At 33.9% G+C, this 1,038,564-nt stretch overlaps 103 protein-coding genes, 2 long non-coding RNA genes, 1 other non-coding gene and 1 pseudogene across 182 annotated transcripts; 51 read left to right on the forward strand and 56 right to left on the reverse strand.

Annotated features, from left to right (window-relative positions):
• Positions 1-297: 297 nt before the first annotated feature.
• On the forward strand, positions 298-43,551 carry sty (sprouty signaling antagonist). Its single transcript, XM_081982681.1, is given in 6 exon segments — positions 298-683; positions 11,671-11,709; positions 20,787-20,856; positions 39,911-40,114; positions 40,117-40,175; positions 40,178-43,551. Coding segments are annotated over 3 exon segments (747 nt in total). The 5' UTR covers positions 298-683; positions 11,671-11,709; positions 20,787-20,856; positions 39,911-39,993; the 3' UTR covers positions 40,745-43,551.
• A 16,102-nt stretch (positions 43,552-59,653) lies between these two features.
• Nna1 (Nna1 carboxypeptidase) lies at positions 59,654-69,568 on the reverse strand. The gene is given in 19 exon segments (XM_081981539.1): positions 59,654-59,876; positions 59,879-60,012; positions 60,150-60,251; positions 60,316-60,462; positions 60,522-60,664; positions 60,715-60,858; positions 61,462-61,666; positions 62,138-62,229; positions 62,280-62,507; positions 62,557-62,716; positions 62,768-63,048; positions 63,105-63,239; positions 63,292-63,412; positions 64,774-64,920; positions 64,972-65,201; positions 65,252-65,404; positions 65,460-65,692; positions 67,626-67,923; positions 69,388-69,568. Coding segments are annotated over 18 exon segments (2,802 nt in total). The 5' UTR covers positions 67,675-67,923; positions 69,388-69,568; the 3' UTR covers positions 59,654-59,778.
• Positions 69,569-70,901: 1,333 nt separating this feature from the next.
• Positions 70,902-73,918, forward strand: LOC145730166 (nose resistant to fluoxetine protein 6-like). Its single transcript, XM_081981223.1, has 13 exons — positions 70,902-71,279; positions 71,351-71,514; positions 71,567-71,706; positions 71,757-71,833; positions 71,884-72,086; positions 72,139-72,314; positions 72,366-72,546; positions 72,598-72,785; positions 72,844-72,952; positions 73,010-73,190; positions 73,243-73,385; positions 73,436-73,544; positions 73,598-73,918. Exons 1-13 carry the CDS (start codon positions 71,075-71,077, stop codon positions 73,660-73,662), a joined length of 1,941 nt encoding a protein of 646 aa, XP_081837349.1. The 5' UTR covers positions 70,902-71,074; the 3' UTR covers positions 73,663-73,918.
• Positions 73,919-75,883: 1,965 nt separating this feature from the next.
• On the forward strand, positions 75,884-78,970 carry LOC145730165 (nose resistant to fluoxetine protein 6-like). The gene is made up of 13 exons (XM_081981222.1): positions 75,884-76,158; positions 76,211-76,374; positions 76,430-76,602; positions 76,668-76,744; positions 76,803-77,005; positions 77,060-77,235; positions 77,451-77,631; positions 77,682-77,869; positions 77,919-78,027; positions 78,083-78,263; positions 78,313-78,455; positions 78,510-78,618; positions 78,669-78,970. Exons 1-13 carry the CDS (start codon positions 75,957-75,959, stop codon positions 78,710-78,712), a joined length of 1,950 nt encoding a protein of 649 aa, XP_081837348.1. The 5' UTR covers positions 75,884-75,956; the 3' UTR covers positions 78,713-78,970.
• Positions 78,971-80,489: 1,519 nt separating this feature from the next.
• LOC145730164 (protein kinase C-binding protein NELL1-like) lies at positions 80,490-114,831 on the reverse strand. Of its 4 annotated transcripts, none has more exons than XM_081981219.1 (15): positions 114,577-114,831; positions 93,102-93,254; positions 91,636-91,799; positions 91,317-91,583; positions 90,335-90,490; positions 90,003-90,131; positions 89,800-89,893; positions 89,556-89,744; positions 89,106-89,225; positions 87,976-88,236; positions 87,679-87,915; positions 87,290-87,623; positions 86,269-86,521; positions 85,093-85,113; positions 80,490-82,777 (listed from the first exon to the last, which is right to left on the reverse strand). In XM_081981219.1, the coding sequence occupies exons 1-15, from the start codon at positions 114,644-114,646 to the stop codon at positions 82,427-82,429; spliced, it is 2,799 nt and encodes a 932-aa protein (XP_081837345.1). In that variant the 5' UTR covers positions 114,647-114,831; the 3' UTR covers positions 80,490-82,426. The 4 variants fall into 4 exon arrangements, with proteins under 4 accessions (XP_081837345.1, XP_081837344.1, XP_081837347.1 ...); XM_081981218.1 differs by having other exon boundaries at positions 85,064-85,113; XM_081981221.1 differs by lacking the exon at positions 89,106-89,225 and having other exon boundaries at positions 85,064-85,113; positions 114,577-114,830.
• Positions 114,832-118,129: 3,298 nt separating this feature from the next.
• Positions 118,130-130,569, reverse strand: mesh (sushi domain containing 2 mesh). Of its 3 annotated transcripts, XM_081983062.1 has the most exons (18): positions 130,257-130,566; positions 129,567-129,722; positions 128,406-128,593; positions 128,157-128,352; positions 127,869-128,098; positions 127,653-127,806; positions 127,446-127,598; positions 127,131-127,391; positions 126,889-127,074; positions 126,622-126,832; positions 125,377-125,643; positions 124,802-125,326; positions 123,578-123,756; positions 123,316-123,525; positions 123,002-123,264; positions 122,763-122,946; positions 118,734-118,905; positions 118,130-118,672 (listed from the first exon to the last, which is right to left on the reverse strand). In XM_081983062.1, exons 1-18 carry the CDS (start codon positions 130,492-130,494, stop codon positions 118,468-118,470), a joined length of 3,978 nt encoding a protein of 1,325 aa, XP_081839188.1. In that variant the 5' UTR covers positions 130,495-130,566; the 3' UTR covers positions 118,130-118,467. The 3 variants fall into 3 exon arrangements, with proteins under 3 accessions (XP_081839188.1, XP_081839185.1, XP_081839187.1); XM_081983059.1 differs by lacking the exons at positions 118,130-118,672; positions 118,734-118,905 and adding an exon at positions 119,859-120,854 and having other exon boundaries at positions 130,257-130,568; XM_081983061.1 differs by lacking the exons at positions 118,130-118,672; positions 118,734-118,905; positions 129,567-129,722 and adding an exon at positions 119,859-120,854 and having other exon boundaries at positions 130,257-130,569.
• A 568-nt stretch (positions 130,570-131,137) lies between these two features.
• LOC145731334 (pyridoxine/pyridoxamine 5'-phosphate oxidase-like) lies at positions 131,138-133,394 on the reverse strand. Its single transcript, XM_081983064.1, has 6 exons — positions 133,241-133,394; positions 133,047-133,184; positions 131,791-131,890; positions 131,651-131,725; positions 131,392-131,597; positions 131,138-131,340 (listed from the first exon to the last, which is right to left on the reverse strand). Exons 2-6 carry the CDS (start codon positions 133,112-133,114, stop codon positions 131,208-131,210), a joined length of 582 nt encoding a protein of 193 aa, XP_081839190.1. The 5' UTR covers positions 133,115-133,184; positions 133,241-133,394; the 3' UTR covers positions 131,138-131,207.
• A 126-nt stretch (positions 133,395-133,520) lies between these two features.
• Positions 133,521-135,750, reverse strand: LOC145731333 (cystathionine beta-synthase-like). Its single transcript, XM_081983063.1, is given in 12 exon segments — positions 133,521-133,692; positions 133,750-133,937; positions 133,992-134,126; positions 134,185-134,362; positions 134,416-134,653; positions 134,655-134,702; positions 134,760-134,846; positions 134,904-135,085; positions 135,139-135,244; positions 135,246-135,307; positions 135,362-135,474; positions 135,527-135,750. Coding segments are annotated over 12 exon segments (1,560 nt in total). The 5' UTR covers positions 135,667-135,750; the 3' UTR covers positions 133,521-133,609.
• A 2,661-nt stretch (positions 135,751-138,411) lies between these two features.
• Positions 138,412-155,133, reverse strand: ovo (transcriptional regulator ovo). The gene is given in 19 exon segments (XM_081982675.1): positions 138,412-138,770; positions 138,773-138,839; positions 138,902-139,026; positions 139,081-139,225; positions 139,337-139,501; positions 141,025-141,102; positions 141,104-141,222; positions 141,322-141,340; positions 141,342-141,508; positions 141,511-141,532; positions 141,660-141,780; positions 141,782-141,846; positions 141,901-142,106; positions 142,687-142,758; positions 142,761-142,877; positions 142,880-143,560; positions 154,486-154,597; positions 154,600-154,634; positions 154,637-155,133. Coding segments are annotated over 19 exon segments (2,502 nt in total). The 5' UTR covers positions 154,680-155,133; the 3' UTR covers positions 138,412-138,627.
• Positions 155,134-187,026: 31,893 nt separating this feature from the next.
• Positions 187,027-187,098, forward strand: TRNAD-GUC (transfer RNA aspartic acid (anticodon GUC)). Its single transcript has one exon. It is a non-coding gene; the product is annotated as a tRNA-Asp (tRNA).
• A 5,693-nt stretch (positions 187,099-192,791) lies between these two features.
• Positions 192,792-195,537, forward strand: LOC145731092 (uncharacterized). The gene is made up of 4 exons (XM_081982685.1): positions 192,792-193,071; positions 193,120-193,230; positions 193,287-193,409; positions 193,468-195,537. Exons 1-4 carry the CDS (start codon positions 192,939-192,941, stop codon positions 193,800-193,802), a joined length of 702 nt encoding a protein of 233 aa, XP_081838811.1. The 5' UTR covers positions 192,792-192,938; the 3' UTR covers positions 193,803-195,537.
• Positions 195,428-196,740, reverse strand: LOC145731091 (uncharacterized). Of its 2 annotated transcripts, none has more exons than XM_081982683.1 (5): positions 196,459-196,740; positions 196,193-196,356; positions 195,870-196,142; positions 195,701-195,817; positions 195,428-195,623 (listed from the first exon to the last, which is right to left on the reverse strand). In XM_081982683.1, the coding sequence occupies exons 2-5, from the start codon at positions 196,304-196,306 to the stop codon at positions 195,549-195,551; spliced, it is 579 nt and encodes a 192-aa protein (XP_081838809.1). In that variant the 5' UTR covers positions 196,307-196,356; positions 196,459-196,740; the 3' UTR covers positions 195,428-195,548. The 2 variants fall into 2 exon arrangements, with proteins under 2 accessions (XP_081838809.1, XP_081838808.1); XM_081982682.1 differs by having other exon boundaries at positions 196,193-196,378.
• A 5,427-nt stretch (positions 196,741-202,167) lies between these two features.
• Positions 202,168-218,101, reverse strand: LOC145731088 (phosphoserine aminotransferase-like). Of its 3 annotated transcripts, none has more exons than XM_081982680.1 (7): positions 218,024-218,101; positions 204,022-204,100; positions 203,839-203,969; positions 203,509-203,786; positions 203,364-203,458; positions 203,141-203,310; positions 202,168-202,707 (listed from the first exon to the last, which is right to left on the reverse strand). In XM_081982680.1, exons 2-7 carry the CDS (start codon positions 204,076-204,078, stop codon positions 202,347-202,349), a joined length of 1,092 nt encoding a protein of 363 aa, XP_081838806.1. In that variant the 5' UTR covers positions 204,079-204,100; positions 218,024-218,101; the 3' UTR covers positions 202,168-202,346. The 3 variants fall into 3 exon arrangements, with proteins under 3 accessions (XP_081838806.1, XP_081838804.1, XP_081838805.1); XM_081982678.1 differs by lacking the exon at positions 218,024-218,101 and adding an exon at positions 217,825-217,951; XM_081982679.1 differs by lacking the exon at positions 218,024-218,101 and adding an exon at positions 205,684-205,796.
• Positions 218,102-218,113: 12 nt separating this feature from the next.
• On the forward strand, positions 218,114-221,057 carry LOC145731086 (beta-glucuronidase-like). Its single transcript, XM_081982676.1, has 13 exons — positions 218,114-218,253; positions 218,312-218,488; positions 218,543-218,728; positions 218,782-218,948; positions 219,000-219,133; positions 219,186-219,376; positions 219,425-219,545; positions 219,602-219,800; positions 220,072-220,215; positions 220,274-220,358; positions 220,409-220,585; positions 220,636-220,774; positions 220,832-221,057. The coding sequence occupies exons 2-13, from the start codon at positions 218,327-218,329 to the stop codon at positions 221,026-221,028; spliced, it is 1,902 nt and encodes a 633-aa protein (XP_081838802.1). The 5' UTR covers positions 218,114-218,253; positions 218,312-218,326; the 3' UTR covers positions 221,029-221,057.
• Positions 221,058-237,458: 16,401 nt separating this feature from the next.
• On the forward strand, positions 237,459-297,881 carry LOC145731087 (uncharacterized). The gene is made up of 5 exons (XM_081982677.1): positions 237,459-237,856; positions 276,115-276,171; positions 291,321-291,395; positions 293,520-294,492; positions 296,901-297,881. The coding sequence occupies exons 1-5, from the start codon at positions 237,731-237,733 to the stop codon at positions 297,014-297,016; spliced, it is 1,347 nt and encodes a 448-aa protein (XP_081838803.1). The 5' UTR covers positions 237,459-237,730; the 3' UTR covers positions 297,017-297,881.
• A 54,073-nt stretch (positions 297,882-351,954) lies between these two features.
• LOC145730611 (TLC domain-containing protein 5-like) lies at positions 351,955-352,945 on the forward strand. The gene is made up of 3 exons (XM_081981910.1): positions 351,955-352,136; positions 352,187-352,407; positions 352,466-352,945. Exons 1-3 carry the CDS (start codon positions 352,003-352,005, stop codon positions 352,852-352,854), a joined length of 744 nt encoding a protein of 247 aa, XP_081838036.1. The 5' UTR covers positions 351,955-352,002; the 3' UTR covers positions 352,855-352,945.
• A 1,958-nt stretch (positions 352,946-354,903) lies between these two features.
• Positions 354,904-358,056, reverse strand: AANATL7 (Arylalkylamine N-acetyltransferase-like 7). Of its 3 annotated transcripts, none has more exons than XM_081981912.1 (5): positions 357,946-358,056; positions 357,618-357,752; positions 356,413-356,665; positions 355,773-356,042; positions 354,904-355,720 (listed from the first exon to the last, which is right to left on the reverse strand). In XM_081981912.1, exons 3-5 carry the CDS (start codon positions 356,611-356,613, stop codon positions 355,547-355,549), a joined length of 645 nt encoding a protein of 214 aa, XP_081838038.1. In that variant the 5' UTR covers positions 356,614-356,665; positions 357,618-357,752; positions 357,946-358,056; the 3' UTR covers positions 354,904-355,546. The 3 variants fall into 3 exon arrangements, with proteins under 3 accessions (XP_081838038.1, XP_081838039.1, XP_081838037.1); XM_081981913.1 differs by having other exon boundaries at positions 358,026-358,044; XM_081981911.1 differs by lacking the exon at positions 357,946-358,056 and having other exon boundaries at positions 357,618-357,902.
• A 661-nt stretch (positions 358,057-358,717) lies between these two features.
• On the forward strand, positions 358,718-368,452 carry LOC145730599 (uncharacterized). 5 transcript variants are annotated; one of them, XM_081981890.1, is made up of 17 exons: positions 358,720-360,155; positions 360,793-360,945; positions 361,012-361,513; positions 361,566-361,811; positions 362,254-362,371; positions 362,422-362,735; positions 362,794-363,076; positions 363,130-363,366; positions 363,434-363,715; positions 363,769-364,014; positions 365,787-365,985; positions 366,033-366,161; positions 366,219-366,426; positions 366,480-366,789; positions 366,906-367,119; positions 367,193-367,396; positions 367,934-368,452. In XM_081981890.1, exons 1-17 carry the CDS (start codon positions 359,264-359,266, stop codon positions 368,050-368,052), a joined length of 4,656 nt encoding a protein of 1,551 aa, XP_081838016.1. In that variant the 5' UTR covers positions 358,720-359,263; the 3' UTR covers positions 368,053-368,452. The 5 variants fall into 5 exon arrangements, with proteins under 5 accessions (XP_081838015.1, XP_081838016.1, XP_081838017.1 ...); XM_081981891.1 differs by having other exon boundaries at positions 358,720-359,214; positions 359,272-360,155; positions 360,793-361,513; XM_081981889.1 differs by having other exon boundaries at positions 358,718-360,155; positions 360,793-361,513; positions 363,434-363,676.
• Positions 368,453-368,561: 109 nt separating this feature from the next.
• Positions 368,562-373,089, reverse strand: LOC145730603 (uncharacterized). The gene is made up of 9 exons (XM_081981896.1): positions 372,658-373,089; positions 371,327-371,537; positions 371,140-371,270; positions 370,669-370,894; positions 370,426-370,611; positions 370,229-370,372; positions 369,958-370,145; positions 369,742-369,903; positions 368,562-369,686 (listed from the first exon to the last, which is right to left on the reverse strand). Exons 1-9 carry the CDS (start codon positions 372,868-372,870, stop codon positions 369,402-369,404), a joined length of 1,746 nt encoding a protein of 581 aa, XP_081838022.1. The 5' UTR covers positions 372,871-373,089; the 3' UTR covers positions 368,562-369,401.
• Positions 373,090-373,988: 899 nt separating this feature from the next.
• Positions 373,989-377,452, forward strand: senju (UDP-galactose transporter senju). Its single transcript, XM_081981905.1, has 4 exons — positions 373,989-374,361; positions 375,550-375,667; positions 375,723-375,909; positions 375,961-377,452. The coding sequence occupies exons 1-4, from the start codon at positions 374,274-374,276 to the stop codon at positions 376,624-376,626; spliced, it is 1,059 nt and encodes a 352-aa protein (XP_081838031.1). The 5' UTR covers positions 373,989-374,273; the 3' UTR covers positions 376,627-377,452.
• LOC145730601 (ATP-binding cassette subfamily G member 4-like) lies at positions 377,446-386,686 on the reverse strand. Its single transcript, XM_081981893.1, has 11 exons — positions 386,545-386,686; positions 382,684-382,801; positions 380,599-380,788; positions 380,397-380,542; positions 380,214-380,337; positions 379,959-380,073; positions 379,484-379,897; positions 379,323-379,423; positions 378,419-378,574; positions 377,966-378,178; positions 377,446-377,911 (listed from the first exon to the last, which is right to left on the reverse strand). The coding sequence occupies exons 1-11, from the start codon at positions 386,672-386,674 to the stop codon at positions 377,732-377,734; spliced, it is 1,887 nt and encodes a 628-aa protein (XP_081838019.1). The 5' UTR covers positions 386,675-386,686; the 3' UTR covers positions 377,446-377,731.
• Positions 386,687-386,824: 138 nt separating this feature from the next.
• On the reverse strand, positions 386,825-398,208 carry LOC145730610 (uroporphyrinogen-III synthase-like). Of its 2 annotated transcripts, none has more exons than XM_081981909.1 (3): positions 397,714-398,208; positions 397,381-397,649; positions 386,825-386,962 (listed from the first exon to the last, which is right to left on the reverse strand). In XM_081981909.1, exons 1-3 carry the CDS (start codon positions 398,093-398,095, stop codon positions 386,942-386,944), a joined length of 672 nt encoding a protein of 223 aa, XP_081838035.1. In that variant the 5' UTR covers positions 398,096-398,208; the 3' UTR covers positions 386,825-386,941. The 2 variants fall into 2 exon arrangements, with proteins under 2 accessions (XP_081838035.1, XP_081838034.1); XM_081981908.1 differs by lacking the exon at positions 386,825-386,962 and adding an exon at positions 397,179-397,327 and having other exon boundaries at positions 397,714-398,204.
• On the forward strand, positions 390,804-395,900 carry Capa (cardio acceleratory peptide capability). Of its 2 annotated transcripts, XM_081981906.1 has the most exons (7): positions 390,804-390,971; positions 393,489-393,581; positions 393,897-394,025; positions 394,731-394,808; positions 394,873-395,016; positions 395,085-395,276; positions 395,637-395,900. In XM_081981906.1, exons 1-7 carry the CDS (start codon positions 390,887-390,889, stop codon positions 395,705-395,707), a joined length of 792 nt encoding a protein of 263 aa, XP_081838032.1. In that variant the 5' UTR covers positions 390,804-390,886; the 3' UTR covers positions 395,708-395,900. The 2 variants fall into 2 exon arrangements, with proteins under 2 accessions (XP_081838032.1, XP_081838033.1); XM_081981907.1 differs by lacking the exon at positions 393,897-394,025 and having other exon boundaries at positions 390,814-390,971.
• On the forward strand, positions 395,980-399,533 carry LOC145730602 (KIF-binding protein-like). The gene is made up of 7 exons (XM_081981894.1): positions 395,980-396,215; positions 396,267-396,567; positions 396,909-397,166; positions 398,330-398,535; positions 398,586-398,826; positions 398,886-399,094; positions 399,145-399,533. The coding sequence occupies exons 1-7, from the start codon at positions 396,038-396,040 to the stop codon at positions 399,432-399,434; spliced, it is 1,683 nt and encodes a 560-aa protein (XP_081838020.1). The 5' UTR covers positions 395,980-396,037; the 3' UTR covers positions 399,435-399,533.
• Positions 399,534-399,794: 261 nt separating this feature from the next.
• Positions 399,795-407,656, reverse strand: LOC145730615 (cyclin-dependent kinases regulatory subunit-like). 5 transcript variants are annotated; one of them, XM_081981921.1, is made up of 4 exons: positions 407,344-407,656; positions 407,070-407,283; positions 406,872-407,011; positions 399,795-400,052 (listed from the first exon to the last, which is right to left on the reverse strand). In XM_081981921.1, the coding sequence occupies exons 2-3, from the start codon at positions 407,206-407,208 to the stop codon at positions 406,902-406,904; spliced, it is 249 nt and encodes an 82-aa protein (XP_081838047.1). In that variant the 5' UTR covers positions 407,209-407,283; positions 407,344-407,656; the 3' UTR covers positions 399,795-400,052; positions 406,872-406,901. The 5 variants fall into 5 exon arrangements, with proteins under 5 accessions (XP_081838047.1, XP_081838045.1, XP_081838046.1 ...); XM_081981919.1 differs by lacking the exon at positions 399,795-400,052 and adding an exon at positions 402,374-402,543 and having other exon boundaries at positions 407,344-407,655; XM_081981920.1 differs by lacking the exon at positions 399,795-400,052 and adding an exon at positions 405,415-405,752 and having other exon boundaries at positions 407,344-407,655.
• On the forward strand, positions 399,866-400,716 carry Taf12 (TATA-box binding protein associated factor 12). Of its 2 annotated transcripts, none has more exons than XM_081981914.1 (3): positions 399,866-400,013; positions 400,069-400,367; positions 400,421-400,716. In XM_081981914.1, exons 1-3 carry the CDS (start codon positions 399,866-399,868, stop codon positions 400,571-400,573), a joined length of 600 nt encoding a protein of 199 aa, XP_081838040.1. In that variant the 3' UTR covers positions 400,574-400,716. The 2 variants fall into 2 exon arrangements, with proteins under 2 accessions (XP_081838040.1, XP_081838041.1); XM_081981915.1 differs by having other exon boundaries at positions 400,075-400,367.
• Positions 402,798-406,793, forward strand: LOC145730600 (ATP-binding cassette sub-family B member 10, mitochondrial). Its single transcript, XM_081981892.1, has 9 exons — positions 402,798-403,053; positions 403,821-404,027; positions 404,085-404,287; positions 404,341-404,475; positions 404,523-404,669; positions 404,734-404,965; positions 405,562-405,717; positions 405,922-406,312; positions 406,364-406,793. Exons 1-9 carry the CDS (start codon positions 402,798-402,800, stop codon positions 406,590-406,592), a joined length of 1,956 nt encoding a protein of 651 aa, XP_081838018.1. The 3' UTR covers positions 406,593-406,793.
• Positions 407,657-407,778: 122 nt separating the features above from the next.
• On the forward strand, positions 407,779-422,190 carry Synd (protein kinase C and casein kinase substrate in neurons protein Synd). 4 transcript variants are annotated; one of them, XM_081981899.1, is made up of 10 exons: positions 407,779-408,031; positions 415,144-415,341; positions 415,685-415,865; positions 417,894-418,082; positions 418,358-418,584; positions 418,638-418,758; positions 418,894-418,998; positions 419,109-419,266; positions 421,224-421,378; positions 421,436-422,190. In XM_081981899.1, exons 2-10 carry the CDS (start codon positions 415,160-415,162, stop codon positions 421,546-421,548), a joined length of 1,431 nt encoding a protein of 476 aa, XP_081838025.1. In that variant the 5' UTR covers positions 407,779-408,031; positions 415,144-415,159; the 3' UTR covers positions 421,549-422,190. The 4 variants fall into 4 exon arrangements, with proteins under 4 accessions (XP_081838025.1, XP_081838024.1, XP_081838026.1 ...); XM_081981898.1 differs by lacking the exon at positions 407,779-408,031 and adding an exon at positions 409,599-409,793; XM_081981897.1 differs by lacking the exon at positions 407,779-408,031 and adding an exon at positions 413,608-413,771.
• Positions 422,191-422,749: 559 nt separating this feature from the next.
• Positions 422,750-424,383, reverse strand: LOC145730606 (uncharacterized). The gene is made up of 6 exons (XM_081981902.1): positions 424,226-424,383; positions 423,940-424,161; positions 423,612-423,823; positions 423,439-423,562; positions 423,165-423,386; positions 422,750-423,111 (listed from the first exon to the last, which is right to left on the reverse strand). The coding sequence occupies exons 1-6, from the start codon at positions 424,377-424,379 to the stop codon at positions 422,864-422,866; spliced, it is 1,182 nt and encodes a 393-aa protein (XP_081838028.1). The 5' UTR covers positions 424,380-424,383; the 3' UTR covers positions 422,750-422,863.
• A 799-nt stretch (positions 424,384-425,182) lies between these two features.
• Positions 425,183-426,630, reverse strand: LOC145730607 (polygalacturonase-like). The gene is made up of 5 exons (XM_081981904.1): positions 426,475-426,630; positions 425,978-426,411; positions 425,804-425,927; positions 425,528-425,749; positions 425,183-425,474 (listed from the first exon to the last, which is right to left on the reverse strand). Exons 1-5 carry the CDS (start codon positions 426,536-426,538, stop codon positions 425,206-425,208), a joined length of 1,113 nt encoding a protein of 370 aa, XP_081838030.1. The 5' UTR covers positions 426,539-426,630; the 3' UTR covers positions 425,183-425,205.
• Positions 426,631-426,839: 209 nt separating this feature from the next.
• Positions 426,840-429,933, forward strand: LOC145730470 (uncharacterized). Its single transcript, XM_081981687.1, has 9 exons — positions 426,840-427,001; positions 427,051-427,481; positions 427,541-427,664; positions 427,728-427,949; positions 428,002-428,268; positions 428,704-429,134; positions 429,185-429,308; positions 429,356-429,577; positions 429,632-429,933. The coding sequence occupies exons 1-9, from the start codon at positions 426,932-426,934 to the stop codon at positions 429,892-429,894; spliced, it is 2,154 nt and encodes a 717-aa protein (XP_081837813.1). The 5' UTR covers positions 426,840-426,931; the 3' UTR covers positions 429,895-429,933.
• A 419-nt stretch (positions 429,934-430,352) lies between these two features.
• On the reverse strand, positions 430,353-440,921 carry Traf-like (TNF-receptor-associated factor-like). The gene is made up of 11 exons (XM_081981901.1): positions 440,773-440,921; positions 433,962-434,184; positions 433,760-433,911; positions 432,652-433,220; positions 432,423-432,597; positions 432,101-432,366; positions 431,223-431,556; positions 431,040-431,174; positions 430,846-430,991; positions 430,639-430,791; positions 430,353-430,589 (listed from the first exon to the last, which is right to left on the reverse strand). The coding sequence occupies exons 4-11, from the start codon at positions 432,718-432,720 to the stop codon at positions 430,395-430,397; spliced, it is 1,473 nt and encodes a 490-aa protein (XP_081838027.1). The 5' UTR covers positions 432,721-433,220; positions 433,760-433,911; positions 433,962-434,184; positions 440,773-440,921; the 3' UTR covers positions 430,353-430,394.
• Positions 440,922-444,367: 3,446 nt separating this feature from the next.
• On the forward strand, positions 444,368-454,355 carry LOC145731231 (muscle LIM protein 1-like). 5 transcript variants are annotated; one of them, XM_081982902.1, is made up of 10 exons: positions 444,368-444,526; positions 447,277-447,413; positions 447,689-447,845; positions 449,155-449,281; positions 451,103-451,199; positions 451,818-451,914; positions 452,027-452,323; positions 452,377-452,509; positions 453,148-453,455; positions 453,515-454,355. In XM_081982902.1, exons 2-10 carry the CDS (start codon positions 447,299-447,301, stop codon positions 453,669-453,671), a joined length of 1,488 nt encoding a protein of 495 aa, XP_081839028.1. In that variant the 5' UTR covers positions 444,368-444,526; positions 447,277-447,298; the 3' UTR covers positions 453,672-454,355. The 5 variants fall into 5 exon arrangements, 4 of the variants coding, with proteins under 4 accessions (XP_081839028.1, XP_081839029.1, XP_081839030.1 ...); XM_081982903.1 differs by lacking the exons at positions 451,103-451,199; positions 451,818-451,914 and adding exons at positions 451,436-451,532; positions 451,621-451,705; XR_014178770.1 differs by lacking the exons at positions 451,818-451,914; positions 452,377-452,509; positions 453,148-453,455; positions 453,515-454,355 and adding exons at positions 451,436-451,532; positions 451,621-451,705 and having other exon boundaries at positions 452,027-452,083.
• Positions 454,346-455,965, reverse strand: LOC145731233 (pectinesterase-like). The gene is made up of 5 exons (XM_081982906.1): positions 455,693-455,965; positions 455,381-455,639; positions 455,170-455,324; positions 454,833-455,109; positions 454,346-454,589 (listed from the first exon to the last, which is right to left on the reverse strand). The coding sequence occupies exons 1-5, from the start codon at positions 455,927-455,929 to the stop codon at positions 454,408-454,410; spliced, it is 1,110 nt and encodes a 369-aa protein (XP_081839032.1). The 5' UTR covers positions 455,930-455,965; the 3' UTR covers positions 454,346-454,407.
• A 592-nt stretch (positions 455,966-456,557) lies between these two features.
• Positions 456,558-457,807, forward strand: LOC145731234 (trypsin-7-like). Its single transcript, XM_081982908.1, has 5 exons — positions 456,558-456,718; positions 456,777-456,942; positions 456,999-457,224; positions 457,299-457,434; positions 457,487-457,807. Exons 1-5 carry the CDS (start codon positions 456,649-456,651, stop codon positions 457,693-457,695), a joined length of 807 nt encoding a protein of 268 aa, XP_081839034.1. The 5' UTR covers positions 456,558-456,648; the 3' UTR covers positions 457,696-457,807.
• Positions 457,808-458,460: 653 nt separating this feature from the next.
• Positions 458,461-459,700, reverse strand: Mp20 (muscle-specific protein 20 transgelin). Its single transcript, XM_081982909.1, has 3 exons — positions 459,539-459,700; positions 459,204-459,415; positions 458,461-458,915 (listed from the first exon to the last, which is right to left on the reverse strand). The coding sequence occupies exons 1-3, from the start codon at positions 459,566-459,568 to the stop codon at positions 458,603-458,605; spliced, it is 555 nt and encodes a 184-aa protein (XP_081839035.1). The 5' UTR covers positions 459,569-459,700; the 3' UTR covers positions 458,461-458,602.
• A 1,339-nt stretch (positions 459,701-461,039) lies between these two features.
• On the reverse strand, positions 461,040-484,656 carry PHDP (Putative homeodomain protein). The gene is made up of 4 exons (XM_081981702.1): positions 484,152-484,656; positions 479,835-480,031; positions 464,536-464,818; positions 461,040-461,622 (listed from the first exon to the last, which is right to left on the reverse strand). Exons 1-4 carry the CDS (start codon positions 484,465-484,467, stop codon positions 461,375-461,377), a joined length of 1,044 nt encoding a protein of 347 aa, XP_081837828.1. The 5' UTR covers positions 484,468-484,656; the 3' UTR covers positions 461,040-461,374.
• On the forward strand, positions 467,629-471,077 carry LOC145730486 (coiled-coil domain-containing protein 63-like). Its single transcript, XM_081981701.1, has 8 exons — positions 467,629-467,911; positions 467,963-468,178; positions 468,228-468,484; positions 468,535-468,781; positions 468,832-469,020; positions 469,080-469,227; positions 470,605-470,761; positions 470,823-471,077. Exons 1-8 carry the CDS (start codon positions 467,696-467,698, stop codon positions 471,061-471,063), a joined length of 1,671 nt encoding a protein of 556 aa, XP_081837827.1. The 5' UTR covers positions 467,629-467,695; the 3' UTR covers positions 471,064-471,077.
• Positions 484,657-487,770: 3,114 nt separating the features above from the next.
• Positions 487,771-489,560, reverse strand: LOC145730973 (uncharacterized). 2 transcript variants are annotated; one of them, XM_081982513.1, is made up of 5 exons: positions 489,367-489,558; positions 488,664-488,824; positions 488,351-488,608; positions 488,113-488,298; positions 487,771-488,051 (listed from the first exon to the last, which is right to left on the reverse strand). In XM_081982513.1, the coding sequence occupies exons 1-5, from the start codon at positions 489,448-489,450 to the stop codon at positions 487,820-487,822; spliced, it is 921 nt and encodes a 306-aa protein (XP_081838639.1). In that variant the 5' UTR covers positions 489,451-489,558; the 3' UTR covers positions 487,771-487,819. The 2 variants fall into 2 exon arrangements, with proteins under 2 accessions (XP_081838639.1, XP_081838640.1); XM_081982514.1 differs by having other exon boundaries at positions 487,823-488,067; positions 489,367-489,560.
• Positions 489,561-489,685: 125 nt separating this feature from the next.
• LOC145730972 (retinol dehydrogenase 13-like) lies at positions 489,686-491,066 on the forward strand. Its single transcript, XM_081982512.1, has 6 exons — positions 489,686-489,856; positions 489,909-490,034; positions 490,085-490,285; positions 490,346-490,546; positions 490,604-490,731; positions 490,787-491,066. Exons 1-6 carry the CDS (start codon positions 489,727-489,729, stop codon positions 490,976-490,978), a joined length of 978 nt encoding a protein of 325 aa, XP_081838638.1. The 5' UTR covers positions 489,686-489,726; the 3' UTR covers positions 490,979-491,066.
• A 1,429-nt stretch (positions 491,067-492,495) lies between these two features.
• Positions 492,496-496,292, forward strand: Alg7 (Alg7 dolichyl-phosphate N-acetylglucosaminephosphotransferase). The gene is made up of 5 exons (XM_081982519.1): positions 492,496-492,701; positions 492,761-492,875; positions 492,929-493,208; positions 493,258-493,423; positions 495,566-496,292. Exons 1-5 carry the CDS (start codon positions 492,511-492,513, stop codon positions 496,062-496,064), a joined length of 1,251 nt encoding a protein of 416 aa, XP_081838645.1. The 5' UTR covers positions 492,496-492,510; the 3' UTR covers positions 496,065-496,292.
• Positions 493,456-495,212, reverse strand: Mgat3 (beta-1,4-mannosyl-glycoprotein 4-beta-N-acetylglucosaminyltransferase). The gene is made up of 2 exons (XM_081982520.1): positions 494,644-495,212; positions 493,456-494,589 (listed from the first exon to the last, which is right to left on the reverse strand). Exons 1-2 carry the CDS (start codon positions 494,969-494,971, stop codon positions 493,670-493,672), a joined length of 1,248 nt encoding a protein of 415 aa, XP_081838646.1. The 5' UTR covers positions 494,972-495,212; the 3' UTR covers positions 493,456-493,669.
• A 33-nt stretch (positions 496,293-496,325) lies between the features above and the next one.
• On the reverse strand, positions 496,326-497,096 carry ATPsynG (ATP synthase, subunit G). The gene is made up of 3 exons (XM_081982522.1): positions 496,936-497,096; positions 496,540-496,733; positions 496,326-496,481 (listed from the first exon to the last, which is right to left on the reverse strand). Exons 1-3 carry the CDS (start codon positions 496,973-496,975, stop codon positions 496,416-496,418), a joined length of 300 nt encoding a protein of 99 aa, XP_081838648.1. The 5' UTR covers positions 496,976-497,096; the 3' UTR covers positions 496,326-496,415.
• Positions 497,097-497,345: 249 nt separating this feature from the next.
• Positions 497,346-498,163, forward strand: ND-MLRQ (NADH dehydrogenase (ubiquinone) MLRQ subunit). Its single transcript, XM_081982523.1, has 3 exons — positions 497,346-497,508; positions 497,705-497,848; positions 498,028-498,163. The coding sequence occupies exons 1-3, from the start codon at positions 497,455-497,457 to the stop codon at positions 498,082-498,084; spliced, it is 255 nt and encodes an 84-aa protein (XP_081838649.1). The 5' UTR covers positions 497,346-497,454; the 3' UTR covers positions 498,085-498,163.
• Positions 498,164-498,385: 222 nt separating this feature from the next.
• Ppcs (phosphopantothenoylcysteine synthetase) lies at positions 498,386-502,276 on the forward strand. Its single transcript, XM_081982521.1, has 5 exons — positions 498,386-498,642; positions 499,853-500,081; positions 500,195-500,409; positions 500,461-500,646; positions 500,710-502,276. Exons 1-5 carry the CDS (start codon positions 498,514-498,516, stop codon positions 500,887-500,889), a joined length of 939 nt encoding a protein of 312 aa, XP_081838647.1. The 5' UTR covers positions 498,386-498,513; the 3' UTR covers positions 500,890-502,276.
• Positions 502,269-505,138, reverse strand: LOC145730975 (uncharacterized). The gene is made up of 7 exons (XM_081982518.1): positions 504,615-505,138; positions 504,008-504,555; positions 503,477-503,571; positions 503,231-503,426; positions 502,985-503,125; positions 502,609-502,781; positions 502,269-502,554 (listed from the first exon to the last, which is right to left on the reverse strand). The coding sequence occupies exons 1-7, from the start codon at positions 505,048-505,050 to the stop codon at positions 502,416-502,418; spliced, it is 1,728 nt and encodes a 575-aa protein (XP_081838644.1). The 5' UTR covers positions 505,051-505,138; the 3' UTR covers positions 502,269-502,415.
• Positions 505,139-506,255: 1,117 nt separating this feature from the next.
• On the forward strand, positions 506,256-526,291 carry FER (tyrosine-protein kinase Fer). Of its 2 annotated transcripts, XM_081982515.1 has the most exons (15): positions 506,256-507,117; positions 511,073-511,263; positions 519,134-519,230; positions 520,241-520,436; positions 522,064-522,201; positions 522,255-522,500; positions 522,553-522,739; positions 523,503-523,676; positions 524,320-524,517; positions 524,573-524,749; positions 524,810-525,023; positions 525,078-525,230; positions 525,287-525,409; positions 525,471-525,593; positions 525,652-526,291. In XM_081982515.1, exons 1-15 carry the CDS (start codon positions 506,922-506,924, stop codon positions 525,804-525,806), a joined length of 2,568 nt encoding a protein of 855 aa, XP_081838641.1. In that variant the 5' UTR covers positions 506,256-506,921; the 3' UTR covers positions 525,807-526,291. The 2 variants fall into 2 exon arrangements, with proteins under 2 accessions (XP_081838641.1, XP_081838643.1); XM_081982517.1 differs by lacking the exon at positions 523,503-523,676 and having other exon boundaries at positions 506,258-507,117.
• A 349-nt stretch (positions 526,292-526,640) lies between these two features.
• Positions 526,641-528,640, reverse strand: eIF2Balpha (eukaryotic translation initiation factor 2B subunit alpha). The gene is made up of 8 exons (XM_081982529.1): positions 528,402-528,640; positions 528,247-528,348; positions 527,643-527,782; positions 527,452-527,574; positions 527,285-527,397; positions 527,085-527,229; positions 526,902-527,027; positions 526,641-526,847 (listed from the first exon to the last, which is right to left on the reverse strand). Exons 1-8 carry the CDS (start codon positions 528,412-528,414, stop codon positions 526,695-526,697), a joined length of 915 nt encoding a protein of 304 aa, XP_081838655.1. The 5' UTR covers positions 528,415-528,640; the 3' UTR covers positions 526,641-526,694.
• Positions 528,641-528,809: 169 nt separating this feature from the next.
• On the forward strand, positions 528,810-529,467 carry LOC145730986 (transmembrane protein 42). Its single transcript, XM_081982530.1, has 3 exons — positions 528,810-529,023; positions 529,120-529,266; positions 529,324-529,467. The coding sequence occupies exons 1-3, from the start codon at positions 528,937-528,939 to the stop codon at positions 529,462-529,464; spliced, it is 375 nt and encodes a 124-aa protein (XP_081838656.1). The 5' UTR covers positions 528,810-528,936; the 3' UTR covers positions 529,465-529,467.
• Positions 529,468-529,662: 195 nt separating this feature from the next.
• Positions 529,663-533,604, forward strand: Elp4 (Elongator complex protein 4). Its single transcript, XM_081982527.1, has 7 exons — positions 529,663-529,881; positions 529,980-530,015; positions 530,073-530,188; positions 530,996-531,233; positions 532,736-532,870; positions 532,959-533,110; positions 533,167-533,604. Exons 1-7 carry the CDS (start codon positions 529,779-529,781, stop codon positions 533,479-533,481), a joined length of 1,095 nt encoding a protein of 364 aa, XP_081838653.1. The 5' UTR covers positions 529,663-529,778; the 3' UTR covers positions 533,482-533,604.
• A 247-nt stretch (positions 533,605-533,851) lies between these two features.
• On the reverse strand, positions 533,852-536,247 carry LOC145730982 (trypsin-1-like). The gene is made up of 7 exons (XM_081982526.1): positions 535,439-536,247; positions 535,183-535,382; positions 534,907-535,069; positions 534,504-534,739; positions 534,269-534,444; positions 534,158-534,212; positions 533,852-534,103 (listed from the first exon to the last, which is right to left on the reverse strand). The coding sequence occupies exons 1-7, from the start codon at positions 535,705-535,707 to the stop codon at positions 533,988-533,990; spliced, it is 1,215 nt and encodes a 404-aa protein (XP_081838652.1). The 5' UTR covers positions 535,708-536,247; the 3' UTR covers positions 533,852-533,987.
• A 551-nt stretch (positions 536,248-536,798) lies between these two features.
• Pdhb (Pyruvate dehydrogenase E1 beta subunit) lies at positions 536,799-540,703 on the reverse strand. The gene is made up of 9 exons (XM_081982528.1): positions 540,512-540,703; positions 540,325-540,450; positions 540,049-540,221; positions 538,897-539,050; positions 538,748-538,832; positions 538,049-538,229; positions 537,888-537,993; positions 537,656-537,828; positions 536,799-537,416 (listed from the first exon to the last, which is right to left on the reverse strand). The coding sequence occupies exons 2-9, from the start codon at positions 540,435-540,437 to the stop codon at positions 537,313-537,315; spliced, it is 1,089 nt and encodes a 362-aa protein (XP_081838654.1). The 5' UTR covers positions 540,438-540,450; positions 540,512-540,703; the 3' UTR covers positions 536,799-537,312.
• A 291-nt stretch (positions 540,704-540,994) lies between these two features.
• On the forward strand, positions 540,995-548,039 carry LOC145730981 (uncharacterized). The gene is made up of 10 exons (XM_081982525.1): positions 540,995-541,254; positions 541,611-541,743; positions 541,799-542,008; positions 542,075-542,228; positions 543,236-543,299; positions 543,351-543,526; positions 543,578-543,781; positions 544,412-544,885; positions 546,379-546,546; positions 546,606-548,039. The coding sequence occupies exons 1-10, from the start codon at positions 541,141-541,143 to the stop codon at positions 546,661-546,663; spliced, it is 1,755 nt and encodes a 584-aa protein (XP_081838651.1). The 5' UTR covers positions 540,995-541,140; the 3' UTR covers positions 546,664-548,039.
• A 302-nt stretch (positions 548,040-548,341) lies between these two features.
• LOC145731262 (unconventional myosin-IXb-like) lies at positions 548,342-569,440 on the reverse strand. Of its 8 annotated transcripts, none has more exons than XM_081982952.1 (24): positions 568,804-569,440; positions 565,248-565,408; positions 564,948-565,085; positions 564,492-564,694; positions 563,967-564,440; positions 563,635-563,898; positions 563,305-563,571; positions 561,380-561,496; positions 561,060-561,329; positions 560,866-561,001; positions 560,540-560,808; positions 558,541-558,780; positions 557,995-558,279; positions 557,462-557,640; positions 557,271-557,410; positions 556,937-557,217; positions 556,739-556,879; positions 556,274-556,678; positions 556,024-556,219; positions 555,290-555,509; positions 554,563-555,238; positions 550,882-551,727; positions 550,384-550,706; positions 548,342-549,469 (listed from the first exon to the last, which is right to left on the reverse strand). In XM_081982952.1, exons 2-24 carry the CDS (start codon positions 565,272-565,274, stop codon positions 549,321-549,323), a joined length of 6,246 nt encoding a protein of 2,081 aa, XP_081839078.1. In that variant the 5' UTR covers positions 565,275-565,408; positions 568,804-569,440; the 3' UTR covers positions 548,342-549,320. The 8 variants fall into 8 exon arrangements, with proteins under 8 accessions (XP_081839078.1, XP_081839077.1, XP_081839075.1 ...); XM_081982951.1 differs by having other exon boundaries at positions 554,563-555,244; XM_081982949.1 differs by having other exon boundaries at positions 554,563-555,509; positions 569,124-569,440.
• A 364-nt stretch (positions 569,441-569,804) lies between these two features.
• LOC145731268 (putative sodium-coupled neutral amino acid transporter 10) lies at positions 569,805-572,654 on the forward strand. Its single transcript, XM_081982970.1, has one exon. It carries the CDS (start codon positions 569,957-569,959, stop codon positions 572,186-572,188), a length of 2,232 nt encoding a protein of 743 aa, XP_081839096.1. The 5' UTR covers positions 569,805-569,956; the 3' UTR covers positions 572,189-572,654.
• A 473-nt stretch (positions 572,655-573,127) lies between these two features.
• On the reverse strand, positions 573,128-584,937 carry gro (TLE family member transcriptional corepressor groucho). Of its 6 annotated transcripts, none has more exons than XM_081982965.1 (16): positions 584,409-584,937; positions 580,815-580,912; positions 580,692-580,755; positions 578,642-578,686; positions 578,093-578,230; positions 577,642-577,674; positions 577,222-577,482; positions 576,966-577,073; positions 576,781-576,846; positions 576,510-576,680; positions 576,167-576,456; positions 575,858-576,107; positions 575,377-575,634; positions 573,716-573,922; positions 573,440-573,598; positions 573,128-573,383 (listed from the first exon to the last, which is right to left on the reverse strand). In XM_081982965.1, the coding sequence occupies exons 1-16, from the start codon at positions 584,418-584,420 to the stop codon at positions 573,276-573,278; spliced, it is 2,268 nt and encodes a 755-aa protein (XP_081839091.1). In that variant the 5' UTR covers positions 584,421-584,937; the 3' UTR covers positions 573,128-573,275. The 6 variants fall into 6 exon arrangements, with proteins under 6 accessions (XP_081839091.1, XP_081839090.1, XP_081839089.1 ...); XM_081982964.1 differs by having other exon boundaries at positions 577,222-577,485; XM_081982963.1 differs by having other exon boundaries at positions 577,222-577,533.
• Positions 584,938-587,063: 2,126 nt separating this feature from the next.
• Zw10 (Zeste-white 10 kinetochore protein) lies at positions 587,064-590,708 on the reverse strand. The gene is made up of 6 exons (XM_081982973.1): positions 590,460-590,708; positions 589,626-589,799; positions 589,067-589,411; positions 588,482-589,008; positions 588,233-588,409; positions 587,064-588,150 (listed from the first exon to the last, which is right to left on the reverse strand). Exons 2-6 carry the CDS (start codon positions 589,775-589,777, stop codon positions 587,243-587,245), a joined length of 2,109 nt encoding a protein of 702 aa, XP_081839099.1. The 5' UTR covers positions 589,778-589,799; positions 590,460-590,708; the 3' UTR covers positions 587,064-587,242.
• A 264-nt stretch (positions 590,709-590,972) lies between these two features.
• rump (heterogeneous nuclear ribonucleoprotein rumpelstiltskin) lies at positions 590,973-595,648 on the forward strand. Of its 2 annotated transcripts, none has more exons than XM_081982979.1 (8): positions 590,973-591,120; positions 591,227-591,812; positions 593,849-594,019; positions 594,074-594,286; positions 594,381-594,588; positions 594,858-595,035; positions 595,112-595,229; positions 595,288-595,648. In XM_081982979.1, the coding sequence occupies exons 2-8, from the start codon at positions 591,231-591,233 to the stop codon at positions 595,480-595,482; spliced, it is 1,665 nt and encodes a 554-aa protein (XP_081839105.1). In that variant the 5' UTR covers positions 590,973-591,120; positions 591,227-591,230; the 3' UTR covers positions 595,483-595,648. The 2 variants fall into 2 exon arrangements, with proteins under 2 accessions (XP_081839105.1, XP_081839106.1); XM_081982980.1 differs by having other exon boundaries at positions 595,133-595,229.
• Positions 595,646-605,989, reverse strand: LOC145731274 (protein fem-1 homolog CG6966). Its single transcript, XM_081982977.1, has 8 exons — positions 605,622-605,989; positions 601,169-601,331; positions 600,059-600,267; positions 599,795-600,005; positions 599,311-599,737; positions 598,032-598,308; positions 597,777-597,964; positions 595,646-597,514 (listed from the first exon to the last, which is right to left on the reverse strand). Exons 1-8 carry the CDS (start codon positions 605,679-605,681, stop codon positions 597,157-597,159), a joined length of 1,893 nt encoding a protein of 630 aa, XP_081839103.1. The 5' UTR covers positions 605,682-605,989; the 3' UTR covers positions 595,646-597,156.
• Positions 605,990-606,163: 174 nt separating this feature from the next.
• Positions 606,164-607,562, reverse strand: Yod1 (Yod1 deubiquitinase). The gene is made up of 3 exons (XM_081982996.1): positions 607,191-607,562; positions 606,568-607,136; positions 606,164-606,512 (listed from the first exon to the last, which is right to left on the reverse strand). The coding sequence occupies exons 1-3, from the start codon at positions 607,381-607,383 to the stop codon at positions 606,300-606,302; spliced, it is 975 nt and encodes a 324-aa protein (XP_081839122.1). The 5' UTR covers positions 607,384-607,562; the 3' UTR covers positions 606,164-606,299.
• Positions 607,563-607,678: 116 nt separating this feature from the next.
• lili (LMBR1-like protein lilipod) lies at positions 607,679-613,266 on the forward strand. Its single transcript, XM_081982981.1, has 11 exons — positions 607,679-607,810; positions 607,874-608,073; positions 610,020-610,089; positions 610,149-610,343; positions 610,403-610,636; positions 610,726-610,791; positions 610,848-611,000; positions 611,059-611,220; positions 611,278-611,432; positions 612,514-612,745; positions 612,800-613,266. The coding sequence occupies exons 2-11, from the start codon at positions 607,981-607,983 to the stop codon at positions 613,006-613,008; spliced, it is 1,569 nt and encodes a 522-aa protein (XP_081839107.1). The 5' UTR covers positions 607,679-607,810; positions 607,874-607,980; the 3' UTR covers positions 613,009-613,266.
• On the reverse strand, positions 613,253-614,484 carry LOC145731292 (uncharacterized). Its single transcript, XM_081983006.1, has 3 exons — positions 614,324-614,484; positions 613,483-613,690; positions 613,253-613,429 (listed from the first exon to the last, which is right to left on the reverse strand). The coding sequence occupies exons 1-2, from the start codon at positions 614,371-614,373 to the stop codon at positions 613,591-613,593; spliced, it is 150 nt and encodes a 49-aa protein (XP_081839132.1). The 5' UTR covers positions 614,374-614,484; the 3' UTR covers positions 613,253-613,429; positions 613,483-613,590.
• A 119-nt stretch (positions 614,485-614,603) lies between these two features.
• PolQ (DNA polymerase theta) lies at positions 614,604-621,574 on the forward strand. 4 transcript variants are annotated; one of them, XM_081982957.1, is made up of 8 exons: positions 614,958-616,946; positions 617,659-619,474; positions 619,526-619,572; positions 619,744-619,948; positions 620,016-620,204; positions 620,258-620,715; positions 620,909-621,173; positions 621,227-621,574. In XM_081982957.1, the coding sequence occupies exons 1-8, from the start codon at positions 615,165-615,167 to the stop codon at positions 621,538-621,540; spliced, it is 5,076 nt and encodes a 1,691-aa protein (XP_081839083.1). In that variant the 5' UTR covers positions 614,958-615,164; the 3' UTR covers positions 621,541-621,574. The 4 variants fall into 4 exon arrangements, with proteins under 4 accessions (XP_081839085.1, XP_081839084.1, XP_081839083.1 ...); XM_081982958.1 differs by having other exon boundaries at positions 614,950-616,946; positions 617,659-619,572; positions 621,232-621,371; XM_081982956.1 differs by having other exon boundaries at positions 614,959-616,946; positions 617,659-619,572.
• A 1,315-nt stretch (positions 621,575-622,889) lies between these two features.
• LOC145731271 (ATP-binding cassette sub-family G member 4-like) lies at positions 622,890-637,248 on the reverse strand. Its single transcript, XM_081982972.1, has 13 exons — positions 636,962-637,248; positions 630,320-630,512; positions 629,314-629,474; positions 629,100-629,253; positions 628,828-629,042; positions 628,606-628,754; positions 628,030-628,240; positions 625,593-625,820; positions 625,427-625,526; positions 624,952-625,127; positions 624,797-624,897; positions 624,587-624,742; positions 622,890-624,027 (listed from the first exon to the last, which is right to left on the reverse strand). The coding sequence occupies exons 2-13, from the start codon at positions 630,469-630,471 to the stop codon at positions 623,677-623,679; spliced, it is 2,154 nt and encodes a 717-aa protein (XP_081839098.1). The 5' UTR covers positions 630,472-630,512; positions 636,962-637,248; the 3' UTR covers positions 622,890-623,676.
• A 2,327-nt stretch (positions 637,249-639,575) lies between these two features.
• On the forward strand, positions 639,576-640,768 carry Rpn12 (regulatory particle non-ATPase 12). Its single transcript, XM_081982999.1, has 5 exons — positions 639,576-639,785; positions 639,847-639,983; positions 640,039-640,270; positions 640,320-640,505; positions 640,559-640,768. The coding sequence occupies exons 1-5, from the start codon at positions 639,678-639,680 to the stop codon at positions 640,691-640,693; spliced, it is 798 nt and encodes a 265-aa protein (XP_081839125.1). The 5' UTR covers positions 639,576-639,677; the 3' UTR covers positions 640,694-640,768.
• Positions 640,769-641,227: 459 nt separating this feature from the next.
• LOC145731291 (uncharacterized) lies at positions 641,228-646,145 on the forward strand. Of its 2 annotated transcripts, XR_014178779.1 has the most exons (4): positions 641,228-641,385; positions 641,442-641,698; positions 645,244-645,551; positions 645,603-646,145. XR_014178779.1 is itself a non-coding variant. In XM_081983005.1 (3 exons), the coding sequence occupies exons 2-3, from the start codon at positions 641,496-641,498 to the stop codon at positions 645,431-645,433; spliced, it is 393 nt and encodes a 130-aa protein (XP_081839131.1). In that variant the 5' UTR covers positions 641,228-641,385; positions 641,442-641,495; the 3' UTR covers positions 645,434-646,145. The 2 variants fall into 2 exon arrangements, 1 of the variants encoding a protein (XP_081839131.1); XM_081983005.1 differs by having other exon boundaries at positions 645,244-646,145.
• Positions 642,281-644,794, forward strand: LOC145731267 (protein Son-like). The gene has a single exon (XM_081982969.1). The coding sequence runs from the start codon at positions 642,448-642,450 to the stop codon at positions 644,683-644,685; it is 2,238 nt and encodes a 745-aa protein (XP_081839095.1). The 5' UTR covers positions 642,281-642,447; the 3' UTR covers positions 644,686-644,794.
• A 178-nt stretch (positions 646,146-646,323) lies between the features above and the next one.
• On the reverse strand, positions 646,324-647,311 carry LOC145731290 (small ribosomal subunit protein uS11A). Of its 2 annotated transcripts, none has more exons than XM_081983003.1 (3): positions 647,193-647,311; positions 646,637-646,880; positions 646,324-646,581 (listed from the first exon to the last, which is right to left on the reverse strand). In XM_081983003.1, the coding sequence occupies exons 2-3, from the start codon at positions 646,871-646,873 to the stop codon at positions 646,363-646,365; spliced, it is 456 nt and encodes a 151-aa protein (XP_081839129.1). In that variant the 5' UTR covers positions 646,874-646,880; positions 647,193-647,311; the 3' UTR covers positions 646,324-646,362. The 2 variants fall into 2 exon arrangements, with proteins under 2 accessions (XP_081839129.1, XP_081839128.1); XM_081983002.1 differs by having other exon boundaries at positions 647,095-647,244.
• A 537-nt stretch (positions 647,312-647,848) lies between these two features.
• LOC145731282 (uncharacterized) lies at positions 647,849-650,746 on the forward strand. Of its 2 annotated transcripts, XM_081982988.1 has the most exons (7): positions 647,849-648,065; positions 648,119-648,390; positions 648,442-648,731; positions 650,081-650,180; positions 650,230-650,316; positions 650,370-650,525; positions 650,577-650,746. In XM_081982988.1, the coding sequence occupies exons 1-7, from the start codon at positions 647,882-647,884 to the stop codon at positions 650,625-650,627; spliced, it is 1,140 nt and encodes a 379-aa protein (XP_081839114.1). In that variant the 5' UTR covers positions 647,849-647,881; the 3' UTR covers positions 650,628-650,746. The 2 variants fall into 2 exon arrangements, with proteins under 2 accessions (XP_081839114.1, XP_081839115.1); XM_081982989.1 differs by lacking the exon at positions 650,230-650,316.
• A 118-nt stretch (positions 650,747-650,864) lies between these two features.
• On the forward strand, positions 650,865-653,773 carry LOC145731278 (putative cytochrome P450 6a13). The gene is made up of 7 exons (XM_081982982.1): positions 650,865-651,896; positions 651,945-652,137; positions 652,192-652,319; positions 652,376-652,744; positions 653,001-653,093; positions 653,146-653,304; positions 653,359-653,773. Exons 1-7 carry the CDS (start codon positions 651,473-651,475, stop codon positions 653,520-653,522), a joined length of 1,530 nt encoding a protein of 509 aa, XP_081839108.1. The 5' UTR covers positions 650,865-651,472; the 3' UTR covers positions 653,523-653,773.
• Positions 653,774-655,042: 1,269 nt separating this feature from the next.
• On the forward strand, positions 655,043-668,970 carry LOC145731281 (uncharacterized). Its single transcript, XM_081982987.1, has 3 exons — positions 655,043-655,243; positions 656,482-656,549; positions 667,716-668,970. Exons 1-3 carry the CDS (start codon positions 655,198-655,200, stop codon positions 668,934-668,936), a joined length of 1,335 nt encoding a protein of 444 aa, XP_081839113.1. The 5' UTR covers positions 655,043-655,197; the 3' UTR covers positions 668,937-668,970.
• On the reverse strand, positions 655,712-664,938 carry LOC145731283 (corticotropin-releasing factor-binding protein). Of its 4 annotated transcripts, none has more exons than XM_081982993.1 (9): positions 664,768-664,938; positions 662,061-662,446; positions 659,046-659,139; positions 658,802-658,965; positions 657,928-658,138; positions 657,635-657,810; positions 657,031-657,139; positions 656,503-656,671; positions 655,712-656,035 (listed from the first exon to the last, which is right to left on the reverse strand). In XM_081982993.1, exons 2-8 carry the CDS (start codon positions 662,187-662,189, stop codon positions 656,505-656,507), a joined length of 1,050 nt encoding a protein of 349 aa, XP_081839119.1. In that variant the 5' UTR covers positions 662,190-662,446; positions 664,768-664,938; the 3' UTR covers positions 655,712-656,035; positions 656,503-656,504. The 4 variants fall into 4 exon arrangements, with proteins under 4 accessions (XP_081839119.1, XP_081839117.1, XP_081839116.1 ...); XM_081982991.1 differs by having other exon boundaries at positions 657,623-657,810; positions 662,061-662,409; positions 664,768-664,936; XM_081982990.1 differs by having other exon boundaries at positions 657,623-657,810; positions 664,768-664,936.
• On the reverse strand, positions 665,005-670,254 carry Osi23 (DUF1676 domain-containing protein Osi23). Its single transcript, XM_081982998.1, has 5 exons — positions 669,272-670,254; positions 669,037-669,209; positions 666,527-666,666; positions 666,247-666,474; positions 665,005-665,537 (listed from the first exon to the last, which is right to left on the reverse strand). Exons 1-5 carry the CDS (start codon positions 669,461-669,463, stop codon positions 665,371-665,373), a joined length of 900 nt encoding a protein of 299 aa, XP_081839124.1. The 5' UTR covers positions 669,464-670,254; the 3' UTR covers positions 665,005-665,370.
• A 405-nt stretch (positions 670,255-670,659) lies between these two features.
• Positions 670,660-672,873, forward strand: LOC145731284 (endonuclease G, mitochondrial-like). The gene is made up of 5 exons (XM_081982994.1): positions 670,660-670,869; positions 671,643-672,038; positions 672,090-672,326; positions 672,382-672,562; positions 672,620-672,873. Exons 1-5 carry the CDS (start codon positions 670,769-670,771, stop codon positions 672,713-672,715), a joined length of 1,011 nt encoding a protein of 336 aa, XP_081839120.1. The 5' UTR covers positions 670,660-670,768; the 3' UTR covers positions 672,716-672,873.
• Positions 672,861-678,716, reverse strand: Raf (serine/threonine kinase raf oncogene). Its single transcript, XM_081982971.1, has 4 exons — positions 677,754-678,716; positions 677,425-677,608; positions 677,144-677,267; positions 672,861-675,346 (listed from the first exon to the last, which is right to left on the reverse strand). The coding sequence occupies exons 1-4, from the start codon at positions 678,627-678,629 to the stop codon at positions 674,335-674,337; spliced, it is 2,196 nt and encodes a 731-aa protein (XP_081839097.1). The 5' UTR covers positions 678,630-678,716; the 3' UTR covers positions 672,861-674,334.
• A 387-nt stretch (positions 678,717-679,103) lies between these two features.
• Kyat (Kynurenine aminotransferase) lies at positions 679,104-681,671 on the forward strand. Of its 3 annotated transcripts, none has more exons than XM_081982984.1 (10): positions 679,104-679,256; positions 679,368-679,494; positions 679,545-679,689; positions 680,200-680,326; positions 680,380-680,489; positions 680,543-680,789; positions 680,847-681,013; positions 681,071-681,257; positions 681,313-681,476; positions 681,538-681,671. In XM_081982984.1, the coding sequence occupies exons 2-10, from the start codon at positions 679,430-679,432 to the stop codon at positions 681,598-681,600; spliced, it is 1,275 nt and encodes a 424-aa protein (XP_081839110.1). In that variant the 5' UTR covers positions 679,104-679,256; positions 679,368-679,429; the 3' UTR covers positions 681,601-681,671. The 3 variants fall into 3 exon arrangements, with proteins under 3 accessions (XP_081839110.1, XP_081839111.1, XP_081839109.1); XM_081982985.1 differs by having other exon boundaries at positions 679,419-679,494; XM_081982983.1 differs by having other exon boundaries at positions 679,104-679,494.
• A 1-nt stretch (position 681,672) lies between these two features.
• LOC145731286 (CIMIP2 protein CG18335-like) lies at positions 681,673-684,052 on the reverse strand. The gene is made up of 7 exons (XM_081982997.1): positions 683,552-684,052; positions 683,363-683,501; positions 683,214-683,304; positions 682,874-683,049; positions 682,659-682,821; positions 681,851-682,088; positions 681,673-681,795 (listed from the first exon to the last, which is right to left on the reverse strand). Exons 1-7 carry the CDS (start codon positions 683,590-683,592, stop codon positions 681,726-681,728), a joined length of 918 nt encoding a protein of 305 aa, XP_081839123.1. The 5' UTR covers positions 683,593-684,052; the 3' UTR covers positions 681,673-681,725.
• A 299-nt stretch (positions 684,053-684,351) lies between these two features.
• On the reverse strand, positions 684,352-692,193 carry LOC145731273 (ATP-binding cassette sub-family G member 1-like). Of its 2 annotated transcripts, none has more exons than XM_081982975.1 (11): positions 691,681-692,193; positions 690,813-690,930; positions 688,755-688,941; positions 688,448-688,593; positions 688,128-688,366; positions 687,953-688,066; positions 687,714-687,902; positions 687,276-687,392; positions 687,119-687,219; positions 685,130-685,285; positions 684,352-685,071 (listed from the first exon to the last, which is right to left on the reverse strand). In XM_081982975.1, exons 1-11 carry the CDS (start codon positions 691,889-691,891, stop codon positions 684,715-684,717), a joined length of 1,935 nt encoding a protein of 644 aa, XP_081839101.1. In that variant the 5' UTR covers positions 691,892-692,193; the 3' UTR covers positions 684,352-684,714. The 2 variants fall into 2 exon arrangements, with proteins under 2 accessions (XP_081839101.1, XP_081839102.1); XM_081982976.1 differs by having other exon boundaries at positions 690,813-690,947; positions 691,681-691,818.
• A 656-nt stretch (positions 692,194-692,849) lies between these two features.
• On the forward strand, positions 692,850-703,709 carry LOC145731265 (uncharacterized). 3 transcript variants are annotated; one of them, XM_081982961.1, is made up of 10 exons: positions 693,910-694,203; positions 694,329-694,514; positions 694,649-694,908; positions 695,560-697,309; positions 699,176-699,909; positions 700,114-700,395; positions 700,449-700,676; positions 701,106-701,157; positions 703,039-703,154; positions 703,229-703,709. In XM_081982961.1, the coding sequence occupies exons 3-10, from the start codon at positions 694,651-694,653 to the stop codon at positions 703,382-703,384; spliced, it is 3,576 nt and encodes a 1,191-aa protein (XP_081839087.1). In that variant the 5' UTR covers positions 693,910-694,203; positions 694,329-694,514; positions 694,649-694,650; the 3' UTR covers positions 703,385-703,709. The 3 variants fall into 3 exon arrangements, with proteins under 3 accessions (XP_081839088.1, XP_081839087.1, XP_081839086.1); XM_081982960.1 differs by lacking the exon at positions 694,329-694,514; XM_081982962.1 differs by lacking the exons at positions 694,329-694,514; positions 701,106-701,157 and having other exon boundaries at positions 692,850-694,203.
• A 1,085-nt stretch (positions 703,710-704,794) lies between these two features.
• Positions 704,795-708,061, reverse strand: LOC145731289 (calcineurin subunit B type 2). The gene is made up of 5 exons (XM_081983001.1): positions 707,901-708,061; positions 706,253-706,292; positions 705,919-706,095; positions 705,740-705,861; positions 704,795-705,684 (listed from the first exon to the last, which is right to left on the reverse strand). The coding sequence occupies exons 1-5, from the start codon at positions 707,901-707,903 to the stop codon at positions 705,514-705,516; spliced, it is 513 nt and encodes a 170-aa protein (XP_081839127.1). The 5' UTR covers positions 707,904-708,061; the 3' UTR covers positions 704,795-705,513.
• A 603-nt stretch (positions 708,062-708,664) lies between these two features.
• On the reverse strand, positions 708,665-721,564 carry LOC145731261 (uncharacterized). Its single transcript, XM_081982947.1, has 7 exons — positions 721,429-721,564; positions 711,506-719,458; positions 711,308-711,451; positions 709,688-709,808; positions 709,421-709,630; positions 709,001-709,363; positions 708,665-708,948 (listed from the first exon to the last, which is right to left on the reverse strand). The coding sequence occupies exons 2-7, from the start codon at positions 719,446-719,448 to the stop codon at positions 708,832-708,834; spliced, it is 8,898 nt and encodes a 2,965-aa protein (XP_081839073.1). The 5' UTR covers positions 719,449-719,458; positions 721,429-721,564; the 3' UTR covers positions 708,665-708,831.
• On the forward strand, positions 720,809-721,747 carry LOC145731293 (uncharacterized). Its single transcript, XR_014178780.1, has 2 exons — positions 720,809-720,944; positions 721,539-721,747. It is a non-coding gene; the product is annotated as an uncharacterized LOC145731293 (long non-coding RNA).
• Positions 721,748-721,976: 229 nt separating this feature from the next.
• Positions 721,977-723,920, reverse strand: pasha (microprocessor complex subunit partner of drosha). The gene is made up of 2 exons (XM_081982978.1): positions 722,587-723,920; positions 721,977-722,533 (listed from the first exon to the last, which is right to left on the reverse strand). The coding sequence occupies exons 1-2, from the start codon at positions 723,767-723,769 to the stop codon at positions 721,983-721,985; spliced, it is 1,734 nt and encodes a 577-aa protein (XP_081839104.1). The 5' UTR covers positions 723,770-723,920; the 3' UTR covers positions 721,977-721,982.
• A 275-nt stretch (positions 723,921-724,195) lies between these two features.
• Positions 724,196-727,221, reverse strand: LOC145731323 (uncharacterized). 2 transcript variants are annotated; one of them, XM_081983045.1, is made up of 4 exons: positions 727,065-727,221; positions 726,748-726,926; positions 725,922-726,171; positions 724,196-725,871 (listed from the first exon to the last, which is right to left on the reverse strand). In XM_081983045.1, exons 2-4 carry the CDS (start codon positions 726,905-726,907, stop codon positions 724,236-724,238), a joined length of 2,046 nt encoding a protein of 681 aa, XP_081839171.1. In that variant the 5' UTR covers positions 726,908-726,926; positions 727,065-727,221; the 3' UTR covers positions 724,196-724,235. The 2 variants fall into 2 exon arrangements, with proteins under 2 accessions (XP_081839171.1, XP_081839172.1); XM_081983046.1 differs by having other exon boundaries at positions 726,748-726,920; positions 727,065-727,218.
• Positions 727,222-727,359: 138 nt separating this feature from the next.
• On the forward strand, positions 727,360-733,268 carry LOC145731322 (uncharacterized). The gene is made up of 15 exons (XM_081983044.1): positions 727,360-727,494; positions 728,212-728,290; positions 728,498-728,569; positions 728,629-728,758; positions 729,443-729,624; positions 729,825-730,042; positions 730,414-730,631; positions 730,986-731,104; positions 731,240-731,575; positions 731,636-731,823; positions 731,876-732,070; positions 732,230-732,367; positions 732,419-732,637; positions 732,691-732,946; positions 732,998-733,268. Exons 2-15 carry the CDS (start codon positions 728,279-728,281, stop codon positions 733,172-733,174), a joined length of 2,460 nt encoding a protein of 819 aa, XP_081839170.1. The 5' UTR covers positions 727,360-727,494; positions 728,212-728,278; the 3' UTR covers positions 733,175-733,268.
• A 1,253-nt stretch (positions 733,269-734,521) lies between these two features.
• Positions 734,522-737,731, forward strand: LOC145731321 (coiled-coil domain-containing protein 40-like). Its single transcript, XM_081983043.1, has 10 exons — positions 734,522-734,772; positions 734,825-735,014; positions 735,065-735,257; positions 735,316-735,470; positions 735,524-735,737; positions 735,797-735,957; positions 736,010-736,248; positions 736,305-736,744; positions 736,797-737,034; positions 737,090-737,731. The coding sequence occupies exons 1-10, from the start codon at positions 734,555-734,557 to the stop codon at positions 737,700-737,702; spliced, it is 2,661 nt and encodes an 886-aa protein (XP_081839169.1). The 5' UTR covers positions 734,522-734,554; the 3' UTR covers positions 737,703-737,731.
• A 136-nt stretch (positions 737,732-737,867) lies between these two features.
• On the reverse strand, positions 737,868-740,481 carry LOC145731324 (N(4)-(Beta-N-acetylglucosaminyl)-L-asparaginase). Of its 3 annotated transcripts, XM_081983047.1 has the most exons (8): positions 740,310-740,481; positions 740,200-740,223; positions 739,396-739,460; positions 739,191-739,344; positions 738,903-739,128; positions 738,616-738,845; positions 738,238-738,345; positions 737,868-738,180 (listed from the first exon to the last, which is right to left on the reverse strand). In XM_081983047.1, the coding sequence occupies exons 1-8, from the start codon at positions 740,381-740,383 to the stop codon at positions 737,958-737,960; spliced, it is 1,104 nt and encodes a 367-aa protein (XP_081839173.1). In that variant the 5' UTR covers positions 740,384-740,481; the 3' UTR covers positions 737,868-737,957. The 3 variants fall into 3 exon arrangements, with proteins under 3 accessions (XP_081839173.1, XP_081839176.1, XP_081839175.1); XM_081983050.1 differs by lacking the exon at positions 740,200-740,223 and having other exon boundaries at positions 740,310-740,480; XM_081983049.1 differs by lacking the exons at positions 740,200-740,223; positions 740,310-740,481 and adding an exon at positions 739,725-739,982.
• A 95-nt stretch (positions 740,482-740,576) lies between these two features.
• On the forward strand, positions 740,577-741,837 carry CCDC53 (Coiled-coil domain containing 53). Its single transcript, XM_081983051.1, has 5 exons — positions 740,577-740,740; positions 740,797-740,961; positions 741,022-741,166; positions 741,221-741,380; positions 741,530-741,837. The coding sequence occupies exons 1-5, from the start codon at positions 740,690-740,692 to the stop codon at positions 741,570-741,572; spliced, it is 564 nt and encodes a 187-aa protein (XP_081839177.1). The 5' UTR covers positions 740,577-740,689; the 3' UTR covers positions 741,573-741,837.
• Positions 741,776-742,640, reverse strand: RpL36A (ribosomal protein L36A). Its single transcript, XM_081983052.1, has 3 exons — positions 742,501-742,640; positions 742,065-742,238; positions 741,776-741,964 (listed from the first exon to the last, which is right to left on the reverse strand). The coding sequence occupies exons 1-3, from the start codon at positions 742,501-742,503 to the stop codon at positions 741,827-741,829; spliced, it is 315 nt and encodes a 104-aa protein (XP_081839178.1). The 5' UTR covers positions 742,504-742,640; the 3' UTR covers positions 741,776-741,826.
• A 1,295-nt stretch (positions 742,641-743,935) lies between these two features.
• On the forward strand, positions 743,936-747,410 carry Bacc (nuclear regulator Bacchus). Its single transcript, XM_081982729.1, has 3 exons — positions 743,936-744,132; positions 745,706-745,847; positions 745,925-747,410. Exons 1-3 carry the CDS (start codon positions 744,031-744,033, stop codon positions 745,987-745,989), a joined length of 309 nt encoding a protein of 102 aa, XP_081838855.1. The 5' UTR covers positions 743,936-744,030; the 3' UTR covers positions 745,990-747,410.
• Positions 747,411-748,689: 1,279 nt separating this feature from the next.
• LOC145731113 (serine/threonine-protein kinase 33-like) lies at positions 748,690-750,377 on the reverse strand. Of its 3 annotated transcripts, XM_081982727.1 has the most exons (8): positions 750,258-750,377; positions 750,009-750,202; positions 749,714-749,954; positions 749,466-749,651; positions 749,211-749,416; positions 748,976-749,158; positions 748,855-748,913; positions 748,690-748,803 (listed from the first exon to the last, which is right to left on the reverse strand). In XM_081982727.1, exons 2-7 carry the CDS (start codon positions 750,189-750,191, stop codon positions 748,857-748,859), a joined length of 1,056 nt encoding a protein of 351 aa, XP_081838853.1. In that variant the 5' UTR covers positions 750,192-750,202; positions 750,258-750,377; the 3' UTR covers positions 748,690-748,803; positions 748,855-748,856. The 3 variants fall into 3 exon arrangements, with proteins under 3 accessions (XP_081838853.1, XP_081838854.1, XP_081838852.1); XM_081982728.1 differs by having other exon boundaries at positions 748,690-748,798; positions 750,009-750,342; XM_081982726.1 differs by having other exon boundaries at positions 750,009-750,341.
• A 431-nt stretch (positions 750,378-750,808) lies between these two features.
• LOC145731111 (embryonic polarity protein dorsal-like) lies at positions 750,809-766,917 on the reverse strand. Of its 5 annotated transcripts, none has more exons than XM_081982721.1 (12): positions 766,533-766,916; positions 766,348-766,466; positions 760,409-760,468; positions 758,142-758,308; positions 757,898-758,082; positions 756,622-756,797; positions 756,340-756,572; positions 755,884-756,127; positions 754,407-754,499; positions 751,816-751,878; positions 751,564-751,758; positions 750,809-751,502 (listed from the first exon to the last, which is right to left on the reverse strand). In XM_081982721.1, the coding sequence occupies exons 2-12, from the start codon at positions 766,361-766,363 to the stop codon at positions 751,195-751,197; spliced, it is 1,740 nt and encodes a 579-aa protein (XP_081838847.1). In that variant the 5' UTR covers positions 766,364-766,466; positions 766,533-766,916; the 3' UTR covers positions 750,809-751,194. The 5 variants fall into 5 exon arrangements, with proteins under 5 accessions (XP_081838847.1, XP_081838846.1, XP_081838849.1 ...); XM_081982720.1 differs by having other exon boundaries at positions 766,348-766,484; XM_081982723.1 differs by lacking the exon at positions 766,348-766,466.
• Positions 754,496-755,878, reverse strand: LOC145730437 (embryonic polarity protein dorsal-like; the record flags this gene model as incomplete). Its single annotated transcript, XM_081981650.1, has 1 exon — positions 754,496-755,878. A coding segment is annotated over one exon (1,335 nt), but the record flags the coding sequence as incomplete, so codon positions are not given.
• Positions 766,918-769,355: 2,438 nt separating the features above from the next.
• Positions 769,356-776,138, forward strand: LOC145731112 (uncharacterized). Its single transcript, XM_081982725.1, has 6 exons — positions 769,356-769,703; positions 771,578-771,776; positions 772,106-772,249; positions 772,301-772,450; positions 774,688-774,830; positions 775,690-776,138. The coding sequence occupies exons 1-6, from the start codon at positions 769,420-769,422 to the stop codon at positions 776,009-776,011; spliced, it is 1,242 nt and encodes a 413-aa protein (XP_081838851.1). The 5' UTR covers positions 769,356-769,419; the 3' UTR covers positions 776,012-776,138.
• On the reverse strand, positions 775,911-787,486 carry LOC145731109 (apoptosis-resistant E3 ubiquitin protein ligase 1). 3 transcript variants are annotated; one of them, XM_081982719.1, is made up of 18 exons: positions 785,277-785,495; positions 783,970-784,142; positions 782,029-782,243; positions 781,835-781,973; positions 781,643-781,782; positions 781,449-781,589; positions 781,301-781,395; positions 781,037-781,247; positions 780,772-780,985; positions 780,512-780,723; positions 780,270-780,437; positions 780,036-780,213; positions 778,508-778,684; positions 778,335-778,450; positions 778,151-778,285; positions 777,909-778,095; positions 777,465-777,735; positions 775,911-777,414 (listed from the first exon to the last, which is right to left on the reverse strand). In XM_081982719.1, exons 2-18 carry the CDS (start codon positions 784,052-784,054, stop codon positions 777,312-777,314), a joined length of 2,787 nt encoding a protein of 928 aa, XP_081838845.1. In that variant the 5' UTR covers positions 784,055-784,142; positions 785,277-785,495; the 3' UTR covers positions 775,911-777,311. The 3 variants fall into 3 exon arrangements, with proteins under 3 accessions (XP_081838845.1, XP_081838843.1, XP_081838844.1); XM_081982717.1 differs by lacking the exons at positions 783,970-784,142; positions 785,277-785,495 and adding an exon at positions 787,215-787,486; XM_081982718.1 differs by lacking the exons at positions 783,970-784,142; positions 785,277-785,495 and adding an exon at positions 787,215-787,485 and having other exon boundaries at positions 777,465-777,727; positions 777,910-778,095.
• A 153-nt stretch (positions 787,487-787,639) lies between these two features.
• Positions 787,640-790,228, forward strand: IFT57 (intraflagellar transport 57). The gene is made up of 8 exons (XM_081981393.1): positions 787,640-787,859; positions 787,913-788,075; positions 788,139-788,257; positions 789,044-789,194; positions 789,375-789,499; positions 789,558-789,728; positions 789,792-789,946; positions 789,998-790,228. Exons 1-8 carry the CDS (start codon positions 787,645-787,647, stop codon positions 790,156-790,158), a joined length of 1,260 nt encoding a protein of 419 aa, XP_081837519.1. The 5' UTR covers positions 787,640-787,644; the 3' UTR covers positions 790,159-790,228.
• LOC145730276 (uncharacterized) lies at positions 788,243-790,387 on the reverse strand. Its single transcript, XM_081981400.1, has 3 exons — positions 790,248-790,387; positions 788,709-788,961; positions 788,243-788,653 (listed from the first exon to the last, which is right to left on the reverse strand). Exons 2-3 carry the CDS (start codon positions 788,956-788,958, stop codon positions 788,265-788,267), a joined length of 639 nt encoding a protein of 212 aa, XP_081837526.1. The 5' UTR covers positions 788,959-788,961; positions 790,248-790,387; the 3' UTR covers positions 788,243-788,264.
• Positions 790,388-790,499: 112 nt separating this feature from the next.
• Positions 790,500-793,488, forward strand: Clc (clathrin light chain). Of its 4 annotated transcripts, XM_081981396.1 has the most exons (7): positions 790,503-790,737; positions 790,958-791,077; positions 791,246-791,281; positions 792,267-792,371; positions 792,599-792,710; positions 792,809-792,820; positions 793,047-793,488. In XM_081981396.1, exons 1-7 carry the CDS (start codon positions 790,593-790,595, stop codon positions 793,228-793,230), a joined length of 714 nt encoding a protein of 237 aa, XP_081837522.1. In that variant the 5' UTR covers positions 790,503-790,592; the 3' UTR covers positions 793,231-793,488. The 4 variants fall into 4 exon arrangements, with proteins under 4 accessions (XP_081837525.1, XP_081837524.1, XP_081837522.1 ...); XM_081981399.1 differs by lacking the exon at positions 790,958-791,077 and having other exon boundaries at positions 790,500-790,737; XM_081981398.1 differs by lacking the exon at positions 791,246-791,281 and having other exon boundaries at positions 790,502-790,737.
• On the reverse strand, positions 793,410-794,883 carry LOC145730273 (uncharacterized). Of its 3 annotated transcripts, none has more exons than XR_014178581.1 (6): positions 794,724-794,883; positions 794,303-794,664; positions 794,018-794,232; positions 793,808-793,961; positions 793,620-793,729; positions 793,410-793,556 (listed from the first exon to the last, which is right to left on the reverse strand). XR_014178581.1 is itself a non-coding variant. In XM_081981395.1 (6 exons), exons 1-5 carry the CDS (start codon positions 794,795-794,797, stop codon positions 793,641-793,643), a joined length of 837 nt encoding a protein of 278 aa, XP_081837521.1. In that variant the 5' UTR covers positions 794,798-794,883; the 3' UTR covers positions 793,410-793,556; positions 793,620-793,640. The 3 variants fall into 3 exon arrangements, 2 of the variants coding, with proteins under 2 accessions (XP_081837521.1, XP_081837520.1); XM_081981395.1 differs by having other exon boundaries at positions 793,620-793,708; positions 794,018-794,196; XM_081981394.1 differs by having other exon boundaries at positions 793,620-793,708.
• A 3,292-nt stretch (positions 794,884-798,175) lies between these two features.
• CARPA (Carbonic anhydrase-related protein A) lies at positions 798,176-890,770 on the reverse strand. 2 transcript variants are annotated; one of them, XM_081981952.1, is made up of 10 exons: positions 890,459-890,770; positions 866,398-866,445; positions 844,650-844,786; positions 839,599-839,790; positions 831,829-831,924; positions 821,460-821,526; positions 807,923-808,077; positions 805,751-805,882; positions 800,216-800,258; positions 798,176-799,894 (listed from the first exon to the last, which is right to left on the reverse strand). In XM_081981952.1, the coding sequence occupies exons 1-10, from the start codon at positions 890,505-890,507 to the stop codon at positions 799,833-799,835; spliced, it is 981 nt and encodes a 326-aa protein (XP_081838078.1). In that variant the 5' UTR covers positions 890,508-890,770; the 3' UTR covers positions 798,176-799,832. The 2 variants fall into 2 exon arrangements, with proteins under 2 accessions (XP_081838078.1, XP_081838079.1); XM_081981953.1 differs by lacking the exons at positions 866,398-866,445; positions 890,459-890,770 and adding an exon at positions 857,281-857,374.
• Positions 854,469-854,999, reverse strand: LOC145730404 (uncharacterized). Its single transcript, XM_081981599.1, has one exon. It carries the CDS (start codon positions 854,931-854,933, stop codon positions 854,523-854,525), a length of 411 nt encoding a protein of 136 aa, XP_081837725.1. The 5' UTR covers positions 854,934-854,999; the 3' UTR covers positions 854,469-854,522.
• Positions 890,771-915,112: 24,342 nt separating the features above from the next.
• On the forward strand, positions 915,113-916,486 carry LOC145730472 (uncharacterized; annotated as a pseudogene). Its single transcript, XR_014178626.1, has 6 exons — positions 915,113-915,130; positions 915,182-915,223; positions 915,275-915,346; positions 915,400-915,514; positions 915,663-915,955; positions 916,010-916,486. The product of XR_014178626.1 is annotated as an uncharacterized LOC145730472 (transcript).
• A 1,357-nt stretch (positions 916,487-917,843) lies between these two features.
• On the reverse strand, positions 917,844-923,900 carry Usp12-46 (Ubiquitin-specific protease 12/46). The gene is given in 13 exon segments (XM_081981311.1): positions 917,844-920,097; positions 920,154-920,185; positions 920,188-920,296; positions 920,354-920,500; positions 922,554-922,742; positions 922,797-922,933; positions 922,988-923,009; positions 923,011-923,069; positions 923,133-923,183; positions 923,186-923,236; positions 923,239-923,347; positions 923,403-923,486; positions 923,663-923,900. Coding segments are annotated over 13 exon segments (1,125 nt in total). The 5' UTR covers positions 923,690-923,900; the 3' UTR covers positions 917,844-919,989.
• Positions 923,901-924,389: 489 nt separating this feature from the next.
• On the reverse strand, positions 924,390-928,940 carry LOC145730237 (uncharacterized). 2 transcript variants are annotated; one of them, XR_014178570.1, is made up of 5 exons: positions 928,659-928,940; positions 928,288-928,576; positions 927,844-928,234; positions 926,962-927,304; positions 924,390-924,991 (listed from the first exon to the last, which is right to left on the reverse strand). It is a non-coding gene; the product is annotated as an uncharacterized LOC145730237 (long non-coding RNA). The 2 variants fall into 2 exon arrangements; XR_014178569.1 differs by having other exon boundaries at positions 924,390-927,304.
• A 148-nt stretch (positions 928,941-929,088) lies between these two features.
• Positions 929,089-936,541, forward strand: LOC145730473 (uncharacterized). The gene is given in 18 exon segments (XM_081981688.1): positions 929,089-929,242; positions 929,292-929,388; positions 929,812-929,856; positions 930,267-930,307; positions 930,363-930,440; positions 930,494-930,614; positions 930,617-930,702; positions 931,223-931,307; positions 931,368-931,469; positions 931,523-931,665; positions 931,729-931,860; positions 931,912-932,082; positions 932,180-932,425; positions 932,531-932,659; positions 932,661-932,703; positions 935,376-935,578; positions 935,755-935,895; positions 936,315-936,541. Coding segments are annotated over 17 exon segments (1,899 nt in total). The 5' UTR covers positions 929,089-929,242; positions 929,292-929,324; the 3' UTR covers positions 936,384-936,541.
• A 278-nt stretch (positions 936,542-936,819) lies between these two features.
• Positions 936,820-938,336, forward strand: LOC145730230 (cathepsin O-like). The gene is made up of 4 exons (XM_081981327.1): positions 936,820-937,082; positions 937,310-937,618; positions 937,669-937,901; positions 937,958-938,336. The coding sequence occupies exons 1-4, from the start codon at positions 936,879-936,881 to the stop codon at positions 938,256-938,258; spliced, it is 1,047 nt and encodes a 348-aa protein (XP_081837453.1). The 5' UTR covers positions 936,820-936,878; the 3' UTR covers positions 938,259-938,336.
• A 14,328-nt stretch (positions 938,337-952,664) lies between these two features.
• On the reverse strand, positions 952,665-1,035,661 carry LOC145730222 (protein brain tumor-like). Its single transcript, XM_081981319.1, is given in 3 exon segments — positions 952,665-957,335; positions 957,338-957,480; positions 1,035,643-1,035,661. Coding segments are annotated over 2 exon segments (2,454 nt in total). The 5' UTR covers positions 957,462-957,480; positions 1,035,643-1,035,661; the 3' UTR covers positions 952,665-955,005.
• Positions 1,035,662-1,038,564: the final 2,903 nt, after the last annotated feature.

Consider the following 1,038,564-nt stretch of genomic DNA (forward strand, 5'->3'; position numbering starts at 1 on the left):
AATTTGAATTGAATTTTCAAAAATTCTATGTTGATATTGATTTTTTAAGCATGTCACAATGGTTGGTAAGAAAACCTGACAAAATGAGAGAGTTAACTGTAAATCACTAAAAATTTGTTACTGGTTTCTAGCTTGAGTGTTCATCATTCACACTCATTGTATTCTAAATTTTGTAAAATCAAAGTTTTTGTTTTATTTTTTTTACATTGTTCTAATTGATAGATATAAAAAGTGACTTTGTCTACTGAATGGTAATATTGTGGACCACTGGTAGCGATCGTATTCACGTGGCAACGCCGACATCCGGCAACGCTGCTTCGCCAGAAGCCAGAAGGCCATCGAAATCGTTGGTAAAAGGCAGCTTGCAAAGGCGAAAATAATGTTTTTAGTGCGCGATATCAAAGTTTGAAGCGTCCTCTGAGTCCCAAATAGGATTTCGCCCAAAATCCGTGTCGAAATATCGTTTCGAACGCGTCCGAAACGGTGACGAAACGTCGGGATTCGTGTAGGATGAATTAAACATGGCCGCCATGTGCGCGTTCGAAGAGAAGCAACAGTTGAACAATTGAATTTCCGCCCACCGCGGCCGATTTCGGGCAGATTTAGCCACCCTCGGGGTGGTGTACTGTGAGAACGGGTACCCGGTGCTAATTGCACCTTTTGCCTTTGAACATTACAGAAAGGTAAGTAAAGTTCAGTTGCCGCATCGACAGAAAACCAAAACTTGGCAAGAGATTCGTAAACAAAATTAAGTGCGGACGAGAAGAGAGCGCGACGACGTTTTCGTGCATTGTTGCTCGACATTCGCGGTTTATTTTTTATTATTATTATTAAACTGTCTCTGAATCTTGCAGGTCGCAGGTAATTCAATAGTTACGCGAACATCAGACCTTTAGGGTTTGTTTACCCCATGGTTGTTTACCTCTCTTTTCATTCATAATCATCAGGTTGAACATACCCATCCTTACTTAACGATCGGTATTTAAATAGGTTAACAACCAAGCTAGATAAACGAACCCTTATTGGCTTGTCTTGTGGATGATAGAAGAAAGTGAAGAAAGATCACCCATGAATTTAATTCAATCGGTTAATTTTGAGCGATCCCCAAACCAACGTACATCCTGCACGTAAGCTGTTTCCTTCCAAAAATTGTATAGGTACTTCTACCTAAAGAAATATATACCCTGAAACCCCATTACATTGCATTTTTCTTATTTTAATTCCCAAATAAAATAAATTGTAATACAATAAAGTCAATCACTTGTTTACCAGTTTACCGCGCGTTTTTATTTAATCCTGTTATTTTTGTTTAATATAAATGTAGTATGCTATTAAAGGTGATTATTTACTTTTCACTTATAAACTGAAGAGCTTGAGTCTATAAGGGAATAAGACACAATTCTGAAATACAGTATCATTTTACTATAAAAGAACGAAAGTATGGTATGTACCAATGATGTAAAGTTGTATTTGTATAAACTTCATTACGATATTATTTTTGCATTTGAAAATGTTAAAAACGCTATTTTCTCATTTAACAGTGTTTGTGGCATATGCCTTTCTTGCCTCAAGGTTTTCCATTAACCCAAAGTACTTGTTGCTTAAGTCACCACTATAATGATGAGAATGCAAAGTGAATCATTATTTTTAATAGTGTCTACCCCCAGAGACAATCCTATACTGGGTGTTGCGTTATCGGGCCGGTATAGAATTATTGAGTTTGATAATTATTATTATAGAAAAAAAATAGATTCTTTATGTTTCACTTATACGTTATACATAATACCTTGGAAACGGTGTAGGTTATAGTGTTCATATTTATAACCACCTGAGGGCATTATAAGCGGGCGTTATGATAACCTTTTATAATATTAGCAATAGTTTTTTTATTCTTTCATGCCATAAAAACTACGTATTCCCTACCTTAGGATGCTCTTAACTGTTGAGGTAATAAACTTTCGTTAGCTTTTGCTGCATTTTTTTCACAATCAAACTATCAAAATCACATCATTCAGGTAATATAAACACTAAACAACATACCGGTAAAGTTATACCTTACTTTTCAATGCCAGAAACATTAAATAATTGCTGAATTAGGTGAAACATAAAACATTGTATACACCACAGGCCTTAGGGAGTCCATCAGGCCAAAACCTGTCCCTCATGCCATAGGCCATCGGGTTGTTTCTTCAGGACATTATGTTCCCTCTAACGCCCTTGGTACATAAATAGCTATTAAAGAACATTAAAAAAGGTTGGTTTATTATCGTCTCCTTACTTTAGAACAACGGCTTGGGTAGTCGTGGGATGAGGAGGGTAACAGAAAGACCGCTGGGATACCTACAACAGGTGAGTGCTTGAAAAAGTGACAATTAGATCACGAAACGTCGCAACACAGTTAATTGGGTGTTTATGTTACCCTCCTCATCCCACGACTACCCAAGCCGTTATTAAAAAAGGTATCGATATGTTTGCTGCTATGCTTGCTTGTACTTCAATTGAAAAATGTAAGTAATGCAATTACTTTCAAGTATCAGCTACTATCAATTAATTATTTATTTAACAAAAAATAATAATTGTAATTGATTTTTCAATTCTAAACCAAAGTAATTGCAATTGGTAATTGATGTTACAGTTTTTTCAGTAGTTGAACTAACCTTCTGTATTGCCCGAATTACCCTTGCCAGATTTCGGCAGTCTAAAAGAAAAGCTAGTTTAATTCTCTACCCAAACTTTAAAGAGACATTTTGTCCTTAATGCCCTCAGAAGGGAGATATTTGCTTAGGAATGTTTAGTGACCGCAAGATGTCTGAATATCTATACTTACAGAACTTCATTCCCCCATAACTCGGCCACATAGCAAAATTCAGGAAAATGTTAAGAGCCAAAAATTGTAGGAATTTTAATTGTCTACAAAAACCTAGGAGGAACATAAGACAAGATCTGTGAGTTTTTGAAAAACTGGTTCAATCTTCCGTATTTTTTTTATCGTATTTCAGCAAAAGTCTAAAGAGAAAAATGTAGGTAGTTCTATCCTCTACAAAAACTTTAGAGATACATTTTGTCCTTCAGAGCTTCAGAAGGGAGATATTTGCCAACTAATTGGTAATTTAACTACTATTTAAAATTATTTGCAACTGATAATTGAATTACGTTCATAAATTTTAGAGTAGTTGGTAAATTTCAATATCAATAGTTCAATACCTGAAACTATCAAAAGGATTATCAACAAATTCACTAATAAACATGAAGCAAATCTTCAGCATTCTTAATCTGAATTGCTTCTTAGACTTTAATTAAAAAATTACTAAAAATGTACGAATATAGACTTCCAGAAGTGTAACATAATTATAGGAAGGTTTCATCTTACATATGTAAATGTGAAAAATCTAGATACTGCATGAACAAAAAAGTTAGTTTTTTTTTAATATCCACCTGAAATGTAAACTTTCTAACAAATTTTATAAGTTCTTCAGTCTTGTGGAAATTTATCCTCCAAGCTTTTGAAAATTGTTTGCTTCAGGGCTACAATGTAGAAACAAAAAACAATTATAGCTATATTTAGGCAAATTACTACAACACTACAAATAGTTGTAAACTGTGTAAAATAACATTTATTGAAAGATCTAAGATCGAACACGTCTTCAATGATTTTCATAATTTTTGATGATAAATGGACGACGCCCCTGGACGCGGACGCCTAAAAATAACGACGCAATACGCGACCGGATGTTATGGCAACGTCAGCGCCGGCGGAACCGATTGGTAAACACGTGAATATTATTAAGTTCCATTTTAAACAATTATCATGTTTTCACCTGTATTACTCCATGCACCAAATAGCGCAAATTATCATTCTTAAAGTACAATGTTAAATGTTCTTTAAGTAAAAAGTAACTAGTCCGCAATAAATGTACATAATTTGATAAAATTTCCGCACCACTCGTTTAAGTTCCAACCACGACTGAATGTTTCTGTTTGAAAAAAAGCTACTTTTTAACATTAAAGGAAAACGAAAAAGTCTTCAACACTTAATGATGTTCGTAGCTCGGTACATGAGAACCCTTAGAAGAAAAACGTGCACCGATTCGCATGTATGCGAACCCATTGAAGAAAAAAAAGTGAAGAGTTAATTTCCTGCGGTGGAACAAATCATTCATTCGAGTGTTTATTCATCGCAGGAAATCCTCCGCTTAATTAAAGGACTATTTGTGTCCTTATCAATGTGATCTCGAGTTTTTACATATTTGTGTAAAATACATTTCGTATGAGTGCTTTGGTTACCGGGTTCAATTGCGTACATTTCTCGATATGATGTAATTCTGTGACAGCACAAGCGATAAAATACAGTGACGGAATATTTCTAAATTAACTTAAGAGAGTGTTTTTGCAGTGCAATCGCGGAATTCTATGTGCTCAATTTGATTAATTGTGAACTTGAAAAAATGAAAGACAATATAATAACCAACGATCTTCTTGAACTTTTTTTGCTAATACTGCAATGAAATACTAATTACTATTATCAGTAGCAGAGGATCAATGAACTTATCTCAAAACAATCTGGTCTGACGATATTATATACAACATACCTTAAAATCTTAAAAATACTGCGTTTTCAGTGATTGATAAAGGATATCAAGATGTACTCTCTTAGAGAATTATAAGTTTGGAGCTTATTTCAACAGTTTTCAAGAAAGTTCCAGTCCATTCCAAGAGTATTTAGTTAATGAAGAACATTTTCAGCTGTGACTGTCACGCTTCTGTTTCGACACTGAATTGTCTGAAATCTATAAGATTAACGTTTTTCTACTAAATATCTCAATTTATAACTTTATTCATTATTGTCAAGTTTCATATCACCTCTGTTATACTTAAAATAACTAAGTTAACTAAAAATATGTTTCTGCACCTCAAAATTAACAATCAGATCAAGATACGTTATATTTATTTATCTTTTTGTCCTCAAAGAAAGTTGACCTGTCTAATCTTATTTTCCTATTCTTCCCTCTTTGAGGCATAATTCAAATGATTTTGCAGTACATGAAAAGCAATTCTATTCTTTACTTCCCTTCTCAAAGTTATGATAGTTGTGACAGATCTTCGCATTTCTATATCGTTTGATCCATTTTCAATCCAAGGAATGTTTTATCTGATGATCTTTTTTGAAGATGTTGAAATGGTCAGGGTTATGTGTAAATTGACTATGTCTGTAGTCAAATACCTGGTTTTACAAACGATCTTGCGTTTAGCAAAGATTGCAGTGTCTTTCTTCAAAAATTGCAATATTCTAGGAATTACTCCCAATCCTCAAAGGGACCCATAATTCAGTCGTGTTCCAATAAAGAAGATCCATTCCTAAACTTTGTGGCTGTTGGTGACCATCAATCATTTTCAACCTTATTTGAGGCCAGTTGTAGTAGTAGTCTAACAATCTGGAGAACTTGGAGAAGTCTCTACAGCTATTTCCTAATCTTACTTCAATTTTTTTGATTATCTTGTCTTGGAACATCAATCTATTTTTGCTCCATCCTGCTCATTCCATTTAGAATGTGGATGATAAATCTACTGGCCCGGAGCACAAGCTGTTCATTGAAGTCTCATTCTTAAATAATACGTAGAGATGCGTCGCTGTTACAATGTCTTCTTGAAACGTAAAGTCGCATGGAGTAAACGAAATGATGTTCCAGTTTATTTGCGGGATCCTCGACTACATATCGGCCTGTTCCGTATTTAATTCTGCCATCGAAGCCGGGGTTCGTTCAACTTTCGACGAGATAGCAGCAGCAGCAGCATCACCAGCACCAGTAGCACGGCAAAAACTCAATAGTAAATGGATTGCTTCCGTTCTTCGGCGCGGGAGGCATCGCATCGCTAATTTCAGTCGTGTCCTTATTATTGTTATTATCTAGATTATCGATACAGGGTGTCCGGAAAATACGCTCGTCACGCTCGATGACGGCCCTCGTGATCACAAAATTAATTTTGCTGACCGTGTTTTTTTTTAAAGGTGGTTTTATTGGAATTGATTTAATTGGCCACGAATGGTTTTTTTTGGTAAATTGTTTCAAATTACTCTCCCAAACTTTTGTATTTCTAAAGATCTCATTTCGTGATCGAATTAGGCGAGAAATAGGGTCAAAGACACAGTCACTCACTCTTACTGGATTTGAGGAAAATTAGAGAGAGATATGTCTTAAGAAGACTTATAAAATTAGTATTAACATTAATTCATCCTAATGATGAAGAGAGAGAAGAAATAAAGTTTATATTCAACTACACTATACATTTTACAAGTAATAAAATACTCTTAGAGATCTCTAAAGAGAGATTAACCTACCTAACAACACCAAATTGGCATCAGCTCGTATTATCTTCCACAAGGTTTTTAATTGTAATATAACATCAAACACAAGAAAATATAGCCGAAGGCTAAACGTTCATAGAACGGCGTCTTTTAAGAACCTTGAAGTACCAAAAGTACCTATAAAACCCATAAGACGAGCCGAAAGTGTTATGCAAGTGCTTTACAAAGGCAATATTCGGAGATGAGTTTTGTAATTGGAATGTCAAGTGAATAAAAACCATCCAAATGCCAACTTTGGCAGTAATGTCACATGAAGTAATGAAACATATTTAAGTAACTGTACGATTTTAAATTTGATGATAACGAAATGAAGTGCATAGTGTTGAGATGATTGCTATTGTTTACTTTTAAAGAGGTGGTGGTAGAATACCATTTTCTTTTAATTGTATCAGAGTTTAGTGTCCTAAGTGATGTAAAATCAGCTTAAGGTTATTGGAATTTTATTCCTGATGACTCTTCTCTTTTGTTCTTTGAAGAGGACTAGATAAAACGAAAAAATGCATTGGAGTGCAAACATAAACGTCAGAAACTAATCAATTCAACTATAAATATTATCTTACCAAACAATTTCAAATATCTCGATATATTTAGTAACAATTGACATTTTTAGCTTGTAATTGACATAGTAACAGACGAAATTAATATCTAATTTACATATTTATTGAATTTCAACAGTTTTGAAGATTAAGGTACTTTTGGAAACTCAAGAATCTGAAATTTGATCGGATAACTTAGAAACAGTTGTTAAGGAATTCGTAAAAGTATGCTTTGAGACTCCAGGGGCTTCAATGGGTTCTCGTGTTACTCTGTTTGAAGATAGCCAACGGAAAAGTTTCAATTTTGACATTGTTTACTGCTTTTTATTTACCCACCTTTTTTCTCTGGTAACATTATGGTTTGAAATCTTAATAATTTGGCTACAAATCATAACATAGAGGAATAGTACATTTTACTGTCTAATGAGTTGCATGCAACTTAATCAAAAGCTTTCTAACAAATCTAATCGTAAATGTACGAAATCTGCATTGCAACTTATTTACGTTTCAGTCTTTTACCATTCATTCTGATTATCATATGAAACAAGCTGATACTGCTTGAATAATGTATAGTTTGTAATCTTTTTACGTGGTCCGTAATAGTTTGATATAATTTCTAAATTGATTGACACTGATTTGTGCTTATGTAATAAATAATTCGACTTGAAAAACAAGCGATGTGATGCGGTTTTTAAGTACGCGATTGAGACAGCAAAGGAATATATAAAACTACTGTAGCAATAGTAGACACACCTTGTTTAGTGTTTAAAAACAAAAAACGCCCGTTAGTCGATTGTGATTGATTTCCATTACAATCTAGCATCATATTTAAGTTTTCTGAGTTGTTGTTCCCAAATAAGTACTCGAGTATTAGAAATTCTGGCATAATAGTGCATTAATTCTTCCCTTAGTTTCCTCGATAATAAAAACTGAACCAATAGCTGAAGTGACCAATTTCAAATTAAAATCCACCATGTTTTGCAATAAATTCTTCATTTCTTAATAATAATTACCACATTATCTTTACTTTTGAATGACTAACCTGGAAGAACATTTGTATATGTTTTATGTTATGTAATTCTGAGTATCCGGTGTAAAGCTGATAAAGCTGATTTATTCCAGTGTGTTCAGATAAAATTGAATCTCCAGGACAGGACGAATATCTTATTGTGGTTTTTCAAATAGAGGATTTCGATAATTAATCCATAGTTAGATGATTCGTTTTTCAGGAAGTCGGTTCTCAAAAGAAACCACAATTTTGCCATATTTGTTATCTTAACCGAGGTCATATCCTGAGCCTATGGGCTGGTGGTGATATTTATAGACATCCTTTAAAATGTGAAAAACATACGGCGATCTACTCGGGCGGTTTCCGGTTGAGGCCGACCGACATCGGCACGTTCAGTCGCACTTCCGGCGAAAAAAAGGAAACGCAATATCCGATTTGACTTACAATTACGTTGATATCAGAGCCTCAACACTGTGCGGTTTTCTCGAAAAGGAATTGAACGTCCTCTGTCTGATGATTTCATTAGCCATCTTCCTTCCAAGTTGGACGGGTTTTTTTCCTTAATGGAAAATGCGACAATAAAAAATTACCTACGACACTGACTACATACAAGTCCAGAAAAAAATGTGTTTAAACCGCTTTGTGTTGAATGAATTCAAGTCATTAATATAATTAAAATGTGTAGTAGTAATTTCAATTCCCTGTAAAACCAATTAATTATATATTTCCATTACGGTTGATTGGTTTTTGTAAGCGTAATCGAATTACCATTTAGACTGATATAGTACTGGAAGTTACATTTTAGTTGTTCCGGGAAATGTAGGTGTCACATAAGTGTGTACGTGGGTAAGTGCGAGTACTATTTTAGTGGGAAAAACAGCAGGTTTTACTCAAAACTCCCGGATTTAAGTAAATCGAATATAAGAGAGTTTTGACCGGATCGAAAGGCCGGCGACGAGGCGGGTACGACCGTAAAAATACCGATCAACATCTGGTTTCGCCGGAAACGCGACTTGATTTGTGTTTTTAAACGAGACCCAGTAATAACTTTTTCTTTTGATTTCGTCGAACCGTGCAACAGGACCCCTTTGCCTTTCAGAACTATGCTAATGAAGTTCAGCTTCGAGATCAACTTCCTTCTAGTCCATCCTCAGCTTGGTTAGAATCAGATTTTTTTTCAGATTCCTTTTGCTCTTAAGATTTTCCAGCATTCATTCTTAACGAAGAAGTCATGTTCAATTTTGTTGTTGTTTTGTTCACCAAAGATATGACTAATCTACTGTAGACTATAGATTAAAGATTGATTTAGGAAAGCTTTACTTACTTTTAAAAAACATCAAGTTCATTTTTCTGTCCAATATGTATCAATACATATTTGACATTATTGACATAAGACACTTACCTACATGACTTCATTTTGTGAAGCATTGCAGTGTAGTCTGCATAAATAACTTCAAGCTTTTCAGGTAAATTAAAGAGCAAGGGAGTAGGGTTTAACAGTAAAACGGTTTACCAAAATCATATCTCAAGAAAAAATACTTTAAACTGGCATTTATTTGGTTTTTGTACAGGTGGAGGGCTAACTAAAATTGGAAAAAAGGGATGATTATGGGTGAGGGCAGCATTGATGAAGCAATTTTCTAGCACCTCCACAATTTCTGTAAACTACTCATCTTCAGCCATTTCATTCAAATTTATAATTTTTCCAAGAGGAAAAAAGACAAGATTCAACAGCACAGTTTTCATGTTAGAATATTTAGATTCTCATCGCTATGATCGATAATGAAAGTTTATAAAATGCTAGTTTAAATTAGTCTTTTAAACCAGGTTTGCACAAAAAACTTAGCGAGGCGTTATCAACTGTGAATAAATCTTTATAAAAAGTCCAACTATGAATTAAATTTACTAAATATGGAAAAAGTTAAGGTAAAATGAGATGACACATTGATTTGCCTTTCTTACATTGTTACGTCAGCCCATTTTACTTTAGCTTTTGCCATGTACTTAGTACTACCAGATATAGACAATTATTTGACTGAAAATATGCATTACTTCAATATTTTCAAATATTTAGCTGATATTTGGTGCAAAAGATAAATTTTGAAAGTAACACACTATTCTCATATTTTAAAATATTTATCTGATATTCGGTTCGAAAAATAAAAAACTTGAGAGTTTGATGAGAAGCTTAGCTTAGTAGCTCTAAATATTTTTATTTTAATTTCCTCTTGTTAAATAAACTTCACACACATTTTTTTACTACAAACCAGCTCTTTTGTAGTAAAAAAAGCTTTTTCTTGACTGCAAATAAGCAGAATGTCTTCTTCTTCTTCTGAAAATACACTCTGTCTATTTGAAACTTTGAAATGATTATGAATCTTCACGTCTTCAACTAAGATGAATGAAGCAACTGTAGACAGTTTTTTAATTTAACTTTTGAAATATTTTTATTTCTTCATGATTTTTAGTCGAATAATCTCTGTGGTTTTGATATTTGCAAAGTTGCATTGTAATTTAATTTCTTTATTTTATTGACAGACTGACAATACGAAGCAATAGTCCAGTAAACTTAAGTTATTCTTTTTTAGTATAAAATGAACAATAGTTTTTTTCCTAACCAGTGAAGAGTTTCCAATGTTTGAAATAGCTAATCACCTTACTAACACATCAATTCATCTGATAGTTTATTATTTTTCATGTAATTTTACAGATTGAAATACCAAGACACTTTGGTAAAATGGAAATGCTGGTTAGATGGTACAGCATCTGATCAATCCACTATGATGTATTCTCATTAAATTTGAGTTTATGTCCTTTATAACGTTCCTGGTTGATAATAGTTTTTAACATTTTTTTTTTCAATAATTGGTAATTATTAAGAGATTGTTTACCTATTTAATACCATGTGTTCATGTTCATGAATACAAAATATTCATTCATCATCACATATTTATTCCCCTAGGGAATCATAATCATTATAAACTAATTTGCCCATATACTACTTATTCAAAGAGTCAAAGGCGAGAAGGTCAGCACTGTCAGCTGCATAAAGTAAATTGCTGTTCTAGTACTACTCGTTTTTAATATGATTGCTTTAATAATACTAGTTTTGCATTAGGTTGCAAATTTTCAAGAAGCAGTTGTTCATATCAGCAGTCTTTGTTCTATATCAGAAAAAGTCTTACCCACAACTGATGATGATTCAGAATTGATTGAATGATCTAGAAGCTTTAATATGTTTGGTTAGTGTAGGAAAAACTTTGATATAAAGACCTGTTCCTGTTTCCTATTTTTTTTTAATATGCTTCTCTTGGTTTGTTTCAATGGCCAATTTAGTGTTGACAAAATCATTTAGATGCTCCTAACCATTTGTTTGATTGTCCATACTGTTTTGGTTTAAATACCAAAAACATATGGACACACTTTGGCGAATTCTTTCTGGTTTTAGAGGTTGAGAAGTGTTCCTTACTGGCGACGCTTTAAGGCCTATAACATCGTGGGCGTCTTGACGTCATATTAATTTTCTTGACATCAAAATCGACAAAATTTGTATTCCTTCTTTGTCGGTTGTTCAACGTACATTGCCATTAATTCTCGGGAAACGGTCTATTACGAATAAGCAGGATGTCCGCTGGCGGGGGACAGGGGGGACGATCGAAACTCAAAGTTACAACAGTGGCGTTCTCTATAATTTTTCACCTAATTTATTTGTAATTTTTTGTGTATAACTAAATAAAATTAACAATATTTTTCTATTACAGGATAGCAGGGATCACAACACTCGAGTTTGAGGAAACAAAGTAAGTAATGTTTACTCACAGTTTTTTTATTGGTGTTGACTATAAGTGCGTATTAAGTATAAGTGTCATTCATTAAGAAACAGTACTCATACTAATAGAGGGTAATTTTTAAAACGTCCAATAAATTAATCAGCAATAATTATTGTGTTGTCTTGTAGGCTGGATAACTGGAGTGTAAATATAGATTTTTACATTTACTTTCGAATAATATAATATTGTTCATTTAAGGGTCAACCACATAAATAGATATGCCACGATAAGAGCGAGAACAACATTCTGAATTATGGTTCATTCGATGGGGAGTTTCATAACAGAAGGGAATCTGTACAAATTGCCTATCGTGGACCTTGTGCTAAATAAATATTACGAAGATGCTTAGGCCGGAAATTTATTGTGCGTGAATATTTTACACCAAACATCTGATTTGTATCAACGAGTAAATAACGATAGTTTGCTTGACCTAGTGTGTTTAAAGGATTTCCGGTACCTAATTCAAAATTTAATTTATTAATTTGCTTTAAATCTACAAGGAATGTAAAATAAGCCAGAAGGAAATCGTTTTAATGTAATCTCCAGAAACCAATATATCATGGGAACCGTTGAGAAAAAAATAATCCGTATTTAGCTTATAAAACCCCTCCTAAGCTACATAAAATTTAATCCTATTAAAGTTTGGTGAAAAGAACCAGAAGCCGTCAAACACGTTTTTAAACCATTCTTAGGATTACATACAGGATTTTTTTGTAGAGAAATAATAGTTTTTTATTTAAGCATTTGTAAATTTTATATTTTCTAAAATAAAACGTTTTTAAACCCATTAGGGAAGCAATCAGTGCCTTGGACTAAATTTAATGTGATAATACTGATGGCTTCCTGTGAACATATACTTACATAATTTATTATTTATTTATACGCATCTAATAAAATGCCCCGTTTATAGTAACGTTTATACTTTAGCAAATTTTATAGCCTCAATAAACGTTCAGTCGATAATAGCTTAATGACCATCAATTATGCAAAAGCGAAATCAATTATTATTATTGTTATTATTGAAAATCAAAATAATCCGTAGGCAGCAAAATACGGTTTTTAATCGGGGGGGGACGTTCGATTTTGGTAAATTTTCAATTTACCCGAACCCCTCTATCATCTCGTAAACGCTGATAAAAATTGTCAGTATCAGCACTTATATAACTCTCGATTTCCAGTTTTAATTGCTATATTTGGCAATAATCCGCAATATGCTATATTTTATCGGGTTTTGGTCAGTGGTTGGACCGATAAAATTACTACATGCCGAGAAGTAGGAGCAATTTAACGATGTAAAAATATGTTTATTATTAAAACTATCCAAGATAACAATATGTTTGGGTTCGCTTCTTCAAGATTATTAATTGACTACGTGGTATCCATTGAATTATCCACTGGAGGACCATTACCCTAATTTGTTTGACTTTAAACAAATATGCAGTTTTTTGAGTTTCATGTATTCTGTCCCATCATTACCTCTTTGAGAAAGTCTTGAAATACACTATCGTTTATCTTACATGTTTTATTGGTCTTAAAAAGCTTTTTAAATGTAGTTTTATAGAGAGTCTAATCTTGATTGTTTAGAAAACCTTTACTAAAAAGCATTTATAAAATAAAAGTTTGGAACAAATATATTTCAAATTCAGGCAATGATATTTGGAAAAAAATGCTCAGTTAGGTGATTCTAAATTTTCAATTGTTCTTTTTTTCTCAAGAAATGAAGTATACAGAGTGTCACAGAAAAATCGATCAATTGGAAAGGCATAATTATTGCTAATTTATTTTAAGAATCTACATAAAATTGTGACCATATAATTATTTACAACACTTACCTTACATTGGTCAAATATTCATTGAAAATGGATCAATTTTTCCCTATTTGACCTATTTTATACACCTAATTCTCGATGTAAGGGAATTTTTGTCATTTAAAAATGTCTTACGTAAACCAGAAATCGTAGGTTTAAATAAAAAAAATATATTTCACAAATATCTTGATTTGATTTACTTAATAGTTATTAACACGAACGCGCATTCGATATTTTTTTGCCAAATTTTAATGCCTGAATTTGAAATAAATCTGTTTCACATTTTTGTTGCCACTGTATAATCTGGACAATTAAATGCACGAAAATGTTTCGAATTACTGAATGTAAAGTATACAACTTGTTTTATTTCTGTATATGGACTGATTTTTAAACGTTTTTCCTGTATTTCAGACTTCAATGTTTGACATTTTTTTTGGTAAAAATTTAAAGTAGTGTAGTAGTAATAAGTTGTTTTCAACATATTTTAGTAAGTTTGCTACTTCTACTAACACTTTTTGACATTTGAATCATTTAAACTTTAAACTAGTGACTTTCAACAAGTTGACCCATGCAGTCGATTGTCCTACAATACTATACTGTATGTTCTCGAAAATCAGTACCACTTTTGACACTTTTTAGGTCCTTCACTTTTAAAAAACCATTTCCTTTGCAAATTTTTGACTTGGATAGTTACAGGCAAATGTCATTAATCCAATCAGTGATTAGTTTTTAGATATTGTTAAGGTGTACACTCAATTCGTTATTAGTTTTTCATGAAAAGAGTCAAAAATAGCTCAAAAGTCATTAAATTAGTTAAATAGTCTTCATATGTAAAATGTATACTAAAATGTTTGTATAACAATGTAAGTAAATTTTTACTTTTATGATATGATTGATTGAATTTTGGGGTTGTGACATTTCCGCCCCTGACATGTCAAATTCAGCATTTTTTCTCTCTCTCTAAAAAAAAACGTGCACAATAAAGTCTTACAGGTTAGGTAAGGTTAAGTTAAAACTACGCTTTTATCAATTTTACTGATTGTGTTATTGGACTCTTATTTTGCATAATATTTTTAATATTCGTCAACTAAAAGTAAGTAGAGTGTGTTTTTGTGACTATTATGTGACGTTTGCCTGATAACATTTGTTTTTATTTTGTTTCTCTTCAAAATTATATCCATTTCTGCTAACTGAACATGTCTTTAATTGAAAAAAGTGATAATTTTGTCATGTGATGATTGGTTTGTGGTTGAATTTTTGCCTCCCTGAGTATCCTCAATTCAGACCATTTCCAAGGTGTGGGATTTGTCATGTCACCTGAGGTATGTCTCCGGTCAAATTTTTACAATGGAAACCAAGAGTGGAAGCATACAGAAACAGCCCGATGGAGTGACGACTTGGGGAAACTCGCTGGAAACTGGATGCTGATGGCACAGGACTAGAGGGAATGGCAAAGTATGATAGAGGTTTTTATCCATCAGTGGACATTATACACTTATGATGATGATAGGTTTAAAACGCCAAATTCATTCTAATTCTTCTGTATAGCAATTGATACCATTTTTCTAAACTGATTCCCTGCTTGATCGCCTCTGCTTAGGATGGTGCATCAATAAATTCAAATCTGTCCCCCGTAAGGTCATCCCCAGCACCAACAAAATGGATTTTAATTAAAACTTAGTTTAATTTAGTGCTTTAGGTTTTTTAGTATGTAGTGTCAATGTTTTTTCTCCATAATGAGCTTTATTATCTCCTTTATGGGCTACTTGTTAAATTCACGTAATCTATAATAACTTGGGTCTCACTGTCTCTCTGCTCTGAGCACTGATTCAAGCTCCTGAAGATGGACATTTATATGTCCGAAACTAGTTGGGCAGGCCTTATTCCTTAAAAACTGAAATTACTTCTAAGTTTCATATTCTTTAGGCTCTGCTTATGTTAAAACTATTTTCAACTATATGAATCACAATCATTTAGATATTTTTTCCTTAAAGATTGCTAGTTTATTCTGAGAAACAGGCTTGTGTACAACAGTGAAAATTTGTACATTAATGTAATATGCATGTTTTGAGCCAATGTTAGACACTTTCCTACTTTAATAAACGAGGCATTTTGCTCTCTTCTAGTCTAGATTTGCATATGGTTTCTGTAAGATTTATAACTGAAACTACTGGTTAAATACCATTTAGAGACGTCCTTTCAATCCAAAACCGTCGAAAAAAAACAACCAAACAAGGTTCTGTATCTGTAGTGCCTCTCATGGCGAACATAACATATTATTACATACCATTTCTTACAAGGCTCAACCTACGCCACAACACGAGCACAGGTATAAAATCCCTGCATATGAATCTTATATGAATCAAATAAAATATAAAACACCTGGGCCTAATATGACGGGCTACAGGCCGGCATTCCTGAAAACCGTGTGGGCGGAAATGCATTTAGTGTCCCGGTAATCAGCGGGACGTTGTCGGGTTCATCGTTGTTTGGTTTAGGTTTGTTGTACGAGGGACCCGTTTCGCTGCCAATGCTGGATGATGTAAGGATAGCGACAATGTTTATCCGACCCAGAATGACAGTTACACAAACGACAATCGTTGCGTCACATCGATTGAATTGAATGGACCTGTCCAATGCCGGATTCCGGTCTATTAAGAACGATATTAGGTCAGAGTCGCAGGCAAGGGGCAAAGGGATCGGTACAGAACAAGGATGGAAATAATGGTACCTATTGGCGAGACAAAGAGGATTCGAAACTGGTCGCACGACCCGCGCCTACCGGTCGTGCTACCGCGCTACGCGTTCAGCCCCAGGCTACGAAGATGGTGCCCGGGTGTCCCCCGGCTCCCCTCGCCACCTTCAGGTGGTACCGTCCGGTGTCGGTGTTGGATGAGATGGAGCGTACCTGATTTGGTTATTTTTTTCTGCTCTCTCTCGAGATGGTTTCGGATTATTATTAATTATTATTCTTCGGGTTTTCGCTATCTCTCGTTACGTATTTGGCAGTGCGTGCAGTGCGATTTTTTTGCTCGGATGAGAATGAGATTAGTGTGGGTCTGCCATGGAGAGGCTGATGGTTGTATCGTGGGGCTTTGCTTAAGTTTTGGGAAGGTCAACCAAGTAAGTCTGACGCGCTGTTGAAAAACATGGTACTTCATTAGAGTTCTGGAGTTCGTAGTATTCTAAAAACCTGTTTGCAATATACGCCAATTAGTTTGTTGCATTATTATTTTCTTCTTACAAAACATAAAGCAGAATTACACAGTTAAGCCTTTGATTATTATATTTTCCTTATCATGGTCAAGTGTACTAAAAATCACCCAAGTACTATATTGAACGTTAATATTTAGTGGATGTTTTGGTTGCTTTTTGTACAATTATTAGCTGTTAAGTCTCCCTAGCAGCAATTTTAACGTTTTAAAACACTCTACAATAATGCTAAAATATTAAAGCAGAGATGCTCTAAAAATACCCTGTCCCATGTAAAAATACCCTCAAACATTTGAATAGTTTTATCTGTAGTTGTTTGAAATGCAACAAAACATGAGAATAATCTTCTCGTTTACTTTTTTTAACCAATTAGCAAGCTGGAATGGCTTTATTATAGCTAACACAGAAAAAAAGCTAAATTTGCCAAAAAAATAAAATTTGCTCACATTAAAATTATGAAGGAATTTAATAGGGAATTTATTTTTTTAATATCAGTTTTTATCGTATTTGGTCGTGAAAAAGAGATATCAGCCAAAAACCCCACCAAAGCACCAAAGTCTTGAAGTGTAACTGCACCAACAGCGTCATCATCATCAACATCCGTCAATATCCCTTTTATTTCTGGAGATAAAATATTTCTAAAAAAAAAAACCAGTTTTAATGCGGTTTAAAAAAGCTTATTTGAATTTTTGTTGTATTTCGTGGGATAAAGGGATATCAGCTAAAAACATTAAAATATTTAACCAATATACATACAATATTACACCAATAGCTTTAACTGTTCATATCTCCTTTACTTGTGGAGCTAAGATTTAAAAAAAAAGAATATAAATGCTTCTTTTTCGAGATACAGGGTGTCAAAGTTCTCTAGAAAATATCTCTTGAATCATTTGTTTTAATGAAGAGAACTTTTGCAGAAATAGACTCCTAGGAAACGCTGTTCTTGTAGTGTAACTTAACTCATTTTTACAATATTTTTTTTGCCCTTAATTTCTATTCTACTGGAAAAATGGGTACTTTAAAACCGTTTTCTAAAATTATTGAGTGTTCTACGTCAATATTTGGTAATTTTTCGAAAAAATAGATTGGCATTTTTCAAACATTTTTTTTAAAAGCTTAAAACCATGTTGAAATGTTTGAAATTGTTAATTATTTACTGAGAATACTTAGTTAATTGTTCAATTTAATTTTGTCAGAAAATATTATAATCTAACTTTTCTTATGGTGTAAACGTTTCCAATTCATTTAATTCTTTTCCTTCCAGTGTTTATGTCATAAAATGCCATTTTTCTAAATGAAATTACCAAAAGGTAACTCCAAGGCTTTAAAAACTGTGTTTTCTAGGAGACTATTCCTGTAAAATTTGCTTTGAGTGAGACTAATAGTTTCCGAGATATTTACAAAAAACTATATTACATATTTTTTTCAACTTTGATACCCTATATCTCGAAGAAGAGACATTTAATTGTGTTTATTCAAATTTTTTAATGTTTAATTTCTCATTACAGTTTGTGACACCAATTCAGGGACATCCTGTATAACAAAGCTACATATCTTTGTGAAATCTACTTGCAAGATTATAATACCACTTCGTTAAACTAGCTAAACGGTCTTTTATTTGTGTATGTGATTGTGCACTTCATATTATGTACTGAGAGTGTGTAGGGATGGTAGTAAAACGAATATTTTGTATACAGAGTGTCTGGGAAGTTGCTGAACTGGGAATCAATGCTTGGAAGGAGAAGGTATAGCAAAAATAATGTGAATGAAACTTTTTTTTGATTTGATTTGAAATGGTGGTCAGACTTTGTTTTGAAAGAAAGGCAGAAAATGCATTTTTTTTACTTAAGTCAGTAGAGAACATATTTCCTAAATTTCTCTTGTTGAACAAATGTTGAACAATCCTATAACAAAGTTGTTAAAAACTTAATGAATCTCTCTCAATGACAAGTTCTACAGGGTGTTCCAAAATTCTTGATCAAAAATGATGCAGTATTCAGAAGTTTATATTTTCCATCTCATATGCCAACGTCTATTACATTTTCGTGGTATTTTCTCGACTCCCACTTCAGTAACCAACGTAAAATTTTACCGGAATTTTATGGAGGAAATTACTTGTTTTTTGTATGAATAAATTCTAAAAGTTGCTTAACATGACCGGTCTCGCCCGTCCAAATAAACGACATAATTCATCCGTTTTAAATCGACATTTTATTTCGGACGAGAGGAAATCGTTAAGCGTTTCACCTCGCGCTACACCTACTCTGAATCAGTCCCGAACAGCTGTCTCGGGAACCCACGGATTTTCGGAATTTTAAATTTACATAGAAATTTCAGTCCGCTATCGAGCGAGAGAGACCGTTCGAAAACGCCTTCGAATTAAATATTTCTGGCCCACTTTTGTCTATTTTTAGTGACCATTGCACTTTAAATGGCACAGGTAGACAGCATATTTAATACATCCAAAGAAACTGAAAAATTGTCTACCCTTTTCGAATAATGAGACTCAAGTCCTTTTACTAAGTCTTTTCATATTTTTTTCATAATCATTATTTCAGAAAAGCTCTTTTTGTTGGAACCCTTTTCACATTATTTCAAAATATCAATGAATGTTGTAGTTTTGAGATATATTTTATTTTTTCTCTTAAGACTATATCCTTCAGCAATCAATTAGAAAATTCTGCAAATGTTCTTCAATAAAAACCGGTTAACAGCGTCTTTTGTAAAGTAAGTAAATCTTGCAAAACTACAACATAAAGTGCTAATAAACACAGCTGGATTTAGTTTTTTTTCTGGTTTGTCTTCATCGTACCTATGTTGGGCCATGTTACTGACTACTGAATCCACGTGAAACCTCCAAGACAAATCAGAATCATTATAACCATCTAGAAACTTCCTAATTTTTGACAGATTGAGACTATTCAGAAAAACTACTTGATATTTGATCCTCTTGGAAGGTTGGAAATTTTTGCCTACCATCAGAATAGACGTGTCGTCCGCAAATGGACATACTTGTACGGAACGTGCAGGCAAGTTTAAAGTGGTTAAAGAATCTTTAAAAGATCAAAAGCGATTGAACATACTATTGGAACACAATGAAAAAGTATTTGTTAGAAAAACTAGGCAAAGCTACACTTTTAATGCTATTGAAATTTGTACGGCTCAAAGTGATTTTTTTAGTAAAATTGTGTAACGAGAACAGAAAAGAAAAAGTACGTCCAGAACAAAACAACAAAAATAAAAAAAGATACAAGACAGGAAAAAAGGGAAACTTGAAAAAACCTAAATGGCAAGAGATAGCAAATGAGAACAAGATTTAAAAAAAGTAACTTTGTAATGTAAGTGTTTAAAACCAAATAAAACGAAAATTATAAAGAAGCAAAAGGAGGAAACACCTGATAAACTAATAGCAATGAGAAAAACGACAACGACAAAGAGAGATGACTAAAATACTAAAAATAAGAACGAAAAATACCAAATAAATGAACAGAACATGAGAAAAGAGATATGGAGAAATATATATTTCTAGATATGTACTGTAATGCAATTTTTAAGTCTTTTTTACTTTCATTTTCACCACTCAAGGTATTTTCTGATCTACTATTATTGCTACTCCTTGATTATTGTTTTTAATTTTATAAACAGAAACATTAACTTTATGATGTCATTTACCTGTTTAGGGTTTTAAATTAATCATTTTAATTTTAGAGTTGTTTCCGTTGTCTAATTTACTTAAGTATAAGTATACAATGCATATTAAGCCTGTTGTAAATAATTTATGGTGTGTTTGACTTACACTTATATTTTATTAGTCTGGTTTTCAAGGTACTATTGTAGCAGTCTCGCATTTATAATTTTCACTTTGCAAAAATTACATTAGTGATACGTGCAACTATGCATAGTATGTTGTTTTATGTAAATGGTACAAATGGTTAGTGTTTGCCTCATTGGGAACTATTAAAATCAGTTCGTCTTTTCAATTTTGTTAGTGTTATGCAAAGTTACTCTAACTGTTTTTTTTTTCAGGAATTACAAAACTCGACAAAAATCCGACTGGTTCATCCTATCGATTTGCACGGGAATGTGAAACAAACAGGTGAGACCAGTAAAAATTTTCAGTTTCCTACTTAATGAAAAGCACATTAGTCAACTTAGAAATCGTTAGCAACGACCGGGCTCGTCTATTACAAAACGTATGCATTTCTATTACGTGATATTTGTTGAGCTCGTAGGCATTTATCCACGCAGCGTAAATAACACATTACGTTCCTGAAATCGTTTCCTGTCACACTTAACCTCATATTAATAAAGCCAATGTCCTACACGATCTACATTTTATTGTTGTAACTATTTCCGCTGATATCGTCAATATTAACGTCGATACACTCTCTGCTCGCCTAGTCATCTTTCTTTAGCTTTCCCATGACAACGGCTTAGTCGAGGAAATATCCGATTTCCATTGTTTATGCAACTAGTAAAAGAGCACATTTTGTCGCGTATATTACGAGAAAAAAAACTACCAAGTGCTGTTCTTTATCTGGTTTGTTTCCAACTAATCGACCGACCGGGAGACATGTTGCAAACGCATATGTTTAATGTTTAATGGATGTAATGTGTGCTGGTTACAAGGCGGATCGATTTACACATGGTGATTTCGTCATTTCTGCAACGAATTGTAATCTGCACGCTACTGATGACGACCTCCAGAAGGTCTTCCTCGGAAACGCCAAAGAGTCACTGACCACCTGATGAATAACGTGGGCCTAAGAGTTTTGCACCTTTATTATCGCGTTGGATCAATCATCGAGAAAAACCTCCTAATTTATATCGTAACCGGAATTCGTGCGATTTCCGCCATAAATCAATTTATCCATCATGATCCTTTATAGATTTGAACCCACCTTATCAATTCCAAACGATAATTATTTCCTGTCTCGATATCGGCAGGAAACTTTCGCTTTATATTCATAAGGATTAGCTTCGATCAATTAATGGAAGAACAAATAACAGATTAGATAAGAGCGCTTTGTTTTTCCTTCACTATTTCGGTCACAAATTATGAATGAAACAATATGGGGTTTTTTCTATGTCGCGATAAGCGCGATTGCCATTCAAGATACTTCGTTTCTGTTTAATTAAAACGTCAGTGACGTGTGTTATTTTTGGCTCGTGTTTTTTCAGCTATTTCAATTAAAAATTAGGTATGCGAACAGCAGCCAGCCTGAAAGTAAACTCTTGTCATTCTTTCGTATTAAAGTTGCTAGAAACTCAATTCAGTGTTTATTCAATCTTTAGTCCGGCTAGCTTTTTTTGAGTAGTCTAACCAATTGTACAGTTTAACTCAGTTAACTGTCTGACATTTTAAATTTAGAGTTGTTGTAATCTTAATTTTTTGTTAATAACTGCTTATTTTATGATTGTGTTATGTAAATTACACCCATAATACTTAATGAGGTAATTTTTATTTATTTAGGTATTATCGTCGTTATGATTTTTTTTGAGCTAAACTTCAGGACAATCGTATAGAAATTTGAAAATTATACTTAAAAGTCTCGTGACAATAAGACAGAACGATTGCAAATCAATGCTTTAAACAAAGATAAAAAACTTTTAACAGTTGGTAACGAGATTTTAATAAGACTTCTGATAAAGTTGTTACGTTACCAATTTTTGAATGACGTTTGAAAAATTACATTTTTACAATTTGAACTGTCATAGCCTGTAATGAGATGGAGATAGAGCAAAACGGTTTGCATGTTAAACTTTGCAGTATGACCCTGGCATACCTAGATCAGGAAAAGTTAAGATAAGAACATATACGGAAATTTATACAAAAATAGAATGACGCAACAATGCAATAGACAGGTACTTCGGTTTGAATGTGACAAACAAAGAAATAAACGTCACATTCAAAACCGTGTACCTGTCTGTTGCGTCATCTTATTTTTGTATAAAAATTTCCTTATACAAGCCATTTGAATTTTCCAATATGAAAATGTAATTTTTCCAACGTTCAATACTACGAAGTTACAGAAACATATTTAAAATCGTTAGGAGAACCTAAAAATAATAATATACTGGGTGTTCCAGTGTAGTTCAAAAATAAGAATATTTTAGATGTGGAGGCTCCAACGCAATTACTGCACTCTGAAAGTTTCAAAAAGCTATTTTTTGCAGTTTTAGAGAAGATATACTATACAGGGTGTCCCAAAATGCTAAGACGTAACTTTAACCTTGTATTTTACATCAAAAACATAATTCTAGGTTGCTTAAAGAAATACTGGGTGGTTTAGTTTTTTTGCCTAAATTGTAAACTTTAACTGACATCAAAACAGCGCGTCTTGAAATAAATAAAGGTATTTTTTATATGTCAGTGACATCCATTGGTACAACTAGGTAACTGGATATTTTACGACTACACGAGCAGTGAGTTACTCAATATTTTTTTTTAATTTCTTCTATTTCAGTACAAATTATAGTTAAAAAAGCACATTGTTGACTGTTTATTATTTCCTTTTGATTTCGCAATGTTTGTTGAATTTGTGTTTTTCTCAAAACCCGGTCGTTTTGCGGAATAATCACATTTTTCATCTGAATTGAATGCAGAATCCAAAACTGGCTCCTATGTTTTGTAAAGCAGGGGTGTACAGTCACTGGTAAATTTAAAAATGCATTTTTTAACGCAAAACATGCATTCCTAATTACAGTATAAAAACTTTTTTTAATAGAAGTCACTCCTGGTGCTACCTTACCTTTAGTTACACATAACAAACATTTTAAAATAAATATTTTGGTATTTAATTTAATTATTTATGATATAGTATTTTAACACTTCAGCAGATTGCAGTTTGCGAAATCATTTTTAGATAAACAATATTATACTCATCTTCTATTCATACAGACATATTTGCAAAATACAAACTTTCCATTTTTAATGTATTTTCAGTCTTAATTGGTAAGGTTCAAGCAGTTTGAAAGTACTACTCCAAATCACTAATCTCGTTAACCCATATTAATTGAATTGATAGATTTGTTAAGTTTGAATTAATCATTGATTATCACAATCCACTCCAATTGGTTTCAGTTGTATTGGTCGGATTAATGCGATTACTATTACCGGAAACCATTTCACATTCACTACAAATTTTAATCTAGACTACATTCAATGTTATTCATTATTAGATGATAGTTTTTGCAAACATTCCCTGGAACTATATTATATTTATGACTGACCAACTACAGCCAACGTAAATATTATTAAAAACATTAATTAAGTAAACCAATAGACATAATGGAGTATAGTAGCTTATTTACTCTCGAATTGGAATTTCCAGTCGTAATTCACGGTTTCTCGCTGTTTCATTAATAATTTTTATTACTAGTCGTTCCAACAATTTGCATTGTTCATATAATAATAAAACGTGCGTACTCGCGACATTGGCAACCTTGCAAATTAACATGGTAACGTTTTGAGTTCGATTATTTGTTTTATGTTAACTTTTAATTTGTTTTTAAAATGTGAGTTTTTTTGGTACAGTGATTCTGCTATGTCTATTAACAGCCAAATTTTTTAACTTTTAATCCGGATAACTTGTTACAAGAACGTTGAGTCATGTTAACACTACAATAGTCACACTTTGACGTCATTTGATTGCAAACAATTTTTAATTCAGAAATTTTTGCAAAAAAATAAATTAAAATCCAGCTTTTCCCAGACCTACGCCACTGGCTTCCTTGAATGCACGCCGCCCGCGCGCCCCCGCTCCCGTTCGCCCCCCGTCCCCCCGCACCGCTTCTATTCATTCATGATGGCGGCCCCATTCATAAAAACCGCCTCGGCTAGTCGGTCGAGTGCGCTGTTGCCGGATTTCCACTTCCGTTTGTCAGGGAGGTTCGTGTTGCGCTATTGATTTTTGCCGCCTCGTTCGGGCGATGAATGAAACATGGCTGATTTATTGGTTTTAATTGGGTCGGGAGATGAGTGAATGGTCTAAAAATTGACTCGTATTTATTTATGAGGATGCCGGGTTGGTCGATGATTTGATGGGAGAACGGTGAGGCCAGTGCCGAATTATTCATTGAGGTTTTTTTGCCCTCATTTATTTTTTGAGTTGCTACAATTCACTTTCCTCCAACAAAGATAAGGTTTCAATGACGTCAAAAGTTTTATTGACACGACTTACTTATGCAACCACACATACAAAACTGGATTGACATGTGCATGTTTTTTTATTTACCGTAATTTAATAAAATGAAATACAGCAACAAAATGTACATTACAAAACATTCTTTCATTAATAGTTAGGTTAGCCACAGTTAAATTTGACAATTGTCACGTGACACTCCATTGTGTATGATTAGGGCAGTGACGTGACAATTGGTAAAAAGTGGAATAACCGAACTTAATTAAGATATTCTAACAAAATGTCTAAAACAGCTGATTTTTTTTTTGATACCCAATAATTGTTGCTTGTTTGCTTATTTTCAAAGCGTTTTGGTTAAAAAAATAATTACTACGTGTAATTGAAGCGAAATCTTCAAAAATTTTCTATTGTGTCATAGGCCGCATTCGTTTTCAAGCTCTATGGAGCGAGCAGAGCGTTTTTGACGTCACGATTACGTAATTTGGCAAACCCATAATTTGACCAACTGTCAAATTACGTCATGCTGACGTCAAAAACGCTCTGCGCGCTCCATGAAGCGTAGAAACGAATGTGGTTATTGTAGAATGTTTTAGTCGAAAATTCCAGAATAATAAAGAGTTGTCTTACGTAAACTTCAAGTAATTTTGTTGTTTTGCCCTACCATAAACACGTTTAACCTAAAAAAAGCTAATTTACGACATTGTTCAATTAATAACTAAGTTTGGTTATTCCTTCCATAATCTGAATGCAATAATGCAATCTTATACTTGACAGACTTAAAAATTATTGTTCACTTTTAAATATTTAAAAGTTTCAAACTTTCGGATTGACAGCTTTTTACGATTGAATTTTCTGTAAGTGGAGTATGATGAGAATCAAACTTTCGTTAGAATTGGAAATAAATTTCTTGTAAGGCAGGAAGGCATGTAAATATTAAAGTTAAGGAATTTTGAGAAAAATCGTTTTACTGTGTACAAACTGTAACAAAATAAGAAAAACATACTTAATGAAAATAAAAAAAACATTTGGTTGAAAAAAGTCTTGTTTTTGTGTTTCTATACAACAATAAATCGTTGTTAATACAACAATCTACTTTTTTCTTTTTTCTGCCCAAGTTGGCTTTTATAACTTCCGATGACTGTTGAATTTGTACATCCTGTAATCATCTCATCATTCGAAGATTTCCAATAAAATTTCACTGACGCACTTTCTGAAATTTTTCTTTACGTAAACCGTTCCTTTTGTGTATGTTCTCATCCCGGTTCTGTGAACCAACGAATACTTAGAACAGTCACTGGTATTTCTAGACATTAATCAGTCATTCACCACAAACTGTATCATTAAATTACACTCCCTTATTTGCTTCCTTTTGATTTTAATTGATGGGATTTAAGTTCCCGGAAGTGGTTTAATATTTCATGCCTGAATTTACGTGAACAGTTAAGTTGAATATTAGTTTTGATTTATGAATCAAAGGACACCCATTTTGGTCATCGTTTGTATGTAAATCCGTTTTTTTGGTTCACTTCTTAAGTGATTTTTAATTTATTGGTTTTTGGTTTTGTGTCCTGGTTACCAGATGACTTGTTAGTGATTCAGGTTTTAAATCTAAAATACTAATTAAGATTTATTACTTGTTGTTTTGTTGTTATAACGTTTGGTATTAGTAGGTTTTTCTTGGTTGTTTCTGTGACCAAGGAAGAACTTTATATTATCTTTTGGTATGTAAGCATGCCTAACTCGAAATAACGCAGTTTTGAGAAATTTTCCCAACAATATACCCAACTAAATCTGGTAGTTGGAATAGACCATTCCACCACACGTTTGATTCATCTTATTTGCTGAGTGAAAATGGTCTTATTCACACTTTTCTCCATCATTCAACTCTTTTTTGTTAATTGTGTCTACTAGCACATCTTGTCATTATTAATGTTATAACTACACTAGAGCTATCAAAAGTAAACACACCCCAGATTTCTGTAAAAGTTGAGGCTTCTTCTGGAATAGACTTTGTAATTTGGGTGCTCTTTTTCAGATAGATTAATTGCTTGTTGAAATTCGCAGCCCATCTACCAACAATGGAGAAGCACATGTGTGGCATTCAAGCAATTTTTTGATTTCTTCTTTTTCTAGTTCCTACCCATTACCCAATATTGGCAATTATTCTAGCAATGATAATTTTATTTCCTGCTGCTCTGAACAGTCCTGAGATGTTTTTCAAATCGGGTTCTTAAGTTCTTTAGCCAGGATATTCGTCTTCTTCCAATTCTTCCTTTGCCCTGCACTTTTACCTGTAAAATGCATGTTAGTAGTATTTAGTTTCGTTTCTTATGGTGTGTCCCAGATATTCCAATTTACTCGTTTTACTATGTATATTATTTATTTTTCTTTATATAATTTTGCCCACCCATGATATTTTGAGCATTCTTATACGTAGCATCGGAGCAGTCTGAGTATTAGTTTTAAATTTAAATTATGTCCTGAATAATTTGAACATTTGATTGAAAGCTGTTCTCGCTTTTTATTTATTGGGAATGGTCTTATTGCTCATTTAGTACTGGGCCAAGATATGTGTATGTTGACACTCGTTCTAGCACTTTCCCCTTGATGGTAAACTGTACTTCTTCAATTCTTTCCTTACTAATTACCATGACTTTTAGTGGTGTTGACTTTTAGTCCATATTTCTTACATACTTTAACTACCCTGTCCAATAAAAGCTGCAGTCCCTGTGCAGTGTCTACAAATATGACGGTGTCATCGGCATATCTAAAATTGTTTATTCATTCGTCATTTAATAGTACTCCTCTAAAATTGTTTATTCATTCGTCATTTAATAGTACTCCTACTTCCATGTATTCTAGGGTTTCTTGGAAAATTGCCTATGAGTACATGTTAAATATGAGTGGTGCTTATGGAACATGTTGATACATCTCTATCTTAAGATTTGCACTTCCTCTGTTTTGGCATGATTAATTCTCGGAACCATTTTAAGATAATTCTTTGGTGCTTACTTTCCAGTCCACAGATGCTAATGCCTTTATTCTTTGAAGAAAGACTTCTTTTTTCCAAAGTCCTTTTATTGAACATGCTTGATGTGTCTTAGTTTAATGCTCTAAATGTCTATTATCCTCTCTTTTTCTCTGCAAGCCTTGGATTTCTATTATCATATTACTACTAAAGAAAAACTACTTACTACTATTTATAGAGAAGATCTCAAGTGGTATTTCCCCAGGCAGCTAAAATGTTTGCTTTGCCAGCAAGATCAACCGACTTTAGTCCAATTGATTTTCTGCAATCAATGCTGGAAATGTTGAGGAAAACGAGTTTGGAAATTGATGATTTTCTTATTAGTGCTTAAAGTCATATAGATGGTAAAAATAATTGACGTAATACGCCTATTCACAGCGGTGCTCCTCAAACGGTTTCCAGCTGTTGGCTTTCATTAGTTGGTTGCTCACGTGACTATGACATTTTAAGAATTCTGACCATACATATTGTTACAAACAGACCTTATCGAGTTTCTAAATCTACTGGTACCCTCCCAAATTTCGTGGAAATCCAACAATCCTATAAGGTTTGAATCAAAATGGTTAGTTGGCGTGTGTTACACCATTCCGTACGTCATTTCCTGAAACCCACACGAAAACCGTGGTTCCCGGACGTTTCACAAATGTGGCAACGTTGCGCGGCACGTTGCCCTCGCTATGGAACCGATTCTGCCCGAACATTCCACAGTCGGTACCGAAACGTCGTGCGGGAAATACGAGTCTCTCGAGTCAAAGTTTTTTCCTGATTTTTCGCAGCTGTTCGAAGAGTCGCGCGTTGAATTTTCGAAATTTTTTGGAAATTTCTGCCATCCTAGAAAATTGCGCGAACGAGTCCTTTTTAGTGTTTTTGGTCTCCCTCATTGATCTGGATTGGATTACCCCTTGAATCCAGTGTAAAGTGCAAAGTGTACACGAAAATTTACAGTGTAGTGCTCGTTTTTTTTTTTGGTCACTAAATGAGCTAAAAAAAGGATTATTTTGGATTTTGGTTACATTATCGAAAGCCTGTGGAAAGTCATTCTTTATACAGAGCGAGCGAGGAAATAGGCGTCGCATGAATGCTAGAAGAGCAAGGAGTCAACAGATTGCGAATGACATTGAGGTGCGTGTGGGTGTGTTTTCCCATTCACATTTATTTTCAGATGACGTATTATAGTAGCGGACCGGAGACGCGCCCAGTGGCGCGCGTGCTTTCATTCATTCACGAATTGCTGAATCGGTTTGGGGGCTTTTACTAATTTTAGTACAACCTAAAAAAGGTTATTTTACCGCATCTATCTATAATAATCACCCGGGCAATTAAACTTGGATATTGGTGAGGGAATTTACTATTTGATTACTCGTAATTGAATTTAGTGCTTGACCGGTAAGGTAGACGCAATTTTTAATAACGACAGTCCAACGAACCGGGTATCCGTCAAGATCTTTGAAAATAAGGTTGTTGAAGATCATTTTTATTAAGTATTCATTCATTCGTTGTATGTGGGTACCGGATACAGCATCCTGTTTGCCGACAGTAATATTTAAAGCGGTCGATGTGAACGCGGCCTTTGGTACCGCCGGGGACGGCCTAGTAAATGTTTGGTTAGGATTTACTGTTATTTTAATGATTTTCTTCGAACGGCAGATTTTTGGCATACCTTCTGTGAGTCGAAATTATTTTTTGCAATTCAATTCTCTCCACTGTTTGACTAGGACCGAATAAAAAAATTTATATTTCTAGTGTAGGCAAATATTTGATAATTGCTGTGCGTGGCGTAAATATTAGGGTAGATAACGTACTGCCAAACACTACGTGTGTACTTACTTGAACGTTTCGTATAGAGAAGTTACTGAATCTTTTATCTGTTCACTATGTAAAGCCTTTAAATGTATAAGTTTGTATTTGGAACATCCACATGGTGTTTGAGACCTTGAGTAGGTTCGATTTTGATTGCAATTTGAGTTTAAATTTGTCGTATAAAATTACTAAACTTAACCTACTAGTAAACAGTCTAATTTATACCTTATTTGGGGTCTCTAGAAACTATTCAACTAAATTCCTACTTTGAAGTCATGAATAGTTTGACAAAATCATTGAAATTTATTTAATTTTTCAGTCAGGTTTTCAAACCAATTTTTTACGAAAACAAAAAATTACTGCATTTTACATATTATTTTCTAGCCACACTAAAAGATTACATAGAAATTAGATAATCCTTGATAGGGGAAAACTTGTTTTTAACAAGTTTAACATGTTCTTCCTTCAAATCATTAAAGAAGAGTAAATAAATCTCCAAGCATAAACCAGTAAGAATTAGCTTGCTGGTTAGCTCTTCTGTGTCTTACTGAGAATTTAATTATGGCTTAACATCCATATTACCTGTTTAAGTTTTTGTTTTTTAAAATAGAGGATTCAAATTACATGCGATTTTTGCACGTATTTGTAAATTACTGAACAGGATTTGCATTTATTAAGGTGAACATTTATTTAGTGATTCTCACACTTTCTATCTTATTGCAACTTTTTCTGTTTTTCTCATAGTAATGGTTCATTAAATTATCCAAACTTTTGAAAAATCGATTTTAAGGTTAGTCAAAGATAGGCATATTTGTAATGTTGCTACAGTGCAATTATGCAAATTATAGATGTATTTTTGAACGGTTTTAGTTTTGAATCATACTGTGTTTTTAGTAATTTTTGGTCCTTAAAAATCACTCTCACCTATATCACTACCAAAATAAAAAACAATTTTTTGATTTTAAATTTGCTACTTCACTCTAAAAGTAGAATATTAAATAAAGATAGTAAAGTGTGGGAAATAAAAGTATGATTTAACTTTGACTACTACTAATAGCAAAAAAAACAAAAGTTAAGAAATTTGTAAAGGAAGAATTATATTAGGAAACATCCTGTTTTGACACCTTGTGTTACCACCAGTTGTAATTGAGTAGTATGAGAAAAATCAAAATAAAATGAGCCAGACATAACAAAAAGACAAAATAAATAGGTTATATTACCTTTCTATTCCATTGTTACATCTATTTTATGTACTTTAAAATATGATCAATTTTAATCAATCAAAACAAAACCTTAAAACTCTATGGAAGTCGTTCTTGTTACGTTTGTAGTTTAGCTCACATCCTTTGGAACCCATAAATAAGCAGAAAGCGATGATTATTAATGGCTTAAAATTTATCCCTTGGCTTAAAATGTCTAATACAATAGCTAAATAAAGCCCTAAAGGATCTTCTTCCCGCTACTGGAATAAATAAACTGTCAGCCTGGTTTATATTTTGACATTGAATAATAGGGTTTAAGACTGGTTATTTCTTACAAATCTGTCTGTGCTTAAAGATTTGTACAAAATTTAGCATTTTTTGTTCTTTCCAAAAACACTACAAATGTAAAAGATCATGTTGTTTTTAAAAGATATAGTTCGTACGTTGTTTGCATTATTTACATCATTTGAAAGTTGATCACTTAAAAAACAAACTTAACAAATTATTCTTCTTGTGGCCTTTGCTTTTCTATATGATTATTTTAATGTACAAGGGTGGTTTTTACTAATTATCGACATATTTTTAAACTATCAGGAATTCAATGTTTCTTTCATTTTGTTTTATCAAAACACACACACCTTTCAATCACTGTTTGATTTTAAGCAAACAAATTGATGCACTGTCAAAATATTTGTATGACTCAACCAAAAATTTGCTTTTATAATATTTTTAACTCCAAAATTTGGTTGATTTGTTTTTTTTAACTAAAATTGCTTGAACTTGACATACCAGATAGCTCAACAGCTTTTATCACCCACTTCCGGTATACTAAGAACCACTCAACTAAAACCACCCATATCAAAACTGTGATATGCTCTGTAATTGGACAAAACCATTGTAAGCGCTCTAACAGCACTTCCTTTATGAGTCCGTCAATTGTTCAACGTTCAACAATGAGATAATTGTTATTTCACGATATAAGCTACTGATTTTACATTAAAATATGCCGGCTAGTTAGCATTGGACGGTTATATATCGACCACAGAAGGTTTCACTTGAAAAAAAAATGACCAAGAATTAACGAGCAGATGTTGCCCGGTGTTTGTTATCGTAATGAAATTGTTATTCTACGCATCACTCAGGCGCCAAGAGGATGAAACAAAATTTCGGTTATTTTTTCGGTGGATCGAGAAAGGCGCTTCAATCATCATCATCATCATCGTCATCGGAATACGAACGTTCGTCCGGCCTTGAGACCCGACTTCGTAATGTAATGTTTACTTACATAACGGGTTTTTTCGTTCTTTGTGATCTCGCTGATCCCAATCTCCACGTTTTGTCAACATTATCGCATTCCTTCCACGTCCATCACCGTATAAATAGATCAATTTAAAATGTTGCAGGAAAATGTGTCGGAACGACCGTTTTGCTACAATTTACCTTTGAAGATATCTGGGAATTTTATCTGAGAACATACATAATCCTTCGACTTACACGTTATAGTAATCATCCTTCTTATCGCGTGCGTTGATTTCAATGGATCTCTTTAATAGAGAAAATGTGTGTCAGATACAGTTTAAGTCACTTCACAATCATTTAATTTTTAACCAAATTCTATTCTGGAACCATTCATTACAATAAACTTCAGAAAAAGAATTAATTATTAATGGCACGCGAAAGAAAGTGGTTATGATAGGTCAGGTTAGTAATAGAGATTAGCTGGAATCAGTTTGACACGTAAGAGTTACAGTAGAAAATTGAAAATTGCTTTTTTAAGTGTCTGCTATTAGGAAGTCACAGATCAAAGTTGTCCTCCAACTGTAATTAATTAAAGAAACCAAGTAATATTACTAAATGCCTTCACTTCAGAGTTTGAGAAGAATGTTTTACTATTCTGTAATCTATATTTTTAATAACATTAAATCCCGGTGAATGCCTAGGAATTTAAGGAGAAAAAAACAATCAAATACTTTGCATTCGACAACAATACTGTAACATGAATAAATGAATGTTATGACTGTTCATAGAAAATATCGTGTTTTTTTGACAAATTTTTGTCTAAAGGTTTTTTAGTATAATGATGATAATGATTCTTGAATGTAAGATGCTCAGTTTTTCCTTCCTTACTTATCTTAAATTTCTTGAAAAATTCTGACTTCCTATTAATATTAAATAAGGAAACGCCATTCAGTAAATCCAAATATCTAGTAAAGCAGACTTTTTCGAAAAACAAACTGCATTACGTTAGTAACTTTCAAAAACGACCTTAAGTAACAACAAATAGTCCTTCGATCCTGTTAAATAAAAAAACCTTTATATCTGGAACTCAAGAGAAAATTGATCATTTACATTTGAGTGAAAATATCAGCCTGTTACATTTCTTGATTGTAGAGACCTGAAATCATTTTCTTCCGCAGTAGTATTTGGGGTTAGTTTGAAGATACTTACTTGGTTTCAATCTAACTCATGGCTTCCAGAAAGTACCACAATTCTCCTTTTTATTTTAATTTAATCAAAATTAGTATTGGTGAATCAGCTTTTTCTGTACTTTAAACCATAAAATGTTTTTAATTTATCAATTCTCTACAACAAAGACAGTTGAGAACAGTATTTTCATGAAAAGTAGAGATGTTAAGATTGGCCATTAAGCCCGTATAATTTTCCTTATTGTTGAACCAAGTTTTTGAGAAGGTTTACTAGGTCAATCCTTTTAAATTTTTTCACTTTGTCCGAACTATACGGTATATTTTGCTACTAAGCAAATTAAGAGCACACTCATTTTAAGCATGATAATGAACAAAACGTGCAAAAAACTGATTTTTTTTAATTCCTTTTACAAGCCTAACTTTATAAAAATACAAGCCTTTTTTCAAAGCACTCAAATTCGAAAACCAACATAAAAATCATATTCACCTTAAAATAATTTTTCAAGGTAACTAACACTCAAAGGTGTGACGTAACTTCCTGTGTATTATCGTGTATTCAATCCGAATTCCTGAAATTGTTTAATTTTTTAAATAAGCAGTTTTATTTAGTATTGTTTTGTCCTTAAGTGAATTACTGCTGGGTTATAAAATGCAGTCGCATATAGTTGCACAAAGATTCCAGCGAAACAAAGGAAAACAATCGTCCTAAGGAATTAGCATTCATCAGTAAAGATCGTTAAAAAAATATAAATATGTATAAATTATTTAGTCGGATGTGCACCGCCAAATAAGTAGAAAGGAAACGGACCATTAACAATGCCGTATTTAACTCGACTTTAATAAACAACAGGATGTGCGTGTGTAGAAAGATAAAATTGCCCGTTTCCATAAAAACAAACACACATCCTCGTAAATCTAGAGTAAGCAGTGAGGTGTAAATCGAGGTGTAAACATCGTCTTGGGTTGCTGATAACATCGCTGAAAATCATTTCCTTCTATCATGTTTATTGCTACGCCTTTTTTCGCACTTTGTAATCACCGTTTGTGCGGCCGTTTTATGTTCAAGTCCAAGGAAATCAGTTGCACAAATTTATTAAAGTAATTAACAGTAATATGAGAAGCCTGTAAAATGTCTTATGCTGCTTTTTGCATTACTGGTAAAATATAGTAAGATGAGACGAGTTTTACAATTTTTACAGACAGAAATTTCGCATTTTTAAACTGCAATAATAATACAAATTGAAAGTATTGCAAGACAGTAAGATTTCATTTAGTCTATGCATTAAGCTTGAATTTTGGTTTAATCTTAAAATGTACTTATTTCTATACAATTTTCAGTATAATTTGGATTAAAATGATGTTCACAAGGTGGCTAAGTCTAAATACTTTGCTATTTAAGACTCTTTCGTATCAGTATTGCAATGATATGAGGCCAAGAATCATTTTCATTGACAGTTTCCAGGTCAGGAATATGGTTTCAATTGAATTCCTTTCCAATGCTACTGCTGATGTTTTAAAAGCACATTTCACTTTAAAAAAGGGTGAATTTAAAGTTAATAATTATAAAGAAATATTAAAATGCAACAGGACTTGCCTACCAGGTCTTTTACACAGTCAACATAGGCATTTCTAATCTCATTTAGTTGTATCAGAAGAGCCACACCATCAGTAAAGCAATGTGTTTGATAGGATCAATGTTACAAGTCTATTAACTCTGTATGTTCATGGTTTAAAAACCCAAAAATAATTATACAAACTGCAAAGTAACTTTTCTTCTGAGTTGTGGTCTGTCTAGAATAGAGGATTTACTGAATTAAACTTTTCCTAGAAACTATTACTCATTATCATAACTGTTAAAATCTACATTTTTTCATATTTTTATTATTAATAAACATCTTCTAGATATTTCTGAGATATGCATTCCAAATGTGCATTCTCCAGATTGGACAGTTCGTTTATGCGGTGCCAGAAATAATTAAAACCGCCAACAAGACGATTGAAAATAACACATTTCGTTTATTTTTAACTTTCAGTCTTCGTAAAAATAAGTTAACCTCCGGTTAACCTCAATTCTAGATGGTTATTAGTTTTGAAGTAAATGTAAATTTGTTTATGGTTTCAGTATTATTTTCTTTGCTTATATGAACTACTGATTGTTTGAAGATGTGTCTTTATGTTATTTTTTCTACAGATTGGTCCAAATGTAGGAGACTTAAAGAGTAGGAAGTACATAAAAAAGAAACTCCAGTGTCACATAAATTATGGTTGAAAAGTGCCTTTTTGGAACAAGGAGGCCCTAAGTAAGTGCCCCAAGAATTTTTTTTTTTTAATTAATAAACTAAAATAAAATTCATATAAAATTTGGCATGCTTGAAGTAATCATTTGGCGTTTTTTTCAATTTTTTAAAATAATCTGGACAGGTACTAATTTTTTTCATTATGGATTAGCGAATAAAAATGACGGTATCTGAAAAACTATGCAAAATGAAAAGAAAATGTTCAGACAAATTTAAAGCTGTCAAACTTTTTGAAGGGCCATGGTATTTGTCAAACTTTTTGAAGGGCCATGGTATGTTTAAAAATTTAAAAACAAATCTAAATGACCACTTCAAAATGGTGAACATGCATGTCTAATTTCAGTTGAATAACTTTTCGTTTAGAAATAAAAAATAAAAAAAGGTTTTAGTCATCTAGGGGGCACTTTGCAACTACAGTTTATATGACACTTTAGAGTTTATTTTTTATGTACTTTCCACTCTTGAATTATTCTACAATATTGGACGTTTTGGTGGCGTGTCTCTTTGAACTAGAAAGCAATAGGCGTCCGAGTGGCTATTAAAATTCAAATTTTTGTAAATCAGCCTTGCTGTATGCATTGATGGTAAACTAGGTAAAGGCAACCTTGGAATGCGCATTATATACGATTATTGTTGCATCAAAATGGTTGAAAAAAGGTGTCAGAGTGTAGTGATCGTAGTAAAAACAACCTTCTGTTAACTTCAATTGCAAACGCGTCCGCTCAGGGTCGAAATCAGTACCACTTGTTTTGCTTAGATTGCGTTTTTCACCGTTTTATGTATTTAGCTCCGTGCTACTGGACGTGACCGTTCAAATTAAGTACTATTGCTTCAGGTGCAGGTATTATTCGAGTCGTTGCATAAGACCAATTTTGTATCCTTATCGGTCACCGACCCGAATATACTTTCCAAATAGAAACAGATTGGTACCACTATGTTGATAAACATTTAAAAAGCTTGGAAAGTTGTGTGTTTAATGTGGTGAGGGTTTGATTTTATGTAGATTATTGAATTCACTAATACTGACTGTGAAGAATTTCCTATGTGATAAAGACCTCTTCGTTGATGGTTTTCTCTTGTTGTAATTTTCAGACGAGTCGATGATTAATGGAATTTCTATCTGGTTTGTTCCTATGTGGTGCCATTTAAGCCTAGATGTTGAAAGCACTTATAAAAAAATCGGTAAGGCAACAATCCGAGAATCGAGACGGGAAGTGAAACGTGACCGAATCTCGAGGATTGGTCATGACAGGCATCTTGCCGCCTTCGGGCAGTTGCAGCTATATTTACGAAATTCTTTGAATTCTTCAACTTGTGGCCTGCACCACTAGAAATATGACACCATAATAGGGCAATTTTCCAACATCCAAAAGGAAAGAATTCAGTTTTCGACCACTTTCAATTATTATGCGGTTACGTGGGCTAAAAACATAAAAGTTGTTGTAAAATGGGCTATACGGGCGTGTCTTTTCTAAAGGCCTGTCACACCTACACGATGTTTGCGTGGGTCGCATTTCGACCTAGTCGGATCGCCGTATTTACAGTTACTGAGGGCGGCCAATTACGTTTAAGTTGGTATCCATGCGGCACTTTTAATCAAATGATTGTCGCAAACGTCCCACTGCATGAACTTTACATCCCTCTTTACACCTCTATCGGAAAAGAGAAAATAACCAAAGAGAGGACCTGCTGTTACGTGTTAAATGCCATTTGGTTACACCCTAGCTACGCCAACGAAGAGAAATCGACAAGTTTTTAACATATCTACTGGAACGAAGTGTAAAGTTGTGGTAGTGTAATCCGCAAATAACCAAAATAAACTTGAAGGTAGTCTTAAAATAAGCTTAATCAAACTGGATAACCTACTTGACCTAAGGATAACCTAATGCCCTCGCGGATTACATATGTGCATACCTCTGTCTTGATTTAGGTAATACGAAAAAGACAACAAAAGAATGAGTTTACACATTTTTCAGTTAGTTTTTGCTAAAATACCTATATGAATGTCATTCAGAGTTTTACCACATATTTGTTTTAGACTAAGAAACTTTTCTGACATAATTTACCTGGATGCAACATCAATGGAGCTGCTCCTAGAAATGGGTTTGTACTTTCAAGTCATAGAATTAGTTGCAAGTGTCAATTTAGATATTGCATAATTCTGACATTATGTTCCTAGTGCACCACGGTTCTAAAGATGGTAAATCGTTGATTAAAGTCAATCAATAAATTTTCTGCAAGGATATCCACATAGAGGTAGAAGGGATCAATTACTTTTTCATTTTGGCAGATAGAAATAAATGATAATACAAGTTCTTTAGTATTTTCTAACTGTTTCTAGATCTCCATAATGGCCCTTCTTATTCTGGACACACTAAGTATTCATAGAAAATATTATTGGACATTACAGAAATTTTAACTAAACTAAAGGACATTTGTAAAGATTTAATAAGTTTTCAGGTCTTTTACAGAGATGTGTTTGGGGACTGATTACTAGTGATTACTGTGAATATGGATTCTGTTGCAAATGCAACAATCCATATTCACAGAAGCAGAAACTTGATCTTTTAACAAAAAACAGCAAGGAGATTCCTCAATATTCTTTGTATGTTGTTTTCATACTTTACTTTAAAGTTGCTTGCAGTGTTGTCTGGTAACATTTGCAATCAATTTAAGAGCCTATAAGAGTGTCATCAAAACAATAATGGAAAGGTTCCGGTTTGAAAAGTGTCATATCTGTTAGGTAAACCTTTTATCTTATCTTTTAATCCTCTCAAAGTTCCCGAGAAGACACAATAATAGTAATCACATGTTGACACATTTATCTACCCATTTCCGGGCATGAGGCAGCCTTGATTGCTTGATGGATTGAACTTGTAGGATTAGTGTCCTTTTTTAATTAGACACTGATGGATTTATATTCCATCCTGCAGGTTTAAAAAACACTTAGTTTGGTTGGTTTTTCTTCATTTGAATTTTCAACAGCTGATGTGTCATTTCTAATTTGTTCACTTGGTGTGCATCTAGAATATTAGGCCATGTGTTATCGGACACTCAACTTGTACGCTAGTTTATTTTTATCCAATAGTTTGTTGTTAGGTTAAGGGTATCAGTTGCTTTTTTATGTCCTTTGCTATCACTTTGACCTGATCTGATCCTGAATTTAATAAGTTAGGAATCCGCGTTGATCAAAGAGAGCCGACGTGATGACGGCATTGTAACACAGTTTTATACTTTTGTTAGTCTGGTAAAACTATTTCTTAAATCGTAATTTTATTAGTCGGTTTTGCTTTGAACTAAATAGATACAGCTCTAGAGAGGTCATTTTAGATTAGCCAGCAGTTTTATAGTAATTCAATCCGGAAGAACAACTCATGTTTAAGTAACTCCCTATTAAAATGTCCTAATAGTAAGCCAGATTGATTATGATTTTTAGACCTCCTACTAACAGTGGTAATTTCTTTGTCTTTTCTACACTACAAAGTTGCATTGCTGGCAAATTCGTACCTTTTCTGGGGAATCATTCTTAAATGGAAGAGACTTTACATTAAAAAGGCGTGGATTTCTCCTTGTACATCGACAACATTGAACGCAACCTGCAAGAACTTAAATACGGTGATTTTGCAGACTATAACTGAGTGCACGGGATCGACTTCCGGAATGTAATTTGAGCAAAAAGTTGCTTTACTTTTACTTCAGATCATTAATTGTTTTTGCGTGATAGAGTGTATAATTAATAATTATATGAACCGGGAACTTTGTTTTGTAATGTATACGGCAAGTTTATGAAGGGGGAAAGGAATAAGAAAGGTTCATTGAGAAAGTATCTGATGATGATACTTGTTGGTATACATGTGACTTCCAATATAGACTTTGATAGTCTTTATCTAGAATATTTTTAATTTAGATAGGTAATAGAGTAGGAAATGTTGTACTACTGCTAGCATTCGCCTGTGGTTGTTTCTGATTATCAACAAAATGCAAATGTTGCATTGTTAAAATATCCAGTTTACAATTTTGACTCTTCGCTTTGCTCTTCACTATGTGTCAGCCAATTTAATACTGTATGTTTGTTTTCTACGCTTTGCTTGTCGCTTCATTATGTTCGTATTCTAAGAAGTTCCTCCCAAGGCAACATTTTTTAGACATGATGTAGCCTAGCATATTGTTCAGCTTCTTATTCATCCAATAGTATCAAAATATTTGATTTTCTTATGATGTATGTATGTTAACGATGTGTTTTTTGTTTGCAGAATTGAAGAGGAGCGATGACGGCCACGCACGGCATCGGCCGGACCGCCGCCCTAACTAGCCGCTAAGCGCCCCAGGGCCGGGGATGGATGGGAATGGCCTCCCGTCAGCCCCCCTGCGCGGCCCCGGCGGGTCTGTGTCGCTGAGAGGCATTCCGCTGACCGCGGTGCATACGACGCCCGCGCCCCCTGTGTCTTTGACGGCGCCCGACCAGAAAGCGACCGTCGTGACAATGAGTACGTCGAGACGCCCTCAGGACCACCCTCAGGCCGCCATCGTCTCCGCCGCCCGCGCATCGACCGCCCGCGCCGGCGCCGCCCACGCAACTACCCATCAGCAAGCAACCGGTGTCGTTTAGCAAAACGACGACGTCGACGTCTGCTTGCGAAGCGATGAGACGTTCTATTGTTTGCGCCACTTGCGGCAAGTGCAAGTGCGATACTTGTAGAGGACCGAAACCGTTGCCGGAGCGTTGGTTGTGCAACAAAAATTGTTTGTTGTCCGCGGACACAGTTGTCGATTATACGTCGTGCATATGCTGCGTGAAAGGACTGTACTATCATTGTTCGGAAGCGGACGATGACGATAGCAGCTGCGCGGACGATCCGTGCAGTTGCGGTCCGAATCGTCGAATCGCGCGCTGGAGCTGTTTGGCCACTTTGGTCTGCGCACTGCCTTGTTTGGTCTTTTATTGGCCTCTGCGCGGTGGCAAACGGGTGGTCGAGATGTGCTACCAGCGGCACTCGCGCAGAGGCTGTCGATGTCGGCCGCCCAAACAGCCGCCCAGGCCGCCCGCCAAACGACTGCTGGCAAATGATTCGTTGCAAGACTTTTAATTTATTAATACGTATATTAGTGTATATAGAACTGCCGCCGCAACTATTGCGGTCTCCAGTATTCTAGTCTAGTCCAGCGCCGAGCAGTGGCGCCCGGGTGTCTCTCGAGTGTGCCTGAAGTAACTCTTGTGTACATCTTTTCCATTCGGTTTTACATTTTTTTCACAATTTTATTTATTTATTATTAATTTAAATTATTTATCGATGGAGGACGTTATTGCATTATCCACGCGTGTAGTTTAGTCAAGGCCGCATTCACAGGCCAAATTCCCAATAAAAGCAAAAAAAGGTAACAATCACACAAAACGCTCTTCACAGAAACGATACCCACATTTTGCGCCCCCTTTTTCGACTGAATGGCCGTCTTTCAAGCAGTTACCAGAAAATGACTTTGAAAGAAAAAGAAATAATAAAAGGCAATATCTAACCATACGGGGGCCTCCATTGGCGTACCAATTCTTTTCTCAAACTACCGAATCAGACTCAGTAGTATGGCAGGGGAATAAACCAAATAATAATATTTTACACACTGGATTTTGCAATAATCTCCGATATATTTTTGTTATTGTACTGATACGGTGTGATCCGTCATGCGGGTTCAACCGATAAACCGGCTTTTTTTAATGTTTAAAACGGATAAAGAGAGGTGTATTATTTTGTTCTCCACTTTTTTTTAGGTAGGTTACGTTTTGTATATCTGAATCTTGTATTCATCGTCAAGGCAGTTTTGTTAAAAATATTAAACTATACTACATTCTGTGTCTCTTGGTGTGTTTAACTCTTAAGGTAAAATGCAATTACTTTCGCTTTCGGCTTTGATTTATTTCTCTTAATTTTTTATTGTTTTTTACTTAAATGTCAAGGATAAGTGTGTCTGTTGTGAGAACACCGAATCACCATGAAACCGAAATTCAATCTTTATCTAGACCATGAACATCGTTTTAGGCTGAAAGCCCAATTTTTTTGGAAGAAAGCTTAGAATGATGATGGTTTATCTCTTACTCACAATGTAGTGATTTTTCTAGTAATCACATTTTAATTGACTAAGAGGTAAAACGGAACCCTTTTGTTATGTTATGTTCACAATTTTCCTATCTGAAAGATATGCAAGCAAATTAAAGATTTAGTACTCTGTATTCAAAAAAGGTAGTTTTGTTTATCTTTCTTCTAGCCACTAGAACACGACTTATATCTGGACAGGTGTGACAAAAATTAAGTCTTACTAAAGCTAAACTTTCTCAAAAAGCAGTTTTTAATCAATTTTTAAATGCATACAAAAGCTTTCTTAGAAGTTTGATAAAAGTGTGGAGGACATTGCATGGTTATATTAATCATGACATACACTTTCATGCCAGAGTCTAGTGTGTTAGTAAAGGATCAAATAACACTCTTCAATACAACAAAATAACTTAAGAAATAGTCACCACAGACACACTTAACCAAAACATGGTGAATGTTCACAAATCAATTATACGCACTCATTATAATCTCGTGAATCAGTGAAAATGAGTTACATTCCTTATAAACCAAAGAAAATGCGAAATTTGTATCTAAATTTCCGTTTTTTTCGAAATGTAATAATATTATCGTGCTACTCGCCGCTAGATGTTTGAGACGCTTTTTATATTAAAAGAAATGGTATATTTTTGTATAATACGGAGTTAAGAACGGAACTATTCAGGGTTGTCTCGGTTAAGTATTTTCTTTTATTTTGTAACGTGAAAACGAGTATTAGTCTCAAGCATGTTTATTGTACTAGAGTGTCCTAAAATTACGCAAGTTGTTGTGAGACACTCTGTGTACAAGTGTCGCAAAGGGTGTGCTTCCAATTATATAGTAAAATAGTGTCCCTAATCGCAAGCAGAACGTAACGACTGAATAATTACAAAAAAAGCCAAATTTTAAATGTTGTTTAGTAAATGTTTTACACCTAATTGCATACAATCATATCATAAATCACCAGAGTAACATGTTAGTCAAGAGTATTAGTTGAACAGTTAAACGTTGGTCTTAGTAATGTATGTGACGTTGTAATTACAGTTTAATACCTATATAAAAGTGTATACACCTCTTTTGCAAAATTGTATAGTGTTGTCGCTACGTTTGCCGTCAATTTTCTCTGTATTGTCCATGCATACAAGTACATAATAAATTAATAATAAGAAACAATACCCAGGGAAGATGGAAAGCATTTTTTTAATCGAAAACTGTAAATTTCTGGTGTTTCGATTTAAATTTTTGCTAACTTAACACAGAAAAAGCTTAATATATTTTTAAAGTCCCAGACGACAAATCGGAACAGCAGGAATACCAAAAATGTTGGAATAGGTACACAAAGGTCTGTAATGATGGAGTTTTGTTCTGACCGACTGGTTTGGTTCCGAAGGGTTTTCACACGTGTTTGCATCAAATGCCGATTTGAAGACCCGAATCACACTAGCGTCATTTCCAATATATATTTTAATTGTAAAATATGCAGTCGACAGGACGCTGGTGTTTAGTTATTAACTGTTTAGTGTTCCAATCTACGCAGATGGTAATGCTCTCTCTTTCTGTCGCAATATCTCCATGTAAAGTCAGTGCAATCTTCTAAGACTGAAGAAAATTGTCCTGACTTTTCTACTGATAACGTACACAATTCCTCGAAATCGGTTGGTCATAACCAAGGCTCGGTAAATTTTTGTAAAACGGAGGGTAGTACTCTCACGACGAGTGCCAGGTAATGGCATTGTATAGCTATTGTACATTGTACAAATTAAAATTGTAATTTATTCTATGTTAAATAATAACGACGATCAACAACTTAACGCAGGAAGTTTTTATTTAACCCCTCTAATTAACTAATTTCAGAGCAATAGGCAACGCACGCAACTGGGCTGGTAGAAAGTTTCAAACTCATTTCAAATGCAGATGATAGGCTCAAACTGACAACCTATCATTAGGTTTGGGCAGTGTACGGTCGTGGACAGTGTGTAATTTTCTCTTCAGTATACGTAATATGTATATCAGGATGGGTCTGATTATACTTCTCCAAACTAACTTTAAAATTGTGGGATACAAACTTTTATATCGAATTTTGAAAGAAAATTGAAATAACTACAACAAGTTATTTAAAAACCTTCAAATTAACTCTACTTGCCTAAAATCCATGCAATAGGCAGGTGGGCTCAAGAATGTCTAAAATGTTTCAGGGTAAACAGGTTTATATTTCCTCGGAGGGTCAGGCTGCACTAAGGGCTTTAGAACCATTTTAACTATTATGAGACACTAAAAAATCTCTAAAAATCTTTAAAAAAAACGGCTGAGAACAAGTCTCTATTCTGCTATTGGAGACTGTGAGCATATTGTGCACTTTAACTTAAAAGTGACTTTATCTCCCAGAGATCACTATAACTCCAAAAAATCCTGGAGTTGATAGTCTGGGACTCCTGGAAGGCAAAAGATTTAAAGTTGACAACAAAAAAACGTTTTTACTGGTCCAAGTTGAAAAAGACCTAATAAACTACCACTGTAAGTTTCTAACAAACAAGAACTGATACTTTTTTTTATTTTTCAAGTAGTGAGGTGATTTTCATGGTTTCGTTTTAAACAGTTTGCGTTTGGTCAATTTTATATGCTGTTAAACCGAATAATAAGGGAGAGGAAAACCCAAGATGAAGCTGAATTATACTGTTATGCAATAGCAATTTGGCTTCCAATTACAATAATTACAAATGATTTTCTACTCTCTGCCCTAATCTAATCCTGCTCATCCGAAGTATATTGGAAAATAATTCAATGGAAATTCCCTACAATTTTGTTTGTAGTGCAGCAGAAACAAAAGACTAAAATATGGTTTGAGACTTCTGGTGTATCTTGTTATAACTCATAATGTGAAAGATTTTTAGGACAAGAAAATGAAATTTTAGCTTGTTATCATCTTGTTTTCATTTTCAAGCTTTATTTCAGAAATTATACTCAGAAAATGCAACTGACCTTTTTGTGACAAATTTGTTGCCCTATCTTAATGAGAGATAAGCAAATCGTATTTCTACCGCTATTTTTATATTATTAACTACTTTAATTGATAACATATGTTGGGTAAGTATAGTTTTGGAATTTTTAAACTAGTTCGGAAACGCTTTATTTAAAAAACACCATATTGACGTTCCAGTGAAACACAAAGCTCGTGTTTATTTTTTTTATAGAATCTGAAACAAATGTGTCCATCTGGCATGGATGATTGAGTTTACGTCATATTAAGATTGCCTGCATGAGTTGAAAACTAGTTTCACAAAATATAAGGTGTAATCTGAACCGACTCACTAATTTGTTTTACCAAGTATGATGTAAACCTAACCTGAAATATTAGGTAAGTAATTTTGAAATCCCTACTAGTGATCTTCTAAGAAGTGACTATAGGAGCATTGTCTTGTTTACACCTTTGAGAATACTTTCACAGTGAATAGTGTAAACTGAACTTTGTTACGACAAAAGCTAGGCAACTTGAATGTATTAAAGCTTTTACACTGTACACTGGATTAAGTTGCGCAAATTGCAATAAAACAATTTCGTAGGTGCAATTCAAAAATACGACACACGTTCTCTATAAATAAAGCAAATTTGGCGTCACCTTAATAAACAAAATTTGACGTCATAGTTGTGATTCACTCGTCTCATTCAGACCTGGTTATTATCAACTTTTCGGACGTTAAATTACTGCTTTTACCTGGCATAATTAATTAAGCTCGCCGAAATGGGGGAGTGGAGAGCAAAGCATTTTGCTAAAAGCCCCATACCCAACAAACCAAAAATAATTAATCTTTCCGAACCTACAATAACATTTAGTTTGGCTCGATTTACAAACCGTATAATTTGTTTGGGAATGGCACCAGGTATAATATAATTAATTTTTGGAAAAAAAAACAACGTGGGTTTGTTGTTTTAACGTATGTCCGGATATGAAATGTAAATTTTCTTAGTTTATTTTACAGTGTAGAACAATTTCAAGTATGGAAAAACAAATGGAATGTACTCAGTTTTGTATTCTTCACCAGATCAAACCAAAATTAAAAAAGTGACGTTAGTGTTTGTATCCATTTGATGGTTACATTGTTGATATGTGAATTTTAGTTATCTATCTGCTATTTATTTGAGAAAACTGATGAATTGCAGAAGTGTAATCTGTTACACTTTCATCACATTTTAATTGTGTAGTATTCTACACAGATAGGTTAACACTTAGGTTATTTTTTTTCTTTGGTATTAGTGAGATTTACAGTGGTTTTCATGCAAAGCTATATTATTCTGTATTTATCTTTTCATCAACACTTGTGATAAACTGGTCACGATATTCCATATTGTAAAAAAGCTTATGATCAACTTCTGGTTTTCCAATTTGGTCAGATGTTCTGATATATTTGTGTAAAGTAAGGTATTCACTGCATCTTTTGTGGAATTATAAAGCATTGCTTTGTCATTTTTAACCATTTTCTGCACAATTTTGCAGTACTCTCTCGTTTTACTGTAGACAGTACATTTTACGTGTTGAGATTGATAAAACGACGGAATCCCAATGAAAATTGTATTGTAATTACTGATTTAGGTAATAAATGTGGTTTTCCTTCATATTAGAAATACGTTCTGTACAATATTGTTGACGTTTTCTTTTACTTTGCGAAATATATGGTATAAGGTTTCTTGAGTTAGTAACCACTCATGAAACAGTATTTAGTCTCTATTTTATAGTAATTTGGTGTGGTGATAAAGGTTGTTCACAAATTTTAAGAAACTGTGAATCAATTTTTTTTTGTCCACAATATGACGCTTTAAAACTTTTCTGATTTACTCTTTTAATGATTATGGTAAACGAACGATATTCTGTAGAAAAATGACTAAGAAACAGTCAAAGATGTTTTATTTAAGTCGTAGCAATGTCACAGAGAGGACGTATTGTTAGCTTTACGTAAAGCAAAGTAATCGTAAACAAGCTGAAAGGGCCCATTGAAAAGATGAGCTCGTACATTAAAATGTTGACATTCCGAGCAATTCTCTCGAGATATTGTGTACACATAACAAAATTGATTAATAGGGGTCCCGATAACCTTTCGCTCCAAATTTTTACATTTAGACAAATTAAACTTATCGTGAAATATATTATTACTAGATAAAATACATTTACGCCCGAAATTATGTATTAGAAATTCAGGAAAATGGTGACTGACTGGGGATGTGGAAACGGAAAAGATGAAGAAAAAGGAAGCTACGCCAATGTGGTCCACGTATGTTGTACAAACCTCTTTCGACAGAGGCATTTATTCCTACAAAAACTATCGTGGGCTTACGGCCATTTCCGTTCTCCGTCTCTGTTCAGCTCGGCTTGGTCTCTGTCGCGTTTCTCGTTTTTTAGTTCCACGTTTTCAGATGCCAGCCTTATGTGGGCTGAAGAACATAAATTTCAGTATTTAGAATAAGCATAAATATTAGCTCGGTGTAATCTTTATCGAGGCATCCACGGGATGTTGCTTTAATGACGGCAAAACTGCGCTCGATTTTCGTTTATGCCTCGTCGTAAACGTCGCAATCAAATCAACAGACGGATTAGATGGGATATCTGATTAACGAAGTGATAGGGCAAAGCTGGAGATTGAAGGCGATGATGTGGCTCAGACACATATACAGACCACCAATTTAAAACTGCAAAAGTTAAAAAATCGATTACACTTGGAACTCATTCAGTATTTACTACTAAATGACGTCAAAAGCTTTCAATCAATGTAGATTTTGTAGCATTATGGTACAATCATAAAGGTACTAATTTAATTATTAATAATATGCATTTATGAAATTGAGGACCTGCTTTTGCCTAATCTATAGTCTTCCCTTACAGTGTTATGCTGATGATACCTGTTTTCTCTAACCACGAAAAAATGTTCTTTTAAGGGACTCTGCAGACTTAATAGACGTCACAAAAAATAGTTTCTGAAAAGCGACCTGATAATTAATAACAAATAAGTGCCATATTGTTTTAAAGCAGCAAGTTGAAAATGCATTACATGACGATACAACATTAGATATTAAAAATACACATAACTTTTTTTTTTGGTTTTACATCTTTATGGAGAAGATTTTGACGGTTGTCATATTTAAAAATAGGCACTAAAATTATGTCAGAAACACACAAACAAATGTTATAAATGCCATCAATGCTCTGGTTAAGGAATAAAATGCATTCAACCAAAGTCAAACTGATTTTGTTACTTTTCATGACGAGTTTCGTTACACACTGGCTGCATTCATAAGAACACATCGATTAGCAATCGCTTGACAACTTTCTTCTGAATGCACCGAAATAAATCGATTACTAATCAAAAAACCATTACTTAAACGTCAGTTTGTCCATCAAATTTTAAATCTGATTTTTCGATTGCTAATCGATTTGTTCTTATGAATAGCAGAAGACCACTGACTTTGGTTTTTTCCAAGTACAGTTTTGTACAAGTTTACAGTACAAGTTTGTTTTGTTGTTTTGTACCTCTATGTGATTGAAGTTGACAGAGCTGTAATTGATAGCCAAATCTCATAACTGTCAAAATATGACGTAATAATGTAGTAAAAAGGAAAATCAAGGTTCAGGAATGACTTCTACGTCGCCACAGGAAGGTAAGTATTTTAAATTTGACAAATAAAGAATCAAACGTTCACAAATGTTACACTCGATGTTACATTTAAAACATGTTTTTGTTTCTGTGAGGAATAAATCATTTCTCACAAGTGGGTAATGTGTATGGTGTTATTATCTATTCAAAACTAGTGAGTCAAAAGCATATTATTAAACCGTCATAAAATAGAAGATTTTTTATTATCATTATTAGTATTATATCAAAAAGATGTGAAGATCAGGTTATACCGTAGTGGCGTAACTTTTAAACTTGGTTTAAGTCAGAAAAGTTTCTTTGACAGCAACGCATATGAAAAAGTTCAACAATCCTTCATATTTTAATATTTGACCTGTTGACACAATTTACATTTTCTCTTTTCAGAGTTCTGTTAAACCGTCATATTAATCTAGTTTATTTTTTTTAAACAAACGTTTCAATCCATTTAGTTGTAAATTATCATTCGATCGATTAAACTTATTTAATCCGTTCGAGATAAACGTAGTGACTGACGTCATTCTCGAATAGTCTAAACTGTATTGCTTAACTTCTAACTTAATCGAAGTTAGGTCAGTTAGATATATTACAAGACCCAATAAGAAAACGTGTTTTAAAATGAATTTGACAGAAGTATTTTTAACAAAAATTTGCTATTAATAATTTAGTTCCTAAACCCCTTTTCTTATACTTTTCTAGGATTTTCATAAGAACACTTCTAGACTTTACTCATATAATAAAGCAAAAAAGGTTTTTCGTTTTATGATGCCTGAATAAATGATTGAATTTGTTCAATTAGAACCGCCACTGCTGCAAAGGGCCTACGTGTAAAACAGAATTTCTTCGGTGACATAGAAGGTGAACTCTACACTTCACTCAGTCAAAAGGTTGAAGAAAGCAGGCTCTTCCCGCCTATACATATGTAAGAATATATCTCGTGGGTTTATTCGAATCGCAAAGACAGGCGGTTGTTAAAAGTGAAGAACAAATATTGACTCAGACACCCGTAACGATAAGAACACTTTTGCGTTTTTGCATTTAATCCTGCAAACAGACAACAACACGGCCGATTGTTAGCCGGGAAACCCTGTTAGCTTAAACTTGCCGAGACCATTCAAAACGATATCCGATTAAATACCCTGGGAAGGTCAGGACGATTCTCGTCTCAAGTCTTAAATATTTGACTGCGGACTCCACTTCAACAAAATTACGTTTTAGCACAAATCAAATATTTTTTCTAAAGAAAATATACTCAAAACCTTCCACGTGTACTCTTTAGAATGTGTTGTGAAATCAACAAAACGGATTTCGTCTTTTCCATATTTACTTACATTCATCCGTATTACAGTTCCTTTCCTTTAACTTACAAAATATTTGTATAGGTCTCATACATTTTCTGTTTTTTCATATGTTTTCAGTGATATTACTTAGTTGGAGCTGTTTTTTTTATTACCTGAACTGTGTGTGGTTATTCAATCACTTTCTAATAACTCAGTTACTATTTACATAAAGGGGTACTAACTTGATTGTTAGATATTGCAGTTTAAGAGTCTTGTGTTTTCATCAATAATTAGCCAGGAGTTGTTGGGATGCTGAAGAGCAGCTTTCATACCATCTTATAGGTGATGGTCCAGGAGGTTGAGATGTATTTGGTTTTATCTCTTTCACAATTTTTGCCAGAGGATCATCTGGCATTCTGTCCACGTGGTCTCTCCATTCTTCGGTTTCTTGCCCATCTGACATCTTGGATCTCACATATTTCCCTTATATTGATATTTAATTTACTTAAATCTCGTAATTTTTTTAGAGCAGGTTATTGAGCAAAAATCTGTCTGATTTTCAAATTAACTCCAGTTTAAATGTCGATGCACCGAGAACCAATAAAACGATAGATAATTTTCCTGACTACTCAAATATTCATTCAGAACAAATGCCCTAATAATAGTTTGACAGCTCTCTAATGAACGGTTTGCATCATAATGGCCAAATAAGCAATCATCAATTTTCAGTTTTTTTTTTATATATCTGGAAAACAATCAAAATCAGCTTATTTTTCAAAATTGATTTGGATTAGCCATATAGTTTTTTAAAACTTTTCTAATTTAAACATTTTTGTAACTTCGATAACAACTGATCCCAGTGATGAGCATTTAGGTTACACTGTATACCCCACATTATTGGATAGAAATTTGAATTTATACTTAAGTTCTAACGTCCCCAATGTAGGTTAACGATAATCCAAGTTTCCTAAACGATTCAGTTATTGACCAAATCTGCATTTTGTGGCAGTCAATCGAAAGTATGGAAATTGTCGAGTAGGAAGTACACCGATGTCGTTGATGGGTTCCTCGTCCACGCCGACGAGTGACATTTGCATACCATTTACCCACGACCACGTGGTGCTAAAACACTCTTCGAAGCCGAGGGCACGGGAAAGTGCAATGGGTACGGCTACTCTAATTATCAACTTTTACACCTAAACGCATATTGTAATATCGGCAGACTGCAATTTTCAAGCTCGCCCGGTTAGTTTGGTACTTACAACCTACTCGAAACGTTCTAGGTACGTAATAGAGTAGGCAGATAGTAGGTAGTTGGTTTGACGTACGCCTCTGGTTAGTAAAGCCCGGTTCAATTATCGGAAAAAAATCGAACGTGGCCAGCCGGCCGACCGTATGTAGGCCCTTCTGAGGGGCTCGGGCATCTTTATGGGCAGCATCCGGTCCGCGACAGGTAACTTGAACAGGTATAATGGCAGCATATGGCCCAAACAAGGTGACTCCTGGTGATCAGTCCATGAATGGATGAGGGTTTTATTCACCGACCGTTCGTTGCGGCTTCAATCGAATTTTCTACCATGAATTGTCATTCACACAGGCTAAGACAATGAAAAAGTGGTTGTAACAGAATGGTTAATTAAGTTTGGAACGCATTTTTGATTTAGTTTGTTTTATTTCAGAAAATGTCGGTGCGTTCTTTTTAAAAAAGGTCTAGACGAATTCCACACAGTAATTTATTAACCTGATTTTCATTCGACTTAAAAAAGCATAACCAAAACGTTTGTTGGACGACTTTTACAAATTTGAACCAATATTTGAATTCTTGTACAGTGTGTCTCACGATAGGCTTGTTGTTTAGTTACACTTACGAGATATCGAAAAAAGTTAACTCTATATAACTGGCAGATGAATTAAATAATACAATTTCTTCACCACTGACACCGACACCCTGTATATCTTCCGCGTGCCCGGCTTATCGGGACACACGGTACATGGTGTTAAATAATAATTAGAATGTTTATGCTTAATCATCCAAAATACTGCAATTTTTAAGACTTGCCCAAAAGCTCTCAAAATTGCCACAAAATTGCAGTTCACAAGGTATTTTGATGATTTTATCCAAAAATTGTACTTTTCTATAAAATAGGAATGTAAATACATCATCTTGTAGACATTACTTTTAGAGATAGTTTGCATCTTTCTGTTAATCTGTGTTTATGTTATTATTAAAGCTATTCATTTAAACATTACAAACTATGTCACAGTTTTGTCAGTTTTCTAGCACCCTGTATAGTATTTACGTTTCATACTAGCCCATTCATTCTACCCAAGTGTGCCAGTCAATTAAAAAATAAAATTTGTACAGATGTGGGATTGCAAAAATGCGCGTAGGCATAACAGTGGTGTTGCATTGGGTTATGGTTTACTTAATAAGACCCTGCAACTTAATTTTTTTATTTTTATCCGGTTTTAGCATCGTACTTTTTGAAAAGTTTTGGATTGAATTTTGCTTGCAGTTTTAATACATTTTTTGAAGCTGTTAGTGTAATACATCCTCCGACAATGGCTACGAGAAAAGTAATTTGGAGTACTACGCGCAACTCTTACTCACATTCTTAAAATAAATTGGTAGTCCCGTGACCGTAATCTCGTCAATTGTCTCCTACAACACACTTAAAAATAATAAAAAATACATAAAAAGCGTAAAAATAGCCGTTTCCTTGTCACGTTGTCGACACAAGATAAACATGTTTGCTGAAGTCTATAATAATCTACAAACAGGATGCGTAGGAACTATTTCCGAACTTGCTCGTTTAACCCTGTTACACAGTGGACCAAAATCTGGTACTCTTTAACTGTTCCAGTAAAATTTTTGAATGGATTTTTCATTTATTGGTGTATTTTTCACCCTTTGGAAAGAGTCTAGACTTTTCACATATTCCTGCTTGATTACAGTCTCTTCTATTTTTAGTTTATTAAGATTAACAGTGTGTCTCAAAAATGGTCTGCATCCTCTTCACCAAACATTCCAAAGGCGTACGTAGTTGTGATTCATATTAAATATGCAATTGTAGTACTACTATCAAACGAGTCCAAGTCTGGCGAGAGCGGGGGTTGTCGCATCCAAAAGGAAACATATTTTTCTTTGGTAGATAACCCGTCCGACTATGTTTCGTGTTCTGTTCGTACATCGACACTTGCAACATCAAGTAGGAACGAAAATAAAATTTTGTCAATGAATAGAGCGATTGTGAAAGTCGGGTCACGAAAATAGGATGTCGGACAGATAACCCAGTTACGTTAGATGTGAGTCGATATCGATTCAATTGTGACGTATCGATTAATTAATTTAAGTCTAATTGAGAAGTAAACATATGTCTGTTAAACAAATAGTTTAATTCATAATTTATTAAAGTAGTATGTAAATTATTATCAGACTACGTAATATGTTTTGTAGTAGTTTTCTTTTATGTTATCACTTCAGGAGTTAGTGACTACGGAAGTTATGTTTGTTCAATGGCTTCTTCTTTTTCTTTTTATTTCATTTTTAATCTGAGTTGTACAGTTGTGTATTTATTGCTTCTCATTATGTCATGGTCTTCCTTTCAATTATTTCTGGTTCCTTGCAGCTCCCAATCAATCAATCATCTCTACTTTTCTATGCTTCATTATTGTTAGTCTCTTGAAAGTGGTTCTGCTGCTACAAAGATCCCTTTTGTTAACAACTAAAATCTGCTTTGTCCAGTAATAATTGGTAATTATTTTATACGTCTTTACGAGTTTAACTAGATTCTTCGAATACTCTCTAAAAAAATCTCACTTGTTCAAGTTCGAACACCAAACTGGGTTCACTTTAATTGACAATTAATTAAAAAAGTCATTAATTAATTAATTTTGATTTCATAATTTTGAGGCGCACCATCAAACAAAAAATATAGGAATTTTGCCTGTTTAATCTAGGGGGAGACGTAATTGGCTCAATTAAATATCTCCCAATTATATCGAAGGTAGTTACTTATTTTATAAGTTCTGTGAATCTGATTTATTATACAGGGTGTATCACGACAAAAGACGTCGACGATAGGTAAGTTTTGAAATTTTCTCAACCTAGTAAAGTCAGCATGCCCACCAATCCAACACTACACCGGTATGTACAGGGTGTCCGGATTTAGTGTGTTTTGACAGGAACCCTATTTCCCGGCTAAATAGGAAAAAATTAGTATACATGTCTAGAGCTCGATTTTTGAAAAAAGGTTATTGGCAAAAACCGTATTTCGATATCTTGTCAGTTTGCGGCGCTAGAGGGCGTTTTTCAAGTTTTGCCCTTTCGAAAACTCTTATATTACATAGGGAAATTGTTGCAAAAGTTTACATTAATAACTTGTTCAGATATCTTAAATTCTTATAACGTCAGAACTACCATTATCAGCATTTTTCATTTATCATAATTTACTAGATGACGGCAATTGGCACTTACCTAGTTGTACCAATCAAAACAATATCAAAGTCAATTTCTTATATGGCCTAGCATAGAGCGTTAGGTCAAGTCCGTGATTTGCAACACTAATTTTTCCAGTTTACGGTTTGTCAAAGTTAATAACGCGGTTGATTATCAATATCGGGAGCGCATTCTCGCCTCGATGGTCGATTAATCTAAAGTTTAAAAATCGCCGGAAATGGTTATTTAATGGCAGGTAGTGCCATTCATCTTCGGAGCGGTGCCCCGAGCCGTTTTAGTTTTTAAATCAGGATCAGTGGCAGCAGTGATACAAGATTTATTTTTCCTTTCGTATCTCATTTCCTTTTCGTCGATGATTTACAAAATGCTTAGGTTGGCTCTTTTCGTTTTAATGGCATATTGGCGAATAAATGAATATCAATTCGCTTATTGTAGATTCAGCGTTTAGTAACTGCAACCTTTGATTATATTGCAAACGGGCTTTCTTTTTGCTTATTATGTTAATAATACTGATGCTGACTATGTAATTGCTATTAATACGGTATTAACGCGTTGACTCTTCTTGACATACGATAATAACTTGGAAAATTGTAAAAGCTTGTCTGGTTTTTGGTGAGATACTACTTTTTAGGTAAACTGTTTGCTGCTGATATTCAGAGCAAATACCCTAAAAAGCATGGCAGATTATCATGACGAGATAAGTATATTTTGGCCACCAAAATTGGGTTGGTATTTAGTTTTGTTGACACATTGTCTGAAATACGCAACCCAAAATTGCGTATATGTAATAAGTGGTATTTATTTTTAACTTCACAAATAATAAATATGCATAACCAATAAACCTTTTATTTAGATTATAACTTTGTTGACAGTACATTTGCCAACAAAATTTGCGGCAAATTAAGAGCTTATTGTTATACATTGCTTTAGATTTAATGTTTCATATACCCGATAGTTTGTAAGCACAGCATAAGTGCAGAAAGGATATTCCAAATAATGAAAGTCTGATCAGGTGACCCCCTAAACCAATTAAATTGGAAACTGTCATAGTTCCAATATCAACAAGATAAAAAAAAGTTAAAAATATTAGTCAAAACAGTTACATGACCCTAACAAATACAGTTTTGAACTTGAAAATGTTGCAAAACTGTCAAAATTCAAATCTTAACAAGATAAAACAATTGATGTTAAAAAATAGTTAAATTGGTAGTCACTGACCAGCTGATGACAAATGATTTTTAAAATCCCCTCATTTGACCACTGTAATATGAATGCACCCGGTGCAAAAAAATATGCGCCCACCATGGTGCAATAATATCCATATCCAGGTGTTTGCACGACTCTATTCCTACTCAAATTTCAAAAGAAGACTAGCTGATAAAAGAAAAGTGGGAAAATGTGTTGAAATGATTGAGCTTGCTGATAATTCAGAAATTTTAATAGAAAACCAAGTAATAAAAGAAGAACGAAAGACTATGATTGAGAATTGCAAAAGAAGACTAACTGACAGGACCGTATTTACGCACAGGCTGCAGGACATTCTGTGTAATATTTTTGTAGTTGCTCACAAAATGATGCTTATTTGAAAAATTTCTAAATTTGTTCTGTAAATAAATGTCAATATCTCAAATAATTCAGAAATATGTTTGGTGGATTCATTTGACTGCAAGACTTTTTTTCAAATTTTGGGTAAAAACTAAATAAAGTATAAAATGTTTCAAAAAAAAAATATTTTTTTTTGTGTTGTAGCTGTTGATCTATAACCACCATAAGGTACCGAATAACACAACATCGTTTCCGGTAGAGGGGCCAATCCGTGGGAACCACACGCACAATGGCCGAGTTGTCACTGTAAAAACTCCTCAAGAAAACTATTAAGAGACCCCATAAACAGTTTTAACCCTAATAAAAAAAAACGACATCACCTGCATGAGATTACCTGTTTTATTTTCCTCTCATATGGAGCTCGGATTCTTGGCGTTAATTATAACATGATTTATTTATTTATGATGAAACACCTCATCGAGTTTGTCAGGACGATAATGTTTTGTATGTTATTATCGGTTAGTTATTAATTAATTAATTGCAATCAATTATTGATCTTTAATGTAAACCACAAAGGGAGCGACAAAAAGCAATTCAGAATGATAATATGTATCTTCAATGGTTTGATATTAAAAAAAATCAGTGGTCAATAATAAGTGGATTTATTTGAAATTCAAAGAAAATCTCAGCTTATATAACATCCGTCTTTAGCTTAACGTCCAATTAATAAAGGCTTTTTCTCACGGTACACCGGATTACCGAGTAGTTAAGACTTCAAATTTGTATATAATTAGACTTTTGTCAATAAGAACTACAAGGGATACATGACATTAACTATCGATTGATTACATATCTGATTTCCGTTTGTCATTTATTTAACCGTATCTTAATTAGGTTTTTGACTTTTATAACTGAGGCTTCAGTGCCGTATCTACTACATGCATTATCGTTTATCTCTGACCGATTTCGATCCACTTATTCAATCGGATAAACTAATAGTAGTCAATCCTGAAAATGAACAGGATTGAAACACTGGATGGGATTGAAGATTGCATGAGTTGGGCGATATAAACGATTTGAACAAAAACCAGTTCGGTTACATTAGGATTTAAATATGTTTTCGATTTTCAGTCATGTTTCACGAGATAAACGTAGTCATGGTCTTTGTCTGGCTTTTCAAGCAACTTTTTTACATAACAATAGTTAACCCAAATAGGCAAAGAACAAGGGTCCCTACATCTGGGTCCTTCTAATCCCTTAAGCAAATGCGGAGGGACACGTTCGTGTAGCCATGAAGAAAGGCGTATCAAACAAAGTGCGGGCGAATGTCTTAATCCCATCTGTGCACTTCCTGTCGGGCCACTTCCGGCCCATTCACGGTGCATCCTCTATACAGGGTCGCCGCATCCGTTGGCCCGCTCCTCGTTCATTCCGCCGGCATCGTTGGGATCCTTGTTTCGATGAATTCGATTCAGGTCCGTAATGTGATTTTATGATCGACGTTCGAAGCATATTAAGTAGATTTCAAAATTTCTAGCAAAAATTCCTGTTCCAATGATAGTATTTGTAGCACTTTCATTATAAAGTATGACAATGAAATGCGAAATAAGTCTTGATTTACAGGCAAAACACAAATAGTTTCAGTACAAAATGTTACAGAAAGATTATGTGAAATCGAAACAACTTAATAATTAATATTTAGTAAAATACATAACAGAACAAAAATATTATGAGAATCATAAAAAGGTGCTACCAAATTGGTCTCCTACATCACCCAACTTGAGTGCATCATTTTATTATTTACAATACATAAAAATTATATCAAATTCCAAAATCGTTTGGGATATTGTTAAAATGCTATTGGTAAAGATGCAGATGTGGATAATTTTAAGATTATTACAATATCACCAAAGAATGAAGAAAAACGATTTCCAGTTTTTTGCTACTGACGAAGATGAGCAAAACTTCTCCTTGAGTGTCTTCTTGGTCAGCCTGGAGCGACTAAGATTAGTAGATTTTTGATCAAAAATATAACAACAATTTTTCTTTGTTTCATTTGTGGTAAATGTTTTAAAATACTGTAGAATTTCACAAGATAACAAGTAATATTTTCTTGCGTGACCAATTTTAGCTTTGTCTGTTTCTTATTTACTCTTAGAAAGCTTCTTGCATTGCCAGATAGTTTCTAGCAATGCTATAACAAAGTCAGTTTTTCACTAAGTCTATCTGAATTTATCATATTTAGACACATAACCATCTCGATTCTCAACTAGTTCCTAAAATGTGATAGACTACTTCCTTTCAATAATTCCTAAAAGTTTTGTAGGTACTAAACCCTAGTAATTGATTGAATGATTTCTAAATATTGTCGTTTTCGAGATATTGACGATCGAAATATAGAAATTTTCATTATTTGGAAGTACTCAACGGAAGTACCTATAATAGCATGCGAATGGTTAAAGATAAAGTATTTTTGTTTTTTTTATAAATTTTTTTGTTTTACACTTGGTTAGTAATGTCAGAAAATCTGGAATTACCATAAACTGTCTGACAATTGCCAGAAACCCTTAAAAAATAGATGTTCCTTCAAAGCCACCGTATCCAGTAATAATTGACTTGAAATGAGATTATTAGATTTAGACTCATTTTTGAGTCACAAGATATATTTTAAACTAAAAACGCAAATAACTCCTACATTAAAATGGCATCGAAGTAAAAGAGTCGGTGAGTGCAATTTTGCAGGTGAGAAACGACAAACTTAAAAATAACGATGATGTCTCGACCCACATTCGAAGTAATGTAAAGTTAGCTTGATTTCAAGTGCTAAAACAGCAATCGCACGGTATATAGGTACATACGGACTTTTTTCAATTTGCTGTGTACGTTTAATTTATCCATATTAGACCGCATTTAGCATCCGGTATTCAATAGCCTCGACGCGCTCGATTCTCAATGAAAGCAAAACGGAAATGGGAGGTCCATGGGCGTCCGCTCGAGGGGGGCCAACCGTTTCGTTCTGTTATTTCAACTCCAAGCACAGTTACGGCATTAATAATTATGGTTCTCCCACTGGTTTTGTTCAGTAGCGGCACTAAAACTCTTTTTTGAATAGGTAAATAAAGCTATAACTTACAGGCCCTATAAAACTGAAGAATGCAGCTAATTAAGAATAGAATAGAACGGATGAATGTTTGATAAACGAACACTTAAAAAGCTTTATTTTTATTGGATTGTTTTTTAATGGTTCTTTTAATTAAAAATGCTTAAAATTAATGTTAATTCCTTTTAAATTCTTAAACACGTAAAAGTTACCTTAAAGTGTGTTTAACTATTTATAACTTAATGCTTCTTTTACTACTGGTGTTCGTCAATTTTTGCTACCATTATATGTATTTCATGATAATAAGCATTTTTTTGATTCTCCCATTGTTGTAGACCAAAAGGATAGGTCTTAAAAAGGACGAGGGCTTTATAATAGAGAAGAAAGGCAGAAGATTATGGTTTTGATAATATAGATACATGCTTTATAAATTATTTTGATTAAGAACTAATTAAATTTTTAGTCACATGAGATGGATTGTGCAAAACGTATTTCTTTTCATCATATGCCATTTCTGCGGTCAAATAAGTGTATATGTTCAGATTTAAGATCCAAAAATAATCCTGTTAAATCTTTATCATAAAACAGAATGTGTATTTTTGGTGAAAAGTTCTTTTACATTCCATTTAATCCGATGATGATGAACAAAGTCAAAGCAGAAATTTCCAACTTAGAATTTGGTTAACATTAAGCGAACTAACATTAACACTTGGCGCTATCTTGATCACTGTAGCAACATTTTCTATTTTTAACAACATTAGTTTTACAAAATTATTTGTAATTACTATCACAACTTGTATGTTCTTAAAAACCTTTAACCACCAGACAAAAATAGTCCACCAACTCGTCCAGACTTAACTTTCGGTATTAAGGGGCAACCTAATCAATAAATACCACACTAACCCAGTTTTTATTGCAAAATGACTATAAACAATTACAAAACACGACAAACAAGTTACCTTAATTTCACCTTGTCAGAACCTAATTACATTTATCGATCTTTATTACAGTCAGTCTCACTGCGGTGTAACAAAAATCTTAGCGTTGCTAACGGCTTTGGCCTTCTTGGAAAACGTCCCCTTTTTTTTCTTCTTTTTCTTGTCGGCCCTCAGGGTTGATCCGTATTAAAGTTAATGTCTTTCATTCTTTCGCATAAATAGGCGGTGGTGTCCGGTAGACTTCTGGATTTCCTTAAGGCTAGGGACTTTCCTGTCGCTGCAGACCAAGATATCGCTTGTTGCCGCTTTATTCTACAATTTTTTTATTGTTAGTACTGTTGTTTGGAATGCTTACAATAGTAGGTGATTGATGTGTTGAAAATATGATAAAATAGAACAAAAACTAACTTTGTGTCATGTGGGGTAGTGTGAGTGTTATGATATTATACCCATTTTTCAGTTTGGTTCCAGTCTTTTCGGTGGTCACTTTTGACACCTTTACAGTCTTTTCCGTTAGTTTTGTAGTCTTTTTCTGGTTTTTCTTGGAGGTTCTAAAAATGTAAAAACTGTTAATTACCACAATATCTTAATTACTTTATCAAATCTCAGACAAACTTTTGAGTGGATGTATGATTGCAACCCCAAGAAATAGGTGAATCTCCTTGACCAACCCCAAACCACAGACGATTTTTAAGGGCGTAAAGCTTCGCTTGTACTTCCGAAAGTTTTGTGGTTATATCACTCTTTTTCTCCACTGTAGGTCTGCAAATGATACCCTCATTAGACTGTTTTGCTTATAATTTACGTTATTGGCATAAAACCTGGATTGAGGTGTTTTTGATCTTTGAGTTGGTGCCTGACAAGGAATTTTTTCACTGGCAATCAAGTCAAACACCGAAACACTGGTTTGGGTTATGGATCTTTTGTACGTCACTACTTCGCTGTCTGAATGTTCTTGCATATGCTAAAATTTGTACCTTTAAATTATGTCGTATACTATTAAAAGTGTCCAACCCTGTTTTTCTTCCTTCCAGTTTTCCTTTTCTTTTTCTTCTTCTTGAACACCTTGGTTTTTATCACTTTTTCTTCTATCTCGCTTTCGGAGCTGCTATAGAAGTCTTTGTCCGATAAAGACAGCTTCAGAGTAGCTTTACAGATCTAGGAATAAATTGTTTAATCTAGCTTGAGTTTAAATAGGTTAGGTGTACTGGAATTCTAAGTGCAAGGGGTAAATAAAATTGAAGAATTTAGTGAAAAAGCTGGTGTTTATTGGTTTAAATAAGCACTCTAAAAAAATGATTTTAAAACATAATTAAAAGTTTTGAACCTAAGTAAGGGTTAGCAGCATTTTATTCTTTATTTTAGACTAAATTTTAAACAAATTAAGAGCAATTAAAACACGTATAAGAACTCTAGACTATCATTGATGAAAATAATTCTGATGACTTGGTGGATGTATATTTTTCATAATGAAATCAACCTCTATACAAAACAAAATTAACCAGCATGCATTTAAATAGTGGTGCTGATATAACATACTAGTGCAAAAAACTAATTACTAGTGCAAGTTAACTCGTGTCCCTGTTGTAACTGTGCAGCGACAGGTGACTCTTTTAAGACCTCAACTATCGAAATGCTCTGTGCTTTTTGAGGTTTACTCCAAACTACTCTCTGCTCGACTACAGGCTCACTATCACACTCGGGGTGATCAATTTCGTATTGCGTGTATTCTCTATTCTCTAAGTCATATGTTCTATTCACCGGCAATGGTTTTCTGAGGGTTCCAGGGCTGCGGGTAACCAACAGCTTTTGTTTTCTTGGCGGTGACGATTTAGATGGTCTGGCCGCCCTTTTGTGGTTGCTTGATATTGGTGAAGGAGGTGGAGGTTGAGGAATTGCCACGTAGTCCTCCTCTTTATCTTCCCTACCCATTTCGTCACTACTACTAGAGGTGTCACCATCATCACTACATTAAAAACAATCAGTGTATTAAAATAACCAAATTAATTGATTTAAATCTGGTTAAAGTAGCTAACATATATCAAAAAATGTGCAGGTGCCTGTGGGCAAAAAGTTGGAGTTGCATGACGCAACTAAAACTTTTTGCTCTGTTATGTAGTGGTGGTGAATTGGTGCGTTTACGCGGACAGGACAAAAGCAAAACTACTTTTGAGGTAACGAATACCTGAACCTACTCAAAAGTGATACCATCTACCTCATGGAATAGCCACGAAGACAAAAAACAACATATAAATGGGCGTGATAGGGCGAAGATCAAAAAACCACCCAAAAACCTCAAACTAAGAACGTACGTTTACCAGCGCACTCTTGGTACCAAAAGTTGTTTTACTCGAATTAGGGTAGTGGGATAGTTGTGTGTGTCTAAAGTGCTGAAGGTGGGTGTCTCGGCTTTTTGCCTTTCGACTTTTTCTTGTACCTCGAATAGTCACTCAAAGGAATGTTGGTCGGCTCGTCAGCGTTTGACCCCTCTTTGGTCAAGCGCTCTACAATTTTCATTCTCAACTTCTCCTACAATTTTATCACTTAAATCAAACATAACAAAAAATGCAAGCAAATACTTTTTTAGGATCATCATCGTAGAAGTCCAATAAAGTTTGGCAGAAAGACTTCCCCATTTGCTCGTAGTCCATGGTGCTAAAATGTGTGTCTGATCGGCCACCAAGTGAAGATCCCGCAAAAGACGCTTCCAAAGTGTAGCTATTGGCAATACCCATCATCCACATTACAATCCTTCCAGTTCCTTCTTTGGCCTTTTGAATTCTAAATTTACAGCTCTCAAACGAGAACTTTATCAAAGTTTTCAAAGCTTTTCTTGAATTTTTTAACGCTTATTACCTTATCTGCTGTGTTTTTATGAAGCATCAAAGGAAACACTTGTTCTTGCAGTCTTCTGTCCCCTCCTCTTCGGTTTTCACAGCCGTATATAAAAATGTTGTGCTTTCTAGAATGGGCGTGCAAATCACAATATAGAGCCACTCCACACTCTTCCAGGAGTCTACAAAACGTCATTATTAAAGTATTTTAAAACAAATTGTCAATAACATACCTTCTGACCATAAGCTTGGTGTACCAAATTGATGGGTAAGCGTCCCGCATTACTGTTCGGTACTGCCTGTTTAAGTCTTTAGCAGACAAAGAGCATCTGTTATTGCCGACAATAACGCCGTCTGGGTTTAGCATTGGAACTATTTTAAAAATGAACTTATCCCGCAAATCTTTGGCTGGTGTAGAGTCTCCAGTAAGAAAATCCAAGATTCCTTTCATGATCCATGACGATGGAGTTTCTCCAGGGTGGACACGAGCTGTTAAAACTACAGCTCTTTTTTTCTAAAACAAATGTTTGTTTATTTAGGCTGTGACTAAACAAACTATACCTATATTACTTTTGGTTCTCCTGGAACTTGAGGTGAAGTAATTGTAACAAAGTAAACATCATTTCCAGCCAAAGTCCTGCAAAGTAACCGTACAGTGCTGTAAGTCTGTTTTACTGGGTGAGCACGAATTTCAGCCAAATGTTCCTAGAAAGAAACTAGTGAGTTATTAGGAAGTGGCTGATTTAGTGTGAATCACCTGGAGGTCAGAGTAAGTGTACGGATAGCAATTGGCCAAGTAGACTTCGTCGTCATCGTGAGGAAAAGTCAAGGTAAAGGTTAACGTGTAAGTTTGAGGTTGGTCTGGGTCATCAGAGTTTCTGAAAAATCCCTTTATGTTTTATATGGCAATCACTCCAATTTAGCACCAAGAAATGTATACACCAGCATTCAAACAGAGGTTAATGGCTTTACCGAACAACAACAATTTAGTGACCTTTATCGAAGGCCACCTTCCAAATTTCGTGCGTCACCTCCACATCAAAAATAAACCTCTCTGGTGCCAACAATGCGTCCAACAGGTAGCCAATCAATTCTGTCACCTGGGTCATTTGTCAAATTCCCAGTGTCACATCATCACCTCATCCGACATTCCGCCATAACTTTTCGATGCCTATATCCAAATCGATCAATGATCTCGATTGCGTCGATGCTAAAAACGGAGACATGGAAACGGACGGAATCGTCAGCTTGGAAAAATCCAAAACCTTTCCGGAAATCAAGGAAAACAGAATCGGATACTACGTCACCAAACCGGAGGAACAGTTGGTTAGCGCGAAAGACAACAATGCACCAGGTTCAGAAGTGGCCAAAACATCGGACGTAAAGGTGCTGTATTTGTACAAAGAAAAAAGCATAGGAACGGAATCGGAATCTTTTGTGGGAGGAGGTTCAGTCGCTTTACAAACTGGTGAAAGAGAAACGTCTACGAGTTTAGGTAGTTTTGTTAGAACTTTGATGTGTTGCTTCAGAGCTCATCCACAACGAGACTGAGTTAAATGCAGTAGAATGAAACTAAGCACAAAATGATATTTAGAAAGTTGAAACTTTTCATTAAAACATTAAGTCACATTAGTACAGTTATTTTTGAACCCTCATTTTTCTTTCACTACTATTCCTTTTAAATATTGACTCATCATTGAATAGAACCTTACTGTTAACTACCTGTTCAGACTACTAAAATTACTAAGTTACATTAAGGTAACCGAATATTAGGATCATTAACCCTCAGCAGTGGCGTGTTAACATTTCCAACTAAAAGCATTACAAAGCAGTATTCTTTTCTCAACTTCCCTAAACTGCTGCCTTTTACGCAGAAAAATTCCGCAGTCAAAGCATTATAACTTAAATTGAGTTTGTTAACTTTCAGTCTTCTTCAAGGCAAATTTTGCAAAGTTTCTAGACTGAGGCGTTAATTTCAAACTTGCTAGCACGTAACTAGACTAAATCACGCTATTCCAAGTTGTAGCAACTGACAAAAAGGCTGTAAATGTTAGTAGAGGGTTACATCTCAAAAAAACGTTTTTTTCAGGAGAACAGACTAAAATTAGTTTTGTTACTTAGTGTTTGCTATTCTAATTAAACGTCAAATATTTGAACATAAAAACAAACATTTTTGATTATGCAAGATTAATGGTTGGAACTCTCTTCTTCCAAATAAAAACGAAACGTGAGTACTTACAAATTATCGTTGCAAAAATAAGTAATATTCTGTCCGCATCTTTTCCATCCTACTGAATGCATTTGGGCGTCCTTGGTAGAATACATCAAAGGACGCATACCTTCATTGTAAAGACTGCCTTCTTTTGAGCAATTTGTGATGGAAAATCTTAAAAAAAAACGTTTAGCCATTAAAAACTTTTTAAAGAAGTAATCGTACCTGTATAAAAAGTTCTTCTTAGTATTGCTGATCCTAAAGTAAAACCATTGCATGTGTCGATTGGTGTAAAGATCAGAACGTAGGTGAAGCTCGTAGTAGTTTGGTGTAATTCGGATTGCTCTTGCTAGATTACCTGATTCAAATCTTGACTCAAACTGAAGACTGTCTTCTTCAGGGCATATATTTGAGGATAGGAGGTAGGGACTACCTCCAATACTAGATCTACTAAACTAAAAAATACATTATTTCTGTTCAACTCAACTAAGCTCTATGATGTTACATAATTGACTGCACTTATTGGCGTATACTGGTAAACAACAACACCAAATTCGTCTCCCGAGGGTTTAGGTTGACACTCATTTCCTGTAACAGGGTAATACGGTTCTGGCGAGGAAGGAACATAACTAATATGTTTAATTTTTTCTTCCAACACCTGAAAACATTAATACTTGGTTGATTGTTTAGTGGATGTGGTAAAAATCAGCAACCTGACATTCAGTCGGCCACCTGGGGGGTTGAAAAACAAAAGCAGTGTCTCTAGCAGCAGGAAATATTTCCTTAAGCGAGTATGATTCTTTGATTTTGATCTTCAACTCGTCATCGTTTTCGTCGATTTCAGTCTGACAGGTTTTCACAAAGAAATTGGAAAAATAGCTACCTGCCGTGGTGAGTTGTGGTGGAAATAAGCATGCTTGAAGCGCTCTTACGTTCACTTCAATATCTACAATTTTAGCAATGCAAAAAAAATACATTATAGTGTCATAATTTTTGGCAAACCTTGGGGATGCGAAATGCATTTCGTAAAATACGACTATAAAGGCCATAAATTCATTTAACGATGATGTAGACTTGGCATGATTCCGCGGAAATTTCTTACAATACCTTAGCTTGCATTGCTGACCGTGAGCTGAACAATAGCTCGTTAGCTATTTTTAGCCATTCGTTATTTTTAGCATCGTCTTTAATGTTCGTTTAAAGCCCCTCTGTGTTTTATATCAACACGAAACGTTTACTACTTGGAAAAACAACAAGAATTTGACTTCGGCCATTGTCAAACCTAAACTGAAATGCAATTTTCGGTTTGAGCACGCTCGCTTGCCAAAAACTCGTTCCACTCGTGCGGAATTTGAGAGCAACCGGTTTGTTTAAGTAATTAATAGTAAACTTAATAACAATTAGGCTAAGAGCTTGTTCAATCGACCGTGCTTATTTTTAAAAGGCTTCAGAGGAAACGCGAAATGTTCTATATTTAACAATCCTCTTATAATTAGAGTGATTTCAAAATAGACATGGTTGCTGTGGAGTTTTTACATAGTACAATTAATAATTAGTTAATAACAATGATTTTTGATGGAAAGCTCAGATCCAGTAATTTTTTTTTAAATTTTAGGCTGTAAAAATTAACCGAAACAATGATTTGAAATTCAATGCTGACATTTGGTAAAGGGAAGAAATTTAATAACAAAATCTTTAACAAAAGTCTTTTTGAAGTTTTAAAAATAAAGTTTTTTAAAAAAGCTTGTTTTCTTTAGCCATTGCAATAGAAAACCACATAAAGTATCTTTATAATGACTTTTTTGCCTTTCTCTCTGCCTGTTTTTACGAAAATAGTCGATTTGACAAAATTGCAATAATTTTGTACTAATTGAGAAGAATTGTCAGTTTGACAATATTGTAGAAACGAGATTATGGTCAGGATCATAAAGTTCACAGCAAAAACCAAAACAAATCTTTAAACTTTGAGTGTTCTTCTTCTTAACCCCAATCGTTACAAAACACTTAGTATAAAACATTTTTAGAAAAATTTTCGAGTGTCTCTTTGAAAATTCGACCAGATCTTCGAGAATACGAAAACAATTACAGTTATTGTTTTCGTAATCATATAGGGTATTTTAAAGCATTTTAACACAACATAACACAACACATATCTTTTGTCCAAACTAAACAAAATGGTTATTTTTGTTGGGACAGTGACATTTTGATTGGTTAGACACAAGAGAAGAATTTTGTCGATAGTGTCCATTAGAGGGTCCTTTAACACTTTAACCAGCATACGTCTAAGGCTTGTGTTGTGTTAATCTATAAGTCCCGCTTTATGGCTACGCTTACGATTTACGTTCTGCTAAGTCCACATGTGCAGCGTTTACATATATTGCAGCAGTGTTCCTAGGTTATCATTTGTTAAAAAAAAAAGATGCCTTTGCTTGACCAACCACAAACTAGGAACAGTAACGTGATTAATAAAATATGTTGCCCATGTAGACTTACTATTATAATCTTTCTGTTACTATCAGAATGGTTTTCATTACAACAGTGATTTGTTGTTGTTCGTTTAAGTACTAAATACAGATAAGTATTAGATTAACAAAATTAAAGTAGTCACTAAAAATTGGGACAAAATTTGAATTTTAAAATTGTGAATAGTTTAACATTTTTGTCAATTTGGCAACTCCAGACCACAAATAACGTCAAAATTTAGGTTAATAGTATTTGTTGACAAAAATTGACTTTTGGGTGTAAAAGTTTTGCTAATAAGTTAGAAACTATAATAGTATTGATATAGCAATGTGGAATGGTTTCCAAGAAAGTAAAGTTCAATTAAAACTCTTAAAAGGAATAACTGAAAAATTTAATACAAAAAATAGTACACTAACCTGTGCTTCCGTTACTTTCACTTTCACCATTCATGACTAATCCCTCCATTGCATTCTTTCTCTACTTTGCGTTATCAGCTCTTCATTGTTCTACGTTGTGCCACGCGGTTCTAAATACCAAAAAAGGGAGAGTGGCCCAGCAGGGACTAAATTTCTAGCACCACTGACAGCGGGTTTTTCGGTTGTTTAACAGCCGGTGGGCCAACTTTCCACCATTTCCATGGTAATTGATGATGGATCAATAATCTACATGGGACAGACGGAACGTGCCGCCACTTTTTCCTGACAATAAGCCGGCCTGCAATAAAGACTACCATCTTTAATTTATGGTGTTAGCTGGGACAATGGATAGGAAATAAATCATGGGCGGAGAAATTGTTCTTTTCCATATTTCAGTCAAATATGCTTTAACTAGAACTGGGAAGTCAAACCAAATTAGATTTCCAAGGAGCGTTGTGCAAATGGGGTTACGATGATAGTTTTAGTCTAATGTGCCAGACCACACCCATGGAAGTCGTAATAAAGAGTTTAATGGTCTCTGGGAATAGTTTCGTGTTAGTTACCGATAAATATTGCAGCTTGTCTTCGCTGTTTTGTAACGTTTCGCTTTAAAAACGTATTTAGGTCATACTAATCTTTCTTGTTATCGATATTTGATACTTAGGTCTAACCAAAGAAACTAGACATACGAAGGCCTTTGAATCTATTGATTGGTAATGTTAATGTGGTTTTTTTTCTGTACTACTCATTAATCACCCTGATTACCTATTAAAATGCTTGTTAAGTTTTAATGCTGATTTACAATGAAAACTTGGGAAAGTATTATGGTAACCACATGTACAGCATTTGCGTAAATTAATTTTATGTTAATTGTCTGATTTTGCATTTATACAGGATTTAATTAAAACTAAATACTTGCCTCTTACTGGTAATGGCAAAATGTCTATAAAATATTTTGAAAGCTGATAATGTGAACACTTAGTTTGCCTTATTCTAAAGTGTGATAATTACGTTTTCTGGAAAGTTGAAATTCAATGAATCAAGTAATATTTATAATGTACCTAATGTTTAAATGCAAACCTTCGAGGGTGAATAATTCAAAGATCAAAAATACTATACTCAATAACTTATTGCAAAACTTTCATATGTTTAATATTAAATAGTAAAACATACACAAACAGTTAATTTTAAATATCAAAACCAGAAGATTTATTTCTAAGGAAACTATTAGAGTGTCTAATAAATCTAAATCTGACCTCGTCTGTGTTTTTTCCTGCTGTTTTTCTTGACAAAAATCCAATTTTTTTTCGGATTACATTAGAAAGGTCAGCAATATAAATATTTGAATTCAAGATCCGATACAAGATTTACGCTAAAGTTTCAGTTTAATACTTTGATATAAGTTTCTAGTGTGACTGACACTAACAGTGGTTAAATTAATTTACAAGGGAGTATTTTTTGAAAATTTTGAAAGTTTGTGATGAGCCAAGCAATTACCTACAATTTCCACATTTCATCTGTCTGCCATGTCACGTCGTTAAAAAGTTAAAAATGATATAGCAAGGTGTAAGGTTTCTTTATTATAATTAGATGGAATGTTTGGGTTTATGATTTGGCAACTTGAAATTGAGTTGACTCACACGCGATTTGTATGGATTACTCATAACAGAAAACATTAATTTGAAAAAATTACTTTTGATGTGTTTTTTCAAATGGTATTGTCACATTTATTAGCAAAAGAAAACAACTTTCTTACACTTACCTAATTAATCACAAATTTTGGGCGGCACAAACTAAGAACCAATTGGTAGGTACTAACTAATATGTAAACAATGTTCAGTACACGTCTGAAAACATAATGGCAGGAAAGCAGGAGGAAAAAACATAAATTTGAGTGTCCAACCGTTTGGCAAGCATTTTCGAGCCAGTTTTTGGCAGCCGACCAGTCACCTGGCTATACTGTGTATTAAAGACAAATTTCGTGGCAGGATTTTAGTCCGGTAATGGGGGAAAACCACATTTTCCATTGTTTTTCACTTATTTATATGCATTTTCCAAACTAGACCAGTTAAGCTCGTTTTATCTGTTCTAGACAGTTTATTGTAACATATCAAATCTAGACTGGCGTTAATTTATGTTTGGTTTATGCCAGATATTATCCAGACTATTTCCTGTGTCATTTTCATTGAGAGTGGTTATTTGTACGAGATCAAATAAATTACTGTTATTGCTAGTAATTAAAATTTTCCAAACGTACTTTAAGTCGTTAATCAACGATTTGAAAGTTTATTTGGCTTTACGGTCGATTTACGACCGAATTCTTGAATTGCGTGCAAAATGTTTAAAATAACATTAATAATTGCGTTCTGAGTTGACGTTTTAAATTAAAGTAAATATAAAAGAGGAAACTTAATAAAATTAATTTTACAAACATATGCTTAGTGGCAAAGACGTACATTATACATTTTTTTAAATACAATTGAAATTAGTATCAAAAACGTTCTTTACCCATTTAGAAGGTAACAAGATGCGTCGTACAATGGGTCAAAACCTAGCTTACTCAGGTATAGAAAATACATAGATTCTAATAGTTCTATAATAGCAAAATTCAGTAATCATAGAATAAGATATTAAAAAGATTAAACTCAGAGTTAAAATAACTATTTTTAAAATAAAAAATTAGCAGTGATAAATTAAAAATACTTGGAAAACAAAAAAAAAGTTCTAAAAATTGGATGAAGTTGATGGATTTGTTGAAGATGATTTTAAACGACTTAACACTTCATATAAGGAATGAATTATTACTGAATTAGGTGTAATTAGTAAAAAGAAAACATATTAAAAAAATTGTAAAAAAATTAGGTTGTATAAGTCTCTAACACCACTAAAAACCTGCCAAAAATTGCTAGAGGCCTTTAAATATCAATAACAATTTTCCAAAAATTTCCAGAGGCCTCTCAAGTGTGCTTAACCTTCCGACATCTTTTTGAAAATTGGCAGAGGCTTCTAAAAACTTCCAAAACTTTACTTTTCCAGTTAAAACAATATTCTGGTTTCTATCATATTGTTCAATCTTGTTTTGAAATTTTTGAAACAAGCTTTTCATCTTCTCTACTTATGTTTCCTCCAAATTCTTGTATCTGAACCAAATTATAAGTTGAGTTATGTTTGAAATAGAAAATGAAGACACCATGGCACAATTTTTTCAAGATTGTTTACGTTTTTTTCTTTCGTGAAAAGATAGCATCAAAGTCCTGCCGCTCCCTAATAAACATTTAATCACATATCTTCAAAGCACAAACCATCTTTTATCTTCACATTTCAATAGCAAGATACTGTTTCAAGTAGATAATTACCGCTTCTTGAGTGTGTGCGTATAATTTTTATGATAACAAACGCTTCAGAAAAAAAAATTTACCAATAATTAGTCGCCCAAACTAGACGGTGTCATGATGTCATTAGTAATTTGTATTCTTCTATTCCTGAATCATTTTGTAAACTCTGAAAATAGCATTCCTGCTTCCACAGAGACTGTTGTTAGTGGTATCGACTTTGTTGAAGTTGCTCAACGACTTAGTGATAGCAATTCTTCAGTGAAGTGTGCTGAACAAGTTTCTTATTTACTAAATTATGAACAAAATGCTATTTTCCGAAGTAAGTATTTGTAGATCGTCTACTTGAATTTATTAAGGAATTCTGAACAGTCTAACTGGTGTTCAATATAGTGGCAGATGCCTGGAGTAAGTTTCCATATCCTGGAGCCTACTACTATGCTTCTAAAACGGATTGGGGCAATTACGACGAATGTGTTGAAGTTAGTGCCAAGAATGACACCATCCTAGGAAAGTTCTGTCCGTGGGGTTATGTTTTGCCTTCAGGTAACAGTACGGTAAGTTGGTTGTTAAATCTAGAATATTCTATTAGATCCAGAGCAATTTAAGGGTTATTTACTGGCTTATTGCGTCCCTCATCAGTGCTCTGCACAGGACTTGAGTACAGTTACAGGACTTCGGTTCAACGAAATTTATTGCTCAACTAAAAATACTGATCGAGAAATTGATAAAGAAGCTATTATAACCATGTAAGTTACTTGTAGCTGAGTTATTTATTGTAGTAAATTGTTATTTGCAGAATAATCTTTGGATTAATGTTTATATGTCTGTTGTGGTCCACCAGTTACGATGTGTATCTACACTATTCAGGAAAAAGTAAGGTGCTTTTTAATTAACATGAAATATCTAATTTGGGTTTTTTTTAGAGCCTTTATCACTTTACTTTCTGACTTTCTCCGTTTATACAAATGGTAAGAAACTGTTTCAATCCACCAGTATTTCACATGCTGGTGATCAAATTCTTTCTTTCCATGGAATGAAATTCATTAGTATGTGGTGGATTATTTCCAGTCATGGAGCCATTTCATTTTTGTTGGCTCCTATGATGAACGAGGAAAAACGTGCTAAAGTGAGATAAGTGGAGATATTTGCTTAGCGTTTTCTTAAGAAAATAGTTTTAGTGGCAACAACAGCAGTACACTGAGTATATTACATCAGCTCAAGTTTGTTTTGACACTTTCTTCTACATATCCGGTTTCCTGTTGGCTTATACATATTTTCGGCAGGAGTTAAGTAAACAATCAATCAATCAGCAATTTAGAAAATTCCCTAAACTTGTGCTTCATCGATATTTAAGGTAACCTGTCACTGAAAAACATACATTTTACTATTATGTTAGTTTGTGTAGGCTGACAGCACCCAATGTAATGTGCTTCCTAGGGTCAGTGTTCCTATTCAAATATTTCCAAAACGGACCTTTCTTCTCTTACGGTGTTCGTAATAATATTATTAAACCCTGCAAGCAAAACTGGTGGACTTACTTTCTATACATCCAAAACTACTACAATGTCCAGCATGACCAATATTTGGTAAGACTTTCAAAACTATTTTTGTTGAAACTTATGTTGAGGTTATTTTAGTGCATACCTCCGATGTGGTATTTGAGTGCCGATTTCCAGTTGTTTATCTTTGCTTCTCTAGCCCTTATACCACTTTCACAACTGTACAGGAAGTCCTTTACGAAAACGATTGTAACCTTAACACTGGTTAATATGGTATTTTTCTGTTTTCCTATTTTTATTAGGTTTCATTGGAGGAACTATGAGCCGTATGTATTTCCACTTAATTCATATTAAATTATCTTGTTTGTTGATTAAAACTTTTAGACATTTTCTAAACTACGATACTGATTCAAATTTGATTAGTTACTTCATTGGTGTGATGGCAGGAGTGTATATGAGGCACGAAAAGAACAAAAAGACGAATATTAGCAAGGTAGGTTGCATGGGGCAAGTTAGGGACAAAATTCATAAAGTTTCATTATTATTACAGATTACAAATTTTAGCTTGTGGATCTTATCTTTGGCTACCATGTTTGCCGTTGTTTACTACAGACAAAAAACTCGAATTGACGGTGATTTTGTTGGAAAAACTTTGTGTTACAGTTTCACAAAACCTATTTGGTGTTTTGCACTGGTTTGGATTACTTACGCTTGTGCTAAAGGATATGGAGGTGATATCCAAACTTTCTGCGTTAATTTTGTATAGAAATTTTTGTGCTTTAGGAGTGGTAAACTGGTTGTTGTCTTCTAAGTTCATGCAATTTGGAGGCAAATTATTCGTCTCTTTGTATATTGTGCACGGGATGGTAATTGACCATTCTTCCTTAGGTTTGAGGAATCAACTGTATTTCTCGGACTGGCACATTGTAAGCACCAAACTATGTAAATTAACCCAATTTGTAACAAAATATTTCAGTTTTACCAAAATTGCGGTCATTTTATCGTGTCAATGTTGGTAGCCAGTTTTTGGGCGTTGTCGTATGAAATGCCTATGATGACTTTGCTAAAGTTATTTTTCGGTCATGGTAAGTCATAAACTGTAAGAGAAAACTCTACGGGACTGACTTTAAAATTTTAGGACATTTCAATAAGATTTTGATACCACGAGCAAAAGTGAGGAGAATTAGTTTGAAGTCTTCTTAAGTCGTGCAAATCAAGAAAACGGAGCAAAAGTTTTAAACCCAAAACAGCTGGAAAAAGCTTAATACAATTTTGAAATTCAAATATTGTTAGGAAGCTTGTACCACAACGTACTAAAAACGTTTTTGAGTAACTCTTCCTGATTTTACCAAAAAAATGTTTATTATACCGCGTCTCTTAAAATGAAGAAAAACCTTACATCATCAAAATAGTCCTCTGTGTACGTTAATCAGAAATAAAATACTTATATTTTTGATAACTAATTTGTTTACTTTTAGCTATCATTGCTTAATTTCTATCACAAAAGCTCTTCAAATTTTAGTTGAATGTAAATGAAAATGAAAAATGTAAGTCAAAACAATAATGTTTGTTATTAACGGAATTTCATACTAATAATAATTTGAATCTAATCTAGAATCGAACAACAATTATTAAGTAATTACGATTATTCTAAATAGAGATTAATATGAAAAAAATGTGTTCAAGGACTCACGCATGTTTTGAAACTTACTAGAATACTAATGAGGTAAAGATCTGTTTCAAGCAAACACTCAAAACATTTATTGTATAAATAAAATAAAAATTTCTGGAGAAGTTTAATTATTTTACAACTAATAATTTTGTTCGCTTGATTGCATGGTATACTCTGTTTGCTTTGTACTTGTTGTTTGTTTGCTAACTTACTTACAATTTTTGTTTCACTTGTCATCATCTTTATTATTTTTTTTGTCGTGTAATTGACCTGATTCCATATTCAGAATGATACAAAGAAGTCACCAGTTATAAAATTGGTTTTATTTTAAAAAAGTTGTAATAAAGTGTTTTGTCATATTTCTATAGCAAAAATATAAAATATTTGTTATTTTTTTACAAAAACACCATTATTGTCTGTGGTGCTTGTATTTTCAGGTTAGGAACATTTTGGTAGTAATTTTTGGTATCAACTTTTTAAACTACATCAAATGGCTATTTAATAATTTTTTTAGTTACATACAGAGAAGGGTTGGTCAGTAAATGACCCTGTACAATAATATACAGGGTGTCTTATTTAAAATATCAAACTTGATACTACTCTTTGGTATAATTTTTGAAAACATTTTAGATCAGGAGTCAAAACATTGATTAAACCAATTTTTAGAAATAGAGAAGATACCATCGACCATCAATCACTCTATATAATGTAATGAGTGTCTTATCGGGAATTAGTTTTAAGTTATTTTTAGCTGTTAGTGCATGTATTACTGTTTTTACCTTTGTTTAACTACCTCTGATTTTTTCTAAACGTACCTAATAATATTAGGGTTGTTAGAGTGGAATTGTTAATCACAGCAACGAAATAAAAAAAGGTTTTGGTACCTGATTTTTGTATGAAAAACACTTAGAAACTTGTTTCATCAAAACATCAACTTTACTTTAAAACAAGTTTTAAGCAAGTTTTAATAAAATCGATTGAAATGTTTGGCAGAAAAACGATTTTTCATGATATCTGGCAAACATCAACCCAATGGTTACAATATTTACAAATTGTTTTAAAAGAAGTAGTAAATTTACCACCAAATAGACCAATCTACATTGTTTTAATGTATAGTGATTTCGTATTTTCTTCGTTGCGTCATTCTTGGAAAGTAGGTACATAGAACCCAACATTTTTTTATAAAACAATTTGAATGTAACCAGTTGAAAATAACGTTCTTAATTCCACTTGCAAATTAATGTGCTATTAAGTAAGTACAGCAATTTGGCCGAGAACAGATTTAAAAAAAGAAATTGAGCTTAGTCATTGCGGAGGCAGCCAAAATTTCATTAAAACCGCGAAAAATGCGTATCGTGGGCGTTCCTGTATGTTTTTCCTCCGCTTACTGAAATTACCGGCTTTCTTAAAGTTTGCGTAATGAGGTCATTTTGATTGGGAAATGTTTTAAATAAATTATCAATGCACTGTAATTTTAGTATTTTCCTTCCAGTTTTCTTATTTCCAACAACAGCTAACTTGAATATTGCCGATCATTTCACTATGTTTGCGGATGACACCATCATTCTGGCAAAAATTTTTTAAAACTTAAACACATCAATCTAAAAAATTTCTTTTTTTTTAAAGATGATGAGCGTTGTGATGAAACTCCGAAATAAAAGTAGAAAAATTCGTTATTTTATCAAGCTGAGTGGCTAGATAAACTTCGATTGTACGATATTTTAAGTGGATGAGAATAATTCTTTTTCCGATAACGGACACCTGCTAAGTTGCTCGCAATATTGTGGCATCGTGACTTAATTAGTCGTTAATACTAGAAGCAAGCATGCAGTCATTGACAATTTGGTCATGTTTGCTCCTCGCCCAATCCGTCAGTACCTACACTAATGAAATTCTTCAAAGAGGTGTAAACTTTACGGAAGTTGCACATCGAATCAATGCAGGGATCGTCAGAGATGTTTCAAACGACTGTTATCAACAGATCAGCTACTTGATTAGCAACAATAATGGAAAAGACCTACTTAAGAGTGAGTATGATCCAGATGAAGAGTTTTGGAACAGTATCATGTGTATTTATAGTGGCTGATGCCTGGAGCAAGTTTCCTTACTCAGGGGCATATTTTGAAGCATCCAAATCAGATTGGGGAAACTACGATGAATGCATTCAAACTAGTGCAAACAACGATCAAATAGTTGGAAAGTTCTGTGCTTGGGGTCTTTACCTCCCTAAACTTGACTTATCCGTAAGTGTCCACCAGATATGCTGAATTCTTTAAATAACCGATGAATTAATTCCAGAGTGTATGGTTATTGGCTTACTGTGTTCCTGATAGCTGCACGGGAGAAGACTTGAATAGTGCCATATCAGATTTACTGGTCTCACCCTCACTGAACCTCTCTTTGTTTAACGATGAGTACTGTTCTACTAAAAAAACTGACCGGAAAATTGATACTGGTGCTATTGTTGCTCTGTAAGTTGTTTGTAGAATCTTTCACAAAAATTTATATTTAGAGTGAAAGAGTGAGTGTCTTTTAGAGTGATTTTTGGAGTTCTCTTCGTTTGCACTTTATTATCAACGGCTTACGACGTGTTTCTCTACTACTCTGAAAAAAGTAAGTGCATCTCAAGAATACTCTTTAAAAAAGTATAGTTGGTAGCTGAACGTTTCAGAATCTCCACATCCAATATTGGTGGCTTTCTCTATATATTCGAATGGCAAAAAACTACTGCAATCTACCAAATCTTCCCGAGCAGGTGACCAAATTCTCTGTTTTCACGGTATGAAATTCATCAGTATGTGGTGGATTATTTCTGGTCATGGTGCTATATCCTGGTTTTTGGCTCCCGTGATGGACACGGAGTATCGTGCAAATGTAAGTCACTGTTATCTGACCCAATTTTAGCTACAAATTTAAACAATATTCTAGTGGCAAACACAACAATACGCTCAGTATATAGCGTCAGCTCACATTTCAGTGGACACGTTTTTCTATATTTCTGGCTTTCTGATGGCTTATTTGTATTTCAAGCAAGAACTTAGTAAACAATCAATTGGACAGCAAGCTAAAGCTGTCCCAATGATGATTGTTCATCGATACTTAAGGTAAGTTTAGCAGAAGAATTATTTCGCATAGGTTAGTGTCAATAAAACTGTTCAATGATATTACTTTTGTGATGAAAGAGCTCAATTGTGACCTGTTATTAAAACAGAATATTTCTTTGTAAGTCAAAGAAAAGGGATAACTTTCCCCTAGTATTGTAAAACTAGACAGACAATAAAATGACTTCAACATCTTAAGTCAGGTTTCTTCTTATTAGGTTGACTCCACCAAATGCAATGTGCTTTCTGGGTGCTGTGTACCTATTCAAATACCTACAAAACGGTCCCTTTTTTTCCTACGGTATCCACACTGGTTTGATCGAACCGTGTCAAAAGTACTGGTGGACCTTCTTCCTGTATATTCAAAACTACTACAACTTCCAATACGATGAGTCTTTAGTAAGTTGTTTTCAATTTACGGTTTTTTTTTGGTAATAAGACAATTTTAGTGTATACCAACCACGTGGTATTTGAGCGCAGATTTCCAGCTGTTTCTCGTCACACCTTTGATTCTCATACCACTTTCGAAGCTTTACAGACGATCGTTTGGATCAACCATGGCGGCTTTGACGGTTCTCAATTTGGTGTTTTTGTGTCTCCCGATTTTCGTCAGGCTGCAATGGAGGGATTACGACCCGTAAGTACCTCAATCATAGTCAGTGCTATTAAATCAGCGACAATTTTAGTACTTTTCAAGAGTACGACTTCCATTCAAAACTAATCAGCTACTTTATCGGTATTATGGCTGGTTTGTACATGAGGCATGAAAAAGGCAAAACAATCCGCATTAGCAGGGTAAAATTTGGCAGTTAAAATATTGTTTTACCAAATAACTCAAACCACATTTTAGGTTCAAAACTTGTTTTTGTGGTTCCTAGCTTTGGGTATAATGTTAGCTGTCCTTTTCTACAGACAAAAAATACAAATTGATGACGAATATGTGTCCAGGAGTTTGTGTTACAGCTTCACCAGACCTATGTGGTGTATTTCACTAGTTTGGATAACCTATGCTTGTGTTAAAGGATACGGAGGTATTTGCTGAAACAATTTAAAGCTAATTTGTAAAGTAATTTGTATTAGGTGTGGTAAACTGGTTCCTATCTTCAAGTTTCATGCAGTTAGGAGGAAAACTAACCTACTGCTTGTATATCGTGCATGGAATGGTTATTGCACACTTTGCATTGGGAGTTAGAAATCGTTTATATTTTTCGGATTGGCATATAGTAATATTCTTATTTTTCTATTTTATTAACCATAGTAAAAATTATTAATTTCAGTTTTATCAAAATTGCGGTTACTTTATTGTCTCTATGCTGGTGGCTACATTTTGGTCGTTATCCTATGAATCTCCCATGTTAATTATAGAAAAGATTATTTTTGGACAAAGTGAGTAAGTAGCTTGAAATTGACTTGCGGTACTAAATTGTGAGTTTTAGGTAAACCTAAACCTGTGGTTTTACCACCATCTATGCAACCATGATCTCCAGGAAGTGAAGCAAAAAATCAATGAAACTGTGTAGATGTGACTAGTGTTTTTCAAAAAGCACTGTGTAAATTATTATTTTTACTGCATATTAGGTCTTGTATCACAAAACACGAGAAAGGGAAAACCAACGTTCATACATTATTTTTGACTAAAGTTGTTCTTAAAAGAAGAAAATTAGACCCTAAAACTGTGTTATCTGGCGCTCTTTTGTCATTTTATAGTTTAATATATTTCAAATAATTTTTATATTAATTTTCTCTGTTATTTCCAGCTGTTTTTCTGTTTGTGTGATCTTGAAATAAGCCATATTTTTTCGCCTTTCATCTATTTTCTTATTCTCTCTATCTTACAGTTTTAACAATACACAATCTGTTTTGTTTATATTATTGTTATGTTTTACTGCTCAATATTAGTCTGAAAGTTAATAAATCATATTTGATTTTATCATAACTTAAACTAAACCATACAAATCCAGGATTATTTAGCATAGAATTGAACAGTAAATAGGTAGCTAATCTAAATCCTCATTCTTTATCTAAAGTAATCTAAAATCAGGATTTGAAAGTTTTAATTTTATGATTGAAAATAGTCACGCTACCTTATTTGCACCTTAAAAAAGTTACGTGACTTTAAAAATATCAGTCTAAACGTAAAAACTGTGACGTGACGTTATGGATGACATTTTAAACTTAAAAATCAGTTTAAAACTAAAAAAGATTATCTAGATTCTGTTATGACGATAAAAACGTGTCACGTGACCTTTAAAAATAAATTTGTAGATTAAAAATAATCTCGTGACCATTTTCATTGTAAAAATAGTCACGTGACTGTAAAAATGTCAGTTTGAACTTAATAAGATCCACGTGACTTTAAAAAATATCAGTTTAAATTTAAAAACGATCACGTGACCTTTCAAATACGATTTAACCATTTAAAATCGTCACGTGATATTTAGAATTCCGTTTTGACGTTAAAAACGAGTCACTAGACATTTAAAAATAAATTTCATGATTGAAAATCGTCTCGTGATCATTTTCTCTGTAAAAGAGTCACGTGACTTTAAAAATGTCAGTTTAAACTAAAAAATGGTCACGTGACCCTTCAAATAATAATTTTGACATTTGAAACGATCACACTTTTTTAAACTAACTTTATTTTGATTGAGCGTAGCTCCGTTAGTTAAGGAGCTACAAAAAAGTGTAAATAAGGAAAGTTGTAGGAAACTTCATCTTTTACAAGATTTAATTAAGGTATTTTTGTCATTAACTGCTTCCCTAAGGAGTTACAAAGCAAACCGTGACAGGGTGTACTAAACGGCTTTTTAACTAACTAATTGCATTTTCGTATGTCTGTTCCCTGATAATTTAGAGTATTTTGAGTATTTTCAGTTTCAGAAGTACCAGAACTTCTCTAAATCTGGCACTAAAACACTTTTTAATAGTCATCTACTACAGAGTGGGCAAAGTAATAGATCCTCCTGACGTCATCCTAACATAACCCTGTATATTTTCGAAAAATTGTGTAATTGATTTTTTTGTAAATTGAATTAAAATAAAAAAAGCTCTTCTAATCTTGTTTAAATACTTGTTTCATGACTTGCATAAAGCTATTAAGCAATTAATTTAAGCTAAATACGTATTTAGGATTATACAACTTTAATCTAGCGCATTTTTCACTTAATGCAAGTGTTTTTTGCTCACTATTGTGCGGATAAATCCACTTGATTCTCTTGATGAATTCAAAGGTTATTCTGTAAATAACCAAACAGACATTTTAAGTATAAATTACTTTTATTAACACGATCGTTTATTACAATAAAACTATGTTTAGAGGAATTACATTAAAAACAAAAACAATTATAAAGCTTAACTAATCAACTATATGTACCGAAATATTATTAAAAATAAATTTTCTAAAAACTAAAAAATTAGCTAATATAATTACAAATTTATTGCATCTAATAGTTTAGATAAGTCAAAGCCACGGCACCACGGACACACAAATAACCTTTACACTGAAAATTTACTCATTAAAACTCCATCTAAACTGTTACAGCTGTCAAAATGTTTTTGTATGTCCGTTTAGAAAAGTTATAATACACCTATAAACAGAAATTAGAGGCTGCACATCCACAGCACAGGAACTAACGTATAAGAATATGGAAATCCTAATTTAATAAACATTTAATGATACGTATCACAAATTTTATATTGCAATATTGGTATGCCTATAAAAAGCCCATTTACGTCAAAATTTTCAAGCTAACAATGCAGATTTTTTTTTTTTAATTTCAATTTGTAAAACCGCCCAGAAAGCTAGAAAGTTACATATCAGCTACGTTTAAACATGAAGCTACCTTGTGATAAAAAAATCTTACAAAGGTATCAGTGTAAAACTTTGCAGCCTCCAATGTATTACCTAATTTAATCTATTCATATTAGTTATTATATAAAAACATGAACCCTAACATATGAATTTGCCAGGTTTCTTTGATAATAATAATCCTATAAAATCCTGTTTGCAAACGCCTTGCCTTTACCCAAAAAAACATCAGGAACCGTGTCACTATATGTAGATTAAACCCGGCAAAGTGTATAATAATATAATAATTATTATTATCAACAGTGTAAGCCATAACAGACTAAAAGGCGGTACCTACATTTATTTACAACAAGCCTAAAGTAAAGTTTTAAAATACAGGATGGTTCACTAAAACTGAACCGCATAAATAGGCCACGTATTTCTGCACAAAATTTAATTATTTTATATTTACTTTATTTATTGTCTTTTAAAGTTTAATAATTGTATACTTTAGGCGTAGTATTTGTTTATGGGGAAAAAGTTTAGTCCAAATACACAGACAGACAGTTGTCTGGGATGATGTTTTAAACTTCTATTAAGTGTGTATAAATAAGCAAATCATGCTTTAGTTTAGAAGCTCCAATGATGAGTTTTTAGATTGATTTGCAGTAGTTATTCTCTGGACTGAACTTCAACCTTTTAATTGTATAATGATTGCGCTATTAATAATGCTATAAACTAACTATTAATTGGTAATATTAATATATACAGAGCGTTTCAAAAAGGGTGCTGTGACTATTAATTTTATGAGGAAGGGAGGATTCAGTAATTAAGTCGACACTCTGCATAGACAATAATTTTGAAATGCATGACTTAAAGATATTGAATTGGATAGTGGGTATTTTGAAAAAAGTTCGGAATTGACTAATGTGTGTGTCCATTAAAGTGACTTAATCATAGCTTACTAGTTATCAACATTGAACAAGGATTCCCTTTATAAAAACGTCTCCTAGAGAACTTTTAAGAATTGCCTAAATTGATTAATCAGCTAATTTTTTTAAAAAACCACCTAAAAGTTGATATTGTTGCTTAAAAATGTCATAGTTAACAGGAACTAAGGTCATCTCCACTAAACCAGCTACTTTAAACACTAACTAATCGAGTAGAAAAGAATCGTTGTATTTAGCAATTACTAAGCTAAGACATAGAGCAAACCCTCCCAAACCTGATACACCTGAAGGTATAAAACAGACCTCTGAAATGCAAGAAACCTCCAACACGTTTGGCGTTACTCCTAAAGTTATAATACTCGTTTCAGCCTTTTTTGCTTAACAATCGTAACAGTCGCAAGAACCCTGCTACAAAACCGCTAGTAGCGTTTTCCCCTTGGAGCGTCCATTACACAGTTCAGCCCCCCGGGGGCGGCACTTGGTTAAACTGGCGGCGTTTTTCGTCACTAAACTTTTCGGTCCCGACACTGTTCTTACGACGAAAACTGTATTTGGCGGCACTATTAGAGACAACGCGGCCGTAAACTTTGGTCGCAGGTACGATTTGATGTGCTGCAGAAACGACATAATCAGGAAGACTTCGGGGGCGGCGAGGGTGGCGAGTGCCGCCACCGACAGCAGAACCGATCGGTACCATTGAATTGCCGAACGACTCAGTAGTGCCCATATTTGTGGCAGCCACTCCATCGAAGCCCATCGGGGTAAAGTTGCTGCAATGGTAATTAACATTGCAGCATAGGTGGCCGTCCTGCGAAATCACAAAAATATTATGTCAGTAAAATAAATTTGTAGTTGAACGATTTAGTTGTGCGTGATTTTCATTGCAAATTAAAACGAGGTTTTTACAGTATGAAACCTGGTGCCAGGGTGCAGGTTCCATGCTGGAAAAACCCAAGTCTAAGGGGGAAAATAGTGGCAAAGTGCTCAATGATGGTGCACCAATAATATTCAAACATTACCAATAAAAAAAATTAGTAGAAATCGTAAATAGGAAATAAATAAACAACCTTCCATGTATGAAAATCTACTTTTAAAACTATTGAGACTTATTATATAATAAAAAATCGGTTTGGTAAATTGTGATTGTTAGTTATAGGCATTTGAAATAATCCCAAACTAGACAGGGAAACGGTTATAGAATATAAATTGCTTTTTTCTAATTATGGCATATAAAGTGACACTTTTCAAAACTGATTAGAGTGACAAAACGTTTTACTTTATGTAACTAGTTACATAAAGTGATCACTTTATGTAACTGGTTAAGAAAAGTTCATTTCATCACTCCCTGTTTTTATGCATTTCCGTAGAAACATATGGGCGACATCCATCATAACATGTCGTTGTCACTGTTTATACAAGGTGCTATGAAAGTGAATATTTGTGTTAAATCACTTTAAAAGATGGTTTTTACCGCTTTTTGGTCAAAATTAGAAAAAATTATGTATGCAACACGTTTCGAAAATGTCTTATTGTGTAACTCATTCAAATTGTAGGACCTCGCTGCGCTCGCCCTACAAACATTCATTCGTTACACAAAATCGAACTTTTCTTAACTGGTTACATAAATAGCTATTTTATCTTACTTTTTGACGTCTTTCTGAGATTTGTGACAGTTATTTTGACAATAATTGTCAATTACAAATTATTAATATCATCTTCAGATTTGCGTCATCTTTCTTATAATTTAAACGTGAGATAATAAAGAAAATTGACAAAAAAGTGAAAATGCAATGAAATTTAAAAAATTTGAAATTCAAAAATTTATTTTAAAAATGTAAGTTAAGATTGTCACTCATTTGGTACAAAAATTCCTTTGTCAAAAAAGTTTCACTTCATTTATTTTATTATTGATAAACCAAAATCTCTAAAACAATAAATAACAAATCAAAACAGCCTTTATTTTTCAGGATTTTATTTTCACAATATTGAACTTTTAAGCAAATTTCGATAAGTAAACCCGTAAATTTACTAGTCAAATTAGAATTTACTGCTACATTTATTGTTACATTTTTCTGTCACGCTAAATTTTACTTTTATATTTTTACTTTACTTTACACGTAAATTTACGGCCATCACTAGGATTTTCAAACGTTGTACAGGATGACCAAATAAGAGTGGTTTGCGGTTTTCGCTGTCTGTTCTAGCATTTATCTTAATTTTGAGATTAATCGGTACTATGGGTTGCATTTGATTTTTTTGAGTGATTTTTGTTTGAATACTGAAAAATAGTTCGTTTTTATGTTAAATAATGCGCTTATTACGTGTAAACGAATAGGAAAAATGAAAAAACCCATAATGGCCTGAAATGTTAGTACTTTTGTGTGCAATAAGCAATGCAGTTCAAACAGTTAGGTACCACTTTCTTAAAACACTTTTTCTTTCTTTCTTAAAAGATTTTTAAATTTCTGTTTTGTTTTAAAATTGTACGTTATTATCAAGATGATGATTATGTACAACAACAACAACAGTCACACATACAATATGTAACTTCCCACTTCCAACTGCTACTAAAAAAAATAAAGAAAATACCAGCAAAAAGGCACCTAAACTACGATTTACTGCAAGCTAGGGAGGGTCTAGAAAGCATGCTAATTATTAAGAGTAGCAGTACACATCTATAGGAGTGCTGTCAATTCATTCAACGTGTAAATAGGTTTGGTGTTTAAAGGTAGTCCTTAGTCAAAGGACCATTGTAAACCTAAACGGTCTTAGTTTATTGCAATTAAAGCCCGTTTAGATTTAGCATAAGTATACAGTTAGTGTTGCGTGTGGAATTTAGTAGCAAATAAACAGTATTCGGTCCAAGTATTAAACCGATACTGTTTTTGATCCTCAACATAAACAAAATACGACTAAACCAGGCAGTAATCAAGAAAACGGTCACCAATTTTGTGTGAATTTGATTAAGTGATATTTCGACGGTAGTCATCATCGTTGGCGGTCGACGTCGTCAAAGAACAAAATTTCAGAATTAGATCAGGCACTACTAGAGGTGTGTAATGTCTTAGTGTGTATTAGAGAGTGATGTGATTACCGATGCACACAACACGCGGAATTGCTCACCAGTTCTGCGCAGAACGGCACCTGCAAGGGAACTGAGTGTTAATTGTTAGTTTGCTAGCCTAGCGATTAGTAGCAGGCCCATGGGAATTTATCGCCGCTAGCTTATGATGGTACTTTTCAAGATATGAGGCTGAATAATTTTTTTTAAGTCAACTGAAGAATTGAAAATTTCACATCCTTCATCAACCTATTACTTAATGTCTTTTACAAATTGTTTCCAAATTTGTGTGTTCTGGTCTATTCAGGCGAATTTCCTTGAACAAACTTTTTGGAGTGGTTAAGTTTAAGTAGTGATGATGCACATTCATAGTAGTTAGCTTTTATGACGTCGTAAATTACCTTGTCATCTGTTAACGTCAATGGAAAATTGTTTGAAATTTATTTTCTTTACTGTTTACCAACAGCTGCTAACAGAAGGAATCTTGTATTTTGTAGCATGTCCCAAAATAATAAAAAAAACTCTAGTCTGGGGTACTTCTTGGAGATTTAACTGAAGTAACCCCAAGAAGTAGTCTGACGGATTCAAAATTCAATACTCAGAATTATTCCTGTTCTAGTAGTAGTATTAATTTTGTTCTGGCCACCTCTTTGAAGATGACAGGGTTCCATGAAGACACATATTTAGAAACAGACTTCTGCAGTCATTTTTCGAATTATGCGAGTTAGAATCAAAACAAACAACTCAACAATCATCTGTTGACACGAATTTAACTTAACAAAACCATTCAAGTGGTCGAGAAAATGTGCCTACGTTAATTTATCAAAAGTGTTGTAGGAACAGTTTAAAAGTACCAAATGTATACCTTGAAAAGTACCAAACGCGATTATGTTAATGACATAAATTGATGTTATTATATGAGAATGGAAATGAAATTAAACATAGTCAATGAGCAACATCAAGGCATTCTATAAATCTCGCCTATAAAAGTATGTTATTATGCAACCAAGCAAAAATTTCTTAATTTTATTAAAGTCTCCTTTAAATCATAATAATTTAAGTGGATAAGCTGCAAGACTTTAACAAAACTATTTACATATCCTTTAAGCGTTGTTTCAAAGGATATTTGTATAGCTTATACATCCTAAAACTAACCGCGGCGGTTTCTCTTAAAAGAAATACACACCGATAAGCAGTCCTGGATATAATCCGGGTAATAAACCAAAACGAGCACTTACCTGGCATTTACAGGTCACGCATGGATCTTGGGGATCGACAAATTCCATGCCAGACGCGTACAATCGATTGTGTAGGGTACAGTTGTTTCCTAAAGTGGTGGGACTGCCACCAAAAGAGCAAAAGTCTCTGCAATGGGGGCAACAGTCTCCGGGGGAATGAATGGGGTTGTGACAGACCAAGGGGGGACATTTCAGTTCCCAACAGTCCACTTCACCGTGAAGACATTCGCAAGTTTGGCATTGGTAAGACCATCTAAAATAAGGTAAATTTCAGCCAATCTAATTTAAGTAACTTGCTCTTTCAGTTAAAACTTGTGGTTCTAGAAACTTATGAGTATCTACTACAAAAATAGTTTTAAATTTAAATTTAGTTCCTAGAGGTTATTCTGCCATTTCCAAACTCGTATTTCGCATTTTAGTCACTTGGATAGCTATCTTCAGGTTATTGAAGACGTTATTTTCAGAAAATTGTATCATCAACATAACATAAACATCTTTAGCAAAAAGTGTAGATTCTCCAGACTAAGAAAGGTTTTTAAAAGTTAAAGCATTTTGAGTTTATCCAAACTTAGGTAGTGCAGTTCCCAACAACTTTACGATTTCTTATCATTAAGTGCCTTTCAGTATTAGCAGAACTTTTAGATAGTTAGGAACCTTATTTTTAGACATTTTTGCGTTTTCTTGAAACTATGTATCTCTAATATTCTAGTCAATTAGAGCTAATTCTAACGTTGTCAAAAAACATAACAAATGAGTATAAGCACACAATAAAATCCAATGCATGCACCATCGTGTCATCAAAAACCGTCTTTAAGGAGCTAAACTTTTGACTATATACAAGTCATCCTGTACAGTAATTGTCTTATTCTATTGCATCAATCTTACAGTACATAATAAATTAAATCAGTGAGTGGAAAAACAGCATAACTCCAAAATCATACAACTGTAGCAAAATCGGATAAACATTATTTTAAAGTTATGCAATTTTCCACCCACTGATTCAATTTTAGTGGTTACTAACCGTTCGCCATGCATAAACTTCACGGTACTCAACTCCTGGTGGGTACAAGATTTGTTCGGATCACATTGAGGGCAGCAAGGATCGTTCACCGTTTTGGAACAATCACACTTGGGTTCCTCACAGCTCACCACGCCTTTATGGCAGGTGCAGCTTTCGCAGTGATTCTTCTTGGAACGTACTGAATTACCATGGGCTAGGTCTTTTCCTTCGAATATACATCCATACTGACAGTCCACAGACTCTCTGGAGCATTCGCATTGGAAGCCACCATCAACGTTGACACATTCGGCAGTTGGATGACAGGTGTGGGTTTTGTCCCTACACTCGTCTATATCTGTGAAATTTTCTTTGGTTTAGTGTTGTTATAGGAGGAGGTTAATCATACGTACCAACACAAGATGTACCAAGATTGGTATCGAATATTGGGCCATGATATCCAGGCTTACACTGACAGTAGTACCAACCCACTTCATTGACGCATATTGATGAATTGGTGCAACGATGAGCGTTGGTGGCACATTCGTCCAGATCTTTTTCACAGGATACTCCAGTGTATCCACCTGGACATGAACACTGTCCAGGCTTAGTGCAGATTCCTCCGTTTAGACAATCAGGATCGCAGATTGCTAAAAACCAGCATTTATTAATAAATAACTCTCTTTTTTTCAAGAAAAGAAAGGACATACGACTGCACTGGTAACCATTTCCTTTATAACCTTCTCTGCACTGGCACTTGTAACTGCCTTCAGTGTTGACGCATTCAGCGTTCACATCACAATCATGCGTACCAGTTGAGCACTCATCCAGTTCGGCGCAGTTGAATCTGTCCACTCGGACATAACCGTCCAGACAATGGCACTCGTACGATCCGGGGGTGTTTACGCAACGAGTATTCGAGTGACAGTGATGACCTTCGCGCCCTCCTTCTTGAAGACACTCGTCAATATCTAATTAAATGTTTGAATGTTACAAAACTTGGTCCATATAAATAATCCTACTTTTCATCAAGATGATTAAGTGGAAGAAAAACTAATCTAGACCTAAAATACCATAAAATGTCTGTTACTTTAAAATTTATACTTGTCTCCGTTACATCTTACCTATAGATTATAGAGGACTTTTATAAACATTTGTATTTAATTTGCTCCTTTGATCAGTTAACTTGCTACAGTACAAACTAGATCAATTAGAAAAAACCCAGAATAGAGCAGTGAGAATAATTCTAAAAAGAATTCGTTTGTATTTATGCTGAAACCCAACTTGTTGGCTGAGTATATCTGTGACAGATTGAAGGTTTTTAATACTAAAAATTGCGAAAAGGGGAGTTGAATAAACTACCCCGATACAAGAAAGAAGAATTGTAATAACCTAAACAAATTTAAGAGCCTTTTGAGATTATTTGTTTGTGATGAATGAAATGTGATGTTGATGTGTGATGTCCTTTTGCTTATTTACATGTAACACATTGCTGCTAAATTTTGTTGGAATTACACTAAATTTTAATATTACTTCTCCAGTATCATCAATTGTTGTTTAATTTAATGGCTTCCAATAGTTGCATCAAACTAGAATTTAAAGCTAAATAGATCATGGAACCAAAGAATGTGGTAAGTGCTAGTCTTCTGTGACGTTTTTAAAAACTTTGATAAATCGTTCTATAGTTGGGATATTTAAAGAATAATAGTGTAACAACAATTTAGTGATGATACAAAACAAATTTTTGTTAATCTGGGACATGCTATACCACCTTAATTCTAATTAGTAATAGTACAAGAGACATTAAAAGCAAACAAAACACACAGATGAATATTATTACCAGTACAAACACGTCCATCGCCTCTAAAGCCCTGATCACATTGACAGATATACCTAGTTTGTAAGTTGCGGCAGGTGGCGTTAGCGTGGCAACTATGGCCATTGGCACAATGGTCGACACCTGTTAATTGGGTTAGTGAAAAGAGACAGAATAATGTTAGTAAAGCATATTACGATTGGTTAACTGACAATTTGGTTTAAGTTCGTTTACTTGTTTGTTACGAAAACTTCCTGAAAAAGTAAACGAACTCAAACGGAATTGAAACAATGATTGATGGCAGCTGAAAGAAAATTAGAACACAAAGCTTGACCGTGTGATTTAGAGCGAGGTAAACTGAGAATGAAGATTAATGGAGTGTAGGAGGTAAGCATTATGTAACGTCGTTACAGTTTAACAGAAATTCTGGTAAGCGAGATTTCCATTAGCAGTTTATTATAGGTATTATCTAACCTTTACAAATGGGACAGCAGTCCCCAGAAACCAAGATTTGCTGGTCGATAGGACAGTTGAGCACTGGACAGTCTTTGGGGTCATAGACTTTGCAATCCATGGATCCGTCCAAGCAGGTGCAGTCTTTACACTTTTCGACAGTGACCACTTCGTCATGGTCGTACATTACCCCGTTAAAATAGCATTGTTCTGCAGAAATGCTACCATGTACTTTTCGAGTTTAAATTACAAAATTGACACTTACTTAAACAGGTCATACAGCACTGTCCTTCCAACAGGACCGGATGTTTGCAGTCTATCGGGGCGCATTCGATCGGTTTACAGGAAATATTGCCACTCTGCAATGTACAAACAAAGTTAGTAGTTTCAAATTAAAACACAGTGCTTTGAACTTTTGCCCTTTCAATGTTAATGGAGACTGAAGTTTTGTAATTAAACAATATTTACCTTGCAAGAGCATACGTCGCAACCAGTCTGCCACGTTGAACCGTCTGCATGGATTGTGTCGTTTGACTTACAAGATTTTTGGCAATCACAATCTTCGACCCTGTTTAATCTCAATTCGGCGTGTGCTAGCTAGAAAATACAATTGTAAAAATTACCATTCAACAGTTGTCACTCTCACGAAAATTACAGGGAATATTCTAGGACATATTTAAAAAGTTAACCGAAACTAACAGGAAATGATATGAAAAAATCAGCATTTTTAAATTTAATAAAACAAAAAATATGAAACTTTCTGTTGTATCTGATAAAAAAGAAAAAAGAAACCTACCTACCCTTAGCGAAAGCTCCGACAGTTTGCGCTCCAAATCCTGTACAGTACTCTGAAAAATGAGGAATTGTCCGCAGGTCGGACAAGTCACGTCCAGTTGTGGACACACAGCCAAGACTCCATGGGAGCCTTCTATTAATCTCACGTCTTGTAAAAAACCCTGCAAACACATTAAAATGTATCTAAATAATAATATACACCATTTCCTGGTTTATGACACGCCAACGAGACAGTTAATGATACGTATACACCACAATTTTGTGGAAATAATTGGAGAAATTGTCTGGAAAACACAATAGGGCAGTAAAAACAGCATAAAATATTAATCGCTGTGCTTACATAATATCCATTTTTCCTACGAATATCAACGTTGTTATGGATATGACTTTTACACACCCTCATTACTGTTGCAACCTTCAATAAGTCATTAAGAAACAATTTCTGTATAATAACTGTTAAGTGCAATCGGAGAGTCAAGTAATGTTCTTGTTTGTTTAACTATTAGAATGACAATAAAAACAAAGTGGGTGTCATACTTGTCTAAATTGTGAAATTCTAAATTTCCAAATTTAAACCTGAGTTAAAAACAGGTGATTAAAATATTCTGTTATAATAGTTCTAAAATAACCGTTTAGGTGAATAAACAGGGAAAGTTCGTGACAGATTTGGTTTCGTGACTACATGCACCTGTACAATTTTTGGTTTGGGCCGGCATGTGATCGTTTCCGATCCAGACGAGTTTTTACGTTAAAGTATGCATGGTATTTCGTAGATAAAAGATTCTAAACGCTGTCTGCTATAAAATGTTGCTATTTTATTGGAAAAAACTAGGTATCGTGTTTTGAATACTGGGATTAAACTGGTAGGGTTTAATTTATGTTTATAGGGCGAAAGTCTAAAAATAGTAACTTAACACTAGTTAAGTATAAGTGAAAAAGATGGTCATCATATACCAAGGACATACAAAACAAAAATATGTTAATTACCTTAAAGAAATAATTCTTATACCTCTGACCAACCCAAATCTGGTGATGGTCAGTGAGGTTTCTATCAGGTTGACCGGGCCTAAGCACGGTTTTGTAAAGGGGATGGCAGTCTACCAAGACCTCCACCTGCGAACCGCTGACCGTGACTGCCAGGTGGTGCCACGTGTTGTCCGCTAACCGATAATGGAAGGTCTCCGTGTATACCCTTTTGTCTTGTAACGACTTGTAATGTAGTCGGATTTCGTTTTTACGACCGCTTGATTGCACCTGAAACAAACATTGAATAATTTGGGTTAAAGGTTTTAAGAAGGTACGTTACCTCTAAAAATCTGGAAGGTCCATCTGATACGCTGAAGATGGAACCCGCATTTTCCGTTTCCTGTCTCAACCAGGCTCCTATTGTGAATTCGGAACCGCTTCTCAATAATGCGGCTGCTTGCCGAGATGCATGTGGGGGTAGAAGAAGATCGTGTCTTACATTGCCTAAAATTCAAAATATTTGAATACTAAAAAATACAAAGTTTTGTTTTTGATTCTATTCTATTGAGTGAACCAAAGTACCGAACATTAAGAAGAATTATATTAACATTACTGTAATCCTAAAGATATTATCGGAATCCAAATAATCGCAAATTGAAAGACGTAATATATCTTTTCAGTTACGACCAGTTTTACGATCCATTTTCACTTTAACGATCAAAACAACATTTTATCCATTACATTTATTAGATCTATATCACTCTTCTCTGTTCAGTCGCAAAAAAATTTAATAACATGTTAAATTTGCAATACTTATAGACAAAAATGAAGCTCAACTAATCAGGTAAATTTAACTTCAGTCATTGCTTAATTCTTTTAATTCATGAAATTATGTTATGCCACTGTACAAACTGGCATAAAGCTTAAAAAACGGATTATGCGTAATTTCGCCGTAAAATGTTCAAATTAATAAGCGATAAGAAATGCGGTAAATTGCAAAATTACCCCGAAACGCAAATAAAATAAACTTGAAGATTTATGCGTAATTAGAAAATTTATGAGTTCAAATATCTGAAAACCTTGAATTAATGGGGTCGTGAATCTCCAGCTTCGTATTAGATTTAGTAAATAATATTACAACGTAAATTTGAAGCATAAATAAATTTTTATGTATAAAACTCTATAGGTAAACACAATTCATGTTTTACTTTGAACCGACTAAAAGCATTTTCTACTAAAAATTAATGGTTAAAGTTTCTTGCTCTTTACATACTTGTGGAAGTTTTGGATTATACTTTTAGGCAAAACTTCTGTTCCGGACCTACTCTACTCTTTTCAAAATGTATTGGTTTGGCTTCCCTTCAGTGTCGTAGAAAGGGGACTCTCACATAAATTTCGAAGGGAGATTTGTACATACATTATTCATGACGATAAGAAATGCAGCAGCAGAGTGCCGCAAAATTGCTTTGGTGATAAATGAGTTTCAATTGTCACCGTTGAAATTGTGTTAAACTATTTGCTTTGAAATTAATTTTGCATCTCCCAACCCCCTCAGAGAAACTTTACTCTCTAAACAGTATTTCCAAGGCTGGGATGCAATCCGCATTAAGCCCACTCCTTTAACGTAAAAAACGCATTATAACCCCACGTTTTACGGTTCGATGTCCATGACTTTTTCCATTTTAATGGAAACTAGACAGGGTATCGGTTAGCACGATTCTAATTGAGGCGTCTGTGTCTCGCGTTATTTAAACGAACATTTGATAAGGTTTATGACCGGTATTTAATAGGGTTTTTGCACTCTACCTTGTAACAAATAGGCCGGTTTTCCTTTGAGGTAGCCAGGAACCAGGGAGATTCCCGGCCATGATTCGTTCGACGACAGTCCCATTGCAGCCAACAGATCCATTGATTGATTTGGCGGTCCTGGTGATCCCGGAATAGATCCCAGGCCGTTAACTGCAAATAAATATAATTTTAGTACAAAAAGTTCTCTTAAATGTATAAGCAAATAGACAAACATAATGTAACATTCAGTGCTCCTGTTTCTTCCTCCACATATTTAAAATAACATTTTTAAACCACTTATTATCGTATGAGTAAAGGCGTTGAAGTGTAAATTTCCCATTAGTGATAGATTCATTATGGTCTATGAATAGGATCAAAATAGCTTTTATTTTTAGTGGTGAAAAGAAAACGCCCTGTTTTATTAAAACGAATTTTTTGGGTAATGACAACTATAGATATCCCCTAAATTTACTGTGAAGTTTAAGTTACAAAAAAGCTCCCAAAGCAGTCCATTTAAAAAATGTTTTATTGAGTTTCAGATAGTTTTTGAAACAAAAATCACGTTTCTGAAGTAGAGACGACTACTAGAAGAACTACAATCAGTACATTTTTATTTTACCAAACAATAATTGTGAAAGTTTAAGCTGAACCAAATTGCATTTGGAAACCATAGATTCTAGTAATCATATAGAAAATTTACCAAGCTATTGAAAAGTTAAGGTGTTAAGGATTTCATGAAAAAACATCGACATATCACTGATAATCTAAGCTACTAGCCCATATTAGTGAAGTGGTAAGAAAATCTTCGATAACTGATCTAATAACAGAATACTTCAAAAAGGATCTCCATATGTAAAACGATACAATACAAGCTACAAAAATGCAGGAAGCAAATCTACACTCATTTTTTTTTTGGTTTTGATGAAGATTCTAAAAAGGAAGACAAAGATGAAAATTTTAATGGACACAAAAATGATGATTGGTATTAAATAACAATAAAGATACTGCAAAAAATACTTTCCAAATAACGCTAAATTGACTTGAGTGAGATTGAAAATTTGTACCTTACAATCTATTAAATCGGGCATTAACGGGAATTTGATATTTTATAGAATTTGTGGTAAGTTTGGTTACATGCAATTATAAAATGCACAGTCATATTCAAACCTCAACTTAGCCCAATTGTTAGAACATAGAAGAAACTCTCTTCTAGATAGTAACAGTAGAGAGAGTTTCCAAAAACAAATTCAACTTATTTGTCGTACAAGACTTAAAATTATCGTATTTGAATCTTTTTTTAAAGAATAATTCCTGGAAACTGATTTCGATTTAGATAATCCGACATGTTCTGGCAATCTCAAAAGATAATCTCGGTAATCGCATACATAAAAATTCATTTTATTAAAGCAGTGGTACTTGTCGCAACGTTAGTGTAATAAAATTGAGACAGCACTTGATGCAAACTGGTTTATTAACAACCAATCTGATATGTTTATGTTTTGAATTGGCCCAGTGCCAAATCGATGTCGAGACCAGACCGGCTCTCAGGTGAAATGGAAAAATCGTTATCCCAACCGAAACTAGAAAATGGAAACTACTCCAGTTTGGTTATCTGGACCACATGATGGTATATCAATTTTATATCACAGTATGCAGTTTGGTTGGTTCCCATCAAAATAGTTTCCCGGAAGTTTTCGACACAAAAGGGTGCATTAAATGACTTGCTACCCGACCGCCTTTAAGATTGGGGAAATCAATATCGACTCAAAGCTCTAAAGCCCCGGCTTTACATCTGTATGTTCGATGGCCTACTTGTTTCCCAGTAACGCCTCTAATACTATATTTTCGAAATTCCTTTAAGAAAGAGCAAAACTCACTGAATTTTCAGTCTCAAAACATGGCTACATTTCACTGAAAGAGTATTTCGCAACAAAATAACCGGTTCCGCCTCTGTGGGCCCTTTAAATTGTTTAGGCGTTACTGGGGTGGAAACTCTGGAGGGAGATCCGCTTTTAAGACGAGACGTTTAAACTACGAAAATTTAATAAGGGGATAAATTCTGAATGGATTTGCTTTAATTGTGTTTAAAGTATAGGAAGATTAATTAGGTAATTTCTCGTTTAATGTATCCGGAAAGTGTCTAAAGCCCGCAAGCTGCAAATTGCTTCTGTTATTTCCCTGTAATGGCTTAAATTCAATTTAGATCCTAGAGATTGTTTTTGTTTTTAAAAGTTTGCTGGTAAATCTTGTTAGGTCAAAAAGGTTTACTTAACTTTAGCCATCATATCACAGTGTGAATTTGACAGTTTCCATTTTTACAGTCTGTAACTCGGTTTTTTGACAATTTGACAAACCTGTAACCCTTGCAGTTCTCTTTTGTCCACCTTTAGTGTCTATGGTGATGCTATCAAATTACTTAATGTTAAAGAATGACTTCACTGAATTTGACAGTTTCCAACATAGCTAACTCGATTAAACTGTTCTAGTACTACTTAGTTACTAGTAGTGCATACACAACATGTTAACTGATTTTGTAGATGATGGTCGATACTCATAGAAGTTAATATTAATTACGTACACGACAAGTTATCAATTAAGTACAAGAATATTGAATTTGAAAACACTTTTGTAGAATTAGCAGATAATTAATCAATTTTGGGACACAATGTATACTTCGTATTAACAAAATTGCTTGTTTTTGTTATCGCTTCTATAAATGTAACTCTAATTAAAATTTCCGCTCTAAATTAAACGAAACAGAAGCCAAATAAGTTGTAAAGGCTTTTATTAAAAGCTTATTTTGCCCCACTGATCATATTCTTAATCATCCTGAAAATCGTAAAAGCTCCACAATGCTTCAGCATGCAAAACATTTATTCCGACACGCCAGTCTAAATTTAATCAGTTTTGAGACGGTTTCGCGGCGAATTAAGCGACAGATCAAAGCGATGAATCGCATAAATCTCCCTCAGGATTAAGCGAAAAAGCGACGAAAACCACTTCATCGTGAGTGTCGTTTATAATAATATTAAAAGCTGGCGAATTTAGATCTGATTTAAAAATAGAGTTATCAAAATAAAGTCGTGATTATTACGGGACCGACTCCACATGGTCTGATCGAACTTTCGAAAAATGCATCGTTGCCAATTGAATTTATGCACTGGACGTTTCCTGTATTGCAGTTATTGAAATTGATTTAGGTGTCTTTAAATGGAATGTGGCCAGAAAGTTACTAAAAATTGAAGTTGAATTTTTTTTTTGTTTTATAGGGTGATCAAGAAAGTATTGATTGAGATCCACGTGGCAACAAGGGAGAGCCAATTGAGTCATGATTAATTAGAGTTTTGGCAACATTTTATTTCAGTGTTTACAATATAACTGATTTATTTCCCCTGTATGTTTATACAAGTATAAATCTGTAATCTGTGGAATAACACTAAAAAACATATTTTTAATGGTTTATTTGATTAATTGTTTACACGGATATTGGCCTAAAATATAACAGGTTACTTAGTGGATCTTACACAGTTACCTACTTTAAAAATAACAGTTGACTTACTTAAAGCTGGATATCTGATAGTACAACATTCAATTTGATTGGATACCTGATAAGTACACACAAGTGTATAAATCAATAGAGGGAATGAGTGACCCCATACTGTCTGGACAAGAGTATATTATGTGATGAACGACTTTGCTGCTATGCCGAATTTCGGCCGCCAAGCTGTCTAAACTTTCCGAAGGCTATTTATAACGTCAATCGATGAAAAGTTTATTTTCTTAAAACGTGCTAAACGGAACCATATTTTTTCAACTTAAAAATTATTACCCATTTATTAAACAGTAGTTACTACACTGCTGCGCTTCAACACCTTGGAAATTGTTTACTTAATCCAGTTATTACCGCACAGATTGACCTTTTCATGTACATTTTCCAATTTGCCGCCATTAAATCATCATCAGCATAATACCACCGAAGGGACCCTTTCAGATAAGACTCCTAATCAATTTTTTTTACTAAATAATTGACCGAGCTCCCCTTTGCAGCGTTGCCAGAGGGATGCGCAATTACAAGGGAACACACTCAAGGTTGCCAGTAATTTTCCCTTTTATGTGAAATATTTTCCCGCCGAGGAAAATTGGAGAAAATTGAAGGGGTGCACAATAACGTCAAGATTGGATTGGTCAAGAAATTTGCGTAGCCTTGAGCATATCATCGTTTCTCTAGGTAAACATTATTAACCTTTCCACAAGGGTTTCTTAATGAGCTCCCGTGGGGATGATTTTGATGCTGGTTTTGTTTATCTCTACTCTGCGTTTCTGTCTTTTTTTACAATTTGCCAATGGCGTTGTAGGTAGGATTTTTTTGTTTATTAGTATGGCAACGACGTAAATGTTATTATACGCTGAAGATGCTTTTGAATTTGCCAGAATAGAACCCATACAAGTTCATTTAGCGACAATCTGAAAATGTTCTAAACTTTATAAAATAATAATTGTAAAAACATTGTTAAAGTCATGCTTAGGATTACTTTTGAAATGGATTCAGACAATTCTGATATTTTCTGACAATGTCAGATCGTTCCTAGGAATTGTCAGCGTTGCCAAAAACTATCTGACAATTGTCAGAAACTTTCTGGCAATGTCAGAAGGTCTTAAAAGAACTTAAAAGGAAACGTCAAGAAAATTCTTTTCAGAAACTAGAATTCTAGTTTTTCTCAGTTTAGAAAATTTAACTCAGTTAGGTCTCTTGGTAGTTGCAGAATAGTCTCAAACAGGGTTGGGGAAAATGTAATTTTAATTAAATAAATCAAAAATCACTGACTTTTTTAAATAACTTTTTTGATTTTAATTAAAACCCTCAATTATTTTAAGAAATGTACAATCATTTCAATATTGGACTAAAATACCTAAAGTACCTAATGCATTTTATTCCGGTTTTGTTTTTAAAGAATATTTGTTATAGTTTATTTTGTGAATCTAATTAAAAAATTAGAATTTTTGATTTAAAACATGATAAAATCAAGATTTAAATCAGTTCAACGCTAGTCTCAAATTCCGTGAACGCATTTTTTGGAGAAAAATTAAGAAAGTTGGGTTAGGTTAGGACCTGTTTTCCACACCTGGATAACTTATATCATCAATAGTAATATACTCTCAGGACAGTATAAATTTTATATTGAAACTCACTGACTGACTAGAATTGTTACCTATCAAAGTACTTTTCTGCTATTCAAACATTCCTTGTTCCATAACAAAACCATTCTGTTACTGATGTATTAAAACCGTTTAAAAAAACATTCTTCTATTCTAATTGAATAATGTGTAGCAAAACCATAAATACACCTAAAGTTAGCATACTCTACAAATAGGCGCTTTGCGTGTCTGGTTATTCATTTCGGGTAAATGCCTTAAATAAGTAAAGTTTCACTTGAAAAAAACTAGGTTAAGTATGTGAGAAAGTTCCTAGGTATAATAAAGTTATTTTAGGCCTCCGCCCCCCTTTAGTTCGATCAAACCGTGATGCCATTATTCCTTTCCCAATTATACTGTTGAAGTAGCAAATTAGAGGTCTTATTGAAAAGTTGAAATGCCAGCACAAAAATGGGCATATTATGAAAATTGCCATTCTTGAATTAATTCAAATCACGCCGTGAAATTCCGCAAAAGTTTATCTGGACTGGAATAATTTAATTAAAATGGTCCTCGCTCAGTTTCAGCACTGCAACGGAAAGCTTTATTAATTTTCATGACTTAATTTCCAGGCTCGGTTTCAGTGGCGTGCTTTTTTACGACCCTTTCGTATATTGGAAGTTAAACTTTCAGTCTGTGACAATAAGCGCAAATAGAACTGCAAACATTAGTATGGTTTCCAGTTCTACTCCAGCTTTGGATTATTTAAAGTTACATGAATATTGATTTTATTCAATCTTGACCTACAACACAGTTTTACGTAATTTTAGCACCTTGGGAATGAAATTCAAGTGATAAAATCATTGATTAATTCAGCATTACGTAATCCACCACTTGAAATTCCAAGGATATTTTGGTTCTATTTCCCTCTACATTGATTAGCCGACCCCATGCAAGAAAATAGTGATTCAAGTTTCACCAAAGTCACGACACGGACAGTTCCGACAAAAAGCCCTTTTACCATATTAATGGATGTATATGCAAAATGGCTATTTTCGCGGTAGGGCAAGTCTGCCGTCTAGATCTAAAAACACTAATTTAGCCTGGAAAAACGTGCACGCAAACCATAACGTCATTCAAAAACTAACACCGTAAAAAAAGTAATTATTAACGATTGAAGAAAACTCAATCAAGAATCCAGATCAGCTGATCTGGAGCAATCGATGACGCAACGCGTAACTGTGACAATGTCCGATCGGCGTCGTCGGCGTCTCCGAAATTACGAGCGTCGGCAGCCCGAATGCCAGCCAGGACGGCGTCTTTTCCACCCACCGCCCCTTTTTCCATGTTTCCAATTTTTTGCTTTTTATTCGTGCTTATCCCGAATAGTTCTAGTACAGTTATCAGATCGTAAATGATGTTTTCATATTTGTCTTTCAAACTACGTGCAAACGCAGAAAATTGGTGATTAATCAAGTAGCATTCAGAGGGTTTAAGGAAAAGAGCTTGGCCCCAATTTGATGCACACGATGTATCTTTCTCTACGACTATCAAATAATATATGCATTCCAGATGGTTTTTATTCTGCACCTCAGTGAACTCCAAATTGGAAATTACTGCTGTTCAAATCGTTCTTATTTTATTATTTACTAGTATACTACCAGCAATCAGATGAGACGGTCTGATAAGGTAGATTTTACTTGACAAGTGTCATGTAAGATTTAATGTAGTTTTCAGCCAGATTTCTTCATAAAATAAGTTATTTTAGTCTGCTGTAGAGGAAGTATAGTCTTCTTCTCGTCAGTTCTCTCAGATTATTCCAAAACTACTCATCTTAGAATTTTCATCTTCACGAATAAATAACCAAAAATAACCAAGTTATTATCTTCTGAAGTAAAATCTTGAAATTCGGACAACATTGTTATCAACTTAAAAATTACCATAAACATGAAAATAGAAATAGCATTTTTGTCTATTAAGAATTAGAAAAATCGAAAACTGACAACATAATAGTATGTCAAGTGTTTTTAATTAAATTGTATGATATTCCAGATTTTAATATAAAGTCATGTGATTTTGCAGTTTTATTAGAACATGATTGAAATTCTGTAAACATTTTGTTGTTACTATTTTTATTATTCAAGTTGTTTTAACTAGTAAATCGTGACAAGTCACAGTCATCTTTATCAACACTACAAAAAGTTGCAATCTATTTGTATTTTTACTACAGTTTTACCGTTTACCGGTTTTCTTTTCCTCCCGATCTCCTCCCATCAATCAAGAGGAAAAATGGAGATTGACCACAGTTTTCACTATTGTTCCTGAATTTTTTTCTTGTTTTACATACAGACGTATATTACTATCACGTATGTGCTATCATATAATCCTGTTAATTGTGCTTGATGGTTAACCTTTAGTTCCCAGCAAATATGACATAGCACACATATTTATTTGTAAGTGTTGACGTAAATTACACTCTTTACTTAAAATGTTTCATAAAGTTATTAGTTATGCAAGCAATGCTATTTGCTCTCTGAAGCATAATAGCACTTAATAAATCTAGACAAGCAATTTTAAGGTTGTTTGAGGGTCATAAGGACCGTTTCGGGGTGATAATGGTCGGATAGAATATCACGATGCTGGTCGTCGGATGGAGAAACATTCCAGAAACGTAATGAGAAGCGTGCCGACTGAATAATGAAGCAGAAAAGCCGAAATCCAATTAGCCTGGCTGGCTATTGGGTGCAACCGTCCGCGAAATGGCTTGGACACGGGCCATTTGCACTGCAGCTGTACCGAGATGTCGACACTATGAGAATTCTGCATTTTTAGGCTCAATCTCTACTAATTGAACGTTTATTAGTTATAAAATGTTCAACTCAAAAATATAAATTGTTTGTTTGTTGTAGGTTTCAATTTTCCTTCCTTTTTAAACATTGTTTTTGATCTTTTGACCAAAACATCTAAATTTTATTAAGATTTACTGGAAACGTTTCTGTTTATACTAAAAAAACTCACACCTTTCAACAAGAAAATCAGTATGTTGCATAACAATACTCTGAAGAGTGATGACAAATTTTCAAATTAAAGCAAACACACTCAGGAAGTAAACTCTATTTTGGAATAAATTCCAGCAGAAAAATGCAGGCATGAAAGTCAAATTGCTTCCGTTCCATTAGAATTTCAATGATCATACATAAAACATGATTATAGAAATTCCTTGCAACTTAAGATGGATTTGTTACACGAACTGACTGTGCAGTTTAAAAAAAATCAGAATTTTGCTAGTACAATCAAACATCTTGAAAGTAAATCGTTCGAAATCGTATTACATTTAGCTGGCAGTCAATTTGCAATGGATCGCGTACCGTGTAGCCAGGTGTGGGGTCCAGCCTGCATCTTAATTTTGGAGGAGGGACAGCTGCGGTGCCAGACGATTTACGATTTCAGTAAGTTTACACTTCGTTTGCCAAAATATCGACGATTGAGCACTCAAGGATACTATTATTATATTCGATACGATTACTTCTTTTCACCTTCGTAATACTAACGTGAAAACAGTTTTAAGTTCAATGCTGATGCTCCGTTTTTGTCACTTTACAAGAGTTCCACTCGAGATAACAAAACCCGGACAGTATTTTAACACTTTGGACGAAAACGGTGCAATTTCCACTCCCTCCTGATATTAGCTTTAGTCACGTTTTCGTTCAAAAAGGGGAGGACGGAAAAGAACAGCCCCTTGCACCCAGTGCTCTTTATCTAGATGATGGCTTTTAATGAATTGATTTTTATGGGGAGCGGAAAGGCAAGGAGTAAATAAAGTTTCCATTACTAGCAAGATATAAAGACTGGTATTATTTGAGGGTCACGAGGGATTTCTTAGGGGAAATTTCGATTTGTTAATACCCTGCTATGAATAAGTTATCTTAAACACACACTTCCTGATTAGTTGGTGACGGTTCAGTACCTTGTAAGGGTACCATTGCAGAAAAATCAATTATTTTAGGGTTGTTATGGACTTGAAGCTAGACGGATTATAGTTTCTAAAAAAGTTTTAGTCGATCATTACTCCTGGGCTTCAACTTGACGTTTCGTGGCTTCCTAATGGAAGCCGATCACGAGAATTTGGAAATCCGTGTGGGTAATGAATTCGTTGGAGTTTCGTAGCGATGAACTACTGATATACACCAATTTCGAAGAATTTACTGTACTTTAACACAATTCAATTACTACACAGACACGCTTCAATGTCGCCTCCAGGAGAAATACACAACTTTTCCTTGGGTAATTAGAGATGTTTTCCACAGTCAAGTAGTAAGTGCTATCTGATTGTTATTCTGCAGACTAAAGTGGCGTAAAGGAAACAACACTTTTTGCTGTCATTTCGTCTAGTATTGATTTAAAATTCAATGCCTAGAGCAACGACCACGGATATTGTAAACATTTTTAGTTTAATACAAATATTAACTGTACTCTTCAAAAGATTCAGCTTTCTTGAGGTATCTTCAGTTACTTTCTTTTTTGACACTGTAACCCAGAGAAGTTTTAAATGATAATTAAAATAATTTACATTGTGTTAGTGATTATATTTCATGCAATATATTATAAATTGAATGTTCATAAGGTGACACTTAAAAGTCTTATGTTGTCCAGTTTAAAACATTTTCTTAAAACACAATATCATTTCACATGCAATCGCTCTAACGTTTGACCAAATACGTGTAGAGCTTTTATAGTTCACAGATTATGTTATAAAGTTAAAATTGACATTATTATGTTCCTTCCTCTATAAAGAAACGTAGTGTAATAATAACACGTTTGCTCATACCAATCAGACATCTCTCTGTTGTAAAATTGTAGTCCTGAAGAGTGTTGCAATACAATCGAAACATCGGCAATTTTACGAGTTTCACTAATATTGTTCTAATTCTGCGAAATTTACACTAGAAGTCTATTATTATCAAAATTTAATCAAATTACACAAAATGTTCGGTTTAAAATATTAAAACCCTTGAATAGGTATTTTGATTTATAATGAAATTTTTTACTGTTAGTTTGAATGTAACAGTAGGTGTAAGTATAATTTATTTATTAAGTCATTTCTAGTCTTTGAATAACTAACAAAATCTTAACGTCAACTCCATCTTAAGAAATTATCTAAATCTGGCAATTATCAGATTCTAGACATTGGAAATGCTAAATAGATCTTGACAATGTCAGTTAGTTTCTGGTAATTGTCATAGTTTTTAACAATGCTATATAGTTTCAGCAATCCCAGATTGATTTTGGCAATGCCAGTTAGTTTCTGACACTAGTCAGATAGTTTTCGACAATGCTAGATAGTTTCTAACGATGCCAGATAGTTCCTGACAATTGTCAGATCGTTTCTTGCAATGCCAGTTAGTTTCTGACAATTGTCAGATAGTTCCTGGCAATGCAAGTTAGTTTCTAGCATTGCGAGATAGTTTCTAACAATGCCATATAGATTCTGGCAATTGTCAAATAGTTTCTGACAATGCCAGTTAGTTTCTGGCAATACAAGATAATTTTTAACTATGTCAGATAGTTTATATCAATCACAGATCGTGTCTGAGAGTTAGTTAGTTGCTGACTATTGTCAGATAATTCCTGGTAATGCCATTTAGTGTCTGATTTTAAGTATGTGATAAGCGCTATGTTACTTTTTTTTTAATAAATAGTGAAAAATAAATTAGGCTTTTTGTAGATGAATCAAGTGTAGTTTTTATATGAGATTGGGACACTGAACAATTTTGCGACAAAATTAGTATGTTATAAGCTATAGGACAGATAATCCATTTGGTTGACGTATGACGTATACGTAAGACATAATGTAACGTAAAAACCTAGTCAAAAACTAACATTGTTGATATTATTTGGTATTGCCAGAAGTCCCAAACTATCTGACAATTGCCAGAAACTAGAAACTATCTGGCAACGCCACCGTACCAAGATAATAGTAAACGTAATGAAAATTAATAATTTATTTATTCACGATTCGTGACAAGAATATAGTGAATTGTTCAGATTAAATGTGTATGAGTTGCGTGTGAGTGTGTATTGAACGAATTTTTTATTAAACCGAATCAATAATCAATATATTACTAACAATTAGTAATTTGAAAACAGTAAACTTACTATTACACCTCCATGTAAAACGATAATCGCTCTTAAACGATTTCAGTGAAAAGGTATTGTTAGCAGCAAATTATTTATCTGTTTATAGGGGCAAAGTAATGAAACGGCCAATTCTATACAAACCTAATATGATCAGTATATTTAGCTAAGCCGCTAACGCCCAGTAACGCAATGATTTATAGATACGTAATTAGTACTTAATAAAGCTGTTATAAAGCTTCGCCGGCATGACGCGAAAACAAACACCGTCAAAAGTGTTTATTAGTTCAATCTGTTCTTGGACGTGGCCCTGGGAGGTCTAGTTCAAGTAGCCTGCTAAATTTGCATGCAATTTTGCAAACACGTCTGCAAATAAGCTAATTAGGCTAAAAACTCCTTTCTGGAACATTCCACCGGGTGTTTTCCGATGTTTAATCGATTACCCACCTCGGTTACCCGCACCCAGCCAATGAAGTTAAATCGAACGGAAAAAATCGTATCGACGAGAGACAAGAGTGTCAAAAGCCGGAGCAAATATTAATTTGCCGGAGACCTCGAGCCAAGTGATTTATTAGGTCTGCTCGTTTGACTTATTAAAAATTCCTTTAAAATAATCGCCGGATTGGTTGAGGTTTAACCGGCGGCATCTCAGTGTCATTTATCATATTTTCGCATAACAAAACGACCGTGATTGAAAAAAGGGGGACTCCGCACTTGTAATGGCGTAAAAGTTGTCAAATCACAAATAGCTTTGGAGAAGTTTGATTCGAGAAACTTTGATGCAAAGTGCAATTTGTTGATATCCAGTAGATTATTTATGTCTTGCTAACTTGTAAGAAGCTTTAGTAAGTTAGAAATCTTAAATATGGATTGAATAGTCTTAAATCGTCTAAATTTAGTTCGTTTAAGTTATCTCGACCAAACTTTACATGTCTAAACTTCTATATGAATCTAGCTGATTTGGCAGCAGAGTCAAAAGTGAAATGTCTACAGGCCATTTGAACACTTAGGTTAATAACTTAGTTATCGTTTATTCGATTAGTTGCCAGTAATTAAAATACTATTGGCAATACTGTTTTTAGATTATTAAGTTTAGAATCATTTTGTTTTACTAGAAAAGTTAGTCCAAAGGACTATTGAGGTTTTGTAGGAAGTATTTATTTCATGCGGTGCCTGTCGTTTACTTCTCATTATGTCGAAGAGTATAAAGTTACTAAAGTTTGTTTCTGTACACTAAATTACTAAAATTTGTTGGGTTTGAGACATTAGCCCTTTCCAATATACAAGGAAATTATTGTAATTATAATCATTTGATACTGCTTTATAAACAGTTTCGTTTTTTGCTCATTAGCTAAATAAAGATCCATAACCTTTACACTGTTGACTAAAAATGGGATTTAATGTCCCATCAAATAGATATAACATTAATTGCCCCTCCGTTAAAACTGCAACCTCGTAAACTCCACCTTAATACACGAACAACGGCTTAAATGAATTATGGGTTAATTCTAAAGGTTAAAAGGGGTGCAAAAGTAATTTCCTGAGACCACCTACAGCACATTTCAGCACAAGCTTGAAAGCAGTTTCTTTGGCATTTCAGACAATTTTCCAGCCACCGCGCTGAAAATAGAGCCATCAGGCTTGATTGATCAGAAACGCCATAAAATTAGCTTGGAGAGTTGTTTAAGTACCGGCAAAGTTTTTCAATTAAGTACTGATGGAACTACCAGGAAAAAAATAGAGCGTTGAAAGTGATATTTTGATTTGGTGACCCCCGAGTGGCTGAAAATAGTACTCGCCCGAGATCGAGACGAAGTCTAGACGGCTGTTTGATATTTTTTATGTAACTATTAAGAGCGACCGAGCGGAATTAGAAATGCGAGTGAGCTATTTTTATAAATCAACATAGCGCCAGGAAAACTTTTCGGAAAGTCGTCTTTATGCGAAATTATTCGCTCCTGCTGCCACACATTTATACTCCAACATCATTACAATGAAGAAAATTGCGAACGTAGGTCAGTGTTGAATTGGATCTGGTTCAATTAATTGAACAGAAAATTTAACGTATTCAAGGGCTTCAATTCCACCTGAATTGGGGGACAAGACTGACGACCATAATCAATACATACACACATACAAGGGTCGATGAAAAAGGGCTTCTTGAAAGTACGCCTCAATACGCATTGTGTTGTTTGAACCGTCAAGGGTGACTGCTCCCTTATTATAATCACCGCCCTTAAATTTCAGCCCTGTGTTTAATACTCTGTAACATATTGTCACGGAAAATTTGGGGTTTCTGGCACACTATCAAGTCATCATATTTTAAATTTATGGTCACTAACTGAAGTTTTAGTTAAGTGTTTAGTCACACTTTATAGTAGTAAGTAGGAAAACATTTCTTTTAAGTGGACTTTTTAAAATTAAACTCTAATAGTTATAAATGCTAGTTATTTTTGTTACAAGCCTATATTAGTTAATAATAATTAAAATACTTTAGGTTGGAATTTATTCACTTTTAAGAAATTATAATTGAAAAATTGTGTTGTTTTTTTAATGGGAGTTAGATGTAGGTTTAGTAGAAGACCTGTACTGAACTTACCAACGTTTCGTCAGTTTTATTTAGGCTTCCTCAGGGCAAATTTAATTAGACTTTTTTATCATTGTGCTTGCTTAACAAATATATTCTTCAACACAGGACTAGTGTCTTATGTGAATAATACAAATATCCCTTAAAACTTATATGAGATGATCTTAATGTCTGACTTAATTTTAATTTTGAAGTGTTAACGTAATAAACATAAAAATGTTGTGGTAAGATTTCTTGTTTTAAGGATAAAAAAAAACTGGTACAAGTCAGCTGGTTTGAAAAAAGAATAAAAATTACACAAAATACCAGCTACTTTTCTTCAAAACTTTTTTATCATTATTGTAAAAAAATGTCTTTTTAAGCAGAAAAGGTTTCAATGATTGTAAAAATAGTCAAAATTTATGATGATATTACAAATATGTAAAACCCAACCCACTTTATCATGAAAATTTTATGTTATTTGTTATGCACATAATGTAGTCTAAAACAAAACTGTTTTGCTCTGCTAAAAGTTTCAGTATATTTTTATGTTTTTTGTATTAGTTTCGTTTTCTGTCGTCCATTTCGCAAGAAGTGCAGAAGTGTGATATGTAACATTTGGCACTTTTACAGAAGAAGAAAAAAACTGAATACTTTGCAAAAGTTTAATGCATTGAAACATTTCAGTTGGTAGGACATAAGCTAGTTTCATCACAGTTCTTTTTAGACTCAAAGTTAAATATAGAGTTACGATATTTCTGCAGTAGATTTCATAGCATTTGCACTGGACATTGACGTAAAAACCTCATTTTCGCTAAAAATTGGCATAGCATACTTCTGCATTAACCCAACGATTTTATGGCAATAAACTTTGGTTTTAAGAATGTTTCTAAGTTCTTCCTTTCCCCAAATTCTGATGTAGTGCATAGTTAGTTGTCCTGCTGAAAGTGTTTTTTACACAAATTATTCATATGCCGACCTTTATGAAGGAACTTATACGTCCTATCAGCAGTAGGCGTCCTTCTAGCAGGATTTTGCTTCTAGAAAATTTCAAAATCATTTCTATTCATCATTTGTCACCATTTTGTTTGCGGCGTTATGAGTCAAAATGTCGCCAATAAATAATATGACCAGAGTTGCTTTTATTCCCATTAAACATGATATTGCTTACCATATTTGAAAGACAAAAAATAATAGTACAAGTACTAATAACAGTAATATCCAGTGAATAAAAACAGTGCAAACATAGCAGGAAGGAGCAAACAAAACCAAAATAGGGGACAAAAGTAGTTGTTGCATATGGCGGCCGTAAATGTGTTTGAGAGGTCAAAATTATAAAGTTTGTTTGTACTTTCATAAAAAGTTTGTTTTTAAAGATATTTGTTTGAATTTGACAAAGGTTATCCAGTTCTGTTGGTGAGTTGGCCCTTCTATTATAATATTAATATTTTCCTCAAATTACAATAACAATGGTGAAGAGTTTAAAGCAGGAACGGTTCCTATAGTGTTGAAGAGTACTTCGAAATAGAAACAAATTTAGATTTAGCCAGCCATTACAAGCTAACTATTTTTTTAATAAAGAATTATTGATTTTTATTGAGACAGCTATAATTTACAACCACTCTAAGAAAAAAAAATTGTTTCCAGCACTTGTGGAAAGCATCTTTTCCACACTCGACTGCTTGGTCAACTGCAATAGCGGGCGGAAAAGTATTTCTTTCCGCAATTGTTAGGAAAATAACTATTTACAAAACCAAGATTTTTTCAAACTATTTACCAATTTGCTGAAGTTCTCTTCAGCTTTGAGCTACATGAAGAAAAGGTCCTAGATGATTGGTTTTTCCTTTTGTTTTTAATGCAACGTTTCTTAATTTTTTAATATCAAATAATTGGAGCTCTGACAAACAAACCTAATAATCCATAAAAAAACTCGTGTATTGGAAATACATAAAATAGTGTATAAGAATCACTACATATTATCAGGTCAGCTGTTATAAAGAGATCAAATTATAAGGTGGATAACCGCATCGGAAGGAAATCATACAAAGATGATGAAATTTGGATGTGATTTAACTCAGGACGCGTGTATGTGTATAGATAAACTCTCTGGCAGCGGTTGCAATTCAATTTTCGAGCACTTTATGTGCTCCTTGCATACTGAAAATGCATATACGCAATCCCCAACAACACTTAACAATCAGACAATAGTTAAAAGTGATTTCGTCACTGGATGTGTAAAAATAACCGTGATCTATTAGTCGATATGATTTCTAGGTAGTTAAATTGATCTCAAACTGACTGCTTAACAGTCAATAATAGGTTTTTAAGTCTTAATTGATCTAATAAAATGATGATTTGTTGCTATTGGCCGACGGCCAAACATGTCTCGAATTATTTTATTATTTCTCTTCGATCGCCGCCAGGAATTTCGTTTGAGTGGTGTAACTTCTGCACATTCGAATTGAGGCGATCACACCACTTCATTACCTAATAATTCGTTCGAAAACATTGTGTGCGGTTTTCCTGCATCAGCAGGACAATTTCGATGGACGTTCACACCGAAATTGTCGATACACTCAGTTTTTTTCCTAAACAAAAGCGGCACAAATAACTTTTTCATTAACGTCATAAGTGTGTCGAATGTTTTTGATACTGGGCTTTTTTTTGCAAACGACAATTTGTCTACGAATTGTGCCAATCATCAGCAGGAATTTGACGCCATATGACGTCATTCATATTATATTTAAAAATATAGTTTTTGGGCTCTGTGTGTTTAGATTAGTTCATGTCAATTTCTGAAAGCTTCTCTGACCACCTTTTATGCTAAAACTATGCTAAAGTAACAAGTAAAAAGTTTTCAACCCAATATTTAAGTGATGATTGTGTGATCTAGAAGAAGACCACAAAATGAAAATCAAGTGATTAAAACAACCATTTCTGATAATTGATTTTTGGCAACATTCTGTATCAAAATATTGCCTCCTAGTTTATCCAACATCGGACGACTCTTTTGAAGTTGGTCCAGCTACAACACCTATAAAGAAAAAATTTAATCGAGAATGGCATCCGCCAAAGCAAACAACAAAACACGGATCGATTCGTTGACCGCGGTACCAAAGATCTAGACATCTAAAGCGGGGTCCAAAAAACTCCCGCAAATTGTTATCGAATGTAACGATCGGAATTTTTCGGCACAACAATGGCCCCGGGTCAATTCAAGCTCATTGATGATGATCGATCGGCAAATTAACCGAATTCCTCAGCAGATCGGCTGACGAAATTTCCTGACTCCGAATTAATCATTCCTGCAGACTTATTTCAGACGGTTCGGCCCACTTCCAAAACGCACGCTGCGTGTCTCCACGCCACGTTGCCAAAATTCTGGCTTTCCAAACTATTTTCTAAGCATTCCAGAATGTTCCGGAGATTAAACTTGTCACAAAAACCCGATCATTCCTTGACCTAGAGCGTACCATCTAAAATGATTAATGGTTTTCATTAAACCAATTTCGCGATCAAAGTAAAACAATTCTGAACAATCAATTATTGATAAAAGCGGTTGGGACTGGATAGTTTCACAATGAGAAGATGCGACAATGATATTGACCAAACACCGGCCAAGGATAAGTGGCAACATTGAATGGTACCGCCAGTACCACGTGCTCTTCGCGATCCAACATCCATAGGAGCGATTTCGCGCTTGTTTCTAGGGGCTTGACTGGCGCCAATTTTTTATAGCTCTTTGATTCGGTTCATATTATGGGAAATAGTATGATAATTACGGCTAAGCCACTTTTTGTTCCCACAAAATATTCCGATCTAGGAATGTTGATTTGGGTTTTCAGACAAGGATTTTTTACCTACAGTATTCTGCGGAACTTTTGTATGTTGATTTCGATCTCTGTAATAAAATTAGCACATTTTTTTTGTACTTCATCTTCTAGGAAGCACAATGCTGATTTTGATTGATAGTAAAACGTGGGAAAACTTAAGAAAAATAAGCTAATAACTACAATTTGAACCATTTTAAAAAAGTTGCTGCATGTTTCCTAATTTACAAATTTTTATTACAACTGTGAAGTGATTGTGCTATTTTGTTACGATTTTGTACCATTATCTCTTCATAATAATAAGTTTTGTTATTGTGTTATAATTTAAATTAATTAATATTGAAAAGTTGGTGATCACAAAAAAAACTTTTATAGGTGGTTGTAGTGGGTTTTTCGTTTAAACTGTTTGTCTTACGCCTTAGAAAAACAAGAAAAACAAGTCATTTTTCATTAATACCTTAGATCGAAAACCCCACTACAACCACCTATACAAGTCAATATTAATTACTATTTGGTTGCTTTTTACCTACCTACTTGAAATATGAACAAATCAAAATTTCTATCAAAAAACTCATAAAAAAGCAGATAGTATATCAGTAATACTGGTAATATTTCTAATGCTTTTGGAGACCAAAGCAAACAATTTTTATTTTATTTTTACTGGAAATGTCAATTTGTGTCTCTAGAATCCAATTTTTGAGATATCACACCAATCCCATACTTTTCTTATATTCGAAAAGTTATATTTTCACCAGCTTGTAACGGGTTATGAAATACCACTGAAAAAAACCTGCATTTGACTTGACTGTACTTTACTTCGAATTGTTTAAACCTTTTCTAGTTTTGCGAATTATATAAAAAATGTGCAAATAGCTGTATGACAAAAAAATACGAAAGAATATCTAAACTAAACAGACAGTTAAGAATACTTTGTGTAGCTCCATGTGGTTCAGAGGTTTCAAAGAGAACATAAACAAAAATCCAACAAAAAATGTCACCTTGCAGATTATCAGATATCTGTTTTAGGTCAAAATTGTTTCAAATTCATACTATGTTCCAAAATTGAACTAAAACCAGCAACTCCTGATGAATTACAAATAAAATGTTTTAAACAAATATTCAAAGTCTATAGAAACAGGTATGAATATAAGAGTATTTTTTCAATAGCTATTAAAAATACAGTCGTAAAATAGTAAAAAATGTTAACTTGAAAAATGTTAATATCTCTACTAAAAATAGCAATACTGTTATGGTGGTTTCAAGTTTAATGGGTAATTTTATTGTTCAAAAAAATGGATTTGAAGATCAATTTGAACAGTTAGGCAGAAATAATATATTTTTTTAAAGTAGAACTAATCAATGTTTTAGTTATTCCAAGTTAAAGCAACCACTTTACCAAAACACATTCCATAAACCTTATCACATTGAATGTAAAGAAACTTTCAATACATGTCAAAGATATCCAGTTTATTGGTTAATAAAAAAACAATTTGAACAATAAAAATCGATATGGTGATAGAAGTTTTACTGTTTTGCGTCATTGGTTTCACTTTTCACAGACATTTTTCAGGTCTTTCTTAATTCTGACGACAATTATGCAATCGTTAGTACGTCATTCTGGTATTAATAACAATTAAACGATCGCATAAACAATGGGCATTTACGTAAATAATCGATTACATAACGTAAAACTTGAAGTATTTGATAGTATTTTTGTACCACACGTGCAATATTTTTATTACCTTAAACTTATCATGCAAACCAAAAGAAAAATATAAGTTTTCTTTCTACTTGTTTTGTTGACTAACAGAATTCTGCTAAATAGACATGTTTTAGGTTGTCTGACCCAAACTCAGAAATGCACTAAAAGCAGTCTATTTGTTTAATGTTATGATTTTAGTGCACTCAATGCTTACACCTATGCTTATAGTAAGTAATTATGTTGAATAAGACTAGGACAAGTTTTGCTCATGATTTGAGAAGAATGAGTTGTATCATCTGCATATTAACACGTAAGTAGGAGGAAATAAGTGAAGAATTATTATTTTTCACAGGTTTTGTGATTCTCAAGTTACGCAGTCTAGAATGGTCGTAGGGATAGAAAACTGAATCAAATTGAACAGTTTTTGTGACGAGTGCTAGTCCTGCCAGTAAATTTTTGTTACCCAGTATATTTCAGTTAATTTTCAAAATTCCAACCGACAGAAATAGAAAAATATGCAATCTGAAAATTGTTCTTCATTAAGGAAAGTGGTTTTGAAATTTAGTGTTGGTCATTTTTACCCTATTTGACATAATTGAGATAAATTTAATAAATAAATGAATGGGTTGGATATCATTTGAGATATGAATTTAGGCCCATTTAATCAATTTCAATGTACTTACTGGTGGAAAGTGCAGAAGGAAGACTAGCAGGCCATAATGGAAAAATATGCAGTTTTTAAGTGCTTTTCCATATTTAGTTCACTTTTTCACCTTCTTGCTTAATTTAATTTAACTTTGATAACATATAATTGTTTGATTTAGATTAGTATAATGAATATGAGATCACACTTAAAATATCCTTCATGTATTGTGCTATATGTTAATTTCTCTCTATACTAACTATACTACCAAAACCTCACACGATCAGTATAATTGAGTGAAATGCAAAACTGATCGTGTGAAGGCTGCTTTTATTTCTAAAACGTATTTTCTAATGTAATTAAATTCTTGATATGCAACAGGTAAGCAATTTGCCCTTTTTCTGAATTTTTTATACTTTAACAGTATTAATCAAAAAACACATTACTGTAATTTTACCAATTGTTAACCTGCAAAAGTAAATACTTTCAACTACTATATCATTACCTCAGTTACCTATAATATGAATAGTAGTTCTTGAAGCATTTACATACTTAAAATTTTGCAAGTATAAGCAAATGATATACGAATTATAGTCACCAGTTATTCCAGAATTTTTTAAATTAACATTTAAAAAATATGTTTTTGTAAAATAAAAAAACTTTAAAACATGTTAAAGAAAAGCTTTGTTAAAACGTTTCAAAAGTGCTTGCTATTGCTGCTATTTTAGCAGAATTCTGCTTGAGTACGTCATTGACTTTTTAGAATTCAAAATAATATATCATATTATACAGGGACGTGAAAAACACTTGAAAACCCTTAAAATCAGAAAAAGAAACGAAATAGTCTCTACCAAGTGACTAATTGTGTAGAAGTTCACAGTTTCAATAGAAAAAATAGTAGTTGTGCTAATATCGTCTAAAGCAATATACATTTTCATTAATAAATTATTAAATTAATATTTCACAAATAAAAGATCCACGTTCTCTATTTCATTTGTTTTACCTATTGGTGATTGATGAATTTAGTTAAATTTTAAATCTCATATATTTTCTAACAACCTATTTTTTAATTAAAAATTAAAATTATGAAAAATTTAAAGAACAATATTTCCCCGGCGAAAAAAGAGGGCAAAAACCTCGTGGGTCGCATAGATTAGCGCAAACTAGGGCAAAGAGTCGCGTCCGTCGGTTTCGGGGGGGAAAACCGTCATCGACGTCCGGAAAGCAATCAAAAAAGGGTTGATTGCAACGAACAACCATTTTACACAAGAATAGACATAGTATCTTGTAAGTGGTAGAGTTATAATTTAGTTTTTAGAGTAACCAAATTAACCAGCAAACTAGAGCTCTAGAAAGTCATTAATTGGAATTGTGCGTTATTAGATTTGACGTATTTTTTTGCTTTTTTTTCGACGTTTGTCAAATTGCAATAATATTTTTAGCAAATATTTGTTTTTAAAACATTTTAGTACAAAAGGACTTACCTCGGTTCAGCTGCCGGTGGCTGCTGCACAGCAGGATCACCGCGATGAGCGTCCAGGTGAGCAGGGCCATGCTGGGGCGGTCTAGCCGAGAAGGGCGGCGGGCGGCCGAAGGCCCATGGCAGGGCGGCGGCGGCTAAACGGGCGGCAAATGGGCGGCTACAGCACGACCGATACGCGTTTCGGAACGCGCACGAAACACACGTTGCCTGATGATGGTAGAACAATGACAACGACGGTCGGAACGACACTGACTGAACCACCGGCAGCCGGCGCGTTTCCGACGCACCTTCGTCGGGGCGCTCTGACGACGACGCAGGACTGCTGCCGCGCCACTCGGGGGCGGTTCCGGCTCCTGCTCACCCCCAAAATCGCCGACGTCTAGTCCGGTACGGTCCTGCTCCTTTACTTATTACTTCTTCAGTCCAATTCGTTACGTGCATCTTTGCATGCATAAAAGCTTTCTGCATTTTTAGTCCAACCTTGACCAATTTAACAATTTTTAAAATCAATTTCTGTTCTTTGAAATCTATTTTCAAATATCAAAATTAAAATGAGCATTACATCACATCACCTAAAATAGTGTGCAATGTCCATAGACTGTTACAAATTTCAAGCACTTCTTCATGTATTAGCTCATCATGTTTACGTCTTTAATTCACTTCAATTACTATTATTACAGTATTTATAGAAATCAAACTTAAAATAACATAAAAATTATATGCAAAATCTCTTCTGAATGGTAAGTCAGCAAATGAGGAAATCCCAGAAATCACAGTTGTTGATCACTATAGTTAGTGGTAATTGGTCAGAAAACAGCGACTTTACATTTGCTGCTTTTTCTTAACCACTCACAAAAGTACGAACAGCGCAGTGATGTCCGCAAATACTGTTTGTCGATTTACCATCATAGTAAGGAATGGATTAGATTGATGGTAAGTGTGCAGTATTTGAAGCATTTTACATGTGCAGCTTTTGTTTTAGAGGCATGAATTTCCATATTTTAAGCCAAAACACCCGGTGATTTTCAGTTTTTAGAACTTTTTGGTAAAACCACCGTTAAATGAACATCCTTATCCTTGATCTGCTGGACTTATTCCTGTACCGAATAAAGCACAAGGCAAATAAATAAACGTCTGACCATTTAAAACTGGTAGGAAACTAGCTGAACATGTTGGTTGGTAAACTTAGGATAAAACCAAAATTCCTAGTGATAGTTAACCCAAACCAACGCTGGAAAAGAAGAATAGTGAAAGGACTCGTATTATAATAATCTTCATACGCAGTTCTATTGTCCAATAAAGATCTTATGTCTCCTCGAGGAATATCATAAATTGACAGATCAAATCATGTATACAAGTGGGTATACCCTCAAAATTTACTAATATTCATAGTAACATAACACTAAGTGCTTAGAAGCTAAAAAATAATCATTATTTTGTACCGAAGTGATAAGCTGAGATTTTAGTGTTTAATATTAGGGTGTTAATATTTTTTGAGCTTTTATTGTCAAATAATCTAGATTCGTAGAAAAAAGTAAAAAGCAAGCCAAAAAATCTAAAAATCAAAATAGTCCAGAGACGACAGAATGGCTATTTTTTTATTTCGAATTGTCGATAGAAGTTAGAAAATGATGCTGATTGAACATTTTTGTGGTTACTATACAGAGCTAAGCCAAATAATAAAAAAATAGTAAACAAATTGCCAAATTACCAGTTGAAATGGGTTTTTATTCAAAAAACTTCAAAACAACTTCAACTTACTTAGTTTAGTTTTGCCTTTCAACCACAATTTATATTCACTTTTTAATGCCACATAAAAATAATGTATGTTTTCTTGTAGTTCAATGATATCAATTTTCTGCGATTACATGACATTTTAAAAATCAGTCAGTTATTGTCTTCTTCAGTTAGCTAATGCCAGAGCTAATGGAAGTGATTAAGTACTGTACTTTTTAACTGAATTAAGAAAGCTTCTAAATGTGTGTACTCTTATTGTATGAAAATGAAGAATCTTATTATTAACCCAGAGTTTGTAAGAACTCTTGTAAAATTAAATTTTATAATTGACACATCTTTTTGTATATCTAGTTTACTCACTACCAAAAATTAGAATAAAAATTATTTATTCCAACAGGTGCAGTGCCTTTCATTATTGTTTGTCAGTTATTGTAAATCTTTTATCACAATCATCATCATACAATAGTAACTTTACAAAACAGTTATTCTTCAAGTAAACCGTCTTTGAAGATGCTTATGTCTTATAGATATTTGCTGAACGTATTTTCTAAGCACTAAGCGAAGGACACACACAATAATCAATCAACCTAATTTAGTTAGAACAAGCTTAATAAATGTCACTACATTTTTTACACATTATTTAAAAAATGCCTTAAAATCTACTTAGAGACTACAGTTTACTGCATAACGAAAAGCTGCACCCTGACATATATTTCATCCCTCGAATAACCAAGGTGAGTAATGGCAAAACTATGTATGCAAATAGTGCATTCATTACGTTCCAGACCGTTCCATTTATCAATGCAGCATACTATTCCTGGCGGTTTACTATTGTTGCTTTGCTACCTGGGTAATTAATATCTTGGCAAATAAACGGGGATTAATAGTTTAGATCGTGTGGTTGTCTGCATCGCGCATAATTATTAATCTGCAATTAAATTAGGGCCGGTGGTGATGCTATAATAAGATGTCTTCAGGATACAATACCCTTGAATAGACACCGTGAATCATATTGTACCATTAAACTGAAAACATTGAAACTATAAATTAACTTGCTGCTGGGAACTGTTCCCCTGATTCAACACCTGTTCAGTGCAAACCAATTCGTTCGTTCTGTTTTTACCCCCTTTTCCGGTCTTTCAACCCTTGATACACACTAACACAATTATTATTAGAAAGTTCTATAATGTTGTTAATTAACAAATTTTGGTATCCAAGTGAAAGCGATAGTTTTGTTATAATATGATATTTCAGTCCAGGGATAGATTTAGCTCTCAACACGTCCAGTCGGATGTTTTGCATAAACAAACTTAATCCTCAAAGGTGTTAGGGTAACTTTAGAGCGACGACAACTGGCACACGTGCCAGTTGGGCACGTGGTCGAGCCCAGTATCACATGTTAAGAGATCCGTTATCAATTAGCCGTGTTAGCTTCAAAGGGGACCGTCTTGGACCCCCCTCTTCAGACAGGTGGTGCAAAATTCTTATTACGTCAGATGGTCAAGCCCCGACGACGGTGTGCGTCTCGGTGGTTGATCCCGGTGGTTTGTGCCATATTGCACTTCCTTCTGGGTATCACCTACAGTAGCGTAACCAATTTTGCTTACACACAGTTTTGAATTTTAAGTAGTTTTAACAGGTCCGATTTTTTAATTATAAAGCAAAATAAGTTTTTCAAATGCTATTACTTGCGTAAATGAGACGGTGTACTTTTCCCCTATTCTCTATTTGAACATGTGAGACTTACAGACCACCATTCCAGTGATATTTGTCTCTTCATTCAGGTGGATCTATAAATATTACTGGAAATAAAACGCTTATTCTATTAACGAAATGGAATTAGCCTTTATTCTATATTTTAATTAGCACTTAGTAGGTACAAATACGAAATTTTTCAAATATTAAAATTAGGGGCTTAACCTCCGGATTTATATTGTACTATACGTTTGTTCTTTCAAATTTAAAACTTATAAGTACTGTTATAAAACTACAGACTACACAACATGAAATAGGTATACTTATCCTAACTTAGTCATAAAAATTGTCTTAGAGCAGACTTATTCTAAATGAGCTTTCTGAAATTTAAAGCTGTTTTAGCCTGTATATTTTGTTGAACTGAAAAATGTACATTGACTTAATACGTAAAAACACATTATCAGTAAATCGTTGATTCTCGCGTAGTAGGCGACTCGGGGGTACCATTTGTGGTTGCAGTACCATTATTAGTCTGCACGTTATTTGTCTGTGGCACAGGGGAAGCAGTGGTTACGTTACTAGTTGTAACGTCACTCGTAACATCGTCGTCATCGTCAAAATCATTGGCTTCAGTCAGTTTTTGAGTGGCGGCCTCTTCAGCTTTTCTGCATTTACAAATTTCCTGTTTAAGAAAAAACACAACCTTTTGCAAATAATAGCACTTACTTGTGTTGAGCCAGGTACAAATTATTTTGTGCTTCTTCTTCTGCTTGCTCCTTTTGCTTCTTCTTCAGGAATAAGAAAGCCAGGTAGAGGAATAGTAGAATTAAAGGTATCATCACCATGAATATAATTCCGGATGCGATTGCTAGTTGTCTTTGTGAATACTCTTGTTGGCCTATAGAAATAAATAGTATGACAGTTAGTGTCACTTTTCTTCATTTCTCACTTTTCAACCAAATAAAATAGCTATTTATGTAACCAGTTACGAAAAGATCGATTTTGTGTAACGAATGAATGTTTGTAGGGCGAGCGCAGCGAGGTCCTACAATTTGAATGAGTTACACAATAAGACATTTTCGAAACGTGTTGCATACATAATTTTTTCTAATTTTGACCAAAAAGCGGTAAAAACCATCTTTTAAAGTGATTTAACACAAATATTCACTTTCATAGCACCTTGTATAAACAGTGGCAACGACATGTTATGATGGATGTCGCCCATATGTTTCTACGGAAATGTAACTAGTTACATAAAGTAAAACGTTTTGTCACTCTAATCAGTTTTGAAAAGTGTCACTTTATATGCCAAAATTAGAAAAAATAACTTACATTTTATATACAGGGTGTTTCCTAATACTGATACCTGAGCCTAGAGAGTTATGTTGTAAATTATCTAGATCAGAAAGGAATTCACTGAATGTATGAACTTTTTCTTAATGAATGTATTGTTAATTAAACTTAAAGGAGAGAAAGTAAATAAGTTTCTCATAATTACTTTGTCCTTAGGAATAAGCTGCATTTACATTAGGTGGCAAAGTGGTTAAGAACTTATTCAAGGAAACACAGACGATAAAGTTTAAATTCTACTTAGACAGGGTAGATCCAAAACATTGTAATCACCGATAAAAATCCGTCTTACTTACCTGTTTACTTCCTCAGTTTGAAGGTAGAAAAATACCTTTTTTAATACTGATAAATTTTCCTGCATTCATTTTAAATTAATTCTTTTTTAGGAAGCCTACGAAAATAAAACCATTTAGGTACTATTCCGCAAACTAGGAATATACCTTCTAGTACTCATACCATTGAAACCCACCTAAAATATATTCCTAGCATGTGGAAGTTCCCTTCGACGTTTAAAACTTTATTTTACTCTTCTTAGCTTAGGATTAGATACATTATAAAAATATACTTAGTACTGGTAACTAAAACCACCTCAAAAACGGCTTAAAACAGAAAATATTTTTTGTTGTTGGTTCTTAAGTCTACGGTGTCATTGCAAAATATCACGTATCAATTCTTGATAATTAATGTGTGTTTTTGGTGTATGTGTTAATAGTTATTAATAAAAATAACAATACAAAAAATGGTAGGTTCCACATGCTAGGACCCTAAATACTTAACTAGTTAACTCCACGGTCACTGTGATATAAATTTTGTAACTTAAAGCAAGTTTGAAAATGACAGTGTTCTGAGGCTTTGATTTGTACACTTTATTCAATTCTGTCTAAACATCAGTAATCATACTACTCTGACTGCTCATCCTAGCCCTGTCAGCGGCCGATAATTTACTAATTGGAGGATTCTGGGCTGGTATAACATTGGCTTTTGCTATGGATTTCTTCATAGGAACAGAATAATCATCGGATCCGTAGCTCAGTTTTGGTTTCGCAGTATCTCCAGTCAGTAAATCAGGCTGACTGCGATACGGCTGACTATAAATAATCGAACTAGTCGGACTAGTGGCGCTGGTCGGACTTTTCGGTTCGAAATCTGGCTCATTAGGATCAACAGCTTTTGATTCAAACTCGGTTTCTGGTAAACCGGCCAACGGTTCGTGAGTGCGATAGCTTTTGTCGTAGCTGCGTTTTCTCTTAATCAAACTACTGTCTGTACTAGAACGGTCGCTGAGAGGGCTACTGACTGTTTCAGAAGTGGCCGTGGGGCTAAAGCTACGTAACAGAGAAGCTGGTTTTTGGTATTCCCAGCTTCCCTCGTTGCTGTCTACATATTTTAAGTACACCCGCCAGGCGAGATAGGCGATTAGTATGAGTAACGGTATGAGTACTAGGAAGACTATTCCAGAGGCTATAGCTAGTTGACGCTGAGAGTATTCCTGCTGACCTATATGAGCAAAAAAATCATTTGAAATTGTATTGAAAAGGGAATAAAAATAAAATGAAGGTGAGATGGAATGATGAGATGGATGAAGGAGTGATTTACAGTGAGTTATTGTTTGTTATTTAAAATTGTAGTAATATTTTTGATCTGCATTCTTATCATGGAAAAATCGTAGAGCAGATTTTTGAAAATGTGGAGAGAGTATTTTAACTAAATAATTTTCAAGATGGTCATACTTCCAGTTATAACCGGACTTGCTTGTTTTACATGGAACACTCAGTATTTTGTTTTGTTTTTGAACTCTACTACGTCGAATACTAGACTTTTTCGGGCAAATTCTCAAAAATTTTGATGAAGAAGAGGCTAATAAATACGTCAAAAGCAACAATTGCAGTGGAAGTTGGAAATTTAAAATGCCAAGTAGATGTGTTTCTTGGAGGAACCACACTGTAAGCAGTTTACAGCTCTATGGAGCCAAACTTGTCAGTTCTGACGTTAAGGAACATTTTGATACTTACGCCACTTAACGTCACAACTGTCACCGTAGAAATATAAATAAAAGGTGCAATGTGATTTATTCAATCGGTAGAAGTATTTTAAATTGGTTATTGTGTGTAACAGCTGCGTAATTTTTGACAGCTGTCAGGTGCCGACGAGGTAAAAAACATATCAGTCTGTTAATGTCATAACTGTTAAATTTAATTTTATGGAGCTATAAATACAACTTGCAAAGTGATTTATCACACAAATACAACTAATCTGCATATTCCAATTGCATGTTAGTGTGCTGAATAAGTTTTGACAGTTGACAGCTGTTAGGTGACGTAAAAAACATATTAAAGTGTCACTGAATTTGAGGATCTATTAAGGTGTAAATCAACCAGGTAGAAAAACAAAAAAGTAGTAAAACAAGGTACAACGTTTCATGTCACTTCTGAATGAGTTTAAACATTTACAACAAGTGTCACCTGACTATAATCCACGCTGTGAAGTGTCATAACTGTCAAATTGAACGTCTTAAACTGTCAGTTAACGTCACAATTGCCAAATTTAACTTCATATAGTTTCAAATAACAATTTGCGGCGTAATTCGTCAAAGAGACTTGACTATTTGACATTTTACAGTTTCCCAGCTGTATTTAATGAGTTTTAACTTTCGACAGCTGCCATTGAATGTCAAATAGCTAGTTCACTTCGTCAAAGTGGTCTACATTTTTCCAACCACATAAATTAAAAGGTTCTTGAACCTTTCGACGTTGTCAAAATGACTGAATCAATGGTTTTGGCTTTGGCAACGTTGATTTAAGACAATTTTCAAGTTTTTTCACGTAGAAAAAGTGTTTTAGAATGTGAAAACTGACCAAAATAAACCTAAGAAAATATTCTCGGTAAATTACTGAGAATTTAACAACGAAGAAATACTTACAAATCTGAGAACATTTGTAAAAAAAAATTCTCGATAATTTAGAGTTTTCCGTAAAATCTTTACGGAGAAAATTACTTTAGGGCAGCTCTATCCACGTATAATATCATACAGGGTAGCCCAACAATAAGAGCGCACTAATGAGCCCTCTCCTGACCTATTAAAAGGAGAACTCTCGGTTTTGATTTTATTTGCGTTGATCGTCATAAAATTTAACGAAAAAATAGTGAAAAATGATTGTCGAACTACTATATCCATGCAAGATCATCAAATTTTTTATTTGATATACGTGGTTATAACGATTTAACTGTGGCAGTAGTGATTCACAAGCAGTCTGAAAACGCGAGCACATTAAATTACTTTAGAACTGTTAATAGTTTAAAATTCAAATTTTGAATTCATCAAGTTCTTGTGATAAATTAGAATAAATACTTCGTTGCAAATGTCAAACCTAAACCCTGAAAAAACTTAATAAACCTCAAACTTACGTAAACAATGAGTGTAGCCATATTCTGGAATGTCCCACTGTCCATTTATACCGCAAGTCCTTCTCGGATCTCCAATCAAAACAAAGTCCTGCTCACACTCAAACGTCACTCTTGTACCAGGTACAAACAAGAAAGTGCTCTTTCGTCCAAATCGAGGAGTTGGCAATACTCCGCAAGAAATCACCTTAATCCCAAAATTTTCAGTGACTCCACACAAATGACAGGAAGGAAACACTCACCTTAGTTCTAGAAGTTCGTTTATAATTGTAGATTGTAGCTTTGTAGTTTTGGGTATAATGGGCCAGATGCTGATCCAGTGTCATAGCATAATCGTAATAGCATTCGTACATCCCTGTTGAACAAATTTGACGAGTCCGATCAATTTGAGTGGATCGATTCGCAGGTATGATTTCTTCTGGTGTCATCGCGAACACCGGAACGAATGATATGTTGTTGAAGTCAGACGAAGTCCGACCATTCTCTCTTAAGAACAGGGCTCGACCTAAACATTTTCTCAAATAAGTTTTTCCTTAAGAAGTTTTTGTTATGTTACCTTTGTTGGCATCCAACACATCGTCCACCATCCAGTGCGTTCCAAAATCTCGGTAAACCCTTTCCATGTCATTGATGTTGGTCACAACGCTCACTTTAGTGCCGTCCGGTAGGGTAAAGTCGTCTTCTTTGTTAAAACTCCAATTACCCAACAAACCAGCCGTTTTATTAATAAATGTCCATGGCAAGTATACTCTGGCAGTCATGTATCCTTTTAAAATCACAAATGATTGATTTTCAAACCAAGTAGTTAATCAGCTTACCTTGATTATCCATAACTTCAACTCCGACTCCATTGTCAAACATCATAATGACTTCAGACTGATTGAGGATGTAAGTGGGTGTGTAGACAGTGACACCAGGAAAATGTTGGAATTTTAGAGAAGGTCTGTCAAAGTAGATACGTTTTCCGTCAGCAATTACATCAAGACGATATCTCCACCTGGAAATATTGAACACTGCATAAGTGACTAAGAAGGGCGTGATTCGACTTTAAAGGTAAAATCATTTAAACTAAATAAAATTCTTATATATGGAAAAACTCTGCAATATCTCCACACAACAAACTGAAGTTACTAAACTCCTTCATCTTTCCTATTGCCACATAGGCTTCAGAGACCCGGACTTTGAAAAAATGGTCAATCAAAGGGCAATAGATCCTTTTGAAATGTGGGAAGATACTAAAAATTATCACAAGGTTATTAACCTAAGGTATTTTGGACACATTTCAAGAAGAACGAATGGGCTGGAAAAAATTATTGTGGAGGAAAAAATCAATGGTAAACGACCAAGAGGAATGTCTCCGACGCGCTGGATGAATCAAACATATCAAAAATTAAAAATATCATTGGTCACAATTTGCAAGAAGTTTATCTTGCGGCTCAAGACAGAGAGTGATGGAGAAATACGATCCGAGCAATTGAGACATGATGTCACCATACTTTCCCTAAAGTAAAAGAACAAGAGAAGAACAAAATACTGTTATGAAAAGTTCTTATTCACACAATCACAATAACACTCTAAGAGCGGAACTCAGAGATCATCGCAAATTTACACTTATCTCACTCTAAGTATTTCCTTAAAGTTCACTTAAGTTAGAGTTCCTTTAAATCTAGCCCACTTTTTGTATTCATTACGTGAGTAAATACAATAAAGTTAAGTATACCATGAACAATTTCAAGTTTGTCAGAAAGAGCAGTAACAATTGTTTCAACCTAACCAAAGATAGTTTGCTTACAAAACTAAATATTAATTTTATGATAAATAGTATATCAAAAATTCTAAATTCTTCAGTAGAAGCGACAGATGAATAAGATCATTTGACTGGTGAAGAAAAACAGTTTTAAAAGAGAGCTGGTGAAAAATTGCAACTAATAGAAACTAAAAATACGTAGGCACATTTAATAAAATTTTTGAATTTTGCCATAAATAACGATTAATATTAATAGTGTAGAATTTTAAAACACAAAGTGACAAAAAACAGTTACCTGGCATATTCTGGTCGTCTTCTAACCTCCACAACAGTAGAAGTATTACCCGTGGCAACTACCGAAGTCAGCTGAGTAGCCCTAACTTCACCATAGGCATTAGGATCCATTTGTTCAAACCTCCCCTGAACCTCAATATTGTTCAACTTATCACTGGATTTCACCAAAACAAATTCTCCTTTTCCATTGAAGGTGTACTCCAAATCATCAAAAGTGACCATGTGAGGGTCGCCGTACACTCCGGCAATTCCAGGTGCTTGGTAGGCGACACAATCCTGACTTGGACGCCTTTCAAACCTAACAGTTTCGCAACCCACAGCCTGCTCTTCTTGCCATAAACAGCACAAATACTTGGGTACCATATCGTTAAACCATTGAGATAACGTAGGGACTTTAGTAGCTTCCTGGTAGGGCATTAGACCCAGATTGTGGCAACGTTTGGGACTTGATCCCCACTGCTGATCGTAGGACAACATCAAGTAGTTGTTTTTATCGTAGCAGCACTGTTGTTCTGAACCCTCCAACCTGTATTATAACACTTTAATGAAGGAAAAGTAAAGTAGGTAAAAACATACGTTGGTGATCCCGTTCTGACACAATGAACTGCCTGGTTGTTGTAGTAGCATGTGGGATTTGAGTCTTTGTCGCAATCAAAGTCGGGCATGTATTTACCCTTGTCTATTAGGGCTTGTTCTAAGGTGCATGGACATTGGGGTAGTTCATGGGCAAAGTTTTTCAAGTATCTGTCAGTTCTGAGCCATTCATCACAAAGTATTCGTGGCCAGTTACTTCCGTACATACTTTCCCATTGATAATTGTAGTACCAACCAAGAGGGATTGGACTGAAAGTAAATTAAACTTATACATTCCTAATCGTACTAAAAAGAGAAAAGATTTGTAACATCTAAGAATATTTGAAGTTTACTTTGTAGGTGCATAACAATAAACATATAGTAAAGTTTAGGTAGAAAAAATAGGAAATCCAAAACATTTAAATTAAATGAAAAGACTACTTAGAAAAGATGAAAATGTATTCCTGATGATTTTAGGTTTTTCTTTGACTTATTAACCAAACTTGAGTAAAATTACATAAATAAGTTCAGATATTCTAAATAAAAATAAAAATAACATTCCAGAGATTTTAACATTGGAATTTATTAAGTCATTGTTGAGTCATAGTTTAAGTTTAATTTTTTTTTAAGGTAAAGGTGTATATTATTATATTTTTAAATTTTACGACCAACTCTAGACATATTTCATGCTTAACGTCATATATCTGTATCCATTTTCTGGGATATTTTCTTGGATTTTGTGTGTTGTCGTGTCAAACAGCTCCTAAAAGTAGGTGCAGAAAAAACGTCAAACATAATGATACGGGGTAGTAGAAGAAGTGACAAAAGTCACGCAAAATTGTGTGCAAAATAGATTCTTGGCACACGCGAGTAGAAAAAAAACTTTACTAATAAAAGCAGGCCCAAAAAGAATCTTAATAATGCAGTTCTGTCTTTCTATTCCATAAACATCTGCTTTAAAGTTGTTTATTTTTATTGACGGATTGTTTGTTGTTGGCGATTTTTACAAAATATTTTAGCGCTTAACTAAGAAACAAATGCAACCCTTAGCACTTATTAAGGTCAAAAAGAGGAGCACCAAATATTACAACAGCTAGTGAAAACCACAAAGTTTCTAACTTCCCTTCTTTTCAAATTATTGATTGTTTGATTAATGTCCGTTTCTCCTAACTTCACTTAGGAAACAGATAATTAAATGACTGAGTGTTAAAATTAAGTCACTGATATCAAAATTAGAAAAAAACTTACCGACTCCATACGACTGGAGTAATAGTCACTGTAGTAGTAGATGTTGATGTTGAACTAGTACCACTAAAATCACTCTGAACCGGAATTGATTCAGTCAAATTGATCTGGATAAATCCAAACTTCAAATCGGTCAAAAACGTATTTTCCCTGTTTCTGTACTGTGAAGGTACTATCGTGTACTCTCCAGTGTTTTGTACGTTGTCAGCAATATCTATAATAAGAAACTTTCTCAATACGATTCATTATTAACCTGAAATATTCACAAACCCGTAATGTAGAGAAGTTGGGGTCGAATGGTCGTTTCACGGTAACCCCACAGAGAAATTCTTATGTTGGCGTTTTCGTTGGTGGTCAAATTGTATTTCTCCCAAGTGATTCGAATCTCGCTGGGAGCCTTGTCGTGTACTTTCATGTCTTTGAAGTAGATTTTCTGGGCGGCACTAGCCGGGGTTTCTGCAATATATTTAAGTTAACTACAATTTGGGAAAGTTAAATTAAGAAGTACTGACCAACATAGTATCGTCCTTTCCACTTGTACAGTCCCGGACCGATGGCAATTTCAAATCGGACATAACCCTCCACCATAAGTGGTGGTTGGATGCAAATAGCTCTGTTTCTGCTCACAACAGTACCGTAGACAATATCAGCCACGTCAAATTTACAAATGATTTGATCGGTGGGTTCGAAGCATGGTCCAGTGATGTTAACAATGGTACCTCCCAACATGTTGCCAGATTCAGGTGCAAACATTAAAGGCAAGTTAGCTCCATCTGTAACCCCGGATATTAACGACTTCCTCTAGTTTTACGCACAACTTTACGAACCTATATCTTTATTACAAGTCCCTACTAAGATATTTTCGTCAATTCTGAACAAATGCCTTCCAGGGAATCCATTGGCGTAGCCTCTACCCGTGAGATCACGAATTACCGAAGCCTGACTGTATGGACTGTATTCCCAGGATCTGGTTCCATTACCTAATTTAAATTGGTTAAAATGCCAAAAATATTTCTAATATAAGTTTGACCTACCAGCGTTAAATCCGACGTAAGCGGGGACACCACCTTCACCTTTTCTAGTATCACCACCAGCTTCAGTATGACTAGTCCAGGCTAAGTTGAGGTAGTTAAACATGGCGTACGTGTAAACTTCGTCAGTGGCCAAAACCATTTGGAAGGTGTTAGTCTTAAAGAAATTAATTTGAGATTAATAAAGCGTCTCTGCATTTAACTAGACTGGTTCCTTACTTGGTATACTGCATTGGCAAATCCACCGTTAAAAGAAACATTCTTCCATGTAACAATAATAGCGTGTTTCGGTTGGAAAGCTTCAGACCCAATGACTCCCTCTCTAATGTCCCACTTCAGACGCTCCCTGATTTCCACCCCCATTTGATCTGTTCTAGTTAGCAAATCTCTTTCCATTCTAAAGTACACTCCAGGCAGACGTCTGTCTTCATCTTCGTCATTCAGGTTTCCTAAAGTTACGAATACAGTAGTAGTAAATTGATATTACTAAGTTCTCATTCTACGCACCAATACGACATTTACTGAAGAATATTCCAATAAAAGAGGGATCGTTGACTTTAGGCCAGTTTCTGACGGGGAACGTCAGAGGGTAGTTGTAGTTTGGTGGAGGGTCACTAAATTCCAGATAACCGTTAATAGAAACTCTGGTGTAGTTAAATCTGAACCCAAAAAAGGGCAGTTGGAAGTTCAAATTTTTGTGCACCTAAAAAACCACCCTTAATTAATTGGCTAAACTTTCTCGCCTTAACAATTTACTTGAGGAGTTGAAGTCTGGATTTCTCTTTGGTAGTCACCGATATTTTCGGAATTTCCACCCTGATCGTAGTAGGGGTACATGAAAATGTTTCGAATCGTTTGCAAACGGGATTCGGTTAGAGTGTAGGGAGTGCCCGAGCCTCCTCTTTGATCGGTGTCCGGTGGAGCAACATATGATGTCATAGGATCTGCAAAAATTAATGTTTGTTTTGATGGTAAAAATAATAAATGCATTCAATCCACAGTACTAATGCTGTTGTGTCTTTAAGTTATTCAGAAACAAAGCCAAAAAATACTGACTAAAATGTGTTAGTGATGTTTGTCAAGGGTGCATTAAAACCTTTGTAGAAAAAAGTTCTAATATATACTAAAATCTCGTATTATTTTTCGGTTCTTTGAAGTTTCCGCTCTTAAAACTGAACTCCCCTGTTAACCCCCAGGACAGATAGCAAGAAATTCAGGTGATCCCAATTTCATTATTCTAAATGATGATTTCAAGATACTAAAGTAGAAAATGTTAAACTAAATCATCAAAAGTGCAATCAAACCTTTAAAGAAAATAGTCATCTGTATTAAAAAGGGTAGAACCATGTTCCCAAAAAAAATATTTACTATCTGACATATCTGAAAAAAAAATTATTTCAATGAATGAATGATAGCCAATGTATCTTTAGCTCTAACGTAAAACATGACCCAACGTTTAATACCACTTTTATCCTTAAATGAGTTTCTATTTACTCCTTATCTGGCCTAAATTACAATATTAAACCCACATGATAAAATTTGGTTAACTATAATTTAAAAGACCCATAAGCGTACACGTTTATAACAAACATACCAAACTATTATTTCGCTTCCTTTATAGACTAAGTTTAAATTGGAAAAATTATTATTAGTCAACGTTTCAGTTCCGACAAAAACGCCATACGGAGTTTATTTATCTAATAGTGATTCAACTATATCTATAAATTACAATAATCCCTTTTCAACCTGACTCAACCAAGTTTCCTCAACTCAGCCAGTAGTAAATAACACCGTTGTTATCTCAACTAGCAAACATCTTGATAAAAAGATTAGCACATTTTAGATTAACTCCAATTAATGGCCGATAGATATAATGAAATATGAAGAAATAATGAACCATAAAGTACTAAGACTAACCATAATCACTATCGTAATATGTGACGTATCTTCCCATGCTTTGCCCAGGTTGTGATTCTTCTACGGGATTTTCATTATTTGGTGGTTCACCAACTGCCTCTTCCTCGTTAGTAGCGGGATTGGGTTCTGGAGGGGATTCTACTACGGGTTCACCTTCTACAACAAACAGAAGCGTATTGTGGGATCGTGTAGTTAAACCAAGTTCTAAAAGACTTGTTTTGGGATGTGTTGAGTAATTTTGTGAATGATTACATTAGCCCGAACCATACGACACCTAAATATACTAGGAAACAAACCCAAAAAGCCCATATAGAAAGAAGAAAGTAGATAGAATGTTAATGAATGTGTACAAAATGTGATTTGTGGTGTTTGGTTGCATCAGGCATGAGGTTCATTATTACAAGTGCTTTAAAGCATAAGGTAAATACGATATAAACTTGATAACAGCAGAACTGATTCATAACCAAATTAAAAGTGATAAGGTTCAAACTGGGAAACAAAGAAACATGTAATTTTTAAGTAATTTCAGTGAAATTTCAACTAAAAGAATGTTCAACTTTCTCTTCGAATTCACCTTCACTAACTCAGAGTTAATCAGAGAGAAAGAATAAAACACACACCACTCAACGTGCCACACCCTTTAGTATATAGAAATGTTTTCTAACAACCAAATAAACCATCTAGTCTTACCTGTATCGTTTGTTTGGGGAACAACCGAACCATCTTCATTACCAGGTTCATCCTCCGCAGGAATTGGGTCACCTGCCAAATCATTCTGGTCATAACTCACCCCAGGTACGGGTTCCACGTCATCATCTGAATCCGTATTTGGGACTGCAGGTGCCTCTTCTGGATCTGCATCCTGTGATACCGTAACAGTGGCACATAACACTAAAAACACTAAACCTAAAAGAAACTTTAGTTCCATTTTGGAACTGCTCGACAATGGTGTTAGACAGAAAGTAACATAAGTTGTGCGGAATATAAGATGGCTGGAAATGATCCACTTGTTGCTCGATAATTGCTTATCACCTGAGATAAGGCTAATTATGTTATCTAGGTAGATCCAAGGTGTGACACACATTTTCGGGACATATTTGTTATTGCGTCGAAAATGAAAGTGAATACTTTATTAAGCCGGATGTAATTAATGTTATATTCCATAAAATTTCAACAAAAAAATTGATTTTATGTATTTAGAGGTTAGTTCCATCAGTGATAAATAGTAAAAACTTGATTATAGGAACCATTTATATTTTGTCTTTGTTAGTTACTGGATAGTCGAAAGTGTAGTATTACACTCTTTATAAAAAAAACATCTTTAATCAATAATAAGTACAAATTTACGACAAATACGCCTGAATAAATACCCTTTTTAGATAAAGGTGTTATGTGGTGATATCATGCTATTAATACATTGAACTTTAGTGAAACGTTTAATTTCAAGGAAAACTATACTATACAATGCATATTGTTTGATAAAATTTCAATCATCAATTTAAAGCAAAAAATACACTTGGGTAAAAAGGGCTCACTGAATCATTATTAGTTATCAAAGAAAATTCGTTACATAACAATAATCATTTATTCAACTGTCTATTATACTATAATATACATCCCTATAATTTGGTAGACCAATACTTAGGGGGTTAAATGACAATAAGTCCAAATACCAGTTGAACTAAGTTTAAAAAGAATTCTATCCGCTATTTCGTTGTTAGACTCACAAGCGTGATAAAACTCAAACGACTTTGGTATGATCTTGTACTCAATCCTAGAATATTTGTATTAAGTGTTGTAAGTACCGTTTTATACAGTTACTAACAGGTTCTCAGGCGGTTTTAATACGACTTCATTTTTCTGGACCTTGTCCAGGAGTTCGTCATGATGTTTCTTCAGTTCGTCCCAGTCAGCCTCTTTACTTTGTTCGGAAGAAAGTGCGCTCCGCAATTTTACATGCAACGGAAAAGCGTTAAACTTTTCCTGAGTTATTTTTTGCGCACATGTGTTTACAGTTCCTTCAATTCGAACCTGAATAACCCACAAAATTGTCCAGGTTTCATAAAAATTGTTTTACTGAATACCTGTCTTGATATAAACTCAGAGTTGTCTTTGTGGTAGGAGAACAGGAAACAGGCAGCCACTTTTGGGTTTTCTTCCTATCCGAAATATTGTACATTAAAAAAACATAGGTGTGAATGCTTTAGTGGAAGTATAATATTACGATTTGTCGAGCTTTAGGTCCGCATTTGTTGGTGTTGAATATCAATCCATCTTCTTCTAGACGACGTAACGCAACAAAACGATTGGTTACATCACCCTTACTAGATTAATAAAATCTAACTTTATTTACATTGTTTTGACTTTACATGTGGGTAATACATTGACTCAGCAGAGATAATACCAAAAAAAACATTATTTTTAATTGCAGTGCTGTTAAATTTCATTTAGTTTCAGAGATTTTGCATAAACCATATTACTAATATTAAGCAGAACACCATATTATAGAAAATTTAAAAATATAGCACTCAAAATCAAACGGTTTTAACCTTTACAGAAGAGACTGTTTGTTATTTTCAATTTGGTATTCATACACCTGCACTGTGAGACAATAGACTTTTACTTTACAGATACAGGATTACTTTACATTTTCTATCTATGTATCAGTATCAAATATAATTTAAAATACTTAAAAACCTTTTGATGTTTCCTTTTCTGTTAAATTGAAGCTGAAGACTGACCAATTATTAAATGACATGTCACCTATAAAATGTTATTCAATTTTTGTTAAGAGCATTGATTAGTATTTCTATTTGTTATGGAATTCCTATAGATATTTAGAAAGTTTACCTTTAAGTCACCAAAAAATCTAAAATGTCCATATTTACTATACACATTAGGTATTTCTAGAAATTTTGAAAACATTACATTGTCCGAAAAAGTCCAAATCTAAAATGTAAAGAAGGATTTCTATATTTTTTGTTTATATTGTTTACCATTCTTATCTCCTGAATAAATTTTGTATATGTTCTTGTATAATCATCAAAATTTGTTCTTGTTGGACAAATTGTTCAATTATCAATACTATTCAATACAGGGTTTGGATTAAAAACTAGTCTATCCATTATTAACATTTGGGTTACTTAATTATGTAAATACTTACTGATTAAAGTTTCAATTAAAAATTCAACTAGCAATATTAATAATTAGAATATAAAATTAATGTAGAATGTCAGATAATAAATCTACCAGTAGATCAGAAAAAGCAATGTTACTTCACATGTTCAATTAGTACTTGATTTGATGGTCAAAGACACTGATTAGAAGTTTGATAATACAAAGATTTAATCTTTTGTTCAACTTAACTTCACAAAAAACCCATAATTTAAGACCTCTTTGAATACTACTTTAGAACTGCTATTTTCGTCAGAAACAGATAACAAAGTTGCTGGATAAACAAATATTTACACTTAAACTTACCATGAAGAGGTTGCTAACAAAATGCCAGTGGCATAGACTTGGCAAACTTTTTGTACTCGTCCAACCATTCTTTCAGTAAATTGAAAGGTTTTTGATTGGGAAGAATTTCGATTTTGGCTAATTTTGAAGCCATAGCCTCTAAAATTGTATTTAACACTGTAATTTAAACAAATTGAATGTTTTAAAGAAATTACCTGACTGATAGATTTAGGAATAATTACGGCACACTCACTTATTGAAGACAGTGAGGGCATTAATAAAAACTTCGAGATAAACTACGTAAAAGCCACATTTTTACACAAATTAATTTTTTAAATTTAGTAAACAAAACCACTAACCTCAAAAAATATTTATGTCAAAACAAACTTTACTGTTAACAGACAACTCTCCTTACAGTAAAGTGTAACACCAGTTGCATAAGCTACGACACTCAGGCAAAGAAACTAAGCACGAATTCAAAAAAAAAGGCAACACAAGAAGAAAAACGACTTTATTAATTAAAAAATACTAATTGTTAACATTAATATAAAATTCTAATGTAGAACGATTTAAATTTAATAGCATTACTGTCCCTTTAAAATAAATTCATAAATATCTTCACCATACAGCACTCCTAAAGGTTTTTCAATTTTACTAGAACCAGCCCCTGAAAACGTTATTATTAATTTAACATTGATTCAATTAAACTTTTTAAAGTACATACCGGTTGTCTCGACAATCACGGCAAACTTGTCGCCTTCAATAATACGAAACGCTCTTCCTAATATGGAATCGTTATCCAATTTTGGTAAAATTCTTGTGGCGCAACGTTCTACCAAATCAGTCGGTTGTAATTGCCCTGAAAGGATCTTGTTTCTTGCTATGTCGGTTGTGATTGTTCCCAACATGCTTCTGTTAAATATAAGATTAAAATAATGATTCAAAGTATAGAAAAGAGTGACAAACCCTGAAGGTAGCATTACTATAGCTTCTAGTTGGCTTTTAGATTGCAAACGTTCGAGAACTGATTGGAGGGTGTCTTTACTGTTAACTAGTTCAGGTTTCCTGTAGGGAATACTGGACACTGGTTTGTTCCACCACCTTAAAACATTATACAACTTTCAATAAAATTAATTACCAATGAGGTAAATTTAAGTACCATAAGTGGTTTTTGTTATCACAGCTTTGGTAGCCTTTAGCTTCCATCCAGCGATCGGAAACAAACTTAGTCATGTAGTTCCTGATACTGTCAGGAAGGAAAACCACCACGTTTTGACCGGCCGTAAGGTTTTTGGCAGCCTTTAAAGCTGCAGCAACAGCAGCTCCCGAACTCATCCCTATTATTTTATGTTTATCTTAAATTAATTTTGTTTTCCTGGGTAATACTTGCCTACAAGAAGTCCTTCTTCCTGCATTAACCTCCTGCCCATTGGTAAAGCCTCAAGATCGTTGGTTTTCACCCAGTAGTCGCAGACCTGCTGATCCAGAGCACCAGGTACAAATTCGTATCCAATACCTTCAATTTCCCAAAAAGTAACGTCACTTTTGTTGAGGGTGTCTGGATAGGCAAAATGTGAACCTTCTGGGTCAAATCCAACAATGGTGGTTTGTGGGGATACCTCTCGGAAATTTTCTGCCTATTCCAGTGACAGTACCTCCGGTACCACCACCAAAAACCTAATATTATTACAGATGACTTGAAGTAACAATATTGTAACATATTATAAAACTTACGATCATATCCACCTTATTATCCAGTTGCTGCAATATTTCATTTGCGGTGGTGTCGTAGTGCGTTAAAGGGTTTCCAGGATGGTTAAACTTTATAAAAACAAATAACTCCCCTTTTCAATTTTTTTTTGTAATTATAGCACTTACTTGGTCAAAAATAAATGAGTTAGGTGTGGCCTTATGAATACGATTGGCCGTTCCAAATAAACCATTTTGATCAAACGATCCCTCGGTAACTGGAACTCTGACCACTTTAGCCCCCAAAGCAGTAATAACAGCTTCTTTCTCTTCCGAAATTTTTTCCGACATAACAATGATGCAGTTGTATCCTGATTAATTATTTAAAGTTAAAAATCAGCTTTAATTATAAAAAAGCATTAACCTTTGAGGGACGAAATCATAGCAACAGCAATGCCCGTGTTCCCTGAAGAAGGTTCAATAATAGTCATTCCAGGCTTGATAAGTCCTTGGTGCTCCGCATCCCTCAAACATTCTCTTGACCATTCGGTCTTTAATGGAGCCTCCCGGGTTTAGAAATTCACATTTTGCGTCTGCAATTTGCATTTGACACTTTATACAGCTAATATAACTAAGTTAATACGCACAAATGTTGCACTTTAAACCAGCTTTCTTGGGTATGCTATTCAGCTTGACCAACGGGGTATTTCCAATCATAGACAACACATCTGGGTACACTCCATTAGTGTATTGTGGTTTCCTGTTGTGTAAGTTTAAATTGCTGTTTATAGTAGAAGGGAAAAACTTCTTACCAGTCTTGCTTGGAGTGTGGGGAAGGAATGTTTTTTCCTAAACATTCCCTCCAAGGGCACTTTTTCTCCACACCTGGTTTCGTAAACTCGGAATTTAAAGGCGACACCCAGACTAGTTCTTCACTTTTAGTTGGTGGCATTTTCCTCCAAGTGTAAGTTACAAAATAATAAAGCCGGGCAAGCTGAACACGAATGTCGTATCAAGCTTTACTCTTTTATATTTATATCGAATTATAAATAAGCTGTCTGACCTTTGATAACCAGTGTCGGTACAAGAAGGCCCTGTAATAATAGTGCATTTTAACTTTTGTATATTATTTTTAGGTTTTTAAATGTTTAATTACTGACCTGAGACTACTGCTTGCACAAACAATCAAGAATACCTAAACACAGGTTTGCAATGTGTATTTATAGGAAAATTATATTTCACTTATTTCATTTAACCTTAAAACAGGTCGGAAAATAGAAGGTTTCAAATAAACTTAATTAAAATAAATTTTTAATGGTCCACCACTGGTCAATTCTCTACAAACGAATTACCCATATATTTAACAATGAAATAGTTTAATAATAATTCCATTAATGACTTTTTTATCTCAATACATTAAAATCAATAATAATCAAAGATTGAACTTTAACGTTTATAAGCTGTTCTTCAACCATTTATGTCAATATAAATAAGAACTGTTGCGAAGTACTGTGCGCAAAGTTATGTAAGGAATGTAGATAAATATATAATATTTTCACTGCACGTGTTATTTTACTAAGATTATCATGGAGCTGTAAAGTGATATTTTAATGCGATATGATTAGCTAATTTGAATAGTCTCTTAATCGTGCAGAAAGTGTTTGTCCTGCATTTTACTCAACGTCATAGAAAAAACAATAAATTGTTATTTGTCAACGAAGAAAAACCGTCATTTTCGATTTTTTTTTTTAATAAGAACATTGTCCATTATTAAACCGCTAGGTTGTTCCAAAATTAGAAATAATTTAACAGCTTATATTCTTAGTTGAAAAAAGTTTGTGCTGTGTTTTAACATTATTAAAGTAAGTGCTCAATTTTGCTCTACGTAGGTTATAGAGCTATGCAGCTTCTACATAGTTAATATTGGGTTTGTTTACCAAGCAATACTATTCTATGAAATCGTACTATAGAAAACACAAACTCTATCATAGTTTTAGTGGTACTAGCAAGAAACTAAAAGGAAGTTAAAATATTTTGACGTTTCTAGCCAACCCCAAGTTAGATCAAAGTCTACAAAGTGTAGGTTAACTTCTTTCTTGTTTTAGTAAAATTTGTAAACCAATTCCAGGTACTTGGGATGTTACTTATAAAGGTCAGGAAATTGCAAGATTTCTTAGAAATACACGGACTTTACATGTAAATGCGAAAGCCTCTTTTCATTAAGAAATTCACCAAGACAGCAAAATCTGTGGGCATCTACTATGTATAAAGTATAATATTATATCTATAAATATATAATATATATGTATAATATTATATCTATACTATATGGGCATTTATTATAGAAGTTCTTAGATCACCGGCTAATTTTCAGTAAAAGTTAGTTTTTTTTGGACATACACTGTAAGAAAAATTGCATTCCAATTTCCTTGCATTTCAAAATTTTCAAAAAAGAGCAATAGAGTTTTTAGAACACAGGTACAATTGTGCAATGCAATTTCATAAATAAGGACTCATTTTATTAAATCTCAAACCCTAATTATAGAGTTAAGTTCCTTTCAAAGTCTTTTTTGTTCATCAAATTCGGTTAAGGCGTTTTGAAGATGTAAATGTTTGATAAAAAATGCTTAGAAATATATAAAATTTATTGTATAACAACATTAGGAAAATACAATACGTCTTGCTTAATTTAAGTACACAAAATGTCTTTAAAATGAGTTACATAAATACAGAATTCATAAATTATTAAACTAACAAAAAGTAAGCTTGTTTAAAAAAATAATAAATATCAGGTCAGTCGGATGGACTGATGATTTGATTCACGCGATGAGCATCCAGATGTGTTATGATAAAACTATTAAACATAAGTAAGAACGAAATTGTCAAATAAATACTGCGTTAACAGCGTTAAAATCTTTCATAGAAATAATAGACACTCACTGGCTAATGCTCGTCAAATTAAACATTTCACAAAAAACCACAACGGGCTAAGAACAAATAAAACTATTAACAACTAATGAAGGTAGAAAAGGTACTTAAACAGATAACAGCTAAACGGTAGTATTTACAAAACATTCAAAAGGAAAATTGTCACAACATTCGAAAAATCACAAACATGCCTTATATTATAACTATTAAGATTTTAGTAGTATTGTTTAGGTGATAGCACCATAGTTTTCCTCGTTTGTGTAGTGGAAAACTAGTTTGTAGCACCAGAAATAGTTTTATGAGAATATCGGTGAGTATTTGAGAATTTACATTTAGATGAGAAATTGTTATAATTATATTATCAAAAATAAAAAAAAAAACTCAGTGCTGATGATGAATCTTTGTATGGGCTAAACTCGTGCTAGATATTCCCATAAAACCCACTAGTGCAAAATGAGAGTTTAGTGACTTAATTAAAATAAAATCTAACTTTATTACCCAGTTCCATTCACCATGATTGCACGAATAACCCGATTTTATTATTGAGTTTGGCTTTTCTGTAAGACGCATTAAAACTATAATGCGATTGTCTAGCTAGCCAAAAGTTACAATTATACTACAAGCAAAAATGGATTTAACATTCTATTTACTAAACCTTATAAATAGTTCGTTGAAAGTGCTTTATTATTAAATACCAAGTTCGCTTGTATCTTCCGGCTTTTAGAAAATTTATAAGTAAAAGTCCTAATTGCAAACTTTTAGTCGTAAATTTTCGTAGACGGAAGAACTTTGTACGCAGAGAGAAAATAACTTACAAAGTGCTCGCTAGATAATATAACTATTACACGTTTGAAACGATTAAATTTAATAAAAATTATCACAGAAGAGATTTAAACAGATTTATTGACCCTCCAAGTAAAAGAAAATAAGTATCTAATACGCTAGCATTTAGTGTACTTTCTTCTATTGGACGGATACTAAATTATTATTTCCCTTGTTCGATGGGCGACAAGTTTGTCCAAATAATATTAAGTTCGTACTTGCAAAGCATGTTAGCAAAATTCGAGTTGGTAAACTTGAAATGCCTTTTGTCGTAAAATTTTAGCAACGCAGGGCTGTAAGGGTGTTCTCTTTCAAATGGAGGTAGTGCACTTCTGGTTCTGAAGTGGTGTGACCGCACTCTTCGCATACATAAACCTATATTGGGTACAATTATTTTTTTATTACTATATTCAAGTTTAAAGTTACTATTACATTACCTTTGTCCTTCGCTCTTTATAAGCGTACTGGTGCTGGACTCCGTGAACCTTCAAACAATGCGACTCCAAGGAACATCTTTGTGTAAATGATTTTTCACACAATCCACATTTGTAGGGTCGTACACCTGAATAATTATCAATTTAGTTCAACAAGTAAACATTGTATAAAAACAAACTACCTGTATGCGTCCTAGTGTGCCTTTTTAGGTCAAAGGTGTCATTAAATCCCTTCCCGCAGAAAGTGCAAAGGTACCTTTTAATATCTGAATGACACTTCATGTGTCGGTTAAGTAACCTTTGAAGGGCGAAAGTTTTATTGCACACCTGTAAATGTAAAACACACCTTTTATAATAAACCATCAAAACAGTAAAATTTAGTAAAACAGCTCTTGGAGCTTAAAATAGAAAATTATTTCTTACTTTGCATGTGCGTACCTTACAACAAAAAGTTGTTTGGCCGTCTTCCGTCGTGACCGAAGCTACTTTGGCCTTGTCTTCAGTCCTGGGGCCTTGTCGAGCTGTTTCTTGGTTAGCCAGGGGGTTTTTGATGCCATGACCACCATTTACGAATTCCAGTTGGACCTCGTTGGGCAGACCGAGCTGTAAGAGAAACTGGAATAAAAACACAGGCCATCATAGGAACAGTTTTTACTTAACAATATTTAAGTTAATTGATTTAAAGTAAAAATATAGACATGAAATTATTTATACTACGACCAGACGGCTTATAAGTGAATAAAGGACTGTCAGAGTAAAAATACAAAGTGGTGTAAGGCAAGGATGTGTACTATGGCCACTATTATTCATTGGGGAGGAAACAATGGGAATAAAAATTACTAGAATACCCATTATCAATATCCGGTATGCAGATGACACCATACTTATCACCGATGCAATAGCAAATTTACAGAGCTTCCTTTATCAAGTAGTGACGAGCAGCAAAAAAGCGGACTTATTTTAGATATCAAAAAGGCCAAATTTTACAAAATCAGTTCAGCAAACAGGAAACCTTTGGATCAACGAAGAACGAGTAGGAAAAGTCAGTAAGCATATTCAAATACTTATTACGTCAATGAAGATAATGAATACACTGAAGAAATTAAATGAACAATTGGATAAGCCATAACCATATTTAACAGAATGGGAAATGTGATAAGATCTTAAATTACAACTTAGGATCAGAATATTGAGATGCTACGTTTTCTCGATATGCTATAATATGAGATGAAGTCCTGGACGTTATACGTTATGGATTTACTGATGGAAGCATTTGAGATAGACATGGTAACAAATAAGAAGGTTCTAAGAAGATGACAAAGAAGAAGCTAAAATATCTGGGCCACATGATGGAGGGAGAGGAAATATTCCGAAACTACCTTTAATGGCCTACTGGAGTATTTACCAGGAGAAGACCCACTCACGTTGAAGTTAAGATAAAGATAATGTATATGGGTGTTCAGAAATTCAGATGCCAAATACATTGTTGGCAGATACTTTTAGTTTTTTTAGCTTTAACAGTTTTAAATCCTTATTAATTGTTTTCTTAGCTAAAAATAGGTCTAAAAGTAAGCTTGAATCATGCAAAACATTTACAAGTTTTACTCACTGTTCCTCTCGTCCGTGTTAACATTTTTACAAATTTTTTGATATTTAAATGGTAAACCAATGAATTTTTGAACACCGTATTTCAATAAAGCTTTATGTACAGTGACATCATACAAATAATAATGTCCACCACCTCAACAAGAAAACTTCAAGTAACTTTTCTGTTCATTATCTTATTCAGAAGATTATAATTACACAAATTCGTCATTATATGATAAATATCCCCAAAAAATAAAATAAAAATATTATCTACAGTTTACTAATCTGAAAGGGTTTCTGAAAAATCTTGCACGACATCTGTGAACCTCACCGACCCTACTTAGCCTAACAAGAACATGCTGGAGAAAATAAGCAACAGTTTGACTAGGGCAGTTCTATTCTGTACAAAAGCAACGACTTTATACCAACTTTTCTTTGAAATTCAATAATCAAAATTTTAGTAAACGCCCGTTTGGATATAGAGTCGTTGCCAGATCCCTCAACACCACACGCCTATCTGCCTGCATCAAATTGCTTACCCTCTGTTGCAAGACATTTACCCTGCCCTGTAGGGACGGGGCCACTTCTCCAGAGGAAGCACTTTCCCTTCTACCCCCCACCACTCACACTGCTAGCTGGAGGACTCAAAGCTCCACCATCACCATCTAAGGAACAGGAAGTCGCTCCTGGGCTTGGTAGTGACATCGTTGTAGGTGAGTCCAACTCGAGTCCACTACCTAGAAATATATTTCATTTAGTAACCAAGTAGTAGTACAAAAATTTATATAGAAGTTGAACTTGAAGAAACACTTTGTTGTTTTTGATAAAATATTTACCGTTAAAACTGAGAGCGGGATGAGAGCATCTGTTGTTGCTGCATTTGCACTTGCATGGAGTCCGTTGAGGAGTTCAACGATGAGGAGTAAGCAGGTAAAGAGTCTTGATACATTTTGGAAAACTGCGAGTGGTTGTACCCCGACCTTCCTGGTTCATACTGATTTCTTGAGGTTAGCATCTGCTCGTGAATGGTTCGATGTTTTGATCGACCTGAATTCAAACATGATTGTCATGTCTATTGTCTTTCATTGTACATCATGTTCTTGTACTGCTATTTTGTCAATTATGCAAAAATACCAGACAATAGACATGACAAAACATCTTTCTCGAAACTTACCTGAAGCTGTGAGGATTCAGTACTAGGACTGTGAATGTTGTTGCTGACCTCGTCGTTGTCAGTTTGTTCTTCATTGGGCAGTCTTTGTAGGAAGGAAGACAAGTCAGTGGCGTCCGATAACTTTTAGTAACGCGTGTTCTGCACTACTTGAAAACGTTAAAGTCGCAGTAAACTGCAACGGATCGACCTGGAACAACCCAACCATTAGACTTGCTAATTGCAGAAATATACACAAACTCACCACAGCTCCAGTCACCATGTCCACCATCATACTCTCGTCATATCCCGCATAACTGTTAGGCAGTAGTTGGTTCATTGGATCCATTTTGTTTTCGTACAGATCCAGATCAGTCTCATCTTTCATTATTATTCCGTAGGAGGCGTTTTGCAGGGTTGAGTACTGTTTGGGTGATGCCTGTCCACTGTTTATGGACAGGTGGCCAGTTCCTGCATGGAGAAAAGCTGTTCCGTAATTTGAGAATATGGTCTTGAGTATAAGACGATGTTTACACTAAATGTTGCGATGCCTTGCAAAGAGTACAATTTTTCTGTTATAAAATCAAAATTTTTTCAAGTGTTTGCTTTACTAAGTTTTCAGCCGTACAGAACTATTTTTACGTTTAACTGAGCTAGGGAATTAGAGATAAAAGCAACTTACTAAATATTACTTTTTGAGATCACCTTCGTCCTGAAGCAACTGCTAAAATAGTCCAAGTAGTTGATATTAAATATTAATCTCTTTACTAAAAATATGCTATATTGAGTTCTGATTAAGATATAAGTAAGTTCTGTATAAAACAGTGATGGTTTTGTAATTTTTTAGCATCGAAATCTTGGTAAAAATGTTCCTTTTTGACATGGAAAAATCAAATAATTTTAGTCTTTACAAGTCACACAACTTTGCATCAATTTTAAATCCACTGTACGAATTGGTTTAAAGTTGTAAAACACCGTTAAACTCAAGTTACACGATTTTTAAAAATGGATTTGAAACCTTTGCATTTTTAAATCAAAATAATTAGTTTACCCTGTCCAGTATCGCAATCCATATTTTGTTGTCCAGACACCATGTATGATGAGGAAAATGTGCTGTTTGCATGTAACCATTCCCATTGTTACCTCCTTTTAGTGACTCGTAAAAAGGTGGTAAAGACCCCGTAGGAGGACTGCTAGGTCCATAATTCTGCCGTCCGTCTCTCCCAGGGTTCATTCCACCGCACCGGTGCCACTTCCTAAACCACCTCCGCCTCCGCCACCCCCCGAACCGCCACTAAAGTTAATAGAACCACCACTTCCCGAACCGTTAGAACCACCTCCAGAGTTAGAGCCTCCGGTTCCGGAGGTGGTCCGACCGTGTCCAGCTGCGGCTGACGTTACCATAGGAAGTTTTCCAACTATTGCTCTAACATTGATAAAGGGTTTGTTCACTTTAGAGCAATGTGAGCGTCGTTGTTCCCGAATTCGCCTTTCCTCTTCTTCATCCTCAACCTCGCCCTTTCTTTTCGGTATGTGGTAATCAATAGGTTGGTCTTGTTCGGGTTCCTGATGCACTTGAGTGGTACTGGGCAACCGCACGTCAGTGTCTTCTTCCCGTTTTGATGCTGTTTTGGGAGTTCTTTGTATCACTGAAAAATGTCTAATTGGGGCGAGGTTCTGAGGTTTTGGGACGTCTTCTTTTGGCTTAGGGGTGGAAGGTAAGGATACCTTGTTGGGGGAGACTACCGGAGGATATTCCTTTCGTTCCGCCCTGGTGAGGACGTGGCCTCTATGGCTTCCATAAGGAATTTCTCCACCCAATATTGATGATATAAATCGTCTAGGAGGGACTGTTTCTGTGGGTGATTTGGCGTCTTCAGTAGGGGAAGGAGCTTTTGACTTGGATTTTTCATCCTGCTTTTTGTCTGTAACAAAAATATATTTTTTATTTGCAAATTCAGCAATGTAAATAAAGTGGTATTTAAGCTCTAATAAACTGGAGAAAATCTCAGGTCAATTTTGGAGATTCAAAATTTTAAATGTATTTAAATATAAGCGGTTCGTCGTCCGATTGGCAGCCTTGAAAAAGTAAGTAGGCACTTAATTTAGTAAGCATTTACACTAGGGAACTCCGTTTGTATAACAACAAAAATACGAGTATCGTATATTTACGCTAAGGTCGATAGCCATCCTTGAATAAGTAAGGATAAAAGCAAATTTTGAATAATGTCGTTATGTTTTATTTACACTTTAAAATTTCATTTTCTACTTTTTGGTAAAGGTAACGTGACTGTGGGTTAATCAGTATTTTCAGAATTTTCAAATACAGAGTGGGCCAACCATAGAGTGAAGTAAATTTTATCATATCCTTTGAGAGCTTCATGTAAAAAATAAAATTGAATTTTAAAAGTGTATTAAAAAACAGGGTATTATTTGTCAAAAACGAAAGTTTGTTAAATTTGAATCACCCTGTACACACGTTAATAATTTTAAAGAACACATTCGCCAACATTCTTGTATTTAACGTTTTTGTGTAACACTCATTGTAGATTGATGGAGATTGATTAAGGGTTTTATTTGACTTAAATGGACATTATAGTAATTTTGTTCTATAATATAAAATAATAATTATGTGTAACAGCAAGCATTGTTAATTTGAATTAAGAGTGTTGAAATAATTACAAATTATATAAAATTTACTAATTTAAAGTTTAATTGATATTAATAGTAGAACAAATTAGTCTAAACGTCCAACTAGTAATTTATAAGAAGACACTCTGTATATTGTGTAATTTGTTATAAAAATTACTTATTGAATATAAGCATAGTAGGAAAATGCCCTATTACAATGCTAAAGTTTTTACCTCTGTTAGTATCATCATCAAGAACACACTATACTGAGTTATTATTGGAGAATTTGATGAGCCGTTAAGCAAGCAACCTTTTAGTTACAAGTTTCCTAAAGTACTATTATTCTTCTTTTGTTTGTTTCCAAGTCTAGGTTAACTAAATAGTTGAAATAATAACATACAGACGACATTTTTGCCATCACCTACATACATTTAGCATTGAAAACCAAACCAGTTCTAGCGATGACCAGAAAGAGCATTGTGTAACTAGACCCCCACGTAACATACGATATCTGTGTACTTAAAGCTCGTTTTTTTTTTTGTGTAACATTGAAAATGACCTTAGGAAATGTCGAAATCTCGTTTATCGTCGCAATTATATCTCGTCCCGATTCCATTTTCGTGACAGATATGGAAAACGGAATGAGCGACAAATTCTTGGTTGCTCAACGATCAGTTTTTTTTCTCTCGCTGAGACTACGCAACTCGATGGTCGAAACCAAAAGCAGTCGGGGAGATTTTCACTTCTTTAGCTGTTAATGAATATCAATAAAGGTCCAGGTCTCACAGACAGGTACCGTTTTTATCGAAACCGAATCGAATTAATTCATTTTGGTCGGTCAAGTATTGTTTTTTTTTCCAAACCGAAGCTCTGACGTAACCCAACCGTAAAAAAGCAGGCAGTTGTATGCCCACGGAATATTATACATTCACGACAGCAGGGCATTGAACATAACGTTCCTGCGTAGTTAGTTTCAAGGTTAAGTGAAGAAGACTAATTGCGGCGTTGCCTGTTCTCATCATCAAAGCTTTGAGCTTTAAACACCAAACAAGCTAGTCTGGCTTACAATTACACATCCTACTAACTCTTAACTAACCTAACGTTGCTAATTAGAAGAACAGTAGTATTTTCCCATTACTGGTTTACTATTGTAACTTTTGGTGACTTGGCAACACTGGGACACCTGCGTACAAACCGGTACCCTTGCGTTTTTAGCAAGGATGTTAAAAAGGCTTCAGAACAAAAGGAGGAATTTGGACCTTGTAAACTATATCGATCCACGACAAAACAAAAAGAATAAGAACTTTGTATGTATAGGGCGATTTGCACAAAAGGTATTCGACGAATAAGTCCAAGACGACCTGTTTATACCATTCTTTATGTATATGGATGGTGCACGCTTAACTTTTTTTCAGCTGGAATGACCACATGTATCAAATTCTTACAGAGGATTAATTATACTTTTGTAGCAAGTTAATTATGCATTTTGTTACTGGACGCTTTTATTCAAGATAATAGCAATAAGCTTGTCTACAAACCAAAGACAAGTACTCGTTTTATTTCTCTTTAACAAGTAAATAACTGTTTTAAGTCAAAAACCCAGGTAAAACAGAGTAGCAGTTAATTATGAGATACTTATGAGTAATTATTAGTTTAATTACTAAAAGACTGAAAGCTCTATTGCTCAATTTTAAATATTCTTTTGTTACATTCTAGTTCAAAATATTTACAACTTGCGAATTTTTGCAAACTTCTTTCCTGAATCCCCTATCTAACTAGGGGACTATGGGCTTCTGCTCCTTTTATGGGACAATTTGCCAACTTTAATAGTGGTAAGAAGCCTGTCATTGGAATCTTAGCTTATTTCGAGATATTGCAAATCGTAATATACTATTTTTTTTCCTTATTTATTTTAAAATTTAGAATTATTACCGTAGTTACCTAATCAATTTAATTCTAAATAAAAAATAATGATGTTTTGACACTTGGTTTAAAAAACAAACTTGAGCAAATCATTAATAGCAATCAACTGTTTCCTCTAATTTACTTTTTTCTACTTCTCATTGTTTGAAATTGTCGTTTTTTTTATAATCAACCAACCCAAAAAAAACATATCTTAGCGATCGGTATGAGCAATTTCCCATCGATCTGTTAAATCACTTTGTTTGACTAGCATCGAAAAAAGAGCGGAATTACATTGTTCGGATAAGTAACGACAGTTGTTAACCATAAAAAAATTAACAAAAACACGCCGAATATCCTTCATGGTGGTTGTTGACCCACGATGAAAAAAATGCTGGTTTAATTCGAACGGTGGAGACCTTGACTGCGAAAATAGTTTTGAATGACGATTTAACGGCTATGCTGGGTTCCAATTAAAAAAATCATTATTACCTGACGTTAGAAGCCGTTAGAATGCCAAAGTTTTAATTTTATCGGCCCATTGAATGTTGATTTTTCGTCCGGCGAACATGGATTGACTGAGTTATTCACTATTAAAATTCTAGGAGCACTATGAAGCAATGAATACGGTGCCAGGTTATGTGTCTACAACTATGATATTAAACAATAGGAAGTGTTTAGTCACGCGGGTAGCATCATTACATACATTTTTAAATTGATTTTTTTTAAAAGATCTTTGTAGTTATAGATACTGCAAATTTTTTTATTACAGGTAGATTTATATTCCTGATTTACAAAGTGAAGAGAGAAATCGCCTGGAACTCAACAGAAGAGTCTAATAGAAGTTCCAAGCAAAGCATCAACCTCTCTTGACTTTCTGTAGACGCTGAGCAGAAGCGAGGTTCTCCATTCCACCGTAGAACTGTTGCCAGGTCCTTTTTTGTCATTTTTTCAGTTCTTAATTGAAGTCCCTAAGAGCATTTATAAGTTGATTTCCCAATGATTTGGCATCATTGGAGGTTTGCTCTACAAACTTCTTTTTATAATGGAGCTGTTTACCCTATACATATCTTGCTGTTGTAGGGAGTGAGTAACCGAAGATTAAAACAAGATTGGCTTTATTTATGAGAGGTTGAGAAAACCTGACAATCTAGCGTTTCAGACACTTTGGCCCCTATACCACTGTAAATTTAAGAATTGTCCGTAAAAATGCTTTAAAGAATGGAAGTCTGGCGACTCTGTATTAGGGCAGGTAGTTGAACATGTTTAAAGGGCTTAAAAAAATCCTTTCAGGTCTCCTTTTTAAGGTAAAACGTGATGTTGGATGATTTACAGTAAATAACTTTGTCTGACTGTCTCAAACGTTATGAAATATCACTAAACCTCAAGAGCAGAAATACTGATGATTAGAGTTGGGCAAACGTGGGAAAAAGCTTTTATCCAAAGGTTAAAGAGCACCCACTTCTACTTAAATTTATTTTTGTCTGATTTCGCTATCACATTTCGTTTTCGAGAAAACTGGACTTAACGAATCCAATTTTTGGAATTAAACATGTCTTGTAAAACAAAATATCGATAATTATACCAGAAACTGGATTTACTTTATAACTGATATATTTTGTAGATACTGGATACAAATACACTAGAATGCCAGTGGAAAACGCGATTCTTTACTGAACTGACAGGCAAAGTGACAATTGGCACTTGATAATGATGGAAAATAGAAACATCCATACAGTGTGTAATAATGGCTAATGAAATGGGCTTTTATGTGAAGAACAGTGTTATGTGTGATTCATTCTCTAAATTAACTCCAATATAGACATTTCTGTTGTATTTCCAAATAATGGTTAAGTTAAGTTAAGATTTTTAGAAATATATGATTAATAAATGTTCTAGACTTTTTAATCTAAAAATATGCTTTTTTTTTCTGGTTAGGTTGTCAAGAATAGTCTTAGTGATAATATAGTTGAATAACTTAGCTTAATGTGTAACGAGATCTATTGCATATTATGTGGTTGTTTCAAAAAAATACAATAACTTACTTAAGCAACGCTTGTTTTTATAAAAGATTCTGAAATATCGAAATAAAAAAAATCCTATATGAACACAATAGCCAAGCCTACAAAAGGATATTAAAAACAAATAAATACTAAAAATGCATTCAAAATGTAAATGTCCATCGATTATTTGGTTGCAGTTACCACATGCAACAATTGAAACATCAATAACAATGCAAACAAAAGACTTCGGAACTGATCACCGGATTTTGGTTCGCACAGGCCTAGTTTCGGAGAGAAAGCGACTCGTTACCGATCTACTGATAATGACCCACAAACTGGATGAGATAAGCCTCATTATATCACAACTGGAGAAAGTTTTTAAAACGATTGCATCGATTGTTAGGTAACGAAATTCCACCGATTGCGTTTTTAGCCGTGCACTTGCGCTAGATGTGCTTAGAAGCCTTGAACTTAACATTGGACCGCGATTTCTCTGTTCGCACGACCTTTCATCCGCCCGTAATAAACGTGTTTTGTAATTTTTTTAACAATTTACTGGTGTATTTGTAATAAAACAACCGCGAGCAACGCTGACCGGCCTTTAAAACTGGCGATAAAAATGAGCCGGAACAACGCCCAGGGTGAACTTGTTGGTATACATGGGTATGTAAAGCGTGGTACCAAACAATGGGACCTTAGTCGACCGTACATTAAAACAACGACTTGAGGGTGTTTTCTTACAAGTACCAGGTACTCGGAATTACATTGTTCAAGTGATAACAAAAGGCGTAAACTGGCGCCCTAAAAAAATCCAATGTTACAACTGAACAGTCTCAATAAATAAAACACTAATAAACATCCAAATATTCAGAAACGGGTCTCTACCCGGCAGGTACTAACAGAAGTTGCCTGGTCAGTTTACACCGCATTAAGTTTTCCAAGGGTACCATCAAACCGTCAAAGGTCCTCTCGGTCTTGTAATTGAGTGTTAACGGGATTTTGAGTTGCGTTTAGTCAGAACAAAACGCACAAAGTAAACAAAGCCATAGACCATTCTAAGAAACTAGCATGTTTTTGTAATTTTAGGATAAATAGAGTTTTTATGATCTTTTTGACATCACTACCATATTAAGTGCTCGTTTCTCGTGCTCGTCAGTTTACTGATTGAGTTTTAATACCAAAAATTGGTATATTTTATCATTTTGTTTATAAACATTTTTGTATGTTTTTTATTACAATATAGTAGAACTCCTCTTTACCCAGTGATTAGGTTTACCCTCCCTGAAAATGTAACTCTCATCTTTTTGTTTTTTGAACACCCTGTTTGTTCAATTTTAGTCGCTGAAGCCTCAAGAATAGCTGGGATACAAATTTTTCATGCATTTTCCAAAAAGAAAGTAAAGTTACGGATATTTTCCGACCATCTATGTTAGAAGATTTAAAGAAACTATCTAAATTTTGTAGTCAGGAGACCCAACTGTATTACTGCAGCCTACCACATAAGTTATGCAGTATTTCAAACTTTATAAACAAAAACATTTGAAACTTAGTGTAACTCCTAATTATTACAGGACAAAAGTGGAAAGAAAGATGAAAGTCACACTGGACATTCATCATTCTTTCACAATGAATTTAGAGGCTATGTTGATTACTACTCCTTGATATAATAATACTTATCATTTTTAATTTAAGGTTTTACAATTTAAATTCGGTTTTTGTTTGGTAAGCAGTTTTTTGGGCAATATCTTCATATGATATTTTTTGAGACGTAGGTTTCATCTAATTTGTGATGTGTTTCATTAAGTTTTAATTTCAGTTCTGCTACACAAATCTAGACACTTTACTATCAAACTTTGTCTATTTGTAGCTGAGCTAGTTATTCTATTGTTCATTTACAATTCGTAATTATTAATGTCAAACATAAAAATTCAGTCTGAACCATACAAAGCAAAATTTTTAGACAATCAAAAATTCAACGTTTCATCAAATAGGTGACCCACTTTAATACAATTACCCCATTTGAATAAATAAATTTTAAAATTATACTTGGCATACAGAGATTTTAGGACAAACTGTATGTTATTTCACTAAACTATTAAATTGAGAAACTGCTATCCAACTATAAATTTCGTATGCAAATACAAATTTGATATATATTATAGATTACCTGGAGATATATCTTTAGAAACAGTTTAACTACTACATATTTATTCATATCTTGGTTGGGAGATCATTAACAACTATTAAAACGGCAATAAAAATACTTTGCTAATATTATTTAGTAATAATGTCAATCCCGCAGCATTTTGCTGATATAAAACAGGTTCTCACCACTATATTATAACAGCTTGTATAATCAAATCCGTGCCGCCAATGGCTGTCTAAGGCGACCAAGTTATAACGGTAAACTTTAAAAATATACATTAAATCAACTGGTTATAAGGTATTTCAGGAATTTATTACGTTCTGAAATTGCAATATTACTTAAGGAAAGTAAATGTCAATTCAATAAATTGAATATTAACTTCAGATAATTTTTTTTTGTAAAGTTTCTGGTTTTATCTCGATTTACAAAGTGAGTCCAGTTAGCGGGTTTTGCCACCAAGTGAGAAAAAGTCAAAGGCCTTAACAGGAAAGGGATTGTTTCAATTTTCTGGTCTAGGTGACCGGCATGCCAAATGGAAATAAGGTCGAAAAAGTGAAACCAAGCCGAGATTGCGCCCGATACGTACATTAAACCCAATTGTATTAATTTGAATTTATTAAATATTTTTGTGTGATTAAACGAAATTTTGCTATTGATACACGAGTATTGACATGTAAGCAGGTCGAATGGACTAAATTGGGCAAGTAACAGCGTAATCCCGAGATGTTAAATCATAACAAATCCTTCAAGCTATATCAAAGTGCTTTTACAACTAGGTGACTACAACAAAACTAGTACTTTGACCCATTTATTAACAATCTCCCATAAAAGCTTGTAACTATAGAAACAAAGTTGATTGGTATTCAATGGAAGACAATTACTGCGTGTCGCAAGAAAAAAATTGATTCCTCATTGGCCAAAGTGGCGTTTCACGGCCGCTATGTTCTCCCCTAAAGGGGCTTACACACACTTGCGTTTTTCGTCAGGTGTTGCGGCACATAGCTAACAGTCATTGAAAGGTTATTCAGCCGTAAATGGAGCCCTTTATAAGCGGATCCTTTCAAATACAACTCTTTAGAAACAGCGAACAAACAACTAATACCAACAGAGGTAGCTTAGATAGCAATTTTCGACCGTAAGAAAAATTTATACAGGAACCGGCGCCGGATTTCAACAAAAGTCCGAAGATTCGAACAGTCGATTAAGCAAGCAACCTCCGCGTCGAAGGTTTGTCTTTGGCAATTTCGTCAAGGCGAATTATACCAGGAGAAATGAAAAAGTTATCGAAGCGAGTTATTAGCCGATGATTACTTGCGTATTTTGCTGTTACTGGCCTTGTGATGAAATTTGAGGAGAATTGGTGATTTTATGCTGAGGACTTCCAACTTTTCACCTCTTACATTCAATGTCGATTTCTTAAAAATGAAAATGATTTAACTGTAATTATTGAGTAAGACTGATTCAGTTACCGTTGTTTTAGTTACGTATTTTATGCACCAGTGTTAAGTTTCTGGCGACAAACTTCGTAAAGTTTCAATGCTGTGTCTATACGGTATTAAATAAAAAGACACTTAAAGGGTATTAAATTCTCTTCTTGGCATTATTTGAGCTACTTTTTGGTAAACATAATCTAATAAAAAAATAATAAATGCTATTAAAAATATAGTGGTTTTTTTTGGTGAGCTTTGTTTGCAGTTTTTAAGCAGCATCACTTGGCAATTTTGTGTCTGGGGTCTTTGTATTCAACTTGTTACGATTATGATTTTAATAGTTGAGGCTAAAAAATTAAGTTACCACAGTTGAAAACTGTCATTTTCTCACTCCAAGTGGGTTTTATAAGCGATTTTGTCCCTGACTGTCCTTTCAAACTGTATTTCTGGCAGTTCAAATTTTGACACCGGCTTTCTCTCCAACTGTACCAAGTTTTGTAGTATTTTTTCAGGTCATTAGATAGGAAATTCAATGAGGATTCGAAAAATGTGCTTAAAACTATCATTTTTTCACTCCAAGTGGGTTTTATAAGCGATTTTGTCCCTCACTATGTTATTGGATAGGAAATTTAATAAAGACTTTAAAAATGTACTTGTACCTGACTGTCAAACTGTGCTCAAAGTTGGAAAAGTCAGGGTTTAGAAAAGTCTTCTTGTAGTATTCGATACAAACGTATTTTTAAGATTTATGACAGGTTATTTTTGACTGTGGTCACGTGACTTGCCTAGCTAAATTATCCTCAAAAATCGAAAGCCATATCTGTGAAATGTGTCAAAACTGCTCAAAATTTGCAAGAATTCTAGTTTAACATAGTTTTCTTACAGTTTTCGAAACAAGACGTGTTTTGATATTTATGACAGTTGACAATTGTCATGCTGGTAATGTAATTTACAATTTGTAAATTGTTTAAGTAATACTATCTTTAGTTTTGCGTCAATTTCTCATCTCAAAAACAATATTATTTGTCATAATTTAAACATGAGATTATAAAGAAAAGTGACAAAAAGGTGAAAATGCTATTTTTTTAGAAAAGGCTACTTTTTCATAAAAACGTTTATTACTCATTGAGTACAAGAATTACTTGTCAGAAAAGTTTTATTTTCATTTATTTTTATTATGATAAAGCAAAATCTGATTAAATAAAGGTACTTTAGGTACTTACCTCACTAAAATAAACTAGAACTGTTTTCGGCTAATTGCAACATTTCAAACAAAGTATTAGAATATTGTAGTATTATTAATAACAGCAAACTAACTTTCAAATTTATTAGTTTGTTTATATTTGCTTTAAAGTGTTTGAAACATTAGAAATAATTTATTTTTTGTACTCATCTACAAGATTTGTGTAATTAAATAATTGACAAAAACTTCGTCTGCAGATTTTCTTCTTAAATGACATATTTTCTTTTAGAGTGGTTCGATTATCGGTGCATAATTTTGGGCCCCTGGTTTACGGCATAAAATATAGAAAAATGTTCATATGAACATAGGTCTGCAAACGTTTCGTTTTTGAAATACAAGGTGTTGCATTAAAATAATGTAAGCAAAGTGTAGTTTTTTGGGAAAATTTACTATTTTAAAGGAAATAAGAAAATGCGTTTAAACACGTGACTTTTCTTTAACAGCTTAAAATCTTAAATAAACAAACGTACAACCGGAAAGAAATCTTCTTTATCTGCAGTTAATTATGACAGGAATTGAGATATTGTGGGTTTTTATAATGATCTTCTGTATATACCTAACCTAACCAAGTTCATAAATATACTTTGATTTTTTTTTAAACCAATATTTAAATAATACATTGTTTAAATACTGAAATAGGCAAACAAGCTCTGAAAATAATAATATTGTAATTAAGATAATAGTAAAATCTATTATTCTCTATTTAAAGTTGTTAATTATTAATAATTCAATGTAGCAGTAATTATTGTGCTACTTTTTAAGTGTTTATACGAATCGATTAACAGGTAAAATAAACAATAATTAAGGAAAATAACACAAACGTTTCAAAACGTAGATACTCATACTTTCAGAGAACGTTTACAAAAAAAATGATGAAAGTTGTTAACAAAACCACTGAAATGTATTTCGTTTATTTTCAAATTCTAATCTTAATCATGTAAGAAACAACCAATTGAGAGATATTTAAGGAGTTTGGCAATCTCTTAATTATTTAAATATATCTTGTAAGGCAAAATCGGTAAAAGTATTTTTGTGTAAAAATATTCTTCTCCTTTAATGTCTGACTTTTAATTTAATTGATTGATTAAAAGTGATTTAACTGAGTAGATTAGTTAACTGTGTTGCAACGATAAAAATGTAAAGGCTTAATTAGACAAGGCAAAAAAATTGACGCGAGTTGCAATCACGCTTTGCAGTTCAACAGTAACTTTGTCAATTCTCCACAGTACAATTACCCTTGAAGATGACAATAAGAAATCGATTAATTGACTATAACCATTGAGCCGTAGCTAACCACACTAAAAATCAATGTAATAGTGGTAGTACGGCAAAACAACAAAAATGGGAAAAAACTTCCTTGGAGATACTGATCGGTAATTAAGCGGCCAACCTTTGCGGTTTCGTTATTATTTTCGTTTTTAAAAAATACCACGAAGGTCAACCGTGCAATTTACCGGTAATGATAGAATTTCAATTTTTGGGGGAAAATTCTTACCGTCCTTCTTTGGTACGATGAGGGAGAGAGGCTTTGGAGAAGGTGGCGACGCCACATCGTTGCTCTTCTCAATCCCCAAATCGTTTTTTCCTTGCACCGCATTTTTGGTGCTACCAACAATCGCAACTGCTGCTGATGCAGTCGGTTTTAATCAGGAAAATCTTCGGCATATTGCAGCTAAACACCGTAAACATCCAAAAAGTCACACACAAATTCACATAGTATCCAAAGACACAAAGAGTTAAAGAAAACTAAAGCGGAGCACACCGAAGCTCGCAATAACAACAATCCGATTTGTTGTGGTGCGACCGCCGGGTCCGCGCCGCAGATACCGTTCACTAAGAAAACCTTGACAGAGAGTGGGTACCGCCTCTGCGATTGTCCTTTACCAGGATAACGTGAGCTTTGTTCGATTAACGTTACGGTAAAGAGTGAACACCACGTCTTGCTGATCACGGGACCTTGCTAAGACTAAGTTGATGACCGGTACCTGGTCGGAACCGTTGCGCGCTCTCCCCCTACTCCACTTCGTCTCCCGCACATGGTGGTACTTTGGAGGTTAGATATCCTAGCCCGCTTTTGAGTGGGGGTAGTTGCTCAATTCAGTGTTGTCAAGTTTCTTTTTATCAGTCAGTTCAATGAGCATGGAAGAACCCTAAGTTTATGTTTATAAGTTTGTGAGAACCCGAGAGGCATCCCTTAATTTGTCAATGTTTCAATAACCCTCATTTCTTCATTTTACAGTTAAAGTATCTCCTTAAGTCCGTAAAGTATTGAAGATTTTTAATCAACTTATTGAGAAGTGAATCAACAGAAACTTTCGATATTGAAGCGCTAATTAAGAATAAATATAATTATTAAAACATTTAACAAAAGTTGAAAAGATTAAGGAAAGCTGCGAGAATAAAAAAAAAATACTATAAAATAGCATTCAACTTGTATGTACAAAACAATGAAGAGTAGGAAAAATTAACATAGAGCAGTAGGTAAGTAATGATTAATGATTTGTTCCAGTAAGTATATTTGTGGTTTCAATAAAGTCCCTACGAAACAATATATGTTTCTAATTTTGACATATAAAATAAAACTTTTCTAAACTGATTACAGACATGAAACGTTCTACATTTTGTGACTATTTGCGTAAAGTAAAACTTTATACAACTAGTAAGGAAAAGTTCATTTAGTCTCCCCTTGTTTCAAGGAATATTTTTAGAAACATAGACAGGTATTTGGTTAGGGCATTTTTTTATCACCTTTATATAAGGTGGTTTAAAAGTAATTTTGTTTTGAATAGATAAACAAGTGTGGTCAGAGTTATTAAGAGTTTTAAATGCAATTCAAGAATGCCATTTTGAATATGTTGAATGTAATTTTAATCTATTCTCACATTATTTCACTTAATTATTTTAAACAATCTTTTTCTGATTTTAATTTACAAAAAGCATTATCATGGAATTTTTGAGTAATTTACACTCAACGTAATAATTAGTGGCTGGTTCCTAATTCATAAGTCACTAACCTCAATAAACTTTATATGGTATAATGAGCACACCTGTAAAAGAGAGGTGCTAATATAGGTAATTTTGAATGAAAAGATGTTTAGAAGTGCGTACTTGTCACAGCATATAGCTAACGTAACATACGAATTTTTTTTATTAAGAACTATGTAATTAAATATTTTTAGCAGTTAATTTACGGATGCTTACCAGCTGCAGGACAATTTAATTAAGTCATTAATTAATCTTGTCGTCGTTTTATTACTGAATGCACTAAATATAGAATTTACGACTTTTTTTTAAATGCAAATTTAAATTTTACTTGTTTGGATTTTTTCATATTTGGCTTTTTACATTGCAATTCTGTCAACAACATTATTCATCAACGATTTGAGTTATTCTTTGAATATATCATTTTTGTTGCATATTCAGTGTTTTTAGTTCAAAATGGTAGTTTCTTGTATCTAGTTTGGAAGTGTACCTTACAAAGTTTTAAATGGTTATTTGAACAATAAGCCCTGTTAACCAGGAAGGTAAAATTTGATAGTAATAAAAGTAATATTAAGCTTATATAATTGAACCTGGAAGTATCTCCTGTTCTATGTTCAGAAATGACATAAGAGGACAGTACTGTGTCAACAAAGCTTTGGTATTACAACTAGTTCCATAAAACAACTTACAAGAAAAGAGTCTAAAATTCCGCAATTTTTTAGCCTTTTTTTTATTTATGGTCTTCTTATTACAAAAGGAATATGTATTTACAAGGTTTCACATTTGTACACAGATAAGTTTTAAATTTTAAATATATTACAAGTAATGTCAATCCAATTAAATAACAATCTATAAAAGTCTCCTTCCTACCAAATGGTTCTTGCTGAATTTCTACTAACAGCAAATTTTCCTGCAATTTAACCGATTCGATACTGCCAGTTTTTAAGATCTCTATAAAAATAAAACTCTAAGAATTTTAAAACTTACACACTGTAGTCAATTTTCAAATCTACAGAATATTATAGCAAATTCAAAATTTAATTGTGAGCTTTTAATTCTACTTTCAATTTCAATTGCCGTTCACAAAATTGCGTTTTTTTACACAAAACTGCAATTGCTACATCATTTTCAGTTAATACATTTACAGATCAAGTTTTCAGATTGATTAATAAAGATAATGCATAAAACTGTAATTTTTCATATTATGATTTCTATGAGCTTTTGAACTAATTCTGTTAGTTATTCCATTCATTTGAACAGACTTTTTTACATTCCTCATGCGACTTCAACTCGTTTTGTAGTATAAATGCCACTTTTCTAAGGATTTCCAAACAAATCTGGAGGAGCTCGGTATCCACTCAATTGAACCTTGTCTAGCAGGTATAGTAAACTCTTTGTAATTTATGTTTAGATTGTATCTTATGAAGTTTTTCAACTATAGTTTGTATTGGTCTAAGTTGAATCATTTGAGAAGATATTTATAGTTTTCTTGTACTGTCCTAGACATAGGACAGAACGTGCGTCCATAATGACAATTACGGTATTTATATTGCTCAGACACAGTTGTCATCATAATATTTATGGGTAAAACTATTTTAGTTTGTCACTGTCATAAAAGAAATACTGACCCAATTAAGTTTAACTCAATATTATTAAATTATAATTTTCACGGTAACGACCACTTTGCGGTCGTATCCTTTATCAAACACTTTTGATTACAGGAAATCGTTAATAATCTGTTAAAATGGTAGCAGCAAAAAACCGTAACCCAACCGGGGTCTTGTAAAAATGTCTAATTCGAGCAAGGTTTTAGATGGTCACAGTTGCGTCAACTATTTGCATTTCTGGTTCTAGTTCCAGTCCGCACTGACCAAACTATGCAGGAAAGTAAACATGCACTTGTTGGACTAGAGAGGAACGGTTATGCGGGTATTTGCTAACCATTAGCTCTGTCGTAACAGGCCACCAAATACAATGTTGCCGGCGTTAGCTCATCTATTAATAATTATTGATAATTTTCATCCTCTGAAATTGAGAAAAATTTTAGCCGATATAATGTCAAGGACTGGTCTTTAGCAAACTGGTTAGGAGGAAGAAAAATGCGTTCCCGGTTGCACCCATATAACCAGAAAAAAACTAGCGTCATTGAATTATAATGTCTGCTTATCTATTCCATTAATAGGTAAATTATTCTCGGTTTATGTAACAAACAAGGTACAGCGAACATTTGTAGTACAGTTAGGTGTGTTTCTTTTGTCGATCAATTATCGAGACCCAATAATAATCTAATAAGCATACTGGTGTGAATATGACGTAATTTGTTTTATACATTAGAACAGTTATTGTCGTTTAAATATTACTGAAAAGAAAACTACTACAAACTTATTGAATTCATCATTCAAAAGCGTTTGCGGTTTACTCGCACGTTGATCTCTCTTCGAATTCGACGGTTGCTTAGTTGCGCAACTTTACACAAAAACAAATTGATGTTGTCATAAGCCCTAAAAAAGTGACATGTAATTTCTTTCCCTTTGTGTCTGAGTTTAAACATCTGCAAGTGCAAAAATTTAATTTGGTATGCATAACATCTGCCCCCGAAAATGATTTTGCATAATAAGTGGCACTGCAGGCCCAGCCTTCTGTTACCTATCATATCTGCAAAAGTCTTCCAGCATTTTTACATCGAGAGCCTTTCAACGTTAATGCTAAACAACTGTCGATAATTGAGGGAGGCAATTATACCAGTACGTCATCTTTAACTGATTTTTAAATGCATTTCTAGAGGTGTTAATGACACTTTGTAGTCGTCTAAGCTGCTAAAAACTTCATGCATAAATTCTAATCGGACAACCAAGCGACTGTGAACCAAGTTTACCATCTTCTCTTCAGTCTCGCTTGAAGAAGAATGCCAAGATCACGGCAACGAATTAATGGCCACGGCGTTGCCACATCTCCCATAGATTTTAATTACACTTAAACCCCTCATCTTAAAATCCCATTTAAATCATATAAATACAATTTTCCTCTTAGAAAAACCTTCAAACTAGATAATAAAGGATTAGGAAAATACGACTTGACCTTACTGTTACTTAGCTAGACACAAACGTAAATCATGCATTGTTGTGCAATTAACAAAAGGTTTAAAGCGAGTTATGTAACGTTTTTATAAGTTCAAGTCCAATTAACAGGAAATTACTGAAAAATGTTGGTTTAATGCGAAAAACTGCTGTTGTACCGTAATCCAAGGTTTTTTTTTACGAATCCTGATAAGGCTGAAATTTAAATTTAGTATTAGATTCCATGGATACCGAGTGTTATTTAATCTAGTTGTAATGTATGCAAAATCGTGATTAACAATCTCTTATATGATAATTAATGTAGGGTATGAGCATGTCGCTTTGTTGAAAGCCAAACAAGTGTTTTAATTATTATTAGGTCATGACGTGAAGGAATTTTTATTTGTGAAAAAATACCTGCTTACCTACACCCAGCATTAAAAATTGTAGTTTAATTTGAGAATTATTATTGTTCTACAATGAATTAATTGCAATTAAATGTAATAATTGTCGGAAAATTGAAAATTATATTACAATTACTGAATAGAGAGTATTTTATTATACAAAGTGTGTAATGTACCATGGTGTCTCTATGCATGATTCGACAAAAATGTTTAAACTAGTTTTTCTTATAATCTGTTAGGATTTCAATGAATTGAACGTTTTACATTATGATGACTGTGTTAAATGAGATTTTTTATACACTGTTGTGATGAGAATGCTAAATTGGGGAAGTTAAAAAATTATTCAATTTTACTCTCAGATATTTATTCTGTTCATGAAGAAATAGGAATTTTTACGTAAATTTGTCAACAATACTCATTTTCAAAACATATTTACAACTTTTACTTAATATTTCTTTTGATTAACTTTAAAGCTTATCGTTACGGTTTAGGGCCACCCTAAAAATCGAAAGTACACTTTCTCTTTCAGAACAGTTACTCCTTCAAATGCCCTTTCGCTTTCACAACTGCAAAGTAGCATAATTAATAACTGGCTTTTGAGCCTCTTTATATGATAGAAATATACAACAAAATACAAAGATAATTTGTATGTCACTCCTGGAGCTATGAAATTAAATTCATTTAAATTTCACTCAATTTCGATCGTAAAAAAAATGGATTATAATACATGCAATTTGTCTATAAATTTTTAAATAACTTTTGTTGAATTCAAAAAAACCTGGAAATGTTGAACTCTGAAAGTTTAAGATTTTTCCACTTTGTTTTACAGAGTGAATCTTTGAATTCATTCTAGTTAAGTTTCAGAAAACATAGGAAATTTCAAGATGGTGGTACTCTTGGAACAGTAAAACATAGAACTTTCTGTAAATCTTGAAACTGTCATATATGTTCTTCAACCTGTATAATGCAGGTTACATTTTTGAAAAAAACCCTAGTTGAATTCAGGATCTTTACAATCTTTTTAGTGTATTTGTAGTTTTATGAGATAGAACTGTTTGACAATTGCCAGTTTATGACAGATTAATCATCAACTTTTGAACAAACATCATAAAGCTCAAAATGATTCTCTCATGAAGCTACAAAATGGAATTAATTGATTTGTTTCAATCAATTACAGTTTTGTAGTTTTGTAGCTTTATGGAACCAATTATCACATTTGATCCGTTAATGACACACCAAACTCCTTTTCAAACAAACCGTCAAACGTCATAATTGTCAAATTTTTCTCATTAAGCTCTAAAAAGTAATTTTTCTAATTTTGGCATATAAAGTGACACTTTTCAAAACTGATTAGAGTGACAAAACGTTTTACAGCAAAATCTTATAATTTTAAACTGTTTTGCGATTTACCATGGCCCTTAGTAAGTGACTGCCTCAAATCGTTTTATGCCGATGACATATACTTCTAAACTGTCTATACTTTTAGTAGTAAAGACTAGACAGGTCTAAAGAATGAGAGCTTTGGTATTTACCATTTTTACCTTCCATCGCTCTAGATCAAAAGGATGTTTTGTGTGAGGGTCGTCTCGGCATTTTTGGTTCCAGAAAGTTTTTAAACCAGATCAATGGTTCGGAGTAATAGTTCTAATGTATAATGTAAACAAAACGTTGCCTGTATTCGATTTTAGAGATTCGCTAATTACTAGTTGCACTACTTCTCCACAAAACAATAATAAAACTAGTTTTAAATAATAACTTGCAATGCAAAAAATAGCAGACAACAAAGCTAAAGAAGATATTATAAGCATTTATTTTAAAATCGTATCATGACAGGCATAGTTTGGAATTAAAATAATAAAAACTTACACAAGCACGTTCTAGACAAAACAGAATGATCGCAATAAACATTTTCAGTTGATATTAATAACAAAATCAAGAATTTAACTTCTATGGCACACAATTATTAAGCAAATTGAATTTAATTATTACAGAACCGTGAAAGAAAAATTTGATAACTTTTTTATTCTAGTTTTGCAGCTGTATTTAAGTTTGAATGCTTGCTATTCGTTTACTCCTATAATAATAATAAATAGTGCATAATTACCATTGTTATTCACTATTTCCGTGCAGTGCGTTATATAATAATTGAAATATTTATTAGCAAGTCCGTTAGCTTGACCTTTTTAGATGCCACGGTTACGGTTGCAATGCAGAACAGATATTTTTTCAAATTAATAAAAATCATTATTGCAAATCGTGATTTTGATATTATGTTCAGATCGTAAATTCACAATTATTCACTGAGTAGTTATAGGTGTGTTTTTGAAAATTATAGGAAATTAAAGCTAAAAACACAGGTACATAATTTTGTTCCAAATAACAGTGAAAAAGTTGAGAATTAGCCTGAATTTAGGCGGCAACCATTAATTTTATTACAAGCAAAATGTTTTTAAAGGTGATCATAAAGTATTGTTAGGGTATATTGTAGACGGAAATTTGAACCGTTATATTTTTATTGCCTTTCAAAAAAAAAAGATGCCCGACTAAAATATGGAACCCATTCAAGAACTGACCGATAATAATCAATGCATTCCTTGTAGTACAACCCAGATTTGGTTCGTAACTCGGAAGAATTGCAGTCGGCTAATTTTTCGCTTAACCTCGTCTTCCAGTCTATCTAAAGCCTATAATTTTCTCGTTGTAGTATATCTGAGGAAAAATAGCTAGGCAATATACTATAATGCGAAAGAATCGCAGATCGAAGGCATATACGTGATAGCACGTAGCCCACAGCTGTCTCACAATGCGCGGACACAGTTAGTTCTAATTCCTATAATTCAATTCCAGATAATAATAAAGTATTTATTAAATGCACGGTCTACGGCTGAAACTTATGTAATTTATAATGCATTTTATTTAAAATTTTACACACATGAGCGGTGATGAGAACATGCTGCAGGAGGTCTTTGATCCTTCATGCCAAGTTCAATGCGAGTTGTTGCCATTGGTAGATGAATGGTTATTGCGAATTTTTAATGACGAGGCCAATTAGATACAGTTTTTCTTGCCGTTGAAACACAAAGTTTCTTTATAGTCTCAGTCGGTTAAATTGAAATGTCCAGTTACAAGTGTTTTGGAAGTGTCTTGGTTACATGACGTCTAGTAATTGGTCTACTGTATAATTTGTAACTGTTTATTAGTATTATGAAATAATATTATTGAAATTACTTCAATTTACATTTTAATACAAAAAGTTGCGAAAAAGAATAAATTCAAACTCGTTAACCTTGCTAGTATTGACATTATGATGATTACAGTATAATTTAATTTAACAGGAAATACTGTCTAGTTAACCTAATTAGAAAACAAATTATTATTAAGCTTTTATTTAATTAAATTACTCTTCTGGAGTCGTAACGTTTACATAATCATAATGAAATCAATCACAATCTAAAAAGTCATGAGTCTAAGAATATTTTGAACTTAAATACAACCGGAGTAAAATAAAATGCAAAAACGTATATAAAAGAAATAAATTAGAATTTTTTCAGAATATTAACTTATTTCTAGATAAATAATACTCACAAAACCAGGTTGAATTGGAATAACGTTTGCAAGTACAGTCAAATTACCAAAATGACTTTTTCTGATGTGTGAAAATGAATGTGAAGAATTAACCTTTCAATTTCAAACAGATTTTTTGCTTGTATGTTTAAATGAAATTGAGTGAACTGTCTTTTAGTCTGTTATGGATTTTTGTACGTACGATAGAGATTTATACGTAGATAATTGTTTTACATTACGGTATACCTACTGATAGATTATGAGCAGACAAATCATTTATAGCTAATTGAATCAATGTAGATTTTGTAAATTTGAGGTTATATTGGTGATGGTAGTTAAGCACTTAAAAATATATGAAACTTGATGCACCAGATGATATCAGTAAAAAAAAACAAAAACTTATCCTTGCAGAGCCTCCCAAAAAAATAAATGCCTACTTTACCTGCATGCTGTTTGCACCATCCTTTATGAGAGTTTTGTCATTTTTGAGCACAGTTTGATAGTCAGGGACAAAATTGCTTGCCAAACCCACTTGGAGAGGGAAAATTACAGTTTTAAGCACATTTTTGGAATCCTCATTAAATTTCCTAACAAACAACCTAAAAAAAACCCTATAAATAATCTTAATACTAAATATCTTAATGTTAATTTTAATATGTACTATAGATATGTGCGTACGTCCATTTCCAAGGTACATTTTTATTGATTGAATTTATACCACCCCATTACAAGCCTTAGTTTTAGTTTAAAAGCAAATTATACCAAAAGTGGCAAATTATTACTAAATTTTTAGAAAAATTCTAGTTATACAGAATCAACACTTCTTGTATGTATCTGTTTAAGTAATTATTTACGTGTAGATAATAGAGTAACTTCATTATCTAGATTACGCGTTTATCAGTGGTTTCAATGACGAGTTTTGGCAAATCTGGTCATCATCAGAACTCAGACAAATTTAGCCACTAAAGTGCTATCTAAATTAGAGCTTAAAAGTAATTCCAAGTATTCCAAATAAAAAAGTGAAAAACTTACCAAAAATTTTTTTTGTAAACGCAGCAATAATACGGACACGTGTGAGGGCTGTCATCACGCGAATTTAAAAAAGTAAAGTATAAATTGATAAATTGACAAAATTATGTATATGTCGTGTTTACAGTTTCATGTTTCAAACAGAAAAGGGAGACAAACCTATAAAAGTATGTTAAGAATTTGCTTGGTATAGTTGGGTATGTATGGTTTAGACTGAGGGTCAGTTTTTTATAACGTGACAGTAGTCTAACAAAAGTTTTAAATTTCTGTATAGTAAAGATTGCATATATTGAATCAAGATTTATTTTACAAAATATATAATATTTTTACTGACATATAGAGAGAAGGTGAGAAAGACGCATTTCGGTAGCTAGACTGACAACTGGATCATTTCTTTCAATGAAACGATCTAGGCAGTATCGATTTAAGGTTTATGAGCAAGTTTTTTAAATAATCTTTATTATTGCTGTTTTTAAGCAGGATTTAAGTATTATATCTGCTGTGCCCAATGGGTCAGTTAAATCAAATGATTGAATGATTGAATTTCATATTGATTAATATGATGAAATAAAGTCCTTCTAAAAATGGATCACACTAACAAAATACTTAAAAATTAGATAACAATCTAAAGAAAACTCCACGAAATCCAGATTAACAAATAAAAGAGATGGATGCACTTGATCGGCTTTAAGGTATTTACCCAACTTTCAAACACACATTGCATGCAACAATGTGCCGAAAATATTACCTGACAACCAAATATGTAAAAGTCACCTGAAACTAAAAATGAAAAACTTGTATACGAGTACATATTTCTGGAGACAAGGTCCATAAATAAGAATGTAAAGCAATGTGTTACGACCAGCACAATTACCGCAGTCATTTTCAGGAAAGATTATCTCAAAAGATTCGTTATAAAGGTCGTTGCCACTCGATTCTTCTACCTTGAATTAAATAAAGCACCGTAATTTTGCATTTAATTGCCGCGAAAAAAAAAACGACAACTCGTCCACAAGCTGTCGTGCCTTGAACGAAGCCGTTCAGGTCCATAATGGCCGCAAACAGAGGTAAACTATGGAGAATTAATTACTTATACGTTCGGAATCTTTTATTATTCTATAATTTTCCCACCGGTTCCAATAATAAACGCCACAAAAACATTATCTCGTTGCCTTTACGGATTTTATCCTTAATTGAATTGAATTGGTAGACATACTCCAGTCAATTCTATCGGAAGAATGGCTGCGCAATACAATGACGATCAAACAAAATGTAAATTATATAAGACGTTAATAACTACATAAATTGCACGCAATCGTCGATTTTTCTAACAACAATGTCAGGGCCAAACGCGACCTCAGGCAATCACGAGAGATGGTTCTGGTACTGCTATTTGCCGGTCGTAAATGTCAGACAACAGCGAAAACATCCTGCAGTGGGCGTGGCGGTACTGCCGCTTTTCATCTACGTTACGTGTATATGTATAAACACTTTTGACCACTTTTATTTCATTAACGTGTACGGTAATTATCGCATGCAACTCGATACCATTATGTCCCCAGGATACAGATCTTGTCGGACCGGAGGCCGAATCAACCATAGAACAAAAGCATAGCGGACAGGCGCGCTTCGAGTAATTATGTCATTCCTCTATGACTGTACGTATTCTAAAACAATTGCCGTGAAAAAGCATGATGGCGGAGCCGGGCTTAGAATAACTTGCACACCATCGGCGTATAACGAAGAAAGAAGTCTAACGGTACTTGGTAGACCGGAAGTTCATCGTCAATGCCTACTAGATGAAGGACTTTAACCTCAAGTTCTGCCAGTGTGCCATTCTATTACGCCGTGATGGTTGAGCCGACAAAATGGCGGACACCGGCAACCTGCAGGAATTTTAGTTGTGTCACGCTTTTCGAACTTTCCTATTCACTTTTTTTAGTGTCATTTATCTTGGATAGTGTGCTAGAAAAGCTTTTATGATAGCTAGAATTTGTCTCTTATTATTACTAAATGCAATAATATTTTTTAACAAAAACCTACTTTTAAATGCAAAGCCTACAAGGCTATTTTTTTGCTATCTTGAAGGATGGTACACTGTGGTAATGACCCGTGACCTACATGGACTACAATGTCTCGATTATAGTTCCTTTGGTAAACACCATTGTGCGAAACTTTCTTCGTTTGTTTACTATTACTACGTTTATTTCAAAGACAAAAATTATTTATGCTTATTTTATTGTCAAAAAAATTTATTTAAGAACCATGACAATGTAAATAATAGTATATTACTTAATTAGTGCTGTAAGAAGCATTTTACGCACGATATGGAAAAAGTTAGGCACGAAGCCGCGTAGCGGCGAATGAGTAATTCCATGAGTGCGTAAAATGCCTTAGAGCACTATACTATACTTTACCTACGACCAAATGGAAAGTCCTGTTTTCGCAATTCATATAATTCAGAGTAACTTTTTTATAATTCATATAATTCAGAGTAACTGAATCAAGGCTAGCAGCTGAGTCGGTCAAACAAGTTGGTCCTTATGTTTGAGACATCATAACATTCACAAAGCTCCTCATCCCCACAGAATCTGCAGTCTCTGTGTTTTCCTAGGCTCCTCCGCATGCCATAAGAAAAAATCTGTGAGTGAGCGTAGGTTTCTTATACTAAATTTTACAAATTTTTTATTTAATTCGCGGTTGTAACCTCCAAAAAGTTTCTTAGGGTACGCCAATCTAGTAAGTTGCTTCCAGAGCTTGGCTCTTTCGTGTTCCTCCCCTAATTTTGTGCGATCTGCCAAGCCACAGAAGGATTCTGGTCCTGTAAAAGAAATCCCGGCCTCTTTCTTACCAGAATGTTGGCTTTTTTATTTCCCTTAATGTTTCTGCGTCCTGGAACCCAGAGCAAGGTGACTTTAGTATTTTTGCCTAGTTTATTGAGTTTCCTAGACATTTCCATACCATTTTAAAGCTAACTATGGTCAGCTTGACTATCGGTCAGAATTGATCTTTTTATTGTATGAATTTCCGCCTGAAAAATACTGGGGTATTTTCTCATTGGCCTCACTGACTGGAGTATTTGGTTCTTGGCCCAAACACTCCTTCTCCCTTTCCCTGGTGTATTTTGGACCTATCAGCCCACCACTTAATGGTGTGTTCGGCAAGACGGTAAGTAACAGATTCATTAGTCCACTCTCTCTTGTTGCTTAACTTAGTGAGAAAGGAACTTCCAAAGTTATATTTTCTCTTAGTTTCTTCTTTGGGATACGTCAGTCAAGCTCTCCTACTTACCAGCATTCCCTCTCCAACTCTGCTGTACAAAAGCAATGTAGGAATTTATTTACATCCTGACCTAATTTGTATTATTGCTTAAAAAAATATTTGGGTATATTAAGTACTTTGCTTGCTTCATTATATCACAAAATGTCTTTTGTTTAGAGTATTATTACAGTTTAGAAGAACAAAAGTCAAAGCAAATCAGAGTTGCTGTATTCTGCTAGTTATTCCAAAAACAAAAGTTTTTAAAAATGTTACAGGTAAACATGATTAATTAAGATTTTATTAACACGAATGGTCTTGGCTTATATTTGAGACACGAAAAGAGGCCAAAGACGTGAGTGGGTGGACCTTGGCCCTCAGCCATAACCATGGGAATGGGGGATTCCACATGCGAATCTCGTTCGCAAATTGCCGATACCTGCAACAACCGACGAATACAAATTGATTTGTTTTAGCACAAAAATCGCGTTAGTAGTATCACCATCCTGGCTAAATCACATCTTCGACAGTTCATTCAACTTCCTTTTCTTCAATGGTGTTCCTTTAGCGGACAATTTTTTCGAGACCAATTGCTCCGCTATTACCATGTTAATTTACCAATTGTTTGTCTCCTTCTTGAGAGAATTCCTTCGTTATAAGTTATGTAACACATGGCAACCTGCGCGGCTTTTAATTCGCCAGATGACGTTGTTCAGGTATGTTCAAACGATGGTTTAATGTATGCAAACAGTCGACTGAAAGGCTAGGTATAATGTTATGTCAAAGTAAATGGCACATATCTGTTCCGAGTTTACATTATGTATATGCGGAAATTGCCTCGGCGATCCTGTAAATGTCTTAGTTAACTGAATTAGATTGGCTCTGAAAAATATTACTGCTATGCTAACTCACACGCAACTTAGAAGTAATGTAACGGAAATTTTTTTCGGTTTTACTGATCATCAGTTATATTTGTTTTGCGAACAGTTTAAGAGGAAAAGTAAAATTGAGAAGGATTTTGCGTTAGTCACGCCTTGAGAATAATTGAAATTCAAACAGTTTACAGTTTCTGAAGAAAATACAGAAACCACTTAATGAGCAAATTAATTTATATTTTTATTGCTTTATTTCACAAACTTGTGAAATGTGACATTGAAAGCGCTAAACTCGGAAACTGTAAATGTTATAAAATAATTGAAATTTATAGTTGTTATTATATCCGATAACAATAATAAAATTCCAGAACGCGAACAGACTTGATGATTCAAATTTTATGCATTTCCATGTGGGTGCAGTCCATGCCTTGTTTGTGACTCCAAAGCGAATTGGGTTAATGCATACGAAATTGTTGTTTTGTTCAAATCATGCTTGTTCATTTATCAACGTAATTTTTTAACCTTGTTGCTCGTTTTCAACTAATTTCGGATACTCCTAACATTTCCACTAAATGACAATTATTATAAAACAACTGGTCCTTTATTGGGTATTTTAATGAGAAATGACTGTACAGTGGCATATGTGTGATAAGCAACCCGAATCCCGTTACACAATACATTAAATCACGTGATTAATGGCCGCTTCACAACTATAATAAAACGATGTGAACATGGCTCGTTAACTGCACAGGTGCGAATTTTTTCCGCGCAAAAATCTGGCCTTATTATTTTATTGTCTTGCAAAGCCGTCCGATGACTGATGGATAATGAGCTTTAAGTACGTCTCGAATGCTTACGTGTTATGGCAATGGGTGTTAAAATTATATGTTTTTTTCATATTGACAGAGAATGATTGTGAGGCTGAATTATTGCTGTGTCACGTGCAAATTTACAAAATGTTGTTGGTATGTTTTTTATTATACCGGAAATGTTGGCAGTTGATATAACACCTTCAAAAATATTTCAGTTTTAAGTGATATTAATTTTTGCAGGTAAACTATTTAAATTATATGGTTTTGTCTATATGTATATATCACTAAAGTAGCAATAATATGAGAAAAGTCAGTAAATTGAAGACGTCTACGGTATCTTAAATATAATAACCTACCTTTAACACTTTACTGTACAAACTGTTGAAGAAGCTGACGAAAAACATTAAAACCATAAACATAAATTATTATTTACAAAAGTATTAAAGTATTAAAACGGTCTATTGCAAAATATACAATATAATTTTGACTTTAACTTAAATATTCCTCCATTAATTTTTTGGTCTTTTTTCTCAGTCTATAGTATAGAATGAATTACAAGTATTCATCCTGTCTTTTCATTACATAAGAAATTTAAAACCTCTTGCTTGTTGTAAGTGACTAAAAGCATAGGATTCAGCATTGATTTTATTACTCGTTATTAATTCAATAGTTTTATTTTACTCAAAACCTAATAATATTAACAATGCTCACTTTATGTCAATCACGTGAACAAAATCTGGGTTAGAGTGAGAATAAATGTTAAAAAAAATACACTTATTGACACAAATCCTAATAAAATATTGACACACAACGGAAATTTTCATCACCTTGCTTAAAAATAAAAAAAACGAAAATGTTATTTTTACTTTTCGCCCGGTTTGTTTACTCCGTCCAAACCTACATACTGCGGTATAATTGGTTTTTTCGCACACCGATGACAAATGATCATGACTTAACCGTTAAATTGGTCATCTAATGAATTTTTCAAGCAAAAGTCGTAAATTGAGCGGTGACCCACATTTGGACAACACGCAACATCATAAAATTAAATGCTGTTTAATATTATGTATGTATTGTGTAGATTAATTTCAATTTCATTTTGGTTTTATTTCAGTTTTATTCGACGCCACCTGTTTACTAACTGTGTTTAATGAGTTAGGTTCTATTAACAATTTTAGTATTTTCCTACATTCCTAAATTTTCTTTATTATTAGTAACAGTCGGAAAAGATAAATGCCCTAATTTTGTAATGGAGGTAAACCTGTTTACATTGCATTAATACTAGTATTAAGTTCTTAAATGAGTTATTGCATAATGGAGTTCCTGTCTTACAGAAGAATTGGTGTCTCTTATGAATATAGCTGTGGATAGTAACTAAAAAGTATCAATATGGTATTTTTTTATTATTCACTTTCCTCTGTTTTACAGTGACTTGAACGACTCTAAAGTATTGTTTTGTACAGTTTACACTGCGGTGTTTAAATTTTTAAAAGGCAATTGTAACACGTGATGTGTTATCACTAACGTAACATTAAGCAACAAAATGAAACTATAAATCAGGCTGACTTATACTAAATACCTTGCTGGTTTTTTAAAACTCTAAAGAACAAATGGGTGATATGGTCATGTTTCTTATGATTAGTCGTAATAATTCTTTAATTTTTCAGCGAAAAGATCAGTTTAAGTACAGTGATTGTTCACATTTGAGATGAACAGAATAAGTAGAAGATTTAGGAAAACTTAATGATAAGATTGATGAAACAGAAATAATTAGGATGGAATATACAGGACATACAAATTGGAAACCATTTTTTGACAGAACACTGTTCTCCTGAGTATTCTCCTGAGTTGTCTGTTTTATTTGCTTCCTTTCTCTTATAATAAATCATTTTCAATTATTGCAGTTAGTTCAGCAATTGTCTTTTAAACTTCTGATTGTTTCTGGTTTATTCATCAATCATTTTTTTCTTCCTTAATGTAAACATTTTTTTTATTCTTTAATCAATTATTATACATTATCAATATTTTTTATACAGCGGGATTTCGTACTCAATAAATGTCTTGAAAAAGCAAAATAAGCTAGGACAGACCTATTTTCTGCCACTTGATAAGAAATATACTATTTTGAGTGACACTGAGGTCATACTAAGCATAACATTGCACTAGTAAAATTACGTCATAACCACAAAGGTGAAACAAATATGAATATGATTGTCAGGGTTAAGATCATAACTTAAATCAACCCACAACTGAACGATTTATATCGCTCATGCAAATCCGGTGATTTCACCGTCATTAAAATGACTTCTCCGAAGTTGATTATTCACAATTTTGATGAAGATTGTTAGTTATTAGCATTGATTTTACGGTCGCGTGACTTAGGGGCTTAATCATTCAGAGTTGCACCTCTATATTTGCACATTTATCTAGAATATTTCAAGTTTTTACAACAATGTACGTATCTTATCAGGGTAAGTACTACCAGCATGCGTTAGCACGCGTGCTTTTTTGATAAGCTGCGTGTTACCAACAGAACGAACTGAGCAGGTGGAAATTGCAATTTTTGGATTCATAAAAGGATTTGAAAGGAAGGGCATCATTCTAAGTTACTACCGCTGAAAGTGCTATACTTCTAATGACCGCCGGATGTTAGTAGCGTATAAATTACATGGATATGCTCTTCACAAACACGCAAAACCCCATTATAAACCGCTAATTGCTTCTTTTCGCGTATACTCAACAGAAAATGGATTACATCCTAGTGCCCTAAGCATTACATTCACTCGAAGTTTCATTTAACCTAAATGCAGCCAGGTTACTGCTTTCAGCTTTTGTTACTAATCCTGATTAGGATCGACCTGCTGCAGGGTTGCCACGCCTTCAAATTACTCTTTTTTTTGTGAAAATTATTTAGCCGATGCTACGTTGCAGAATACGATGTGATCAAGCGTTACGAAGGCATCTCCTAATGGAAAAAGTAATAAAGCAATTTATATTACATCATGGCGTGATACGGCGCGAATGATGGTAAAAAAGTGTATGTAGTTTATGTTCGTTACGCAGTCTGACTGTAGACTTTGTTGTTAGCGAACAAGAGTACAGTTAGACGTTCGTTGTTTGTATTGTCCCAGCATTGTTAAATAATGGCACAGCGATAACACGTGAATGAATTTGTAAATTGGCAGCATTCTGCTTATTGTAATTATGACCCATTTTTCTGTCGTTGTAATTTCAATCAGTCACATTTACATAATACGTTCCAAAGGTAATCAATGTGGTTTTTAAACAAGGATGGATAAAAACCAAAAAGGTGACACATGAAAATAAAAGTTTTTTTCCTAAAAATAAATTAACATATCACAATCGATTAAACTTCAATTGAAACCCAGTCAGTAAAAAATCTTATATAAGGAAAATTTCTGTTTTTCTCCGTACAGCGATATATAACCAGTTCTTGAAGGGGAATTATAGTTAGCAGGAGAATAGAAATTATTCATGAAAAAGCAATAAAACATTTAACCAATTTATGTTCAAAGTATTAAAAATAATGTACCCTTGAGTTGTGGTTGCGCAAGTGAGTAAAACACCACTTGTTGATTAGTTTTTACAAGAAAAAATTCAAAAAGGAATTATCAAGATTTATGATTGACAATGTATTGCCGCATTATTATTTGTATTCAGCTTGCCCGTTATCCATTTTAGAACCTAAAAAATATGCAACATTTTATTAAAAAGTGTATGTATATGATTTTGTAATCGATATTGCTGATTCTGAAATTACGCTTCTAAAATTTTCCACATTTTTATGTTTTATACTGTGTTTTAAAACGAAACCTAAAAAAAGTTTAGCTAAAAGTAGCAATTAAAAACCAATGACCAATAAACAAGATAATCATCATTAAAAAGTCCACGTTTCGACATCATCAAGGGAGTGAACATAGTAAACATAACAGGTGTTAAAATGTTGTAAAAGTTTAATAATCATTTACAACCATACATTTCACTTAATTTTGTGTTCTAAAAAAGCGACCCTTATTATTTAAGAAGTAATACTTTGGACAGTACTTTTCCTTGTCCCATATGGTTTCAATTCTTTGGTTTGATGATGCTTAGTAATCTAAAAGTTTTAATTAACCATGACAAGAAATACATAAAATTCTTGAAGGAATAAAGAATGCAACATTAAATCCTGCTTAGTTGTATTAGTGCTTGCAGAAGCTTTTAAAGACTTTTTACAACCACGCAATTCCTGTTATCAGGATTAAGCTTGTGTAAGAAGATTTAAAGATTTAGGTCAATACAGAGAATAGATACAATGATTCATGGCATAATGTAGGTCATTTGTGAAATTTACGTATTGGTGAATTACACGTATTCTACAAATTTTGTTGTTTGTTTATTCCTGGTAGTGGTTGCAAGCCCAATTTTCGAATGTAAATGGAAAAAAAATTATTTTTGACCTGACCTTTTACTACTGCTTCTGTTTAATGTAGGTACCTACCTCTGCAATACCAATTTGTTTTTTAAAATGGAAATTTTAAGAAAGATAATATTAATGCTGGTAACATGAATATAAAAAAATGAAGAAACTGAAATCAAGTTATTTTGGCTTCTCTTTCCGTTTACAAACGTTACATGCAAACAAATATGAACTAGTTTCTGATGACTTCGTCACAGAAAAAAAAGTTGATTATCGTCTAATTTCCGGAAAGCAATTTGCACCTAAACCGAAGCGACAACACAAAAATTGAGGTCAAGTCGATTTTTCAACTTGCCAAATTACCTTCCTGGAGCCGTACCAAATAAACGTAATCAGCTATTAATAAGCTAACCTACTTAAAACGTAAAAATTCCCTGCCGCCACGTAATCCCGACGGCGTCAGGTGTGTGACAGTGACCAAGAACTCCAAAAGGCCCCCTTCCCCGGGGCCAGTGGTCCCCCCCGGGGGGGTCAACGTACCGCCGGACCGTCGAGTGGTACCGTTAGATCGCCGCCAATGGTTTGCGAATGCGGGTTCCTCGGCGAATATTCTTCCATGTCGTTGTTTATAATGGTCATCGTGGTACCTATTAGACTACTACTAGGATACTTAAATCGTTTACAATACGTAAGGTTTTAGTACAGAAAATTGAAAATACATTAGCTAAATAGGTCGTGACGTATTTGAAGTCAGCTCCAATTGGCACTTTTATTATGTCATTTAAATAATAGTAAACTCAGTTTTAATGTATAATTATGCTACCACTTTGCACCAATTTAAAAACCGACTGAATATGTCCCAAGTTGAGACAGCAGTTTCGTCCAAAGGAGGACCAAACATCACTCTAAAACCAGAGTTTAGGCATTTCAATAAATTACTCTTATCAATTTGTATGATTATATGCAGAAACTTAAATGTGGTATATTTGTCTGAAGTATCTACGTCTTCTTCTTCTTGTTCTGGTTCTGGTGGGGTATTAGCACAATCTCCCAGACTACACTTAGGTTGAGCACAATAGTCAACGTGTAACTCTTCTTCTTCTTCCTCAGGCTGGTCAATACTACAATACTTCACTTCAGCAGTCGACGTTGTGACGTTAGTTTTAGCAAAGTTTTCATCACAACAAGTGCCTTGACTCCTACCAATTAGTGTAGAAATAGATTTATTTGCTACAGGATGACTAGAGTGTTTGTTTCTTGATCCTGCATACAGCTTGAATGTACTTCTGAAATCTTCTGGAATGTTTTGGAAGAAGTCTTTGTAGGACTTGCGCCTAGTGCAGCTGGTGTTGTAACAATCTTCTCGGTAGCACCGAGGCATTTATTTTTTTGTGTTTTCCATGTGATGATTAATGATAACTGACGGCAGGTGTTCTGACACTGTCATCTAAATCATTCCAAGTTTCTAAAATAAAACTTCAAAATTATTAGTGATTCTCCTCAAAATCATAATGACTTCAAAAGATTTCCGCAAAACGGTCCAAACTGTAAGTTCAAATTTTCAAAAATATACTGACGCTATGGATGCTGACGTCCAGCTTCTAATCACTTCCATGCTAGAGGTCATAGAAAGTAAAATAATATCCTTGAGGAAGCTTCTAAAGTTAAAGCTTTGCATCAAAAAAGTGAAGAGTGTAGCCGGTTTAGAGGAAATAGTTAAACTGGACGAGTGTAGCGCGACTGTAGAGGACAAGAAACCTTGCGACTCTCTAGAAGATCTATCCTCAATGATCTATGAAGTTGACAAGGACTCACTGCCTCGAGAGTCGGTTGCTGAGGATAAAACTCAAACTAGACTAATGTGTTTGGAGGAACTAGTGCGTGTTGAAAGTTTAGGTTCAGCTTTGAGTGAACGAACTAGCAAGAAAACCATTAACAACCAAAAAAAAGCCACAGAAACTAAAAAAAATCGTAAGGAATCTCTAGAAAAGTACATTTTCATGCTCATGGATGCAGAACGTGAAAAAAACAAATCGAAAAACGAAAATAACGAACAAAAGTCTGAGCACATTGGAGACTTTGCTTCCAATCAACCAGTAGAAGAAACTAAATGCAAATCACAGGAGAGTTTGGTATGTCTAGGAAAAACAGAGTACCATAGCATTCTGGATATTCTCAATATGGTGCTGAGGTCATATAAGCTGCAGGAAGAAATTGCGGAAAAGAGGAAATTGATAGAGAAAACCAGGACTGAACCTTTCATATGCAATCCTGTTAATCAGGTTGATGAGAGAAAAATTGCTTCGGATAGTGTATGCCAGCATAAGGATTGTAAAACGCCCAAAAATAGGAAAAACTGTTGTGTTTAGCCTAAAAAGTTTGTAATTAATAAAAAGAGTATTAAAAGAGATTGTTAACAAATTGTATTTTTTTTAAACTAGTGGCTTAATAATTGTAAGTAAATAAAATATACACCTTGTTTGTAACACAACTGTATTTTTTTAGAACATTTTACAAGTTTGTCAAGTCTATATCTACTGACACAAAATGGTAATAATGCAAAAAGTGCGTGTCTAAAATATGATTTCCCGCATTCCTACTATGAACAAAATGTAATTCTCTACTAAATATCTCAACAACATCATACAAAACATCCTACCAGGCTCAAAAGGTGAAAATTAGAACTCAATATTCGTAATAGTAAATCATCAGTTCAAAGTGTCTAAAAGTACGAATCTTTTATGACCTTTTACGTCCTCGAGTATAGGGAATCAATTTTTTTTACAAAATATACGATACCTACAAAATTGTCTCTCATGAAAGCAAAAGAAGAAGAAAAGGAAGATGTATGTATTGCAATTTTTAGAAAATGCAGTTTACTGTAGAATTACATCAAACTCGTCTTTCAAGTTTTCACGTTCTTGAGATATTGCAAATCAAGAACTTCTTGAAAAACCATGTTTAGAATCAGAATGTTCAACATTATATTACACATATTCACTACCTCGAAGACTTTGAGTGAAGACTTTGAAGGTTTTAAAACTCAGAAGAAGTTTTAACACAAAAATTCAGGGTTTGGTTGATAAACCAACGTTCTTAATTTATCCATAATCTTTATGTTTTACTCAATTGTAATGGTGGTGATGGTTCAGTGGTTAAAACAGAATATTTTATCATTACAAGTTCTTTTCAACATTGGATTCCAATGTTTACAAAAGAAGAATTAGAATTAATTGGTATTGTATGTATTCCAACTGTATTCACAATTTTACTACTTTTTTTACTTACTGTATTCCAAATTTAAATATTTCTGCTGCAAATCTAGGTACACTAATTTTCCAATATCCATATCTTGGAAGTTTTGCTAATTCTGTCACAGTTATTAGTTCCAGCTGACTAAAATTTAACCGTTTGAGGTGATGTACTATTTTGACTGATATGGTATCTCTTTAAGCTTCTCACTACAAACATCACCACTCCTGTAAAACTAGTTGAAACCTTAAAAGAACATCATCAATAACTAAAATCATCATTTCGTTTTATGTGAATTTCTTTGAAACAATGCAATTAAACAAAAACATTCTTTGACCGAAAACAGCAAAACGAATAGGGCCGCAAAAAAGCGAAAAAATGTGGTACCTAGTCTTCAGTGGTAAAGTATGTGGTGTAGTAGAACCACGCCGAAGAAATGCGCAGAAGGAGACGGGCATGTTTGGTTCACTAGGCAACCAGAGGTCGTTGATTCCACGGCCATGGCCGCGGTACCTCCCTGCAATGCGGTTGCGCAACTCGGGTACCTCTGGTTCTTATATTTGCGACTTTGTCTGTATCTTCCATGGTCGAAGGCGAGGCCTAAACCTTATAAACAACCTAATCCAACCGAAAATACATGCATCAACATAGAAATGTTACGAAAATATTTTGTTCCCACTGCCGTAATGTTCCCAGTCAGCTTAGTGGTTTATGCCGCAAGGTACATGGTGCTGTACCATAACTAGTTTTACTGGTACCTACATGTTTGCTTGTATAAATTAATATGACAAAATTATTATTATTTAAGTGTTTGAGGTGTAAGGTGAAGGACCGGAACCAAATGATGGGAATTCTGCTTGTTTCTGGCGATAATTAATTTAACTTTTATTTCGTATTTATGTTAATTTACCCAATCTAACAATCATAATATATGGATATTACATATAAACAACAGTTAATAAACCTTTTGAGATTTTGAATATTACATCATTCTGGGTTTATTAACAGGTTCCTGTAGACCACAAACGAATAACACGTTACTTCCAGTTGCAGGACTGCTGAACGACCTACAATAAAAAAATCTACTTCCGCAGGAAATTAATATTTGGATTCGATCGACATGAATGGAATATCGATTGTTTGGTTCAATATTTGGAGTCCTCACATTCATAACTATTTCAATCACGACTTCATTGATAAAAAAAAATTAAGTTCCCAACGCGAAATTTTTGATCATTTCTTCTGGGACGACGCTGAATATCAATATTTCTTTTCTAAAAGCACACTCAAATTATAAGCTTAAAATCTGTTCTTCAGAGGTATGTTGTGGACAAACAAGCCGCAGAACCACCAGCATATGCTTGAAGAGCTATAAAGACACACATTGCGGAATCAGAGGTAGCATTTGCCATCTGGCGTACTCGTAAAGTTAAATCGGTTCGCTGAGGTGCCTTTTGAATTAGTATAAACATTTTTTTTTACCTTTCGAATCTTAATAAATGTCCCTGAACCTTTCGTAAACTTAGAGAGCAAACAGGTTAATTCTATCACCCACAAAACCAACAAAGCCAGATGCAGAAATAATGCATGTTTTATGCACCCTGCTTCCTTCTAGGAGATGAATAGGGAGATAATAGGTAAGGAAATAAATTAAACAAGTCCCCTTAAAGGTGTATGAATATACTAAAGGTGGTATTATAAATTTATACACTGCCCAACAACATTTCTAAAATAGATGGGACAAAAATTTAGAATGATAATAGTTTTCAGTATTTTTCGCTGATAATTACCTCATTAAACAATTCCAACAAGAATAATTATTGCTAGAATAATTAAATATTTCATTGCAACAATGATATTTTTTTAGATAAATTAAACTGGGTTATCTAATACTAATGCTAATTGCAACTGAAATAATTTGATACTATAATAGCTTTGTTTACTGGATTGCAACATTACTCAAGTTTAGACTAGAAAACTAGCTAGGAAAAACACTAAATGTGCGAAAAAATGCTACCACAAATTTTTGAAGTTCAACCTTACCTTCCTTACCTTAGTCCAAAAATTTGTGATGTCGTGGATATCGAGTCCCAAAAATACAATTTAGTTTTTCGTAAATAAATTTTATAATAATTAGCGCATTTGGTAAGGTGGTTTGTTAGTTTATTACATTGATGGTAATAAATTTTTTTTAAATAAAATAGAGACTGATTAAAAAAAAAATTGATACCTTTCTTTGCAAAAGAGTAACAAGCAAACAGGAGATATTTTATTATGGTAAGACACTACAATATACATTACATTACTGTCTCAAGAAATGATATTTAATGAATTGCAGTCATTAAAAAAAATTGTCTACTCACACTAGTTCAAGACCTTTTGGAATCCTTCTCTTCATCCATAGATAGAATTATTTTAAACTGCCAAAGGCCCCTAGGACCGTTTAGAATGTGCCAAACCCTCTAAATTTTCAAAAAGAAAGAACCTTCTAAAAAGTGCCAGAGCCCTGTACAAGTGTCTTGAACCTTCCCATAACTGTTTCAATTTGTCTGTGTCAGAGACCTCTAAATGCTACTAAGAATGTTTTGAAAAATGCCAGAGGGTTCTACGTGTTTTAATTCTTCATAGATTTGTTTTAAATTGCCAGAAACCTCTAGGATTGTTTTGAATGTGCCAGAAATCTCTAAATGGTACTGAGAACCTACTAAAAAGTGCCAAAATCCTTTACAAATTTTTATACAGGGTAGTTACACTACGAAGGAAGAACAGTGTGGCTCAGAACACCCATTAATATTATTTATAAAAATTGAAGTACAAAAAATCTGAAAGAACGAGTTTTGTTCACAATTATCACAATAAAATAGATTTTTTGGTTTTGCGTAGTATCCAAAGTATCATAAGTGACTAAAGTAAAAATAAAGTTTACTACTATTATGATGGTACAATGGTTAGGTTAGGTTCGAATTTGGCAAACCCCAGGTCTGAAATCAAAAATTTCCCATTATCTCGCTTCAGCAATCGATGGTACGCTGGTCGAATCAACTGGTTATGTGAAAGGAATGAGAATGACTTACTCCAAGTTCAACGACCATGGCAAACATTGGCGGTCACTCGGTTTTCTTGCAGTACCAACGAGTACTTGCGAGGAGTTTTTATTTCTGAAAAATAAACCAAGAACCACGTAGGCCATCCCGAAATAACTCATAATCCGCCAACAATAAATGTCGTAAAAGCGAAAATCTAACATTAAAGCCTTCGGCCGATCCCCTGACCCAAAAAAGCTGAACAAGACGGTTTTGTTTTCATCCGAGCACAGTTACGTATGCGAGCTCATATCGCAAATCGTCGATTACCATTTCGGGAAACGGTAACTTTACATGTTATTGTGTACAATTAAGCCAACCTACGACCTAACGGGTTCCTGGTTCTTCGGACAGCCTTGTGACGCAACTCGGGGATATGCAGAATGAAACTAAAATTTAAATAAAAGTAACTCGCGAGTAACTGTACTTTATTCGGACTTGCCAACTTACTTACTTTCTGATTACCGCTACTCGGTTCGGTCTTCTTTTGCCTGTTGTTACTGATAATTATGATGATGATGGCGATGGTAATTATCGAGAGTCGTATGCAAAACTAATCCTGATGATCCAAAAAGTGGACGGAATTGTCAACTTCCATTTCCTGCTTTTGATTGACTGGATTAATAATTAAATTTTCTCTTTCAGATTAACTTTATTTCATGTAACTTCTTAAAGTAATTTGCTCAAGTCTATATTAGTTACAAGCATACAAATTATAGTGGATGATTTGTGTGTAAAATGTTTATAGTATCCAACGTCACTAAAACATAGAGGTTTTTATTTTTAACTGGTTTGTCTTGTGTGATGTGATAGTCTCATTAATAATTTCGAGTAGAGAAGTTTGCAATCTCAAACCCGAATTAGAAATTTTCAATCTTCAGTTATGCTTGAATATGAGTCCTAGAATGTGATATCAAATTCTGAGCTAGCAGCCCTTATGCTATTTTACTGCAGAACAGTGCTGCCAACCTTTAAATGATAAATTTCCCCAAAAGGGTTTTGACAAATTTCCCAAATTTTTTAGGGTTTTTGAATTTTTGCTTTAATTCTACCTTCTTATAATTTTCAAATCTGTTAAGTGTGTACTTAAAATGCTACTACTACGCCTACTCAACATGGATTTGCTAATCTCTAAAGGAACAGATTTTTTTAAGTACTTACTAGGTAAAAGAGTAATACAATAGATGTAAGAACTTAATCAAGTAATTTTAATAAATAATTCTCGATCAATTTGGTAATAAGTATTTAGGTATAATGGTGTATCTGATTAACCAACACTCAATTAAAAAAAGGAAGAAAGGAGACTGAGAAAAAGTAATAATACACATGATTCCTACAATTTATTTTTTGAACAAAATGAACCTTTAAAAGTACTCTTTTATGCAAGAACCATATGTTGAGCATTGTATAAAATTTAAATTCAAAACAAGTGAATTCTCTACCTGCGCGTACCTTTATTACTACTAGAAACGCCGGTGGTGCATACACCCCCGATTTGATGGGTTGGAAAGGTGGTACTGGTCGTGGGAATACCACATCTATTTTAGGTTATATGGGAACCTGAATTGTGTACCAATCACTTATTTTTACGGATCGACGTTTTGGTTATTTAGTGTCGATTTACAGGATGTCCTGTATTTTTTGTTTGCTTTTTGCACGTTAAAAATCCTAAGAGGTCGTTATTTATACGCAGTATCTAAGTAAAACCAATTAATTTACTATAAATTCAAGAATCTAGATTTACATAGTTATTTACATGTTTTAGAATTATGACGCAATAAACGTCGATATTTAAATTCCTTTTAGTCGGTGTAACGGGATTTCTGCATTTTCTTATTAAAAGACTTAATATGCCATTATTTTATCATTAGTTGAAAGTTTTACTACATCAATGTATAACTCATGCTGATTATATCATTATTCATTACATCCTGAAAACCCATTAAATACGAGCTCTGAATACTGGAACTAAAAATCAATTTTTGCAGACAACAGGCAGACAGAACGACCAGTTAAAAACAATGGTTTTCAGCAAGGCAATATCTCCCGCAAATTCAGCATAAAAGATCTTCTGTTTCATTGTTCGTGGCACATAATGGTAGTCATTCTTCTTTCAAGGATGACATCATAGGTGTTAAAGTACACAACCTAAATAACGAGTGTGGTACCTGGCGTACCGTGTTAAGGTCAATGAGATGAAAATGGTACCATATAAACGTTTTGTATGAATTTTAGGTGGTTTTTAATGGAAATTTTACCACATTCTTGAATAAGGGGTTTTCTGGTAGGTGTGTTTTTTATGATTTTATACATAATTGAAAGTTAGGACATAGGCAAGATTACAACATACGCAGTAGATTATGATCAATAATTGTTTTACTAGAAATATAGTTTTTGTATGGTGGTACTTATAAAATATTTAAAAAAAATCTTCTCATTCAATATAATTGAACTACTTTATACAATCGTAACAAATATTTTCGGACCGAACACCCTGAAAAAATATTTCAAACTAAATTAGCCTAATTATTATAAAACAACCTAAGCCAATCATTAAATATCAAATGGTTATAACCCCTTTAGAATTTTTGAATTAATTTATCGTTCTAATTAGGTCCGATTCTGGCACCTGCAAATTTACAATCTGGCGGCAACCATTTTAATTAACCATTAGCCAAAAAGAAATTTGCCAACAATTTTTTGATTAGCAGTTTTTTTGGAACCCAAACTTTAGAGGCCTCAAGTCTAGTCTTAATTCGATTAGTCCGGCAGCTGGTTCTAAAGCAGGTGAACCATCAGATTTTTTTATCCTTTGATATCATTACCCAAAAAAGCAGGGTGGGTAAAGTTGAATCTTAAGTAAATTTCCCAGGATGCTTTAAAGCGTTCACCATCAAAATGCAATTTGGCAAATCAAACCGCTCTAAATGGCTGTAAAGTTCCACGGTTCTTGGCAAAGAAATTTTGTTGGTCATGGTCACCGCGAAGATTAGTTCGTTGACACTGGTTGTATTACTAGAACCACCAAATTTGGTATGCCTTTTTCTATGCTGCATGGAAGTTCTAGTTTAAATTGACTTCCTGGAAGCAAAACAGCGTTTACCAGTAATAACTACTTCAGTGAAAATGGTTGTATTGATGTGCAAAAAACCGGAAAGAACCCTAGTCAAAAAATGGCTAGTACCTGATGGGTTATGGGAACTTCTTCAATAATCCCATCCCCGTGAATAATAAAAACTCTTGGGAGATCAGAATCATTTAATTACCGGTTAGCTTGCGGTTCTCGACCATGAAACAGACCTCCCACCAAATGTACTGAGTTATCAAAACTGTTGTTATAGCTCAATAATAATACCAAAGGAATGAGACATTTCACTTAAAGCTCCTCGAGTATCGAAGAAGAGTTCTTAAAACAACATAAAGTTAATAAAAAAGTGGTTTTTATATCCGACCACTTCAAGTTCCCAGGTCCGAATTAGGCCATTGTTAAGCAACTCGTTTGCGTCACTCTTCTGAGGTGACTTTCAGTCATTGACCTTCGATGGAAAGGGGCTCGCACCGGCCATCATTGTTATTTATTTATTTATTTAATCGATATTTTTAGAAAGACCGCTTTTTGCCTTGATAGAATTTAATTAATTCAGCTTTAGCGTCTTTGAATTTCCAAGGAACTATACACAATGCTGCAACGACAAGGACTCATTACAAAATTTGATGAAAACCTTGAACCTCGAGCAATTTTTTCCTTCGCTGGAATGAAAAAAAAGGTAAATTAGATTACCTTTAGTAAGCCGCTTATAAGGAAATAATTTCATTTTTACGGCCTTGTAAACTGATTGTCAGATACAAGTGCAACGATTATTTACGCCACGAATATGACTCTGTACCGGCTTGATGTTCCTAAATTTGGTCGTTTGTTTTGATTCACAAAAACTGTAAAAAAACTAATTGCCCTGCAAAATGAAGAATTTCATGACTTGTGATTTTTCCATCATCAGTTAGGAAAAGTTTGATTGTTTGAAGTAACAGTCAGTTACATGACCACTCATCAGAATGTCTGATTGATATCCTGTGAACAATACACGAACACATGACACTAAGAAAGTTATTTTCCATCTTTGTCAAATGTATTGCGTTTTCTGTAGATAATTTTGATTCTCCAGTCATACTTTCTTTCCAAACCATTACCTATATCTTGTTTCCAATAATGCAATGGCAACAATACGCAAAATGCAAAACGCCTTGTTGTGCAACATCTGGTGACATCTGTACTCATCTCCATGAGTTAGAAAGTACAAATGGCGTTCTCAAATCCAGGAACAGCCCCATTAATGCCGCATCATTCGGTTAACACCGATCTGATTGGTTAAAAATGGTAAAGTTTTGTTTTTTGTTTTTCAATCCCAATCCTCTGACTCTCAATCCCAATTACGACTCATCAGTCATCAGCAAAACCTTCATTCCAGTAGAGTCAACTGGCTTCCAGAAATGATAGTTGTTGTGCAACATCTGGTGACATCTGTACTCAACTTTATGAGTTAGTACTTTCTTTTTTCGTATCATTTGTACTTTCTAACTCATAGAGTCTGTCGAATGAACAATGCTTTACACACCTTTAAAGTAAATGGGTAATAGTTAGGCACAGAATGGTCAATGTGACATAACTCTCTAGATTACTCTGTTGGTTAAATTCATTAATTTGTGGTTAACTGGTAGTACAACAGCATGCCGTCAAGCTTTCAAAAACTCCATTTTTAAATGTGAATTTACGTGTAAAACATTCTATTTTTAAACTAAACTTTGTCAATGCAACTTTCTTCTTAGAACTCTATTTCTTTAAATACATTCCTGATTTTTTTAAGTAGTTCAAGAAGATTATGTGATATTTTTTCAGTTTTAGACCGATTTTTGCTACTAAAAGTATTAAAAATAATTACATAAATGTATACATATAATTAAGGTTGGTAAGACTGGTATTTCAACTTGCAGACCAATGGTACTTAAAGGTAACCCTCATATCTAATGTCGACGTTTTGACCTATGTATATGTATGATGTCACCTTCAGGACTGTAATTATGGGATTAACTTCTATGTAATACATTCTAAATAATTTTCCACTTATATATTATATTTTTTTTATATTATTACAATGGATTACTAGATTGGCGAACGAAAAACGATCACTTTTTGTGCTTTCCTTTAAATTTTAGGGTAACATATAGACAGATGTCAAATAAATTTAAAACCCTTTCACGACTTTGCACAAACACCCTTTGATTTGCATCGAATTCCATTAACCCAACCAGGGATGTTTTCTTTAAAAATTCCTAAAACCCAGATTCGCCAAGTCATCGAATATCGCACGACTTCCTGGGGATTTCGCGCCACATATTTGTTGCTCCAGTTGTTAGATGCGTGTATTCTTCGAAAGGGCCTCATCGGGGGCGGAAGGGTTCAATAGGGCGCGTCAGCTGCCCTGAAAAAGGGGTGTGGGAAAATCTTACAGGTGGCGATCGAACTATTCGACGCCGCTGTGGGAACCGATCAACCGGAAGATCGGGTTGAAAGAAGAAATAAGAAAAAAGGTCTTCGCTATTCAAATCGTGTGATTGTGCAGGTATGGATTTAATTATCGTGATTAAAATTTGAAGAAAGTCAGTTACAACCCATAGTGGTTATTACCTGCTTAGCAGTAAAGTAATTTACAAAACTTACTGAACGAAACTAAGCGGCATTTTTTACAGCATTGTAATAAATTTTTAAAATAACTTTTAACAGGGTTGTAAATTTGGCTACCATAAAAACTAAAAAGGCCGTTGTGCAACGTTAAGCAAAGATATACCAAAAACCGTAAAATTTTACAAAAGTGAAGAAAGTGCTTGTAAATCCCACTGTCAACCGTAATTTGGTTCCGGGAAGGAATAGGTTTTATGGGTTCTGTTAAACCCCCCAAATATCCAACAGTTAAGAGGCAATCGGTCACGTAACCCTGGTGACCCCGTGATATATTGAACAACGTTACAGGTGGCACCAAACGAAATCACTTTCGTCACTTACGGTACCACCGCAGTACCACGGCGGCGTTTCGAGATCGAAACCGAATCTTCTGCCTTCAGCGAAAATAACTGAACCCTATGAACCGTTTTCTTAAGGCAGGTCATCGTGCATACACTAAATTCATTACTCGAAAAGGGAAATTTTATGTGATGGCATTGTAATGTTATTTGCAGGTAGTTGAGTTGGCTGTAATTGGTTCAAATATTGATTGGAACGTCACTTTTACTTAAATGTTACATGATATCATAAAGGAGTTTTTGTATTCCAAAGTAAAAATAAAAATCCATATTACTTATTTTACCCTCAAAAAAAGAAAATTTATAACCCCACTCTAAGTCTACATGTTGGTGGCTTGTGATTGGTCAGAAAAAGCAGCAAGCTGAAAGACCAATCACAAACTACCCGCTCTGCTGGGATTTTCGCAAATGTGGCACATGTGGACTTAGCATAACATCAAAAGTGCTGATAATTCATTTTCATATTATTAAATCTGTCGAATCTCAATTTAAACTCATAGATTAATCGTATACAGGTGTGGTAAAACTAAAACTCGCCATAGAAAAACCGTGTAACTGACAGAGAAACATTGATAATTGCATGCGCAAGACAAAGACAGAAAACCTAAAAAATGTCCAAGTAGGCGGAAATTTTGCTGCGATGTTGTCAAACATTTTTCTGAATTCGTCGATTAGATTACCTGCAAAGTTAATTTTGTGACCAGAACATTCCTACTCTTTTCCACTTATTTTGATAATCTATTTGCTATAAGTATCTTCTGTGTAATTCGGTTTCCGTGTACATTTGTTAAAAAAAGTAACAAAATAGTGCCAATATGCCAATAACAACAAAATTATGGAACTAATCCAGTGGATGAATTTAAATAAGCATCTGGCAACATTGCCCCAAAGTTTTCGCCCACTAGATCTTCTTCTATGGCCAGTTTTAGTTTTGGCTGCATTTGTTTTCAGGCTCCATGGAGCGAGCAGAGCTTTTTTGACGTCACAATGACGTAATTTGACAACTGGTCAAATTATGGTGTTGGCGGGTAAACAGCGGGTATTCATCTATTAAGCGCGGGTTAATAAGCTTTAAGATGACATTGATATCAAGTCTTCGGTAGTATAGTGCTTTATTTTGCAAAGAATAATAGTATAGTAGCGCTTAAGAGTTATTGGCGGGTAAACAGCGGGTATTTGTCTTTCAAGCGTGGGTTAAGAAGCTTTAAGATGCCATCATTTTCAAGTCTTCGGTAGTATAGTGGTAAGTATCCCCGCCTGTCACGCGGGAGACCCGGGTTCGATTCCCGGCCGGAGAGAACTTTTTTATTTTTTTCCTCTAGTTTAAAATTTTTTCTTATACCCGCACTTAACAGAAACAGCAGAATTAATAACGCTTTGCAATTTGTTGCACAAAAAGGCATTTTTAACTATACCACTGAGCTAAAAACTAAAAGTTAAGTTTTCGAAGGGAAAAATGGCGGAAAGGAAACATCAAAAGTAAATTGTTAATAAAGCGTATGATTAAAGATAATAAAGATTACAGGTTAAATTGATAAAAAAATCAATACTAACATACAAAAAAATATTAGATAACTTTAACTACCTGATGCTTATGATTATGTTGATTTACGTCATTTAGGTTTTCTTTATCACAACCTGTAATTTTTACTTTTTGTATCTTGTAAACCGCATAAAAGAAGAAAAAACTTAAATACAAAAGTCTTCAGTACCTACTTATGACTTTAAAATTTTTAAATTTTCAAAGTTTTACAAAAAAACGTTAAGTTAAAAGAGTGTACTGACTGTATATTATTGCATTTCTGGATAGTTTTAATAAATGTATAAGAGTTTTGTTATTGAGTGAGAACAAAAACTTGTTTCTACTTTAAAAATTCATAAAATCCAAAATATTTTCTCTAAATTTTAGAATTTTTAAAAGGTTTACCATTAAATATTGAAATTTTCAATATTTTTTAAAGGTTGTAGCAGGGAAACGGGTGATGTTAGGACAAAACGGTTTGCAGATGTTACTATCTTACTTTTCTGAGATCTATACACTGAACGAATTTTCAAAATTTTTAAAAATCTTAAAAAATTTTAAAGTTTTGAATTTGATTTGTATCGCCAATTTTAATTTTACGCAAATACTACAGATTTGGATTGTGTTCATCAGTTTTCGAAAATGCCTTATTTTCTCTGTATCTAAAATCAATCAAAATCAACTTCATTTCTTTCTTTAGATCTTTATGAAAATCAGTATCAGTCAGTAGTGATCTTACCTGGTGATATTAGATATCTCTTGGTCCATTTTGTTAAAAATTTACCTTCAGACTAATTTTTCTACCTGAATATTCCACATTAGGCTTTATTCTTTTAGGATTAAACGAACAGACAAAGCCCGACCATTGTGATTACTGAAAACCACTAAAAAGAACTAAACTCGATATTGGCAGTTTTAAATTACTTCCTTTATTCGTTCGTTTGCTTTTAAACAGCCGGCAATTATTGGGTTTCCTATTTTTTCCGGCCAGTTTGAACCTATTTAACTAAATAATAGCATTAGCATTAAATAGATCCTGGTCGATTTACGGGTCTCGCAATATCTTCGCTCGAAGCATCCTGCTATGTGTTTCTTTATTCTGCGTGTACCGTCGGCGTTGAGCCGTGGAAGCCTTCGCCGTGGCTTATTTCGGCCACTGCAGGTTGTTGGCCTCGACGATGGCTCTCGACTTCCCGGTCTTTCACGGCCAAGTCGTACTTTTCGAAGTACCTGGTGAATGCCACGACGATGCTCGGTCTCGCGAAATGGGTCGTCTTGTTTGGTTTGGCCAAATAGTAGCCGTATAGTTGTTTCCACTTCCACAAAGGTAGAGAGAAACGCTCTTTTGGTGTTGATGACTTTTTACTTTGGTCGTCAAGGTTTTTCAAATGTTATAGAGCCGACAACTTGTAATTACCTTCTTAAGGAACATCATGTTTTTCTGCTGGAATAACATATTGGTTTGTACTGTTTTAAAGATGATTATGATAGCTTCTTAGAGAAAGGATGGTTTCTTCAGACATTTGAATACATTAAAGATTACTTTTATCAATTTTGCAATATGGTCAATAATAGTAAAACCATATGGAATGTTTTATTATAAGAATTGTATATGTACTCTCCGTTTTCACAGAAAGATTAGCATCTCCAAAAAAGTTTTTTTTCAAGCTTTTTAAGAATACCAGAAAAGACATACTTGTTTTTTAAAATGTCGGAATTATCCTTTTTTTTTATTTATGCATTTTTAATATCGGCCATTTTGCTTATAACTTTACAGCGCAACGCCTGCTATTTTGCGTCATTTGACATTTTATTTCATGAATTATTTAGTTTATAGAAATGCCTATTTATTTTGCACTTCAGGTCTAGCATTCTACCATATCCCACCTCCAAACGGGAAAAAATCATTTTAAACAACTTGTACACATCCAATAAATTATCTATTTTATATTCGAGGAGAATAAGAAAACTAGAATTTATAGATTCAGCGTTTTCAAAAAATTTCAAATGGCAAGTTTAATGCAAAACATTATTAAATTAAATAATAGGAACTGTCAGTGTTAGGCGATTGTATTCTGTCTATCCACCTAAAGACCTTTTTAGAAACTTTCCATTAAAAAAGTTGCTGTCATATGTCGAAAATGACAAGCGATAGAAAAAATTTGAATAGCTTATCTTGTTCATCATATATATCTACAACTTTTATCTGAACATCATTCTAGCATTATTCATTCATTCTAACCCTTCACTAAACATCGAAAAAAACTCACCCTGTATATCTTCTGATGCATGGTAATTGTGGAAATTTGTATAATTTTTTGTCAAACTAAAGGGAATCATTGTTAAGAGAATTTCGATCAGTTTTTATTTTTGGTAGTTTGAAGTTTGAACTGAAGTAGCACTTCTAGATGCCTTTGAGTTTGAGTAACTAAAACTAACAAATTATTTAGTTTTTCATAATCAATCCAATCATCAGTTTTTCGATGCACCAACTTGTACCAACAATTTTTTTGGTTGATGAAAAAAATCTTTGAAATGTTTTTCTATAATAATAAATTAAAGACCCAAGTAGAAGTAGAAATCTCTGAAAAAATATAATGAAATTAATGTAAAATTTGATCAAATTTATTCGCCATATTGTTTAAAGTCCCAAATTATGAAATAGATACTGAAAAATTACAAATTTTGCATTGATTTTGTGGGAGCCTATGAAATGTCTATGGTCATACTGCTATTTTGAAAACACATTTCACAATGGTAAAATTATGAAAAACACTGACATCTCTGAACAGTGTTTGCTAAATCGAAATTGCTTTGAGGCATTAGAAAAACATGGAAAAGTGTGCAGTAGTCCATCCACCAACATGTATTGAACCATCCTGTAAGCTGCACGTATCATACATTTCATATACCTGTCATCTTGTATGTAGTTCACATGCCTGATGGTCTTTGTCTGAAAATGTCATGTGTTAATCTCTTAGAACGTATTAAAAAATGGGATCACTTTAAAAGAACCTTGTTGCGGTTGATAATACCACTTTAACAAAATTTTCAAAAAAACAGCCTTAATCTCGTTGAACTGTGTCGCTGGAATAGTCAACGGCAACCAAGCATATAATAGATCGTGCTTTGAGGCGAACTATAGGGCAAACCGTAGAAAAATCGCTTCATACAATAATGGTACCTATAGAAGGGATCTCTGATGCGTATCATATATTTCATTCGATAACTATAGTTCTTCGGTTGGCAACGTTGCACGATTCCAGTGCCGGCGGTCCGCTTTTCTTTTGCGGAACCAAGAAATTCCGAAGAATTTGCGTGATCGCACTGTCGCTTTACGACGCTCCACCTAACGGGATTTCGTATTAATGTCGACCCGCGATGATGATGATGATGATGTGAATTTTCCACATGTCGGTGGAATAATTTGTTATGTAAATAATGTAATAAGGTTCGCAAGTTTTCGCTCTTCATATTTTGCTTCCTCTGACGTGACCTAGTGCTGGCCTAAATGCTTTAAGGCTTACGTATCTTTTATGCTCGTCATCATAGACCATCTGCGGCATTATTTAAAAAAGGTAAAACAGGAAAATTATCAGAAACCCAAACTAAGACTGTTGCAATTAAATCTATATTAGTTCTCTAGGTATTATAACGATAAACCTTGGATCATCCATCACGTTGTAATGACGTTCGCTGAAAGTCTTCAATTTAGACTTTAAGGCAATAAGATAATGCAGATTTGTTATTTTTAATTGAAAGAGCAACGAGCAAAGTCATTAATTCGTCAACCAAACCGAAAACGAACGCACGAGCTATATCTTCCTTGAAGAATCATGTTACGCAACGTTGACGTAATTTACGTGTATTAAAGTGATGTGCAGTGCTTGCTCGCACGAGCGAATCAAACTAGATAACTTTAGGAATCTTTGACTTTTTGGTGTAACGCAAATAGGTGGTAATAAATAGTGCATTTTAATAAAATGTCAGAAAGCATCACAGCTAAATATTTCAATCTTAGTGGTACTTATAGAAGATATCATCATCAATTGCCAAGCACTCGTTTTGATATGTAAGTTGATGGCTCTATACGTTGATGGTTTCCAAAGGTTATTCACAGTATAGCACATATTTTTGCTTTGCTAGTTCATTAATAATTAACAGAGCCACACTCTGAAATAGGTTTCATATTTTCATTTATTTTTGTTTGCGTCGTTATAAAATTTCGCATTTCAATGAGTTAAGGCAGAATGGAAAATTTTAGTACAATAATTTCAGAACAAGGATGATCTACACAAAAATTTATTTTTGTCACTAAATTACTAAGTGTAAACAACTCTTCTATTGTATTTTACATTCTCTGTTTGTATTACCTAAGTCTATGGTTGAATAGTAGGCATAGTTGTTTTGGTAGGAATTTATAATAAAAGCATATAATCCAACATATAATTTTCTCTTACAATTGAAAACACATTTGCAGTTGTAATAAAAGTTTTGTAAAAAATATATTAAAGTGATCTCTGGCTTTATATTGAATGACATGATTTCTCTGCTAGTATAACTGACTCACCCTGTAGATAATGCAAAACTTATGAAAACTTACTGTGACTTCTAAACAGTAATAATCAACAAAACAACTCTAGAGACTCGATTTAACTTTAATTTGTTGAACTTTCTGTTTTTACTTTATTTGTCCGTTTCCTTGGCTAAGTTGAGTTTAAGGACAGCAAGCTTAGTTTAGACTGTGTTATTTTGCATCTGATCTGTCACATTCAAACCTCAACTTTATGAAAGGGTCAGCAGGTATGAAAGATTATTACACCGTCATACTTAAGACAAACTTAACTTCAGCGTAGTTCAGATTGTAATTTTTTCAACTTGTTCTGTCACATTCAAAACCAAACTCAATTTAAACTTGGTTTAAAGTACGTCAGTACAGACGAATATAAGTTACCGCCATATTTGGACTTTAATCATGAGTTTAAGTGAAGTGTAGTTCAGACAGTGATTTTTTCCGAACTGCATTGTCACAGTCTGAACCACACTTAAACTTGGTTTAAAGTATGATCGTGTAATACACCTTAAAGAAATTATTCATTATTGCCATTTCTAAACCAAACTTTTTTATCACTATTTTAACTCTTACAAAAGTAATAATACCGCAAAAATGTAGGTTTGAGGCATTTAATAATATTATATTTGAAAATTTAAAATATGCCGCTTATTTTCAGAACATTAAGCGCCATCTGTTCAGAAAACTGTTGCTTTACATTTTGCCTGAAACCTTAGTAAAGGAAACGATATCGACCATTACTACTACTTCACAAATATCTTTTAGATGGCGCTGCAAAAATCTTTGATTTTTTGTTGGTTTTGTTTTTACTGTTGCTATCCTTGTTTGCCCTGCTACTTTAAACAAGGACAAAGAGACGCAAATTTGACAATTATCAGTTGTTTACTAGTTAACTGTCATTCCGGCTGTCAAGTTTTTATAAAATAAACAAGGGGTGAAAGTTTAAACAATAATGAAAGTTTCTAAACAGAGACAATGATTTAAGCATATTTCATGCCGATTATGTAGTTGTAGTGTAATTGTGTAGTAAAATTGTGTCATATATGACTGGTGCCAACGTTCTTTATAGTCATCCTCCACCCCCTTTGTATAATATTCATGGGGGCACCCCGATCACGAGCATCCCCGAGGAAGCGGAGGCGCCTCCTTCGTACGAGGAGGCAATCAACCCTAATGGTACGTTTGTTTGTCCAGCCTGTAACTAGGATTTACATCTTATTTTAGCTCCTCCACCTTCATATGATTCACTGTTTGGAAGAGTGCGAGAAGCCCAAAAGTCTAGTACAGGACTTATTGACTTTTTGAGAAATGTTGTAATTATAATCTTAGGGACATGTAAGTAGTTGGACTCACTTTCCCAGAAGTTCAACTCATAGAGTTTTTATTTACAGTGGGATGTTCTATAATATTAGGAATAACTATAGTAATCCCTATTTGTATGATTGTTATGGGTTCTATATACTTGCATGAATGTCCCCAAGGAGAGTATATTCCAGTTTATTTACTAGTAGGAGGTAAGGAAATAAACCACTTTTATAGCTACTGTACCTACTCAAGTATTTGTTTTTAAAGGAATTTTTGGCATTCTAAAGCAGCTACTCCACCTCTCATCTAGAGTCAGACAAACAGAGGAGGAAAGACAGGATGAGAGTGTCAAACAATCTCCCACCCAACACCTACTAAACTGTTTCATGGCTGGGTGGTTTATTATAGGGTCAGTGTGGGTTTACAAAGAGTATGAACCCAATTATGATCCAATTGTAGGGAAATACTGCAACAAAAATTTGTACCTGTTTGCTTTCTGGTTGATCACTGCGGTTTATGCTATTTTGGGGCTAGTAGCTTTTTTCTTGATTTCAGTTAGTATAGCTACATTTTTGTTTCATCCTGACCAGGAAGTTTGGTAGTCTCAACTTGTACAAGGTAGGCTGATTAAGTCTTTTCTACTTAACAGTTTTGAATTTATTTTTATGACTAGTAATTGAATCTTAAAGGTGGACAAGTTTTTATTGGTAACCAAGTTTTCTTTGTTGGATTTTATTCCTAGCAATTATAGGAATAAAAAATGATGAGTAAGAACACTCAGCCTTCTCCACAAAAAATGTATTTAAAGAAGCTTCACTTTTTAATTAAGCTTCTGTAGATGATATATAATAAAAAATAAGTTTTTTGTGGAGAAAGCTGAGTGTTCTTACCTGTCATTTTTACACATACACCTCCACTTAACCACAGAAAATGGGCTACTACTTTACCTTGAATTATAGGAATGTTATTACTGACAAGGCATTCTAGTTAAGATGCCACTAAAAAAGGACATAATGTCCACCTTTATTAATTAGAAGAAAATTGGTATTGTTAACAATTTCTTACTTTAACCATCTGTGATATCAAATATTAAATTTTCGAATATATCTTGTTGTGAAATTAGACTGAAAATTACGTTCTGATTTTTTTTTACAGTGAATTAAATGAGTTTTGATAGCATTTGCACTACTTAGTATAATTTTTTATGTTTGTTTATTACTGGTTGATGGTTTGCAAGTTTACAGTATGATGGTCAACTAATTTATTGTTTAATATTAACATAATAACAGTTTAATTAGCTTTAATTTTATAAAGAAAACATGGTAAAAGTGATTCAAAAAGATGAGCAAACGGAGCAAATTTGGACTAAGGTAAGTTGCTTTAAATCGGCTTATTTTTATGTTAGGAATATGTCATAGGATTTTTTACAGACCTTTCAGAGACACCCTGTATTAAGACTGACCACTCAATTATAAAAAAATTACAAAAAAAGTAAATGCTTATGAAAACATTTAAAAGCAAGTTTGTTAAATTTCTTTAGTTTCTCGTATATCTCTTTATTTGAGCTTTTTAAAACGGCATATTGCTCTCCACAAATGCGCAACGTTTTGTCAATGTTTTTAGTCGAATTGTTGGTTTGTGTAGGCTCTAAACTTGCAAACCTTTCCCGAATATATTGCTTTAGTAGATCTTTTGTACCTTATTTCTTGAAATTATTGAATTATTCTTAGAAATTAAAGTTTGTAAATTAATTAGTAAACACCATTGTGCGTGGATGAGACTTGAAGCGACGAATAGTAATAATCTAACTGACCAAAGTATACTAGTTAGAGCTGTTCCATACAAATAGGGAATAATATGTAATTATTGAAGAAATATTGGTCATAGACTGCATAGGCTGTGAAAGCACACTTTAAAAATTTTGTGAAATTGTTGTAAAATTATGAAATTATTGCATTTACCGCATTCCTTATAAGCTTGTTAAAGTTAAAGAAGTCTTATTATTTTATTCTATTGCTTTGAGTGATATACGCAATATTTAATGTTATTCTAACGTTGTAACTATACTATTAACATTTAAAATTTGTCAAGTACCTATGATAGAACTACTACTATTACTACAGTCAGGCTTCAATTAAATTCGGCTGGTTGTTGTAACACTGAATTTGGTAAAAAATCCAGAAAATGTTACTCTAAAACGCCAAGCCTAGTAGTAAAATAACCACCACTAATAAAAACTCATATATTGTATAACCGTATTAACAAAGTACAATACAGTTTTGAACACTAATTTCTTCCCTTGTCTTCAGCTGTATTTACATTAAACCAGTTTTGTTATCTGCTTTGTTTCATTCTATTTCTTTTGAACGCCTTCCGTAGTGGTCGGATACGTAAACGGTTATCACCATTGCTATGTTGAAAAACTGAAAATATTTTATTTTTAAGCTACTGGTGATACAACCCTGTATTTGCATAATAAAACAAAAAATTGCATACTTACATACATCAGAATAAACAATTCAATGACTGATACCATTACGTTGTTTTGCCATGCTACATTTCCTTGGATTGTCGACCGGCAGCCTCTAACATAGTATCCGTTAGTGTCACAGTCCTCCTGTAAGATTTAGTTTTACAAACTTCTTCACCATTATTATTAAAACTATTACGTTATTACAACAAGACGTGGGGATTTCTATAAAATCTCTAGTTCCTTCAGATCCGCAACAACTAAGCGTCTGTTGCAGTCTATCCAAGGCTGTAGTATTTTCAGGAGATTCTTCGTAGCTTGCTATAATACTGTATAGGGTGTAATTTAATGGTTGAGTAGGTATAGTGTGGGATAAATGCGTGGTTTCATTGGTATAGTGCAGTTTGTATTGCGTTCCCAGAAAGTAACTGGTAAATAGCATGGTAATTGCGGTAGTATTGATGACGAAAATCTGTTAATTTAACACTTTGATTTGTTGTATTAAATATTTAAATATTTTACCATTATCAAGTGCTTGAGCTGGTTGTGTTTCAGTAGCATTGTCAGGAAGAAACAAGGAATAATGAGCAGTCCACTTGGAAGAGTTAGGAAGGTTGTGTCCATTTTTAAATCCATAAAGTTTCTGTAAACTACTAGTTTCCATATGAACGACCATATTGTCAAGCCTAGAAGGGTCAAACCTACAAACTTTTCAAACCGATAGAATTGATATTATAGGCAACAAATTTAACATTTTTAACTGTAGTAACCATACAGCAAAATCTTACCAAAATAACAGCTGCTGACATAAACAACATTACTTCCGATATTGTGTACCGTACAGCGTATTTGTTCGGTCTGATTAGCTTGTCGGATTCCATGTATCCCTGTATCTGATTTCAGTCAGTGTCTCCCAATTAATTAGGTTTACTTAAACCTCCCCATTGGCTAGTTAATTCCAAAGTTTATGGTTACACTAAATTCACCCTTGGTTTACATAGACTTCACGTAAAATTTCTCGAAATCCGAGACGCACGCATAATAATTACTCTGAAAACTATATAAGCTGATCAACAGGATCCACACCAGTATTTAGCGTTATCAGTTGCTTATCGATAAAAATCCGTCATCAGTAATAAAAAGGGGTCATATTCGCTTAATTACCATTGATTGGACAGTATAACTCGTTTTGATAAAATCAACGTAAATTAGTTTGTTTCTGATATAAATTGTGTTTGTTCTGCAACCACTTTTCACAATTTGTTAATGTTTGTAGTTAGTATTGATTATTATTCTAACCGAATTATCTTGGACAGTCTTGGAGCGGTCTCAATTAAGGAGAGAGTTGTCAAATTCAGACAGAGATTTTTGTTACATGTAACTTTCTAGCATGAAAAATTATTATCATAAAGTGAACTGTGAGTTTATCTTTTTGATTAATTTCCACGTTCTGATAAGACTAAACTCTTTACCGTCCTCTGCACCGAATGTTTAGGTTAAATGTTACTTTGACTGTGACAGTTCGTGTAGGAAATGCCACAGTCAAAATATCAATGGCACCCGCTGATAAAGATTCTTCTTTTCATTCTTCTAGCATTTTCATTGAAAAATCGCTTTTGGTCCAGCTTACGGAATTTTAAAACATTATTCTTCTTAATTCACTCGATTAAATTAACAAATTATCTCCTGAAAGATATTGTAACATTTCCAGTTTTTTGAACTGGATCAACATAATATTATGTTCGCAGAACATCTTATTTGACGTGCACATATTATTTGTGAAGGTAAAGTTTATGTTAGCGGTTATTTATAGAGAGAAAAATGGAGTTTGTTGGTGAATTATTTACACTATCGTCATTACTTGTATTTGAGAGTAAGTACACATCAATTACCCAACTAATAATTTGCAGAAAATTCCAATATCAATATTATTGGATCTATTTACTCGATTAGTAAATGTTTCATATACATTACCAACAGTTTTAATAAATCACTTTCTTAGATCGTTAGCTGATGTTTTAATTTTATCTTCTGCTGCGTAAAATGTTTAGAACATTCTTATTTACTTCATTCTGCATTCTTATTTAAAACTTAAACAAAAAAATTATTACAAATTAAAACTTTCTAATATAAATCGGAATGTGAAACAAACTGTATTAATCCAGGTTGATGAACATAAATGTGCGTTTTTAGTAAATTGTTTCAGTTCGTGGATCTATTCAAAATAAGTTCTAAAATAGATAATCCATGTAAGTAGATTTATCAGAACTTTTCTATTGGCTTATTGTACAAGTCAAATTTCAAAATTTGTAAATATGGAATACTATTAGAGCTCAGATTTTTAGCCTGATGTTTTCTTGTTTGCCTTGTCGTACTTTTTTCGTTATAGAAATTAGATTTTACAAAATCACGAGTTTTTATTATGATGACTTCAGGATAAGCTAGCTCGTCCAAAAATATGAAAAAAAGTTTCTATTAACTTACTGTTACTTTTTGCACTAAAAATCATTTAAAAAAGTGTACTTTTTTCCACGATTTTATAAAAACCAAGTTTTTTTGTCAATTTTAACACCCTGTATATCAAAAATTACCTCAACATCTTTGATATTATATTTTAAAAAGTCAGAGTTGCATGTTCTTTATCAGATTGATCAGCAACTGAAATGACACTAATAAACGAATTATTTAGGCCCAGTTTTACAAACACAAAGACCAGTTCAGTTGAACTGCATCTGGTAGTTAAACTTTGCCATTTGAAATACATTGCTGTCAAAGTGAAATTTCTGACTTGGACTTAAAGCTAAACCACTATTGTACAACTGAGCCTTATAGGTAAAAATAGATAATTTGCATTCCATTTGTATATGTGTTTAACAAGAATAAAGGCGTTTTTCCTATATTAACGACTTATAGTTGTAGTCAAATTACTAAACACTTGTCATTGACTAATCTCGGTTTAGTTACATTTTACAGATTTTACATTGGCGCAACCAAGTAGTTTTTAATCGTGGTTTATTATTTAATCTTAAATTAGTAAATCCTTGGTTAAAGTATTAAGGAAGTAAGTCCATATGGTGCAGTATTTGAAGAGTCTCTAAAGACGGTAATAAATTTTTCACCGAAATGTAGAGAAGGTAAAATGGATTTTCCACCAAAAATTAATTTTGATGGTCCTTTCCACTTATAATTTCAACTTAGTTGAAATTAGAAGTGGAAATCATTTTGCCAACATACCATTTTGGTGCGGAGAGATAAAAACCCCAATAAACGTAAATAAATTAATGGATACAAAGTATTTAAAGTCAATTTGTTCACTTTATGCTTTCTATTTCAGAATTGAAACTCTGAATTGCTGTTAATAAAAATTTGAATATCATTCTTTATTCCTGTTGCGGATTGTAGAAATTGAATAGTAAAACCGATTAAAAAAAGCGTATGTAAATTTGTCAGAACCCATCGATGACGACGTCGACGACAGATCCGAACATTTTTGTCCTGGGGGACAATAAAATGTCGCCTTTGGGAAAACTAGGTTCGCGGATCGACTGCGAGATTAATGGCCGTGGAAATGGAAATTTCAACAGCCAGGACGCGATATAACAGTGAATTAATCTCGACGCTTTGGATCCGCAATCAACAGAACGGAATTATCTCCACGGCACTGGGTTATTTCAATTTCGGACCGGACAAAGCCCGTCATCGGTTCGTTTATTGTTGTTTTTAATTAATCGTTTATTATTTAAAATTGACTAGCGTCCAAAATGTCGAAAAGATACTATGAAACTCTCTAATCTTGCAGATTTTCTCTATAGTGTGGTGTTCTACTATCTATCCATAAAAATTTCAATTTTCTCTCGTACCCCGACCGCCTCCGTATTTCCTTATCTTGAAAAACGCGCTTTTGCTTTCTCTGGCTGTTCTGGTGCCGCTTTTAGCCCGAGAGCCGTAATTCTTACTTTGCCTGAGAACTCGAATATAATACTTCCCAGTTTAGGAAAATTTTATGGTTATTACGCGGGGAGATATGTCTGCGAAAAAGCCGAATTAGACGCCCTTAATAAAAGGGGCGTACAAGTATTTTTATACTTGAACAAAATTTACCGGTCTCCAAGGTATTTTTATCATTTTCAGAATGGTCCAAACTTGTGTAAAAGTTCTTATTGCTACAAAATTTATTACAGTTAATTTACTTATTATGGTAATATAAATTATGCAGTTCCAAAAATTATGTAATTTTTTTATTTATTTATTTTATTTATTATTGGCGGTATATATATAACGTTTTTAACAGTGCTTAAATTTTACATTTTTTCAGAACGATATTTTATGTTTTAATTGGTCTTTCTTTTATAAGATTTTTTTTTCTTTTTATATAAGGTAATTAAAAGATAAAGTGTTTTACTGAGAAAGATAAAGTATTTATTGGAAAATAAAATAATTTGTAAGAAATATGTATGAATAAGAAAACAAACCAATAAAGCGAAATTAAACATTTATTAATAAGGGACTAATTCAAATAATTAAACTTACCCTAAGCTAAATAATAATAACATCGCTGATAATTTTGGAGAAAGTTTATAATGCTGTTTCGACTTTTGCTGGGTAAGCTGATGGAATTAGTAATAAAGTAATACTTTACGCACTTCATAGATAAGAAACTAACGCTTCATAGATAACTAACTATTGTGGCATAGATTGTGTTGTAAACTGTGTTTTACCTAAAAATATGCATGAAAACCTTCCTTGGGAATCATTTACGAAGTTAATCCCGTTTAGGGTGGCTAAGCTTCGCTTGAGGGACCGAATAAAGGCTAATCTACTTAAAAGTCGGCCTCCCGCGCCGGAGCTTTACCCTTTTACGTAACTTCGATAAAAACTTAATTGTTACTTTAATCCACAGAGGCCTGGATTCGTCACGTTCAGCCAACAGACCAAAATCCGCCAGTGGAAGAATTAAGGTTTTCCACCGAATTAATTCGCGCTTTTTAGTGGCCAACCAGCTTAAATCCGGTTTCATTTCCCCATCTAGTTAGCCATCTGAATAATTATATAACTTCACATAAACCAACTCTTCTTCAAAAGGTGGAAGTTTCATTCAAACCAACTCGAATTACTCGTATAGTCTAGTATACTAAAATGTAAAAAAGTGGATAGTAAAATACGATAGACTATTCCCAAATAAGAATCACACCTAGATAGAGTCATATAGTCCGCTCAGATACAAAATGGGACTGGTTTCCCTATTCGAGACGTCTCTTGGAACAATGTTGTTTCCCCTGGTAATCAAGTAATACGAGCCACTAAATTTACATTGAATGAGCCCTATTTTTGCGCTTTTATGGAAGAGGTGTCTCCCGTGAAGATATCTTTGTGCAAATGTTTTGTTTTTTAACATAAAACTTGTGGCGATTTGTTACAAGAATCGTTCTCATCTCTATAACGTTTGAATAAAATGTAAGCTATAGCTTTGTAGGTAGGGCGATTTGAATGAAACCCAATAAAAATTAGAGAATTGTGTTTGATACAATTTTCTTTGTGAGTTGCACTACAAATCACCTCAAATTATGAAAAAATGTAGCAGTAATACGTTACAACAAAATGAGTTTTCAAAGTGTCACTACGTCAAGAGTTTATAGTAGTTTAGCGTTTTCAATAAAAGGATAACCTACATTTGGATACACGTACAGTAAATAAATAGTAGTGCAGCTAATTGGGATGATTGTAAAGACATTTCCGGTATTTCTACGATACTGACTTAACCTAACCATATATCCAATCAACCATCATCAATGTAAAATGTATGACAAAACGTGATAATAGTTCATTTGGCGTGATTTCGATAATTGCACACAGGAAGAAAGAGGCGGTAATCCAAAGGAGTTCTCGTTAAGTTTCCTCCACTGTCACGTGACTTCCCAACTATCTTCAGACTGCAATTTCAAAATTCTGGAGTTTCCCGGTCATATCATTAATTTAAACTTGAAATCGATTATGTACGAACAATGCAACTACGATAAAAGGAAATATCAGCATCATTGCAGGAAACAGTGATTTAGACTTTCAGTAATGTTCCTTAGCACTCCTCCGCTCTCCGAACGAGGAGACAATCAAGAAAACAGCGAGATAAGCTAACGATGTAAATTAAGGGCGCAGTGACTGATGGTCATTTCGAAGAGATTAATTAATTAATCATTCCAGGGAACGATTCCAGTAATGAAAAGTGTTCCAGAGGCGTACCAGCTTTTTTAAAATTTAAAAACTCCAAAATCAAATTCTTGCATGAAATATTAAGCTGCAATGTATCACTTTAGGTGGCTTGATCTAATCACGTAATATGTGAGTGTCTCTTGTTAGATTTAATGATCCGCCACTGGACGAAGATATAGGTAGGTACCCCAGAAGATAAGCCAATGGCAGAACCCAACAACATGTTCATTTCGCTGTTCCGACTCGAGAAATATTAATTGTTCAATACTGAAAACATGAAACGTCGTTGGTGCTAATAAATCGCTGCTTTAATGTGGTATAATGTAATTGGATATAAGGGGTAACAAGAAAGAATTACCTTAATTTTTAGTCGCGGTGAGCTTTAATGGAAGAATTCAATTTGTTCGGTGCCTTTTTAATGGACAGACATCGCAAAGCCCGCAATGGCTTTGTTAAAAATGTGCACCACTTAATTGAGCAATTGGAACTCTTTCATGAAATCGGTCAGTCGAACCACATCTTCGTAGGTAATAGCATTGTAAAGGGACACTCTAATACCACCCACTAATTTGTGGCCCTTTAGCTGAAACATCTTCCTTTCTTCAGCTTGTTTAAGAAACTTTTCTTCAAGGGTTTCATCCCCGTTTTTAATACGAAAGGGTATGTTGGTTTTACTGCGGTTTTCGTTAGGAATGTTGTTCTGGAAGAAACCATTGGATTTTGCGATAGTTTTGTACAGGAGATTGCTTTTTCTTTTGGATTCTTCTTCCATGGCCTCGACTCCACCCTGTTTCTTAATCCATTTGAGAACTTTACCGAAAAGGTAAACTCTGGAAGAAATGTTTGTTTTAACAATACTAAGTTACTGATGTGTATGTTATACGTTCTAATTAACAGTAATGATATACAACGTTCTCTCTAAACAAACTGTGTTTTTGTAATTTTGTGGAAACTTATCAACTTTCAATATAACCCGGTTAGATTCTGTATGGTCTATTTTGTAAAAACAGGTTTGTGTTTGCCAAATCTTGGTAAAGTCTAAAAATGTTGTTGCTTTTTGCAAGATAGCATATATTTTACTAATAATATTAGGATTTCTTACACACACTCTCGAGTGTAAAAATCTGCAGATAACTACCTAATTGGTGTTTTCAATGGAACAAGAGCACCACTACCAGTTTTTTTCAGTCTAAACAATGACTTATGAGTTTTGTTAAATCCACAGGATAATAGTACAACAATTGCGTAAAGCATAGTACTTACGGAAAAATTGGAGGAGTATTTAAAATTGAGTTGTAATCCGAGTTCAGCTTGAAATTTAGGATCGAAGGACAAATATCTAGTTGCTTCCCTAGTAAATCTTCTCTGATTATCACAATTCCTAGACCTGCAGTCCCTAGATTCTTTTGGACGGCTGCTATTATTACTCCAAACTGCAAAATTATTATCAAAACATCAGTCATCAAAGGGGATTGATTTGCCTGACCTTGGACACGTCAAATTTTCTTGTCATAAGATTGGAAGACATATCAGCCACTATAGGTATTCCTTTAGTATCCGGTATAAAAGGATACTCAATGCCTAAAAACAATTTGATGTATTGTTCTATTAAAATAAACCAATTTGACAACCTTGAATAGTTTCATTATCGCAGTAGTAAACGTAGGAGGCATTTGGGGACAGTTTCCAACTTTTCTCTTCGGGGATAACCCCGGCTGGATTGGGTTCTGGAAACACTAAATTCACTTGACCGTATTTTTTAGCTTCATTTGCTGCAATTTTAGACCAAATTCCTGCAACAGCATAGTCTGCCACTCCATTAGTACTCATTAAGTTTAAAGGCACTGCCGCAAATAAACCTTGGCCTCCACCATGTAACAGTAGAATTTTGTAGTTTTCTGGTACGCTTCTACGAAAAGACTGGTTTAAATTTGGTTGTTAAATATTAGAACGTGACTTACAGCAGTTCTTTAAGATCATTCTGAGCTTCCTGGTTTATTCTGGCATAAGCCTCAGAACGATGACTTAGCTCTGTTACGCTAAACTCTAGATCTTGATAGGAAAGAAATTCTTCTTTGGCTTCTCTCAGTACCTGGAGATTACCTTTTATTTACTAAAAGTGGTGCAAGTGGATTATTTGTTACCTCTTCAGGGATTTTTCCAGGACCAGCTCCAAAATTGATCGGTTTTATTGCAGACATTTTCACTACACTCTTCTGACGGCTGTAAGATTGGTAATAGAAAAATATGAATTAGAAGGCGACAACCACTGCCGGGAGTTAAAACGAAGTAATTTCGTTATTATTAAATTTAGAAGAGCGACAAAATTAATTTCAGCCGCAGGGTATCTAACGTTATTTCTGGATTGGGAAATGCGGTTTTGAGGGGCTTATATCTAATCTTCAGCAGCCTAAATAGTACATAACGCAGTCTTCCCTGATTAAATCCGGCGTGGGAAATTGTCGGGTGCTCGAGGTAAGCAAACCCTAGCAATGCGAGTGATTTAAATAATAAATCTGGCTTTAATAGTTTTATCAACTGTTTTGAATATTTTAAGTTTAAATAGTGAAGTAGTAGTTCATGTTCTTACAGTGGAGGTGTATTCAAATTAATGAAAAGGAAAACTATAAAAAAAAGGAAAAAATAGATTGTAATTCTTTTAGCTCCTTATGATGGGTGTCTATACACTCAAAACATGTCGAACGCCCCTCTTTAATTACAGATTGAATAAACTTGTTGTGGAGAAGGCTTTGTGTTTTCTTTTTCATTAATTTTAAATTTAGTTATCAGTAAAGCAGTACCACAAAACTAATATTAAATACATATTGTGTGACCAGACCTTAATGAAAAACAAAATACAAGAGACTTTTCTTTGAATATCAAGATTTGTCATTAACTATGTTAATCAGCCAACCAAACAAATTGCTTTCGATTTGACCATATTAGAAAGACAAGATATTTTGCATTTTGGCATTTGCATGTATTAAAATTAAGGAAGATTACATCGGACATTGGTTATGTTGGTATTAATCATGAAAATCCCCCAACATTACATTGGGATCCTATTGAAATTAATTACAGGCAATCCTTTCACAACAGCATCGGATACCTGAAATTATGCAAAGTCTACCAGGCAACATTATTTCGATAAAATACGAAACAAGTTAACGTGTTGCTCAAACAAAGTTAGGGGGCCTGTTAATTTATTATGGATGTAACCGAAATTTGATTGAGCAACTAAATGGCTGGGCGGAGGAGTTTTTTTTAATAACCCAATTATTTTTTTCTGCCTCATGCTAATAAAACTGTTCTAAACAACGCTATAATTCATTATTTATTACCTATAATTTTCCTTTGGATCATGATAATACCAGGTGATTTTGCTATTGGGAAATATTAAAAATACATCAAGGAATATTGCCTATTTTCACCACATTATCCTGGAAGTACGTTTTATATACAAATTGTCTGAAAATCAATGTTTTACCATACGGAGATTTTCCCAGATCTCCTTAGTATTTTTTAACTAATTTACATGTATTTACAAATTTACTTTAGTTACTTTCATCTTGTTGTGTTCTTTTTTGTGTGTTCTTTCATTAATTTGAGGTTAATAATCAATTTTAATAAATAAAACACACTTGACAACGTTGCAATCGTGCGATGTATTATTGGAGCACGCTTTGTTATCTACATACCAAAACTATAATACAGCTACTATATTAATTATTGTTAAAGTCTGCATTAGGATTTAAATGAACACATCTTAAACTAATATTAATTTAAATTCAATGTTTAGCACTTACTTTAATGATTTATTCGAAACGACACTTAATAGTACTTTCTCCAATCAACGTACAATGACTCGGTACCGGAATTAATCAGTTTTATCGTTGATTTAATATGTCTTAGGTTAGGCAATGTTGCCAAATTACCGCAATGTTTTTCCTGCTTTTATTAACTTGTTATAACTTGGTAAAGTCGAAAGAATCTTAGTCACTACAGGTAAGTAAACCAGGTGAAAGGACTCAACATGGCTTTTCTTTGCTCTTGGACGTTCTTAGCTTACAAATTGGAATTGTAAGAATTTTGATTATTTCAGTTTAATGAAAAACTCCATTTTTTGAAGAATTTTTCAGTCCGGTCCTAAAAAAAATTATTCAATTCACAGCCAGAGCTGTCAGAATGACAGTTGAACTTCCATTTGGCGCCATTTTTACCAGGAATAAGTTTAACCGTACGGCCGCTAGAAGGCGTTGAATATTACCGTTATTTTGAAAGTTGAGTGGGTTTTCTTCCATTTACAGTTTAATGAAGACCACCTTGATCCATCCATCCTGGTCTTCATTAAACTGGGGTCAAACCATGGGTTTGATTGAATTCTGGGCCCTACTTCTTGAAAGCAGGAAACGGATTCTTCAAGTCAAGTGTTTATAGATTGTGACAGGAGTAGTTGATAATAACAGCTTTCTGTCACATTCTACAGACTTTTCTCTTGATATATCTTTTCACAAGTTTTAAGAATACGCTCCTTGAGTACAACAAACCCTTGAAACGAGGATAGGAAATTATCAAGATAAAAGTCTGCAGAATGTGACAGAAACAGGCCATTGTCAGCTGCTTCTGTCACATTCTATCAACACTTCTCTTGAGAACGCCATTTCCTGGTTTTAAGAATTAGGACCCTGCAATGGATGGATGGATTCTCTGTAGAAGAATAGAAAGGAAATTTCTTTCCTTGTCTCCCTTTAACTTACTTTTCTTTTTGTAAGTCTGTCTTGTTTAAATCTCTATTTCTATCTCTATCAAGTTACATACACATATACATCTACTGGTGTCTTTGAAATCAACTAATAAGTCAAAAATAAATTTATTTTATTAACAGATTTTTTCACGTCGAGTTATCAAAATGAAATACGTTTATCCTCTCTGTGGTTTATCCCATCAGACAAAGTCATTTCGAAAATAAATTCCCGACATCCTGGACAACTTATTGCGGGCCAAAAACCTCCGAAAAACAAACCCACACCTATCCGAAAAAACAGAACCACAACTGTTCTCAAGAAGATTTCTTAATTTATGGCCCTTACGGGGTCCATAATCCCCTAGTGCGATGCCGTTCATATATACGGGACAGCAAAAAAAGTATATTTATGGGGCGATAACGCGTAAGATACGGCAATCGGTTCGGTTTTAGACGACGGCCAGATTGATGTGTTTAACAATTTTTATTGGGGTAAACCATGAAAAAGATTTTATAACTAACAGAAAAGAGAGGATGGTTTGCCAGTTAATAGGCGTATCGGTAATATAAAAATAAAACGTTGTAGACTCTTTTTATTTATACGGTTGTTGGTTTAGAATTTATTACATGACCGCGTCTACGAGAATATCGCGCTTATTTATGTCCGCACTGTATGTAACTACCCGAGAACACGCTAATTAAATTGTTAATAGTGTAGGATGATCCCGGTGATTCTTATGAGACTAATCGACTGATTTAGTGCTAATCGTAAATCATCTCCTCGGATGGCCGTAGTAACTATTTTGTTAAAGATTTTCTTTCCCAGTAAGTCGTCATTAGGCAACAGTCATCAACGACAGGTTCACATAAAGTGTCTAAATTGTATTCAGTTTTATTTTTAGATTTATGACTTATGATGGTAATAAATCGGCAAGTTTAACATCCAAATGATAATTAGTATTACATTTCTGGAGTCGACAATGTGGTCAATGACCAAAATTATTAAAAAGCAACCATAAAAGAAATATTTATGTCAGTTGAAGGTTCAGTTCAGTTAAAGACTAGTTTATAAAACAAAATTTAATTTTAGTAATAGTATTAATATTAGTACTAATAGATTCAATGCTTGTGGCCGAAGGAGTTTTACTTAATTTTAGTCTTCTTCTTCTTATTCATATTTAAGATCGCGCGATCTGTTAGTTTTGCTCTGGTGTTCCTCTGGATCAGTTCCTGGGAGGTGGATTGCCAGCTGTCCTTCCATCTCTTAGTTGGTCTTCCGGGTGCTCTTTTCCCTGTTGGTTTCCCTTCAAGTGCGATGCGTGGCAGTCTTCCCTCTTCCATTCTTCGCACGTGAGCTTAACAATATCTTTTTCTTTGTCTCCCCCATATTACGATGTCTTGCACCCCACATTGTTCCCTAAGTTATGGAAAATCGACAAAGTAGTTTTGAATTGCTTTTTGTCTTGGCCCTGGTCTTCCAAACAAAGCAGTCTGCTCAAACTATTCAGAAGTTTCCATTTTTTATTGGAAACTAATACATTTTCTTTTGCTTCAGATTTGCAATAGCAGTTTTTCTATATGAAGGTTAACTTGGAATAGTTACTCCACTTTGCAAAGAGGGCGATTTGAGAGTTACAGAGTTATTATGGGAGTGTCTCACTATTTTTAAGCTTTTAGAAAAAAAAAAAAACAGTCAGTCCAATTAAATTGTGGTAATGGAGTGTTTCCTGATCTTACTAGGGCATTTGACTATATGTAAATAAAACATTTATTTGGAAAAAAGGTTAACAGGTGAATACAGTCCTTCTTTGAGGATAATTTGGAATAGAGTAACTGAAAATACATGACACTTCAATATTGAAACTTTCCCTTCTTTACAAAGTCAAAATATCCTATTTGAATTCAACGTTTCTGTTTCTGGTTACCATCATCAACTTTCATTTAATGGATTTTTACATTTTCGAATAGAAGTTTTTTCTAATTACTGTAATAACAAAAATTATATTTTTCTCGTTGATGAGATATTTTTTTGAGATTTTCTTGTTTAAAGTAATCTACGTTTCTGTTTTTGAAAACCTTCATCAACTTAATTTTTTACTACAACCCTATATTTTACCAGATTCTGAATGTACTATTTGTTTTTATTTAAATGATATCAACTTTCACTAGTTTGTTTGAATTTTAGGTTAGAATTAAAAATAAAAACTTTACTTACACATGAATTTGTGGTACCCTATATTTTAAAATTTAATTTTGCTTTGCTAAATAAAAATGCTATTTTGAGTAGGGCATTTTCTCAGATCAAAGACAATGTGACATTCCTTGTTTCCCTTCACTTTTCCCGTAATTTCTAAATTTAAATTTTGACTAAAATTCGTTGATTTTCTTTGTTAATCCTAGTATTAGTTGCAACTTAAGCGATGCTTTTACCCCATCTGGCTTTCCATGTTAAACGTCTAATAATGAAGCACGTAAGTTTCTGACATTTTATTCATCCTATACTAAGCTTCGGTTAAGCGTTAGGAAGTGCAAAGTTTCTAACGTCATATCGTTATAATCTACTAAACTTTAATAATTATGAGATTATTCTAAGTTAGGAAATTTTAAGTCATCAATAAAGTGTTATTTATCCATCTCTGTTTGATTACTTTGGCTTGCTTTTTTGATGTAAATTTTTATATTTTTAAGAACTACACTTTCTTTAAATAGCTCTGAATAAAATTAAACTCGTCTTTTTTGGAATGTTCTAAACGATTTAAGACAGTTTGAAAATAAACCCTGCTTAAATGCTTGTATATAATTTAAATTGGATTTCTCGCTCGCCGTTTGAAAGTAAAAGTTTCTCAACTTTTTATAGGCTTTTAAACAGGTTTTAGATTAAAGACAAATTTCCAAAAGCGGCAACAGAATTTAAACTCTGATAAGTCGTTTAAGGGATTTTAGGGCGGTAGAAAAACGTTATTTCATCACTGTGTCAGCTTAAACGCGAAGTCGGGGAAAGCTTTTGTGACATGCTCGAGAGAATCTTCAGAAAGCGATTAGACGGGTTATTCTTGCCGGTTCCAATTTCACGTCGCATTGCACATTCGCTTTGTGGCCCCTTTTAATACGTCCCTTAAAAGGACCCCCGAGCAGCCCGGATTATCTTTTCGAATATTGGATATGAATTTCGGGCTCGGTCATGGGTGAAACAGCACTTCCTGGCCAAGAACGCGGTAATGCAAAAATGCTACTTGTTGCACGGATCTAACAATAGGCACTTTCTCATCTCGGTATCTTCTCAAAACTGAGATGGCCCATCATAGGATAAGTATAAAGTGTCCCGCTGAAAACCAGATTAAAGGGCCAAAGCCCAATTTCCATCATCTATCAGAGTTAGCCAGGTCGCCCGTCTCCCACGGGAACACTGAGACGGATAAACGGGAAAAGCTGGCCAGAATTTATTGCCCGGAGAAATCTTGGCAATTAAATCAGTAAATATCCTTTTCCGAGTGCCTGGATTTAGTCAGGTCGGACTGAAAGTTGCAGGAAATGATCTGCCGCTCTACTTCCTGCTTGGAACTTCTAAATCGCTTCCTTTGAGATTCGCTATTACTGTATCTCCTCTATTTTCGGTTGATCTTTACGAAAAAGTCATAACTAAGTAATCATTTTAGTGAATCAAGTTTAATTTTTGCTGCTACTAATAGTTGAGCGAAGTAAGTTATCATATTTATAGCTTCTAAGTTTTAATATTACTACTTTCGTTTGTAAATATTATTTTTAATTAGTAATCATGTGGAATAGCTTGCATAAGTAAAGGTTAACAATATGAAATTGAAAATAAATGTTTTTCTCTATTTTTCATTAACTAACGCACTTGGCAAATAGTAAGAAGCTCTTGGAGCTGTCACAGAGGAAGCTAATTCGGAAAATTACTATCTTGAAGAAGACCATATAGCCATGCCCAGAGGCACTATGTCAAAAATTTCATAGGAATATTCGTTTTATTTAAGATGCAATAAAATGAGTAGGTATAAACTAATTGTTTTTTATAACTCTCGAGTTTAGAGAAGTTTCTAAAACTGGCTACACCAGTAATCTGCGTAAATCTTTACTAAAGAAAAAGTTGTTAATAAAATGTCAATAATCACTAGCATTACAGGATTGTTTCAATTGTTATCAGTACCCTGTATTTCCTTAATGACGCAATGTTTGAAACTAGTTTATGTAGCAAAGTAGACTTTGATTATTAAAATAAAACAGACTTGGTTTTTTGATCATCCTGTAAATGTTACGTCGCTAGGATGAGTTGAAAGAGCAGTTCAAGAATTCAAGACGAACATTTTAAGCTTTTTACAGTCGCTATAATTTTCAAATAAGAAGTAATAACAGTCTTCAACATCTCGGAAATGGTTAGAATTATGGACATTCTGCACAGTGACCAAAAATTTTGAATATGACTTTTTGTACCCAGTGGACTAGGCATACACTTACTTAGAACCGAGTAAACGCGGTCACAACTGGCAGAAAGTTACTTTCAAATTAAACAGTTTTCAATTATCACAAAGTGAAAGAGCAGTTCAAAACAAACATTTTGAGCATTTTACAGTCGCTGAAGCCCCTAAAATACAAAATTGGCAAAATTTTCTTGCATTTTCCAAAAAAAGAAGAAAAAACGAGTCGAATATCTCAGAAACGCTTAAGAATTACGAAAATTTCGCAAGACACCATAAATGTTTAAAATGCAGCTGCTAAATTCGAGAATTTACCGTCATTTCAGACTGTGACTTTTTTCAACTGTATTCTATACAGTCTGAACCACACTTAACTTAAGCTTGGCTTAAAGTACGACGGTGCAAATGGGTGTTAAAGAAACTGTCTAACCGTCGTATGTACCGAACGTATTTAAGCAGTTTTAGGTTAATTGTTTGATAAATAAATTAATTAATGAATTTATTTGGAGGCTATGGTGCTTATCAACTCTTTATTAATAGGATAATAATACTCTTCTAATTTACAGAAAAAAAACATATTTTATTGTTCAAAAATGTTCAATTATAAAATTTTAATTTTCTCGATGCTCAGCTTTTAAGACACTCTGTATTATGAATGTGAAATAAATATCTTAAAAACTGGAAAAATCATAAAAATAAAATATATTTAGTCACGTGACTGTTACAATTGATTTGGTACTGCCATGTAACTATAATATACCATAATATTGTATCCGATTATTTAATTAAAAGTTGTGTTTACAACTTCATGGAATCAAATTGGACAGATGTGTCATTAGATGTTAGTTTAAGACGTTGGTTATATTACGTCACAGTTGTGAGAACTGTCAATATTAGCTTAAAAGTGCCACGAAGCCATAACTTATCATAATAGTGTATAATTTTGATGTAACACTTTAAGTGATATTTACAACTCCCTAGATCTAAGTTTCACGGATGCAACCTTTGGGCACAACATACCACATTGTTTTTAGTCACGTGACAGCTGTCACAACTCTCGAAATTGACTTGGTCCTGCCATAAAACAATAAAATACCAAAATAGCGTATACAAGTTGTATTTACAGCTCCATGGATCTATGTTTGACAGTTGCAACATTTGGTGACAGTCTAGGACATTGTCTTTAGTCACCAGAGAGCTGCCACCTTTGGTTACAGTATACGACATTGTTTTTAGTCACTTGGCAGCTGTCACAACTGTCAAAATGACTTGGCATTGCCATGAAACTATAAAGTACCAAAGTAGTATGTTTGTTTAGTAAATTGTATTTAGAGTTCTATGGAGGCAAATTTGATAGATTTAATGACACTATTTTCCAGTTTGACCAGTTTAGGACGTTGGTTGTGTCACATCACAGTTCTCAGAACTGTCAAAATTAACCTAGTAGTTCTATAAAGCTATAAATTATCATAAATGTGTGTCATTTTGAGAATTTCTGCAATTTTCGACTAATCGTCCGGACGGAAATGACGGAATGACATTTTTTATTGGTACATTTGCAACAAAGGATTTATTTTAAACTTCAAGTAATAAGTTAAACGATATTTAAATTTTAATGAACAATGGACATTATTGAGATTTTGCATATTTTTCCTGACCGTTCCGCTAAAAAGTTGGGATACATATAACCTTTCATAGAAAAGTAACGTATTCGGACCAATCCTAAAATAAAATACCAAAATAGCTTATACAAGTTGTATTTACAGTTCCATGGATCTAAGTTTGACAACAAGTAAATACGCTATACAATTTTTCTGACTTTCTCTTTGTGGGTACATTTTTGCTCCACCCATAATTGTCATTGAAAGCCCCGTTCTAAACCATAAACTTGTTTCCTCAAACCATTTCCTTTGTGATAGGAAAAATTAAGAGTCTAAATAGAGTTAGGTTAGGTTAGGTATGTGGCAGCCAATTTAAATTTTGTTTTTAAACTGTGGTATTTGATGGTAGTTATTTTATTTTTAACATCTAAATTTACTAAAGTTTAAGTGTCGTTTGACTAACTTTCCCATCCAACTAAATGAGAAAGTGAATTAAACAACAATACAGAGAATGTATAAAAAATAACTTAACGCGTCAAATGACATTCTATCTCGTTGTTAAATAATAGTTTAGGAGGTCGTAAATCGAGAAAACGCCGGGTCGTAAACGACTAAACTAAACTCTCGACTACAGTTCGGACTTTAATAACAATTTTATTAGAGAAAGAAAACGCATTTAGTCACGACCGCATATTTTCCTACGGTTCAAGTAGACGTTCGACGTACCATCCACCTACTACAATATATATTAAGCCCCGGCACTTGACACTTTATTGTTGTTCTTGATCTTCAAGCTGTCATCTTCAAACTGCTATAAAAACAACTAAATTACGTTTCACTTCTCTTCAAACGCAATTAGAAACACCGTTAAGCCTCGTTAAGTCGCCATGGTAACGGGTTTTGCTCTTCCAAGTTTCGCACCTCGGGGAAATCGTATAGTTTTCCCTAGAAAAATCATTGCCACGAAAATAATCAAAACAATAAGACCGTTTTAGGAAACAGTGTTATTTCGGTCGTGTTCAAGTTCCGCAGCCTTAATTAATTGTTTACAACCCTTCAAGGAAGAAGGATGGCCCCATAAAACTGGCGCGCTTTTAATGTTACCCTATAAATAAGCCCCCGAAACAACTGTCAAACGGAATAAACGACCCCCGAGCTCGAATTTCGGCTATTCCAGTTGATTTCCACGGAATGATCCGGCTGCCCCTTCACTCCCTTTGCGAGATCCGTGAGTGGCATAGTTTGAATTGCAAACATGCATTATATATGTAAACTGTAATTCGTCCCCCCTAATGTCATCGGGGAGTATGTCCCATTGTTTGCCTTCATTCGGAAAGGAAAACACGTCCTAGGATTGTTAATCAATGTATTATGATGGTCGGAATCTCCCCCACTATGTGCAATTTCACGTTGAGTGTGTTCAAAACATACTAAACGTAATTACCCTTCAATATCATAATTACCAGTACAAATTAGGGGGGATATAAGAGTGTCCTTAATTCCATTAATTTTGTTTTGTTTTGACTGGCGAATTTTGCACCTAAACTGTCATATTCAAATTCCAATCTTAGTTGGCTTTACATATAGTGTTTTTCATGTGTCGATATTAAGATTTTCTTTGATATTTTGCCGGCTTGGGCGTTTTTTCCAGTGATTTAAAAAGCTTTGTCTTTGTTGAACCAGACATCCAACGAGGTGCGTTTCTGGTTAAAATGTCAGACCTCTAACTTGAGGCATTCCTGAGATATTAAAGAAAAACAACGAAAAACTAGAGTCAACTTTAACTACTTCTAGCGACCAAAACAGTACAACTTAGCCCTACCCGCTCAACGTCACGTGATAGTCCCATTCATTAGCTTTCTTTTGTCATATGGTGTATACCGAATGTTTCAAATTATGGACAATTTTTTGCGAAATTACACAAAATTTTGACTCAAATTTGGGATTTTTGGGCCTATTATACAGGGTGGTCTAGTTTTTAATGTCTATAATTCAGCATTCGATAGCCCATCAAAAAATAAGTTGACATGCATTACGTCATTTTCCTGAAAAATGCTTTTTAAGGAAAATTCAGTCCTTCATATTTCAGTTTAAAAAATCGGTTTTTTGTCATAACTGTCGGACCGTTGGAGTAATTTTGATCAAATTTGGAACAAAGACTTATGAAATTAATGACTCATTACGTGATGTTAATGACGTTTGTCAAAATTCTCCAGTAGATACAGGAAGATTGTTTTAATTTTTCTCTACGTCACTAGATCATAAAAAAATACAGTTTCTTATAATTTTCTTGTTCAAGTTTAAAAAGAAAATATCTCTTATAAAATTCTGATTTGTTTATGAAATAATTGAGTTATTATGTTCAAAGACTTAAAACCAACCCAACTCAACCTAAAAATTGTCTCGGTAACGTTGAAAATTTACTTAAAAAATGCCTTTGTAGGCAGTTTTAATAGTTTCCAAACAAATTGAATACTTTAGTCTTGAAAATTGACTTGCGAAGCTTAAAAACTGTCTTTGTAGTCAGTCGTCACAGTTTTCATATAAATTAAAAGACTTATTGAAAATTGACTTGTAGACATTAAAAACTCGTTTTTTAAAATTCTGGACTAAAAATTCACATATTTAAACATTGAAAATTGACTTGGACACCAAAAAAAGATACTCTGAACCAATGAAAAGTGACATTAGAAGCTTAAAATTTGCATTTGAAGTAAGTTTTCGTAATATGAAACCAAATTTCAAAATTTTAGTCTTGAAAATACATTTCTTTCTTCTTTTCATTTTCTTAAAACTCTTGGTTATTTTTAGTGCTTTAAAAATGCTTTTAGCTTGGAAAATCGAGTTTCAAGACTATCTTCTCTATCTTCTAGTATACTTTAAAAAACGATTTTCAAATTTTCAATAAAAAAAAAAATTTTGGAACTAAATGTTACGACTTAAAAACTAAATGCTTCGACTTAAAAACTAATTTTATGAAATGAATTAGTCCAAAAAAATAAATTTGGACAGTTTCCAGTGTTTAATTGAATTCTAAACTGGTTTCAGCCTAGAAAATTGAGTTGTATATCAATTAAAGTCCTGAAAAAAAACTTTTGGACTATCTTTAGTCTTACTAAAGTCATTTGTAGCATTAAAAGAATTCTTATTGCTGAAATCCATTTTCAAACACTTGACAATGGATTGCAGTCTGAAAAAACGGATTATAACCTTATTTTTAGTAGTAAATAACAAGTTTTTAGACTATTCAGTACAAATTTCTTGAAACAACAACAAAAGTCTTGAATGATCAGTTTGGCACTACTTATAGTCTAAAAAATTAAACGCTAGTCAAAATTAGTCCAAAAATCCTGTTTTTTTGACTATTTTCAGTGTCAAAAATTAACTTGTAAACCTCCCAGGTGACCAAATTTGAATCCTCTCATTTTTTTTGAGTTTTAAAACGTAATAACCTGATTATCTCGCAAATAGAATTTTGAATCAAAATTTTACAAGAGATACTTCTTCGAAATTTTGACTGTATTTTCTTTAGGAAGCATTTTTCAGGAAAATGATATAATACATGTGCGCTAATTTTTTGATGGGCTATCGAATGGTGTTTTTTTAATATATTTTTTAAATATGTGGTTCAGATGACACATTGTCCAATTACGAACGTGGAGTTTTTTCTGAACATTCACGAATTTAAAAATTCGTTAAAATTTCGATCTCGCTCAGTTCACATGTAATAGAAAAGAAACGACAATTATTACGTCACTGCCACTAGCCCTGGGATGGACTTTAGTGGTCAAGTCAATGAATACAAAAATATAGCAGGAAGGAGCAATAGCAATCAAAGAGGGGGACAAAAATCGTTCAGTATGGCGGCCGAAAACTGTCAGAAAATCAGTGACGATAATCAGTCTGCTGTTGCCCAAAGTTTGCAAAAATTAACCTTTAACGGACCAAATATAAACAAAACTGTTTTACGACTAACTTCGGAAGTTTCATTCAATTGCGCAGAAGGCGAATGTGGGCGACAAAGATGGCGACTTCCGTCTCGGTCGCTTAATGCACAAACGGGGCATAAATATTTGCAACCTCCTGATTCTTTTTGCTCGAAGGGTCAAGTTAATTCATTATATCACACTTTATTCATTTTGAAAATTTAGTTGCAAAAGAGTGCCAAGAAAATGTATGTAGAGATATACAATTTTGTAGTCTTGTCCAAAGTATCTATCTGCAATATGTTAGTGAATCCAAACTATGACCAAATAAACTAAGTTTGATAAAACAAGGAGATCAAGATCGTTATGAATTTAGTAAGAAGAAGAAGTGCTCTACAACTTTTTACTCTGCAAACGAAATTCCTGGATAACTTTCCAGGTACGTGGTCATCTATTACAGAAAAAATCCAGATTCAAAACAATGGCATACCTGTGCAAGTCAAGGCAGGGTTCAATCTTCTAGTTCAAAGCGACCGAAATGAGCTTAAATCCATTTCGGGGGTTTAATTTAATTTAAATATTCTGAGGGGGATTTCCAGACTTAGTCCACAAAGAAAACCGAAACGGTTCAGAAGTTGTTTGGGCGTTTGCATCGAAATCGCCCTTTTTGCCGGTCGAACGGAGTCGGGGAGCGCGGCGAGCTTTTGTTAAGTCGTGTGTTAACTTTGAAAGTTTTAAACTCTCTGTGAGGTGGTTTTAACGGGAAAACCCCTAAAAGGAATTATCATTTAACGTTTATGAATTTTGCAGTTAGTCGTTTAGTAGTTTATACAGTTTTAATTAAGGTGCTTTAAATATGAAACAAAATAGTAACATTTTTTAATATTCCTGTTGTGCTTGACAATTTTAAAATTAGTAGAAATGAATTCAACAAAAACTATATTTTTCTCGGACTAGTTGCGTTTTGTAAAATTGATATTTATATTTAATAATTAATAGAATTAAAAAAAATCAGTTATCAGTGCTTGACCCAGCACAACAAACAAAATTTTTTAACGTACTTACTGATAAATTAGCAAACAAACCACTTGACAACTTGAGTGGAACATACAGGGTGAACTCCATAAGAAATTGCCTTCATCGCTGTTTAAATTAATGACATTTCAAAACACAACAGATAAGTTAACTTTAGCAAACCTTTTACCAATGATTGAGGCTATTAATGAGTTACTTTACTTACAGCATGCATACTTTACAGGCCAATATTTGTCCACAAGTAATGAAGTCATGTTCAAAAGCTCTAATGTAGTTGTTTTATGATCAAAGTAAAAATTAAGAAATACTGAATTTATTCAAAAGTTGTTACTTTAGATTGTCCCAATCAACAAAACTAATCAATTATCCTTGCAAAATCAAAAAAAAACACCTTTAACACTCACTCAAGTTTAGCTCAATCATCTGTTCACCATAACAAAATCAATAAGGATTAGGCCAATTTCGTAACACCTGACTGATTTTTTGCTTTTTGTCACATTATTTGCCCTGATAACAGAATCGAGTATTTATCTCAACAGCCACTGATATGTACTTAGTTTGTATAAAAGCGGTGCATTGGGCTCATAATATTTAACTAGTAATTATTGTGAAAGTACATGGATACACATTAAAAGTAAGTGTTTGAAATTTGATTAATTCATTAATGACTTTACTAATAAAACACACAATAGATTAATCTAACAGGCATGAAATTAGCAACAATCTCGTTGCTAACCATTCTCTTTGTTTGTACTAAAGTCCATGGAGGGGTTTTACAAGCCAAACCTTCCGAAGCTAGAGATGTGATTAGTTTGGATGGTTTGTGGTATTTTACCACAAATGCCAGTCGTGTGGCTACCATTGATGAGGTTGGTATACCACATAGCATTTATACTTTAAAAGTTTGAAATTTATTTTTTAAGGCTAGTGGATATGAAGAATTGAATTTAATGCCAGTACCATCAAGTTACAATGACATATCCACTAAATTGACTGTCAGAGAACATGCAGGGGCTGTATGGTATCAGAGGAGTTTCTACGTTCCGCAAGCATGGAGAGACAAGAAAATTTGGATACGGTTTGGTTCAGTTTGCTATAATGCCAGTGTGGTAATTACTGAACAATTTTAAGTTAACTTGGTTGGTTAACAGTTATTCCACAGACAATCAACGGACAAAAAGCTTTAACTCATGAAATTGGCCATTTACCTTTTGCTGGGGAGATTTCCGACTACGTCAAGGTTGGAGAGGAAAACGTCATTTTGGTGGAAGTTAATAATATATTAACTGATTATACTATTCCTCAAGGTTACTTAAGAACTCTTTTAAGGTAAGTTTTGTATGAAATTTTACAGATTACTCTTCATAAAATAAATTACAGTGGAAGAAAACACATTAGCTACTCTTTCGACTTTTTCAACTACGCAGGAATTGACAGACCTGTTTTACTCTACACAACTAACGAAGCCTACATTGATGACATTGATATTCGTACTCAACTAAATGGATCGGCTGGTGAGTTAACCACAATTATTCTATGACACAACTAGAAGCAAGGAATATTTAGCGTTGGTTACATACGACGTAACTATCGAGGGGCCTGTGGAAAACCTTATCCATGAAGTAAATATTCTCGATAAGAAAGGCAACTTAGTGGTGTCCAAAAATGCTATTGCTGGCACTGTATCAGTGGAAAACCCTCAACTTTGGTGGCCTTACTTAATGGACCCTAATCCTGGATATCTTTACACTTTAGAGGTTTGAGGATTTGAATCACATTGCAGGCAAATGAGTGACTTATTTTAGATAATAATAAAAAACAGTGAAAATGTTTTGGTAGACCACTACAAGCAACCTTTTGGTATTAGAGAATTAGCTTACGACAACACCTCATTCACAATTAATGGCAAAAGTATCTACATTAGAGGTGAGGAATTTTATGCTCAACTAGTTAACAAGTTTAATGTTTTTTGGTAACAAAAGGTTTTGGAAGACACGAGGATTCAGATATAAGAGGCAAAGGTCTTGACTTGCCTTTAATAGTTCGTGACTACAATTTGATTAAATGGATTGGAGCAAACTGTTACAGAACCTCACATTACCCTTACGCTGACGAAATTATGGATCTGGCAGATCAACAGGGAATTATGATTATTGATGAAGTTCCTGCAGTAGACACAGCGTAGGTAAAGGCGCCGCCACTGTCGCCATCTTTAAAATGATATGACCGGATTCAAGTTTGACAAATAACTCCATTTAAACTTCGTTATCAACCCTAACCACCTCTCTAAAATATTCGAATTCATTAAAATGAGGTCACGTCCCGAAGGAATATTGATCTAAGACTTTCCTGGGGGAATGCATCTTAAGAGACTTTAGACTACTTTAGAGTTTCAATAAGTTTTTTACTATTTATTGGCAAGTTTAGAAGTCAGAGACGTACGTTTTTTTAGGAATTATTATGATGGATTATTGGAGAACCACAAAAAATCACTTACCGAGTTATACAAAAGAGACAAGAACCGACCTTCGGTTGTTATGTGGTCCGTTGCTAATGAACCTGTTACTACCCAATATGAGTCTGAAGAATATTACAAGTTTGCATGTTAACTTTGTATTTTGTTTACAGACTGATAAATGCTTATACATTTACAGGCAAATAAGGGCTCATATTAAAAGTCTTGACACTTCTAGGCCAATCACCATTGCCAATGCTTACTCATACGATGTAGAATACTCTGTAAGTTCCTTTAGTGATTTTATAATTTGTGGTTGACTGTACAAATTTAGGGTCAATTTCTGGATATATTGGGAGTAAACCGTTACGAGGGTTGGTACAGTAACGTAGGTGAATTAGATGGAATTTATCCAAGAATTTTGGAATATGTCAGAGGATGGAATAAAATGCACAACAAACCTGTGCTTATTACTGAGTACGGTGCGGATTCTGAGGAAGGTCTCAGTTTGGTAAGTGATCATTAATATTTCAACTTAAAGTTAAATTATACAATTTAAAGCTTCCTTCGTACGTATGGTCGGAAGAATACCAAACCGACGTGATGGAGGAATATTTTCGAGCATTTGACGAATTAAGAGACGAAGGTTGGTTTATTGGGGAAATGATTTGGAATTTTGCTGACTTTAAAACTGATCAAGGTTAGTCTACCTGATTATCTATTTCATTAAAATGATAATCTATGAGGATTATTTTAGATATAAGAAGAGTAGGTGGTAACAAAAAAGGGTTGTTTACTCGGAATCGGCAACCGAAACAAGCAGCTTTTACTATGAGGAAAAGGTACTGGGAATTGGCGTATAAACTGGACAATGCAACAGTACCAGACGATTTGGATCCTTATATTGTCAATTTTCCTCAATCTACCACAGAAAAAGTTAAAGACGAGCTGTAGGCAGTTGAATAAATAATTATTGCAAAGAATGTTTTTCATTTTAAAGTTGTACTGGTGTAAATCTAGTTATGATTTAGTTTAGTATTGTTTTAAATTTAGTAGTAACAAAATCTTTATGTTACTAGAATTTACCGAAAAAACAAGAATTCATTACATTTATGATTGTGTGACTAAAACTGACCTTTGCAAGATATCGTAAGCAAGTTGATGGCGGGTACAAAGTGGTCCATTTGAAAACGTACTTCAACAAATTACAGAGTGGAACAGGATTTTTTGGCAAATTCCAAAAACACTTCAAGTTTGTTAGTCAGGTGACACATTTTTACGGAAAAAGCATCCTTGTGACATCCTATATATGAAAATTTCTATGGTTACCTTATTTTAGAGAAAAAAGGAACCATACTACATACTAAACTAAATAAGAGCCTCAAGAAAATCATGCCTTAAAAACTGTGATTAAACTACTTGCACGAGAAAAGCGAAATTTGTGAATATAGTTTATAATTATAGATTGTACAACTTCTAGCTTCTGACAATGGGTACTTATTTAATACAGGCTTCCTTATTTAAATAGAGGTGTAATACAATTTTGTGAAGAAGACTGTATGTTATTCACCTTCACCTACACTTTATAATTTTTTTTTTAACTTTAATAAATATACTTGATTTGGTGCAGGCAATCTAAAGACATAAACGTTCACATCTTTAGCTGGCCCGTCGTAAAGTGCTAATAGTCCCAAGCTCCCGGAGCGCTACCTGCCCGGATTACCCAAAGAAATATTGTTTCATTTCGTTTTATATTGCTTCGGGAATCAGGATTGTTTTGTTTTTCTAAGGAGAAAGTAGCGTATCAAGGGCGCCCAAGAGAATTCGCACCAACGCCTTTTGATTGGTGGCACCCGATAAACGTTTACGTTAAATCGGCTCTATCTCTCTTAGAAACGGGTTTCCTTTTTTTGGTTTATTCCATTTCCGAATGGCCGTAAAACATTTTTATGGGGCTACTGATTCAACTATACGACCCGGACGCCCGTAAAACTACAACGTATAGTACGCGACTTACCGTTTTTTTTCCGGTTGGTAAGTCGGCTTTTGCTCCGGGCGCTGAAAACTCGGGTTATTCCAGTAAACAAGCCGGATTTTAATTTGCAAAACTGGCGGCAAACTCAAGCATATTCGTCGTAAAATATAAATGAACTTGAACCGGAGCTGTGCGGCCCCATATTATGTATGTAGATATTTTCAAAACGGTCCCGAAAGCCTTTTGTTTATCCCCGATGGTTCGAGGCAATTTTCCAATTTGCATAAATAAACATATACATGCCGGCGGCTGTCTAAATTTTCCTTAAATATTATGATAATTTTAATAGTTTCCAAGTTACAGATGCTTAGAGTGGGTTTGGCAGGAAACTTTTGAAATTTTCTCAGTTGAGAGCCTGATTTCGGGAATATATTAGTTTGCGTCATTTAAATAAAATTGCTCTTAAATAGAACGCAGATTTGAGGAAAGTTTGGGGTAAACATTCAACAACTGCTGGTCTCACAGGAAAAATTTTGCGATATTACGTTTACTAAGCCTTTAGTAGAACTCACTCAACCTAAAATTAGGTGATGGAGCACTTGAAAGATAGACGTTGCAACATTGCCCAGCACTTAATTGAGCATAATTTCAGAACAGTGGAGGCTTTATGCAAAACAGAGGTAATAATATTCATCACATGCCGTTGCAATTAGGCTAAAACATTTAATATACCCATAATTATCGAGGGGCGAAATCGAACCCAGCTAACAGTAACATTTAAAATTTAAATGCGTTATTACGGATTCTGTATAGAGATTTTTTTTACAAATTGCCTAAAATTACCGTCATAACTAGAGCTGCTCCAGCCAGTTTAGCATACCAAAACAGCTGAAAAATACCGTCGATTTTTTGTTACTAAACGTATGTCAAAAGTTCACACGGAAATTTACATCTGGATACCGGCAACAAACGCATAAAACATTTAAATTATCCATATTCCCAAAAGCTTTCCAACATCCCTCAACACCGGAAGCGAGTTCGGATATAGATGCAAAACGCGTAATTACCGGTCTCCCTCCTCTCCTGATGCCAGAACTCTTTACATAATTAACGCTCTCCAGCTTACCATTTTTCTCCCTTAACTATGATGTAGGTCGTCTTTTAAGGCGAGACAGTCTCCCTAGACGATGTCATTTTTTTCCACTTTGTTTACGCAAATTTTACGGGCCTACGGAGCGCCATCTACATGCAAATAATACTGGGTCTAGGCTTCTCGTCCTGGATCATCCAATATTAATGAAGGGATTGGATAGGAGCGGGTCGACTTCTAAAGCCTGGCCGCATCTCTTTGCGCTCAATTTTCGTTTTTCGGAAGTAAAAAGTAGGAAGGAAGAACAGAGACGGAGAGGAGGTTTTACTATGCATGAAGAAAAAAAATTTGGTTAAATAGGTAAGCTAGTACATCTGTTTGTTTCAAGAGGTGTACTAATTTTGAAATTATCTACAACAAATTAGCGAAAAGAATAGAAAAATATAATTCCAAAAATCTGACAAAAATTAGAGATTATGTCACAAAAGGACCGAGAATTGCTAACTATGTACAATCAAAAAAAGGAAAACTGCATACTTTGGGCATTCGGAACGAAAAATACAGTTGGTTCTGGAGGGTAAAATAGAGGAAAAACGTGGTAACATGTGGTCGCCATATCCAGTGCATGGATAGTGCAAGAAGATGACTGCAAATGTTGTCCATTCGTTTTGCTAAGTAAAATGCATGATTTGACAATATTAAAAATTATTGAGTTCAGTGGCAGGTCTTTAACTATTTTACCAAATAATTTCTATCGCACAATTTCTAATGGCAATGTAGCATTTTCCAAAGTTGGACATAGTTAAAACTATTATTGTTAAAGTCATACAATTCATTATAATACGTATTCAACACACTGCATAATAATAACTATATTTGAAAAATGCTTTATACAGCAAACTAGATTTACTTTCGGACATACGAGTTGGAGAGGTTGTTGAATTCAGGAATTCCTGTTATCCTCACATACAAATATTGAAAAAGTTTGTGAAGGTTTTGACACTTTCTTTGAAAACGGACATTGGTAGATTAATTGAATGACTTTAATGACATTATCTAAGTTTTTCGTCAAAAATTTCAACAACATGACACACATAACACAAAAACAATACTAGAGATATAATGACAGGAATTATATCTATCAACTTCTTTTTCTACAACTGTATAATAATATGCGTATTATTTACTTGTTTTGAATAGATAATCACACCCATTACTTAGCCATGAATAATGAGGCATTACTACATGTTACATTATCTCAATTTACTTTAATTTTTGCAATAGCTGTCAAATTGTCTGGTACCAAACAACGGCTATTGTCACGTTAACTCGCCTGAGGCACATGTTGCGTTCATCTTCGTGAGTAATAACTATCATTACATGCTCGTTGAATAATATACTAATCCGCATCGCCCATTTCAGATTAAATAAGTACAGTACAAACCTCTTTACTATTTCAACAATATAACCCCAAAAGGATACTTTTTATACTCTGATAAATCATATGCATAAAGCAAAACCAAGTAGATACATCTCAAAACAATGGCGATTTAAATCGATACGTCCAGTCGTAGTGCAAGAACATAAACACAAATGTTTTGGGATTAAATTTAACAATGCCGGTTGGGGCAGATCCTCTTTGTCCAGTTTCGTTTACATTGGAGACACGACCTTAATCGGCGAAAATAATTTCCTTTCCAAACAAACCGAGCCATATTTCAGTCCTTCGTTAGTAGGGTCCGGCTAATTATTCGGCGTTTACTGTCCCTTTCTTGTTATTATAATTATTGTGACTGCCATTTTGAGCCGGGACAAAAACGTGAATTTTCCTCTTTGCTACAAAAAGCATCGTTTAGCACCGGAACGTTTATGAAGAACTTATCTGTTCGACCTTAAAGCATTGGACCACAATAATAGGACGGGCTCAGACACAAACAGAACCTCATACCTGTTTATAAAGTTTTACAACCATTAAATCTTAAAGACATATTTGTTTAGTAAAGTTTACCGAACCGAAAATTATTTGCTTTTTTATTCTTCCGACATTTCGAAAGGATATGCTACGGCAGATGTGAAAGGGAATGGTTCGGTACTAAACTGAAACTCAAACAATGCACTCGTACCTTTTATAGCGTTTAAGTAGTAGCGAGTCAAATATTTGTGGACCGTACTCACTTCTTAACGGTTTAAGAAAATGTTTAGCAATTATGACAAGAAGAGGGGCTAAAACGCTATAAACTCGTCGACAAAGTCACCCTCAGGACCACGAGGGTAAATTGGCCGCGTTTCACCGAAACATCCCCCAATAAAAGTGCTTTAGACTTTGCGAGGTACGTGACCTCACAATGCCTTGGAGTAGGACGATCTGGATTCCTTAAAGGGTCTTTGTGTAGTTTTCTCCACTACCGCCTGTCTCTAATAACGTTTTTCTTTTCCTAAACGTGACACTGAAAACGAATCGCGCCAATAGTGACAATGAGCTTGGGAAATATTTTTTTCAAAAAAACGCAGTCGGTTCTTTTGTCCCAGGCTCTAAGATGGGCTTCAACTATAATTAAAATACTAAGTTGGCAACGTCAGGTCGTCTTGCTCTGGTACTACCCACTTTTTGCGTGAAACTCACTGTCGTCTCATTTACAGCCACCCACAGAGAAAATGGTTCTTTGTCTTTTGATCGTTCTCCTGATACGATTTTGCTTTTTGTCCGGCCCGACAAACGAACTGATTTAAGCATTTATATGTTAACGTTTAAATGCTGTTTCTGCTACCGATTACCCTTCACGTTCCAATACCCATCACACCAATCGATCAAAAAATTAATACGTCAATGATCGAAACTGCTAAGTTGTACTCCACAAAGTTTACTAAATATGAAGCGTTTAAAGACAATCCCAGACATTTGACACATAAGTAGTTTTGAGTAAAACGCAAAAAACCTACCAAAAAGTTACACCAATAAACCACTAAACTTTTGTGTGCTTTTCACAAGTTTGGTTTTCCAACTGAAACCTGTAAATGTCTGGTTTTGCTTGCAATTTACAAAATTGTTAACACTGGCTGTATAGCAAGTGTTTAAAACAATCAAACATTTCAAAATAAAATAACTTGGATACATTAATCATTGTCTTCATAATCAGTTAAAATGATTACATTTTCTTCTTCAACATTGTGAGGATTACATTTCACTGTCTCCATTGAATTACTTTTTGTCATTTTAAAAGCATGACAAAAGCAGCAAGTTCCAACTTGTTGTATCTCACCTTTGCAATCAAAAAGTGAGTATACTTTTCTCATTTTTAGTACTGTCAAATAACTCTTAATAATATTAATGTATGTTTCTGGATCTGTTTCTGGACAATTACAGTAGGTCACTTTTTAACTTCTCGGTCTATTCGGTCGGGGAGGACTGTCTAAGAATGTATTAAGGTATTAGATCAAATGTCTACTTTTGCATCTAAAAGTAGTTTTAATATGCTTTGAAGTGCTTTGAATATCTGTTTATGTATTTGAGATATGTAAAATCATATTTCTAACAACTTTTAGGTATAGAATTGATATCTCATTATCATCTTCAAATGTCAGTTTACGTACGTAAGGATGGTTTATTGTTAAAAACTAAATAAATCTATTGTGGAGAAGACTGTTGTGTTGTGTATTCTCGTTGGAAAATTGTCACTCCTTCGTATTTTATTTACTCCTCGTATTATTTACATCAAACAATTTTTTTTCTAGTAATTTATTTTTCTTGTGACGCTACTGAAGGTGTAAATCCTAAGACTTGTCACCAGACAATATCCAGTCGGGAAAACCGCGAATGCAATTTCGTGTGATTTCACCTGAGAAGTGGGATCGCTCGTCTTTCAGCCACGGCATAATGAATCGTCGTGGAAATCCTGGAGCAGCTGCAGCTGCAACTGCCTGTCTCTCGCGCGCACCTATTTATTATTAAATTTGCAATTTTTACAAAATTTAATAGAAACTAGAGCGGGAGAAATTTATTTCCCGGCTCGAAACTGTCTCGCCTTCCACGGCCTGACAAAGACGGATTACGACGGGATTTGCCTTCGGATTCTCCAGAAATAACAATATATTAGTGCCTGAACGTTTCTTTGACGAAAATACTTTAGATCCGTCATTCTTTTTCTTCTAGTTTGGAAAGCTTACCGTTCGAAACTATCCAAATAAGAAAAGGTATTGTCACAGATGGAAGCTTAGTTAGTCAGTTACGGTCAACTATCTGTAGTTTTGTAAATATCCCTTTGATGTAAGTCAATATTTACAGTCTAGTGTTGTTTTAATTTTAATTGAATATAGGAAATACTCCGCATAGAAATATTACTTTAATTTATCAAGATATGATCCAAGCCAAGATATTTCAGTGCCAAAAGAGATTATCATTGCGATTCACCAGAAATGCTAGGGATTACAGACTTTATTTAAATGTGTAGCAGCAAAGTGTGTCAACTATTATTTTATTTAGAGATGTTGAAATTTCATTGAAGTTTTCTGGAAGCAAACCTGCACAAGTTGTATACATTATACTAGTCATACGTACTGTAATCCGTTTAAAATTACTATTAATTAATTATAATTAACCATTATTCACACAAACCTGCAATACTCTCTGCTACTCGTTTTATTTTCTAGGGAACCTAACAACGACAGAATTAATCATTTAGAGTCCACATAGTTGATTTAAAAATTTAAAATTCAATTTATTCTAGTGATGGTTGCGACTGGAAACAAAACACGATTGTTGATCAGAGAAACTGTTTCAAGTTTATAAAAGCGCCAAAAAAAATTTTTGTTGATTTAACAATAGAGGTTGAGGTTGATTGAGCACCGTCGCATTTCCATAACTTAATTAAATATAGCCGATCTCGGTATGTGGTCCAGTCAAAAACTAACAGGAATCGCGGGCAAAAAACTAATTATTCACAATAAGCCGTGTCAGCACCAACAATACACACCAAATTAAATTTCCAGCGCGGCATATAAGCGCGTTGTTTCAAGCCGATCGAAAAAGTCGGTTTAATTAAATTTGACTCGGCAATATTCGTAAGCGATGCGCCTTTTTCGGGTTCGAAAATTAATCGACAATAATTTTTGTAATTATTTTTATCGGGACGATTTTTCGGAGGTGGTTCTTTATCATCCCAGCGACACGCCATACGTATACCATTAAATAAGAAAAATGGTATGCAATTTAAAAAAACAAATAAAAGTTACAAAAACAAATGAATTACAGGAACAAATCTGGAATTAAAAAAAGGAATACAATTCAACAGATACATTATTTCTAAAAAGGTGAAAGTAATACCAATTGGTGTATTTTGAGAACTACATAAAACTAAATCAAATACATTAAGTAGCAGCTTTTGTACACCATTCACTGTTGCAAATCATTTTAAATAATTGTTACTATACTTGAGTTAAGATAAAAAAATTTTTAACTAACAGTAAAAAACTAAACGCAACCACAACACAAAACAGTGAATTCCAGCTTGAAATTTTAATTTTTCTTAAAACTAACACGTTTACATAAATATGACAATCTGAAAGTAGGAAGACTCAAATTTACAAAAAATGAACATTTTGAAAACACTAATTTCCGGTTCATCAATGTTTTTACCTTGAACTAATTTAAAAATGCTTACAACATTAAGTAAAGTCATAATTACGAGTCTTACGTCCGGGATATCAACAGTCAATTAGACCACAAACCTTTATTTTACTTACTGTTTGAGTGTTGTGCATTTTACTCAAAGATTTTTATTTTAGACAAATTTTAGTAGTTGCTGCTATTTTCAGTGAATTTAACCGCATTAATAGAACTCCAGGATTTTGTTAGCGTACTCTTTAAAAAATGTGCATTATCAGGTTTTCCTTCAGGAGTTAACTGAATTTTTCTTGTCTAGTTCTTATTTGGTGAGCTTATAGTAAAATTACTCTCAAACTAATAATTTTCTGTATTTCATTACGTTTGGATTAAAAAGAAAATAAATTGAGAAAACAACACAACAGTGAATTCCAGCTGGAAATTGTCGTTTTTCTTGAAAGTAACACATTTACATGACAAACTGAAAGTTGAAAAAGTCAAATTTATAAAAACTTACTTTTTTTAGAATACTAAAACACTTTTTAACATTGCTTTTACTTTGAATTAATTAATTAAAAATTACTTATAACACTAAGTAAAGTCATAATTACTTACACCATCGAATTCAATCAACAGTCAATTAGACTAAAAACCTTTATTTTACTTACATGACTGTTTGAATGTTGTGCATTTTACTCAAGATAGATGCTTATTTTAGACAATTTTGGAAATTGCTGCAATTTTCAATGAATTTAACCCCCTCTACAAACATTTTTTTTAATGTTTATTATGAGGCTTTTTTTTTATGAGTTTTTTGTCTTTAGTTGTAATTTGGTAAGTTCATGGTGATATTATTTTTGGATTAATAATTTCCTGTATATAATCATATTTCATGTTTAAATTAAAAAACAAATAAATTGAGAAAACTAGTATGGTTAGAGATCAATTAGAGTTTTTAAATATTGACTTAACTAAATTTCATGTTCCTTTAGCATATACCGATGTGTGGGTAACTTGATTTAAATTCCGTGGGTTTTAAAGAATCTTGAAAGATACAATATTGTCGGCAGAAGCAAAAAAGCTTATGCGTTTACAAGTGTTTTGTGTAGGAAGTAGTTGCAAGAATTGTTTAGTCGCAATGCTGTCAACACTTGATTTATACTTGAAACTAATTTAGATTTGTTTATATTTGTATTTTTCCTGTGATAGTTTTCTGTTATTTGAAAATGCAATTAAATACAATTTTGACACGCATTTTCCACACCTGGTTCAATTTTTCGCTTTTGCTTACAAACTTCAATGCATAAATTCAACTGCAACACACATTTAAATGGCAACATTAAAAATTTAGAATTAATTCGGCTTTGTCTGTGCATATACACACATTTTTTTAAATGGTCAACAAAATGCCTCTTTCTCTCTCGGACGCATTTGCATAAATATTAATTCGCAGCGCTCTGGGATGTTATGAATGTTTAAATAAATGATTATCAGAGGCCCCCCCGAACGTCCACGAATTAATGCCAGCCCGACCCGAACCCGTCACAGATATAATGAAAAATGCACTCATCGTGACATCCTGTAATTACCAACATTGCGTGTTCTGAACGAATTGTTTTCTCTTTTTCGACGGTACATTATGCGGTATTTATTTATCGAAAGAGTAATGCACACATTTTTGCGACACTGCCCCGTTTTCCAGCCAAAAAAATCGCGGACAAAGACGAACGAGCCGATAATTGCCATTCGAAACTACAACTACACCATTTCCAAATATGGTCCGGAAGCCCCAAGTGAGATTCTGAAAAATAATTCAGAATAAGGAACTGTGATTTAGAAACCATCAAATGAAATTCAGAACATTCAAAGTCAATTCCATATAATTTATTATCTGTGAATAAAATTACCAAAGATGAAACTCCAAGGCACTTTAATAAATTAATATACTTTATAATACAATGAAGGTTATGAAAAAAATAACACAATTTACGTTAAAAATTAAACTGAATTAGACTTGATATACTTTCTGAATTACACTTGACTCTTTTCGAATTACAGTTAGAAATGGTGTTTAGCTGTAGATTTGCGGAAACTATTTCAACACTTTTTTTGCGCCCCATTAGTATTTTCCCTTCGCGTCGAAAAAGTCCAAAACTCCAAGCCACATAAAACAATCTACGAGTAAATGGAACATTATAGAAGTAAAAAGTTTGACAATGGACATTCCGGGCATCGTTCCCTACCTTAAATGAGGACAAAAACATATAATAACGAAATCTGTCGTTTCTCCGGCCACGATATTCCAGTGGCGTGACAAGAACTGATCGACACTTACATTCCTGATACCTTTTGATCTGGGTTAGCATCAAATCTGAGAGCTTCGAATTCTTTAAGATTGAAGAGATATTTTGTCGATACATTTTGAGTCAAAGTAGTTCGGTTGAATAGTTGTTTTATCCACACATTTCTTTTTTACCATTTTTTCCAATTTTATTGTTTTGTTATGTTTTCCTACTTTTACTTTCTCTGTCTTCAAATATATATTTAGTATTGACTTTTACAGTGTCAGTAAAATTGCATTATCAAAGACGAGTCTCTAACAATTTCAGCTTTTATAACTGTTTAAATTTGATTTAACATTTTTTAAGTTAAAACTGTTTTTTTATGGCCACCTGACTGTTTTTGACATGTGTCAACTAGCCTTTACAGTGTTGCCACCTCCAAATTGAGTAACGTGTTGACTTACTTGAGGTGGCTCTTCTAGTTTTAGCTTTCACAACTGCCTAAATTTAATATATCAAATTTCTCAACGTTTTAAATTATATTTAAAAACATTGAGAAATTTTTTTAAGTAAACTTTCAATTACATATTAAAAGTCACGTGACTGATTTTGACAGGTGTCAACTAGCCTTTAAGTGTTGCAAGGTCAGAATCACAATCACAACGTCACGTGACAAGTATTTTGCAGTTTCAGCTTTTAAAACTGTTTAAATTTGTGGAGGAAGGTGAGGAACACACACAGCCCTCTCCACAATAAATTTTATTATGCAGAATTGATTGTGGAAAAGTCTGTGTGTCTTCCTCACCTTCCTCTATATGTTTGCACCTCCACTTCGAGAATAGAGACTATTTTTTCACGTTGTTTCAATTTGATTTAGCAAGTTTTTACGGTTTAAAGTATTCTTTGTAGTCACGTGACTGTTCAAGTTGTTGACGTGTTCAAGTGGAGAAGGCTGAGTGTTCCTCACCCCCTTTTGTATTCATTTACCTCCACTCTGAGAACATGGACTACTACTACTTCTATTTTATAAGTCACGTGATAGTTTTTGACAGTTTTCAACTGGCTTTATTGCATTATCAAAGTTACGTAACTGTGTCTTACAATTTCAGCTTTTACAACTGCGATTGTTTCTTTTGCCTTATATTTTGATGTGTTGATATGGTTAATGTTTTATTCCGGGCGTCCGGACTGAGCAATAATTAACTTGAAAGCCACTATGAGCAATCCAGAGCGAAAATGTCTAAATTGTTTTCAGAGGACTGTTCTTTACCGATTTTTAAAAACTGCAGGAATTTTTTTTATCTTATTGACTATGTTCGTTACAAAGTTATATTACCGGAAATATAATTTTACATGACTATGATTGGACGGGACATGCACAATTTTTGTAATCAAGATACTTTGTTATAAAGTTATTGGAAATCAAAATAAATTTTTACGATTTGAGTTAAAACGACAAAGGCAGTACGCAACATTTTGCAATTTTTCTGAAAAACACAGTGTTCATTTTAAACTAATTTCCTATGCATAACAGGACAATAAAAAGCATTTTTCTACTCCTACAGGGATATTAGCTAGGGTTATCCGTTCTCTAAACTGTTAAGGAATTAACCAATATCCCTGTAGGAGTAGAAAATACCTATACTATTATCGACACTTGTAAGAAGCACTTCAAAGATCCACATCATTTATTTCCTACTTATAAGTTACACACAGTCACTGCTTACTGTGATTACAAAAAAAACTAACAAACAAATCGATTTGCACATAACTTCTCTTCAGAGATATTGTAAGCAGGATTCACTGAAGGACTTGTCAATGGTGCATTGTTGGTCTTGAAGACATGAAGTCAACATATTACAATGAATAAGTTTCTGAGTTGTTTGTCTAGTAATGCTGTTTTTTCAACAAACAACCTTCTTGAATGTGTTGCAAAATAGTTTTTCCACAAACTATGTACGCTGTTTTCACTACAAAAACTAAATCATGGTTGATTCCATTTTATCCACGCCACTGAATAAATATTTATTTCTTGCGAAATAGTGAAAAACAAACGGCAGCTCGTGATTTATTTCCGATAGAAGTAATTCGTATTTTGCAGCCGATGTAAAAACTACATCGGGTCAAAACGGCCCTATACGTTCGCTGCTGTCACCTTGATAGATTGTTGTTCTTGGGCGATCAACTTGTATTATGTATTTGAGAAAACTCAATTTATTTGATAAAAAGCCCGCGACCGACGGAACAATGGACGGGTTTGGTCTGAACGGCTTTTTGGCGTGACATTTTTAAAACGATAGACATTTTTTGACGGCTCAATTTAAACGAAAAAAGTCTGGTAATAACCCTGTACTGAATTCTTATCTGAGTATATCGTGCACGTGCAGGATATCTTCTTGAGAGCTTTTTTTACCAATCTTAACGGTATAATATCATTTTTATGCACTGTGAAAACAATAGAACAGCCGTTAACACTTTGAATAATTTTAAAGTGAAACCAACCAAATTTTCTTATAAATATTAATAATCTCCTTAATTAACTTTAATGCATTAACAGTGTAACCGTCACACACTCGAACCTTCATCCGTCATCTTGTAACTCAACTATACCGTGTGTCACCAATAAAAACATTTAAAAGAGGATGAATGTCTTCAGCTGTCACATTTCCAACCACTTAAACAATCTTTAAGACGTTTTTTTTTCTGTTATTTTCTTTGCTCAGTAGAAATACAGCTGGATTAAGCCGTTTCGGTTCTGAATCTTGATTAGTAGTTTATGTGCTTTTCCATAGGCCGAGGGATTAATTCTGACTTCGAGTCATGTATTTTAATTAGTAGAACGTTGAAAGTTGTATTATATTTACGACTTGCGTTTTAAAGCTGGGTTTTTACGGGCTGGTAAAAAGGGGCAGTTTCGTTAATGAATGCTCAAGGTACAAAAACCTAGAACTCTTCAAGAGTAAGGCAAAAAAATTAAAAGGCATTTATCTAGCCTCAGCTTAGGGGGCTGAAAGTGTTGAGTTTTATAAATGTGGCAAAAAATTGACAGATTGCTACAAAACAAGATGTTTACTTAACATTTCGGAGATGGCGCTTTACCCTTATAAATTAAAGGGGATGAAATCAAATTACCTTTTTAGAATACATTGCCAAAAAGGGAGAAGTCATACAACAAACATAGTGTGAATAGGCTTTGAATCATTTTTTAAACTACATTTTGAAGGTCACGTGACTATTTTTGACAGTGGTCTTTACTGTGTTTTAAGTTCAAAATGACATAATCAGTCACGTGACGAATCTCTAACCATTTCAGCTTCTACAACTGATTTATTTCAAACTGTTTTTTATCGTCACGTGATTGATTTTGACGTTTCAATCACGTGACGTGGCTCTTACAATTTGAGTTTTTACAAATACCTAAATTGGATTTAATATAATTTTCAACGTTTAAGTTATATTTTAAAAGTCACGTTATAGTTTTTGACAGGTTTTCAACTGGCTTTTACAATGTTGCAAGTTCAAAATTCCTTCTACAACTGTTTCCGTAAACTAAATTTTCAACGTATTTTTGAAATTGTCTAAATTTGGTTTGGTCACGTGCCTGTTTGACAGGTGTCAACTGGCCTTTACAGTGTTGCAAGCTCCAAATAATTGGATCATCAAAGTCACACGTGATGTCTCTTACAATTTTGAAATTGAATTTAATAGTATACCAAATTTTCAACAATTTGACTGCTTAAAAGTCATGTGACTAATTTTGCCAGGTGTCAACTTTGTTACAACTGTCTTAATTTCATTCAGTGTTTGTCAGGAATATAGAAAAAATTTAAAACTCTATATTTTTCAAAAAGTAACCAATATTACTGCAAAAAATACATATATTTGAAATTTTATGAGTTTTAGATTGCAGTTTGAATCCAGCTGTAGGTAAAGATTTAAAGATGTCAATTTTAAGTACAACTTAAGCTAAGTTGAAGTTTGAATGTGACAGATCAAGTGCAAAATAACACAGTCTAAACTAAACTTATCTAAGATGTCCTTAAACTCAACTTAGCAAATGTTGAGTAAACGGACATTATTAACTTAGTTGCTCTACAACAGGAATTTATTGCTGCTGCTGACATGAGAATTGGATGTATTTCAAATGTAAATTACACTTTTACCGTAATTATTTAAACTTAATCAGAAACGAAATCCGAGCTTAGGCTGGTAATTATTCCGACAAAGGTAATTACCAGCCCGCCTTTTTTTTATAAATTACTCCATTTACAAAAGACAAATAAGCCGGAACGGCAGCCGGCATAAAAAGAAGGAAAGTTGCTAGCTCTATTGAATTATTCATTGAACGCTTCAGTTTAAAAGACAATTTAGAAAAAAATCCATTACACCCACCTTTAATAAAAAAATGTTAATCTTGCAGTACTGGCATCGAAATCAAAATCCCGAATCTAGAAGGAGTTTTTATGATTCTTTAATATGCCGTCCCGTTTCTGGCTGGATAAGCCTAATTTACATTTAAAAAGCTAAACACAAAGCCGTCCCTTTAATCTTTCTTCTCGGAAACTTGGCAAATAACTCTGGATACCTGCCTTCCAGTTTTCGAATGGCAAAATAAAAATACCGCGCCGTTTCCATTGTGAATGCAAAACGAAATTAAATTGTTTTCAATTGATTCTTCTGAAGAATTTATTCGCTATGTTTATGTTGAATAACAAGTTCGACGTTAAGGCAACAAAGTAGAAATTGAATAAATTAATTTTACTGGAGGACTGAATCGATGCCAAAGTTAGCTTACTTTATGAAATTGGATTCTTTTCATTCGAGATTAAAAGATGTTTTGAACAGGTTTCAGTTGAGTAATAATGCTGTTTCCCTACTAATTTTGATTTTTAGTCAACATTGCGGTTTATTATTAACTTTTGTAAAAATTCCCAAACTCCCAAAAAATGGCTAGGTTAGGTTAGCTCTTCTAATTTTTGGGTTAGAACTTAGTATAATTCCAGCTTAAAGAACACAAGAAGTCACCAACTAAATGGGTTGTAAAGGAAAATCTTCATCATTATAGATACAACTGCCAAAAAGTTTGAGTGGTCAGTTCATTACATTTTCACAGAATCTGTACTCTACATGTCTGCTTTGGATGGTTTAAGTGTATTTTCAAGTAATAAACTGTATGTAAGTGCCATTAACTTAAGCTAGGTACAAGAAAACTATAATATCTCATACAATTATGTTTTTATGGGAAAAGTATCTATATCGTGCTTTGTTACTTAAGTAGTCTACCAAAATCTATATGTACAAATATTATGTTTGGTCAATTATTTAACACTATGTCCTCTATTCAAAGATATCATAAGCCATCTTCTCCAACCAGTACTAAAAAATATTGTAAAGTTTCTTATGTTTTTCGCGTTTCCAATTAAGTCCTGCTTTTCCCGAAAGGTTAGAATTATTTATAACTTACAAATACCGTTTAAACTGCAACTTTATGTTTACGTGCATTGAAAAAGAGGAAAATATCTCTATCTCTCGTCATACTCTTAATTTCCTTTTATCTTCATATTGCTGTTATGTAACAAATTTTTGTTTTGATCACATTTCCATACTAATGAAAGAGTTATCAGCACGGTAACATCCGTTATATCATTATTCCAGTTTTTGCCTATAATGGAGTTTGATAAAAAATGTATTGTATTTACTCAAGATCCCTTCTACAATTAAAGATGGAGATGATTTTTTGTGGTTGGATGCACTGAATATAGATATTTTTTGTTACAAGTAATATACCTAAATCAGTTAGTGTGGTGCTATTTATGATTCGTTGATAAGAGGGAGCAAGTGAGTAAAACACTGCCAGAAAGAAAGTTGTATTACAAATTGCTGTTTCTACATTAAACATCGTTCACAAGTTCAAACTCTCCTTAGACATTGTTTCATTAGATTCACATTTTTCTGATTTATACAGTTTTTGTTTTGTTGGAAGACTAATACATTGCCTTTCTTTGTATTGTTGGATATAATACTTTCTGTTGATCTGTCTCGTTGCGACTACCGGAAAGAATAAAATTTCAACGACAATCCATGGAATGCAATCCAATCCTCTTTAGTTGTACAAAACCCGACAACATCCACACAACCCTTCCGCCATCTTTCCGACCATTACAAAAAAAACCTGTTCTCTATTATGTAAACCTATATACTAATAGCCGACGTCAAGCCTCTTCCGGTTCGTACCTCCCGATTCTTTTTCGAGAATGCTAATTTTGAAAAGCCACAAAAGAACCACCGCACGGCCTGGAAACACCCCTTAACGTGTCCGATGCACACATATTCTTTAACAACCCCTTCAAAAGGGCATACGGACTGCACCGAGCTACTCCGAGCTGCTCCGACCTGGCCCACGGACGTGGATCAACAAGAGAAATAGTCAGCTAAAACGCGCTTTACACTTCAGTTTCAGTCTGTGCTCGGACGCTGTTTTAGTCGGTTAAGGCTGGTTTACATCGTAAAAAGCCGGGTGAGACTTACGAGATATTTGCTCATCTTGGATCATCAATTTTCTGGGGAAATCCAAACTGTTTTTCAAGTGTCAACTTTGTATTAGTGAGTGTCTCTAGTGACATCATCAAGTGCGTTATGCAATTTCAGTGTGGCTTCATCCCTTAAAAGTGAATTTTTATTTTGACGTTCCGAGGATTCTAAAGACGAAGATGTCTTCTTGGATTTTGTTAGTGCTTTCGACTTTGTATGCTTGCCAGGCTGGTTTGGCGGTCGGCGAGCAGGATATCGCTAGTCCATTGAGAGTCGCTCAGTGTAGAGCCACTTGCTTAGAAAAGGTAACTAATAAATCAAGACTAATGAGAATGTAAATAGTGGATAAAAGTGCCCTTAATCTTCTCTTGATTAGGATGTAACTCTAGTTTTTCAGCAGCTTTTGCTTTCTCCTTACATGGAAACGAGTGATGTTAAATCAGCCAGTCAGACATGTTTGCTGGCAATATCATTGAGTTTATTTATTTTATTGAACTTAATTAAGGACGTCTTTGTAGTTGTATTGGTTAATGACCTTAATCGGCATAGAGTTGTCTTTACCTGCGGAAAATAAAACAAAATATGTTTATAGGAAATGCTGCAGCTCATTAAATTTGTATAAAGATGCCGTTGCAACAGCGAAAAGTTAATTTCACCATGTTTGTTGCATAATGCATACCCTTAAATTTTGTAGTGTACTGTCAGTGTCATCCCCACTACCTAATTTAGTCAAAGAGTCGATATCACTTAACAGGAATATAAGTTGTAGATTTAAAATTCAGATTTGTAGATATCATAAAGTTTAATGCTGATGCGTTTCTTCAAGAAATCAAAGACAGTTTAGTTGATCTGTAACCTGTTTTACTACCCGAAAAAACTATCTATCCTCAAAACACTATTTTGAAACCTTTTGGAAAACATCGTAAACACCCTCACCAATAAATGCCATCCAGTACATTTCCGTCTCACAATTTCAGTCGTTTTATGAGGATTTCACTTCTAAATATACCTAAAGTACCAGCAGGTTAATGTGTGTGAAAAGCAGGATAGAAACAAATTCCAATATTATAATTCAAAAAGTGTGTGTACACACTGTGTAACATAATCATAGACAATAATTAAGAATTTGAATCTGGCATGAAGTAATAAAGGAAAAGAATTAATAAAGTGATTTGTCAAAACTATGATTGATTACTACAAAGTATATAGCGACATAATTTATGATTATTAAACTGCTGCATGTGCCGTGACAAATCTCTTCATTTTAACAGTGATTAAATTGTGCATAGTGTATGGTAAATTCCTCAAATGGGATTTTAATTATTGAACTTCTATTATGTTTTGTGTTTATTATTATTAATGCCTAACCACTGGAACTGAAAAATGTTTAGGATAATCTCCGGTATCCTGTGAATAGTCTGAAAATTTAATAAACCAATTGTGGTGAAATACTGCATTGAATTAATGTACTTTTGGTGCCAAGTGGGTCATGTTTGGAATAATTACTCTGAAAAATGTTATAACACCTCATGTTAAATGAAATGATAATTTTTAGCTAGTTAGCTCAAATTCGGGGATAATTAGCATGTTATTATTTGGCAAGTGAATGTGTGTAATATTATCTAATCCACAATATTAACGAAGAATGACAAGTTGAAATTACTACTACAACATATTACGAATTAAAAATTAATGCTTAAATTCAAGTTAACCAAAACTAATTAAAACCCAAAAATAGTCTCAGTGCCTAACTGTTCCTTACCAGTTTAAAACAAAGTCTGGAATGGACTGGTTAGGGACAGAAATTCTATGATCTAGGAACAGTAAAAACAGCAAATCCCAGGGGAAATTAATAAATAGCTTTTACACTTGTTCTAGTAAACCAAATATCTTCAGAAGTATTCAAAGTGCTAAACTTACTCTACCAGAAGTTTAAGCTGGCAGAAAAACTAAAAAAAATTAAACAAAAAATAATTAAATTAGCATACAGTGGCTAAATTTAACTTTTTTTTGTACAGATTTTAAAGGCAGAATCAAAATCTGTTTTGGAAAATTTAGGTTAGGTTAGGTTAGGTTAGGTTAGGTAAGGGTTGTAACAATTTTCTTAATGCAAAATATATTTCAGTCAAGATACATTGAAACCTTAAATTATTGAAAAAATGGATTCATGCTTTTCCAAAACTACTTACTACTACCCCATGTGGTATTTGACCAAAACTGACTAAGAAAACATGCAAAAACCATATAAGACATGCAATAATAAACATTTTCCACTTTTAATTTTTAAGTAAGGGGAAGCTAAAATGTTTCTCACATATTCTTACAATGCAAATTATACACGGCAATTAAGCCGTATGTATTTATTAAAATGTGATAATTATTGTGGGAAAATGCTGTCATGATATAAAACTTAGTTTAAAAAATTCTTAATTTATTCACGTTTTAAGGTCAGCAGACTAAGGGCTGTTGGTTTGAATACCGATCTATATTTAATCATCAAAGCAGTGTTTGGAACTTAATTATTATTATTGGAAAACTTCCATATTAGTGTGAAATGTTCATCAAAAATGAAGATCAAATGTGATGTATATGTGGGTGTGTATGGGTGTGAGTTTATCAAACGTGTTTCACGTATTTCCTGTATAAATAATGATACAAAGATAATGTTTTCAGCGCCCTTTTATCGTTGGCTCTAAAAGCAATTCCCTGTGGTTTGCTGACATGATTAACTATCATCCTGGACGGAATCCGAAAAGGAACATGAAAAGCAAAATCAATTAACCCCTCTAGAGGAACATGACCGTTCTGGTAACAAGATCACTTCCGTTCATCAAGAACACAGCACCTGATGCTTTCTTTCAACGAAATGATTCAGCAACGACAGTCACGAAGAGGCTTTAAGATCGCATCTCCGGGTTAGAGCAGAAGAGATCAGAGATACGAAACACAGTCACAAAACCGGGTTGATAGCGCTTCGGTGCACGATTCGGCGTTAAATGTTAGGTTAGATTTCAAATAACAATTGGAGTGGTAACGAGAGATATTTCATCGCGAGCACAACGCTCGGTATTAAAGATCCCGTTGTCCCGCCTGTTCGTGGGATTTATTTATTTGGATCTGTTTTTGAGATATTGAACTTTGACCGCACTGCAATACCGTCGATTAAGTTGTTACGATTACCTTCGAGGTATTCAGTCAGGTTCTTTTAAATCATGAACTAAAAAACTTTGGCATTTCATGCAGACCCAGTGATCATCAAATTTCTTATTAGAATTAAAAAAAGTAGGAAGGATTACAGGACAAAAACTTCGCCAATTTTAAATTAATAATTCAACGGTCTGCACGATTTTGATGAGGGTTTTTTTGTACAACTTTTTACCATTCTCTTAAGCAAATTGAAGTTCCCGATTAATCTAATTCTAATTCCTCCCCGCAGGTCTGATCAAATTAAATTTAGAAAAGCTAATTTATTTTTTTTTTGACCGACCCGGTTCATCCATCCGGGTCAACATTAAACGCCGATTCAATTTTTTTTCTGGCAGCTAATACGGTTCCACCTAAATCGCAAATTCGCTCTTGCATCTAACAACCACCGCCAGTTAAGTTGGGTACCTTTCAAGGTACCTCAGGCTATGCCTTCAATTAACTACCAGGTAAAAAAATGGCCCTGTACCTTATTGAATTGCGGTTATAAAGTAGGTTTTTTACGGTTTCTATCAACTCCAAGAGTTATTTAAGAAATTCGTTTTTAAATTTTGGAGCTAAATTGAGGTGTTATACAGGCAGAAACTTATGTAACCGGGTAGAGCTACTTTGTGATGTGCTTTATCCAGCCAGTTTCTTTGAGTTTACACTTTGAACAAAAAATTGCAGGTGTTTTGTTGAAAGTACCTGATGATATTCAATTAAAAAGTGCATTAGGCATGAGTATTAGTTTTTTTGTTCAATTTTTTAAAATAGGTTAACATTTTGTTCTTGGACGTCTTCTGTCACTATATCCGTGGGTAATGTTACTTGTTCTCTTTCGTTTAACTGTACCCGAGACTGTACCATTTTCCATGCATTCAACAAATACATGCTATATCAAAAACCCTGCAAAATCTCTGATGGATTCAAAGTTAGCAAAGTATCAAATTTTGAGGCTCCCATCAGGTTCAAATACTTATGAAATGAAAATTATTGTGATTGACTGTTTTTGGTCATTCTATATGCAATTGGTCAGATAGAATTTTTTGCTCAAGACCACTGGAAAGAGGAGCTCAAGACAGTTAATTTTAGTAGTTCAACCTCCCTGAACTCACAAAAATAACCCAGTTACATGGTGCTTAAATTTCAAACCACAATTTTATTCACTAATCTCTGGAAGTTTTAAGCAAATTTCAATTAGACCCATAAATTTACTGATAAAATTGATAAATTTTCCTGTCACACTTAATTTTACTTTACCTTACCGGTAAATTTACGCCCATCACTATTTCAAACATTTTATTGAACAGTACTAGGTAAACGTCATCTCCATTATTGGAATTTGATATATTGAGTTTTTACTGATTTTAAGATCAACTCGCGGAATATTAGAGTTTGGTTTATATTGTAAAAGATAGAAAAAATTCACAAATTTTTAAATTGTAGAAATTTAGTCAGGAATTCAGTTCAAAAAAATATATTATTTTTTGGTTTTACTTCAGGGTTTTGAAGTATCTCTTGTAGAACCTTACGCCGTTCCTGTATTATATCTGTCCAACACAACCAAAGCTATTTCAAGCTTTAATAACCAAATTAACCGCGGAATGGCATAAATAAACGACGAGTGGGGATAATCGTCCAGCGGAGCGGCTAACACGTTCAAAATGTTTGCATGTCCGCGCGAACTGCTTTTGTAAACTCGGCTTAAAAGCTCGTTAAATAGAAGAGAAGCACAAACACACAAACACAGAGACACAGACGAAAAAAGCAGGGAATATATTATTTTCCTCAGTCGGGAATCTCGTTTCCCACGTCCGAAAAACTGCGGATCCTCCTGAAGCTAAATTAACTTCTTCAATCGGCCGTTTCCGAGTTAACCGTTCCGCTAATGCGGTTTTCGGAGCGCGGCGTATTTTAATTGCTAATCTAGCTTCTTTCGTCGCCAACAAAAGAAAATTGAATAGTACAAAAGCAATAGCTGGGACAGTTATTTCTGGCACGTTTAATCTTACCCGCGAAACGTGGAGCGCCTTTTGTGAGGGGCGGTTGTAATGGCGTCGCGAAAGGGGAAAACGGTTCGGGACGTCCTTAGAAGTGTTTGCGATGTAAAAGATAGGGTGCATGTATATAGTGCAAGAACACCAACTTCACAGGGAACTTTAAAGTTAATTTACATTAAAGCAAGAGAGAACTACTCGGCTACGTGCAAGAACGACTTTTTAGTGTTTCACCGCGGAATCGTCATGTCTTCTAGTTTCATTTGCGGAAGTTCAATTTCCATCTTTTTCTTCCAGAACTGTTACTCATTTACAAAAGGAATTTAAATCTTTAAAAGAGAACTCATGAAAACGAGGTGAAAAGTGTTACTGTAAATGGCCTAAAGTAGTGAATGCGACCAATCTCAACTATACTTTAGCAAAAAATGTTTTAATCATAAACTCGGAAAAGTAAAAAGTTGTTTTCATTGGGTTCATTGGTTACTTTTGTGAAAATCAAAAGAATAGACTATGGAGAAAGAACAGAAATATTCAATAACTAGATTGTCAAATGAGGTAACAAAAATAATAGAGTTTTATTTTTTAGAGTGTTCCTAAAAAAGAAAACTTTGTTAAACAAATGGTTAGAACCGAATTGATAATGATAAACAGGATATGAAGTCGATACAGAATAGAGTTATCAAGACATCTACACTATATGTAAAAAATTTCATAGCAATTTAGTATTTTTCTGCATTTCAATGCTGTATTCAATATCTCGGTAAAATGAAGAGCTAGAGAGGCCAGTTTTGGCGCATTTTGTAGTTTTTTTCTAATGGCGTTTTAGTGGTCTATAAGAGTTTAAATAAAAAAGTTACAATAAATCAAAAATTGAAAAAATGACATTTTTGCAAAAAGTACAATTTTGGCAATTTTTTATTTTGATTCAGGAAGGTTCCAATGCACACCAAAGGGCATATTTATATCAAAGGACCATAAATTAAGTTAGATAAGTACAAAAAAAAAACACTTTAAAATTTATCATTTTTCAAAAAATGTATAGCTATTAGGGGGGGTATAGCTATTAGGGGTCTTTTTTTACTACTTTTTTAAATTCAATATCTCGGTAACATGAAGAGCTAGAGAGGCCAGTTTTGGCTCATTATTTTTTCTGCTTTATTATTTGCTTTTGTTTATACTTCCTCTAACATTGAATGGAATATTTTGAACAAACACTACTCGTTATATAACCTATAATTTATTTCATATTCTTCTGAGTTAAACATTATTTCTCTATTAGCAAAACAGTTTGTTGAGCATAATTTCTGTGAAGAAGTCAGGCAAAGTTTTTGGCAAACATCCAAGTTGGACTTAATACTGGATGGACCAAACAGTGTGATAAACATAGTCTTTTAAGTGTGTTTGTTTCGAAGTTAAAGTTGAAAAGTGGCAAACGTATAAAACATTCGAACTCGTAGAGTAATAAAGAAACTTTTCAACATGTGGAGTCCTAATAAAGTTAGCAACAACAAACAACTACATATGTTTATTCTAAGCTACGGTCGTCTCGGGCATTGTGTTTTCTGTAAGGTCTTTCTAGAATGAATGGCCTATTGTGGTATGCAAAATATAACACATTGTTTCCAGCTGCCCACGTCGCCTCTTTAATATGGCTCGTTCACGTACTTTTTTTCTGTTGATTGAATCCATAACTCCTAGTGTGTGTGTGTGTGGAGCCATTGCAGTGACCCACTGTAATTTTCTAATTAACTTCAACGTACAGACAGATAATAAAACATTCGGTCAGTGACAGGCGGGCGCTAATAAAACCGTAATAACGGCTGATAATAATCAAATAAAATGCAAATAACGAGAAAAAATCATAAAGGCTAACAGGAACATATATCATAAAGAAGAGCCCATTTGGTCTCAGCTATTTGTATGGTCGTGCCTGTGTGCACATTCAACGTGGCATTAATATATTTTATATTATCCCGGCCATAAGAAAATGGTCGGTCGTGTAAACCGTCGCCCTAATGAATTCGCAACCAGCTGTGAGACATTTTTGTGCATCAGACGTCGGGATGGGATACGTAGCCACACATAAATACGGGACCAGAAAGACACAAAGAAATCACGGATCGTAAGTCGTCGGCCCACGCCAGTCCGGACAAATTTGTGTTAATGCAAATTGGTTTTTTCGGCGAGAATCGGGGAAAATGTACAATGGTCGTGTCCGCCATTTGTCACGAGGTTAACATCGAAGTCTAACGAATCGACACGCGATGAAACAGGACACATAATGACCAAACCAGAATATCGGCCAGATGTCACTCAAAAACACGAAAATCTTGTTACCGTCAGTTATTTTCAAAAAATCACTGAAAATTTACTAATAAATGCAAACTAGAGCAAATTTGATAAATGTCCATGTAAATGTGTATTTGACATAGTTAGTATCAACATTTTACTAAAAATTAGACACTAAATTGTGAGAGGCCTGTTATGTTATAATAATATGACAATTTAAAATTCAGAATTTTCCAGAAAGTTACTAGTGTGAACTTCTTATGCCTTTTGGCACTATTGTTGTAAATTTTGAAAAAAATTAGCCGAGAGGGAGTTTTGAGTAACTTTACCACACTAGGGCGCAAATAAAAAATTATATTGAATCAATCTTGTTTCCATTTGTTAGCCACTGGTAAAGTTGATTCTCACTTAATCATTTTTAAGTTTAACCACCACTTTTTCTAGAGCTTCTGTTAATTCAATGTGCCAAAAAGTTGTGTTTTACCAAAAAACGAGAAAATGACAATGTACTAGTATTTATACTCACTTTTATAAGTGAATAAATCCTGTGAGGCGTTTATGAAGTAGCTAAGTAAGTTAAGTTAGTTTCTGACACTAACAAATAGATTCTAACAATGCCAAATAGTTTCTACCATTGCTAAATAAATTCTGGCATTGCAAGAAACATTTCATACATCAATAACATTACTATGTACTACTAGTTGATAAGCCAAGACAGAACGTCGGATTAAAGTAAAAATAATTTCAAAAACAGGTTTGAATCAAAACTGAGTCAAAAAACTGACTTGGTTGATGATGGCAATACCAGAAACCCAGAAACTACCTGGCATTGTCCAAACAAATCTGACAATGGCCAGAAAGTAATTGACATTGTTAGAAACTTTCTCGCAATGCCAGAGAAAAATTTACAGAGTCAATTAGATTCACCGTCAACTTGGTTGAAAGGGGAGCTTTTTTATATAAAAATAATGGGAAAAATGTAATATACAGTGTAGTGATCTAAAAAAATGCCAAAAATAACCAACCCAAGTCTCTAAAAATTAAGAGTTTGAAAAGTGGTACATAACTGGAAGAAAATTGGTTAGGATATGTTCCCAAAACAATAATTTTGTGTAGTTATTCTTCTCCACCTATTATGTAAGTAGAAATATTTCACAGTGTTTTTGAAAGAGCTTTAAAAGTAATTTGCACAAATAAAATTTAATCTTATGACTTGTCTAAACTAAACAGTATTCCGAAAGCTTGCTTTGGAGCTTAATCTTGAAGTGAAACTTAATAAAATACAGCATCAGAACGTCGTGTTGCAAATCGTACTGGCGCCATTAAACTCAACAATTACTTTTAGAGAACCATTTATCTTCTGTTCGGTTTGTGTTTATACCAAGTCGTTCTATAGAGTGGAGTTCTCGGTGGAGTTCCATATCGACATTTTATTTGCCTCAACAGTAAATTAGACACTTCCGCAACGAATTTGCGTATTCAAACAACCGCCGAGCCGCTTCCGACGTTTAGAACGAGCCGACTCCATCAACTTGTATAACGATAATTGGCTGATTTTCATTGGGGGCCAAACTTTTACCAGCCGTCAAATCTTAACTAATTTGGAAAAGAGTTGAGCGAAATGGTGGGCAATCAATCAAAGTCGGAACGTATCTGTTGCTGTGTGTAACAGATACGTTTACGAAACAACGTAATTAACGGAAAAAATTTAATATCTCGACAAAGAAAATGAGAATTACTTGACCAAGAAGATTACTTCATGTTTGCATTTCCCTCTATACGAACTGGTATAAATGTAGCCACATAAACCTTATGAAAAATGTATGTGAGAAACCCAGTTTGGCCGAGACTCGTTAAGTAAATAGAACGTCGGCAAATGTTGATCACTTTATTAACTTGAAAATCCCCACCCGACAAAGACTAATTCGATTAATCAATTCGACGGAGAGATTCTCAGACTCGAGGATAAATACCTTTACGAGTTAACGTATTAGAGAAAATTCCCCGTGTCTTCCTCGTCGGCTCATTAAAAATGTATTACTGCCAGATCGTTTTATACATATAGTAATAAGCCGGTATAAAATTCTCATTAATTTAACATTAGTTTTAGAGCATTAAAATTTAAAATCAATTTGAACAGAACGGCTGCGGCCCGGGAGCATCAATCCGAGGAGGGCAATCATTGGAAACGTTTCTAAAAATGACCGTTTCCGATAGAGGCGTGCCATTAAACTGAATGAACATTATCTCACATCCAAATCTTGACAAAAACATAACTCAATTTTTCAAGAATGCTGCTTCTAAATTCAAAACAAATTGAAATATAAAACGGTTCTCGATCTGGACTCGAGTTTTTTGATGGCCCGCGAGTCGTTTTTTGTTCCGGCAAAGTTTACACTCGATGACTTGCCTAATTCGGTTTTCAAGGTAATTGTTTGTGAGGACCTTTGTGTTATGGCCGCCAGAGGTGACTTGTCAGAATTTGTTAATAAAGCTCGGTTTCATGATGATCTGTCCCCGGGTCGCGGATCGTCATCGGTACGTCCTCCGGGAGGGTCTCCGATCTTCTTTTTCGTGGTTAACCTGAGGCGTCTTTTTGGTTGCGTTCATGTTTTTTTCGGTTTGAAACCAGATATGGGATTAATTGAAAAAGCTTTGCGGCAGATGGGCACCCACTGAAACATTAATGCTAATGACAAAATGATTATTTATTGGCATCAGTGTTTTAAAGACATTAAAACTGAACAGGTTTTACTGTCTGTTAATTTACTATTCAAAATTAACCTCCCAGAGATCTTGTTACATCAACATGTTTTGCTAATGTAGAGGTAGATTTATTAGATGTCCTAATGTTTGATCGAATATTGGATCATCGTTTATGTCAATAAAATTGAGGTATAGCTGGTTTCCCCATCTGACACATCCTTATCATCCAAAGAGACAGAGAGTCTAAAAAAGTGGGTTTATGCTCACCTAAGACCTAATATCAACAAATTTTCTTCTTCGTCAAAATTAATTTTGATCAAAGTAATAGTACCAATCTTATTAGAACCTTATAACTTAAAAAGTCAGAAAAAATCCAGAAAACGGTACACACACACGAAGCATCAAAAACCAAATAACGAGATAGGAGTATAGGTAGGAGAAGTTATAGTTATATCACAAAAAACCGAAAAATATGTCAGTTGTTAACACCATTAAACTCAAAAGTCCTTCGAAAATCATCTGATGATAGAAAATATAATTTCTATTTGGTTAAACTTAGTTATTAGGTAAAAACATAAACGATAACGTCGATAAACGACAAAGAAATTTCCTACTGACCCTAGAAAAGTGTAATTGTTAGCAAGAATTTGTTCAATGGAATGGTTAACCACAAAACAAGTCATATCTAGTAAAAATACATCAACTGTAAGATTCCATTTCTCTAAACATAAGTTATCATCGTCACTGATTTCAATATTGGCAAATGCCATCACTACACCTGGTTGTGGAAGCAGAAGTACTGAAATCTCCAGAAACAAACTACTCCAGGACACCCCAATAAGAGTACAGAAAACTACATAGTCAAATATTGACAGAACTTGAAGTACCAGAAAAACCATTTAGTATCCAGCAGTGTGCATAGGTACAAGTGAAAATTGCTATACAAAAGAAGAAAGGAATAATTTTGTTATAAACCTAATCAGTATGTCAACCGTATTCCAGGCAGAAATAACAGCAATAACAAACCTTGGCCAAAGAAATGATAAGTAAGTCGTATCAAAACAATTAAACCCACAGTGTGTCTGGAGGTATTAAATACACTAAAGTCTGTTGAAAATGTTTCAAAAACCGATCAAGAATTCATAGAGACCCTGGTATTAAACAAAATGGACCTTCTTCGCACAACAAGATACCAAAACAATGAAAGAAAATAAAATTGCAGACTGACTAAGAAAAGAGCAAAAGATATTTTGCACTTTACTGGGAACTGAAGAAGCCGGTAAGCCTAACCACCAACATCAAGTTGGAAGAACTACCAAATCCAGAATCTAGAATGTGCAGTAGAGAATGAAATACTTCAGAGGCTCTTCAGGGAACCAGATATCTCTTTTTTGAGACACTCACGTTGGAACAAATAAGAGATGATATAGCAGGATTGGAATTGTTTGGCAAGTTAGGATTATTATTAAAACTACCAGGAAAGTACAAAGAGTAACTTTTAGTGCCAGTAAAGTGAAGATCTTTGTAGCAAAATTATGTTTGATGTTTTATTGGCTAATATATATTCGATAAGTAAAATTTTGGATAAAATCTTAATTGAAATAAAGTATCCTATTATATTTGTTAATCTGCACATAGTAATTATTATTGTTCTTTTTTTAATATCGCTTTTTTATTTCAGGTAAGACCCAGCATAATTCCTGCTGTTTAGTCAAAAGTTTTAAGGGTGAGTCGTTTTTGTTTCAACATTCATAACCTCCGTACATGAAACATTTATTTTAAATATGTTCTTTAAAGTCTCTACAGAGACAGAACAATCCATCCACTCAACTAATATTTAATTGAATTTAATATTTTATACATTCTTGAAATAACAAGAGACGTTGAAGGTAGAAATGAGCCGCTTTTAAATAAATATTTGCCAGGGCCACGTTTGCCGTGGCTTCGGCTTTAAAAGTTCCCGAGTTTCCGACATTTATTTTTCGACTTTTCGTTCTTTTTTTTTTTCGTTTCAACTCTGCCGCTTTTGTCTTTGCTCGCGAGCGGACCGCCGATTGTTTGAACCAGCTCGAGAACCAGGACAGTTCTATTTGCTTATGTGCATGCGAGCTTTGTGGTAATTGTCCGGTAAAAATGGAAAAAACCTTCTAAGAACTGTTTACAAAAAACGAATAGTGGTTGAGCTTTACTATAAAGCGCCCCAAATTAGGACACGGTTCGTGATATAATTATTCTAATTTATCGAAGAGATAATCAGAGGGCACCACCGAAACCGTCGGTCCCAAAAATCTTCTCTTAGTATTTCCGTCTAATAACTATAATCAGTCGGTGATATGGTCCCGCTTTTATCGGATATCTGGGAGTCTAATAAAGGTAAAAGCACTTGTTACAGTTAAAACGCTATCAAGATCCGAGGAGTTTCAGTTGTAGCCCGAGGCCCCTCATTTCATCGAGGAATGTCTAATTTGGAAGTCGGGCTGCCACATTTTACAATTATCTTTTATTGCCTCCCTGTACGATTCTTCTATAAAGTAACTACTCTTAGCAATAAAACGATATTATTGATTCGGTACCAACTCAACACAAACTGTTTCGAAAGACTAGCGCGCGTGTGGTCCGTCACCGAACGAACCAGCAAGAGCAAAAACGTTTCGGCAATCTATTTTCAGAATGGGTTTCATTCATTTCTTTCCTCAACAATTTTAAAACCTCTAAGATCTTTAATTATCTAAGTAGCGGCCAAAAACAAATAGCGAACCATCTGGCGTGCACAACAAAGCATCGGCTTAATGTTACAGAAAATAACTCCTCAACATTCCTCCGGGGGCTCTTAATGAACGAAGGAATTAGAATTAGCGACTGACTCGCTCCATTTTATTTGATCTTCCTATTGCCTCGGCTACTTTCGGATCGGAGCTTTAAATAATTATTGCGATTCTTGCGGCTGTTCGCTTGATTTGTGCGTATTTTAATGAGAAAACCCTGCAAGATCGTTCTCTTTTGCCACCGGCTGCTTGCTTTAGAAAGATTCCCCTTAGAAGACTTCGTAGGGCCTGTTTAATTGGATTGAATTTCGGTGACGTAATAGTGTAAATGATGGAAGACATTTTAATTAAGCTAATTCGAAAATGTACACTATTTTAGATATTATTAATGTTAATATTCTTAGATTTGTTCGTGTTGCTTTTCAAACTTGAAAGGAAGTTGTATGCAAAGTGACAAAAAAAGTAATATCTTAGAAAAAGACAATTTTTCAAAATAAACATAATAAGCAGTAACAATAAAAACAAATATTGAAGAAAAAATGTGTGTTTTTTATGTTAACTAATTTGGACACTCAATCTATCTGATTTTAGGATTAATAACTCAAACTTAATAACGCTAACTAATTACATCGTTATATTCGTCAATTATTTTAGCTAAGGGTTTCGAAGCTGTGATTAGATTTAATAGGGTTTTCAGTTACGCAACTATAAAAGAATAAAGGTAATCAAATTTCGTTGAATTATTAGTACATGTGCTGTTCCTTAGGGGATTGGATGAATCATATAAATGATTAATACAAATTAGTATTACTTTACTTTGTTTATTACGTTAATCTAGTTTACATTTTGGCTCTTCGAACGGTTCGAATTTACGTTACGTTCTTTCTTATGTAAACGAAAAGTTAAGAAATCACACGTTTGTTGATAGTTCCAATACCATCTTAAGGGAGTCTAGCGTAAAGTTGAATAAACTTAAACTTGGCTTCGGACAGAAGTAAAAACCATGCTGATGCTAGTAAAATGTGACGGAAAACAAACAACCGGATCGAGAACAGAAGTACCTAGTTCGAATTCAATAAATCAGCACTTGACAATATTGCAGGAAATATTGGCATCCGAGCCAAGAAGACGATCCGCTGGCGTCAACTGCACTGCAGAATCCTGCATGCTGTATGTTATGAATTGTCGGAAAAATGCGACACACATTGCACTTGCTGGGCAATTGATAAATTGATTTCGTTTTATTGAAAGCTGTTGTTGTTTATGGCTGGTATTCTAGTTGAATGCAAATGAGCCTAACTTCCTCAACAAGCTGGCTTGAAAAAAATCTCGATTTCAAACATAACAAAGCTTTCAAGGTGTCTGAGTCCTAATTAAGGTACCCGATTCCTGCCTTGTCACTTTTCAATTAGCGGCCCGGCGGCCATCTTTAATTAAAGCTAAACAATCAAAGAATCAAAGCCACTAATGGCCAGCAAATCTGTTTCTAAATTGGGTAGGAGCCTTATTATTTTAAGAAGTAGTATCATACATTTTTATGCCATGCAGCTATAAAAACTAGATTGGTTTGGGATCAGGGCTGAACTGGCCGAAACACCGGAGCATTGTTCGATCTAAAGTGGATTGCTTAATTGACTGTTGATGTTTGGAGCCTGTCCTGTAACGTCAGCATTACGAGGCATTACTTGCGTCTTCTGAACCAGCAAGTCCAGCTCTAATTTGATTACAGAGGTAACAACAATAAACTCTTCCAATTTACGTTTCAAGGGGGCGGTCGGGTGGTCCTTCGAGTTATGATCGCACTTTACCTTCTGACTGATGAATTGATTACCGGACAAGCGGGTTAAAACGAAGAAATACTTAACAAACGAGAACGGAGATCGATAAAACCTTTAAGAAATAAAAACATATTTTTGAATAAGGAATTATTCATTATTTCGTCAAATATGTTGCGAGCATCTAAAGATTTCAGAGACTTAAACTTAAACTTGTGATCCGATCAATTATTATAAAAAAGCCCATTTTGTATGGTTGGAGAGCATAGACCACACATTCAGCAAGTTTTCATCAGAATTCTGGTGATTATCTTCAAAGGCAAGTACCGCCAGGCGTCATCATCAAGCTACCGAAATTTATACAATACCCCAATCCCGATTGAGATTCCCACTTAATTGTTTTACTGGTACTAATTATGCAACTTTTGTCGTTTTTCTCCATTCCCCGTCTACCTGAGACAGATATTCTAGAAAACCATCGTGTTTCTGGTCGTTTTTTGCTCCGGTTACCACTGCCGAGAAGAAGAGAACTGAAAAGGCGGAGAGGATGGTTATTAAAAGAAGCTCTTAAATTGCCCATTGAACATTGTAAGTATCGGAAGAAACAAGGCAAACACATGTTCCCTTTGTGCGAGGAAACTTACGATTCGGGTCTCCGCATAATTCGCATTAAATGTTAATGGCACAATGGGCCGCGGCACACAATTTAATGTAAACATGGCGGCCTCGCGCAATTCCAGCCAAACTTTGCGTGTAAATTCGTCGTCGAATGGTTTACGATGAATCGAGGGCCCAGCTTTAATCTAAATTCCTCTTTTGCTGTTTTAGTTGAACGATCGCTGTTAAAATGTCGCATCGACGATCGTACCCGTCGTAGATCTGTCACGGCCAGATCTTAATTGCTTTCTGTCTAGCGGGACTTGGTTTTGTTGCGTTTAGGCCTCGATTGTACGTTGACATTTTCGACCAATGTTGCTGCTCGATAGTGTTGATGCTCGAGATCACTTCACGATCGCAAAAAATGCCGTTCTTGTTCAGTCGAGGTAAACTCGACGTAATTGCAGTTTGATTCTATGCTAAGGTCTTCTTTGACCTTTCTCACAAGAAGAAGTGAAATTCCGCTTAAAGCTAGTTTTTTAGCTTTCTTAAAAGGGTCATTCTTTATATGTTGTGTGATTAGAAAATATGATTCTAGCATATTTGACAGTTTGGATATGAAAGAGTTAATACGAAAAAACCTTTAGGTTCTTCCTAACTATACAATCCACCATAAATTGCCTTGAAATAAATGGTTGACTTTAACCACTACTCCAAAAAAGCCTTTTTACCTGAAATGTTTCCTGCACCTGAATTCTATTTGTATCAAAAGGAAAGCAAAAGTTTTCATTAGAGTAAAGTAATACTTCCCGACCCTGACTGAGAAAGTCGGTTGAGTTCTTACGCGATTGCAGGAAATCGAGAAAATGGAAGGAGAGGTACGTTTTCCTAATCCTTAATTGGACCATTGGACAACGTTTTAGGATCCTGGAAAAATACTTTCAATTTTCGCTATGTTAGAAAAAGCAAGCTAAAAGTAATTTTTTGGAGAAAATCACTTAATTAGACGAAGAGAAAATTGTGTAAAATTATTTCGTTAATATCGTCAGGGTAATAAAACTTTTATTAACATTTATATTATTACATTAATTTTAGAGATGAAATTTTTTGGCGTATTGCTTTCCTCTAAATCATTTGTTCATCATTAGTTATAAATATCTAACGGTTGCTGTACCTGGCATATTCAAAACATTTACAGAAGCTATTTCATTGTCATGTCATCCTATTTTTGTTTGATTTACCTCGTAAATCTATTTCAACTAACTTTAAAGTTTGATTTAAATCTCACAGCCAAATAAGAATTTTGTAGTTAATAACAAAATTTACACATTGCTATTGCTTAAGTTCTACCTATTTTCAGAATTTTTATAGAAGAAAATAAGCAAATGTTTTCTTCTTTGCTTTCCAAAACTCTGATATTAATTTGCTAAAAGATTTTAAATCTAGTTGTTATCACCCTTACATTTGCAAATCTTACTTCAACCAGATCAATTTCTCAATTCTTCCACAAGTGTCTTTTATTTCTTTTTCCTCCTTTTGTTTCTTTCAACTGTTTTACCAATACTGCTTTATATAGAAGAAGTCTTGAAAACAGTGTTGTCATCAAGTTATGTGAAGTTCCTTTACTCTAAAAACGAACATAATCTTCATTAACGGAATGTTTAATGTCTTGAGATGACACTATACATACGGCGTATTCTAAATATAAATCTGTCATCATCACGTGGCGACAAATGAAAAAAATTTGATTCCGAGCGTCTCATAAGCAGAACTGTAACAGAACACAACTTCGTCTCATTAAGAACCTTATCAAAAAAGTTTTCCAACAAAACGAGCGCAATTAGTCAATGCTACAAGTTATTTTAGTTGAACCACGTTTTCCTCTCGTCTATTTCAATGGTGGTCCTTTCCACCAGATGTCACTTATTAAAAACGTTTCATCAGTTTTTCAGTTACATTTTGCCTCATTAGTCGCGACCAGATCCGCATCTCGGATGCTAAAAACCGGGGTGGTCCCACATCCAGGATCCAGCCGCGACCAAAATAACCGGCTAACTTTAAGGCGGATCGAATGGACCGTTAGATTCGAGCTTGCACTCAATTAAATTAATTTTTTTTCGGTTGGCAACGGGTGTTGGCCGTCCATATTACGAGGTGCAGTGAAAAGATGTTACAATTATAGATCGGTTGGGCGGGGCTTCTCCTCCTGAACCGGCCCATTTGTTCCTAATTTGACGTGATGCATGAGAAGGTGTGGGGAATTTATGTTTGTTGCCGTTGTATTGTTCAAAACAGCGATTTCTCCAAGTCGGAATTCGTGTTACCATTTTTCATATCGCGTGAAATTAATTTGATACTGCTCATGTTTCATGTACCAGTAAAAATTTAAAAAAAAACTTTATGGATTTTCTGACGTTAGCAATGATCTAAATGAGGGTTTGTGAAAAACAAACAGTAAAATCTGATTTTGCAGCTGTAAAAGTGACCATAAAATGGTTTGATGTTTTTCACATAAAGCTTGCAAATCAGACAACAGAAAAGTATTAAATTTCAAAGGTCCATCAATATCTTGCCTAGCGCAAGGACGTAACAAAGTTTAAAAAAAGTCAATTTTATTTCTCGCAGTTTCTTGCATTTTTACTTAATTGCAATCAATATGCACAAACAACGATCCAGATATCTTTCATAAATAAAAATTGTTTTACCATAATGCTGTACAAGCAATGACCACACTGACCACCTGATCTAACACCACTTTACTTATTTCTTTTAGGATATGTATGTTTGTAAAAGTAAACAGTATGTGCTTGTTCGAAAAAATCTAAATTTCTTGTCCTCAAAAATCCAAATTGGTGCAAGTAATCTTATGGAACAAAGTAAAGCTAAATCAAGTGAAGGCAAATAACTGAAGGTCGGAATTTAAAATATAATTCTTAAAGTAAATATTTCATAGATTCTCATTTTGCGATATTACTCAGATATTAAAATAATTGAAATTTTCACTTTAGTTTCATATGCCAGAAGCCGGTGTTACCACTTACGATATAGGAAAACTTTGCGGTTAGGTAAAGCGTGCGGAGTTCGGGAAAACCTATTTCCTGTAAGAGGAAATGAATATTAATGACTCTTTTTCGTTAAAATTTACACCATTACCATAATGACAGGTTATGGAAATACTTTTACTTCTTGAAAACAGACATAATAATAATTAGAGTGTTACTCATGTTGGTTTATCCAGTTTATCTATGTGATGTGTAAGAGAAATGGAATAATATGGTAAAAATAATGCAATTAACACATAAAAATATAAATGAATGTACCTATAAGAAAATTAAAACATTTTGGTACCTGCCAGTAAAAGTTTTTTTAGCTGTTAAGGTTAATACATTTGGATTTTTTTGCCTGTTTAAACGATATTTGTGCGAAATTCAAATGTGACAAATAAACAACAAAATGTCACATTTAAAACATTATCTTTCTACGTTCTGCGTCATTCCATTTTACTTTGCCAAATATAATCAGTTCCGTTACAGACTGAGACAGAAATCCTGAGTGGATAATAGACATTAATGACGAATGTTTCATTTTCCAATTTTGTTGAAAGTTAAAGTTGGAATTCCAATAATAACAAGAAAGCGTGTATAGTCGGATAAATGTAGCGGTTAAAGTGACTAAGGCTTTCGGGACCAGGCAATATATCAATAGCGATCTGACCTCAGGAGGAACACGAGACGACCTCAACCCCGACATCCTTACGAGACACCGTGCGCATTTCCAATTCAAATTGGGAGCAGTGTATGCATGTAGCTTGTTTGTCTAATACCTGGCTGTGTCGGGCCCGGGGGCAAACTTACTGTTTTCCGACGAGATATTTAATATATATGTAAAGCAATTTGGCCCCGAGTGCCTTCCAGGGCCCTCGACCAACCACGGAACGCGTTTATAACATTTTTACCTCGCCTAACGAGTAACGACGCAACGTGGAGGTTGGTGAGGCCGTTTATGCCGCCGACGATGATAATAATAAGAAAACTAGAAAGTCGCAAAGTGATTATTTGAAGAGATTAATTACGCAGCAGGGGCGACACCTGTTGCAGGAACCGTGCGCCAATAAAGCTCGGAAGATCGGCGCGCCCGATAAGGTCCAGCTCGGGTCGGTTTGACGGCCTCCGCCCATTCGAAAATCATTTAAACCAACATCGCTGGACGCGTCATAAATCTAATTAACCCCGGCGAGCCTGAATAACCTGTCAGTCCGGCAACGGCGTGAATAATGCTTTTTATTTCTACTAGAATCATCTGGGAAAAAGGCAAAATTAACTACTTGCACAACCCCTTAATCTCAAGAAGAATGTGTCGACAATAGTTTTCACACTATTCCATCAATGAACCAGTAGGATAATTAACATTTTCAATTACTTCTTCTTCTACTTGTTAGAGATCTAGCTAGATGATATGTCGACTCCGGACATGACTTTGTATTATTTTCTGAGATGTGGACTTCCAGCTGTCTCTCCACATCTCAGGAAATAAAATGAAATTCCATTTTTAATTACAATAAAACTAAATTTGATGGTATCATGAACAAAAAATGAACATATGAGTATTTGACAATATCCCAAGTAATAAGGTTATATAGTGTGGATGTGAGATTTGGTTTATTGGAAATCAATGATCAACGCCTAGAATCATATCTTTGCTTTGTAGAACCGGCATCTATGGGTTAGTTCCTAGATTTGAGAACGTCATTTGTATGTCTTCTACTGTTGAGTACAAATATTACCAGATGTTGCACAACAACTATCTGAAAGAATAAGCTAAGTAGAAAGACTTTAAGTGTTTGATCTCCTTTTTTCGTTTTTAGTTGGGTTTGCTGTCTCACCACACAAAAAAGGTTGGTTGGGAAAATAAAATTTTGCACTATTTTCAACTAAATTGAAAACGACCTAACCTAACCTAACCTAATAAAACATACCAGCAACACCACACCTTGATCTCCTTGTTTTTTACTTTAGAGTCTGTCTTCTGTTGAATAAAATGTATGTTGCTTTGAGGGAGTCACCATTGAATTTCTTACTTTTTCAGAGTTATTTAATTGAAGCTTTTCAATTTTTTTAGATCCAACTCCAGATAATCCAGCTGATGTTGCTCTAGCTTTTTCCACCCTGATCCTGATTTCTTCAAAGGTATCGTTATTTTTGTTGATAACAGTCCCATTATACCTATTTTCTCACACAGACCATGTCCGGTTATGTCAGGAAAGTTTTGTAGGGATTCAGATATCACCATTATTTTTGTTTTGCTGATGTAAAGTGATACTCCGAATTCTGCACTGCATTCTACTATTCTGTAGTATCTGATCATCTTCTGGAGTTTCTGCAATTACAACCGTGTCATCATCATATCTTATGTTGTTTATTGGGATGCCACTCACTTTAATACTTGTATCTTGCTCTGAAAGTGCTTTGTTTATGATGCCTTCTGAGTATAGGTTGTATAAGATTGGTGAGAGTATACATCTCTGTCTTACACCTTTCTCAATCTCGATTTCCTCGGTTGTCTCTAACCATTCTAATTTCCAAAAACCCAATGTCACCAAATTTAGATTGTCCAATAAAACCAAATCTGTCCATTATGAGACAACTGTTGGAGGAGCATTAATAATTAAGCCATTTTCGAGGTTGTAAATCAATTATCCGGATCTGCGTACGTACAAATAACGGTCGGACGATTTGCATGAGCAAATCTTCATAATCCATTATCGTCCCCGGAGTCGGTAAATTAAAAATTCTCCTGCCAATTTTTCAGGGCCGACCTGAGTCCGCCGCTTCTTCAAGATTTATGTATGTCGGATTTTCGCCGCCAACATGTTTTCACAAGATATACGGCATTCAATGTAAAATAGGCAGAAAGAATAATAGTGATTATAAGGCTTTTGCATTATTAACAATGGATTTCGCCTGTCGATTTTTTCCACTTTTGCTTTATGGATTTTACAATGGACGGGAGTTTACTGCAAGAATTCACCTTGTGTCTTTGCCCTTTTTACCTGTCCTGCTTTGTTATTCGACCAGTATGGGCTTGGAGAGAGAAGTGTTTCTACATAAACCAAAACTCATAAAACAGTTACGAAATGGTCCCGAATTGCTTAAAAGATTAAAGTGAGGAAGATACTAAAGTTCTCCAAGAGAGAAAATCATACAGTGACCAATTATTAAATACTAACTTAGGGAAAATCACGTACTCTTGTTACGCATTTCCATTAAAATTTTTATGGAAAGTGTTGTATCAGAAAAAGATGTAAATTCTGTCACGAAGCAAAGTTAAAATCGCCAGTTTTACTTACAAATAGAAGATCAATTATTATTGTTAGCAGTTTCTTTCTCTTTGACTTTACTGCTCCAACTTCATTAAAAGTTTACTCAACTACCGTGATTTAGATCTATTTTAATTTTTGCAGTTTTAGATGTAAAAAAGTTTAATTGGAGCTTTAATTCAAACGTATATCATTTAGATTGTAGAATTAGTGCATTGTCACTCTAAAGCTTAGTGTTTTTCCTTGACAAATTGACAGCCCATTTAACCAAGATTTTTCTTTTGTCTAGATCTCTAAATGACAAAACTATATTATAAACCTAGACTTACTCTAAAAGTCAAACACTAACCAAACTGTATTACTTTCATTTAGCGAGTGGTTTACACTAAGTGGAGTGTCATTAAATTTAACGCCACATCTAATTAAATCAGGATTTTAATCAAATTCAAGCCTGAACAAAACGGTTTAATTTCAAGCTTTAACTAATTTCTGACTTTTATGTGCATGAAGAATTTGCAACTTTTGCAATTTAAACTTTCAGTTGCTTTGAAGATTTTTTATTTACTAGTCTAATAAATTCGATTTTGAATGACATTATGATTCATGAGCATCTGTATTAATGTCTCTAAAAATATTAGTTGGGGCCAATAACAACATAAAGTCTGTTCTTTTGTCAGTTAGCCCTATTTATGAGTGAAAAGACCCTTGCAGGGTGACTAAATTATATTTAACATGGTCAGTTACCCTTGTTCAAGGAATTCCATCGGGATTTCGGCTTTTCGCGGCGGGTGGAAAGGGATGTTTAATAGCAATTTATATTGGGAGTTTTTGCCTGTCGATTTGGTTTTACGGAAGTTGCTTTTTTGCCAACAAAGCAATTTAAATGCGTGACAGGTGGTTATTTTGAAGGTTGTTAACTCAGTAAATAATCTTAGAGCTGCCTGTTCTTAAAAAAAACTAGTTTAGTTTTTAAGGAAATATTACGGATAGCATTTCGAAAACTGAATAACATTAAACAGGGAGCACACACGCATGGGGTGTACGCATTGATAGAATAAATCAGGGGGTGAATATCAATAGTTCATAAATATCTATTTATTTTGAAAACGACAGCATTCGAGAAAAAGTAAATAGGGCGCGGATGTCATTAAAATTTGCGTCATCTGCGTTTATTGATCACGTTTACTGTTTTTTTTGGTGCGTATGTTTTCGATTCGTCCGTATTAAACAACCACCAATTGTCTCATTGAGACTGTTATCAACTGCGATAAATAACCAGCCCAGATGTCCAGTGTGGGCCAGAACAATGTCGATCCGAGTCAAATTTGACTTGAATAGTCACGATTTCAGTGCAGCTTTTAATTAGACAAGTTCCGCTGTATAATCACTATCACGATCATCCACTATACACTGAGAAAACTGCATACATTAATGATATTGTAGCTTTTTATGGTAGTTTTGCCATAAAAATAAATCTTGTTAATAAAAATGTTTAGCAAGTTTGATATAAAGTTTGTTGTAAAAAGTAAATTATGGAAATGTACTAACGATTTGACTATATGTTTTTTTTTTGACACGATTGCTTTTTATTTTAAATTTGTTTGGATAACATAAGGAAAAGTACTAATAATTTGACTGGTGTCAAAGTGCTTAAATAAACAAAGAGTAAACTCGTGACATTGACACTTTCTTGCAGTCGAACCGTGGATGTCTAACAATGTTCACACATAAAACATTGTTGCATATTTATGTAAATTGGTTAGTTACATATCTAGCAAAATCAGTAGTTTTTGTCAGTTGTTATAAGTGTTAGGTCCTTATTTAGGTCTTTCTTCCCTGGAAACTACCTCGGTCGATATTTCGAAAACTGCAAATCATAACTTTTTGAAAATTTTAGTAACCTCTGTAGCCTTACGTAGTAGTAATTGGGGGCTCCACATCATTTCACTTTTGAAGTACAACCATAAGTACCCAAAGTTGTTATTATTTTATGAATATGTACAAGGTTGGTCTGTATAATTAGACAGTTTGGGCCGACTTTACATTTTCACATAGGAGAAAACTGTTAATACAAATGTTATAGGGCTTCTCCTATATCACTAAAAAATCTTCATGAGCAAAATAATAGAGCATGGCAAAGATTTAAAAAAAATACAAAAATGATAAATTTTTCTTGGAACACCCTGTATATTTACCGATGAGTGATAGGGTTTTTCTTCTGACTCCAAAAATATAATAAGTTAACATTTGGTTAAGCCGTTTTCGAATTATTGGCATTTAAAAATTGTGATTTTGATGTTTTTTGAATCAACAGGTTGGTGTAATGAGTAAACTTAAAAAAATGTTTGTAAATTACATTTAAACAGTTGGAAAAGCTAAAATTGTGAAAGCACGTCACGTGACTGTAACAATTTAAATTCGCAGCTGGCAACACTGTACATTTAAATTGACACCTGTCAACAACAGTCATGTGGCATAGAAAATGTCAATGTAAAAAAGTGTTTAAATTGCATTTAAAGTTGGGAAGTCTGACATTGTATAAACACGTCTCGTGTGTTTGTGACAATTTAAATTCGCAGCTGGCAACACTGTAAAGTTAAGCTTAAGCTTGTCAACAACAGTCACGTAACCAGAAATGTCATATTTTTTTCTTGAAAGTCTGTAAATTACATTTATTTAAGTTGGATAAGCTGACATTGTAAAAACACGTTTCAGTTCAGTTTTCAAATTTGTAGCCGACAACATGTAAAGTTAAATTGACAGCTGTCAACAAGAGTCATGTGACCCGAAAAATGTTTTCAACCTTAAAATCATCAAAATCCATAGGGAGTTTCATTAGCAATGTATTAACGTTAATTTTTTTTTCACGTTTAAAAGACTATGTCATATTTTATTCTTTAACGTTTTTTGGTAATTTAGGAGAAGCCCTATAACTTTTGTACTTCCAATTAAGTCGCGACAAGCTGTTTAAATATACGGAACATCCCTGTACATATTGCACGCAGTATACAAGTTGTTTCTGTTAGATCTTGGATTCCACACCGTGCACACTCAACATCACCTAACAAAACATTAAATGGAATAGCCTGTATATTATTATATTTTTAGATTCTCATAATAATTTCAAATATGTTTCATGCATTATTCAACTTCAATGAAATACCCATTTTCTGGAATAATTATCCCATAGTAGACAGATGTAAATGTTGTGATTGCATTAGCTGACTTAACTGACAAACTTTTCTCAGTGTATACCGTCGACCTGGCACATTATCTACAGAGTGGCGTATGTTCATTAAAAGATGGTGTTCGCGAACAAGCTTTCGAGACCCATTAAAGTCGCAATCAACGTCAAACATGATCGTCTATGACGGTCATATCGGATGACACCGTATGTCGTGCCCAAAGAAAAGTTGTGGGAAGCACGAACTATTTAATTGTTCCGTAGGTTTGCTCCATTAAAGTCAAGACCGCACTTGCTGCATCAAGGCGAAGAGATCGTTCTTGCACTTCCTCTTTTCAGCTGTAAACATTTATTTACCTGAATGTTGCGATAACAAACTGAAGTCGTCAGAGTAAACACAATGCGATATTATATCAAGCAATGCGCATTACAGTCTTGAACTCGTATTCCTTTTATGTTCGGAAGGCGCTTTCGAAAACGCTCTCGACCTCCATTTGTACTTTGGTTATATCGAAAACGGAGGTCGTTAAGTTTAACGATACGACGAGACGCGATGAAATAAAGGAGGTGCGAGTGTTATTCGAAAAGGATCAAGTGCTACAAAGCGCAAATTTATATCGCATCGGTGTATTTCAATGCATTTCTTTTTACTCGACGAGTTCAGATCGATTCAGTGGGGGATTATGTTTCATTTCGAGGCAAATGGTTAAAAAGTTCTCTCATCAAGTTGCAAGCAATATGGAATAGTCTTAAAAACCTGAATGTTTCCTTTTGTCATAAAAAGGTCGATAAAAGGCACAATTTATAGCTTTGAACCAGAATCCTTTAACATTATCCCATTTCCAAGTTGGAGCTCCTAATAAGGTAAAAAGAAATATTAGATTGTCTATAAAGTGGGTACTATAAAGTTCACCCACTTTATCAGTATCATCTCCAAAAAAAAAATGAAAACATTATAATTTAATATGGCCGGATCAAAGGTAATTTCCGGCTTTTCAGGCTAAGCAAACTCACATTTTGTACTTAAAGTTTTACGGTTGAAAACTTTTCTTTGAACCTTTTGAAAGGAGTTTCGTCCGAAGCATTTTAAATTAATCATCGGCGTCTTACCTATTTAACTTTACTAAAAGCGAAATCAGCACTGACTAATTTTACTCTTAAGATTTCATAAAAAAATATTTTGGTACAAGAGTAAAAATGAAAAATAATTCAATAGTTTAAATATTAGAAGAGTAATAATAATAATTGAAATGTTGTATAACATTTCTTGTTATATTTTAAATGTAATCTTCATCTTCGTAATTTGGGATGATTTACCTTCTTTGCAGACTACACACACACTTCTGGTAAATCGTGCATAATCTAACCTAACCTAAGTTCTCCCAACCTCTCCTGCTTTAAATTTGTAAACATTTTTTAAGCAACCTTTGAAATGATTGAAACACGTGAGCGTAAACATACATTAGAGATGATCCAATATAATTTTCTCCATGAAGAATTTAAGGAAAATGGTAAATGTTCCTGCGAATTTTGCAATACTTCTCGTTTGTTGTTCGCGTTATAAATTCAACTTTTAACATGATACTGAGCTACTAAAAATAGCGTTTTAAGATACTAGTTTTAAAAGTGATTAACTTTTAACACTTTTAAGAAATTTTTAATGCGTTTTTAGAAGGAAGATTGTAGTATAAATAACGATTATCGATGACTAGCATGGTTTACTTAATGAGGGATTTTACCCCACTAGTGTGGTCACCACTCTAGGTAAAGCACCCTAAAAATACAATAAAACCATTATTATGGCACTTGTACAGTAAAATTCCTCATTATATGTATAACTCCAAGTTAAAGTTAAAGTGACTTATTTTTGTGCTGATCGTAGATAAAATGATTACTCGGGTGGTGTGGCATATTAATGGTGTGCTCACCGTGGTAATATTTTCCACTTTGACTCTAAAAATGCTTATATCACACTGGTAATGTAAATAATTATTACACAGCGAAAACATAAAACTTTTCATACGTTTCTGAACAAATAAAGTCAAAATAGCATATTTGTGAAATAAATTTTGATTAACAAACTATTGAAACGAGAGAATCTTGGCTAACTACTTGAATATCAATACACCTAACTCAACAGCATAGTAATAAAATCAAAGAAATAAAGTATTAAAATTCGCTTGGCATATCAAAACCCATCAACTGGGCTAAGTTTTCAATTTTCCGTAACACGTGCGTGAACTTTTAAAGTGCATTATACAAAATGTAAGCAACTTGTCGTTGAAAATAAACCGATTTACGTCTAACCGTGCAATTTTCTCTTCCACACAGCCACAAACATACAAAGTTGTTAAAACTCGAACCAAACCTGAACCTTACCGGTACAGCAACAATCGACCAGAGGGCATAAAACACTTTCCGCACGCTAAAATACGCGGCGAATCATAAAACACGTAATCGTTTTATAGAGCTTTATTAGTTTACAACGGCCGTAAAAGGAGCAATAGAGGAAAACGCATTGGCGTATCAATCATTTTAATGTCGCCGTTTAAACGCTAAGCACCGTTTATGTTTAGGCATTTTTAGTGAGAGATGGCGTTTGCCTAAGGCTGTTAACACTAGGTCCCCATAAACAAGCGTTTTATCAAATGAATTTATTCTCCTGTTTTTCTACTAAATTGTCGCTCCTTAGTTAAGTCCCGGTAAATTAAACTGAAACGGGACGCCTCTGAAGCTTAACAAGCTCTCAGTTCTGGCTGACGTATTTGGCTTCCTCTAAAGTGATAGTAGTCTATTATAATTAAATACAAAAGTAATAAGAAAGGGTGACTAATTTAGCGATCAATCAATCAAGTTTTCGACTTGGTATGAAGGTCCGACCACTTAAAAGGCATTAACGAAAACTTTGGCACCCTTTTCCCTTAGTCCCGAAACATCGGAAAAGCTCAAACTAAAAGGCACGCACTCGACTGATCAATCATTTTGAGGACACGAGACATAATCTGATATAAAAGCACTACACCGATATTGGACTAAAAGTGTGTTACTTTTTAAGGGCCAACACTCGTTTTGTGCGACAAAAAACCCTCGTGGCGGCAAAATCTGCAATTCATTGCGCGTTGAACACACTCACCGCAAAACGCCAACCCCAGAAAAAGAACGACTTTACGCCACTAACAGGAAACATTTCTAATAATGTCGCAGATAATTTGTTGATTCCCATAAAAGTCCTGGCAAAACATAAATTCATAAACTCTAGCAGGGTGACACGTTTCTGCTTAAAGTAAACTTATATGGGGGTGGTATTGAGTTTACCCTTTTAGGGTCTTTATTGAGGGTTTGCGGTTTGATTTATTATCAGCAGGAATAACGTGGGAATTGTTTGCTTAGAAGGATCGAATTGTTGTCGCTTGTCTTGTCATATCATTTTTCTGGAGACAATGATAGAGATGTAGTGGAACAAGAGACTATAGACCAAAATGTTTGTAAACCGTTTAAACACAACGCTTCTTCCGAAACAAGTGATAAGTTTGGAATAAGGTTTGGTTTCTTAATCTCCCTACAACTTTACTGAAATTAAATTTCTTTTATGTGAATGGTTTTTAGTTATATACGTTAACTCTGAAGGGCCATGTAAATTTTTCTCTGGCATTGGCAGATAATTTCTGGCAATTGTCAAATAATGTATAGCAATGCTACATAGTTTCTGGCAATACTGAATAGTATCAAGAAAGTTTGTTTTGGTCTGAGTTTATACGTTACGTTACGTCGTACGTATACGTCTACGTTAATTAACCACATGGATCTGTCATATAACTAAGAATATATAATTTTGTCACAAAAGATCCATAATTTCTTAATAACTCAATCTTAGTTTCTTTCAAAATATTGTTGTTTTCTAAGTATTGACTAGTAAATATTAGAACTTTCAATATTTGAAAAGCTAATAGTACCTAATAACAGACAAACGGTTAAAGATAAACTCAAAACGGTTTACATGTCCTTATCTTACTTTCTTGAGATTAATGCTAGTATTTTCAAAACTTCTTAAAAAATTATAAAATCTCAGTATTTTTTGTTTTTCTTTTAAGTGATATTCTTGTCTGATACAAGGTTTTTGAAATATTTTTATTTTTATTTGCCAGAAAGGCAAAGATGGAGTTTTAATCCAGTTTACACTTGGGTTCTTTAAACACTTTATGGAAAACATAATGGTTTTGGTCTTGTGGAGTCGAACTTTCTTTAACGGAAGTACCACATTGATCTGGTCAACAGAGCATGCGATACTCCAATGAAAATGCATCTGATTATAACGACTTTTTGTCCTACTCATTGTAGTACCCACAATTTCATTAAACGTTTTTTTTACGATATAAGCACAGGTACTCCCCTTAGCTCTATTTACAACGTATCAGAAATTAACATAGATAAATAATTAAGATTGCGTTTAACGCTGTCGACATTTAGCACTACATTTATTTAATATCCTGCTGGCATACCATTATGGAAGATGGTCGATGATTGCTTTTAAATAGTTAAAGATCTGCCATCTCAAATGCACGAAGAACCTGTCATAATGTCATTAACTCCGCGCATCCAAGATGCATTATCTACCGTTCACCGAACCGTCATAGTACTCTTTCAAGTATTTTGTTGCTTCCTTAAAGATACTTTGTCGTGTATGTTTCAGATAAGAAATGACAGTCGGAAAATAAGTATTGATAATCATAATTAGAGAAAAATACAGACAATGATTTGCAGTTCGAGATCGTTTCTTTAGATGTCCGAAGCAATATAGTCCCTATAATCCAATCATCAGTATTGATATAACTTTTGCTTGAGATGAAAAAAAAATACAATAAGCAGAAAAACCATGCAAACCAAAAGGTCGGCGCAATAAATCTCAGAATCAGTTCAGTTGGTAGCATACCCATTACGTGTTTGAGTATGGGTACCTGCTAGTCGTCCTAAGCTGATGTGTGCATGTTCGTACATACCAGAAGGTATACCTTCCTAATGCGTTTTGTGTGCTCTTGGCTGATAAATTCTCGAACGTAGACACTTTTTACCTGATGGTGATAGACAACTTTTATATTTATAAGTCTGTCTGTTTTTTATCCCTTTAGTAGCATTTTATTGGCAGATAAGTTTAGTTTTGTTGTATCTACATTAGATACGTTCATTGTTGTAATTACGTGCTGCTGCTTGATCTTTGAAATATGGTACAAAATAAGACATGGTTGAGTCTGAGAAACTGATACACGTTAACCAAGCTCATTTACTAGAAATCCTGACATTACTGAGAAGTAAAAAGTGTTTCTCTTTTCTGCTAAACCCAACATAGTGAAATTTCTACCGTTTTTTGTATTAAACAATACGACCTTGCATCCTATGCAGCAGTGAACAATCCTCCAAGATTTTCCAGTCAAGACAGCTGTTACTGTTTTTTGTTTGATTGACTTTAGATACAATTAAATTAAAAAAAAAACAAAGAAAAGCAGTCATTCTCTTGTTCAGTCTAAAAAAAATCATTCAGTTGTTTTATGATGTTCTTTGGAATTTACTTGAGAACGTAGAAGAGAGACTATTCCATAAACGATATACGCCAGACTCATTTCTTTACATCCATTAGTGTATTTTTAGTAATTTAGAAAAGGTCAAAAATATTGATATACGAGTGTTGATGTGATATTCGTCATGACTAATCTAAACTGCACTTTGTTTAATAAAACTTCTCTGACATTGCTTCTAGATTCTATTAGCCACTATATTTTGAGAAGTATGACTTGTTCTTTTAGAACAAATCCGGAACTGCCCAGGAACTTTGTTTCTGCGAAATACTTCAAACTAATGATCTGTTCGTCATCAATTTGCAAACAATATGGTCGTTTTCATTGTCCTAAACCTTCTTAGTAATACCTAGGGACATGTTAAAAGACGTGCTTAGACAATGTAGTTTTTACAGATGCTTGGATATCTGGCATGCAACATGGTTTTACATAAATACTAAAGAAAATTTTCTACTGGCTTCTAACTTCCAGATATATGCCTGTTAATTTTAGAAATAACTCAATCTGTTTTCGTTTTAAAATTGATTGGTTTGCAACGAAAGCTCAACCTTCTAAATTGTTTAAGTAGAAGAATATACACGTTGGCTTTTGTTGTAAGACGTGATGTTTTTAGGTTATCAAGAGCAAAAAAAACTGACTTTTCAGTGTTTGGAAAAAAATTTGTTGACATTAATCAAAGAATGGGGGTGGGCGTATTGTTTTGGGACCTCCCAGAAAACACCGAAAATTTCGAAAATGAAAAGAAACGTCTCATTTCTCAGAAATCAGCTGAAAAGACAAGCTCGGAGATGATCTGGTAAATAAAGCTGATAAATAGGTCTTTGTGGACGGGACAGGAGACCGCTGAGAAGCAATAAATTATTCTTTTCCCTTCTTTTGTCGCGACCAAATCGTATTTTTATAGACGGCAGTCGGTCTATGGTTCCGCTTATCTTTCCGACTAATGAACAGGTCGTGTCAAAAGAAATCGTTCGGGACTACCGGACCATTTATTTACCGGGGGCGCTACTGGCCTGCCCTTTGATTAGACAATTACCTTAGCCGTGTTGTCAAATTAACTCCTTAATGGGCCTTCATTATGTCCCCGAAGATTTCCCACATGCTACTTGATTACCAGGGTAACCGTCTGGAACAGAGACAGAATTAAGACGCATGATTTAAATGGGAGATTCATGCAAATCGCATAATCGAATCGAGCGGAGCCTCAACCACAGTGACAGATCAAGCGGGACGGTAATTAGCCAGAGACGTCGGGGGGAATTTTAAAATATTGAGACAAGATCTTGCATACTTACGAGCTACGCTAATAATATGCCTGCGAAATCGTTGCTTACAAATTACTGCATCACAGCTGGAGAACTATTAAAGATACTATATGCCGATTAAGAGTTACAGCAGCTAGGCCAGCCGCATATTAATATATGCATGTTGATGATTTTTTTTTGTATTACTTGGTTACTTTATTGGTTACCTCTAGGTACGTAAATTTGCATTGCAAACCTTCTAGTTATCAAGGAAAATTTAATGCGTAGCCGTTACTCTTCTCATAACGTTGTTTAAACAAAATTATTGAGTGACGTATGGGGGCCCCAGTGGGGCCCCTATAGAAAACATTTGTTTTCTTTAAAGTTTATTATGAAAGCCTTTGGCACTTTTGAACAGTCGTATAAAATACCTTAATTTGTTACTGTTGGATTATTTAGTGGCTTTAAACACAAGAAAATAGTGAAACAAACTTTGACGAAAAGGACTAAATGTAATTTAATCCTTGAATTAGTCAGTTCTGAGAGGGATGTTATTTTTTATACTAAAAAACTAAAAAAGAAGGGTTATTCACTGTTAAAAAAAGTTGTAAAGAAAGCATCTTTACCAAATATTGACAATGTCATTAATTCAGTTGCTGTTATAGTAAGAGGCTTTAAAAATGTCGAACCAGCTATTTTTCAAATAAAAATACTCTAACAGGGTATCTGCAATAATCATATTAAGAAATAATTAATTAATGAACTGCTCGTAATAATTATCAAGGTTTCGGTGCTATTCGACTGTTGTAATCACTGTGATCTCCATAAGCGCCGGCTTAATTACATGGATATCTTGGGCTATTAGGGTTTGTCGATGTTGAGCTGTATATTAGTTGTAAATACATTATAAAATTGTTATATTTTTTCTGAAATTATGCAGAAAATAATCTGACTTGGTCAGCTATAAACAATTGTTAAGAAACTGTGTTCTGGGACCTGATCTGAGTTACAGGTTCAGTTTTAGTACACCATGTGTTGGACACTGAATAAATGATTTTGCAAATATGCACTATAAAGCGTTTTTAACTCCATTGTATGCACATGTTAACTTCCATAAGAAAGATCACACTTATAATAAGTACTTAAGCATATCGTTCATACGACAGTTAGTATTTTGTGTTTGTATTTAGAGAACCAACCAAACTTCAAATTTCAATGTTCTTAGGACAGCTAGGACATTTGACAGAAATGGAATTTGTCCTAATTTCTTTAAAACAACAACAACTTTTATTAAACACTTACCTACCTAATTTTCTGTTCTGACATTATTCATTTTTGTATCTAAAGTCTTAACATGGTAAGGCTTTATTATATTTTTAATTTTAAAACAAAATTTGTATATTTTCAGTTTTATCATTGAAGTAGCAATTATATTTCTGTTACCAGAAAAAACATAATTATCAAAATCGAACAGCAATGAAAACAGCAAAACGGTCTAAAACATCAAAACTCCCCAAACACGCAACAGACTGGCGTGTGGGACAATCAATGACAAATTTGCTCGCATTTTGCCGTTTGATGTCCGCCAGCTATTTACTGTCCACTCGACTGCCTTATTAAAGCATAACATAAAACGGGGGCCCCCCCGTTCTCTCGAACGGACCGCAGGAAACGCGACAGATGCGTCGCAAATGATCTGCCAAAGCATCCATAATGTATCAGCCGGCGCCCCCAAATTTGCAAATGTGTACCTTTCAGGCCCGTAACTAAAATATGCAAACAAAATGACGATGACGCCTTTGGGACCGTTAACGGCAAAGGGCCCCCGCATTAACATTCTGCACCCCCTTTGATTTTGCCAACATTTGCATCCAACTCGTTCCTCAACCCGTAATTTTGCTATTTTGCACGTAGTGTTAAATATTATGTTGCTTCAATTACTTTCAGGTGTCCAAAGCGTTAAAAATGGCTTGTGATCAACTTAGTCTTGCTAGTTTATACCGTATTATTTGAGAAAGGTAGTAAATTTTCTATGGGGCGATATTGAATGGCGAAAGCCGAAGAAGTCCATCTGGTAGAAATATTACCGAGTCACTAACGTAATGGTTACTTGCAATTGTCAGATAAAGAGTCCGCCATTTCCCGGTTGAATGGATTTGGTCGATTTAGCTGCCAACGCAAATGGCACCGCGATATAAAATACTGCAGCTATTTGACAATAAGTAGTTTATAGAACGATAATACACCCGACATATTTTCTTGGCATACTTTACGTTTGTATAAGGTAGCAGCGAGCGAGAGAAATGCTTTATGTGAGCGGCAAAGTAAGTTAGACATCTCTTACTATTCCGAAAGATTCTTGAAATGGCTATTGGAATTAACTTGTTTTCCATTCTGCGTCGTTTAAACCGAGCCTTAATAAACAATAGGAAAGTCCCATCTTTTGTCTCATATAGTCGCTATTTTAACGAACTGAGCGAGAGGAATTAAGCACTGCACCTTTCCTTCGCTGATTTATACGCCTAAATAACCTCCGAGTCACCATTTTATACGACATACAAGTATAATAATAATGTTCAAATAAACCTAATAATTTTGCACATAATCTTCAGGGAGACGAGGCGCGAGTCTCAGGCTGCCAACGTGCATTTCGCATTGTTGTCAGCTATGCTCAAATCTTGTTTACGTGTGTACTCGGCTTTAACCTGTAATAGACTGCAACGGCGATAGGTAAATAAGGCTTTAAATATCGCAAAGCTGACAGAGAATTATGGGGGTATTGTTTCAGATTAATGTCTGCTCGAAGATCATTTTTTTGCTTTGTTAACAAATTGTCATTTTTGGGCAAACCCCTTTTGTTTTAACTTAAAATTTATAGTATGAAAATGTCAGTATGTCCTTTGTAAATACAAATAAATAAATTATATACTGCGTGTCAAATTTACATCAAGAAAGAAATTGTGAGTAAGCTGTAACATCTTTGCCAAATATGTTTAAATTTTACTGTGACTTAGATTTAGCAACCCAATCACACACTTTGGTATGAATAATTTTTCTCAGCTTGAAAATGGCTAATTATGGAACCATTATACTTTATAAATTATACAGGGTGGTCCAGTTTTAAATGTACCATTCGATAGCCCGAGAGACGTCACTTGTGAAACTACTCAATAAGTGATGTTAATGACGATTGTCAAAATTTGATTTTTTCACCTTATTTTCTGGATTTTTTCAAAATTACAGTTTCTTTTACTTTTCTTGTTCATTTTGAAAAAAAAGGTATCTCTTATAAAATTCTGATTTGAAACTTCGGTTACGAGATAATTCAATTATTACGGTCAAAGACCCAAAATCAACCTAACTTAACTTAAAAATTGTCTTAAAAACGGTGAAAATTAACTGAAGCTTAAAAAACTTCTTTGTAGCCAGTTTTCATATTTTCCCGACAAATTGAAAGACTTTAGTTTTGAAAAGTGACCTAGAAACCAGTAAATTCACTTCGAAACGGTGAAAATTGACTTTAGAGGCTTAAAACCTGTATTTGTAGTCAGTCGTCATAGTTTTCAGATAAGTTGAAAAGCTTTAGTATTAAAAATGAAAACATGGAAAACTAGTTTCTCTGAAATTTTAATACAAATTCACACATTTAAATCTTGAAAATTGACTTGGAAACCACACCAAAAGTGACTCTGAAGTAATATCAGAAGCTTAAAATTTGCATTTGAAGTAAGTTTTCATAATTTGAAAACTCATTTCAATAATTTAGTCTTGAAAATAATCTTAAATACAGGATATTGACATTAGATTCATAAAAATTGATTTGAAGACTAACTTTTCAAGTTTTTTACTTTGCTTTTCATTTTCTTACAACTCTGGACTATTTTTAGGGCTTTAAAACTGCTTTCAGCATGGAAAATTTCGATACTGATTGACAAAACTATACTTACTTTTCTGAAACTATTGTCTGATCGAGATAGCTAGTTTGAATTATAGAACTGACAAAGAGTATTTTTTCCTGCTTTGTTATAAGCCAGACTTGTCCAGTTATCGTCTGAATCTCTTTGAGTTTCAATGGCCTAAATTATTCTGAATTCCCAGTAAGTTCAATTATGTATTTAAACTTGTTTTTGTACACCTATAAATACATTCATGTCTGGTTTACGTGACCGAAATGGTTATTTTGTAAACTCTTAATATTAAACTCGAAACAAATTTGAGTTAAATTTGGAAATCACAAAATATAAACAATAAAATGGCAAATTTGGAAAGACAAAGGTGTTTCTTTCGAAAAAATGTATTTTTATTTAACGAAAAACTGTTTTAATATGGGTTTGGACCATTTGCACGATAATTTGTACATTGTCCTGTAAATCAGTACACAGCAAAAATTTTAATGAAACTAAGGCACACTATATTTAATAATAAAAAAAGTGGTTGTTCCTTTACTTTAGACTTGCTGAAGATGAAATATTGCCTTGAAGGAAGTTATTTGTCTAGAAGTGTAATTGTTGTTTTAAATAGCATTTTTTTTCTTTTTTTGTTTTAGTAAAGGTAAGGTAAGATTTTTTCTGTAACAATTAAATAAATACATTTTGGAAGGAGTTTAAGTATTGCCAGCTAATTGGCAGACAAAAGACAAAAGAGAGAAAAAAAAACGTCGAGTCGTGACATGCAAATAAAAGCGCTTTTCCCCACAAGAGAATAGCCTATAAATATTATGTAAATGAGGGAATAAATTATTCAATTACGCTCAGAATCGACAGATAAATCTTTGCGTTTTCAGATACAGTCCGGCAAAGCAGTGGGGCTGAAATAAAGGGAACCTGGAATTTCCTGTTTCGTTATTAGTGGCATTTAGAGTGAGACAGAAGGGAATAAATCAGCAAAACGAAAATGTGGAAAGTCATTAATTCGGAAAACAAAGCACAGGACGCACATACGCAAAACGCAAAGCCCGCCCTAAACTCGATTTCGAGGTGATAAATTGCCAGTTTTCCTAACTCGACAACCTTAATATCCCATTTTCTACCTTCCTATCTGCTCTGGAACGTTTCCCGTTCCTCTCACTCAATTTGCGCGAAATATCACAGGTGAGGGGACAAAATTAAACTGGAAGTTTTAAAATTCCCGTTGCGTGCGACCTGCCAACCCTAGCTCGAAAAAGATAAATGACTGCGAAGCTACGACCCCGACTCCTGCAATTATTTGAAGCTAAAGTCGTAGTGTGGGTAAGAAAAATTCGATTCCCAGCCCCACCTTTTTGGTAAAGGTTATTTATAAAGTGGACTTAAAGGGAAGACTCAGACTTGGATTATTTACATGACTTGATCGACTCCAGGCTTGATAATAAACCGAGACGAAACACTAAAAATATAAGCTTTAAAGACCCCTTATAATGAATTCTATCCCATTACCATGTTAATCGAAAACAGCACAGAGGGCCTGTCTCTAATTTTTTCTTTTTAAGCTCTCTGTTTTATAAACAAACTAACGCCCCGGGGGCGCAACCAGGGACTGTTTGATTAACATTTTCAATTAGAGGACAGCTTTCCAATTTTTTTTTGTCTACTACACAAAACTACCACGGAATGATTAATGGAAGAGCCTAAAAACGATATCCTCCACACGTACCGATCTTGCATATGGTTTAGCTTTGATCCAAAAGATATATTTACTAATTCGAACCTATATGCAAAATAAATTGTTTGCTTACAACGGTATTAATATTTGCAAATCGCTTCAAAGTTTTCAGTCAACAGAACACGTCCGCTTCATTTTCTCTAATTAGATGAGTGCTCGTTTATCTCGGTTTTATGATCGGCCGCTTTTAATCTGATTGAGAAGTCAATCAGGAAAGCAAACGTAAAAACAATGCTATTTTAAACGCCACAGTACAGTTAGATTCGTGATATCTGCCTGGATGGTTCAGTGAGTTGGGTTTATGGGCGGATGAGATATGAATACGAGAGTTATTAAACTTGAGTAACGTCGAATGAAACATGTTATCAAAGGCTGTAAGACTACCGCATATCACGTTTACATTGTTACTTAATAATCCTAAATTAAGTTTAAGTGAAAACGTCTGTTGCAACTCATAATCTGTGTTCAAAATAACCTTAGTTTGTTGTGTTGTAAACTTCATATAATGTCCTAAAATTTGTATGAATTGTTTTATTTTTTGATTTGTTGATCTTCTTGATAATAATCAGCAAAGAAACAATAAAATAGACTAGCAATTTTTAGAAATAGACAAATGACATTATTCACAATAAACTCAAAATTAAAATTAGAAAATAGGAATCAGGTTAGGATTTCAAAAACCCAAACCATATACGTCATACTAATAGTAGTAACCATTGTCTAGACTTTGACTATTTTTTCTTTATGCACTTCTTGATTTACGTATAATAATTATACTTGCTGCTCTCATTGTAAGAGATGGACAATTTTTTTTACACTTGGTAATACTGGAATGAACTACAAAAAAATATAATTAGGTACAAAACTGAATAGAGATTCACAAACAAATACAAAAAAGCATTCTTTCAAATTTTCGAATTTTGCACAGTTAATTGACAACAAAAATACGCATGTGTCAAATGTCTGAAATGGCTCTCCTTATTGGATGCTTGTATTAAGGTGGCAAAACTTAAGAGTAAAAGTAATAACGTTTCTAAAGTTGCATATAGACAAAAATAGATCCCCAGTACATTAGTTTATAATGTACCTAACCTTTAGCAGTACACATACCTTACCATTGCAAAAACCATAAATTTAAGGTGAATGATGCTTTATTCGTTTACGTATCCATTACAATACGATTTACCTTTATAAAATGGTATTACATTACTATTGTATATGATTTACATACTGAAGCTTTATTAATTACGTTTATAAATTGAATAAGATTCTAACCAAAGTATTTCTTTTGCAGTTCGTAAATGGAGACTTTCGAAAGAATTCCTGCCTTCAAGGAGCCGACTGTTTTATGGTAAGTCGTATTCGTCTTGAAAACTAAAATTCGTCGGCTAGACCAGAAAGATTAAATAAATAAAAGCCGGAGGAAAGTAAATTCGTTTCGTGTACAAGAGAAAAGAAGGAAATTTGCCGTAGTCGTTGAAACAATTTCGGTATCGGTACAACATCAATTTTAAAAACCGATAGGAAATCGGAGGGAAATAATAACCGAGGATAAATAAAAACCTCCGGCAAAGCAAGGAATTTATCAAATATAAAGGGGTTTTCGATATTTCTGTATCTGTCTGGAGGAATAACCGGATTCAATGTTTCGGACAGTAATGATTCCGAAATGGGGGAATCGTCTTTTTCTGTTTCCGTTTTTCATTTCATCGTAAGTCTTGTTTAAACACTTCTAAAGACAGGGACGAACTAAGAACTACTTTGCTAATAATTAAATAATTCCTTCTCACTCATTTTGCCACCAAAAAAGTACAGTTATAAGACTGTAGTAGCATCTTCACAGAAAATCCATAAAAAAACTGATTCAGACCTGATAACAACAATAAAATTAACCGTAAAAACGACACTCTCTCGAAGACAAAACAATAAAGCATGGATTTACGGAATGATCCGCCCCAGCACCTAATTAAGCAGGAGATTTACAGGCATTAAAAATATTTATGGTTCGCCATAAGTCATAATTCCGTGACAGGTTAAACGCATTAAAAACCGCATATATCTCTGTTAGAGAACCAACTGGAGCAATACAAAGTACCGACTTAAAATTGTTTGACATCGTGTTGCAAAACGTAAATTGCTTGTGTTGGCCGTTTACGCGAACTGAGACTTGGTGAGGTCTTTAAATAGCTCACAAAGATGTTTGCAGATGATTTTAATTTGTTTTTTTTTTTGGGGTATGATTCGTAACTCTATAATGTTTCAGGACGGAAGATTTAAGTTGTATGAAAAAAAGTCTGGCTACTGGCTGGCTTGTTGCCCTAAAATTTTGAAAAAGACTAAACGATCTATGTTATAAGCCCACATATTTTAAGGAAGAAGTTCCATGAGGGTGAGAATTGTTTTTTTTTTTTTGAAATTTTGCAAAAGATTGATTGATTTGAAATGATTGAGTTGGCTAACACATATTGGGACATTTTGCGATTTTTTTTTTAACTCTAACCTAACCTATAATTTTTGGGAGAATTTTAAACATTTTTTGGATGCTAACTTAATCCTAAACATCCAATAATATCCATCCAATATAAAAACCAAAATTCTTCCAGGGGATACCTTTAATAATGTTCTAACTAGATATTTAGATATAGAATATACATATTTTTGCTTCTCTCTAGTTAAGTTTGAATGCTGTACCAGAATTCCAGATGTTCCAGCTGACCAGATTTAACATCTGGTGTCCACTATAAAATTTTGGATGTGGTGTTGAAAATGTATCATCCAGATGTTGGAATTATGCCATTGTAGATATTTGGCATAGAAATTGAATACTCAGAAACAGTATTAAGGCATCGGGTCAGACAAAGCCAATTTGTCCCGTCAACATGAATGATCGATGGTCGTGGCCGGTTACAACTTTATCGGGACGCCTGTCCAAGCTTTTCCGTTCCAACTTTCGAAAGTTTGAAGTTGTCGGAACGAACAGCACTCGTTTAGTCGACAAAAATATGTATAAATCATTCCGGAGTTTTGCTTGTGGGATCCTCTTTCCGAAGTTTTCGGTGCCCTCGGGCCGATTTACATTTCTCTCGCTGGTTGTTAATGGTCTTCGGGATAATGTTTATTTACGGACGCTTCCGTCGATATCGTTCGGAATTGTCAAAGTTTCAAAAAATATTGGAACGGAAAGCTTTGTAAACGCATCAAAAAGTCACGTCTGGATGGGCCGTTCGTAAAAATTCCTGGTTTTATGACTTTTTTACGGTCAAAGTGAAAAGTTTGCTTGGTGTAAGCCTGAAAGCACCGGTTCAGGCAAATTACCGGGTATATGAAGGAGTGCATTTTGGAAAATCGTGGGGAATATAAAGTTGGAAGTCGAGATCCTCAGATAAGAAAGTTGTAAAAGCAACTTATTCTCGAACGCGAAGCTTGTTAAATTATAATTCCTTTTGTACTGGCGGCAAAGTTTTCGTTTTATTGCATTTAATATCTTTGCAAAGTTCGCTGAAATTCTCTAGAAATTTCCCAGTTATTCTAGGTTATCTTTGCGACCTGGTTTGGTAACGAAACGACCTTCTTTTACTTGGTTCTCAGCTATTCACAGCACCACTTGTGCTACACAACAACGAGATCTATTAAACCTGCCATTATCATAGAAGAACTTCCAACGTCGATTTTTGCAAAAACGGCTTTTCTATTTTTACGACGCTTTAATCGTATCATAAAAATTCTTTTCATCGCAAAACTTCCTTTAATAAACTGCTTAACCAAATCAACGATGAAACATTAAGAAAAACCCGTTCCGTATGTACGATCCGAAAGTGGCTCTGAGGAAAAATAGCTCGATAAATCAACGGAAAACTCAAGAACTTATATAGTTTTGAAGATTTCCGCGGCATGGTCGTATCGTCTCACTAAAAGCATTTCCGGAACTTCGAATGTCATAAATAATATTTCCAATTCCAATTTCGTTTCCAAGCTGGCATCAGTTCCATCGTCCGGCTTTGATTTTTCTTTTGCTTTGTGTTCCATCTGCTGTTGGAAGGGAATTTGTTACGGCATCGGCGGCAGTTTTATTGGTGTCTTTTATATCACTCTTCCAACTTTTCTCGACTCGACCTAAAAGTTTTCGTTTTAAGTTAACGTGCTAGCCGATGGTGCAAAGGAAACAGCGGCGTCCACTTACTTAACATATGACACAAAATTGTTGTTTGATTCTACTATTCTCGTATGAATTTGAATGTAGCGACGCAAAATGGTTTCTTATAGAAAATTTAACGTAGAACCGAAATATCTAATCCGTTTTTCTCTGGTCTGTACATCGTTTTTGAGAAGTAAACCAAATATACTTTTTTCTAAATGGGACACTATATGAGTTTTGCAGATTTGGAATAAGCAAAAAATTACCTTTTAAAAATATACAGGGTGATTCACAGCCTTATGTAAACAGAACATGTAAAAGACCTCAAAACAAGTTGAGTTGCCACTTCAGGATTTTTTATCAGGGTTGTGGTTAACGAGATACAGGGGGTGTTAAACAATTTTTTTCAAACAAGGGATTTAATCATCATCACCTGTAGCACTCTGGAAAGTACGATTGTTCCAAACCAACAAATTTGAGACCTCCTGACATTTGGACCGTTTGAATTACAAATTTGTTACAGTTTTGTGTTCTACCTACTTGGAATTACTTACTACTTTGGTTTCATTATAACAAAAGTCCCACAATTTCTTTATTAGAACCAGATGTGTCGTTTACAACCCATTGCCAATGTAGATTTATTGAAGATACATTTAAGAAAGTACAGCAATATTGCTTCTAAGCGTTGCTCCAATTGCTGCAAATGGCCATTTACACATGTGCTACAGCATAATTTAGAGCTTCACGGTTGATTTAAAGCACACTGAAAACAAGACACAGCTTTGTCACAGATGTTTGAATTAAGAGTGACTGGTCAAATTATCCGGCAACACAAGTTCTTCTTCTTCAGCCTTCATTTGTCCACTCCTAAGCTTCTAAGTTCGGTACAAATAAAAGCAACATTTGTTGCTATTTAAATTGACTCCTCCACTAAATCAACTAACAAGATATCTAACCAAATACCCACCCACGCGACAGTTTAAGTTATCAAGCAGTAAAGAAAAAGAACTTGAAACTACTTCATCGAGTATAACTTTCGAGTTTAAACGTTCCCAGTGCGAATGCCGAAGTTATGCAAAGGAAACCAGACTGGCCCTCCAGGGCTCGAGAATTAGCGCCAATTAGATAAATGACCGCAGATAGCAAATAAATTCTTTTGTGCACGTTGGGCACTTAGGAAAAGAGCCAACGAGATCGGTATCGACTTCGGTAGCTATAAAATGCACATGCTATATGGGCCATTCTTTTAGAACCTTCCCTATCTGGCGGACACTAGAGAGGCGCAATTCTTACGTAGAATGGTTCTTTGGGATTTTCATGAAAGACGTGTAATTACCACCTACATTTCAGCTCCGAAGTCTTTTTCGCACTTGCCTTATCTAGCGTCGTAAATCTTTACATCAAAATAGAGACATTTAAACTTCCCGTTTCCTTGAAATTTCTTATTAAATTCGAAAGTCGTTCCGGTCTAAAAAGTTGGAACGGGCCGCCTAAAACTCCTAAAAGGCAAATTATAAAAGTTTAGGCTCTATAAAAATCTGGGCCGGAAAACACTTTGTTTGGCAACGTAAAATTTTTGCATAGGAGAAGGTAAGGGAAGATAATACCGCAAATTAAGCGTCCGCCTTTGTGTAAAAGTTTTTTATGATCCCAACTTCTTGAAAAGTAGTCTCAAAAAGAGCGGTTAACTTCCGGAAGCTGCAAGAAAATCGCTTTAATTGACCTTTCGCGTTGCCGAAATTAATTAAAGGGCAAAGTATTACAAAGGAACAGTTACATGAGAAACGAAACGTTGCATGTTTTGAACAGCTGCTGGTTTTCTCGTCGATGTAAAACTCGGAAGTAATTATCGCTATTGTTTTAATTGAAGTTAGTAAAGATCCGGATCAAGTTTTCCCAGTTTTCATGTAGTTGTAGCGCGAGTCATAACATTGCAATTAAAATGTGCTTTATAGCGTGAAATTGTTATAAAAATGATCAACAAAACCGCAACCGACTTTTAACCACTCAGTAATTAAATTTATATAGCTAAACAGCTATGCATTATTCAAAAGTCTATTGCGAGCAAAGCGGCTTAATGATAGCGATTAAGCATATATTTCAATTAACAGCGTTTTGCATTGCAAATAGACAAGACCCTTTATTCCGGTTTTTGCGCCGATATCCCTTGAATTATTTACAGGGGACTTCACCTAAAACTTGGCGGCGGTATGATAAAACATGACTCAAAATTTACCCCTTAAATTTGATACTAGCCTAACAAAAACGGATCCATTTATTTTACACCGCTCCACCCAATTTGCAGTTATACGACGATGTTGCAGATACGGCCTTAATAAACACGCCGGGGACCTGGGGATGGGCCACCCTCTTTTTATTAGCCGCTCGGAAAAAGATATTTGCAGCTATTTATTATATTTATCACGTGCTTTAAGAGACAAGTACAGATAGATGGACTGCGTGCTTGGAGGGGAAAATGGAGATACGTTTACACGCTAGCCTCGAAGGGATGAATTTGATTAGAATGAGGGCGGAGGGTGGAGAAAGTCTTTTGTCGAAAGATCCAACGCCTGATATTCTTCCGGCATTGCCTACTTGAATTTGGCGAAAATTGGAAATCACAATACTATCAACAACAAACAGAATAAATTATCAGAAGATTGATTGAAGTTGAAGAACTGGCTGCACTAAACTACTTTTCCCAAGAACAAGAAGAATGAGAATATCATCAAAAACGCCTGGTTTTTCTTAAAAGCAGAATTAAAAATATGGTGCATCCTGCTAGCAAGTGTTGTGGCAATTATCATAAAAATTGAAATAAATCTGAAACAAGTTCTGTTTATGAAAAATGATGACAAAAATAATAAATTTATAATTCCAATTATTTGTTTAATAACTTTAAAGTGTTTTACTGTACCAATATGACAATATTGAATACACTTGATTTTTAGTTCCAGAAGATCAACGTCCAGATAAAAGAAGAAAAACCTAACAAAACATTTACATATTTAGGATAAAAGAAAGAAAATCCTAAAAGCACTTTAAAGTACATTTGTCAACTCATTTGCCTAATCTTCGTCCAACTACACTAAAACTAAATTACCATTACCGCACAAAACAAAACTAAGGAAAAAGTGTGGCAAGGTTGGCATGTGCCACGTCTCCTGCTGCTGCTGCTACTGTCTTTTCAACAACCAACCCTCGTTTTATTCTGGGTATAAAGCATCCGACTTTATTAGCAGGAGTGACTGGAATTCGACCTCCAGTGGCGCTCCATTAACAACTACTTTTTGTTTTAAGTGCTTTCGGATGGATTTAGCTTTGATCAGTTATGGAAAACAAAAGGTGTGAATTTTTTGTTACGCCACTGGAACCATAACAAATACATCTGCGACATTGTTGGGGGCATTACGATTATTCCGTAAGGAGAATTAAGCTTCGAAAAGTTATATATCCGGCAGCCACCGCGCTAATTAGCTTTGTCATTTCGTTTCGAGTCATCCAAAAGCGAATTATCCACGGACGGTGGTCTGTCTTTTGATGATTTATCCCCGTTATTTATTCGCTCATGCACGTTTCCTGTTAACATGCTTGATTAGAGTTTGAAATTAAAAACTACAACTATACCAACTTAACTAAAAAGCTTTATTTCGTGGCTATCTGGCAGGAATTTCCGCCGCTCCAGGAGATGGCCTACAGAAGCTCCGAAAGTCCTTTTGTCGCGGATTACACAACTTTGCATTTTTCGCTCGCTTTACTTCGCCGATATTATCATAATCCGGACTTTATTGATCCTAAAAACTGCTTTGCCATTGAATACAGCACCTATGGCGAGGGAACAAAAAATTTGTCGCCTCTTAAGCCGACACCCATCGGTCGAAAAGGTTCTCTATTGTCGAAATTCCTTGATTCACGTCTCTTTTGTCAAGCGTTTTTATCCCGTTCTAACACCTGGGCATGCAGTTATCCGACCATGTTTACGATAAATAAGTAGACATTCTTTTGCACTGCGAACAGGAAATTGATCCTATAAGTACTGGGTTACCTTTTTATATACAGGGTGTTTGGCTATATTCAAAGAGATTTTATGTAGACCGGATGTCATTAAAGAGATCACAAGAATTATTAATGAATTAACAGGAACATTTTAGAAATAGTTATAGTAACAGGTGTTGTTAAAGGTGTAAATTAGTTATTTGCTATTAGTGTAGCAGTACTAGCAAATTAACACCTAATCAGTTTACCAAAATGGAATATGCCAATGGAATATTGTTGTTCCATCTGAGGACCAAATAAAATTTCGTAATTTGATTTATATTTTCGTGACCTGGAAAACTCGTAATACTCAGAGGAACATTCCAATTGGCTCAATACCCTTAATAACACCCCCCAGCAATTAAATTGATAAAAATTAATTAGATTTCAATTCTAGGAATTAAAGTATGTATTATAATTTACTGCTTTGCTTTGCCAATGTTTCAAGTAGTTTCCTCTCTGTAGAAGAGTTGAAATTTTTGATTACCTCCTAGATTTTGACAATTTGGATTTTCCGCATGTAAGGAGAAGGAATTGTAAAAGAATTGTGGTAGTTAGTGTCTATACAGCATTCAGTTAAGTACTATATGAAATATTAAATAATTTTTAGTGTATTTTCATCATCTTTACTGTATGATAGAATGTGTAATACATGTGAACTTCAAACAAACATAGGTTGACTCAAACCAATAAGAGATTTGCTTGCTGAAAATCTAAAAAGTTCAAAACTTTGATTGTTTTGTGTGTAGTAGATTGTTTGTAAGTATTTTTAAAATTTACATGTTCCAAATCTTCTTGACGTCCTCCTCGGGTAATTTATTTGTCTTAAAACATAAAATACTCAATCACCATATAATTTCACCCTGTATCTTCTAAAGGTCACTCAGGCATAAAATTTGGCTCACATACCAGGTGTTGTGGGTATTTTAGGACAAATTGAGCCCAAATAAAAGCTTTTGTAACCCCCTGTTTATTGTCCGAGGTGACAAATTCAAAATCTCCCAAAATGCGGTTCAATTCTTCAGAAAATCACGTTTCAAAGTTAAAGGCATTTACCACCCTACTGGACTTTTTTCCATTGCTTTTGTGTCGTAAACCACGCCACTGTATCGTGATTTTTACCCGAGGGGCATCATCAACAGATACATAACCCAGACGAGGAGGAAATCAAAACCAACGAGTTTCAAATTAAAACTCGCACCAATATAACTTGTTCATAGCCAGCAGACCATGTGGGTACGATCATAGGACTAGACAAGCGAAAGTAATTCAATTATTGACGCGGTTGGTTTTACTCCGGCCATTGAAACTGATTGTTTTAATTAGAATACGGCTCTAGTGTCGTTTATCAATCATCATTGATGAATCGGTCCGAGATTTTTCTATTGTCTTTCTACCTGAGTGAATCAAGCCCGAAAGTTTAAATCGGATTTAAATTTGAGACTTACGAATGTGACTTGTAATTGATGTAGTTACGAGTGGAAATTAGGACCGCCCTTAGGATATTGCCCAGCTAGGGCGGGTTTGTAACATCTTGCCAAAAGTGATTTGCATAAGTTTCTTCACAATTTCCGGTCGGACATTTGCTAAATTGCCGGTGAATGTCCTGTTTGATTAATTTGTAAAATTTTGTCTGAATTTCTTAACATTGATTGAATTTTTATGAAATAAATCACTTTAGGAGTCTCTTTTGACTACTAAATGGCAAAGTACAGAATGAACCATTCGAAAAGGGTAGAGACATCATAAACATCTTACTCATTAAGACACTCACAACACACCAGGTTGGTTTTTAAAGTTATAATCACGTTGAATTTATTTTTAACTAACTTACGATGTACAGATTTAAAAAAAATGTTATCCTCATGGGGTTGTGAGATATGTTGATCTTATCAAGTTTGTTTTCACTATCAACTTTTCCAATTTCCTGTAACTTCAGCTAGTAGACATTTGCCAGCCTTTTAAGAGACTGCAGGATTTATGCAGAAAATCATAACTGTGGAAAGCAGATCAAGCTAGGAAATAAATACAATTAGACGACTGCTCATTAAGCTGTAATAAGATTTGATTAGCAGTCTAGATACTCTGAGCAAACTATGACAGTTTCACCTACATGAGCAATTACGTAATGAAATTAACTTTTAAGCCAGATCTCACCGGTAACAACCTTCTGGTTAACTTAAGCCCTCTCGTAGCAATTACTGCTGACAACCCGTAGAATTGATTAGACACCGAAGCTCTGTTAATTAATTTGCGTTATGTATCCTGCTGGTCTTGCGATGACAATCACAATTTGCTTCCGATATTAAGCGCAGTGGCGGAACCGCCACCGTCTTGAAAACTTGCTCGGATAATGGCGTTCCTGCTGGTTTGAAGTATCTGAAGACGGTTCTGCTGGTCGGGTTCGGGCAGCAACAGATGCTCGAACAGCTTCAACGGTAAGCGCACACTTCCTCGACGGACCGAAATAAATTTTTCCATGATAGGGCCATCAATCATTCACACATGAGAGATTAGTAAGTCAAACAAGGAAATTTATATCACGCTGGGCATTGCTAATGGTTTTAGTTACCTACTGTTTTCATGAATATTTTTCTAGGTAATGTGGTTTTCGAGCGAATATTGCCGCGCATAACGTTAGAAATGAGTTATGGACGTGGGATCCTTTGCTAAGAAACAAATTGACGGGATGTTTGATGGTGTTGATGTATTGCTTCGTCTAAACGAGCGGTTTATCTATTTTTGGCTTCTATTTTTCCATTATAGAGCGCATGATAATATTGACTAATATTTTCTATCAGCAGTTACTTTATAACATTTCTGCCAACTATACGTATAAAGGATCACAAATCAATTTCGAAGAACAAAGTCAATAACATTCAAACTTATCAAATAGCAAAATTACAAGAGTGACACAAAAATTCACTCTGAAAATATTTGTGAAAATAGTGAGAATGGGTTTATGGGATGGGAACTCTGGAGTAACATTTGCTTATTTGCATTCATAGACATAATTAACATTTGCATTGCACTTGCAGCAGATTATCCTAATTAATGAAATTGAAATTTAAATGCAAATTTTGGAAATATATTTGTAAGTTTTTTCTGCATCCAATTTCAGCTCTGTCGGACTCAATTCTATGTTAACCAGACTCGACAGCTTTGACAGACTACAAATTTAAAAAAATCACCCTTCAGCACTTATACCAACTAGTATAATGAAATTTCTAAAATTTTGATAGTACCAATGTCTACAAAACACAAAGAGAATTTAAGTGTTTCATTAATGATCCTGTCTTTTATTATATTCAAATCAAAACATTTTTTCTTAGAAGATATCTTTTCAAATATCTCTAATAATCAATCTAGATAATTTGGTTTATGTTTTTTTTCATTGCACTTATTGGAAATACTTATTACTTTATAATACATTTGCAGTAATACAGACAAACATTTTAATGAATACTGGTTTTGCAGATTAAAATAACCAGTTATCAGCAAATGCAACATTTAGGTAATACAACTGATACGATTGAGGTTAATGATTCGTTTTAAGCAAATGTTCTCACGAATACATACATCAATTGCAGCAAATTAAACTGAAATCTCATCATTATTTGCTCATCAGGCAGTCAATATACCTACAGTCATCACTATCTGCATAAATCTTCTTCGGTTTCTCATAAAATGTTGTGAAATGGTGAAAAATCTAGCAGCCAACTGACAAAAATGATGAACTATTTAAGTAGATATTTTGCCGGAATATTAAGGAATCTTAGTGAAACTAACCTACTTAATGTGTTAAGAAAAAGGTTTTATTACTCACATACAGAAAAATGTAATCTGGACATGTTTGCAAAATCTGCTTCAATTTGTTTTGTTCTAACTTCCAAATAAGCATCATAACAAGCTGTTTAAAGGTTTGTCGTTAAATCTAAAGTATAAAACGTTGGATAACTGTAAGGAAGAGAATAAAAAGAAAGAGGAATTAATGAAAATTGGATATTGCAGTAAGTAGATTATCTTTAAGTCCAATTCTCTAAAATGTCTCTACCAAGCTTGGTTGTTCTTACTTTTGAACGATAGATAATGCACAATTTTACCTAATTTTTGATAATTTAACTAAGAAGATAACTTATTATCCTACACTGCAAGCTTTTGCTTAAAGCTATTTTGGTTGCTACCAAACCGAATAAGCACTGGCTGATATAATCAATTGATAAAAATTTGGTTTCATACATCAAGCATTGGCATTGGGTATACTTATCGTGGCCTGGCATTTCCACAATGATTATCGTGGCAATTGCCGTCGAAAAAAATACACAGAGCGAATCCCTGGTTTGACTTATGAACCCGTCAGCTGGCAGCATTGTTCGCGTTGAATTTTTGCACGGGTTCCTCCATATTTCAATGCTGGGCAGGACGGTACTGCCAACCCGTCATTACCGACGTTATAAAATAACTAAACGATGCCGGTCGGTAATAATTTCGCGTGGGCAATTTCGACTTTTATTTAATTTGGATAAACGTCGTCCCTAAATCATTTCGTTGCGTTTTTTAATGGCAGGCTTTTCGCGTACGTACGGTATGATTGCGACCCACGTGGTAACTAAACAAATAGCCCCACTTAAGTCATTATTTTCCCGCGAGTCTTCGCGAAAATCTCTCGCCTCGTTGTTGGTTTTTGCGACCCAAAACTACATTATACACGGGTCATAAATTGAGATGCTACGTTTTAAAACAATAAATTCGCCGAACGGTGGCAGTACAATATCGGATCGGAAGACTCGAAAAGCGCAACGAAACCCGGCAAATACAATAAATAAGGATCAGGCTTTAAGTTTCAGGCTCTTTTGCTAACAAACAAGCGAAAATTTCGTCGCCCACGAACCGGTCGAGAACCGGCTTTATATTTTTCAACACTGATCCATTTGTGTGAGAACCAGCTGGACTTGCTTAGTAATTATAATGTCAAATTTGTTTTCTTTAAGAATTATTAAGTAATAAAAAAGTTTAAATAACAACCTACAAACAATTCTTCCAAACTCTCAAAGAAACGTAATAAAAACTATAGTAACACGGTACCGACAGTAGCATCTGGCTTAAGTAAAGTAAGTAAGTAAGAAAACAATTGAATGTAGAAAATAGATTATGATACATGAAACATACAGGGTGTTCTATTTAAAATAAACAAGTTGGTACCTTTCACGTACACTTCAAGTACTTATAACTTTAATTTTCTAAAAGTAAACCCATCACAATAAAGTAGTAAAAAAAATAAAGATATATAAAACAAAAACATAAACATCGGTTAAAAGACATCGGAAATGGTTTCCATTGAGAAAAGATTGCAACAATTTGGCACTTGTTTAAATTATTTCTACTCAAATTTTTCTATAACGGTTTTATTTTAGTATACGGCCAAAGTACCGCCTAAACATCAATGTCAAGATCAAACAGTCGCAAAAGTTGATAAGAATAACGGTTAGAGATTTTGTTTGTGATGTCAGAAAATAATATAAAAAGTAGTTGAACTAGTATATTATCTAAAGAAGCAAGAGATAAATGAATTGCTGGAAGTTTTACGAATAACAATTATTAAATAAGTCGCGTTAATCATCGCTCGCTATCGATAAGTAAACGAAACGGAGAGACACAATCGCATCAAATACATCTTTGACAGATTATAATGAACGTATTGAAGGATGTACAAAGCGTAATCTGCCCCTATTGTGTATCAAATCTAAGAAGGCATTCTTATTAAATCAGTAAATCATCGGGGGTCCGTCGCCGGTTTGTTTTCGTTTTAAATCATATTTTAAGCAGAGTCCGGTTTTGAATATGCCCCGAAAAATAAACTGACTCGTTAAGTAGAAGGATTTTTCCGGTCGGTCAAAGCTTATTAAAAAAGTTAATCGTCCAGAAACGTTCGAGGATAATTCCGAAACGAGAAAATTTTGCAACATAATTGAGCCGAGTTTCCGAGCACTTTACCAGCAACTTCTCATAATTAGAAAGTTCGGTCCAAGAGATGTGGCCTAAAGCAGACAGTTAGTTAGCCAAACTTCAGACGTATTCTCGCTTTTTACGTCTCCCCTCTGAATTTATGGAGCGCATTCTTCTTCCACTGGGGGCCTCGAAACATATTTCTAGCTTTTAATAAGTTTTACCAGGCTTCGGCAAATACACGGATAGGCGAAATTCAACGGAATTACAACAATGCTAAAAGAAGTTAAGGCTAAGCAAACAAAATGGATGGTAATAATAACTCAGTTGTCAGCCTGCAGGGCCGTTCTTACGATCCCGTTTCGAGAAAGCTGAGCAGATATGAAGGCGATAGAAAATTGCGTGCCGATGCTGTTGACTCAGAAATTAGGGCTCCGAGAACTATAGAATTAATTATTTCGATTGTTGACGTGTCTTCGGGTTGTGCCATTGTTTAGCTTTGTAATTTAAAGGTCAAATCGTCACAGTCATTTGGAATTTTTGCTAATAACACTTCTAGGCACGCAACATAGACAGTACTAGAATAATAATAACTCTTAAGAACAACAAATTTTTCTGTCAGTTTTGCGAAAAGGAAACGCCTAGTTATTCAAGTATTTTGGAAAATGTCTGGAATACAGAGTAATACTCTATTGAAATCTGCAACAACCCACATAGCACACAAAGTATATTCATATTTAAGGTATATGTCTAGCAGGTTCTATAAGGCAAGTGCTGCCCAGCATATACCAGACAAATTATCATTTTGTAGGTTTCGTATATTTCATAGGAAAATGCCGAGGAACTGTGCTCGTTTTGGCTCAAATAAACTATACCACTATAAAATTTAAGGAAAAAAGTGCAGAGCACTTTTTAACCATCAAAAGTGGACTCTGATCTCTTGATTTGTTTACTTGAAAATTTTATAGTGACCTAAATTTTTCCATCCTGTACACCTTTCATTTTAATAACGACAGTATATTTCAGCTTTATTAAAACTATTTTAGAGAATCAAATCAAAAATTCCCGATACAAAACAGAATTACCTTTTTCCTGCGTGCAATTCTGATTTATTACCCTGTCATGACTTGCTTCTAGTCCCAATTGATCAATCTAGGTTAGTTACACCAAGCAAACAATATGAAACCTACAAAGTGTGTAGGTCAACTGTGGTTTGAGCAAATACTATTTATTAGTAACAATATCAGTGGATTGGGGTTTTCACTAATTGCGGCGGGTCCCCGGAAATACATTCCAATTAGTGCCGAAAAGTCTCGCGGTGCTCGACTGAATTGTGGTTGAAAAACCGGGCACAAAACTAGGAATTATTAGTTTTGGGCTATAATTACGCTCTCCGGGTTACGGGTGGATAAAAATATTCCCGTAATTACGTTCGTTATGGGGACGGAAGTCTGGTGAAAAATTGATTCCGTTTTGCGAATGCCCGGCGCCGTTAAGCGAAACAAAATAGTTTGGCTTGCATTCTCGGGTGTGGAAAAAAAGCGGATATTTGTCAAGATAAAATCTTTTTTTTTGGATGACGGGGGTTGCATCGAAGCATTCTCGTAATCTCCCAAATAAATCTGCCCAAATCCTTCAAACCTTTGTTAAGAAATATGACGCAAATCTTCTTAGGCTTGTTAAGGACTTTTAACTAAATCGCTTCTGACAAATGGGTGTTTTGTCTGAAGTTTATTCGCCTTTTTTCCCCAGGTAGATCTAATCGCATCTAAAGATGGTTGCAACCAACCCAATTATAGAACCTTATAACCCAAAATCCTTGATAAATAAAATCGTTTTATTTATCAATTTTATATGAAAAAAGCTGTCCAACTTACACTTTGGTTCGGCATTCGGCAGGGCTTCAAATTTGACTAATAAGAAATTAGCCATATATTTATTTGATCCTAAGTGATTTTAGTCAATTTGAATTTTGGAAATGTGCAATTTCAAAAGTTTTATTTGGTTTTAGTTCTTCATTGTACATGTATTTTTAATTTAATATTATTAGACTTAGCTTCAATATGATTTAACAGTTTGAGAGTTGAATTTAAATTGCTAATAAATCTAAAAATAAAAATAATGTAATTAAGGTGAGTAATGAAGTTTTTCATTTGAAACAAAAAATAATTTAATTGAAGCTAATGCAGACCGAATAATCGCGTTTCTCAATTAATGTTTATACAACTCCTCATAAGATATTTTTCAACCCAATCCCATATTTGTAAACTTTCTAGCTATTTTTTGTTTAAGGTTAATTTTTGTGTTTAGTATGGTATCAAAGTTATAACTATTTTTGACACAGTGATTAGAAGAATTATTCTAATTTACTTATTTTGTTACAGTGTTGGGAAAACTGCGAGTTGCTTCAATCAAACTTCCAAGTATGGGGAGAGATGTGCGAGGAACAAGAAATATGTGTAAGTATATAATTTTGGAGATTCCTTAAGTAGCCGATCAAAGGCAATCCTTTCGGTGCCGCATTCAAAAAAAATCACCAACTTGGCACCAATAGCGTGAACAAAACAATTCCCGCAACCAAGAAATTTACTTTATTTGATTAAACGCCTTAGGATCGGGAGTGTATGGGGGGACTTGGACCAGATGACAAAGAAAAATTCGCGGCTCAACTGTACACGACAATCCTTTTAGCCATTGCCTATATTTGATGGCGGGGTGGTATACAGTTTCATTATTTAGACTCGGGACTTGATTAGTCCTTGTTTCGAAGACTTCCTTCGACGGTTTTGTACAATTTACGTAAAAAGCGCTAACTCTATTTTCTATTTCCTCTACGAAAGGCCATGCCCGAAAACTATTTTTCATTTGGAACTGAAACTAATTCGTCAAGCCGACGACATAGCACATCGGCAGACGTTTCATTAACTGCCTTATCTTTAATGCAGAAACTCAATCTCCGAGGCCCCCGAGAACGATGCCGGAAATAAAATGCAATAGTCTGCAAACCGTGGCTGAGAAAAATATCTGAATAGCAACTAACTTCTCGTTATTATTGTAGCTTAAAGACACTTGGGCTTTCATTAGCAAATTTGCATCCGAGAGGAACGGGCGACGTTCCTCTCGAAATTGGAACGTGGAAGCTCGGTTCCTTCTTTTTTTCTCTAGTGTTCCTATTTATTTGCCGACGAGAAAATTTTCATAATAATGCAAAGGCTATTTTTGGAGTTCACTTTTGTTATGCAGATGATGAGATTTATGAATTTGGCAACTAGTTTTATGCTGATGACTATGATAATCATCTATAATTATTATTCAGACTGCATTTTCCGACAAACAGTAGATTTTCATTAGATTTGAGACAGTCAGTTGTATAAATGTATACAGTCAGTGTCTAAATATGGTAACTAATTTAAAATGCAAACCGTTTTGTTTTATGGAAAATTCTTAGAGTTCTAATAAATAAGTTTACAATAGGAAGTAATGCCTAAATATGAATAGAGCTAAATTTAAAGCACAAATAATATATTTACATAAAACACTTTTTTGATGTTTTATTGAAATATCATTGCAAATCTATTATGACCACTATAATTTCCACTTCAATCTAGAAACTGAATTAATAAAAAGAGTAGTTATTTTATTATTGAAAATAATAAGTCTCTTCCATTGAAGAAAAGTACGAATTTTGAGAAGCACCTTCTGTCAAACGGTGACAAATATTAACCAACGGTTTTCTATCAAATTTCAGCTTCACTTCTTATTAAATTTCACTTCCCATTTAAATACGTCCAATTTGACCCACTCTGTACAACTGTGATTAGGTTAGAATAGGTGGTTAGGTTAATTTGGGTGATTTCCAATATTTACTACTAAATTAGGTTGTCAGTGTGGCAGCACTGTAAAACTGTGTTAAGTTATTCATCAAGATACAGTTTAAAAACTTTGACTTATTGTCGATAACTTTGAAATTAGCTCCTTTAATTAAATTCCCAACTTGATAATTATTGTTCTAAAAAGTGAAGGTAGTAACTTTAGTTTACTTCAAGTAATCAGTGGACCAAATCACTGAGTGGATCACAAAAACAACTTTTTTTTATTTTGAAAGAGTTCTTAATATACGAGATAAACTCAACTATAAAACAGTTCTAAAAGCTGGAGCAGATGTTCGGGCATGGAAAAAACATTAAAAACCCACAAGGCAAAAACGTGATAACCAACTTAAGTACCTACCTAACACTTGACACTTTAGTCGACACACAAAGGGTTTCTTCAAAGCCAGAAAAACTTAAAAGCTAAACAATTAATCATTAGGAAAGGCTAATAAAGTTTACGGTGCAGCCGAGTGACTAAAATGCAAAGTACCCTCATGTTTGTCCCCGCTTATCATGCCGAACATCTCAGCAGCGGGTTTATGCCTTAAAACAAAGAATTATTTTCCCCCTTATACATAAGCTACTTCCACTTTAATATGAATTAATTAACTTACTTGCACGTGTGTCGCGTATTTCACGAAGGCATCGGCCGAGAAATTCTTACCTTTTTTACTGGTTCACAATGTAAAGTGCGTTTTTGTTTTGTTCTAGTTCCCCGGCTGTCGACAGGCCTGCAAATTCCATCAGGAAGCTTTGTACACCACGCAACAGACCCAGCCAGTTATTCACACCAAGGGCGAGGCCGTTATTCAATTGTTCGGTGCCAAGGCTCAATGGCCTAGCAGGCCCATATCGGTGGAACCCAATGTACCTGTTGTCTACGTAGTAATGAGGAAGTCATCCACTGGACCTTGGAGACAAATCATCCAGACTATGGAAGCTTCAACTAGAGTGCCACTTGATCAAGGAAATTCCATGTTGAGGGTGCTGGTCGTTGATCCCCAAGGACTCCTAACCATCTACAGCCCTGATGAAGAGAGTTTGAAAAGAAACAAAAAGAGGAAGAAAACCATAAACACCGAAATTAAAGCTGCTACAACCCCAAGCACTAAAGAAGATAATGCTTTATGGACGTTGAAAGAAGTGTCACTTATCCACCAGAAAGTTTTAGTAATTGGTGAAATAGCTTGGGAACCAAAAACAATAAGAGGAGTGTACCTAGTCACCTGGGAAGTAGACGGAGGAGGTCTGAAAGGCAATCTCTTCACAGACTCTACATGTGTAACACTCTCACTATGGCCAGACACAATCTACCACATCCAAGTGGAGCTGGTATCCAGGATACCAGGAGTTGAAAACATCAAGTCACAAATGATGGACCTGGATACGGCCAGAGCGCAAAAAGTCAGCACAGAAACCGACGCTCAAGTTCTTCCAGAAAGCACCAATCCCGAAGAACTAAAATCCCCTTTGCTCTCTATGTTATTTAGTGCAGTTAAAGGGGAAAAAGTCGATCGGTCTTCAAAACACTACAAAGAAATTGCAGCGACTATTGTAGAATGTTTCGGTATGATAATCGTGCTGATATTTATCGCCGTAGTAGTCAAGAAGTTCCTAAACATGTACGTAAGGAGAAGGACGGGGGATGGCGTTAAACTGGCGGAGGATTGCGACAACTGTCCAGGTGAGTTTTGTTGTTGTTACATATGTGTGTGTGGGTTGTCGGAGATAGTTGAGGTTAAGCGTACATAACGGAATGGAATCCCTTGATAGCCCTTTCGTATATGGACGCCAAGGCGAAGTTGTAGCCGAAACAACGTGCCATTCGCATTCCGGAATGTCTTGCTGCCTAGATATGCGTTTCGCTTTATGTCCGGATTATTTTGTAATATTACAGAGAAACATAATAATGAAATTTCTGGCATAATACACTCTAGTAAATAAACGAGAGATTGTACAATATTCAGTCATCATGCCAAAAAAACGCTCTATTAACATTTTTAGTTGCGCATTTTTTCCAAAGCACAGGATGTGTCATGTAACAGTGGCTAGCTTTAAAACTATTATTAATGAATAATCTTTAGTTTTTTTGCTTGTTCTTTGACCTAATGGAATGGAAGTAGAAAAGTGTTTATAGGACGGCTGCATGCTAATTTAAATTTTTAATAAGTTTGAAAAGTAGTAGTCCATATTCCGATAGTGGAGTGGTCAGTGTATGTGTAAGCAAAAAACACAATCGATCTTCAAACTACGTTTTACTAAGCCATTCTGCTTTAATTTCCAAAATTATTTTCTATAGAAGATATGTCCATTATAACTTCTCCATCTTTAAGGACACTTTAGATTAGCTCAATAAATTTAAGTTACTTAACACTCAATCACTTTTACCATAAAATTAGAGTCTTCACGCTTTCTGCCTTTGCTCTATATTTCAATTTTAAGGGAAAATGACAAAATTAACTTTTCAATACACCATACTTACTAGCTCAGATTTAATAAATTCTGTTTTTTTTTCAAATCACCCTTTTTCCCAAAAGACACCTCTTTTAACTGCTTTTTCCATGGACTATTCAACATACCTTTACTGAAGCGAATTTCAACAAAGAACTTTTCTGGATGAATGGTAATGTGTAAATGAATGTAATGGTGTCTCTGGAAGTCTGGTTAATAAAATTTACTACAACTACTTGAGAAACTTTGTTAATAAAAATCTCACTATGGTATCACCATCTATTTTAAAGCTTTACACTCAGCTACTCGTTTTCTGGTCAACTCCAAAAATCGAATCTTACTCCTCAACAAGTCTGGAGTTTACCAGCTTTCATGTTGCACAGCACAATGCAACTCGAATACATGAACACAAAAAAGGTTTTGAAAAATATATCAGTAACCGTAATTTAGACATAAAGTTATATGATGTCCTTCTTTTCTCGCCATATTCAACTTAATAAACATGATTTTATTGTGGAAAATAGTTTAAAAGCTTTTTATTTCGGAAAAGTGAAAAAGCAAGAAAAGCTTGTTTGCTTAATAACTTAGACACTCTTCTACTTCATTTTTTCAATCCCTCAACTTCTAACATTTTCTTTTCCTTTTCATTCCATATCTCTAAATCCTTCTCAGCTTCTTCTGTGAATAACTTGAAATAGAAGGAAGAGAAGGAAGTTGCGGTTTTTGCTGTCTGGGTGCGTATTCTTGAAACGAGAAAAGGCATGCAGAATGTGACAGAAACTTGCCATTGTCAGCTCTTTCTGTCACATACTTGTTTTTCCGAAGCTCTACGATTAACCATTTCCTCTGTCAATCCCTGACTGGTTTCCAACTCAGTAAATGTCAAGTTTCATTGGTAGAATGCTCACGTGACTATGACATTTTCTGACTTGCGGCAAATGGTTGCATCTTTCTCTGATACAACCATTGGCCACAAGTACTAGTTGGAGATTCTCTCTGCGAAAAAACCTCATGATAATTTATTACATTGCTCGTCTATTACAAATACTGCTATTATTAACATCAGCTTAAAGTTAGGTTAGGTTAATTAGTTATAGTTAATTTGCTCATATGACTTTCAGCATAATGCCCGGGCAATGTAATATTTCCTTTTTTGGCCAGTTTTTCTTGGTTTATCATCACTGTGTCACACTTATTGCTTCACTATTTTGAGATTTTTTCTAAACTAAGCCAAGATTGACAAATTTGCTTCATGCGATTCAGTGATCTTAAACTGAACAGTTTTGGCAAATTATCCAGTTTTCTGCATCATTTCCTTTTCCAGATTCTGGTTCTATGCTGACTCAGTCATAGTAATAAATAATTTTGGCACTTCACGCAAACTTATTTAAACCTAAAAAAGATAATTAATAACGGGTATTTTCCCATCTGACATTAATGGCTACTTAAATTTATGCACCGTATTATGCTTTATGTCTTTCTATTTATGAAATAATAAGTCTTTCAGCTTATAAAAAGTATTTTTATGGCAATTTTGATTCAAAATACATATAGGTATACACTTGCCAAGCTGGTTTTTGAATAATTATAGTAAACAGCACAATTTTTGCTAAAAAAACTAAATTTTGTTTTTTTTTTCAGATTATCCTCCCATAGTGACAGTTCTTTCTCCTGCACTCGCCAGCGAACAATACCGATACTCAAGTCACTCAACGAATAATTTCGAGCAGCCAATGAAAAATGACGTTCAGGTTTGACGTCAATACCAGTGATATTAAACATAATAATTTCTAGTGCGCCAAAAAAAATGAACGCTTTTAAAGTTCCTAAGTTTCAATTTGCATTGCATCAAAACGAGAGTGGTTTCGATTTGGTCCGATTAAAGAGTGTACATATATTCCCCTGCATCCGTCTTTGTCTATTATTGAGTGAGTTAAGACTGCTGCGTTGCCATATACTTTATAAATAATCTATTAAGATAAGGAAGAAAGAGTCCGATTGGCCGATTATGGCTTTGATGCATTTTTTGTTTGTAAAGCCTGCCTAATAATACGTGTAACCTGTTTTGATTTAGATAGAATTTAATAAGCATGGGCTAGTCATTGTTGTTCTAAAGTGCAAAAAACAAATTCGTCTTCCTGTTGAGTAAACGTGTATTTTTCTTCCAAATTGCCGTTCGTTTCGTCAAAATTAAGCTTTTGCCACTCGCTTTAGAGAATAATGTGTACATTTTAAGATTGTAAATAATCTAAAACTTCCTGTTTAATTATTTAGTGCTTCTTGTATATATTTTTTTTTGTACAATACTTAGGTCTACTTCATAATTTGCCTCTGGCATGCACAACTTGTATATACTATATTCTGACTTAACTTTCAACTAGAAATAGCTGTTTATCATACACCTGACTGTGTTATATAGTTTTAAGTTTTATTTATTTCACCTTTTGTTTTTCTGAAGTTGTATAAATTGAATTTAAGTTTAAGTCTTCTGATCTTTGCACTTTTCTTGGAAAAAGTAATCTGAAAAATACTCTTAGTGACCTTGTAAAAATTGACATCTAAGTGTACGTGTAAATAAGATAAAGCAATTAAAAATAAATCAAAAACAATTCTGCCAGTAAACCGTGTCTTATTCAACTCCCATTTAATTGCCACGGTGTGAACATTTGGCCAGGGCCCAAATTGTAAACGCAATCTATCAGGAACAGCTTTAGGCGTTATATGCATGCAGTTAACTGATCCCCTTAGGTTAAGCGGCTAATTACAGGAGGATAGCCCTAAGACCCCTCTGTTTCGGAATTATTGCTGCTTAATCGTCATTCAATTCTACGCTATGTTTGGATGTGTTCGGATGTAATTTGAAACTATTGCCTATGGCATGTGAATTGAACAGATTGAGCTCTAATTCCAGAAAGGATGAAGAGTTATATATAACTTTTAAACTTTTTTTTTTGGTATGTAAATGTACTGTCAAATTAAATTTAACAGAGTTAGCTATTGAGTAAAATATAAACAAACACCCTGTACAAAATCCGGAACTTTACTTAGTTAATTAAAACAGTTCAACATTCTATAATTCAATCTATAATCAATTCAATATCTATTACGTCTCTTGGTTAATATATTACGAAACTTTTCATGTTCTAAAACAATATAATTTCTATAATGATTTTGTCAAATAATTCGATAACAAACAACAAGGAATAATGGTTTCCGTACAAAGTAAATACGAGAAATATCAGTTATACATGAGAATCAATCCCGGAAGTTTCCGATTGCAATCGGAAGTTTAAAATGGAGTGTCTGCGTAGGTTGGTTTACTTTATGGAGTTGGTTAAAGTACACACCGAACTTCTTATTATAGTCTATAGAAGTTGCGATTGCTTTCTCTATTTGTTCTAATGTTTTACTGTTTGAAGTTGCTTTTAGAGACAAGCAGGTGATTGGAAAAATTCAACGAGGAAATTGATTGATCGATCCACGAATCGAAAAAGCTTGGCTTTGTAAAAACTTATCGGGGATTTTGAATAATAAATGCTCGATTCTGAGTGATTTCGAGAGCTTAATAAACAGTACCCATTTTTGGATAAAGTTCTGGAAAGAAGGAGCCAAAAGAAACTGTCGACGACTACAATTTGCATCATTTTAATTAAAAAACGCCGGAGTCTTAAAAGGACCGTCACAGTCATTTACTCTGGGCTTCGGGGCCCCTTTTCCCCCTTTTTTCTTTCCTATCCCGAGAAAATGAGGTCGCGTTTCGAAATAAAATAAAAAAGGACGCCGCGCATACGGCATAGACGCGTTTTTTTCTAGGAGAAGGTACTTGAAGGGTTTACGAGGGTTGCAAGACTTACAACCCACCCTTTCAGTCTACGAGCCCATAGCATAAATCATCCAAAACAAATTCCATCAGCAAACAACCAACACAACAAAGACAATAAACTAAAGTCACGCTATCCTGCGGGACCAACAAAATACGGGTTGATAACACTGACTTACTATTGCCATTGTCCCGGTATTTGGTTTGGGAGCTAAACTTTTTTCTACTATTTTCACGTCTTTTGTGCTCGGGCACGCCGAGTCTGCCTCTTTGAGTGTCCTCGAAATTTTCACAATCTGTGAATTTAGACGTGGACTACTTCTGGAAAGCGTGGATCTGGAGAATTATTACAAAAAGCCTGTTGTTTCGTTCGAGGGTTACGGGGGAGGATAATGCCCCTACAAATAGATGGTTTTTTTCTATTTGGAAAAAAATGGAGGAATTAATGATCGAGATTTTTAATGAAGTGGTTTTACTTGGCCTGGATTTTCAATTGTTCAGATTCGGAGTATGACTAATGATTGGTTTTTAATTTTTGTTTTTCTATTTCAATATTTAGGGGCTTTCATAAAAAACCACCACTTAATAAAGAGCAGAATTGCCAAACAATTTTTTTACATATTATCTAAATAAATCACACAAATAATCTCTTTTCTAACATACTTCCTAAAACCAGTTACATCTTAATTGGCTTTGTTAAATATTACAAAATTTAAATTTTTTTTTGATGATACAAAAAATAATAATTGGCTGGTTGACAGAAAAACAGTACTTACATAAAGTAATGCCCGCATGTGTTGGCTTGAAACGATAAGCCAAATTAGCACATTAATTAAGACAGACTATTTTTTCGATTCTTGTCGGTTATCTGCGGACATCATCATCCGCTTTTTAAGCATATTTAATTACGCTCACGCTCTGATAAATTTGTACAAAAAGATTACTAATCAACTTACAGAATGCAAAATACATTGAGACTAGTTATGGCACGGATCAATCAAGTTTTTCTTATCTAATACTTAATAATTAGTTATACATACACAAAACGCTAACTTGATTGATAAAGTTTTTTGTATGATGTGTGTGTAATTTGTAACTAAAATGTTAAAATGTTTCAATTGCGTTGTAGAAGAATACATATTACAGTTTAATTAGGTTAGTGATCAAAAACTTTGTATTAAGGTGATATAAAACTTACCTTTAGCTGGTATAAGACAGTGAATGAACAATTGAAGACCAATAAAACCAATAAAGAGGTATTAAAAGACCAGTCTAATTATGTCAAGAAATCTCTAAAGAAATATAAACTTTTTTTGGGTCATTTTTAGAATAACGCCATTTCGAAACGAAACAACATATTTTGATGCGGTTTGGACTATCACTGAACTTGATTTATCAGCTTTGGCTGATGGGAAAAACTTTGACTTTATTGCACTATAACTACTATATAGGGTAGCAAAAATGTGCGTACAGTAGTCCGTCTCTTTTGTGTCATGGAGTTGCATTTAAATTATGTAACAGATAATACTAGCTTTACACCCATATGAGAAGTAAAAAGCTGCTGCCTAAACTTAATTTGAGGTTGACTGCAATGTCGCCTTTTCCGGATAAATCAATATTTCCTGGACCGGGACGTTAATTAAGAAACGCTTAAAAACGTCCCGATATATTGACCTAAACAACACTTAATACAAGTAGGAAATTTTGCTTTCCGTTATTCTTTGTTAGCAGTACTACACACAAGTGTAGTTTTAATTTCATCAAGATGCTTTGCTAAACAAAATCAAAAGTCGCTCATAAAGACAATGGTTTTATGTTTCCCATTCCGTTAACTAACGTACCTTATCTAATTACAATAATGTCAAAATGAAGCTGGATATTTGGGCTAATTAAGCTGGATGGCAACAAAGCCGAATTGCGGTTCTTATCGAGCAGGAAACGAGTCGCCCCTGGTGATTATACACCGTGGCCAAGTCAGCGACGGCACTCTTGCATCGACATCGGGATAATCCGTAATGACAGCTAATCAGGACGCAATTTGCAGTTGGGATGCATTAACGGTCCCGACCTGCATACTGGGGCGGTTTTCCTGCTGCATCCCCAACGAGAGCGGGCTGAGGATATGACCGCGGAAACTAACCGACGGTATTGTCAAAATACGTGAGCAATATTATAATTCTGGATCGGGTTTATGTCATATTGAGAAGATGGAAATCAGTAGGTTAGGCAACGATAACTATAGATTCGCTATAAGCTAGAAGGACTAGTTAGTTATTGATTGATGATTTGTTTTGCTGATACATAACTACAGGAGTTAGCCTAGATTCCAAACTGACTCCAAAAGTAAGCCTTATCCTGTTAGTGACCAAACTCCATTGATCTAACGTGATATTTACATCAACCATGTACAAATATGATAGTTGATATTAGATCCAATCTTTTCATAGTTACAATGTACTAGCAATTTGTCTGATTTCTACAGGTTTAAACTAAGACAGTCAAAAACTTCAGCTGAAGAATAAGCTTTCAAAATTTGACAAAGTTATAGTTTTAATTATGATATAAACTGAAGACACATAAAAACATGATTCTACATTGACAGACACTCCACAGTGCCAATGACTGTAGCTGAATTGATCCCAATAGTGATCTTTTTCATTTCTCTACCTCGTGGCTAGTTTACAATGCAGACTACTTTGAAAACTATGATTCTTTCTGCCAAACTTCTTGAAGTTCAGTTTACTCAATAAGTATACCATTATCTGACTAGATCTAGAAAAAAACTCATGTCAAGCTTGAAAGAATAAATATCAATATTGGAGATATGTTCTATATGTTTGTTGAGACGAGTTACTCATTTTTTCTTTGTTTATTGGGTCTTCTGTCTCACACAAAAAAGGTTTGTTGGGAAAATGGAATTTCGCACTATTTTCAACTAAGTTGAAAATAACATTAACCTAGTCGTCTAAAAACGCTGACGTTTCGGTGGAAAATCTACCACCGTCTTCAGAGAATCTAAAAAAGAAAGAACACAACGGCAGAACACAGAAAACAACAACTTAATAAATATTAAACCTGATAATGTTCAATTTGGAACTCTGAGAAGGGTTTTGTCAATAAAAATTGACATAAATTTTGACTTTTGTCATTCTAATAGGAAAGGTTATCTATTGTTGTAGTGAAAGGTGGGTTTTATAATGAAAACAAAATTACAAGAAATTTCAGTTTCGTTTGATATGACCAAGTGTTATCTCCTCCTCTAGAATATAAAAGTCAATCAATTAAACCTTAACACTTTATTGCAAAACAGGACTTAATTTTAAATAACCTTCTAGATGAGTCGTTTTATATAAACGATGTAAGTCCCAATTACTTAACGAAACTTCCATCCCACAAAGATATAACGACAAAAGCAATGGAGAATTGTAATTTTAGTGCTGTACCTAAAGGAATAAAGGCAGAGTTTCCGCAAAGAAATTCAGTTTGAATGAAAGTGCCAATTTGCAAATTTTGCAATCGTCTCTCATGTATCCTTTGACACAGACAGAAAGGCCATTTACAAACAGACTATCTAATAAAAAATCTCACATTGAACAACGCGAATCGTCATGTTCCAGACTAATTAGCTGATTGTTCCAAACAGTCGCCCCTACTGCCAGTCTGGCTCATTAAGAGCTGCCGCCCCCTTTTATGGTTATGGAAGCCTCTTCCCATATCTCGTTTATGGCTTTCCCATATCAAAAGGGGGGCTAATATGGTACGTGTGGCCGAATTAACTCTGCAAATGGAAACTTGCCGTTGACTATTTACGACTTCATAACGTATGTGGATACGATTTTGGTCGCAAAAGGAACGCCAGACAACAATTATCGCCTCAGTGTTAATTTATTTAACACCCCATGAGAGGAATTTTTATCTCAATTTAGTTGATTGATATCACAGTCTTAAGGACTCAGACTGAAAGGGTGATTATAATTAAAAAAAGAACAAGTGAATGTGTTTGCTTAGAATGTGAACGAGCTGCGTTTCGGGGCCTCCCGGACTAAAGGCGGACTTCATAAAAAAAAATTAAAACCGCAATCGCATAATTTTTAATCGCCGTCAAGTATGGATGAGTGGCATTCTTTGTTCTTTGTTACGCACCTGGACAGAACCTGATTAGGAATTAAACGAGCTCGTTTACGGTTTATTATTTCTTTCTCGCGTATCGAGGGGCCACTTTACAACCGGGGCTTTTGTTTATCAGTGATACAAATGGCCCTTTTCGAATTTATTATTTACTTTTATGGACTTTATTTCCTCTGAATTCAGCCCATAAAATCTCCGCTAGCAGGAAGTTTCACGCAGAACGTTTATCTGATTTAAGAATGGTTATTGTTTCTGTAGTCTGTTGTAAAGATGATTATTGCTTATCGTCCCAATAACTCGTACTTATGTACTCACCGTCTTTTTTTGGTTATTAAGTTTGTTATTGCAACCGAGAAAATTCTATGTTTTTGATGATACCCAATAATAACTTTCCCTTTCTTCTTCTAGTAAAAACTTCTTGCCAATTCTCCATAGATTTTCGATAAATAATCAACATTTTCTATTACTTCCAGGGATATCTATTACTGTATAAACTATATCTATTAAACTATTACTAATTAGTAATTACTTGTTGAGGTGAAACTGATCAAAACTTTTCGAGTACCTATTATCGATTCTGTTAGTTACTAACGTTAGTTATTAACGTTTCTGTTAATACAAGTTAAGTTGGAATCGTTAATAAAAAGACCAGTTTCCGATATAAATCCAAACGGATGAAACAACAATAAAATGGTTATTAAATTACATCGTCTGATATGCACTGCATGCATCTTTATAAAATATGCCTTAGGTTCTTTCTAATAAATAAAAGTTATGCTTGGGTTACATAACCAAAAAACAATGTAGTAAAAAAAAACAATAGACATACTTTTGGGAAAACTTATGGCCGTGGTTCGAAATAAAATTAAAAAACATTTTTAAACGCTTTATGCGTTTTACCACACACAGAGGACACCGGATCAGGTTTCAATCGACTATAATACAAGAAACGTGGTGTTTTAAACCTGTTTATTTCAGTGTTATCTAAACAGTTTACCGCAAATGATCTTAGAAACGGCTTTTCTAATCTATAGTGAAGAACGCGCCCGCAAAACTTCGATGACCAAATACAGAAATCTTCTTCGCTGACGAAGAACGGTCGCCTTTTTACCTGAAACTATCAATTTATCGTGTCAGCGGATATCTCTATCACCAATCGATAACATGACCGTCTTCTTCTGGTTTTCGAAGCATAAAACATATTTAATTAATTCGATTTCTCAGTTCGAGACACGCTCCGTATCGGGCGGAACTTTGAGGACGATCTTTCGACCCGAAATCATAAATTCTTCACCAACTTTAGAACTGTCCGTAGATTAGTCGAAAGAAGGATTTAGAGTTTTAAACTTATTGGCGGAAGGTAAATGATGGGATTTGTTTTAGGAACTCGGCTTAGCCTCGATATAAAGAACTGGTTTTAAGCTCACTCTATACTAGCTTCGGAGGCATCCATATTAATAGTTGCTCAGTGATTTAGAGACAGGTTTAGACAATCTGTTGCGTTCAGAACATCGTTATCTGTCTGCCAATGTTCAGTTAAACGTAATTGGCAACACAGAGATATTTATTTTACTTTATCTGGAAGAAAAAACTGAGCTGCCTACAAACAAACGGAATTAAGGGTTGAGGTAATTAACGGCCAGGAAATACACTTTAAATTGAATTTGTTTAATAATTAAACAGATTAATAATGTAACGTTGACAATTATATGTCGTCGTTAACAATGGTGTCGACGTCCACTAATTATTATTCCATGCCTGCAACATGATAATTTAAACAATAATTAGTCTCACGATCCCACTTGATGACAACGTACTAATTAATAATAGATTGCTTTGTTAACCAGGAATAAGAAAATGTTTTTTAACTAAGGAAAGGAATATAATATGCGAATAAAAATAAGGTAAAGATGTACTTGATAATTTTGGTGGCAAATGTACTTACTCTAAACAGTTTAAAATAATCTTAACAAAAACTTAATTATGATTTTTCCTAAAATCAGAAAATTATCTTCTTCATGTAGCTTCTTCATTATCGAAAGTTTGCTAACCTTGAAAGCTTCTGCTCTGAATAGATCTGCAGAAGACATGTTGTACCCTTCTCGCAGATTACGCAGCCAGGATATTCTTCTTCTTCCAATTGATCTTTTGCCGACAATCTTCCCCTGGATTATTAAGTGGAGTAAATCTCATTTTGAACCCCGCATTATGTGACCCAGATAGGTGATCTTTCTTCTTTTCACTTTTCTGAGCATTCTTCTGTAGGTCCATATCTCAAATGTGTTCTGTAGGTCCATATCGTACATTCTGCTAAAGATGCAAGTATTTACGCCATAGTACAGTAACGGGAATACATAGCATCCGTATTCTAAAATCTATGCTCAAATCGTCGCTGCAGAGCATCTTCTTCATTTTGACAAAAGCTTGCTCTATACGGATCTTGATTTCGGAGCAATAATCAGCGGTGCAGGTGATGTTTAGAAAATGATCTAGATATCCTAACTCTAAGAATTTTCCGCTTTGACAGATTGACTAGTTTGAAAAAAAAAAAGTATACCTGTTTGAGATATTCATGTCTTGAGATATTCGCTTCCAAACAATTATCGTAAAACCTCCTAGTCCTGCCTAGGATTTTCTTAACACATGTTTTGAGAAATACTCATAATTTAACATTTTCTATTCACTGTATCATTTTGAACCAACATAAACAGGACATCTTGTATATCCATTTTTGCTAAAAATACAAAGTGCCTAGGACCGTTTATGCAAATGCTTTTGCTGTTTGGAACCAGTTTGTTGTAATTACAGCATTTCAACGAATTTGGTCCTAAAGTTATTAACACATTTCCGAACTCATAAAGAAAAATGCTAATAGCAATGCAGGAAGCAAGAATTTACAATTTTTAGCGTTTTTGTGTAAAAATTGTCTTATTTAATTTGTAAATCTGGCGAATTTCATACAGAATTTGTAATATCATTATTAAGAAATGGTGTTTATGCAAAAAGTTTGAACATGAATAAATGAGTCCATTATTGCCTACAAATGTCTTTTTAACACGTTTTCACTATAATAGATCATTTTCTGGTGTTCGTATGTACTTGAATTGATATTAGTGAAAAGTCTTTTCCTGGGATTAAGTAAATAATCAATTTAGCGTCTTAAACTCTCTAGCATTACATCTATTTTATAGTTGTCTGTTTTAGTGTAACATGTAATTAAATTATTTCAAATATCCGCAATTACCTACCGCAAAACAAAGAAACAATTACAGCCTGCGTGTCATAACATTTTCCTTAATAACCATGAAAAAACTGCCACCAAATGGGATTTTGTTCAAGCTTCTCTTCTTAATCATTAAAGTCATTACCGGTCCCCTGTATGACAAAAATTCAACCGACCAAGAGGTAATAATTATTATTATTATATTGTTATTACTGTTCTGGCCGTGTGTTTTGTTCCAAAGCACAATCACGTTCTAATCTTAAACAATTATTTTCAAATTAGCTTTGAGTTTCTTTGTCGACGAGGACTACCCACTATAAAAGGCCGTTTATTATTTTTTGCCTAGCACAGAGCGGTGAGTAATAAAACATAATGCAAAACCAACCGGTTGCCTATTCATTTTGCAAATTACCGTGAGCAATAACGTTATTGTTGGGATGCGGAAAATATCGAAAAACTGGCGAGCAAAGCAACAAACAAAAAAAAAAGAAAGAAAACACGTAGCATTTCATTAGCTGAAGTGAAAAAACGGCAATAGTAGATGGAAACGGGGCTTGCAAAGGGAAAAACAAGCAGGATGGTGTATGTTCGAACAGCTGACTCCTCCCCTGCACGAAGGGGATGAAACGAGCCAGTTTGCTGCAGGTGTTGTTAGTTGAACATATCTCCGAATTTAGGAGCACTAAAGTGTGTTTCTCGTGCTGGGAATTTCCAAATTTTATTTCCAGACATGGTCTGGATAGTTTCTATATCGTTGTTTCCTGTAGGATGGCAGCCAAACTATAATACGGAATCGCTTAGAAGGAACTTTATATTTGGTCTTTTTATTACAGTTTATCTTTACAAGAAACTGTTTGACTTGGCAGTGTCAAAAGAAGAATGGTATATTATGTGGTATTAACTTACACTAACTTATGAAATGTATTAATCAAACATTGTTTTGCTATACAATATTCATGTGTTACCACTTTTTCCCCTTTTGCTCCCTCCATATTTGACGTACTTCACTTTGGAGTGTGTAGCAGCCATGGCTGCAATTCCACTCGAAACATCTTCAGATTAGTGCGTAAACAATCGTTCTTTTGTCGAAAGAGGACCAACCAGGGGCGTTCATGTTGGACCCATTGTTTTTACGATCCCGGCTAATTAGCCGGAAGTACATGGGCGGAACTTTGAGTCATCCATCCGAATACCCCTTTCGTTAATGCGCTTTGAGACGGCCTTTCAATCTTTACGTGTTTTTTACCCTGTCTTCTTGAGCCTTTAACGTTTCGCCAAAAAGGCCGAGTGTCTCTCTTTCAGCAGTTTGTTTGCTTTTTTACACGACACCGACAAACGACTTAATGATTTCCGTACGATCCGCTGCTTCTGGAGTAAAAAATTCACGTCACAACTTTTCTAAAACTTTCCCGCACGTGAGACCAATGTTTAAAATGTATAGATTTCAACCGGTTTTTTTTCCGGAAATTTGATTCTTTTTTCACGGAAAAGAAACCCCTCAAGTTTTAGGTATTCCCGACCAATCCTGTCGAAGACACTTGATACTAAATGCGTAAAACGCAAACGACGCACTTTTATTGGCGAAATCCCGCTTGATTACTCTTTTTTGTTTTCGACCCCGTGCTCGTTCCCTCATTACAGACTTGTTTGCCATATGGATGATTTCAACAATAGGACTCCGCCATTAAGATTGCTCGAGGATCGATGTACCAACAATGGCCGCAGGGTTTTTAATGTTTTGCTGTCAGAATAGGTAATTACGTTCTTGCTAATAGCTCACTATTGAAAACTGTTAATCACCAGTTGTTCACCTATTTTGTTGAATACAATTATTATGCTTCCACTTAACTGTGTAATTGGTTCAAACTACAGAAAGTGATTTCAGATTATTAATATTTCTTGGCGGTTCTACCTGTCAGCGAGTAGAATGATAAACCGTCAGGCACGCTAAAACGGTTTGTTTAGAGTGTCCAAATTATTTAGAAAAAATGGATTCACGAGATCATGGATTTTTGAATCTTCACGTGGTAGGAATTTCTTTATCTACTGTTTTCATTTCGTTCAACTAAAATGTAACCATTCAAATTGAAGCAACATAATATCCCTTTTCAGTAAATGAAAAATCCATCAGACACTGAAAATGTGGAATACTGCATAGATGCATTTTACAACAGCAATGGAAATGGATCTCTACTGAACATAAAACAGTCCAATAGATAGGAAAAAAGGTTGCACTTTTCTACTTTTGACTAAATCTTCATACATGGACATTTCAGCCATATGGTCCAGAGCACACTGGACATAGGGTTGATTGAAAAATTCATCAATAATTGACAAACTTTTTTAATTAAAGTTGTAGAGCTCTTCTTCGGCTATCAACACGTATTCTGCAAGAATTCTCAATTCTGCAAGTTTGGCCATTTAGACGCAAAGTGACTTTAATTTTATAAATATTTAAATTTTGCCCACTCAGTTGCTACGATAATGACAAATTGATAAACATGTGGAAGTATCATCAACCTGCTAAAATTACAACAATTTTGGTATCGCTTTTAGCTATTTCATTAATAATAATTTTCAAATATTATCTCTTTCAATTAAAGTGTACAATTGTATTGTATTGTATTGTATTGTTGACAATGGTAAGAAAATAGAGCAAAAAGTTTATAAAGATTCTTCTTTATTCGAGACTAATTGGTCCAGAATAATAAATAAAAGTCGTATTTCTGTGCAGGACAGTTTCTCAAGCAAATACTGTTTTTAATACTGGATTGATTCTGATAATAACGACAGAACTCATTCACGGTTCATAGTTTGATATCTGAAAAACTGGGAAAACTTTGAATCAACTTTGCCGCCCCCTAATAGCCAAACGGTGCAACTTAGCCGGGTCTTTTCAACGTCACGTGATAGCTCCATTCATTAGCTTTTTTTTGTCATAAGATGTGTTTATACTGTCTGTTTCGAATAAGCGATTTATAGAGGATTTTTTGGAAAGGTGCAGGAAAATGTAGCTCAAGATAGGGATTTTTGGGCCTGCTATACTAGCCGCGACCATATTGGTTTTTGGTCAATTAAAGAGACTTTTTAACACTAACAAATTATTTGAAATCAAATATAATAATTCTTAAGTCTGAACAAAGGCCAACAGTCTGTATGAGAACCAGAACCTGAAGCTCCTGAGACCGTTAAGTTCGGCAACGTCTGCAATAAATATCAACAAAAATTGTAAGTCGAGTGGCGCACAACAGCAAAGCAGAGGTGAATTTTAAACCAATTTCTGGCGATTATTTTTTTATTTCTTGTGCATACTAATCCGGGCCCCCTTTTTATCGCGATCGCATCTGCCTGTTATCTTGATGAGGGCTGCGCTTAAGCATTCTGAAGAGTGCACGGCCCCACGGTACGACCTTACCTGAAGAATTTATTAAGAATCTGAATTTACTCACTTCAGTACAGTTGTTTTACTTTTACGTAGATGATTACGAATGAGAAATGTTCTTGAACCTCTTTTAAATCTTTGCAAGACTATAAAGGAAACAAAAAGCTACTTACATCGAATAATGACATCATCAACACAAAGGTTAGAAGAATGATAAGTAAAATTAATAAAAGGCCCATTAATCCAAATTACCATATAATCCTTTATACTGATGGTAAAAAATATCTCATAGATAGGTATTGTGTTCCGGCCTACAAATGGCGGTATTAATTCTGTTCTTTAAGTCGGGACACATCTACCTCACTAGTGTCGCATTTGCATAAATAAATATGCATGAAATATTGTTTATTTTTTACTGATACGTTGTCGATTATATTTATGAATTATTTAAAAAAGGTGGTACTAAATATTAATAATAAACTGATGGGCTTGTAATATGTGTAATTTTTAACTCTCCTTTCGCATCCAACCGTTGGGAAACAACCATGAAGACGTCTGGAATATATTATTAATTTGTCAACGTTCGTGTTTTAATATTTATTTCACTGCGTGGTACTGTTATTTAGTACTTAAACTGTCATTTGAATATTGCTTTCTAATTAAATGGCCAGTTTATGAACTGTATTACTTTAGCAAAATATTCAAAACGGTTTCTTCCAATCAACTATGATTCACGTTTTCAATCTTCATTTTTTTTTTGTATAATCTAGCAGTAGCTGGTATAATATGTTGCAACCCTAAAAATTACATTTTATTACACACTTGACTTGAATCAAAATTCAATTAATTATCTTCTCTTAATATCCGCAATAAATATCTTTTTCTATGACTATTTAATAAAAAGCTTATTCTTCACTAGTTTTGAATAGATAATAACACCTATTACTTACCTGTGAGTGATGAGGCATTACTCACAGGTTTAGTTTACCCGCGGGCACCACCCGATATATAGCGAAAATCAAAGTAAAATAGTGCGACGTAACAGTGTAACAAAATGATTTTAATGTAACGTTAATATTTACCTTTCTGTGACATTGTTACGTCATCTCAATTTACTTTGTTTAATGCAAAATGTTTGGTACCAAACCGAACAACAGCAGAATATTGTCCCATTGGTAACAGATGATATTTTAATCTTCGTGCGTAATAAGTATCATTACATGCTCGTTGAATAATATACTATTATCTCACTGTTACTATCCATAATTTCTCTACAGCTACCAAAAGTAATGTACTCATTCCAGGTGGCTATTAGTTTTTCAAGAGTTTACTTGCAGGGAAATTGCATGTTTAACAAGCTAAGCTCAGCTCCATTGCTGAAGCCTTATTTTACAACTAAAATAGGAGTTTTGACCAATTTTTACATTTCTTACACAAAAAGCATGGCCAAAATAACACTATAAAACACAACAAAAATAGTGCAAATTTACTAAAATATCACCATCTGTAACAACTTGATGATTCCAAAACGTCTGACCACCCAAAATACTTGACTATAATACAATTTTCGATTTAAAAATTGATGATAAAATTGAAATGACTTAGCATATTTGGTCAGTTTTCAGTGTTTTGTAAAACATAATTTCCGACGTAAGCAAAACGTATGCTAAACTGTCTTTAGCAAATCCAATTTCCAAGAACTTTTGTCGGCTTCTTTTGACATTAGGTCAGTAGATCGTCTGTAATTTCTAGTTTTTTTTAACTAAATCCATTTAAAACAGCTCGGAATGCGGATTAGGCCCGGTTTTTACCTATTAGGGAGAAAGTGCATGGCAAAATAGCATTAAGGCTTTTTCTCATTTATTTCGTAAAGGACTGCCAGATTTCTCTATTATAGTTCGTGACTTATCGGTTTTTCGTTTCAGTAATCAATAAGGTAAAGTAGGTTTTGTGTATTTTACCATCTTTATTAAACTAGATTGTCTTTTTGCTTTCAGAGTTCTTAAAGAAATTGCTTTATATTTGATTCTAATAAAATATTCATCATGAATCGCTTGCCATAAATAATCTAGAAAAAAGTAATCACCAAGTAATTAAAACAATTCTCAAAAGGACAAGGTATTTAATATCCGTCCGTAAAACGGACATAAAGATGTAAATTGGACCGTAAAAAGTTGAAAAACCCCTTCGAAAACTGGATGAATGCACTTCATCTCGACTTCGTGGAGTCCTAATTAACATTTTAATTATTTATGATAAATAGTTTGTTACAAATTGCCTCCTTTCAATTTCCCCGGTTATGCCATATTTTATGAGCCTTAATTACGTTGAAAACGTTGGATTAGATGACAAGAGGGAAGAACTAGTTTATGTGATTTTAATTTTGACAGTTTTATTCATTTCACTTCCATAATTGCCTTGCTAATGTACTTTCTAAATGGGGAAGTCGTATTTCTTTTACGACTATGTATATCTATATCTTAAGTTAAACTCTTCATTAAGGAAATAATGATCTAATAAGGGATAAAAGTTGTTATTTGTTGCTTTTCAGATTGGTTGATAAAGCACTAAAAAGTGGATTTTATATTTCCTTTTCCTTTTCTTATCTTTTTATATCAGGATTTTGGAACCTGTAAGAGATACGCCAAAAGTTTAATTCGGGGCAAACTTTAATGTATGTAGTATTTATATTTATACGTGCACAGGGTGGTCAAATTTCTGTAAAATTGTTATAGGGTGTTCCTATAGGAGATACAAAAAACTGATACTCTATTCTCGATGTTTTTTGATTTCAAAACAAAATAGTAGTTTTTCTAACAAGTGCGGAAAAGACATTTTGCACCAGAGTTAGGAACAATATTTTTTCTACGAGGAACTTTGGACTTACCATATGTCAAAAGGGTGCCTTATGATGGATAAAGAAATGGCTTTTAACTCCATTTTTCTTTTAAATTTCACTGTTATTGCAAGTATTTCAATTTCGTAATATTTATACATATATCTGACACTCAAATAGTACCACCTTCAATATTCCTGAAATGGATTTCCGTGAAAGCGAAAGAATGCAAATTCGCAATCGTGTTTTATCAGCATTAGTAATATTGTACATCCATTTCGACGGGTCTCCTTCCATTCTCGGCAGAAAGAACTGGGAAACTGTTTAGCGCCGATATATTCAAATGGAGGCATTCAAATGCAAAACAGGACCTTTCGAAAAACGACTTTGGGGACGCCGGGGGCCTCCCTTTTCTTACTCCCCGTACGAAAATACTTCGCGTACCGTTTTGCAGGTTTACGAACATAAGATGTGGCCCTTTTACGTTTCGGTCCCAGTGTGTACGAGTATGTATGGAAATTGATGGTAGTCGACTATTGTGTGTAGCGGGAATCTGGAATTTTTACGAGAAAAGCCCCCAGGCCAAAGGGGTTGCGATGTGTTTAGGCCAAATTGCGATTCCTATGGAAATTCAGTAAGGAGTAACATATTCTTGTTTTGTTTTGTTGGGCTCGACTCGCTCGACTGAGAAAATTCCCTGGAGATGCGTTGTGACAACTTGACTGAACAATCATCCGAAAGAGTAAGCTTCGTCGAGAGAATTAGTGTTGCCACCCGATCATGGTCCGCCTTCAACCTGTTTATTAAACCATTATAAATCCGATGTCTTTGATACTTATCTTCTTCGAACACAACTATTTTAAACCGCACGAATTTTCCCTTTATAAAGTATCAGATTACCTCAGGATTCCCAACATCTCTTTTGAGCTTTAAAGTTTCGGAATAATGTCTCTGCTCGAGCTAATTATATTCAGCCGATATCGGGTTACATTTTACGATACTGCATCACATTGTGTTTTTTTTTTTGAGAAAAATTAACTGTGAAAAGTTTCATCACAAAATCACTTAATATATTGTTCCTGATGGTTACGATCGTATTAATTTACATGTCTTTTAAAAAAATTATTTCTAACTTATTAAGAATCTTTTTGGACTTTCTATAGAAGATTTTAAATAAAAAATTACTTCTGCAAGATTTTGTAAAAGCAAAATTCATTTTAATTTTATGAAGGTAAGCCTATAGTCCACAGATTTTATTGAAGAAAGTCTTTAACCAAATTTTAAGATAACTTTCAGGATTTTACATGAGAATAAAATCAGCATATCGTCGTCTAAAAAAATGTCCAAAAACATGATTTTTAAGCTAAAAAGTTTAAAGATCACCTGTTTTTCACCCTAGAAGCCTCTGGCAATTTAAAACAGTTATGGGAAAGTTTAAGACACTTGTAGAGAGCTCTGGCACTTTTTAGAAGGTTTTAGTAGAATTTAGAAGTCTTTGACACTTTCAAAATGCTTATATTGGGCTCTGGCACATTTTAAAAGGTTTTCAGTAGCAATTAGAGGTCTATGGAACTTTCAAAATGGTCCTAGAGACCTCTGGTAATTTAAAACAGTTATGAGGTTTAAGACATTTTTTGTAAAGTTCTCACTAGCATTCAGATGTATCTAGTATATTGAAAATAGTTCTAGAGGCATCTGGCATTTTAAAACAATTCTAGAAAGGTTTACAACACTTGTAGAGGCTTTTGGCACTCTTTAAAAGGTTTTCAATAGCATTTAGAGGTCTATGGAACCTTCAAAATAGCTCTGGAAGCCTCTGGCAATTTAAAACAGTTATGGGAAGGTTTAAAAGACTTTTTAGAAGGTTTTCAGTAGAATTTAAAAGTCTCTGACATTTTCAAACAAAATGATTAGGGAGCTCTGGCACTTTTTAAAAGGTTTTCAGTAGCAATTAGAGGTATATGGAACTTCAAAGGTTTTAGAGGCCTTTGGCAATTTAAAACAGATATGACAAGGTTTAAGACACTTGTAGAACTCTCTGGCACACACAAGCAGGTTCTCAGTAGCATTTAGAAGTCTCTGATATTTTCAAAATGGCCTAGAAGATTCTGGCAATTTAAATCAAGTTTTTCAGGCTAATTTTTACTTCTGGAAATGAGAAGTCTTGATATAAGGATTTGTGCCTTTTCACTATACCTAAACGGCATTTTGTACACAAAAATGGTCTATAAGATGACTCACGCTGTAATTTTACAAAACTGATATTATTATATACAAGGTGATTCCAAAGTTGGTGCTTTCCTTTCACCTACGAATAGGGCTTCAAAAAATAAGGTTTTTTTTTCTTTGACGCTTTTTCGAAATATGAACAATAATGAAGATACAGGGTGTCAAAGTTTTACTGAAAAAATAAAAATGTACTGATTTTGGCCAAACCACTTGAAGTAATTAAACAAAATTTTGTAATTTTCCAAGAAACAACAATTTTCTTGCGTTTGTTTACCAGTGGCGCGCGTACAATTTTTTTAAAACATTTTTGAAAAAATATTACCCTACTGCTTTTTTTTTAACATAAAATTTATTATTGAATTCGTTGTTCAATTCTAAAAATAAAACCTCTTTTATTATTTTTTGCTACGACGCACCGTTTCCCAGTAAAAAAATAAAAACCGTCTTAATGCGTGCCTAAAATTAAATGCTGTTTTAATTTAAAATGTCAAATTATTAAAACTTAGTTCAAAGGCGGCTGAAATCTTTTGTTTTTGTTTATGTCTGTTGATAAGGAATAACCTGTAGTTAGTTAAAATTAAATTTATGTTGTTTTTTATTTTGTTTTTTTTTTCAGTAAAACTTTTACACCCTGTATCTTCGTTATTGTTCATATTTCGAAAAAGCGTCAAAGAAAAAAAAACTTATTTTTTGAAGCCCTATTCGTAGGTGAAAGGAAAGCCCCAACTTTGGAATCACCCTGTATAATTACGATATTATGATAAATATATTACATAAAAATGACAATAACTGGTACTATTATGTTATAAAACCCATAATTATTCTTATACTAGCTTTGTCTAATCGAAATGAAATAATATATCTGACGGGACAGTCAGAAGTCTCTGAAAAGGGTATATTTATTGACGAAGGTAAACACTATTTAAGGTTACCTGCGTAATAACTGAATAAAGCTGTATCTATGTCTATGGCTGTGTTAAGTGTACTTAATGAGTTCCATACAAAGAATTTTAACAACATTATTTAAGTGACAATATCATCACTATTTCAGATTAACGTTGTCAGTATCATTAATTAACAGTTTTAGACATTCTGCGGGTAGTAATTATTAATAAAGAAATGCTATTAAGTAAGAAGAAGTAAGCTTAATTACTTGATATCAGAAAAGCAGAAGCATGAACAAAAGAAAATGGATTAATAAATGTATATATTCGACTTCATTGAGGATAACTTAAACTCAAAAGTCTAACGCATGATGGTTTTCAAATCTGCTTTAAACCCACATAAACTAAAAGAAATAATCAGCTATTGAATGACAAACATTTAAAATATGTCAACAAAATGGATAAAGCTGAGTGGAAAAAAGGGGAGAAAACCTGATAACCGTATTCCGTGACGAAAAGTTGAATAGCAGAGACACGAATTAAGGAGACAACCGTCAGGATTAGCCGGCAAATATTTATTAAGACCGGGCAAAAATAAACTAAGTGAAAAACGTGAAGTTTCAACGGCCCAGGAGATTTCTATCGAAGATTGAATGCGACACCGGATGATGAGCCTGAGCTGATTAGATACCAAAAGATATCGTAGACTTAAGTCGCCATAAGAACGAAAAAAAAGGCTCAGATTTACTATCCAGCAGCTCAAGGGCTGAGTGACGTGCAAAGAGGGGGGGGTATTAAGTATTAAGAGGGCTTAACTGATCTTAAACAAAAAAAGCACGTTTTTCTTACGTAACTTTTCCAAGTAAATCAACAGTTTGTGTATTATTTATGGAAGTTTTTCGAATAGTCTGATCGGGATGGGTGCCCACCCCCGCTGAGACCGCCCATTGCGGTTGAGCAATCGTTTTCTTTCCGAATTAATGTTTGTAGTTGCGGGACACCAGTAATGAAACATATTTTATATTATCTGGAATATATTTGTGTTGAACCTAAGAGTTGGTATTTAGTGTTGATGTGACTGCAAGAGTGAAAAAACCCAACTGTGGAAGTAGATTGAATGCACCCGGAGTGGTCTTTTTAAGTAGGTAATAATTTAAATCCAAAACGCATTCACAAGAAAAGTAAGAGAAGTATCAGATATCTAATTTAAATAGTTGAAGAGATTTGTTTAAGCCTTTGGCTTATAATAGACCATTGATCTTCCGTATGTTGATGGAAATCTACGTGGTCGTAAGAAGCTTGTCTAATTTATCAACGGGCGGAAAGAATCGCTGTTCCGTCCTAAGCCCTGTCTAATCCTAATAGACTATTATAATTCAAAGTAACTGAGATCAGGTACGTAAAAATATTCTTAGAGTTATATTTTTCTTTAATCACTGCCGTAAGCGTTCAAAGTGCGACAGAGATTACAACAAAGCTGCAGCTCGAAGAGGTGACGACAAGCCTTAACTGCCGTATAAATTGCGGGAAATATTAAGCCTGCTGCCAATAAATATAAACATATCAAGGCGATTATATCCATGTTGAAGCATTTAAACGGCAATCAAAATATTAAATTTCCCGAACGGGCGTCGCGAATGGCAACTCGTCCGAGTCACCTTACACCCATTCAGCGAGGCCCAAAACGGCATAAAAAAAAAGAACGAAATCGGGCCTCAAGACGAAAAGGAAGGCAACACGGATGCTACCAGCCATTAATTTCAAATTCACATTGACATCAGGACCCGGAGATTTTATCGGTTAAACGCGACCCAAAGTTGCGTGTAAATCCTTCTCTTCGTTCTTGTTTTTTTCGTTTTCTCGGGCCTTTCGTTATTCTACAATAAACCGGAACAATGTCGCCGAATTAATGATCCTCTTGCGTATCTTTAAAAGTCCAACCGACTAAACATATATCTGCTTAAACGACACTCGGAGCCTAGGAGAAAAAATGAGATTTTTTTTTCGTTTAGACAGAATAATATTAATTTTAACCGAACAGAAAATTTCAGAGACAATTTCTTAAACTAAAGTTTGAATTTGTTGTTTTGAACTTGATTGTCCTAAATTATTACGTGTTTTTATAATTTGTAGTGGAATATTGTCAAATATCCTAGATGGGGTAAGATCCATCCGGACATAGAGCCGGACATAGAGCCACCAATGTAATTAATGTTTTTAACTAAAACCAGACTGAACTGTAAAATGACTGAAGAAACAATAAACTAAAAGACAGTATCGTTCAGACCAACCGACACTATATCTAAGTGAAACAAAAAAACAACAATAATTACAATAAGTTTTCCCAAGATGTCAGCTGACCTATTATAAATTAGTCGACTTTATGCGCAATGAGCATCTCGATTCTGGCATAAAACCGCGGGGCACGCAGCCACGCCGCAAAACTTTATTATAATTCCTTTTCATAAATAAAAATGTCGCGGGGTCTTGTACAAGAAAAATGCGCCATTTGCATTCAAAAGGAGCTGTTTGTCATTGGTCGGGTACACGACACGTAGACGCGGGATATTTTTGTTTTAAAAACGCTGCAGCTCGCTTTTATTGCCGCCAGACCCAGGACGAATGGATCCCGTACCATGGGGGTGAAACTGTCCCCCACAACCCTCCTCGTCACTTCTCGCTAAAGTAATTTTTGCCCGTTTAAAACACGTAGCGGCGAAACGGAACGCATAAATTTAAGAAAGGTGGTGTAATTTATGGTCTCTCCAAATATGCCCAGAAATAAATTTCTAACATCCCTAATTCACACATACACACATATGCTGAACAGTTTTGCAGACAATTTCAACGAACCATAACTTAGAGCAGGCACTAAGTTTCGACGGAGACGGAGACATAAATCTCTCGTGAAGTGGAAGAATTGTGTGTGTTCTCTTCTGTTAATTCGCATGTGTGCTATGTTTTTTTCATTGTCGTGGGGGATGTTCCTGACGTATAAGGCACTTTCTTTTATTGTGTAAGTTTTGTTTACTTACAACTCAACAAACGTTACATTTTCAGATTTTTCTAGTATCATAAAGTAACATTTTACCATCAAAAATAACTCAATAAAGCATCATCGATTAAACTTAATTACTAGCTCTTTGGTCTCTTCCAAACACATTTACATGGACTTTGGCAAATATTATTGCAAATTCCCGTGTGTTATTTTACATCAATTTGTCATAAAGGCTCGATATGTAAACGGTATTGTTTATCCACAAACATCAAATGGATGGAAACTGTTTTGCTAATAGATTTCTAAAGCCCCTTGGTGAAATTCAGATATTACCTCTTCGTATAATAGAAATTAGTTCGTTATTCTGTGATTACAAATAACGTGAATAGAAGATGTGGTAATAATTGTCAATCAATCAATCTTTTTTTAATTTAGAAGAACCAGAAACGCTTTTCCTCTTTTTCAAGACCTTTTGGATGCTGATCTTCCATTCTTCTGAGTCTTTGCTGCTGCCATTTTTCCAATACTTGACATTGTTATGTAATATCACTTTCAAATGTCCTTTCCTTACAAAGTTACATTAGCTGACTCACTTTTTAGCTGCGTTCCTTATAAAAACGAAGGTGGTAATTTTGGAGCATACCTTCAGTACTGTTCGTCTTTTCCAAATAGTGCCATTCAAAAAATATAAAAGCTCTAACTGAGGGGTTTTACCTTTAGAGATCATAGCTAAGGTTTTTCCTACGAATTTATTAAAATTTTCAAGATCAAAGTGTTCATCATTAAATGAGTGTCTCAAATATTTCACTTTTTCTTTAGGTTACTTTGATATCAATTCAGTTCACTATACAATGTAAGTAGTATCGAACAAAACTGCATTTTCGTGTTTATATCGTTCCTAGATTGATTGAACATTGCAGTTCGTGCGAGGAAAGCCACCCAAACATATTCCGCTTTCCACTCAGCTTCCATTTTGTCGTTGATTTTCCAACAATGTTCCAATTTAACACGTGCGATACCCGGTTTTACACAAACATAAATTTCACTTTATTCCCGCGCATATATATTTTATTTCGGGGATTTGCTTTTTGCCTCTCTACAAATCGCATTCTCACGGAATGATACTTTTCATGGGGGTGGCAAATAATATTTTGCGGAGGGGTGATGGTTTTTTTGAAAAACCGCCCCCGTAATCTCTCACCGGTGCGGAAACTTATTATGTTTTCATGATTGCGTCATTTGGATAACAAAACTGCTCGGGACGTGTTCCGAGTTTAAAGTAATGCCTCCCACATTGTACGTTTTATTATTTATCCAGGAATGAAATATACGTGTGGAATGTTAAAAAACTTATATTTTAGAGAGCCAGAAGAGAAAAAGGTACCAACATTTTCTCTCATGTTTGTCTTTCAATTTAATAACCAAACATTTTACTGATGACAGCTCGTTGGATTTCCACAAAAGGTTCCGGTTCACACAATTACCATTTTAGTAAATTACGGTTGTTCAAATATGATAAACGACCGGAAATATTAACGGCGCCACTGCACAAGATTCCATTTTCATCTTATTGGGCGTTTTATCACTAAATTACCCCCCCAAACAAGCCGCCGTTATTTACGAGCGTGTTTGTTTCATTTTTCAGCGATTTATAGGATTTTAGAAATAGCGAAATTATTTACCCCCAGTCAAAGTTAGAAATACTGCTCGCATTATATTCGGAACGCTCTGCTGCCTGTTTGTCCCCATAATTTATATAAGGTTTTATCTAGACGCTATTTGTTAACATGCGCACGTAGAGGACGACCGTTAAGTAGGTTAAAGAGATAAAAGGGGCGTATCTACAGGGTGGTAAAAGTTATTTATTGTCTGGGAAAATTCGATTTTCAACCTCATTTGTAACTTTGTTCAGGCCCGATGACAATAACATTCTCACACCATCTGAGATATTAAATTTTCAGGTCCTTTAAGTACTTTAATCTTTGATGGTTGTCAGCAGTTCTTTACCTATTACTACTTACCTATTCTCCTTAGTACTTCCTCGTTGGTTATCCTGTCTACCCAGGATATGCGCAGTATACGGTGATACAAGTACATCTCAAAGGCGTCAATGCAGTTCTCCATGTCCAACTCTTGGAGCTAGCAGTGGAAAGATATAACAGCCCAATATACGTATGCGGAGCTGTAGGTTTGGGTGTCTACTAGTGAGGAGGTTCTTCATGGAAATTAATGTCCTTCTGGCCTGTTCTATCCTTGATCTGATTTCCATTTTAGGATCACTGTTCTCGTTGACGAGGGCTTCAATTTATTTAACGGACGGCACATGTTGGTTGTTAATCTGAAGGATCGCCCGTCTTGGTGCCTTGGAGAACACGACCACCTTGGTCTTGGCAACGTTTATGTGTAGATCATACTCTGTTCTATGTTCAACGATGAGGTCCATCATATTCTGGAGATGTGGGAGGCTGTCGGCGACCACGACCGTATCGTCGGCGAATCGTATATTATTAATAAGAGTGCCGTTGATTTTAACTTGTTTTTAGATTTTAACTAGTACTTTAATCATTATTTGTTTTTTTCCATCGAAATTTTATACTTATTTGAAAAAAATAACAGCAGTAACTAACACAGACTCTTCACTTTGACTGATTTGATACGGCTTATATAAAATGTCCTTTAAGGATATGGTCACTAAGACTTATTGCCACATTTTCCAGGGTTCTACTAAAAGCTTTTAGTAATATTTTTGATTTTTATATACTTCTCATAAAACATTTAACGTACCAAGTTAAACTTGGCGATTAACTATTCAGGTCACGTTGATCTAAATCTAGCGACTGCTATGGTTTGGATTAATTTTCAGTAATTTACAGTTTCAGTAACTGTTGTTAATACGTTGACCACAGTAGCTCACTTTTTCCTTAACCGTTTACCAAAACAACGAATTACAGTTCTGAAATTCAATTAACGCGCATTGACAACAAAAGCTGCTCAGAAAAAACGTAAAAAGCGTGCCATCGTCATCAGCAGCGCAATAACAGTATTAAAACTTGCAGAGAATCTCGTCGACTAATTAACCCGATGTCGTAAGTACCGTATTATTAAACAATGTTTCAAACTTGTCACAGATTTAATTAAAATCAGATTGACAACAGCGATAAAATGCCGATCTCTTCATTCCGACGTTGGAGTTTTGTTCGTTTTCTTTTGTTGGGCAGTAAATGACCGATCTAGTGCAAATGTCATGAACACGCTCTCATTAATTCGTCCTGAACAATGTCGTCAAAAAAGGAACGAGGTAGTTCCAAACACCGTTTTCTACCACAGCCCAGGGCTATTTCACTAATTATTCGGCGACAAAGCAGATGAGCATCGCCCGGAGGTTGCAAATAACAATCCTGGATTGATATCAAAGGGATGTTCACTTTTGTTTGATGCGCATATTGGAAAAGAGCTTTTTTCGTTACAAATTGATTAATATGGCGTTTTATCTCATAAATCCTCAAATAGACTGAGAATTTTGTTTTACAGGAAACATCAATATATCCTGAGTATCCTAGTCTAATCTATACTTTGACAAAGTTCCACCAAAAATTAAAACGAATGCGGCCACAGTGTTTGTAATTTACCAGTAATTTACCGGTCAAATTTTCCTGGTAAAGCAAAATATTTACTTTACCGGTAATTTACCCATCACTATTTCAAACAAATTGTATTATCAATTTAACTTTTAAAACCATAATTATGTCTCTTAATTCGTACTGGAATAGAAAAGGGTAGGAAACAAAAAATGCTATTCTACCAAAGGAAGAAAGATTCTTTTCAAGAAGATTTCTTCAGAAACTCAATGCTATTCTTTGTAGATATTGAAAGTCTTGATGGTACAGGAGATTCAAATTTAAACAGTTTTGCAGTTTCTACCTTACTGAAAAAGGATTCTGCCACATATTCTTTAACGACTACTGACATATTCTTCTATGCTTTTTTTAATGCACAAATTATTTTTTGGTTTCCGGTATAGTGAGCAAAAACTCCAACAGGATGGACAGAAGAAATGTTAGTGATTTATGAAAATCAATTTACTTTCGGGAACTTTTAGTACTTTCATGATAGTAGGTTAGGTTAGGTTGTAGTAACAAAATATCCTCTTTTCTTTCATCAAGAATCACTGTGTTAAGCCTTTGTTGAAGAACCTGTCATTTTGAAGGTTATAACTTTCTGTATCATCAAATATTTGCTATTTAAACTTTATCTAAAATTGTATCTAGGAGAAGTCAAAATAATATCTAGTAAAATAAATAAATTTTATTATGCTGCAAACAACTAGAATAACATGAAGTGCAATACATGCTAATACCTTCTTTTTACACTTACGTGTTGACAATTTCCACATCGCATGCAAAGAGATAGTTTTTGCTACTCGTTGCATAAATAACTATTGTGATGTCCTCTGTTCTTGTAACTCAGTCTACACACGTTTTACCAACAAAACAGAAAAATTCAAATATAAATCTAAACTTGAATAGTTTCTGCCAGTAACTAGAACAACCTTCTGAATTACTAATGACTTTCGTAATGATACAAACATATTTTGTATTCAGCGGTGTAAAGGTTAGGACGAGATGACAAGATACAGGTTAATAAACAGGTTGTTAACACGGTGGACAATAATAATACGAGAAGCTACAGAGTCGCATAGAATCCCAGCACGTCGTTATTTTTTTCAATGGATTTTAAGGCGTTACATAACGGGTGCATGGTAATTGGGTCCATTAAATGAGTAAATGTTTTCGTTGGCTTGATTTATCGAACGGCAACCGCAGCCGGAGGACTTAATTCCAATGTCGGATTGCCCGGACGCCAATGATCGATAGTCTTTCGATTTTAATCTACACCCTGTCACATGAATATTTAAAACGCTTATTTGCGAAATGTGACAGCAGTGAATTTTCATTATCCTCTCGTCTGTTTCTCAGTTGCCTACACCATTTTGAACTTGACAATTTGGACGTAGTTGAAAGCAGCCAAATAAAAAAGAATCTTAAGAGGATGAGTTCTGCTTTCCAAGTGGTGATTTCGTTATTGTCCCGGTCGGGAGCGTTCAAAAACCCACCTTTAATTGCCCTCGATGGCATAAAAACCCACGCCTGTTTGCCAACGTCGCGCATTCGACAATTAATTTTTTCTCCAACTTTACATAACTTTAAATACGCACGCAATCCCAATTCGCGATCGGACCGTAAAAACAAAAAAAGCCCCCCATAAAATTAATTCCCGCGAGCCCCAAAGCCGCTCTGCCCCCATAAATCGTAATCAGGCCGCGAGGTCACAACAATCCGAACACTCGGTGTGGGTCGGATTTATGGGCACTTTTCTCTGATGATGGTTACGGGGCCCCCTTTGCCAGAGGCGTTCTTTCCGGTCATCAATCGCCTCTTCTGGAATTAAAACTGATAGCTCTTCATAATAATTTTTGCTCCAGATTGTCTATGATATGTTCAAGATCTTATTTACCGATCTTCAATAATTGTTGTATCACTGTTCTAAATTTCATGAAGTTTTAAAGACACTACTTTTTGATATAATTTTTATTCCATACTATTAGATACGTTACTTTTAGTATTATCTCTTAAGTGATTCCCCAACAAACATGTTTGGCTGTAATGACCCAGCGGAAAGAACAATCTACTTATATTGGTAAAATTATACCTAAATTTGACTACAAAAAAAGTCAAAGCTTAGTAAAAAATACCCAGTGATGAGCGTTTACACGTAGATAATGATTACGGTGCAGAATATGGGTAGAAAAACATGTGTTTGATTTTACTTGTCCCATACTGACTTTTGAGCTTAAATTTTGGGAATTGTTAACAAAAATTTGTTTGCTGGGATCTATATAATTTTAGATATACGAATATTTTTAATAGTATGACGAGATGCACAAACAGCACAATGCACATCAAAGTCAAGATTATTTAAGACTTTCATTTAAGTTCAAAGTTTTGTCACACTGATTTTTTTTCCAAATTTACTTTACCTTACTGATAAATAAACGGTCACGGTAAATTTACCCTCATCATTAGTTTTTCTTCTACTTAATTTTCGCAGTTTACAGAAGTGCAGTTAATGGTGTAACTCTATAAACTAGTATAAACAGTCGAGTCCTAAAACCAAAGCGAAAATAAGAAACTTAACACCTGTAGCGGTTAGTGGAAACAAAACCAGACGCACAAGTGTTATGGAGCGATAATGGCATCGATTTGCAGTCAATTATACAGAGTTTCAATCCAAGTCGGTTAATTGTTGCGGTACGGCCATCGCTGTGTGTAACACGAAACAGACTTGACCACCAGGATAAACTGGTAAATTCGGTTAATGCCATAGATAATGCAATTATCCGAACAAATAAAATAGGTTTTATGGTGTTTGTGCAAGCTATTCAATGTGAGAGTGTTAAACTGTCACAATGAAAAATGGTAAACCATGACGTTCAATAAAATGATAGTGTTCATTGCATTGCAAACTGTCATTCAAACACCAGTTTGACGTAGATACTTACTAAAGGCTTGAACAAATGACAATAGATTGACATTAGTGACAGTGAAAAGTATTTAAATACATTTAAAAGCCTCATCTCTTCATCATTTATGCAGTAACGTGAAATTTGAAGACAAAAGGTAGAAGTTCACTACAGTATTTAATCAACATGAATATCAAACAATAAAGATCATTAAATTTAATTACAGAGACAGAGACAGAGAAAAAATCTTAAATGGATAACCAATGTAAAAGAACATAAAAGAATTGCTCAAGTTTTATTAGAAAAACTGTTGAAGAAACTTCCCAATCTGATTACAATTCCGTCCAGAACTTCCCTCAAATATCAATCATACTCGCAGGCCACGCAACAAATATCGCATCGCGATTTTCCTCACGTCTACCCTTATATCGACTTTCTCCCTCGTATACATCTAATGAAACTAGCTGCACCCCCCTTGACGTGACACAGGGGGTTAATCCCCCGAGATATTCCTTAATCCTGTGGACCGCTTGTGACGTCGCCAGAGTCTACGTTCCCCCAGGGAATCGAAAACTCTGGATTTTCTAAGTTTGGCAGAAAACATTACGGTTTTCTCTTTAGATTGTCGCTAACGCGAGGCCTATAAAATTGTTTTTAGAGTTTGCTTGTTGTGTGTGTATGTTCGGAAAGCTTGTACGTTTCAGGCATCGCACGTAGTTAGATATTTATTAGAGCCTAAGCTAGACTGGAAGGTAACGATATTAGAACCTGGCAAAGTGGTGCTTAGCTATTCTGTTTATGTTCTCCAAAGGCTTCTGCACATATATTACGCCGACATTATTTCACCGTTGCTAGATTTAGTTTCCAGAGTTTACAAAGGGTATTGGGCTTGACGAATAGGTGGTAGAACTAAAACGTCTCTTCTACTTTACGTCTAACCTTTATTTTGAGCTTTTTTAGTTTCCTGTTCGTAGTAAGTGGACTCTTTAATTACATTCTCTAGTCCATCGATGCGAACCGCAAGCACTGCCAGCTAGTCGAGCATAAACTTTGAGATCTAAGGGATTTTGTACTGCACTTCATCCCCGATTTGCTTTATCGGAATAACCCAAAGCATTTCCGAACCAGTTCCTAATCAATCAGACATTTACGCCTTTAGTTACGTCCTGCTAGGACTGATAGGAAACGATATTGGAAAGAGCTAACTTTCTAGGCGGTTTCTGAATGACATAATCTCATAAGTTGTTTCGATAGTAATGTGAAATGGGTGAGTAACTTACGAAATACTATTCGAAGGAAGCAAAATATCTGGAGAATCTGTAGAGTGAAACCTTTCGTTTCAACGGAAACTTACATTATTCAGAAAGGCCTGTTTTAGAAACATAAGTTAACGTATACAGAGTAGACCAGAAAAAGTTTGGCGTCATATAATTTAATTAAAAATAACTCTCTCCTTGTTCTTAACTACTCCTTGGTTATGTCGGAAAGTACCAATTTAACTGTCAAACCAAGTGCTTAAACTGTGTTTGTAATTTTCTATAATTTCTTGCTCTAAGAGCAAAAAAGTCAAGATAGGAGGCTATGTTTTCAAACTTATCGAACTACTCCCTGTAATTTTTTCACGGTCTCACTTCACACTTTCAGGTGTTACCAGGTTATTGCAAATAGTACCAATTTAACAGTCAAACCAAGTGCTTTAACCGGAAAAGTAACTTTCTGTAATATTTTTATAATAAAGAAGAATCCTTTTTTGTTTTTAACAATTTTCAGATGTCATTGAGTTGGTAATTCATGGTCTTCTAATTAAAATCTTCTCCTTCTCACCTTCTTTCTCTTATTTTGTTGTTATTTGTAAGATTGAGAGTATGCTTCGGTCATTTCTATACCGGAATTTGTCTTATGCTAAGGAAATCTATAACATTGACAAGAAGCTATGCTTATGTTGTTCTTGTGTTGTGCTTATGTTGTGTTGTATCGATCTGCAAGCATTAGATGTAGCAGGCGTCACGCAAAATAGTTAAGATGGCTTCAAAAAAATCTACAAGAAGCATTAAATATTATGAGATATTTTTGATAAACACACACAAGTTTACCGTTTTTGTAATTCTAATTGCTCCTAAACTGGAGCTGTCACATATTAATTATACCCCATTTTAGTTAAGTAATGTTCCATGCCTTGACTATATTTTCAAAATTTTCATCAGCTCATAACAACAAAAAACGAAAAAACTCAAAAATGTATTTACAACGTTTTACCACAGAATCTTCGTATGACAACAACTATTTTTTTGGTTAAATAAACTCCTTAAACAAATTTTCACTATTGTTCATAATTTTCCGCTTCTACTGAAACAAACTATGCCTTGCTTTGACAAGCAGAAGATAGAACATTGTGGCTTCTGAAAATTTGGGAACATTTTACTAAGACGCGTACAAGTTCGAAAAGCAAATAATACAGGGCAATTTGCCTAATGTACCTAGCCAAGACTTAATGTTTCTACGTGAAAGCTCTCCAGCTCTATTAGGAAGTTCCCCGATGCAAAGCAGGCCCATTACCCACTTTATTCGGTCTGGCTGCACCCTGATCCATTCCAGAGCAAACGGCGATATCCCAGATGCGAACCCGCTATACATACAGTGCCTAATTTCAATTTCAAGGACCATTTACGGATCTTCTCGCAACATAAAAGACTCCCTAAAAGAATACGTCTTGTTTCGCGCACAATAACGTTCTCCTAGGGAGAACGGGCCATAAAACGGATTATTTTTGATGCCGTTGTTTTTAGGGCCGCCTATAATGAATGCCGTAAAAGCAGTCAGGTGAACCGATATTTCACAAAAATGAAGCACGTTCCCTGCAAAACCAATAAAAACTCCATTCCCTTTGATGGCCCTTCCGGTCAATCTGATTTCTTTATTCTCACCCTAGCAAAAATAAACATTGCTCTCGTCTATGTTTCCCCCGAATAGCGCTTTCCCTTCTCTAAGTCTATTAATTTCGTTCGTCGCATATGGAAAAAACTTTCGGGGGGAAAAGCATTCTTTCTGCAAGGGAAGACACCCTATGAATCAAAAGTTACGGTTCCCCAGGGATCCGTCCCCAACCCCTGTGACGTTACAAACCGACCACCAGAATAAGAAATACTTTAGTTGGTTTAGTTACAAGGGAACACCTCAGGGATGTGTAAACTCCACGCTTTGTATACGGTCTTGTCTTGACCAAACGAAAACTTTTCTTCCCTTTCAGGGCAGTTACGGTCAGTACAAGGGTTAAACTAAAATTTCACTGACATAATGAAAACATAACGTGGGTGACGTGGCGAAACGTAATTCAGCAAGCGCCACTTACAGTCACCCGATGGATTGGGGATTGTGTTCTATGCGTTACTGTTAAAAATCTGATAAGTCTTTATTAGTATGTTCGGACACGCGAAACTCCGCCTTACACGAACAACTCAATTAGTTGACCGAGGGGCGCAATCTAAATTAGATGCTAAACCGCTAATTTTTATTTTCTATAATAAATAAAGCGGCGACAAACTGAACGTGGAGACGTGGTACTTAAGACTGCCGCCTTCGGGATTTATTATTATGAATAATCCTGATTTATTGCCTCCGAACGAATTTAAAATTTGCAATATGAATTATTGAAGGGGAAGTTTAAAATGGTTTCCGGTTCATACAAACCAAACGTTTTATAAACAAATTGTCTATTATCTGAGTTTTAGTTGCATTTTTACTTGAATTAGGTTTCTGGAACCAGTAGAGTTATCGACGTCATTTTTTATGTAAATTTTTCAAAATTTAATGCTGAATAACATCATCATCAGTTTTCATAATTTCCAAGTTGTCTATTGTCTGCGTTTTACTTCAAAACTGGAATTTTTACTTTTGAGATATTTCAGGAACCAGTTGAGTTGTTAAAGACGCCATTTTCGATTTCTGTTCCTGGCAATACCAATTGGTCTTTTTGGATGGACCATAGATTTCCAAAATAGTACTGTTAATTAATTATCACAAAATAATAACAAAACAAGTGTATGTAACAACAAAAAGTTAATGAAAATAAATAAACTGTTCGTTGTAAACAGTGGCAGAAAATATTATTGTTAAAGTTAAAGAAAGGCAGAAGGTAAGACTCACAAGAGAAAAAATGTGACAGCTACAGAAGAAATAGTGTCTATTATCATCACAGGTTATTATTATCGATATGACGTGGCAACTTTTAAATAACAAATATTGAACGATAATTATTGATGTAGTAAAGTTAATAAAGTAGTAAAGTTAGTCAATATTAATATTAACATTTGTATTTTAACTGCTACATCAACACAAGAGCAATTTTTTGGTGCCTGACCTTTGCAAACCCAAGTAAATTTTACTAGTAAAGAATATAAGAATTAAAAAAGGTTAAGAAAATATAAAAATCCATTGAACATACTCGCAGTATGGGTAAATATCAGCTCTTCTACCAACGCATTGAAAAACAATTCGGAATAGATGCTGATGTGTGTGAAGTAAAATGCAACTTAAAATTAAAAATTGGAACACTTCTATTAAAGATAGCTACTGATGAAGGCTCTACAAAGCCAAAACGTCTAAAAAAAGCAACAAAATGGAATAAAGCTACATCAACACAGGAGAAATAATTTTGTACTCAGCACCTGAAAATCGTGAAAATCTCGTTCTAGTAAAATAAGTGAATAAACTTATGGAATGTCAAATATTTCTGTAACAACAATTTGGTAATAGCATTATTGTTGATTGTGTTATAGTACGAACTTTTGACGTCATCCTGTTTTGGTTTGATTTTGTGTATAGATGATATTGATAAAGAGAAAAGTAACAACAAAGAACTTATAGCTACGATTTGCAATATAAACCAACACGTTTGCTATCTAAGTGAAGACAATTTCCGCCATATAATTTCGTGTTTGTTTCTGTAACTTCTTCAGTATTATTGCAAACAAAAAACTAGACTTGCCTAATCGGATCTGCAATTTCGCCTCACTGTGTACGAGATACGTTTTTTCAGCGTCCTCCAAAGAATCGAAATGATCATTTACCGCTGTAACTGCCTTTATTAAGGTCTTAAAAATGGCAGTTTTTGCTGGACACAGTAGAAAGAGCAGGCCTGCCCGTGCAGGAAAGGAATATCGCTCTTGATTCGGTATTTAACCGTCCCGTTTTTACATCTATGATGTCCGCGATGGCGAGAAAAAGCGGACACATTAAATTGCATTATTTATAACTTTCTCTGTCGGGACGAAACGACGCTGTTTCCTGGTCCACCGTTAAACAGATCTCGTTACAAAACACGTCCATAACCGTAGTTCAAGTGGGATTTTCTGCAGGATTTCGTGTTTACACGGTTACGATTTGAATATCGCCACATCATCAGCGTATTCTCATGAATTAATAAGAAGGCGACTCTATAAGAAAAGAAGTCTTATGGGACTATTTCGCAGAGTGTTACATGCGAAAGGAGATTTGATATTCTGGCGATGGTCTAAACGATACGAGGGTTATGTATAGCGGGCGGGAGATATACGAAGAGGCGTGGGTGGAATTCCTATAAACATGATATTAATTTGTGCCCGATGAAGAGTGGAATCTCAAGGGCTGAAATTCACCTGCACTAATCGAACACCGAACTCGAAACAGCAAAAATACCCAGACACAATAAGAATAATATAGCAAAAGGTCCTGCGTAGACAACACCCTCCATTGACAAGTCTTGATGTTATTAGCATACAAAAAAGGCTCCACACCCCGATTCTGGCTCCGTGGGCGGTTCGACCCATGAAATTACTGTTATTATTTTTAATATGACGCGAGATACGTTCTTGTAGACACGAACCGTCCATTTAGACCGCGTTATATGACTGGAAGAATGCACCGGTTTAGCATTGCAGGCTTGCGAGAATGTGTGTAATAATTGACGACAATAAAATCGAGAAAGATCCTCTCTAGCTAAATGTCGTTTTTCTCATTCGGATGAGGTTTAAAACAACACAATAGTCCGACGATTGCACTAAAATACCCAATCATAGCCCTCTGTTCGTTATATTTATTCAAATTGGGTTCACGTATGAACGGCCTGTTGGGCAAACTGACCATTTGGCCGGAACGATTTGGGGACCGGATGCATTGCACTCACTGTATACAAGGCTCATCTATATGAACCGGAGCTTTACATAAACTCTGCGATTGAATCGTCACATCTACAAAATCATGTCACATACATGATCAAGTGGACAAATGTATGCTTCAAACTACAAATACTTCATTAGTTTATTTTAATTATTAGTGATTATAGATAGGTTCTATAAGTTGGTTGAGACGAGTTACTCATTTCATAATTAATGATGTGAATGAACAAAAACCATTCTCAAAATTCTAAATTACACATTATTAGGTTCAATATTTGTAGATCACAGAAAACTCTAACATACAACAACAGTTGTTTAGTTTTTCTAAAAATCTTTTCGACTTTTCTGATAGGTTCTGATTCTGACCCAATTCTGATCGGACCAGCAGACTAAACTTAAAAACCGAGCTTGCAACACCTTTTCTGCTATTACCGTTTGCTCTGTATCCTGTAAAACCAAAAAAAAAGTGACCACCTGTACAATACAATAAAACGGCATATGTATTCTAGTAGGAATATAAAACATTATAGTATTTAAAGCATAAGTTAAAACTCTATTAACTGCAACAACACTCTATTTTTCCCGGAAATACCCAGATACAAGCTACATCTTTTATGGTAGGCAAGAACCAGTTTCGGCTTATTAAAGTTAACGTAATAAGTACGGCAAATATGTACTTAAATTGCCGCAGAGCATAAGAAAGCAATAAGAAGGATTACTTGAATAGCAAAACGTATATTAATGTATGTTTTAAACATGTTTTTTTTCAGAAGTTATTAGTTCCGACACGGGGCAAAAGAAGTCATGACGATAGAGAAGCAGTAATAATAATTTGTCGAGGTTGCTTTAAAAAAACATCCAAAGTATCTGTTTAACTGAAAATCATGGGTGAAATTATACATAGTCTGGGAAGAATATGAACAGAAAACTTTTGACTTAATTTAGATGGTTTTAAATACTAAAATTTCAGTAATTCAGGAACTTTCTTCAGTATTATCTCCGTACTCTTTCTCAAAAGAGTTCAAAAAGTAAAATAATGAAACCACCACTAAAACCATAATTTCTTTGCAAATACTATAGGCATGTCAGCTAAACCTTAATACCTTAATGCTTAAAAAGTAATCTGCCAAGGCAGTAGCAACAAGCAGGACTTTGCATCATCTTTCCTTTGTGAAAGTGTAGATAACATTAGGGTTAGAACATTTGTTCTTGTTATTATTATATCATTTTTTTGTGGTCACGACAAGGAACAAGATGAACATAAGTAAGTTCATCGCAAAAGGAAACATTTCCTCCTTAAGTCAATTATTATAATTGGCTTCTACATTCAGTATTTCAAAAATGCAATTAAACGCGCAGTTTAAAGCGATGATCAGCCTGACTGCCACGATCAGTCTCGCAACAAATGATGCTTTATAGAATGAATGAAAAAAAAAAACGGTCGGCCACCCGTTCTTGTTGACTGGAACCCATTATCCACGTTACTTGCATATTATGCGTAGTTAAAAAAGACAAATTTTTATCACATATCGTTTTGCATATTAAAATGTTGGGAAGTTATTTACATAATGCGGTTTAAGAGCACTTAATAACAACCAAACGAACATTCACTCGACTCTGAAAAATGGCGGGATAATAAATTATACATGCGTTGGAAATAAAAAAATCGGCACTTCCCCTGTACGAGCAAAGAGCTCATTAGCTCGCGTCATTAATTTAATAAAACCAAAATTAATTATTAAACGACGTAGTCGTTAATAGTCGGTAATAAATTACGATGCGTGGCATTCCCGTCTGACACCGCAAAAAAATCTAATAGTCATAGGTCTGGACAGGTGCATTGAGAAATTAGGTTTTCTAACCGCGACCAATCCGGTTTTAATGAATTTGATGAGTTTTTAGGTCGTCCTACGTCTGGCTAAACGTTTCGAGGAGAAGACGGAAAAAGTGAGGAATGGTCAATTTCAAAGCTAGAATGGCCGCCTGCGAGAGCGGCGAATGAGTAATAAAATTGAGGCAAAAACTTTTAGAGCGACATTCCGGGAGCCTCATCAACACCCCACGTAATTTATCTCATAAGACAATCCGCGTGCCTGAGACCAAAAAATTCATAACTTGAAAAGTTTTAACGCACGATGTGTTTCTAATTAGGTGTCGGCCGAGGGAAACTGGAACCGCTTCGGATGATGAGAATTTTTCACACGTCTCCTTGTACAGTGGGACAATTCAGCTCTAGAAATGACAAAATTGATAAGATTAACACGTAACAGGATAAACAGAATACTGACTAATACTTCTGCTAGCATCAAATTCTACAACACATTGTAAAAGAGAGAAGCAAGAGCATCCCAAGGATAACACATTATTACCTTTACTACATTTCTAAATGTTAATGAGAAACCATCAAATGAAATTCAGAACATTCAAAGGCAATTCCATAAAATACATTCAGGGATAAAATTACAAAAGCTGAAACTCCAAGGCACTTTAATAAATTAACTTTATAATAAAATAATTATTATAAAAAAATAACACAATTTAGGTTAAAAATTAAATTTAATTACACTTGATATACTTTCTGATTTGCAATTAACAATAACTGAATTACACTTTACGATTTCTGAATTACTCTTGACGTTTTCTGAATTACAGTTAGAAATGGTGTAGTATTAAATTTTGTGAATTTTTTGTAAAAGCAAGACAGGTTGAAGCATCTTTAAAAGTATGTAGCACAATAATATGAAATTAATAAGAATACATTCGATTTGAATTAAAATAGTTTTCAAAACAAAATCTCTTGAAAAGTGAATCTGATTTTTAATTAAAAAGACTCAAAACAAAGTCTAACCCTAACGATTAAGTTCTTATCGCTCAGCTCATTGTTATATTCTTCCAATAAGTCGACGAAACGTCGAAAAATGGGAAAATCAATTTACATTGTGCCCGACAATAGACCATTGATCCCCATAAACGCGGACCCCTTTTTACCACCGAACCCTTTTTCCCTCAATAATCGTCGCCCTTGTCAATAGGCGTTCTTATTAATCGCATGCCGATGAAAACGAATTCGCGAACTTTTCTTTATTACATTCCATAGCCGAAATTAAAGATGTCTTTCAAAGTCGTTATCGAAGTTCGCGGAGATTAAAGCAACGAGGGTTGGATATGGACGATAAGAGGCGGTTTCGGCTTAATTAAAACGTCAAAAATCAAGGTCTGATAAGGAGGGGTTGGGCTGTTCTAGTTCTAGATGAGACAGGGTCATATTTTCATTGAATTGGAAGTGTGCCTCGGAATTTCCTAATGGGCCGAATGAAGCATAATCAGACCGATCGAACGCGTTCTCCTCGAAAATAGACTTGGAAATGCTTAAAGCAGTCTCGACAAAGTTGGCAATCAATCAGTCGCTTTGGCTTTGGCTTCGCGCCTTGCCGAAACAGATAAGGGAGATATAATGAATTGGGGGGTCGATAAAATAAATGGGGTCCAATCGTAACCATTCAAATGTTTAGTTTCTGCCCTGGATTCAATTTCAAACTTTTCCCTTTCATTTAAACCCCAAAAAAACAGTTGCATAATTCAGTTCGTTAAATTAAGCATACAAAAAAATGTATGAAACTGGCGCTATAATTAATACAATTTCTATAAAAAGAAGTGTGTTAAAAGAAGAATACAGCTGTCAGCTTGTACCTTCATCAATTAATAACCCTTATAAGACTATTTTAAAAAGTTGTTATAAGAACATGTAGCTTAATTGCTAATTAACTTTATTAGTGTATAAAAGTAAAGTTACAATGTATACTATACTTTTTTTATTAGATAATAAAGGTCGTAAATATACTTGAATTTATTTATAGAGGGTGACCATTAAGCACATGCTCAAAAGGGTATTAATATCAAAATACGACGATTTGACACATAATTGTCATAGAAGACATCATTTTTGATTGTAAAAAAGGAGAATAAGTAAAGGCAACAAAGATGAGTACAGGACACTAAATAAAGAAAAAGGGTAGTATCTAGCAGCTCAATGTGAAGAAAAAACTAGAAAAGAAATTTAAAACTTTCACAGGCACAAAAAGAAAATATTTGGATGTAACATGGTCTAAGCAGCTAGTAATATGATTAAGGATACAAATGGGCGTATAATAACTGACGTAGAAGACAGACTTAAAAGGCGGAGAGAGTACCTCTCGGAACTGTTCAGAAATATAAAAGCTGCTGGTCTTAATCAGATACCCATAGAGCTTATCAAACTCTTTGATGACGATGTAATTGATATTCTTCTGGACCGCATTTATGATAAGGGAGAAATTTCCAAACAATGGTTATTATCCATCTACTTTTGTCCTCATTCCCAAGAGAATGCTCAGATTACCGTACCATAGCACTTATAATCCACACCTTGAAGTTGTTCTTATTAGAAGAGAAGTTGCTATTTTTAGATAAACCCTATAAGATGAGTTAGTGGGAATAGTTATAAATGGAGAAGTAATTAATAGTATGAGGTATGCTGATGACACCGTCTTGTTAACGAGCAATTTTGAAGACAACACCTTTTAGGAAGAGAAAATCGTTAAGGTAATGGTAGTTACAAAATTCTTACAAGATCTAAACCATTCAAACCTGACGGTGGCAAACACCATGATCGATAATGTTTCAACGAATAAATCTAGGAACTTGAATAGAACAGTAGGAACAAGAATCGAGATTTTTGGAACTGTCAAAATTTTAGTTACTTTTTAATTATCTGGACTGGACACCCTGTATTATCAGTTTGGTTCTTTGTAAGATTTTGAGTTTTAAAATTGGGTTCCTATAGGCATTTTAAAACTTCACGTTTTCTAGTATAACTGGAACACTTGACTAGTTGAAGAAAATTTCTATAGGCCACTTAGAAATCAACTTACTATGAATAAATCACTAGTGGCACAGATACAAGCACCTCAAGTAATAGGCCTAATTGGACCAAAAACGTTATCAGCGGGACCGAAAAGAGCGGATCAGCTGTTTATTAGAGATATCTAAACCGGGTCTTATTATCCCCCGATTTTAATTTAAACATTGAATTCGAGATGAGCCCGGATAACGGCCATAAATTCCGTAACTGGACGTATGATTCAAAGGCAAGGCCAACTGTAGCGCATAATTCTTGAACGTATCTGACCAATCTTCCGATAAAACGTCACCGGGACAGGTTAAAGTTGGTGAGCGATTTATGGACGCGATTCTTTCGCGCACGGCTATTCCTTAAGTCCTTTTGATTTATCGCGTATGTGGATGCAAATGTGTCTACTAACACCCCTAATTCAAGAGAAAAAAAAGCAAATTACGATACAGAGTGGTCGAAAAAAAAAACGAAATGTAAAGGGTCAAAGGGCCGCGCACCCGGCAAGTAGGCCAACCCCTTTTGAAATCGGCGCTTTGTAGATCTAGTTCCTTTTGTGCCGGTCGGCGAATTTCATAAAAGATTCGCACAATAAGACCCATATTCAATTTATAACCATACACGCGGCCATTCTTTGTGCTTCGCAGGATTGTATTTGAGTTAGTCATGCAAACAGCCATACCGAAAAGGCCTTTCTTGCCTTTATGGAGATTTCTTCATTTTATTACTCCGCTGCAGGAAAAAGCGTATTCATGTCACTCGTATCTGTTCCCTCGATGAATTAATTAGATTGGGATTCATTTCACTCAGCCTGGCCGTTCTGCAGAAATATACATACACGGAATAGCAGAGTATTTGGTTGCATAGAACTGCAATTTTTGTATACGTTATAAGTACGTCTATGTTGTCATACGATTGAGAATAGTGTTTGAACCAGCCATGTTCAAGTAAAATATCAAGGAAAGAACAATTTTGACAGATCACAAAACTGTCAAATGATATCATATTCGTTTCCCTATCTGTCCAACTTCTTCATCATTTCATCTTGGTCTGGTTGTACTGGTTGTCTATTCTTAGCATTGAGTTCGTAGGGAAAATTCCGAATATAACCTCATTAAAAAGCATATTTTTGTGTTTTTGCTTGTTCATTTGAAAAGATAATTAAAAAGTAAAACACACAACTCTTTTTCTCTCTACAAGGTGTTGCCATTGAAATAATAATGCGACAATACGAAAAGACCGTTCTTGAAATGAAACTGATGATGGTGCCCAAAAATCAATATTTTTCTAGAAGAGGACACTTATTAAAAAACCCTGTATCATAATACTGAATTCTTGTATTTAGTTTCAGTACAAATCAATACATTAACAATAAAGTTTTTCGCTTGGATTTCATCCTGAATAAAAATAAACACTCTAAAACTTTTGGGCATTGACTTGTATAAAAACGGGATAAAATTAAATAAGAATTTTACTCTGTTCGGCTAAAAGAAAGTTGTAACATCGTTTCCTGCTGAAATGAAAAAGTTAGCCGCCGGCAGAAGCTAACTAAAAGTCTGGCAAACACGAGGGTCTTGGCTCCGTAATTATTAATTGATTTTTCGAAGAAATTAGAAAACTTTTAAGTTTCTTCTAATTGTGTTTAGTTTTATTTCGCCACTAGACGATTCACTTAGTTTCTTTTCCGTCCGGTTGTCCGAAAAGTTTTTGAGGGGTGTCTACCAAGCATGTACGGTGAACTCATAACTAAAACCCTAAAAAAATCTTTCTTGAATTTTATTCGACCCTACCGCTCCTTTTATAAATTGCGGATCAATTTTTTAGGGAATTTATCTCTCTTTTGTGGACCTGAAGAAAAATGTTCGTTTCTCTTATTAAAGTAATCATAGAGGCCATTTAGTACGATCCATCTCGCTCGAATTTTGGCCATATCAGAGATTTATATTGGAAGTAATTCCATTTTTCATCCCCTTTATTTCCAAGGGCCAAGGTTGGGCTTATCATCGGGAGATTTATTACGAAACGGCCCAGATTAGACTTTTGATACCTCACGCTGTTCCATTATTGTTAAGTAATTGGATATTTAAACTTCCATATTAATATGGCAGATAAAAGGGATGAAAAATTCACATTGCCAATAATCTAAATGAACTCATTTGGTGGATTAATAATCTGTAGTGTGGTGGCTAGGTTAACTGAACATGCAGTGTTTAAGTTTATCAAAATTGCACTTTCCCGAGGGACTCGATGCTCGTTACGCCTTACACGAACGTCCGGTATGTGGCACTCTATCGACAAGGCCATTAACGATAAGAACCTTGTTCCGAGTCCAGATTTACAGCAAAAGGAAAATTTGAGTGGCTTTGAACGCCGAAGCAAATAGCGGGCATTCCAGCCTTCAAAGAAAGGCAACAATGAAAACCCGACGGGATGTAATAAAAATACCCCAACCACCAAAAGGCGCACTATTCTTCGGGAGACAGTTGAGTTGTCTAATGTAATGCCGGTAAAGTTAATCTAAACCTAAAAAGGAGTTACGATGTATTATCCATTAATTTGCTGTTTTTGATGTTTCGCATGTCTTGGAAACTATGACATTCTTTATAGAGTCGAAAATGTTGTTCTTCCTACAGTTATTTAACTCATCTTAATCATTTTTGTTCTTCGATCTCCACCATAGTTATAGTTTGTTTGTAACATTTGTCTAGGCATTTGCAGTTTTTTATAACCATTTCTCAATGATTCGACCTCAGCTCACTTTCAAATGATATTCTTTGTGTTAAGTATACACTGAATAACAATCAAACTGGTCAACTTTTCCTAAAAAGACTGATGAAAATCAGGATTTTTAACTTAATAAGACAGAATCCCCAACATACGTCATAAATATCATAAGAATTGCAGACGATACAGCAATAATTGTTGAAAGTATAGATGTCATTCAAATCCTTTTAGATAGCATTAATAGAAAAAGCCAAAATTTGGACTAAGAATAAGCATAAGTAAAACCAAATACATGGTAATCTCAAAAACTACAATTGTCAACTTACATGGAAGGGGAGCAGTTGGAGAGAGTTGACAAATACAAATACCTGGGTGCAACCATAAATTTCCAATTGGACCAAGATAACGAGATAGGTATAGAAACAGCCCGGAAGAAGAAAAAAAGACAAGCTAAAAAATATTCTTCAATCTACTTACAAGACTTACGTTTTTAAGTTTAATTTGTATAGTTATTATCATGTTATTGTTAGGAGAACTTAACCGTGTATAATGTAATCACCCTCCGGTAGAAACATACCTAAAAACCAACACGTAAAACACAAAATTTGACCAAAAGGTTGAACACAAATCAGATATAATTAATTTAATTTTCTCATATTAAAGTGGCCGATGGCAAAACTTAGTTCGGAAACCGCACCAGCTGGTACATCTGGATGTGATTGGCCTATTAATATCATCAGCGCGGTTTGTTCTCTCTCATTTACGCTCGTCGTGAAAATTGTTTTACTGTTAAAGCCAGAGAAATTCCCTTTTTTGTGTGCGAATCTCGGTTTTCTGTCAGTTAAGTAAACAACAATGTTGCGTGGGGGGGACGGCGTAGAGACAAACAGAGGTCGGGCCTCGGGCAAAATAGACGCAAACATAGAACAAGAAAGCGAACGCCTAGGAATTTGATTAAAGATCCGGCTAATTACATAAAAGTCCCCGAGGTATCTCGGTTCGTTTCGCGTTGGCAAATATTAAGTAATTAGAGCGAACCGCACTTGCTTAAACCAATATTTGTGAGCCGCCTGTTTGCTCAGGATCGCCTAACTCGATTAGTCGTATTTCTTTGATTTTTCCTTTAAAACTCGTTTTGTTGAGACTGGTAATTGCCTTAACGGGTGTTTAGTTTTCACCACTAGACAAATCGACCCGAAATTGTTTACGAAGTTGGAATGCTCAGTCACGTATGGTTAGACAGTTTACCGTTCACTGACAATTCAAAAAAATGTTTCACTGATTGAAAAACTCACCGAATGTTGAAAGCATATAATCAGTACATTAACGAAAATATAAAACAAACAAAAAGTGCTGCAGACGATTTTTCCCCAAATCGTCCACAATGGGCCTATCCCACATATCATAAATTTTTGTTTTAATGACTGGAATCGAAAGAATAGGATCAAAAAACTAATTTTTCATATTCTTGAAGAAAAAATTATGGTCATAAATGTTCCTACATTAGTTTGAATTTGTCCATTAAATTTAAAAGATCTGTTTTGGCGCGCATGTGACGTACGTAATTCTGGGCGATTTTATTGGCTGTTGCACGCCAACTGTTTCACTTCTTGTCGCTGATTGGTTGATAGTGTAGTACGTCACCGGCGGCGGGCGTTTAAAACATGAGATTAATGTAGTTTTTATCATCATTTTTTTTCTATTTAGACTTAATATTTTTGAAAACAAAAAAATACGGGTATAATATTTTCAATCCGTCTTTGTAGTTATGAAATAAAAAAAAATTGTGGGACAGGCCCATTTACGTACCATGTAACCTACAGTCTACAAAAGTAAAACAAAAACCAACTTTCTAATTTTTAGTGTCTATTTTTTATCGTAAATTATTAAACTTTTCAATATTCTTCACTACTCTACATTTTTTTCTTATTTAACAATTAACTTACATTTTGGAAATTTTGGTTCTTAACCAGATTAAAATATACCTACCATCTTAATCACTCACAAAGAAACCGGATATTTGCAGTCAAACAGATGCAGCTAGAAAAGTGAGGTAATTATATGGCAATAATTAACTATTTGGGATGTTGCAGACTTGGGCATTAAAAAACAGCAAAATGTAAAATTTATGTTCTTTTTTTCAATAATATGAATTTGTCTTGATCGACCACCAAACTCACAATCAATAATTAAAAACTTTTTTGTAGTTAAATCGTACTACGTCACTATTTTACTGTGAAACATTTGACAAAAAACAACAAGGTAGGAGTGTGCAGGGATTCTTTTCTCTTTACAAGCACACATCTCTTAGAAAATGTGATTTTCGTGAATATGAAAGAGTTATTAGTAATACAGTATGTACAAGGTGTTCTGGCTTTCTCCTCTTTAATTTTTTTCTGTGTATTGAAGCTATAGCTCTATAGATCCGCCACTGGTCGAGCTTATTTTAGTAGAGTTAAAATTTTTTTCGTGTAAATAAAAAAAGAACTTTTGAACAAAAGAGTGAAGCTTAGCAGAATGAAACGCTACGGCCATAACTCTTATACCGCTGACGTTATCACAGGGTGCAGTTATCCAGGGCAAATTCCTCTCGATTAAAAAGGGGTAAAAAGTCGTCTCGCGGCCACTTGGAAACAATCAGGGCCATGCATCACGTAGGGTTGTACAATATGCCACGGCGATAGTAAATTCCGTGATAGGGCTTCTGGCACGCAACGTCGCACATTCGGATGGTTTACATGATTTGTCAACGTCTTCTTTATTTATCGTTTTTTATTCATTTTCTACCACAATAAAACGGGTTGCGTGTCTGCGATACTAAATTAGGCTAATGTTTTTTAATTAATACATTATATTCACCGAAGTACGAGGATATTTTAATATACACATCAGGAATTCAAACGTTTCTAATTAAATTTCCCCATTTATCACATGGTAATTAATACGTTTCTGCGTTTCCACTAAAGCAAATTAATGTATGAGAAAACGGAACTTCGTGTTGACAGATTAGCAAAAGCATTATAAAGTAAAATGACATTCTAAGTTGCAACAGTTAGTTTCTACTCTATTGCAAAGAGGTATGTAATACTGGACTGTTTAAAAAAAAGTAAGGAATTAACTATCTCGAATTTAATAGTAATTTTCAATTGGTTCAACAGTGATCTAATCCAAGAGAAAAAACAACATCCTTCCGCCGACCAAATCGAAATTAGGTTGAAATTTTTCGACATTATTAGATCTAAAAGAACATCCCGGGCAATAAAGCCAGAGACACTATTATCGGAAAGAACGTACGAGGGAATAAAAAGACTTTAAGGCAACGAGCTTATGATGACAAGCGAGCGTATATACGAGCCCTTAATCTGATTTTATACGGGGACGTAATAAAATGTTTCCACATACGCGTGGAAATACCGAAGTCTGCAAAATTGATATTGACCAAATCGCCTAAACCGATTTCAGTTTGTTGTGTTTTATTTTTATTTGGTTTCTGCAGGTTTCAAGCTACCTTATTCTATATAGAAGCTTAAAATATAAATTTTGCAATGTTGTCTATACAATTTTTTAAGTTTTACTAATCAAAAATTGGTTATCATATTTACCAGAAACACCACCGCTTAAGCCTAAAAGATGCTTGTCAAAAATTTCAAGATATATCCGAAATAGGGGTGACAGTTTGCATTTGTGTTATAGAAATTGAGTTTTTTGAGAATTAGCTACATTATTACGCTTTAAAGTGAAGACTTGAGGTTACTTGCCTAAATTTGCTTTTTTATTTTATTGGGTTATCAGATGCTAGAATTTAGTATGTATTAACTATAATATCTACGTTGTACATTAATATTGTTCTGATGATGTGTGTTTTCTATCCGAAAAATAATGGTTTTGGTAATAAATAAAGTGCATTTACCAGTTTAGCTTCAAGGATTTACAGTTTTTCTTTGATTGAACAGTTTGCTGTTTGTTGTACTTTCCAAGATAAATAATGTTCTAACCAACTTATTTTGTCTGAACTTAATTGTGTATAAAACACTCTGCTCTTATACATATCTGAATCAAGAATGAAACTTCAACTTCCTTTGATTCTTTACTCACAACTTCACAATCAACTACACGAAATAATAAAAAAACATATTTTTTACTGCAACTGCATATCTCTCATTTTCGAGATATTGACTATTAAACATTGGAATTTTCACCCTTTCCAAGGAACGGTTGAAGATAGAGCAAAACGGTTTACATGTTTCTATCTTACTTTTTTTAAGAAAAAAATGAGATAAAGGATGTGACGCAAGAGTCAGAAGTCACAGAAAGTACACTAATTTTACTACAAATAGTATCCTTCTAGTAGCAATTACTGTCTGATAATTAGCAAGCTTTTATAGAAAAAGGGTAACAGTATAATTTCCTATTAAATTAATTCTGTAGCAGAAGGGTTCTAAGTTCATTAGTTTTCTTTGACACTCCATCGAAATGGTGACATAGCACAATTTACTGATGTCCTTTATAGGGTGAATGTGCATCTACGTACACAATATGTCTCCTAATGACATCCTGCTTGGCCAGCCAACCAGTAGTATTTTTATTTATTTGTTATTTGAATTAATTTTACCAAAGTTTCTACGTTAATTTCAAATTCAATTACATAATTGTAAACTGTTTTGCTTTAAACGGTGATCAATGAAATGGATATTGAAAACAGTTTGCAGGCTATCGGTTTAGTTAGCTAAACTGGAACTTTGTTCGTAACGAGAACGATTTCTCAAAGAAATATTCCGTGCACCGTCGTTACTCCGGCCCCGTCCATAACGTCTCAAACTTTTACCTTAAAAACCTCCATTATTTCTGGATTAAACTTAAAGGAGCGCCTGGATTTGAGCTTAATCCAACAATGAGCAATTTCCTAACTTTGATTACTTTCTGAATCGTCCAGGCTGTATTTACTTTGTAGCGTTCGTCTTTTGTTTTAGTTCCAAGACGTGGGGGGGTTGGAAATTAATTAGAAAAGGGTAAAAACCAGGTGCCTGCAGGAAAAGTAGATGCTTCCTTTGCTATTTATGTCGTTGCTGTTGATTTTGGCGTATTCTTTCCAGGTTAATGGTCGTTGGGCGACAATAAAAGCCATTCAACGGTTCGTTGTTTTTTGTCATGAATACGCAGTTTTTGAAAACCCGCTTTTTTTAACCAAATTTTAGAATATTAAACTAAATTTTCGGTCCGCATAATCGCATCCGCCAGCAACAAAATATGCACCGAATAATTTCAAAGGAATTTTAATAGATTGGGTTTATATGTGTGTGTATATACATGGTATATTCTCTGTCCGAGTTTCGACAAACAAAGTTAGCGTTTAATATTAATACGGCCCGATGGATTTTCGCCATTTGTATTTCGAACACTAACGTTAAACAACTCGGCACTATGAATGGGATTCGTTTTGCAATTGCAAATGACGTGTAATGCTCCAAATTGAATTCGATTTTCGATTTGCATTTACGCAACAAACGTTTTTTATTTCTATTGTCTTGTTTTATATGTTTATTAGTTTGTGATGTATATTATTGATTGGCTTTGATTGAAACCGGATTTACAAAACAACATTTTACTTAATTGCATTGAAAATATGGTTCAATAAGTAATTAGCGACTTATTTTAAATGATCTAAATTTGTTACAGCTAATATTAAAGTTGCGACAATAGCACATTAAGCACGTCCCATGAATGCCTCTGTTCATAATGTTAGTCAAGTAAATTCGTTTTTTCAAAGCATTTATAGATAATTATTTATTTCTTGGTGTTTAGGCAGTTTTTTTTTTGTGCGAAATTCCATTTTCCCAACAAACCTTTTTTGTGTGAGATAGAAGACCCAATAAACAAAGAAAAAAATGAGTAACTCGTCTCAACAAACATATAGAACATATCTCCAATAAAAAGTTACCATTACATTATAAAGCGTGTATCATACATTAACAAATTATGTATTCTAAAAATAATACTTTTGAGTTTCTGCAGAAACAGTCACGCAATTTTACCCCACATAACCAAAAGTAAATTTCTAGAGGTTAACTACCCCCACAAATGAATAGAGGTTCCCTAACACGTTCACGACGAAACCAGATCCACTTCCGTTCGCCGCCGACAGAACTGTGTAAGAAAGCGCAAAAATTGCATTAGCAGGAGGCACTGAGTAAATTATTCTTTCAGGAACTATTAAGGCTGACAGATACGTGTGAAGCCAGCTACTGCCGCGATATCACGTCCCGTTTTTCGTTTGCGCGGCAGAAAACTTTTACGTGAGATTTCAAACTTCATTTTCTCTAAACTTTTAGGGATTCTTTCAGTTTTCTTTCCACGCCGCATGTTTACTCCTAGAAAAGTTCAGCCAGGCTAATAATATGGAAGACACGAAAATTGGTGTTTTGCGAACTTAAAATCTGGATGAAAACTGTTTTGGAATAACACCATAACTCCACGCGGTATTACACAAGTTTAATAGGGAATTCCATTATCTGTTTTGTAGTCAAGCAAAGGGATTTAAACTAAATCGGATTTGAAAGTAGATCTGTTTACAGCACATCTCGAAATCTACTCGAATCTTTTGCAGGATTTACTGCTCTCGCTGGATATATCTGTCTTTTTTCTGTTTAGCAGATAACTGAACATTCGAAACTATAGAAAAACTCGTCTGCAGAGTTGCAGTTTTTTACTCGCTTACTTGCTTCAACTTCCATATAGTTAAATCGAGAAAGTTTTACACGTCGTTCACGCTTGTGGTGTATAGAATTCGCCTTTACAAACGTCCATCTTGAAACTTTTGACTCTGTAAATAAATCAATATAAGGCAATTTCTACTCAAACTGTTTTCTGTATAAAAAAGTTAGTTTTGTGCGATGTTTTTTGATATTGATTCGTTTATCTATTAAAGCAAATTGAGGAAATTTGTCTGTTTTATAATAGTAAATTATGTTTGATTTTATGTTATTTATACCGACAATTTTCCCTTTTAATATACCGGTTTTTTTTATTTTTTGACAAGTTGAACTAAATCTCACTAATTTGTGTATTTCATTTAAGACACTCAAGAAGGGAAGTTTTTTTTCATACTTTATAAGTATTCAGTTTTGAGAATAAAGTGTCAACTTAATTGTTGTGTTGTTTAATATAGATAACCAGGAGTTATTTTCTTACTTAATTATTCATAAATACTTACTCTACTGCTTAACTGTAAATTATAAAGATATATTTGAGGGATTATTATTAGATATCATTCTCACACCATCATTAGAGAATTAGAACCAATTTGGAATCACCCAAAATTGTTGTAATCGCAAATTTCTTTAGTTAGAAGTAGAGTTTACACTGGACCATATTGTCAATTGAGCAATTATTTAGGATTTAACTATGAATTAGGACATTTGTCAAGAGAGGAAGAGTTAACTGAACTTGTAGTAGACTAAAAAACGTGATTACACTAAAAATTCTCTTAACTATTACTTACTAAACATATTCCTTTGTTTCTGGCTTTATTGTACAAGTTTTTTTCTTTTTGTGATTGTGCAGGTTAAAGAATGTTAGTAGGTTTACTCTCCTAACTGTAAATCACCTAAAAGTAGGTGGATTTTAAATTTTCTGCAATCTTTAGTGAAAACCTCCAATCTAAAATATCTGAATTAAGCACTGGTCAGGAAATAACTTCTGGCTCAGTATCAGTTGGAACATATCAGAAAAATGTCAATTTCGAGCTTTGGAGAATTTTTTAATAAACTTTTCTACAAGTTTTTTCTCTTTTTGTGATTGTGCAGGTTACAGAACTTTAGTAGGTTTACTCGCCTAACTGTGAATTCCCTAAAAGTAGGTGGTTTTTCAATTCTTTTCAATTTTTAGTCAAAACCAAGCAATCTAAAACACCGGATAAGAAATAACTTGTAGCTCAATGTCAGTTTGAAGATATTAGAAAAATGTCCATTTTGAGCTTTGGGAAACTTTTTGATAAGCTTTTCTGGCAGAATTAGAATATTTCCAACACTGCACGTGATTTACTGCCCCTTAACACAGTTGGAAAATTAACTGCAAGTTAGGTTAGGTTAGACTGTGTAAGATGACCTACAACAGACGGAATACTGATTCCTGCAGTTTCAATAAATATTGTCAATTCGTTTTCTCTCCATTATTTGTTACAACTTGCGTCTTTATTAACATGATTTTTAAGTCATTGTTAATTTTAGAATTTAAATTACCTATTTAAATTGACCCTTAAACAGATATTATATGAAGGGTGCACGGGAAAAACAAGCTAAGTCAAATTTTGAAGTTTTTGAGTACAGCAGTTTTATCTCTAAAATCGTTGTTAACTGGTCGCCTATAGGCATTAGAAACATAAATATTTTTTTATATATAAAGCAGCATGCTTTTTTATTTAATATAATAATTACAAGGTTTTTGTTGAAGAAGATACAAAAATAGGTCTTGACTTAGCCTGTTTTTCACCAGATTTATATTATAAATATTAAATTCATCAAGCTTAAGTAGCAAACAAGGTAATTCATAAATTAAAATGTATGTCAAAAAATAATTAGTTGAAAACTTGTTTGTTTTTTATTGATAAAAAATTATTAAACTAATTAGTTACTAAAAAGATTGTAAGGTAAGTAGGTCATTCCCGTGTACGCCTATCCTAAAATATGTTCTATTAGACGACGTAGCTCGATTTTCTTCTGACTAAGTTTTGACCCTGTATAGCATCGCTATTGTCTATCAGGTGAAGCTGTTTTCTCAATTTGGCCAAAAATTGACTTAGCTTGTTTTTCCCGTGCACCCTTCATATGTATTCCTTCAGTTTTAACAAACAAAATGGATGTCAATAATTTTAATAGTAGTGTATATAAATCTCGTTAGCTTACGGGTTGGTTTCAGGCACATTTAAAACTTACCAACATGATTTTTACATACATTTTAAGACGATTTAACTGAGTTAGGGTCGTTTGTATAGGCTATAGTTAAACTAGGCTAAGTTTAGACTCCAGCTTGAACTGATCCTTGAAATAGTTGTAAGAGTTAACTAGAAGTTTGACTGTGTAAATTGACACTTAGAGGAATGGTTTTGAGTTTTAAATAATTTAAATAGATGTCAATTAAATTCAATTTTCCTGTTTTGCACAAACCTGTTTTAGTTAACTACAAGTTTAACTGAACTGAGAAAAACTGACTTTTAGTACTCTTACACCGGAAATTACATTATAAACCAGTAAAAGGTGACTTGTACAGGTTTCGGATAAACTGAAGTTTTAGAGTTTTTTTTTAAGTTTAAGCAAGACAATTCCACTCATGTACAAAAAATGCCATATATACGTCATCAAAACACGGTTTGCTATCGGCTAATAAGGAAGGAAGAGAGTTTGCTAGCGGATAAAAAAATCGGATAAATTTTGCTGTTGATTTCATCGTTTCCACGGATTTTCACTACACTTCTATTGTTGCAATGTCTCACCTTGGGATTTTTGCTGGCACTGTCAATTTTGATGTTTGTTCGTATTGTTTTGGTTATGGCTCGCTTCGGCTAGAGTTCTACTGCAGAAAATCAAAAGAACCAGAAAAATGTATTTCTGGCAAGGCAGTCGCAGTCTTATTATACTATTGATTATATTCATGGAATTGTCTTATCAAATACCATTCGAGCTCAGATTTTGAACAGGATAATTTTTCCGCTTGTCTTCTCATACTTTCTTTATGGTACAAAACTCGACCTGTTTGGTAAAATCACTCGAGCTGCGCTCTCGTGATTTAGTTACAACAGGTCTCGTGCAGTTACACCAAAAAGAAAGTGTTCTAAGACAAGCACAAAAATTATCCGGCTAAATCTGAGCTCTTGTGGTATTGCCCCCGACAATTCCACTCATGTACAAAAAATGCCATATATACGTCATCAAAACACGGTTTGCTATCGGCTAATAAGGAAGGAAGAGAGTTTGCTAGCGGATAAAAAAATCGGATAAATTTTGTTGTTGATTTCATCGTTTCCACGGATTTTCACTACACTTCTATTGTTGCAATGTCTCACCTTGAGATTTTTGCTGGCACTGTCAATTTTGATGTTTGTTTGTTTTGTTTTGGTTATGGCTCGCTTCGGATAGAGTTCTACTGCAGTAAATCAAAAGAACCAGAAAAATGTATTTCTGCCAGTACAAGGCAGTCGCAGTCTTATTATATTATTGATTATATTCATGGAATTGTCTTATCAAATACCACTCGAGCTCAGATTTTGAACAGGATAATTTTTCCGCTTGTCTTCTTATACTTTCTTTATGGTACAAAACTCGACCAGTTTGGCAAAATCACTCGAGCTGCGCTCTCGTGATTTAGTTACAACAGGTCTCGTGCTGTAACACCAAAAAGAAAGTGTTCTAAGACAAGCACAAAAATTATCCGGCTAAATCTGAGCTCTTGTGGTATTGCCCCCGAATATTCCATCACTGTCATGTCAAATCGGAAATACCGGTAAATACTGAAAACAACAGTATAAGACATTCTTGTCTATTTTGCTACTGAGTGTTCCAGAAAACTCGGTACTTTACAATGAACAAAACACTCAATAATGCTTTTTACAAAATGAACTAAATGGTTGAATAACAAAAGTTTTCATGAATAGTAATTAATATAAGTTGTGCACAACAACACAAATCTATTCTAATTGAGACATAATCGATGTCTATCGGTACGTGTTTTTATTTCGACAGTTGCAATTATCGTTCTCTGTTATTTATGCGTTTGTAGACGCCCAATTAATATTCCGGAAATGACAACGAATAATGATGTGAACGGGTTTCCGAGCCGCAAATTTTCAATATTAACGAGAGAAAAAGCGGTATTAAATTTGTCTTTTCGACGATGCATTTTTAGGGATCGACGACCGATTGCAATTAGCAAATTACAAAGGTTTTGACGATTAATTAATGGTCGACGAATCCGAAATAGCAATTAGCAGTTTGTTCTCAAACCAGCATAGTCAAAGTTTGTTCCAAGACGAAGGAAACAAACCCCATTACATTTGTGAGATGCCGAATTTCTGATTGTTATAAACTAAGGCAAACAACTTTGCTTAACTCTGATTAGCACGACCTTAATTTCTAATTGACTAAATAAACTTGCGAATTGCGCTTTAAGATTTATAACTGGAAGTTGACTGCTGTTAATTTCGGTGTGGGTCGGGAAAGATGGCGGGGAATAATGGATTTTAAGTCTGCCCCGTGAATTTTTCATCTCTTTGTCGTTCGAAAATAGTCAATTTGCAACAGAGACAGGTTATTTTCCGCTGAACGGCTTCGCTTCGATCCCTTTATATTCAATTTTTTATCCCAATAAAATAAGCCTTTTTAAATGCACCTATAAATCAGCTTGATTTGATTCCGGTCAGTTCCGCCTTTTACACCGAAGATTTATTGCCATTTTTATATAGGTTTTACAATAATATATTGACCATGTTTTTCTACCAGTTGGGACCCTCTTTTTTTACGAATAGATGGAGAGAGAATAAATACAGTTTTCTTCAAAAAAATAACTTATTTTTTTGGAAAGAAGTAGTAGTCCATATTCTTTCAGTGGAGTCGCAGGAGTACGAAAGGAAGGAAATGACAAACAGTCTTCTCCACAATACTTTATTATGACCTTAGATGGTAAGGTCTGCTCAACAAGTTTGTCATTTCCTTCCTTTCGTACTTATTTTTTTGGTTTTTATGAAAGAAACTTTATTAGGTAAAGCTCTAAGTTTAGACATTAATTAAAAATTTGTTTCCACATTTAGCTGGATTTGAACCAGCAGCTTCTACATTTTGAAGACAAGTCTACCAAATAAGCTATAAATGCACAGAAAATCACTTTTCACCTGATTTTAACATGTAAGTATATAAAAGTTAATTTAATAAGGTAATAAGGAAAGGGAAAATTATTCACAACCGAGTCCATTAAGTCTCGTATTTAACTAAATTCAGAAAAAAATTAAATTTACTTTAAGTGGACACTTGAATAATTTACAATGTAGAAGAAAGTAGAATTAAAGCAAAACTTCAAAAAACCTAAAAAAATCTGAGGAATCTTTGTGGCAACTTATTTAAAACGCTTTTAGGAATATGATATCATTTAACACTTTGCTTACTTATTCAACAGGACAAGAAGGAAAAAAGCAGCAGAACCGAAGTTATAATAAGAAATGAAACTAAAATGAATGAAATAACACTAAAAGCCAAAAAGCTACAACCTGGCAATCTACACTCTAGAGTCTAGAGTCTTTATTTATAATTAACCCCACTATAAAATAAGGTACTAATGTTTCAACATTTAATCCCTTTTTCGTTCAATCATATTCCTTTTCCTATTGCCTCTACCTCTCTTGACTGCTTTCAAAGCTGTTGATTTTTCTATTTGTGACTTACATATCATCATCATCTGTATCAATTCAAGATCTTTTCATCTTACATATAAATCAAACTTTTAGATCATTTGGAAACTAAAATAAAGATTATGCACACGACAAAAAATGTAGCTTAAATCACCACCATCTGTTTATAAATACTTTAGCAAAGTTTTCCAATTTAATCAGATTGATCCCTGTTCTTCCTTCAGATAACAAAATGGGTACTCGATACATATTCATTTAAATTTGCATAAACTAAATCATTCTTTTCCTTCCAGTTGAAAAGTAAATCTGTTCGGGGGGCGGCCGATTTTATTCATATCACATCGAAACCCAAATTGACTTTCAGGCTAAGCGGACCGAAAAAAAGCTTCGCCAGGGTTATAGCGTTCTTTTTATGTAAGATTTTCCTTTTCGTAAATTTGTTTTGAAAGGATGTATATTCATTTATATGCGCTCCCAGATTTTCATCTTATAACTAGAGTGAAAACTTGACACATTAGAAATGACTGAGTCATTCAAAGTCATAACAAAATTCTGGTGAATTGAAGCCATGCAAAAAAATGGGCCTGTTGCTACAAAAATCAACTATAACATTATTTACGACAATGGGTATATCAACTATGAGAGTCCTGTGACACTATTCATAAGCGCATTGCTTTGGCGTGCTTTCTACATTTTATTAAGGTAAGTTTTTACCTAATAATCTTCAGAAATAAACATCAGGATTTTTGCAGGTTTATTCTTTCAAACCAAAGTCCAGAGTTTTGTGTTAGAGTTGTAACCACTGTTCATGGAGTCGTCACAGCTTTTTTAGGTATTAACCAATGTTTTCTTTTCGATTGGCCGTTTGATCATCCAGAATGGAAGACAAGTTACATGCAGTCGTTTATCATGAACTTCAGTTTTGGGTATTTTGTGCATGATACCTTGTGGATGTTAAAATATGACAGAAAAGGTTAGTGTCACATTAATCTATTAGCGTTTAGGTACAATATAAATGATTATTGTTACAGATAAGACAATGTTCTGTCACCATTGTCTCTGTATCCTAGCTTTAGCTAAAATGATCTTTAAAGGATACTCAGGGGCTCAAGCGACCTGTTCTCTAGGCAGCATGGAAATAACTAATCCTTTTCTGCAAGCCAGATGGTTTCTCAGAACGGCAGGACTACAATGGTCACCCTTATACAAGTCCACTGAAATCACTTTCTTCATGGTTTTCATAACTGTCAGAATAATCATCGGAAGCTACTTCCTTAACATCATCCTCAATCAGCCGAAAAACGATTGGGATTTTATTTTAATATCTCTTGCTATTTACGTAATATCATGGATATTCGTTTGGGGAATGGTGAAATACGTTTTAAAAAAGTACGTAGGGCAAAACGAAAAGGAGGAATAATTATAGCCTGTTACTGTATACTAAATATTAAACGGGAGTTTCCATTTCTTGATAACCACAGAGAGAACAATAATAAAGTTGCTCCAGAGAAGATGAATTATAATTATTCAGAATGCTTTTCCTAATTAAGCTCCAAGCGTTTAGAGAATAATTCGGCCTAACACTGTGTGGCAACTTGGTGTAACTAGATATTTTGTCAAAAGCCATTCGGGCGGTGTATACAGTTTCCTAAGAGAGAACTCCCGCATATTCTCCTTCTGGGTTCTGTTATTTAGATTTGTAATTAAGTTATTACTGGAGAAATTAACTGTCGGCCCGTCAAACTGTATAAGTTTTACGTGCACGAAGAGATCTATCTTGAGGTTTAATTATATTTCCTTTAAGTAATCGAGTTTTGTGAATACATACCAAGATAGGATTATCGTCTATACTCAGAAGATTCTCTGGATTTACGGTTTTAGATTAATTTGAGGAAAGCAGTTTTTGGTATGTCTTAAAAACTACCCAACAACCACTATTTCAGACAATATAGCAACATTTTGAATGCTTGCGGAAAATATGAGCAAGATCTATTTTTAAGAACTAGAAAGTCTTTCATTTTATTAGCAATATTGAGGAACAAATCTCTCTGTAATACCATATAATGCTGTGTGAAGCAGTGTTTCCTTCACCAACGTGTCAATGCCTGAAAGTTCTCTTGATTCCTCTCAAAAAAGATAAACATGGATTGTTAATAAAAATATTTAATATTACAAGGTTTTAGTAGTACTGTTTAGATTTAACGGCATCCGCAATGCTTTGCAGAAAAATCAATTGGTTTTGAGTTATACCTTTTTTCTTTTTAACGTTAATATCTGTGAAAACGCAAAATGAAAGCTTCAGAACCCCATTTACTACTAATTAACAATACAAACGAAATGCATGTAATGTGCAGCAACAGTTTGAAATACATTTTATTAACGATAAACTAATATTAAATTATTGAACCAAAAGAATTCGAACTTCTGTTAGAAATAGATACATACTGAGGGGATTTCCAATGAAACATTGTATACTTCATGCATATTTTGATTTTAACTTAAAACATACATTTTTTCTTTGTAAAAGCCATCGTATTCCTTACTATGTTGTAAGTACTGAAATCATCAATCATTTTGATGAAACTAAATATGATAAATAATTCTTTTTTACAGACTTATTTGTCTTAATAACAAAAAATGTGAATAAATGACTTGGTTGGTTGTTATTTGTTGGTTGGTGTATAGTCAATTTTTTTTCCAAAATTAAGAAAAACTTATTCAAGCATGTTTTCCAAATTTCAATGCCTGCATTTTAAATTAATTTTAGAGATTGAAAAGGTGATCAGTGTTACAAAATTACTCATCATCGTCATTTATAGAAATGGTGATGACATAACAATTTTCCAACTAGTTAAGGTATTTTTAAGTTAGAATTTGAATGTGACAAATCCAAATCCAATCAAATGTCATTAATATTAATAGGTACTAACTATACTGTGTCAAAGCAGCAAGCAAAATACCATCTAGAGATGGCTTACCTGAAGCTAAACAAAGTATAGTTTGAAGAAACTGTTTAAGTAGAATATAGACTAACGTCTGTGGAACATGTAAAACTTCAAGGACTGTGCTGAAGGGTTGCAGTAACTTAAAATTACCAAAATGTATCAAAATTTCTCTTAAAAAAATGTCAAGAAGTAATGGTTTATTGATATTTTCTAATTTAAGTTTTCTCTTTTCTCAAGAATTGTTTTTCACTCTACAAAATGGTACTTCTGTTTTGTTGAAGAATGACTTGTTTTCTCCCAATTTTAGACATCTAACACACACATCTAACACAGTTGATCGCAACCATGTGAAAGTTGTTTTTTAAATCAACCAATATGATAGTCAGGACTTACTTTTTGACATTGAAATTTCCTGCTAGACAGGAAAGATCTTGATTGATTTACTGTGTATTTCTTACTTAAGTTTTGCTATATCTGATCTACTATACCTGTGCACAAAATACTAAAAAGTAATAAACAACAAATTTCCTCAAAAAATATTTATTATATGTCTGTCCATATCAAAAAATGTACACCCTATATGATCGTCATTAAATATATAGCAAAATCTTACATTTAGATTACAGGATAAAACCCCATCGCAAGCAGAAACATTTTACGGTAGGGGAAAAGAATTTTTGCAGCTTTATCACTTACCGTTAGCTGCATTTACATTTAATTCTCTTTTAGTAAGTTTTAAAAGCTTTTACCAGCTACACATATTTTCTGATGCTTTTAAAATACATATACTTCACGCTCAAACTAACAGTTTAATACATCAACCAGTAACTAGTTCGTGTACTAACCTGGCTATAGTCTTTTAAATAAAATTTAAAATAAACTTTCATTGTTTAAGGAGTAAAATCCAACAAATGTGTAATCCTGCATGGCAGTGGCAGCATTAACATTTTATTTAAAACATGTATATCAAAATTTCCTGACAGGTTTAAGTCCTGAAACAATGTAACGATAATAATTGATTTAAACCGGTCATTCAATGACTTATTACAGGTCCCTTTAGTTTGTATTTTTACTGTTTTATTTATTTTAGTAAGAAAACGAAAAAGTTCTGTGTTGAGTTTGGTAATGGTAATGACAAAAGTAAGTAAGGAAGTATATGACTAAGATTTAGTTCAAGAGCTTAGCCATAACTTTGTAATGTAAATGTGGTGGGCGAGTGTCGTAAATTTTACGACCCTGTTCGTCCTTGTAGTCGTGATAGTTGACCGATTTTTCCACCCAAAATCCTTGACTTTCGGCCACTTTTTGTGTGAAAAAACTGGTAGCGTCTGTTTTCATCACCTGTAAATTATCACACTGTAGTGTTTTTTTTTTAAGTAGGCACAAAAATTACCTTAAATCCATTTTTCCTTGCAATAGCTTCACTCTGTGCAAATAACTCCTTGGCAATTCCTTTACCCCGATAAGACGAATCTACCGACAGGATTCGGATTTCAAAGATCTTGTCTACGTTGTATTTTGAAAAAAGATCAAGTTCGTGGTTGACATCGTTGAGCAGTCCAAAAATACGTCGATATTCCAAATTGTCGATGTTCTTTATTTCTTCGATGGCTTTCTCCGTCTCTCCTTTCATCGAGATTCCGTTCAAAGCCACTCCGGCAATCTATTGTACAGATAATTCCATTAGCCTGGCAATTCTTTTACTCGACTAAAATCTACAAAATCCCGTATATCCATTCAAACCAAATTCACGTACGAGAAATCGAAAAGCTGCTAATTTATTCGAATCCAATAATTTGGAAATTCCAAACTGAAGAATGCCTGGAAGGCGTTTAATGAAATTTCTCAGTAATATCGATATTGAATTTCCGGCTGGGAAAGCCGGAGAAAAATATTTCCCATGTTTTCGACGAGGCGCCTTTATTTCTCAGGCCGATGGGAAAATCTGTCCCGGCTTTAATAGGATTAAATTGAAGTTCAGAAATCGAAGGGACTTAAGATATTAAACCAAAACAGGGGAAATCGACACTTACCTTATCGTTTTCTTTATCGATAACCATGAGGGACAGGCCGTCTTCCATTGTTTTTAGATCGTGGTGTTCCAGTAGGGGACAAGGTATTCCGTGTAAGCAAAGACCTACCGAAGCGTTCAGTGGTTCGTCGGGAAAGTTTACACGAAGATGGTCAATAACGGCATCGAAACGGGAAGGTGGAATGATGACGTAGTCCAACATTTTTGGCTTGTTTTTCCGAAAAGAGGATTTTGGGTAGAACAATTTAATAAGCCTGAAAAAGTGATTTATTAACAAAAGTCACAATTAGAAGTTACAGACGCAATTAAAGGAAAATATTTTAATTCAGTAACGTTTGACTTATAATTGATCAGAAAGTTATTCTAATTTTTAGAAATATTGCTTGCATACAAAGTGAAGAGAAGATAACCTTACTGAAAGTGAAACTTTAGATTAGAAAAAAGATCTGTCGTATATTTTGATAATAACTTAGGCCCCTAACAAAAGTTAAACATTTGTGATGCAAATTAGAGCTGTTTTGTGTTTTATAAAATTGTTTCTGTATGCTAATTTGATTTGCATTGATTTCCTCTGATGAATACAGACAATATGTAGTCATGGATCTCAATAAAGGAACTTTATTGCCGCCTTTTTATTGTCAAGAACTTGTTCTTGTAAAATAAAGGGCGTATGCCCAAAACAATTTACCAGTCATTTCAAATATATAAAAGTATGATTGTTTTTTTGTGATTAATTCATGAACTAACTTTATACAGTAGGTTGTTGTTTTTATTTTAATTTAAAAGAACTTAAATTAGATGGTATCTTAATATCCTTCAAAACCACTGTAAAGGCCAATTGCAACCTTTCATGTGCTTTTTCCAAAATGTAAAAATTCTGAATCCAAATGAGCAAATATCCCTCCTTAAACGATTTTTTTAACAAGACACCACTGGTAAGCAGAAGTTATCACTTTTCAGTGAAAAAACTATAAAAACGCAGACTAAAATTGTTAATTGCATGTTGTCTAATATATCATTTTGTATGAGCTAATGTAACAATTAAATAGATTGTGATCTTAATTAATACCGTAAAGCATTTATTTCTAGAAAATTAACACTTTTCTCTTGTGGTTTGTTTGAATTGAATGTTTACATTTACACTAAATTTATAAAGTGGAACTATAATTTGAAAAAAAAAGAGACAAAAAGTGGGAAGACACTTACCCAGCAGCCGGCGAGTGCCAAGTTAACTGGATACGCACTGACACGCTATCTGGACCAGATCTCTAATATCTGGATCACACCGTGTTGCTTCTATAGCAACGGCCCCATCTGCGCTGCGTCGCCGAGAACCGGACTCTATTCCGGAAAATTTCAACGTAATTGAGTCTCGCTCTTTTAATGACTAAACTCAACAACAATTATATGGGCTTTTAATTGAAAGATTATTAAAGCCGCCATGAAATTATTTATTAAAAATTACTTGCTCTAGATCCGTTTATTATGCCATATTACCAGCACTACTCTCTGGATGTAATACAGAAATTCTTACCTTAAATATACTACGCATCATAAATTAAACAGTTGTTATTAATAATTTGCATATTCTGGTAATAACAGTAATGGAATTACCTAAACGTTAGAGGGGTATAATAACCATTTTGTTGTGATGGTCCCGTTGTTGTGGAAACACTTATAATGGAAGCCATTTATTACAGAAGGAATTACCAGCAATAAAACCTAACAGGACTGTTGTGGAAATAATGAGTATAAAAATAGTCATACAGATAAAACGACTAAAGGCTATACATTAGAAATAGGTAGTTCATATTTTAAGTTTATTATAATTGAATACTTCAAGGTAAGTATGATAAGAGTAAGTTTAAACCATCAACAACATAATTCTACTCAACATTTTGTACACTTGGATTCAAACTTAAAAAAAAATAATTTATACATTGATGAATAATTGATATATTAAACTATCTAGAAATCATAAAATTTTTCACATTTTCCCAAATATTGTCATTTAGGCACAAAACATAAAAAAATTCGTTTCCTACTCTGGCATCGCACAATCTATTATTTTTAATTAAAACAACTTTTTGCTGTGCTCCCGTTATTATATAGTTCAGAAGCTCTTCTAACTCAGAAGCAAAACTTGTATAGAAAAAAATTAATGAGCGTTTCAGTGCGTTTGAAAATTAATGGGTATATTTCTGAAACGCCCTATACATAAATATATTTTTTTTTATATTTATATATATTTTTTATTTTCTATTTCTCCTCCTTACACTTGTTGAATATAAGCCAATGTGTTATTGCGATTTGTTACTGAAACTGAACAATGCAAAATACTGAATGTAGTATCTTCGAAAACGCCTTTATTTAAAGGGACTTGCGGTCAACTGCCAAACAAACATCATTCAGATCTGTCATCCGTCAAATCGAACGTCAACAGTCAAGCAAAATGACGCCCGGACTGGAAATGGATATGCGAATGCGTTGTTTTAGCTATTTTTCTCTGCGGCAGCCGCTTGGCATCAGATATTTTCGATGCAGGCGTGACCCCCGTAAATTACTCGAAACTGTATGCGTGCGGGATTCGGGCAAAAGTTCCGTTCTCGATCGATTTACGTGTTGGATAACCGGCATCTCGACCCCTCTATACCCCCTTTACATTGTTTGTAAATAGATGGAATACTGTTCTTTACCAAACCCAAACTCAAATCCTGGTTTCCTAGGGAAAGGAACCTTGGATCACGGCCAGCTTATCACGGGTTTCAGTACAGGATTATTACCGTTTTAAGTAATTGCGCAAGTAGGTCAGAATTATTATTACATTCACTCTGTAGAGTTCCACTAAAAATATGACCAGTTCAGAGTCTGAGGAAAGTGGATCCTCAGATTACTCAACTGATTCTTCAGATGAAGATGGTATGGAAACAGCTTATGCTTGTGGAACAAAGCTGCAATTGCCCCAGGGTTTATGTGAAAGGCAGGACATATTCAATGAATTTTTTACTGTGGATCTGTGGAACTCCTTTTCAGATGAACATAAAGAACACTTGCAAACCTTTTTACCTAATTTTCCTGAAGATGATGATCTGGAAAAAACCAAAACCTTACAAAGACTGTTTGATTTTGATAATTTCTGGTTTTCAAATCCTTTAACCAAGTTCTTTGAAGATCTCAAGTCTGGATATCATAGGCCAGAGATTGCTCGAATGAGGATGCTCATACATAAGAGGGAGAAACAGGAAGCTAAATTAAGACATAAGAAATACAGAAGGCAGCTGAAAGTAGATGTGCTAGAATCTCAAAATAAACTTCTTAGTCAGATGAAAGTTCTTCCACCTGGTCATGAACCTAAACAAACTAAAAGAAAAATTGATGTTGAAGATGAATACATTTATTATAGGACCAAAAGGAGATATTTTCAAATACTGGCTAAAATAAATGGTAATGTGGAAGAGACTGATTTCTCACCTGATGAGAACTACCCAGAGGGACCTTGTCCCAAACTACCCAGGAAACAAAAAAGGCATTTAAACTCAATAAGGAACAGTTTAAATAACAATAAAGGAAAGGTGTTTTGTTCAACTATGTTGCAGAAAGCCAATGGTGTTTCTGTAGATTTAGAACGTTACATCACTAGTCACAATCCATTTTACATAAATGAGGAAAGTTACAAGAATGTGTTGCATCAACACAGAAAAAGAAAACTGGAAAGTTGTGGAGATAGAGAACTAGATGTAGACAGTAAGTTTCTTTTAGTTTTTTTACTAAATATTTTTTGTGTATGTAGAAAACTGGTCAAGTGTTTAAACAATTTTTGAAGAGCCAAATAGAGACTAACAGAAGGTAAGTTTACTTAGTGGCTTTTTTACATTTTGGACCCATTGCAATAGGCTTTATTAATTTATTTTTTCTCTTAATAGGATGAAGAAACATGTTTGAAATACATGAGGTTGTTCAGTTGTTTTATTTTTTAATCTGTTATCCACAGTTTTTATGTGGTTGGTTTATTGACTTCCTCATGCCTGCAAACATTCATCAGTAGATGTACATGAAAAAGAAGAATTTGTTGTGTACTTTTAGCTTATTGGTTTATTGGATTAAATTATTTACTGTGGTCTTGTGTGGTGTAAAGTGTCTGTTTTTATAATCTTCAAAAGTTGAATTACCAGTTTGTTTGTGTCATCTCATTATTTGATTTCTGAAGAGTTTCAAATACCAATCAGTAGTTTGACAAGTTTTTTACAAGTCTCTTGCAGTGCCTCAGGTCTTCAAACTGCATGGGTTTTTTTTTTTTAATTATCTATATGTCATTTCTCCTTTAAGCTTGACCAGTTTTTTAGGTCTCTTGTTGATATTAAGTTATATTGTTTCTCTTTAGATGTATCCATATCAGATATAATACGCCGAACTCAATTGCCTTTTATCAAAAATCTCCAAACCAAATCACCCCATGAAGCCAAGACGGTGTTCAAAAAGCGTATTAAAAAAGAACCGGAACACAGACGATCTTCAGAAACCCCAGTTTCTGTTGGTAAACCGAGTAACTCATATGCGAATCACAGTTCACACTCTGATTCCGATTCTGATTCTATTATAGACGCGGTTACAGTTCCGACAACTTCAACTAGCTGTAACAGCTTTTTGAATGACAATACATTAAGTGCCCTATCAAAACCGCACGGCTCGCCTGTTAAAATCAAAGAGGAAGTCAAAATTGAGCCGATCGATCCGATTGACGAGACTGTGGAAGCAGTTCACCATTTGACGCCTCATCAGAATTTGCTAGAAACTGAAAATTCGATTACGAGTATTGGCGGTTTAATTCCTTCAAGTTATGGGGAAATAACCCCTATTAAAATGGAAGATTTGGAAACAATTGATATAATGAATACACCTATAGAGCTGGACAATTCAGAGATTGACATAATGGAGTTGAGCATTAAACCAGAACTTATGCAAGAAACCCACGCTAATTTCTTTTCACTCATTCGGGACGTAATTTGCTCTACTAATGAGCATAGAATGAACATGTACACTTTGCAGGAGAGACTTAAGGCTTGGCAGGAAAATCCTATCAGTCCGTTAAACGATTGGTATAGGTAAGTGTTTACCTTTGCTTACTAACCACTAGTTATAATTATTGTCTTGCAGTTTTGTGGATAATTGGATCAACATTTTACCATCTGCAATAACATTCTTATGTGGAAATGCGTCCGAACAACCGGACGACTTTGTACCCTATATGGAATATAAACTCAATCTTGACGTTTACCAGTGGATAGGGGCCGGTAGAGATTCGGATCAATTACTTTCGATTATATGCACTTTTTGGTTGCAACATAGAACAGAGAGTAAAATTACTAAACCTGTGGATATTGAACTGGATATTGCTGACAGGTAAGTATTGTTTAAGGGCCATTAAATAGTCTAGTAATGATGTTATATGGTGGCAACATTTTGGTTAACTTTGTTTTTCTTTAGAGAAAGAGGTCAAAAATTGTCACTAAAATCATGAGAAAGAACAACTGATTGTATTGAACTGTGAATTCAAATAACAGATTTTGCAATATGGACGTGTAGCTTTTTACAATGTTATTTTATTTTGAATTGAATTAAAAATACAAATAATGGCTGCACTGTCAGATAAATATGTTTTCAAGAGTCTATTTTTGCAAAGTGTAATTTTAACAATGATTCTTTTGTAATTGTGTGCTAAATTGTAATTTTTAATAAAAACAATAATTTCCCTTGAATACATTTTGCACTGAAGATTGAAATGTTTATAATTTTTGCTTGTAAATATATTTGGATCTCTAATTATGTTGTTTGTAACACTAAGGGATAGCACACCTCCCCCTCCAAGGTGTCCTACTACATGGACAGTTAAAAAGGCCACTCCAGAAGAAATTAAAGACTACAGAGAACAGGAACGGAGACGTTACGACAATCCTCATAAGGTAGTTATAAAAAAAAATCAACATTCACATATATTTAACCCCCATTTTAGGCGTTTACTTTCCGTTGTAACGGTTACGAGTCGGTGGTGGGTCCATTAAAAGGCATTTACTATCCTGCTCCGGCTAATTCCAAAGCCAGAGGTCACACCATGCTTAACGCGGATCGTCCCAATTTTGTGACGATTTTGTCTTTGGTTAGGGACGCCACTGCTCGTTTACCGAACGGTGAAGGGACTCGAGGTGACATTTGTGAGCTTTTAAAGTCTTCCCAGTATATTTCGAGCAACGCTCCTGATAATATATTGCAATCGGTTGTGTCAGGAGCATTAGACCGCATGCACACTCAATGGGATCCATGCGTAAAGTTAGTCTAGTTTTCCCAAGAATTTAAAGTACTGGAAAATTAAAATTATTTTATTCAGATACTGTCAAAAGCGTAAAATTTGGATTTATCTTCATCGACACCGTACTGAAGACGATTTCGAGCGCATACACCAGCATTATCAAGGAGTTCAAAAAATGAAAAAAACTACCAGAAAATCCCCCGCTAAACCCAAAGCTCCTAAAGCTGAGAAGGGTGTTAAAAGTGCCAAGAAGACAGTTACTGCTACCCCTCCAGTTCAAATGGTTTCCCCAGTACCCCCTCCAAAAGAGGCGGAGGAGGTAAAAGAAGAAATCGCGACGGATACAGTGCCTAACGTACAAGTATGGCGCAGCACCATGGTTGCTATGTTCTCTTTGATGTCGGAGGTTTTTAGGAAACTGTCGAAGTTAACGTGGTGGATCCCCCCGCTAGCGCACCTGAGGTGATTGCGGTCACTGTAGCTCCTCCGAAACCGACCCCTACTCGACGGCAAAGTCAATTTCAAGCCAAGGATGAGAAGCTTCTGGTTGTTACTTCAGCCCCTAGTTTAATATCGTCCGCTCATAAGGGTACTAGTTTATTGCTTAGCAATAATCCCCCCAAGTTGCAAACGCAGCACAGTCAACAAGAGGTAAGACACTGGTTATTAAATAAAATCAGGAGGTATTAACCGTGAAAATGTTTTTCACATAATGTAGGAATTGTCCGCGCCCAATTCTACACCTGTCAAGGTCCCCACAAAACGCGAATCCTTGGAAGAAGAAACTTCTGAGCTAATGAAAATCCGTGTATCTAGTCCTTTAGGCCTGCTTAAAGGTTCAAACAAAGGCTCGATGGTGAAAATACTATCGCCTTCACAAGGCAAGTCTGTGATTATCCCCACCTCGAATCCGCAAATACTAAAGCAAATCCAAGAGAGGCCTGCACAGTCAAAGTCTCAGGTAACGCAGCACTTTTTGCAAAATTACACCGCGAAACAGGTAATTTTTTGTTGTTACTTTAGTAACTTTGATATAATTTTGGTTCGTTTTAGAAAGCTACAGTTACAGCCGTGGTTAAAAGTACAACAGTAGACAATCAGTCTGAAGGCGAACCGATTAAATCGGTCGAAAAGAATAAAATTCCGGTTAGCATCCAGCAACAGATTGTGCAGGGGCTGACCGCTCAACAACTCCAGAATATCAAAAATGTGACTTTGTTGCGGGCAAACAGTCCTGCCAACAGCATTCAAACTAGTGGAGAATCTCAGGATGGAGGACAGAAGATTAATCATACTGAGGTAAGTCACTGTGTGGATAAGTTATTCAAGCCTCTAAAACACGTACTTCTTTAAGTTAGTTTGGGTCATAAAAAGGAAAGATATACAGAGTGGTTTTACGATGTTTTATTTTTCAGTTGATTGATTTAGAAAAAATCTGAATATGTATTTAGAACACTCCAAAGTCGTTTATGTGAAGTATTGTCAAAGTGCCAACAATTTTGGTTATACTAGAAATAGGAATCAATTTTTTATTTATTTTCGTCCAAGTGACTATTTGCCACCAAACCTATGATGAAAAATGTTGATTGAATGATTATTAGAAATAGCTTCTCCTATTTTTGGGATGGTGCATACCCTAAACTATTTGGTTTACCTAAATAGCATTATAGAGGCATGTAACAAAAGCTGTCTTTTCAAATAATAATTGAATTTGTAACGTCAAAACTTGCGAGTTGTTTAAATTGCAGAGACTTTAAATTTTTTTAAAACGTTAAGTTTAAATTACACAATATGAATTCTTTTGATAATCATCACTTACTGATTTAAAATAATTTTAAGATTGTCCGGGAGCCTAGTTTGTATGTGAAGCAAAAATAAGTTGTTGCAATCGCTGAATTGCTCATGGATTGGTTTAAAGCGGAAAAGTTTAATATATTTAGTAAAAAAAAAGTTGTTTTTCGGCTACTTCCGAGCAAAAAGCTTAGTGTCTTTATATTTTGGTTAAAGCTTGTGAGAGAAGAAAAAGTAGAACATTTCTACGTTATTAAAACAATAAATATTTGAGGCGAATTGTATGCTCATATTAAAACAAATTTGAATAGTACTTTTGTTAGATTTGTCAAATATAATAATAAACATTATGTAATTAAAAAAATACTATTAAAATAATCTTTTTTATAATAAAATATTTTAAATCTGACAGACGACGAGATTTTTTTTTTCAAACTTGAAACTAACAAAAATGTAATAAGGCCAATATATTTTGTTAGTTATTTCTGCTTGGTAAACGTCTGTAAAATAATTAAATATTGCATTTACACCATTTACACAGGTAGTTTAGAAAATATCACTTGGATTTTAGAAAATATAATTTGCATCTCAGAACTTAAAAATTGTATATCAGTATCGTAAATTTGATTTTAGAAAGCGTGAGTTGGATTTCAGATTAGTCTCTTGTATTTCAGAAAAGGTCTGTTGGATATTAGAATAGTTATTTTAATTTCAGAATTTGTCACGTGTATTTTCAAAAAAGTTATTTCAATTTCAGAACTTTATTATGTTTCTGTGTGTTTATGTCCATTTTTTTAATTTAATATCAGCGAATTGTTCTATATGTAGTAACAATTATGAGTTACAAAACGCTAACAAGAATAACTTTGTCAATGAATACAAAATTTACATCCAAACTGGCATTCCTGGTATATCATTTGCTAAAACTTTTAATAACTTTGTAACAATGACAGCACAATTCCCTTTCACAAATGTTAGTATGAAGATTTCTGATATACAACTTTAATTTTCCAAATTACAAATAACCGTGTCACAAATCTGACTGATCTTTTCTGAAATTCAAGAAACTGTTCTAAAATACAATTTGCAATTTCTAAAATCAAAGTTATTATTCTAATATTGAATGTTTCGTTTCCGAAATACAAGTGATATTTCTAAAATCCATCACATAGTTTCTAAAATTCAACTGATGCTTTCTAAATTACATATGTAAATATGAAAACTTGTGGCCGAGTTTTTTGGTGAGGGGTTTACTTGATAAATCACTGCATTTTTTTCAGACTGTCCAACTGAAAACATCCGCAAGCTTAACGACGGCCCAAACTCAACAAATCCTGCAAACTATCAAACAAAAATATTTGCCCAACGCTAACGTTTTGACTCCTCAGCAGCAGGTTTTGTTGAAACAAAAAGGTTGCGTGGTGCAAATACAAAAAAGTACTGCGGTTGCTAAGAATAGTTCCACAGGTATAGTTGAGGGTCGTTGTGTAGGTGTTGTTAAACCAAAACCATGCCCATATTTTCAGATGGCAATAAAACGATCTCAAACAATCAGGTACCGATGGTGGCTAAAGTTCTTACCAACGCCGCGGGTCAAGTAATTTCAGTAGAAAGTTTGTTGGCTCATCAAAAAGCCCACGGGACTTTACCGCAAGGTTTGTACTTTCCTATCAGAAAGAAAAACTCTTGTAAAACTATATATTACTGGACAGGTACAACCCTCCGGGTTCAAAGTGCTAAATCTGGACAGCAAAACGTTATCCACTTGACCAGTACCACTAAAGCAAACACTATAGCACATTTTGCGGTTGGTTCTCAAAACAATCTGGTGGCTTTGACAACCCAACCGAAACTTGTGGTGGCTTCACAAGCCGCTTCATCAGCAACCACCGTAACTCCTTCTAAAGCTCAAGCCTCCAGGTAAATATATTCTTTAATTTCCAAGGAACAAGAGTAACTGTGACTTTTAATAGGACGATACCCACTGCTAGAACCAGCCAGCAAACTGTAACGAAAGCCGGTCAAAACCTCACACATCAACACTTAGTCAATGCTAAAATAATCACGGCGGATGGCCAGAAGGTGGTGCAGCCCAAGGTGATGGTTGGTACCCAAAAAACGACTACTAAACCTGCTGGACGAGTCGCAACAGCTTCGTTCGGGGCTGGTTTGCGGATGCTCAACACCACTAATCTAAACTTGACAACCCTGGATGGAAAACCAGTGCTGTTGGCTAGCAAGTCGGGGATTCAGAGTTTGCATGGACAAAATGTTATTGTACAAGTAAGTTTTTTTATTATGTTATTATTTTTAAGTGTCATTTTTCCAGATGAAGTTCCAAAAGCTTGTTACTCAATTTGCCAGTAGTTGTAAAATTTTTAAATTTCTATAATAATTAGGCTCATCCTGCTTCAACATCGACCAGTTCGTCGTTGGTTCTACAAGGGACGGTTGCCAAAAAAACCGCCGGTCAGACTCAGCAGAACTCCACTAGCGTGCTAAGTCAGTCCGGAAATATCGTGTTCAGCTCTGCCCTTAAGAATCAGCAAGTGCTCTTTTCCACTACAGGACAAGTCAAAACGGGTTCAGGCACTACAGCAACAACACAAGCTGGTAAGAAAATTTTATGATTTCCGGTTATAATTTAGGGAAGAGTATAAACGTTTTTATTTGTTTTAATCAATAGGGCACATTGTACTGGGTAATCAACCAATTAGACTTCAAGCCAACAATGCGACGGGCGGCCAAAGGGTGGTTTTAGCTAGCCAAGGACAAGGCGGACAAATTCTAGCTCAGCAAATTCTACTTCCGGCCGGATTTCAAGGAACTGCCATCAACATTAAGTCTCTGCAAGGTGTGAAAGTTATTCCTATTGCTCAAAATCAGAAGGGTAAGTTATAATTCCAACTAATAATAATACTGGCATTCCCAAAAACTTGATCATGTGAATTGTTGTCTAATTTGTTCGGTTTGCAATAGTCATGTTGAAGAAAAGGAAGAATTACCGGTGAAAACTGTCAAAATTGTTGTCTTCTCGCGTTAGTACCGTATTTTTGAAAGTTGTCAAATTTGTGGTTTTAGAACGGTTAAGTCCGTAAGTCAGGTAGCTCCAATATGTCATTTTTGAGGCCTGGATTCAACGTTTTTTTGAAGAAATTGTCAGGTTAAGAACTGCTTCAGATTAATAGCAGTATAAAATTCCACGATTTTTTGTTGAAAAAAATATCCTAATCGGATTAACTCAACTTTTCATTCGGAACAGTTTCCACAAAACAGTTAAGTATTAAATCCAATTATTTTTTAATCGCTCAGACGAGCTGCGGTTTGATTCCCTTAAACAAGCTTAATAAATCGCAATGTTTATTTGCCTAATTAGACCACTACAGCCTAAGCTTTAGGAAAATTACCAAAAAACATTTTTTTTAAGGTCAAAGCCGTCAAATAGTGGCAAAAGTTATGAACCCGAGCATGATAAAACAGACGGGCCAGCAATCGTCCGTGCAGCTGCCCGAATCGGTAACTATTCATAGTTCGGAAAGTGAGTAACCAGCCTTTTAGATTGTAAATAGTAATGTAGATGTGCGTTCTTTTTAAGCGATTAGCAAGTATATAATTCAATCGAATCGAAATAGTTGTACAAAAAAAGAAAAAAGCAATTGAAATAAAGTTAATAATTGGTGATTTTTATATTGTGAAATAATTTGGTTTGCGGTGGACAAATAATAAGTTAAACGAAAACTTGTAATTGGAAGTTTTTGATGCTGTAATTATGTTTGTTTTACTGTTGTTTTCTGATTGTACGTAAAAGCATTTTATTGTACAAGGCGTTTATTGTGAGCATTCAACTTTTTACCTATTTTGAAACACGCCTTGTATTCATAGAAGTTGTTTGAATTGGTAACTTTTTATTGTCATTTTACAAGTAATAAAGAGTCTTTAAGTACGATATTTTGATGTTTCATCGATCTTTTCCCCATGAATCACGTTTTTTCTAAACACTGGCTTTTGTTCCATTTCCTTTCCATTATGAAGTCTAAAAGAACTTAAGAACCAAGTTTTTAAAAAAAATGTATTTAATTTCTTCACTCATATTAAAACAGTTTTTCAAATTCAAAAAGGGGATACAACCAGTGATTACCGTGTTTTATATTTTTCGTAAATTACCAGCGTAATTTACCAATTTTTATTACCATTTTTTATTCTCTCGTAATTTATTTCGTTTAGGTAATTTACCACGTTCATAAAAAGTTTTTTTACACTAATTCTTGTTTTTTGGGGAAGAAAGGGCAAGTAATTAATTTTTTTGTTATAAATTATAATGGTGAAGATAACCTAGAAATGTCTTAACTAGTTTCGTGATCATCTTCATATCATCCGAATTCTCATCAGTCTCATTCTCAATATTCCGAATCAGTTGAGTTGTCAATATTTCCGAAGGAAGAAAATGACCTTTCGGTAGCACATTGTAGCCGGACAGTCTAATATTTCTGTAGATATTTTGCTTGACCGGAATGAAAAGCATTTCACAAAAAATCTTTGGAGAAAAATTCCTCTTTTGCTTTTTTTGTTTCGAAGGAAGCACCGAATCGAAGCCGGAATAAATGGTCATAAAAAAATGGTAAATTATCGGTAAAATACGGTAATTAATTTGGTAAATTACGACTAACATCACTGGATATAACGTCACGTTTAACAATATTTTTTTATACTGGTTTATACCAATAAACTAGTTTTGTTTCTGTATAAGTAAAGATTAGAAAAATTACATGTAAAACGTTAAAAATGCATCATTGTTGTATAGCTTATAAATCATAAAATACCTTACTTAGTAGAACAATTAATAATAACATTTTGCATTGTTTTCTTTCATCACTTTAGCGAAATGTGTCAAAAAATCAGGCATGCTCTTTTAAAAATTTGTCTTTCAGTTGCCTCCTCAAAATTTTTCCTGCTGAATTCCTAGGAATTTCTTCCACGAACTCAATACCGCCTTCCAGTCGTTTATATTTCGCCACTTTTTCGGCCACAAATTTGTAGATTTCGTCGGAGTTCACGTTTGCTTTGGTTTTCACATAGGCCCTGGGAATTTCTCCACTGATTTCATCCGGAATTGCTACCACTGCAGCGTCAGCCACTTTGGGATGACTTTTGAGTATTTCTTCTAGCTCGGCAGGCGCGACCTACAAGAATTTTTTTATAAATTAGAGAAAAATATGAATTTTCTTACAAACTCACCTGAAAGCCTCTAACTTTAATAAGTTCTTTTACTCTATCGGCAATAAAAATTAACCCATTATTATCATAGTAAGCCAGATCGCCTGTCCTAAACCATCCGTCCAGGAAACTAGCTTTGGTGGCTTCAGGTTTGTTATGGTACCCCTTCATCACTTGAGGACCCTTTGAAAGGACTTATTATCCCAAATATTCAATATAAATAGATGTAACACTTACTCGAACCAGAATTTCACCGTTTTCGTTTGGACCTAGGGGCGTCCCACTACTATCATCAAGTTTGACTAGTTTTACTTCGGTTTGTGGTACCACTTTACCAATTGACCCTTTGTAGACGTCCTTGTATTGATCTATTACATTTTTGGCTACTAGTGATACAACTGGTGATGTTTCTGTTAAGCCGTAACCTGTTAAAGACTAATGGTAAGTTGTTTGTAGTTTATGACTGGTGATATTTGACTTTGACTGTAAGTAGGGTAATTTATAATACCTTGGAGGATACGAAGATGATCTCCGAATTTTTCAATAAACCTTTCTTCGTCCGATGCTCCTAATGGAGCAGCCCCACTCATAATGTGTTTAACGTGTTTCAAATATTCGATCTTAACATCTGGATGGTGTGTAAGAAATAGAACTAGAAGATTAATAATGTAACTTTTGCATAGAAGACAGTTTTTGTATACCTACTTAAAGGTGGTGCAGCGAAAACTAAACTAAGTGGGTAGTTTTTTATAATGTCTATAAAAGTTTCCGGATGGAACCTGGGTACTGTGAGTATTTTGGCTCCATTAACCATTAATTTCAAAGTGCATATCACAAACCCGTATATGTGAAACATGGGCAGGACTCCAGGGCTAACTTCTTGGAATGTGGCTATAGATTTTTAATTTATGCGACTAATTATTCAATAATGGCAGATGTTGAACTTACCACTAGCGGGTTCAGTAAAATCAATATTGGGATGACCAACTTGCTCTATATTTGCTAAAATATTAGTATGAGTCAACTTTACTCCTTTTGGCAGTCCAGTAGTGCCACTAGAATATGGTAAAATGGCTATGTCATCTGGACTAGGTGGTTCTAAGTCTGGTATATCTAAATTTAGATTGATTACTTGTGAAAAGTCTATTGCACCTTGTGGTAGTAGTTGGTCGGGCTGAAAAAATAGTTAATAAAGTAAAGATAATGTTCTAATTAAGATTCAAAAACTACCAAGTAAACATGAATTGTATTAAGAATGAAAATAAAAGGAGACGATTTATGCGAGTGTAATTTCAATGATCTTTGTGATATTGTTTCCTAAAATTATACCAAACACTCACATACTAATAAGTTTTTTATAGATTTTTACACTTTTTAAATGCACTTAAATCACTTATGGTAGTAAATATGGAAACTTACTGTACTTTTGACACAAACAATAGGTACTTTTCTAGACAGTTGAGCAACGGCTTTGGCAGCATTTTCATACAACTCGCAGGAAGTTATGATAATTTTTGCTGAAGAGTCTTGCAACTGTCTGAAAATTTCCTCTGCAATAATAATTATCCAAATTATTTATTAACTTTCCGGTAAACTCAGTACTTGCCTGAAGTGTACAAAGAATTCACTGTTGATGCGATTACACCAGCTTCTAAACATCCCCAAGCAGCAATAGGGAAATCTGGACCATTCGCCAAGTAGATAAGGGCACAGTCTCCTTTGTTTAGTCCTAATTTTTTTCGGAGGAATTTGCTTAAGTTTTTGCTGTATTTTATTATTTCTCCGTAAGTGTATTTTTTGTGAGTCAATGGACATTCCTAAAAAAGTAACCAGCTTGTGTTTGAATTTGTTTTTTCAATATTTCTTGCTAAATTAGGTTTTAAACGATAAAAATTAAAGTTAATAGCGCAGACAAAACATGCAGGATGTCAGCCAATTATAATCAGGTTATATTAATAACGGTCGATTGAGCGTTATCAATTATGGTAATTATAACACAAATATTATCAAATTATATCAGTTTAAGCTTTTTACCACAAAGAAATAATTTGTATGAAACAATGTTAACAATAATTTAGTTTTTCGATTCAACTATCAATAATTAATATTACATGAAAAACTACGTCTACCTCAGTCTCCTCCAATAATATTTTGATTTAAGTAAAATATTTACACTTATCAATTATTGAACTTTAACACTTGGTTTTAACGTAAAACCTTAAAAAGATAAGGTTTTTACATTCTATACACATATTCCTATGACCTTGGAGGTAATATGTATTGGATGCATGCTATAAGTAATGTATTATTAATGCAACCTGTAATAAAAACTGCTTTAAAAGAAATATCAACTTATAAGAGGTTTTTATACACAGACAGGAACAGTTTCGAATTTCAATTTTCAGTAAGTATAGGTATAATACTTGTGGGGGCATTCATAAAAGTACTCAAATAGAAAAGTTAATTATTTGGGTTATTTTATTCATTATCACATATTATTTGCAGATTGTGCTAAAAGAAAATCTTTGTCATTCACACATGGATCCAAAGTTTAAAACTTATCTTATCATAGAAATTTGGGAATGCTCTAAAAAAACATACTTGAACTTGAAACTGTTTAAAAAAAAACAATAAATAATATGTGTACTGAAAGAATCAAAGGTTATCATGCAGTATTTTTATTTTGATAGTCAAATAAAGCTGTTTTTACTGAGAAAGGTTTGACGTTGGTACTGAATTAAACAAAGAACGCTAAACTGTGTGTGTGTCACTTAAGCCAATAATTTTAAGGTGAACTGGCTGACCATTTTTGTAATTACAAAACACTAATTTGTAATTTTCTTTAAATTAGTTTGGTATAATATGGTAATTAAATTAAATGGTGACTGACTTTTTATTTACACAGTGATGAACATAGTTAGGCTAAATAAGACTTACGAAAGCCACCAAATCTGAATAAGGTTCCGCCTTCTGAAACAAATATTCCGATAAACTTATCCTGGGAATATTCACAGTGTCAGGACAATATAATATGTTATCTCGGACATTCAGCCTGCAGGAACTCGCACTAATACTCCTACTGTGGATCAATTGTTTGTACGGTTTTATTCTCGAACTAAGAAGAAGCCGTTTTAATGCTGAGCGAGACATTTTTAAAAATGTTGGTAAGAAAACGGTGAGCCGTGGTCGTACTGGTTCAGTACTGCCCAAACGAGATTTCACCGCCTAATAAACCGTTTCAGCACTGAATGAATGTTTACGAAACAAACTTGGTGTTTTTATAGATCGGGCGCTTATGGCATGTATAAGTTAAAGTGGTACTGAATAAAAGCTGACTAGATGATGTTGTAGTGTGCCAGTACACACTGCAACTAAATCTTGGACTATGATCTCCGGCTCTCCCACCTAATAAACATGTTATTCTCATATTATAACAGGAGGCGATTATAGGTAATTCAAAACATAATAGCCAGATTTGGAACTTGATTCAAATTCCAGAACCTAAAATAGGTGACGACTGTCGTTGATCATCACATAATGGGAGTTGTGTGCGGATTTTAATAAATCATCACAACGTTTTAGCATTTATTATCTTTGAAATGCATGCTAATTTTACTATATGATTTATGCAGGATGTCAATTTGCATTACTCTACCAAAAATACTTCAAAAACAATATTTTTCTGTTATTGGTGCCTCGACAAAAGCAATAAACCCTGAAATCTAGAAGATTAAAAAATATATACACATTGCAAGAAAAATGTTAAATTAACGGTTTATCTGTGAATGACCGAGCGAATCGCTTGAGACACCCTGTATAAGAGTAAGATATTGCAGTAGTTACATTGTAACTCGATTTTCAGACCTTTGGAATATTTTTTATTTTCTATTTTGCCTTCCCATGATGCGTTATGATTTAACAACAATTTTTGAAATGCTGACAAGAAGTTGAAAAAAATAATTTATTGAAGGATTTGGCCTTTAGCTATATTGGGAAGAGTGGCATGGGCAGCTCCCATTAATGATGATTTTTCATGATTAGTTCCCGTTTTGTTTGCCCCATTTAAAACAAATTTGAATATTACTTATTTTTAATCTTCATCTGTTGATCTGAATCACCAGTTGAGTTTTGATTTATTTTAATCAAAATCAAAACAATCTATGTACATACCTTATCCAGTTCATTTGGGTTCACTTCATTATCATTACGTGGCCTATCCATGTCAATGATGCTGCTCACTTCGTTCACCTCCGGTGAAACGTCATTATTTTAAGGTTATGTATCAATATTTGTTTACATAAATTACATTTTTATTCAGAGATAATAAACTTTCAAATAAACATATACTTTTTTGATTATGTGGCTAATTATGGAGGGGTTGGGCGCTCGCTATTAATTCGCTAATTTTTTATCTATTTCTTTTAACGTTACCATGGAGTATACGCCCAACCTACTATTTCCTATATTAAACCATAGGATTGCCCTAAAATAGTTGGTTTTTAGACTTAAAATTTAAGTTGAGCTCCTGTCCAAAAGAACACGAACTGAACAAAATGACGAGGATTTCTTGGAGAGAATTGTTTCCTTCAAGGCTCAGCCAAATTATTTTTGTAGTGTATATCCTCCTATTTGTTAATCAAGGTAAGTGCTAATCTTTAAATTTGTATTAACTAATCTGCGGATGTAACTTTGCTGATTAGACAATTTTACATTAAGTTAGGTAGGACAAAATGCTTCAATACTGTTATAATTTATGATTTTATTGTGGTTTTCTTAAGACTCTACTGAATACATACTATTTTTTATTTATTATCTATGGTTTTTAGCATAGGCATGTATAGCTTAAGACATTTTTGTCTATTTTCTATTCAAGCAGGAAACCTTTTATTGATGGATACTGCAGGGCTTAAACTCTGTCATGGCAAGCCCACAAATGCACTCTCTGACTAAATCACAGCACTGTTCATAGAAGCTGAAAGCTGCTTTTTCAAATTATTTCTTCAATCAGGAAATCATTCATAAAAGGTTTTCCTGCTTAAAGAATTTTTTTTTTCTGAAAAACCTGCTCTTTGGTTAACATTATGGTGAGTCCACAGGTGTAATATCTGGGTAAATCACAGCACTGCTTGTAGTTTGTGTTTGGTAAAAAAAGGGGCTTTCAGCTTGCTGCTTTTTCTATGAACAGTGTTGCGTTTCAGCCAGATAGTGTGCACATGTGGATTTAGCATGTCAGAGTTTGTTTAAGCCCAGCATTATCAATCATTAAATTAAGGCATTGCTTTAATGTTTTTTTTTTCATTGAATGTTAACACTCTAAATAACCATAACTTTGAATTTTGGATTTTTAAGGTCTGTTGGACATTTAGAGGTTGCAGAATAGTAAATATAAAGTTGCTTCCATGGCTTAATTTTAGATTGAGCTTGGTAATATTTTATATTATATTTTTCCTATCAATTGACAAGAATTGCACACATTTCTTTCACATCCTGTATAGGATAATTCCAAAGCATTAAAGGTCAAGTTCTTGGCTTTTGTTTCAATCAAAACATTAAAAGGAGTTAAAAAATTGTCTATAGGAGTTAGTGTGATAAGCAATGTTAGTTTGTTAATTACAAAATAGAAAAATGTTGGCTACAGGCAGGTAAGTTCCAATTTTCATCCAAAACATTCAAAAATCCTTTCATTCAATGGTTTTGATGACTTTTGTCTGTATTAATAATTGCTTTAATAGCAATAATAATTGTAACCAGAAATTTTAAACAAGCTTCATACAAGACATAACTAATTTTACAACCTAATGAAACCTTTTTTGGTTTTATCAATTTCAGGTATTCTAGTGACTGCCACTCAGCAGTCTGACAACAAATATGACTACAATATTGTTACTGTGGTATTACTAACTGAAGTACTTAAGCTTGTGATTTCTTCAGCACTGTATTGTAAAGAGTAAGTGGTTTTCAGGGTAGTTAGACTTTAAATTTTAATAAAAACTTACTTTCAGGCACAAGCCAACCAAATTGGTGCAAGAGGTGATAGTGCACCGTAAGGTTTTGGTTCTTTACTTTGTTCCTGCATTCTTGTATTGTTTATACAATAATTTAGCTTTTATAAACCTTTCCTCCTTTGATCCAACCACTTACTACTTACTGATGCAGTTGAGGGTGGTAGTGACTGGAGTTTTATTCCAAGTAAGTCTTGTCTCTTTTTAAAGCTCAACTAAACTATACTAATTTTGTTAGGTAATTTTTTCGAAACTTCTAAGTAAAAAACAGTGGATTTCTTTAGTGATACTAACTATTGGATGTATGCTGAAACAAATCCCTATAGGAGATAATCCGGATCAAACTAAAAACAACGAAAACTCCAAGTCGGATTCCTTAGTTTTAGGTATGAGCGCTGTACTGCTATTTGTGCAAATTTTCTGTTCCTGTTTCGCGGGGGTTTACAATGAATACCTTCTAAAAAATCAAGGTAGCGACGTAAACATTTTTGTTCAAAATGTTTTTATGTACTTGGACTCAATTATTTGCAATGTTATTCTTTTGGCAATTAACGGCACTATCGCCACCGCTTTCCTGTACGAAAACTTGGTCAAAGTAATGAACTATAAAGTCATGCTGGTGATGCTAAATAACGCTATAGTAGGTATAGTAACCAGCGTTTTCCTAAAAACTCTTAATTCAATCCTAAAAACTTTTGCCAGTGCCCTGGAACTTGTGTTAACCGCAGTTCTGTCCTGGGTGTTATTTGGAATTCCTATTTATTTAAATACGATGCTCGCTATAGCGATTGTGATGTACGCCATATATTTATACTCACAAAATCCTGTGAGTAATATATCTCAGCAGAAATCAATAAGTAATATAGAAGATGAAGAAGGTTTGTTGCAAATGGAGGAAGTTTAAATGGTTTTTATCAAATATTTCAAATGGTTTTTAAATTTAAATTATAAATTTTCTAGTCAAATTTACTAGTGAAAAGAGCTTAAGCGGACTTAGAGCTTTAATTCAAGTTTACTGTACGTAAATATTAATAATAATTATAGGGTGTTTCACGTTTAATGCGTCACATTTCAAGGCTTGCTGGTACATCCAAAAATAAGTCATGTTTACCAAATGATTCAGCATTTTTTGTTTAATTTTGGAATGTCTCTTCAAAATTCTTGAAAACAGGATCAGGTTTCTCTGCCTAAATTTCTTATGAATTTCTTTAATTGATAAAATTTTATTTATGAACTGGAAATCTTTCTCTGTCCATTACTGATTCAGTAATCCTTAAATATGACGCATAAAACCGTCAAGTAAACCACCCTGTATGCACTTGGATATTGTTAAAATACTGTTCTAATGTTGTTATCAAACTATATTTACGAGAGGTGCTAGTTATGAATATTTTAATGTGATACAAAGGGCTTGAATGATATTTTTTAACCTCAGCAATGGCCTACGGTAAGATTTAAAATGCGATCAATGTTCTTAATATTAATTATTATTATAGTATAGCTTTACTTTTTTTATATCACTTTTACTATGTAATTTGTGTTTCTCAGTTTATTAAACGTTCTTCGAAAACAAAAATGCTTTCCAGAGACAGGAACTAAAGAGAGATATAGCTGAATATTCAGTATAAAATGAAATTTTTCACACTAACACCAGTCTGTGTGTAACAAAAAAATGTTAACTGACATTTAGTTTTACAACCCCATAAAAAATAAACAACATCCATTATTGATATGAAATAATTTTATTAACAAAACAGTTTCCGACTTATTAAAAAGATGAAAGTTAGCAGACAACAATAATATTTATTACTAGAAAACCTAATCACTGGCCGTAAAATATTGCTACGGAGCCTGGCAAGCTAACTAAATGAGACATAATTTGCCCCAATTGCTACAGATCTACAGCTAAAAGTATTACTAAATAACAAAAGCAGAAATTAATAATTAATCTCTTCTATAATACAGTCTATCAACTATATGTACAATTATTAGTTTTTAACTCAGTCAATTTATTCTTTTTGCCGTACAATTTTAGCAGCATAATGAACAATCTTATTGGACAACTCTGAAGTTAATCGGTATTTTAAAGTGCAGTAAGCCAAAATTCTGAACAGCACTAAGTAACCAACAATATACGAAAACTGTATCTTTGGATCCTCCCCAACCATTCCCATATCTTTCAAGAGCAACTGAAAATATATTTTTATTTTTATTTCACAAATTTGAGTGTTGAGTGAACATACCTCAGGATCACGATAATGACAGTAGATTTCATCACAGTTTAGCAACTCACGATTACTGAACAAAGTAGCACTGAAACCGACCACTCCGAATCTTAAGTAACTAAAGCTGATCAGTACTTTCATGACTGGTTCTATGGCCGCTCTGTAACCCATTCCGTAGCAAGCCAATGCTAATAATGGTGCAAGAGCTGAGGAACCAACGACAGAACCATTCTAAAACAATCAAGAAAAATGTCAGTCCCTGCTTTCTTATCGTCAGTTTTTTGCAATAATAAATAAAACCTTTAAATAGTCTAGAAATAGGTGCTACATGATCTAGGACAGCAAATAGACATTAATTAGAACTTTAAGATACTGTATTTGTTTTTGTGTTTTTTTAAATAACTCTTCCCATATTATAATCGCCGTTTTATTTGTATAACGTTTTTTTATTGAAAAAGCTGACATACTTACGGTTATGCTAAATACAGAGCCAATGAGATATCCCAGACCTTGTGACGTCAAACCAACAGCGATTCCCAAAGCGCTGAACCAGATGAACCTCTCCAAATCCATCGGTTGATCCGATAAAACGTAGACAATTGTTATGAACATTGTGCTACATAAAACCTGCAATTTAGTGCAATCAATACTAAATCATCATAAAAAAATCCCATATTTGTTTACAAGTATGAGTACTTTTTTCTTATTTTTACTCTTCTTTATTTTTACACCCCTATACATTTATGTGAACACTAAGGCTTTAATTCTTGAAAGCAGGGAACGAAATTCTCAAGAGAAGTGTTGATAGAGTGTGACAAAAGAGTTGACAATGGCAGGATCTTGTCACATTTTTCATATACTGTTATAAATGACCGTCAAAGGCCATGGAACAAAATCTATTTTTTCAATATCTGAATAATATTTGTCCCGATGTTTGCTTGGTTAATTGCAAAAAAAACCTGTAAAAGTCAACCATAGGAGATGTTTAATAGATTACAGTGTCTATAATAGAATTAATTTTTTTTGCACCCCGAGTAACAAACTTTGTAAATATGTCTGTCTAAAAAAGTATATTGAGTCAAACCAGAAGAAAATGAGTAACAAAATTTGATAAGGATTAAAATCTCAATAATATGAATAACAATACAACACCATCCCCTTCAAGATTTTAAAGAAAATAATTGTGAACTAGTCGAAATTGTCACTTACAACCCATTACTTCTTGTTGTGTTTTTAATAGAATAATTAATTGTAAAGGTAGTTGTCATGGGTTGTTTGGTCGTTAGGTATTAACAGAAACAACTATTTTCTTAGGCCAGTGGTTAATACCTAACGACCAAAATCAACAAAGAATAATTAAAATTTTTGAACTTACCATGAGAGGCAAAGCAGCCAAAGTGAAGCACATATAATACGCCTTCAAACTGTACCATCTATTAAAGTACTCCCGTTCCATCAATTTAACCTCAAGAGGAACTAAAAGTAGAATGCAATCTTCAAATTTCACTACTCTATTTTACCTGAATCAAAACTTACACACTAATACTGGCACCATCACATACGTATACATGAAAAACACATTAACACTGAGGATGTACTTAAAAATAGCCATGGCTTGACTGCCATCACTGCCCAATTTGAAGAAAATACCACCAATAAGAAGGCCAGAAGCAAAGTGATGCAAAAACTGTATGATAATCACGCTGCGATTCCGACTCATTTGCAAAAAAGTCCTGGATAGAAGGATGAACAGTTGGCCCCAAATTGAAACTGGGAAAATTATATTCTCCTCTTGTATTGAGGGACCGTCATTCACGATTTCGCATAAATCCAGTCCAATTGAAGGGAGGACGATGTCTCTTTTTTGAACCATCATGTTGTTTTTACCATTTTGTATTGAAGTGCTCAGAGTGCTGATGGTTTCCGGATTGGACTGTATTATTTCAATTACTAAAAGCATAATAAGCTCGGTGGTTTTAACTCAAACTAAGAAATGGTGTCTGAGACTCACTGTAATCTGCCGGTGTATATGTGGAAGGACAGTGGAAATTAGCTTGGGACATAAATGGAACTAAGTTTGAGGGAGATCCGTTGTAAACGCAGTAACCTTTGGCAAGAACATACACCTAAAAAAATTGTTAATAAAACAATATCCACAATCTAAGTGACTAGCTGAAACTAGCTGTTTAAGTGTGTTATCCTAATTTTTTTAGAAACTTAAATCTGCAAAAGTGTTATTATAGTATTTTATGTATCATCTACGTACTTGATCAAAGTTTTGAAACAACGAAGCTGGAGGCTGATGTATGGTGCATATAACAGTCCGATCCAGCCTGGTAATTTTCTGGAGCAGCTCCATGCATTGCTTAATTGCTACATTATCCAGTCCACTAAAACAGTTTTACAGTGGTAAGTTCACTATGAAAACTGATGTAAAAATTCCACTAACGTTGTAGGTTCATCCAAAAATATCACAGGAGGGTTGTTCACCAGCTCTAAGGCAACGGTCAACCTCTTCCTCTGTCCTCCTGACAAATACTCGCTACGTGTATTGTAACATTTTTCTAGACCTAGAAGTTTAATCACTTCTTGCACCTAAAAGAAGCTTAAATGTAGGTTATCTCAACTGGTATAAAAACTATTCAACTAACCACAGCTTCCCTGTCTGATTGTCCTATTTCCGAGCCAAGCTTTAACCTGGCAGCATATATCATTGCCTCTCTAACAGTAAGCCTTGGTTGTACGATGTCTTCTTGCATAATATATGCGGTCATTTTATGAAAACTTTTTAACATTCTGGGCCTGTCATTGATTTTGATGCTGCCTTTTACGCCCGCGGTCCTGTAAACATTTTGATGTCCTTGTACGTGTGTTTGAGATGAATAATTAAAGAAGATGATGGTGACGAGAAGAAAGTTTGATTGCACATGACACCAAAGCCCGTCGTGTCGGATTGTATAACTGTTCTAGCATTGAACAGACGAAAACTTTCGACTTCTAGAACTTTCTGCAGAAACGAGAACGAGACAATCACACGAATACGTATACTCGCTGTGTTGTGCGTTTCGGCGTTATGTAAGCTGCAATTAGTTTACTATTGGTATGAATGATTGCTATGAGTAGGCACGTATATAATTTTCCAATTTTCGTACTGCAATACGACTGTAAAACAATTTAAAAAGAAAGTTTATGAGATTATATTGCAAGAAAAAATATATTAGCAAAGAGAATCAATTTTGTATGCATACAAAGAGAATCAACACTCACAAATGATAATCAATTTTGTATGCATCGAAACAATATAACGCGTTTATGCAACGTATATTTTCAGCGAGATTAATTTACAAAACCTTGAACCGATGCAAAATCAAAGATGTATGTTTTTAATTAGGTTCTTTGTGCTCAATGCACAACCTCCATTCATTTAAGCTGCTATTGTTATATTAGTATAGATTACGCATTAAATTAATTGTGTACCTGTTTATCGCTGACCTTCCGAAGATCCAATAAGAAAAAAATGCTTTTTACAAGAAATCATGTCATCCATCAAAAACCCCTAAACTTTCACCAAGTAATTTTTAACCCTTATAATTTAATCAAAATTCTATGAAAAGAAAGCTTATTGTCTTTAACATTTAGTTGTCAGAGATGTGTATGTAATAGGCAACAAATGTAAGTATCGTCCTTTTTTGTCAGTGTATAGCTTAATAAGTGCCTTTTTGCTGAGAGAACAATACAGCTCCTTTCTTATTAGTAATCTCAACTAGCCGAGACGCTAAAGCATTAAAATGTTGTCAACTTCATTTCCATATGGATTCTTCTGTCAAGGCTTGAGGAGTTACAGCAAAAGTAAAAGTAAATCAGAGAGTTATTGGAAATTTCACGCTCTATAAGATTGTTTTAAGGCATTTTTGCCTTAACGGGTGGTTTAAGAGAGTTACAGGCTGAAAACTGTCTACAATGCACTCAATAAGTGCTTATAGATATAATAGAGCGTAGCTCCGTTATTTGAGAAGTTACAGCAAAAGTGTAAATTAGAGAACGAAGAAAAGAGAGAAAGAAGTTTATTTACGCTACAAGATTGCTTTAAAGCATTTTGCCCTAAAGGACCGTTTAAGGAAATTACATGCCAAAAACTGTCTGCAATGCACTATAAAGTGCTTCAGTAATTCCAAGTATAGGTCCAATAGAGCGTAGCTCCGTTATTTGAGAAATTACAGCAAAACGTAAATTAGAGAGTTGTACCGATTTTCCGCTCTGCAAGAAGGACCATTTAAGAGAGTTACAAGTCGAAAACTGTCTGCGATGCACTCAATAAGCGCTTCAGTACTTATCTCTTGTGTAGGTTCACAAGCAAAGCTGACAATTAACTGCCAGATATTTTTTAAAAAATTACAAAAAAAATATAATTGCAAAATAATCATCCTAATGATGATTAAAGAAAAAAAAACTAAATTGACGATTTCGTCATTCTGACGGAATTAAATCACGCCAAAGGTGACACAAAATCAAAAAAAATTGGATTGCGTCAAACCTACGTAAAACCTATTGCAGCTTACTCATCGCAGTTTATAAATCAACATCAATAACGTGGTTTTCCACAATGTTTATTAAACTGGTTTTTGTAAATCACCTTTTAAATGTTTCAATTAATCTTGCTCATCATCAGCGTTTACCCTTGTAGTTTTGTTTTTAACTTTCCAATCAAAAATACCAGCCAAAAAATAAAGACTTACACATATCCTGCAAGAATGTTTAGGAGAGTGGATTTGCCAGCTCCAGAAGGGCCCATAATAGCAGTCAATTCTCCAGACCGGAATTTTCCATTCACTGATTTTAATAGTTGCCGCCATCCTGCAATAAAGTTAACATATCCTGAATATATTGCAAAAATCATTCAATTTTAATTTCACTCATTAAAAACGATGATTTCGAGACAGGTTAATAAATAATTGGTCAATAAAAGATAATAAAGAACAAACCAACAGACAATTATAGACAAATTATTGTAGATCGATGTGGAGGCGGTAATAATTAAATAGTAATAAAATTTTATCATTTTCTATTACATGTTCAATATGCAACGCTTTTACAACATCAGAACGTTTACAAGTAAAAAGTGTATTCTTTTACGTGAAAAACTGTTTAACGACCTTGTTGTGCGGTCACTCTGTAAGGGACAGTTGGAAAGCTAAGCGGAAACATTATAATAAATCGAATTTAACACAGTTGCACGTTTAAATTGGACGTTACGATATCCGTCAATAAAACGCTTTCCATAATATTCTATCGTGTAGAAACCTCAACTTTTTGTTTATGAGCGTTTGCTAAATTTCAATTAACCAGTCAGAGGTAAAATGTTTGTTTTTCCACAGTTAAATAATTCAAGACTTGTAGGAAAAATGTACCAAAAACAAGGAAAATACGATAAAGTGTTATATGCTGACAATTGTTTATCTGCTTAAGTTCAGTAGATCATGACCACTGTACCTATAGGTTAAAAATCAAATTGTAAAAAGTAAAAAAACAGTGCAAAGCACCTAAACAAAAATATGCAGTATAATAAACAATGAAATTGTCATGAATTGTCTGGAGTAGTAATATTCATTCCAAACCGATTTGAAGGTAAAATAGTCGTAAAATATATCTGAGGTATTTTTTAAATTACTATAGACTAATTAATTTCATTTTTATCATTTTCTTATTTCAATTATGGACATTCAGCTATTTTATTCACAAGTACCGCGACTAAATGGTGTAAATGCTTACTGGCGTAACTTATTTTAAAATTGTTTATCTCATTAGAGTGAACCAAATCTCAAATGCATTCAGAATGCGTTTACTTTCATGCAAGTGTTAATATTTGCACATTCTGTAAATTCCAAGACGCTTATTAATTTGATACAGCTTATGTTCTGTCTTATATTGTCAATATTACAACAATAAAAATTCGCTTTGTAAATTGAAGATTTTGCAAAAGATGATGACGAGAACTATTCCATTTAAGTTAGAGATCCAAGTTCAGAAGAACAAAGAAGTAGGAAACCACCATTCTGATGCTTAGCTGATACTACCCTGATGTGTAAAATTTGCTTTTCCACACTAGTAAACAATTCTGTTCTTCTAAAAAGCTAATTAGAATGCAACATACTCTCAGACATTAATGCGTTTTGCAATACAAATATGAGTGTACTAGTATAATATTCCTATAAAATAAATCGAGTTACTATATACTATTTCCGACATGGTTCTTATACAAATTTAATCAAATTTATTTAATAAATTCCCAACGCCATTGTTTTCACAGAATATTAAACGTCTTATTGTTTCTTTGTAAAAATAGATCGGACGTGATGTGTTTTTAACGTACAATTTGTTGTTGCTAACACGACAAAACGTATATAGGCATAACAAAACATTCTTGTTGTCAGTTCGTTACACTTTTAATATAATATAAAATACACACATACATACGTTATTAAGAACTATCAAGAGTATTTTTAATTGTTTTATCAGAGTTTTGCTAAAGCTTTTGATTGCAAGGTCTAAGGTGAAATAGAATAATGTTCAACTTTCTTGAATCAGACTAAAAAATGACACGTGTTTTAACATAACAATTTTTAACAGTGACGGCATATGAAACATTGAACGGAAGTTCAAAAAAAAATAAATAAAATTCGTATAGGAAACTTTTCTTATTACCAATCAAAGCAAATAACAAACTAGTGTTAGTTATGCATATGACTAATTACGATAGCATAATTAAAAGTGATTTAATCAAACCACAGAGTAATATTTAATATGTTGGAAATTGATATGAATGACTAACGTAAAATAACCAAAACAGTTAACGTTTTGTTATTTAAAATAGCAAATGAAATTTAGTGTCAGAACTATGGTTACAATCTTAGAATTGTATATCAACAAATAATTTATCTTTTAATAGCCATAATACATAACAGAGATAACATTTTGTGACATCCACGTGTCTATATGCGTGAATAAGTAATGCAAGTAATTTTATAGTGCATAATGTGTAAACCGGTAAAACATTGTTTTATTTTTTAAATATTTTAGTGCGAATTGCAAAAAATCTTGGGCGTTTTATAATAATTGAACAAACGCATTATGTGTTGTTAACCGACACGATAATAAAATACAAATAATAATTATTTTCCAAAGTGCATTTCTGTAAAGTCTAAAGCACTATTTGCAGTGGATAATATAATTAAATTTTAACAAAAATTTGCATAATAGAGTTTGGTTTATCATATGGTGAAGACATTAAAAGATGGGAAACTTAACGCTGCTTGATTATGATTATGATGATTCGAGAAGAAAAATTGGTACAGAAAATGAAAAACACTAATTGGAAAATGTAATTGGTACATTTTATTCCGATTTAGCTCATTGTGAAGCAGTACAGTAATTTGCCAAAATTTGCATAACTTTAAAAATGGTAAAGCAGCAGTCCATCATCTGAGTAAAGATTTTGAGAAGGTTATTTTTTAAACTGGCTCAACCCTTCTCCAAACATGTAAGATATAATATACGAATACAGATTGTTACAGTATTCTGCCATTGTTTAAACCATTTCTGTCACATTCTATTAACACCTCTCTTGGAATTCTCGATTCCTGCTTTCTCTAAATGGTGAAAAAACTACACTTTTGAGGAGACTTTTTTATTATGAATTCTTTAACAAAAGCAACTAGTGTTCCATTGTTGTAGTTTGTTACTACATGTATAAAATAATGTTCACCCATAGTAATTCATGGTCATTTATGCAGACTTCTTAACACACATTCTCTAACCTACTAACAAATTGTGTGTGTGATTTCGAGCTGCATCAGCAAAGTCATTGACCGCATTTTTAAACCTAAATAAGCCACACCGATTGTATACAGTCACACTGTATAGGTGTAGATAAATGAATCATGCAGGAATTATCTCAAAATGTGCAACAAAACAGGAAAACCCAAACCACATAAACAAAGATTACTCAAGACGCATTACTGATGCCTGACTTTACCTGCTTTTTTACATACTTGCTTATTAACAGAAATCTATTTCTTATGTAATTTATACAAGTCTTAAACAAATTAATAAAGGTGAAAGCTGATGTAAGTTGGTCGACTGGGACCACATTGAGCAAAAACAAATCATCATGGTGTATGATGTTCCACTTCTGGTTACCGAATAGAATTTCCAATTTAAAATGAATTTAAGAAACTACCTTCAAATATTAATAAGTTTTCAAAGGGATGACGTTAAAGAGAGAAGGGTCCCATGAAGGGAATGCATAATGTATTAGCGTAGGGAGTATTCAACTAGCCCTAAAAACTATTATAATAACATGTCTAGTTTGGTTACTATAGTTGATAATACCCCTCAAGACATGATATGCTCCTTATTAGACCATGACATTGACCATTGTGATTAATTAATAATTTATTAATGCAACAATATTATGCAATATCCTAATTTAACTATGTTTAGAATGTTGATGATATGCAGAAATATAAAATTGACAACTTTATTGAAAGAATAGGTAACTGCTTAGATTAAATAGGAGAAAAACAAAAATGTCCACTCACCTCCACCAGAATAAGTATCTCTGACTGAATAAGTCAAATCCTGGAACTCAATATCCACAGGAGGCCGTTTGGCAATCCTATTAAGCTGTTGTAGAGGCAGGTCGTACCTCAAAGGTACATGTTCCTCCATGACCTAACTTGTCTGACAGTAGCACTGGCAATAAACTAAGTCCGTGTTTAACCGGCACATATACACGCCAAATCTGATCGACGCTTAATTATTATTGTCTGATACGAAGCGGTACCAAAGTGGTACTTTATGCACCGTTGCCTGTTAGCCGCAGAATTTGAGAGGGATTTTCGCTTAAACTCGACGAAGCCCGGCAGAATTCCAACAAGGGGGACGATGTGGAAAGCAGGAAGCGTTTTGGTGGTACTTTCACTCTGCTTTGTCTGTTCAATCTCGTTTTTGCGGCAGCTGAAAAGAAGCAGAAATTGCTTATTACAAAGTACTAATATTAAAATGACCGCTATAAAGTGTTTCATAATGGAACGCTAAATAGATCCATTCCTGCACATGCACTGTATTTTACTATTGCTTAAGATGTAATAATGTTTCTATTTACTATTTCTTATGCTTGAGGACATTTAGGTCACCTTCTGAATTTATTTGATTACAATAAGGTGTTTACGTTTCTGAGGTATGTTTTTTGTCACAAAAAAACTTGTATTAGAAGACATTTCTTTAAAAACAAGTTTTTTTTAATGTTTTTAAGCTACAGTTGAAAAAATTCTAGTATTTCACGTTAGAGTGTATCGTCAAAAAGCGTGGGACAGCAAAATGTTTACCTAAAATGGGTAAATTGAAGTGTAATATCCCATTTTGCTTTCATAATAATTATAAATTGTAGAATTTAAAATAAGTTTGAAGTTTTGAAATAAATTTTGTAAACGGTCTTTATTAGTCGCCAGCCTCTAGAGGTATAGATTGGATTATTATACAAATAGAGTTCTAAATTACTGAACATTCTAAGATTCACATATGATTGATTTGTTTTTTGGGTCATCCTGTATAATGCAAAGTTTTCACTTAAATTGGGTAGTTATAAGTGTAATCTTCCTTTTCTTCCGCAAACGATCTGATTATAATGTTGGGTTTTAAATAGGAGAGGAAAAATGACCCTTTGTTGAAGAAACTTATACAAGCAATATACTTGGTACACGGTTCTTATTATTTAGCTTATCAGAAATATCTTTTAAACGCCAAATTAAATTATGAAAATCGAGTCAATCAATTCAGCCTCTGAAAAAAGAATACAAATTTTGCTGTTCCATTCTTTTAAACAGTTTAACATGCGAATACTCGACGTTCTTGCACCAGAAATGGAATGTCTAACGATTAGAGAAAATCTGATCCAGAAAAATACTGGAAATTGGAAAACAGGTACTCTTCTGCGTCATACAAACATTTAAATAGATTATTGGCTGATGCATTGAGTTTCTGATGTTTCAGAATTATACCGAAATACAAACTGATGGTACAAAGTACTGATGCAACTTTAGTTTTCATTAGATTGTAGATGTTTTGCTGTTCTTTATTCTACTTGGTCACTATTTTCATAATTTGCATAACTTCATTGATGCTTCCACGCTTATCATAATAGGTTGAGTCTATTTTCTCTTTGCATATTACTCTGTTTGATTAACGAGATGATCGTGATCTGAACTAGTTAGTCAAAGCACTCGAATATTATCAACTGCTGCTATTTTTGGATGCAACAATCGTCCTGACGAAGAAGTTTTAACTTAAATAAAGCGCGTCGCTTTATTTTTGCCCCCAGGGAGGTTAATTTTTGCTACAAGACGACACACGTTTTACATTCGCAATTTCCGAACACGTCCCGCCAGAATTACCAAATCAAACGCGAATTGAACTGTTTATGGCCCGGCGTTGACGTATCCACGTTTAAATTAACATTTCTAAATTTAACAATTTGAACGAGTTTGTATCAATTACATGAAACTTTCAGCCTTCGATTTTTTTCTGCACCATCGTTTATTTGTGTCAAAGGGCTAAGTATACTAAGGGAACGAAAAAAGGTAGTTCTTCGGTTCAAAAAATAAAAAGTAACCAAAAGCATTACAAGGATTATGATAAAGTGACATAAAAGTAACTGAAACAACTTCAACACACACACAACCAACTATAGAGTAACTATGACACATTTTCTAATGTTTTAATCTAGAGCAAGCAGTGTCTCTTGTATTACTGTTTACAAAGCTTTTTCAACTAGAAACTCTTTGGCACTAATCTTCTAAAATCGTTTCAAAAAAAGAACAATCTGACCCATTCTTTAATTAAATTACCGAGAGAGTCGAATGCCTCAATATTGTACTCGAGAGCAAAAGGTATATAAGTGCACTGAAAGTCGGTCGAGCTTTCAGAACACTGGACATTTCTTCCTAAACTTTCTCTTACAGGAAAATTTGTTACACTACCTGATATAAGTGCATTAGGGTGAGAGTTTTCAAATATTTGCGCCCTGATTCATAACCGAGAGGTATAGAGCTTTAAAAGAGCGTTAATTGTTTGGCGGCTTTATGGAAATGGAACGAAACGATAATGCCAACTAATCCGGACCGAAAAAATACCGAGAGGTGTATTTTAAAATCCAAACGTGTTAACCGATGACAAAACAAGGTTCAAGAGACGGAATGTGCGTGCTTCCATGGGAACAATGACATATTAACCATGTTTGCCGTCTGCAAACAGGTGTTTGCCGGTTTTAACTTTTTTTTTGTTGAGCTTCCAATAAATCAGGAAAAACTCCACCAGCGTTTTCTTTTTTTTAACGGTCCAAGCTTTAACAGTTTTTTGTCATATTTTTTTAATAATGCGCAACTCTACTCAACTAGTGATCTGCATAAAACCAGTGTGGCTATACTTGGGAAAAGTCTCGATTTATTTTAGAGAATCCGTCTTCGGACTGGCAAGTACACATCCATCCAGAGGTCCCTATAAGCATATATTGAGCACTCAAAAATGATGCAAAGATCATCCCAGGAATCATCAAAATCTTGAAGATATTTTAAACTTTTATGGTAGCTTGAAACTCTTAAACAAACAACAAATTTATATTTGACCAAATCCAAAATGATACGCTAAAGAAGAGTTGTTGAATGAGAGGGAAAAAGCATTCTACATTTTTATTTTAAGTAAGAATGTTTAAGAAGTACCAACTTGAAAACTTGGTTGGTTATGCTGTGTGCACGGTGAAGAATACTGTTGTTTCTTTGGTGGTGTGCATCGATAATCAACTCAATTTTCACAATTTTTTCCAACTTTAAATCGGCTATTTCGTTTATGCTATGCAAACTGCTCGTGGAATTAATCGACACAAAAAGCAACGACAGCAAAATTGTTGGTAACTTTCAACACCCTGTCTCTATGAAATTCCTTGGGCAAATTTGAGAATTATAAAAGGTTTTGCAAGTCCATTTCTTCTAGAATTCAACCCACTGTGTTATGTAGCTGGAATAATTATTTAAGAACATTCTTTATAATTTTTAAATATTTTTTTCTATAAAAAAAGGGACCTTGTTATTGTTAAATAAATTGCTCTTAAGACATTTTAGATATACAGAGAGTGTTGTAAATCCAATAATTAGGTTTGAACTAATGTTTTAGTGTTTTCAAAGTTTTCAGTATGTTATTTGGTTTTAACAAGTCCATCAGTCTTGTATATGGCAAGTGATGAGTTCCCTGAACCATTAAAAAGTAAAACCAGTAAAATCTAGTTTTTATAATTAACAGATTAATTTGACTCTGGATTTTTAAATAAAAACTCTGTTATGTTGTTTTTTTTTTCTTTAGACTTGAAAAACCTTAAGTAAGTATTACTTCCTACAAAACTCCTACACTACATATTATTGTTAACAAAATAGAGCCACAATAAATCCACGGTAGAGAGCATGTTAGTTTGAAAGCCTTGTCTGTAAATTCACTGAAATAAAAGCTGAAAGCCAATTATTTTGTGTATGAGGGCTTATAGTGACATCCTGGTCAAGAGTATTTTAATTTAATTTTTCAAATAAATCCTGCAAGTACCGAGTGGAGTGAAGTGCTGGAAATGTAAAACTATATGTTCATTTTAGTTGTTTTTCGTATACAAAAATGAGATGAAAAAATTGACATGTTTTTATTAACACAAAAAACCGAGCATAGGACGAACATATCATATTATGGTCACCTGGTATAAAACTCCTACAACGACGCAACACCTCTTTCACATATTATTATTATCCGGCATGTGGCGCCCCGTTCGTTATAAAAGGGGGAAAAACCGCCCCGACAGGGCCAATTGTTGCTGTACGAGTCGCAAGGGCCGAATCAACCGCGAAGATGAAGTTTTCTTGGTTGATATGTGTCCTCCTTCTGGCTGTTTGCATGATTTGTGAAGTGGTAGGAGACTACAGTGAACCCTTAGGTAAGTCAACTTGGTTTTTTAATCGCATTTTTCAAATTTTGGTAATTTATGTTGGATATCTCTTAAACTGCGTGAAATATATTAATCGGGAAAAAGTTACACAATTCCAAAAGAAGTTTTTGAAGATGTTTTACCTGCTGAACTTATATGCTAAATTGTCAGTCTAGATATCTCACGGTTAGTTGTATTGAAATTATTACAAAAATAACATTTTTTATCATCGTCAGTTTAAAGACACTTAGCATCTCAAAATCTGTAGAAATAATGAGTAAGAGAAAAAATAATATTATTAATTTGCCATACAATTCTGGTATCCTTTTCACAAATAGTACCCTAATCTAAATGTAATAACATTTTATTGCGAAATGAAAAACATTTTTTCAAAAATATTGTTGTTTCGTACTTAAAAACTTGGGAATATCATTTTTTTGTTTTAGTTTGTAGTACTTTTCATATACGTGTTAATACATCAGGGTATCCCAATTATATTTAGACGAAAAATTTCTACACCCCTGTACATTATGTAAAATCTCTGCTTAAAAATCTAAAATGAGATGACTTCCAAAATACTTGAGATAATAAAACAAAATTTATTTGAGTCTACTAGAAGCCTCAACAATATTTATTTCCAAACAATTTTTTGAAACTTTATTTGCTGGTGAAAAGATAATCCCAACTTTGATCATAACTCCTTAGAACTTACGCATTGTTGACAAAACAGATGTTACCTTCCAGTACTTGGTTCCGGAGTGGTTTTCCTGTTATCCTCTCTCTCTTTTTACTCATTTGAACTTCATGGTGATGTTATTTCCGAATGTATCGAAAAAACTAGGAGAATTAAAACTTTGGCCCTAAAAACGTACTTTGCTTCCTCAAAAAATTGCCATGTCTTTTTCACATCTGGAAATCCAATTTACCAAACTGAGACACATTTTCATTAGCATCCTTATATCATATACAAGAATATGCAATGCAACATATTAGTCTTCCAAGTAACAGGGCTTTAAGACAACTCTGAAATATTTGACAATTCCCTTAAGAAAATGCGAATAGTTACCGTAATAGCAACACTTGGAAATAAGACTTTGAGACAATTGAACTTCAGATGAATAAGGCATAGTTTTCAGGGTATTTATACTGTTCTTTCGATAAATGTTACCGCAGCAAAAACTCAAATAGAAAACATTTTCTTATTTGAAAATTTAAATAAAAACGCTTCTGTTAGGGTTTGTAATTTCCAGATTTCGCCATCGTAAAAGGGACAAACAAATGTGCATTTTGAACAGGGACCCCTCTCGGTTCAACCACCTTTGTTCTACAGACAAATGTAATAATTCAATCTCATTTTATAACTGTCTCCCATTTTATATTGTCTGGTAAATTTTATTAGCAGGTTTTTAAGAGATTTCAATGTAGAGCTCGAATCAGCTAAGAAAAGGCCACAGGCGTCATCAAACGATGATGTCACGATCTCTGTACGTCTCGCTTTAAATATTGCTGCTCTCGTTACTTTCCAAGTTGTTGCAGCCAGTCAGTGGCGTGCTATTATTTTATCAGTAAAATAAAACATTTTCGTCGTTTTTAATAAAGAAAATAAAAGACAACAAGTTTTTTAAAGGAATGGAAACTCCTTCTGCTTCTTTCTTCATAAATTGTAAGACGTTACTGACGATTTCACGGCCTTGGCTGTATATGATAACACCTTTCTTTCCAACCTTTTTGAAAGACATTTTGACAAAATAACGTTTTTTATTCATAACACTATGTGAACTTCAACTGCGACCATCAACAATACAACCAAAACACCAGACTAAAACGGAACCTAACATAACCCCCTAAGTCTCCCTGTCCGCCACTACATTTTTTTAAACTTGGCAACACCGTTTAGAGTGCCTGCTAGTAAAAGCATATAAAAAGGTCCAAATGTCCCTGGCCGCTGCCGCATCTGTTTTAATTGTGTCCAAGTAAAAACCGTACTACGTTGCCAAGTGGCTTTTTGACCGCTTAACAATATATTTTCGGGAATATTTTAATAGGACGCCTCTGATTATATCTAATGCGACGGCAACTGTAGAAGGAGAAAGAAATAGTTTTAAAAACTGCGTCATTGATGATGCGGTGGCCTTTTCTCATCTGATTCGAGCTCTACAGTTCAAGACCAATTAATGTTTAGCAGCCTTTTTGGGGGTGGCGGAAAAAGTAGATTACTGAGTTCACTTTAAAACTGCCAAATAGCTTTTAATGATTTGCTGCTATGCTCCCCGAAAGTACACGAGCGTGACATTTAGGTAGCAGAAATGCGAAAAAGCCAAAAAAACTTCGGAAAGCTCCTAGCTGCAGGCAAACTAATCAAATTTTTACAATCCCAGAGGGTGATTTACTTTTATCAACATTTACATTTATTTAGTGAAAAAGGTTGTTTTTTTCGGTGTTTGTCAATTATTCGCAAAACGTTATTTAACTTCTATCTCCCTGCTTCCTCTTTTCGTAGTTTTGATGTGTTTTTTTTTTTTTTAGTACCTTCGAAGGAACTTCGCAACCGAGTTCATCGCACAACTAGAATGAATATGAGAATGGGCAAAAGATACGGGGATGAATATGACGATGAAGGTAGGTGTAAATACCGGGACAATTTAGTGGAAAAATAAACTGACCACCTTTTAAAGTCTATGAAAGTTTTGAGGAAAAAGTTTTCGTTTAATGTCCAAGAGAGGGAGCAAAAACCCTCTTTTCAAATAACATCGGTAACTAAACAACTTTCCGATGCTTTATCGCTACGAAAAGTTAATATAACTGAAAATGTTCGTTTTCTGAATACAGTGAAAGAAAGTATGTAACTTTTCCCCTATTTTAATTTAAAAGATTTCCTTACTAACCAAATCGAGTTTTCTGACAAGTTTTTGGAACTGATCAATCAATTTTTAGTTCCAAAAAGGGGTCTCCGGATGCTAATTCGTACCGGAAAACGTTCAGATCCACAACTCTCAGCAAACACTCAACACACACTCGACACTTTTTTGCCGCTTGACACCGTAGATTTTCAAGAACCAAAAGGTACATTAATTTGTTGAAACCTAATAAAGTGGTTCAAAAGTGCTTTAAATATATGATTCAACAAAAACAAAAAGTAGCAAAATCAAAGGGAGGAAGGAAGCATATTTCTAGTAATAGAAACGAAGAGAGTAGTTTTCAAATTCGAATTTAGAAGCTTTAAATAAATGATTTTTTACCATTATATTTAAACAACAAAACTTCATTCAGCCCTTTGAAACTATTGGCTAAATAGTAACACAAATTTTGGTAATAAAAGTTAGTCAAATTAATTAAATCAAAAACGACGAATGTAATAGCGTCAATGGAAAATATTAATTGATGATTGATAACTTGAAAATTTCACTGCTTAGACATAATTAATAAAAAAAAAACTAATCTCATCCATATCAGATCTGACGTTATTTGGTGCTATTACAAAGTGATTACGCGTCAAGAGTTTTGTACATAATTGGGTTTTTAGGAAAGAATACAAGAAACGCCTTACATTTTCTTTTAACTATAGGAGGTCTGATCCTAAACAAGTGACTTTTAGCCACATAATTCTTCGGTTTGTGGTTATACCATAGCATCAATTGAAGCATATTTAAAGTTCTTTTGAACCACTGCAGTTGTAACCGTTTTCCTGTAAATCACAATTTGCAATCCATACTACTAGAATACTAAATGTAAACTAACAGGGGCTATACTAAGTTTTTCGTTCACCAGGTAAACGTAATTACAATAACCTCGAGCAAGTAAGGTTTTATTCGGAGCCTCAGCGAGAGTCAGAAGACATTTTACCAGGTATAAATTTTACCAATTAAACCGTTAGGCTTTTGTTGTTAATTTATTTTTTTATCAATGTTAGATGCAATAGTAGCCCCGAAACGGAAGCTCCGCATGATCATGCGTACGGGAAAACGTAACACACAGCCCACACTAGACACACCTTCAGAACAATTTGACACATATTCTGACGACCAATCGTCAGAAGACTTTTTGCTTAGTCCAGGTACTTAGATTTTTCTTTAGCGTAACAAGTTTTTTCTCTGTAAAAGAATTGAGATTACCCATTTTCAGAATACAAACGATCATCAGCGCATTTCCTACTCAACCCTCGGGTTGGTAAAAACGACAAAACTTGGACCGTTCAAGCTTTAAGCAAGAGAGGAGACCCTAAAGCGGCGGATATGTGGTTTGGCCCTAGAATAGGACGATCATCTATTGATCAACTTGAAGAATTCCCCTGGTCCTACGTAATTTTTAATAATGGTAAGCTCATCTTAGCACACGACGTAATTACTTTTATGTCCCTCTCCCACCTCAAGTTAATGCCTATAAAAACACAGATTAACAACCTTATGTCAACTCATTTGTATCCTAATAACTCATTTACGACCTTTCTAAGTGTTTGCTTAAGTCATTTCTGATGTAACCGAGATGTAGAATTTGTATGGTAATCGATATGAATTTCCCAGGAGGTCAATCAAAAACAATTATAAAAATTAATTCCAATTTTGAGATCACAAGTGCAGATCGTAAATATGTATTTACGACGTTAATAATTGACTGCTTGTTTAACCCATGAGACTTCGTAAAATGATCCTTTAATTAACCCAAATATTTTTATAGGAAATCGACTCTCTTCAGTACTAAAGAGCAATGAAATAGAAGAACAATCAAAAGACAACGGATCAGATTAACAGCATAATTAACACTTCTAGATTAAGTTATTGGTTACAGACACAAGGTGTTAACATTAAAATGTACCTATTCTGATTCCAGATACGTATGAATTGTCAAAATTGGGCTGGAACATAGTTTACTGCGAAAATATCTTAGAAAACTGTGTAATGACAATTTCATATTGTTTTAAATAAAAGATAAACCAATTAATCTTCTGCGTTACTTTAATATGCATGTACCTACCTGTGTCAAACCTCCAGATCAATCAAAAGGTAAATTAAATGTGTCAAAAAATTGCCAGTGACAGACTATCCCCAATATTTGTACTCCTCAAAAAATCATCAGCAATGGCCGAAAGCTTGGAAAGTACATTTGCCGACGAGCTGCAAGTTTACTTCAATGATCTAAAAACACATTCAATGTCCTACAAACTTGGACTGTCTCAGCAAAGCATTGGAGATGAAATGCAGAATCCCCTGCACAAACAATTCAACTTAATTCTGTCTAAAATTGAGGAAGTTCTTGGTAAATTTACCCCTAATCTAAAATCTAAATCTTTAATAATAACAATTTTAGCAAAACACAACAAAGACTCCGAAGAGCACCAGAAAATAATATCAATGAAAGCATCCATAATATATGAAAAAGCTAAAATATTGCTGGCTGAAAACCTCTTGGTAGAAAGCAAGACTTTGCTAGAAGAAGCTTTAGAAATTATAAAAGACTACTCAGAACATCCTAAAGTGGCATTCCTTCATATGCGAATTGTTAATCATTTAACATATGTTTTGTCCAGACTTGGACAGTTACAAGAAGCTAAACAATTTTTGCTGAAAGCTATTGAAGATAATGAAAGATGTCATCCAGAAGTTTTTAGGTACATAGATATACTGCTCGATTTATGATTCAATTTAATACATTGCCAGTTGAAGTATTTATAACATTATTCAAAACTGTTATTTTGACTAACCAAAAATGAGTTTTTCTTGTAACAAATATTTTAAAAATAAAAATAATTGAAGGTTTAATAAGAGTTAGTTCAAATTTTGTAGGTACTACACAAAATTGAAAAGTTCTTTCTATTTCCTAATTATCATTTGGAAAATATGTAACAATTATTAATAATTAACAACAGTAACAGTTGTTATACCTTTCATTCAATACAAAGTAAAATTCTAATCACAAATATAAATAATATATAAATTAATGTTCTTTCAGCACTGATGATTTATTTCTCAATACAAAAAAAGATTCAAAAATCTCCTCAACCAAACTCACACGCCTGATGATAAACAATATGCAGATGCTGGCATGGATTCATGCAAGACTTGGAGACACTACTCTAAACTTAAAAATGCAGCATGATATTCTTCAGAAACAATTAGATACCTCTGATGGAGATGTACTTAGATGGGCTGAATCCTGTTTTAGATTAGGTGGTTTATTTGTTGGACAAGGAGATTGGCCAAATGCAATGTAAGTACAAACTTAAAACTTAACCAGTGTGTTTATTTTATAACTTATAAGGGTTTTAAAACTTTTAAAAGCTCAACAGGATTTGGTTTTTGGGCCACACCAAATACAGGCAAATCACTTTCTACAATGGCCATTTCAGTAACTGGGCCAATAGCAACCAACTAAAATGTGTATTGCAACTTGTTTGTAAATGTAATACTGTAAATTTACTTACCTTTATTTGGTTTAACTTTACTGGAACTTTCTGTAAATATGGCAAAGAACTAGACAATCCTGAAGGGCTAAAGAATACTATATACTCAGGGATAGACTGATACCCATTGGTTACTTCAGACAAGTCAGATTCAATGTTAGGATTTGCTATTGTGTCATACACTTCTATTCCTTCAATCTCTAGTCCTTGTTTTTCCAACTCTAAGTTCAATGTGTCTGATTTTAAATTGCCATGAGGAAACAAGAAAGGTTTACTGTACTGTGATTTATCTATAAAATGACATTTTTAAATTCTAACACAGAAGTTGCTACATAAGATTTAATACCTACTTACTGTCTGAAATCACTTTCGATAAATTTCCAGCGTTTCCAGTTTCTTTACCCAGACAATCTAGTCCCAATTTTGCCACAGCAGCCTTATGTGTGGCCTCTCCAACAACAAAATTACTTTTTGCCTTCCACTCTTTTATACAATCGGAATTTGCAATTGTCATCTGAACAGCTTGAACGCATCTTGGACTAGATAATATTAGACCGCTAAATTCGGTACTTTTTTTCAGTTTAGCCCTTAATTCATCCAGATTCTTGAATTTAAAATCTAATGTTTTGATTTGCTTAACCTCAAAATTTGCTGTTTTCAAAAGCGACTCGTATTTATCCGGTTCATCTTCTGAAAATTGCGATTTTAAGAGGAGGACAGTATTTAAATGAATCATGGCGGTGAATGCAATTAAAATATAAATTAATCATCGATTAACAAATAAACAATAAATAATTAATCAACAAAATTATTATAAAACAAAAATTTTATATTTGACAGTTGACAGTTTAATGCGTCTAAACTACCGTAACAAACGGCGTGTCTACAGTACATTAGAAATATAAATTCACGTACTTGCAAAAAAATTAATTCAACTAATATCGTAGAAACTGTAATAATCCTATTTCAGGTACCACTTATTAGCAGCTGAAAGTCTGTTAAATCCTTTAGAAGTAGTGCTGGTACCAAATCTTCAAGTATACGCAGCACAAGCCGATTTGGCTCGAACTTGGATATACTACGGATTGCAACTTTTCGAAAAAAGTAGAAAATCTTATATTGCTAAAGAACTTGAAAAGCTGGAAATAGATGAAGATTCTAGTAGCACATCACAAGGTACATAAAACTTTACTTCCTGAACATTGAGTTTCATATATTGATTGCAGAAAATGATCATCCCAAGCAGGAAGAACAGCTTTCTGATGGCTCTGTTGTGTATGTTTTCCAAGGATTGACCGTGACTTTAAACGAAAATGTCCCCACATCTGCAATAAAGCACGTGAACGAAGCCAAAAAGTTGTTTGCTTATATGCAAAAATGGATAAAACGCGCAAGGTTGTTTTACACGTTGCGTGACTATCCGCTACAATACGTCAATCTATGTTTAGATTTAAGTGAACTTTATAGGTAACATTAATGTAAATTATTGCATGTAAGTTTATTGCACTTAACAGCGATATTCACAGGTTTTTAGCGCTATACGAAGAAGACGTGGACAATCAATATGCGGTGCAAAAACGAAGATATGACGCATTAGAAACTTTGAGTAATATTTTGAAAGACGTGAGACCAAACTGCTACGTGGCAGTAAATGTGGAGTTAACCAAGGAGTTAATTGAAGTTCAGATGGAATTAATGAATCTCAACTTAAAAAAACTGTATTTACCTCCAAATGGTAAATCAACCCTTTCTTCATTCAATTCAAGTTGTTACTATACTTTATAGAACCGGGGACTGAAGCGAATGAAGACACTTTGAGAAGACAGAAGGGAGCATTTGCTTCGATCCAGTCCAAGCTGGAAAATGTAGCTTTACCGGCAAATACAGCTAATGCTTGTCCAGTCAAAGGACTTGAAACTCTTGAAAGTAATGAAAAACGAATCAATGATTTAGAACAATCATCCAAGGAGCCCTGTAAGGATAATACAGATGATGATCTTGGTGAAGCGTCAACAGAAGGAGAGGAAGAAAAAGAGTCGATATTGCTTTTTGAGGCGCAGGCGTCCAATCAATAATAATCTAATTCCAGCTTAAACACACATAATCGTGATAAATGCTATATTTTACTTGTTTCCAATATAGATAATTTTAATAATAACGATATAATAAATTTTCTTTATTTATTTAAAGAGTGGCGCCATTTAAAGCTCGGCCTAAAAAAAATTATAGCCGCCCTTTGTTATCTACAAGTTCGGAAAAGAAAAAACTCTGAAAGATTCAAATTTTGCAGCTCTATTCGCAGGCCAACAGTCAAATCGCAACACGGCAACACTGCACATGAATTGGCAACACTTTTCTAACCCCCCACTCCCCAACCGCAAGCAATGTCACTGTCAGTACTGTCAAGTCAAATGGTCAGTAGTCAATCAAAAGCCTTTGTTTTTGTTTTGTAAACTTTATTTTAATTTAAAATAACATTAAACTCACATTTTTAAAAGTTTGAACAATGCAAAATAATTTCCAACAGCAAAACTTGATCGTAAATCAAACGGTGGGTCAATTAATGACTCAAAATAACGGTATAGTCACAAATTCCCTACCACATGAGAACCAAGTTGCACATAACAACATAGTGGAGTCCCAACCAATGCAAGGTAATCATCCTGTTCTTTATACTATGCTAGGGGCTTCGCCTAATTAATAAAATAGTTTCAGGTTCAGTTCCAAACATGCAAAATGTACAGAATATACAACAGCCCTCCCTACAATCACACCACACACAAAATTCAGTGTTAATGGGCAAATCTGTACCAAACTCAAATGCTAGTGACGCGGCCCAAGTAATGTCCAAACAAAGGCTGCAAGATTTAGTTAGGGAGATTGATCAAACATTAACTCTTGAAGATGATGTAGAGGAAATCCTGTTGTCTTATGTTGATGAGTTTGTTGATAGGTGTCTGAATGGAGCTGCTCTTATAGCCAAGAATCGGAATTGTAATAGTATAGAGGTTAGTGTTGCTGTTTAATAGTGGTAAGTGAAAACTAATGCAATTTTTACTAGGTGAAAGATGTGCAGCAGTTTCTTAGTCGTAATTATAACATGTGGACTCCTGGTTTTGGCACTGATGAACTTAGACCTTATAAGAGAAGTTTAACAACAGAGGCCCACAAACAGAGAACAGCTCTGATAAGGAAAACTCTTAAGAAATATTAATTATAAATTACAATCTTTTAGGATTTTTAATAATTTAATGTTTTATAGAAGTAGGAAACTGGTTTCACTTTTACAGTTGTAAGATTTAGATTTACCATGTATATTTTATTGAACTAGGTAAATTAAACTATTTTGCTTCTTTACATTGTGGTTATTATTTCAATTGACTTTTGTCATATATGCACTGAGATTCTAAAATTAAGCACTACTGTTCAAACTCCCTTCTTTGCAATCTTGCATTCAGCAGTCTCAGTAATTCCCTGATATGATCTATTATTTGGTGCTTTTTCAGTTTTGTCTGTGAATTCTCTTCTTTAATGCTATAAACCTTCTGCCAACAATTGTGAAGATCATCCTTTAAGGAGGGAAAATAAACAAATAACTCCTCTGGTGACAATTTGTTTACTTTTTCATCCAGCTCTTCTACCTGTGTCTCTAACTGTACCAGATCTTTTGGATATTCGAGATGCGTCAATGTAGATAATCGTTCCTTGTTTGGTTCCATTTCTCTTTTGCTCAATATCACATCATTTGCATTGGTTTCTTGTGGATTCTTAGGCGCAGGAAATTCGCAAAACGTTCCCGCGTCACTGAATTCTAAATCAACAACCTCCGTAAATTCTCCGCAATTTCTCGAGGACGATATCGACCGCAAACGCTTATGTGTGGAAGAATGACTGTGTCCCATTTTTATCTACAACCAATTACACGCAATAGTGGAATTTTAAACAATCTAAGGAATGGGCGTGCACCGTTTGCACAGAGTATTCTTGCCGATCACCGAGGATTCACGCGTGCGGAGACAGATTACTGTTGATCTAGTTGAAAACAGAACGAACAACGTAAATTGGATTTATTTATTGGCTTACATCTGATATGACACGTACAAAGTCACTCCTAATGATAACAGGAACTGATGGTGTAATTAATTAGAAAATGGGCGGTTTGCGCTCGATAGATTAAATTATTGTATCTCTATGACTGTTCAAATATGGGGTTCTTAAAACTATTGTTTGTATTCCGATTATGTGTCTGTATGTATCGCCCTCCTACAACCGTAATTAGACTCGCGGCCAAAATAATTACAATAAATATTAAATAAACAGAGGTTTGTTCATAACAATGTTTAATAGGATTGTTTCTCTATCCTTTACGAATCTTTAGAAAATTTAAATTAATGTATCTTAAACACTATTTGTAACTAATATTTATTAGTGTGATATGCAAATTCATTATTTACGGTTAGTACACTTACAAAAATTCACGTAAAGATAACGTCATGTAGGTTCCAAATAGGGTCGATAAACTTGAGCGCTTGTTTGTTTGATATCGTTAATAAGAGGAGAGGTTTTATTTTAATTAAAATGGATATTATCAGTGAACATTTACTGGTAACGAGAGAATAGTTGCTCAACATCCTATACGTGAATTTAATTCCTGTTCTACTTATAAAATGTATTGGACTAGCGTTTGTGTATCTCTACAAGGACTTTATTGATGATAATTTAAATTTAAAAGAGAGGTGAGTGTTTCTTTTTTATGTAGCATCATATAAGTATTCAAAATTGAAAAAATACGATATTATTATTAGAGATAGGTCAGTGTTAATGAATGAATCATAATTATTCGTCGTACTTAATTATTGCAAATTAGCTAAATTATTTGTTGTGTCATACTAGGTAGGTCCGTCTAGATATTGTACCTATTTTATAGAGGATGAAACGTTTGCTTTTACAGGGGGTAGCATCTGGAAAGTACCTACATGATTATAAACCAGTTTATTGAAATGAGATAAAACTTTGCATTTGGTATTATTTATTAGCATAAAACCAATAAGTATTCTAACAATGAATTTCGTATGTGGCGTAGATTAATTCATTACTCTGACACGAGAGGTCGCATTATCGAGATATTTCAGCTCACATGATCAAAAAAGAAGAAAGTTATAATTGCATAAGAGCAACATAACCCTATAAACAAAGATTTTTTTTAGAATCATTCATAATCATAACACTTAAGTGAAAAAAAAACAACCAGAATCATGAATTCTTGCAAAACTGCTCTGTTAGCACATTTTTAAATTAATTTACTTACATCGACAATGCTGATTTATTGTACACAGTTATCAAAAAATAAAATATCAACAGTAGTAACACTCAGTCAGGTAAAATGGTTTTTTAAAAATACAGGGACAAATAAGTGTATAGTGAGGAATTTGAAAACCATGTCAGAGAAAACGAGTCAAAGCAAAACCTATGTGGCTGTAAACACTAGTCCTGTAGGAGGTACTAGTGGTGGACAGACAAGAGGTAATAGGATATTTCAGTTCTTCCGAAGAAAAGGTGCCAAAGAGGCAGAAAAATCTGGGGAAAAGACAGAGGTAAAGCTTGATGTTAAAGTTGAAAAACCACCACGAATAACCAAATCAGATCTGAGCAGGTTGTTTGATTTGGCAAAACCTGAGAAATGGAGATTAGCAAGTAAGTTCATGTTTTACTTTCATATCAAAATCATTAAGTTGTGTTTTTTGTATAAGATTTTTTACCCTTGTTCCTACCTACTTCTGTGAGAAAGTATAATTAGTAATTTAAGCAGAAACATTGTGTATTATAATTAGTTATTATAGTGAAAGAGTAAAATTGCAGAGTCTGAGCTGAAGTTTCCCTCTTATTGGAGAGGTTACTAATGTACTTTGTCAAAAATTATCTAAAAGTAATTAATTAGGATATCCAGCAAATCAGCTGTTTTATATTATATATCATTTTTGGAAGGGCAAACACAGGAAATGCTATCATTAGTTTCATTTTAGAGATCACTGCTAAATGATGTTTTTCCTTTATTTAGTGGATTGTGAATTTACTTAAAATGAGTGATTACTATTTGAAAATACCTGCCCAAAACCCCAAAGTAATATTAGGCACTCCAATGAAATGTTAAAAACAGCTGATTGAAACTTTTGGAAGGGCAAACAGAGCCATTAAAACACATTTTCTTATGAATACATAGAGTTTTAGCTTAAATTTAGCAACTTTCTAAAGACTTTTAGTTGATATTTCATAAAATGCCTGCCAAATACATAAGAAAGTGTTTTTTTGATGGCCCTGTTTGCCCTCACAAAAGTTTCTGTTCCCTCATTTTTTCTGAAAGTTTCAAAATTTCTAGACCATCATGTTTTTGTTTTAATTATATATAATTTGTTTAAACTAATAGATTAATTATAGCAGTTTACGACCATTTTATATTTCAGGTGCAGTGGGATTTCTAGTAGTATCTAGTTCAGTAACAATGGCTGTTCCTTTTAGTTTAGGCAAAGTTTTGGACATAATCTACACTAGTTCTAGTGATTTAGGTGATGCTAAAACGCGACTAAATAAAGTGTGTGGCATTTTGCTTTGCGTTTTTGTTTTGGGTGGAATTTGTAACTTTGGCAGGGTTTACTGTATGTCTATAGCAGGTAATACAAGTACACACAGTAAACAAGAAGTATTAAATTTTTGAGTATTTTGCTAAGGCTACAGGATGACTCAAAAGTTAAGAAGAAATGTTTTCAATGCCATTGTTAGACAAGAACAAGGCTGGTTTGATAAACGCCCCACTGGGGAACTTATTAACAGATTATCTGCTGACACTCAGGTAGTGGGACAAGCTTTGTCACAAAATATTTCAGATGGGTTACGCTCAACTGTTATGGTTTTGGCAGGTACTAGTATGATGGTACTGCTTATTACAAATCAGTAGTAGCAAAATTTATATTACATCACTTGCAGTTTTATATGTCCACTAAACTGGCTTTGGTGGGTATGGCTATTGTACCTCCAGTAGCAGGTCTTGCCGTGGTTTACGGCCGGTATGTTAGAGGAATTTCTAGAAAATTGCAAGATTCTTTAGCAGAGTCTACAAAGGTTTTATTTAAATATGTGACAGGGGACAAGTTAGTTTGGGGTTTTAGGTTGCAGAAGAACGGATATCTAACATGAGAACTGTAAAGGCGTTTGCGCAAGAACCAAGAGAAATGGAATCATACAAACATTCTATAAAAGACGTGTTGAGTTTAGGTTATTTGGAGGCAAGAGCCAGAGCTATATTTTATGGCATGGTAGGTCCCCCACAACTCTTTTAGGGAAATAATAATAACAGGACCAAACATATGTTATTTATAGACTGGATTCAGTGGACATGTTATAATAATATCAGTCTTATACTATGGAGGAGTCATGGTCACTTCTCATGAAATAACAGTGGGAAATCTGTCTTCATTTCTGTTATATGCCGCCTATATTGGTGTCTCTGTATCAGGATTGTCTAGCTTTTATTCTGAGCTTAATAAATCTATTGGAGCTGCACAAAGAATTTGGGAAATTATGGACAGAGAACCGGCTATACCAGTATCAGGTCTGTTGTTTGTTATATTGTGATTTTGTTGTAATATTGAAGACAAGTTTTAAACAACTTTTTGAAACAATCATAAAGAAGTAAAATTTTAATTCAAGTCTATTTGCCATATTTACAGACAATGAATGAAACAATCAATATTTAAACTGTCTAATTAGTATTGTAACTGTATTTACTATTACGAATTGCTTCTAAGTTATATGACTCTCTAATCTTTAATTATTGGTTAATCTGCAATATTTCAAATTATATTTCTTTTTGTAATGATATGATGCTGACTTGTTGGATTAGTAAATTTGAGTTGTTACATCATGAATAGAAATGGAACAATACACCAAGCACAGATGTGTTTTCTTTTAATCTCTCTAACTTACAATTAAATAGATAAAATAATACTCCTAATATCAATAAAGTTTACTGTTTGGTTTAATCATTCTTGTACTACTTAGTTTTCCTCAAGGTTTTAATTCTTTTATGTGCAGTGGAAAGGATCAAGTTTACAAAGAATTTAAACATGTAGTTTCTGCTATGTCTATATTCTTTACTATATATCGGGTTAACTAGTTTCAAAAATGTTGGTTTTATTTTATTTCCAGGCGGAGTAGTTCCGGTCGCGGCTCCGGAAGGACACATTGAGTACAAAGGAGTTAAATTTAGCTATCCATCACGGCAGGACATTGAAGTTTTGAAAAACTTGGAGTTGAATATCACTCCAGGAAAAATGGTTGCCGTAGTTGGTCCTAGTGGTTCAGGTTAGTTTAGTAAATCATTTCAGCGTACAGAGTGTCTAAAAGAATGGCCAAATTTCTGACAAAACACACCAGTTTGTGATTGGTCAAAAAAAATCAGCTTTCAGCTTGCTGCTTTTTTTACCAATCAAAAACTAGGAACAATGCTGTGTTTTACGCTAGGTCAAGACCGAAAGTCACTCTTATTTATTACAAAAATATTGGCAGGTAAAAGCACACTGGGAGCTTTATTGCTACGTTTATATGATCCTGAAGATGGCGCAGTGTACTTAGATGGTCACAATATTAGGGATCTTGACCCCAGTTGGGTTAGAAAACATATAGGAACAGTCAGTCAAGAACCAGTCTTGTTTTCAAGCTCAATAAAAGATAACATTCTTTACGGAGCTGACGATCCTAGTAAAGTGACTGAAGATGAACTTATCCAAGTAGCTAAGGAAGCCAATGTGTATGAATTTGTTCAGAAACTACCTGACGGGTTTGACACTGTAGTAGGGGAAAGAGGAGTAATGCTTAGTGGTGGTCAGAAACAACGTGTGGCTATCGCCAGAGCTTTGATTAAAAATCCTAGAATACTTTTACTGGATGAAGCAACAAGGTAAACTTTTTACTGACTGGAATAAAACAATTATTTAGGGAGATATTGTAGTGCCTTGGATGCTCAATCTGAAAAACTAGTACAAGAAGCTCTCGAGAGAATAATGAAAGGTAGAACTGTGTTAACCATTGCTCATAGGTTATCAACTATCCAGAATGCTGACACTATTGCTGTACTTAAGGATGGACAAATAGTGGAGCAAGGCAAATACCAAGAATTGTTACAGAAAGAAACTGGAGTGTTTAAGGAACTTATGAAACATCAAACCTTCCAAAGTTAGAGAGTTCTGTAGTAGAATTTGTTTTTGTTAAGGTGTTGGGGAGATTTATGCTGTTGATTGTCTTATTTATCTTTTGACTGACAGTTTGTAATGTACATAAAACCAGACTTTGTTGAGATGCAAAACTATTGCCAATATGTGATCTTTTACATACAATATACACAACTAAAATGTAATTTTATTTGGGTTTAAACGGTTCAACAGTCTTTTATTAGTAGCCTTACTAAAACTAAAGGACAATTCCATGTATTATCTGAATGGTTAACCAAAAATACTTACCACAGAATGAGGTATAATTACTTAACAACTTCACCTAGTATAATCAGGGTCAAGCCCATAAATCGGTCTCCTAAAGAGCAGTACATGTGGTTCTGGATTATGCAACATGTAATGAACCCAATTGGGACTTTGTTGCACCCCTATTAAAGTACCCAAATATACCTGTGATCACCCCTACTAATTAAGTTAAGTACTCACCTAAATTCCTCCACTCAGTCTCTGTCATAAGGTGTGCTCTAGGCACTAGTTTTGCCAATTCTGGAGGTAGGATTACATGGCGATACTCATAATGTTCATCACAGTATTTTTCTGAGTACTGAATATTCTCAGCTGGCATTTTCAAGTTTTTTTTTATAGTTATGCTTTTCCTTTCTAATATGCTAGTAAATAAAGTCGAGAATTCTCTTGTTTGCTGTAAAACATGCAGTTTATGGTAAGGTTTTGGTAGTCTGTTAAAATTTATTATACTTACAACAAAATAAGTGACAAATGTGATTAATTATAAATTAGGTCGTAGCAAAACACGTTATATTGGAATTTAATAAAAGCTGAAGTGAAATCAAGTTATAAACCAAAACATTTTCCAAATTTGAAATGTTTGCAATTTTTTTCGAAAGTATACGGTAAATCTAACCACACTTTTGCTTCTAAACTCGTTTCTTCTTTTCAGTATAGTGGCCGGAAATAAATGGTAATTAATTTAATATACGTTTATCCGTTTATTAACTGTCCGCAAAACTCAATTTATTCAATTTATTGTTTATTGATGAAGAATTTACGAAACAAAAAACACAAAAATCTAAAATAGATCCTCTTCTTTTAAAGTTTTGAATATTTGACATTTGACTTTGACAGTGGCAACTGGCAAGTTGTTTGACGGGAGACGGGAGACGGGCCTTTCAAAAATCCTGAGACAGCTTAGTAGATTCGGCCAGTTTTTGCAGGAATTCCATGAATTTATCGGAATTCGGAGCGTTTTCGAGGTGTACTCCGTGTTATTCTATGCCGAAAATTTTCGAGTTTTGCTTGCGTTTAGCCGTTAAATTTCCTGGTCGAAGCCGAAGCAAATTAACCGTGTTTTAGTGCACCAAAAAACTTCCTGCATAGTTCCTGTGAGGAAGATCATTATTTTCTAGACTTCCACATTAGTACCCAGTCAGGTAAGACCAATGACGTTATTTTATCAACAAAAAAGGCTGCTAAATTAAATAAACTGAGCAAACAACAGGAAAATTAGATAACAAATAGCACTGAACTAGGTACTTTGTTTATAAGCTTTTGGTGTGTGGGGGAACTGTTAACTGTTGGTTGAGAGGCCCTTTAATCCTCAAAAATGTGTTAGTCTTAGTTTTATACTGTCAAGGTCCCTATACAAAAGATGATTAGGCAAATTTATTTTGGTACCTACAATAGGTAATTCTCTTAACAACATAAAATGTTTTGGTATGTTTAAATAACAACCCAAAACAATTTTTTCTACCTCAGTCTAAGCTATTTGTTTAAAAAAACCTCAACTAATTTAATTCCTTTCAACTCCAATACATGTCAGTCTTTTTATCCCAAGGTGTGTTCTAAAGTTTTATTTCAATTTTTGTCACTCTTCCCTGGTGTTCTAAGGTGTGTGATTAGTCCCAGTAAATTTGCAATGTACTAATTCCTTTTTTATCAGTGGATTTGCCAATAAAGTGATATAACTTTTAATGTTACTAAAATAAAAGTATCTTATCACAGTGTCAATTTAGTTAGATAATCTTCCCAATAATCTTTAAAAATAAGTCTGAATTATGGTTATTACCAGGGTTATTAAGACATGTCAGCAGTAAAGCTGTGGTGATTGAATAACCAGCAAATATCTGAATATCCCTTTGATAACCAAAATTGTTGGAAAGTTGAACTTAAAACACTGAGTCAATGGTATTTGATACTTTGATTGATTTCATTGTTAAAATTATCAGTTTTTATTACAGTTCAGAAAGTTATTTTCTAATCAGTTTGAGTGATGTATGGGAATGGGTTAGGCAAGGGTTAATGTTGCAGCTTAACAGTACTAAATTCTAAAAAGCCCTTTAACTGTAGCTGTACCTTTTAGGCTTGCTTGATCAAGTTGTTGTAATTCTAACTAAATGTATTTTAATAAACATTTTTGTTGAAGAATTGTAGTTAGCTTTAATTGAATTCATTTTGCAAATAATTTGGATTTATTTATTAGTATCCAATATCTATAATATGTGTAGAGTTTAGTGTAAATCAAAAAGCTGCTTTTTTGACACTGTGAGTGACAGGTTTATGCAAATGCAGCACATGTAGCTCTAGCTTCAGATAATGTAAATATGTGTTAGAAGAAGATGGATTGATTATCTGTAATCATTCATCTTTTTCTTAATCAATATGACCACTTGTCAGTTTTTTGATTTGGTCATAGGAATGAAACACTCAATAAGTAAGTTACCTTCCTAAATGTAAAAATTTTATTGCAAAATCCATCTGACCCATTTGTTTGTTTACTACACAGCAAAACAACTGTATGTAGTTGCAATTAAGCACCAAATTAAATTCGAGTTTCTATGTAAAATTGATAGAACTAGATATTTTAGACTTTGAATAGTGGTCAGAATTTTTAGCAAGTATTACCTGCGCGGCGTGTGACAAAACGCGGTCAATACAGTACAGAGAGAGGTAAGAGGTCCGCAAAAAGTCAAGTACCAGTTCTATGAAAGCCCAGGCCGGTTCTCAGTCTTCTCGACGCTCGGATTCGTGTTTTACGTGGTACTGACTTATTTTGAACCCACAATACTGTGTCCGGCGATCACCAGTATAATTAACTCTTTTAATCAAGCCTGTGGTACATTTGTTGTTATGTTTATTTAAGAGTGTACAAAACTTGGATAGGATAATGCTGATTTCAAAGGATAATGAAGAAGGGTGAGTGGAATGTTAGAAAACAAAAATTTCACTAGCGTGCTATGACCTGACAGTTATGCTCTAATGCCTCTTTATGCAGATTCTAAAATTCAGGTCGCTTCCCAAATGGGCATTTTCAACTTTTTTTGGAATTCCTGTTATATGTCTTTGTGTTAATAATAACGGAGTCAAGATTGATGTACTGCAGCTTTTTTGCATTTATGCACTTGTTTTCCTTTTTATTACCATTTCCGTGTAATAAACGTCAGAGTGATCTATTAAAGGTAATTTTATAGTGTTTCAGTTAATGAATCCAGTAGCAATACCTAACCAGTTTTTGCAAACAGAGAAAATAGTACTTTTATGGAATTTTTGCTTATTGTTCATCCGTCTAGAGAGAAATGAGCCTTGTGGCAATTTGCGAAAAAGTGCCGTGCATCCGATTTCTAAATAATGCTTAGTCAGGGGTTTGCCTGCAAATTGCACTTTCATCGAGCACTATAGTTAATAGGTAATATTTGTTATTTGATTTGAAATCTGGGTTAAATTTTTAACATACTTATTTAGACTACCTAGACTAGTCATCCGCCTAGCAGTAATAAAAATTGCCAATTGATACATGACAATGCCCCTACAATTTAACTAGCTCAACTAGGACTCCGCTTAATTATTCCGCACTCTATCAATCTTAATAGACTAAAATGTTTCAGGATCTATATTAAGTTAATTACATCTGGTGAGTCTATAACGCGAGAAGTTGGTATCATCGGTCATTGGACTTATCTAATGGATATTTGTGAAGTTAAGCAGGTAGTTTATATTCGGTTTTTATTAAATAAGGAAGACCCGCCAGGCCACATTCCTCGCAGTATAACAGGAATCGGGGCGTGGCCCCACAATCGTCAGACAGGTCGGAAATCAAAAATCACACGCACCTGCAAATTGATGATGGCAGATCTTATGTCGCTATTATTACTTTAAATCGATATAGCTTCTATACGGTATAATAAGCAAATTACGTTACTATAATTTGAAATTTCTAGCTTGGGATATTCTGTCATGCAATTTATTTTATTCTCAGGTCACAAACATGGAGTGGTAAATGGGGTATGATATTTATTTCACTTAATTAAATTTCTATTGGAGAGGTAAGCGGTGAACTCAAATTAGCTTACAATATGTTGCAACCAAGATAAGGTGGTTTATCTCTCCTGTAATTTGTTTGTTACAATCATTGTTTTCTCATTTAAATGCTTTCTAAGGATTATCACTGTCTACTTCACGTTTTTCCTATTACAGCACTTTGTTTTTTGGCACGTTTACAGCATAGTTAAGTCTGACTTTTTCATGTATGTACTCCATTTAAATGTAATAGAACCTTCACTAGTAGCTTTTCTAATTGCTCTTTAATTTTGTAACTAAAATTAAATTTTGTTACTTTGCCTCAAACGTTTGTTCCTACATAATAATGCTTACTTACTATCCAAACTTTAGCTATATTTACAAGTACACTAGTGGGTTGCAACCGGGATAGTCTGGCTGGGTTTTGTTGGAATTTGTAGTGTAGGAAGGACATATTTGAAATATATTTCTCCTGTACTGACAGATTCTCTTATCATCTCTATTAGAATTTAATTTCAATTTATAAAGGCTGTGCACGATATTTTTGAATCTACACTATCCATGAAAGTTTTCTTTTATTATGAAATGACAAGATATTTTTGATTCAATATTAACAGACTTACGTAAACAATAATTGTCATTTGAATACTACATTCTATGATCTTGAATAAACTTTGTGGAGAAGACTGTGTTATTTGCCACTGTATTTATTATCTCCACTGACTCACTTCTTTACTCTATCATTATTTGGTTTATGTATATTAGGTAGCCAAGTATCCTAGTACCCAATAGAAATATTCTCATTGTCTTCGAAGGGAAAATACAACCGAATTACAACGACATGTGGACTCGTGTATGTGAAGACTTTATATGACAGACTAACAAGTTTACAGCCTTGTTTTAAAGGACAGGCTGTAAATTTATGGGAAATTAACCTTTCTAAATCTATCCGTGACATGTAACAATATTCCTGCAAGCATTGCAAAGTTAACTAATTCTGGAGATTTGGCAAAATGGGTGGGAAAAACTACAGGCTTCTACTTTACAGTTTTGTCAAGCTGACAGGCTAAGTAACATTTTTAGGATAAGTTGACAAAGTGGCTATGAAATTGAAAGAAAAATTGTCATATAACCTTATAGAAAAATCATTACCAAAAATTTACAAGGGACAAAGTTCCATGGATAGTGTGAATCCAAAAGCATCGTCAATTACAGAACATTACATAATCAAAACTAGTTATTTAATCCAGTCCAATGTAAATACTGAAACTTTTAACAATGTTATCTATCATAGAAAAAAACACATCACTCTTATTTACTTTACTTTCTTTAAATTTCACAGAGATAAAGAGTGAGAGAATGTCAACCATTGATTTGAATAATTATATAAAGTAAAGGAAATGCTTAAAGATTCGACCTAGTAAAATATCAATATTTATGATAAACATTAATTATGAAAGATTTAGATTTTAAAGTGAATGAAATAGAGGTATTAAAAGTGACGGAAATCAATACTTACTGTGAATGTTATCTAGTAAAATTTGATGATGTTGGTTTATGGTATATTGTTAGCTTTATAGTATTAGCGTTTAAAATGGAAACCTACTTTCAAAAGTTCTTTAGGCACTAACAAAAAAATGAAAAATACTATACCTTGTATTATAAAGAACATTTTTAACAAAATGTTATTATTAAGCGATTGCATAAAAAATTGTCAGGTTTCTGAACTAAATTTTTACACACTTTGTAGTGAAAACAGAAACATCAAATTCTGTAGCAGTAAATATCCGAGTAGGGCCTGAAATTAAAAACTTTTGATGGGCTTTTACATTCGACGTTTATCTCGTGTCACTACATTGTGTTGGGGCTCTTCAATAGGTCGTTTGAACGGGAAATTTCACATGTCAAGCGCCGTTTGTAACGGGAAATGTGACGTGAACTCGAGACCTCTGATATGCCTCGATTTTCGCTGGTTTCCATTTACTAAAATTGCGGCAAAATATAGGACACGTCAGAATCCGTTAGATCTAAATACTCAAACAGTCGAAGTGAAGAGCAGAAATCCGGTTTAGTATGTCAATAAAAAAGTCACTGTTCCAATTTTTTTCATTGTGAGAATCGATTGGACATGTAATATTTACCCTGCGGACAAGGTTTTGCCTTTAAACCAATTACTAGCTACGGTTTTAATATAGAACGGCTTAAGGGTGGCTAGATATCTCCTCACCTTAGTTGGCAACATTTTTTGACCTTAATGATGATTATGGTTAGCAGTCTAATTAGGTGTTACAAACTTTCTTCACGTTTGCTATTAATAAGGCTTATTAGGACAAGCTCCTTAACAGGACGAAAACTGCTTGGTTATAGTGAAATTATAAAGCCAAAAGCCACCCTTAACTCAAGGATTACTTTATTAAACATTTGGCTTCTATAAAGTCAATCGATACCTTCAATTTTCAGTACACTGATGTTGGGTTTGGAGTTCGCATTTGTTTAGTACGTTTTAAACGCGAGGAATGTCTTAAAGTACACATCTTTAAAATGTGCCAACAGGTGTACTAAATACCAAAATTAAATCCACCGACATGATTTAAAGCAGATAGCGGCTATTTACGTCGAAATTAAACAATTCCCTTTTGTTGACATCGTTGATGAAGGTTACCGAATTTAATTTTCTTTCTATGCAAAACTGAAACCGTTTTTAGCAATTACAGTGACAATAGACGACGAACAAATCAGCGGACCCATTCAAAATGTCTTTTTCCTTACCACAAATGTCGTAGTGGTAAATTTGTATCAAAAAGGTGATTTTTCAGTTCAGTGCCACTCTGTCATTATGGTGTTTCTAACATCTTGTCCTTCGTATAACTTTACTTTGTAAGTATAGCCCGACTTATTTTTGGTTGAAACAATAACCTTATTACGCAAATAACCTCGTTTCTCAAATTGCTCATAGTAATAGTTTATTTATTTAAGCTGTAAGCGCAAAACAAGAGGATACACGCACCTGATTGATGCGTGTGGAAGCGCGTGATTTTTAATATGAGTTTTAATTCCCGTCTAAATTGGTATATTTGAGATTGTCGTGTAAATTACAATTGCGAAAAAATACGTCAATTATGCCAATGTTTATTATAGAAATGTTTACAAGTTGAATGTGATACTCTGCTGCAAGTATTTTTATTTTTGGGTGATGACGATTTTTAGTATGATCTAGTGTTTGAAGTGAGATAGAAAAAAATCAGTTAACAATATTTAAAAACTTAAATTTCTTAATTTTTTCTAAATATTTTACAAATCAAATTTAGTAATATAGTGACTCTTCTAGACCTTTTTTTTGCTACTCGATGGTAACAAAATGTTGATATCATGGTCACTTTTGCTTTGCAGAACTAGATTGAATTATATAACCTAACCTAACCTAAACTGTAACTGCAAAATCTTATAGAGGCACAAGAGAAAAACCATTACAAATCACTGGTCTAGACATAACTTTGTATGGGACATGTGTCACATACGTCACAACAACATACAAGATGTCAAATAAGGTAGTTATCATGTGACACTGCCAAAAAAGATGACTGACTATTCTCTCTTCTTACTTATGAAATAGCATAGTTTTAAAATTTCTATACTTGTATAAGCTGTTTTATTGCAAACTTCTCTGATAATGACATATTTTTGGAAGATGCGTTTAACTTTCTTAGCAGTAAACTTTTAAATTTGGTTTATTCCTTCTTTGGGCAAGATGTTTGTAACGGTAAGCAAAACTGTTAAAACAGGTTTGAAAATTTAAGAAAAAATGCTATAGTATCAAGTTGAACACAGTAACTGTTTGAATTTCACTTAATGAACTATATCTGATTTCTTTTTTTATCAAGTCTGGTACTTGCAAATGCTATTGGGGGCTTCTAATGAAGCAAAGCTTCCAGAAGAAGCTTTAAAAGCTCATTGCTATCTTCTTCAAACTGTGTGTGGTGTAAATTTGCAGAGCATGCCCTTCAGAAGAAAGTGTAGTCTGAAATATTAATTGAGACTCATGGCAAATCAATATCTGCTTTATGCTTAGACCACCGCTTGTGCCCCTTATTGATTTCAACCAGCCTATCTTATCAACTAACACTCAATAATACCGAGTGTCTCAAACATGTTTTTACGCCTGGCATGCGCGTTCTTTAACATCCGTGCACGCGTTCATGCCTTTATTATTGCAGTTTTACGACTTGTTCTTAAAAACGTTAAATTCTAGGTGTGGCAGCCTGAAGATGTCGCATCACAGCGACGACAACATGCTGATCGCCACCAGCGACTCTTTCTGGGAGCCTGGGAACTACAAGAAAACTACTAAAAGAATAGAAGACGGCAACAAACTATGCTCGGACTTGATGACTTTGGCCAATGAACGAGCAGAGATTGAAAAGAATTATGCTAAGGCACTAAAGGCTTGGTAAGTCTGGCTGGACAATTTTGGTTTGTCACTTGTGTGATTAACATACAATAAATGTTATTCAATTAGTTGCTAGTGTTGTGGGTTTTTTTATTTTAAAATAATGAATCAGAAGGATGAGCTAAGGCTCGCATATCCTATACGGACAAATAAAATTTGCATTACTAATGGAGGTCGTAAATATTTATATTTCGGTTACAAGGAGGAAATCGCAGTTGGTTAACTTGCTGGGCACTTGTCCCGTTAATTTTATTATTTAATTTACTGCAATTAATAAAATTCTCAATAACTTTCCCTTGTAACCACTTTTATAACGACTTTTACCACAAAGTTTCTATTTTAGGTCGAAAAAATGGAACGACATAATAGAAAAAGGTCCCGAATATGGAACGACCGAAGCAGCTTGGAAAGGTGTTCTGGTGGAGGCTGACAGACGTTGCGACTTGCATTCCAAAGTTAGAGACTGTTTAGTGAATGATGTGATGCAAAAAGTAAAACAGTGGCAAAAAGACACGTACCACAAGGTAAGCCGACTGTAAATCCTTTAAATGTTAAAGGCCACGGTCGATGACGACATATAGTTTTTCCTGCATAGGTGTTGAAATACATTAATGTTGGCACATCCGAAAAATCTACATTATTCTGTAGTGAGTGGCTCCAAGAAACTGAAATTCTTTTCAACAACGCCGTAATTAAATCAAACATTTCCCACTTTCAATTTTGCCAGTCGATGCAATCGTAATAAAAAAATTGCAACGACAAGTTCTTGTTCTGCTACACAAACCATTCTTCGTCCGATTCTCAAGAAATACTTCTGTTAATTGTTATGCATACAATGGTGTCTCAATTCTTCGCATGAAAGTAAAAGTCACTTTGATACCATATTACGTACACTTATGTACTTTTAATGGAATATTGTACTGCCTATGTGATGGCATGCGCCTTCGACATTGTGTATTTACTTTCCCGTCATAATAATACATTCCATAGACGTCCCTACTGTCAGGGTTGAATAATATTGACGTATTGCTTAAACAGATATTTTTGATTTAAAATGAATAAGTTAGATAAGTTTTTGTGTAACTTGTTAACTGGAGTGTACAAAAATTCATGTTAGTTTTATGAATTTGTGACAGTGAAATACTGGTTAGTCCAGTTGTTCACAGTTATTAGGCATTAATCAAGGAAGTGCTGCTTTACCGCTTGTATCGTAATTTTCAGCTTAATTAAACTATGGAATTATGATGTTTAGGCAGTAAAATTAATGGGGTTTTCCTATTATTTCAATCGGCAGCTTTCATTTACCGAATGCAGTAGAAGGTTGACAAAGTATTTTGATTTGCTTTAAAAATGCGATACTAGCACCAATTATTATTAATAGGAATGATCATATCAGTTCAGGTTTGAACAATAATAATTGTTGGGAAATATTCATTAAGCACTTATCGTAAGCTGGAGATTTATTTGTGCTAATCTGTTTTCGAAAGGTCAGTGCAATTCGCAAAAATATTAAACAATGTTAAACGGCCGCAAAGTCGGAAACAACTTAATCAATCAATATAAATAGTTATTATTGCAGAATTTTGGTTAAGTAAAAATGGGCCTCCCAGGTTTTAGAATGAGTAAAAAACCCTAATCATGATTTTGAACTGATTTCAAAAAGTAACGTTATCAATGAAGTTTTTATGTATAAAATTCATTTAACCAGTTACGAAAATTTAATACTGGAATACATTAATGCGAATGAGTTTCACAATAAATATATTATGGTTTTTGTTATTTACCTTTATTGCTATTTTGTGCCTTCAAAAATAAGAAGACCATTGAATTTGTACTTAAATAAGTTACTTTAACCACTATCAATCTTTCAATTTGACAAAATTTAAGAAAGCCTGTAAAGAAATTTGTGGCACTGTTTTCTATGTGAATCTCTACTGATTAACAAGTCCTCATATTTATCCAACAAGCCTTGTATCTCTAAAATTCTCAGGTAATAAATCAAAGTAAAACTTAAAATGATGTGCGGGAAGTCATTTTAAATTACATAAGCGTACAGTAGTTCTTAAATTGTTTCTTCCTGTTGTATTAATTTCTAGATTTTTAATTATTTACCTTACTGACGTAATCTCAGAGCTCTCACTATGCAAAAAATATTACTTCATAGTATTGGAAAGAGTTTGCTGCTTTGAATATTAATAGAATTAATTGAATAGTTATGCGGCAGACAATTGTAATTGATTGCAATGATACTATCACTGCTAGGTACTCTAGAATGTACGGTAATTGTTAGAATACTTAAACGTATTCCTATGAGTAATAATGTATTTTTGAACGCCCACTTGATAAAACAGTGAATACCTATTGATAATGTTAAACGTTACTAAAGTATTTGTAACAAGCTTTTCTGTAAGCTAAAATCCATTAGAAAGTTTTGTTAAGTTCTTATGGCATATTTCATAGAAACTTATTGAAATATCAAATGTTTTTGAGAATATTTTTTAGCAATTTTGCCACATTTTCATACTGTATTATACATTGAGACATATTTTCAGTCAATGATGCAAATCAAAGAAAAGAAAGACATGGACGATGCGTTCAAAAAAGCTCAAAAACCGTGGGCTAAACTTCTCCAAAAAGTGGATAAGGCGAGAACCGACTACCACACGGCTTGCAAAACTGAAAAATCTGCAGCTAACCAAGAAAGAAACGCCGCAGGAGATACCTCATTTTCTGCTGACCAGGTAGGTCTTTCTTGTTAAGTAAGCACGATATTCGGTTAATTACAGTTATCATGTTTGTTGTATATCAACTCCAATGATTTATCAGTTTATTTACTTATTCATTTTTCTGTTGGGTATTTCGTTGCACAAGAAGGGTCAAATGGTGAGTAAAATTTGTGCATTGTGTGATTTTTGACAGTTTTGAATGTGGTAACGCTTGATGTAGTTTCACTAGCCGTGTTTGAGTTGTAACTAATACTTTCAGTTAAACTGTTCTAACTGGACCTCTGTAACAGGTAAAAAAGATGCAAGACCGAGTACAAAAATCCAAGGAGGAAGTTCAAAAATGCAAAGAAAAGTACGAGCTAGCTCTGCAGGAGATCAACCAGTACAACCCCAAATACATGGAAGACATGACCGTGGTTTTCGACAAGTGCCAAGAAATGGAAGCGCAACGATTGCGATTCATCAAAGAATCCTTATTTGACGTTCACAAATATCTAAACATTTCTCAGGACCCAATGTATGTTTTTCATCTGGTTTAAAGTGTTTTATTTCACAGAGTTACTATTTCAGGCTCAATCAAATATACGAGGAACTCTACCACACGATAAATAACGCTGACTTTGAAAAAGACCTGAAATGGTGGTCAAACAATCACGGAGTAAACATGGCCATGAATTGGCCTCAGTTTGATGTAAGTTGCGTTTTTGCTATTCAAACTTCGAAATTAATTTGTTGTAAGTGTAATTAAACCCCGGCATGCAGTGTGTGATTTTGTTTTCTTTTTAAACTTTATTATTTTTTTATTGCGTTTGGCATGCGCATTCAGGATTACACCGAGGAGTTCCGGGACATTCACAAAGGCAGGTCGAAGGATTCCGCCACTACTGGAATCACGCTCATCAATCAGAGACCCGTAGGCGAAGATTTGCATGTATGCTTATTAATTTTTTTTTAAATCATTTTTCAAGCTAGTTTTGATAATAATTGCTAGCGGTAATTACTTAGAGTCGGTGTATTTATGGGTGTGAAATTGTTAAATAGGATTATTCATCGACCACCACAAAATCTTCCAAAACCAAAGCAGCTGCGGCCAGACCTACCAGTGCGACCATTCCGACGCAGGTTACGCAGGTTCAGGAGGCTAAATCACCGTCGAAATCTAACGTAGAAAGTCCTACAAATCGGGATAATACCATAACGTAAGTTTATAGTAGTAATATCCGATATTTTGTGCAGGGTGTCCAAATAAGAGTGTTTTTTTGATCAAACGATTAATCAAAGAGCTTTGGGGGAAAAAGTAATTGCTCCGAAATATGTTTAATTTTGGGGAAATGTCAACAAGAAGACGTACTTACAGTTTTAGCTCTTGAAAATACTTGCAAAAGGAAGCTACATTTACTAGTCACAACTTTTTTTCCATCTTTTGATATAAAGCCAAAAGTTGCTTAAAAAATTGCGACAACTTCGAAACCCTTTGTCATAGAGCCTTGAGTTTGGCACCACTGTAAGCAGCGGTTTTTGTTTTCTATAAGATTAGTTATAAATGATTGTTTAAGTCTGTTGCTTTTGTCGACAGGTGACGCTTTGTAATATAGTAACTCCAAAAAGTCAAAATTCTACATTAGACATCAAAAACCGCAACTTTCTAGCTTTCTTCTATATCAAGTTATTCACAAAAAAAGCTATTTGTAATTATTAACTTTGTCTTTTATGTACAGCCGAGCATAATAGGTCTGTTCGCAGAAAGATTCTCCAATTAGTAATTAAAGATTATTAAGAAATATTAATATCTATTCCCCGCAAGTCAGAAAATGTCAGAGTTTCTGAGTTAGAAACCAGTCAGGGATTTCCTCTGCAAACACACCTAATATGAGTTTCTTATGCGTTTTATATGACTTCTGCATGCCTATTTAACTTTTTAAAAAATGTTTTTCGATTGATTAGGTTAGGTTAGATCCAGACTAAAAAAAATTATAAATTGTCGCATCATATGCTCTTCTCCCGTGGAAGATAAAGATTAATGAATAACTTTTTTGTGAATAACTTGAAATAGAGAAAAAACTAAAAAGTTGCAGTTTTGGTGTCTGATGTAGTATTAAATTTTTCATTTTGAGATTAAACAACGCTATGGGTTGCATTTGATTTTTTGACATAAGCGGTAAAATAGTAGTGCTTTGAATAAGCGCCACCTGACGACCGAAGAAAACATCTTTTAACAATCATTTATGGTGCATCTGATAGAAAAAACCTGCACTTTACAATGGAGTCAAACTCAATGCTCTACGACAAAAGGTTTCAAAGTTATTTGAAAATTTTTTTTTATTAGTAAATGTTGTCAAGGGAAAAATGCTGGAAATAATTTTCAGCTTTCCAAATCCACCGCTAGGGCGCATGTACCACTAAAATGAAAAACGTCTGAAAATTTAAATGGAAAGGTATAGTCAAAGTCTGATAAAAGTAATCCCTATTCTCTACGAAGAATTTTCCTATTTAACTTTCTTTTTTATCTCTTCAAATAAAGTGGTGGGAGTAGTACAAAGTTTACTTTGAAAGAAATAAAATATCTCGTTTTTGCGGCATAAGAGCATTTTCTGTCCTGTAGAGTGTTCCAAGACAATGTTCCATTTAGTTTTCGGTCTTCTCGATAGAGGGCGTTTTTACAGAAATTGCAATTTTATCTTAGATATCTTGAAAAAATCAAATGCAATGGTATAGCTTCTTATTACTTATTCTACAAGCAATCGGATTATCATTTTATTTAATTTATTGTAGCCATACTACGTATAGTTTCTGAGGAACAGCCGCGTGCACGGCTTATTGGGACACCCTGTACATACAGGGTCATGTCCTTGGTATTAATCAGAAATGATGCCAGACAGTTTCGAAATTTGTTGCAGAAAATTTTGAGGTAAAATGTAACTACAAAGCATTAGCAAAAGACTAAACTAAAAAAGGATTGATCAAACTGAAATCCAAAAAAAATTAATTTTAATTTTATCTGTCTAACTAGACAAAACAGGAATACCATCTTTATAGCCAAGCTTAAGTGTGGTTTAGACTGTGACTTGTATTTTGACAGTCTTAAAGTACGGTGGTGCAATCCATTTTGAAATGTCAGTTAAAAACAGCAAAAATTTAGGTTGATTTTCATTTTAGGAATGGATCTGCGTCAAAAGCAAACGAATCAAACCCATTCGAGGAAGAAGACTGGGAAAATGACGCTTTAGTGGACAATGGAGAACCGGGAGTACCCGTCAAAGCTTTGTACGATTATGTGGGTGCCGAAAACGACGAGCTCAGTTTTAAAACCGGTAAGTCACCACTGAAATTAAAAGCACTCTTAACCACTTTACATTCTTCGACTGCAGGTGAGGTGTTTGAGAAATTGGAGGATGAAGATGAACAAGGCTGGTGTAAGGGACGGAAAGACGGGCGAGTGGGGTTGTACCCAGCGAACTACGTTGAACTGGTATCACCTTAAGTGATTAGTTTCACGTGTAAAGGACGTTCTTTCGAGTCGTGAAGTTTCATTTATGACCGGAAGGTCGAGTGTGACGTGGTTGAGTATTAAATAGACCAACTTTATGTAGAAATCATGTTGGAACACTGCAAAAATCAGAAACACACTGTAACGGGTAACAAGAGTATTTTGATTTGTTAGTGCAGGGTTTCTGCAAATTGTTGGTCGTCTCTATTTATTTTTGAAACTTTGGAGTGACTCCAAAACAAATTGTCATTTGTTGTTATTGCATTTTTACTTTTAAATTACGTTAAAAACGTTGTTTTTCTTAACCTGAAACCTAGTTTTGATTCTTTACTACTTGTTTTTTACACTTTGTTGTAAATTGTTTTTATTCTAATTCTTAGACACTGGGATTTATCTCAAAAATTATGTTAACTCTACATTTTCAAAAACCGTGAAAATGCAGAGCTGCAAATTTGAATTCCAATCAGAAAAAAGGTGTTTTTGGTATGAAATACGTATAGGTACGTAGCGTAGCTAAAAAAATGTTATCACTCGTAGAACGTGAAATGTACAAATTGTAAAGAATTATTATTTATAGAAATGATATACTAAAAGTTTACATAAATACATTAAATAAACGTATTTATAGACTAATAATCGAGTTTAATTTATTTTCCATTTATTTAGGTAGATTTCTAAATATGATGAAGAAAAACTTGAAATATGTTAATCAGAACACTCTACTTTCGTTATGTGGTTTCCATTTGATATAAAATGCAAATTAGCCTTTCAGTCATGTTTTTTTTTATCATCATCATCATTAAATAGCCACTGCTGAACGTACACCTCCTGCATGTCCGTCCAAACGGTCCTGTCTTGCGCCACCTGTATCCAGTTCATTACTATTCTCTTGATGTCATAGGTCCATCTTGTTGGAGGCCGTCCTGGCGACTTGTTGAAAATTTGACGCATTTTAAACGTTTTTTTATGTGACATACAGGGTGAACCACAAGATGAACAACAAGGTTCAAAATAATTATTCCATAAGAAAAAAAACCTTAATTCATTGCTATCTTGTGGCTCACCCTGTATATTCCTGATTATCACATGATGGTAAAACGTTTAGAATGGGTCAATTTTTATATAGGAAGTTTTTCCATAAGTTGTATATTTTCTGAAATAATTCAGGGTTGTCGGACTTTTTACACACAGAATACTATCTGCACAATTACTTTATTGTGCATAGTTTTGAGTAAAAACAGAATTAATTAAGCTGCAACTATTTTACAATCTTGTATATTCAATTAATTAATTAGGTCATCTTCTGTTGTTAACACGTTATACCTTCAGGGGCATTTGTACAACTATTTTCCACGTTGCCGTATATGAAGACATTGTCAAACTTCCAGTCAAAACAACCATCTTCCGCGCACAATATATAAATGGGCATCGCATTGGGTCCAACACCTCCCACAATGTTCTCAAAAGTCAGATCTTTAATGGGGATATTGTTTTGTGGAAGGCCACCACTAGAACTGCCGTAATCTTCCTGGATTTTGATACCGTACCTTGTAGAGTCTGCAAAAAAACACGTTCAGATAGTCTCCATGAAATTTAAGTAAATTACGTACTAACAAATTCGACGTTTTGATAGGTAACATTCCGAATAATCCCTTCACCACCATCCACATGAGTTTTGATGTGAATAGCGTTTTGTCCTAAAGTAAGCACTGAATTCCTGATGGTAACATTTTCGACAGTGTTCAGGAGGAAATTGTCTTTGCTGAATCCTACCGAAATACTTAAACCGTAGCTTCCATAGCATACCAAGTCGTCTATGAGTATATTTGCTCCTGTTGGAAGTTTATTATTTCCCAACTATTTGATCTAAATGAAAGTTACAACCTGAGTTAATAGCCACACAATCATCTTGGTTGAAAACCACGCTGTTTCTGATCACTATATTGGTACTGTTACGCACATCAAATCCGTCAGTATTCTTACCCATGGTGGTGTTGGTGGGGTCTGGCTGTGTATGCACATTAGTATAAAAAAATTGTTTAAGGTGTTGGACAAACCTCTTCTCCAGCTGAATTATCAATGAGTACGTTATACAACTCAACGTTAGTAGAGTGCCAAAATTGGACACAATGAACTGGACTATTAACTACTGTAAGATTTCTAACGATAGAATTGTGTAGGGTTAAGGCGAAAAATTGAGGTTTTGCGGTGCCGGATGTTGAACCGTGACCATCCCAGTATAGTTTTCCTTGACCATCCAAAACAGAACCTTAAATGATGATTTTCAGTGAATTTATTTATTCGTTGAAAATTGTTTTGACCAGAAATACATGTTCTTAAATATTGTATAAGAATATCTCCAATTTTTACTCTGTATACTCATACCTTCTTCACCCTCAACCACCACGTCGGTACCATTAATAATAACCAAAAATCCCTTCCGTATGGCATGACCGAAAGTAATATTACCTCGGAAAGTCAGTTTAGCAGAGTTTCGCAGAGGCAAATTCAACGTTTCACCTGCAGGTACGTAGATACTGTCCAGAACTAGATCAAGACAGTTTTCTACGGCTGTTGATACTTGTTCGAAATTGGTCACAATGCATTCTAAAAGTGAGAAATCACATTATGTACCTACCTGAAACCCGGATTTAAATTGGATTTTACCAACCTTCTGGTATGTCACGAATTGAAGACGCCCCAACTAAAACATGAAAAGAGGTTTGCAGAAGAAGAACAACCCCAAAAAGTAAAATATTCATGTTTAGAATATTAAATAACAAATTGTTAAAATCAGTGATTCTGAAAAATGTAGGTACCCGCATATATACTTTAGATTATCTGCAGTATGTATACAGAGTTGTTGAACTTACTGGTGTAGAAATTTTTATTTATGTAAAAACTAATCCTTTATATTTAAATCGTATCCTGATGTGTTAATATCAAGGTTGTTTGCCAGCATGATAATATTGTCTTGTAACCTGCACTAAACATATAGAGTAAGATAAAACTGAAAATTTTGGGACGCCTGTTATACTAACTTTAAATTTATGGAAAGTTTGATACTTATGCAGTTGACAACATAATGATTTTTATCTATGTCAGATAGCAAAAGAGGCTTTTATGGAGATAAAAGTAAACAGTCGAAATTTTAAGAACTTCTTCAAATCATAATCATTTCGTTATTGTTTTACTGATATATTTAAGATTTTTTTTTAATGAAAGAAAATGTTTATGTAATTCAATATCTGATATACAGAGGATAAAAAGAGAAATATTTTTTCATGACTGATTAAATACAAAATAGCCTAAATAGAATCTGTGTATCTTTCTACCTTTGTGTTTTCTTACTTCTCACACCTTTTCTACTGTGTGTCGGTCATCGAGTGGGCTTATTACATCACTAAATGCTTTTTTGACAGTCGAGGACATGAAAGTTTTTCAAATTAAAAGAAAAATACAACTTTAATAATATTGATCCAGGTTTTTTCTAATTCCTTGTCCTGCAGAAGTATCGAAGAAGTTTTACTCAGACACCCTCAAAGAGAATCAGCTTGTTGTTTCAATTCTTAACTCTGGCAGGCAAAACTTATTTAAATTCTAAATCTATTACATTAAAATAACCAAATACGGTAATTAATTGGTTTAATACTAACATTCAAATTCAAAGTTACTGGGTAAGTAGCTGCAATTATTAGCTTTAGTGCCTTGTACAATAACATTGGTAAAATCCCAATCAAAACAACCCTCCTCGGCACACAAAATATAAACTGGCACGGCAGTATTTTCTACTGTTCCTACAATATTGTACAACTTCAAATCCTTGATAGGAATGTTGTTCTTTGGGTTATCAGGAACGCTGGCATTGGGTGGAGTGTTAATGTAGTTTTCCTGGATTTTGATCCCATACTTGACAATATCTAAGTTAACAATTAAAATAGATTTCAAGTCAAAGTATTGAGTTAAAACCAACCTTGAAATTCAATGTTTTTATAGGTGATGTTCTGTACAAGTCCCTCAATGGCATCAACGTGTGTCTTGATATGAATAGCATTGTCACCACCTTTCAAAATAGAGTCTCTGATGGTTACGTTCTGAAGGACATTCTGTGCGTAGGTTTCGTTACTAAATCCCACAGATAAGCTTAGACCGTGACCTCCATAGCAAACAAAATTTTCTACTAATATATTGGCGCCTGGAAATTACTTTTATCTTTTGGTTTACAAAATGCTTACAAATACAAGCATACCACATCGAATAGCCACACAGTCGTCTTGATTGTTAACAATACCATTAGTCAAAACCACATCAGTAGAATTCCATATATCAAAACCGTCAGTGTTGGCGCCTGCTTTGCCAAGACCAGTTACAATCTTTAAAAACTCTAGTTTTTTTTCGCTTTACAATTACGTCATATACTTACTACATTACCACTTTCAGAGTTAATACTCCAACCATCCAGAGTGACATTTGAAGAATCAGCAAGCAAAACACAATGAATAGGGTGGTTCAAAACATGGATATTGGACATCACAGAATTGTGCAGCTGGATGATGAAAAATTTTGGTTTCACGATTGAACTCCATTCTCCTTTTCCATCCCAGTAAAGTTCTCCTTGTCCATCTAGAAGAGAGTCGTCTTCCCCCTGGATGATTACGTCAGTTCCGTTAATTTCCACTAAAGGTCCTTCCCATTCATAGTAACTGAAAGTAGTGGTTCCCCTAAATTTAACCGTAGTACCACTTCTAAGGGTGAGTTTGAGGGTTTCTCCTGCTGGGACTAGGAGATTGTCTAAAACAATTTCATCACAAATCTCCAGAGCTACAGGCACTTGACCAAATTTTGTAACCAAACAACCTACATTCAGTAGAACATACAATAATTAGTACAATAAAAATTTGGCATTCAGCATTCACGTACTGAAGGCTACTTGAGTAAGACAGTGGAAAAATAGAAGGGCTAAAATGTAGTGATAACCAACCATTTTGTTGTTTAAGTCGCTTGTAACTAATGCTAACAAAACATTCGTTTTATTTGATAAAAGTTATCAAATAGCTCGAGTAGCTTTTTGGTATTAAAAATTGATGATTATAATCTATTGTCATCTGTTGTCACCTTTTCCAAAATAATAGATGGAGAATGTAGCAGAATATCAGTTCAAATAATGAGTGAAGTATGAAAACTGCAAGTGTATGACGTATTAATCATTATAAAATTAACAAAAAATGTTTAACTTGAACGATATATTAAAACATAAAAAGCATAAACACTTTAATTTTGCAATCTACTTGGTTTTGATAACGTGTAAGTGTCTATACCATATAACAATCATTGAAAATACAAAATATATAAATCATACAGACAGATCGTACTTAAAATGCAAAGTCTACGCTGCTTAGCACTTTCCTTAGCTGTGATTTGCATCGTCAATTGCAGTGGTGCTTTTGGTAGGTAACTAATTACCACTCAATATTTTTTAAAACTAGTTTTCTGCAGGTTGTCTAGTGACTAGATTCGATCAAGTCCCAGTAGCTTTGGCCATTTGCGATAACATCATTTTAGACAGTCTTCAAGTCCCAGCAGGAGAAACTTTAAAACTACATTTGCAAGATGGTACCTCACTCACATTTAGAGGAACCACCACTTTTGGTTTTCAAGAGTGGTATGGTCCTCTGGTAGAGATTAATGGAACTGATGTAGTAATCCAAGGAGAAGAAGGTTCACTGCTAGACGGTCAAGGACCACTTTATTGGGACAGTTTAGGAATATGGGGTTCGTTGAAACCCAGGTTTTTCACTATTCAGCTTCACAATTCTGTGATGAACCACATTCATATTTTGAACAGTCCTGTGCATTGTGCTATGTTGTATGATTCTACTGATGTTAGACTGGAAGAATGGACTATAGACATCTCTAGTGGAGCTCCAGTAATTTTCCAAAATGATTACTACTACGAAGATAATCCGATTACAAATTTAATTTACAGGAAGTGGCTGAAGTTGGTAAAGCTGGCCACAACACCGACGGTTTTGTCATTTGGAATTCCACCAATATAGTCTTAACTAATGGAGTGATTTACAATCAGGATGATTGCGTTCATATGAGATGTGGTAGGTATTAACAAAATCATCACCATAGTCTCAGTAAGATTTTTTTCTATACAACAAAAATAGGTGCCAACATCTTAGTGGATAACTTCACCTGTTACGGAAGTCACGGTCTAAGTGTCTCCTTAGGATTTAGCAATGACACTTACGAACTGAACGTTCTACAGAATGTAACCTTCAAGAATTCATTTATGAACGGTGGGACTAATGGAATTCATATTAAAACCCACACAGATGGTGGCAATGGTCTTCTACAGAACATCACTTATGAAAACATAGAAATTAACGGTTAGTGGGCTGTAATTTGGAACTGATTTCAAATTTAGGATGCGCATTTCAGGTCCTACAGAATATGGTATAAACATCCAGGAAAACTATGTAAATACTCCTCCAAACGGAACCTTTCCAAGCTTTCCAAGGAATAATATTCCTATAAAAGATCTTAGTTTCAGTAATATTGTCGGTTTAGTTGAGGATAGTGCAGTTCCAATTTATATTCTATGTGCTGAGGATGGTTGTTTTGATTGGAAGTTTACTAATGTTGTTGTAGAAGGTGCTAAACCAAGTAACTGTAGTTTTGTTCCAACAGACTTTGATTACCAATGTTAAAGTTAAAAAAAATAAAAAAAACATTATTAATGTCCGTTTTTATTGTTTCAATACTCCCACAGTTATCAAGGAAAACCTTCTCACAAAACTGTCTGACTGAAGACGAACAAGATATCCAAGGCAATTCCTCAACTTAAATAAAAAATGAGTAAATGCATAAGCAAATACTTATTTTAGCTAAAAAATACTGAGCAGATTGTAGAATTACGTGCAATCACTTCAATCAAGTGTCTTGAGAGTTTTTATCTCATCTACCCCTGATTTATAAATAATATAAAATCGTACGATTCCAATCGACAGTAATTTAATACAAAATGGAGAGCTTTCACTCCTCAGTAGTTTTGATGATTGGTTTTTGCCTTAGCAATATTGTTTTAGGTAAGAAACTTATTACTTGTTATACTCCTTGATGACAATTGAATAATCGATCCAGGTTGTACCGTGACAAATTTTGATGAAGTTCCCACAGCATTAGAAACCTGCAATGATATCATTCTCGACAATCTAGAAGTACCTGCTGGTGAAACTTTAAGACTGCACCTCAGGAGTGGTACCACAGTCACATTTAGAGGAACCACCACTTTTGGTTACAAACAATGGCTCGGTCCCCTAATAGAAATCAACGGAACTGAAGTAGTTTTCAAAGGAGAAGAAGATTCTATTTTGGATGGTCAAGGACCGTTATATTGGGATGGTTTGGGCAATTGGGGAACACCAAAACCAACTTTCTTTCATCTGCAGCTCCACAATTCTGCCATGTATAACATACATGTTTTGAACAACCCAGTACAGTGCACGATGATTTATGATTCAACAGATGTTACATTTGATGGGTGGACTATTGACGCTTCTCTTGGAGCTAAGGTTAGTTTTGAGTTACTAACTTGATACTGCAGTATCAAGTTTTTTTTAAGGATGTTGCTGGCTCTGACAAAGCTGGCCACAACACTGATGGTTTTATTGTCTGGAATTCTAGTAATATTGTTTTAACTAATAGCGTAGTATCCAACCAGGATGATTGTGTCTGTACCAGATGCGGTAAGAGACAACTTAGCAAATTTGTTTATAAAAAAAATGCGTTTTAGGTTCCAACATTCTCATAGATAACTTTATTTGCTTTGGTAGTCATGGACTTAGCATTTCTGTAAGTTGTGGTAACGAAACCTACGAGCAGAATCACATAGAGAATGTTACTGTTAGAAACTCAATTTTGATGGGAAGTGATAATGGTATCCATATAAAAACTCACGTCGATGGTGCTCCAGGTCTTTTACAAAACGTCACCTATGAAAATATCCAGTTTGAAGGTCAGTTTGGTAGCAAATTTAAAAAGCGTTTTAGCAAATTGTCATTCTGTTAAGGTGTTCTCAAATACGGTATCAACATCCAGGAAAACTACAGAAACTTGCCACCCAACAGTACATTTCCTGACGAACCCAGTAATCATATTCCCATTAAAAATTTGACGTTTGACAACATTGTAGGTATAGTGGAAGATGGAGCTGTGCCCATTTACATTCTTTGTGCCGATGAAGGCTGTTTCGACTGGTCGTTTACTAATGTATTAGTCTCAGGTTCTAAGGCTAGTGAATGTAATTATGTTCCTACTGGTTTCGAGTGCTAACCATGAATTTGTTAAAAGTAAATAAAGTGATGCAATTGTTGGGATAAGTTATTTCACATAAAGCTGTCAGAACAGAGAAAAGGGAAACACAAACGCATTTCTTGAAATTAGTTTAAAGGTATTAAGGTGGAGCTTTAAGACACTGCGACAAACAAAAATAGAATGATGTCAATTCTAAAAGCTTGTATCAACTTATATGCATGAAAAGTTTATTTGACAGTTTGTAGTGTTGGTAGCAATGAGAACTGTCAGTATTCACATACTTATCGATGTAGATGAGGAACCCGCAAATGTAGTCAAATGCTAAAAAATATAGAAAGTATATTTGCATCATTAACTGTTACTACCAAACTTATATCAGATACTCTAGTTTGGGGATTAGTATTAATAATTTACTTTAATATTTAAATTGGTTTGGTTATTAAAATTTTAATGAATTAAATTGAATGAAATATGTGTTGAAAGTCTTGCTTGCATTTAATTATTACATGAATTTAAAATTATAAACTGGTTTCGTGTTTGCTTTTATCGTTAATGGAAATATCTAAGAAAATCGTGTCGTCCTGTAGGTACTTCTCCTTAAGCAACACTGAATGTGGAATAAAAATATAGGTTGATGTTGATTCTTGTGGTTCGTCTTCATCCTCGTCACCGCTTGATTTTTTAGTTTTTATGTATTTTGAAAAGTCTTTTTTCTGGGAAAAACCACATTAACTTATAATCATGGCTTTTATAGTAATTTACCTGAGATTTTTCTACGACGTCTCGTAATGTAATATATCCTTCAATAAGGCAGGGCCATTCTAAAAGTGGGTCGTATTCTCCTTTTAGAACGTGAAGACATGCCAATGCATAACGATCTTTCCACTTTTTTAATCCATTAATGTATAGTAAAACCTGTGAATTAATAAAATCAGTCAGTTTATTTTGATGTCTTCTGCAAAACTTTACCCTAATTTTATATCCGTATTCATGTGTGTAGAAAATAGGACTTTTCAAAACAATGTCATTTTCTTTGGCTCTCTTCAATTTAGACTCAACGTCTGTTATTCTCCAAATCAATCTCTGGCACTTTGTATTGTCATCGCTACTAAGATCTGCAATCATTGACATGTAGCAATTGTTTAGATTGTAATTGTGCTTACCTTCTAGAATTTCCATATTGATTTTCAATTGATTAACTTCTTGTCTAACAATGTTAAAATCCCTTTCTAAAATTTCAACTTTTTCAGCAGTCTCAGAAGATATTTGGCTAACCGCCCTGAAATCAAACACTAAACCTAAAAAGACAACAATAGATTATAACAAAATCGCAATTGACACCATACCTGCGTATTTAGCTTTTTGCTCATCAATACTGTTTTTAACACTTTGAATCTCCTTCAAAAGATTTTGGATTACGTCAGTCTGTTCCAACCACATTTTCTCAAACGACTCGTTCTGTCGATTAAATGTGAATCGAATCTCTTCTAAGTTTCTAGCAAAATCAGCTTCAACGTTTTTGGAACGTGAATCGTTTTTGTACAACGTTTCTTTCAGTCGGTTTAAGTCCATTTGCAAATTCTGCAACTGTAGAAGCTTCTCTTGTATTTGAATTTGGTGTTTGGTGGTTTCTTGCTTGATCGTATCCAGGGTTGTGGTAGAGTTGGTTAGGGATGTTAACTGAAAGTTTTTTTAGTATTTAAAAGTTTGTTTTATTCTGGATATGACAACTTTAATGGTTATTCAAGTATAAAGAAAGTTGACAAGAATTATATAAAAAACAAAATTGAGGATTTTAACAAATTGCATAAAACGACGACTCATGGATATTTAGTTGAAAAAAGTGGATATAAAGGGAGCTTGAAAAGAAAATTGTATTTTCAAATATCAACAATAGTAATATGTACCAAATATCTAGTACCTATAGAGAGCTCTTTCTATTGATGGAACAAACAAATGAAATCAGAAACCATCTTATCTATCATCATTAGTGTCTATCATCTACTAAACTAACTCTTGAATATCTATAACTTCTTTGAGTAGATATTGATTTTATTAAACTTTTTTCAGAACAACTGTCTGAATAAGCAGCATCTTGTGATTTACGACCAGTATTTCAAACTTTGTGATTCTTAATGCTTATTAATAGTTCTCCACTATATTTTATCATCTTATCAGTTTTTTTGGGTATTAGTAAATTATTTGTACATAAGTATTAACTAACCTGTAAATCAATTTTTTTCTTCCATTCGAGCAAAAATCCATTAATATAATTCGTTTTCTGGATAGTTTGTGAATGTTGTTTCACTGTATTTTTCAGATCCGTCAGATCTGAGTTGGAAGAATTGGCTGAATCATTTTTGGTAGAATTTTGATTTGCCAGTGCTAAACGTCGTTGAAGTTCCACAATTTGTGTTTGTAGGTTGGCAACTTGGTCTTGTATTTTGAGGCTACCGTTCGGTTTGGTTGTGGATGGTAATGGATTGCGGCCTGTGTTTTCAAACCAAAATTTCAATGCTATTCCTTTATTTTATGTTTATACTTACCAAGGGACGCAAAGTTATTTGTCATGGTCTTGCTGGTCTCCATGTCAAAACTAGCGGATTTCCTCACGTTGTTGGTGCATTCCATTTTGTGTTTGGGCAAACTTGCTCTTGGAACGTACGAACCACATTTGTACGGACATGGTATAAGAACTTTTGAGCATAAAGATGTGTGGCCCTTGAAGCGATTTATCTGTAGTAATTTCTTTTGGAAAAATTACAAAGTACCTACCACCTCAGTTTCGTTTTCAATTAACTGGTTGCAAAAATAGCAGGTGAACGAGCGCCTGTTATTACTCATATCTATTCTAATGCACCTGAACGATGGTTTCAAAATACACTAAGGCTGGATTATTCAACATTGATATCACTTGTACAGTAGATAAGATAATAGAGGAAATTTAAGCTGATAAAAAATCGCGCAGTTACAAGTGAAAGTACTCATTATTTAAATCCAGGAGTGGATGAGGTTAGTTTAAATGAGTAGCAAAAGCACATATTTTTTATTTAAAAGTCACATATTTTTCATAAATAAAAAGTCATAAATAAATCAGGTTCTATAAATAACAGTCTTGGTTTATAATATCAATAAATTAGTCTTGCAGCTGCCTTGATTTTTGAAAGGTCTTCACATTGACACATTGTGTGCTCTTCTACCTTTATAACACTGCATTGGTAGTGAATAGTGGTGATAAGAACTTTCATTGGACGCAAACGTGTACCGTTTCGTGTTGGTATACAGCGCCTTCCATACGCACAGCATCCATTACACCTTTTGACCTCTATGAACTCTTCACGATACTTGAAACATATCAATAGTTTTTCAAATTAAAAGCACATAGAATTGAAACTTAAATAAAAACATAAATAAAAGTAATTTTGTCTTCTAGGGTTGTTCTTTGAATTAAAACTGCTCACAAAAGAATAGTGCAAAATTTTTGGTAATTTTCAACACTTAACTTCGAACTTAGATGCATTGGCCGAATTTAAAAATTTAAAAACTTTCAGTAACAATTTACTTATTCAAGTTTATACAGAGTATAGAATAATTGTCTACAATTTCTTAAATCATATTATGGGCACGAATGGTATATGGGAACATGTGACCTCGAGACAGAATTTTTAGAAATGAACACAAGGTGATAACAGCATTTCAAGAATTTTTAAGCATAAGCATTCATAAGGAGAAAGACCTTAGAACAGTCAAACGGTTCATTACAATTAACGTTGGTTCAGAAAACCTCAAACCACTAAAAAAATTGATTATTACCAGTCGAATTAGTGAAATAATGTAAACATTCTAGTTGATATAAATAGTAGTATAGAGACAGAATACTTACATTAAAAGTTTTGTTTCCAAAATACTGCCTAACTGGAATTAGTGTATTTTGAGGCGAACAACTCATATTACACAACAATGGTTCATTTGAACACTTCTCCCATTTTTTACAATTAACCCGGTCTAACTCGTTTAAAAACAGGAAAATCAACACTAAAATCACTTTGATTAGAAAATGCTAATTGAGACTAGTTAGTATTTACCGAAAATGTTGATGTTGTGAATCCATTTTTTGCAGCTCCTAAACATTGCCATTACTACTGCTTCAAATTGTCCCGACAAGAATATTCAAACAAAGCTACTTTATACAAATTTGTTAGTTACGCACTGTTGGTGAATTGTCTTCAAACTGGACGTTAAATAACAACTAGAGATCCTTGAAAGCCCAGGTTCAGTCATAGTATTTCCCAGAAAAATCATCTTATACTAAAAATTATTAAGTTGCTGTAGTCAAGTCATAAGTGTCGCAAAAATTCTTATACTATACAGGGTGATCCGAATTGATTGTAGGATACTTAAAGGGTACAAAGCACATAAAAAGTAAACGCCAAAGTGCCATATAAATTATGGTTGAAAAGTGCCGCCTTTCGGAGCTAGCGGGCCCTAAGTATGTGCCCCAAGAAAAAAAGTTTTTTATCTTAATTAATAAACTAAATTAAAACTCTAAAATACTCTTAAAAACTACTAAAATAATCTGGGCAGATACTAATTTTTTTTGTATAAGTAATAATGTATTTTCATTATGTATAAGCGTATAAAAATGATGATATATAAAAAACTATGCAAAATGAAAAGAAATGTTCAGACAAACTTTTCTTATGAAAAAGTATGGGCTAGCACATGTGCCCCATCACAACGCTCTAAAATTACAGCTTAAGGAAATTGGTAAAAAAGCTGTCAAACTTTGTTATTTGTCCGGATTATTTTAAAAAATTGAAAAAAATTCTAAATAATCACTTCAAAATGATGAACATTTATTCAAAATTTTATTTGAGTAACTTTTTTTGTATAGGAATTAAAAACAAAAAATGGTTTTAGTAGTTTATTTTTTAGGTACTTTCCACTCTTGAATTATCCTACAATTAATTTGGCCCACCCTGTATTACAGACTTAGATTCGTCGTAAAGAAAACGCTTAAGGTGAGTTCCCATTACCTTGTTTTGCGTCTTGCATCATTAATTTCCTATTAGTTTTCCTAACAGTAAATTTTCAGTTGACAGATCTGGCAGAACTTGTTTTTGCTGTTCACAGTACAGGGTGTCCCATTTTCCCATCTCACTTATTTTTATGTGAAATATGTGAAGTGTTACTTTTTTGTGAAATTCAAAAAAGTTCAGGGGAAAATTGAAAAATGTCACTTTTGAGGTATTTCAGATATCTTTAAACTTTTTGAAGAGCATTTGGTTTATCGTATTATTGAACAGTATTATTTCTATATTACCCTAATGGGTGTAAACGTTGTCAATAAAAATTGAGTTTGTTGTCATAGCAGGTGCCATATTTTTGGAAATTCAAAAAGTGACAGTTTGTGTCATCTACTTTTATTTGTGTCATTTTATTTAAAATTTCAAAAAAAAATTCAAAACTTTTGTGATTTGTTAAACCAACCCAAATACTGTCATTTGACAAATAACAAGCAAAATTTGGTGTCATTTACAAATGTTGAGAAGTTTGGCGACATTCTATGACGTAATAATCGTATATGACGTGAATGCAGTTTTCGTTGGAGTTTCCTATATTAACACATTATCATTTATCGGTTTTTTTATTTTTGTAATGAGTGCTTTTATTAAAGTTTAAAAGGCTAAACATATTGCGTGTAGTGTGAAATACGGTATATGATATGACTCTTTATTTAAATTATTTTATTAAATTTTGCTCTTTTAATAGTTAATTATTCAACGCTTAGCAACGATTTAAACATAATTTTTGTAGATATTGGTTTAATCTAGTTAAAAAAGAGATAAAAAATTAATAAGGAGGTACATAAGTGCTATTATATTTGTCAAGTAGGCTAACTAAATTTTTTTACTATATTTTTACTATTTATTTTTTTACTTATACCAAACCATACTTTTTTGTAATGATCAATAGAAATATGACCTGATAATTTATGGGAAATATATTTGAATGAATGAAAGTTTTAGATTGTTGGTTTTTCCAGAACAGTGCATTGAAAACTATAGACGGTCTACTGCTAGACAAGTCTGCTATTTTTTTAATCTCAATATAACAGTCTTAAGTCAACATAGTTTATAGGTTTCGGACCACGATAACAGATTACAACTGGTATAATTAACAATATTTTTATAATCACAATGTTAGTCGGAAATGTTGCACAACCTGCTAATTAAATGTATGTTTTATCGTATAAGAATTATTACAATTTAACAGTGATTTATTTCATGAATCTTTCTCATGGCGGTTTTCCAGTTTATGATATTGTTTTCATTCATTACTTAGTAATGTGTAGTACCATACATTATCGATTGTCTGAGTCATATGTGTAACCTTCGATCAAGCAAAATAGGTTTTCAGCTAATTTGATTAGATAATGACTAACGGTGTATTAAGTTTATTAAAAGCGTAATTGTACAAAGAATTGGAACACCTCTTAAAATAATAAAAATTCACTCTAATTATATTCAGGTACTATATTATGACAAAAATCTAAAATTTCTGTGGTTTGGTGTCTGCGGTTTAGCAGTACAGTTAGTAAATTAGTTTAAATAGTAGCAAATTTAAATGAATCATTTTGAGGTCTAATTTTTTACAGCGGTGCAGTTTTTGTAAAAACCCATTAGACCGAAAAAATTCGAAACTTGATTAATACAGAGAAATTTACATTAATTTCCAAGAACGTCATCAAACCAAAAATATAACGACGCTCACTAGTTATTTACGTCAAGGGCTGAAAGAAGAAGATTATACGCCCGAGGACAAAGTTTGATTTTATTCGGTCAACGGTCAAGTTCTTCTTTCGGCCTGTGATAGGTACAACGTTTTTCGTCATAGTATGGACTATTTATACTTTACCTGTGCTCGTAAAAAGACGGGCTGTAAAAATGATCGAAATCCTCAGGACGTAAAGTAATTTTTCCGCTATGGAAACAAACAGTACAAATACAAATTTTCAAACTTGATTTACTTTTCTAATTGTTTTTACTATAACTGGGTTGGGATTGGACTGATTGTTTTTTTGAAATAGCTGAAAATACAAGTTTTCTCCATCACACATCTTATATTTTCCTACCAAAGCAAAATAAGACTTTCACACAAGTAGTTGAATGTATATAATATTCTGATGAAGCAATAATTTAAGCAGACAAGATTTTACATAATGGTTTATTTTAAATTTGCCACAGATCCTAGCTTATGATGCTTTATAAAAACTTAATATTATTCTTAAGCATATCACAGGATTAGCAATACAACTAATTTGGTTCAGTAACTTTAACGTGTCTTGTTAGTACAAGAACACTCTGTATGCTCTTCTACACTTATAAATTCGTAAAGGCAACCCACTGACGATATGATACCAACTTTTATAAGTCGGGAAACCCTTCCGTTTTTTTTTGGTTTACAACTCCTATTTCCTGTACAGCACCCATAACATCTTTGAAGAGATATGAACTCGTGAGTAAACTTAAATATAAACTGTGTGTTTAACAAAATATGGAATAACAAAAGTAAATACTTACGGAATAGTTTCTATTGCCAAAGTACTCTCTAACTGGAAATATTTTCATTTGAGGAATCGAACAATTCAAAGAACACAAGCTTGGTGCATTTTCGTCGCACTTTATCCAATTATGTTTGGCACAAATAAACGTGATTATTCCGTTTAAAAATAGTACTGCAGACAGTAAACTTACTTTCATTATAAACTGCTTATATAGACGCTAAAAACCATTTTAGTTAATCCATGCTGAATGGATTATGGTAATCATTTAGGTCGGTTGATTACATTACAGGCAGATAGACAACCGTCAGCGATCGAATTATATGAAATGTAACTGTTAAGCATATACGAAAGGTTAATAATTTCGTTTTATTTTATAACCCAACTAAAATCTTCAGTATCGTGATATTATCATTGTATCCAAATATAGTGCCAAAACCAGTTATAAAACTAGTTTACCCAGATAACTATATTAGGTATACCAGTTATTCAATTTTGGTTTAATTATATTGGTCTTTTTTGGATATTTTTCCACTACCAACTACTGACATCTATAGCCAACTGTTGTAAACATCTGCTTTAACTAGTGTGTTAACAGTTTGGCAAATTTGTCAAAAATAACAACCTGGCTTCCAGATGGCGCTACAGAGTATTTTTGTCGCTCTTTTTAGGAAAAAAGGATAATTTTAATGCGGTTTATAGTTTAAGCTCAAAATGCCCTCCAGCTTATATGATAGAAAGAGAGACAATTTACATTACTAGAAAGTGGTGAATCTTTTTTGCAATTTTGCAAAAAGAGTAGAATAAACTGCATTAAAGTAAGACTCTAATTTTGGACATTCCGCTAAAGGATTTGACATATTTTTGGGTTTTCTAATTGATGCAAAGACATCTTTCCAATTTTCTATGTGCTGTCTTTAACGTTTTGTCCAGTTGAATTAAGGCACGCTATTTCCAAATTGTGGTAAAATTATACACGACAGAAATGATTAATTCATCTAATCTAGAAATTTTTATCAAACTTCTTTCAGTAAGAATTGTCGTCAAGTTAGCAGAAGATTGTACAAGTTCAACCATCTCAGGATACTTGCTATAGCTTTAAGATATTTTTACTCTATTTCTAAGATCATCTTTTCTTCTCTTGCTCATCATCATATTTAATCATCTGCTGAACTCTGTTCTACAGGATTTTTTAAATTTTTTTTATGAGATTGCTACATAATTTTGGTGTTTTCTAGTGGCTGCAAAGGTGCTCTAAGTCTTCTTCAGTGTCCTCAAATTCATCTTAAATTATATTTCACAATTTATCAGTCATTTTCTCTCAGTTTGTACAAATTTCAACTAGCCCAGATTAAGATGTTTAGGGGAAATTTAGAAACATACTTTTTATCGTATTTCTCTCTAGAAAATTTTAAAACATTTTGTAGTTTTCTTTTCTTAGCAACAGTAATCTTCTAAAACATCTTCCAAGGAGCACATAAGTTTTCTTCTAAAAAAACTATTGTTCACAAATTTTCAATAAAACGTACACCTAAATCTTAGAGTACATTTTAAGCTCCACGATTAATTGCGTCATTTATCAATTCACCCTACTTGTGCCAAACGACATTTTCCAAAAATATTTTTAATCTAATGGCTTTGCTCTATTTAAAATTAAGAATGAAATCACTATGTTTACGATAAAATTTTAAAGGATTTCAATGTCAAACTGGTCTATCTCGTTCAGAAACATCTGCACGACTTTTTCTACTAGTTTATTGTTATGTAATAATTGTGTTTTACATATTGTATTTTTCTACTTGCTTATTCCTTGTAAAGTTGTAGTGGTCTCCGGTTTACAAGTCAAATTGGGATGACACAGTAACAGCAATTTAACTTATTTTTGATATTATACGCATAGTTTGGCTATTACGAACTTCTAATGGATTATTAGGCATCGTTTTTTTTTTATAGATCCACACAGTTCGAATATGAATAATATCGAAATTTGGCACAGATGGGGGTCATCAATTTATGCTACCAATTTTGCATAGCAGCTTCAAAAACACAGATTGTTGGATATTATATTACTGTACAAAAACAGATTTCAGTTTAGATTTTAACTTATCTGGCCATCCGAAAATACTATAATCAAAAGTTTCTTGTATTTGCAGAAAGTTGTAAATCATTTCAATGCGCAACTCCTTCTATCCAATGTAACATCATATAAAACTTGTGTTGTTTTAGGTTTGATACCCTGAATTTATGATGAAAGAGCAAAGTTTGGCAACAAAAGTTAATATTGGAGCTTATTTAGCAAGATAATTAAAATTAATGATGTTTAACCTAAATCAACTCAAAACGCGGGTTTAAACAGACGATCTAATTAATAGTTTTAGGATAGATTTCTGCCAACTTAAGAGCTTAAAGTCAATGTTTTTTTTTTTTTTATTTTTTTTCAAATTGTCAATAAGCTTTAAAAATGTTGAAATTTAAGGTGATACAAGAAGGACTGTTTTTTATATTTTTTGTTAACGAATTAATCATCATACCTGCCAAAAATAAGTTAAATAAAAAAAACTCTCAATGTCTGTAGAGACTATAATACAAACCAATTACTGCAAATAATTTCACTGTCGTCATCGAAGCAATTCACTTGCTAAACTTAACAGGACATTGATAAATGAGCCAGTAATATAACTTAAATTTAAAACTGGACAATAGGAATTTTAAAAAACATAATCTGAATAGATGGGGGAGAAGAGATTTTCTTTCAGAATAGAGTTACCAAAAATGGCATTAACGTGAAATAATACAATATCCCAATTTTTTTCTTGCTTTGTTGTTTTTGAAAAACCTTATAGCAATATTAATTGGCAGATAAAAACTTGTGAAACGAAAATTATCTCGTTTCAGAGCTTATTTGAAACCGTACATAATTTTTGTTAAAACTCATTTTGGTACATTAAATATGGCAAAGGCATTTTTGAGATACAAAATCATGAAAATAATCAATATTTTGTGACTATGAAGTCCGTTTCATAGTTTGCATTGCTTCTCTGTGTTTATACTTGCTTTGATTTCCCATCAACATTATTACATTTTCCACACAATAGACACGCACATTTGAAACACTTTGTATAGATTTAAGTAAAGCCTACTAAAAATTAAATCAAATATCTTCGACCAAAAGAGATGTTTGTGAAAACAAAATTTAAAGCTGAAAAACTAAACTTTTAATACTAAATTATCATCTACTTCATTTAAGATCGTTTGCTAATTAGTTGTCTATTTGTCATCTTTGTGTACCTTGGCAATTAAAGTACGAAAAATCTGTATGCCTAATTACTTACTTTCCCAGGTATTTCAAGTACTTTTCTCCTCACATATTCACGTGTTATTTTTAGGCTTAAACTCACTTGAAGTGTTACATTTTTTTTTCTTTGAATTATTTCAGGCTCGTTTCAACTGCATTGTATTTCATACTTTAGATATCTGATATTTAATTTTCCACGGTATGGCAATCATTATTTTAGCTGATTTTAGATTAAAAGTTATTTACGAAGCTTTCGTCGTCAGCTGTTGCCATTTTTCATCCAAGCATTTTTGATGGCACAAAGTCAAAAAAGAAAGTTTATACAACTGCAATCGCTGGTTGCAGTTTCCCAGTAACACTTGCTGAAAGATTTTATAAACAATTTTGAAAAGTAACTAAAAAGTCTGTTAAACTGGCTAATAAAAGCACATAGGAACACCTAATCTCGTTAAAACGTCACCAAAGCATTAATCATCCCAGCTAGACCAAATCGTACGGTTTTGGCTTTTGGAAGAACAGACTTTGCGTTACGGTCTGTCAAATGAAATTTTCAGTGAAAAATTGAGTCGAGGTTGTTTTCGCGCCCACGCAAAAGACCAGTCGTTCTAATTTTGTTCACCAATAGTTTTTCGCTGAATCACATTGAGGCTACGTATCGTTTGGCAACGCCAAAATTATTCATTGCCTAAAATTAACACTCTTGTAAGATCAGCAGCGACTCTTAAGTGTTATTAATTTTGAATTTTCTTAAACTAAGCACCATCAAACAAAACTGTTTCAACTTCATGCAAACTGTTCCTGGATACTCTTAAAATAAACGCAACAGATTTTACCGTCCCGGAAGGTCTATGTGACCTACTTTACTACCTACTCCTGGAACAAAACCTCAAGTTAATACTATTTATTATTTTTAGGTTTAGATTTCGACAAGTAGACACGTCACTGCGAAAAATCTAAATAATCCAGCTGTTTTTCATACAAATTTCACTTTGCCAGATCAAAAGATCTTATTGGCGTGACCATTCCAACTCAAAAATATGAGTGATTCATAATTTGGTAACTTGAAAATAACACAAGTTATTGCTTTAGTTTCGATCAAATATTATTTGCTTTTCCAGTCTAGCCTAAGGCTCAAATATTTACTTGCACGTGCTTTTTTTAGACCGACAACGGGTTTAAGTGACCTTCAATATGGATGTAAAACAGTGGAAATAACCCTTAAATAAACTATTATTAACAATTTAATAAGCATTTGGAAGCATTTCACAGTTCTAACCTATCCAAATGGTTAATGAGCGAAACCTTTTCATTACCTGGACGTTTCAGCTAAACATTTTCATAAATAAAACGCTTGTATGGCAACCTACGCCACCGCTTATACTTATACCTGACAGCTGTATATTCGAAATGTAATTTATAATTGGTTGAAATAATGTGTAGTTCAAATAAAAGGTAACGATTTCAGATATATTTTGTCTATTCTCTAGTATAATAAGATTTTAAAACTACCAAAAAAAGTATTAAATTTGTCACAAATAAAAATTTAAATAACTAAAGATGTTAAATTGTTTTTATGAGCAAAACTTTAGTCGGAATATGCGCAACATAGTTAGTTTTCTAGAATTCTTGAATTTCACAAGTTGTAAAGAAAATCACCAAAAAAGGTTTTGTGTTAAGTTCTTTGGAATGATTCAAAGAGGAAAAGGTTCACATACTACGATTAATTGTATTTTTTGAGGTTCTTTTTGAATGTTAGGGATTGGCATAGCGTATTTGTAAGTGAAAACTGAACATAAACATAAAACATTTTATATTTAAGAATTCTATTTTCAAAGTAACAAAATGAAAAATTAAATTTTAGTGTGTCGATAAGAACAGCTTAAAGTAAAAAAATAGCACGTTGTCGAAAATGATAATGCACTTTTCTAGTTTATTGGAATGTTTGTTCAATTTATCTGTCTTTATTTGTGCAAGAAGGAAATGATTACAAGTAATTGTTATGAAAAATTGGAGGTTACATTGAGAAAAATTAAGGTTGTTTTAAATTTTTTTGAAAATCAGTTTCTATGCAGAAATACTTACCAGCCTGTAAAATAATATAAATTTTGGCAAAAACAGCTTTATAAATAGGAAAACTATTAAATGATAAATACGTCATATCTGTCACTGAGTAAATATATTAATTATCCAACTGAACAAATACAAAATTAATAACAATTTTATATTCGGGCGTAAATGTGTGAATCTTCGAAAAACAATTTGCTTCTAACATTACAAAAGTTTAACGGTAAATTTCAAAGTATTTTTTTAAATTTTAATTATCAAAATCATTATCTAAACACTCTGTATGTTTGTTCGGCATCTAAAAATATTTTTCTAATTTTTTCCTACCTTGAAATTTGTCACATTGCAAAAACGTTTTAAAAACAGTGTTTTAAGAGTATTTTTAAAGTTCTACAGAATTTAGATCTTATAATATCTCAAAAACTGTTGGAGATATTGGACATATTAGAGAAAAGGAAAACTAAATTAGTAACTATTAAATTAGTCAAGAATGTTTGTCAAAACTTTATTTTTTTTAATATCAACAAAAATCCATAAAATCTAAATATCAGTTTCATGTTTTAGATATTATTATTGTTCACTTTAATTTTATATTATTTATTCTCATTTCATTCAAAGTTTTATGTTTTTTTTTTTTATTTTGGTTTTTGTTGATTGCCTCCTTACCACTTTTTTACTGATTAAGTTAGACGATGAAGGAAACTTTATTAAACTGACCTGTTTAAAACGAGTGCGACGTTTTGAGATTTATTATTGTTTCTTCAGGCATTGGTGTGACTAAAGAAGGTTATCCCAGATTTAATTCCATATAACACACATCATTAGGTAACACTAAACCCAAAGCCAGTCTGTAAAAGCTGATTCTATACTAAATTAACCTTAATTTAAAAATAAACTTAGTTTAGTTTAAGGAAATTAAATATTAACAGAGATATTTGCGAAAGTTTTCATATTCTTGTAAAATACTCTTTTTTTTTATTTTAAATCTTTCTAATTCCATGTTTTATGTTTAATTGTTTTTACTTTGTTTGTCTTAAAGTCGCAAATAAACTAATTATGTAAATATAGAAAATGAAAAACTGTCTAGACGTAAGCTGTTATATTGTTGTTTTAGATAAATATAGATACGGCATGTAATAAAATTATATCACACTTTCAACTTTCGCTGCGATCTTGAACCTCCATTTTTCTGAGTTATTTATACGCAACGTAAATTTGTATTTCTGCGCTATCCAGATAAAAATAGATACATAGATACGTCGGGTGAGTATCTGAAGATATTGGGGTGAACGGGGTTCCTTCCGTAAACAAACCGGTCTGGAATACATTGATGCGTTTGAACGTTATTTGGCCGTAATGCAAAATTTTCCATAAAAGCAATTTACTTAGTATCTATAGATAACAGTTTAGGCTTAATTAAATCCGAGAAAACTGGCGTTGTTTTGCAATCTAACGGTCAGGTAAGGTGATACTAAATTCCTGAAAAAGGTGCCGAATTTCACCCAAAATTCCACTAAACCACTCCCGTTTAACAAAAATAGCCTGTCGGTCCTCTTTCGAGACGATTGCAGTGAGTGAGTCGAAAGGCCTCCCTACCTTCCCGATTTGGTTCCGTGTGCAAATCGTACATAGACTAGGCCGAGCAATCCCGTTTCCCTTGCATTCGAATACGGTGGTTGTTTCTAAGAGGATCCCTCCTAGACCACTTAGTTTTACGATCCGACCAGGTACGAATTCAAAATTTTTTTTTTTAATACCTACCATAGTGCTTGATATAGTGAAATAGTGTCGCCCTTTTGCCCTAAGGACTACATATACAGTGCGTTCATTGCAAAACAGTGTTTCGATTTTTCGTTTACGTTTGCGCATCGCTTGTGCTCGAAGCCATATTTGGTCACCTGAAACGGACACTCGCCCATTTCTGGCACCGATCCAGGCAAAGTAGTTATTTTTGGAAATTTTGTGTTTACCTTCGGCCGGTTGGCTACTAGCCAGCTGGCCTACTAAGGAATCGACGCATTCTTTATCAAATGCATCCAAGTTATACAATATTGTGTTTCACTGTTGTTTTTCCAAATTTCTATTTTTATGCATTTTGTCGTGTTTTGACAAAACGTTGGCACTACAAACCCGGAAGGATGAATTAAATGACGTAACTTTGTAAACAAAAGCATTTGATCTTATCTTATCTTAAAAAAAAACTGCTAGATTAGAAATGGGTGTAACATGATCAAATATGGCCTCAAATAAGGTGATAACAAATTCATTGTTTTAAATTTGAACATACAATTATTAAAGTTTACTTTCATGTTGTTTAGTTAGTGTTTGGTGAGTAGCACTTAACACTTTTAAAAAATGCTTCTGTTATATAACTGATATTTCAAATAGCAATAGCAATGTTAGTTATTTCTTAGAATGACGTTTGCATTACTTTCCAACATGACGTAGAATGGAGGTGTGTCCATTATCAAATATCAACAGAAACTTTTAACTGAACCTTAACTGTTTTAATATATGAGCTGGTTTTTAATATGGGCTTCTTCTGATGCACTGAGCACTGATCTGAGCACAGTTGCTATTTCTTTGAGTTTCTTGGCAAAAACACCAAAAGCTAAAGTTTCTAAAGGTCAGATTTGTAATAACTTACATGACTCAGAAGTCGTACAGAATCAAAAATCTTGAACGCATTTTAGACTTTACCAAACTTTATCACTTTAATTAAATACAATCTGCACGGTTTTGCAATGGTCGGTTATTACGAAAGCCCCTCTTAACACTAGAAGCAGATAAAACAGTTATTTTAGGGCAATTTTGTCTGATTCTTGAGTTAGTTGAACAAAACAGTACAAAGTTCTTGCTAGGTTTAAGTCAAATTTACTTTCACTTGAAAATTTAGGCAGTAATTTTACAATAAGTTGATTTTAAGTTAAATATCAACAATTTTACTAACTTAAAAACCGTGAAAATCTGAATAGATGAGCAGAAGTATTGCTTCCTATCATAACTCAAAAAATTGTCTATATCCCATTATTGTGTAGTGTTTTTGGTAAAAATCATGTTAAAACTCTTGTTTTTGTAATACTTAAACCACCATAATACAAAAAACATAGTTATCGCCTAAAATTCAAACTTATCACATTTTGATCCTTTAAGAAACTGCTTATTAGTACTCTTGATAATTGTCTTAATATCAAATTTTGCTATTTCCAACATTAGTTCGCAGTCAGTTTACTCAAAGAAAAGTCTGAAATTAAACCTCCTCTATTATTCAAAATATCATACAATGTGTGAAACTATTTAGAACATGTAGTACCAAAATGTCACCAGGTTTTATCAAATATAAGACTAATTGTGTTAACTTCTCAACTAAAACTCTCAATTTTTGATATGCATTATAATAAATAATGTATAATTATTAGAAACATGTAAAACTTTGCTCAAAATAAGGTGTTTTCTTTTAAGCAAATCTGAAAATATGTAAATTCGACTGAAATTCAAAACCCAAAAAACTGCAAATTTTGAGCAGGTCTGAAAACTCTATAACAGATGCCAAAACAATTTTTTAACATGAAGAATTAGGAATATACGGTTATTAGCTAAATTTTGAACATAAGGATAATCGATGCTTCTCTCATTTTGATATTAAAGTTACCAAACACCCTGTATACATGAAAAACTTAAAATTTAGATTTTAAATTTAAAAAAAGCTGTTGTGAGGGGATTTTGACAGTTTTTTTTTAACTTATTGGACATTCAACATAAAAAAAGTCACAGGATAAGTGTTTTTTTGCTCTACTTGCCGAAATAGAGAATAACCACTGATAATGGTTACTGTTTTGGTAGCAGACTAAAGAAAAACACTGCCCAAAAGTCTAAATTGTAGTTTACTAAGTTTATAAGTTTATATTGTAGATATTTTGAGAAATTTTAATATAAAGCAGATAAGGGCGACTTAGGGGAAGTCTATTTCCACTAAGTTAACTAAAAAATGTGTAAAATGTACTTATTGTTACTAGGTAGGATTGGTGACATTATTAAATCAGAAAATCACAAAAGAAATGATTGCCATCATCATTATTTGTTCTTTATGGAAAAGTGAAGCCACATATTCTAAATCGATACATTATTGTCAAAATATGGCAAAGTAAATGAGAATAACATTAATAACGTAATAGGACGGTAAATGTTCTGAATGTGACTTTTGATTAAGTATTTATATCTATACAAAGCAAATCATCTGCACTGTTTATGTTACATGACAACTTGTAATTTATATCAAGCACTCTACAGGGTGTTTCAGAATGCGTATTACAAACTTGTAGGCCATGTAGGAAATGTAAACTTCATCAGGTTTTCGCGATACATAATTTTTTACAAGTTCTGTAATACGTTATTTTGTAACACCCTGGATATAGTGAGTCAGTAAATAGAGTAAAGTTGTTTATACTGGATTAATGAGCAAAATTATTGGTTTCAGGTCGACGAAAAAACCAGTCAAAATGCCTTTCAAGCCAGTAGAAAACCCAAAATGCCCCAAATGCGGCAAATCCGTATACGCTGCCGAAGAACGTGTGGCCGGAGGATACAAATTCCACAAAACCTGCTTTAAATGCGGTAAGTAGTGAAAATAACTCCTACCATGTTACCGGTCTAATATAGCTCATGGTTACATAACTGTCAGAAACTTTCCGAAAATATAGCGGATTACAAATCGCGTTTAGCAAGAAAACTATAAATAGAGTTACTTAAAATAAACGATTAACGCCCACCCGAGATATTACGTCTTTGTAAGATAACCTTTAACACCAACAAATTTATTACAAATAGATTTTTCGGAAAGTTTACAAATTGATTAGAGATTGATAACAATGTTGTGTGGGTATTTGCAGGGCTTTGCGGAAAAATGTTGGACTCTACCAACGTAACCGAACACGAAGCCGAGCTTTACTGCAAGAACTGCCACGCTCGCAAGTACGGACCTAAAGGTTACGGTTTCGGTGGTGGTGCTGGATGCCTGAGCATGGACACTGGCTCCCATCTCCAAGGGTAAGTTCACTATTAAGAAACTTTGATAATAAAATGTTGAAAAATTGAACGGTCTCTCAAGCTGTAAACAACAAAATAGTATGGTTCAGAGTCTGTGTGTAATGTCAAAGAAGGTTTGGTTATCGGTTCATTCAACATTCGAGCGAATCTCAATTGAGGGCTTCCTTTACTTAGTCCTGTAATTTTCTGCCTCAATACGCAAGCTAACACTTCTGAATGCTTTGTTTATGTGAGTTTATGTCTGTTACTTTGTCTGGGTTCGGATGTGTTAAGCTTGCCCTAAGCCGATGCCAAAAAAATAATGTTTGTTTCCAAAGCATGATTTTTGCTCTTTTTGTCTCTCGCAGTAACTAATTGTTTGGATCAACCGAGGATTCAGGCGACCACCCAAAACAACATCAGAACGTGCGTCGTCAATTTTTTTCCATCTATCCACCGTTGATTAACTCTTTCTTTTTTTTTTGTTTTCACTTTATTTATATAGATTTATTATTTAGAGTAATTTAATATATTTATATTTCGTTTTACATAAGATTCGATTATTATTTTGTAATAATTGGATACAAAAATAAAAATATTAAAATTAGTTGTGCTGGTTGTGTGCTGTTTTAGGCGCAATATCCAGCAAAACATTTTCTATTTCAATTAAGTCAAAATTACATAAAATCATAAGCAAAAAAACCAGCACCGAATAATACATGTTTTGTATATTGTGAATGTTTTGTGGATATTGTCGCCCCAATTTTCCAAACCCCAGATCCATCCATTATACCTATTGTACTGATATCGTCTGGAGAAAATGTGAAAATTGTGGAATTGTGTCGTGTCCAAAACGAAATCCAAACGGTGAGACTTTTTGTGTTTATTATTGGCCTCACGCAATTGCAACACGCTGTATATATTAGTCATCTAACACTGCGTAGCGACATCCTACCCTAACCTTTTACGTGATGGGATAAGGGGGGCGCCCTCAATTTAGATTTTTTTTTTGTTTGTTAATATTTTGCAGTTATTTTTCATCAGACTCGAGACAAGTCAGCCTTCTCTCATTACTACTTTTATTAAATATTATTTGTAATACTTTTTATATGCATTTTCTTTACCTTTTTAGCATCTCTCAACAGGCATTGGCTTAGCGCTAATCTTCTAGTGCTTTGTATTATATTTTTTTTGTCCACACTTTTCTTCTTCTTATAATAATAACTATTTCTTCAAGTGAAGCTTTTACACTAACTCTCTTGAAATAGTTTGCAATGTAACCTTAAAATTACTACTTAAAAAACGTGCTAATTTTTATCACTTTGTTTAGGGATGACGTAGTCGTCAATAGAGCTGTTTTGCTTCCGACAGCCATTGCTAAAGCGCCTGAAGGTGAAGGTTGCCCCAAATGTGGAGGCTACGTTTACGCTGCTGAACAAATGCTTGCTAGGGGACGTGTAAGTATGCTTGCTATTTTACTTGTATATACCCAGTGGTCAAATTACCATTATTATTAATGGAAATTGAACCTATAAGAATTTTAAGTTTAATAAAAGAATGTTCAGTAATCTGAAGAGTGGTAACAAGTCAGAAAAAAAATTAAAATTGATTTTGATCTACGTTACACAAAAAGTAGCAATTAATTACTCTAATTCAATTAATACCCTCTTTTTGCTGCACTGAATTGTGCTAGGATACCGTAGCATCTATTTCCTTGTAGGTAGAATCTTTGAAAGCACAAAAGATCGACTTTTTAAAGTCACATTTTCTGAATTTACTCATCATACACCTGCAAAGTGACCAGTTCATACATTTTCGACCGCTAAGTATATTTTCTAATCCATATAATATCCTGATGCTGTAGTAATGATATTTGGAGATATTGACTTAGTAATGAGACTCGCAACTCAAGTCAAAGTTAGGTGATATTTGCTTCTTTATTTGTCACATTCAAATCATTTACTTATCTATAAAATTCCGTCTTCTTCTTCTTTCAAAACCTTTCGTGGTCCACTCCTGGACAAAGGCCTACCGTCTTCCATGCTTCATTGTTGTGGGCCATCTGATACCAGTCTCAACCAGCCTTCACTCTAATATCATCCATCCCACGTTTCTGCGGTCTACCAACACTTCTTTTAACGTAGACGCAGTTTTCATTGTACCCAGTTCCACATCAACATCATTCGTTCAATTCATTTGCTGGTAAGAGTGACTGTTTCCATCCCGTAAGTCGAAACAGGGAGTAGGTATACAGGAATTAAATACTTTTCAGATTAATTGGGATATTTTTATCTTTTAGTATATGTGACAGTTTTCCTGTAGCTGCCCATTTTTGATAAACTCGTCCATTGATTGCAGCGGTTTGATTTTCTTTACCCAATTTAATAATGTGTCCCAAATAAATATACTCTTAAACATACGACGTGATCTTTTAGACGTATAGCAACATTTTCAATTTTAGTCATAATTTTTGTCTTGCTCAGATTCAGGGTTAATCTTATTTCCTCTGATTTCATTTTGAGATCTTCCATCATGTCTTGCAATTCTCTAACATCCTGACATCTGGGCGTTCTGCCACGTTTCTGGAATGATACTTCGTGTCAGATATTTGTTGAGGAGAATTTTCACAGACTCAATTGTTGCAGTCCCTCCCAGTTTAATCATTACATTACTCTATTTATGGTTGATTTTTCCATAGTGTAACTGCAGTTAAAACCTTAGAATACGATTCTAATGATGAAAATAACAAGATTCATAGATAAACATGGTGTGATGATGCCAATTTCACCTATTTTGAGATTGTATTTCATAAGTTTTACAAAAAAAAAAAATGTATCTAAGGGCAATACAATAATTCAAAGTGATGTTTATACAGACTAATTCGTGACACACGTAAAATGACAACTTCCAACTTCAAAGGTTTTTAATTTATCTGGACACGGCGAGATTTCCAGGCACAAGTTCATTAATAAGGGATGTTTATTTCAGTGCCCTCTATCATTTTTGAAAATTAGGAATAGTTAGTCTTTGAAAAGAAGACATTTTAACCATCACATTTACTCTCAAAATCAACCTTAAGTCAAAATTAGGCATTCCACAAGATTTAAAAACATGGAAGTTATACGGTTCAAACTAAAGCCAATAGAGGATATGTTATCCTCTACGAGGACCAATTGTCTATTCCTAGTAATTTCATTTCATCGAAAAACAGAAAACAGTATTGTCTTGTTTATTTTTTTTTCTCAGAATAAATACATTAGAATTATTCATCTCAACAGGGTTGGCATAAAATTTGTTTCCGATGTGGAAACTGCGACCGCTGGTTGGATTCGACGTCACATTGTGACGGGCCCGACGGTTTTGTCTATTGCAACGGTACGCCACACGATGTTTTTTGCATTTTTTGGCATGATTTTCAGTTTTTTTTTTGTCCCATGCACTTCTTGTGGCGTCGCCTCCTATTCGTATTTCTGTCTTTCCCACCACCCACAGACATTTATGTAAAATCTGATAACGATTCACGTCGTCAGTGCGACTTTATTTTAAATTAATATAAAAATTGTTATACATGGGGCATGACAATGTTTGGTAATTAAACGTTTTGCTTCAAGGCGTTCCACAAATCTTGCTTCAAATGCGGAGATTGCAACAAACGATTAGATTCTGTCAACGTGACCGAGGGTCCTGACAAAGATATTTACTGCAAAGGTATGTTAACATTCAAGTTAGGAATCCATCCGAAAATCGTAAATTTCCTACACGTTTAACACTAACAATGTTTTGTGTTGTCACGCAGTTTGTTACGGAAAGAAGTTTGGACCCAAAGGTTACGGATACGGCCAAGGTGGTGGCACCTTGCAAAGCGACACCTTCTCCATCAGGTAACCGACCGCGATGTCTTAACGCCTTTCTGTTTGTCCCCTAACATTTTTATAGTTTTTCTTAAGCTTATTCAAGCAAATTAATCACGCTAAAAGACAATTTTATATGTAGCTTGCTATGCTCAACGCTTTGGGCCGCGAGGTATTGGCCACGCAGGAGGCTTGTTCCTAGGACTTATGTCCGATGCTTTGGATGCAGATTGGAAGAGGTTAGAAACCCACTTCATCCGTTACTTCTAGTTAGAATGCACGCTTTTTGTACTATGCATGTCCTGACCAAAACATGTTCTTTCAATTTTAATCACTTTGTCGTGTAAACAGTGGTCAAGCTCCCAAGATCACTGTCATCGACACGGCCTGTATCAAGGCTGCTCCAGGTCAAGGTTGCCCTCGTTGTGGAGGCGTGGTGTTCGCCGCCGAAGAAGTTTTGGCTAAAGGTCGTCAATGGCATCGCAAGTGCTTTAAGTGCCACGACTGCACTAAAACTTTGGACTCCATTATTGCTTGCGATGGTCCTGACAGTGATGTTTACTGTAAAACTTGCTACGGCAAAAAATGGGGACCTCACGGTTATGGATTCGCTTGCGGTAGCGGTTTCTTGCAGACCGATGGGTTGAGGTTAGTCTATTTTTATCATTCACTTGATATGAGTCTAATAATTGTGAGTACAGCGAGGAAGAAATCTCAAGGGGACGTCCGTTCTATAACCCGGACACTACTTCCATCAAGGCTGCTCCTGGTCAAGGATGTCCACGTTGCGGTGGTGCGGTCTTTGCTGCTGAACAACAATTGGCTAAGGGAACTGTAAGTCCAAAAGTTTTTTATTTTACGTTTTACCAGTCATATTTTTGTGCTACTGCACACTCATAAACAAAAAAAAAATTAATTAAGTATTTATATTACACTGGAAAGTTTTTACCTAATTTTCAATTTATGTCGGAATGCCAAAAATGATTTCCTACTACTTAATATACAGAGTGTTCTAAACGCGACTGTCATAGCTTGGGAATGTGTTAATGTCTAATAAACATACACCCAAATCGCTGTAGTAACCGAGCTTATTAGAAGAACGATTAGGTTCAGCAGTTTCTTGGCCACCAAGATATCCAGATTTGAAATCCTTTAGATTACTTTTTCTTGGGGAAGACTGGAAAATATTTAAAACAGAGAATAACTAGTAGCTAGAATTATGGATGCCGCAGAAAGTAATCGTGCTAATCCTGAGACTGATTCTAAGAAGAGTATACAGTAACTGAGTGGACTGAACTTAATACCTGCATTAGTGGGCTTATCTACAACTTCAAATAGCCTGGTTACGATAGCGTTTAGGGTGTATGTTTATTTTTGACATGAAATCACTGGGACACTGTACGGGCGATAAACAATTCAATTTTTAATTATGTATGTTATTTTTGTTTCTAAATATTTTACTGTTTCACTAGATGTGGCATAAGAAGTGCTTTAACTGCGCTGAATGTCATCGTCCTCTGGACTCAACTTTGGCGTGTGACGGTCCTGACCGTGAAGTCCATTGTCGTGCGTGCTACGCTAAACTTTTCGGCCCCAAAGGATTCGGTTTTGGACACACCCCCACTTTAATGTGCGCCGATGGAGCGATTGCCCCCGTTGTCCACGATCCCCGCCCCAACAGCGGCCCCAAAGCTGCCCCAGGGCAAGGTTGCAAGAGGTGCGGTTATGCCGTCTTCGCTGCTGAACAAATGGTCAGCAAAAGTGGAATCTTCCACAAGAGGTATGGTTCGAATTTTGGGTTGGTTTTGAGCTGGATTTGCAACTTATGAAAATTTTCAGGTGCTTCAGTTGTTCTGACTGTGGTCGTTCACTTGACTCCACCAACCAGAATGATGCTCCCAATGGTGAAATTTACTGCCGTGGATGCTACGGTCGCAACTTTGGACCTAAAGGCGTCGGTTTCGGCATGGGTGCTGGCACTCTTACCATGGCTTAAAATATATATTAGCGGTTATTTGTTTAAACTTTCTTAATCAACAATTGTAAGAACTTGTTGGAAGATGGGTGAACATCCGAGTGCGCACCACTAGATTGGTTCTAAGCCATAACTGAAGACACAACAGGCCTGGACTTAGCAACATCATGATCGTTTCTATCTTGTCTGACGTTGGTGGCTTGGAACCAATTCCAAGCTGGTTATATACACTTAATTGATTAAGACTGCTGTAAATTTGTTCATTACACTTAACGATTATTATTATAAACAAGGATATCCCTGCTTCTATAACCGAAATATTACTCAACTTGCGCAAATTGATCGATTTTACCCTGTTAGCCTTTAGGTAGATAGTGTAAAGTTTAGCTTCGTTTAAGGCAATATTTTTGAAAGGTATTTTTTAAATTGACGTTTTTATAACATATACAAACAATTCCACAACTTTAACGAGACTCAGAGGGAACATGTAAGACTCAAAGAGCTGGTTTCCGGACGCCAGCCTTCCTTCGAACGACGAACAGGTCGACCTGAGAATTTTTTTTTGTATATATCTACACTGGCCATTTTTATGGTCTATATCGAACGGATGCTTAGCGCTTGGCAAAATGTAACGTTTTCGCTGTATATTATACGAATTTTTCTTTAGTTGTAAATTCTAATTGAAAATAAACTACTTTAAAGTGCTCCGACGAAGTTTTATTTGGACGACCACTCATCGTGTGACTAATGTAAATATTTAAGCACCAGCTCCTGTATTTTTGTATTCCCAGAACCGGTTGTAGTTGCTATCGTCCAGGTCTCGGTTGGTATTTGCGTTTCCAGCATAAGCTCTCCCACCAGCAGCTGTGTCGTAAGGAGCATCTACGTTCAATATGTCTGATATTAAACTTTCTCGAATTACAACTTGACCATTAGCGGCTGAAAGAAAAAAATACATAATTTACATTGATATCTCATATGATTATGTTAGTTGGAAGTTCTCAATATTAACCTTTACCACTTAGATTCAAAAAATTTAATTTAGATTATCAGTTCTGTAATTAAAGTGGCTGTTATTTTTGCACTTGGACTTGTTCACACTTATTACTGGGAAAGATAACGTACGTTTATGTGTACCGTAAAATGAGCTTTAACACAAGTTAACCACCTAAATTTACTTACTTGAGGTGGAGTCCCAAGACCTAGCCAAATGACATCCCTTGCTAGACTCAATTGCTGCTTCAGCCGTTAATATGCTGTTAATCACTAGATAACCATATTTTTGGTTATTATCTGTGTTTGGTGCAAACATAACTGCAGTACTACGAGGCCTATCAGCCCTGGCCGTAATTACAGCATTTTCAAAAACGGCTGTAGCCGGTCCAAATATGAAGTCGACGTCTCCTTTGATGATAGGCTGGTTGAAATAGATTCTTGTACCTGCAGTAAGCAGGGTGTCCTAACAAATGTAAGACTAAAGTTAGAAGGTTTAAGTAGATGGGTTTATAAGGTTTTCAACCTGAAATCCGTAAAAATGTACTTGCTCCCAATGCTGTCTGTCACCGTCTGAACGTACTGCTACAGCCTGAGCATCTTTAGAGGGATTTTCAATTGTCATGTAAGCTACTTGAAGGTCGTCGTTCTTGGCCCAAAATACCGAAGTACAAAAGGTTCCTACAAAAATACTGACTTTATTTGAACTTTGTATTTGCGTGGTTACCGAATCCTACCAATAGTTTCTTTGGAGGCGCACCCATTATACATAGACCAGGCCGGATCACCATCCTGGTAAACTGTACCACCAGGGTTCACTTGGTTGGCATATTCGGTACCAGTCATAGTAGCTGGTTGACTCAGTACAATCCTTACATCCTCAGGATTGCCAACCATACCATACAAAGTTAAAGGAACTGTGGTCTTTGGTATCAGTACCTCCGCTGCATAAGTGCCCGGCTCAATTTTGATATACTTTCTAGCAGTACCTCCATCCTGCATTAAGTAAAATTAACAAAAACTTATCTTACTACAACTTATGGTCGTACAGCAATAGCCGCATTTATAGCTGCTTGGATGGTACTGTAACCACCATTCCCAACTAAATAGTCCACTTGACTGGTTTGTATGGCTTCAGGGGTCCAACCTTGCAAATACTTCTCTTTGGTGTAACTTTCAGCTTCAGAGTCGGATAGTACCGGTCTGCTGGAGGTTCCGGGGTAGGTTTGATGATCGGCCTTAATTGAAAGGAAAAAGGCCAAGAAGAAGAGGATAGTGAGTTGCATGATTACTGCTTGCTGGACACTAACTAGCACGTAATACTTTTCTTATAGAGTATTTTGTTCAGATTTAAGTGTTTTTCTAGATATGAAACGTAAGTATGCTTTTTGGTACTTAAAGTGGAAGTACTTCATGTTTATCTCTATAAATAGCATGTATTTTTGATGGTTGTGTATACTGTAGATTGCTCATAATTACCTAATGTTAGTGTTGAGTTTTATAGAAGGTTTAAAATTTGTAGATGCATTAAAAGTCACTTTTAATAATTTATGACACTGAATACTTCAAACGACTGTAAGAACATAGTTGCTTAATATAGCACAGGCAAAGTTGCATTTACACTAGATTCATTTTTATTTGATAATTTAAAACATTGATGGTACATTAAAAACATGACTTTTGATGTTATAACATCTTAATGAGTAGTTGGTGATATTTTATCCAATTTACCATGAATAAATGATTCAGGAAATGGTATTCTCACCTAAAATAACTGGATTATAAAAAGCTTACAATTATATTGATCAATTATACCTATCAGTATTACGAAATTTACAATACTGTTGTAAGTCAAACTGTTTTAAGTAGTTAATTTTTATTTACAATTTCTTGTAATCCCACAATAAATAATTAATATCAAGGTAGAAATTGTATTACCTACTAGGTTTTTAAAGTTTTTCTTGCTTGTTTTCGTTTTAAATCCCTCGGGGTGGTGCGTGTAACCATGGAATTGAAGGAAACTTTACTATTTTTGTGTTTCCTGGCACTTTCTTGCGAAAGCGTGCCCATTTCTAGTAAGTAACTTAATCCTACATTTAATATTTAAAAATAATAAAATAACGGTAATTAAAGGTTTAAAAGCAAATGAGAACATATGGGACAGAATAGTGGGTGGTGAGGCTACAGATATCACAATCTACCCTTACCAAGTTTCTCTAGAGTACTACCACAGGCATCGATGCGGTGGAGCTATAGTGTCCCCCAGGTGGATTGTGAGTGCCGCCCATTGTACCCAAATGTATACTTTGATTTCCAAATTTGTATGTCCGTTATTCAATTTTGTGTACATTTTAGAGACACCAATGTACCTTCACCTCTTCACGCTTTCGCAATTCGTGTGGGATCATCATTTGTTATGGCCGAAGGCCAATTGGTGCCCATATCTAGGATTGTAGATCATCCTCTTTATGGAAATAGTCCTGCATCTTTGTATGATTATGATATTACTTTAATTCAATTGGCTGTCACTTTAACATATACTGATTCAATTCAGCCTATACCACTACCATCACTCGATCAGGTATTTACTTTCTTTCTAAATTGATTTTTAAATGTTAAGCAAAAGACGAAAGTACTCATTTAAATGCATTTTAGCAAGAAATTCCTGGAGCTCCTTGCGTAATAACTGGCTGGGGAGCTCTTACCCAAGGAGGCTCTAGTCCTTCAAGGCTTCACGTGGTCACCACCCCATGGATAAGTAATGAGAGCTGCAACCAATACTACCAGCCTAGTAAGTCATTGTATTATCAGTTTACAATCACATAGTAACATTGCAACCATAGCAAGTATAACCTACAACATGATGTGCTCGGGGTCACCCTATGGAGGTAGGGATGCTTGCCAAGGGGACTCAGGTGGTCCTCTAGTGGTCGACGGAGTACTTATAGGAATAGTTTCATGGGGCAGAGGATGTGCCCAACTAGGTTTTCCAGGTGTTTACGCTTATGTGGCAGCAGTGAGACCCTGGATTACTGAAGTCACAGGATTGTAACAGGATTTGGTATGGACTTTGCGTTAGTTCATTGAATGTAACATAAAAAAGAGTGGTTTAGCTGTAGTTTTAATGTTATTCTGAACAAAAGTAAATGTCTGTCTGAAGTACACTTGTTGTAGCATTTAATTGCCCTGAAATGAATTGATAAAAAAATCGTAATGTTGTCAAAATAGTTACAGTTGTTCATACTTATTAACGAACTAAATGTGATTTTTTCATAGTTTTCCAGTGTAGCCAGGTCTGGGAAAAGTTCCCCACTTCTGAAGAGTTTGAACCACATTTGGTTATTGGGGAAAATCTTTTAAATTTTTTTGAGACCTGGGTAAATACTAGTACACCGCTCATTTAACTTTAAGATTAATTCATTAAAGCACCAAAAATATTTGGTTATTTAGAGGGATTAGAAAAAGAAATTACACATCGTGACGTTTATCTGTGTATTTTACTTCAATTTGTCATAAACCTGAATAATGTTATGAAAAATAAAGAATATACACTTTTTACCTTTGAGATAAGAATCAAGGAAAAGTCACATTACACTACTTTACCAAAATACCTGAACGATATTTATTGACAGAAGGGTAAATATTAAGACCTATTATAATCTGAGTGACGGATGCAAAACTGTGGAATAATTGACAAATAGAATCATGTCAGTATATTAAACATTGTAATTTAATATACTTTGATTAATTTGTAAAGTCATGGCTGCTTGGTTTAAAAAAAAAGTAGATCATGGTCATGGTAAGTAAAACAGTATCATTTGTTAAGTAAAAATATACTTTTTATTTGTGTAGTAACATTATTAGTAGAATTCAATAGTATAATAAATAAAAAGGTACAAAAGCAAATCTCCACCTTCTTCTCAACCCTTAGAAATTAACCATTTGCTCGTAGCAAATATCTACTTTCCAATGATGATTTTACGTCCGGCACCCATGTTCTGTCCGGCTTGGGTGGCACCTTTGTTTTGTCCAGCTTGAAGACCAATAATGTTTTGTCCAGCTTTCAATTGTTCCTCGCTGAAATCACGTTTGTTTTCATCGGATGGTTTGGGTCCTAGGTACGGTCCAGGCCATTCTGGGTGCTTGTAGGTGGCACGGCCCAAAGCGAACAAACTGTTGGTCACTTGGGCGATGTCTTTCTTTTCCCAAAGATCGACGGTTTGGAACACATCTACATCGGCCACTCCGTATTTCTTGATGGCAGCCTGGAAGCTGTAAAACAAATTTTTGGTTAAACTCAAGTAGAAAATCGTTAAGTAAATCGGATCTAATTTTATGTAATAGTGTCGTAAACAACAGCTTGAAAACGTTTTTCACGAAATCAAGATCTATTTATATGAAGTGACTGTTTTTACGAAATTTTGTGAAACTAAAACTTATGGGATTTGGCAGCCCACTACTAGTTATGTTTATATTAGGTGCGTTGGATGCCAAGAATTTAAAATTAAATTTTTACGAGTTGTTTGGTAAAAAGAGCATTTTTTAACAAAAAAAACTTACTTGTTGATGTTTTCCATGAATTTGAATTGTCCACCTGAGGTGTTGATTTTGGGGACAGATCCAGGAGCCAGTTTGTTGATGAGCTGACAGAGGATGGTACCATCCCTGATTACGTCTTCGTAGGCTTGGCCTGGGGGGAATTTAGCTCCCAAGATGGTTTCAATCCATTCTTGGGCTTCTTGGTCTTGATGCGGGTTACGTTTGGCCGCAATCTTTAAAAATAATTAGCAATAATTTAGATTCCAAACTTTTTTAAAATTAATAAAAAAACTGAAAATTTCTCTTTTTCAGATTATTGAATTATTATTGTTATTATTCCAGAATTGTGTACTCACTTTGGCCTGGACTTGACGTTCAAGAGACATCCTCTCGTTTGGTGAGTTTCGCGTAAAGGTGAACCAACGAACTTTTACACCCAACTAAACTGAGTGCCAAACCGATTTTTAGCTTTTATACGAGGTCGGATTTTCGATCAACCTACAGGTTTTCAACGTAGATGTGGAAAACTCGTCCCCGGTTTAAATTTAGATACGCGATTCAGATATGTGATTTTTAATCCAAATATTCCCGCATTATTTGTAATCACCCTGATGATTAATGAGCTGATGCTTTCTCATTAGTCTATGTTTTAATTTAAATGCTCATCTACATTGTAGCACCGGTTGGTATCATATTTATTGTATATGGATGATGATGAGGCTAATAATAGTAAAAGGTGAAAATTTGAAATGACAACGAAGAAAAATGCATGTTTTCTTCAGCCTCCATCTTTCTAATAAAAGTGTGTTAAATTAATGTTAAATATTTGCAATTTTTGCTAATAATTAGTTGGACATTTAAAAACTTGTATTTTTGAGCATGAAAATGTGTTATTTTATGAAGATTGATGATGATGAGTTTTACGATCACAAGATGGACCAGAAAAGTGTGACATTTAGTTTAATTTCCAATTAAAAAAACACCACATCTTAATTTAATACTTTTAACTTTAACCTTTTTTTTCTCATGAATATGAAATCTGCATGCAAATTTGACATTGATGAACTTCTTTTTGCCATTCCAATTACTTCTAAACTACAGCACATTTTCAGGACCAAGTAAGAGTTCTACGATCTATCAAAATGGAGTCAAAAATACAGGATATCTCATTTAGAAAATATTGAATTACATGACGTACTCTGCATACATAAAAAATTGTTTCTAAAATTGACTTCCTTGTATACCTCCTCTAAAACAAAATGTTTTACTCTACGAGATCTCCAGATAATTTGTTTTGTCAGGTTAAATAATCCACCCGAAATAAGTATTTGAAGAACTATTCAGAAACCCTAATAGATTTACATTACAATACATACTATACATACATATACAATACTACAATTACAATACATACTCGTCTATAGTATTTGCTTTTTTCAAAACCTTCAGTTCTTGGGGTGTGCTCTTTCTTATATGCAAACGTTTCAGTACTTCTTTTCAATCGAAAAATTATCCCAGCTAAACTAATAATTGTGGTGACATAAAAACATAATATTAATAAACAATAAATCCTTTATTAATTCTTAATTTGACTAGATAAAATTTGTTAAAGTACAAATGACGTAACTGTCGGTCAGCAACTAAAACTCAAGAACACAATATATTTAAGCCATTGCATTATATAAGAATCTTAGGATGAAATATGATGTAAAAAATAAAATTAACTGACGGATTTCTTATTCTTAAGTCTATACCTTTCGATACATAAAATTCGGAAATCTACCCTTAAAATATATGCTTAAACAGGAAATGGTCTAGTCTATCGTTGGACGATGTACAAAACAATATACACATACATTACATCATTGTTATATTACAATACAATTTAGATAAATCACAAAATTCTTGTAAAAATTGCTTTTTACTGATAGATGCGTACGAATTACCCCAGTAATGACCATTAACCGGTAAAACCTGTATTTTCTTTTATTACTTTACACATAAAAATTCTTTACTACTACCAAAAAAAAAACATTCATAATACACTTCTTTAATTACTCCTTAATTACAATAAGTACACAAATCTATCCGTATACAAATCGTATAACTAGATAAATTCAGATTCAGAAGACGGATTAAATTGTCCTAAACTTTACAACCAACAATCTTCATCCATTACACCTCAATCTAACCTAAAATAAATGGTTCGCGGTGGGTTTAAGATGGTCGCCCAGCAAATAGGAGGCGGCACCGCTGGTACCCAACAGTGACGTAAACGGTGACGACAAAGCGGCTGCTGCGGCTGCGTGATGACTCTGAAGATGGCTGGGCTGAGATGACAAAACTTTGTTGGCTTGTTGGACTAAAAGGGCGGTGTTGCACGACTGGGGGCTCATTGACCATTTATTGTTATTGGAAAGTGGATCATCAGAGAGTTTACCTACAAAAATAATTTTGAAATTATACCAAATGAATGATCAGAAAAAATTGTTTAGTTAATAATTTTATTAGAAAACAAGTAATTGATTTATCTTTGTTTTACAAAATACATATGAAAGGGTTTACAACTTGATGAACTAGCTACTATCTGGTTACTAAATTTATGACTTTAATAAAAATAAATAGAATGTTTACTGACAAATTAATTTTTTGTTAAGTCTGCTAACGAAATTTCTCTTTCAATATAAACAGAGCTTAACTTTCTTTTTTATAAACATCTGCTTTCACTGTATATTTAAAAAAATCAAACTGGAAAAATACGTTTATACTGTTCAGATTCCATTCATTGAATAAGGTTCACACAGATTGGTCTGAGGTGACTCAAATCTTAAAATAGTATCTCATAATATTTCAAAGTACCAAAATCACGACTTGGACAACAAAGTTATTAAAACCGACTTAAAATAGCTACGTTATTGCCACCATCAGGCAATCTAGAAAAACTCGCAACAAATTGCAATTTTTTGAGGCAAAAGCACCATAGAAACTTTTTAGAAGTTAAAAATCATGAATGTACGGGTTGAAAAAGTGTATATTTACTTTCGGCACTGCGTCATACACTACTAATTAGTACATTTTTACAGGAAAGAAACCATGCTGTTTTAAGAATAACATATTACGCATAGTCTAACGATCCAAAAACATTGGCAGAAAAATTGAGTGTTTTACTAGATTTACACAAATAATGGATGTTAGAACCTTTACAATAAAAAGGAGCTAAGCAAACAAGATTATTGAAATTTTTCTGTTGTAATAATGATAGGGAAATGATAAAAAAATTATGTTCCAATGATTGAAAAAAATGTGCTGTACTTGGGATACATCATTAAAAAGCTTAGATCTTCTGGAAATCAGTTTGTATTCAGAAGAAAGTTGCCCTGAGGATGACTTAAAATAAATTCAGTGAGTTGTGATGCTTCTCCACAGGGAGTCTGTGTGAGGCATCAGTCAGTAAGTTAGGTTATGTTAAGTTGGATTAGGTAAGTTAGGGAGACTGTCTCTAATGGATGACTCTCACTGATTTTCAGTTAGGGACAATAAATACAAATTTGATATTTGCAGAAGGAACCTTGGTTAACCCTGCTCATGTAATGGGCAAACCTGACACACCTTCAAAATCAAAGGCCAAAAAACGCTTTTGCAGAATATTTGTACAATAACAAGAATAAATATCAAATTTGTGGCAACAAGAGTCTTGTATCTTCCAAATCTGAGAATGACGTTGGATCACACGGCCTACAAGTCATACAGACCAATAAACTAAACTCCTTTTATGCTCAAATCGCTGGAGAGGCTAGTAAAGAAGTACAACAATTTATAGAATGATCTAAATACAAACTATTTGTCCATAGACAGGGGCACTAAACATTTCCCAGCTGGAGAAAGCTTTTAACTATGCTTCAACATATTCTATCACAAGAACGCTGAACAGATGAGCTTAACTGGCAATTTAAATTTAAAATAGGAATATAATAACAACTTCTTGGCAAATGGTGTCTCCAAAATTATAATCTGTTGGTTTGATTGGGTTGAAATTAACATTTTAACCTTCAAGAGAACTTTATGCGCTACCTCACAGTTTAATTTTTGCTGCCACAATGGAGAATTTTTTTCCGTTTCAACTTCCAATCGTATGAGTCAATCCTAGTTCCAATATGAAAGACATGCACCCCATTGGTGGCGGCGGCCGTTCTCTCCCTGACGTTTAATCTAGAAAATTGCCCGCCGCCTCTCATTTATTTCCATTAGTGTCAACCGTGCGGATGCCGCCAAGGAAGACCCGGTGCCATGTTGTCATGGAAAAGGATGTTCACTTTATTTGAATTTACTAACTGCACGGGCCACTTTTATTATTTAATGTTCCCGTTTTAATCCGCATTAATCAGTTGTCCTCTGACTGTTTCTTAAATAAAAACCGTAGTCACCCAGAAACAGGAATAATATTTATGTACGCCTACCTAAACTACTCGGTTACTGACAAAATAGCGACAACTAAATCGAGTCTAATAAAACTGCAATATCATCTATCAAAACTTTTCCTTGGTGCACCAAATATATTGAGAAGGAGGACAATATTAGTTGTATATTACCCGGAAAACCTGAGGGACCATCTGGCCGACTTCAAAAAGCGACTGTTGGTCATTTGAGTTTGGTGGACGAGGAAAGTGAAATGCAGGATCGGACCGTAATAAAATTTATTCACATTATTGAGTCATATTAATTAATTCTTAAAACGTGTACAGAATGCGTGGTTCCAAATATAAAGTGCATCCTTCGGGAGTTTAAATATAACTTAAAAATGGGTCAAGAATTGTCATTCCAACCTACATCGAGATGCATTTGTTATTTCTGATATTTGAACCAACATCTTAATCAATGTTTTTAAATAGATGCCATTTATAGGAATTACAACTTTACATTAATGTTGTATTGTATAACATCTTTACTATTAAAAAATCACAAAAATTGCTCGTGTTTTTTGGGATGTTTTGGCAGCATTCACAAAATACAATTTTCATCAATAGGTATTTTTAGAGTTTTTTTAAGCTGTTCAATGTAGTTAAGTTAACCCTAGGTAGTGTTCGTTTCTGAGCTAGAGAAGGTGAAAAATACTAGAATTAGTATTTTCCTCTAAACCTCTGAAATGCTTCATGTGGAAAAGTCTAAATGGTAATTTGTTTGACCACATGAAGTAATTCCAATATCAAGGTAAACTAGAACACCTTCATTCAATTTAGAATCCAATAACTTCAAAGTACTAGGAAGTCATAAAATATTCTTAATATAGGTTACAAAAACTGTCCCTTTCAATATTGGAATTAAGCCAACTTCATTTCACTTTAGCCACACTTACCATTATTAACAGGCTTGATATCAACCCCATTAGACGAATGATGGCTGGACAAACTGCTAGTATTAGAATTAGGGGTGGTGCTGACGCTGGAATGGGGTGAACCTGGTTTTACATCTTTTTGCATGCCCTGACCGTTTTTGGTGGTGGTTCCGGCGCCCTCTGCCTTAATCGAAGGCGGATTTGGACTTTCGGAACCGTTGTTGCTTTGGTTCTGGTTTGACGCTTTTTGCTGTGCCAGTCTTTCTTGTTTCCGGAATTTAGCTCGACGATTCTGGAACCATACCTAAAAAAGATGGAAAGTTGGGTTTCAATTCAAGATCCAATCACTTTGCTGTTTTATAGTGATATTTTAAACTTTGTCACAAAAGTGTAGTGTATTCATTCAACATTATTTGATATTCTTATTTAAGTCGTTGAATATGAAACTCTTCCAGCTGACAGTTAATTTGAAAACTGATCAAGGAACCTGTAGTTGTTTAATTACATTAATTTCAGACACTTAAATACAATATCTTTTATTTATTTTCAATATTGTATTATGCATATCAGCACTATGCTGCTGTAAACATGCTATTTGAAATTTACAACTGTCTGTATGTGTTTAGAATACATGAAACACAAAAGTTAGGTGCATCAATGAACAACGTGTTAAACTGTCTCGGAACAGTAAACATTCTTGAGAACATTTCCATAATTTAACTTGATACTTAAAAATTGGCTCTATTTCAATTTCACGGCCTTTGTCCCACACCTGTAAAACATTAACTATAATATCCAATTATTTTCAAATAAACAAATATATTTGGTACTATCTATAGCACATGACTGAAAAGTGAGTAGTAATTTTCCACGTTATGCGCCAAATAATCGCAAATTTAGTTTAGATACTTAAACTTTGTCTAACGATCAAAATCTGTTTTTGAAGGAAAATTATAAACAAAATATTACTAGTCGTAAAACAGTCGATATAAAACTTAAGTTTGCTGTAAATATTGACTTAACTAATATTAAAACTTACAGTATAAAGGGTCTAAATATTTAAAAGAATAGATACCAATTTTGAAAATCAACCCACAGAAGGCTTTGAAGTAATTTTTGAAAAAAATGTCTTTACACGTTTTAGTTATTACGATCCCTAACAAAACATTCACACAGTAGTTTGACTATTAAAGCTTACCAGCCCTAAAAAGATATTTAAAAATAGAACGAGTTTATCTATTAGTGAACCAATGAGCAGTATGCTTTAAAATATAATTTTTTATATGAGACTAACTGCCTAAAGCAGAACAAGACATAAGCACTTTAAGTTAAGCAGAAAAGATTTATGTTTATACTTGAATTGGTATGTTGCAACTTCTGACTAAACGAAAACATTCACAGTCTCAGACCTCCTATGAAAAATCTACATCACAAATAGTTCAGTCAAAGTCTTTTTTTGAAAAATGTCAAAACGTCTGTATCCAGATAATCCTCAAATAACTTCAACAAACTTCGATCGTATCCTATCCTTATTTGTTCAACTTCTTCATTGTGACTATATTAGTTAAATTAACCAACATAAAACTACAGAATCTTAAACTAACGGATCAAACTGTTTATCAAGTTTTTTTTTTATTCTAACAACATATTCTTTAAATTTACCGATTGGTTTTCCACATGTTAGACAATTTTATTTTAATTTGTAACAACAGAATCCAACAAAATATCCAATCATTCCAGTGCTTAAATCGATTTGTCTTGTTAAAAAATCGACCAAGTTGTCAGTCAATTTAAGTCAATTAATCTTACATGCTTTTATTTTCAACAAAACTGTTTTCGTTTTAGTTTTGATTAGCCGCTATTGTTGTTGGCAATCAGTAATAATTTTTCGCACCTATGGAATGATTCAGCCTTAAATAGACATACGGTTTCGTCTACATTTGAAAAATACGTTTGTGACGTATCAGATTCGTGTATTTTTGGGACATCTGCCAAGCTTACTTAAGTCCTATTTTTAAATCTACATCTTCGTGTGTTACTGCGTTTCGTCCGTAAGATTAATCGCCCGCTTAAAAATATGAAATTCCGAAAACGTTTTCGAAATAAATATACAATTTATACGCTGATATTAGATTTTTGTGAGCAAATTTGTTATGGAAAGTACAACAAACAAAAGATTTGGTGTTGCCAGGATTCGAAAATATTTATGGAAATTCTTTGCATGCCTGATCGTTTAATGCTTGCCAAAGCTTTTCGATAATTACTATTTAACTTTTAGCAGTAATTTACGAATGTATAGTCTCGGTCTACCTGCTACCTGTTTGTCTTTGGCCGTAGGCCCGTTCTCCTTAACGCAGCCAAAACAACTATTTGTTTATTTTCGTATGGCAAGTATCCAAGTTTCCTTTCGTAAATTTAGCATTACCAAAAACGACGCTTTCATAAACATGCCAGATCAGTCGGTTACAGTAAAATCGCACTACACGGTCTGGAAAGCCACTCTAGCAAAAACGCAGCCTATCCTTTTCAATTTAGCCAGAAAACAGCAAAACAGGAAAAAAAGTCGCAACGAGGCCCGTAGGCATATTCTCTGGATATTTGCGCAACATTTTACAATAATTGGACCTCCCCTTGACAGCCGATAAATAAAAGCGGAATTGATTAAGCTGATTGCTGTGCACGTAGGTCCTTTTTCATCCAAAAATGTTGCTGTCTCTGGCAATAGTTCTATCAAACAGCACCCACAAAAAAACTAGTTTGGGCTTAAACTTCGGACGGTTTATAGATTTAATTAACAAAATTTTAATTAAGTACGCTTTCCCCTTAGTAAATTGATTAAAATTTCCTTAGTCCCTGTTTTTCTGTATCATCTCCTTCCAGGGGCCGCCGTTGTTCCGGAACAGGGCTGTAATTTATAACACTTTTCATTCTTTAGATTTGCAACCCTACTTATAAGGATTAAGTAATGAAATGGTTTGATTTAGGAAGGTTCGGTTTTTTTGAAAATGTTTTTGAGTTAAAGAGGGTTGTTCTACTATAAACTTCCACTAAAGTTAGATCAGTTTATTCTTTTCACGTTCCTTTTAAATTGTCGATAAACTTTGGTTACTACTCTACGTCAATTAGCATCTTTCATTGTCATTTTATTTGGTGTACTGCATTTTATTTAAAAGAGGCAAACATGGCTCAACCACCTCCCCCTCTCACCGATGAGGAAAAATATGAACTGGCCTTACAATCGGAACATGAACTGGCCAGATTAATGCGGACCTACACCATCATGGCCCGCAACAGGGAAGAATACATGATTGCTCAAAGTGGAGGAAAACTAGCTAAACACAGCAAAGTGCTGAAAATCTTCAAGAAAGAGCAGACAAACATATTAACAGACTTGGCCGTACATTTTATCCTGATTAGTTAATAGTTTTTTGTAGTTTAATTTTTGTAGGTGGCATCAGCTAAAGCTCGCGTCAAAGAAGACGAAAAACGTTCCAGAAAATTGGGCTACCTTTTGGAGGAGTTTGACGAATTTGATAACCAAATTAAAACCGAACGCAACTACACCAAAGAGATTGAGGGCCAGATCCAGATGATGAAGAAGAAAGCTTTGGAGTTGGCGGCAAAACAAATTTCAGAAGATAAATACCAAGAAAGGATTCTTAAAGTAAGACACTTACCGTTAATGCAACCTGAATGCATCAAATTCAATGTAGGGTGAGCAAACTGTTCAAACCCTGGAGAACAAGTTAGAAGTGCAAATTAAGAAATTCTGCGCTATCGGAGCTGAAAATGTTCAGTTACGGGCTGAAATTCATCATTTGTTAAACGAAAGAATGGAATTTAATAAAACATGGGACAAGCTAATTAATAACCTTTGTATTGGCAAAAAGTTTATGATGGATTTGATTGAACAGGCTACTATAGCCTATGATCAACGAGAAGAATGGGTCTCAAAGCTTGAAATTCTTAAGTAAGTTAATATTGAGCTTCAAGCAAATTCACTATTTGTACTGTTTGTAGAACAAAAGCCCACAATGAACTAGTGGCTAATATACAAGAAATGCGAGAAATGCAGAGAAAGAGAGATAATGAGGTAAAGTTGCAAGAGTTTTTCGCCACTAAAGGTCAAAAGCGATATATGAAAAACCTGGAAGAAGATTATCTGAAAAAACGTCAAAAAAACAAGGAACTGATCCAAGCAAATCTGGAAAAGTATTCGCAAATGCTAACCGCTATAAAAGAATTTACTGAAAGAGACGACATTCCAGTAAGTTAACAAGTTAGTTAGATTTATCGTAACCTCTTCAACAAATACAGAAAATTGCACGAGACTTTCTAAGTCAAGAAGAAGAAAACTTTGCCAAGTTTAAGTACGTAAATGATCTGAACAAACAAATGGAAGATATGAGTGACGAATTAACTATTAGCCACAAGGAAATTGACAAGCAGAAAGTATTGCATGAAGAAAGGGCAGAACAACAGGCAAACGCTTTAAAGGAATTAGAGGTTTGAACTAGTATTTCCCACTTTAATTTGCGTCCAATTAAAAAACTTTAACATAAAAGCTTAAAGTCAATATGAAGACAAAAGCAGCAGATGCCAAAGAAGCGGAACAGCACGCTGTAGAAAAAAAACTGACCACTATTTTAAGTGGAATAGACACTCTGTTCAAGTTGTTTAAATGCCATAATGATCCAATCATTCAAATGTTGGGTATGTTGAATTAATTTTTCATACAGTTTTATGTTTAAGTTAATTTATTAGTTGGTTAATTACTCAAAACTAAAATTTAAATGAAAGCAACAAAGTACTGACTCACTACATAAAGGTAACGTATCACTGTAGAGCGCTCCAATTGGAAGAATCCAGCAGCAGTAAATACAACACTTTGTAATTCAATTTGTTGATGAAAGTCATTTAGTTCAAGACACCTAAAACCACCCAAAAAGCTATATTATTTAATCTACTTACTGCTAGCTATCTAACTAACCAATCAGAATCACGATCATTTCCTTGAAGCAGAAAACAGGAAGCCTGCAAGTTGCTTATTTGTACTGTGATTTCATGAATACACAATAACACAAACAATGGAATAACCTTAAAACTGAAGGTTAAATAAATAATATTTCAGTCATTAGCAAACTCACTACATCGTGCAAATTAATAATAGCAACAAAAGTGGTATGAATTCTGGATCTGGTGTTAAAGTAGCCTTTTCCAAGTCTGTATAGCTGATAATTCAAAGTGGCTACATGAATGATTTTGTATCCAAAATAGAAAAAGGCCATAAAGAAATATCCAGAAAACAGGTCATTAGCAATTCCACTGATTTCTCCCATATTGTGATACAACCTGCGACACTTTCGGATTTTATTCACTTTGGTTTCTTCTAAGTAGTCTCCACTCACAGTTAGAATCAATTCATTTAGTTGCCAGTATTTATAACTAATACTACGTAAAACTTCAGTACAAATTAACATTAGCGTCCAGTTGTTTATATAAGACGTAGCACGATAAAAATAATACAGCCATAGTTGCTTTCCAATTATAAGAGGAAGGCTGAATGTTATTGCCACATAACTCCAACTAATCAAAAGGAGAGACTGGCTTAAAGGTGATTTCCACGCAGCAACTTTACAACAATCTTTGGAATTTAATTTCACTAGAGTGTCCATTAAAATCATCTTTTGGAAGTAATTTTCCCACAGATTGCACTGAAATAGCCAAACATAGCGTCTTTGGAAAGTCAAAATAAAGGAAATAACACCAAATATAGCCTCCATAAGATTAAAGAGGGTTTCATCATATGTCAGTTGAGGTATACCTTTAACGTGCAGAAATAGTGTTAGCACTGTGAAGAAGAAGACAAGAAACCGATGCAAATTTTTGCACGTTATTTCTCCTGTTCGAAAATTTAAGAAAGGTGTCAAACCCAAAATACTTAAATAACTGAAAACTGGTTTAATATAGTTAACGTTACTTCTGGAAAGCCTAAACATTATTAGGACGTTACTCATTTGTGACTAAACGTTCTGTTTAATCAACTCTAATTACTGTAGTAAATAATTTATTAATTCAATTTACATTAAGGTCACAATGAAACAATACATTACTACAATGCAGCCCTTTACATGCAAATACTGGAAAAAAACATTCACGAAGCTTTAGTTACTGTGCATTACAAAGAAGCGAGTGCTGCAAGCTCAAAGAAAAGTAAACCAGACAGTTTTGTTGTACGAAGAGATATGTAAGTTATTTTGACAAACTGAATAACTATTGCTTTAGTGATGTGTGTTTTTTTTATCTAGAGTTCCTGGAGTAATAGAACCAGTGGAAAGAATATGCAGAACTAGTCCCTGTCCATTATGCGTTGAACATGATCTAGTTAGTGATGTGATTGATGATCTACAACGTGCCTATGACAAGAAGGAAATCGAAGATAAGCTAAAAGTTCGATTGAAAACTGAAGGGTCGCAATGCGCCCTACACAACGTGTCCGCGTGCCACCTACCAAAATCGAGACAAATTATCCAGAAGCGTTATCAATAAATGCGTTTACAATTTCCGATCTTTTGTTTGCTGGAGAGGTTGTATGATAGTCGTGTAGTCCCGGAACGTTCCTGTATTATTCAGGACTCGCCATTTAATAACGTCCCCGAGTTTCAGATGTACAATTATGTCGAGTGCATTTTTTATAAGCTACACGGGAAAGCCGAACTTGCTGTTACGGCCTCAGAGAAAAAAATGACAAACAAAAATTTTAATTTTGCTAATGTGACGGGTTTGATGAATTTTTTATTTGTTTGTTTTTGTTATAGCGAAGTTGGTGTTTATGGTGCTAAAAAAACACACTGAGTTGGTTAGTAGATATTATGTTTAGTGATTCAAGTAAGACGATTACCCTAAGTTTCAAAATTCTTCCTTTTTACATATTATTGTTGTTCCTGGAAAATAAATCTAACTGTCTTCCTCAAGAATAGGTTCTGGAAATAGTTTCTGAAAATTCTGAAAATTTCAATCTGTTAGAATGCAAAGAAGAAATGCATCATCTCGTTTTTCAACGTAATCAACCAAGGACTTTCAAAGTATTGCTTTATCAGCATAAGCAATTGCTAATGGTTTGTAATTTTATTCATACTAAATTCAGCATTATTCAGCAGGATTAATCTTCTAATTTTCTATAGATTACTCAGGAGTTTCCATTGGTTTTTTTCTATCTGTTTAATTGATGTACCCCAACTGGTGTAACAAGAAAACAAGTGACAATACAAAATGAAGACAAGGCAACTAAATAGTCAATGTTTAATCAATGTTTACACAAGAGAGAACATGAATGACGGACCTGGGGGACAGCAGGTTCATAAAAACCATACCCAGTAAATCAAATCACACATGTTACTAAACATGACGTGCAGTTTTTTCGAAGGGTGGATTAAATTGTAAGTAGCTTTAATATAGTGCGTAAACTGGTCGACGTTCGACACGGTTAATGAATATTGAATCAACTCCGTGTCAAGGGTGGTTTATTGATTTAAAACCGGCTGATATGTTAGTAGAGTTTAAAACTAATTAATTTCGTTGAAGCTCCTCGAATCTTTTCGAGTTTTGGCTGGCTAAATAGCCGCGGCCAATAAGAAAACCAAACAAAAACGAATGGAAAAGTCCACGATGTTTTCCGCGTATTGACTCAGCAATAAGCATATGAAATAAGAAAACACCGCAGGCCGAGTTCCACCAGCTGCCAGTGTTATTTTATTTGGACAGAGTTATTCCGAAAAGTAGACGTGGAGGGCGTGTTCGAGTGTTTACTTTTCGAATTAGCGCCTCGAAACTCCCCCCACCACTTTCCCCAGGGAAGCCGTGACGTCACAGTCCCCAAAAACTCTCGAAAAAAATTTATGCCGGCACTGCAAAAAAATCAATTTTTTACACCAAGAATCGTCTTGTCTCTTCGGGGGCTTATTAAACCGGAGACGCTGGCAAACATGGAACAGGGGGGAGGTTGGTAGGGGGTGGTTATTGCGGACCTGTTCCTCAAATACAATTCAATTAATGTTTGCCAGACACAGTGAGCGGAACAAGATGAATAGGGGTGTCAAACCACCCCGCTTTATACGCATCACAAAGGGGATAGAGCCGCGTTAAATGCTGTAACATAAGGTGCAGTTTAGTATGAATAGGTGTTTCAAATAGAGATTATATTCGGTGTAATCCTTGTTACGAAACTTAATGTATACGACCATCTAAAGTAAATTAAGACTACGTCACAACCAAAAAATAGCTATTTGTATAACGAGTTACAAAAAGTAGTTCAGACACTTTTGGGCTTGAAAATTGACCAAAATTTGACTGGAAAATCAATTTTCTAGTAATTCAAACTCTTTGGGCTTCAAAATTAACTTTAAACTGCAAAATTTGACCGAAAAGTGAATTTTAAGTTCTTCAGACACTCTTCTCTTCTCTCGGTCTTGAAAATTGACTTCACACTCCAAAATTTGCCTGGAAAGTCAATTGTCAAGTTATTCAGACACTTTTGGTCTTGAAAATTGACTTTAAACTCCAAAATTTGACTTAAAAGTAAATTTTTAAATAATTCAGACCCTTTTGGACTTAAAAATTATCCAAAATTTGTCTGGAAAGTAAATTTTCAAGTAATTGAGACACCTTTGGTCTTGAAAACTGACTTTCAAAAAATTTGACTCAAAAATCAATTTTGAAATAATTCAGACACTTTTTGACTTGAAACTCCAAAATTAGACTCGATAGTCAGTTTTCTAGTGATTCAAACTCTTTTGGGCTCGAAAATTGTTTTGAAACTCGAAAATTTGATTGGAAATTAAATTTTCGAGTAATTCATTCATTTTTGGACTTGAAAATTGACTTGAAAACCCCAAAATTTGACTGGAAAGTTAATTTTCAAGTAATTCAGACACTTTTTTCTTTGAGAATTGACTTGAAACTCCAAAATTTGACTGGTAAGTCAATTTTCAAGTAATTCAGACACTTTTGGGCTTGAAAATTGTCTTGAAACTCCAACATTAGACTGGATAGACAATTCTCTAGTAAATCAGACACTTTTGAACTTTAAAATAGTGTTAAAATTCCAAAATTTATAAAAGAAAAAAGTAAATTTTCAAGTAATTTAGACACACAGTGAATTTGTGTTACAAATGATTTTTTGTATAAGAACCCAATGGTATACAGGTGTGGTAAAACAGAAACCGACCATAGGATAAATCGTGTTTCGAACAAAAAAAACATTGACAAAAGCATGCTCGATACAAAGACAGAAAACAATAAAAAAACTTACAAAATCTAAAAAATTAAACTAAACAGTAAACATACAAACATTAATTGCTCAGCAACCATAATATTGTTAATAATTTTATTAAAATAGTGCTCTAAACTGGACACCTTATTCTTATTATATCATTATTATTCGACCATTGTGTTGGTTGTTAATAAAAGTTATGGGGTTATGGGGTTCAAACTAGTATTTAGGCTTTATTCCTCAATTCCCTTCAAACCTCTAAGAATTCAAATTAAAAAAGATACTAACATACCGTTTGTATGTCGTTTTTGGATTTTGCTTGAATTTGACATAAATTTTATATGTTCTGAAACTGAGCTTGTTTTCAAATAAATCGATCAACAGCATCTTTAAGAATTATCTTGGTTTACTAATATAGCATTATTTTCTGCTTTGTTCTGTTATGGCTCTTCTAAAATAAATTAACTAAACCTGTTAAAATCAAGAAACCCTGGCAGAGGAACACGTTCAATAAAAACGAAATAAAGCAATGCACGTTTTGCCTGCTAAACAAGTCGAGCCTAAACCCAGAACAGTAAAAAAATCCAAATAAATCCTGGCTGGCAATTGCCAAACATTGACGAATTTCAAAACAACTAACGAACTGTTAGCCAGCTTTGGCCGATCCCTTGTAAAAAGCTCGTTAGCCGCCCTTTCGCCCTCCAATCAAAATTGACGGTGCAGCTGAGGGCCGAATACCGATGATTAGGAGGAGTTTTGTACTTTCTATCCCGTTTAGCGTGCACGTTAAACTCTTTGACGTCCCTGTTGCTTGCTAAACATTGTGACTAACTCCTACTAAATCTTTCCTGCGAATTCCGTGGATTAGATCTAAGTAAATTGGAGAAATGGTGACAAACCAGATGGTGAAAGTGATAAAGTTTCCATGTTAAAGTTGCAAAAACTCTTCAACAGTTAATTGCGCTTCGACAAAGAGGCGGTCGGTCTGGATAGCGTGGGTCCCTAGAATATAGCAAGGCGATCCTGGATAAACACCAATCAAGACCGAGACTTATGCTAATACGCTCTTTCTCCGGATAGATCGTGACCGATTTGTTCAATACTTTCGGACCGGAAGCAAATAGTTTGATTTATTGCGGAAGGGGAATTTTTCTTTGATTGTCTTCTGGATAAAGTTTGAACTGACCTTCTTTTTTGTTCCATTGCAGTTTTAAACTTAGCAGGTAAAAAAATTATTCAATTCTTCCTGTTTGTCGAAAGCTTGATTAATGCTTTTAAAAAGTTAGAATAGCACAAAACATAATAAGTATGTACAGGGTGAGTCAACGATAGAATAAAGTTCATTATCTCATTTGTTTCAAGAAATACGAAAGTTTTAGAGAATATTGATAGATGCATAGATGCATGCATACAGGGTAGTTCATAAAGGGGTGGCAGAAAAAATATTAGTTTATTTAAATGGAACCAAGTATTTTCAGATTTCCTATAAAATTTTAAATCTTTTTTACTTGTAACTTGATCTACTGATTTTTAGTGTACATTTGTATTTTTTTTTGTTTTTATGTGATCTGTTTAAAACTTTGTGTTTTACTCAAATATGTTTTGAAATAAATGCCTTTTGACTTAAATTTCAGATTTTCCTCTGGTGGATTATTATGAAAAGGATATTGCTTGTAATGAGTAGGATCAGACAATTAGTCGTCAATACGTAAAGGTTGATTCCGTAAACAAAACCCTTAATCAGCACCTACATTCTCGTTTCGACACGCGTCACCCCCGGGGGCAAACAATGTGGCCAGGGAGGCGTAACTTCACACCCTTCCAGAGCCCCATCTGTCACTGTTTGCCTTTCGGCTTTTCGCTGCTCAAGATTATTCTTTTGCTGTTACGGTTGCTTGTTTGCATCCTTTATTAGCTAAATATTGCCCGAAGCTCTCGTGTTGTTTACCACCCTCGTGTCGAATTTCCACTAGCGACCTGCACGATTTATTAAAGACATAGGGAATGACGTAGTCTTATCTAATACCCATAGAAGCGCAATAGACTTGTACAGTTTATAGCTAGCCCGACTAAGGACCAGCTGCTCGGACACTTACTCTAATCACTTTAGCGACCCTCCAGTTTTCTTTTGTTGTCTCTCCATAATTGTTTTCTGGTGGTCTTCGATGCAATTCTACTGATTAAACCTAATTAACTTAATACGTTTTTGCTTCTGGGGACGATTAACCAAACGCGCGCTAGACGACCAAATCCAAATTAACTTTTCGAGTTCCAACAAAACGAAAGAAAAATTAATCCCGCGCCAACAAAAAATACAAACTAAGCAGGAATATATTCGATTCAGCTGCGGCCTACCAGTCCAGTGAGGGTCCATGAATAATTGCCGGAAAAATGATCAACATGAAATATGTCATTTATGAAATTGTGGCTTAGCTCAATTATTTACTCCATTCGAATTACAAAGCGAAACGTCGACATTGTGAATGTTTTAGGCCGTAATTCGCATTGAACTTAATTTAACGATAATGTAATTTTCCATTTAAAGTTGATGGGTTTGTGACCAGTTTTAACCTAAAGGACCACCTTAGTTTAAAATCCGACTAGTTTTACATTTATTCTAGATACTTAGTATTATACGAAAAAATTACTTTCGTTTAAAAAAAGAAAATCTTGATTTTTGCTGCTACAAGTGATACTTCTTCATAACCTAGAAGAGTATGATACACATTTTGTCTTTAAAAAGTTTTTCTATCTAATTTAATATTTTTTTCACTTTTGTTCACTGTAGCAATTAGTGTGTATTGATTGAATATATTAACCCTACTATTAAGAGTGAGTTACCACAAAACCGTCACAAACAAAATATACTAATTTAAAATCTGCAGTAATTTTAAGCCTGAAACATTAACCGCCGCACATTATAAACACAAACGTACAAATGTGTAAAACTCCGGGCAAATGAAAAGAGATTAAAACAGGGTTTTGCAGGTCATAAAGCGGAAATTCTCGTCACTATTTCTCCCACAAACGGCCTGCGTGGTCGGTTCCCCATATGCGGGACCCCCGTAATTCTGATGAATGTTTTTGATTTTCTTTCTGGCCGCCCTTTATTAATATTTACTCGGGCACTAATTGGGCCAGATATTGCGAGAAATAACGGCCTCGTATGCCGGCCAGGTGCGATTGCATTTTTGACTGCTTTATGGCTCAAGCGTCGATTTTATTACTACATGTTTGCCTCTATGACCTACAAGCTAATCGTTACCTTACAATCTAGTTTTGCTCGTTAATTAAAAAATGAAAAACTTTGGAAAAGTACCAAGTGAAGCCCTTAGCAAAACTCATGAAAAAAGACTTATTTTTAAAAACATGAGCCACTTTGAGTTTTTGAACAATTGCTTCCTACTTTAAAATGCTGGACCAGCTGAAATGGGTACCAACATGTGTGCTTACCAGGAAAAGGCAATCTGGGAAATACACATTAAATTGCCAACTTCGTGTTTCGGTTCTCCTTATTTTTGAAAAAATGGACCACTTTGAGTTTTTCAACAATTCCTTGTGAGGACATACAGGTTGCACATTATTCAACTTTAAAACTTTCAACCAAATTTAAAAAATAGGCGCATTGCGACACAAAAATTAGAATAAAATTTCTTGAATTACACAAATTTAGGCAACATACTAATATTCTAAAGAGATATGTGAATGATTACTGATATTTGATTCTGATCAGGACAAGATCTAAGAAGAATTGTACAAAATACATTGAACTCCTTGTACAGAAGATATTTCTTCCTGAAGATTTCTTAAGTAGAAACAATCCTGGAATGTATACAAAGTAAAGAGATTTTAAAAAATGAAATATTTTCAATCTTTAAAACAAAGTTTATTCCAGGAAAAAAGTTGCAATTCAGTGAACATCAGCCAGCTTCGAAAAAGTTTTGAACCTAATTCTAGAGATCATGTTAAGATAATTGAAAATTTTAAAGCTAAAGACACACATTACCAACCACATTTTGAACACTAAACACTAGCTTGTATTACCTCGTGTATTTTTACGTCTGATAATGGCTGACTCTTAATAAACTTAATAAACTTTTTCCTGTTTTAAACGCTGATACAGACAAATACATTTTAAAGTAAATCTAAAAGTCAATCCAAAGAGATTATAACGATATCTACTACAATTTCCCACGCATCAGTTGATCTCAAGAGACACAAGTAGTAACTCCCTCGTTAAATGATGCATAATGGGTCTCCATTTGGATCGAATCAACCCCCGTCTGGGGGGTGGAGTCCGAATGCGTCCTAGGGGAGACCAGCGCTTTGGTGGACGATGTAATTGCTTAATTGTAAGATCAAAATTCAAACGGAGCGAATGGATTCTTTATGGTTGCTTTGGGAGTTATGATTCGAAAAATGCACGCTGCAAAGCGTGAGAAAGTGTATGAAATTAATCACGTAGATGGAAAAATTGCTAGTTTTCAGAAAAATCAATATTTGAAATTGCAGAACCGACCAGAATACTTCACAGTCTTATCAAGTACAAAACCTTACTCCAGACATTTTCAGGAGTAATGACTTTCGATACAAAACACATCAATAATAGAATAAGTAACAGAACACCGTGAGATTGTGCTGACAAGAATAGAGATGCCCTAACGTGATAGTGGAGCCCTATTGAGCGAATCAAAAAGCAAATTTTACGGTCCGCATCAAAACAAGCCTATCGAATTCCGGCTTAGCTGGCACGTGACCACACTTTAGTGATTGTGTTCTGCCAGCTAAAGTGTCAAGTATTTGCTTGTCGTCAATCAGCCAAACAACCGTAAAATCTATGACAAATAAAGACCCCCACTGACCTGACTGTGAAAATTTGGTAACTTGCTATTAATGGATGATAATCAAGCTTCGTTCCATTCTCATTGAATCCCAAACTAGTTGTTTGTTCTTTTTCAACAAAGTGGAGAAAGAGACGGAATTAACTTGGAGAAGTTCATAAAATATTCACTGCGCCTACTCAGGTGCGCTTATGTTCCACTTACGTCCCGGCTTAAATTTAATTTGCTCACGGTATCAATATCCATAAAAGTTTCCATTTTCCGTCACTTTCTATTTCCAATCCGCAATTATTCATCAGGAGAGAGACGCCTAATGATTGATGGGCCGTCGCTGACAATCACGTTTCTGTCGCCCACTTTACACGTGATGGATATCTCAAATATGGCGTTGCTCTGTGATCGTTTATTTTCCTATTTTGGTGTATACGGTGGAAGGAAGTGCTCTGTTTTTATGTGTAGGTTATAAAACCTGAGAAAATAATGAACTTTGAGGGAGAGTGATAACTATTAACTTGAGCACTCAAGCTAGGGTGGTTTGAAAAATTCATATAACAAAAATTATTGCACAACTTGTAATATTCTGATTACAAAATTTATCCAATTTTGGTTTAGTGGCTAGTTTTCGATTTAAAGTGTGTTTTCTGTTATTTTTCTATCATTATTACAAACATTTTAGACTTTTTCTAAATTATGTTTGAAATTGGCAAGTTTCGAACTGGTCCTAACCATATACAACAAAATAGTAAATGTTGTTATTCAGTAACTTCCCCACTTTTCATGGAAATTTCGATCGGTAATGTATCCAGGAATCACGTTTAAAATTCTTAATAAGTGAATTTATTAAGTAAACATACCTGATGAGTTATTTGTGATTAACTTTGATATCAAACAACACAAAAAAGGATTTATACACTAGGGTTTTTGATAGTAGTAAATTTACTAGTTTTGGCTACTCTTAATAACCTTAATGAAAACGGTCCAAAACAGAATGGTTCCATGAAATGTGGATAAAAAGGTATTTGGTTAATGAGTATCATTGCGTCAGAATAACAATTAGTTATTATATGAAGATCTTTCTTCTTGATAGTGATGATGCAGTTGTGTGGTCATAATACACCTGCTTGAATTATACGAGGTGCTTGCATAAAAAGATCGTTGTAATATAATACTAGTGATTCAAAATCATTGACATGAACAACATCACCTACCTGTACTCTAGCTTCGGTTAAATCAATTTTCATTGCAATTTCTTCTCTCGTGTAAATATCAGGATAATGAGTCTCCTGGAAAGCCCTTTCCAATTCCTTCAACTGTGCCGAAGTGAACGTAGTTCGAATTCGTCTCTGCTTCCGTTTCTCCGTCAAAACCCCTTCATGGCCAGGATAGACTTTGTAGGGAAGTCCACCTGAAATATCATACACACGCTATAACTTTTTCTGCTAAATACATATCAAGTTGTAAAGGTTGAATCCACCTGAGCCCCCGCATAAATATTTTCCTCCCGACCATATTTTCACTGCGAGTTATATACGCGGCGTCTCCCTCTCACTTCTCAACTTGTCTTCAAGTTGTTATTCCTCGAGTGGAAAGGCTTTTTCAAATTCAAATATCTCTCAACAAATTATCAAGCATCAGTCATCGCCGAACACCTCCTTGCTCTAACGTCAGCGAAAATATTTGCACTCGAATATGGAAAGGGGAGTCGACGCGATCGATTTGAAAGTGGTGAAAAATGTTCAGCATTCGTGTGTAGAATGTTTAAAACATGTTGATACAACCGTACGTTTTTAAAGTATACATTGACTTGGAACTTGCATACACTATAAGTAAACGTACATAAATGTGCGTTTCCATTTTCAATCATCCGAGAAAAAGCGGAATTGATGTGCCACGCGAATTTTTATGGTTATTTTACTATCGCAACATGTAGAGAAGGTTTTATGGGCGCCCGCTAGTGGTTTTATGACGGTTTTCTTTATATTTTGCATCCAATATCGGGGCAAATAAATCTTAGCAAAACGGCGAAATACTTTACGCATTATACATAAAAGTTTACGGATCTAAATCAGTTTATAATACAAAATTTAATTGTTATAGTGGCGAAACGTGGGAAACCCAAAACATCCCTAGAAACCGCAATAATCCCTCAGAATTTTAGATTATGCGGTGGTACGTATGATCTGGCTGGTTTGAGTTATAATCTACATTAAGGTGTGTAGAGGTAATTAAAGAAAATTAATTTGAGGTCTCTGTTGAATGATGATAATTAAACGTATCTACAGACAAATATATTAAACGAGATTATTTTTACTAATTAACTTCTTAATTAATTTAGTAATACAAAGTTTAAGTAGTTTACTGAACTTTTTTATTATTTTTAGTTGAATTTTAATTAGGGTTTTCTTTTATGGAAATAAATCTGTATAGTTAATAAACCAGGGTAGGTTAAGCAAAATATACAACTTTATGATAAAGTGTGGATCATACAACCACGAATTATGAATTTTTTATGTTATGTAACAGTTGGTACGTTTTGAAATTTAAACTTTTTTAAATATTTTTCTTTGTTGTTATTTGGGTTTACTGTCTCACCAACACAAAAAAGGTTTGTTGGGAAAATGGAATTTTGCACTATTTTCAACTAAGTTTAAAATAACATTAACCTAGTCGTCCACCACTGACTTAGGCTCGGTCTTGATACCTAAAAACCTGACGTTTCGGTGGAAAATCTACCACCGTCTTCAGAGATTCTAAAAAAAGAACACAACGGCAGAACATAGAAAACAACAACTTAATAAATATGTAACCTAATAATGTTCAATTTGGAACTCGAGAAGTTCTCCGAGGTTTTGTGTCGATAAAAATTGACATAATTTTGACTTTTGTCCGTTTTGGATGTTCTAAATCTCTAGAACATTTATTAGTAAATGTTACAGGATAGCCATCTTTTAGAACATGTTTATTATTGCAAATAATTTTGGCTCTATCAAATAAACTTTTTACAAGGGTATTGTACCATTGGATTTGTAGTTTAAATATCTATTTGTGTGGGTTGGTTTTCTGCATACTTTTGTTTCAAATTTGTTTATGTCTTTTTTAATTAGAATGTCTAAGGAAGTTCGTTACTTTGCTCAGTTTCTGTTGTAAATTTGATTGTGGGTTCTATTGAGTTTATGTGTGTTAGAAATTGATTGAATGGATATATTGAGAAAACATAATCAATATACCTCCACCAAATTGTTGGTTTATAATTATAATTATTTTGTTATAATTAAATGTTCCAATGACAGTGGAAAACCCATTGCCATTCCAGAATTTTGTTGCTAATAATCATCTCCATATTGGAAGTACTAGTACTAGAATGTTGTTTTTACACAAATTGTTATGTTAACTAATATAGTGTTTATGCTTAAGCTTGTACGTTCTTTAAGACTTGAATCATTCTGCAATTTAGATCTTACAATTGAAAGAGTTTTGTCAACTGGGACATTTGTGAATAAACTAAAAAAAAATAATTAAGTACTTTACTTACATATAATTTACAAACTAATTTACCTACTATCTTTTCTCTCTTAATGTACTAGTCGGGCATTTTTCATTGCGTAAGAAAGCAAGAGGGAGCAGGAAGCTGAAACGATCGATATAGGCGTTTCTTTGCCGTTGAAGTCGCAGGAAACGGTTGCCCCAGGTTGAACGACTCCATTTTGGACCTGCACGTAACGAATTAGGCGTTCTCCACCATAGGAATAAATCAAATATGTACCCTTCCCATGCATGCACACACCAACTCAAAACAAGTTACTTGGTGCACTCACATTTTTGTGATTTCACTCCACCTGAACTGGTTTCATAACCAAAAAACTACGTCAATAGTTAAAAAGAACCATGAATAACATTAGCATAAACATTCAAAAGCTTAACAGAGTTGATCGAGCAAAAGACGGCAGCTGACTGAACTCGAAGAAGGCTTTTTCTCTGTTCGGAAGACCATCATAAGGCCATAACTCAGTTTGGCTCGCTAACAAGGTTACACTTATCTCCTCTCTCTCGGAAGCAGGCCGCTCAAATTAAATAATTTAATAGCAGCGAAAGTTATTGTGAATAATCCGGTTAGGCCGCCGATATCGTCGGATCGAGAATAGAGGGAGAAAGCCAAAGGGGTATCCGGCAAGTTGGAGAGAATAGACGACAGCACCAAGCTGAATAAAGATGGAAGGTAGAACTAATGTTTGTTAGTTAAATTTGTTACACTTTTTTTTAGCCCTTGAGAAAAGATGATCTTGATCATGATGAGATGATGATGATGAGAAAAAAAAATATGCGGAAAATCAATGTAATAGACAAATAAATGTTTTCAATTTGATAAGTGAAACACATTCAAAACGTTTACTTGTCTTTTCTATATTATTACGTCATCCTGTTTTTGTTTGATTTTTCGTGTATCTGTATACTTATCATGTATTCATTGCTCAAAACTTTAGAAATTAAAATTAATTTTATTAAATGTCCACTGTCTGATTTATGATACAAGGTTTGTGTTGTATTACGTTGTAAAACTGCAAAATTGTCAAAATCCCGCTTCACGCTCATCATTATAGTGTCACAATGGAAAGCAATAAATAGTTGCTTTTCTTGACAAATAAACTGATTTTTTAAATAAATTTTAATTAAGATATTTTAAAAACAAGAATAATAAATAATTCTAATTTGGGGTAACAATTAGAGTCATTTATCGAGAAGCTGTTCCGATTGGTCAAAACATGTCTTAAGCAAGCGTATACAGGGTGATCTCTGAAATGGTTAAATTTTTAAGACATTTTATTTTCACCGGGAATCTAGAAAAACCTATTTGGATTGTTTTTAACCAAACCCTCCCAAAAAAAAAACAAGATTGAACATTTTTAATTAAACTTATTTTTTTCACTAAAAAAACTTTTTAAAAAATACTGAAAATTTAGAGATATTAGCTTTGTTCGGGTTTTTGTTTCCGAACTGTTTGGGATATGGTTTTCACCATTTGCAATTTGTTTATAGTGCTGCAAATCAGTACATAGCATTGCTGCAGATGTCCCAAATCAATTCTTGAACGGTTCATAAACCCGAATAAAGCTATTTAAGAGTAAATACTACTTAAATGAAATGTGGTTAAGAGTTAAGATATTCCAATAAGACCATCATAGTGCTTATTTTGCATATTTTTTTATTTTAAAATCTTGCATATTTTAGCATAATTCGGATAAAGCATCAGTTAAACCAGTTTTTTTTTAATGTTGCACATCATGACTTGAAAGATGCTTGAAGAATGCTTGATAAAACTACACTTTGAATTATTTAAGTCCGGTACTTTCATTTGGGAAAAAATCATTCTTAAGGTAATTTCTATAAAAATGACAGAATTAGCCACTCTATAGGAATTAACTTATATTTGACAGATATTAGTGCACATAGATATTAACAAAAAGTGTTCCATAATATGCGTTATTTCTTAATTTTTGCCTACATTGACCCATTTTAGAGAGACTTACCTTGCAGATTCATAGATGATGGAAACATTCCGGCGGCCCGATGAACATCTTGCACATGAGGTCGGGTTCCCATTACAGCACACTGGGAACCCGCCGCTGTATGGTGCACTCCCATTGGTGCTCCAGCCGACGGATTATAACTTCTAGCCATTGAGGCTGCAGCCGCCGTATATCTGTAAGCCGCTTGGGACATTTGGCTGCAGGATGTTAAGTCCCCATAGGAGCAGGGCATGTTGGTAAGACCCGTCGGATCCATGCCCGCTCCTTGAAGGCAACTTGAGTCAAACGAAGCTTGATTCAAGTAGGAATAGTCCATTTTGTAAGATTTTTTGAAAATTGCAAAATTGAGGGTTAAGTGGTCCGATCGGGAGCGTCTTAAACGAGTTAAGGGTTTATGATTTACGCAACAAACCTAGTTAGAGCCACTTGTAAACTTGTTACTTCCGACCCGTTGAGGAATAATCGAATAAAGACGCCGGCTATCAAATTATGGCTATTAGGGCTTTCGCGCGCGATTTTTTCAAGATAGCGTACGTATCTAGCGCGTTAGACCTTACTGTCTGCCCGAAATCAAATGATAAGCTTAATTCAATAACCTTCCTCGTATACACCCTTCTATAAAGGGGGATGAAGCGTCGCAGCATCCCTCCGGATGGGCGGAGCCAGTCGCAAAACGGCCGCTCTACGGCCAATGAGGCGCTCTCTACCCCGTCGAACCCCACTGTTATTGGTCGTAACCGGTGACGTCACGGCACGCGATCTAGGGGTTGCACGCACAGTATACTCGGATGCAGGAAGAGGCAAAGGAATATTAAAAGGTGTCTCGCATCGTCAGGGCGAAATTAAATTTGTATTCGCAGGGCTTATCTGTTTTTCTTGGTTTGCATCAACAGTCGGCGTGATTTCGAGACACCTGTTTTGGGGATGTAAATATTTCGAGATACCGTTGACGTGCCTTGGATTTCTTGGGTTTGGGGCCTGGTTACACCCCCTTCTAGTTGTGTTTTTAGGTTTCTCTCGCATTTTACCCTTACGATTTACGAGCAACTCTACTACTAGTTGACAAAAAACAAACGAAAGTTGAGTGCTCCACATTCTACATCTATGCTAATATTCTTCATCAAATTACATCCAAGAGTGGGTTGTTTGATAATTTGTTACAACTGTAAAAGTTAGTTTATCTACTACTTTTTATATTTGAGAGGAGGAAGAAATCAACTTAGTTCTTCTTAAAGTTAAAACTTTTAAATGCGGATTATCACGATTAATTTGCACCTTTCATATAACTGAAAGTACCATAAATGGTACAATAAATTAAACGGTTCAAGTACTGTTTCCTGTGAAAACGATCAATAAAAATCAAACTACACTCAGAAATGCAATGGTGTGTTTAAAACCCGAATGGTTTTGCTATTTAGTCCTTAAAAACTTTCAGAATTCCTTCAGTTTACCAAACTGAATAGTATTCATTAGCGTCTTAATCTCTCAAAACATGTTAGTTTTAGAAGCTGTTTTGTAGTGAAGTAAATGGTTTCTGCAAGATTTTCCTATTTTTTTGTAAATAGTTCTTCTCAGAGACGAACCAATCGAAATCTTTTAGTAACCTATTTGTTTAACTGACCACTAGAACCATATCTGCTATCAAATAGTCGTCTAGTCATATACGTCAGTGAGACTCAAACGATAGAAGCCATACTATTTTTTATATGAAAACACCATTTAGGAAGCTATACTATATTAGTTATTTTTTATATCGTTACGTTGTCAAGGTAAACTGTACGTAATAGCTATTTTCCTAACAAGTGCGGAAAGTGGTACATAAATTGATATCGAAATAAAAGTTTAAATAAAAGTGAATTTAACAATAAAAATTAAGTACAAAAATAAAATTTGATTACAACCTACAAAATTGATTACCATAAATAGGTAACTAATCTATATTCCCAAAGAACAGAGAGGTCAGTTAAGTTATCTGCTATTTAAAAGTTTAACCTAAGAAGTCACTGACAATCTTATAAATTTAAAAAATGTAGAAATTAATACCTATTGCGTAAAATTTACAATCTAAATAAAAGAAATTCTAATGCTAAATAGTGTTGCCAGATAACTTTCGGGTTATGAAATGCATTTAAGTGCCCAGTAATTTTGACATTAGACAAAAAATTATGAACACAGGCACCACAGCCATTAATAGGCAATGAATTCTAGAAAGTAGGTAACCCAAATTTTCAAGTATCAGACAGCACCTACTTAATTTTTTTCAAAAGCAGAAAAGTTTAGGAAAAAATTATAAAAGCAAAATAATAATAATCACCTATGATTTACAAAACAATTTTGAGCGACGAGAGAATAAACTTTTAACACTGCAAAATTTAATTAGGTCTTAAAAGGCAAATTACTCGGCTAATGCGGCTCTTCATTGCCTTTAATCTGATAAGAAGCAATTTGAGACGCTAACTACGTTAATATCCAAAGCCCCATTTCATAAACATTGATTATACGGGTTAATGTCGGCCGCAAGTTACTTTTTTCGTCCCCGATGCGACTTATGGTCTTCCATTATTGTCCGAAGCTTTAAAAAAAAAGTCCAAAAGGAAACAAATTCCTCCAAACAAGAAATAAAAAAAGCTGTAGTTCGGTTAAGGGCGAAAATAAAAAGCGAGATCGGTTGCATACATTCTTGATTCAGGCCAGAAGGTAATATTTTCCCGAAGGAAATAAGAACGGGAGAGTGATTGTCCTCATCGCCTTCAGACAGGAGTCCATCTCGACTTCTGGATTGGCATCAAGGATGTCTGGATGAGAACATTTTGCACCAGAGGATTTCTTGACTTAGTTAAAATAATTATTTAAGAGAGTTTTAAAGTGGGAAGTTTGTAGATATACTAGTTTTAATAATAGCCTGATACATTTTTGCACTAGAGAAGTATGTAACAGTCACAGTAATAGACTAGTTTCAATCTTTTTGAACTACAGATTAAAACTGATCAGACTAAGATGAACTTGAAGGAAAAAACTGACTTTTAGCCAGCTGGTGGAATAAAATTTCATCAACCGATCCTCCGGCGGCAGCAATTTGTCCACGATCTCCTCATTCCCTTTTCTCTCCCTCGGGAATTCCCTCACCCAGCTACCGCCCCTATTTTCTTTAGGGAACCGGTCGACAAACATTTTTTTTGCGCGCCCAGGTAAAACTAAGAGGTATTAACGATAAAACTAGAACTTGATCGGGAAAGATACAGGAAGCACCCACTTGCGAGTGAAATTCGTCTGAAAATGATTGGAGAAAGGAAAACTAACTTAGCTTTATTAAAAGTCGATGGCGTCGTTCCAATTCACCCAGTCGCTTATCATCTGTTTTTCCTCAACCTCCCAATTTTCTCCTCCATTGAGTGTGATTTCGCGAAACGTCGATTTCGGCGTGTAAAGTGGACAATCTAGTTTAATGTTAAAACTTCTGTTACAATTTTTTTTTAAAACTTGCTTTATATTTTTAATATTGTATTCAACACAGTGGGTAGTACCATCACCATAATTTGCTATTTAAATGGCAACATACAAACATTTTACGACACATTAAATATATTTTGATAATATTAACTTTAGTCAAACTAAAACCTTCCCGTTTAATATTTTTAATTACTTTTGAAATTAATTTGTAAACAGCATCACAATCTATAAGCATATATTCGACCACTCCGCGTTTTACGAGTAACCTTTTCTACATGCTTCTTTCTTCCTGGCCTCTTCCTAAGTCGTTTGCGAAATTCGTTTGAAGTATTATCACGAACTGATGAAATCGATACACTAGTTGATGTCTCTTTTGTTTTGGGAATAACATCAATTATACTCAGATCGTTGTCAGAATCTTCACCCATCGAGTCGTCGTCTGATTTTTTTCTTTTTGGACACACGGCTAGGTAAGTTACGGCCAAACTGTTCTTTCTGAAGCAAAACTCACCTTTTACTATCACCGCAACTATCTACATTATCATAGTTTCTCCTGTAATAATTTCTGGTTACTGGTCTGTGTGGTGGATTGATTTGATTAGAGCGATTGCGTTCTGCTGATTCTCTTTTTCTTCTGGTACGAGTGGTGATCATTTGAAGATCATGGGAAGAGACGTCCGAATCAAATGAATCGTTACTAAAAAAAAATAAGAGAACAAACTTCAGCATAAAACACACAACCAACTAACCTGTACAAGTTTTCTAGTAATGGGTCTTCAGGATTGAGCCTCAGACGAAGGTTTTCCTCAACATTTTGGCTATTAAACGATGGCAAACTCATAGTACCGGAAACGGAACTACCTTCAAGGGTTCCACTCTCGGTAACAATCTGCGTTAATGAATCGTTCAAAGTTGCAGACGGTCTGGCTATCTTCAGGACGGCGTTGGCACACCTGCGTCTGCAGGAGTTGATGTTTCGCAGAAACCAGGATGGATTAGCCCTACGTCTTCCATATATTTGGTCAGTTAGATTTCATAAGCAAATAACGAGGACTATCTTACTGTATTGTATGCTTCGATCTTCGAATAATAGCGGATATTCGATTGCCTACACCGACTCGTGTGCCTCGATGCAATTGACGATACAAATATACTAATGCTCCTGATAATAAGGTTACGGCGCAAGCTGTGGGAGTGAGGGTTAATGATGATGATGCTTGAGCCTACAAATTAAAAAAAAAATAACCACCATCAAAAAATGTTAAAACACATGTACAGTAAATGCGATGAGAAGTTAAATGATTCTTTTTGAAAATGAACCTAAAAAGATTCTGTTCCAAATCAGCTAAAGATAGAGACGAAGAAAAAGGAATCACAAATCTTAAGTTTAGATGAACACTAGGAAAAGCAGAATAAGTAGTATGCAAAAAGATGGTGTCATCCGCAATAGTTATCATACACGTGGTGAATGTAAGTGGATATAATAACAAATTCCATTATTTTGAAATTTGCAAAATTAAGCATTCTTAAACGGGACTGAAAAATGAAAATCCATTCTCTTTACATGAACAAAGGTTGACGTTAATGAACTTTTTTTATAGTATTGCAACCGTTTAACCCTGAAATTGTTGCAAGTGCAAGTGTTGTACAACATACATATAATTATGGTATACGTTAATTTTGCAGCACAGAATCGGAGTTAATTAATTTTAATACCAACAAAACAACTTTAAAGGTGTAAAAAAACTGGTAAACGTGTACTTACAAGACGGCCTGTGTGAGAGTCTATGAATCTCCTGATGAGAACCGAACAAAGAGCTAATGGTACATTAGCCGCCACCGGTAGCATGTTCAAATTTGGATCGTTTATTAAATGAATTTTAAATTTTGACTTTTATGTCTCATTTCATGTTATGATAGAGTATGTTGACAGCCAGAGAAGATAATTGACAACATCTGTCCAAAGTGACCTACCAGTAAAAACATGTTCATAAACAATACCGTAGTGCAGTCCAACCCTGATAACAAAAAGGTAATAATGTAAAACATTTAATTACAATTTATTTAAGTCTAGTAATGTTGTTAAGCTTTATTGGACATTGTAATAAGTACTTTCATTTTTACCATGTGTGTCTTGTTGTATGTAATTGCGGTAATGTTAATTTTAAATATTTTAAACAAGGTGGTAGGTTTCTGGTGCCGAAGTAAAGTATCTTTGGTAGGAAAAACTGCTCTGGTTACTGGAGGAGCATCAGGTTTTAAACCTTTTACTCCTACTCTCTCATTTTCTGTATGAACATTTTTCAGGTATTGGTTTTCAAGTGGCTTTGGGTCTAGCCTCCAAAGGATGTCGAGTCATTATAGCAGATATAACCAATCTCACTAAAGCGGTTGAACAATTAAAAGAATTGACAGATAATCCTCTAATTATTGGTAATATTAACCTTACTAGTATAAAGGAATAGTATAATCTTCTTGTTCAGGTATTAAGGTGGATTTGGAATCATTTAAGTCAGTTCGAGAGTTGGCAGCTCAGATAATAGAAACTGAACCCACACTGAACATTTTGGTGTGTAATGCTGGAACCAGCGAGCATTTAAAGAGAAATATCACTTCTGACGGTTTGGAGAGGGTTATGCAAATTAACTACTTTAGCCATTTTCTCTTAACCCATCTTCTGCTAGGTTGGTTTATGTTGCTTATAAAACCGTTTAAATCTAAGTGACTTTTTTATATTTTCTAAGATCTTCTAAAGAAGTCAGCTCCAAGTAAGATAACTTTCACCAGTTCTATATTGGCTTACATCGCACACATAGATGTGGATCATTTAACTCCAGATCAGAAATACTTTAACAGTTTTTTGATCAACCTGAAAAGTGGAACTTACGGAGGATCCAAAGTTTGCATGGCAGCTGCCGCTAAACTGTTTGGTGAAAAGCTCCAAGGTATGCTTCAACAACAACAATTTTAAAACCGAATTTCTTTAACTCTTGTTCTTTAAGGAACTGGAGTGACAGCCAACGCAGATCTTCCTATGTTCGTTAAAACTCCAATTTTTTGGAAGGCTATAAAAACCGATAAAAACTGTTTGGCTGCCATATGCATGGTAACAACGCAAATAATTGGAAAGGTGATTGATGTTACTTAGTTTAAATTTTAAATTTAAACGTTTATTGAATTTGCAGTCAGCTGAAGAAGGCGCTCAAACCATTCTTCAACTAACTCATTCCAAAGAAACTGAAGGCGTAACCGGCAAGACATTTTTAGGAGGAATGATTTGTCCTAAACCCCTGCAATTGACCGAAGAGTTTTGCCAGAAACTTTGGAAGTACTCAATTGAGTATACTAAGCTACAGCCTCACGAAATTAAATGTTAATACCAGTTTCGATTACTAGTATAATATATCCTGTTTTGTTGGTTTCTTTGTCAATGTCGGTAATAAAAACTTGCCAAAACAGACAAAAGCGTCATAAATCAAAGAGGGATTCAAACACCAGCTACAACCAAATAAATGGGATTAGGAGGGAACGAGGGCTGTGTTCCGGCACGTGTCGTACCACTTGAAGTCACGTGACTCCGGATGAGATCATTCCAAACGACCCATTGTCAATCGGAAGCGGTCTATTTGCTCCTCGTAGGGTGTCAAAGTTACAGATTGATTAATTTCCTAATCGAATTATAATATTCCTACACTGGTTGATGGTATCACTTGTCTAGCTAGTTTTTACAAATTTTTTGAAATTCTGTATTACATAACTCGACTAAATAATGCAAAATCACCGTAACATCATTAAAGTTACATTATTGCAGCATTTCCTGAAACAAGTTCATCACCAGCCATCTGTCCCCCTTAAAAGTGGATATCATTACAAAAGGACACCTTTCGCTTGAATGGCAATTACAATAAAATAATTCACGGGCCACGTGGCTTCCGAACTGAGCATTTGGCTGCCAATTTACCCCTCACCCTTATTATTGTTGCTTTTAGTTCATTAACTTCCTATCAGAGCCGGAGAGGTTTTTCACTTGCTCGATCGTTATCGTTTATCGAGGGACAAGTGACTTTTTATTGCCCATTTCGATCCATTATTATTTATTTAGGTATAGTTAAATAGTATCTGAACAAAATGTTCATTTCAGTGTCTGTCCTATAACCTGTCTAATCTCGTATTCCATAGTTTAAGTTTTAACAGTCACAGGCTAGAAATCCTTAGGGATCTACTGGGAACACCGATTGGGAAAGGACAGAAGCATGCGCTCCCATGAACTCTTCAGGGAATTTAAGTTCGAATCTCATATATTTGTCTATTGGAGTGTCCCTAAAATAATTCATAGACGCTCGCTTTCCCAGAGTCTTGTCATTCATATTGTAACAAAAAAATATAAAAACGTTAAAGATTTTTCTTAAAAAAAGTCGTTAGTTGATATACAAGTATTAGAACTAACACTGAATAAGTGTTTGATCCCTTTAACAATTAAAGTTTGTTTCATATACGAATTTCCACGTTCTCTTTTATTCACATGAGCAATGGGTTCCCTGGAGCACGAGCTAACCAAGTGATATGATTTCTTTGTTGTTAATTTGTTTGCTCTTGAATGTTGATGTCAAATAATAAATTTTTAAAACTTTGGAAGAGTGATGTAAAACCTGATTCTGCGTTTCCTGATTCTACAATAGCACATTTTAACGGACAAATTTAATGATTTTACAAGTGTGGTCAGAGTTTTTTTATTTAATCGTCTAGGAATAATTCTATATTCTGGGAAAAATAAGTATAACGAGATTTCTCACACAGAACTCATATGGGAAAGAGTTGGCTTGAAGCCTATAAAGAAATTCCATCTGTCAAAATAATAATCGATACACCACATGTCAAAAACGTCAGTTGTCAGTTTTAAAATTGAGCTATGGCGGTAGACGTGGATGTTGATATGGAAGCGACAAAACCAAAAATAATGTTTTTTCCATTGGTTTTAAACGTTTTTTTCTCCTTTTTGAGTTACCTAGTAACCGTAAGGGCCATTCCACGTCTAAAAGAAAAATTTATTAAAGCCAACTTGTTTGGAATCGACATGAGCAAGACTACAAGTGATAAAATGTGAGGTTATACTATCAATGTTTTGAAGTAGTTTTATCAATATTTAAACAAAATTACAGACCGGAGTCCTTAGGGGTGGTCTCAGGGTTCATATTCTTGGTTACTATGGTGCTGTTTATCCCCGTAGCTTTTGGTAATAACTTACTGGAAAAGGGTACATTTCCCTATGATGAGGCATGTTAAGACAACCAACTCAGGACTAAACTAAATTTTAAATGCCCTTTTAGTATGTAAAGTACATTCTTGCGTTGCTGTCAATATGTTGTATGCTTCTACTGGGCTTTGCTGATGATGTATTAGATGTACCTTGGAGACATAAACTGCTACTACCAACAGTAGCTTCACTGCCTTTGCTAATGGTTTACTATGTTAGTTTTAACACCACCAATATTATTGTACCTAAACCATTAAGGGAGCTGTTAGGTACTAGTGTGGACATTGGAATTATTTACTATATTTATATGGGGATGTTGGCTGTTTTTTGTACGAATGCCATAAATATTTTAGGTGAGTCTGTGTATTTCAAAAGTTTATAAAGTAAACACTGAATTTTTAGCTGGAGTGAATGGACTTGAAGTTGGGCAAAGCGTAGTAATAGCAGTTTCAATCCTTATATTTAATATGGTTGAGTTGTCTGGGCCTTTGTGGAAAGCACATCAGTTTAGTTTATATTTCATGTTGCCATATATTGGAACCTCAGTTGCCTTGCTCAAACATAACTGGTAAGTGTTTTTGTTATGTAATATAAAAACCCTTTTGAAATAATTTTCATTTATTAACTATAATGTACTACATTTGTATGGCTATTTTCTTAAATATCACAGCTTTTGGACAAGGGTTTAATAAAGTTTTAACAATGATTTTGTGCACACAGACACAGTGTATACCATTGACTATTTGAAGTGTAAATATTCACAGTGCTATAAGACTAAAATTACATTAAATTTTGTTTTAATCAGTGAATACAACTACAGATAATAATCATTTTGAGAATAGAAATTTATCAACAAAAAGTCAAACTTAAAATCATTTTCTAACACATAAGGAGGAGCAAAGTCTTTATCAGAATATCTATGGCCTCTCTCAAGCTCAGTCTTACCATCAATATAAACCCCCATTTCAATAAGATTTTCAATGTATTTATGTGTTATTTTATTAGTGCCAATTTTTTCCCAGTTAATTAGATGTCTGGAACTATTGCGACTTAAATACTCTATTATATCTTCTGGTAGGGCACAATATTCACAAAACCACCCACCAGTATGATTTAAGTCACCAAGTACAATGCCTTTTTGAGACAAATTAGTTGCACTAATATTATTATAATTTAGTGCCCTTAAATCACTGTTTAGTGTACTTCTCAGATATGAAATAGTACAAGCCCCCCCAGAAATCACTGTCTTTTTTGGATGTATCCAAAAAAATCCATATACACTCCATTTGAAACGAAAATGAATTGGTTCAGGAACACCCTGATAAAACTTTAAAAAAATTAATGAAGCCCTGTCAGGGATCTCATTAACTAAAGTAGAAATCACATAATCATCATCTCTCAAGTTTTTCATTTTGGGCTCAACCACTTCCCAAATATTACTCACCGTATTATTAGGTATATACAAAATTTTATGATGCCACTGTTTAAACATTTTGTTCTTCAATTGCCCTTCAAAATCATTACTACCATTCTCATAAATTATAAACAAATCAATAATATCACCCAGAGAAGTAATTCTAATATCAACAACAGTTTCACTAGACTTGTCATACTTAAATATGTAAATTAGGCGGCGTTCAAAGGGAGTTGGCCCTTTAAGCTGTAAAGGTTGCTTTTTGGCTAAAAGAGCTCTAAATAGCACTTCTGGATAGCCACAATCTGGTCCATGCCACCCTGAAGTAGGTTATATTGTCAACACAAAATTGTAGCTAAAAATACTAAAATTACCTTCCAAACAGTTGCATTTCCAGTTTACTCCCTTGATTACAATCATAGTTCTTATATCTGTGCCTTCAGTGAAGCACATGCTAGAGTTAAAATCAAGAAAAAAACCTCTGGAAGTAGTTCTATTCAAATTTACATTGTGACCTAGGGTGTGGTAGGTTTGTTCATTAAGTTTTTTCAAAGTGTGCATTTTTGGCAGGAAAGATATTTTATTTAATCTGTTTTTCACTTCAGGCTTGAATAGTAAAAAATACGAAACAATTACCGACAACTGCACTATTATTAAAAGCAACAAAACTATTTTATTACGACTAGGCCGGTAAGTGTACATTTCTTGAGAGAGACCCTTTTTAAAGTTCACTGGGTCTTAAAGTTATTGTTGCTTTGCTGTTATCGACTGGAGCGGTTTAGGTATAAATACGAATAGTGCCATATTCGATGTGTGTATTTATAGTCACCTTGTCGCGGCCAGTTATTTTTAAACCCCTTTTTTTGAGTTCAAATTGATGGGAATTTAAATTTTGCTGATAAGTTTGTTTACATTTTTGGACATTCAGGGTGCGGCACGTGGGGTTTGACGTTTGATATTTGACCGATGACAGTGACACGAGAGAGAAGTCAGTGTTGCCAAGTTTCAGAGTTGTCCTTCGACTTTTTTAGAAATGTTTTTTTTAATATAACACGTTATAACTGAATGTTACATTTCTGTACTGCTGTTGTATATTATTATGTCATCCACTAAAGAATTAAACAACTTTGACAATATGGCCTGCTTAACTTGCTGACCTGCAAATTGGTGGTGATGGTGGTGACAGTTTTGCGAACTATTCTTAACCACATTCACAATTTGTTGCTAAAACTGTTTAGTATCTACCAGATCTACTTAAAAAACAGCTTTAGAAATACATGTAACTTTTTCTTTCAGGTATCCTGCTTCAGTTTTTGTAGGAGACACATTTTGCTATTTTTCTGGGATGACCTTCGCCGTCGTGGGCATTCTAGGACACTTCAGTAAAACCACTTTACTTTTCTTCATTCCCCAAGTTTTCAATTTCCTATATTCAATTCCCCAGCTCTTTAAATTTGTCCCTTGTCCCAGACATCGTCTGCCAAAATTTAATTCCAAATCAGACCGAATGGAATGTAGCACCACCGTTTTCAAATACAAAGACTTGAGTGTTTTAGGAAAGGTGATAATCAACTTGTTTCGCGTATTTAAGTTGATTCATTGGGAAGAAAAGGATGGTGTGGTTGTCACTAATAACTTCACTCTTATTAATTTAGTTCTGCTTTATTTAGGTCCTTTGCATGAAGCTAAATTAACCACAGTGTTGTTAGGAATTCAAGTTCTTTGCACTTTATTAGCTTTTTTGATTCGATATCCATTTGCTTCAGTGTTTTATGATGTGGAAAGTTTCAATTAGAATCAATCAATTCACTTGATATAGACTGAACATACAGCAAAACAGATTTGCATTAGAAGTTGCAAATTTTGCCATTGCTTAAGGTTAAGAGAACTTAGTTATAGCGAATTATGTATAAGTAGTGCCTTCTATATTATTGACATATCAAAAGGTGTGAATGGGAAGGAGACAAGTGAATGTTACCATTGTAAATAGATTGTTTTGTTATAATAAAAATGTTACACTAAAGATGGTTTGAGATTTAATTACAAAAACCCAAACTGACACTTTTTAAATGTGTGTATTTATTTAATTTAAAAGTCTACAATATTACTTATTTTTTACAAAAAAGCATAACCTCCCCAAAGTGATTTAGACATCATAGCCAACAATGTGTCTCTTACCAATGCATTCTCCAACATAAAACCAGCAGTATACCTACAAATTTGATTCACATTAATCCTTTAATTACTTAAATAATTAAAAGAGAACTTACTTCAATTGCTATTAAAGAATTGATAAATCCTTCTCTGACAGTGGTGTTTTTCCAGTTGCCATTTTTGGCCCCACTGATTAGGCGGGCAATTCCAGCCCTGATTTGTGGAATATCAGCTGGTGTGGGTGGTGTAAGTTCAACTTTGGCATATTTCAGGAAGGTCTGCAAGTGAGGCCTTGCTTGGGTTATAAGTTCTGAAAAACATAATTAACTTTGAAGAACCAGTACATTTTAGTTTTAATTAGATCAGTTCAGTATTACTAATAAGTCAGTAGTAGAATTGTGAGACTCCAGCCTACAGGCCTTTACTAAGGAAAATTACATAATCAATATGACTACTACAAAGTATATAAACAATACCAAACTATACCGATTTAAAGGTGTCTTAAAACTTACGTCCAGCTAATTGGGGTACTTTGGACACTAACTGGGCCATTGTTGTATTTAGTTGTTATCGGTTTCCAGTTAAATTTTAAGGAGAAATGCGAGTTCAACTTTTGACGGCCTTTTTTTGTACTACCCTGAAGATACTAAGATAGCAGCCCACAAAACACAAAGGTCAATGTGAAATGTCAAACTCTTCTTTAGTAAAGTGTCTAGCGTTCGCAAATGAAAAATTTTAGAAACAAAATAATAACAAATCCCGATCAAAATGGTTGTAAAGTTGTTCTACTGATTACACACATTTTAAAACAACGCTTAGGATGATTATCATCTTGTTACTTGTTAAACGGTTACTTTTAGGTTGGAAAATTACAAAAGAAGAAACAAATTTGACATTAATGACATTGAGTATTGACGGCAACACTGTGCAGCAGTGCAGTTTTCTAGTCCGGGTCGTCCCAGATTGTTACGAAACAAGTAGCAACTTATTCTACAATTTTTGGCCGAAAAGTGATAATATAAACATCAAAAATGTATCAAAACATGCAAGGTCTCTCCCTTAAGTCCCTCAAAAAGCACAAAGCCGTAAGTACTATATTTTTTTCTGACTGTCGTCTAGAGTGTCACCTCAATTAGACCTATGATGACCTATCTCATCTAACTGATGGAGATTTGACTCTCTCTAAATATGTCAGGTCCCTTTTCTCAACCCCATTAACAGAATAAAACATCAAATTGATATTACTATATAATGAGTTATAATCTGACTTTGTTCAAACAGTTAATTCCACTTTATGTGTGTGTTGGAGCTGGATGTATTGGTGCTGTCCTGTACACACTCAGGTTGGCTGTTCGCAACCCTGATGTTCAATGGAACAGAACTGGAGAAATCTCCAATGAGGAATTCAGGGACAAACAGTACAAGGTATACAAGTTTTTTCTGCATAGCAATGTTGATCCAAAATCCATCCTACTATTTTTAGTAATTTATTGATAGCTCTCTATTTGGCATGGTTTTAGAAGTGCATACACTGCCATATATTTTGGCAGCATATTTATTTTTTTTAATATTGTTCAGTTTTGTTAGTAATTGTTATTTTACAGTTCTATTCCCCCACCATTGACTATTCAAAACTGGAGAATCCTGCACCCAAATACTAAGAGACAGGGAAGTGATACTTGTAATTAGCTGTAATCTGTTAGTACCAATAGAATGGTTAATAAAATTTGTTCTAATGTAGTGTTCTAACAGCTATTCATAGATCCTCCTTGGTGAATATTATTTACTTCCTTAGAAATGACAATCCGGCAACATAGTTTATCCCTTATTGATTGTGATTGCACTCAGTAGATAAAATAGTGATCTATTTTGATATCGGTCACGTTGCTACCGCATATAGGCGACATGTAGGGTCACGTGATTATGGAGCCACTATTCGTTACTGACAAATGACGTACATATTCGGTGTTCTTATGGAATCTAACCTCACATTTTAATTTGATGATTTTCTGTGTTTAAAGTTCTAGGTAAAATCGAATTTTTAGTTTAATTTGCAGTGTCTGCAGTTTAGTCGGTGATTTTCAATTAAAATGTCGTCACACTGGGAGTCTTTCTACGCCACTCATTTACCTCCAACTGATTTTGAGGACAACAGGAAATTACTACAAGAATTTTGTGAGCGACACAATCGAAATAAGGAAAAAATAGTGTTGATCACAGTAAGTTCATGGTTCAGCATCTTGTTTTTCAGCTCAGATCACTACGCTAACAACAAGCAAAGTCTAAAGTATGAGTACACATCAATTTGGTTTCTCTGTGTTAAATACAAAGTTTTTACATAGAAAAGTATCCTTATGAAATGGTCATATTAAGGTTAAGGGTCAAAGGGATATGTTTGGTATTTGTCAGAAGGGTTTACAGTAATAATAATATTGTCCTTAAAAATTTTAGTCAATTTTTTCCAAATTTACCAGAGATTAAAGTAATTTTACCAAATTTGCATCATTCACCTGTTTAAGACCATCTAAATTGACTTTGTGATGCAGATGAGTAGTTGGGAGCTTTCAGATACAATTTTTTTTTAAAAGATAGTATAAGTAGTTAACTTTCTGTATATTTAAACAAATCATTTTTTCAAATAAGCCACTTAAGAACTTTTGTTAAAGGACACTTTTGAATAATGAATCCCCTATTAAATGTACAGTTTTTACCACCACAAACAGGTAAACACCAGTCAATATTGATCAGTATTATTTATTCACAAGGTTTCCCACAAAATATTTAAAAAAATTAACATAACTTTTCTAGTAGAATTTACTTTTGAAAAAGGGACAATATTGTGTATTATGCTTTTTATGACAATGGTCTTATGATATGCAGGTATAGTGTCATGTATCTGTTACATAATTTCAGAAAATGGGAACAATAATAATAATAAAGAGCTTTATTTTAAATTATGTTTTAATACATTATAGATTTTTGATGGCTTTGTAAGTAACATAGCAAGCATAAAAGATGATAAAAAAGTATAATCTCACTTCCTCTTTAAATATACCATCATAAACTCCCAAGTGGCAAATAACATTGGAAAACTGTACTGTTTTTCTGTTTCATTGCCATAGTTTACTGGAATAATAGAAAATTTTATTAAAATAAAGGTAGTTGTAATCATTCATCACCTGGGCAACCTCTCTTTACTTTTCAGGATTTTTTTGTAACCTACCTCCTGTGAAAGCAGTACTTTACATTTTGGTTAAAATACTAGTTTATAAGTGATGAACTGAATTTTGATTTATTGTAAAAACTGTAATAAAATAAATTTGTACTAAAGTGAGTGTAAGTTTCCTGCATACTCAACAATTAAATGATTCATATTATTAATTATAAATGTAATCTAACACGGCTGACCAGATGGCACTTTTCTTCTAGTCAGGAGGCACAACAGTCCCCCTAGAACACAATACTGTGAGATTTGTGGATAATTTCAGTGCAGGTACTAGAGGAGCTGCCAGTGCTGAATACTTTCTAGAACAAGGATATGTCATCATATTTATGCATAGGCTGAAAAGTTTAGAACCTTTTACACGTCATTTTGGTGGTCAAAAATTTATGGATATGCTAGATTTACAAGAAAGAGGACCAAATACCACAATAACTGGTTGGTTTTACTTCTATTGCCTACACACAAATTTGGAGTAAATTTACAAAATTAATTAACCTTGGCTTGACTAATTATAGTCAAATTAATATAATTATTTTGATCTACTTTAGTCAAACCAGACAGTGTTGACGTTCTTGCCCCAATTCTGGCAAGTTATAAAGCTGCCCAAGAAAATGGTAGGATGTTATACGTGAGTTTTACCACTGTATCGGACTATTTCTGGCTGTTAAGAGCGGCTTGCGAGTGTTTATCTCAATTTGGACCAAAAGCTTTGTTGTATTTGGCAGCTGCCGTCTCCGACTTTTACGTTCCAGCAAACCAGATGGTGATAAAAAGTAATACTACTTTTTTGTACCTATTTAAGAGGTTTTTTCAGCCCACTCATAAAATTCAATCAGGAGGAGCTGCACCTAATATACAGCTCCAGTTGGTACCAAAACTGCTAGCACCCTTAGTTAGTTTATGGGTACCTCACGCTTTTGTTGTGTCTTTTAAGTTGGAAACAGATGAAAACATTTTAATAACTAAAGCTCGCGGAGCTTTAAATAAATACAAACATAAGGTTGGTTTCTCGTAATTTGAAATAAGTAGTAGCTTTTTTAAATTCACTGGGTGTGATTTACAGCTGGTTATTGGAAACATCTTACAAACTAGACGGACTAGAGTGGTTTTTGTTACTCCTGAAAACAACTACGAGCTGGTTCTCTCGCGAGAACAGGTTTTAAGTGGGATGGAAATTGAGGAAATTATAGTTTCCAATGTAGTGATGAACCATATGGATTATGTTAAAAACCTAAAGTATTAAGTCTCTTACAGCAGTTGGTAGTATATGGTGGTGAGCGGTCTAAGTGTAAACACGTAATAATCACACTTCTATCAGGGTAACTAGGAATGACAGTGTTCTACTGATCAGTGTACTTAATTTTTGAGATTTGTTTGAAGAAGAAAATAAATTCGTTTCTAGCTCTTAGAAGGTAAAGTGCCAAACTTATGTTCCTTAACACACTTGGGTGTCACCTATAGTTTTATTACTACCATATTTGCCTGCATTTGTGTCAGTAGACTCTACTTATCTAGTTGTTTTAGTTTACTTTTGGCAAAAAGTAACAAGACCACTTTATCATATTAATTTGTACAAATAACCGTAGTCACTACGTAAAATGAGCACTTTCATGAAAATGAATTCGAATATTTATTAAAGGAAACATGACTTGTTTATTTTTTACATTTTATATTAGTTTTCATGCATGTCAAATTTACAGGCAGATGTCCATAATAACTATGTTAGAAATGCAGTGAAAACAAGCCGATCTTGTATCTCTAAAGAACCGAAATTCTCGTGCATGTATGACTAATTTTGCCCACCCTGTATGTAGACCAGTATTAGTTCCTTATCTACATATCTGTAAACACTTTCTGTGGTACAGTAGTAAAAGTTCTCCACAGATGTATTGGTTATAGGGATCACTTTTAAATTATTTGTATTTATTTGATGTGGTAAAACGATATCCTACTCATTTAGGGGCTTTGAGTACCAGTTAACTAACTTATCGGTATGATGATGAGTAAGTAATCAGCATTTTAAATGTATTGTTATGGAAGCCTAGTTGTTAGGTTGGTAACTTTCTTACCTCAAAATTAACCAAAATGCTAATTAGCAATTAAATGTCTTTGCTTAGTACTGGAAAGCTGACATTTCCAGTACTAAGTAATAAATCAAACCGTTAACTTAGCAAATTGGTATTTGAATTAGCTTAACATTGTACTAACTTTATCTAAATTAAAAATAGGTTTTATACAATTTAGCCTGAAATCCTTGTGTACATTTTTAATGTGTAAGTGTCTATAAAAGAAAAGTCGTATTTTATCTATTGTTGATGGTGTATAGAACTTTTAGTAAAATTTTTTACTTTTTGTACATTTATACCTACGGTTTTGTTTTTATTTCTTTTCAGCTGTTATAAATCAGCAATTGTTGTCTCGCACTATAGGTGTAATTTATGTCCATCATATCTAAAGTTATAGTAGAATGTTTAGAACTAAAATATATCAATCAAGGCTGAGGGACGCACTTTTTAGTTACAAACATTTATTTAATTACGCTCTTGTAAACGATCAATGTGCTAGTGAAATTGATTGCGTCGTTCAGCTTTTGAAGCAATCTGTGGTAATATATACAATGTGTTTTTCAACATAGCTTTTAATTATGTTCCACTCAATCCCATTAATATACCAATATTATCAACAGGAAAGTTGTGACAAGCTTCTTGAATTACGGAATTACCGCAAATAACATTTTCCACTTAAAACCTATCATCGGTCCGGTAAAATCTACCGCAGTCCGTTTTTCGGTTGATGCTTGAAACAGGCTTTCAACTTTTGAACAGTTTCTTTCTCCAAATACCTCCGAATGTATATTTCGAACATTCTGTCAGTACACAGCAACTTGTAGAGGCGTTCTCCATATTTCCTATAACATTTTATATGTTAGTACATTTTGAGGCTGCTAAGTTTCGACTTTTACCTAGCTTCTAAGGTTTTATCGTTCAAGAACTTAACCATGTTTAGCACGATTCTTCTGCGGGTGTAATCGCTATTATTTGGGTTCAAAACGTGACTTGGTCCTGCTATTACCACAGCGCACACGACTAATCTGGCGGTTGCTATTCTTACTAAAGCGTTTTTATGATCCGGACCCTAAAGAACTCTAGGACGGTTAGTAAGGTTTTAAGCAGAAAAAATAATATATTTATATTTTATAAAAGATGGAAAAACAGGCTTGCCAAGCGATCGCCTATCCACGTACAGCACACAAGTTGTTAAATCTTAACGATTTCGGCATACTTTGAATGTATAGAAAAGGTTCGATAACATGCCTACATTGCCTACTAATTACTTACTTTTGCACAAAGTGATCGAACAGCATGTAAGGTAGGAATATGCGTCACCATGCAGTCCAAAGACAAATTGGCGTCGTGACGGATAAATTTGTTGGAATCTGCTGTTCGGCACAATAGAGTATCAACTATTTCATCAAACTCCTAAAATTGAAAAGTCACTAAAAACGCTTTAAACAATGAATAAAATAGAATTATAGCCTTTCTGGTTAAATAATACAAAATCTTTGGATTACTTAAATAGCCTACCGGTCTTCTGGTATCCTTTACATACTCAAACAGGTGACCGACAGCGTTGCATGTAGTTCTACACACATGAGATCTGGAACTTTTCAGCATATCTATAATCCTTTGGTTAATGGTAGTCATATGGGGATAAACTATATCCGTATCGACTGTGCGACATATTTCGACTATTTCAGCTAAACCTCTCAAAGTTAAGTTCCTAAAAAATGTTACAGAGTAGTCATAAAATTCAATTTTTAAGCGACTTACCAATCAGGGTCTCTCAGTTTATTTATCGCCTGTACTAAATCATGTTCTGGGTTTGAATCTGAGGGATTTTCTAATATCGTAGAAGTTGATATTTGCTTAAAAAGAAATCAGTTTTGTTTTAATAGTATTTACAATATAATATTAAGATATTAAAACAGTTCTATTTGTTAAACAATGGAGATATAAATATGTGAGGTACCTATATTGATTTGATTATGCTAAAAAATACGGTCAACATAAGCGAAACAGTTGAAAATAGTTGGATAGAGTTGTAGAAACTAATTCAGCAAGCGATATTGAGGTCCTTCCTGAGATTTTCCTGGCAAATATGCGAAGAGAAGCTAAAAGATGGTCTGCTAAAGTTTCTAGATTCAGAGCCAAGCGATATACCTATCTATACTTTTCTATGGAGATAATTCAAATCAAATCCACGTCCACCTACCGGAATATTTAATCAATATTAATATTTTTGAAAGACACAGTAGACCAAATATTTCTCTCCTTGACAAAAAAAAAACTCAACATGCTTACCAATTTAGGAGATCTTAAATTCATCCCATAAGTGGTATCTCCCATACCATGAAAAATTGAAGAAGAACTCTTATCTATGTAAGGTACTTTCTTCGGTACAGAAGGTGACCTGTGAATGTTAGCTTTAGGACTAGCACTTCTTCCTCTTCTTGTAGGAGATATTAATGTGGTAATCGTTTTCATTTCCCTCATTTTGTTCTTTTGTTCGCTCGAAAAAGTCGGCGACATGAAGGAGTAGTTTCTTAGTGTCTTTGGTGACTGTTTGCCGCTACCGCGTAAATTCAAAGTCAGTTCTTTTTCGCAAAAGTACTTCACCGGCTTAACAATGTCAGACGACGGCGGTTTTTCCTTTAATTGCTTGACCTTAAAGCGTGTACTTGGTGCTTCAGTTATTTGAGAGAGGCTTTCAGAAAAAGCTGCGTACGAATGGCTTTTTAAACATTGATCTTGAACAATGGGCATGATTTTTCTTAAGGGAGAGGTTTGTTGCAAAAAATTTGATCTTGTTACTCTTGGTGAGTGGTTCTCGGAATATCTTCGTTTGTTTTCTACGAAAGGATAAGGTGCATCATGTACATGCGTCAGGTGATAAATAACAAAAACGTACCTAAGAAAACTTTAGTTAGAGAATTTTCTGGTATTTCACTTATCTTGTCGTCCTTTTGACCAGGTCCGTGAAGGTATCTTAAAATACAAGCTCTTCTGCTAAACTGCACTTCCTTGTCAACAACAATCGGGTAATATTCGTTGTTATCGAATTCGGCCTGGTAGTCAGTTTTAGGACTTAAACTATCCGGGGACATGATGGGGCTCTCGTTGCCACTCAAAGAAATTACGGTTTTACTGGTTTGAGTACTGGACTCCTTCAAGGTATCCGAATTCGAGGGTTTACTGTACACATTTCGATGGGGAACAACGAAAGATGTGCTTTCGAATAAACTTCGAACGTTCTGTTCGGTCCGAATCTTTTGATTGATTATATGCAAGCCCGGTGAATTTGGTAAGTTTGAGTTAGTTTGCATAATTCTTAAAAGCCACTTCATTGAGCATAATTGGCATTCGGGATGATTTGTAAAAAATAGGTATGAATGGTTGACAGAAATATCAAAAAACGTATTTTGAATTTTCTTTGACAATTCAAGGTTGAAGTTGTTTGTTATAGAGGGCAATTTAAATATTATTTGACTTGCGTGTATTTTGATTTGATTGCTGGTTATACAGTTTGGCTGACAAAATAGCTCACTATTTGCCACACAGTATACAAAGAGAAGCTCACATTTAAACGAATACAAATTACAGTTTAATAATTATTATACCCAAGGCTTCAAAATTTTTTATAATCACTTAAAATCTCGAAGATCTTCCTAGTTCAAGTAAACCAACCACTTGGTTAATTTCATTTTATATTCTTGCATCTATTAAGAGTGTTGAAACATACACAGGGTACCACAATTAAACTGGACGGCTGTCAACTTTAAGACATTATTGCATTTTTAGATTTTACAAAAAATTCTGAGCACTTTATGTGGAGTTTTCTATACCTATACAGCTCGGTTGTTTAGAATATCATGCCAAGGAGTGAACGGGTAACATTTTCAGCATTTGTTACTTTAAAATATGTATAGTAAGAGAGAAGAAATTTTAAATAATTTAAAAAATGTGATTACAGTCGTTAATGCAATTCAATGTATTTTAGTTGATCAGAATCTTCCAGCAGAGAATTAACAATACAAAGGCTAGTACAAGCGAGTTTGAAGAATGAATAAACGAAATCTCTACTTTTCTATCGCTCAAAGTATGTACAGATTAAAACTTGTGGTGAGTGATGCTAGCAAATTACCAGATAAAAGAAATACAATTTTAATGGTTAAAAGTTCAGTTCCTACTCTACATAGACTCTATGAGACCAGATGGTCTAAGAAAATACAAGAACATCAGAAAGTTTCTATGAGTTGTCTGATGTCTCTGCTCAACTGGATTTGTGATGTGATGTGGTTTTTTTACCTGGTAGCAAACAAATTATAGAGAAGTGGTCGTTGCACTTTTGGAAGAAGCAAATTCAACGAAGAAGCCTTCTTCATATTTTAAGTGTGTTGCTATCTCTTTTAATATCCTTCTCAGGGTAAAGCCCTTTCTTAGAAATACGATGGGAGGGGACAGCCTGGACTGTGTTCACACATTCAAAAAACCAAATTAAAATAATGCAATAAGGAATAAATCACTGTTTTTCATATTTACAAGTCTGGGTTTATTCGCCTTTTACATATTATTATGTTGAAATGTTAAAAAATAAACCTTGTATACAAGAGAAAACCAAAAAATTCTAGTCTTCTACTGATTTTCTTCTATTTTTTCCGCTTTTAACATTAACACTCTTATAAGTGGTTTATGTGTTTATTGACGACTGAAGATATTTACGATAGTAGACAAACCCGACATAGTAGGGACTGACTTTGGTGAAATGATTAACCGTAGCGGTACCAAGCAGTACCCACCATTGATACCTGCCCGACTATTTACCTGTACAACTAAAAGATGCCGCTAAACGTTTATTTCGAATCTTGTAGTGGGTCGCGCATTCACGACAATTAAAATTAGAAAGACCCGATCAGCCAGTTAGCTAGGAAGTGTGTTGGTCGGAGCGGGTTTCAGGTTTTCAGAGTCTCGTACGATGTCTCATTCGTCATCAGCCGGAGGATTTTGACTTCTTCATCGCTTCTTTGTTTAGACTGGAACAACATTAATATTTCTGTTCGGTATGTCGCGCCTACCTCGGTCGTACCTTTATCGTTATCTGTAAAATAAGATTCGAATGTTGCTTTTATTGCGCGCTTTCAGTGTGTTATCAAACCGACTTAATGTCATGAGGAAAATGTGATCGGATTATCCGGTGTGTGTCGTGTGGTGTTAAAGTATGGGCTTTTCTACAAATTTGCAGGGCAAAGTTGCCCACGAAGCGCTCTTGTCGCGATTGGACGCCGAACTTAGACTGTTGGACACTATGAAAAGATGTATCAATTTGAAAGTGAAGTGCGATAGGGATTATGCTACAGCTTTAAGTGCCGTTGCTGTTCAGGGACATAAAATCGACAAAGCTGATGATTTAACTGGTAAGTGTTTGATTTAAAATTATAATGCACAATCTGACGCAATGAATGCTGTAAATATTTGATAACAGATGTGTACCAAAATAGCGAGACGCTCCTTCAATCTAAATCTCTGATTTGTAATATTCATTTAAAATTTACCTTAGTATAAGAATTGGTTCTACATTAGGTATCCGGTTTTACCAATTACTGTAGTAGTATTACAAAATTATAGAATATGTAGGAATTAGAAGAATGACCGGAAAATGTTCTTGAAATGTGTCGTTATTTATTTCTTGAAATACAGGGTGTTATTAGACAAAAATATAACATTTTCAAATATCTAAAAAAACACTAAAAACCCGAAATTTTGTACGGTTATTGAAATACATCAGTAGCGCAAAATTGGGTATGTTTTCACAGATTTTCCAAATACTTAAATTAGAAAAAAAGCTTATAGTCCTCTAGAAATTTGTAATACAATAAGTTCATTAACACCCTGTATAGTTTATTTATTTTTCTATTTTGCATAAAACTCGTGACTTAAACCTGTAAATAACTATTGTTTCATCTACACTCACTCACTAACATTATCTACAGGGTGATTTCTAAATACAGTACATAACTTTCAGTGACGTATTCTCTAGCTAAAATCAAAAGTAACTCCGTTATATGAACTATAGTATAGTAATTTTAAATTAATCTCTATCACTCTGTATTTTTGTGACATATAGCATTTTTAAGATATAGTGAGTATAAAAGTTACTTTTATTTTGATTGCTGAATACGTTTCTGACGTTATGTACCATACTTTGGAAACAATTTCAGATTTATCAGACTATGAAGGCTTAAGCCCGGATAACTTTCATATTTTAATTTCAGATTTGTTCAGAAGTCATACAAACACATGAGAAACAAAACCTTGTAAAAACTTACACCATGAAAATGCAGTAGGTACTGATAGTGTTATCAAAAGTGTGGTTTGAAGTGATCAAACACAGCTGTCTCAAATATACAGAGTGTATTTTAATAATTGCGAAAAATTTTTTAATCATCGATTCTACATCAAAAAATAATGCCAGTGTGCTACATGAACCATATACTTCAAAAATGCAGATTTTTATTTTTCCATCAATTGTTTTCTTATTTTTGACATTAGTAACAGATATCTCGTGGTTTTAGAGGATAATTTGACTAGACAGTCACGTGACTAGTGTCAAAATAACTGTCATAAATCTCAGAAACGTTTTATATCGAATACTGCAAGAAAACTTTTGTAAACCCTGATTTTTGCAGCTTTTGAGCGCAATTCGACACTTTTCGATGTTAGTGACACTTTTCATGTGGTTCTAGAACACTATTTTGCTAGAAGGTCACGTGACAATTGTCAAAACCACTATCATAAATTTCAGAAACACGTTTTAGGTCGAATACTTCAAGAAAACTTTTGTAAATCCTGATTTTTGCAGCTTTTGAGCCGACACCAGAAATGCTCTAAATGTCAATTTTGACAAGTCTAACACAGAAAAATAGCAGTTGACTCTATTTGACACTGTTTGGACAATTTTTAGTTCTTCTGACAATCTTTTTGACAATTTCTAGACAGAAACGGTCTCTATGACGTCACTTGATTATTTTAAGACACTAGAAATGCTCTAAACGTCAATTTTGACAAGGGTAACACAGAAAAACAGCAGTTGACTATATTTAACACTTCTTGGACAATTTTCAGTTCTTCTGACAATTTCTAGACAGGAATGGTTTCTATGACGTCACTAGACTATTTCAAGACACCAGAAATGCTCCAAATGTCAATTGTGTGTGTGAGTACTAAATAAAGAAGAGTAACTTTAACTGACTGTAACTCCGTTATATGAAGAGATATCAAAAAAAATGAAAAGAACAAAAATTGTAGGAAATTTAATTCTCTACAAAAATGAAAGAGAGCAATTTTGCAATAAATGGTCGTTTAAAGGAGATATTTGCCAAAAAAGAGAGACAGAGAGAGAATGTAATTACTTAATAAAAAAGAGTAATTTTGACTGACAGTAACTCCTTTAAATGAAGGGATATCTAAAAATGAAGAGAACAGAAATTGTATAAAATTTAATTCTCTACAAAATTGAAAGAGAGCAAATTTGCCATAAATGATCGTTTAAAGGAGATATTAGTCAAAAGAAGGAGAGAGTGTGAGTAGTAAATAACACTTTTGACGTGACAAAATGACACTTTTGACGTTAGTGACACTTTTCACGTGGTTCTAGAACATGATTTTGCTAGAAGGTCACGTGACAATTTTCAAAAAAAATATCATAAATCTCTGAAACACGTTTTTCGAAAAGTGTGTTAAACTGTAATTTTTGCAAAGTCACGAAAAGATTATAAGTATAGACAAAAAAAACAGGAGAACGATAGAACAGCCAGAAAAACAATAGATCTGGCAGCATTGCTGACGAAATAAAACATGTTGTGGGTATCATCAGATGGAAAAGCATTAGTTGCCTCAAATTAAATGCTCATGCAAAATATGGAGATGCAACATCTCCGAATTGCTCTAAACGAATTTAATAAGCAAAATAGGCTTTGAATACTTATCTGTTAACTCAATCTGTCATTCGTGGATAATACGAATCTTCTAAGAATGGTAAAGGGGAAGTCGTGTTAAATGCGCTAAATTTTCTTTCTTTTTTTCATCTCTATCAACTTCGATATTCTTTATAGATCCTCTTTACTGACCTGAGACTGATCACAACTCTTCTTCTAACTCTAACTTCATAATAGAAGCTATTCTCTGAGTCGACTTTATAGACAATCTTATCATTGATGATGCTGCTACCAAACATGATTGAGACTGTGTCACATTTCCAAATTCAGATTTTCTCCTTATCACCATAGAATCTGTAGTCATTCATCCCAGAATATTGGAATATTTCATCTAGTTTATTGAGTTTGCCTAGGCATGCTGACTGCTGTGCTGTCAAAATAACATTGAAAAATAGCAAGAACGTTATTTAGTCCATGGAACAAGGAAGAAAAAAAAATCGTATAAAAGCAATAATTTAAGTGTCTCACAAAATACAAACACATTATGTTTGTTATGACTTTAGTTTCCGGAATTTCACTTCGTTTGATAAACGCCGGTATTTGCGTCCTCGTAATCGAGAGAGAATTTTAAATAAAAATGAACGAGCCAAAGCCCTACTTTTCATGTCCCCGTTACTTTTCGAAGAATTAATGAAATTTCCTTTATGCCACCACATCCCAAACGCGTAACATCACTGATACATTTTTATTAGCATCAACCCACATTCTTAACCTGGTTGCGAATGAATAATCTGCCTACTCCACCTGTGCAAAGGTGGCATCCATGACTTAAACCAAACACCGTTTTCAAATCGATTTTGCATATCCACTGATGTTTGACGAAAAAAATGCACTACTAACCGTACTGGGGCGAAAGTATCTAGACGCAAAAACATCAGGGTGACCCACATAATTTCTTTTTGGTAGGAAAAGTTTTCTGATGTGTATGTTGGTCTGACAAGGTTATCACTACAACAGCAATACCACTATTTCCTTATTAATTCTTGACGTGTACCAATAACAAGCGTTTCTGATAATGTTATGCAGAAATATTCCGATCAAGCTGAGTACGACTAAAAGAAAGTCCACGCACTTAAACTGACAGGAAATATGTAATAAATTCAAGGTGGACGGTGAGATTTAAAACTTATTATGTTTTCAATCTTGTATATAGACAACAAACAGGTGTATGCTATGAACACCAAAACAACGGTACCAAATACATGGTAACTGTACAAATCTATTACTTTTTTTATTCAAAGTTGGTTTATATTGACGTATGGTGTAGGTGGATGAGAGATTGTAATCAAAAAAAGTCTGGCAAATACCAGTTACTTGGAATTGTTTTACTTTGATTCTACATATTTCGTTTTTTCAATTTTAATTTTTATTTCAGGTAGTGTAGTGTGTTCATCATGGAAAAACATGATGGACGAACTGGAAAACTCAGCGAAACTAATTAAACAAAACGCGGATTCGGTGGAAAATAAAGCACTGGACGCTTTAAACACCCTGTACGCAGAAAAGCGAAAAGTGCGGAAAACTTACCAAGAAGAGCACACGCGGATCCTACATCAGTTTACAAACGTAAGTACCTTTTTTGTACGTTAAGTTGATTTTTATGTTCAAGTGCAGAATATGTATATACAAGGTGTAATGTTTTATGGCGAATTAGAGGAAAAGTCTACTTAAACCTGTTTTAACGGTTCACTGGCTGCAACGTTCTTAGTCCACTATTCTAGCTTACTATACTGTAACAAAACAAACTGGAATAGTTGTTTGCAAATGTGCCTATTTGCGCACTGTCTTGATTTTCCTAACGTAATTTTTTTCTCCTTTAATATACATAATTCTGTCAGTCAAGATCAGGGGATTAACTAGATTAAGATTATTACTGTGATAACAATCTAATTACATCATTTAATTGATATTAAAAATTTGTTGTTCTAGATTCAATTTTTAACGAAACTGAGCTTTAACGAAGCTTGTTCTACATCCATTAAAATATACAGACAATTTGGACAAACCATCAAAATAAAATCGCATTTTTGAACTATATTCCAATTTTATTTAGATGTAAACATTATCCAATAATCTACATTTGCACTATAAAATGCCTGAAAGCAGAAAGTTCAAAAAATTGAAGCAGCCCACAACTGCATTGAAACGTATATAAGAAACCTAGAAGTTTGAAGAAGTTCCCTTAGCACTCCTTACTACTCCTCTGAAAATTACTGATAATTGGAAGCTACATTTTTAAGTACTGCAAATGATCCCTTCAGACTATTAAAACCAAAACTGTATTTACTGATTAAGCAAAAAGCTAATATATTTAAGGTGGCAAACATTGACTTTTTATTAAACCAAAAATAATAAATTGCAGGTCAGAAATCTGTAATTTTCCACCAATGAACAAGTTTTAAATCCAAACCTGTAAAACCACTACGACTAAGTTACTATATCAAACAAGAAGGTTAAACTACACTGTAGACTACTCTTTATACTCTCTCTATTTTCCAAAACTAGTACAAAAGTACATCAAAAGGCTAAGCAACATATGATAATTACCTTATATCAGCAAAGGTTTATCATTGCCTTAAACTATCTGTCGTCGGTTATTACAGCATATCGAGGCCTGTAGTCGTGTTCTAAGCTTTAACCTACATTTCATGAGAAGTATGATTTATGCAATTGATTAAGGCCTTACTTTAGGAATTGCCAGCGCTAATTACTAACACGGATAATTGTTGTATAGTTGCACATGATATTAATGGCTCAGTATATGGCAATAATAGCTATGTTTAAAATACAGTAATATATTGTTGTTTAAATAAATCAAAACTGTAAAATTTTTTCTATTATCAGAAATGTAAACCTAAATATACCATGCTTAAGCAAACATAGTAAGCTTGTGCTGTGTAAGCACATAAAACACTTGTATCCGTTATCGATAATGTGGATAACGACACGTGTTGTTTGATGTAAAAACAACAATTATTACAAATGTTATTTTAATTAATTGTTATTATCAGCAGACAGGTGTTTGTGATCATTTTTGCTTCTCCTTAATAGTATTATTTCTAAAAGTACCAACACTGTACAATACAGAACAGTATGAAAGGTACTAATTAGTACCGGTACTCCTAAGAACCCAAACATCTATTGAGATTTTGCTATGGATTGCAAAATCGTCTAGTATTGCCCATAGAGAGAAATGTCTGGCCTAGCCCATTATAGAAAGTGTATCTTTCCATTTTATTACAGCCTCCAGCATAAAATGTTGTACAGGCGATAGATATTGAAATTAGGAATGTTTTTTTGTCTGATTGTTGCTATTGTCAGAAAAGAAAGTGCTGTGATTTTGATTGTTGATAATTAAACATTATTTGGTTGTCACTCTGTATGTACACAGTTCTAGACTACATGGTTTAATTTACTACTAAATACATGTTTTGCCAATATTAAACACTATTTGCTAGGTTAATAATTATTATTGGGCAAATCATAGGCTGAACTAATTTACTATGCACGATTCACTTCTAAACTCCATTATAACTTCAATGAACTAGGCGCTTTTCCGGGCTCGTCGCCAAATTTTCCGTAACACATTTTTGACACACTGCAACTAATATCGTAAGAGAAACATCTTGTCTTGGGAGGTCCTTTTCCAGTGATTTTTTCTGCCAAAATAGGCCGCTTTTTGGCACCCCGCCCAAATTCCGTGTAATGTCTATTTTGAGTCAATAAGTCACTTAAAGTCGTATTTCAAATTGTCGTGTCCCTTTGTTAACTCAGGTACTAAATTAGACCAATGCCATAAAACTCAAGTTATTTTTACTGATGAAATATGCACCAAACTGAAAGTGACGCCAGTTAACTAGTGAACTAATAAACTTTCAAAGAAAATGTGATTTTTAACGCCGTTGATGACGTACTGGTTGTGGCTTTTAATGAAATGTTCCACTTAATTAATAGTCCTTGAAAGATAGTTTAGAAAAATTTAACTTAAATAGTTCACGAAATTAATCTGTTATTACCGCAATGGAATGTGAACCTGACTGGTTATTTGCATGTAGAAGTGTTGACAGTGTTTTAGATTACAAAAATTCCTTTATACAGGCATGGCATTCATTTCACCATGAGATGGGACACCAAAATCCCATGATGCATTGTTTGAACAGTCACGTGACATGGAAAATGTGGTTAACTTTGAAAAGTTTGTCAATTTCATTCAAACAGTTGGGAAAGATGAAATTGTTAAAACACGTCACTTGATGGTAATATAATTTAAACTTAGAGCTGGCAACATTGTAAAGTTAGGTTGACACATGTCAACAACAGTCACGTGCCCAGGAAAATATCGTGGTTAACATTGAAAAATTTGTCAATTTTTTTTAAACAGTTGAGAAAGCTGAAATTGTTAAAACGTCACTTGATGGTAATATAAATTTAAATTTAGAGCTGGCAACACTGTGAAGATAGGTTGACACCTGTCAAAAACAGTCACGTGACCTGGAAAATGTCGTGGTTAACATTGAAAAGTTTGTCAATTTCATTTAAACAGTTGAGAAGGCTGAAATTGTTAAAACGTCATTTGATGGTAGTATAATTTGAATTTATAGCTGGCAACATTGTAAAGTTAGGTTGACACCCGTCAAAAACAGTCACATGACCTGAAAAACGTCGTGGTTAACCTTGAAAAGTTTGTCAATTTCATCTAAACAGTTGAGAATGCTGAAATTGTTGAAATTCGTCAGGTGATGGTAATATAATTTGAATTTATAGCTGGCAACATTGTAAAATTAGGTTGAAACCTGTCAAAAACAGTCACGTGACCTGGAAAATGTCGTGGTTAACCTTTAAGTCTGTAATAGTTATTTACCTAACTAGAGTGCGGAAAGTGGTACTTTTTCGCACGAGACTGCCGTTGCCCGAACTTCGCTTTGCGTCGTTTGAAAATGTTATAGGTGCAAGGGCGGGAAAGACGCTTTCCGCTTGTGTTAGGTACACAATTTTTCCTACGAGTATCAATTTTCATTAAATTGAACAAAAATGTACCGTAAAATAACTAAAATGAAAACCTCTGTTTGCAAAGATGATTAAAAGTGTATTCTTAATTGAGAAATCAAATATACAGTTATTGTTTTTTTATTTCAATGTATTTTTAATGTAAAATATTTTATTTTCCCGGTAAAGTTACTTTTTCGCACTCATTTTTTTCTTCTCTTGAACATCTCATAAAAAGGTTGGTGCAAAGGGGTATTTTCGCTCTACACATATAAACTTCAAAATAGCAGATTTATTATATGCTTATTGTAAATTAATCTTGCGAAGAAAAATTTATTTAAACAGTAAAATTTAAAAAAAAATGCTTTAGTAACTCAGACACGAAGAGTCAGAGATAAAACTAAAGTTGTAGTTCAAAAAAATCAATTGATTGCAACACATTTTCCTAGAAAGACAATTCTAAAGAATGTGATAGTCAACGAGAAGAAAGAATAGTGTCATACGAGAAATATAGAACGTAAACAAGATAGAGGGTGTATTCAGGACAATTTTAATAACATCTTTATGAAGAGTAATTTTGATAACTAACTTGATGCTCTTGGCAACGTTGTAAAGCACTTATTGCGCACAGTCAAGTTTTGTGCCATTTTCTGTACACTCAGTGTATATGTATCCTTCTCTATTACCCGTCATTGAATCAGTAGAGCAATACTCTAGTTTTTAATCTAATCCTATAAATACCTAACCGCAACTGGGACGTCAACGTAGTAAACCATGTCAAAAGTCAAAATTAAAGTTGGAGATTATTAATAACAACCAATAGCAACGCTCAAAGTTATCTACGTCATACTGCCGCGAAATAATCAATTTAAATTTAATCAGGAAAAGTAAAGTTTTGTAAAAACATCATGTTTCATTTTTGGTTGAATTTTGAAAAATATTATATTTCTTTTCTTCTTCTATCGTATATATTTCGTGTTTCTTATTTGCTTGTGAAGTTATAAACATCAATGCTAAACCTTCAAAAGCATCGAACCCAAGAGAGAGGCAAAAACACTGTTTGGTGAGACTTTGGACCATTAAACGGGCGCCTTTGAAAACGGCTTAAATGTAAAACAGCACTGCGGTTATATTCGTTTTTTTTTTGGTTTTTTTATTCGAGAAGCCGACCATTAATAGAAAACTACCTACCTGTTAACCAAGAAACATCTTATATAAACGAAATTGTGGACATTACAGAAATGCCAAGGTTAAAGATGTATTCACACGACCGGTTGATAAGCAAATCATCAGACGGATGGTCGCAATGCAACAGGTGCTTCGCAAGTAAACGATTTTAGATTACTTCTGGGTTCTTTGCTTTCGTTTACATTGTGGTTTAGTGTAGTTTATGCAGGAAATTCCTAGAAGATGTGTTTCAGAAAATAATAACGAGCACCACACTGCAAATCGTACTAATTGTCCCAATTGACTTTTGGCCTTAAAGGATCATTTTTAACTGGACTGAAAACATCAAATTAAGTGGAAAATTACTGCAATTTTTAGCATTGTTGCTTCCATGAAAAATGTAGGTGGTGCATGGGTTTATAATCAAATAAATTTAGGTCAGATCGTTAATCCAACAGTAACAAATAAATATAAATTATTATTCGAAACCAGCCTTCAAACTAAAACATATACAACAGTAGTCGGCGAGGCCCAAACCTAAATCTATAATTATGGATCACTAAAAATACGACCAATGATCTCATCATAATATGTATAAAATGCGAGCATGGAGTCTTTTATATTGGACATTTGATGCATTTTCTGGAAGAACACTGTGCAATATCAGTAGGTTTGTCTGTTTATCACTTCAAAGTTTCTTACAATGTCAACTACATTAGTTTTCCTCGCATTCATTTTAAAAACGATTATACCCTTACTTGAAATATTGACTTTATGTGTAAATAGCTAATTACGCATAGTTTTTTGTTACGTAATAACCCTCTTTACGCACAGTTGCTGTTGGATATATTATATTATAAATCTGTAAAATCTGTGTCGTTTTTAAATAATGTCAGATATACAGAGATTTATAATATAATTCAGACAGACAGGAATTCTACTCTGAAATTTTAAAGAAAATTTGACAGGTTATACACAAATCGCTTTTGGCATTTTTTCAAAAAAGATGGGTAGGACATACCATGAAAACAGAAATCCAATAAAAGTCAAACAAAAAACGAAATAGTGATCTTTCTATTTAAAACATCATAAAACGTAATCGTTAATCGATATTATTACCCTCTCAGTGTACATTTTACTCATCTGTAACACGGATCGTAAAGGAGGACAGACAATCACCTCCATTCAACACTACGCGACATCTCGAGTCAATGAACCAATATTAGACCGCAAGATCTACTCGGTGCTGGTATCATGGGTCAGTCCGGTAATTTTATATAGAAACGGAAACTGGTTAGTTTATGTTGTTTTTGAAACAAGTATAATTTCCTACATAGGGTGATCAAGTTTTTATTACCATAAGTTCAACTATTCAACTTTTGAATACTCAGATGATACTATTTCACATAGTTGAAGCAGCATTGTTGGTATAGTTTGTGATTGGTCAAGAAAAGCAGCTTTCAGCTTGCTGCTTTTTCTTCTATCTGAAAAATTGCGTACAGGGTGACCAAAAACAGTCAATTACCATACTTTTCATGCACATCCTGTACACTGGAAGCAAAAACTGTCCTGCAAATTTACGGTGTTTAATAAAGGAGTTGATTAGGAACATTTTTGGTCTTTTGCAACTTTTTTGTAACTTTCATCGTTTCTGAGTTATGTAGCAAAAACTAGTTAGGTGCAACAAATTTACAAATTACAAAATTGGGATCTAAAATTTGAACACGGTTTAAAGGACAGTCAGTGACGAAATCGCCTGTAAAACTCACTTTGAGTGACTGAATCATGTTTTAAGCACATTTTTGGAATCCTAATTATATATTTCCTATCTAATGACATAAATAAACACTACAAAATCAGGTAAAATCAGGGAGAAAATTGGTATCAAAGTATAAACTGTTAGAAAGACGGTTTAAAAGGATAGTAAGGGACAAAATTGCCTGTAAAACCCACTTGGAGTGAGAAAATGACTGTTTTAAGCACATTTTTGGAATCCTCATTAAATTTCCTATTCAATAACCTAAAAAAATGTTAAAAAATTTGTTACAGTCAGCGAGAAAAGGAGTGTCAAAATTTGAACTGCCAGAAACGTAGTATTTGCAATTTACTGGTCAAATTTTCCAACATTTTCTGTACTATAGTAATTTACCCACAACTACATAGAAATGATTTCGGTTATGCTTTGTAGTTAAACACCATATAGCGACAGACCACCTCCCATTGTTATGGAAATCAAGGGTGACTGATTCCTTTATTCTTTTTCCAATTTGTTTGGTCATGATGTTTTTATTGCACCAATGAAGATTACCTGCTCAATAGTGCCAAGAAGAGACCGCTTACCATGATCTGTTGTATCATGTAGAGGATATTAAAACTGTTCAATTTCTTTAACCTACGTTTTTAGAGCTAGTGGAAAAGAAGTTTAAAAACTTGGCAATACAATAAGGTCACCACTCAGTATGCTGATGTGCATTTCGTCTTAAATTACATCAACAACATTGTAGCAGACTGCCAAAAGCCTTCCGTCGGGATTATTTCTCAAATATCGCGCCGCGACAACAAAGGTTTTCTCGGAAGGCCTGGGTAAGAACGAGTTTAGCATTTTTGGGACCCGTATAATTATGCTACTCTGGGAAATATTGGACCTCTTAAATCTTGTCTTAAGGGCATTCAGTATTCCTCTTAATTAAAATTGGAATAAATTGAAGCCGGCTCGTTACCAGTCAATGGACCGTGGCAAACTTCAAGGCGGAAATTTTATCTTCAACCTGAGAATTATGCAAGGTTTTATAGTTTTTATGTTTTTCAATCACACAGTGTTAAGTAACGTTGCCTCTTCAGATATATGAACATCTATAAACAACTATATTGCTTACTAAAAGCTTCTTTTTGGAAGTGAATGACCTGGTTAATGCTCTTAAAAACCCCTTTGTAAATGTTGAACAGTGACTGAAAAGGCTTAAAATTTCACTTTGCTCACAATGGTGTGGTCCCATGATTTTTTTTATTCCATTTTCTAATAGAAAAGATCATAGTTGGGCAATTTTTTTTTTTTAACTGTTTCAATCGAGAAATTAGGTTTTACATTTTTTATGTGCTTTCAGCTTGCTGCTTTATCTTGACCAATCACAAACTACGAAAATGTGGACTTACCAAAAAAAAACACTTATGCATAAATTTTATTTATTTTATCACGAATTATTTAGCGTTTCTTATGTACAAGATATGTATAATCAAATTTATTGTTTACTGTAATTTTTAATTAATTTTTCTTTTTTTTCAGCTGTCAGATGAAGTGGTCAAGAAAAAATCCGAATACCAAAAGTACTTCGAACTGTATAAACTGATGAGGTGCAAGTTTGAAGAAATTTACATTAAAGGTAAGTTTTATTTTTCACAATTTTCAATTATTAGTGGCACACTAGCACTACTTTAGTGTTAATTTTCTGCTTTTTCCCATCAAGTTAATTAATTATTGTTTTCTTCACCACTAACCGATTTTTTTTTATTTTAAATTTATAGTTTAGTATTGCACAATTTAAAACATCGTAACATTAAAAACAACATCCATAAACACCAGCGACGATCCTTTAAACCTATCCCAATATGCTAATATGGTGGTACAAGTTGCAATTATTTCCCAGAGGATTGGAAATCTGACGTAATAAACGCATTATTAGTAAATAAAACTGATAGTTTGTAGCGTAAAATGCTAATTATTACTGCATTAAATTAATAAAACCTATCATCAAAGTAGTGTTTATTGTGCATGTGCTAATTATAACATAATTTATGGAAAACAATGCATTATAATAATAATTAGGTAAATGATACTTTTTAAGTTATTTCTAAAATTTTTTGTCAGTAATTACACGAAAATTACAACAGTGAGTGTGAGAATTTAGGGCAGTGGTATTCTCAGGTGTTCTCTATCGCTTATTAAAACGGTACCCTTTTAATGATAATTGTCATGCAATAAATGTTTTTTCTTAAAAAAGTGGCGGCGCCTAACACCTACTAAGTAAACTACCTCACTTAAGTTGAAAATAGACTTGGCAGCAATCAGCATCAGGATGATGTTAGGAAACCATGAGAGTGAATTGAACTACATTTTCACTAAATTAACAAAGCAGCTGCTGCTCTTTTCCGCATGTAAATTAAACTTAATCCCTGCAAATACTGTACATAACAGGCAAATATTTGACTTATTTCATGTAAGTAAACGCCTATAAAGTGTTACGGGCAAGCTTATGACATTATTTGTGTTTTTGAACTGGTTATTCCATATTAATAAGCCAAACCTGTTTGGTTATTTCACTAATGCTTTAATGTGACTAGTTAATCTGCTCTGAAGATAATTTGCATTTTTTCTGTTTTTTTTTGCGTCTAGGTGGTAGAGGAGGAAGAAAACTCGACGAAGTCAGGGACAAGTACCAAAAAGCTTGTCGCAAACTTCATCTCACCCACAACGAATACGTGTTGCTGTTATGCGAAGCGGTCGAGTTTGAAAAAGATTTTAGGACAGTATTACTTCCTGGATTATTGGAACACCAACAGTCGTTGCAGGAGGCATTTATTTTGACGTGGTAAGGTGTATTTCAGTAGTTTTGCCTTTTGGGTAATATCATCCGATACTCAAAGTAATAAAACATAAAAACAGGGACAAAGTTTTAAAAGCAAGAGTGTTATAAGAATGGTATACAGGGTAATTCAAATTCGACCCTCACCATTTCGATCTCGGAAACTATAAGAGATACGATGAAATTAAATCAAATACCGTTTTAAAAAATTCGATTTTTCTAGTACTTCCAAAGATATCCGAATTTTTGTTTTTATTTCTAACCTTTTTTGAAGAGATATCCCAAAACCTTAAAAAACATTTTCAGTTCTTTTTTTAAGTACTTTTTAAGATTCAATATCTCGGTAACGTGAGGAGAAAGAGAGGCGACTTTTGGCTCATTTTGTAGTATTTTTTATCCTCTTTCTAATGGCGGTTTAGCGAAATTGATAGGAGTTCAAATAAGAAAGTTACAACCTTTCAAAAATACAAAAAATTACAGTTTTGGTAAAAAGTGCATTTTTCGCAAATTTTTAATTTGCTCCATAAGGGTCCAATGCACAGCAAAGGGTATATTTATACCAAAGGACCTCAAATTAGGTGAAATAACCACTTTGAACCTTTCAAAAAATGCCATTTTTTGTCAAATTTTTTGTTTTGCTCCAAAGGGGTTTTAATGCGCAGCAAAGGGCATATTTATAACTAAAAACCTTAAATTAGGTGAAATAAGCACAAAAAAGGCATTTTATAATTTTTCATTTTTCCAAAAAATTGAAAGAATGGAGGGTATTTTTTAAGTACTTTTTAAGATTCAATATCTCGGTAACGTGAGGAGTTAGAGAGGCGAGTTTTGGCTCATTTTTTATCCTCTTTCTAATGGCGGTTTTTGATAGGAGTTCAAATAAAAAAGTTACAACCTTTAAAAATACAAAAAATGACAGTTTTGATAAAAAGTGCATTTTTGGCAAATTTTTAATTTGCTCCATAAGGGTTCCAATGCACAGCAAAAGGTATTATAATTATACCAAAGGACCTCAAATTTGGTGAAATAAACATTTATTGCTTATAAACATTTTGAAAAAACGCTTGGTTTGTAACAAAAACAAAACAAACTGCCTGTCTAAGCTTGGGAATAACAACATAATGTAAAATAGTAAAATATAGGTATAGAAACACCTTAACTAAATTGATAAATAAAATGGTTTGACAATCAGTAAGACACGAATTATGTGCACAAATGCATATTTTAAAAAATACATCTTAAATTGTAGTAATTTACTAAAAAGACCTTTGATTTTTCTCTACATATAATCCGTACTTTACTAATAATCACCTGATCAGATGTCTGCACGTTCTTTATGTTGCTTCTTATAGATTTATAAATACACGTTATTTAATGTTTTTATGTCTAATTTCAATAATAATATGGCTTCAAGAAACTGGAATAGGAATAAGTTGTCACGTCTTTATTAACAGCTTTTTTAGTGACATTTCTTCTGTATCTCCTTAATTGTTATAGGTAGATTAGATAGACTCTTCCATTTTTGGTACACATTTTATAAACAATTTTAGTTCTACGAGTATTTTATAGTAATAATTTCGTTGGGTTTTTGGTTTTAGTAGAGTTAGTCAAACTTTTATTACGTTTTTTCCAGGAAACAAATACTACACGACTTCTCAAACTATTCCGACTTTTCATCGGAGAAATTTCGCGAGTGCCATAACAGAGTTCAGCAAAATATTGACTCACTAAAACCCGCAGACGAGTACAAAGATTTCACGGAGAAGTACAAGTAAGTGCGTTATTGAAGTGTTTCCTTGTAAAATAAGGAAAAAAATTGTTTAGAACGACTCCTGCTGAACCTGTAAAGTTTACATTCGATGAAAGTCTGGTGGAAGATTCGGCCGGTAAGCTACTGCCAAACCAACTGACCGTAGACAATTTAACCGTCGAATGGCTCAGAAACAAACTGACTGAATTAGAAAATAGTATTAAAGAAAATCAAGAAAAACGGACGTGTCTGACAAACGGACACAACGAAAATAATCTAACAAACGGCAAAAACCCATCCAATAACGAAATTAATAACCGGTAAGGATTTCACAGATTTATCGATCCTACCTTGACTTGATTTGATTTGCAGACTGTCCGTAAATTTGGAATCTTCAAAGAAAGATTTAAACGAACTAAAATGTCAAGAACGGAAGATGTTGAAGCAAACCGAACTGATCAAGGCTGCTTTAAACGAATTGGGATGCGAAGAAGCACCTTCCGGATGTGACATATCTATAGATAATCAACCAGCATTTATAGAAAACTCAACTGAAGAGGTAAGATAAAACACACAATTATCTCTAATCCTAACGCTTTTTGAATTACTTTCACTTTTCTAGACAATGTATTAGTTTACTTTCTGTCAACGTTTCTTCATGTCTCGCAATCATCAACTCCAGTTAAATGAATATTTGTAATATTTATTGTTTAATTTATAATAACTGTATAGTCCAGTCAACAAAAAGGTATACAGGGAAATACTTAGAACACTAGTTTCATTAGGTCAATTTTTCGATATCTTTTAAGGTTAATTTACTGGTTACAGTGCTAATTCCAGGGCCGTAACCCCCAGATTTCGAAAATACTTACTGAAATTGTGTTTCATAGCATTTTAACTGACTTCCTTTGTGTTGGTATTTATCACAGTGAAAGTGCAACACGTCCCTGGATTTTAAGGATAATTTACTGGCTACAAAACAAATTTCAAAACCATCATAATTTCCCTATTTCGAAAATACTGAAAATTTGTTTTGCAAAATTGCAGATATTCAAGAGCTAACTATGTTCACCTTTTAACTTCCAACGAAAGTTACGAAGTCAAAAATTGTGTTCCAATCATCTCTCTCTATTTGTTTTGAGTATTTCTATCGTATTTTTTGAGTCAAGTTTTGACTGTAATATTCACTGTGATGCATACTACTTAAACATTCACAGTCTAACCATATAAGCGTCAAATTTAACTAGTACTGATGGAGAATGTGACGAAACGTTGGCAGATCTAAATAACCATATAAACTTTCACATAAATTATTTGTTTAGGGTGGAGGGTCACAAAGTACATTAAACAAACACTTTGCACATTTTGATCGACATCGATTAGTCAATATGTTTCGGAAGCCGTTTAGGCGAAGAAGCGCCCCTTCTTCCCCTGTTGCGCCACCCCGTACCAAGGGTCGCAGAGAATCTGCCCCTAGAAGTGAGGGCGGCGATCCCGTAGGTGTCCGTGATTGTTTTTTTGAACAAAAGCATGTTTTGTGTGATTCTCAATAACTCAAGCTTATGCAAGTTAATCATTATGCAAAGTGTTCAGCTTTTAACAAGACAACGATGACGTTTTTGTTTTATAATTTTTGTAACGTCCTGACAAAAGTCAAGAAAATGTTTAAGAATGTAATTATTTTCTGAAGTTTCCTCCACATCTGAGGAGGACATTCTCGAAGCTTCTTGAAATGCTTTTTCCTACATTTCCTCAAATATAAATAATATCAAGTAGTGGCACTCTTTGATGAAGAAGAAATACCCTAGTAAACCCAGTAATATCAACACTTTCATCAAATTTAAACTCTACATACATAATATACATACAGAAACCTCTTTACAAACATAAAAGAAGTTTTTTAAAGGTAACTCACCCTAAAATTGCCCATTTTCCAGCCTTTCAAACTGCTAGAAACATTTCCTCATAAGCCATTATTTCTGAAACTCTCTAGGGCACCCTTAAATACATTTTTGAATTTGTAGATAAATAAACTTTTGGGCTTTGTATAATATAGAGCAGATATTATAGTATTTTAAGAGCTTTTGCCAACTTTTTGCATGATATTTTGATTTCGAGTTCTGATGTTGTTAATTGTAGGTATCACTGACCATCAATAAATCCTTAGTCGACGAAGAATGGTTTCATGGAGTTTTACCCAGAGAAGAAGTGGTAAGACTATTGACCGTTGAAGGAGATTTCCTGGTGAGAGAAACCACCCGCAATGACGAGTGCCAAACCGTGCTTTCAGTCTGTTGGGGTGGACATAAGCATTTTATAGTCCAAACTACTGTCGAGGTAGTAGAAAACACTAAAAAAAGTACTGTGGAAGTATAAAACCAATACGTTTTAGGGTCATTACAGATTCGAAGGTCCTGCCTTCCCAACGATAAGGGATTTAATCATATACCAATATAACAGCGGTCTTCCAGTCACTCAACGTTCAGGTGCCATACTGCACAAGCCAATTCCAAGAGAAATGTGGGAAATGAACAACGACGATGTAGTTCTGTTGGATAAAATTGGAAGAGTACGTTATTTATTCACACAGGCATATTAAGCAATGTTAGTGTAAATATTGAATTTGTAGGGGAACTTTGGATTCGTTTACAGAGCCCAGCTGAAAAATAGCAACGAAATCGTCGCGGTAAAAACGTGCAGGGTCACTTTACCGGAAGAGCACAAAAAGAAGTTTCTGCAAGAAGGCAGGATATTGAAACAATACGATCACCCTAACATAGTAAAGTTGATTGGTATTTGCGTTCAAAAACAGCCCATCATGATTGTAATGGAGCTTGTTCCAGGTGCGTCTAACTGGTTTACCTCAATAACAATTTATAAATATACTGGTATTTCAGGTGGATCTCTGCTGACATTCTTAAGAAAAAAATCCACTAGTTTGGTAGAAGCACAACTAATGAAAATGTGTTTGGACGCAGCTGCTGGCATGAGATACTTAGAGTCAAAAAATTGCATTCACCGAGATTTGGCCGCCAGAAATTGTTTAGTCGGTACGAATTTATTTAAAACTTTTAGTTCAGTGTCTGAGTGATGGATTGTATTCTAGGGTTCAAAAACATTGTGAAAATATCCGATTTTGGAATGTCTAGAGAAGAGGAAGAATACATAGTTTCAGATGGAATGAAGCAAATTCCTATCAAATGGACTGCACCCGAAGCTTTAAATTTTGGTTAATATTTTCTTATCCACTATCATAACAATATAATATAAGAAAGTTTAATTAAATGCAGGAAAATACACGTCGTTGTGTGACGTATGGAGCTACGGGATTCTTTGTTGGGAGATATTTTCGCGAGGTGGTACACCTTACGTTGGAATGAACAATTCCAAAGCGCGTGAAAAAATTGATGGCGGTAAATTACCTACCTTAATTCACTCTGTTCCTTCATAAATAAACACATTTAAACTTAGGGTATCGAATGCCAGCACCCGAAAATACTCCAGATGAAATGTATAGGCTGATGCTACGATGCTGGGAATACAAACCGGAAAACCGACCAAATTTCGAACAAATCTACACAGTGGTCGAAACTCTTTGCAATGCTTACAGGGCCACGTTCTGTTAATGTTTTAGCGCAAACGGAAATCTTTTTTAATCTGTGATTTAATCGTCTAGAAGTTGAGAGATTTATGTACTTTTATAGTTTTGATCTAATTTACAGAAGCCACCAAGTTATTATTATTTGCACTTGTGTGTTGGGTATGGCAAAGTTACATTTTGCTCAGAAACTAACACTGATGATTTTACTCTCTTGAAAACTTTTACCTAATTTAATTACCTTTCACTTATAACAATAACATACATAGTTTTAACAAAAATGAACAAAAGCAGCTTAAAAATAAACTTTAACTGCAGTTTACTCTTTCCATCATTTATTTTTTAAGCAGTGAGGATTCACTGATCTAGTGTAGTCTTCAAGTTTTTAAATTGTATTAATTTGTAAATATTTGTGTATTGATGAATGTTTGCCCAATATTTGTTATTTGCTGTGATTTGATATTTTATGCCATATATATTTTTGATTATAAATAAACACAGTTCTTGTAAAAACACACTTTTTTCATTTCAGCCTTTTAGACTAGAATTTTAAGTAATAATTACGCTAAAAAGTGCTGTTCCGGGTTCCATGGAGTCTCCAATAGTTGAAAAATAACTCGGAAAATTGGCATAAGCTCAGGGGATTTTTCCTAAAAAGATGGGGTTCTAGGATGGCCAGGAGACCTCAAACCAACCCAAGATTTTGATTTAGAAGCGTTTTATTCAAATTTTTTAAATATCACTTAGTTTTTTTACCGGGAATAAAAGTGCTATTAATAGTAAGATATAATCATAGTTAAAAGGAACAATAACTGTTGTTAAATGATATAGTCACTGTGGGTTGAAAAGAAAACACTTTAAATAAGTAAAAAATATAATTATTTAAATGGGCAGTTAGCAGGTACATTTGTTTATTTTATAAGTATAACTTAATCAGTTCAGCACATACTGCTGGAGTAGTTAAAACACCCAGATCGGTAAACAAAAGAGTGATATATTGAGGTGGAGTGTAGTCCACTAATGGATGAGCAGATTTTAAGTCTTGCGATTTCCTTACCTTTGCAGTATACTGAAAAAAAAAACGAAATTTAAGTTGTAACATTTAACTAAAGCGTTATCTTACCTTATATTCTACTGGCAAGCTAGTCTGATTTAAAGGAAACACACGAGAAAATTTAAAACTTTCTGCCAAAACGTAAAATGGTATGTTCATTGCTTTTGCGCAAACGGCCATTGTATAAGTACCAATCTGTAAAGCACAATTATTTTCTTTATTCAAAGCAACTTACAAGTAACTATTTCTCACCTTGTTAACAATTCCTCCACTCTCCATAACACCTTCTGCGCCGACCATAATAAAGCTAATTTGTTCCATTACATATCCAATGGCGGAATCTAAGATAAGTGTGCAAGGAATGTTGGCCTCTAGCAACTCCTTGTACATTACCTTACTAAAAAAACTCGATATTTTATCAAATGATTATGTTTATAATGAATGCAACAAACCCGCTATTGTCAGGAGAGGACATAGTAACAAACACTTCAAATTTTTTTCCCAGTTTGGATGCTTCTAATAAAGTTTGTAAAACAACACGAGATCTTGAATGAGTTAAGATTTTCTACAAACATTTCAAATATAATTTAACCCTATCTTACCCTCATAATCAACTTACCGATACCGATCCAGTTTTAATAAATTTTGTAGCAAATCTAATAATTTTACCCCGAGTTTCATACAGCTTAGTTAGGAACAATTCTCCTCTGTCTAAAATCCTTTCTTTACACTCACTAAAACTCTAAAAGATTGTCAGAAATAGCTAATTATTAAAAAGTTCTGGTAGTATTGAAAAAAAATTAAACATACCCCATAATCAATCCCCACAAGAGTTATAAACCTTAAAAATAGTTCACAAGCCGATTTTATTACAGCTACTGGATAGTCAGTGTTTTTAATATTCTCAGTGGCATCTTTAATTACAGCTACTAATTCTTGAACTGTAGAACCTAAATATAATAAATTTGTGTATAATAAACAAGGTGTAAATGATTTATTTTAATACAATTCAATAATAAATAACATATTTTTTAGATTGTAATTTTTTATAGTAAATTATTGTACAAACTCAGGGACATAGAACATTTTGTATTTTGCTTTCCTTCTTAATTTACTACAGTGTAAATAGCAAATTGAGTTATTTTTGGATGTAGAGCACAACATTTGTTCATTCCCTACACATATTATGCAAAGCAAATAAATGGTAAGCTTATACTAAATGAAACCACATAAATAAAGCTTGTACTTTCTGTATAAACAAAGCAAAAAATAAAACAAATTTAATTAAAAAAAAAGTATTTAAGTCAGATGCTTAATAAGAAACAACCAAACAGAAGACAGTAAATTAGCATGTTTAAAAAGAAAACATCCTTTACACTTTTTTGTTCTAAGTGTCTCTGTTTCAGATACTTACATTCTGATTTTCGAATTACTTCCATAAGGGTGCGTATTGCTGCTACCCCTGCAGAAACATCTTGTTCCTTCTCAACAATTTGGCAAAAGTAATCTTGAATTTCTGCAAATTATTTTAATAACAATTTATGTGGAACATGTCTTATACGCACTTACCTTGCCCTTCCATAGCAATGGTATAGCCTTCCTCAATAAATACAGGACACAGGAAATAAAGTAATATTCACACCTTATGAAAGCAATACAAATTTACTATAGTACTGGGTAATACTGATTGATATAGAAATATATTTAAAAAAAATATATTAGAAGTTAATTGAAAATAAATATTTGAAAACACGTGGATACTGAATATGGACCTTAGCACAGGCCCTTATGGCCCCACAACGCAAACATAAACACAAAGTAGTAAAGTAAGGTTATGTTTCTAAATTTTAAAAGGTTATGTTTACTGATAATTTTATGTAATACTGTCAAAGACAAGCATTAGCTGAATCATGTGATACTTCATAAGTTTTCAAAGTAGCCGTTCACGTGATTGAAAGAATGTGAGAATACACTCAGAGACATCATATACTATCGAATACATCAACAAAAACTTAACCTACATTCTACATTAATTAGAAATTAAAAAACATTAAAACATTAGGCCGTCGTCCATTTCAAACAGATAATTTACACTTTTACAAATATGAAAATGCATTATGCCATATTTTCTGGAATGTTTGCGGCAACTGCAGGAGCCCTAGGAAAAATTTCAGGTCATGATATGCTGAAGGTAGGTTTATTTACATTTGAATCAATAGAACATTAAAAAGGCTACTAATCAAGCAAGACATAAGTTAATACTATGTTAACTGATTGTAAATTTTAGGAACAGTTTCTTCTTCAAGTAATATGTTTTGGTGCAATGCTGGCTTGTAATGCTGTAGTGTGGACTATGTTTGTAAAAGCACTTCATCAATCTAAATCATCTCTAGTAGCTACTATTATCAGTTCTACTTCAAACTACCTACTAACAGTAACTGAAAAATTAAATAAGTAACTAGAATGAAATATAAATTTCCTTTTATTTTAGGCACTACTAGGATATTTTTTACTGGGTGAAGTAGTTTCGACGTTTTGGTGGTTTGGTATGTTATTGATTTTGACTGGACTATCAATTATAATAACTGACGACACTGCACAAACTGAACTAACTAGTAATAAAGAATGTTAAACATATTGTTTTAATGTTGACCCAAGTTGCTCTAAAGGCGGTTGTGTTCCCTTGACTTGAATCTTCTCAGTTGATCTACTAACAGATGACGTCATGTGTTATTCTAACAATTCAAGTGAAGTTGTACTTTATGGTATATGAACATGAATTATGGGTGACATTTTTGACACATTACTGGCCGTTAACTGACAGTTGCCGTTGTCATCAGTGACACAGAGCTCAAAGAAAAGTTGCAAATCGTGGAGTAACGTACGTTTTTTTAGATTCTGTACATACATTTTATTTGTTAAAATTTATATTAATTACAATAATTAATGGAAAAAAAGAAAAGCAATGTTATTCCCGGGACTGTCCTAAGTACCCAAAACGGACATTTATTAGTTTCGTCCGGGGTCGCTTCTCTGGACTCAATTTTAGGTGAGTAAATTTTTTTTCTCTTTGTTCTCGTTTCAACCTAATTTCTCTTTCCTTGATAAATAAACGTTGCGAATTTAAATAAATTTTGCAACTTTTAGGCGGCGGCTTACCTGTGGGAACTGTTGCGTTACTGGGTGAGTATCAGGAAGCTTTTGAATGATAGTGAAAGTGTAATGATGAAATTTGTTTAGAGGAAGATTTTCGAGGACTTTACTCAAAGGTCTTGTTAAAATATTTTCTTGCTGAGGGATTGGTGTCCAAACATTCCATCCTAATTGCTAGTCAAGATGTGAATCCTTCAAATATAGTAAGTATATAATGATGAAATTTTAACTTTGTGTTGAGTAAAGTGTTTTTGGGTCATTTTAAACAAACTGTGTAGAGGAAGAGACTATTTAGAATAATGGCTGAAGTCTGGCATTTTTGAGATCTTTTAATTAAAGTAGAACAATAACCATATATGAACATTACCCCAAAAAAAAAAACATTTCATCATCATTTGGAAATCCATTTTCAAATTGTATACTTTAGTGTTTCTGATGTGTTTGTATTAAATTATTCATAATTCAGTAAGTAAGAATTAATTAAATATCATAAAGTGCTAAATAAATATGAATATAAACAGTCATAAAACGCACAGTGTGTCAAATGAATCATTTATTAGAAACAACCATAATTTTATTTCTACATATCTTTAAGAAGGTATTTTGTAACATCTGTCCTAAACTGATTTCCTTTGTAGATTTAATAATAAATATTAAGTACATTAATTGCACAACACTAAATTTGCTGTTCAGAGCATTGAAATTGCAAGATACAAATTTACTGGAAATAGTCATAAACTTTGCAAGTGGCAAAAAGGTTTAAGTGGCTGATAATAGGTCATAAACTCTTGACAATAGTTCTATGGCAGTACAATAGTGGTCATAAATAACCTCACTAATCACTTAAATGATTAAGGGGTAAACATCTTATTTTGTGAAAAACTACAGGGTGCCCAAATCAAACCAGAAGCCAAAGGATCTCAATTTTCACATTAACTGTTTTTGTATTCATTTAATCCATTTAAATCTACATTATAATTGATTTATAAAGTTAGTAAACTGTTTTCTAGTTAAGGGAATTACCTGCTGTGATTGAAAGTGATCCTGAGCCAGATGGCGAACCAAAAGGGCAAGCTGTGAGTGATAAAATGAAGATTGCATTTCGATATCAGAACCTGCCGACTAATTCAGTAGACTATTCTGAATCAAAACATATTAGTCATCATTTTGACTTATCCAAAAACATATCATTTAGTGACATTGAAAATTCTGATATTTATTATTGGTCCGGCCAAAGAATAGAAACAAGTAAGTACAAATTGACTTTGTAATGTTATATTTTAGTGAGTGTGAAGACTGAACCAAAATACTTCTTAAGTGATCTATTTTAAGCAAACACAGAAATAAACAATTTGTTTGGTTAATATTACTAATATGCTGAGGTATGAAAGTATTTTTGATATGCTATCAGTGTTTATGGTGCTTGCACAACTATATTATGTGAAGGGTATAATTGCATGGCAACTGGGAATTACAGTTGTGGTACTTGAAACTTTTTCTATGTTATCAGTGGCACTAGCCAGCTAGCAAACATGTAAAAACAATATCTTTGCTATATGATACTTTAAAGCAGATTACATTTTTTACTATTTGAATTTACAGGTTTATTTGATTTACAGTTTTGCCCTCAAATTGACACAGCTTTTATGAAGAATTTCTAGATTTTTATTAGCATTTTGTAGTACCTAAATGTTATTTACATCATTGCTAGCATATTTTCCACAATGGAAAAGTAATAGTAATAGCATAACAAAAGTTTTCCTTAAAGCTCAGTTTTTAATATCACCCCCTATTTAAAAGGCAAAAGGTAAAGGTAAGCATGAAAAAATATATTTAAATATGGAAAATATAAGTACATTAGCAGATAATTTTGACTGACTACACAAGTTCTTTATTACATAAAAATAGTCCGTTCAGTGACTGTTGGAAAATCTATGTCATGTGAGTGTTGTAACTTAAGTATAGTAGTATTTCACGAAACAATCAAAGTTTATAACAATTATACAAATCTTAGGAGGTGTAGAACACTTGCAGAGGCTTCCGGCAATTTTTAGAAGGTTGTCAGTAGCACTTAGAGGTCTCTGGCAGATTCAGAATGGTTCTAGAAGTCTCTGACAATTTAAAACAGGTCTTGGAAAATGTAAGACAGTTGTAGAGGGCTCTGAATTTTTTCAGAAAGTTCTCAGTAGCATTTAGAGGCCTTTGGCACATTCAACACGGTCCTAGAGGCCTCTGACAAGTCTCGAAAGGTTTTTAAGACATTTGTAGAGGCTTCTGGCACTTTTTTGAAGGTTGTTAATAGCATTTAGAGGTCTATGAAACTTTAAAAATGGCCCTAGAGCATTTAGAGATCTTTGGCAAGTTCAAAAAGGTCTTAGGGGCCTCTGACAATTTAAAACAACTCTGGAAAGGTTTAATACACTTGAAGAGGCCTTTGGTAATTTTTAGAAGTTTGTCAATAGCATTTAGAGGTCAAAACTGACATCAACTGGTAGTGTTATAAAACACACATTTTTATTCCATCTTCCTCTAATCTAACGAAATTAGATAAGGGATGTGATGCAACAGTCAGAAGTCACTGAACATAGACTAGTTAAAAGATTAGGTTCGATATTTTTATCTCCATACAGAAACTATTTGAAGTATGTTTAATAGAAAAAATTAATCAGGGGGATAAGATTACCGTTACCACACTAGTTGCTATAACAAAGTTGAACAAGGCAAAATAAAAATATAATTATATGTTACAGGCTTTAACTCCTTTTCAAATCCTGCATATAATGATCTCTTAAAGTCAATTAAGGAAAAAATTAAAGAGGGAAATTTTTTCCTCAAGGACAATCCAGAAAAGAAGACAATACTTCGAATAGGAATACATTCATTAGGTTGGTACCAGTTGTAATTACTTATTTTGTTTATGCAACGATTTATTTGAATAATACAATGGATTGTATGGGTTTTATTATTTTTTAGGGTCTCCCATATGGTTGCCTACCAGTAAATCAATTCATTCATTGAACGGCAATAGTCAAGATCTTCAAATGTTTCTATTTTGCCTTAGGGCATTGGTGAGATCTGCTCACGCTGTGGCGTTTGTTACAATACCATCATATTTATATAATGAAGTAAGTTTGACATTTTCTCTCCTAGGATTTTCTGTAATACCTTTTTTTTTTGGCAGGAATCAATAGAAAGGTGTATACACTCCGCGGATATTGCAATGAAACTCCAATCTTTTACTGGTACAGAATTAGAGTCGAATCAGAGCCTGCAAGACTATCATGGGTTTTTCTACTTAACTAAATTAGCGGCTATCAATTCGTTAGCGTCTAAACATCCAGGGTCAATCGAATATGTTTTTAAATTAAGAAGAAAAAAGTTTTGCATAGAAGTGTTACATTTACCACCAGATATAGGTGATTCGAATCAAAACCAGAAAAATAGTGTATCTAGTCTTGGATGTGGCGGAACTAATAAACATATGTTGGATTTTTAGTGATAATGTACCTTGATAATAAATTTAATTAATTATTTATTGAATAGTATTATATTTTCGACAATTGACTATTTACTTTTTTATCATTATCAGTATTATGAATAAAGTACATATTGACGTGAATGTCCTGTTTTAGTTGCAATCTATTTAATTATTAACGTTCTGTTATCGTGTTTGTTAGTTGGTTTTCCAAACAACACAAGTCTTAAGTTATTATCATTAAAATCAAGTTTCCTGTCAGATTTCTGGTTTCAGTCAGTTATTGACATACTGTCATAATTTAAGTAATTGTGGAGCAGTTTTACTAAAGTCCACAATCTGTTCACAGGAATTAAAAGGAGGAGAAATCACAGTAATAACATAATTGGAATTCATTATCAAAATTGTATTTTATGAATCAAGCAATCACAAAATTAAACAAATCTTTTATCTATCCTAGTTACGTCATTTTATTTTTGTATGGTTTTTCGCATAAGTACAAAATAATACAAAATACGTGTAGCAATTTAACAGTAGCAAGCATCCTTTGTATTGGACTTAATCCAAGTTATATAACGATTTACTCTGGTGTATACTCCGGGGTAATTGGCTTGGGCACAACCCTCGCCCCATGAAACTATACCTGAAAATTGCTTATTATTTAAAACATTTACATTTATACAGGGTGGAGACATACCGACAACTTCATGTAGGTTTCCATTAATTATATGCAATGGTCCTCCGCTGTCACCCTAAAAAATCCATATTTAAGCTGAAAAATTATATTTTGCTGTTTCTTGATGCTAACCTGGCATGAATCTTTTTTTCCATCAGGAAATCCCGCACACAACATATTATCGGTAATCCGGCTATTGTAACCGGTCTTTTTGCAGTCTACATTCGACATTATAGGCACAGTGACTTCTCTCAGTTTAGTGGAAGTCGCACCGTGAGATGCAGTCGCGCCCCAACCGACTGCTATTCCTATACATACGTTTATAAAGCTATTTAAAAAAAATAATAATAAAAACTCTGATTATTACCATCAAGACCAGTAAAACTTTTTCCGGTAGGCGGCAGGCATACAGGTCTGGTCATATCACTAAGCGAAACTTCCTTGTCCAGCAGTAGCAACGCTATGTCATTATTGTAGTTGCCTCCCTGTCCGTAAGATCGATGACGTAAAATGTTTCTAATTTTTCGGGTAAAAGTCGTAGTTTCGTAAGAGTTTGATCTGTCATGGTCTAAGAATACGGCAGACAAACGATCTTTGTTGAACCTACATACGAGGGTATAGAATTTGAATCTCTTTAACAATCATTATTTCAGATGCTACAAACCGCTTCTCGTACATTAACGTTTTTTCTTATATTACCCGTACTTATATGTAATTTATTACCGTTAATTTATTTAACACTTAATCCGGAAACTATAATGAAATCTTACCCATTAACGCAGTGCGCCGCAGTCAACAGGTATTTATTATTTATTAATGAAGCTCCACAGAAGAACCGGTTGTTGTATTGCAGGGCAACCATCCATGGATATTCGTTGACTAAAGTTTCCACTCCACCCACTATTCGTTTGTGTTTCAATGCTACACCACACGCTAAAAAAACATTGAGTTTAGTTTTATTTTTTAATAGAAACGAGTTAACAAATAAGGGTCTTTCCTGCAAAGGATTTTTAACATATTTCAGAAGTTTTAACATGGGTACTTACTGCACGAGGGACATTTTAAACTAGGAGGTGTCGGTTGGGGTGTTGTTGATGATGGTTCAGGATTATTCTCAGGCTTAAACCCAACAGCACCTAGAAACCAGTCAATTATATTTTTATGGGTGCTATTGAACGTAGGATCCTTCATGCTAAGTGGTTGGCTGATTACTTCTGTCTCCATTACTACATCTCCGGGCTTTAAACTAAAAGAGACAAAATTCATTAATCACTTCACTTTTTTTGTCATTATATCATTAACCTGCTGAAGTTGCTCTTCACCACTTCCTCGGCAAAAATCAAATTTCCGTGCGTTTTATAGTTGTACGAATTGCCTTTATGCAGGTATCGTTTCACGAGAGGAACTTTCCGTTTGACGATTTCTTTGGTTCGAAAATGTCTAGCTGCGTGGTTTCCTAAATTTGGCGTAACTAAATTCTGATGGTCATTACCGTCTACTACCGCGAGTATTTGCAACAAAATCACACCGACACTGCAGAACCGCAAGAGAAGAAAACCGCGCTCGTACATCTCGAATCCTTTCTACGGCCTTATATAAAATTAATAACGTTAATCACTAAATAAAAGTATTCCAAAAATGCAACCGGCAAAGTCACTATAAAGAGTTGATGTATATGGTCAAACGGGCTACATCGCTGCGAAGTTCCTTTGTTTCGAAAGTCGTTATTCTAAGAACATTATATTTATACTGGATCTTCAGCTTGTAACGAAGAAGAATACTGGTGGCTAACTGTTTTCATAATTATTTCGGTCGGCAATCATCAGCAAAAGCAAACGAAAGAAGTGGGTTAATAGGCGGTATAGAAGATACTAATCAGAGGGTATATGTTATTGTCCGTGTTAGGCTACTTTTATTAAGTATAAATCAAATTTGGTACACTTATATTTGAGTAAAAAGGTTTACTGTTAAGACTGTTTTTCATTTCACTGTATAAATCGCACGATTTGGAAAATTTAGACTTTTTGAATAGATAGTTTTATGTATTTACATAATGAAGGTCCTGTTAGTAGGTCATTATCATCATTTTCACTGCCTGATTGAAAGTAAACTTGTGGCGGCTTTGAAAGTCGAAAGAGTTTTGGACCGACTTACACTTTTGCCTAATTAATATGCGACACTATAAAACTGATGAATATCAATAAGTTGTTTTCATTAATACTTTGGTATACCTATACATACTTGATGGAAATATTACTGACTTAGTTAAACAAAAATGCAATGTTTATTAATTAAAATTATGTGCCTATATTATAAAGGAGGACGGAAACAATCATATTAAACTGGAGCAAAAATAATAATTGTAATACATTTAAAGCGGAATAAAAAAAAACTTTACCTACGATTTCAGTGTAAATAGCTATTTACGCATAGTTGTAAAAAAAGCGCACAGTTTTAAGATCGGCCACAGACTACCGCTCTAATGCCGGGAAAAATTGATTTTGTTAACATTTCTTCCTTTATCAGAGTATATTAGATGATGGGATCTTTTGACTTGGCATAAATGGTTGGATCAAGTAAAGCTTTTTATGTCTGTCTCTCAGGAAAAGAGTGTAAATAATAATCAAGTTACTGAAAAAGGGTAAGAGGAGGAAACAAGGTAAACATGATAATCGTATATTTAGCTATTGTACAAAGTTTAAAATAAATACATGAAACAAAAAATAAACAAACATTGCGATGGACATCGTATCGGTCATAACGTTATTCCCGTTTTATGGCGGACTTGGTCAAGTATTATAAGTCTTATGGCAAAGACGAGAATAACCTTTGATGATCGATTGCATGGTACAACTTCTTTAAAATGGGTATTTCAAATGCGCAATCAACAGAAACCGATTAAGAAGAGATATTACAAAAGATACAGAACTGACAATTTCCTTCAAAAATAACCAAATCTCCAGGACTAAAAACTATGTTAGTATATGACCCGTACGGAATTGCGTAAAAGTCTTAAATAATGAACACAGCTGCACTGCGACGGCGCCTACTAAAACTACCCCCCACCCCTTTGATGTCTATATGAGAAACTGAGAAATTGAATAAAGCTTCCGTAATATCTGCTCTTAAACTTTTTCCTATACTTCAAGGTGATGGTTGGAAGGTGTTGATAAATCTCACTTTACTTTCAGCAATCTTTTTACTGCGTCCACAACGTCAGCTGGACGTGGCAACGCTGCCAATTCAAGACTTTGAGTATAAGGCATTGGAATATCAGCACCTGAAAAAACATATGATATTACAAGAATTTATTTACTGCATCTAAACCCATTCCCAAATAGAAAAAAGTCAGAAACAGACAAATAATATACGAAACCAGTCTCTTTCCTCTCTGAAAAATTTACTTCCAAAAGAAAGTTTTCTGTATAAATGTTATTAATGGATATAAACAAAACGCCAACAACGCCTTACAACAGCTGTGTAAAATAAAAAACAAGTAAATAGTAATGACAAACTTGCCTGTAATTCGAACTGCTGGTTGATCTAGATGATAGAACACCTCGCTCTCCATCATTCTGGCTAGAATTTCGGCTCCTATGCCACAAGTGGGCCATCCCTGTTCCACGCTAACCAAATGATTCGTTTTCACTACGGACTTTGTGATTGTTTCGATGTCCAACGGCCGAAGCGACCTGTATTAAAAAAAACAATCTGTGAATGTAGTAAATAGGAGCATGTGTGATCTATTTACCTTAGATTAATGACTTCGGCTTCGATTCCCTTGCCGGCTAACTCTTTGGCGGCATCTAGGCAAATTTCGACAGCTTTCGAGTGTGCCACCAAAGTAATGTGTTTTCCTTTAAAATTCAATAAGACATTGGTCGGTATGCTTGCGAAATTAGGACAGCTTACCCGCTCGTTCAATTTTTGCCTTTCCTATTGGCAAAACGAAATCGGAAGACAGAGCTTCATCGGACATAGGATACTGCACACCGTATAAAATTTCGTTTTCTAAACATACGACTGGATCTGGATCTCTAATGGCAGCTTTCAATAATCCTTTAGCGTCTTCGGAATTGTAAGGTGATACCACCTTTAGCATATCAGATTATTTAGACCAATAAAATAAATATTCTACCACTTTATTAACCATAACAAATGTTGTTTATTGCTTAAATATACCGTTAATTCAAAAACAGAGCAATGTACAATCAAAGAGTAAATAATTTTATAAACAATAGACACCTCTAAAAACTCCTCATTGATTTTCTGATGGTATTTACAAAGTATATCATCACCTGTTGTTACCATTTCCTAATTAATAATTCCCTATTTATAAGTAATTTACTAATTATTTTTCTCCATATGTGTCCCGGAACAAAAATGATAGAGAGAACAGGAAAGTTCAAAATATTGAAGGTCAACTCTGTGGTCAGTTAATAGGTACCTATTTCTCGCGCTTTTCAGTTAAATTATTTACTCTTTAATATAACAGTTTTCAACTTACAGATTACACTAATTCTATATCATCCACCTGTGACAAAGCAGGATGCCTTTTAGAAACACTTTATAGAATAAACTTTAGCTTTTTAAAATTCGAAAATAACTTGCCTTTAGACCTGGACAATGAGCGTACCAAGCACCATAACACTGAGAATGTTGAGCTGCCACACCGGCCGCCGCTCCATTAGGACCTCTAAATAATATTAATTGAAGTTTAACTGTTTTTGTTCAGTATCTACATTTTTGCGATTTCTCACCTAAACACAATGGGAACGTTAACGCGACCTGCGGACATATAGAAAGTTTTTCCTGCAGAATTGATAATTTGATCAATGGCTTGCATTGCAAAATTGAATGTCATAAACTCGCAAATGGGCCGTAAACCTGCCATAGCTGCTCCGGTTGCAATACCTGCACAAATATATTATTGTTTTACCTTGCCTTGCTGTATAGTAAAAAAGTTATAAAATGTAATCTAAAAGTAGTGATTAAAAGTCATGTATGGACTGTAAAACAATTATACTAACAAGGATATAAAAGAAGCAATTTTTCTGCATTTCATTTACATCTGAAGAATTGAAAATTAAAAAGAGTAAGGTTGATAGTAAAACTTGGTTTTGGACACATTTAACAAGAATTAATTAATAGTTTTGAAACAATTTTGTTTCTCTGCATGTCCCACAAGATGACATACCACATATTAAGAAATGTTGATTTTTACATATTTGTTTTAGTTATTTATTATTAGACTTAATGGAATCTTTCTAAATAATGGTATTCTTGCAAATGCAGTCTTATCATGTCAGGCATTTATGTAATATTTATTTACCTCTTTTGTTTTATAGCTGTGTGCTTAATAAATGTTCTATAAAACTGCAACAGTAATAGTTGTAACCTAAGTTGCAACTTAAATATGTAATTCTGCCATAATTCAGTCAAACCAAATAAACTTTTGCACAACAAAGAAATAATATGCTGTAAAAAAACACAAAAAGATCAAGAAAATATTAGTTTTAAATAGGCAAGTATGCATTAATTTTAACATTTGCTTGTGTTGTGTTTCATTTGTCAAAAACCCTTAACTGTAGAAACAAAGGACCACTGGTAAATTTATTTTCACTTTCTTAGCTTATTAGTACATTAGTACTTTCTTAGTATATACATACAATTGGATTATTTACTGTAAAGCATATCAAGCTCCTCATTCTAATCTTGTTAAAACACAAATAATATTCATGCAAAAAAAGTCTTGTGCTGACATTCAGATAAGTGTAAAATGAAAGACCATCAAAAACAAGACAGGTTATCATCAATACAGATTGTCAAATTTTAACACAGTTTCTTTCAAATAATTTTTTTAAATGGGAAACTGTATTTAAATTATATTTTGAATACAATAAATGACATACCTGCAAAACCCATTTCAGTAATTGGAGTGTCTATCACTCTTTTATCTCCATATTTCTTCCATAAACCCCTAGTTACTTTGTAGGCACCATCATACTGAGCTACTTCCTCTCCTAAAATAAATACCCTCTCGTCCCTTGCCATTTCTTCATCAAGTGCTGAGTTTAAGGCATCACTTAAAAGAAAAACAAATGTATTTTCAGCTACCCAACACATAAATGAATAAAACTACTACTAAAGGTGGCAAAGTAAGGAGTAAAAATGTGCAAAGAACTTACCGTACAGTCATTTGCTTAGCCCCAAGTGCTTTAGTGGTTGATAGGGCTCTCTTGCCTAACATTTTAGTTAAACCAGCCCTATTTAGTACTGTAAGTGTTCCTTTGCAAGCCATAGTCGCGATTTAGCTGCAGCAAAATTGATATGAACTGCCTGAAAGCAAATAGGCTGGTTTTCTTCAATACTTACATTTTCAAGGTGATTGAGGTCGACCGACGGAGACTTAAGAGGCGCTTATCAGCGGAACAGCTTCAGCACTATTCAAACTGGAATACGTAACTGAACATGTGACGAAATTCTCGCTTTTCAGTCGTCAGAAAACTTATTTTTGATTTTTTTAGATAGCCAGCAGCTTGTTTCGTCAAAAAAACGTCAAACTTTTTTAGGTTAGGTTTTCCTTTCCCTGAGGTAAAAACAGCAACGTTGCCAAATCTTGAAACCGGATTCTTGCACCTTATGGCCTTGATACAGAGTTGCCAAAACTAGTAAATTTGAAAATCTTAACTTACATCAATTAACCAAATCGTGGGTGTGAACAATTTAAAGTAAGCAACACAAAATTAACGTTAACTAAAAAATAATATTCTCAAGAGTTCAAATTGACTTAAAAGATTTTGTTTTGTAAAATAGACATTTTTTTAAGCTATTGAAGAAGAGAAGACGAAAATTTGTTGCGACAAATGACAGTGTCAGTGGTTTTGAAAATATTTTAGGACGCAAGGACGATAGGTTATTTTGCGATTTGGGCTTTGGCTTGTTTGGATTTTTCAGCTAGCTAGCATTGCTTACAGCTTGTGTTTTCATCGTAGGCCTCCAAAATGGAATGTTTAATTTGCAAGAAAACCCGGAAAAAATCATTTTTGATAAATCTGGCTTATGGGGCTGGCGAAAGTACAGTCAAAGACGATATTATCGAGTTTGTGGGCGAATCGGTAAGATTTTGATTTTGTTTATAAATTTGTTGAGTTTAGTTTTTTGTGTTTAACATTATCGTTTATTCAACGTTTAGAACCAGCTAAATGAAAATGCTTTTGATTTTTCCATATATGGTAGTTAATTGTAGTGTCATGGGCTTTAATGCAAACACTAGTTTTATGCATATTTAAAGTGCATAGTTGTTGAAATAAATTTCACACAGACTGCATTTTATAATGTGATAATGTTCTTTAACACTTGATAATTTGAAAGTTAATACTTGGGTAATAAAGATAAAGAGTAAGTTGAGAAAAAACAGTGTATTGAGTTAACAAATTATTCTCAAAGAGAGTAATTAAAATCTTTTCTTTAGGTTAGGGAGTATCTTCATGATGATCAGACTGTTTGTAGCATTTGTTTGAATATGCTTGATGAAATTGTTGCTAGTAAGCATGAAGTGTTAATGGCCATTAAACATGGCGAAAAGAAATACACACCAAAACTAGGTAAGATACCTCAATTTAACGAGGTCTTTCCAACTTTTATATGCACATTTTTTAGGAAATCTATGGACTATTTTACAAAGAAAGTTTTCTGAAGATAATTATGGGGATTTAACACCTAATCTGTTGTCTAGTACACCGCCCCAACCAACCATTCCCAGAGATTCAACTCCAGTTATGTATGTTACTAAAACAAAGCCCTACAACCAGTCCCAAGAAAAGTATTTTGAACTTAGAGAAAGCATGAAGAGGGAAACCACAGACATTGGTTAGTTTAGGTTGTTTGGTACTTGGCAGAACAAAAAAGTATATGTTAAATACCTTTAATACATAGATTTGAGAAGTGAGTGGAGTTGCAAAACAGAAGGTCGACCTTACAATAGAAAAGATAGGAAAGCTTTTCGTTCAAAGTCAGCAATAATTCAAAGAATGAGAAAGGAACTGGAAAGTGCTGATAGTGATGTGTTATCACCTCAAAGGCCTTTAAGGTAGTATTGTTGATTAATACTTATTTATACTTGTACTGTGAAGAAAATAAGCTTGGTGATATGAGAGTCACTAAAAATTAATGAAGGAGTGCATCTGAATGTAAAAACAAGAAGTGATTTTGTAATATTGTAATAAAACCTTAAATAGAACAAAATGTCTCCATAACAGATGCTAAAGGAGAAATAAAATTCCTCACTATGTAAAGTTGTTCCTTGTGGAAGTTATTATTTGCTGCTGTCTTATAAACTTATCTTATTCCTAGGCACTGCTTTGACACCTGATTTCAATAAGTTTTAAACTCACACATATACAGAAAGAAACATTTTAGGGGTTTTCCATACACTTGCACATCCTAAAGTGTTACAATAAAATTACTCAAAATAGGATCACCCATAATAACAGTAACAAAATCATCTTTACTTGACGCAGATAGGATAATCATTGAGTTGGAATTTATTGGTTTTTAGCTGATAGGTAAAACTCTGACTTTAATACACTATAACTGTGAGATAACTGTACTAGTCTCCAATTAATCAATAATTTTATTATTTTAACATAGGGAACAAGAAATATATTCAATTCAGGGACTTTTTTACGTAGAACACGATGACGTAATTAAAAAAAAATCTATCTAATTAATAATGTATTAGTTTCAAACTCTCTTTGGCTTTGTTAAAGAGTGTTTAAAATGCAGCCTCTGACGTTTTCCCACTTTTCTGGAAAACGGAGAAAGATAATTGAATTTGGTAACCCGAAATAAGTTTTACATAAAATTCTCTAAAACTTTCCCCATTTAACCGACTCTGTAGCTCTTACGGTTACAGAGATCCCAGTACCTGTAGAACCAATTTGGGACACACTGTATATTATAGGTATTTAACAACACTCACAGGGTATTTTGTATTGTCGTGGTATATCTTTTACCTTTATATTTTTTTATCATTTATCGATTTTTAAGCAAATATGATAGACAAATTCAGGCCTATAATTTAACTTAAACTTGCAGCTCTACAAGCAGCTTACTGTGCTGCTTTGAAGATGAGAAACCAAAAAGGGGCCGGAAGAGAAAGGTAAATATTTAAACAATTACCATTGAGGTAAGTTTTGAAATTGTATTTTAGAGCCGGTCAAAAGAGGAAGTTGAAGAAGATAAAGAGGAGCTTGACTTGAAATGTTGGAATAGACTTTGTGAACCTTTTGGAGATGATTTGGCTTTATACACATATCACCGGATTGAAGAGCATCAAGAGGAAGCTTATTATCCTTGTTGGTTTTGCGACTTTAAGTACTTCACTCAGTACGTAACAATTTTTATGTTAATACCAGCAACAAAATAACCAATTTTTAGAAAGCATCTGGATATACATTTAAAGAAACATCAGTTTCCTCCTGCGTTATGTGGGGTTTGTGGAACGATGCAAAGGAATATGAATAACTATCAGAAACACATTGAAAAGCACCTTAAACAGTCACATGAGTGTTTTCTGTGTAGACTAAGTTTTTTAACCAAGAAGGAGTGTAACAGTCACGTTTTTCATAAACATCGATACAGGTAAGTGTAATTCTGCCTTGTTTTTTCTTAAATTTGCTTAAATTGCTTTTTATAATTGGTTATACAATTTACTTAAGACAAAAGAAATCAAAAGTGTATACTTAATTGTGATTCAGTTGTTCAAGTAAGTACGCAGAAGTTATTGTATTAAACCGTTTTGCATTGTTTGTAGAAAAAATATTGTATGCATTACTAGCAAACAGTTACTTTCAAGTGGAGTCATTTAGAGACAAAGCAAACAATGTTAGTAATTATGTGGTTTTAATGTGAAGGAACTTGAACGCTCTCTAGCGGTCAAACGGTATTATCAATCAACTAGAGTAAAGAAAATGTACAGGGTTTTCCAATAGAAATTTATCAGCTTTGTATTTTTTTTTTCACTTTTTTCTTGTCTGTTATTTTATTCATTATCCTTTTCTAGTGATTTAGAAGAAGTAAAGGTGACTTTTACATTGATAGTTTTTTCCTACCTACCTCCCCTCCAAATTCATAATAATTACATGATAAAATTGTAAAACTCTCTAAATTTAAACGCTTTGAAGTTGTCGAATAACAGTGGCAACATGTTATATCTGATTTTATTAATTAAATAAACAAAGATCAGTCAGGTTCATTTGTTAAATCTTTTAGACGGCTGTTTCTGGATAGAAGGAAACAAACCGAAAGAAAAACGTACGGCGTTGTGGATCAAAGAATCTATGAGAATAAACAACAAACTGATTCTACTGAACCAGTGGGTGGTACGACGGCTAGTAAACCATACACGACAATTATTATGGATAAGATCTATAATCGGAAAGAAGAGTCATTTAAACCTATGTCGTTTAAAGAAATGTACCTGTCACAAAAATTAGGAGGTTGCGAGCAAACGACAGAAGCAGCAACGCCGCAACCAATAAGTTTAGGAGACGACATGGTGTGTAAAGGAAGCGGTACGAATACATTCCAGGTGGAGTTGGGACTAGAACCGAATGCGGACATTTCATCCATCAGAAATTATAACAAAATCGTTCGTTCCTCGCTTGAACGAGTCGAACCTCGGAGTGGTCGTTCTAGTGTAATGAGTGGTCGGTGTACCCCTTACAGCAACTATTCCTTTGATAGGTAAGTTTTCAGTTGATAAGTATTAGATAAAAGTTTATACATACATATACACAGTATCTTGACTCATCCGTATGTAATAATACAACCAACTTACACAAGGCATAACAACTTTATCAGCAATTGAAGTTTAAACGCCAACCAACCTGTTGTCTGTTTCAGTGCTATTATTAATTTTTATTTTGCTTGTTCCTCAATCAGTATTGAAGGAAAATTGTTTTTGTTGGTTTGGCAATACTAAAAGTTCTCTGTGCACAAGTTCCACTAAGTCCACACCAAGAAAAATTAATTAAAGAGCCTTAAACAAAGAAAAGTTTTTCAGATAGAATATGTAACTAGCTCAATTTTTTAACCCGCATTTTTAGGATCTTTGTAGGTGTAAGACGGATTTTGATAGTATTTAGAGAGGCGTTCGGCCATTATAAACAGTTATTCTTTAGATTCGGACACTTGTAGAGTCTTCTGACAATTTTTAAGTGGTTTTTTTGTAGTATTTAGAGGGTTCTGCTCATTTTGTACAATTTTTCTACGCTTTTTTAGGAGGTTTTTGCTGGTATTTTGAGGTCTCTGGTCATTATAAACAGATTTTTTAAGGTTTCGGGCACTGGTAGAGTACTCTGACAATTTTTAAACGTTTTAATAGTATTTAGAGGCTTCTGCCCATTTTAAATTTTTTTTTAAGGTTTAGGACACTTCTGTAAAGGTCTCTGGCTACTTTAGGAGGTGATCTAGAAGCTTCTGGAGGTGTATTTAGAAGCACCTGACCATTATAAACGATTTTTCCAAAGTTTAGGATAATTAAAGAGACTTTTGACAATTTTTAGGAGGGTTTGGCTAGTATTTACAGGCCTCTGGCCGTTATAAACGAGTGTTCTAAAGTTTAGGATATTTGTAAAGACCTCTGACCATTTTAAAACATTTTTAGGAGGTTTTTGCTAGTATTTTGAGGCCTCTGGTCATTATAAACAAATTTTCTAAGGTTTTGGGCACTTGTAGAGTCCTCTGACAATTTTTAGAATGTTTCCAATAGTATTTAGAGGCTTTTGCCCATTTTGAACAATTTTTCTAAGGTTTAGGATATTTGTAAACCCTTCAGACCATTTTTAAAACAATTTTTAGGAGATTTTGATAGTATTTAAAGGGCATTTTAAAACGTTTTGTCTAAGATTTTAGGACAATTGAAGAGATTGTCTGATCTTTATCTAGAATTGGTAAAACATCAGCAATTTTGAACGATTGTACGGCTAATAAATTATTAGACTGAGCTTTTTCGATGACTTCTTATTAATACTGAATCATTTTTTGTGAATTTGCTATCGGCATCTTTCTAAACGTTCTATACGCTAATGTTCAGAAAAGTCTCAGCCAAAAATAATGTTGGTATAAAATCCATTTAAGGCCGATTTTTTCTAACTTTTATATTTTTGATTTTACCATTTTTATACAATTTAACTATCACAATAAACCACTTTTTATTTTATTTTACCGTAATGTAGATCTAACATTCCATCCGACGATGAGACAACTCGATCAGATTTACCAGGATGGAGCACTTACCAAAGTTCCAGGAGGGATTTGGACTCGAGGACAAGTGACCTGTGTTCAGAAGTGGCGCATTATTTGGACCGCCAATCACCTAGCCAAAGTACAAGTAAAGGAGCCAGGTATGATTAATAATTGTATTGGAGAATTATTGGGTTTAAAAAATCTTGTAATTTTTCAGTCCGGTTTGCGAGGACGATCAAAGTGATATCGAAACCGAATATCCTCCACTCTATTAAAAAAAGCGATTTAATATGTGGTAGGTAATGACAAACGTTTAGTACGAATACATCGTCGGTTTATTCGAAGTGCTTGAATTGAATATTATCATTTTTTATACTGCAAATTTTGTTTATTACATTTAAAAAAAAATATAATTTACTTGTACAAATGTTTAAAAGTTCCAAATTTTAATTTTGTCTTTAATTATTTTAACACGAAACTGCTGGCATTATTGTTCATAATAAGATTGCTGGATATTCTCAGGTCATTTATCGATACACTTATTACACTGTCACATCTCGAAAAACTGGCAAGGTTGTCAAAGTCCAAAAAAAAATGTAAAGTTTCCAAATTATCACCCACAGCCAGAGGAAAGTCTCTAGAAAAATCATTGACCTTCCACAATTTTTCCCACAATTTTCAAGTTAAAGTCATTATAGAAATGACTTATACGGTCCCAGTATATACAGGGTCTCCGAAAGTAAAGTGTAAAGTTACTTTAGTGTCGTTTTAGGTGCCTTTAATGGCTTTGACGAATTTGCAAAGTCATGGTGCCAAACAATTTTATTTATCAAGTTACAACATTTTGGTTCTTTTGCAAAAAACATCTACATAATATTTATCAACTTACTATTTATTTATTTATTGTACTTATTTTTGAGACAACTTTCAATTTATTTATACATTTTCAAACATAGGAAATCAATTAAGTTGACGATGTATACGTACTCACTATTGCAGTGTTGAAGCTGTTGTCCATCTTTTAGAAATAATCAGATTTAAGTTAATTAAACACTATTGTATAAATGGTAAACTTGTAATTTAAAATTGATGGTTGTACAGAGTGTCCCAATAAGCCCTCATTGGAAACTATTTATTTTAGGACTTTAGGAAAAAAATCTTGTAATAAATGTGGCTGAGAAAAATTTGCTGGAAATTATATTCAGTTTTTTAAAGCGTTGCACTACTACTAAAATGGAAAACGTTCAATAAGCCAAACATTTTTCATTTTAGTAGTAGCAAAATGCCTTATATCGGTAATTTCCAACAGTTTCTCGTGGATACATTTATTAAAAGGATTTTCACCCTTTTTAATAAAGAACATCGCTCATTGGGACACCTTGTACAGCTTATAAACTGATGTAAAAAACATTTTCTTGTTTACCAAAGACTATTAGTTTAACTGAAAGTTTTCAGCCGCAATAATGCGACTATGCAGGGTTTTCCATTGGGAAAATCAACTTTTCCCAATTTAAAAAAACTTTTATTTTTATTTTAATAAATTCTATAATAATTTTAGTTTTAGTAATTATTTTTTTGTAAAAATGTAAACCAACTTATTTATTTGTACATTCTGTAGATATTTTCTAAATAAATTGTGAAATCACTGGTTGAGAGTTGTTTGTTTTACAACAATGGAAATGTCAGTCAATCTAGATGTTCTACATTTGTGCTCCTGAAAACCAGGCATATTATCAGAAGAGCAGAAACGCAAAAAGGTGAGTTTTAATTACTTCTAATGTTTGCGCATTTGCCAATTGTCAAGAAAAGTAAATTTACCTCCTCTTACTACTTCTGTGCACCTGGTAGAAAATCCCATTTTTCCAAACAAGGTTGCAAATTTTGAGAAACGGAGGAGTCGTATTGCCCAACTAATACATATAACAAAAATCTGAAAAAATAAAATAAAACACATTTATGAGTGCAATATTCTTTTACTATGAATAAGAAATAACTTCCAAGGAATTGAACTAAAACGCGTTCATTAAATTAAATGTACACATACTATTTTGTCCTGATTATATGCGTATCAAAACGACCGAAAGTCTGAAATGCCTGCCTATACAACAAAATAATAAAAAAAATCATCAAAAAATTTCATAGTTCAGCCTTAAGGGTAAATGCATGGCACTCTATGAAAAAAAAAGTAAACCTAAACGAATCCATGCAAAGCGATAATAGTTGTTAGAAAATAAAATCTAGAATAATACTTTTCAAACTGTCATGGTTGATGTGTGTGGCTTCCGATTGGAGTAATATCTTAACAAACAAATAAGCAAATAATATGACGTAATTCAAAATATTAAAAGCACGAGTTAAAGATCGTAAATAAGAGTTATGTTACAATGATTTAAAAATATATATGTATAACTTTATGATAATATACTTAATAAAGAACAGTCATCGAATATATATGTACACCTATTCCGATATTATTTATACAATCACAACAATTGAGACTTTATTTATTATTAAAAATCCTTTCGCTTATCAGCAATCACAATTATTTAAAGTTACTAATATTCCATGGAATTAATAATATACAAAAATACATTCGGGTTTTAAAGGGACTTATCATAAGGGGGACTAAACCAGAATACTAAAAACCATGGCGAACATAATAAAAAAATGGAACATTTTAATTAGTAAATAATAATTTGTTACTTGGCCGATTTTGAGATACAAAAAAAAAACAATTTCCCGGGGGTACCTACGTACAGTATTGTCAAGATTGCGGTTCCAATATCATATGTCAGTTTTGTTGACAATACAACAATTTACATTGAACCGAAAATCGACTATTTACAAAGGAAACTAATGGCAAAGAGTGATTTGTCGCGTCGCGGCCAGTGACTTATTAACAACAATCTCAGTTAGGAAAAAAATATGATCCTTAAACCATAATCGGATCATCATAATCTTCGGCTAATTTTCCACTGCCGTCCGAAGACGATTGTCTTTTTAGCTTTGGTAGAACGCCTGTTCTCGAATCTCCCGAAGATATCGAACGCACTACCGGTTTTGATTTGCTTTTTTCTCCACCTGAAAGTAAGGTAAGACGATAAATTTGACAGTTATGACACTTCACACAGCGTGGCTTATAGTCAGGTGACACTATAACTAGTAAAACTCATTCAGCAATGACATGAAACTATGAAGTGCAAAATAGTTGTACGTTGTATTTACACCTCAATAGAGCCCCAAATTTGCGATGCTAAGTGACATTTTGATATGTTTTTTACCTCACCTGACAACTGTCCTATCCCAAAATAGTTTCACTGCTTGGATAGATATGTTATACTTTCAGGTCACTGGTGAAAGAGTTTTGTCAGTTTTGACAACTGTCACGTGACGCAAGCAAAGTATTTAAGTGTTCCTTAATGTCCCAACTGTCAAATTTGGCTCCATAGAGCTTTAAATACAACTTTCAGTGTAATTTCTCAAATAAGCAACGACATATGTGTCATTCCCATCCTTTTGTACTTGTACAACTCCACTGAAAGAATATGGACTACTACTTTTTTTTGAACTACATATTTGCCTTTTTATACTTTCAGATTACTGATCAGCGAGTTTTGACAGTTATGACAGCTGTCAGGTGACGAAAGCAAAGTATTTAAGTGTTTTTCAATGTCCCCACTGCTAAATTTGGCTCCATGGAGCTGTAAACACAACTTACAGTGCAATTCCTCAAAGAAACACAGCTATTTGGCATTTTATACATTCAAGTCACTGGTGAGTGAGTTTTAACAGTTATGACAACTGTCATGTGACGCAATTTAAGTATTTAAGGGTCCTTGTAACATCCCAACTGCTAAATTTGGCTCCATGGAGCTGTAAACGCAACTTACAGTGCTATTCCTCAAAGAAACACATCTATTTCGCATTTTATACTTTCAGAATACACTCTGTACCAAGTGAACAAATATGAGATTTTCCTTTGTGAGTGAACTTACCTAAACACGTTGTCAGATCGTCCAGGCTGCCGTCTCCGTCCGTTGACAGCATATCATCGTCAGAAGTGGCGTGCGTGAGCGTCGGTAACGTCGACGTCAAGTGCTCCTTCTCCTTCTGGATTTCCTGGATATGATCAACGAGAAGATGCTCCTCGTCGTCAGTCTGCTGCTGCGTTTGCTGCTGCTGGTTGCTGGGCAACAGCTCATCAGGCGTGAACACTTTAGAGCTGCGCAGCGATGACAGACGATTCGTAGCTGCCTGACACGCCGTATCCAAAGTGTCGATATCGTCCAGCGTCAGTCGTAGCTTTTTTAACTGCACTCTGAAATTAATATTGTGTTGGGAATAAGTTTCTTATCATAAGGTTGTGATTGGTCAAAGAAGCAGCAATCACAAACTACAAACAAGACTGTGAAATATGTGGACTTTTCATTAACGTAAAACTTAAAACCAGATCAGATAACTGAGACGTCAACATTCAAAAGTATCAAACTTACTTAATTATAGTCTCAATGCACCGAGTTTGACTAGTGATGTCGTGCAAACTTTCTTGAGCGGGCACCCGCTTATTGGTCCTTAAAATACAGGGCGCAAACACGATAGCCAATGAGGAAGCGCTCATCCTGTTAGTTTCCTCGTGCAGAGCTACCCTAGCCAGATGGAAAACCAAACGTTCCATCATATCGTAATTAGGAGCCGGCAGCTTCTTCAAGATATCGTATAACGTGGTGATGCGGTCGTTGTCGTTATCCAAATTAGCCGCTGTAATAAAGTTTTCGTAATACTCAAACGTGAGCAACGGTTCGGACATTTCGCGAAAAAAGCTCTTTAAAACCGACGCTAATACGTGCACTTGAAACTTCTCAAATTCGACGGTGTCGGGATTTTCATCCATTTGATTTTTAAGCTCTGTGATTTTTGACTTTACTCCAGATTTTCGGTATATACCTTCTGTATACAGCCCTTTCACTTCAATAGTACAAATGAGCTTCTCGATCACCAGAGGAATTTTGCGTTCTTCAGTAACTAAAGTTACCAAAGCCACACCGAATATTTTCTTGTTTTCGCCCGGTTGAGCTGGTTCTTTTTGGCATTTAAGAGAGTTAACGCAACACTTTTTGTGACACGTTAGTTTACACGTTTGGCACACAAAACCACGCTCGATTGGCCACATAAAGAACGAATTGCACACTTCACAAACTGTCTGTATATTGATGATTGTCTGGAGGAAGGTGTGCCCGTTGTATTTGTAGCTTTCGATTTTTCGTTTTTTCTCTTTTTTTCGCTTCTGCTTGCTCGGCTTTTCTTCAGATTTTGTTGACATGAATTCGTTCATGAATCCTCTGAAACAAGAACTTAAGTTTACCACAAATTATAGCTTAACAAAAAACTAGAAAGTATTAATTAGTAGACATATTTTTGGATCTAAACTCAAAAACATAATAGTTATTTACGTATAAAGGGCTCAAATAAGCCATAAATTGTAAAATCAGTTTTTCTGCCATAAAAACATTGGTGTAATCAAACATTTGTACGTTTAACCGCTATCTTTACAGAAGTGTAGCTCCCTTGTAACTACGTGTGCACGATCAGTATTATATTGACAGTACTTTGAAGTAATCTCCATGATACTAATCCTAGAAGGACAAATTTGGACGCGTCAGTATTTTGCCGATACTTTGACGATTATGATAGTAATGGTGTAAATTAAAGTACTGATCGTCAGAAGATATTTTGATATACTAATGATTAATGAGATGTGTAACAATTTTTTTAATTTCTGACTGTAATACACAGTTAACACTCTGTATTGTATAGGTATTAGAACACAAATGCTATTTATAATAAATTAGCACCTATTTTTCTAAAATAGATATTTTTCAAGAATCTTGCAAGTGAAACCCCTTTATTTGCAATTAGTGATGTGACAAGGAAATTTTTAAGATTTTGGAACAATTCAAATAGAAGAGAGAGCTTGCTGCTTTTTTTTACAAGACAGCTATAATAACTGTCAAAACTCACTCATCAGTGATCTGAAAGTATAAAATGTCAATTAGATGTGTTAAGCCTGGTTTATAAAACAAAATTTAACTTTAGTGTAAGCATTAAGAATAGAGCTAGTGGTTTTAAATTGTGATGTTCATAAACAAAACTTAACTTTAAATTTACTGTAACTGCTGACCTTGGTTTTCCATAAAATTCTAAATTTTCTTCCAGTTAATACCAAAGTTTAAACTTCCTGTTAAAATTGAATTTAGACTTAATTTATGAAATTTCTAAACTAAAATTAAAAGTATATTGTTTTACTATTGATTTAGTGCAGTAATATGGCATTAGGCAGCAAAACTTCACAGTAAAGTTGGGTTACTTTTCAGCTAACTGTATGGTAAAATTAGGATTTTTATATTTTTTATTTCTTTCTTAAGGTTAATACTAAATTTATTGCTAATGCTAGAGTTACAGCTAAAGTTAAAATTTGTTTGATAAACTAGGCTTTACTTTGAGTGTAAAGTGGTTTACAGCTCCATGGAGCCAAATTTGTCAGTACTGACGTTAAGAAAAACATTGATACTTACGTCACTAAACGTTACAACTGTAAAATTTTGCTTCATCAAATTATAAATACAATATGCAGCGTAGTTTATCTAAGCGGTAGAACTATTTTGGATTGGTAAGTTCGCGTCACCATGTCAAAGTGTCTGTGAACGTCACAACTGTTAGATTTAACTCTATGGAGCTATAAATACAACTTGCAATGCGTTCAATAATCAAAGAAATTCAACTAATCTGAGTATTCCAGTTGCATGTAAGGAGTGAATGAGTTTTGCCAGTAGATCAAGTGACGTAAAGGCGAGTTCCCATAAGCGCGTTTTGCGTCTGACGCCACTTATTTCTTATTGGTAGAAGAAAAATTTGAATATTACAGCCCGCAAGAAGCTGAAAATTTTCAACTTCTTGCGTCTGTTTCTAGTGTTTTAACGTTTTGGATGACGCATACGGCAAAAGTTACATCTTAATGGCAAAACTGAAAAAAAACAAAACACACTGGTACACAGCACAGAGGAGGTAGGTTAAGTATCTATGTTTATATTCATACAAAATATAGGTTGATATCTCAAATTCATTTTTAGTTTTTATGTGGCAATTGTCATGATACTTTGAGAATGGAAGATATTTCCATTTATTCTTGTTTCCAAGGCGACAATTAGGGTGATGAAAAATACACTTACCTATGTAAAACCTGTAACAGTTAAGTTAAAAAAATAAACAAAACATTAACAAATTGTGACAAGTGACAATTAAAAATATCGTGTTTAGAGACAACTACTGTTGATCAATAGAAAATTAGTGACGTCACTCAAAGAAACATATCAAAGTGTCACTTAGCCTCACAAATGTCAAATTTGGGGATCTATTGAGGTGTAAATACAAGGTATAACTGTTTTGCATTTTGACACTGCTGTCACGCTGCGAAGTGTCACAACTGCCAAATTTAACTCAACAGGGTTACGAAAAAGAATTTGCGGCGTGATCCTTACAGAGACGCGACTATAAGACATTTTACAGTTTCACGACACTGTTTAATGAGTTTTGACTGCTGTCAGGTGACTGTAACGTTTTTTTCGACGGTTTCAGAATCAAGAGTTTTGACTATGGCGACCTTGATTTGAATGTAATTTTCAAGTTTTTTTTTACATGGAAAAGGAGTTTAAGAATCTACAATTTTGACATTTTTTCGACTTGTGAAAATTGCGTGAATTTAAATCGCCAAACTCCACACTTTTGCAATAAAAAATTGATTTTAATCAAGAGCATTACTTGTAAATAGTGATGAGATACAGTTTCCCATAATGTTTTGAAGCATCATTCTTTGCATTTCTTTAATCATTGAAATAATAGCAGTAATTTCTTGTTAGTGAATCAAGGTTTACAAATAAAGCAACAACAGAGAAATCAACATACATCAAAAACAAACGTATTTTCAGTAAACATACCTCAATTAGAAAAGTGTTAATTTGAACTATCTAGAGCAGTTTCCCTTCGACTGTACTTCACTATGGCTAACGGAAACAAGAAAACGAATAATCAAAAAACATTTTTTTGGTTTGAGTGTTTTTCTCATTTTTGAAAAATCCTATTTTTGCACTTTTTTTGTAAAAAAAATAATAATAACTAACCTGAAAGCATTAACGCCTAGCGTGATCGGAAAATTTTCCGTTTCGCTCTCCTTCCTTTCCCTCTGACACACTGTTTCCATAGCCTGATTAAAAATACTAATCAGATCCTTATAACGAATGTTGCATGCCTCAATTCCGTTGTTTTTAGTGGCCGCGCTGTAGATTTGCACTAGATTGTTTTTAAACTCCTTCAAAGCCAACTTGAACACTTTGTCCACTTCGCTTGTCTTGCCACCATCGCTGTCTATTAGCATAATTTTTTCCGCAATAAACTCTTGCATCAGAGTGAGCTCTTCGGCGCCTGTGATGATTTGATCAGTCCGATCAGTAAATTCGGACGTTCCCGTCAAACTAAACTTGGCTTCCTCCGATTTGTTCATGTCGTAGGGCGTCCTAGAGTGTTTTCTCTGTTTTCTCCTGCCATGTTTCAAGTCGATTCCGGATCGCTGCGACTCGCATGGTATTTCAAACACTCTTTTATTTTGGATGCATTTGGTGTGGAAGAGTTTTTTGCAAGTGGTGCATTTGTAGCCTTGCGTGATAAACAAGTCCAGTTTCTCCTTACAAAAAGTACAGGCGTCGTCCTTTGAAATTCTTGATATTTTTCGGAGTTGATGCCCTGCCAGCGCTATGTTGTTGTAGTCTAATTTGTTGATTGCCGGACTAGTTTCTACACCTGAAGCTAAAGTGTTAGTCAGGGACGCGGACACGAAAAAAATTAACTTACCTGTGTGTTCATTAATAAGTACTTTGGTTGCGGGATCACTATTTCGTCTTCTTAAATCTAATTGAGGGAGATTCTGTCTTTGTCGTTTCGGAGTTAACGATTGCTTGTTTGATCCTTCTTGAGCAATAATGTTAGCGCTTAATCTACTAAGTGTTGGGTGTGATCGTTTTTCGTTTATCGTTCCCAAAACTCCTTTGTCGATACTACCTGAATCCGTCACCTGTAATAAAAACCAGGAAAACTTCTAATGTGTATCTAGTCTGTTTGAACTTTTTACAAGCCACTAAAAATGACTTTGTGAGATATTCGCTAAAATCTGACTTATTAATCAATGATTTAATTCAGTCTGCAAATAACATAACGTAACTTTCAAATTAATTATAGATCAAATTTATCTTGCATTAAAATGATTCATGCTACTACAACCTGTTTTACGTAATGGGCGCCTGTACGAGATCAACACTTTGTTGAGGTTTGAAACGATTTGTATATTTTTACATGAAGATTGATATAATTTTTTCCTCCAGGTATTTTAAACTTTTAAAATTAGCATATTGTTCACCAAAAAAATGCACAACTTAGCATCTATTTAATTATCACTATATGTACCTAAAGGCAGCGTGTTATCATCATGGTATAATTGTTAATAAATTTCCCCTTTATAAAATAAATTTGGCAATGTTAACTAAACTGACACATTGTAATTGTAGAAATATAAAAATTGGTATATTTACCTCTTCTCCTAAACTCTTAACATGATTCCTCTTCGTTTTTCGGATATTCCGTATTGGAGCCTCAGGTCGACCCAAAATCTCCTCCAACTTATTAGGAGTGTTATCGTAGGGATAAATTTCGTACCCTTCGGCCGACCAATCATCCGTAACTTTACTTGGCCTTCTCAAATTCCTCACAGCGTCGTAATTTACATATCTAAAGAAAATAATTAGAAATTCCAGCTGTTGAACAGTTAAAACTAAAACTTACCGACTATTTCTTTTTACGGCTGGTCTAGCTGAACCGACAACACCCTGAGAGCGATGCACTGGCTGTTTGGCACCATTTTCGCCTTCTTCCGAAGACTGAAATTTACTGAACCTTTCGGAAGTAATTGGAGGTGCTGAGCGCGTTGCTCCAGTTTCCGACATTGTCTCGCTGGTAGTACTGGTGCTTGACCATTGTTTTCCCAATGGAGATGGTTCGCCCTTAAAAGAAGACTCCTTGGAGGCGCCTCCCAAGTGAGCGTCGGCGCTCTGATGAGATTCGAAACTTTTTTGGGATTCCAACGAGTCACCGCTGCCTTTCCGTTGAGGTGAATACTCGAGGTCGGAGTAATCGAATGTCTGGTGAGACTTGCTGATTTTCTTTCTTTGGTCCAAATCTTGAGACACCCTAACCAGTTAAAGAAAATTGTGGAAAACCCTTGGAGTTGATTTTAAGTGACTTTTTAACCTGTTAATGATTGCAAATCCGTCCAACAACAACGATGCATCATAAGCCGGATTTGAGGGTGAAACGACTGGCAATGAAGCTGTAGATCTTAACAAGGCTTTATTTGCCGTTGCGGTGATTTCGTATTCATTGTGAAGCCCACTGAGTGCAGACAAATTAAATAACATACCAACAAAAACAGCAACTAAGCAAACTTACTCATCCGATTCAAATCTCTGATCCGTCGAGTCGTTTTTCACCTCCGTAATAGATTTAACCGGAGGCTTTTTGTAAAACTGCCCCATTGCAATCATTTGCCTAACCTTAAAACCCCTACACTGAGCCTGGAAGAACACGAGACTGGCTTTGAGCTTCCGCAACCACTCTCTGGCTTTGTAACCCCGCCAAGCTTTTTGAATTTTCACAGCGGCCATCAACTGCCTGACGCTTTTCTGAACTATGTACATACGACAGTACGACTGCAACAATATCACGGCGTCCTATCCCAACAATTAATATAAATCAAGTCAAGATTGTTAATAGAAAAACGCACCCTCATTTTCAAAAATCTCCTTCTTTCCAAGCATACTCGAAACCATCGCTGCAAAGTTATGATACTAGACATAATCTGTTGATGAAGTTTGCAGTCTAATTTGTGTTTCTCGGATTCCCGCATAAATATTTTTGAAGAACCTAACAGGTTGTTTATTAAAATATTTCATTAACAGTTAACGTATACATTACCTAATTGGTAATTATCCCTATTTAGATTTAAAGTGGCTAAAAAGTTCCTGACGTCGAGTTGCGAACTTAAGAGTCCCTTGGGCAGCAATATTCGATAATGTTGGATAAATTCGTCGTAGGTCAATCGTACGTTAAAACCGGCTTGTCTAATTCGTACAGTCTCTAACATTCCAGTATACCTGTATCGTCAAATAAGGTTACATCACAGTAAATTAAATAAACAGGAGTGACAGTTTCTTTTAATTCCAATAATTTGTGCCAACATTCAATACGACAATATTATTTACATGAAAATGTTGTTAAATAGTTGAAATTATTGCTGTTTTGTTTGTTTGTTGAAATTATTTTAGAAGCCGCTGTCCTTTGAGCTGTTTATAGGTGGTTTTGTAGTAGTAATTACAAACTTAAATTAGAACCATTTTTCTCTTGACCTGGCCTATTTTTTTTTAATTCTTTTGGTTGTTAAAAATGATTCTCAAAACTAGTTTTTTCAGTTTAAAATTAACATCGAAAAAGGAGTTTTAGTCACTCACCTTAACTGCCTCTGTACAGTCTCAGCGTCAAAGGTATTCGAAATTTTATTACTATTCGACTTGATACACCTAATAAAAAACGGGTTTGCTTGGTTTAGCGTGTCCATTAAAGAATGCAAGCTCTGTTGAAATTGGGCCGCTACCGTCATCGGTTGTTTCCTAGCCTTGCTCAATTGGCTCTGATTCATGGCAGTGATTCCGGTTCGGCCGGCTAACGTCTTCACGGACTGCAGATTCTTTAGTCCTTTTTTACCTCGCTCTCTCGGTCTGAACGACTTGTTCTTCCTAATATGTACAGTGTAAACAAAACGTCAATTCACTAAATAGAAACGGTACGGCTCAAAGCAACTGAACCAACAACTGCATGCACACACAAATACATGCGAAATAAAACAATGACGGTCTGAAATGTGTACGAGAGGGAAAGTGGAAATATCAGGACCTCAAACGGAGACACAATCATCCGCCACCAATTTTAATAAAACAGTTTTGAGGCAGCCCGCCACCAGCCCAAATATGATAAGAAACACGTGACGCAACACGTACATTACGATTTGATTGGCGCGCTGAATCACCCGAGCCTCGTCAGGACAAAGCTTTTCTAAAGCGTACGAGCCTTGACAATTAGCAGCGGAATCTCTACGTAACCTATCATCTTCGTTGTTATTTTTCGTTGCGTTGGATTGGTTCGATCTGTTGCGTTGGTAAAACTGCGGCCAGGATAAACGGTTCGGTGCGGCTTCGTCGACTGCGCGGTGAAATGGAGACGTTGTGTGTCTTTGCTTGCTATATATATGGATAAAATGATTGGTCGATGTTTTGTCTCGATTTCTTAAGCAGTAATATTTTTTAGATTTATTTGCCAAAAACGTGATCATTAAAAAGTTTAGAAAAGAGGAACTTGTTTGCTTGATTAGATGGAAATAAGTCAGACCCTTACACTGGGTTTTCCTTGAAATACACACTGGCCATTATCTACTAACTGCACTCAAATTGTAACTCGTTTGTTAGTTAAAACATGCAACAATGTATCGGAATTATTAATACTTTATTTAATAAGAATAACAATTTCCTGATTGAAAAAACAGAAGTATTGTTTTAAAACTTTATTTTCAATCATCAGTGCAAAAGGGCATATTTGACATTAAATTCTGCGTGAATGTATTTAAATGTTTGATTTGATCGGCATATCATGCAATAAAAAAAAACGACTTAGCAGCATGCGTATAATAAACAATTTACGCTTGATTATGTAATTCAATTTTCACTTATTCGCTATTTAGTGGCTATAATCAAAAACTAAACATGAAGTGCATGCTTTAACGCTAACATTAACTCAAACATCATGTATGATTAAATCGATCATGATGTCCTAAACAGTCGAATGCAATAAAATCAGTCTAGACTCACAAACAAAAGTTGATTTACGGGGACCAGAGTAGTAAACGTATCATATATTATAATTTTAATATTATTAAGCATATTTTCATGACACAGTGTTAAGATTACTTTAAAAAGTAGGTTTAATCGACCCTCAAGGGAGATATTAAATATTTCAGTAGTATTTAGAAGCCTCTACCATTTCAAAAACGGTAAGGTCTCCAGTAGCAGTAAACTTGATTGGTTTAGAAAACTTGTAGAAAACTCTGGGAATAACTTCCAAAGCAATATGGCAGCTTAACAGATAAATCTTTACCACCTTTTGCCAGTGAAAAGACCAATAGCGATCTAAAATTCATTTATGATCTTGATTCTTGATTATGACCTGAGTCTAAAGATAAGATAATAATTGTTTTCGTATCACTGAAATGTCCAAGAGCTAAGAGCAAAGTGAGGCAATGTTGCCAGGTGGATTTTGGTCCAATTCGATGTTACAGATATTTATAATATTCAAGACTGAGAACATCACTTATCACTATCGATTTACAAATTTGCTGCATTAAAAAGCTTTTTTATCAAAAAAGTGTCTAGATTAAGCAAAATAATTGTAGCAGAGAAAATTTTGAGATGTATACATGTGATTTTAAGTATCACGACATAAATATAGGCACATCTGGTTCACTTGACTACCTAAAATGTAATACGCTTTATAACCCCTTCACCGTAAATCACTTTGTATAATAAAAGGTATATTCAATAATGCAAATAAAAGCAAATGCTTCATATTGTTTTCATTGTATGTTAAAGATGTATCAAGCATTGTACTAGTACTAAATCAACATAGAGGTCAAAATAACGTCAGAAATACCACAATAAGGAAATGTAAAAACAAGAAACGAAACGAAGTAGAGGTATAGGTAAAAACCGGTATCCATAACTTACGCGATTCGGTTAATTGTCAGATTCACCGCGGATACCGTCACCAGATGGCTGCAGAATCACAAACAATGTGAAGAAAAGTAACGGACATCAAATTGAACGAGGGAATAATTGAATAAGAACGGTACCAAAATGGTACTCGTAATAAATAACGCGAGTAAAACGTGGAACGACGTTTTCTTATCCCGACTAATAGAAACTTAGATGGTTTTTGCACGAAACTCACCTTATAAGGTTTTCATTGGGAACGTGGACTCCTCGATAGCGCTGTTGGATGTTGTTTCTGTTGCCGTCCACTCGACCTTGGCGGTGCCGCTTACCGGCGTCTCGGAAAGCAAACTGCGCCCTGAAGAAGGCTCTTACTATAGCCCAACGGAACACCGCCACCGGATCAACGCCCACCAGTTCCCTCACAAAAGCCATCGAACTGTTTTTCAACACGCCAACAATATCTTGACGCATTAAGTCCAGATTTTTTTCTCGCATATGAGTCACCTAAAAATTGGTGTATGATAGAAAGTATGTCACCAGTGCCAATACAAAATAGCCTACCTGATATTTCACTTTGCCAGCATAATGTTCAATAATGAAGGCAGCCTCCTTCTTTTGTGGTTTTTTGTAGAACTGGTTTTCCTTATGTACCGTGTTAAATTTCTGTAGCAAGGTTTCTACCGTAGCACCGGGAAAACTACACACGACGATACAAAATAACATTTTGCACAATAATCAGAATAAAGTAAACTCACTTGCACTGATCGTCCAGCAAGCACAACAAACCATTCGGTTTCGATTCGATCAACTGTAAACACCCGGTATTATCCATAAAATCGATATTGGTCCATCTGATGCCCTCTTTCCGGTATTCTTCCTGTTCATATTTGAACACGTGTTGGTTGAAGTAATACTGCAGGTGTTCGTTGGCGTAATTTATGCATAGTTGTTCGAAGCTATTGTTAATGCCGAAATCTTCAAAACCGAAAATGTCCAGAACTCCAATGGAGTTGCCCTGATGCTCCCTGAATAAAATAATGCAGTTTCTGATAGTAAAGTGACGACATTTTGGTACCTTAACGTGTCTTTTTTAGACAGGAGCGCATGATTTACTTGCAGAACAATCCAATCGAACAGAGCACCGTATAAACATTTAGCCATAGCATCTCGACTAGCAATGGCTTCTGGTAATCTAAAATAGACAAAGGTTTGGGTGTAATCAGAGGTTTCAAATGCGCATTTTTTATATTTCCAGTTGCCAACTACACTCAGTGTAAAATCACATGAGCAGATTGTACGCAATTATTTTGAAAACGCTAGTATAGTGACTTGACTGTTGCGTCACAATCATCAGCAAAAAACGCATGTCGGTGATTAACTGTGATATTAATTATTGATTTCCATCAGTTCTTAGAAAGTTTAGAACACTTTCTCAGTCTGGCACTTTCAAAATGGTTCTAGAGACATCTGACCATTTAAAACAATTCTGGGCCGTTTTAAGACAGCTATAGAGGCCTCTGGCACTTTTTAGAAGGTTGCCAGTAGCATTTGAAGAATTTCAAAATGGTTCTAGAGACCTCTGGCAATTTAAAACAGTTATGGAAAGTTTAAGGCACTTGCAGAGGACTCTGGCGCCTTCTAGAAGGTTCTCAATAGCATTTAGAAGCCTCTGGCACTTTCAAAATAGTCCTAGAGGCCTCTGACAATTTAAAACAACTCTGGGAAAATTTAAGATACTTTTAGGAGAATTAACACTTTTTAGAAGCTTCTCAGTAGCATTTGAAGGTCTCTAGCACTTTCAAAATGATCTTGGAGGCCTCTGGCAATTTAAAACAGTTATGGGAAGGTTTAAGACACTTGTAGAAATCTCGGGCACTTTTTAGGAGGTTTGCAGTAGCATTTAGAAGTATCTGATTCAAAATAAGTAAATAAGTAAAACAACTCTGGGAAAGTTTAAGACACTGTGCCTCTGGCACTTTTTAGAAGCTTCTCAGTAGCATTTAGAGGCTTCTGGCACTTTCAAAATGGCCTTAGAGGATTCTGGCAATTTAAATAAACCAAGTTTTTTAGGCCACTTTTTACTTTTGGAAATAGTCTATGAAAAGCTTTGACACAAGAATTTGTTCTATTTGAGTATACCTTAACGGAATTTTAGACACAGAACTGCTCTATGTAAGATGACTCAAGCTGTATTTTCGAAACTGATAAAATCGTCAGAATAATCTGACCTTTATTGAACCGTCAAACTGACAATAACTGGTACTATCATCTTAGAAAATACATATTCTGATTCGATCTTTGTCTAATGAATTAAGATAAAGGATGTGACGCAATATCAAATCATCAATTTAATTTTAAGTATGCCATAAACCCGCTAAAGAAAATACCAAATTAATACTAACTTTTTCATTGAACATTGGTTACATTAACATAAATTGCTCACGGAAAAGATAGATACAGCAAAATTTTTGGCCATTTTAAGGGCCTGAATCTCCAAAATGCTTCACCCAATTTAATAAACAAAAATGATTTTTAAAAGCTGTTTCTTCTAAAATCCAGTCAGTCATTTTAGCTCAAAGTTATTTCTTCACAAATATACAGAGTAGAGAAAAAGATCCTGAAAATTTCTTAAATTTCAATCCAGTGGATTTGATAGCTGTGATAATTTTACAAAATGCTTTCTTATGCCATTTAGTCGGTTTGGTTGATATTTTGAGACATGTTGGGAGGGTTTTCAATTTTTGGTCTACAAAAGAAATTACGGCATGTTTTCGAAAAAGTCGCCCTTTTTTATAGGGTACGCCCACAACAAAAATGCTTCTATTAATCATTAACTTATATTATAAGAAAGTACAAGCTTTTCAGTTGCACATTTTATAGATACAGATCTTTAAAAATTGACAAAAATTATGCCTCATTCCCTGAGCAGTTTATAATATCACTAATCTAAAGATAAAAGAGTGACCAATAAAAAAAAAAAACCTAAAATCAACCACTTACCTGTAATTAATAACCAAAGTTTCCCCGGATGCCCTCGCTCTTTTGGCGGTCAGAGCCTGCATTAAAGTTTCCTGTTTGACGCGCAACAGATCGGAAATTATGGCGACCACATTTGGATTTTTGACGGCCACTGATTCGTCATGATGGTAGGCCGATTTCTTGGGTTGAAATTCCACGTTGCCCAGCAATAAAACGGCCGACAAAACAGAAAACAATCGCCTTTGTTTTTCGGGCGTAAATCCCACCATCTCCATTGACTGCTTCAGTCTATATTATCCCAACAAAAAACCTCTAGTATCAAATAAGTGTTGCAGGATTTTATTTCGTTACCTAGAGAACTCGTAACTCTCATCCACGTTATCCAAAGCCGCAGAACATTTGTTGAGGTAACAGTATTTTTCAGGTGGCATAAGATGTAACTGTTGTTTTTCCTGCTCGTTGGCTCCCGCTAATAGGTAGTAAAACACGTGATAGTTTCGTTCGTGCCGTCCCTGTGAACATATCCGGGACTTCTCGAGTAGGTATTTTTGCACTACTGCTCCGTGAACCATCCCGTTTTCTTTGTAGTTGACTTGGATGAATTTTCCGAAACGACTGCAAAGTATTCATTAAGTAATGAATTAGGGAAATATCAGGCCAACAAAATGTTGGATAATTTTTACCTGGAATTATTATTATGAGCAGTTTTGGCATTTCCGAAGGCTTCCAAAACAGGTCCGGCACTAAGTATGGTTTGTTCGACGCCGCTGCCATGGCTACCTTTCTGGCTCAGCGCGGTCAAATGGTGCAGCAAAAAATGTGTGCTTTCAGTCTTTCCAGATCCGCTCTCTCCGCTTATAACTATACACTGATTCTTTCTGTCTTTTAACATACAATGATATGCACTATCGGCCACGGCAAAAATATGGGGAGGCAAGTTGGGACCGAGCCGTCTATTCTGGTACAGCTTGACGTATTTCGGATTGTAGATTGGATAGAATTTGAACGGATTTAAGGCGATTAAGATCGAGCCCACATATGTGTAGATATGACCGGCTACAAAACGCTCCCGAAGATTAGCCAATAGGGTTTGTTCGTTCAAATCGGGCAACTGGCATAAATCCGGATATTCCCTATCTTTTGGTTGATACAGGAATCTGAAAGTCGAGGTTTTATTGTTGGAGTAGCCAGAGTAACTGGAAACCAACCTGTTGAAATAATCTTTAATCAACTGAGGATCCATGACATATTGGTCTCTCCAGTTATAGTCAAGGACCTTCTCCCTAAGATAAAATCTGTAGGAGGTTTTATCAGGTCTATGTTTCGGCCATAACATCATCAGCTGCACCGGACTTTCATGATTGGAGAGACTCCGTTCTTTGCATTCCGCTCCAAAATCATCCCCAATGACCTTAGATTAATAATCAACAAATAATTTTTAAGCAATGGTCAAGTAATAAAAGAGTAAATGAATAAAAATAAAGATGCTGTCATGTAGTTTACAATATTAAACTATCTTATCTGAAGTAATAATCCTACTTAGTCCACTTTCAGCTTTTTTAATAACGCTATTTTATAACAAAAATTTCACTGATATCCTTACCAGTTTTGGAGATTTAAAAAACCTCAAATTATTTAATCAAATACAGTTAAAAAGACCTTACCTCAGCCAATTCATAAGAAGAATTTCCATTCAAAGAAAGTCGTTCCACAATACAAGACACAATTTCCTCAGAAGTGGTTTGTTTGCTAGCCTCCACTGATAGGGCCTCATACAGGTTACTAAGAGCCCCCACATAAACCTAGCAAGCACAACAACCAAACTAAAACCTCTTTCATAGACAATTCCGGTTTGAATGTTTTTTTTTGTTTAATTATATCTTGTTCTATTTAAGTTTATTCACGAAATTAAACACTCATTAGAGAACTAGCTGTATTGTCTGACAAGTGCATGAGAATCTTACCTGTAAAATATACCTATTGTTCTCCATGGTGGCCTTTGCTGTTGTTCATCAACTGGATTATTCAAGCGCGAAGTTTCGCGGACCTATTCTTTCATATTTTGATTGAAGCATTATATGTGAAACTTTTGATTCTTGGTTCTCCAATAGGTTATCTATGCTACCTGAAATAAAAGTCTGAGTGAAAATGTTTAAGTTGCTTAATTGCAAAAATCAATTTTTGAGGTTCTAACAAACTTCTGCGAAAAATTAGCTAAAATTCAGAGCCACACCATAATAAGACAACTATACATTTAGCAGAAATCTTAATTGCTGCCTCACTAATTCTGAACCATAAATAAATTCGCAGCACTTTAAAAATTAAAGCTTTGACTAATTTTATTTTTTTAGAAAAAAAATATTTACAAACAAATTGGTGATGCATGAATGGGAATTTTGTTTATCAGAGAGACAATTAAATGGGAAAAGTTTTAACGAATTTTATGACAAACTTATGTTTCCAAAATGGAGTATCTTTTCATCTTTTCTAAAAAAAATTAGAAAATGTACAGGGTGCTGCATTTTCGATGGTTTTACGGGGTACAGAGAAAACGGTAATAGATAGAAAAAAAGTAGCATACGTGTTTCGATCTCATTTTCTGAGCTGAGATGACTGGCGAAGAGTGGGCTGCGCAAACTTCTTTTGTTTCAAAGATACGGGGGGTTTTTGAAAATTGGTCATTTTGGAACCTCCTCTGTATTTCATTTGCTATTAAAGTTATCAAAAAAGGAAAAACGGTTTCCGGTAGAAGTTTTGACGTAGAATCCAATGGCGTAGTCAGTTTTTTTCTATTACGTTTAGTTTCTGACATATGACATTAAGTTATATTTTTTTTAATGGAACACCCTATATATTTTTAGGTCATTTAATTCTGTTGATTTTTACTATTTCAACAGTGTATTAAAACATATAAGTTTGTAAACGTTAATCTTCGTAATTAGAAAAAAAGCGTTTTCTTAATAAAAAAGTGCTAAATAATATGTATAAAAATACCCACAGTCGAAACCAAATTTGGCTATATTCATATTAACATGTTACATGTCGTTTATAAACAGTTTTTTTAACTTCTACCTTAAAAATAGAAGAAAATAGAAATGGCCACTTTTCTTACTAAAGTGACGATAGAACTGTTTGTAACTTAGATTTTTAATAAGATTTATTAAAAATATTTAATTTTCTGATGTGTTAGCTTATATGATTTCCGATTTTGTTTGGTATTTTAGATATTGGCCTTTTTTTAGCTTAGCAAAGGTCCTTTTTTTAAAATAACAAGATTAACCTCTACAAACTTATATGTTGTAATACACCGTTGAAAAGGTAAAAATAAACAGAATTAAATGAACTAAAAATATATAGGGTGTTCCATTTAAAAAAATATAACTTAGTGTCATATGTCAGAAACTAAACGTAATAGAAAAAAACTGACTACGCCATTGGATTCTACGTCAAAACTTCTACCGGAAACCGTTTTTCCTTTTTTGATAACTTTAATAGCAAATGAAATACAGAGGATGTTCCAAAATGACCAATTTTCAAAAACCCCCCGTATCTTTGAAACAAAAGAAGTTTGCGCAGCCCACTCTTCGCCAGTCATCTCAGCTCGGAAAAAGAGATCGGGACACGAATGCTACTTTTTTTCTATCTATTACCGTTTTCTCTGTACCCCGTAAAACCATCGAAAATGCAGCACCCTGTACAACACTCCATTTTAAAGATAATAGAAACAAATCACTGTCAAAGTTAAAAAAAAAGTTTTTATTAAACAAAACACTTTGACTACTTATTAAATTATTACTTATTTATTATGATCCTTAACTACCCAAGACTAAATTAAATTACTTCTAAATTATAAAATTTTCTAAAACTTTCTCCATTTAACTGACTCTGCATATCTAAAGATAATCCCCATACATGCATCACCAATTTGGCTCACCCTGTATATTAAGAAGTTACATAGAATTTTTATTATTCTGAAAATATATTTTTGACCTTTTCTTCTTAATTTTTCTGATTTAAAAAAACTCTTTGAGTCTTCTTATGGTACTCATTAGTTTTATAACTGATGATAAACCCTTTTTTTATACAGGGTGTACTGCATTGAGTTGTCAATTTTCAGTACATTATGTAATAATTTCACATAAAACTTAGATTCAATGCTATATAAGATACAAAACATTCTACAAGAATAAAAATTTCTAAATTATACATAAGAATCTGATGATTTTAATTTGCAAATCAATGCTCTAGCTAAACTTTTGAAGTGTCATGTGTCAAAACAAATGTGATGTCTTGACAGTTGGTCTAAAGGCTTTACTCCAACTTCCCCTTGAAGTGGTCACATGATCAACTATAGATGTCAAATAAGTTTTAGCTCACTTACTACATTTTCCTTACAAAGTTATGTTTTGCATGTTTGTCTAGTCTAGAGCACTGATTTGCAATGGTTCTCTCTTCTTATCATAGGATTCCTATGTATAGTTTTATGAATGTTAAGAACATTTGCTTCATTACTTTAATGGTGTCAGTGTTCATATTCAAAGCTGATACAGCTTTATCATCTGTCAGCTGTCACCTCACAGGTCACATAAATCATAAATTATTTATTAACCAACCAATAATAATAAATAAGCACATTTTGTAAAAGAAAAGCATAAAATGCAGAGAAACTCAAAATCATTTTCAGTCATTTTCTAATATTGCTTCTACCAATTGGCATTTCAAGATAAGAGATACTCCCTCTGGTGATCAGTTATGAAAACAGTTTCGGGCATTCCAGCTGTCATTTCTCCGTTTGTTTACCTTGATTTTGGCATATTTTGGATAGGAATTTATCACTGGTTTCATAAATATGAAGTGACAGTGTCATATTATTTATAATGTTAGGTTAGGAACGGGTTGCCCGATTTTAGTTCAAATGGCGCTGCAATCTTAACTTGAAACGCCAATAGAAATTAAGTGTCCTCTGACTAGAGAGGCAAGAAGTTGTTATGTGAACCCAGCTTTAGTATTGCTTTTTTATTTTGACAGATAATTGATATTACTATTGCAGCTCCATCTATTAGATCATTTACACAGTGTTGACTTTAAAAATAGGAATAGGCCTAAACATAAACTTAAGCATAATAAACATATTTTGGTGTTATTAATTGTAAAAATAGTAATTTGTACAATTGGGTCCTTCTCAAGGACTTTCTAGTCCACAACTGAGTTCAATTTAGGTACTTATTTATTAATGCCCTATACAATATTATTTTATCATTTGAGCTATTATTCAAATTTTTTATACAAACACCTAAAAGTTCAGTCTAAATCAACATCAACCCTTGAAATCCTGAAGATAGGGTCCATCTGACAATTGAAAATTTTCAAGGTTAACTTCATAAAATTTAGCAAGCCATGCAGAAGAACCTTTCAAGACCTTCACAGTCTTCACAATTGGCCAGGATGTTGCTAATGCATAATTTTGGAACTTTGAAATTGCTTTGTGTTTGACTTGAAATAATAAAAACAAAAACTTACCTTTTTTAAGACAATACCCTACTATTTATTCCTCCAATTGCACAGCCTTTATAATTTGCCTTATTAGGGCTAGGAAAGGCAAATAACAACCCTTTTCCTAACCGATAATGTTAAACAGTTCAGAAAAATGAAACAAAAGAAGAAATGCCATTGCAGAACAAAACACAGCCGACTATGGGGTTGATTCACCAGGGATAAATGTCAATTGGGGTCACATGTTGCATGTTCAAAACGGCAAAAACAACGGGGCCGTCCCAGTACCAATCCCGCATCTACTTCACGTTTATTTACTTTAAAAATACTATAACGAAAATATTTACTCATTCATGGATCAGGGAAATGCAGCTGAAAAATCCAAGCAGAACTGTCGGTTATAAACAACCGAATATCGACATCTACCGTTTCCGAACCCGCCCATACGACAACGAACTGTTTCTTTATCGAATTAAAAATGGCCTTTTTGTTAATTCCGTATCGTTGCTACGCTATTGAACTGGCAATTTAGCTTTATAAAGGGGTTAGTAATCGCGACATCCGTTATAAAATTGGGAAACTGGTACCGTACTTTAACACTAGACTATTTTTTATTTGTATAAACGAGTAAACGATAAAGGAAATCGGCAAGCAACGTTGCCAACTCAAGCACTGACGGATGTCGATATTCTACCGTCATTTTCAAGGTTATCTACCGAACATAAATATTCAGATGCAAGCAGAGACAGCAAGTTATCTCCTACACAACTTCAGTACTGACAGTGCTTCAATGTAGGTTTTTTTGCAGTTATACAACAAGTGTTTTTTATAATTATAATATGACATAATTGTTTTGTGAGTTTTGTCTTTGCAAGAAAATCAAACTAATCTACTACATTACGAAAAACGGTAGAATGTATACTGCTTGAAAAATAAATATGGCGACTGACATACGGACTTTTGTGACGTTAACAAGATGACAAATGCCAGATGAATAAAAATTGCCTGCGTGACGTCACACTCAATTGTCTTCACTGAGAACTCTAACCTCACTTTAAACAAAGTTCAATATGTTTACATGTTTACGATTTTAACATTTTGGTGTTTGACTGCAAAAACTTCAGTAAATACTAGCATAATTGAGTTAATGTAGTGCAAAGTGTCTTAGAGGCATAATGAGATGGAAAGTCACAGTGGATACGTGTTGACATTAGCCAACAGCATAATTGGAGTAAGCATTCTGGCAATGCCATATTGTTTCAAACAATGTGGGATTTTTCTGGCAATTGTACTTCTCCTGTTAAGCAGTCTAATATCAAGACTCTCCTGTTACTTCCTCATCAAGTCGGCTATAATAGCCCGCAGAAAAAACTTTGAATACCTTGCCTACTACATATTTGGAGGATTAGGAAAGTTTGTGATTGAGATTGGAATAATAGGGTTTTTAATTGGAACCAGCATAGCTTTCTTCATTGTGATGGGAGATTTAGGACCAGAACTTGTGGCTGAAGTGACTGGCCAAAATACTTCAAGCACTTTACGGCTAACAATTTTGATTTTGCTTACTTTGTTTTGTGTCCTACCATTAGGATTCCTTAGGAATATAGACAGTTTGGCTGGTGTGACTAAAGCAACAATTGGTTTCTATATTTGTTTGGTGATAAAAATTGTGATTGATGCTGCTCCTCATCTAGTTTTTAGTGATTGGATCAGTAAGGTGGACTTTTGGAGACCAGCTGGTATACTGCAATGTTTACCCATATTTTTTACTGCTCTGTCCTGTCAAACCCAGTTATTTGAAATTTACCATATTGTACAAAACCCTAGTTTAGAAAAAATGAACCAAGTTACTAATAGTGCTATAAATATTTGTACTGTGGTGTATCTATTTGTAGGTTTGTTTGGCTACATTGCATTTGCAGACCAAGACTTTACTGGAAACATTTTGTTAAGTTTTACACCTTCACTGTTAACTAATATTATTAAGATGGGTTTTATTTTGTCTGTTGCCTTTAGTTTTCCTTTAGTAATCTTTCCTTGCAGAGCTAGTTTCTATTCTTTAATGTACAAACAAGGTATTCAAGATGGTACTAGTGATTACATCCCTGAAGGTAAATTTAAAACCCTTACTTTAATAATAGTTTTCATTTCTTTGGTAATTGGAATTTTAATTCCAAATATTGAATTTGTTTTAGCTTTAGTGGGTTCTTCTATAGGAATTATGATTTGCACACTGTTTCCTGTACTTTGTTTTATATCAATTTCTCAGAAGGAGACTAATGAGCGATTGCTGGCTAAGTTAATGTTAGTTATTGGAGTAATCCTTATGATTTTAGGAACTTATGAAAATGTACACAATTTAGGCAATGCTCATATAGTCTCTGTCAGAAGTTCAACAATAAGTCCTGAAAAAGTTAACATTGCCAAGTTACTTCCAATTTTAAATGATACTAAAATAGAAGTAGTTGTTAAGGGAACCATTGGCCCAGATATTCGTCATGAACCTCCCCAACCTATTGAACCTATGGACTCTCAACCTGAACCACATTCAAAGGAGGTTCAAATGCCTAAGATACAAAACGAAATTAAGCCCCCTGAATTGATTAAAGCAGAACAAAATGTAAAAAATGACAATGTTGATATTGAAGCCATTAAAAAAGATGAAAAAGAAACTCTTCTAGAACAAAAAGAACAAATCAATGATTCTCATTTAAAAGAGCATCAAATTTTGATAGATAAAATAAAGAAGCAAAACGAAGTTCAAGAACAAATTGTCAAACAACAACAAAAGTTAATTGAAGTGATTGAGAAACAACAGGAAAAGAAAGAGGAAGAGGAAAAGTTGAAGGCGGAAATTAACGCAGTAAAGGAAATTAAGAATATTGCTTTAAAAGCAATAGAAAAAATCAGTGGGGACATAAATCAGAATGAAAAAATTGTGGCCAAATTGGAAAAAGATGTGGAAACTAAACTGGAAGGTAACATAAGCCTAAAAAATGAAGCTGACGAAATTAAGAGAGAAGAACAAGTGAAAATTGAAGAACTAAAGTTAATGAACAATTTATTACAGGCAAAAATTAAAGAAAATAACTTGACTCATTTAGTTGACAATGCAGACACTGACAAGTTGAAAGAAAGTGTTCAACCAAAAGTTATAAAACAGACAAACGTAAAAGATAACAAGGTTGTAGAAACAAATGGCAGCAATAACAAAGAAAAACTGGTTGAGAGTGAATTGCGGCAAAAAAGTGAAAAACTGAATAATCTGCTAGAAAAAATGCTGCCTTTACCTTTAAGGAATTCGGTCCAACCAAACACTGATGTAGGTAAAATAGTTGAAAAAAATTCCAGTACATTGAACAAAACTCAGTCCAATAATGATGTCAATGCCCTTAAACGGGACCTTTTATAGTATATGCCTAAGTCACAAACAAAATTATAATAAAAGTAATCATACATGTAAATACAAATTTATTACGTCAATCTCATAGGGATCTGTATTATAAGTTCTGTATATGTCTGTAATGCAAGTGGAATATAAAACAAAACACACTTTCTGCATACAACTCTTTAAAATAAAGTTTTGTTATTTTGTACATAGTTATTAGTTTATGGACTTTACAGACTGATACGCCTAGGTAAAGTATATTTATTTTTTGCTGTTCTATAAATTGTTACATTTGTTCCTAGATTATTATTCAGTCTAATAAATCTTGTATTTTTTGTAGTGGAAGAAAGTTTTAATTTCTTCTACAAACTGGAAAACCTGTATAGTATTATAGATATGATTTGTGATATGCATACAAGACTCATACAATATGCCTTAGGGTATGTAAGTATTTGACTGTTAATGTGAAATTAAAATGATATTTTGTTCAGATGTCTTTTTGTTGATGGCAGTTGAAACAGCATATGCTAATCATAACTTACATTAATGGCAATGATATTAGGAAGTCTCATAAAATTCGTGCAGAATCGTAAGAAATTTGTTGACCAGATAGAGACACCCACACACATCTTCTGGAAAGTGTGAAGTATGTTTCCAGATATTGACTGCAGCACTAAATGTACCCAGAAAAGTTTATTTACCATTTAGGACTTAAATTAATTTCAATATTTCCTCTATTTAAAAATATGGTCACTATAAAGTGAGATGCATAGATCACTCTGTGTGATTTTTATGAGACTGTAAGATCTCTCTTCTCTTCTAACATTGGATCATTTTGTTACATTTCATAAATGCATATTTTTAAACCGTTGTAACTCAAATCAACAGAATTCACTAACTATTTTCTCAATAAACTTTCATAAAAGTGTTCTGTTGCTTGGGAACAAAACAAAATAAAAAACGGAAGGTCACATTAATTTATTTTTTTAAATCTCATTTTGCGTCGTAAAAATGTAAATTTTAGAGGTTATTTTAAATGGTACAGTCGTGAAGAGACGAAAATGCAAAAGTATAACCCTTTACACGTAAGTTCCTGTCATCAAATACTGTTTCAATATATCACCTCATAGACTGTGGCTTTTTTCTCACCGGAACCGGTTACGATGTATTTATCGTCCGCTGAGATATCACAACTAAGTACACTCGATGATTCCTTACTCTAAAAGTATAAAATATTAAAAAAAAAAACGAAAAAAATGCAGTCATAAAAGGTACCTGAAAAATACTGGCACCGTATGGCGTCCGCCAAGCATTTAACAAATTGTCCTTCCCTGTCGATACAAACCATTTACCACCACTAGCAAAACGTAAACTCAGAACGCAACTTTCGTGTAGATGCAGTTGATATTTATCTGATTTATTTGCGTGTAGCACCTACAAAAAAAAAACAGTTATATAGAGGAACAAACTTGTTGGTCCTTTAAATCAAAGTTTAGTTCAATTCACGATTTTAGTTTTACATCTGAGACTGAAATCCACATGAAAACATACCTCGACATGTGAATTTTCCATACCAACGGCCAACCATTCACCAGTTGGACAATACCCTAAAGAGAAGATTTGCGAGCTGAAATCGTGCTGCTGCAATTGCTTTCCTTCTCGTAAATCCCAACTCCGTACAGTGTTATCCAACCCACCAGTCCAAAGTTTTGTACCGTCCGAACTAATATCTATACATGAGGCTCCGTCGGTGTGTCCCTGTAAAAATGTTTAGTTGATAAAACACAAATAGCGACAGAGAGGAAAATGTGACAGGTATCAAAATGATTTTTTAAAACTAACTCCATTTCGACTGAGGTAAGCTGCGTTATTTGAAGAGCGACAAAAAAGTGTAGATTAGAAAAGTTGTTCATCCTCTACAAGGTTGTGTAAAGGTGTTTGCCTTTCCTAAGGAGTTACAAGGCAAAATTATGCAATTGCAGTTTTCTTAAAATAAGATTTGCTCATTGCCATGCATCCCTCGATTTTATAACTTTGAAATGAATAAAGATATGAACCATCGTAAACCATGGATTTATTGTAGCACCAAACAAAGTTTATATACCAATAATTGAACAGTTCTTAGAAAGAAGAAAGTGTAGAACACTTGCAGAGGCTTCTGGCAATTTTTAGAAGGTTTGCAGTATTATTTCGAGGCCACTGATACTTTCTTAATAGATCTAGAAACTTTTGACAGCTTAAAATAATTCTTGGAAGGTTTGAGACATTTGTAGAAGCCTCTGGCATTTCCAAAATGGTTCTAGAGGCACCTGACAATTTAAAACAATTCTTGGAAGGTTTAAAGACACTTGTAGACGCTCCTGGCACTTTTCAGAAAGTTGTAAGTAGCACTTAGAAGTTTCTGGCAGATACATTCAGCGACTCTAAACAATTGTTCGGCGCTATGTATGCCTGTCCAGTCCCGATGTTCCTTAATCAGGCGATTTGTTATCTTCCTACGCCCCTGCGGCCTTCTATTTTGCCCTTCATTATAAGCTGTAGGATCCGGTAGCGATTTCCGACCGTTGTCAAAAGTTTTCGAACTGTTATGCCCTGTCTAAGACTGCTTAGAAGTGTCAAAATGATCCTAAAGGTCTCTGGCAACTTAAAACAGCTCTGTGATCGTTTAAGACAGTTGTAGAGGGCTGTGGTACTTTTCATAAAGTTCTCAGTAGCATTTAGAGGTCTTTGGCACATTCAACACGGTTCTAGAGGCTCCCGACAAATAAAACCAACTCTGGGAAGGTTTAGGACACTTGTAGAAGCTACTGACACTTTTCAGAAGGTTGTTAGTGACATTTAAAGGTTCTAGCACTTCCAAAATGACCCTTGGGGTTTCTAGTAATTTAAATCAATTCTTGGAACGCTTTAGTTTAAACACTGCAGAAGCCATAGTATATTACATATGACCAACCAAAGGTTATATACCGTTGCAAAACCCTTTTTGCTAGTTCGTTTTCCAAAACTTTCATCTTTATTTACTTTACACCGTTTAAACTTAGACTTTGTACGTAAACCCTCTTTAAAATGAGACATCAGCAGCAAACAAAAAGAGCGTTATTAAACAAAAACTTACAATACACAAAAGAAAGTGTAAGTAAACGTCCCCTTTCTATAAAAATTAATACTCATACTACAATTACCGTTTAAAAATTAATCCGAGTAAAACGTACCTGAAATTGTCGGACTAAAGTCTGATTGTGTATGTCCCAAACTGCGATGTTACCGTCCGAGCAACAGCTGAAGCAGACTTTGGAATCTGGACTGATGGCAAGAGCATAACAGGCTGGCGCCGATGAAGTTAATTCGGCTTTTATTCTTGGAGTTGGACTGGCCAAGTCCCAGATAGACAAATTAGAAGCTTCGCCGCCAACAATAAGAGTACGCCCATCGGGGAGTAACTTGACTGATCGAATATAGTTATCCCGTTGCTAAAAAGAGGTCAGTGAATAATTTCTAAATTGACACGTTATAGAAGTAGAGTTTTAAGCATAATGAGGTACAAAAATGCAGTCCATAAACAATTTTAGTCAAATAGTGATGTATAACACTCATGTTAGTATGCTTTTCGTAGAACATATTTAATGGTATACTTTTTCTTGATTGTGTGCATCACTGGACTTACACAATCTAAATTTAATGATGAGTACATACCAAACAATCCAATTGGCTCACTGGACTCTTTGTACCGGGCTGACTAATATCCCACACTTTGACGCAACCTTTCCCACCAGTATACACATATTTCGTTGGATTTGATATCGTAACCGCGCACACCACTTCGCCATGCGTCAACGTATTAACTTGACGCGCGTGTCTCGGAATTCCTGGACCAATCAAAGCGTCAGTAGGAAAAGGTACGGGTTCCAATTGACCGTCGCCGTTCATATGAAACGAATACGCGCTAAAGTTTAAGAAGTATTTTTATTAATATGGTTGAAGGCCGATTTTAAAACAAATTACGGTTTACTGCCAGGCAACGTCCCGATACCATTTGATGGCAATATCGGGGGGCGATGTAGGTTGTCGTAGGCTCCAGGCGCAGGTCCAGGGGGTGGAACTCGACCGTAAGGTAGTGGCTGAGCGTACGGGGGTATTTGGTGTTCAGGCGTTCGAGCACCACCCAAACCCGGATAAGGCGGAAATGATCCAGGCAAAGTAACCGGGACTCCTTTAGACGCGCCCATTGAACCTCCTGGCAACAAACTGGGGGTGGTTGGTCTTGGTTTTGGACCGGGGGTGAGAGGTTTTTCCTAAAAAACTGTGTTACTAACCTACATCATAATTGAGAGTAAAAAAACCTCACGTCTTTAGTCTTAAGCGATGGCGTACTCCTAGAGGACGAGGAACCGCTTCTACTAGGCGGTCGTTCTAGTTTAATCTTATCGCTACTGGAACTACCGTTGCCATTTTCTCGGATATCGCTTGAGTTTCCTGAGATCACGTGATTACCGTTTGTATGAGGGGACGGTGACTCCTAAAATAAAAAAATATATTATATAAAAAATCAAAATATATATATTTCGGTAGATACAAAAATTTGTTATAAGTATACTATAAGCCTGGTTAATCTTTACCTCATTCGCTGCATCATTTGCCACATCAACAACCAAGTCCTGATCACTTTTTTCTCCATCACTTTCCTGCAACGATTAGAAATGTTACTGAATTTTATTTCTACAAAAAATATCTATACATGTTTTGAAGTGTAAAACCGACCTGCCCGGATTAAACCACTAAATATAATTAAGAATACACTTACGTGACCTGATTTGTCTTCTTTCCGCCGTTTAACTGATTGATCAACTTCAGGTGAAGATCTAGTCGATCTCGGTCGGTATTTGTCTCTATCTGCCGGCGAATATGCACTCTACAAATATGTAAAAAACCTATTAATTGTTTACTTAAAATAGGAATAAAGGGTGGGTCTATAAAACCACTATAGTTATCATCTTTTTTGAAGCAAAAAAGTAGGTTTTCTAGCAACCCTTCTTATTCCCTATACATTTAAATCATACCAGTCTTTCTCTATCATCATTCATATGGGTGCTACTCGGCCTTTTCAATTCGTCAACGCTGCGTGGATGTAGGTCAGGTTTTAGCAGCGCATGGGCCGGATTTGATACCGCAGGATGAGGAGCGCCTCCAGGAGGTAAACCAGCACCGAATCCCAACAAACCAGCTGGTGGTGCTGGTCCCATTCCCGGTAAGACGGGATGAGGCCCTAATGGCAACGCTCCCGGACCGCCTGCATGAGGTAGCTGTTGTGCGTGGATTTGCTGCTGCAACAAGTCCATGGTCATATATCGAGGCTCCGTTGTTGTCCTTCTCTGTTTTTGTCAAAACCAAAGCACAGAGGAAAAAATCTACTTAATTCCCTCACCCAGTTGACTGTACTAGAGACATGCAGTTTCTAGTATAATCTAAACGTTACTTACAAGCAATTGTTGAAGACCCTGTTGTTGCTGTTGCTGGAACAACAACAAACAATTAAAAAAACTTATTCCACCCTGTAGACTGTAGCGTATAAATTAACTAAAAAAAATAATATTTGCACGTAGTATACGCTTTTCACTGAACTACCCTGTGCTAATAATCAACTGACAATGATGAAACATAAGTGGTTGACATAAAAACAAAGATTTCTATATTCCTTTAAATAACACTCAAACTCGAAAAAGGTGCAAAAACAAGTGCATCAAACAAGTCTGAGTGGTACTTAACACAATAAACAACCAATTGGAGTTGGTACTTTATTTAAATGTTATATATCGCCACTTGTAACTCAATCACGTTCTAATTAACTGTAATTTAATAACCAACTGCGTAAAAGACATGCACCGTCATGCTAAAACTTGAATTAAAGCTTAATTATCAACAAACCCTTACCCCGATGATAGCATTCAATTCCGACATAGTGACTTGTTTCGCTCTGTCTACAGCGCTGGCTACTTGCTGCTGGTGCTCTTGGGCTAGGAATGGCATTAGTTGCGCTATGATGGTGCTGAGTCGTTTTGCTATTTCAGTCTAAATAAACGAAAATATGTTAAAAATTCTGGACTTGTAAGAGTGTGTTTATTGATCTGTTATATATGTTGATTGATTGACTGAGATCGCAATTGGTTAACTGAGAAATGAGAAAAAATAAAGACAAACCATCAACATGATGTTTCTTATTTTCATTTAACCTAATTAGAGACTCTTTTAAGACTATCTCAATTTCAAGAAGGTATTAGCAACAGCGTTCTGACCTTATATTATTGTCGAAACGTGTAATAATATCATTGTATTTTAGCGTTCAACTAGAAAAGCCAATGTAACGAATTTTGGAACAACAAAGAAAAACCTTCAAATTGATGTATCACTAGACCTCCCTTGGCATTTAAAATCTCGAGGGTGGTTAGTGCCCTCTGTTAGGGTGACAAATACCTTCCTTACCTGTTTATGCATCTCGACATTAAGGCCATAAGACATCTCGTAGTACTGAAAACAAAAAAAAATCAAAATTTAGCAATATATTCATACAGTAACAGTGTGATGAGATCAGCAAAGGGTTGTATAGGAAACAACCCCATTTGTGTCGGACCCTCATATAACAATCATAATTCCGCAACCCTAAAGTACAAATGAAACGATTTACTGTCCGACGGATTATTATTTCCTGATGTATAAACGGAACGGTCGGGAAACGAGCTTAAATGAATACACCCCTCTAGGAAAATAAGGGGGAAGAGCGGAGCAAACCCGCCCATCCCCTTTTTCCGAAAGGTTGACACATCGACGACCGCTGCGCCCCTGCAGCCACCATTAACATTAACAGCCGTTTCACTTGTGTGTATCAGATGTGACGAGCACCTTGTCGTGTGCTTGCTTGCCAGTAGCAATCGGTAAAATCCGCCTCATATTAGGGGTTGATAAATGTCACCCGCACCGAAAGCAAGCTTATTGTACGTGATCCGAACTGGGAATTAAGCGGAAACGGCGAAACTTATGTACTCCAGATATTCGCGCCGAGTTTAGACTCCCAAAGCGACGTCTCGCTGAGAATTTAATAAGCAGCGTTTCGTATACATACTGCGGATAAAACTCCATTTTTGTAAAAGCGTTAAAGCTTTTCCATTATCCTCATGGTTTTAGCATTGCAATTTGGAAAAGCTAAAGCCCAATCGTCTATTAAAACTTCTCTTGAGCAACTCATATCGTACAAAGTTGTTATGTAAATGAGTTTCAGTTTCGCATTTCATTTTTAAGCAATTATCAAGAAACTGACACAGGAAAATAAACACAGAATAAGTCTAAAACAAAGGGTCAATCATAAGAGGGGGGAAGTTATACAACCGTCACTAGGTTGACCCTTTATTAAGGCTTAAAAACACAGGGGATGTGGTTGTTACTAGGGAGAGCTCTTAGGCGAAGAAGATAAATGAGACGCTGAGCTACTACCCCTGGAAAATCAGAAGTACTCCTTTATAACCACATAAAGATTTTATGACATAGTTCAACAATAAATCCAATATGTCAAGATTAGAACCAATTGACACTACTGGTTTCAAAAAAAAGTGTAGCTAACTGAACTATCTCCTAAACCTAAACAGTATTTTGGATATCCTCACAAGAAACTGAACTGGACTGAGGGGTGTTATGGGGCTTAATGAATCCCTTTACTGTTCTACTTAATTGCATATGTTTCTTTTAAAAATTTTGTGAAATAACACACTGTCAGTTGTACCAGCCAAAGAAATGTTCTAGAAAGTAACACTGGCAACTCATTTGTTAGAAAGTTTTTCCATTTAAAATCCTTGTTGTTCCGACTTAAATAAGGTCTGTTCGCAGAGGCAATCCTTGACTGATGGTTTTCAACTCAGAAACAGTAAATGTCAAGTTTTATTGGTTGAATTCTCACGTGACTATGACGTTTTCTGACTTGTGGCCAATGGATATATCTATTTCTCTGATTACTAGTTGGAGATTCTCTCTACGTACAGACCTATAATGATTCTTAGTCTTAGTGTCTATTGACGCAAACGTTATTGTTATGATAACAGTCTATAGGATTTTGTTAATGTAATATTACTTGTATATTATCTTATCTCTCAAATCCTGGACAAGATGACACACATGGAGGAAATTTGTTGGTTGTTAGTATGCGACGAATCGTATACTTTCTGTTACCATCAATATCTTCAATAATACCTCTCATATAAGCCAGAATATTTTAGTGTTTGCATTATTTACCGGACTTTCTCAATCTTCTTATTTTTACAATCATAATATAGATTGTACTCGAATAAAGGCCGTATGTAATGGTATTGGAAAAACGAATATTTTACCTTACTGGCAAACAAAATATCCAATAATGTGCATGGAATAATAAGTAGGCAATAATACTGTTTTATGGATGAAAATTGAATTTTTCCACTATAGGGACAGACAGTTGGGTAAAATGTGTCTAAAAATCCTAAACTGTCAGTTATTTTAGTTCACTTACCATGACATAGTGCCGCTGCATTTCGGTTTTCTCGCTAGCTAATTTGTCGCATTCTAGTTTTACCCTGTAAAACAAAAACAGCTTAAATTCTACAGAACAATCATTATAGAAAATTAAGCTTACGCGTGATATTGTGCCTGTATAAAATTGAATTCCTCCTTTATCCGTTCCAGAGTGTCGTTTACCGTCAGTTTGAGTTGGCCACCTTGTGGTGGAGGTCCCTGTAAAGTGAATGTTTAGTTTTAGCTTTCATTAATGTCAGAACAAGTACAACAATAATTACAATCAATAAAGTGGAGCTTGTCAAAACTAGGGATAGGATATTTGTTATGAACGTTATGGAAAGTGGTTGTTTTGTTGTAACTGGTTATACTAAAAAAATTAGAAATCGATCCCTCAATCTTAAAAACGGAATAAAGCAAATGTTAGGGAATTAACAGGAAACCACTTCCCCTTTTCCCATTGTCGTCGGGATTAGTCGTTAAAGCGTGTGTCTAATCTTCGTGACGGGACGGAGTGAGAGAAAAATAACATAAAAGCCGGGGGTCGGTTAAGGTTTTATTGATCTTCTCGGTATCGGGGACTGGCGGAGGTTAGTTTATTGCTTTCCTGGGTTTACAAGATGTTGTTTGTTCAGTAAAATCCAGGGGTCGGCGCGGGGCTCAAATTGAGTTTTAATAAGTCGCCCTAGTTTAGATTCGATTTCTAATCCCAGTTAACAAAATATGACTAAAAGTAAATTCCACCCTTTTTTCAAGACTGAATGACACCCCTACCAATTAAATTTATTACAGCCATGTGGTCTGTATAAAAGTGTTGCTTGGAGTGTTACTATACAAAAACGAGAATGTACTCAAAAAGTCCTTTTAACTGAAGGTTTTTAACTGAAATTTTATAGTGTTATGGCAATTATGACTATACTACAATAAAGCCTACAGGGGTACCTAGAAGGGTAGTGACAAAATAAAACAGTAGGAGATGAGCCTGTCCCACAGAGAATTCACACGTTTCTAACAAACCGGATAAGGCAATTAGACAATCTTTACAAGTTAAAATGTTTTAATGTATATCATACTGTACTGAGTTTATACTACTTATTGCATATTTGGATTAAGGTTTCTTTTAAAGAACAACAAACTTATTGTAAACAATGCTTGTAACAAAGAATGCAATCAAGTTAAACCCCATTACATATATTCCTATATTCTTTCAAATATTTTGGTAAGATATTAAATTATATCGACTTAAAGTATTATAGTTACTTATACAACTAATTCGATTACGCAAGTTTGCTATGTAAGTGGCAAGTAACACTCAAAACGACATTATCGACATGTATTGATACTTAAAGGCAAACAAAAAAAATATCTTGTTAATGATTTATCGGCAATTAACGTTGAATTGATTGCTAAACAGTTGAAAAAGGTTGTGAAAATCTAAAATTAGCAGTTTCATATGATTCACTATGGCTAGGCTTTAGCTCGTTAAACCAAGGCAATGCCAATAAAAGCTAAAATTATTGAAAAACGTATAGTATTACGCAAGCACGTTATTAAGGAAAATTGAGGAGAGTTCCATGAATGTTAAACTTGATAAAAACCGAAACGTGACTATTTCATTTTGAACCAGAGAAACCAAAAATATTTAAGTATTCGCTACATGTGCGGCGCAATAACAGTCATTAAAAATTAATAATCCAACAAACGCTAATTAAAATTGTGACCCTGTATTTTGCAATTATGAATTTACTTTATAATTTAATTTAATTAATGGGCAAAATACCATCCTATAACATTGTTGAACAAATTCCGCAGCAAATTCCATCTTTACAATTTGTGTCAGTCAACAATGCATATCAACATTATTAAAAACGTTGGATTCTGATCAATCATTTTGAAAGCATACTTGTTAATTTTTGTCATCACTTTTATCTCTGATCAATCGAATATTAATTATAATTCATAAGGATTGTTGGATATTTATAAGATTAGAGCAATTACAAAACCCTTTGAAAAGATATTATTTGTGGTTTCTCCTTCCTTAACTGAGTAAAATAAAAAACTCAGTCATTTTCATATATTGGTGTTAATAATGCTAATTTTGCATTGTAAAGGATCAATTAAAACAAGGAGTATTTATGTCAGATAAAAATACCATTTTAATAATAATTATTAAGAAAATTTGATTGTACCTATTATTGACCTCGATGTTGACGTTATCTACCATTATTGTTATAGCAAGTAGGTACTTATTATTTCCTGAACTAAACTTACAAAATCGTGTATTGATACATTCTCTTTATTAGAAAAAAGAACAATGTATGAAATGATATAAACTAGGTACTGGGTAACGGGTGTGTAATGCCAATGCTATAGTTGAGAGTTGACTATGATAGGTATTCTGTGAAATTGTGTCTAATTGCGTGGTGCTAGTTCTCAGACTTTCTAAGACAGAAAATCTCCATTTAAAGCTATTTTTGTCTATAGATTTCCATGGACATAATTCTTAGAAGTCATTTTGTTCTTGTGGTTATTGGAAAATCATGAATCAGTTATTCATGTATAATTTTCAACAAATGAATCTCCATTCCATAAGACTCCAGAATAACTACCCCCTCAATTATAGTGTTCAAAGTCGACGTCCTTGCGAGTTCATTGCAAAAGACCAAATTTTGGTGAAAAAACGTATCATTCCTTGATCAGTTCTTTTTTATGTTTAATTCAGGAAGGAGGCCAAGAAAGCTTTTTTGTCTAAATTGAATGAGGAAAGCACCTGATTCGTAATGTATGAAAAAACAGTAGCGTATCACCTTTTTTTTAAATTAACCAGTCACCTTATTTAAATAACTCTTGCTCTCTCTTGTAATTAATTATTAGGATATTTCTCTGTATATGTGTATATCATAAAACAACCCTTAAATAGAGAGAGAAATAGAGATTAGAGATAAAATTTTGAAGATATTCTCACCGAACCGGTGTACTGGGTGTCCAGTCATAATTAAGTGTCCAGTTTAAAATCATGTACAGGGTTAGTAACAAAAGTGCAAAAAAATACAAAGTTGATAAAGTTTGAATGGAACACCCTGTATATTTTCTGATGAGTTGATAGATCTTTTTTTTCTTACACCAAAAATATCTAATATGTTGACAGTTTTATAAGCCGTTTTTGAATAATTGGCAAATAAAAAATTGTGATTTTATTGTTTTTCAAAATCATAATGAAAGAGACTAAAGTCAGAGCAAATTTGACATTACAATGACGTAATTTAACAAAACAAATATATTGACCAACTGTCAAATTATGTCATCGAGACGTTCAGTTATTGCTATTCATGACAACTGTGATTTTAAAACAAAATAAAATCACAATCTTTAAATTAAAGAGAGTTTATTTTCTATAATATAACTTTGGTGACTTAATTTTTTGGTGATTTAGGAGAAGATGCTTGTCTAAATTAAGAGTGTAGGCCCAGTTCTACCAACATGGCGCCAATAAGAGCAATGAAAGTAGACAATGTGTAACATTGTAGGCCTACGCCAATTTAGGCATTCTTCCTTATCCTTAAATTGAAATGTTAACCAACTTGTCTTCTTTGTATCTCAGTTTTCAATATCTCCATGTACTTGATTTTAATCTGGACACTCTGTATTAATTCATAATATTTTAAAACCTATTGACAGGAATAAGTCAAAATCAAATCTAAAAGTACCTACCTACCGTTTTAAACATTTGGTATATCCAGTGATAAGTGACTTAATTAGTTAGTATCCAATTTATTTTCGGCATCAGTCACCACGGTCGCGCCACTGTAATCACTACATTATTATTTCATTTCACACTTAATTGCCCTCGGCAATTCCGAACATTAAAAACCGATTCGACCGAATCAAAAGTAAAAAAAGCCAAGCAACACGGCTATATGCGCCCGATATTTTGGAATCGTTCAAGTATCACCACAAATAAGAAGCGGCGTTACCGTGCCGAACAACACATTAATCGTCAGTCAATTACCGAAAAAGCTTTCACTTAACCGCAAGTTATTTTCATCTGCCAACAAGCATGCTCGTAGATCGTAGGCCAAAACAATAGACAACGCGTCGTAGTTCTCGAGCACTAGTAATGTGTATATCACCATAAGCGTCCCTTTCGAAAGTTAAGCGCCGACAAAACGTAAAACAGCCGGCCACCAAACCGAAACTAAAACGGCAAGCGCACAAAGCACAAACACAAATCCCAAATCATCGAAGGTCTGTTTACCTCTGTCCGCGTCCCTGTTGCCAAATGATTGTGAGAAAAGCCAATATGAGGACAGTGGCGTCACTTACACGTGGTCCACTCTGTAGTTTAAATAGTCTAAAATTTTATTACAGAGTGAGCCACTTGGTTTGCTTAAATTTTCTTTGTAGCGACCGTGACACTTATTTTATGTTCGACCAGTTCATTAGCTGTTATATTTACTAAAGACCTATTTAAAATGCATTCAACCCATCTACCTCTATGAAATGTGTCAACAAATAATTTATGGTAATTGGTGCAATGATGAAAAATTTAATATCAAGATATACTTACCTAAGGTGGTGGGTGACTTTCCATCCCAAAATTCTGCTGGTTGGTACTGCTATAACAGTCAACTGCCAATATAAAAGCTCCCAGTCACTGCTTCTGGTAATTATTTGGTTAAGAACTATGCTGTTCAGCAGTCAATACCAATCTTCATAAAGCACATATAGCTGGTACTCCGGAATAGTGACATTCTGAAAAATAGTTATTTTGTATTAAAGGGGTAGTATCAGAAACAAAACATAAGCATTTTACTAGAGTCAAATCAGTGATTTGACAATTAATGTCGCTGTCACATCACATTATGTTTATACATATTAGTTTTGAGAGTATTTTCTCATTTGTGATTTACAAAATCTTAGAGTATCTTTAGTCCGGTTTGTCTGACTTATCCATTAACAAAAATACAAATTCCCTAGAATATTCACCTTAAAATTTACAGAATACACCACAAAGATGGACTTTGGTTTAGTAATCATATAAGTACCTATTCTAAGATATGACAATATTTCTCTAAAAAGCTCCATAACCAGAAATGCCTGGCCAATTATGATTTTTCTTAAAATGTTATGACAAAAAAATGAAAAAACTGGGATAGTCATTCCCTAGCTCTATGGTTTTTTAAGGCGGATGTAAAACTATTAGAAGGTTGGGTTACCAAATGGTGTGTAAAAAATAAAAAACCTCTGCATTTCGCAAAAGTAACATGCCAAAAACGCCCGCTTTAATACAAGAGCAGGAACGACTGACTATTATTAAGTTATACTTTATTCAGTTAATGTTTCTGCTGATTTAGATAGATTTTCTGGATGACATTGATGAGAATATGCTCCGTGCTGGTGTAAGCCACCAGATTCGACTGCACTGATTTTATAAGCTCTCAATCCCCCAAACGATTAGCCCTACCATTTTAACTATGAAAAGTCAGTAGTAGACATGTATAGGTACTAGACTTGTAGAATGTACTTACGTTAAGCCCTCACTGGCATAAAACAGCAGTAAAACACACACGGCTTCTTCCAATAATGGCAAATACTGAACCAACACAGCTTATTGGAGATGTACCATGTATTCAATTGTGTTGCTGGTCCAGATAATTTAGTAATTTCAGTTAAGCGGTTATTTGAAATACTGAAAACACGAATACCAACTGAAATAAAAACGTATTAATGTTAATTGATTATCATAAAAACTAAAATTCTCACCGTCATACTTAAAACAATCTAATGGCATACAAACTGATAAAGCGTCTTCCATATTATTATAAATATGGTTTTACGGCGACGCCACTGGCAACCGACATAAGAACGTCGATAATACACTAATCTACTTGGAACTGTGGATCAAACGATTAGGCAATAAATCTTTTTGAATCTTGTTTGTTTAACAATAATGATCCACGCAACTGTTACGATTTCGTTGTATTACAAATACCACCTAAAAACCTATTATCGTAGCAGCAAGTTTGTATCGCAATATCCTCATAAAAGCTCGCAAGTTATAATACAGTTTGGAAAGATCGTCATGGAATGACAATCTAACGTCACATTTACCTGAAGAGGTCAACAATAGGCCCCAAAGTTCGTGAATAGAAAATGGAACCCATAAAATCGTTCTTTTTCCACTTTAAGTTGCTATTCCCAGAAATGTTTTTTTAGAGAACATGCAGGGTGGCCCAATTGCTTGCATTTTGTACGCAAAAGTTTAACTACTAACACAAATAAAAAAAACCTTTTCAAATCATTTCTTTAGGGCAATCTAATATTGAAGATATACTATAGTACTAAATTCAGGTTGGTTACATAAAATCGCTGAAAACCAAAAAAAGTTTATTTTTAAAGGCTTTAAAAACAGTGCGCCTTTACTAGACCTAGATAAATTATTTTATTCGGAGTATTCCATGTAATATAAACATCTATTATACCCAGAAGTAATAATTAATTCTGGAAAGTATTTAAAAAATAAACTATAATTATATTATTGTGTAATTATTATACAATTTTATTAAGAACCTCAGCTCTTCTGTCCGTGTTTTGAAACAATGCTTTGATCAAATGCACCAATTCAGCTGCTACAAAGTATAAAGCAAGTGGTCCTTTACCGCTGGCCCATCTATCACTGATATCCACCAATGAAGCGCTTAAAACAAAGCTCAGTTCGTTCAGCTTATTCCATAAAGGAACATACAAGAGAATTTCTTTGGAATCGGTGAACAATTTTGGTGCCCTGGTTAGGATCAGCTTAATTACATCAACGAGCTGCTCGGCAGCTTGGGCACTGATGTCTTCAAATTTAACCACTGCGGTCACAATACAGTTGCACAGAGTGTTGACCACCAATCCAATGTTCTTGTTATAGGTTTCATGTGAAAGTACCTTGTGCCACACGGTACGCAACAATTCTTGTTGTCTCAAACACTGTCTGATACATTTTTCGGTGAGGGGTGATAGTTTTTCGATGGTCAGTCCAACGTTCAGTTCGGCTCCGTCCATTATATCTTCCACTTGCTTCATTTGAGCACAAAGGTACTTTCCAAATAACTCTTTTCCAACAGATGATGTAGATTCGATTTCTTTTAAGAAATTGCACTGATCCAATACCGGTTTTAATTTAGCGCAATACTTGGTTTCCCAGCCTATCAACGTGTGACTGATGTAATAGCAATTGTTCATAAATACTGCTATTTGCTGGGGTAGTGTAGTTAAGTAGGATTTGTGATGTTCAGGAACGTACGTTCTGTAACTACTAATAATTGTGGTGACGGTGACGAATAGTCGACCGGCGCTTTCTGGACGTGCATCTGAATTGCATGCTTTAATAAGAAGTTCTGCACAAAAAGTCAGCAGCTCCTCCACGTTTTTTGATATGGAGCATCGTGGAAATTCCTGTACTGTTTTAGCTGAAATGTGATATGCAAATTAGAAATACAAAGGCATTTAAAATCTGAAGAAAAATGTTTTAACTAGTACTGAACATGTTACCTGAAAAATATTCGACATTGTCAGGAACGCCAACTTCAACAATATCGTGTAGGTCCTTCTTCATAATTTCCATGGCTTGTTCTAGATATTGTCTGCATTTATTGTTAATAAAAAGAATATCCACATTATTAGCATAGCTAAAAATTGACTTCGTGGATACATCAAACAAATGGGCTTCTAAAAATAGTAAATATTTCAAAGGTACACTAAACAACAGTGACATTATAGAAAAATGTTTTGTTGACTTACCTAACAAAGACTTTTCCAAAGCCAGAGTCGCTTCTTGAACTTCTTCATACTGTTTCAAACCTTCTTCATCTGAAGGAATAGTGTCTCTCAAGCAATTTTTAATCAACAATTCAGACAAGTTGTCCCTTATGTCATTGCCTATATATTCCATTGCTGTCATTTCATCATTTACTTTATATGGAAAATGTGTCTTCAAGACATCCAATACAGTTTGCAAATTGTTAAATACTACTGTGTAATGAGATTTATTGGTAGATTTTTGGGTCAGTTCTAAAGAAATTGAATTGGTTTTTTCTTTAACTGACAGATCAATTTCATTATTAACTATTGGAGTAAAAATCTGAAACCATAGTTGTTTTGCCATAGTATGTAGAGGTTCCACTCTTTCAGTTATTAAATACAGTGCTAAAATAATTTCTTCCATTTCCTTGTTATACTTTTTCAGTTGTAAAATAACAGTTGACTCTTTAGAACTATCATTTATCTCCATATTATTTTTGAACAGATTGTGCATGCTTTCTTTAAGACTGCAAGAAAAATGTGTATAACACTATTCAAATTTATGTAAGTGACATGAAAACTTACATAAACTTTTTATTCCTCAAAGTACCTTCAATAATCTCAAAAGTTGAAACATCATCTGATGGTATTAAAAGTATGGTGTCTTCCAATTGATTTACAATGGAAGCACACTTTAAATAATTCCCATCAGTTGCTTCTTTATCAAATTCATTGAATAGATTCAAGATACTTATTATGTTTGTTAAGTATTTTGTTTTAACTTCTAGAATTTGCAACTTCTTAATATTATCTGTTACATTTTCTATATTCAACTGCTTATCTTTAATTGCATCAGCCTTTTCCTGGAGATCTTTCATTATTAGCTGACAATTAACTGCCTTGTTTAGTAAGGCACTGTTAATGTCACTCCTGAAATTATTAAAAATAATCCTAGTTGAAATTGACCTATTTAGAGTACTATAAGTGGTTTGATAAGCAATTAATAGATTGAAAACAATAAAAATTACAAATATTCATATTATACCCATTAACAGGACTACTGTAAGCCTAAGAATAATCACTCTGAATTAATTTAAATTATTAAAAACAACATAATAATGGTAATTGTAGCACAGTTACTTACATCCGGCAATACTTCAAATAAACATCTTCAATATGGGTTTTGAGTTCTTTAGTAGATTGTTCAATAGTGTTTTCTAGCTCTGGGATGTTTTTAACTATAAAGTCGCCTTTAGTTTCTGCAACCAGTTTAACAACTTCTGCCACAATACTCATTTTTGAGAAACTTTGTGATATACTGCAAAATAGAATAGAAAGTTTATTATTTGGTTAGGTTGCTTTATTAGGGTTTTTCAGTATTGAAGCAATGCTCCAGGGAAGCAAAGCTTGTTTATCCTGTTTATTTTGCATTCAATAAAGACATGTCTCAAATCTTCAAAAGCAAGTTTGAAGCATTTTTTCTATTTTTGAAATTGGAATCAGGAAATGATTTTAAATACAGGCACATTGAATAAACAAATAATATTTTTTCTATGTGGTTTGAATATATTTATAGGTAATAAAATGTCACTTCATTATTACTTGATTCATCAGTGGGTTCATTATACTCCAAAAAGACAATATAACAGTATTTGAGTAAAATTACTGAACTTTTTCTCAGCTGCGGTATTCATATTGAATATTACATGGAGATAATGTACTTAAGGAATTCAACACTTCTAGAGTTCTAACTCTACTTGTATTATCTGTCCAGTGCAAAGACAATTTGTGGAAATATCTATCTATCCTTTTAATATTGTAATGCTTGTAACTTGAACTATCTAGTAAAACTCCAATCTTTGATAATAATTAATTTTTAAAGTGTAGATTTATCTGACCAACTCTGGGACGAACTTTGTTTCAAAACTTTTAAACCAAAATGGCATAACAAGTGTAAAGTAATAATAAACCTGCTTACTAGTAAACTGTATACACAACACTGATAAACCAGAAAGAGCAGGTCCCAGAACAGGTCCAATGGTTATAAACAAGTTTAAGTAAAGTTGTTACAGTTTGGGTTTTCTTTCCTTTCTTCTGTGGCCACACAAAGAAAATATAGACACTATGAGGTTGTTATAATACAATTTTACAGTTGTTTTTTACAAGTACAAAAAAAAAATTAATTCAAAAAACAAAAACATTAAATTGAGGTTAGGTTTTTTTGTCTCCAACGAGTCCAACGGCGTACGGCCTCTAGTGGTGAATTTTGAAAACAGTCTTTAGTACATGTGAGAGCGAAAGATGGCGAGAGCATCATTGGTGTTGTTTTTACGTTTATTTTGATAGAGTTGGATACAGGTTTATGTTGTAGTATTTTTCGTTGTTAGCTAAAGTTTTCGAACCATTTGGAATAAACTTCGCTTCTTTTATTTCTTTATTTTGGATGATTATTTGAAGAGCGAAAATGTAAAGTAATGGCAACCCTGTCGTCGGCTTGGCAGTTGTTGCCCTTGACGGTTTGTCACTTGTCAGCTGTTCAATCACGAATCACGAAAACGGCCATTTTGTTTTTGTTGGCAAGTGAAAGTAGCGTCGTTTTGTGCTTCCTGTGTTGGTTCCAGAGTATTTCGATATTTCTGGTAAATTTATTTATATTATTGTATCAATTTTTATCATAAATTGTAGATCTATGTAACAAACTATTAGTTTTGGAAAGAGGAATAACGGTTTGGTTGTATTTTCTAGAGAAATGAGTCAAGATAGAGCACGGTCTCGCGATCGATCCCGCCGTGATAGGCAAAGGGCTTCCGATACAAGCAGAGACCGAAGCGTAGACAGGGGCCGCGATCGTGGAAGCACCAAGTCTTCCGTGAACAGAGTGTACGTATCAAATATCCCTTATGAGTTTCGTTGGCAAGACATGAAAGATCTCTTCCGTGAGCAAGTGGGTGATGTCGCATTTGTGGAAATGTTTGTGGACGATAATGATAAACCTAAGGGCGTCGGCATAGTCGAATTTGTCGATCCTTCCTCTGTTAAAAAATGTCTTGAGGTTATGCAGCGTTATGAGGTTAAGGGCCGCAAGTTGGTCATCAAGGAGGATAGTGGCAACATGAGGGATAAGCATGGCAATATTGTCGGCCGTGGCGATAGGAAGTCTCGTCGGGACGAGGGGCCTCGTTTCAGAGAGGATCGAGATCGCCGTAATGGGAATGCTAACATTTTATCTGTTGATGATGGCAAGTGGGGCAACACCTATGGGTTGAGTCCTCAATTTCTTGAATCTCTACATATTGATGCACCTCTCACTAATAGAGTTTTTGTTGCCAATGTAAGTATTTTTTTTGTTCTGCTGGATTAATTGAGTTACATTTTGTTGCTATAACATTCTGTGACAATTTTGCTTCTCTAGTATTGGTGGAATTTGAGAAAAAAATGTCTAAAACAATGAGTGCTGGGCTTTATAATTATTATTACATTCTCCATAACAGCTAATACATTCCTAGGAAGATTTTCTTTATTTGAATATTTCTATAGATTACTATGAGAATGGGATGAGTTCTTTGAAATGACAACTGACAGTTACTTAAAGGTGGATTTAGTATAATAATGGTTCACTTGAAGAATTTGCTGCAATTTTTGGAAAAACTCAGTTAAAGGAAATAAACCAAAGTCAATGCTTCTTTTGGTCTATCTATTCTTGTGTATTCAAAAAGTTTTTATTTAAATTTATAAGGGAGTCAGAGCTTTTGAAATGTTTCTCCTAAATAGCTGGACCCGATGCTTAAAATAACTTTTGTTAGTTTGTTGATCATTTAATCAATTTAATCCTTCTTGTCCTACAGAAATTGGGCAAAGTCAATCTACACTTGTTTACTTTTCTTGGCAGTTAGTACAATGCAGGTATTGCACTGCTGACTTTGCACTGATTGGTACTGGAATTAGAGAAAATTTTATTCTTAAACCTTTTTTGCACTATTGTGAGTTAGTTGATGGAGGTTTTGAGATTTAATAAATTTAAAATTAAGGGTTGTTTAAGGTTTATGTCTGGATGTGTTGGGTAAAGTTTTTCCTCCCCCCCAAAAAAGGGAAACAATACACATCAATTTTGAGTTTTGAATTTTTATGCAACCAGAAATAATTCTAAGTAGGTAGTTATTTTGAGTCACAATCAAATTTGAGAAGGAAACTTGATAGTAGTTTTCAGGATGTCTGGATTTACTTATTTATAGTCATTTACTTCTTTGATGTCTTGGAAAGAGCTATTGTTTGTGCCTATTGTAAATCCTCTTATCATAAGCCATGGGAGCAGTTAATTTACAACAACACTTCTTCCCTAAAAAAGTCAACAGGTTTTGTTGTTAAGTGAGAATAACTGTACAGGCTGTCAGGATTTGCAAATGACAGTTTTTTATTTGTGTAAAAATTGGCATCTTTAAGGATGTTTTATAATTATAAAAGGCTTTTGTTGTGGCAGTAAACTCAGATTCAAGTTTGGTCTAAAAGTGGATTCTGTACAATTTTATCAGGAGTTGGCTCCCAGGTTAAAAATTCCTAGTTCATGCCTTGGAAGAGATGCTTGGAAAAAGGTGGTAGGGGATGTCAAATAATGAGTTTATTTGAAATTGAAGGCTTTTTTGCAATTTTTTTGAAAATACATGAGAATGCAAAGGATGTTGTTTCAGTTCTAAACAAAAAGAGGCCTCAAATAAGAAGTGTTCTACTGTGAATGAAAAAACTGGAAAATTTCTTTAATTATAGACTTAACTTGTTTCAAAGGCACTGTAAGAAAAAGATCAGAATTGACTAAACTTTTTGTGTAACACTACTAATTTATATTATTTAGTGAGTAGATTCTTTTTACCCTATCAACCAGAGCTGTGTAGTTATTTTTAATAATACACTGTTTTACTACTCTCAAAATGGATTGAATTTGGAACTTTTTTATGGTTTGATCAATTTTGTCAATCAATTATTTACTCCTTTGGGTGTTATTAAAGGATTGCAGTAAAACTTGTATCATTTGCCAGTTGATGATGAGAAACAAAGTAGGTTATGTGACTATGTTGGAAAATCAGGAGGCTATCGTTTTTTCACTTGTTTTGGGCTCATTTATCTATGGTGAAGCAATATCAGATGATCTCTTGTCAAAATAGTGGCATTGGTAAATCACTTTGGATACACAATTGTTAGGTAGATTTTTTTGGAAATCCAGAAGCAGTATTTCTTGAACCAACTCTTATTTCACTTTACTCGCCTTAATAATTTTTTTTTAAGTATCTGGAAAGTAAAAGTGTCAAAGAAGTTCAGTTCTTTTTCCAGAGGAAATGTGAAGTTCAGTTAGAAAAATATATTGTAATATTTTAGCTGGACTATAATGTGGACAAGAAGAAGTTAAAAGAGGTGTTCAAGCTAGCCGGTAGGATTGTCGGGGTTGAAGTTTCTGTTGATAAAGACGGCAGAAGCAGAGGCTTTGCCGTAGTTGAGTATGATCACCCTGTAGAAGCTGTACAAGCTATTTCCATGTTTCACAATCAGGTACTATATTGTCAGGTTCTCGTCGTCATTTATTATTAACCGCAGTTCTGTTAGTACTTATTTGACCGGGAAATGACGGTACGTATGGATAGGGTCAGTGAGACCGTCAAGTTGCCGGAAGGTTTAAAGTCAATTGGTATGGGACTAGGTCAGAATGGAGAACCTTTGAAAAATGTTGCGTACAATCTACCAAACTCGGGAGCAGGACAAATGCTTTCGGGTGGGGCGGGCATTTTGGGAGCTGTTCCCGGAGCTAATGCGTTACAGGTATGTGCTATAATTTACTTCTTCCCCAAAATAAGTTTAGTTGAAGGAAAAATTGAACAACTTTCTATTTTATAACGTAACTAATTTTATTTAGGTGGCAACCGCATTAAGCGGCCTGAACAGCGTTCCCGCTTTGGGCAGTTTGAACCCCTCCATGTTGGGTGCTGCTGGTCTAAGTAGTCTCACTACCAATCTGCTTCAGAATGGTTTGGCTGGTGCCAGTGACTTGCAAACGTTGATGAACCAGAACACGTCAAATTTATTAGCCCAAAATCAACAACTATCCGCGTTGCAAAATGCTGGTATGTATATTTATTTTCAATTTTGGATTTGTCTGTACCAATTAATTTGTGTTGTCACTGATAGAACGTTCTGACAGGTTTTAGTTTTCTTTGAAGCAGATTTGCCTAGTTATGGACGTTCTTTTTACAATTTTAAAGTGACATGATTAAAATTCAAATAAGTTTCCTTCTTGTTTTTTCAATAACTGTGTCAGATCCACATAAATCATATGCTGGATTTTTTTGTCCAACGATCCTATTGAATTTAGAACACATTAACATTATTACAGGAACAGGAAATATTAGTAATAACTCATCCAACTTAAACTCCGGATTAAGCAGTGGATTGGGATTGACCTCGGGCGGCTCCGGAAACGGTAATCAAAGTTCCTTCGGTAGATCTTCAGGGGACAGCTACAACCCTAATGCACCTGTCACTTATCCTACCAATTATGGCGGCGCAGCACGGTAAGTTACAAAGATGTGTTTTTGTCCACGTTATAAAACTTGTTTGCTATTTTTATTATTCATTTATCCTTTAAAGTAAGGAGTTTCCATCTTATAGCCAAACCACAAACTTTGGACAAATGGACATGAGAAGTAATATGATGAAATCGGTAGCCGACAGCAAACAGTATTCCAGAAAAGTGTTAATCTCAAACGTAAGTCTTTTTAGTCCCTGGTTTCTCTAATTAATGTATTGATTCTTTTTTTTTACAGTTGCCGCCTTCTGCTTCATTTAAACTACTCCAAGACAAGCTCAACGAGTTTGGCGAAGTGTCTTATTGGGAAGAAAAAGGAACTGGAAGCTACCTCGTAGTGTATGCAAATGAGTGGCAAGCAGAACGAGCCATTAAGAATTTGGACAAAGCTAGAATTGACGGAAGGTACATTGAGGCCAGAGTCTATTATTAAGTTTTAGCATAATTTTCAAACTTTGTGTTGAAGAAATTTTTTTATAGTGAACGAGATTTCAATTTAAGTTGACTTTTTATATTGGTGTGCATTTAAGATTATTTAAATGTCATTTTGTGAATATGGATAATAGAGTGAATGTTATAAAGTAAAACATAAAAAGTAATTTTAAATCGTTTTATTATTCAATTAATGTCTATAAAACTTGATAGGTTTAGTAACGAATAACTCAGAAATCACACTCTATTACAGGTAAAAGGTCCTACAACAAATTGCGGGAGGGGAAAAACATATAACAAAGTTTAGTTTAGCAGTAATACATAACACAAGATTGTTCAGCCTTTCTACAGAAAGTTTTATGCAAAGTGATTCAATTGGTATGTTCCTCTATTAACGAAATTTTTATATGGGAGTTGTAATGAGTGTCTGTCCTTTGTCTTCTTGCAACTCTTACGAATTAATCTAATGGCACTAGCAGCCCACACCAATGGAACCACTTTCTATAAACTAAAATTTTTTTAGTGCAAGAACGCAGCAGTGACAGCAGTTTAATTAAAATACTTATTTAACTAAGAATTTTATTAAATTAACTAACGGCATTAAACTATAAAGGAAGAACTTTCCGACGACAAACGCCTAAAATTAACTACGAAAAAGGTTAATGAATAAGTTAGGATTCACAATCACATTTTACATGGGACATTTTGTTCTAATAACTAAAAATCAACTTGGAAGAAAAAGTCGCTTCTGGCAAAAGGATGAGAACATGTAAGATGTGACTGATCGAGTCCCAATTATTCATAATTACACGGGACACATAACACTCAAGAGACGAGACTTTCTTACCGAAAACTCCACTTCACATGATTTAATTCAATTACCAGGAGACGCTTTGACATGCGTTTTTATTCCTTCCTCCTTCTCTTTCCGCCATTTGCACCGTCAAATTTCAAGCCCAGCTTAAGTTAAGCATGGTCCAGACTGTGACTTTTTAAACTGTGTTCTACACAGTCTGAACCACACTTAACTTAAGCTTGTACGTCGGTGTAAATGGGGGTTAAAGTGTATAAAACTAGTACTTAATACATATACATATAGATTTAGGTTTGTAGATTCTTAAACGTATCTTTTAAATAATTAAAAAAGAATATCACATTTTTAATCGTTTGAATTTCGGTTGACAAAACGATTTCGACACTTAAGACGTTTCCATTTTCACTGTCCTATCCGAGATCAGATAACACGTAATTATTTACAAGTCTCGTTATGTTTTAAAGTCCATTTTCTCAAGATACTGAAAAACAGCCAAGTTTCAACTATTGGGTAAACCAGTTTTTAACCAAACCAAAAATAACAGAAATCTGTTTAATGTTAGTTTCTTTGTGTCCTTTCTTTTTTGTATTAAAATTTAGGACACCCTGCGTAATTTAAAATAACTTCAGTTGTTGCTCTGCAACTCTACACCATTCAACAAAGTAGTGTGATTAAACGCCAAATTGTAAAACCGGCAGAACAACAAAGTAGAAACCCGACATGATTTTCAATTGACTCAAATTTTCCAAAATCACGACCGGTTGGCTATTTAAACGACAAGTTACACGCAAAACTGTGTGATCTTTTTTTGTATTCTGAGGTACATTAAACCTAAACAACAACGATTAAGTAAGTACTCGATCAGTGCATTTCGATAAACGAGTTGAGTGCCTTTGGCACCACTCCTTTGTACGGAATTTTGAACTGTTTGATTACTTTGGCGGCAGAACACTTTAAACTAGAGAACCGCAGCACGTCGACCAGTTCGTGTATTTGCTGGCAACGCAACAAACTGCCGAACGTTTCTCCTGAATTGTTAACCTGATCCAAATGAGCTCCGCCTTCTAGAAGGTATTTGGCTACTCGCGATGAGCACGGATTGGCCATCGCAGCCAAATGCAAAGGTGTATTACCTTCGTCGTCTTGTGCAGTGGCGTCAGCTCCAACCGTTAATAACGTTTTCACTAAGTTGGGAGATGGAAAGCTGCATGCTGGGTACCTATTAGAAAAGTTAATATTACCGGGATGTTTACGTGTGGGAAATCACACGTGCAGGTAAATAACCACAGAGTAGATTTAGTTTATGAATGGTCAAACCACAAACAGTGCTGCAATTTATGTAAATGCTGCACACATGTGGACCATTAAACAATTACATTAAACATTGTTGAACTATCTAGTACTACAGAAGAATGAAATTCTTTTGTAGATTTCCTAACTAACTAAATCACCCGAGCTTACGCCATAAGCCATAAGCTTACCTCACTAAAAGGGCAACGTCTCGAAAACAAGCCAAATGAAGCAGAGTTCTACCAACACGCGCCCTAATCCCCAGTTTGTTCAAACCATAAATCGCTTCATGTATCTGATATTGCACGTCCTCGCTCACGTTCCTGTGCTGCAACATTCGAGTCAGCAACGATGCCAAATGCAACGTAATCACTGTCACCTGTACCCAGAAAAAAACCAGCACTCCTCCAATAACAGCTCAAAATCAATCAAGTAAATTAACTCACCCTTGTCAAGTAAGTTATGTCGCGTTCTGGGCTCGGCAAGCGATTGAGAGCTTGGTTCCCCTTGTTCACTTCATTGACCGCCTTTCGGAACACACGAAGAATCTCGTGCACGTCTACCGGAGGCACTAATCGGCCTCGACTCGTATGTTTCCCTTCTTCGCCCATCATAAATGAAAATAACTCGGTGAAACTGAATAGGCTGCTCTGGGTCAGTGGATTTAGGCAGTCGAGCATGTTTTGTTGCATATCTAGTGCGTAGTTCCATAACTCAATGCACCTAGAAAATAGAAAACGCTGTTGATCTTGCACGAAGAGACCCAATATATTTTCAATTCAGAAAGCTACCCACACAGCCTCAAATATGCCTATAAAGTGGAATTATTAAAGCCACTGTTCTGCTATTCCGAACCAACTGAGATTAATGAGAGTTTATAAATCCAGATTATGAAACTATTGTTACCAATCTGTTAATTTTTATTGAAATTCTTGAAAAGTATTTATACATGAAGAACTAGGGTGAATAACGATTAAAATATTCAACAAAGAAAAGAGCAGATTGATTTGCAAAACCTTATTCTGGAAACTTCACTTAAATGTAAAATACAAGAAAATGAACGTATATCCAGTGACTTTTATCTTTCTTTCTTCTGCTGCCTTCTTTTACACTGCTTAAACAGCAAAGTATTATTTATGTGATAGGCTGAAAGTAATACAGTTTAAATCCTTAACTACAAAATTAGGACAATTTCTTTAGTTTTATAGAATTTAGAGCTGCATTCTGAACATTTATGGTCTCTTGAAAAATTTCGGAAACATCTATTCAACTTTTTTTTTCTTTTTGGAAATTGCATCAAAATGTTGAAAACTTTGTACTACCTGGTCATTTTTGGGGTTTGAGCGACTGTAAAGAGCTCAAAATATTCGTCTTAAACTGCTCTTTTACCTCGTGCTAAGCGCAATACTATTGAGCATATACAGAGTGTTCAAAAAACAATTCAATCTGAACGCTCTGCCTGTTGTAACCGCGTTTGCCCGGTTCTAAATGGTTGTAAACCCCGTCCACTGGGTGCCTGAAGTTATTACGAACATTTTTGGTCTCTTGGAGCACTTTCGCAACTCTAACTGTTTTCGAGATATTCAACTATTTTTTAATAGAAATTGTATACGAAATTTTCAAAACTTTGTATTTTGTTCAAGTTGATATCAAGTTTAAACAAGAGTAGTTTTTGTAAAATAGTCACATAACGATTAAAAATTATTAAAAAATTATCTGACTTACCGATCAAATTTTCCCGCATCCGCATAAACTGCACCTCGATATCTTATGTAGTAACTTGTGTCAGGATGAGCCGGACCTAGAATCCTTTCCCGTATCACCAAAGCCTGCATCCGCATCTCATCTGGATCGGCCATGAGATCGTTCAAAGCTGAAGGATCAGAAATTTCTACCACATAATCGTAGGCGGCAACAGGTTTCACTTTTGGTTTGGGCATTGGTTCGCCAACGCCGTGGTACCGTTCAATCATCGCACGCTTCCACAGTTCGAGGGCGCCAATCATGTCACGTTTTTTGTCCACACAAGTCGCTCCGAGCAGCTCTAAACCTGCTATCCGCTCAGATCTCGTCACTATGTGAGGCAACTGGATCAGGTACTCGACGATATGCTTATGGCCGGTTATTGCTGCCGCCAACAAAGGGGTCATTCCTAATGCAGAAAAATGGAATCATCCAGTTTCGTATGGTCAATATAAATAGCCCGTACCGTAAGAGTCCACGTCTATTGTAGCACCGTGCTCGATAAGCAACTTTAAAATTTCTAAACTTCCACTTTCAGCGCAGTCGTGCAGTGCAGTGTTACCTTTCACACTCTTTCGGTTGATATTGGCGTTTAAACTTAACAAATACTTTACGATTTTTATATTGCCTTTGTAACACGCAATCATTAGGCAGGTGTGTCCGTGTTTGTTCGCTATCTAAAATTAATTCATGACAATAGAAATGTTTAGAAAAGAAGATTTATACCTACTTCTACGTCCGCACCATGCTGGACAAGGTATTTGACTATTTCTAAATGCCCATCGAAGCAAGCGGCTCTTAAAGGCGTTGAATTGGTGCGGGTAGTGGTATTCACTTTAGCCCCGTGAGTAATAAGTAATTTTACTATGTCCAGGTGTCCGGCGGCTGCAGCACACCACAATGGCGGTGCTCCCTCTATCGTCTCTCCATCAAACATTACTGTAATTGTTTATAAGAAAGTTTAAAAATGGTTTGTGGAAATCTTAGTGCTCTAAATGATTTAAAAATTATAGGTATGTAAATAATAATAGAAAGGCCCTGAGATAAAGCTTAAACACTAGAATAACGATGTCCTCAAATAACATTTGCGTTGGCGTTAATTGCGGTTTAACCGACCTGTCCAAGAGAGGTCGTGCCTTGCCCATATATCTAACCATAAGTAATAACAACAATAGTACTTTGCGCTTTAGTTAAGAGACGACAGCAAGAAATATACACTTTTTAGTATTATACAAGAATATTTTGGTATTTTGTAAAAGTTAACGACAAAATGTTTTGGCTATGGATCCAGAATAAAAAATATGAATATACATAACATCCAAAATTAACAGTTTGGCATCGTTTAATGCGTTTATTTGCATATTTATGTAGGTAACGTTGGCAAGTTAGGGGTGATGATAAGAAGCAAACTTTTAAAGTGAAAACGGAAAAAGAAAACCAGTTTGATCAAGATAAATCTAGGATTTTCCTGTCTACAAACTAAAACAAGTATGTAAGTTCACAAATAGTGATAACACAGTTTTCTATCAGTTCAAATTTCACACTAACTGAATATATCTCTATTTGATAAAATCACAGCACTCTCACTAAAATCTGTGTGTGCTTTGACGTTATCATAATTTAGTTTGATTTTTCCTATAGTTGTTTTTTCTTCTGTATGTGATGCAGTTGACAAAAAATCTGTCTATACCACATAAGTGAGTAGCCCTTATGGTACTGGTTCTATGCAGTGTAATAAGCAATAACTTTTAACTGCATATTGTAATATCTGTTTGAAATCACTCTACTTCTATAGATACAAAATCGGTGACAAGACTTTTAAATGCTCTAATATACATACCAGAACCGGGTTGTTCAATATCAGCATTACATTTCTCTATAAGATACTCGGCAACATCATAATGCCCATTTCTGCAAGCAATTACTAGCGGAGTGGCCCCGGACGTTTTGGCCGCCACCAACATCGAAACCTCGTCCTTTCCTTTGTTACAATGTAAATATATCTGAAACAAAAGCACACAATAAAACAAAGAACTAACACCGTTAATTAACCATGGTGGCATCCGATTGATCACCCTTTAATAGTAAATTACCGTTAATATTGATTAATATCTTATCGATTAAAATACCGGAAATACTAACGATTCATTAACCGTCTTATCAACATTAAAAGAACATTCAAGCATTCAACGTTTCCGTACCTTTTTCGGATAGTAACTCACACACAACTAAATTGTTACATTTTCGAACTTGAGAAAAATATTAACGAATTCATTGTGCTAAATAAATTAAAAAAAACCTGTAGATGACGAAATAATTGTTTTTATTTTCACAATGGCTTAATTTATTAGTTATTGCGATTAATCCCAAAGCGTGGCGCATTAAGACTAAATATTATGATGGAACCCAAGCAAGAAAAAAAATCAGTGCCTGTCTCAACTGTTAAAGTGAAATGTGAAGGTCGCCAAAATTGTATAATCGATAACCATGACCTAGCCTACTGCAAACATAATGTTACAACATATGAAATTCAGTATGTAGACCAATTATTACAACACTTAAATGGTAATTTTAGGCTGAGGAATAAAATTCTTTTAGTGGTGCAGAAGTAAACAATAACTGTATAATCTAAGGTTGAGGACGTCAACAACATACAAACCATTAAATCCGAGTTAGTGAACGTGACGTGTGTTATTGTTATAAATTACTGAACTTATATGCAAACAGCAACAAATTGCAATACTAATTTGTATGTGACGATTAGTTTTAACTCATTCCGCGTTCAGATTTATGGAAACTGAAAATTTGACGTCAGCGAAAGACACAAAAGAAACCCTTGCTAATGTGAATTTGGTTCGCAAATCTTAATGGTTCTCTATATAAGGAAGCTGTCCTTGGGACATACCATATAAGATATTAATTTCGTTCTTTCCGCGTTCTTTCAGCTATAGTGTGTATGACATTTGTTGTTTATTGATGTTTTGTACCTGTTCATATTGTTTATGCATAACAGATCTGCAAGATAGGAAAAGGTCACGATTACAGATAATTATTTAACTGAAACAAATTTATTAGTACGGGACATTAATTGCAAAACCAGTTTTTTCCCATCACCAAAGTGTTAGGATTGTTAAGTGTATATCAAAAAAATGGGAAACCCACATTTCTCACATAATTTTAAGAATACAACAACCCAACAGCGGCAACTGCATTCAAGTAATCATATAAAAAAAATTGTGCAAATCACGCAGATCGAACTGGTGATACAAAGCAAAGTTCAATATCTAATGCAATTACAGTTTTTATAACCAACAAAGAAAGTGTGGAAATTCCTCTAAATGGCGCGATCCAAATATACTTATATAAAAGAAAGGACTAAAGACTGGATAGAGGTTGCCATATGCCCCAAAGGCATATTTGTAACCTGACTCGACAAAATTCCTCACTTTGTTGCTTGCAGCTTTCCGTGTCAAGCAGATACATCTAAAAATACGTGTCTTAAATTGGCAAAGTGAAAAGCTCTTTCTTATTAATACCATTATAAACAGACAAAGAAAAGCTAAATTTGGTAGTAACAAAGATTTGCAAACTGAAAGTTACTTACTAACAAAAATCTAGAGTTTCCAGCAGTACTGAATACCAACACACTTGACTAAAATCTGAGATACTACTGAACCTAGTTGTAACATTTTTTTCACAAAAAAAGCGTTACATGGCTGAATTTAATTCAAAAAACTTCCATTTTATGGAAATGCGTCTCCCTATTAACATATCTAGCATGACCAGCACGCATCTACTGACCTAATTTTGGTTCGAATAAGGTGGTTTAGGTCAGCAATTCTCTAAGTTCATTTCAATTGAACCAAAAATCTACTGGTTACTTGAGGCAAAAAGGTGACTGACCCTCTGAAACACAATAAAATCAAATTCCAACAAGTTTTAAAATAAATCAATGGCTTTTTCCTGGGATGTTTAGAAATTACCCAATAAAACTGTTAACCCTTTGTACGGGTTCAACAAATCGTAACGTCAACCAAAAGCTAGACTGCATTTAGTTAGACATTGAATTGTATATTAGTCATGCTAAATTTGGCTGCAATATGTACAAACCATTTAGTATGGAGCGTTAACATGAAACACAGCCACCAGGAAATGTTTTGTTTTCCGTAATTTCTTATCCTTGTGTTTTTATAAATTTTAGTTTTGCAGCCTCTGCATGAATGGTTAAATTAAAGAGAAAAAGGAAAGCTTATCACGTTCAAAGGCGCACAAGCAAAAGGGTTAGATAACCTAGTCACCTTCCTGATTTTAACTTTGTCAAGACAGAATTCTCTGTCAGTCAATAGTTTGACTTTAAAATCGATCGTTTTTTTTCAATTGCCAGAACCCTCAAAGAGACTTTTACAAGAAACCTAAACTTTCAAGAATCTTTAAAAATAGCCAGAAACTTCAAGAATCAATTTGAAAATATTAGAGGGTTCGAAATACTACTTCATAAAAATTGCCAGAGATGAGTTTAAACATTTTATATTCGTTTTGGTATTTGCTACATAATCTGCAAGTTTGTAATAATATACTCTGTAACATGCTGTACAAATTTACCTCATTTCTACGCGTTCTATATTGTTTTTACTAAATTTGCATTAAAAACTAGTTGATCATACAAAACGGAGAAAAACAATTTTAGATGCGCAGTAAAATGTTGTGTTACTAGTAAATACAATCATAAACTACCACATTTAAGTCTTGTTTTTATTTTATGCATTAATAGGAGAAACATAAAAGGAAGTTTATTTTCCAGGACTGACAAAATTATACACTGGTTGGATCTTCTGAATTATTTTATGCAAAACCCACATAGTTTACAGGTGATGCCCGTATTTCTATTAGATATTAGCAAAATATCTCAAATTTTGTTAACATTCAAACAGTTATTGTGTGTTACACAAAACAAGGGTCAACCTTGGGGTCAACATTTTAGGCTAAAAAAAAAATCTGAAAATTATCCTGTTTTTCTGTTTAAGGGATTGCAAGTGAACTGGTTGGATTGTTTGAGAGTATCAGTAAATAACAAATGACTAGGACTGGTTTTTATTATCTGAATATTAAATTTAGCCTGTAACCCATATTCAGATAATAAAAGTACCACCTACATAAGGTGTTGAGATATTCAGTATTACACAATATATCTAACAAATTTATTATACATCACTTATGTTTGTCATTGGCTAATCCATGTCAAGTACTTTCAACTCTTTCTTGTTTACTGTACCTGTACCTTTATAGTATTCCAAAAACTGTATTTTAACTCTTTGTAGTTACAACCATACAACCATACAACTTACTCATTGTTAAGTGTGATATTGCAATCATCACTCATTGTGTAATGATCTTCCTCACACCTTTCCTTCAATTCTTGATCATACAAAATGGTAACAAAAAGCAGTTATGGTACATAACTTCCAACTTTATCCTTCCCAACAATGTAAATTTGTCAATACAATATTTTTAGTTTGGCTAACATGAATGTGTGTTGCATAAGTCAATAGCCTAGCCTGAAATGTATTTGGGTGTTTCCCAATTATATGTTTTTTATTTGAAGATATGTTCTGATAGGAAAAAAACTGTTTTGAAACATTCAGTCAAGGATTTTTTAATTGTTCATAGTTTCAGGGAAAAGTTGTACCAGTTGTGTACAAATTATTTGCATCACCTTACTGTTGATTAGGAATTTTATTAAACACACCTTATACAAGGTGGGCATGTTTAGGCCATCATTTCAGGTTATTGGTGGTTAAAGAAGTTGTTAAATAGACAAAAAGACTCAAGTAGAGCAGAGATACATGAAAAACAGACATTACCTTACAAGCTATGAAGATTATATTGTTGTTGACAAGAAATTTGTTGTTATTTAATTTAATGTGGTCCACTCAATTACAATAATAAAAGAACAGACATTTTTTATGATTTTCATTATTATGAAAAAAACACTACAAATGTTACTTATCATGTTAGCAGTAATCCAGAGGAAGCAGTCAACTGAACTTCATGATTGTATCATTGTATTATCTGAGGTTTTATCAGTATTTTTTTAAAATTTAGTCAACATGAAACATAAATAACTTTCTGATAAAAGCTATCAGGATAATAAATTAGCTTATATAAAAGGAAAACTGTACCAACTTCATTCATCAAAACCAAAATAATCTAAACTTGACTTAATTATTGCAAAAGTATGTCAAAAATTAGGTCTTTATGTTAAGGTATAGTGGAATAAAGAAATAAGTACTCACTTTCAGTCTGTTTAAGTTTCCATCACGTGCGGCATTGTAAATAACACTCTTATAATCCATCCTCGGGATTCTTAGAAGATGCGAGCTGGAAAAGTGACAAAAATTCACGAAAACTGAGGCTTAAAAATGCAGTCCTCCTTTTTGAATACTGGTTCACAGTGAATAGAATCTACGTGTCGTTACTCTCATTGTGTCCATTGTAAAATCTTGAATTCACTGAGAAACACACGTCTAATTGCGGTGCTTTTAACGCGAGACAACCACAAACAAAGCTTACAACTCAAAAAAAAACAATATCTAGGAGCTCATTTTCCTGCTTTTCTCCCCATTCTCTAGTTGTCTCTCGAATCTCGATTTTCATATGTATTTGACATACGACGTCATGACAGGCACAGGATGGTAATGAGCGTTGTTGCCAACTCATATGAATAAAATACACGTGTAGGTGGCGCTCAAAACAAACCAATTAATAATGATTTCAGCAGTTCAGTACAATTTTCCTAAACTTTATTGTAAATAATTATGTAAAACAAAAAACTATATAGTATAAATTTCCAATTTATTTCCGCAACCATATTATTTCAATCAATATAGATCAGAATTATATAAATTTAATATAGAGCAATAAATTAAATTCATCAGCATAATATAAAAAATCTTGATTTCAATAGGTACTAACTACACTTCACCAAAATTTGCATGGCCAGTAGACTTGGCGTGAGTCTGTGCTTCCACCTGACCCTTTAGTAAGACATTGCAAATCATGCACTTCAAAGTGAACTTATTAACATCAGTGAATTGTCTACTAGATTTAGCCTCATGTGCCAACAATTTAGCTTCCTGGAGCATCCTTTCATCAGATGTTTCAAAAATAGTTTGAATTTTACCACCCTGTAATCAACTAAACATTCAAACACTAACCACAGAAGGAAAAAATAACACTTACATCAAATGGTTCTAGAAACAAGGGATCATAATGAATTCCATCAAACATCAAGAACACTCTTAAAGGATAATTCTGATCTTCACCAAATCTATTTATAATGGCATTTACGGTATCAACAACAGCAATCTCAATCCCATAAAAATTACTCAATATAGCCAGTTCAATGGCACCACCCCATGATGTATCATTTTGAATCCAAGAGCAATATTGCTCTAAAGGTTTTCCTAATATTGCTTCATCGTAGTTATGACTTTCATTTAAAATAGTTTCAGCCACCAGTTTCCTCAAATACTTAGCAGCCTCACCAGATTCATCAACTTTACCGCTCAACACAAAATTGATGCTGGTAAACAAGCAAGAGTTATCAGCGGCCACAATGTGTTTCATTAAAATACCTGATAACTCATTTATAGTTTCCTCTGTTAAGGTATTATTTAAATTAGAACTAGGTTCTGTAGCAGCTGAGAGTCTTTCATCAGCTTTGTCAGTGCTACTACTAGGTGCTATTGAAGTATTATTAGTTGACTCTTGTAGTATTAAAGTGTCTCCAGTTGAAATTCCACTATTTACTGTCAATACAAATAAGTTAAACACTGAAAACATGACCTGAAAGATAATCTTACCTAAGCTTGAATCATCTTGAGAGATGTCCAGTGTTTTAGGTGGAAATCCTGTTAACACTTGTAACTTTGCCTCTGGGATACTAGATAATTGGGATAAGGCTTGTTTTAAGTCTTTGATGGTGCTGTTAAGCGAGAGATTGTTAATCACTTGCTGCCCATTTTTGGTCTTCACTCTAAGCAGAATGTTAGACATTTTTTGCTTTTCCACAAAGCCGTTAAACGGATGTAAAAGCTTATATAAAAACAAAGTCAATAAAGTTACTAATCAGACTTCAAGTCCACAAATCAAAATTCACAATTGAGAGAAAATTTAAAAAAAGCCAAAAATAAAAAATACAAAAACAAAATATCACTGTGATAGGGTCTAGTGTCAAATGTCAATTTTTGAACCGGTCAGAATAATTTATCGCTCTTTGTTTAATACACTACGGTAAACGTAAAAAGAGAGATAGAACATTCTAGAAACTAGAACTTCAACTTGAGCCGTGCCAGTTGGCAATGGCAACACTGTAAACTGTCATTGTAGTGTCATTGACCGATTGTTTTGATTAGGAATATGAGGTTTTTGCGATTTGATTTTATAACTTGAACTTGATAATAATTTTGGGTTACAGCTCACAGTTGAGTATAAAATCAATTCAAAAGTACCTGGGTTCAATTTTACGAATTATTGTTAAATTTAGATATCGGTTCAGTTATATCTAAAGCAACATGTCCATTGTTCCATAGTGATCTACATCATGCTTGGTGGCTTGCCTTCCAGAGAGTTCAGAGAGTTGAGGATTGGCAGATGGATATAATGGATGATGAATTCGGAGAAGAGCTAAAAGAAGAATCTACACTTCATGAGCAAATATTTCATAACAACGTTAGAGAGCAAATAGTAAGTAGTTTCAAAGTTTATTAGTCCCAGTCCAAGTACTTTTTTTGCTAATAGGAGAAGAGGTTGAATTGGTTATGTATGTGGCTTTTTTTTAGTTTTTAATATTCCTGGGTTATAACATCCAATTATGTACCAATCTGTTAGTCAACTGGCATTTTTTAAAAAAAAAGTAGTATTGAGTAACCAGCATGAAAGTATGGTTTGGCAAGATAGATTTTTAAACATACAGCTTGTACAGAGCACCAAAAAGTTTTCAGATTTTTAGTTTTATTCCAGCTTTACTTCACCACAATAATAGGTAACTCTTGCTTTGTGGGCTGAGTAGGCATCCTGTAAGTCTAAGAATAGGGTAAAAACAAGTCTTCTCCACAAAATGTTTATTTATTCTCTCAGTTGTTTTGAGAAGAAGACTGTGTGTTTCCCCCATTCTTGGTGTGAACCTGAACTACTTTACGTCATCCTGAACATGATAATCATTATTTAGCATTGTTAAGTTAAAAAAGAAATAGGTAATTGGAAAAAAGCAAACAATGATAGACAATAGAAAATTTGTAAAATTATAATGTTCTGTATGGAGAGCAAAGGGCATCAAACACTCACAAATCAGAACAAAGAACTATTAATATTAATGGTATTAAATATACAAGTATATAGTTGTAGTATACTTTTTAGCACTCTCATTATTTTTTAGGGATGTCTCAACACTAAAAATATGTACACCACCTCTTTACCTCATTCTGGAATTATCATAATTAATCAATCTGAAACAGTCTAGAAAATTTGATAGATGGGTTCATAATGAATGATGTTTGTTCATATACAGCTTTTGAGATGTTTACCTTGGTGTTTTCTCAGAAGAAAAGGCAATTATTAATTGGGTATTTTAACAGTATTGTTGAATGTATTCAAATAAACTTTGATCCATTGAATACAATTATTCAAAAAAATTTAATACCTTAGATCATTTTTTGGGCCGGTTTTTATGTGTTATTAATGAAACACAAAAAAATTACGTCATACCCTGATAGCAAAATTATGACTTTACACTTATTGGCAACAATCCAAGTATGTGTTTGTTGGCCGGTTGACCTTAGGCTTATTAATTCCCTGGTTTTTAAGTAATTATATAAGTCATTTGCAAAAAATATTTGGGATATTTGATGATGTTTAAGTTAAGCAGATTTGCAAGTTTGAAATGTTAAGTTCTTTATAAGTAACTCATACCACAAGTAATAAAATTATCTCTTGTGTACTTTGGCTTTTCACTGATTATTTGACATTCATACCGTTCAAAGGGCTCTTGGCGCTAACATTTATTGTTAAACTTTACAGTTTATAATTAATCGAAAGTGCATAACCTGGGGATATTTGAATAATAATAGCTATTGTTACACCATTTACAATTATATTATATGTGGTAAATCAAAGAAAAATGTGATGACCTAACAGTGTAATAAACCTCACATTCAAAAATGTAATCAAATTTATTTCAAGCCCAGCAAATTTTTAACATCTTTAAATTGTTCTTTATCTTAAATTTTCTCACATGTGCTGCAAAAAACTTATTCTTTGCTTTACCCTTTGATATTTTAGTATATTGAAAACAGAACATTTTTTTGTTCTCTTTAAGATTTTGTCTTAAATGAGCCATTTAGAGGGATGTAGAAAACCGTTTTATTATGTATTTCCTTTTAGTAACAGCCCCCAAAATCCATCACATTGAATTGGTATTTTACTTAACTTGCTATTTTGCAACATATTTCTTACTCATCTAAGGTTATAGCTTGTTACTCAGCTGCCCTAACTAAAGTGTAATATAGGTGATATAATTGATAAGTGTCCTAATTCCAACACTTTGCAAATCCCTGAAACATAATTGGAGATTATTGATAAGGCAAATTGAATTTTATCAATACATATACTACACACAATACACTTTTTTTCAGATATTCCTGCTCCTATTTTTTGCCCTTAACCTGGCTAGCTCAGCAATAATCAGTCGATTCAAAAGAAAAGGTACACATATTATTTAAGTCCCATTTTTATCTTAAAAGTTGAAGTTAAAACTTTAACAGGTAAAGAAGATTACTACAGTTGGGATGAGGATGAAGTCACTGTCTACAGAATAAGTACCTGGCTATGCACTTTTTCTCTCGCCGTGTCCCTAGGTTCTCTGTTACTACTCCCAATATCAATTATATCAAATGAAGTCTTAGTAAATTATCCTGATTGTTACTACATAAAATGGCTGAACTCATCCCTTATACAAGGTACTGATATGGTAAAAACCCTTTTCATCTTATGTTCAGCAATTTAAACTGATTTTCAGGTTTTTGGAACAGTGTGTTTTTGCTTTCCAACCTGGCCATGTTTGTGATGTTGCCCTTTGCGTATCTATTCACAGAGTCTGAAGGTTTTTTCGGACATCGCAAGGGACTGTGGGCCAGGACCTATGAAACTTTTGTTGTTTTAATTTTGTTTGCCACAGTAGTATTAGGACTTACTTATGTTTTGGCTCAACTGTTTAATGAAGAAGAACGTCCAAAGATGATTCCAATTTTTAGTAAGTATTAACATATTTTTTATTTATTTGGAGTATGAATTAGGGACATTCTGTTTGTTGTTAACCTAGTAAATACTGATATTTTTCAGATTTATGGGCATATTTACCTTTCTTATACTCTTGCATATCTTTTTTGGGAGCTTTGGTGCTGCTAGGTAAGTGTGTGTGTCCTTGTATCGTTTTTACGTATTTACATTGTGGTTAATTTCAGTATGTACCCCATTGGGTTTCGTGCGTCTTTTTGATGTTGTAGGGAAGTTTTTGATAAAACCTCAAATTTTACTTAACTTAAATGAAGAGTACATTGCCTGTTCAATTGAGGAGCAATGCCTCATACGTAGATTGAAACAAGCTGAATTTACTAGTAAGTTTTCCATTTAACTTTGTTATTGTAAAGCTGATTTACGCGATGTATTTTTTAGATAACTACTACACATCTCCAACTCCCATATCTGTTTCTAATATGTCATTTATTTTCGATGATAATAGAGTACCTCAAAACAGTATTAAGTTGAGAAATGGTGAGTTGCAAGGGGCTATAAGAGCCAAGTTACTCGAAGTAGAAACCAAAAGAAAAACTATAGGTATTGTTTGACTAAAATTACAGTTTAAACCTAATATTACCTTGGTTCTTTCAACAGACAAACAGAGGAAAACTTCGTCTGTTATAAGGAATATTATTTATCCATTTGCTATGCTCATTTTGATCGGATTGACAGGGATTGCCGTTTTGTTGGTGATACAAAACTCCTTATCTTTGTTAATAGGCATTAAAGCTTTGCCAAGTAGTTCTAAGGTAAGTCAATTTTTTACTACTACTAAACTTCTGTTCATGAACGATTCACAGGCAACATCAGTGACATATGATGGATATTTGTTTTCTCAATTTTTTCTTATTGTTATTTTACTTTTTTGAAATATTTATAAGGCATTTGAGAGTATTTTGAAGCCGTGTCTGTATATTTCAAAATGTAGTGTATTAATATAACAAACGACTGAAAATTGAACAGGACAGCATAAGTACATGACATTATTATGGTAAAATGTTTGTTACATGATATTGAGTTGAAACAATATTTATTACAAATTATTATAATAATTTACCAATTTTTCAACATTTAAACTAAATTTTTAAGGTCACAGCTCAAAATTGTATTATTTACGTCACGTAACGTGTATTTTACAATTTCAGCTTTTACAACAAACTGTCTAAATTTAATTTACCAAATGATCAACATTTAAATTACATTTTAAAGTCACGTGACTGTTTTTGACAGGTGTCAGTTGGCTTTGCCAGTGTTGCAAACTCAAAAATTGAATTATCAAGTCACGTAACGTAGTTGTTACTACTGTCTAAATTTAAATTAGCAATAAGCATTTTCAGAATTTTGGCACAGTCAAAACCGTCCTAAAGGCCTCTGACAATTTAAAACAAGTCTGATGAAAAGGTTTTAGACACAGTAGAGGCCTATGGCACTTTGTAAAAGGTTCTAAACAGCATTTAGAGGTCTATGGAACTTTCACAATAGTTCGACAGGCCTCTGATAATTTAAAACTGTTCTGCGAAAGTTTAAGACAGTTGTAGAAGACTCTGCAACTTTTCAGAAAGTTCCCGGTGGTATTTAAAGGTATTTGGCACATTCAAAACGTTCCTAGAGGCCTCTGACAATTTAAAACAACTCTGGGAATGTTTTAAACATTTGTAGAAGCTTCTGGCACTGTTTAGAAGATTGTCAGTAGGATTTAGAGATCTCTGACACTTTTATACGACCAACTAATTAAGTTTTGATGAAATAAAATGAAAATTAACTTTGAATCGTTCTTTAGCGTTAACTTGACATCATCTGGAAATTTTAAGATTATTTTCTTGATAACAGCAATTTACCCTGGGTGTCAGTTCCTTATCCAAGCTGGGACCATTCGGAGCCGCTTTGGAAATAGTGATGATCATTTATTTCATTGCTACATCCTCCATAGGCCTGTACACTACACCTCTAATGAGGCGAATCAGGCCATTGCCAAAAAAAACCTCGTTCACCGTTGTGATAGCCAATTGTGCACTGTTGCTGATGATTAGTTCGGCATTACCGTTGTTATCAAAAATTTTAGGTAAGTCAGACGATGACGACTAAAGTAAGTTTTTATTTTGTGGTTGATTTTTAGGAATAACCAATTTTGATCTCTTAGGAGATTTCGGTAGCATAGAATGGCTGGGAAACTTTAAAATAGTTCTCCTGTACAACGTTTTATTCGCTACCGCTTCTTCTCTATGTATCGTTAATAAGTTCACTGCCAAAGTACGGAGAGAATTGTATGCCCGCTTAGTCGAAAACTATGTGTATATAAATAATTGCGTGTCATTTTTAAACTGAATAGTTTAAAGTCTATTGTTTCAAGAGCATTGCTACATAAGTACTAATAGAGAGTAACCTGGAGACTGCCAGATGTATAGTCGTTGAGCCTATACTTCACATATTTTTGCATTATATTTTAGCTTGTAGGTGTTTACATGTGCTTATGAGATTATTTCAGTCATATATTGTGATATCACGCTCATTTATTTATATTTAATCATATGTTGTGGCCTGGTTTTATTAGGCAGTACCATTAAAACTGTTTTTTAAAGAAAACCTTGATTTTTATTTGTTAATATATTAACAATAATGTAAGCTGGCAAAGTGATTTTTGTTTTTAAAAGTTGGCCCCCAAGCTCCATGTGGCAAACTAGTTTTTGTGGAGTTTTCTTTCTTCGTTTCATTTTGTTGGCAGCTCTTCTTTTCCCAAGCAGATTTTCTTTAAGAAAAATTAATTAGACTGATTTGTGTGGTAAAGTAATTATAACATACTTAGGATCGATACTAAAGTGATTAGTCGCAGGTCGTACAGTATCTGGTCGAACTTGTTGAACCATTTTACAAGGTGAATTTGGTTATAATGTAAAACGTTTTTTCGTATTAAGGAACGTGGTGTATTTGAGTCAAAACTTGCAACTCTTTTCGGTTGCCGGTGTTTCCTCGTCTGCTGCCTTTTTTAGTCCGGAGGTTTTTCTCTAAACTGCAATAAAAAAATCAATTATAAACTGATAATTTGTTGATATTTGATTTAAATGAAAAGAAAGTGTAGATTCTGTAGAAAGAGATTTTAATTAATGTCCAAATACGTAAAGTATGAATAATACATTTTTAAAACGGTCTGTGTTAGAAAAACTTTTGTGCATATATTTGAATCAAGAATCCAAAAACTAAACGGAAATCAGTAAGGGTTTGAAGGAAACAATAAAACGTTTTATTTACTGCATCAGATAATAATTTTCTTTGCATTAAAATCCTAAGCCGACGCCATGTATTAGCTAGCCTAGTTATTTGTCATAATAATTATTCTGTTTTTTGTTTATTTGTATAATACATACTAGTACCGCAGTCTTGAAACATGAATAACCGGTTTATTACTATATTTTTATGTTTTTAGACGCTGGATGTTTGATGCATTTATAAACTGTTTTGCAATTTAAATTGGAATAGTTTAAAAACAAATCCTGATAAAAAGCTATAAAACACAAGGTTATTAATTAACTGAATTGAGAAAGTTAATTAACTGAATAATGCAGATGTATAGGGGAAAGTTAAATCAATGTTTGAATCCACAAATTTGAGAACGGCAGAAATTTATTCTTACTGCTATACTTACCTTAAAATTTGTTGAAATCTCGACGTTATCAAAAAATCTAAGACATTCATTGACACACAAATACTATTGCGTACATTAGAAACATAAAAATCAAACTTTAGAAAAATCACACCTAACACACTGAAGCATACAAAACGCAGAATGAGGATTGGAGCAGCCGTGCCAGTGTATTAATATAAACAGAGAAAAACTAGTTTTATTAATTTATGCAAATTATAAAATATGCATATCTGGTTTTGTGCACATAGAAACTATGTAGTTTTAGTCTGTGATGACAAAGTAAAAAGAAATAATTGAATTAATAAAGTGATATGTTAATTAAATTTTAATGGAAATTACCGATATATTTGCAAATAAAATTGTAGAAGTAGTTTTGCGGTGTTTTTCTCACGCTTAATGCGATGAATTTAATTTTAATAAGTAATTAAAAAGTAGTGTAAATAATTCATTATAAATAAGGGTATATTGCTTTCTGAAACTGCTTCTATGATATTACACGTGAAAACGTGATGCTCCAAGCTATTAACCATTTTTTTCATATGAAATTCAAGTAAAACGCGGTTTCAGGATAATGTTCCAAAAAATATGTGCGCTTTTTTTGGGTCATCACACGACCTAATAGTCCTGGCAGTTAAAAAGAAGAAAAAAAGGAAGAGGCATTGTGAACATAACCTCAAACAACAAACAAATTGTAAACAAAGCCAGTTACACACTCAAATATTGTATAAAATTGTCACAAAAGATGTTATTGTAATTTTATAGTAGTGAAATTGTAGTCCAATTTTTATTGTTTATTATTTATCTTAGTATTTATTGATCTATTGTGTTTTTAAGCTGCAAAATGATTGACTTGGAATTTCCTATGAACGACACTTTAGACAATTTTTCATTTCGCGATGTACAAAGCCAGAGAAAATCCGATCACAATACACAAGCGGGTGTTTCGTTTGATGACTCCCAGTTCCTGCAGGATTTTGATATATCTATGTGCCTTAAAGTAGGTTCAATTGTTGAAAAAAGTCACATTGTATTGGAGGAAAACACTGAAGAAAAACTGGACAATATCAGAAAAACTTCAACAGCTGATTGTACTGATTTATCCTCTAGTGATCTGAACAATGTAAGTTTAAAGAATGATAGTCAACAGAAGACAATAAATGATAAAGATACAAGTATCATAGATGAGGTAAGTTCCTCAGATTCAAACCAAAGTCCTGTTAAGTCAATGAGTAATTTAAATGAAACTAAGTCAATAATAACTGAAGAAATGTACAACCTGTCTTACTGGAGTTTACCACCAGCAGTTCTAGAGAAGTATGCTGCTAAAAATGTTACTAAAATGTTTCATTGGCAGTGCGAATGTCTCTGCAATAAAAAAGTACTAAATGAACACTCTAATTTAATTTACTCAGCACCCACTTCAGCTGGGAAAACCCTAGTAGCCGAGATATTGGCATTAAAAACTATTTTCAACAGAAAAAAGAAAGTTATTTTCATACTACCTTTTGTTTCAATAGTGAAAGAGAAAACATATTACTTCCAAAGCATCTTAGACAGTACTGGAATTAGAGTTGAAGGCTTTATGGGTTCTTATAACCCTCCTGGAGGTTTTAGTTCTATTCATTTTGCAATTTGCACCATAGAGAAAGCTAATAGTCTCATAAACAGACTACTGGAAGAAAATAAATTGAATGAGGTTGGGGCAGTTTTTGTTGATGAAATGCATTTAGTTGGAGATCCACATAGAGGTTATTTGCTTGAGTTGCTATTAACCAAGTTAAGGTACATTTCTTTGAAAGAAGAATCAGTTCAAATTCAGATTATAGGGATGTCAGCCACTCTTCCAAACTTAGAAGAGCTGGCAAAGTGGTTAGATGCTGAACTCTACTCAACTTCATTCAGGCCTATCCCTTTAGAGGAACAAGTCAGCATTAATGGAGAAATTTATGACAGAGACCTCAACTTGGTCAGGAAGTTAGAGCCACTACCTGATGTAGAATCTGACACAGATAACATTCTGCAACTTTGCTTAGAAGTGATTAAAGACTCCTATTCAGTTTTAATATTTTGCCCAACAAAAAATTGGTGTGAAAGCTTGGGTCAACAGCTTGCATTAGCTTTCTTTAAAATTGGCACGTCACAGACAGAACTTGGGGAACTTTTACGCACTCAAATTAAAAGAGAATTAACTATGGAGGTGTTAGAACAGTTGAAACTTTGTCCCACTGGATTAGATGGCATTCTTAGAAAATGTATTTCTGTTGGAATTGCTTTCCATCATGCTGGACTCACAATAGATGAGAGAGATATCATTGAAGGGGCATTTCGAAATGGCGCAGTTAAAATCCTTGCCGCCACTTCAACATTGTCTTCAGGGGTCAATTTACCAGCCAGAAGAGTGATAGTGAGGAGTCCATTGTTTGGAGGTAAACCAGTAGACCTGCTCAGCTACCGTCAGATGGTGGGTAGAGCTGGTAGATTAGGAAAAGACACAAAGGGGGAGAGCATTCTGATTTGTCAACCAAATGACTATAATATTGCTAAAAAGTTATTAACTGGAGAGTTGATGCCTGTTAGAAGTTGTCTGCAGGCTAGTGGTAAATTGAAGAGAGCAATTTTAGAGGTATGTATTGACGGTTTTTTGTTATTTAGTTAATTAAAAGGCAAACAACTTGTTGATTATTTCAATCTGTCATAATAATGTAATCAAAGTAAAGAAGAATGTTGTACTTTTAGTAAGTACTGCTTCATTTCTTTGGCTTCTGTTTGAGTTACAATTGCTTGTCTAAATCTTTGTTCTGTATCAAAGTATGATTCTTTACTTTATGATGTTCTTATTAAATTTGGTGAGTAACTAAAAAATTAATAAACAAATTGATAATGTATCTTTTAACTAAATAGTGTTTTTTAAAAAGTTGAACTTTGAATGAATGTAATGGGAACTTAATAGACACAGTCAATAGAGCTAAAAAAAAGACTAGTTTGTGGGCTTAGTATACAAGAGTTATTGAAGTATAGGCAGTTGTTTAAATTAATTTACTGGCATCAGAAATCATTGATGATTATGATGATTAGTAATTTCTGGAATTTTGCCAATAATTCTTGATGAGAACTTTCAAAGAACATTTTGTGCAAACGTTGGTTTTCCCAATTTTGGTAACTTCTCTAAATGTCCTGCCTTGAAATATCCACTTGTCTGTCCATTACATCCACAACTCTTTACTTAGTACTTGAAGAAAGCAAACCCCACGCTATTATTTTACATCTTTCTGTCACTAAAACCACCTTTTAAAACAAATTATTTAAATCTACATAACAAGTTTTTGGCTTTTCAGGTAATAGCTAGTGGTGTAGCATCATCACCTGAAGACATAGATTTATTCACCAACTGTACTTTACTGGCAGTTACAAAAGAAATTAATGAGTCTTTACAAGATCCAATTTCAGAAGCCTTGCAATTTTTGTTAAAACATGAATTTGTCAGATTGCATAAAAATGGCAACAATGACAAGTACACCGCGACTGCTTTAGGAAAAGCCTGCTTGTCCTCGTCAATAGGACCTGATGAGGCAATTACATTATTTACTGAGCTGGAGAAAGCTCGACAATGTTTTGTTTTGGACAGTGAACTTCACTTGATTTACTTGGTCACGCCTTACAGTGCATCCCAGGCTTGGGGTAATCTGGATTGGCTCTTTTACTTGGATTTGTGGGAAAAAATGCCAGCTTCTATGAAAAGAGTTGGCCAATTAGTAGGAGTATCGGTTTCTTACATGGTAGGAGCTACTAGAGGGCGTTTGGATAACAATTACCACAAACAGATGGTTCACAAAAGGTTTTTTGTCGCTCTCGTTTTGCAAGACTTGGTTAATGAAGTGCCTTTATCGGAAGTCTGTGCTAAATATAATTGTAACAGAGGTGTTCTGCAGTCATTGCAACAGTCAGCTTCTACTTTTGCTGGAATGGTCACGTCGTTTAGTAGACAATTAGGGTGGAGCAGCGTAGAAATTCTGTTAGCACAGTTTCAAGATCGATTGCAATTCGGTGTGAGTCGCGATCTTCTAGATTTAATGCGATTACCATCACTGACTGGTAAACTGGCCAGAACTTTGTATAAAGCCGGATTGGAGACTGTGATCCAGTTGGCTAATTCAGATGTAGAAACAGTTGAAAACATTTTATATAAATCTGGACCATTTGAAAGTTCTGAAGAGTCAAAACCAAAGAATACGCTAAGAACAGTTTGGATTAGCGGTAGAGATGGTTTGACTGAACGAGAGGCTGCGGAATTGCTGGTAAAGGAAGCCCGATCGTATTTAGTATGTGAAATGGGTCTGAAAGAAGCAAAGTGGGAGAGCACTATTGAAGAACATTCTGTTTTAAACGACAAGACTAAAGGGGATGATTTGAAAATTGAAAAAGTGCAGGTAGAAACTAAACCTGATCCTGGTGAAGATACAGAAGATGTAATGTCAAAGCAGTCATTAAATGAATCAGAATCTTCACTATTCGAATCATTCGAAACAAATGCGTTGAATCAACCGATTTCTGAAAGTACTAACAGTGAAGAACTTATTTCACTTCATCTCAGCAATGATTCAGCAGAAAGTATATCCAGAATAGAGGAATTTAATTCGGCGGAATTAGTTGAAAGCGCAGACGACAAGAAAAGACTTAGAATGAGTTACGACTCGGCCACTGACTCGACCCCCATCAAAAAAAGTAAAATATCAACAGACATCGACTCAGCAATTGAAAAGTGTACTCAACTCAGTTTGGACGATATCAGTCCCACGAAGGAAACTCTTCGTATTACTGACGTTTGTCAGTCAGAAAGTTCTCTCGATAATTTTTTCGACGACCTAATATTAAAAAACGACGTATCCTTTTGCTTGATTTGCACTCAGTCAGATAAACCGGTGAGTGAAATCGGTGGAAACATTTTCGGTAGCTCGGACTCGAACGAAAAAATTGATAAAAACAGAAAAGTTCATGGTTTTGCCTTCTACTGGGGCGAAGAATGTTTTTACCTATCCGTAGAAAAGTATGAAATTTACGGAAAAGTTATTGCAAAGTTGGGAGATATATTTAAGACAGAGCAACGGTGTGTTCGTATGTTTGATGGAAAAGAATATGTGAAAGTTCTGTTAGGTGACTGTGGGTTAGAATTTCATTGTCAAATTGTCGATCCTAAAATTTTAGACTGGTTGCTAGATGTGGAAGAAAGGGAAAGGAGTTTTGGAAGTATGGTAAGTTTCACCTCTGTAGCGGATTGTCACAATTTTTGGTGTAGGTACTTTATGATGTTTTTTTATGTTATCCAAAAAACAAAGTTGCAATTTATTGCGTCACTTTGTTCTTGTTTTTTACGCATAGATATTTTGTTTGAAATCTAAAATTGCTATTATCCAACCAAATAGCTAAAATATTATACTGAAGAAATGGGCAATATACGCAGTTTATGTGACCTGATCAATAAAAGCAACACTAAGAATGAACACGCTATACGGGCCTGCACTGAAGCAGTCCTAACATGGCACTTGGTTGATTTCTTAATGACTAAACTAAGCACAGAACTCCCCAAATCGTATAAAGTTGTTTTGGATGAGTTTCCTAGTTTGTGCGGTAAGTTTCAGGCTTTAAACTAAGTAGTTGTGACGCAACTATTCATAATCAAATTGTGTGGTTTTAGATTTAGAAATGAACTCCATCTTAAGTGTGGCTAAAATGGAAGTGTTTGGAATGAGCGTCAACAAAACCTTCCTACAAGACTTAACTACTTTATTAAACGAGCTACAAAATTGTATAGAAAAAAAGGCGTTTTCTCTAGCCGGAAGGCGATTCAATTTCAATTCTTCATCTGATGTTACAAAAGTTATTGGCAAGTAACTAATTAGTTGAGTAATTTAATGAAACTTATTAAATGTAATGTAGGTACCCATTCCGGTAAACGAACTAGCACGAAAAAGAAAATTCTCGAACAAAACGAGCATCCCATATCGAATCTCGTTATTCTTTGGAGGAAAGTCAATTTCACTCGAACGAAAACTGTTTATCCTTTGATCAGACATTGCAAGGATAACAGGATATACGGGGTGTACGACCATCATACGGCAACCGGCAGGATAACAATGCACGAACCTAGTATTCAAATGGTTCCCAAAGATTTTTGCGTGGTGAACCCGATTACGAAAAAGGAAGTTTTGATCAGTTGTAGAAGCGCTTTTTGTGTGCCCGATGGATGTATTTTAGTTTCGGCCGATTATTGCCAATTGGAACTTCGCATTTTAACTTATTTGTCTAAGGACAAGATTTTGACTGCTATAATGAAAAAACCGGGAGATATATTTACTAGTATTGCCGCTAAGTGGAATAGTATTCCAGAAGAAATGGTAAGTAAGACTACAAGTTCAAGTTCGTATTTTTGTGATGGTTTGTTGGTGGATTCTTTATGAATAATTTGCCTTTACCTATGTCATACAGGAAGTAATAACAATTAGAGGATTTAAAGAGTTCAAATGTGTGATTTTCACTTTTGCGTTGTTTCTTTAAGAATTTTCAATATTATGAATTTTCTTACAACAGGTCAATTTAGATATGAGACATAACGTCAAGCAGATTTGCTACGGCATAATCTACGGTATGGGAGCCAAAACTTTGGCAGAACACTTGGAAGTTTCCATAGAAGATGCTACGGTTTTTATGGAAAGTTTCCGAAACACCTACCTGGGTATTAAGGAGTTTATTGCCAACACCATAACAAACTGCAAAAAGAAGGAATATGTAGAGACCATTTTGGGACGCAGACGTCGATTACCAGGCATAAACGATCCGGACCCAACAATTTCCGGTACGTTTTTAACACAGTTTTCTTATATTCTTTTTATAAAAAAACTTAAATAGGACAGGCTGAGCGTCAGGCTGTTAATACCACAGTTCAGGGATCAGCGGCTGATCTAGTGAAAAACGCTATGGCAACCATAGAAAGAAAAATGGAATTTGTATTCAAAAAGTCTCGTCACAAACCCAAATTGGTGCTGCAACTCCACGACGAATTGATATACGAAGTGACGGAAAAGTATGTGGAGAAAACGATTCGAATTGTAAAGACCGGCATGGAAAATTCTTGCAAGACTTTCGGGTATTTTCCTGTTAAAGTCAAAACGGGGTATTCTTGGGGCCAGCTTACAGAATATGAGAATAAAGTGAGATTATGAGAATTATTTATTTTAATATATTGTTTTTCAATGCTGTTGAGTTTTATTAGTCCAGTCGGTATAATCGTAAGGAGTCTCTTAAAACATCTTGGAATTTTCTTCTGTTAAGAAAAAATTCAAAGAATATTTTGATGACCTGAATACTCTTGAAAGTATTTTGGTCGCCAAATTACGTCATAGACGTGGACAGAAAAATTTCTTGTAAACTACCCTTTAAGTTTTTATGTTGCTTCACCTTTATCTACTATACTTATTGACAGTTGTCATCAACTAATGACAATGTCTAAATTTTGTCAGTACTAATAAGTCGAAGATTAAATTCCAAAAAAATATGCGTGGCACTAGAAGTCATAAGTTAAAAACGCGCCGTACTACTATCCTCAACCAGATTCCAGCCAAAAAGCTCAGATTTACCGATTTCACTCTAGCTCTTCCAGAAGAGATGCTGCTACATATTTTCTCTTATTTCACCCATGAAGAACTATACGAATTCATTCGCCTGGTGTGTAAACGGTGGTTCTATGCAGTGTCCTCACCGATTTTGTGGAAAAAAATAACGGTTGACAACACAGTACCAACTGAAGTAGTCTGCCAGTGGTTAGAACATTCTCCATTACTAACTCAAATTTCTTTAATAAAAAGACACGATCTGAACACAATTATCCCCAAATTGTGTGAGCAATGCCCAAATCTGAAATCGTTGGTCGTGAAAAATTGCTGGGGCTCCGCCACCTCCAACGTGATCAATGGTAAACCGTTGTGTAGATTAGTAACAAAGTGCGCGAAACTGACTCACTTTGACTTTACACAAAGCAAAATTCGATCAGTCAAGTTTTTCAAACTGCTAGGCGAGAAAGGTGGACAGAAAATTTTGCCGCCGTGTGTATACCTGGGATGGATCAACCCGCAGCAAGTTGACGCTCTGATGAGGGCTTTAATAAGAAACGACGATAATTGCTTGTCTTTGTTGTACGGGAATGATAACAGATTGACGGTGAGTCGTTGTGCTAGGATCGCTGTGGCTCTTCAGTATTTTTGGTCAAATGTTCTGAATGTAACTGGTGAGGTCGGAGCTGGGCTCAGAGCTGAGTTTTGAAAGCACAGTTTTTTATTTTCATAAGGTCGTAGATTATATACATGTTTCAAATACATAGATTTACAAGTCTAGTGATTTTTCTGTTCAACAGCGTCAGTTTTTTAAAAGGGTTCTTCCCATATGTTTAGCGAGTGATATGGGAGAAGGTTTCATATTCTCGACTACCACACTAAATAATATTTCTCAACGGTTCGGTCATATGAGATGTTTGAATTACGGTGTAAAAAAAAAACAATAAACTAAACGCATGCAATAGATAGTATAAAAAAATTTATTTGTCAATATCGGCTACCTAAAAACCTATAAATCATCATATTGGAATAGGTACAAGAGTTTGAGTGAAAATGGTACGTTACACAATATCAATATTACCGCGAATAAATGTAGAACAATATAAAAATAATTATCTAGCTAATATCTAAAGCTTAAAAAACAAATCTGCATAAAGTAAATAATAAAGTATGCATATCATCATAATACTTGCCATTCCATAGAGTAGTAAATCTTCCACCCAAAGAATTTTATAAACTATAATTAAAGCTTGTCAATTAATCTCTTCTTTTAGAAAAAAGGCAAATCTATATGCATTTCATATATCTAGTTACAAAGGAAAAAGTGCATTGAATATTAGATTTTTGAAATTTTACTTTAGAAGTAAAAATAAGCGTTTAATATTAAAAAATCAGATTTTTTTAGAAGAGTATTTCGAGTGCAATCGTCCTGCGACTCTCATTTTTCTTTGGCTTTAAATATTTTCTGACATTAAAATAGCTTAAATTGGTCTTATTTCTGTAAAATACATTTTATATACCGTGTATACATAAAACATGGGATAGCACAATTTGAGGAAAAATTTGTTAATTCAGATGAGTTTTCAAAAAATTTTATACTTTATATATGCACACGTACGGCATAAAAAGAAAAACATTAAACTTAATAAAAATATAATTATTAAAAAAAATGTTTTAAATTGTATCACAAACATGTAATTTTCACCCTTAGTCCTGCTTAATAAAAAATAATAACACAAGCCAGCTTTTCTAACGATTTTGGAACAACCTAATGCGGAGCACAAAATAGGCTACTATTCGCAGGAAAACGAACAATCCGGACAAAACGCCAATATCGATAAAATATGTGAGCATGTCGCCTTTGATCGACATTTCTTTGAGAAACGCGGTTGGGTACTTAAAATGACAATACTCGCTATTACATTCTAGTTTCGGCCGGTTCAGGCCGTAAATTGCCACCATTGTGCCCTCAAAGCTGTATTTTACGTAGCTGAGATACGGCAGCCACTGGAAATAAACTGGGATGTCTTCGAGTCTGGCAAAAAATCCTGAAAAGAGCACCATTGGAATCGTGGAGATTGGACCTAAGAACACTCCACTCTGAAACAAAAGAAAAGTTAATACTTGAATTTGATTTTTTAGTATCCTCTAGAGGAAAGTAAAGTGGCATTTTGCCAAACAAGAAGCTTTATTACTCGTAGTTATAGTAAAAGCAGAGAAACTTCTAGTGGTTGAATGATATTTCTTCATGACGGTTCTACAAGATATAGGAAACATCAGAATATTCACTTTCTTATTCTAGTTGCAGGGCAAACGAGTGTGGTTCCGGATTGCTTAGTCCTGATACTAATAGTAGGGTTGGTGTTTCACCAGGAACCCAAAAAGCAATGCTTCACCGAGCAGATACATCAACAGAACTATATTTTATAAAGTAGTTTCAGTTTTTCTTTAAGCACGCAAGGCTATCTGAAGAATGCTCAATATTTTTAGAGATGAACAATCATGGGAACCATATATTTCTCTTAACAAATTTTGAATAGGCACTCTTAACTTTACCCCTTCAGAAAATCACAAGCCTTACGGTTAAAATGACACTACAATAGCAAGTGCTATGTCAAATCATCATCCTGATCAGAGAGTAACAATATGACAGACTTACTTCAATATTAAAGGCGGCTCCAACGAGAAGACCAAAACTTTGAGAGACCAACGCTGTCAAAACTGCAATGAGTAGAAACATAAAAAACCTAGTAGGTTCCCTAGGTTGATCAGTGATGAAGTACACTCCCACTATATAGCACGTCGTCAGAATTATCTGAAACAAACTTAACTTCAGCACTTCCTACTGGAAGATGATAGTGAATGTTACCTGAAATGGCACATCCGCTAAAGTTTTCGCGAAATAGTACGCCTTCAAGGAGTACCAGTAGTTTAGGTGTTCACGGACAAATACCGACATTTCTAGGGGAACTGTAATAAAATAGTATTGAAAATGCAACAAAAGAAGTCAAAAAATGCACGTACAAGTTAGTATAGTGGGCATCATGGCAGTGAACATCATAAACATAACGGTGAAAAACAAACAGCCGGCGTTGCTCGGCACTTTGCCGGCATCATTTCCGACACCGTAGAACAGTGCACCAATCAATATGCCGATTATAAAATGGGCCACTAGCCTTAATCGTGTAAGCGTTCTATCCCTAAAAAAAAGAGTTTGGTGGTTTAGTTTGTCTGTAGTTTAGCTCGTCTTCAATCAAATCGGTTGTATAGAAATGTCCAAGACAAATTGTAGCCGAAAATGTAGTGATTTACCACAGAAGGTGTTGAGTTTGTCCTATATCATACACGAAAACTAAGAGATTTTGAATACAACTGACTAGTGAGTTGGGTTGAAGATACACTTATGATGTAGAGGATTAGTTCCACAAGTAAGAAGAACTCACTAAGTGGATACTACTTACTAAGTTTGTTTTACATCTACATTCTAGAACTTTCTTACCTAAATATTATACAAACGCTCCTCATAAAAAGAACCAAAAACTGATGAAATCCTGAAGTGGGAAATCCGTGTTTGTCTTGAGTTAGATTTTCGGAGGAGTCTTCAAATTTATTAACAAACTCATTAGGTACCTCTATTTGCTGTTTTAAGTCTATGGGAATATTACCAAGTAGTGATGTTGTGCAAGTGGGCGGCGTTAGACCAGACGGTTCGTTGGGCAGAGTTACTCCGTTGGGTTTCATGTGGGTCGTTTCTTTGGCAATGTCGTTAGAGATGATTTTTTGTCCGGTGGCTTCCAGAGCTTTTGACAACACAGTGGTGCAACGTCCCGCGTTGACAGCCACCACCAGTTTCTGGACGTAATCACCGTGCTCCCCGCAGGCCACTTCCATCACTATAAAGTTGGTACAATTGTAGAGCGCATAATTTTTTGCCAACGTGCTTTTGTTAAAAAAATGTATGCCTGACCTATTTCGGAAAAACGTTATTGTTGCTTTTTACATAGATGTGAATGTATATTGTTAACTAGTGAATTGTTAACTACCATCAAAAAGAGAAAGACTGCATACCTGGGGCACGTCATGAGGAACGAAAAGTATGAGTATATACAGTTGTTGAACAAGGGTAAGATAGAAGGAAGAAATTGTTATGGTAATAACATAAGACAGTGGACAGGAGTGAATGACATACAGACCCTAATTCATACCGCAAGAGATAGAGAGGAGATGGAAAATGTGATCGCAAACATTCATTAGTGGATAGCATCCGAAGAAGAAGAAGATGATATGAAATCCATAAAGTCATCGATAATGACTTAAAGAAGGTGCTTATAGCTTGACATAGGCGTTGAATAAATGTCGCAATGGGTAAGATATCAATGGGGCTTTTCCCCAAAATTGGTATTTCAAGTTCGACATTTATTCTTGATTGTAAATTTAATATGGACCCAGAAATTTTAATTAGATGGGCTTTTCATGGTCTAGATAATTTAGACATTCAATTTGAAATTTAAACTTATAAAAGTATGAAAAATTTACTAAGTCCGTTTTATGTTTCTAAATGTAAAACATTGACTTAACTCTAGTGCGCATAATGTATTGTTTGCTAATTTCATTAGCACAAAACTGTGAAACATGTCAGTATTCACTTTTATGCACATTTCTGGCAAATTTGCTAATTTACATATTTTTAATGGGGTAGTCACTATTCCCAGACCTGGAATATTAAATTTTGCTTATTGTTGTGATATGATACTGTTGGGCCAAGTGATTCTTCTAAGTATTGCATTATGAGCTTTTTGACGATTATCCAAAATTAGTATCGATTCCTTCTTTTTCTCTTGTTGGAACTAAATATTAACGAAACCTGTTAAATGTCCTTATTCTTGTTACTGTTTCTTTTGCCTTTTGGTTTTGTGGGCCTTTCTAGTAACAATTAGTATCACCGATTTGGCCTGCGTATGTGAAGGACTCGTTGGATATTGGATATAAAAGGTTTTTGATTTTTGATCACTGTCTAATAGGATAAGTGGAAAATAACCTGCACCTCTAGAAGGTGGTGGCGTTACAAACTTTAATTAGCATAATATTTGATCTATTCCAAAACTAAGTATCCATTGACTTGACAATATTTTATTTTATAAAAATGCCCCCTTTTACGCACAGTCTCATTTATGTGCGACGTAGTAAGTGAAAGTGGGCGCGCAATAATATAGGCAGAATCCAAAAATATAGATTTTCCAGTTACATAGCCATTGTGACGTCACGTATCCTAGTTCTCCCAACAGGAAATTACTAGAGTTTGCCGCTGGCGTGATCGCGTGACGACATTTTGGTTCAAAAATCAAAGCAACTTGGTAGACTTTCAGCTTTCAGATTTGTAACGTTCATTTGTGGGTATTAGGTTATTTGTATTGGTCGGGGGGTCGAAGCCGTCTATACTAACGATGCAAAAATCGACGTCGTCAACTACAAACCAAATTTACTTATCAGTTTTCTATACAAATTAGGTACAATGTCTTTGAGGTACAATGCGGGCCGAACGTTTGGAATCGTTGTTAACGCCGCTGAATACAATAACAACGAATTGCCAGTCAGCGACTGAAATCGTTAAGATTGTAGGGCCAAGGGGGGTGAATAGCTGAAAAACTTTTGTGGATCGCTATCATAGCTGACCGCGTGTCTAGGTCGAACGCGAAGGATTGATTTATTATTTTCAATAACGGGAATTTTTCCGATTGCTGTTTTGTCGATTATCAGTGTTGTTAGACCTTTACAAGGTCGGTTATTTAAAGCCTCTTATTTCATGTACAAAGTGTCCAGAAGTAGATATAGTACTAGAATAATATATATGATGATTTCTAAATGTATTTATCTGTTGAGTACTATAGGTATATTAATTAAACTATTGCTAAAGACTGTTTCAACATCACCACATATACGACTAGCAAAATATCAACACACCTTTAAAACTAAAAATAAATTTTTCACTTTGATCTGAACGGTGTAATTACCTTCGATCGGAAAAGTTTGTTTCTAGGCCAAAACTGTACATTATTTACATACGGTTCGAACTATCGACAGACTATTTCATCAGTAACTTACCGTAATCGGCCGGGTTATGGTAACTTGGACAGTTCAAACTAAGGCTAGATAAAAACGGTATCAAGTTCATCACAGGGCCCCTGTATATGCACTGGCCCTCAGCCAACATGTACAGGTTGTCGAACATTTCGAACAAGCGGGCAGAAGGTTGGTGGATTGTACAGATGATTGTTCGACCACCTCTTGCCAAGGATTTTAACAGGCACAAACACTAAAAAATATTGTATTAATGTAGAACCAGTTTTCTATTATCGATTCTAATATTATGTATTGTTATTGCTTTATAAGCTGATTATTTCTTCTGAAGTGTTACATTTCCTGCTACACTAATATTAATTCAGTTTAAAGTATAAAGAAAGTCAGTAGCTAAATAGAGAAAAATACTGTATTATTTACAGTTAAAACAGCTTCGCCGAACAATCTTCAAAGTTCAGTAAAATTTCTGTAATTCTTATAACACTTTCTATTTATAACGAGGTCAAAAATAGAATACAGTAAAATATATCCGGAGGGCATCATTAGAAGATTGAACGATGAATATACAGAGTGGTTTATAAGTAAAACAAAATATTTTACCTGGAAACATGAAGAACTGTCTAAGCCACTAGTCGGTTCATCAAAAAACATCACAGGGGGATTGTTAACTAATTCCAAAGCGATCGACAGTCGTTTTTTTTGACCACCCGATAAACAGACTGACGCTGTGTTCAGACAGTCTTGAAGACCTACATTAGAAAAATATTTTAAGAGTTACTGGCTGAAACAGTACAAACATATAGAACAAACTAAAATACTCACCTAGTATGTCTAAAACTTCATTGACGATCGCTTTTTTATCTGAATTTGATACATTTTTGCCTATTTTGAGATTCGCCGATACCGTCATGGCCTCCATCACAGTCAAAAGAGGTGAAAGACAATCGTCCTGCATAATGTAGCAAGACATTTTCCTGAACCGCCTCTGATTTCGTTCTTTTCCATTAATTAGTATGGAACCTTCCAGATTCGAGGTTCTTCAAGCACATATAAAAATAACTCAAATTTGTACAATTGAGATCTATTAAGCTTACTTATATCCAGCTAAGATATTCATCAGAGTGCTCTTGCCAGCTCCCGAAGGGCCCATAATACCAGTCAATTCTCCGGACTTGAACTTTCCATTTACCCCTTTCAGGATAGTTTTGTACCCGCGCCGCCTTCCTTCAGACACGGAGTATTTCAGATCTACGACGAAAATTTGAATAATATCGGTTCGACCTACTTTTAAGCACATTTTTCGCATACCCATAAATTGAATGTCGACCGGAGGACGTTTGGACAAATGTGCCAGGGTGAAATTTGGTTTTTTTGAGCCTCCACTGCTGCTATTCGGTACTTTGCGAAGCGTGTTGGTTCTACCGATTGCCACAGATGAGGATCCATTGCAGAGTGTTGATTGCGATCCGCTGAAAGTAAAAAATAACTCATTTTGAATATTGCTAGTTTTGTCAAAGGTGATGTTAAAAACTTAGAATAGAGACTAGAATTACATTAACTTCAAAATGTTTTTCAGCTAAAAAGTGAATGAAACTACTGGATATAAATCCATTTCATAAGAACAATAAAATTGTTTTTAGAATACCTGGTATACCTTTATCGTTCTCCGTTCTAGTCACGAGATGCCGTGTATAGTTAATGATGCCATTGTTTTTTGTTGAAGGTAAGTATAGGTTGGACATTGATATGCTCGAATCACCTTACATAATTCCTCGTAAAGGTTATACCAATATTTCCGTGCTCAAATATGTCCTGCAGTATCTAGGTTTTGTAAGTCTTTTTCTTAAGAATTAACAGGACTTTATTGAAATCTCTGTTTTTGTTAGGTACATCCGACTGAATATCTCATGGTAACTAATTTGGACAAGGTTTGGAACTACCAAAATAAACAAAACAGGATATCTTCTGTTTTCTCTATCGGTTTTGATTGAAGCTATTATTAAATCATCCGGAAAAACAAATTACCTACTAAATGACTAAAACCAACAAACTTTGACCTTTATCCTTTCCGTTTCATTTCAAATAGTACAGAAAATTCCTGAATACGTATTTGAGTACACAAGCACCCAAAGCACCAGACTGTAATCATATCCAATTAATTATATGTGTGTTTTATTCCTAGGATCGACCAAAGTACAAATTTATAATTTGTTTTGAGACTAATTATTGGGTTTTGAAAGTCGTTTTGTCAAAAACGGTACAGATATGAAAAAAACAAATATTCGCAAAATGACCAACTTTTGGTTAAAATTACCTTAAAACTGAAGCATTATTAAGAGATTCCAGTTCCTTATTGATACCAGGAGGTGAGTATACTGTCCCTGTTCTGGCATTGTAAGCTACACTATCCGAATCTTCTTGTGAGTCCAGATGAGGTAGAGTGATGTTGACCTGGTCACCGGCCATAGTGTCATGCAATCACCCGTCACACGTACATTCACCTTAATCTGAAAAGATAGATCGTCATAGTACTGTAGTACGAACAATAAACTGGCAACAAAAATGAAGTAAAGTGAAGTCAGTAGTCACTCGATGATAATACTGAATTCATTATACAGGTGTTTTTAAAGTGGCAATTATGTGACGATTACGGGCACTTTACAAAAAAGTCTGTTTAACTGATTACAATTCACCAAGGTAATATTACTTAACAGTATTTTTGATATTATTTGAAGTAGTCAAAAAATGTCCAGCTGAATATCTTTTTAATAAATATGTTTTGTCCTACAATAAGAGCAATAATTAGCAATAGAAACTTATAACACGATTGTCATGGAAAGTAACATTAACATTATAATAATTACTCTATTAACACCTTTAGTTTATTTACTTTCCAATTACTGGAAAACGTTTAGTTAATGTTTTTAGACGAACGAAAATGACAATTTTGCTAAACATATACTTTTTTTTTGTGTTAATAGTGATAAATGGTTACAATGTTTCAAAGGTCACTCAAGTTATAAAACACAAATTAATTATTATTAAATAAGTACATTATTTAAAGTTTTAATATTTAATTAATTACAGGTTAGTTATAGTAATTACCAGGAAAAATACACACACACACTGAACTAATTCTTAAATATGTTTTTCAATATCGATTTGTTACCTTTCAGACATATTTGAAGAAATCTTTGTAAGTGCCAAAAATCATAAAACATCCTGTGTTTGTGTCAGAGAAAATATTCAGTATTCCTAGGAAATATTATATTTTATAGTTCGCATTCTCTTGCAAAATCACTTAAGTAATTTAGATGTAGAATTCTTATACCAAAATAATGCTTTTCCCAGATAGTTACATAAACTGCAACCTTACTAAAGTATCATGCAATTGATATTTCACAATGAAAAACATAATGCTTTATTATGACTCGTATTTCAATTGTTGCAAAAAATCATATTTGCAAGTAACAGTTTCTATCCAATAAGATGTTAATTTACTTTAGGAAAACATTGAATTTTGTGTGGTACATTATAACACATTGATAATAGTTAAAATAACAAAACAAAAAGTAGATATGCGGATGCCCTATATAGCCTAGTTGTGCCCTTGTACAGGGTGATTTACTATAAATTAACCATCTGTTAAAGTTATGGTTAAGTACTGCCCAAGTTATCGATTTCTTTTTCATTTGTATTGAATTGAGTATTACTTTTTGGAGTTTTTGTTGAGCTTGATGAACCTTTAGTAGTAGTAAGTTTATTGTATTGTAATACTGTTTATAAAAACTATGCAGAAAACCACAGTGACATTCTCTTGCTTGGCGAATAACGAATAAGTGCCAATAATCAATTTTAAGCACACCATTAGAACCCACAGGTCGCAATAACCAAGCTGATTAGGTCTGATTGAAATTAATAGGCAACAATTTAACGGAGAATTTATTCTCACGTATATCAAATGTTTCTACCTTATCAAGGTTTGTAATTTAAAACAAGGTTAACCGTGCAAGTACCCAAGTTTAGTTCTGAAACTCTACAAATTTTTTTTTTAATTATTTCAAAAACTGAATTTTTCTAAGAATTAATCAGAAACTAGATTTCCAAGTAAAAGTTTCGTACTGAAAAATATACGCATTAAACACAGATAAAAATCACTTTATAACGATAGTCAGTTTAAAAATATCGTGAGCGTCTAACTATAGCAAAAACAAAGCAGGAATCTAATAAGTTTTGATACACCTGCAACAATTCGCAAGTTTACTGAACTTGAAATTGATGAAATTTTATCTCGAGGGTCATTGTTCGACATTAGCAATGTCGTGCTAATCGATTTTTGATACAGTAAGAATAAACATAAACTTATAGTAGGAATAAAAAGATGATCATTGATCATTTCAAGGGAATTTGAAGCTTTATTATGAAGCTAGACCAATAATTGATCTTCAAAAGGAATCAGACAAAACAACCTTTCCGACAATTACCCAGCAAAATAACTCCAGGAATGTACCCCTGGTAGTAGGAGAATGGACACTTAAAATGTTCTCCAGTAGAGCAATAAGTATCAATGTAGAAGACATCACTGGTCATGAAGGGATATCCACAAGGAGGGGTCTTATCACCCCTTCTTTGGAACATAGTTCTGGATACCCTAATTGATCACCTCAACAATAATGGATTCTACACAATTGCATCCGCAGATGACATAGTTATCACAATAGATAGAGAGATAGAGACTGATAAAAAGATAAAACTGTCAGGCATATCTTATGCGAAGTCCCCTAGTGACCTGTCCACCTTCCTGGGAAAGGCAGGATGGACGGTGACCTAGGAGGACAACTCGGGAGGATGTACAATGGGTAATGGGTAGCATGTGGCCTAAGTACTGTGGGTCTACAGTCACCCTCCCCACAATACAGATAAAGATACAGAGGAATCAGAGTTAGTAGTTTTCTTAATATAATTTGAAGGGATAAAACTTTAATTAGCAAATTCTGAAACTTCCAAAAGTTTCCAATGTATGTTAATGGAAAGCATTCATTAAGGTACAGAAATTCTCTACATAGAGTAATTGGAAAATGGCAAAAACCCTCTACTTCTTAAACGCCCCAATTTCATTGTTTTGCACTAAGAGAAGTTTCTTTATTATCTCAATTATAACATTTTGTAATCGAAGGTTTGGACAAAATTCAATTCATTATAAAATCACAGTACAATGTTTGTCAAAACCAGGAACTGAGAAGGGTATAACCATTTGCGTCGACCTCCTACATTACTGCAATCAATTAAACAAACCCTATTAGATATGTCGTTTGTTTATCCATATTTGCAACTAAAGCACGTGTTTTGATACATTAAGTAGGCATTAAACTGACCGTGACATTACGCTTTATAAACAATATTATATGAGCTGTGAATAACACTAACCTTTAAACGGAAATCCTTCGCATAATAACCAATACTTAAAATGATATGGATTACAGAGAACTTCTGTACAATTTGTTTGTTTTATTTTGAATTTTAAATTGATATAGAGGCTGATCGAGCAAAAGATGTAAATACAATTGATTACCAGGAACTTAATAACTAAAACAGAAAGCCGATTAGTTTTAATGTGGCAGATAAGTTTGTTGTGAATTTAGAATCACTGTAATATGACGATTGTTGCATAATTTTCATATCGTAATCCTAAGAATCTTTTTTCAGGACTCTGAAAATATTAATATGAAATATTTAACCAACATCGCAATTTTTTAAAGTCACATTCAGACCGCCAGACAAGGTTTGGCATTGATTCAAAACGTGACTCACTGGGCAATGCATCAGACATTGAACTTACCCATTCAGTAATTATTTGACAACACTTGTTTTGTAATACAGAAATTATTAAACTGTTAAGATAATTTGTGTTGTCAAGCACCTAAATTAAATTTTCGTTCTAAATTTAACAATTTGCTATTTATTAGATAATTAAGTAGTATAAGTACTTTGAACCTGTCTTGGGATACGTTGGCAAACATATCCCACAAAACATAAAACATATGATGTTTGTCATAACAATTAACAGGAGTAATATTTAAGTATTGTATTTAAGTTAGAAGAGTAGCATCAATCAAAATGTACTTCATCAAAGATGCAAACTTTGTTTTAAAAAGATTGTGTAAAATATTTGTTTAGGAGCTAATTAATGTCTACGTTAGTTATCAGTAATAAGGGATTTACTAATTATATATTTATTCCATTTTTTAAAACTTTTAATTAATATTCTATAAATAAAATGTCTTGTTTTCTCCATTTTTCATTTTCCGAGATTAGCCTTAACGTGCGTTTTACATTTACTTGATCAAATAATAGATTTCCTACTCTCATAAAATTACTTCTACACCCTACAGTGATAGTAGAGATTTCCTCATATTGTACATTACAAGCCCCAAAAATACACATTCTAAACTGTTTTAGAACCAGTTAAAATAACTTGCACCAAAACTATTGTTTACTGATTTTATAAATGGTAAACAAGATATTTTCCATAGCCTATATGAATGAACCAGTTGAATCTGATATTAATACAGTTGTTGCCCGAAAGCCACTTATAAGTATCAGAAGCCACTTGAAAGTGACGGAAGTCTCTGAAACGTTACTTGAAAGTGTAGAAAACCCCTGAAACGTCACTTCTGGCTTCTGGCACTTTGAAACCAACTTGTCCACGTAAAAGTATTAGAAGCCACATGAAAGTGCTAGAAACTTCTGCAATGTTACTGGGAAGTGCCAAAAGCCACTTGAGACTCTTGAGAGAGTGTCAAAAGTTACTTGAAGGTGGCAGAAATCTCTGAAACGTTACTTGAAAGTACCAGAAGTTTCTGAACTGTGCCTTGAAAGTGCCAAAAGCTCCTTAAACGTCACTTCAAAGTGTCAGAAGCCATTTGAGAGTATCAGAAGTCACTTGAAAATGGCAGAACCACATGAAAGTATAAGAAGCCACTTGAAAGTGTCAGAGGAAGTGCTTAAAGTTCCTGAAACGTTACTTGAAAGTGTAGAAAACTCCTGAAACGTCACTTCTGGCACTTTGAAACCAACTTGTCCACGTGAAAGTATCAGAAGCCACATGAAAGTGCTAGAAACGTTTGCAATGTTACTAGGAAGTGCCAAAAGCCCCTTGAGACTCTTGAGAGAGTGTCAAAAGTTACTTGAAGGTGGCAGAAGTCTCTGAAACGTTACTTGAAAGTACCAGAAGCTTCTGAACCGTCCCTTGAAAGTGTCAAAAGCTCCTTAAACGTCACTTCAAAGTGTCAGAAGCCATTTGAGAGTATCAGAAGTCAGAAGTCACTTGGAAATGGCAGAACCACAAGAAAGTATAAGAAGCCACTTGAAAGTGCCAGATTCTTCTGCATTGTCACTTGGAAGTGCCAAAAGCTTCTGAAACGTCGCTTGAAAGTGCCAGAAGTCATTTCAAAGTATCAGAAGCCACTAAAAAGTTTTAAAAGCCACTTGAAAATACCAAGAGCATCTGAAATGTTACTTGAAAGTGCCAGAATCTGCTTGAAGGTATCAGAAGCCACTTGAAAGAACCCTCTGCAATGGCACTTGAAGGTGCCAGAAAGCTTCACTTAAGAGAATTTGAGGTCATTTGGAATTTTGGCAAAGCGTTAGGAAACAGTTTATTTTTTTCCGAGAAGCGCTGCGATCAAATCAAATCAAGTCATTCTCTTTTAGGATCTTTTTAGGTCAAGGTTGGTTTGCATATCAATCAAACTAAGAAAATCCAATTTTTTATACAGTATCTAGAAATAAATTATTTACCCTAATGTGTGTTAATGTCAGTTGATCCTAGTTCATAGAATCATGCACATCAGCACTGTTTGCAGTTTGTGATTGGTCAAAAAAAGCAGCAAGCTGAAAGCTGCATTTTTGAACAATCACAAATCCACTACAAACTATACTATTTAGTACAGATGTATTGAAACAATGAAAAAATGCAAATGTTAACATTTTTCAGTCATCTTGTCATATTTTAACAACAAATTATCCAAGAGCATTTTTATAAATTAATAACAAAAACAATATCCCACTAACTTCAAATTTATTAAAGTACTGTATTCACAAGTAAAATTTTAGTTACATTTTTTGAATCACATCACACATTTGATTGTAATAAACCACAGTAATAAACTAAAACCTATAAATGTTGTATATTTTAATACTAAGTAACTGAGGCACTATCACAGTCTAATTCAAACTTTATTGCTTTCTATTAGTTGGTTTTAAATAAATAAAAGTAGAAGTAATTTAAATAAAAATTAGTAATACGCCATAATATAGTATAACACAGTGAGGTAAAAAGAACATTGTGTTGTTGCTTAAATATTTCTGATATCTTCCTGTATTTAAGATATATTTTACATTATTAGTATTTCACACATTGAATGAAAAAAGATTGAGTTTGAAGTTTAGATGATCCAGGAAGGTTATTTAAACACCCCAATGTAACCTTTTGCAATTATTGTTCAAAACAGATGCAGACTCAAACTTTGTAACCAAATTTACATTTTTTGCATGTTGTAAACTAAACTAAGCCTTTGTGTTTGTTTTTTTTTTTGAACTTGAAACGTATATTAATTTTTTAGGTAAAAATGGATGAAAATAAAAAAGTGAAAATCAATAGTGAAGCAGAGTCTAGGTATAGTAGGTAGAAACTACTGTATAGGGTCGTATTTGAATGGAAAAAAAGTAGTAAAACATCTTATTTTGCTTTAATTCATTTGACGCTTTGATGCATTTTGGTCATAGGTAAACATAAAAAATTTGCGGTAGGCAAAAGGATGCTGGTGTATGTTATTGTATAGTTATAATTAGATAACTTCCGTAAAATTACACATATTGTTAGTATGGTCAGGTTTTTTTTACGTGGTATATTTTTCAAACTGTATACTACCCCGACAATTAATATCACTCTTACCCCAGTTAAATCACTGAAGGAAACGTAGCTAGAGGCACTAGAAACGCAAATCCAAATATCGCAAAGTATTTGAAAGGTAGTCACCCGCGACTGTAATTACAGTCAAATATTGAGCATTGGATTGAACGTCACCGACACTGGTTCAATTTGAAACGACCGAAATGTTTTTGCTATTTTAAAGCAGCGACGGCCTGTCTGCGTTTCCTGCGATTGCGGACCAACGGAGCCCCGATTTTAGTTTGGAACCCGTTTCGATCTCCCTTCCTACTATATACTTCTAAACTAGGCAAAGGTGGACGACATGCGGAATATAGTAGAATTGCGCGAGTGTTTACACTATTGCCAGTTACCATAAATTTCAGAACGTTTCAGTTTTTTGTACCGTCCTTTGTCTAAGTTCTAAGTCGTTACAAAGGAATTATGTTACCCAAACAATAGTTATTTAAGTATTAAGTGCGAAAAGTATGATTTTTTGCTCATTTGTCGCTCGACGCAACTCTTATCATTCTATTGCTAGACTAAAATTATGAAAAGAAAGATGTTTGAACGCCTTTTTAAATATCACTCTGTAATGCTTGGTATTTTTGGCGCAAAAGTGCATTAGAAAATACAAAAAAATGCATTTAGTAATGTCGTTATTATTGACCAGCAAGGGTTTACATTTGTCAAGTAAGTGTTGTATTCATACCTATTTATTTTTTTTTTATTTTAACGATTTTCCAGTTATATGCAAGAATAGTTAAAATCACTTTTCTTCACCTCGCCCATTTAAATTTATAGTGTGTTATACCTTCTTTAAACTCTATCAAAGTATTTAAAAAATCAAAGTTATGAATGCAACATTTCAAAATGCCTACTTCCGCCGTTGCTTCTCAATAACGACTTGCAATTTTAGAAACTTTAGAGATGTTTTGCGTTCTTCTAATTCTATTTATTAAACTTTGCACTCAGAACAGCTGATTGTATCAATTTTTCCCGGACATTATCTGACTAAACGTGGCAACCTGGTTTGAGCAACCAAACAAAGCTCGGTGCATGTGTACCGAGAAGATCGCGAGTTCTTGGCCTATTATATCATCCTCCCGACCGCAATCCTGTGCAATCTTTGTTCTCCTCTACTCTCATTGAACAAAGCTTTTTTCCTGGAATGAGTCACAAACTATTGTCACTTTTGATACAAATAAACTTGCTGCGATAACAGATTTCCCATAAAAATAATAAACTTGGACTTTGAATCATTAGTGTGGTTTTGGTTTATACAGGGTAATTCAGGTTTTAATACACAAATGTTAACCACGTATTCTACGTCCAAAAATAATCCCAGTGTGCTCTACAAACTATATCCCGGAATTGCGTCTTTCAGGAAATACAGGGTGTTGAAGTTTTATAAAAAAAACACAAAATTCATTTTTTTTTTCAAAACGCCTAGGTTACACACATATTTTAATAGGTATATACATACATATTTTAATGAAACTTTGTGGTTTTCATAAACATAAAGAGCCGATTATTCACCAATTAAAAAATTGTTATTATCTCCACTAGTAGCTCGCGTATTAATGTCGGCTGATAATTTTTAAGAAAAAAAGGTAAGCTACTGCTTTTTATAAAAATAAAATTGATTTTTCCATTTCCCGTTTAATTTTGAAGGAAAAAGGTCTCTTGGAAATTTTTCTTCCAAAGCATTGTTTTCGAGTAATCGAAATTCGAACATATCGAGGCAATAAACTAATAGTAAGCAACAAAGAACTAAACATTTGATAAAAAATTATAATAATTGTTCAAAATGGTGTCCTTCGACTCAACGTTGTAAAATTGACTGCTCGTAAAATTGGCAACCTTCTTTTTTTTGATAAAACTTCAACACCCTGTATTTCCTGAAAGGCCCGTTTCCGGGATATATTTTATAGAGCAAACTGGGATTATTTTTGGACGTAGAATACGTAGTTGAAATTTGTATATTAAAACCTGAATCACCCTGTAGATGCGACAGTATAGTGCGTTTTCACTGTTTTCATGTCCTTTGTCCGCTGCCTGTTAAATGGTACCCAGGTCATTGGGTGCAAGATGAGTCATTTCTTTATTCGGTTCCCTGTTATTAGGACCAGGAGGCGGATTTTTAGTTTGACCTGAAAAGCTCGTCTATTAGAAAGTATACGTCCTTCCTGATTAAACAGGGCCTACAAACAGTTTTGCAGGCCGCATGTCAATGCAACTCAATTTTTCTCTGTTGTAGGATGAAAAGGTCAGTTTACTTTGCATTCAAAGGAAAAGTAAATTGTTATTTTGCAATATACAAAGGAGTTTAACCAAACAGCAACTCGTGAAAAAGCGTGGATTAAACAGTTATTTTTGTACCAAGTTTGTTTTTAGATTTTTCTTAGACTATGTATTTAAAACGTCTAAATTAATTCTTACACACACAGTTAAAATATACAGTACCAAACGTGATAAAAAAATTGTAAGTGCATTTGATATTAAAAATCTTCTATCATTAATTCAGTCTCATTCCGCTCACATTACGATACCTTTCCAGTTGCATGGGGTAAGTTCATTGATAAGCAGACGAATATTTTTAGGTTATGTTGCTACTAACATTGACAGTTACTTGACTGACTTTGACGTTTAAAACCCAGAGAAAATAACAAATCATTCTACTCACAAAATTACAATTCGTAAAATCATTTAGTAAATATAGTTCTAATTTCTGCTTAAAATGTCTAAAATCAACGAAGTTACGACTCTCTACAAACAACTGAAAACCGAATGGAACTCGTCGCACAGAAACTTGAGTAAATGCGAAAAACTTCTATCAGATTTGAAGGTATGTAACCCAGACCATAGAACAAAAGCTTTTGATAATATAAACTCTTTTAAATTTCCAGCTAGAGCTGACTAATCTTGTCTTTCTTCCGACTTCAAATATTACAGCCACCAAACAGGAATTGTTGCTTGCTAGAGATGTATTGGAAATTGGTGTTCAGTGGGCTATTGAAGCCAACAATATACCTGCCTTTGAGAGGTTCTAAAATAGTTTAAATGCTTGCAAAGCCCACGTTTTTACAGAAAGTTTGTAGATATATGGCTCAGCTCAAATGTTACTACTTTGACTACCAAAACTGCTTGGAGGAATCAGCCTATAAGTATCAGTTACTTGGACTAAATTTGCTTTTTTTGTTGTCTCAAAATCGAGTAGCTGAATTCCATACTGAACTTGAACTACTCCCAATGGAACACATACAAAATGATGTTTACATTAGACACCCTTTGAGTATTGAACAGTACTTGATGGAAGGCAGTTACAACAAGGTATAATTTCAACAACACAATAAAACATTTGATAACTAGTCATTTTTAGATCTTTCTGGCTAAAGGAAATGTACCAGCCAAAAGTTACAACTTCTTTATGGACATTTTGCTAGACACTATCAGAGGAGAGATTGCCACCTGTTTGGAAACTGCCTTTGAGAAAATATCTGCCAAGGATGCTGCACGAATGATGTATTTGCAGAGTGAAGATGCTTTGAAAACATTAGCTGCTAAGGTATGTTGGTATTCTTGAAATTTGCTCTTAATTAATAATTTTCAAAAATCCAGAGGAAATGGAAGCTGGCAAATGACAACTTTTTCCATTTCACTCCTGAGGTGAAGAAAACCCATGAACCCATCCCTTCCATTGAATTGGCTGAACAAGCAATTGAATATGCCAAGGAACTGGAGATGATTGTTTAGACTTATTTCTTTAGTTTTTAGATGAACCTATTTAATATAGTAATGTCATTTTCAATAAAATGTTTTTTGCAGTAATTTTGTTGGATTTTTAAATTAAATTGATTTTCTTATTTTATTGAGCTGGATTGACTAGAGGCAGTGTTGCCAAGTGTTACCTATGGAGAGTTGCAGTTTCTTTTTTTTACCTTAAAAGTCCATCTTAAAGAAAATCAAGTTACAATATTCTATTGTTTTTGCTCACAACTTCTGCTTATTATTCTGGGACCTTCTTTTTACTTTAATTTCAAATAAACTCCCAACAAAAAGGGAAACACTTTTTGCCATTTTATTTAGATAGCTAGATACAAGGTTGTAGGTTACATTTAGCATTAATGTAAACAGAAACCTTTAAATAATCGTTTAGAAAATGAAGTATGACAATAATTGCTCTATCTCTGTCTCAACCATATACCCGACATATGCGAACAAGCGAGATGAAAACAGTTCCTTTATAGTCGCAATCGAAACAGATCATCACATCAGCTGTTTATTCAAAACATTGGAAAGTGGAAGTGGAAAAAGCAAATGTGTCAGTTGTCGAGCCAGACCGCCAGATTTTCCGTCTAATTTTAGCTTTAGCGGGAAAGTTTCCTTTCCAGGAGTATTTTAACCTACTCTCACATCGCCGGGGATGCAACAGTGTCGTTTTCAAAGTAGGTTTCATTGAAAATAGTGCCAGAATTTCGCAATAACCGTTGTGGTATTTTAGTCTAAACCACCCCTAATCTAAGGGGTTTGTAACGGTTTTTCGGCGTTGTCAGTTATGGAGCAAGTGCCGTTCGAAGGGGAAATTGCTGAGCCGGAAAATGCACCGCGTAGATCACTTCGTTTGGCTTTGAGCGAGCTAAATCAATCCGTCGAACTGCAGGCTACTCCCAGCAAAATAGTTAATGCTGAAGAAATGCTGGTTATTCAAAGGGGACCCAGGAAAAAACCGATTACCTGGTCGCCTGTTGAATATGATAGGTATGACCCATTGTTTATATTCGTTTAAGTAGGGCAACTTGTTGATTGACTAATTGAAAAGGTGTGAAATGTTGTTATCACATTCTGTTTATTATGGTTTTACTGGCGATTTTAAATTTTAAAGGTACCTGACCCTGAAAGGTTAGTCAGGGAACCCTAAGTAACCAATGTTGCCAGTAATAACACCGTAAAGGGTGGAGTTGATAAAAAGATAATATAAATTTATTAATCAGGATTTAAAAATATAGCAATATTGAGGTCAAGATGTCAGTTTCAGTATGTTTTAAATTTTATGCAAACTTTTGCGGATTCTTTGCTATAAATATTGATTGTTTTCACTAACTTGAAAGCATTCTAATTGGAATATATTTTATACTTTGCCCAAACGCAGTTTTACTAATTTTCGATATGTACAGAAGAAATGTGCTGGCAAATTACTTTAGATAATAATGTAAATTAACCCTTTATTGCCCTAGTCCCATCCTAAATAACATATTCAACAAATATTCCTTCTACCCCATTACTTTGTTAATGTATGTGGCAACGGTGCAATTAACCGTCATCTGTCACATAGGTCGAAATGTCAAAAAAAAAAATTGAGGTTATCTGAACTGCTACTGTTCAGTGTTTATTTTTAATAAAATATTTAAATCCCAACAAATTCTTACGTTCACCTAAAATAGTTCAAATAATGTTAACATTGCCTACCTCCTAATAATATTGATTAATTAACACAAATACCATCCGATATGAGCGCTGTGAAAGAAGAGAGGGATCCTAACTTTGGAGGGAAAGAACCGCCTAAGCCGGAAATAAACAAATCTTCTATGGAGATTTTATCGGAACTATTCAGTACCTTTGACGCCGAGCCACCCGTAATCGTAAAGAAGGAAAAGAAGGAGAAAGATAGTGAGGCAAAAAAATCTAAGAAAAGCAAGAAAAAACATAAGCATAAAGAGAAGAAGCATAAGAAGAAATCCAAAAGAAAGCGCTCATCAAGTACTTCTTCCAGTGGGTCTTCAAATGGAGAAGTTGACTTGGCGCAGTTGCTGATCAAACAGGAAAAGGATAAAGCTGATGAAAAGATAAAAATAGAAGGAACCTCTCTTTCCCTGGATATTAAGTTGGAAATCAACAAGGAAGAGCAAAAAGTAAAATCCAAATCTGATAAGGACTCCAAGCAGAAAATTCACATTAAGGACATTCATTTATCATCAATTAAAAGAGAAAAAAGTAAAAAGAACAAAACAGAGGAGGAGGACGGTGAAGTTACAGACTCTGAAAGTGACTCTACTAGGAAAAGAAAGATTAAACACAAAGATAAGAAAGAAAAATCAAAGAGACATCGAAGTCACAGTAGAAGTAGAAGTAGAGATAAATATTCTAAACATGAAGACAGAGAAGAAAAGTCTAAAAAAGACTATGTTAGTTCAGATTATAGAAGTCGGCATGACAGTCACAGCAGAGATTTTTACCAATCTGACAGAAAACATAGAGAAAGGTCAAGATCTAGAGATAATTTTTATTCAGGTAGCTATAAAGATGACTACCGATCCGATCGCAGGAATAGATACAGACAAAGAAGCCCTTCACCTTTTAGAGATGATGATTTTTATAGGTCAAGGCCGCGAGATCGATTTTGGCAAAATAGAGATCATGACAGTTATAAAAGGCCAGACCACAAAAGAGACAGATCCAAGGAGGATAATTCCTCATCCCGCATAGATAAAAAGAAACTACTAGAAATCGCGCGACGAAATGCAGTTCAAATGATGAAATCTGGCAGTTTACCTGGAGCATTAAGCCTTGGTTCTGTAGCCCAAGAAAAAATGATTGCAGCTATAAAGTCAGGAGGAAAAACCATTGAAGAGTTAACAGATTTTTGCAAGTCTTTATCCAAAAAAGAAGAGTTGGGAGAGCTGTCCAGTTTGTCTGAACAAGATGAAAGTGATACAGAAGAGGCATTCCATCATCCTTTCAAGCTGAAAGAAAAACCCACTTCAATAACAATGAATATTACTAATTCAGTGCCATTACCAACAAAGAGTGCACAAGAAAGAACTACAGAACTTAGAATGCAATTTCCTGTAAGTAGTGGCCAACAGCACAGGGTTAATGAAGAGTGGATTCCAGTGTCAACACAACCAAGCAAACCAGCCACAGCAGCCACCAAACCTAAAATCACCCAAACTGTCAGTGCACCTTTAGCAATTGAAGCTCCTCCATCATTGCCACCAGAAGCAGCCCCTAATTTACAAGTTGCTCTTCCAGGACCCCAAGTATTTCCACCTCATACTGAAACTCAGCCAGCAAATGTAGACATAAGTTCAATAGTGTCAGAGAGATTAACTGCCATGCGAAAACTGCAAGAAAACCCACATGACGTGCAAGCTTTAGGTCAAATGTATAAATCAAATAAAGAGATGGAGAGTTGGGCAAAAAGTAAACAACAGCTGGGAACATTCACTGGTTCAACTGGTGTTCAAATGCTAACACAAGCTGAATTATCCTCTGGATACCAAGCTTGGGCAAAACGTGACCAACTCCAAACTGCTGCACCACTTTCAGGAGGAATGGGAATGCATTTACTCCAGAAAATGGGCTGGAAACCAGGCGAGGGTCTGGGAAAAGAAAAAACAGGAACTCTAGAACCACTTCTGCTAGAAGTCAAACTGGACAAAAAAGGATTGGTATCAAATGAGGAACAACCAAAAGGAAAGAAAAAAGCAAAACAAGCTCAGACTGTTAAATCCCTACAAGGCAAACACCCAGTGTCCTTATTGGGTGAATATGCTTCAAAGAGGAAACTGGGAGCCCCTCAATATGTTTTGGACTTTGAGTGTGGACCGGATCATAAGAAAAACTTCTTATTTAAAGTAATTTTGGATGGAGTTGAATACAAACCCAATGTTGCCAGCGCCAACAAGAAAGAAGCAAAAGCTAATGCTGCAAGTTTAGCACTGAAGCAAATCGGTTTACTTGTGTAAAATAATGTTTTTTGTTTGTAAATAGAGTTATTTTTGACTGTATATTTAATACTAATTATAAATTAGAGAATGTTTTGTTTTTTAAGGATATTAAAAAAAGTACAAACTCTTTAAATGTTATTTATTTATTGCAATGAGGAATTTCATACCTGCTATATTAATATTTTTTAACTTGAAGACAGGGTGGTCTTTACAAGCATATTTGAACAACCTGTATTCTTTACCTGAATTCGATGTAACACAAAGCATTCAAATAAACATTCAGATAAAAATCATTGTAATTTTTGGTGTAGGTGACATATTAGATACATATTTATTGTTTCTAACCACCCTGTATATTTAGGTCAAAAGCTCCCCATTTAAAAAATCGGACTTAGCACCTATATGAATACAGGATCAAACTTACATTAATTTGGATTAATTAATGTTTTAATGTTGTTTTTGTGTTTCAAGGTACCCATGTGAAGAAACTCTCCTTGCAAACTTTCTCATAATTGGTGGATTTTTTATTTTAGAATCTTTGAAATATATGTTTACTGAAATGAAGCATTTTCCTAGGTTGAAGCTTTTGCGACCATCAAGAGAAAGAACGCCAGATCCCAACCCGCCAAACAGGAAACCTGACATTCATCCCAGATTGAGAAAACGTCTAGTTATGTCTCCTGAGAAGAATCCTAAGGAACTAGGACACTATATTGCCAGGAAATTGAGAAATCTCGGAACCTTTGAAACGGCTGGAAAAGCTTAGTTCAAAGTCATTTTATACGTATGTTGAAGCGCACAAGTTGCAGTTGATTTGGCCCTTGGTGACATTTTATTTTTCTACTTAGATAGGTTTTATTGTTAGTTTTAGTAAGTGTATACTTTAGAAAATGTGTTAAAGTAGGTCTTTAATTAGATATACTAAACATTGATAATAGAAATTCAATGTTAACTCATCATCATAAAAATCAAAAATAGGTACAATGAATCAACTGAACAGATGGAGTTTAAAAGAAAATTTTTAAGATGTACCTATTATAGTATGTATATTATACCCTATATAGATGTACTATTATTTTCTTACTTTACAAAAAGAGATGGATAATTAGCATCTGGAAATAAAGCAGGAAATACCTTTTGTCATTTCTAATAACTTGTAGAAATCATATTATTTCATGTACTTCTATACTTTTTTTAAGGTAAACTATAGATGGGTTATGTTGTGGTCAAGTAGTTTTTTAATATTTTAAACCCAAGTAGATCTCTTTTAAATTGTTTTAGTTAATTAATTGATCATAAGAAAGTGCCTTACTATTTTAAGATTTTCATAAGTTTAAGTAATAAATAGAGTATGTTTTACAGTTTATAAAACTATTTGAGTCAGGCACAAATGTGTATGATGCAAGATTTGTTCTTTGTAGTAAACCTGTTAGGAAAATGGGAACTTTTATTGAATAAAGAAAAAATGAAGTTTCAAAGTGGTATTTCAATAATAGGATTGCCTTTGCCACACTGAGAAAATAACTAGAGCAAACAGCTAAGAAGTAGATTTTCATACAATTTGAAAGTTCCTCAAACTAAGTGCACCTAACAAAATCAAAACTTACCTTCTCACTATCATTTAAAGATTGTAGGAAAGGTGTCTCCAAACAAAAATACATTAAAGTCACTTTATTTCTTAAATAAGTAAAACGCTTACAATCGGCGACCACGTCGTCCACCCTTCCTGCGAGTAGAGTCAGATGGAATGGGAGTGACATCTTCAATGCGTCCAATTTTCATGTTAGAACGAGCCAAAGCACGGAGAGCACTTTGAGCACCAGGACCTGGTGTTTTTGTTTTGTTGCCTCCAGTAGCTCTCAATTTAATGTGAAGGGCAGTGATACCAAGAGTTTTGCATTTTTCAGCCACATCCTACAATATGAAATTTACTATAAACTGACTTACATAGCAAAATTAATGGTCATACTTGAGCTGCCAACATAGCGGCGTAAGGTGAGGCTTCGTCACGATCGGCTTTGACTTTCATGCCTCCAGTGACTCTGGAGATTGTTTCCCTTCCAGACAAATCAGTGACATGTACGAAAGTGTCGTTGAAACTGGCGAAAATGTGGGCTACTCCGAACACGACTTCACCTTCGCGCACTTGGGGGCCCAAGGAAACTTGGACTTCTTCTTTCTGAACTTTACCTTTCCTGGGAGCCATTTTTAACCTAAAAATTCGAATTATAAACCCTCGAACGAAAACAATTCGAAAAAAACTGTGTTTAAATGTAGTAAGGAAAGCTTGACTATGAACCTAGACTTGTAAGAAATAGCAAGAAAGAGTAAATAGAAAACCAAATACACTGAACGGATATAGGTAGTACACAAAACTAAATCCTCAATCATCCAAACAACTGTTGGTTAAATTGAGTTTTATTTTACCTTTATGAGAAATAGACGGTTTGAGGATTATTTTTAAATATTTATCGAAGCTTATTTTCAATCTTTGTTATTAAAAAATAATAAATTCTTCAACGCACCTTAAAGTTTTTCAGAAATTCCCGACTAAAAAGAAACGGGACGTCAATATTGTCAATGATGTCATTTATTTTTATTTACGACGTTTACGTGACAGATGACGCATATTTTCAGAGAGAATCGGAGGATTTTTGACAGTAGAGTTGTGTGTCGCTGATCATAAAATAGTACCCGGAGAAGGTACGCAGTCATTTCTAGAGAACAAAAATTTTTAAAACACTTGTGGTATGATATGATTGGCATGCAAATGTTAAATTGTTTGTCCCAATTTACTTTTGGCCTACACTGTTTTCATAACATCTCTTTAAACAAACAGCATTGAACATTTTGAGATTGCTAACCAGTTAAAAATTCATGTTATTAATTGAAAATTAAAACTTTGATAATTTTTAACAATTTTACTCTAAAATGGAAATTGCATCGTACAAAAGACGAAAATTCATATGTGCCATGCAAACGTTTCATAAAATATTAACCACCTTATGTTGGTTCTCATTCGTATACAAAAAAATACGCAGGTATAATTAAATATACTAGTCCAAACCAAAATTTTAATATTTCACTTTGTTACACATATTCGGTGTATAATTTGTTAAATAATTATAGGAATAATTTTTTTTTAAATTTAAAGTTCTATGTGTGTTTAAATTTCAAAATTTTCAGTTTCATATCAGAGAGTTTAACTGTGCTCATGATGTATAAAGTAAGAAAAGATTTACCTTTTTATTTCAGCCTTTTAATCTTGGGCACCATGCGATTTTATCCACTGCATCAAAAAACCAAAAAAAGATTTTTTGTAGAGTTAATTGTAATGTTAATTTTTGGAAACATCATCTCTGCTAATGTTATAGTACTGTTTGGATCCAGCCTAATAAGTATGAGTTTATCTTTTTACAAGATTGCAAGAAATAGTAAAGTTATCTTTTAGATGGCGATTACTTTCTGGTCACATCATCATTTCCGTTTGCCCTGGCAATTATCGTAGTTAATGGGTCTACTCTAAGTTTTGCAGTGAATCACAAACAATGGTCCAATTTATTTAAGTCTTTAACAGATTGCCAGAAATTTGGTAAACCGCCTAACTACGATTTGTTGAAAAAGAACGGAGATCGAAAGGGCATGATTTACATGACCTGCTATATCTCTACCTGTACTCTCTTTGCAATTATTGAAGCTGTTGAAGAACAAAGATGCTTGAAAGTGGGTAGTTCAGATTTACCTTTCAGTGATTTACGTAACATTTTTGTACAGAACGTGTCCAAACACGAAATTTGCGGGTTTATCATACCGGTTTGGTGGCCTACCAATTACCATCCAAGTACGTTTCTTAAAACCATGGTTCAAGTTTATGAAGTTGGGACGATTATCATTCTTTCAAACTTCACCATTATAGCAACTCTGCAATATCAAGTTTGTGAATACATAGCAGCAAAAGCTGCACACTTGGGTTTGAATTTCAACGCAATTGATCCGAATTCTGATGCCAAGACACAATTTGAACAGTTTAAATTGTTTGTTGACTACCATCAGCATATAATAAGGTATTATCCATTTTCTTGATGTGTGCAAGTGCAAAAATGTGTGCATTATAAATTTTGTTTTTTATAAACAATAAAAGCAACCAAACATTGACATGCCCCGAAGTAGTATAAAAAAATGTAAAAATATTTCAAAACACTATAGAAGCTCCAAAATGCTTTGCAAAAGCTTACAAAACAGCCTAGAAACTTCTAAATGCTTCTAAAGTAGTCTAAAAAGGTTTTAAAACTGTACAGAAACTCCAAAATGCTTCTCAAGCACTTGAAAGCCTTCCAAAAGCTTTTACAACAGTCTAAAAGCTTCTAAATAATCTCCAACTAGTCTAGAAGCTCTCAAAAAATTTCAAGGCTGTCTAAAAGCTTCCGTATGCTTCTAAGGCAGTTTAAAAGCTTTCACAAGTCTCTAGAATCTTCCATAAGTTTTCAAATGCTTTAAAAACAACAATTTGCATTTGCAAAAACCTTCCAAATGCTCCTAAGGTCATCAAAAAAGATTTCAAAATACTACAGAAACTCCAAAATGCTTCTAAAGTTGTCGAAAGCATTACAAAAGCGTTTAAAACAGTCTAGAAGCTCTCAAGACAGTCTAAATGTTTCAGTATTCGTTGAGAACAGTTTAAAAGCTTCCAAAAGTTTCTAGAACCGTCTACAAGATTTCAAATGCCTTAAAAGCAGTCTAGAACCTTCAATACTCTTAAAGTAGTCTAAAAAGATTTAAAAACACTACAGAAACTCCAAAATGTTTCTAAAACAGTCGAAAACAATCTAGAAGCTTTCAACAGTCAAAATATTCCAAATACTCTTTAACTAGTCTAGAAGCTTCCAAATGCCTAAAGCATTCCAGAACCTTCAATATGCTCTTTAAACTGTCCAAAAACCTTCCAAATACTCCTCAAGTAGTTTAAAAAGGTTTTAAAACACTAGAGGAACTCCAAAATCCTTCCCAAGCAGTCGAAAGCGTTCCAAAACGGTCTAAAAGATTCCAAATGCTCTTTAACTAGTCTAGAAGCTCCCAGAAGGTATCAAAACAGTTTAGAAGTTTTCAAAAAATTCTAGAACTGTCTAAGAATTTCCAAATGCTTTTAAAGCATTCCAGAACCTTCAATATGCTCTTTAAATTGTCCAAAAACCTTCCAAATGCTCCTTAAGTAGGTAATTCAAAACAATTTTGAAAGTTTTTAAAACAGTCTAAAATCTTCCTTGATGTTATTTCTAAAAGACTTTTGTTCTTTTTTTAAAGCTTTTTTAACGATTTGTATGCTATTTTGAGGAAAATAGTTTTTTTAATTTTAGTGCTTTTTAATCCGGACTCTAATAATTATTACCTTTCCGTAAATTTGTATATTTTGTAGTTTGTGTGCTGAGTTTGATTCTTCATGTAAACGTACAGTTGGACACGTAACTTTTACTACAGCGGCTATATCAGCATTGTTTTCTTATCACGGAATGCAGGTAATGATTTAATTCGTGATTTTATAAGTTTATATAAACACATTATCAGGGTAATTACAAACTGTTGGCTTTTCTTGCCCTTTACATTTTGAATTTAGGCTTTATGTGTCACACTGGACAAAATTTGGAAGATGCTGTAAGTCAACTGCTACCAAATGAAATAAATTTTAATTTTTCTGAATTTTTTAGATGTTGGGGATAAGCAATTCCATATATTCAAGCAAATGGTATGAACTTAATATTCGGGTGAGACAGCGGATACCTTTTCTTTTGGCGCGCACTCAAAAACGAATTGGATTAGATGCAGTGCCTATTGGATATCTAAACTATGCACTTTTTATGACGGTAAGTTAAGGGCTAAATCAAAAACCAATGCATAACAAGTGTAAATTTTAGGTGTTGAAAACCACTTGTACGTATTTGAATTTACTTAACCACACAATTTAAGTCTTTTAAAGCGGACTGGATGGAACTTTGTATAATTTCACCGACACTAAAAACAAAACTGAGTTTATGTTTAAATATTGCTAGAATTATAAAAATACACCTAAAAGAACTAATTAACAGCACGATTTTTGATTATACCAAGAGCCTGCATATATTTTATTTGATAAACTTAGTTATATTTCAAATGTCTGAGTTAGTTTAATTGAAAAAACAATCAAACATTATTGTTGCGCAAAATAACGTTTTTTCGTATTGACTTGAAATTTGGTTTAGTTTGGTTGGAAAGTGCATCTTCTTCTTCTCAGCCCGTATTTATCCACTCCTGGATGTAGGCCTTTTCCAAATCCCTCCAGGCCTTTCTATTTCTAGCAGTCCGGGTCCAATTCCTTCCTGCAACATTCTGGATATCGTCGCGCCATCGTCTGATGGATATTGCATTCATTTATACAAATTTGTGACACCCTGTATCAATGTATCTGGTAACAAATATTGACAATTTACATTTTTTTTATACAAATTTACAATATAAAACAAAATTCTATCTTTTATTGCAATCTTTATAAACATATTCATAAATTCTCCTAATTAGCATTTCGTTCTAAGAAGGTTCGGTTCGTTTTTTATTGTTTGATACACAGAAATTTAAAAAAAACGTCGCGAGTAAGGATTTGCCGAATATTTTTTTGTGTGAACAATAATATAATACAACAAGTCCGGTATTATCAACTAAACTTTAGATCATGTTTTAAAGAAATTTGTGCCGGGAGATTTGTATATTTAAACTCGGTTTGGAACAATTTTTTTCAGTTTACCAGAGGTTTACAAAGTAACTTAACTGTTTTTTGATGGATTTTTCAAACTTTTTAATCCTTAGTGGGCTAACGAGTTTTATAGTTTATCTATTCCTAAAATGGCGACAAACTTACTGGACAAGAAAAGGAATTCCGCAATTAAACCCCAATATTTTGTTTGGAGACGTTAAACCAATGGTTTGGGATAAGACATCGCAACCTGATTTTTTTCTCGAGTTATACCGACAGTGCAAAGAGTTAAATTATAAAGAAGTTGGTTTGTACACTGGATTGGTGCCGGTTTACATGCCCATTGACTATAATTTAATCAAACGTATGTTGGTCAAGGACTTTGGTTATTTTGCTGAACATGGGATGTACCATCATAAACAAGATTTTGCGACTGTTAATTTGGTTCGTTTTGGAGGAACAAAATGGCAAAATCGCAGAGCTCAACTATGCACCTTGTTTTCTACTGGTTAGGTTAGTTACTAAATAATAACACAAATAAATTATTTTTTTACAGGAAAACTTAGGAACATGTTTGATACACTAATGGCTAATGGGCAGACACTTAATAAAGTTATAGCAAAATGTGAAAAGGACAATAAAAATATTGATATAAAAGATGTTTTAGCAAGGTACACTACAGATAACATCGCAACTTTAGCTTTTGGTTTAGTATCTGACACTCTAAATGAACCAGAAAACGAACTCATGTAAATACATTGGTACCAATTATTTTTAGTTTGTAATATTGGATAACATTTCAGACAAATTGGAAAAGAAATGTTTCAACCTAAACCCCTAAAGAGAATGCTCGAATTTATGTTTCCTCCAGACTTATTAGTCAAGTTTGGTCATCGTATACTATCACCTCGTGTATATAAGTTTTTTCCAAGTGAGAATACTAACTTTGATTGTATATTGTATAATATGGTGCTAAAAAAATTGTAGAAATGATTCAAACTGCTATTGACTACCGTGAAGAAACTGGTAATAAAAAAAATGATTTTCTGCAACTAATGTTACAACTGAAAAAAGATGGAAAATTATCTGAAGATGGATGTTTAAATAGTTCACTTGATCCAGCCTTAAGTTCTTACAAGGATAATGCTGAAATAATAAGCGAGTCACTGCTGATGTATGCAGCTGGATTCGAAACGTCTTCAAGCGTTTCAACGTTTGTCATGTATGAATTGGCACATAATCAAGAAATTCAAGATAAACTACGAAATGAAATTAATTCGACAATAGAGAAAGAAAATGGAAATGTTACCTATGAATCTATTATCCGTATGGAGTATTTGGATAAAGTTGTTAAAGGTGGGTATTAATTTTATTTACAAATATAGCCCAGATATCAATGCAGATTTAACGTGGAAAAACATCGTTACTCGATGATGTCTATTTTAAGTTCTTGTCTTGTGGAAAAGTTGGGTTTTCTGTTTCTCTGTTTCTCACTAGATCTTGGTTAGGACAGAAGATAATAGAAGACAGATACACAAAACATAGAATGAAACTCACCCTATAGAAATTTGAAATTCATGCTACTAATCAACTGAACCTTTTTTTATTTTAGAAACATTGAGAAAGACCCCCGTTGCGCCAGTAATATTACGAGAATGTGTGCGTGACTATAAGTTTGAAGGCAGCAACAAGACTATAGAAAAAGGTAACATACTGTACAAACATTATTGAAGCAGTATTTGAATAAAATTTGACAGGAACGAAATTAATTTGTCCCGTCATTGGATTGCACCATGATCCCGATTTCTACCCTAACCCAGACGAATTTAATCCAGAGAATTTCAGTTACGAAAAAGAAAGTTTACGGCCTAATGGTGTTTACTTGCCTTTTGGAGATGGTCCCAGACGTTGCCTAGGTGCGTATTTTTAATTAAATTAATTAATGATCAACTCTATGTACATTTTTTCAGCTGCAAAATTCGGAATGTTGCAGACCAAACTAGCATTAGTGTATTTAGTGAAAGATTTCCGATTTACTCCCGATAAATCGGTGCAATATCCTCACCCACTGGATAGCGGAGGGATTGTTGTGCAATTTAAAGGACAAATTCTACTTAAGGCCACAAAGTTATAACGAAATGTATAATTATTCTATTTTTACTGCCACCATTAGGAAAATAATTCCATTGCGTAGGTTACTTGTTAAGAAAGTACCTTATGGTGAACGGAAATCCAAAAAAGCATTTTATTTAGGTTACAATTTTAGATTAGTTGTACAATTTTATGTTTCACCTAAACATTATCAATAAATAATACCTTAGAAACGGTGTAGTTATAGTTAGTGTTCATAACAACCTAAGGACATTATAGGCGGGCATTATTATAACGCCCTGAAACCGTTTTTAAAATTAGCAATGGCATTTTTATACTTCCATACCATAAAAACTTTTTCAACAAAAATAAGTTACGCAATTAACCTCAAGTCTTGATTTTAAACCGTAAACATTTTTGACAAGCACCCTCTAGCCTTTCTAGTATAGTAGGCGGTGCTAGAAGGTGCTTGTCAAAAATTATGGCGGAAATAGTGGTGACACTTTGCGTTTGTTTGTACTGTGGAAATTGAGTTTTTTGAGGATTAGATGAATTTTTACGGTTTAAAATCAAAACTTGAGGTTATTTGCGTAAGTTATTTTGGTTTGCTGCCGTTCATAAGTTTTTCAAGCCACATTGTAACAGCAATTCAGGAAAAAGCCCGACCGTGTCAGTTTTTTTACAAAAAACCGGATCTAACTCAACAGTGGTTGAACACTTTGAAGTGGAATGATTTTACTCCAACACTAAACTCAATGGTAAGTACAAGTGCTTTCTAGTACAGTAAACTTATTAGGTACTTGCTACTTGCACAGGTATGTAAGTTACATTTTAAAGCATCCTTTATTGTGAGAGCAACAAAAATAGTTTTGAATGAATGTTCTTGGTAATAACATAAGAACCATTTACCAGTTTTGCTTACCTAGTTTCAAGGATTTACAGATTTTCTTACATTGAACAGTGTTTAAACTAGTTTGCTGTGTGTTGTACTTTCCAGGACAAATGTTCTAACCAATTTGTTTAGGCTGGACTTGATTGTGTATAAAAAAGCTCTATCTATACATATCTGGATCAGAAATTAATCCTTTTTTGATTTTTCACTCACAACTTGCAATCAACTACATGAAACAATTAAAAACAACATATTTTTTACTGCATCTGCATACGTTTGTGTATAAAACGAAAACCGCTAACGCCGCCATTAAAAGTAACATTTAAGGCTTTCTAGTATAGAGGGCGGTGCTTCTAGGCTTTCTAGTATAGTAGGCGGTGGATAGAAGGAATTACGAGCTACATTTTGACGTTTGAACGAACCTCCTAGCTATCATAGGGACCCAGTTAGAAAAAAATTGTATTCAGTTAAAAAAAAGCCAAAATTTCGATGTTTGAAGGAACCTTCTAGCTGTCATAGTAACCAAGTTAGCGCACGTGTAAAATAACACCACCTGCCATCTTAAAAGAAGCAGAAGTGACAGTTTGAAGATTTTTTTATTTCGACTGGAGAAATCGAGTTGACAGATGTGGCAACCCTGGATGTATACGTTCATGCGCAAGTGCGGAAAGCGGAAAGCGTCAATTTGATCAAACCTGAAAGCGGTCCTAGTGTTCGCGCGTTTTTTAAATTAACTTCTGTTTCTTTTACTTATTTTTAACCGTTAAATCGCGTGTAAGATGTTTTTTAACTTCGGTTTTCATTATGGAACAGTTCTGCTCTAATTATGGAAAAAAGAACTTCACAGAAACGACAAAGATATCATATCGAGGGTAAGTTAGGTTATGTTTTGATTACTTGTCAATAGTATCAGCTTAACTAAGATTTAGGAGTTATAAAAATGTCATAACTTTTAAATTCCAAAAAATCAAACTTACAAGCTTTTGATAGTAAGACAACGATAATCCAAAAAAAGCCAAATTTGGACAGTAAATCCACACGCACATGTGGTCACGTGACCTTGGTATATAAATTGCGACGTTGCTAAACTTTGCAAATCTGAACCGTTTCAATCATTCAATGATAGAAAACTTTTCAAGCCCTCTAGTGGTACATACATAAACTTTGAAAGCGAGTATTGCATTTAATTTTACGTTTTTACTTTTTTGGGTGAAAAAGTTCTTTTCCTCAATAATAAAATACAAAACAGCTTATAAAAACATACATCTATTTTATTTCGTCTAACCTGAATATTCTACAATATAAATTAAGAGTGGAAGAAAACACTTTGCGTTCCATTAATATTTGATTTATTTATCTATTTCCGTTAATAGTTGCATTTCATTTCTTTGTACAAATTCACTTAAGTCATATCAATAAATTAAACCTTCTAATTTTTATTTAATTTAATAATAATTTATTACAAAACATTACGGAGCTTACTACTTAAATAAAAACAATTTACACAAATTAGGAAACTTCACTCCCTTTTAGTCCATTTTATGGTCTTATATCTACATAAAGAGTTTTACAAATACATATTAGGTAATTGTTACAGTCCTAATAATTGAATGGTATAAGATGTTTTGTAGTCTTCGTAAATTCAACTTCAATGGTTCTAGCAACTGAAAAATAAATCATGTTTATGTTGGTAAGCTTTTAAAATGTAATTTATAAAAAGGTCGGCCGAAAGTTGTATATAGAGTTCGTTCAGTACACAGTGATTATAAAAGTAGCCCGGGGATTAAAACCACCTTATAAATATTTAAAAGGAGTTCAAAAGACCTGTTAAAGGGCAAACTTTTACATTTCCCACCAGACGTATTGACTATTCAGTATATACGCGATCTGAGCAGTGGATATGACAATATTATGGAAATGAGGAAATAAAAAGTGTTATTCTATATGCGTTCCTTGAGTGTTTTTTAGAATTCGTTTTATATAGAGGAAAACAATTGAAACTTGAAAGCGAGTCCGCTTGGAAAGAACAAAGCCAAAGCTGGACCAGAAGAAAGTTTTAATTTTAATTACCTTTTTAGAATACAAATTATAGGAAAACATTTTATTTCAGAGAAACTAGAAGCGTACTTACTTTTACATTTGAAGAGACATATCATCAGGAAGACATACCAAACTCATGTAAGTATTGATGTCGTTGTCCGTTAATCTTGTGAATGTTACCGTCACTGAATTGTCAAAAGCTCCACTTGAGACAAGTCGTATTGTGGTTGTATCACATGCTATGTATTCAGAGTGTTTTGCTGGAATAATATATTGTTTCATTAGTTTTCAAAAAAGTCTGCTTCATGGGAAATGTTTCCAACAGATAAACGAAAAACACTTTTGCTCAAAGATATTTATAATAACTAAGCCATACATGAAGGATTTACTTTTTAGTTTAGTTGGAAAATTCATTGTACCAGCACAACTGCACAAATTCCTTTGATATAACCCTTAAAAGTAGGTTTTCAATTTAGAGATAAATTCCACTCAATCTGAAGCTTACCTACAAATATACTTCTGATTCCATATAACTGGCAAAAGCACAAAGCTTTATTTATATTGATATTGGATGAACGTATATTGTATATCACTTGCTAATAGGGGGATATATGTTTACCTGGCTTTGAACTAATACCACAAAGCGAATCTGCGACTCTCATATTGCCACTGTCCAGACCTGTGGAACCTCCAATTTGCACGAAATCGTCGACTCCACGTTTCTGACACTGTAATATTAAGGTTAATTAGAATCCGGTTGCATATTTTGATGTCAAAAGCATAATTATTCAGCCACAAATGAATGATAGTTAAGACTGGACTCGTTTATGAAGCCAATTATTCTTACACACAACAAATAACGCTAAAAACTATACCACAAACACTTCTACTTAGTAACTTAAAATTAAATGAAGAATCTACAAAGCAGAGTGCAAATAAATCTCGAATATGGCCACATCCAAACTAAATCTTCCAGAAAAAAGGAATGATAAATAAATCATTTCACTGAATAAAAATGTATGTGTTCCCTTCTTTCCGTTATGAAAACAGCACCGCAGACAGACTAAGTGGAAAAATTGCACTTATATCATGTAAACTCAAAACGACACAGACAAATAAGGATAACCCCGAACTATTTCAGATTCAGGTGTGCGGATTGTCGGGAAAAGTAAATTTTTGTTTCACTCAGAAAAACAAATTGCATGCACTACCTCAGACCGAACCTTATGGAAGGTGCCAGTTTCAAATTCGACGCCTCTATTTCGTGTAGGTTTAACGCCAACATTGAGGCCCAACACTCGAACAGCAGCTGGAAATGTCGCACTTAAGCTGCAGTTTGATCTTCTTTCATAGTTCCTCAAGGTAAAAGTCTCTTCTTGCTTCAAGAGGATATTGCAAGCTGTAAATTAACCAAATCAGTAGGTCAAAAAATGTTGAAGTTAATTAACTTGGAGAGTAAATATACACAAAGTGACGTCCTTATCAAATATTGTCTTGTAATCAAAAATATACTTACGCGTAGGGTTTCTTAAAAATTTCACAGTAAAGCTGAAACTTGAGCCCCTTAGAGGCATCCGGTGCTGTATTAGGGCCACGTTTTGCGAACTCAAGAAGGTTTGCCTAATTTTTCTTTTTCCGCAATATTCGTTGAACCTAGATTTCAACGCCCTGGGGTGGTCGTCCGGATTTGGGAATACTTCCCCGTTTAATTCCCAACCGTCCACCACCTAAAACCATGTTAATGCTCGAGAATAAATTGCAATTACCCCTTATTTTGTTAGGATTGTCTTTGACTGATCCTTGTACACATATGTTTTTGTTTGCAATGTAAAAGTATAGTTTGGCAAGTTAACATCATTTTTGGTGTTATGGGCATGTAATAATTAGAGTATTGACCAAGTTTCTCAAGACTCTACGTTCAGATAACAATATACAGGACATTATAGAGGAAAGTGTAAATTGAAATTACAGAAATATAATAAAACTCCTTTTCCTCATCTGCTTGATTTATACACAAAAAAGCTGCTTTTCCTGACCAATCACAAACTACAAACAGTGCTTAGATTTGCCATTAAAAAACGCCTCATATAATTATTTTACAATTTTGAAAAACAATATAAATAAAGAAAACATCCATTAACAGCAAATACCACCGGACCTGAAATATTTCGAAACTCTATAGACAAATCAATTTAAGCTCGCTGACCGCAAATAAATCATTATTTAGCCACGTCAATGTAGAAGGTAAATAGTGTGATATGTCTGTTTCCTGAAATTATTGAAACGAACACGGATTTGACAAAGTGGCAAACCGAATATTAATAGGATAAATACTGCCAATGATAAAAAAAACTGTATAAAAGTTAATGAAAAGAAAATTTAAACTTTACCACAACAAGTCCTCCATTTTCACAGGTAACATCAAGATAATTAAACTGAATTTCCACAATTTGGTCCGGTTCTCCATAGATATAGATACCACAAACACTTCCATCTGGATTAGTCATTTCCTTGTAGTAAAACACTCCCTCTTCGGACACCAAATGCATACATTCTGCAACCATTGAGAAACTTTTAATATGAAACAATAGCTTTTTAAATATGTAACTTATTTAAAAAGCTTTACAAACGTACCTTCTATATGGTGTTCGGAAATTCTTTTCGGTCTTATAAAGTCACCCCCAATTTCCTTGTTAAAATTCTGGTTGGACAGCGGTTTAAAGCTGACCTGTGTTAAAAAAACTAGTATTATTCTTGACAGTTGTAACATGAAGGAGATTAAGTTTTTTCATTGCTGTGGATGTAAATTCAACTCGTAAAGGGTAAATAATTTATTTATCTGACCATTTGGCTCAGAGTCAAGTTTCATTATTTAACACATAAATCAACGGGTGTGGGAGTGAAATTATTTCTAATTTACATCAACACTAGTTCCTACAATTATTTAGTATGTAGTTCCATTAAATCTGTTCTATTATGTGGTTCGATCAATTTCGTGGTTTTTTAATTCATTTATAGAAAATTTTATTTACAAAACACCTCTAAAAATTACAAATCATTCGATTACTAAAACTAAGTGGTAACGTAATTGATTTACCTAGACTAGGTGGTAAGTAAAAGACATTAACGAACATATTCTCGTTAGAGCTTCAAGCAGTTTTTAAGTAGATAAGACGGTGTAAAACCCTTTCTTGCAAGGCATAAATGTACGTTTTTTTGACGTGGAATGAAAGAACTCATGCAAATTATTTGAATAGAAAACCTATTTATGTATTTTTCTTGAGGCTTTGATGAATACACCTTAATTGGCGCACTAATGTAAAAAAGTCAATATTTTTTATATCAATTTATTAGCAAAAGGTGCTTATCAATAACGGTTTGCAGAAATAAAAACTGTACTGATAAGTTATTTTAAGATGTTTTCACTCTCGTGCCCTTTAGCGAGAAAAAAATGCAAAATAAACGGGTAAGAAAACTGGAAAGTTGTTTGTTGGGACTGTTCCTTAAACGAAAAAAGAAGCATTATTGTACTGAGTGATTAATATTTAATGAAGTTTGGCTAAATTTCTGGTTAAATTATGATTTTTTGGTGAAAACCGAAAGTTGTTTAGCAGAAGAAACAATTAATTATGAATAATAAAACTTGGTATGTAAAGCATTTTAATTTGTGTAATGAAGAGGTATAATTTAAAGTTTTTAACTGTTTTCAATTCTTTACTGACTGAAAATTGTCTTCCAAAACTCACCTTGTATTAATTTCAGTTATTGCACTTCAAATAATAATTCATAAAAGGTTCTCTGACACAAAATATCCAAAAAACACAAATTTTGCGCTGTTTATGTGAGGTTGTTTCTTGGATTTTCCATATACAGAGTGTTTCTTCATGTTAGCACCGTAAATGTAAGGGTGCATGCTTTGTTTTCGAGATACAGGGTGTCAATGTTGGATATGGCTGAATTTACAGAGTTGTTCAAATAACATTTTTGATCAAAAATGCCAAAATGATAATCAAGATGTTTAGTAGATTACCAGAAGTATGTATTTTGACTAACAATTATTATGAGACAGCTTTTCTATGGTTAATGGCAAATTTAAACTTGGAAGACAAAATAAATTGTCCTTTTCTTTTCTTTCAAAACCGATTAAATTATTATAAATATAATATATAAAAAAAAGAAGAACCCTGCAAAAGCGGTTTCTGGGTAAAACTACACCTAAACTAAAGTAATTAATTATAAACTGTTTTAAGTAAGTTTTCTGTTTAAGTATTTAAATTCTATCTTCATATCAACTTAACATTTGTCACAGAGGTAAATGCAGATTGAACAATGCTTTTTTTCTGAAATCTAATTGAATAGGATCCAAATATAGGACACTCTAGAATAGAACTTCTCAATCCAATGATTAGTAATTGAACTGAAAAAGTTGAAGTTGCGTAACTCGTTATAGGACAGATTATCTACTTGAGCCATCTTAATTAAGATAGGAAGTCCAGCTTTTTGAATTCACTGGAAATACTGGATAAAGAGTATCCGACCACTGGCTTAATACTTTTAAGGAACTTAGCTATGTTGACATTACCAAAGCTGACAACGTAGGCGGACTTCTAATGAGCAAGTACTGTGCATGTAGAGTAATTTAAGTGGGAAAATAAGGACAAGACATTTCCATCAGTCCGGCTTCCTGTTTCAAATAGCTTGTCAGTTCTAATCCTGTTAATACTTATTCATATCTCTGTGCAGCATTTTGGTTACTATTTCGGTCACGATTCTGCTAATATTATCCTGTCCGTCAGTGGCGATTTAATTTCGACTCGTTGAGGTTCTCTAGTCGGGAAGATTTTCTTTTTTCAAAAATCTCACCCAGCCGCTTATCCGCGTTAATTAATTAAATAAACTGTCACTTAGGGATCTATTTTGAACATCTTTATGGTGCAGAATTATCGCTCCTCTGGTAATTACACGAGGAATAATTAACGATATCCTGTAAAAAAAATGTAGGAAAACTGAAAGGACTCATTAGTGGATCTTTTACAGTTAGTTTAACTTGTGGGTGTCAAACTTCATATCTTTTGTTATTAATAATTATAACATTTATTCGTCAATCACTCGACGAAAATGTGTTCAGGTTGTCTAAATCAATCTTTTACTCAAAATATGGCTAATCCTGAAGTGTGATCCTATTTGCGTAACTAGGATATTCAATTTTAGAAGCGCGGAATCCAAAATAGCTCTAGGTAATTATGTTAATATTAGGAATCCTTGCACTATAAGGAGTTGTATTTCAGAGTATTCGCTTTGTGAAGCAAAACCAATTATACTCATAGAATTTAGATACTTCCTAGAATATTTTTTAAGATAGGTACTTTTATGGTTCTGACGCCATGTGCAGTTTTCGTAAATTGCAGTTCTGTTCACAAACCACCAATCCCAAACTACCCACTGTGTTGAAATTGACGAAAGTGCTGCACAACATGTAGACTGGGTATTACACCTACTAGAGTATTTTATTTAGGATGAGATGTTGCAAAGCCAAACAACATGAGTAATATTAATTCACCATGAAATCAGTAATTCATTGGTTAGAAAAGTCCAAAACAATATTTTGAGAATACTTTAAACTACATAGAAAAGTCTTTTTGAACTTACCCCAAAAGATTGGACGGGCCACGAATCCTTCCAAGCGTCGGGACGTCCCTGGACGCTGACCATCACCACCACCAAAACACCGAAGGTACGGAAAGTTTGAGATCCAGAGACGGACGTCGAGGACGTCATAGTACAATATCAAAATCGCGGCCCTTCTTTAGTAAAAGGGTTGTTTTTCCTGTTCCGGAATGTGCAAAAGGAAGCGCGGCCAATAACGGTGGCTGAGGAGCGTCGCGCTTTATAAACGTTCAAAAAGGCGTCGAGGGCGTCTAACGGTTCTTGCGCTGCCTCATAGTGAGCTTGATGAACATTGCGCCATCGGTGTCCTCCATTTAGATTAGAGTTACATCTTTGAAATTATAATGCATACAAATTAAAACGAGAAACTGAAAAAAAAAATTAAAATTACATTAAAAGTGACTAAAGAGTTTATAACTGGTGTGTCCACTTAGAAGGTGTGATTTGACCGTATTGGACTCTTTTTCAAACGTTCTCTTGACTTGGTAAGGTTTTCTTGTGAATTAAATTTTACGTATATTTTTATTTTATATAACCTGTCTTTTACAGTTTATTTAAATATGACTCACTTGGATTAAGACCAAGAATTCCCTCTATTGGAACTCTTGAAGATGGTCCAACCCCCCATTATGCAGAAAATTAAATTTTCTCTTCTTTTATCATGACATGAAAAACTACTTAAAAATATTAAATCTGTTTACATATGGATAAAAACTTTGATTTTAATAACGTTTGCTGTGCTGTGGATTTTAGACTATGAATTTCAATTTAACAATGTTATACAGAAAAGAGTAGTAAATCCGAAACTATTAACTAACATTTTTTATTTCTAACAAAATTCTAACAACTTTAGTAACATTTTTTCTAATGTAGGTTTTACAACGCAGTTTTGTTCAATTTATATATAAAACAGCTTTAAGAACCAATTTTTTCAATGTAAAATACATCTACAGGCTATTTCCTCCAGGCTAAAAAGCTTTAATTGCAGCAACAACACCAAATATCATTATGGTCCAAATTTGCTTGAACTCATCTTAATGGGTTTTGCCATAAGAACTGAAGTTGGTTGGAGCAAAAATGGACCAAAATGACATTTTATTTGTTACTAAACCCTGGACATATTTTCAAAGAGAATTTTTACGTTTTTGACACATCTACAGATTGTTGTAAAAGTCACCTTTAGGTGGCTTAAATATTTAATTTCCTAAAAAACTTTAATTACAGTAAAAACGACAAATATCACTATGGTTTAAATTTGCTTAAAATAAAGCCACTATTTTAATGGATTTTGCAATAAAAATTTGAAGCAAAAATAAACCAAAATTACATTTAATTTGTTACTAAACAAATTAAGAAACTGGACATTTTTTCAAAGAGAATTTTGAGGTTTTTGAATGTTTCTTTTAGGTTTAAATACTTGCTTTCCTGCAAGTTTTAAAAAACAAAAACACTGATTTTGTTAGTTTTATTCTTTATTTAAAAATAACTTCTATTTTAAAAGCAGTACGTATTCCAAACCTGAAACCTCTGAAGTCCTCCGAACAAACGAAGCTGTAGACATCATTAAATGAAATTTTTAAAAAAAAATATCAAAAATACAACAAAGACAACTAACTACAAATGTTTATTAGGATTTAAACACTAAATTCGATTGGTTGGTAAAGCGGTTTTCATTGACAACTATGTCTTAAAATTTGACAGGTGTAAAATAAAATCACATTGTGCTCCAAGAAGTTTATGAATTTGGGGCATAAACTTTTTTATAAAATAAATTATTTTGATTTAAAACTTTTTTGTAAAACCCACTTATTATTGTGACAACTGAGCAGAATCTATTGTTTTGAACACTAAACCAATGCAAGGCTGTCCAATGGACTTCCTTGAACCAAAAAAACGGAGATTAAGTATACACATTTGACCCTTTCGATCCAGAATTCGATTATCCTGCCGAGGATATGTGAATAACGGATTAAAAGGAACTTGTCAGGGTTACTGAGGCTAAACAGGGCTAGCAAGGACGTGCACGCTAAATGTTGCTTTCTTTCCTCTTTACTTGAAGGCTTATTTTAATAACTGAGTTTATGGTTTAAGGGAAATTGCATTCTGTTGTTTGACTTAATGCATACATATAATAGATTTGTGAATATTTTTCTAAATCAATTATTATAACACACACAGTTTCTTAGAGCTTACTATTAATAAACTAGCTATATCGTGAGGCTTCTTTTAACTATCGCTTTATCATTTTAGTGGGCAGGTACTAAAGTCTTAATAAAAAAGCACACCTCCCTAATTAAAACTAACCAGATACCATAAAAACTTATTAACACAGTGGCAAAACCCCACGCTTAATTAGTCATTAGTCGAAGCTATAAAATTGTTTATTACGATCGTTTAAAGACTGCGTAAAGCAGTGAGGGTGCTCTTTAATCAATCGATCAAAAGTCTGATCAAGACAATCGATATTGGGACGATCTAGCAGAAAATTGAAATTCGAATCCTGTAACTTGTTATTTTTTAACATTTATTTCAATGCTTTCTTTTGTTTGAAATTGAAGCTAACTTCAAATAATATGATAAAACAGAGAACCGTATTATCAAAACATTTTTATTTGACTTTTCACCATGTAATTACTAAACAATTAAAATTAATAATCTAACTTAAGTAAAATAATCAAGTTGTACATACCTCCAGCGCCTGTTTCACAGTAATACGATATTCTTTGGATAGGATATATTGCCACAATGGACTGCGAAATTTAACAGAATGGTGATGGTTTTACGATAATTATCGCAATGCAAATATTGGCCAAACAAACACTAATGATCTAGTAGCTTCTTAATTCAGCTGGCAAGTGTAACAGCATCAACAACTGTTGCATATACCCAATCTATACAGTATAACTGATAACAATAGCGTTACCAGAAATTATGTAACAAATAATAAGCTTTTTGTCACCATCAGTACCTTTAAAGAAGACAACCGATATAACAGTTTCAATGGCAAATGTTTGCAATAAAGGGAAAGTGGTATACTTCTTGTCAATTTGTTGCGTGTTTTGTTAGTCTAAATAATTAATGTTCTTGTTAGGGTAAACATTACGTTTGTATCTATTGAATCTACTTCAGGTGACGCAGTAGATACCTAATTATTGCAACTTGGTTACGTTTGAGGAAATTAGAGGAAAAAGTATAACATTACTTTACACTAACTGACCTAATACAAAGCAATACAATAATTTATAAGTATAATAAATAAAATAATTTAATTATAAGTTACATCCAAAGCCAATCAGGTACCATCACGAGGGGTGATTGTATGAGGGTAAAAAGAAGGTAGATCAGAAGTATGAACGTACTGGTCCAAAACTGGAGTACCAACTCCTCCAGATCCAGAATAGTAACTACTGGATGAGTAAGGATCAGTTTCGTAAGGCCACTTTCTGTCATAGTACGGCCCTGAAATTTAATACAAAACCGGATGAAGTTTAAATAAAATTTTCTCCCTCTCCACTACCCATTGATAATAAGCAAATTTGCATGCAAACCAGAAGCAAAAATTATACAACAGACACCCAAATTTTAATAGGTTTTCCATGTAAACCTTACTGAATGCCCTAAGGCACTATATGTTTAAATGTTAATATTATGTGTAGCTATACATTGAAACCTACCAGGGATTAGTTAATAAATTTGAAAATTAGAAACACCACAACAATCAGTCGTAATCGATATTATTATTCAAGTACTTAGCAAACTTCCGTATCTAGAAACTCATGAATCGATAATTCCTATGCTTCTTCACGAACGCTTTAAAAAGAAAAAGCGATAATAAGTTATTGATACGTCGATACAAAGCAGAAGCAATAACTCTATTTACACTCACTCTTTTATTCCATCTCTATCATGATCTTATATCTCGGGGATTTCATTCAAATTTCCGTCACGTAAATGGAAGACTAAAAAAAAACTTCTCCCTTAAGTACCTATACTGGTATTGGGGGTGTAATTAAGTTTGAAAGGGAAACTAATTCAATTTGACACTTAGCCTTCCAAAATCGAATCAAATATCCTTAACCAAGTTTAATTAATACTAGACTATTTGCATTGAAACTGATAACATGCATTGTGGACATTGCAATGTTAATATCATTGAAGCAAATCTTACAAGCTCCTCCATGTCCAGTCGAATATAGTCCGTAGTTCAGTTGACTGGTCGCAATTTTTTTCAAACCCTGTATAGAGGTAAGGATCAAGGCCAGCTTAGCTAAAAGCAGGGCTTTGCCCCCTAAAACTGCCAAGAACTGGAATCCCATGGGAATTATTATAAGACCTGCAGCTACCAGACCAAACATCAACATGGGGCCCAAACCACCATGTTTGTGTCTGTGACGAGCTAGAAAAAGTTGTCTTGTTTTAAGTGTGTATGAATGTAAGTGCAGTCTTACCTTCGTTTTGTTGTACTAATGTTTTGAAGCTGGGAAGTTTGATTTGGAGACTACGAGTCTTTAGAAAGTAGAGAAGTTTCTGTGTTAATCCATTTTGCCAGGTTGAGTTGGAGAGTGATTTCTTAAAAGATTTTTCATTTCTGAAATATATTAAATTACCTACTTAATCTTATTAGTATTTTAATAGTAAATAATTCGTCTGACTTTGTATTAAAGGAATTTGTCCTCTTTACATCATTCTAAGTGTGTGTTAGTAGGTGATTTGTAGTTCAAATCACATAAAACAATAAATTAGGAAAAAACGATAAAAAACTCAATTTAATGGGTGTTATTTTTCAACATAAAAATTGGTTTAAAACCATCAAACAAATATAAATATAAAACATTTTACCAAAGCTGGCAATTTACAGAAACAACAAGGAGGTTATTGAATGATTACAAATGACCCGTTTTGAATGTTAATTAGTATTGAACAACGTTAAAAAAGTTAATTGAAAAACGATTCTCCTGGTTTCTTTTCATTAAATATTAAAAGAAGAAATAAAATAAAGGGCTAAGGACAGGCAATTTGATTTCCACCTGTTATTTTTTGATTTTCAAACATTTTCATGAATGTTAACGGTTTTTTGTTTTAAAAGTATATAAAAATGCTCGTATCAGACTAGTAATGTAACTATTAAATGATGATGATTAATATTTTCCTGTTTCAAAGAATTTTGCAATTTTTTTGCCCTCTCTAATGGAAACATTTTACTGAATCACTCTGAATGACCAATCACTAGGGAACAGCTCTATTCCCAGTAGTTTTTTGTAATGTAATGGAAAATAAATAACCCACTATATTCCGTGAAAATGTGACGGAACTTTGTATTCCCGCATAGTAACGGTAATAATTGCCCTCTTGTCTGCTGCCCACCAAAAATCCTCAGGGGCAAGGTCGATTTGAATTGACGCTGATTTTTGCTAATATTTTTTCTGTTTGTTTTTCTCGGTGGAAAAGTTGGAAAACCAAACTACACCTCCTTTTATTAACGTGGGCAGTCCTTTTACCTCCAATAATAATTATTTTGCTGTTTAAACTTAAGCTTTTCTCGCAATTGCAAAGGTATAACCTTCACCTCATTGATTGACTTCCGTCAATCACTTTAAAGCCATGACTAAGAAAAAAGTAGACAATCTCTTTTTTCAGCTTTTCTGCGAGAAAAACTCAGATGGAACCAAGCACCTCCGACTCAGAGGACGTGAACTATACCAAAGATTTGGTAAAAGACTTACTGAAGAAGATATGCCGGCTCTATGTAATTTCCTGCAATCTCAGCCTGAAGTAATCTCGGTTGATTTGAGCTACAATCCTTTAGGGGATCAATCAATGCAGATTTTAGCTGAAAATTTGTTTCATCAAGATAACACTCTCTCCTACATTAATCTAACTCAGTGCGACATGAATGCTACAGGCCTGAAATGGATATCCTCATCAAATTATTTGAAATTACAAAAAATCTGTTTGTTGGGAAATAAATTTGGAACTGAAGGAGCCAAATACATAGGACAGTTAATTCAAAATTGTCCAACTTTAGAGCTGCTTGATATTGGAGATACTGATCAGACTTTGGATGGTATCGAAGCTGTTTTGATACTGGTTGAAGGGAGCAACTTAAAGCACCTGAATATTTCTAGAATTATTCCTGCTTCGTACTACTCACAATACAATGATTCCACGTTAGCTGAGGATCTGGGAATCGTTCTCAAGTTGAACAGCTCTTTGGAAGTACTACGTCTACAGAAGTGTTCATTCGACGGGCACGACATTGAACTACTTCTCGGAGGTTTGCAAGTTCACAAAAAGCTTACGATGCTTGATTTGGGATGCAACAATATCGGAAATCACGGTATAGAAGTTTTATCCAAGTGGTTGAAAGCCCGACCTAAGCTTATTGCCCTCAGACTACCCGCAAATCACATTACCACACAAGGAGCTCAGGCTTTAGCTTTAAGCTTACCATTTTCTAGAGTGCGCTTTCTTGATCTCCAAAATAACGATATTGAAGACGTAGGACTTGCTGAAATGCTTGACAGCATGAGAAAATCGACACAAATGAGGATATTGTACATATGGGGTAATCAATTAGGGGATCTGACTTTGCTCAGGTTGGAACGGATGTTAGTGTCTGGTGGGTTGCAACAAGAAAACATTGATGTAAAAGTCTACTACGTTGATGGGAAGAGATGTGCCGCTTTATACCCTTCGAACAAGTATAACAACAGGTCATTTTACGTTACTGATTATGGTTTTCCTCCGGAATTGAAAATCGTAAAGAGAAAGCTACCAAAGGAATATTCGAAACCAAGAGCATTGATTGATGTTGAGTTTATTGATCGATATCCTTCTGTCGATAATAGTCTGGTGTAACCTACTGAACTCATATACAAATGCTTTTAAATTTGTTGTTATTTTCTTTTTATGAGTTGCATTTTTGATACCTACTATATAAAAGCTATAAAACTCTCACCTGTCATAGCGCGAAAGTAACTCGGAGTCATTTTTCCGCCTGATTAACACTACGTTGTCAGTAATCGTGATGATGTCACGGCTCAACGCCCTATCAAGGGCTCGCAGTCCTCGACGTTTCAAGCAATCCTCTAATATAAGTGCAGCGTTATGCCATTTCGGATTACTACTGCTCTGAAATAGAACTAAAATGAACCACTTGAGTCCTATACGGGATTTTTTCCGATGAGCATTACCCCGTTTATGGCTGGATCCACTATACATTTACCCATTAAGAAAGTGACAATTTTTCTAATCTCTGTCCAAATTGGTGATCTGTCACCAGAACTAGCATCAGTGGCAAATCCACCAATGGTCACCATTAACGCTATGATGGTCAAACCACCAACCATTAATTTCCTAAGATGAACCAAGTTAAGCAGTTGCATTCAATTAAACACAACTTACATTTCGCTTTATTTAAGACACATGAACCACAGAACTAACTTTCCAGATGAAATACATATTTTGATGCAGCGAAGTTTAAGCTCAGAGAGCAATAGAAAAACTAACAAATTGTCTTTATACAAAGTTGTTAACCAGAAATCATTATTATAGGTTTTTCGGCATGATGCACTCAAGGGGGTGTCGAATGTGAGTCATATGGTGCATGAAAAGTACTTCAGAGTCAGTCTTGTGGAACTTCTAGGATATCGCGCTTATCGATGTAGGTTCTTGGTAATTTTCGGACATGGGCGTCCTTATTGTTTATCAAATCTGTGATATTCCAAGTAGATGAATCTCGATTGAGGGATTAGGAAAACTATTATAATTTTGCCTCGTGATAATTTTGGAAATTTTTTATTTCAAAATTTTGTCTGGAAAACTGTGTAGGAATGCACGACGACACTGGCATAATTCACATTAGTCCACTCTATACTATTATTTACACTAATATTGGTCACTCTAAAAGATTATTTACTTAGAGTGCTTATGCGTCACTAGGTACCTAAGAAAGGTATGGCGGTGATTTAACGTAAAAAATTATATGACCTACAATTCGGTTGCTTTAAAGTTTTCACTCAGTTATGACTACAGATTAAATTATTCAAGTGTACTAAATTGCTTTATACAAAATAGAAAGTAAAGGATTTTATTTATTAAATTTATAACTTTTTTACACAGTTTAATTTCCTGTTTTCATATCTTTAGGTCAATTTTTGTTTTTAATTTATGGAGTACTTTTATTAATGACTGTGTTGTCGTATCGTCCTTTTTAGTGGATAAATAATCAAGAATGGAGACTAATGATTACTTATTCAGGCTGAATAGTGCTGCACTCCTTTATTCCTGGTAACTTACCCACCTAGTCCCTGTGTGTGTAGGGCACTTTTATCTAGTTATTTGAATTGAAGCTATTTTACTTTTACTCTTTTTGTGATATCATATGCCTTTTTTATGTTCAGGAGAAATTAATTTTTATACATAATTAGTTGAGCTGTTTAAAATATTAATTTATTCAATGCGCTTCATTCCGGTCATACAATAATTCCATTCCAGTCTAGTTTACTCAGATCAATGACACGATAACGATTTCACATTTGACAATGATTTTGGACTGGAAGATGACAGATGACACAACGACGTTTTACATAACCTCAAACTTCTAGTCAATGTTGTTATTTTGGTTATTTCTTTAGTTTAAACATTTTTGGCAAAATTGCATAACAAAATTATGTAACATTATTAAACTAATGGCTTTCAGGAAAATCCAGATATTTCTGACCACTTCATCGATTGGTACTGTAGCATTTTTGTCCGGAAAGTACCAAGAAAGAAATCAAGTTATTGAGAAGTAAGGAATGTTTTAATTTGCTTTTTTTTGTTGCTTTTCTACAGATTAATTAAGCTTTAAGGTAAAATAATAATACTTAAAGCTAAATTGTACTGAGCATCTAATTTTTGATAATAGTGATAACCATTTATTTTTTCAATTACTGGCAACTTGAATTACAGTTTAGTAATTTGATTTGGACAGCTTTATTATGGTCCACTTTGTTTTCAGCCTCCATGGAGGCAGGGGAGTTAATGTGACATTATGATGACATAATTAGCATAGTGAACGATTCTCTCTTCTTGTGGATTTCCTATGAAGGATAATTTTTAAATTTCCATACCTGTAGAGAGTAGTCTTAAAGCTATGTGTGACCCATGCCCATGATAATTAAGGGCCCCAAAAAAGTGCATGTATTATCTTTCCTTTTCAATTATTGTAGTTTTCAAAAATGACTAAAAAATCTGAAATATAACTAAACAAATACATATTGTTCACTATTATTGGTACAGTGTTTGAATTACAACAAGAAATATGTAACTGTAAACAATAATAGCAAGGTAAAAATCAATCATCATTAAAACTTTATGTAGTACTTACAAGCAATTCTAATGACATACCTAATTATTACTAATAATTAGAACAAACAAGAAAGAAGTATTTTCTTATTTAAGATCAAATTAAAGTGATTTGGACTATTTGGAAATATAAGCTGCTCAAAAATGTAGATTTACAGCTATATGCCTAAATCTAATCTTACATCAAAACCATAAGTCACACTAGTACACTTTCAGGTTTGAGCAACCACCAACTATATTTGCACTAGCTCCTTCACTATCAAACCCCAACCATGACAGCTTCTCATATCTATGGAATATCTTGGACAAATTACAATGCTCTTCAAAAAACTTACAGTTAAGCAATTTTGCAAGCATAAAAGCTGCTTCTCCTGTAGCTGAGCAGTCTGTCCTTCAGGGAACTTCACGGGTTTCTCAGATTATGAAATATGGCTATCCAGGCTTGGACAATGTTATTTCATATAGTGATTATGTTTTAAGTTATGACAGACGTAACAGGGTGGCACACTGGGTGTTTGAGCACTTGACTGCAGAGTCTGTAAAAAGTAATGATCAAGTTGACAGGGCCAAATGTAATTTTACCGAAGCTGAACATGTTCATCCCTACTTTAGGTGAGACTCTTATTTGTTTGTGATAACTTAAATAATGCAAAAATTTGTTAGATCACATAACTCAGATTATAAAGGATCTGGTTATGATCGTGGTCATTTGGCAGCTGCTGGCAATCACAAGGCAAACCAGAAATTTATACAAGACACTTTCTATTTAACTAATATGGCTCCACAAGTGGGTAAGGGATTTAACAGAGATTCCTGGAATAGACTGGAAAAATATGTGCGCAAGTTAACTAAAGTGTATTCTAATGTTTACTGCTGCACTGGGCCATTGTATTTGCCAAAGTAAGTAGCTTCTACAAACTATAGTAAAAAATAAATTGAAATAAAAAAATGTTAGGAAAGAATCTAATGGGAAAATGTATGTGAAATATGAAGTGATTGGAGCGCAACATGTGGCTGTTCCCACCCATTTCTACAAAGTGGTGGTTGGTGAAACTAAAGAAGGTGTATTAGAAATGGAATGTTACCTGATGGAAAACACAGTAATTGACGACAACATTCCAATTCAAAGCTTTCAGGTTGGAGCTTACCTAACTGTTTTCTTAACTAAAATTTCACTCTCTAATTTTGTCTAGGTGCCTCTAGAACTAATTGAACGGTCTGCTGGTCTACTATTTTTTGATAGTGTCCTTAAAACTAGAATTTCAAAAATTAACGGTAAAAAGTCGTGATTGTCCTTTGAGTGTATGTTGTTAGTTTTGTGATAAAGTGTAAGTTTTATTCTTTTAAAACTTTGAAGTACAAAGTATTTTAAATATGTAATTCAGTTTTAAAACTTAGCATATGGGAGTAGAAATGAGTCTAAAAAATATAAGCTTTTCAATTGAAACTTGTTTATTTAATAATAATATAATAACAAATACTGAAATATGTAAAAGTACAATAATTGTCAATTTGATAAAAAAGCACAATGTTTCACTAATAACACAAAATATGATGTAAATAAATTATGAACTAAAATTGACCATATGGCACTCTCTGAAAAAATACAAAGTGTGTACCTATATGACAAAAAAACCTATTTTAACTTAATATTTCATAATTATTGGACTATCATCAACCTTAATCTTGATAGACAAGTATCTAATAACTTTTTGTCTTATTTTGAACTAACTCATTCAGTTTATCAAGTGATACATAAATTATATAAAAAACATTTTGTACATTAAAAGAAACTAATTAAAAATTACTTGTTCATTATTTACATTAAGTATTATGTACATTAACATGTTTCTTTATTTCTGGACTTCTGCATCAAAAATGTATAAAACAATAAAACGAACAAAACGTTTGAATTTTAGTATAAAAAATCAACTCTGCATTCAAACTTGTGTTTACTCATTATAAACTGCACTCCACCTCAAACCGGAAAGGAAAACTTGGAAAAGAAACACATTGATCTTGATTTATTGGCTTTTGGCTGAGAAAAAAACTTTGACTTTAATTAACAACAACAACCGGGTCAGACAGAATTGCCTGCAAAAAAGTTAGACAACACTTTCTTTTGTTAAAACCATTCCAAAAAAAATATTGGTCAATTGGGAATTACTTGAAAATTTCACTTTTTTGCGTCTTTCTCGTCCTGTATAGTGTAGTTACAGTGTAATAAAGTAAATGTTTTTTCAAGTCAGAAAAAAGCCAATAAATCAAGCCCATTGACAGTTAAAAAGGTATTACAATTTTTGTTTCCAAAGGGGGAGGCTTTAAAAATTGGCCGGGTTGACGTGGCGCGCAGTTTAGGCTGATCACTGAATTTATCAAAATGTTGATTTTTCTCTACTATAACCTCACAAACAAAAAAATATAATTATCTTTATTGTTTCAACCTAACAAAAATAATAATAAAAAACGATTTTGTGCTGTTGTAAACACATACAAGACAAATTGAAACTATATTTGATAAAACCTGGACTGCTGTATAGGAATAAAAGCAGTCAAATTTGAATCCAAAACTGAATGTGTCAATTAATTTGAACTCAAGAGATTTTTTTTCTTGAATAGTCAGTGGTGCAGAAAACAAAATAATATCTTTAGAATTAAAATTTTAATACCTAATTTGAAACACCTTAAAAATACATGCGGACAGATGAACTGACCCACCTCAAAGAAACTCATCTCTACCATATATGACACCCATTTTTCAAAGGGTATTTTTACATGCAAACCTAATAGACAGCACTGTGTCATTGATTCGATCACGCACAAATTCCTGAGAAATACCTAATTAAGCACTTACCTAAATTTATTTCTGCTCAGCTGATAAAAATGTATTTTAAACTCATCAGGGCACTTATATGTTTCCACAAGCGCCGTAAAACATAAAATTAGTATTAAAAGTAGAGGGTGTGTTAGGACTCTGGCAACTATAGGTAAAATCATCGGACAACGTGGTACGATTCATGTTGGGTTCCGAAGCGGACCGACTGATCTTAGGCTGGTTTCTCATTAAATTCTCCAAAGAAGAGCAAATGTGACTGAATAGTGGCCTCACGTCCCTGCTGAAATTGATACACTGCTCCAACAACCGCCGTAGAGCGTTTGGTGTGTCCTGCCGGAGCAAAGTTAAATCGGGCTTCAAATACCCCCGCCCCACCATAAACAATATCTGATCTTTATTGTTTACTTTGGAGTATGGCAGACTCCCAGTGAGCATTTCAAACATGACGATCCCGAAAGCATATACGTCGCTTTGAAAAGTATAGGGACTCTCCTCTTGCATTCTAATTACTTCTGGAGCCATCCACAAAATCGAACCCGTAGGTTGTTGGGATCTTTCCGATCCCGACCACCTTGCTTTCGCTGTGGCCAGCCCAAAGTCTCCTATTTTAACGGTTAGATCGTCATGTAAAAATATGTTGTTCGACTTTAGGTCGCGATGGATAATGTTTTTCGCATGCAGGTACTCCATACCCTGTGCGATCTGTCTCTGGATTTCAATCAGAGTGAAAAGAAGAAACTTGGTTTCAACCACGTGCAAATGTTTATACAAACTACTACCATCACACCATTGGGTGACTATAGCCAACTGAGGCTTGCTTACGCACCCCATGAACAATAAAATGTTCACATGGCGAGTCTTTCGTAAGACGGCTACCTCGTTCTTGAAAGCTTGAAGCTGAGCGACAGTCGGTATTTTCACGTTCAATGTTTTGACGGCCACTGGTCCATGCCAATGCGCTTTGTATACAGTTCCAAAGGACCCAGACCCCACTCGACTGCCTACTAAAATTTCTTCGGCGGGGATTTCCCAATCTTCAATGCTTTCTCGTGCTCCTAAGAGCGGCTTACTTTCATCGGCAGACCTAAGAACAATTATATAAAAGAATATTTATTTAAAATAGAGTAAGGTAGCCAGTAATTAACCAATTAAGCAAATTTTTACTTTAAAAAATCTACAGCTCTTTTGGTAATTGTTTTAATTAAAACCAGAGACGTCCTTTACATCAAAAAGTCTTTTGTAACCGAGTGGAAAAAATAAATGATTAAAAAGAAAAAGTACTAAGGTCTAGTAATTAACCATAATCAACCTTATATTTGAACAGCTTTTAACAGTAACTGACCAACTAGTTTTTTCTCATTTATCACTGTCAGGAGTGTCAGAATCTTCTAACTTAGATTTCTTACTCTTTTTTTTAAATTTTCTGTTATTTTTCTTCATTATATTGAAGCCAGAACAAAGAAAGTTTACTGAATGACCCCCACTTTTTATGTGGTTAAATTTATCAAACCACACTCTATTCTTTATAACAACTCAACCAAAAATGAGAAAACAATGTGCTTTTTTTATTGTAATTCAGGTTAACTGCAGATTTAATAATGTTTGTGTATTCTTCATGCTTATTGCGTATGCACGCGTTTAGCACTAAATAATGTACACCAAATGCGCATCAGTTGTTAAAGACGTTATTGGGCAAAAAACGGTTGTAAACTTACCCCCTCTATTAGTGAAGGGACAAAAAATCATAATGAAACGCCGCAAATTATTCTTAAGTTAGCTAGTTACCTTATTACCGTTTTTTGAAATGTGTTTGGTCAATTATTGGGTCTGCCCTACATTACATATTTTTTTAATCTATACTCCAGTCTTCCAACTTTAAAATTAGTGAAATATTTTTGGTTTTTCCTATATTATATTATTTGTTTAAAGGCAGCTTTTGCAATAATGTAAGTGGAGTTTGCAGCTTAATTTCTGTCAATACATGACATAAAAGTTGTCAGCACTTTAAAAGTAAGTTAATCCATAATGCAGCAAAATATGTGTAATTGTATTTAACTACTCTCTGTCCCAGGAGAAGTGGCACTGACTACATTAACTGTAACGTCAAATTGAAATGAAGGCCGCATTCGTTTTCACGTTTGATATGGTCAAAATGACGTAATTTGGCAAAACCATTACTTGACCAACCGACTTTGACCAACATTTCGCTCCGCTCCCTCCATGGAACGTGAAAACAAATGCGGTCTCAGTTATGTGATTTTTAGTTGACTGCTGTAGTGGAGGATTTAAAAAAACTACTTTTTTTACCCGTGTGAGTGCAAAAACGGGGTTTTTCTCTATGAATGAATTATCATTATATTTTTTATGAGGAAAACCACTCCATGTATCACATAAAACATACTAAAAAGCATAGAATGCGTTGTAAATACAATGTCATGAAAATAATATAATTACTTTGAAAACGAATCTTAAGGGCAAAACAGAAGTTATTCACTTTGTTTTCCACCTGAAAATATTCTTGTAATACTTAGGCATATCAAAAATAGAAATACAACTACACAAAATGAAAAATTAAGGCAATACATTCAAATTACAGCTGGAAAAAATTCGCAGAAACTATCAACAAACGACAATAAATCAAAATTCATAATTTTCAATGGCGTTGCACACAGATCAGATGGCACATTGTCAAATTATGAATGTGGAGTTATTTCTGCCCTGCGCCAGCCCAAACCAGCCAGAACATTTACAAATTTAAAAATTATGTCAAATTTACATCTCTCTTAGTTCATATGGAATAGAAAAGGAAGGACAATTATTACATGTCATTGCCACTAGTTCTGGGACAGACTTTAGTTCCTATTACTACTATATTCCTTACCTTGCTCTAGGCCGTTTGGGATGATGAGATCCGGTTGGTGAAGCTTGTGTACTTTTGCAGTGAGGAGAATCTTGGTCTCCATGAGGCTTATTGAGTAATGGTAATGGTCTTGAACCTCCCAGTCCTTAAAAAATTTTTTTTAGGCATACTAATAACACTGCAAGATAACACTTAGGCTAGAAATGTAGTGAATACACAAGTTTAATTGACATGACTAAAACCAGAATGAGATATGAATCATGTTCTATGTTAATCAAACACTACTTAAATTAAAAAACTACCTTTAACACTATTCAGACAAACATTAGGAGCAGAACTAGAGCGATCTTGCTGGCCTAAAGGGCCTGGCTGAGTCTGTGGTTGTTGTTTTGTAATCATATGAGCAGGTCCAACCTGCAGAATGCCGGCACTAGAATCCATTGGCTGTGTCAAGAGATACCTATAGTATGCATCCGCCATTCTGGTCTATTAAAAATAAAACAGTACAAATGTATTCACACACTGAAAAAATAGTCAACACAGTAAAATTCTTAGTTTATAATTACAAAAAGAAGAGCTTTATTCATGCACTAATAAAATAATTTATAGGAAAGAATTATAAAATTCTTACCTGATGACATAGTGAAGGGACTCCAGAAGCACACCTCTGATGGAACTTGTACCCACAAGTCCGACAATTAAACCCAGTAAATACAAGCTTTCTGCACACCTCACAAAATACAATGGAAAAGAAAGTCTTTCTAACATAGTTATGAGAAATACTAGTAGGAATTGGAAATTTGTCAATAATCTTTACAGTCACCATATCACGGTCTAATGTACTGATATCAACATTCCAGTTCAAACGCTGTGTAGACTTTTCATCACCCAGAAAAGCCACACACATTTCACTACTCAAATTCCTACGAGTCATAGGTTTAGCCAGGGCATTTCTCAAACTCAAACCTTCACGAATCTGTACACTAGTCCGCTGTTGATTTGGTAAAAATGCCCTAAGAAATCTAGGTGTCATTAAAGCAGGTGCAGGTTGTCTAGGAGGTGGTGGCTGTTGTATAGTCCTCACATGATGCTTTTCTCTTTCCAGTGTACTTTGATTGCTCTGGGTTTGACTAAATAGCGATTGGCTGCTGGAACTACCACTGTAAGTTGGTTCACAATTTGCTTGTTCTGTTAGTTTTCTTTTGTTAAGTTCCAGATCATGTAACTTGGATGTCAGTTCTTCATACTCTTTCAAGTACATGGCGGGAGGATGTTGATATTCCGCAAATTTTGCATTTAGGGCATCGACATTAGCCCTTGTCAGAGAAATTACATTTTCGATATTCTTAATTTCTTCTTGTACGTCCAAGACGATTTCCTCTTCACTTTCGCTGGACATGCTGTCGCCCCTATTGTAACTAACCGCATCAGCACAAAAGAAACTACTTCCATTCAATGATTTTTTGTTCAGGTCTTCAATGCCTGTAAATTCCTTTAAAACAGCCATGGTATTTATTCATGTTTGTAGTTTTTTCTCAAAATTCTCAGTTTTTCTGCATCTGCATTTTTCTTTACATTCCGACGTTATGACATATGACACTTGACACTTACCTTAGGTGACTTAAGACTTATGACAGTCACTGAAGTCGTGAGACCGTCGGTTAAAACGATAATGAACTAACAAAGCTAGGTTTAAAGTACGACGGTGCAAATGGGGATTGATGATTCCGACAGATGCTAATCTATTGCAATTGCTTGCAATATCGTCTTTTGTTTAAACCAAGTTCAAGTTATGTGTGGTTCAGAGTGTGATTTTTTTTCATCTCTATTATCACAGTCTGAACCATCCTTAACTTAAACTTGGTTTAAAGTATCCTACTCAAATACCTCCATCCCTTAAGCTACCAGAAAACGATAAGAAATTGACATTTGACCTTTCTTGACGTTTGTTTGGAAAGACTTTCAAGGTTAAGAGGTTATGTTACGTGCCGTGATTTTATTATTTATTTTTAAAAATTTAAAGCACTTTTTCTTCGCAAGTAAATAATTCACAATTGAGTTTTAAAACCGTCCCGACACCACGTATCACGTGATACGTAGAGATAACAACCCGACTGAATCGCCGCATTATCAGGTTCTTATATCTAAATTGTTTTTACTCCAATATCAACATTGTATAGTGTTCCCATTTAAATGTCGGTCTGTACTAAACTAACTGCAAACTTAAGCCGTTACCTGATTTTAGCAAACAGGCAGCGCCTTTGCAGACATTTGTCTCAAGTCAGTGTTATTTCAGCTTCCCAAAGAATGGATGAGATTACTAAAAAGTTTAAGTTGCCCAAAGCCTATGAAGGCAGTGAACCAAGTGTCTGGTAAGATTTACTTTGGGACCTAGTCAAGGTTTCATAGGGATGATTTGCAGGGTAGAATATATTCAACTGGCTTTAGAGTATAAGCCCTTAAATTTGGGCCAAGGTTTCCCAGATTATCCACCACCAAAATATGTTACTGATGCCTTAGTTGAAGTAGCCTCAAATAGGAATTTACATCAATATACTAGGGGATTTGTAAGTAGGCTTTTATTGTTTTAATGATTTACAATAGCAGAGGTTATTAAGGTACAAGAATTAATTCCAATTTATTTGATTTTTATTATGTTACATAAAAAATGCTTTGTCACTAGTATCATGTTTATTGTTTACTCTTGATATTACAGGATATTAATCTAGTATTGGGTGTAAGATAATTATCACACTAAATAGCAATGTCTGTGATTGTTTTACTTAAGTATTATTGTTGTTTGTGTATTTCATCAGTTGCATGCATTTTACAGGCAATACACTTTGCGCTAATAATTTTACAAGACCATAGAATGACTCTATTTAAAAGCAGAATTTACAAAAATTGACATTCACATACAATGTACAATTTCACTTTATTACCCCACGATTCTTAACACCAAAATAAAAATAAATCTTTTCCAAAATTAAGCAGAATGATATGGCAGATTTTAATTTAGTTATTTATATAAGTAAAAGTCTTGAAATAAATCATTATTGGGGTGACTTGTTGTTTAGGGTCATCCTAGATTAGTCCAAGCCATATCTAAACTATACTCCAACTTAATAGGACGCGAAATCAACCCTATCACTGAAATAATGACAACTACTGGGGCCTATGGAGCACTATACTCAACTATTACTGGTATTTATCTGGGTCATTGTAAATGATTAAATGTTGATGTGTTCATATTGCAGGACATGTTGACAGTGGGGATGAAGTTATAATTATTGAACCATTTTTTGATTGTTATAGTCCTATGGTTAAATATGCTGGAGGAGTACCAAGATTTATAGCCTTAAAACCCGTAAAATATTCAAGCTGAACTTATTTTAAATTTTTTATGGTTAATTTCTTTAGAAAGTGACTGATGATGAAACTTTGTCTTCAGCAGATTTTACACTAGATAAAGCTGAATTGGAGGGATTATTTAACGCCAAAACTAAAGTCATCATACTAAACACGCCTAACAACCCCCTGGGAAAAGTATTTACATTAGAAGAATTAACTTTCATAGCCGATCTCTGCAAAAAGCACAATGTATTGTGCATTTCCGATGAAGTCTATGAATGGCTGGTGTATAAACCATACAAACATATTAGAATTGGTATTTTAATTAGTATTTTGCTGTTTCTTGGAATAAAAGTTTAATTTATTTATACAGCAACTCTTCCGGGAATGTGGGAGAGAACATTGACGATTGGATCGGCTGGTAAAAGTTTCAGTGTAACTGGTTGGAAAGTTGGATGGGTTTACGGACCGTCCAACTTAATGTATAATGCACAAATGATTCATCAGAACTCAGTGTATACGAATTGCACACCAATTCAGGTATACAAGTAGTTATTTAAGTGTTTTTTTCTTTTGTTTGATGTGTTAATATCTCAGGAAGCCACTGCCATAGCTTTTGAGACTGAATTAGCCCGTTTGAATTCGGATGAATGTTACTTTAACTCAATATCTCATGAACTAGAACCTAAACGTGACTTTACAGCTAAATTCCTTATAGATGCTGGCTTTAAACCTATTATACCTGAAGGTGGTTACTTTATGATTGCTGACTGGTCAGCTTTAGGTGAGTTGGCTCTGAAACGTCCAGGATCAGTAGTAATAAGTTTTTGTAAATTTAGAGTCTCAAGTTGATTTAAAATCCGAATCTGATACATACAAAGACTATAAATTTACTAAGTGGATGACAAAAAATGTAGGGTTGCAAGGAATTCCGCCTACGGCTTTCTACTCTGAGGAGCACAAACATTTAGGGGAGAACTTTGTTAGATACTGCTTTATCAAGGTATTAGGATTCGAAAGAAATATGTATTCAATTTGGGAACGTTGGGTTTTCTGTTTTGTAGCAAGACAAGTATCTACAAGCGGCTGCTGATATTCTCCAAAAATGGAAAGGTGACAAAAAGTAAACTTGCTGTTGACCAAGGTAATTTGGTTACTTTTTGTATCTCATTATATTATATTGATCTGGTTGTGGGGACTTGTTTAAGTTTTCATCAAAAATTTATTTAATACCTTCGAAATAAATGAACAATCAGTTACTAAAATCTCCCCTTAACCATCTTTTGGCATCCCTCGAGTCGTTTCCGTACGTCTTACCATACCTACAAATAACACACTTTTGAATTAAATAATTGTGAATAGATAGGATAGTCTTACCGGAATATTGCTCCTGGTATATGACCCCCATAGTTAGGAATTTGGCCAATATTTTTATGGTATATCTCGGCGGGTTGTATTAAAACAGGTGGATCGGGTCGGTCTATTTCAACGGGCGCCCATTCGTTGCTCAACCTCTTCCGGTAATTTGAGGTGAAATCGCAGAGAGCCGAATTAGTCATTGCTTCGTTTGTCTTTCCAAATGCCGCGTATCCGAAGGGCACGTGTCCGGTAAATCCTTTGAACAAACATTACCATTAAATTCCAATAAATGTGTAGTTTTTCTTGTCGTACTTTTGCCACATCCTTTGGTGTATCTTTGTTGTTGCATAAATGAGTTATACAGTCGGTCGTACATTTTTTTTGGGTTTATTTTATTTTGAATGAAATGTGATGTATTGTCAATTTATGATTTGTGGTTCACAAGGTTATGAATTAAGTTTAAAGTCTGTCAAAGATATGAATGCATCTGTTAAGTTGGAATTTTTACTAATCTGTCTATTCTTCACTATATCTTGAAACCATGGTAGGGAACTTACTACACAGTTTAGTAAAGTAAGTTTATAATCTGTGACTGATAATTTTGCCAACCTGTGACAATACTGTCTCTGGATATGTAGAGTAACTAATATAAAAAAATATGTAATGAGAATGAAAAGCTGTATTATAAGCTTCCAATACAAAATATTTCAACAAAAAAATCAAATTGACGTCCAAAAATCTTCTTCAAAATAAAAGTTTGTATTGAAAAAATCGATTTGCCACCATTAAAAAGTGCTTTTCTTCTTTGAAAAACTTTTCTACTCACCTGATTTTAAGTACTTTTCCGGATCGACATTATCTGAAAAATACGGACTGACGGAACTTGTTGGAGGAGTTAATGGCGGTTCAGTTACTGGTACATTCCTAAGTAAACCTCCGCACTCCGGCCTCACTTCTATTAAAGGAAGTTTAAAGTCGCTTTGGGTGAGCTAAAAATTTCAATCTTCACTCTCCTGCTTACAGCTAAAGTATCCTTCTAACCTGTTTATCTTCTAGTGTCTTGGGATCCCATTTGTTTTCTTGGAGAAATCCAACTTTGATAATTTCATTCATGGTCGCTTGATTATTGTTCATTTGCCTTTCAAAGTCCGAAAGGGCTTCAGTGGCCTGCACTGAATATCTCTGGCCGAATTTGCCATGTTCTCTCGGTACAAATCCTGTTGTGTTATTTCAAAAATGTACGTTATCTTTGAAGTGTTAACAGCTTGAATTGTATTATCACAATTTCAAAGAGACTTGAAAAAAGTTGCTTTATACTGGCTAATTTAAAATCAAGAGCAATTTTGATTGAACTTTGTAAAAACTCGACTAGTAGTAGTACCTTCATATCCGGGTACCATTGGATGACTGTAAATTGTATCACCGAGTCTTTCATTGACAATGTCTATGTCCCTTAAGGCAGGCCGAAAAGTCTAGCCAGAATGTTATTTTAATTGAGTACCTTATTATAATGAACAACTTTTACCGTACTTTATAATCGTCGGCGGTTCTGTCCGATAAAACCAGTTTTTCCGCATGATGCACTGTAGGATCTAACAGGACTTTATGAGTGGTGGTACCGTAAGTGTCGCCAATGCGGTATTTGTATTGCGGGCAAAATCCCGTGTACCTATATTTTGAATTCAGTATTTTGGTAAAGTTGAAAAAGTGACTGCTTACCCTGGTATAAAATGGGGATTTGGTGCTGATATCAGCTCCATTTTGGATAATTTACGTAAATTTAGCCCCTTAAACTGAACCCCAGATTGTGTACATAAATGGTAATTTTCACTTTGACATATTATTTCTAGAGTGATTGGTATTGGTAGGTTACATTATTTTGACTTTGAATGTTTTGCTTTGATTACTGTTAAAATCATTAGCAATTTCAAATAATACTTTAAAGTAAAACCGGTACCACTGATGGCAATAATCCATTTTAACAATTCAATTCGATTATTATACGCATGTCTGGCTATTTTACTGATTTCTCAAGAAAAGATATATTAAAGTATTCCTATAGTATTGAACGTACTTACCAGTACACAAACACTTAAAATAAAAAAATGTACAATTTACATCATAGCTTACAAAGACGATATTAAAATGCTAACAACGGATTTATAGCTAAATCTTTAGATTAGCGCAACATTGGCGTATTTTGTTTGATCAATAATTTCAAAATCAAGTTGTCATTGTGGTAGATAATTTGCAGTTAACCTTGCAAGTTTAGGAGTTTGTCGATATAATTGCATCAGAAAATCTGATAATCATCATATACATGTAGATTGTAGATAGATTAAATTTGTATCAATGTAGTTTCTGTGGAATATATTAAGTTCTGAGAATTTGAGACTTAACTAGTTAAAACGCACTTATTTCAAGTAATCACAAAAGTCTTGGGTCTTAGGGATCGATTATCTACAGTCCTATGTGTATACTGTGTGTATTAAATAAAATAATGGTAACACATGAATGAATAAATGTTCATAACTTTTATTAGAAGTAAAATATGGTGGACGACTATTTTGAACACATTTATTTTTTCTGTTAATCACATTGTCATTTTTGATACATTTCTCAGAATTAATAATGAAACATAAACAAAAGGTTTTCATTTCAATTCCGCCATTACAACATTCAACAAAAGGTAAACTAGATTTATCTTTATTTTTAATATACCAGCGTATTTTGCTTCTGTACTACAACAAACATAATTAAATAATAATCTAATCACATAAAAAAATTAAGTTAGATTAGTTGATCAATTACCTATCCTTGGGATATACCTCAATAATATAAACCTAAAAACGAATAAAAATGTAGTTTAATACCCGAGGTTTTTATCGCCTTTTTCCACGGGTTCTACGAACTTGAATTCTTAATACGAAATAGGTGCCGATACGGATAATTATAATTAACCCAATCAAAAATATCACAGATAATGAATAACTAGCATCCTGCATGTCCATAAATTTGAGAAACTTCTCTGGTCGAGAATAGTGACAGTATGGGGCGTTGCACGGCAATTTCGGTCTGTCATATCCAATTACCGACAATACCATGCCTTCGAAACCGTATTTGATGAAGGAAATGTGAAAAAGCCACCTCATGGCTGTATGGCAAGCGTTTAGCTGAACAAAAAACCCTGAGAAAATGGTGAACGGCAGCATGCAAAAGGGCCCAAAAATCACTCCATTCTGTTGATTGAAAAAGAGTGGTTATAATGTGTAGGTTATAATTTTAAATAAAACATACCTTTACGTCCATGCAAGCGCCGATTAGCAATCCGAAACTTTGCGCCACCAGGGATATTAGAATGCACATAAACAGGAAATTAACTATCCTGAAGGATTCTAAAGGTTGTCTAGTTAGGAAATAGGTGACAGATCCATAGAGTAATGTAGCCAAAATCTGTAAGTTCAAAATATTATAACCATTGTATTATAGAAAGGTTGATAATCACAACAAATTGGTTGTTAATTATTAATAAATTTTGCTTGACAAATACGTCACTGTATTAATATAACTATTAAATGTAACGGATGTGTTTCCCCAATAATGTTCTAAAATTTTGTGGACAAAAGTTATTTATGATTGCTTTGACAATCATCATAATTTTATAACATATAGCTACTAAAGATATGATTATTACATGACTGATGGGATGATAAAAAATGTTTTATCCAAGTTCAAACAATTTACATACCTAATTTAACTAACGATTTTGTAATGACCGCCTTCTGGTAATTTGTTTTTAATAATGAACATGTAAATTAGCTGAATATGGTAATTTTGTAACAAATGTTATAATAATAACAGACTTATGTCTGTGAGCAAGAGTTTGGTTAAATAGGTTCGTCAAAGAGTAGGATATAATACCAATCAGATACTGAATTAATAAACCCTGAGTTTGTTAAAATGTGCGGGACTCATTATTAAAACAGAAAAATTGATTATCACATTATCTTCATTTGATTTAGAAGGAAATTGTTACAGTGATCGAAACAGGTGTTAGGTACTTGATTAACATCTGGTTTATTATTTCAATTGATACGTTGATGAAAAATTAAGTAGTTGATTTAAAATTATGGTCATATTATATTCAAATAAGGGCAATTGAGATTAAGGTGTGTTTTTTAATTTTTAATACTGTTTTTTCCAGTCATGACAAATTGTAAGTGTGTGTAAGTAAAAAACTGCAATTTTTAATGAAATTTAATGTATTAAACACAAGTGTGTGAAGTGTAACAAGTTTTCAATATACTCTTGAACATGAAAAAGAAAATTAATCTAAAGTGTTTCCTTCATATATTTTCGTATGCAGGAGAAGTGCTGGCAATTCAGTATAAGACAAAGTAGTAAAATTGATAAAAAAATTAAATAAACTCGACTTAGACGTTTTAATTTTGAGCTGTCAAGAATTAGGTATTATTTTTTCACAAAGAAGCTTCTAAACAAAACAAAGGCTTGATCATTTTTGTCACAGTCACAGCAAGAGGATTGGTTATGTTCCAAATTTCAGCTAAATTCATTTGCAAACATTTAAATTACTTTCTTGTTTCAAGATATCTTTGACATAAACCTTTTATAAGAGCATTTGTGCAACAGTTACGGTTGTCATAGAAAAGTTATGTTATAATGTATGATTTATGAGAAGTTACCGTTCTTTTTCTTATAAAAATTACTCTCAATCATTATTGTGGCTGACATGGTTGTAAATAGTTAATAGGCTTAATTATTAAGTGATAGTAAACAAAAATTAAAATTAAATTTTATAGAATTTGGCAAAAAACCTTACAAGGCATGTGCAGGTTACAACTCATTAACATTTATGTAATTTGACGTTAGGCAAATTATATTAAAAAACTGCAGTACCACATGTCATATTATTTTTAAATTAAGTAAACGTGTGTGTAAAACATGAGTTATTGAAAAAAAAACATCAGAAGCGAATATGAAAATAATTTTATATTTGTGTCAAGGACAGGTTCGTAAAATTATTGACTACTGAGTTTATTCATGTTAAAGGTGCACAAATTATTGAACGATTGCAGGGTAATTTCTAGTTATTATAGTGTCATTTACAAACATCTTTTAATTTTAATACAATGTTAGGACGTGCTCATATGCTTAGTAAACCCCAGGTTATAGACTAGTAAAATGGTGTCTACCTTTTAAATATTATAACAACCTTCAACTACTTAGAATAATGATTAAATAATAGTACAGATAAACAAATCTTACCTGAATTGGGATATCAGCTACTGTGAGAGCCAAATAATAGGATTTGAGGGAATACCACTTGTTGAAATGTTCCCTACTAATAATCGGAAGTTCGGATGGAACTGAAAAAGTACAATAATTAGTTGAAGTGTCCTTTTGTAGTTAGATGTTAACTTACATGTAGTTGTGATGCAATTAAAGGAAGTGAGCATAAGAAACATCACACTAAAAAACATGAATTTAAAATTATTCAGCATGTCATTCGCTCCTATTCCTATTCCAAAATATAAAATTCCTAAAATTGGGAGAGGTCATATTAAAATTAACAAACACACTTTAGTAAGCTTTGTACAAACAGCACGTATGATAAGGAAGTTTATCTGACTTGTCATTCTGCTGATTTTAAGTTTATTATTGGTATAAAGGGGTTTCCTTGGTGCCTAGTTTAAATCTAATATGTATTTAAGATAAAAAACTTATATTATTAGGACAAAACTGTTAACTGACATTATTTGTTGTTTTTCAGTAATATTTCACTTGCAGTCGTAATTTGTTTGTTTGCTGTAGTACTGTAGATAAAAAATTTGGAGCTTTAATTCAAATTATAATCACTTACCTATAAATAATGCTATACAAAAGTGCGTCAATAGTCGATTTAAGGTCAACGTTTTGTCTCTCATGATAATTAGAAATGTTCTTCGTATCAAGACTGAAATTTGATACGGATAACTAGTGGAATACCTTCCTGTACATAAACCAGTCTTAAATTTGGCATTATTGATGTTATCTCTAGTCACACTTTTGTCTAAAAAGTAAAACTTAACCGTGAAACACTTACAAATTAAATGCACTCACCTTTGGGGTAAGAAATCTGAATTTGACTTCTCCATTTCTGGTTCAGACCATTGTTGGACTTTCGTTTCAAAATTTCGTTATAATCCCCATGATCACCGTTAAGTACTTCAAGTACTAAAATTGTATTTGTAATTACTGTGGTGATTAAAAATACAATATTGATTATAAAACGTACAAAAATCAGATGGATTGTGAAAACTTGGACAGTTCAGTTGAATTTCTTCTAAATAGGGCAAAAGAGCTTTCACAGTCCCTTGGTACATGCAAGCACCATTAGAAACCACATAGAGATGATCAAATAAGTCCAATATAATGGCGCTAGGTTGGTGAATTGTGCATATAATAGTTCGGTTTGAGGAGGCTAATTTTTTGAGGAGCAATACGCATTGCTTTGATGATACTATGTCCAACCCGCTAAAATTATAAATATTTGTATTAAAATCTAATAAATAGCTGAACAGATAGAGATTTTACTATTAAACCTTAACAACATACCTGGTGGGTTCATCAAAAAACATAACTTTAGGATTGCTGAGCAACTCCAAAGCTATAGAGAGTCGCTTTTTTTGACCACCTGAAAGAGACTGGGTTTTGGTTTTTCTTTGGTCCCATAAATCTACGGAAGTCAGGATTTCTTTGACCTAGAATGGAACGATAAAAGCAAACCTTGAGTATAATCTAGATGATTGTCCTATTTAGAAGGTTTTCACGAGAAACGACTGTAAAATGTGACATAATGTGTGTTATTGCTTAATCCTGCTAGATTGCAGTGCATTTTAAAAAAGTTGCGCAATTTTCGTACCTTTTCGTTCTTATTTTTGATGCTAAGTCCACTCGATAATTTTAAGTTTGCAGCCACGTTCATTGCTTCATGGACGGTAAGCAAGGGCTGCAAATTGTCGTCCTGCATAATATAGCAAGAGTGTCTTTGAAACGATGAAATGTTTCTTGTTTCATCGTTAATGTAGATATCACCGGTTTCTTGTGTCCTACAAAATAAGTTTTATGGTGTAGCCACAGAGCAAAACTAAGACATTATTTAAAATTACTTTTTAGTCCTAGTAAAACTTCTAAACATACAAAATATGAAGGAGTGTATTATCTTTTGTGATAACGTGCACACTTCCTCGCTTTAACACAATCGCTAAACAAAGGAAAATATCAATTATTGTGTTATTTGCATATTCACTTAATTATGTGTTCTTATAAAGACCAACTAAACTACCAAAACCATATACACTATTACCGCATATTTGGACAAAAAACAACAGAACAAAGATTGGTTAGTTCATGGCAGTAGTTGTATAATTTTTTTACCGATTTAGCAAACAATAACAAACATGCACCTTTGTTTCGTAGGCCTTGATTGACATTACTGCATTTCTTAATGCTCATCCTTCACTTGGAACCTGTTTGTTGAGTCGGTTCGAAGAACCAAAATTACAGATCCTTCTAGTAATTTTCAATTATTGAATTTGTGTATGGTTCTTTTTTTATGGTTCATATGTCTTTTTTCGGTGCAATAACCTATGAAAATATACTATGTAACGACATTATGTTCAGTGATTTCCGAAATGCACTTTGATGTTGTAGAGTTGTTTGATACAAGTGGTTTTGTTTTTACAAATGACTTGGTGTTATTGCTATCCTAAATAAGCACTAAAATATTATTTTTAAATGTGACAGAATTGTTTTTTTTTTGTTAGGGCAAAGTAAAGGTTTCATTTAATTTAACTTTATTGATTTTACTCTACTCAAAACTTTGAAAACCTTCAAAAATCGTTATTATATTATATTGCGAATGGGGGTTTTACATGATTTTTTCTATTTCATATTTAAGAAGAAAATAATAATACTATAATATATTTTAAAATTATTTTTGAAAAAATACTCACTTTGTCCGAGAAAAATAGTATTAAAAAACTACATTGTTCAAAATGCCCGCCAGTATGACGTATTAAGTAGATTAAGGCCGCATTCGTTTTCACGATCCATGGAGCGAGCAGAGCGTTTTTGACGTCACAATGATGTAATTTGACAGTTGATCAAATTATGGTTTTCCCAAATTACGTCATCGTGACGTCAAAAAAGCTCTGCTCGCCCCATGGAGCTTGAAAATAAGTCAACTGTCAAATGAGGAGGTTTTTAAATATCATTTGTTAAAAGTCAGTGACTACTATTTTAACTATTTTATAACATCAATTAATTTATCCTGTTAACATTTAAACTTTTATTTTGAATTTTTACAGTTTAAATTCGCCGTTCCGCAACATTTTCAAGTCTAAATCTGCATTACTTGGGATCCCATGACTGCTTTAATAATTTTAAAACCAATTTTTTTCCAATTTGTACATTGACAGCTTCAATTTGACGTCTCAGACAATTTTCATGTTCAAAACTGTATTTATTAGGGTTTCGTAACTGTTTTGATTATTTTTTAAATATCAATTTTCTTATCCTGTTGACATTTGAACTTTGACAATTTCAAAATTTTTTCGGGGTCACCTGACTGTTTTACTGAATTTAAACTTTCACACTTTAATTTGAACGTTTCGCAACATTTGTACGTTTAAATTTGTATCAATTTGTCAAAGTCCGGGAAAATTTTCAATTTAAATACTCTATATTCATAAGGGTCACGTGACTGTTTTGACTATTTTTTTGGAAACTTAATTTTTTCATGTTGAACTTTCTCACAATGAAAGTGAAAACAATTTTAAATTCACTGAAACAATAATTATTTAAAATGCAATTAAACTTTTAATTTGCTTTGCAAACAAATTAACTTATCTTTAGAATGTTTGTTTTCTTACTAGAGACAAATTATCAGCCTTTTCATTATGTACATTGCATTACTTACGTATATCCTGCTAGAATGTCCATTAGGGTCGATTTTCCAGCCCCTGATGGGCCTACGATGGCTGTCAACTCAGAACTGTAAAACTCTCCATTAATGTTTTCCAGTAGTTTCCTCTTTTCTGCAAAAAAAGGGTAACTGTTATGTGTTATTTGAAATTATTACAAGTTGAATATGTTTGAAAGACGTTTGTTTGTCATTTACATCAGTGATTTGTATAATATAAATCCTACAATAAAGAATAATTAAAGAGAGATCAGCTGAGTCATTTTGTAGGACACAATGGGTTTAGGTCCATCAACATTTCCTAATATCTTCTGAAATGATTAGTAATTTTTAACTTTTTCTCATGAAATAAGTGTTGTTATCGACAAATAAAAATTTGATAATTACAGCCATGAGGTGAAGTAGAAAAGCAATTATTCCTAAATGTTATACTTTGTATGACCCGATAAGTATTTAAAATAATTCAAATATTCTTTTTGTTGAACTGTACTCATTAACTTAATCTTGGTTTCTGATTAATGAACCGTGTGGCCATTGAAATTAATTTCAATTGTTCTAGCATGTTAAGTGATAGTATATTTACAGATTTATGTAAACAAATCGTATTAACTTTACGCTAAACCATGATGCAAATCTGATTTTTAATTGAAAGAATAATAGTCATCAAGGTCTTGGCCTGTTCAGACATAATAATTATGGTTTGAGCGGGAATTGAATTACCAAGTACTTCTTTGTGAAGAATGTGACAGAGATAAGGTGAAAAAGCGCAACTGAAAATTTGTATTCATCTAAAAACTGCGCTGCTTTTACTTTGCTAGTAAAATGTGAGTGGTAGTAATTTGCCTGAAACAACTTAGGTACTTACTCCTTCTAATAAATCCTTCACTAATACTGTAGCTAACATCCCGAAATGTGATTTTAAGAGTATCAGCATTACAATCACCGATAATCCCATTGTCAGCGTGTTTTTCAATACCGTTCACTGTTTCATTAAAACTATCAGTCTTGAGAGAGCCTGGCCGTCCTTTGTTCAACTTTTTGGTGCGCGCCGAAGGTGCTGAATGGTTCTCGTCCATGTTCGAGCCACAGTACCCACTTAAATGACGGTCGAACGCGCTTATGCAGTGAAAATTATAGCAAAAAGAGTGGAGATACAAGTAGTACGTTTACATATATACTTGTGTAATTAACTTTATCAATTATTTATATATCTTATCGTATCAGATAAACGATTGTTTGATCAACAAATTTCGTACAGGCCCCTCCATTGGTAAGTTAATATCGCGCAAGTATTTGCCTGCGTTACTGAAATATCAGACTTCATAAACGGGGGGCTTTAAATGTTTCAGCCGGGTTCAACATACGCGTATCTTCGCATTTCTACGTTCGAGATTATTGACGATTAGCGGTTGCACTGGCCTTATCTCTTAAACCATTCTTAACAATCTTAACACACTTTTGCTGACTTGCGTCGCTTTTTGCAACATCTGTGCAAGTCGGTCGGGCGCATCAAAATTCAAACTTTCTGCTTTGAAATCACTGAAGCTTGAGAATGGAATTTGGACTCATTTTCGGGTCAATTTTATTTGTACAACGATAAGATACTGAGACAAATAGGAGACACCCCAAAAATGTGAATCCTTTAATATTTTGCAAGTCTTCACAGCTGTAAAAGAATTTCAGAGAAATTGCGATTTAATAAAATCTATAATGAGGACAAGTAGAAAATTAGCCTCCATAACTAACACGAACAAAGATTTTTAGCTTTACTTCGCCAGCATTGCGTGTCCTTTCCACTTCGGACTTTATAGATCAATGGTTTCCTGAGGGTGACATCTATCCACTCTTAGGAGTACTAGTGTACAGGAAAAGTTCTTAAGAACTAATGTCAGTCTGAAATTAGTGACGTCCTTTTCTAGTAAGTAACATTAGCATTAGTTGAACAAAGATAAACAAATTCTTTTAGGTCTTTCAATTGTAATAATAATAAAGCTGTCACTTCCCTCTCTGTCATTTTAATAAGGTTATATCCAGGGTTGCCATTCGTAGCGACTTGTCGCTAAAATAGCGACTTTTTAATTGTCTGAAATCGTAGCGGCGATTTACGAAAAAGTGGTGATATGTAGCGACTTTTTGATTTAAGTAAAATAATCATAAAATATCAATAATATTGCTGATAAAATGTCATCGTAACGTAATATAATAAAAGGTTGGTCGAACGTATATGAGCAGCAGTGATGCTTCCTCCCATTTCTTACATTTCTATTATGAACAAACTGACGTTGACGTACACGTACGACGTACGGTGACTTGTGTCTCTGTCAAGTGTCAATTGTCCGCTAAACGTCAACATATTTTAACAAGAACTTAACCATACTTCATACCAATGAATAAAAAAAATATAGCAGGAAGGAGCAATAGCAAACAAAGGGGGTGACAGAAACAAGGGGGAGAGGGGGAGTAATATGGCGGCCGTCAACTTTCGGTTGGCACTATAAAACACTATTATTATTGTCCACTGTACAACTTAATTTAAATTTGCAAAACTCAACTGTTAAAGAACCACAAACAAACAAAACAAATTAACACTAAATACAAACAACAAATTTTTGCGGGTTTGAAACTCCAAACTGACAATGACTTTGCGTCAATTCAACTGCGCAGTAGGCGAATGCGCAATCAACTTCCGTCCCCCTCGCTTAATGCACAAACGGGTTATAATTTGTATTATTGTTACCTCCTGATACTTGTTCTTTTTCCTCATTGCTTCATACTTTCCCGCGTTCCCCGGGTTCCCCCAACTAAATCCAAATGTAAATAAGAATAAGTAAATGCAAATACGCAGGCGTGATTCTGTGATTGTCTTCAACTTCGGTCATTTTTGAATTTGGATATCAAAAAATTGTGCGATGAGCGATATCTCAAAGTATTTCTTGCCATCAACATCGAAGACTTGTGAAGCAGGTAGGAGACCTAATATTTTCTATTATGAACAGGTTATGAAAAAAATATTTGTTTTTGACAGCAGCAATTTGACAATTGACGTAGCGACAAAGTAGCGACTTTTCACAACATGTAATAGCGACATCACTTCAAACTGTTCTGGCAACCCTGGTTATATCTGTTTTTTGCAAAAAACATTAATAATAATCCCAATTGACTGGAATTTCTGTCTAATAAACCTTTTAGGAACGAAATTAAGCACTAAACATAAAAAATATACGTAACAGAAGTTTATATGGAGATTAACTCACTCAAACCCTGAAGATACAATTCCAAAAACAAATTGGAAGCTTCTGATCCAGTGGGGGGCATTGTCTCAGAACTATTCAAGCCAACAACCAACTAGCCACAAATAGGAGGTGAATTAACACAAACTACTTATAAGGTACATTCCTTTTATTATTGGAAACTTAAAATTAGTAGATTTGGAGAATGTCTAGTATAACCTTACCTACACAAACAAAACAATTTTCTTAGAATGAAGGTACTTTATATTTCCTATCTTTGTAGAGTAGAGCTCTTGTGGGAAAAGCCCATTGCCTCTTGAAGTAAAAATTGTGGAGAGAAGGTTTAAGTAATAGTTGGATCTCTTGTAAAGGTTTTGTACATTGCACTAGTAAAGTAACAGGAAAAAAACTCTTCTGATTGTTTATCTTTTATTTGTGACTCCATCTGGGGACTGAGAAAAAGTTTTAGGTACTTATATTTGCTCTGCTCATTCAGTTAATTCTAAGTGTCAAACTTTAGCTTTGTTTATTCAAATGTTAAGGCAATTTTAGTTGAAACCATTTGACAATTACCATAAATTTTGTATTTTTAATGTTATCCAGTCATGTCATGGCCACCATGGCACGCAGCAGCCCCACCTTTAACAGGAGTTGTTGCTTCAGCCCCAATTCAAACTGGTTTATTATCTGGTACTATTAATCCTGCTCCTGCAGTACTTCCACCAACAGGGCCAGCAGCTGCAGTTGCTGGCGGTGTTCAATACTCACCAGAGCAATGGGCACAAATGCAACAGCAAAACTGGCAACAGTGGGCTCAGTGGCAACAACAGTACCAACAATGGCATCAACAGTATGGGGCAGAGGTAAGTCGATAATCATATTATTGGGTTATGCTGCTAACTCTACATGTGCAGCATTTGTGTAAATGGTTTTACTGTTTTTTGTTTGTGATTATCACAAACTACCCACTGTGTTGGAATTTATGCAAATGCTGCACATGTAGACTTAAAATAAGTTGTGTTTTGGATCAACAGGTTAATAAACTAGCCGGCAATTTACTCTATTAAATTGTCCAATTAAATGTCTACTTATACATTTCCCTTTCTTAGTAGAAAATTTTTCCTAAAAACTGGAATACTTTTAATATGTTTTCATCTGTTCAGGCCAGTATTTTTTACTGAATTTTTTATTTTCTGATTTTTTTGGGTTATTAACTTTTGAGATAACCTTGCGAATTTGTGTCATTAAGCAGTTAATTCTTATCAACCAGTCTGCCAGACTTACAATTACTCTCCACTTAAATTAATCCACTCTCAAAACTTACCTTCAAATCTATTCTAAGTATAATTGTCCAATTGTAGCCTCTAATTGTACAGTTATTTTAAAGTGAAGGTACTTTAAAATTTGACTTGCATTGCAATTAAATAAATTACTTTCTTCCTAAATTGTATAACAGATTTTCACTTTTACCACTTTTATGTAAATTTTGCAGTTTTTGTGTTTTTTTTTTCCAGTATCAAAAGTCTTTAAGTGCATTGAGCGCAGCAGCAAATACGAACACATCCGTTCCCCCACCTCCACCCAACGAAAATAAACCTCCTCCTCCTCCCCCTCCAGATGAAACTGGCCAATTTAATGCCGCCCAGCCTCCCACCTCTGGTTATAACACTCGTCCTCCAGCGCAATACACTAGTCGGCCTCCACCCACAACACAATTTCCCGGCAGAAATGACTGGCAGAATGCCAACTTAAAAAGACCCTTACTTCAAAACCCGGAATCTGAGTTGGCTAATAAACGGCAAATTATGGAAAATAATTGGAATCGGCAAAGTACGCCTGCGAAACCTGGTGGGGCTGCATGGCAGAACCAGACCACTCCAACAACACATGCGCAAAAAGTTTTAAACTTGGAAGAGTTAACTGCGGCGGAGAAAAAATTTGATAAGGAGTTTGCAGCTTGGGAGGCTCAGTTTAATAAATGGAAGGAACAGAATGTGAACCATCCTGACAAGACGCAGTATTTGGAATACGAGAAAAAGTGGGAATCTTGGAGAAATTCCTTGTTAGATAGGAGAGAGCAGATGAGAAAAAAACGACTTGCACTGCAATCAACGATGGGTAAACCACCGGTTTCTGCTGCTGCACAGCAGCTCTCTTCTGCTAAACTTGCTACGCAATCACCGCATCTTACCCAGCCACCCCCTCAAAATTTCAGCCAACCCCCACCTCAATTGGGTACAAACTTCCATAAACAGTCGGAAAAGGTAGCAGAAAATTTGTTTTCCAAGCCACCTCCCACCCAAAATAACGAACCCTTAAGCTTCAAACCTTCCGTATCTGCTCCAAGTCCGGTACCCCAAAACGAAAATGAACCAGCAGAATCTGGAAGCAGTTTTTTGCAATCATCATCAACAACTTCAGGTGGAATTCCTGGACTGGATTTAGTTAAAGAAGGCGTAGACCTGAATGACTTGGAAGACAATCCTCCTGATTCTCAAGAGGCTCCGCCCACCTCTTCTAAAGGTCCTGACTTGGACGCTATTTCTAAAGGACTGAACAGCATTTTAGGAGATGCCAATCTACTTAACATGTTAAATTTAGTAACACAAAAGCAATTGGCGAGACCAGAATCAATACCACCTGTTATTGACACATCTCAGCCACCCCCTAAACCATCCGCACCCATTCCTAGTTTAATGAATATTAACGCTCAAAGATCCAATCAGAGCTTTGATGATTATTCAGAATCATATCATCCAGGAGGGCATTTTGAAAGCGTCAATAACTTTGACGATCAAACAAGAATGAGTTTTACAAACGGTCCAACTGACCAAGAAATGAGCTACGATGGCGAGAGCGTTACCGACCCGCCTAGTCGTTTTAACGACTTTCACAGAGGCGACAGGCAAACATTTGGAGGGGGAAGACCGAACGGAAACTTTAGATTTCAGCGAAACAACAGTTTTGAGAGTCAGTTTCACAACGCTAACGGACAGGGTCGTAATGCCCCACCACGAAATGCACCTCAATTCGCCCAGCCGTACAGCAACAACCAAAACGTCGACCACTACGATTCTGAGGTGAATAATGAACAGTGGAACGAGGAGGATGAGTATGAGAAGTACCACAGCATGTTTAATGACGTGGGACAGGATGTCGTGAATCCAAGTGAGGCTCAGATTGAGCCGGAAGCACCTGTAGAGGAAGGTCCTATGTTTGTTCCACAAGTTGTGGTTGATTATGAACACAAACCACTGAGAGAACGTAAGTTGGTTGTATATAGAATGACCCAAATTCTACTGAAAGAATCGGTTGAAATAAAGCATAAATTTTACGAAATTTATTTAAAAAGATGCAATGACAAACAGATTTTGAGATTCTCATGTTTTCAGTCGAATTTGGGATACTGAATGTAATGAAAGTATACAGGAAATCAAAGTAAACTAGAACAAAATCACAGCCGAAAAAAAGTTACATTGTTGTCATAGTGTAGAAAGAACTTACTTGTCTTGTACACTGTACAAAGACAATTGGTAATAGGTGCTTAGAGATTAGTGTTAGTCTACAAAGCCAAATGGTGGGTTTATGTTCACTTAACATTTATGATTTAAGATTTTTCAGTAATTAGTCCATTTATGCTCAAACTTAACACTTATGGAGCACCCAATAAAAAGGTAGCAGAATATCACTTAATTTTGACAAATGGCATTAAGATTGATAGTTCATAGTGATAATTTGGATTTGAATTTTTGAATCAAAGGTGAATCCTAAACCTGTCAGTCCTGGTCTTATTTATTTTAGTATTATGTAATTTGAATTCTTACACAAACCTTCCTAAATCAAAAATTTCAAATTTGTAACTAGAACAAAGTTCCCCAAATTATTTTTACAGATCGGAACATGCTCAGAACTGTTTTCATTTAAGAATGTGATAAATCTTAAGTTAGTTAACTTCAATGCCATTCCTTAAATGATAAATCTTAAATATTAAATGACCATAAATAATAAATACTCATATTGGAGGATTCAATAGGTTATCTAGCTACAGGTTGTTAAAAAATAATTTTAATTAGCGCCCTCTACCTGTAAAGAGAAAATCCAAGATCTAATTTAAGTTTGTCATGTTACAAAACCCTCAAGTACCAAGTTTCGTCCAAATACCGATATTATTTCAATAATTACTTAGAAAAAACAGAAAACTAATTTTTAACACACTGTAGCTCAATAAGTAAGGTCTTGCAGACACATGGACTTTTTAACTTAATACCAGAAGAATTGCGCTGTGAAATATCGGACACTTATTAAACACCTTGTATATACGGTAAAAGTGAAAAAAAATACAAGGTGGATAAACATTTAATGGAACACCCTATATATTTTAATGAGCTAATAATATAATAATAAGTTGACGTTTGGTTTTGGACAATTGGACAATTTTGCTCTGCACGCTAGATGGAGCATCAATTCGTATACTAATGACGTTTAGTCTCGTTTTTAGTTATTTTTTATTAAAAAACTCAAATTAACAACACTGTTTATATTCTGTTTTTAATTGATAACCAAGAAAACTTTTATTGTTTTAATCAACAATAGTGCGTTTATACAAAGAACAAAATAAAGCTGTTTTGAGCTAAATTGAATCAAAAATTGATATATATTTTATGAATAAAGCCAATGACATACCACTTTTTCTCTACGGACGCCACTGGAAAGGTTAAAGAATGTTATTTTTATAGAGATATATTTATTATCGATGACAGCTAATACTAGAAAGTTTCTTGCAAATATCTTTAGTCGTTTTGGAATTTGGAACAATAAACAAAATTAGTTTTTCTATACACACCTCTTGATTTTCCTAACTGCAGTAGGTACTTTTTTTTCGTTTAATACGCTGTTAAAATTACGCAAGTACAATTAGGAACACCCTGTATATAATACTCATTCTCCATGGAGCGAGCAGAGCTTTTTTGACGTCATAATGACGTAATTTGTTGTTTTTGTTTATGTTGCCACGAGATTTTTGGCGTTATCCTAATTCACTTTGATTTTCAGTAAATGTGTTCTTACTTTTCAAATTTTTACTTATATTATTTATGTTATGATGAAATTGTTTTTTTCTTTTATGCACAGCTATTCCCGAAGTGGCTTTAGATATAATAAGAAAGTTTGACTATCGACACAAACCTGTAAATCGTATTCCATACCCGCAACGACCCATTTGGCTCTCCAGTACCTTGCGCAATATTCAACAATTCGATCCGCTCGGAACTGGGCGTTTCAATTCAAACAATGATCTTCCGAGATATCAACCCGAGCGAGTTGATCAATTTGCCAGACGGGGAAATCAGGATTTTAGTGAGGACAACAGATATGCACGTCCAATTCCTAAAGAAAGATTTCCTGAGAACGCCAGAACTGAATCCCGAGCGTCAGCGGAAAGAGATTACGGTCGACAGTGGGACAGACGGAGTTTCAACAAAAATGCACCTAAAAATCAAAATTCCGGTGAAAATACAGCAAGTTTCGAAAAAAAACTAGACTTAGAGGAGTTGTCCGATGACGAATGGGAGGATGAGGGCACTTCTCCCAGTAAAAACACTATGAAATACTCTCCACCCCAGCAGAATTTGATAAAACAATCACAACCAGTAAATGAACCGCGTTTGTTTTCCGGTAATGAACAGCGGAAATTTACTGGAAATCGACCGGTTCATTCGAAACCTGTGCCTGTTCAAAATGTAACCATGGAAGATTTAATTAACCCACCAGGGCGTTTTAGTAGACCACAAAAAATAGTAATTATTTTGAGAGGACCTCCTGGAAGCGGAAAAACTTACCTTGCCAAACTTATCAAAGACAGAGAGGTGAGTAAAATTGTTTGCAGAAGTTATTCTGCTATGCACTCAAGATATTTTAAAGTTTACATTCCTTTTTACACGGTCAAAGCAACTTTTAACCGTTATTTAATACCTTCAAAGAAAAATTGAAATGATCAATACAATTTACACTATTCAAATAACAACAACTTTGAAAGGAATACCTCTTCAATACCATTTTCCTGACTTTAGGTAGAAAATGGAGGTTCGGCTCCTAGAATATTATCACTAGACGATTACTTCATGGTAGAACATGAAAAAGAAATTATAGAGGACGGTAAACGTGTAAAAATTAAAGAAATGAAGTACGAATACGAAGCGGAAATGGAAGAGTCTTACAGACAGTCTTTGATCAAATCCTTCAAAAAAACAATCACCGATGGATATTTCCCTTTCGTGGTGGTGGACAATGTCAACCAGAAAGTACGGAATTTCGGTGAAATGTGGAGTTTTGCGAAGCAAAACGGGTTCCAGGTAAATTACTCGATTTAAAGAGTCAGTCAGCAAAAGTAAAGAACTTGTCTCAGGTCTACATTTGCCAGTTGGACTTGGACCCGGATCTTTGCAGTAGACAGAATATTCACCAAAGAACTGAATCGTATATTGAAGACTGTATAGCTGGTTGGGAACCGACGCCTTCTCATCATCCTTTAGTGGATGCTAGCACTTTTTTGCACAGTTCTGGCCCGATATCTGAAGTGGAAATGGAGGAAGTTGATCAAAATTATCAGGACGAGGATGATAATACAGAAAAGGTAATTTAAATAGCATTATTTTGTTACACTTTTATTACACTGTTTTACAAACAAACCACAGTTTGAAATAAGTGTAAGGACTTACCAGATGGCTTTCAACAATGAAATCTTTATCAGAGTTGGAAAAATGCTTCTTTAAGCATATTACCATTATTTATAAAACAGTTTATTATATTTTCTCTGCCCTGTTTAGGTTGGCTTAGCAGAGTGGTCCGAATGGTTATAAGCAACATTTTACTGAACCTAAGTTGTTTTAGTGCTTTTACATAACGTAATGTCATCTGGTTAATATATCTTAATTATTTTCCAGGTTGTGTTAATTGTTCATTAATCCGCAGGTTTAAAAAATATATGAAATGTATTTTTTTCGCAGCAAAGTATTTATTTATACAGCGTGGGTACTGGAAATAACTAATTAAGTTTTCACAGGAACAGAATAGAAGCAAATGGGATACATTTGACTGTTCTTTAAACAATCTCGGTAAGTTTTACTTATGCTATTTATGTACTTGGGATTATTTAGATAGTCGATGATGTTGTTATTTACTCCAAAGATGCATTCTAGTTTGTCAGTGTTGTAATATTTAGCTACATATTAGAATGCTTCTTGCTCTTATTTGGATAAGAGATAATGTAATAGACGTACTTAATAATCAAATCATCTTGTAATGTTAACGTTTTTATGTATGTAACTGCAACAAGAACTTATTTCGACACTTTTATAATATGTGCTAACCTGAATTGTGTAAATTAGCCACATTTTATTTTAGAGGACATTAATTAGAAAAATGTACAAACCTCAGCTTTTCGTTTATATTGATATTAATCACACTTTAAACTGATATCATCCAAGTTTAATCTTTCGGACCACCCTGTTATAATATGGTTACAGTAAAACGTGACATCTCTTTGATTTGCAGTGGCATAACGCAGAATGTGCAGTATTTGCGTAAATCACAGCACTGTTCTTAGTTTGCGATTGGTCAAGATCAATCATTCCCCACCCACTATGCTGGGATGTACGCAAATTCCGCACATGTGGACTTGAGCTCTGTTCAGTGACTTCTAATTGTTGCATCACATCCCTTATCTCATTTCATTAGAGTAAAAAAACAGCGTGAATCATCTTATAGAGATCAGTTTTGTGTCCAAAATGCCGGTTAGGTATATTAAAAGGGAACAAATTCTTATATCAAGATTTCATAGACTATTCCCAGAAGTAAAATGCGATTCAAACGTGCTAGAGGCATGCTCTGCAAGTGTTTTAAACCTGCCTGGAATGGTTTTAAATTGCCAAAGGCATTCAGGACCATTTTGAATGTGCCAGAGACCTCCAAATGTAAATCTTCCTTCCTTTTTGCCCTTGTTAAAGTGCTTGTCAATTCTTTAAAATCAACGTCTAATTTTTTTTGTTTTTTCACTTTTTCTGATTTTCATAATTCTGCAACTGTAACCCTGTTCAGCACACTACAGTATCCTGGCTGTGACTGTTAAGTATTACTGTCATAGGGATGTGCTCCTTCATCAGAGTCTGCGGACATTGCAACGTGCCATTTTGTTCTACCACATTTTGGGATCCTTCTGTCACAATGGATATAGAGTCCCAGGGGTTTACCTTACTGGAAACCAATAAAAAAGAGGATTGTAGAAGTGTCTTAAACCTTCCCATAAATGTTTTAAATTGCCAGAGGCCTCTAGGACCATCTTGAATGTTCCAGTAGCCTCTAAATGTTACTGACAATCTTCTGAAAAATGTCAGAGCGCTCTACAAATGTCTTAAACCTTCCCATAACTGTTTTAAATAAAATTGCCAGAGGCCTACTATTTACTAAATAGTAGTACCTCACTCCATCGGGATTTAAGTGTCAGAGTCCTAAAAATGCTACTGAGAACCTTCCTAAAAGTGCCACAGAGTTCTACAAGTTTCTGAAACGGTATCATAACTGTTTTAATTTGCTAGAGGCCTCTAAGCATTTTGAAAGTTTCATAGACCTCTTAATGCTATTGAAAACCTTTTAAAAAAGGCTAGAGGGGTCTACTAGTGTTTTAAACCTTCCTAGAATTGTTTTAAATTGCCAGAGGCCTCAAGGACCATTTTGAACGTGCCAGGGACCTCTTAATATTACTGAGAACCTTCTAAAAAGTGCCAGAGCCCTCTACAAGTGTCTTAAACTATCCCATAACGATTATACATTACTATATCATTTTGAAAGTTCCATAGATCTCTAAATTGCCTCAGCAGTCATTGAACAGACTGTGCCATAACAGTTATACTGAGTAATCAGTCACTTTAATCAGTAGATCATTTAAAATTACAATGTTACTTTCAGTTGTGTATGCTTATCATTGATTTTTTTTGTAGCGCGGCTCGACGGAGTCAACAAACCGCTTCGACAATCCAGAACAATGGAGGAATACCTCCAACTGGACGATGAGTGGCAAGAACCCGACCAACCTTCTAAACCCGGACAGAAACGAGTGAGTAATTTTCATATTTTAATTGTCAACTTTCACAATAAACCGCTAATTGACTACATAATTGTTTGTTGCAGGTCAGGTGGGCTGATTTGGAAGAACAGAAACAACAAAAGAAAATGAAGGCTCTCGGATTCGTAGTCGGTCAAACCGACTGGAACAGACTTATGGATCCGACCAATGGTGGAAGTGCCCTAACGCAGACAAAATATATCGAGAGCCGGTATCAGTGAGTGTTTTCTCTGTAGGTTTACTAGGTTTAGAACCTGAAAAGAAACGTGCGTAATAGTGCTTGCAAAATATTTGTTCAATTTTACTTCTCAACTTGTCTGAACCTTTATTGGACACTGGTGTAGAGTGCCAACTTTTGTACAAATCACTTTTTTTTATTTTCTATTGCTTTAGGATACAGGTTGGCCAAAGTAAATAAATTGATTTAAAATTTGTTCACATTTGATGGTCATAGTTGGCCACTCTGTATGTCATTCTAAAAAGGTCTTTATAGTGTTAATACTGTTTTGTATTAGCTTTTAAGATTTAAATAAATGTTCAAATATGTTTTTTTGCATCTTTATTTGTTCATTTCGACCGATTCCATGCAATCAAGTCCATAAACCATTTGGAAAAAATTGGATCTTCTACTAGGAGTATAGAAGTAGCAGGAGGTAAATTTAGTTTTCCTGACAATTGGCGGATGCGCCAAGAATTAAAAGCCACTAAGTTGTAATTCCTTAAGCGTTTTTGCTGTCCTAATAATATTCTCGATTTTCTGTAAAAATTGGATTTCATATCAGGGACACAGTTACACAGAAGTAGGAAGAGATGGATTTTGTTTTCTTGACAATTATTGGCGAATGTTACTACAAGTATTAGGAGCAACTAAAATGTACCTCGTCGCGTTCCTGCTCTCCTGATAATATTCTTGATTTTTCTGTAAAAATTGGATTTTCTATCAGGGACACAGAAGTAGGAAGAGATGAAATTAGTTTTCTTGACAATTGGCGAATGTGACAAGTATTAGGAGCAACTAAAATTTACCCCGTCGCGTTTCTGCTCTCCTGATAATATTCTCGATTTTCTATAAAAATTGGATTTTCTATCAGGGACACAGAAGTAGGAAGAGATGAAATTAGTTTTCTTGACAATTGGCGAATGTGACAAGTATTAGGAGCAACTAAAATTTACCCCGTCGCGTTTCTGCTCTCCTGATAATATTCTCGATTTTCTATAAAAATTGGATTTTCTATCAGGGACACAGAAGTAGGAAGAGATGAAATTAGTTTTCTTGACAATTGGCGAATGTGACAAGTATTAGGTGCAACTAAAATTTACCTCGTCGCGTTTCTGCTCTCCAATAATATGCCTGGTTTTCTGTAAAAATTGGATTTTCTATCAAGCGCGCGTTAGGAGGTAAATTTAGTTTTCTTGACAATTGGCGAATGCGCCAACTATTAGGAGTAATTACTAAAATTTACTTTTCGCTTTTCTGCTCCTTATCATAGCTAGTAATTTGACTATCCTCATTGGCGTATTAATTTTTACCAACATTTTTCTTGCTGTCAAAGTAATTAAATACTATCTACACCTCAAAGAGTTAAGGGTTACACCCAAAGTTAACTCTTAAATAAATAATAAAAGATAAATTTAGAGAGGTGAATAATATTTATTAACATAATTATTATATAATCACGCATTACATTTTTAACACTATATTCGAAAAACTCCTACAATAAGTAATAGAAACACATTTAAACTACGATACGTTCAAGATGAACTTCCAAATAAAAAAGAATATACATAAAATTCAATTACAATTCGGTTTCTATGTATTTTCTTGCCATTATTTAAAAGTCGATTTGATTCGTCTTAGGTAGCAATTCCGACAGTCTGTTGACTCACCCATCAACAGACCATTGAGATAAATACCAGTACCAATGATTAGTTGTTTATAAATATAGATAAAACCAAAAAAATGCGGAGTTAAAATCCATCAAGCGCTAAACACATGACACCTAGAATATAAGTATTATAAAGAACAACCTTTAATTGATACATGAATGTTAATAACACTATACAGTAATAAGCTTTTTCGTGCAACAATTTTTACAATACATAGATAAGTAAAGAGATTATATTTTTCTACGTTTAAATATTTAGTGGCAACCAAGGTCGCCGTGAAAGAAGATGTAGATTGGGAAATCTTATTACTGACACAAATTTTATACTTGCAACATGTAAAACATTGACATATACAGTTAAACACAAAAAAGTTTGCTATATGACTAGAATCAATCCTACTTGACAGTGGCCTACTAAATAAATAACTGAATAAAATTTGTGTTTTTTTTTTTAATGTAAGTACTTAGACATCAACAACCATTTTTTTATGGATGTCGGTGTTGCCGACAACGTTGCAAAACTCCTCAAAGGAGATTTTGCCATCCTCATCTTTATCAGCAAACAAAATAGTTTTATCCACAATCTGCTGTAGCTGGGTATCTTTTAGGTTATTGCCCACCATCATCTTCAAAACCTATCACAGCACAACCAGGGTTAACTTAATGAGATAACATTGTTTAGAAAAATACCTGAAACAATTCACCATTAGAGATATATCCATCATTATCCATATCATAAATACGAAAGGCGAAACGCAATTTCGACAACTTGTCGCCTTTCACACTGAACTGGGACACTCCCTGGATGAATTCTAAAAGACCAGAAAAAGGTAATTAACTGCAACTCACTGAGTCAAATCTGTCTGAACCTTTAAAATCCACTTCGCCATTGCCATCAGCGTCGAAAATATCAATCACCCGCTGAACTAAAGGATTTTGTTGCAGCTCAGGCAATGACATGAACTCATCAATGCTAAGAGCGCCGGAATTGTCCAAGTCCAGCTTACGAAATCGTTTGCCTAGACGGCGGATTTCGTCAGCGTCGACTGTAAAAATAGTACAATAAAATGATCTATTACTGACATTTTAACTACCAGATTTATTACAAACTAAGCATAAAACTTAAGGGGTTTTTAATTGATAATTATGGGAAATTGAAATAAAAATAAAAGACCCACTATTACAGTATAATCACATACTTACAGTTGGAGCAAAGTTCCATGGGCAGGGAACTTTCGTTACCCTAAAACAAAAATAGAATGCCAATTTAACAACTTTGCAATCATGACATTCAAATGGTTAGTGAGTATGACTTGGAAGACATTCACACATTGATCAGTTAAACTGATATCAAGACTTACACCTCCATAATATCAATTTTAAAGGTAAATGTTACTATTGTAGTAGAATTTTCATTTTTTTAAATTATGCGCCAGTGTGGGATAGATAGAATGTGATGTCACAATTTGTGAACTGGCGTTTGTCAAATTGTATTTGGCAGGTGACGGTTTATTAAAAAAGAGGAGTGATTTGAGCAAGAAAAATTTCCTCTCAGCAAATTATGTTACTTTTGAGTATTCTGAAAAGTGGATGAGTTTTATGGGTGAAAAACCCTCTACAATAGTCCACCCTATTAATAATTAATATATTACTATATTCAGTAGCTTAATACAAATTTAGACACAACACAGCTTTGATTCCACTATTTTCTGTGTTTAGTGGTGGAAGTGCCTTTTCAATCACAAACCGCACATAATAATGTACAAAAATGTCAATAAATTCTGAAAATAATATTTTAGGTAAAAAGAAGTGGATAATAAGTGTCAATGCTTTTACCACAGTTTGTTAAATCAAACTTGGGATACAACCAACTATTACTGTGGAAAAATCTATAATGTTATTTTTGTTCTGGAATTCAAATGTGTTGCTGAATTTTTACAGGAATCAACATGTCATTGATACTGATACAATCAAACATAATTATCCCTGTCAGTTTTTAGTTTAAACTTTAGATTACCACAAGTTAAACAATAAATCAAATGTTATTTTAAATACCCTATTCTATAAGTGGTAATGGGTTTTATGTGTTTAACACATGTGCAGTAAACTCCAAGGACTTTACTTGTGTATTTTTATATCTTCAATCTGTATAATTCAGGCAATAACTCATCTTTACAAGATCTGATTAGTTAACATGTTCAACACCTTTTCAAAAGCTAAAAAGAATGAAGAAACTCACTTTTTCTTAATTTTGATTGAAATAGGTAGGAATTTGAGAAATAAACAATTTACAACACCTTTCAAATAACCATTTAGTTACTATTTACTGTAAGGTAAACTATAATTAGAAAGTCATTGACATGGCGAAAATGCATTAAAATTAGTGCTTTTTTCAATGGAGAACATGATTTTTGAACAGATTTTTCTCTTATTTTGTAAGGAGAACTGAAAACTATAGATTTAAAGCTAAAAGTATTTTTTGCTGCTAACAGCCTAATCAAGATATGCAGTAATAATGTATAGGCAGTGGTTATGTTAACTACATTATTGTGGTATTACAGGAAAGTGGAAACTACAGCTAAGGAGCATGTGCTTTGCAAATAAACATAGTACAAACTCAAAAAAGATAAAATTAGTACAACCAAATTTTCACTACACCAACTAAATTCAATTAGTGCAGTGCTTCATTTCTAAATAAAGAATTTCTTATCAAACAGTAGTAAACAGTGAAGCCCTATACATTAAATTTAGCAGGTCAAAAAGGGCTTGTCCCAATAACTAGAACTGGGTTTCCAAAGTAGGAATTAAACGACAGTTTTTAACAACTACAAACAGTAAATTCGCAACTTACCATGGCGCACTGGGGTCGGACGAACAAACTAATTACCCTTTTACTATCGCTCTTTGATTTTACACTTCGGAAATATCTTTAAAATAGATATTTTACTGGCACTTTGCTCAGATTTCTTTGCAAACGACCTATTACTTTTTTATGACTTTTTTGGTAAGGCAACAATGACATTTGACATTTGATGTGACGTTGACACTTTAATTTGTCAAAAACCATAAACGTATAAATGTGTAAAAATAAACTCGTTTTGGTATTCTATATTCTCTACATGAATTTTTATCAAGTAAAGTTTTTCCAGGTTTTACCATTGACAATCTATTCTCTCTTTTTGATTTTGTAGTGATAATTTTAAAATTCCCATCTTTGTATACGTGACAAGAATTATGAAGGTAGTTGGAAGGGTATAATAAAATTGTGTTCACAATCACGGCTAAAACCATGCGCAATAAAGCGAGCAAAGTTGATTGACGTCACGATGACGTTATTTGACAAAGTTATAATTTGATTAAATGTCAAATTGCGTCATTGTGACATCACATTCCGCGCTCTATTAAGTGTCAACTCAAATAGAGCTTGTGTATTATGTTTAACTCACACTCACTTATAAAGGACAGATTATCAATTCTGAATAATTTATTCACATCCTATCAATCAAAACTGTTATCAGACTGCCCTCTGAGAAAATTTCATGATTGTTCACTAAAGTTAATTTGTATTTTAGCTGGATGAATATAATAACAGCAAAAGGAATTCAAGTACAAATATCAATACTTAACATTTACTTTCAGGTAGTACTTTACAACAAAAAGAAAATTGGGTATATACACCATAATAATCGAAGTCAAAATTAAAATTATCTATAACAATACTTACTGCAACAGTAAGGATAACTAAACAGAAAGACTTAACTTAACTTTCTTAATAAAAGTTATCACAAAATATCATTTACATTTGACTGGGAAGTCTCTTTGGTAGTGTCAAGCGATTGCTCGTTCAATTTTGAGATTTTTACTGTAGGTTTGACTGAAAATGATGTCCTTTTGGGTATCTGAAAAATTTAAAAAAATAGTATAAATCTTCCAGAGAAAAACAAGACTTACTTTGGACACTTTAATTGGTACACAATCTGGAATTTTTCTTTTTTGTCCCTTTCTTTTATTTCCAAAAGATGGAGCAGCCTGAATGTTTGGTACCACTGGTACCTTTTTCGTTGGGGCAGCTTTTTCTTTAGTCGGTTTATCATCGTCGATTATTTCAATAACTCCGCTTGCTGTTACTCTTTCAGGGCGTATTTGTAGAATTTCATTTAAAACTCTGGATTCGATATTTCGGTACTTGGGAGGTAATTTTTTGATCATGTCGAATACTTTGGTTACTTTCTGTACCACTGAACTTTCGATGCTTTGAACTTCAGACATTATCGTACGGCGCTCATTTTCTAACCGTTTGATTTCACGTTGGGCCTAAAAACACTTATCAGTGAGTAAAAATCACTAATTGTGATAACTTATCACACTTACTTGCAATAATATACTGGACACGTTATACGACTCGTCGTTGATCACATCCATTCCAGAAATTATTGCTAGTTCTTGAAGTTTTTTCATTACGTAGTCTTGCGCTCTTTTTGCGAACATTGAAGTAATATCAGATTTTGACATGTGGAACTTTTCCAAACAGAATCGTTCCGATAATTCTTTTAAGTGAAATGCTCCATAACAACTGCAAATCTTTATAAAAAAAATTGTTATTACGTGTGGAATGCCTTTTTATGAGAAATAACTTACACATTGACCGTTTAGAAAGTCGGATCGGATTGGTTTGTGTTCCTTTAAGTCCAAGTGTATCAGAACTATAACTTGGAGTTTAAACGTTTCTGGCACTGGTTGTAATAATTGGTTAAACCGTCTGTAAAGAATATAATCTGTTATAAATGCCAAAGCTGCTTCTAGAATCATTTTAAAATTGCAAAAAGCCTCTAAAACTCCCGAGAAGTAGCAAAAGAAAATTGCACCGTTTGGCCGCTAAAGAGAGTCAAAGTCAAGCTTCACAAACCTTCAAAGTGATTTAACCACTTTCGCTTTAACCTAAAATAATTCAGTTATTTGAACAGTTATGACAAAAGGACACTGAAGGTAAAATATAGTTCAGACCAAAGGCTTTTCAACGGTGTATTCAAAAAAGGTTATTGGTGTGATAGTTTGACCGCTAGAGGGCGTCAAAGTCAAGCTTTTCGACAATTTTGACCATTTTAGCTTTTTACACAGTTTTTGAGATATTTCCTGGAAACTAAAAATTGTTTTCACTTTTTTGGGTCACCCTGTTTTCAGCCGCTAATCTGAGCCACCCTGTATCACCCTGACATCAATTTTGCCCCAACTGTCACGGTTTTCGGGATGACCTGAAAATTATGTCAATTTTGACGGTTTTCAGTGCGTGGCACCCTTAAAAAATGACATTTTTACAAATGACACTTTACGTCATTTTTGTATTATTAATCTGAAGGAATTTAGGCAGTGGAAGTTTATTTTAAAAATAATAAATAATTAAATTTTCTGACAATTTTTGTTTTTAATTTTTCAAGGATAAACGGTGCCTGGTACCAAAAACGAACATTGAAGGTAAAAGTTGCATTCCCTCAAGGTATGTTTGTGGTAAAACTTCAGACCTCAAACTTGAAGCGTTCCTGAGATAATTAGCAAAAACTACAAAAAAGCAAGGTTAACTTTGACGCCCTCTAGCGGCCAAACCGGGAAACTTAATAGTGTTCGCTCAACGTCACGTGAGAGCACCATTCATTAGCGTTCTTTCGTTATATGGCTCGTATATACAGGATGGTTCAAATAAGCGAGTTATTCACGATTTTCTAGATAAGTGCACGAAAATTTTGCTCAAATTAGGAATTTCTGCTCGATTTGAGAGGCGGCCAATATCAAGACTGCTAAAGCAAAAACAGTTGAGGATCGATACAGACATTTTACATCAAGTAGGCCTAGATAATTTAAGAAATTATAAATTTGGTTTCTTGCTCAAATTTGGGACACCCTGTATACTAATGGATTATCTAGGAAAAAAACAAATTTTGCGACAATAAAATAATGTGTACGGTTTTTTTTTCAATCAAATAATTTTTGTTCTCAATTTTTTAAGCTAAAAATAGCTGAATATCGACATAAGATATGTTACATGAAAAATATCCAGAAATGTACGTACAATCCATAAATGCAAAAAAAATGAAGGTTCTGATTTGAAAATGTCAACTGGAAGGTCGTATCCCAATTTTGGAAAACGCTGTATATCAAATTTTTTTCTCAAAAAACGCGCGTTTAAAAATAATAACATACATGTCCGTTTCTGAAAGATAATTTCCTGAATTTTAATCGAATATGGACACACTGTATACTTACTCTTGAAGAAAATCTCTAGCATTATCAGCATTATCGAACTCCAAGACTTTTCTCTCAAACGGCCACGAAACTTCCAGTACTGATGAGTTATCTGGTTGGTACGCTCCCAAATAACCAAAGTGTGGGATGTTGGTTATTATATACCTGAAACAAATCTTATTTACATCTTTGTTTCAACCTAGATTTAGACTTTCTAACCTGTTAAAATCAGCCGGTTGTCTCGGTTTGGTCGTTTTAATTCGTACCGTAAACCCATTATGTTGAACGATTTGGACAGGTTCATCAGACATTTGGACTGCAGGTTTAACCTGGGTTGGAACATAAGCAACATCTGGCACTGCTTCAGTGTTTTTGGTTGTAGTTGCTGAAGGTTTGGCTTTACAACTGGTATCAGTTTTCAAAACCACTTCTGGTGGTTGGTTGTAACTACTCTCGTACATCCAGTGTCCACACTTGTACCGATCATTTCCTTTCATTTTGTGTATTGTTTGCGCGCTGATTAATATCTTGCTTATATACTTCAATTGATCTAAATCCTCTTCGTCATAATGTATAAGGTAAGGACCAATAAATATTCGATCACTGTACTTCGGACTGACGTACATCCCAAATTCGTCATGGTCGTGATTGCGTTCGAGCATGGCATTCTTTACCAATAAAGTAGTGTTCTCTTCTTTTGCAATTTGAGTCAGCTTAACAAGATCGTTGTATTTAATAGAATAGTCAATATTTTTAAAGTGTAAGTACACAAAATCTTGGTTTAAGAAAACTACTCGCCACTTGGCTACTTTCTTGACTTCAGGTAGGCTAACCCACATGTACAAGTTGTCGGTTAAGTCATCATCGCAACCATCTTCTATGAGTTCTCTTAAAGGATATTGTTGTCGAGAAATAAACAGGGACACCACCTCTCCTCTCATGTTTTTATGCTTCACTTCGGTGGGTTCGTTGGTGACTTCCTCACTAACTACTGTAGTAGAAACTGGTTTGGGAACGTCCCGTCGAATTACAGTAGAAACAGATTTACTCTTCTTTTCACTGGGAATAGTTTCTTGGAGTTTCTGCGTTTGAGTACACAAACCTCGGACTTCAAACTGACCAGGAACCGTTTCCACTAGTAGAAATGATAAAGTTTGAGGATTGTACTTTGGGGACAAAGCTCCTGTTAACAGCCACTTTACTATGTCCCGTATATTCTCCGACTGTTTAATTAACCACGGAGCTGTACCTTTCAGAGGAGTTTGAATAATGAAGGAGCTATTAGTTTCAATGTCCAGCAGAGTTTTTCCTTGTAACTTGGGTCCGACGTTTAGTAACAGTCTGAGCGGCATATCATAAACGCAATAAATATTAACCATTTTTAAAATAAATCCTTGTATCAAAGCAGCCCAAGGTAAAATTCTAGCATAGCTGCCTACTAAACAATTCTGCCGTTCCGTACTGCGGCTTAGCTTTTGCAGCCAAAGTGGATCAGTTACAATAATTTCTCCTGGAAATACTGGCATCACTCTAGCCTTAATGCTTGATGAACTTTGGGCAGTTTGGATGTCATTACTTCCGTATTGACGAATTTTAAGTTCTTGTTTACGTTTATGTCCTGTTCGACTCACATTACTTGCAACTAATAATGACTTCGTCATGTCAAATAAATCTTTTTTCAACATATCACAGTCATTTAGCAGTTTTTCGTCACCGTGTTTATTTAAATTCATTTTCAAGAAATCAGATTCTGTTAAATTGTTTACAAAATCTCCTGCTGTTGCCTCCTCCGTCAGAGGTTTACTAGCTAAGTACTTCTTGTCCACTTCATTGACTCGTGCGCAACCATCAGGACCTAAAATGTATGTATGTGGTTTGGTAAGTTCTGCTGATCTAGATTTGTTTAATCTACTTGACGAATTCCATAATACGTATTCCGACTTGATTGTACACTTTTTCTTTCGTATGGATCTACCAGTGGATGATTCAAAAGATTCTGAGGATTCTTCTTTTATAAAATCTTCATCGCTGATGGAATTCGACTTTTTAAAACTTCGTTTTCTAGACTCAGAAGCAAGTTCAGGCTCCTTCTTAGAGCTACCATCGGTAGTTTTCAGTCTTTTCGGGAAAAGTCTACTGTACCCATCGCAGTGACAATCATACAAACGATGCACTAAACAATAAGGAATAATAGGCGAGAAATTATGCCGTTCCAAATCAACTGAGCATGGTTTTACAGCAGCATAAGTTTTTTTTGGACCTTCTACAATATCGTCAATATCTTCAAAAAATTCTGTGTACTTTCTAGGAGTTTTTGTGACTCTCCTAGACTTGTAACCAGAACCTACCACTAAGGCTCCTTCTTGAGAATAAATAACTGTTTGGGTAAATTCTTTTTCTTCTCGAGCCAAATTTCTTTTCGCCTCATCTTCAATCCTGGTAACTGCATCTACCGATAGTAACTCGCCATTATTAGAAGGTAGAGTGATGTTAATAACTCTATTTCTGCTTTTTGGACAGGTACACATAAAAAGGCATTTAGTTTTACGACAATGTGCACCGATTATTGTCGGACAATTTAATGAGTTACAAACGCATCCTAGTTGACAGTAGGGCTTGGAACACTTCACTTTGGGTTCGTTTTGTTTAACATCTACGCTTATCACTTTACAATTTAACCTCAGTAATTCTCTGTTAGTACATGCAAGTCTTCTGGGCTTTCTCTTTTTTATCATCGGTTTTGATTCTGTTGTGTCAGGAATTATCTCACTAGGATTAATTAATGGTTCAGCATCTGTATCGTCCTTTATTAAGGAGGGAGCAAGTTCCTTAATTTCTACGTATTTTATTAAATCTTCAATCACTTTGGCAACTTCACTTTCAAAAACTTGTACTGGTGGTTTAACTTCCTCCTCCTCCACCGGTTCAATTGGTTTAACATCAAGATGGTCTTTAATTTTCTTTCTGCATAAGATCTTGTCTTGACCCCTGTCGTAATTCACGTTGAATTGAAATGTTTTCGTTTGTTCTGTGTTGTCAAGAGCAGCAAGAGCAAATTCAAGGTGATCTTCTGATATTTCAGCATTCCACTGTTTTAGGACGTGTGGTAGTAGATTTGGATGAACGGGTTTTCTAAATTCAGGAAGTAAATCCACAATACATTTTGGAAGAGTTTTCAACTCGGAACGCCACTCAGAGTAGTCACTTTGCAGCAAGTGTTTCTTGCTTAACGGTCCGGGCATAAACTTAAGTTTAGTTGATTTTCGGTAATACTCTTGCAGCAATGAGGGTTTTGAAGGGCTTGTCTGCTGTTCAGATGGCTCTAAGTCTGCTTTAGATATAGTGGATTCCACGGCGGCTATACATTTCCCAGTCGTCCTACTCTTGACGAAAACCTTCTCATTTTTAAACAAAACGTAGCTTCCTTTTTGTCGCTCCTTTAAGTAGTTAAGCTTGTTTAAACGTTTCTCCTCCATTCTTTTTTTCCTCTCAAAGATCTTTCTTTTTTCCGCCAAAGTTTTAGGTTTGTACTCCGTTTTTTCTTTTGGCTTGTCACTGTTTTCTTCCGATTTTATTTGGGGATCCACCAGCATGATTGGATCGTTGTAGTTATTCTCGCGCAACCCTTCTTCTGCACCACTTTTTGGAATGGCATAACTAACATTCAACTTTGAGTCTGTTAAAAACTCATCAAGACTGTTGCTTACAAAAGGAGAACCCTTTGATTCAGAAGATTTTTCGATATCCTTAGCAGATAGAGATTTCGGCGTAATGGTGAGTTTGCTATTCTTGGATGGGGTCTCCAGTAAACTATCATTAGAGTTATCACTATTTGTAGTGTTAGTTACTGTGGTTTTGAATGAAGGCAAAGATTTGCTGCTAAAACTAGATTCATTTGGGACTGACTTTTGTTTTCTAATAATTTTTCTAATTTCGTTAAAAACATTGGGTAAATCTTCGTTTTCTTGGTGAAAGCTCTCCGTGTTTTCTCTTGTAGTGTCTGTTGTTTCTGGATTAATTGTTTTATGAATTACAGGAGTTTTATTAATGGGTTCAGTAATCCTGCTACTACTAGCAACGCTTGTATCATGATTTTTTTGACTGATGTACATTGATTCGTTATTAATAGTTTGCTTCACGTTCTGGAGAATATCCATTTTCTTTCTCATTCTTAAGCTTGTTAGCTGCATTTTCAGATTTTTTCTGACGTCTTCTAAACTGAGGGACGCTGATTTAATTCCAAAAGGACTGATCTCAGATTCCGTTGCACTTTCTTCAGAATGTTCTATCTGATCTAGATCTTCTTTTTTGGTACTACTTACGGAATTTACAAGTTTTAAATCTGGACTAGTGTCACCTTTTTTTTCCTGATTACTGATTGAAGTTGTTTGAACTTTCGGTTTGTTCTTTGATTCAGTTTTTAACGACTTACTGAGTTTAGTTACTATTATTTTGCCAATAGGATTTGGTTTTAAAATAAGATTTTTCTTAACCATTAAATACTTCACGTTCTTTTTGTCGGTATTCAACAAATCTGACGAGACAGATTGTACTATACTAATTCTCTTATTAGTATCCAGGTTGGTCAATTGAAAGTTTACTGCATTTTTAAACTGGTTCAAATTTAAAGAACCGTTATCATTAATTATTTTGGACTGTTGAGATTTATCATTGTTTTCACCTACATTTTGGCCTTCTTCTTTCTTAACTTCTATCGGAATGTTATTAGTTTCAGTACTAAACTCACTACTTTCCTGATCTGACTTTAAACTACTGTTTATCTCTAACTCCTTAGATTCCACATTTCCACATACTTGCACACTCTGTTCTTCTGAAAAATTGTCACTGTTGTCCGAAGGACTGTCGCTTATATCAGGTATCCCATTCCTTATAATCACGTCATCATTCTGTCCATCCTTATTTTTATTTGTTTCTTTAGCATTTTCAGCAAAATGTGATTTATTAATTTCAGTTTGTTCAGGATGTTCCGGTAAGCTTCGTTTAGCATCTTTTGGACTCGTCATAGAGACATCTGCAGCAACTGAGTTTTCTCCGACTGCATTCTGAAATTGTTTGGGTTCTTCTACTAAGTCTTCTTGAATAGTAGTTTTCTCAGACTCTCGAAGATTTTTAGTATCTTGTATTGATTTACTACCTTCAAACTCCTCAAATACATCATCACTACTGCTGTCACTAATTTCCCGCATAAAAATCTTATTAATTCGACTTTCACCAATCGGAGGAATTGTATCACTTGATAAAGTGTTACTTTCCTTGACATTGTGTTGGAATTCAGTTTGATTCTGTTTTTGATTTTCTTCTTCCTCTTTGTAATTAATTTTTTCTTCAGCTCCAGGTTGTTTCAGCACTGGATTTGCTTCCTTCACATCTTCTTCCGGTTTTTTAGTAACATTTGGCACACTCTGGCTTGCACCTGCTAATTCAGCAAAAACACATGGAAAGTTGTTTCCCTGACTGTCGTCAATACCTAAATTAGACGAGACTAAATTTTCTTTGGAAGAGTCACTGTCAACAATTTTTTCGTTTTCATCAAAAATGACTTCCAACTCCAAATTCTGAGATGTGTCGATTTTGTTTACCTTCTTATCAACGTCCTTATCAGGACTAAGTTGTCCGCATTGACTAGTTTCAATGTTGTCCTCTTTTACTGCCACATTTTCAGTATTTTTCGTTATCACGTGCTGCTCACACTCATTTGTTACAGAATTCATTGGAACATCATTCACAGTAAATGTCGTTGAACTGTCGTTTGCATCTAAAGACGGAGCAGTATCGACAACATGTTTTTTATCCAGATTTTGCTCGTTGACATCTGAAACTGGATCTTTACTTGCCAAAGAACTCGTAGCAATGGAGTCGTCGATTTCCGTAATTTCTTTCGGAGACTGTATTGGAGAAGAATCATTTTCTTTTGTAGCATTTCCTTCACTTGGCTTATTAATGGGAATTAAACTGGTGTAACTAGTAGTTACACTTGTACTATTTTCTGCTACAGATAAAACTGATGCTTGGTCATTATTATCAAGGTTGATATTTGGGTCTTTACTTGCTAATTCAATATCGTTTCTATTTGAAGCTTTCTTTTCAATGTTAACTCTTCTATCTTTAGTTTCCGACGCTTCTGTACTATTTAGAGACTGGAGGCTTTTGGCATTTGAATTCACTAGATTTGCAGAGGTCGAGCTGCTACTGTCGTTAGTTATTGTAGTGTCTTGAATCTGTGACATTGTGGTATCCTTCTGAACATCCACACTGTCGTCTGCAATTTTTTCATCAAACATTCTATCACTAAAGGTTCCCTTTGTACTGTCTTGTTCTTTATTTAATTGTGATGTTAAGACCAAATTATGAATATGATTACCTGTTTTGGCATCTTGCAGATGTGAAGCTGAAGAACCTTTGACTGTTTTATTTTTATCTTCTTCCAAGTTCTCCTTACTTTTGTGGGTGTTGACACTTTTCACTGCTTCAATATTTAGGATGCTTTCAGAATAATCAACACTTGTTGAGCTTGTGATGTTTAAACTGATATCAGTAGAAGTGGTTCCATCACGGTTAGAGGTTTCTTTATTTTTAAAGTCACTTGACATAGTAGATTTGGTAAATGTATTAGGGATAACATTGTGGCACTGTTCTGCTTCTTCAATAAGTAGTTCTATAGTATTTTCTTGTGAGTGGTTACTCGAAGACAAATTGTCTGCAATACCGGATAAAGCAGTGGTATTACTTTCTTCAACAGACGAGACTGGTTCTGTTAAACTTAGTTCCTTTTCATTTGAACCTTTTCTGTCAGAGGTGTGTTTATTTTCAGAGTTTTCATCAAGAGGTGTGGAAATATTTGCGTCCGAATCATTTAGCTCCTCTATTTCGATCACATCCGAGTTCAAACCATCCAAATCCAAAGTTTTCACATACACCTCTTGACTCTTACTGTTGTAGGTTTGATTTAAGCTTTGCTGGGCTTCCATCGGTGTATTTGTGTCTTCCAAAATTGACTCTACAGCAATTTTAACGCTCGTCGAGATAAAATCTAAGCTCATATCACTAGAATTAGTCTCATCAAAGCAGAAACTGTTTTCATTTTTTGTGTTTTCTATATTGCCTACTACGGTAAGGGACTTTGGAACATCTGATTCAGCAGCAAGGTTGATGGGATATTCGTCAAGCTGTAATGAGTCATTTGTTAAGTTTGTTTGAATCAAACTAGACACATTTTCATCTGAATCTTTGTCAAATATAAAATTTCTGGTTTCAGTTTGTTTCTCAGTAGCTGTGCTAATAATGTTGTCGTTAGTTATTGAAATCTCTTCATTAGTCTCTTTTTGGACTTCCAAAGTTTCGTCAGTAATAGATAGTGAAAATGACTTGTCCATACTATTCGACTGATCATATAGTTCAGGATTGTTTGAACCATCATTTACCTGTTCTTTGACTGTTTTGTCTAGATTATCTTCTGAGCTCTCACTACTTGTCTGTGTGTTAAGACTTCTTACATCCACAATTTTCGGCATACTTATTTCTGGCATATTTTGTTGCACCATAATAGGTGTAATTGTGGCGTGTATACCCTCAAAACTAGATTCTATATTTAAAGGTTCTGAACTACTCTTCTTCAGGTAATCAATGGCACGAATTGTTTTTAGTACGTCAGTCTTGTTCATGCTCTTTTCTTGAGCGTACATTGGAGTAAGAAGCGGAGCTTTGCAGGTTTCTTCTTCATCAGAGTCGCTACCTGTCAGATCTACAGAAAAACACTGACTCTGGTTTACTTTTGTTATAGAACATGGTATTTTATTATATGATATATCCTTGTTAGCAGGGGACGTACTTTCTGATAACTTGTTCACAGAAGCATCTTCACAATGGTTCTTCTCATCGAAACTACTATCACTATCCTCAAAAACCTCAATGACATTCACTTCAGTAACTTCGCATGAATTTCTAGCATTGTCAGATGTTTCATCATCGTCAGAAAGTACAATAGTTTCCTCAGTTTTTTTAACAACATTAGCTTCAGTTTGATTTGATGTATTTGACTCGTGAGCCTTTGCAGCATTGTTTGAGTGGTTATCTTCAGTCCAATTAGTATTTTTAAGCACTTGCGGTATAGGAGTGGTTAGATCTATCGTTTCCGCCTCCATACTTTTATACCTGAAATGTTATTTGTTTGATGTACACTAATATTTGTGAAAAGAATAGAAATATTAATAAAATAAATGACATCTAAATTGCTTAATGATCACCAACGTATTAGCTTGGAACTTGGATTAACTTTAAACCTCAGAGTCATAAGTGAATATTTTCGAACATTTCATTGATTCAGAGCAAAACTAAATTTGGGATGGAAAAATAATCTTAAAATGGGGTTATACAGGTTGGCCAAACTAAAACTGGTCATAGGAAAACCATGTAACTGAACTTTGCCCAGCAAATTATTATTTTTTTTTTATCACTTTGGGGCATCTAACTACTGTGTGTGTAAAAAAGTGTACAATAACAAAATGATATTGTAACTAATCCAGTGAATGAATTCAGATAAGCATCTGGCAACATTGCCTCGAAGTTTGCGCCTACTAGACATTTTATTAGGTTTTCTGTCTTTGTCTCGTACATGCAATTATCTATCTTTCTCTGTCACTTACACGGTTTTCCTATGGTCAGTTTTAGTTTTACGACACCTGTATAGTGTGTATCATTCAAATTGGCTTAGGCTAAGTAAAAATTCATTTTGACGCTCTATTACACTATTACAACAAATCTGACGTGACGATGACATTGACATTTTGACAATTGAAGTTTTATCCAGTGACATCCTAGTGAATTTTAAATGTTGGCTAAACATACTAACTTAAAAATTAAAAATGTTTTGACATTTGTATTGAACGTTAATAAACATAGTTTTGTCTTTATTTTTGAAAAAATATTATTAAAAAATAAATATAAATAAAAAATGAAGAAGTTATAAGCAGCAAGCTGTGTATTAAAAAATAGTTAATTATAACTTTGATTTGTTCTGACATGATTAATTGAAACATAGCAATTATTGCAAACACTGTTTTTGTTGTATCTATAAATACCCATACCTAAAATGAAAAATATTTTTTTTTATTTTTTTTTTTAAATAACTTCTCTAACGTCATCTAAATAAGTCAAAACACATTAAAAGAAACACAATTTTGAGCATTAACTGACTTTCTTAATTACACCTAGACAATATGTTGTTAAAACTTTAAATTTCAAACATTTTACAGGTTGAAATCTGGTACACACCATTTTAAGAATTATTTGCTTGATTATTTGAGAACAACCGTTTGTTTTACTTGATAAATAACTTTCATAGGCAACCTTATTAAATACGGCATTTAAAAATCAGTACCGCTCTAGGAGTCACATACTCTATGCTCCTCCGCGTAATTCATTACTTTATACCTCCATGGTCGACAGTAGACATTTGACGCTGGTCAGTTATTGATTATTGACATTTGCAATCCCAACATGGCGGTCATCACGTGTTTATTTATTACATGAATGACGATAATAATTAAACACTATTTTCCTTAATAATAATACTGTTTGCAATATAAATAAAATAAAGGAAGGTCCAGTGAGCGTTACTACTTATTTAAATCAATTAAAGGTGAGGTTAATTATTAAATAGGTGTCCTTTAAAAATGGCTAATTCATCCTTAAAAAAAGAGTTTTGCACATGATAATTACAGTAACTACCTTCTGTAATTCAATAATAGAAATCCTATACCAACATTGCTATTAAATAATCATAAATAACGAATCAAGGAAAAAAATTAAAAGTGCATTCCCTTATTATAGTCCAGAATTATTTTAACAAAATGCACTCTCACAAAGTTATTAATGAACAAAAAAATGAGAGAAACGACTTAAGAACAACTAAACAAAAATAACGACAAAATCCAATCTGAAGAAAGCAGACATATTTGTAAAAAGTGTGGTTAGAGGAGAATCTGACTCTGAGGATGCCAACGCCAGTTACGAAACGTCGCATGGCGTCTCGTAACAGCCGATAATGGGCGCATCAAGTGCAAGTGTACTTAAGTGTTTACCAGTGTAATAGCAATGGCAAACGAAAATTGGTGATTACTCACCCGTTTTAACAATTGTCACGATTATCACGACATTTCACAACGCACTAAAGTCCATCTGCACTAATAAATAAATCGCACAAAATCTCTCCCTAAAGTCTTTGTACGATCAGCTGGCAGCCATGTTGTTCTAGTCGGTTTCAGCCGGTAAAAAAAGATGGCCGCCGTGCAGCGCCCACATCGAAAATGTGCGTGTACATTTTCCGCAGTTTTCAATCGGCGTTGCCAATTGGATTTTTTGTTAATTTATTTTTTAAATTGTATTTTCAAATTTATTATACTATTACATTGTTGCAATAAATCTACGTAAGTTTCACGTGTTTTTAATGCTTTTTTGTTTTAACAGTGTTGACGTGACGTGTTCAGTTCTGACTGTAGATGACGCTCAGCAGGCTGTAGTCTGTTGACATGTACAAGTGACAACTGTTTTTCTTATAATTTCTAAAACTTTTTAATTGCTATTAACCATCTAATTGCAATAAAAACCCATTCAGTTAGCATAACCTATAAAAGGAACAGGATTATTTTATCTTGTCTTTGTACTTATTTTATATTTATTAATTAACACTCTCTACAACATTTTTTACAGTATCTAGTAAACCAATTGGTTTAACAGCTTTGCGTTTCTCATCCAACTTTCCTAACTCAATTTTCAGTTTATTTAAAATAGCATAATTAGGCTGGTTCAAAGCGGCTTTGCTTTGCAAACAAGTTATTTCCTGCTCCTCCATTTTTTTCTCCTTAAAACTTTTCACAGATCTATTTCCATACAGTCTCAATAAGGACCCCCAAGAAGTAATGCTTGGATGCAACATCTGTAAAATGGACTGAGAGGCCCTCTGTTTTCCGTCGCGTTTGTTTTTGCATGACACTGTTGTTGTATATTTTCCCACAGTCATTGTAAACTCATTGCCTTGATGTTTGGAGGTGTTGCCCTGGTAATGGATTTTAAGGTCATCCAGGCCAAAATTACGTTGAAGACATGTGAGAAGGATGTCATAAGGGGCAGGTTCAGTGGTTTTAGCACAAAACTCGGCCACCCTCGGGTCTTCCACGCGAATTTCATCAAAAAATGATAGGTCCTGATCCTTGTCTTTTTTTGTGCAACCTGAAGTTGAAATATTAAAAAGAGGTTATTGTATGCTCTTTGACTATAATTACCTGATTGGGCATCTGCAGTAATTTTTGATTTCATTTCTGGAATTAAGATTTCTAATGTGGCCCGGGCAGCCTCTGATTTAGCTTGTTTTTTGCTTGTTCCATATCCAACTCCATATTTCATGTCCTTTATCATTACTGTAGCTGCATAGGGTGTGGCTGCATTTTCTAACTCTGTAAAAACATATGTAGGCTGCTTTTTTAATGCATGTTGCACATATTCATGTAAAATGCAAACATATGATTTTCCATTAGGGTTCATAATCCATTCTTTCCTGCTGTTTGGATTAGCTTTTTCTGAGCTATCAGCAGCCTTTATGGGAAAAGTGATTAGTTTAGTGCCATCAGGTAGGGTGGGCCTTTGCAATTGATTTTCTTGTTTTCTCTTTTTGGTAAATTTTCTCCTCTCTGACCATGATTTGAATCTTAAAACATTTACAGACTGGAACTGAAACAAACTCTCACAATAGCTGCGCAAATCTTCTGGAGATAAGTTTTGCATTTCAATGTTTTCTTGGACAGTTTCAATTTTTGCATTTGGCATATCTGAAGTCAAAGTGCTGCTTTCTTCTGCTGGCTGATTGCTTTGGTTCTCTTCATGTTCTAGTGCTCTGCGGTAGTTCAAACAAGGAATTGCATTGACAGGAATAAGATGTTTTCTAGCAGATCCAGGTCCAAGAAAATAGGGCCTGGACAAAGTGCACACACGCGTTGACTTGTGCAAATAAATTGGCATTCCACTGTTATGTGTAACCTGAATCCATTCCTCTGGCAATACATCAAAATGATTTTTACCTTTTTCTACTACAACCACTTTGGTTCTTTCTTCAAAAGGTACTTCTATGCTTTCAGAATCTAGTCCTGCCTCAGCAGCTTTCCGCTTTTTTCTTTCCAAAGCTTCTTCCAGCATTTTCTCCACTTCCTCATCAGGCACATCTGAATCATACTCAACTGAACCATCACTATCATATTTCTCCTCAGTTTCATCAAGTATATGAAACTTTGTAACCTCTCCCAGTGGTTTCTGGAAAGGACAACGGGCACTCGTTTCTCTCGGGGTTATGTCTTCACTATAATCTTGTCTGTATACATCTTGTGATTCTTCTAGACTGCTGTTCTGGTCAGTTTCTTCAAATTCATCAGTAGGTTCACATTTTGTTTGCTCACTACAACTTTCGTTACTCATGGTTTTGACCTGAATGAACGTAAACTACCACTAATTTACTAATTACAATCACTAACAATTCAAAAAAAGTATTCTATTTAATTTCAAAGAAATGAAATTACTAATAATAAACAAAACAGTAAATATTTTAGGGGTTTTCTTTGTTTTTGCAAAACGTCAACACATCAGCTGTGGGCAGTGCCTTCGAAAGCGCTTATTAAGTACAAACTACAAAAGTAGTATATGCCGTTCGTTTCAATAACATTTAATAAAGCAGGACAGATATACGCCAAACACGTCTATAAAATTTGGAATTTCTATAGCTGTCACGTGACCAAATCATGTAGAAATATTATCATGTCACGTGATAAAAATTAATATACTAATAGCTGGATTTACTTCACAGAAAGTTTTATCCTAAGGAAAGAAAAAAACAAACTGCAAAGATATTTTTACGATTAAATTTATTACTTCATTTCATATAAAATCACCGTCTGAATGACGAAGCGACTTTCTTAAGATGTAAAATATTCGATCGGTTCCTTACAACATCTTCATTTGAAAGGCGTTCAGACCGAGACTGATCTGCTGAAGACCTGGAAATCTGATTGTTCCATTGCATATCCCTTCTTCCTATTTCATCTCTTTGATGTGGATAATTTCGTTGATTCCTGCCGTAATCTTCGCGCATTTGATAATTATCGTAGGAATTCCGGTAACGGTCATAATCGTTGTACGTTTGTTCCGAATAAGAATTTTGATCATTATGATCTGAATAGGCACGTTCAATTGATCTTTCCCGTAATGGGGACTGATACTCATCGGCACGGTGTGTTGAGTATTCATCAAAATGCGATTCGGCATCATTATAAGTGTCACGAGGATAGTTTTCATAACGAGTATTGACAGCTGCTTGTCGACTGTAAGGGGATCGTCGTCTATACTCGTAAGAACTATCGTTTCCACTCCTACCGTAAGAAGGAGACCATAAAGCTCGGTCATTTTCTATTGGAGAACCTTCACGATAACTTGATGGAATATCCTCGTGACGATACGAATTATCTTCGTGCTCAAAGTCTCGGTTTAAAGCAGGTGAAGAGTATCTTTCTCTCGGAGGAAAGCGGGATCTTTGCACTTCTCTGCGATCTAATGGCAAGTAATCTAACGAACTAGAATCTGGTCTATTGGAATGCGTAAAGACACTATCTTGTACGTTCAAAGGTGATCTGCTTCTATGTCTTTCCCTTTCTAGAGGTCTATTACTAAATTCTCTGTTCCTTGGCAATGGAGACCATAGTCGTACATTGTCTGTTTCACGTGAATATTTACTTCTTTTACTCGATGAAGGTCCGGCAGGACTACGACTTCTTGGTGGAGAACGGCGACTACTACGCTCCAAAGGAGTTACTGGAGGTGGTGCGGTTTTTGAAGGTTTATTTCGAGGGCTACTGCGACGTCTTGAAGACACTGGTGAAACAGCTTTTTGGTTTTCTCGACGCTCCCTTGAAGTTTTCCTAACTGGTGATTGTACTTTGGTAGTTTCTGTTGACTTATCTTTGGACACTGACCGTCGTTTGTTACCTTTAGATTTACGATCTCGTTCTGCAGAACGTCTATGTGATCTGTGGCTATCTCTCACAGGGGATTTAGGTTTCTCTTTCTCTTCATTTGTTGCTGGTTTACTGGATTCAACCCTTGGTTTATTACTGTCTGAGAAATTACTTTTTTCACCATCTTTTGGTGTTAGTTGGTCTTTGCCATTTGGATGCAGCAGATTCTCTTTTAAGGGTGGTTTACTGCCAGTTGTTGCTTTTTTTAATTCTGAACTATTTACATTGGGGCTTCTTTTGTTACTTTCCTTCTTTTTATCAATTTGTGAATGAGCACGAGTATCATGCACTGGCGACTTTCTACGTCTGTCCCTACTTTTCTCTCTACGTCTCCGTTCATCTTCTTTAGCTCGCCGATCTCTCTCTCGTTGCCTCCTTTCATCCTGCTCTTTCAATTCCAATGCAATTGGCTTTTTAAACGGACGATCCCGTCCCCCAAATCGTAATTGTCCAGACTCTTTTTTTCCTCCAAAACCTCCCCCCAATCTCCTCGGCTTCCAGCCCTTAAGTAATCTGTGAAATAATTTCTAGAATAGACTATTTCAATACAAGTTCCATATTACCTTTCACACTCAAAGTCAACAAAAATTGCACTGCCATCTACAACCATTTTATTAGCAAGCCTGTACGCTTCTTCCGCGGCTTGTTCCTCTTCATACTCAACAAAAGCATATCCTTTGGACATTCCTGTCACTATATCTTTTACCATTCTAAACCGTTTCAGTTGTCCATACTTTGAGAATATTTCTTTTATAGTTTCTTTGCTAGTTTCGTGACTTAAACGGCTGATAAATATGGTGCGTTCAGGATTACCTTTAAATCATGAAACACATAATGAACAGTGATTTTAGCTCTAACATTTTTTCAGTTTTCAGTCAAATATTGTTCAAACTGCTAAAAGGGTGTTTGAAAAGCTTTTTTGTCAATACAGTTTAATAATCACTTAACATAGTTTTTTTTTTGTTTCTCTACATGTAAGAACAGAACAAATTACATACACATTAAAGACCTAATTCATAAATTTTTTTTAAGTAAGTAGAACATAAATAGCCATAGCATGATTTATAGTAGTTTTATAGGTTATGTCTCTGTTATTTTTGAGTAACAAAGAAGTCAATTTATTTATGTTATACAATAAAAACTGTAATAAGTCACAAATCATGTTAATACTGGCCACATTCGTTTTCACGCTACATGGAGCTAGCAGAGCTTTTTTGACGTCACGATGACGTAATTTGGCAAAACCATAATTTGACCAACTGTCAAATTACGTCATTGTGAAGTCAAAAACGTTCTGCTCGCTCCATTGAGCGTGAACACGAATGCGGCCACTGTTAAGAGGGTATACAGACTCTTAGCCATGAAAATGGTAAATCCCAGATTTTTTACCTTTCACAAATTTGTTGGGCCTATATTCATTATTTATTGCCCTTATAACTGCCCGATCATGTGGTTCACAGTCAATCCCATCTATAGAACCACATTTTATTGGATCATAAACTTTGGCAAATTTTGACCAAGACTTAAGCACCTCGGACTGTTCCTTCATATTTTGTCTTTAACTGAAACTAAGTAATAATTCATGACAACAGGAAAGTATTGGTTAAAACGTAAACTAAATAGTTCATCGGTTTATTAGTAAATTAAAAATAAAAATGTGGTAAACATTTTAATATTAAAACATTTTAACTAAAATTTAACATTACCTTGCTAAAAGAACCAACTAGTTAATCAAGCGTTCAGTAGTTCAAACTATTTTTTTGTAAATTGATAACTAAACAGAAACACAACAAAAAAATGAATAATAAACTTTTGGTTTTATGGCCTTAAGCTGCCAGGACTATACGGAATAATAAACTTAAATTTTTTGTGAAAGTGAAAACTAACAAAGATAAACACTGACATAACCTAAAGTTTTTATTCTTCTTTGTACACCGTTTGGCTGTTCTTAACCTCTAAACACCAAAAAAGAAGAGGCAACATGTTAAAAGTCAATTGTCACTTGTCAGTGGTGATCAGACAATCAAATGTGGAGTTTGTGGTTTTTTTCTGCTAAAAGATTTGTGATTGTTCTTGAAAATAGTGTTTTACCACTTAATTCGGTATTTATAAGTGTTCTAAAACAACGAATATAAGGTACAAAAATCAGTAATTATAAAATACATAAAGTTAAGTAGTATTTGGTTAGGCTATTTTAATTATTTAATCTTAAAACCACAAGCAAGGTGGCCAGCCGGCATGTTCAGCAGCATGGCGTCATTTATGACTAGTCTGTCTAGCATTTTAATATTTTTATTATTACTAAAACAAAGAAAAATTTGTTTAACATTAGGTTAGCATAATCTTCATGAAGAATACTTAAACTGAGCTGAAATAGGTGTTTTTGTGGATGGGAATACTAGTAATAGAGTGGAAGCTTCAAAATTGATCAAACAACCTTCATTTAAATCCATTTAAGTAAAATAAACCAAACATTTTCTGAATGACCCTTTGTTAAGTAACTAAATTCGGGTTTTAATAGGTTAGGAAAGCATTTTCAATGATTTGAAGTAATTAAGCCATGCATTGAAAAGAAGGTCTCCTAGAATTTATTTATTCAGTACTTTGACCACCTAGTTATTACACCTTCTAGTTTAGATCTTAAGTTACATAATAATATGTTGTTTCATATGTCTTTATTCCTTCTTATAACAGCAAAGAATTTGACCACAGAACTAGCATTTGTATTGTTTTTTTTCTTAGTTGTGTCATTGTTTTATACCTTGATTCATAAATGATAATAAAATACACTTTTTAATGATGCTCATCAACACTGTTGTAAACAGAGATTTATTAGGTTTATTTCAATTGCAGATTATGAAATCAACACCCTGTGAAGAAAAAGAATAATTGTATTCATTTATTTACCTCATCACAGAGAATGTACAACAATGTAAGTATTTTTTGTAATAAAAACTGAGTATAATCAGTTTTACAGTTATTTTTAAATTATTGATGGTCTATAAAATAAATGAGTTTGTCATCTTTATTTTAATGCATTTATGGTTTGTTATGTTAAATTAGCCAAAAAATGAACTTGTGAGTCAAGCATTTTGGAGTTATATTCTTTCTCATCATTAAATCTTTTATGTTTTTCTAGTCAACACCATCATATCCTCAGGGATATGGAGGTTATCCCTACCCATATCCATATAATTATTATGGTTATCAGGTATGTGTTTCAGTATACTTTTTTTCAACAAAGTGTATATTAATCTGAAATTACTTCAGACACAGCAGTCTGGCACCCAAGGAGATGTGTATCCACAAACTGACTGGACTCAGGCCCATAATACACATTCAGGCTATCCACAGTCTCAACCACAGCCTCCATTACCACCCAGTGAGCCAAAAAAAGAAGGTAAGTTTGAGGAAGCTCCTTGCTTTACTGTATTTATTCTTGTATCTGTTGTAGAGTGGACTTATTTACATAAGGGTCACAAAAGTCACAATTTCTTTTTAATGTCATTGCAATCACCATGCATCCCTTTCTACTTTAATATTTTAGTGTCAGTTTTTAAAACTTGACATTTTTGACCTAAACATTTTTTTTCCAAGCTCAACATGTGGCTGATTACAAATTGCAGATATTTGTGATTGTATAATTATCTTTTATAAAATGTGTGTTAATATTTAAGTGATTTTGTAAGACTATTTACAATAAGGCTTCATAGTGATTTAAGTATTTAAAAATAATTTATGTTGTGTAATATTATTAGAAATGTACAAAAAAATAACAATGGAGGCACAAAACTACCAATGAATTACTTACATTCAGCACAAAAATGAAGGAAAACCCTTCAAGTTTGATGGTTTGTATTTAATAATAGGCTAATCTACATACTATATTTAGTGCTGACCCGCCATTTTAACTGAATCTTTTCGTAGGGTTTGTCATGGATAAGGGCTGTTTGACGAAGGGACCGACTTGATTGAAAAAGTCTATAATTATTCCCATATTTAAAAAGGAGTATATTAGAATAAAGTTGTTATAGTTTAGGAATGTCCAGCGCTTTTGGACTGACGCGTTGCAATTTCATTTTAGTTGTGCAAGAGATTCAACAACAGAAAGCCACATTGACCAAGCAGAGAGAGGATTATGTAAAAAAGGCGTTGGTGCTTCGAAAGGAGTTGGAAGAGTTGAAGCTGCAAAAACAAGAACTGACCGGCAACGAAAAATCTGAGCGGGAACTTCGATATGTTTTGAAAGAAAATGAAAGATTACAGGTAAGCTAACAATGCCTACTGTATATTTTATATTGTTTAATAATTAGTTGTATTTGTTCATTTTCAAGGTTTCTTTTCTTTTCTCTTTTCTAATTAACTACTATTGGTATATAAACGACTGGAAAAAAACTTAACTGTGGTATTTTGACAGTTTTATCTACACTGTCAATTTTGTAGCTACATTGTTGGCGTTTTTCCAGGACGAAATCAACAGTAAACTGAAGGCCATCTTAAACGTCATAGAAATGCTTTCCAGCATAATAAAAGACGGTAAAAAGGTATCCGATTTGGAAATGGAGTTGGAAATGAAAGAAAGCCAAGCAAAGAAAGACGCAACACAGTCAACTGGGACTGGTGAATCCTCTAGTGAGATGCGATCAGACAAAGATAAAAACGGATTGGAGGCGGACAATCAAAGGTAGTATAGCACTAGTGTGACTAGTATTTACTAAGAAACAAGTTCAAATTGGTTAAGTTAAAGACTAAAATTAAGTGGAATATTGAAATTTTAATAATAAAAACATTTTTTTCTTGTCACTTGTTTGTTTTCCTTAATTTGGCCGAATATACTTCAAGGATTGCATAAATTAAAAACATAAATTTAAATTGTTGTGGTGTTGAAAACTATAATCAAAAAGTAGGTTAATTGGATTAAATTTTGAGTCCCAACCTTTTTTTATCCTCAACCCTCAATACTTTTTTCCACAGAATTCCCAGTCTAGATGATTGTTTAATGAAATAGGAAATTGTTTTAACCATCAAATGTTGATAATAATCGATTTTTTCCAGATACAATTATGTTTATTACGATACTGGCTTACATTGGTGCCGATCTTGCGACAAGTTTCCGGAAACTGCTAAAGAATTTCTGCAACACTTACACAGCGATCGCCACCAAGAAAGAGCCAAAGAAAATGAAATCGATACTACTCCATGGCACAAGCTGCCTATGGAAAATTTGATGCCCAGTTATGATGACGCTCCTAAGAAGCGGGTTCCCATTAAAGGTTAGTAGTAGTACAGTCCGTCCCAAGGCTAGTGGTAGTGACGTTATTACATGTTAAATGAGCGAGATGGAAATTCAGATTTCCAAAAACTTCTTCTTAATCTGTTGGTAAATCAAAAATTTAAAAATGCTTTTCAACAGCACTAAAAATATGTCTGTTTCAACGAAAACCAAGTTTTAATCACCCGAAAAAAAATGTTTAAGCCAAAAAATCAAAGAAAATCTTGAGAACCAATTTAAGACATAAGTGATACTGACGTCTCAATTAATGTCGTCACTGCCCCTTCCTCCTGAGACAGAAAGTAATAGTTAACCCATTGCAGAGTGTATCAAAACTGTATTTTTTTTTAATTAGGTCTTCAGTTTTTTATTTCTGCCCCCTCATGGTATTGTAAATTGTGTGACGTTTGGATTGGCGATTTACATTGCGCGTCACATCACTTGAAGTCCCAGACGCATTTTCAGAATTATGAGGTTAGTATTTCTTCAATTATTGTGAAGAAATAAAAACACCTTGTCTTAACACAAAAAAAAAACTAAACTAAACACTTCTAACATCCAAGAATGTCAACAAACCACTAGAATCTCATAACTATATCATTTGTATAGAATTTCGTTAAACAAAATCCTCAATGGGAAACCGACTGGGTCAAAGACCGCGAAGTGGCAATGAGCCGGTCCGATAAACGTAAAATCGACTCGTCCGATTCCGAGGCCGAGAATAAAAAGAAACGTCATAAAAGACGCGAGTCTGAGGAAAGTTTTCTCAAAGAAAAAAAAAAGAAGAAACGTTCAAAGAAGCGAAAGAAGAAGAAGGACTCGAGCGATTCGTCCAGCAGTAGCTCCAGTAGTTCGTCTAGCAGTTCCGAGGATGAAGAAGACAAAGAGAAGAATGACGAGGATAAAGGAAAGAGTATCAGAGTAGCCATGCGAAATATGCAACAGGTTGGTATTAGTCACCATTGTGATTAATTGAGTTCTTGAGAGTTTGATTGATGTTGTTAGGTTAAATCTATTATGGAGGAGGATATGTCCAAATGGTCTATACTGGAAAAACTAATGCAAGATGTCCGTAAAAATAAGGAAGACGAGAAGAAAGTTGTGGTAGAAGATGAACTGATTAATCAGTGGATGACTGTCACCAATCCAGTGCCGGATACTGAGAAGAATTTATTAGAAAGTTTGAAAGACCGGTAAGGTTTTTTTGGTTTGTAACAAGTCAGACGTGTAATTGTGGTATCTTAGAATGAAAGCCAAGCAAGAAGTGGAAAAAGCCAAACTTATGGAAATTGAAAAGCGACGAAGAGAAAAGGAAAGGGAAGAGAAGGAAATGTATGATAAAAAGCGCAAGGAGGAAGAGGAAGAAGCGGCGGAACGAGACCGGTTGCGTAAAGAAGAAGAAATGAGTCGTGTGCTGGATAAAGACAGGAGTCATGTCAAGTTAGTTGAAGTCTGCATGCATACATCTCAGTGGCTAGTTTGTGATTGGTCAAAAAAAGCAGCTTCCAGCTTTTTTTACCTAACTACAAACAGTACTGTGATTTTTGCAGTTACTCCACTATTATTCATCTTTTGGTTGCTAATCAGTGTAAATTCTAGGTTTAAAACGTCGTCTCGTGACCATAACCGTAAAAAATCCGAAGATGAGGATCACGATAGAAGTCGCAGAGATAGAAGTTCCCATCGGGAAGAACATAAACGAACTAAGCGTGAAAGTACCCGATCACCTCAGTTTAGGTAAACTTGTAACTTACTTGCATCCACGAAATGTTATTGTGTAAATTTTAGGCCTCGAAGAAGTAGCGAACGTGGCCGAAAGGAGTCAAGTCCTGAAGAGTTTAGGGACAGAGAAAGTTTTGCAAAGAAAAAACCTCCAGGGCCACCCAGTTACAAGAAATTGCCTTTTATAGGCCGTATGCCACTGTTTAAAAAACGAGTAGACTCGAAGTCAGGAGAAAAGGAAAAAGAAATCAAGCTGGAAGAATATGAGCCTCGCCGAAAAACTCGGTAAGTGCAATTACTGTGTTGCAATAGTATAGTATTAAATATTTTTATTTCAGATTTGAAATCGGAAATTTAGCTAGGGCGTATATACCCAAACCTGACGTGGTGTGTTTCCCGGTCTTATCAAGCATTCCGCCCATTTCGGCCCCTCCGCCTCCCACAGCAGTGGAGCAAGTTGTAATGCCAGTTCCGCCTCCAAAAGAAAGTAAACCCAAGCCAAGTACGCCAACTAAACCAAAAGAGGATGCTCCATTGCCGCCACCGCCCGATCCCACACCAATGATGCAGGAAGAGCATCCGGAAGATTTATATGTAAGCGTTTAATCCACAATGATTAAAAAAAATTAACCAGGGTTATTCTAGAACGAGCAAAGTCAACAACAGCAAATTGACATGGAAAATGCGTATTACTCGATGTACGCATCAAGCGGATATGAAACAACTCCACATCCGCCGTTAGAACCCCCTCCACTACCTCCAGATGATGATTTAGCCATGTTGGGAATATGCGCGGACGATATGGCTGCGCAAACGTTTTAACCTGTTTACTAATATATTTTTTTAGGGCTTTAGGTTTATGTTACGTAACTTAATTTCAATTTTCAAAACATTAAATAATAAATGGTTGTTTGTATATTTTGCTGATTTTATTTACTCTAGAATGTGTTTAATTGCATGTAAGTAATATAGAGTACGTCAGTCGAGTACATAGTACCACAAAACGCACAAGCATAGTACGTCGATCAATTTAAAGTAAATATTAACTTACTGTGATAATCTCGTATACGCTTCTTCATGTATATCCATAATTATTATTTTAAATACGACCAAATATCGCTCGGTTAATCTCCATGAAAACCCTTTGTGACAAAATAATGACGTAACCGCCAACCACACCAGTTCTATACAGGGTGAAAAAAAGAATTTTAAAAAGTGCGTAATTAAGTTTTTTAAATGTTTTCGAAGTCATTATAAATAAATGAATATGCTACTTGCACGTTAGTTTTGCTTGAATAATACCAAAGTAGACGAATTGACCAACTGAAAAATTACGTCATACTTTACCATTAATTTTCCCAAAACAGAATTTTAGACGTTAGAAGGATTACAAATCGTTTATTACTGATTATTTCAAAAAGTGGGATTTTTTTAAATTAAACTAACAATACCAACTTGCCCTAATTTTAGACGGGGAAAAAAAATTATAAAAATAGGGGTGGTCCATTTAAAAGACTTTTTGCACTTTTTAATCATTATTTTTGGCGTTTTTCTACATCCACTCTTAGAACCAACCTTGGTTAACACGACAAAACACAAAAACTAAGAAATAAACGTCTTCCTTGACGCACTGACATGCGAATTTACGAACATTACAAATGTTTCAAGTATTGAAAATGTCAAGATTTACATAAAATTGTAAATATGTCATAAACGGATTGGAGGTATAAACCGGGCAATTACAGATACGAATACGACATTAAAAGACATGAAATATAAATATGATTTGTAGTAGGATTCAAAAAAGAAACAATATACACGGTGTTTCATGTAAAACAGAAAGTGTCAGGACCAGTTTGAAAAAAACAAACCCTGTAGATATCCAGTGGATCGGCCTTGATCTGACGAATTTGAGAGCTGATGATGGCCTAAAGGGCCGAAACCGGTTCACAAAGGATCAATAAACTTTTACACGTAGCATACGCTTTTTTTTCTGAACCACCCCTAATTGATTATACAAATTTTTCTTGTTTATTGTGTTTCTATGGGATATTCCATCCATTCAAGAGTACATTCACTAACCAAAACATCGATCAAACAACATTACCTACACCCCCTATATGAATTGTTTGCGTGTTTCAGACGTCTGTCACTTTTAACATTTATACAGTTAATAATTTCACTTTACATAAAGTTATAAAAATGGCGGAAATACAAAAACAACCGCCTGAAAAGGCGGTCCTGGACCCTGACCATCCTTTACTAAAGAGGTTCCAAGAAGCCTTAAAGGAGCATTACTTGTTTCAAATCAACCGGCTCAAAAGCGAAATTTTCGAATACGAAACGGACACAAAGAAAATAAACGATGAACGAGAACAACTTGGAGTACAAACTTACGAGTTGCAACAAATGGTTTGCAGGTAAGTACGCTTATACAGTATATGTAAAGCGAGAGCTGACTTTAAAACTTAGACAACAGAAAACATTGGAAGAGATTGTAAACGAAGCGCAAACCATGGCCTCAGCCAGAATAGAAATGGAAAACAAACTCCAAGAAGAAAAAATGAAATACAAAGAATCGCAGGAGAAGTTAATTGAAGCTGAGAAAAGCAATTTAGAACTTCAAAACGAAATAAGTTCAGTAAACTTATTGATCAATCAAGTAAGTACTAACTCGTAGTAGCAAATCATTGCTAATTATATTGAACGTAGGTGTCTCAATGGGAGAAAAAAATAGAGTCCAACATAACAGTGAATCAGCGCATAGCCGAAAAAACGCGTAAAGACAATATGAAATTATCTGAAGAAAAACGCAGGCAAGATGCGCAAATCTACAAAATTATGAGAGCCATTTGGAATTTGGAAACGGAAGTAGAGACAATGAACATGCAACTTAAACTCAAAGGTTCATTTTAATCAATTTCACGTGTAATTATGGTTACCCTACTAGTAACTGTCCACAGAAACTGAAAGGGAGGAGCTGGAGCAAACTATAGCGCTAGGCAATACAAACTTAGAAGCATTAGAGACCGAATATCGCTGCTTAATGCATTCCTGGAACTCTGTTGTAGTTGCTATAGGCAATAGGGACCGAATTGTGGAATGCTTACGAAATGAGGTTGGTTTGCAACGTCATTATTAGATATTTAATAAAGTCAGTTGGGGTTTTAGGAAACAAAAGTGCATGAAAAAATAAAAAGCACCATAGCTGAAATAAACCAAGTTAAGAAACTAACTAAAAAAGAAATGAACGAAAATCAGCGTCTGTTAATGAACAAATCAAGGGTAGAGCTAGACACAACCAATTGCAAACAACAACTGGATGAATATTCCAATAAATACAACGAGTACTGCAAAAATATTGTGGAGATGCAGGCTATCATTGGTTGAAAAATACTTCTCTGATAATTTTGATAAATATTGCCAACACGCATTACTTTCTAGATCAAACCGAAAAAGATATGGAAAGAACTGCGGAAGAAATTCGACACAAACAAACCCAAATGAAACAACTGACCAAAGATTTCGATAAAATTTTCACCAAAAAGTATCAGCTGGAGAAAATGCTACTAGAGAACTTGGAGAATCAGGCGGCCAATGATACGGTTGTAACTCTATCAATTACTTAACCATCAGTTGTAACCTGCTGGATTCTAGGTGGCACAAAACCTGTACCGGCATTTAAACATGGCCAAAGAAAAAAGCAAAGATCTGGAAATTATCATGAATGAAGCGGAGAACAAACAAAGCAAAATTCTGACTGAAATTGAATCACAAAAATATCAAAATGAGGAGAACGAAAGAACTTTAGCTGATATAGAAAAACAGAAAAGCGAGTTGGAGAAGGAGGATGATAGCATTCAAGCGGAGAAAGATCGATACCAAATGATGTTCAGGTAATATCTGTTTGGATGTAGAACTTAACGTCGTTTTACCCTTTATGAATGTTTAGGAAAAAAGAACGACACGTTACAGTGCTTAACAGCAGATATGAAAAAATAGTAGAGAAAGCCCAATCAAAGGTGATAGTTTCTCCACAAGAGCTGCGCATCGTCACTTTGGAAAAACAAATCGAAGAAACTCAAGATAAAATTAAAAACCTGCAAATATTCTGGCTACGCGAACAGAAAAACCTACTAAACGTGTCCAAAGAACGTCAAGAACAGTTGCACAAACTAAATTTACTGAAAAAACAAAACATGATTTTGATACAGAAAAATCTGAAAGTCAGCAACGAACTGGATAATTACAAGAAACAGGAAGAAAAAATCCTGATGAATATCAACGCTTTGCAGAACAAAGCTACTGTGTTGTGTGACAATTTGTACAAAAAGCGAGACAAGAAGTCCACTCTAGATAAGTCGAACTACTTCTTGCAGTTTCAGTATGATGGTAAGATTGAAAAGTTGGTTGGTTACAGTTGGACGTTGCGTTGGAATTCTAGGTAAACTCAAGGACTCCGAACTAGAATGTTTAGAAATTCAAGCAGAAATAGCGGAAATAGAAGAGGAAAAAGTAGCATGCAGTCAGGAACTGATCGAATTAAATAGAGAAGCTTTGGAGTGGGAGAAGAAAGTTAAAATGGCTCGGGAAACTAAAGCAGAAATCAGGGGATCCAAGGGCGAAAACAGTGACACTGACAATATGAGGCAGGAAATACAACGAATGAGTGTAATTTACAGGTTGGTTGTCAATATCACCCAAACATTTTAATGCAACTGACTGACTGTCTTTCAGCCAGTTAAAAAAAGCTCAGGAGAAGCTGGTCAAAGATTTGGACCATTGCGTTTCAAGGCGTGACGCAATTTTTATGGTAGCCGAAGCCAGACAGTCGCGTTCGAAAACCAGCGAACAAAAAACACGCATTAATTTTACAAGAAAAATGGATGATATCAGAAACAAAATAAAAGTACTAGAAAATGAGTTGAAAACCACCCAAGACAAAATATCGAGTCTTACCAAAGAAAAGCAATTAATCGAACAAGACATTGAAAACTGCAAACACGACATCGACTTTTGCGAGACATACGCCAATACGTTGCGTCAGGAAATCGAAAAACGTAAAACCAATCGACAATTGAAATTCGAAATGTTAGTAATGTTGCAGCGACAGTTGAACGTATTTAGGGATTTGTCTTTAAACCGAACTCCGTTCTTGCACACTAAACGAGAAAACATGGAAGGTGAGTACCTTTACCAGAAAGATATCAACAATAGATTGTCTAATGTGGTGCAGAACTTGATGAGTGATTTTCCGAATTATCATCACGAGTTAAATCGACTGTATAACACATTGAAACTTACGGTTTATACTCAGTACAGCAGCAAACTAGATCTTAGAGTGATGTAATTTTATTAATAAATATTATTTGAAAATGATCTGGACTAATATATGATATTCAGCATGTAGTTTAACAATGAAATTAAAATTAAGTGCATAACTCTCAGTTTGCCCAAAGTAAATTGGTAACTACATATTCTAAGACAACACAACATTTAAATGGGAAAAACTGTACACTTTTATAATTATTTTTATTGTATCACAACTTCAGTCAAACTAATTCTGCAATCAAGAATCCCCCAAGTAATTTAAAGATATAAAAATCTAGCATGTCACATACTCAACAACCGGACTGTCAGTTGTGTCATCCATATATGAATATGGAAAACTTTCGAGCCCGTTGCATGCAGCGCCAATAGTACCGTTTGTATTAACGGCAATTATAGCCCCTACAAAACTGGGATATTTGCTAGCTATGCGATCGATCGCTGTTTGAGCTGCCTCAGTTGGAGTAGCTCCTTGGCGCATTTGCTCAACTGCTAGAAAGCTACCAGAGGCACGTACTTTTTGTTGTAACATTTATGAAAAATATGGAATCACTAACCTGGGTAAAAATCTCATCATTACGTCACCGTCTCCCGTGCCAGTAGCGGCTCCTACTTCGCTGTCAGCGTACGCCCCTGCGCCAGGGATTGGTGAATCGCCAATACGTCTAAATATAAAAAAATAACCTTAAGGATAATCATCATTATAGCAAATAGAATTAAAAATTATAACTAAGAAAATCACTACAATTTGATTTGTGAGTGGGAACTGTGAATACATAATATTACGTTTTTCTCACCTTAAATATGTTTCAATAATGTTACTACCCACAAACCTATCCAAATCCTTTACATGCAGAATTTGAGGTATAATGAATTTTGAACATAATCAAATTTATAGAAAAACAAAGTTTTAAATTGGCTGTAAATTTACATACCCTGGTATTTTATGATTAGCTCCATTTGTAGAGGTTCCAGCTACAATATGCCCCTCACTATCAATCACAATCATACCAATTGTGTCATGATTTTTGGAACTAAAAACACTGACTTCCTCTTGAGATATCTCATTAGTTAGAAGAGCCTTTTTCCTTAAAATCAATGAGCATCTACTTTCAGTTGCCAAAAAATATGGGCCACAGCTGGTAGTTGGATCTGGGGTTACATCCTAAACAATTCACCCTAACACCAAAACATAATAAGGTTTATGCCATAAAATACTTACTTTCCAAAAGTTGGGCTGGCAATCAGCATTTTTCCAGTCCTCATAAAGCCCTATTGAGTAGTTGGTTTCTAGGGATTCATTAGTAAAGCCTAGTTGGCGTGCAAAATCACTGGCTAATGAACCAACCAAAAATGAGTGTTCAGTGTTTTCCAGTACTTTTCTGGCCACTCCAATTGCATCTTTGACATTTCTAAGTCCCCCCACAGCACCCATATTCATAGTATTTCTAATTGTGTTACCATAAAAATTCTTTATAACATTTAAAAACCATCAGGGAAAAAGTCTCACCCATCTATAATTAAGGCATCTAAAGTGGACTCTCCATTTTCATCAGGGCTTCCACCATAGCCTACAGTATAATCACATTGTGAATTTTGGCAAGAGCGGCAACCTTCAACTAATGCATCTATAGAATTATTGCTTTCTTGCAGTTGAGTCCAAGCTATAAAAACTTTTTAAGTTTTTTGTGATTAGACATTAAAATTTAAATTACCATCTTCAGTAGCTTGGGTAAAAGCCCAAGTGTTTACTACTAGTGGTATAGTTGCTTCGCACGTACTTAAAAAAATTAGAAACAACATAACTAAAGACATTTTGAACATGTTTCTTAAGATAGTTATCACACTGCTGATTCGGTACTCAAAGTAATATCAGCAGTTGTAGATTTAATATCTCCTTTATAAAAATCTCATATTATTTATTATGCTAAATAAAGAATAAGGAAATAGTAAGCCTTAACTTAAATCTTTAGATTATGTATCAATCATACAATGTACTATTTAAATTAGAAAGCTATAAAATGAACTGATTTAATGTTAATACCCTGACAAATTTATTGTGAGTATTAGATAACACAGGCTATAGGTATAAAAAGGATTCACTTTATGGCACTGTTTCATCAAAAATTATAGAATTTTATACTCCAATTAAGCAATTTAAAAATGTCTATTATTTGTAAACAAACAATCTTTTAAAAATAAATGGGGTTATGTTAATTTATTAAGGTCACGTCCATCCTTATCTAGCACATTGCAAGAGGTGGGATTAACAGATTTGCAAATAGGACAAAACACTAAAGTCAGAAAACACTATTTGTGTTGTGTGTTTATGAGGCTTTTAGGAAGACGTTCTTAACATAATGTGTAAAACTAGTAAAAAAAAAAGGTTTTTTAGTTATTTTTAGTCCCTCCTCGAATTGCGGTGCGTATGACTGGTTGCCAAAGAAGCAGGTAGACGCTCCTTTTTTCAACTATTAATAGTTATTTAATTTTTAGTTAGAGTAAAATTCAATGTTTACCATCCAATATGAGTAGTCTCGACCCTAAAAAACCGAATAACAACAAATACATAGCTTTATAGGAGTTTTTGAAATAAAAATAAGTAAAAAAACTTGCATGTAACTTTTACCTGGACATTGCCATTTCAAAGCTTGGACTTGGAAATACGACGTAGAGTGTTGCTCTGCACTTATACTTATACATAAAAAAATATACACTTTTCTAAGTCACATTACTTAGAAAACGGTAGCTTGAAATAGTGAACATTTTTTAGGCGTTTACTCAAATTATTTAGGGAAAAAACCAAACACAAACCGACGCCGGGTTTTGACTTATGACAGTATTTTGACAAATGCCTGACAGCATATAAGTCTGTCCTTTTCTTGCACATTATGTTAATAATTTGTTTATCCTACTTTCCTTTGGAGGTTATTTTTATTTTATTTAATATTATTTATGAATTAAAAACTAGTGCAAAATTAAGAATTAAGGATAAATTGTTATAACAAAATGCAACCGATTGATCTTTCAAGCATTAAAAACGATGTTGATTACAGCCAGGTAAATTAAGAAATTTTTTTTATAATTGGTTTGTATTAACACAATTTTTTTTTCAGATTCCTCCAATTCAACAAAAAAGAATTATAACTTTTGTTAATCACTTTGTCACAAGTACGGTCTCATTTCTAAATAATTTTTGTAATTCTTGTGAAGACAGATTTATGCAATTTGAGTATAAGATGCAAAAAATTGAAGCATCACTGCTTATATTAGAAACCCAGGTAAATTGAATGTGACATTTTTTTCCTGATTGACTAACTTATTATAAACACTCTAAAAAGCTTTCATCAATACCAGGATTTGATAAACTTTCTCAACATAGCCAAGAAGAGAAAGTATTAGAGAACTCTAAGAGTGAAAATGTTGATAACTCCATTAACATTGCCAATTCAATTGAGCATAATGTGATAGAAGAATCTTCTAAAGGTATAGTTCCAACTTTTTGGCTACTCTAAATACAGTTTATAATCTATATTATAGACCAGTCTTTAGAGACAACAAAAGCCCCTCAAACCCAAGGAATAAAAGCTAGTGATCATCCAATTTATGTTAAATTTTTTAAATTGCTTAAAGTTGGTGTTAAAGAAGAGGCTATAAAGTTAAAGATGCAAACAGAAGGATTGGACCCATCAATTTTAAAGTAAGTATTCTTCAATTTGTTAGTAAACATGGGAATTTTCTTCTATTGAATTTTTCAAATGGTTTTATTTATTATACTGATGTCTGCTAAATAATATATGGCACAGGGTGATTTAGAAACTCTTCCAAAAGTATTTTTCTTGTTTTTAGCAATCCAGAAGCCATTATTCCTGAGCCTGATGGTAGTAGCTAATATAAGTATAGAAAAAAGCATTCACATTCTGAAAATATATTTTTTTGTTAAAAAACTGAGTTTTTATGGTAAAGTTAAATTTAACAAATTTTGTTTTTCAAGTAAGCCTTACCTTTGCCTCTTAAAAAACAGTTTTTGTTCACCATAAATATTAAACAACACAATTTTAACACTGGAAAAAGCTGGGTTTAAGTTAACAAAAATTCTTTATTTATCATTTTTATTAACTTAAAAAAAAATACAAGGAATACAGTCTAGAACTGAATCATTTGACCTTTACGTTTCTTGTCACCTCCCAGTTCAAAGTGCTTGCACCTTTTGAGGGGGATTTGCTTCCTGTACTTGCAGTCTGCACATTCCATCCTCAACACAATTTTCTTAGTGGTTTTAGCCTAAAAATTGAATAAGCAATGTAGATCAGTGTGACAAAATACTCTTTGTTTTGTTCATCAAAGTGTATGAAATTTTAAAGCCAAACAAAGTAATACATACCTTCTTTCTGAAAATGGGCTTAGTCTGACCACCAAAACCTTGTTGTTTTCGGTCATAACGTCTACGACCCTGGGAAGCATGACGTTCCTTGGACTTCTTGTACTGTGTAACTTTGTGCAACTTGTGCACTTTGCATTTCTTGCAGAACGTACGCCGTTGTTTCGGTACGTTAACCTGAAAAAGAGTAGTATGTTAGAGAGTATTGAACAGTGTAATTAACCGAAATTAAACTGTGATTTGCTGTTGTTATTAAAGACATAACCTAAACTAGTTTGAGAGCCAATGAACCGCTGACGGAAAGTTATAAAACAAAAAATTCTCATTAGAATCACTAGCAAGGGATAATATGAAACAAAATCGCTTAAAAAATCATGGAAATTACTACAAATAATTGAGATAAACGCTGATTTTTTTTAAATTTGTATTGGAGACTCACCATTTTGAGAAACTAATGTCAAAAAGAAAAACAAGTACGGAGTACGGGGGTCGACTTGACGTTATGTTTTGACTTTGACGTGTACTATCAACTAGGGACGGCTGACAATTGACAGTGTAACGTGAAGCTTTTTCAGGGGCAACAATATCGATATACTTGCGACTTATCGATTTCAAAAATTCTGAATTAAAACCAGAAATTATTAGTTATAAATATTAAACACCTACATTGAGTAATGTGCAGCAGTTTTGTAATACTTTGGGATTAACATTCGTTAAATAAATTATTTAAATTATTTGTAAGTGAAAACAAAACTCAGAGTCGAACTCCACAAATATTATATTATATTACCTATATATTTGTGGAGAAGTTGAGTTTTGTTTTCATTTACACTCACTACTCCACTGAGTCCACTGTGGGCATATGGACTACTACTTTTCGATAAATTATTTGTATTTCCTATGCAGCCTGACCAACTGCTCAAAAGTGAAGAATTATGAATTATGCTGTTGCTCGTATTTCCCCTTAAAAACTCAATCAGAAACGCACTTCCGTTTCTCATGCGCTCGGCCTTGACATCTGCTGTCCCTTAATTTGCAAATTATCCGTTTTTTCAACCTTTATGCATGCCTGGCACGCTTCAATTTCTCAATATTTCATAAAGACACATCATTAAACTGAAAATAATAATTTAAATTTCTACATTAGCCATGACATTAAATGAAGTTGTATTTATTATAGAGGATGTGCTAAAATAAACAACTAAATTAGATCAGAAATTGCCGGTTTTAAATAAAAATTTGATGGTGCTTTAGTTGAAATTACTGCAAACGTATTAGTCTTAACCTTCCATCTTTTTTTAACAATTATTCCATAGTATTACAAGGTTCAGTCAATTTTTGTTTATTACAACTCGATCTTGCACTATGAGAGATAAATCCGCCATTTAAAAAGCATGGATGCCGACCGCTTTGTATTCTTGTAACGACATATTAAAGATGGAACCCTTAAGACTAAACGAATTGTTCATTTGAAAATAGGATAATTTATGGCAATGCAATAAAAAGAGATATGTATGAAATAATTTGTAATAAGTTTTGTAGTTTACAAGAAAATTTAAGATTGAACGAAATAATGCGGCGGGAAATTTTTATACTGCGCCACCTGGCGATGGCATCATAAACCATCTTTGTAATCTCGCAGAAGAACACGAGCGTTCAAGTTTAATCTAGAACCCCTCATTTTCAATAATAAATTAATTTTTTTTGCAGTTACTATTAAGCCAAACTGTACGTTTGTATTAGGAAAATTCAAATAATTTCTCTAGAAAAGGGATGCTTTTAAGTTGAGATATAAATAGGCGGTATTAGAGAAAACCGGTCATTCGGGTTCAAACGCTGTCAGTCGGGGTAGAAGGCGCCATATTAATTTTTGAACCAAGCTAGCTTGAAGCCGGCCAGTAGTGTTTTGGACATCGGTCGTGTTAACTTCGAATAAAGTAGAAGAAACTAACAAAAAAATATAAACAAAATGAGTACGAAAGAAAACAAAGAAGTTGCCGTCGAAAAGTTGGAAAACGACAAAAGTGCGGACGCAAAATGTGAACTGAAAGGCACCAAGCGACCGGCCGAGGTAAGTTGATAGCACATTTTTGTGATATTCCACGTTTTTTTAAATGTTATTTGGCTTTGTGACAATCCGTTTGGAGAGTGTTTCATGTCACTGCCTTTTGTCTTTGTGACTTATTTCACGTGTGTTTAATTTGTTTGTGCTAATTAAGGAATTACGAAGTAAATAGGTGACGCTTGTTGCCATGTGAGTTTAAAGACCGGTCCTAATATACTGGCATCATGGCTTCCTTGTGGAACTCGACGATGCTATTCAAGATGTATTTTATATTGTTTTTAATTTCCTGAAGCATTTTCCGTTTGATAACTTAAACGCCAATTTCCAGGTAAAAAGTTTGTAAACAAAAATGCTTTGCCCTGTATCCCGCCATAATAATGGCGCCACCTCGATTCGAGGCTAGCCGGCCATCGTTTCTAACACAAGCCGCCATTCAATATGGCGAAATCAATAGACTTTTATGGACGCTCCCTGGCTAGAGGCTATTGTTTTGGTCTTTTAATTTTACATTTCCCAGCCTCTTTTGTTGTACTTAATTCCGTGGTTTAATTGGCACGTTTTTTGTTGTTTCTGCTTGCATTCCAAAATGGCGTCTGTAGTCCACTCTTCCAATTTTATTAATAAAATAGTGGTGTCATACTGATTTTTTTTGTTCATGTGGCGTCCCTACTTATAAAAATATCATGACCGTTATTTCACTTCCTCGAAATACAAGTCAAGATATTTTTGTTGTGCCCTGATTGGGTTCTTTTCATTTTGAGTGTATCCTGTGTTATTTCAATAGGTATTTTAGGCGCCAACTGCTCACGCATTTCTACGCGGGTTATTCAGGCTTGATCTATTACCTACTTGAACCTTTATTTTCTAGATTAAAAAGTTCATCTTTCTCTGTTTTCTTAACATTGTTGATCATACTCACCAAATAATTATTAATTACGTTCTTCAACGTTTAGTAGATAAAGTATTTATTCAATAGTAGGAACTTGACTTGTTTACAGTTTTTATCTCTACAATTTGTTACTTAATTTTATCTTGGATCTAACAGCTTAAAGCAAATTTGCTTTTACCTGGTTGATATGATTGAAATGTGGCTAATGTAATTGAGCAGTGATAGGACGATTTTATAGGAAAAGGAATTTTTCCTAGTATAGTCATTCTGGATGGTTATAAGCTCTCAGACAGGGAGTACCAAGTTTAAGCCAGCTATTTTATGGTTTGTTCCAAGAAAGGAAAGTTTAAACTAGGTACCTAAAAAGGTGGTCAGAAAAGCATTCTTTCAAAAGAAGAACTAACCCCAATAAAATTTTACAACCAGAAACATTTCTGGTAGTTTGTTAGTAAATTATAAGCCCTCAGTTACATTAAGGTTTTACACTAAAGGATGGTTGGTTCCAGAATCTGATGCAGTCCTTAAGGACTTAATGACTGAGACTGTAGATGAAATTCTAGCACCAGCAGATATAAAAAGTCTTGCGCATTTTTTCGTTTCACAATTTAACTGCTTTGTAACCCCTTTGTTGACTTAATATGTTACATAAGGTAAACTCCTTGTGACAAACAAAAAACGTCTTTTATTCAGGATAAAACTGACGATCCTAAGAAGGCCAAAAAGGAAGAGAATGGCGCCAACTCAGAAGGTGAAGAATTAGATGAAGAAGAGGATGAAATCCTGGAGGAGGAAGAAATTCCTGAAGGTGAAGATGAAGAAATTGAAGGAGAAGGTAGGACAATCAATACATTTAATTATAAAGTTAATCTCTGGTAATTGAAACTAATGAAGTGAATTTGAAATTTGCAGAGGATGATGAAGAAGATGTAGAAGAAGAGGTAGATGGAATAGACGAGGAAGAGGATGACGCATAATGAATTGGAGTGCGTCTACCGAAAACGATCTGTGACGGACATTTTCAGTGCAAACACATCAAGAGTTACTTTGTGGCAACATTGCTATCACTTCATCTCCCTTCATCGTCGTACCGCCATATAACGTTACATACCAGATATCGTCGTCCTACTCTGCAGTTTCAATATTCGTGACATTCACGCCACATTTTGCCACAAATTAGCTCTCAAGTTTTGCTGCTGATGGTTAAAAAAATAAACAGTGACCGTGCGATGTGCGAACGCTAGCCGCGGTACCTGACACCTCTTATCTAACTTATTTACTTAACCTCTCCTCCCCTTCGATTTGTAAAAATGTCCAATTTATGTAAATGATAGGTATAAATTTTTAGTTTAAGTTTTTTGTTTTTTATCTAGAGTTTCGTCGCCTCGTCGTCACGTTCAAGTAGTAGTCGGTTTATTTTTGTACAAAAAAATATGCGCATTCGTTCATTTCGTTTCGACTATTTTTTTTTTATTTTTTACGTAGTGTATTTCATTCAGGAAGATGTAGACAATTATTAAAGGGTTTGCCACCGTCATTCACCTCAACATTAAGTGTTATAATATCGACATCAGGTTAATTGTTCTTTACAGTTGAGTATCAATTAAGGGCAATAAGTACAGAGTATTCTGTAAGCTGAAATATTCTAGTATACTTTGTAAGTACGGAATACACAACACAAAGTCTGCTGGACTGTCATGTAGGCTGATAAAAACAAGAACATAGTTTAGAGTCAATGATTTTTTTTAGATTGGTGTGTTTTGTATGTATGATAAAATCCTTGTAATTATTTTTTTTTTATAATAAATTATTTAGGAAATTTGCGTCTAATAGCGGTGCTAGTACTCGCAATTTTATCCACTGCCAAATGTGATTCATTAATTATATGGAAAACTCTCGCTCTGGTAAGGTAAACTCCGAAATTTTAAATGTGTTTATAGTAGAGTGTTATTTACATGACTGACAGTAAGTTGTCCTTTCGCCAAATCTTGGGGTTGTTGCGCAAACTCAAGCACAGCAACCGGAAGATTTTGAGTCTGGGCCACTATGGGACAAGAAATCTGCAAGAGTTTTGTATATAATTGCGCGATCATTTGGTGCGTTTCATTCCAAGGAATATATAATTTTTGATCCTACGACAATGGGACACAACTTGAATAATAATTTAGTATTGATTTTACCAAGGCTTGACAAATTTAACGTAAAAATAAATTTCTATCAATAGTGGTCCATGCTAATGGATTAGGATGGACCACTATTTATAGAACCGTCTGGACCCATAGAATTTAATTGTATATTAAGGTTAATATCGAAAATTGTCTTGAATTGTTCATTAGTTGTAATTCTGTGGTGTATGATTTTGATTGATATAAACAATGGATACAAATTGTTTCATAAAGTTCAGTATTTTATTAACCTAACCATAACAATTATTGAGATAACTTTACGTGTAGGTACGAAGTTGTGGTGTACTACACTTTTTGCAAGAACTTCTGCATTCATTTAAATACAGGGTGTCCAGTAAGCACATGATCAAAAGGGTACTGTGGCATTCTTTAGTTCGGAAGGTGACGATTTGACGTAACTGTCATTAGAAAAAAGTGTATGGTTCCAAAGCTACTCTAATGGTCAAAGTTCTTGAAAAAAAAAATATTTTCGGAAATATTTGGAGAACGTTTTGATGGATTTTAATGAACTTGCTTTTTGCAATACTCTCAATATGTTTGAACAAACAAAACTTCTTCAGTCTTTTAGTGAGTCAATTAAAATATTGAAAAACGAACTTAACTTAAAGGCAAACAGAAGAATATTATAAGGACGACATACGCCAATAAAAGTTATTGTTTAGTCGTTCGATAAGACCTGACGTAGTTGTAACACCAGGATGTAAAAAATATTTTACTAAATTAACATCTTTATGACCTTTTTACAATTTTTGTTTTTGCATCATCAAAGGCCAGCGTCAAATAAAATTTAAAAACTGTTTTACAAATTTATATGATAATTTTAACATTTAGTACTCTGTTTAGCAAGCATTTTTGAAGATGTGGTACAGTATTTGTTGGGAGTCACTTAGATACTAAACTCTCTTCTACTCTTTAAACGTATTTCAGACTAGAACTACCTAAATTCGTTAGTGAAGAAATGCATCGCACAGTGCCAAGCGCAATTTTTGCTACCAACCCCTGCAGAATACAATACTGTTCTAAAGAAATTGTGGTTTTTAGAGCAGATCTTATGGCCAAATTCATACAAGGAACCCTTCACAAACCATCCAAAGAGGAAACTCCTAAATGTGTCCGTTCACTTGATATAGTGTCGTTATTTACGAATATTCCAAAAAGTGTAATAATTCAAATATTTGCAAGCAAATGGCGGTGTTTTTATTTTTTTAATGCGGTTAATTGGGTGTTTTAAGAAGACGATAGTAAAACCAATTTAAATCAGCGTTATTGTTCAGTGTTTGTCTGCTGTTTCTCCAGCTGTAGACAAGCAAGAAATATAGAATCTTAGAGATATCAGAGCTGATACCATAATTTCCTCTACAAACTATTTAAAATACTCGTATTTGATTTAGTGTTTTGGAAAATGCCCTCTACTGTTAATTGGAGCAAAAACGAAAGTAAATTTTTTGGAAAAATTTAAGGACGAAATAAGTTGTTGATAACAAACGCAAATTTTTAGTGAATGGAAGGTATTTTTTAATACATACTTATTATCATGAACATTATTTGAGGTACATTCAATTTATCAAAAATATATTATGAGACGTTATATTTTTCCCTTCTGTTCTGTAAAAGATATTTATAGTCATTACTATTTAATTTTAAATCAATTCTTACCTTTAATATTTTGGCATTTTCGGTACAGAATAATCTAAAAGCAGCCCATCTATTTGACTCTATATTTTGGAAGTTTTAAAATTTAGAATTTTACCGGATGTAAATAATCGGCAATACTTACCAAACCTCTTACCACTCTAGCGATACTACTATTAGCGCTAGACGGAGCTGTTTCATTACGAAACTCTTTCATCATGTCCACAATGTTTCGGTCTTTACCCCTGTTTCCCATACCTCTTCTGTTATTCAGCCATGGATCTTCTGTTATTTGTAGAGCAGTCACTCTTTGGACTGGATCTTTTTTCTTAATTTTAAGTATTGCAAGTTAACACATTTGTTAAGAATGTTATACGTACTAGTATGGATTGTAACAACTGAATAACCTCTTCACTAACTCCTGCATTATCAAAACTCGGTTCATCGTTACAAATTTTGTATGAAATTTCATCGTCGTTTTTGCCCCGAAATGGACTTTTACCATAAAGCATCATATACATAATAACTCCAATTGCCCATACATCGCATAATTCACTGTATGTTTTCATTTTCAAGATTTCCGGAGCTAAACGTACAAAGTTACTATCTTTACTGGATATGATTAACTTATTTACGCATATATGCCACAGTTCCACAATAGTCGGTCATCATGCTTTTAATTCCCACCCCTGCTTTGACTATGCTTAGTCCGAAATCGGTTAATTTGATAAAATAGTCATCATCATTGTTGGAGATTTGTGACTGGTTAGGACTTTCAGCTAGTAGAATGTTCTCCATTTTTATATCTCTATGGACTATGCCTACACATATAAAAACCATTAATTAAAGTACCTATACAAACTTTATTTGGAAACTATGATACCATTCTTGTGTAGGTAACTAACAGCATCTGCAAGCTGTAAAATCACTTTTCTGGTGACTTTTTCGGAAAAAGGTTTTCGATCTAAATAGACCCGAAATAGTTCCTGTTTGCAGTACTCCAGTACCATATAAATTTTTTTAGGTGAGTCGTAGACCTTTTCAAGGTAGATAATATTTGGGTGACTTACTGCTTTTAAAATTTCTATTTCCCTCTCGACTAGGATTAGTTTGTTTGCTCCAGCCTGTAATTAATGTTTTTAATTAGTAATAGTAACTAAATTTGCAGGTTTGTTTACGATATTTTTGTGGACAATTTTTATGGCCCAAACTCGGTTATTGCTTTTTTCTATGGCCAGAACCACGATACCAAAAGAACCGTGGCCGATTTCCTCTTTAAACTCGTAATTTTCATACACTTTTTGTGGGTCCGAAATTTTAATGTGTTTCACACTTCTCACATCTTTTAATCTGGACTTCATCGATCTAGACCCTAGAAAACCTTAATTTGTGTTTTATTGAGTGAAGTACTGTTGCTAAGGCTTTACAGTGTAAGTAATCTGTTTTTAGGCATATTGAAATACACTCTGAATAAATATTTATTTAGACATGTCATGAATTTTTACTTTTAAAGACATTAATCATTTGTCAGTTTATGCCACATTAAATAATAGTTCCTTTGATAGCAAGCCTAATGAGCAATTTTCGTAAATCGCATCACTGTTTGTAGTTTGTGATTGGTTAAGGAAAAGCAGCAAATTGAAAGCTGCTTTTTTTGACCAATCACAAACTATTCTCTGTGCTGGGATTAACGCAAATGCTGCACATGTCCACTCACCATAAGTCTTAATGTGAAGCATTTGTGTTAATCTCAGTACTAGCGTATTATTGGTATTATGATATTGATTATTACTATTCATATTATTACTTATTACTTCTTATACAAAAATGAGAAATTGTGCGTGTATGTCAAGCAGAAGGAGAAGAGCTTTTCAGCCCTAACCGTAGGCGTGGGTAAAGTATAATTTACCATGCTTTTCTATTTGAAAACACTTACCAAACTTATAGCTAAAGGGCTAAAGGTATAAGAACACAAAAATGCTTTTTATCTGATTTATTGCAAAATGCTAAAAATATATATATTTAGAATGAGATAAAAAAAACAAACAAAAGTTCAAATACGATCACAGGGTAATATAAATATCACGCAATTTGATATTACATGAAAACGATTTTTAGGGATGATAAATATCTTACTCATTATTGTGCACAAATCAAAGTCATAAAATCGTTTATTGCCTATTGGATGGTATTGAACATAAAAAAAAATGTTTTACTACGTTCTGACTGTTCAGAATACTTTCTGAGCTGTATAAATAATAAAAACCCTGCTGACAAGAGAGCTTTCTCTGAATTAATGTTCTGCAAGAACTTAGATCGGAATTTTTAGGCTTTAACACACTGTCTGTCATTAAAATGCTTAACCTACCCGCCGCCTAAATTTTTATCCACTGCAGCGTTCACTATATTCGTTAAACTATCTGAGGACATATTCTGACCTGCCGTACTGAGATCTATTTCTGTCAACGACAGATTATTGAAATCGGGCAGATGACCCAAATTTGAAATGTTCATTTCGTTGAGGTGATTCTGTAAATCACCAGAATTGATCTGGTGATTATCCAGATCGAGAAGTTGGGGCGCTTGGCCGTCGGCGTTTGTAATCGCCCAACCTGCTGCTTCTTGGAGGTTTGCGTGCGGAATGTTCCATTCCATTGGGTCAGGTTTTATGGCTGAAATACCCACACAAGATTGTTAACAAATATTGTGTGGGTGCATCTAAAAAAAACTTACGATTCATAGCATTAAAATTGTTTCCAAAATTAACCGGTTGATTCCGATAGGGGTAGTTCATAGTTTCGGGGGAGGGCGTTGGGGCTAATTCAGAGTATTGAGGTGATGCTGATGGGGTGGCCACGTAATTGTGATTTGGGGCTTGATGCATGATGCCGCCGTATGGTGATGTACCTCCATAAGGAGATGTAGATTCTAAAACAGCAATTTTACAATATAACTTAAAAATCAGTAAATTCAATCAAAACTTACCTCTCGGTTCTGTTTTAATTGGTTCCAGTGTGTTCATACGCAGAACGTCTGTCATGACCCTTTCTGAAAAATATTGAAACCGTCAAATACAAGATCCTCTCTGGGAGTTAAAACTTAGTAATTTCTCTAGTGCCTTGTTCATATCAGAGTGCTGTCATGACTTCAAGAAGATTTCGAATTTAAATGTTCAAAATGTCACAGCTTGACCATGTCCAAAACGACTCTCTCTTTGTACATTTTCAACCATTTCCCCCATTTCCGGAGTTTTTCTAACTACTACAAATTATTTGGTAAGTCAACCAATACTTTAGATTAGAAGTAGACCCATAAAAAATTAAGAGATTTAAGTCTGGCAACCTGGCAGACAATTTAATTTGATATATCTATATCCGTGGGGAAAAGTTATGTTCAAAAATATTAGATCGAAGAGAAGAAATGCAGAATCAATTCTTCATTAGAATGTAAGCAATGTTGGAACTAATTCAAACTATAGAAAAATAATATTGTCTTCCCCAGTTAGAGGTTGTTAAAAAAATCCCAAATTTTGCAAATCACAGATAATAATAATAAAACATGAACATAATTTTTGCAGTTTGCAGTTACAATTTCGCTTATTGAATTCACTTTCAAGCAGCTCTTCTACAGGAATATCTTATATGTATGTCTCTAGAAGATATTTTTGCTTTGAAGCCATTCGATGGACAACGATCGAAAACAGATACTTGAACTCATCAGTTACGTTTTCATTAAAAACACCCTTGTATACATAGTGTACTAGAAAAATTTGTATCTAAAAATAGTATAATAAGTAAAAATAAATAAATCAAACACAAAAACCATGCACTAAAAATAATATAAAACACACTCAAAAATAAAAACGCAATACACACATAGGTACCCAAAATAATTACAAAAAATGTAGTAGTACAAACTACTGGTTATTTAAAAATTAAACAAGCTAAAACTATAGGCAGAACACTCAGTTTTTGCATGTTTGTTATGCGAAGAAAGTTCGATATTTATTTATGCGATGGTCCTTTGGATTTGTTTCGGATTTGTAACATATATTTTTATTTGCCGTGTTAATTAATTGATGAAGAGAAAACGGACACGCACAAAAACAAAGAGAAAGCTCGAAAAACCGGCTACGCGTTTATAACACGATTATAAGTATTTTCTCACAAAAAAAGGGCGACCAAACTGAAGTAGTAGATGGCCTTATCTAGAAAAACCGTAGGATTGCGGTAAATTCAAATAGGTGTGACCATTGCATAAATAAGTTACAAGTGGAAGGTAAAAGCGAAAACAAAGCAAGGTTTGTGTTCAAAAACTGGATAAACCTAACTTGTAAAGTGGGAAAAAAATCAAATCACAATCTAAAAGCCAAAATGCATGCAAAAACCTTTGTTCCATACCTTCGACTGCTCCTATATTTCCAATTCAGAGCGCTGTAAAATGCACTTGGTGGGATAAACAACGCTCAACAATAAATCGGTATCAAACGGTATATATTTTTTTAAAAATTAACACACACAAAGCTGAACTAAACGCGATCGGCTACAGAAGAAACAGCAAGTTAAAAATATCTAATTAACTACTCCGTAAAAACTTTCCTTAACATTAACAACACGCTTGGATAAACTATATTTTCGTATCAAACTTCAAGTTCTTTTCGCCCTTAGAGAATAACAATTTATTAACAAAATAACAAAATTAAGGAAACAACATAACAATTAGGTACATAGAAACCAAAATCAACTAGTTTACAATATTATTGTTATTGCTAATACTCTAAAAAGAACGCAAAAGATACTGATTTTTTTATAAATTGCTATTGTAAAAAATTCTACTAAAAAGTCTAAACTAGGTAGTAGTAAAACGTAAAATTCATGCTAAAAGAACAGTAAACAAACTGTAACATTATTTAAACGGTGAAGGAGTTATTAATCCTTCTTTAATAATATGTGTTTGCTATATTGATTCTAAATGAAAAAAAAAATAAACTGAGACAAATTTAAGTCCATTTACAGTAAAAATCCTATTTTGATTATTCTTAAAGACTAGGTTTTTCATTTTGTTTCTAAAAGGTTCTGTTAAGATTGTCTATTATTATAATAAAGCGATTTTCATTTGCACTTAAGAAGATTTGAACATAATAACTGAAAATGGTTAATTATACTCTAGTACTGAGTACTAAATTGGTACATTTGTCAGGTGATGTTGCAGTTTGCCCAAGTACTCTACACGTGATAAATGTCAAACCTGTCAGTTTTGTTCATTTCAAATTTAAAATAACCAATTAGTAAAACACCTTTTCTTTGTATTACAACAGATAATGAATATTAACCAAATAGTTACTATAATGGGTACCTATATGTATGTTCGCATTAATTACACTATTATATCAACATTCTACCGAGAGACATGAGTGACTTTATTAACTTTAGATAAAGCACAATGTCTCATTTGGTAAAATGATAAAAAACAATTATGTTTAATCATTTGGTTAAAAATCGAATGTATATTTAAAAGAATTTTATGGTAACGTGCCACCACCCCCAAAAATAGTAAAGTGAATGTAAAAAACTTACTATCTTGAACACTAAGCCCTCCTATAATTTTTGTATATGACTGGTCATATTTAGCCCTCTTTCGCTTGTTATTCTCCGAATGACCCAAACAAACTGAAAAATTAACATTACATTAATTACAAATAGATATGGCAGTATTAGGTTTTTCCTGCCATTCTGGCAGCCACTTCGGCGTTAGTTAACAACTTCCCACCCTCAACTGGGGCGTAATAACAACTAAACTCATCGAATTCGCTTTGAGTGGCATGAGGTGCCATAGCGGTATACAAAGCGTAATTTTCAGCTTCAGTTAAGTCCAGCTGCAAATCCATATCTTCATCTTCTGGTGGTGCAGTAGCTGGTGCAACTGTTGGTGCTATAGTTACGGTTGGTTTGGTAAATAAGGGAAAACTGTCCGTTCCAGTTATAGGTGGTGGGCTTTCGTCTTTAAGACGGATTCGAATACTGTTACTAGAATGAGTGGATATGTTTCCAGAACTTTTTGATAAAGTGTTTTCAACTTTCAACGACCTGGTGCTATTGTATGAGGGAGTAACGCTAGGCTCTCGTGAAGGAGCTCGGACGCTAGTTTTGGAACTTCTACGCCCAAAAAGTTTTGAAAAAAATCCCCTTTTCTTGGGATTGGGCAAAGTGGCAGAAGCATTTGGTACGGGTGGTAAACGTTTACCGGGAGGTACTAGCTCACTTTGGGATTTGGGTCGTTGCATGTTGAAAGATTGGGTTCTACTGACAGAAGTGGACTTCATACTACCAGAACGAGTCAATAAAATGTCAGCTTGTTTGCCTGAAAGTTGAATACTGGACATTGATCCACCTATATAAGTTTCAATTTTTTTCGAACGTTTTGGTGGTAAGGGTGGTAGAGAATTGTCTTCGTCTCTTTTGTGAGAAGCTACTGGTGGTGGTGGATAGGCTGGTTTAGGGGCAACCGCAACTATAGTTGCTTTTGGGGTGGTAATAGCAGCTATATCAATTTTAGGGCTAAGAGGCTGGATGATTACATCTTCGTATCGATCGGAGGTACTCGCAGCAACTGGATTTTTAAAAGCCAGTTGCAAACTCGTGTATGTTCGAGCGTCGTCGAATGATTCGTCTTGTGGTGGTCCAATCGGTGGTTTTTCTAATTCCCTGAGTTTGTCGAATAATTGAATATGAGTCTCGGAATAAATCTCATCCAATTCCGCTACTTGATTAATAATTTCATTAAAAGATTTCTCTTCATTAATTTTTTCATTATCAACCGGGTCGCTAACAAGGATAACATCATCATCGTTTAATTTACTTTTTTTTACTTCCGCATAGTTGGATGAAATATCATTATTGTTCGCCTCTACTTGACTGGATTTTGGCAAGTTCCCAACTGTGCCCAATTGGCGCTTTGCAACGAGTTTAGCATCATTAGCCAGAATATTGTCAAATAGATCATAATTGGTTTTCTTTAATAAACCGCGTCTAAACGACCAGTAAGGTATCCTACCTGCATCTAATGGAAGGTACTCAAAAGGTCGCGATTCGCTGGTCAGTCGATCCGACGGTCTATACAGTTGGATAAACACCTTAACCGGTTCCGATACGTCTAAAGAACGATACGGAGGAGTTTTAAAGGTGATCGCCGTTTGTTTATGCACTTGGTTTGGTTGGAAATCAGCTTTGGCCTGCCAAATCCTCATTCCTTTAGCGTCCTCCTCGTAGAAGTGTACTTCTATGTCTTCTTTTGCTACCTACAAAAAGTCGTAGTATTAATCCCTGATGAATTCAATACATTTCTAGTCTAATGAACCGTCAAATGAGTATTGATATATTTTTTAAAACGTTTGAAAACCGCGAAACAAACAATTTCTAGTATCAAAGATGGGGGATAACTAGAAATTATTAGACGTTGTTCTCAATTTCAGATAATCCCAGTTCAGAATTAGTAAAAATAATTATTTACTTTCTCGCACAAAAGAATCATCTGTCGTCCACCATCTACCGGACTAACACAAGAGCACAACTCGACTATTGAAAGATCTGCCATTGCTTTCTTGTCATAAATTACATCACTAACAACGGGCCTAAGGGGAATCGAGAATTTTCCATCTTTGGGATTTTCCACGTATGTCTGGAAACATAGCCGGACGGCATTTAAGTCTATGGATGTGGGTTGATTTCTGTGACTGTAACCCTCTACAAAACGATAATCTTAGATTAAATAGATTATAAAATGATCACTTACGTCTAAAAGGATCCACCTTAATTTGTTCGCGTAACCGAAGAGAACTTTCAATATCCCTCTTCTTTACGCATTGTATACCTAAATTTTGGAATTGCATTCTCATGGTTTCCGGCGAAACTTTTACTGTACATACGCCATTTTTACATCCTTTGCCTACCAAATTATGTGGATGAACCCTGAAATTAAAAAAATAATCTGTTGAAAACAACTTTTTTCTACACTGTAACCATTTTTTTATTAGCGCTTCATTACAGTCGAACTGTTTCAAATAATGGTTAAATAATAAAAATAATGGTTGCCGGTAACAATAAACGTTGTTTTTAAGACGCATATACGTCAAGGCAATTAAAGAAAAATAACAGGTAAATTAATATTATTTGCTTTATAGATTTTTAACGATTTTAACCTTCAAAAGAGCAGATGACATTAGAGATGAGTTAGGCACGGTTAAGGAAGTGTAGTTATTGTTTGCTTTAATTTTTACGGCATTTGGAAAAGTTGAATTTGAACAGTAACGCCAATAGACCAATAAATTATGGGTTTACTTTGAATGTTTCAAAAATGTATATGAAATCTGATAAAGTTTTATTATTAATAGTAGTCACATAAACAAGTTAAATTGTGGTTTAAGTAATTGAGCACTTGTTGACAAAATCATTTGTAGTTTTGACTATTATTTCTGTGTTAATACTTTGGCACATTTGATAAGATAATTTCTTATGTTGGTCCATTTTATATTTACTGGTTATGAGAATTCTTACTGAAAACGATACTGACTGACTTCCTATTTATCTCAATTGCTCAATAATTTTTAATCCACATATGTATCACAAGCGGGTATTTACATAAACATTCTAGGAATTTGTTTATGACTGAGTTACCAGAATCTCCTTGAGGAGCAAAACAAATTCCCTTCAAATATTAAATGTTATTATTTATATGGTAAAAATGAAAGTAAAATGTGATGATGATAATACAAACAGGGATTGTTTTTCATGATCTTTTTTTTTTTTTGTACAAGATTTTTTAGTTTTTGCTCCTGAAATATCAGATTGCATGCTTTTGAATAGTTTTCTGATGTTCTAATCCACTTGATATCAACAACTTTAATATCTAATGTTATAAACAACTTCCTGATTGAAACTATATCAAGATCTTTGTATGTCGTAACATGTTTGTAAAAGATTGAATTCTCATTTTGGTAATTTTCTACGGTTATACTATAATGGTTATCAAATTGGTCCTGATTTTTAAATGGAACACATAATCTACGTACAAATAAGGTTCATCCTTTGTTACACAGGATACCACAACCACAGCATTGCCATAATAACCGCATATTTGTATTTCTGGAAAAGTTTTGTTTTCCGGTGTGCTGCTGCAACCAGGGATTGAACCCGCGGATCTGCCTTCGCACTCATAGCGAAATCGAAGGGCTTTGGATGCTGGTTGCTCTATTATCTACAAATAACAATGTTTTTGATTCCATTATTTAAATAAGGTTGAAAAATTACACTTACCCTAACTTCAGCAGGATGCCTTTCTCTTCTTTGTGCCCCAATTTGCTGCTGATGCTGCGGGGGCACAGTTACTTGTCCGCCACCGTTCAACATGGGAGAAGAAGCGTAGCCGGGACTCCTTTTATTGGATTCCCTAAAATCTGGATCCGTTTCTTTGATTGCTTCAACTGTAACAGAAATTTTTAGTTACTATTTTTTCTTCAAAATATATGTTTGAAATGAAAGTTTTCGAAAAAATCTATGGTTTATAGAAGTGGAGCTACACTTTTTGCAAACCAGAATTAGGTACGCAACGATCGGTTTGAGATGATAGTTTCCGATGTTCAGGTTGACCATAAAAATTATTTTTAGCTTGTCTAACGCACCGTCATGGTCAATTTTTATGGGGGATCTCATATTATAAGTTATGAACTTTTCCTTCCTTTTGCGGTGAGTTGTTTAATGCATCGATTGGCGCAAAACTGTTTACTCAGGGGGAGCCCTCGGGAATCTTTCTTTCAATTATGCAAATTAGGAATTTGTGGTATTGTAAAAGGTCAATCTAACGTTTATTTTTATATTGCAGTTGGCTGTAAATAATTTTTTTTTTCAAGTAATTATGGTAGTTGCTTCCAATTATAGGTTTCGTTTCTATTCCTCGTTTGTTATTATTCACATGCCATACATGGAAAATTTTCAAATAAATATGTGATTTGATGTTAAAATATAAACAACAAGAGACAGTATAATACAACAAGAGAAGTACAGGGTGTTCAGTGTGGTGAATCAACGTATTTTTAAGCTGACTTAGTTAAGTCTTGACTGTGACATTTTGCAACATGAAATATCACATGCAAATTGCACAAATTGCAATTAGTGCCTAAATCTACCCTTTTAGTGCTTACTGTACACCCTGTACAAACAAGAAAATAAAGTGCTTGAAAAAGCGGGAAAAATCAGTACTGATTAATTATTTAGTCCTTAAGATTTGATGGTACGTCAATTGCAGAATTCCAAATATGCAAACTTGACAAATTATAATTCCAATTACTTTGATTGCTTAAACGATAAAAACTCTCCAGAAAATAAATTATGAAGTTGAACGCTTTGTATAGTGTCCCTATAAAATATTTACGAGCGATTCATTTGGACTAAAACAGAGCCGGTTTTGCGGCAATCGGTTTATTTTGGGAAACGTGTATAAATATTTCAATTTTGCTGCTAACATCATGCAGTCACACTGAATTTATTGAACTGTGGCAGAATTTGAAATAGAACTGCTTATATGCGATAACTGGCGACGTTCCTGTTCATTACGATTGTAATTCGCCATCGAGAAATATAAGATTGAATTGATCTTTCTAACCGAGTTGGAATAATAACACCATTTTTATGTACTCCATGGTCAAAGTTTTAGTATCTCATAAAAAAGGAAATTTAATGTAATCGATGTTTCAAGGTGTTCTTGGACATATTCCGAAAACCGATTATTAACTTGTTTAAAAAAGGTAAAGTAAAGAATGCCTTTATACAGAACGTTTGGAAATACAGTGTCAAAACGAACTAACCTAACCTAACCTGTTCGAGCTACAGAGTGCCTCAAAAATACAGTTTCCACATTTGCGCAGTATAGAAGAAAGAAGCAAGAAGAAAAGACAGAAATGTAATATCAACTGGACAAGAATATGCTGTTCTGTTAATTTTACTTATGTGAATTATAGAAAATCAGTTTCCTATAAAGTTTGAAATTACTATGATAATAATAGAACTTCTGAAAGATGACTTGTTCTATGGAAACAAATTGGAAATACACTTCTCTTAATAGAAATTGAATGGAATTTTTTTTTTAACTGAATTGCGGACAATTTTCTCTGAATTGTAATATTACTATTTACAATAGTCATTTTTTTGTTTTGGCACTTTTGTTTAAAGATCGTATTAATCCAGCCTTTCTTATTAATAGACAATTATTAAAAATAATTAGGTAGGTACTTTCGATGTTAATTTAAATTAAACTCTTAAACAAGAGAATGGAATATGATGGTATAACGGTATATTCAATCTACTACGGTGTCACCTTTCACACAGTTTAATGAGATCTTAATAGTTATTGAATACATATTAAATTAATATCCACACCATACAAATTTGCTTCAGAGAACTTTTTTCAATACACGGAAATAGTTACTAAACATATAGTCGTAAAAACATTATCATTTCTCTGATATTCCTTGAATGTACATTTTACATGTTTGTAATAATTGAATAAGTAATAATAAAATACTCACTGACATCACTTAAGTGTGTAGCATCATACGGACCAGCTTCTATGGATTCCTTTGGGCTACCTGGAAAAATAAATTTGACAGCTGTAAAACCAACAATTCTACTTAAAGGCGTGTTAACTTGTAAAGTGTTTAATACTCATGCAATTTAACTAGTAATAATCTTTTGTAGTCCGAATGTTTGATCAGAAAATTCTCAAGTAACATGCAATCTAGCAAATAGATGTAGGATTTTATTCAGAAAATTAATTCCTATATTTGCATCACAAACTTTGATTGATTTGCATTGAAATTAGTAGCGTTTTTCCCAATAAACAAGGTTAGTAACTTCTAGGCTAGATTCAGTTTAAAACGTTTGCAACAGACATAAATTAATAATAGTTTTGATTTTGGCAAGGTTTTGGTAAGATTGATCCGGAATTTGTGTTGAGACTAAAGATAAACTCGTAAGGGTTAATTATCATTTCAGGGTTTCAAACGTTTTAAAAATAGTTTTCAGTTCAAGATAGTAAATCTTTTTTTAGTTTTAATATAACTTTAATAGCTATTTCTCAATGTTTAGCTGTAGCAAAGTCTGGTTTTAAAGGTAAAATCATACTAACACAGTAGCAGTTAAACATAATTAGTAGTCAAAGTTTTGCCGTGCAAAGTAAATATTTAAAAATCGAACATTATGAGCTTGGTTATATTGATTTTAACTTTTTCGTAATTTCGAAGATCACTTAGTAACATATCCATTAGTAGGCATCAACGTATTAACAAATATTTGTTTACAATGTTCTAGGATATTACATTTCAATTTGATTTACGACTTCTAACTATAATGATGGCCTCATGGTATGTATAGTTTATGATGACAGTAAAATAATGTAATACTTATAACTAATACAAACAAGATTCTACTAAAATGCTAAAAAATCTGTAGGAAATAAGTAAAATCGTGAATAATCTGAAAGTGTTATTTTCGAGATAAGCAAAAGAAAAAGGAGTCACATGAAAAAGTAGATTTTTTTAACAGAAGAAGCTGTAAATGAAAATAGTGTTTTGTGCAGTTATAGATAACAGTACTAGTAACCAGTATATATTCTGGAACATCATCCCACATAACCAGTAATAAAGATCTAATAACAGCTTTAAAGCAGGATGTTTGTGATGCTTTTCAATGTTGCCATCACTACCAGTAAGCATTAATTAGAGTGATAATGAGGGTGACCAACAGAACAAAATAGTGTGGAAATAAGAGTCACAGACTTTTCAACGATGAACAAGGGAAGAAAATGCTATGCTGATTAAGAAACCCAACAAACACTTAACCAATAACCCTATACGCAAACTACCATAGATTTAGAAATAACTCTTCTACTACCTACTACTCGATAAAGGTGTGTCTTCAGAAATTGATCAAAGTACTTATCATACATGCATAGATCTAGAAATTTAAAAAAAAAAACTCTTAGTACTAGCTTTCACTAATATGCTTAAATAACATCAATCCATTAGTAGGATGCAGCAACTTTCCTTTTGCATGTTGGTTTCCTTTAAAAGGCTAGGTCAAGTAGATCGATTTACAGATTAATTTACCTTGTCTGTAGGTCCTTTATGTGTGATCAAACTAAATTAAATTGATTAAAAAGTAACAAAGTTACGGTCACACACAATGAAGGACAATAATTAGAAATTATCTGAATTTGTTCACTTTTCTTCTGGGAACTGGACAAGACCAGTCGCACGTAATCTGTATTATACCGGTAAACTGTGCTGAAACTAGGTTAACGATGCATTGGTCACGCTGTATTTATCGAAATGACATTTCGGATACTTAGTATGCTAATTCTGCAAAAAATTTAAAATCGAGAATCTTCCATTTAATTGATAATCTTGCAAAATAGATGTAGGTCATTAACAGGCTTTCACGGCTAATCGAACTGCAAGTTTCTGTATCTAACCAAAATGCACGCATATAATTATTTATTTTCTTTCTTCGAAAACATAACAACCGCATGCAATATCCCTCGCAATATCCGTTATAAGTGAAAGTTTTGTGCGTCCTTGTCACTATTTTCCGCATCGCATAACTGGCGTAGTATATCTACTGTTTTGGTTTAATTTACTGTAGCGGTATTTTAATGGAATTCTCACTAAAAACTATGATAATTTGGCTTTTCAGTTATTAAAATATTGAAGATAGGTAAAAACTACGTGTACATTTAAAACATCGACCTTGTTGCGTTGTTCACAATGTATGTAAGATACATCCGGTTACACGTATTAGAATTAGTGCAATTTAAAGTTTTTTGTTTACTTTTGAGTGAATCATAAGAGAGAAAGACCAAAGTTTTGTATTGGTTATTAACAAAAATGTTATTATTAGTAATTAGGTTGGACACCATAACAGTTTGGCACTATTTTGCATCTTGCTTTAACTATACAAAAATTGTGGAAACTAGAGTGAAAATTGTAAAACCGCCACAAATAACCAAATTTAATTCCAGAAAACCCACACAGTTTTTAACAGCTCAACATAATTATTTTGAATGAAAAGTTTGAGCCAAATATTTTTGTCAATTCATCGCTATTAATAGCTGCCGCTTTTTTTGAAATATCTGCTTAATCAAGTACTAATACAAACATTATTCCAAGAAGAAAACTAGAAATGAATTAGTCCAAATCAATTCGCGAAATGTTGAAAATAGATTAACTTTAACTGTTATTGATTGATGAAACAAAATATTAATTACGAAATTATTTCGGATAACTGTAAATCGATACAATAGTTCCTGGTTAAAGTGTAAACAATACCAAAATTTATCTTTTGGTATTTGCAATTATAGCACTTAATAAAGAAACAATAACTACTACTGTTAGTTGAAATCAATTAACTTTTAAAACTCACACAATTGAAGGTTTTAGTCAAATTTAGACTGTAAAGTAGAATTGGTTTCAATGGATGACACTTTTGTGTTGTATAATTAGATGAAACAAAATAATTCATAATTGATTTTTCATATACAAACTGAAAATTAAACTTCAAACTTTGTCTTTCGGTCAATTTTAAAATCAAACTTACCGGATGAATATTCATTGCACCACGTGCTTTTTATCACTGAACACAATATCGGCAGTTTCTTTGAAAATTAATCCATGTAATAACTGTGTAACGATCTAGCCTTGACGCCTTTTATTCCAAACATGTAACTGATTTCTTTTTGTACGAAGTGAATTGGCACTTATCAATTTCTGGTGGTTTTTTCTATTTTACTGCGGCTCGTATATCCCCCGGCCGAAGTTTGTAAATTACTAAGCTGAGTAGAGCTTTTGGAGGTTTACCTTAAGTAAGAGACTAATTGCATTCTGTGAGTCATTCTACCTTTAATGGTTTTACAGTTTCTGGAAGAGTTTGCGGTCTGCAGTTTAGACGCCGTATTATTTCTGTTAATAGTTTTTGCCAATTTTTTAGCAAAAACAAAAACATCTTTGGTTTGTTAATCCGTGCAATTTTCTAGAAAATCAATTTTGTAAGGAACTTCTACTTTACATTGTCTTTGTAGAGAACAAGATTGAATTTCAAAACTTGACTCGTATGAAATTAAAATACAATGGATTTTGATGTTGTTCAATTGTTTCAGGTGATGAAATGGTTATGTTAACAAAAGAGTTATCAACAACCGTTAAAAAACCTCACGTTTTATTATCCTTAATCTAAATGACTACGACACGTCACTTTTTGAGTTAAATGTATAGTTTTACTGCCTATTGTATGTTAATGCTCTAGATATTAGGGATAATCAAATATTCCTTCAGATTTCTCATCTTGTCAAGTGCACTTTACATCTTCATTTACTTGCATTTTCTCGAAACATTTTAAAAAGTGAAAGTGGGTTTCTTTATAGGTCGTAAAATAAAATGTATTTATTTGCAATTTGTTATTACATATTTTTATTTTGAATCGGTTTAGAATCATATTTATTAACACATTTATTTTCTCCGTCCACTTAACGTTCACATAACTTTTAAGTTTGGAATTTGCTTAATGCATCTCATAAATAATCATCAAAACATTACAAATTCTTATTGGAAATTAATGTGGCTACGTATCCAATTATTTAGACAGTTGTTAAAGGCTTTTACTGTTAGTAAATGCATTTAGATAATTACACATTATTTCGTTTAGTCCTAATTTCTTTAGTGTAAATGAATAGGTACTTACCTACCTAAATAACATAAATGGAAAGTTGTAAATGTGGATAATAGAAAGTTGTAAATTATTTCCAGAAAGTAGTTTCAATTGCATAATAATAACAAAGAATCTTTGCATAATTTGCTTAGAAGTGTTAGTTGATAATACGCAAATAAAGGCAAATTTAATTTAAATCTAATGAAAGTAAAAGTTAGAAAACATTAAGCCACTAAATTATATTTTTCTTTTTACTTGTATTTGAACTGTGTGTGTTTCGTTGCATAATTTCGAATAACCAGGCTTCAAACAGATTTTCATTTCATTCATTCAAACGAATTACAAAGTAAACCAATTAGGGGTAAACAAATTTCACTTTTGTTCCGCTTTCAAGGGATAGAAACTCGTTGTAAAATGTTTATTTGACCATTAGTCTGGCCCATTGAGCCATGCTTAATTACTTGGTTACAAAATTGAAAAAACTATATAATTCTATTACTTGTTTAACGGAGTTATGGTCAAGAAATCAGGACGGACCCCTGGGACCATCATCCAAACGAATGACAAAGGAAGAAGGGACTACAAATGCTAATTAAGGTGAGGCAAAAAATTCAGTGATAATTTGCTTGAATTTGACTATTTATAGTGACAACCACGTGTTTTTCTCATAACTAAGATCAATTTATTTAATAGGTAGGCTTCTGGTCATATAACTGATCGAGACTCTTTCTAATCAGACCAAAAAATCTCCACTAGTCTTTACAACTGTATCTTTAAAGCATCTCTCTGTAAAATTCTCAATTTTTAGATGATGATGAACAGTTAGTGTCAAAAATTGACAGCTGAGAACAGGCTGACTAGTTGACTAGTAACATTCAGAAGCAGTCCCTTTCTATCTAATTTGCTTCTCATACTTCTACCTGCCACTCATTTCTTGAAGATAGTTTGTACAAGACTTGTTAATTCATATTATATAAACTAAAACAAATTTGGGATCAACAGCCTGAATTGAAACCGTATGTACGCTTACGATATGGGCTGCTTTAGGCAATTTAGACAACCAAATGGTCTGTTATCCTTAGTGCCTTCTATGTGATCTGCTTGCTTTCTTAAAATGAATTCTATTTCTTATGAAAGTCTTTCTTCATCCAATATTGGATGATCTCAAATTGTTTCTGGGAGAAGAAAATTTTCTTTGTATAGGTCAGCAAACTATACTAATCGGAGCAATCCACATAGAATTGTATATAAGTGAGGATGGGATCCAAGAAACATCGTTAGACTATGGTAGTGTTTATTTACAATGTTAATTAATTTGGTGCTTTTAAAAGCTGTTCATATCCTCAAGTACCTTAGATTATAAACCTAATTGCAATTCGAAATTTTGAAACTGTTTAACTGAAGATTGAGTTGCAGCAGGAAGAATAGATGATGGACAGTTGGATTGTACATTAGGAATCATATACTCTAGGTTTTGTATAATTTACTTACTATACTACGTCTAAAGCTAAAGGTAATATTACATAATATGTATTCGAAATGGTAGTAAGGTGTTAATTAAATGAGGAATGGTAATAATCCATTGCCTAGACTGGTGGCATGATGAGATACCATAAATCCCGTTAATTAATAATAATTGTTATAATGTCTACTCCAGGTAAGTCAATGGTTATTCAAACAAAACTAAAAACAAAAAAAAACTGCATGCTTCCTATTAATAATAATATATCAAATGGCGATAAAACAACAGGGCAAACCATGTACACACCTATTTCGTTGTCCATGACTATTTATAATGTTTCGACGGGCTAGCGTAATGATGATTCGTGTCCTCTTAGCGTTGTAGAAATATCACATTCACATTTGTTATCAATAGATGCGAAATGACTGATTTAAAACTTATTCCTGTTATCACATTGATTACGAACGAGATGGTGTGGTTTGATAGCTCACCTTACTGTACGACATCGTTATATCCAATAACAAAAACGTTAAAAAAGTCGAGGTCACCTTGCTGTTACAGCACTGAGTTAGAACAACACAACAACAATAAACAATATAATTTGCGACGGGGATGTGTGCGAAATCCGAAAGAAAATTAGTTTGGAACGGAGAGGAAAGTGCGCCGATATTCCTGCCAAGTGTTGCTGCCACCGACTGGTCCGTTCGCGGGATGTTGGCAGTAGAAGAAAATAAAACTAAGCAGGATTTATTTTAGGAACGAAACTTATCAACTGCGAAACGATTCTCGGAAACGGTTATGTCGAGGCTAAATCGCAAACGTTCGTGGATTCTACCACACCGGTTACTTCGACGACGAGTTTGTTGATACTGGCGATTAGAGTCGGCAAACGTTGGTTTTTGATTCGCGACGCATGCGATTCAACAGTTTTCAGTTTGAAACAGCATGTACTGGCCTTGCAGGAAACTCGGAATTAGTTTATTATTAGCAGTATTCACTAAGTATTTAATATCCCAATCAAGTCGAGTACATTTTCACTAAAACTACCTAAGAGATAAGACTAGACAACGTGAGAATATTTCGGAAGTGCACCTTTTTGCTTTTGCTATGCCTAAATACCTACAACACTTGACAAAGTAAGTGATTCGAATCAGATTATGATGAATCACGGATGTCTTCATCATTAGAATATACTCACTGTATTTTCAGATTTAATTTAGAAAATAGTTGCATGCAACTGAAACATTTGACTTTGAGAAAGTACAAAGTTTTGAGTTGAAGAAAAAGGTATAGGAGTATAAGCATTTCCCTTTTTTTTGTATTCATAATGATTACCTAATACTTGCAAGGATATCCTCCAACAATAAGTAAAGGGATGATGATTTCCAGTATACTTTCTTATCAGTATTATTTGAGCACATTCGATCAGAGAAGATGTATTCGTCAAGCAGCGATAGTAAAAGTACAGGTTATAGCAGATGGAATTACTAATGCTCTCGTGAATTCCAAACACCAAAAGTAAAAGCTAGAAAGGATCAGGCTATTCCAAATGATACTAGGAAGTACGAGGTGACATTTGGTAAAACTCTAGATGCGAAAGGCTTGTTGAAAGTTAAACAATATGAACGTTAAGATTGAAGAAAACAAACTTTGACTTGACCCAGATACTGTAGCTTGACTTACACCCAGTTCTTGACTAATGTCTTTGTGATACCCAGGGTCACTGAGACCACCCTAAACCTATCTTCATTCTTCGAGTTTTAGCATTTATTCTCAAACATTTTTTGGCAACTTTTATGAATAACTAAATATTTTTACGTGAAGGATATAAGCATCACCCCTTTGTGAAAACAAAATATATTTTCTTATATCAAAAACAACGAAAGATAATCGCAAATTAAAAGGATCTTGAACTAAATAGAAATCTAAACCTTGAACTAAAAATACGACTGATAAAGGGTTATGGTTTGTCTGTATCATTCTGCGAGTTGGAAGCCTCGATGATAAAAAAGCGAAATGTTGGAAAAAAAGAATGATAGGAAGTAAATACCAAATGCTATCATCATATGATGATTGTCAATCTCTATAATGATGATGAAACCTGTAGTCTTCTGAAGAAAACTAAAAAACATTCAACAGAAGAAAACGAATAAATAGTGTCTTCATGTCTAGGAACTGTTCCATTAATGCTTCATTTGTTTTGTCCGTTAGTTGTCAACGTTGTGGTTTATCATCACCTACAACTATCACATTTGTAAGCTATACTATGTTGGACGTTTACTAAAAGATTAAAATTTTTGCAACAGCCGATCAATTTTGCCTTTTAACGGTTGGTTATTCTACCAGACATCGTACCTACCGCATATCTTAAACGCCTGTTCACCTCTAAACCCGATTATGCGGTTTGTCACCATCCCGATCAAGCATAAACCTCTAGTTAATGTTTCTTCTACAATTTTTTCTTGCAATACTCTTCCGGTCATCGACGTATTTTCCGAGGGGATTCCCGATGTACGGTTAAAAACCTCCGCGCAAACCTGACATTTTGTCTACTGATCGCTAAAAATGCCGCAATTATCTTCCGAGCTACTGTTTATATTTCACAAATGGACGGCACACCTTTATAGGGCCGTGCAACTTAGTATGTCTGAGTGCTTTACAGAATTTATGTACTGTGGTGAATAATGTATGATTTTCGTTCTTTAAACGATTCCTCGAAAAAATGACTTGTTTGTATATTTTGTTGACCACATAAAAATCCGAAAATATTGCTAAATAAATAAAGAAATGATCTATATTACCACAAGTTGCACTTCTGTATAGGATATAAAAAACCGCATGAGTTATGAAAAAAGTGTTTCAGTGTGTTATTCTTTCAAATTACTGAGTTTACCTTATATGGTGTTACAGAAAAGCTTGCAAAACCCTTATGACGTGTGTTATTAATCAGTATCAAAGTAAAATTAATGCTAGTTCTACATGAGCAGCATTTGCTTAGTGAGTAGTGTTTCGTGGTTGGTCAAACAAAGCAGCTTTCAGCTTGCTAAATTCTTTTTACCAATCACAAACTAGACTGCACACCATAATGCTAAATATAATTTGACTGTGAAGTTTTGCCTATTTTATAGATGCTCTTAAATACTTTGAAGGTATACAGGGTGATTCACGCTGATGGTATATTAGAAGTATCCAGAGAACGACTCAATATATTATTCGTTGAAATTTAGAGTGTAGCCTAGGTTGAGTCCAAACTCTAATATAAAATATTTTGGACTTTGGGAAAGGTTGTCACCTTTTCTACAATTGAAACACCAGCTTCGATTTTGACTATTGTCACTTGACAGTTTTTTCCTAAATTTCACAAATCATAGAGCAAATATGCAAGGAAAAATACCTTCAGCGACTAAACTGATAGAAAAAGAGTGTCTCACCCCCCGTGGTCATGGTGGAGGCGATGGTATTCGACCAAACATCTCGGCCAGAAAACGATTACCCATTTCGTCAGCCCGAAAGTTCAACGCTAGAGCGCCTCGGGACGAATCGTTGAAGCTGAAACTGGAAACTGCACTGGCAGAAATGCGCCCCAAAACGCCAAACAAATCCAGCAAAATGCTGAAATCAGCTTCAGTAGCTGAGATTACGCCTACGAAGTCTAAACGGAGGTATTGTAACTATATTTAAATAATATACATAGCGTACTGCATGAATTCAATTCAAGTATGGTTTGATTTTTAAATAACGCTTATATTTGTATATTTTATAGTAATGATAGTGATAATTCACAAAAATGTTATCAAACCTTAGTTTTCAATTCAACAGTACTTGGAAATGGTGTTCGTAACAAACCTGGAAAACCTTCTGATCACGAAATTATTTCAAAACGTAGCAAACAAGGAAATCAATATCATCTTGCTGGAAACTAATAGTAAATCGGTAACTATATACAAGGTGTCTACAAAAAGAAGCTTAAATATGACTGACTTTTTCAAGATAATATTTTTTTTGCCTTGTTTAAACAATGATTGAAATTACTGCCTACGTGCAGTGTCTCAATCAAGTGATTGTCACGATGAATTGAATTATTCTGTGCATGAGTTGAATAAAATCATTTAATTATCGTGTATAGAAGGAAATCCAATTAAAACTAACATTTAACAAGAACGAAAAACCTTAAAGTATACAATTTGGTGTATTAACTTCTATGTACACCGTTTTAAGGACGTTCAACCTGCTAGTTAATCTAATTCTCTCCATATCCCTTATCGGAACTACTAAATCAACCTAAAGTGATATTGATATTCATAAAACAGCGCAATCAATAAATATGTCATGACGTATGTGAAAGGCGTTGGGAGCAATAGCAATAATAATTATTGCATCTCCATCTTATTGCTGTCTGCGTTTACGGTTTCAACGAGGATAACTGGTACTACCGGTGGTTCGAAGTAGTTCACGAATGACGTCAATGGTAATTTTGGCCTTAGGCTTTACATGAATTTCGTAATAATTTTTTTTCGGAACGGGTGTAGTAAGGATTCTTTTCGTAGAATTAAATTATCAGTTTTGATAAAATCAATTAAGTTTAAATCGGTATCTGGGTTAGAGATTTAATCTAAGGGAAAATGTAAATTTTATTCTTTCATCATAGAATTACAACAAATGCAAATTGGTGATACGGTTTAATGACAGTTTAAACAAAGTTTGATTTCTTTGTAGATTTTATTTACAAATTACTAATAATCAACATACTCACAAGTCAAAAAATTGGTAACAGGTAAACGCTGTTCAAAACTTCTATTGAATATTGATGATGCGGTTTTTTAAATGCATTTAATTGTCATTTAGATCAATTAAAAAACAATTATGCGTTTCATGCTGTCATTACAATTATCAATACAACGTATAAACAATGGTGGTTATTTGCAAAACTGACACTATTTTAATTCAAATTGTTCATTATAGTTTTTTTATGGTAAAACTTTATATTAATAACTTGTATCGTGTTAGAATTAGGTTCTATATTACCAACTAATAAACTTCAAAAAAACACGTACGAATATAACATGTGTATGTCAAGAAATGTGACCTTGCCTAAGCTTCTTAATGAATATGCAGCAGAATCCATGAATCACTATTCCTACTTTGAATTATTGACAGAAAGGTTTTCTCAGAAATAGCATTTTAATTAAACCAATATATTATCTCTGTTGTATTAGTTTATAATGTTTTAAAGTAATTGTCAGCTGAATTGGCTTCTATCAAAAAAGTCTTATTAATTTTTACTAAATTTAGTAAGACACTTAATCTTTGTGTCACTGTTTGGAAGGAATTAGGAGAGTCTTTCCGCTCTTATTATCAATGGCATTTCCTGAAACGGTTTTTGGTATAAAATGACTGTTTTTATCTGCAATAACTACGACTAAATAAAGTACAAAGAGGTTTGATACAAATAGACATGTAAATAAAATGTGTGTGTATGTTCCATTCTGACTTGATACTCCTAGTCAATCGATCATTGTTAATTATTATTTTTTAGACGATCGCGGGTGTCAATGAACGATTCTTCAGAACTGTATGCGACTCCTCGTCCACTATTCGATCAACCAAAGGTCAAGTTATGTAAACATGAACGAGGCGCTTGCCAAATCTATAAGAAGCTAATGTTGCTGGCATGGAGGCGGGCTCGTAATCAAGCAAAATCGATCACCGAACAACTGGAGAAGCAAACGTTACAGGTAATACCAAAAATAAGGTTAACGAACCTGATTGATATTTAAGTTGGACAGAATAAGTGAATTAGGTGCCTGCCAAATGTAACTACTGACTAATACAGTCTACTAAAAAAAGGTCATTAATATTCAAAATGTACAACCAGAGCGTCGCGACGTTTTGGTAGGCGCCGCCATGTAGTTTCTCATTTTTTCTTATTTGGAAAATAATTACAATTTCAACCACTGAACTTTACTGAAATCTAGTAACAAAAAAGACACTCGTCAAGTATATTATTACTGATTATTTGATAGTGTTGAATGTTACAAAGAGTCCAGAATGTTTTCCATTCTAGATCACTCAACTAGAAATGCAAAGAGACGTTTTGAGCCAGCTGAGAATCTCAGAGAGCCAAAAACGTGAGGAGATTCAAAGTGAGTGTCAGAAATTAAGAAAATCCCTCGAAGTCTTGGAAATGGAGAATTGCAATCTAAATGAAGTAATAGCTGTTTGGATAGTGTAAGAAAACTTATTCAGGATTTTGGTTTAGGAAATTCAAAACCTTCAACATTCATTCGAACTACTTAAAAACGAAAAGAAAGTGGTTCAAGCTGAAAACAACTTCCTGAGTGAACAAACCATTAAAGCCCAGGATATCATTGCTAAGAAGAAAACTGAAACGAAACTCCTTGAAGATAAGGTAAGCCAAATTATATAATAAATACACTCACTCAATGCCAGTAAATTAAGCTAATTATTTTAGTATAATTTATTTTGGAATTGGAATATCGACACTTTTTATATGTTCTTCTTCCACCTGTTGTAACTTACGATGACTTTCATTTATTAATAAGTGGGCTCGGTTATTTTTAGCCAGTCTTCCTAGTATAGTGGGGAAAAACCCGACGTTCAAAGTTGTTAAACAATGAAACGAGAAATATTATAATCGCGCTGACCCGATATGACGATTCACTTTGCCCGAGGCTTTGCAGAACACAATTTGGAAAGTGCCAGTACGTCACTATGTGTAGTTTATCTAATGAACGTCATCGTTGTCATTGAATAGTTTCCGGTCTGGGTTTCACCTGCAGTTAAATAATACTCCTACTTATGATTGGAGATGAATGGAATTATGATTTTGTCTTGTTATAGTGTTGAGGTTTTGGGTTTTTCCAAACGTGTGCCAAACCAAATGTTGGTTAATAATTATACATTAGTGATGAGGTTTTTTCTTTTGTAAACCGTTGAATCATTAGGTAAAAAATATGTTATCTCAAAGTAAATTAGGTATATAGGTAACTGTAGAGTGTCTTTAAAATGGTAGAGCAATCGTCTACGTCTATACCTCTATCACCATTTAGATCAGTAGTAGTAGTATAGGCAGTATTTTTGCACTTTTATAGTTCTTATAATAGATGATGAGTTATTTCAACACAAACGTCAAATTATCTGGTTGATGGGATGAATTTATTGCAGTTAAGCAGAAAAAAAAAAACACATATTTTTACATAAAGTGGTTTGGAAATTATGTCAATATACCATCGACTAAATGGTCCAGTGTGACTTGAAAAAAAACGAACACCATGTATACAACTAAACCAGTGTTATTAAACGGAAAAAGCGATAACATATTGTAATAGTATGAACTTGTTTATCCACCAATCCACCATCTATAGGTTAAGCAAAAAGGATAATTTCAGATAACAGGCTAATATAAGTAATAATATTGATAACTGTTTCCTTCTTTAAATTAAAACTAGTTAATCCAAGAAAGTTTACCACAAGCAAAACGAAAGACACCTCCACTTGTCTTTATCGCTTTGCGGATGCAGCAAAAGAAAGTCAAATCAGCCTATAAAAAACAAAATAACACGTTTCTAATGAAATTTTCATTAAAGCAATTAATGATAAGTGAATAAATAAATCAGAAACGCTATTATTATCACAAAATTAGCAAACAACGATGATATGCAAATGCCACTTCCGCAGAAATTTTTCTTATCCTTGTACAGCATTGTTAAAAATAATAAGTCCGTTTCGATTTTTTTACGCAATTAAAAATGTGTCCGGGACAATTTTGTGTCACTGAAAAAACCTTTTGAAAGTTAAATTTTTAATAACTTATTCAAATTGTTCTAGGAAAATATTTCTTGTAAGATAAGTGGTTCTAGAGATAACTTCGAACTTGACCCAGTAATGTTAAATCAAGTTCAAGGTTTTCAACATCAGAATTTCCATTTAAACAATTTAATAGTAATCTAAATTGCAACAGTTATAAGAATAGTCGTAATTTGCATTTTGTCAGAAATGTACACGGTCATTAACATACAATATACTCTCGTTTTTGGATTTCCCCGTGTTTTCCTTTTTGCACTTGGTAATTAACTTTGGCGTTGTACTACTGACTAACAGCGTAATTGCCTGGTTAAATTATATGTACTTAGTAGTAAAGTCACACATTATAATATCAATTATTATTGACAAATTCGTCCAGACACTCGATGGTTTCCTGGTTATGATTCATCCAGTCTGGAGCCGCTCAGTCGACCTGGAAAACTGTCCGTATTCTCGGAAACTTCGTTTTTCATTTGTATAGCCGGTGATTCATGAGTCCCTGAAGGCTTCGTTTTTCCCTTATTTACCCATCGTCGACACTTGTTGATTGGAATATGGTGACTCATCATTGGATGCACCAAACCCTCTTACAATACAAAAATAGTTTAAAAACTTTGATTTTTTTTATTGTCTTGAGGACTGATTTCTACCGTTTGGAATATTTGCAAAAAGGCGTTGATGGCGCCTCACGCAATTTGTTTTGTAAAGTAATTATTAAAACATCCAGACGTATCCTCAATCAACAATGGCTCCACACGCTACGCAAGTTTGCGGAGCCACTAGGTCTATATCGCGTTACAATTCCAGCAATCTATTTTTCAGATTAAGGCACAGGACGAAGAAATATCGAACGAAAGAAGCACAACGGCCAGTCTGGAAGACAAATTGAACGACTTTCAGAAAAGTCTAAAAGCGCTCGAAGTAAATTATCGGATCAAGGAAAAGAAATACGCACAACTGAAATGGTGAGTTAGAGGAAAAAACTCAAAAATAGATTTATAATAAATTAATATTAATTATACACTTCCTGGAGCTGGTCCAGCAAGTTGGTTTAACAATGAGACACAATACGTGATAAAAATAACTTTGCTTTTTCACTGCCAATTCATGTAAGTTTTCTTTTGTGTTAGTGAAATTAATTATCCATTTTTTTTTATTCTTCTGAGGATTGTTATAAAATAATGAGGTAGAATTTAGTAATGAAAACTGTTATTTAATTTTTTTATAGTTTCAAGGAATCACACCCTGAATCCCAAACAATTTGTGAAAAAATGTATTACTGAATTTACAGTGTAAGGGGATTTGTGATCCTTCAGAAATTTGGTAAATGCTGGAGTATAATAGCTTTACTGATGATATATGATGTCATAATTATTCCTAAATATTGTCACTTTAAAGAGAAGTTAAATCAAAATCGTTAATCTAGTGTTCTCATACACATCGGTAGTTTCATTGCGTTAACTTTTCTGACTATACCGATTATGAGTACAACGCATAGTTATAATAACACGGATGTGACAATTATGTTGATACAATCGACAATAAATTTCTGCGAAGAACAGTGTTGCCCATTATAAAAAGTTTATGAGTAAGTAGTAACGTTGTTAGGCTCACTTTTTAAAAAAGTTACTACTTTGATAGTTCCAGAAATGCAAATATCACCCGACATAAAAAAACCCTTTACTTTAATAATATGAGCACCACCAACTTTTTTCTTTACCACAAATTAATATCACTGCAAAAGAACAATTAACTTTGCCAATCTTTGTTAAGCCGGTCTTCAATTAGGCATTACTTTTTCTTACACTTTGTCTATCTTTACAGCCAGTTTAAAAAACAACTGGACCACAACAATTCAATGTCCAAACAACTTCGTTCCCTTGAAGAAGAAAAATCGGACATTTCACTTAAAGTGGACGATCTGGAGACTCAACTGAACGACTACATCCGTTCTTGCGAGAACCTGGAGGAAATCAACCACGAACTCACCCAGGAAGTCCACGAAATATCCATCGAACTGAAGGAAGAAAGAAAACACAATTGGCTTAGAAATACTAAACATTTCGCTTTATTGTCTTTATCGGCATTACAAAAAATTGCTGACGCGGTTGTTCCAGTTTACTTGAACGCTCCCGCTAATTTTTGATTTTCTCTCTGAAGACCGTGAAATGTTAGAAACGACTTAAAACAGTCAGGAATGACAATATTTGTGCTTTAAAACTGTTTTACTCGCTTCTCAGTTTTCTATTATATTTTTCTGCATAAAGTTCTCATTCAAGCGTTTGATTCAAGGAAACTGCTGCTAGAAACTCCTAAGAGATGCTTGTGAGTTAAAAATGTTATTTTAAGTGCTTATAAATATCTACTTAACTTAAGATTCATTAAGCGATTGAAAGTCATAACCTTTGAATTCCAACGTATTGCTCAGCTAAAGCATTGTGTGTTATTACATGGCACTCTGATTGACAACTTAGTCGTTAACAAGAAATCTAATTTAAAAATAACATCACGGCTTTATAGTTGGTTTACAACAAACACTGTAGATTTTTTAAGTCTTAAAGACTTTGTCTTAGAACCCCTTTGTTTATTACTATTATTGAGTATTGCTTATCTTAAATAAATAAGTTTCTACGTGACTAAAAAAAGTGCAAAAACGGTTACACAATAAAACAGAACAGTAACTGACTAGAGAACAACATGTAGTTCATTTTTTACACGCAACATAATTAAATGTGTGACTTGAAATGATCAATGGCACAATGGCAAAATTTAAAGTTCAATAAAATGACGTAACAATGTAATAGAAAGGTACATGTGACAAATTGCTATGCCTATGTGCATTTCCTTGTTACGTCATTCCATTTTACTTTGAATTTTGATGTAGCTTTGACTGACAGAATTTTCTTCATGATCGGATAAAATTTTTCTAAACAAACTAATCCAAATTGTAAAATTATTTGAATTCTGCCAGTTTGACAAAATGTTTCTCTTATTGTTGTGTTGCGTGTTAGAAATGCACTGTACTTCTATCATACAGAATTTAAAAAAAAAGACAAAATAATAGCCTAACCAACAATAAGTAAAAGAGTTGCAAAATATCACAATGCGAGTAGTATCACCTACTGTAAAGCTTTGTACAAAAATACTGAACAAGAGATTTAGTCTGCACTTGCAACAAAACGATCTTCGATAATTGTTAAGTTATGAATAAAACCACAAAAAACGTAACAAACTTACAAATTATTAAAAAAATGCTATTTAAATAATAATATTGCTTTGTTACAAACTAGCTAAATGCCGTTGTAAATACATGCAGAACGCAAAAGTCAGTAAAACGTACTTGTAACTGTTTTTTCAAAAACTTTTAAAAATGGTATTCCTTCTAAAATCAGTCTAATTATGGTACTTTAAGTAACTATAGGGTCATAGCGATGAAAAGCAGTGGTTTACACCATGCCAAAACCTTCGGTTCCCTCGCTGATTGCTAAAAGCAAAGCTTTTTCGAAGTGTTCGTATGAATCGTAGTCCGGCAGACAAAGTTGGTTGAAACTAGAAAAATAATTAAATTTGGACATGGAAACTTTGTAGAAAGCACTTACCATGTATGCGCAGTGGGCAAATTTCCAAAAGTAGGCGCAGCCGTAATCTGAAATCGAGGCGTAAGTTCGGCAAAACCGCCAGCAGGCAACTGAGAACATCCAGTCACGAACTGCAACAATCTAGCCATTTCCTCCTGAGTAAAATTGCCAACTGCCGCCCAAAACCACCCGACTACTCTGCGAAACTCAGAGGAATCGCCGTTAAGAACATGATGGGCGCGTAAGTCCGCTGAACTGTACTGGCCCGTCCCACAAAGTAACAGCTGAAAGCCCAGTTGGGAGATTTTACTATTATTCTCATAATTGTTGCAATATTTTAAATTACTAGGTAAAGAAATCAGTAGATTTTGATTTACTTGGTGTAACCAAATGAGAAATCCAAAATTTAGACAGTTAATTTTTAGAAACCAAAACCTACTTTGCGGACAAAGTTGTAATTACTTACTTCTAATTCGTTCTCATCAAAAATACTAAGCAAATTATCGGGAATTAACTCGTTAAGGCCTTTCAGGAATGCTTCAAGCTCGTCTTTTACTTTTGTGGCTAATTTGTACTGTGCTAAAGCGTCTAAATACTGAAGTTTTGTACTATCTCGAACTCTGAGCTTAGCACCGTTTGGCAGTAGTTCAGCCTGAAATTTATGTCAACAACCTATTAAAACTACATTACATACTTAAACATATTACAGTTTTCACTAGCTGTCCTGTATCGTCGTACTCCTCCTCGACAAAGTAAACTTCCGTCTCGATTTCATCAATATTATTATCGAGCAAATACTTGATTTTTGTCAAGTAAAGATCAGGATCGTCTTGCTCAAAGTACTATAAAAAGAGTGATTAAACCAAAAACAAGTAATAATCTGTAAATTACCTTGTAATGGACGCGAAGTCCAATTACTTGTGCCAAAAATGATCGTGTAAATCTGGCTCGAACAAGTTGTCGGTACGACCCACCTAAAGCACTCTCGTACAAACATTTTCCCACCACTTACATGAAAAAAAGCTATTTTTGAAAAGAAACACAACGCGTAATTTGATAGAAACCTTTTCCAGCAAATTCGTAATGTTTCAATTTCAAACTAGGTGGTCTGTTTGGGTTGGGGTGTACTAGAGATTGCTGATTGCCCTCGTGAAAACTACTAAACAGGCCGTATTTGGCGTCGAACAGTTGAGCACAAATTAGTTCAAACCATTCTCGTCGAAGTCCACCCCAATCAATACCTACATCAAAAGAACATTAACGTGAATGTTACTCTCCATAATAGGTCCAAACATTTTCCTAACATGTGTGGAACGTGATATTTTTCCGCATGCGATTAGTGTGGCGGAAATAGTGGTATATGGTACTAATACAAGGGTGAATAAGATGTCTTTATGGCACAAGGACGAAAGTTTGACGCCCTTCAATAGAACGAGGGCGATATGGACAATTTGCCCGAGTTTTACAGGCTATTTTTTCTAGGAAAACTTTCAGGCTGAGGTTTTGAACTAGTTTCGCTTTCCGCACATGTTAGGTAAATAACTCTGAACTCATATGTGAAAAAAAGTAACAAATTCTGCAAGTGAGTAGAAAAAATTAATATTTTTATTTCCTTATTTATTTTTAAAAATAAAAAAGACGACATAATAAGTTCAGTGGTTTCAAAAACCTAAAACTTTGGTTTAACTTACTAAATTACAATAATATGTGAGTATTTAACGCGACGTGGAACAAAACAGTTTTCGATTATTTGCCCAACCGCCTTGGCCATATGTTTTTATAAAAATAGAAAATTTTTCAAAACAAAAGGCAACTTGTGATAGCTCATTTTAAAGAGGAAAAAATAGAGTTTTCAATGAAACAAAAAAAGATTATAACTAAAAAAAAATACAACTATATGTGATAACTCAAAAAACACTGACTTTTTTAAAATTTTACCTATGCCATTGAAATGTACTAAAAAAAAGTGTCTTGACAATGTAGAAGTTATATTTAGCTCCAATAAAAAATAACAAAATTATAAAGGTTTTTTAAAATAGGCAAAAATCGGGTTTTTACGCTTAACTCGAAAACAATTTTTCTTTAGAAAATTTTTGAATAAGGCACTGAACATCTCAAAAAAAGATATTGAGACTACAGGGTCAGTTTTCTGATCTCTTATCGTTTTCAAGATCTCCTAGAGAAACATCAAAATTTGCCCACCCTCTATTTTTCATTTTACCAAAAATCGCAAAATACGAAACTTTTTGTGTTTATTTCTAGATAGTTCATTTGCACACAGAGTGTCATTTCAATTATTTATATGGAAACAGTTGCATATCGATACAGTTATTTCACAGAAAGAAGAATTTAACTTAGAATCCAAATAAGACATAAAAAATTGGGTCATCCTAATTAAAAATTCGTAAGTTAGGGTACTTAAAAATAAAGTAGACACAAATATCTACAAGATTTGTATTTTGCAATTTTTGGGTAAAATCTAAAACAAGGGATTCAAGGGTGTGGCCAAAATTCAATCAACCACCCCGTCAAATTACACTTACTGACTGATTTGGGCTAAGTTTGAGGCACTAATAAACAACCGCACTTTACCTTGTTCACCCGTAAACGTAATCTCAAAATTTTTGCACCAATCCGTCACCGAAAAATTCTTTGTAGCCTTCATACTGGTCTCCAACAATTTATCCCGCTTCACCTCCATAGCTAGTTTGTCGTGGTAGTGTTTCTGATGATACTTGCGCACTTCGTGATAGAAAAAGTCTTGTTTGTCCTGAAATTCAGCTTGCGTAAAGACAAAAAAAATCTATTTGTGGCGGTAAAAAAAACCTTAAAAGTTTCAGACCCTCCCATATTTTTTAAAAGGAATTGGGCGAATGTGGCAGCTATCACGTTTCGTTCCCTAGAGACCAATTCGACTTTAGGCTGGCAACCGTCGTCGATAACGAAGGAATTACCACTGTCACTCAATTTTAGACTTTCAGACTGAAATATGAACTGAAAGGGACAGAAATGGTAATTGTGTCTTGTTAGTGATTCTAAATAATAATTTGACTTCAGCTAAAACTCACTTTAGTAGATGGACATAACCTGAATGTAAACAATCTCTTTGGTATAAAACGCAGTATCAATTCTTTAATAATTAACTGTTTAGGAGACACGTAACACTGCACTTTTTTAGGTTTAACAAGCCGATCACCCTTAACGCTAACCAGCTTGGCATCATAGCAAATATTATGATTTTTAGTCGCTACATTTTTCTGCACTAAAGTTGAGTCCCCACCTACAAATTCATATTAGTTTCAAATTAAACAAAGTTGTTATAAATTACTATTTAGGACAATAATATCAAAGTCTCCATTGTGCAACTCAGCTCCTTTATATTTTATAGTGGCGTGATAGCATCCTTCTTTAACAAATTTCAACTGAACTGTTACGCGACTAGTGTTCCAGTCATAATCCAAAGAAACCGAATAGTTTTCCTCACAATCTAATATATTTTCGCTAGAACCTGTTCCTAACGGCAATATGTGAACTGAATACCCCTAAAACATTAATTATTATTTTATTTTATAAACTTGTAGTTAATAAGACACCTCAGTGGGTAAAGCGTCGGCACTATATTTACATATATTGCCGTACTCATCTCTGGGTTCGATGTATAAAAGATGAGCTACACTGGCAGTACAAACTACGGTACTGCAGTGTCTAATTACTACTGTGCGTTGCGCGTAGGCGGGGCCAGCCTCAAAAACTGTAAAAAAAGGACTGCCGGCAACATGGTGATTGTTCACCATCACTGATACCCTAAGATAAAAATTTGTTAGTAAAAATCAGGTTTAATTATTACTGTGTTATACCTATATTGCCCAGCATGACGGACGGTAAACTTAACTTTAGCTAAATTTGCGCTGTTTGGATCTGTTGGTGATCCTAATTCAGTTATAACATTCAGCTAAAATTAGAACAGAAATTATGCGGGCAGTAAATGGTATGACGTGTCTAAACCTTTCTTGTGCCCCCAGTAATATCTACATTAAAATTGTCAGTATCACAGATCGGATAAGGCTGTCCATTGCGTTGATAAAAATTAACAGTAAAACACGTGGTTTGACCTACAGGATGTGGCAGGTTCCACTGGAAATTCACCTGCAACCCTCTAGTGCTCACAATTGCATAGTTTCCAAAACAAACTGACTGACCTTGCAGTTAGATGGGTGGAGATACTTTCCAGTGACATACTGTAATAAGGTATGCTTGGCTTCCGGAGCTAAGGACGGTTGAGTCATGGCTGCTAAAGTGACCAATCCAGCTACTGATACTGAAACCACCAGCATACCTCCTGAAATTACTAATTTAATTAACATTCACATAAGATAGAGAGTGTAATCGACCCCATGTCCATGCGTCCTGATGGTTGCTGCTCTTCACCACTTCCGACCAAAGATCAGCTTTCAAACTGTCCAAGTCGCTTTTCGAGATTGGTAACGATTGCCGAGCCGATGACCATTCGGACACCTCTTTATTAAACACCTGAATCCAAAACAAATTTAGTATATCATTACTGGATCTTAGGGTGATAACAAACCTGTTTGGCTTTGTTGTCCTCCAACCAATAAACGTCCTCCAATCGGGCCACGCCCACAGCTAAAAGTCGAGCTAAATAACCTTGAAGGCCGTGCCTGGCCAGCCAATGGCGCAACACGAGGCGCTGTTGCAACGCAGCGGCCGCTTCGCGCAGACGTTGTTCATCAGGTGCCGGAAGTTCAGGTAGTTCTTCAGGTGGTGTGAATAGTGATATACCTAAAGATAAAAATTAAAAAAAATTGGTATCTTAAAACTTCTCGAAGAAGTTAAAATTAGAAAAGAAATTAAGCTGCCTGTTGATCACCACAAAGGGAGTCTCAAATTTGATTTTGATTTAACAGGATATCTCCAAAACTAGCAACGATATAATAAAGAAAATACTTCCAAATTGACACATTTTTAGAAACCACCCTGTAGCTCAGAACTGAAGGTTTGACGGCACCATCGTTAGTTTCACTGAAATAGAGCAAAAACCGTATCTATATTTGCTAGTTTTAGAGATACTCGTAAAACCATAAAATTCTAGACACCCTGTAAATCAGTATCAATTGTGTGTGCCCCAATGGCCTCATCAGGATACATCCTGCATGTTGAAATGGAGGTTTTAATTATCAAAACTTTCTTCTGATGCACACTGAACCTAGAGAATTATCTGATCAAATTTACCCAGAAATAACACAATATATATAATAAATTGATTTCTGACTTGACTTTGATTTAAATGAAAACTTACATACCTACAGAATGTGTACTATTTGTGACATTGCAACCATAGACAGTCGCTGATAACACACCTTGTTAATACTTATAATATACAAAGACTAGTGATGGTTTGACTAATAATCAGACGATTCAAGCTAACTTGTTATCAGTATTGTGCATAAAACAATCACTAGTATAAATAATGAATAAACGACGTTGTAATTATTTAGAATGTTCGTAAAAGATTAACCTACGTTTCCTGACAAAGTATAAAAAACGAGTTAAAAAATCAACCTTGTTTTGTTTGTGTAAAACCTCCAAAATGCCAGTTTCAAAGTTGGCACAAAGGATTTTCGCAAATGACACTACCGCATCGTCTAAAGTTTGTCCTAATTCCACGTATTTATTTCCAGGGGCGTAGCAAGTATGTTCTTTAATTTAAAGACCAGATTTATATACTAAAAACTAAAACATTTCGTAAATTCCAAAAATCAGTGGAGTACCGCTTAGCCTGAAATCATTTAAAAATACCGTTTGGTCTTGATGAACGTCACATAAAAGTGCATAGCTTAATTTATAATTGCATTTTTATAATTTATATTCCACACGGATAAGTACAAGGACTTTTGCATTTATGAGTCGACGCTTTTCTGTCGTTCCTGTTGTTGCAGCTACGAATAATTTGATAATTTTTCTATGGCAAATTCAGCTTTCACGCTCCCACAGGGATAAAGTAGGAACGTGTAACACAGCGATGACAAGGGACCTATTACGGCTAAGCACACTCAACCTGGGAGTGGTAAAAATTAATTGAATTTTCAGTAATTACAACGGAACAGGTCAAAGGGTGTTTTGCGTTAATAACAAAGAGTTCAATATTTGAATGTTCGACGCAAAAACATGAGTTATATTGGTCGTTAACAACAAAAGTTTATATATTGACAATATTGAAGAGATATTTATTGATTTCGCATTACCTGTTTGAATAATTAATGTTGCACGTTCCACGTGCAATCGACCAGTCCATATTTCGTTTAGATTAGTAAAAAAACGATCGATATAGGGGTGTTAAAAATGTACATTCGTGACCTAGTAGCGATTCAGTATGAAAAGTTAATGGTTGACTGCTGGTATGAAAGGAAATTACAAAATGGTAGTGTGTACATGGCAATTTCTGTAATTGTTCAATAAAAGCAAGTAGTTAGATAAATGATAAGTCCAATAATTATAGGATACTTACCAGAAGACACACTATTGGACGGTTGCATGGTCATTCCGATTGAACATATTTCGTTATCTTCCTCAAAAATACCCGACATAATCATCAGCAGTTGTTCAACAGCATTTCCAAACAATTTAAATACTGATATGTGGCGGTTTTTTGAGCAATTATAATATGTTTGTACGCATTTTCTAAATCACAGAGAAACTGAAGGGTATAAGATAAGCTAAAGCTTGCCATAATATGTTTTGTCTACAAAAAAAAACCCAAGCTCTTAAGGATTTGCTAAACTAGGTCTCCGTGAGGGTTAATAAAATCTCCGTAGGAAATTCCAGACAAAAAGCCTCACATATTAAATCTTAAAGGTCATTTAAGAGATTGTTTCAAAACTTCTATTCTATTTAAAATCGATAACCGGCCACTAAATCCACCTAATGGATAGACAGAAGGTCATAAGGAAAATTAATATTCTCCTAGTTTTCCTATCAAAATCGCATTTTAAGTGATCCATTAAGGCGTCGATTAACTCGGATTCTATAGCCAAAACGGAATATGAATTTTCTGTTTTGATAATGGACCTGCTGGAAAGCTGATAAATTGTCCCTTCCAGTTTTGGATTGATTGATTGTCGTTTTATACCTCTGCTTGAGAAAATGTATTGGCTTTTCGTGATGAATTGTAGACAGAAAAATCGGAATTTTTTCTTGTTTTTTTATAATAGTAGTTGAGGGTGTATAATATTTTTTACCAATAAATGTAATCATTTCTGCAGTGTCGCAGTCAATCAAGTCAATTACTAGATCTTCTTTAGATTAGAAACTAGAAGTTAAATAGCCTACAAAAATTTGTATAACTTTTTGTCAAGTTTTGTCTCACTCTTATCAAGAAGTATTGTATATTTGTAATGTTTTTCCAAAATTTCAATATTTTGCAATACATTTGAATCAAACTGGCAACTAAACTGTAAAGTTCAAATATGCAAAATGTATTCCTCAACAATTCTGAAGACTACTTTACAAAAAAGAATATTTAATCAGTATGTTCTTCTAAGGGTATAAAATAAAATAGTTACAGAGGTTTAGTAATGACGTGGTTTTCAGTACTGAGAAGAACTGGAAGATTTACTTTTTTTCTCTTGACAAATAATAAAACTGCTAATAAGAGCCTTACCTGTAATATATTGGTTTCTAAGTGTCAATTGTTTAAAAAAAATGTACTTATGCCCTTTTTGTCCATTTGACATATTTAAGTTAATTTTTTTTTGTGAGGCTAGATCCATGGAAACTACATATCAAAAAAACATTTTAGGGCAAGCTGTGGCTTACCAAGTTTGTAGAATGAAAACAACTTTTTTTAATCGTAAAAACCAGTTGATAAGAATACGAAAGAAACCCAGATGGGAACAAAAATCGTGTTTGAAAGTTTGAGCGCAAATTTGAAAAAATCCCGCGCAATCCAGACGCGCCGGGTCGTATTTTTTGTATCTGGCCTACCGTCGGGACGCCGTGCCAGAGACTGCTGCAGCCCCGGGCTCCCCAACAATGGATAAGCGACGCAGTGACGTCACACACATTTCCACGTTGCAGACCCCCTCCTGGGTGTTGGGCTAATGGGCCACTTAGAGCCATGGATCTAATCGTCTTTCTAATTGTCCGACCGAGTTAAACAGAGTAAATGAGAATTGTTGGGAGAATGTTACTCGGGAACGTCTGTTTGAAATGTTAAACTTTTCGTTTCCAGACGCGATTTCCAGTAGAGTATAATTTGTTTTTTATTAAAGCTTTAATTGGTTGGTAAATAATAGCACGGATGTGGCGGCTGAATATTAAATTTACGGACGTGTGCCGCAATCAAAGTGCATGTAGACTGAATATAGATTACAAGAAAATGAGACTGGAAGACCTTCTAGAGACTTGAAATATTGAAATGGCCAATTTAAATCCAGATCTAACGGGGTACCTGGAACAAAAAGGCGATGATTCAATGTTATACGTCTTGAAAGAGACCTTTTTTCTTTCTTTCTAGGCAGGATCCTCCTTATAGAATTTACATAAATCCTTTTTCTGGACGAGAAGTGGATTTATCCGTCTCTCGAGAAAAGGTGAAATACAGAGACTTTTCAAATATGTTGTAAGTTCAGTGACTTTGATAATAGAACAAAACTTTTTCCCACCTTTAAATACTATTTTGACATATTTTTATGGATTTTCTACAGGGCATATTACTAAGTTAGTAAATGATAAAGTAATATATGTGATTACCCTGCCAAGTATCTATCTAAGTTACCATTTGTTGTTATTGCCAATGACGTCCCTGTAAAATTCCTCATACAAGGAAATCTTCTATTCTATCCCTTCAAAGTACAATTAAGAGAATCCTCTAAAAGAGTGGATACTTTGGTGAACTCCATTAATGTTAATATAACAGGATAATCAACTGAAGTTAATATGTAATAATTATTTTAAAAGAATAACCTAACAATGGTCAAATATACCTACCACATATCCAGAAAATGCTGGGAGTTGACTGGACATAGGAAATACAGGAAAAACCAGTTTCTAATTTCTGACTTGATGACATAATTTGACATTTTGCCAAAATTGTGCCGTCGCATTCGCTCTGTCTTTTAGTATTTTTTTGGATGCTAAAGGTTTGATCTTTTTTACACATCAGAAAATACAGAAATCTTAGTTTTTTGTGAGATAAAGAACCATGTTTCTCGAAAGACTAATATTGCCTCTGTAAATCTCAATTGTTAATTTATTGTGCATATTATTCATTCTATAAATGTATACATTATAATAATTTCCACAATTTATAGATCATAAATGCAATCTGCAGACAGGTATACTTACTTGCTACATGAACAATGATGTATTCTCAGAATACTCATAAAATAAGCAATGTCTGTGTTTTCACTTAAGCTTTGAGCTTGTTTAACTGTTGAGATTCCTTTATAGAATAGTTAAAGAATGAACTGAAAAAAAATCATTTTGATACACATATTCCAAGAGTAACTTAACTTGAAAACTTGACTGATACAAAACAAGATCACACAAATGTCTCCTAACAACTGAAATGAACTATCAGTGAGTGAGTCTCAAAATGGACTTCAATGACACATACATGTTCAGCATACAAAATGCATTGAGGGTGAAATTACCTGTGGTAAATGCATATGAACCAAAAAAAACATACTGTTGTCAAACTGCATTGATTAATTGAATATAACAAATCAATAATTAGTTAAAGGGACCTCTTACCTGTCTCTGTATACACAATAGTCTGCTTTTCCAGTCCGAACTCTTTCATCCACGTCTCTACATCGTTCTCTAAAGAATGTTTGAGATTTTGAAACAAAGAAAGACGATAACTAAAATAGACTAGGGAGATAAAAATAATAAATGAAATCGTTAACAATTTTGCTTTGGCACTGCTCTGCATAATAATAATTACTTTGCTGTTTACATTTTAAAAATTGCAATTATTCCGCTGGGGAACAATGAAAATAATCAAAAAACAGCTGATAATTTTCAGATCAGATTTTATATACAAACAAAATCAATATTAAATGTGTAGCGCCATCTGTTTACGCCAACCATCACTATTCAATTGAGTACACTTGCCTGTTAAGTCAAAAAGAAGAAGATTTTATTTAAATGACAGCTTAACAACACAGGCGCTTTATTTGAAATGTCTCACATCAACAATGTAGAATACAAACACAAAATTGATTTTGGATTAAAAACAGGCAAAATGATCCGAACTGAATCAAAAATTGTGCTCGAAAAAGAGCAAGAAAACTCTTTTACCGCTTACGCTACCATGGAATTCCTGCTTGACAAATTAAAGTTACTGAATTTTGAAAAGGAGTTCCTCAATGAGATAAAACTGAAACCAATTCACAAGTTTGTATACCAATTATTAATATACGTTCACTGCAGTTGAATTCTTTTTGTAGATATTACTTTGTGGTGACTAAAAACAGTGGAGAACAATTTTACTTATTTACTATACTAGCTGCATGGCTAATTCGCAAAACTGGAAAACACTTTGATACCCCTCAAGAGTATGATGATCCAAATAGCACCATTGAGAGAATTCTGGAAGAAGCTAAAAATTTGGTAGGTGTTACTGTCCCTGTAACCAATAACATATTTTTGATGGGGGATTTATAAAAATTGTAGGGCATGCAAATAGATTTCCCCCCAAACAAACTAAAACAAGGAGTGGGGGAACAGGTTGTTAATGTTCTCGACTTCCTCGCTAACATTGCAATCACCAAGCAAAATTTGTTATTACAAAAGTAAGTGCTACAACACTGCTTTTTCATTTATTACATATTGTGTAAGTGCTAACAGTTTGTAAACTACTGGATTCTTATCAATAGAGTCTAAGTTTAAAGTGAAAGCCTTCTGACACTCAATCATAGATTTTTCATCTCTAACGTTAAGTGTTTTTAATTTGGTAGTCATATTTCTAGAAGTTTCTGAAAAGAATATCCAGAAGTCATAGGCTAAAGCCAGCAAGTTAGCAAGAGGTGGTTGAAGTGCACTTCCTTTTACAGTGGGCGATTCTGAGTCCCAATCCAAATCTAATGTGGCTTGCTCTAACAAAGCCAGCTTGTTTTTTAAGTCATGGTTTGTTTTATTAATTTTTTCCGTCAAAGTTTTTATGGAGTCAATTTCTTCTTCAATGTGACCTGAAATGTTATTTCAGTCAATACAGTAGAAATAAATAGAGTGTGTTTAACAAACCTAATATTTTCAATAGCAACTGTTGCTGCACACTAGAGAAATTATCCAGATACGTTAATTTCGCCTGTTCAATTGAACGCAACTGTTCAGAAAAATTAATCAAAGCCCTTACAGGGTCTTGCATTTGTTGTATAGTGTCTTTCCATACTTGCACATAACCAGGCAATAACTGACATAAATTTACTAGTTTCTTTTGAATATTATTCTCAACAGCTTCCATGTCAATAAACTTGCCTTCCATCATGCACATAATCTACAAAACACAGAAAATATGTTTTTTTTAACTATTGTGTAGCATATTTATTGATTTAAAATTTGTTGTAAACATACAATAGGCCAAAACCACCAGAAGAAAAGGAGCAAGAAACTGAAATTATAGATGATGAATCTGAACTAAATTTGGACCGAGTGGAAGAGGAGATGATTGCTGCCTATTCTGATGACTCAGATGAAGAAAACATTTTTCATCTAGATAACTTAAAGCCTGTAATGTTTTATTTTACTTCTGATTTATACAGGGTGACTGTTTTTCAGTTATCTAGCTTAAAGAATAAAACCAATCAGTGTCATCATCATCTTCTTCTTAATGGTGGTTTAAAAATGGACACCCTGTATTATTGTCACTTTTAAATAGTAAAAGGGGTTTTGAAATAAATTTTTGTTCAGGCTAAAAAAGATATGCAACAAATTGATCTAAAAAATAATGTGGATGAAGAAAGTTGGAAATTGGAGGTTGAGAGAGTTTTACCAATGTTGAAAGTAACCATAAAAAATGAAAACAGGGACTGGAGGTATTTTTTTAAGCTTTTCTTAAACAAATCCCTAAAAAATAATCATTGTGCTGTTTAGATCGCATCTTGAACAAATGAAAACCTACAAAACCAGCATTGATGAGACATTAACTCCAGTAAAAAGTCAACTGGAAAAATTGCATAAAGAAATAACATCCACTTTGGATAAAATAGGAAACCGTGAAAAGTACTTAAATAGGGAATTGGACTCCATATTGGAGAATTACAGGTACTTAATTTTAATTTGATACCCACTATAAAAAGTAATTGTGTCACATTCAATTTAATCAAGGACCCTACAAGATCAACTATCAAAAATTAAAGATAAATACAAAAGCATCAGTACTGGCGTGGCTGAACGGAACAGGGAACTCAACTCTTTGAATGATAAGGTTGAAACCATAAAGCAACAGATGGAGGAAAGGGGTAGCTCAATGACTGATGGAAGTATGATTTATTGCATTTCAATAGTTTTGTGTAATAATTTGTTGTTTGTAGCTCCATTGGTGAATATAAAGAAGACTTTGGTTCAAATCAAGGGTGAAATTACTGACATGGATGTTAGGATTGGTGTGTTAGAATGTCTGCTACTTCAGACTAAAATTAGAGAGGAACGGCAACTGGAACAAGCCTTTGATCCCTCAGTATCTGTTTACTGAAGTAAATCAAGTACAAACTTCTTCAAAAAGTGTACTTTAATTAATCAATAGTTATTATTTAAATAGTAAATTTGTACTTTTTTTCTTACCTATTTTTTTGTTAGGTCAACGTTTCAGGATATGCTACTTTATATTATAATATATAGAATATATTCAAAGGCAAAGGCTACTGTTGGCCTAGACTTTTTCTTTAAAAATAAGCCCTTTTTGTTTACTTTTTAAATAATTTATTATTTTAGGGTTATGTTGACTTCCTTCTATTTTCTACTTCTAGTTATTTTACGGACGGATAGGTAGAAAAGAGAAGAAATTTGAATGTCAATACGTGTAACGTCATATGTCATATGTTCTAATCTGACGTTTCGTTTTGGTTTGATATTCGCTTTGTATTTTTGTCTTTACTGTTTGGATTTCCCACACTAAAATCATTGAAAATGTCCGCTTTTGGAGACAATTTTGATCAAGGAGATGTAGACCCGGCAGCCGAGTTTCTAGCAAGGGAACAGGACGAACTCGCGGGGCTCGAGGATGAAGTAAAACCGGCCGCGATCGCGGTCTCATCGACTTTAGCCAACGGTGGTAAGAGATTATTTTATATTTTAGGGGCGTAGTTGCATGGAATTTGTGCCCCTTTTTCGTGGCGTTTTGTATGCATTTGATACCAAATAATTAAATGTAACTCTTAAGAGACCAAGTTGAATTTTTTCAATTTGCAGTGACACCCAAAATTTATGTGACACTGCTCAGACACAATTTATTTTGCTTCAGCAGTATATTTTATTTTGCTTTACATGTGCAGACGACCCCACTAACTCCGCAGGCAGTTTTGAAATGGTTGAAAATTTTGATGATGGCATTGTCAAAAAAGACATTTTTGAACAAGAGAATGACCTTGATTTAAAGAAAGAACCCTACAATGGTAAGTAGTCAACACCAAAATCAGGCTATAGTAATTACATCTGTATATTCCTGCAGTTTTTTTTCCATTTAAACATATTGACCTAGTTAAATCACCACTTTCTGGTAATACATAATTGCTGCAACTTGCATGAATTACTTTTATGATTTATTTTTTATTGTTTCCTAGATATTTTTGGAGATCCATCATACCTAGATGAGTATGGTAAGCATGTGTGCTAGTGTTAATCACACATTTTTGTCCCAGAAGTATGTGTTATATGTTGAAATTGCAAAAACAGTGTGTAATATGAATGTATATTTCTTTATTGTCTATAGAGAAGTAGCACATGTGTAATGGTTATAAATTATTGATAAACTTAAAATCATATTTAGATTAGTTGAGTGATGGTTTTTTTCTCATTATTGTGGCCATTGTGCCCATAATTTGTTTTTTAAAGGTACATTAATTTTATAAACTTGTCTTATGTGCATATTTCTCATTGATAACTGTGCAGTCCATCCACATGTGGTGTAGGAAATTCATTTTGGTTTTACCATTTTCATTTGTGAATGTAACATGCATATTATATTATAAAAAAGTCAATTTATAGTGAAATTGTTGCTGTGGCTGTTGAAATTGTTTCACTATTTCACTTTGAACTGATGCTTTAGTAGGTTTTACACTGCCCTTTGATGTCAAAGAAATTCAGGAATTTATTCATGAGGCTGCTTCAAGGATGAATTTTATCAGTGTAAAACAAAATTTTATGTCAAATTTACCTTCAAATAATCCAATTTGGTTCAAACTTGCCGTTTTACGTAATGCCAACTGCCAACAGACAAAAATGAAAATGTGAGAACTCAGAATTAAATACATAAACACAGTTTGCAGGATAAAAAAAAATATCAAAAATACCAGAAAAACAAGTAAGAATAATCTGTAATTATTACCACCTAAACACTAAATTCACTTGGTTTGGTTGGTCAAACTGTTTTCATTGACAACTTTGACATAAAAGTTTGATAAGTGTAAAATCAAATCACTTTATGCTCCAAGAAGTTCATGAATTTATTTGAGGCATAAAATTTGATTAAATAAATGTTTCCAATTTCTTTGAATTAAAACTTTTGGTGTAAAACCTGTTTTATACTTGGAATTGGAAAAACAGCTTTTGTGTACTGTTAGGTGCAGTAAAATTTGTTTGTAGGTTCTGCTGGTATCTCACCACCAGTTTCTTTGGGCCAGCCTAGAGAGGAACCAGAAAAAATTAAAAAATGGAGACAAGAACAAGTAAAACGCTTGGAAGAAAAAGGTAAATGTGGTGTCACATTTATAGTTCTTATAGAATAATTTTAAAATTAAAAGTACACAAAGTTTAAACCAGTACACTTTTCTATTCTTTCTGAATAAAGCAAGAAATTGTACATTTAAGAACAGAAACAATTATAATAAAGAACACTTTTATTCTTTAGGTATTTTCCAAATTAACAAACTTTATTCTTTTCTCCACTTAATAAAAACACCAATTTTCATACATAGATCGTGAAGAAGAGAAGAAAAAGGAGGAACTCAGAGAAATCGCCAAAAAGGAGCTGGAAGATTGGTACCGCAACCACGAGGAGACAATTGCAAAAACCAAAGCTGCCAACAGGTAATTAAATCACCTTAAGTAAATCAATTCACTTACAAAAAACTAACTTTTTGGGTATTGTTGGACTAATTCTATTTTTTCTTCCCCATTACAAACAGGGATGCTGCAAAGTAAGTTATTATTAAATTCCGTGTTTTATTGTGCTGATGTGGAAAAGCAATGGGGAAAAGTTTTGTTCAACTGTTTAAGCTAATCAAAATTGACAGTTTTGTGGTTGTTAAATTTTATATTAACACACCAACACGATGTTATAATTGGTGATGGCAATAACGCACAAAACACTTTATTGAAAATTATACAGAACTGGCAATTCATTAAGCATAATTTTGCACTTAGGAATGCTGAAAAACAGTTCGTAGCTGAAGATGATGAGATTCAGCCAGGTACCGAATGGGAAAGAATTGCCAAATTATGCGATTTCAATCCGAAAGCCAAGCCGGGTAGCAAGGACGTCTCACGCATGCGTTCCATGATTCTTCAGATGAAACAAAACCCCGTTCCGATTAAAAATAAGGCCTAAGTTTTGTCGTACTATAAAAATTTGGAAGATAGCGTAATTTTTAATTTAATCCAAATTTATAAAAAAGATAAATAACATCAAGCTTGCAATTGTAAAGACAGTGTATTGTTATGTTATTATAATGGATGTGTTTTATAGATAGTTGTATACTTTTTTATTATTTCTGGAAACTACATGTATTAATGAATTTGTCTTTTATTTTACTAATTTTAATAGGTTAGATCTATTAAATAAAATAGCACTAATTGTTCATTAAAATATTGAGATTTGTTCTTATACTCCTTACGTCTGATGATTAAACTTGAGTTAGTGTGCTTCTAGCAACTCTAGAAAGCAATATTCACAACTCAAACATCTTTTACAACAATTTTCTGAATATGGATACTTACACACTTTCTTAAAAGTTGTCCTTACATAGGAATATCCCAAAAAACTTGTTTTACTTGTTGGCTGAATGGAATAACTTCAGCTGCCTGTTCTGCAAAGTAATATATTTAAACTAAAGGAAGTTTTTTATTGTTTAGTACACTATGCATTAAGTTCTAATGGGATTACTATTTAATTCAATAATTACTACCTGTATCACAGTGTAGTATAGTCAACTTGTGGCAGGACTTAGACAAATGCTGGAGCCCCATTTTGGTAACTCCTGAACATTTGCTTATTTGAATTTCTTCTAAAGTATCTGCACATTTTCCTTGTGCAAGAAATGACAGTCCCTTATCTGTTATCTGGGTAATGTAAATAGTTTTAGGGCTTTATTTTAGAAATAAATAAAATATTGTACCTTTGCATGTGAAAGTTTTAACCACTTAATTCCCAACTGACTCAAATAGTTCATTCCTTCATCAGATACATTGGTGCACTCTCTAATATCCAGACCATACAACTTAGGACAATGATGAGACAAGCTTTTCAAAACAGTGTTATCAATACATTTCCAATTGTGTAGTAGTACTAGACATTCTAGGTTTGGGACATTTTTCAACAAGTTACTTAGCTCTTCAGTTACAAAAGATGTTACATATTATACACACTGATGAGTTAACAGGATATTTTATATTTTGTATACCTGTGGGTGTAAATGGACTAGGTTTACTTGGCATACGAGTTTTCAATTCAGCTTTATCTCTCAGTTTATGTGGAAAATACTTCCATATATACCTAAAATGGTTTCTCATATACAATTTTCTCAAACTATGGCAGTTGTTGAATATAAGCAGAACTCGGGCATCAACCTCGAAGCAGGTCAAATCTATTTCACTTGTGGTACTATTCACCAAGGCACTTAGGATATCATACAACAAGGTTTCATTTTGATGATAGTATTGGGAGCAGAATTTATTTAATATAAGGTTTTTCACACTTGGTGGTAGATAAGTTAAAGTTTCCAGTGAGAATTTGGACAAGTTATTCAGAACATACCTTGTGGTTCTAAAAGTTAATTATTATTAAATTTCAGATCATTTTGGGATGGGATTAGATGAACTTACATGATCTGTAGGGTGTCAACCTCATTTTTAATTGGTTTAATAATATTAGATATACGAAAACAAGCAGATGACATTGTAAAGTTAAATTATGGGTTAAATCAAAAAATTATTATTACTAAATAAACGTGACGTGTGTGATGTTGACGTACTAGTCGTACCACAAAATCATGCACGTGACTACTGGTTTTATTTGCGCTGTTGTAGTGAAACCGACTGCGTTTCAATTATTACAGTGGGTTCTATTTTTCAAACAGTTAAGAAAATATATCAAATCAGTACTCAAAAAAAGGTAATTTTAAGAAGCGCGTGACTGAATATTATTTATTTTTATACAATATAAAATAAGTTCCATTTTAAACAAGTAGGTACCTTTCGTTTTTGTACACTGTCTGGCAACAAGGCAATCTCTTCAGCGTTCGTCTGTGATGATCACATTCTCTATCGTGGTGTTTGCCACCGTCAGATTCACATGGTTTAGATTCTGCGGGAACTTTGTAACTACCATTAACTTGGTTTTCTTAAAGTTAATTTTTAGTCCGTATTCATTACATAGCTCATTTAATCTTTTCAAAAGGTGCTGTGTCTTCAAAATTGCTCGTTAACAAGACGGTGTCATCAGCATATTCTCATATTATTAATCACTTTTCCTCATTAATCACTTAAGTTCACATACTCCCCATAATAATGCATAGCAAACTTTTTTCTCTTCATGATAATGTGACCAACAAATCCGAACATCCTTTACTAGTCTATTCGCTTCAAAAAATTTCCTGATCTTCAAGTCATCAAGAAAATTATTACGATAATCATAGCTAGGTTTTCCATTTTGTGTTATAAAGGTTAAAGTAAAAACTTCTTCTACGTGAAAAAACATATTAAATGTTCTTTTTCTGGCCCAACTTTGAAAACTTCTCTCAAATAATAAAGACTACACCGGGATTAAGGGAACCGTATAAATCATGACTTTATTCCTGGCTCATCGATGTTTAACTCTCTTTCCCCACTTGAGAAGTAATTGCACGTCTCTGCGGTTTTACACTTCAGCGACATTGTGGTTTATTGCCTTGTTCGACCGGGAAACTTCTTAAGGAAAACTGATTCCTCGAAGGTCAGGAAATATGTTGGATGAATTTCTGAATATAGTTTGATAATTTTTCATTCGATAATAAACATTTCCGATTTTTTGCTGGGATACATAATTCATAGAACCGTTTCAAAAATTGCTTTTTGAGGGTCTGTAATAGGAATTGGAATTTTCCCGACCGGAATCACGGCGCTGTATAATCAACTTGTGCTGAATTAATTTTCTTGAGATAGCTGCAAGAAATTAACATTTGCCACTAAAGAAATGCTTTATATTGCCAGCTGTAACTAACACACGTGGCTTATCTTTTAAAGATGAGTTATATTAGCTACACTTCCTAGATGAAAAAAGGCAATAAACTCCAGTATTATTGAACCGTAAAACTCATAAGACTTGGTTTTATTTCTTGAAAGTGGAAAAATTACGGACCGTACTATGAAAAATGAACCTGATTTTTATGTTCTTCTTTGATAGCATGAACCTGGGCAATATATTTTACGCTTGAAGCGCTTTCAAGACCAGTATTCTTCATTTGAAAGTTTTTTGAAAAACAATTTTTGTATTTTGATATAAAACTCTATCACCTGTATTTGTCTACTTTTGTTATATCAAATACCTCAAAGTAATTTCAAGTTAAAATCAAAAGAAACTCAAAGTAATCTTAAAAAGTGGAAGATTTGACCAGTTAATTAAACCAAAACTAGTTTTCCGAACGAGGCTAGACTGTGACAAAGTGGGAAACTCTAAGATAATTCTGGGGACGAGTTCTTCCGGAATTAAAAGTAATTCTCTTTATTCTGCCACGACCGTCGTTGGGATTCTTTATTTATTTAAGGGCTCGTTTCCGTTTTTGATTTCATAAATTATTTATAGATTCAAGAATTCAATTAAAACCGTCTCTGATTATTCAAAATAGCTTGGCGTAAACGCGAAAGCAAAATTCCGATAAAATATAGAGCGGAACTTTTTTCCGGTGGTATTCTAAGAATCTATTTTGTATCGGTAACATGTAATAAAAAAAGTTAGCGTATACACGAAACCCGACAATAAGCTATAAAGTAAATGAAGTGTAAAACCATACAGACGTGCCAGCAATTCACAAACAGGATGAAGAGTTAATATAAACGAACTAAGAATACTAATAAGTGTAACAACTCTATATCTAAAAAGTTTTTTGGGTTTTCTGATACTTAAATGAGAAGAACTGCCATTAACATTGACCTAAATATTTACATGACTGATTATGTAAAGTAGAAAATTTGGTTTCTGTAATCAGTGAGGAAAAGTTCGATTGTCATAGAAGATATACGTAAATTATACATTTTTCAATGGGTTCCATAGATAATTTTCTCTAGTTAATCTGCGGAAGCAGAAAAATTGAGAAACTAACTGGAAATTTGATAATATCACACCTTTCAATTCATCACAAAGGTATTATTTATCCATAGTAAAAATGTGTGTTTAATTTTTGGGTACTGGCATTCAAAATAATGGTTGGGAATTCTGGTAGCTTTCTCTACTTGAAAACCTCATCTGATATTTACAAATGGGTTTTATTTTCAGGCACTTTTGGTCTAGGAACCCATTTTTGCATTATATTCAGTGCACTTTACATAAATTGCCTGATTGTAATGTTGGTTTAGACTTACACTAGCTAAGATGACTGTCATTATGTCATTGTGTAGGTGTTCTCAATTCCTTTGCTTTTATGAATTTTATGTATCAAATATACCCAAGAATGCTCGTTGATTGATTTTGCTTGGAGCAACCTTGCTTTGGAGCTGATCTCTTTTAGACTTTAAAAAAGTTGCCATTACGTTCCAGATGAAATTGCACTGTATGTTCAAAGCCACAATTTTTCATTATTTTAAATGGGACACTCTGTATATATTAGTGCCGTTTTGTTCTACTTTTCAAGACCAATCAATGACTTACTTTGTGGTGAACAAAAGTGTACAGTGTCTGAGATATTTAAGAAAAGAATTGCTCGTACTTTTCAGAGGAAATTGCACTGTAGGTGCTGTCATTACCTTCAAAGGCACAATTCTCCATTATTTTAAATGGGACACCCTGTATATTTTAATGTCGTTTCATTCTACTTTTCAAGTCCTATCCAATGACCTATTTTGTGCTGAACAAAGGTGTACAGTCTGAGATATTTAAGGAAATAATTGTTCTTACTTACGTAAGTCATAATTCTTCATTATTTCAAATAGACCACCCTGTATTTTAGTGTCTTCTGTTTCTGAGATAAATATTGAAATCTCAGCATATTTTTGTTGTGCTTTTGATGTGCAATAACATGTTTATACCATAAACATAATCACATTTAGATGGTAGGTTTCCAGGATTTTAAAATAAAGTGAAAAACAAATAAAATCGTTTATTTATATAATCATATATTTTACACTTTGGCAATTTTACATATATTTCACTATAAAGCAAACAATTGACCTCTAAAGACCTTCGTATTATAATAATTTGTTGTTAGTTGGTGTATTCATCGGTGTAGTTTTTATACATCATATACGGACAATTTAGGAAAATACATAAATAACAATCACAGTACACAACTGGCTGAAACCTACGTTTAAACTTACACTAAATATTAAATTTTGACTAAAGGGTTAATACACTTTTTTAGCAAAAACTAGTAAAATCATATTTTTACTCCACACAAACTGGTTCAGCTACCCGATGAAGACATACACAGTTCTGAAGGAGTTATAGTATAAAATCGAGTTATAAACTAAGATGATAGACTATTATAAAAATCAATCAGATTTGGTAACATATTAATTTAAAATATCCAGGAAAACAACAATGCAGCTAAATAACTACGGATAAATAATCAGTCGGGTGACATTTAATAGTTTTCGTGCCTATATGACATTTTCCTGTTTATCAGTAATTTAGTTTATTTCGGATATTTACTGAGGTTTTGTATAAATGAAAATTAATGCGGCTAATAACGCTGTAAATCATTTTAAAATAATTTAGGGTGTAGTAGCTGTATAAACAGTAATTAAATGTTACAGCAATGTTATATTAAACATAATTTGTGGCTGAATAAAAGTACTTATTACAATAACTGAATTAAAAATTACTTAAATAGGAACAGCACATCAATCTCAAAATGTAATAAGTGACCATGGACCGTACCCTTCTTAGCTACTTAATAAATAACGATTGACTTTTATATACAGTATTTACTATCTTTTTATATAAAACATTTTTAAACCCTTCAAATTTATTGCTGAATTTTTTACATAGTGCCTAACAGTATTAAAATATATTTACACCACAACTATAAGGTTTATTATCTGCAACGTTGTTAGTAAGTTCAGAAGTTTTCTGTACTGCAATAATCAACTGTAATATTATACTAAACATAACTTATTATCTACAGGTTACATGAGTTTAGTTTTTTACTGTACATAAAGCACATAGATATTATTGTAAGCATTTCTAAATAAATTAGTTTGGAATGCAAAAATAAAGTAGTACATGTTTGAGACAAGCTGACACAAGTGGGTAATGTACAAGATATAAACTAGAACAATACTACATTTGAGAAAATGTTGGCTTTTCAGGTTTCGGTAAATGTATCGGTATGAAAAAATTATTAAAATTATTTGCGTGGAAATCATGGTAAAATCACCCGGAAAATCCGAATCTGTTCCAATAAAACGAGAAGATGAATTCTATCTTGGAATGAACGAACTGTAAAGATAGGAAAGAAGTAGCATGGAAAATTTGTATTTTATATTAAAACGAACACGACTTCTCGCATCAAGAAAAGCTGAATTTTCATCGTTCCATACCTTTTTCTCGAACATAATATTTTAATATCACGACCGCTACGTTCCGTAGTTCATATTCTTGTGTTTTATTTTCAGTCAAGATATTTTCGTCTTTTAAAATTGATATTACATATTTCAAACGGGGAACAGTAATCCGCACCGAAAAGCCAATATTTACCCGGGAAGGAGACAATTTTTCAATCTTAATCATCGATACTCATCCTAATGCATGGAGTGCATACTATGGAACGGAAAGTCCTTGACACTCGGTGACCATCTGTTAGCTGAAACAAGAAAAGCTCATTTACCGGCCAGCTTTTTCACTATATTTGCGATTTTCCAACTTTTTTCATTTGGTTTGGGACTTCATTAATGTTACTCCTGACACATTATTTGGAAAGTTGGTTAATTGCAAACCTCAGGAAAACAATTAAACGATTTACAGGGCAAAAAATCTACTAGCCCTTTATTGGCTCAGGTGATGTTTAGTTTAGAGTGTATTAAGCGAAAGTTTAAATTGGAAAGTTGCGAGCGGACGGATAAAAGTAAGGAACTAAAACTGTTCCTTTTTTAATGAACTGAACTTCTTTGTTCTTGTAACTTACCTTTATAATACATTTCTTTGTGCATTGTCGGACAGTTGTTTATCTGAAACACAAACAGATTTTAGAATTTGATTGGAGCAAATAAAAGTATTTGTTACTAAAATATTGTTAAACAGTATAGTGTCAGTGTATTTGGTTTGTAGAAACCAAAGGGTGGTTAATTTGTCGATTTTGAATCTATTTTGTTTTACCCTAATAGGTAGATTTTTCTTGATTGAGTTTTAGTTTTAGATTAAGTTTTTTGTCTTGCGAAATTCGAAAAACGCCCTCTAGCGCCGTAAACTGACAAGATATCGAAATACGGTTTTTGCCATTAATTTTTTTCCAAAAATCGAGCTCTAGATATGTATACTAGTTTTTTCCTATCTAGCCGGAAAATGGGATTTTCCTGTCAAAACACACTAAATCCGGACACCCTGTAAAGTACATCAATGGTAAGAGCACCATTATTACTTGGCAAAGATGGGGAAAGAAACTCCTGGTTCATTTCTTGTGATCTGGTGAACTGTTCGTCATATCTTCTCTCGCAGAATGAAAAGTTATCTTTGGTGGTTTCGTGCTTTTCGTAAACTGTATAAAATCTATGCAAATAGTAAACTGTGGGTAAAATAAGCAAAATAAAGTTGTCCAGAAAGTAGAGTAGTTAGCTCTTAAATCCGGCGTTTGCTAAATTAGTTCCAAATTATCCTGCTCCATTCTTCGACGAGTTATTCGGGTCACGTTTGCCAGGTTTGCCATTAACACATACGTACGTGTAAACAAAATGGATGTAATTATATACCCTGGTTAATTGGAGAATAAACTTTCACGTTCACATCCGCTAATTTGTCCATTTAATTTTTTGCTCTCCGGTTGAAAACTAACTTTTTTTCGTAAAAACACAATATAGGAAAATAATTTTCCGCTCAAACAAGTCCTGGGTTGATTCGGAAGGGGAAACTGAAGATGACACTTCAAAGGTAAACGAGAGTTTACGGACGAAGGAAATTTTACTTCATAACGTCGAGAAAAAGGGCATATTAGATTAGCAATTTATCACCGAAAAAGTCAAAAAGAGGAATCTTAAAGGATGTCGGCGTAACATAATCCAGTCTGGCTTATTTTAGAAAGCACTTGCCGCGCGTCTTTTCTAATTTAGCTGATAAATCGGCCGGCCTTTCTTCGATAAAATATTACTTCCACTCTTTTTTTTGAGTACCACCAAAAAAGGGTATTTTCAAGTAGAAGGGTATTTTAAATCAATAAGCGATATAATAGCCTAGTTATGGAGAGTTCTTTTTGGAGAAATATTTAGTAGAAGTTTCAAACCAATTAAAACAATGGTGTCATCTCCTTAACCAGTTTTTAACAACTCTCCTCAATTTTTTCTTGTCTGGTATACAACTTAAAGTAAAACTTCGTTAAACGTAAAGCTTATTAATTTTCGGCAGGCTCTCGTTCAAAGCTGTTTTGAATTTCCACGGCAAATTTAGATGGGAGCGAAAGAATTATGAATTTTAAATAAAACTTTTCTACAGAGACAATGGGATTTTAAATGATTTCTGAAAAGGAGTTTGTCTGAGAAGTTTGCTGGTGAGATCGACTGACAGGAAGTAGGTTTTGTTTTTGGCGGATTATGTTCAGTGGATTTAACGGGAAAAATCGGATTTCAAGCATCTGTTTTTTGTTTTTTATGTTGTAAATTTCTTAATTATTTTCTTTTTAAACAAATTCTTAAAAATTATATTCATAAAGTAAGTCAACATTGGAGTATTTGCGTAAATCAATACATTGGTTGTAGTTTGTGATTGGTTCATAACAAGCAGCCAGCTGTAAGCTGCTTTTTTTGACCAATCACAAACCATGTGAACCATTATTGTATTCATTTACAACATGTCTGGGTGTCAAGAATTTGACAAGAAATTGTCATATGTTATTACATTCTGACAGTTAAGTGCTGCAATTCGCTAACTTAACTCTGCTGGACTGCTGGTTGATCAAAATTAATGCAGTTAATAAAATTTAAAATAGCAAACTGTACATACAGGATGAGTTGCTACACTTTTATGACAGAAAATGTTGTCTTTAATAAATATAAAATAAATCAAATACCAACCTGTAAATAAACAAAAACGAAAAACAGTCTATTATGATACGTGAAAATCGAGTTTTAATTAAAAAGAACAAAAACCTTCAAAATAGAATTAATTCGGATTTAACGGCCACGGATGAATGTAAAATTTGCATTGTCTGGTTTTCAATTTCCTGGATGAAAACGAGCGGACAGGTTTTGTGACATGTTTGTCCTGCAGGCCTGGCAATTTCTGCCGAACTGCTGGAAGCGTACGTAGTCTCCATTTCCGGCTTTGTCGGTCGAATTTAACTTATTACATTATATTGACATGTAAACATGTCTAAATAGGACGCATTGTAATGCGGACATTAACCAATCGTATGCATTTACTGGCCAATACTATTTATTCAGCTTTCAGGTTCTAGAATTGCATATTAATTTGCTAAAGTATTGAGCATTTATAAGCGAGAAAGTTGAACAAGTCTATTGTATTTTTAAAATTCACGGTAATAGATTTCTATTGACAAAAAGGTTTTATTTCCGATCATTTTTAAAGAACAGTGAATGTATTAAAACTTCCGATGAATAAGTCGTCGCAGTGGAAAGTTTTTCAATTAATAACAGTTTCCTCGAAGTTTCACGACAACTTAAATGGATGCGAATTGATTGATATTATTTCTTGGGAAATAACGTTTCGAATTTATTTCCCGTATCATATTAGAATAAGAATACAGTTGCAAGAAAACACGGTTTTCCGATAACAAAATCTACTTAACCTAAATAATAAATTCCTAAAATTTTAAAAATGGTTAAATATCTGTTGTTTTTCTCTGATCCGTTAATCAATACAAGGTAAAATACTAAAGGCACATCTGGAAATTTAATAAAACGAAACAAAACTAATATTTTACACAGCTCACCAAATTGCGGTTAGTTCTTGCCGTTTCTTCGAAATTACTGGTGCATACGGTCATGTTTTTCCGACTTTTCGACTATTACTTGGTAATGTTATTGTTATTATCGTAGTGTGGTATTTCTCGAATGGAATTCAGTATTAAAATTCCCAGGAAACTCTGGAATACTAATCTTCTATTAAGTTAATGACGATTTATTCAATCAGGAGAAAAATCAATAAACGTGTATTTTTGGACTTTATTTTGTTACAATTTTGTTATTAGTAGTTAGTAGATACATGTCAATATCCCATATTTAGGACTATTTTCAAGACTAAAATATCGAAATTTGTCTTCATATTGATCTGATGTTACTTTTCACTGATTTGTAGTCACTTTTTGGTGACCTGTGTGAAGTTGTAGTCAAATTTTTTTTTAATAGTTTTTCATGTTTACAAGTCAATTTTCAGCATTTCTAAATCAATTTTCAAGACTTCTCTGCTCTAGTTTCCTACGTCACATTTTATAAAAGAACCCAAAGGAAATAGTCTAATGGCGTCAGATTCAGAGATCGGGGAGGCCATTCAATAATCTCATCCACTGATTATGAAAGATTTTTAATACAGGGTGTCCTGAAATGAAATTGCAAAAAAGTGAAACAACAAATTTCAGCTTGCACTATAATAAATTCACCCTTTATATCTACTTTTACCACTGTCTACCTGGGTACGTTAGATTTTTTACTTTAAAATGGCTCAAAACAATTCAAATCTGGCCAACTGGGAGACACGTTAATTTTTGACATTGAAAATAGTCAAAAAACAGGATTTTTGGACTGTAATTGTTACAGGCTTTACATTTTTTAAACTTTATATAAAAACTTGTTATTTACTACTAGGAATAGTCTTAAAATCTTTTTTTTTCAGACTGCAATCTGAATAAGTTAGTAGATACATTATATCTGTTAATTCTATTGTTTTGTACAAGTTTGCTAATATTTATTGAGAATTAATAAAACAACTTAAAAAGTGAAAATCACAGTTTAAGATAAACAATGTGTTCTTCCACTTCTATAAAGAAATATTGATTAATTCCTTAACAGGTTAGAGGACGGATAAGCACTAGTTGAACGGATATGGAATCAGAGTCTAATTCTAACTGTGAGATATGAAATAGACCAATTGCAGCTTTACTTATCCGTAAAAAAGTATTGTCATCCGCACAGACAATTGTCAAACATTGCATTTTAGGGTAACTTTCAAGTTTCAATTACTGTTCATTTATGCTAAGTCTACATGTACTGCATTTACGTAAATCTCAACACAGTGAGAGTAGTACGTGATAGTTCAAGAAAAAGTAACTTTCAGCTTATCACAATCTACGAACAGTGCTGTGATTTACGTAAATGCTGCTTATGTGGTCTACCATTATGCTACATTCATTACTTAATAATTTCCTAAAATTCTATCAAAAATATCTCTAAATCCAATTTCACAGGTTGGTTAGCGCGACCTTCTGTTCAATTTAAACCTGAAAAATTTTGCAAGAGATGTTAAAAGATGTCGACAAGGATAATCCAGAGTGGCTTATTTCAGAAAGTTCTTGCCAGCAGTCTTTCCTAATTTGACTGATAAATCAGCCAGTCTTCCTGGATATATCGTGGATTAAGTCGTCCTGCAAGACTGAACGCGATATTTTACGACGACTTTTAACTGTCACAAAGGGCTGTTTTTTTTCTCTCAATAACCGTAACTGTTCTAGAGAATTGACTATTTTGTACGCGGAAAGGGGGGCAAATTAGCGAAATAGACATGAATTACCTAGCAGAGCGCAAAGACCTTAATTAAGGTGTCTAGATTCTGGGGTGAATTCTCACGAAAATTACCGGCAGCGGTGGATGATAATGTTTTAAGTTGGGGCGCTAAATATTTCGAGAGGGTCATTTAATATTGCTCTTACAGCAAAACAGGGAAATTACTCTCTTTGGTTAAAATTGAGGCTTATCTCCTAATTTTCCTTTGAAATAATTGAATTCATTTCACCTCACTTTGTTGAAATTAACTGAAACTTTTTTCATTCAAGTTAGTTAATTAAATATTAAAAGGGTGTCAAATTTCAGTGGGAGAAGAAAGCAAGCAAAACAATTTAATATATTACTTTTATGGTTATTCTGACAAAACTAACCGGCAAACATATTTTATTAAGCCGCAAAGTTGCGGTAATGTAGCATAATTACGCGAAAATGGCCACATTAGAGAAAAGGGCTCGTGGAGTCGGCGAATTTGCAAAAGTTGGGCTTCGCGATTTTACGCGGTCGTTAGTTTCGGTTCGTCTCGCATTTAATCCGAGATTTTACGCGGAAATATCCTCCGAAATGAACTTTGAAAATTTCAATCAGGGCCCTGGATAAGGACGACTTAATTTGGTTTGATGAGTTTTTCAGGTAGACTTCTGACTAAAACATCTTGAACGTAAATGAAAATGTTAATTTTGGTCTCAGGTACGCTTTACCGTATCAACTATGTAAAACTAGTTTTGCTCTAATCTTATATTATAATTATAATATTAATAAAACAATTCTGTGCTTACCTCTGCTTTTTTAAAGTTAATATTTGTTCTTATGGTCCTTTGGTGTAAAGGCTGAATAGGACGTGCGTTATTTCCCAACGGTGCTTTTGGAGCCTCCTCTGAACCCTGCATTAACTTGCGCAACTGGTAAAGCTGAAAACACCAATTTTGAGTTTTGTTTCATAGAAATTTTTTTTAAATTAATTGATTTAAATTGATTGAATTATCACATATTATGTAACCTTAAATTGAAATGTAATTATATTTCGTTGGAGCTAACTTATCCGAAAATTCAAACAAAATTTTTATTAATTTGTGCTTAAGATTATACATAGCTGAAGTCTGTGATGTTTTGTTAAACTTAGTTTTCAAAGACTTTTGTCTTTCTCATTCATCCTACAAGTCCATGGAAATTGTAAGCTTCTGGCAGTTTTTGGGAGATTTATAGTAGTATTTAAAAGCCTTTGGAATTTCTACAATAATTCTAAAGGGCCCTTGTAATTTTAAACAAATATAGACGGTTTAGGGCGTTTCAAGAGATTTTGGGCAATTTTTTGGGATATCTTCAGTAGTATTTAGAGGCCTTTGACATTTCTAAAATGATTCTAAAGTTCCTTGGTAATTTTAAACCAATTTGGAAGGTTTAGGGAATTTGGAGAGGCTTCTGTCATTTTTTGGGAAGCCTTCAGCAGTATCTAAGCCTTTATCATTTATAAAATGATTCTAAAGGTCTCTGGTAATTTTAAACAAATTTGGAAAGCTTAGGGCTTTTGGAGAAGCTTCCGGTAATTTTTTGGGAGATTTCCAGTAGTATCTAGAGACTTTGGCATTTCTAATTTGATTCTAAAGGTCCTTGATAGTTTTTGACAAATTTAGAAAGTTTAGGCCATCTGGAGAGGCTTCTGCAATTTTTGGGAAGTCTTCAGCAGTATCTAGAAGACATTTCTAAAATCATCCAAAGGTATTTGGTAATTTTAAACAAATTTGGATGGCTTATGGTTTTTGGAGAAGCTTCTGGTAATTTTTTGGGAGATTTTCAGTAGTATTTAGAGACTTTGGCATTTCTAATTTGAACCTAAAGGTCCCTGATAGTTTTTAACAAATTTAGAAAGTTTAGGCCATCTGGAGAGGCTTCTGCAATTTTTGGGAAGTCTTCAGCAGTATCTAGAAGACATTTCTAAAATCATCCAAAGGTATTTGGTAATTTTAAACAAATTTGGATGGCTTATGGTTTTTGGAGAAGCTTCTGGTAATTTTTTGGAAGATTTCCAGTAGTATTTAGAGTCTTTGGCATTTCTAAAATGATTCTAAAGGGCCTTTGTAATTTTAAACAAGTTTATGGCATTTGGAGTGGCTTCTGTCTTTTTTGGGAAGTCTTCAGCAGTATCTAGAAGCCTTTATCATTTCTAAAATGATTCTAAAGTTCCTTGGTAATTTTAAACCAATTTGGAAGATTTAGGGAATTTGGAAAGGCTTCTGGCATATTTCTGGAAGTCTTCAACAGTATCTAGAAGCCTTTATCATTTCTAAAATTATTCTAAAGGTCTCTGGTAATTTTAAACAAATTTGGATGGCTTAGGGCTTTTGGAGAAGCTTCTGGTAATTTTTTGGGAGATTTCCAGTAGTATTTAGAGACTTTGGCATTTCTAAAGGTCCCTGGTAGTTTTTAACAAATTTAGAAAGTTTAGGGCATCGTAGAACATAGAAGATCTAGTAGTAAAATTTTTCGTAGTATTCCATCTAGGCAAAAAGGTGCAATAAAGAGAAAAAAACCATTTTTCTAATTTGTAGCACAGGTTTGGAATGGAACCAAAAAAAAACAGTTAAATCTAAAATCTAAAACTACAAAGGAAAAAACGAGAAAAGTACTTTTGAAACCACCTAATATAAACTTGAGAGTTCTTAAGGCTCCCTTCTTAAGGCAACCACCTTTCTTATATTTCATTTTGCAAAATGTTAGTGGATTATAGTAAAGAGCTTTGTTGTAACTAAGTCGGGCTGTGATTGTGTCTATCCCACAAAAATTTAGCACACCTTAACGAGCGCATCTTGGTATAAGCAAAAGAGAATTAAGTCAACCGCATCCCAACGTTAATTGCAATAAGCTCCGCTAAATCCATCGTTAAACGAGTAGCAAAAAGGGCGCTTTTTAGCTAATTGGTATCATAGATTACAGAAATAGCTGACTCGTACCTCGCGTTTGGTAATATAAATGGGCTTATTAAGAATGATCCACACCGTGGTTTCCCAGCAGCCCGGGTGCGTCGTCGATCCCTCGTACGTCATGAAGTGCTCTGTGTCGGGCAGAAGTGCTCGTAACGAAATGTCCTTAACCGGTGTCGAATCACCTAAAAAAAAACACAAATACAGTTTTTTTTTACTCAGTCTAGACCCCAAACTCAATAAAATCCGCTTTGGGTCTGGCTTAATTATAATGGGTCTGAGTACCCCGTGTTTCACTTCTTTAATTAGGTCACTCTCCAAACTGACACTACGCTTACTGGCAAATAATGGAGCTCTTTTATTAAAAAGCCCCGAATTAGTCCTCTGATGGCACTGCCAAACTCGCGAAGAATCGGGAGAAAATTTAATAAAATCCCTTTAAAAGCTCTCATTTGCATAATGTTTGTGCTTTGATACTCCGCAAAGTTTACATGGAATAACATTTCCGTGAAAACTTTTTTAATCTCGCTTTTTCTAACTATAGTTTCCTTCGGCTTTTTAACTTTCTTGTATATAGTTTCATCTAAGTTTTTATCATTTTAAAATTAAGACTACCCATCAGTTAGTTTAACGTACTTTTCTGGATCAAAAGCTTGAAGCAAAATTTTATTTCGTAATTTGCTTCCAGTTAATTTGCTGAAAGCTTATTTCCGGCTAAATGTGTAGTAAACATATTAAAAAATAGCAACACACATATTTCCAATAAAAAACACGCAAACAAGCGTATCTCCGAATTCCATTTTCCTGTTTCTGGAAATGCCGACCGTAAAAGAAAAAATGTTTACATTATGAATAAATTTCACAGTGAATAAGTTGCATTAACAACGGCATGGGACGTTATCTTAAATCGTATTCCAAGCAAATGAAAAGTTGGCATAACAAAATGCCCTATTTATATGCTAAATGTCTTTACCACTGAGCTATTAAGGAACATATTGTCAAGCCAATTTGTCGTTACGATGTTTGTGAGTGCACGTATTTTTATAAAGTTTTATAATTGAATTCAAAGAATTTATTGAGTAAAATAAGTCCATATCATAAAATAAATGCGGGGGCCGTTCTTCCGCAAGAAATAGTCCTTCATGTCGAAGGATCACGCACAGTGCCTTTGAAATGGAGTGACACTTGCACGTACATTATTAGCCTGCTTTTGGTTATTATACCGCACGAACGACCTTATGCATAGAAATGTATGGAAACTTATTTTGTTTCAGTATGGAAAGAATATTATGAGTTAAGGGTCTTTATAAATTAAACGGAGGGAAACAAATATGTTTTACAGTTACTTTAACACTGATTGTTTACTGGAATATATTTAAGAACTCAGATGGTTGCTATGAGAAGCTCGATCAGAATTCTTGACATTTGAACTTGCTGAAACGGAATTTTCGAGAGAAATGTTGATACATGACTGTAATAGAAGAAGCTGATATTGGCGGGTTCGATTCACATTCTACAGACCTTTCTCTTGATAACTCCCCTTTCATCGTTTCAGAAATAGTCACCTTGGTCAGTTCCTTTATTGTCTGCATTGTGCATCCAAATGTTTTGACTTGTAAGTGGTGAAAGTAGAAGAAGAACCTTTAAGATGCTAAATTAAGACAATGCTAAACTAACTTTTGGATAAACTGAATTAGGGTTTCTTAATAAGTAATTTAAGATATGTGAAGAAATTGTTAAAACTATGAAAAACCAATTAAAACTTTACATCTATGTCCTAACATAAAAAAACTGATCGGTCAAACAAACAAAGAATACAAAATTGTGGTAAATTTTGGTCATTCTGACGTGTTTCTTTGTCAAGTGCATCAGTTTCTAATGCTTTTCTACGTCATACATTCTTACATATTATGTCAAAATGTAATACTGGTTATTCACTTCAACTTAAGGTTTCATATGAGTTTCTTTTTCTTTTTAAAACTATTTATTTATTGTCTCTGTCTTTTAAGTTTATTTTTTATAAAATGTTTCATGTTTTCATCATTTTGTTACTCTTACTTCACTTGGTTGATAGGTTGACCACATTGACCTTTTTGAAAAAAACAAATTTACAAAAACTTTATTTAAATTATTGTATTTACAAACGTTTCGTGTCCTTGTTGCATGCTAGTTACCAACACTAATAAAGTATTCTCATACGTTAAAATACTCCTTTTTATCATATATTACCATAAAGCAGCTTTCAGCTACTGGAAGTAAACATTTTCCTTGAGTTGACATTGTTTTTTTCGAAAACACACTTGTTTAACTGAAATCCCTGTAGGGAGCTTTTATCCCATTAACAGTCGGGAAAATTATTTAACACTCCCGAATTCCGACCGTTTATTTAACCGTCGTTATATGGTTAACGTCCCCTAGGTTGGTATTCGTTTTGCGGAAACGCTACTCGTATTTTGATTTATACACCGGCAGTAATGAAATTATATTTATGTTTATTTTGCGGCGTTAATATCGCTTTTAATTATAAACTAATCGCAAAACAATCTATTGTGGTTGATAGGAAAATATTGGTGATTAAAAATTCCTGTCCGTAATCGCTTTGTTTTATTAGAGAGAACTGTTTGTATAGTTTGCCTAGAAATGTCGTACACCTTTCCTTTTGCGTGGAAAAATGTTAAACAGTCCTCGACGATCGGGCATGCAACGTCGTCGCTCCATATTAAAAAGCCATTAGTTAGCCTGGATATCACAACAAGCGACATCCAGAAACAATTAACGAGACTCAAGGGGTGATTCCCAAGTTAATTTATCATATACGGGATATACCGTCTATCCTGCTGACGGGTGACATTTTCGGGAAAGACTCTACTACTAACTAAATAATGGAGATTTTCAAAAATTTTAATGAATGCAATTTGTAACTAGTGTTTAGTAAGTAAAGTTACTTTGAATACATTAGAATGTTTTGTTTGGCTCTTTTTGATACAAGAAAGTTTACAAGCACATATTTCATTCCAATATCTCAAGTTTGAGTATTCTGAAAAGCGGTTATCCAAGAATGATTTTACTGGAGATTACAGTCACTTGAATGTGGTTGCAGATCAAGAAGTGTTACCAAATTAGTTAAATGGTCATGGAGAAAAGCTTAAACTGCCGAAAACACACTTTGAAAGAACAGCCAGGAATCATTACAAAATGGTAATGCTGATATAGTCAAGGGGGTCATTAAGATGTGTTTGATCATCTTATCTTCTTTAAAAGCACAATTGAGATAACTAGTCCTCAACCATTTCTTCCAGTTTAAAATTATTTGTAGTGTAAATTAAAATAAACTGAATCTTTTAGGAGACTTGGAGTGCAAAACAAACTATCACTGCATCGCTAATTAATAGGAAATTATAAGCGTGGCAAGATCACATCGGTCACGCCAAGTTTACATACGCCCACATTTGTTATAGCACTCGCAAGAAATCCCGAGTATATTATTTATTACACGGCATTTAGTTGAAGCATCGCGTGCGAGTATGGCGGCACTTTTACCCTAATGAAACGTGCTTGTTTTCATACGACCGGCTCTGTTTCCCTCTTTAAATCAAATCGAGTCAAGATTTATTTTTCGAGCGAGTTGTTGCGGTTATTTACGGAGTGAGAAGGGAGCTTATTTCCGACCAGAGTAAACTCATTATTATTATAACTAGATAAAAATCGTTAGTGGCTAGCTCGAGAGACTGAGTGCTTGAAAGCTTTTAAAAACGGGTTGCGAACTAAAAAAAGAAAACGATCTTTTTGTGACCCAGCTCTAAATATTTGACAAAAGCTCTACATTAGCGGTTGCGGTGGTACACTTCCATCGGAGCACTAACGCTTTGTCAAAGGAATAAATAGCATCACGTCATCCCTTACAAATGATGGCGTTCGTTCGAGATCCGACCTTCTTAAAAATGATGGCCATTATCTGGCAGATGGATCGCGAGCAATCTGACTAATGCAAAACTCGGAGTTTCCCATATACTGCCGAGCCAGTGAATATATTTTAAAAATATGTTTATAAGATCGTGATTTATTTTCTCGCCATGTTTCCGGCGCTCGGGCGCATTCCACGGTTTTTTTTTAGGAATGATGAGCTCGATTTGGTTCCTTTCAAACAAATTGAAAATTATTATTACGATTATTTCCCACTATTGCATCCGAAATGAAGTTTTTCGCCCAAAGTGATGAAGAATCATGTTTCGAAATCTCATTTCAAAATACTAGCTTCAACGAGACGTCATACTTTCTACCTGGAGGATTCTAAAACAAATTTGTCGTTTTACAAGGTAAAAAAAATCAGTTTTTTCAAAATTTAAATATATTGCTGTGACATATGACAACTTCTTCAAATCGTAACATACTTCCTCCAAAATTCTAAAAAACTAAAAAATACCCTAAAGAAGATTGTAGTACAATGGAATCATCCAGCTTCTCGCGACCACTGCTGGACATAAGCCTCTTCTCTACGTCGCGTCTCCAAGAATTTCTATTTTGCGCAAGTTGCATCCAATTGTGTTCCATTCTGCGTATAACGTCTACCCATTCTTCCATCTTCACGGGGTCTCCATTGTAATAGTCTTTTGGTCCATCTATCATCGTTTAGTCTTGCTACATGGCCTGCAAATCTCCATTTTAGCTTTGCTATTTTCTTCATGATGCCCTCTATCCCTGTTCTTCTTTTGAAATTTTCATTTTCCTTTGTGATACCCTTAGCTTATTTCTGTTGTTTTTGGTGAGTTACAACTGGAAACACGCACATTCTCTTAAGACTCATAAGAATTTCACTATTAAATACTTTCTTTGTTTTGCCATATGCAGCCCATCCTAAACAGATTCTTCTTTGTATCTCTGGTTGTCTCTAGTGATTTTCACTTCGTGACCAAAATATCGATTATGTGTAACTTCAGCTATGATATTGTTTGCTAATTTTATTGTTCCACCGATGACTAAGTCATTATATTTGTTTTACTTTGGTTTATCTGTAATCCCACTTCTTTGGTTACTTGTGCCAGTTCATTAAGATTACTTCGGCTTCATGTAGGTCATCAGCAATGAGAACAGTATCGTCGGCGAATCGAAGGTTGTTGAGCATTTTTCCGTCGATGTTTATCCCTGTTTTGCACCAGTTTGCATCCAGCAATGGATAATTTTAAAATTGTTTTTTAAGTCTGCTATGTCAAAAACTGGTCTTAGATAAGATATTCTTGATTTTCCAAGCTGAAAGCAGTTTAAAAACCCTAAAAATAGTCCAGAGTTCTAAGAAAATGAAAAGCAAAGTGAAAAAGCTTGAAAAGTTAGTCTTCAAGTTAATTTTTATGAATCTAATGTCAATATTCTGTATTTAAAACTATTGTGTTTTCAAATTTTGAAAACTTACTTCAAATCCAAATTTTTTGATGTCACTTTTCGTTGGTTCAGAGTCACAAGTTTTTTGTGTCTAATAAGTCAATTTTCAAAGTTTAAATGTGTGAGTTTGTAGTCAAAAATTCTAGAGAAACTAATTTTTCATGTCTACAAGTCAATTTTGAATACTTCAACTTACCTAAAAACTATGACCACTGGCTACAAAGACAGTTTTTAAGCCTCTCAAGTCGATTTTCACAGTTTTCAAGTCAGTTTTCAAGACTAAAATCTTTCAATTTGTCTGAAAACTATGAAAACTGGTTACAAAGACAATTTTTAAGCCTCTCAAGTCAATTTTCACTGTTCCCAAGACAATTTTTAAGTTGGGTTGGGTTGGTTTTGGTTCTTTGAACGTAATAACTCAATTATATCGTAAACGAAGTTTCAAACCAGAATTTTATAATATAATAACCTACTTATTTTTTCAAACTGAACAAGAAAAGTAAAAAAGTGTAATTTTTTAAAAATATCTAGTGATGTAGGAAATAAAGCCGAAAATGAAAACAATCTTTCTGTATCTATGCCACTGGACAGTTTTGATAAACGTCATTAATTTCATAAGTACTTGTTCCAAATTTGATCAAAATTGCTCCAACTGACAGTTATGACAAACAACTGACTTTTTTAACTGAATTTTAAACGCCAGTATTTTCCTTAGGAAGCATTTTTCAGGAAAATGACATAATGCATGTCAACTTATTTTTCGATGGGCTATCGAATGGTAAATTATTGGCATTTACAACTGGACCACCCTGTATATTAGGCTCTAGGTTCTATGGTATCAAAGACCTTCTAATCTACAGGTCTTCAGTAAATGTTACTTAGCCCTAATCTATTAAATCACCAAGACAGTGAACAACCAAGATGTATGTACAATTCTTGATTACATTTAAGGGTTTCTTTCCATTTCAAACATTATCAACAAAAGTAGTTAACTACACTTATTTCATATATCATTTTTTCGGTAATACGTTTGACCCATTATATAAATTAGTTTTCTCTTAAACTTCATTAATTTATCATAATGGGTAATGTATTATTGTTCGATTTGTCTTATTGAGCAGTGGTCTCTCATTAATAACATAGAATACATTAGCATTAATTGCCCAATAGTTTCGATATGGTCACATTCAATCGTCTACCAAAAATATTCACAAATTTCAAGTGACTGAAATCAACTAACTTTATAGAGAAATTTATGTTGAGCGTCAAACGATACGTAAATTAGTAGACCCAAATCGGGTTACTGTTTATCATTCCTGCTAAAATTGTATAAACCAAATTCTCGATTTAACGCCGGATTATATCCCCCTATTGTTGGCAATCACCTACCAAGTAAAACCGACCTCCATAGTCATTTCCCTAGCGTTCTCCCTTTTCGAACGATCCGATAACCGGCCGTAATTAATAATATATAACACGATGACAATTCATTTAACTTGCGGCATTGTTAACCCGCCGCTATCTATACAAATGCAAATGCCGAAGTTGGCCAACTCGGTAAATCAATGGAATTATACGTTTAGGAAAATTGGAAGCTAACCAGACTAATTTTCGTGAAAGCGGCTACCATTTGAAGGTGATTTCGGATTATGGGGACAAGAACGTCCTGATTGACTTCAAATGGGGTTTGATTATTACGTGCTACTTTATATTAATGATATTTAACAGTCTGGCTGCATTTGTCAGCTGAATAGTTTTTCCTCGTTGATTGGCGTAATAATATGCTTTTCTGCACCGGACGGAAAACCCATTTTCATCTCCACCTCAAAGCTTATAAGTAATCGAGGCTGACAGTGGGGATTTATTGCGGAATCTGTTAAACTAACAGAAATGCCACGCTTACATGAACCCCCACTTTAGATTCGATTGTTTCAGTCTATTAACCGGTTGTTTGATAATATCTCATATTAACAGCGTGGAGGCACAGGAGCATCAATCCTCTTTAGTCGCTGCTTTTACGTCGATTATACATTTGAGGTAGAATAATACAGTTTCCCATAAAACACGTTATTGAACAATCTATACAGAGGAAAACACATATTTAGAAACATCCCCATATAGTAAAGTTGTTCTATAATTCCATAAACCATATAAAAAATAATATTAAGGGTAATCAACATAGTAACACTGTGTGTAATAATTTACGTATAGAGGCTTGAAAGAAGAAGATTACGTACGTGGCCAAAACTTCATAATTTATTCGTTCAATGTTTTACGCACATATGATATTTCCACACATGAAAAGTAAACGTTCATTAAACTCTATTCAGTTTGGTTTTTGGCTTTTTGTTATTTTTGTAACTTTTTGTTGTTTCACAAGACGAGATTAATACTTTCTACCTCAGAAGATACAATTTTAAGTATTGAACACTCTAAACTATCTTCTCTCCTAAAATCTACTAATTTTGGCGCCTTTTATTTTTCCCTTTTTTGTTTCTTTTGTCAATTATTCTTGTTTTCTTCTTTCTTTTGAATTCTTCTTTGTTTTTCTGTTCAACTCTTCGTCTTTCATTCTTCTAATCTTCCCTCTTTGTTATTTACTTCGCTCAAGCAACTAGAATACAATTTTCTTGCAAAAGAAATACCCACAATTGTGTTTTTTTCCTGTAAATCCTCCTTCTTCCTTTTTCTTGTTTAATGATCATGTTATTAATGATCCTTCTCTCTTCCAATTCTATTTATATTCTTCTCTCCAGTTAAGCTTCAAAATTTATTCGATTTTCTTTTATTATCTCCTGTGAATTATTCTTCTTTTTTTCTTTTTTCTCGTCAATTTTAAATGAAACACCCTATTTTTGTTTTATTTGCTCAATCAGAAAATCTGTTTTTCTGATTTTAAATGAATTTTGAGATGTTTGGAGCTAGCTATCATCACTAATATTTTATATGTTCTTTATTTTCGATTTTCTTACAACTTTGATAATTTCAACTATGCTGTCACATCAAAATTAACGGAATTGACTATTAAGTAAACGAGTATAAATAATCACTCTGTACAAAAAATGTTTGGCACCTCCAATAGTCTAAATTGAAGTAAAATGTCTAATAAAACATTTTCGAATACTTGTGAAGCCTTAAGGGGACTTAAAAATTCACTTTTATTCAGTGTGACCATAAAAAATAGTCAAACGGCGTCAAATCAGATGACTTACATGGCTTTTCTACCTGCTATTATTTTGCACCCCATTGCAAAATAGTGCTCCAATTACAGATATAAACCAAATAATGTTTAGAAATTTCTTGGCAAGTTATCAGAAATTCTATATCATTGTTATCAGATATTGTTGTGGCCTCGTTAGTCTAGAGGTTAACAAGTTATGGAATCCTAAAACAGGTTTTCCAATATTTTATCTGCCACACCGAGTACACAATATAATTTTGACAATTCAAAGGTATATTCGACTAAATTAAGACAGTTACTACTAATAAAATTTTAAAAAATGCAGTGAATGGAAAGAAAAAATCTGGTTGACATCGTAGTCTAATGTAAAATATCCGCTCGAAGCGTTGATTTGAAAATGAGATATGATCAAACAAACCGTTAACAGCAACAATTGAGGCTAGAACGCTGTTAGAGTGGCGGTTCGTGTAGGCATATCATCGAGTTCTGTTTGTTTAATGGAGTTTCCATTAAACTGGAATTGTACTCCACGTTTGGCAGGAAAACATTTCGTAACATCAAGCTTTGCGTTTATAAATATGGATTTGGATATCTACACGCCTGCACTGTTTTGATTTTTGTCCGTTATCCTCAGCAAATTGGAGCCCTAAAGACAACGAAATACTAACCAAATTACCTGGAAGACCCTCGATAATCCGATTACCCGGGTTTATTGCAAAAACTTTGCCACGTAAGCAGATAAAGAGGAAAAAAGGCCTTCCCGCACGTGGAAGAAGAACGAGAGGCAAAGCGGCTTTGCTGAAAACAATCGGCTTATGACACCTTCGGCTTTCGGAGCAAAATCGACGAAAATTGTTCGGTAAACATCACGCCAGGTAATTTTTTCTCTCTTTTTTCGTTCCGGGACATTTTTCTTTTATGCAAAGCTCCGATTTTTAAGCTGGGTATTATTTTCTGGTCGAGTCACTTGGAAATCCCACAAGTAATTAAACCTTATTTTGTAGGCCACATTAGTCACATACAAAGAACTCAGTGGGGATTTTCAAAAGATCTTACGTCCGCTCCTTTCATCTTGAAGAGTTGACTCTTTCGGAAGTTTTTAGCTTCAAAATCGAGCAAAACGGGGTCGCTTTACCCCCGTTACAAGGATGAATTTTATTGTCTCGCTGTTTGTTTAATGGATTATATCAGTTAGTGTACTCGGGAGACCAACTACGACAACTCACATGTGCACCGCAATGCACCGTTATGTTTAATCAGCCAAACACACCGAGCAGGTGCTAATCCTTAGAGATTAGACGGCGCAGTATTGTCAAGTTCCTGGTTTCAATTTTCTCAGCAGCTGCTAAGAAGAGGCTTTTATCATACTCTATTGTTCCGCATATTGAACCTACAACTTTATGAGCGGTTTTTTTTTTATAAACTTTCCGGCACACAACCCACATTCTTAGATTAAATTTTCACTCGGATTATTAATTCTTTTAATTGGATTATTCCGAATAGACGTAACGTGATCGCATTAATTAATCGAACACATCTATCATCGAGAGACTATTGACCTTCCTCAATTTAGTATACCTATGCATACAAAGGACATGGCATGACACTACAAATTGAACCCAACACTTCAGGGAATATCAATGTCAAAGCATTATTCGATTTGGTAGTAGCACAGACAAACTAATATATACAGACGGTCAGAGCAAATGGAAGCCATATAATTTTGGTGAAGGCGCCAGACCAGTCAGACTAATAAATTGTTTTAAAATATTTTGATGACTCATGCGTAATCGGCTGCGATTGTCTGAACGAACGAAATTTGTTTTCCGCAGTGTTGCCATATTTCTGCAGAGACGCGTTCGGCGCACGGCATTTATGATTATACAACTGCATCAAATCACCGGCGCGACGCGACGGTTCGGTACGGAATAGAAATAAGAAAAAAAGCCGAGCGCATTTTGTACGTATGCTTGCAAATAATTAAATTTAATCTAAAATAGTACGTGTTAAAAATTCTACCTAATTTTAAGGAATAGTACATTAGACAAAGATTATTACATTGATATTAAATTAAATTAAATACTCTAAGTGAAATTACTGATTGTTTCGGTCATTATAGTAGTTGAAAAATTACTTTCTAATGACAGAATTTCCAAGAAATTTTGTGTACAATTATTAAAATATACTCTGAGAATAATGCAATTTTCCGTTGTGTTTATATCAATTGTTTCGTTTTTATTGAAACTCATCAGCGTTGTGTAGAAATCGCAGAAAATAATAAGTGTAATACGGAATGCAACATTTTGGGATTTATGTGTGAATTTTTTTTATTGATTGATACATAAAATCAATCAAATTGAAAAGTACTGAATAATAAGAGAAATTCAAATTTACGTTGAACATTTTTTAAATTATGTTGTTTTTTGAATACACATGTGATATGACACTTCTTCATTGTCTTCTAGACTATACATTAAACCACAGCGTAAGTAGACAATAATAATAATTATTAATAAATAATAATCTACCTAAAATAGAAAAATAAAAATTACCTAACAAAGTGGTCTTTTCAAATAAAAAAGCAATGATTCACATTGTTACAAGAAGTAGAAAAATTTACTGGCTGCACTGCCATCTGTTATGAGACGCTCGAAATAGATACCGTCGATTCGCCGATGGAGACTGTTGAACAGCAAAGGGTCTCCATTTAGCGTTTCGTTTTTTAACCATTTGGCTGACCGTCTGTATATATTAGTTTGTCTGTGGTAGTAGTCATAACATTGATCGACATAAGACTTCTTCGATCAAGTTTAAATATGTATGTTTACCAATAAAAAATCATTTGCACTCATACAATCATAGGAGATATCAGCACAAGAGAAAAGCAATTTCTAAATATAAGATGTATACAGCCAATTCAGAATGAATTTAATTGGCAATATTACGTTTTATTGAGAACCAACAAAAAAAAAATAAAGCGGAAAGGCAAAGTACCCGGAACAGTAATAAAGCTAAAGATTTTGCCTTTGGCATTGGTTGTTATATTGACCTTATTTAAAATAAGGAGTTTCGTTATTGCTCATCTCATATTGAAATTTAGCATCAGGCATTCCTTTATCATTATTATTCTGACCTACTAGGAAGGAAAACTATACAGCAAAAATATTTATGTTTAGAAACTGTAAGATGTATGAGTAATAAAAACTTACTAACACACCAATTGTATTGGTATTTTTTGTCAAAGAAGCAATATCAATTCTTCACATTATCCATTATGAAACCAAAGCAGTTTTTACTTATCATTAAGATTGATGATTTAACTAATAAACTAAGAAAATTTTCTTCATTTTAGTTGTCGTTGATAAAATGTATAACAAGACTTTTTGTGTTTGGAAACTCTGGTCCTGGATCTCTTTGAACAAGTACCCTTTACAGTTTTTCCTTATAAATTTTATATTTATAACAAGAAGCTTTGGAACATTTTAAATTAGTTTTGACAAGGAATTATTGTAATAAACAAATTAGAGTAAGTAGTTAACTATCCTAGATAGTTCCAAATCTACGTCGCCGAGTCGCTGGTACATCAAAGACACAATATTACAAATACAGTTTGATGAATAATGGTAAAAGGTAAAACCTACAAATTATGTTGATTCTAAAAAATTTTAAAACTCAATTGTTTGATGTCTTGTATATCAGAAGAAGGTAAATTTGAGGAAACCTTGTTTGAGGTTTAGACCAAAACTAATTACAGGGACATGGAATTATCCATGTCAACTCAAGTCTGGCAACCCCTCTGCTTGTCAATTGATAATAATACTTTATATATACTGTACATTTTTTATGTTTTTCTTCTTCTTCAAGCCATCTCCTTTCAGAAGGTTGGCTATCATCGTGGCTATTCTCACTTTTGATGCTGTAGATCTGTCCAACCTCTCAGGTTATGTAACCAGGAAATGCGTTTTCTGCCTCTGCTTTTTTTTCCCTGTATAATATTCTACAATAATACATATTTCCCCTCATCATGTGGCTCAGGTATTCCAGCTTCCTTATTTTAATTGTGTTTCCTGTTCATTTCTTATTCTTTAAAATGCTTCCCCATTTATTACCGTATCTACCTAACTTATTCTTAAATTGGCTTAAGGCTTGCCCAATTCTTGATTTAATTCCTTCAGTGTACTGATCACCTTACTTGACCGTTGTTCCTATTTATTTGTAGTTTCTACTAGTTTTTTGTTGATTCATAGTTTTACCTGTTTCTGAACTGATTTTGAAATGATCATAAATTTGGTCTTTTTTATATTTTAAGTCCGGTCTCCTCGCTCTATAAATTCTATTGTTTCGGCAATAAGTATGGTGTCGTCTGCATAGCGGATATTGTTAATGGATATTCCATAAACATTTACTCCCATTAATGTTAATCTCTCAAAATTTTTCTTACTCAATAATAGAAAATAGAAAATATTTGTTTTTAATTTGCGAATTAGAATCTAAAAAACACTGGACAATAAACGTCGTACCAGAATATCTGCGTGTCGTTTTGTTCAAAGCAATAAAAAAATCGCTCTTTATTATCATTGTTTTCTAGTGCCATTGAGCTGTTTGAAAAAAAAAGAAACACTCGACGTAAGCAATGAAAAAGAGCATCCGGAATCGGAGCCATCGTGTTGTGTATATTCGGAGGCTAAGAGCGGACGCTATCTGCGCTGCGATGCCGTGATTTACTGCCAGATAGAGACGTGGCGTCGCTCGGCGTCGCCGGCGTCGGATAACGGCACCAACGCCGATTTATGGACTCGCGACGCTTAAATTAGGGCCCCTTTTAATTATCAACTCGCTTTGGTGAGCCACAAATATCCCGGAAGGTGCTTTTCAGCAGAACGTAATTTTCCATTTTTATTGTGGTCCGCCTTGAAGAGGGGCAATTAAACAAAACCTCGATTGGTTCGTTGACTTTTTTTGTTGCCAACACCCTTAGCTAATTTAACTGAAAGCAGAAAAAATACTTACCTTTATACTGCACCTTGTTAAATACGGTCGTGATCAGTCTGAGCTCTCCGTTTGGCGTGTCCCCAATCTGAAATCGTGACAAGAATACATTCGTTACTTTTATTTCCCTCGTGAAAATTCAAGTGAAAAATTCACGGAAAACCTACCAAATGCAACGGTTATTTTAAAATTTAATATTAGGCGACTGGGAAATGTTTTTGTACGTGCTGAAAACTGACTGACATGAATTATTTGTGTCACACTGTTACCATCCCTGGATTTTCAATCGTGTTATTTTGTACACAGGCTTGGATTTATCCACTCACATAAAACACATTCCAAGAAGTGTTAAGTTAAAATACGATAACCATACATTCAAAAAAGGTTTATACAGGGTGTCTAAAAAGTCTGGAATATTGCAAATATCTCGAAAACTGCTGATTTTATTTTTCTCAAAATTTGCGTCTTGTTAAAGTAAATAACAGCGCATGGCGTGAGGGTGAAATGAGGTTCGAAAGTATACAGGGTCAGTCACAAAGTATACCAACTTTCTTAATTCAAACCTAACACACTGTATATTACTTCAGATTTTAAGAGTACTCATAAAGGCCAATTCAACGATATACGTTTTTTTTTTTTTTTTTTTTTTTTTGTACCTACCTATAACAATGATAGGTGTAACAATGACAGCTAACTTCAATATAATGTTAAATTAATTGGCAAATTTTCCTATTACTTAAAATGGTGTTTTTGAGTGAGAAGGAAAAGACTGACATCTTAAGTATCCTCCTTCTATCAGAAAGAGATAGTTTGTGTTTCTACAGTTTAAAACTCAGGTTGACAATTGTACCAGAATATGTGCCATGAGATCACAACGCCTTTTGATCCAAAATCATGGTATAATCAAAAGTGATAAAACGTTTAAAAGTCAAAAATTGCTCTGCTTTGGATCTGACATAGATTTACAGGCAAAATAATGCTAGAAAAGCTATTTCTTAATAATTTGATTTATTAAGTTACTGTATCGTAATTTAAACCAAATTTTATTGTAATAAAATCGACACAATGGCTTAAACAATACAGCGAGGTATAAAGCCTCTTTGTTAAACCGTTTTAGATTTACTACTCCATCCCGGTAGTAGTTTAATCCGTTCAAATTCTCTTGCTCTCTGGCGTTAAACACTGTTTTCGCCTCGTTCTAATTGCTAATCCTGTTTTAATTTTAATCGTCTAACTTAGGGAGGATTTGTCTCTACCTAGGATCTCGACGGGTTATGGATTAAAGCGGGCATTATACGCAAGAATAGAGAATAATTGAATACACTGCGGTTAGACAGGTACGAGTTGAATAAATCCCGAGAAGCTTATAACCTTTAGCCTCTTATTATACTCTATAATTTATTTTTGCTTTTTATAGATAATAACCGAAACGAGGATAACTTAAGGTCCCCTTTGTCACTCACAAACACATTTTTATAACCCCAAAGCACGGAGTCGAGCTATCAAAACACCACTAACAGACTCATGATGCCATTTAGCGATGTTTTGAATACATTATCGTCTATTTTCAGGTAACAGCTGATAGTATCTAGTTTTATGTTTATGAAATGGCATAATGCACTACAAAACGGCAAAGTGGATGGGATATTTTACCATCATTGTTTTGCATTAAAGGGGGCATTACCGTCTCTGGCCAGATATTAAATTAATCATGCGGCCAATGAAAGCTGATAAAGGAAATGAATACGTTAATAACGTTTTCAGAAGGTTTTCGGTATTAAATTTATTTTCAGCATTAACTTTGATTCTAATCTTTTTCTAATTCGCTTGTACTAGTTACATTAACTAAAAACTGTTTTTGGCAATAGCTAGTAGAAAAAACTTACACAAATTAATGAATTTAAGTAATTATTAAATTTTGATGGTTAGCATAAAACATGTTTCAATACTACACCATTAAATACGATTTGTTGTAATTTGAGAATATATCCAAATTACTCTATTTTAAACAATAACTATATTTTGATACAATGAAGAGTAAATATTCATTATTTATCTAAATACATGGACGTTAATGCGCTAATTCAAAATTTACAAACGTATCCATTAAAACGGCAGTTTTACATAATTTACCGAACATTATCCCTTATTTAGATTTAATAACGGATCGAATTTGCTGTTATTACTTATGATAATTGTATCATGGATATCAAACGTTTTATTCACTGGGTAATAAATGTTTATCTTAAATAAATTACCAGAAAATGTTAATGAATAAAATAAGAGTCTATGACAAAAGAGAAAAAAAATAATAGAAAGTTGATTAAGTTTTACTAGAACACCGTGTATATTTTCGGATGAGCTGATGGATCTTTTTTTTCTGATTCAAAAAAAATATCTATAATAAGTTGACATTAGCCGTTTTCGAATTATTGGCATATACAAATTATGGTTTTATAATCACAGGTCGAATTCGTTTTCAAGCTCCATAGCGTTTTTGACGTCACGATGACGTAATTTGGCAAAACCATAGATTGACCAATTGTCAAACTACGTCATTGTGACGTCAAAAAAAGCTCTGCTCGCTCCATGGAGCCTGAAAACGAATGCAGCCACAGTAGGCAAGGATTTTGATGATTTTAAGGTTAAAAACAATATTTTTTAGGTCACATGATGTTGTTGACAATTTAACTTTACAGTGTTGCCATCAGCTTTCCCAACTGTTTAAATGTAATTTACAGACTTTTCAAGCTTAAAGACGGCGTTTACGAGGTCACATAACTGTTGTTGACAGATGTCAATTTAACTTTGCAGTGTTGCCAGCTGCGAATTTAAATTGTCACGATCACGTGACGTGCTTTTGCGATATCAGCCTTCCCAACTGTTTAAATGTAATTTACAGACTTTTCAAGCTTAAAGACGGCGTTTCCGAGGTCACATAACTGTTGTTGACAGATGTCAATTTAACTTTGCAGTGTTGCCAGCTGCGAATTTAAATTGTCACGATCACGTGACGTGCTTTTGCGATATCAGCCTTCCCAACTGTTTAAATGTAATTTACAGACTTTTCAAGCTTAAAGACGGCGTTTCCGAGGTCACATAACTGTTGTTGACAGATGTCAATTTAACTTTGCAGTGTTGCCAGCTGCGAATTTAAATTGTCACGATCACGTGACGTGCTTTTGCGATATCAGCCTTCCCAACTGTTTAAATGTAATTTACAGACTTTTCAAGCTTAAAGACGGCGTTTCCGAGGTCACATAACTGTTGTTGACAGATGTCAATTTAACTTTGCAGTGTTGCCAGCTGCGAATTTAAATTGTCACGATCACGTGACGTGCTTTTGCGATATCAGCCTTCCCAACTGTTTAAATGTAATTTACAGACTTTTCAAGCTTAAAGACAGCGTTTCCGAGGTCACATAACTGTTGTTGACAGATGTCAATTTAACTTTGCAGTGTTGCCAGCTGCGAATTTAAATTGTCACGATCACGTGACGTGCTTTTGCAATATCAGCCTTCCCAACTGTTTAAATGTAATTTACAGACTTTTCAAGCTTAAAGACGGCGTTTCCGAGCTCACATAACTGTTGTTGACAGATGTCAATTTAACTTTGCAGTGTTGCCAGCTGCGAATTTAAATTGTCACGATCACGTGACGTGCTTTTGCGATATCAGCTTTCCCAACTGTTTAAATGTAATTTCAAGGTTAAAGATGACATTCTTCTGGTCATGTGACTGTTGTTGACACACTTCAACTTAACTTTACAGTGTTGCCAGCTGTGAATTTAATCTGTCACGATCAGGAGATGTGCTTCTACAATTTCCATTTTCCAAACAGCTTAAATGTAATTTACAGGCTTTTTCAGATAAAAGACGACATTTTCCGGGTTGATGATCAGGTCACATGACTGTTGTTGACACCCCAATATCTATTACACCTCACACCCAAATATCTAATATTTGAGTGTTTTCTGCCATTTTTGAAAATTAGGAATAGTTATTCTGTGTCTGTAACACACTGTATATGCTCGTAAACTAGTATTTTTTTAACTTTACAGCTGTTAGGAAAATCTGCATAATTGTGTGATAAGTTGAAAAGTGGAAAATAAAATAATAAATTGCAAATCGCAATCGCAAAATTGGATTGCAGTTTGGCGTTCCATTAGTAATCGATTTAGCCTCTTCAGAACATAATAATTTTCCTAATATAAACACATTAATTAATAGCAATAATAGAGTGATGGAGGTAAGGAATTTTGTAATATATAATATGTTTAGTTGCACTTACAAGCAAATGTACATAATTTCAGTGCAGAAATATAATTTAAATAAGTCAATTTAAATCAATATACTACAATTACAACAAAAATGTCCTTTTGTGAAATTATTTCAATGACAGTTGCATTGCAACAGTAATCATGATTTTCACGTAAATCATTCAAACTGGCTAAAGTGCCCAATATAACCTACTAATGGACCGGATCATTAAATATTTGAAGTGCGGCTAATGATAGTTTAAAACAGCACGGCAGTAAACCATCCCATCGAAATCAAAATGACATTCGGCAGTTTCAAATATTTTGTAACTTCCATTTTAGAGGGGCATAATACGGTTTAATTATTGAAACTGCAACGGCTGATTATTTAGATTATAACTGGCAAACGGGAAGTACAACGTGTCCGAAATATCGTAAAACGATAACGCGGACAGTGCGAGCAATTCGGAGTCAATAAACGGACAGCTATGGGCTAATAATTTTGCGAAAATGCACGCGTGACGCGACACGAAGTGTTCATTTTGCTTTTTATTGGAAAACTGTGGAGACAGTTTCAACGTTTATTTGGAAAGCTCGCTTGACTTTATGCGACAGCCTTGGTCAGTGTAACCGGCACATGGTGAACGACAGTGGTGTAACATGCGGTTGTTTTAATCAGTAACCACACTTCTAGTCATAAATAAATGGCTATAAACGTATCAAGTGAAATAACAAACTTAACGCAAAAAATAATATACTATTAAATCTATCCTAGTTAATTACAAGGATAAATTCTACTGATTTTCTCTTACTACCCTTGTTTGAATGAAGAAATATCCAAACAGATCAAATAAAATTCTGCCAAATTCTTAAAGTGAACTGGTTGGACAAAGTTTATAAATCCATTAAAGGAAAGTCGAAAGAAGCGGCAAACACCTCCTCCAGGGAAAAGCTCCACAGGGATAACCTCGGCATGAGCAGTGTTATCCGATAAAATTTTAAAATTTCAGTTCGCTTTTAACAGTCGCCAAGTATTTAACGTGTTACATAAATTTTGAAGTAAAGGATTTTACTAAAAACTTTCGAGTTTGTCACCATCAGGTTTTCAACGATCTTTCAGATCCCATTCATTTGCCTGCAAGTTTATTTCGCTTAATGCTGTTGACCTAACCTAAATTATGTATAAACTGTTTTAGTCGAGGGTCAATGCATGCGGTAAAAAGTAAAACGACTGTTACGATTATAAATGCAAAGCTAGATTTCGTTCTTTTGTAGCTGGGAAACACGACATATGGCTGGTTGTAAAAACCACAGTAAAATATATTCCTTTCAAAATTAAACTCTTTGTGACCGCAAGTTTGAAAAAAGTACAGAGAAAAAAGACTCTTTTATGTTTTAGTAGATGAGAGAATGTTTTGTTTTTTATTAGGACTTTAGGTAATAATTTTCTAGGTTTGCTAGTTTAAATATGAAATCTTGATATTCATTTTAAACAATCAATTTTCATATGAATTGTGATGTTGTGTTAATCTTACAGAAAAAGGATTTAATAAAATCAACGTTTATTGTTGTGGAATTGCAATTTTGCACACTACAAAGGAATGATTTCTGACTTATTTATTTTACTAGATATTATTTTGACTTCTCCTAGATACAATTTTAGATAAAGCTTAAATAGCAATTATTTGATGATACAGAAAGTTATAACCTTTAAAATGACAGGTTCTTCAACAAAGGCTTAACACAGTGACTCTTGATGAAAGAAAAGAAGATATTTTGTTACTACAACCTAACCTAACCTACTATCATGAAAGTACTAAATTTCCCGAAAGTAAATTGATTTTCATAAATCACTAACATTTCTTCTGTCCATCCTGTTGGAGTTTTTGCTCACTATACCGGAAATCATAAAATAACTTGTGTATTAAAAAAAGCATAGAAGAATATGTCAGTAGTCGTTAAAGAATATGTGGCAGAATCCTTTTTCAGTAAGGTAGAAACTGCAAAACTGTTTAAATTTGAATCTACTGTACCATCAAGACTTTCAATATCTACAAAGAATAGCATTGAGTTTTTGAAGAAATCTTCTTGAAAAGAATCTTTCTTCCTCTGAAAGAATAGCTTTTTTTGTTTCCTACCCTTTTCTATTCCAGTACAATTTAAGAGACATAATTATGGTTTTAAGAGTTAAGTTGATAATACAATTTGTTTGAAATAGTGATGGGTAAATTACCGGTAAAGTAAATATTTTCCTTTACCAGGAAAATTTGACCGGTAAATTACTGGTAAATTACAAACACTGTGGCCGCATTCGTTTTCACGCTTCATAGAGCGAGCAGAGGTTTTTTGATGTCACAATGACGTAATTTGACAGTTGGTCAAATTACGATTTTACTAAATTACGTCATCGTGACGTCAGAAACGCTCTGCTCGCTCCATGGAGCTTGAAAACGAATGCGGTCTGTGTTTCTGGCAGTTCAAATTTTGACACCGCTTTTCTCACTGACTGTACCAAATTTTGTAGTATTTTTTTAATGTTATTGAATAGGAAATTTAATGAGGATCCCGAAAATGTACTTAAAACATTCATTTTCTCACTCTAAGTGGGTTTTACAAGCGATTTTGTCTGTGAATGTTTATTCAAACGGTCTTACTAGCAGTTCCAATTTTGACACCGCTTTTTCCCCTAACTGTATTAAATTTTGTAGTGTTTTTTAGGTTATCAGATAATTTAATGAGGATTTAAAAAATGTGCTTAAAACAGTCAATTTCTCACTCCAAGCGTGTTTTACAGGCGATTTTGTCCCTGACTTTTCTTTCAAATTGCGTCTCTGGCATTTTATATTTTGACACCACTTTTCTCCCTGACTTTACCTGATTTTGTAGTGGTTTTTTATGTTATTAGATAGAAAATTTAATGAGGATTCGAAAAATGCACTTAAAAATATGATTCGGTCACTGTTGGCAAGTCCCACTTTCAGCTTTTCTTGTTGTACTAAAACTGAATTATTAAATGTATTCACTTTGGTTCAATTGGAATACGTCTTTCACAAGCTCCATTTTCGACTAGTTTCATTCGTAGAACGATTTCGAAATAAATCTTTCCAATGAAAAATATCGTTCCCCATATTTGTCCACATTAACCAGGTTTCACGGCATCGTAGGTCCGAGCTAGCCATCGTCCACCGGCAACGAATGCATATATCCAGGGATTTGCCGGATCGAAGTGCATCTGGTATGCATTTTTAGCCTCCCATGAAAATCCTTTTTGCGCGTTTCTGGCAAATTACGATCCGTCGTATATTTTATGCATGTATGCTGCTTGATTTTCCGTCCGAAATGGGTTCGTTACTTTGGGCTATTGACCTATCGAAAGCTTTCTTTCGTTTTACGCTTCAAAAAACCGAACCGTACAAACAACTTAATTTCTTAATTAAGGTTAGCACCGCATGGGTTGGACCAGGATCAATTTGCTAATTGCAGTTTTACAACCTGGTTGTGTTGGAAACATAATTACGAAAGTATCTCCAACAAATCAGTTTTTATTAGGTTGGCTTCAAGAGAAATTAATTTTAGTCTGGCATACATCAGACAGAAGTGTTGCCCATCCCAGTATCGTGACTAAGCCAAACTAAAACTTATATCAGATTTCCATGCATGTGAGCTATTTTTGGGTTTTTAATTAGAACTGAACAGGACGGTACTTAACACTTAGACAACTTTAAACAAACCCACTCCCAAACAAACAGGGATTTTTCACGGTAATAAATTGAAACTCGGAATATCTGCCAATTGATCAGGGTAACGAATTTCGTTAATTTTGAAAAAAAAACATGGAAGATTACTGTTTAAACATTTACAAGCGGATTTTATTCGGCGCATGCAAATAATTCTACCGAAAATATCGAAAACGGCAAACACAAATATTAGACTAAACCAAACATAAACAAACCAGAGCCCGATCGCACGTAGACCGGCCTAAACCCTAACAAAATGTGGCCATAAAATTGCCGCTCCGATAAATTTATCGCTCGGAAATTAAATACCTGCGGTCTTGCCGCTTTTTTAATGGACTTTGCGGACTGAATTCTTTAAACGTTTAAGCGATAACACGGATTCGTTTAAGTTATCCAAGATCCGGTTAAACGGATATTTGATTTGACCCTCTCATGATCATTTGATCTTTTCAAAGATTTGCTCTTTAATGTCCATCAAACGATCCCATCCCACTATTTCTCAGAGAATTGTTTGTCCTATTTGATTGGTTTTTTTATTTTCCGAAAATAGGTTAAATAAGTCAAATTCCTTCGATTACAATGCCCCAGTAAATAAACTTTTCATTACCTAAAAAGTTATTATCAGGAAATTGAACAGATGTTTAACTTGACAAAATTCAAATTTTATTTGGCGAAACCCTGTGAAGATTCTGTCTTTTCAAACAAAGTGTGTGCGAGCTAAAGAAGAGCTGGCTGGACGTTTGGGAGAGAAGCAGGATATGAGAGAAAAAAAGGAAGAATGCTTTAAAAGGAATATTAAACTGACGCTGTGTATGTACTAAAAAATGGCTCTGGCTACTGGAAGTTAATAGACAACGTTTATTTAATGAGCCTGTGAAAAAATTGAGAGATAAAATGGTCAACGATGGGTAGTATGCAGAAATAGAGTTAGAAAGCAAAAGAGTAGCTTTAATGAAGACTGTGGCGGAAATGTGTCCTTTACGGAAAGTCTGAGATATAAGACCAAATAACAGTAGAAAGAAAGTTGTGTAAAAATTATGAATACTGTAAGAGAGAGGACAGACCCTTTCCAGGCTAGAAAGTATGGTCAGAGAAAAAGGAAATAGGCAAGAAATGATGGAATGTATGGGTAGATGTAAGTATGAACGGTCTACAGGAGTGAGAAAATGGGCAAAAAATGCCACATTGGGAAAAATTGGTAGAGTGTGCTATCTAAGGTTACGAGGAGAAGAAATAGTTGATAAGTAGGTAATAAAAGAGTGCCGGAAGAAGGAGAAATCAATTAAAGGGAGGACAAGGAAGAAAATCTGGCGGCCTATTAAACAAAATTCAGTGTGTACGGAATGGAAGAGTGGACACTGAAAAAGATCGATACTAAGAGGAAGCATTTGAAATGTGTGTGTTCTGTAGAATATTAAGAATATCGTGGACAGAGAGGGTGACAAATATGGAGGTTTTGCGGAGGATCCAGAAGAATTGACACTTACTATTAACAAACTGCAATACTTGGGACATGTCAAGAGGGGAGATAAATACCAGTTGCTGCATCTTATTATCCAGAGAAAAATAATGGGCAAAAGATCCCTAGGAAAAAGAAGGAATTCTTGGTTGAAGAACTTGAGAGAATGCAACAACTGCCAACTATTGAGATCTGCAGTATCAAGAATACCCTAAAGGAGCAGAATATTCTACATTTTCAAAACATTAATTGGCTGTTTTTATCTATCTGAGACATTTTGTAAAAATATTACTTTAAAACTTGTGCTATGTGATTACTAGAACCTTCCTAGAGTATTACCTTATTTTAGAGAGAAACTTTTTTTAGAGAAACACCATGTTACACTGCCACTTTACAAACCGAGCTTTGTGTTCCCAAAACACCTCTTTGGAGACTTGATTATGCTATAATAAATTTAAAGCTTATTAATAATTAACATTTAAAATTTCCGCGTTACAAGGTTAACAGGTACAAAAGCTTGGCAATATTCTAATGAAACTCGAAGGTAGATAATTACAAATTTTCTTAGTGGTATTAACTCAAAGATAATGTGCGATTTAAAGATTACGTTTTGTATTTGAGTTTTAATTATAATTAATATACACTGTAAGAGAAAAACACTTCTAGTGACGTTTTTAATCACTGTAAGTGTATGGCTACGCTAAGTTACTAAAGTTGGTTTGATTTATGGGCTCGCCATTTAACTGATCGTTTATCTAATTCAATATCTTGCCGAAAACAGTAGTGGATTCAGCAAATATCAATATCAAAAGCCAATTTATTAACGACTGTTTTCGCTTAGCTAGGAAATAGTCGGAGACCGGTTTGCAAGAACAAATAATAGATTAAATTTCGTATTCATGAAAAACGTTTCAGCGGCTCATAAATACGACTTACCTGCACCATTAGTGAGATGGCAACGACTCCTTGTGATTTATGTTGCGCTTCCGACATATTATGATATAAGTCTTTATTAAATCCGTAGAACTGGATCTGAAACACAAACAAAGAATTGTGTAAATTTCATTTTGGTATTGCAGTGAGTTATAGTCAAAAATTGAATATTAAATGGGATTGTTAGAGTTAACCAGCTGACTTTATTCAGTTTTGCCCACATCGAAGTTTTTCTTCAATATACGACCTTTAAAAGAGAGTTTCCAAACTTTACATACTTGAGCTTTAGATAAGACGTTGTCGATTAAAGCAACATTAGGGAGGTATCCGGTAGCAAAGTTTCGTAAGTCGAAAAAGTGCCCTGCCGTGAATATTTTAAAATATCAAAGTGTTTTTAACTCCAGGAAACATACGATTTTCCCGAAACACTTTGGAGTTTCCGCTTTAAGGCGATACATAACCGGCACCTATCAAAACATACTTTTCGTAAAAAGATTCATGGTATCACGCACTCCGACATTTCTAAATAAATCACGAAATGGGGAATCAATACACATTCGGACAGTTACTCATTTTTCAGCACAGATCGGACCCGCGATTTGATGATCTAAAGTGCTCGGGAAAAACTTTTATTCGCTCGTAACAAGATGGTTTATGCTTTCTTTTTCGCTTTATGACGAATTACTTTGGAAATCTGGGGGAAGACTTTATTTCCGGCAAAAAATTTCCCTCTAAACGGTTAGAAGCCGGACCTGATCGTTTCCAACCTTTTAAATTGACTTATTTATTCAGCGATTTGATACCGCTGAAACTTTCTCAGGTTAATTTAATTTAGCGTTTCATTAATTTTCGTTAATTTTCGCCTGTGGTTAAGTTTGAATCCCAATAAGTTGCAATCTCAGTTTATTAATGGCTTCGGGAACTCGGGGTGCAATGAAGCAAACTTCGCCTCTTTATTAAGTTTGTTTAATAAGTCAATTACTTTTTGAGTGGAAGAAATAAATTGAAAACGACCGAAATGGGATTCGAAACAATTTATGCAGTAAATCTTGTTTAGTGGTTTTTCAACTTTGAATAGTTTCAAATGGATACCGGCCGATTTAGCTCAATTAATAAAGTTAGAGGGATTATACAGGGTGATTGTGAAAGACAGTGAAAATTGTTTGATTAAGGTTTATATTAAAAAAGTCTTTTCTTTTTTAAAGAGTGTATTATACAGAGTGTCCTATTGAAAACGAACCACGGACTGTAGATTATTTCGAAAAACCCTGGACACGCCAACTTTACAAGCTTTTCCAATAAACATATTTTTTTAATATTCTTTAATGGTTGGGCTTGAAATTCTAAGTATTTTCCATGGAACATACTTTTCTCTAACCGTTCTGTTTAAAAAGTACTACTACTGCAAAAGCTAATAGTAAATGTTGTTTCTCATTGATTTTCTTCTTAGTTTCTGACTTTTTGTAATAGCATAGACTTCTCTGGTGCTTGTCAAAATATGATTTCAGCATATAGATTTTACAGAACCCCCCCACCGTTTATTGCATTTTCTTCTGCTCATTGAAAGTTTCCAATATTCAATAATCTTTTTAGTTTAAGCCAAAAACTTCCGCAATTTTTTGGTGTTCAAATCAATTTGTGTTGAAAACTCAGTTATTGTTTGAATTTTGTTCAAGTTTTTAGTAAAATTTGATATTTACAAGTAAATTAACCCTCTAAATCAATTGAGAAACACTCGAATGAATAAACTTTCAGCAACAAAACAATGTCATAAAAACTTTCTAGAATCAGCAACAATATGGGTTGGTTAGAAAACATCGTGCTGAAAATATGGAGTGTTCTATTTTCATAATAAAAGACATTATACTTGCAAGCGCGGCCATAAAAGTGCTTTAAGTATATGGATCATCGAGATTACTTTGCCAAGTATAAAGAGTTTGACCCCGTACATCTCTTCCCTTAGAAAGGATCATGTAGCCTGGTGCGGGATATAAATATCACGCGCGAGCAATGTGAAATAGCTGTGCTTTTATAAAGTTGCTTCCACCGTGAAATCTCTTTCCCGATTCGCGTTACAATGAAATTTCTTGGCATCGAACTACACTAAAGGATTTTTTAGGGTTAAGTCACCAAAGTACCGTAATTTTCTCTCTCGCACTTTGCAACGAAACTTTAGCAGCAAAAACATTTTCCCAGTGTAATAATAAAAGCCATTATTATCCTGTATGTGTACCTTAAGAGAATCTTAAATATCTGGATCACCGAGATTACTTCGCAGCAGAGAAGCTAATCTCGTGCGTCTTCCTTAGCACAAAGGGTTAAGCTAGTAAAAGCCAGAGATAAAGAGATGGAGCTATATGAGGAGTTATATTCTTCTCCTGGATTACAACTTTTTTTGCTCTTTGATATTTGATTAAGATTGTGTTGAGGCGTGGAAGGAAATTACTATTATCATGAAAGTAGTCTAGTACGTTTTCATTATTGCCTCAAACAAACTAAGTTTTATTATAGAAAAGTAGCTGTTGTGCTGCAATATACTTGCAAATGGCGGGTCAACCGTTGACAATCACTTAACAAAAATAAGAAGCTCCCAGATATTCACGACATGTCACCGCAGAATGTTTATGCAGTTATCTGAAAGAGTCTAGGGGGAAAATGCGTTTTGGGTCTCTCTAAAGGAAAATATATTCCAGTCGTCTCTCGCCACAAAAGAAAAGCCAAATCGATGGAAATAAAGTAATAACGGAATAGATACATATCCCAGTCCATCAGGCTGAATTCGAAGGAAATTCAATGCGGCGAATTTGTGTTAGAAAGGGCGGACTTTCGGATATAAAATACAATAAAAGTGGAAGATAACATTGTCGTCTCCGGCGGGAATGTTCGACAAAGTAAGGCGGGTGGGTTTTATTCAAATTTATTCGGAAATCGTGTTAATGTAAATGCGGTATGGGAAATCAAAATCGACGAATTAAGTGTAAGGGTGTGTAACAAAAAACCATAACATTCCATTGCAAAAACAATTTTCAAATAATAGGTATATGAAATAAAACAATTGGAGAAAAATTACATATAAACCAAGGAATGTCATTTTAAATAATATTTCCAGTTTATTGCAAGATAATAAATCTAGATTTTTAACTAAACTCTTATTGTATTATTAAATTGTGGATTCACCGGGTTTTACCTAAGTTGCTAAATTAGTCTTCGTTGTGAGAATTCTTGTATGTTAATTGACTTTTTAACACCTTACACATACAGAGGGTGGTCCAGTTGTAAGTGTCAATAATTCACCAATCGATAACTCATCAAAAAATAAGTTGACATGCATTATATCCTTTTCCTGAAGAACGCTTCCTAAGGAAGATATGAAAATTTATGAAGATTTTTTGCTATAACAGCGTGACCGTTGGGGCAATTTTGATTCCGGAAATGAAGACAAAGATTGTTGCGCAAAACTCATTTTTTACTCCTAAAAATAGTCTAAAAATTTACTTTTAAGGCTAAAAATTACTTTACTAACCCTGAAGAGAGTCCAAAGATCGATTTTCAGGATTTTAATTGGTGTACAACTTAATTTTCTGGACTTAAGTTCGAGACTAATATTGTAGCGTTTAGTGCCGAAATTTTTGCCTGAGTCTGAAACTTGTTTTTTACTATTATAAATACTCTTTAACTCGATTTTTAAGTCTTGAAGCACTAAAAACAGTCCGAATTTCTTAGAAATGTTTGCACCGATGTGTGTAGAAGTCAATTTAATAGTGAACAAGCTTCAAGTTACATTTTCAAGACTATGGACCGTATACAAATTGGCTTTCAAGCCTGATAAGTCAAAAACTTTGGGAAGATCTTAAAGTCTTAAAAATAGTTTTTTAGGCTAAAAACAGTCTTAAAGCATTAAAAATGTTTAGATTTTAAAGAAATGCTCGATTTTTTAACACTGAAGTGTCTAGAAGGCAATTTAATAGTGACAAAGCTTGAAATGACATTTTTAAGTTTATGGAAAATGTAAATAGCTATTTATGTAACCAGTTAAGAAAAGTTCGATTTTGTGTAACGAATGAATGTTTGTAGGGCGAGCGCAGCGAGGTCCTACAATTTGAATGAGTTACACAATAAGACATTTTCGAAACGTGTTGCATACATAATTTTTTCTAATTTTGACCAAAAAGTGGTAAAAACCATCTTTTAAAGTGATTTAACACAAATATTCACTTTTATAGCACCTTGTATAAACAGTGACAACGACATGTTATGATGGATGTCGCCCATATGTTTCTACGGAAATGCATAAAAACAGGGAGTGATGAAATGAACTTTTCTTAACCAGTTACATAAAGTGATCACTTTATGTAACTAGTTACATAAAGTAAAACGTTTTGTCACTCTAATCAGTTTTGAAAAGTGTCACTTTATATGCCATAATTAGAAAAAATTGTTTTTTAAGTCTGCTATGTCAAAAAGTTAGTGAAGATAGCCTTGATACTTGATTTTCCAAGATGAAAGCAGTTTTAAAGCACTAAAACTAATCCAGAGTTCTAAGAAAATATAAAAAAATATTGAAAAGTTAGTCTTCAAGTCAATTTTCATGGACCTAATGTCAATATCTTGTATTTAAGACTATTTTCAAGACTAAAATAATAAAATTTGTCTTTAAGTTGAATCTTATGAATGAAATCTTAGGTACTTAGAAATGCAAATTTTAAGCTTCTGAAATCACTTTTCATTGGTTCAGAGTCAAAAATTCTAGAGAAAGAAGTTTTTTAAGCCTCTCTGAATTCTCAGTCAATTTTCAAAACTACAAGTCTTTCAATTTGTCTGGAATCTATAAAAACTGACTACAAAGAAATTTTTTAAGCTTCTTAAGTCAATTTTCACCGTTTCCATGTTGGGTTGGGTTGGTTTTGGGTTTTTGAACGTATATAATCAATTATCTCGTAAACGAAGTTTCAAATCAGAATCTTATAAGAGAAACTTTCTTTTTCAACTTGAACAAGGAAATTAAAAGAAACTGTGTGTGTTTGTTCAAAATTGATCAAAATTTGCTCCAACGCTCTGACAGTTATGACAAAAAACCGATTTTTTAAACTGATTTTTTTTCAGGAAAATGACATAATGCATGTTAACTTATTTTTTGATGGGCTATCGATTGGTGAATTATTGACAAACTGGACCACCTGCTTGTATACACGGTGCTTTAACCGTTTTAAATAATTATTATATATTCACAGAAAATAACTCAGTTACCTATAGTATAACATAAAATCCACTTGATTTTTTTCCGGATTTCCACCTAGAAAGAACCTTTATTTGTGTCTTCTAAAGGCAGAACCTGACCTGTAAAATTATAGAGAAAACGTTAGCAATATCTCACCGCGTTCTTTGTACTTCAACAACCTTATTAATTCAGTTCCTTATGCCTTAAAAGAATGGTTCGTTCTGTTTTAACGAGTCAGTGGCAACATCATTTACACCGAAAACAAGGGTGGGTTAGCGCAAAAGAAGACGTGGCCCGTTTTAAGGAAATACAAGACGTTTTAGAAGAGGACTCGTTAAATTTTAGCTCGCTTGTTAGGACGGGGACCTTAAAAAGAAAATACGTTTTGTTGCGATTGATTTGCGAGTATCATTTAAATGATGTCATTATTTTCTAAAGCCCCGTTTCTCGATTCCAGATGTTACCAAAAGGGAATTGAAAATATGACCTAAAAATTTACATTTCCTTTGTTAGTGAATTTCGTCCGTAAATTGTAAGTAATCACATGGATTCACGTTTTAATACACACATACGAAACCTTAGTTGCCAAGCTCTTCCTGCCAATGTGTAGATTCCGTTTGAGAAAACGGAAACCTTAGGAACTCAATTAAAACCGTTCCGCAACTCAATGACAAATTACTGATTTAGGAAGCATTGCCGATTAATGCAATTATTAATTTTCAATTAAAACTTCTTCTCACAAAGCCCTTTGTAGTCAACCTTAAAGGTATGATGTAATTGAATTGCAACTTTGATGTCGGGGACACAGCACGTTTTATTGAAATCGCGTTACTTAATTATAAAGAGGTGCTTACAAAATGTTAAGAGCCTCTCAGAATTTTTTTATGCAGTCAATCCTGAAATACCTTAGGACTGAAATGAATAATATCAAAAAAAGGGCAAAGATTTATTCGCAATAAATAAATTCGTGCGTCGCGTGATGGGTCCTTTAGTAAGCACCACTATTCTCATAACGACAGCTACTACATCAAAGTGAGTGACGTGCGGGATGTCTTTATTTGGTATTCAGCGCGAATCCGCAAATAAAATAAAACCTTCCTGGCGAGGGTAAAAGAAACTTTAAAAATTGCTGTCCTTTTCATGTAATGGTTTTGGTTTATTTATATACCGACCGATTCATGTTTAAAACACTCGTTATCTTTTGACCTCCATCTATATATTTTAAAACATCATAATTAAAGTGAGAATTATTCTTAGTGAATTATAAATTTGCGGCAATATTTGGATTTTTTATAAACCTCTTAATCACAATCTACAGAATATGATAAAAGGAATTCTAAAAACAATGAATTAAATAGGTTTAGTGTCAGTTAGTTCTATCAAAATATCTAGGCAATTAGCCAGCTCAGGAAGAAAAGCAAAGCTCAGCAAAGGAAGAATGTGTTGATAAGACTTAACACATTCTTCCTTTCTTTTTTTCAAAATATGCTTGATTTTTCAACTCAATCATATTAACACATTTTTTTTTGACGTTGAACTTAATTCTTCTTTAAAATTTGTTTGGCGTTTGATATCGATCAGTCAGTCCTTTTGCTTGTAGGTGGCCATGGTCTTCTAGAGTTACTCTAGTTCTTCTTCTAGTCTCATTCTAATTAGCGACTGGATAGCCGCTTTAAGAGCAAGGCAACCTTTCAAAGGCTGTCAAAATGACAGTTTTAAGGTTAGAGCCTTGACTGTAGATGGCCATTACATTTCTAGATTATTACTGATTTTTCTTTTCAGAATTTTCACTCAATAATTTGAGGGGGTTTTGAGGCAAAATGGTGGACAGTTGACTGATTCACCACCTTAAAAGAAATGCATTTTTTGTCAAAATTACAGTTTTAAGGTTACGATCTTGATTTTTGGTCTGTAGGTGGCCATGGACTTCTAGATCATCAATGAATTCTTCAGAATTTTCTCTCAGTAGTTTCAAGGAGTTTTGAGACAACCTGGCAGACTGTTGACTGGTTAACCACCTTAACAGCAATCAACCTTTTAAAAGCTGTCAAAATGACAGTTTCAAAGTTACGGCCTTGATTTTTAGCCTCTGTAGGTGATCATGACCTTCTAGATTATCAGTAATTTTTAGTTAATAAATTCCAGAGTTATGAGACAAAATGGCGGACTGTTGACTGGTTAACTACCTCAACATCAACGCACCTTTCAAATTGACAGTTTTAAGGTGAGGACTTTAATTTTTGGTTCTTGGGCTTCTAGATTAACTGGAGAATTTTTAGTCAGTAATTTCAAGCAGTTTTAAGACAAAATGGCGGACAGTTAACTTAACAGCAACGCAAAGCTGCCAAAATGACAGTTTCAAAGTTACGATCATTATTTTTGGCCTGTATTTTTTTAGAATCAGTAATTTAAGAAGTTTTGAGACAAAATGACGGTCTTCTATCAAAATTTGGACAAATAGTTCAATAATAATAATTTGAACAGATCCGTTCTATTATGACGTTGATAGAGATATTTTTTTCCAAAATTTTACTAACATAGTTGAAATTACTTACTTCTACGGGGAAGGAATATCCTTGAATATGGTGCTCCGAACCCTTATGATTGTCAGAACCGTAATGGATGTAGATTTCTTCAAATTGGTAACGGTAAGCTAATGGACCGTCCGTTATGTTTATGTGTTGTTTTGTGTCTTTGTCCACTCGGAAAACAAGAGACTGTCCTGTGTTGTGCAGTGTCCCGCTAACCTGAAACAATATGTATTTAATAGAATCAAAATACTTTGGTCACTCACATCGCAGCAAATCACCACCAAATAAGCTAGAAAAATTAAACTTTTTTTTTTTTAAATGCAAGGAACTGTAAAACAAAAAGCAGACATTGTAATGGCAAATGACCAATGGTTTTCATTCGTCGAACTAAACCGTCATTATCGACCAAATCGTGAGCCGATTAAACGAGCTTAAATTAACCCATCCGTAACCTCGACAAACCCATTAGTTAGCAAATACCCCGGGGGAAAAATAAATGTAAAAACTGACCCTGTGGCCCTTAACAAAACATTTTTCCTCTCACTGACAGAACTCCCAGAGGCATATTAATCTTTTATAATTCAGCCCCTTGATCGTAAATACGGACGTGCTTAAAGAAAACAATATCGGTTGGACGTTCGCTTTCGGCACACATTCTTTTGACAAATGACCGCTTAAAGGCCTCGAAACGAAAATATTATGATAACATTAGCCAGAGCCCAAAATAATTGAATTTTTTTTGCGTGCCAACCAAAGCCGCTTTAAATAATAATAATTGAGAAACTGGGAAAATACTGAAATATTTCCCAAATTCATATTTTTTTTGTCGTAAACTTTAAGAAAGCATTTTCAAAGAGAAATCTGGGTAATCTAGGACTCACGATCTGATAAAAGGCCCACCTGAACTCTATCCGTATTAATCTAATTGCCTAGTGATTTACATACAACCGATCTTCTTCCAGATAAGCGGAAAATTATTGCATTTCGTCCAGCCTTAACGCCTACAAATCAGAGCTTAAAAGCAATATTTAGTCGGTACTGCATTCTCCAAATGCTCACCCCAAAACCATAACAAGACCCGTAATTATCGAGGGAATTATAGGGAAATTCGAAACTGATTAAAACGGAAGCTTTCACCTCAATGCATTAATAATTGCGTGGTTGAGTTTTCTGTTGTTAGCGCTGCAAGAGAACAAAAGATTGTTGCTGTTTTAATGCATTTTGGTACATTTAAAAGTGTCTGTATTTTAGGGAGAACAACTGGTCATTGTTATGAGTTTTTATTTTAAAAAGCAGAACCAGAACAAGGATGTTTTACTTCCAGGAAAAATTCATTTGCAGAGTTTAAGTGCGGTAGCACAAGCTGGATCAAATGAGGTAAACTGGTCATGAAATGGGAGAAAACACACAAAATACCATCATTCATCATTGCCATAATACTAAAAAATTGTCACCTTCTCTAGGTAAATTTCAATTAATAAAATATTCACAAATGTTTACTTTTAGGTAGTAAATATAAGGGATATCATTAGTTTAATCTCTTTTAGGTGGATTAATCACTTATAATGGTTTGAGGAATTTTCCCTTCTTATTCGGTTTCTTAAGTATCAAAACTTTTTAAAAATTTAAAACTTCGAGGACAGCAAAAATCATTTGTCAACTCTAAAAATAAAATTCCTTAGTTAAAGTAAAAAAATTTTAAGATTGATTATCAAAACGTTAACAAAACATAATGTCTCTAGACTTTTTTAGAGCCATTTTAAACTTCAATTTCAAACCGTTTTTAAGACCGTGTTCAAATTAAAATTTAGATTTTTTGTCAACTGATCAATTTACAAATTTAAACTTGATTTTCAATGTCACGTGACTATTCCGATCACATGACCATTTTCAAATTATTTTTATTTTTAATTTTGCACATTAATTTTGAACATTACGAGGGTCACCTAACCGTTTTCAAATTTAAATTAGCATTTTACAGTCATGTGATTGTTTTCTTATTTGCACGTTAATTTTCTGATCACGTTACCATTTTCTAATTCTAACGAAAACTTCTAGGTCCCCTGACCATTTTGGCAGTCAAAACTAGAAATTTTTCAAAATTTACGTAATCTGTTTTGACGTAAAATTTCCAAGTCACGTGACCATTATTTCATTGTCTTGTCTAAAAATTATTAAATCCATACACATTACCACCCATAAAAACTACACTCTATCGTATGTCGTTTAATCAAAAATGGTCTAATAGTACCCAGAAAAGCTATTTTAATCAAAATTTTAAAGTTATTTATAGAGCTATTTAAGATTTTCCTCTATTAAAGCTCTACGTGAGGTGTTTTTTTATATTGCAATATCTCGAAAACGTGAAGGACTGGAATTTAGATCTAATTCTTAACTTAATGACTTAATTAAATTTTAAGTAAGTTCCAACTCATGAAAAGCTTCGCATTTTTTGCAACAAATAAAAAGCATCCCATACAAAAACTTCGGATTTTAACGACTGTGGTAGTTAACCATTAAAGGGACGACATCCTTAAAATTCTTAAAGGCAGAACCGAAAACCATCTCGTTTTTTTTACACGGATACATTAGAAGGCAAAAGGGCCATAAACTCGTAACCCTAGCGAACATCCTTCTTTCTCCGAGTTTTACGGCCTTTGTAAATATCTTCGCCACTTTACTAGACAAAACAAGTTTTAAATTTTTGATCACACAACCGTAGCAAACCGAACGACTAACAGGAACAACTCCAAAAATATTGTCGGTCATCTATCACCAGCATCCAGAATCAGGACGATGTACAAGTTTCCCCTCGCTAATGATCGAAACCATTACATCGACAGGGTTTCTATACTTTTTTGCCAGAAGCCAGGCCAAGTGCAATATAAATATTTTAGTTTCGATGTCTGCGCATTGATTAATAGTCATTTCCGATATTGGGAACACTGTTTTGCCATTAGCGGGTTAGAGAATCCGCTACATCAGCCTCGACAGCAACGCTTCGATTTAGATTAACTCATCGGACTTTAAATAGCTTTTGACAGGAGGATAAACTATCCGATAATTAGTTAATATCATTGCTAGAAGTTTACTGGGTACGGTACTTTAGTTTATTATTTTCATGTTTTTTCTTAATTTTCTAATATTATTTTAATACTACTAAAATGTGTGTTAATAAAGCAAAGAAGATATAGAAAGAGCTTGAAAACGTACTCGAAATCATGGATCACCAAAGAAATTTTTTAAATCATGGAAGTAAAGACAGAACATAAGAACAGTTTGTCAACATACAAAAACATACAGAGAAAAACAAAAAGAATTTGATGAGAAATGCCAAAAAATAGAAGTTTTGCAAACCAGATTCGATGAGTTCATATACTAAAACTAAACTGCTCGTTAAATAGTATGGGACAGCAAAATTTTTGATCTTTTTTGAGCAGCTGTTTCTTTAAATTGATTTACTCGACTTTAATAATTTTTTTGAGGATTAAAATATATTTTCTTCCTCTTTCTGATGACCTAACTAATCTTTTTGAAAGTTGTCACGGATCCGAGTATACAGGGTGTGACTAAGTAATGTGTGTAGTGTAGTCAAAAAATGAAAAATGTTATGTTTCAAAATAACTTTAATCTATTTATCTGGTTAATATTTCTAGACGTTTTCGCTAGTTTGGTGAATTAAAGACTAATTGTTCTGTAGTGTTTCTTCTTTCATCAAAAAACAACTCTTCACCGTTTCTCTAATATCTTCTCTATCCACAATTAGCTATCCTGCATCATTTAAGTCACATGCTAAAGCTGTTCTTCAAAATCATCCATCGAAGAATTTATAGGAGAGACAAGAGATTAGCTTTTCTGTCTACAAGTATTGTTCCAGCGCTGTAGGGATATGAACTTTGATATTTTGCCCATTTTATAGACTACCAGAAGGAGTTTGATGAATGATGTGACTGATTTAAGGATTAACCTTTACTGGAATCAATCAGCTACTATTAAAATTATAATGGAAGAACAAACTAGCACAATAAACATTCCTCGAGTAGTCAGGTAAGGCTGTATCCTGTCGCCACTCATATTTTAATCTCTACTCGGAGGAAATTTTTAGAAAACCGACATACGAAGGACTTGGAAGTAATGAACACCATCAAGAAAATAAAGTTTGAGTACCTCGGACATATTATGAGGAACAAAACGTCTATATCCGTTCTCCAAACAGGGAAGATTTAAGACAGAAGGCCACCAGGAAGGAAATATCATGGTTTTAGAACATGGTTCTCAAAAACTACTACCAAACTATCAATAAACACAGTCATCATATCCAGAATGATCGCAAATATTCAAAACAAATAGACAATTGAAGAAGAAGATTCTGTATTATATCTGAAAGGTTAGGTATTGTATTGGTTTGAGTTTCTGATAATTTGATCGTATTGGATTTCTTCAATAATGAAATTACTGAAATAGAATATTTCACTGATGCTTATCTATTAGTAACTTAACCTAACCCTATATACTTTAACAGATTTTTTTTATAAAAAAGCATACTTTCCCTGGTTTGGTCAACATCCTCTCTACTAGTTTAGGACTTGAAGATTTTCAGGCGGACACCGTTGTACGACTTTAAAGGAAATGGATGAATCGTTCTCTAGAGGAAAAGCCACGAGGCAACAAAATGACCACTGTCGATTAATTGCATTGTGCAACCCAAATTTACTGGGGTTTAGCCACATCGGGTCCGCAACATTTTCATCGGACGGAAAATTGCGCATTCGTTTATACATTCGTATATCCGATTGCGGATAAATTTGGGGGATTGATTCGCGAGAAAATTGTAAATTGTCGCATTTGATACAGTTTATGTTGGTTTTTCTAGTTGAAAATTTTAGCCTTGAAACAAGAGAAAACAAAACGCTTACTTAAAGATTTTAGAGTAAATGCAGAAGTGAATGGAGTTTTCTTGGTACAAAGACTTTTGATCACAAAACCAAACTTTTACACACTCATGACCAAGTTATATTGTGACTGAAATTAACACTATTTTATGAAAATTAATAATAATTTTTCACAAATCTTACCTTTTCTTTGTTTATATGTATTTGTCTTAGGTGTGGATCAAACAGCAACTTTTCGGGGTCCACGTTCACTGGACTTTGTCTTTTACCTCGCGAACACATGTTCCATTGCGGATTCATAAGACCCCAATATGACGGACCTGGAATAAAAATAAAATAAATATACTTAATAAGCGAGTATATTTTGTTCTTCAAACAAAATCAAATAGTCAAGGTCCAAACCAGCGTTAATTGTGATGACATCATCAACCAGGATGATGCGTGTATAAGTACTTTTCTACAAGGTCGATTAGATGGGGAAAGTTTAAGAAAATTTTATGATTAACTTATACCCGGTTTCCAAATTGGATTGTTTGTCTCCGTTTTCTAAAAAAAATGAAAAAATGTGCAACACTGCATTTTGAGAATTACATTTTATTTTTTAAACCAGGTAAATGGCTGTTGGTAAATTGGTTTTCGAGATATGTAAAATAACTTTGATACATTTTATGGACTGATACAAAATTCACACGTTTCAAACGTAAAAAAATGTTTGTTAACGTAAAACAAAAGACAAAAAACAAAAACATTAAAACATAATTTATCATTAAAACAAGTTTTTTATAAACAAAATGCTCTTTCTAAAATAAGTACAAAAAAGATTTTATTTTTAGGGAAACGGGAAACGGTAATCTAATTTGGAAACCGGGTATGAGTTTCTCATGATATTTTCTAAAATTTTCCCATTTAACCAACTTAAAAAAAATCCTCATACATGCTTTACTAATTTGGCTCACGCTGTAAATTAAAATCAACTGCGTTGATAACAGTAGTTGTTCCAGTAACACTAATCTGTACAAAGCGATTAAACTAAGCGTGTAAAATATTTTATGAATAAAAAAACTTAACCCAATTATTTTTTTATAATGATAGTTATACTGGAAATAGGTTGGGAACGGATTTAACGTTCCGGATAGCGTGCCAAGTGATAATTACTTTGCACACGCATTTTGAATCTCTAAATAACGTTACGGTATATGTTGTCATCAATTTAAATGTTATAAATAATGAAAGGAAATAATTAATTATAAAATAAGCTATAACGTTTTTTCTGCATTCAGCTGTGAATGTTTCGAGTACAGCTAAATTTGGAACAAAATTTTCGTTGTTAAATTCGATTGTTGTCAATTTGCTGTTAAATAAAAAGAAAAAGAAAAAAATAGTACTAATTTCTTTTTGGTTTTTCAATTTTGTTTTTCAAATTGACGTATATAATTTTCCGGACGCAATAACTTAAACTGTGTTTTTCACACTGTTTTCCTGTTTGTTGATTAAAATAAAATTGACTTTCACTATTAGATTTCTTCAAATTTTGTAGACAATTGCCAACTAGCAATTTTCAATTTTTGTCGCCCCCAGAAAGAAAATCTTGTGAAGCTATAAAGAGTTTAAGTTTTCCTTTCGGGCAATTTCGAGGCAATTTTGTCGCCACAACAAAACGCGTTATGGCAGTCGTTTTGTTTATTTTGTTCAATCTGACGGGCATAAGGGTTTAAATTAATGACACGCTACCATTTTAGACGAAACGACCAACGATGCAAATGTTACTATTGTCATATTCCGGGAAATGTCAACAGGAACGTCCGTTTTCTTTATTTCGTATTTCTACAAGTAATATATGGATTGTTTGCTTTCCCAGACTGTACCGTAATGAGATTCCCTGAATAAAGGGCCTAATGGACTTAGCATCAGTCGTTGCGGTTTTATTTTTTAAGTGCGGCAATTCAATTGTTGCCAAAGAAACGTACGGAAATTCGTGCACCATCCACGAGCACGCCCTTCTGTTGTTTCCTAGTTCATTACGGTGTATTCCCAAGCTGCTGACAAATGACGGTCGTAGTGAAAAATGAAGTAGAAACGACGACAACTTGATAAAAGGCAAAAAAAGTCTGTTAGGACTCGCAGAGACATTGACGAACTGACTTTGAGCAACGTCGGCAGTAAGGTAATCGTTGGTTTTTTTTAAAAAGGTTTTTAGTTTAATTTCAACTGCTCTAATGCTAACAAATCAAGAATTCAATTCCAAACTCGTTAGGGTTAATTAAGACTAAATTGGTAACGCATAAAATTTTTGATGCGCCAATATAAGTTTATAGCCTATTTCTCCACATCGTAAAAGAAGAGGACAAAACGCTCAATTTTCTTTTTATTTCAGGCAATTATTTTTAGAGCCATTCATAAAGTAATAGGAAAATAACAGCTTTATAAGAAACTTCTCAGTAACATAGTGTTTATACTGCAAAACCTTTCCAGAAAACTTATTTCATCAAAGAGCTATTTATGTATCCAGACTCTGTGTAAGGAATTAATTTTTACACGAGGACTTTTTAAAGAGATAGCAATGTTTTAACATTTCAGTTGTTAATTTTAGTTTATTCTTGCAGACTAAAATTAAATTAAACCTGCATGTTGTATCCGATAACAATAATTATTACTAATTTTAATCCAGTGCTAAATATATTTAAAAGATAATTAAATTGCAACGGAGTATTTACCTATATCAATATAGACGGGGTTTAATATACACGCTAGTAAAATTTATGTGTTTATTATATGAATAACCAAGTTTACAATAGGCCAATACACAATATCCTATACAAACTCACGGTCGGGGTTCATAAATGAGCATGGCAGGTGGGCAGTTCCAGGGTGAACCTGCTATTATTGACTTCGAAACTTTGCATTGAAGCTTCACAATTGTCAATTGTTGACCACGATCCACCGTTCAATGAATTAACACGGTCCGCACTGTATGTTATTTGTACAAGCGACGCTTGTATGTGTCAACAGCACCGTGTTAATGAAAGCAATTTATCACTAGGAATTTAGGGTTATTTCGTTTCATGTTCTGGTTTGGGAGATAACGCGAATGTTTTCACTGCTTTTTTCTCACCATTTGGTCAGAATTCTAATGGGGATTTTACGTTCCAAAAATCGACACATTTTTAATTAAGGGTCAATGTCAATAAAGATGCAATTTTCAGACTTGCTATTTCAGTAATAATAGGACAGAAACCAATATAATATTATAGCAGCTTTCTGTAGTGCCATATCTCTGAGCTCCACAATCTTTTCAATCAAAAGGAAAATCATGAATATTATTGAATTTGGGTTAAGTTAACTTCTTCACGTTATGGAGATATTGAAACTAAAAAATTGATTGATACATTAAGGTCCCAAAGTAGGTACAAATTATGGATTTTACAGGAAAGAAAATCTATTCCACTGATTGATTTCGCTGTTTCACAATTTTGTATTGAACAGTTAGAGATTTGTGTTCTCAACCATAAATTTAAGGTTACATTAGTACTTGCATGTTTCACATTCTGGTCTAAAATTATTTAAAAAATGTATATTTTCTGAAGCTTAAAATGAAACTTTTTTAATTCTAGTAGCACAGTTTTATATGTCTATCAATACAATTTTGACAGTTCTGATACAAATATATGTTTTGGACCGAATTTAGTCAATTAGAAACGTGCCAAATGGCAAAATTGGATCCATAGAGCACTTAAACCAAAACAATCGCTTCAAAAGTGTTAAACTATGTTAAATGTACTTTTTGACAGATAATCCATGTATTTTGGACATGTTTAAATCTGTCACAATGGTGGCAACTGTCAGATACCATCCCCTATAAAAGTACAAAACCTGCTTAAAAGCACTGTTATAGTTAATACATTTGTAAATGATATTAAATGCTTATTTATAGGTCCGTGAGTAGAAATTGACCAGTCGTGACGTATATAGCTGTTTATTATAATCATATTTCAATCCGTCATAACATTGGAAACTGTCAAATATCACTTTATGAAGCTATAAAAATATAAAACTTATTTAAAAGCAAGACAATCAGTGTAAGTCATATTATTACGCATTTTATAGTTTCATGAGTCGTTTTTGGCAGTTGTGACCTGCAACTGTCTATTGTGTATATTTCGATCTGCCGCAGTTATGGTGACTGTCAGATACAACTCCATGAAGCTATCAAACAATGAAACATTGCTTAAAGAAATTACAATTCGTACAAATGAAAAGCGTTTAAATAAATGTTAAAATATGTTACATGTACTTTGTTGAAATTGGGTAAACACTACATTTTTCCACTTCTTGTTTGTCAATAATCTAGAACTCGCACAGAAAAATCAAAAAATCTTTATGGGGACAGAAATATACTAAATGCATATTAACGAATAATAAAGGAAAGTTTTTGTATGCATTTTGTTTCAAGATAAACTACCGTTTACATTTTTTTGTATTGTTTTAAAACTCACCTCCCTGGTTAATCTAATAACAAACTTAAATCAATGTAATTGGTGTATATCACCTTATTTGGCTATTTCTTTAATATAAATTTTCCAAAAAGACGAAATTACGTTTGCTACAAATTTGAGTCATGGTCCATAATAAATAAAACCAAAAGTATTTGATTTTTATTTTACTAAATATATGGATCTACTTATAATGATGAAATTATCAATCAATAGGCATATAAGCATAATAGAAGTTTAAATTATGTAAGAACACTAATTTTTCATAAATAAGACAGTAAAATCGTCATTTTACAAAGGAGCAACCTAGTTTTATTAATTTTCCAATCGTTCTTTACATGTTCCTCTCTTAATCTCTCACTGAAATTTCAAAAAGTCAACGTAACCATCTTTTCTACTTTTTAGCATTCCGACAAACATTGCCAACTTTGAATTATGTATTAAGTTATGTTAATGTTGTAATGTTAGTGATATGTAGGTATTATAAGTTGACAATGTTTCTGCTGATGCCAAGAAGTAGAGAAGTAGAAGATTAGATTGGTTTGCGTAGGTTGATTTTTTGAGACTTTAGGGAGGGGTTAAGAGGAACACTTGAAGAAGCAATTGGAAAATTAAGATTATGTGGTTTATTTATGAAAAATTAGTGGAGGTGTTGCAATTATTGTAACTGGTGTACAAAATGCAGTGAAAGATAACCTAAATACACTTAAAACACAAGGTTAAAATGCAAAACGTTTTTACAGTGCTTACAGAATGAAAAAAATATTTAAATATTTTTATTTTAAGTTGACACAGCAAACTTCTGATTGATGAATTTTTTGTCTCTTTTATTTGGAAAAAAATCTAAATTATATTTGAGAACAAAAACTATATTGCAGATTTTAGAATTGCAGCTTCACGTACCTCATTAAGAAAACGTTCTAAAGCTGTATGTTCATTGAATTTCATTAGAGCATTACCATGTGCTGTAGGGAAAATTTGCTTTTAAAATTTAACGCGGATCCGTGCAAACGTACTAAAAGCTCTAAGTAGGCAAAAAAGATTGTTATGCTCAAAATTACACGTGCATTTTATATTTAATGCACTTACTTTCGGCAAATGTTTGCAACAAAAAGCTGCAGAACACGTAACTCTTCGTAATTGTATTACGGTGCCACAAGTTAAAATTAAATTAAAAAAAACGGATAATGAGAGTTTTGTTCGGCTGCAGTGGTTACTACTTACACAAGAATGTTGGCGGTATCAGTCTTTTACGGCTCATAAATTTTTTTCATAAAACCGTTTTAGCTGCACGTTGAAATTACGATTTGCAACTTGACCGCTGACAAGTGTTTATTTGCTGAATCGCTGACAGTCATAATTTAAATCTGTTCATGACACCGTGTTTAAACTCGCTTAATGTCCCGTCCGGCTGGATTTTAATTGTAGCTGATAAACCTTACGCTGAAATGCGGATTATTATACTTTAGTTCAACAATTTTGAGCAGTAAAAAAAGCTTATTTTAGCTTCAAAGGCACTCTCTAAATCCCTCTACAGCTCTTTGTATTATGCATACATAGGTACTTAATTATTTCGTGTGCCTACCTCTTCTCAATTGCCCCTAAAATTAATACATTCTAAAGGACTGGTGGAAGGTAGAAAGTAATAACGTTCAATCACGGATAGATTTTAATAATGCAACGATGGCATGAGATTAGTTTGTATTTAATATGACAGGAAACTTGACACTAAATTGTTCTACATTATAAATAACGTAGGGATTTTAAATGTCAATATTGCTAAATAAAATATTGTCATATGGTATTATTACTGGTTATTAAACTCTTATTATTATTATTGCAAATCAAGAAAAATCAATAACATGCAAAACTCATTATCATGAGTGTAGAATACTATACTTTTTCTCATACCTAGCAAAAATCGAAGTAAATTGAGTCACACTGATTTTGTTTGTTCTTTTATTAGTATGTTTCGTTGTTTTATACTACAATGGAATCGGAATTGACAGTTGTCTTAAACAAAAATAGACAAAAATTAAGTCATAAACATACAAACAAATGTTTAAATAGGTAAAGAGGTAAATAAGTAGTCCATTTTGGTTTGGGGGGTGTGAGTTTTGGTGGTAAATGTTTAAATGCCAAAAATGTACTGTTGATGGTATAAAATGCATTCAACCAAAGTTAAACTGATTTTGATCCTTTTCAAGTTTATGTTTCGTTGTTTTGTACCTCCATGGGATTGAACTTGACAGTTTCCAGGCTTAGGACAGAACTGTAACTGACTGCCAAATGTCATAACATCAAAATTTCACTCATAAAGCTATAAAATACCCTTGGTTCTGTTTGTATTGATTTTACTCGTTATTTAAGAGTGTGAGGTGGTTTAACAGTTTTATTGAAGAGGATTTTGACGGTGTAGTATTTAAAAATACACTAAAATGTAGTCAAAAATACACAACCAAATGTGATAAATGCCAAAAATGTACTGATGAAGGTATAAAATGCATTCAACCAAAGTCAAACTGATTTTGTTACTTTTCAAGGATGTTTCGTTGTTTTGTACTTCCATGGGATCAAATTTCTCAGTTTCCAGGTTTAGTATAGAACTGTAACTGACGGCCAAATGTCATAACTGTCAAAATTTCACTCATAAAGCTATAAAATACCTTTGGTTCTGTTTGTATTGATTTTACTGGTTATTTAAGAGTGTGTTGTGGTTTAACAGTTATATGAAGAGGATTTTGACGGTTGTAGTATTTAAAAATAGTCTAAAATGAAGTCAGAAACACACAACCAAATTTTATAAATGCCAAAAATGCACTGATGAAGGCATGAAAGGCATTCAACCAAAGTCAAACTGATTTCGTTACTTTTCAAAGATGTTGTGATTTTGTACCTTTATGGGATTGAATTTGACAGTTTCCAGGTTTAGGTCATATTTGCCAGAACATTCAAAACGTTTATATTTCTATTAACTGTTACGTCATTCCATTTTACTTTGATTTTGCTATAGTTATATTGGTGGTATCTGCTGGTGAACTGAGCTGTGAGTTATGACTCATTAGATAATGAGAGTTATCATCTATTCAAAGTTGTAAAAAAAAATAGTTTTATCTTTTACTTTTATTATAGAATTAGTCAAAATGATCCAAAACCTAATTAAGTAATACGCTACTTTCGGTTCACATAAGAGCAACTAATTGAAGTCCCAAGTAATAGTGCTGTCCCTAGAGTTTGTCGAAAGTTAAACACGACAAAGAATTAGCAAAAGTTCGGCAAGTTAACAAACAGACTCCCTTAGAAATTCCTCTCGTGGATTGAAGTAGTCCGATGAAACCTGCAAAAGCGTAAAACAATAGTCTGAAAGTTGAATTAGTTGCCTTCGGTTCGGGAATATTGAGCGATAACCTAGGAAAGTGGCAAAAGAAAGAGAAAAGTAACGGTTAGTGAAGGAATTGACTAGAATTACAACTAAGTACGGTCTTACGCTTCCATAATAAATTATTTTCGCCAGTGATAGTGATTTTGTTGTTTTATGCACTCTGCCAGCAAATTTTTCGCCTCTTTTACGCTCGGGGAAAAGACCGTAAATTATTCACAACCTAAATACTATTTGCTGTTCAAAAATAAGGTAAAAGTTCGCAAGAGAAAAGGCAACGACGTCTTGGGAAAATCTGCTCATTCCTGATTTAATAATGCACATGAGTTTGTATGCATTTCCATTTTAGAAATACAGGCGTGGATGCCTAAAAAGATTATCGATAATGCCAGCATCAGCTACTGATCAGCATTCTCGAGAGAATGAAAGTTGGTAACAAAATTTAACATGACGTATATGGTACATAATTGATTGAGTAGTTTTTGAAAGGATTACGAATAAAGAAAATACTGAACTTTTTATATCTAGTCTTGAAAATGTCTATTAAAACACTGTTTACAGTTTAAGTTACAAGAAAGGCGATCCAAAAGTTTTAAAACTTTATAAAAGTGAAAATGATCAATTGAAGCAATTTTGTCACTATTCAACTTAAATGAAAGTTTCATTTGTTGGTTGTTAACTTCTATAGCCAAAACCACTCATAATCGGTTAATTTGTATTAATGATCAAAGTTTCTATAAACCAATAAGAAAATTCCTTTCGCATAACACAAGAAGTTACCCAGAAACTGAAAATGAGCGACTAGCCACACAATTTGGCAGTATAAAACTGTCACCGGTCTAAGAATTCAGCTTGGCATCCCAAACATGAGGTCTGCTCCTATCTCGTTCGAACTAAAGCTTTGACTTGGCCTCTGCGCTCCCCTTTCAGCTTTGATAGTTTCTTATTTCCAGTCCTTTGAAATGCTTTTTATAGGTTTCATTTCGAGGCGTTATTTATAGATCAATAGAACTACACTCGGACGTTACAAATAAATAATTCAGGGGTAGCAACTTTTTATTTCATACCCCGGCCTGAACCGTGAAAGAATGCAGCTAAAGGCTAAACACGTTCATTAAAATAGAATAAATCATTCGGTGTCTGGTGTGTAAATTAAGATAAATAGCTTCTGGTATTTTCAAATCCATTGTGGCCTCCCTAATCCATCACTTTGTGTGCATATCAGTCCACTGTGTATAAAGGAGAACATAAAGGAAGGTTTTATTTAAGAAAATCATCATTGGAAACTGATTCCCTTTTCAATAGTTCAACAGAATAATCAAGAAAGGAATGGATTTATTTCACTTGGCCAGTTGGTGCTTTTGTTTGAATTTACATCAGTAGAAAAAGTAATTCGTCTGACTTACTTGATAAGCAAAAGTAAATGCATTTTTTTTAAGTCAATATTCCTGTTTCCCAAACTATAAATTTTTATGTTCATCGACCGTGAAAGCCTACAAACTCCATATTACGGACTCTCTCGTATTTCGGTCCTTCGATCACGCTTTTCGTGAAGATTTTTCCTGAGATTTGCCGGAAAACTCCCTTTGTGGAAATAGCTCTATTTACTTAACGGAATAACTTCATTGTCGCCGAGAGAGGGACCTTTTTGTTTTTAGGCAACCAGATTCGGAAAGGTAAATTGTATTGAAAAGTCGAGTAAGCTGAAATTATGCCTTTTCGGGGCTCAATTTCTATCCAGACCCTTAAGAATATTCGAAAATTGGTTTTGAAATTGTGTTTAATATTTGATTATATTTTTGTGTTTAGTCATTACTTCTTTTCTTTTAAAGAAAACCAAATATAGTAAAAGTCAAAATTTAAAGTGAATTTAACAGGAGATTCAAAATATTAACACCTGATTTACTGTAATAATTTAATTGCTTACTACAACTTCAAGAAAAAAATTATACACTAGTACAAGGTGTACTACTTATACAAAACTATTTGGTTATTTTGGCAGATGTATTTTAGTTGCAATGCAACATGAAATTAGTTGAATGAAATGAAAAAAAATATTGCAAAGCTTCTGTACTACTTTTGCAGCGTTATTTGTTCTGTAAAGTCACTCATAAACCGGAAACTGAACTATACTTCTTCTAAACAGCAACTTTATTAACATTCATTTATTATAATTATCAACGTCATTCACCACATCCATTTAGAATAATTTCCTGGTCCTTTTTTTGACTTTTTAGGAGTGTCCATTTCAACTCCTGCTCCTGTTAATGGATTTCTGGGCATCACCGATTCTGACACTTTCGGGTTGTCACCATTTCCAACTTTCACCAGGTTTGGTGATTTTTTCTTCGGGCTAGGTACCGGAGAATCCACTTTTTCCTCCACTTCTTCTGCTATATCCATCAAATCAGGTTCCGGATGATTGTTGTCCGTAAGTGGCGACGAACCATACTCAAAACTGGGACTTTCAACGTGAAGATTTCCTCTTCGACGCAGTTTGGCCAAATGGCATTGACCGTTTACCGAAAACATTTGGGTGCCATTTGTGTCGCCTTCTTTTAATTCTTTCAAGCAGAATATGTCGCTTTCGTTACGCATTTTTGGTTTTAAAATGAAAGTTTACTTCAAACTGATTAGGAAAATGTCAAAGTCAATTTTGCTGCGTGGCAAAACCTTATTACCTTAATTAGTTACCTAAATTCAGTGTCAAACTAACATGAAACCTGTCGCCAGGTTTTGGATCTTTAAAACTACAAAAAGAAAACTATTTAACAATCAACTTTAAATAAATAGAAAAGCACATGGAATTTAATTCTATCGGTGTTTCTGCCACTTCGAGAAAAGTACTTTCTATTTGAAAGTGGACAACTCTACTGGGACCTTTTAGGTAAACAGAATAAAAAAGGATCAAATATATTTGTGCTGTAAAATAGCAAATTATCTGATTCTCTTATACTGGCAAAAACACTTTATCCTAAAAATTTCAGAACTTAAAATTGAGCTACTTACAAACTAATTTTGAATCTCAGACTCCATCAGACAAAGTGCGCTTTTTCCGTGCAACAAATACTGAAACAATAAAAATCCACTTTCTTAATAAAACTTTTTAAAATCCCTATTCTATTCGATATCCCTTTTTGGCTCGGGTATAAGTTCTATGGAGTTTAGCGGCGCCACATTCACAGAGACGTACCTAAAATGATGGACGTCTGGAATACACCCAAGAGAACTATTAATCTTAATTTTCGAAGCGGCACCGAATGATTTATTCTATTTTAATGAATTTGAATAAACGAACTTTTAGGTCCAACTTCCACGGGCTTAGGTAAATCAGATTGAAGGCATAAACACGGCAAAATAATTTATAACCTCTGGAAGTTCGTAAGAGAAGGCGAAATGAAATGGAAATAGAGTTTCTTGGGGGTGGTAATGGGGGAAGGCCCCATTCGTAAATGGAGTTCGGATCGTTTAGAAGGTAAAATTTTTTAATGAACTTTCAAATAGAAAGGAAGTTTAGATTTAATGGGCTTTTGCTTTGGCGATGACGAATGGACGCGCAATCATACAAGAATTTCTAGAGGGCGGGCATTTTTTATGAGCTATTTTTAACAGGCATTGCGTGGAATAATTGGTACAAACACTAAAACTAAATAAACATGCAAACGAGAAGCTTTCAATCACGTATAGGAGATTACTTGAAAAATTCATCTGTATAACAGATTTTCACGTTATTAATACCGAACGTGACACAATTTGTTGACAATAATTTAAATCCGAATAAAGTTTACTTAGTAACAACAATAAAAATGATTATAGCGCATACGAGTACATTATTTGAATTTATGCTGTTTTTTTGGAAAAGAAAATCTTCTAGAGCAGAAGGGAATAATTTAAGGAATTTTATATAAATTATTGGATTCTTCCTTAGGCACGCCTTATTAAGAAATTGGCTCATTCTCTCGTATTTTGGAATCTGATTAACGAACCAATATTCAAAATATCTGCCTTAGGAATACAAATATAAATTATAGGAACAAATTGGGTGAAAAGAATTTGACGAAGCAGAGGGTAGATTTTATTTTTGTTTTTCCAATTTAGCGTCTTACACTGTCACGTTAATGGCAACTCGATATCCAAAATCCCAGTTTTCCCTCATTTTCATTCTTTTGCTGCTTATTTTCATTTATGTGTTCTACAAAGTCTTTAAATATATTTTTAAGTTTATTGTAAGTAAGTAATAAGTAGTAAGTAAGTAAGTAATTAAGTCACTTAATCATTTGCACCTTTAAAAAAGTCATGTGACTAAAAATATCAATTTAAACGTAAAAACTATATATTGTGAATCATTTTAAAACTAAAAATCGGTAATGTGACCCTCAGATAATCTACAAAACCACGTGATCTTTAAAAATAAATTTGATGATTGAAAATTGTCTCGTGACTATTTTCATTGTATAAAGAGTCACGTAACTTTAAAAATGTCATTATTTTGACATTCAGAACTGTCACGTGATATTATGAATTGCATTTTTAAGACGTGACTTTTAAATCTAAATTTGATGATTGAAAATGAAACGAGTCACCTAACTCTCAATATTTTGACATTTACAACGGTCACACTTTTTTAAACTAACTCTGTGAACCGATTTGCCAGTAGATCACAAGATTTTAACCAGACTTCTTGATAATATTATCACGTGACCAATTAACATATGTCACTTACCAAGTTATGCTTTGAATCATTTGCAATGAATCAATCTTCTTATCATAGGATTTCTATGTATAATTTTTAAATTTTCATACCTTTAGAGAAAATAACTTCTGCGCATACACAAGCCCGAAAAAAAAAACAAATTTGGATAAGAATAGTCTTAATAATGAATTTGAAATTATTTTATCTAAACTTACACCATTTTGTGTGTAGTATTTTCAACATTAAACTTACGGTTTTCACATAATTAGTTTTCCATTAGTACTAACAAAAACTTTGTTTTATTATGTGCCACTGACACTATGATTGATTAATGCATCAATCTTCTGAAATACACTGATAATACTACAATAAAAACGCGTACGTGTTTATCAAATTTCAAATTAAATAGCCGGACCACGCAAATACGCCACAAAACTTGTTTTGGTCCAATATGAAGGATTAAATCATAATTTTAATCTGTTGGGCAAATATTTCCTGGCTGGATTAACATCAATTAAAAATTCGATTTTACTCTGCTTGGCGTGTAATCGGATTTTCGTAGCGGCGAAATGCTCATTGAAATTTTTGTTATTGATGGAAATTTCTGGGATTTTTTCCATTACGAATAGTGATAGGAAACTCTAATGCATTAAACCGTAACCGTGAAGCTATTTGTTAATTAACATATAATGTGACATGAAAGAAACTTATTAAATAATATCTGAAAGGAATTCAACATCCTCTGTGATAAAGGAAATCAGTTGGCATTCAGGAACAAAAAATAGAAAAAATTAATTATATAAAAAGTAATGGAATTTAATAAACAGGGCAAGATTCCGGCCATTATCGAGAGGTCGGCATTGGAAAAGAAGGGCGAGAAAAACAATGAGTCTTTACAGAATGATTAATGATGCGTCGCCGAAAGCATGTCTTTAGGAAAATGTATCGCCTGGAATAATTTAGAAGAGTGACAAGCCCATCCATTTAATTAAATTAATGTGAGTAATCGATTTTTAATAAACTTACAGTCGTATAGATTGATCCGTGAACATCGTCACACAATTGCAGCAAAATTACCAATCGATCCACTATAATCAAGAAGCTCAACACGATTTGCAATTTTTTGCCACGTTGTGCCTTTTTTAGTTTTACGGATTCGAGGTCTGAAAAGATATGAGAAGGCTTTTTTGCCCCCGTTCCAAAAGCAAAACATACATTGGCCTCTGTCATGTATATCAAAACTCGGAAATTGATTTTCTTCATATATAAAAGATTTCTTGCTGCGAATAAAAAAGCTTCTTTTATTGCCGTGATATTGAACTTACGAATGGCAAAGAAAACGCAAGATACGGTAAGTCGTTTTTTTGCCGGACTTCATAGAATAATAACTAGGGAAAGTCCGGAGAAAGAAGAAAATGTTATTGATAGTTAATAGTTTTTGGTTAAACGACCACTTTAAAGTTGTTAAACCAACATTAAAACGTAATAAGTTAGTATTAATTAATCTTTAAATTGACTACAGTCTTGCTGAGGTTGATTCAAAATCATTTCGTAATAACTTACTGTTATTTCTTTATTTTTGCTTTGTTTGCAGATGCAATTAGGCAAAAAATTTACTAAGTTTTATTAAAATTTACAAAAGTCCTAAGCTTGCCAATATCATATTTATTCTACGTGGAAAATTGGTTATTAATTAAAAATACTTCATTTGATTTTCCCAATTTCTATGGATTACTTAGTTAGAAATTCAATATTCAGCAGAAAACATTTTTTTATTTACATATATTATTAACTCATATAACGTATTATTTACTGACAATTATGGGTACAATATCCAAAGAGGAACGGAAATGAATAATTTTCCAAATGGGACTGGTACTTTGTTAAAATATCAAAATTCACTATTATTTAATTGCGCCAGAACCCGTTATTTTATTATTGATAATATACCATCAAAAGGATTTTCTATTTGAAAGGATTATATTTATTTACTAGACAACCAATAAATTCCTCTCATTTATTTAATATCTATTGATTATTGGTAATGTAGCAAACAGCTTCAGCGTTGAGAAATAATTACACTGTATTTATATTAACGTAAAAATTGATTTGACTCCAAACAACATTTCCCCGAATATAAAACTCTTTAAACATGATTACTGAAACTGACGGCTACATCAATTAATCACAGTTACCTATATCCAAACAGGAAAAAATGCTGTAAGATTATTGGGGGTTTTAAGAGTAAAACGGTTAATATCTTTTACAGAAGGGAGCTACTTTGTAAGCATTCCAGTTAGATTAGTAAGGGTTAGTGAAACTGCAATTCATAAAGCAGTAATCAAAATGTAAACAAAATAACAGTAGAACAAAAGATAAAAAATATTTGAAATAAGTAATTGAGGTAATATTAGGCGCAATTGTAAAACTCACATCCCTTATTAGTTTACAGAATGTATTAATATTTCTATTAAATATCTTATTTACTGCAAATTCGAGTAAACTTAGGTAATTGCACTGAATTTCAGTTTTTTTATTTACAAAATCTAGTGACATTGAAAATTGATAGTTTATTTCAAAATTGTCATTCTCTTTATAGTCAATATTTTATTTTCTGTATGAAGCAGTTAAATTAAAATACAAACTCTGCACGACTCAATACAACGAAACGGGACAATTAATTAATAATTTATATTTTAAATATAGGAAGATTCTATTTAACACGATTTTGCATATGCACATCTTAAAGTAGGGTAAAAGGAGAACATTGAAAGCCCTCCATTTTTCCTCCAAGTCGGTATTAGAAACAAATTGAAATACGATGAAAGCTACTTTACAAAATACAGCCGAAATAAGAGCAACAAAAACTTTATGGCTCTTAAGGGAGAGTATACGGAAGAAAAATTGGTTTGCGACTGAAAATATTGAGAAGGCAGTAAAATGCGAGTTTGTCTTTATTTGATTTCCGTACGTCTCGCGTCAGCTTTTCAGCTTTTAAAATTACGGAAGACACTTTCGACTCGGAGAATCGGGTTTAGACTGTAGATGGGTTATGCCGACAACAATTTCGAGCTTTACCGGTAGGAAATTGGAAAGACAACCGAGGCACTACATGGAAATTGGTGACTCTGCGCTCGAAATATCCTTACAGTTCACATGCTTATGTCTTTTATCTTTTAAAGACGACAACGTCTCCATTTTTTAGTGCTTTTTCGTAAGGTTAATTTTGTGGTTCATAGTTGGTTAAACTGGCACTGTCCTGTTTCAGCTCGATGTAATGATAAGTCTATGTATTTTCCTAGTCTTCTCTACAATCAAAACACTAAACTTCGCTTATTTATTTACATTCACAGATGTAAAAATAAATCGTGCCGCATACTTCCTCGCATTTCGCCTCGTCGGCCCTTGTAAATATCTTATGGGCAATTCTCGTTGTAAAGCCTTGCTCCGAATTCAATCTTAACTGTTGCCGGTCTCACGTGCGAAATGCCCCCATTCCGGAGGCTTAGCTTAAGCTCCCAGACACCGATTTTGCCCCGTTTTCGTCTCGGGGTACAAATCTTGAACACATATTCCTCGCTTTCATGCGCCACGGATCTGAGAGAGCTATAATATTTGACTAGTACGATGTGTTCGCGAAGGTAACTGCAAATAAAGCTCCGCTCTGACTTATTCGAACACTTTTTCCCAATATTTGGAACTGGTTTGCCATCCTTTTGATTCTGAGGTAGATTTAAGATTGAAAATCAATATTTGATATTGCCTATTTCAGTCAAGCATGATAATCAATTTTGTTTTATCAATATGATTTCTCTTAACTTTAGATAAAAATTCTACTATTTTAATTAATTAGTTTAGCGTAGAAGTAGGATATTAAATACAGGGTGTCCCACGACGAAAGACATCGATTGATATTGGAAAAAGTATAAATAGGAGAGTTTTGAAGATTTGGCAGGATACTGATGTCGGCATGCCCAATCTAACTAAAATATTTTCAAGATGGTTGCACTTTCGTTTATACCGGAAGTCGATCACAACTTTCTTTATTTTAAATAGAACACCCTATATATTATTACATATTTGGATTCGTCACAAAATTCTGACCAACTTTTGTGTACAATGCCCTATGCCTATGTCTAGCCGTTTTCGAAATATTTGATGTTTTTGACGGAATCATTTTGAGCATTAAAAATTACTATACGTTTCAATTTACTTGCCTATACCTAAATCCAACCCATTTCGGTTTATTTGAGAATTAACCTTTTTTTATTAGGCTGCATGGTTGCACCAAAAGCTATCAAGCAAATAATTGAAAATTTAAAAAATACGGGATCTGTGAAGATAAAAGCTATTAAAACAAAACCAATCCTTAATAATACAAATGTAGAAATTGCAATTTTGGGCTATTTTGTTGCAAATCCAACTTCGTCAATAAGACAAGTTTCTGTAGAATCAGGCATAATCCTAAAGCTCAATTGAAAGGATCTTGAAGAAACATAAATTTCACCCTTTTTCATTTAAATTAGTGTAACACTTAAAAGAGGTTGAATTTCCGAAGAGAGTGGTTTTTAGTGAGTTTTTGCTGACTAGTCACTATGGAGAAGAATTGTTTTTGAATAATATTATTTAGAGCGACGAGGCCAAATTCACTCAAAATGGAATGTTTAATAGACATAATTCACACTACTGGTGTGACATAAATCCACACGTAATTAGAGAGAGAAATTTTCAAGAAATCTGGAGTTTTAATAATAAAAAATGTTTATTCTCAAATAAAACGAAATGGGTTAGATTTAGGTATAGGCAAGTAAATTGAAACGTATAGTAATTTTTAATGCTCAAAATGATTCCGTCATAAAAAATGTGGGTTTCTATTTAAAAAACTTGAAATTTTTCATTTTTTTTAGTGGCAGGTTTATGATTTTTTTTTGACGACCCTGTATACAAATGAGTCATTACGCACCCTCAGTTTAATAAAATGATCCTTTATTTACAACCACCCAAAGTTTCATTGCAAAATGAAATACGGTTTTGACAGAGTGCAAAAATATGTTGAGCGTTGCAACTGTCACTTTTTTGGAAAAACATCAAATATTTCAAAAACGGCTAGAGATAGGCATACGGCATTGCACAAAAGTTGGTCAGAATTTTGTGAGGAATCCAAATATGTAATAATATATAGGGTGTTCTATTTAAAATAAGAAAGTTGTGATCGACTTCCGGTATAAACGGAAGTGCAACCATCTTGAAAATATTTTAGTTAGATTGGGCATGCCCACGTCAGTATCCTGTCAAATTTTCAAAACTCTCCTATTTATACTTTTTTCAATATCCATCGATGTCTTTCGTCGTGGGACACCCTGTATATCGAGGGTAAGTAATTCAAATTTGATCCACACCATTAGAATCTCAGAAACTATAAGAGATATGAAAAAGTTGAAATTGGACTGAATTGCGCAATTTAAAGCTGAACCAAATGCCGATTTTTTGTTTTTATTTATTTCTAACTTTATTTGAAGAGATATCCGTAAACTAAAAGCATCTTTTACTATTTACCATTCCAGATTAGAACAGAGAGAGAACTTAAATTCCATTATTAGAACATTTACTATTCCATTCTTATGTCATCCCATTTAGCATAGGTCTTGGAACCATGACAAAAATCATGTAGCAGTGAATTGAGATTGGCTTTCAGTTAGAGAAACCTCACACTACTTAGGGAGGGAGAAGTTAAGGGTGGTTCAGACTGTGACAATAGAAATTAAAAAATTCACAGTCTGAATCACACTTAACTTAAACTCAGCCTAAAATCGACGGTGCGAATGACCAATAGTACTACTTACGCTCTTCACATATCCTGTTCTCTTTGTTCCAAGGAAGCGATCAACATATTTTTGCTGTTTAGTTTATGTAGTTTTTAGTTTTACAGTACAAAGAGTGCAAATTTGCTATAATTGACTAAAATAATAGCTAACTTGTTGACGGAAATGTTACCGGTTGTTTGGGCTATCCACTGCTAATTAATTAAGCTGCGACGTGCACCGGGCGCATCCGAAACCCAGCGGTCTTGTTGACCCAACGAACTGGGAAAAGGACCGGAAAACCGGACCGGTAGTATGGCGAACACTTTCTCAAGTTGTCAGCAACAGAAGAGTCTCAACATAACCTCATTTAATATGCATAAACATCGGGCGGGAATGGTCCGGCGTTGGCCGCCCGTCACCTTCTCATGCATTATTCCGGACCGGCCGGGAAACAAGAACGGAGGCGCCATCTGTGCCCTTCTGTCATGTAAATTAGCTGATTGCAGTATAATTTAGTTTCTGTATTTGTATGGTTATTGCATAAGCCGGGTAGCTCGGAGCGGCCGGTCTCAACTTAATGTAAGCACCAGACGACGAGCAAAACAACAGCAGGCCAAGATCTGTTCTTGCTGTTTGAATATTATCTTCGATCCTTTTTTTTTAAACAAAATGGGTACAAAAATTAATATTCGAATATCGAGCAAGATAAAACGTGCACACAACCAAAAGTTCGAGACTTTAAATGAATAATTCCAGACAACATTTATAACAAGAAACCCATCGGGGTTTTAAGTGCTCAACAGTTTTAAAAGTTCGCGAAGATATCAAATAACACGAAACTTGGTAACGCTTTCGTTTCATTAATTAATCTGAATAAAAATGTTAATGATGAAAGTTTTAATTTATCAATTTCTCGTGCTCCTCCAAAGTCGAAAATGTTTCCCAACTTAGAGGCTTAAATCGGTCTATCTTAAGCACGTGGGGGTGGCTAAATTGCACTTTTAGTGTCTGTTGAAAAAAGTACTTATTCTAATTAGTTGGGGGAGGAATAATAAATGTGTGTCGTGATCGATTAAATTATGTGCAACAGAATATTAAAGTTTAGAGTAGACTTAAAGAGGTTTAATTTTCTAGTTTGCTGCAAGTATTGTGTGAATTATTAAGTATTTAGTGCTTCCTTATTTGTAGCTATGAACAGTAAAGTGCTGAAAAATAGTTTTTCTTCTGTTATCACTTTGTGCATTGTTACTTAACTATAGCATAATATCATAGAAGATTTGAAAAGAAAATACTTCAGTGAAATAAAGCTAGTTTCAGGGTGGAAAAACCGGCAGTAAGAGAATGTTTGCTTTTAAATTTTAGAGTAATTTTGAAAAGTATCCTCAAAAAATTACTACAAACTTTTTTTTGATGATTTTGGCAACGTTGTTCACAACCACCAAATTTTGTGCCGTACACAAAATACAAAATACAAATACAAAAGTCAAGCTAATCGCAATTGGGATGTTAAAGTCGTAAACCATGTCAAATCAAAAGGTGGAGATTATTACATCCAATAGAAACGCTGAAAGTTAACTACGTCATACTGCCCGCGAAATAATCAATGGTCGCATTCGTTTTGATGCTCCGTGGGGCGAGCAGAGCGAATTTGACGTCACGATGACGTAATTTGACAGTTGTTTTAATTATATGTTCTATATGTTTGTTGAGACGAATTACTCATTTTTTTCCTTTGTTTATTGGGTCTTCTGTCTCACACAAAAAAAACACATAATTGTTTTAATTATGATTTTGTAAAATTACGTCATCGTGACGTCAAATTTGCTCGGCTTGCTCCGTGGAGCGTCAAAACTAATGCGGCCAATTTAAATCTAATCAGAAAACGAAAAAACTTTAGCAAGTTGGACTTTTGGTTAAAATTTGAAAAATATTATATTTTTGCACTAAAACCTTCTATTACAAATAATAAAAATGTATTATTTAATTTATGGGATAGGCCCATATACAATCAAAAATTATTTATTTTCTCTTTTGTGCCAAAACTGCCAAACTCAAATTAATAACCCTATTCCAATTTTAGTCTTCTGAACACTTATTAATCAGAATCAGATAAATCTAAAACTATAACTTTGTATCTGAAGCAATCTAGAAGCTTCTAGAAGCTTTTAGAATAGTTATTAAACTTCCAAATGTTCCTGAAATAGTCTAAAAACATTTCAAAATCTTCAAAAGCACTATATAATCTCCAAAACGCTTGAAAAGCAGTCGAAAGTCTTCCAAAGGAATTTAGAAACTTTTAAAGGCTTTTAGAACAGTCGAAAAGCGTCCAAATGCTCTTCAACTAGTCTAGAAGCTTTCGAAACCTTTTAAAACAGTGTAAACGCTTTCATCTGCTTCTAAAACAGTTCAAAGATAAAAACGTCTAAAAGTTTTTTCGATATTCTCTTTATAGGTCTAAATACCTTTCAAATGTCTAGAAAGTTTTCAAAAGCTTCCAATTCATTATAATAACTCCAAAATGCTTCTAAAGCAGTCGAAAACAATTTAGAAGCTTCTAAAAGGTTTTAGAACAGTCTAAAACTTTCGTTCAAAAATCGTCTAAAAATCTTGTTCAAGAACAGTTTAAAAGCTTAAAAATAGTTCTAAAAATGTCTCAAAAGTAGTCTCGTTATGTCAGAATTTCAGTAAATAATCAAATTAGCAAATTAGTAATATTTATAAATAATAATGTTATTTGCTCAGGAGCAATGTAACTTAGGGCCGGTACTTTTAACTCCGGATAAATTTATTCTTAAGATAATTTCTATAGAAATGACAAAATTGACCAGTAGTAGCGTCTGATTTCACGGTTTTTATAGACATTTTTTGGAGATTAAACCTTAATAATGAAAGTAAATGCTTTAACTGACGAATACAAGCACTGATAAGCGTTATGTAGACCAAGAATATATTGATATTCTGTTCTGAAAGTTATATTGAAAAATTAGTATAATTGGCTTTTCCTTAGATAATCAGTAGTTATGGTCATAATATTGCCTTTTAAACCAATAAACATTAATTACCCTGAAACAGCACCAGACAGTTTTTTCATTATGGAGAATCGAGCCGAATTGAATCAGAGTTATTTGCTTTGTCCAATTGATTAGTGGATTAGTTGCATTTACGCGAAATTGTCTAGAGCTGATTGTGCCTAATCCAGATTGATTTTAGAGCAAACATGCATATTACAATTACTGAACTTTTCTATAAGGAATAATTATTTTCATTATGGTTCTAATTCAAAAATTTAAATTACAATATTTTCCACATAACACAACCAATTCATTAAGACAAAAAATGTGTCGAAGATAGTGGTCATCGGTCAGGCTATAATAATCTCCTTAAAGCTCCAATACCTAGAGAAACAATACCCGCATAATCCAGGCTTGTAGGTTATTGAAAGCTTTAACCCCAATATAATCCAACGATAAATCGCCTTGGAACAATGGTAAATCTAATGCGATGTAATTCGGTCATTAATTAATTTCGTGTTGTATTAGTGGTACTTTTTCTAGTGTACACTTACCAGATATTCCATCGTAGGTCCACCATTCCTGCCAATTATCGCAGTCAACTGAAACAATAAAGCACTTTATTGAATATGTCTATCCAATTAGAAGTAACATTCATACTAAAACATCAAATTGCCAATATTTTTTTACGCTCAATTTTCATTGCTGAACGTATTACGAGCCCCCCATAAAATACATCTTTCTCAGATTTCAGAAGGGTGTAAAGTCGGCAAAACATCGGTTTATTGGAATATTGTCGTTCCAGCCAACAACTCTCGAGCAGTTTAATAAAACGCCTGCAGATCTGCTTAGTCGACGAAGATGCCGAGAAAAGCCTGCAAAAGGTCAACTATTGCCGGAAATATTGGTAGTTAATTCGAGATGAGATTTTCGCTACGACAAAACGATATTACGACAGAGCAAAATGCTCGTTTGTTGATGTTTTATTGGATAATTATCTGTCTACGTTTTTAAAATTACATAAGCTCATCTAAGACTAATTACTATTTAAAAGCAGCAAGCCATCAGCGTTACCTTGCAAAAAAGACAACATAAACTTAAAAGCTTCTGTTGATATATTTTCTTAAAGCTCAACATAACAAAATCGTTTAGTTGAAACAGCAATTTAAAATTCAAGCAAAATACGGGTAATTACTCAGGCGTGCAGTTAAAACTAGAAAGAAACAGTTTATTTCTTGGTGTTTTGAGAAGGTTCCGTTTGGAATTCGCCACACGAGGCTAATCAGATAAAATAGAGCCGTTGTTGAATTAAGCATATACGGCGAACTAAAGAAGTAGATAATGGCTGAAACATTGCTGAAATTGTAGCCCTAGCGCCTACTTTATTATCAACTTTGCAAAGTAAGCAAATAAATTTCGCAAACAACAACAGAACGATTGTTCCAGATATAAGGGGTTTTCTTTGTTCTCGGTCCCGTTCTAAGTCTGATTTAGTGGTCAAACGCGATTCGTTATCGAATGGCAAAGGTGTTGATTAAACAGTTTTATTGCCGCCAAGTAACCGTAGGCTTGGCCCTAAGTTATTTCAGTTACCTAGTTAATATTATCTGTCCTATTAAGTTTATTTGTATTAATAAATTATACTGTTATTATAGTTACCACTGTGCAGTAAGTACTAGCAGTTAGTATAACAATGATGAACTACGATAGGAAATAATTAATAGATCTAGTTATTAAAATGGTTTTTGAAATAATGCTTGCTAAAAAAATCTTTATTTGGCAAAAGTTCAATTTCTATTGTTTCCTTCATACATCATTTTGAAACATGGCCCCCTTATTTCGACTTGTTTGTCATCGTTCGAATCGTAAATTGCAGCTTGAGCCACATTTCGGCGGTTCGATGGCCCCTTTTATAAAGCAGCTAAACTGGCGCCTAGACTAACAAAAACTATCTGGAATGATGCTGTTTGAGGGGGGCGCCAGACTGGCTGGCTCCGCAGCTCTTCCTGCAGTCGCTCTATTGTTACGACTCAAAATAAAAGCTATAATACGGATGCAAAAGCTGAAACCAAATAAACATATTGATTTCCAGTTTTTGAATCAATTTAAAGTTATATTTATTTTGTTGAAATAATTTTTTTTTTGAGGAGCTCAGCCTGCTAGAGATCTTTATTGTTGTATTCATACACAGCTACTTCATAATGAACTTATGTTTATTATATGAAATAACAACACTGTGAACGCGTTCTAATTATACTTTCAGCATTATCAACGGGTGAGCATATACGTTAATTAAAATGCAGCTTTAATGAAGCCGCATTTTTTACAAATTGACGATGCAATGGAAATGTAGAATAATTAAAATTTTTTGCTAACCTGGAAAGCCTTTCGTTAAGTAAATTTTTCCGGGAAGGATTCAAGATTTTTACGGATGATGATACTTGTTTTTTATCAAATTAGGTTAATTCAACTTTGTAAGTTCTCGTTTTTTGCGGTGAACGTAATTTTTATTTATTAAAAAAATTCACACTTTTTTTGTGACTTTTGTGAAAAATTGTGTTAGTTTTCTACAATAAAGCCTAAGTCAGTGGTTTTATTGTGAAGAAGGCTTTGGGTTTTTTACCTTTTATTTGTATTAGAATAAAATGTTTCTTAACTCAATTGTTTCAATTTAATAAATAACTCTTTCCTGTTATAAATGAGATTGTTTTCAAAGATTTTTAAAAAGAATTTTTTAAGCACTAAAGTGCGTTTGAGTGCACTTAAAATTTTTTTGCACTCACATTTCTTTCTTCTCTTCGATTGTTAAAGTAATTACTAAAATTCTTCTTTCTGATATTATGTATATGAGAAGGTAATTTTTTGCAAAAGCTCTAGTTCTGAGTAGTGGTTGCTTTTTCGTTCGACTAGCGTTTAACCAAATTTACTGTGGATTACGTGCGGGAAATTAAGTTGCAACTTTTAAAGGAGAAAGCCCATAAAAGATTGCATAATAATAACCCTCCGCTACTTTGATCTTGAATGCGTCTAGAAAGATTAGACACAGATGGCTGAGTCGGTGCCGGACCCAGTCAAGCAGCATGCTAATACCCAGAGTATGCAATTCAAATTAGGAAGGCGAGTAGCGGCGCCTTGATTAGCACGTCTTCCACGCCGTGGTGCACCGACCTTAATATGATGAGATTCACCGATCACCACGTCTCTAAACTCGAAACTTTCGACTCAATTGACTCAACTCATAAAGTTGTATTTAAAAAAAAAACGAAAGAAGTTCGAAATCGACCATTTTGTCATTTAGTTTTAACTGTTATTATTTATTTAACAAGAGGTTTGGTTCTACCTCTGAAACCAGATTGCGGTAAAGGTGTTTAATAAAAGGGCTTTACAATTTGACAGTATATGACAAAAAAACAACGCGTCAAATATGTTGCATATCACCCTGTATACAGTTGGCTTGATAAGTAAAAGACCTCCATCTAATTGAGTGGGTTCATAGGTCCCTATAAACATCGCAAAAATCATTCATAAAGCTTTTAACGTAATTATAGAAATGGGGGAGGATACAACGGAAATAAAGACACGCTTTTAAAATTTACTATTTATTGTCCACGACGTCCAGGACGATAATAATCGTCGACCGGGATTTTTACGGGTGGGGGACAGCTTACAGATTATGGCACTTAACGCGTCAAATGGAGCTAATTTCACGGGAAGCGACTTAAAATCATAAAGCAAAAGCCGGTTGTGTACAACTGTCCGACCGGCGTTCCACTCGAGGTTGTTATTCATTAATCCGACCGCCGGCATTGTCCCACCTGTCCGCAACACGCGGGCGCAATTTATATCTGCCCACTTGATGGATGAATTTATTCGCCCTCTTCAGCGGAATTGACGCCGGCCAACAAAGATTTACTATTCCGTAGTTATGTGTTTTATTTTAATTTCGGGAGTACCTCTCGCTACCCTCCTCCTCTACCACTACCTCACGGGCCCCTGCTGCCAAGACGGGATGCGCTGATTACCGTTGACGTAGGTCTAATTAATTGTGTTTGAGGAATTCGTTTCTAACGCATCCAAAACAGAGGCGTAGCAGTTTAATAGTTATTTGCGCAACTAGGGAGGAAAGTGCAACTTTTGCTCTAGCGAACAATTTGAGACCCGACGCAAAACGGAGGGTTTCAAAGTTCAAGGGTGTAAAAAGCAGTTTACTCCACAGTTGGTGATTTGCTTACAATCTTGACAACGTTATGAGGTCTGTTCGCAGAGACAATCTCCAACTAGTAATCAGAGAAATAGATACATCCATCCATTCTGAGCATTCTTCAATGGAGCCATATTTCAAAGGCTTCTTTCTAGGTGTCTCATGGTACTTACACTTACGCGTCAACTCCATATAGAACTACAGATCAAACGAAGCATTTACTATTCTGATTCGAGTGTCGATTACAGATAATTTGCTTCCATTTGTTTTACATGTTCCTCGTTCTATTTGTATTCTTATTTCTTCATCTGGATCCCACTTATCATTTAGTACTACTCCTAAGTATTTGAACTTATGGACTTGTTCTAGTATTGTTTAGATAAGTTTGTCATTTATCGTCAATCCCATTGCCTCACATTATTAACTCTGTCCAATATGTTGCCAATCTTCTATATGTTCTGTAATTAGTACGGTATCGTCTGTAAATCTAATGTTGTTAATGTATTTACCGTTTATTTTTATACCAATTTCGACATCGTCTAGTGCTTCTTTGAATTTGTATTCAGAGTATAAGTTTAAGAGCAACATGACGCAGTCTTTAGTGGTATTGTCGGAATATTTTAAGATTGCCTCTTAGTTCCCACAAAGATTGTTAATTATGCGGAACTGCATCTTCTGCAATTCATTCAAAAATGTCTCACTTTAGACCCTATCAATATTTCTTACCATAATTTAACTGCAAAGAATTCAAAGCGATAATAATATTCAAGTTTTTATTAACAAAAATGTAATAAAGTTGCGAGTATTCCTAGACATTATTATACTATACTATTTGAAAAAAAATCAATGTTATTGCAGTAACTGAACATATGTAATAACATCAGTGTTTTACATACATAATTGCATATTCTATCTGCGGTCCTTATTATTATTCTGACCAAAACTCTTGGAAAATTTATTCCGTCGACTTGTACGACCTTCTACGGCACGTCGAGGGAACCGCCGAAAGAGGAAATTGAAAAGTTATACACTTAAATAAAACTTCAACTGTTCAGTATCGAACTGGCGTTAGAATTCTGTGTCTCTCTGGGACCCCACTTACTCGTATACTAACGCAATAAAAGCAGCCTTTTATGGAAATTTTATTTAAAGTTAGACGGAAACCTGGAACATACAAAGATGCTGGAATGGTTTTATCAGCTATTTCAGTTTTCACGTCTTCAATTTTCAACGTTAATAATTATTAATTAATCAGTTTATTTCAAAGTACATCAATTTGTATGCAAAACCGCAAACTACAATTTTTTTTTGGGTCAATAAACGTCCTTTTAACGAATCAATATGCAATTGAACAAATCAAACCAGAAATACAATTCCTCTTCGCTCGAGATTCTGCCGGTTTAAAACTCGTCGATGTCTATAAAATTGTTTTAGTGCTACCGTCAATGTAACCAGAATATTTGATTTCAATTTTAAATTTAAATTTTCAAGCATAATTTTAGAATCCGGAGTATTCAACTCGTTGGGTTTAGATAAAATCTAACAGCATCATTTCAGTGTTTTTTATCATTATAATTAGCAGTTAAATAAATCCCAATAAGATGAACAGTAAGAAAGATAAATATTTAAGTTTTTTTCTCATTAAAAGGGAAGGAAACGAAATAAAAGAATATAACCCTGACGGAACAAAGAATCCCTGGGTCAGCGAAGAAGGCAGTCAGGCCAAATGAAAGAAATTCAATTCGAGTGACTGCGATAACAGAATATCCAGCGCCCGAGGAGATCTTGCCAAATCAAATATCGTGGTAGTTTTCGAGTATTTACTTTATTTCAAAAGTCATGCAAAACGGTGAAAAGTCTATATTTTTGCGCTTTTGTTTTTCGACACTTGAATACGAAAGGTCGCCAGACTGTGCGATGTTTTGCAGGCAAATTGAAGGGTCCGAATTGGATTACATGGTTTTTTTTTCGCAAAGTGAAAACGGACTTTTTCTAGAACTTTGCATAAAAGGAAATGAAACTGGCACATTAAAACGTATTTTCTATTTACGTTTCAATGTTACCTCAAGGAACTGGATTCTGAACATTGCTTAATAGCATTTGGTGCAACATTTTCAGCAGTTTGGCCCACGAGAACCGGATTTTGTGTTAATTTTCCCAAGTATACCACGAGGACATGAAACAAAGGTAATAATCTTAATTTTTAATTTTACAAAAAGAACAATCACAAAATGACTTACAGGATGTCTAAACAAGAGACCACTCGGTTTTTTTTTGTGGAAAGGGATCCCAAAAAAATGTTTTCAGTTTTGGGAAATATTTGCAAGAGAGCGTACTATCAATTTGAATTTAGAAAAAAGCATATTCCGCTAGTTTCTAAGAGATTTTTTTCCATTATACCTGCCTAAAGTCGCTTATTTTCATAAAGAAATGGTGATTTTTACAAAAATTACCATCTAAATTAAACAAACCAAATGCAATATATGACATGACAGGAAGAGTACTAAAAAATACAGCAGAGAGCAAAATATACAAATTTCTAGCTTTCTGCCATTTTAGATTATTTATAAAAAAACAGTGGAAGAAAGGTGGTTCAGACTATGACAATAGCGATGAAAAAAAGAACAGTCTGAACCACACTTAAATTTGGTTTGAACAAAGTTTAAATTGGACGGTGCAAAGTATAACATTTAAACGTCAATTTGATTTTTGCTTTACCCGTGGCTGTTTTTGCCGACAAAAAACAAATTTGCGTTTAACTGTCATGTTCAGTTTCTGTTTTTTTTTTTAGGATAATACCAATTACCTCTGTTTTTGTGAATAACTCCCATTTGTAAAGTCGTATTTCAAACCGGGATTGAGTTTTGTTTTGAATGTTACAGAACGAGTGAAAAAATTCAGTCTGAACTACGTTTAACTTAAACTTGGCTTAAAGTAGACCGTGCAGCAACCACTAAGTTGAAAAGTTAACAGTTTTTGCCAATTTCAAGGCAATTTAGTACTCCACATTGTCATACTTACTAGCCCTACGGTTTGCAGTTTTTAGAGTAGAAGAAGTTTTCTCTCTGTCTGTCCACAAAAATAACCAACTTTAGTCAGGTATTTATAGTAAACCTGATGCAGAAAAACTTGGTCTTTTCAATTACACAAAGCTCAATATTCTACACTCACCACTTTATTTTAAGAGCTGGCCATTTGCAGTTATGTGTATTTGATATCAAGTTTAAGGAAACACATATGCCCTTTCTTGGACATTCTGTGAACTCACCTATCCATATTTTGAGTAATCGCTTTGTTAAAAAGGTCTAGAGCCACTCTTATTTAGACAGTACATAAACTGTTGTATAATTTTCAAATTAATAGTAAACCAAACTTATTCAAATTAAAGCTCCTTTAGTCATTTTTGCAATCCGCACTTCAAACAAATATCAGTGAGGTAGTAAAAAAATTGTTAGAAACCACGTGACTACGAGGAAAACTGAACAATTGAAAACTTTGAGACAATAAATTCACTTTAATCGAGTGAAAAAATTTAACTAAAAGTTTCTCTTTTTTCAGAAAACTGGAAACGGTAATCCGAAGTGTAAGTAGTTAAATGAAAAATTTAGTTTTTAAATTGCCATAAACTGGATAAAATACACATTAAAAATAGATTATCAACAAATCGTAGTTTTGTTGCATTTCAGGTTGAGAAGTTTTCATTAAAACTAACGGAAGAAAAACCAAAAACTTTTCAAAGCTATTTATCTTTTCCAGTTGAAAAATATAAATGTCCCCCCCATCAATCAAACAATATCCGAGGCACTCCCGCGTCGAGCCACTTTACTGTAGCATTAGGTGGCAAATATCCAAAAGATTAATTTTACCAGAATAAATGTCAGAAAGTATATTAATGATTTTCTTCAATTATCAATTTTCCAACTTTGACTTACTGTCTGCGTCGCCATTAGGGAGATAGAAGTGCTTCCTGCGCTAATGGCGTTTGTTTGCAAGATTGATGATCAGATTACACGCGAATCCGTCGCAAACGGAGACCGTCTCTGATTGTTTGCGGAAATGCGGCAACAGCGCACAAGGCCAGCATATAGGGAGAGTCCGGTTTCACGAGAAACAATATCCGGTCCTTAATCATTAAAACAAATCCCTTTCAGTTCTTTAACTTCCATCAAAACATAGACCCAAAAATTAAATATATTCAAATGTACACGCCACTGGCCGACCTGTTTTTCCGTTAATGAAAGTATACATTTCCAGAAAAGCAATTTACAAAATAAATGAATCGCGGCGCTTTTAAATAATCTCCGGGCACTCCCATGCCTTTAATCCTGCCCGCTTTTTAAGTAATAGATAGGAGATTTCCAGAAGATTTACTTTGAAAGTATCAAAGCCAATAAGCACCTAGCTCACCAAAAAAATTGGATTGCCATCAATTGACTTGGGTAGGAAAATAAATAAGTCTTAGTCACTGACACGAGACCAGTTTAATATTAGTATTTACACACGCAATGGAAAGAGCGAAGGTCCACCGAACAATGCTGAATCCAAAGAAACTTAGGTCTACAAAGAACAAAAAAGACCTTCCGGACAACCGGGCACCCTTATGTTTGCTCTTTCTCACGTACAGGGCTCGCATGCCACATTAAATATACCCTCAAAAGTTGCCAGACTTTATCCATAAGGATAAAGACCAGATTATATAAAATCCTAACATAATTCGGAATTCTACGACACACCTTTTACTTAAAAAAAAATAAACTTAATTAATTACGACAATACTGCTGACTGTTCGCAATTTACTGGTAACAAAACCGGCGATTCTGTAATAAAAATTAAGGGAATTTTACGTACTTTTTACCTTTATTTGAACCGGGTTAATCCTCCTGCCAGAAAATAGAGAAATAAAATCGTTTTACGAGCTGAGGTATTTCCAGGTAATCCTTTTAATTTAAAGCTGAAGTTCTCTTTTCCGGAGAAACCGCAGCGAAAGGTGGACGTCTGATAGAGTTGTTCTGTTAAAAGATTAAAAGAGTGTCCGTTGTCGTTCTATTTTTTATTGTAAAACTGTTTGATTTGTAATTTTGCGAACAGAAAAGAAACTTTAAATTGATACTGATTAGTATCACATTTAATACTGACGGTTGGGCTACAATAATATTCTGAAAATGAATAATTCAATGCTGAAAAAAAGTTTGGTACACAATATTAGTAACAGATTCAATTAACTTAAACTTCTCTAGAAATTCTTATTTATTATGCCCAAAGAAATTTCAATGAAACTTTAATATCTGAATAAAAAATTAAAGAATCATTAGTAATTCTTTAAAGGTATTTTGATTGACAACTATGAATACTTTTTTCAACGCAATGAGTGTTGTTTCCTACTAACGTTCATCGGAATAAATTGTCTCGCTAATCATATTCATTTATTACCAAGACCTGAATATACTATAACAATTCGATAAGGGTACCCTACAGGAATTACTGCGTTTATCATATTGGGTCGATGATTAAATTTTAATTGTATAAGCTTCCAGGTATTGTGGTTTCAGTTTGAATTACTAACAATCGGGAGTAATGTAAGATTAATATCGGTTCAAGGAAAATTTTACCGTATTATGCATGTTCTATAGAAATTGAATGTGAAATAACAAAAAAGTGATTAATGTATCTTATGAAATTCTGGTGTGTAGATGTTTTTGGTGAAACGTTAATATGAGCTTAAAGCAAAATTTTTTAAAGGAGCTTGAAAGAGCTGAACTTGAAAGAATCTGATAAGCGATCGGATTATTCTTCATGAAAAGGCGATTTTTCAAATTCGTTTAGACGGGCCGGTAAGACTTTTAATTAAGTAAAGACATTTAATATAGCCGGGTATTACTCAACTTTATATCACCCCTTGAAAGATTAATGAAAATTGAATTCGCTCCCATTTTTAAAACTATTATTAAACGCCGACGTGTGCGAAAAAGAAAGTCAGCTTACGGAGTATCGCTGCTCAATTACTGTTCATTTTTTCCAGCCAGTGCCGTACACTTCCGTTTTCGAGTGCTTTTTATGATAAATATTTTCTCAAAATAGCTGCTCCATAAACAGTTTATTAAACTCTAAAGTTTATCGCTGACGACTTAAGTAGTTCTGTCTTATCAACAATAAAGCTTTCAGCACAAAGAGCCGAGGATTTTGTACTTAAAGTTAACTAGTTTCTGTAACTGCAAACGGAATGTGTTGCTCCTGCACTAAATACTGCTGAACTCAGGTAAACGCCTCAAAAAGGCTTAATTCACTTTTCCTTCGAAGTACACGGGCTCTAGTCATCAAACTTAAATGCACTGCGGATCCTTTTTCATGTAGTGGAATTCTCGACCGACCGTTCGGTTGCCCTTCCAAACTTTTAATTGGATTAGATCTAATTCCGTTTGAGTGACCGCAACCAGAGGAGCCCCAGAACAAATCAATTTACCTCCTATAACTTATAAAGGCGATAGGGTTGGGGAAAATTAGGTCAGAATAGTTTTTAGGAAAAATGTTTGACTAGTAATTCTGTAGTAGTTTCAGTAATACAAAAATCTGATAATTGTTTCCCATATATCTCTCAGCTTTCAGTCAAGTTTTAACTGCCTGAAATTGGAATTTTTTTTTCATAAAACAGCTAATAATACACGTGACCTTTTGAAACTAAATGGAAGTAAGCAAAAGTGTCCCTAATCGAGGTATAAATACCACCACCACTATTGAACTGTATCAATAATCACATAACAAGAAATAGGCGCCCCGTAATTTTCTTTCAATTATCGTTTGTTAATTTGTTTTTAATGGAAACTCTAAGGTTCTGTATAAATATTATTCTTTATTTGTTTGGTTGATTTTCGACTGCGATTGTAAATATAAGAATGGCATACAATGATAAATGCCTTGATAGTGGTGAATGAATACATTAATTATTAAACAGGGATAGATTATCTTATTGATATATCGTAAAATTATACGAGGTGGTCCAGTTTTTGTGTGTCCAATTCACCACTTGATAGCCCGTAAAAAAATAAGTTGCTTAGTGGCGTTGATATAGAAAAATTATCCATTTTTCTGCTCTATTTTTTACGCTCACTGGATATTATTCAAAAATAACAAAAATGTCTACCTGGTTTCAAAGGATCTGGTCATCTAGGAGCTAATTTTTGACACTAAAAATAGTTTAAAAAAAACAGGATTTTTGGACAAATTTTTACTGGCGATCAATTTTTTAGACTACAGGTAGTGTAAAACTGAACATTCAAGACTTGTGAGAGCCCAAATTTGTACTGATTAGTCTAAAAACTTGTTACTAGGAATAATTGTCAGGCTACAATCCATTGTCGAGTGTCCGAAACTGGATTTTAAGCACTAAAAACAGTCCGGAATCCAAGACAAAGATTGTTGCGCATAAAACTCGATTTTTACTACTAAAAATAGTCTAAAAGTTGACTTTTAAAGCTAGAAATTACTTTACTAAGACTAAAAGATCTAGATCTATTTTCTCAATTGGTATACAACTCAATTTTATGAATTAAAACCAGTCTAGAATTCAATTAAACAGTAACAGCCCAAATTAAATTTTCGGACTAATTCAATTTTAAAAATTAGTGTTCAAGACTAATATCGTAGGATTTAGTACCAAAATTTTTTACTTTCATTACTGAAGAGTCTGAAACTTTTACTATTATAAATAGTCTTAAACTGGATTTTTCAGTTTTAAAGCACTAAAAATAGTCCGACTTTCTTAGAAATGTTCCAATTTTTTTGCACCGATGCAGAAGCTTGAAATGGCATTTTCAAGACTATGGGCAGTTAACAAACTGTCTTTCAGGCCTGATAAGTCAAAAACTTGTGAAGATAGTCTTGAAACTAGATTTCAAAAAAAAAGCTTGAAGCATTAAAAACAGTCTAGACTTTCAAGAAATGCTCGAATTTTTAACTCTAAAGTGTCTACAAGGCAATTTAATAGTGACAAAGCTTGACATGACATTTTTAACTTTAAGAAAAATGTAAAAATTGTTATTTAAACTTGGGGAAGATTTTTGACATTTGAAACTTGGTTTTCCAACTAAAGTCTTTCAAATTGTCTGGAAACTATAAAAACGGATTACAAGGAAATTTTGTAAGCTTCTTTAATCAATTTTTACCGTTTCAGGAAAATAAAATTTTAATTATAAACATACTCAATGAAATGATATTAACGAACTATTAACATTTTAAGAAAAAATAAGAATTATAATTGATTATGGTAACGTAATAAGTATAAAACCAAAATGGTTTTCCATTATTTTTAGGTTGATCCCCATTTTAAACGACAACCATTCGTGACGATTTTCAGATATGATTTCATGAAAACAACAACTTTTTGCATTAATGTCAATGTCTGTAACTTTAAAAGATTGAAATGATTACGGAAAGACCTCGTGCGACTAACATTACTTATCATAAAGTTTATTGGAGCAGTCGACCGACTTGATGTAAATTCGGTCGACCCTTTTCAGTTTTCGACCCACTTTGCATATACATCGTAAACAGTAATTTGTTAAATTTTGACATTTTCGAATGTAAATCGACGCAGCAGTGGGGCTAATTTAAATAAAGGATTCGTCCGGAAAACGTGTTTCAGTTTAAACTCTCTCGAGTAGTTTTTTTTCTGTATTTCAGTAACTGTTCATAAAATTAGGACAGACATTACTAAAATTACTAATTCTCTTTCGGTTTAATACGTAAAAGTGAAAAGCCCTGCTTTGATCGTAGATAAACGACAGTTAATCGTGGGACTAGTAGCAATTGTTAAGTGGTTTTGTTTCCTATTTTGTTGACAGTCAATAAACGTAATTAATATGTCATTAGAGTAGCAAATATATTTGGCAAAAAAGTCCTTCTTATAACTCTGTTTTTATTATGGAAAGTCCTAAAAGCTCAGAAATATGAAAACCGATTGATTTGTTCTAGTCATTACTTTCAAAAAGCATTACGTCGTCACTGACTATTAAAATATAGTTGAAACAACAACTAAAACATGAATTTTCCGTGTTTCCACCCCATTAGGGTCATATTAACCTTCTAAATATATTCAAACTCCTCACGTATTTTACAAGATCCTGTTTCCTTATTTATGCGCATAATTTATCTCAACCGAAAGCTATTAGACCACTTCCTACGGTCAAAAGTAGAAATCAACCTGGTATTTAAATAAATAAGGTTACTCGTTAAATACTTTTTTTTAGGTTAAATTACCCTCATTACCGAATCTAACCCACGTATTTAAACCTACGTCACTCATTATTTATTAAACTAAACACTTTGTGGCTGGACAGTGTTTGTGTACCGTGTGATTGTAGGCTTATATCGATTTTGGACGATTTACTTAAGAACCATTCAGTTTGGCTTAGTTTTAAATTTCACGATAAACGTATTTGTGTGTTATGGTAAAAAGTAAAAGATGATGAAGGAACAATGGATTAAATACATTACTATAATATAATATTAATAACACTGCAACAATATTGACAACATAAATAGTTGTGTAACTTAACTATTAGGCCTGGTTTACTTAATTTTTTTATTCGAACAACAATAACACATTTGACAAGACACAATTAATATAATTGTGATGGTATTACTACGAATTAACATACCCTAACTACACAACAGTTTACACATACACACAAAAAGAAAAGTAAATTTGAGTCATAATAGCTAGAACTACTAAAAGCTCTAAAATATACGGTTAGATTAGTTATAATTCCATTTCTTATGTTTGTTTTAAGAAAAAAGAAAAATTAAAAATTCTCAAATTTGAAGATTACTTGTTAGGGACTAAATTGAAACTAGTGTTTATAGGTTCAGTATCACTATGTTTATGTAGTCTTTGGAGGTTTATTGTCTTTGGATCAAAAATGTTTACAATTTTCTTTTAATAATGATAATGTTTTAAATTTCATTTATGGAAAAATCCAACTTTTGACATTTAGTGTGGACTCGACTTATACGAGAAGTGTGAGATAATGTTGGATACAAATTATATTTCAAGAGTAATCTTAATATTTTACAATTTAATCATATTGCAGCGATTAGATCACACTGAATTTAATCTTCTGGTAAACAAACCACTTATAATGAAAATGTAGTTTAATTAATTCCTTGCAACTACTCTGCAAGCAGTTTAGAGTTTCAAACATAGTTCTTAATCACTGATTATAGAGACATATCGACTCCGAAAACGTAGATTAATACACTCAAAATAGGCAAACTCTATTTCGGTAACAGGCTGGTGCTCTAAAGCAAAATACCGAAAGCAGACACAACTCATACATATATAATGCTCATCAGCTAGCTAATTTCAAAACAGTATTTGTGTATTCCACAACAGGAGACAACTAACTTAATTGCAACGAAAAGTTTGTGAACTCACTAGTCACATAAAGTGTGTTTGCTTCGAGTTAAATTTCGTTTGACAAAGAGCTGCGCTTGTGTAAAAGCCCGAAGTTACAATGATGAAGTAATGAACTGCCGGGCCATTGGCTTTGCTGGAGACTTTTCAAATGTCGGAAATTTGCTAGCAGGGTGCTAGTCCTACTGGGAAAATTGTATCCATAATCTTATGAAGAGAAAAAACCATTTGCTCATTATAATTGGCTTTTCAATGAAGCAAATTGCTTTTGTGCGGAATTTCTTAACGAAAGAATTGCGGTTTGCTTTAGCTTCCTGTAAGTAGACAAGAGCTTTTCTAGTTGTTTTTTAAACTGGAGTTTCTTTAAAGCACAGTTAATTAAAACAGAATGAGATTCTTGAAATAGTTTTAATAAGCCTTTGCTTTGTTTGTTATTTCTTAAGAATAAAAATGTTTTAACTGGTTACAGTATAAAATATTAACTTTGTGTTCGGGTTTAAGCCTTGACACTATAAGAACACTTGAGGGTAATTTACTATAGATAGGGTTTCCTATCCATTCCAGTTTGACGCACACATATCCCACTAAAACGGGGTGAGACCCAATGGAATCCAACCAAATAATTGCTGCCATTCTTGGAGAAAACAATAAGAGAGTGTACGTAATCTGCACCCTTGTTTTCTCGGCTAGTTGCGGTCCGGCAGATCATTTCCAGCCCTACGTTATCCTAGTTCTGTTATCTTTCCTACTGTACTTCGACCCTTCGTTTACGAACTAGCGGGCCCTTGTTGCCGGTTCCCTCCTAACTTTCGTATTGTGTTGTTTGTGCTAAATGCAGCAGGAACTTCAATTTCTTTGCCAGTTAATTTAAGCAACAATATGTATAAATGTGTCTAGTTTGTTTTGTATTTCTGCACGTATTAATGTTCGAAATGAAAAGTTTGATACAAATCATTGAGATCAAAGCTGAGATATAGTTAAGCCTAATTTATAAAAAAAAATTAACTTTAGCATTAGCAATAAAATTAGTTCTTAACTTCTAACTTAATCATACAGTTTTCTGAAAAGTGATCTAACTTTAATGTTATTTTTTTCAAGTTTTGCTCCGTAATGCCACAGTACTGCACTAAATCAATACTAAAGTTAATGCTAAAGTTTAACTTTGTTTTGTAAACCAGGCTTTATATTCGGCTGGTCAATTTCCTGAATTAACCTAAACATTGTTTACATTGGCCTTTTGGTCAGGACTGTGTCCAAAGTGTAAGCACTTAAAAATCATTGTAAATTGCCGATTCAGATAACAGAATTAGAAACAAATGTGAACTAATAACACTAGATTTCTAACCAAATTTTAAAATGTTTCTTGTTGTTTTGTTAAGTGTTTATATTTTTGTATGTCAGGCTGTTAAAGAAGACCACTTTCAACATATTATTATTTTATTTTATTGCATATTAAAAAAATTGTTGCTTCAAGACTAAGTTAATATAAAAAGTAAACAGCTTTATTTCGCTTAATCAAGTTTAATTAACATAATCAATATTAGGACATAGGATACAAACTCAGTTTTAAGAAAGTGCTCTAAAAGAACATTATTTATGATTCATATGGCAGATTTTAGTATTCGTCAAATTTAGACTCTATAAGGTGGACAAATAAAAAAGTAAAATTAACCAATCTATCTCTAATTCCTTACAGGAGCAATCCTCGGATAAGTTGTAAGAGACTCTGAATTTTTAGGTTAGGTTAGGTTAACTACAATATAACTTAAAATTTTAAGTTATTTGGGTTAGAATGTCCTAATTCTTCTGCACCCTGTATAACCTACACATATAATTAATATGATTTATGAATTTACTCTAATTTATTGTTTGAAGAATATCAGACTTAAAACTTACTCATTTTTCCAGGTTATATGCTAGTAGACATAATAAAGTTCTATGTTAAAACTCAAACTCTCTTATGGTAATAGAGCACGTCAGCATCCATTATTCAACCAGATATTTTCTGTTGGATGAAAAATGTATTCAGGCATTGTTAACAGGTCGCACTAACCCGAGATACGCGTGTACATTTTAGTTAAATGCATTATCAAAATATTTTCCCGTAAACATATATGCGGCTTTTGCGAAACCTGAACCTAAACAATAGCGTACATTTACTAGATTGAAGCCAACGTCTCAGTTGCTTTGTTGTTCTTTGTTCGCGAAAGTACAAAGTACCTTATACCAGAAAGACGTCGTGCACTCTTAAATTATTATCAAGTGCTCGGAATATGTTCAAACATAAACGACAAAAACTAATTTATATAAATATTTAAAAAGGCGCTGTTCGTAAATTAAAGTTTACGTTCTACGAACGGCAAAGCAAGTTAGCCTCTCACTTTAACAAAGTCATCTCTCTGACTTTATTTTTCTTCGTGAAATAACGTCTCTCGTAAAATACTGGGGGGCTGTCATATTAACTCAGCGTTAGGTATCTTGCCGAAATTAAATGTCCTTCACACTCGGCGCAAAAATAGTTATAAAATTCCTTTCTTATGGAGCTATAAATCCGAAATAAAAGGTTGATCGGCCCTGGCTACAAGAAGAAACCAAGTTAAGTGCCAACAGACGTTTTCAGACAATAATAAGAGAGTTTTTGTCTAGTTTATCTTTTAGATTTCATTTATTAGTGTTAAGTTAAGCTATAAAACAATAAAAGTAATACGAGTTTGACATTTGAATGAATCGAAATTCGTTTGCGACATTTTTTCAGGCATTTTTAAATTGCACCAAGGAGAAAAACCATTCCTCAACATCTAAAAGGCGTCATTTATTTCACTCCGAGTCAAAACCGAGCCGTTCATTATTTCCAGTGGAAATTAAATTGTAATTTGATAAATCTCGATCCTGCTGCGAGTGCAAAAAGCTCTTGGTTCGCTTCGGAGCTTTAATCTAAACTTGTTTCGTGCCCGGATGTAAACCTGATAATATCGTTTTAAGTATTGACCCTTTTTCAATTATTCTCCAGCATTCTATGGTATCATCAGCTTTTGTTCCAATTAAATAGTTTTAGTTTACGTATAGCAGACTGCCTATACATCGTAGACTTGATCAAGCCGCTTTACCAAGTCGGCTCAAGCCTGTCTGCTCGTAGTTATCTTAGCTTTTCTTGAAGCTTGGAAAAACACAAAGTCAACAAAAGATTTAAGCCTTGTTCATAATTCTTCTTCTTCTTCGTCGTATCTTCATGTCTGAAGCATCGTGACACTATGGTAGTTGCAGCTCGTAACCTTACGCTTCCAAAAGTGGCGATCTTCGACCTCACGGAGATTTGTTTGCAATGGTTGACCCGTGATGTTCCTTACTTGGTACAGCCAACGTGACGGAGATCGGCCTCTGGGTCTTCGGCCTGCTACTTTACCCTGTACTATAAGTTCCTCTAGGTTATCGTCGAGTTCCTTAAGAATTGACACGTTTGTTCTTCTAGCCGTCCATGAAATGCGCAACATTCTTCTCCAGCATCACATTTCAAAAGCGTCTATGCGGTGTCTATCAGCCGCCTTAATGGTCCATGACTCGGATCTGTACGAAAATATAGAAAACACCAAAGATCTCACCAGAGACATTTTTCTCTTTTTGGTTATCCCTCTGCCTGTCCATATCTTTCTCAGGTTCACCATAGCTGCCCGTAATAGTGCTATACGTCTTCTTATCTCTTATTAAAGACCCCAAGTAGATGAAGTCATTAACCGTTTCGATATTTGGAGGCAAATTGTTTATTTGTACTGCATTACTTCTATTAATTACCATGAGTTTGGTTTTGTCAAAGTTATTCTCCAGACCAAGTGTCCGACTCTCATCAGCTACCCTTCCAAGCATTCGGGCCATTTCTTCTTCATTCTTTGCTATTAGAGTGGTATCGTCCGCGTATCGAAGATTGTTTAGCATTTTACCATTGCTTGTAATTCCTCCCTTCTCCAAATCTAGGGCGCCTCTCATTATGTATTCAACATTATGATGTTTTATTATCCAGGTTGACAATTGCGTTATTATTCTCGTACAAACTGGTAATGAGAACTACCAGGTGACCTGGGATTCCCATTTCACTCAGAACTTTCCACAGACTCTCCCATCTTACACCATCGAAGGCTTTCTTGTTGTCTAGAAAGCATAGGAGCATAGGGACATTAAACTCTCGTGCTTTTTCTATTAGTTGGCGGGTATTAAATATTTAGTCTCTGGTCGGCTTGTTCAGAAGGCATCTGAGGTAGCCAATACTTTTGTAGTCTTTGGTCGATTATTCTGAGTAAAATCTTGCTAGCGTGCGATATTAATGCTATCGTCCGGTAGTTTTGGCATTTTTTCGTAGACTCTTTTTTATGGATTGGAATAAAGCCGATCTAGTCCAGTCTTTATGCCATTGTTGAGTCTTCCACACTTTGTTACAGATGTCATAAACTATCTTGATTCCTTCATTTCCCAGTAGTTTTATCATCTCGGCTGCGATGTCGTCTGTTCCTGGGGCCTTGTTTGACTTAAGGTGTGTTATGGCCTTTTTCCACTTCGCTTCTTAGTATATCCAGTTGATTATTTTGACCTGCTTCCTCTTTATATAGTACTTCGCAGTATTGTTTCCATCATTGCAGTATATTTTGTTAATAATACAAACCGAGAAAGAAAGAAGTCAAATGTCATCGTCGCTTATGTTTGAGCGCCTTGAATAAGTCTACGATGTATAGAAAGTCAATTGTCTCTATTCACATAATTTAAAATTCATCACAATTAGTACCTACTTTAAATAAACTCTAAAAAAACTTAATGTGGTTGCTGAAAACTGCTGAAACAAATTGTCCGTTTGCCATATTTCAAATTTTTATTCGGGAATAATAGCGCTCTCGTTAAAAACTAAAACATCCGATCAGATAATGCCGCCGAAAATACTACCAAATGATTTAATAAAAACCGGTATTACAACATTTTCAAATTGAATTAAATTATTGAAAAGCCGTTGTTACAAAAACCAATTTCCGTCTCGCCATTAGCTGAATATTTATTGAAAGCGAAAATCAATGCCGCTATACCGCACATTCAACTAAAATGGATCATCAACTAAATCTCATAACGCCCACTAGCTGAATTGATAATCAAATAAATTATTTGGAATGAAATCTTTTACTAAAAATAGCCAAATAAAGTTAATTGGTTCACCTAGAAGTTAGTTAGAAAGCAGCAATTTACAATTTACCTTTATTCCTGAAGGGACAACAGACCTAATTCAGTAATTAATCTATAATGCCATGTTAATTCCCTAGATTGTTTGATACATAAATTAATTTCAAAACCAAATTAACGGTTATAAATGCTTTACTTAGACAACCTATTGAGTAGGCTTTGTTATTTTCCAAACTGTATTTATGCTTAATATAAAATCGTTGAACTTGTCGCAAACATCATCTGAAAATTCCAACTATTTCTTAAATATATGCAGCTAATTAATAGATTATTCGCTTCAAAACAGCCAGCTAGACCCAGTTTTGCGAGGCAAACAAATTAACTTCGGACAAACAAGCATTACGTATGCTGTTAATCCAAACTTTTCGCCACAATTAAGATAGTTGCCTGCCATTGTGGAATACCGAAGTATTGTTTGGAAATTTGCTGCATGAAGTACATTAGATATGTATGAGTTGAAGTAATTAAACCCGGTCCTTTAGTAACTGGAACTCGACTAGTTTATTACTTTGCTCTAAATGACGTTTTGAATAACATGTACGGTATTTTTGTACAATTTCAGTTTTAAGTGGAGGGATGTCACTATTGATCAACGAATGAACCCGTCACGAAATCATTGTGTCGCTATCTAGTCGTGTTCGTTCATGTTTACGCGCAAATTGACCAAAGTTTCTTGTAAACCATTATTCACTTCACTTATCAACGTTGTTAGATCAGTTCGGCCCCCTGGTTCGAAAACAATGCCGGGGCCAACTGAAACAGCAATTAAACATACACTGAGATATCCGCCTTCCGCTAGGTTTGCTACGGAAGAGTATCGTGTCGGTGATCACATTAAAACTGATAATATACACATTAACTTTCCTTGAACACGAAACGGGATTTTAAGGAATTAAAATTACTTTTTCAAGTAGCGATAATTACTTGAGATTACGATATTAGCGGTGCTATTTTTGGTCGGTGGAGAATCCTTAACTACCGCTATTAGGTGCTTATTCATGGATCACTTGTTTGGTTAGAGTTATTTCAGTTTTCATTTTAAAACAATTTACCTTTGTGGATTTTGAATTTGCTGAGGTAGAATGAATTCCGAATTCTGATAAAAAGCTTTGTCAGGTTGGCCATTAGAACTAAACTTCATAACAAAACCTCTTTCTACAACTGTTTAATAATATGCTTGTTATTCACACTTTTGAATAGACAATAAATTTCATTAATGATTAATAAGTCATTATTACTCACTGTAATGTCGCAAACTTCATCTTCATGAATAATATACTATTTTCTAGTAAAATCATGTAATCATCATCCGTTTAATACCCTCTCTTAATAAATACTTCTTCGTTACCGTCACAACACAAATTAAAAAAAAAAAAAAAACGCAATTTTACATTCCAATACACTTTAAATTGAACATATAAATATTATCACTTCCATTAACTTCTAGGTATTTATTCGCATTTAAAGTATGCGCCTTTAAAGCAATTTAAATCGAGCTTAATTAAATTTACCCAAAATAAACGCCATTTAAGGAGATGTTCGAGTTTTGCCTCGGCATAACCAAGCATAAAAGATGCTGAGCTAGAAATAAATTTAATAAAGCTGAGATATCTAATGAGAGAAAGAGCTCACCTTGTAATTAAGAGTAATTACGTTTAAACGGATTTTACCTTTTTAGGAAAACGGAGGTGTAGTCGTTTTTAATAAAGTACGTCTTTCTTGCCGTTACATTTGATATGATTCCACGTCGGTTGAACCTTTAAACATTTCGCTTTAATGTAAACGAGATATTTGCGGTTTAGCGCTGGAAACTTAAAACCACTCGCCAATTTTGCGAGGGTGCAGATTTGCCACCGTCACTCAAATGGGGTAAAGCGTTTCACAAAGCTTTCGCTTTAATATGATGGTGACATTTCGTGTTAAACTGTTTGTTTGAGAGCGAGGTTTCGATAGCTTTCAGTTTACAAATTTCGAGTACATACACTTTTAAAACACAAGTTTATTGTAACTAAACCTTGAATACAAAAAACATTTTGACTACATTGCATACAAGACTTGTACTGTCATAGTAAATCAAGAAATTGATCTAAAAAAATCCAGAAAACGACGTTTATTGTCTTAACCTAAACTCAATACAAAGAAACTTAAATATGACAGCTTATGTTTGTGGAAATTTATTTTATCTGAACATAATTAGTTTCTGTGGTTTGTTGCTTCTCCAAACTTTAAACTAGAGCAGATGCTAATCATACCAGTGAAATGCAAGTAGAATGATGTAAACTCACTCAGAACCTGAAGGATAATTCTTAAGAAAATTTTGTTCAACTTTCAGGTTAAAATACATTAATGTAAACACAGTTATTTATATTACTGCTACCCTTTTATAAAAACTTGTAAATAGTTGTTTACATATGAAGGGCTGAAAAAAGGAGATTACGCAAGGGACCAAAATTTTAGTTTGTTTATTCGGTCAAAAGGTCTTTCTTTCGACCCATAGTACGTACGTACAATATGTTATATTATATGTATTTACAAAATTGCTATTTTGCAAAGTTGGCATTATCTGTCTGATAAAAATGATTTCATTTGTATATAAAGCCAGAAATTAACGTTATTTCAAATCTAACACACTGTATTTGATTCTCTTTTTTGAGAGCTACCTTATGACATAAACTTGCATATTCAGCGTCAAAGTTGTCTTTCTAAATTAAGGTGACAGTAGGCAGTATTAAGCTACATGTCACCGTTATGTCAAATGGAACACCTTGTATAATATTATTTTGCATCTCTCTCCATTTCCAGACATACATGCTGATATAAATATGTATTATCAAAAATGTTATAGTTTTTGAGATATTTAGGGCCAAAGTTGGCAATGTCTGTCTAAAAAAATGACTGTAAAGTACCTCGTTTGTGTATAAAATCAGAATTTAACGTTTTAAATATCACCCTGTATGCTTATTATGTTGTTAGATTCTTTTTTACTAGGTCTACATTTTGTCGTATTAATGTATTTACAAAAATGTTACATATTTAGCATTAAAATTAACAGGACAGTAAAGTGCTTCGTTTGCGTACAAAGCTAGAAATTAAGGTTATTTTAAATGGGACACCCCGTATTACCTTATTTAATTCTTGTTTTCCAGAGCTACTTTATCTCAAAAGTTTGAATTTACAGAAATGTTATAGTTTTCAGGTCATTCAGAGTCAAAATTGTCATTGTCGTTCTAAATAACGATAACACTAATGTGCTGCGTTTACGTACTACATATCACGGTTTAGTCAAATTGAACACCCTGTATATACACTTCAGCTGTTAAAGACTGCTAAGACATTCAGTAAGGCTTATTTCTGGTTGAAACAATTGTTACATTTTTAAATCAAACTTTTCTAGGACTAAAATGATATTACTAAAAGTAGTTTTTATTAAAAACAGTGCTGCATTTGCTGATTTTTTTAAAGTTGTGCACCCCAAAGTATTGCTAAAAGTATTTTATTTAAATGTGGACATGACTGTGACTTTTTCCACTGAAACCGTCATAATCTGAACAAAACAGTAACTGTCTTAGTCAGTGGCAAACCAACATCATAATATCGTTGCTCCGGCAGAATAGGTAAAGACGTAACTCTAAAAAGTATAATTTTTTAAGAGAACCAAATAGCAAAAGTGGAATTGCATTATTTGTCCCTAAAACTTCAACTAAAAACTACTAGTTAAAGCTTCTTATATCAAATCAAGAACAATCCAAAAACTGATACACAGACGGTGCATTTGCACACACCATAAAAGTTTAGATTTAAAGGGCATTGAAATGATATCTTATACCACCCTCTATGAGATCAAATAGCCGAGTTATGGGCTGTCAAAGTGACAACTGTCAAATTTTGACTAAACCATTATTTGACATATTTAGTGTAGACACTACATAGGATGGTTGAAAGTAGATTAAACGGAAATTCTGGCAAAACTGTTTTAAAATATTATTTGCTATAGTCTTTCAAAAGCTAACTATCTGACAAATTGATTTTTTCAAGAAAACTTGAGACACCAAATAACAAACACCAAGAAAGTACTTAAATGTTTTCAAAACGTTTTGACCAGCTAATTCTTAACGTAAATTTAATGGATTTTAAGTTCATCTCACGGTTGTTTGTGCAAGTTTTCCAACTTTAAAAGTAATTTTAAGAACGACAGCTTTCTAAGGTTAAAGAAGAAGGTTTATTAATGTTGTTAAAGAAATTACTTAGTTTTAAGATTAGTTTCTAAATGGTTTTGCACTTTTTAGTTCAGAAAGTATTAAATTTTTTATAGAGTAAAGATTAACTGTTAAAATGCTACTTTGTTCAAATCAAGTCATTTATGAAGCTTATAACTAAATTAGTGACAAAGGTTTTATTTACTTGTATGATATAAGATTTTACATAACTGACTTTGCTTTTCATAACTTAACAGTGTATAATTAAGCACTAGTTATATTAAAACTAGATTTGATTGTGATAACTTTCTCCACTGTATTCAGTGTAGCTTTGAATTGATAAAATTTTTATTTAAGTTTAATTGAACTAAATATGTCACTGGTTCTATCGAAATATTAAATGCCCCTTCATAATAATAATACCGGATAGGTTGAGGCCGTTTGTTCAAAATAAATTATTGGATTGAATCAGTTGACAATTTAAATTAATATCGAATTGAATACCCGGAAGAACAAAATTAAAATTGTATAGACACAATAACTAATTATGTTAAATTATATTATTCACTGTCATGCATATTTACTTTAATACTTACCAAAAACAAGTAAAGTAATAAAAATAATCAGAGCAGAAATCACGCCCATACTGAAAAACTCTTCACCAAAAAATCATCACAGTCAATCTAACAATACAATTCCTGATTCAAAAAGTTTGAAAAACCTGTCCTTTTCCAACATTTCCAGTTTGGAAAATACCGGAAATCTTTAGCCACCAATCATAGATTTCAAACGATAAGTCAAAAAGTTGAAGCAGAAAACATTCGCAAGTCGTAAATTTTCGTTCTCGATCTATTTTTTAGCACGTGCGGGCAACCGTAAAAACCCGAGAAACGGCGTCCTTCGGCTGGACCACGACGCAAACTGGCGTGCCAAAATGTGGCGTCTTCTGCAGCGTCGGGACGCCGTTGCCGGCTTCAATCTGATTGGCCGCATGAGACACTGTCGGCCAATCAAAGTGACGCAAAGCGCGCAACTTTTTCGAAGTTTGTTGTTTAGTTTGTTGTTTTGTTTGGTTGGTATGACTGAGATAATATCCTATAAAGAAAATTAATTTATTTAAAGAATCCAATGTCTGGTACTGTTTGAAATAGTTTAGTTTCACCATACGTGAACGTATTATGTTATTTTTAGAAATCAGATTTTAGCAAAATTTGACAACAATATGTTTGACAATAGCAACAAACTTATCCAAAAACTAAATAGGAGTATGTTTTTGACTTTTAGAACTTTCGTGTTAAAATAATTGATAATTATTGTCACCTAACAATTAACAATTAAATAGAACCTCAAAAATCTGAATTTTCTTGTATAAAATGTATTTTTCTCAAAGCGATCCACTTTTTTTCAACGTTGTTGTGTTAAGAGACTCATACTTGGAGAAACAATCTAATTTTCAGCTTAGCTGCTTGAAATATATTTTTTTTGTAGAACATAAAAATCACACAAAAATATTCCAGAGACGTATCACAGGTCATATTGTAAAACGAAAATCAATAAAAGTAATTTGTCGGCCGGAAAAGTAATTTAACATTTATGGACGTCTTAAAGTTATACGGTCCTGGTTTATCTTCACTGCAGATGTCACATCGTAAATTCAATATTCATTCTTGAAATGGGGGACTCCAATTGTCACGAGAAGGTTTTTTTTTTGTTTAGAGGTTCAGCCTGGTACTAAAATTTCGCAGTAAAAATTCCAATTAACCAACATTTTCTAAAAGTTGGTTTATGGTTTAATCGTCTAATCGATAATACAACCATACTAGTAATTAATTAGTTAAAGTAAGTAAAATTATCAATATTCAGTATATTATTATACTGGTTTAACATTTCTTAACCATAGCACCTATTTCTACAATACCTTGCACTATACATTTTACTAAAAAAAATAATTACTTACTAGAATAACAGCGGTGAAACTGAAAATTAGTTTCAAACTGATATTTTCCTGTTACTCCATGGAAGCATTAATTAATAAACTCTCAAAGTTGTTGCCTCTTTAATGATTCTTTTAATTAATATTGAGGTAAGCAATGCTCTCGTTAGCAGAGCGAAACGAGCTTAAAAGGAAAACGGTGGGTGTTTGAGGCGGCAATTGAACACACAAACAACAGTTTTGCAACTTGTTTTCGATTTTCACTCGGCTCAATTTGTTTTACCTGTCGTTTCGATTTGAGTGTAAAGTGCTTCTTTACGTTTAATTTCAGTTTAAAAAAAGTTAAAGGACATCAAAGATTTTGTTAAAAAAGCAGAGTAACAAAAAAAAGTTTGCCAAAGAACGTAGGTTGTTAGAAAACTCTTAGCCACAGTCGCTCTACATATTAATAACATTTTTGTTTTTTCCTTTAATGGTTTTAAAACTGAGGGGAATGTACGTAAAAAATAAATCATTGTGTGTGACTACTTGCGAAAGTGAACCGATTTTTCAAAATTTCCTGTTCAGAAACACACATACACCTGACCCTGACGTCACGTAGGCGCAGCCTCGATTAATTACCATGGAAATTATGGTGTTAATTAATGTTATGTCAATTAGGCGTTCTTTGTTTTTGGGGGCATTCCGATGCCGAAAGCGCTGCCCGCTAAAAGCTATAGAAAATTATGATGGATTCGCTGTCAGCGCTTTATTAACGGATTGAGCGGGCGGGGCACGATTTAACCTTTTCGCATACGTTTAGCAAAGCCGGAAACTGCTGAGATTTAACTTTAATAATTGATTTTGATTACGGTATAACCGTATTGTATTGTGAATAATTAAATATTTACTTGCATCTCTCTAATAATTTAGTGGTTCAATGCATATAACAGTCAAGTTCATTGCTCGTGTTTCGCCATTCACAGATTGGTATTTTACAGAAGTATTTAATTTAATTTAATAGATGGGCGATCTATAAATTGCATAAAAATACATAAAGCCTAGACAGAAAAGGATTTTTCTAGGAAATTAATTCAATCGGGAATTAATTCACCTAACCTAACCTAACCTAACTTCTTTCTTCAAATTTTTATTTTGTCTCAGAAGGGTTCCAATGCACAGCAAAGGTATATTTAAATTTGGTAAAAAAAGCACGTTAAACTTTTCAAAAATTTGAAAATGCCATTTTTTGTCAAAATTTCAATTTTTTTTTTGCTCCAAAAGGGTGTTAATGCCCAGCTCAGGGCATTTTTATACCAAAGACTTTAAATTAGGTAAAATAAACACAAAATAAAGCGCTTTAAAATATTTAATTTTTTAAAAAAATTGAGTCTTCTTTAAGTACTTTTTAAGATTCAAGAAGTGATTTTTTTCATTTTGTAGTATTTTTTTATTTTTTTTTTAATGGCCGTTTAGCGAAATTCATTCCAATAAAAAAGTTACAACCTTTCAAAAATACAAAAAATTACATTTTTGGCCAAAGTGCAATTTTGGCATCTTTTTATTTTGCTCCAAAATGGTTCTAAAGCACATGAACGGGCATATTTATACCAAAGGACCTTAAATTAGGTGAAATAAGCACAAAAAATGCACTTTAAAATTTTTCATTTTTCAAAAAAATTTAAAAAATGGGGTATTAACGTTTTTTTAAGATTCAATATATCGATAACGTGAGGATCTAGAGAGGTGATTTTTTTTCTCATTCTGTAGTATTTTTTATCCTTGTTTTAATGGCGGTTTAGCGAAATTGATAGGAGTTCAAATAAAAAAGTTAGAACCTTTCAAAAATACAAAAAGTAACATTTTTGGGCAAACGTGCGTTCATGTTATTAGTGTTTAAGGATTACCTCATTGCAATCTACTTATTTCTTGTTCAATGACATAAACATAATTTTAATGGTTATTTATACATTAGTAGGAGTTTGTTAGTCAACAAGCTAATGTTGAAATAATGATCTAAATCAAATTGAAAACTAAATTAATAACTGAAAAATTAATGGATTATATTTTCAGGTATATATGAGAGTCTTAAACTAATAAAAGTGTGAATGGAGCTTAGTGCAAAGACTTCCTAAGTAACAAGACAACTTCCTAAACAATTCGTACCTTTACTTCGGCATGTCTTTAGGTCATCATGGAGGGAAAGACAGGGCCGCCCGTGGCCACATTCCATTACCACAGACTCCTCTTCGGAATATTGATGTATCCTTCCGTTCGCAGAAGGAATACGAATTGGCGGCAAGCCTTTATTTTATTTATGCTTGGCTGGCTTTTCTTTAGAATGCACCAATTTAATTATCCTTCTTTGCCTGTTCGGTTCTGCCGGCTTTTACAAGGAAACTAAAATTATGTTTAGGAAATGTCCGTTTTGTAACAATTATTCAACAGTCTTCCGGAATCGTTTTATTAATTTTCGCTATTTCGAAACGAATCAACAGATTTTAATGCGGTTTGGACTGTCATTGGGCTTGGTTTATTGGCTTTTTATCGATGTAAAAAACTTTTGCTATAATGCACTCTAGATGCCTTATACAGGGTGTGAAGGAAGTGCGTGCAAAAAAGTGAAATATTGAAGTAGTCTCCAATGGGCCTGTCCCACAATTTTTTTTATTTCATAACTACAAAGACGGATTGAAAATATTATACCCGTATTTTTTTGTTTTCAAAAATATTAAGTCTAAATAGAAAAAAAATGATGATAAAAACTACATTAATCTCATGTTTAAAACGCCTGCCGCCGGTGACGTACTACACTATCAACCAATCAGCGACAAGAAGTGAAACAGATGGCGTGCAACAGCCAATAAAATCGCTTAGAATTACGTACGTCACATGCGCGCCAAAACAGATCTTTTAAATTTAATGGACAAATTCAAACTAATGTAGGAACATTTACGACCATAATTTTTTCTTCAAGAATATGAAAAATTAGTTTTTTGATCCTATTCTTTCGATTCCAGTCATTAAAACAAAAATTTATGATATGTGGGATAGGCCCATTGACCAATATTTTTTTTTGGTTTTGTTTTAACATGAGTAAGTATTATTTAGATCAATATCTCGGGATGTTTCACAATTAACGTATTAATGACTTTACAGTGCTCAAGCTCGAATTAAGTTAAGTCAGCACGTTTTTATGTATTATTTTAGTTGGGTGTAGATTCAATATTATCTGTTACATAATCAAAGCTACTGCCTTAATTCGAGATTGAGCACTGTGGATAAATTGATATTTCTTGAGTCACAGAATGTTAATTGTGAAACAAAAACGTCCCGAGATATTCACCTAAGCAACCTATGTTAAAACAAACCCAAAAAAAATTTATTAATCAACTACTTGAAAATGTCTTTTGTTAGTGTTATAATTTTGGATTTGGTAGATCAGTGCTACTAGTTTCTCAATTCTCAATAATTGTTATATAAATTTAATGACGTCTTTTTCTAAGGCGCTAAAAACGTTTCCGGGTTTCGCTCCAAGCGAATAATCGAGAAAATGAAACCAGTAAACAACAGCGGTTTTCCGGAATCCGGGCACATAAATTTCCCGAGCTTTTCCTTTTACGAGCAGTTTATCAGAAATAAGTAAGTGTTACTTAATGTCGCGGATTCGAATGGAGCCGGCTAAATGCCGCAGATTTAAACAAATGACAGAATTTAATGGTTTGAAGCCCGTCCATAGCCGAATGGCTTAAAATCCACGACGAAACGTTCAAGGACAGAGCAAATGTATTGCAAATATTAGCGTTACAAATGAAGCACTTAACGTGCAAATTGAATCAATATATAAACCTATAATTAACTGCTTATGAAAATAACTTTCACCTGTACCTAATTATCTTCCCCAAGTCCTATAAACGGTGCCGTATAAATCCTGACGATGCAAATTTGTTAAATTACCGATGCTGAACTAATAAAATTTTAAAGAGCTCTCAAAATGTTTAAATCTGAAGTTAATGATACCGGCTGCACGGTATGTAAATTAGTTTCAGAGGCGTGCCCGTTGTTTGACCGAACTTTTGTATCAAACTCCAAACAGGTCAATAACAATTTATTGGAACAGTCTCGGACAACCAAACAGATATCGAACCTGGATCCATACTTATTCAGATGAGTTCCTTTCATGTCGACGAGAGTAGCAAATTTCCCAAAGGAATTCATCGATGCCTGAGATATTTTTGTGCAAACAAGCCGGGTAATAAAACTACCTATAACTCCTTGGCATTGATTTTCGTGTGCTTAAATAAACCCTCCAGAGTTATGAAAAATAAATCCGAAAGGTAAATACATAGCTTCCTAAAGGAATTGCCGTTCAAGCTTTTTATTATACAGTTTCTTTCCTTGAGTCTGATTGATTTTCCATTTTTTTGCCTTTCCTAAAAAATATTTTCATGTAAAGCCCAGTTAGATGATTTGAATCTACAGAGTCTCTAAGTCTGGCAACTTATATCTTAAAATGTTATTAGAGTAAAAAGTTAAAAAAATGTTAGGATAAAACAAAACTCTTAATAATGTACTCAAAATAATCAACTTATTTCAAATGATTAACTTCCATTCCCCTCACATGTCATATTGCACCACGTGAATCGAAAAGGTCCAATCTAAAAGTGCTGAAAGGGCATTTTATATAGACTGGTTATATTCGGACACAAGAAAATGATATTATCTTGTGCTCGGGGAGCTTTAGGATTATTTGCGAGCAGTGTACTTTATAGGATCGAAATCAGTGAAATCACGGATATTGGATGTTTTATTTGTTCACTTTTCAGGAGATGCTCTTTCATAGATTCTCTCCCTTTATTTATATGTTTGATGAAAAGAATGCGAATTGGTTGGTATTCGGGATGCGAACAATATGCTTTGAAAGTTGCACTCTGCACTGAAAAAATTCCATCGAAATCCACCCATTAAATGTTTCACCAATCTCGAAAATTAGTTGAAGTTAGAATAGCTGGATTAAAAGAAGTTAATATGGTTTATCATGAAAGTTAATAATAATATGTTCTAATCCTTATTTTTGTACAATTACTATTAGCAGTTTGAAGCATTTATAGATTTTAAAATTTTAAATGAGAGTTCTTATTTATGATTAAATTGCAACATTTCGGTTTTTTAAAGATTTTCTAGATTTAGTTAAGGATTGAATTTAGACCATCTTATTACCAGCTCTATTTTTAGTTTTATAGGAAAACTTTAACTACAACAGTGTATACTATACAGAGTGTTTTAGGTTTTAATACGCAAACAAACAACGTATTATACTTCTGAAAATTACGAAGGCGTAGACCACAGACGTTATATTTTTCTTAAATTCTGACTTCAAACTTGTCAAACTGACAAAATCTACTAATTTGGTTCAAAGTGTGTTTTCAATGTTGCTAAATTAACAAATTCTACTAATTTAGGTCAAAGAGTGAAATGTTGCCAAACTGACAAATTTCTCCAATTTGATCGAAATGTGTTTGCAATGTTGCCTAACTGACAAATTTTGCTAATTGGTTCGAAGAATCAAAGAGTGTTTGCAATGTTATCATACTGACAAATTCGACTAATTTGGATCAAAGTGGATTTGCATTGTTGCCAGGCTGAGAAATTTTACGAATTTGGTTGAAGAATGTTTGAAATGTTGCTAAACTGACAAATTCGGCTAATTTGTTGGTTCGAAGAATGTTTGCAATGTTGTCAAACTGGCAAATTCTAGTATTTTGATTCAAAGAGTGTTTGCAATGTGGCAAAGGAAATTCTGAGTTTGAAGTCGCAGTTTAACTAATTTCCGAGTTTTAAGTCGGAATTTAGTTAATTTCCGAGTTTGTAGTCGAAATCTAAATAATTTTTGAGTTTGAAGTTGGAATTGAACTAATTCTTAAGTTTGAAGTTGGAATTTAACTAATTTCCGAATTTGAAGACGGAATTTAATAAAATAAAGTCTGTGGCTCCTCTATGTTTTTGTAGAAAATAACTATAGTTTTCTACATAAATTACATTCCAAAAATGCTTAGTTAAAGAAATATAGGGTGTTAAAGTTTCATTTTTTTAGTGTTTTTTGTCACATTTACTTAATTTTGCCTTAGATACATTTTCGTCCCTCAAACAAATCAGAAAAAGCTTTACATCAGTTGAATCAGAATTATTTGTGTTTGTATAGCTTTTTACCAATTTAAAAATAAACTATAAGTCTAAACTAAAAGATAGAAAAGAGTACCTGAAATTGCAACTACGTTTAGTTCAAAGAACTGAGAATGGCGTTAGTCAAAGATTATCAAGAATTCTCAAAATAGTTCCTTGAACTAAACGTTTTCAGGTACTGTCTGCTATCTTTTAATATGTATTGTTTGAGAGAAAGGCTGTGTTGCAAAAAAATGTTCATTTCTTAATCTTTTAATCTTTTCTCTGCTAAATGGCATCTCAGATCAATAAGAAATTTGTTTAATCCCATCGTTTCTCAGGACTCAATTATTCGGTTCCTGTAGACATCTATCAACTGTCTAGCAAAATCGAGCGGCATCAATAAAGCCACCCAGACGGCAAACTGCGTCGGTAACAACGAAATCCGTTCTTAGCTTATGAGTATTCCGAAAAGGAAATTACCTGACGTTGGCCTAGAGCACAATTTACTGCATATTACCGAGCTGCCGCACATTAATGCTCCTTCTGTGCCGCTTCCCGTCTTTTCAATTCATCCTAACTACCCATTCAAATTACAAAGTTGATACTGTGTGCATTGCATTACTGTTACACTGTCGTTCCGTAAGGCTACGGACCAAAAGATGCTATCACCAGTGGAAATGTAAATTTTCCACCTTTGTGTGTTTTTCTTCTTATAGTTCTTCTCTTTCTCATCTTTCCTAATTTTCAGCAAATTAATTTACTCATTCATATTACCATTGCTACTCGAATTAATATGATTATCAAGAAGAGTTTCTTGTATCTACCCAATTGACAAAATACTGCCCCACTGTAGTTAACTCAATTTTAACTTTCCCGATTGAATAACAAGAGACTATTGAGCCGAACGGTAGTTTGGAGGATGTCGGAACAAAATAAAAGAAGAGAATAAGTTTTATTTCACAGCAGGTTGGCTAAAAACGTGCACTATGACATTAGAACAATCAAGCTAAATTATCTGACAATTTTCTTTTTGTTTTAGTCAGTTCAATTTATGAGAAGTAAGAATTATATTATACTAAACTATTCCATGTTCAGAACCAAAATTTGAAATTTCGTTGAATATTTGGAAACATGTTGAAATTTCGATAGAATACTGGCTTATCAATAAAATGCCAAATATATTTTAAAGAATTAAAATCTACTGTGGAAATGATGAGTCGTTTGTTCTTATCTCTTAATACTTTCGTAAGGGTAGTTTTTATTATTTGATTTGGTTCCTCAGGATGTATTTATCAAATAAGCCCTGTATTATTAGTCTTAAGGATAATTTTTCAAAAAACAGTACTTTTGAAAAACAAACTACTACAGAAATTTTGAAAGAAAACTGAGTAATTGATAGCAAAAGCCAAGTATATTTTGAAGAAGATATAATCAGCGACATTAAGGAAAAACAGAAGAATTGATTCAAATGATTGAGCGGTCTAATTGCCCAGAAATTTCGATAAAATACTGGCTGATCGATATCAAACTACAAACATTTTTTAAATTCTTTTATAACAAAACATAATAATACATAAAAGAATTAAGATCTACTGTGGTCAAAAAAGAAGAAATGATTGAGTCGGTTTGTTCTTATCTCTTAATATTTTCGTAAGGGTAGTTTTATTAATGGATTTGGTTACCCTGAATTATTAGTCTTTAGAATAATTTTTCAAAAATTTGTTTACTTAAAATCCAGTACTTTTAAAAAACAAATTACTATTTTAATAATGCAAAAAAAATTAGGTTGGATTATTTTCTTGGGATGATATTTGAGTTCATTTTGATTGGTTAGTTAATAACTCCCAGATAAAAAAGTCAGTGAAAAAGTAAAGAAAATAACGTTTAGAAAGTTTATTATAAACTTTATGATATTTAAATTGATTTAAGCATATTCGGTGGTATACGACTAAGCAAATTAACTTTAAGTTGGTGGCGTAATTCAAGGAAACGCTTCCAGGATATAAAGTTATTAAGGTAAAGAGCCGACTCAGCGAGAAAAATAAAAGGAAAATTCTTTATCCACGCTGTTCGTAACCCAAGTCGGCCATTAAAAACAACACATATTTAAAGCTGAGACAATTACGGGGGGTCGTAAGTACGGTTAAACCGTGGCCGCATAATCCGCAGACACATAAACCAGATATTATGATATTCCTCAGGCTGATGAGATTCTTTAATCTTGGCAAGTGGTAAATTTTATACTTGTTTTCTTCTGGAAAATTAAATTTCGGCTCATACAAAAATTCCTTTTATATTTCCGTGCCGCTCCGGCGTAATTACGAGGGATACTTTAAAGTTTTTTCCTCCAACCTGCTGATGGAGACGTTTCTAGTCGAAAACTTAAATTAACACCACCTTCCGCTTCCCTTTAAGATTTTAATATTAATACGCCAGTCTAAGCTTAATGTAGTTTGCTAGTTGTGGATTTATTTTATAATTATTAACGTGCTTGGAATTAGTGACTTTCCTTTTTGATACTTCCTCAGACTAACTTTAATAATCCAATCAAACCACCAGTTTAATTAGGGTCTCACAAGTATAAGAAGACAACCCATGCATTTGAATCATAAAAATGATAAAGTGACTTTTATTAAGAAAATTTTATGCCCTTGGCATCTTGTATAAAAAGACGGCAATATTTTTATTTAAAAACGATCCGAAGCAGTCCGTTTCCATTGCTCTTCTCGTGACAAAACGAATGCCGTATTTTCAGCTTCGACTTTTCCAATAAAATCGGTCATATTATGTTCGGTACGAAAGTTCCATCGTTTTATTGACTACAATAACTTATTTTATAGCTTCGGAACACGTGACGCTCTTGTGAGAGTTCACCAACAAAGTATCCGGGATTCTGGAACGGGCTCTTAATGTGCCCTTAGGGAACAGATATGGATGATTTAGGGCTTTCAAATAAAATATTTTTTAAACACCTTAACGATTCTGTTTAGTCGGCTTTTAAATACGTACTTTGCCACAAAAAACGATAAAAAAACCAGATAAACGGAAATTAATTTATCGATTTTACTCGTCCGTCTTGAACAATAGGGATGCTACAAAGCCAAGATGAGGAGGTCTCTCCGGGGATTCCTTCCATTACGCAGTTTAGTTGAGTAATAAAATTTTCTTTATCACCCTTAACACCTCATTTCCTTTCGATCCTCAATAATTTCCCGTTATTTTCTCGAAAAGAAAATGAGGCACATCATACCGCAGATAAGAAGTGTGGCGGTCGCCAGACTACTTACAGTAAATATTAATTTGGATGTTTATTTATTTCAAAAAAAGTTGGATGTTGTGTAGAGTATGAAAACTAAATGTTTGTAAAATCATGTCTTGGAAAAGTCCAATTTTGGGTGACAAATGAGTTTTTACAGAACGGCAGCAATTTGAATACATACACAGTAAGAGATTTTCTAAACGTGTTTAATACAATTTGTTTCATTATTCCAGAGCTTGAAAGGAGATAATTTGTTTTCAGTTTCAATCTAAGTCAATTTAGCGCGGAATTTAGAAATCTTCCTAAATATTTGTGATCACTTATCTCATACTCAACTAACCTAACCTAACCTGATTCAAACACAAATTGCTTTTTAACTGAGATACTTATAAGTAAATAAGTGGCGAAGGAATTTAATGTGAGTAGAGCAGATAGTTCACTCATTTGCTAAATAATTAGTAGTATCTTTAAGATTTATTATTGTTTACTATACTTTAGTTCCAGAGTGTCTGCGAAATATCTGTACAATATCCACCAGAAATTCCTGGTGAAAAAACATTCTTTTTATATGAGATAACGATTTAACTAAATTTACGGACGAAATATCAGAATTCGAAATGAATTGTATTGAAAAGTACAAGCAAATTGATACCGTCTTTAAAATTAAAAAATATAGAGTGGAGAAGAATTGATTGTCAAAACTTACAATAAAGTAAAAATTTGTCATAGTTTGGCCTTCAAATCTAAAATCATACTCACAATTTAGTTAAAATGATGGTTTTCAAGTAAAAAATTGATGAATCACACGTTTTAAAAATGGAAAATTAACCGTCATTTAGGTTAATTTTGGCAGTTAAGTTAAGTAATTAGCAGAATTTGGCAGGCATTTTTTGAAATATCAACTGAAAGTCTTTAGAAAATCGCTAAATTTCAGCTAAAACTCTATGTATTCATAAGAAAGTGTGCTTTAATGGCCGTGTTTGCCCTTCCAAAAGTTTCAATCAGCTGTTTTTGACAATTTATTGGTGCCTAATAATTACATTCTAATCTATTAAATACTGATCAATTTTAAACTTTTGTCATAGTTGATATCATCGTTTAAAGTTTCTAAAAAGTCAAGTTTCAGTAACTTTTAAAAATGTACCTTTTGTTAATTTTCAGTAAAATTGATAATGTTGTCAGATGTGATTTATTCTAACCAATTTTAGTGCGTTTGTCAGTTAGAACTGAGAATACGACCATATTAATTAATTTGTATTTAAATTAATGTTAATTAGATACAAGTGTGATTTTATTACCTTTTTTAGTAGCAAAAACGTAATTTTGAAAAATAAAGTTAAAAGTTCAATGGTTTTCAGATTCAAAATAACAACAAAAGCATTATAAAAATTCACACTACTTCAAATGAAGTTTTTAGAAGGAAATCTTTGTCAAGAAGAAATTGCTTAGATATATTAATTGAATCAAATTCATTTAGCTGTAATTTAACATAATAAAATTAAGATATTTCCATAGTTTTTTATATTCACTTACACTCAGATTAGGAACTCATTGAAATTAATTAATAAACACAGAAAGTAAGGTGGACCCTAATTTGAGTGAACTATAAGTCATCATCCCTGAATTCCGCCCTTAGGCTCTGATGGATATTTCTTTAACTTTGACATGTAGTAGTGTCAGATGTGCAGCATTTGCTTAAAAATTGCAATAAAATTTATATCTACTTTCTGATTTTTTTAGATTTTTGATAATTTGGCCACAGTACTTCTGCATTGCTCTTGGCAATTTCTAAAGCGGTGGCTTTAGACAAACTTTAAAAATTCGCTTTCGGCCAAATGCTGACTTACTATTTTGACCAATTTCCGTAAATCAAATAACGGCAAAGAGAAAAATCAACCAAACGACGTGAATATTGGAGTCCCAAGGGACATCGAGATCGAAGCGGGTATCAGGTGTGTATAGGCATCACTTTCCACCTTAAAAGCGAATTCCCTGTAGACTGAAAGCTTCGCGTGGTTTCAGAGAGAGGTACAGAGAAAATGCTTGCTTTTGCTTCAAGAATTGACGGCACTGCAGATAATGCAATAAAGTGAGGTTGATTTTGCAATAAAAATTTGGTATTCAGCTGAAAAATAAGAAAAGTTGAGTTGAATTACTCACACCCACGTCGTACAATACGAGAATAATCCACTAGCTGACACTACTGACCTATTCGGCGATTCAAGGAAAATTTATGTCTACGTGCAGATATAAATCTCGTTGTTTTATCTCCGCCTGAGGTTTCAATTACACGGGAATCTTTTAATTGAAACCTGAGCCTAAAAGTGAATTGGGGGAATGGCAGCTTTGCAACAGCCGGCATTTCTTGCCATTAAATTGTGATCCGAGCTCCGGGTTCTTCCCTTATTTATTCCTTCAATTCCTCTAATTGGGACCGGTCATTTCCGATACGATTTATGCGGTTTGGTTTCTCGAACCTTTCCTGAAATATGTCTGTTTTCGCGTTAATTTATTTTCATTCGTTAAACTGTATCAAACATTATTTTCAAAATTAGCAAATCACATAATTCATTCGCTTTTGCTCGCTTGTGTCACCAAGAATGACAGCACCCAATAAAACAATCTGGAGAGTGGCTTAGGTGTAAAGCTCGCACTCCAATTCCCGGCTGGTATGGCAATAAGCTGTTTCACTATTTCAAACTGGTAATTTATTTCGGTTCCGAAATGCGACACGCCAATATAAATCTCAATGTTTATCCGTTTTTTTGCAGGTTTCATTACCCAAAAACGTTTAATTGGATCTTACTCGTTTTACCAGATTCATGCGATAATATTAATGTGAGTCAATAATATATTACGTAACTAGTGCTGTAAGAGACATTTTAAACACGATATGGAAAATGTGTAATTCCATTAGTGCGTAAAATGCCTTAGAGCACGTGTGACGTACTATACTTTACCTACGACCAAGTAAATAAAGTCCTGGCTTTCGCAACTCATATAATTTAGTTTTTTAACATATTAACATCATATTTGTATTAATCATAAGAATTATGCTAAAGAAAAAAATAATAATGTAATAAAAAAAAATGTTAAAATAATGATTTATGGTAAAATTACAGTTATTAAGAACAAATGGCGTATCTGTTTTATTGCTTGTTGAGACTTAGGCAAGTGTTACATTATTGCTATTATACACCTCAGCTGAATTATGATTACTATTAGAAGTAATACTTTCAGTAGCATTACTGATGTGTTTGCTATTGCAGATTATATTCTAGACGAACCGGAATTTATACTTAAAACTGTAATAAACAATGCATTACGCGATGATCTCCATACTTTGATAAAACAAAAAGTTAGTTTTTAACCGATTTTTAACACTGTGCATCTAATAGCCCACAACTGTGCGTAAAGAGGGTCATTACGTAATGGAAAACTATGCGTAGTTAGCTATTTACACAGAGGTCGTAGGAAAACTACTATTAACGGGAGTTGTAAATGGAAAAGTAAGTTGCTGCAGCAAAATGGTTTTGTGACTTAGCATAATAGTAAGTCCAAAAGTGGAGCATTTGTGATTGGTGAAAAAAAAACTATTACGTGCTGAGATTTACGCAAATGCTTGACATGTAAATATAGCATAATGGTAAGTTCAAAAGTGCAATCATTGCATAAATCCCAGCACAGTTAGTATTTTGTGATTGGTCTAAACCGTAGCTTCCATTTGATCCTATGAATGGCTAACCCTGTATAACAGTCCAGAAATATCAAGTTTTTCTAAAACAGCACTACGAGAAAGAAAATACAGGCATCGTTACACCTTTTCAACTCTAAAACCTCGCACAAACGTCTAAAAGAGCCTGATTAGCATCGAAACCAGACTGCGTAACGGATGTGATCGGAGTAATACACGTCTCCATCCAGAAAAAAGGGAGCAACCGCCACTAAACGACTCTCTGAAGATTTCCAGATTAGATATTTTATAGTTCGGAAGTTTAACTCGACTTTTTAAGACCCGACTCGCCTCTTTCGACTCACTTAACGTGTACGTTAAGGCTTTCCGGGAGCTTACGCGCTATTTTTCTCTTTCTTTTCCGGGTCTATTTAAGTTTTATTTACATCTCAGAAGGATTTTTGTATTATTCTCGCGGGTAGTTTGAACGGACGGGGGTTTAAAAGTGGGAGATAACCGACGAATTTGAAGGCACTTGGTAGCTCGTAAAGTTTTAGCCGGTCGCTTAGCAAATTACTGCTGAAAACTCCCAGACGTCGTCAAATTATGTTTAAACCAATTAAGCCAGTGAGTTTTTTTATACATTTTAAACCGTGAGTACAGTAGCTCCAATGAATAGGTATTTGAATAAAACCTCCCCTTAAAATTTCTTTGAAGAAGTATAAGACTAAAATTTGCGAAATCAAAAGGAAACTTTCCCATTTGGGAAGATGCGCTAATGAGAATTTGACTTGCAAAAGCGTCACTTTGGAAATAACCACCCAGTAAGTTTAATCCTTAGAATAGATGCATGTGTGCGACAAAGCTTCAAGAAACAATCTTTCTAGACTCCATAATTATCAACAGTTAAACCTGACAAGAAGAAGACTATGAAATTTGTATATTTTGCCAGCAGAAAAGCATCTGCTCTCAAGGTTGCACATGGTTTTTTATGTCCAAACTTATAAAAGGACTAAAAGCAATAAAACATTTTTCGGTGTGTGTAAATAAGATCCGGAAAGCCCCTGACTGCCCTACGCCCGTCTCCCATATAAATTATGGGCCCCTTTCGGATGACGCTGGCGACACGTGAAATAAATGTTCAGAAAGCGTTTGTCTTTCGCCGGCAGCCAATTGCTGAATTGAATATTTTCACTCGATTTTATTCGTTTTCTTTACGCTTTTATACGGCTATCGTGACAAAGAATCGTCACTGGAACACGTTTTTATTATATTTAGAAAAATGCTTTAAAAGTGGTTTAACCTTAATTCAAGTCACACCAAATTAACCCATAATCATTCTAGTGCTTTTACAGTGGGTTTAAGTACGTATTCCATGGATTAGGTTTTTAAATGGATTAAAACTGGTAATTCCACAAATGTATCCACCCTCAAAAAAGTTTCTCTCATACATGCATTATTATTATTGTGTTAATGTTCACTTTTATCACTAAAATGATTGATTTCCAACTTGGATTGGGTGAGATCTAGAGAATTGAAAACTTTCTTCCTTACAAAGACTTCTCAGCCTTAGGGAGACCAAACAAGACCCTACAAAGACCTTGTTGGTTGTTTTACATGAAGTCTGAGGAAAAAATTATTTTTTTCTTGATACGTAACAAAAAGATACAGTTAGAGAACACAACATTTTGTCTTCTATCTAAAGTACGTCACTTTTCCCTCTCAAAAAGTAATATATTCACAATGCTAAAATGTATCAGACGTGTAAACTTGCCGGAAATCCCACTGTAACTTCTGATTCACTGTCATAGACCAAGATAACAATAATACAAAGTAGTTTTTTTCAAAGTTCACTCTAGTTTCACAGTGATGAGGAATACGAGTTTTTAACTGTTAAACAATGAAACTGGTTTCTTATTTTTCTATTTTAAGAAGGAAATTTGCAAGTAAATCTATAAGCTTAACTAAAAGCCTGCATTTTTTACATTGTTAGTCTATTATAAAACTAGTTTCTTGATGTTGGTACTTTCTTTACAGGATTCAGTTACGCAAAAGATACAAATGACGTTTAACTTAGTTTTTTCAGGTTTAGATTGCTTCAAAGCGTATAAAACTTAACTGCAACCCAATCAAAAAACTAGATTTGATGCTACAGAAACACCTTTTTTAAGTAATATAAAAATTAAACTTTTTTTGGTAGTTACACTATAAAATTGACATTGATATTGCAAAAGATCAACAAACAGTAAAATCAAATAGATAAATTAGGTAAACAAACTTGATAAATGGTGGAAGTTTAACTTGTAATCAAGTTTTTTCACTTTGAAACTTGAGCAAGACTAAAATATGCTTATGGACTTAGCTGTAAATACAACATTTAATGGAAAATAACCAATATGTTATTAATTAGGTTTCAGCAAAACTTAATTTCAGTTACTTAAAATTTGATAACCAAAATTAACCTGTAAACTTGTCAAAAACAAGTCACTGAACACATGGAAGATTCGCAAAAATAAATGTGCTTGTAAAAACATAATTAATGATGTTATAACTAGAAAAACTTGTTACATTAATTTGAATTTCTAAAACGCAATCAGTAAAAGTATTTCTGTTAAAGAAAAACTGATTCCATCCATGCGTTTTGTACATTCAGACAGCATTTCAACACTACACTCTGGGAAATTCCATTATAGCGGCCATGTTGGATGGTCCAGTCAGGGCAAATCAAGAACTTCCAGTAACTTTGATTAATGTGACCCACGAGAGAAGTCAATTTCCTTTATATCATATCGGTCCTTATCAAATTTAGTAGAAGAAACGCCGAGAAGCATTAGTCAATTACATCGCTTTACCGAATACGGCATTGTCTAGAAATACGAAATGGTTTATTGTGTTACTTGACAACATATTGCGATAAATTACGTAGAAACTGAAAGTTAAAATTCAGAGGGCCTCTATCGAATTTACGTGAAAGAGATATATAAATTCCCAGCTTTTGGTGGAGTTTAATATGGAAATTAAAAACTTTCAACTACAAAGAATTTGACAATTCTTCCCGGCTCTCTTAAGGTAACTTTGTGACTTGCTTGCTAATGAACTACTTTATTATTACAGCCAGTTTTTGCACTGCGGTTTTTAAATTCACTATTAATACAAGTTGGAAAGTTTTTATTCGTCCAATTTGAGTAAAAATGCAACCATGTGGTTACATATGTCACACCCAGAGAATAAAAAAAATAACTCCATCTACACTTCCTTTGGTTTGCAAATTGATTATTAATTTTCATGGCAACTTAGTATATAAAAAGAGAGTGCCTACGTTATAAAAAAAAACTCCCTTTGAGTGTTTCGAATAAAAGGAGGGAAAACAGGCCGCTATTCGCCTTGATTTGCATACATTTGATCAAAGGTTCGAGTTTTCTTGTTAAATCTTACATTAATATTTCTAGGCTTTATACTTTCTCATCGTCGCCCTATTTAATTTGCAATCGCACAGCCAAGTTCGAACAAGTTTTACTTTTATCGCCCTAGGTAGATACTGCTGAAACCGAGGCTAACTTTACTGTGTTTGATATTATCAGATCAGAGACAAAAAAATTAATCTGCAAAAGTGTACAGGCAAGAGAGAAAACGTTGGAATTGGAACTTTTGCTAACAGTAAGTGTTAATATGATATTATGATACGAGGTGTTAAATCGAGTTTAGTTTTATGTACTACCAGAAAATCTCTGAGAACTCCTTAAAACCACCTATAAAATAGTATTATTTGATTAACCTCAGTGCAAGTGCAAATTTATAGTGTATATAAAAATGCCAGAAAGGCTTTACAAATCTCAGAAACTTTCCACAAATTCGCTTCTAATATGTTTTAAACTCTTATTTTGCTAGCAGTGTATTAAAAAACTGCATAGACCAGTGGAAACCACAAACTTCCAAATCATCTCAAGAATGGAAGAGTGTTTGACGCGGATGTAATAAATTACAGGAAAATGTTTATTGGGCAATTCCACAAAAAAAATACCAGAAAGGAAACAGGATGATAACCCGGCGACACGTGTTTCTGCTTTTTGGCATCATCAAGCATGTAACTCCATCTGTATGAAAGGAGGATCAAAAACCAACTGACATACACATAGTGGAGAGAAAGAAAAGGAGGAACAAAAACAAACATGGATTTTGAAAATGTCAGATGCTACATAGCTCACTTTCAGTTAAGTAATGAGAGATTTTTGTTTGACACTGAATGTACAATAAAACCATTATTATCGCACTAGTGCGGTAAAATCTTACAAATATTGTACATTACTCATGTGTTATGGCAAATTATGGTACTGGTGTGGCAATATTTTTCACTCGTGACTCTAAAAATGCTCATACTACACTAGTAATGTAAATACTATAGATTAATGCAATTTATGAGCGTTAAGTCAGGACATAACTATTCATTGAAAGATTGTTTTTAGAACGAATTCAAAAGCAATTAAATTTGATCTAAAGCAAAAGCATCCAACCACGCTGACTAAAGCCAAATTAAGATGTACGGAAAAACGATCTTTGGGCGCCGAGAAAGGCAAGAATTTAAGAAGATATAAATTTTAATTTCCTTTTTCTTTAAAGGCAATTATGATGTGACGCTATCCTGGTATCTGGTTAGACTTTTAAATGTATAATTAGGCCCGACATCTGACGGCTGGCGAAGAAAAAGTATTAAACTTTGAAATTATTCTTATTTCACTTTGCGCCTTTTGAAATGAAATCCTCTCAGACGGGGCTGTCATTTATATATTATTTTTAAGGGATGGGACCCTTGTTGAAAACATTAATAAAAAAGAAAAATGAACTATTGGACGTTTCCAGCAAATTTAAATATAAACGTATTTTTGTCTCCAGTTTGAATCAGTTGCTAATACCGAAGCTAAACTTTTGGCCGAACTAAAAGTTCAAAACTTCCCAAGACATTCCGTAACTACTTTCAACAATGTGGTTTTCTATGCAATCAATTTGGGACACTTTTACGCATAGATTTGATAAAAATTTTATGAAATTTAAACCATTGCCAATAATCACTGACATTTTTCCCGATATTCATGATCCTTTAATCACCTGCCAGTTAGATGGGTATATTTTCTCTAAAGCGCCTACAGGGACGTTTCAATTAAGACAAAGTAAGAAAATGACGACATGGTTTCCTTGAGGTTTTTTCGATAACCACAAAAGTATCAAATTTGACAGGGCATTTGGATGTGGGCTTTCTTTTTAGCTGACATTCCATAATCGGTTTAGAAACTGGACGATATTTCCACCAGTTAGTTAAATGAGATTGCGTCCGTACTTAATTAATAAGAATACAATCCTAACAGAAATAAAAATCACAGAGGTTATTTATTTCTCCCTATTCCAAATACAATCCTCTCTTGTTTCTTTGAGGGTGGCAAAAAGTTGAGCAAGCAATTTTTCTGTTGAGATAACAAAAATGCAGAGTTGAGCAAATGTCTGCTGTGAGTTTAAATGAAAATTGAGTATACTTTGGAGGGCGGGCGCCGTTTGCGGTGTACTCAGGATTAAATCCTTCAGATAAGGAAAAGGAATGGGAGGTCCTTAAACTGATAAGGGGAATCTTCGAAGCGTTCTTGTTAATAAAAATCCGGATAGGGAATTATTTTGAATTCGAAAACGTTTTCTTTTCAGTTCCTGAAATCGTTTTAAGGCACTCTTCGAATATTGAACGCCAAAAATTGATAAACGTAACAAAGTCTCGCGGATTCACCGGGAACCATACTCACTTGTTCTCTATTAGTAAGACTTTTCACCGATCTTATCCACGTGCTCTCTGCTGGAAAATTACCTTTTTTATCGCCTTATTATTGCCAAAAGTGACTCCTCGTGTTATCTCCGAGAGTATCGAACGTGCTGCAGGATGATTAATGTGCCCCAGGAACGTCAATACAGGAATTTGTTATTATTATTTATTGGCAGATAAGAGAGCGATAAGACCGACATGGGAAGTTAAACAGGATTTTAATTTTCCTATGCTCTTGTTTGTAAGTCGACGTCCTTTTAATATCGATTTGGTTTGTTTATCGAATGCCACAAAAAAAGCCAATTTCTAAATAATCAGGAAATTTGATGGGCGTTTGACGCGGCATTATCAATTTGATTTTATAAATCGAAAGGGTGTGCTGTGTTGTACTCAAATAAATCAAACACTTGACTAATGAATTTAGAGCGAATTTTGATTTTGTAAATAAAATAGGTATAAAGTATAACAGTCTTAAGTACTCCATTTATTAAAATTAATGTGAACAATTATTGGATTAAAAAATATGGGTGATATAAATTTGGTGAATACAGAGAGATCTTAAAAACCGAAAGTTAAAGGTAAGTGAGGGTATATTTTACTATCAAACTATTAAAGCTAAAACGAATTGCGTATAAAATCTTCTGGTAATTTTAATTGATTCTTAGTAACATTTAAGAACTAAAAGTAATGCTGAAGGAAAGTTAATATCGTCTAAGATTTTCGCAGCTTATTCGAAAGGTAAAAGTCGTTAATTCAAGTCAAAATTTTGGGCTGATATTTAATTCATCCGAAATGCTAAACATTATTTTCTATTATTCATTAATTCTTTACCGGGTATTTGAAAACAACTGCACTCATTGATTAAAATTGAGTGTACCGTGAAGGCCAATAAAAATGATACTCTAGGTCATAGTTTAGTTAACAGAATGTTTGGTGAGGGTGAGCAGAGACATAATCATTCAAAAAAGTTACTCTCTGTAAAAAGAGATAACATCAGATGCCCACATGCTTAACGTAGACACTAAATGTTCCAAATCTGAGATTATAAATATCTCAATAACTGTGACACCCATGACTGTTCTCTTGAATTAGATTTTTAAATTTGAACCTTCAAAAGGGAAGCCAAAAAGTGAAAACAATTTTAAAATCATTTTCACTAAGTTTTTCTAAGTAAAATTTATGTAAAAATTTGGTAAAAAAGTATTGGTAATATTTCGCACGAGAGGGTAAACAGAAGTAAACCATAAAAAACAATTAAGTGAGACCCTACCGAAATTAGCTTGGTGAGTATCGTTCCTGGTTTACAACAAAAGAAATCAAGCAAAGGAACATCAAAGCAAAAATTTTCATTTCGCGCTACGCATAATAAAGTAGCAAAGGCGAAGTCTAATTCGGTTCCTTAGCTTGAATAAGACATTTAACCCTCGCGAGTTTTCTCAATTCGAGCGCGATATACCTGTGTCTGATTTCCGCAAGGGGCCTTAAGTGCGAATCAACGGAGAAAACAAATTGCGAATGGGAAAATTGAGTCGAAAAACGAGGCTTAGTAGAGACGGAGCAGTGCGTGCGACATTCAATTTCCCTAACGACTCGCTAGGCACTATCTGTCGCTTACAACCGCCATATCTCTTTGCAGGAGAACATCGTTAGTGTCGTCCTCGGGCTTTTAGTTAACGTTGTTTTGCGACCGTTTGTGTATCTTGAATGAATGGCAAAAGAGACGGGCAATTGCCTTGCATCTTGTATCCTACCGACTGCGCCAACGTTTAAAAGGTAATTGCGGTATGGACCGGCAATGGCGTTAATTGGCTCTGGAGACAACTAACTAGCTCTAATGGCTCGTCTCAAACTAAAGCTGTTACGTTCACTTAAGATAAACTATTCTGGATTATAATATTTAGGACGACAGGCCGGTGGCAAAAAGCGTTTATACCCCACAGACACACACACATTTGTGGGTTCCCATAAAACAAATTAAATATTTGATTCGAATAAGAAAAAGTGGCCTGCGGCAGTGGGCGAATTTTGTTCGAACCGAAACGGTCCCGCAAAGTGCTTGGTCAGATCCCTAGGGAACCACCGTGATCCCGATTTACTCCTCTGATAAGGGATCAGTCTAACTGCATGGATATTCTCTACAATCGGTTTTGATGTTAGTAAAATACTAACAGGAGATAAAAGCAGGTTTTAAAACTGTCTTGCTATAACTGTTTTTTTTTTAATTAATTGATTTATGTAAAAACAAAGGATTTACTCCAGAAATCTTAAGTGCACACTAATTGGCACTACTAGTAGGCGACCACTCCTTTGCAATAATATGGAGATTATCTAGAAATGTATGCAAATCTATTGACTTTCTTTGTACACAACATTTATATGTATAAAGCAAACTGAATAATCATTACGACTGTTTACTTGCTTCGTTGCTTATGTAAGCACAACGTAAAAAAACAGTACCTAAAGAATAATAATTTAATAAAACCATAATTATTTTAAAACAATCAAGTGCACACTATTGGCATTAGCTTAATTTGGTTTAAACATGACTAGAGCAGCAACACTAACAAGGCTCTTAGCTTTACGAAGGCAATTGTGCCGTTTGTCAAATGTCCTCCACGCCACTCTAAACTAACGGTCTTTAATGAGATGCACTTGGTAGAGTTTTCGAGGAGGTGCTTTAGCCAAATATTAAAACTACTTCAACTTTGTTATTATCTTTTATCAAACAGTTCAACAATTTCATAAAAGTCTTAAAGTAGTAATAATGGAAATTATGTGTTTTTCGCCAGTTGATCGAGTAATATCGACCAGCTGGCAACCACACACATCCCAGTAAAAAAAAACTTAAATACCATGGCAATGATACATAATAGACCGTGCAAGACCCCATATAAGTGTATCGATATAAATATCACCTTTAACGACTTTGACAACTAGGAATATAATATTAACCGACAATGAAATTTGCTTTTTTAATCTGCATTACAGCAACTAATGCAAGAGCGACCGTTATTAAATCATTTTCTATCTGCATTTCACACATCACACCGAACTTTCAATGGTTATTTCATATTTTTGTCGGAAAAACAAATATCACACAGTTAAGCAAATAACATGCTAAAATTTCAATCATTTTTGGAACAAATAATTTCCAAAATACCACCAAATATAGGTTTAAATTTGAGAAAGAGAGATTTGAGTTGTTCTAAGTCTGAGGAAAATCACTATTATTGTTAGACGTTTTATTTTTTTACTATAATTTAGATCATCCACTAATTTCTACTTTTACTTTACTACTGTCTACTAACATTAGAGGATATTTTTTCTACCTATGAAACTTAATTATCAAAATATTAGCAAAACCTATTACCATATCGGCTAACTATAACTGTGGGAATTAATTAGAATATTTTTTTTGTTATTGCGTTTCTAAATTAATTCCTTATTACGTAATTAATGATTTTCCACTTTTTCTGTGACAATTATTAAAGGGTCAAAAAGACAAATACGGAAGTTTTCATACAGTCAAAAATTTTGAAACTACAATTAAAAAGTAACATCATGTTAGCGGGCAGGATTAAAAATAAATATTTTCTTTCTAATATTTTAATTCTGCCTTAACATGTCCTAAACCTAAGTGTGGACGTGAAGAATCAACTAATTTAAGCCTCTTTGAAAATGCAATTTTGTTATAAATTTCTTTTAACTGAAAATCTCAATCTTCTGCTAGATTTTTCAATGCTTAAAAGTGCCAAAAACATCCAAGTGGCATGAAATAATGCCTCAACATATTTTTGTTTTGCAAATTGAAAAACAATCTTGCAAAAGGTTTCACACCCGGTAAATTTCAAACCATTTTGATTCGACTTACGTATATCATCTTAAGACCAAAAAATTATTAAAACAATTCTGTAGCAAACATCGCAAAACTTATTTCAAAGTTAATCATCTTGTACAAAGACAGAAATGCTCCAAGCATTTAAATTACATATTTTTTTATACTGGTACAAGTACTCAAAAAAGCCGGGTAGAGTACTGAAAATATACCATTTATAAAAACGAAAGAACTGTATATTGAAGAAGCGATAATACCCTCGTTCAAATTCAATTATCACTAACGTTACAATTAATTAATTTTCTTGATTAACCTTAAATCACGGTCGTACGACATCTGTTTCTTGATTACTATTCATTTTTACTGCCTTGCTTTTCTTAGCACGTGATACAAACGTACAAAAAATATTCATTTTCTTCGCAACAGTTATAAATGTCCCACCTCGATTAGTATCCTGAAAACAACCTGCAAATTTATATGCGTTATACACCCATTATTGCAAAAAAGCGAAGGTCAGTAAGAAATTGACGGTCGTATATAAACCAGGTGGAAGCTGGTTAAATTGCACTGTTCAGTAACAACAGCACTAGAACAAAGACAAATATCATGTTCCGATACGGCTTGGTAATTATCATAAATTTTCCCAACTTAGTTTAAATAAAACATTCATTTCAGATCTTTGTGTCTCTGACCGCTGTGGCTTTGCCAAACCCGGCGGTATTGGTCTAGGTCTGGGTGGTTTGGGCGGAGTAGGATTGAGTGGAATAGGTTTGGAGCGGAGTAGGATTGAACGGAGTAGGTTTGGGAGGAGTAGGATTGAGCGGAGTAGTACTGAGCGGAGTGGGTTTGGGAGGAGTAGGATTGAGCGGAGTAGGTTTGGAGGATTGGATTAGGTCTGGGGCGGAGTGGGTTTGGGTGGAGTGGTTGCCGCACCTGCCCTTGCCACTAGTGCTGTTGTCGCCCCATCAATTGCAACTGGTGCCGTTGTCGGCCCATCAGTATCAACTGGTGAGTGTTTTTGACATTTATAGGTACTTCAATTTGTACAAAATGTGTATATTAATGGAAGTTGTTGATGAGTTCACTGAAATCTATTTTTTTCTAGAGGTATTCTCCAAAATATTGTTTGCTAAAGTAGTTAAAATATAATTTTTAGGAGCTGTGGTTGCCGGTCCCCACTTCCACTGGCGCCATTGTTGAAGGACCTAAAACTGCCGGCACTATTGTAACTGGAGCTACGTCTTCTGGAGTGATCATTCTGGACTTGTTTCCCCTGGTGTGGTCACTTCTGGACTTGTTTCCCCTGGTGTGGTCACTTCTGGACTTGTTTCCCCTGGTGTGGTCTCTTCTGGACTTGTTTCCCCTGGTGTGGTCACTTCTGGACTTGGTGCCCCAGGCATTGCCACTACTGGACTTCTTGGTGCTGGTCTTGTGCTCCAGCTGGCGTCGGTAATATGTTTTAAATGCAAATTGAACTGGAACCTTAATTCCTTTGACTTGCAGGTATTGTCACCAAGGGAGGTGGTTCGATCGGAGTAAGCGGTCTTGGAGCTGTAGTGGCTGGACCACCAACTGCTCCTGCCACCATTGTTGGACCTTCTGGAGCCATTAAAGCTGATGGACTATGGGCCCCACCCTCGCGGGAGGTTCTTTGACCCTTGGCGGTAAACTCCTTCACTAATTGGACTTAGACTCTGCTGACTTATTTTGGCTGTTACAAGTGCAATATGATATTCTTATTTAGTTTCATTAGGAATCTCAATCTTTCTATATACTATAGTACTTATACGTCCTACCTGATCTTTCACCTTCTTTCCCATTCTTTGTGTAAATGAGAACTTTAGCCTAACTTTGTTTCTGTTAATGTGTATCTATGATTATAACTGTGACTGCGCACTGCCTCATGAATTGTATCTATGTTACCCTGAATAGCTAGTTCTATTTATCTGTATAGTGCTCAATAAAAGAATGTTTCTATTATTTTTGTGTACTTGAGTATCTGTCCCATTTGTAAGCAGTCCCCAATGTTAAGCATTTTTATTGACAAGTTTGAAAAGTCATAATTTAATTTTAGTTCAAGTTATAAATATAGTAAAGACAATTTAATTGACTGGGAAAAAAAGGCTACATAAACACCTCTTACAAGATTATATTATTGACTTTCTACTCCTAAAAAAAAAAACTGGAAATATTGTAACATAAGAAGGTAAATAATTAATTCCCAAGCACTTTATATTTCAACCTTCTTTAACTTTAGCTGTCCCTAGAAGTTTGGATGGCCTAACAACATGGCCCAGCTTTTAAGGCAAATTTTCAGATACCTTAATTATATTTTGTATTCCCTCAACATAAAACATTCACCTCTAGAAGTAGGTATTTGGAAAACTCAATAGAAGTCTAAGAGAAAGTTAAAAAGACTCCAGTTTAGCATAAGTTGATAGATTCACTTCAAAAGAACAAATTGAAATAGAGCAGTCATAGGCTATACAGCTTGCAAGATCTTTTATTTATTATCCTGCTAGAGTAATCAATAAACCAACACATTGAAAGACCCTTTATAAACTACTTTAAACTGTTTTAAATAATTATATTCTATGCTATCTTATTAAAATACAATTTGAACATTCACTACATTCCATAACACATTCAGATTCATTCAGGTGCTCTTGTTCAATAATAAATTGTTCACCACACCTGCAGGAAAAAGTCCAGACCCCTTCTTCATTTAAAACTATATCCTTTTTCTCAATCTCAGCATAAATCAGTGGTTGATCCTGACAATTTACAGCTAAATTGTAGAATCATAATCCTTGCGTAACTGACTGTCTTTAAGGGTTTATATGCTTTGTCAATTAAAAGAAATATTTCTGTTGAACCTGTTTCCTTGTCTGGATGGTGTTTTTTGGCTAAACGTTGGTAATTTCTTTTAATTCTTCTGGAGTGGCTGTGGAAGAGCATTCCAATATGGAATAGTAATTTTCCATGTGCAGAATTTATGATCTAATACTATAACAATAAGTTTTTTAAAGTGCTCTTCTGTAGTTTTTGTACTACCTACCTTTTTAACTGTGATTGTATCTTGTATCAATATGCTCCTCGTTTTGAATTACAATTTTAATTTTCATAAAATGTTTGACTGTTTGTTTACTTCAAAATTTTTAGGTTATGTTTTGTTTTAATGAGATTGTTATTCTTCTTTTACTAAAAGTTTTGGCGTTTGCTACCAAGAAGTGTTGTCAAGCTTGCTCACATAACAGCATAAAAATTTGTATTCATACAAACGATCAATAAGGTTTCAAAATATTGTAATTCAACAAAGAAAAGAAAAAATCGAAAAAACTATAATAACCATAATTTATTATTTACAAAATAAAAATATTACCTGCTAAGCAGTATTTCGCTTAAATATTCATCTGAACTGGAAAATCGAACAAATTTACATACAACTTTAAAGACATTTTACAAAGGCCTAATCCTTAATTAACAATTGTCTTATAAATAGATATAAATTAGTTTCTATATTAAATAGTAATTTACAAGGTTTTTGATTGATTTTTTTTTACTCGTTTATTGCTACATACTTGAAAGTATATTTGTATATAAAAAACGACATTTGCAAACAAATAAAACAAATCTTATGTGGTTTATTCAGTCAATATGAAGCATATACATGTTCAAACATTCAAATGCAAATGGTTGAAATAGGATATAAAAGATGTGTGGCTTATGGCAATACTCTAACTAAACCACTCTTGGATGGTTTTATAACTACAAACTCTCATCCATTAATAAAAGGTGCTAATTAAGGGTTTGACAGGGTGTCCCATTTAAAATTGTTTTAATAGAAATATGTGGTTTGAAAGATCACATTTTTATTAATTTGTCAATCATTTTTATATTCACTAAATAAAATTCAAAATGTTTCACAGAAAAATAAAAATGTTCTTTCAGAGTCAAAATTTAAAAAAGATAATTTAAAGTTTGTATTACTACTACTCCACTAATTTAACATTTTGGCACTTATCGGCCTCTTTTTAGAAACAGATACTTGTGTTTTAGCAGAATTTAATAATCATTTTTTCCTTGAATGTCTTGGAACTATAGCATATTTTGATGCCAATAAACAAGGCACAAAACTAGCCTCCAATCAACCTACCCTGTAAATCATTTAAATTCCAAGTTATCCATGGTTGCAGTCACAGTTGGGACACTCTGTACTTTGACATAAAAAATTGCTTTTTGATTTACTATGCCAAAGAAAACAAAAATATTGAGTACTGATACAAAAAAAACTAAAAATAAATAATAAAAGCAATAAACCACAATTACTCACACAAACCCTTTGGCTTTTTTGCATTTTTACTAAATTACGGACGATTTGGATATCGAAATTAACTCCCTAATAAAATGGCTTGAAAGTCTCAGCAGCGCAAGGTCCACCTATGCATACCCGAGACGTACTTTATACGCATCTATCATGTATATCTATGACATATAAAATCTGTACTTAGAAAAAAAGGAACTACAAAAGAAATTACTAAACTAGATTATATACAAACCCTTTTTGTACAACTAGAGATGGAATAATATGACCATTTGTAGTACGGAAAGCTTATAAGAGAATAAAAATGTTTGCCAACAAGCAGTTCAGTTTATACTTACTTGGACAGTATAAACGTTTTTATTTTACGATAAATTTGTAGTAGGCATCCCCGTAAGCTTAATCTGAACCGATTTGAACGCAATTTAAAATCACAAATAATAAATACTAATCAAATTAAAACAACGCCTTATTTAAACCGAATTATTGTAGGTTAATGTAAAGAATTAGTCCGGAATTTTGTACGTTCGATTGGATGCTCCATTAAGTGGAATGGACCAGTGTTTGATTGATTGGCATTTAAAAATTAGGGACCAAGTCTTATCAATAACCTTTACTGAACCACAACTGCTCAAAGGATCGATTTAAATCGAAATCGGCAATAGTTGTTCTTCCTTAAACGAGATCAATCACCCCAAAAGCAACTAATAAACATTTTTTCGTTAAATAGAAACAAAAAACCTTTATCAAAACAATCACACATAAAATACCTAAGGATTAGTTCAGTTCTTTGTTTTTATTTCCGTCAACGAAGACAGTTTGCTTTACTTTAGAGCGTGTATAGCATCGATTAAATATTGCCGAAGAAATTATGAATGGAAAAAGTCAATAACATTCCCTTGTTCAGGCATGTAATCTCCAGTAGAAAATATGCCAATCATGAAAAGTGCAAAGCTGTGTAATATCAATAATAGTGATTTTTATCAAAAATGTAAAGGCAGAAATATTTTAAGCGGTTTTTTCAAAGTAGATTAACAAGTTCAAGCAACCTAAAACACTTAAAATCGATGCAAACACGCTCTTACAGACACATCTGAACTTTAAATCTGGAATTACAAAGTCCAGACCCTGATTTTCTTACCACGTGATCTAAGGCATTGGCTCATAAACTCTCGCGACTTTGATAAAATAATATGTAGCCCGTTTCCGAAGATTTCTGTGTGTCCGACGTGAGACCATAAAAATCCTCTATTGCTGACGAATCAATTTTCTGCACCACAATTTCGTATTTTTTTATGAAAAACGGATAAGTAAAGCTTTACTTACATCAACTTGATCGTCGTCAAATAGTAACCAAACCCATGGCTTTTAACTATGCTAATGTAGTGACCCCTATTTGGACCACTGCCACAATGTATCACAACTGCTACTAGGTCATATAACCTATCGGGATTGACTGCATCATCCGACTGAAAAATTCAAAAATTAAACGTTTTCGGCTAATTAACAAATTTAGCCATCCATACCGTATTGAATAACCTAAGTTCAAGTGGAAATACCACTCTATGAGAAACTTTTATATGCCTATTATACTGTTCCACATATTTAAACCTCTTCAGGTGTAGAGCAAGAATTGTAGGCAGTTTTTTTACCCTCATTCTTTTTTGGGCTTCCTGAAAAAGTAACAAACTTTGTATTGTTTCTACTTAATACTTTTTTCTTAATTCTGAGTTAGTTCACAAAATTATTACATTCCAACAACTGAGAGTTGTATGCGCCATTTAGATATGATATTAAGTTACTAATAAGAAATTTAAACATTGTGGAAAAACACAACAGTTTCGTAAATAAACAGCGTGAGTCGTTTTATATAGAGCAGTCTAAACACTCCAAACTGCAGTTCAGGTATAGTGAAAAGGAACATTTCCTCATATCTCCACTTTTCATAGACTATTTCCAGAAGTAAAAAGTGGCTTGAAAAACATTAGTACCGCTAAACGCTATTTCCAGTGTATGTTTTTGTTTATAACATTCTTTTTGTTTGCTACTGATATCACATTTTGAAGAGGGTTTCAAATGATTTAAGCATTTTGAAATCTAACGTACAAAGTTTAAGCTTAAATGGTGTAAAGAAAGATGAAAGTTTTAAAAAACAACTAACGAAATTGGTTTTCTAACAGTATATAAACTTTGGTCATATATTATGGCTTCTGCAGACTTTAAACGTTCCAAAAGTTTATTCAAATTCCAGAAATCTCTAGAGCCATTTTTAAATTGCTAGAGACCTCTAAATACTACTGACCACCTTCTAAAAAGTGCCAGAAGCTTCTACAAGTATCTTAAACCTTCCCAGAGTTGTTTTAAATTGTCAGAGAATGTTTTGAATGTGCTAAAGACCTCTAAATCCTACTGAGAACTTTCTGAAAAGTTCCAGAGCCCTCTACCCACTGATTTAAACTTTCCCAAACAGTTTTAAATTACCAGAAGCCTCTAAGACCATTCTGAATCTACCAGAGACCACCAAGTGCTACTGACAACCTTCTAAAAAGTGCCAGAGGTCTCTGCAAGCGCCTTAAACCTTCCCAGACATGTTTAAATTGCCAGAGACCTCGAGAACCAGAGAGGCTCTCTAATAATACTGCAAACCTTCTAGAAATTGCCTGGTGCTTCTACAAGTGTCTTAATCCTTACAAAAATTGTTTTAAATTGTCAAAAACTGTCTAGGTCCATTAATAAAGTGCCAGTGATGTTTAAATGCTACTGAAAACCTTCTAAAAATTGTCAGAGACCTCTAAGACCATTTTGAAACTGCCAGAGCTCTCTAATAATACTGCAAACCTTCTAGAAATTGCCTGAGGCTTCTACAAGTGTCTTAATCCTTCTAAGAATTGTTTTAAATTGTCAAAAACTTCTAGATCCATTAAGAAAGTGCCAGTGGCCTCTAAACCTTCTAAAAAGTGCCAGAGACCTCTACAAATGTCTTAATCCTTCCAAGAATTGTTTTAAATTGCCAGATGCCTCTAGAACCATTGTGCAAGTGGCAGAAGCCTCTATAAGTGTCATAAACCTTCCCAGACTTGTTTTACATTGTCAGAGATCTCTAGAACCATTTTGAAACTGCCAGAGCTCTCTAATAATACTGCAAAACGTCTCCAAAGAAGCTTTTTTGTATATGAATTCAGGGTGCCAATATTTTACAATACAAAAGATATAATCTTAGTCACAAAAATTGTTTCATTTTTGCCCAATAAATAATTTTAAAAAAATGTATTTTGAAGATCAAGCAAAGCGTTTTTTCTCAATCTTTACCTACAATGAGAATGAACTAAGCACTAAGTCTTTTAATTCTTTAAAAAACAATTATTCAAAACAAGTGGCTCATGCAGTTTTTTTTAGAAAAGCATTAAAAATATACCCAGTAGGTACCTAAACTGAGAGAGAGTTATTATTTAAGAAAATATTATCAGTTATATTTCAATTTGGATTAAAAAGAAGTGTATTTACCCACAATATCAATGTTAAAGTTAAAAAGTTGATTGCAAGAAACTGTGTTTTTTGCACTAGAAAATTCAATTTTGCACCATTAACATTTGTAGTCAAATTATTATTAACCTTCTGTCAAAAGTGAGAAAAATTAACTAAATAAGCTATCATGTGTGCTCATAAGTAAATATTTAAGAACTATATCAATCTGTGAAAATCAGTTATAAAATACACATTACTCACCTGATAACTGCAGCAATTATCACACTTAAATTTATTATCACTACACAATGTCTCTGTATTACTAAAACACCTTAAACAATGTGTTATGGATGTGTTTTGTTCAATGTCCACCTGCAGATCAAAAAAGTCTTCATCTTTACTACTGACATTTTCACAATTCAGGCACTTTGTTTCACTGGTTAGGATTCCCTGCAAATTCCACATTTAAGCTTCTTTTACCATAAAATAATGTTATACAATTACCTGGAATATTTCTTGAACCCATGTGGGTTCACAACCATTCTGGGTGGTATTGGCTGTGCCATTCTCACCTGCCCCTTTATTCTTATTAACATTATTAGTTGTTCCTGTATTGTTTGTTGTGTTTGACTGTCTTTCAGCTAAAATGAGTTTTTGTGTGAAAATTCAGTTTCCTTGCCAATATTAGTACTCACCTAGAATTATTTCACTAATGTGGGTTAATCAAGAAATTGAGGAATTCATGTGCATCTTGTTGCATGTAATTGTCAAATTCCTCTGTAAGTTGCAATGTAAATATTCACTCACCTCTCAGAAACTCATAGAAACATTTGAACTTACCTTTTTCTTTTCTTAATCTGGCTATAAACTTTTTGGGAGCTATAGACCCAACTTTTTCTTTTGTGTTGCTATACTATGAAATAAGTCTGCTAGGCATGTAAGTAAGTCTCCTTTGTCCTTTTGTTTTTTGCTTTATACTCCAACACCTTGTCTCGAAAGGGTTTACAAAAGTACAAAGCTTGAAGCACTGAGTTGCTGTAGCATGTATTTCCAAACTAAAATGTATGTAGTTTCAATTGAATGGTCCAGATTTAAGATTGTATGGGTCACTTACATTACTAGTCCAAAATAATGTTCATTGCATGGAAATTGCTCAGACCCAATATCTTTTTCAAGTTGGGATATGTTGGCACCCTAAAACAGCATTTATAAGTAAAAGTGTGTGGGGGTTGAATGGTGTATAGCTTTAGCCCAAAAATTTCTAGTACTTGCAGTGCTAAGCCGTGTATAAACTTTAGAACATACAGATGAAAATGGTATGGCAACATTTTGAAGTACCCTATACCTACCCTATCTTTAAATTCACTTACCATTAATTTAAAGCAAACCAAAGCCATAGAGAGAAAATACTGACGCAACGCGTCACGTTAATAATCGTTAATAATTTACACGTTAATCACAGGAAAAAGCTAAATTATTAGCAAAGAAAATGTAGCAGTACATTTGCACAGGAGCTGACGGTATAGAGTATGGGTTAATGTAAACCGTTGTATGTACCATATAGACGGATTTTGGGCGTCCGGCATAAATACAGAATAAAATTGGTTTCCTTACCATATTCTAATAACTAATCCATCACGTTTAAGTTAAAAAAATGGCCCTTTAATACAAATAATAAACAATCCTGCCCCATTATTGCATATTTGACAGCTGTTACCATTCCATTTTTCAATCGGCAAATCCGACATAGAACATGACGTTTGAATTGACATATGACCTACGACAGATTAATTTTTATACCATCGACATATGAAAATACTATAGTTGGTTTTTACCTAATAATGTTTCTCAATGGTTTTTTTTTCTTAGAAACCGACCATCTTTATCTACCTATATTTTGGATGCAAATATCTATGCAAACCGCGATATTTGTTTAATTAAACAATTTTTTCTTTAATTTTGAGAAAATGTTAGAAGATGTTCCTATTAGTTTCCAAAACTATAAAAAACATCTAAATCTTGTAGTTATAAGATTATGTGCAATTTATTTTCGGATATACTACATACCTATATGTATGCTCCTATAAAAATCTGAACTATATTTTCAAACATTTTTTTATTAAATGACACAGTAACATATTAATATATATCAAGCTTAAACTAATACTTGTTTAAGAAGCCCGCTAACAACAAATAAACAGAGCAATATATAGAAACAGTCCAAAAGGCATCAAATTCTTGAAAAAACTTATCTTAAGTATAACAAAATAGTTGATATTATAGTTATGTACAAGAAGAGGTTCTTATATTAGTTTCCAAAACTATAAAAAATATATAAATATTGTGTTATAAGATTATGTGCAACCTATACGCTCCAAATAAAAATCTGAACTATTTTTTCGAACATTTTTTTATTAAATGACACAGTAACATATTAATATTAAGCTTAAACTAATACCTGTTTAAGGAGCCCGCTAATAACAAATAAACAGCGCAATATTATAGAAACAGTCCAAAAGGCATCAAATTCTTGAAGAACTTATTACTAAAAACGTATCTTAAGTATAACAAAATATTATGGTTAGGTGCAAAAAAAAACAGTAAGTAGTTTGTTTCTGGAATAGGGACAATTTAATAATTAATTATTCTCCTGCTTCCGTTTGATCTTCGACCGAGTTTGGTGGACATTCGAAATATTCCTAAAATCCAGAACCAAAAAAACATTACATAAACGGTGATAGTGTCACGTTATGGACTGAATAAAAAAGTAATATAAATTAAACACATTGTGGCAAGTGAATATTACATTATCTATACTTAATTTCTGGTTACTGAAATACCGGATGTCCTAGTAGGAAAGAATTCATGAGTATTAATACAGATATCATCATATAAGGTGATATTCTTTTGTTGTCATTTCAAATATTACAGATAAAGTGTTTAAAGCTAAGAATTTGTTGCAACAGAAAAAGATTGCTTACAGAATAAACAGAAATAATGGATAGGATAGATCTATCTAAGTTTCAGTCGTACATTTACGCATAAATTTGTGTAGAATATTTACAGGTTATAAACAGAAAATTAGACAATTTCAGTCGTAGTTGTTTTGTTAGGGCCCATTTTTATTGTTACTAAACGGTTATTTATGCATTAAAATAGAATGTTATGATGATGTTTTAAACTCAGTCACTAATACCAGGTGTGTTCAATTTAACAGTATTTATAAAAAACAATGTAAATATGTATAAAACAATCCTACACACCAAAAAAAAAGCCAACAGTATTTACAGTATATTCCCGTTAGTTACCTTTGTGGAAAGAAAAGTAAACCCCACTAGCGAATTCAAGATTAAATGATTTTTCCGAAAAAAAATCATCAAATTTCAATCTTTCTTATCCTGTGTACATTAAGCAAGAAAAAATAAATTAAGGCACATCACCGTGCAAACTCAGTCAAGCTCACTTATAAACCAAGTTATTAATTATAGAGATGAGTTAATAGGACCAGCATTAAATGTAACACCTAAAAAAATAGTAATAGTTCCTATTTATTACCTACTTTTTACATTACCTTAATAAATTAGAGAATATAATTAATTTTTACTTATTTTAATTAACGTTCAGACCAAATGCATTATTAAAAATTGAGCCTAATCACTAATGAAACACCCCTGTAAAGAAGATATACACATTGTTTTCACCTATTTTTAATTTTAATTTTCAACCTAATTAAAATAAAACTTACTAACACTACTAACACATAATTCATATAGATTTTGTTTATTCATTATTTAATCTCAACTCAGATCTATGACAGTGTGTCTAAAAATTATTTAAGTCTTAAATAATGGAATATTAGGGCATTGGTCAGTTTGTCATATCCAGTAGAGAGGTAATTTAGGGATGATAATTAAATTTCAGTTGCACGTAGATCTAAATCTGTCTCAGAAATGTCGGTGTTTTTTCCTTTTCGTTACACGTATCTTCTTGAGAATCTAGTACAATTGTGGCTGTAACTTCTTCTATGATGTCTTCACTTTTAGCAACACAATCGTCCTCAGTAACCACATCTTCTAGTTCTGTAGTGTTTATAGTTTCTTCTTCCCCTATCTTCAATCTTTTGCTTCAGGCTCTACATTACTATCCAATTTTAATGGACTGAAAGATCGTCACTTAGTTTACGTTTCCTTGTATTTGCTTGACCTTCATTGCTAGAGTTTTCTTCATTACTTTCCTGATTATCTTGTGAGTCATCTGTAAGCGCATTTTAGAGCTTTCATCATCAACTGTAGATTTCATTTCTACTTCAGTGGCTTCACTTACATCTTGCGATTTATTGTTCTCTGAATCATTTCTGATTTCTACCTGTATTTCACTAGCATTTTGATCACTGTTCTCTGCATTGTTTTGCTCGGAGATGTCCAAATCTTTATTACTAGAGCAATTTTCTATGGTTATAGTAGCAGAATCACTGTCATTATCTTTATCAAGTATTGTATTTTGACAAGCCATTACTGTTCTGAACACCGTTGGATTTCAAAACTTTCAAAAATACTGTCGCTATTATTTTTAAGGTGTTCAGTAAAAGGATCAAGTCTATTATTAGATATCATCCTCATCAGAATCCACATAATTATCAGAATTATCAATGTCCTTGTTTGTACTTTACCATACCATTTTCTTCATTCGCCCACGCGGTTTGCTCACATAAATCGGAGCTTGGTTTTATTGGGGATATATTTTCTTCTTTCATATCGACTTCGTCCGAGACTGTCATTAAGATATGGGCGCAAATGTTACACTTTTTCTTTTTTTGAACTAGACAAGGGTTCTTCAATAAATTTCAGACTGGCTTTGGTTGGCGTTAGCGCAGTACTTCTTCTGACAATAGAAGTAAATAAATGTTCCGCAGTCTTCTTATTAAATCCATCTTTAGCAACTGTACACTCAATTCTTTGCCAGAGAGTTTGACTGGGGTCCACAGTAGCCTGCTGAATTTTCTTTGGTGACACCTAGAAAAATTAGTTTAGATTTAGTAGGTGATAGACAATAATAACATAACAACCAGTTGAAATAGGTTTTATGCAAATTCTTTTCTGTGCACAAAAGGGAACAATATAGACCTCTACTTTATATAAAAACAACAATAATTATTGCACATTTAAGGTTTCAAAATCAGTCAAAGTTGCCTGTTTTGTACACCAGTTGTACTGCAAAACCTTAAGCAGGCAATTTTTGAATATAAATAGACAGATTAGATAGTCGGAACTTAAAAAACTGAACATGTCCAAAGTTCCAGATATATGATTTATGCAAAAAACTCTTATTTAAAGTAAAAATAACTGCTTTTGCATGAACATTCCTCATCACATTCTATGATACAATAATCGGTGTTCCTGTAGCAGGATAAAAACAAAAGAATTTAAAAAAACAAGTAGGAAAATCAAAAAATATATTTTAAATTCCATTTTACACAAAAAATAAAAATAAACCCAAATCTGTGGCAAAAAATAACTTCTTCAACTCAACTGTCACACAATTATAAGCTTACCTTAGTGATTCTTTTGGTTTTAAATGATTGTTTCATTTCAAACTTGATCTTGAAAAATGAATGATGTTTAGACTCACGATTCATAGACAATGACTATTGTCATCTGACATTCCATTATCTTGCTTCTATGTTTATGTGCTGCCTTTAAAGACTGTAGTTTTACAAAGGCAATTTGATTCAACAGTTTCTCATCCTTTTCGACTGATCTAAGTCAGAATTCAATAACTGCAATGGTTTTAAATGTCTTAATGCCTTTTCTAGGTCACCATCATGATTTGCTCCATTAGAATGAGTAATGATTGACAGTCTTTTCTTGTTTGGGGTTGGAGTGATTCCTTTGATGAGTCTTTGGTATTTCTTTTTTTGGAGATTCTTGAAGTCTCAACTGAGGCTGGAACATTAGCACATCAAGATAAAAACAATTTTACTCACTAATACACTTACATTCTTTATAATAAAATTAGTTTTTATCCTGTCTAATGTCTCAAGGTACTTCAGACACTCAAACAAATATGTAACATTTTTGCTTCTTCTATTCTCAGAATGGGTTCCAATTATTGTTTCAAAATGGTTCCGTTGCTGACAAAAACTAGATTGTTGTCACAACAAACAAACATTGCAGTTGTTGAAGTCTCAGAATGATCTTTAATGTGGGTTTATGCTCGCAGGATGAATAAAATGTCTTGGCAAGCATATGGCAAATTTTCAAGGTTTCAAAAGTAACTGAGCCAAGCTAAATAAGGTCCTTTCTTGTAATTAACAGTAAATAGTTAAATATCTAATATATCAAATATTATAAATATGTGATAGTTTACCTTTTGATCATCAATCAAACCTTCCAGTACATGGGGGAGCAGTTTAGTTATACTGCTTGCACCAGGAGGATTAACAATTTATTGCAGTTTGTGCACAAAATACAATTTCCTCTGGATAGGTTCATATTGGTCATAATTTATGCTAAACTATAACACTATCCCGCGCAATTGGGCTTCTGGATAAGAAATACAGGAAGACAGGAACAAGATTTTTTCTTTTCTCACTTTTTTCTGCTTGTTGCTGTCGGTTGACTTAAAAATGGAAAACACTTGTAAACAATTCATAATTTTGCCATACCATACCACAAAACGTCCACAGTAGCATTCCATTAAATGTCACATGACCTACAAACTTACTTTTCGGAACAGATCACGTGATTAATTGACCAAGGATACATTTCAGTCTTTACCATATTTGTTGTTATATGTCAATTGTCACTGTCAGTTGATTTAGCTGTCAATGCTGTCATGTTTGGTTTTGTGATTGTGTTTATGGTTTATGAAACAAATTCTTAAAAACTAAAAAAATACAATTACGAACAACTATTGTGATTTGTGCTTTGATTCAACATTAAAAACTGAGTGTATGTAAGATATAATTCTTAGCAATGCTTTATCTAGTACATTTTCCAGAATTTTCCTGTGGTTTCAGGCTTGGATAGGACAATGGCCCTTCCTGCCAACTATAAGCAAGTGGCTATGCAAATAGCCAGCCCCCAAGCTTCAAATCGTAAGATAAATTATCAATTTACTATTACTTAATATCCGCGTAATAGTAGGAGGTTGTATTTTTAGTTGTTTAATTTATTTCATTATTAGGTCAGCTTGAGATCGCATGAGTAAAAAAAGTCAAATATATAAAACTTTCAGTTATAATTGGTTAATTAATTTATAATATATTAAAGCATGTTTCTCTAGTGTTATTTTTATATTTACATTTGAATAAACTTTTGTCTTTTAAGCCTGATTAATAACAATTTGTACTATGTTATTTGTAAGTCAGTTTGTTTTGTTGTTAATCATGGCATAGATGGTGGTAGATTTATTGATAATTTGAAATTAAAGGAAAGTATCTTAGTTAGCATATGTACAAATTGCTAATGGTTTAGTAGACTAGTGCTGATGATATGCTTTGTTTGTGTTTGTTGTTCAGATTTGATGTCGGCTGGCGCTCCCATGACTTTCAACATATTGAAAGGTAACTGCCTTTACATTCTTTTATGGTTGTTACTATTAATACTTCTTGTACAAGCTTTTTCTAAGTCACTAAATAGTTTTTGCTTTGCCCTAACTTGGATAATAATTTGAATAAAATGATATAATTGTGTGGCTTATAATGTACAGTGTACCTAATATTATACATTTTCTAGACAATTTAGTAGTTTTGGTTGGTACTTATTAAGTAATTAATGTCAAATAAACCAACTAGTTTTAACCAAAAAACACTGACATTGTTTATTATATTTTAATAATTAATAAGTAAGTTGAGTATATCAGGTAAGTTGTTAAATGTTGAAAAATCAGGGCATGATTAATGTGTTTTTTTTGTGCTGTCCAATTATTGAATTAATTTGAATTTAAAGATAAAATGTTCTCTTCATTTTATAGAAAGGCTCAGAGCCTCAGGGAGTTCTGGTTCTTCTTCAAATGTAAGTTTATAAACAACTTGTTTGGGTCATTTATTTTTACCATAACTTATTGCAGAAAGAGACAAATCCTTTCATTTCTACTCCAAGTGGAAACCCTACTTTTATCCCTCAGAAAGTGGGCACAGGGAAAACTGTAAGCTCTTACTGACTATATCTTCTTTTATTTATTGAACAGAATAATTGTAGAAAACTGAAGCTAAAATACCCAAGCCACCTAAAGCCCCTGAAAAACCTCTTATGCCTTATATGAGGTATAGCCGCAAGGTGTGGGACACTGTCAAAGCTCAAAATGCTGACTTGAAACTATGGAGATTGGAAAAATTATTGGGTCAATGTGGAGGGACTTGCCAGAGGAAGAAAAACAAGAATACATTGAAGAGTATGAACTTGAAAAGGTAGGTGTTTTGTTTGTGGGGAAAAAAACCTTACACAAGTATTTGGTGGTGTGTATTATATTTTAGAAAAATTTGTCAATGACTGAATTGCAGCAGAATTTTGTACCTCACCTCCTTCCCTAATATGTTTATATCAATTTTTTGAAATTGTATTTAATTATTCAATTTCTAGAAAATACTATTTCATCCTCTACAAGATTGTATTAAGGTATTTTTGGCCTTAAGGACCTCTTTCAGGAGGAGATGTCTCACACAAATATTTTTAAGCAGTTTGGAAGCTTTTTTAAATTTATCAAATCCTTTTAACCTTTTCTGAGTATCTTTTATACAGTATTTTTCAAATTTAGTTAATGTTATGAGATGGAACTTGAGAAGTTTCTTTGAATCTTTGTAACTATTTTATAAAGTTTATGAGAGAATATTGTTAGGTTTGGATATTAATAATTAGTAGTAGGAGGCACTATTTAGTTATTTATTACGTATTTTAACCACATCCAACAAATCTTTGTATCTCTTTCAGATTGAGTATGAAAAGTCTTTAAAATCTTATCACAGCTCAGCAGCTTATCAAGCTTATATCCAAGCCAAGAATAAAGGAAAGTCTGGTAATACTGCTCACAAGAATGATTTTTGATTTAAATATGCAAGCAAATGCTCTGTTTCAGCAGCTCAAGGTACTGATGGAGATCCTCATGAACGATCTTCTAGTTCATCGAAACAGGCCGCCGATAGACGTATCGAAATTCAGCCCGCTGAAGATGAAGACGGTAGTTTACATCATATTTTACAACACTGTCTTTATACAGTTTTCTAATTGCAGATCAAGATGAGGGATATTCCGTGAAGCATTTAGCTTACGCTAGATACTTAAGAAATCACCGGTTGATTAATGAAATTTTTTCTGATTCCGTTGTACCTGATGTTAGATCTGTAGTAACAACCGGTCGGATGCAGGTGTTAAAAGTTTGTTTTTGTTTTTACAATCCAACAATTCAAGTTTATCTGGGTATTTTGTTGCAATTTTAGAGACAGGTTCAGTCGTTGACGATGCATCAGAAAAAACTTGAGGCGGAATTGCAGCAAATTGAAGAGAAATTTGAAGCCAAAAAACGGAAGTTTGTGGAAAGTAGCGAGCAATTTCAAGATGAATTGAAAAAGGTTTGCAGTTGATTCCGGCTTTGTTCTGGTGAATTGATGATACAATTTCAGCATTGCAAGCCGGCAGTTGATGAAGAGGCTTTTATGAAGTTGGTGGACAAACAGTATGAACTTTTGAAGAAGGAAAGAAGCAAGCCTCAAGATGATTCCAAAGAACCACCAGTTGGAAATGGTACAACAGAACCGACTAACAATTTTCCACAACAAAACGGACAACCTGAGGTAATATTATCAGTTTTCCTCATTTTACAGAAATCTTGTTTGTGCAAACTTTTTCCACTTAATAAAGTTTCTAATTATTCATATTTTTCAAATGCAGTCTGAAGCAATGGACACGACTCCGGCGCCCAATCAGCCTCCAAATGGTACTGCAGTTCCGAGAGAATCAACGGAGAACCCTGAAGTACCTCCTCCACAGCCTCAGCGTTCACAACCAATACCTCCGCCAGTAGCAACAGTTACACCTCCTCAATCTGAAATTCCAGGACATCCTGCGCCTTATAACGTACCTGGAACTCCACCACATGGACCGCCGCCTTCAGCGCATATTCCTCCAGGACCTCCAGTAAGTATTCCCTTATTTGTTAAAGTTAAACATTTTTTTTGTAAAAATTGACGTTTATTTTAATTGAGGTTAATTTACCACACGAGATATGACTATCATTTTTAGGGTCCACATCAGCCTCTGATTACTGGCCCATCTTTAGCACCTGGTGCGCCCCATCCACCCCTGCAGCAGCCTCCCCCAGTTTCGCAGGGACCACCGCCCCCGCACCAGGCGCCTATGATGCCACCGGCACAAGTACCCGCCTCAACCTTATCCACAACCATACCCACCGCAAGGTTAGTTGAGTGCGGGGTAGTACTTATGTAGAAGCATGCGAGTAGATTTTTTTTTATTGTATTACAATTTTTTCTTTAATAATAAAGTATATAGCTTTCGCTAAATGGAAACCTAACTTTAAAGAGCTTTTATGTAGTTTGAACTTTAAGCAAAGCTTCTTAAGCTATTATTGGAGTAGTGCAAGCTTGTTTTTATTTCCTCCTATACCTACTATTTATTGTAATTGAATGGTGTTACCTAAACCTCAATAATAGCAGTGTATTGGGATATAACAAAAGGTAAGAGATATGGAGTTTTAATATGAAATGAAGGTAAGTTAATTTGAATATCTGCAGATGTTAATAAAGTGGTATTACAGACAATTTAACAGGTTTACAAGGTTTAATCACCAATTACTTATTTAAGTGCTATAATTTTGCTATCCAGCAGACAACGGACGACGATCCATAAACTACTCCCATCGATACAGCATAATTTTTAACAATTTGTAACGAAGTGTATCTCCGAAATGCCCCAGCCAAATTTAATAATTAAAAAAGGTTTTAAAAGACTATTTTTTGTAGAACTAAGTGCAGGGATTCATTTTGACTCAGAATTAATTTTTCACCGATATACAGAACAAAGAAAAACGTGCTGTAAATTTCTTGAATTTCAACATTTGGCAGTTCGGATAATTTTAGAAAACTTTTTTTGTGTCATATAATGGGTTATAATGGGATGTTTGGGGGGTTTTTCAATGTTTAGTCTATTAAAGGAATTACGGGTTGTTTTCGAAAAAGACTTGATGTTTACTGGTTAAAATCTTTTTTGTTTATTAAATTCAGGCCGTTAAAAATAGCCAAAATTTATGCTGTATAATCTTTTCCCTGAGCATTTTATATACAGGGTGTCCGGAAAATACGTGTACAACGTTTGACGACAGACTCCTGACGTCAAAATATGTCGATCTAAGCCGACTTAGTTATATCCAAAATTGTCTCGTTTAGCCGGTAGAGGGCGTCAAAAATTTGTAAAAATATTGGGTACAATTTCATTTCTTAAAGAGTATTGATAAGTGTATTCAGCAAGATGGCGGTCATTTTACACATTTGCTTAAGTAATGTTTTTGGTTTACTTAGTTTCTTACAATAAATAATTTCAACTTTATTAAACCTACTTTGATGTATGCAGGTAATTGTAAATTTTTTTTTTCTGGCGAAACAGCTCATCCACCGGGAAATATTAAAGAGGTAAAATAGCTTCAAAATACTTCCGGTCACTCGACAAAAATATCTGGGTTGTCATAACGCCGTTCATATAAAAAATGAGGAGAAATGTTGACGTATTATATCACTTTTATAACACTTCCACTTATTTACAGCCGGTGACTATACTACTAGAAAACGTCATTTTATAGTATTAGTCTACATACTAAAATTCATTAAAATCCATTAGCAGGTTTTCACGTAATTTAGTAAAAAACCAATATTTTTACAAATTTTGACGCCCTCTACCGGCTAAACGAGACAATTTTGGATATAACTAAGTCGGCTTAGATCGACATATTTTGACGTCAGGAGTCTGTCGTCAAACGTTGTACACGTATTTTCCGGACACCCTGTATAATTTGCATAGTCCAAAAATATCATTTTAATTAACGCCGCACACTGACGGTCTGCAGAAATATGCTTTCGAAGCGCTTTTTTATATTATAGCTTATAGCATAGAACCAATTCATTGTTGCTTTTGGTTTTGCTATTTGAAAATGAAACTTTACTGTTACTTGTACTCTGGCAGGTTCCTATAGGATATACTTATTAAATTTGTTATTTTATGTCGATATAAATTCAACATACACCAAAAACCACTATTGAAACTGCATAATATAATAATATTATAGCTTCAGTCTGCAGTCCTATTAATATAATATGATATTATATCTTATTACACCGCTATACGCCGGCTTCAGTGTGGGTTAATGTATATTTTGCTTAAGCTAGGTAGAATGAATTTTTACCTTATAAATTTGCAACTTTTATACCAGCGCAAAATCAGTTGCGTTTACAAACCGTAAAAGGTTGCTTAGTCACATTTTATAGCCGCTTTTAGAAAGACATAAGATAGCATTACTAGACTGAAGTATAAGCTTGCATCCACTCTATGCGTATTCCGCACATGGTTTTGGATTGAAACTTTACTTATATGCGTAGAATTGACAAATTACGCAGTTTGCTGTGGGAAATACGGATCTACGTTTGCAGATAGAACAAAACAGTTGATTGAATCTAGGAAAAGATGTGCAGTAAGAAATGAATGATTGTGAGGTTGGGTATTAACAGGATAGTCAATTCAAAAATTAAAAAACACAAAGCTAACCGAAAATTTCCAATTACAACTGTTCATCCGCCCATCACATTTTTAGTTTATGTGTTGTTTTTAAAGTAAGGTAATTGATACTCCTAAGTAGTATCAATTACCAGAAGGGACGTAAATGTAGAAAGCCTGTGTTTGCACTTTCAGATGACTGAGTAACTAATACCAAAATGCTAAACTGTTTCAAAAACGTTATATTTAATAAATATACACAGTAATGTTGCAGAGATACTCTGTGTTAACATCTGTAGTATTAAAATTTTAATTTATTATACATAATGATATTTGGTTGAATACTCAAACATATTTAAATTTAAAGGTGCTCCTGGTCCTGCTCCACCTCAACAAGGTGTGCCCTTACCGGCTCGTCCGCCGCCACATCAGGGCTATGGCTATCCTCCCGGGCCTCAAAATCCCAACTATCCACCCCCACATCAACAACAGCAAGGTTATCCACCAGCCGGGCAATATCCAGGATACGGACATTACCCACCTCAAAACTACTCTCAGTACCCACCTCAAGTAAGTAATAAATATTTAAAAAATAGTATTATTGAAGTCTGGCATAATATATTAACAAACGCATACTTTAAAGACGATTTTCATCACTCAACATTAAAACATCCTATTAACTTTTGGACTATTAAACTTTATTGAATAAAAAATGATGAAATCAATATTTGGATACTATGTTGAAGGGTCGACCTCCTCATCCATACCCCCCACCGCATGGACCTGAAGGCCAGCCTGAAGCATCCGGTCCTTCTCAGCCTCCAGGACCGTATCAACCGGCTGAAGCTTCGCAATCTTCTCCAGGAGAAAACGAGGACAAAGGTAAGGTCGGTAAACCACTTTTTACATAATAGGTGGCGTATTTGTCTTTGTTGGCCTAAAAAAAGTTCCTGTGGATTATTTTATTTTACCTTTTAGCATGAAACTGTGAGTAGAACTTTACTTTTCAAGCAGTTTATCTGTTAGTTAGTGTTTAGGCTGTATGTTAATAAATGTCTGTTTGTTTAGTGTCTCTGTTGGTAGTGGGTGATTGGTCAAGAAAAAGCAGCTGTTTTTGACCATTCACAAACTATTATGTTCATTGGACTATAAATATTGTTACATGACTGCAATCTGTGCAATTTACGTGCTACAGATAACTACAAACAAATTTTTTGTCAGTTGTTCCATTTTGTCTTTGTCTCAAACATTATAATGTTATTTGAAACAAATTTATTTCCATATGCGTAATTTGTTGTTATTTTAGGGAAGAAAAAGGAAACCAGCAGCACCGAAAAAGAGAAAGAAGAAAAGTAATTCTAACTCAGAAGATTGATTTTCATCATGTGTGACTTTTTTAAAAAGATTGAAAGGTTCGATTTGCAGTGAAGTGTTTTGGATGGTAATATTAAGTATTTTCTACTTGTTAAGGGAATATATTAGTAAGTAATTGCTGTGCTTCAAGTATCATTTTATTAAACTGCTAGAGATACAGTAAGTTTTTTTATTTCTTCTCTCTTCACAAAGTGATAATCTCTGTAGGTAAGATATATGCTAAAGTTATTTTTATAAAATAATTTTTATAGACTCCGTATGTTGATGGAGGACACTTTAAGTTTCAAGTCTGTTGAATTAACACCATAATACACTGGCTTCCAAAAACTCAAAACAAACCAAAGCTCATAATAAACATGATATAATATACTGTAAACATGATTTATAAAATATTTAGTCCTTATCATTTTATCATGTCTGCAGCTATACAATCAGATAGATTGAAGTTGTAGAGGTGTGCAGTTTATTTCTATGTGTTTTACTGGATTTTTCAAACATGTCTCTCAGTGCTTATAATCTGGTAAGGTGCTCATGCTTCAGCTACATTGAAGTCATAGTTTATGTGGGTTTACTATTTTTTGCTATTCCCATAAACTTACCGAAACCATCTGAGGTAGATGAATTTCAAGCTTATATGGAAAAATTCAACAAAACTTATACAAATGTTGACACTTACAACCGTAAATTGGAAGCCTTTCGGGTAAGTCATAACTGTGTCTTTAATACAATGGAAAAAGGTTACTTAATACACGGGGCGAATATTTATTATTCGCATAGTTTATTCTATTTTGAGACGTACTTTAAGGTTCTACATAAAGACCACAACACTGTAAATGACTTTTAACACTAAGTTGTATTAATTATTTTTGATAAAAGCTGCTTTGCATAACTTAATATTAATTGCACATGGTGATAAACAAATTTTAGGCATCTTTAGAGGTCATTAATCGTCTAAATGCCAAACGAACCAATTCCTCTGCTGAATTTGGTTTAACAAAATTTACTGATTGGACACTTGAAGAATTTATGAGCATCCAAACTAGTTCCAAATTTCGATTCAGAAGAACTGCTACAGAATTAGCTGGCAATAGTTTGAAACGTAGTGTCTACTTGGACAATAATCTGCCAACAATCGTGGATTGGCGCAATAAAAATGTGATTTCCAATGTAAAGCACCAGGAAAGCTGCCAAGGTAGTTGGGCTTTTGCCATGACGGAGACTATTGAATCAATGAGGGTAAACCGGAATTTTCTCCTTAAGTGGTATTTTTATTTAGAGCTTTCCAGGCAATAAATACCAGCAAATTGATAGATTTAAGTGTTCAACAAATGTTAGATTGTTCAATGTACAATCGAGGGTGTCAAGGAGGAGATCATTGTTTGCTATTACAGTGGCTACAAAACTATAATATTTCTATCGCAACTGAGACTGACTATCCTTTAACTCTTAAAGACGATGATTGCCGACGAAATACTACTGGAGATCTTACAACTTATATTGATCAATTTCGGTGCAACAAGTAGGTATATTCATTAAATAAATCAAGTTTTCTATACTGAGTTGTAATGATTTCAGTTTTGTTGGCAGAGAGAATGTCATCCTTAAGATTTTGGCGGAAGTTGGACCGGTAACTGTAGCAGTCAGTGCTAGCACCTGGCAAAATTACATTGGCGGGATAATTCAGTCTCATTGTAATGGTGACCTGAATCATTCTGTACAAATTGTTGGGTATAATCTAAATGCTGAAGTACCGTATTATATTATCAGAAACTCCTGGGGGGAGGATTTTGGTGATAATGGATACTCGTACATAGCGATTGGAAGTAACCAATGTGGAGTGGCATATGAAGTAGCATCTTTGACTGTTGTTACCTAACATTTTATATCTGTTTAGAGTAAAATGTAAATTATGAAGAATGTCAAAAATAGAGTCAGAAGCAGTGATCAACGTGAATCCTTAGTTTCTAACGCATGCTTTGCTCCTCTATTATAGACAAACATATTTTGTAATATAATATAATAATAATCTGAAAGAATACTAATGAAGGTTGTCATCGTCGATCCACTTTTTCTTAAAGCATATTTGTGATTATTTTTGAATTGGGTTGTAAACATGTATTTTCTTGAACTAATTGAACTGGATAGGCATTAAAGTAAATATAACTTAAACAGCATCGAATTTCAAAATAAGAAAAACTGCTACCCACTTGGGGTCTTCGAAGAACCTCGTAAAAGGCCGCCATAAAATTTAATAATACAACATCAAGAATTTACGGTCAAAACCTGCAGTGCCAGGCCAGACAGGGGAACTATTTTTCTTCAGTAAACTGCTGTGTAATGCGTTACAGCCGACTTATTGGTCGGCTGGTTCTGTAAAAAATAAGATAATATTTATTTTCTCGTGGTGGATACTCGACTCTTTATTTTCTGCTTCTTTGACTGTGAAGTTATAACAATGGCTCAGACTGCTTTAAGACAACTCATTTCACCAGATCGAAGATAGGGACGAGTTTATTAAAATGAAATAAAACGCTTCGTTGATGAATATTTATGTATATTTCAGACGGTTTTGTGGGTTACAAAAGTTGAGAGTAACAAAAAAAAGGAACACACACACAAACATCCTCTCGGCCCATATGTTTTACTGTTAAATACGCACCAGGAGTTTAAGTGGCTCGACTGTCAATCTTCATTGAAAATGGGAGAATGCCCGCATTATGGACCATCTGTATGAAAGATAAGAAGCCTTTCCGCCACTTGAGCTACAATGAAACTCTATATCTACATCACGTGTGTGTTGTCTGTCCCCTATTCATATTGTTTTATACGTTTTAGAGACACGATCATACCTTAATTGGGTTTAACCCATAAAATTAACGAGAACTACTTCGATTGTGGTTATTTATGTTGTAAATGTCAAGCATATGTGGAAAATATTACTTACTTTTAATTTTGTAATGGGTGTTCCAGTTGTGTAGTACACTAAGACGATGAGTATTTGGCCATAATTAATATTTTATTTAGTGTGTGTGTAGTTTTATGTATTTTTATGCCAATTTGGTTAACCGATCTAAATATTTAAAATTTAGAAGTTGCTTGATTTTGGTAAAGTTTGCTGATTATAAACGGTACACAACATCCTAAAGATTTCCATTAAAAAGGTATACCGCTTATTTAGTTTTGTTAAAGCAATATAGCCATTCTGAAAACTGAGGAATTTTGGAATCGTAAAAGCCGTCTTAAGAAGGCTGAATAGACCTTCTAAAAACGGAAATTTTAGTTACCTAACGAGCCTAAACAAGCTTAAAGTGCTTTGGTACCTGGTAACCAACCATCCCAAACTGTTTTACAGGTCTAAAAAAATGCTTTAAAAAGCTTAGTCACGTTTTTTTACACCCGATGAATATAACTAGCTGAAGGTATAATAAAGCTTAATAGTTTTTCTGTCAAAAAACAGGGTCTCAAAAATACAATAACGTTAGCCTTATACAGGGGTTGTTGAATAACACAAAAACGTCTTCACAGTAAATTTAAAACCATAAAATGCCCTACATGTTTTGAGCTCAGAAGCAGAGATCATCTTCGGATCTGATCTTCAAACCTGGGGTTAAAGCAATTCAAAAACCATACAGTTTTTAGGATAAAACATTTCAAAAAACCATGTGATGTGAAAAAGTAGGGTTTATAGTAGCGATGCTCCTTTAGAGAACTGAAAATGATCCATTTGAATCTTGGCCACGAAACCAAACGACTGCAAATGGTAATAATCACGTTTTTATAAAATCGAAGAAGTTTCAAAAATGTTTAAGCATTTTCCATGCACCAACGGTCGCATCGAAAAAGAGAATAATTTACACAGATTTACGGACTTAAATTGGTTAATCTGAATAAGTTTCACAAGAAAATGTCAGATACAAGAATGACTAACTATAATATTTAAAATGGAATATTTGCATTGTTTTAATACAATCCGGTTGTTATCAAATTATCTAAAGAAAATGAGTATGTATATTAGAATTAAATACTTACCTGTTCACCAATTTCAAAGTAATTCCGGAAGCAGAAAACAATCTTTCAATTATTTTGTAACATTGTTAGATACATAGAGTGTTCTAATTTAGATGTGCTGCCACTAATCTAACAATTTTGGTAAAATTTTCATTGCAGAATAAATTTAAGAAAAGGAGTTAGTATATGGGAGTGAAACTGGTTAACTTACATGTTTATATAACCACATTGAACGGTTCCAACAATTGTTTTTGAAAAATAGAGAAGAAACTAGCACCTTCTAGAATCTTAAAAAGTCACCTGGTGTATGTAACAATTTAGGGGTTAATAAGTTAGTCAAAGCAATTCGAGTTATAAATATTTCCAAAAATCCAAAGTGAGCTAGATTTTATGTCAATTTGTAGCTATGGCATTAGTTTCTTCATTTTAAGACAATAGTTGTCAAACAACCCTATACATTTTCGGCTAAAAAGTCAATTATTGTGTCATTACTACAATAGTAAAGTTTTACTTTGTATGGTTGTTGGTTAGGTTAATGGGTATATAATTGGATTTTCTTGGTCTTTGGACAAAAATAAAAGTCAAATATTCAAGCAAAATGAAATGCTTTATTAAATACACCACTGCAATAATACACGCTTTTAACAAACTGATATGACTTATCAAACATCATACTTAAAATATTTGGACTTATTCAAATTCCTTAAATAATAATAAATAGGTATAAAATATATTAACGAACAGAGGTAAGGAAAAGGTTTCACATCCATCGAACAGGTCTACGGTTGGACAAGTCTTTTGTTCATCAGACTCGTTCCTTGAAGCTCAACGGCAGACCGGTTATCTAAAGACAATTTTACCTGTCTTATCTTCAGGTTTTCAAGATATAAAACCTTTTCCCAAAAATGTTGCGCCCTTCGTCCGCTCTGCTCAATAATGCGTTTCGAGGCCGCCGTCAGGTATTTTTTCATTAACCGTTCGTTTTTGTGAAGGAAAGACCCTTATGGAATGTATCAATATATAAATGTGAATGTACAGGGCCTTCGCATCAGATTAGCTAAAGAAAAAGTACTAGACCAGCAAACGAAGTGGCGCGAATTATTATAGAGTTCTAAATTGACCTGAACTACTGACTAGGCACACTTATGTTTATATCATTAACAAGAAACTCGTCTATATGAAAAAATAGAAACTTCCAATCAATAAAATAAAACAAATAAAAAAATCGTTCCGACCTTGGCGTCGAACTACAACTGTTTTTTTTTTCAAATTTTTAAAAATACTTTATATCGATACAACATATAAATTATCAAGATACTTTTTAACAGGACCAACAGTGTATACATGGAATGCGGATAATGTGCTTCAAATTGTCAAGTGACACCCGTTTCATTAACATTCTAATTATTATTATATTACAAAATAAACATCTCAATGATAGCTACATGATTCTGTATATCTGGACCATTAAGTTTGTTGGTGATCCTATTGTTGGCAAACTGGGATTAAAATGATTGTCATTTAAGATACTGATGATGGTAAGGAGTAAACAGAATGCTTTTGTGAGTAGATGATATGCACGTTTCGTCTCGTTGTTACTGTGAAGACGTGGTGCTGTTACATATACTATCAACTTACAAAAATGTTACATATCTGAAGGAATTGAATTTGCTCCAATACAGATCCATCCAGCTAAAAACGAAAACATCATTAGTCGGGACCACAATACTAATAACCCGGAAAAACCTTTAATGGGTAAACGTTACCCAAGGGTGACGGATTTGCTGAACTTTGTGTTTTCTTAAAATATTAACTCGCCGAAAAGTTATTATGGGTCGAGTGAAGTTTAACGCTCTACCGGATTTTACGAAAAGGCCACTTTCCTAAACTGTTTCAGAGTTATGAGTTGGACCAGTGTTTTGAGTGAAAAGTTAAACATAGTTGAGAAACCGAGTGTTCTAGTAGTATCAGAAGCTCAGATTTAAAGAATGAGTTTCTGAAATGTGTTAGTTCCATAACACTCTGTATATAAGTTCGGGCAAAATTTTGAGTTACAAAACTGCATTGATGGTAATGCGTAACTGTTTTTTATTATTGTGTGTAAAAATATATTTGTATATTGAAAATCATAGTTTTCTTTTCCAGCTTCTTAGAAAATAGTACTTTGTTGGATTTTTGATTCAAAAATATATGGTGCATAAATAAAAAAGTAAGTGTAACTAGAATATTAAAAGATATTCTATATTAGCTCTTACAGACTTTTTGTTCTTTTTCAGGGCAAATAAATGATTTTCTACAAAATGTTTTACCTTTCACGTTAATTAATGCCACACTGACAACAACTAATATCTTTGGTATTATTGTCTTGTACCAATAAGCATTTGGAATTAAAATTTTAAATTCATGAGACGGAATATACAACCAGTTGGCATTGAAAAATCTTTAGACCTTTAATATTGAAACCTTTTCTAAACCCTCTTCAGAATTTTTGAAACGGTCCGAACCTAAAACCAAAAAGGACACTAATGCCTAGATAGGTAGGTAGCATACCAGATTTTTTCTTGGAAGACTTATTTGACCTAAGTTATGCTAAAATTTTTCATTGTTTAAGATCGGAGAAGTGAAATTTTTCTTAAAATAAGCTCGAGCACTAATTTTTGCCTTTATTTACTCTACCCTTGTAAGAAACTGAGACACATAAGTCAAAATCCTGTAAAATATGGTGATTAAATCAAAAAACTCAACAGCTCCAACAATACAGTCAAGCACTGTTTCACAAATATTGTTTGAATTAATAAAGTGTTTCCGGGTGTTTTTTTTATTTGGTCCCTACTAAAAAGCTAACAAATTACGCAAATATCGTGTTTCAAAACTACACACACTTTACCATTTAATAACAGTTTTTCGATTTAACAACTTTGAAAATACTTTCTGCATTAATCAATGTGCCAACAAGTGGAAGTTTTTAACAGTTTTTATTGTCCACTGCCGCAATTTTCATTAAAATAATACATATGTTCGTACACGTGACAAATTGCCAATTTTTTGGCCTAAACTAATGATTATCATCGAAATGTCCGTTGTATTTTTAACATCTGTGGGAAATCTAAAACTAGTGTAGGTGTCGAACTGTGTTGATTAATAATAATAACTGTTAACCAGCGTGTGCATTTTTTTATTAATAATAAAAAGCGCATGCAGATCTAGGCCATCAAGCGGTTACAACGTCACAACTGGCCATTTACTATAATATAGGCCACTACAAAACAGTTTTTAAAATTTCATTGATTCAATTATGTATGTAACAAACGTTTAGCACAAAAATATATTACAATATATTGCCTTAATTTTTTCTTGCTAGTAAAGTAGATAAAACAACGCATCAGTCTTAATAGTTTTAAGAAGAATTTTTGCTGGCTACACGGTGTACGTGAAGGAGGCAAACACTAATGAACAATATATAGAAGCAGGAAAGCACCGCTACATTTCAAGACACGAACAGTTGTAGAGCTCGAATCAGATGAGAAAAGGCCACCGCATCATCAATGACGCAGTTTTTAAAACTATTTCTTTCTCCTTCTACAGTTGCCGTCGCATTAGATATAATCAGAGGCGTCCTATTAAAATATTCCCGAAAATATATTGTTAAGCGGTCAAAAAGCCACTTGGCAACGTAGTACGGTTTTTACTTGGACACAATTAAAACAGATGCGGCAGCGGCCAGGTACATTTGGACCTTTTATATGCTTTTACTAGCCGGCACTCTAAACGGTGTTGCCAAGTTTAAAAAAATGTAGTGGCGGACAGGGAGACTTAGGGGGTTAGGTTAGGTTCCGTTTTAGTCTGGTGTTTTGGTTGTATTGTTGATGGTCGCAGTTGAAGTTCACATAGTGTTATGAATAAAAAACGTTATTTTGTCAAAATGTCTTTCAAAAAGGTTGGAAAGAAAGGTGTTATCATATACAGCCAAGGCCGTGAAATCGTCAGTAACGTCTTACAATTTATGAAGAAAGAAGCAGAAGGAGTTTCCATTCCTTTGAAAAACTTGTTGTCTTTTATTTTCTTTATTAAAAACGACGAAAATGTTTCATTTTACTGATAAAATAATAGCACGCCACTGACTGGCTGCAACAACTTGGAAAGTAACGAGAGCAGCAATATTTAAAGCGAGACGTACAGAGATCGTGACATCATCGTTTGATGACGCCTGTGGCCTTTTCTTAGCTGATTCGAGCTCTAACAAACACCAACACACATATTTTACATTTATATTTGAACAAAGTTTTCATTGGTAAAGAGTGAACCATCAACGAAGGCTATATAAGATCACTTTGACTAGTTTTGGAAGTTGTTTTTTAAAAACCACTTTAAGGTTTCTGGGAACAACGTTTTTGAGACTTGATAGGGGACCTAAAAAGCCACATAATAAATGAGCAGGAAATTTGGTCCCAGTAGAATATTGTTGTGGGGAAAAAATGCCGTTTTACTCAGAAACCTAAAAATGTAGAATGCAAACGCACAAAACATGAGAGGCACTATAAGCATCAGCAGTACAAAATAAACGTTGCTGGTCATTCACTCGTACTTAATAATACAATGACGATGTTTTAAGGTTTTTGATAGTAATTGGCGCAGTGGGTAGGATTTAGGCGCAGCAGTGGGTACCTCAAAATATCGTTCTCAAGCTATACAATAAAAGAAGCACATTATCAGGGAGCCATGTGAGAAAATGGCTTGGATATGTGTGTGAATCTGTTCAACACAGGGTAATTTCTAGGACATATAACACGCAAACTATTGCTATCAAATGCGTGATGTCTATGGCAGGAACATTAACGGACAAAGCAGCTATATGCTATCAAAATGGCGTGTACACAAGGGCCCGAAGTGGACTGATTTGAATTCGATCTTCCATTATTATAACCTTCCCCTGTTTTCACAGGCATTATAAGAGCACGAGGATTTAAACTAGCAGTTTCACGATTAAACCAACAATACAGCATCATTTTGAGTTCAGACCGAATTACAAACCAGTCTCTGTGACTAACCGGACCTGCTTAACTCGCAAACGAAAATTGCAAGTTTACTTAACATCATACATTTTCCCAAAAAATACCTTTTAAATTACTTGAAATTTTCTCTGGCAACAGTACTAAAAAACTTGAAATTTTCGTTTTGAAAGTGTGCGATTCCACAACAATGAAACATTAATTTATATTCGTATATCAGTCCTAACGAGTATCTAAAACTACCATTTAATAAAGGGAAAGAGGTTTTGCCTCTAAAAAACTGTACATCAATAGAGGCCCAACAACTGCCCAGCTTCGTTTAAAAAAACTTTGGATTATTGCTACTTCGCTCACAATAATATCCTCAACATCATCACAACTGACTTATCATTAAAACACTACTTGTACACTGACAAGCGCCTCAACAGTGTATATTATAATTCTAGTATTCTAAACACCAATAAAAACAACATTAACGACGACGTAGTGTTTGGCACTTGACTGTTCTACATGTGTGAATATACGCGTATTGTTAAACACATTGACTTTTAAATAACGTCAATAAATTCGTATTGCTTATGTAGTCTTAACGATATTAGTCATAAGTTTCGCGATATTTTTACAATGATGAGAAGTAACAAAAACGTTAGTGGTAGTTCTAGAAAAAAATGCATGAATGTTTGATGCAATTCAAAAGTGGGTGATAATTAAATTGCTGGCTCAACTGTTAAAAAAGCTCTTTAAAGGCTCAAAGAATAAACTAAAAACTGACTCTGAGAACCAACTGGGCTAATAAAAACTTCATGCCAAGGTGGGTATTTTGTTGTTTCTAAGTTATCGAACTTTAGAGATGTGATACACAAGAAATATCGGATTTTAAAACATTTTCAACGAAATGTAACAGATCACTTGAGTTAAGTTACAGTTAAACCAGCAAAACTTGCTGCATAGCTTTGAAATCAAATTGTTACTAACAATATACAGTTGATTTCACCAGCACTTCATTCAGATTTGACAACACTTTTTTGTTTTTCCATATTTTCGGAATTTCATGTTCTAATATCGAGGCATCTGGTGTTTATACTTATTTAAAGGCAAATTTCTACTAACTCTACAATTTCTACAACCTCAAATTGTTTAGGGCGCGTGTCAGTGATCAAGTTAAAGAACGAAACTGGCGCAGCTGCGGACCTGCGCAACCATAGCCAAGGACGCACTAAGCACATAAAAATACATTATGTATATATAATATATATTTTTGATATAAAACGACTAGATACGACATAAGCAAGATTTTGGTCGGATGCGTTTTGGTTCGCGAGATCCAGCCAACAAGCAAATGATAGAAATTAAGTGAATCTTAACAGTCAAATACACTTACAAATAACGTTTATACAATTACAACAAGTTACACGTTTGGTGTTTCGTTACGAAAATATCGAAAGTGGAGGAAGAGCACATTTGCTACGTTTAATCTCAAATGTTTTTGGGTTTTTGCCTGGTTTCTTGTGTAGAAAGAGAAGTAGCGGTTACTGTCTTTTGCTTTTTCTTTGAGTAAACTACTACTAATGTTATTTGACTTTCGTTTGTAGGGAGTACTATTTAATGTCTCTCTGTAAAGACTTCAACCCTTTCACTTACCTACATAAATAGTTTTTGATTCTTTTTTTCTAAATAAATTACTAGTTTAAATCCCAATAAAAGCTGAATTTAATACCAACTACTAAACCTTTTGGACCTTAAACGGATTTGTGGTTATGTTTGATTTAAACAATTTGATTATACATTGTTAGTAGCAGGGTAAAAAACATTAATCGACAATAACGTATTTCGCACACAGGTAAAAACCCAATAATTTCGTTAATAACAAAAAGCAGCCGTTTGATGGAGTTTTTTTAATTCAATTTTTGCAGGATTCGTTGAGACACAATACAGCCTGTTAATTGGTCTAAATTAACAAAGCAGCTGGTACGTAAAATCGATAATGCAATCACATAGCAGATAAATAATTATAAAAGGTGCAATAAAATATGCATTGCGGTATTTTGCAAATGAGTTTTGGTATATTCGAATTAAATGTGTGTTTGAATCGATGATTCCAATAATTACCCAATTTTTGATTCAGTATGTTTTGATTTGACAATTTTAAACTAAATCTGTTATATAGGAACTTTTAAAATGCTGAGCAAAGTTTCTCATTTAGTTTTGTTACAAGGTGTTGTAAAAAGTAGACTAATTCGTGTACTGAATAAAATAAATACTAGTTTTGAATTTGGACCACTGTGTTCAATATACAGGATATTAATTTCATACTTGCCAGATATAACTCATTATTTAGAAAATCAAACTAAATGACGTTTAGTTCAAAAAAACATGTGCGTTATATTTTTTTTATTAATTAGAACGATTAAAGTAGTTTCAATAATTTTCAATTACAACTCATTCTCACAGTTTACTTGCACAAATAAACATTTTAGAAAAAAATTAACTTTAAAAAGATAACAAGTGTCCAAAAATAACATTAAAATATGTTGGTGAGTTAATCAACCTTTTGTATTGTAAAGACACATACCAATTAACACCTATAAAGCTTAATTAAAATATCTTGATCATATACAGTGTGTCCAGAATAAAGAGGGCCACTATGCAGATCTTAAAAAACGATTTGAGATGCAGATTTGGTTAAATGGGAGAAAAGTTGAGTAATCATGGCATCAATTTAATGACATTTAGCAAAAATCGATTATGTATTTCTTTTTCGGTTTTTGAGATACCGTTGTCAGATTTTAATTCCGATAAGAATAGAATAGGGTCTTGATGTTTTCATGTTAGATTCTGAAATAATTAGACTCTTTATATACCAAATTCAATGATTTACTTATTCTATCTAATATTAAAATATTGACTTTCTTCAAATACTAAAAAAATAAAAATTGGACGTGTTCTAAGTATAATTTTATTAAGGCCATGATTACGCATCTTTTCTTTCATTTAACCAAATCTCTAACCATTTTCAAAATCATCAGTGGTTATCCTGGACCTACTGTATTATAGAAAACAATTTAGTATTTTTCAGTTTTTCAAAATAAACGTGAACATCCTGTATTTTTGTTGCTTTCTAAAAAATAGTCATTTTGTATTAAGATCAAAATTCAACCAGGAAAACCATCTACAACAGCAGGAACGATGATGTAGATCCATTTTCTGATTGAATTTTGATTTTAACACAAAATGATCATTTTTGAGAATATGTAGGGAGAACCAGCAGTAAGCCACATCAGTACTCGTACAGGGTACACTTCAACTAAAAAGAAGGTAGAACGGAAACGAGTCATCAAAACCGCTAAAGATGACAAACAAGACATGAGCAACAAGAAAGTGAAGAAGTAAAAAAAAACCACTAAAATCATTTCTGTAACAATGAGCAACCAGGCAAGAAACCTGAAACTACAGTACGTACATTTGAAGAAGTTGAAAACGGCGAAAGAAGAAAAAAGTTCTAATCAAACGAATTATCAAGAAGAAACAAGGTACGTAATCGTGAAGAAGTAACTCAAATTACTGCTCAAAAAGAATAGGAAGGCAAAAAGCCTGAGACTATTGTAGTAACTGAAGATATAAAGAAAATACATGAGAGAATACCTGATAAGGTATTAGGAAGGTAGAGGAAATTCCCTCTCTCAAAGGCACACTAAAAGCTCAGAAACCTGTTGTAGAGAAAACCTGAAGAAATCAAATTAAGCTCCGGTTGAGAAAAAACCATTATTGATTGAGGAACTGACTGAAGAAATCCAAAAGACCACAGTCGTTGATAAAAGACAAGTTACCAAGAAACGTGTTATCAAAAAGCGTAAAAAAACTCAAGAAGAAACCACGCAAATCGTGACAGTGGAAGACAAAGGAAAAAGCACCCCAAATTACAGTAACAGTAGAAGAACAACCTTTCGAAGATCTAGAAGTGGTATAGCCAGTGTACTTATACCATAAAGTTGAAGAACTATCTGGACAAGTCACTCAAACCACCATTGTGGACAGTGGAGTTAAAAAGAAGGTCACTCTAAAGAAAAGAGTCATAAAGACAAAAAAGGCTGCCAAAGAAGAAGTTACGGAAATGGTTACCTACCAAAGCCATCAAACCTGAAGTTACAATCACCACTGAAGAAGTGGAAAGAACCTCAGAAGTCCCAGAAAAAGTTTCTTCCAGTGTTCAAGATGTTTCCTTGGAAGTATAAGAGACTGTAGTTATTGATAAAGGTGTGGCCAGAAAAAAGATAACTCTCTACGTAAAGACAAAGATGGCAAACAAGAAATAACTGAAATTATCACTGTAGAAGGTAAACGTCCTGAAATCCAAATCATCGTCCATGTAGAACAACTGCAAGAAGAGTGACAGGTAATTGAAGAATTACCAGAAGATGTTCAATAAGTTACTGAGCTTGAAGGCGGTGAGGTGAAAAAGAAAGTGATATGAGAAATACAAAAAACCTGAGACTGTAGTCACAATTTCTGAAGAAACCTGTAGAAAAGAAGAAGAAACTTGAAAGCTTATTAGCTTATAAAATTTAGAACTAAAATCTTCTGTCCACTTTTTACAACAAGTTAAACGAAGATTGAAAAGATGTTCAGATTTAGAAATTTAAATTGTAGAATATAGGAATTGCATTATCTACTATCCTTTTAAAAACAGATAATTTTTAAAAAGTAAAAACAAATAGTCAAAACAAAACCTGCAATTCTTGAATCAAACTCTGCATTCTGCGTCTATTACCTCCGTTGCAAAGTGATAACGTCGGGTTTGGGAAGGCATTTCCGATAAATCACAGTCTGTTAAGAGGTTTTCCAATCACGCGCAACGGCTGAGTGTTACTTGGCCAAAACCAGTTAAAGTTCAAAGACAACTCTAACCGAGCTAAATTCATCATCGGTAAAGTGTTTTAAGTCTCGGCATGTTTTCGTGCAGATGAGATGTTACAAATTAAGAAAGTTGCCATGGCTAAAGTGAGGTGCACCAGTGTTGTTATTGTTTCATATATGGGCAAAGTTTTCCGGAAAATTGGATTCTTACATCCGAGTAAGGACCCACTTTGCCCGCTTTTTTCTTTTAAGTTCAGTACGTTATCTTGTGGATATGAAACTTCGGAACAAACTTTTCGTTATTAAAAAATACTTTCTTATTGTGAGCAAATGTGAACTGGCTGAAACCACTTCTGACGAATTTAGCGGTTAAAACTCCAATTAAACTGGTTTCGACATTACGGTCCACTTTATTGGATCTTTGGAATTGTTTTCCATTATGTAATATTAAACGAATATGATATTGCTTCTTTGCAAGCCAACGCCTTATAAATTCCAAAGGAACCAATCGTGTGGCAGTTACCGACACTATTATAGGAATAAGGTGCTCGTTATGTGGACAATGCGACATAGCGCAATTAACAGTGCAGAACAACAATGACTTACCAACATGAGCAAAATTTATAAAAATTTAATTCGCAAATCTTGAACGTTCCATGCAGCTAAGCAAAACTTAACTAACAAACTATATTATGACCGTAATACTGATGTTTATATTATATTATGATGGGTTAAATTTTAGTTAGCTAAATGGTAAGTAAATAAATATCAAAATACTTTTGTTTCCCTAGAAAGTGTTAATAGCGAACTACAAGATAAACATGTTATTAATTAGCCAATTTAACACACGGACTATTCAAATCATAAGCTGAGAGAACTGATGTGCAGTACACGAAGTCAAGAAATGCTACATATATATTTACACACTCCACCTGAAGAGTTCTGTTCCCTAGAGTAATTGACATGAAAGTTAACGTAACCTTTTTTTGAGTTTACAGCAAATGGCAAGAAGCTTGGTCGAGCAAAAACCACGAAAGTTTAGCCAAGTTTCCAATACAATTTGTGCGTCCATGGATATATGATAGGCAATTCATTTAGTTTGGAGTGCATCTTGTCATTTGCCGATTCAGTTGCATATATCACTAGAGTCGTTACCAGAAGAAATGTGTTGTTGATCAGTCTTACCGAAAAATATCTGTTTGTAATTGCGTTTTTAGAAAACTGAAAGCAGAGGATAACCTAGTCAAGTCTTAACACAATAAGTTTTTGCGAAAAGGCTACTTTGTAGAAAAAATTACAAGCGATAGGTGTTAGTGGTTGTAGAGACCAATTAATTCGGTACAAAGGAAAGTAATTAAAACTTCAAGCATGTTGGAAGTTAAAGCTAGCGGTAAAGGAAATTTTAAATTCAAAAAATTAATTCTGGTATGTCTGCAAAGTAGCATTTTAGCTAGTATTGATTCGTATAGGTGTTTGTGAGTGTAAGTTACTATACACATAAGTTAGATCGAAACGTTTTTACGCACTAAACAGTAATTATCCAACAAACTCCTATAAGAATAAAAAATGTCTATGTATAATTGTCTAAAGACTATACTAAAAAATATCATCTGCTAGCAATTAAAGATTATTATTATTGAAAAACCCACCCGTAATGGCGTCAATTGTCATTTTAAACAATTTCGATAACTTTAATGCGTATAAGTGAGATTTCCAAACAACAAGTTTTTAATTTCTACGTTACCTAACACTAATGACTATGATACGAAAAAATCACACATGCCTATATAACTATATACTATATAGGATTTGTTAGTTGGGCCCAGGAGATTGTTCGAATATTTAGTTTTATATAGATTACTTACACAAAAGCTTAATTCACAGAAAAAGTATTAAGTGTCACTTACGATCTAAGTATAAAAGTACGAGAAAATAGAGAGACTGCATCTCGGCAGTACCGTGCTCAGTGTAGCTTCTAACACTCTCACTACAAGCATTTTTCAAACATACGCATGCATGCACACACTTTTGCAACCTTTATCCCCACATTTTATTAAAGCAAATGGAATGTCTGAAATTTGTTCAACAATACACCAGGACGAGTCCTATTCAAACCACCTGGAGGATGTTATCATCACACAATCAAAAGGACGGAAACTCGACTTTTACAATTTACTCGTTAATCAAATTCGTAGTGTTTTTTTCAAAACTCAGCTATGGCCCCTTTCATTAAATACTTACTTCTCATTGGTTTTTTGTTTGGATAAACGCTTTGTAAATGTGTTCAGTTGCAATTACTAACAACACCATCAATCTAAACTAAAAAAAAACACACACAGCGACTCTAATAAAAAAGTGATGACAAAATGATAAGATGGGTGGGTGGGTACTAAAAAAAACTAATGGTAAACTGCAATTAATGGTATTATTAAGTAAAAAAGCATTTACAACAAAAAATCAAAGAAAAACAAAACAATGTACAAATTTACTTTAAGAACAATTTCACCGTTAAATTAATAATATAACAACAAGATTAAATTGTAAAGTTCTCATGGTCGGGCTGGGTTTTGCCAAACGACGATCGGTGAGCACCCGAACTGTTCGAGAGGAACAATAATTTGTATCAGAAATATAAATATGGTACATTCTAAACAATAAGCTAAAATAACAAATAACACCATTCGAGTGCACACCAAAGGCCTAAAAAAATGGTATATCCAGTCTTTACCAGTTTAGGAAATAAACACGTGCTTCGATTTAGCAGAGGTCAATAAATTCGTCCTTCGTCTCTCAATATAGGAACGAAGGTCGTTTTGCTCGAAACTCGTTAGCTTCCAGAAAAAGAAAATTATGATCAGAGTAAATAGTTTGCGCAAAAACCAGCCCAATCGGACATGCCGTATGTGGCGCTGAAATAAGTTTGAGATCTCTCAGTTCCACGGTTTTAATGCCTCCTTTTTTTTCTTTCGATAAACAATAACAAGTAAAAAATATAAATAATGCATAAATTATAGTAAAAAATGTCAGACGAGGCACCGAATGAGTTGTTTGGTCCCATTAAAGCAGACTGACATTAAGTACTTATCTGCGCAGACAGTTGATTTTGAAATAAATTTTTTGCAATCGAAAATATTGTTGAATTATCGAATACTTTCAAAGGTGAACTAACTTAGTAACAACAACTAGATCAACAGGATAAACTATTAATTCAATAACTCAAGAAATAATACTGATATTCAGGTCTTTTAATACCGCGGAAAAAACTGTGCCACAACCAAAAATAATTGTTGATCTAACATATCTGATAGGCAATTAGGGGACTATTAAACATGTTAGAGCATTCTTTCTTAGAAATTTAAACAGAATAAAATTGTTCTAAAGCAAATTGAACGAAATTCAAACACTTAAGTTCTATAAAAGATCATTTCAGTAACAAGTTCGCCTCGGCGATGGCAAATTGTGTTAAGTAAATATATCGGTAAACAACATAAACGATAAGGGGCAATGCAGTAATGGGACCTAATACAAACCCAAACAGTATTAACTAAAAAAAACTTAAAAAACACTAACTAAATAATAAAAATAACTAGCTACTAAGTAATAGTCTTGGAGTGCCCCGAAGCACGTGGAGCTTATTGAGTCTGGATAAGGAAGTTTGTACTTGCAGTACTTGGAAGTATTTGCTCATACATGACACCGAATAATACAAAGTTCCTATCCGACTGACACCATGTGCGGTCGCTATCTTAAACTTGGCAGCATCAACAAACAAATATATACTACTCTACTAACTAAAAAAATAAAAAAAATAAATGGTGGAGAAGTATTGCATGCACCGTATGTACACTTCTATTAATTTACTTGAACTAATTAGAAACGTAAATAATAATAAAAAAATAAAAAAAACAAAACTAATGAACTAAACATAAACAAAACGCCGACAACGGAAGAAGCTTACATTAGGCACGGCACGCGATGTTGTAAAAGATGGCGTGGTCGTATAATATTATAAAATAGATTTATCGATATTCTTATATCCAAATTCACGAATGAGGAATATAAAAATGGAACAATAAAGTAGCCCTGCAAATAAACGATTTCGTTCCGAAACAGAATCATTGTGGCCTATCGAACGAACTGTTCGATTCCGGGATAAAGTCGCCGAAAAAATAAAAAATAATTATAATCCCAGGTCAAGAAAATGCGAAGAAAAAAACTGGGCGACAATGCGACTCCGTTTGTTTACAGCGCTAAAAAAATACTAAAACAAAGTTTGTGGGGGGTGACTAGGGTCGCTAACAACGCGGCTTCCCGCAAATAACAATGCTCTATTTCTAAAGACATTCACAACATACACGCATATTAAAATAGATCATTATCATATCATAGGATGATGCTCATTATTAAGATTACAACAACGGCCCAGGCACCTCGATGCTTGGCTTAACATGTCTAATTTCAATAATATCCCTGTTTTAAAAATTGATAATTTGGTCAATCAACATTGGTGTCGGGTCGTCATAAGCGACACCCGCGTCTGCTCCGACTCGTTTGAAACGGTAAAATATAAAAATATCAACATCGAATACAAAACTATTACAATTCCAAGTATTGTTAATAATTTCGACAACTAAAATAATCAAACGTTAACAGACCAGCAATCCGACCATTCCGTTCAAAAATGCGTCAGTAAAAAGTGTAGGGAATGGTTGCAGCTGGAAACCCTGTCGGGGCACGTGATGGCAACGTCGCCTATAGGCCGATAGGGGGCACCTGCACGTAACGGTAGATATACAAACGGTAGTCCTTGCTGGCTAGTACCACGGAACCATCATCCATAAGAGCAACGTCAAAGCATTGAGCATGCTTGACTTTGCTTTCAAGTGCGGATACCAATTGTCCGTCTTGAGTAAAAATTGTTAAATTGAAGTTGTTGTGGTTGTCGGCGATCAAAATTTCACCGTTTGCATTAATGCCCACTCCGATCGGATAATTAGTGATTCCCTCGCCACCGATTTGGCGCAAGTAAACGCCCTCGTAACTGAAAACTTTGACGCAATGGGCTCTGTTGTCGCTGATAAAGATTTCCTGTTTGTCATTGACTACAACTCCATTAGGAAATTCGAGATGTTTGGAGCAACCGAATTTCTGCAAAACCGTACCGGTCTGGTCAAAGATTATGACGCGCATCACTTTGCACTCTACAACGACGATGCGTCCTTTATTGTCTACAGTGACACCGCGCGGATGTTGCAAAATGTTCGCTCCGAATTTTCGCACAAATTGTCCGTATTGGTTGTAAATCTGGATTTGGTGTGTCGGCGACCTTTCCGTAACAATAATGTCTCCGGACGTGCGCACTACCGCCACTCGATTCGGGTATAGTAATTGACCGTCTCGTTTACCGCACTCTCCAAATTGGAATTTGAATCTACCTTCTTTGTCGAAGATTTGTATGCGGTGGTTGTTTGTGTCTGCTACGATAATATCGTTTTGAGCATTCACGGCTACACCACTAGGTTCGGTAAATTGTCCTTCCATAACTCCAAACTCTCCAAATTTACAATGATAGATCATCTTTTGTCTTTTAATTTGGCTTTTTGGTGGGAAAATTGCCACCGACAATTTAGAGGTCAAGTCCAGGATTGGGTCGCTGTGAGTTGAGGTGGTTAACGAGTAGGGATCGACGCTTCCATTCTGAAAGATACTGTCAGTGGTGCCACCGTTTGACCACTTTTCGTAAGGATTGATTCCATTGAGATTCAAATCACCAATAGTCGTGGTGGAGAAGGGACCTAAGCTGTTGGCACTGCTAAATCTTTTGCTCAGAATGTTTGACTCGAATGGAGATGTCGATTGACTGGAATTGGCAATTGTAAAAGGGCAATGAATGGCACCATTTAAGCTGCCCGAGCTTCCGTTGACGCTACTTCCGCTTGAGCTGCTTCCACCTCCAGTGGGTCTCGCAATAGGTGGTTGTTTGCTTGGACCAACAACGGTTTCAGAATTTGAGCGCACGTAACCAAACGTGTTACGAACTCCCACCTGGATTGCCTGGTAATTTGAAACGAACTCTAATTCGCAAGCAGACTGTACACTTTGATCTAAATTGTAGCTTAACAAACTTTGCAGTTTAGCATCCAGCAGTTTTCTGAACATCAAAATTTCAACTACGTTTGCACATTTGTTTAGTCTCTCTACGAATTCACAAGTTTTGTATATCTGATCGACGGTTTCTTGTCCTTTTTGCGTGGCCACACTCAAAGAGATTTGTTTGGCCGAATATACGCTTTCGAGTTCTTTAAGTAGTTCTTGTTTCCGCTCTTCCAGCATGGAACGGTAAAACTGGAACGTTTCGTTGATTTCATTCTGAGCTTTATGGTACTGCACTTGCAGACGACTATTTGCATGTTCTACGTTTTTCAGTATGTTTCTAATATCTGTGGCTTTGACTTTAGCTTCAGACACAGCATGTTGGATTGCTTCTATTTGTTTGGGGGCAGCGTCGCTGATCAATTCGTATTCATGTAAATTTACCGGGTGCTCCAAAGTCAAACATTCTTTACAAATTGGCACTGAACAGGTCCTACAATAATACTTAATCAGCTCAGACTTGTGCCTCGGACAGATCATACTCTTCGAGTCACCGTTGGTCATATTGCTACTATTCGAAATAAATCCGTTTTTGGGTTCGTCTTTGATCTCGGTTAGGCTCAGCACGCGGTGGCCTTCAAAACAATGCATAAACTGATGAGCCATGAGGCAATTGGAGCAAAGGAAATTGGCACAATCAACGCAGCGCGCGACCGCGTCGAGTTTCTTATGTTTGCAGCCGGTGCAACGTGGTGTAACCGGCTGGAACGGTTCTAATTGATCTGCGAATCCCAATAAATTGTTCAAAATACCTTCTATCGATTCGGTGTTGCAACGCGGGCACACTAACTTGTTACGTTCGAGACAGAGATTGCAAAACGTGTGGAAGCAGGAGAGTAGCTTCGGGTCTGAGACTGGTTCTCTGCACTGTTGACAATGTAGCTCTGATGGATCGCTATCACGATCTACGGAATCACTGGCCGGGGGGAAGAGCCGCTCACTGATAACGGAGAATCCTCCAATGGGGAAAGGGAAAGGTAGTCCACTTGATCACCAAATGATCCAATCGAATTTGCTCGTGGTAATGACTCTAGAGATGGTGTCGGTGATGCCATCTTCAGTTACCCGTCATCCCTGCAAATAACAAAACATTTGTTAGACAACAAATTCATTCACCAATATGTTTTTTTTTTATTAATAGCAACTTTAGGTAAAGAACATTTTCTGTTAATTCTGTATGCCGCATTTCCATAAAGAATCTGTTTTCAACCAATATTGTTGTCAAGAAGAAAAACAAATATAGATCTGGATAGACACAGTAATATTGTTATTATTTATGTTAACTTTGAAGACCAGAACTAGTTGAATTTAATCTAATGTACATTACTGCCACAGGGAAAACTAAATAAAATCCTATTCAAACAATGCTTCTTGTTGAGTAAATTACCTAAAATTTCATTATCTAACTATGTATAATTTTAGAACTCTCAAACATATAAAATTAAAATTAAATTTTCGTTCTAACAAAAACTGAGAAAACTAAAACCCTCGGTAATATGATAACGCAATGTCTCGTTTTTAAGTTAGTTTTCTATAAACATGCTCTGTGTTAAAATCAAGCTAAACTTTCAAAATAGAATAAACTTTGATGGGATCGTTGTAAATGAAAAATTGTCTCCGTAAATAATTAATAACTGTACTTTCAATTTATTAATTGCACTAGGGGTAATCAATGGAAAAGCTTAAAACTTCAACCATTAATTACGAAGTGAATGTTCGTCTTTATATTTAGAAGCCACATTAAAATAATGAAATTGATTAACCACAAACGTTACAAAAAAAATATCCGTTAAGATCAGACCTTCTACTTCCTCTTCTTCGATTAAGCGTCTTGAAAGTTGAATATGATTAATAAAAACTGTATAACTGAAAAATGACAGGAAGGAGTTCCATTCTGATGCATTGGCAGAAATTCGCGATTGTTCAAACATCTGTCTGATCCAAAGAAAAAAAAAAACGTTTCAGTTTGATCGATTGACACCAGCCAAAATATACACCGGAGACTACACGTCCGCAGCAAATGATCGTCGACAGGCGCCGGTTCGTTAAGTATTTTATATCCTCGTAACCTAACGTTTGTGTAAGCAATGGAAATGTCGAATATATCTATCATTTTGCGTGACAAAAGCGTGTAGAACGAGGGAGACAGATAATGCGACGTTGGCTTCGTGCTGGAAAAATTTTGCGCTTAAAGGGCATCGAACGGACAGACACAATGTTGCCCGGTTGGAGTTCATTTCTAAACGGTTATGAAAATTTATAGAGTTGCTCTAGTTTAAATGAGAAGGAAAATTAAGATGTTTTATTAATGAGACTACCAGTTGTTTGTACAGAATTCAAGTGACATTGAAAAATTGAGAGAAAGATAAAAATGTGTGATGTACCAAGAAGATTGTATTTCAAGACAGAATCGTAAAACCGCAAGAAAAAAAATTTACGATCACACAACATCAAAGTCAAATTTACGTTTCATACCAGGGTCGTTGTCGACGCACTTTTAACAGTTCACCATAAACACAACTAACAGAAGTCTCTGCATATATAATTATTTATAGTTTTGACTAACCACACCGATATCAACCGGTGCAAAAAATCAAGAGAACACTTTAAAATTGTTTTTATCGAAACTTAACACGACCTCGCCAAAAACACTCTACTAAACAATGGCACATCGCCAGGTCCCGAGCTGCAGGGCACGTTTTCCCTTCAACAATCCGAAAGTTACTGAACGGCAATCCTGCAGGAAACAATTGAACGATGAATCAGAGGAGGAGAACGGGGGTGGGGGCGGGCGAACAGGAATGGTCGACGGACCCTTTCTTGAAATGTTTAACTGAGGGGGCTGTTGCTACAACCATGGGGAAATCCATCTGCGGAGGGAAGTTTCCGTGAGACATAGGGGTGCTGGTGTTTTTTTTCCTTATTATTTCATTGACTCTGTCTGGCAGGGCTAGACCTGAACGACGTTGTTGATTCAAAATAAGAATGCGGCAAAAAGGATTCTGATCGATTATGTTCATGATGGTTTAGAAAAAATAGTTGTGGCGTTAGTTTTGTAGCTGGCGAGGGTCAGTTAGGCTGAAGTAGCCGTAAGTATTTTGACGCCTATGTTCGATCGGTTTATGTCTAGAAGTGTAGACGTCTACTACTAAAACCAGTTATAATGTAGAAGTTAATGGTTGGAAGACAAAAGTTATTAAGTTCATCGCCTTCACATAATAATTGTGCATTAAACTTCATCAGGGGTAAAACGATAAAATCCAATAATATAAAACAATCATGGTTCGTTAGATACTGCACACTTGTGAAAATGGTGCAAGATGATTGAACATTTTCTGCTTGAAATAGCTGCAGTTTTTCTTGGAACAAATACAAAATAACAACCACAATATAGATAACACACAATTGATAGCTCCACCTTCATATGAACTACTATACAGTCTTGTAAAATACGTAAGTTTACTAACAAATAATTAAACACTCACGTTATCAAAGATTCAATATAGTATTAAAATCGAAACACAAAATGACTAGTCCTTTGTGCTTGAAACGAGGGGCCTAAAATATGCAGACAATCCCTATCTTGGCTGTCTGAAAATCGAAATAAAAGTAACAGAAAAGGTAAAACAGAGGGGGCACATCCTCAAGCATTCATAAATTTTAATGCCGCCCTATCTTAGCCGCTTTCGTGGAAGGTAAAAATGCCAAGAGGATGGAAGGTGGTTGGCCGGAGCAGGGCCGATAACATGCCGCTGTAATAGTTCAATGTCGATCTTCTATTACATTTTACACTTGAATGTACTAAACTCAGTACAATCATTATAAAGCTACCAATAGTTGGGCTGATATTAAGTACAAAGTGCTGAAGAGAACACCCGATGATGGGTCTTGGTTCGGCGTCCGAAGTAACCCGTGGGGAAGGCAGACCGCCGCCTAATTCCTTTTTTCCTTGTGAGCGTAGACCGTAGAGGCATTGCCCCTTTAGTTCAATAGCAATTCAATCTTGAGCTTTTATTGTTCAATCAAGTTTTTGTTCGATAGCGATTACAGGGAAATTACTCTTGTTATAGCCGTTTCAGTTCGGGACTTTCCTGAAAGAAACTTCGTTTTATTACCCGATTAACTGACACGGAAAAGTTTTAAGTGTTGGTTCAGGACGACGTGGAAGACGTACCTGTAAAACTACTTTAGAGAATGTATTTCTTTTGTGACAGATTTATTATACCACTAGTCATAAATCAAAGCTTTTTTGCCATTTTAATAAAATGAGTGTCATAGTTTAGGAGATTATGCGTGGAAAACTATTTGTGCAGTTACAAGCGTGGGTGCGATTGAATTAATTTTTCAGAGTGTTGACTAAAGCACCTAGCCTGTAATAATGCGGTTTAATTAATTTGCAGGATAATGGATTGAAGGAGAATTGAAATAACCTGTGTTGACAACCTACATACGTAATCTTTTGTTGGTTTGCCTTGTAACTATGTAGTAATTGAATCATGCAGGTTTATTGATTATATAAGCAGCAACTCGTACTGTTTCCAACACAAAAACAACGGTTTTTGTAGGTGGATTTTGCAGGACATATCGAAACAGATGTAATCTCTAAAATTCAAACACGTGGACAAAATTTCCACATCTGGCTTATTAAACTTTCGAATGGAATCATTCGGTTGCGGCGCTCGATGCCCAAGTTATTCAATAAAAGCCCCCCAAACACCGCTATCGTGGGGCAGGTGTTACTTCGAAAAAGAATGCAGTCGTGAAACCAGATTGTTTTCGTTTAACCAGCATTTTCACCGCCTGCTTTTAATTCTTCTGGGAAGGGTTACGATCAACATTGTATCGCTCCCAAATTGTAGCACGTACCCGAACAAATACGAGTTTTTTTTGAAACCGACGGTCTAGTTTAATGTGGGGGCTTCCATCAGCTGCTCGATATTACTTAGGGACGATTATGTAAATTTAGTCGGTGGCAGATTGCGGCTAAAGCTGCATATTTAAAAACATTAAACAAGAATCGTTCAGACTAGACTAACATTATTTTCGTTCTGCTCCGCCTTTTCAAGAATTTCTATATGCTTAAAAGCTATTTTTAAGTATACCTCTTGTTTGCTCTAAATATGACTTTCTGGAAAAGCTTACAAGGCCACTGCGTTTCACGGTCGCTATTTTGTCTTGGGAGGAATTAACCCTGAAACCAGATGCGGGATGCAGACATATAAATGCCAACGATGAACGTATGTTTAATATCATCCAGTGCATCTTCTTCTTCAGGTGCCGTCTCCGTTTCGAAGGTTGGCAATCATCAGGGCGATTCTTATTTTGAGATCGCAGCTCTAAATAGTTCGTTGTTATTGCCACCAAACCAAACCATTCTCTAAGGTTCTTCAGCCATGAGTTACGTCTTCTCCCCACAGATCTCTTTCCTTCGATTTTTCCTTGCATAATAAGTTGCAATATTCGATACTTTTCCCCCCTCATGACATGTCCCATATATTGCAATTATCTGGCCTTAATTGTCGTAATAACTTCTCTCTCCGTTTCATCACCCACGTTGGTTATTCTGTCTACCCATGATATCCTCAGTATTCTTCGGTATACCCACATCTCAAACACTTCCAGTCTCCTCATTTCGGTTACCTTCAGCGTCCAGGCTTCCATCCCATAATACAGTACGGACAGCACATAGCATCTCATTAGTCGTATTTTCAGTTCCAGGTTTAGATCCCGACAGCAGAAAAGCCTTTTCATTTTTATAAATGTGCTTCTGGTCTGTTCGATTCTGATTCGTATTTCTTGTGAGCTGTCGTTGTTTTCATTAATGGTCGTGCCTAGGTATTTGTATTCTCTTACTATCTCAATAGGTTGATTGTTTACGTGTATCCTACGAATGTCCTGAGTTGTTTTTGTCATCAACATATATTTTGTTTTGTTTATGTTCAGTGATAGTCCATATTCTTCGCTTATCGTGACCATTCTATTAATTAGCGTCTGCAGATCTTCGTATGTTCCAGCCAGAATAACTGTATCGTCAGCATACCTCAGATGATTTGTCATGCCGTTGATCTTAATGCCTATGTTCTGATCATCAAGTGCCCTATTTATTATGTCCTCCGAGTAGAGATTAAAGAAGATTGGTGATAGTATACACCCTTGACGAACACCTCTCTGTATTTCTATTTCTTCTGATGTCATATCTTCGTACTACTGCTTTTGACCATAGTATAAGTTTGATATTATTCTTATGTCTATGAGGTCTATTCTTCTCTTTATTAATGTTTCTATGAGCAAGTCATGCCTCACTTTATCGAAAGCTTTATTGTAGTCTATAAAGCATGTATATATGTCTTGATTTATATCTAGGCATCTTTGTGACAGGACATTGAGTGAAACTAGCGCTTCCCTTGTTCCTAGGCCTTTACGGAATCCAAATTGTGTATCGCCGATGTCTATTTCCCTGAATACTCTACCATGGACTACCTTCAGCAGGACTTTCAATATGTGAGCCATCAAGCTAATGGTACGGTAGTCAGAGCACTGCTTGGCATTTTTCTTTTTTGGAAGAGTTATAAAAGTTGATAGCCACCAGTCATTTGGTATTATTCCTGTTCTATATATGGTATTGATTAATTCTACCAAAATATGAATCCGGTCTTCCTCTATCAGCTTAAGAATCTCCACTGGCAGTTGGTCCGGACCTGCAGCTTTTCCGTTCTTCAACATCTCCAGTGCATATGTCACTTCATCCAGTCCAGTGCATCTAACAGACACTTAACAAGTTAACTTAACAAATTTTTATAAAAGCAACCTTAATTTGTGTACAGTATACAACACGAAAGCTGGGAAAAGCATGAATCGGCCAAAAGTCGTGCCAATTTTTATACGTTATCGCTGAACATGAATCTATTGTAAACAGGGACTCAGACAGTGTCTACGGCTTGATGCATTGTTTTGGTGCGAGTTCAACGACCCTAGACTTCGGTTAAAATTTTGATAAAACCAGCTCCGAATGCCAAAAGAGAAGATCCCCGGATTACTGCGACGTCTAAGATGGATTGAGCCAAAAAAGGGCGATTCAACAATGTAATAAAGCCCAAAGATCCCAGCCGGTATGCAACAAATGTTTCCAATAACGAATGATCCGACAACCTCTCCCGCGTACCTTTCCCCCCACTTAGCGCCTGTGCCTCCATACAGGGCGAATGCACGGCGTTCAACTATTTGACTGGATATTATGGACCGAAATTCCGAAATGTTGCCAGAAAATCATTTTTGATTCATCTGTTGTTAAGAGGTTTGAATGTGGCTTTTTTAGATCGTAAAAGCACCAATTATGGTAGTGATGATGGTTTATGCGTCAATGATTACATTGCATTACAGATTGTTGGGAACCTACGTGACTAGAATCAAGTTGTAGTAGTTTTTTTTCTATAAACAATAAACACTGTGTTGTCTATTGTAATGAATGCATTTGTAGTGCACTCTGCTATGATCTACGTGCTGTTAGATACCTACACAATATGTGAATGACGTTTAATGCAAGCAAAGCGTGTTTATAAAAAACACTTTGACTTTGTTAATAATAATATGTTTATTTGTAAACTGTACCAACACTATCAACTTTTGTAAAGACACCAATTGGTCTACAAAATTCTATTTTATTAGGGGAACTCGATTAAATATCCGAGTTTACTTTGAGCCCTTAACTATTTCCTCGTTCAATAACATCCAGACTAATCCAGACGTAGAAAAAGCAAAACGAATAGAATTCGTCGGTCCATAGTGAGTAATTCGAACCACTGTACGGCGTCGGGGGTGAACCAGACGCGTCGCGACGCGCGATCAATGTCCCGCCGGTGCTGAGGGGGACCACGCCGTCGCCATGGCAACCGCTAGGGGTGCAACCCCACCACGTCGCGCTGCAACAAGGTGGTCGGCCAAAGCACCCAGGAAGTGAAGACCCCTCGCCCACTACGAGGAATTTTATTAATTTTGGGCGACATCAATCGGCCCCTTTTTTTTCATCTGCGTTTCGAATTTGGCTGTCACGCCCGTCACAGTTATTGCTTAACAGGGCTTAAAAGACAACTTTTTAATTTTCAGAAAGTTTCAACATCCGATTAAGCCAATTTTCAAGAGCTGACTGTTCAAATTCAAATAGGTGTGGAAATTTCTAACTTATCAATAGGAAATCAATAGTAAGAAAAAAGAACCATTAGAAATCAAAGAGTAGCTAGACTATATCAATTACTGATCTTCTGACAAACTATCAAACTACACGTCATATGTCTTTGAGCAGACTTACACATCGATATCTTAGTTCTATAGTGTAACAAGTCCAACAATATCAAATTTGAGTTATAGACGTCATGGCGTTCCTAATACAACTTTCCACCAATTTCTATATTGTAAATAATGTAATTTGTATAGAAGATGGTAGTAGTAGTATGAAAGTAGAAAAAAATACATTACTGTTATCATGTTCCAAATCATCTGTTTTTGTCTTCTTGTCAAATTTCTTTCCATCTTTGTCCACCCTAATCAAATTTTCTTTTTAATTAACTTTTAACAGTTTCCTACTTTAATTTTCATTTTCAACTTTCAAGTACAATCACGTACATCTTGCAATCATGATGCTGGCATGTTCATTACACAAGCGTCTTGTGGAATATAAGTAATCAAAATTTTAAGACCCACGCAATCAATTTTGTGTGTGTAAATCAAGCTTTCACCCTTACTTCCGCTTCATATCAGTAGATAAAGTTTATCGGGTTCATGATGTAAAACAGTATGAAGTGTACCACTGTTAGTTCGTTACTGTTTTTGATTATCAAATCAATGTCGAATAATAATTTTCCTAAAAAAGTACCTTCAAACTCGAGTATCAACAGCTTAAAGCTTGTTCTACATCCTGTTTAAAATAAAGAGTGTGTTTGCTGCTGTGCTTTACCGAAAAGCCACTTAAAGCGCATTGAGGTTCTTGTTGCTCTCCGTTTGTTAGCACGCAGCTTTCCTGTGTGTTCGTAACGAGACACTTTCTCTTCAAGGTACGCTTACAGCGCTCTATTTAGACACTAAACATTGTGGAAATTTATGAAGAAAAATTGGGGCGTTCTTGTGCTCGAATAAATCAGTCTCAAAAGCAACATTAATAAACATTGAAGAAGCAGAAAACGCGTAGGTGTTTGTTAAACTGAAAAACGATTAACAGAGAAACTTCGGGAATTTTCCTAGAAGATTGGTGGAATTAATGGGATTTTGAGAACGTAAACTGGTAAAAGGAGGAAAACAACCGCGTGAAGTTAAATTCATTGCAGGTGTCTAAAAATGTTCAAACGGTAGTTATCACTTCCGCACTAGCGTCAGTTTGGTTTGAATAATAAATTTTGTCCCTGAAGGGATATTAAAAATAAAACCCACATTACAGACACAATACTTCCTTTCCTTCGAAAAATGGAGAATGGAAAAATTTTTCCTGGCGGGCTTTCAGCCGGGATTAAAACCATCTCCTTCATTGTCGTGTCAAGTATAATAAAATATAGTTTTCGCTGCCACGATTCGCGCCGGAAAACGTGAATTTCAGTTTTGTGTTAGCGACGATTCTTGAGATTTATTTAATTTTATTAGAACCAAACTGATTTTCCCCAGTTGCGCGGCCGAATAAGTCACGCGATTATTCCCGGCCAGGTATTTGGTCGATGACACATATTAACCTGATGGCATTTTAATCTTCTTGGTAAAGTAATAACAACCGATTAGATTATAGTTTGTTGTTTTGTTGTAATGTTTTAGTAGCTTTTGGAACTAGGAAAAACGAGAAAAATACCATAAGTAATATCAGAGTATTAAGCTGTTTACTATTGGTAATTTATTGGAGGGAAAGTGTTCTGGAAGGGTATTTGGTCGATCGAGCCTAAACATTACTACTTAAGGCTTAAAGTACTAAACACTTTAACCACTTTATCTATGTCCAAAACAGAGAGTGAGAATACAGAGTGATTAAAAATGACGTCCAAGCTCTTTACTACGTTGTAGGGAACAGTCAAAAAATTAATTTTAAAAAAATATCCAGACTACTTTTCCTTCTAGAGATTTAAATTTGAAAATATTATACTTTGTTATATTTTTTTTAGACAACAGCGTATATGGTAAATACAAAAGTTATTAAATCGCAGAAATAAATATATTTGTACCACTTAGTCCTATTCATCCATCAATAAAATTGTGCTGGCAATAACGTTGAAAAACAAAGACCTTTTACCTATGGAATTAGATTTTTTTACCTTCCTTGACAGAAACTATTTTCATCTTAATGCCTGTGAGAAAGAATAACAACCCATTAAAAAATTATGGAGAGATTATTTAGAGCCGAAATAGCCTCTAGTAGTAAGAGTAAGTAGGTACCAAGGGTTTAATAAAAATAACTTCTCTTTTCTCACAGTCTTCAAGTAGGACTTACCACATCTTTTTACCTCATCAACAGTGTTGCGAATTTTGTAAAAATCATTCTGCTAACTCTGTTAAAACTCAAATTTTATTTTATACATTTTGGTGGTGTTTAAGAGTGTGGTACCCTACAACGTAGTGGAGAGATTGGGAGCCATTTTTAATACACCCTGTATAAACTAAAAGAAATGCAATTTGATATTTCAACTCAAAAATCAAACAGTAGAAGCATATTCTCAGTAGTTTTGCTACCCAAATAATATAATAACTAATAATAACTAAAGAACCAGATATTCACAAACTTGCTCTGATTAATAAGTTTCTATAGAAAATTTTATAAATTATTGGCCAAGTGATAGAAAACAAAAAAAAAACATAATGTACTTAACAGAACATTTCCTAGCGTACGAATATTAGTAATTCCAATCACAGAGATTGCAGAGCGTCTTGCGGCAAAGTCTGTACTAATATTAGCCACAATCACTGGTAATATAACCGCAATGTATGTTAACTGTTTTTTTCCTAAAATGGTGGCTATTACCGATTATGACACTAGTTTATTAGTTTTTTCTTATGGTGTATCAAGATAATACCTAAAAAAGCTGTTTAAACGTTGCTCTTCCTCTAGTGACTGGCGCCTGATGTCGTTAATTTATTATTCACTAAGACCAACGCTCATCATTCTTGGGTCGTTGATTTCTTGTGTAATCGTGAAAATTTCCGATTTGTTGCGCAAAAAAATCCTTCAGCGTTTCACGCACCGTTTGCAAATAACCGAATCGAAACTGAGAGGGAAAAAAAGTCGAGCGATCTTAATCCCGCTATTAGAGTTTAATTAACGCAATCTAAGCCTGAACGATCGAAATGGTGTCCTTGAACTTGAAGAATAAAAATTACGTCACTAAAATTGAAATGTAACCATTAACTGGTCGCGCCGTAACCGGCGAGGTAACTAACCAATTTCAAGGTCAGCAGTAAAAAGGAAAAGGATACAAGTACTATTACCGGTCTACTCGCTGAACCATGGTGCCTAGTACCACCATTTCTTGCCATTGAACTCGACAAATTTAACTGAAACACACTTTTTTCTACAAGATACTCCAGAGTTCAAACAAGATTCGGTTCGGGACACAAAAACAATTTACAGAACTTGAATATGCACATGAAACTCAATTTGGAACAAACGGCAACTCGAGTGGGTTCGGCACTTTAGCTTTATTGCAGCGAAAATTATTTATAATTTACATTTAAATTGGAGAGGTTGTTGGCTTACGCGTTGGCACCAAGTTATTTTCAAATTTGAGATCGTATTTTCGGAATGTAAATAGACGAAAATAAAGCGTGTTTGTTTTGCCTACTTCATTCTCCAGAATACTACTGGGCGGTTGAAGTGTGTCCGGCCATTTTCAATGCCAAAAAATTTGATATTTTCAATGTCAATGGCTAACGAGACAATCAACCTTTTTGTGTGTCACGCGTTTGTTTTCACGACTTTTGTTATCATTCAAAATGTGCACATTGAAATTTGTACAGCCAACTTTGTTGGCCACATGTATACTAAATAAAGAAAGTTTAACAAAATTAGACAAAAATAAGATATAATAAAGTGCATCCACGTAAAATACATTAAACTTTCCAATTTACAGAAACCGGTAGTCACTAGTCTCAGCAAATAATTTATTACATCAGACAGTATATCACTGAGATTATTTCAATGTTTATGACTTTTAATATGATGTAATTATTAAGTTTAAAAGTTGAAGAGAAAGTAGCCCTACTGTTATTAGCAATTTAATTTAAACATCACCACCATAGGGGGTACGCAGTTTCGCCTATAAGTAACTTTGTAATGGTAAATGGAATGTTGGATTAGCAGTTAAAAGTGCAGTTCACATCCACGAATATGCAGTTAAGTAGTAAGTTTACTGTTTAATTAAAGATTTGATTATCATTTTGTATTAAATGTGTGTTTCAACTATCTCTCTTAAACTTATTCTAATTGCTTTAGTAACGTTCTGATTTTCTGCTTTTTGACTCTACTAGCCATTACACTCTAAAGCCATTTTTCACATTAACAAGCCAGAAATCAGACGACACTACTTTTCCTACCTCTTCTCATATAAATACTAAATTGCTGTTTTGCTACAATTTCTCCAAATAAAAATTTAAATTTTACTGGAAATACATTTAATTTTTCATGTATTTTGTTAAAATGCCTTGTCTCCTTTCTACTTCTCAGTTGGTGTTATTAGGTGTTGCATTATACAATAAGCACTTTCTAGGGTTACATAAAATGTAGGTAATCTTGTGTTAATTAACAGCCTAAAATTATTTTGATTTGAATATGAAAGAAAGAATAAGAATAAATATGAATAAAAAGACTATAAGTGAACCAGTTTTTGTCTTGAATACAAAAAAGCCAAAACATTAATTTTTACTAATCTAAAACTGCTATGTACTTTACATTCTAAACACATGCAAGACTTTTTGTTACCAATTGCACGTCGCAAGTTACTACTAGGAATACAGCGACATGGTAAAGTAACAAGAAATGCAATGTCAAACGTGTTGGAAGATATTCCAAATAAGAGCTAGATAAAGTAGTTATCCTAATAAAGGCAACCAAACATGGTTAACATTAATGTAAGTTTTACACCATAGAAGCGACAAAATGACAATTATATGCCAACCTATGAGTAATTTATAAATTATTATTACTTCCTGACAAAACAACATAAATAATCACCTTAAATATAATCGCAAAAAATATGCATTACAGACATAAATAAAAAGAAATTTAAAAAGTGACCAAACTAAATCAATTACCTGGTTTCTTTAAGGTTATTTTCGCTGAGAATAATTAACCGGCCAAATAGAATTTAATCTTTTCAGATAATAAAAAGTGAAATAATTTCAGACCATTAACCACTCAACAGGAATGTACTGATTTTAAAGTGCTTTACCTTCCAACTACCTAAAAGTCACGCTTGACGTCACGACCTCGACCATGGCGGTTGACGGTTTTTTAAGCAAAGAACAAAGAACCGTTCTCGCGGATCGGTAGGCAGCTGTAGACAAGAAATTGCCACACTAGCTGCAATAAGCGCTTTACTTGTATGCATTATTAGTTAGACACAGAAAATATTCGGAATTCCTTTGTCATGTTTTGGGTTTAAAATTTAAAAATAAATAATTTGGTAGTTAGTGTCTACAAAGTCGCAATGAAACATCCAGTTGTTAGGTTAGGTATTGGTTTTTTTAGGACTGGCACACAGACACCCTCACCAAACACGTGTGCAGTAAAGAAAGCTACTAAACAAAGAAAATGATTAAATTATTTCAGTTAAAAGTTAGTTGAGCAACTAATCTACTATTAAATGTTATTTACATGGAAAATGTTTATAACAAAATGGTTATCGCAAGCGATATAGTGGAATTCTAAAAACTGAAACTGACTTTCTTTGTTCCGCTAACACAAACCAAGTTAAACATTTTCTAATAATAAATTGTAGCGCGCCAAATGTTGTTTAAATTTACACTTTTTTAAAAGGCAAGGAAAGAAATAGATAGCGCTTGGTGATATTCACTAAAAATTACCAATATTTTGGAATAATAGTCAACTTGTCTGGTCTCTCTAAAAGCATTGGCGTCTATACAGAACACACATGCAAAACGCTGATAAGAATAATAGCGAAATATTTACTTTTTTTCTTCCCATCAGCATGAGACACATGTGACCATAAATCACTCTACCGGCACACAACGTATGGACGATTCAAACTACTTACGTTAATCAATTAAGTATAACAAACAAAATTAAAAACAACCGAGGCGAAACTGAGTTTAGAAACATTTGAAACAAAAAAAAAATAACACTAAACACACTCGTAAATTTTTGGTTAAAGAGAACTTTTAGTCTTCTTTATTTTGTCTCGCGAACTCCGACACTGACTGCGTTCAACATCCTTTCGACCGGCTTGCCAACGATTTTTACCTCCCGCCTTCGTTCGGCTACGAGCAGATGTTAAATAAAATAAGACAGAGCTAGTTCTGACGACCCTCTGATTCGTACCGAATTTATTCCAAAAGGGCCCCCACCGCTTTCCGTCTGCAGTTAGGGCTGCTTTAGCACCCTTTTTTTCCTGATAAAATGGATACGACTAGGGCCGAAACGTAGCTCTTTTAGCCATGTATGGGGGATAATATACGTTTTTCCCTACAGGGAACAAAGACAAGGTCTTCCTAACTTGCCTTATTGATTTCCACTTACTTTGTCCCATTTTAATGTTAAATTCCAATTTAGTGATGTTTATAAGAGTTTAAGAATACAAGGACAGTTCAGAAAAGTTAGACTAAACCCAACCTAATGGTGGATTTGATTGGAGAGTCATAAGCAATTTTCTTCAGCAAATTTTAGGTTCCACTGATAAAACAAGGGTTTCTGAACAACTTAACTATGGAAGCCTTTTGGGCAACTTATTATTATGTTAGAAACCTCAAGTAACACCCAAATTTTCTTACAAAAAGTATAGAATGTACCTATAAAAAAATTAAAATACATTCTACATTCCTTAATAATGTAATGTGATATTAAGTAGGTGCTTATTGCTAACCTAACCTAACCTAACCTACTGTTCATTAAAAACTCTACTATAAGTTTTATTTGTAGTAACCTCTGAAAACTTTTAAAAAATATTAAAAATGATTACACTTCTGATTTTCCAATTTGATAAAGTTGATACTGTTTAATTTGCATATTTGTTTACTTAATAATTAATATACCACTAGCACATTAAAACTTGAATAACTTTGTTTTCCTAGTCTGCAACAGTATGAGATTGAGATCACCACTACTTTAGTTAATTTATTGCAAATTTTGTGTACTACATACTATAACCCTACTAAATAAAGGTGAATAATAGTTTGAATGCAACTGTGTATTCCACAGTAAGTTGTACAAAATTCTTAGTGGTATACTGGGTACCTACAAGCCATACTTTCAAAGAAATATAGGTGACCGACATGAGGTATGTGGCATTGTCCCAGCAACATTCTTACATGACTTTTGTAAATACTTACACTTCCAATCAATTCACCAAATTGCCCTGTTTTCAGTTTTCATCTTAGGATAAGCGGATAAGGGGATCAAGAGGGTTGCCAGTAACTTTTTAGTGTTCATCCACAGCACTAGTTATCAAAAACTTATGGTAAAAGTAATCACTTTTACATCTTAAACACTTGAATCCTTTTGACATTGACCTAAAAAATATAAGAATACTGTCAAGGTTCTTTTTTAGTGTAGATTTTAAAGAAGCTAATTTAGTATAAGGTTATGTAGTTAGCAGCTCAAAATTTAAGAGCAGTCAAGGCCAAGGTCTAGCTCAGAGCCTTCAATATTTCATTTTATGCTGCAAGCAATAGATAGTTTTGTACTATAATTGTATAGTTTAGCCTAATCATAAATGACCTTTTAAGTGCTCTGGAAACTCATACATCCCAGACAATGAAAAGGCAAAAAACCAATTAAATTCATACCTGTTTCAAATTATGCTGTAAGTTATGGTATTCGTTAACACTTTATATTCTTTTTACTAGTATTTATCACACAATTAGCATTTAAATGATATTTGAACTATCTAAAATAAATTCTTGTCCGTTATAACCTCAAAATCAAAAAAAGAAAGAAAATACGACAGAGTTGACGGCTAGGTGATATTTGACATTTGACGGCATGGTCAAAACAGCAGTCAATGACATCAACGTAAATGGATGCGTCATAATAAAAGAATTAACTTAATTAAGTTCAGTTTTTCTAGCATCAAGTACACGTACTTTGTTAGAAAATACAGTTTGTAAGTGGGTAATTAATTTAATCTAGCAGGCAGTAAGCAAACTAACGAATGTTTGGTTTTAACGAATGGGCATATAAAATATATCAATAGACGTATTTTATACATTTTTATTGGCTTTTACAAGTTGCATTAAACCGCTTCGTTAGTAGTCTTTCTATTGGCCTTATGTACCGATAGACAGACAAGACGATATCCGCTACAAGCCATGCGATCTTCATGATTTCTTTCAATTTCCTTTCCTAGAGTAATTGAAGGAAGAGCTATTCAGTTACACGCAAAGTCATTGGTCATTTATAAAGCAAAAATGACAAATCTTACAAAAACATTCATAGGCAGTTGATTTTTGATTTTTTGATATTCTGTAGATACATATGCAGACATAGTTTTTCAGCAAGATGGTGCACCTTCAAATTGTGCTGCTTTTCTAAGCAAATGAAATCTCATGTTAAGGGATATTTAATTCTTGTTAAATATCGATAAACGCATATTAACAAAATTGAGTCTTTTAATTCCCTAGAACCTAGATATACCTATAAACTGTCACCAGCACATTTATTGGCAAGTAACGACCAGTATAATCTGGTTCCTGAGCCAAAAATTGGTTACAAAGATGCTATAAGCGACTATAATCGCCGCAATAAAATTGATACATTGGCAACAATAGAGGGTAATAAAAATTAGTAGGTTGTTAATGCATTCCTTGTATTTTAATGGTGTATTCTACGAATTTATGAACTTTATCAATCCATTAGTTAAAATTGAACCCTGACTTAGGAAAGAAGTGAGAAAATATGATAATAGAAGCAAGGGAAACTCTACTCATCCACTTCCTTTATTACATATTTGTCTCTTCTTTTGAAATCAATGACTTATATGGTAGAGACTGATGAGGGAAAGATCCGGTCATTCACAGGTCCGGAAGGGTAATTGGTTAAGAAAGAACTGTTGCACAAGAAAATATGCTGGTTATGAATGATGTATAGCTTCACCGTCTACTGATTCAGGTTTACGGTGTCAAGTATTAGTTGAGTACAGGTTTTACAGTAATTAAAGCAGAATCACACTATATGTTGCCACAGAACTGCAAAATGGGTAACGAATTTAAAAGAAAAAACAACTTAATCAAAATGGTTGCGTGTATGGTGTTGCCGTTACCAACTAAAATATTTCGTCACTATTAAATATTCTTTGATTTTGGGTTTTAACCGAAATTTTTGGATACACTTTAAAGAAAGCAGGCACATCTCCACCCTTTGATCATCTATTATCCTAATTAAATAATTTTTGTTATTCAATACTCCAAAAAACATCCATAACAGTCTACGAAACCCGTTACTTAATAATAATTATGCAATTAACTTGTCGGATAAAGTCGACTTGTCCTCTAAAGCCCTCCCCATTTTATCATATTTTGCGGGAAACATTTCGCGCGATAAAGTAACGAAGTAACGTATTTGTTACGTCACGTGGAGCTTTAATGGCACATTTGGCGCCAACGGCCGGAGCTAGTGGCGTGCTATCAAGAACGAGACTTTGTGGTCGCCCCCAGACTGCTTTTAATTATTCTATTACCCTATGAGACTTTATGGAACTAGTTTCTTGCACACAGACCTCGGCCATTGTCAGATTTAGGATGGGGAGACGTTTTATATCCTCCTTATTTGCGGTCGTTTATATTCTTTCACCTATGTGGGTGCAATGCGATGAATGTTTAGTGCAGGTCTAGTTGATGTAATATATCCATGAATTCCAAATTTGACTATCCTAACTTTTGTAGAGAGGAAAGAACAGCTTTTTGCTTTCCAGGAGTAAAAGCAATAAGATTTCTGAGTTGCAGCAAACTGCGTGATAGTGGAGGGCAGCTTCGTTTTTGTCTTTCATAATTTTCTAGAGAAAATACCAAAAGCTAGGTTTATATAAATTCAAGGAGGAGTCAGACAAGACTGCGTGCTGTCATCATAATTGTTCAATGTATAATTCACAAAGCACTATGGGGGAGAACGGAAGGTGTTAGCATTGGAGGGACCATCTTAAATAACATGCGCTTTGCAGACCAGATAGCAACAATGGCAATCGAAAAACCTGTAAATCTTTTTCTATAGCATTAACAGGGAAAACAATGAACATCATGATCATTATCATCATCAGCCATTTCTTGTCCACTGCTGGACACAGGCCACCTTAGGTGTTTCCACTGTTTTCTGTCTTGTGCGGTGCTAATCCAGTTTTCTGCCACACTTTTAAGGTCGTCCGCCTGGTGGGTGGTCTTCATCTGCTTCTACAGTCTTCTATGGGTCTCTTGAACTTTTGTTGACTTTAGTGCGAGCCGCGTGTCCAGCCCATTTCCACTTGAAATTTGTAATAAGTTCGAACAATGAACATAAGCAAAACTTACACTGGAAAGTAAGCAGTTGGAGAGGGTTGACAAACACAAATACCTGGGAGCAACCGATCTGATTGGTTAAAAATGGTGAGGTTTTTATATTATTATCAAGCCTATTAAGATGATTTGGTTATAGTCAAATGACAACTTGATGCATCTGAGTTTTGTTTAGAAAATGTTCCATAAATACAGTTTTCTTTATGATGCAGTCATGTATGTGAAAAACAAGGGGAAAGGACTACAAACTAATCTATGGCAAATACAAATTTATATACGTTGCGCTTTACTTTGTTTATTATTCAATTGTGAAAGGATCCTTGAAGAAAAAAACAGAAGCTGGAGAAGCCTTATTTATTTCACTTTTAAACCATAAGCAATGTGCGCCACAATCGTTTACCAGCCAATATCATGATTAACCTTGCATCGCGTTATAAGCATATTAATAGTCTTGGTTTATTTGGGAGGATCGCACGCAAGTAAGCGTTTTAAGATAGCGATCAGCCTTGTCTGAAATGGTTAATGCAACTCGTAGGAATTCGCGACTTTTCAAAAATATCCTGACCAAGACCTGGCAAAATTCGTCGACCTTCCGAAAATATGATTCACATTTCGAAATGCGATTAAAACTGCCTTGCCGTCATCAATCGTCTCGTTCGTTGCCATTCCTGACGACCTTTCTTTGTTCCGATACCATTGCTACGCCGTTCTTTGTGACTTAGGTCAGGTTTGCAGTTAGAAAACCCACTCAGTAGCGTAGCAACTCATTTTTTTTTGCATCAATCTAAACTTAAGTACTCATGATGTGTGTTATCTTAACAGTAGTTTGAATAAACGTCTTTCTGAACTTCTCCGACATGTTCACGTAACGTGTTATGAGTAATAACTGCCTCAGGAAATTCTCGAAGTTTACTCTTCCCTTTCGAGAATTTCTAATCGGAAACACCGAGGTTATAGTTCTGTTGATGTATTATAGTGGGTTGTTAAAGTGTTTTTTTGAAAAATAGGATTAAATTAAACAGGATTCTCTGATTTTGATTTGAACATTTGTGCGGAATGTTAGCAAATCTTAAAAGGCAAGGAAAACTCCATTCATATCAACGTTTTCATTCATACCGTTTATAATTTAATTTCCGGGAGTTGCTTCCCGGATTTTCTTGACTTCTTGAATTGCAAAGGTTTTGTAGCTTGATTTTTTTGACAGTTGCCCTTAATCTTGGTCTTTGAACTCAAATCAGATTAATAAATGTGTAACTGAGTTGAAACCTGAGGCGCCAGAATTGTAAAAAGATTACCCCAGTTTCTTTCTCAAGAAATATTTAATGGATTTTTTGTACTAAAATTTAATATTTTTAGAACAACATTGTGTAAGTAATATATTTGAATAGGTTGTCTAGAAAGTATATGTAATAATAATAATGAAATAGGTATATAATACACAAATCTAAATATCATTTTAGAGGAATGCAACGAATGAGTCCAACAAAAAAAAATCTTTCACTTAGTTCTACTTATTCTATTCAACTTCAGGTTTGAGAATGTTTTAAACTAGATTAAGAATTTGAATATAATAGTTTGAGTATAAATCTTTTACTTCTATTAATGTAAATAATTGTGCAAATGAAAGTAGTATGAGTTTGCAAGACAGCTTATGATTAATATTGTTTTAATTATATTCTGTAAAAACCAGTTGTTAACCTATGCACTCTGGATTCCACAATTAGAGATTTTACTTTCGTTAACTTCTCTTTATGTGCATCCATGTCACTGGTTTTAATTGTCATTCCCAAGTGAAATTGCAATTGACGAGCACATTCAAGCTTATAGTTTTTTATTGGCATTTTTCTGCCTGCAACTAATAATGGAACGACTACCAGAAGACCGGGCATTGCGGGCACACATGCTCCCATTTCAGTAAACGACGCTTCGACAATGCAGCAGCAATACAAAGATGAAACAATAAATGTTTCAACAGTACCCTTTTCCAGCACTTTAGTCTACTCATAAAATATAACGAATTTTTCGTCACATCCGGTAGACGACGACTGGCGTTTGTGTACAATATGCTGCTTGTAATGTACAACCGAGGAATTTTAATTTGGTTAACGACTACTGTTTATTATGTTTAAGATATATTCAACCAGCAGAACTTGCCACTGTTGTCAAATTTAATTTATATGTATTTATAGATTAGTTTATGTTAATATATTGAGTACTAGTATCGAATATCTGAACACGTTTAAATGAAAGAGTTGGATTGCAGTTAGTTTAAAAAAAAAAACCTGAAGATGCTCTAAAAAGGCTTTCTAAACAATATTCAAATCAATAAATACGCACCTTTAAAGAAGAGAACAACGGAAGAAGGATTGAATTAGGAACTAATTTTTAGTAATTGACTTTTTTTGTCAGTTTAATCTGATAGACGGTAATGCAATCATCAGGAGTTTAATTCCTTCTTTGAGGCAGATGACGATCGTGATTAAGAGAGTGCTGCAAGTTCTTAACCATAATGATAAATTCTCATGAACGCATTTTTCGAAGGAACTCAAATAAAAAATATGCAAAATGTCAATAATGTCCATTGAATTGGAGATGATATTAAGTACTATAGAACATTGATTGAATAATAAAGCTGGGTCTTCTCATATTAATATTATAAAAGGAGAGAGCTTACAGCTACTGTTTGCTATAAAACATTTACTAGTCATCAAATTTACTGCGGTTAATTAAACAAAATAGAGATTTTGTTGGCATAACACAGATACCAGACAAAAAAACAATCTTTAACCATCTGTTCGCTTATATCAAGTTTCAAAATGTGAGTTTCTGGACCACCCTATACTAAAGTAAAATTAATCGAGAATTGCCCAAAAAAAAAAGGGTGAGATTTGCTATGCACTTGCTTTGGCGCCCAAAAACTGGAAGTCAACGGCACGCTAGAAGGTCGTTTAAAAAGGCGGGTTACCAACAAAAGAATTCCGGTTTCGTTGTTGAGCTCAAGGAGGCAATTTTATTTGAACTACAAGGTGCTCCGGTGTGAAGAAACGGGTGTCGGTTGGTATTCGACTGATTAATTATTGCCCGGCCGGAAATCAACGCCCTTAACAAAAACCTTGAACGTTTCAACGAAACTTTCTCTACTTCCTTGAGTTACCACATTTCTAAATTACTACTCGAAATGTTTAGCTGGCAATGACATGTAACAAGTTCGAAAAAGCTATAACCGTTGCACAATAGTAGAGGAATTTTTCTTTGGAGGTTTGATGGAGATTAATGAATGTAAATACATAAAGGCAGGTTTTAGAGATTGATCCCATCCTAAGAGAAGAAAGGATCGAGGCAGGCTAAATAAACCTGGGTCCGCTCTTAGTCTTATATAGGCCTATAAAATGGTTTTCTAAGAACTTCTCGGTGGTCGTGACGTTACCAAGCAAATGTGGCTGCACTAACAAGATAATATTTATAATTCTCGAACCATGTAAGACGTTGAACGTAGAGACTTCCTGTTTGCTGGAGGTGTGTACGTTAAGTTCATTATTTCTGGTTGAATTCCATATTTACTGCACCTCACCTGAAACGAAGAAATAACGTTATAATCAAGAAATCAGTAGGATCGAATTTAAAATTATAAGATAAAGTAAACAAAATCACAACTAATGTAAACGGGAATGCATTTCCTCAAAAACTCTCGTTTTATCTTCCACATGTTACCAGACGGGGGCCTTCTAAAAACAAAATATATCTTGGTCGTGTTTATTTGCTTATGGCATTCAGGCACCCGACAGAGAAAGGAAGCAGAGACCTCTTAAACTATATTCATAAATATAACAAGAATCAGTAGCGTCCTGTTCTAATAAAATAAATCTGTGGCCTGATTTACGCAACAATTCAAGCATTGAAGCTAATGCTTGAAATGTGATTCCCTCCTGTGTTTGTATAACGTGTGCGTTACAAGAGAACTAAAGACAAAATAGCAGCTATAATGAGCTTTCCAGACTACGATAAGCTGGAAACTAACTGTTTTATCATTGTGAGTTTAAACTGGCAATGTGCAGAAGGAGGAAATAATTTGAAGTAACACACGACAAAGGTGACATTCCACAAAGCAACAACTTTACCTATTACAATTTAACATTTAAACGGGGTTAAAGGGAGCAACTTTAGTGTACAATCTAAATAACTCGGGAAATTGAATTAAAGTGCTCACGCTGTTGAACGTCATTCTTTCACTCAGCTTTCCGTCAACCCACTCCTATAAGGAGCTTTATTAGCCTGGATCTAAAAATAAACTTGCGGAGAAAAAACAAACAATGGTACGGTATATTAAACCTTTCCAGAATTGAACAAGCCAACTAGGCCTATTCAGTCCTTAAATCGTGGGACGCTTTCCATTGTCTGGATTCAACCATAAATCAGCACACAATGTACTGCAAACCTACACAAAAACTATTTATGACAGACTTTAATACATTTCCTTTTTAATATGTTTGTTATCAAAATTTTAACATTACAATAATTGACCCATTTACTTGCATACGATATCGAATAAAATGACGCTTGCGGTTTGCTTCCTTTGTGCCCATTCCAACATATCAGATTGTAAATGTAGGTTTAGTTGTGCTTTTTAGCGCAGTAATTACTGTAAGATTGTGCCTATGCATTTTAATCCAGATGATTACTTTTACGCTGGCAACTAAAGATATTGAAGTGAAAGCTATTACGAGTAAGGCACGATTAGTGCCACATGATGAGTATTACAGCATAAGAGCTTAAGAGAGCCTTCTTAGTTTAACGAGAATATAATAATGAATTGGACGCCTTTTAGTGAAGTTAATTTCTGTAGTAGTTGAAGAGGCTGAAGATCTAACGATCTGTCCTATATTCTCTCTATATAAGAGAAGACTAGTTATATGATATAAGTTTTTAGATCTAAATAAAACTCAATGACATGAGACCACTTAATTTTTCCCTAGAAGACGATTAGCACTATTTAGGGTTATTTTGATTTGATTTGTTTAAGGTTAGTGCATCTTTTACTGTCATTTATCAAGATAAGGTAATTATCATCTTTCCACCTGGATTACACATAAGAAATAACGTTATTTATGGTTGAAAATAAACAGTTTTTGCTCCATCAATGTCCACTTAGTATACCTTTTTTTAAAAATAATTGATATCTACATTTTTCCAATGGCTGCTTTGTATGATATATTTTTAGAACTAAAATACTGTAATAATTTTCAAAAAATCCAAAAATATATAATATAATACTTCAGAAATAACTCCACGTCTGTAATTTGACAACGTGTCATCTAATCAACATATTTCAAAAAACTAACCCGTGTCACGTGACAAACTGTCAAATGACCTTATATTTGTGACTGATTACAAATAAACTTATTTTTGTTTTGCGTCATTTTGACAGCTGAATCGTGATCCCAAGGTCCAAATTTACCGTACTAAGTTTTAATTGAATAGTACCAAAATGGCGGCGGATATCCAATAATCCACGCAGACCGTCTAAGAAAAACTCATTTTCAGGTGAATTTGTGTGTAATATTCCAAAAATTTACCGGACTAGGATAAGTTGTACCATTTGGCCGCCAGAGGACGTAAAAATTGAATTTTTTTTCTCTGATATTTGCATGAATATCTCGAAAATAGTTTGAGTTAGCAGTTTGAAATTTTTACCTTGTACACACCCCGATAAAAGAAAACTTACTAAATATGACATTTTTCTGTACTGCGTTCTCTTTGACTCTGACTTTTCCCATGAGTACCCCATGGATTTTTTCGAAAAATTTTTGAATTTTGAAAATTGTTTTTGACTGCCTAGATAGATCTATGTTAATGGTAGAAATGTGACGTAAAATGTCATTCGTCAAAATGCCATTTATTTTTATTTGGTAGAGATTCCTCAAAGTTGACTCTAGTTATGTTGGTTGTTTTTCTTGAATATTTCAGGAATGCCTTAAGAGGTCTGAATTCTTTATCATAAATACCTCGTTAGATGTCTGATTAGATTAATCCGGCAACCATAAGTATCAACAAAAATTTTGAAAACCAATCTAAGACATAAGTGAAATTTAATATGACGTCAGTTAATGTCGTCACAGCCATTTCTTCTGGGACAAAGTTATTAATCCATTTATACTGCTAAGAACTTAAGCTCAAATCAAAAACTAATCACAATATTCCATTATGTCAATTTAGCCACTATGAAAACAAATTTGTCTTTCCAGTATCAAAGGAATTTAAAAACTTCAACCGAAAACATTACGTTACATAATTTTTAAAGAGTTCGTACTGCATTAACGTCAACTTTGATGACTTGTCTAATCACCTTAAACGCTGTCAGCAGTTAATACTGTAATTACATGAGTGTGATGGGATTCGGCAACGCCGTAAATATTTTTGTTAATGATGCATAACACGTGTTTTTTATGATTAATTTAAATTCCTAATGCAGCTTTAATGATGGTGGTACTGTTTACAGGCGCGGACCAAAAAACGCTTCCGGCGATTTCTCAATATTTAATAAGGAATACATTATTGTTATTTCCTCGAAATTGTTTTTAACACTCTATTTATTGTTTAAACATGGTAGTGATTATGTTGTTATGTAGGAGGAAACAAAAGATATAGATAGCCATTATCCAAATTGTAAATAAGATTTCTGATATTACTTGTTTTACAGAAAGTATGTTTTAGTCTGACCTTTCTAAAATAAGAACATTTGTAACTAACTGACTAATATATTCAAAATTTTCCAACAAGACTTGCATGAAGAACATAATTTTTATTCTAAGGTTTCTGCCTTTAAAAGACATTTTTGGATATTGAAAATGTGTATCTGAAAGTTTAGTGTTACACTAAACTTGTTTCAGACTATTTCTATGATAACTTTTTCATATAAGATTATTCTGGATTAAATCTCTCTATATGGCGTAAAAACCGCTTCAGTAAACCTTCATTTAAGTTTAAAGAAACATTGAAAAAGGAAAGAAACCTAAACAATGCCAAGGTGTTCGATCGGAACGGGAAGTTGGAGGCCTCACAAAATTGTGCTTTGCAATATATCAATTTTCCTTTATCTTTGGGTGCGTCGTAAATATCTTATTTCCAAATAACCGAGATGTGAAACATAATATTTTATTTTGATGAAATTCTAAGGGTTTCCCGTCTACATCAGTATGGTTTCCGTATGATTCCATCCACGTTAAAAACCTATTTATGGTAACGTGATGATAATGATGATGTCACTTTTATAAAAATAAATGAAAATTCTTAAATAAACTGCTTTGTATGTGTAGAATATATTTCACGGGTTTCGATAATAACAGAGACACAATGGATTATGCTCGTATCCATTATGATAAGTATGCTGCCACTCAGCTGTTTCGAATGCATATACAACATGTTCTTACAAATATTACTTAAGCCGAGTGCGCAGTGAAGTACCCCACTTTAGAATAATGTTTTGTTTCTCGAAATAAAGTAGACACGCAAGTAAAAGTAAAATAAACACGTTTTGTAAGTGATCTAGTTAACATAAATATCAAGCTTTACGAGCAAGTTTTGGGTTTCGGCCACAGCCTAAATAAATTGATTACATTGGAACGGGCTCAATCGAGTCAGCGAGAAATCTCGCACTCAATTCCTAAATATTCAATGAAAAAAATACTTCTGAGGACAAATTGGACTTGTAGGAATCACAGTAAGGGTCCATTTTCTTCGAAGTCTCTACCTGCCACAAAATACATTTTGAACAGGACCCTCTTCACCACAAAATTCTTCTTGAATCATTCATACCTTTTCAAAACAGGTAGGCTGATATTCAATATTTTGTGTTAGTGGGACGTGTATAAAAAGTCAATATAATTCTCCTAAATGACAGGCGGCGTTTTTAAGTTTTTTTTCTAATAACCGAACAAATAACAGTGATTCTCAGGAACTTCAAATTTCTTGCCTATATTGACTTTACTCACATAAATTCTGCAATGTAATATTACGTATACACATGTTGCAAGCATTGCATTAATTATGCTTAGGTCACTAACATAAGCAATTATTATCTGCGTGATGGTTGTTAGTCACATAAAACGGATAAAAATGCAGTAATACTTGTAACATGATTTTTTGAAGAATGTTGCTTTTACTTGTTTTTCTTAGTTTTACTATACTAAGGTATATAAAACATAGTCCAATTAACAATGATTTGTTGATAATGTTAGAACATCCTATTTTATTCAAATTAAAGGATTTTCCAATATGTTGCACCTATTTGTTATATACCAACACTCAACAGTGGCAATTCCACAAAAACATTCACATTTAATTATCAAAATAATAAATTGAATGCCAGTAATTACTTACTGCTCATTTAATAAAAATAACAGTAAATAAAAATTAACATAAAAAAAACGATTGATTCACATGGATTACTTGCCTATTATTATCCTAGTTGGTAATTATGTTTAATGACAATAATCGTTCATCATCAATTTTTAATGGTTTTTGCGGATATTCTTGGAAAATTTGATTTAATATCGGAATTATGATTGAAGTCTTAATTAATGTTTTAGGTCCAGATGGAGTTTTTGAAAATATTTGTACGTTTATAGACTACAATGCATGCAATACTATCGCACCTTCTATAGTCTAACAAAATAATGACAGATTGAAGATACAACCAAATCCACAAAAAGAAAATTTTCTAACACCTTTTTACCCAAGTGTTCTTCCTACAAATACTAAAAATTGAAAACCAAGTTGTTGTCTCTATAGTATCACAGCGAAAATTCTCCCATTTTATTGAAAATTCTTTTAAATTCGATCGATTCTCTTTGAACAAACAAACCCCAGCATGTTTTCGTATGATTTATGAACTTAGAATGTATATTTTGCCTTTAGAGATTTTGATAGAAATAACAAAGTTAACGCATAATGTCGTGTAATTTGATCGGTTTTTCATTTTAGATAAACTTTCCTCAAACTAACTTTTATCCAATTATCACGCTGTTTTCACTACTGAATTGAATGATCAAATGGTTGGTTTTGGAACATTTGGAATAATTTTGAATTATAAGTGTTTTCATACTAAAACTTGGATAGTTTGTTTATAAAAGGTGTTAAATCATTTTCTATTGACGTTGAACTAACTGCGTTTACCATAAGCATTGAGGTGATTAATCATTGCAACTGTGAGGAAAAGATTTATTGGGCATTCTTAAATACACACAAAACGAGTTTGAAAAAGTATTCTCGGTCTACAATGACAGTAAAGACGATATTTGGTTAAACTTGAAGTTTTCTTTGTATAAACTTACAAACCGTATGGAAGTTACCAACTGCACTTTGGTGGTTAATGGAGAGACCATAAAGTATTGACCTTAAGTCGTCTTTTTCTGTTCCAATTGCGACCGAACAAAAAAAGCAAACATTACGTAGCGGCGTGTCCCTCTTACATAAGAATGATCGGTAAATAAGAAATCGCAACAACTCGCACTCATAACGGTTATATAAGAAAGTAAAAGCTGCACCGATCGCGCATCACTGAAATTTCAGCAACAGTCTGTGATCTTTGCTTTTTTTCATAAAGAAATTTTACGGATTAACATATCAACTTCTTACACTTAACAGGATTAAAAGTTAAGCTCAAACAGGCATAACTTGGGTAGTATTTCCCACACCTTTACCCGCGAATATCAACCCCAACATGCGATTCTATAGACGCCAATAAACGTCAAGAATATTCAAAGTTATTGGTATAAAGTTTCAATAATGGGCCATACATTACAATCTCTCACTATTATGTGTATCCGACAGCATGGCCGTCTAGGGACTTACCAATGTAAACGCGGTATACCTCGGACTATAAGCTTTATATACGATGGCCTACAATAAAGAAAAATTGTATACAGTGGCGTGCATAAGTTTCGTATATTTTTGTGATAAGATGTTAGAAAATTAGAGTAGAGATTGCTTAGAATTTTAGAGGGATAATAGTAAATGTCAGTGATGTTAACTACAAAATGTGATTCTGACTAACAATTTAGAGACTTAATTGTAAATAAAATGATGATTGAAACTAGGACAAGAAGACTTATATGATATTTAAATATTCTCTTAGATTTTTCAAAAACGTAGTTTTGAGACTAATAGTGCGAAATTCCATTTTCCCAACAAACCTTTTTTGTGTGAGACAGAAGACCCAATAAACAAAGGAAAAAAAAAAAAAAAAAAAAAATTTGAGACTAAGTTACGTACAAAAGTGAAACAACAAAATTCATATTTTATGAATAGGTCTCTCCATAATCAGGTTCTGGAAATGTAATACTCACTTGACAACTATTGCCAATTTTTTTATCAAAAGTCAGCAAGTTTTTCTATATTTTCTCTATTATATGTCTTTTGACGTCTATGCTCCAAAGTGGCCAAAATTCAATAATCACGTGTTCAGATGTCTATTTCATATTTGTCAAACTAGATGACAAAAAATATCCAAATGGGTTTTTTGGAATGTCAAATGAATAAATGAAGTATGTAACTGATTTACAGTGATCCACACATCACTGTAACTTTTATTATACTGCATTATCATTATTATCAAGTAAAGACAATCAAATTTTTACAGGCTACAATTACAAAACTACAAGGTGTCCTATAAAACCCTCAAAGACCATACTTGTTTTTTTATAATAGAACACCTTGTATGTTATTTTACAGCTATGAACCTTGCAGATGACATTAATGAACATTTGAGAAGTTTATGTGTTTTTACGATTTTCATTCGAATCACTGAGAAAATTCGTATTCGTAGAAGATTTTAGAATCACGTTACCCTAACCTAATCTTATTTGTTTGTGTTTTTGGTTGTTTGCCCTGGAAATCCAGAGAAGACAAGTTATTTATTGTTTTAACTTGCTTTCTTCTCTGCTTTTTCAAAAACGTTGTTCCATTTTTTAAATTTTAAAATAATTCTAATTACACTTCTGGAAAGAACAGGAATCACAGTGTACCAAAGTACTCAAAGCGATTTTCAAGTCAGAAAACGGTTTTAACTTAATCCAATATTCGACCACAACACCAAATAAATAAATAAGTTTAATATTAAGTACTTTTCACATTTTAAAGGCAATATCTGGTCAAGTTTAACTTAAATTTGTCATCTTAATCGGAGTACAATAGCCTTAGACTCTAAAGACACAATAAAAAATATCTGAGCACATCTATTTACCAAAAATAGCATTCAACGTCCAAAGCAAATGTTAAGTTATGTTAAGTAAATTTTGACCTGTCTAAATTTCTGATAAGTCAGTTTTACCCAATGTACGTAAGTGTTTAATTAGGTATTTTTAACGTATGACTTCCTTCAAAAACGAGTAAGAAAGTTTTCGAGTAATTTTTGTAGTACATTTTAAGTAAAATTTCACCAACATGAGAGATGTTTCTGTATCACAGTAGCATTTCTCATTATCTTAAGATATTGATAATAAGATCATCACCATTGATAATAAGATAGATAATGTATTATTAAAAAAAATTCTGAAAACATCAGTCATCATCAATTGTGCAAAATAAAACCAAATCACCTTGTTGACTTGTGAATTGTGGCAAAACAAAATTTACGTGTGTTACGCCACTGCACCTCAATTTTCGAATAAAATAAATACCGTCATCGTATCATTGATACCGGGGATACGGTTCAGGTACAAACGTAAACGTTTTTCTCGCTTCTTCTGTCCTTTCTTTGTTGTCTGGCATAAAACATTTACATTTTTTGCCCACCAGGTATAATAAAGCCTATCAACGCAGTGGCTCGGTGCGCAGTGGCGTGGAAACCCGGAGGGTATATTCGCCTTTTTGTGCCATTAGCCGCACTTAACTTCGTCCTTTGGTCGAATTAGCGATTCCTCTATGGGACTGTTAAAACCCTCGAGGGTTTCGTGTATAGTTTGTCATTACGCTTGTAGGAAATTGTTTTGTTAGACAGCAAGAGGAAACGATTTATGTACACAAAATTGATCTGGAACCACATTATTGGTTATATCGCTATGAAGGCCGGCCGGTAATTTCAATTAAACTGTCACGGACCAAATTACATGGAATTAATTATCTTCGTCTGCTTTGCTCGTGTTACAATTTGCGGCAATTAATTGTTTCATATTTTTAGTGTTTAGATTATTTAACCTTACGGCGACCAAACACAATTAATGGTCCAGCCAGTGTCTGGTTCGAAATTATTATTATTACATATGATGGCTAGAACCTGACTGAACGGATGGAAAAAAAGGTGTTGGCCACTAGGGAGGAGTTGTCTTTTTGGGCTTGAAAACCCGCAGACGAAACGATCAAAACCGTCATGATACAACGTTGAAAATTAATGGGTATCAGACGTCTGTTGAGCATAGGAAACCGTGACGAGTTCTGGCCACCTGGTTCCTAAACAGGAAACGTATAAACTAGACAAAGAAATGTCGGGAAACAAAATTTTATCAAACATTCCGTGAACTGACGTACGAATCAGGCAGATGTGTTGATTATAACGACGTTGCCAATAACTCATTGTTCTCCAAATTGTTATCGCCGTTAATGGTTAGTTACCTTTCTCCCTCGACGAACACAAAAGGACCTCGATTTTCAATTACCTGAAACAAAACGTTGCAAATTAGTCTACGAACATCCAAGTACAATTTAACATGCTAAAATGAATTGATTGTAAAAATGGTCACGCGTACCATTTACATACAGAGGGACTCTAATTTAGCTTTGGGTGTGTGCAGAATAAAATATTCTTATACGACGCATTCCATGATAATCGGAGTTAAGGTTGATCAACCTCAGATATATTACTCGAAGACTCTTTTCCTGTTGGACAACGTATTATCAAAGCACAGCTTTGTACATTTTTTTATAAAATGACCATAACAATGAAACTTACTAACTGAACAAATTTGAACAATTTCAGTTAATAGATTAAATGAAGGACGTAATAAAAGTTACTAAAAGTGCTTGTGTAGAGTATAAAGTTTATATGTCCAGCACGGTTTTAAAACTAGAAAATCTCCTCTCCAGTTAACCTCATGAAAATTTATCGCCCAACTGGCATGAAACATTAATAAAAAGGTTCGTAAAACTTTGAACCAACTCTAATTAAAATTTAATCCATTTTAATTGTGATTAATAACGTGAAACATGTTACTGAAACCCATATTAAAAGTGATTTAATCCAATGATGAGGCCTGACACTTTTGACAGCACGATTGCAATATGCAATAGTTGAAATTTAGTAGTAACGTTGTAAAAAAATATAAAACAAAGTCAATGTCATTGCATGCAAAATTGCGTAATGAAGTCCCGGCCTTAGACTTGCAAAACACTGTCTAAACCGGACGCGTTTTTGGTTACATGCATTAGTTTCGGTTAAACTTAACCGTCGAAGGCAACCTTGGTTCAAAATTCTGATTAACAAAGATCGGTTTACTTTCTAATTTTTCAACGACGACGCAAACGTGACAATAAAATGGCAACGGATTGATCTAAGGCGAAATTAGCAACAGCCTTGTATCACTTTTCAAATGGCAAGTTGCTGTAATTTCGATGGGACTCACTCACAAAGAAGGCTATTAACATCTTTCAATAAGTTCTACTAGTTTAGTCAGGCAACCATTTATGTAAACACATTTTAGGGACTACCTGACTGCTTCCTGTGTCTTTTACTGATGGTTAATGTCAACCAGCATCTTGAGAAGTGGCCTAAGAATTTGAATATCGCTTGACAGGCTGTGTTGAAAAGTACAATACTAAAATAAACATCATTCTCTTTCATTTGCTTACTCCAGACAACTTTGATGTATTCCGGTACAAGACAAACACCACATTTTTTTGGTTGTTGGTTAAAAACTCAGTACAGTAGCAGAAGAAAATGTATGCACTTTTACTGTAATTCTGATTTTGTGAGAAAAAACACACGTGACGAAAACAAAACATCTTCGCAGAGCTTTAAATGCTAAACCTGATGATTTCGTTGGGTTGGGTCGAGACGTGGCCGAATAATATTCTGAATAAAAGCTTAAAGGAAAGACCGATTTCCCCGAAAGATAAACAAGTTTATTGTACTAGTCCGCCTGCATTTTTACATCCCAGACGTCTTTATCTTGATGTATGTTAAAACGTGAGGTCAGGCACGGGCTTAATTTTCTGGGATTTACTGGGCAAACTTGGAAACTTCCGGGGATAAAGAAAATTGTTTTCTTGAACGCTACAACTTTTGTATGACAAGTAAATCAGAAAGTTGGCCATAGAAATAAGGAATAGAATATTGTATTTTATTAGAAATTTTTTTGTTTGCTTAAAAGACTATTTTTGACAGTTTGTTAAAGATATAAGAAGATGACACCTTTGCTGCCTCTCAGAACTAAGAAATGTTTTTTAGTATTATTGTAGAGTACCGTGTTAAAGAAATTTTGTTTTTTAAATATTACAGTAAGAAAATTATGTGAAATGAACGAAAATTTGGTCACGTGACTATACAGGTAACCATTTTTTACATTTTTAAGTGTATTTGAGATGTTAAATAAACCACTTCACTTGTTTTTAAACTAAATATCTTAAAAATCAACGTTTCTAAAAAATTTTTATCCTCTCAGCTCATCCCACATAACGTAAGTCTGAAATGTCGAAATTTGTAGTTTATTTACAAAAAAGAAGGTTTTTTGGTAATTTACACAAGTTTGAAAATGCGTAAATTCAAATTGACGGTTTTGCCGCGTATATGACGTAGACGACTTTCAGCAGTTTTATTGGCTACGACTGTCTGATGGTTGACAGCATCTTCCAATCAGCTGATTTATAACCTCAAAGTCAAGTCACGAGTGAAGTCCGTAGAGTGCAATGTTGCCAAATAACATTTATAGCACGACACGACAACTTTTTTATTTTACTGGACAAAAAGTAATTTGATGTCAATTTGACATAATGTCTTTTTGTCTAGTGTTATTGTTATAAACTGAGATGTTTATAGAAATAAAGACTGTCTTTTATTGCTTCTCATTTGTCAAGAATAATTTGAATCGGTAAAAGTCTACAAACTGGCAACACGAAAGTGAGGTTAGAAAAAGCTGATGATAGAAGTGGCTCCTCGCACCTAATTGGTTGAAAACCGTCTACGTCATATCTAGCGGGCGTTTTAAATGTTTCTATGAAATTTGAATATTTTAATTTAATTCTTGCTATGTTAGACTTAGTATTTATTATTAAAATAATAAAATAAGTATTTCATATTTTTGCGTCCTAATCAAATATAAAATAAAAAAAAATTGTGGTATACCCAAGTACTCTAATAGTTGTCGGCAGGTTAGTTTTAATTTTCTCACTTTTCCTCAAAAGATCTTGAACTTATTGTACTGTTACATCAATTATAACAATTTACTTAAGTGTTTTCTTACCGAATTTTGATGAATAACGAAATCAAAAAGTTGTGGTTTTAACTTCTGTTCCACCAGACTGACCTTGGCCAGAAACGATGCTAAAAACCAAATTTCTGGTGATTATTTAAGGTTACAAATCAGTATTTTAGTAGTGTTAAATTAAATTCATTGACCTATTTAGTCTGCTATCGACCACTAAACTCTATCTGTCCTATAGTGCGTGGGCATCCCCTTGTCTCATGCGGTCGGCCCCGGACGGAAGTCCGGCTCTTATTTCCGGTCGTTTAAATTACATCTGCTAGGGTGTGGCTTGTTTTAACGTACTTTGACTTTAAGTGCAGGTTACAAGTTTCAATTTTAATTAATTTTATCCACTACAGAAACAATTCTCACACTCCTTGCAAAAGTAGTTATTCATGGTGATAGTGAAATATTAAAATAAATTCAATCGGATTTTTTTACTTTGGCTTTAGGAAAAATCGTCAATCAATCTACAACAGCCTTTCCCACTTTCGAGTTTAATCAACCTCCGTTTTTAGGAGCTCTGCTCTCACGCTCTTTGTTTGACATTCACGTTCGGAACGAGGGTTGAAAAACGAGTCTAAGATATTTACGAGGAGCTACCCTTATTAAAGTGGCCTAATAGAGAATTCTTTATAAGAAACAACAAATAAGGAGAAAATGTGCGGGGCCTAAGAACAAGGGTTTTTTGTAGCACTTTCTGCGTCCTGGTGGGATGTACAAAGAATTTGTACCAGGGACCCTGTCGAGCAAAAAAAAACCGTTCAACGAATCTATTAATTTTTAACGTGGATAAACGTATGCGACATACCAACGTCGTTTAGGGTGAAGGTTTCCCTTACCAATTTAAATAATTAGTCTCGATGTCAGTCATATAATTTCAAAGCTTTCATAACAACCAGCCAAGCGAAACGGGTTATAAAATTTCCTATCTTCAAAACTATGTAGTTAGACTCCCTACTAAAGTTAAACAAAGCTCTCAGAGCCAAATCCAATCAAAATCTAATCAGGATCCACCAAGTCGCGTAATGCATTTCACTTTTTCTAGCTCGAAAATGACTTTATGACAAATCGCATAAAACCTTTCAAGGAAAGGCATCTGAAGAACTCATCCTGAGAAGTTAATAGCCAAGTTGAAGGTCTAGAATAATGCACCGAACTACACCCACAAACAGAACCGAGCTTCACATATGTATTCTTAGAATTCACAACCATATGTTAGTTAATTTAAGACGTTGAGGATGGGATTCATCTATATTATGTTGTTTAAGTTATATTGTCTAGATTGGAGCAGTGGCGTAGTTATCGATTAAATGTGTGGTTTTAACTGTTACATTTTGTATGCAACTAATTCATAATATTTAAAACTTACGACAGGAAGCATTGTATTTGTTGATAAAGAAATTTCATAAAAAAGTAGTCCAACACTTTCAATAATTCTAGTAGCTGTATGTGTAATAATAGGCTAATTTGAGTAATAATTAAAAAATGTCTAGAATTGAATCTTAAAGCGTGCAGAAATCCTGCAGCTAGATAAAACTAGGTGAATTAGAGAAGTATAATATAAATTTCACCAATTTTAGAAAAGGCCCCTCCACAACATTGATACAGTCTTTCATACCAATCACTTTATTTATCTAGAGTATTTATGTATGTGTTTAATTTAGATAGTTATCAATGCTTAAAACTGTTAATATCATCGACGTATTAATATCAGTCAAAAATAACTGAAAATTGTCTCAAACACTTTACCTAACTTAGATTAGACACTTTTTAGTCATTTTAGTAGGAAAACCCGTGTTTAGGCAGCCACCCAACCGTTTAGTATCGTTGTCAAGTGTCAAAAATTCATTTGATAGTCTAAAAACATGTTGTTCAGTGTCTACGGGCCAGTACTTTCAGTAATTAAGATAATTTCTATGGAAATCGTAAAATCAGATGCTGCTATGGTCAATTTTGTCATTTCTATAAAAATTATCCTAACAATAAATTTATCCCGAGGTATTAAGTTGAATGAAAGTGTCTAGACAACATATTTTAGTGTCAAAAATATTAGAAAAGACATGTTGATGTAGAAACGTTGTCAAGCGTCCAAATTAATTAAATAGTATCAAAACATGTTGCCAAGTGTCTAAATTGAATGGAAAATGTCTAAACACTATTAAGTGTCAAAAATAAGTATCAGACACTTTTTACTTAACTTAGACATCACAATGCCTTATTGGTCACAAATTTATGTGTTTTTTAAGTAACCTTTCTACTCTCTTTTGAGAGTCGTTTAACAACGCCTGGATTTCTGGCTTTGATTGATTATCTGACAGAAAAACACGGTTAAAGGTCAAACTTCCGGTCAAAAAAGGTGGCAATTTGCGTTCGTTGACGGGCACTAATGAAAAATACACTCAATCCGAAAACACAATGGAATGAATAAGCCGCGTTCCTAACGACTGTACCCGCATTCCTGTATTGATTCAAGCAGAGCGAGATAGACATCGGACTTACATCAACAAAGGCTTAACAAGTCTAGGCTTTCTCACGCAAACGGCCCCATATGTGGGAAACTGTGCGCTGTTGAAACAAAGAAAAACCCGTCATTTGTAACGTTGATTTCTGTGACATTTAGTGGTTATTTTCGTACGTCATTTTCCGACCTTTTTCCACCCCTATCCAAAGCTCTAATCTTAACCCCCGTACTTTACATTCAACCGCATTTTATTTACGTAAACCGCCTACGTTATTCCTTGGTAAACTCTGACCTCAATCAACTAATCAGCAACAAGGATGATTACGCCTGATTCGTTTTAGTTTTAGTTATTTTTATGTACGACACAATATTTTTCTCTGGGGGTGTTTCTAGTCTTTTAATTGAATTTCATCCATTTTTTAGTAAAAGCCACTCAATCAATTTTGTCGTTGTGTGTAGGAACTTAATTTGGCAATGTTTTAATCGTGAGATGATACGTCAATGTCAATTATACTTTAAATTATGCATACCTACATCACAAATAGAGATGACATAATAATGTTTTTTAAAAACATGTTAATGCTATGACAGGGCAAAGTTAAAAAATGCACTGACTTTTTGAAAAGTTAGGTTCTGAGAAGATTCTTGTTTCGTATCGAATATGTTGATAGGAAGCTTTGCTTCCTTTCAGTAAAGCAAATTTTGGATAGGATTTTCAATGGAAGAAAAGTGCATTTAAGACTAGAATGTATAGAGAATCTTTTCTTTTTAGACTATTAGACTTTATTTACAACTTGATTCTAAATTACTTTCAAAATTCATAAGCCTTTTCCAAGTAGTAATTCTTTTTGATGTAGAAAAGCTTCTATTGAGATCACTTAGCAAAGCATAAACGTATGACTGTCATTTCCATCAACCGATTTTACTGCAGACATAAACAGGCGATGCATGTTATTTTTAGGAGGTTTATGAATAATAAAAACATCGTTGGGTGTAATCGGGGCTTTAGACCCCAAGATAGTGTTTGTGTTATATGTCAGTTTCGATTTAATCTGGGTGCTGTTTATTTTATGTGATGTTCTTCGCGTTACCGCGATCATAAAATTATAAGGATTGATCGTACCGATGACGGACTTTTGCTTTTTATGACTCGGAAATTAACTAGGATGTCGAAGAAAACAAACTTTGCTTGAAAAACTTGTTAACCGCGAATTTTCAAACTAGTTTATCCAATTTGCCGCAAGACAGTTATCTAACACTGCAGCTCACAAGATCATGTTATTATGCATAGGTTAAGTTTTATTTTAAATACATTTAAAATTCAAAAACACGCCTGCAAGCACCAAGCACAGCAAAGCCACGGAGGCGCATTTTGTGCAAATCTATGTGGAACTTGCTGATAGTGTTTTATATTTAAATTTCAAATAACACGAAAATGGTAATTTGGTATTACATTGTAAGCTGCTAGGGAAATAGGCAATAAATCTTTTAATACACATGTCCACCAAAAGTTCACACTTTTTAACGGAAAATGAACGATCATCACGACCGTGCTAAGTAAATACGTGAAAACAAAATCCGCAAGCCAAAGCAAATTTGAACTTTCCTCGTTTTAAATAAATCTAATAATAAAGGGTGTCACAAATCTCCTTGGGCGAAGGAACCTTCCTTCTTTCCACTTTTAAAGCTAAAAAAGAGATAACAACCTTTTTATTTCGGTTTCTTTCCCCAAGTTGGAGACGACTTAATTCAGGGGCACAATATAAAAAGGTTATTTTTGGGTAGGGCTTAAAATGATACTTTGACGTCCCGGAAGCAAAAGGTATCAACAAATATTTATCTGTTTTTAAGGAAAAAAAGCAAATTAAGGTAAATGAACGGGGGAATATTTTTAAATCAATTATTCAGGCCAAAAGTTTTATACTGACTGAAAATATATTAAGAAAACTTTTGATGAGGCACAGTGTAAATAATATCTTTTCATTATAATATCCTGTCGTCATTCGTTAAACTGTTCATATGCCGGTAATGCAGGCCGATCCATTACCCAGCAGTTTTATAACCTGCCCCCGAAACCTTCATTAACAATGTTCGTTCTTCTGGTAAACAAATTACTTTAATGGCAGTGCGACTAAAAACCACGAAAAAGGATATTTTCTAACTGTCGTTCATTAATTATTCAGGAAGCCTGGGGCATTGAAAAGCGCCCACATGTTGATATGATTCAACAGTTTTTCCTTGAGACCGGCATATATTGATTAAATCATTAGAAGTAACAAAGGGGTCATTATGGTGTTTCGCAAACCCGTTCTTAATGTTATTTATCGACACGGATTAATCAGGTTTAAGCGACGCGAAGGAAAATTCCTGTTATGGTAGGTTTTAGGGTAATTAGACGCGAAAAGGTAACAGGACCAAGTATGAATTTTGTTGATCAAGGAAAAGTTAGTAAATAAATCATGGGAATTAAAGATTGCCCTTATTATCCATTGCTCAACAAAGTTAAGAAAATACGGTAACTTAATAGTCATGGCAGCTGAAAAAAGTAAAACAAGAAGAAGAAGAGACTTTTAGGACAAGACAGGAGAATACTGTAAGAGGCGGAGTAAACCTGGGAAGAAACACCTTAAACCAAAGAGAAAAGTATACACAATTAAGTATAAGACATGGAATATAAATTACAAAATATGCTAGATTTTATTTCTCCAAGAATTACTCGTATATTGTGCTAAGTGGACTAAAATGACAAAACAACAAAAATTAAATAATCAATAACCTTCTGCACCTGCATGGATGGGGTAAGTATTGCTGTGTACTGATTTACAGAACTATATACAAACTGTTGTGCAAATGGTCCAAACCAGTATTCTAAACAGTAATTCGAAACAAAACTTAAAAAATGTTGACTTTTTTAAATGTGCCACCCTGTGAGTTTTTTTTCTGATAGCTGCTGTTACTAGATATGATGTTTACACACACACACCATCTAATGCGCACCTGGAATTGGAAGAACAATTTATTTGCTATCTGGACACCAAATCTATAGACTTTCGGACACTTATCAATTTGTCAGTTTAAAAGAACGAACAAGTAATTTTAAAACCTCGTTTAAAACCGTCGAAATCAATGAAGCAACTCTTTATATTTATTACATCACTTGGTAAATTAGAGTAACAAAAATGTAACGAAGATATAATGGTCGTTATAGCTGTCTTGATCAAAAATGAATTATTTAATAAAATCCTTAATTACGTTTCAACCACTTTGAAAGATACAAATGTAAATTTGAATAATTTTAATTCAAAGAAAACACACGACAAGCAATTTACCCGATTCAAATTTAAATCCGGCAAAATTAATTAAATAAGAAAAACTTTTGTGAAAAAGAGCACTTTTTTTGAATAAACGCCGCTTTCAATCGCAAAGTCTCTCAATTTTATTATGCCCGAAAAATCTAAACATTTCCCCCTGCCTTGCAAAACTTTTTGATTATCCCATTAGAGATTCTGATGATTCCTTTTCACCGGCTTTGCAAAGAAAAAAGAATAAATTTCCTTCCTGGCTCGATATAAATCTCTAAAAGTCGTCTTTTTCCATTGGCACCAGCTGTCTCGTGACGAATTTACTGCCTAACTTTCCATGTTGAATCGGTGTAACTGAATAAAGAAGCTAGGGAAAATAACATGGCTTTTTCCTGAATTTGTGTGAAAAAAGTGGTTGTGAATGTTTCAAGTTGAAACAATGTATAAGTTAGGTGAGCCTCAAATTGCTGGGTAATAGAAATGTGTCGTAGTCCACAAAGCCAGTCGAAGGGGCGATCGGATAATAAAATTTGTCCTGCAAGACGTGTTAATCAATAAGGATTAAATTTACTGCAGCAAATAAATTCCAAACAGAACAAATTTACTTTATGAAAGTTTATTAAGCTGTAATCGCAATTGAGAACAAAGAAATAGGAATAAAAGTGGGCGTGCACTATTGCATCAAAGAAACAAAGAACACACAGGATTCAAATCAAGGTTTCACTTTCACTGGAAGACCTTCGCCAGACTGTTAAATCGCAATCAAAAAGGGTGTTTCACTGTTTTACGAAAATTTCTTCTTCATCCAAGAAGGCGCCCTTGACATTTCCAGTTTCAATATAACTTTTAAAGAGTCGGTAGGTGGTGTTTTGCTGTAACGTGACACGAAAATAGTTGTTCATAATTAAACTGCGGCCTCCATACTTGAGGCTCGAGCAAAGAAACTTCCGCGTAATTAACTTTCGGCTTTTTCCTTGATTTAATGCGGTAATTGTGTCGCTGCCAATAAAATCTTGGTACAGTACTATTGACTGTGGGCAGTACGTTGAAATAGTGAAATGGTGTTGAATCATTTTAGTTCATTGTGTCTTGTTACGCAAAACTATAATTACATAACGGAGTTTTCATTCATTACTTATAATTTTCATTAGAAATATAGAAAAACAGGAAGAGTGCTACAATAAAATTGTAAAGCCAAGGCAAAAATTTTTAATATTAACGTTAGCAGACACTTAACATTCAAGACAGTATTAGCTGCTCATAAATATGATAATTATGCGTGTGGAGAAACTTTGTAACATTAAAGAAATATTGCGAATTTTAATGTTCCTGTTACGAGTTAAACGTCCGGATATTTATAATATCTAAAAATAAATTGGTTTAACAATTTTATTTATCACGTGCCAATCAGAAACAGAAAGAACCTTTTTAGGTTACGACATAATCTAGAATAATATTCAGGGATAACTTTGTTTTTTACATTTCTCGTTGTGTCAGTGGTACCGCTATAACACGAAAACAATCAGATGGTACATCGACCAGTCATAAAAAAAAATAAAAATACCCACTGTATCATTATATCCAGTGGTCGTCGACCTGTTTGTACTCGCAATACTACGATAATTATATTAGCATTCAGTTAATGATAGTGCGGTATTATTTTGTAAAATTCCAAAAATACTTAAAACTAACTGTAGTTTTTCTACGGTTTACCGTTAAGGTCACAATAATATATGATTCTTGGCGAAATATGGTTGCATGACTAAACTTGTGGATGAAGAAGTCAAGGTTCATTAGCGTTACGCATAACTGGGAACATGCCGTCATCCATACATGGAAGACTTCTTTATTCTATTAGCAATTTGTAATTTAAAAGCCTTTCTCACAAATATCAAAGCGTATCTTTAAATTATTCAAGTATTCTGGCACGTGATTTACGTCCCCCAATTTCAACGTTGACTGCTGTTTCTGATAAGATACAAATTTTTACGTCTCTTCTTAAAAATTACTCACTAAAAGCTTCTTCATATCATCTTGCATTAAAGTAGTAAGAATGTCATTACTCATCCAAATATAGATATTATATCATCACAATGCTGCTAATAACATTAGGAAACAAGTATTTTTCTCTAACAGCTACTGAAATGTGTTCAATTTTCTCTTTCGAACAAACTTCTGTTCGCAAAGTTTATAATTATGAATGTTTGTTGTTGTTGTCTGCCTTACCAAATAAACATTGCTTACAACAATAAAAATATGAAAACCAAATGGAAAGATATAAATAAATGCATCTGGAAAAAAATCGAGGAGGTGTCCTCTCTGTAAGTCTAAAAAGAGAATTAAATATTTCTGCTTATATTACTTTGGAAGTAATCAATACTTCTTGGTTTGTAAGTAAACTGATGTTTATGTTTCGGACACATTTCACTAAAAACTATATTTTGAAAAGTATTGTAGAGCTTGGATTGGATTAGATCTTGCAGTATTGGAAAATTTTTCTACTATAAATGAAGACAAATGCTTGTTGCTGTTTTTGCAATTTAAAGAAATATATTATCCATATGTGACTGACAATGACAAAGGTAAACCAGAATAGATTAAGTGAACCTTAAGTGATAACATTTTTTGGCTTATCAGTGACAATTAAGCTTCAAATTGACCGAAATTTTGTTGTGAAGAAAACCGAAATTGTTTGTCAGAGGTTTCACTTAGATCACTGTTTGAGTCACTTATGTCAAAATTGTGAATCATTGCAGTAAATCTATTAAAACCTCAGTTTAGAACCGGTTTCTTGCAGTATTTTAAACAATACTAGTTTTTAACTCTATGACCGTTATTTTGACTGTTATCCCATGACCATCTGAATCAGTAGTACTCTAGTGTCACGAGACAATCGTCAATAACGTCAAAACTGGCAAACTTTGTCGTGATTCTGTCAAAATTGTGGTTCAAAAGAGTTTTCTTACACCATTTGAAACAATGCTAGTTTTTAATTCCATGATCGTTATAATCGGCAGTTGTCACGTCACTCTTTTAACAAATAGATCACGTGACAACTGTCACTAAGATCAAAACTGCCAATCAGCCGTAAATCTATCAAAACTGCTGTTAGAACGGTTTTCTTACAGTACTCAAAACAAGGTTGGTTTTTAGCTCAATAAAGATATTTTTTACAGTGATCACATGACTATTTAAATCAGCAGCATTCTAGTATGACGTGACAACTGTCAATAACGTCGAAACTAGCAAACTTTGTCGTAATTTTTGCAAAATCGTAATTGAAAACAGTTTTCTTGCAGAATTTGAAACAATACTGGGTTTTACTTGTATGACCCTCATTTTAACAGCTGTTAGGTCACTATTTTAATAAATAGATCACGTGACACCTGTCACTAATGTCAAAACTATAAATCTTAGCCGTAAACCTGTCAAAAACGCTGTTAGAACAGTTTTCTTGCAGTATTTGAAACAATACTGGTTTTCAGCTTTTTAGTTTTAATACCTAAATAGTATCTCAAGATCAGGTGATCAATGTCACTAATGTCAAAACTGTCAAAATTTATAGAAAATCTGTCAAAATCACGGTTCAGAACAGTTTTCTTGTTTTGAAAAAAAGACAGGGAGACAACCGCCAGTAACGTCAAAACTTCGTCGGAAATCTACCAAATCGACAGTTTTCTTACATTCTTTGAAGAATCGCTGGAGAGAGTTGTCAATCTTTATTTATTATCTTCACAACAGTATTTGGTTCTCAAATAATTGGCAAAACGGCTTTTCTCTACGGTACAACACCCTGTAAATCAGATTCGGCATACTGCGTTCTCGTTTTCTTTATTTTGAAGTTTTATGATAAAATACTGTCAAATCATTCGACAAAGTGTCAGTTTAGTATTTATTGCACACTGGGGACTGGGGCCTACAATGTCTGACTATGGTTTTAATTTTATAGGGAACCTAAAATACGAAATTTTATTCGTTTAGTATAAATTGGTTCTGTATACAAATACTTGTTTTAAAAATTGTATTGCAGCAGGTGCTTGCCTAAAAATAAAGTTTTTCCACAGTAATCTCCTTAATTGTTTTAATTTTATTGAGACTGTACTTTTTATATAGTTTTGCATTGTTAATATTATGTTCGGTTCATGCTTAAAAAGTCAACAAAACATCCCACTTAACGTAACAAAATTAGTAAACACTAAACGTATGTAACAAAAATCGAATTACACAATCCGTGCTACAATATGTATAGGCATTCAGTATTGAACATTTTCTATACATAAATTTCAGTTCTATGGAAATTCACGTTTCCAGAGGAAACTTCAAAGAAACTCATAACTTAGGCTGACATATAAGAGAGATGTTTATCTAACGTAGTTGATTCGCAGGAGGTGTGAAACACATAATAGTTATTGGCGCCCATTTCTAACGGATATACACATAAAGGGGGATTGGAGTGGTTTTTTGGGAAGAGTTTTTTGGTCTTTGATGTTTACTTAAACTCTAATAACTTTGGTAATATTTCTGCTTGAAGGAAAAATGGTGTTGATTAGTTTTCTAAATCTTAAAACAAGTCCCAGAAAACATGATAATCAGAGAAGAAAAACTTCTTTATACTTTGTAATATTTATAAATAAAACTTGGTGTACAGTTGAGCAACAAGACTGATTCACACGTATATAAGAAATTTAACCCACAATTCTCCTTAATATACTACAAACAAAACTAAATGTGGAAAAAAGTTCAGCGCAATTCAACACTTTACTAATGAGAGTAATCTGGTCTTGGTTTGGTAATGACGAGTAAGTAATGCGGAAAGAAACCCTTTAACCTTATTTTCAACAAACATTCAAACAAAATTATATTCGTGTGCATTTTAATAATTCTGGAAACGAGCCAAACAAAACATATTAAAGAGGAGGGTTAACCGAAGTATTAGCTTAAATCGTCAAAATATCAGAAATCCAAACACTGTGACGTTCGATAAAACTGGCCCAAGAATTTAATATAAATATTTGTTAATTCGGATTGAGTGCAGACAACTTAGCTTTAGATACGTTCCGAAAGCTGAATAGTCTACAACGTAGAAACGTATTAGCAATTTAAAACACGTTTATCGACTGGCATTATCAAAAAAGTCAACAATCATAAAGTCAGTGTATTTGTGATGGGCGTCTGGGGAACAAACTTGAAACACCGCACCTTCAATGAACTCTAAACACTGTTTTACATTCCTAAAAGGTATGTTTATCTTTAATCAGTCTAGGCACTTGAAAAGTTTGATGAACTGATTTATTAAAACTCAACACCAAAAACCATTGCTAATTGCTGTCCTAGTTGACGTCAAGCCCATCTATTACATGCTGTACAAATAAATCGGATTTACTTGGGAAATGGTCTAATAAAGTTCGTTACATAGTGTAATAATAAACGGAATGAGTTTATCTTATCGGTCTTGGGATGTAAACACAACCCACGTTGGTTCTCAGCACTTATTCTAACCGGGTGACATTATTTGTGTTTGTCTACTTACTATTAATACGCATTTCCTCGATAATTGTGGGTTTCCAAATTAGTTTTGATTCATATCATATGTAATGTCACGAACTGGTCTATGAGCTATGGGACTATTAGCTGGCAACCAACCCGAATGTTCAATTAGTGTCTAAGTAGTTCAGCCACGTTAACTAATGCTGATTGACTTCAATCAGATAAACTTAACCTTATTAACAAAGTTTCCGATCGGTAGTTTGGTTTGAATTGAAAATTGTGAAGATAAAGAAGACTGCTTTTAAGATATTCCACCATTGTGATGTCAATAATAAGTGCATAATATGATACCAGAAAGCTCTACAATCACTATAATGATACAATCCACATTTTCTTAGATTCTAATACATATTCATCAGTGTGCATCAGTTTAAGTATTTTATGATGTTTTAAATGAGTTAACATATTAAAACCAACCTATCTAAATAAATAATAAATTTGCTGTGATGATCTGGTGCGTAATATTGCTTACTATAATGATTTTATAGGACAAAATAAAAACAGAAACTGTGATAATTTGAAGACACTTTATATCATATTTTAAAGTTGTCTCATGAATTTATTTTTCTTATACTTAATATAGTATTAACAGAAAAGTTAATTACAATTACAAAACACTCAAAATGTTCACTCAAGATTTCGATATGGAAAATATCTCCAAACCATTTTTGGCTGAAAACACAATTCTGCAACCAAATTAGACTTCGTTCTTATTGCTTCGCAAACTTGAACCGAATTGAGATTCGAATACAAGTTTCTTGCATTTCAAAGAATAAGGGAATAATGTTTAACCGAAACCGCAGACAAAGTTTTCCTTTCAACATCGCCAGCAATAATAGAGCGTAGTTGTGTGCTGATTGAAGTTTCGGTATTAAATACGTAATGAACTTTGCTCGGTATGCATATTTTGGATAATTTAGAAAGCACATATAGCCAGCAGTCTGGTGAACTTGAAACTAGAATCAAAAATGAATAAATGATATGTCCATACAATGTTACTATTTATCATATCGTCTATCTGGTGTGCTTGATTATTCCCACGGTGTCCTAAAAAAAAATCAAGGAAAATACACATAGAAACATGATACGCCAAAGCGACAAACGCAGTATCAAAGTTTAGCAAATAAATTTGATACAGCAGTATTGTGCGATTAAGGAAATTAAATACTATGTCAAGAACTTGTATTATTCGACCTTTCTTACAACCTCGAAAGTGAGGTTGATTGGTTTCGCAAAATTCCTATGTTAAACTTCGGATTTTTTTGGTCAACACCCAGTAATGGACAGTGGAATGGAAAAAACTAGTAAGTAGTTCATCAGATTATCGAATAGTTACCTAATTAAGCAGTAATTTATCTGCTTAATTAGAGGCATTATTTCTTTGATTTTCTTATCTTGAGTACTCATTGATATTGCGGAAACATAGAAAGTGAATTGGTAAACATCGATTTTATGTAATGCTCTTTAAATTTGCCATTGCCTCTTTCCATATAGCAATTTTCGAGAAAAATACCGGATATGTTTCCTACATCGGCTACGGGCGGATTCATAAACTTAATGGGCATAAACGGAAACCACTTTACGGCATTTGCAATTTACACAAAGGAATTTTTATTGAACAGGATGCAAAGTCAATTTCTAAATATACGTGAACGTTGATTTGCACTGTTAAATCAAATAATATGGGCATAAGAGTGAGTCAAAATCCAAAAATAAATTCAAGCATACAGAAAATCTACTTATAAAATCATGCTTAATTAATCACTAATATTGTATTATAAATCAGCTAAATTAAATTCAGATGATTGATAGATTTTGTACAGACCTGATTATAAGCTGATTTCACGTAATATGATACGTTATCACATTAATTGACATATTGATGGCTGTATCTATTCAATGTAAATTATTACGTTGATTGTTTTTCCAAGATTCAATTTGAATATCAGCCAAATCCTTGATTTATAAAGAATTTAATATAAAAATGCTTGTGGGGTAATTCCATTACGTTGTCATTTCCTTTTTAAATGGGATTTCCATAAACGCTGTAACATAAACATTATCACAGCTAATAACATGTGTAACACAAATAGAATTATTGCATAAGTCAAACACACATATTAAGAAATATACTTTTAAGATCATTCAAAAATAAACCACAACAAGAAAAGGTTCAACATGCGGTTCTTGTACACTTAATGTGAATAACATTTCATGAATAATGGAAAAACAAACTTTTTCAAAACTCTTGTCCTGTCTTGCTCTACTAATTCCAGAAGAAATGCGTAATACCATTCGGCATTTTGCAGTAGGATTTTCTATTCACTTTGAAGGTTAATTACCCTCGTTTACATATTGAAAGTGTAATTCCTAAAAAAAGCTGAGGCTATAAACTCGGTAATAACAATGTTAAATAAAATTAGCACTTCACACACAATGTAATCTAGATCTACATTCACAATTATGCGCATCCCTCTTCCTGTAACGTTGATGAAACTTTTGAATACGTGACGTGAAATTAAATTATAAAATCTGATTTAGTCCTGTTAAACAGCCAGGAAGTGTTCTCCACAGCCTTTGTCAGTTAAATTTAATTTAAACATTAGTTTTCAAGAAAATAGTGAATAATTAACCTTCAATTTTTAAGACCGGTATTAAGAATGCACATTCACTGTCTTCCGCTATTAATACAAATGATCTTATCTTGTGTCTTAAGCCAGGATGAGCTTTTTACCATAAACCGTATAAAAGTGGCTAAATAACAGCAAAAAACGTCATTAATTAAACCTAAACTTTACTCCCTTCGACATGTTCGTAGGTTTAAAGCTTCCAAGAGGAAAACTTACACAACCCTGTAGGTTTATAACTTTTATTTAAAGCAATTACTGTTTACCTTTATTGGGACAGTTAGACGAAAGTTTAAATTGAGAAAGTTCAGGAGTCTTGCTCCACGATTAGACACCATTATACGAAAAACTTCGGTATAAATTTCCCTGTTTCTAAACGGCTTCTGGTGCTTCTCCTAAATGAAATTAATAACGTCTCTTATTTGTATCGTTCTCTTAAAGTGTTTGTTAAATTAAGCCGGCAAAATCCCACGTAAATCACCTTCAAATACCATTTTGTAGAACGCATTTGATATGAATGGCGGTGCTTGGGATGGTGTTGTGTTTGCTTAAAAAAATAGTGATCGTTTTAGGCAAATAACTTTAGCTTATCTTGGTTATCTTGTCACAGTCGTTTCGACGAATCATTAAGTGAATATGAAGATCATTATTCAGTTAAAATAGATTTTTAAATGTTTTGTCGAGAAAAAGTTACTGATTATAACATGCCACGATTACTCTAATGTACAATTTTTTACTATACCAATTAATTTGATTGCACTCTATCATTGTCATAATAGCACCCTACATTAAACAACATTTACAAAAATAACACATATTAAATCTAGTATTTTGCACCGAAAAATATTTGCTTTACAAATAACTTGTGTTTAAACAGTTGATAGTGAATCCCCATTTAGTATGTAAAAAATTGGTATCGCGTTAGTATCATTTTTGACATTACATTATTTGTCTTTTCATTTTAATGATAAAAAGAAACACACTATAATTCACATGAGCAGCATTTGCGTAAATCACAGATCACAATCTACTGTGCATTTACAACATGTAGATTTACAATAATTTAACCCAAATAAAACGGTGGAAATCGACAGTTTTCTTGTTACTGCTAATTATTGTTAATTTATTAATCTAGTTACTTGAAATAAAAATGTGTCACTTTTTCCTACCAGCAAAAAGTAATCTTGTCTGAATTGAACAAAGTAGTAACTGCTTTAATGATTGGATATCTAAAGGACAAATTCAGTCATTAAAACTGCTAATATTAGAGAATCACCAGAAATTCTTTATTATAAGTAGATGAGGCATTTAAAACTGGTCACTAAAGTGAATTTTGGGCTATGAATTAGGTCAATACATCAACTATTTTTATACAGACTATAAATATAGAGAACTTTTTAAGTATAAAATTGCTGGCAGATTATTTAGGCCCGCTTAGACTTTTCAAAGTTCGAAAACAAACTTTAGACGTTGAAGTTCGCTACTTAAACTGAACAAATCCCCGGACTTCCTAAATTTGTTTGTCTCTCTTTTTGTGCTCGGAATTGAATATTATCCATCATTATTTCTCCTAAGCTAAAAAACATCCGCAAACCTCACCTAATAAATTATGATTAACAAACACTTTTAAATCCATTGTCTATTCACATCAATAATTCAATAATATATGGGTGTGGAACCTTGATTGTAATTAGTTTGACTTACTGAGAAGGATTCCGTAATGTGGTGTCAATTAATAACGTCAGGTACGTTTCGAAGAAGAAAATCAAGCCGAACAAAGCTCGTACCCAATTAATTTAAAGGGTTTAGAACGGTATTTTCCAGCTTTAAAAGCAAACAGAATGCACATAATCCGGATCGATTTACTGGATTACAGTCTACTTGTTATCGATACCAGTTAACTGTTATTGTTTGAATTTTGATACTACATCCTACAGGGATTTGAAAATTACAAAGCACGGTTACTTAATAATATATTGATTTAACGAAACAGATCACTGCATTTCTCAGATGTTTGAATTCTCTGGTAGGATTGAGGAAATAGCGAAACACCTATCAGCCTGGGGGGACATTGTAAAAGTAACGCAACACGAGTTAGTAAATCACGACAAATTATTCAAATTGAGAAAGTTTTATGGGCTGGTTTAAGTTACAAGTTACATGGATATGTAGAAGATAAATTAACCTAGTTGATATGGTCTTAAAACGCCCAACTTGCCAGAATTTCTAGGTTTACCGTCAAACGTTACGCTATATAAGATTTCCTTTCTAAAAGATTCGATAACAGTCCGCAAGGTCAGTTGCAAGTGTAGATCCATTATGGTAAATGGTTTGTTTGTGCGATATATAGACCATATAATAATAATTACAGACGGATAACATATTATAATCAGAAAGTAAAAGTTTTGGCTGTTCCATATGGTGTAATATCTTTTTTGTAGAAGAAATCAAGTTTCAGAACAGGAAGCTGAAATAACATGATTATGTGGCTTAATGTTGAAGTTCAGTTACAATCCAATTCTATCCTCTCATCATATTTAATGACTCTTCTTCATTAATAAATAAAATAGTGAAGGTTGTAACTATGTATAAATAGGAATGAATTTAATTGTATTTCTAGCAAATAATAGTGTTTTCCTTATTACACTGATTATGGAACGTTTTATTTAAATCCGTGATTGCACTGCTGGGCAACTGATTGGCTGAATTATATTCCGTATACGACTTACACACTCGACCTTACCGAAATTAGTCTCAGTATTTGCAATTCATTAACAAATGTTTGTGGTGTATTGCAGGCATTGAGTATCAGTAATTTATGCGGCTGCCATTGAAGTTTAAAGGAAGCTACAAATCCGGTTAATGTATTTTAATTTACAACCTTCAAAATAATGTTGAGTGAACGGTTCTTTGAATTTACTGTAAAGAAAGTAGTTTTGTAATTAACGTGTGTTGTATTTGTATTAACCCAGAAATGTTCAGCTTCTCAAATCAAAAGTTCGGTTGATGTAAAACAAGGTTTTAGTTACTGGAATATTGGAAAACGCCAAATTTATTTGCATAAAAGAGATGAAGTAAATGATACAACAATTTTTCTGTATCTTCATATAAAGTTTCATTCTGACTAATTGCAGTTTTGAAGTTGATTAAAAATTATTCGAATTCCAACGTTTTTGCAGCTTTACTAGAAAAAACATTTTCAAACTCATAGCATCTTCTCCATTAATTGCCTAACCTAACCTAACCTCTAAGTCTTGACAAACTACTAGCTAGCAACAAAAATTTACTTCGGAAGTCTCAAAGCTTGTTCAGTGAGAAATCGTAACGATATTACTTAATAAAAAATTCTAGATCACGGTTTATCATAATAGACCCAAGACATGTTTAAAGGACTCCTTAAAACTACCATGACTGCTGGAAGTCCCACGCCATTCGCTACGAACACCATCGTCTAACTACACAAAGAAACTACAGTAAGTCAGTACCAGATAACTTTCTTTGTTCTTCGGGATCTCGTTATTTTGCTTTATGTGGTGTACCTACGGTGTTCTTTATAGAGGTGGGTACGAGGTGTACGACCGCTCAGTTAACCTTGAGTGGGAACAAAAGATTGTAGACAGTTGACTGTTTAAGTCAAGACGCTCATTTTCAAGTAATTTTACGTGCTGAATTGTTTATTTCAAGAGAAAATTACTTTAAATCACTTACATCAATGATCCCTTATGCACAAATCATGTTTCCCACCCACGTTTGGTGCAGATACATACCTGAAACAACACAAAGTTAGTATTAATGAAATAAACAACACAGTCAAAATTAATCAAAATATTTTTTTTCATTGCACACTCATTTTACGTCATATAACACCACTGGATCTAAAATCTAAACTTAGGATTTCCGAAAAAAACTTAAAAAATAAATAAATAACCGCTATGTAATCTATTCTTCATGCAAATCCTCGTGCAAACCTATATTTCATTTAACCACTCGATAACTAAGAATGATATAAACGCCATTAGGAATATGTTTGTTTAAATTTCAGAAATTTGTTTATACGTCCGGGTAAAAATACTTTTTGGGTTAGGTCTGCATTGGTTCGGTGAACTTTTAATAATAGTACGACAAGTGTTTATTTATTATTTAGTAGCTGTAGATGCTTTAATTTTATCTCATATTTTTTAAAAATTGTTTATAAATGCGTCGGTGATAATTTTTAGAGTTCAAAGATTATCTTTAATTGAACAATTAGCCCAAACACTATAAAAAAACAATTAAGGCTAGGCAAAATATAATTTCCTATAAAAATATTAAGTATCTCATGATGACTAGTATTTCTAATATTAAAAAAATGGAGGTAGTTTAGTAGTCAGAATCTAGGAACAAGTTTCGAAAAACGTGATATAAGATCATGTATATTCCTAATTTACATACAAATTTATACTATCGTTAAGATTATTACCTAATCTTTGGTCCTTGATAATAAACTACAATCAATTGAAGATTAATACACGATCACCGTACAAAATAGATGTTATGTTACGAACACTTTGATCTGTAGTAGGTTTTTAAGTTAGTAGCAAAATCTGAAAAGAGGAAATTTTAATTAAATAATTTATTCGAGTTTTCGATGATTATAGTTTCTAATAGAAACCTGGACTTGGACTAACAACATTAATTAGCAAAGGACAAAAAGTCAATGCAGAAAGGTTTTAACGGATTGAATTCCATTGGAATCGTAATAAAAAAGATTTATTGGATTTATTTCCAGAACAACTGGTTTACCCTGTGTCAATTTGCAAACCTTTATTTCCATTAATTCGCATTCATGCCAGCTTATTTTATAAAATAAACTTTGAATTTATCAGAAAAGAAGCTGGGATCTTTTCCCTTTGAGCCAGAATTTATTAAATTTTACTCACGATATAATGTGATTAAGCAGATATTAAAACTTTGCTCTTTAAACTTGCGAAGAATGTTATTTGATTTGGAAGGGCGTATTTCCAATATTCTTGGGATCTTATTCAACAGCAAATAATTTGAGAAGCAAATTGGAAACAGAGCAGAGAACCCTTCTAAAATTATCACGATTATAAATCGACATTCGACAAATCAAGTAGAATGTAATTTTGTCAAACATGGATTTGACTACAGATAACATTATCTTGGATTTTACATCTTCAAAGAAGATATATCCTATTCTTCAAAGAAGAAGATTTAAAATATACCACAAATCTCTCAGTTTGAAAGGTTATGTAAAGTGTCAGTAAATGGTAATTAAGATATCAAGGGCATTATCAAATCAAGAAATCCAGTTCTAGTGCAGTATCAAATTTATTTTTTGTATTAGACTGACCTATCTTTTAGAAAGAGAAAAAAAGTAAATATCTTACTTTACCATCAGAAAAATTTGATCGGTAAAATACTGGTAAGTTACAAATACTGTGTTTCTGGCAGTTCAAACTTTGACACCGCTTTTCTCCGTGACTGTACCGAAATTTTGTAGTGTTTTTTCATGTCATTGGATAGGAAATTTAATGAGGATTCCAAAAATGTACTTAAAACAGTCATTTTCTTACTCCAAGTGGTTTTACAGACGATTTTGTCTCTGACTGTTCTTTCAAATTGTGTTTCTTGGCAGTTCAAATTTTGAGTCCGCTTTTCTCCCTGACTGTACCAAATCTTGTAATGTTTTTTCAGTTAATTGGATGAGAAATTTAATGAGGATTTTAAAAATGTACCTAAAACATCATTTTTTCATTCCAAGTGGGTTTGAGAAGCAATTTTGTGTCTGACTGTCAAACTGTGCTCAAAAGTTGCAAAAATCAGGATTTAGAAAGTTTTCTTGCAGTATTCGATACAAAACGTGTTTGTGAGATTTATGGCAAGTATTTTGACAGTGGTCACGTGACTGCCTGTCTAAATTATCGTTTAAAAACCACGTGATATCTATCACTAATGTCAAAACTTTCAAAATTTGCCTAGAATTACAGTTTAACACAGTTTTCGATGAGGTAATAAAGAAAAGTGACAAAAAGCTGAAAAAGCGTTGTTTTTTGTTCATAAAAAATTATCAGATAGGAATTCATTTAATTTGATACAAGAATCACTTTACTTTTTTTTAAGTTTTACTTCATTTATTTTATTATTGATATAACAAAATCTCTAAAACAATAAATATAAAATCAATACAGCCTTTTATTCAGTATTAATTTTTCAAGATTTCATTTTGACAATATTGACCGAAAACGACTTTAATAAAATTAATGACAGCCATGACAGAAAAATGATATCTTTCAAGCAAATTTCAATTATTAGACCCATACATTTTCTGGTCAAATTGAAATTTACTGGTACAATTTATAAATTTCCCTGTCACCCTGAACTTTACTTTACGTTACTGGTAAATAACCGGTCACGGTAAATTTTCGCCCATTCTTAAGGAAAATTGATACTAACTTAGAATTTAACTCAATTTCTATGAAAAGGAGAATGTTATTGTATTTCAGCTCGGAAAAAAGTCACAAAGTAAGGTGTCTGTATTTACTGAGTTCCAACTTCAAATTCTTTGTTTGAGTATTCAATTTCGAATGCAAGTTTCTCGGAAGTAAGTACATTATTTCAGTTTCTAAAACTAATTGGATGAAATTGTATTGTTCAAAGTAAGTTTGGTTAGACGTTGATAACTAAATGAAAAAGAAAGATGTTGTTAAAACTGAGGTTAAAGCTCAGTTTGGTATAAGAATTTTCTAGTTATTAATTCCCGTGAATCCCTCTAATAGTGTTTTGCTGTTCGAAATATTATTCCAAGAAATTACTACAACAAATTCATAGAAATTAAATTTTTGTTATGAGGAAACCAGGTTTACAATTCATGTGTATAAACAAAAGTTGCAATTCTGGTTTTCATATTAAGGTGAAAAGACTTCAAGGTAACCCACTTAAGGCTAAAAAAATATGTTTTGTAAAACATTTCGTTTGATATTCCAGGGAGAAACTTAAGTAAGATATTTTTGTGCTTTAATAGCAGATTATCCAAACTTTGTACTGTAATGTGCAAGAATGAGATTGACGATTCAGTTTAATCCGTTAATTAAATGTTGTAAACAAATTTGTGGTAAAAATTTCCAGTGAAAACCCAAATAGGAAGAACATAGATTAAAACCTTAATGTGTTTTTATTGCAAAAACGATTTTTTTTACATTACAACCGCAATTTACAAGTTTAATTAAAATTAGGTAATTAGTTCGTTTAGTTTTTTGTGCGGTCAGTAACGAGGTCAATAAGCACTGTATCAAACACGTTGGATTACTAAGTTTTTGCTGCCAAAACATTGCCGAAGCTGACATTGACAAAACCTTTTTGCTCGTTTTGCTTGCATCACGTTTAACTAAACTTTATTAAACATAGACAATAATTATTGCTAAATTAGTAATTATGTATTAGAAAACCTTGAATGTTTTGACCCACTTGCCGCAATTGTGTATGCTAAATGGTGTTTGTAATTCAATAAGATGTCCATTGTCTTCCATAATCCGATAATCAGGACCTAATACATAGTTACATGTAAATGATCTTTACAAAATTGGTATTGTTTCCAATCGAACTGAGAATGTTTAATTAGTACGGTCCTGTATGGTAAATCCAGAAAAGTGTTAATCGATCCATCAAAACTTGGTTTGCTCGATTTCCGGGAAACAAAGGATCTATATGTAAATCCTAGCGATGAATCTAATCGTAAAACTTTACTATGAATAATGGATGATGATTCAAGAATGCTTAGTCAAGATCGGGATTTTAAATTAGTAATGCGACTTTTGTTTGAAACTTGGATTTGACACGCAACTGCGTATAATCGTTATTTGCGTGCGTGTTATGGTTTTGTTCTAAAACTGAGGCGGGAAAGCGTGTTATAGTTCCAAAACATTGTTGATACTGTTGAATGTTTCAGTGAAGGTGATGATAAGAATATACTTTCTTGCTATTGTCTTGGAAAATTGATGGTGTTTTTCATGGTTGATCCCTAAACAACACGTGCAGCTTAAGATCTACACTGATAAATGGAAACCGTCAAGAATTGGTTTTGTTTATAAATGTATTGATATTGCGTGGCGGGATGTTGTTACAACATCCTTTGTTAGGCCCAAGGGCAGGATAAATCGATACTAAACTCAGAGATTACAATAGACATTGTGTGGTTGTTGGAAGTATTGCTTATACACATGTGACAGCTTCTCAAATGACTTAGATTGGGTATAGTTACCTTAAGTTCTTTGACGTTTCTGAGTCGTATCGAAACTTTGACAAAATCCTACAGTTTCACTGATATGGCAAAAAAAAAAGTCAAATCCAAAGAGCGTAGAGAACAAAAAGCCCTTTACGCGCACTTTAATTTTTTCGTGTCCGGTCTCTTGCAGCTGCGTGAATTACGGTCTCTAAACCGTATTGTTACCCGGCATATGTAAGTGGCGTTTTACGTAACAGTCGACATAACTCGGGAGTGAAAGTACAACCACCTTGATTCAGTTGCATAAAAGAGTTATAGCGCGCCGCTACCAAACTGGAACAAAAACATTTCTATACCGTGAGAGAGAGCAAAAAGAGAACCGACACGCGTAAAGATTGGTTTTCGACTAAGCAGGAGGCGAATGGCGGCAGAAAGCAGAATCGCGAGCAGCGAATTATGTACAGTACCCTCCTGCGATTCCGGTCAGTGACGTATGGATTAGCGATTCTTGCCTGACTGCCCTTGGTCCTTCGAACCTGCCTTGGAGGTGACAACACGACGACCAATTAGTCACGTTACGTTCGGTTTTTCTCCCCCATTGATGACTGATTTTTCGGAAATTTATTGCAATTGAATGACAATCAGTTTTGTTACCTTCTCAATTAGCCACTTTAAACTTTAGTGACTATCATACCTTTAAGAATTATGAGCAACAATTTAACTTTTCAAAAAAATTCAATCAATTATCCGATCGAATCGAAATCTCAAATGAAATGTTAAGAGATATAGAGGGTTGGTTAAATTATGCCAAGCTTACTCAGTTGGGATTGGATTTGACAAAAAGAACAAAAACAAATAATACACACCTATTTTTTTAAACTTGAAAATACTCACAATAAGTATCAAAAAAATAGTATTGAAAAGCTAGATTGTTCACGTTATTGAATAATAAACGGCAAAATGCAAAAGTTTGTTCTGTTGCCACTTTTTACCTAACTACAGCATAATAATAAAAGATTTGAAAGAAAAAAAATACATAATCATAAAATAAGCTAATTCGATTAGTTTCAGAGAAATGCTGCTTCCAACTGGTGTATGTAACCTAACTCTACAAATACAAAAGGTAACCTAACCGCAATTGGGAAATAAAAAGTCAAAAGTCAAAATGGAGATTATTCCATCCAATAGCAACGCTCAAAGTTACCTACGTCATACTGCTCGCGAAATAATCAATAATAATAATCAAATAATCAATATAATTCAAAAATTGCAGCTATTTTCCGAGATATTCGAAAAAAAACTAAATTTTGAAAATTATGTTTTATTTTATTTGTTAGCTTATTTGATCAGATAACTGAAAATAAATGACACTTTACCATTACCACTTTTCCTCTCAACGTGAAAATAGATCGGACGTTTCGGTTTTTGGTTACCATCCTCAACAATCATATTTCTTATAAACGCCATACTGGATTTTTGCAAAATTGAATTGAATTCTTTTTTATGATTACGACGATAATGTGCCATATGTTATGGTTCTGTCTTGTAATTTCGTATAAATAACAAACATTTTTTTTGTTTTCTCAAAAACTGTCGTTTTGGTCAAATGACACTAGCCCACGTGACTTTGCTGGCATTTGCGAAAGAATGATCATGTGTCAAACTGTCCGATGAGCGATCTAACCTAATCAATTGTTGATATACAGTGTGAGTCAGAGTTAAACGGCCAAACCTATACCAAGACTAGAGCATTAGATTTTTAATTTTTAGGATTTTTAACTTTCTGTTAAACAACAGAAAGTTGTGTCCGAAAATGCGTTGATACCGAGATACAGGGGGATAAAGTTTCAGATTTTTTAAAGGTCTTATTACATAACTTCATTCCTTATTAACATAGCAAGATTAATTTTTCTACATACCCTACTAACCAAAAGAGCCATAAGAGATGCATAAAAAATTGTATGAAAATTTTTACACTGTAATTGTGGAGATCTTAAAGAGTAGTGGTAATAATGTCACATGAAAAGTGTCAAATGGGTAAACACAAAATTGTTGAGCTATTATTTTTATCAAACCTTTCACTAAATATGTAGTGAAAATTATTGGGTTTAGGGCCGAAAATAACATCACATCACAGTTGTCTCAACGTTTTTAATTTAATTAAGTCCTTTTGAAGGGTCAAAAGCGTTAATGGTTAAAGCTTCCTTTAAAAGACACAGTGTCAATTATATGGTTGTTTCTATTTTTGTATGTGCGGTAATATCAATTTTTTTTTTTAATTCTGTTATGATGGTGAGTATGTGGAGTGTCTGCCTGTTGTGTCTCGATTCTTGGTTCATGTGCCTTTTATACAAAGTTTTAACCATTAACGCTTTTTACCCTTAATGAAGGTGTTTTTTCCCTCCCTAAATTCAATAATTTTATTATCAACTTTTTTAAAAGCATTAAATATTTTTGTCAATTATTTTCAATTATCTGATCAAATAATGACATATTATTAAACTCCAAATTGAGTAATTTTGCCATAATCAATTCTGTATATCTTACCGTTTTCGAGATTCCCATACCTACTTACACACGAATTTGTGGCGGTTGAAAGAAACTAAATATTTGTCAAAGATGAGTTTGTAATTTGGTTCAATTATCCAGAAATGAATACCTAAACAACCTGCTCGGATGACCTATAGAAAAAATGAAAAATCTACTATTATCAAGCAGGGCCGTATAATAGAACCAGATCATTTTTGTAACTGACTCATAACGGTTTCCTCATACAACAGTTAAAAAGTCAAAGGAGTTCAAGGAAATTTAATCGTAGGATATGACGATAATATGTCATAGTTAACGATTTAGAAAGCAACGTTACATGACTAATTGCCTGGTCGGACAAAAGTCAATAGGAATTACAAGTTGACACAAGCGATTTCCTGCTAAATTGTAATGCTTCGTGGTTGCTTCGTTTGCAAAGGTCAACCACTAAAGTTGACTCTTTGGTGCGTGAATATTTGCTAAATTTCTGTCTGATTTTTATCCAGCTGATTTTCTCTCTTCCTTACGGTTATACTACAACTCAAATATTTCAAGTAATTAGAGGTTATCCTCAACATGCCACCGAGAGAAAAAAAAATAAAAAACAGCCGTTCCTAATTGGAGCCAGCCATCATCTCGATAAAATGTCGACTGTTTATTACGAGAGAGCCACTTAGTGTCCGATAAAAGCATAAGGCGCCAAGCTTGATTGGAGTCCTAGAAGCAAAAAAGCAGCCGTAGGCATTCAAGGCAAAGTTCTTTTTCTTCTCGTGCACACACTTTAGTCGCATTGTGTTATCTTTTTTATGTTTCTCGATGACCACTCGACCGGCAAAGTCGGCCTACTTTATCCCCTTATGTCATTACATCGTCTGTTTACTCCCTCGATGATATTACTGATACAGAAGCAATTCTTCTTAACCTCGAAAACATACCAAAAAACGAACAATTGATTTATTAAAAACATAATATTGTTTTTTAAGCAGTTGGAAGATAATAAGATGTATGCAGTTACTCTTACTAAAACAGAGCCAATTTTCTGAATATTTGCAAACGTACGTAAGTTGTAAAAAAAACGGAATAAGTATATAGTGAAGTGTGTTCTTTTAGAATACAAGGGTGCTATCAGTTGAAGGAGCAAAAATTGTACAATTCCAAACTAATTAATTTTAAACTTATTTCGTCACTATTACCCTTGTTTCTTTATGGTACTGTACGTAAAAAACGTTACGAAATTTTTTGAAAGTAATATATTCCATTAGATCCACGTGTAACTCGAAGTGCTGCATCCAGTGCCTTCAATCGTCAATTTTTACGTAAGCGAAGGCAAATCCACCCTACGTAATATTGCCCAAATCTCCCCCGATTCTCTCGTCCTTTCGGATAAAATTTCCCCCAGGACACCATATTTTCACCGAAATTTTCAATGTTCACCGGCGTAAATCAACAAAACGAAGCCAGGCCAAACAACTAATTAGAATAATTGGCTGAAATAGCCTGGTAACAAAACGGGATGAAACTTTTTTCCATTGCGGGAATTGAACACGATTCTGCTTTCGCGCAAAACTGTTTTTTTTTTTCCATGTCGAATGCCGGCCCTTGAAAGGTCGCCAGGATTTACCTACATAATATATAATTTGCGAGGGTCAAAGCTGAGGTCTCTAGGGCTCTAAACGTATCAGGTATTCGGGGCCCTTTTAAATATTCAACACTACTCCTGTAGCTTTTGTTTACCAACCCCCGGAAACACGGTAGATTTAATTTGATTACTCGGAGAGACTTTATGTGTCTAAAGTCCTTTCAATTAGTCCTGGTGCAGACGTTTGGATCTTATTAAATCGGTTTCGCCCCATTTATCTTCTGTATTTATTACAAGGTAAATAAAGTAAAGTAAAAATATTTTTATTTATGTAAACGTGTACTGTTTTACACTTTCTGTTCAGTGACTTCTGACTGTTGCGTCACATCCTTTATCTAATTTCATTAGACAAAAAATGTGTGTTTTATAACATCATAGTATCATACTACCAGCTATTGTCAGCTTGACTGTATTTTACACCAATCAAAATTCCAATTTTAAGCTAATGCTGTAGAAGTACGACACCAGTTTAATATATAATTTATTGTAGCCTCTGCCTTAAGTTATACCTTAAAACTATAATCATTTTAACAATCAATCAATATCACATTTAATTACCGATATACGTTTTTTGCTGGTGATTGTGATGCAACAGTCAGAAGTCGCTGAACATTTTTTAAAAGCCCTTTTTCTCCACCTGGAGTCAGTAAATCTTTGGTTAAAGTATTAGTAACGTAACTTTCAGTACAATTTTCTCTTAAAATTCTAAATAAATTTTAATTAACTCTATAACATTTAACTTGTCAACTATGCCGAGATAAATAAAATAAAATTATGATACCGCTAATAGCAAAATATCTCGAATTATAACAATTAATTTATTCAAAATTATGTATGCAACATCGTTATTCCATTGCAGTGAATTTTGTTTACACTACGAATTTGATAAATAATTGGGCCCAGTTTATGAAGTTCTGATAACAACAATGGCATATATAATATATTATATCATGGAAATTCATAATTAGATTGTATATACAAATAATGTATGTTTGGAGCGAAATGATTTTTATAACTATTATGACCGAATTACGTAGCATGAAGTTCCCAAGAAATTGTTATTACTGTAATGGCAAACCATTTCAAGAAAATTCACGTTAGAAGAGGTTTATGATGAAACCGGATGGGAGGTCGTCGACGTACGTTTTGGTTAATAAAAAAGCTAATTCATATGTATCATCTATAATTCGGAAAAATAGAAAAAATACGTCGTCGTCTGGTTTGCACGTTCTCGGTTGTTGACTCGTTCCGTGACTTCCTGCTTCAATAATAATCATCTGCAAAAATCCGAGGTCACATTCAACAATGAGCAATATGCTTGTCGTTCCGTAAATATGTCAGCCAACAATGGAGAACGTCATGGAAAAATATCAATTTTGTATGTGGTTAGACGGTGCTTAGTTAGAAGCGGTCATAAAGTTGAAACGAACCCAGAAAGGCGCATTACCGAGATATATTATGAGTCAAGTTGTGTAATTTCTTAAAAAGCTGTGGATTGATTATTTCAAAGATTCCTTGAAAAATTGTGATTCTAAAACAACTTTTAAAAGCATACTCTATATTCATGTCATTGTTTTAAAGTTAGTTCGTGTTTATTTTATTCAATACATTCGGCTTTGTTGCTGGCAGGTGTACTGCTAATGGAAAAATTAAATAAAAACGATGCAAATACAAAACAATTTCAATTACTTTTTGCGATTTTTCCAGTGTGTGAAATATATACTGGAACGGAAGAGCTCAACGAGTTTTATTGTTCGAAACGAGTTTATGCATCATACATTAAATACAATAACAAAATGAAACTCTGCTTTTCGCTCGTTTTACGTTGGTAATTCAATTTACTCGTGATTCGAATTTGAACTGTTCATGATCTATTCTCAGCATTAGTATTACCTACTGGAGATCAATTCACCAATAGTGACTCAGCTAATTTTCACCGTAGTTCAAACTCAAAGAATCACTATTTTTTCAAGATTCTATCTTTCATGTAATTCATTTTGAAAAGTCACAGAAACAAGATACTTTTTGGTTTCTTGTAAAATTTTGTCTCTAACGATTTTCGAATTTTTTCGTCGTCCCCTGCAAAATGTCCGTAACTTTAACCGTTTCCTTCCCTTTTTTTGTGTGGAGTTTTTATAAAAATTTTGAAAATTTTGTATTTTCACCAATTTTGGGATTTTAGCGACTGTAAAAAGTTCATAATGCTCGTCTTGAACTGCTCTCTAAAAACTGAATGTTGAAGCTAAAACGAGAATTTTAAATTTTTTCAGGTTATACAATAAAGAAGCAAACCTAATTGTCTGAACACACTCCAGCTTGTCGAATATTAGGAATAAAAATCTGTTTATTATTGCAGAAGTTTATGACGTTTTCGAAACAATACGTAAAGGGATTCCAACATAATCAATGCTTATTCAATAGCCAATTTTCCAAAAGCACAACTTTGCCTCGGAACAATTAAAACCGGAACGCCATCCCAGTTAATTCACGTCATTTCCATTGACGTCCTACTTTCGCATTGTGGGAGGTAATCTTAGATTTTGCTAACACGATCATGAACGGATTACGCAAAACCGTTTACTTTACGGTCGCATCATCCTTTCACTTGCATGTTGTTGCACATCTGCCGTTGATTTCACTTAAGCTTTTACAAGGATGACGATTCTCGTGTTTGGTACTGATCTGCGAGTCTTTAACAACGTCAAATAAACTAAAGTGGAACCTTGATGGGATAAATCAGAGGCGTACGCAGTAAATAATATAAATCGTGATCTTTATGGATTGATCTATGATTTTATACTTGGTTTTAACGAACTGGAACAGAAATAAGTAGTTTCATCACTGTGAGACCCATTCGGCACTGTTATTATAAACAATTACCAAATACCCTCTAACGATTCTCGTAATTTTGCAATGGTAAATGCATGAATGCACTTCTGCATTTATAGAGCATCACGTTTAAATATCAAACTAATATCGTTTAAATGTAATCGATCTATGCGGCAATCGACGATTGCATAAATAACAGTTTGTGGGATTAGTCAAGGAGCATGTATTGATGGTACGTTTCACGTCGTTTTTTTTTTAAATTCATCATTTACAAAGATTTTAGTAAAAATTTACTTTTAACTGTTTTGTTTTTTCAGAACAAAGATCTGTTTGATGGATTTAAACTTTTTGTTTGTACTGGTAATTGAAGATCTACTAAGCTATAAAGCACAAAAATCCAGAAAAGTATGTTTCTCAAATTATATGTTTGACACAATACCAAAAGATTTTCCCTAAAACTTTAGACCTTTTGATATTTGGCTGCCTACCCAGAATTTCTTAAGTTCGTCTGCAACTTTACACAAAATTACTGTACTGAATTTGTATTTCATATCAGCCTGATTATAAAGTGCAATTTAACTTATGAATTGTCAAATAATACTGTTATAACTGTATGTAGCAACAAACTTCTTGTACACATTTTGAATATAATTAATTTAATATAAATTGTTCCACTCACTGATTACAACAGGATAAAATAATAGTAGAGAACCATGGGATAGATAATCCTACGCATTACTTATGTATGAATTCAACAACAGTAATTGTAAACATTGTGTGTTTCGCAGAAGAAATCATTAATTTTGCAAATATGGATATTGCTTTACGTCTGCCTAGAATGCGGCGTAGCCGATTTTAACGCTATAACCGTTTCAAATGCATTTCCTCTCATAAAGCAAACCCTTAATTTCTTCATTCAAGTAGGTGTAGCTGCAATAAAATTCTCAAAGAGTTCTAGTGTATTTCCGGCATTTGGAAATTATCCAACTCGAGTGTTTGTCTCGGTTCAAAGTATCCTTTGTTAGGTTCTTGTACGCTCCCAGGGTCAACAGGGACGTGCTAACGACTCCGTAATGAAATTAATGGAAGCTTTTTGCTGTTTAATTACTCGAAGAATTTACTGTCGCCGATAGTGGAAAAGCGCACATACAAGTTCGTGCTGGACCAGAATGTAGGGAGATATCAAACATTTAAGCCAAAATAGCCACTTTAACATATAACTGATCGAATGACTAATTTCGATTTGCCTCTAGCATCGAGTGAACTATACATCACTTTTGACGTTATTGGATATTAATTGGGGTGCACGGGAAATTTGGATTTATCGAGTTACTGCCTACAATCATTAGAAGCCCTTCACTGGCATAGGTTAATGTACAATAATCAGTCTAAGTAGTGAGCGTGAATGTCTGTATCATCCGCTAAGTAAATATCTATGGGCAAAGAAACTAAAGCTAATCACTTTAGACTTTGGGATGGATAACGCTTAATTGCTGTTAGTTCATTAAACCTACCAATTAAGGCTTTCAATCTGCTACGAATTTCGCTCAAAATTGACGTTTTGGACTTAATGGGAGATCGTAATACTTTCTTTACTTTAGAAGGGCGTCCTTATTTGGCTGCATATAAAACAAATATATGTTTTTTCACATTTAGATTAATACGAAATTCGTATATTAATATGCAAAATTGTTATCATTGATTAAGAATCACGTCCAGGTGGATTTGTTTAATTGATTTCAACGAAAACAAGCAATTTTACAGTTTAATTTCGACTGCGTTTTTAATTGCGTGTTTTTTTTTGTTTTGTTTAGTTTATGTTTTAGTTTTTAGTATTGTCAATATTTTTTATTTAGTTATTTATGATATTTTAAGTATTAATTGGTTTATGTGTTCGTTGCCTTAAACTATCTAAGCCAGTAAACACTTAGACCTGGGTAAAAGTGCTCACAACAATTGTTTTTGTTTTTGTTTTTTTGAACACCCTATGTATGTTCAGACTAATACACCCACATTTTATGACTTTCTGCACCCACTGGACTAAGTTTACCTCCACTTAGAACAGGGTAAATGCGATCACAAGTGGCAGATCGTTAGTTTGAAATTTTTGGAACACCCTGTGTATGTTCAACTGTGTTGCGGTTAGCACGAGGTGAAGGAGCAACATTCCTTATTTTATATGAACATCAAGGACCATCAAGAGATAGATTTTTTAACCATACGTGATATTCCCAATTTCTATTTTTGAGGCTTTCATCTTGTGGAAAAAAGTAGACCGTTCCGAAACATTTGGAATATCCTGTGTACCATATTCCTGTCCAGGTACATTAATTTACTCTATAAACTTCGTAATCGTAATCTTATTTTTATTGAGATATCTAGTTCTGAAGAAGATAATCTACATAGAATCGACCGTGTTACGTTAATATTACTAAACATAATCATAATTTGCTTTTCATACATGTCATCCACTTTTGAGATAAGGCTCCACAATTGGTATTCGGAATAGCCAGTCCCATTGGGAAAGTCCCCAATTAGAACTCTCCCGACGTCAGTCTAAGGCCCTTCACAATTTAATTACCCATTAAGGGTTTAGCAACGCGGAACTTTCATTTCCTGGGGGTAGCAAAAATGATAATTTGAATTTTTCGTCCCGCTGGCGCTTTCGAATAGGTTTTAATGACTGGAATGAGAAAAATTCCTGAATTCACTGCCAAAATCAACGCACAACCTACGTAGGCGTGCGTGTACTCCACAAGCACATATGCAAATCTCTAATTATTTCCGCCTTTAGTATTATCTAATAACGACGAGCTAACGAAGCAAACAGAGCGTAAATGGCATTGGACAGAAACGGATGTACATCAACGTTGGAAAAAGTCAGGTTCGCAGAACCTGGCGAACCTAAGACAAAGGTTAAAGTTCTATTAAGTGGTCACTAAACTGATCTAGAAGGTCACACGAACGAGAACAAACAGGGGCCGATGTCCGACTGGCAGGATAATCATTAGGCTTGTTGGAACTGTATAAAGAGGAGTCCCATCATGATTGCTATAACGTGTCTGATTACTTATAGCGACAATTTGGTTTTTATGGAATTGCTGGAATAACTTTCTAAGTTCAGAACCCTTAATTTTTAAATAACTCCAAGCCTGGTATGCGGACAAGTGAGAAGATATTTTAGTTTTTGTTTTTTACTGCATCTTCCACAGGAAGATAATAAATTAATCGGTGGAATTCTGCTAATTTATCTTCGTTGCAAAACTGAATTTTTTGATAAAGTGATTTATAATTTTCACAAATATGTCCAGACTATTAAAAAAACCTTCAATCACTATAAGTTATAATCTAGGATATATCATTTAACATAATATAATATAAAACCAGCAATGTTTACATCATATTAAAATTCCTTCACTGATATGATTTATTGAGTGGCATTTCAAAGCAAATTCCAGCCTAACTGGAACACACACATTAATACTAAAACCGAACAATTTTAGGTTCAATTAAAATTCAAGAAAACTCAATTTAATATTTCAGCTCGTTTTGCTGGGGCGTTACATTTTGTCCTTGCAACTTAGTAAAAAAAAGAAACTCGTTAAAATAACGCCACGTTTAAATGCAGAACCGGGAGAGACTTTCCGGTCCTCATCAACCAAATTGAATAACGCCGCCGTTGAAACAGAATGATTAATTAAATATTATATCTCGGAGACAAAGTGAAAATTGCCCTCCAAACTCGACATGTTCATGGTTCTGTTTTAAACTCAATGTTTCCCCTATTATGGAACGTCACACAATGTGCCCGCATTGAAAGGGCTGAAATAAACAGGCCTGTTCATCTAAATTATGTATTAGTTTCCACAAGCGTTAACTACAATACAACCTTTTACTTGGCACAGTTGCCCTACAGGGGTGGATTTCAGGAAACTTGGTTTTGGGATGAAGCCTTTTACAGTCTCTAGCAGATATTTAATATTTGATAAAGCTTAATTTTTTTACTCACGTAAAAAAGAGGGTTAATTTGGGTTTTTGATCAACATTTCATAGCTGAGGATTGATGTAGAATTAGCAATCCTGTGTGTTTTTTTAATTATTGATGAATCTGATAAACAAAAATTTTATGTTGTCTTGGTCTTAGATGTGTTGATCTCTTACATAGAATATGTAGTGCGATGAGAGGCAAAAAAGTTCAAGTGTTTTCAAAATTAGAGAAACCTGACAAATTCAAATGAAATAACAGATGGTAAGTAAAAAAAACAAGTTTGAAATAGGCAAATATGCATTTATTTGTCTTTTGACAAGTATGTCACTAAAACCAATTTGCTTTTATAGCCAAAAACATCATATTTTAAATGTTATTTACCAGAAGAGTTTCTAAAACTGAGTGTAATTGTAAAACAGATTTTGCCAAAATCTTGTGCATTAAGGTTTTATTTGCTTAAAATCGGTTGTTTTTCTATGACTGTTTAATAATATGCTTATTACTCACTAGTTTTGAATAAATAAGTGAAAGAGTGACGTAACAGTTAATAGAAGAGAGTAAGTGTTTTGAAAACCATACACACTTAAGTAAGACTAGTTGAATGCATTATATACCTTTCTGACTTAATTTTAGTCTATTATAATGCCCTCTGACCATTTTTTCGGTTGTTTTTCTATGACTGCTTAATAATATGCTTATTACTCACTAGTTTTGAATAAATAAGTGAAAAAGTGACGTAACAGTTAATAGAAACGTAAGTGTTTTGAAAACCATACATACTTAAGTAAGACTGGTTGAATGCATTATATACCTTTCTGACTTAATTTTAGTCTATTATAATGCCCTCTGACCATTTTTTTAAATCGGATTGAAATCGGACATTAAACATTGAAGACACCACAGGCATTATAAGAAATAATGCCCTTGGTATCTTAAATACTATTATGACGGCTCGGTGTGTTATTTTCTTTCATTGTGAATATTTACCAGTCGTAGAAAAAGTATAGTATTCTACACGCATCTAATGGCTGTTACTCACTTGATCATTTACGCAAACTTCAACTTCGTCAGTAATAGCTATCATTACATGCTCCTTCAATAATATACTATTAATGTTTATTTTACTACACACGGTGCCATTTTTGATGCCATCAAACAATCTCCCAAGAGTGTGATAAACTTAACTCTTTTGTCAGAAATATTAAAACAGAAAGCTTAAAAAATACCGTCTAGACACAAAAACATTAATTAAATGAATGTAGACTGGATTTATGCTAATTGGATCTTTATTTCGGAATGTTCCAGTGCCTCAGGTAAGGAATACTCAAAACACTTCTCTTCAAGAAGATAGGATCGAATTTTGCTTCAAGGTACAAACCTCTTCAGGCTTGCTGTTATTTTAACTAATTTAGTTTAGTTTCAAATTACTTTAAAATCGAATAATAGTTTTAATGCTGTTTTACTCTGTTTTACAGCTTTTTTTAACCTCTCTTGTAATAACAATATTTACCATTTTACCAGTTGATTGGTCTTGGTTGACATCCATTTGATGGTGTGTCTCTGTGTTACCCAAATCCCATTCATCATCCACATGGTCTTACGTAAAATAGACATAACCTTAATGGCATTGGTAAATCAAGAAGCGTAACAAAATCTGTACCGGTATAGGATTACAGTATAGATAAGATTCATTGTGTTGACACCATATCCAGTCAAGTGTGTTAAAAAAATTAAATAAAGTGAAACTTATCGTGTTCATCTTGGATCGCGTAACACCACTTTGATTATTTTGTTAAAATTAAACTACAAGTAGTACAATAGGCTCGATCAAATCTTTACAATCAACGATTTCGCTTTTTTGGTTTGCAATTTGAAAGTTTTATTTACGCCCTAATTTGTTCGCTTCTCTTTTAATGAGACCGTTTTAAGATTAATTTAACTTGTGCGGTTTACACTCCTGCGAGTGACGTGTAGAAGTCATATTAATGTACGTGTTTCTTTAGTAAAACGAGACCTCTTACGCAAATCAAGGTAAGTTTTCGACGCCCCCATTATCCCTTCGGAAACGGATTCAAATGCAAAATTAAATCTCGAATGAGTCCTCTTCAGCAGTCCCTGCCAAACAAACAAGTCCTCCACATCAAATAGGATTATCTCGGAAAAGCTCTTTACACGAAGTTTCCTGCTGAAACGAGTTTAAAAATTCTGCCTTTGAATTTTCCTGCAGCGAATCCGTTGCTTGACGAAGGACAGCGTATTTTAATTATGCTCAGACAACTTTTAATAATCCGTCTGGTTTATTATTTACAAAATCGCATTTCGCAGTTTGTAATAACACAGCAAATAACTGGAATAAAAAATGTGCTAGTTTTTTATGTAAAGTCCTGGAATTTTTTTTAATCCAATTCATGTCAAAAGTTTAGTCAAACAGTGAAATGACTGACAATTCTGTGAGTCTTATTGTAAAGTTTTTCTATTAGGTAAATACTTATGTACAAAAGTTTTGGTTATTAATTGCGATTTTTAAACAATTTGTCTAACTCGTGATCCGTAAAACAATAATGGTAAAAAGGATGAGAAAACACAGAAATTCCCTAAGTAACTATGCAACTAAAATGAACTAAACTTAAATTTACTTAACGCCGCAACGTACAGCAAAAAGCTCCTAAAAGTTGTTCACAATGAGGGTAGGTCGCGTTAATTAAGAGCTTTAAGCAGGGAGAAAGTTTCGGAACTGTATTATGTTTATTTAGATTTTAATTAAGTGCTCGGTTTTAATGCTCTACTGCTACCACTAGGTAAAAGTTTAGGAAATTCATTTCCCTTTATAAGGCAATTGCAAAAAAATAATTTCTGTCAGGTTGCACGCATAGGGAAGCGATTTTCCCGGGGGAGCCATACATCATCTTTTGTATATAATAGATTTATACCAAGGAGGAGCACACGGACTTTCAGGAAATAGCTTTTCCATTCGGGCAATATTTATCCGGTAAATATCCAGTTCATTGACTCGGCTGGAACATCCATTACATATAGGCGTGACTAAAGTGACCTAAAAAGAGTTCAGGTAATTTATGTATCGTCAGTCTCAATATTAATTAGCGCAATAGGATGGTAAGGGTTTAATTTATTGAGTGTTTAAACCCAATTATGATTCAATAATTTCAATATTGTTTGTATTTGTTACTTGTTACTAAACTAAATATTGATAATTTTGCTTATGTTTACTTAATTAGATTCACAGTCTCTACAGCTTAATATAAATGAATAAACATAATGACACTTTGAACTCAGTTTGTTATCAAACAATTGGAAAAAAAGTGTTAATTTTGCTGAAATGCTAAAAACCTTATGTAGGTACACTGTAATTGACAGTTTTTACAATAAGTTTGCCTCAAATTGCCAGTTTTTGCATTATTTTCCGTTTTGATTTGATTGAACTAAATATTTTACTTTTTTTCTTCAATCTTTCTTTTCCTACATGTTATTGTATGGAAAGAATTCAAAGTTTAAGTAATTAATGTCTGAAATCTAATCGTTTCAATGTGCTAATTAATAGAAGCAAAAATGGTTTGTTAAAGGTCCAAAGTAGATTTTATACAGTTTAGAAGTAAAAGTAAAATACAAAATTGTCTTTTACTTTTTTAGCAATTAGTAAATTTTTACACTAAATCCCTCTTTGAGATAGATAAAATTAGAAGTAAACAAGAAAGTGATAGTAAAAAATGTCATCAATTATTTAATTTATATTTGTCGAGTTCAAACATGCGACTAAAACAAACACAATCGCACACATTTTCCTTATCGATTTTCCCCCTTAAAACCAATGCCGTTTGCGATAATTATTTTAATAAAAGCTTCCCGTAACAGGACTAGTTATCGGCAAATTACCTTCCCGATATCGAAATGTGTCCCGGTTATCTCAAAACAAACAAATGAACCGAACAGACATCCCACGGGTTCGCTGCTTTTATCAAATACGCTTTTGCTTCTATTTGGGTCACAAAAATTCGTTTTTAATGGAATTTTTTCAGCACGTTTGTCTGCGATATTCGTTGCTTCTTGCAGGTCAAAGTCGACCAAAATCGATATGCAGTTTCCATAATTTCCGGTTAATTTCAGTTGTCGATCAACCAAATGCCAGCAACAACAGCAGTTGATATTTTTAACAATTTACGCAGTACCGAGAATGGCACACTGTTTCGATACCGCAAACATGACATCATTCAGTGGCACCAACAAGCTGTTAATTGTATTATTTTAATTGAATGTTAGCAGATGGGTCATTAAACTAGGAACGTTACTACTAAATTTGTAAACGAACAAGTCGATGAACTGGAAGCAATCATTTGCTGGAAATAAGTCGATTCTCCATAAACTGGAAACCTGTATTAACACTAAAATGTACAAATTTCTAACCGACCAATAAAAATACAGAATACAGTTGTCCAATTTGGACATTGTCGTCAGATTTGTATCACCAATTGTCAATTTTTACACCAATTGTCAATGAGGAAACTAATTTGAGATATTGTAATAGTGTGCGTATTTCAAAACTTTCAAAATTAATGCCTTTTGGAAGTTTTGAAATACTGATTTTGACTACTTTGATTTCTGTATTTAACACTACATTCTGTTTTAAGCTAAATTCTGCCTAAATTAGAACCGGAGATTCTAAAATAGATCCCTTTAACATCTGTCAACTTATAGAAAATTATGCTTTTGATTTAAGCTTAAGATTTGATTTAGATTTAATTACTAATGGATAGTGTAGTATTCTGCTTAGTTTTTGAAACCCTTTCTATACTTATATCAAGAACTTAATCTTGTTTCCAATTTGTTCAAAATGCTTTTCCTGCTAATTATTCACGTTTTAAGTGATACGTTGATTAAACTAAGTGGATTTTAAAAACCGTTTGTGATCAAACAATTTCAGCTTAATAACAGCCAATAAACTAACTGGGATTCTCGCTAACTGCCATTTAAGTAAACGCCCCGCGAAATTTAAAGTTTCAGCATTGGCAATCGGTCCGTAGTCAGTAAGCCCGAAATATTAATGAGCCATTTTCAGACGATACTATCTCCGGAATTAATAGATCAATTTTAAACATGGATCCTGGATGCTGCTAGATTATGCTTTTCCAAATTACCGGTCTGTTCATCCGCTCTCTGGAATTATGGAAAACTTGTATGCGGCATGTCTATGCCTGATTAATGATTCACATTTCTCGTTAACTTTCGAAATCACTGCTTCGTCGAGTTTCCTATTTATAAAAAGTTTTTCTTTCTTGGTCGTCTTTGGCGAGACATTTTAAATAATCAATTGTGCTTGGATTATATCGTAAACTACCTCCCTTGTGACATAAATTTGGGAAAGTGTCTGAGCTTAAAGCTGCAGGTTAAAACGTAACGAGCATCTTTTGGTTCACCCACCAAAAATAAATAATGCATTTAGATGGTTTAAAGGCGAGCAATTATGCACATACTAAAGTTCGGAAACAATGGCACTCGAGCTAATCGCCATCAAAGTGAAAATTAAGTAATAACCGTGGAGCGACACGTGAAAATGCAAATTTGAAATTTAAATTTTAAAAGAAACCCACGCGAAATTGGGCTTTAAACTACATTTGCAATTATTGCAGCAAAAAAACTGGTTTAACGAGGTGGAAAGTCGCACTAATTGAAGGTTTTCGCAAACCCAAACTAGAAACTATCTCAAGTAGGTTGTTTTAGGGAAAACGTTCTCACTAAGCTTGTATTGACGTTTGAAAGAGACTGTATTATAACGTTTGCTTGTATCTAGTGCGTTTCTGCTCCAGAGTGTAGCAAATGCCATATTTGAACAACCCCAGTTCATTTCCAGTAATGGTTATTCTCCATTTTGCCACAACACACTTCCGGACCGATTGTTATCGGACTGTCGTTTCCACGTTTCTATCCAGTTATGCAGGATTATTGAACGAAGCTTTATTTACTAAGCATAACCCCTTTCAAACTGATGTAATCATAAAAAAAAATTGATTACGTTATTTCATGATTGACTATGTTATGTTACGTCAAATAGAATTATCTAATAAGTTAAAAATGTGTTGTATATCGTAAACAAGTAATGCCAGGCCATATACAACACTCTGGATCAGTTCTTTCAGTAAAACATAACGACTTATTACTTCTACAACGTAAAGGCTTCGAATTAAATTGCAATCAAACCATTCGTGCATGAAATTAGTAACACAAAATAATTTAAGGAAAGCAGGAAGAAGCGAGGAAACCCATTAACACTAGACAGTCAGTCACCCATTAATTGAAGGTATTACCAGTAAATAACATTATTGTGGTTGGTTGTTTTGATATTTCATAATGTGCAGTAAAACTGAAAAATGTGGACGGGTGTAACCTAACCAATCAAGCCTCTTCTGAATCTTTAGAATCACGAAACCGTAAATGGCAACAGATAATTTTGAAGGAATGCTCGCAGACTGGGTACGATTATCTCAGTTGGAAATGGTCGTGTACCTACGTCTATTACGCGTTACTTGTTTTCTTGCAGGAAACTTACTGGCCTATCTTGGTCCATCGCCCTCGAATAGGGTTGATGTACCACGATTATTGTTTCGTGAACCCAAGGCCGACCTTGCAAGAACCAGCTTTATCCGACCGGTCGTTCTCAGAACCAAGTACCATGAAAAATACGCGGGTACCCATCGCCGACCGTTTGAGGCCTGCTTTGTCGGCCCATCGATGGTATGTGCGTTTATAATAATCTCATCTGTTGATTACACAGAGTACTTGGAACTGATCAGGTGTCTGTTACTACTTATTAGGTGGGCATAAGGCAATTTTAGGCATTATAGTCATTTGCCTAGGCGTTTACTAAGTGTTGTGGCAAATAGAAAAATAGTACAAACTAGGCAAATAACAGTCTGAGATTCAATCAAGTTTTATGTTATGTTTATGAGAGAATCAGGGGAATAATGAACGGCAAGCATACATTCAAGATAAACAACTAGTATGGTTTGGGCATGTGCAACGAATGCCAGAGACAAGAATACCTAAACAAGTGATGCAGTGAAAACCAGGCGGAAGGAGGAAACTTGGCCAGAAGGAAGCTGAAGATGTGGAGTAGACAAAGTGATCCAAAAACTAGGACTAGAGGAAGATTGATGGAGATTGGAAATTGGAAGACTTTAGAATGTTTAAAAAAATTTATGACACATAAATAGTAGAGCTAGGCACATTTGACCGATTTTAAACTCGACATTTGTCAAATAGCGTCATGGCACTTTAATTAAATGCCTAGACAAATGATAATATGCCTAAAACTGCTTAGACTTAGAAATAGCATGTGACAGCTGGCCTACCTGTGCTCTCATCTATTCTAATCAACATTTTGATTCTGCATTGGTCCAAAACGCCCATCGCGTCTATTTTAAATGGAAAATGGCGGATGATTACGCTACGAAAATAGGTGACACATCAAATATGCATTAGCAATGTATATGTAACGTATTTAATTTGAAATGTATTTATTTAAAACCAACTATCGTATAAGCACCCCGTTTCGTAATTTAAGCGGAAACCGGGCAAACGACGAGTAAATTTGAATTTATAGTTTATTGATACATTTACACTACGTATTGTCTGTTCAATATTTTAACATAAGTGGCTGTGAAACGAGTTTTTCGATCAATAAAAAGGGTTTTTTGTTGAAACTTTTAAAGCAAAATTGTGTGAACAATTTTAATTAAACTACCTTTGAACATTTTTAGAATAACTCTATTTGGGAAAGTTTAATTAAAATGATGACCTGACCTCATTTTAGAGAGATTGTTTAATTGTTATTGTTAAGCATAAAATAACAAAATTTCAAAATTCTTTAATTAGTCAGTTTGGTTTGTACGACGTGACTGAAACTCTAAAGAAGTAAAGCTTAACCTACTATGGTAACACTGGTGAAATTGTGCTTTAATGCACAATCAACCAACACAAAAATCAGCAAATTTAGATTTGGAATTTTTTAGTGTAATTGTGAGTTAAAAAAAGGAAGGTCCTAATTCACAAAATTGGAATAAATATCTCAGAAACTAAGTTAACTGGAATACCACTTGCACAGTCAGTATGTCTGAGATCTTCAAAGGTAATACCATATGGTATTTAGTTTACTTATTTAGTAGAAAAATCTTGTATTACGTTGTTTGTAATCAGACTTACTTTACTTTTTCGTGTCCGAGTCCATACTACAATTTGTCAGCCCAGTATCGGGCTACGTCCAGAGCATTATCTTTAGCAAGCCATAAATCTTCGAGGGAACAGGAGCTCGGGCAGTTCCCGCAAACCAGGAGATGTTCCATAGTCTGTGTCACCCCACAGTCGCATCTGACATCCTGTTCGTTAATAATTCCCCATTTTGCGAGGTTCGTCTTTACAGGGGCAACTCCGGTTCTGAGACGGTTGAGGGATTTCCAGCTCCTCCAGTCCAGCCTGGAGCCTGCTGAGGGTTCTTGTTTTAAGGGGAAGGCTTCTGGTGGGTCTATCGGTACTGTATTCAGGAAGCCTCTACGTGATTTCAATCGCCTCACCGGCTCGGGTGCTTCATAGAGAGGGTGACGGCTATCAAATGTTTGCCTAAATCTTTCGGTGTGTTCGATGGCTAGTCGTCGGGTTGTTGGTGGTTCGCACCCTGCAGCTTTATAGAGCTCATCCAGCGGGGTGGCCCTCATGCATCCAGTCATAAGCCTGCATGTCTCGTTAAGAGCAGCATTGATAGATTTGACATGCACAGACCTATTCCACACCGGGCAAGCATACTCCGCTGTGGAGAAACATAGTGCTTCAGCCGTTGTTCTGATCACAGAGGGGTGAGCTCCCCATTTACTTCCCGTTAATTTCTTGAGGAGCTGGTTCCTAGACGATACCTTTTGTCGGGTCTTATGACAGTGGAACTTATACGTGAGGGATCGGTCCAGAGTTACTCCCAGATATTTCGGTTGGGGTGTGTGTTCTATAGTAAAACCGTCCCATTGGATCTGTAATTTTCTTCCGGCGGCCTTGGTGTTCAGGTGGAAGGCGCATGCTTGGGTTTTCGACGGATTGGGTTTCAGAGAGTTTGCTTTATAGTAGGCTGACATCCGTAATAGGGCATTTTGTAATATCTCTTCAACAACCCGAAAGTTTTTTCCTTGGGCTGCGATGGCCAAGTCATCGGCGTAGAGGAAGTGCTCAGTATCACCAGGTGTGGGTTGGTCATTGGTGTATATGTTAAACAATATTGGGGAAAGAACACTACCCTGGGGAAGACCGTTTTTTTGTGTCCGCCATCTGCTCTTCTTGCCTTCTAGGCTTACATAGTACCTCCTATTTTGTAGTAAAGATTCGATTACCCTAGTTAACTCGTAATCCTTGGTGGTATTGTATATCTTGGAGAAGAGGGCCCTTTGGTTCACGGTGTCATAGGCCGCTGATAGGTCCACAAAAACTACTCCGGTTATATTCCTCTCCTCAAAGCCCCTCTCAATGTGTTCAGTCAAAGCTAGAACCTGCCCCGTGCATGACCTTCCTGGACGGAACCCTCCCTGTTGTGGAATCAGTCTTCTCCTCCCTGTTGTGGAATCAGTCTTCTTGTAATCAGAACTTATCGTTGTGACACTTTCTATAGTAAAACTAAAACATTTTTGCTGCAATTTATTTACTTATTTTTTGTTTTACATGTGAAGTTAATCAAGAAGTTTTAACATGGAGAGTTATTACAATTTCTACTAATGGCTTTCGTTAGCGTTGTGGCATTTGATCTGATAATAAATGTACCTGATTTTTTAAAAACTTTTAAAACATTAACGGCAATTACAACAAACAAAATAATCAAAAGCTAAATATATTATCATAAATAGCATTTTCGCTTTTTTAGCACCCAATTTCAAAATGTTCCGGCACAAATGATCGTCACTTTCCCATTAATGGCCAATTGCTAAATCTAACCATCACACGTCTACGTCTTCGCTAGACGTTCGATTTCGCATTCACTTTTCAGCAAGGCCGCAAATTGCATTCAACATCTTCACTTTTCATTTCGACCATCCCATCCGAGCAAATGTTAGTTCAAACTTTAACCGGTCTTTTAAATAATTGAAGACCGGCACAATTTAACCGGTTACGATGCCCCAATTAAGCCGCAAATAATTATAACGATTGTTGTACGCATCATAATGAGAACCACAATCCTTAATTCGTTTTGTAATGTTGTCGGTTAATGGTTGTGTTGAGTAAGGCGATTCACCTAGTCTGGTTCCATGTATGGAGTAAGTTAGTTCATCTGACTTGATTTTTGAGTTTACTTTTAGTACCTCCTTTTATGTGTGTATTTAGCAATTTTTATGCCTTTTTTCGCAAGGAACAAACTATAAAATTTCAAATAGTTATTGCTGCTAATTTAGTAGCTTCAAGGAGAAAAACTAATACTAATTTGCAATTATGAGATGACGTTATGTGTTGTTCTTTTTTGTGTGAATTTTTAGTCAAATTATATCCTGCAATCTTATTATGTCATCAACCCATTTATGTTTAAATCATCTAATAGGTACTAAATATGAATGATTTTTCAGGGAGATCAAACAACCAATAAGCAATGAAATATGAACGATTACTCACGATCATACACTCATTGCTTATAGAGATTATATTACGTTTCATCCATAAACTGAAATGCTAATTTCACAGTCAACAAGTCTTGGTCCGTTAATATCTTAAGTCTAGCTGGTTTAGGTGTTAAATACCCACTTAAATTATTACCAGTGTGTAGAGGTCGAGTGTTTCCATATAGAGATATGAGGAGCTTTATTAAACTTACGGTGTACACTGCAAGTCGTAAAGCTGTAAATTTGTGTGGGTGCAGTATCCAATTTCTCTGTTTGATTTAAACTTTATTACATGTTTATCACTTTCGTGGAAATTATTACGTGATTATATTTAACGTGCAGAGTTCACACTGCATATTCTAGCTCTATTCTTAAAAATTATTATTAATGTAGAACTTCTTTGCATTTTAGAATCACTTTGAGCTTTGGCCTTTCTTAAAACTTGAACTAACGCAAAAGTTTGGATTTTTAGCTTAAAGATACATGACAAATTTTGTTCAAATTTCAAAGTAGAGAATCAAAAAACGACATATGAAACCTCCACAAAGTTGCCCGAAATATAGTGTAATTTAACTGAGTTAACAGAAAATTTGTAAAACTAAAAAGATGACACCTGACACTGTGTCAACTGCTTTTGCCCTACCTAAAGTGAGTTTTCTAGTGAGAAGTACGTCCTTTAAAGTAAAGAAAAAAAGAGAGAAAAATTTGGTTTTTACAATGGTTCTCTGCTTCTCACATTGAGTTTCTGTGGGTTGAAACTACCCATTTTACACATCTGCATACCAGTTAAAACCAAATTCAAATTGTGATATATCCTGGTTAGAATATGAATATTAAATATTTTAGTTCAGTAGGAACTTGATGTAAATCTGAACATTCCAAATTGAAAACTATTAAGTTATGCTAATTGCTCAATCAACGTCCTAGGAAAATAAAAACTCTATTCTTTGTTGTAACTATTTCTAAGCAGATAGCAATGCTGTAACCTGCTTTTCTTCCTGCTTAAATTTTCTGCTTTATCTAATCTATAGTGGAAATTTGTTATCAGATAATTTCTAAGCGGTTTCCTCAAAATATTCCCACGTCGGTTACCTGAAATTTAACGCAGAATTAAACTCTGCGGATCGAAGCATTTGGGGAATAGTGACGGATCGGAATGTCTCCCCGAACAGAATGAACGAAGACGCTCATTCACCGGCAAGATGCGCGAATGACAGGCGAAAACAAAACAAAGAAAATCCCTATTAAGGGCCTGCATGCTTCTCGTAACTACCTTCGAAAGGAAAATAATGGCGACAATAGCAAAGCCGGTCTAAAAGCTCTTACCTTAAAGTCGCCATGCGATTTTTCAAACACGTAGAGACGTCGGCAAATGGAAAAATCCCGAAAAATTTGAATTTTGCGAGGGGGGCTCAACAGGGCGAATTCGAGTCGATTTAAAACCCTTGCGAATGGGGGTGCAACTGAGACGACGATATATTCACGACTGCGTCTGCTTGGTCTGCGGCGCGAATTTGTCGTTGATGTGCGCCGCTGCCCGGTATTTGTCGCATTGATGGTTTTGCGTTTTGTTTTTTACCCCGTTTCGGTTCTTCCGAATAATTCCCAAAACGTAAATGTTGCATATTGCAGGTAAATTGGCGCCAGAAGTATTTTTCCGTCAGAGCTTAATGAATTCATTATATTTAGCACCAGGAAATTAAGGAGGATTGCCATTGCCAGTGCAATTTTAACTACCACCAACAAAATGTACGAATGAAACAAAATACTTGAACATAAGAGCCAATTAAAGTATTTTTCTTCTCACCATTTCCAAATGTAGTTCAGAAATCACCAAGTGAGATTCAGAAAAGGTCAAGCGGAATTCAGAATAAGTAAGCATAAGTAAGCATTATCTGTAAGAAGAAGTAATTAATATATTTTATAATACAATGAATGTTATGAAAGAAATAACACAATTACAGTTAGAAATGGTGTAGTATCAATTCTCAGTGAAAACACATTACACTCATTTGATTTGATTTCAATACATTGGTTCAGTAGTCACACTTGTGGAAAGCCTCTTTTCCACACTCAACTGCAATTGCATGCGAAAAAGTATCGCTTTCCGCACTAACTATATGTAATTAAGCTGCAGACAATAATTTTAGGTACCTTTAGCTTTTTCTTGACTAGTTTAAACAAACCCAAAATTTGTATTATCATTTCTCAGCACTTAGCATAACCAACTCTTACTTACTGACATCTCTCTTGATATAAATAATATTCCCTAACTGCATTTTTTTGAAACATCACGCCATAGCAAAGACGTATTAAACATGAATTTCTACTGGAGGGATTTCCTGGGCCAGCTTAAAGGTAATGAGAATCGCAAAGATTAAACCGACTAGCACCGCAACGAAATTAGAGGGTCAAATGAATTATCAACAGGAATTCAGAATTGCAGGAGGGTCAGTATATAACAGCAATAAGAGACGCAATGCGCCATGCATACATTGCTGTTTTGCATGGGTTCACGCAAACTTCCCTTAACACACAATAATTGAATTATTGTATAAGAATAGAATATGTAGGTATAGGATTAATTAAAAATTTCAGTAAAAGTAAATTTTACGTGACGATTAGTTACAAAATAATCATAATTAGTCACTGAATGCTTCTTTAGGTTTTGTCACAACTTTGGTGTGTATGATACACACTTGTTCTTTCAAACCTATTAAGCAAATTAGAAGAAGAAACAGTTACACAGAACAATTTAATCAATTTAATGTTACAAAAAAAAATCTTGGTGAAATTTTTTCAATAATGGAAAGCTGGATAGGATAGACCGGAACTCTTTCAGAGCTAAAAAAACGAGACTTATTCAGTTAGAAAAGAAAGTTTAATGGTAAATCAAAAATTTTGAGTGCCTTTCAGATATTATTATGATTTCAGGTGGATCTCAACTGGGTCTCAGGGTAACTCTTTACAAGAACCAAATAAGAGCTTGCCTGGTGTTATTCCAGAAGAAAAACCGATGTTTAACAAATGCACATCCATTGTTACCTTCTACTATATCCTAGAATAACTGTCAGCAAATTGATACATAAACCACAGATTTGAAAAAAATCCTGACAACATAATTTGTGCCAAGTCACCGAATGATAAATAAAGACAACTACCTTTTCCCGCTAGAGACAAATAAGTTATCACTTTTAGCGAATTTAGCAACCCGGAAAATACCCAATTCCCCGAACACAATCCCGTTTAAATCATCCCATCGCGTATAAAGCAGAACGTTAATGAGCTGAATCCCCAAAGACTGCTGAGGCACCGTTTCCTAGTTATTAGGCCGGACTGATTAAACAATATTTCTGGAAGAAACGTGCCCTTGGATATCCTCCTCTTCCTGCAGCCTTAGGAATTATAATACAGCCGTAATTTATACTCTGAGACGTCAAGCCGTATAATTTATCCACTTTATGGCATTTCGGTTATTGCTTTTCCGATAAACAACTCGAATGGAGCGAAGAGATACCGCCGAGGGTTTCCTGATAAAATATATTATCGTTTTACCTTGTCTCCCTCGTATACGGATTTCTGGCCTTTAAAAGGAAATACCATAGATACATTCAACTACCTCTGACGATGATTGAGTTTAAACGCTTAAGTGTCTATTATAATTTTTTTTTGTTACAGATTGTTCCACGCCTTTACTGCGCCACCTCGAGCAATATACAAATTAATGCTGCTAAACGAACCATACCAAATTGTTGAACATATTCAGTGACACCGTACCCGATATTCTATTACCCAATATTTGAATAATTATGTAAAGCTGTCCGACACAAAAGATAAAGAACCAACTGGTTCTCATTAAAATATCATATGGTCTATATGGGTGGATGCATTCCATCGGACATACGTGGACCGCGATGGATGGGATATAACAAAGAAAGTCTCGACAACAGTCTGGTACCACTAACTAAGTACCTAAACCGGTTCCTGATGGAACCAATGGCTCATCTTTGTGCACGATAAGGTATGGCTTGAATGAAGATATTTTGATTGAGCTAAAGAATTTTAGTTAAGCCGCATGTTTTACATTAGCCTCGTGTCTGGTTACTCGCCTACTAAATTATTTTAGGAATGTCAAAATGAGGCAACTAGTATTGATTCTAATTAGGTTATTACAAACTTTCGTGCTGAGTGATAATAAAAAACGGCGGTTGTAATATTTTCCAGCTCATGATAAAGCAAAAACAACGC

Source organism: Ips typographus, linkage group LG6 (assembly GCF_016097725.1).
Source record: "Ips typographus isolate SLU linkage group LG6, UJ_Ityp_2.0, whole genome shotgun sequence".
Taxonomy (NCBI): domain Eukaryota; kingdom Metazoa; phylum Arthropoda; class Insecta; order Coleoptera; family Curculionidae; genus Ips; species Ips typographus.

Coding starts and splice junctions, on each gene's coding strand:
- Traf-like (XM_081981901.1), bottom strand. CDS start 432,720: ATGAGTAATAACAGGCGCTCGTTCACCTGCTATTTTTGCAACCAGTTA. Junction 431,557..432,100: donor AGAAAAAAATTGATTTACAG/GTTAGTTAATAC, acceptor AAAAACTTTCAG/TTAACATCCCTAACCAACTC. Junction 431,175..431,222: donor GCAAAAAGCTAAATACGCAG/GTATGGTGTCAA, acceptor TTGTCTTTTTAG/GTTTAGTGTTTGATTTCAGG.
- LOC145731334 (XM_081983064.1), bottom strand. CDS start 133,114: ATGGTTGGACGAGTACAAAAAGTTTGCCAAGTCTATGCCACTGGCATT. Junction 131,726..131,790: donor GACCTAAAGCTCGACAAATC/GTAATATTATAC, acceptor TATTTCGGATAG/GAAGAAAACCCAAAAGTGGC. Junction 131,341..131,391: donor TTAAAACCGCCTGAGAACCT/GTTAGTAACTGT, acceptor CAAATATTCTAG/GATTGAGTACAAGATCATAC.
- Ppcs (XM_081982521.1), top strand. CDS start 498,514: ATGTCGTCACACTGGGAGTCTTTCTACGCCACTCATTTACCTCCAACT. Junction 498,643..499,852: donor AAAAAATAGTGTTGATCACA/GTAAGTTCATGG, acceptor CTTTTCTTCTAG/TCAGGAGGCACAACAGTCCC. Junction 500,647..500,709: donor TAAATAAATACAAACATAAG/GTTGGTTTCTCG, acceptor TGTGATTTACAG/CTGGTTATTGGAAACATCTT.
- PolQ (XM_081982956.1), top strand. CDS start 615,165: ATGATTGACTTGGAATTTCCTATGAACGACACTTTAGACAATTTTTCA. Junction 619,573..619,743: donor AAAGGAGTTTTGGAAGTATG/GTAAGTTTCACC, acceptor CCAACCAAATAG/CTAAAATATTATACTGAAGA. Junction 619,949..620,015: donor TGAGTTTCCTAGTTTGTGCG/GTAAGTTTCAGG, acceptor GTGTGGTTTTAG/ATTTAGAAATGAACTCCATC.
- LOC145731091 (XM_081982682.1), bottom strand. CDS start 196,551: ATGGAATCCGACAAGCTAATCAGACCGAACAAATACGCTGTACGGTAC. Junction 195,818..195,869: donor CCACGTCTTGTTGTAATAAC/GTAATAGTTTTA, acceptor TAAATCTTACAG/GAGGACTGTGACACTAACGG. Junction 195,624..195,700: donor AATTGTTTATTCTGATGTAT/GTAAGTATGCAA, acceptor AAATATTTTCAG/TTTTTCAACATAGCAATGGT.
- LOC145730166 (XM_081981223.1), top strand. CDS start 71,075: ATGATGTCATTAGTAATTTGTATTCTTCTATTCCTGAATCATTTTGTA. Junction 71,280..71,350: donor ACAAAATGCTATTTTCCGAA/GTAAGTATTTGT, acceptor TGTTCAATATAG/TGGCAGATGCCTGGAGTAAG. Junction 71,515..71,566: donor TGCCTTCAGGTAACAGTACG/GTAAGTTGGTTG, acceptor GAGCAATTTAAG/GGTTATTTACTGGCTTATTG.
- LOC145731289 (XM_081983001.1), bottom strand. Junction 706,096..706,252: donor CATGGAACTTTGCTCCAACT/GTAAGTATGTGA, acceptor CTATTTTTACAG/TCGACGCTGACGAAATCCGC. Junction 705,685..705,739: donor CTAATGGTGAATTGTTTCAG/GTATTTTTCTAA, acceptor GTGCTGTGATAG/GTTTTGAAGATGATGGTGGG.
- Capa (XM_081981906.1), top strand. CDS start 390,887: ATGAAGTTTTCTTGGTTGATATGTGTCCTCCTTCTGGCTGTTTGCATG. Junction 390,972..393,488: donor AGACTACAGTGAACCCTTAG/GTAAGTCAACTT, acceptor TTTTTTTTTTAG/TACCTTCGAAGGAACTTCGC. Junction 394,026..394,730: donor AGATTTTCAAGAACCAAAAG/GTACATTAATTT, acceptor TTCGTTCACCAG/GTAAACGTAATTACAATAAC.
- LOC145730607 (XM_081981904.1), bottom strand. CDS start 426,538: ATGGTTGGTTATCACTACATTTTAGCCCTTCTATTTTTCCACTGTCTT. Junction 425,928..425,977: donor ACTCTGAAAGTGGTAATGTA/GTAAGTATATGA, acceptor GAGTTTTTAAAG/ATTGTAACTGGTCTTGGCAA. Junction 425,750..425,803: donor CTGTGTGGCTATTCGATGTG/GTATGCTTGTAT, acceptor AGTAATTTCCAG/GCGCCAATATATTAGTAGAA.
- LOC145731282 (XM_081982988.1), top strand. CDS start 647,882: ATGATGTATAAAGTAAGAAAAGATTTACCTTTTTATTTCAGCCTTTTA. Junction 648,732..650,080: donor TACCATCAGCATATAATAAG/GTATTATCCATT, acceptor TATATTTTGTAG/TTTGTGTGCTGAGTTTGATT. Junction 650,181..650,229: donor TTTCTTATCACGGAATGCAG/GTAATGATTTAA, acceptor ACACATTATCAG/GGTAATTACAAACTGTTGGC.
- LOC145731113 (XM_081982727.1), bottom strand. CDS start 750,191: ATGAAGTCCAGATTAAAAGATGTGAGAAGTGTGAAACACATTAAAATT. Junction 749,955..750,008: donor AAATTGTCCACAAAAATATC/GTAAACAAACCT, acceptor CATTAATTACAG/GCTGGAGCAAACAAACTAAT. Junction 749,417..749,465: donor TGGAACTGTGGCATATATGC/GTAAATAAGTTA, acceptor TTGTACGTTTAG/CTCCGGAAATCTTGAAAATG.
- LOC145731271 (XM_081982972.1), bottom strand. CDS start 630,471: ATGGCCGGTGACCAGGTCAACATCACTCTACCTCATCTGGACTCACAA. Junction 625,128..625,426: donor AGCGTTTGTATAATATTTAG/GTAAGAAAGTTC, acceptor TCTTTTTTTTAG/GGATAGAACGCTTACACGAT. Junction 624,898..624,951: donor GATGCCCACTATACTAACTT/GTACGTGCATTT, acceptor ATTTTATTACAG/TTCCCCTAGAAATGTCGGTA.
- LOC145730165 (XM_081981222.1), top strand. CDS start 75,957: ATGCAGTCATTGACAATTTGGTCATGTTTGCTCCTCGCCCAATCCGTC. Junction 78,028..78,082: donor AAACAATCCGCATTAGCAGG/GTAAAATTTGGC, acceptor ACCACATTTTAG/GTTCAAAACTTGTTTTTGTG. Junction 78,264..78,312: donor TTGTGTTAAAGGATACGGAG/GTATTTGCTGAA, acceptor AATTTGTATTAG/GTGTGGTAAACTGGTTCCTA.
- LOC145731268 (XM_081982970.1), top strand. CDS start 569,957: ATGGAAAGTCACAGTGGATACGTGTTGACATTAGCCAACAGCATAATT.
- LOC145731290 (XM_081983003.1), bottom strand. CDS start 646,873: ATGGCTCCCAGGAAAGGTAAAGTTCAGAAAGAAGAAGTCCAAGTTTCC. Junction 646,582..646,636: donor CCGCTATGTTGGCAGCTCAA/GTATGACCATTA, acceptor TTCATATTGTAG/GATGTGGCTGAAAAATGCAA.
- Kyat (XM_081982983.1), top strand. CDS start 679,316: ATGTCGGTCTGTACTAAACTAACTGCAAACTTAAGCCGTTACCTGATT. Junction 679,495..679,544: donor GGCAGTGAACCAAGTGTCTG/GTAAGATTTACT, acceptor GATGATTTGCAG/GGTAGAATATATTCAACTGG. Junction 680,490..680,542: donor GATTTATAGCCTTAAAACCC/GTAAAATATTCA, acceptor TAATTTCTTTAG/AAAGTGACTGATGATGAAAC.
- LOC145731281 (XM_081982987.1), top strand. CDS start 655,198: ATGGAAAAAAGAACTTCACAGAAACGACAAAGATATCATATCGAGG. Junction 655,244..656,481: donor ACAAAGATATCATATCGAGG/GTAAGTTAGGTT, acceptor ATTTTATTTCAG/AGAAACTAGAAGCGTACTTA. Junction 656,550..667,715: donor GGAAGACATACCAAACTCAT/GTAAGTATTGAT, acceptor CTCTTTTTTCAG/CTTTTCTGCGAGAAAAACTC.
- LOC145730230 (XM_081981327.1), top strand. CDS start 936,879: ATGTCTCTCAGTGCTTATAATCTGGTAAGGTGCTCATGCTTCAGCTAC. Junction 937,619..937,668: donor AGACTATTGAATCAATGAGG/GTAAACCGGAAT, acceptor AGAGCTTTCCAG/GCAATAAATACCAGCAAATT. Junction 937,902..937,957: donor GATCAATTTCGGTGCAACAA/GTAGGTATATTC, acceptor TAATGATTTCAG/TTTTGTTGGCAGAGAGAATG.
- gro (XM_081982963.1), bottom strand. Junction 578,231..578,641: donor ATGTCGAGATGCATAAACAG/GTAAGGAAGGTA, acceptor TCGTTTATTTAG/ACTGAAATAGCAAAACGACT. Junction 576,457..576,509: donor CATCGCTTAAGACTAAAGAC/GTGAGGTTTTTT, acceptor ACAGTTTTTTAG/GAAAAACCTCTCACCCCCGG.
- LOC145731234 (XM_081982908.1), top strand. CDS start 456,649: ATGGAATTGAAGGAAACTTTACTATTTTTGTGTTTCCTGGCACTTTCT. Junction 456,943..456,998: donor GCCGCCCATTGTACCCAAAT/GTATACTTTGAT, acceptor TGTACATTTTAG/AGACACCAATGTACCTTCAC. Junction 457,435..457,486: donor CAACCAATACTACCAGCCTA/GTAAGTCATTGT, acceptor TTGCAACCATAG/CAAGTATAACCTACAACATG.
- LOC145731262 (XM_081982949.1), bottom strand. CDS start 565,274: ATGGAGAACAATAGGTATATTTTACAG. Junction 561,002..561,059: donor TTGCTGGACGATCAGTGCAA/GTGAGTTTACTT, acceptor CGTCGTGTGTAG/TTTTCCCGGTGCTACGGTAG. Junction 550,707..550,881: donor TGCATTGAGACTATAATTAA/GTAAGTTTGATA, acceptor TATTAATTTCAG/AGTGCAGTTAAAAAAGCTAC.
- RpL36A (XM_081983052.1), bottom strand. Junction 741,965..742,064: donor AGCCCATTTTCAGAAAGAAG/GTATGTATTACT, acceptor TTCAATTTTTAG/GCTAAAACCACTAAGAAAAT.
- FER (XM_081982515.1), top strand. CDS start 506,922: ATGGGCTTTTCTACAAATTTGCAGGGCAAAGTTGCCCACGAAGCGCTC. Junction 525,410..525,470: donor ACCCGAAGCTTTAAATTTTG/GTTAATATTTTC, acceptor AATTAAATGCAG/GAAAATACACGTCGTTGTGT. Junction 525,594..525,651: donor GCGTGAAAAAATTGATGGCG/GTAAATTACCTA, acceptor ATTTAAACTTAG/GGTATCGAATGCCAGCACCC.
- Clc (XM_081981396.1), top strand. CDS start 790,593: ATGTCCGCTTTTGGAGACAATTTTGATCAAGGAGATGTAGACCCGGCA. Junction 791,078..791,245: donor AAAGAAAGAACCCTACAATG/GTAAGTAGTCAA, acceptor ATTGTTTCCTAG/ATATTTTTGGAGATCCATCA. Junction 791,282..792,266: donor ATCATACCTAGATGAGTATG/GTAAGCATGTGT, acceptor ATTTGTTTGTAG/GTTCTGCTGGTATCTCACCA.
- LOC145730600 (XM_081981892.1), top strand. CDS start 402,798: ATGTCAGAGAAAACGAGTCAAAGCAAAACCTATGTGGCTGTAAACACT. Junction 404,288..404,340: donor TGGCAGGTACTAGTATGATG/GTACTGCTTATT, acceptor CATCACTTGCAG/TTTTATATGTCCACTAAACT. Junction 405,718..405,921: donor AGTTGGTCCTAGTGGTTCAG/GTTAGTTTAGTA, acceptor AAATATTGGCAG/GTAAAAGCACACTGGGAGCT.
- mesh (XM_081983059.1), bottom strand. CDS start 130,494: ATGGAACTAAAGTTTCTTTTAGGTTTAGTGTTTTTAGTGTTATGTGCC. Junction 129,723..130,256: donor TCCCCAAACAAACGATACAG/GTAAGACTAGAT, acceptor TGTTTGTTGTAG/AAGGTGAACCCGTAGTAGAA. Junction 127,075..127,130: donor GAAAGGACGATACTATGTTG/GTCAGTACTTCT, acceptor AATATATTGCAG/AAACCCCGGCTAGTGCCGCC.
- Pdhb (XM_081982528.1), bottom strand. CDS start 540,437: ATGGCTTGCAAAGGAACACTTACAGTACTAAATAGGGCTGGTTTAACT. Junction 538,230..538,747: donor CTCATTGTCCAGGTCTAAAG/GCAAGTTATTTT, acceptor GATATGCTAAAG/GTGGTATCACCTTACAATTC. Junction 537,417..537,655: donor ACCAGCAGTTCGAATTACAG/GCAAGTTTGTCA, acceptor ATGTTTTTTCAG/GTGCTGATATTCCAATGCCT.
- Raf (XM_081982971.1), bottom strand. CDS start 678,629: ATGGCTGTTTTAAAGGAATTTACAGGCATTGAAGACCTGAACAAAAAA. Junction 677,609..677,753: donor TCCCTTCACTATGTCATCAG/GTAAGAATTTTA, acceptor TATTTTTAATAG/ACCAGAATGGCGGATGCATA. Junction 677,268..677,424: donor TTGTCTGAATAGTGTTAAAG/GTAGTTTTTTAA, acceptor AAATTTTTTAAG/GACTGGGAGGTTCAAGACCA.
- Bacc (XM_081982729.1), top strand. CDS start 744,031: ATGAGTACGAAAGAAAACAAAGAAGTTGCCGTCGAAAAGTTGGAAAAC. Junction 744,133..745,705: donor GCACCAAGCGACCGGCCGAG/GTAAGTTGATAG, acceptor TCTTTTATTCAG/GATAAAACTGACGATCCTAA. Junction 745,848..745,924: donor TGAAGAAATTGAAGGAGAAG/GTAGGACAATCA, acceptor TGAAATTTGCAG/AGGATGATGAAGAAGATGTA.
- senju (XM_081981905.1), top strand. CDS start 374,274: ATGACGAGGATTTCTTGGAGAGAATTGTTTCCTTCAAGGCTCAGCCAA. Junction 374,362..375,549: donor CCTCCTATTTGTTAATCAAG/GTAAGTGCTAAT, acceptor TATCAATTTCAG/GTATTCTAGTGACTGCCACT. Junction 375,668..375,722: donor TCAGCACTGTATTGTAAAGA/GTAAGTGGTTTT, acceptor ACTTACTTTCAG/GCACAAGCCAACCAAATTGG.
- LOC145731291 (XM_081983005.1), top strand. CDS start 641,496: ATGGAGCAAGTGCCGTTCGAAGGGGAAATTGCTGAGCCGGAAAATGCA. Junction 641,699..645,243: donor TCGCCTGTTGAATATGATAG/GTATGACCCATT, acceptor GCATTTTCCTAG/GTTGAAGCTTTTGCGACCAT.
- LOC145731231 (XM_081982902.1), top strand. CDS start 447,299: ATGCCTTTCAAGCCAGTAGAAAACCCAAAATGCCCCAAATGCGGCAAA. Junction 447,414..447,688: donor CAAAACCTGCTTTAAATGCG/GTAAGTAGTGAA, acceptor GGGTATTTGCAG/GGCTTTGCGGAAAAATGTTG. Junction 452,324..452,376: donor TTGCAGACCGATGGGTTGAG/GTTAGTCTATTT, acceptor TTGTGAGTACAG/CGAGGAAGAAATCTCAAGGG.
- LOC145730603 (XM_081981896.1), bottom strand. CDS start 372,870: ATGTCTCGCTCAGCATTAAAACGGCTTCTTCTTAGTTCGAGAATAAAA. Junction 370,373..370,425: donor TTTCGCTGCACCACCTTTAA/GTAGGTATACAA, acceptor TTAATCTTCTAG/TTCTATTTCTTACACACCAT. Junction 369,904..369,957: donor ACGGTGAAATTCTGGTTCGA/GTAAGTGTTACA, acceptor GTCCTTTCAAAG/GGTCCTCAAGTGATGAAGGG.
- Mgat3 (XM_081982520.1), bottom strand. CDS start 494,971: ATGTACACTTACCGGCCTAGTCGTAATAAAATAGTTTTGTTGCTTTTA. Junction 494,590..494,643: donor GAAATGCAACTGTTTGGAAG/GTAATTTTAGTA, acceptor AACCTACTTCAG/GGTGGCATGGACCAGATTGT.
- LOC145730273 (XM_081981394.1), bottom strand. CDS start 794,797: ATGTCATCTGCTTGTTTTCGTATATCTAATATTATTAAACCAATTAAA. Junction 794,665..794,723: donor GTTGACACCCTACAGATCAT/GTAAGTTCATCT, acceptor ATTAACTTTTAG/AACCACAAGGTATGTTCTGA. Junction 793,709..793,807: donor TATACTACACTGTGATACAG/GTAGTAATTATT, acceptor ATTACTTTGCAG/AACAGGCAGCTGAAGTTATT.
- CARPA (XM_081981952.1), bottom strand. CDS start 890,507: ATGGGCGTGATTTCTGCTCTGATTATTTTTATTACTTTACTTGTTTTT. Junction 839,791..844,649: donor TACATATAAACAAAGAAAAG/GTAAGATTTGTG, acceptor ATATTGTTTCAG/GTTAGCGGGACACTGCACAA. Junction 800,259..805,750: donor TTAACTTTAAAAAAGCAGAG/GTAAGCACAGAA, acceptor TTTGTGTTTCAG/ATAAACAACTGTCCGACAAT.
- LOC145731321 (XM_081983043.1), top strand. CDS start 734,555: ATGGCGGAAATACAAAAACAACCGCCTGAAAAGGCGGTCCTGGACCCT. Junction 735,471..735,523: donor TGGAATGCTTACGAAATGAG/GTTGGTTTGCAA, acceptor TTGGGGTTTTAG/GAAACAAAAGTGCATGAAAA. Junction 737,035..737,089: donor CGAATGAGTGTAATTTACAG/GTTGGTTGTCAA, acceptor ACTGTCTTTCAG/CCAGTTAAAAAAAGCTCAGG.
- Zw10 (XM_081982973.1), bottom strand. CDS start 589,777: ATGAGTATTGTGGCAGAAGTTGTTAAACTGGTTGCAGAAACTAAAGGC. Junction 588,410..588,481: donor TTTGGAAAAGTCTTTGTTAG/GTAAGTCAACAA, acceptor TACTATTTTTAG/AAGCCCATTTGTTTGATGTA. Junction 588,151..588,232: donor CAATGTCGAATATTTTTCAG/GTAACATGTTCA, acceptor ATCACATTTCAG/CTAAAACAGTACAGGAATTT.
- LOC145730599 (XM_081981887.1), top strand. CDS start 359,264: ATGACCAGTTCAGAGTCTGAGGAAAGTGGATCCTCAGATTACTCAACT. Junction 364,015..365,786: donor AGAAGATTAATCATACTGAG/GTAAGTCACTGT, acceptor CATTTTTTTCAG/ACTGTCCAACTGAAAACATC. Junction 366,162..366,218: donor CCACGGGACTTTACCGCAAG/GTTTGTACTTTC, acceptor ATTACTGGACAG/GTACAACCCTCCGGGTTCAA.
- Taf12 (XM_081981914.1), top strand. CDS start 399,866: ATGCAAAATAATTTCCAACAGCAAAACTTGATCGTAAATCAAACGGTG. Junction 400,014..400,068: donor GGAGTCCCAACCAATGCAAG/GTAATCATCCTG, acceptor TTAATAAAATAG/TTTCAGGTTCAGTTCCAAAC. Junction 400,368..400,420: donor GGAATTGTAATAGTATAGAG/GTTAGTGTTGCT, acceptor AATTTTTACTAG/GTGAAAGATGTGCAGCAGTT.
- LOC145731322 (XM_081983044.1), top strand. Junction 731,105..731,239: donor CGCATTTTCAGAATTATGAG/GTTAGTATTTCT, acceptor TCATTTGTATAG/AATTTCGTTAAACAAAATCC. Junction 732,368..732,418: donor ACCCGATCACCTCAGTTTAG/GTAAACTTGTAA, acceptor TGTAAATTTTAG/GCCTCGAAGAAGTAGCGAAC.
- LOC145730601 (XM_081981893.1), bottom strand. CDS start 386,674: ATGGAGGAACATGTACCTTTGAGGTACGACCTGCCTCTACAACAGCTT. Junction 380,338..380,396: donor TTTTTGGATGAACCTACAAC/GTTAGTGGAATT, acceptor AAACTGTTTTAG/TGGACTGGATAATGTAGCAA. Junction 379,898..379,958: donor ATATACACCGGCAGATTACA/GTGAGTCTCAGA, acceptor TTATGCTTTTAG/TAATTGAAATAATACAGTCC.
- LOC145731109 (XM_081982717.1), bottom strand. CDS start 787,395: ATGCAGAGCAGTGCCAAAGCAAAATTGTTAACGATTTCATTTATTATT. Junction 781,590..781,642: donor TCCACCCATCTAACTGCAAG/GTCAGTCAGTTT, acceptor AGAGGGTTGCAG/GTGAATTTCCAGTGGAACCT. Junction 780,986..781,036: donor CCGACGCTTTACCCACTGAG/GTGTCTTATTAA, acceptor TTAATGTTTTAG/GGGTATTCAGTTCACATATT.
- Rpn12 (XM_081982999.1), top strand. CDS start 639,678: ATGTCTAAAATCAACGAAGTTACGACTCTCTACAAACAACTGAAAACC. Junction 640,271..640,319: donor TGGAAGGCAGTTACAACAAG/GTATAATTTCAA, acceptor AGTCATTTTTAG/ATCTTTCTGGCTAAAGGAAA. Junction 640,506..640,558: donor TGAAAACATTAGCTGCTAAG/GTATGTTGGTAT, acceptor TCAAAAATCCAG/AGGAAATGGAAGCTGGCAAA.
- CCDC53 (XM_081983051.1), top strand. CDS start 740,690: ATGCAACCGATTGATCTTTCAAGCATTAAAAACGATGTTGATTACAGC. Junction 740,962..741,021: donor TGCTTATATTAGAAACCCAG/GTAAATTGAATG, acceptor CACTCTAAAAAG/CTTTCATCAATACCAGGATT. Junction 741,167..741,220: donor GATAGAAGAATCTTCTAAAG/GTATAGTTCCAA, acceptor TCTATATTATAG/ACCAGTCTTTAGAGACAACA.
- LOC145730602 (XM_081981894.1), top strand. CDS start 396,038: ATGGCCGAAAGCTTGGAAAGTACATTTGCCGACGAGCTGCAAGTTTAC. Junction 398,827..398,885: donor GATTTAAGTGAACTTTATAG/GTAACATTAATG, acceptor CGATATTCACAG/GTTTTTAGCGCTATACGAAG. Junction 399,095..399,144: donor ACTGTATTTACCTCCAAATG/GTAAATCAACCC, acceptor TATACTTTATAG/AACCGGGGACTGAAGCGAAT.
- LOC145731274 (XM_081982977.1), bottom strand. CDS start 605,681: ATGGATTATAAGAGTGTTATTTACAATGCCGCACGTGATGGAAACTTA. Junction 601,332..605,621: donor GAAACTTAAACAGACTGAAA/GTGAGTACTTAT, acceptor CTTTTGTTTCAG/ATATATTTACATTGTAACAA. Junction 600,006..600,058: donor AGCATGGTGCGGACGTAGAA/GTAGGTATAAAT, acceptor AATTAATTTTAG/ATAGCGAACAAACACGGACA.
- LOC145731284 (XM_081982994.1), top strand. CDS start 670,769: ATGGCTTTCAGGAAAATCCAGATATTTCTGACCACTTCATCGATTGGT. Junction 672,327..672,381: donor GGGCCATTGTATTTGCCAAA/GTAAGTAGCTTC, acceptor AAAAAATGTTAG/GAAAGAATCTAATGGGAAAA. Junction 672,563..672,619: donor TTCCAATTCAAAGCTTTCAG/GTTGGAGCTTAC, acceptor AATTTTGTCTAG/GTGCCTCTAGAACTAATTGA.
- ATPsynG (XM_081982522.1), bottom strand. CDS start 496,975: ATGGCCCAGTTAGTGTCCAAAGTACCCCAATTAGCTGGAC. Junction 496,734..496,935: donor AGTACCCCAATTAGCTGGAC/GTAAGTTTTAAG, acceptor TATGTTTTTCAG/AACTTATAACCCAAGCAAGG. Junction 496,482..496,539: donor ATTCTTTAATAGCAATTGAA/GTAAGTTCTCTT, acceptor TCAAATTTGTAG/GTATACTGCTGGTTTTATGT.
- LOC145731261 (XM_081982947.1), bottom strand. CDS start 719,448: ATGGAGGCGGAAACGATAGATCTAACCACTCCTATACCGCAAGTGCTT. Junction 709,631..709,687: donor ACTTTCTAAACGGTCAATGT/GTAAGTTATTTC, acceptor TTTTTTATAAAG/ATTTGCAGTTGTTATGGAGC. Junction 709,364..709,420: donor TGTCCAGTATATTATTGCAA/GTAAGTGTGATA, acceptor AAGTGTTTTTAG/GCCCAACGTGAAATCAAACG.
- LOC145730610 (XM_081981908.1), bottom strand. CDS start 398,095: ATGATTCATTTAAATACTGTCCTCCTCTTAAAATCGCAATTTTCAGAA. Junction 397,650..397,713: donor ATCGAAAGTGATTTCAGACA/GTAAGTAGGTAT, acceptor GTCATTTTATAG/ATAAATCACAGTACAGTAAA. Junction 397,328..397,380: donor TAAAGTTAAACCAAATAAAG/GTAAGTAAATTT, acceptor TACACATTTTAG/TTGGTTGCTATTGGCCCAGT.
- Alg7 (XM_081982519.1), top strand. CDS start 492,511: ATGGCGGTAGACGTGGATGTTGATATGGAAGCGACAAAACCAAAAATA. Junction 492,702..492,760: donor AAGACTACAAGTGATAAAAT/GTGAGGTTATAC, acceptor ACAAAATTACAG/ACCGGAGTCCTTAGGGGTGG. Junction 493,424..495,565: donor GCCTTGCTCAAACATAACTG/GTAAGTGTTTTT, acceptor TTTTTCTTTCAG/GTATCCTGCTTCAGTTTTTG.
- LOC145731278 (XM_081982982.1), top strand. CDS start 651,473: ATGGATTTTTCAAACTTTTTAATCCTTAGTGGGCTAACGAGTTTTATA. Junction 651,897..651,944: donor ATGCACCTTGTTTTCTACTG/GTTAGGTTAGTT, acceptor ATTTTTTTACAG/GAAAACTTAGGAACATGTTT. Junction 652,745..653,000: donor TTTGGATAAAGTTGTTAAAG/GTGGGTATTAAT, acceptor TTTTTATTTTAG/AAACATTGAGAAAGACCCCC.
- LOC145731265 (XM_081982961.1), top strand. CDS start 694,651: ATGTCATGGCCACCATGGCACGCAGCAGCCCCACCTTTAACAGGAGTT. Junction 700,677..701,105: donor AGGATGATAATACAGAAAAG/GTAATTTAAATA, acceptor AAGTTTTCACAG/GAACAGAATAGAAGCAAATG. Junction 701,158..703,038: donor CTGTTCTTTAAACAATCTCG/GTAAGTTTTACT, acceptor TTTTTTTTGTAG/CGCGGCTCGACGGAGTCAAC.
- LOC145730611 (XM_081981910.1), top strand. CDS start 352,003: ATGCAAAAAAATGGGCCTGTTGCTACAAAAATCAACTATAACATTATT. Junction 352,137..352,186: donor GCTTTCTACATTTTATTAAG/GTAAGTTTTTAC, acceptor GGATTTTTGCAG/GTTTATTCTTTCAAACCAAA. Junction 352,408..352,465: donor GTTAAAATATGACAGAAAAG/GTTAGTGTCACA, acceptor TTATTGTTACAG/ATAAGACAATGTTCTGTCAC.
- LOC145730975 (XM_081982518.1), bottom strand. CDS start 505,050: ATGAAGTGGCTTTTAAGAATTATGCAAACTAACTCAAACTTACCAAAT. Junction 503,126..503,230: donor TAAAGGATACCAGAAGACCG/GTAGGCTATTTA, acceptor TTTCAATTTTAG/GAGTTTGATGAAATAGTTGA. Junction 502,782..502,984: donor TTCGATCACTTTGTGCAAAA/GTAAGTAATTAG, acceptor AGAGTTCTTTAG/GGTCCGGATCATAAAAACGC.
- LOC145731233 (XM_081982906.1), bottom strand. CDS start 455,929: ATGCAACTCACTATCCTCTTCTTCTTGGCCTTTTTCCTTTCAATTAAG. Junction 455,640..455,692: donor CTATAAATGCGGCTATTGCT/GTACGACCATAA, acceptor TACTTAATGCAG/GATGGAGGTACTGCTAGAAA. Junction 455,325..455,380: donor CGCCTCCAAAGAAACTATTG/GTAGGATTCGGT, acceptor GTATTTTTGTAG/GAACCTTTTGTACTTCGGTA.
- LOC145730973 (XM_081982513.1), bottom strand. CDS start 489,450: ATGCTACCGGTGGCGGCTAATGTACCATTAGCTCTTTGTTCGGTTCTC. Junction 488,299..488,350: donor TTACTAGAAAACTTGTACAG/GTTAGTTGGTTG, acceptor ATTTTTTTTTAG/TAACGATTCATTTGATTCGG. Junction 488,052..488,112: donor AGTTGCGGTGATAGTAAAAG/GTGAGTTTTGCT, acceptor GTGTCCAAAAAG/AAAAAAATCAGACGACGACT.
- Synd (XM_081981897.1), top strand. CDS start 413,731: ATGGTGTTTCTAACATCTTGTCCTTCGTATAACTTTACTTT. Junction 418,083..418,357: donor CCTCATTTTCTGCTGACCAG/GTAGGTCTTTCT, acceptor CCTCTGTAACAG/GTAAAAAAGATGCAAGACCG. Junction 418,759..418,893: donor TGAATTGGCCTCAGTTTGAT/GTAAGTTGCGTT, acceptor ATGCGCATTCAG/GATTACACCGAGGAGTTCCG.
- LOC145730404 (XM_081981599.1), bottom strand. CDS start 854,933: ATGCGTAACGAAAGCGACATATTCTGCTTGAAAGAATTAAAAGAAGGC.
- LOC145731273 (XM_081982975.1), bottom strand. CDS start 691,891: ATGGACGAGAACCATTCAGCACCTTCGGCGCGCACCAAAAAGTTGAAC. Junction 687,220..687,275: donor TAATTGCATCACAACTACAT/GTAAGTTAACAT, acceptor GTACTTTTTCAG/TTCCATCCGAACTTCCGATT. Junction 685,072..685,129: donor GCGCTTGCATGGACGTAAAG/GTATGTTTTATT, acceptor TTCAATCAACAG/AATGGAGTGATTTTTGGGCC.
- AANATL7 (XM_081981912.1), bottom strand. CDS start 356,613: ATGTTGGACTACGTCATCATTCCACCTTCCCGTTTCGATGCCGTTATT. Junction 356,043..356,412: donor TCGATAAAGAAAACGATAAG/GTAAGTGTCGAT, acceptor TCTGTACAATAG/ATTGCCGGAGTGGCTTTGAA. Junction 355,721..355,772: donor CAAGGAAAAATGGATTTAAG/GTAATTTTTGTG, acceptor GATAATTTACAG/GTGATGAAAACAGACGCTAC.
- LOC145730615 (XM_081981921.1), bottom strand. CDS start 407,208: ATGCCAGCTGAGAATATTCAGTACTCAGAAAAATACTGTGATGAACAT. Junction 407,012..407,069: donor GACTGAGTGGAGGAATTTAG/GTGAGTACTTAA, acceptor GTACTTTAATAG/GGGTGCAACAAAGTCCCAAT.
- LOC145731112 (XM_081982725.1), top strand. CDS start 769,420: ATGCAAGGAAAAATACCTTCAGCGACTAAACTGATAGAAAAAGAGTGT. Junction 771,777..772,105: donor TGGAGAAGCAAACGTTACAG/GTAATACCAAAA, acceptor TTTCCATTCTAG/ATCACTCAACTAGAAATGCA. Junction 772,250..772,300: donor AGAATTGCAATCTAAATGAA/GTAATAGCTGTT, acceptor ATTTTGGTTTAG/GAAATTCAAAACCTTCAACA.
- LOC145730470 (XM_081981687.1), top strand. CDS start 426,932: ATGCAAAGTCTACGCTGCTTAGCACTTTCCTTAGCTGTGATTTGCATC. Junction 427,665..427,727: donor TTGCGTTCATATGAGATGTG/GTAGGTATTAAC, acceptor CAACAAAAATAG/GTGCCAACATCTTAGTGGAT. Junction 429,309..429,355: donor TTGTGTCTGTACCAGATGCG/GTAAGAGACAAC, acceptor AATGCGTTTTAG/GTTCCAACATTCTCATAGAT.
- Elp4 (XM_081982527.1), top strand. CDS start 529,779: ATGGAAAAAAAGAAAAGCAATGTTATTCCCGGGACTGTCCTAAGTACC. Junction 529,882..529,979: donor TTCTCTGGACTCAATTTTAG/GTGAGTAAATTT, acceptor TGCAACTTTTAG/GCGGCGGCTTACCTGTGGGA. Junction 530,016..530,072: donor GGGAACTGTTGCGTTACTGG/GTGAGTATCAGG, acceptor AAATTTGTTTAG/AGGAAGATTTTCGAGGACTT.
- ND-MLRQ (XM_081982523.1), top strand. CDS start 497,455: ATGTATCAAAACATGCAAGGTCTCTCCCTTAAGTCCCTCAAAAAGCAC. Junction 497,509..497,704: donor CCCTCAAAAAGCACAAAGCC/GTAAGTACTATA, acceptor TTGTTCAAACAG/TTAATTCCACTTTATGTGTG. Junction 497,849..498,027: donor TCAGGGACAAACAGTACAAG/GTATACAAGTTT, acceptor GTTATTTTACAG/TTCTATTCCCCCACCATTGA.
- LOC145730982 (XM_081982526.1), bottom strand. CDS start 535,707: ATGTACGAGCGCGGTTTTCTTCTCTTGCGGTTCTGCAGTGTCGGTGTG. Junction 535,070..535,182: donor TTTAAAATGTCCCTCGTGCA/GTAAGTACCCAT, acceptor ATGTTTTTTTAG/CGTGTGGTGTAGCATTGAAA. Junction 534,213..534,268: donor GAAAAAAAGATTCATGCCAG/GTTAGCATCAAG, acceptor TGGATTTTTTAG/GGTGACAGCGGAGGACCATT.
- LOC145730981 (XM_081982525.1), top strand. CDS start 541,141: ATGGAATGTTTAATTTGCAAGAAAACCCGGAAAAAATCATTTTTGATA. Junction 543,300..543,350: donor AAAGGGGCCGGAAGAGAAAG/GTAAATATTTAA, acceptor ATTGTATTTTAG/AGCCGGTCAAAAGAGGAAGT. Junction 543,782..544,411: donor TTTCATAAACATCGATACAG/GTAAGTGTAATT, acceptor TAAATCTTTTAG/ACGGCTGTTTCTGGATAGAA.
- LOC145731283 (XM_081982991.1), bottom strand. CDS start 662,189: ATGACGTCCTCGACGTCCGTCTCTGGATCTCAAACTTTCCGTACCTTC. Junction 657,811..657,927: donor ATTTTTAAGAAACCCTACGC/GTAAGTATATTT, acceptor GTTAATTTACAG/CTTGCAATATCCTCTTGAAG. Junction 656,672..657,030: donor TGGTATTAGTTCAAAGCCAG/GTAAACATATAT, acceptor ATATTATTCCAG/CAAAACACTCTGAATACATA.
- LOC145730986 (XM_081982530.1), top strand. CDS start 528,937: ATGAAAATGCATTATGCCATATTTTCTGGAATGTTTGCGGCAACTGCA. Junction 529,024..529,119: donor CAGGTCATGATATGCTGAAG/GTAGGTTTATTT, acceptor TGTAAATTTTAG/GAACAGTTTCTTCTTCAAGT. Junction 529,267..529,323: donor CTTCAAACTACCTACTAACA/GTAACTGAAAAA, acceptor CTTTTATTTTAG/GCACTACTAGGATATTTTTT.
- eIF2Balpha (XM_081982529.1), bottom strand. Junction 527,398..527,451: donor TTAAAACTGGATCGGTATCG/GTAAGTTGATTA, acceptor AAATGTTTGTAG/AAAATCTTAACTCATTCAAG. Junction 527,028..527,084: donor GTGGAGGAATTGTTAACAAG/GTGAGAAATAGT, acceptor TGTGCTTTACAG/ATTGGTACTTATACAATGGC.
- LOC145731087 (XM_081982677.1), top strand. CDS start 237,731: ATGTCTTCTTGGATTTTGTTAGTGCTTTCGACTTTGTATGCTTGCCAG. Junction 237,857..276,114: donor GAGCCACTTGCTTAGAAAAG/GTAACTAATAAA, acceptor TTTCTTTTGCAG/TTCGTAAATGGAGACTTTCG. Junction 294,493..296,900: donor GGATTGCGACAACTGTCCAG/GTGAGTTTTGTT, acceptor TTTTTTTTTCAG/ATTATCCTCCCATAGTGACA.
- LOC145730972 (XM_081982512.1), top strand. CDS start 489,727: ATGTGTGTCTTGTTGTATGTAATTGCGGTAATGTTAATTTTAAATATT. Junction 489,857..489,908: donor GGTTACTGGAGGAGCATCAG/GTTTTAAACCTT, acceptor AACATTTTTCAG/GTATTGGTTTTCAAGTGGCT. Junction 490,547..490,603: donor GTTTGGTGAAAAGCTCCAAG/GTATGCTTCAAC, acceptor TTGTTCTTTAAG/GAACTGGAGTGACAGCCAAC.
- Yod1 (XM_081982996.1), bottom strand. CDS start 607,383: ATGTCTAACATTCTGCTTAGAGTGAAGACCAAAAATGGGCAGCAAGTG. Junction 607,137..607,190: donor TCAAGATGATTCAAGCTTAG/GTAAGATTATCT, acceptor TTGTATTGACAG/TAAATAGTGGAATTTCAACT. Junction 606,513..606,567: donor TGTTTCTAGAACCATTTGAT/GTAAGTGTTATT, acceptor AGTTGATTACAG/GGTGGTAAAATTCAAACTAT.
- IFT57 (XM_081981393.1), top strand. CDS start 787,645: ATGTCTCACATCAACAATGTAGAATACAAACACAAAATTGATTTTGGA. Junction 787,860..787,912: donor AAACTGAAACCAATTCACAA/GTTTGTATACCA, acceptor TTCTTTTTGTAG/ATATTACTTTGTGGTGACTA. Junction 789,729..789,791: donor TCCATATTGGAGAATTACAG/GTACTTAATTTT, acceptor AATTTAATCAAG/GACCCTACAAGATCAACTAT.
- Osi23 (XM_081982998.1), bottom strand. CDS start 669,463: ATGCAACTGCTTAACTTGGTTCATCTTAGGAAATTAATGGTTGGTGGT. Junction 669,210..669,271: donor TGGATCCAGCCATAAACGGG/GTAATGCTCATC, acceptor GTTCTATTTCAG/AGCAGTAGTAATCCGAAATG. Junction 665,538..666,246: donor GACTGGACATGGAGGAGCTT/GTAAGATTTGCT, acceptor ATTAAATTTCAG/GGCCGTACTATGACAGAAAG.
- LOC145731267 (XM_081982969.1), top strand. CDS start 642,448: ATGAGCGCTGTGAAAGAAGAGAGGGATCCTAACTTTGGAGGGAAAGAA.
- LOC145731286 (XM_081982997.1), bottom strand. CDS start 683,592: ATGGAGCTGATATCAGCACCAAATCCCCATTTTATACCAGG. Junction 683,502..683,551: donor AATCCCCATTTTATACCAGG/GTAAGCAGTCAC, acceptor TTCAAAATATAG/GTACACGGGATTTTGCCCGC. Junction 683,050..683,213: donor AATGGTACCCGGATATGAAG/GTACTACTACTA, acceptor ATAACACAACAG/GATTTGTACCGAGAGAACAT.
- LOC145731323 (XM_081983045.1), bottom strand. CDS start 726,907: ATGAAGGAACAGTCCGAGGTGCTTAAGTCTTGGTCAAAATTTGCCAAA. Junction 726,172..726,747: donor GCCCAACAAATTTGTGAAAG/GTAAAAAATCTG, acceptor CATGATTTAAAG/GTAATCCTGAACGCACCATA. Junction 725,872..725,921: donor GTTGACTTTGAGTGTGAAAG/GTAATATGGAAC, acceptor ATTATTTCACAG/ATTACTTAAGGGCTGGAAGC.
- LOC145731324 (XM_081983047.1), bottom strand. CDS start 740,383: ATGTATAAGTATAAGTGCAGAGCAACACTCTACGTCGTATTTCCAAGT. Junction 739,461..740,199: donor GAGACTACTCATATTGGATG/GTAAACATTGAA, acceptor AATTTTTTTAAG/TACGTGCGAAGCAACTATAC. Junction 738,181..738,237: donor ATGATGAGATTTTTACCCAG/GTTAGTGATTCC, acceptor TGCCTCTGGTAG/CTTTCTAGCAGTTGAGCAAA.
- LOC145731292 (XM_081983006.1), bottom strand. CDS start 614,373: ATGAATGTCTTAGATTTTTTGATAACGTCGAGATTTCAACAAATTTTA. Junction 613,691..614,323: donor AGATTTCAACAAATTTTAAG/GTAAGTATAGCA, acceptor TTTTTATTGCAG/TTTAGAGAAAAACCTCCGGA.
- lili (XM_081982981.1), top strand. CDS start 607,981: ATGGATATAATGGATGATGAATTCGGAGAAGAGCTAAAAGAAGAATCT. Junction 610,637..610,725: donor AAAGATGATTCCAATTTTTA/GTAAGTATTAAC, acceptor GATATTTTTCAG/ATTTATGGGCATATTTACCT. Junction 611,221..611,277: donor AACCAAAAGAAAAACTATAG/GTATTGTTTGAC, acceptor TTCTTTCAACAG/ACAAACAGAGGAAAACTTCG.
- rump (XM_081982979.1), top strand. CDS start 591,231: ATGAGTCAAGATAGAGCACGGTCTCGCGATCGATCCCGCCGTGATAGG. Junction 591,813..593,848: donor ATAGAGTTTTTGTTGCCAAT/GTAAGTATTTTT, acceptor GTAATATTTTAG/CTGGACTATAATGTGGACAA. Junction 595,036..595,111: donor AATTATGGCGGCGCAGCACG/GTAAGTTACAAA, acceptor TATCCTTTAAAG/TAAGGAGTTTCCATCTTATA.
- pasha (XM_081982978.1), bottom strand. CDS start 723,769: ATGAGTAACGAAAGTTGTAGTGAGCAAACAAAATGTGAACCTACTGAT. Junction 722,534..722,586: donor TACTGCAGATGCCCAATCAG/GTAATTATAGTC, acceptor TTTCAACTTCAG/GTTGCACAAAAAAAGACAAG.
- Mp20 (XM_081982909.1), bottom strand. CDS start 459,568: ATGTCTCTTGAACGTCAAGTCCAGGCCAAA. Junction 459,416..459,538: donor AACGTCAAGTCCAGGCCAAA/GTGAGTACACAA, acceptor TTATTTTTAAAG/ATTGCGGCCAAACGTAACCC. Junction 458,916..459,203: donor TTCATGGAAAACATCAACAA/GTAAGTTTTTTT, acceptor TTTGTTTTACAG/CTTCCAGGCTGCCATCAAGA.
- LOC145730486 (XM_081981701.1), top strand. CDS start 467,696: ATGGCTCAACCACCTCCCCCTCTCACCGATGAGGAAAAATATGAACTG. Junction 468,179..468,227: donor ACCAAGAAAGGATTCTTAAA/GTAAGACACTTA, acceptor AATTCAATGTAG/GGTGAGCAAACTGTTCAAAC. Junction 468,485..468,534: donor TCAAAGCTTGAAATTCTTAA/GTAAGTTAATAT, acceptor TACTGTTTGTAG/AACAAAAGCCCACAATGAAC.
- LOC145730276 (XM_081981400.1), bottom strand. CDS start 788,958: ATGTGCATGATGGAAGGCAAGTTTATTGACATGGAAGCTGTTGAGAAT. Junction 788,654..788,708: donor GTTGCTATTGAAAATATTAG/GTTTGTTAAACA, acceptor ATAACATTTCAG/GTCACATTGAAGAAGAAATT.
- LOC145731092 (XM_081982685.1), top strand. CDS start 192,939: ATGACTGGTGCCAACGTTCTTTATAGTCATCCTCCACCCCCTTTGTAT. Junction 193,231..193,286: donor AATTATAATCTTAGGGACAT/GTAAGTAGTTGG, acceptor TTTTATTTACAG/TGGGATGTTCTATAATATTA. Junction 193,410..193,467: donor AGTTTATTTACTAGTAGGAG/GTAAGGAAATAA, acceptor TTGTTTTTAAAG/GAATTTTTGGCATTCTAAAG.
- LOC145731088 (XM_081982678.1), bottom strand. Junction 203,970..204,021: donor CTGGAAAAATCCCTGAAGAG/GTAACAAATAAT, acceptor GGTAATCTCCAG/GTACTGAGAGAAGCCAAAGA. Junction 202,708..203,140: donor AATACTCCTCCAATTTTTCC/GTAAGTACTATG, acceptor CATTTCTTCCAG/AGTTTACCTTTTCGGTAAAG.
- LOC145730164 (XM_081981218.1), bottom strand. CDS start 114,646: ATGGCCCTGCTCACCTGGACGCTCATCGCGGTGATCCTGCTGTGCAGC. Junction 89,226..89,555: donor CTGCTGTCCCATTTGTAAAG/GTTAGATAATAC, acceptor CCCAATTAACAG/GTGTCGACCATTGTGCCAAT. Junction 88,237..89,105: donor CGATGGACGTGTTTGTACTG/GTAATAATATTC, acceptor ACATTTAATTAG/ATATTGACGAGTGTCTTCAA.
- LOC145731086 (XM_081982676.1), top strand. CDS start 218,327: ATGAAATTAGCAACAATCTCGTTGCTAACCATTCTCTTTGTTTGTACT. Junction 219,377..219,424: donor GATATCTTTACACTTTAGAG/GTTTGAGGATTT, acceptor GACTTATTTTAG/ATAATAATAAAAAACAGTGA. Junction 220,775..220,831: donor TGACTTTAAAACTGATCAAG/GTTAGTCTACCT, acceptor GGATTATTTTAG/ATATAAGAAGAGTAGGTGGT.
- LOC145730606 (XM_081981902.1), bottom strand. CDS start 424,379: ATGCGGGTACCTACATTTTTCAGAATCACTGATTTTAACAATTTGTTA. Junction 423,387..423,438: donor TTGTGTGGCTATTAACTCAG/GTTGTAACTTTC, acceptor AACTTCCAACAG/GAGCAAATATACTCATAGAC. Junction 423,112..423,164: donor TCAAAACGTCGAATTTGTTA/GTACGTAATTTA, acceptor GTTTTTTTGCAG/ACTCTACAAGGTACGGTATC.
- LOC145731111 (XM_081982721.1), bottom strand. Junction 756,573..756,621: donor TAAGGTGGATCCTTTTAGAC/GTAAGTGATCAT, acceptor ATCGTTTTGTAG/AGGGTTACAGTCACAGAAAT. Junction 751,879..754,406: donor AGGGCTTAGTGTTCAAGATA/GTAAGTTTTTTA, acceptor AATATTTTTCAG/AAAGGGTCATGACAGACGTT.
- PHDP (XM_081981702.1), bottom strand. CDS start 484,467: ATGGACTATTCCTACTTGAATCAAGCTTCGTTTGACTCAAGTTGCCTT. Junction 464,819..479,834: donor TAACCGAAGCTAGAGTACAG/GTAGGTGATGTT, acceptor CATCTTTTTTAG/GTATGGTTCCAGAATCGTCG. Junction 461,623..464,535: donor TATCAAGCCTGTTAATAATG/GTAAGTGTGGCT, acceptor TTATTTTTGTAG/GTAAACTCTCTGATGATCCA.